This window comes from Pelodiscus sinensis, chromosome 15 (assembly GCF_052426305.1).
Source record: "Pelodiscus sinensis isolate ZL-2025 chromosome 15, ASM5242630v1, whole genome shotgun sequence".
Lineage (NCBI taxonomy): Eukaryota > Metazoa > Chordata > Testudines > Trionychidae > Pelodiscus > Pelodiscus sinensis.
In genome coordinates, this window is record NC_143066.1 from 19,161,137 (window position 1) to 20,123,016 (window position 961,880).

The 961,880-nt window shown below is 42.8% G+C and overlaps 10 protein-coding genes and 1 long non-coding RNA gene across 21 annotated transcripts; 8 read left to right on the forward strand and 3 right to left on the reverse strand.

Moving 5' to 3' along the window:
* Nucleotides 1-69,769: 69,769 nt before the first annotated feature.
* SNX29 (sorting nexin 29) lies at nt 69,770-542,296 on the reverse strand. 6 transcript variants are annotated; one of them, XM_075899351.2, is made up of 22 exons: nt 542,171-542,267; nt 528,733-528,764; nt 528,592-528,656; nt 526,138-526,190; nt 520,282-520,406; nt 512,970-513,150; nt 507,054-507,124; nt 505,332-505,580; nt 502,204-502,582; nt 501,343-501,461; nt 489,226-489,307; nt 488,615-488,697; nt 438,961-439,024; nt 436,846-436,974; nt 391,161-391,243; nt 351,745-351,851; nt 312,547-312,663; nt 286,751-286,806; nt 284,308-284,389; nt 216,418-216,558; nt 149,848-149,987; nt 69,770-78,750 (listed from the first exon to the last, which is right to left on the reverse strand). In XM_075899351.2, exons 2-22 carry the CDS (start codon nt 528,737-528,739, stop codon nt 78,621-78,623), a joined length of 2,463 nt encoding a protein of 820 aa, XP_075755466.2. In that variant the 5' UTR covers nt 528,740-528,764; nt 542,171-542,267; the 3' UTR covers nt 69,770-78,620. The 6 variants fall into 6 exon arrangements, with proteins under 6 accessions (XP_075755466.2, XP_014433204.3, XP_014433202.3 ...); XM_075899353.2 differs by lacking the exon at nt 528,733-528,764 and adding an exon at nt 93,497-93,540 and having other exon boundaries at nt 78,625-78,750; nt 542,171-542,296; XM_014577718.4 differs by lacking the exon at nt 528,733-528,764 and having other exon boundaries at nt 502,204-502,579; nt 542,171-542,296.
* Nucleotides 542,297-546,619: 4,323 nt separating this feature from the next.
* Nucleotides 546,620-550,013, reverse strand: TNFRSF17 (TNF receptor superfamily member 17). Its single transcript, XM_025188867.3, has 3 exons — nt 549,884-550,013; nt 549,409-549,546; nt 546,620-547,986 (listed from the first exon to the last, which is right to left on the reverse strand). The coding sequence occupies exons 1-3, from the start codon at nt 549,999-550,001 to the stop codon at nt 547,715-547,717; spliced, it is 528 nt and encodes a 175-aa protein (XP_025044652.1). The 5' UTR covers nt 550,002-550,013; the 3' UTR covers nt 546,620-547,714.
* A 35,207-nt stretch (nt 550,014-585,220) lies between these two features.
* On the forward strand, nt 585,221-590,156 carry LOC112547172 (uncharacterized). The gene is made up of 3 exons (XR_003090914.3): nt 585,221-588,074; nt 588,217-588,383; nt 588,831-590,156. It is a non-coding gene; the product is annotated as an uncharacterized LOC112547172 (long non-coding RNA).
* A 17,993-nt stretch (nt 590,157-608,149) lies between these two features.
* Nucleotides 608,150-652,699, forward strand: GSPT1 (G1 to S phase transition 1). 2 transcript variants are annotated; one of them, XM_075899358.2, is made up of 15 exons: nt 608,150-608,618; nt 618,350-618,397; nt 618,585-618,626; nt 619,302-619,526; nt 620,725-620,758; nt 623,646-623,723; nt 633,081-633,261; nt 633,611-633,765; nt 634,416-634,556; nt 636,706-636,799; nt 637,155-637,235; nt 642,016-642,189; nt 642,733-642,822; nt 643,478-643,646; nt 652,215-652,699. In XM_075899358.2, the coding sequence occupies exons 1-15, from the start codon at nt 608,309-608,311 to the stop codon at nt 652,265-652,267; spliced, it is 1,875 nt and encodes a 624-aa protein (XP_075755473.1). In that variant the 5' UTR covers nt 608,150-608,308; the 3' UTR covers nt 652,268-652,699. The 2 variants fall into 2 exon arrangements, with proteins under 2 accessions (XP_075755473.1, XP_075755472.1); XM_075899357.2 differs by having other exon boundaries at nt 608,151-608,618; nt 619,299-619,526.
* A 13,468-nt stretch (nt 652,700-666,167) lies between these two features.
* RSL1D1 (ribosomal L1 domain containing 1) lies at nt 666,168-675,017 on the forward strand. Its single transcript, XM_006136281.5, has 9 exons — nt 666,168-666,322; nt 666,587-666,726; nt 667,772-667,910; nt 669,662-669,810; nt 669,899-670,000; nt 670,656-670,749; nt 670,834-670,962; nt 672,893-673,117; nt 674,376-675,017. The coding sequence occupies exons 1-9, from the start codon at nt 666,287-666,289 to the stop codon at nt 674,724-674,726; spliced, it is 1,365 nt and encodes a 454-aa protein (XP_006136343.3). The 5' UTR covers nt 666,168-666,286; the 3' UTR covers nt 674,727-675,017.
* Nucleotides 675,018-694,985: 19,968 nt separating this feature from the next.
* LOC142818596 (transmembrane protein 238-like) lies at nt 694,986-698,583 on the forward strand. The gene is made up of 2 exons (XM_089782298.1): nt 694,986-695,432; nt 697,534-698,583. Exon 1 carries the CDS (start codon nt 695,016-695,018, stop codon nt 695,415-695,417), a length of 402 nt encoding a protein of 133 aa, XP_089638424.1. The 5' UTR covers nt 694,986-695,015; the 3' UTR covers nt 695,418-695,432; nt 697,534-698,583.
* Nucleotides 698,584-703,779: 5,196 nt separating this feature from the next.
* RRN3 (RNA polymerase I transcription factor RRN3) lies at nt 703,780-736,619 on the forward strand. The gene is made up of 18 exons (XM_075899359.2): nt 703,780-703,973; nt 704,248-704,349; nt 708,677-708,733; nt 710,096-710,185; nt 710,295-710,424; nt 711,509-711,568; nt 712,667-712,730; nt 714,878-714,947; nt 721,292-721,390; nt 722,350-722,445; nt 724,759-724,891; nt 726,693-726,823; nt 727,752-727,882; nt 729,519-729,703; nt 731,536-731,644; nt 732,151-732,303; nt 734,256-734,343; nt 736,228-736,619. Exons 2-18 carry the CDS (start codon nt 704,257-704,259, stop codon nt 736,384-736,386), a joined length of 1,848 nt encoding a protein of 615 aa, XP_075755474.1. The 5' UTR covers nt 703,780-703,973; nt 704,248-704,256; the 3' UTR covers nt 736,387-736,619.
* A 4,860-nt stretch (nt 736,620-741,479) lies between these two features.
* Nucleotides 741,480-754,839, forward strand: NTAN1 (N-terminal asparagine amidase). The gene is made up of 10 exons (XM_006136283.5): nt 741,480-742,067; nt 743,879-743,981; nt 744,066-744,131; nt 744,971-745,079; nt 746,360-746,433; nt 747,840-747,893; nt 749,602-749,655; nt 750,849-750,946; nt 752,629-752,742; nt 752,923-754,839. Exons 1-10 carry the CDS (start codon nt 741,618-741,620, stop codon nt 753,100-753,102), a joined length of 1,302 nt encoding a protein of 433 aa, XP_006136345.5. The 5' UTR covers nt 741,480-741,617; the 3' UTR covers nt 753,103-754,839.
* Nucleotides 754,840-759,864: 5,025 nt separating this feature from the next.
* PDXDC1 (pyridoxal dependent decarboxylase domain containing 1) lies at nt 759,865-817,024 on the reverse strand. The gene is made up of 23 exons (XM_006136284.5): nt 816,890-817,024; nt 804,524-804,597; nt 803,870-803,935; nt 798,483-798,566; nt 796,661-796,807; nt 792,092-792,281; nt 790,258-790,326; nt 788,978-789,056; nt 784,982-785,066; nt 784,084-784,132; nt 783,880-783,981; nt 783,537-783,662; nt 782,458-782,508; nt 779,533-779,596; nt 778,938-779,026; nt 774,992-775,097; nt 772,993-773,164; nt 771,665-771,783; nt 767,675-767,796; nt 764,701-764,793; nt 764,508-764,604; nt 763,019-763,117; nt 759,865-761,892 (listed from the first exon to the last, which is right to left on the reverse strand). Exons 1-23 carry the CDS (start codon nt 816,908-816,910, stop codon nt 761,621-761,623), a joined length of 2,376 nt encoding a protein of 791 aa, XP_006136346.2. The 5' UTR covers nt 816,911-817,024; the 3' UTR covers nt 759,865-761,620.
* A 202-nt stretch (nt 817,025-817,226) lies between these two features.
* Nucleotides 817,227-831,532, forward strand: MPV17L (MPV17 mitochondrial inner membrane protein like). 5 transcript variants are annotated; one of them, XR_016350716.1, is made up of 5 exons: nt 820,101-820,499; nt 824,772-824,845; nt 828,784-828,813; nt 828,997-829,514; nt 829,899-831,532. XR_016350716.1 is itself a non-coding variant. In XM_006136285.5 (4 exons), the coding sequence occupies exons 1-4, from the start codon at nt 817,356-817,358 to the stop codon at nt 829,174-829,176; spliced, it is 297 nt and encodes a 98-aa protein (XP_006136347.2). In that variant the 5' UTR covers nt 817,227-817,355; the 3' UTR covers nt 829,177-829,565. The 5 variants fall into 5 exon arrangements, 3 of the variants coding, with proteins under 3 accessions (XP_006136347.2, XP_075755475.2, XP_075755476.2); XR_012896138.2 differs by having other exon boundaries at nt 828,997-829,496; nt 829,917-831,532; XM_006136285.5 differs by lacking the exons at nt 820,101-820,499; nt 829,899-831,532 and adding an exon at nt 817,227-817,371 and having other exon boundaries at nt 824,775-824,845; nt 828,997-829,565.
* A 25,234-nt stretch (nt 831,533-856,766) lies between these two features.
* BMERB1 (bMERB domain containing 1) lies at nt 856,767-949,839 on the forward strand. Its single transcript, XM_006136286.5, has 6 exons — nt 856,767-857,134; nt 895,133-895,256; nt 925,388-925,461; nt 937,715-937,829; nt 940,465-940,547; nt 946,562-949,839. Exons 1-6 carry the CDS (start codon nt 857,017-857,019, stop codon nt 946,672-946,674), a joined length of 627 nt encoding a protein of 208 aa, XP_006136348.1. The 5' UTR covers nt 856,767-857,016; the 3' UTR covers nt 946,675-949,839.
* Nucleotides 949,840-961,880: the final 12,041 nt, after the last annotated feature.

The following is a 961,880-nucleotide window of genomic DNA, read 5'->3' on the forward strand; positions in this document are numbered from 1 at the left end:
GGGGGGAGACAGAATAATGGAGTCATATGTGGACAATGATGGCAAGTGGGTAGATGATGCCCCCTCACTGCTTGGGGGTTCTTTCTCCTCTTCCTCCATGTCCCCTGCTACCACTGAGGGTCTTGGTACAGAAACTGCATGTGATTGCTGAGTGCTGGGTCTGGACATAGCAGGCAGTCCCTGTTGTGTGGTATGTGGCCCATGGGTTCCAGTAATCCCACTAGGGTGAGGGCAGCATAGGGGATCCCCAGTGTTGTCCATACTTTTTAAGTACTTGGGGTCATTGTATTATGCCCCTTGAGTGGCTCTTAGGTTGGCTGGTTCCTGGGAGGCAGGGGACAGTGGAGGAAGATCTCTTTGTTCTTCCTCACACTCTTCCTCGCTTGAATAAGGAGCAGGGATTTTGTTGAGGATTCTAGGAGACTTGGTACTGAGAATGAAATGTTCATGTCAGTACCAATAAGAGGGGAGTCAGGGACACATCCAACTGTCAGATCCCTCTATTTTAGGAACTGCTGTGGTGGTTGTTTGATTTGTCCCTGAAACAGCCTACCTGCTGGTTCTCGGGGCTCTAGAGCATAACACGGCACTGAAGGCTGTGCTGCTATGTGTGTCAGGCACGCCTTGGAGGAAATTGCTGTTCGTGCTGATGCTGTGTCTCTAACACGGTTTTGGTACTGGTGGTGCAGAAAAATGGGGTTTTGATTTCCCCATCGGGCCTCTATCAGAGCTGGGTCTGTAATGGACAGAAGGAGTGCTGACCAGCACCCAGTGACTAAGGGGTTAATCTCAGGTAGCTAACAAAGGTGTTGGCCAATGGGCCAGGAGAACCAATCGAGCTAGTGTTGACATTTGAACTGGATATAGATTCCTTGCCTGCTTTCTTTGTGTGGGAGAGGAGTTGAGAGACAGAGAATGATTTAAACCCAGGCAGGACTAGCATGTCTCCAAGGAATTTTAGTCGTGTTTAGGGCAATTTTTCATTATTTTATGGTTTGGTTTGAACTGCTTTGTGAGAGTCTATGCCTCCCCTCCCCATTTACCATCAAGCACTGTGCCCACAGACTTTTCTCTGTGTTTTAATTTGTATTCCTTAGTTGCTCTGTAACATCTATCAACCAAGTATGCTTTATCAAGTATATCTTTTGTTTTGTAATAAAAAAAATCACTTTTTTTAAGGTGATGATTTGATTCTTGTGTCCTGGAAGGTCTGGCTGTGTATATCTGCATGCCTCAGACTAAGGGGTCAGCTACCAGAGACTGCAGCTTGTTTTTCTCTTTTCTTTTTTCAAGCTCTTTTGGGGCAAAAGAGCTTGGGGTACCCATAGGGGTGGGTCAAGTGTTCACTCCCTGTTTTAGGGATAAAAAAATCACTTGATGGTGGCAGTGATTCTCCAAAATCCATGTATGATGGTTCTGGGGGGAAGGTTTTTTTTTCTTTTGAGCTCTTTGTGGGTCCCCATTTTCTGTACTCAGAGTGCCAGAGAGGGGAACAGCCCTGACAGGGGGTCTCAGAGTCCCTCTCTCCAGCAGTGCAGGAATTCCCACTGCTTCAGCTCCTGGTGCTGCCAGCATAGCCATTGCCAGTGCTACACATCCGTTCATGGAATGGGTCTTCTCCTATTGGCTGATTCCTGCAGGGGGCAGAGAGGGAGGTGGTGTGGTGAGGTGTCTGCCTCTGTGGTTGAGTTCTTGCAGGTTGCTCCAGTGTAAGTGTTGAGGGTTCACTGTGGTCAGCAAAGTGAATCTGGAGGAGGGTCAAAGTTTTGGGCTCTGCTACTGGTCTGAGAGACTTCTCCATGACAAGGAATTCGAGCTGCAAGTCTCCAGCCCGTCTCGTTCTGGCTGTGAGCTTGAGGCAGTTGATTCGCCCAGGCATCAAACACACTGATCATGGCTGTCTGAGACAAGTATCACCAGCTCACAGCTGAGGCAGCATTTAAAGACCAGGGAACTGGGCATTCCTGTTGCAGATGGGGGAGGAGCGGTTGCCTGCAAAACTGCTGAGGTTTGTCTGAAGTTTTCCTCAGTCAGAAGCCCACAAGTCACAAGGAAAAAGCAAAAGGAAACAAGCTAAGTAGCTGAAGGAAACTAAGTAACTAACTGTAAATTAATTAACCACTAAGTAGCGAGGCACTGCTGACTGCTCGGACTTTGTCACACAGCATCTACAACTGTCACACAGCATCAGTAAACTGCCTGCGACAACACGAGCTCATTAAATGCAACTGAGCCTATGCACTCTGAGAGCAAAGAAACAAGGGTGCCGGGATGGTTGGATGGTCAGTAGGTGCTGCTTCTTGGAGTTGCCTCTCAACCCTGACTGGATATTTACCCCTGAAACTTTAGGATACTTCCATCAGCAGAACGCACTGGTGTATAGCCAGCAACTCATGGCCCAGAGGCTGTCTTCAGCCCATCACAGAATGCTTTCAAATCATGTCTATCGGCTGCATCTTGAAATCTGACTGCTTTACATTTCCACCAGTTCTCTTTCATTTGCATAATTTGACTTGTGCCTTCTGCTTAGCTCAAATGTAAGCTGATTTCCTGGAGGCATTCTCGTTATCCTTGACCCAGGCCAGGTGTGTCCCATGCATTTGATCAAAAAGAGCTCTGGCATCCTTTTCCTTGTCATCAAGCCAGTCTTTGTGTTTGCAATCCTGGAAGCTTAGTATTTTGATAACAGTTTTGTAGGTTGTTTCCTTGATGTGAATCCAGTCCTCAACAGTGGATGGCTGCTCTGGATCTTCATTGTTGATGTCTATGGAAGCATTAATACTAAGTCGGAGCAATGCTTGTGCGTTGGGCATTTCAAATGTATCTACCTCCAGCTTTCCCTGGCACACAGCGGAACGATGATGTTTTGGAGGACAAAGGCTCCAGGAGGTGACCCTGCCTACCATGTAATGGTCAGACCAGGAGCCAATGCCACACACTGCACTAGTCAACTTAACATGAGGAAGATCTCCACTACCACTGATGAAGAACTATCTTACGTATACAGCAGCTTTTGTTCAGAACGCATGTAATGTCACAGTACAAACAAATATAGGACTGGGTTTTTTTGCCACTTTAGGCAAGCACTGCCTGGATCCCTCTCTCTTGCCCCAGGTCCCTACCCTAGCCCTCCTGCCCCGGCTTTGAACACCTTTCAGCATGCTAAATACCTCAGCCCCAGCTCAGAGCCCCTTCTGCACCCCAAACTCCTCAGCCCTGGCCCCTAGCCAGAGCCCTCATGCACCACACTCCAGCCCCCTTCCCCATTCTTGAGTCTCCTCCCATGGCCACATCCCCTCCCATGCTTCAAATCCCTCTGCCCCAGCTCAGAGCTCCCTCCCCTTCCTCAAGCTTCTCCTCCCCTGTTCTGCCCATAGCTTCCACCCCCAGCCGGAGCTCCCATATCCCCTACATCCTAACCCTCTGCCCCAGCCCAGTGAAAGTGAGCAGGTGATGGTCTTCAGAGAAAGGCCGGGAAAGAGGCAGGTCCTCAGAGAAGAGGTAGGGCTGGACAAAGGTGCTCAGTTTTGTGCAATTGGAAAGTTGGCACCCTGCAAAAGACTCTCACAGCCGTTTACACACTATTATTGTGAATACATCTAAGTAAAAAAGGTAGCAAAAAGAGGCTTCGCTGTACATGGGAGGCCGAGGATCCCATAGTGACAGCCCTCAGTGGAAAGCCCTGATTCCAAAGTGTCAATTTTCACACTTTGAGGTGATTAATTGTTCTGATGCCACTGATGAAAATCTTACTTATCCAGCAGCTTTTGTTCAGAACACATATTATCACAGTAAAAACAATATAGGACTGTTTTAGCCCTCTGCAAGAGGAAGCAACACTTCCCTGACCACAACCCTTTGTTTCTCTGTCCAAGACTGTGGAGCAACCTCCAGGGGCGGCCCCTCCATATAGGCAAACTAGGCGGTTGCCTAGGGTGCCAAGTTAAATGAGACGCCAAATGGTGGCGCAATATCATTGAGGGGTTTAGAGGTGGGGGTGCCAATTGCATGGTTCGCCTAGGGCGCCAGTGGCTGACAGCTGGTCTAGGGCCACCCCTGCCTCCCACTATGCTGCCTTCCCCTTCTCCAGATCCCCCACCCTCGCCATTCCCCCTTCCCCACTCTGTCCTGCCTCCCCTCGCTACAGACATCCTCTCTTCACTCCCCAATGAGGTCCTGACCCATACCTCCCCTCCACCCGCCGTCCTACTTCCCCCACCCAAATCACCCTCCCTCCTCTCCACTCCCAAGCCCCGCCCTGTCTACCCCTACTCCAGACTCCCCACTCTCTTTTCTTGCCCACTCCATCAGTTCTCTTCACTCATTCCTCTCTCCTACATCTCCTGGAAGTTCCTTCCCCGGCGACTTCTAACTCTGCCTCTTGCTCCCCATTCACCATTTGCAGTGTCCCTGTTGCCTGTATCCTGGCTGGTGCCAGCTGGTCACACAGAGGGGGAGCCATCTTGCCCGTGAGCATTGCTTCAATCTCACTGAAAGCAGTAGGAGGTACAGACAGCTTTATTGGGGTAGAATCATTTCTGCAAGCAAGTAACTGTAGGGAAACGGCAGCAACGTTGCTGGGTTCAGCCCCACTGATGGCAGTAAGTAGTGGGACTCTGAATAAGGGAACATTAGTAAATTGACAGGTTTTCATCATGTTTTCATGAGACAAGAAAAACACATCTCAAAATTGCTACCAGTATGATAAAATTGTGGGAGTTGGCAATGCTGGATTTTGGGACTGGAGTCAGTCCTGAATCCAGTGGTATTGAATATTTTGATTAATGACTTGGAAGTTGGAATGGAAAGTAGGCTTCTCAAATTTGTAGATTATGAAATGGAAGGAGTTGCAAGAACAGGATTGGAATTCAAAATGACTTGGACATATTGGAGGACTGGTCTGAATTCCACAAGATGAAATTCAGTTATGACAAATGCAAAGAACTTTACTTTGGAAGGAAAAATCAAATGCAGTTACAAAATGGGAAAGCACTGGCTAGGCGTCAGTTCTGCTGAAAGGGATCTGAGGGTTGCAGTGAATCATAAACTGAATGTGTCAATACAGTGATGCCGCTATGAAAAGGGCGAATATTATTCCGAGGTGTACCAACATGAAGCAATTGCCCCATTCTACACTGCCCTGGTGAGGGCTCAATGGGAGCCTGTGTCCAGTTTTGGGTGCCAGACTTTAAGAAATGGAAGGAGTCAGGAGGAGCACAACCAAAATGATTAAAGGTTTAGAAAACCTGATCTATGAAGAAAAGTCAAACATCTGGGCACATTTAGTCTGGAAAAGGAGGAGTAAGGGTGGGGGTGTTAAAAGTCTTCAAATATGTAATGGGCCATTAGAAAGAGGGCGCTGATCAATTGTTCTCCATGTCTACTGAAGACTGGACAAAAAGAAATGGGCTTGATCTGAAGCAAGGAAATTTAGATTAGTTTATCTGCTAAAGGAGCACTCAAAGATAAAGTCATTGTGGAGAAGCTAAATGAATTCTTTGTTTCAGTCTTCACGGGTGAGGATATTAGGGGGATTCCCAAACACGAGCCTTTCTTTTTAGGTGACAAATCTGAGGAATTGTCCCAGAGTGAGGTGTCATTAGAGGAGGTTTTGGAACAAATTGATAAACTTAACAGTAACAAGTCACTGGGACCAGATGGCATTCACCCAAGAGTTCCGAAAGAACTCAAATGGGAAATTGCAGAACAATTACATGTGGTTTGTAACCTATCCTTTAAATTGGCTTCCATCTGTTATTTCAAAACAGCACCATAATGCAAATATGCAAATGAAGCATGGGATATTTAAATCCCGGCTTCATTTGCAATTTCAAATGTCTTCATTTGCATCCCTCTCTCGAAAGAAGGTGCAAGTGTAGACATACCCATAGTTGAACATAATTTGTTGGGGGAAAGTCAACATGGTTTCTGTAAAGGAAAATCATGCCTTACTAATCTACTAGAGTTCTCTGAGGGGGGGTCAACAAACTTATGGACAAGGGGGAACCAGTGGATATAGTATATTTAGATATCCAGAAAGCCTTTGACAAAGTCCCTCATCAAAGGCTCTTAAATAAAGTAAGTTGTCATGGGATAAGAGGGACGATCCATTCATGGATTGATAACCGGTTAAAACAAAGAGTAGGAATAAATGGGTAGGAAACAAAGGGTAGGAATGAATGGTAAGTTTTCAGAATGGCAAGAGCTACTTAATGGGGTCTGTTCTGGCACCAATCCTATTCAACTTATTTATAAATGATCTGGAGGAAGGGGTAAAAGAAAGGGGTAAACTGTGAGGTGGGAAAATTTGCAGATGATACCAAACTGCTGAAGATAGTTAAGACAAAAGCAGACTGTGAAGAGCTTCAAAAAAATCTCACCAAATTAAGTGATTGGGCAAAAAAACTGCAAATGAAATGTAAAGTTGGTAAGTGTAAAATAATGCACATTGGAAAAAATAATGCCAACTGTATATGGGCACTAATTTAGCTACAACTACTCAAGAGAGAGATCTTGGAGTCATTGTGGATAGTTCTCCGAAAACATTCACTGAGGGTAAGTCTAGACTACATGCCTCTGGCGACAGAGGCATGTAGATTAGACTACCCGGCATAGGAAAATGAAGCGGCGATTTAAATAATCGCCACTTCATTTAAATGTACATGGCTGCCGCGCTGAGCCGAGCAGCTGTTTGTCAGCTCAGCGCGGTAGTCTGGACGCGCGAGGGTTGACATCAAAGGCTTTTGTCGACCATCCAGGTATGCCTCATCCCAGGAGGCATACCTAGGTGGTCGACAAATGCCTTTGATGTCGACCCCCCCGTGTCCAGACTACTGCGCTGAGCCAACAAACAGCTGATCGGCTCAGCGCGGCAGCCATGTAAATTTAAATGAAGTGGCGATTATTTAAATCGCCGCTTCATTTTCCTATGCCGGGTAGTCTAATCTACATGCCTCTGTCACCAGAGGCATGTAGTCTAGACGTACCCTGAATGTGCAGCAGCAGTCAAAAAAGCAAACAGAATGTTGGGAACCATTAAAAAAGGGATAGAGAATAGGACAGAGAATACCCTATTGCCTTTATATAAAACCATGGTACGCCCACATATTGAATACTTCATACAGATGTGGTCATCTCATCTTAAAAAAGATATGTTAGCATTGGAAAAGGTTCAGAAAAAGGCAACAAAAATGATTAGGGGTTTGGAATGGGTCCCCTATGAAGAGAGATTAAAAAGACTTGGTCTTTTCAGCTTAGAAAAGAGGAGGCTAAGGGGAGATATGATAGAGGCGTATAAAATCATGACTGATGTGGAAAAAGTGAATAAAGAAAAGTTATTTACTTGTTCATATAATATAAGAACTAAGGGGGTCACCAAACGAAATTAATAGGCAGCAGGTTAAAAACAAACAAAAGGAAGTTTTTCTTCACTCAGCACATAGACAACCAGTGGAACTCCTTGCCAGAGGATATTGTGAAGACTGGGACTTTAACAGGGTTCAAAAAAGAACTAGATAAATTCACTGAGGTTCCATCAATGGGTATTAGCCAGGATGGGTAGGAATGGCATCCTTAGCCTCTGTTTGTCTGGAAATGGATGACAGGAGAGGGATCACATCATGATTACCTGCTGTGTTCCCTCCCTCTGGGGTATCTGCCATTAGCCACTGTTGGCACACAGTATACTGGGCTAGATGGACCTTTGGTCTGACCCAGTCTGGCTGTTCTTATGTTATTAGGAAAAGCTTTCTAATAATAAAGGCAATTCATGTCTAGATAGAATGGGCTTCCAAGGCATGTTGTAGAATGCCCATCATTCAAGGTTTTTAAAGCTAAGATAGACAAACACTGGTTTGGGATGGATGGTCTAGGTTTACATGGCCTGGCCCTGCCAGAGCACAGAGAGACAGACTTGATAACTAATCAAGGTTCCTTCCAGCTGAACATTTCTATGATTCTATGTAGGACACTTGTCCTGGTACTGCATGCCAATCTGATTACACAACTAGAGCAAAAGCAAATCAACATGGTACACACTAACTGGATTAAGAATTGGTTGATAGTTCTCAAAGTGTAATTGTCAACTGGGAATTGACAACTGAACAATTTCAAGTGGGTCCCTTAGGGATCAGTTCTTTACCCTACACTATTTAATCTTGCTATTAGTGACCTGGAGAAAAACATAAAACCATTAGTTATACATTTTGCAAATGACACAGATTGGGGGAGTGGTAATAATAAAGAGGATAAGTTACTATTACAGAGCTATCTGGATCTCTTGGTAACCCGGGCATGAGCAATCCATATGTTTTAATACTGCCAAATGTAAGTTCATACATCCAAGTAAAAATAATTTAGGCCATTCTTACAAGTTGGGGTGTTCTATCCTGGGAAGCAGTGACTCTCCATGGACACTGAGGGCAAATGGGCTAACGTGATCCTTAAGTGTATAAACAGAGGACAGTCAAGCAGGAATACCTTTGTATTCCGCACTGATGCAGTGGTTACTGGAATAGCTACTGGAATCTAATTCTGGTCTCCACACTTCAAGACTATTGGAAAAATTGTAGTGGGTTTAGAGAAGTGCCACAAGAATGATTAAAGGATTGGAAAACATGTTATAGTCTTAGAGTGAAAGACTCAAGAAGGTCAATCTATTTAGCTATCAAAGAGAAGATTAAAGTTTGACTTAATGACAGCCTATGCTATCTACCTGGGGAACAGAAATTGGATCAAGCTGGGCTCTGTACTAAAATCCCAGTGTCTGGCAGTTGAAGCTAGATATATTCAGACTAGAAATAAGGTGGATGTTTTTATCAGAGAAAGTAACTAACCACTGGATCAACTTACCAAGGTCTATGGTGGATTCTCTATCACTCAAAAATTTTAAATCAAGATGTGATGTTTTCCCAAAAGCTTTTCTCTGTTCAGCCATTGCTCTTGACCATGACAGTAATACGTTTAGTTCAGACTAGACACTCACCATCATTCCTTCTGGACTTTCAAAGCTATGAATTTATCTAGACATTGGTGTTAGCTCTCCCACGCTTTCAGATTCCTTAGTGCCCCTGAACTCAAAACTCACAACAGAATCAGGACACAGGCTTTAGATCCAAAGGTGAGATTAGCACACTGTCCCGGTAAGAAAGGAGTCGCTTGGGGAAGAGGCTTTGGATTCAAAGAGGCCTAATTCAAAAAGACCTCCAGACTACCAAAAAATGCAGTGTTTTTGCTGGGCCTGGGCTGCAGCCATCAACACCCTTGCGACATTAATCCAGCACTGTCTGGTGGGGGGCTGGGAGGAGGCAGCTCTTCACACTGCCATTCCCTACCAGCTCATAGAAAGCAGGGAGGGAAGCTCTACCCATCCATACGCTGCCTTGCCCTTGCCTGCAGGTGATGCCCTATTGGCCTTGCCTGCATGCAAGGTCAGTGCACAGAGCTATCTCCCCTCTATCTGAGCCACAGCCAGGGACATGTTGGCAGCAGCTTTTGGATGTGGCATAGGATGCGGCCAGACAGCCTTGCTGCATCACCCAATTTGAGATGCTCAAAGTGCCCTGAACTCCAACCCTTTTGAAGCAGCCCTGAGCCCCCCCTACACCCTAACTCTATCTTATACTCACTCCACACTATGACCCTCTGTCCAAGCCCTGAGCCCCCCTTGTACCTTAACTTCTGCTCAGACCCCACAGCACAACCACTTGCCCCAGTTCAGATGCCCCTCCTGCACTGTAACTCCCTCCAGACCCCATATTATCACCCCAGCCTCCTGCACTCCAAACCTCTTGCCCACCAGCCTAGAGTCCCCTCCTGTACCTCACACTTCTCATCCCCACCTCAGAGCCCACACCACCAGTCTGGAGATCCCCTCCCACATCCCCAAACTTCATATTGGCCCCACTCCAGAGCCTAGAGGAAGCCAAGAGCCTCCACCTCACATGATTATTTTGCTTTAAAATTAGAAAAGTACTTGTATACAGGGGTGCCACAAAATCTAATAGTTCTGGGCACACAGAAGACTTAATCCAGCAGGGTCATCGACCGGGACCGGGACAGGGACCGGGACTGCTCCAGCCTCGAGCCCCACCCCCCAGCCTCCTCTTACCCTTTCTGTTCTGAGCTCCCTACAAACAGACACCAAGCCCCCGCCTAAACTTATGCATCATAGGAAAAGAAGCTATTAATTACAGAAAATCAGATTTATCACTTTAATTACATTAACTAGAAACAAAAGTGGGGTTGTGATATGACAGTAACTGTACGAAATTTCAGTTACTTTCACCCGTTTAGACCATAATTGAAAAACAAAGATAAATAATGATAAACAACACACATGACATAGAGCCCCTGACATGACCAGTGACAAGTCTCAGGTAAGCAAGATGCTATATCATCAACTAGCAGGATAAGGCTTTAATCAAGGCTTTCAACATGCTAGACAGTGCTGCAGAGGACTGGGCATTCCAGTGGGCTGGGAATAACTGATATTAAAATTTAAAAATGTCAGTAATATTCTTTACTAACAAGAAAGACATGGAAAGAGCTGAACCAAACCACTGAATCAGAGCCACTATGATCAGATGCAATCCTTGGAAATGATTACCAGACATTTAGAGTGGCCTTAATGTGCGCTCGATTAGAGCTTTGTACACAGAGTTGTGTAATGCTAATAAAGAATATGTGGTGATATATAACATCACCCTAATTCCCGACTATTACATTGCTAAATGTTGGTTCTTTGCCCTTTTGTACAAGATTGTGTGCTAAGGAAAACAGATAGTATTATTTTCCATTTCATGCAAGTTTTAAAACTTGACAGGTCAAAAGAACACCCAAGATGAAATAGTTTTATAACCTCATTTACCCTTGACATTCAGCACAAAATATCTATAAAATATGCACAAAAATCTTGGTGTCACACATCCACAGTTCTGCACTGTCCCACTATTGTATTATGTAATAGAAATTGCACTGTTACTAAAGGGCTCAAAACAGCTCTGACCGTTGTTTTTGGGTTGTTGTTTTTGCTCACACTCTCTCTCTCTTCTGTCAGCAAACAGGAACTCAAAGGGCATGAAGCTACAGAAGTCCTCGTGTTTACAGTGACACGAAGAGTCAGTACGGTACTTATAGCACAATATAATCCTACTACATGATAAAGAGAATTCATAACTCCTTTGTAGCAGTGGGACAAGGTTATTTTTTCATGAACACACTGAACATAAGAACATAAGAACGGCCGTACTGGGTCAGACCAAAGGTCCATCTAGCCCAGTAGCCTGTCGGCCAACAGTGGCCAGCAGCAGGTGCCCCAGAGATGGTGGACCAAAGACAATGATCAAATGATTTGTCTCCTGCCATCCTTCTCCAGCCTCTGACGAACAAAGGCCAGGGACACCCCTGAATGGAAGTTGATTTTTTTTCAAATATCCATACTACGCACATTTGTAATGTTTATTTCTTGGAGGAGGATGCCAGTTGGATCACTCAATAACTGTAGCTAGCTTTTGTATATCCATTTTTCTCTCATTTCAAAACCAGGCATTAAAAAAGAGAAATGTGTTTTTTATTGCTTCATGGTACTTGAGCCTAATATTGCTGACACCTAGCATTCCTGCTGCTAAATCATTTACAGAGGTGAGTCTATTTTGTCTAGACAACTTTCTTGGCTCAGCAAGTTTTTCGCCAAGATGTTATGTAGAATTATAGCTGAGGGCCAGATCCTGAAGAATGGTCAGTATCTCTTAGGAAATGCTGAGTTGTCCTTTGCTCCCATTGTTTTTTAAAAATTGCTATTTGGATTTTGTTCTTAAATAAATATACTCAGATATGTAAGAAAATGGCAGCACAAAAGTCAGCCTTAATAAACCAATACTCTCCTTTACCAGGAAATTGCCAACTACATCTGCTAGGAAGTTACACAAATCTAATATACTACCAATTCACTACTGTAAATCCAAGTATCAGCACTCAGATTCCTAGTCCGCAGAGTAATACCGGGGTGGGCAATAATTTTTGCCACTCCAAAAATTTGGTAAGTGCTCCAGGACTGCACTCTTCCATGATATTAATGGAGGAGGTGTGGAGTCTGAGATGGAGGTTGGGTGCAAAAGGAAGCTTTGGGTAAAGGATTGGGATGCAGGAGGGAGTTTGGGTGGGACCTGGGATGGACCTGGGAGGGAGTTTGGGTGAAGGAGGGGGTTGTGACCTGGGTCATGGCACTGGGGTGCAAGAGGGAATGCAAGGGTTTGGGTTGTTACCTAGGGCAGGAGTGGATCTGACCTGGGACAAAGGATTGGGGTGCAAGTTCTTGAAGGGGCTATGAATGCAGGAGGGGGCAGAGGGTTTTAGTCAAGTGGAGTGGGGGGTAGAGGATTGGGATGCCAGAAGCAGGCTCTGTCTAGGAGACATCTACATGGGCCACACCCGGCAAGCAGCCCAGCAGGTTCCCTGCCTTCCAGCTGCAGGGTCACATGTGTTTGTGAACAGCTGGGAGCCCAATGTGGGCAGGAAGGTGCTTCCTGAGACTCAAACAAGCAGCTGCCATTGGCTGGAATCTAGCTAATGGGAGCTGCAAGATTGTGCTGTGGGTGGGGTCAGCACACAAAGCCTCTCCCCCGTCTCAGGCTTACAGCTGTTCAGACACAAACAGGGCTCCACAGCCAGCTTTTCTGAGTAGCGTGAGGGGGCAGGGCAGCGAGCCTGACTGAGGCACCTGCTGTGTCCCTGGGCTGGATCCAGTGGCTTGGTGGGCTGGATCCGACCCACAGCTCAATATTCCTCCATACAGCGTTTTTAAAATAAAGAAAGGACAGATGAGTGCACTCTATTGTTCCTATCAGCCTGGGGAATGAAAAAAATACAAAGGTGAAATGGGCAACAGAATCTTTGAAAATACCTGCATTAATAGTAATGGAAGTAGGGTCCGAATAAATTATCCTCTCATCATTTTTATTATAATTAGTACAGGTTGCACCTCCCAAATCCAGGATTCTCTCATGTGGCAACATCTATGGTCCAGCATGACCTTGGATGTTCCTGGATGAGAGAGCCCTGGGCAGGAGGGCCAGCAGCTGGGAGCCCAGTGCAACCCAGCCAGTCTACTACCCGCGGGGCCGCAGTAGCTGGGAGAAGCGTGATTGGGTCTGTCTGCCACACGGCAGTGTGACCCAGAACACAGCAGCCCAAGAGGGGGACGTCTGGCTGGGGTGCGTCAGCCTGGGAAGCAGTGGGGCTGCAGCAGCCTGGGCAGTGGCAGGGGAGGTGACAGCAGCGTGATTGGGGCTGATTGCCGCCTGATTGCGGCCACGGCAGCCTGGGAGGGGAAGCCAGCCACAGCAGCTCAGCAGAATCAGCGTGGCTGGGGCCACATGCCACAAAGCAATGGGCTGGGGCTGCGGCAGCCCGATCAGACAACCTGGGACTGGAGCTACTCAGCTGGCCGGCAGCAGAGCTGGGGTTGGGGCTGACCTGCAAACAGCCGTACTGAGCTGAAGGAGCCGGCAGTGTGAAGGGGCAGCAGGCTGAGGGGCTGGTGTCAGGCTCCTCCTGTCCACCAAATTCTCACATCGGGGACCCATTGGGTCCCCAGGGTGCCGGACGAGAGAGGTCCAACCTGTAATTATCCCCTGATTCTCTAGAGCCATGGAGGCTGGGTTGGGAGTAGGGGTGGAGCATTGCCTGGTGCCAGAAGTAACCAGCTGCCAGTGTCCACCCTAAGACTGAGCCATCTCCTCCTCTTCTAGTTGTGTGCCAGCAGTCCTCTATGGCTGGATCGCTCCCTCAGTCTTGGATGTCTCCTCTCAAGGAATTTCTCATGGACGTGATCATCATAGCCACCTCCTGCTGTAGCTCTCCCACCTATTTTCTGAGACATTCCACCAGCGAGCACCTTTCACATTGGATGGTCCCCCCAGCCTGGTTTTCTGTAAGTGGGAAATGCAAGCAACGGTCTCTACAACACCACACCAGGATCTGGGTAGAGGCATCCATGGTCAGTTGTCTGTCTGGATCCAGGCACAGGGGGAAAAGATAGGAGCAGTGTTGGCACAGGCAATGTGGCCTCTCATACCACATATTAGGACTCCCTCTTACAAACTCCCTCTCAAGCTCCCCTGTTTGGGGTCCACTGGTTGCTTAGCCTCTGGCTTTTAAGACCTGCTTTCCTAGGTCAGCCCTACCCCCTCATTAACCACACAGGGAGAGTATGGTCACCAGGCTGATGGAGGCTGAGCAAAGATGATCAAGGGAACAAAGACTCAAACAATCCCCAGACACAGGATCCCAAATGACATGCTGTGCTTGGGAGCCAAAGAACTTGAATTACTAACTAAGCTAACGGCTGCTCCACAAACATTCACACAGTCATGAAATTCAAAAATGAAGTTTTCAGCAGCAATACTACAGCAGCACTCACTACATGATTAAAGCACAACGAGCAATGGCTCCACACAAGCAAATCCTACCCCACTGAAGTCTGATGAGACACATTTTTAAAACCCATGATGGGTTTCTTGATCAGCTCTTTCAGGACATACATATGAAGCCATTTAAAATTGTGAAATTATCTCTGTTAGCATCAAAATTCCAATCTTTTCCCATTTTGTCCAACATACTTTCTTTTCTGTTCAACAAGAGATTACTCTAAAATTAATGTTGTCTATATTATTCAGCTGTATTTCTCCTTGCTGCAAAGGATGTAGAAAGTCAAAACTAAGAAGTTTAGGAATAATCTCTATAGATAGTCACTCTAATGCCCTTCCTACCAACCCCCATTAAATTTTGCCTTGTAATAATAAACTACTTATTGTTAGAAAGTAATATACTTCTTAGTGCTCTCTCAGCTAAATTTCTTGCTCTATCCTGTGATGAAAATAAAGAGATGAGTTGTGATTTTTTCAACATAGTCAATAGTAATATTCAACCTACTTCACAGTGCCTGCCTGCCTACCTGCCTGCTCTTAGAATATCAATCCAGATTCCCAGCTGGTGTAAATCTGTGTAGTTCCACTGACTTCATTTGACATCATCTGAGGACTGGATCCATCTACTTTACATTAAGATCTACATTTGTCTCCTTATACTTATTAGTGACAGCAACTGCTGAAGATTCAACATGCCTGACGTGCACTTTTTATTCTCTCTCTCTTACACACACACACACACACACACACACACACACACACACACACACACACACACACACACGCTCTACATTTCCCAAGTTTAATCTTACCAGAGAATAAAAAATAAAATGGCTCTGCATGGGTTTAATTACTAGAACATTACTAACTGCATGGTCTGCCTTTCTCCAGTTAAACGCTTTTTATTACTATTTTCTAGAGTATTGTACCATTTGTTTTTCACTTAGTGAATGAGATATTGCTACATTAAATTATTTTGTGACACTTTTCAATATATGCAAATGCTTTGTTGCCTGGGAACTGCACACTGATACCAAGCCATGAAATCGTTTGTGCATATGGAAGCATTTTCCACTGATTTTTGGTGGCGCTAAAAGGAGCTGGAAAGCAGGAGGGCTTTGCAGAAGATTTGTACATAGCAGAAACCTGGCTTATTTGTCTTTTTTTGCAGAGATTTGCAGAGCTCCAACATCTACCTTCAAAACTATAGACAATAACTACCGTGATTCCTGTTAATGAGATAACAATGGGATCACGGGCTAAATAAACTTCAAAATGGAGATACATTAGCAGGGGATATAGTTATTACTGGAATAACTAATGAACAATATTAATGACAAACAACTGATTTGAAGAGGTTGGATGGGTTTTCTAGTTTGTTTCACAAGATCTGGATGATATGACAAGTTGAAGTGAGCATGTTCATAGGGGGCACACATGGATGGACCAAAGTGCTCTCATTTGTATATAGTATTGTTGTACTGTTTACAGTGGTGACCACAGAGCTGTAAATACGGAGCATCCATACCTTTTGACAGATTGAGACCAATCTATTTCCAGAATAATTTATAATAAGAAAAATATTAGAAATTTAGAACCTGTCTTTGTGACACCTGCATTTGAATTAAACTGCACTTCGTGACACATGCTGGGTTTTTTTGCAAATCTGAGTTTCTGGTAAGATGTATTGATTATATTTTTTCATACCTCTCTTTGATTTCCTTTTCTCCTAAGCAATATGTCTCTGAATGCCATAGCATATCTCACTTACAGCAGACTAAGGTTATATCTAGACTATGCTCTGTTTTCGAAAGAGGATCTTCTGATCTCACTTTCAAAAGCACATATTTTGAAAGTGAAAGTAGTCTGGATGCTTTTTTTTGGAAAAAAAAACCTTTTTTGAAAAAAAAAAATGCTCTTCCTTAAAAAATGAGGTTTAGGTGGTTTTTTTCGAAAAAGGGTTTTTTTCCTGAAAAAACTACGTCCAGACTACTTTCACTTTCGAAATAGAATGTAGTTTAGATGTACCCTAAGTACCAGTAGGCAAAATCACAAGAGAGAAAGAGAAAGGATCTCATAGGCTCTGATTCTGCAAGCTTCTTCATACAACAAAAAGAAGTCCCTGTGTGGGGCTAACATTTTATAATACACAGCACTCAGATGAACAGACAGAATTAACCATGTGCCTGCATTTGTTTTTAATTCCAGTATTATGCTCTCTGTATAGACTATCATTCCCTTTACTTGATGTGAGAGAGAAAGCAGCTGTTTAAAAATGTGGGCAAATACGGAAATCATTGTCGATACAAATTCTTTTAATAAAAGGAGTAATTAGCTGAAGAATACAATGTGCTGCACTACTTGTAATTTTGTAGCATGGCTTTTCTGCCATTGTTCATTAAAATGCACGTTATGTGCACCCTAAACTACATGCTCTCATTTCACCAACTCACCCTGAATTTGACAAAACTACTGTAATTATTACTCCTCTTGTACTTGTGGGGAAAGGTGGCTACTGTCTGTTTACTTCTGTGCTCAGCATTCTGCACTGTTGAAAGAGCATGCCGTTCATGGGTGAAATTCTATCACAAAGCATATTTCCCAGAAAGGAGCCATTTGAATTTCCAGTGTCTGGGTGGATCTCAAAACAAAAATTGCTTATAGCAACAACATCCCTTGCCAGCTTTAAAGTCAGTTTGCTTGCAGTACTTGTCCTCATTAGAACCTTTTTTTAATCTGCAGATTTGTTTAAACAGACTCCAGCATTTACAATAGCTATTATCTGCTGTTATGGTAAGACATTGTGGGAAAGGGTATCTCTCTACCATTCTAAAGATAATGAGCGTTCCTATGGCACCTTCAGGCATGTCAACACTAGGAAATTATTTCAAAATAATATATTTCAAAATAATAACTCCTGAAATAACTATTTCAAAATAGCGTGTCCACACTATTTCAGGCTTGAAATTAGTCTGAGGCAGGCTCCCTTAATATGGATACACTACCTCAAATTAGAGCCGCAGGAAGCACTGGTGAGTAATTACTTTGAATGATTCTGGGGAGTAGTTATTTTGAAATAGCAGCAGTGGAGCAGCCGCACTACCTCTATTTTGAAATAACTCTTCTGTCCACACCCCGACTGGCCTGGCTCTTGTTCCCACCCTTGGCTGCTGGGGATGGCCTAGGGCCAAGGCTGCCCTTGCTTTTCTCCACCCCCCCGACACCAGGCAGGGCCAGGCTGTGGTGCACCAGCCTCAGCTCTCCCTCCACTGCTGGGGGGACTGGGCCAAAGCTGCGCCAGCCCTGGCTCTCCCCAGGGCCACTGGCCGGGCTCAGATAGCGACGGCACCCAGCTCCAGCAGCACAGCTGGAGCAGCCCACGTGAAGCAGCTGCCCCAGCAAGCAGCTGAGGGCAGAGGCAGAGGTGGAACTGCAGGCCCAGAGTGACATGATGACATCACTCTGTTATCCCGCAGGAATTTTTTTTTACGTATATAAAGAGAAACACCCAAGGAGCAGAAAAACATACTTCCAATGATGTATCTGATCATGATGTGAAAATTATTGGATTATTTCTTAATGCTTCCCTATCAAAATGTCCTGCCCTGTCCTCTGCTGTAAGCCAAAGATAGGAGTCAGGATATTTTCAACATAATCAATAGCAATATACTGCCTACTGCCTTCCTGAATTCCCTTGATAGGTTCAGAACATGAAGATCGATATATTTGTCTCCTAACATGTATTAGTGATGGTTGCAGACTGCAGTTGTTTAGCAAGATCAGAATACTCATCAGAGGACTCCAGATATTATACTTCCCCATAACTGCTTTGCCTGGTAATCATTCCACCCCATCCCCACCCCCACCCCACTATAAATGGTGTTGTACAAACATAAGAATTTTAAGAGAGAAATTTAAGAGCAGGAATAGTTGCAAAAATCAAAATCTCTGACTTCTCTTCTGGAATACACCTTGAGAAACTGTACCTGATGACTGACAGTGGGGGAGGTTATACTGGGGGAGTTCAAGGTTGGATACTAGGAAAAACTATTTTACTAGGAGGGTGGTGGAGCACTGGGATGGGTTACTTAGGGAGGTGGTGGAATCGCCATCGTGAGAGGTTTTTATGTCCCAGCTTGACAAAGCCCTGGCTTGGATTATTCAGTTGGGGTTGGTTGTGCTTTGGGCAGGGGGCTGGACTTGATGACTCCTGAGGTCTCTTCCAGCCCTAGCAGTCTATGATTCTATGACTTTACTACTTGTTTATGGTGTGTGCATACAGGATCTATGGGGAAAGATAAAGGCCTTACCTTGAGGGGAGGAGGGAAATGGAAAAATGACTGATTAAAGCAATTGTTTCTACCTGTTTGCTTACAAAGGGGATTGACAACAACATAGAGGCTCCAGATCACTTGTTACAATGCCTTCAGCAAAAGTGATAGAGATGTAGCCGTGTTAGTCTGGTGTAGCTGAATCAAAAAACAGGACTATGTAGCACTTTAAAGACTAACAAGATGATTTATTACGTGATGAGCTTTCGTGGGCCAGGCCCATCACCTAATAAGCCACCTTGTTAGTCTTTAAAGTGCTACATAGTCCTGTTTTTTGATTCAGCAAAAGTGACTGAATGCTAATCATATGGAGAACTAGATGGCTCAAAGGACTGGTAAAGGGATATGGAGCCTTTCACCTTGTCTGCAGTGGTCAAAAATTGTTGCCATCAGATCAAATCCATGGTAAACAGGTGTTAGTGTGACATCTGAGCAGATAGATAAGGCCTTGTATAGAATAACCCTCCTCGAACAATCCCTCCGCTTCAATACTGAGACAGGGCATTGAGGGAAGCATGTGCTGTCAATCTGATCTATAAAAAGAGGACTTCAATATCACAGGCCACATTACGCAAACACTACATTTACTTTTAAAAAGGGTCACGAGAAAATTATTGTGGTGTAGCTATTCAATCCTGCTACAACAAAAAATGTTTACATGTACTCACAAGTATGTCTTAATATGGAGGGGTGCCTAAAATAAACCTCTTTTAAAGCAAGCTTTTTCATCAAGTACATCTTACCTTTGAAATGTTATATGTTGCACAATTTACAAGGTCCACTAGATAATCCACACAGCTTGCAAGATCAAGAGTACACACAGCTTGGGTCCCTTTGGGATTTATAGATCTGCTGGGGCTGCTGCCACCTCTACAGGGATTCTGTCAAAACAATTTTTTTTAAACTTAAGGGAATCTCCAGGCAAAAGAAACTTTTTACTTCTGTTTTGAAAAAGCCCTTAAGAGAATGTGAAATATTTTAAGCTTGAAAAATCCAAGTTAACTTTAACCCGAAAAAAAAGATTGAGCGTTTGGATATGCACAGATGAGATCACTGAACCAGATGCCTTAACACTACCCTGTATCATCATACTGAGTACAGAAACTGTAAGACACACTCATCCATTTATCACACTTTTGTGGTCACTAATGATCCTGTGCAGTGGAAATGACATTATTTGAATGTTTAACTGCTACACAGGCAAATAAGCAGGCTACATGCAATATCACATGGTATTTATGGATTTAAATACAGAGTAAGACAGCACAAACTATCTTGAATACCAGTGAAATATTTTGATCTAAGGATGAGGAGTCATGTTCTCCATAATGACTCCTGTGATCTCTGCAATAGCATTTTTCCTTTCAATTTTATTTTTCCTTCTCTTTCTTTTCTTTCAATCTGAAACATGCAAACTACAAAATCCATGCATCTGAATACATCTTTGAACGTGTACTATATCAATATGAATGTTGCTGAATATTTAGTAGTAGTTTCACTACTATTTATTATATGTTAAAGTGAAAATCTGATTCTGTTTTCTCCTAAGCCAGTTGATACTGATAATTACACACAGGCATATGTGTAAATCTTTGATCTCAATACTCACCTCTTCTATAAAAATCTTTAAAATGACATTGAAAGAAAAGACTAGAGGCAGTACATAGCATAGCCATAATTTGAATCAATTCTGTATCATAAAAAAGCAACACAGTTGGAAAGGAGCAGGAACATAAGCAGAGAGAGATTTATAGTCTATGGTTGAGTAGAACAGACCAGAAGGTGATTAAATGTCAATGCAGGGAACCTAAATAATTCTTTTTACAGCTGACCCAAAGCCAGAACTTGCATAGTTTATTTACATACCTGCACTTCTACTTTTATTTGCATTCTCTAGAACTGAGCAGACATGGTGCTGTTGGTAGATTCTTCACCTCTTAAAATTCAAAGCTTAGAAAATAGAATTTAGAGAGTGTAACCCAGGGGAATGTGTGTTTGCTTATAAAAGAAAATCTCCTGCCACTGGAAGTTTGAAAAATAATGTATGGGAATATTTCTATTAGATTTGGGTTTTGTGAACTAGTGACCTGTTTAGCTAAGACTTCCACCATTGCTTAACCAGTGTTAGCAACAGTGGGAAATGTTTCAAAAAGGTCCCTGTTACAGAAAGAGCTAAGGAGAGTAGGCATTGAAGAGGCAGTAAGCTGAAGCTCTGCAAAACAGCAATTTATAGAAGCATGAAAAAGGAAGGAAAAAAGAAATAGGACTGAGCTCTCTAGCAGCCTGCAGCTTCCACCCTTTCACTCTTGCCAACTGTGCCAACGATGGAAAATAAAGTTTCAAGAATTTGGAGTCCAATGGCTAGATTCAAGCTGGGTGTAACTATGAACCCCATGGGACTTAGATCTGCGTCCACTGGCACTGAATGCAATTACAGATATTTGAAAGTCTACAGAGCAGCAGGACTTGTTTCCATCCACAGAGGAAGAGGAAATACTGCCCTATTGCAACAGAGGTCCATGCACACATAGCACAGACACACCTTTATGATGACATGACAAAGGGCTCCGCATAGCCAAAGGCTTTTTCTGAGGGTCTTCTGTGTTTTCAAACTTTTCTGGCATAGTCAATTGAAAAGCTCTGCTGAGCAACTTGGGGGTTCTGACAATTATCCTAAATAGGGTTGCTAACTTGGGAAAGAGTTTATGAAAAGCAATGCCGGGCCAGAGTGCCTGCCCTGAGTGGCTATGGAGCACTGAGCAGTTTGCTCTCCTTCCTTCTCTTCCCAGTCAGAAGACCTGATAGCACAAGTTTCCATGCCCTAATCTGCACCATACAACAAAGGGGAAGAGCCCTTCCTTCAGTCTCTGTGAGGAGAAGGAAAGTGAAGTCCCATTTCCCTTCTGTCAGTGTGGAAATGGGTGGTATGCGCGCACGCGCATGCGCACACACACACTATCCTAGTGCCACTGTGTCCTCTGACTCTGTGTGGAAATAGGTAGGGGAGAGAAGAGATATGAGGGAAGACTGGAGAAAAAGCTTATCCCTTCCATCATGGTTTCCATGAGCAGGAAGAAGAAAAAAGACCTCCCATTACTCAGGAGAAGAAAGAAGGAACAACATACACCCTGTGTCACTGTAGGGGAAGGGGAAGAGGTTGAAAAGGGCTCAACACGCATTATGCAATCAATGAGGTAGTCAGTAACTCCCAGTGCCAAATGGGCACCAAGTCCAAAGAGCAAAATCCAGGCACTTCTTAACTGATTCTTAATTAAGAAATTCCTGATGCTTTACGTAAGCATGGGTGAGGTATAAACAGGGGCTCTTAACCAGTGAAGGCCACAATAAGTTTTCTTCTCTTTTTCCTTCTCTAGTATCTTGGATTCCCCTCTTCTGCCTCTCCCTCTTTCCTCCAAGCCTCTTTATTTTAAATTTCACCCCCACTGGCTTTCACTATGCTAGCACTCTGCCTAGGAGCTTGGCAAGGTTTTCCTGTAAAATAAAAACATACCCTACGACACAAGCTTGCTGAGAGACAGCTTTCTGCAAACCCTCACAGCTCTGTATAATATTCAAAAATGCAAACACCTACACTTCACTAGAGTTGTTCCAAAACACGCACAAGCAATGTGTACAATCAATACTCACTAGAAAAACATGACCTGTGACTGCCTCTGCTCCCTGATTCATTTTTAATGAGTTATACACCCACACTCCAAGCGCAACAGTGAAAATATTGTGCTAGGTGTATTTTTAAATAAAATATTTAGTCTATGGGTTTTGCTCTCCGTGTGAATTTTCCCCATGCCTGCTATGTTTTCTTCTTAACTCTCTGGCACACAGAATTGTCAGAGTGCTTTCAAGTGTGCAACTCACTCACTAACTTTGAAATATGTAATTTACTTTTTGAATTATTGTATTATAGTCTACAGCAGGTATTCTCCAACCTCATTGCACTTGCAACCCCCTTCTGACAATAACATTTACTGCATGACCCCAATAACATTCACAGCCAAAGCCTGAGTCCACCTGATTCCCACTGCTCTGGGTGGGGACCCTAAGCTAAACCATAAGCCCCACTGCCCTGAGTGTGGAAGGGGACAAAGCTGAAGCCTATGGGTTTTGGCCTCAACCATGGGGCCAGTAATCTGAATCCTGCTGCCCAAGCCTGAATCCCTCAGGCTTTGGCCTGGTCAGTGCACTTTGGGCTTCAGTCACAAGCACCTGTAAGTCTAAGTCAGCCCTGACAACAGCATTAAAATGGAGTCTTGACCCACAATTTGAGTATGGCTACGCTACAGAGTTTTGTCAGAAAAAAACGTCCATTTTTCCGACAAAACTTGAGGAACATCCACACTGCAATTGTGTTCATTTTGCTATATTTTTTGAAAATCAAAGAGGTGTGTTTATTGGGAGGTCAGGGAAAGGGTGAAGGGAGGGGTTGTAGTGAAGAAGGGATATGTAGTTGTCGGGGGTGGCAAGCTTCCAGAGGGCTATTGTGACCCAATTCTCCAGGGGGATGGCAGACCGCAGGTGGGTATTGCATCTCCGGAAGGTGGGGGTGAGCCAGGCACATACCTCCGAAAAGGTGGCCTCCCACATGCAGACGTTTTGGAGCCACTACTGGTCATCCCACCGCTCCATGACCAGCCAGTCCCACCAGTCCGAACTGGTGTTGAGCCTCCAGAAATGCCTCTCCTCAGTGGGGTGCGATTGCCAGTGTGAAGCAGCCACAGCCACGGAGAGGATCCCCAGAATAAGCTCGGGGTCCAGGTCGTGCAGGACCAGGAAGGCAGCTGAAAGAACATGCTGCAAAAACTGCAGCATAGCCGAGTGGGGCCATCGCATGCCCAGGGACAGCTCCAGTTCCATTGCACAAAAGAAAAGGCTGTGGCATCTACAAAAGAAGAAGGCAACCACAGCAGGCACTGCAAGAGCTTTGCTGTCCCTCAAAGAGGTAGGCAAGCACGCAGCAGAAGCAGAGAAATGGCTGTCCAGAGGGGTCCCTTTAAGCGCACGTCTCTGCAAGGCTCCAGCACCAGCACTCGGAAGCAATGGGTGACCTAAAGTCCTGACTGAAGTGGTTCTGGTGGCCTTTTAAGCAAGACAGTGTCCAATCAGTGTGGACGCTCTCTTTTGCAAAAGCACATCACTTTTTCGATGCGCTTTTGTGTGTGGACGTGCTCTTTTGCAAGAAGTTTTTTCAGAAGAGCTCTTCCACAAAAAAGCTTCATGTGAAAAAGCCTGTAATCTAGACGTAGATGTAGCCTTTGAGAACTGCTGGTCTAGAGCAGCGGTCTCCAACCTTTTTACACCCAAGATCACTTTTTAAATGACAGACCAAGCCAAGATCTACTGCCCCGCCCCTTCCTTGAAGCTCCACCCCTTCCTGGAAGCCCCGCCCTCTCTAGTCTCCTCCTCTCCATCACTTGCTATCCCCAATCCTTATACTGCTGCTTTTTTTAAAAAGGTTTTTCAACATTTGGAAGTGGCGCTCAGCCAGGGTACACCGCGCTCCATGTGGGCTGGTGCAGAGAAGAAGCTGCCTGGCCAGCTGGCTGTGGCCTTCAGCCCGGAGGAGGCTGAACTGTGCTCCAGCTGATGGGGTGGCTTCCCTTCTGCACCTGCCTACGTGGAGCTTGGTGCACTCTGGCCGAGTGCCGTGGCCAGCTGGCCGGGAAGCTGCTTCTCTTCACTCCCACCCGACTGCCCTGTGCTCAGCCCGGGAAGCTTGCTCCAGCACAGCTGGAACTAGACGCAGCCTCCCTGGACTGAGCGCAGGGCAGCCGGGCTGGAGGGAAGAGAAGCAGCTGCCCGGCCAGCTGGCCACGGCACTCAGCCAGCGTGCACCAAGCTCCACGTGGGCAGGCGCAGAGGAGAAGCAGCCAATCACCTGGAGCGCAGGGCAGCCTCTTTCAGTTGAAAGCCACAGTCAGCTGGCTGGGGTGTTTCAGCCCTCCCAACCTCCCAGCTCCCACCATTCCTCGCAGCTACTCACCTGTGCTGTTGCTCGGTGAGTAGCAGCTCCTCAAATGAGGAAATCTAATGTAAATGTACTGCACAGGCGTGCAGTTCAGAGAGGGCTCAAGAGCTACTCTTAGAGCCCCTGAGAGCTACCGGTAGATCGCGATCTACTGGTTGGTGACCACGGGTCTAGAGGAATCTGCATCATACTATAGTATCCTTGCTCCTCTAATTTTTATGCTGCAGTTCACCACTACTGAGCAGATAATATTGTAGAAAATGTTCTAATCCATTTTACTCCGCAGACAATTGAGAGATTTTGATCTTTGACATGTGTAGGCTACTAATAAGCTATTATGCCACCTTTCTTGGACTAAGCAGTGATTCCTTGTCATTCACTTCTCATTCTGAGAAATTGTGAATCTGTTCCTGCTTCAGAGATGAAACTTGGTCAGAGTTCTGAGCTTCAATTCTTGTAAATCTAATGAGGGACAGAAAGGATCAACACCCTGCTCCAAGGGTTTTCTACTACAGAAATATGCAGATCAGGCTTAAAGCCACCCATAGTCAATGCATAGTTTATTTAACCCAGGAAAGACTCAGGTTTATAAAGGAAATGGTAAAAGGGTACCCCTGAGGCAAAAAAATTCCCTTGCTGTGTAAAGTATGATGCAGAACTATAAGTATATGTACCAAAGAAATGCACTGTCTGTAAATAGGAAGTTACATAACTGGGAAAGTAGGGACCTGGGTTTATTTGTAGCATTTTCCATTTATAACTGCAAGAAGTGACATGAGTCCACTGAGTCAGAGATGGTGTAAGGTAAAACACATCTCATGCCAGGCTGTCGTTAATTAAAGAAAGCTTGCATAATTCCCCTTCGTCAACCAATTTCTTAATTTACTACAAACTGTTCTGATAGTCTTGCATGAAAGTGCATTGCAGCAATTTAAGGATAATGATAAATTGTACTCCATACAGCTTTTACATGAGGTTTTATAGGTAGGACAAGGGATTAGGCATTCATATTCCTGCGTTCCATTCCTTGCTCTCTTACTGACTTGTTAGGTAGTGAGGTTATTTTAGGGTACCTCTGGTAATCCTGGCTCATGTCATGTTGTGATGGGGTGTTATCACAGAAGACCCACTGGGGCTACTTCCCGGTGTGTCCATAAAGCCACTGACTCTTGCTCTCTGGGGCTTCTCATTACCCTGTCCTGCTGGGCCAGATCTCCTGGTCTCCCCAAGCTAAGACCCAGAGCTGAGATCAGCCCTCATCACACGCCAGAGAGAAATGCAGATACTGAATCTCTTCAGCTCTGCAGAGAATGCAGTTTCAGGCACAGGGTCCAGGAAACCAACCCCCAAATGGGATCAGAAACCCAAATAAATCATTCAGGCAATCTCCTTTTAACAATGAAAGGAGGCTGATTGCTCCTCCAGGTAACAATTATTTACAGTGAGTTTGATAGTAAATAAAGATAATTTTATTAAGGACAAACAGTAGAATTTAAGTGGTTGTAAGTGAAAACAGACAGAGCAAAGTAAATTACAAATGTAAAATAAAAGAAACTGCATAGCTAATTCTAACACATTATTAAAGCTTTTTGAAAATGTACCCAAAAGCTATTCATATTTCAGCTAAATCTTCAAGCCAGGGAAGATCTTTTTTTCCTAGAGCCTTTGGTTATTCTCCCAGGCTGTGTCTAGACTGCACCTCTCTGCCGACAGAGGGATGCAAATCAAGCACTTTGGAAGTGCAAATGAGCCCGGATTTAAATATTTCATTTGCATACGCACGTTCTGACACTGTGCCGATCAAGCTCAGTGTCAAAAGTGAAAGTAAAGTGTAACCGTGGCTCTGCCGAAAGCATGCAGAGTGTGTCTAGGGTGTGTCTAGACTACAGGGTTTTGTCACAAAAGTGGACTTCTGTCGACAAAACTATACCTGTGTCTACACTACCGCTGAGTTCTGTTGACATAGCGTTGACAGAACTCAGCAGTTTTGTCGATGGCAGTAAACCTCATTCTACGAGGAATAACGCCTTTTGTCAACAGAGTTCTGTCGACAGAAGGCGTTATTGCATTTACACTGTCCTTTGTGTCTACACTCTCATGTCAGCAAAGCGGCTTGCTTTGTCGATAGAACTGGATATAGCTTAGATGCTCTTTGTTGACAAAGGCTTTGTCGACTGTATCTGTCGACAAAGCCTCTGTCGACAAAAGCCTGTAGTCTAGACGTACCCTTAGAATTAAAGGACAAAGGATGCTCTTTACAGGCAACCATCCAGACACTGAGGTGTCCAAACAGTAGAAACACACTTAATGGCTTTTATTTGCACATTTAAAACCATAAACCATATCTCTAACTTAACATACAAGAGTGATGCATACACCAAAATAAGATATATAGATCTGATAGGTTACATGAGGTATATTGTCCATAGTATCATTGAATTATGCATATTTGTATACACAAGACAATTTTATAAAGTGTGTGTAGGGGGAAAGGGGAGGGGATCATCACATATGCAACCCATGTTTTTTGTCAGCACTCCTGTGTGTGACACCTTTATTGCACTTCTACTTCCTTCTCTTTCAGCATTTATAAAATGAGGCGCTATATTAATTAACATTCGTGGCATGGTTTGGAGACAGTTGGATGTAGGATGCAGTTGCACTGCAAAATATTCTTTGGGAGGAATAACAACTAAAAGAATCTATCCCCAGAACACAAACCAAACTCTTTCTGAGGCTTAGAAAGGTTGGATTTATGTGGTTGACTGGTTACATTCTTGGTTCCAGTTGGTTTTGGCAGTGGAGGTGCCAAAATACCACAAGAGAGTCACTTCTCACTGGGATAGGATGCAATCACAGAAGCCCCCTTGCTGTTGTTCTCCCCTGTGCTGATCATGCCACTGACGCCTGCCTTCTTGCAGTTAGTGTGGATGCTCAGCTACTGCTATTTCAAAACAATTGGCCTCCAGAGGCCTCTCACAGCTGCACTTGTGGCTGCTCTGGCCACACCCCTAACAACTCCACAGCTCCCCTTCTCCTGCAGAGTTTAAAGCTGAAGGCAGAAGGGAAAGGGCTTGTGGCACCAGGACAGCCCTACTAGCCCCATGCTACACAGCACCCATCTTTGGAGACATGAGTGACCCCGGCACTACCTCTGCACCCCACTTCCCCATGACGGCCAGCACATCTGCAGCAACCTCTGATGCCCCTGGCCAGGGATGAAAGAGGGGACTTGCCTGGACTGGTGCAGACATCCTGGACATCATCAAGGTCTGGAAGAAGGAGACCAACATCCAGGATCTCTGTTCCAAGAGGAATGCCGATGTATACAGCTGGATGGTCATCAGTGTGGTGGTGAAAGGACACATGCGGACCCTCAACCAGGTGTGCACCAAAATCAAAGAATTCCAGCAGGCCTACTCTAAGGCCAGCGAGCAAAGTTCTCACTCTGGGACAGCACCGCACACCTGCTGCTTCAATAAGCTGCTGGATGCCATCCTGGGAAGGAGGCCAGTCACCTCCCCCACCATTATCATCGACTTTGGTCAGGACACGCCCAGCATCAGCGTCCACAAGGGTGGGTTTGTGGAGGAGAAGAACGACAACAAGGAGGAGGAGCAGACCAGCCAGGACACCATACCCACCAGCTAGGAGATGATCCTCAGTGTGGAGCTGGCCCCCCTCTCCCAGGATGACTCCCAGGGCCTGGACACTCCTGCGGAAGGCACTTCAGGTAAGTTCCATCACTTTCCCTATACACACACAAGGGCAGGCAGTTGGCTGTGAGGGGCTGTGCATACCTCACTCAACCTTCTTGGCCTGAGGGTTGCACAACAGCTTGTGTATGTGGATTCACATGGAGCACCAGTTTGGTGTACCCAGCCCCATGATGCTCTCACACAAAAACCCCTCACTCCTCTCACATAGTTCCTAGATAGGCCCGCCTTACTCCAGTCTCCATGGTGGGACATCTTCCCACAACAAGCCACCACTAAGGAGCACCACACATGGCACAGGCTCATAGCTGGGCAGCATCCGTTCCTGGTCAACTGCTGTGATGCAAAGGAGACCGATCCCCTGCATGGGAACCTGCTGAAGGGAGGAAGAGGAGAGACCCCAGAAGCACTCTCTACTGCTCACATACGCTACCCCCAACTCCTTCCTCCTCCAGGGGGCAGAGATAGAAATTCTCTCTCTGTAGGATGCTGCCAGTGCTGGACCTGATGTGTGCAGGAAGCCAAGCTACTCCAGCCTCTCCTCCTGCCCACAGACTCCTGCCCTGGCCAGCATGTTCCTATGCCTGCTTATTCTCAGGACATGAGGGTAACAAGGTTCTCTTGGGACGTTGGTGCCCCTGCAGGAAAGTGCCCGCTGTGCAGATGGCCTTGCTCAAAACACATCACGAGACCTTCAGTGTCGACTCAGATTAGGGCTTTACAGAGTCTCCTCTGATATCATCTTCTTGATTCCGTGGGCTCTGCTGCAGAAAGCACACCAGGGGTGACCAGATGGCCTGACTCCAGTTGCTCATTCAGAGGTTCGATGAGGAGTGCCAGAAGCAGGCTGCTGACTGAGGAGTACTGGCCTGACCAGGAGCAGCACAAGGCCATGTGGACCAATTAAAACTTAAAAAACAACAAATAGTCTAGTAGCACTTTACAGACTAACAAAACATATAGATGGTATCATGAGCTTTCGTGGGCACAGCCCACTTCTTCAGATGACCAGAGTGTTGGAAGTCCAGATCCAAGAATAAATAAAGGAACGAGGGGGAAGGGGAAGAAAGAAAAAAATTGAAGGGGAGGAAGAAAAAAAGACAGTGAGTAGATAAGCTTCAGAGGGATAGCCGAGTGAGTCTGTAACAGGAAAAACTTAAAAAACAACAATTAGTCTAGTAGCTTTTTCGGATATCTGTCCGAAATCCACACAAATCAGATATCCAAAAAGGCAAGACACAAAATGGAAGTGCCGTGGCATCTACAAGGGCAACCAGAGCATGCAGTGTGAATTTGGTGTCACACCGGGGGTAGGCAGTGGACAAGTGGCGTGTGAGGTGCAGCTGTAGAGATGAGCTCCTTTAAGCTCGTTTCTCAGCTAGCCTCAGTAAGCAGCTACCAGAAGTGTCCACCCCCTATAGGTGCTCTCCCCAAATTGCTTCCAGGGGCTTTAAATGTGATGCAGGCTCCAATCATTGTGGATGTGCTATTTCAAAATAATGCTGCGCTATTTCAATGCTGCCTTGCTTTGCGGATACACAATTTCAAAATAGGTATTTCTGGAGTTATTTCAAAATAAGCTGTTTTGAAATTATTTCCTTGTATAGACATGTCCTTTGGATGTGCCAGGCAGTTTCCAAAGCCAGCTGAAGACAAAAGACAATTGCTTCGCATTGCTTAAATAGATTTCCCCAAGGATGGGAATCCACTGTTGGTATTTTATTGTGGGATGGGAGAATGCCAAGTTCAAAATGGATTCCAGAACCAGGTGGCATGGTCATGTGTCATTCTAGACTGACCACTGTTTGGGCTTATAGGACAAACAAAGCTGTTTACAGGTCACTGAGCTGATCACCAAGCCATTAAGTTTCTAGGGCACTAGTAATGGCTCTCTTTAGCACACTTAAAACTATAAGCATATTCACACTTCATGTTTCCAATTTCACATACAAGAATGATACATGCACAGAAATAGGATATACACATCCAGCAGACCGTAACTATAACTTTGAGTTATGCATATTCATAGTCATAAGCCAATTCTCATAATGCATGGCCAAGCACCAGAGCCAGTTTCTCAGTTGGCCCAAAACTACAGAGTACCTGTTTGAATATTTCAGGCCTGCCTGGAAACAGGTAGGGACATATATCTCAAGGAAGCCTGTTCTTAGGAGAATCCAACTCCATTTTACAAACCCAAGAAATCTTGGCTGTTTACAAGCTTTGTGAGGGTTGGCCATTAGGAATGAAAGCTGATTAAGAATATAAAATATTTTAACTGGGTTAATTCAGGCAAATTGCTATGAAAATTTTTTTTAAATGAAAACAGCCTCTATCAGTTGATGACAGTTTAGGACACGAGAAGGGAGTTATGACCATGATCTCCATATAAAATTAGCTTTATATCTATCTGAAAAAGTCAGAATTCTGTTGAACCAGTGAGTAGGGCAGGCTTCCACCAGTAAATATAAAACTTGTGTGCACTATGAATTCTGAAAACTTTCCTCATTTGAATGGCTCTGACCCAGTGAGTTTAGCATATTGTGGGCTAGATTCTCCCCTGAATCTGAGCTCTCTGCAGGAAAGTTGGGGATGGAGTATAAGCATCCAAAGGAAGGTGCCCTGATCTTGTGCCAGCTCTAAAATAAATTACAGCAGCCTCAGGGCTGCTTTAACATAGGGCATATTTCTGAGGGTCCCCATGTCGATGGTGTTCTCCATACTTCCTGATCGCCCCCTTCATTGGGGGCTGGTATATAATTTGGCTCTGACAAGTGTACACCAGCACAATTCTCGGTGGGGCATTTGGGCACAGAACCTGGCTCCTTTGTGGCAGAGAGGCAGCACGAACAGGTCAGATCACAAAGTCTCTTGTCATATTTGAGTTCCTAACCATTTGTTGAAAAGGCACCTCTGGTGTTCCAGTCAGCATCCCATTACATTCCTCCAGAGCTTTGAAAGTCCTTTGACTAAATGAAAAGTATGGAATCTATTGATGTATTTTGATTCAATCTTTCCCTTTTCAGCTCAGCCTCAAACTTAGCTTCCATTTTTGAAAGTACAATTTTGCAGGTTCTGATAAATAATTAGACATCTATCTGACTTGGCACCCACAGTGAATTACAAGCAAAGCAATATAGTCCGATTATTTACAGGTACCGGCTATGTTTTTCTTTCTCTCTCTCTCTCTCTCTCTCTCTCTCACACACACACAAAATCACTTAGCACTGACAACCAGATGCAACAGTGGCAGGTAAAAGGACATTATCCAATTCACTGCTTCTTTTGCTGTGAGTTTTTAAAGTGACGACTAGTGAACCTTTTACATTGTTAGTGTCATTGCAGCTCATATATTCCATTTAACTTAGACCAGGGGTGAGGAACCTTTTGGGGGGTTGCTTTTATGGGGCTGCTGACTCACAGGAAAATCAGCTGCACACAAGCGAAAGGGAGAAAGACATTCTCCACATTTTCCTCACACACCAGAGCCTTGGGGTGCCCAGGCTAGTAGATTTTGTGTGCCAGAGCCCTGTGGAAGGATGGTAGGGGAGGGGGAGGTGGAGCACCAGTGCAGGTTCCACAGTGCTGGGTGGGGTGGGGAGCCTCAGGAGCCAGATCCGTACAAGCTGGATCTACATCTGGCCCCTGGGCTGAGGTTCCCCACCCGTGGACTTTTCCTAAACCAAAACTGGAGATCCACACACCACTGAAAGGCTGTGGAATGTCAAATATGCAGCCAGGATGGTCTTTAGATTTTTTCCTGTGGGTTTCACAGGGAGATGAACTGCTGAAGTTTGGATTCTGTGGAATGCAGAGCTGCTATAGCTTGTTGGCGAGAGATTTACAAATATTTTATAAGTTAAGTAAATGTTAGGAAAAGTTGTGTTACTTTAACACTTGCTTTGCTATTAATTGGTGAGCCCATTTGATCCCAGTATTCATATATAATCGCATTTAATTTGTGTAGAAAGAAAAGGATGAGCAAGGTAATCATAGGAGAATATATTGTAAAGGTTACAGCATTGAAAACCCACATCTCAGTATTTATTGCTGAAAATGTATTGGACATTAAATATCTAATGCCTAATGCTGAATCCAAACAAAAAAAAGCAATCTATTCTCTACGGATTCACAGTAACAAGAACAGGAAGTGATAAGCTGTAACCAATTCAGTCATTGGCTAAGTACAGTCCACAAATGCCTTTCCAGATACTACTGTATATCATGGGAGACTAATGCCCGCTCTAATGCAGCACAACAGTAAAAGCTAAAACCAATTTTTAAAATTACTTTATCTTTCCCTCAGGCTACAGCAGGGACTCGGGAGGAGGGAGAGGAGAATGGCAGTGCATGTAGACTGAGGATTATAGGAGTTAAGGGCAGGTTCCCAGGGGTTGCAAAGACCCTGTAGTAAAATGTGGCCTGGGGCTGGAAAAGGCCCCAAAGGGAGGCTGCAAATTCTCAGTATGTGTTGGTACCACAAGGGCCATCGCTATGGAAGTGCAAGGCCCAGGAAATTCCCCCCTCCCTTCTGCCACAGGCCCTGCCCTTGTCCCACCTCACATTGCCCCTGCTTCACCCATGCCCCAGCTCTTTCCACCCCTGCTCCGAGCCTGTGTTGGATGGGGGAGCAGAGCAGCCTGGGGCCAGGTCACTCTGCTTCCGGCCACCGTTTTGAAGCAGAATGACCTGGCTGTGAAATGGCAGGGCAGAGCAGCCTGCTGCAGTACTCCATTCCTGCAGCTCTCACCACCGTGGTGAAGCAGAATGACCCAGCTGGGATATGACGAGGCAGAGTAGGCTACTGCGTTACTCCATTTCCCAGAGCTCCTGCCACTGCAGTATGAGGGATTGACCCCTGTTGCCAGCCCCAGGCCTCCCCTGGTAATTCTCCACGCTACCCTGGGCCCCATGATTGAGGTCGGAGCAAACCTCAATATGAGATGGTTGGGCAGCTATTGTGGGGCCTCATTCTTCCCTTCCTCATCCCACTCAAAGAGTGTGAGCAGAGTATCCCACACTACCTCAGGAACAAAGGCTACCAACAGGTCCCTGGAGGAACAGTAGCAAAATCCTGAGGCTCCTACCCCTTCTCCATCCTGGCTGGCTGCAGGAACCTGAGCTCTGACTGATGGAGCAAGAGATGAGTGCCGGGCCTGCACTGCATGCAGCCTCCATGGCAGTTGCCCGTAGACCTGTCAGCCGATGGTCAGGGCTCCCTATAACTGTCCCTTAAGACCGGCTGAAGTTCTTTTAAATTGTGCTTGGTTCTGTTATAGCAACTGAAGGAGTCAGGTTAAAACTTAAACAGTTACAGGTTTATTAAAGAAGCTTATAAATCATATGGTTGCAATGGCTATTGTTCTATTTCTTAACTATTAGCAAAATATAGATACTGCTAGCAAAATATAGATCTTAAAAATGGTTACAAAGAAGATAAAGATAGAAAAATAGAAATAATGGTACCAAGTAACAGCTTACTCTTTCTATGTGTACACTTAAGACAGAGGACCACATCCAGGTACCATTTTTACCCCCTTCTGTGCCTCTCGACTCCAGCATGTCAGGCCAGGGCCGGTCCCTCAATTCCTAGGAAAGACGAAAATACGAGGTGGGCGTCCCCATAGAACCTCGGGAGGTCAAACACCTAACCCGACCAGCAGGTAGAGGGTAGAATGACACTCAAAGTGAGTGTGTGCTGGGCCCATCTTATATACTCATGGGGTCACGTATTTCTCTTTCTTGTCTGTCATGCCAAATGGGGCTGGTCTGTCTTTTGTGAGACCAGTTCTTACAAGGGAGTTGTGAACTTAATTTACACTTGTAAGAGAGAATTGAGATGATTAAATTGGAAGTACTGGGGATTGTTTTCTCAGTGGGAAATTCCTCTTCCAGGGACTGTGTGTGTTCGAATCAACATAGGTGCCAGCCGGTGGCAGTCTCGCATATCCTGATCTCTCCTCATACCTATGTTTCAGCTTCTCAGGATCAGATGAGCCAGCATAGACTATGCTGATATTATTGTTCCTTCTCTGTCCTGTATGCTTCAGAGAGGCAAATAAGATGGATGATATGGGGGTTAGTCTGTCTGGCTACAAGACCATTGTTCTCTCACTCAGGTAAGCAGCAGCCCTGGCCTCCATGAGTGGGAGAGCACCAGGGAAAAATCCCTCCCCCGCCAGACACACCCAACCTGGCCTAAAGAGATAGGGAAAGAAGATTCCTACCCTTCGATAGAGGAGATTCCACATGGCAAAGCAATGCTGAGGCTGGGAGAGAGGGCTGAGCAGGGACAGGGCACAGTCTGAGGACATACCTTCTCCATAGCACAGAAATGGAGACAAGATAGGACCTGGCCCATTGGAAGAGAAGATGTGACTTTTTCCAAATGGCCATTTAGGGACTGGAGCTGTCTGGCTGTGGCAAATGTTAAGGGCCAGCACTGTCTGTCTTTGCTACATCACATAGTGCCTGGGCAAGTGCAAGAAGATATATGTGTTGGTGGTACCAGTGGCGGATTTAGAGTTATTGGAGCCCTGTGCTCAGCTTCATTTGTGGGGCCCCCTGAGACCCAGCCGAGAAAAAAAAATTCACTCTTTCTGACCCTTCCATTTTTCATTCTTTTTTCTTCATCCTCTTACTATGTTATAAGTAATGAGAAGTAAATGAACATAAAGTGAGGTACCTTGATTGTTTTTGAAGTCTAACTTTTTTTCCACAGACTGATTGAAAATTGCTGAGGGTCTCGGTGGACCACTTAATGAGCTTTCCAAATATTGTTTGTACCATTAGCTAACTATTGAAAAGTGCTTTGGATAAGAACGCTTTCTAAAAAATCCCGTAATAACCTTTCCTCGGTCCACCTGAATGGAGTTCTCAGAGCACAGTTTGAGAACTTCTGGTCTAAATTAAAGCTTGAATTTGCATTAAGCAAACATGAAAATTGTGTACAAATAAAATGCATTGATGACGCATGAATGGAAAAATAAAAGTTAACTTTCTCTGAAAGAATGTACATTTGAAAAAAAAATATTCACTAGCTTTCTTTCTGCACTTTCTCTTTACAAAATCATCCATTCAGTCATTGTAATATTTTATAGAGGCACTTTCAATTGTCGGTATAGCTGAACTTGTCAAACGTTCCTCCCTGCTCACTTGCTCCCCCCACAACCCTCTCTGAAGTGGAACTACCCCTCCCCCCCACAGAGCAACCACCCCCTGCGCAGGGACGGAGGGTTGCTGGACCCAGTGGGGAACTGCCTGGACCTGGGGGTCTTGTGTCATGGGGGGGATGGGATATTTCATTGTAAATCCACCCCTGGGTGGTGCACAAAACGGTGCTGCATTAAGTATCTGAGGGTATGTCTACACTACCCCCCTAGTTCGAACTAGGGGGGTAATGTATGCATACCGAACTTGCTAATGAAGCCCGGGATTTGAATTTCCCGGGCTTCATTAGCATAAAGCCGGCGCCGCCATTTTTAAAAGCCGGCTAGTGCGAACCCCGTGCCGCGTGTAGCCGCGCGGCACGGGGTTCGCACTAGCCGGCTTTTAAAAATGGCGGCGCGGCTTTATGCTAATGAAGCCCGGGAAATTCAAATCCCGGGCTTCATTAGCAAGTTCGGTATGCATACATTACCCCCCTAGTTCGAACTAGGGGGGTAGTGTAGACATACCCTGACAGACTGGGGCTGGGAGTGTGAGGAATGGTTTTTAAGTTAAAGTCAGTCCCCCCCCATTTCCAAGCATGGTTCAGCTAGCAGGCCTGAAAGCCTCCCAAGTCTGAGCAGGGTCAATTTCCCTCCAAAACTGAACATAATCTCATTTGTAAGGCTTATTTCCACTACTCGTGCAGTAAGCAGTCATAGCTAGGTTCAAAGTGTCTCCTATTATCCACAGGCACACAAATGGGACAGGCACACAAATGACACCACAGGGGCATCAGGAGTAGGTCACAAAGGGTCCAATATGTGCTTGACCAAAGAACGTAACAGGAGGCATTCAGCACCTCACAGTAACTGTCTCTCCCTGACCCCCACTCTTACCTATAGACATGGGACAGTGTGAAGTCCGAGGAATAGCTTGTCAGGTAGCTGTGCAATCTTGAGAATTCTAGCTTGGGGTTAATTACTATCCCTTAAAAATAATTAAAATAAATATTAAAAGGAAAAATATCATTACATTTTTGATGCCTGGCAAGGAGTGGGAGAAGACAATCTCTTTGCAGGAGCCACATCTGAAATACTCATTAACAAACTGGAATGGCTAGTAATTGGAAATGTCTTTCATTTGTGAAAATTCCTCAGCGCTGTCAAGTCTCATTGTAGAGAATGAGAATGTGGCAGATGCTTTGTCCAGAGGGAAAGATTTGTAGGAAGAAACATATTTATACTAGTAGCTTTGAGATGGGCTAGAACATTTACAGCTATTCAAAAGACCCTACTAGAGAGGTTTATGTACTTCTGGAATTGCGGATGCACTAGCAACAAGCTGGAAGGAGACAAGATTCTTAAGGTGCTCACCATTTCAAAAACAAAATCCAGTTCTAGTTGGGATGTGACTTGAAAAATTCCTAAATCTAGGTGCCAGAGCTGGTCAGAACATCACCTTCAACATGGAATTCTGAAAACTCATGCCCCCAAGTTTTCCTATCAGTTGTGTTGCTTTCATGCTGACTTCAGCATTTCTTAGCAGATATCCTGTTATTATTAAGGAAGGTTATGGGTGTTTATAAATGGACAATGAGTCTTGGAAACTGCTAGTACTTGATTCACCTCTAATCGGGTTTTTTTCTTCAATGGGAAAAAACCTCTCTCACCTATTCTTCAGGGAGACATGAGTCTATTCACTGGGTCTATATAGTACTTGTGTACTTCCCCCCTTGGCTGGACTCAGAAGATTAAGATTCTTTTTAGAGAATTGATACCACTTTTTATTTTAATTTTTTCTGTCTGGCAAGATAAAAAAAATATTCCTCAACTTCATGTATCTCTTTATCCTTCTGCAAGATGAAGAAAGGAATATATACTACTTCTAAGGGCATGCAATTTGAGCAGATAAATTTGCATAGTCTAGTTTTAATGATGCTTTGAAGGACAGTTCAATGATTCTTGACCATTAGCAACTTTGATCTTTCAAGTTCTCTTTCAGAAGAACAAACAACGGTTGGTTGAAATATGAACCATGGTTGCCTGGACTTCCTGTTGCATTTACAAAATACAGGACTATGTAGCACTTTAAAGACTAACAAGATGGTTTATTCGATGATGAGCTTTCATGGGCCAGACCCACTTCCTCAGATCAAATAATGGAAGAAAATAGTCACAATTATATATATACCAAAGGATACAATTAAAAAAAATGAACACATATGAAAAGGACAAATCAAATTTCAGAACAGAACGGGGATGCGGGGGGGGGGGGGGGGAGGAAGGGGAAGGTAAATGTCTGTGAGCTAATGATATTAGACGTGATAATTGGGGAATTTATCTTTGTAATGGGTAAGATAACTAGAGTCTTTGTTAAGACCCCGGCGTAAAGTGTCGAATTTTAGCATGAACAACAGTTCAGAGGATTCCCTTTCAAGTGCAGTTTTAAAAGGCTTGCATTTAGTGAGATATGAACTGTTGCATTTAGTGAGATATGAACTCAGCCTTTTCTTGTGAGTGTGTGTGTGTGTGTGTGTTCATCCTTTTATGCTGGAGTCTTCTACTCTTTAGTTGGTTTGACTATGAAAATATATTACTATTTTCTTGCTCCCAATTATGCCATAGAAATTATGTGCACATATTTAACACCTACCCTAAATATGTCTTTGTTAGACCCTTCTAGATGTTTATTCAGTTTCAAATATTAAGCTGCAGAGAAGCTTCTTTGTAGAAATCAGGCACTAAATGAAATTCTACCTTTACTCTTCTCTGTAATGGCTTGTCTATTCTACAGGGGCAGATCAATCTAAGTTACACAACTTCAGCTACATGAATAATGTCACTGAAGTCAACATACTTTTATCTACTTACCATGGTGTCTTTCATGCAACATGTTGATGCTGTTGACTCCACTGAGGTGGAGTACTGGTGTCAACAGGAAAATTATTGGCAGTTGATTTAAAGCATCTATACCAGACACAATAAATCAATCCCCACTGGACTGATCGCTGCCCCATTGATCTGGCTTACAGTGTAAAACCTGCCCTCGGTCCTGATCTTAGCAGTACTTGCTTATATGATATCAGAAGACTTACCCAGTGTTGCTCTGGTCATTCAAAGCTGCGGGCTGGAGATAGACAGGTGCAGGAGTGAGGGCCAGGGTTTGGGGATGTGGGAACTTGGGGCATGAGGTTGGGGGTGGGAGGGGTGCTGGAGTCTACCCCTTTAATGTCTCGGGGGGTGGGGGAGAGGAGAAGAAGTTTTCCTGGATTTGCCCAGAGTGACCACCAGGGCTCACTGGGAAGGACTGGAGGCCCCCTATTTTGAATTAAGGGTATGTCTACACTAGCCCCCAGTTCGAACTAGGGAGACTAATGTAGGCATTCGAAGTTACAAATCAAGCGCGGGATATTTAAATCCCGGGCTTGATTTGCATCTTCCCAGCGGTGCCATTTTTGAAATTTACAAGTCCAGACTAAATGCCCGCATCTACACGTGGCAGGACCCGGTAATTTGAAATAAAGCCCTAGTTCGAACTACCTGTTATTCCTCCTGGAATTAGGTTTAACAGGTAGTTTGAAGGAGGGCTTTATTTCGAACTACCGGGTCCCTGCCATGTGTAGACGCGGGCAGTTAGTCCAGACTTGTAAATTTAAAAAATGGTGACCACTGGAAAGATGCAAATCAAGCACAGGATATTTAAATCCCGGGCTTGATTTGCAACTTCAAATGCCTACATTAGCCTCCCTAGTTTGAACTACGGGGCTAGTGTAGACATACCCTAGGTGTCTACACTGCACTTAATTCGAAATAGCTATTTCGAATTTGGCGTTACTCCTCATAGAATGAGGTTTACCAAATTCAAATTAAGCACGCCACTATTTCGAATTAATTTCGAAATAGCAGTTTGCATGTATAGACACTATTAAAGTTAATTCGAAATAATGGCTGTTAATAATTTCCCCTTACTGTTTAAAAGGATTCCTGGTCTTGACCACATGGACTCCCAGATGGACAGATGGACACAGAGAGACAGATACACAAACTTTCTCAAATATATAGTAGGTATTTAGCTATTAATACACTTTTCTCGTTACCTTTAAATGTGAAAGTCTTTGCTGCAGAGATACGTGGCAGAGCTATGAGGCAGTTCAGGGTGGCTGCTATTAGAGAATAAGCCATGCACTGTGCACTCTAAATTACATTGCTTTTTGTTTTGTTTTCCTTACCCTGCAATAAATTCTTCAAGATGGCAAGTACCTGTTGCAAATTACACATGGGAAATAACATTCTGTATCAACCATCAGAAAGCATATTATTCTACCTTTCTTATGTTTGTGGTCTTTCCAGAGACACTGAAGTGACTGCTGCTATGAGCACACATAAGCTACACCAGGAAACTATTTCAAAGTAACTAAATTCAACTTAATAATTCCCGATTTTACAAAATCAAAATAGTGCATTCCCACTACAGGGAAACCTCAAAATTAGGCCAAGGCCGGCTCCATTATTGTTGATGTGCTACCTCAATTTAGAGTCCCAGGAAACACTGGGGGTAATTAGTTTGAGTAACTCTGGGGAGTAGTTATTTCAAAACAGTGGCACTAGAGCATCCACACTAGCACTATTTTGAAATAACTATTTTGAATTTAGCATTATTCCCCTAGGAAAGCAGGAGTACAGATTTCAAAATAAGCAGCTTCTTGTTTCAAAATAATGGGCTTGGTAGTGTGGACACTCCACTTATAAATTCGACCTAAGGGGGGTTATTTCGAAATAAAGCCCAAGTGTAGACCAGGGCATATTGTCACACTGGACATGACAAAAAATAACTGGGTTTTCACTTCTCCAATACTCAAGTGCTGATATGCTATCATCACAGAGCACTTCATGCACCATGTACAAATCTAAATCATGCTTGAACTCCTTTTTCTTACAATGGAAAATTCACACAGTAGTTTCGTAATCACTAAAACTGTGAGACATCTGAGCCTTGACAAATAAATCAAACACTTTAGTTTGCAGAAAGCGATCCTGATGCATAGAGTCTGTCACATTCATTGAGGGCTATAGTTGCCTTCAGTTTGTTTTGAAATTCTGATACAAAAACACGCATTACAGAGTTAAGGAATTGCCTTTTGGAGTCCACTAAATTCTTGTAATGTACTACATATATCATCAGCAACTTGTAAAATGCACTCAAGCATTACATCAGGGTGCATTTCCATTTGCAAATGAACCTGATGGATTTTTCCCCAAAATATATAGAGATAACTTGCAAAATAAATCTCCCAGGTTTCCATCATCCTAGATTATCTAGCATCCTAGATTATTTCATTGCCTTCTTCAAGGTGACTACAGCCTCTTCTTTAAAATCTGTTACGCGTTTCCATCTGCATGAATGAATTTTATTGTGTCTAATCAGGAAAACATTGTTGGCGTGTATAACTATCACTAGAACATGTACCACAAAGTTGAAGACATTGTGGAAAGCATCAGTTTTCATTGCATGACCAAAGGGTACATGTAAAAGATGAACAATATATGGAATGTGCAGCAGATGTGAATATTTTTCTGCAACATCCTTTAGTAAGCATTGCAGGTATGACAGTCTCTTCTTGATTGACACCAAGTTCTCTCAAGTTTGGCCAAACTCTCACAACACACCTTGAATCCAAATTGAAGTGACCTCCACATTGTAGCGGAGAATGGAGAATTTCAATAGAATAGTATTTACGGATTTATTTTTGTCACTGTAGAACAGTATAAGGATGTCAGTTCTGGAAAGCTCTGTGATGAATAATGAGGGCTCTGAGACACCAGAATTGAAGGGGGTTCCCTGCACATGAGGGGGTCCAAAATACTGGCTCCCCATGGGTGCTAAGGGTGGGGAGAGCAGAGACTCCTGCCCAGTGCATGTCTTCCTGCCCCACCGCACTTCCAGGTAGTGAAAAAGGTCATTAGTGGCAGGACAGTTGGGGGCTCCTGGCAGGGCTATGGAGTCAAAGACAGCAAGGCTGTAGGGTGCAGCCAAGGGCCCAGGATACTGATTACTAGCCATGGATTTTTATATATGTTCATTTCTGTGTATCAAGTAAAATTGACACTTGCTGCTGGCTAATGATTTAACTCAAATCCTTCTCCAAGCCTAATTATGGACAGTCTCCAAAGAGACCAGTAGGGTTCTATTTGTCAGAACTGTCCTCTGGCATATATGTTTACTGTCTGCATACACCTTGACTGCTCGAGAACAGCCGGCTTTCACAGATTATTTTTTGTTTTGTAGGCAACATATCAGGGTTTCCCAGAGCTCAGTTGTGATGTAAATATTGCCATTGGCTGATCTCATTTCTTGGCATAATATTAACGTTCATAAGTCTAATGTTGATTAGCCTTGAGTTTTCTTAATGCTGATTCTCATATTTTATAAGGACTGAAAGTTTTTAGAAATTTAAACTTTGTTAATTGAAGATCCGCAAATGCAGAAGCTATTTCAGTGGTTTTGCTTAAGGCAATTTGCAGATTAGACAACACACTGATTGAATAGAGCTGGTCTACTGTTTTCTTCACTTCAGAAACTCTGCTTACATAGGTCTAGCACTGTGCTGTAATGCTTATCTTTATCTTGGTTTTGTCCAGAATGCTTTTTTCACTCATCTAGACATGACCATTTCTAGATTAGTTGATCCAAATAGGTGATTTGTAACCCAAGTCAGGATGGCAGGGGTGAGGATATTTACTCCTGTTTCCATCCAATCACAGTGACTGTTAGTCTTAGATAGAAATGTCCATGATTTTTTTTTATTCCTTTGCAAGAGTAGGTTCTGCCATCTCTTTCCTCCATCAGAATAGTAAAATCCTTTTGGTCTACCTTGGGTCATAAGAATAGTGGGGGAAATTTTCAGCCAAATAAACCAAGATCTGCTCAGTAAAAATGGGAAAGGCAAGAAAATAAATGGTTTTATATCACCAATTATCCAGCCATCAATCCTCTCCCCATTCTAACTGATTATGGAATGGGTCAAAGCAGGGATGGCCTTTGCGCATGTTAGAGGACCCTCAGTGCTTCTCAAACTCACATGGACAGGTAACAACTCTCAATGGCCACTCTACCAGCCAGAGGCTTCTTGTCAACTTTCTAGGAGTGTCCTGGTGGCCTTGGGAATTTAAAATGTATCATTAATCAAAGCTTATGTCCCGCACTGAAACATCCAGGATTATGTCCGACCAAAACTGGTTCCCTTATTCTTGAAAAAAAATCACATTGACATGTTTCTTGAAGGATTTCTATTGAGAAACATACTTATGTATATGCTTAAAGATCAGCTTAAAGATCAGCTTGTGTTTAAGCACTTTCCTCAATAAGGACAAACTTAGGGTACATCTATGCTGCACCCATAACTTGAAATAAGCTACACAATTTGAGCCACGCAAATTGCATATCCTATTTAGAGTGTACTTCAAAATAGCTTATTTTGAAATTTGGCACTGTCTATACAGCACCAAATTTCAGAATAAACCACTATTCCAAAATGTCCCTTAATCCTCATGGAACAAGTTTTACACGGACTTCAGAATAGTGAGCTTGTTATATTTCAAAATAATGGGCTTGCTGTGAAGATGCGGAAAACGCTATTTCGGGATACCAGAAGTATCCTGAAATGGCACTGTTGTCTAGACCTACCGTTAGGGATTTGCTAAGATTCTTTCCTGGATTGGGAGCCTTAATAGAAGATCAGGATCTAACCCACAACACTTATGGTCTTTTCATTTTTTCCAGTCAGCACTTCCTCCTCTTTGTCCTCACTCAGGCTTTTAGTTAATATTCTTTTGTGTTAATAAATTAACTTAGGGTAGGCTGTGTCTTAGCAGGTTTGTATTATTTTAAAGGTAGAGTTCTCAATTATACGGTCATAGAGCTAACACAGAGAACTCTGTGTAGCAACAGATGTGTTCTTCACAATATGTTCAGAACTAAAATAAATATTTATGCAAAACTTTGGCTAATATATTGTTTCTTTGCATGTTGCGTGACATTTTTACCATGTGGTCTTTAATTTTGGAAGATGTTTGAATTTTGTATTTTTTAATCAAACAATTATTCAGTGCAGCCATTTTGGTAATGGAAAACAAGTTTTCATGGGGATGTAAATGGAAGAACATGTAGGGTGAAAAGCAAGTTTATTATAGCAAAAACTGCCATTTCATAAAAATGAAAATGCACAAATTTCAAGAGGAAACCATTAAATAATGTTTTCATGTGCACCAGTGAAAAAATCAAATTGTGCTGGCATTTTAAACAATGTGAATACATTTTCACATTGCTCCATCAGTAAATACGGTTGTAATAGATTTATATAAAAAACACCCTGGGATTCTGTAAGTAGAACATTTAGGAATGCAAACATAAATGGTAGGTAAAAAGTATTTTTATTGGCTATAACAAATATAGATCTTCAAGGAGAAAAGCAGTTGGAATATAAAGATACTACCTAATTCTGCAGAAAGATCTGTTTTTAGTGCAGAAAATTATTCAAACACAATTCACCCTCTACATACAATTACATCAAAGTTTCTTAACTCACCTGAAATTAAAAAATTATTTGTTTAGCACACAACAAAATTACACAGTTTTAGTCACTTCAGTATGAGCATGATCCCTTTTGTGAACAATAGGCTAACTACACAATAAGCTTTTTTCTACTCTGCTACTCTAATATTTTTTATAATACCACTTAGTGTAGCCTCATTTTCTCAGGTGGCTCCTTTTGGGGTCCCATTATACACAATCAGTCAGCTTTATGTGCTTCAGAATTGCCTCTGATGCTTTTCTTTCATACTAAAAAGCCTCTGTAGCACATTGCCCCACTTTACAAATGAAGTATCATACCAGCCTTTTATGTACATATGTAAATTGGTTTCATTTATTTATGCCAGTGGCCTGTATGCTCTAATTGCGTAACTGGTGAGTAAACAACCTTTTTCTGCCTGGATTATTTCTTTTACAAGGTATATATTTATATATTTCATGCCACTCAGTCTAAAAAAGCCATTTATTCATTTGCTTTTAACATTGCATGCTTCCTTGCCAAAGCAGTAACATAGGTTTGGCAGGTTTGCAGCAGGTCAGTTTCTTGTTGGAGAAGAAGTTAATGACAGAGACACAGGGTTTCCTAGACTCATTCATTTATTTATGTTGTTTACACAAGTCCTGTTTATCTTGAATGGGGATGTCAGAAACAGCAGCCTGGCTTCGCAGCTCCCAGCTGCAGAAACCCAGCCAAGAAGCTAGTGCAGAGGTCCCCGAACTGAGGTGTGTGTCCTCGAGGGGGCACAGGGGAACATTCAGAGTACAGTGTGGCATGGGCTAGCCACTAAGCGGGGTTGAGAATGAGCACCACCCAGTCCTATTCCACTCCTAGTTCTGCTCTGGCCCCAGTCCCAGCTTTGCCTCAGCCCCTGACTGCAACCCAGCAGTGACTCTGCACCTGATCCTAGCCCTGTCCCTCGCCTGGGCTCCTGGCCATAATTCTGTTCCTGGCTGTGGCTCTGCCCCTGGCCACCTCACCCCTGTTCATGGAGCCACGGTCCCATTCCCGGCTCATAGTTGGGAGGGTGGTGGGCAGACATAAGAAAGGGAGGCATGACCCTGAAAAGTTTGGGGACCACTGAGCTAGTGGGGTACAGCCCTGTATTGGAAGAACAGCACTCTCTGACTTTTGGTCTTTGTCTCCTTTCAGCATTCTTTGTTCCTGTGTCCTAGCTGTCATCTGGATGCACAGCTGCCAAAGCCCTCAGCTGTACACCACGATATAACCATTGGTAGACTGGTAAACTCTACCCTGGTCATAGGATAGTTCAGTGATACTCAGACTGAGGCTCCCAGCTGCAAGTGGCTCTGTAAGGTGTCTCCTGTGGCTCTTAGGAGCACATGACAGTAAAACACTATGAGATTTAATTAGTTACCAATCTAAGTTACTAATCAATCAGGATGTTATTAAGCAATTGTAGTTGATAAAATAATAATTATTGGTCAGTAATTTTGCTTTGAGAATTATATATACATACACTCAGCATTTCCCATCATTACTATTTAAATATTTATATAGTACTATAAAACATGAATCAATGATGTCACACTACTGTGGCTTTTTTGAATAATGCCAATCACTAGTTTGGCTCCTGAACCACTGAGGTCTGAGTATCACTGGGCTAGTTCAGTAAAGGTCTAGGATTTGACCCTGTTTTTGTTCAGCTGTTTTGCACCAAGCAGGAACTCTCCACAAAGATTCAGCTGTAACCGATGTTCACAGGAGTGGAGTTCTCTGTGCCTCTTCATTCATAGAAGAGAGTACTTGACACAGCTCCAGTTAACAACTATTGGGGTGTGTCTGTTGCTGCCAGCCCATAGGGGGTCTTTAAAGCAAGCCTAAGCCTCTCTATATTAACCCTTTCTGTGGAAAGTTTGATATCAAGCACTCATGCGTAAGACATAAACACTTATCCTGATAGCTTTTTTTTTTTGACCGCACCAGAGAAATTGTTGGCTATTTCCTTCCATGAGAATGTGGCTCAGAAAAACAATGACAGAGAAAAATAGGAAACACAACCATGATATGAGATTAACCTCAGAAACTGTCTGGAGAAGGCTGACTTTACGAAGACAAGTTAATGGAAAAACAACTGCCCTGGACTGAACAAACTGATATTGCTTATTAGAGCTCTGACAAAAACTGTGGTTCTGACCCTGCTCTCAGCTAAGTCACTGGCAAAACTCTCAACTTCCTTAAGAGCAGGATTAAGACAACTAGTATCTACCACATTATATATATACACACACACCCATATACCAGAGCCATCTCCTTGCAAATGTCCTTCGTGAATAGTATTACAACTGGCATGTTTACCATTAATAAAGCATCTGTCACACAAGTTTTTTTCCCAAAAGTCTAGAAAATGCTTACGTCTTTGAAAATAACAGAAATATACCAACTTGTCCATTTGAGAAGCCAACTAACAACCATGACAACAAGCCAATTAGGCAGCAACAGATGCTAAGAAAAGAATGGTGAAAAATTCTTGTGTTAACACTTGTTTGCTCAGAGTGGCACATTGTCCTTTTCTAGTGGTGAATAGGCCACCAAGAGATTGATGAGCTTGCGACAGCCTTGGGACCTGTATCTTTGAACTTAAGCAGCAACAACTCATGCATTTAGCACCAAAGGTTCCAATTTTGATCCTCACTGTCAGTACCCCCCTGGGAGTCAGGATTATGTTTGAGAGGTTTTTACACACTTCAGTGAAAGCTCTTCTAAATATCTTTGTTAATTGTTTTTATTTCCTTCCTTTTCCTACTAAACCCAATTACTAGACTTCTCACCTACAATAAAAGAACATCACATTTCCTATTAATTATGTGCCATATGTCATTAAGAAATAATAAAGCATTGTTTGAGTCAGAAGAGCATCCAAAAATAACTTATCTGGAGATTCCTGATGTAGAATCTCAAGCTTTCCATTGTTCTTCAGGTTCCATTTAGATCAGAAACAGGCTACTCTCTCAGTGTACAAAAATGTCATCCACTCCAAAATGAAAAATGGAAAACTAGAGAAGCCAACTAACAACCATGAAGTTGAAGTGCTGAATATTAATTATTTATTATTAATGTGCTTTTTGGATTCTAGCTTGCTCACACTATTAGGTTATAGAACTAAGAGTCAATACAAATAAGTCACTTATGGAACACCCTATCTCCTCTTTGATCAGTAGAAAAACTGACCCAATTCAGAAGAACATGAAGTATAATATTTTTTCACAGTCTATTAAAACTCTGCATCAAGACACTGTGACATATTAGAGAACCTCAGAAATGCTCCAGTCTTGTGAGTTACCCCATCTCATTGATAGCAATGAAGTTGGGGATATTCAGCACTGCACAAAAGATGAATGTTGTAGCATCAGGTCTACGCATCCTTCCTTTGAACTAACCGCTTTGCCAGAGCAAACCCTGTTTACTGCTAGAAACAAAATGTGACATTATGATAAACTTTAAGCTGAAACTTAAAGAAGCTTATAATTAATGAACATCCAGGCAATACTGAATATTTTGAAGATACTGTGATCCAATTTTAAGCAATCATGATATGTAAAGATATGGGAATGATATACCAATGGATGTATATTTTTATAGATATATTGCCAAATGAATTGTTCATGTACTATCATGACACTTTACGACCTGTATATGAGACACGACAACACCCTCCATTGATAAATCAAAAATATAACCTGAAGCGCTACACATTCTAGATGAATATACTGAAAAAGCAACAACGAAGTTGTAAGATGATTTTGATTGTTTCTGACAATGTGGGAAAACCAGTCATCAGCACTAGCTCAAGATAAAGAGAGATCCTTTCACTTTGCTGAGATCATCAGATGTATTAAAGGAACTGTAATTTTCTCAGCAAATATTAAATACAATAAAAACACACACTGCAAGGACAAAATATTCATAGTCACCAGATGAATTCAAAGCATTTTTAAGTCCAATTTGTAGAGACTTGCTTTGGCCTTGGTGTCCATACCAGATAGGTTTCAGGTCAGGTCAAATTTTAAAATTTTGAGGTTAAATAGTTTCTAAATACTTCAAAACTTTACTTGGAAAGTTGCAATATTACAGCTAAATACTGGAATTCAATATAACACTATGTACTGTGTATATATCATAAATCATGCTCCCGGACTCCCCTGAATGTATTTGTTTGATCGCTTTAAGATTCCTCCTCTGGAATCACTGTAGCTCGATGGCAATCAACAGAATTATCCCAGTGTACATCATCTGACTCTCTGGTCCTTTGTTTATTTTTTAATGTAACTACTTTTAATGAGTAAAAAGTGAGGACTACATAGATGAGAGGAGAACACTGGTAACAAAACTTTACATGCCATAAATTATTAATAATATCGAGATTTTAACAGTCGACATTATTGACTGGTTTTAAAATAATAGCCTGGCACCTACTCACATAGGCTATGTCTAGAATGCAAGCCTCTTTCGAAAGAGAGCGTCTAGACTGCACACGGAACTTTCGAAAGAGCAAGCCGCTTTTTCGAAAGAAAGCACCCAGTGAGTCTGGATGCTCTCTTTCGAAGAAGCCCTATTTACATTCAAAACGCCTTCTTTCAAAAGAAGCACTTTCGAAAGAAGGCGTTCTTCCTCGTGAAATGAGGTTTACCGCCGTCGAAAGAAAAGCCGCGTTCTTTCGATTTAATTTCACGGCTGCAGTCTAGACGCAGGTGAAGTTTTTTCGGAAAAAGGCTACTTTTCCCGAAAAAACCCCTGAGTCTGGACACAGCCATAAGGACTAAGCCAACTAGGCCAGGCAAAATACAGCTACACTTGCCCTTCCATACACAATGCCATACATATGCATTTTACATTGCCAGATTGTCACTGCTGCAAAATACGCAATTATTTACCTAATCAGTCTTGCATTCTCACATTAATGCTGGTGCCACCTCCTTATTAACTCAATTAAAACTCATTCTCTCCTCCACACTTTTGGTAAACTATTGATGAAAACTTGGTTATACCTTCCCATTCTACTCCTGAGTGTGCAGAAATCCCATTCTATGGGCTTGTCTCCACAATGTTGGGGATCGATGCTGCAGAGATTGATCCACCAACCATCGATTTATTGTGCCTGGTTAGACATGATAAATTGATCTCCGAGTGTTCTCCTGTTGATGCCAGTATTCCACCAGGACAAGAAGAGTAGTTGGTGTCAAAAAGCAGCTCCTGCGACCTTATTGCACACAAAACTCCATGGTAAATACATTCACTTCAGCGATGCCATTTGCATAGCTATTTATATAGCTGAAGTCACCTAGATTAGATTGATGGCAGGGGTTAGTATAGACAAGGCCTCTCTGTTCCTTCTTTCTTCCTTCTTCACCTAAGTCCTCCCCCGCCCCACCTATTTTTCACTTCAGCGTTAGCTTGAGTTAACCTAGCCTGGCTATGAGCAGCCCCACTTGTTGTGCAAAGCACTACATGTAATTTTGTTCTCGCTAGTGTTGCACCCCCATGTGGGGGGAATGAATAGTGCTGCACACCTCTGCACTAGGTTGCAATGCCATTTTCTCAAAATCATTCTGGCTGTTGCTCCATGATGATGGTGGGACAGTTGCACCAACTCGGAGCAGTACAGGGCTGTATGAGAATGGAGTGTGCAGAGCCAGGCAGCTGGCATTGGGAGAAGCCATCTGAACCTGGGATGACTACAGAATGCAAAGCTGGGTCTGGGGGACACCAAGTGTCCACAGAGTCCAGGGGGCAGTGGATGAGGGGTGGGTAAGGTATGAGTTGTTGGAGGGCTAAGGAGTGAGTGAGGAGAGTTACAGAACTGCAGAGGAAGGTGTTGGGGTAATTGGAGGGACTGGGGGGAAAATGGGATCAGTATTAGGGGCTGTTGATAGCAGTAGGGTTGGGTTCAGATGCTGGTTTGTGGGGGATGATGCTGGAGGCTGTGGCTGGTGGACTGAGGGGTTAGGGATTGTGGTGAGCAGCATGTATGCCATGTTGCTGGGATACGTGGAAGGGCTTTCAGGATAAGTGGAGGCTGGTGCAGTGTTGTTGAAGTATACATGTGAGATGGTAGGGGCATTCAGGGGTCTGGGTGTGAGATGGCGTATGTATGGGGAAGGGGTGCTTTGCGGTCTTGTTTACAGAAGGTGACCAGGGGCCCGATTTTCTTAGTGCACATGGCCCAGAATTCTTTAATCTGGGCCCGGGCATGCCCTTAAAGATGCAGGGGCTCTGCTTTCCATTCCTATGAAAACACAGTGACTCAAACTGCCCTGACACCACCTTGCTTCCAACTGTGGGGCTAGTCCTTCCTCTCTCTGACTAACCTTCATGTCAGTATCCACCCATGTTAGCCAGTGTTATCAATGGTGTAAAACTATAGCTCCCATAATGATTCCATTCAAAGCATTCCCTTTCATTTTATAAGAATACTATAGAAATAGTGGCAGAGGCTAAAGTCAATGGAGCGGTTGTTGCTGATTGTCTCAGAATCAAGCCCAAAATTACTGAAAAGGGAGCCAAGATTCTTGTTCACAACCTCTTCATGTCAGATGCATTGCAACACTTGCACGTGGCCAGTCAGGCACGTACATGGTCATGTGCATCTGCAATCCCTGACTTGCACATGGCCACTGGAAAATTTGTAAGAGTACATTTGACTCACTTTAAAATTGGGCCCAAACTTATTGCCATTTCCTGATCATCTGCTATTTTTATTATTGTCTTCATGTCTCATGCCCCGATGGAACCGGGGAATGGTATGTGGGAATTTGTGGAAGTTTGTTTCTCTTTTATTATTCAGCAAGGGAACATCCAGCATCTGACCAATATACGTGAAATTACTGTAGCAGTTTTTAGTGATTTAACAGGAGACCTAAGGAGCCAAGTGGCAAGTTAGAACCAATAATTTTAAATTATAAAAGTCTGATCCAAACTCCAGACATGTTTGGCACCTTTAACTTATATGGATATAGATACTCCTTTGCTTCTCAGTGCTCTGACACGTATTTGTGTGTGGTAACAGGGTCTGAATGAATTTCTCCCAACAGCTATTTGGGAGCCTTCAGTAGGAAAGACTTCTTCTGAAATCTTAAGCTTAGGGATCATAGCATGTACCAGTGACTGATGGATGTAAAAAAGAAAGAGGGTCCCCCCCCCCATAACTGAAACTTACAACTACTGTACTAACTATAATTACTACTAGAAACTATATACAATGAGCTGCTGAGCTGCTTGCCAAAGCAACAGAAGAGGAAGGGGAAGTTCCAGCTACCATTAATGGCAGAAAAAGGAATTGGGGGGGTGGCAGGTCTGCAGGGCTCTATGTTGAGTGCCATGAAAGCATGATGCGAAGGGGTGCCCAGGCCAACTCTACAGATTGCTGCTAGAGGAAAAAATTTCTGGCTACTGTGCATGTACATGCACATGTACCTGGGTGGAATGAACACAAACAAACATTCAAAGAAGAACTGTATTTACATGAACACGTCTACTCTGATTCGATATCCAGCAGAGAGAACAGTGTTGCTCAAAATAATAAACTTTGAGTGGTGTTGGGTTACAAATCAGTTTAGTACTGAAAGTAGGAGTAATGAAATGCTCTTACCTAAGTTGTCATCATTGTAAGAATAAAGAAGAGCATAACTGTGCTTAACCTGTCCCAAATGAGGTAGTCACCCTCAACCAAAAGGACCTCAGTAAGCCAAAGGCTTGAATGTCAGAGCCCTGTGAAAGTAAAGCCCAGCCCAAAGGTTGTAGACTCTCCAAGGGTCCCTAATGTGGTTTAACCTGTACCTCCCCCATTGTTCAAAGAAAGAGCTAAATAGGCTTCATTGGGAGCCTTTTGTTTGTTAAAGTGCTCAAATGAGAGCTGAAATTGAAATTGAAATCCAGCCACACTTAGCAGCACTAAAACCTGAATAGACAAAACCTGTATTGATAAAATTTAAAATAATTTCTATTGCAATCAAACCTTGACGTTACAGATTTGTCTTTGCAAATAAAAGAACCAGGTATGAAAATGCTTTAAAAACACAAAACAAAAACTAGCTATCCTGTACTATGAAAAACTTTTAGACAAATCCACTTTCCCTAAGTGCTTCATCACTACATTAGTAATAGAGAGGTAGCTGTGTTAGATTGGTCTTGCTGAAACAAAAGACAGGACTAGCTGGTAAATATAGTCATGCCAATTTTCTTCCACAATTTGATCTGAGGAAGTGGGTCTGCCCACGAAAGCTCATCACCTAATAAACCTTCTTGTTAGTCTTTAAAGTGCTGCATAGTCCTGTCTTTTATCACTACATTAGTAAGGCTTGTAATATCTATTTGTTGTATAGAGAAAAAATAGCAGTTTTCCAAGAACACTTAATTAAATCCTTCCTTGGGGAACAAGAAAGGATTGGAGGAACATATGGAATGTGCTCTCTCTCTTTCCATTTAAGAGGGAATCAGTTGCAAGTTTGATAGAGAGAGGGAAAATGCCCCCCTCTGGAATTATTGTCTTCCACATTTGCTTCTGTGCTTCACCTATGCTGGCAGAGTTTCATAGAGCTCAGGGATCTTTCTGGCAGTTTCTCATACTGATTTGTGTTGTCTTACCTTTAATCATTAGATATGCCTCAGAGAGGAGGATGAGCTTGTGGTTACGGTATTTGACTGAGAGCCAGAAAATATTAGTTGAGTTACTGACTGTTCAACAGACCTCCTGTGTGACCTTGAACTTCTCTCCTTGTGGCTCAGTTCCCCAGCTCTGCGATCACCTTCTTTGTCTATGGAGACCATCAGCTCAATGGGGCACAGATCATCCTTTCATATGTGTATATACGATGATTTGCACAGAAATCGGTTAATTTCGGAGTATACGTATGAAAGCGTGAACCTGTGTACATTTCAGTAATATTTGTGTGCAGTTGGATGAGCATCATGGATTGTGTGGCTGTTCTGAATTATCTGAGAATGGACATTGTGAAAAGGTTAGAAATGTTCATTATGTATTCTCTATGTATTGCCTGTCTTCTGGTGTGCAAAGACTGTCGTTTAGCAGGACTGTTGTAATAAAGTATCAAGAGGTCAGAGGCAAGAGTTTAGTTCAAGGAGATTTTCAGTTCTTTGATATAACAAGAACTAAAAATGGTGTTAGGAAGCATGCGGATGTGGTGGAATGTATGATGGCAGTGTGCCTGTACCAGAATATGGGTTTTAGAAGTGGTGCGCTTGTTACCTTAATTTACCATTTTCTTGTTTTCCAGTGTATGCTTTATTGTAAGAAAAAACCCTCGACCACCCTTAACTCTCACTCAAGGATTGTTTTGTAAGACAGGGGTAAGGAACCTTTTCTGGGTCGAAGGCCACTGACCAACAGAAAAATCAGTCCAGGCCACACACAAATGAGAAGCCACCCCCCCTCCCCAACTCGCACAGAGGTGGCCCCCAAATGAGAAGGAGAAAGTCACTCCCCACATTCCCCTCGCACATCAGTGTCTAGTGGGGCCCAGCCTAGTAGATTTTGAGTGCTCCAGCCTCACAGTGGGATAATGGGGCGGAGAGAAAGGGGGAAGGACTGAAGTACCAGTTCATGCTCCCCAATGCTGGATCCTGAGCCTCAGGGGCCAGATCCAGACAAGCTGTGGGCCACATCTGGCCCCTGAGCCTGAGGTTCCCCACCCCCTGTTGTAAGATAACACCTGCATTAAGGATCCATTCCAATTTCTACTGAATTCAATGGAAAAAGAGTCACACGAACTTCACAGCATCCCTAATCTCTCCCTCACATGTTCCTCTCAAATAAAATACAACAAAATAAAATAATAATAATAATAATAATAGAGCTCCAGAATGGAGGAATGATCACAGTCATAGGGGCTGTTCATATTTGATCATCTCTCTGCTTTGACAATGTATCCTCAAGTTGAACTTCATTTTTATAGACCACAAGGAACAGTTATATAACAGAAAAAAGCAATTAAAATTAGACAACACACAAACAAGCAGGCAAAGGTTTTACAAGTCAAAACCTAGAACACTTATTAATGATTTATGTCCCAAATTCTTTTACACTAGCACAAGTTAAACTAAATACACAGTATCTGCTTCGGAATCAGAATTCCAAAGCCATGCTTACATGTAATTGAAGATCACTTCCATTTCATTTGTGTTAAAAAAAACTGCCTCACAAACCACTTCCATTGCAGCTTATACACTACCTGGCCCCTTACATAATTTGGTTTCTTTATGGGTGTTTCATTGGCAGTCTACAGGTTCTAAATCATATATAATGAACCAATCTTAAGTATGTCTCTGTAATAAGGCTTTATAGTATTTGTGAACTGGATCAGCATGTGGTAGGCTCCTGCACAGTAAAAGTCTTGTCATGGATGACACCTCTCTGTGGGACACTTGCAATTTTATTTCTGAGTGGCAGAATTAAGGATTCTTCATACCTTCTTAATGACAGTCATAGTCAAACATACCTCACTTTTTTACCTCTGATGAAAGACCATTCTGTGCTAACTGCAGGAGACTATTCGTTAAGGATGGAATCTAGGAAACAACAACATTAGAATGTCCCACTTTTGACTTGTTCTCCCCCCCCCTTTTCTTTCCTAGTTTAAGATCAATGAATACATCCCTAAAAAGGAATATTTAATTTGAGGACAGCAACTGTACATAGGAAAAGGTCCAAATGAGGCCCAAAATTGCCCTTAAATTTGAGTGTTGATAGAATTTTTTTCCCTCCCTTTATTGTAGATCTTCCTATATAGTCCATTGCAGTGTTGCTATTTTTAATTATACAGTGAAAACCAAATTCAGTAAATAACTGGATAATCATACAGCAACAAAGCAGTTGGGGAGCATGTTTATTGTATTACAGATTGACCTTTATAACTGATGTCTTTATAAAGCACTTTCCCATAGACAGGAGGAGCCTGATGCTAATTTAATAACTAGTTATCGGCATTGTGGTGGGCCCTTCCCGCCTGCCCCCTTAAGTCCAAGGCCCTCCGGCCTGAGTTCAGAACACAGTTAAAAGCCGGCCCTTTAAGTCAAAAGTCCAGAACACAGTTTAAGGTCGTAGCAGGGACGCACCCCCAGTAGGGGGACCCGGTCCCACCCTACTCCACCGGGTCCCAGCCCAGGGCTCTGAGCGCGACCAGGTAGCGGGTCACTCCCTCGATGGGGCAATCCGGCCAAAACGCGCCGAGGTTCTCGGGGTGGGAGAGGAGGCTCCCACTCCTGCCCTGGGCCACTTGCTACCTGGGTCCCTGGGGTTCCTTCCCCTGGACTTGCCCAGCTTGTTGAGACCTTCAGGCCGGTGTCTCCTCAGCAGGCAGTCTTTGGGTTGCCCCGGCTCGCCTCCATGTCCCCTCTGGCCTCTCCTGGAGTCTTGGGCAACAGCTGTGCGGGAGCCCTCTTCACAGGTCCTTCTCCTCCGGCTGACCTCCCAGACGAAGTCCTTCCCCAGGCTTTTATAGTGGAGCTACAGCCTGGGCATGCTCGGTAGGGCTGTGGGGGTGGGGCCTCTGCAGCCAGGTAATCCTGGCTGGGCCCTTCCGGTTCAGTGCAGGGCTTCCTCGCCCCATCACAGGCATGAAGAAGTTGGATATATTATTTTTGGAAAGAGTCTTTTACCCATTCAGCAGGGATGAGGGAATTTGAGATTTTTGTAGGGTTTAAAAAAATTAATTCCAAGATTTGACACACTTACTCATATTTTTCTATTTTAGTAAGTCAGGAGATGAATCACAGAGTGTCAGAATCCAGGCACAACACAGAGCATCACATAACAAGTCATTTGTTTTGTACTGGGAATGTTGGCAAACTTGTGTGTGTACATGCTGACTGCTTTGCCTCGTGCTCATTTTTTACTCCCGGGCAATCTCTTCATACACTAATCAACGGCACTGTGACTACAAAGTTGTTTGCTTCTAGCAATAAAAATGTATAGCTGACTCAGGAAAAATCACAACGGTTAAAAGTGTCAGTTAAGATTCACACCAGGTGTCCGTTTTGTTAGTGCTTACTAATTATTAACTCAGGGAAAACTTTCAAATTGCAGTTTGAGTAAAAAAACAATATTGTCCTTTATCTCGGTCAACCTAAGAGTGAGCGTCTGTGCCAGATTTGAGCTTGACCACGTAAGGTTTGCAGAATGCACTCAAAACCTCACAGAATTGAAGTCCCCTTAAGCTACTGAAAACTGGCCACAAACTTGAACTGTGCATATTTTTGAACCACCATTCATATAATAATGACTTTTTTGAGCAGTGTCCAAACTTGCATATTAATCAAGAACCTGCAGATAAAAGTACAAAATACCATAAGACAGCTAAAATTGCTCTTACTATTGGAAGAACATCACATTAGCATTTGTATCAGCTACCTAGCATACTTGAAAGTGATAATTATTCTGAATTACATTTTCCTTTAATTCAGCCCATGAGTCTACCATAAATATTATAACTAGCCTTTGTCTATCTATGCTGCGGAACACTAATCTTCATGGGACCCAGCAGACTGCAATATTTTTGGATAAACATTTATTGCTTTTACATTGTGGGAGTTTTTTTGTTGTTGTTGCTATCACTTAGGAAATCAGATAACCTTTGCACTGAAAAATACCTGTAGCATGCAATTGTAATCCAATACAAACTGGAGTAAAGACACAGGGTTGGGTTTCTGAGTAATTGCTAAACACAGGACCAAACATTGAAAAGCACCCTCACAGACCCTGTAACACATGGCTCTGCTCTTGTCTGTTTTATTCTACGTAAATTCTTATTCTGCCCTCTTCACCATAATGCCAGAGTACAGTCCAGCAATGTATTCAGCCACTTGACTAACACTGGTCGTGTATTGTTTATTCTCTCTCACCCTCATCCTTCCCAGTCATGAAGGCTACGTCTACACAGCAGGCTTCTTGTGCGAGACCCGTTTTGCGCAGGAACTCTTGAGCAAAAGGTCTTGCGCAAGAGCACGCCCACACAGTGGTGGGATGCTCTTGCACAAAGACTTCCCCCCAGGAACTACTTTGGAGAGAGCAAAAGGGCACCAGGACTTTCCGGGGGTGGGGGCTGGAGCTCCTTTGAGACGCGTGCTTAAAGGGACCTCCTTGGACAGCTGTTTTTCTCCTGCTGCGTGCTTTGGGACCTCTTGTAGGGACTGACAGCTGTAACAGTGCTAGTTGTGGTTGCCCTCAGCCTTATTGGACACCACAGCTTTGTGCCCTAGTGCCTTTTGTGACTTTTACCTTGTGTTTGCGCTCCCATGGAGCCAGGGGTGGCCCTGTGCCTGCTCTGGCCCCACATGGCCTTTTTGGAGCACCTGCAGCTGCTGCTCCATGTTGCCTTGCTACTCCTGCATGAACTCAATGCCGAGCTCACTCTGGACTCCCTCTCCTCGGATGTGGTTGAGTCCCTGTGGCATCCCTACTCGACTGTGGAGAGGCGTAGTACTGACTAGTGGGACCAGCTGGTCCTGGAGCAATGGGACGACCAGCAGGGGTTCCAGAACTTGCGGATGCGAAAGCGGACTTCCTGGAGCTGTGTGCCTGGCTCACTCCTGTGCTCTTCAGACGTGACACCCAGCTGCCTCCTGCCACGCCCTGTAGAAGCTGGCCACCCTGGACAGCTATCGCTCAGTGGCACACCAGCTCAGGGTGGGCAGGTCCACAGTCAGTGCTGTGTTGATGCAGGTAAGTCCTGGGGGGAAGGGGAGGGCACTCTCGGCCCGGGGGAAAGGAAGACTCCAGGCTGGGGGGCAGGCAGGGAGAAGTGAAGCCCCATCACCCAGGGGCTTAGGCCATCCCTCCCTCACATAGGCCTGCTGGTATGGGGGGAGGGCTTTGGGCTGAGGGGGCCCTGGTGTGTTTGGGGGCAGAGGGCATCACAGGGGGGCAGGCACCCCCCAAGGGCTCATGCACTTGCCCTGCCTCATGGGGTGCATTCCCTGTGTGCCCTTCTGCAGGTTATCTGTGCCATCAACGACACCCTGCTCAAGAGGGTCATCTGCCTGCGGGACGTGGATGCAACGGTGGTTGGCTTCGCTGCCCTGGGGTTCTCCAGCTGCAGGGGAGCCGTGGATGGGATCCACATCCCCATCCATGCCCCGGAACATCAAGCGACCCATTTCATAAACCGCAAGGGGTACTTTTTCATGATGCTCCAGGCCCTTGTGGGCCACCGGGGCTGCTTCACAGACATCTATGTGAGGTGGTCAGGTAGGGCACATGACACCCGCATCCTGAGAAACTCCAGCCTGTATCTCAGGATGGAGGTGGGCACTTTCTTCCCCCAGAGGGAATTTACAGTTGGGGATGTCCACATGCCTCTCTACATTGTGGGGGATGCGGCCTACTCCCTCATGCCCTGGCTGCTGCGGCCATACACATGGACCCCGGCCAGGAACGTTTCAACCAGCACCTGAACCGGGCCTGCAACCAGGTTGAGTGTGCCTCGGAGGGATGAAGGCGCGATTCCGTTGTCTGCTCATCCATCTTGAAATGGGTAAGCAGATCATTGCTGAGGTTGTTGCAGCATGTTGTGTGCTGCACAACATAGTGGCGGAGACGGAGAAGGCCTTCCTCCCCAGATGGATGGCAGGTGAGGCAGGGGACTGGCAACCAGGAAGTAGTGAGCTGTGAGTGTGGGTACGGAGCGTCCAAGCGGCTGCTTGCGTTTTTTTCCTGGGAGGGCAGTTCTTGCGCAAAAACTCTTGGCTGCCTGTCTACACTGCCCTCTTGCACAAGAGGGCTTCTCCCTCGTATGGAGTGTCAGAGCTCTTGTGCAAGAAGCCCTGTTTTCCGACACTATACTGTATATTTACTTGCACAAGAACCCACGTGCAGTGTAGATGCTCGGCAAGCTTTTGTACAAGAATGGCCATTCTTGCACAAGAAGCCTGCAATGTAGACACAGCCAGAGTGTTTTATATTGATAGGGGTTGGTTCGGTTTTAGTTAAAAGAAATGTGAGCGCACACACACACACACACACACACACACACACACACACACACACACACAGAGAAGGTAAACTGAGGTCCGAGTACTCTGGAGCAGACAGTGCTAAAGTCCCAGCTTGTTCCACAGTTTTGAACCAGCCTCTGAGAACGCTCTGTCTCAGCTACTATTGAACACACCCTTAGCTCCCCCAGAAACTAATGCAGGGAGCGCACTCCGTATCTCAAACAATTAGGCCGTAAAGTTGCACCTTTCATTTTGAGCACATGCAAATCAAGCAGCACATTTGTAGGCCTGGATGATGTGATGCCCAGCATTTTTATGAGCTGGGATCTTATTTTTAGAATTGCCTTCAGATATATTATTTGCATCTTCCCAGTATTTTTTTGAAGTTCTTTTTTCAGTGTCCCATCTTACATCAAAAAACATCCGAAACAAACAACCATCTGGGCAGAGTTGGCTGACTTCAGGATTTAGTGGGGATTTTAAAAATGGGCAAAGACTGAGATTCTCTTTCCTTTGAACACAGAATGGCTCCTGCCTTCATGCAAGCTGAACGTGTCACAAAGAAATATCCATGTGTGAGCGTTTCAAATTAGTTTCATAGCAGACTGCCGGAGAGCTGCCTCCAAAGACTGCTCATGTTGATTGCACATATCCTAACGCTTTCAAAACCTTACAGACTTCTGCCACTATACTCTTGGGTGATGGTACTATTACACACACTCTGAAAAGGGGTCAAGGCGCACACTTTGGACTGGCATGAACCCCCAGATCCAAAAGGCAGAATTACTGTGTCAAGTAATTTCACTTTGCAAAAGTAAATAAGTGCTAATAAATCCTCAGCTAATATCAAAATAAATTAATATAGTACCTAGGTGCATAAAAGAATTCCATGCTGCCATACTGGCTTGGGCCATGAATGGAAGGTGAGTTTCTAATTTAGACAGGATTTCTATGGCAGCAAAAGGTGATCATACATAATATGAAATTATATGAGTTGTCTGCATAGACTGTCTAGCACACAGTCTATTTGTTAAATTAAATTGTATTGTCAGCTTAGATCAGACATGTTCTCCTCGGTTTTTGTGCCTCATTTTTGGTTGGACAGAATGCAACTGTGTGGACCTAAATAGAGTTCTACACCTTTTACGATCAAGACATCAGAAGAGGGCTGGAAGTGTCTCTCCTCTTGCTCATCAATGATGACTTTAAGTCAGCCAATGAAATTCCTGGGCAGCCCAAGTAAGGATTACTATTATGTTATAATATACATGAAAATCTGTCTAGGGAGGGCATAAATTCTTTGGGTCATATTTGGCCCAGTCTATACACCTATGTGCAGAGGTCTGAGGCCCAGTAAGCCCCCCGCCCAACACCACAGGGACTCGCTGAACCTTAAAACCAGATACACAGAGCGATGCCGTGCGTGTGCCTGTAAGCTGGTCAGCTGTTTATAAGCCCAGCCCTTGATCAGGGCCGGGTGACAAGCTAATCAGTTTATAAAGGCCAAGCCCTAGCTCAGGGCGGGGCAGCAAGAAAGCAGTCTAAACAACATATACAATTGGGGCCTCCTTGCTCGGGAAGGTTGCAGGCAGCTCGCCCGCAAATGGAGGAGAGGGGGAGATTACCACCCAAGCGGTGGGGGGGGAGGGGGGGGGCACAGGCCCATCCACTCCACTGTGCCCCAGTCCAGGGCTCTAGACGCAGCAGTGCAAGCTGCTGTTGACTCAGCGGGGGCTCTAGCCCGCAACGCACCAGCCTGGGGCTTTTACCAGCCCCCGCTTTCCCATGGGCCGCTTCTCTTCTCCCCCTCAGCGCATACCTGGGTGTCCTGTGGGTCTCTCGAGGAGGCAAAGGGGTCCTGGGCCAGCTGCCACTCCTGAGCGGCTTGCAGGATTTCTGTGGAGCCTGGGCTGCTCATCCATACCTCCGGATTGGGGTTCAGCAAGGGGCCCAGTGGCCCATGCCAGCTCTCCAGTCCTTAGCTCAGCTCCTCTGTATGCAGGGGAGGCTTCTGGCTCCTTCAGTGGTTGGGCCCTCACTGGCCTGGCTGGCAGACTTTTTACCTCTCTGGCCCACCTCTTGGCTTCTGGCCAGGTGACTCATTAGGGCCAGGTGCAGCCCACCAAGGCTCTGGGAAGGGCGCCTCCCCTTCGGGGTCAGTGGGGGGCCACTCCAACCCACTACAGTGCCCATTATCTCCATGCCAAGCAAGTGGGTAGGAAATGGCCCACCCCACAACATGCTGAAAGGTTGCTGGGGTGATTGAGTATAAATCTGCAAGCAGTGTTCCCTCCACACTGCACACCATCCAGCCAGTCAGCTCCATGCATGGCGCCCTGAGCCTCTGACTGGGCGGGGCTGATTAGTCACCTGTGAAGCTGAGCTACCATGCATCTTAGAGGGAACAATGTCTACCATTTACCACCTCCCTAAAGCAAAAGGGGAGTAAGAGGGCAGCACATCTACATGTGATTCCTTGCATGAGAATTTGAACAGGAACAGTCTAGACCCTTGAAATTAAGATCCTTGCATGCACTGGTTAACTACAAACAGGATCATTTTAATGGTTCCCAATAAAATAATCAATTTGTTGAAATAAATAAATGATTTGTTGAAATCATAAATTTGTTGGACCTCTTTATGCCAGTTGTTCAACAGGTGTAAACCGGTGTAACTCTATGCCAATTTACACCAACTGACTGGCTCTTTATTTTTAAATAAATTAATCACTGCTTGTTGAGGGCAGTAGATTAGCAGTTCTGGAGACTGGAATACTCTCTGCACTCACAGAAGAATCCAGCATAGGTAGAGACAAAACGTGTTCAAGAACAATGTCTCAGGATCCTTCTTTTACAATGGGGGGGCATTCACTATCCCTGGGCAATTCAGTCTTTGACTTCCTATTGTGGCTTCTCAACAAGCATGTTTATTGGGACACATTTTTCACCAAAAATAATGTTCAAAGAAGTTAATAGAATTTACTTGAACCAGCATTATTTAATAATTTAATTCCTACTAGATATTTCAGAGTGTTAACCTTAACTAGCTAATTAGATAGATAGATCATACAGTGTCTATGTAACGAATCATATGCTATCAGTGTAATGAATCCTAATGAGTTTGGAAAACATTCTTTAGAAGGAAATCTGATTAATTTAAATGGCTGTTATTATTCTAGCATGAAACCTCTATATCAACACCCTGTACAATAAGTTCAATATGTTCTTGAGCACATAGATATAAACAATGGGCTCGATCTTTGAACTTTGATCTTAGGGAAGCAGCTGTATTACCTAAGCATGAGGGAATCTTCAGCTGGTACTTTCTGTTGCTCCACGTAGTAGGATGTATTCTGGAGTGAGCTGGGGAAGGCTCAAATCACAGTGTACTCCAATAGACCTGGCCTCTTGGGGGCCATTATCTACCATTAAAAGCGAGTGCAGCCCTGAGGTTCAGTTATACAAGAAATGACTCCAGATCTTCCACTGCATTTTTAATGCTATGAAGAACTTAATTTGTCTTCTGCATTGGAGGCGAAGGTTTAGATGTGTGAGTACTGTATTAGATGGCTACACTAGCCTGCAGCTAGCTTTAAGTTATCCTGTTTTGGCACACCCGTGTAAGCAGAGCACACAGCAGTTCCTGAATAGGGTGCAGATGAGGTAGATGGTTTACACTGTCCTACTCCTACAAACAAAATGGCTGCTTACCCAATTTTGAAGGCGTAGTCATTTGTCTGCATATGTGGTGAGTGGCAAACAGAAACAGAGGCCAGGGTCGAAAGCCTGACAAAGTTAGGTCACATTCTTCTCTCAGATCAGCACCACTCATCTGAAATCAGTCTGCTGTGTCTGCATGTCCAGATTTCCCATTAATCACATCTCAATGGGAGTTCTGCATAATACAGTACAGTCAAAGGGAGTTCCAATCATGCAAGGAAAGCAGAATATCAGAGTCTAGCTCTGTCATGCAGAGAGGAGAACTTTATCTGCACTGATTAAGTACAGCAGACAACAGAGAATTTGTTAATTATTGACTAGCCAAAAGAACCCCGTGGCTTGACAGAATCCTTAACACATTTGTTATCTACTCTCGTGCAACTCATCATGCAACATATAGCGGCACTCTGCTATAATGCGGGAATGTTTGTTTTCTTCTCTGTATACGTTTGTGTAATTTTTGCTCTTTGGGAAGACGCTCTCTTGTGCTTTCTCTTTCCAGAGCAAACAACAGACTTTGCCATGTCCTGGGAAATGGGGATGGGGTGGGAGAGGGACTCAGTGCTGGGACTCCCAGAAGGGTAAGAGCCTCAAGCAGAAGCAGTGGGTCTAGAGATGCCTGCATCATGCTCCACCTCACCCCAGTCAGCCCTCAGTGCTTCCCAGATCATGCCACATACGGCTCCAGTGGCAATTTAAAAGGGCCTTTTTAAATTGCTGGGCCCTGGGGATAACTTGCCTCCTTTTCCCTGCCTCTCCTGCCCCCCTCCCTCCATCAGCAGCCCTGTCACCTTCCTAATGTTTGTTTAATTATCTTCTGGTTTTGTGACTTGCAATGAATGTATGTAGTGATTTATCTATGTCCAGATCACCCATTTTTATGACAGTCCATTGATCCTATTTTGTTTTTAATAATTGTAATCGTTTAAAAAAATCAGACAGATGGTACTGCAATAGTACTGCAAAATGCCTCATTATGTTAATAGTTTGCAGCTGAAACTGCAACTCTGGACACACAATTCATTTTGTATTTTAGAACCATATCAAGCAATAGCTTATCGAGAGTTTGAGTTGCTTCATGATAAATCTGACAATTAACAGTTCAGTTGTACAAAGTATTAACTTGTTACCTCATGTTCAGATCTGAAAAGCAGAACCTTCTAACAGCCCAACTGATTAAAGACTTCAGTGCTGAGGTCATCACTGATTTTCTTTAGTCTTCCACTTAAGCAATGGACTCCCTTTGGTAGATTAAACTACACATTTCTGATTCCAAATTATTTAATGGCATTACCTTCTATAATTTGTATTAATGTCACCCAATTTGCAATAGATGAAAATAAAATAGTGTGATACCTCAATGATTAAAACACAGTTGTTGATGTTTGTAATATGGTATGTTATTATTTAAGATTTAGTTATTAAATTGGATTTCCCAAAGTGACCAGGAAAGCCTTAGTAAGACATTTAAGCAAGGTTTGAAGAGGGTAATTTTTTTAAATTTATATTTAATAAAAATTCAGAATGATCCAATACAAGCATTCAGACCTGAATAGAAACATAAAAGGAAACGCAACAATATTAAACAGTAGTGAACACAAATTTCTTGTTTTCAGATCTGAAGGTTATTTCACTAATCTAAAACATTATTAGTCTAGGATTTGAATGCAGCATGAGGCACTTTCCTATTCTATTTGGTCAGCTTCTCTGTGATGTCACACCAACATCCTATAGCACCCATAGGATGCACTTTTATCAGCAGACACAGCTGGGCATGGAAGTGGGACAAAAGGATAGAGACAAAACAATTGTTTCAAGTGGCTTCTCGTCTCCTTTCTCCATAAATCCAGATTCTTTTTGAAGGTCTTTGGGATTCTTTGGTCATTTAAAACTAATTTTTCTCATATAATACAGGACATTAGGAGCTTTAATATTTATATTTTAATTGTATAAATGAAAATTAAGTTTGAAAGCTAACACTGACATCTCAAACTGCTGTAAAAGACACTTGAACCCATGAGGAATTTTTCCACACAGCAAATACATGTAGCAAGAACCTTACCTTATTTTTATCACATTTTTATCAATGAACCATACATTAAGAAGCCATCCATGCCAAAGAGAGTATTAGCAAGCTGTTACTGCATTCCTTGGGTCCTTGGAGGGACAGTACTCTTGGGATTGTGCCACCTAGCACAGCTAACAGCTTCCACATGTCAGAGCTTTGAAGTTCAAAGTATTATACATTTTCACCAATGAATTTGAATCCTAATGTATTAAAGAATATATTAAATTCACATGAAAGATCTAACAAACCCACCAAAGCAGAGATAAATTGGCCCTCAGAATTCTAGCCTAGTTTTAAATTAAAATTTATCTAATTTACTTCTTGGTTCTCTAGTTCATTTGGGGGCAGGTCTTAATTCAGCATTATTTCCACCTAAATCAATGGGTCTGCATGACTGAGGTTAACAAAATTAGTTTTTTTTAAATACCATATCCTGTATTAGTCATTGCTTTTATGTTCTCTTTGACAGGGAATCTTATGGTCACAAACATGTACCTAATATTAAGCACATGAGTAATATAAACTCATATAAACAGCCCCATTGTTTTTGCATGTGTAAAGCTTATTAGTATGAGTAAGAGTTTCCAGAACTGGTTGCATATTAATTTAATAGAATGTATTGAGGCTGGCATTTTCAAAAGGAACTTAAGGGAGTTAAGTGCCCAAATTCCAGTGACTTCTCAGAGGGTATGTCCACACTACAAAGTTAATTCAAACTAACAGACGTTAGTTCGAATTAACTTTGATAGGCGCTACACACACGAACCGCTAGTTCGAACTTAATTCAAACTAGCGGAGCGCTTAATTCGAACTAGGTAAACCTTATACTACGAGGACTAACGCCTAGTTCGAATTAAGTAGTTCAAATTAAGGGCTGTGAAGCCACTTAATTCGAACTAGTGGGAGGCTAGCCCTCCCCAGCTTTCCCTGGTGGCCACTCTGGGCACCACCAGGGAAACTCTTCTACCCCCATCCCAGCCCCGGAGCTCTTAAAGGGGCACGGGCTGGCTACGGTGCCTGTGCCAGATGCAAGCCTGCCAGCACCCAGCTAGCAGATCCTGCACCTGGCATGGCATGAGCCAGCCACCCGCTGCCACCCAGCCCTCTCCCTCTTCCCGGGACCAGGCTGGCAGCTCCCTGGAGCCTGCCCAGGTCTGCAAGAGGCAGGCGCCCACCTGGTCTAGTGCGGACATCGTGGACCTCATCCACGACCTCCACACTAGACACAGGAAAGTGGCCATCTAGGGCAGGAGAGCTGCCAGCCTGGCCACCCAGGAGCAGGTTTGCATGAAAATCAGGGTGGTCCAGTGAGACCCCCAACCCTGAGCCCTGAGCTTAGAATGGCCGTACTGGGTCAGACCAAAGGTCCATCTAGCCTAGTAGCCTGTCTGCTGACAGTGGCCAACACTAGGGACCCTGGAGGGGGTGGACCGAAACAATGACCAAGCCATTTGTCTTGTGCCATCCATCTCCAGCCTTCCACAAACAGAGGCCAGGGACACCATTTCTACCCCCTGGCTAATACCACTCCATGGACCCAGCCTCCATGAATTTATCTAAATTCTCTTTAAACTCTGTTCTAGTTGTAGCCTTCACAGCCTCCTGCAGCAAGGAGTTCTACAGGTTGACTATATGCTTTGTGAAAAAGAACTTTCTTTTATTAGTTGAAGCCTGCTACCCATTCATTTCATTTGGTGTCCTCTAGTCCTTCTATTATGGGAACTAATGAAGAACTTTTCTTTATGCACCCTCTCTACCCCACTCATGCTTTTATAGACCTCTATCATATCCCCCCTCAGTCTCCTGTTTTCTAAGCTGAAAAGTTCCAGTCTAATTAGCCTCTCTTCATATGGGCCCTGTTCCAAACCCCTGATCATTTTAGTTGCCCTCCCCTCTCCCACCCTCTCTCTTCCCCCTCCCACCTCCTTTTCTCAGTCTCCCCGGGTTTTGTTCAATAAAGAGAGTTTCTATTTTTGAACACACGTGTCCTTTATTTTGTACATCAGGAAGGGGGGCTAGGGAGGGGTAAGTGGAAGGAGGTGAGGGAGGAATGGGGTACGAGCCCCCGATGGGGAGGACTGGGGTGGCTCTGCGGGCTCCTCGGGGTGTAAGCTCTCCTTCCGCCCCCCGATTGCCCCCCCCCCCCAGATGGCAGCCTGCGGCAAGTGCAGCCGGGCTGATGGCCGAGTGCTGTGATGTCCCAAGTGTGGGCACTCAGGGCACTCCAAGCCAGGACTGCTTTGCAGGTGGGGAATCCCTGAGAGCTGTCTGTCCGGGGTGGGGTCGGGTCCCTTTAAACACAGCCCTCGGCTAGCCTGAGGCAGCAGCTCCACGCTCTAAGTCCTAATCTGATGCCCTGCCGGCACTGCTTCTGGCCATCCTTAACCTCGGTTCAGGGTCCACTCAATGTGGACATGGTAGTTCGAATTAGCAAAACGCTAATTCGACCTAGTTTTTAGGTCTAGACGCACTAATTCGAATTAGCTTAGTTCGAATTAACGAATTTGAATTAAGTTAGTTCGAATTAGTGCTGTAGTGTAGACATACCCAGACTGTGTTGTATGTGTTGGACTACATTGCCTGATATTTTCAGACTTTCTGATCTTAAAAGATGAAGCAGCAAATGCATTATTCTTAATATCATTATGTAGAAGAGAAGGCTGAATATTTTTCTTACTGAGGCAACTCACTCTGAAAGCAGGGGTAGAAAAATTCAAGTTGTTTCTGTTGGAGTTTGCAAAGTAACAAATATATACAACGAACTCTGATAGGGTATGTCTACACTACCCCGCTAGTTTGAACTAGCGGGGTAATGTATGCATACCGAACTTGCTAATGAAGCCTGGGATTTGAATTTCCCGGGCTTCATTAGCATAAAGCCGGCTCCGCCATTTTTAAAAGCCGGCTAGTGCGAACCCCGTGCCGCGCGGCTACACGCGGCACGGGCTAGATAGTTCGAACTACATAGCCATTCCGATCTATCTGTACACCTCGTTCCACGAGGCGTACAGATAGTTCGGAATAACTACGTAGTTCGAACTATCTAGCCCGTGCCGCGTGTAGCCGCGCGGCACGGGGTTCGCACTAGCCGGCTTTTAAAAATGGCGGAGCCGGCTTTATGCTAATGAAGCCCGGGAAATTCAAATCCCGGGCTTCATTAGCAAGTTCGGTATGCATACATTACCCCGCTAGTTCGAACTAGCGGGGTAGTGTAGACATACCCATAGTGAATGGGAGACAAAACAATGTTCTTATTATATCACACATTCCAACATTGATGTTGCTCCTTCTATACAGGAACACTACAGAGTAAATATTATGTACAGTATCATGCTGAATTAACAACATCCTTGCTTAAATGGATGCAAGTATTGTATTTCAGCTGGTCATTACATGGCTTAAGTACTGTGCCACAATACTGCATAAAGAGATGTTGCATGGTAAGAATAAAATCATTTGATGCTGTTGTTTAAAAACAAATTTAAGACACAAAAAAGCTTTAGCCTGCATTAAAGATTAACTGCTCAGTTCTGTTCTTGAACAAGATAAAATAAAGCTTATGAAACCCTTCCAAAAACATTTTTCCTGCTGTGTAAATTATCTATTTATATATTTTAGAAATACGTGTCAGTCTGTTTGTGAGTTCATTTGTTCAAGAACTCCTCCTAAATGACAAGAGCTAGGACCCCCACATTTGGTAAGCAGCTTCCTCTTATCCTAACTTAAAGCGAGATCAGGGTTTGGTTGTGCCAGGACAATGAGATGTGCCTGGAATTTGATTAGTTCTCATAAAATGGAAAGGGAGGGGTCTGGCAGGAGGGAGTTAAGCTGCAGAATGACCACAGGGAGCAGCAAGGGGCCAGCGGTGGGGTCTGGAATTACAATTGCTTTGCCTTGGTAGTAAAAAGAAACTGAATGGGGGAGTTGAGGACGGAGGCTTTTTATAGTCTCATTTATAAACATGTAGCATGTGCATGCAAAGCCCATGAAAACGGCTGCTTTCCAAAAGGTTCTGAACTTTACACACCTCTCACATCCGTAGATCTGTGTGGGCAATCTCTGAAGGAGCTTTATTATTCCTCTTTTATGGAGGAAGAAAACAGTGAGTTTTTGGCAGAGTGAGATTAAAATGGGTCTAATTTTCAAAATGGCTTGATGCCACATGGCAGGTCATGGGGTAGACAGAGGAAAATAACTCAGATCTTTGTGACTCAGTCTCTGCTCTAAATACTGTGCGATGCTGTATCTAACCAAAGAGTGGCATTATATGAAAATTATGATTTCAGAATAGAATGCAGCTGGTGATCCTTGACTGCCTAACTGCATCTGAAATAATGATAAGAAAATATAGAGGTCCAAAGTGACTTGTCCTATGTCAAAAACAAAAGGTTTGGTTTTAATGTTTGAAATATTCACAATAATAATAATGTTTTCATTAAATTACTTTTGCCTTAAAACTTCTGGGATTCTAAAACCCTATTGAATATTATTACTTTTTGCTCGGAAGATATTTTCAATGGCAAATGTAATTTCCGAAAGCAACGTGGAAGAGAAGATGAAGATATTATTTAAAGATGTTTACTGTTTTGTTTTCTTATGTGTTTGGTTGACTGTACTTCTGACATACAGTATTTTTGTACCTCAAATACTTTTCATCAGACACAATGAATGAGAATATTAAACTAATTAAAACCGGATGCCTAGTACATTTTTTGGAAATGTAGCCCAAATTATGCTTGTATTAACTTTGCATATTTAAAATGTGAAAATAAACCAGAGTGCTATTTTAAAATAGCTGAGTACCACAAACAGACTGCAAACATACTATCTTATAACATAAAAAATGCCAAATTTTTATTTTCTTGTTAGTATAGCGATATTTAAATCAAATAAATTACCACAGATTTCAAAAGAAATATTTAATACAACAAAGTATTTAGAAAATTATATGTACATTTATGTAAAAATTCTAAAATGTAAACATTAACATAACGTCTTACAAATAATAGAGTTTATAGATGCTTATCTAAATACTATATATACATATATGCTACCTTAGAATTAAAATAATGTTTCCTATTTTCTACAGTTATGTAACAAAAGCAAAAAGAAACCTTTCGCTAGCAGGTTTGGTCCCAGACAAAAGAGTACGTTAGTATGTTTTGTTCTACATTCATAACTTCTTAGAAAGAGCAGACCTTCAGAATTATTATTTCTTTTCAAAAGATTTTATTTTCCTTTAAATTCATTATATGTAAACTTATATACTCTTAATATTTCAAATTATCCATAAAATTAAATCAGCTACCAGTTTAACTTTTCTCAGTGACATGGGTACTGCTATTCAAATATTGGTAAAACTCCAGTGCAAATGTATTTGATCAATTCCTCCTTAAATACTACAGTGAATTACTTGTGTGTAAATTCATGCCAATGTAAACAGAAAAATCAGGAGAGTTCTTATTAATAAAATATCTGTATTGATAGATTTCAATATTAGAATTGAATTATATGTAACAGGACCATAAAGTAAACGTTTTTGGGGCAGGGCACAGAATAGGGCACAAAATTTACTGGGTCACAACATTGTGCAGCAGCCGTGAAGAACAAAGGGTACAAAGCAAACATTTAATCTTTTCTTGAAATTGTAATAAACATAATGCACATCAATTTATAGTTTTAAGCATTACTCATAATAGTATTAGTTTAATATATTAAAATGATTTTTAAGACATTGCACATATCTAATGCTATAAAACCATGCATTCAAAATGGCTGAATTCTCAGCAAATTAATATTTCATATTGTGGCATGTGAGATAGGCCAAAAAAATAACGAGGAAACGGTAAGGAGACAAGTAAGTTCATTAGTCTCATGATGCAAATAGATGGAGCTTGAATACTCCTAGCATGAGCAGGAGGGTGCTGTTCTCATTGGACTCAAGGACTTAGTTCCACTGTCATCTGGGCTCTGATAATTTAATTTCCCTATATGCCTGAAGCTCCCATTGGTAGAACAGAACACTGACATTGAGTTAACTCTGTTGTGCTGACATCCCTTATGATGTCTTTGTGCCATCTGGTGACCGCCCCTCTGTGTCAGGAGATTGCCCTCTAATCTAAAAGCACAATTTTGGTTATGATCTCACCTGCTTTCAAAATAGTTGTTCCACAGGTTTCCCATGGAATTTGGGTAACTCTAAGAACATGAATATTTTGATTCATGAGATGTAGGACAAAAAAGTGTTTTTAGAGGGCAGTCAAGTAATTAAAAATTAATCACAATTAATACTGCTGTGAAACAATAATAAAACACTATTTATTTAAATATTTAGGATGTTTTTAAGATTTTCAAATATATTGATTTCCATCACAAAACAGAATATAAAGTGTACAGTGACAACTTGATATTTATTTTTTATTATAAATACTAGCACTGAAAAAAATAAATATTATTTCTCAATTCACCAAATTTGAGTACTGTAATGATTTATCATGAAAGTTGAATTTACAAATGTAGAATTATGTACAAAAAAAAATGGCACTCAAAAAAACAAGTAAAACTTTAGAGCCTACAAGTCCATCAGTCCTACTTCTTGTTCAACCAATTACTCAAACAAGTTTGGTTACAAATTTCAGCTCTTCAGATTCTTAAATCTTGGATCAAGTGCTGTAGCCATCCTTAGAAATCTCACATTGGTATCTTCTATGTGTTTTGTCAACTCTACATTGAAAGTGTTCTTAAAATGAACATATGCTGGGTATGATAGCACATGAAATATATGGCAGAATGTGGGTAAATAAGAACAGGAGACATACAATTCTCCCCCAAAGAGTTCAATCAAAAATGTAATTAACAGATTTTTGTTTTTAATGAGCATCATCAGAATGGAATTATGTCCTCTGAATGGCATCTGAAGCATGAAGGGCATATGAATGTTTAACATCTGTTGCATGTAAATACCTTGCAACGCTGGCTACAAATGTTCCATGCAAATGCCTGTTCTCATTTTCAGGTAACACTGTAAATAAGAAGCAAGCAGCCTTATATCCTATAAATGTAAACATACTTTCATGTTTGTGACTGGCTGAACAAGAAGTAGGACTGAGCACACTTGAAGGCTCTAGCATTTTGTTTTGTTTGAGTGTAGTTATGTAACTAAAAAAAAAAATCTACATTTGTAAATTACACTTTTAGAATAGAGATTCATCTCATGCAAGTATTGTAGCTATAATTGAAAAATACTATTTCTTTTAGCATTTTGACTACACAAATATTTGTAATAAAAATAATATAAAGTAAGCACTGTACACTTTATATTCTGTCGCAACAGAAATCAACATATTTAAAAATGTAGAAAAACATCAAAAACATTTATTAAATTTCAATTGGTATTCTATTAACAGTGCAATTCATTAATTTTTTTAAATTGTGATTAATGTTTTTAGTTAATCACAAGTTAACTATGGATTAATAGCTCTAGTTTTTTTTCAGAAACCTTTGAAAACAATACAAAATCTGTGTAGAATCAGAGAAGTCCCAGTAGAATTTTGAAGCAAGATAAATCCAAACAGAAAGTGAAAACCTTAAGTAAGCTCATTGATGAACAGGTGCTTTTATAAAGGAAATAGAATGTATTTTGCTGGTTTATACACTCTGCTATCAGGGAGGGTTAAAAGCTTCATGTCTGTTACTAAAACTTATGTTGCCATAGTTTGCAAATAGTTAATATTATAAGAATGCCACTCAGGAATGTAACATATTTGAGGCTTTTCATTTATTTATAGGTACACTTGGCTAATAAATATTAATTAGTCCAGAAATTCTGTCCTATAAGATAATTCACTTTCCTGCAGTCTTAGCAGCCCTTTTCACAATAGCTAGGTGCAGTGAAAAGGATCAAATCCGGAACTAAGAAAAGATGTGGGGAGAGTCCCACCAAACATACGCCTGTAAGTAGGACACTAATTAGAAATAGAATGTGACTTTTCTAGCAACTTCAGACTTAGTCCTGGTATGTACTCCTGTTCAGCTTCTCTAACTTACTTCCCTGCCTACCTCTTAGCTCATATAACTTCTTCTCTAACTCCTAACTTTCCTCAGATGCTGGAAGAGAGCCTCTTTCTCCAGAACGTTCAGGTGAGAGCCTCATCTTGCAACATGTCTTCAACTCCCTTCTTCGAGCTTCCATGCTAGTTCCTCCCCAAGACCTGCATGACCTTCAATGCTACTCACTTCCCCCTGTGGCCCCAAGCTTAGCAGGAGGCCCATTGGGAGAAAGTGAGCCAGAGGAGCAGACAGAGTTTGAATTTCTTAAAGCCTGAAGCCTTTATTTTACAGTGTACCCCCAACAACAACAGAGGAACCTCTCAAATCACCTTTTACAAATCTGGGAATTAGTTTGTGAAATATCAAGAGTTTAATATTTTCCCAGTTGAAAATGGATTGATTCAGTTGCCATCTTTGGATAGGTAAGATTTATACATCAACTAGAGTTCATAGGCAAAGTTTGGGTTTTCTTGAGGCCCATTTCTAAAACAACAAAAGAAAGCTTTTACTTCTGATGTACTGATAAGAAACTATCACCTCTCTAGATCATTAATATGAACCGACAGAGAGCATCACTAGTTCACGCAATACTCATTCTAGGTCCCATTTATTACTAGCTAACTGCCCTGAGCCAGTCAACCCTATATATTAGTAGGTTCCTACTATGTTCAGTGATTTGACAGCTTGAAATAAGCCATTGTTCTACAATTACACATTACTTTCATAACAAAATGCACCTTAACAGCTGAGTCTTAGTTGTGAGCCAAAGTCAAATTTACTGTCATTATGCCATATCTGCAAATATTTATCATATTAATCCCATCACAATGGTTTAAATTTGCAGTACATTTTGTACAATGACATAATTTGTTTACAACTGTCTGACCATCTATTTTTTTAAACTACACTGTCTTAGAAATTATTAATCCTTCCACCAATGTGTGATTTAATAGACAGGTCAAGTTAAGCTTTTGCTACTTTGTCATTATCCTGCCTCTGAATAAGCTTGGGAATTTTTTGTTTTGATTTAAATGGGAAATTTGATTAAAGACAGGATTTAAGTCAGTGTATTATATTCTGTGTATAGAATGCCAGAATCTCTAAATAGATGAGATTCTGAATATCTGTAGACAATCCTATCTGCAATAAAACTGAAAATGTTCTGCTACCTACTTTAAGTTTCTTAGGAAGTTATTTACTTTGACTATAATAGAAAAATAGCATTAAAATCTTTTCTACAATTTTTTGTAAGTATACACAAAAGATTCCAGATTAAGACCATTGGAGATTCAAACTGTCTGTATACATAGGCCCTATGAAATGTGTTTTATTATTGTGGATTTTCAGATTTATTATTTTCTGATTTTTCCCCCCATTTAAAAAGTAATAATTCCATCCCCTGCAGCCCCAGCACTGCAGTGGGGACAGAGAACTCCTCCAAACCTGGGGGCTGCAATGAAGAGAAATCTTTATTTTTGAGGATAGTGCTGCATTCCATGTTTCCATTCCAGGATTCCGTCCATGTTCATGTTAATGCAGATTTCATAGGCCCCTAATATACAGAACAGGTACTGAGTTGGAGGTAGCACTGAAAGTTTCTCTGTGCTGTCCTGATGTTTTGCCACAATCCTAAACCTGAAAGACACCTCTGGAAAAGACAGGACAATTTCATTGTTAACCTAACTGCTCAGATTACCACAAAACACTGGTGTTCAGTGATATATATACACACTTACCTACTAAGAACTGGATTGCTGCCAACTCATTTTGCACAGACTGATGAAAGTCACTGCTTTCATTCACTACCATTCTGGGTTAGATTTGCAAAAGCAGTGTTTAATAAGCAGTACTGCATACATTTAATTAAGTGCATGGGAGAAATTGAAAGTATTCTTATATATATAATAAACCATTGTTATGATTACATTATTTTCTATGCAAACATAATATAACATTTCTAGATTTTTAACTTACATGGTCAAGATTTCCAGTCCCCAAACATTTTAAAAGGCTTGATCATCAGAGGCTAGGTTCTTAGAATTAATTGGTAATTAGTCCTCTTTTGTCTCAGGTGCCAAAAATTAGGACAGACAAAATCAGTAGTCACTTCTGAAAATCTTGGCAAGAATCCTTAAACGATTAAATTCTGTTCACTTTATTCATATGAGTAGTCTCATGGTTCTCATGTGAGTAAAGCAAGCAGGATCTGGCTCATATTGTATAATCTGTTATCGAATGTTTCTACTGAGTCTACAGGCTCAGCTACTGTATAACTTTTTATACTGTGTAATTGCAAAGAGTCCACTGAACTATTTTCTTAAAGAGATCACAGATGAATATTTAAGAACACAAGTTAATATAACAAAATGAAGGTTCTCTGCAGCCCCTAAATTTACTATTATATATGCATTTTATGCTAAAATTAGCAGAGAACAACCTGTACACTGTAAACGAGTCCAATATTTTTTGATATATTTATTTATATACTAAAAATTAAGCAAAGCAAATTAATCAGGAGAGAGAGAGAATTTTAAGAGCCAATAGAGAGCAAATTCTTTGTAAATAGCTCAAAAGGACAGTTTTAAAAATATGGATAGTACACGTCATCCTGTTTAGTGTGCGTCTGTTAAATTAAGTTTCCTCACTATTTGCAGCTTTTCAAGGGAGCGGGGGGGAGGGAGGGCAAATCTGTACATTGTGAGCTATTTTCTGAAGATGAAAACAGATTCATGAGGTAAACACATCTAAATCCAATTCTACCTAAAGGAATTTATGTAAGGTGGGCTTTCTGTTCAATTTGTAATTCAACTCTAGTAGGCAAAATTTGGCATATGAATTAGTAATTCAGATTACACTCCTGTCAATCTTGTAAAGCCTTTAGACCTTTCAAAGATATGAATTCTTAGTCAATCTATGAATTTTTCAACAAAGAAACTTCAAAATATAAGTTATGCATCAAATTAATTGGTTCGGAGATGCTTTAGCTTGTGGTCTGCTTGCAGATTTTATTTATTTATTTTTAAACAAACACCCACATACTGGATTCAAACATCAATATTAAGTCATTTTCTGATGTAACTAAGACATCTAGCTTTTCTAATAAGATGCCCTTTGGTATTCATTTGTAAAGGAGCTCTTTTATAGATGTGCAGAAGATACTGAAGGAGCAGATAAGATTGCAAGTATAAGAGTAATATTTCATTTTTGGGACATAATTTTTCTTTTGGACTCTCACGTTTTAATAGCTGCTTGCTGCTAGTTGCCTTTTTCCATCACTTACTGAAATTTACACACAGTGTATGTCAGTGTTAGCATTATAGGACTTGCTCTTCACACTCAGAAGCTAGTTCTGCAACCATTCTTCATTCCGAGCAATCCTTATTCATGTGCTTTGTCCGGCTGAAGTCAATAGGGCTTCTCATGAATAAGTGCCACAAAATGGGACACTGGCTTGCAGAATGTAGGTCTCAGTTTGTTAGACTTTTAAAAATAGCAGCTCTACATTCACAAAAGTACATTAATAAGTGGATTATTCCTCTGAAAAAAATTTTGGGTTTCTATAACTACTGTCAGGTATTAATATAATAAGCTGGCAGTGTAATAACAAAATGACTGCACTGTACCTCTGAGCAGGAGTCATTGTCTAGTTTGCTGAGGAAAAGAGAACAACGCTTTAAGGGAGAAGGAGAGAGGTGAAAAGCTGCTGTAAAAGGGGGTGGGGTCAGTGTAGTGACACTGACACAGTCCCTGCGACCAGAAGGGTGGAGGAGTTGAAAAGGGGCAGCCCAGGCATGAAATGCCATTTTTCCTTGCAGAAGGTAAGGCAGCTCCTCCTCTGGAGGTAGCAAAATGCCAGGTTTGGTCAGGACCTGCTGTGGGCATTGATCGCAGTAGCCACTTCTTTCAGGGCTTCTAGGAAGGACTTTTTCCCTCATTCGCAGATTGGCCTGAGAGAGAGGTGAGGGTTTTACCTCCTGCACTGCAGGTTCACGGAGGGCTTTTTTATGGTGAGATGTGAAAGGAGTTAGGTTGTATGTCATAACTCATGATGTAAGTGGAACAGACGTCCAGTACAGGTACTCAATAGAGAAGGTGTTCAGTGACTAGATAAATGGCTTTGTAAAGGACTTGAAAAGGAGGTGCTGGTTAAAGGAATAGAAAGGGGTGGTGTTCAGGGCTCCTATAAATGGTACATTAGGGAGCCAAGTCCCCTTTCTTACTGCTTACCTTAACTTTCCTGCAAGCGGGTGTGTGGACTGCAAGGCCTCAGCAATGGGTGGTTGGGGGACTGAGATGGAAAAAGGTGAGGACAGGTGGAAGCCCAGGCAGTAACTGAATGAACATGGAGTTACTTGCAGGGTGTAATTTATCTGCCTGGTCGTCACAGACATCTTATAATAAAGTTGCAGACTCATTAAAGCCATATCAATATTCCAGCCTATGGGAAACAGATTATTCAAGCAATTTGTGAGAAGAGACTTGTTCTGTTACACACATAAAGCAGAATATATTCTGTAGTAAACATGAATGGATATTAGTTAAGACTCAGTACGGGGCTGGGATGCAGAAGGGGGAAAGGTGGTCAAAGCAATCTTTACTAACAGATGTTGTGAATTGGATTCCAGTTGATCCATTTCAGGATTTTCAGAACTTGTAACGATTATTCTCCCAGTTTTCTTTAGTTATTCTCACAACATCATTACAAGTCACTTCACAGTAAAAAGAGGACAGGCACTTTTCAATCCTTTAGCAACAGCATTTCACGTGTTTTACAAAGTAGCTGTAAGAAAGGCCAAATGTCCCCTTACTTTAATGTTGAGAGACTGTTTTTATAACATCAGCAAGAAATCAATAACAGAACAAAGCCAAATGCTAGAATATCCTATCTGCAACACGTTAACATTGTGTTTCCTTTTTTGATAAGCTTCTTGAGTTGTCTTATACTGCACTTTGCCTTGCAGCAAAAACAAAAATTTCAATAGAAAATTATTAGAATCTCCATTTTTGAAGAATTACTCTTCACAAGTGAGAGCTTCTGGGAATATCTGACTAGAAACATACAAAAGCTATTTTTGTCCTTTTTACTGTTTTTTCTCCTGCCATTTACTTTGGAATGTTTTTAAAAGCCCCTTGAGTGCATCAGAGTATCATAACGAAAAGCAACAGTCATTCCATTTCCAAAAGGCAATGGGTTAGGAAAGTTTTTAAGTGCAACTTTCTGACACATATTGATTAGTGATAATTACAGTGGTTCTTTTTAGAAAAAAATTCTCTGGACATGATGCACACAGATGTCAGGAACAGAAACAGATGGTACTAGTGGAAGAGAGACTACAGCACAAATACAGGATTCATAGTAGTAGAATAAGTTCAGAAGAAAAAAGAATGCTTTACAAAACAAAGGAAGTATGTATACAATTTGCTGTGTCCCCTGTGAAGAGCTCTTATATTTCAGTGGGAAAATGCTTGCTGCTTTCAAAAGTGACCTGTTAAATCAGAATGATGAACCATAGTATTTAGAGTCTCCTTTCAGGAATTAACTCAATGCAGCGGAATCCTCCCCAGGGCATTTCACAATCAACAGTATGGAATAGATCCGTTTAAAATACAGGGTGCTGATGATGGTCAGAGGTCACCACTTTGAGGCTCTAAGTTACGTGGCTCCCTCTGGTGGTGCCGAGATAACTTTGGAAAGCGGGTAGTCACTCTTGAGCGATTGCATTTGCTTACTGGTTCTCCCACAGGCTGGATATCACTACGAAAAAAGAAAAACAAAATCATCAGAACAAGTTGATGTTGTATGTAAATTCTCTTGTAGTTATTCTATATGCAGAAAAAGTAGATGTTATGAGAATCCAGCACATACCTTTAACTATATGGACTTAAATTATTCATACTGCTAACAGAACTCTGAATTACAATGCTCTTGTAAAAATGGGAATAAGTAGGATTTTATGGAAGACAATTTCTAGGATAAAAACATAGCTCACTTGGTTGAAGTTCAGAGAAGGCATTAAAAGGAATATATGTAAAGGCAAAAGTTTGGATGATGCCTTAGTTAATTTTTTCTAATTATGGATGGACGTATCCTTACATGACAAAGTACATTAGTAAAACACTACCGCTGGGAATTCTTCATTCTGTTCTGATCCACAACAGACTGTGATTTTACATGACTGAGTCTTCCGAAAAAAAACTTACTTGGAAAACCAAATATTCTAAGAAAAACAATGAAAAATTCTGCTTACTTGCGTGTCATTCAGAGACTATAGACTCCTCAAAAAATTGTAGTACAAAGGAATAGTGTACTTTTGCCATACTTTTAGAGGACTCGACAGGACTTAAAAATCTGCAGTTTACTCACGTCTCAATCAACATCACTGATTAGCATTTCACAAACCAGCCAAATGATAACAAGGTTATGCAGCATGCAAAGTCAAAGTTATTTTGACATATAAAAATCAGCTATTTATACCAATTTTCAATCTCTGTTGATGAATTAAGAAGAGAGATGCTCTTCTGCAGTCCTGACTATTTTGGGTGAAAGCGGATGTATTTTTGAAGCAAACAATGAAGTCACTCCATGTAGATGTCCTTTCCTTGCTGGATGACATTTATCACAGTGCAGAGAGCCTTCCTAATGTTTATTTCCTTTGTAAAAACACTTGGAGAGCTACTGATGAAAAGCATTATGTAAGAGATAGTATCGTTATTATATGCACCCTTAAATTCCATTTATACCAGTGGTGGGAAACTTGTGGCCCAGCATTGTTCTATGTGTGGCCCATGAGACATTCTGTTTATTGTTGCCCAAGAGCAGGGTTGCCAGATTCCACTGGAGTCTGTCTGTGTCATTTTTTCCTACCAGTATTACTAAGGTAACATGCACACAAAGCAAGGACATGTGAAGTGAGGTACAAGCTGATTGCACACATATTGAGTGTAAGAGCTGTATATTTCCTCTACCTCCAATCAAAGCACCGCTACAGTGCAACCAGCACACCCCACAAATTCTAGATGTGCAAGTGCAGTTGGCACAACTAGCCTATCCCAGGAGAACATGTTGGTTGCAACAGCCTTGTGGCCCACTGAGATTAAAGAGGGCCACTCATGTAGCCCACTCACTAGTGTATTTTGAAGGCTTAAATGGAATGAACTTAAGTAGCACATATGCTTCGTACAGGCTATGTTCACGAGTGCAAAATTTACCCTCAGAGAGCTGATTACTGTAGTAAGGTATGTCAGTACTTCATTTTGTCGGTGGCAACCATCAGTTTTGTACGGCTGTTGAACAGTTGCCAATATTCCCCAACATAATGGACAGAGGTTCCAGAAAATACCCTGACAAAGGCACTGCTATATTGAAAATATTAGCAGAAAATAAAAATGCTTTTCAAAGAACAGTGTGAAGTTTCATTATTGTGCATTTCCTTAGCAGAATAGTTTGAAGTGGCCCCAGTTTCTTTAAATATATTGATTTTAACTAAAGTTCATCAGAGAGCTCCTAATACCGAATTCCTCTGCTGCGAGCAGAAAGTCCACTACATGAAAATAGCTCCACAAAGTTCTTAGCAATCTCAAAATCTATAGCTAGTAACACACTTGTTCTGTTTGTTCTATAGCAAAGTTTACAAATTACAGCTTTATTTCCTTGCTTTCTTTTCAATAAAATCAAAACATTAACATTTAGCTAGGTACATAATCATACGTTGTACTAGCCACAGATAATTAGATTTCCATTTCTGCATTTTCAGGTTTTATGATTGTTTATTTTGTGACATCACAGCCCTGGAGAATCCAAATTAACAAAAGCTATATGCAGTACCCAGAAGATCCTGCTTTCTGAATCAATTTCACTTGTGTATATTAATGATTTCTCTATTCTATTATTATGAATATAGGTGCTGTGGGAGAGTATTTATTACTTATTATTATTATTATTACCACCATGTTAATAACCAATTATCCAAGATGGCATCATCATTAACTGAAATGTGTATGCCAGTTGCATGATGTCATCTGCATAAGCTAAGGAGTTTAGCTCTAGATCATCCACATTCCCCAACTCATGTAACATTCTTAATGCTTAAGAACATGCGGAAAAGTGACTGTGATTCCCTACCCCCTTTTCTTACACCATGGCAAGATGTGGGGAGAGGCTATGTACTGCTGGAAGGGGCGGGGCCCTTGGTGCTGTACCACCTCCCCCCAGCCAACAGAGCTACCTGCAGTGCCACGTGGCATGCTTTGGCCGCAATGTAAAGGGCCAAGGACTCCAGCCACCGCTGTTGTAAAGGGCCAAGGACTCCAGCCGCCGCCACAGTAGCAATGGTGGCCAGGAGCCCTGGGCCCTATTGAATCGCTGGGAAGCAGGGCAGTTGTCCCTTTTCCCCCACACTGTCAATGGGCCTGTCTTACACCAAACTGATTTGAAGTGGCTTAATTCTCTAGAAATTATTAAGGCCCTGTAAGAATCTTTATATGTAGCTTATATAATTGCAATTACCTTATCTGAAACTCTATGTGCTTTTCCCACTTTCCATCAGGTTTTCCTACAAACCAACTCTAATACCTTTGTGAAGCTGATGAAAACAGCAAACGTCTTTAACCTGCTTTCTCACTTTTTGTTCCATTAACAAAAAGCATGGGCATGAATAAATAATAAATGCAACTTGGTCCTGGTCTGAAGTTGCACTGTTCTTTGCCTAATAATTTTTCTAGAAATGTCCTTTATCTGGTGACAATTACTTTATCATAATTTTTCCCAGTACTATCTGTCTGTCTATCTATCTATATTTTAGAGTATGTCTGTGTGTCTATCTGTGAGTCCGTTTGTTCAAAAATTCCTAAACAGTAATCCTAAATTTGGTGTGCAGCTCCTCTTCTCCTAACTTAAAGCAAGGTCAGGTGTTGGTTGTCCCAGGAAAAGGAGAGTCTTCCATAACATGCAAAGGGAGGGGCTGCTGTTTGGAGGGATGTGATATGAGAGTGGCCACTGGGGACAGCGAACCTGTAGGGGAAAACTATCCTGTAGAGCAGGGGTGAGGTATCTAAGGTCCAGCGTGGCTAGATCTGGCCCCTTAGGCTCAGAGCTCCTCCCAGTATCGAGGAGCCCATGCTGGCACTCCAGACCTTCCGCCGCCCCACTGCGGGGCTGGAGCACACAAAATCTATTAGTCTGGACTTTCCCCTCCCCCAGGCTCTAGTGTGTGAGGGGAATGTGGGGAATGTCTTCCTCCTTCTCAGTTGGGGGGCATGTCAGTGAGTGTTTCTTTTTGCTTCTCACTTGTGTGTGGCCCCCCCCGACTGAGTTTTCTGTGGGTCAGTGGCCCCTGACCCAGAAAAGGTTCCTCACCCCTGCTGTAGAGTGTCCGCTGGGGGCAGCCGCATCACACAGGAGTTTCCAGCAGGGCTGAGGCTCTGCCATTTTGCCTGGCAGCACACTGAGTAAGTAGCATCCCTGCCCCTAACTCTTCCCCCTGCTCTGGATGAAAGGTGGGCTGGGGGTGGGGGGAGAAACAGAAAACTCCCCTGGGGTCTGGGTGGGATCGGGGGGGGGGGGGGGAGAGAAAATACCCCTGGGGGCTGGGGCTGGGAGAGGGAGAGAAAAGGTCTGTACTGGATGGGACCCCCCCTGCCCTGAGCCCCTCCTCACCTTCACCCCTTATTCTCACAACCCCTGTCCCCAGCCTCTTGCACCCCCACAGCCACAAGCCCTGAGCGCTGCACTCCCACACATGGCCAGCCCCCTGTCCTTTATGACGCAGGCACCACTGAGTAAGTCTGCTAGTACCTCCATCATTTGAATTTGCAGGATCTCTTTTCTTCAGGATTGGTTTAGCTATTGCTTTTAGTTGGTCATGTGGTGCCTCCTCTTGTTCATGTACCTTTTTGTATATTTTTTTTCTAATGCTTGACTAGCATCCATCCCTTTGTTTTTTTAGCAGCTCAGCTATTTGGTTGTCTACTCCTTTTCCAATTTTTTAACTGGTTTACTGCACTTTCTCCTTTTGATGTTAGTTCATAGAATCATAGAGAATCATAGAATCATAGAACTGGAAGAGACCTCAGAAGGTCATCAAGTCCAGCCCCCTGCTCTAGGCAGGACCAATTCCAACTAAATGAACCCGGCCAGGGCTTTGTCAAGCCGAGACTTAAACACCTCTAGGGATGGAGACTCCACTACTTCCCTAGGCAACCCATTCCAGTGCTTCACCACCCTCCAAGTGAAATAGTTTTTCCTAATATCCAACCTGGACCTCTCCCACCACAACTTGAGACCATTGCTCCTTGTTCTGCCATCTGTCACTACTGAGAACAGCCTCTCTCCATCCTCTTTGGAACCTCCCTTCAGGAAGTTGAAGGCTGCTATCAAATCCCCCCTCACTCTTCGCTTCTGCAGACTAAACAGACCCAAGTCCCTCAGCCTCTCCTCATAAGTCATATGCTCCAGCCCCCTAATCATTTTGGTTGCCTTCCGCTGGACCCTCTCCAATGCATCCACATCCTTTTTGTAGTGGGGGGCCCAGAACTGGACACAATACTCCAGATGCGGCCTCACCAAAGCCGAATAAAGGGGAATGATGACATCTCTGGATCTGCTCGCAATGCTCCTCTTAATGCAACCTAATATGCCATTAGCCTTCTTGGCTACAAGGGCACACTGTTGACTCATATCTAGCTTCTCATCCACTGTAACCCCCAGGTCCTTTTCTGCAGAACTACTACTTAACCAGTTGGTCCCCAGCTTGTAACTATGCTTGGGATTCTTCCGTCCCAAGTGCAGGACTCTACACTTGTCCTTGTTGAACCTCATCAAATTTCTTGTGGCCCAATCCTCCAATTTGTCTAAGTCATTCTGTACCCTATCTCTGCCCTTACGCGTATCTACCTCTCCCCCCAGCTTAGTGTCATCCACAAACTTGCTGAGGGTTCAATCCATCCCCTCATCCAGATCATTAATAAAGATATTGAACAAAACCGGTCCTAGAACCGAACCTTGGGGCACTCCGCTAGAAACCGACCGCCATCCTGACATTGAGCCATTGATCACTACCCACTGGGCCCGGCCTTCTAGCCATCTTTCTATCCATCTTACCATCCATTTATCCAATCCACAATCCCTTAACTTGCTGGCAAGTTCAGAGAACCAGTCTGTTTAAAAGCCGCCCTATTCACCTAGCATGACTAGAACGCTAGTACCTAGATAAGCTGCAGGGATGACTGTGTCGGAATGTTTCTTCCTTACTTCCAGTACCTCTTTGGCACTTGTTGTCAGTCCACTGGCCTTTAACCACGTGCATAATAGGCCTGATTGTGTTTCCATGCAATTTAATATTTTTGTATTAAACTATTGCTTGTTCAAGCTTTGCAATTTTTTCACTTTACTTGATGCTTTTACAGCTTCTCTTTTTCCACAGACTTGACTTGTTTTCATTTTTACTGTGATGTTTTGTTGCTTGTCCTGCTTTTCCTCATTTGCTTATACCTTCCAATAAGTTCCTGTACTGTGTTTTGTAATGTTTCCTTGAATATTTCCCATCCAGCCTAAAGGGAGATTTCCTCATCATCACAAATTAATATCCTGAAAGGCCTTTCAACCCTCACTTTTTATGTTTCCCTCATAGAACTATCCTTATATTATCAAGATAAAACTTAGAGTTTATGGTTTAATCATCTTGTGAGTTCCATGTAATTCTTTGCATGACTTTATGAGAAAACCAATTACCACCAACAATCAGACCATGCATTTCACAATAAGTTCTTATATTTTTCCAATTATTATTTGATGTCATGATGCTGTGTGATACGACACTATTCACTTGCTAACCATGTCCACTACTAATCTTTGCATTCATATATCCCTTTATCAGGATCATATCCTGATCAGGAATCTCATCCACAGTATTATCCATCTGCTAATAAAGTCCATCCCTCTCTTTCTTTTTCCATTAGTGCATAACAGCAAATCACTATTATGCATAGCTTATTGTAAGCAGTCGTAAAATCTGCCGTGACAATCTGCCCAGACACCAGTTTCCAGCTGTTCATTGAAGTAATAGTTTTCTTATCCACTGCTATAGCAACCCCATCTCTATGTTTTGCTTGTCTACTTGAATGCCCAGAGTAAAAGAAAGTGTAATTTCCACCTGTCAGTTCTCCTGTACTCAGTCACTGTATCTCTTGTAGGGTAGCAAAAGAAACTTGTAATTTCCTTATCTCCTCTGCTTCTAGCTCAGACTGACCTGGAACAAATAAAGTTCCAACATTCCAGCTTATCATAACTGTAATACCTTTAGCTGCTAACTGAAATCCATGTCCATTTTCATTTGTTAGGCATGGTTTAAAAACAGTATCAATCCATTTGGTTTACTATCCTGATTCTATAACAAGTGACTTTTGGATATAATGACTTTGTAGGCTGATCATCCCTATCCAGGATCATGGGAACGCTATGGAACAGGTATCATAGTTCCACTCCAGTCAGCTCATCTTCCAAGGCCAAATTGGAGGTAATAAAATAATTACATGTAATTTTCAGTATACATAAGCATCAGATTTACAAAGGGGAAAAAATAAACAATTTTTGGTTTGACTAGCATTTCTTGAAACAAACAAGACTACCTTTAATACTGACAACTGGTAGGATCATGCAGCTAAACATCTAGTAGTTTATGATGTATGTGAAAACAGTGTTATATATAAGCTATTGTAACTCAGTACTTGTTTTACTGGAAATATCTATTAATACACAAGCTCCTCCTACTGGCATGTCTATGAATTATCAGTGTTAACTCAACAGGAAGCCTCTTGCCCTTGTTTTTGACTGACAGAAGAGAATCTATTAAAAAAAAAGTTCAAAGGGTATAAAATGGGTTTTCCAGAAATAAGGAGTTATGGATCAATAGGACTCCATCTTGATTAAGAAACATGTACTTCTTGGATTTATCTGATTGGATGGAAAACACCAAAGTGTTATCAGTTCCACTGGTGTAAATCCAGAGTAACTCCACTGATGCAGATGCAGCTACTCCTGATCTACACCAGTGTGACAGAAAACAATATCCTAGAGCATTTGGCATAATTATGATTTTAAACCTATTTTTAATATCACATTCTACATTTTATTTAAATATAGAATTATTATGCTTAGTTTATTAAAATATGTATGTAGTATAATACAGAGACTGGATTTCCACTCATCCAGCACTCCTTTCTATGGAAACATCCACAAGCAGCTGAAATTCAATTTCAGCTACTAGTGGCCAGATCTGCTTCCATGGAAACTGATGTCACATGGGCAAAAATAAGTTAGGAGCTTTCAAGACATATATTTTTAAAAAACTTCGCCTCATCTTAAGTCCTCTCAACTTCGATTTCTGTAGGAACGGTATGAAAAAGGCTGCCGGCATCTCAGAGTGTCTTACACTTGTCAGTTTCAGCTGCAGACTGCCTGCTGAGCACTGAAAGTGCTGGTTTACAAAACACTGCCACAAAATGCAGGAGCTGCTAAATGTGTAGGGGAGAGAAGAGGAGAGAGCGAAATTAGAAATGGCGAGGAAAAGATGATTATTCTTCTGACTTGTCTCCTTTTGATGAATGCAATGACATATAGCCTGACTGATCTGCACTGGTATTTTCCATTCAAGCAGATGTCTTTTTAGCCAATCAACAGTTCAGTGTAAAGTTAAGTGCAGTGGTACAAGCTATTCTATGCACATTTCAGAGGTCCTGTATCTAGCAAATACATATAAAGGCTACAATCAGTATAATGGATTCTATTTCAAATTATTTTTGCCAACTGCTTTCTGGGCACATATGTGCAGTATTCTTGTCACTCTCCTTTCTAATTTGTTCTTTTTTATAACAGATTTATCAGCATTTGTATTTTAAGTCAAACCGTTTGGCTAATGTTAGTTTCCAAGCTTAGGATGGCCTTTATTAGGCTGTTTCATTTGAATATTCAGCTCTTTCTTTATTTCATCATCTTATAAACATAATAGTCTTTGCAGGATATATTTTGTAGACTAATTGGTGGAAATTAGGATACCTCTCAAATGTTGGCCTATTCAGCAGAAGAATGGTGAAATGTTATAGTTTTCAGGGTTATTTTTTTACAGTCTTTATTTGTCTGAGACAGAAGATAAATGCATCCTACTGGGACAATCAATTCTGTTTCCCCATTAAGTCATTTTTAGCTTGTACGCATTCCTAATTATTCTGCCCAGCATTTGTTTTGGATACCAATTCAGTTTAATTGATTTTGTCATGGTGTCAAGTTCTGCCTGAGGTGCAGAGAACCTGAGGTGTAGAGAACAGCTTAGACTTACTGCTCTTTTTGATGACCTTTGGTTCTTTATTACTTTCCCAACAGAAAAGGTGTCTGTTGATGAAGTCTCCCAGGCACCAGTTGAGAGCTGCTGGAGGAGATCATCTGAATACCATCTGGGAGCCTGAGGACTTCATCAACATGGCACATGTGGAAACATCTGGGACAGAGGATGCTAGCTCACTACAGTGGCACCTGTGGAAGAATAAGAACTGGCTGCTCTATGGGAAGGAGAATGTCTGTGGGCCACTGAGGATAGTAGATAGTGCTCCACCTAACCCATATTCCACATCCATTGCAGTGAAGAACTGACATGCTGTCCTGCCAAAAGAAGATGAGGAGCAGTCATCAATGGCTGAGGAAAAGCCACTGTCTGCTCCCAAAGTTGGAAGGCTTACAGGTACCGCCCCTGAAAAGTGGCAGCATTAAAGTTCTGAGGGGGATGAAAGCATCCATCTGCCCATCTGACATGAGGTCCGAGGAGGGGTGCTACCTGCCTGAATCCTGCATCTGAGCCATTAGAGAAACACTGCTAAGGCTCATCCATCCCTTTGACCACTACTCCATGCTGCTCATCCACATGGATACTAATGATACTGAGCACATCAGCAGTGTCTACAGGGCTTTGAGAGTGAAGATGAAGGAATTGGGGGCACAGATTGTGTTTTCATCTATGCCCCTAGTTGAGCTTAAGAAAATGAAGGAGAGTAAGGGCACAGGCAGGGACAAGTACATCCTGAAGATGAATGCATGGCTGTACATATGGGCTGTGTCTAGACTGGCAAGTTTTTCCGCAAAATCATTTGATTTTGTGGAAAAACTTGCCAGCTGTCTACACTGGCCGCTTGAATTTCCGGAAAAGCACTGACGCTCTCCTGTAAAATCATCAGTGCTTTTCCGGAAATACTATGCTGCTCCTGTTCGGGCAAAAGTCTTTTTCTGAAAGACTTTTGCGCGAAAGGGCCAGTGTAGACAGCATAGTACTGTTTTCCGAAAAAAAGCCCTGATCGCGAAAATGGCAATCGGGGCTTTTTTGCGGAAAACCGCGTCTAGATTGGCCACGTCTAGATTGGCCACAGACGCTTTTCCACAAAAAGTGCTTTTTTTGCGGAAAAGCATCCTGCCAATCTAGACGTGCTTTTCTGAAAATGCTTTTAACGGAAAACATTTCCGTTAAAAGCATTTTTGGAAAATCATGCCAGTCTAGACGTAGCCATGGTGTCAAAAACAGGGTTTAAGTTTTCTAAAAAAATGAGAGGTATTCCAGGAAGGAGAACTGCTGGGAAGAGCTCATGAGGACCACCTGATCAAGAAGGGAAAGCACAGCTTTGTCTCTAACTCGCTAACCTAGGGTGTGTCTAGACTACATGCCTCCTTCGACGGAGGCATGTAGATTAGCCAGATCGGAACAGGGAAATGAAGCCGCGATTAAAATAATCGAGGCTTCATTTAAATTTAAATGGCTGCCCCGATCTGCCGATCAGCTGTTTGTCGGCAGACCGGGGGAGTCTGGACGGGATGCGCCGACAAAGAAGCCTTTGTTCATCGGCACAGGTAAGCCTCGTGAAACCAGGTTTACCTGTGCTGATGAAGAAAGGCTTCTTTGTCGGCGCATCGCGTCCAGACTCCCCCGATCTGCCGACAAACAGCTGATCGGCAGATCGGGGCAGCCATTTAAATTTAAATGAAGCCGCGATTATTTTAATCGCGGCTTCATTTCCCTCTTCCGATCTGGCTAATCTACATGCCTCCGTCGAAGGAGGCATGTAGTCTAGACACACCCCTAGTGAGGAGGGCTTTAAATTAGATTCAGAGGGGACATCTGAAAAAAGTCCACAGGTAATCATTAAAAAGGTGACCTTAGGAAACCAGGTGTTATGGGGGACATGGAAAATTCAAGTAAATTCATCAGCGCAACAAGAGAGAAGTCAGTGAAAGAAATTTCTCAATGTATTAGATATCTATACAAAAAGGAAAACTGGAAGTATTATTACAAAGGCTACACTATTGCTTAATTGGTATCAGAGATGAGGTGGGATAAATCCCATGAATGGAGTATTAGTATAGAGGGGTATAGATAATTCAGGATCATGAGCATAGAAAAAAAAGGGAGGAGATAGCTTATTACACATAACAATATATATGCACTTGTACTAGGATTCAAAAGGAGGGAAGAGGCAAACTAGTTAAAAGAAGGTAAGAGGTCTACAAGAAACCTCCAAATCAGGAAGAGAGGGTGGATGAAGCAATTTTAGAACAAACAGCAGAAAAACAAGACCTGCTAAATAATGGGGCACTTGAACTACCCAGGTACTTGCTGGAAAAGTAAAACAGCAAAATACAATTTCCAATAAGTCCTTGAAATATATTTTTATTTCAGAAAGTGCTGAAGGTGATTAGGGGACAATCATTTTACACTTGAATGTGACCATCCAGGAGAAATTGGTATTGAATCTGAAAGCAATTTGGTGAAAAGTGATCATGAAATGACTGATTTAATGATTCTAAGGAATGGAAGGAGTGAGACTGGCATGAGGACAATGAACTTTAAAAAAAAGAATTAAAGCAGATTTAGACAAACTAAGAGAAATGGTAGGAAAAGGTTCCATAGGACAAAATCTGAAAGTATAAGAGATGCATCTGACGAAGTGGGTCTTTGCCCACAAAAGCTTATGCTCCAACACTTCAGTTAGTCTATAAGGTGCCACAGGACTCCTCGCCGCTTTTGCAGATTCAGACTAACACGGCTACCCCTCTGATACTATAAGAGATAAAGGAGTTCAGGCAAGATGGCAGTTTCTTAAGGTGACAGTATCAAAATCACAACTGTGAACTACTCTGATCTGAAAGAAATGCAGAAAGAATAGAAAGAGGCCAATATGGCTCCTTCAGAAGTTCTTTAATGAGCTGAAAATAAAAAAGGAATAGTATGAAGAGAGTAAACTTGGGCACACTGTTAAGGAAGAGCACAAAGGAAAAGCATGATCACGTAAGGACAAAATGAGAAGGGTTGACAAACAAAATGAGTTTCACCTAACAAGGGGTATAACAGGCAATAAGAAGAGGTTCTTAAATACATTAGGAGCAAGAGAAAGACTTAAGTAAGTGTAGGGTTTCTACTTAGTATGGGAAAGAAGCTAATAATGGACAGCATTAGGAAGGCTGAGGTGTTTCATGTCTATTTTGCTTAAGTGCTCAATATGGTTGTGATGGGTAGGAGGAGTGCTGGCCAGCACATAGTGACTAAGCTATCATCTTTGAAAAATCATGGAAGTCAGGTGAGGTTCCAGAAGAGTGGAAAAGGGCAGATATAGTGCCCATCTATAAAAAGGGAAATAAGAACAACCTAGGAAACTACAGACCAGTCAGTCTAACTTCTGTGCCAGGAAAGATAATGGAACAGATAATTAAGGAATTTATCTACAAACATCTGGAAGAAAATAAGGTGATAGGTAACAGCCAGCATGTAACTGTAAAGAACAAATCATGCCAAACCAATCTGATAGCTTTCTTTGACAGGATAACAAGTCCTGTGGATAAGGAAGAAGTGGTGAATGTGGTATACCTAGACTTGAGTACGGCATTTGATACAGTCTCGCATGACCTTCTCATCAATAAACTAGGCAAATACAACTTAGATGGAGCTACTATAAGGTGGGTGCATAACAGGCTGGATAACATTCTCAAAGAGTACTTATTAACGGATCACAGTCATGCTGGAAGGGCATAACAAGTGAGGTTCTACAGGAGTCTGTTTTATCATAGAATCATAGAACCATAGAGCTGGCAGAGACCTCAAAAGATCATCAAGTCCAGCTCCCTGCTCTAAGCAAGACGAATCCCAACTAAATCAACCCGGCCAGGGCTTTGTCAAGCCGAGATTTAAACACTTCTAGGGATGGAGACTCCACCTACTTCCCTGGGTAACCCATTCCAGCGCTTCACCATTCTCCTAGTAAAATAGCTTTTCCTAATATCCAACCTAGACCTCTCCCACCACAACTTGAGACCACTGCTCCTTGTTCTGCCATCTGTCACTACTGAGAACAGCCTCTCTCCATCCTCTTTGGAACCCTTCAGGAAGTTGAAGGCTGCTATCAAATCCCCCCTAATTCTTCTAAAAAGACCCAACTCCCTCAGCCTCTCCTCATAAGTCATATGCTCCTGCCCCCTAATCATTTTGGTTGCTCTCCGCTGGACTCTCTCCAATGCGTCCACAACCTTTTTGTAGTGGGGGGCCCAGAACTGGACACAATATTCCAAATGTGGCCTCACCAAGCCGAATAAAGGGGAATGATGACATCTCTGGATCTGCTGGAATGCTCCTCTTAATGCACCCTAATATGCCATTAGCCTTTTTGGCTACAAAGGCACACTGTTGACTCATATCCAGCTTCTCATCCACTGTAACCCCTAGGTCCTTTTCTGCAGAACTACTACTTAACTTGTTGGTCCCCAGCTTGTAACTATGTTTGGGATTCTTCGTCCCAAGTGCTGGATTCTGCCCTTGTCCTTGTTGAACCTCATCAGATTTCTTGTGGACCAATCCTCCAATTTGTCTAAGTCACTCTGGACCCTAACTTTGCCCTCAAGCGTATCTACCTCTCCCTCTAGCTTAGTGTCATCCACAAATTTGCTGAGGGTGCAATCCATCCCCTCATCCAGGTCACTGAACAAAACCGGTCCCAGAACCGAACCTTGGGGCACTCGGCTAGAAACCGACTGCCATCCTGACATCGAGCCACTGATCACTACCCACTGGGTCTGGCCTTCTAGCCATCTTTCTATCCATCTTACTGTCCATTTATCCAATCCACATTCCCTTAACTTGCTGGCAAGAATATTGTGGGAGACTGTATCAAAAGCCTTGCTAAAGTCAAGGTATATCACATCCACTGACTTTCCCATGTCTGCAGAGCCAGTTACCTCATCATAGAAGCTAATCAGATTGGTCAGGCACGACTTGCCCTTTGTGAATCCATGCTTACTATTCCTGATCACTTTCCTCTCTTCCAAGTGCCTCAAAATGGATTCCTTAAGGATCCCATCCACGATTTTTCCAGGAACTGAGGTAAGACTGACTGGCCTATAGTTCCCTGGATCATCTTTCTTTGCTTTTTTGAAGATGGGCACTACATTTGTAAAGTGTATCTATCCATGATCAGGCTATTTTTCTTTATTCTGACTGTTTGGTTTGAACTTCTCTGTGTGAATCCATGCCTTCCCTCTCCCATTCACTATCTAAGGGCTGTTCCCAGAGATTTTCTGTGTTTTAATTTTTTTTTACTTAGTTGATCTGTAACACTTAGCAACCAAGTATGCTTTATCAAGTATATCTTTTGTTAATAAAAATCACTTTTTTAAGGTGATGATTTGCTTGTTGTGTCCTGGAAAGTAATGGGGGGGAGGGTGTCGTCTCTGTGTGTGTCTGCCTGTCTAGACTAAGCAGTCAGCTACCAGAGCTGGCAGCTTGTTTTTCTCAAGCTCTTTTGGGGCAAAAGAGCTTGGGGTACCCCTGAGAGAGGAATTCAAGTGTTTCCCCACTGTTTTCTTTTTTAGGTTATATCATTTGATGGGGGCAGCATTTTTTTGTTTTTTTCTCAGAGCCAGTCACTCCCAGTGACTCTGGGAGTTTCTGTAAGCAGAACCTATAGACGCAAGATATTTAACCACCATCTTCTGCACTCTGAATGCTAGACAGGGGATCAGTGTTGACAATGACTAGATACTCAACACAAACTTTACAACGAAGAAGGAATGCAAGCCATAATATGGAAAGAGCATGTTAAAGAATATTTAGATAAATTTGAATTCAAGTAGGCAGGGCCTTATGAAATTCATCCCAGGATGAGGAACTAGCTGAAACAATCTCGGAACCATTAGTAATGATCTTTGAGAATTCAAGGACAAACATATGTATCTTTATAAACGGGGAACAAAGAAGAACGAGGGACATATAGACCACCTACCTAATTTCAATACCTGGAAAGAAATAATAGAACAAATGATCAAACAATCAATTTACAAGCAGCTTAGCTCTAGGATAATGTGATTACAAGGATTAGCCATCATGGATTTGTCAAGAACAAATCATGCTGGATCAACCTACTTTGCTTCGTCAGAGTTACTGAGTAGGAGTAGACAAGATATATCTTAGCAGTACTCACGGTACCTCTTGATTTCTGTAAGGCTTTTTACGCAGTCTCACCAGATATTCTGGAAGACAAACAAGGGAAATGAGCTCTGGATGAAATGATGTGGGTGCAAAACTAGTTAAAAACTGTACTCACAGAGCAGTTATCAATGGTTCCTTCTCCGATTGGGAAGGCATCTGTAGTAGTGTCCCAATAGAAGTCAGTTCTGTGTCTGGTATCAGTCAGTATTTTCATTAATAACTTGGATAACGGAGAGGTAAGTATGTTTACATAATAATCAGATAACAAAAAGGTAGGAGTACTTGCAAGGACTTTGGGGAGAGGATTAGAATTCAAAAGAACCTCAACAAATTAGTTCTGAGAAAAGAAGGTTGAGAACCTTATAATAATGTTCAAATACCTTATATGCTGTTATAAAGAGGAATGTGACTAATGGCTTTCCATGTCCACTGAAGGGAGGACAAGTTGTAATGGGCTTATGGTTAGAAATCAGGAAAAACTTTCTAATTTTAAAGGTGATTACATTCTGGGAAATAGGCTTCTAAGGGAAGTTGTAGAATTCCCAGCACTGGAAGTTTTCAAGAACAGGTTGGATAAACACCTGTCAAGGATGATCTAGGTTTACTTGGTACCATCGCACATATGATTACTCTTCAATTCCCTTTCAGCCCTATTTTTCTACAGTTCTGGTAACTGTGTGTCATATTGTGAACTCAAATTCTAAATTTACTTTCTATATATGACCAGCTAAATTGCATCATTCTGTCATCTGGTAGTGAAAATGTGCTGTTGTAATTATCTTTCCAGTACAGTAGAGAAAATCACTGCATACACTCTTAGGATGATATTACTACATATTGAAAATATTGAAGTAATTAGAATGGAGAAAGCTTTTGTGTATCAGGATTCACAATACATCTTACATGCAAAAATGAGAGGAGTAATGTTCATTTGTTTGACAAGTAGCAATTTCCACTCATGGATACAACACTGGATTATAGAGACTAGCCAGAACTTCCTCCTTCATGTTCTCAAGTTGTTTGCATTCAAAGATTGTCAGATTGAGTGTAGACAGCTTTAATTACCAAATTAACTTTTAAACAACTCATAATCGATATTCTTGGCATTAGAAGTAACAACAGACAGAACAGGATGAAATAGTAAAAATGTAGCATGTAAACTATTTACAGAAAGCAGGTTCTCAGACACTATTATACATACAGCTAACAACCTCGTCCCTATAAAAAGTGTAAGTCACACAACTCCACATTTTTATAAAATCAAGCAACCTAAAACCACTCAACCTTCAGTAGTGAGAAATGGAAATATCTGTCATCTCTGCTTATCTCCCCTAGTCTCTATCATATCAAGAATACTTGAAAAGTTAAGTCTCCCACTGCTGAAACCACCAACTTTCCTCCTGTGCTACTATGACTCATTAAGTCTGTCAGAGGACCTACTAATGGATAGGAAAGCATCACCATTTGATGGAATTAGCTCAGTACAATCTTTTAATCTTGTTACTGCTTTAGCTTGCCATGTCTTCCACAAGATCATCTTGTTCACTACCAAGCCCAGCTTCTTATAGACTATCTCTGCTACACCAGAGCTGTGGGGTTGAAAGAGACGAAGTTGTAGATGAAGGGGACATGTAGTAGAGCTGATAGATCTCTCACTCTGTAAATCCAGCCTCATTGGATCAGGGGCTCAGGCAATGTGAAGTTACTCCACCCTAAGAGTGGAGTGAAGTCCAAGGAGCAGCTGCTCAGCTGCTCTCTTATCTGACTGGGAGGATTCTTCTCCCCTATTCTCCCTGAAACACTCTTGCGCTAAGCCCAGCTCGCTGGATTTGGAACAAAATGATGATGGATCCCTAAGCAATGGAGCTCACATTTTTTCATCTTTGTTCACATATTCCCCTTAGCAAATAAGCTTCTAAGCTGCTTTGCTCCGGGTTTCACAAATAAATTGCTGATAAAACAATTAAAAACACACTATGGCACACAAATTTAATGAGCTTATTTTTAATAATGAAAGCCTTTTGATTACTACCATAAGAGTGAGTGGCATGATAAAAGTTGTGATAAGAAAACTTGTTTTGATCAACCAACATGTCCTTTTTTAATTATTCCATCAAATAAAGAAGTCTGAGCTGCTTTTCTGAAAGTAACCTTGGGAGGATTGATATTAACATAAGCAACAATATAGAACAAAGTCAAAGAAACCCTTTATTACAGAAAGAGTAGGACTTTAATGAGTGGTAAGCTAACAATACTAAATATGATAGTAAAAATAATAAAAGGGAAATTCACTTCTAAAATATAGTCCTATAAGACTATGACTTTCCTCTGGTAGATCTATCAAATACAGTAAATAAATAAATACATGGACTTTCACAGCAAAAGCTCTTCCTATTATCTTTTATTACTGATAACTTAAGTGCTGACAATATGCTCGATACTGTGGATATCAAGATGTTCTCTAGATTAAAGAACTTTTGAACACAGAAAGGCCTCAACTTGGATTAAGTATTATAGGCTTTTTGGAGTTTTTTAAGCTTTTTTATTGCTTTTTGTGTGTGAGCCTTATTAAAATAGTAGACGTTTAAGAAGGAATTTAATTGAGGAGAGAATTGAGGCATGACATACTGGATTTGGAAATACATTAAATAAATAAATAGAGGACATGAAGATGAGATGAATATGCAAACAAAGGGGTATCTGGGATGGTATTAAAGAAGTGAAGGGGACAAGGAATATCTCAAGTAAGGATGAAGTTGTGCAGTGTATTGAAAGCAAGTAAGGGAAAGATAGTAGAATAAATCAAAGAAGGGTATGACATTGCCTGACCATTAAGTAGTTTTGGTAATAGCATTTTAGCTGAATCAACTAAGTAGGTAGATATCATGGAGAACATCCAGGAGGTGGCCACAATAATCAGTAACAAAATTTTATGTCATCTTGCTGCAAGTTAAAAGTAAAACCCAAATAATCTCAGTAACTAAAACCAGATGGAATTTAAACATAAAAATATACTAAAAAGGGAGCAGTATCTCTGGAAAGAATCAAATACTAATGAATCTTTTTTACAATAAGAGCTCCTTAGAAAAACTTAAAAACCAATCTTCCCTGACAATACACCAGAACTCCTTCCATAGCCTGCCGAGTCTTAAAACAGTAAACCCCAAAGACTTAATATTTAAACTATTTCAGAAGATCACAGTTACAGTAATCTAGTCATCTTCTCAGCTGTGGGTAGTGACCTCTCTCCCCAAGGGTGTCCCACACATCAACATGTGTGACATAGGGTTGCTAAATAAAGGTTAATCTCTAGCACTACGTAATAGTGAATATGCATGTGTCAATTTAGGCTTATGTTTCCTGTCTTTGGATGACTCATCCTGTATGTCGTTCGGATGGCAGAACCACTCAGCTTTGTATTTTTTACACCATAATGCACCAGGACAGGGCATCTGAAAAATCAATAGATTCAAATGGGCATCCACTGATTTATGTTTCAGATGCACTGGAAGAGAAATAAAGCAACAGAAAATGGGATTTTTTTATATTATATTTTAAAATCTGGACCATGTTTCCCCATGTAATATACAATTCTTCAGTCTGCCCTTCATGGCTCCCTCTCAGTCATGAATTATCAGATGTAACCTAACTTTAAAATAATAATTAGTTCATTTTGTGGGATTAGCATTACAAGGAAATTCAGAATTAATTACGGATTATTGTGCTATCTCCTTGCTGGTCCCCCTGATGTTCACAGAGTTCCTCTTTGATCCAGTTAAAATATTACAACCAAATCATTAAGAGGGCATGTAGTAATATCTAGACCATCCCTGACAGCTGTTTGTCTAACCTGCTTTTAATAATCTCAAAATATAGAGATTCTGCGATCGCCCTAGACAATTTATTCCAGTGTTAAATGACTATGACAATTAGGAAGTTTTTCCCTAATGTCCAATCTAAACCACCCTTCTTGCAATTTAAACTCATTGCTTCTTGTCCTGTCAGAGGTTTATGAGAACAATTTTGCCCTCCTCTTTATAGCAACCTTTCATGTGCTTGAAAACTGTTATCAGTTTTCTCTTCACCAGACTAAATAAATGCACTTTTTAAAATCTTGTCTCATAGGTGACGTTTTCTAGACTCTTAATAATTTTTGTTGCTTTTCTCTAGCATCTCTCTAATTTGTCCATGTCTTTCTTGAAATGTGGTGCCCATCATCAAACACAATACTCCAGTTGAGACCTAATCAGCATGAATAGATCGAAAAAATAATTTTTGTGTCTGGCTTACAACACTCCTGCAAATACATCCCAGAATAATGAGGGTTTTTTTAACAGCAGTGTTATACTGTTGACTCATATTTAACTTATGATTTACTATGGCCCTTTCAGTTCCCTTTCCAGAATACTCCTTCCTAGGCAGTCATTTTCCATTTTGTATATGTACAACTGATTATTCTTCCCTTGCTTTGGAGGAGGAAGCACTGTTTTATTCTCTTGTCCTAAAAGGAGATATGACCTGAGGTTTTTTTCCTCCTTACCAGCAAGGAAGCATTCAGTGCAGACCCAGTATGCATATCTCAATCCATCTTCCTTGGAATTCTGGCTCCTATGAGGCATCCAGAGTCATACACAAGAGAACATGGGAAATTGGGGAAATTCAGACTCCCCCTTCAGTTGATGCAATGATCTGCAACTAGGCACGGATCTGGAACAGCAAATAGATTGCTACCCAGAGTGATGTCTTTTTTTTAATACAGAATTGCCACAGGTTAATTGCCTCTAGGCAGACTAACCTGGAATGTGTTCTTCCTTTTCATTCATGTAACTCACCATTCCACAAGGAGAGCCAGCAGCACTCTCCAAGCCCAAAAGCAATCTTCAGTCCGAGGAGAGCCTTGGTACCAGACTAGGCCAAATGACCTGTTCCAGCAGGTGATGCTTGCCGTGAACATTCCACACCACCTGAGCCTACTTCTTGAACAATTTACAGATTGAACACCATATTCTTCTAAGCTGTGCCTTGCTGAGATATGAAGCACCACACTGGGAGGGGATGTTATCTTTCCACATGAATGACAATGTTTAAACCTGAGTGAGGGCATCACTGGGGATGCTATCTAACAACTAACACTATCTAATGACCACTAACTAACTTTATACAAAGTCAGACTAAATGTAAGACTGTTTTCCTACAGCACACAGAGCTCCAACTTCATCCACAGCAGTGAGAAGGAACTGAGGGGAGAGTTGGAGCTGTGCTTCCTGCCAGGGGAGGAGGAATAGGCATAAGATGTGAGGGCTTGCCTCCCTTTTATGGGTACTGCTAAGCAAAAAAATAGTCTGAAACTCTGGCACACAGGTCATGCACACACTTAAGTGGACTATATGTTTGCAGCTACTCAAAGAACAGATTTGCAGATGGTTCCTTTCTACAGGCTCTCTGAAACACTCCCTGAAGCTAGCTGGTAGCATGCAGTCCTTAGCTATATATACTAGTACCCTATTGTGCTCATCAAAGAATGCCATCTTCTTAAAATGCTCTTTAGGAAGAGATAAATAGCAAGGAATTATAGACTGGCTAGGTCAACATCAGTTGTAGAAAAATATTACAAACAATTTGTGGTAATTTGGTGAGGTAACTCTTTGAAAAGCAGAATTTCATTACAGAGAGCTGACACAGATTCAGGAAAGGGAGGTCTTGTGGGATTCTATTAAGATACAGCAGAAGTGGTAAACAAGAAAAGCTCCATTCATAGTTTTTAAAATATCATCAAATTATTCCATTGTCATTAAAGAAAAATATATATCCAGAAAAAACCTGACATCTGATTTTTACAACTTAAATTTTTTATTTCAATTTGTCTGATATGTCAGCTGGATATTCTTTCTCAGACACAGCACACAGTATGAGCATGCAAGCTAATTTTTAAAGGTATGTGGATAATTTATCATATAGATCCCTCTCATGTGGAGATGTGAGAGACTGAAAAATGCAATCATGACACAAGTGCAACAGTGCTCCAGTTAATGCAAAAGGGAACAGACTTGCTAGACTAAGGGTACGTCTACACAGTAGTGTTATTTTGGAATAAATAACATAGTCTGCATTCATACCACAAGCAGTTATTTTGACATAATGTCAAAATAATGTCAAGCTAGAGGACTTCTTACTCCGACTTGTGTAACTCTCATTTTACAAGGAGTATGGGAAGTTGGAGGAAGAGTGCTCTTCCTTGGACTTCCTGCTGTGTGTATAGTGCCAAAAGCTGAAATAAGTTATTTCGACTTAAGTTACACAATCTACGTACCTCAAGTCACGTAGCTTATTCAGCTTTAGCCCTACTGTGTAGACGTGCCCTAACTTATTTTTTTCCTGACCAGCAATTCTTTGGCTTGATCAGGTAAAGAAATGTATTAAAAGGTGTCCATAATACCAGTTTCAAAGTGTGTGAATTGCTGCTACTTCTTTTTCCTTCTAAATTGATCAGGGTCAATGTTATTATTTTTGATCCACACAAAAGGTGACCTGTAATAATGGAATAAAATTGAGTTTGTCATTTTTGCTTCTCTATGATGGATGAAGAAGGCTTACAACTCTTCTATACCCCACTCAAAAAAATTTTTTTTTTTTTTAAAAGAAATACTGAAGAAATATCAGAAAAGTTAAATCTGGACTTCCGATTTTACTAGAAGACTCTTGAGTGTCTCAAATCTTCACTGGAAGATATTTTCAATCCTTAAGCAATGAGATACTGAGTAAAACAGAATGTGAATGAGAACACAAGGCTGAAAGTAAATAGGTATAATTCCAGCAACTGGACTACATAGTATGTAGAATGAAATGAATGCCAATGCAAGAGGTTAAAGTTTCTTCTTAGATCTTGCTCACCAAAAGCTAAGATCTGACAACTCAGTTCTTTAATGAGAGGCAAAATTACTCATCAGGGTAGAGAAAGATATTTGTGGACCTTAGGAGAATTATTTTGGATGTCAGAAGGTGTCTAGTAGTTCTTGAAGAGTTTGGGGTCAAAGAGGGAGAAAGCTGTACTTCTATGTCAAAGGAAAGGAAAAAACACCTCTTAAAATTTAACTACATTACAGGAGGTCTCCTTCATTAATGATAACTTGTTTTAACTCAATTTTTCAGTTTTTACTGGTCACATTTTTAAGATTTAGTAGAAGAATATGGTAATCAGCAGAAAAAAATAACAGTTGAACAATCATAGGCAATTGCAATCCATATTAAAGACCATTTGTGTAACGAACTAACAAAGAGATGTTAATTTTAACTATTAATCAAAAAGCATATATTTACAAAAATAAGGCAAACTGAAAAATATTCACTCGTGTAATATCTTAAGTAACATACTCCATATCAATATTTAACCTTATTTTTCAAACATAGCATCATGTTCTTGTTAGCAGTGTCACAAAAAACAACACTAAGTTTTAATTATGAAGTTGGATGAATCAGCTTTTAAAAAAATCACCAAGGAAATGCAAAAAGAGCAAATGAGTTTATATGGTGAAAGAGCTGAATCAACTAGTTTTAATCGTCAATGAGAAAATTAAAATTATTAAGTAAAAAGAATAACTAAAGTTTTCTGACAAATTTTTCATCCTGTGAATGTCATTTAAGTCCTATCTGTATTTTAAGGTTCTTACAGAGCTGACTTTATGGTTCTCATAGCACATTTTTTCTTGGTTATCTAATGGCAGTAACTGGAATTTTGTAAAAGCAAGTTGCTTGCCTGGGTAAAAGGTTTCCTAATGGAGGTTAACTAGCAAGAAGGGAGAAGAACTATTTACAATAAACAGCAAGAAACTGAGAAAAAATGTAGCTCATATTGAATATACCCATTCCTATATTCTGATATCAACAAATAGTTAAGGTTTATTTTCTACCAGTGCATAAAATACAGACAGAGCTGCCGTTGTAAACAGGCATAGGTTCATTGACTTTATGTGATGAAGAACTGTCCAACAGTTTTTAAATGAACCTTAAAATTGTGAAATCACTAAATACAAAGGTACAAGTAAGTAATTAACAGACATAATTGGCTCATTATTTGTTATAAGCAGGAACCTGGTTTTGGTCTCCATTTAGTAACATTCAACCTATTTCCACCCATGTTATCTGAATATAATGCCATTTGTATACTCTGGTAGTCCCTTTTCTCCCTTCTGGAATTTGATGAAAATCTCAGTACAGTGGAGTCTGGATTAACTGACATTCGGTAATCTGACACTCCGCTTTATCTGACCCTTCAGCTCCCGGGGACTTTGTCGGATACAGCACGGGCCGGGAGAACGGCCCCACTTGCTGCCCCGTCGCTCTCTAGGAGCAGCTGCTGCCGCTCTTGCCAGGGACAAAGCGGCCCCGGCAGGAGTGGCAGCAGCTTCTCCTAGACAGCAACGGAACAGCTGATGCCGCTCCTGCCGGGGACGTTCCCCTGCAGGAGCGGCATCAGCTGTTCCATTGCTCTCTTGGAGCAGCTGCTGCCTGGATGCTTCCAGGCAGGAGCAGCAACAGCTTCTTCTAGAGAGCAACGGAACAGCTGATGCTGCTCTGCCGGGGATGCTTCGCCCCTGGCAGAAGCGGCATCAATTGTTCCGTTGCTCTCTACAGTAGAATCTGTATCATCCGACATATTCGGTAAACTGACCATGTGTCGGTCCCATTTAGGTCGGATGATAAGGACTCTACCGTATGTGAAAAATGAAGAGAGAAACTGAGAGCACAAATTAAAACTGTCCCTGAGAGCCACTGATTTGTATGACAAGCAGTTATCCAGAAATGTACTCAATATCAGTTTTATAACTGATTGGCAGTTCATAGATTTATGATATTTCTTAAATGCATTAGACACACAGAGGTTTTTTTTTTCTAAATAAGCTATTTAGATGACCTTTCACTATGTCTTCTAAATCAAATACATTGTGCAGCAATAGTCAGTCTTTAATAACTTCATCATTTGTAATCAGTCACAAAATGATCACACTACAATATGCAGGTAATGCATAATAATTGTTGCATCATTATGTTATAGCACTGTGTTGTTTCAACAAGTCATCAAGTTGATGCAACGTCAAGATGTAACACTTTTTATTCCATGAAAGGAATACAGTTAAATACAGTGCTAGATAGTCAACCAACATTTACCCCTCTTTTAGTATTTTCTAAACTTATTTTTCAGCAACATTTTTGTATGTTATTTTAAAAGTATGCTTAGCTCTCAGGTCTTTCTTGACTTTCCCACCCCACCCCTAACTACTTATTTCTAAGGACATTGTGACTCATTTTTTAAAAGAAAAAATTGGGATTATTGCTAGAATATTTAAAAACTTATCCCTGCTGAATTATGTAAATTGGCCTTACTGCAAATTTCTACATGGAGGTGATCTTAGAGACTCTCAGAAGAAGGGCAGGAGTGACTGGCCATACACACATTAAATACGGGAGACACTGAAAAAGAGAGAAACACTTACACAATTACATCTTGGAAAGCTTTTTATTCCTGTATTTAACCTAAAACGTTCTTATAAATTTGTCAATCAAGCTTTACATATTAAGCAAAAGTCACAGACTGCCAATGCCACAAACATAACAAAAACTCACCCAGAGTATGCTTAGTGATTCAGAACTACCTCTAATTTTCCTAGGAATTCACCTTTTAAGTTTTGTGACAGATGTGAGACCTGAGAAGCATAAACATGTCAAAAGACTATTACACTGAGATGTACTAGAGATGTACTGGATGCTATGGGCATATTATTATATGTGCCTTTGTGAAGTACGAATTTTATTCTAGAATCATCGGGGTGGGTTACCAGGTTTCCACCGGGAACTAAAACAATGGGGTAATAACTGCAAATACCAGGCCAGGAAACAATTTCAGAGGAGTATCAGCCACTGGAGGGAATTGCTTTTGCCTATACTAGTTCAGATCATGCCCATGTGGCACAGCTGACAAAGAACGGGCTTTTGTTATAAATGGAACTAAGTCAGAAACTCTCATTTTGACCCTTGAATTGACATGACACTGTAATCAAGAGAGCAAACTGTGCTGGGAGGAATTTGAAACCAACAGATGGATTCAAAGATGGATTACATTTGGAAAGCTTAGTATGCGTGTAGACCAGTGACACTCAGATTAAAGCTCCTGAGCCATGTATGGTTCTTTAATGTTCTCTTGTGGCTCCTTGCAGCACATACTAATTAAATCACACAGTGTTTTACTATCAACTAATCTAAGTTATTAACCAAAATTATGTATTTTATATATATATATATTTATATATATATATATATATATATATATATAATACATAGAAAAATTGGGATATAACTACAATATATACATAAAATATAAGTATAATTAATTGTTATATTTGTTAGTTAACAACTAATCTAAGTTAACCAATGCTTTTACTATATTATTAGCCAATTGTAGTCAATAATTATATATATACAACTAAATATTTCCCTTCAAACTGTTTAAATATGAATATATAGTCCTAGAGAAAACTGTTTAAATATGAATATATAGTCCTAGAGAAAATAAAACAATGAATTCACCCTATCATGGCTCTTGTGGGCAATACTGATCACTAATTTGGCTCCTCAGCCACTGAGGTCTGAGTATCACTGACATAGACAGTTTATTGTTTTAGGATATGTTTTCTCTGTGATACTTTTGTCCATAGACACTGAATCCATGGTTGCTCAGCATCGACCATAAGCCTTCTCCTTCACCTCTCACCCAGCACCTGCCACCCACTGGCAGCCCCACGATTCACCACCTCCCACCAGCCAGAGATCAGTTGATCAGCAGCATGCAATTCTGGGAGGGAGGGCCAGTGTACTCACAGTAGGGGGTGGAACAGGGTGGAGAAAACTGGGTGAAGGTTTAAGGGAACAGGTGGAATGGGGTGGGGTTGAGCACCCCCCGCATATTACAAATCAGCACTTCTGCTTCTGTCATAAATAAATGTACTGTGCTCTGTGAAAACTGGTTGGTAACTGATAAACACCGTCATTGTCCTTTGACAGAGCTAACTGAGGGTACGTCTAGACAACAGGCTTTTGTCGACAGAAGTTTTGTCGACAGATATTGTTGACAAAGAGCGTCTAGACTACATCCAGTTCTGTCAACAAAGCAAGCCGCTTTGCTGACATGACAGTGTAGATGCAAAGGACAGTGTAGATGGAATAACGCCTTCTGTCAACAGAACTCTGTCGACAAAAGGCGTTATTCCTCATAGAATGAGGTTTACAGCCGTCAACAAAACTGCTGAGTTCTGTTGACATTACTCTGATCTTTCCAAACATTCTCACGCCCCATCTCTCTTCTCTGCCCCCAACTTATCTTCTTCAAGATTAAACTCTAACCTTCTTTTCTAATCAAATCTATCCTCCCATCAGAGTCAATTCCTCCCCTAATTCCTCATCTAAATCAATTCAAGGTCTTACTATTCAAGACCTTCTTTTTTTTCTACTTATTCATCAGCCTATCCCTCAATGAAATCGATTCTCACTTACTCATTTAGTTCATGAAGCTATTTGCACTCAGCTCACATTTGGCAGGTGTTCTTCACAGCCACATGGACTAAAAACTGGTTTTAAATGAAAGCTAAGACTCTGCAGCCTGATGGACCTCATCTGTCTCTAGAAAGGCCAGAATGCTACATTCTGCACAGTCTTGAACCAGCTTTAGGTCTAGAATAGAGTTCCCTGTGAGTCTGAGACAAATTTTGGTCCTATGCCTCCAAAACATTAATTAGCACCACAGAAATAGTTTCAGGTATTTTTAGTATTTAATTTAATTCAGATTATGGATTCCTGGTCACTGATAATGTGTTATTTTAATAGTCTCTTTGCAGCCAGTGGAACTACTCATGTGAATAACTGCCCACTAATGTAAGGAACTCACAGTTTCTCGCTTTTCAAACACACATTCTTTTATTTTTGGGCATTGTGTTTTATCAGTTTAAACGTAAATCCAAAACCCCTAAGAATCATTTCCCAAACTCCATACAGTAGTGATGTTTTCTTGGATTATATAGAATAACCATAATTCTTTCATGTTGTCAGTTTTTAAGATGTTTAAAAGGGCTACTAGAAACTAAAGACTAAAAAATAGGCTTTGTGTTGTTTCAAATCTCACTACTTTCCAGAAACAAAAAATCACTCATGTATGTTTAGGGCAGAAGAAGCTTTCCAGTTGCCAGCCTCTGTAAAAATCACTAGGGTTTGTATTCATTTTGGAAATGATGCCACTTTTTCAGAGAAATGCTGGCAGCTTTCACAAAGGGTGCCAATTTTTTGAAAAGCAAACAATGTTAAACAGATTACTTGACACCCTTTTCCAAAGTCAAGTTCTTTCATGCAATCAAGAACAGGGAAGGGTGCTTTGAAGTGTTGCATATTTAATTGTATTAGCATTTCCAATGTTTCACATTTTATAACTAGGATGTAAAAATCTGCTCCAGATTCAAATTTGGTATAAATGGCCTCAAGGAATATTGGTTTTGTTATAAATTATGTATGTTTAATGACAGAATAAGTGTAGGATGGATTTTTGTTAGGAGAAACTGTTGATTTAGCCAGCATTTAATACACAATGTACAATCACATTTAGTATTTTGAAAAACAAATGGAAACATACATAAACCATGACAAGTAAAATCTGCAGTATGTGTGTATATATCACATGCATACATAAACCACTGCAGAAACTCTTATGGGCATTTGGCAAATACAGATTAGAAAATATAAAAAAATAAACTCATCTCCCCCATTCCATTCAGATAAACAGAGGATTTATGGTTTTTAAACTGAATTCAGATTCTAAATTAACTAACAATTTTCTATCCCAATTTCATTTTCAAATTCAATATTGCAAGTTAATTTTCAAATGTTAAGTTTTTAAGATTTTACTTACAGAGGCTAACAAAGAAATTGACAATAAAAATAGAAACTCTGTACTCCATCCATCATCAAAATATGGGCAGTTTAGGACCGAGAGAAATTAAGATATTCATTATGTCAATGATTTCCTTTAAGTGATTGATAAAACAATAACAGTCATTATAATTATTTCGGATGCTGAATCACAATAGAACTAGAAAACTAGCAACGGTCGCTCAGAGTCTCCAATCAGATGATGTGTGCTCAGTGCACGGCTGTGGAGTAATGAAAAAGGTGCTTTAAATTACTTTTGCAGTCCCTGATCATGGGGCTGGCAGATGCTTTCCCTGACACAAATATGAGAAGACTTCTTATGGTTACTACTCAAGACCCTCAGGGATCATTCTGATTGAGAAGTGTCAGAATATAGAGATGCCCTAACCACGTCCCTAAAACCCATGTGCCAAGAGAGGACTAGCAAAGAAGCTGCTACAGAACCCCTAAGTTACCACAGGATTCTCCTTACGCGGAGGGAATACTCCTGGGCTATTTAGGATAGGATTATAGATTCTACTAGTATAGGAGAGTCATGTCCCTTTAGATCTTTTATGCATTCATGGTCTTAATTTACTATTGCAATTTTTTTCTTCTTTCAAAGATTAATCAGAGTATTGATTTGTTATAAGAAAATATGTTATTTTGTATCATTGTTTTTAATCAACAACTGCAGAAGAACATATTTGCTTTTTTACATTTTACAGAATAAAATACACAGACCTTGATTTCTACTCTCAAGTATTAAAGTTGGCATAACTCCATTCAGATCAATAGAGTTATCCCTTGATGCAAATCAGCGTGACTAAAATCAGAATCAAATACAGGCTATCCTTGGATATTAAAATATGTTCTACTGAGAGTTTTCTAAAGTACAACATAAAGATTTTAATCCAAAATGGAATTACAATAATTATCTGGATTTCTGTCTGCTTTATTTCAGAGAGGGGGAGTATACATTTTGTTTTTATATTGGGCAGACTTTGAGGAGACGTAAGGAAAAATCCCAGCTATATTATTAAAATCTTTAAAGTTACGGCTATACTACAAGTTTTTATCAGAAAAAGGTATGCAAAATGCAGAGTGCATTTTGCGTACCTTTTCTTATTCTTTTGTCGGAAGAGGCTTTTCCAACATTTAGCCTGTCTAGACTGGGCCAAATGTCAGAAAAAAACCCCTCTTTCAGAAGCCCCCTTCTTCCTTGTGGAACGAGGAATACAGGGGCTTTAGAAAGAGCACGTTTGCTCTTCCGCAAAAAAAACCCCCAAAAAAACCAGAAGAGCAAACGCGTTCCCTGGACGTGGCAGAGCTTTTCCGGGATACCTCCAGTATTCCGAAAACCCCCTGCAGTCTAGTCGTACCCTAAGTTAACAAAGAAGTGAAAACTTCTTCACATAAGAATCAAATGATCTTCGCTGTCCTGCAGAAAAAACATTTCATTGGAAGTATAAATCACCATTTCTTTTTAAGGACCCGACAGACTTCCAGCCAAATGCTATTACAGTGTTTGCTAAATGATTAAACTAGTCCATAGGGAGCCAGACATGACTAGAGGAGTCCTACCCCCATAAATATTATGGGTGCCTACAGCTGGACCTGCTAGCTCTTCCTTATAGATTATTCAGTAATTTTATTGTGAAAAGTCATTTAAAAGTTGCAAGTTTCTCTGCTATGATGTGGTTTCAATGCAACACTTTATTTTAAAAAGGTGCTAAGTTAAATAGAATAACATTTATTTTGCCACATTCTGGTTCAGCTGAGACAGTAGAAGTTCAGAGGAGCTCCACCGAGGTCAATATGTAGCCCATTCAATACTTTGGGGAAAAGAATCCCTAAATTACCTTCCTTCCTCCCTGTTCATGAGCAGCTCAGAACATGACAGCTTTTCAAAAACACTATATTCCAATTGTCCTGTTTTTGGCTGAGTAAATGCTACACACTAATCTAAGGGTGGGCAATCATTTTTGGTGGGGGGCCACTCCAAGATTTTGGAAAGTGATTAAGGGCCGTACTTTTCTGTGGAGGGGATGCGGGGTCTAGGACGAAGATTGGGTACAGAATGGCACATGAGGTAAGGGACTGGGGTGCAGGAGACGGTGTGGGGTCTGAGATGGAGTCTGGGTAAAGGAGGGGGTTGTGACCTGAGGCAACGGAATGGGATGCACGGTCAGGGAGGAGTTCTGGGTGCAGGAGAAGACTCTGGACTGGGAGAGAGGTGCAGGAGAGGTTCAGGGTCTGGGAGGGAGTTGTGACCTGGGGGCAAGGAAATCACATGAAGCCTCCCTGCTCCCTCCAGAGCAGAGAGGCACATGGAGCAGCCCTGTACTTAAGATAGCAGCTGCTGTGCGCCTGAGGATCCGGGCAGGGGGATCTGCGGGAAGGATCTGGTGGCTTAGCAGGCCAGATCTGGCCTGCAAGAGGTATCTTGCCCACCCCTGCACTAATCCCCCAAAAATCACTCACAAGCATCCAATTTTTTTACATCAAAACAACCATTTTCATGGGCAATTTGAGACAAGAGAAAGATACTGCAACCACAGTAGTCAAAGAATACCAAAACTCCTTTGTACAACCTAGGTTTCACTGATAAGGATCAACCCATATTTCCTCCATCCTACAGGAACCAACATACATGGTTTGAAACACTGATCAGATTGTTAAGTCCCTACATAGCCTGAGAGCTACTGCCTCTGGCTCACAGAAATTACAGATGGAAACAAATCAGAGGGACCATAAATCAATATTGTGAATGAAATGTATGTAGTATTGCTGGATTCTGCTTTTGTAGAAACAGAGAAACATGAATACATGTAGCATCAAGCGATCACTCCTGACACCATACCAATTACATCACCAAAGAGCTGTCAATTCCTCACCATCATAGCTCAGCTTAAGATATCATCTTTGCAATGCTAGATAGCTTTCCTCAGGAAAAGGTTTACAACTAAAGAATGCTGCACTTCAGGTCAGATCAAAACCAATGTCAAGTGCAGTAGCAACGTTAGTGTCAATGCAGCTGTGCTGATTTATACAGCTGAGGATCTGCTCCAACAGGTATACTTGTATAGCTTACCTCTCTACCTTAGGCAACTTGTTGACTATGTTTGTCCTATACTATCAAAATAGCACCTGTACTAATGATCAACCACTATGGATGGGATAGAACATTTTGTCTGTAGTTACCAGGGGTTTCTTTAAGACAGAAATTGGACAGCTGGGGAAGAAAATTCAATGCTCAAATAGAAAGCATCCTCTGGATGTTGTTTAAGTGCTCCCCCTTTTTTTTTGAAATGGGGAAGGGTTTGTTTGGCATTTTCAAAGGTTTTCCGAGTATGGTTCTTATAGCGTTGGGGTCAAAACTCCTCCTTTCCTTTCTCTTATGAATTCTGTGTATTTTAATACATTCATTTTACATTAATAAAAAACCTAAAGGGTGCAGTTAAGACAATCTCTCCGATGGCATGTCTACTTAAAATGTCACAGCAATGCAGGGGCACCTCTGTGGAACTTCAGTGAAGATTTTCAGCGACTGGAGGAGTTATTCCATCAGTCTAGATAATCCACTTCCCTGAAAGATTCTTCCAGGTTGATGGAAGAATTATCCCATTCACTTAGTAGTGTCAACACCAGAGGGTTAGGTTGATTTAACTACTTTACTCAGGGGTGTAATTTTTTTACACTCCAGAGTGATGTAATTATATCAACTTAATTTCCTAGGCTACATCAAGACTCAAAATAACATTTTTTGAGGAGTACAGAAACTGTCGAAAAAGCTCCCCGCTGTCGGCAGAGCCGCAACTACACTGTACTTTCACTTTCAAAAGGGCATGTGATTGGCACAGTGACCGAACGTGAGTATGCAAATGAATCATGGGATATTTAAATCCCGGGCTCATATGTACTTTTGAAGTGCTTGATTTGCATCCCATCTGTAGACCAAGCCTGTGAGAGGGGTATTAAAGGAATTATATAACGTACTTGTTAGTTTTCCATTTTTCCTTGCTAGATGGCAAAATCCTTTTCTTCCTTTCTCCCTGTTCAGGCTTTGGGCTTGTCTTCACTACATGAGGGATAGATACTCCAGCGATTGATTTATTGTATCTGCTTATATGTGAGATAAATTGACCTCCAAGCACTCTCCCATCAACTCTGCTACTCCAGAAGGAAGAGAAGAGTAGGTGAAGTTGACTGGAGAGCACCAGCCACCTATCATACTGCATGGAAGACACTGCAATAAGTAGGTCTAAGTATGTTGACTTCAGCTATGCTATTTGCATAGCTGAAGTTGCATATCTTAGATTGACTGGGGAGGGAGGAGGGAGATAATACTGTAGACTAAGCCTTCCTCACCTATTTGTTCACATTCTTCTTTTAAAAGGACGGATTCTGCCGCTACATTCTAGCCCCTGAAGGTATGGAGCTTTGAATTATAGAATCATAAAATCATAGGGTTGGAAGAGGCCTCAAGAGGTCATCGAGTCCAACCCCCTGCTAAAAGCAGGATCAGTCCCAACTAAATCATCCCAGCCAGGGCTTTTTCAAGGTGGGACTTAAAAACCTCTAGGGATGGAGATTCTACCACCTCCTAGGTATCCCATTCCAGTGCTTCACTAACCTCCCAGTGAACTAAACTTCCCCCACTGCAACTTGAGACCATTGCTCCTCATTCTGTCATCTTTACCACTGAGAACAGCTTCTCTCCATCTTTTTTGGAACTCCCCTTCAGGTAGTTAAAGGCTGCCATCAACGCCCTCCCCCCCTCCTCTTCTCTTCTGTAGATTAAATAAACCCAAATCGCGTAGTCTCTCCTCATAAATCATATTCCCCCTTGTCATTTTTGTTGTCCTTTGCTGGACTTTCCCCAATGTGTCCACATACTTTTTTTACTCCAAATGCGGCCTCACCAGTGCTGAATAAAGGGGAATAATCAATTCCCTAGACTGGTCATTTGGGCAACCCAAAATACTGAGATTTTAAACTTTAGGAAGGAATTATCCAAACATTTTACATATTTTAAATATTAAAACAGAAAATGAAATCCCAAATGGTGGAAAGTGATACTAATGTATGATTTAGAGTTTAGTGGGGTCCTGTGCTCAGTTTCATTTTTGGGGCCTCCCTGGGACTCAGCTAAGAAAAAGTACACTCACTCTTCCTGACTCTTCCATTTTTCATTCTTTTTTCTTCATCCTCATCCTATATTATAAGTAATAAGAGGTAAATGAAAATAAAGTGAGGTACCCTGATTGTATTTGAAGTCTAACTTTTTTTTCGCAGATCAATTGAAAATTGCTGAGGGTTTCAGTGGACCACTTAATGTGCTTTCCAAATATTGTTCGTATCATTAGCTAACTATTATAAAGTGCTTTGGATAAAAACGCTTTATAAAAAAAACCCATAATAACCTTTCCTCAGTCCACATGAATGGAGTTCTCAGAGCATAGTTTGAGAACTTTTGGTCTAGATGAAAGCTTGCATTTGTATCAAGTCAACAAGAAAAATGTGTACAAATAAAATACACAGATGACGCATGAATGGAAAAATAAAAGTTTACTTCCTCTGAAGAAACTTATTCAATTTGAAAAAAAAAATCAGCTAGCTTTCTTTCTACATTTTTTCTTCACAAAATTGTCAATTAAGTCATCATAATATTTTGTAAAGAGGCACTTTCAATTGTCAGGATAGATGAACTTGTCAAATGTTCCTCCACAGCCCTCTCTGCAGAGGGACTCCCCCCCCCCCCCCACCCCAAGGGCTGCCTCCTGCATGATGACAGGGGGTTTGCTGGACCCAGTGCTGGACTGTCATGGGGGAGGAGGGTGGCGGAGTGTGCCAGGCCACGGTGAGTTTCACTATACATTTGCCCCTGTCATCAGCACGGATTAAAAATTCATGAAATAAAAACATGGGGAAAATGCTTCTAATTATTTTATAGATTAACATTCAATGTTTTAAAAACTTAATTTTTTTCAGTTCATCTTACTACTATTTTAGCTTTCTAAAATATTTTTCTTAGCCATGTTTGAAAAAGTAGATCATAATTGCAACTTTTTTTACTCTAAATGGCAGATGCCCTACAAAGATAGTTTAGTCTTTCTTGTTTCCAAACTAAAATTGACATTTTATCTGAAATAAGGTACAGTTGGGAATTGATGCCAATTACATTTTAGGTTAAAGAAATAACTATTCTTAAACAATGTCAAAATTATTCTGTTATTTGGCCAATGTTTGTTCCACAAATCCTAAAATAGAAAATTCTCCAATTAACTAATGAATTAACTAGCTAATTAACTAAATAACTAAAGTGATGCTTTCAAAATCCCGAATTTTGAATTTTGCTATACCCTTGCCCATTCACTCAAACTAGTAATTATTTTCCCCACAAGCAGGAAATATCATTAGTTTATTCCATTATCATCACCATTGAAAAGGTGACAATGATATTTTATGTCTGGGCTAGTAAGGTTTACTGTTTTGCAAGCCTGCTGTCATGAAAAAATAAACCCATGTTATAACAAGAGTCCCCAAATAGCAATTCCTTTTCCTTTTAGTTAATATACTGTTCTAATTGTCATTAATTTCATAATACAGAGCCTGACCCAAATCTAACTGAGCTTCCAAACGATTTTAATGGATTTTGGATCAGGATCTTCTTTATTTATTTTTGTTCCCATCTTTATCTTACAATTTTGCTTTACAGTTAAAAAAAACTCTAACTCCAACCACTAATTCAACAGTTTTAAAAGCTGCAACTTGTCAACCTTTTCACTCAAGATACTAGGAAATCATATTTTCCTATTCTGTTTTTGGATTTTGCCTAGCACAATAGGATCCCAGGCCAGGATTAGGGCACGTAGGCATTATGATAATAATACAAATACTAAATGATAACTCTTGTTAAAATCTACATTAGAAGTAGGGATCCACTTACCTCCACTTCTGGTTGTTCTGGGAATAAACTAGTACCACATCTTATGCTTACTCCTGTCAGTTTCTTGGCGTGTAGTCTCCCTCTTTCTCTGGCACTTGGAATGCTCTTTCCTCCTGACTACGCCCACTGGCCAGATCATCACTATAGTCTTCCCCTTTCAGAGTAACAAGTCTCTTTAGACAACCACCCTAAGTAGTCTGTACTCCACTGTCTAGTCCATGCCACTTCCTTGGTGGGCAGGAACCTGGGATTGCTCACTACTCTGGATTCCAACCTAAGGACCCTGCAATATACAGCCAAGGTCTGTTCAGTCCCCAACATTGCTGCTCATTCCCTACTTGCCTCCCATTGGCTTTCTTCTCCACCCTTCTCTCTTCAGGGCATGACTTTCTCTCAGGATCAAGGCCCTACTATTTTCCTGGGTTCTATTCTTCACTCTCTAATGCACAGAAGATAGCAGCAGACTTCCTCACTACAGCCCTGTTGCCACATTCACAAATCCATGGGCCCAGATTTCATGCATCCGAGGGTACTGAGGGAGTTGGCAAATGTCATGAAAGAGCCTTTGGCCATTATCTTTGAAAACTCGTGGAGATCGGGAGAGGTCCCAGATAATTGGAAAAAGGCAAATGTAGTGTCCATCTTTAAAAAAGGGAAGAAGGACAATCCAGGGAACTACAGACAGTCAGCCTTACCTCAGTCCCCCCCAAAATAATGGAGGGGATCCTCAAGGAATCCATTTTGAAGCATTTGGAAGAGGGGAAAGTGATCAGGAATAGTCAACATGGATTCACCAAAGGCAAGTCATGCCTGACCAATCTGATTAGCTTCTATGATGAGGTAACTGGATCTGTGGACATGGGGAAGTCAGTGGATGTGATATACCTTGACTTTAGCAAAGCTTTTGATATGGTCTCCCATAATATTCTTGTCAGCAAGTTAAGGAACTTATGGATTGGGTAAATGGACTGTAAGGTGGATAGAAAGTTGGCTAGATTGTCGGGATAAATGGGTAGTTATCAAAAGCTCGATTTCTGGTTGGCGTTTAGTTTCAAGTGAGTGCTCCAAGGATCAATTCTAGGGCCAGTTTTGTTCAACAAACATGTGGATAAGGAGGATCCAATTGATACATTATACTTAGATTTCCAGAAAGCCTTTGACAATGTTTCTCACCAAAGGCTCTTAAGTAAAGTAAATTGTCATGGGATAAGAGCGAAGATCCTTTCGTGGATTGATAACTGGTTAACAGACAGGAAACAATGGGAATAAACGGTAAGTTTTCCGAGTGGAAAGAGGTAATTAGTGGGGTCCCCCAAGGGTCTGTCCTGGGACCCATTCTATTCAATCTATTTATTAATGATCTAGAGAAAGGGGTAAACAGTGAGGTGAGAAAATTTGCAGATGATACCAAACTTCTCAAGACAGTTAAGACCAGAGCAGACTGTGAAGAGCATCAAAAAGATCGCACCAAACTTAGTGATTGGGCAACAAAATGGAAAATGAAATTTAATGTTGATAAACGTAAAGTAATGCACATTGGAAAAAATAATCCCAACTATATATACAATATGATGGGGACTAATCTGGCTACAACTACTCAAGAGAGAGATCTTGGAGTCACTGTGGATAGTTCTCTGAAAACATCCACTCAGTGTGCAGCGGCAGTCAAAAAAGCAAATAGAATGTTAGGAGTCTTAAAAAAAGGATAGAGAATAAGACAGAAAATATCTTATTGCTTCTATATAAAACCATGGTACACCCACATGTTGAATACTAGGAACAGATGTGATCTTCTCATCTCAAAAGAAATATACAGTAGAGTCCCGATTATCTGACCTAAACGGGACTGACAGATGGTCGGATTACCGAAAACATCAGATGATAGGGACTCTACTGTAGCCAGCGCCGCTTGGTCCCCATCCCTGACTACCCCTGGACCCTTCCCTCCCTGCAGCTCCTGGACGCAGGCCGGGAGAATGGCCCCGCTCGCTGCCCCGTCGCTCTCCTGGAGCCGCTGATGCCACTCCTGCTGGCGCTGCTTTGTCCCTGGGTGCTGTAGGGAGGGAATAAAGTGACGCCGGCAGGAGCAGCATCAGCGGCTCCAGGAGAGCGATGGGGCAGCGAGTGGGACCATTCTCCCGGCCTGCGCCCTGGAGCCGCTGATGCCGCTCCTGCCTGCACCGCTTTCTCCCCGGGAGCTGCAGGGTCGGATAAAGCAGAATGTCAGATTACCGAAGGTTGGATAATCCGGACTCTACTGTATTGGCATTGGAAAAGGTTCAGAAAAGGGCAACAAAAATGATTAGGGGTTTGGAACAAGTCCCATATGAAGAGAGATTAAAAAGACTTGGACTTAGAAAAGAGGAGACTAAGGGGGGATATGATAGAGGTCTATAAAATCATAACTGGTATGGAAAAAGTGAATAAGGAAAAGTTATTTACTTATTCCCACAATAAAAGAACTAGGGGTCACCAAATGAAATTAATAGGCAGCAGGTTTAAAACAAATAAAAGGAAGTAAACAGGATGAAGTTTAATAAAGACAAATGTAAAGTGCTCCACTTAGGAAGTAACAATCAGTTTCACACATACAGACTGGGAAGTGACTGTCTAGTAAGGAGTACAGCAGAAAGGGATCTAGGGGTTAAAAGTGGACCACAAGCTGAATAAGAGTCAACAGTGTGATGCTGTTGCAAAAAAAGCAAACATGATTCTGGGATGCATTAACAGGTGTGTTGTGAGCAAGACACAAGAAGTCATTCTTCCGCTCTACTCTGAGCTGGTTAGGACTCAGTTGGAATATTGTGTCCAGTTCTGGGCACTGCATTTCAAGAAAGATGTGGAGAAATTGGAGAGGATCCAGAGAAGAGCAACAAGAATGGTTAAAGGTCTACAGAACATGACCTATGAAGGAAGGCTGAAAGAATTGGGTTTGTTTAGTTTAGAAAAGAGAAGACTGAGGGGGGACATGATAGCGTTTTCAGATATCTAAAAGGGTATCATAAGGAGGAGGGAGAAAACTTGTTCATCTTGGCCTCTGAGGATAGAACAAGAAGCAATGGGCTTAAACTGCAGCAAGGGAGGTTTAGGTTGGACATTAGGAAAAAGTTCCTAACTGTCAGGGTAGTCAAATACTGGAATAAATTGCCCAGGGAGGTTGTGGAATCCCCATCTCTGGAAATATTTAAGAGTAGGTGAGATAAATGTCTAACAGGGATGGTCTAGACAGTATTTGGTCCTGCCATGGGGGCAGGGGACTGGACTCGATGACCTCTCGAGGTCCCTTCCAGTCCTAGTATTCTATGATTCTATGAAGTTTTTCTTTACTCAGTGCACAGTCAACCAGTGGAACCGGTGCTAGATGGACATTTGGTCTGACTCAGTATGGCCGTTCTTATATCTGTGTTAATGACCTAGATTGCACTCCCAGCAAGTTTGCGGATGACCCTAAGCTAGGGGGAGAGGGCACGGACAGGGTCCAGAGTGATCTAGACAAATTAGATTGGGACAAAAGCAATCTGATGAGGTTCAACAAGGACAAGTGCAGAGTCCTGTATTAAGGTCGGAAGAGTCCCAATCATTGTTACAGGCTGGGGACCGACTGGCTAAGTAGCGGTTCAACAGATGAGTGGGTAAGAAGCTGGATATGAGTCAACAGTATGCCCTTTTAGCCAAAAAATCTAATGGCATATTAAGGTGCATTAGTAGCAGCATTTCCAGCAGATATAGAGCAGTTATCATTCCCCTTTATTTAGCACCGGTGAGGCCACATCTGGAATATTGCATTCAGTTCTGGGCCTCCTATTACAGAAGAGATGTTCCAGCGGAGGGCAACCAAAATGATTAGGGGGTTGGAGCACATGACCTATGAGGAGAGGCTGAGGGATTTGGGCTTGTTTAGTCTGTAGAAGAGTGAGGGGGGATTTGACAGCAGCCTTCAACTTCCTGAAATGAGGTTCCAAAGAAGATGGAGAAAGGCTGTTCTCAGTAGTGATGAATGGCAAAACAAGGAGCAATGGTTCCAAATTACTGTGGGAGAGGCCTAGGTTGGATATTAGGATAAAACTATTTCACTAGAAGTGTGGTGAACTACTGGAATGGGTTACCTGGAGAGGTGGTGGAATCTCCAACCCTAGAGATTTTTAAGTCCCAGCTTGACAAAGCCCTGGCTGGGTTGATTTAGTTGGGATTGGTCCTGCTTTGGGCAGGGAACTGGACTCGATAACCTCCTGAGGTCTCTTCCAGCCCTAGGATTCTATGATTCTATGGAAGGGTGAGATAAGGACAGAAAAGGTGAATCTGAGACAAAGAAATACAAAGTAAAGTGGGGCCAATGAGACTTGGAGGAGAGAAAATGAGGATCTGAAACAGGAGAAGGGAAATAAAAGAATGGAGTAAGAAAGGAATGGGAAACAGAAGTGAAATGAAAGAAAAAAGAGGCCTTGAGAAGAAAGTAGAAGGGAGAAGATGATGGCACAGTGAAGTCTTCAGTTCTTTCCACTGTATTTTTTGGATATGTAGTTAATGCTCTAGGTTTTCAGAAGTATATTGTGTTTTGGGGTGCAAATTACATGAGTTGAAAAATACATGATAATGCTCCACAGCTTCTTGGGGCTCATTGTCTCTTTGCTACTGCTAGTAGTGAAAGAAAGGACTGCTCCTCCAGGAACCGTCACTGTTGTGTATTGGGTTGTAGATACAGATCTTGTTATTATAGTAACTGAGTTAGGTCACTGGGGTCAGCCCAGCTGGTTTGGGCTTGTTCTAATTAGTTCTGTGCTATGCAATAAAATGGACACTTGCAACTACTCAAGCTCTCTGCATTTCCACTGATTTCTTTCTATACTGTGAAACTCCACACAATACAAGTGGCGACGAGGATGGGATTCCTGTGCTGCTTCCAGCAACAAAAGAAGTAGAAGACAATGTAAGAAAACAAACTTTTTTTTGGCTGTTCTGGAAGGTGGGGGTAAGAACTGACTGCTGCATGGTGCAAACTAAGATCAGGGAGACCAGAGACTGAAAAAGAAAACAAAAGGGGGATGGGAGGAGTGCAGCATTGTCTTACAGGGCCACTGGGACCTTCTGAGGAGACTATAGAGCAATGGCATGTTTATACTGAGTGTTTTGAACTTTTTGTTATTGCAAATGACATTAAAGAAGAGAAGAAAGTGCCAATATTTTTAAGTGTTATAGGGGCTAAGACCTACTCTCTGCTACGCAGTTTGCTGCTCCCTGTTAAGCCAGAGACCAAATCTTACAGTGACACTGTAGAAATCCTGGGGTCACATTGTACTCCAAAACCATTGGTAATTGCAGAAAGGTATAGGTTCCATAACAGAGACCGAAAAGAAAGTGAAACAATTGTACAATTTGTAGCAAATTTGAAAAAGCTTGCTGAACACTGTGAATTTAAGGAGATGTTAAATGATGCCATACGTGACAGGTTAGTGTGTGGCCTGCACAGTGAAGTTGTCCGGAGACGTCTGTTAACATAAGCTAAGTTCACCCTACAGAAGGCCATTGATATTGCGGTCTCCATGGAACTGGCCACACAAGGGATGCAATACCTTAGTGCACCCCTTAGGGTGCATAAAATGTCCCAAGAACCTACTCACAAAACAGTGGGGAGCCAGGAATGTTACTGCTGTGGAAAGCCAGGTCACCATACATCAGAATGCTGGTGTAAGAACCTAGTGTGTTGACAGTGTGGAAAAAAAGGACACACTGAGCATGCCTGCAAATGAAAGAAAAAGAGGCCTGTGGTCTGGCAGAACAAAAAGGCAAATCTGCATACCATTGAGCAGATTCCTGATGATCAAGGTGACACCCTGTCTGAAAAAGAAGTGCCATGCTATGTTTTGTCTTTGGAAGGAGGCTCCCATGAATACTGGGTAACCCCACTGTTGGATGGCAAACCTGTATGCATGGAAGTGGACACTGGTGCAGCAGTTTCATTGGTCTCAGACACGGTGTATAAGGAAAAGCTGAAGCATCTTCCACTTAAGGCAACAAAGATTGTTCTGAAGACATATACGGGACAAGCAGTACCCCTATTGGGCACTACTGATGTTAAGGTTGAACTAAATGGACAGACTGAGGAATTACCACTGTTTGTGGTGAAAGGCCATTACCCAGCCTTAATGGGGAGATCATGGCTTAGGAAGATCCCACTGGACTGGGCAGAAGTGAACCGGATGACTAAAAAAGAAACAGGTCTGACCGATATATTCAAGAAACATGCTGCTGTTTTTGGAGAGGATCTGGGAAGTATGTGGGGAATCACCATGAAACTGAACATTAAACCTGGTAGCCAACCAAAATATCTGAAGGCCAGAACTGTGCCATATGCTATCAGGCCAAAAGTTGAAGCGGACCTGGAGCACTTAGTCAAAAATGGAGTCCTAATAGCAGTTATCCATAGTCCATGGGCAACTCCAATAGTTCCAATATTGAAGAAAGATGGCTCTATTCGGATTTGTGGGGATTTTAAAGTCACTGTTAACCCTGTGTTATGTGCAGAGCAATACCCCCTTCCTCGCAAAGATGACATCTTTGTGGGCCTGGCTGGGGGACAAAAGTTCAGCAAGATTGATCTGAGTCAAGCATATTTACAGATGCAAGTTGATGAGGAATCCCAAGAGCTGTTGACTATTGTGACGCATAAGGGGCTTTATCATTACTGTCGCTTACCCTTTGGAATAACTTCTGCCCCAGCTTTGTTACAGAGAGCTTGAGTAGTTATAAGTGCCCATTTTATTGCATAGCACAGAACTAACTAGAACAAGTCCAAACCAGTTGGGCTGACCCCAGTGACCTAACTCAGTTACTATAACAAGATCCATATCTACAACCCAATACACAATAGTCACAAGAGGTGGTCTTTCCACCTAAGAAAACTTTGGGGGCTACCTTTCTAAGAGACTCTCAGAGAGGACCCCTTGCCTTTCAAATATGATATGGATGTGGGGCATCTTACAAGACTCAGATATTACGCTCTGTGCAAGTACTTCTGGGATCAGACTGACAATGGCCACATGCTATATCACTAGGCTGCAGCAGTGAGGAACCAAGTGTCGCTCAGAGTCATATCCCTCTTCTAATGGATGTCAAAAAGCAGTACTTAAATACCTCACTACTCTGAATAATTCAAACGTGTTTATAAAGAATATTTTATATTTCTGCTATTTTTATTTAGTTTTAAAACCCATATGAAGGATTTTAATTTTCTAGTATTTCTACGTTAAATCAACTGGGGAAGCAGTTGCCAATCATTCCATTTGTGGTATCCGGTTCTCAGAGCACCTGTTCATTTTTCCTGTGGATGCTCCAGCCCCGGAGCACACACTGTGTCGGTGCTTATGGGTGCAATTAATTTTTCATCTCTTGAAGCTGTCAATACTGACATTATTACATCATATGCAAAAGTCAGGAAAAATTCTAGAACTGGGTCTAAGAATAGGAAAACCCAAATTAGTGATCTAATTTGGGAACGGAAATGAAAATCATGCTGTACATAAATAAAACAATATTTCAACAAATATAACAATATTCCAGTTTATTCTTGAACCAAAGAAGAGTTGCTCATTATATTTTCCCCAATTAACCTGCTCTCAAAAATGTAACTTTCTTTCTTGGCTGTGGAGCCCATTCTTTGTTAATAGAATTTAAGATACACCTGCTGCAACACAGGAATGACTAAATGTCTAAAGCGTTCAGTTTTAAACACAAAAGTGCATGTCAGTTGATTGTTACCATGGAAACAGGATCACCGATATAATGACCCAAAACTTTAACTGGTTGCATGTTCTATTTTTGAGAAAAATGTTAACCTATTCCTAAACTGCTAGGAAGATAAGCATGTTACAGCAACATCTGCAGGGGTTAGAAAACAGCCCTCCTGTCATAGGCAGGGATACTGTTGTGTTCATTTGCTAGCCAGGGGAGCAGGATAAAGGGAGAGAAACAAGTTTTGCCCAAAATGATAACCATTCACTTCTCCTGACTGATCTGGCTTTCATAACTAATCCGCTTTATTACTAGGAGGAGAAGTTAGAAAAAGCCCAAGTTAAAAAGCCTGGGGTCACAACCAACATGCACATACACAAAAAGCAATTAACCATGGTAAACAACTGAACATGATGATTTATCACAACCCAGAATGGGCAGGCCTGATTTTTCTTAAGTAAGAGAAAAATGTGTCTGGGGGGCAGGATAGCTATATTGTAAAACCTGATGCATAAGCTTTGTTAAGCAGCAATTTACCCAAACGGTCATTAAAGCATTTCTGCACATTATTAAAGAGGGAAGAGAAGAAGCAAACTGAGGTGCTCTGCTTATTTTCATGATAGGCAAACTGGCATTCTCACTTTCCCATAAGGCACATTCCCTAATTTGAAAAAGAGGGAGAGGGAACAGAATCTAAAAGACACACTGGTGGCAAAAACATTATACTTAATACAAAGTTTTAAGCTGGCACTTGAGGAGCACTGTAGGAAACTTGCTGTAAAATTGAATATCACCTCTCATTTTCATTGTGTTTTCAATTTGTCTTGGGGTTTGAGACATACATCTCTTCATAGTGAAAAAAGAGAGCTACATATTAAGTGCATTTTCTGTACTTGGCATAAAACCTTATTGTTCACTTTCTTCCTTTACATTTTTGCCCTCAAGACCTATTAAGAGCACTGCTGGTAAATTTGTAAATACAAGTGCCATGTACTTTTCTTGCTGTGTGTCAATAAATGTATATGCATAATGTCAGCATTACCTGATTTTATTGTGTTTTTTTTCTATTATAACACTAAGCAAGCATTTCTACTTTACTCAGAAGGCAACTGTAAAAGCTGATAAGACCTCAAGTGTTCCCAACTCTGGCTGGATAGCATTCAAGTACTGCATGCGATAAATTATTCCCTTCATGAGCTCTGTAAAGGTAGCTTTGCATACAGAGAAGCTTGACGGAATCTACTTGATGGGAATATATTCATAAATACCCATGATATAGCTATTTCTGAGGATTGTTGAACAATTCATAGCAATTAACTCTACAGAGCTAAGTCTTATTGTAGTTATTTAGATGCTAATCTAGTTTAAGAGTCATACTGCTTGCAAATGAAATAGATTTTTGCTTTATAGTAAGATTTAATATAAAATGTGAGATTTTATAATAAAAAATCCTTCGGTATTACACATTTTTTTTCCACGGCAATCTGATAGAATACCAACAAGAGTAAGCAATATTCACCTAGGTGTGTTCTTTGAGGTATCTTACACCTGAAACTGCGACAAGGATAGGTGTTTCATTAGGGCTTGATCACAGGAATATATTTTGATTATGAAAAAAATCAAAAGCACAAAAATGGATTGAAAAAATATTTGAAACCAGAAAAAATGGTCTGAATTACATTTATCCTGTATGCTAAAATACTTCAGCATAAAAATGCCTTAAAATATTGCATACATTCAAACGGATGTATGGCTTAGCTTCAAAACACTTTGGCTATATTCTGTAATAGTGAGCTTTACGCTACAAAACAAAAGTTGTTCCAGTATAATGTTGTAGAGGGAGGAGGAGATAGCAAGGGTTTGCAAAAAGTTTTAGGTTTTCTCCTAGAGGTTCAAATTCCCTCATGACCAGGAAAACATACCTCTCACATGGCATGTTTTATATTATTACAGCACATAGTTTAAGTACTCTATTCAGTGCACAGTTTGAAACAGATAAGTTTTTGAAATCTTCTGAAAACAGACAAATCTAAAAGCTTAGAGGATTTGTTAAGAAAATATGAACTCTAAACTATGGAAACTGGGGCTTCCTATGATGACTGCCAGAAGGGGATGTGCCTACTTATCTGTTAAAATCCATATACCTCTGTGTTTAAATGAAAAGGTATTTTCTAAAGTACTGGAAATATTGTATAAGAATCTGCTCCACGACTAGCAGAATCAGGGGAAAAGGAGATTTGGACAAAAAAACAATGGAAAATACAGTTAGGGACAGAGACTTGCTTTGCTATAAGATGGCCCATAATAGACAAAGCAGAGAAAAATGTATAGCATTGACAGCAATCAAGAAATTTAAAAATAATACTATAAATAAAGGTTATGATGGAGCACTGAGTATCATCAGGCTCCACATGGGCACAAGTGTTGCCTGTGTATATCTCAGTGGAGGATTTGGGACTTTATCATTCCTGAAGGGTGTCAAAATACATTTGCTCTACGATTCCGGAAGAAAAATGAATCTAAAAACAAATGTAGATCATCTCACAGACCTGATTCATCAACACCAACCCTGCTTTTGTAAGACCCCCCTGCCTGAAGACAGAGAACATTTAATTTGATAAACACATTTCAAATTTCCCATGGAAGAAACCAAGAATAAAATAAATAATCACAGCTGTATAGCCAAGCCACATTCATGAAAATATCACTGTTCATTCCAATTAAATGTTATGATGTAATGGAGCAAAGATAAGATCAAATGGCAACATAACTAATATCACTAAGACTTATGTATTTTTTGTCATGCAAATCAGAAAAAGTACACAGGAAATACTTTATGAAACTCTAATAAGTTGAAAATATGGGAACATAAGAGATTAGCACTTGCAAGGGATATTTCAATCATGATCATCATGTCAAAAATTCAGAATGTTATACTTCATTTATCAAAATATATAAGAAAAATGAGTATAAGTATGATTATAGTATTTAAGAACTTGACAACACAGAACTAACGTGCTTCCCACAACTACAAAAATAATAACACAGTTACACAAGAACTGGAGCTAATTTAAGCAATATTTCTTCCTCAGTATAGGACTACGTAAGATTAATAATCAGATCTCTGTCGGATCCGCAGTTACGAACGGGGATTTTCTCGCCCCGGAGGACTGAAGCGGCCGGACGCCTGGTCCCACTGCCCGCCTCCTCTGGGGCGAGAAAAGCTGCTCCCGTCTCCCTGGTCTGGTGGGGGAGCCAGCAGACCAGAGAGATGCGGAGCAAAGCGGCGGAGGACCCGGGCCGGACCCACGGCGCTTCCAGTTGATCTGGAAGCGCCATGGGTCCGGCCCCGGGTCCTCCGGGGCTTTGCTCAGCGTCTCCCTGGTCTGCAGACCAGGGAGACGCTGAGCAAAGCTGCGGAGGACCCGGGCCAGACCACGGCGCTGATCTGGAAGCGCCGCGGTCCGGCCCAGGTCCTCCGCCACTTTGCTCCGCATCTCCCTGGTCTGCTGGGGGGGTACGCAGCTAGTGCCCCCCCCCCAGCAGACCAGGGAGACGTGGAGCAAAGCCCGGGGCCTGTGGTAGAGCAGGTGGGGCGCTGCCGGTTGGTCCCGCAGCACCGCTCCTTGGTGCTACTGGACCAACCCGGCAGCACCCCAGCTGCTCTGCCCCAGGAGTCCTGATTCAGCCGCTGCTGATCAGTTTCAGCAGTGGCTGAATCAGGACCCCTGGGGCAGAGCAGCTGGGGTGCTGCTGGGTTGGTCCAGTAGTGCCGAGGAGCGGCCGCGCTACTGGACCAACCCAGCAGCACCCGAGCTGCTCTGCCCCAGGCATCCCCAAGTCAGCCGCTGCTGAAACTGACTAGCGGCTGACTACAGGAAGCCCGAGGCAGAGTTGCTCTGCCCCGGGCTTCCTGGAATCAGCTGCTGATCAGTTTCAGCAGCAGCTGACTTGGGGACGCCTGGGGTTCTTAAGTTGAATCTGTATGTAAGTCGGAACTGGTGTCCAGATTCAGCCGCTGTTGAAACTGATCAGTTTCAGCAGCGGCTGAATCTGGATGCCAGTTCCGACTTACATACAGATTCAACTTAAGAACAAACCTACAGTCCCTATCTTGTATGTAACCCGGGGACTTCCTGTATATATAAAACATTTTTTTTCTGTAAAGAACTGCAGGGCGACTGACAGTCAATGGGTCCCCATGAACTTTCAAGCTGCACCTAAGTGGGCATGGTCTGGCTGCACTGTCAGTAGCTGCTTGCTGCTGCCCTTCCAGCATGGCCAGGGCTTTGTCTTCACATCACCAGTACCACCCTGCACTTAGCTACGAGCCCTGTAGTCTGCCCAGACAATCCAGGCTCTGCAGGACAATGTTGATAATACGTGATGGGGTGGGGAGGACAGAATGGAGAGAGGGTTACTCACTTTGTGCAGTAATGGAGGCGTTGGTTGTCCCTGTGGGTGCTCCACCTTAGGTGTTTGGGTGTTGCTGCGTGCCTAGTCGGAAATTTTTGGTAGTTGTGCCTTCCAGTGGGCTGCGCATGCAAAGCAAACAATGTGCAGTGCTGCTACTACGCATGAGCAGCCCCGTTCCTTCAGTTCCTTCTCTGCCCCAGAGAAAAACAACGTTGTCCAAAGCAAAGGGGAGGAAGGGTGGGTGGTGGAGCACCAGCAGGGACAACCATCTCGAAGAACCTCCATTACTGCATAAGGTGAGTAGCCCTCTCTTCTTCTTTGAGGAGTGTCTCTGTGGGTGCTCTACCGTAGGTGACTATAGAGCAGTATCTGGGTTCGGAGGCAGGTGCTTTGGAGAGGAGTGCCTTGGGATGTGGGTATTGACTAAGGGCTCGTCATTCGCATCACTCAAGAGCGGTGATGCCGACCCTGCAGGAGTGGAAAACGTGAACTTGCCTGACATACGTATAGTATCAGCACCAACCAAGGGTGTCATGGGCACTGAAGTTATCCTGAACTCCTCTGTGGTAGTAAAAGGGAGTAACTATGAATACTATTACTAACACTATGCTAACTATAAGAACAAGAACACATTTGAAATTTTGGCAAAAAGCTAGAGAGCAACTGTGGTTCCCACCAACACCACCAGCAGAAGAGAAGGAACTGAAAGGGTGGTTGGCTGTGCAGGTGTAGTAGTAGCATCACATGTTCCATCTGCTTCACATTAGCAGCCTACCAAAAATCTCTGACTAGGTGTGCAACAGTGCCCCAACACCTAAAGCAGAGCACACGCAGCGACACCCCTTGAAGAAGAACCAGCTAATTTCTCCAGAGAGCTGCAACAACTATGAGCAAAACAGGTTCTTCTTCATGAAGAGAATATGAATAGAACATTTTGATTAGCTATTTTCATATACAAGTTTTACCAAATGGCAGAGATCCAAAGTTATCAGCAAGAATCTGTACTGGATGGCTTATGGGATTGTCCCAAACTGGAAGGTTTCTGGTCTGATGTAAGAATTATTGAAGAAGAGATATATCACCCAAATTGCTCTTACTAAGGTCTAAGGGATGTACTCTGATGTGCTGATACTAAGCATAGAGAAATACCCACTTAAATCTCTTGCTGAAATAAATGTATACCGTCACACAAGTCTCCATCCTATGAAGCAAACTGAGTATGTAGGTAGATATCTAAACCTGAATAGGGACAATTTAACTTCAATGTGGCACATGGGGGCCACCTACATAGTTTTCCTTATACCAGGACCCATGAATGCAAAAACAAACATCAGCTACAGAACCAAAGTTGACAGGAATGAAAAAAATTAAGAGAAATGGAAAAACACACTGCCCCCTTTAAAAAAATATGAACTGAATTCTTTGAGGAAAAACAGAAGACCAAGTGGGATGAATTGAAAAAAATATTACTGGTATAATTGTAAATTTGTATGTAAGTTTCTCTTGTTCAATTCTGTTGTAATATTTTTACCACCTTCTCAACACATATGCAAAAACCTGTCAACAAACGTGTTCATCTTTGATAAAATATTAATTACTATGGATATTATTTTTCCTGATTTAAAAATGTGACTCCACCAACTTCAGCAACTCAGTATGTTTTGCACTGTATTCAGACTCAGCAGATATCTCCAATATAATGGCTCTTTGGACTGCAAATGCTATAGATATTAATAATACAGAATAGGGTTGACAAGTCCCCAGATGCCAATTTATGGAGAAGAAATCTCTATGACTGTAATGAGTATTTAGACACACTCAGGACTGTTATTGAAGAAATAAGCAATTGCTCATAGTCATACTATAACATAATAAAGAAAAAATACAGACACAGGAGACACTATGTGCTCTGCTAAGAATAACTTACTGGTTAGCTATCATGAGTAGCAGACACTCAGTGGCATACACCTTGCATCTGAAAAAATCAAGGCATTTAGTGACCCTTAGCTTTGGTGCCGAGCCCTGATGCCCCTGCCACTCTTTTTCATTTACCACCACTAGAGAGCACGGTGAAGAGTGGGTAAAAAGGTATTCAAATCATTTGATTGGGACAATACATATTTGTGGGAGTCTACCAAATGGTTTTAATGATGGGCAGTGCTACTTGGGATGGACCCTCCAGTGCTGGGATGTCCACAATTGGATCCTCCTGCTCAGCACCCTCCTTCACCTGGAAGTTGAGGTTCAGAGCCACTCTCTGGAGAAAGTCCTGCAATGCCCTGTAGTTCATGGGTGGAGGTCCCGTCATGGATATGCCAGCTACCAGCTCATCCAGAGAGGAAGAGGACAAGGCTAGAGGAAAGACAGGGTCCTGCATTTTACCCTGATGGTGCTGCATGGGATTGGTGGGGCTTCCTGATTAGCAGAAGGCAGTGAGGTGGTCAGTGTTGGCACTGCGCATGGTAGTCAGATAACCATTGCCTCAGGGGCATGGGACTCCAATTGTGGCTCCATTGGTAAGGTACCCTGGCCCTGGTGAAAGGCCCATGGAGTCCAGAACTTCCACTGTGGGGGGCCACTGAAGAATACCAACATCCCCGGAGGGTTTGGGAACTGCCGACATTGAACAGTCCAAAACACTTGATGCCCCGCTAGAGTGTGAGGAAGAAGAGGTATGGCGCGAGGGCTACAGTGGGCCTAAATTGGCTAGCAGCAACTTATCATCTGGTGGGCTGGCAGTGCCAGATACTGTGGCCTGGACCAGGAAGATAATTTCAATCAGTGCAGGGACCTCAAGTTATGCCAAGATGTTGATTGGTGCCGGGATGGTGAATGACATCAGAATGTCGATTGGGACTAGGACTGATGCTGGGATTGACATGCTCCTCAACGTAACTGGGGAAATGAGTGGCATTACAATGTGGAGTGATGCTGAGAAGATGGATGCTGAGACAAATGAGGGTGGCTCTGTGTGGTATGCTTCCCAGAACAATGGTCTAAGTCTGAGTGGTGTCAGGAGTTATGGTGCCATGATCTCTGATGGCGCTGAGAGATCAGAGAGCTCGGGTCAAATCCAGATCTTTAATTGGATTAACTGTCTGTGGATACTCTCAAGTAGGAATGGTTCCAAGAGGCCAGACTGTGGGATCTATGCTGCCAATCAGACCGGTGTCGTGTGTCAGACTCTAGTAGTGCTCACTTGACCAGTCCTGGTACCCCAAGGGGAGGGATGTGGCTGCTGATGAAGGTGAACCCATCATTAATGGCTTTCCTCTGGCCTTGGGTCCTCTCATTTGTGGGTGTACAGTGGATTCCATGAGCAGCTGCTTAAGATGAAAGTCCTGCTCCTTTCTGGTCTGAAGCTTAAAAGTGTTGCAGATCATGCACTGGTCTGCCTGGTGAGTCTCCCCGGTTCTGAAGACACAAGTCATAGGGGCCACCTCTAGACCTAGACTTTGTGCAGGAACTGCAGGGCTTAAATCTTTGGAACTTGGGCATGCCCAAAGTCCTGAAGAGGATACAAGCAGAAAGGAGAAACCCCCTTGCACCTGCTACAGACCAAGTAACGAAATACTAACAATTACAATGAGCAGATGAACAAACTAGGGAAATTCTAGGGACACAAGGAGCACTTGCAATGCAAGAGAACCACAGTTCCAAAACTGTCACTGGCAATAGGAAAGAACTGAATGGTGGCTGGGTCACAATTAGAGAGCCATACGGTAGCCACTCCAGGGGGCTCTACAGCCAACCTGACAGATAGTCGCTAGGTAAAACTATCCAACAGCCATGCACACGGTGTGCACATACCTAATTGGAATTGATACGAGGAAGCCCTTGAAGAAGAATCAGTCTTTAGAACTCTTTCTTGCTGCTTTCTTCCTCACATAATATGCCCTGGATCTCTTCTCCTGTTTGATCTCCTTCCACCGTGTCCTTTTTGTTCCTCCTCTTGTGTTTTCTCTCCTCTTTATTCATTCACCTCTGAAATCTTTCTCTCACATTCACAAGCACATTCACCTACTTATATTAGAGGCATACAGCTACAGTACATTTGTCATTTCTGTCTCCAATATGTAAGTTATTTCATAATATTAAACAAAGATGTATATACAATTATTGTATCATTTGTCAGGTACCCGTTGCCTTTCTCCCCACAAAGCTAAAAAATTGACTTTCACTGTACCTGGTGCTATCATCGAATCATAGAACTAGAATGATCTTGAGAGGTCATCAAGTCCAGTTTCCTGCACTTATGTCAGGACCAAGTACCATCCCTGTAGGTGTTGTGTCTAACCCACTCTTAAATATTCCATGGCCTCCCTAGGCAATTTATTCCAGTGCTTCACCATCCTGACATTTAGGAAGTTTTTCCTAATGTCCAACCTTAATCTTCCTTGCTGGAATTTAAGCCCATTACTTCCTGTCCTACCACCAGAGGTTAAGGAGAGTAATTTTTCTCTCTCATCCTTGTAACAATCTTTTTTCCCTCAAGGTCATCCTTATTGTAATTCTCAGGTCCATAAACAGAGTTGTGGTTTCTTATGTAGCTTGGTGCTAAATCACTCAGTTTCAAAAATTAAAAATAATACCTTCGATTTCAGACTAAAGTATATGGGTAACCAATGTGTTACAGAAAAGTACTGGCTAATTATGCTCATGTCGACCCACTTCATTAAGTAATGTATATGGGACACTATATTCTACACTGATTAAAACTTCAAAATGGTCTTTCTGAGAAGAACTGGCCTAGAACTGTCTTCATCCAGTCCCCCCAAATCCAATTCATCTGATGCTGTGGTCCCCAACACCACCCGCAGGGACATTTGCATGCGCCCGCCAGGTGCTCGGGGCTGGCCTGGCCCTGGGCACATGGCGCACGGTGAGCGCCGCCCCCGGGTGCGTGGCGCTTGGCGGGGGGGGGGGGGGAGTGCCAGCCCCGGGCACACGGTGCTTGGCGGGGGGGGGAGGGAGTGCCGGCCCCTTGGGCGCGCGGCGCTTGGCGGGAGGGGAGCGCCGGCCCCTCGGGCGCATGGTGCTTGGCTGGGGGGTGGGCGCGCCGGCCCCTCCGGCGCGCGGCGCTTGGCGGGGGGGGAGCGCCGGCCCCGGGCGCATGGCTATGGGGGGGCCCCGCCCCCGGGCATGCAGCTATGGGGCGGCCGCCCCCAGACGCACAAGTGTCCCCGCCCCCTGGCGCCCGGCGGGCGAACGGCCACGCCCCCTGGCGCCCGACAACCTCAAAAGGTTGGGGACCACTGATCTAATGCCATAGTGAAATAACAAATGCTGGGGCAGCACTTATGGTTAGCTCTACCTTCATAATTGACTATGCTTATGCCAGTGGAATAGGCTTCCCATGTCAAATGTCTGTCATCAGCAAATCATTAAAAATCTCTCAATTATATTTATTTCAAAAAATCAAAACTCTGACTAAAGAGCAGTACATTTTTGGTACATGATTTCCTTCATTGTCAACCAAAGTTTATATATCTAAGGGCATGTCTACACTACAAAGTTAATTCGAACTAACAGTCGTTAGTTCGAATTAACTTTGATAGGCGCTACACAGGCAAACCGCTAGTTGGAACTTAATTCGAACTAGTGGAGCGCTTAATTCGAACTAGGTAAACCTCATTCTACGAGGACTAATGCCTAGTTCGAATTAAGGGCTGTGTAGCCACTTAATTCGAACTAGTGGGAGGCTAGCCCTCCCCAGCTTTCCCTGGTGGCCACTCTGGGCACCACCAGGGAAACTCGTCTGCCCCCCTCCTAGCCCCAGAGCCCTTAAAGGGGCAAGGTCTGGCTACGGTGCCCGTGCCAGGTGCAAGCCTGCCAGCACCCAGCCAGCAGACCCTGCACCTGGCACGGCACGAGCCAGCCATCTGCTGCCATCCAGCCCTCCGCCTCATCCCGGGACCAAGCTGGCGGCTCCCAGGAGCCTGCCCAGGTCTGCAAGAGGCAGGCGCTCGCCTGGTCTAGTGCGGAGATCGTGGACCTCATCCACGACCTCCGCTCTAGGAACAGGAAAGTGGCCGTCTAGGGCAGGATAGCATCCAGCCTGGCCACCCAGAAGCAGGTTTGCATGAAAATCAGGGTGGTCCAGTGAGACCCCCGACCCTGAGCCCTGAGCTTAGAATGGCCGTACTGGGTCAGACCAAAGGTCCATCTAGCCCAGTAGCCTGTCTGCCGACAGCGGCCAACACTAGGTACCCTGGAGGGGATGAACCGAAGACAATGACCAAGCCATTTGTCTCGTGCCATCCATCTCCAGCCTTCCACAAACAAAGGCCAGGGACACCATTTCTACCCCCTGGCTAATACCACTCCATGGACCCAACCTCCATGAATTTATCTAACTTCTCTGTAAACTCTGTTCTAGTTGTAGCCTTCACAGCCTCCTGCAGCAAGGAGTTCCACAGGTTGACTATTTTCTTTGTGAGGAAGAACTTTCTGTTATTAGTTTGAAGCCTGCTACCCATTCATTTCATTTGGTGTCCTCTAGTCCTTCTATTATGGGAACTAATGAAGAACTTTTCTTTATGCACCCTCTCCACACCACTCCTGCTTTTATAGACCTCTATCATATCCCCCCTCAGTCTCCTGTTTTCTAAGCTGAAAAGTCCCAGTCTCTTTAGCCTCTCTTCATATGGGACCTGTTCCAAACCCCTGATAATTTTAGTTGCCCTCCCCTCTCCCAGCCTCACCCTTCCCCTCTCCCACCTCCTTTTCCCAAGTTCCCTGAGTTTTGTTCAATAATGAGAATTTCTGTTTTTGAACACACGTGTCCTTTATTTTGTACATCAGGAAGGGGAGCTAGGGAGGGGTAAGTGGAAGGAGATGAGAGAGGAATGGGGTACGAGCCGCCGATGGGGAGGACTGGGGTGGCCCTGCGGGTTCCTCGGGGTGGAAGCTCTCCTGCAGCCCCCCGATTCACACCCCACCCATCCCGGATGGCAGCCTGCGGCAAGTGCAGCCGGGCTGATGGCCGAGTGCTGTGATGTGCCAAGTGTGGGCACTCAGGGCACTCCAAGCCAGGACTGCTTTGCAAGCGGGGAACCCCTGAGAACTGTCTGTCCGGGGTAGGGGTTGGGTCCCTTTAAGCACAGCCCTCGGCTAGCCTGAGACAGCAGCTCCACGCTCTAAGTCCTAATCTGATGCTCTGCCGGCACTGCTTCAGGTTCAGGGTCCACTCAACCTCGGGTCCAGGGTCCACTCACTGTGGATATGCTAGTTTGAATTAGCAAAACGCTAATTCGAACTAGTTTTTAGGTCTAGATGCACTAGTTTGAATTAGCTTAGTTCGAATTAACTAATTCAAATTAAGTTAGCTCGAATTAGTGCTGTAGTGTAGACATATCCTAATGTACTTTTTACTTCAGTTATCAAAAAAAACTATAGCAACACAGTACTATTATAAAGTAAATATCTCTGTACAATAGTGATAGAAATGTAGCTGTGTTAGTCTGGTGTAGCTAAAACAAAATACAGGACTATGTAGCACCTTAAAGACTAACAAGATGGTTTATTAGATGATGAGCTTTCGTGGGCCAGACCCACTTCCTCAGATCAAATAGCGGAAGAAAATAGTTACAGCCATGTATAGCAAAGGATACAATTAAAAAAAGTGAACACATATGAAAAGGACAAATCACATTTCAGAACAGAATGGGGATGTGGGGAGAGGGGGGGAAAGGAAGGTGAATGCCTGTGAGTTGAATCTGCACTTGAAAGAGAATCCTCTGAACTGGCATTCATGCTAAAATTCGACACTCTCCGCGAGGGCATGAACAAAGACTCCAGCTATCTTACCCATTACAAAGATAGCTTCCCTAATTATCACTTCTAACACTATTAACTCACAGACATCTACCCTTCCCCACCTCTAATATCATTAACTCACAGGCATTCACCTTCTTCCTCCCCCCCCCCCCGGCATCCCCCTTCTGTTCTGAAATGTGATTTGTCTTTTTCATATGTGTTTACTTTTTTTAATTTTATCCTTTGCTATACATGGCTGTGACTATTTTCTTCCACTATTTGATCTGAGGAAGTGGGTCTGGCCCACGAAAGCTCATCATCTAATAAACCATCTTGTTAGTCTTTAAAGTGCTACATAGTCCTGTATTTTGTTTTATCTCCGTACAGTATTACAACCAAATCATTTAGGTAACATGACAATAAGTTAAGCTTCCTTAGCATAGTTCAGGAATTAGTAAGTGCCCATGCCAATTTTAGTAGACTAACAAGATGGTTTACCATCTTGTTAGTCTTTAAAGTGCTACATTGTCCTGCATTTTGCTTCAGCTACCCCAGACTAACATGGCTACATTTCTATCTCAATTTTAGTAGACTTATTTATATTTTTTAAAAGCCACATTTTTTAAAATTATTTTTTATATTTAAAATTATATTCTGTTTATCAAACACAAGGTACTAATTTACTGAGCTAGTTCTCACTGAATGCAATACCCAATCAGGAGCTGCGGCGAAGGAGGTTATAATCAGGTATAATCTGGCCACTTTGCTACAGGATGTCTTAGATAAATATTGCCACTCCTCCATTAAGAGTCATGGATTGTTTTATGCATTTTAAAAATAATTCTTGATGGTAAATCTCATAGCAATACAAATATTGTTCCTTCAGAAATGAATCTATTTAACAGTGTAATTTAACAATATTTGTTATCTAATGCTGTTTTGCAGCACTTGGGTTTTTTAATTTGATTGCTAATCAGATCTGGTTCCAGGGAAGAATTATTGGCACCATATATAATGGAAAATATAAACCTGGACAATGATGCTATCTTATTATCCGCTGCCTTGGGAACTTTTGGCTGCAATTCCAGGCCCTAGAAGTGCTGTGACAGGAGGGAAAGAAAAGTCCTAAACATGCGGCTCATTATGTGACAGTTAATACTACCAAGGACTGCACTGGTATTAAGAAAACATTGTGAATCATGAAATGGCATCAAGTTAAACACTCTCAGTTGCATCTTAACTAGCAGAATTTTAAACATTCATGGCTCTAGTGGTATGCTGTATGCTCAGATCCATGCTGCCCGCTTGCTTTTCAGTATTTTCCAAACAACATAATAAGTAATCTACTAGTTCTTTTTCCAAGATAAACTATACATTCTAACCAGCAAATGCCAAAGATGTATGCTTATTGGCACAAGTAAATGCATATTGTATAATATCTCTCTAAATATAATCCTCACTTGTTGTTTCCTACAGAGTAGTATTACTTCACAAAATGTGAATCTACATTGCTGTGTACAGCCTGTCTCCAACTTATGAACCGGTTATGGACTGAGCAATTGGTCGTAACTCGGTTTATTCGTAAGTCAGACCCCATTGAGTTACATGCGACCACGCTGTTCATAAGCGCGGATCACGTTCATAACTCAGGGTCTGCCATTTATGACATTTTTGGTCGTAACTGCGAACGGTCGTAAGTCGACCATTCACAACTCGGAGACCGGCTGTACATAATATGTGCATATATAGAGAATACAAAATAAAGAGAAAGGGAATCTACTTGTTTAGGGCAAAACCGTTATCTTAATAATCATTTTTACTAGTTTGTTTATGCCTCATACTTAAATCTAAAATCTTTTCCCTGCTATGTTTAGAACCACCAATTTTTTGGTATCCTTCCTATGTACAAAGAAATCTTTAGCAAACGGTCATAAAGATAGAGGAGAAAGAAAATAAGTTTAATATTTTAGAAACTTCTGAACAGCTCACACTGGTTTTCTGTAAAACATAATGTTATATTTTAATGACCTCTACCTGATGATCATCCTGCCCTAAAAAAAATGTTGCATCCAACTGGAGTTAGGGATTCACAGCTCTTCAGTGGGAAGGAACTCCTATACCTCAGCCTTGATGATTAGGGCCCTACCAAATTCAAGGTCTCTTTTTTGTCAATACCACGGCCATAAGATTTTTTTAAAAATAGCAGAAATCATGACATTTATTAAAATCTGAAATGTCTTAGTGCTGTAATTGTAAAGATCCCAAACTAAAAAGGAGTTTTTGGGGGGAGGGCACAAAAAGTTATTGGAAGGAGGGTTGCACAACTGCTACCTTTACTTCTGTACTGCTGCTGGTGACAGCACTGCCTTCAGAGCTGGACAGCTGGAGTGGTGGCTGCTGTCTGGAAGCCCTGCTCTGAAGGCAGAGCTACCAGCAGCAGCAGCAGCAGCAGCAGAAAAGTAAGGATTGCATGATATAGTATTGCCACTCTTACTTCTGCACTGCTGCCTTCAGAGCTGCACCATCAGTCAAAATAACCTTGCAACATCCTCCTCCCCCTGCCTGCAACTCCCTTCTGGCTCCCCAAACTGAGAAACACTGGTCTCCCTGTGAAATTTGTGTAGCATAGAGTAAAAGCACACAAAAGACCAGATTTCATGGGACAGGGAAGCCAGATTTCACAGTATGTGGCATGTTTATGTAGGGGCCCTATTGATGATTAATGAAAAACTGGACTTTAAACCTGCTCCTAGTCTAGGAGTGAATATCGCCTGTCCTCCAAATCAGACCAATGTCTTGGAGGTGGGGGGAGGGGGGGGACAGAGGAGGGTTCTATAAATAGGATGAAGAAATCCAATAGATCTGTGGCAGGTTCTTTAAAAAATGGTTTCTGGCTGAAAATTGCATAGTAGTCATAGTAGGGGATAGACTGAGAGGTTAAAGTTAAAAAGTTAGATTTTACAATCCTCCTCCTCTTCCCTACGTTTTGGTTGTCAGCTCATGTTCAGATTCAAAGTCTAGACCTACAATACACAAAATGTATGTAATATAAGACTGAGTGCCTCTGAAGAACCAGGGCAAAAAGTTGTAGAGAAAAAAAGGACTGGCCCTTTAAGAAGGCTTTTTTGCCTCAGTAGGCTCCCGTCCGTGACTGTGGCTGCCATATTGGATCCACCATTTTGATCCAGAAGGCTCCCCTGCCCTGGTGAGCACAGAGGATCCGGGAGGCATGGCATGGCCCACGTTCAGATGGCCTGGGGGCAGCTTCACAAGCCGCACTAATGGAGGGGAAGAGCTGCATGCGGCTCGTGAGCCATGGGTTGGCCACACTTGCACTAGACCTCTCTCTATAGACTATCACAAGCCTTCCATGGGCAGAGTTCTCATTAAACAGGCAGTTTCTATGCCCAAGATCATCAGGATATTGTCTTAGAATCATAAAATCACAGAGCTGGAAGAGACCTCAGGAGGTCATCAAGTCCAGCCCTCTGCCCAAGGCAGGACCAGTCCCAACTAAATCAATGCAGCCAGGGCTTGGTCAAACCAAGACTTAAAAACCTCTAGGGATGGAGATTTCACCACCTCCCTAGGTAAACCATTCCAGTGCTTCACCACCCTCCTAGTGAAATAGTTTTTCCTAATATCCAACCTAGACCTCCCCCCTGTAACTTGAGACCATTGCTCCTTGTTCTGCCATCCGTCACTCTTGTGAAAAGCCTTTCTCCATCCTCTTTGGAACCTCTCTTCAGGAAGTTGAAGGCTGCTATCAAATCCCCCCACTCTTCTCTTCTGCAGACTAAACAAACCCAAATCCCTCAGTTTCTCCTCATAGGTCATACTCCAGCCCCTTAACCATTTGGTCGCCCTCTGCTGGACCCTCTCCAATGCGTCCACATCTTTTCTATAGTGGGGGCCCCAGAACTGGACACAATATTCCAGATGTGGCCTCACTAGAGCCGAATAACGGGGAATAATGACTTCTCTGGATCTGCTGGCAATGGTCCTGCTAATGAATCCTAATATGCCATTAGCCTTCTTGGCTACAAGGGCACACTGTTGATTCATATTCAGCTTCTCATTCACTGTAATCCTCAGGTCCTTTTTGGAAGAACTGCTACTTAGCCATTCAGTTCCCAGCCTGTAACAATGCTTGGGATTCTTCCGTCACAAGTGCAGGATTCTAAACTTGTCCTTGTTGAACCTCATCAGATTTCTTTTGGTCCTATCATCTAATCTGTCCAGGTCCCTATCCCTGCCCTCTAGTGTATCTACCTCTCCCCCTAGCTTAGTGTCATCTGCGAACTTGCTGAGAGTGTAATCCATCCCCTCATCCAGGTCATTAATAAAGATGTTGAACAAAACTGGTCCATGAACTGGTCCTTGGAACTCCACTAGAAACCAACCGCCAACCTGACATTGAGCCGTTGATCACTACCCGTTGGGCCCGACAGTCTAACCAGCTTTCTATCCATCTTACAGTCCATTTATCCAATCCATATTCCCTTAACTTACTGGCAAGAATATTGTGGGAGACCATATCAAAAGCTTTGCTAAAGTCAAGGTATATCACATCCACTGACTTTCCCATATCCACAGAGCCAGTTACCTCATCATAGAAGCTAATCAGATTGGTCAGACACGACTTGCCCTTCGTGAATTCACGTTGATTATTCCTGATCACTTTCCCCTCTTCCAAGTGCTTCAAAATGGATCCCTTAAGGATCCCTTCCATGATTTTTCTGGGGACTGAAGTAAGGCTGACTGATCTGTAGTTCCCTGGATTGTCCTTTCCTTTTTTAAAGATGGGCACTACATTTGCCTTTTTCCAGTCATCCAGGATCTCTCCCAATCTCCACGAGTTTTCAAAGTTAATGGCCAAAGGCTCAGCAATGACATTTGCCAACTCCCTCAGTACCCTCGGATGCATGAAATCCGGGCCCATGGATTTGTGAATGTGAAGGGATCCCTTGGCCACTCTGTAATATCAGTGCTCCCACAGATTTTATTTAAAACTGTATTTCATGAACACTTCAGTGAGCAATTTTTTATTATTCTTTGTTATTTCATCAGCGTTCACATGTGCTGCATATTAAATTATCTTATGTTGAGAACTGGAGCTATTGACATATGAGAGACAGAGTCAGATTGTTTAACTAACTTTGAAGTCAGCCCAGACTTATAATCTCTTTACCCCTTTATTTTAAAATGTTTTGAAAGTAACCTTGAAATACTGTTCAAAATGTCTTTAATGAACCTAGTTGCATATATAGTACATGAAACTCTTCAGTGTAATTTTCTCATCATATTTGCTTAGTTTACCAGTCAAAACAACACTAGCAGCACTACAGGTATTAAAAAGAATAATCTTTTTATCTGTTCCACATATAATTTTATACCATTAATAATCAATCTCAGGCTTTAAACGTGTTTGGTGACCATACTAGCGCTGCCAGTTATCACTGAAGTAAGGATCATAAGAAACTTTCCCTCAGAAGTTTGGTTGTTGGATCCGCATGAATTATGAAAGCAGACATTTAATGTTTAGAAGTAAACTGTATTAATAGGTCAGGTTACTAAGCGAATAATCTACAACAAGATCCTTTGCTTGTGGTGTTTAGCAAAAAACACCTGTCAACAAAGACCAAAGGGCAGGTCCCAGAGACTCTCCACGACCCCTCCTCATAGCAACTCCCTCCATGGAACACTCTGGGAAAAGTGAGTGTTGTTTAAGCAATATGATAAGTCAGGAAGATAAATAATTAATTCCTGTACATTTTGATTTGAAAAACATGAGACTGAAAGATGAGTGACATTAATCACCCCAGAAATGCAACTGCCCTGAAATATACTTCCAGGATTGTCATATTATGAGATGGAAATTATATGAAAATACAAGAAAAACAGTTAGAACCATATATTTATTCAGCATTACTGTCATCACTGACAGATGATTATTCCTAGTGTCCAACTATTTCATGAAGTTATAGAAAATATCTTTTAACATCACTTTCTAAATATAATCAGTTAATCCATTCAAGAAAATCCACTCCAATTTATTTTATCCTAAACAATTTCCAACAAAAATTATTAAGGATTCTATCTTCTGCCTGTTTTCAAATATTCTGTCAAGAAACTGTAACCAACCTTATCAACCAACCTTACCAACCTCAAGAAAGTGCAACTTGACTGAACAAACTGTTTAAAATGGTAAACCTTCGAGGTTAGCTTTTAATACTTTTAAAAGCACGCCATATAACTGATTTTAGTTATTCATCTAAGCTCTTCTAAATGTGTCATTTATATTGCATCTAAAAATTGTTATAAAGTATAGCTAGGGATCTATAAAAGCAAATAAGTAAAAATGGGTAATCAACAGAACTCCTCTTTGCATTTATTAATTAACATCTGCTTAATTTGCTGATGAGTAAGTTTTTATTACATATTATTACATTTTACTTCTATTAACGCTATCAATACCATGGTGGAGATTGGAACTGTATTCTATTCTGGTTTGTAGGACAATGGTATGGCATAACGTAAGTAGTAAAGTGTAGAATATGTATGTTGGTAGTTAAAAACAGATAAAAATATAGTTTATGTATAACGTCTGGGTGAGCAGTGCCTGGCTTAGCTAGGAATTGGATGGAGTTTTAATAAAACACCCTCCTTTTTCCTTGACAACTTCAACTGAGGTGAATATAGAACTCACAGTGTTATTTTCACAAAGTCATTTTTCAGAATAGAACCACAAAGAAAATAAGATCAAATTATTTCTGATAAGGTGCTCAATAAAAACAATGAAGAACGTCCAGAAAACCTGAGTTATCTTTGGTTTTATGACTAGTTTTCATCGTCTCATTTTTCACTATGTTAACAGCAAATCACAGTTAGTCAATATGTGCAACTAATGACCTTTTAGAAAGAATTTATAACGTGAGAAATTCTAAATAAGGAGAATGAAACGTGAGAAATTCTAAATAAGGAGAATGAAACATTCATTAATATAATATAATTCCTATTAAAATTTGTAAATAGTCTATCACTGATTTAGTACCAACTATCCCTATTTACATATCTTAATTACTCCAAGGGCAAAATTTTATGCAAAGAATTTTTTATCAATTTACTTTATAGAGAATACAAAGTTTTTTCTTCATCTAATTTTAACTAGTGTCTGTTCAATGTTATTGTGTCCTTTTGTACTTATTTTGATGCTAATTTTGATCTGTTGCCACATACACATTCTTTATGAGCTTCCCCAAAGACATAGTTATGTTGATTGTTATAGCAGCTGTGTCCTTCCTGGCCAATAATGTTGCTTGAGCTCTGGTGAAGTGAGCTTTAACTGTCAGTGGGAGAGGAATATTGGCCAGCTGATAACAAAAATGAGATAAAATGAATGATACCCACGCTTTGACAATACAAGGGATGAAATAGGCTGGGGATCTTGGACTGACCAATTATGGCCACAGATAGGTGTGGGGATAGTGTTAAAAGATTTGGTTCTCTCAATGTAAAATAGCAGAGCTCTGAATATGGCTAGAATATGTACCTTCCGCTTTCCTTGCATCAGATGAAGTTTAGGGAAGCACAAAACTTAATTGGTTTAGGTGGAATTGAAACCCCCTTGGAGAAAATTTTGCATTAGGTATAAGTATCCATAGATGCCAACTCCATGGGTGTGATGGATGGGAGGAGCACTGCCTTTTTCTAAACATCCCATCATTCAGTAACTAAAAGGTTAAACTCAGGAAGTGTTGACAGGAAGCCAGGGGAACCAATGGAAATAAAGTGTTAAAGATTTGAATTGAAAGGGAATCTTCTTGAGGCAGTTTTTTGGTGAGTGTTAAACCAGGAGCTGGGGGGAAAAGATGAATTGAACCAGGCAGGAATTCACATGCCTAGAAATGAACCAGACCTTGAAGATATGATAAATGATAGGGAATGTTTACTTAGACATGATCAGGTTATTTTCTTTGTTTTGTTGTTTGGTTAAACTCCTCTGTGATGAGTCCACTCCTCCCTTACACTTAAAGCTAAATCCCAGGGAAGCATTCTCTGTGTTTTAATCTTTTTTTCCCTTAGTTACTCTATAACACCTAGCAACCAAGTATGCTTTATCAATATATCTTTTTGTTTTGTTAATAAAATCACCTTTTAAGGACTATGATCTGATTCTTGTGTCCTAGAAGGTAAGAGAAGGTCTGTGCATGCATGCCTAAGACTGAGAGGTCAGCTATCAGAAATTATAGGGTTTTTTTCAAGCTCACTTGTGGCAAAAGAGCTTGGGGGTACCTCTGTGGAAGAAATTCCCAAGTGGAACTTCCAGGGCTTGAAAGGGGTTTTGAACCTGTGTTGTGGCAGCATACCTTCCAAGATAAGGGAATCTGTGACCTTGGGGAGTTTTTAAAACAGAAGCCTCTAGAGGCAGGATATTTTTAAGGTTTCTTTCTCAAAGTGCCAGAGTGGGAAACAGCCTTGACATATCCATAGAAACAGTGGGTACTTAGCACCTACCAGCTGTTTGGCAGTGCTGCAGATCAGCTAATTAAGAATTCCATCAAATTGCTGATGAGGGGAAGAAGAGGAAGAGGAAGGATCTTGTGGGAAGTGAGTGCAGGAGCTCAGAGGAAGGGGGGAGGAGCATGGGGAAGGGGAGGTAGAGTGAAGCTGGGGCTTGGGAGAAGGGGCGGAGGCAGGGCCTTGAGGCAGAGACTATATTGGCTCATCTAGACTACGGGGAACTCAAAAAATATGCAAATTCGGTGGGAATTTGCATATCTTCTTCCGATGGCACTTTCTAAAGCAGAGCTCTCGAAAGTGAAAGTAGTTAAGAGGTGACTTTTTCAGAGAACCCCTCTCCATTTGTTGAACAGCCACTCTTCCTCAAAAAAGGAGGTTTACGTGGCTTTTCAACAAAGGGGGAGTTCGCCGAAAAAGCCACGTCTTAACTACTTTCACTTTCGATAGCTCTGCTCTTTCAAAAATGCAATCAGAAGGAAGATATGGAAATTCCCATGGAATTTGCATATCTTCTTTCGACCATTCCCTGTAGTCTAGATGAGCCCTATAAGAGCCACTTTTTTCTTTATGGAATGAGGTATACAGGGATTGTACTGTCAGTGTTTGAAGACTGTTCCCTCTTCTTGAAGGATATGTCTACTCTATAGCTACTACAGTGGCACAGCTATGGCACTGCAGCTGTACCGCTGTAGTCTTATATCAATTTTTTTTCTGGTAATTGAAGAATACTTCTGTTAATTGCATCTCTACCAAGCTTTAGGGCAATCTAACTACAGCCTCACTGCTGCAAAATTTTTCAGAGTTCTGAATGACAGCTAGGTCAATCTAACTTTTAAGTGTAAACGAGTCCTGAGATTAAGATGGTAGATGGATCATTCACAAGGACTGAAAGAAGAGCTCCATAAGCTTCAGAAGGACAATGTTGAAGTCTCATGCTAGAACAGTATATCTGACTAATGGGTAAGTATGCAGTAGGCCCTTGTGAAATTTGGACAATTGTCAGATGAAAGAAGACTAAGAACAACTTAAATTGCAGCAAGGGAGGTTTAGGTTGGACACTAGGAAAAACTTCTTAACTGTAAGCCTGATTAAATACTGGAATAAATTGCTGAGGGAGGTTGTGATATCTCCATCATTGGAGATATTTAAGAGCAGGTTAGATAGACATTTATCAGGGATGAATTGATGGTGCTTGTCCTGCCATGAGTTCAGGGGACTGGACCTCTGGAGTCATTCTAGTATTCTATAATTCTCTGAACTCTATTGGTAAATGATATGCCGATATGTCCAGGTGCCAGATGGATATGGCATGGGCAAGTTGCATGACCTTCCTCCAGATGGGAGAGGCACCAAGAGCTGGTTGCACACCTCTTCCATTTGTGGTTCCTTCTCTCCCTGAATTTCAAAATGGGGGAACTGTCCTACTTGATGGGGGGCCATGATCTGTCCATTCACTGTGGCCCTCTGGTCAGATGCTTGGCTCAGGGTGTCATCAGCTTGCTGCTCTCCTATGAAGACTGAGGCACAAGTTAGGATCGCTGATTCAGGCAAAGGGGCTAGCTCCTCCAGCTGGCTGGGGGCCTGGTCCTTCTGGGCTGGTGCTGGGCATTGAGAGGTCCTCTCCCCAGGATCCACAACTTCCCCCACACTTGCAATAGTTGCTGTTACCACTCAACCAGCCTCTACCACAGCCACCCACTCAAATGTTTTTAGAAACGACTCTGGCTCATCCTCCGGCCCCATATTGGAAAGCTTGGTAGACCCTGGTGCAGGTGCAGGCAGCTTGGCTGGGGTCATGGGTTGCAGCAGATAAGTCACCTATTGCAACAGCTGCTATTGTTGGGCTGCTAATTCCCCAGTTAGTTGTTGCTCAGCCATCTGTTGTAATAGCAGCTGCTGCTGCTGGTTGGGGTTTTGCTCTGCCATCCACTTTAGTGGTGGTTCCATATCCTTTCAAGGCTGGGCTCACGCTCACTTGTTCTATTGCCGTCTCTTTAATAAGGCACTTCAGCAGCGCTAGGGACATGCCCACATTCTCCACCACTTGTGATTGGGTCTCTCTGGCGACTGGGTTGCCTAGTGGTTAGATCACTAGAATTAGCTAGGAGGAAAGGGGTGAAGAACCCTGCCCCTAGTGCCTTGGGCCTAAGAACTCTGGCTCACTATTTGAATACAGTCCTTAAGTTTGTGGTGTGGCTCCAAGACACTAGATAGACTTTTTAGTAGGTTCCTCCCTTTGTCCCAAGGGATGGGGTTGGACGCTTACTTGCTCCCGTGGCTGGCCAAGTGGACAGGCTTCGACTTGTGTCCTGCAGACTCTGAAACCACACTCTTGTCTCCTTGCAGGTCAGTCCCTAACTGAGCCAGGCTCCTTCCTTTTATCCTTCCTCTACACCTGGTACTGGCTACAGGTAAAGTGGGGAAGGACTAGCTGCGCTAAAAGGTTTTGCTTAACCCTAGTGATGCCAGGTCCTCCTCTCTTCACTCCTTCACAGGCTCCTAAACAAAACAACAAAACCATTTCCTTTTGTAATAGATTTCATGAACAGAGACCTTTGGAGAAGAATAATTAAGGACGGGTGGAAAGAGGCATAGCATGGAAACAGATGGTATAGCTAGATGTGATGATGTCCAGCACCAAATGGTTGGTTGTAATCTCTTACCATGCTTGATGACAGAGTTGAAGTGATCTCCAAAGTTGGCTCTGGCATAATATTGATGAGGTTCTCAACATGCACCCCCTTCCAGCCACCTGTCTCTGTGACAGAGAAGGAGGGTAACAGGCGCCTCCTAATATAAACAGGTATGTTCTCTGGGTGATTACAGGAGTCAGATGGCCCTTGCCATTGAGAGGACTGCCACTAGAAGAGCTTTCAGGTATAGCAGTGGTGGGGTATAAGCTTAAAGATCTCAGTGTTGACCCTGAATCCTTTAGGGGATGGACTTCTTCATTCATGTAGTTGTTGTAGGGTTCCATTGCATTAAACAGTAAGTATTCTATCATCCTTAGAACTTCATTTGGAATCCCAGAAACCTGTAACGAAGTTACTGGTTGGTTGGTGCATTGTGATTGCTGTAGCTGTGGATCTAATGGCCATACCAGAGTCGTCCAAAGTGGCATTATCTGTTATCTTTTTCTGGACTTCAGTTACCACAAGCAACTCTCATGTCAGATGCATGTAAAAATGTTCCAATCCTTTAAGTGACACTTGATAACCCTTTTCTACTTGCTTCAAAGTAAGAGAAAGCTAGGCATAAGTATACCCCAGTACCTTTGTTGGGGCCAGTTTGTCCTTATTAATCGACAGGGCAATTCTTGTTGGCACTGATGAGCTGAGAATATCAAACAATATATTTGTGTCCTCTTCGATCACTATTATCTCAATGTCCAAGGTTTCAATTAGCTTTGAAAGTAGGTCCTGTAAAACTGTTAAGTTATTGACAGCTGGTATGTGTCTGATCCAAAGCCTTCCATGAAAAAGATGAGTATTTCTTCGGTAGGCAGGGCAGATTAAGTGTTTTCTGAGCTACCTTGACTACTGTTATAGGAGGCCTGGCCACTGACGTTGATGGTGACCGAGACTTCCTCTTCTCTCTCTTCATATGTTAGGATACCCCACTCCTCGGCCTAGGGAACGGTTGCTACAGTGGGAGTTAGTCTATAGGCATTTGCCGATTGCTGTTGTCCTATGCATTGCCACAGTCATGTATAGGTGCACTGGGCACTTTGGTGAATTCCTAAAGGGTACTACACTCTGATTTAACAGGAGAGCTATTTGCTTGATGTTGAGTAGGAGGAGATTTAATTTGTGTGGGAAACACTTAGATGCTAAAATAATGGTCTTTGTGGAAAACTCTGCTATATTCTTAATATATATTCTTCCTTCCTGTTCTCATTGACCTTTAGGTTCTCCTGCCCATATAGTTATCACTGCTCATAGATGATGAAGCAGTTAGGTTGATGGGAAAGATCTTTCCTGTTGGTTGAAAGCATCTGCACTAACATCAGTGCAGCTGCACCACTGTAAACTCTGTAGTGTAGATCTAGCTTAAGGATATTTTGAACTTGAACGATATGCAATTTTGATTTGCACCTAGGTAAATTCAGACCATATCAATTGAGTTCATTTGCAATCTAGTTATATCTAGATATTCTATTGTGCACCAAACACTCAGATTTTTATTTGCTTTTTGATGTGTTCACCCTTTTACCTGAATAACTATGAATTTACAATTATAAAGACTTTGGACCAAATATACCACTGGCATAAGCGCATGCAACTCCATCTAAATCAATGATGTGAATCAGCTTATATTAGTGGCAAACATGGATCTTTGCATCTATTCATTCTATCCCTTCCTTTGGGAAATTCACAGAGCAGCACTAATAAAGCTTTTGATAGGCAACATATCCTTACAACAAGAGGGAACATGATTCTGGTTGGCAAAATAGAGTGAGAAGCACAGCGATCTCAGAATGATGAGAGGATAAAAAAAACTTTGAGGAATCAAGTGGAAAAACAAAGCTAAACATGTGCTACATAACAATGCAGTATGTTCTATGCCAACTGATACTACACTTCTTGTTTCAGGTTAAAAGTGAATCATAATCCCAGACACGAAAGGCCAGTGATTATCAATCAAATCATACAACTCTATATGTAATTTAAAGTTGCAACTTCCATATTACTTGGTGATAAGCGATCAGCAATTCACATTTCACAAAGATATGTTCAACAACCTTAAAAATAAATATTATAGACAAAAGAGAGAAATAATCATTATTTTCATATGAAAATTCAATTGTAAATGTGGGTTACAATCTATACTACTTTCTAATTTGTTTAAGAAACAAAGTGAAATGAAGTACTTCCTAAGAATTGGTTTCTCTTAAAAGAATTAAAATAACAGAAAATGCTCTAATGATCCTTTAACTGACAAAATGTAAAACTATTTATAATGTCACAACCTGTAGCCAATTTACATAAATTGAGTTCTTTGAAAAAGGAGGTATGCCTCCACAAATGATATCCCGCCATTTATTCCAGCAACCTCAATATATCATGTCAAATTTACGTTTATTTGACTAAATACAGGAACAACTGGAACAACATGAACATCACAAAATATATTTTGGCATTATTCCCATTATCTATCAGTCTTTTGAGATTATTCCCATTATCTATCAGTCTTTTGAAGGCTACTGGAAAAGCACAGATGAAGGTACAGGCAGTCCCCGGGTTACGTACAAGATAGGGACTATAGGTTTGTTCTTAAGTTGAATTTGTATGTAAGTCGGAACTGGTACATATTGTAGGGGAAACTCTAGCCAAACATTTCTCCAGAGCTCAGTTTTATTCTCTCACACCTCACTTCCCTCAGTCCTTTATTCTCAAGCTGAGGTGTCTGCTGAGAAAAGCCGCTCCGCGTCTTTCTGGTCTGCTGGGTGGGGCGCTAGCTTCGCGTCTCCCTGGTCTGCTAGGGGGAAAAGCAGCTAGTGCGGGGTTGTCTCACCCCGTTTGTAAGTAGGGATCTGATGTAAGTCGGATCCATGTAACCCGGGGACTGCCTGTACAGACAAATCAGATGCCATCATTACATACAGACACAGAGAAATTAAAAGATTACGTGAATGTATCTTGGTGCAATTCTTATTTTCAAGTTAAATTATTTCTGGCTTTAAAACATGGAAAGAAATACCACTGAGATTTTAAGAGAGTCAGCAAATTTTGTTTTCACATAATCAATATGCCAGATGCAGTTTTAAGTGTAAGTCAGGGAATTCTAGCCCATTAAAATGTGAAGGTATGCATACAATTTTACTTTATAACAAAAAGAACCTGGGGATATCTTGGACAAACATATTGAAATTATAGAAATTTCTCTGTCAGAGAATGACAAGAAGAATCAGACTGTGGAAGCAAGTTTTCTAATAAATGCTGGTTTTCCTCAGCCAATTTTCTATCCATATAGGTTTCTGTACTGGAAAATACTACATTTCAACTTGCAGTTCTCAAATGTAGCACAATGTATTGCAATTAGTACAAGTCACAAAGGAGATTGTTTCTTCTGGAACATATCCTATTTAATTGGGCCCTTATTCTGCAAACTGATCCAACTGAGTGGATCCCAGAGACACCCCAGAAATGGAGTCCTAACATGTAAATTCTTTGAACTGTTCAACGAATATACAAATTATACATGTTTAGTAACTATGTATGATTAGAATACAACCTGAATCAAAGAGCACTAAGCTCCAGAGCAGAGGGGGCAGAATCTGGGTTCTTTCTAACTTTGCCAATGGACCTGCCATGTTACGCACTTTGAGAACTAATGATAAAAAGAGGTATAATTCTTAGCTCTTATAAAGTCTAAAATTTCACCTCAACTACTTTATTGTAGCTCATTAGCTCCTATTGTGAACAATGACAGAACTCCCAATGGCACCAGTGAAAGCAGAGTTGGGGGCCTGCAAGACGTGGCACTAATCCTACAGAGTCCCGAGGGGATCTTTGATTGAAAGATTCTGCTTGCTCTCATTTCCCATTATTCAGTATATGTTTCAAAGAAAGTTAGAGACAAGGATTGACCCCATACCCAAAAAAACACGTTTTCACTAATGTTATTTATCATTTTAATATTTTTAAATGACATATTTTAAGGGGCTGTGCTTACAGCAAAATGGAAAGGTAAAAGAAAACAATACTATTTTTATATGGTGATATATTAATGTTAAAATACTCTAACACATGACTAGGTTATATGGAAGTATGTCTGGCCACTTTCTCTACCTTTACATTTACACAATTATACTACTGTAACTGAAATAGTAATATTACTTCCTTCTCGAACGTGTGAAACAATACCCAGATTGCAAAAGTTCTTCATTTTACTTGAAAAATTATTCAGATTCCTTTAACTCCTTATTTTGACCAGTATATAAAATTTAAATAGGGGCTCAGGGCTCAGAGAGGTGGTATGGAACACCAAAAAACAAAAATTCTCCATACCCGAAGAGTACAATTTTCAAAAGTACTCAATGACTTTCAAAAAGACTGCATCTCCTAAATCCCTTAGATCAGCAGTGGGCAAGATACGGCCTGCAGGCCGGATGTGGCCTGCCAAGCCTTTTAATCCAGCCCATGGCTCACTCCTGTGGCTTGGAGCAGCTCCACACTGCTTACAATGGCTGGTTGCTCCCTATGGCTCTCTACACTGCAGGGGGTGGAGGAAGGCACAGGCTTCGCGCACTGCCCCTGCTCCCTGTACAATTTCTCTGCTCCCATTGGCCAGTTCTAGCCAATGGCAGCTGAGAAACTGTGCTGGGGGTGCTCCCTTCCCTCTTCCCCCGAGCACAGAGAATAGTCTGGAGCTGCTGGCAGGCAGAAAAGCCTGGCTGAGAGTCCTGCTGGGGTGCTGATTAAGAAAGTGCCTCCCATCCAGAGCGTGCCTCTGACACCCCACCCTCTCCCACATCCCAACCCTCTCCCAGACTCTGCACTCCCTCTTGTGTACCTCCCCCAGGTCAGAATCCTCTCCTGGATCCAAACCCACTCCTCGACCCTGAACCTCAATCCTCTGCCCCAAGCCCCCTGCCCTAGGTCACAACCCTCTCCTTCACTCAAACCCCCTCTTAGACACCACACACTCTCCTTTACCCTAGTCCTCTACCCAAGCTCCTTTCTGCACCCAACGTCTGACCCAGACTCTGAACCGCCTCCAAAGAAAAATGCAGCCCTTGACCACTTGCCAAAATCTTGGAATGGCTCTCCCCATCAAAAATTATTGCCCACCTCTGCTTAAGATGCTTTTGAAAGTTTTATCAAAGGAACACTTGAAATTCTGAAAAAAAACCAATAGATGTATAATTTATTTAAACATATCAAAAGCATTTATTGTTTTAGTGGGCTTCTTTGTATAATAAAATGGAAATTTAAGTGGTGCTGCATTACATTTTAAAACAAACTGCAAAGAAAAAGGCTTAACATTTTGTTGAGTACTGCATGTCCATTTGACACATACTTACACAAAAAAGGGCATCAGTTGAATAAGAGTCTCTTTTTTGGGGCTAACTGTGAATTCTGGTACAGTTTGAATAATTTTGTTCATAACATTCCTTAAGTAATTTTGTAGCTGTTTGCGTCGTTCCTCTACAAACTTGGCATCCTGCAGAAGAAAGAAAAGTTCAATTGTACAAAAGGATATTTCCTTTCTCAAATGCTAGACAGCAATAATGACATTAATTTTATCCCAGAGACCTGTAGCAATGTATTTTCTAAGATGGTTTCCATCAGTGTAGACCAGTGGTTCCCAAACATTTTGGCATCATGCCCCCCTTCTTGATTTTTGACCCCCCCCCCCCCCCGCCAAAGAAAAAGCAGCAAAAGTTCTCGTGAAAAGAAAAAAGGAACTGAGCGGAGCAGCAAAACTTGATGGGGGAAAGGAAGGGAGGCTGGGTCGCCTCGCACCCCCCCTGGAATTTCTTCATGCTCCCCAGTTTTGGATCCCATGGTGTAGACAGAGATAAGTCATGTTCAACATTATATAACGGATAATGCCTCGTCTGTGACTATTCGACGTGATGCTGAACTTGTCACTGTCTGAATGGAGGATATTCTTCCTTGAGAGAAAGTCCTTATCTGTGGGCTAATTTTTTTAAAGGGCTGTTACTGAAGCCCAGATATTAGGTCCTTTCAGGACTAAAAATGTATACAATCCTTTAGGGCTGGTGTGAGCAATAAGCGTCCTGCAGGCTGGACACGGTTTACCAGGGTTAGCCCCTGGCACGCTGTCGGCACTTTATTTGCCTCATGTCTGCAGCTATTTTTGATCGCCAATCATTCCTGGCCAATGAAAGCTGTGGGAAGTGATGTCCCAATCCACACCACTTCCCACAGCTCCCATTGGCTGGGAACAATGATCTGCGGATGTGCAAGTAAATAAAACACCGGTAGCTTACCAGGGGCTAACCATGGTGAACTGCGTCCAGCCCGAAGGCCACTTACTGCCCACTTCTGCTTTAGGAAAATTGAGGTATTTTTCCTTCCATCTCTTCCTTCCCTTATCCTCCCATCATGAACTTTTCCGCAGCTGGATACATACATGGAGGGACCCATATTTAACTCTAAGAGCAGACATATCTTTGTTTAGTAACACACTTTGTTACGGAAATCTTACCTAGCTGTCTATATTTTAGCTAGTATAATGTATCATTGGAGGATGCTTTGAAAAAGAGATTTTATTTAAGTGTTAATGTTTTATTTCTCTGGCACCAATGAATGGAGATAACTGTACTATTTCTCATTCCTTAGTGAGACTTAACACACTGAAAGCCTAACAATAGTATATCTACTTGGCGTCTATAACTTCACAACATGCATATTTTTTTCTATGGAGAACACAATTATAGTAGAGAATAATACAATCTGTCAGCAAGCATAATACACTAGAGTGAAACTGTAATGGATTTACACAGAAATCAGACTTTTTTTTGTATTAGAGCCAACAAGCTATATCTCAGAAATTCAGGCATTCTGCTCACCTGGTTTAAATGTCAGGATATGCTCTTCAGGCATGAAGCCTCAAAGCATTATAAGACAATTATAGCTCTCAAAGGAAGAGCAGAGTTCCTATTTTTTATAAAATGTTTCTAATCAACCCTGGTTATTAATCTATTCAAGAAAAGTGCGTAGAAATGTACAGATTCCTGTTTCTTGCTAGGAAGAGATAATAGATGAATATATGTTTAAAATGTTAGCAAACCATATCATTTAATTAAAAACAAAAACAAAATCATAGGCTTCTGTTGCCACATATTGGATTTGAGTTTAAGTTTAGTTCTTCTCACAGGTAGAGTTGGCTGCTCCCAAAATCAAGCTTAATTGACTACTTGTCTGACGTTTGAAACAGTATTATAAAATTCTAAGAAGCTTTGCCATGTATGCCATTAAGAACATAAGAATGGACCAAAGGTCCATCTAGCTCAGTATCCTGTCTGTCAACAGTGGCCAATACCAGATGCCCCAGAGGGAGGGACCACAACAGGTAATCCTCACGTGATCCCTCCCCTGTTACCCACTTCCAGAGAAACAGAGGCTAGCGATGCCATTCCTACCCATCCTGGCTAATACCATTCATGGATCTAACCTCCATGAATCTATCTAGCTGTTTTTTGAACCCTGTTAAAGTTCTAGCCTTCACCACATCCTCTGGCAAGGAGTTTCACAGGTTGATTGTGCACCGAGTGAAGAAAAACTTCCTTTTGTTTGTTTTAAATCTGCTGCCTATTAATTTCATTTGGTGACCCCTAGTTCTTATGTTGTGGGATAAAGTAAATAACTTTTCCTTATTCACTTTTCCCATACCTGTCATGATTTTATAGACCTCTATCATATTCCCCCAGAGTCTCCTTTTTTTTTTTTTTTTTAAAGATGAAAAGTCCAAGTCTTTTTAGTCTCTCTTCATATGGGACCTGTTCCAAACCCTTAAACATTTTTGTTGGCATGAGAGAAGTATCTTTGGGAGAAGGGGTTTAGAGAAGAGAATGAGGTGTGATTCTGGAAGACTGGCTTCTCAAAATAATAAATATTAATATATATTTTTTAAAAACCTCAACAAATATTAAACATTTATACTTGCATTTTCAAAAATTGGAAAGAAAGGCTCCGATTCTGCAAATACCTTTTCTTGTACTTAACTGCCAATGTATGTTCTGTTCCCAGATTGATAAGCTTGTAAGCCCTCTCTAAGGAATTTTACAAAGTTCAGTGCAATCATCAACTGAGCTACAGTGGTTAGAGCCTTGATGTAAACAAGGCTCCCACAAATGAATGTATCAATTAAACCTGCATCTAAACAACATGGACTGAAAGTCTAACCCAACTGAAACAAATAGTAAAACTCACATTAACTTCAACAGCTCCAAGATTCTATCCATGTTGTTTAAGTAACATGGTGTTAAAAGCAGTAAAAACTGGCACAGTAGGACTCCTTCTGGTCACACAGGTGGGATTTTTTGCAAAATTCTCTAGTAAGTACATGACCAAAGAATGCACATGTTGAATCGCTCTAGTCAGGCATGCTCTGGTCTGGCAACATTCATGGTCCAGCATGATTTTAGTTAGCTAGATGTCCACTTATCAAGGGTGTGGCCAAGCTTCCTGTGGTCTCATAAAAGTTTGTTTACAGCCACCAGTCCTGGCTCTCAGCATTCTGTGTTATTTAGCTTTAATTTACCCCTGGAGTGAGTGGGAACTGAGCTGGACTGCCTGTCCACCTCCTAATACACTTTAAATACAGAGTTGTAGCAGGCGTAGATCCCAGACCTGGTGCAAGCCGGGATTGAGCCAGGCTGCTGGCCAGCCTGCTAAAAAATGTACTGGTACGGTTTAGGGGAGGGGAATGCACATAGTCTATAGCATTACCCTAAGCTTTTTACATCCCTAGCGCCCACTTTCTCTTCTACTTCACAATACCTTGCCACCCTATGTTTAATGATTTAAAACTAGTAGAAATGTCCAGCTTCTCCATCGTATAGTTGTTTTATCCATATGCTACAGTGTATATCAGTAATATATTTAAAGCGGCATTGTAGTAGATTCCTATATTAAAAAGTCTTGTGTTTTTGTTCCAAGTCTTTTCTCCTATTGTGTAGAATGATTCTCTGTGTATTTATCTGATGATAAATATAATTCAATGGCATCCATACTCAAAGGCTTCTAAAAGTTACACAAAGCCTATTTTGTTCCTCCCTTAAACACATGCAGAATCAAATATATATGGATATTTAAGTAGGTAAACATCTATCTACAGGCAGTCCCCGGGTTACGTACAAGATAGGGACTGTAGGTTTGTTCTTAAGTTGAATCTGTATGTAAGTCGGAACTGGCATCCAGATTCAGCCGCTGCTGAAACTGACCAGCGGCTGACTACAGGAAGCCCAAGGCAGAGTTGCTCTGCCCCGGGCTTCCTGGAATCAGCCGCTGATCAGTTTCAACAGGCTGAATCTGGACACCAGTTCTTACATACAGATTCAACTTAAGAACCCCAGGCATCCCCAAGTCAGCTGCTGCTGAAACTGATCAGCGGCTGATTCCAGGAAGCCCAGGGCAGAGCAACTCTGCCTCTGGCTTCCTGTAGTCAGCGCTGGTCAGTTTCAGCAGCGGCTGACTTGGGGACACCTGGGGCAGAGCAGCTTGGGTGCTGCTGGGTTGCTCCAGTAGCGCTGCTCCTCGGCGCTACTGGACCAACCCAGCAGCACCCAAGCTGCTCTGCCCCAGGCGTCCTGATTCAGCTGCTGGGCTGTCTGTGCTGTCCGCTGCCCGCGTGCTCCGTGGCTTTGCTCCCCGTCTCCCTGGTCTGCTGGAGACCAGCAGACCAGGGAGACGGGGAGTAAAGCCTCTTAGGTCACTGGCAGCGGGACAGCCGCGGCGCGTCTGGGCTGTCCGCTGCCCGCGTGCTCCCCAGCTTTGCTCCCCGTCTCCCTGGTCTGGGGAGATGTGGAGCAAAGCCACGGAGCACGCGGGCAGTGGGCAGCCCAGACGCGCCACAGCTGTCCCGCTGCCGGCGTCCTCAGAGGCTTTGCTTCCCGTGTCCCTGGTCAGCTGGTCTCCAGCAGACCAGGGAGACGGGCAGCAAACCCCGTTCGTAACTGCGGATCCGACATAAGTCGGATCCGCGTAACTCGGGGACTGCCTGAATATCCAAAAGACCACAAGAGAAACTTAAAGGAGAGAGGCACAGATGTTCACTGCAAAAATATGAAAAGTCATAAAGGTTCTCTCATTCTCTGCCTGCTTAATTCCTGTTAATAGCAGCAGTTACAATACTGAGATCTTGATCAGATATTCAGATTACCCATGAATATGGCTCCATGTCAGATTCCATGACTTTCCATGGTCTATGTGACTTGTGCAGGGGCCAGTGTGGCAGTTCAGGTGGCCCCCAGGATAGCCACACTAGGCACTGCTGGAGAGGGCCCAGGGACAGCCACAAGTGCTCTGTTGGCCCTGAAAGCGGGGGTCTGGACAGCTGGCTAGAGTAGCCACAGTCCATGGTCCCTGGCAGCTGGTGCTGCTGGCCCTGAGCACATCTACTTGCAGTGCCCCTCCTCAGATTGTTCCCCAAACAGCATTGTCCCCCTCAAGATTTACTCATGAGTATTTTCAGTATAAGTCATGGATAGGTAACTGGCCATGGATTTTTATTTATTGTTCGTGATCTATCCATGAGTTTTACTAAAAATACCCATGACTAAATTGTAGCCTTATCCATGGATAGCAGGTATCTGAACTCCATCTTAAACTATAAACTTTCATATTCTGTCAAAATTGCCATTCTGATTCATAACAGAATCTACACCAGAGCAGTTGATAGTGTAACTGTGCAAAAATGTATTCAACTGTTACTAACAATTATTATTAAATCTATAACATTGAGATTCTACAAGGACAGGGACAATGTACCAATCCAATTCATCCTTTATTATACCGAAACATTATTTTCACTAAACGTTATTTATTCACAAACCCATCATTTTAAAAATGTTTGAACATGCAGAGCATGATCAGAGCATAGTGACTGTCCATACCAGTCAACAAAACTGCTTGCTCCATATTGTTCTGCATTGCAGATGCCTAGACAAATGTTCTAGCACTAGATAAGCTGCAAGAAGATATTAACAATAGGAAATCTAATGCATGTAGATATATAAGATTTAGAATGGAAGGTCATATTAATACTACAGGAAATTATTGTGGTACTGCAATGGTAACTGCATTTATTATTTTTGTGTATTTAAACTTTTTTATAATTCAAGTAAATTTTACATTTCCCAATTTCCTATTTAGTTCTGACACACTTTCACACAATGCTGATTCAATGAACTGTTAATCTAGAGGCTTAGTACAGTGCCTGCTGAGCTGCTAATCTGCATGACCCAATTTTACCTGCATGCTGAAGTCTAATGCTAACATACAATATTAAAGAATATTTTTAATTAGAATGAATTTTGCACCGTTAGGACCACCTGCTTCTACCATGTATGTAACAGATCAGGCATTCACAAAGTTTTCATAGTGTAAACCCCAACAGTGAGAATGTCTCCTAGACCACTTCCTCTTAAATTTAAAATCATGTGGAGAACTGCTTTCTTAATTGTAAAATATTGCAGTGAAAACTATAGCAATTTCTTATATGACAAAGTAATATTAGCAATATATTTCAGCTATTTTTCATGTGATAAGTACTCTGTCCTTTAAAAAAAAAAGGTTAATTAAATGGCCTCTACCTTTGTCCTTCATTTAATCTTCCCTCCCAACTATTTTGTTGATCTTTCCCTTCTGCTCCCCTGCACTTGCTTCTCTGTTGTTTGGCTCCCTTTTCCTTTTCTATATGTTCTCCCTTGTGGCTTTTTATTTCATCACCCTGGGATATGCTACCTTTTCAGTTGGCCCTTCTGCTCTGTTCTCCTTGATATGCTGTCCAGTCACCTGGTCCTCTGTATCCTGCCTGGATATAATGCCTATGCCATTCTTTTGCTTAACCATTCTTTTCTCCCCTAGATGTTCCTCTCCTGTAAATGGCTGACAGTTTCAGTTCCACTAGCTCCAGTTAAATTTCCCCATACCACCAAGTGAAAAAGGCACAAAGTGCAACCAGTTTCCAATAGTTTCAATAGTTCCATGAAATATGTAGCATATAAAATACACTTTATTAAAACTACTAAATATATAGCATAATACATGTAGACTCTCTTGTTTAAATACTTCACTTGTATAACCTACTTCAAGCATAGTTTTAAATGTTCAGGCAACTTAAAACAGATTTGTCTCTTATTTTTACAAAATGTCTCTAATCAGAGATAATTAAAAAAACCCTAACATGCATATGTCTGAATGTGTTCACACATGTCCAACACTTATTTCAAGCCAACAAAATTTCATATCAGGTCTGAAAATTTAAGGTGCATTGTCATTCACAGATCATGTTTTTTTTTATAAACAGCTTTTGAGCACCTCTGTATTTCTTTGTATGAAAAGCACCTGGCTAAGGACAATATTTAACTGTGGATGTACCAGTGCTCTAAACATATTTGGCATAACATATTTGAAACTCTTCTGGTGTAGTTCCTAAGATCCCCAGTCACAGAAAGCATTAGAAATAACAAATCTGGATGAATGCCCAATTTGCAGAAACTGCCTAACAGCTCCAGTAGTCACTTTATGAGGTCTTGCAGATTGTGATTTTACTGTTTTGCTGCTACTGCTTCCCTATCATAATTCAATTCCAACTGCCATTCTTTGCTGTGCACTCCGGCATCTGCAGTGAGAAAGAATGGATCCTGCACTTCTCTCCTATGCTCTGGTATGTGGTATCAGGACATCATGCATGGCAATATATAATCGAGAATACTGACAGAGGAAGACTTGCAGACACCTGACAGTCTTCATGATGTGGACAGCAGCAATTTAGCAGTACTTTTGGCATTGATGGAGCAACTGCCTTGGGTGGATCATTGCTTTTGCGCTAGGGAATTAGTACTAATTGGTAGGATGAAGAGCAGTAGCTACAGAACTTTAGGATGTGTAAAGCAACTTTCCTGGAACTGTGCTGAGCTGCCCCCTAACCTGCGGTGCAAGGACACCAGAGTGAAAGTTGCCCTCTCAGTAGAGAAGCATCTGGCAATTACTATCTGGAAGTGAGCAACTCCAGACTGCTACCAGTCAGTTACAAATCAATTTGGAGTGGAGAAGTCTAGTGTTGAGGCTGTACAGCTGCAAGTGTGCAGGGCAATAAATTACACCCTACTGTAGAGGACCATGACTCAGGGAAACATGCATGAAACAGTTGACAGCCTTGCAGTAATTGTGGGGCAACAGGTGGCACATACATTCCAACTCCAGTGCCAGACCACTTTCCCACAGAATACATCAATAGAAAAAGATACTTCTCCATGGTATTGCAGGCGCATGCTGGACATTTCACATACATCAACAGGGGATGGTCTAGAAAGATGCATGACCCATAAACCTCTCGAACATTGGCCTGTACAGAAAGCTGTAAGTGGGGGCTTTTCTTTCCAGGCCACGAGATTACTGTGGGGGATGTAGAAATGCCCATCATGATCCTGGGAGAACTGGCTTAGCTCTTGCATCCTTGGCTCATGAAACCTTAGGACACCTGGACAGCAGAAAAGAATGTCTAAACATCAGGCTAAGCACATGCCTCATGGTAGTGGAATGTGTCGTTGGCATGATGGAGGTGTCTCTGTGGTAGGCTAGATCTTACTGAAGATAATATTCTCATAGTCATAGCTACATACTGTGCTTTGCATAATCTCTGTGAATCTAAGGTGAATCTGTGTGAAATGTTTGCACAGGGGTGGAGCACTAAGGCAGAGTGCTTGGCTGCAGAGTTGGAGCAGCCAAGTAGTACGGCTCTCAGAGGATCCCAGAGAACTACTATTGACAACAGGAAGGCTTTGAGGGAGCACTTTGACAATGAGGGGCACTAACATACATCTGTTTTAGAGTTGCTTCCCTGGTGCATCCCATGTAACATTTTGGGGCCATGTAGCCATACAAGAAAATGCTTAAGAAGCCTACACCTGGGACCAAAGTGATTTCTATGTGAATGTATAGAACACAACATTAAAATCTTTCACCGTTGTAAAACTTTGCCTTCATTGACCAAAAGAAAGTGCAGTGAAAAACATCACTACACAAAATTTGCTGGTAAAGGAGGGGCTTGGAAAGGATAAATTTTCACAATGGTGTGTAGGTCCAGCTATAAATTGTAAAAGTTGTGAGAGGAAGTGGAATGTAGGGGAAACTGAGGAATCCCACAAAGTCAAAAGGAATGTGTGGGCATGGGAGGGTTTTTTTGACAGAGAATTGTGAATGTGCTGCAGTGGAGGTCGACCCTGGATTTACTCACTATGCAGCATTATTAATGTCTTGAGCATCTCTGTCTGCCCAGTGACATCTCTAGCAAATGCTTGATTCTCTTTTCTGTCCTATCTTTCAGCCTCCTAACACTCCTCTGTTCCCTTTTCTCTGTAGAGGAATGCTGTAGAACCTCCCTGACCATCTTTTTGGCTGAGTGTTGGCCTCTTGCTTATCTGTTGGAGAAGATCAGCAAGGATGTGGGGGTGAATCTCAAGGTCTCAACTGCTTTGGACAATGCACACAAGCACAGAACTGAAACAAGCATCTTTTGCAACATACTAATCACTTTCTCACTGGTCCTTGCACACTTCTCTGCAAGCACCCAAAACACGGTGAGTGTAGGAGTTGTGAGAGTGGATGTGTGCACAGACAAACTAAATTACAGTCTTTGCAGGGCTTTCAATGCAGCTTTTCAGGGAACTCATTCTAAAATTATTCCTCACTTTTCCATGGGCAGATTCCATTCTAGCAAACATCTCACTGCTTAGAGTAAGCAAGGAAACCAGGGCACAAGTACTGCATGTTTGCAACTTTTGCCCTGCTCCATATGTAGTTCAGGCATGTGCTGCTTTGGCCCCTGCACAAGTGATTGTAGAATAGCATGGGACATTGTCCTGTAATGGAAGAAGGAAGACAGCTGCAGTGGCATTGAACCTGTGGCAGAGGTTTAACAAGTACCTCCAGGACACTTTCTGAAGGATTTCACTGAGATCTCAGTGTCCCTCCACAGCCTAGCTGGCCATACCAATTAGCTACACAGGGCAATAGAAACACAGGCTGCCTCCCACTTTTCAATACCCTAAATCCACCTCTGCACTCCATAAGTCATACCCACTTGCCCAGCATCTTAGCTACTGCTTCCTGCTCCTTGGAGAGCAGTGCTGAGAGTGGCTATGCTCCCAAGAGTGGAGAATACTTTCTGGCTGTCTGCTCCACTGGGCAACCCTAGTGGGAGCTCCACATCTAAGTCTAGTTCTGCCTCTTCATCAGTAATTTCACCCACCAGGTTAGGTCCTCTTTCTTGCTGCCTCCGAAGTATCCATGGGTCTCTGGGATGGGGAGGCACAGTCACACCAAGGACGGTGTCTAGCTCTTTATCGAAATGGCAGGTCTTAGGTGCAGCACTGGAGCGATGGTTTGCGTCCCTCACCTTATGGCATGCCTTCGTCAGCTCCTTTATCTTCATCCTGCACTGCAGCATGTCCTAATCATAGTCCTTTTTGCAAGAGCCTCAAGAAATTTGCCCATATGGGATTGAACAGATTCCTCTCCCCATATATTGGCCAGATCCAATAGATCTGTGGTGGAGAATTAGCCAGCAAGGTCACCTGGGAAGCCATCAAGCACAAAATGTAATTTATAATTCCCAGGCTTGCAAGAGGGAGGAGAGGGGAAAGTAGCAGAGTTCAAACTGCTGACCACAGCAGCAGATGGAGATCGTGGGACATTTCCTGGAGGCCAACAGAAGCAAAAAAACAAAACACAAAACACAAAACCAAAAAAACCATGCCTCATGTCCATATTGTGTCTTTGACAATACAATGAAGGCAAAAGAAAAAAAGTCTCTCGTAGGGGTGCAAGTTTTTTGTTGCCGAAACTGGGAGCTTTTGGTAACAAAAGTTGCATTGCAGTGTGTACTATTTGTCGGCAAAAGGCAGTTTTTAGTGACAGAACTTGGCAATGTAGATAACGCCTTACTTATGCATATTGGTAAACTATAGACAGCCATCTTCCACCGTGCTTTAAAATGGCAGATGTGAAATTCCCATCCCCTGTGTAGAGTGACAGCACATGACAAATAAATCACTTAACTCCCATTTTGATGAATTAGGTGATAAACCTTGTGTTAACCGTGTACATAGGGTTAATTTTATCCCAAGTGTACTAGAAATATGGTGCACTTGGGAATGTAGTTATTCTCTAGTGAATCTAGTGTCATTATTTTGACATGTGCATATGGGTCACTGTGACGGGGTGAGGCAACCCCGCACTAACGGGGCCCCCCCCCAGCGAGGCTGGGGAAAGCGGCGCGGCTTGTCTCGCCGCTGCCGAGGACGCGTCCGGTGGGGTAACCGGAACGCGCCGCTCGGCAGGCGGTCGAGCTGGCGGGACCCCGAGCAGCATGGGGGAGGAGGGTGATGGGGTGAGGCAACCCCGCATCGAGGGTGCCCCCCCCAGCGGGGCAGGAAGGAGCGCCGCGGCTTGGCCCGTCGCCGCCAGGGACACAGGCAGCGGGGTAACCGGGACATGCCGCCTGGCTGGCGGCTCCATGGACGCAGTCCGGGACAGCGCAAGGGAAGGAACCCCCGCGGTAAGGTCAGCAGGGACGACGGGGAAGGAACGTCCCCCCACCAGCCTCGGGGCAGGCAGCCCCGTGGACGCCCCCAGCCAGCCCTATGCTCCACAGCTGCGGGACACAGGGAGGACGCCGGGGGTTAGGGGAAACAGCTGGGGAGGAGAAGCTGTAGCTGCAGGTGAACACAGGTGTGGGTGCTCTGGAGGGGCGGGGGCGGCACCTTCCCCAGGTATAAAGCCAGCAGAGGCAGAAACAGAGGAGAGGACGAGGAGGAGGATGCTGGAGGAAGGGACTGAGAGACTGGAGGAGGCAGCGGGACAAGCCGGCTGGTGAGCGGACGAGCGAGGGCGTGAGGAAGCAGCCCAGGGCGGGTGTACTGGAGCCCGAGGGTTGATGCGTTGCGGCTCTGTGCCCCATCAGCCAGGTCGGGGGAGAGAAGAGCTTCTCCCCCACCTTAGGGCCCTGGGCTGGGGTCTGGAGAGAGGGAGGGCCCGGACTCCCCTCACCTCCTCGCTTGTGGGATCGTCTGTGCAACCGACGGGAGGGTCGACCCGGCGCCGCGTCACGGTGACTGGGACCTTTTGGGGCGGCAACCGTGGTAGTGTGGCTGCCCAGAGCGGGGTGGGCCTGTGGACCCCGTAACAGTCACAAAATAACGTAAAAATATGTCCAAAAATTTATTTTTATTGCAAGTTTTATCTCTTGAGTTAGAAGCAGTAATAATGTAGTAATTGTATCTAGTGAGATCAATATATAATTGCTAATTGGTGAGAACTTCTTTTTATTGTCAATTTAAAAATTCTCATAAGGAATAACAGTGTGCAATAAATAGCTAGTCATTATAGACTATTTAATGGTCTTACAAATATTAACAAGTAGTTTTTTTAAAAGAAGTGGTTCTTAATAAGAGAACAGAAAAACTAAGCAAAACATCTCTACCCAACTTAAAGAAAGTTCACCGTACTTGGCCTCTCTTAGCAGAGATTTTTTATGTTTAGCATCTACTATCAACGCTTAGAACTCTGATCATGCACTAAACAGGTTAAGATGTCCTGAAATCAGGGTTGGGGGAAGAGAACTCTCTCATTTTATAAAGTATATGAAGTAACGTTTTATTAGTTTCATAAATTTCTGAATCCAGATCAACATCTTATATCTTATCTAGGTATATTACAATGAATCATTACTTTCAGACACATCTTTGATACAAACTAGGAATGATTCACAGTTTCATTTCACACACTGCAGGTATGGAACAATAAAACTAGGAAGTTGAAGTTTAGTTAAATAAACACAAAGATGTGACTTGAATATCAGCATCTGTTTTTAAAGCATATGCATGGTTAGAAATATAACGCAATCCACCATGCATCATACTACAAAACAAAATTCCATTATACCATTTTATTTATATAGTAACTTGAATTATTACTAGCAATTATAAAGCACTGGCCTTTATTTAACTATACTAGAAGTCCATTTTCTATGCCTGAAAAAGTGCCCTTACAAATCTGCATATGTCATATAATGGGTGAACTTCTGGCCCTACTGAAATCAAATAGAAATTCTGTCTCTGAGTTTGAGAAGGATTTCTTCCCATGTATTTTTTGACCTATCACTTCAATCAATAAGTTTTCAGGGATTCATGCATACAAGTAACCATTTATATAGTACCAAATCTGACAATATTTTTCACCTTTAGTCTTCCTTAGTAATAATATTTTCAAATAAGACTTTACAATTACATTGACATTTATTTTTCACATAAAATTAAATTAATTTTTCCTAGCTTCATTTGTAAGCATAGTATAGTTACGCAAAAAAAAATCATTTTCTTTCACTGCAAAATACACTTAACGAGGTAAGTTATTATAACCACAGAAACAGAATGTTGAATGTATACATTGTTCATTCCTTATGTCAAAAGAAGGAAACTCACTTAGGGTACATCAACACTACAACGTTAATTCGAACTAACTTAGTTCGAATTAGTTAATTCGAACTAAGCTAATTCGAACTAACGCATCCAGACTAAAAAACTAGTTCGAATTAGTGTTTTGCTAATTTGAACTAGCATGTCCACACAGAGTGGACCCTAAACCAGGCTTAAGGATGGCCGGAAGCAGTGCCGGCAGGGCATCAGAGGAGGACTTAGAGCGTGGAGATGCTGTCTCAGGCTAGCCGAAGGCTGCGCTTAAAGGGTCCCGACCCCCAACCCGGACAGTTCTCAGGGGTGCCCCGTTTGCAAAGCAGTCCTGGCTTGGAGTGCCCGGACTACCCACACTGGGCACATCACAGCACTCGGCCATCAGACCGGCTGCACTTGCCGCAGGCTGCCATCTGGGAAGAGGGGGCAATCGGGGGGCTGCAGGAGAGGTTCCACCCCAAAAGCCCACAGAGCCAGCCCAGTCCTCCCCATCGGGGGCGCGTACCCCATTCCTCCCTCACCTCCTTCCACTTACCCTTCCCTAGCCCCTTTTCTTGATGTACAAAATAAAGGACAATTGTGTTCAAAAATGGAATCTGTCTTTATTGAACAAAACTGGGGGAGACTGGGAAAAGGAGGTGGGAGAGGGGAAGAGAGAGGCTGGGAGAGGGGAGGGCAACTACAATGATCAGAGGTTGGGAACAGGTCCATATGAAGAGAGGCTAAAGAGACTGGGACTTCTCAGCTTAGAAAAGAGGAGACGGAGGGGGGACAGGATAGAGATCTCTAAAAGCAGGAGTTGGGTGGAGAGGGTGCATACAGAAAAGTTCTTCATTAGTTCCCATAAAGAAGGACTAGAGGACACCAAAGGAAAGGAATGGGTAGCAGGCTTCAAACTAGTAACAGAAAGTTGTTCTTCACAAAGCAAATAGTCAACCTGTGGAACTCCTTGCTGCAGGAGGCTGGGAAGGCTACAACTAGAACAGAGTTTAAAGGGAAGTGAGATCAAGTCATGGAGGTTGGGTCCATGGAGTGGTATTAGCCAGGGGGTAGGAGTGGTGTCCCTGCCCAAGGTTTGTGGAAGGCTGGAGAGGGATGGCACGAGACAAATGGCTTGGTCACTGTCTTCGGTCCATCCCCTCCAGGGTCCCTAGGGTTGGCCACTGTTGGCAGACAAGCTACTGAGCTAGATGGACCTTTGGTCTGACCCAGGACGGCCATTGTAAGCTCAGGGCTCAGGGTCAGGGGTCTCAGTGGACCCCCTTGATTTTCATGTACACCTGCTCCTGGGTGGCCAGGCTGGCAGCTATCCTGCCCTAGACGGCCACCTTCCTGTGCCTAGTGCGGAGGTTGTGGACGAGGTCCATGATGTCCGCACTAGCCCAGGCGGGTGCCCGCTTCTTGCAGTCCCGGGCAAGCTCCCGGGAGCCGCCAGCCTGGTCCCGGGAAGAGGGGGAGGGCTGGGGGGCATCGGGTGGGTGGCTCGAGCTGTGCCAGGTGCAGGGTCTGCTAGCTGGGTGCTGGCAGGCTTGCACCTGGCACGGGCACCGTAGCCAGCCCGTGCCCCTTTAAAGGGTCCTTGGGCGGGGGTGGGGCATAGAGTTTCCCTGGTGTTGGCCAGAGTGGCCACCAGGGAAACCTGGGGAGGGCTAGCCTCCCACTAGTTCGAATTAAGGGGCTACACAGCCCTTAATTCGAACTAGTAAATTCGAACTATGCTTAATCCTCGAGGAATGAGGATTACCTAGTTCGAACTAAGCGCTCCGCTAGTTCGATTTAAATTCGAACCAACGGAGCGCTAGCGTAGCACCTATGAAAGTTAGTTCGAACTAACGTCCGTTAGTTCGAACTAACTTTGTAGTGTAGACATACCCTTACTGTAGATAATTATTGTATACAGGAATTCTCACACTTAAATTCTACATATTGTTAGATCATGTTTAGGGAAGCTAGCTTTACTCTCTAAAAGTGTTTATTTGACTTTGTGATGTTTGTTCTAATAAAATGCAGGAAAACTCCCAACTTTTTGATTTCAACATGCAGCTTTCAGCAGATAACAGTTCGGAACACTTTGACTGTATAAATTTTATCTCCTATACACATATTGAGTGTCTATCATGAAATTTTGTCATAGTATTTATCATCTACTATGTACTTTAGAGAGTTTGTCTGTTTGATCAAGAACTTCTCCTAAATGGTAAGAGCTAGGACCACCAAATTTGTATGCAGCTTTCTCTTATAACTTAAAGCAACATAACAGTTTGGTTGTGCCAGGAAAATGGAACATGCCTGGAATGGGATTGCTTCTCATAAATTCAAACAGAAATGAGACAGAATCACCAAAGCAAGTACAGTTCTCTAAACTGACATAACTAAGCAAATGTTGAAAGAAACTGAACCAAGATGAGCCAGAAAAATAGGATGAACCTGGAATAGGATTGCTTCTCAATAAATTTTATAGTAAAGAGATAAAATGGAGAAATGTTGAGTAGTGTTCTATTTTGGCACAGCCAAAAAAATGGTTACGTTGTTCTTTGAGAGGTGTTGTTTATGTATATTTCAATTAGGTGTGTCTGCGTGTGTGCGAACAGTAGCTGGAAGACGTGTTCTTATAGCAATGCCCATAGGATTGATCTGGGTGCTCCCTGGAGTCACGCCTCCATGACACCCAATACAGCATTCTGCCAATCCACCCTCAATTCAGATTTATCTTGCTGGCTACTACAATAGAGGGGCAGGAAGGTGCATATTGGAATAGACATGAACAACACATCTCAAAGCACAACTGTTATGAGAAGGTATGTAACCGTTTTTTTCTTCTTCAAGTCCTTGTTCATGTGTATTCCATTTAGGTGATTCACAAGCAGAAGGTTAGGAGGTGAGTGGGGCCAACCACTGATTACAACATATTTGGACCAAATGAGGCATCATCCTTGAAATTGCATAACGAGAGGTGAAGGTATGAATTGAGGACCATGTATTAGTTCTACAGATTTAATGAGTGGGAACTTGAGCTAAAAAGAGAGAAGAATCCTGTGCTCTGGTGAAATGTGCTGTGATTGGAGGTACAACACCTGCTAGTTTGTAGCACTTTCGGATGCAAGAGGTAATCCATGATGAGATGTACTAGACAGGGTCCGGAAGGCCTTCTTACTATATGTGACTGTCATGAAAAGTTGGATAGATTTAGGGAATGGTTTGGTTCTCTCAATGTAGAAGGTGAACAACCTACTGACACCAATGGAATGCAGCTTCTGTTCCCTGGGAGTACAGTACAGTTTTGGGTAGAACACCATAGGAAAATATTGTGGTTCAGGTGAAACTGCGACACCACGTTCAGAAGGAAGGCCAGTGAAGCATGAGCTGAACTTTATCCTTATAGAATACAGTGTAAGACTACCTTATAGAATAAGTATAAGAGTGAGAAGTTAACTAATGGTTCAAAGGGTAGCCCCATGGGTCTGGAAAGTATCAGATTAAAGGTCCAAGTTGGAACAGGCTGACATGTGTGAATAAAATCTGTCCAGATGTTTTGGAAAGTGAGACACTAATTGATATGTGAACGCTAAACACCCATTCAATCCTGGGTGGAAAGCAGAGATGACTGCCAAGTGTACTCTTACTGAAAGAAGGGAAAGCCCTTTTTGTTTTACGTGAAGGAGATAGTCCAAAATGAAAGGCATCAAAACCAGCATCGGAAGGGTGTGATGTTGAGTTGCCCAGATTGAAAACTTCTGCCATTTAGCTAAGTATGTGGCTCTGGCTGATGATCTTCTGCTACTGAGCAAAATTTGTCTGACATCACCCGAACAGGTCAGCTCTGTGACTTTTAATCACAGAGCTTCCATGTCATGAGGCGGAGGGACTCAAGGTTCAGATGCTGAAGACAACCATAGTCCTGTGCCAAGAAGTCTGGAAGGAGTGGTTATGTGATTGGTGTCTCCACTGACATGTCTAGGAGCAATATGTTGATGAGGCCATGCTGGAGTTATTACAATGACTTACACATGCTATCTCCTGACCTTGAGGAGTACCTTGTGTAAGACAGGGATGGGTGGAAAATCTTACAGATGGGGACCCTGCCAGTGAATAAGGAATGCGTCCACCATGGAGTGGTTCTGGAAGGAGCAGAACTGCTGACATTTCCTGTTGAGGTTTGTGGCAAAGGGATCCATGAGAAGAAAGCCCCACTTCTGGAAAATTGACTTTGTCACATCTGGGTGGAGCAACCACTTGTGATTCTGGAAGGACCTGCTGAAGTGATCTGCCAAATCATTGTACACGCCAGGGCGAAATGAAGCTTGCAGGTGTACTGAATGTTCTACACAGAAGTCCCACAGTTTCAGGGCATCTTGAGGCAGGGGAGAGGAGCATACACCCCCATTTGTTAATACAGAACATTAATATTGTGTTGTTTGTCGTGACAGATACGCCACTATTCTTTGTCTTTTAGCGTTCTAGTTCGCAATTTGCAGCAGATGCAGCAGTGATCTCTCTGATGGCCCTCACTGAGGCACCTCAGCAGGAAGATTGAGGATTACTTTTTGGCATGAATTTAGCACAAATCTGGGCATTTTTTAACCTTGGAGAATGCGGCATGCCATGACTCTGGGGATTCTAAGGAATGAAGGGGGAAGGAAGAACTTCCTGCAAATGATAACTAGAACTATTTACAGGAACACAGAGTAAATACTAATAAACCCATATAAACTAGAGAAGCTAGGAAAATGACACTTGTACAAACAAGAACTATGGAATGTTCCAGCCTACTATCACTGGCGGCAAGAAGGAACTGAAAAGGGAGTGGGTCAGCAGGGCAATATATTGGATGCCATGGAAGTGCGACTTCTATAAGAAAATCTTCTGGCCAATGTGCATACAGGACACCTAATTGAATACACATGAACAAGCATACAAAGAAGAATTAAAGTCTGAGAACTAGAAGAAAATGTTATTTACAACCAAATTGATTATAGACATTTTTTATTAAAACATAGTGAATGATAAGAGTTTATGGGGCTGAAGCCCCAGAATACACTTGATGGAATTCCTGAATCACGGTTCTGAACAACACTGGCTAAATCTGCTAATTATTTATGTTACCATAGCACCTAGTTACCTAATCACAGACCTGGATGTCCTGGTGCTAGGTACTGTGCTAGCACAGAACAAAAAGGAGGTGCCTAAATCCTAAGAGCCAAGGATAAAACAAGACAAACTTAATAACAATGAATAGTCTAGTAGCACCTTAAAGATGAACAAAACATGCAGACGGTATCATGAGCAGTGGATTTTGCCCACAAAAGCTCCTGATACTCTCTACATGTTTTGTCAGTCTTTAAGGTGCTACTAGACTACTCATTGTTTTTTAAATTTTTCCAGTAACAGACTAACTTGGCTACCCCTCTGAAGTTACAAAACAAGAGACAGATGGTGGAGTACAAGGAAATTATTAATATTGGTCACAATAATAGGGAGTAGTCTCAGCATATCAGCAACCTAACGATTGACAATTTTTTGGCATCACAGAAAAAGAGTTTTGACAGCTTGAAGAAGGATAATGACTTAGTTTCAGATAGCAACTTGTCCTCACCAGAAATACTGAAAATTAAAGTCAAAACAACTCAACTGTATTTGTTAACTTTGCAGTAATTAAGCTAATACCCAAAATCATGCTGCCCAGAATGGTTCATGGCTGTGAGTGCACACCACAGGGCAGACTGTTAAAACAAGGCAGACACTCCAGAATGGTAGCATATTCTGTAACTATATTTCACAAATTCACTAACAAATATGAACTCCTGAATCCCCATACTAAATCTTAGCATTGAGTCACAGACAGTCCCTTTGGCTTCTCCAGTCTATCTGGTTACACAAGCAAGCTGGACTTATTGAAAGTTACTTATACCAAAAAGTAACAAAATAGTCAGGTTAGTTCCAGTTCCAAGAAACCAGTCACCTCAGATAAACTGGTACTCTAGATATTACATCAAAGACAATGCCTGTAGCCAGTTCTGTAACTTTGAATCTCTTTAAAGATTTATTAGCAAATAACAAAATAAGATTGGTTAAAGAAAGCAAACATATACACACAAGTGAGTTACCATCTATGATTCCTAAAGTTCACAGAGATGTGGCAATCTGTTAATTCAAAATGTCTTTCATGACAGACTCAGTTGAGTGTGAACACCTCTGCTTTAGTTTAGCGTCTTTGGCCCTGTGAGAGTTCAATCAGTAAAGAGATAACCATTTTTTCTCGTGAGCATAACCATTTCTTCTTGTGGACGGACAACAGGGATTTCTTGTGCAAGAAACCTCTATTGGAAAAAGCACAGGTGCTCTGATGGCCATTTTGTGAATGGCCACCTGAGCTTTCTCGTACAAGAGTGTCCATGGCAGCGTGGACGCTCTCTTGCCAAAAGCATGGCCGTGTGGAATATCTCTTCTGCAAAAAGTTCTTGCACAAGAAGCCTGCAGTGTAGACGTAGCCTAAGATAGGAAAGAATTGTAGATGGAAACACTGGACTGTAGAGAGAGGAATTCTGGTGTATTTTTAAACCACCAAGCACACAGTTGACACTAATTTACACTAATTAATAATACTGTATATAAATTCTTAGATCATAAAGAACTCATTTATCAAAGTTCATGTGAATTTTTTGTTAAAATAAAGTTATAATAATATGTATTAATTACATTCAAATAAAAAAATTCTATGTTTTAAAGTAGTTTTTCTAACTCAGTGGAGTAAACAATTTACATTTCTGATTAGCTGCCTGCAAAATTTCAGTTTATCAAGCAAAATTGTTTTTGATTGTACAAGAATCAAAATGCATCTGGGCTAATATTTTACTTCAATTGCTGGAAAATGAAGTTAATTTCACCCAAAATATTTTATGAAACATTCTCTTTGGCTGAGATCATGTGCCAAGTTTCTGCCCACAGCAAAGTGGGAATGCCAAATTACAACCCAATAAATAAGGCTGTATAACAGAAATCTTGACAGATTCCCAACTACACTGTTATTAGCATATAATATTACACTATTAACTCGAAATTCAGAGTCTGACATACCATGATATTTTATGTTAGCCTTTTTGCAATTCTCATTATAGGAATAGTAGTTTCAACTTACAGTCTGAGATATTTCAGAGCAATGATGGCCTTTAATACACATTGTTATTGCCTAGCAGATGGTTAACTCTTGTATTCAGTGATTATTAATGGAACAGCTCACTGAAAGTGTTCCAAATATTTTTCACAGATTATTTGAAGCAGTACAATTGTCATCATTATCTGACATGATTTATGGATACTTCTATACTGAGGGTTTGACACCAATGTAATCAATAAAAAAAGTAACAATTTTGTTGTCCAAGAGAATTGTTTATCATTTAACCTTTTTTATTTGTTAACGCTGATAGAACAGCTCACTAGAAGACCAATTCAATGCCAGTTAAAGTCAACAGAAAACTGCTATTGTCTTGAATAGGAGCTGGATCTGGTTCTAGAATATTAGGTAATGCAAACTTCTCACGCACATAGCTGACAGTGCTCTTATGCAAAAAATAATCTGTCAATTCACTAAGAAAAGAAAGTCAGATACTTTTATTCTTGCCTTCAAGTTCTGTAAAGAGTCAACTTCTTTGTCAGTCAGTCTTAATCAAAATGCCTATTATATTTATGTTCATGACACCAACATGGTAGCATAACAGTAGGGCTTGGCAGTCAGAGGATCTTATGGGAACTAATTAAATTTTAGATTGCTGAGCCAGTTTCAAACTGTTTTGCACTGAAAGTTTAATTGGACAATAACTGTCTATTTCTACAAATATAACAAGGAACATCGTAACACACACAATCATGGACATTATTTAGGCTCAAAGTACTTACCCTATTGGTCTGTATTAAAACAGAAGCCACTCACAATACAAAACAATAATTAAAATGTATATAAGGTCTATATCAAATATACACTATTTCTCTCACACTAAGAATGAACATGCAAATAGCACTCTAATACATAACAGTTACTTCAACTTTATGACACTTAGAATACTTTCATGTGATAATGTTTCTGAGGTATTATTTTCTCAGTACAAATTATAAATGATAAAAATAAAATATACAGTATGGTCTACTGGCTTGGTAAATTCTTTAACTTAATGCAAGTAAGCAGTATAGTTTAAACAGCACATTCCTAAGGGAATGAACCTGGTTTGGTTCATAGCTTTCATTAGGACTAAATCTGGCCATTCACAGAAACATATGGGTGCAGCTAAGATGAACAGGTTATTGGCAGCTACAGGCTGGTGTGTCCTGTGCAATGGTAATCCTCCCAGCACAAGGTCTCCTCATTATCAGCTTTTCAGATTTTGTTGCTCTTATCAGCAAGTGCACTCTTGATCCGTTACCAGGGAATACTTGTTGCTAACAGCAGCATACAGTCTAGCCAGATGTGAGCTGCTGTCTCTCCCCATCTTCTAGAAAAATACATTGTTTTGTGTACCCCCTGTGCTATAATGAACTATTCTACCTGGTTGCTTGCAGGAGAAAGAGAGAGGGAGAAAGGAGGCAGAGAAGATCTATATATACTACCAGTGGAACAATGCAGAATTGTAAGCCTTAGAAAGGATCACCAGAAATATCATATTTGTTTTTACCTTTGTTCTGGTTTTGTTTTTACCATATTTGTTTTTACCATTGCTTTTCTCGGCCCTTCTCTAATGTTTGGAAATAATGATCAAACTAGAGAAAATACATGGAAAGAAAGGGTGCATCTACACAGAATTCTAAACTTGAAATAAGATATGCAATTTGTGCAACACAAATTGTGTATCTTATTTCAAAACTATTTTGAAATAGCTTATTTTGAAATTTGGAACACCTAACCAGAGGCAAATTTTGAAAAAACATACTCTCTCGAGACATCCCCTATTCCTCGCGCAATGAGGTTTACCAGGATGGAGAAATAGCATGCCCGTTATTTTGAAAAATATTTAAAAATAAAGGGCAGCTGATGTAGATGCAGGGTAGCTATTTGGAGATATTCCTAGTATTCCAAAATAGCCATTCGATGTAGACGTACCCAAAGTGACCTCTCAGACTGAGCACTAGATATAATTTTGCACAAAGATATGTTCAGTTGCCAAAACAAGAAAGAGATTAATGAACTAGAGTTTGTTATTGTGTGAAATGTAGCATACATTTTTCATACAAATAGTGCTGAACTATGAGTGAAGAAGAATCAGACTAATAAAAGACCCTATTATCTAGGCTTTACAAATAATACAGTTAATCCAAATATCTACAATTTTAAGTACTGCGTGAATATACAATAGTTTAGAAATATCTGTAGACATTAGATAATGGAGCAAGTAATTAAGGAATTCATCTGCAAACATCTGGAAGTAAATAAGGTCACAGGTAACAGCAAGCATGGATTTGTTAAAAAAAAAAAATCATGTGAAACCAATCTGATAGCTTTCTTTGACAGGATATCAAGCCTGTGGATAAGGGAGAAGTGGTGGACATGGTATACCTAGACTTTAGTAAGGCATTTGATATAGTCTCACATGAGACTATATCTTCTTATCAATAAACTATGCAAATACAACCTCGATGGGGATACTATAAGGTGAGCATGTAACTGGATGTACAACCATTCTGAGAGATTAGTTATTAATGGTTCACAATCATGCTAGATGGAGTGGGGTTCTGCAAGGGTCTCTTTTGGGACCAGTTCTATTCAATACCTTCATCAATGATTTAGATGATTGCACTGAGAGTATGATTATTAAGTTTGCAGATAATACCAAACTGGGAGGGTTGTAGATAATACCAAACTGGGAGGGGCTGCAAGTGCTTTGGAGGATAGGGTGAGAATTTAAAATAATCTGGGCAAACTAGAGAAATGGTCTGAGGTAAACAGATTAGACAGACATTGGTCAGGAATTATGTAGACAGTGCTTGGTCCTGCCATGAGGGCAGGAGACTAGACTTGATGACCTCTTGAGGTTCCTTCCAGTTCTGATTATATGATTATTTGAGGAACTGCCCTACTACGCAAGGTGCTGAGTGCTCTCAACTCCCATAATCAATGGCCAGAATCTCAAGTAGAATAATTCTAATTTAATGATTGACTTTATTTCCTTGGGTATCCTGAGGCAGATAATACTACTGCCCCCTTTTCCAGTCATCAGTGTTGCATTTCTCACACTAGGATCAGTGCTCTGCCAAGTGGTAGTATGGATCATGACCTCGGTGGGTCATTTCTGGCAGAGTAAAAATCAATGACATGAACAGCAGTACACAGACAATCCAGGAAGTTTTTGGAGAATGTTGGGGATAACTTCCTGGTACAAGTGCTGAAGGAACAAGCCAGGGGCCATGCACAACTTGACCTGCTGCTCACAAACAGGTAGGAACTAGTAGAGGAAGTTGATGTGGGTGGCAACCTTGGAAGCAGTGATCATGAGATGGTAAAATTCAGGATCCTGACCAAAAGAAGAAAGGAGAGCAGCAAAATACACACCCCGGACTTCAGAAAAGCAGACTGAGTCCCTCAGAGAACTGATGGGCAGGATCCCCTGGGATGCTAACATGAAGGGGAAAGGAGTCCAGGAGAGCTGACAGTATTTTAAAGAAGCCTTATTAAAGGCACAGAAAGAAACCATCACGATGTGCAGTAAAAAACAAAAATATGGTAGGCGACCAAATTGCCTTACCGGGGAAATCCTTGGTGAGCTTAAACAGAAAAAGGAAGCTTACAAGAAGTGGAAACCTGGACAGATGACGAGAGATGAGTATAAATATATTGCTTGAGAATGCAGGGGAATAATCAGGAAGGCAAAAGCACAATTGGAATTGCAGCTAGCAAAGTGAAGGAGAACAACAAAAGGTTTCTAAAGGCATGTTAGCAATAAGAGGGTGATCAGACAGGGTATGGCGCTCTTACTGGATGAGAGGGGTAACCTGGTGACAGATGATATGGGAAAAGCTAAAGTACTCAATGCTTTTTTTGCCTCTGTCTTCATAGATAAGGTCAGCTCCCAGTCTACTGCACTAGGCAACACAGTATGGGAAGGAGGTGGGCAGCCCTCAGTGGAGAAAAGAACAAGTTAAGAACTATTTAGAAAAGCTAGACATACACAAATCCATGGATCCGAATTTAATGCATCCAAGTGTACTGAGGGAATTGGCAAATGCCATTGCAGAGCCTTTGTCCATTATCTCTCAAAACTCGTGGAGATCGGGAGAGATCCCAGATGACTAGAAAAAGGCAAATGTAGTGCCAATCTTTAAAAAAGGGAAGAAAGACAATCCAGGGAACTACAGACCAGACAGCCTTACCTCAGTCCTGGAAAAAAACATGGAGGGGATCCACAAGGAATTCATTTTGAAGCACTTGGAAGAGGGGAATGTAATCAGGAATAGTTAACATGGATTCGCCAAGGACAAGTCATTCCTGACCAATCTGATTAGCTTCTATGATGAGGTAACTGGCTCTGTGGACATGGGGAAGTCAGTGGATGTGATATACCTTGACTTTAGCAAAGCTTTTGATACGGTCTCCCACAATATTCTTGGCAGCAAGTTAAGGAAATACGGATTGGATAAATGGATTGTAAGGTGGATAGGAAGCTAGCTAGATTTTCGGGCCAAACGGGTAGTTATCAATGACTTAATGTCAGGTTAGCAGTCGGTTTCAAGCAGAGTGCCCAAAGGAACGGTTCTAGGCTGTTTTTGTTCAATATCTTTATTAATGACCTGGATGAGGGGATGGATTGCACCCTCAGTATATTTGCGGATGACACTAAGCTAGGGGGAGAGGTAGATATGTTAGAAGGCAGGGATAGGGTCTAGAGTAACCTACACAGATTAGAGGATTGGGCCAAAAGAAATCTATGAGGTTCAACAAGGAGAAGTGCAGAGTTCTGCACTTGGGATGGAAGAATTCCAAGCATTGCTACAGGCTGGGGACCAACTGGTTAGGTAGCAGTTCAGCAGAAAAGGACCTGGGGATTAAAGTGGATGAGACGCTTGATAAGAGTCAACAGTGTGCCCTTGTAGCCAAGACGGCTAATGGCACATTAGGGGACACTAGAAGGAGCAATGCCAGCAGATCTAGAGAAGTGATTATTCCCCTTTATTCTGCACTGGGCCCCCCCACTATAGAAAGGATGTGGACGCATTGGAGAGGGTCCAGCGGAGGGCAACCAAAATGATTAGGGGGCTGGAGCACATGACCTAGGAAGAAAGGCTGAGGGATTTGGCCCTATTTAGTCTGCAGAAGAGAAGTGTGAGGGGGGATTTGATAGCAGCCTTCAACTTCCTGAAGGGAGGTTGGAAAGAGGATGGAGAGAGGCTGTTCTCAGTAGTGACGGCTGGCAGAACAAGGAACAATGGTCTCAAGTTACAGTGCAGGAGTTCTAGGTTGGATATTAGGAAAAACTATTTCACTAGGAGGGTGGTGAAGTACTGGAATGGGTTACCTAGGGAGGTGGTGGAATCTCCATTCCTAGAGGTTTTTAACTCTCGGCTTGACCAAGCTCTGGCTGGAATGATGTAGTTGGAGTAGGTCCTGCTTTGGGCAGAGGGCTGGACTTGATGGCCTCCTGAGGTCTCTTCCAGCCCTAGGATTTTATGATTCTAAGTCTGTATATACTGTCTGATTTTCACTTGTACACAAGTCCTGAAATGATATGCAAGTGGCATAAAATACAAACCCTTCTTTCAAGAATTTCAGCCTGAGACCAGTGTATAAATCAGTGGTTCCTAAACTCTTTGGCATCACACCCCCTTTTTGATTTTTGAGAAACCCTCACTCCCCCCTCTCAAAAAAATAGCAGCAAAACTTGGGGTGGGATTGACGGTGTGTGTGTGTGGGGGGGGGCTGGGTCACCTCACACCCCACCCTGGAAATTCTTCACGCCCCCCAGTTTGGGAACCCATGGTATAAATCCTAGGAAGTAACTCTGCCATAAGAACTGACACTAATCAGAGAACAGGGCAGAAAGAAAATTCTCCTGCTGCTCCTGCAGCGCGTCTTCTCTAGAATCCTGCATAAATGCAAGCCATCAAAAATGCAGCTGGTCTTCCCAGGAGTCTAAACTTGATCAAATATTAAGAAAAATAACTTGGAAGACTATCTGAAACACCATCTGAGGATAGCTGCCATAACATTATAACACTAAAAAATTATGAGTAAGTGCATGAATAAATCATTATGAGGGCAGCTCAATAGCCTGATGTAGCCATTTTAATTGACAGAATGAAATACAATTAAATAACAGCCCATATGGTAAGAATGTAGAAATGGCAATTCTCAATCATTTTATGTAGTTATACAATTACAATTGAGATCTGCAGCCTTTAGAGATCTGTTTCTAGGAATCCTTTTTCTCCTCCTATTGTAATGACATGGGAGATTCGTCCAGTTCTCTTTTACAGCCCAATATAATTAAGGATCAGAAATTCTATAAATAACACTAATAAACTGCCAGAGTGGTTCCAAAATGTTTGAAAAAGGTTATAATCCAGTATCCTAAATTGGAGCAGTAATCATCAGTACAACAGTTGTACGCTGTCTCAATTCCCACTAATGCTGAAGTTTTCTTTATTCCTTTTTTTTCCTCTCTCAGCAAGACTGAAAACCTCCTAAAGAACAATAAAAAAGGAAAGAGACTTCACAAAAGTACCACATATAATTCTGAAAATTGCCTCCAAAGCATCATCCCCTTAAAAATCTTCAGTCTGCACACGAGCAAGGTACAAAAATCATTCTCGGAAATCTCCTGGAAATGGCAGTAGTGTCTTCTGTCAGAATTCAGTAAATTGATTCCTTTATCCACTGAAGGCAACTTTCAAACAGAACTTCTTTGCTGATAATGTGCCTTATATTTCTTGTGTGTGTCTAATAATCCAAGATGAGAATGCCTGCTAAAGATTAGCTACAGAGAGCCACAGAACTGCGAGTGGTTTGCTACACTGAGCCAGACAAGGTTGATGTAGCCTTCTTTAGGCTAACTTCTCCTTTGACATGTTTCCAGCACCTATGCTCTCTGGGGAAATCTCTTTTTTAAAGTAAAAATTAGATAACTGACATATATTCTTCTGCAGGGCATATTAACTATATAGAATGAACATTATGATATATTAATATATTTGACATATGATCCATTGATCAGTATGTTCAAAATAGTTTGTTTGAGTTCATTTTTAAAACTATGGAGAAGCGGATTTTGGAAAGTACTGACATAGCCAGAATGAGAGGTCTTGAATATGGCTAAGCTTCTTCAAACCTCTCCCCTTCTCTGAATTGAATTCAAATAATTATTGTTAAATCCTATCACTTTTTCTCACTATGTCACTACCAAAATCCATTCCTTCTGCTAAAACATTTGCCATTCTTTGATCATTTCTCACCTTGACTAACTTAACCTATTTTTCTCTGGCCTGTCCTCAGTAACTTGCTTCTTCCAATCTACTGAAATGCTGCTAATAAAGTTATCTTACTTTCCTGCTATTGATCATTTCATCACAATTTGAATCCCTCTCATTGTTTTCCTGTTTTTATATCATTATATTCAAATGCCTAACCTTTCCTTCCAGGTACTTCATAATCCTCTCCTACCTATTCTGTTCTCATTTCCATGTCACTCCTAGTCCCGGTTTTTAATACTAACACTATCTTTTTCTGTGCTCATCTTTCATTTTAACCCCAAATTTAGAGCAGCCTCAATCTTCTTTCTTGCTTACTGAACTCCCTTCTTGTCCTTCAATTCTTCTAAGAAGCCTTCTGGTCTGGTCCTCATTGCTATTTCCATAGCCTTCAGCATTAAAGTTGATGTTCCCTTGATCTTTACCATGGAAGAGCAGCTGAGGATAACATGCAGGTCACTCATGCTTTAAAATACTAAAGAAATTATCTTCATCATAAAAATATCTGTACAGTGCACAGCACATTCTAAATGTGACATTCTACAAAGGTAAAACTTGATCTTTATAGTTGAAGAGAATAACATTTAGGAATGCCTGCTAAACAGCACCAATAGATTCACTTTCTGCAGACTGATCACAGAATAATAGAACACTAGAACTGGAAGGGACTTCGAGAGGTCATTGAGTCCAGTCCCCTGCCCTCACGCCGAGACCAAGCACTGTCTAGATCATCTCTGACAGTCTAACCTGCTTTTAAATATCTCCAATAATGGATATTCCACAACCCCCTAGGCAATTTATTCTAGTGTTTAACCACCCTGACAGTTAGGAAGTTTTTCCTAATGTCCAACCTAAACCTCTCTTGCTGCAGGTTAAGCCCAGTGCTACTTGTTCTACCATCAGAGGCCAAAGAGAACAATTTTTCTCCCTCCTCCTTATAACACTCTTTAGTTGAAAAGTGCTATCATGTCCCCTCTCAGTCTTCTCTTTTCTAAAGTAAACAAGCCCAGTTCTTTCAGTCTTCCCTTATAAGTCAAGTTTTCTAGACCTTTAATCATCTTTGTTGCTCTTCTCTGGACCTTCTCCAATTTCTCCACATCCTTCGTGAAATGTGGTGCCCAGAACAGGACACAATACTCCAATTGAGGCCTAATCAACACACTGTAGAGCGGAAGAATGACTTCTCTTGTCTTGCTCACAACACTCCTATTAATGCATCCCAGAATTATGTTTGCTTTTTTTTGGTAACAGTGTCACACTGTTGAGTCATGTTTAACTTATCATTCACTATGACCCTTCAATCCTTTTCAAAAGTACTCCTTCCCAGACAATCACTTCCCATTCTGTATGTGTAAAACTGATTGTTCCTTCATAAGTGGAGTACTTTGTAATTGTCCTTATTAAACTTCATCCTGATGTGATGTGGAAATGCAGGATGTGACACCATGGTTGATTACTTGACAACTCTTTGTTATTACAGCTCATGTGATATAAGAGCTCTAGTTCTAGTTTACCACACACAGATGGTCAATATAGCTAGAGATTTGAAAACAACGTCCTTACAAAAAGGAAGCACTAGTGGGAAAGAGAATCTATTATATCAAATAAATTCAGGAGTCCAAAGCCACACCTGCCCCTGTGTTCACGTGATCACAGATCCTGACTAAGCTCCACAGGCTACTCATCCAGAGTTGCCAGAACTATGCACTAGTTTGGCATAGTTTCTTCCCTGTACTATGGCTGTGGAACAGCATTGCAGACAATAACTCATATGGTGGAAGACTCCCCAACTGAACATCTGGTGGTGATTTACAATGCTTAGCCTCCCTTGATTCAGAGGCTATCCTCTAGCTAAGGAACCTGGACATCAACTTCTGATGTCTTCATAAAACAGAAAAACAGATTTATCATAACTCTCTTCTTTTCTATTTTTTAAGAGTCACACAAGTTGGCAATATTCTCTTTAATAATTAAATGCCCCCCCCCCCCCCCGGCGGAAATCTTTCTGTAGTAGATTATTTTAACAGCAACAGGTTTTCTACCAAGCAACTGACTACAAATTAATGTCATACTGGTGCTCTAGTGAAAGATCCCTATACTTCTCGGTCCTTTGTTCTCCATGGGTGCAAAATAATGAACACTTCCAGCTTAATCAGAAAGTCACAGTAAAATGCACAGTTCTTTCTACCTGATATGCCCTTGTTCATTTCTGCTTTTTTTACAGCATACTGAATGGCAAAGAATAGCATGCACTCACAAGACTAGAGACAAAATTTGTTAAAATTTTTCCAAAATTCTAACAGAAAACACAAAGAAAAACATGGATTTTTCAAAGGCCTCATGGAACACAGAAAATCTATAAAATTATGGGGAAACACAATAACCTACTGAGGCTGAGTGATGGATATGGAAAAAAACATTTCAGAGAAAAATAAACCATATAAAATCAGAAGTGATAAAATCAAGTGTTACCTGTACAGAACAAAGCAATATGGGAATTGACCTAATTAGCATGACCTTCTTGAGTGTTTCTTGTAAATTTTAATAAAATAATATATGAAGAATTGCATCTGATTAAAAGGGGACATTACTCACCTTTAGCAGTAACTGACTTTCTTCGAGATGAGCATCCCTGTGATTGCCCCACAGCAGGTCTTGGTGTGTCCCACTCCGCAGACCAAATTCTTCACAGTAGTGCATGCGAGCCACGTATACACGGCAGGGGGGGCACGTGGGTGGTGCTTGGGACCACTGCACATGCATGGCCACCTTTCCCTCAGTTCCTTCTACACTGAGACACCTGGCCCTGGTAACAAAACGGAGTCCAAAGTAGAGGGGAGGAAGGGTGAGTAGTGGAGAACCCACAGGAATTCTCATCTCAGAGAACTTCAGTTACTGCTATAGGTGAGTAAACTCTTCTTCCAGAGAGAGACATCCCTGTGGGTGCTCCACAGCAGGTAACTGGAAAACAAAGTGTCCTATGAAGGTAGGAATTTCGGATCGGGTAAGTAGGCTGTTGACAGTACAGCCGTTATCATTCTAGTGAGGAATGAGGTCCCTGAGAAAGAGCACAGTGCCTGGCAAAGGTATGGTCTGAGGTCCATGTAGCAGCAACACATATGTCTTCAATAGGGACCTTGAGCAGGGAAGCAACCGACATGGCTACTGCCCTGGTGGAGTGCACATGAATCGAGGTTGGTGGTGGCAACTGCTTTTGTTTGTAACACATGTTGAAGCAGTCTGGGATCCAGTGTGACAGTTTGGGACGATATCAACTGTCCCTTGTTTCATTCTACAATAGAAACGAAGAGCTTAGGGGACACTCTCAAAGGTCTTGTTCTATGTGGGTAGAAGGAAAGTGCCCTACGTACATCAAGGGTATGCATTTGTGCTTCAAAAGTATTGGCATAAAGCTAGGGTAAGAACACAGGTAAATGGATGGTCTGGCTGATGTGGAAAGACGATCGGACCTTGGGGAGGATCTTGGGATGGGTGCACAGAGATACCCTCTCTTTGAATAAGATGGTGTATGGAGGAGTGTGTGTCTGCAATTAGGGCAGCCATTTCCCCTACCTGATGTTATTGCCACTAGGAATGCCATTTTCAAGGATAGATGAAGAAGCGAGCATGTTTCCATGGGTTCAAATGGAGGCTTTGTAAGGTGTTTAGCACCAAATGTAAGTCACTATGGTGTATGTGAAATGGTTATATCTGGATGCAATATCTGTAGGCTTTTCAGGAACCACTTCATCATGGGATGTGCGAAGACCGTAGTGTCATCAATCTTTCTATGGAATATTGTGAAAGTTGTCAAGTGTACCTTAATCAAACTGATAGAGAACAGTTTTTAAGATGCAATAGGTAGTTAAGTATTATAGGTAATGGGGGATGTCTCCAGATCTATGTTGTGGGGAATAGCCCAGTGGACAAATTGTGACCATTTATCCCTATATGTCTTGTGAGTTGAGAGGGCTCTACTGTGAAGAAGCATGTTCTGTACCTGGGTTGAGCACTATAGCTCTATGCCTGAGATCCATCTACGTTCCAGGCTTTCAGGTGCAGTGTTTGAAATGGTGGGTGTGGGACTTGAAGCCCTGGTTGGAAAAGGATCTTTGGACTGCATGGAAGTGTGATTGGAGGACACAGAGCCATTCTGTTCAGGAAAGGGAGCCATGGTTGCTGGAGCCAGCAAGGGGCCTGTCCCTCCTTATTTTGAGAATTGTCCTGTTGAGAAGGGGAATTGGAGGGAAGGAGTATAGTTGGTCCACTTGAGAATGAGGACATCTCTGAGGGAGCCCTTGCCGATGCTGAACCTGGAGCCGAAAGGGGACACTTTCTGTTTGCCTTTGTGGCAAAGAGGTCTATCCGAGGATATCCCCAAAGTTCAAAGATCGTAGCAAGGACTTTGTGATCAATCTGCCACTTGTGGTTCTGAGGTAGGGTTCTGCTTAGTGTGTCGACAGTAGTGTTTAAAGCACTACCAGGAATGTGGCATGCACTTATGGAGATCGCATGGGTAAGGCACTAGTTCCACAGGACAATAGCCTCTGTGCATAAGGCATGGGGTCGGGCTCTACCTTGCCTATTTATATAAAACATGCAGGCGATGTTGTTTGTGTATATTCTGATATGTTTTCTGAGAATGTGAGGTAGGAAATATTGACAGGCAAGCTGAATGGCTCTGAGCTCAAGGACGTTGATGTGTAGGACCTGTTCTGCTGATGTCCATAGGCCCTGATTCGTGAAATTTTTCATGTGCACCCCCAATCCCACAAGGGAGGCGTCCATACTGATGACCACTATGGGTTCTGGAGTTTGAAAAGGCATGCCTAGGTTAAGATTCTCTGGTTTTGTCTACCATAATATTGCACATTTTATTGTGGGAGGAATAGACAGAGTTTTGGTTAGAGGGTGGAGATTTGGCTTGTAGGCAGACCTGGGCCAGCCCTGAAGGCATGTCATGAAGAGAGGAGCATTTGGAACAACAGGGTTGCAGGAAGCCATGTGGCCTAGAAGCTGAAGAGTCATGTACGGTAACACGTGGCATTAGGTGCAGCTTTAGAACCAAATTGTGAATTTTTAAAAACCTGCCTTGCAGTAGAGAGGCTATCGCGGTAGTCGAATCGAGCTGTGCTCTGATTAATTGTATGGATTGAGTCGGTGTCAGCACTGATTTTGTCTTGTTTACTAATAGGCCCAAAGACTGAAAGCATTTTTGGATGAGGTAAGTGCTGCGAGAAGAGTTGTACTCAGTTCTTGCCTTGATGAGGCAATCATCGAGATAAGGGTAGATAATAATGCCCTGTTTCTTGAGGTGGGCCGTAATCACTGCCAACATTTTGGGAAAAACTCTTGGTGCAGTGGAGAGTCCCAAGGATAGGACAATATATTGGTAGTGTTTCGTACCTAAGATGAAACAGAGAAATCGTCTATGAGCAGGATGAATAGTAACATGGAACTAAGCATCCTGTAAGTCGACAAACAAAACTAATCGTCCAGCTCCAGAGAAGGGAAAATGGTAGTCAACATTACGATCTTGAATTTTTACCTCTTCACGAATTTCTTAAGGGCTCTAAGGTCCAAAAATGGATGTCATCCTCCAGTCTTTTTCTGTGTGAGGAAATATGAATAAAATCCACTCCCACGATATTCCTGTGGGACTGCTTCTGTAACACCCAATTGGAGTAGGTGCTCGACCTCCTGTTGCAAGATGGCCTCATGAGAGTGGTCCTTGAAGGGACGGGGTAAGGAGCGATGGAGAAGAAAGGGATGATGTATCTTGATAGAATTATTTGTAGCACCCAACAAGTCAGCCAGAAGAAAACAGAGATTATGATTCTCAATATAGATTCACCAGCACCAATCAAGATAGATGATGCAGACTTACCCAGCACAGACAGCTTTACGTACTTCGGCAGTATCATCCACCATGATGGAGGCACCAAGAACGACATTCAGAGCAGCCTAAGTAAGGCCAGAAATGTCCTTAGGAGTATGAACAATATATAGAGAGCTACACAGTACAGTGTCCACATCAAGCTTAAGCTGTACCAGAGCTATGTCATATCAACATTACTATATGGCTCAAATGCTGGTGGATGACAGAGTGTGACTGTGCCAAGCGTTCATCCTTTAACACCACTAGCCTTTCGCATTGTAAGATACTTCACATCTTTTGGCCAAAAACAATCTCTAACCACGACCTGCTCCTGCGATGCCACCAGGAGGACATGACCCTATCATTATGAGAAGATGCTGGAGATGGATAGGGCACATGATGAAAAGGGAGGCAGACGCCATTGTAAAGATAGCACTTCACTGGATGCCTAAAGGATGACGGAAACATGGGAGGCCCAAGACAACGTGGTGGTGTACTGTTGAGGCACAAATGAAGAGAATGAATTACTACTGGGACACACTGGAGAAAATGGCCAAAGACAAAGAAATATGGAGAACCTTCGTTGCTGCCCTACACGCCAGCAGGCGTAACAGGCATTAATTAACTATCTATCAGATGTTATGTTCTGCTAGTTGGTATAAAAGGGCAGAAGATGATGGGTGAATGGTTTGTTATTAATTGACAACTCTGGAATGGGTAGAATTATTTTCAGTCTCTCGACAGATGGTTCAAATTTGCTTATTTAGTTGATGCAGCTGCTTGGTAGCTCTGCTCTGATTGTGTTTACACTGTTACCTGCCATGACTGTGTTGTTGCAATTGCTGTGTTGGTCTTGCCTCTAGTGTTAGGCAGATACCTTGGTCTCAGAGGGTACGTCTAGACTACATGCCTCTGGCGACAGAGGCATGTAGATTAGGCTACCCAGCATAGGAAAATGAAGCGGTGATTTAAATAATCGCCGCTTCATTTAAATTTACATGGCTGCCGTGCTGAGCCGACAAACAGCTGATCAGCTGTTTGTCGGCTCAGCGCAGTAGTCTGGACATGCGGGTGTTGACATCAAAGGCATTTGTCGACCACCCAGGTATACCTCATCCCAGGAGGCATAGCTGGGTGGTCAACAAATGCCTTTGATGTCGACACCCGCGAGTCAAGGCTACCGCGCTGAGCCGACAAACAGCTGATCAGCTGTTTGTCGGCTCAGCACGGCAGCCATGTAAATTTAAATGAAGCGGCGATTATTTAAATCGCCGCTTCATTTTCCTATGCCGGGTAGCCTAATCTACATGCCTCTGGCAACAGAGGCATGTAGTCTAGACGTACCCAGAGATGATTGGTATCTATACTGCCTCCTTCTGGTTGCAGGTGTATGGATGCTGAGAGAGTGGAGTGTCACCCAGAAATCCTTCATGGAATGAAGGACCTCATTGGTCTTAGTTGAAAAGAGCTTCTTGCCCTCAAATGGTAAATCCTCCACAGTTGCCTGAATTTCACGAGGAAATGTCAAAGAATTAAACCAGGAGGCCTGTCTCCTAACGACTGCAGTTGCTGTTGATCTGGTGGCAATATCTGCAGCATCAAGACCAACTTGTAGAGCTGTTCGTGATATTGCGTGGCCTTCTGCAATGACCAGCCTGAATATTTGCTTCTTGGCTTCAGGTATGTCCTCAATAATAGTGTTGAATTTTGAGTCGTTAAAATAATATTTACTAAGGAGTGCAGCATAATTGGCAACTCTAACCTGAAACATGGATGAGGTGTAGACTTTCCTGCTAAACAAATAAAATCTTTTGCTGTCTTTATCAGCTGGGGTGGATTGAGGCTGATGATGTTTGTTCTTCTGATGGGCAGTGTCCACCACCAGAGAATTTGGGGGTCGGTGGCAAAGAGGAATTCTGAACCTTTTGGGGGAATATAGTATTTCCTGTCTGCCCTCTTACAGGTTGGGGGGGATAGTGGCAGGGGTCTGCCACATGGTTTTGGCAGGCTCCATGATAGCTTGATTAATGGGCAAAGCAATCTTGACTAATGGCATGGCCTGGAGGATATTGAACAAGGATACTGGATATTGGATAAGGCGAAGGCTAACTGAGGAAGAAATAACTGAAAATTTAACTACTTATCTACAGGATTAATGAAGGAGGGATAAGCACTGCTGAGCTCCGTCTTAAGCTGGGGATAGTAAGAAGGAACTGAGGTGACACTCTGCTCTCTCAGCATCCGCACACCTGTAACCAGAAGGAGCAGTGCATGTGAAGAACCTGATCTGTGGCTCTGGGATGCACTGACATCTGCTATGGAGCACCCACAGGGACATCTCTTGAAGAAGAAAGTATATATTTTTTAAAAATTGCCAATTTTTTTTACTAATACTGACTCCAACAGAAACAGAATGTATTAAATACATATTGTGACACTGCCTATGGTTTTTGCATGGGAGCGTGTCAGATTTAAAAGCATACTACTGCCTCATCCAACACCCAGTTTGAAAACATGACCCAAGCTACATTTTTCACTTTCCAAACATATTACTCCATGTAAACTAGAAACACATTTAAAAGTGGGTAGTGAGCAAAAATCACTCCCACACTCAACACTTGGGTTTCCATCCACAATTATGGCTATATTTCTCTCTGCTATTTTAGTATCAGGGCTATAGAATGCTAATAAGATATAGAAGTGGAATAGTTCATAATGTTAGCCCATTTCCCCGTTAAGTAGGTGGTTCACTAGAGCAGGGATTTGCAAACTTCATTGAACCATGACTCCCTTCTAAAAACAAAATGACTACATGATCTAGGGAGGAACTGAAGCCTGAACCCATCAGTCTGGGTGGAGGGGTCCAAGTGAAAGCAAGAGCCTCATTGCCCTGGGCACAGGGTGCAAAGCTGAATCCTGAGAGCATTGGCCCCAGAAGGGAGGCTGGTAACGTGAGCTCTGCAGCCTAGGGTTGAAGCCCTCAGGCTTGAGCCTTGGGGGTTCAGGCTTCGGCCCCAGCCTCAGGAAATCTAAGCCAGCCCTGGTGACCCATTTAAACAGGAGCATGACCCACTTTGAGGTTCCAACCCACAGTCTGAGAACTTTTGCCCTAGACTGGAGCATATTTTCTAGAACTTTGTGCAGTCTGTTTTTTAAATATTGAAATACTGACCAACCAATTTGCTCCCAGGTGCATCTTATATTTCTGAACAAAAATAAACAAAAACCACTCCACACCCCTTAATCAATGGAAAGACAATAAATCTTAGGTAGGAATTGTGCTAGATTTAATTCAGGTTCATATATCATTAAAAGAATCAACTATGTTTCTAATTGCAGTAGCTATCATCAGTGAATTTAGAAGTGGGTGTGAGTGAAAGTAAGAGAATCCTTCATGTAGAATCTAGAACTGTTTGCTCACTTTCTTGGAAATAGGATGACAAGAAGCAGGAGATGACCACATAGTCTGCAGTAGACTGCTTCAGCTAGGTGTGACATACTTTTGTGGAGGTAGCCCCAAGAAAGTCAAATACTGGATGGGAGATTTCCTCCACTGCTAAGTTTAATGTGACCACCATGTGATCAACAAAGTCATGGAACTGCAAAGCACTGAAAGGGTGGGCGTCAGATGCTGCACCCATGTGCTCCTCAGGCAACAAATGGAGATCGAAGTAAGTGTTCACTTGCTCCTACTAAAAAAGAAACAAATTCTCTCTTCATCCACTCCTTCAGATTGCATAGCAGGATACTACCATCTGAGCTAGTGAAAAATGCGGAGGAACTGGGTCCAAGCACTGTTAAACCCCATGCTTATCAGATTAAATTTTGCCTATCTATAAGGAGGCTGTTCCAAAAATTGTGGTGAAGAATATAAGGCTATGAAAACCAGGGCTCATATTTGGAAACATACCTGGAGAAAAGGCCAATCTGGGATGAATAAAGTTTCTTGATTCTTCTTCTAGACTCCTTTAAAGAAGCCTTGGATTTCTTATTAATAGGGCCCTATCACATTCATGGCCATGAAAAACAAATCACGGACCATTAAATTGGGTCTGCCACTGAAATCTGGTCTGTGTGCACCTCCACTATATTATACAGATTTCACGGTGGATCCAATATTTCTCAAATTTGGGGGCCCTGACCCAAAAGGGAATTGCAGGGTGGCCACAAGGTTATTTTAGGGGGCAGTAGCAGGAATGTCACTCAAACTTCTGCACTGCCTTCATAGACGGGAGGCCAGAGAGCAGCAGCTGTTGATCAGGCATTCAACTCTGAAGGCAGCGCCCTCGCAGCAGCAGCAGCAGCAGCAGCAGCAGCAGCAGCAGCAGCAGCAGCAGCAGCAGCATCCTTACTCCTGTGCTGCCGTGGTGGTTGTTCTGACTTTAGCCTGTCAGCAGCAGCACAGAAGTAAGAGCAGCAGTTCTGCAACACCCCTATAATAACCTTGTGCCCCCCACAACTCCTTTTTGGGTAAGGACCTCTACAAGTACAACATAGCTGAAATAATGAAATTTGAGATTTAAAAAAAAATGGACCATGAACTTGGTAGGGCCCTAGTTATGAATCACAATGGAGACAGTAACATAACTCTAAGATGAAGAGAAATAAAAGGGTAAGAAAGATCTGTCTGGAGATTCTGTAGAAGTATTAGGAGGAAAAAGCATCACAGAAGGATCTGGAGAAAGGCTAACAATTTCTTTCCTTAGAAACAAGCAGTCCTGTAGCCCCTTAGGCCATGTCTACACTAGGGCTGTGTCTACATTGGCCCCTATTCCGTAATAGGGATGCAAATGTAGCACTTTGGAATAGGCAAATCTGCCGGGGATTTAACTATCCCCCGCGGCATTTGCATTAACATGGCTGCCGCTTTTTTCCAGCTTGTAGATAAGCCGGAGAAAAGCGCCAGTCTGGACGCGATCCTCCGGAAAATAAGCTCTTTTCCGGAGGATCTCTTATTCCTACTTTCAAGTAGGAGATCCTCTGGAAAATAAGCTCTTTTCCGGAGGATCTCCTACTTGAAAGTAGGAATAAGAGATCCTCCGGAAAAGAGCTTATTTTCCGGAGGATCGCGTCCAGACTGGCGCTTTTCTCCAGCTTATCTACAAGCCAGAAAAAAGCGGCAGCCATGTTAATGCAAATGCCGCGGGGGATATTTAAATATCCCCCGCGGATTTGCCTATTCCAAAATGCTACATTTGCATCCCTATTACGGAATAGGGGCCAATGTAGACACAGCCTAGGAGATTATTTCAAATTTACTAAGTTTGACTTCTGGGCACCCGATTTTACAAATGTGAAGTTCCATGTCCTCACTATGGGGAAGAATCAAATATAGTCTGAGGCAGGCTCCATTAATGTGAATGTGCTACCTCGGACACAGAGCCCCAGGAAACTCTTTGGAGAGCTGTGGGAGGTCTCCTAGGGTACATCTACATTGCAACACTATTTCGAAATAACTAGTGCTATTCTGAAATAACTTAGTCCATGTCTACACAGCAGACAGTTATTTTGAAACAGTGTCAAAATACGGTCAAGCTGCAGGACTTCTTACTCTGACTCCTGTAACCCTCATTGTATGAGGAATAAGGGAAGTCAGAGGAAAAGTGCTCTATTTGAAATAAGTGCTGAGTAGACATACCCTATTTTAAAATAAGGTATTTGAAATAAGATACACAACTGACGTAGCTCAATTTGTATAGCTTATTTCGAGTTGAGCCCTGTAGTGCAGACGCACCCCCAGAGGCCAATTAGTTCGAATTAGTGGTACCAGAGTGTCCACACTAACTTTATTTTGGACTTACAAGTTCAGGAATAGCATTATTCCTCATGAAAAACAGGACTGCAGAGTTCAAATTCTGCGGCTCCTTATTCTAGAATAACAGGCTTGGTAATGTGAACACTTACAAAATAGACCTTGCGGGGCTAATTTTGGACTAAGGGTTTGTCTACACTTGCACCCTACTTTGAATTAGGGATGCAAATGTAGGCATTCGAAATAGTCAATGAAGTGGGGATTTAAATATCCCGTGCTTCATTAGCATGATCTTGCTGGCGCGTTACTCCGATCAACAGCTGTTTCGAAAGTGAAAGTGCGCCCTTTGGTTCGAACTAATGTGTTCCGGCGTGCACTTTCACTTTTGAAACAGCTGTTGATCGGAGTAACGCGCCAGCGAGATCATGCTAATGAAGCAAGAGATATTTAAATCCCCGCTTAATTGACTATTTCAAATGCCTACATTTGCATCCCTAGTTCAAACTAGGGTGCAAGTGTAGACATACCCTAAAGTCCTAATGAAGACCAAGCCTTAGAGATATTATGTCTTGAGCTTTTGTGGGTAAAACCCACTTAATCAGACCATTCTTCTGTTGTTCTCCTCTTTGCAGGAGATAAAGTAGAACAGAAAAAAAGAGGAAGAGTATCTCTTCTTTTTGCCAAGTTTATGTCTGTTGGATCCAAAGAACGTTCAGCCACTGAAAGGTGATGCAACAGGGTAGCATTCACCTCTTGCAAGTCTCCTGGTCAATTGTGTGTGCCTGCATTCTCTCAGATTGTGGTGACCCCCACCAGTGATTTCTCAGGCAGGTTTTGAGTGACTCAACCCTCCAATTGTATCACACTGTATATAAAACAGAATAAACTCCTTACAATGTATAGTCTTTAACTTGTCCCACCTCTCATATGGGGCCATCCCCCCAACCTTTAGAAATACTCATATAGTAAGCTAAATAACTGTTACTGATTTGTAATCCTTAATTTGCCTCATAACACTCCCGACTCCAAGCTATACTACTGGAACAAAAACAAAAAAACAGACAAAAAGAAAGATCAAATCCTAAATGAGTCGCAAGGTTGTACTAGGGATAGTCAGTCACATAAAAATCTCTTTCTATATACATTTTTTTTCTTGTCATCACATCATGCGTCCACAGGCTGGGGGGAATAGGCATGGGCATCAGGTGAAGCCCAGCTGGGGAAGGCAAGCCCCAGCCCTGCCCCTTCTGTGCCCCTTGAGCCAAGACCCACTCACTCCCAGAGAGAGGGGGTTGGCGAGCGTAGCAAGTAGGGACCGCAGCCCGCAAGTATTCTGTAATCTCAGTAATTCTGAAAGTTATAAGTGATAAATATCACCTTTTCCCCTTATCACAGTGACTACTGATTTATTTGATGAAGAAACCTGTTATACAACACCAAATTTTACACTTCATAGGAAGTGACTGGGATGATCAATCAAAAGTACTATATTGTCTTGAAAACTTGATCTGCAGTTCCTGATATGAAAGCATCGAAGAGTTTCCAACAGACCACTAGCACAAATCATGACAAAGCTTAGCAAATTCATGGTAGAACTAAACAGCTTCATACACATGAAGGTCATAGATGCTAAAACTTCGTACAATTACACAATTCTGAAACAAATGAGAGGACAGACAGAGTATTACTTCTAGTGGGCAATTTGCTGAACTCTAATATTCCATCTTATAATAAAAAAAATCTTGTCCAATAGAAGGAGGTTAATCCTTATACTTTGAAAGGCCCCTTTATAATACAAATTAGACAGCCAACTTCAAATGAGTTGCATATTGAGGACTTAACCTTGTCACCTACCTCTTCATACCTAGTGTGTCTGGAATACAAAGATGCTCCTGGTTAATAAGTCTGAGTATACTCAATCAGAAAGGTTTCAATGCAAAGAGACTTTTCAAAAGAATATTTTCATTCTAAATGTTTTTGGATTTCCTCTCCTTCCCCAGAATTCTGAAATTATACTGTTATTACAAGGTGACAATGATGTACAATCATTTAAAATACGTAACTGTTGTAAGTGGGTCATCTGTCTGGTTAAATATTAAGAACCCCCCCCCTTTAATTTATTGACTACGATATATCACTGTAAAATCTACATTTGGCTTTATATTTTGTCTCGGTGAAAGAAGAGAAAACAGCAGAGCAATATAACGGTTCCCAAAGACAAACATTTCTGCCAAATCAGCAAAGGAGACAAGTCTTGTTTCTGGCGGCCGGAGCCTTGGGCTCTTTAAATTGCCACCACCACAGTACTGCACTGCGTGCGGCTCTGAGGGCTGGCGAGAAGGCGCAACATGCTCCAGGTGCAGCAAAGTTCTGACTGCTCTAGCCCCATCCCTTCTGCCTGAGGCCCTGCCCTTCTAGAAGTGTGGAGCCCCACCCCTTCTGCTGAGACTATCACTCCCTTGATAATACCACAGATTTATTCTCTCCACAGCATGTGGAGCATATAGCTTCTATGGTATTCACAGAAGACATCTGATTATTTCCCTGCCTCTTGTTTTGAATTCCCTCTAATCAAATAGTAATATTTACATTGAGAAAAAAATTCTGGATCATCAACACTGAAGAATGCCAATTACTGCCAGTTGCCGTAGTCCACAAATGAATTCACTCCACACAGGTTTCTGGGTTAAATGCCTCAAGGTATAATGAACGTATGTAAAATGTTCAAAAGTCTCTCACAGTTTTCCCCAAAATAATACAAGTCCCAGTTTTCCTTCTTGTGTATCTATGTCACAATCTGCCACTGACAGCCACAAGATACCTCCAGTCCTTTCTGCTTGAAAGACACCAGACTTAATGGACAGCGTCTGAAATTTGAACTGAGGTTTCTTTAGATGAGGCTTCTTTATATGAGAAAAATCCACTACTTCCTTATATTGCAAAGGACCCTCATTTCTAAAACATGAAAAAACAAAAGTCATCTAGCCACTTGCTCCAGGCATTAAAAAAGAAAGGGAAAAAAGACAGCATCTAAAAAAGAGGACAAAACAAGCATCATCGGACAACAAAATTAACGGTAGACAGAACTACTGTCTCCCCCGCCCCTGGCAAATATGCTTTATAGAAGTGTTTGGTTATCTCAGCTGGTATAAGGAACACCATCAAACTTATTGTCCAGTAATTATGGATAAGAAGATATTCCCACGTATTGCAAATCATGTGTAAATATTGAATATTTGTTCTCTGAGAAATTGTATGGTACTCTCTTTCTGAGACTGATTGGCAGCTGTTAGTAACAGATTTCATTCTGTAACTACTTTCTGAAAAATCTCGAAAAGACAGAATCTCTGCTCTGTGATTCTGCAGAGAAAAGCTGAGGTTCATGAAATAGAGTTATACATAATATCATCTTAACATTCCTTAGCCTGTCACACACATGCCACCACTAGAGCTGGTTGGAAATTTTTCATCTGTATTTTTTTTTTTTCAAAATTGTCATTTTGATGAAAATTTCCTATGGTAAAATCAGTAGTAATAGTACATAATATGACATGTTATGGAATAATGTAAAAATAACAAAAATATAAAATAATTTCTAAATAAAAATTTCATTTAGAAACACGAATTCGATTTTTTTTACTCCACAGCAATTTTATTGAAATCAAGACAATTTTACAAAATAATGTAGTTAGATGAACATTTTCATGTGTCAAATCATGCTCTACTACTACTAGTACTACTGACATACCATGTCATATTTTGACACTAGACAATTTACCCAGCATTACTCGGGTTTTTAACTGAATTTTTTGTTTTTTTGGAAAATAAAATAAATATGTCTGTTCATCATTTAAATCATTGCTGTGGGGTGAGACTGTGTATGAAGGGTACAGTATTCAGGCTGTCCTGATGAGAGAGGCTACCCTCTCTGTGTTGGCAGCAGCATGGGGCCAGGAGAGAAGTATGTTACCATGGCTGCTGAAGCTCAGTCTGGAGGAGAGGGGTGGGTGCTTTCCCCCTCACCAGCTAGGGCAGGTCCAAATTCATCTCCCCTCTCTCTCTCTCTCTCCTGTGCTCTCCTGGCAGAGTGAGGAAAGCAGAAAACTGCACTTTCCCCTTACTCCCTTATGAAGGGGAATAGCCAGCAATGTCCCCGTATGAATCAGTGGGGGAGAGGGGAGCTTCAGGCCCTCTGCCTTCCCAAAAGGGTGCCTGGGAGGTGGGAGGCTCAGGGTTGGGGCAGTTCTTCTGTCTCTGTATGGTTTTATGAGAATCAATCCCATTCCAGGCACATCCTGTTTTCTTGGCACAACCAAACCTTTAACCTTGCTTTAAGTTATGATAAGAGGAAGATGTATACCAAATTTGATGGTCATAGCTCCTATCGTTTAGGAGTTCTTGAACAGGCAGACAGACGGACAAACACAATTAAATATATAATATAGAGTTGAAATATTCTATTGATTTAATTTTTAAGAAAGCTGTTACTTAGAATATATGAAGGCTTACTGTTACATGTCATGCCATATCACAAAATAATGTAAAAATATAATAATATAAACTATGTAAAAATCTTAGAGAGGTAGGTTACTTATCTTTTAGCAAACTGGAGTGCTTTGAGATGCCTTTACCCATGTAGATCCCAATCATGCATCCCAACCACTTCATCCATGTGTTTGTGTGTGCACACCTGGAATCTTTTAGCTAGCAGTGTCCATTGGTGCTGCCTTGTTTTTTATCATGCCTCCAGACAGTGGTTAGAATGCATCCCAACCACCATTCTGTGACTTCACTTATATGGAAACCCACATAGTGTGTCTAGTTATTTCAATTTTATAGGAACAGTCCTTCTTTTGGGGCATTTTCTTATATAGATGCCTATTATACCTCCACCCCATTCTGATTTTTCAGACCTGCTCTCCGGTCACATTAAATCAATGCCAAAACTGCAAATCAGAGGGAAAGAAGGGTAGGTTATAGTAGATATGCAGACAAAGGCATTTCAAAGAACTCCAGTAACTGTAAGGCTAGTAACCTCTTTTTCTTCTTTGAGCATTGTCTATGGATCCCACTGTAGGTAAATGGTCAGCCATTATTCTCCAAGGAGATGGCTATTTGGAGCCCCTATCTTAATAATGACTGTAGAAAACCTTTGCCAAACTGAGCATCTGATCTAGAATTGTAACAATGGAACAGTGACTGTTGAACATATGAACCCAGTTCCAGGTAGCTGCTATACAGATTTCAGAAAGAAAAATCCTTCTTAAACTATAGATATCAGTGGTGTCCTAGTTGAAATTATAGGGAATCCGAAGTTTATTCAGAGAATATTCAATCTTAATGCAATCTATATCTCATTTGTAAAGTTTTTGAGATGAAACAGTTTGATACTTTGACTTTTAAACAAAAGCTACAGAAAATCTAAGTGATTTACAAAGGTTTTGTCCTGGAAAAATAAAAGGGCATAGCCCTACGTACAGCTATTATATACAGTTTAATCTCCCCAGGAGAATCATGTGGCTTAGAAAAAAGCCATGGTAGATGTATAAACAAATTTATATTATAATCCAAAATTATTTTTAGTAAAAATTTTGGGTGCTGTTACTCTGTGTTAATAAAAGACAGACATCAGAATTCCGCCATGAAATCCTGAATTTCTCAAATTCTGCTAGCTGAGATAGAGCAACTACAAACATTGTCTTAACTGAGAGATGAAACAAGGAGTATTTTGCATTTGGCTCACATGAAAGATCCATCAAAGATGTGAGCATTGTATTACAGTCCTAAGTGGGACAAGACTCCTTAATACATGGAAACACGAGTCAGACTTTCTATAAATCTACATACTGCATGTAAGAGAAGAAAAGTGTAACTGCTATATGCTGAAATAGCAGACAAGTGGACTCTTACAAGCTAACTGAAAGTAGAACATGTTTTAAAGACAATAAATAGCCCTATACAACTCAAAGAGGAGTCTTGGGGTTGTGCAAGGCACACAATTCTGAATACATAACAAAAATAAAAGTTTCCACTTTGCTTGATACATCTTTCTCATTGAGGCCTTTATGCTTTGCCTTTAAGCAAGATCTCTCTACAGAATTCAGCCAGCTAGACTGCATGCTGTTAAGTGTAGACAACCTGGGTTTGGTTGAAGCACATGGCCTTCGTTCTGGGGAGTAATGTCCTGTAGATGTGGAAGTGCAGGAGGTGGATTTATGGATAGATATTTGAGGTCTGAATATCAGAAGTGGATCATCCAGTTAGGAGCTATAATTATCACTTGAGAATTATCAGGGTGATTTTCCCATGGGCAATGAGAAGGAACTGAAGAGTAGTTGGGGCCTGTTATCCCTCATTGGAAAGGGTGTGAAGATGTACAGGGCACAAGCACAGTCCTACTGGATACGGTTGATTAAAATATTCAGGGATCATTGACACAAGCTACACTTACTGCAGAGGGATCCATATGGACAAATGCAAACTGTAGTTTTGAAATGAGATCACTGAGTTTTTTCAAAATGAAATTTTCAGGGGTTTTTTAGTAATTTGTTGGTGGAATCTGAAGCCATCATTCAGCTGCCTTGCTGGGTGCACCAAATTACATGCCAGTGCTCTCTGAAGAGGCAGAAAATATCACAGCAAACTGTCACGATTTGCTGGAAAAGTACCTCTGTCATTGTAAGGTATGACTGGTAGGATAACAGTAGCACAAGTCATAAGAAATGCTGCATTGATCAGATCATATAATGTTAAAATTTTCTACTTTACATATGTAAACAGATCCAAAGGCAATAATTTTAAAAATAAACAAATGACTTTCACACATCAATATAGCTCTTCAGCCTAAAACTATACTGCATAACATTATCAGAGCCTCAATTCTGTCTCAAAATAACTACGTGTCATGTGAACACTTGCTGAAACCTATTTTTTGTATTTTTAATAAAAAAAAGTAAATTTAGTGCACAAAATTAACTATAATGGAAATTACAGAAAACTCTAGTTGAATAAATATAGCTAGATTCTGATCAGGGATATTTTAGTTTCACTTTTGTAACTCTCTTTCCTGGATCTTTGAATCTATACCTATGATCAAAGGCATCCTACAAATCAACATCACTGACACAAGCGCTATGCTTATGTAATTTTATTTAGCTTTATGACATGAAGGGAAATACAATGTTATAAGATCTTTGAGTATTTTATTTTTTCCCCGAATATATATATTACTAGAAGATTTACTTGGCTTTGCTTCGGTCCTTTAGGGCCAGGGTCTAGGGTATGGGGGTTTCAGGAGTCAGGGTTGGGGCAGGGTGAGAGAGGCTGAGATGTGCAGTAGACTCAGAGCAAGGGGTGGGGAGTGCCTGAGCATCAACTGCTCCCTGGGGCTTGGGTACTTGATGCCCCACTGTGGTACCTGAATATAACTGTCCTTGCTATCACAGCCCTTCCTTTCCATTTGATGAGAAGGAATCACATTCTATGCACACCTCATTGTCCTGGTGCAATCAAACCCTTACCTTGTTTTAAATTATGGTAAGAAGAAGCTACATACCAACTTTGGTGGTCATAGCTCTTATTGTTTAGGAAGAGTTCTTGAACAGACAGACACACAGAAGACACAGAAACTCTCTCAAATATATAGTAAATATTCAACATCTGTTACATTTTTCCTCAATGTTCTTACGCAAAAACTTCTTGCACAAAAGTGCATCCAGACCTCAAAGCGCATTGCAAAAGTGACGTGCTTTTGTGCAAGAGAGCATCCACATTGCATGCACACTCTTGCACAAGAAAGCTCTGACGGCCATTCACAGAGCATACAAACCTGCCTTTTTGCGCAAGATCTATAGTGGAAAAAGGAGTTATTCCTCATGGGGAGAGTGTCAGGGGGTACGCCTCTGATGGGGGCTGCTGCCCCCTTCTACTGGCCCACGTCTCAGTCCGGCCTATACAGCACCCAAAGTCCCCAAAAGTGCAGGCCCCTCTATCAAGGGATATACGGTATCCACAGTCCCAGCACCAAGTCCAGGCTCCTCTATCAGGGGATATACGGTATTAGAGGCCTAGTCCCTCTGAGAAGCCTCTCCTGGTCCATGGTTTGGTTATCCAGGGCTGGGGGGGGGGGGGGGGGAACCTGTGTGGTAGGGGGACCCGGGCCCTCCCACTCCACCGGGTCCCAGCCCAGGGCCCTTTAGGCAGGGTCTATGGCTCCTGCCGGCTCGGCGGGGGATCCGGCTGATACAGTCTGAGCCAAACTTTGTATCCTTTGCCCTGGGCTGCTTCCTACCGCGCCCTGGTTCCCCCCGGGCCCCTTCGCCTCCGAGGCCGGACCTGCCGGGGTTGTGGGCGCTCTCCGGCCTCCCGGGGTCAGTGGCTGCTTCCTCGGTGTCAGGGTCCGGCACAGGCAGCGACTCGGGTCCCAGCAGCTGCAGAAACACTGGCCCAGCCTGGTCTCCTCCCTCACCCTGCAGTCTCCCTGACTGCAGGCTCCCTCTGCTTTTATACCCGGCCTCTGCTGGGAGCATGCCCAGCATGGTCGGAGGGGCGGGGCTTTCTCTGCCAGCTGGGCCTGGGCGACCCCCTGTCTGTCAGTGCGGGGCCTGTCTGCCCTGTCACAGAGAGGAATAACTCTACCAGCAAAAGCCGTCTGTTCTGTTAATTTTCTTGCAGAAAAACACGCTTGAGGTGTGGACGCTCCACTGGTTTTTGCGCAAAAACTTTTTGCACAAAAACCTTGTAGTGTAGACGTAGCCTTTCTGAAATTTTTCTCCCAATCACGTATTCAACAATTTACTAAATAATGTTAGCTGATTGTCCATAGTGAGGTGATATAGCAACATATTTTCCTAAAAAGGAATTTTACTTTTGTTATTCTGTAACTCAATGAGGAAAAAGTGTTGCCACTAACTGCTGTTGAGGAATCCTTGTGTGTCTATTTTTTTAATTTAAAACAAAAAGGATAAATAACATAATTCACCAACTGTATGCTTAAACAAAATGTGTGTTTAGACACCAAGTAAAAACATATATCATGCATAGACATGAAAAAGTGGGTCTTTGAAAGCAGCAGAGGTATAAGAGGGATTGGATAGAAGTGGCTAACACCTTGTCCATACATTAATTAGTTGGTCTGGTGCTGATCTAGGTTGGGTTGGTTGGTTCAATTTCTGATCCTTTTTCTGAATTAACAGTCTAGTTATATGCATTCACTAAGAAACATAAGGAGAGATTCTCTTTTATGGCCTTATAAAGTTGCAAAAGAACAAGGAGATAGAACGAAAATGTATAAAAAGATTCATATGACTGGATTTCCAGTTCTTTAACATTACAGAAATTGAACACATTAGAATTCTTACTCTAGCCCCCAAAGAGATTACCACGTTTCCTAGGGCTCTCTGTGCTGGTACTTCAGGGAGAGACACAATATCCCTAATAGGAATGGGGAGGCAAGGGCAGAGTCAGAGTCTGCTTGGCAACCAAGAGGGAGAGAGGATGTTTGGGGAAGGATTTCAGGTGTGCCTGCTGAGAGGAGGGGCAAAGTCAAAAGACTGACAGGAGAAAGCCACGGAAGAAGAGCTAGCCTGACTAATAGGGAGTGAAAATCTCTTTTCGAGGGGTAGACCTACACAGCAGAGCTAAAGTCGAATTAAGCTACCCAGCTTCAGCTATATCAATCGCGAAGCTGAAGTCGAAATAGCTTAATTCAGCTTTTGGTGCTGTCTACACAACAGGAAGTCAAAGGAAGAACACTTTTCCTTCAACTTCCCTTACTCCTTGTAAAATGAGGGTTACCATGAGTCAGAGTAAGAAATCCTCCAGCTCGACATTATTTCGAAGTAAAGGCTTGTAGTGTAGACATGCACTATGTTATGTCGTAATAATATCAGTTATTCTGAAATAACACTACTGTGTAGACATACCCTAGGAGCTTAGGAAAGGGGAGAAGCTATTTTGGGAGCAGTCTGGAGCCAGCTACAAAAAGGGCAGGATTGGCTGTGTGGGGAGCTGGTGATTCCCAGGTGATTCAAAGTCTCTCAGTATGGCCCTTTCCCTCTCCATGTGAATCCCAGGCTGAGTTAGCCCTCTGGCTCTCCAGGTGTGATCAATCACCATATATCCACTTCCACTTTGGCTACTAGTCCAAGGCTGTCATCTTGAACTAGCAGCCATAGTTTTGTTATCTACACTCTGAGCACTGCACTCCTTCTTGGTGAGGAGAAATCCTAGGACCAGAAACAGCACAAAGCGGATGCCTGCCAGCAGTTATTGTCAGGCATTCGACAATGACTGAGAGGTCCAGAGCCATTTCTGAACCTGAGGATGGATGGTGGAGCTGTGACTGTACCATCTTTCAGTTAACTAGTCAGGGAAATTGTTTAGGGATTGAGGGCACACCCTGAACTGTGACCTCAAGACTGGGGAGAAGAATGGCCTTACTGAGTCAGATCAGAGATCTATCTAGCTCAACATCCTGTCTTCTGACAGTGGCCAATGCCATGTGCTTCAGAGGGAATGAACATAAAAGGTAATCAAGTGATTCATCCCTTGTCATTCATTCCCAGCTTCTTGCAAACAGAGGCTAGGGACACAGAGACAAGGGTTTGGGGATTTTATTACCTATTGCCTGTTGAATCTGTGGAGGGACTTGCCACCTTATCCCACTTGTGAGACACATTGATAACTTCTGCACAGAAGTATTATGGTCACAGTTCATCAAGGGCCCCTACACACGTACCAATGGACACTAATTTTACTGTCTGTGATACCAAGTCACTTGACTGGGGAAATTCAGTATGGGCACCAGACCCTGAGAATAGTGATTTGCCCTACTGTTATGCTTATCTGTTGTTTAATATCATTACTGTGTTAAATGTATTTCATGTGTTTGTGTTTTTTTCTTGGAAATCTATATGACAAGTAAGTGGGGAATACCCTTGGATTAGAATTTTCTTCCCAAGCTGCCCTTACTGACCTTGCCAGGAAGGAGTAATGAGGGTGCAGGCACTGCCAAATAGGGGTGTAAAAACCTGTTTAATTCATTAACTAGTTAAAGGGGGAGCACTTGGGGGGCTGTAGCCCCTGCTTGTGACACATGTGCCTGGGCTTGCCATGGAGAGGGGCTGCTTTGGCCGGCAGACTAGATTGCCCCTGTCCATAGTGGACCCTGTGGGTCTGTAGCAGCCCCTGCCCACAGTAGGTGGGAAGCTGCTCCAGCTCCCACCAGTTAATGGGAACTCACCGTTAAGGATGATGCTTACCAGTTAACCTTTCACACCCCTATTGCCAAATAAATGTATATGGAAAGAAAAAGAAGTTACACCCTATTGAGTGGGTGGCAGAATCCAGAAGAACCCAAGCCTGTCCATCAAAACATTTAAGGAAATGGGTGCTAAATAAGGTAACTGAGTAGATAGTGTCTTAAAATAGTGCCCTCTACCTATAACTTTTTTCAAATCTACATAATGTATAATATACTATTTTTGAAAAATACACAATAGAAACTATGATTAAAAATACAGGCAGTCCCCGGGTTACGTACAAGATAGGGACTGTAGGTTTGTACTTAAGTTGAATTTGTACTTAAGTTGGAACTGGCGTCCAGATTCAGCCGCTGCTGAAACTGACCAGCGGCTGACTACAGGAAGACCGAGGCAGAGTTTCTCTGCCCGGGCTTCCTGGAATCAGCCGCTGATCAGTTTCAACAGCAGCTGAATCTGGACGCCTGAGACAGAGCAGCTGGGGTGCTGCCGGGTTGGTCCAGTAGCGCCGAGGAGTGGCACTGCGGGACCAACCGGCAGCGCCCCAGCTGCTCTACCACAGGCGTCCGCAAGAAAAGCCTGGTCTGCTGCGGGGGGCGGTAGAGGGCCACGCACTAGCTGTGCGCCCCCACCCCCCAGCAGACCATGGAGATGTGGGCGGCGGGACAGAGATGCGCCGTGGTGCCGCCGCCCGGGTCCTCCACGGCTTTGCTCCGCGTCTCCCTGGTCTTCTGGGGGGGGCCATCCCCCAGCAGACCAGGGAGACGCAGAGCAGCTTTTCTCGCCCTGACGATGCGGGAGGTGGGACCGCGGCAAGTCTGGATTGTCCCGCCGCCCGCGTCCTCCGGGGCGAGAAAAGCCCTGTTTGTAAGTACGGATCCGACATAAGTCGGATCCACGTAACTCGGGGACTGCCTGTATAACGGTGTATAAATTCCCATGAGTCTAGAATCTGATCTAGCAGTAGATCTAAATGCTAGAATCCATTGGCCCTGAAACCTAAGAAAATTACAGATTTTAAGTTGATATTTTACACCATATGAAATCAAAGAGAGTATTAATGAGTACAATCTCCTGTTAAAAGATTATTTCATACTTAACTTAATTAAAGGAATTTCCAAAGCCTTCTTCATTTAGTAAATGCATGCTAATTTCTAAAAGATATTAGACAGATGGGGGCATCAGAAAGATGTAATATTTTAGTAGCTTCCTGTGACTTAGCAAGGTATCAAAGCCTGCTCCCACTGCTCAAATGGTACAGCAAAGTCAGGTGGAAAACAGTAAACAAAGGAGAGATTTTAGCATGAGGCAATGATCACTCTTTTTAAAATCACCCACTGCTGCATTAGAAAATATTAACAAACTAATGGAATGGAGAGCATAAGTTGCTACTATGAGCAACACAGGCCCGGATTCAACAAAGAATTTAAGCACATATTTTAGTATTTTAGACATCAATGGGCCATAAGCACGTACTTCAAGTTAAGGATGTGTTTTAAGTGTTTTGTTAAACCAGGGCCCAAGAGTTTTCACTTCTTACCCTAAGCTTTTACAATGTAATATTTTTGTAACAAAAGCTGTATGCTTTTTAGCTGTTTAAAGTATGCAGTGAGTAAGCATCATCTTTCAAGAATGCCCTTCCAACATTTATACCATTATACATTTATCAGTTATATAGAATTGGTCTGATTCATTTTGGTAAAAGTATTTCACAATATTGTGGGAGTATTTATTATTAAACAAAACTACATTTCCTTTAAGAACAATAAAAATAACAAAAGTGGAAGTCGTGCATATGTAACTCATGAATACAGCTATGACGTCGCATACAATGTCAAACTAACATGCCTAAACTGTGTTCATAATTTTTTATGTCAGTCTAGTATTACACAAGAAATGTAATCAACAGGTTCACAAATATCCAACAAGGTTCTTACAGTTTCTTTTGCACCAAATTAGCAAAATTCATTATACATTAAAAATGTAATTTTCACTAAGAATACGTATCAAATCCTGAACATTTAATATAGTATATACGTATTAACAAATTTGATAGATAGATGATATAAGTACAAGGATTTCCTGAGAAACAGAGGAACTGCTATGTTAAATTGAATGCGAATGCTCATGAATGGTCAATTTTAGAGTATCTTTTCCTTTGGAAAGTTTCTGATTGTCCACTTATTCTTGTATTACAGGAAACTTTCCTGTAGCTACCCTAATTTACCTTTCCTATGCTGGTCATCATTTTGTATACCTTTATCATAACTCATCTTCATTGGCTTCTCTCTAAATTGTCCTAATCTGTTCAATGTCTCCTCAAATAAATACTGCTAAGTATTTTTATAGTCTACCTCCAAATCTCTATTTTTCTTTCGTTTAAAAAAAATAGGGTAACCAGAAGTGAACACAGTATTCCAAGATTTATATAATGCCGTTATCATAATAATAATTTAGGACTATATTATAGTGAACATAATTTGCTTTTTTGATTGCTGCTACACATTTTCCAGATGATGTTTACGATTATGTGCATGGGGTACATAATGAATGAAACAAGTGTATGTAGTGAAAGAAGTTATTGCTAGTTGGCCCACTGTCTTATTCACTAGAGAAACTGTAAAATACGTAGTGTATGAAAAAGGGAAGGGATTGTATGGAAAGAAGGGATAGATTGTTAAGGCATGGGACTGAGCCCAGTGGAGACTGGTAACTGTCGATACAAGTTATACCTCTAAACAAGGACTCTTTGGTCTGGCAACATCTGTGCTTCTGCAGGACCACAGATGTTCCTGGACCAGAGAGCCCAGGGACAGGGAGACCAGCAGTGGGCTAGAAGCCCCAGGGCAGGGAGCTCTGGTGGCACAGCCAATAGCCCAACAGCAGGGAACTCCAGTGGCACAGCCAGGAGCCCGGCAGGGTGTTCAGGAGGTGCGGGGAGCCTCACAGCAAGGGGGTTTGGCAGCGTAACCTGGAGTCCTGGGGCAGAGAGGTCTGGCTGCATGACTGGGAGCCTTGGGGCTGAAGGGTCTGGCCAGGACCAGCAGCACAGCTGGCTGAAGGCAAGGGGCAGGAAGCAGAGCCAGCAGGGGGTTGGGAGATCAGTAGGAGGGTACCTCCCCTGGTCCAGCAAATTCCCTTTTTCGGGACTGGTGAGGTCCTGAGGCTGCCGGACCATGGAGGTCCAGTTTGTAGCAAGGGGGCACAATCTAAAGGTTATGGTGGTGTGCAGCAGGGTTCAAGGTGGGTACTTATGAGACCAAGGAGTTTTGATTTCTAGCACTACTTTTGATGTCATGTTTTATGATACTATGTCGGGGTGGGCAATAATTTTTGACAGGGGGCCACGCCAAGATTTTGGAAAGTGGTCAAGGACAGCACTCTTCCAGGATATTAATGGAGGAGATGCCGGGTCTGGAATGGAGGTTGGGTGCAGAACAGAGTTTGGGATAAGGGAGTGGGGTGCAGGAGGGAGACTGGAGTCCGGGAAGGAGTTGGGATGAAGGAGGCGGTTGTGACGTAAGGCAGAGGACTGGAGTGCAGGGGTTTGGGATGTGACCTAGGATAGGAGGGGATTGTGATCTGGGGCAAGAGATTGGGGTACCAGAGGGGGACAGAGGATTTAGGTATGTTGAGTGGGGGGAGGGCAGAGAGTTGGGGCAGGAAAGGGCTGGGGTGCCAGAAGGGCTGTGGCCTAGAGACTTACTTGCCAGCTGCCAAACTAGCCTGCCTGCCTGCAGAGCTTAAAATGTTTCCCAGTCTGCCTGCTTGCTTGCCTGGCCATGTGCTTCATGAATAACTGAGCTGAGGAGAAGAGTGTGTGATTCTTCTTGACTGCCTGTTACTCCAACAACCAGCTTCTATTGGATGGTTTCTTCCAGAAACTGGCCAATGGGAATATGCTAAGGGCCGGGTGGCTCCTAAAACTTCTCCCCTCCCGTCCAGTTTTAAAACAGAACTGGAGCCCTGCAGCTGTGTTTCTGCATGGTGTGCGGGGCTGTGGGGCAAGCTGGGGAGTTTGTCTGGGGGTCCCCGCTTCCTCCACGGGACAGATCTGGTGGCTTGTTGGGCTAAATCCAGCCCGTGGGCCATATTTTGCCCAGGCCTGTACTATGTAATAGCAGATGGAGACTGTTTAAAAAGAGAGCTACACATGAAGTATATTGTGATTGTATGTGTGGTACTTACATTAAAAATGTTAATGTTGACCTAATATATGCCTAGCGAAGCCACCCACAACCTGACTCACTGCCTCCTCCCACACCTTAAGTCCCCCCCAGACTCCATCCCATCTTCTGCCCTGAGCCCAGGCCTGTCGACAGCAAATCCAGGCCGCAGGGCAGAACAGTCAATGGGAATTTCTTTGCGAAGAATTTCTGCTTATCCTTGTGAGGATTATATCACTGAATGTTTTCTCACATCCATTTATTCTCAGCTCAGAAAGATCCTGCATAGCAAGTGTTCAGTGTTAAGTTTTGATGTGTAAAAAGAAATAGAACACAATTTATTCTAGAGATAAACAAATGTAAGGATCAAGTGCACAGCAAACATAATAATCATACCAAAAGTACACTGTATTCCAAATCTTACTGTTTTACAATTGTTAAGTATTTTCACCTTTCACGGCTAGCTGCCATTGTATACAATTTCAGGAGTTTCAAAATTACAGACATTTGATTTCCTAGAATTTTTCTCTATTTTCAGTCAAGTTGGAACTCTAGTCTCTCTCCCCATTTTGTTTGAGACAAAGTTTCAGGTCGCTTTGAACTTTTACCTCTACTTACTCATATCCTTATTATAGTAGGTTGCAGAGTTAAAAGCACTTTATGTACTGTTTCACATGATTGTCTTCTTGGCAGGTTCACTCATCAGTGCTCCAGTACTCTCTACAGAAACATGCCTGATAGCATTTTGTGACTTTCTGCACAGGCAGATCTAGGCCATTTCAGAGAACATTTGGTATCATCCTCTTCAGAATGAATCCAGTGAGTGTCCCTGGAGTTGTACTACATTTGAGAAGAGAGACTAACTACAGGACATACAAAAGAGTCAGCAGCTCCAGGAGAAACAGAAAAATACAGCTGAAAGAGATTGCCAAATATCTCAACTTTAGGAGGAAGGGTTCTGAATGCACTTCTAATAAATAAGGGTATGTCTACACTACAAAGTTAGTTCGAACTAACTTTCATAGGCGCTACACTAGCGCTCCGTTAGTTCGAATTTAATTCGAACTAACGGAGCGCTTAGTTCGAACTAGGTAATCCTCATTCCACGAGGATTAAGCCTAGTTCGAATTTACTAGTTCGAATTAAGGGCTGTGTAGACCCTTAATTCAAACTAGTGGGAGGCTAGCCCTCCCCAGCTTTCCCTGGTGGCCACTCTGGCCAACACCAGGGAAACTCGTCTGTCCCCCTCCCGGCCCCGGACCCCTTAAAGGGGCACGGGCTGGCTACGGTGCCCGTGCCAGGTGCAAGCCTGCCAGCACCCAGCCAGCAGACCCTGCACCTGGCACGGATTGAGCCACCCACCCGATGCCCCCCAGCCCTCCCCCTCTTCCTGGGACCAGGCTGGCGGCTCCTGGGAGCTTGCCCGGGACCGCAGGAGGCGGGCACCTCGTCCACGATCTCCGCACTAGGCACAGGAGAGTGGTCGGCTTGGGCAGGAGAGCTGCCAGCCTGGCCACCCAGGAGCAGGTGTGCATGAAAATCAAGGGGGTCCACTGAGACCCCCGACCCTGAGCCCTGAGCTTACAATGGCCGTACTGGGTCAGACCAAAGGTCCATCTAGCCCAGTAGCCTGTCTGCCAACAGCGGCCAACCCTAGGAACCCTGGAGGGGATGGACCGAAGACAGTGACCAAGCCATTTGTCTCGTGCCATCCCTCTCCAGTCTTCCACAAACCTTGGGCAGGGACACCACTCCTACCCCCTGGCTGATAGCACTCCATGGACCAAACCTCCATGACTTGATCTCACGTCCCTTTAAACTCTGTTCTAGTTGTAGCCTTCACAGCCTCCTGCAGCAAGGAGTTCCACAGGTTGACTCTTTACTTCGTGAAGAACAACTTTCTGTTACTAGTTTGAAGCCTGCTACCCATTCCTTTCCTTTGGTGTCCTCTAGTCCTTCTTTACGGGAACTAATGAAGAACTTTTCTGTATGCACCCTCTCCACCCCACTCCTGCTTTTAGAGACCTCTATCCTGTCCCCCCTCCGTCTCCTCTTTTCTAAGCTGAAAAGTTCCAGTCTCTTTAGCCTCTCTTCATATGGGACCTGTTCCCAACCCCTGATCATTGTAGTTGCCCTCCCCTCTCCCACCCTCTCTCTTCCCCTCTCCCACCTCCTTTTCCCAGTCTCCCCCAGTTTTGTTCAATAAAGACAGATTCCATTTTTGAACACAATTGTCCTTTATTTTGTCCATCAAGAAAAGGGGCTAGGGAAGGGTAAGTGGAAGGAGGTGAGGGAGGAATGGGGCACGAGCCCCCGATGGGGAGGACTGGGCTGGCTCTGCGGGCTTTTGGGGTGGAAACTCTCCTGCAGCCCCCCAATTGCCCCCTCTCCCCAGATGGCAGCCTGCGGCAAGTGCAGCCGGGCTGATGGCCGAGTGCTGTGATGTGCCCAGTGTGGGTAGTCCGGGCACTCCAAGCCAGGACTGCTTTGCAAGCGCGGCACCCCTTAGAACTGTCTGTCCGGGGTGGGGGTCGGGACCCTTTAAGCGCAGCCCTCGGCTAGCCTGAGACAGCATCTCCACGCTCTAAGTCCTCCTCTGATGCCCTGCTGGTACTGCTTCCGGCCATCCTTAAGCCTGGTTCAGGGTCCTCTTAATGTGGACATGCTAGTTCGAATTAGCAAAACGCTAATTCGAACTAGTTTTTTAGTCTAGATCCGTTAGTTCGAATTAGCTTAGTTCGAATTAACGTTGTAGTGTAGACGTACCCTAAGATGCTATAAGGCATCCAAAGGATTTTTGCTGATTCTTGTCTGCTGACAAGATTTCAAGGAGCAAAATGACCTGGTTTAATAGTTTATGTGAATTCAGGCCTCTTCTTTATGAAATTGAGATAAATTGCTAGAGTTGACATTGTGTGCACATGGTATTAAGAACAATTAGTCCTGTGTCCATTTTAACATGGTAATAAGGGCCTTGCAAAAGGCAAACAGGAAATGGGATACTAGATGTAACTTCAACTATGGGAAGCCCTGCTCATCGCACCATAATTCTGATGAAAGCATAATGATTTTTATTGAAACAATTCTGTATACCTACAAGACAACACGTTCTAGTAACAACTGAAAAAAAGAAAACCATATTTCTCAAAATCATCATCAGCTTTCATCCTCTTGCATTACTTGTTACTTAACATGCTAACTATCTAGGCTCATAAAAACATAAAAATGGCTTTACTGGTGAGACCAAAGGTCCATCTAGCTCAGTATCCTGTCTGCTGACAATGCTAATACAGATGCCCCAGAGGGAGGGATCACAACAGATAATACTCATGTGATCCCTCCCCTGTGACCCACCTCCAGAGAAACAGAGGCTAGGGATACCATTCCTACTCATCCTGGCTAATAGCCATTGATGGATCTAACCTCCATGAATCTATCTTGACCTTTTTTGAACCCTGTTAAAATTCTAGCCTAAACTACGTCATCTGGCAAGAAGTTCCACAGGTTGACTTTGCACTGAGTGAAGAAAAACTTCCTTTTGTTTGTTTTAAACCTGCTGCCTATTAATTTCATTTGGTGATCTCTAGTTCTTTTCTTGTGGGAATAAGTAAATGACTTTTACTTATCCACCTTTTCCATACCAGTCATGATTTTATAGACCTCTATCCTCTCCCTCCTTAGGCTCCGTCTAAAAGGCATCAATTTTGAGGAAGAGGAAATGCAAATGAAGCGCTCATTAGCATTTCTTCTACTCTCCTTTGCATATTCTCTTCCGATTCTTTTTGTGGAAGATGTTTTTGCGGAAAATAACGCAGCATAGACTGGGCCATTTTGCACAAAAAAAAACCTTTTGCGCAAGAACCCTTATTCAAATGAGGAATAGGGGTTCTCGCGCAAAAGGGGTTTTTGGTGCAAAATGGCCTTGTCTACGCTGCATTTTTTTCTGCAAAAACATCTTCTGCAAAAAGGATCAGAAGAGAATATGCAAACGAGAGCATGAGAAATGCTAATGAGTGCTTCATTTGCATTTCCTCTTCCACAAAAATGATGCAGTGTAGACAGAGCCTTGGTCTGCTCTTCTATAAGCTGAAAAGTCCAAGTCTTTTTATTCTCTCTTCATATGGGACCCATTCCAAACTCCTAATAATTTTTGGTGCTCTTTTCTGAACCTTTTCCAATGCCAATACATCTTTTTTGAGATGAGACGACCACATCTGTACGCAGTATTCAAGATGTGGGCATACCATGGTTTTATATAGAGGCAATAAGGTATTTTCTGTCTTATTCTCTATCCCTTTTTTAATGACTCCTAACATTCTATTTGCTTTTTTGACTGCCGCTGCACACTGAGTGGATGTTTTCAGAGAACTATTCACAATGATTCCAAGATCTTTCTCTTGAGTAGTTGTAGCCAAATTAGTTCCCATTATATTGTATATACAGTTGGGATTATTTTTTCCAATGTGCATTACTTTACATTTATCAACATTAAATTTCATTTTCCATTTTGTTGCCCAATCACTAAGTTTGGTGAGATCTTTTTCAAGCTCTTCACAGTCTGCTTTGGTCTTAACTATCTTGAGCAGTTTGGTATCATCTACAAATTTTCCTACCTCACTGTTTACCCCTTTCTCCAGATCATTTATAAATAAGTTGATGTGTCCCAGGACAGACCCTTGGGGAAGGCCACTAGTTACCTCTCTCCACTCGAAAAACTTACCATTTATTCCTACCCTTTGTTTCCTGTCTTTTAACCAGTTATCAATCCATAATCTTCGCTCTTATCCCATGACAACTTACTTTACTTAAGAGCCTTTGGTGAGGGACCTTGTCAAAGACTTTCTGGAAATCTAAGTATATTATATCCACTGGATCCCCCTTGTCCACATGTTTGTTGACCCCACTGAAAGAACTCTATCAGATTAGTAAGGCATGATTTCTTCTACAGAAACCATGCTGACTTTCCCCCAACAAACTATATTCATCTATGTGACTGAGGAGCAAGTGCAAGTAGGTACAAGAAGGAAAAGGCTGCAGTAAGGAAGGTGCTGGGGAAATCATGGAGAAGTGGCCCAGGGGATCGTAGCTGTCACACAGCTATTATTGGAAACATTTGCAGACAGCTCCTTTTACATGGTCCTCAGGCTAGAATGCAAAGTACAGGGTGGGCCCAGGTTTCCCCCACCATGCATTCACTCCCTATTTCAGGACCAGAAAAGGACTGGCTTTGGGAAAAAGGGTTTGTGCAGCCCTGTAGCAGTTGGAGGGGCCACGGAGAATATGGAATTTGATTTCCTCTCTTTTCCCCATGTTGGCTAATGATGAGAGTAGCTAAACAAACAAGCTGGTGCTCTAGATAAAGTGCCTAAACTAAGAGCTGCTATAAGCCTCTGAGGCAAGCAATCTGCTTTAAAGCACAGGACCCACCAAGCTTGGGGAGAACTTTTGTCATGATCTCATTAAGGTGGAACTCCAACCTCAGCAAAAGCATTGGACGGATTGTTACCCTATAGCTACGTCTATACTGTGTTCTCTTGCACAAGAAAATATGCAAATGAGGCGAACCAGTGACTATCACTGTGCCTCATTTGCATACTTAATGAGCCACAATTTTTGTACAAGAGGCTTTTGCACAAAAAGGAGTCATCTGCACGGCTCCTTTTGGCACAAAAAACCCCTCTTGAGTAAGAACTATTCTGCCACTTTTTTTCAAGCAGAACAGTTCTTGCACAAGAGGGGGTTTTTGTGCAAAAAGGAGCTGTGTAGATGGCTCCTTTTTCTGCAAGAGCCCATTGTGCAAAAATGGCGGTTCATTAAGTATGCAAACAAGGCGCGGAGATATTCAGCGAGTGGCTCACTTGCTAATTTTTGGAAACCATTGATTCTTAGCTGAAATTGTAACTTTTTAGCTGAAAAGTAATTTTTTATGTAAGGTAACTGAGAATGGAGGATTCAAAAAGCCGACAAGAAGCTTTCCATAATTTAATGAAAACCAGGATGATATTCCATCACACAACTCAAGGGTTTTTTTTAAATAAGAGGATTAATATGTATCAATTCTACTAAAAACTCACCATTAGAGGCTTAACACAAATGCATTTTACCTTCTTCTAATTCATGGAAAGGACAAAATACTGCCAAATGGACTTTTAGTTAAGTAGTCTGTACCCTGATAAGTAAATACATTAACTCAAGCTTTATCCAGGCCAACTAAATACTATACACACATTATAGACATTGTACAATGATCCAGACCATAAGATCCTTGGAAACAACTCAACATTCCTGTAATGAAGGACTTATCAAGGTGGCCTTGCTTAAACTTCCCAGCTGTGTCTCTTCACATTTCTATTGGCACCAAGATAGTTTTATATAGCCCTTGTTATTAATTCAGAATATTAGTAACTAATTTCATTTTTAGATAAACATGATTTAGAGTTGATATTTATGAAGTGACCAAACGTGTTTATAATTAGTCTTGGTTTCCATGATAAAAGAAGCAAATTGTGGGTGCTGAAAAAAATAAACAAACCATCTAGGTGTAAAACTATACGCACTTCCCCTCCTTGTTAATTTGAATGTATCCTCTTTGATGACAAACAAACCGATATATAAGTAGTACTGTATTTCTCACATGAGATTTCCATTTGACTCTCATCCAGAGCTAATATTGATTCTTTCTTCATGGCCCTGGAGTCCCCAGACCTAATGGAAATGTTATCACTGCAGGGGCAGTGAAAAAGGATCTGGGAAGCCAGCATATGTAATCAGAAGTCAGCGTGCAATGAGGAAGGAAGAAAGAAAATCCCTTTTGCCTCTCACGAGATAGGGTCTGGCAGCAAGTCAGGCAAGGAAAGGGCTACTGAATACAATGCTAGCTTGGTGGCGCATGGATTACTACACGGGGGCTTACTACAATCTCTAAGCTGCACAATCCGCTGTAGAGAAGCATCACCCTTCTTTGCATCTTCTGATATCTGCATGACTTCTCAGTCCCTGTCCCCTAGAAAGCTTTGGAGTGAGGTGGAGAGGAGTTTATTCGGATCCAAATCAGAGTTGTCATTTTTGAACTTTCAAGATCCACATCCACTGAAACCTCAGTGTCCACTAATGAATCCAGAAAAATATAAACCATCTTTTCTTATGTGGTTTCTTGCCATTTTAAATTACTTGATATCACGAATGCACAACACTTGTGGTCATCCTTTCAGGGTAGCCATCTAACATTGCTACAAGAGGTTACATTATTGGCAAATATGCTGGTAAAACAGATGACTTACGGAGGACTGCATATAAAGGAACTAATATCCACTGGTTAATATTTTGCTTAATATTTCTGCTTTCTTTTTCCATCATAACATCTGTGCACTAGGAGAAGTTTAATATTTCTTTTCAGATAACTGATGAAGGACTAATCTTCTTACTATGCATTTTAGAAATGTGTTTGTCCATTTTTCTGCTGGGGGACATGCATTCTTTCTCTGCTGGAACTGCAATAGTCATGGTCAGGCACTTTTCACCTGGCCCCAACCTGCTGCGGTAAGAAAGGACTGGGGTTGTCCTCTTTCCCCAGGGCAGCCCATGTACTGAACCCTTCTTCCCTAGCCCCACTCCAGAACACTACATAGTAGACTGATTATATAAATGAGACACATCATCTGAAAGGTACTTCCATCTTTTAAAAAAAAAAAAAAACCCTAAATGTAGAACGCATTAATGGTGACGAAGAGACTGATTATATGGCTTCTTAAAGAAAGAGTTCCCATAACAGTCAGGATTAATAGTGAGTGTTATTCAGAGAGAAGTAGAAAGAACTATTTTAAATAATACAGGATATAATATTCAGATAATTGTCTGACTATATCTATCCATCTATCTAAAGAACATATATTCACCAAATTATTCTAATATATGAATTATTCATAATCTTTAATGAATTTACCCTCACAAAATCCCAATGAAGTATGGAGGTACCATAATTCCCATTATACAGTTGAAAAAATGATGTACAAACTAAGTGACTTGTTCAAGTCACACAGAAAATCTGTGGGAAAGGGTAGGGAAATTATATATAGTTTACATTCATGCATCAGAAATTAATGAATACAAATCGGTACTGCTACTATATTTATTGGAAGGAGCATGAAGTAGTGAAGGTTTCTTCCTTAAATATACATTCAGCTTTCAATAAAATGTATTTTTGTTTTTTTTCCATTTTAATTTGAATGGTTTTATGTTTAGTGGCTTTAGAACTTAATTAATAATTGGACAATACATTTATTTGCAGGTGATGAAGACAAAGGTTATGTTACTTTCTTATTTGTATGGTCTGGTAGGAGAAAGTAATAGTTACATATATACAGTAAAACTCCATTGGTCCGGCATCCTATGCTCCGGCACTCCTGATGGTCCGGCACCATCAGCAACCCAGAAGTGCTCTGGCTGCCGGACAACTGGAGCTGCTCCGAGCCCGGCCTCCCCGATTCAGCTGCTGCTGGTCAGTTTCAGAAACGGCTGAATCCGGGACGCCTGGGGCACAGCAGCTGGGGTGCTGCCGGGTTGGTCCGGTAGTGCCGCCCTTCGGTGCTGTGAGATCAACTCGGCAGCACCCCAGCTGCTCTTGGGGATGCCTGGGACAGAGCAGCTAGGGTGCTGCCGAGTTGGTCCTGTAGCGCCGCCCCTCGGAGCTGCGGGACCAACCCGGCAGCACCTCAGCTGCTCTGTCCGAGGCATCCAGGATTCAGCCGTTGCTGAAACTGACCAGCAGCAGCTGAATCGGGGACACCTGGGGCAGAGCCGGATTATAGAAAGGGGGGGCTATGAGGGGTCTGGGGTGGCATCCCCCTACCCCACCCAAGACCCCTCAAAGTCCCCCCTTCTGATAGTCCGGCATATCTGATAATCCGGCACCCCCTGAGTCCTAAAGGTGCAGGATTATCGGAAGTTTACTGTAGGTAGCTGTTGTTCTTTTTTATAATAAAATCACCACAATACCATATTTGGGTTCATGTTGTCTAGGGGCATTTGTTATTAACTTCATTTAATAGACAGGAGTCTCTTGCTCTCATAATTGTTTGTCATGGTCATAGGTCAGGAAGGGTATGTCTACACCACAGCACTAATTCGAACTAACTTAATTCGAATTAGTTCATTTGAAATAAGCTAATTTGAATTAGTGCATCTAGACCTAAAAATTAATTCGAATTAGCGTTTTGCTAATTCGAACTAGCATGTCCACATTGAGTGGACACTGAACCGAAGGTAAGACTGGCCGGAACCAGTGCCGGCAGGGCATCAGGTTAGGGTTAGGGTGTGGCGCTGCTGCCTCAGGCTATGCTTAAAGGGACCTGACTCCCACCCCAGACAGACAGTTCTCAGGGTTCCCCTCTTGCTTGTCTTCCTCGATGAGGGACAGCAAAGCAGTCCTGTCTTGGAGTGCCCTGAGTGCCCACACTCGGCACATCACAGCACTCGGCCATCAGCCCAGCTGCACTTGCCCAGGCTGCCATCCGGGTGGGTCAATCAAGGGGCTGTCAGGATCCAGGAGGCCCTGCAGGAGAGCTTCCACCCTGAGGAGCCCGCAGAGCCACCCCAGTCCTCCCCATCGGGGGCTTGTGCCCCATTCCTCCTTCGCCTCCTTCCACTCTACTCCTCCCTAGCCCCCCTTCCTGATGTAAAAAATAAAGGACACGTGTTCAAAAATAGAAACTCTCTTTATTTAACAAAACTGGCGGGAGGGGAGGGATTAACCTCTGGGGAGACTGGGAAAAGGAGATGGGAGGGGGAAGAGAGAGGGTGGGAGAGGGGAGGTAGAAACCTGGGAGGAGGGAGCTGGAAGGGGGAAGCCAGGAAAAGAAGGAGGAGAGGAAGTATAAAACTATGGTACGCCATATCTTCAGTACTGTGTACAGATGTGGTCTCCTCACCTCAAAAAAGATATTTTGGCCTTGGAAAGGGTTCAGAAAAGGGCAACTAAAATGATTAGAGGTTTGGAACAGGTCCCATATGAAGAGAGGCTAAAGAGACTGGGACTTTTCAACTTAGAAAAGAGGAGACTGAGGGGGGATATGATAGAGGTCTATAAAAGCATGAGTGGTGTGGAGAGGGTGCATAAAGAAAAGTTCTTCATTAGTTCCCATAATAGAAGGACTAGAGGACACCAAATGAAATGAATGGACAGCAGGTTTAAAACTAATAAGCAAAAGTTCTTCTTCACACAGCACATAGTCAACCTGTGGAACTCCTTGCCACAGGAGGCTGTGAAGGCTAGAACTATAACAGAGTTTAAAGAGAAATGAGATAAATTCATAGAGGTTGGGTCCATGGAGTGCTATTAGCCAGGGGTGTCCCTAGCCTCTGTTTGTGGAAGGCTGGAGATGGATGGCACGAGACAAATGGCTTGGTCATTGTCTTTGGTCCATCCCCTCCGGGGGACCTGGTGTTGGCCGCTGTCGGCAGACATGCTACTGGGCTAGATGGACCTTTTGTCTGACCCAGTACGGCCGTTCTTATGTTCTAAGCTCAGGGCTCAGGGTCGGGGGGTCTCACTGGACCAACTTGATTTTCATGCAAACCTGCTCCTGGGTTCGCATGTGGCCTTTGGTGGCCAGGCTGGCAGCTATCCTGGCCTAGACGGCCGCATTCCTATGCCTAGTTCTGAGGTCGTGGACATTGGAGGCCTCCACCAAACCTCGATGAGGTCCACGATCTCCGCAGTAGACCAGGCGGGCGCCTGCCTCTTGCAGCCCCGGGCAGGCTCCTGGGAGCCGCCAGCCTGGTCCTGGGAAGAGGCGGAGGGCTGGGTGGCCACGGGTGGCTGGCTCATGCCGTGCCAGGTACAGGGTCTGCTGGCTGGGTGCTGGCAGGCTTGCAACTGGCACAAGCACTGTAGCCAGACCGTGCCCCTTTAAGGGCTCCGGGGCCGGGAGGGGAGCGGAAGAGTTTCCCTGGTTTGGACCAGAGTGGCCACCAGGGCAACCTGGGAAGGGCTAGCTTCCAATTAGTTCGAATTAAGTGGCTACACAGCTCTTAATTCGAACTACTTAATTCGAACTAGGCATTACTCCTCATAGAATGAGGTTTACCTAGTTCGAATTAAGCGCTCCGCTAGTTCGATTTAAATTCGAACTAGCAGTTTGTATGTATAGCCGCTATTAAAGTTAATTCAAACTAACGGCTGTTAGTTCGAATTAACTTTGTAGTGTAGACGTACCCGAAATTCTTCTGCTAAGGTCTTTAAAGTATGAGGGGCTTACGTGCTGGTTTCACATGTAGATCCTTTCACAAAAGTACATATTCCTCTTCAACACTGGTATGGTTTGGGAGAGGCAGTCTGGGTACTTCATACTGCCATTGTTGAAAACATCTGATAGGTATCCTTGTGTCTATTGATTATTAGGACCACACATACTGTTGATTGTTGGGCATAACTGTGACATTTATTTCTGCATTCCTCCACTGGCATCAGCAAACACTGAATATTTACAAAAAAAACAACTAGAGACCATATCAATTGAATAAGAAAATCTGAATTTTCTATCGGTAAATAATTTACTCTGAACACTGAGAATATTGAGAAATGGATTAATCTAAATTCTTGTATAGATGAATACATTAATAGGCACATATAACTGTAAAGTTGCCAGTTTCAGATTTCAGATTTTCTGCAGAGATTTGTTTGCATCAAATAACTAGAAGGAATGTACAGATCAAGCATTCAAATTCATAATGTGCCCAACTATTTGTTCCTCAATTGGGAAAATGATAGTTTGTGTTCTGCATTTCATGAGATACGTCATTCACAGCTACATTGAATATAACCGATATATTCATCTGCATTCATGTTCTATTTTGTTAGAATTTTTACTTTAATTCATTCAGCATTTAATTATTTATTTTAATATGAACAAATGTTAAGATTTCAAGTACCTTGTTTCCAATGGCTTTTTTTGGTGGGAAGTTAAAGGTTCTTACTTGGTGGTATTTATTCTGTAACTTGTGATGCAAGCTTCTGAATTCTGCATATCTTCGATAAACATTCCATTCATCATCTTTTATTCTGATATATATCTGCAAATGTACAAGAAAAGATACATTTTAAAGACAATTACATTCATTTTTCCTTTCTGTTAAAAGTACTGTTGTCAGCTACCTTTATACGACATAATCTTGGTAGTTTTAGGACTATTTATTATAAAAATATCTGATTGCAGTTATGTTTAGTCAACAGGTCATTAAACTAATTCTCTTCCATTGATTCAGTGATGACATACATTAACTTGCTAATTATCTCAAGATATGGTTGCAATTTTGTGGTAAGTTAGCTGTGAATGCTTTCCTATGCCATTGTTTCCAGCAAGTTCTCCTGCTCAATGGACAAAGACAAAAGTAGTCTATGTCACCAACACTGATTTCCGTACATTTAATAGTTTTCCAAGTTCACACATGAATTTCTAGTCATTATTGTTACATCACAAATTTTATTTATTCATCATAGTTATGCTCAATCGAGCCACATCCTTCGCGAACATATGGGCTGTGTCTTCATTGGCATCCCTTTCCAGAAAAGGGATGCCAATGAGATACTTCGGAATTGCAAATCCGCGGGGGCTTTAAATATCCCCCGCGGCATTTGCATTTACATGGCTGCAGCTTTTTTCTGGATCGGGATTTTGCCAGAGAAAAGCGCCAGTGTAGACGCGATTTTCGGAAAATAAGCCCTTTTCCAGAAGATCCCTTTTCCTACTTGAAAGTAGAATAAGGGATCTTCTGGAAAAGGGCTTATTTTCTGGAGAATCGTGTCTACACTGGCGCTTTTCTCCGGCAAAAACCCCGAGCCGGAAAAAAGCAGCAGCCATATAAATGCAAATGTCGCAGGGGGATATTTAAATCCCCCGCAGATTTGCAATTCCGAAGTGTCTCATTAGCATCCCCTTTTCGGAAAGGGATGCCAATGTAGACACAGCCATGTAGTATTTTAAGAAGGTAAAGTGTATTATAAAAATACTAGAGTATAAACTGCTTATTTGCAAAATAGAAGCAGTTTCAGCTTTTTTTCTTTTCTTTTTGCCATAGGACATGCAGTATAATTTCACATACTGGATATTTTTGCCACAGCTCAATCACTTTCATGACGTTACTACCAATAAGATACTAATTTTTCCTCTCCCTGAGGGAAAACCCATACAGAAGAAAAACATGCTCAGAAAATTCTGAGAATTATTTCACAGCATTTTGGAACGGTGTTCCCTGTCTAGAAAAGTGTTTTTAACCCTATGGAGGGAGAAGGAAAGGCATACTTCTGAAATGCAGAAACTCCACAATAAACATAAGACTCAACACCCTGAGCCCTGGTCTATATTAGGGCCCTTATTTCGAAGTAACAAGCAGAGCATTCACACTACCAAGACTTATTTCAACGGGCTGGGATTTTTTAAAAATAATTACCTGTTCTTTCCACAGGGAATAATGCTCATTTCAAAACTGTTATTTTGAAATAGTGTGAGTGTGGATGCTCAGCTGCTGCTGTCTCAAAATAATTGGCCTCCAGAGGCCTCTCACAGCTACACTTGTGGCTGCTCTGGCCTCACACCTGACTCTCCAATGCTCCCCTTCTCCTGAAGAGCATAAAGCAGCAAGCTAAAGGAAAAGGGCTTGTGGCATGTGTGGACCTTTCACAACCCCGTGCCACCCATTCCAGGAGCCATGTCGAACCCCAGTTCTTTGAGCCCCTCACAGCTCCCAGAACTCCTGCAGCACCCTCGACTGACCCTGGTTGGGGACAAAAGAAGGCACTCCTTGTGCAAAGATCCTGGGCCTCATCAAGATCTGGGGCAAGAAGACCAACCTCCAGGATCACTGCACCGGGAGGAGGAATGCCCATGTCTTTCAGTTTTATGGCCGTCAGCCTGGTCAAAAAAGGACATGCACAGACCTTTGACCAGGTCCACATGAAAAAAAAAAAAAAAGAGCTCTGGCAGGCCTACAACAAGGAGCAGAGTGGAAGCTCTGGGGTGGGTCCTCACATCTGCTGCTATTATGAGCAGCTCAATGCCATCCTGAGAGGGGGGCTGGTCACCGGCCCCTGCCACCCCGTTGTCGAGTCTGTCCAGGACATACCCGGTGTCAGACTCTATAACAGTGGGGTTGCGGAGGACAAGGAGAGGGAAGAGGCGGAAGAGCAGACCAGCCAGGCCACCATACCCACCAGCCAGGAGCTGCTCCTCACCCTCAGTTCCCCCTCACAAGTGGTCTCCCAGGCCTCGGACAATCCTGGTGAAGGCATTTCAGTTGAGTGCCATTTCAGTTGAGTTAACTCTCCATATATACACGCTGAGGCAGGTGGTGGGCTGTGAGGGGCTCAGCCTTCTCAGCCTGGGGGTCACACAACAGCCTGTATATGCGGGTGCACATGCAGAACCAATCTGGAGCACTCAGCTCCATGATGCTCTCACACAGGTACTCTTCACTCCTTCTTACAAAGTTCCTGGAGTCACCTGCTTTTCTCCAGCCTCTGTGGTGGGACACCTTGCCACAGCAACCCACCACTAAGGACGCTGGGGTATGGAAACACACAGCAGTGATGCACACAGCACAGGTTCATGCCTGAACTCAGGCAGCATCTGTTCCCAGTCAAGCACAGTTATGTGGAAGAGACCAATCCCCTGCATGGGTATCTGCCAGAGGAAGGAAGAGGAGGGGACCCCAGTAGCTAACACATACCCCCAAAACACCCTCCCCCCTTCTCCAGAGGGCAGGGATAGAAGTTCTCCCTCTGTGGGACACTGACTGTGCCAGACCCAGCATGTGTGGGACACAGAAGGAAGCTGATCTGTCCTGTCCCCATGTCCTGTCTGCAGGCCTGTGGCCTGGCCAGCACCTTCCCATGCCTGATTGTCCCCGGGCCGTGGGGGTAGTGAGACTCTCCTGAGATGTTCATGCCCCTGCAGGAAAGTGTCTACTGCTTAGGCACCAGATGGCTTTGCTCCAAGCACATCGCCATTGTCTGAACTGAGACCTTCGGTGTTGGCATAGAGATTAGGGCTAGGCTTCATACACAGTGTCTCCTGGGATGAATACTCTTGTAACTTTTCTTCACAGCTGGGACAGCTGAGTGTGCCGTGTCCACCATCTCCCAGACTTCTTGAGCGAACCTGGGAAGATTTGCTGAGGGACCAGATGGCTTGACAAGGAGTGGGCCACTGACTGGGAGGTGTGCCAGGCTGATCTGGAACTGCGGAAGGTCATTGGGATCAATCGGCATGAGTCTGTGTGCTCCTCCCTCACCACTGTGATGAAGCACATAGCCACCTCTCCACCCCCCAATTTCCCTGAACCTGACGCTCCAGCTTTCCCTCCTAGCTCCCTCAGAGGCCCCGATGGCCCAGGAACATGTGGTGGTGGAACCTCTAGGGCTGCTGAAGTCTACTGAGCTATCTGAGGAAGACGCCACTCCCAGCTCCATCCCTGAACCCCCTTCACCATTCCAGGTTCTTTCCCCAGTCCCTCCTCTATTGTATATCCCCCAGATAAACAGAGGTGTTTTTTTAAAAGCTTCTTTATTTGCTCTGCAGAGGAGGAGTGGAAGTGGAAAAGCACAGAGAGGGAATGCAGGGGCCCCTTCTGGAGAGGTCATGGGGAAAGTCTTACAGGTTGCCTTAGGTGAAATGCTCCCTCAAGGCCTCCCAGATGAGCACAGCCCCCTGACGTACTCTCTGTATAGAACTGGTGTCCAGCTACTTGTAATCCCTAGTCAGGCATTCAGCCTCTGCCCAACACAGGCAGGAAAGTCTCCCTCTTTCTCTCACATAGGTTGTGAAGCACACAGCAGGCAACCACTACGTTGGGGATATTGTGCTTGCTCATGTCTAATTGGGTCAGGAGACTCCTAAACCTCTCCTTTAGGTGGCTGAAGACACACTCCACAACCATGCAGCACCTGCTCAACCTGGCTTATAAGAGTAGGAGCGCCAAGACCCTGGTGGGGTTCAGGCTGCCTGTGTAGGCCTTCATAATCCAGGGGAGCAAGGGTTTAAGCTGCGTCTCCTGGAACGCAGATAGGCATGTTCACATCCCTAACTCTGATGGTGCAGTTGGATAAATAAGTGCTGGCGTGCATCTCCTGGAACAGGCAGGAGTTTCAGAAGATGCAGGCACTGTGCACCTTCCCCAACCAGCCGACATTAATGTATGTGAACTATCCCTTGTAATCCACCAGGGCCTGCAGCACCATAAAGGAGTACCCCTTTCTATTGAGGAAGTCTGAGGCATGATGGTCAGGGGCCAGGATGGGGATATAAGTGTTGTCTATGGTCCCTTACAGTTGGGGAAGCCCATGGTGGCAAAGCCATCCATCACAGTGTTGATGTAATTCAGACTGACTCTCCACAGCAAGATATTATTGATGGTCTTGACTACCTGAAGGAGCACAGCCCAAACCGTAAATTTCCCAGTGTGACACCTGTTCCCAATGGAGCGGTAGCTGTCCGGTGTGGCTTCTAGAGGGCAATGGCAACACAGGGGGATGGCGGGTTGCAGTCAAGAGTCCTGCCACCTGAGGGCAGGGACAAGCAATTCACAGAGCTCCATGAAGGTGGCCTTCCACTTGCAGAAGTTCTGGAGCAACTGTTGGTCATCCCATTGCTGCAGGACGATGCAGTTCCACCAGTCGGAACTGGTCTCCCTCTGCCAAAAGTGATGTCTCACAGTGTCCTGGGGACTGAGAATCATTTGCTGCAGTAGGAGCGCCAGGACCTGGGTGAAGGCTCCTCCAGTTCAGGCTGCTTGTCGTCGTGCTGAAGTAGCATGTGGACAGTTTGAATGAACTGTGCCATGAGGCACAGCATGAGGCCTATGAGCTTGGCACTGCTTTGCAGCAGCTCTGGCTCAATGATGTGAATACTATGGCATTCATAAGGGTAAACAGAGCACATAGCGTGTCCCTCAACACCAAAGAGGGTAGGCAGTGGAGTGACATGTGAAAAAAAGCTATAGAGAAGAGCCCCATAAGCATGTGTCTCAGCTGGTCTCAGCAAGCAGTCACAGGAAGTGTCTGACCTCCTGATGCCCTCCTGAGAGTGCTTCTGAGGGCTTTTAATCCCATGCAGGCTCCAATCAGTATGAACAGGCTGTGAGCACTGGCAGGGATGCGAGCACTGCAAGGCTGCCGGCAGGGCCACCGGAAATGGCAGTGCTGGAAGGGTTGCCAGAGCTTGCAGGGCAGCAGAGATCATAGCCTGAGGGCAGTGGTGCCAGGTAGCTGGACAGAGAAGCCCAGCAGAGAGGCTGGTGCCAACCCCCATTCTCCCCCAAGACCTTCCCTGGTCCAGCAAACTCTCTTTTCCAGGACCAGTCAAGTCTCAAGGGAGCCAGACCAGGGAAGTCCAACTTGTATTTCCCTATACATACTATAGGCAATAATCAAAGTATTATGTGATAATTGTTAAATACTGTCTTGTAATGGTTACCTCTTCACATCACTTCACATGCTTTTTTTGATTATGATGGTAGATTATACTAGAGAAAGCAAATACGATAGTATTGAAGTTAGCATATTGAGAATGCTGGAGCTGTTGAGTTTCGTCTATTTAGACTATATACACACACACAAAACTACAGGCAATGGTATCTGGCAATAGGAACTTGGATACTACAATGATGGGGCACTAAAAATAGGTAGACCACATGACAAAATATTTAAAGTAAAATATAATTTTTTAAATCATAGCTAGATAACTCTGATAATTAGATGATGAATTAAGATAAGGTGACTGATTAACAGAAGTACACCTATGCCCGAAGAGAGTTTGTGATAACAAACAGACATGTTAACTACATTCCTAGTGGCTGACAATAATGTAAGGGTTCTGGATTTCATATTAAGTGATAGAAAACCAAGGTATTTAGGCCCCAATTTAACAAGATACTTAAGTTTGTATATGCCTAGATATGTGAGGTAGTTCGATTGAAAATAGGCACTAGGCATATTCTTTAAGTATCTTACTGAATAAGTGAAAACAAGATTATTCTAACATATAATACTATAATTAAGGCACAATATATTAGAAATCTCAATGTAAAAGATATTAGATTTAAATGAAGCATATCAATACCAGTAGTAAGAAACATTTCCATGTATGCAAATAGCTGCGGTAGATATATTTGATGCATTGTGGTAAGAACTACATTTTAAAATATTTTTTATCCCCTCAACTCTTTCCCCAACTTTCTTTAATCACTACATTTAAAATATATTACTTCGGCACACATAATTATTATTCAGAATTTTCAGGCACTTTATAAAACAAAGTATACCTAAATTATTTTTAATGTTATTTAATGTGGAAATCCTATTTTTAGTACTCAAGTGCAGAGGAAACTGTAATTTGGTGAATCGTGTAATTTTGTGTTACCTAATAATGTGTAACCTATAGTTAAGTAATTAAGGAATCTAATACACCATAACTGAAGATTTTAAAGACTGCAAAACCAGATTCATTTCCTGTGTATATTGTTAAAGATTTTACTTGGTGTTCTTTGAAGAACATAGATATTGATTTCTTTGAGATTGTAAGGTATGAAGAACTGACACAAAGAAATCTGTGTCATTGAATTCATTGATGATCACATAATAGAGTTTGAAAGGCATATTAAAGCTCCTACTTTAGTACAAGCACTTACAGCTTTATTATCTCAATAGGGAATACTATTCATAAGACAAGATATTTCAAGACAGTTAATCTCAACTCTCTAGAGAAATCAAACAAAATAAGCCCTAAATGTTAAAAAGATTTGCTAAATTTGTTTTAGTTTAGTGCCCATAAGGCATGCAGATGGCTATTGTTAGGCAAATGAATTATAAAACATAAATATAGAAGGGTGGAGAACAAAATATCTCCATAATTGACATATTACTATACGTCATCAAATCAAGCAGCCTAGTACACCTGGGGTGAAATCCTGACCCTACTGAATTAATGGGTGTTTTGCCATTGACTTCAATGGTGTCAGCATTTCCCTGCTGGCTTTTACTTATGAATTCAGCTTAATTTCTGGCTACTAAATAAATAACAACCCTAAAACAGATCATACGATAACACTGGGAGCCACCCCCTGATACTCCTTCAGTAATAGTGCCATGGACAAGTATGAGGGGACTGCCTGAATTCCCTTCAGTAATAGTGCCATGGACAGGTATGAAGGAACTGCCTGAATTCCCTTGCTTGTATATTTTAGAAAGTATGTTGAAGGTCCATGGAATGGGTATGTGGGGGATGAGAGTATAGAGTTTCTCTTGGAGTAGTTTGGAGGAGGATTTGGTGATATCCATATTCCTGGAAGAATCATGATGTGAGTTCTTGGCAGAAGGTACTATTAGAGTTGACGGGAAGGAAGGAGGACACGGATATCAGGGTCTCCTCCTCCCTTCGTTCCTGTATCTTATATCTTCGCATGTGTATCTCTTTCATACTCACTTCCCAACATGTACTTGTATTAGCATTGTTGTTGCTCTTACTTCCTGATACTTTCTGCAATGCACATATATCCTCTGTAATTTTATTCTTTAAAAGGTGCTGTTATTTGAGTTTTTTGACTGGTCTATGCATTTCTTAATTTTTATTTCTCTCTTAGGCTTAAATTTAGTTCTTTGTGTAGTGAGTTTTAAAATGACTAACCTGTCCTGGCTAAAGTAACTATCCCCATAGTAACTTTTTATAAATATATTTATTAAATTTAGGTATTTTGTTTCCACTGGTGGTGCACATTCACACATTACCTTGATAATTTAGTGCACATAACAAAATTCATTCTGCATGTGGATGGAAAAAATTGGTAGTAGTGAGTTGTGTCATCTTTGTTGTGAAATAATTCCTTGAGGCAGAATCAGTGAATAAATTGTTCTAGTCCTCCACATGTTAATATGGTATCAAGTTCTGTGGTGGGAAAGAAGTTAAGTTGTTGGAGAGTACAGGTAATTCAGCTCCAGTTCAAGGTAGTCTTGATAAGTTGATTATATTAAAGTCTTGTGTAGCTTCCATGAGGTGGATCCTGGTGTCATGGTTTCTCATGGAGGTGATGTTCTCTGCTTTGTGGAATTGTGGAGCTACAGCTGGTTGTGTTTTTTTATTTTGTGTGGGGTGGCTATGTTGTATTCTTTTCATAGTTGTTTTGGGTTTCTTGAATGAGCTTCAAGTAGATTTCCTGTTTTTTTTCTTTCCAGTGTGTGAGACGATATGATGATTTACTGTTTTTATGCATACATAGTAATTAATTGTGAGCAGCCTGCCTATTATGCAACTCAAAAAACATTTAGTTTTCACTACCATAAGCTGGTCAATGACAGATCAAATGTTTCTGAACATCCTGTGCTTTGCTATACTCCACTGCAAATCCATACCTGAGAAACAGAATGGAAGAGGAGATTAATTCCCAAACCCATCCAACCTAACAGAACATGTACATTTCAAGAATGTGTAGCATTGCATGGTACTACTGTAGAAACGCCAGAACAAAAGAAAAAAGAAACACATTTAGGCTGAAATTCTGAAGTCTACTGCAAAATTCTTTTTCACACTTGATTCTCCAAGAAAATTATTAATTTAACAGTTGTCTTTATCTGGCAGAAGATTATATGGTGCACCCCATTTTGATGACAATGGAAAGCTGCCACAGCAAAAGTGAGTTTTGCTAAAGATCAGACTGTGTGTCAGCTCCCAGACAGAGAAGCCTGTATTCTTTACAAGCAAACTCCAAGTCTCTCCCAACCTAAACCATGACTAACAGGTAACAATCAGTAAACTCCAGGCCTCTGAGCAAAACGTTTCTCTGCAATATGCAGCCTCTCTTACTGTATGTTTACAGAAAATACTAAGGTCACTGCTCTTTTAAAGAGTCAGTACAACATAGTTTATTAACTAACCAGGGTAAACACACCCTTCTCTTTAAACACAGCCCTGAGTTGGCTCATAAGAAAATAAAACAAGTTCATTAACATCAGGATGTAGTTTAAGTGATATGTAGAAAGAATTAAAGCTAGAAATGGTTGCAAAAAAATTTACAAATTTCTGAGGGGTAGACGTGTTAGTCAGTTTCAGCAACAACAACGAGGAGTCCTGTGGCACCTTAAAGACTTCAGAAAGGATGTGGATGCACTGGAGCAAGTCTAGCAGAGTCCAACAAAAATTATTATGGGATTTATGAGCAGAGGCTGAGGGATTTGGGCTTAATTAGTCTACAGAAGAGAGGAATGAGAGGGGATTTGATATCAGTCTTAAAACTATCTGTAGGGGGGTTCCAAAGAGGATGGTTGAAGGCTGTTCTGAGAGGTGACAGATGACAAAACAAGGAGCGTGGTCTCAAATTGCAGTGGGAGGGGAGGTTGGATATTAGGAAAAACTATTTCACTAGGAAAATGGGGAAGCACTGGAATGGGTTACCAAGAGAGGACATGGAGTCTCCATCCTTAAAGGTTTTTAAGTCCTGCCTTGACAAAGACCTGACTGGGATGATTTGGTTGGGATTGGTCCTGCTTTTAAAGGAGGGCTGGACTCAATGACCTTCTGTGGTCTCTTCCAACCCTACAATTCTATGAAAAAAATAACCAACTGTCTAATGGCTAAGACTTATATTAACAATCTACAGTTTTTGTTCAAGTCGTTTTCTCACTAATCTTTCTTTCCTAGCAGTAGCAGGCTAACCCTTAGCCAGGATCCCCAGCGAGTTCAGGTGCAGGTTTTCTTTGTCTCCTGATGTGAAGTATAATACAAATCTTTCTTCAGAGGGGTAGCTGAGTTAGTCTGTAACAGGAAAAACTTTTAAAACAACAAATAGTCTAGTAGCACCTTAAAGACTAACAAAACATGTAGATGGTATCATGAGCTTTCGTGGGCAAAACTGTCCATATATATCAAAGTCTGCCTTTTTTCCCTGGTCAAATCGATCCCCTGGGGTTCAGTCTCCTGTCTTCCATGGAGAGTAAAGAATAAAGTGTCTCCTAGTGGATCTCAATGTGATGATGCTTCCTGCTGCATTTTACAATGTTAATGTTCTCTTCCTGCAACCTCTGATGCAAAGTGAATCTGGCCAGTGAATCTGGCCACACCTGGATCGAAGGTTGGGCTCTTTCCTTTGTTGAGAGAAAATCTGTTTTTTCTACTCCTTCCAACATACCAGCTGCAAACATCTTTTAGTCACAGACTTTAAAGCATAATGTAAGTGAATATCTATAATGCCACACACTGCACTGTCACACATACTTTGCAATGATGATATTGTGTTACTAGTTTTCAAATTTCATATTTTGTTCAGATATAACAACAGCAGAGTATAATGTATGAACACAGGGATAGGTGCCAAAATTCACATAGGGAGTCTGTTATTTTCATGGTTGTTTAAAAGTATTATTTTTGGCCTTTTAATATTAGATATCGTGGTAAAGACCAAAACTAATTTTGCTAAGAACGTTAAGAGTTGCAAGATTTACTTTCACCCGCAGCTAGACTAAGAGAAAGCAGAATCTCAATAACAATTCTGCGTGATAAAGATAACCAGTGAACTCTCAATGATTTTAAGTCCTCCAAAGGAGGCGGCTTTTCCTTCGCCAACATTTAGCCCTCATCTACACTAGGGAGCTAAGTCAAAATAACTCCCCTTATTATGAAATAACAAGTGGCCCATCCACACTACCAAGCCCATTATTTTGAAATAATAACTCCTGCTTGTCACGAGGAATAAAGCTTATTTTAAAATTGTTATTCTGTTAGTGTGGATGCTCAGCTGCTATTTCAAAATAATTGGCCTCCAGAGGCCTCTCACAGCTGTACTTGTGGTCGCTCTGGCCACATCCCTGACAACTCCATTGCTCCTCTTCTGCAGACTTTAAAGCTACAGGCAGAAGGGAAAGGGCTTGTGGCACCAGGATAGCCCTGCTAGCCCCATGCCACACAGCATGTTTTGTTGGAGTCATGTTTGACCCCAGTACTCGCACTGCACTCCCCCTGGCTGCCAGCCCTCCCTCAGTAACCTCTGATGCCCCTGACCAGGGGTGAAAGAGGAAATCAGCCTAGACTGGTGCAGAGACCCTGAATCTCATTGAGGGAAAAGACCAACATCCAGGATCCCCACACCAAGAGGCACAATGCTGACCTCTATAGATGGATGGCGGCCAGCTTCATGAACAAAGGGCACAACAGGACTCTGGACCAGGTCCAAATGAAAATGAAGGAGTTTCAGTAGTCCTACACAAAGGCCAGGGAGCAAAGGTCCTGCTCTTGGGTGGCACTGCATACTTGCCACTTTTATGAGAACCTGTATACCATCCTAGGAAGGGGGCCAGTCATCTCCCCTCCCATCATCGATGATGCTGGCCAGGACATGTCCAGCGTCAGCCTCCACGAGGGCAAGGTTGTGGACGAGGATGACGACAATGAGGAAGAGAAGGAGCAGGCTAGTGAGGACACCATGCCTGCCAGCCAGGAGGTCATCCTCAACCTGAAGCCTGTCTCTCCCTCCACTCCCAGGATGTGTCCCCGGGCTTGGACGAACCTGGAGAAGGCACTTCAGGTGAGTTCCATCACCTTTCCTATACATACATGGGGCCAGGCAGTGGGCTGAAAGCTCCTTGCTTGGCTTTCTTGGCCTGGGAGTCGCACAACAGCCTGTGAATGTGAGTGCATATGGACCGCCAAGCCGGAGCACTCAGCCCCATGATACTCTCACACAGGACCCCATCACTCCTTTCCACAATGTTCCTGCATAGGCCTGCACTACTTCAGTTTCCGTGGTGGCATATCTTCCTATCACAAGCCACCACTGAGGCTGGGGTCATGGAAACACACACAGCAGTGTTGCACATGGCACAGGCTCATGACTGCATTCAGGCAGCATGCTCTCTTGGTCAAGTGTGGTGATGCAGAGGAGACTGATCCCCTGCTCCTCCAGTGGGCAAGATAAGAGTTCTCTGTCTGCGAGATGCCACCAGTACCGGTCCACCAGGCATGAACCAGAGTACATAGTTGAGTTGCCCCATTCCCCCGCTCCTGCCAGGAGGCTCCTAGCCTGGCCAGCATCTTCTCATGCCTGCTGGCCCCGGGCCATGCGGGTAGCAAGGTGCCCCTGGGATATCTGTGCTCCTGTGCCTTTGTTGAGGCAACAGATGGCCTTGCTCAAAGCAGATCATGATAATCTGAATCGACACCTTTGGTGTCGGCTCAGAGATTAGGGCTAGGCTTCGTGCACAGTGTCTTCAGGGATGACTGCCCTTGTCACTTGTCTTCACAGCTGGGTCAGCTATGAGCGGGGTACATCCACCATATCCGATGCCATCAGCAACTGCTCATAAGCCCTGGCCAGCTGTTCACCCTCTGCTCCCTCCCTTGCCCCTGGCAAATAAGTCTTCCCCTTGCTCTCATATAGGTTGTGGAGCACACAGCAGGCTACCACCACATAGGGGATGTTTCAACTGCTGAGATCCAGGTGGGCGAGGAGACTCCTGAATCTCCCCTCTAGGGGTCTGAAGGCACACTCAACCACCATGTGGTACCTGCTGAGCCTGGCACAGAAGTGCTCCATGGTGGAGTCCAGGCTGCCCATGTAGGGCTTCATAAGCAAGAGGAGCAAGGGGTAGGCTGCATTGGCCAGGATGCTCATGGGCATGTCCCCATTATGACCCTGATGGTGTGGTCAGGGAAAAAGTGCTGGTATGCATCCTCTGAAACAGGTGGAATATGCAGATGATGTGAGACTTCCTTGCCCATGAAATGTCCATGAAATGGCCCTTGTAGTCCACGAGGGCCTGCAGCACCATCGAGAAGTACCCCTAGTCTGAGGCATGGTGTTCGGGGGCTGGGCTTGGAGATATGGGCTCCATCTATTCCCTCTGCCCCCAGAGTTGGGGAAGCCCACAGCAGCAAAGCCAGAGACAAAACGTTACCCAGAGTGATGACTCTCCGAAGTAGAATGGTGTTGATGGCCTTGACCATCTATAGAATCATAGAAACATAGATTCACAGGGTTGGAACAGACCTCAGGAGCTCATCAAATCCAACTGCCTGCCCATAGCAGGACCAACCCCAACTAAACCATACCAGCCATAGCTTTGTCAAGCCGAGACTTAAAAACCTCTTGGGATGGAGATTCTACCACATCCATAGGTAACCCATTCCAGTGCTTCACTACCCTCCTTGTGAAATAGTCAAACCTGCAAGAGCATGGCCCCCAATTGTGGATTTCCCCATGCAGAATTGGTTCCCGATGGAGCAGTAGCTGTCAGGCATGGTAAGCTTCAAGACGGCAATGGTGACACACTTCTGCAGGGGGGTGGTGGGTCTCATCTGAGTACCCTGTTGCCTGAGGGCAGGGGTGAGCCACTCACAGAGCTCCAGGAAGGTGGCTTTCCACATGTGGAGGTTCTGGAGCCACTGCTGGTCATCCCATCGTTGCTGGATGATGCAGTCCCACCCACTGGAACTGGTCTCTCTCCACGAGAAGCGGCGTTCCACAGTGTGCAAGGGATTATGGATCATTTGGTGCATGAGGAGTACCAGGGCATGAAAAAAGAGGCTCCTCCAGACTGGGCTGCTCATCATGGTCCTGAATCGCCATGCGGGCAGCGTGGATCAACTGTGCCATGAGGCGCAGCATGAGGCCTGTGAACCAGTCACTGCTTTGCAGCAGCTCTTGCTCCATGTACCCAATGTTGTGGCATCCACAAGGGCAACCAGAGCACGCAGCATAAGTTGGGTGTCCCATAAGGGGGTAGGCAGTGGAGAAGTGGCATGTGATATGTGCTTAAAGGAACTCCTCTTTACAGCCGCAAGTCTCAGGTAGCCTCAGCAAACAGCTACAGGAAGTAAAGGCCCCCCTGGTGCCCTCCTGTGCTTCCAGGGGCTTTAAATGCAATTCAGGCTCCAATCAGCATGGATACGCAATTTCAAAACAATTCTGCACTATTTTGATGGTGCCTTGTAGTTTGCACGTGCTATTTTGAAATAGTTTCCTAGTATAGACAAGCCCTTATTGATTTTTTTTTTTAAGTTTCAACTGGTAAATTCAGTACACACCTAACTCAGTTGTTACAACAAAAGCACTGTTCCTAGTTATTTACAATAAGTTAAGGAAATGTACGTTACAAAAAGTAAACATTTTTAGGTATAAAACTGTCTGGTACCATGCTTCCAAGACTTTTGTCCTTCTCATGATGATCACCCTGACATCATCCCAAAAACAAAATTCTTTGAAGTGATACATATATTTTACAAACTGAACAAGCCATAAAATTAACACCTACAGGGGACAATCCACCAGATTTTAAACTCCAATTATTTTTAATTCAATATTTTGCAATAATTAGCATAAAGACAAAACATATAATCATGCTGTTAATGTAGTACAGAGTTACAAAGGTCTTTTTGCCTTCTGATGAAGATGAAGTGAGCACAAATGAACTAATATAATAATTAGAGAGGAATGATACTAAAAGTCAACTTATTTAGAAAAGGGGAGAAGCATGCATTCATTCACTTCAATGTGATACATAAGTATTTACTTGACACTAGGATTTAACCATAATTATTCCTTGTGTTCTTGCCCCTCCATCTTGCTAAATAACTAAAACGTCCATTTTTCATAAACTTTGTTTCTAATAATTTAGTTTCTTTTCTTTTATTCAGACTTATTGAGAGTTTTGTCTAGGAATATATTTCATTTCTAACGCGTGCTCCAGTAAGTTGGTTTATGTTAACAAAGCAGCTGAAAGTACCAGCTGAAATTGTATAAGCTAGAGCAAGCAATCCTCACTAGCCTGGGGAGAACTGCTCTAAAGACAGACCAAGGCTAGTGAAATAATGCTAAAATTAATCCCTGCTAATCCGTTTTGTGAAAGATGAATAGTAAGTGAAGTTAGAATATTAAATGTTGCAACTGTGCCTGCAAGAAGGCATTTCTTTATGGTTTATTTTAAACATTACCAAAACTAAAATGGCTCAGGAATGTTACTGTTTTCTGATGCCAGTCCTAGCAACAGCATAGATTTCCATTTTTCTTTACATTGGTATTCTGCAGTCTGAACTCACTCTTTGACAGAATAGCAACTTCAGCCAACTCTTGGTGAGTTAGCAGGAGACCAAATCTGTATTAAAAGTCCAAACACAGAGAGAGAAAAATAAACCCAAACCCAAATTAACAATTTGGACATTATGAGTTGCACAGTAACTTGTACATAAAATATAAGGTTCATTGGGTGATACAGAATGATAATATAAAATAGAGCATCATTTTCAAGTAACAAAGTTACATTAATATGAAAATGAAAAAAAAATAGTTATCTTCATTCAGCAAGGTGAACTGACCATCATTAAGATTTTCCACGCCATCGAACATCTATTACTTCCTCAAAAATTGAAAGCAGATATCAATTGTATAGACTCCAAGCTGATGCTGTTCTTTAATTCTCTGATACTTTGGTTCAATAATCTAAAACAATTAAGTAAAAGAATACTTTGGGAAGCAATAATCCAGCAATGAAACACATCAGGACTTAATTTTAATGTAATAAAGAAGTAGTCTATAATGTATACAGAGGCTCTAGTTTGCTTTTTATTGTATCTTTTAAAGAAGTTTCCTCTAAAAAGGGATCTACTACCAAAGTGTTTAAGAATAGTTAAAAAAAAAAAAGATTTCTATTCTTTAACTGTTATTCTGGAATGCTCATTGAACACTTACTAAAAGAAGAGTTGGCGTATATATGCTAGGGTTTGTACATTTAAAAACACTGTTTACAGATAACATAGGTTCATCTGCTCCCAATAAGCCCCGTCTTGTTCCATATGTAGTTGTCAATAGTTTTAATGTTAACTATTTGTACATGACAGCATAATAAAACTTTGTTATAAAAGGAATAGTTTAAGATGCTGATGTAAAGAAAATTATTCTGTTTCTCAATCTATTGGCACCAGCCAGTTTTCAGAACCTGTAAAATTACTGAAAATAAACAGCCAGTGAAAGGGTACTTTAATTTACATGATTTTGGATGGAACTTGCAAACTAGATTAGCTACATTAAGTCAGAGTATGTTCTCCTTCCTTTACAATATGCTTTTCAGAAGATGAACTATATACATTTAGGAAGTGTTAATCAATGTCATTTACACATCAGGAATAAATACAAGAAACAAAGTTATATACCCATGGCTGAAGTACACACGAAGGAGAAAGCAGATACATTTTCTGACTTGTCTTGAAGACAATATGGCTATGTCTACACTGGCATGATTTTGCAGAAATACTTTTAACGGAAAAGTTTTTCCGTTAAAAGTATTTCCGCAAAAGAGGGTCTAGATTGGCAAGGATGCTTTTGTGCAAAAAGTGCTTTTGCGCAAAAGCATCCATGGCCAGTCTAGATGCGATTTTGCGCAAGAAAGCCCCAATTGCCATTTTAGCCATTGGGGCTTTTTTGCGGAAAACAATTCTTTCCAGTCTACACTGGTCCTCTTGAGCAAGTATTCTTGCGCAAGAGGGCTTTTTCCCGAGCTGGAGCGTGAAAGTATTTGCGCAAGAAGCACTGACTTTGTACATTACAAAGCCAGTGATTTTGCACAAATTCAAGCAGCCAGTGTCGACAGCTGGCAAGTTTTTGCGCAAAAGCATGTGCTTTTGCGCAAAATCTTGCCAGTCGAGACACACCCTAGGTGTCTGTTACAGACATAAATCCAAGGTAAATTCTCTACTGTTATCCTGAAAGTGTCACAAATAAGCACAGGTGCAAATTATATTTTGACACAGTTGCATGACTCCATTTACGGTTGCTAAGTTTCCTCTTTGAAAATCACTGAATTTAAGAATTACTGCAGTAATCATTTCTAAGAAATGAAAAACAAACAGAATAATGGAACATTTCAGCTAACATATGTGCAAACTTGAGAGTTTCTTTCCAATGTATATCTAGCAGACATAATAATAATTACATGGAACAAACTTTTATCTCAACAACACTAGGTGTTTACTTGCATGGGCACCATACACACACACACATTTTAATGTACATGCAATTTAAATTATATATTTTAATTTGTATTCATCTTTTTAATGAATAATAGAAATCATTTAGTGGCATCTACTATTAAATATAGCCAGGGAGTTTACACAGGCATAAGTCATAAGAGTGTCACCATCATCTCACCAATTAGAGGTAGAAATGCCAACATTTTCATTGGTATCTCCCAAAATAACAATGAACAACAGGTTAAGGCCACATAGCTCAATCATGAAGTCATTTAGGCAAAATGTCCACTGTAGTCAACTGCACTTCACAAAGACTTCAGGACGAGGCCAAAAATCTTGTATGCTATGATTACAACAAGAAGGGAGCATTCGGCTATCTCCCACACAAGTCTTTTCTCCCTTGACTGGACTCAGACATAAAAAAGACACACTCCTGTAATTACCATATAAAACATAAGCTGTCACTTACGGCATGTCAACAGAAGGAAATTATAACATAATTTATTTCAAAATAATAACTTCCAAAATAATAATTTCAAAATAGCGCATCCACACTACAAGGCAGCACTGAATCACAGAATCATAGAATACTAAACTGGAAGGGCCCTTGAGAGATCAAGTCCAATCCCCTGCCCTTACGTCAGGACCGAGCACAATCTAGATCAGTGGTCCCCAACCATTTGGGGTTGCTGGGCGCCAGGGGGGCGGGGCCCCCCCATGGCCGCATTCTGGGGGCCGGCGCTCTCCTCTCAAGCGCCGCGCGCCTGGGGCCGGCGCTGGTGCTCTCTCCCCCCCTCCTCCAAGTGCCGCGCGCCCGGCGCTCTCTCCCCTCCCCTCCCCCAAGCGCCGCGCGCCCGGAGCCGGCGCTAGCGCTTCCTCCCCCCCCCCGCAAGCGCCGCGGGCCCGGGGCCGGCGCTGGTGCTCTCTCCCCACCATGCGCCACGGGGGGTGAATCCGCGGCACCCCTGGGGCCGGCGCTCACCGTGTGCCACGCGCCCGGGACCGGCTCCGGCACCACGCATGCGCCACGTGCCCGGGGCCAGGCCAGCCCTGAGCACTTGGCGGGCGCAGACAAATGCTCCCGCGGGCGCCATGGCGCCCGCGGGCACCGTGTTGGGGACCCCGGATCTAGATCATCCCTGGTAGATGTCTATCCAATGTGCTCTTAAATATCTCCAATGATGCAGATTCCACAACCTGCCTAGGCAATTTATTCCAGTGTTTAACCATCCTGACAGTTAGGAAGTTTTTCCTAATGTCCAGACCTAAACCTCCCTTGCTGCAATTTAAACCCATTGCTTCTTGTCCCATCATCAGAGGCCAAGGAAAACAATTTTTCTCACTCGTCCTTGTAACACCTTTTTTGGTGGTGTTAGGTTTAGTTTCACAAAATGAAACTATTTGAATGAATAAACACACTGATAGTTTTTAGAAAAGCAATACCAAAATTACAATGGAAGAATGTTTTGTAGGAGTAAATATAGACAGCAACAGAGATGTGCCTTCTCTGTTCAGAATATTTTAGAGGCTCAGAACATTAAGGGAACGTCTATATAGCAGTGTTATCTCAGAATAACTGACGTTATTCCCAAATAACATAATCCACATCTATACTATGAGCAGCTATTTCAACATGTCCAAATCATGTTGAGCTGGAGGACTTTTTACTCTGACTCCTGTAACCCTCATCTTACTTGGAGTAAGAGAAGTTGGAGGAAGAGTGCTCTCTTGGGCTTCCTGCTGTGTAGACAGTGCCAAAAGCCAAAATAAGCTATTTCGACTTAAGCCATACAATTGACGTAGTTCAAGTTACGTAGCTTAATTCAGCCTTACCCCTACTATGTAGACATGCCCCCAAGTATCTTAACTTTCAGCCTATAAATGGAATCTGTTACCTGTTTTGCCCTCCTATCAGTACAAAACCTCTACTACTATATTTTCATTAATGTCACTGTAATGTTATTTTTCCAGTACTATATACAAGACTATATAAACAGTGCTGGGAGCTGCAGGGGAATAGCCCAAGGAAATGAACTGAGGAGTCAGAGGGGACACAGCAAATGGTGGCCATCTATAGGGACCCTAAGCTGGGCCCCAGAATAGTGGATGGGCATGTATCATCCTCTTCATCCCCACTCGCCACTGAGGAAGTGGCTGAGCTAAAAGACTGTAATATTCCCCTGGAAGAGTAGGAGCACACAGTGCAACACTGTCAGATGGCTGTGTCATGAAGAAGACCAAATAATCCTGGGAGTGACGAGTCTCTAAAGCAGAAATGATGGAGGTGAGACATCTCCAGAAGAGGTGGCTAACAGAAGTGATCCCTGGGACATCCAGCAGGGGTGCTGCAGTGGTGAGTCATACTCTGTCACCAGGTGTTTCCCTATTTACAACGCAGTAACAGTATCCTGGTCTGGTATCCTGGTAAGCACATAGACCTTCTACCTTATGTTATGTAGCTCAGAAATGGTTGTTATTATTTTGCAAATGAAGAAGCACCTTAAATAATCAGATAAACATTGAAATATTTTAAGTAAGATTCATGGAATATTAGTTTCATTAGCTCGTGTCATTTGTTGATAATTACAATAATGAAAAAGCATGACAATATTAAATTCCTCTGGAGTTTGTAAGGAAGTGAAATCTGGATTCAAAATGTAGGTCTGCAACAATTAATAACAGACTCTTGCTAAGAAATATGTCAAGGAAAATAATTTTACTGCAATCGTTTTATGACTATGAAAAGCGGCTATTGGTAATTGCCACCATCTAAAGATATAACATGAATGCAACAAGTTATTCCTAAAAAAATTACATAGCTTTTTACATTTCAGGTCCATAAATACATTAAACTAGGACAAAACCCATCAGGTATAGTTTCTAGTTGGACAACATAGAAAACAAAGTCCACTTAAAATACCCATGGAGTTGTGCCAGACCAACATTACCTAACACAAAGCTTCACTGGGAGATGAGGATTAAAGTTCATCTGTGTTTAAAATATGAGGGCTCCCTGGTCTCACTTAACTCCTTGGAGTAGTATGGTCATCTACAAATATAGCTAGCTCTTTTAATGGTGGCCAGTTCAAATGGGAGCTCCAGAACCTTCTGCTAACTACAGGCAGTCCCCGGGTTACGTACAAGATAGGGACTGTAGGTTTGTTCTTAAGTTGAATTTGTAAGTAAGTCAGAACTGGTACATATTGTAGGGGAAACTCTAGCCAAACATTTCTCTAGAGCTCAGTTTTATTGTCCCACACCTCACTTCCCTCAGTCCTTTATTCTCAAGCTGAGGTGTCTGCTGAGAAAAGCCACTCCGCGTCTCCCTGGTCTGCTGGGGGGGAGGGGGGGGGAAGGGCGCTAGCATCTCCCTGGTCTGCTGGGGGGAAGCAGCTAGTGCAGGGTTGCCTCACCCCGTTTGTAAGTAGGGATCCGATGTAAGTCGGATCCATGTAACCCGGAGACTGCCTGTATTTATAGTATCTCTACACTTTGATTTTATGCACATGCCTAACAAAGACTCTTGAGAACTATCATAACCCTTATTAATAATTACAAGCTCACACATTCTTATTCTTGCCCAAAATAAATCATGGGGAAATTACAGATCCCTAGATTTTTACAACTAGAAGTGACCATTATGACAATCTGAGCTAAGCTTCTGCATAAGAGAGGCCACAGACTATCACCCAGTAATTCTAGGATTAGCCCCACAATTTCTTGGTCTAACTAGAAAATGTTTTTTAACAAAGCTATTCAATGGCTGATTTTAAATCTGAAGCTTTCAAATGACTAAATATTGTCGAAGCCACATGGCAAATGGTTCCAGTGATTAATTAACTTTTCCGCTAAAAATGTGCACCTCATCTAAATATGTCTAGTTCAGTTTCCAACCACTGGATCTTGTTGAGCCTTTTTCTGTCTGATTAAACACTGATTAAACAGCTTTCTACTATCAGAAACCTTTTCACCATGCAGGAATTTACAGAGCATGATTAAATCACCACTTAGCATTCTGTTTGATAAGGTGTAGACTAAGTTTTTTGAGTGCCTTGTTGTAAGGCAGGTTTCCAGACTCAGAATCATTCTTGCTGCTCTTTTCTAAATGATTAAACATCCTTTTTGAAGTGTAGACACCAATACTCAACAGGATACAGCATTTCTATAATGGTTTCACCAATGTTGCAATACAGAAGTAATATTAACTGCCTGATTTTACTTGTTATTTTGATTAATACATTCAAGGATTGGCCCTTTTTAACCACAGCATTATATTAATAGCTCATGTTCAATTGGTTATCTACCATTACCCCTGTGCTTTTGAAAGTCACAGTTTTCTAAGATATAGCTTCCCATCCAATAAATTATTTGTTCCTAAATATATGTTCAAATGATCTGTTTAACAAGCAACTGGCCTGCCCTTATCATGCTTTACCACTCTCCCAAATTTGTGGCACCTGAAAACTTTACAAGCAGTGTGTGGCAAGTAGAGGTTGAGGTCTGCAGCCGGTCTCCGTGATAGGGAGCCCAGCCACTCCTGGGACTCCCTCCCCGGCTGTTTCTGCTCTAATGTTGGTATGACGCGCTCTCAAACTTCTTGCTCTCTGTCTCTCCTCCCGTCATCTCACTCTCTCTCTCAGCTTCCAACTGCTGAGGCTTTTAAAGGTCTTCTGCCAGCCAGCAGTGGAATTATCTGGCCCCAATCTGCCTGAGCCAGATCCCTCCCAGTTGCTGCTAATTGTCCAGCAGCCCTTTGCGTCTATAAACAGGTCTTTTACTCTTTTTGGTCTGCTTTTTCCTCTCTCTGCAGCAGCCCTCTGACCTGACCCTGCCACACGTCCCCCACCCAGGATCCATTTTTTATAAAAAAAACTTTACTGGCATTAACTATGTTACCTTTCCTTAATTCTTCACTGATTGCTTCCTGTTTCATCCTTTACACAGGCTTTTCACAGGGTTGATGTCAGGTGTATAATTACTGGAGTAATTTTTTTAAATATGAGCACAACTTTAACTTTTTTCCAGGCTTTTGAAATTTTCATATTCCAAAATGTATTGAAATCAACACCAATTTTTATTAATTCATGTGTTTTATATGCAATTAATTTACTAAACTTAAAGACAGAAGAAAATCCTGAAGATTTTGCTTAATGGAAGAACATACATTTTAAAAGAGAAATTAAAACAAATGAACTTTAAAAGCATTGCAACTTAGAGGCAACAATATTTTGATAAATTATCTCTGCTTATTATACTCATTTGGAAGTGCTCTTCAAGAACTCAAACACCTGTGGAATTTAGATGGCATTTCAGAAAACTAGCAGAATAAAAGAAAAAAAAATAAAAGTAAATTTAAAAGGGATTCTATCTTAACAGGGGAACAAATGTCTTTTGATGAGTTTTTGTCTAGGCCATTGTAGAGATGCACCAGTGATAAATGAAATAACAACATACATCTAATCTAACCAAATCCATAAACCTCAACCTTCAACGAACTATGCAAAAAAAGAGTGGATTAAAAAAACGGAAAATAACAGAGTTTAGATAAGAAGAGAACGTGTATGTGTGTGTGTGTGTGTGTGTGTGTGTGTGTGTGTGTGTGTGTGTGTGTGTGTGTGTGTGTGTGAGTGAGAGAGAGAGAGAGTGTGTGTGGACAGTCACTTTGGGGCTCATCATGGCCCTTTTATTTTTGTTGCCAGTGCTATTTCCTGAGTGTGCCTGGCTGAACCCTGCAAGGGAAAAGAGCTATAGGCAGCACTTGGCAGTTTGCTCAATAGTGCCACAGAAACACTTGGACTATGTCTACATAGCAGCATTACTTTGGAATAACTGACGTTATTCCAAAATAACAAAGAGTGCATCTACGCAGCAAGCCATTATTTTGAAATCATGGTGAGCTGGAGGACTTCTTACTCTGACTACTATAACCTCATTTCACAAAGAATAAGGGAAGTCAAAAGAAGTGTGTTCTTCCTTCAACTTTCTGCTGTGTAGATAGTGCCAAAAACCGAATTAAGCTATTTTGACTTCAGCTACGCAATTGATGTAGCTGAAGCTGTATTGGTTAATTCAATTTTTGCTCTGCTATGTAGATGTGTCCTTGGTGGCCAAAAGGCAGAACTGAATGCAAATACCTGCTGCAGCTCAACCAAAAGAGTGACATTCATGGTGAAAACGGATAGTTTCTTATTTCTTATCACTGTCCCAAAAAACATGGAAAAGTCATCCCTTCCATGTGTGCAAATCAACACAAAAGGCAATTATAAGAGAAATCATGAAGAATTTGGAAAAAATAATGTTTATTTCCTATGAAAAATACTAGGTCTTACAATGTCTAAAGAAGAACCTGCAAATCTGAAGTCAGAAACTTCAATTTTGGAGTTTAACCTTTAAAGCAGACATAATACACGTTGAGCATAAATTTCTTCTTTGAATGTGTTGCCACACTGTCAAATTCAGTTACACATTTGTTATAATTGTGCAAACCTGAAGGGCCAAAAGTCAAGTGAGAGCAATATTCTTCCCTAGATTTATTTGTACATATTTGATCCTCCAAGTGGTAACTTTATCCTTCTCACATTTTGTAAACAGGTTATTTTAACAAGTTCTAAATACATCAGTTCTGTTTTTATCACTATTTTCTTTATTGGTTTAAGTATAAGTTTTACACTACAACCAACAAAATAGCTGTGCAGAGGATATATTTTAAAATTATTCTCTACTGTTTTAGTGAGATATTGTAAAAGCAAATAGCCTTTGATTTTTAAAGAGTGTATTCAATGAATGGGGATCGATGTTATTTTTTCCAATACACATACATGTGCACGTATGTGCACTGACTAGAGAAAATATGTCATAATTACCACTTAATTGATTACCTGCTCCTAAGACAAAGGGCAAATGGTTTTCAAATATCTTAATGACTGGAAGATGGAAGGTGTGGGAGTTCAGCTATTAATAAGTATAAAACTCCTTTGCAGAAGAAATTAGGATTTTTGGAAGATGGGAACAAAAACTTTGCTTAAACTCTTGGTCCACCAATCTTCCTTGCTCACAGGAACAGATGGAATGTCTAAGCCAGGGCTACTCAACATGTGGTCCATGGGCCACATGTGGCCCATGGTCCCTTTCCACGCAGCTCACGGCGCCTTGAGCTGCTTCCCAGGATGCCTGCCTGCCTGCGTGATTGCTACCAGCTGGCAGGGGAGGAGGGAGCCGCAAGAAGCGGCGGAGCTTCCCCAGAAGCAGAGCTGCACAGTGTGGCTCTGATAAAAGCCATGCCTGCGTGTAAAGAGGAGCTGCCGGCCAGCAGGCAGTGGCCAGCAAGAGATGGCAGAGCCTCACCAAAAGCATAGCTGCACGGCACGGATCAGATAAAAGCCACGCATGTATTTTAGCAGGAGCTGCCGGCTGGTGGGAGGGTGGGGTGGCAAGAGGCAGTAAGCGGTGGTGGAGCCTTCCCACAAGTGCTATCATATGGGTGGAAATTGGGTAAATATTGAATTTTATTAATAACAGCAGGACTGACTTAAATGGGGCTTGCGTGTTGTGTAATCTTGCCTTAATCTTTATAGTGATGCCCGTCAGTATGGAAGATGCTATTTATGTATATTTGCATAAATACTTGCATATATTTGCATAGATATATTCAGCCACGCTTAAGCTGTGGTCCTCAGCATGTGCTGTGGGTATCATTGTGGCTCCCAGGGCTTCCAAAGTTGAGTAGTGCTGTTCTAAGCACAAGTTCTGAAAGGTTGAAGAGGCTCAAGAACTGCGGTGGAGCTTTAAATTCTAACCTCAAAGACTCTGGGATCACAAGAATGTAACTCATTACTCTCAGGACAAACTTCCAAAGTTCTAAAGCCATGGAATCTATGATTTTTCAGATTTCTTGGGAGTTGTTTGTATTTATGATTGAAAATGTATTTTTGATCATGGCCATGTTTCAAACCTCCTTTGTGTTGCCTGCATTTTGGATTTCTGAAAAGGAAGAGACAAAATTTTGCTACCTAAGTGACTGGCTTCTTCTCAAAGTGACAGGATTTAAAGTTCTCTCTGGCCAAGTAGGAGTCTCTCTGAATCAGAGTGAAATGAAACACATATTATGCACTCAGCTGAATTTTTGAGTCTAATATCAGAGCATTGGGTTTTGTCTCACTGCTCATTGGTCCTCAAGCAGAACTATAATGGCAAGTCGTGGAAACCACAAAAACACTTTATCTCAAAAAAATTTAGGGGTGATGGCATGTGCAAGAGAGACAAATCCCCTTGTTATACTCTCAAGCTTTTATACCTGTACATAAGAAACCATCCCAGGAGTACAGTGGGCAGATGAGGCAGGCCACAGTTAAAATGGAGTCCTATGTTTGGCGTGCAGTAGAGATTATATCACTTCTTTTCTGGCTGAAAACCAAAGGTGAAAAATCAGTGGGAATAGCAGCTGAGATGCTCCATGATACGGCCAAAGCCCTTGAGCTTCATACTTTAGAATAGCAATAGGCAACCTAGGCTAGTGAGTGGACAGCATGAGCAAGAGCACGGTTCTTACAGTCAATATTGTTGCAAGCAGCATGCACCTCACTTTATGTGCACCTTGCTTTACATGTGTGGTACTTTAATAATACTCATAGGGAAAATGTGATGCAGATGGAAACCAGCAGAATCTGGCAACTCTGTACACTGGCAATGGTAACAAAATGTCTTGCAGCTTCCATGTAGAATCTCATTGCCTACCACTACTTTAGAGACTACATCTTTGAAAAAGGGGGTTTCTTCCATGAGGTTAACTTGCAAAAAAGCCATTTGTAAAGTACAGAGAACATGAATTCCTTTGGCACGTGTGGCTAGGTCTATGGAACACCACCCTCATAGATTTTCAGTAGAGAAATACTATTTCACAAATGATAGACTACATACCAATAGCCAGTATTGAAGAACATCGTGATCCACAATTAATGATATCCAGTGAAATTACCAAATTGGGGCAAGTTTCACAATTCAATTGAGCGGTGCAACACATGTGATTCCTATTAATCTTAAAGAGAGTATTATGGATATAAATTGATAAATCTGAGACTGATTCCATAGCCATCCATGCTATCACCACTAAATTTCTAGCTTAATATATGCTTTTGGCTACTATGTTTACTACTCCTCTTCAGATATTCTTTAAAATTGATTTATGGAAATGCCACAAGTTAACTAAAGCTTCAGGAGTATAATAAAGCTTCAGTCTACCAGAAACCTCACACTAAAATCTTCCATTTTTCATAGGATCACTATTGCAGCACTTTCAAATTCTTATTTGCACTGAAAATTCTTCTGATATTGCTAATTATTATGCGTATACTCCTGAGTTGCCCAAAAATACAAGAAACTGTCTAACTAGTTTCAAGATATAAGCCATTTTTATTTTGGAGTTTAGCTGCTTACCTCCTAATGCAAAACACGAGAGAAGACTATCATGATTCTTTTGGCTAGGAGAGAGACACTGATTTTTGAACATACATGCTAAAAAGTGTAAAAGAAAAGCTCTGAAAATGTCCTCCTTGTTTTGTTACAATCAAATTTATTTTAAAAATAAATGTTTATAACAGAATTTCCACTGTGCTTGCACCCTACTCTTCTCCCTCTTGCCACTCCTCAGGGAGTAGAATCATAGGGTTGGGAGAGACCTCAGGATAGTACAAAGAAGCAACTAAAAATGTTGCTCCTCATAGCATTCATTTCTGCTGGCTTACCAAATGCAAACACTGCAACTGGTTTTGTACAGTTATACCTTCACCTTTTGTATCCCAATCTCAGTCCCTCCCCATCTCCAATGTTAAGGGAGAGGGGCATCTGCAGTCTTAAATAAAGGAAGAAGAGTGTTGTTTTAATTCTCTGTAGCCACAAGGTCTTATAACCAGCTTGCTCAATGGTCAGAATGTGACCTTATAGTTTCTGCCAGTACAACAGTCCCAGAGAGGGCCCCAGCTGAGGTCTCAATCACCCCCTGATGCTCAGATTGCTCACCCAGAACTCAGTCACTACAAATAAGCAAAAAATGTGGGTGGGGATCCAAGTCCCTTCTGGTAGAGCTGCCTTCAACAAAGTGGCTTCCTGGTGCCACATGGAGCTCATTCCCCTTTCTCCTGGATTACTATTATTTTTTTAGCCTGTTCCTCCACCGGGCACATGCCATATATCAACTGAGGGGTCTCCCTATTCAAGTAATGCTCTATTCCTTGCCCTGATTCAGCATGGGGCCTGTAGACCCCATCACATTTCCTCAAGCTCTTCTTCATGATTTGAGGTTCTTTACAACTCTCTATCCTCGTTTGCTCATTTCCATGCCACATGTGGCTGTGGAGGGCCACTGATGAATTTCAGTACCCTGGTTTGCTTATTTTGTGTCAAGAGATGAAACTTTTTTGATTTTTTGGGGGTAGCACAGTTCTGTCACACACCCTCTCCGCTGGGACAGAAGGCAGCAGGGCCAACTCCAGCAGCCACCTTGGAAACAATATGCAGCAGAAATCTCCAAAGAATGTTAATGTAGTACAAAGTGGTATTAGCAGTTCAGAGACTTCAACACTATATTTTTATAGTTATTTAAAAATTATATAGAAAACTTCTGACTGGTCCCAAACATAAATTAGCAATAGTCCAGAGTTGCCAAGAACTTACAGGAGAATCTAGAAAGTTACATTTTTGTTGACTTAGAATATTGTCTTCACTAGAAATTAGGACATGTTAGAATATGAACTTTAACATTATGCTCTTTACCATAACTCTGAATACATCATCGATGTCAGCACAGACTGGGACAAGTTTTGTTTAACCTTGTGGCAGCTACTAGTACCATGCTGTAACTCAACTAATTTGAGGGGGGGGGGGGGGGGAACATCATGGGAGTTAATATATGCCAAGGGAAGAACATCAAATACTGTCCTCTTCAAAACAGACCACCTCTCAACCTCAGTTCATCAGTACCCAAAACTAATTCACATGCTGATGACTAATCTGTTAATTCTGTATTGATTCACTGGTTTTTCATTCACTGCAGACAGCAATAGCCTAGATACACGATGATGTTTTACAGCGTGCCTATAAGGACTATATTCAAATTTGATAAAAATACAGGAAATCTAACTTCTTATAAATGGACCAGAGCATTATAACAAATAAAAAAAAATCAATGTATAATTAATATAACAGGATCCTGATGTTTTGAACTCCACATTCTGAACTCCCCAACTGCCATCTTGTGTATCAAATAATTTATGCCCATTTGTACAATTATTTGTACTAATTACTTTCTGCTTATAAAACACTTAAAGCAATTATAAATTTGCATTCATTTATTCTTGTTGAAAAAGTCTTGCAAGAGAAATTAGGCTATTTTCACTTTAATTCAAAAACAGTTGAGAATAGTGGACAGATTTAAAATGGGGAGAAGGAAGCAGGAATGGGTCGATCTACAATTACAGACAATAAGGAGTCTGAAGAAAAAAGTACTGGTGTTGCTATGTTGATGGACAATGTCCAGATATTACAGAAGTGCAGGAATTACGCAGTTTTTTACTTTTCTTCCAATGCAAAATCAATTATGCATGACTTTGATTAAGGAAGGTTTTATGTTTTGTTATAATTTCTTTTTACAATTTCATAGGTTTAAAGTGTTCTCACAGAAAACACTACTAAAACACCATTGAATAAACTAATCAAGAGCATCAATCTTAAAATTGTCATTTATGATTTTGTAAATTCTAACCAAAAACCATATGATTAGGGTTGAAACAAAGATGGAAGATGCTGACAAAAATCCAGTCTGAAACCGCCTATGAGAAAATGAAAAAAATCTCCCTTTTATAGTTACAGTAGAACTCAAAAGAGTTTGACAAAAACAACTAGTATGAACATGAACACCTCTTTGAGGTGTGGCTCAAACATGGGACAGACAAGGAGAGTTTATTAATAAAGATGAATATGCTCATTTGACATCTTTTCTTGCTCAGAATTTAACGCAGCCAATTTACCTTTGGTACCTTTCTGATATTATCCAAATTACCTAAAACCTTGTAGCTAATGATGTTCATTAATATTAGTATTAAATAGCTTTATATTTGAAAATTGTCATTTTTCCATCTTCTCAGTGTAGTGATGTACGCTACATTGATTTCCCTTGTTGCCAACATCAAGGGCTATAGAGGACAGTGCAATTGGATAAAATAATGTTTTTATGGTCATGATGACTCTCAGAATTGAACTCATTCATTTATTCTAATTGTTTACTCCCAATTCATTACAAATTTAGTAGAATCTAATAAACACTCACTCCCACAATTACAGTGGTGAATCAATTTGCTGTAATTAGGAGCATGTTTTGACAGAGAATTAACAGGACACAGCTAAAACTCTTCAGTGTTGTTATCCTAGAACAGTGATTCCCAACCTTTTTCCCATGGAGGAACCCCTAAAATAATTTTTCATATCCCGAAGAACCCCTTCCTATGAAAACGTTTGTCTGGCCAGAAAAAGTTGACAGTGGGGAGCACAATTCATTTACAGATAAATTATTGTCAAGAAAATGTATTTGTAAAGAGCTATTTTTTATTTTTATATATATATATATATATATATATGTCAGCTTACATTGTAAGAAAAAAAATTATTTATTTATTCCACGATTTCTCGTGGAACCCCTGACGATAGTCTGCGGAACCCCAGGATTCCGCGGAACCCTGGTTGGGAAACACTGACCTAGATATACTGCATATGATACACAATATTGAATTGAATATTTACAACATAGCACCTCTGAGGTAATTTTAAAATCAACCTGATGTGGATTGGATTATATATATGTAGCTATTTCTTTTTTTCAGAATAAATATATTTTCTGGTCTTCTTTATGTGCCAAGATAGTCATGAGAAGAATTTCCTAGGTAGTTTGCACTGTTTTTTAAATGTCATTCTCTTCAAACACATGCTGATTGACACAAGAAGATCATTTTTGTCTTTTTAAATCTTGACACATACTTCTTGCTCATTTCTTAGTGCATATGTTGAGCCCATTAAGCACAACCTCATTGCTACAGCATGTTAATGATCTGAGGCACAATCTAGGGAATACAAACTAGAATCACTTAGCTCCCAAGTGCTCTAGGACACAGGGAAAAGAAAAAAAAGTTAAGGAGACAAGCTTTAGCTAATCTGTGCCAAACAAATGTTGATATTTTTAGTTACTGAACTTCTACACCCATTCTTGAAGAATTTTCTAGCACCACATTATTACTGGAGCTCTTTTGAAGAAAGATGATTAAAAATGCTTATGATTTCACTATTAGATGTCAGAAGAAAGTTAAAAGTCCACTTCTCTCACATACATAATTCAATAAATTAAAAATTGATTAACATGACTACCAAAGTAAAATATACTAATCTATTTTACTTGTTGTATGGATTATTCATTATATAAGGCTTGTCCTCCATTAGAAGTACTCCATGACAACATGTGCAATAAATTTCAGATCTACACTCACACTATAGGCCGGTAAAAATGTTAAGCAGAGAAACCAGAACACAGTCAATTAAAAAAATCATATGCAGCTGTCATCTAGCAAATGTATATGAGTGAAGCATGTTTAAACACTGTATAATCACAGTTGGAATACATCATTGGAAGAAAACATGAGGAAGGCACATACTTTTCAAGAATCATAAGCTACCCAACTGGAGCATGGACTATAATTAGAGCAACACAAATCAGACTTTGATCAAGTACCTCTAAAGAATCTGAAATCCCTGTGAAATTCTTCAAGAGTCTCTTTCCCGTGGGTCCATATGATGAAGATGTCATGCACCAACTCTTGTATATGCTAGTTGGACATTGAGGCTAAATCTACATTGCATGATTATTTTGGAATAAGCTGTTCTGGAAGAAATACTTCAAAATAATTTATTTTGAAATAGCACATCTACACTACAGGGAAGTCTGGAAATTAGTCTGAGGCATGCTCCCCTAATGTGGACGTGCTATCTCAATTTAGAGCCCCAGGAAGCACTGGGCAGTAATTACTTTGAATGGCCTGGTGGAGGAACTATTTTGAAATAGCAGCAGTGGAGCATCCACAATAGTGCTATTCTAAAACAGCTATTTCAGAAGAGGTATTATTCCTCATGGAATGAGGTTTACAACTCCTGAAAGAAGCTGCCCGTTTTTTTGAAATTATTTTGAAATAACGGGCTAGCTATGTAGAGGCTTGCATAGTTATTTTGGAATAACGGACGTAGTGTCGATGTATACTGATATAACTCCATCTCAATGTATACGCAAAATAAATAAATGCTGGTTTTGGAGCAGATTCTGATCTCAGGCACATCACTCCTACTGAGATCAGAATCTGGATTTATGACTGCAATAAGTTAGCTTATCCAACCAAATGAAGACCGTATCAGTGGCTACTGAGATCAAAGATTAGCAACATTCTGAGTGAAATTTCAGTGTCACTTTACTCCTACAACACGGACTTCACAATATATTTATCACAGAGTTAAAAGGATTAAGTTGAATAAGTACAGGTGATTGTTTCTCTAATGCTATAGCAATTCAATCTTTAATGATTCCTGGGAAAGTTATTTAAATCCTATAACTGATGCATTTGTTCTGGTGTCAAAAGGCAAATTATCAATTCAGTGATCATATTAATGTTTGCTACTGACAGGAAAAGTAAAACAGCCTAAAGTTTCCACTAAATTTAGAATCAAAATATCTATCTCTGAATTAAAGTCTACTCCTATTAAAGTATCCAAAAAAATTCCCCATTGGACTTCAGTGACAAAGGATCCAATCACAGGGGCTAGATGCCACACCTCCTTTTCTGCAGTTAAGATATGAGTTTAACTTGACTGACCCAGGGTAGCAGAGTCAGCCTCAGAGTGCGGCAAAGACACTTTGATGAAAAAATATTTTGATCAGTGTAATTTCTGTAAAAATCAAGTGGAATACCCCTCCTCACTAATGTAATGCAATCTTTTTAAAATAGTCTTGGAGGAAAGAAAAATAGAGTGGTATAACCCACAAAGCATTATTCCCTTCATTTTATTTTTAAAGAAATAAGCAACACAATTTCAGGTCTTACAGGATGCAAAGTGATAAATTACACATATAAGAGGTTAAATGGAGTAATGGGATAAAATTTAGTAAAGCTAAATATTAGAAAAAGGAATTATTTCAATAGTAAGACATTACAGACTGAGGAATGTGTTCCCAGTGAATTGGAGGGACCCAGCCAGTTGGGAGAATTACAATAGCTTGAAGAATGCATTTTCTTGTGAAACGATCCTGTATTATCAAGACAATGGACTCAATGCTCCAATGTCCCTTTTCCATGTCTGATTTCTAGAGTGTGATTATATACAAACAAAACCATTTCTTAGAACTCCAATTTAATACTTTCTTCTCACAAGTTTTCCTTAGATATTCATTTATATTGATGTCACAGTACTGTACAGTTTCAGATTTTGCAGAGTTAATGACATTTCAAACCCACCTAAACTCTGTGGGCTTATTTCCCCTGCAAAACTGATACTTTTGAGATCTTTCTTCCATTATACATACTTTCCTTTTACAGTGGTTGGTGTGGGAACTGAGCAACACTTAAATCATCTACTCCCACAAGATGTTTAGAAGGCAGTGTGGCAGCATCAGGAGGTGGTTCAGCTGAGTGATGATAGTTTGTAAAAATGAGGGTGGAAGAAAGTGGTGAGCAATTGGTAGCAGTTTGGGGAGGCAACACAAGAATGAGAACAAATTAGGAAAAGCTACTAAAGCTAATATACATCTCTTCCCCCTCCCCATTACATTTTCCCTCTAGCAGGGCTATGGGAGCTGTGGAGGGCTGTTGTTGACACACTGGGGTAGGAAAAATAAAGCTAAAGCTATCGAGGGATGTCTAAAGAAAACAAGTGTAAGAAATACAAAAACATATAATGAACATTAAGCTAAAATCTTAAAGCTAAATTAGGTTATCCAGTTGTGCAGGTTACCTTAATTTTATTATTATTTACTTTTCTGAAACCTCCACTGTTTTGGTTACAAAATAAATCTCCCTTTAACCATGAAAAAGACATTTTGTTGTTTTCCATTTTGTTTTAAGGATGAACTGATTTTATACTCTGAATTTGAGGCTGCTCTTTGTTAGAGGTACAAAACTGTGCACACTATGTAGTTTGCAGGCATAAGTGTACAAATTAATCTGTAAACTTTTCCCAGAGAGAAGGCAATTTAATGGACTGCGGTAACACATACACAATCACTACAGAAATCAGAAGCAATTAAACTTGAGGCTATTAGCATAAAAATCCAGTGCTTGAACCAAAGAGCCATTTCCATTAGCTATAAGACTGTAATAGCCACTAGAAGAAGATACGGCCACAAAGCTCATAAATGTGTTAGATACCTCCATAGTTCCACAAGCTCACCCTGAGTGCCTAAAGTCGCGTCCTATGTTGAGTGCCATGTAGCCATGCCTCATAACTGGGCCTAACCCAATAAATGATTTTTTAGTTTCTAGGCAGTTATAAAAAAAATCAGAAAAATTCCAGAATCCAAAATGAAGTATTTTGGAATTGTTAGCAAATTGAAAAATGAATCATCTGCCTACTTTTAGTTGTTAACCATCACTACCTGAAATTTTGTCATTCTACACCTCCCCCCCCCCCAAAATGCTTCCTGGATTCAACCCTAAACTGCATTTTCAGCTACTATTTGCCTGACTTTTTCTACAAATTTTAATTCATAAAAGGCAGATACCTGTTCTTGTAACTGGTGTTTTTCGAGATGTGTTGTTCTGCACAAATGTCAGAAACTTTTCCCTTAGCAGCTCCCATAGGGTCAGCTGTGGAGATCCCTAGAGTGACGCCGTTATATCTGCTCATATATACCACTGCCAACCTACCTTCTCTTGGTTCCTTCTTGCCAGCTACTCCAACAGAAGGAAAGGAGGATGGGTATTGGAATGGATGTGAACACCATGTCTTGAAGAACACCAGTTACGAGAACAGGTAACTGTCTTTTCTTCTTTGAGTGATTGTTCATGTCGATTCCAATTCAGCTCCCAAGCTGCTACCCCATGGAGTTCAAAATCACAAACTACAGTACTGCTCTACCAACTGCTGAGTACTCCCTGGAGGATTTATCGGTTGCATAATGGGCTGTGAACATACGAATCAAAGACTAAGTAGCTGCCCTGCAGATTTCCTGCAAGGGGTCCTGTGCCATAAAGGCTGCAGATGAGGCCTGGGCCCTGGTCGAATGGCCTGTGACTGGCAGGGGAGGAACCCCAGCTAGGTCATAGCAGGTACCATATGCACCGCACTGTCCAGATAGAGATGCACAGTGTGGATACCAGGTCTCTCCTTGTATGCTCTGTGAGTGCCACCAACAGCTGTGTGGATTTTCTAAATGACCTAGAGCTGTCTACGTAGAAAGCTAAAGCCCTCCGTACATCTAGTGTGTGCAATACCTTCTGTCTATTGCTAGTATGAGGCTTAGGATAAAAAAACAGAAAGAAGACCTCCTGCGAGAGGTGGAATTGAAAGACCACTTCTGGTAGGAAAGGTGGGTGTAGCCTAAGCCCTTGGTCACCAACCTGTCGATCGCGATTGACTGGTCAATCTGGAAGCCCCAACCAGTTGATCATGAGGCGCTTGGGCCCCTCCTTTTTCCCCCCACCCCGAAGAAGCCCCACTACCTACCTCCAGGTATGAGGGAGGTAGTGCTGGCTTCCTGTGGGGTGGACGGAAGTCTAGCAGCTGTGCGCCACTTCTGGGGTTTGAGGAAGTGCGCAGGCTGCTCCCCCTGCCCCAAACAACCAGCGCCATACCACAAAGCAGGTCTGTGGCACGCCAAGGACTCTGCGTGGGGGAGGGAAGGTCGGAGTCCCTAGAGGAGGTGCGTGCTGGGGCTTCCCTTATCCATGCGAGGGCGGGGGGGGGGGGTTAGAAGTCCTGTAAAGAGGCACGCGCATGGGCTTTCCTCCTCGGGGGGGGGGGGGAGAAGGGAGGAATCCCCAGAGGAGGTGCATGCTGGGGCTTCTCTCTTCTGCATGGGCGGGGGGTTAGAAATACCGAGAAGAGGTGCACCACCAGACTTCCCTCCTCTGGGGGGGAGGAGTCCCCGTAGGAGGCGCATGCTGGGGAGTCCCTGTCCCCTGCAGCAGAACTCACTGGCACCCTGTCCCCTGACACTTGTCCCCATTGGCACCCTATCCCCTGCCACAGAACCCACTGGCACCCTGTTCCCACTGGCACCCTGTCCCCTGCCGCAGAACCCTATCCCCTGCTGCGGAACCCACTGGCACCCTATCCCCTGCCCCAGCACCCACTAGCACGCTTCCCCAGTACCATGTCCTCTGCTCCCATCACCACAGTTGAGGCCACATTAGTGGGGGAGGAAGTTTGGGACGCGTTGGGGGAGTTGGTGGAGTTACTTTTCTGCATCTCACTTGTGTGGCCCCAACTGACTTTTCTGTGGGTCAGTGACCCTTGACACAAAACCAGTTCCCCGCCATTCTCATAAATAAAGAGAATGCTGAAACTTTTTGTGTTTGACATAATATTTTATTGAAAAATGAAGCCTGGCCAACAAACTCCCAATTGGGGAAAAGCCCCCATCTGGCCACAGCATTATAACACTCCTGTACCCCTCCCCGGACCCTAGATCTGAGCCTATCATACACTGGAACCCCCTGCCCTGAGACTCTCACATCCCCAAACTCCTGCAGCCCCACAACCTCAGTCTTCAGCCACAACACTCCTGCGCCATCCACACACTGCCCATCTTATTACAAACCTCCCTGCCCTGAGCCCCTCACATATCCTAACCCACTCCTGAACCCTCACATCCACAAGCATGTGGCTTGCCCAGTAACCCAACCCCAACACTCCCCATCCTGGAGCCTTCTCCCGAAGCCAGCATCCTCTTCTCCACCTTCTCCTGCATCCAAATTCCCTCCCAGACCTTGGACCTCTCACCCCTTCCCACACCCAAATCCCTCATTCCCACCCCATAGCCCACACATCCTGTCTCAACCCAATGAAGGTATGGCTAGACTGCAGGAGTTTTTCCGGGTTTCCAGACGTATCCTGGAAAAACTCTTCTGTGTCCAGGGATGTGTTTGTTCTTCTGATTATTTTAGCAGAACAGCAACCATGCTCTTTTGGTAACCCCTGTATTCTTCGTTCCATGAGGAATAAGGGGGCTTCCGAAAGAAAGGGGTTTTCTGACATTTGGCCCAGTCTAGACAGAATAAAAAAAAATAAGCAGCAGTATAGCCATACCCAGTGTCTACACTGCACCCCTTTTCCGGAAAAGGGATGCAGATTAGACACATCGTTATTGCAAATGAAGCGGGGATTTAAATATCCCCTGCTTCATTTGTATAAACATAGCTTCTGCTTTTTTCCGGCTCGGGACTTTGCCGGAAAAAAGCACCAGTCTAGACGGGGATCTTTCGGAAAATAAAGCCTTTTCCGAAAGATCCCTTATTCCTCTTAAAATCAGGAATAAGGGATCTTTTGGAAAAGGCTTTATTTTCCGAAAGATCCCCGTCTAGACTGGCGCTTTTTTCCGGCAAAGCCCCGAGCCAGAAAAAAGCGGCAGCCATGTTTATACAAAGGAAGCGGGGGATATTTAAATCCCCGCTTCATTTGCAATAACGATGTGTCTAATCTGCATCCCTTTTCCGGAAAAGGGGTGCAGTGTAGACACAGCCTCAGAGTGTATAAAGGCTGGGGATAGCAAGTAATGGAGAGGAGAACGGAGGGTGGGGCTTCAAGGAGGGGGTGGGGTTTTGGGGGAAGGATGGGGCGGTAGATCTTGGCTTGTTCTGACATTTAAAAAATGATCTTGAACGTAAAAAGGTTGGAGACCACTGGCCTAATCTGTACTTTGTCCTTGTGGAAGACTGTGTACAGTGGTTCTGAGGTTTAACTCAGACACTTGTCTCACTGACATGACAGTTACTTAGGAAAGCTACCTTCATAGACAGATGTAGCAAAGAACCCTGAGCCATCGGTTCAAAGGGTCACCCAAAAGTTTATCGAGTACCAAGTTCATGTCCCAAGTAGGTTCAGGAGGATGACAATATGGGTACAACCTGTCAACTCCTTTCTGAACTGTGTCAAAAGGGGAATGCTGGGAACAACCTGGGTGAAAGGCAGATAATGCCGCTAAGTGAACCTTGACTGAGGAGAGCGCCAGCCCCTGCCATTGCAGGTGCAATAGGTTCTCCAACACTACGGGGATAGGCACCTGCCCCAAGGACACATCCCACTCATCGTACCAGCTGGAAAACCTCTCTCATTTGTCCAAAAATGACATTCTGGTAGAGGGCTTTCTACTGCCTAACAGGACCTCCTGTATCGGGCCAAAAACTGAAGCGCTAATTAATCAAACCATCATGTTTTCATGCTGTCAGATGGAGTAAGCACAGATCTGGGTGCCTGAGGTGTCCTCAATGCTGCATCAGAAGGTCTGGGCACAGAGGAAGGGCTATTGGGGTTTCTACCGACAAGATGAGCAGGATGGAGAACCAGTGTTGGTGCAGCCACACCGGTGCCAACATGATTAGAGAGGTCCTATCCCCATGAGCTTTCACAAGGACCCAATATACCATGGACATTGGGGGGAAAGCATATAGGAGAGGTGCCTCCCCTCAGTAGAGAGTAAATGCATCTCTTATGGAACCCTGACAGTGACTCTGGAATGAACAAACAACTAGGCATTTTTTGTTTTCTGCGGTGGCAAACAGGTCTAGACAGGGAGTCCCCCACCTAAGGACAATTGATTTTATCACGTCTTCCCTGACCGAACACTTCTGGACCATAAGGGTCCTGCTGAGGACGTTTACCAATGTGTTTTGCAGCCCTGGGAGGTACTGGGCTTTAACGTGAATTGTGTTTCACACAGTAGTGCCATAACTTCTGTGTCTTGTTGCATAGGTGAGATGATCTTGCACCCCCTTGTTTGTTTATATAAAACAGTATGGTCATATTGTCCGTACACACCAATAAGCAGGGCTTGACAAACGGTGGCGAAAACCACTCGCCAGCCCCAAACTGCGCATGCACAAGAGCCGCATTGCGCATACGCGCGCCGCCGATGAACGGGGCGCACAGCTGAAATCTACTCACCACAGGCGAGTAGACTGTATAGTTTGTCGAGCCCTGCCAATAAGCAACAGCCCTGCATCTGGGCCTGAAACAGTCAGCATGCTAATCTGACCAGTCTCAATTCCTTCACATTGATGTGAAGACTCATGTCCGTGGGTGTCCAGAGTCCTTGCATCCTGAGGTCACCCAGGTTGGCTCCCCACCCCATGTCCAATGCGTCGGTCATGAGAGTCAGAGTGAGAGTCAGAGGGGTGAACTGCACTCCCTCCAACAGATTGCAAAGGTCTGTCCACTACCTAAGGGAGAATGGATATTATCATGTTCATGTTGTGATGCGTGGGTACATACAGCGAAGTGAGCCATCCCTGAAGGGGTCTTGGGTTTAGACGAGCCTATCTGATCACATAACAACATGATGCCATGAGACCTATAAGTCATATGAGGCATATTCTTGCAGTAGTGAGAGGATACTATGTGAGGGAGTCTACAAGGTCCCGAATGCTTCAGGCCCCTGACTCTGGTAACAGGGCCTTCCCTAGTATTGCCCCTATGAATTCTATCCTCTGCACCGGGCTCAACACTGACTTCTTCTTGTTAAGGAGAAAAGCCAGCATTTTAAAGAGCTCTAGGGCGAGGTCTATGTGGGTCAGGAGCTGAGAGTGTGCTTTTATTAGTCAATCATCTAGGTAAAGGAATACCTGCAACTCTTTTGGAGGAAGTCCGCTGCCACTGTCATACATTTGGTAAATACTTGTGGGGCCGATGAAAGGCCAAAGGGTAGCACCGCAAATTGGTAGTGCTCTCCCACTATTGTAAAGCTGAGGTAACCCCTGTGACAAGGAAGGATTGAAATATAGAAATATGCGTCCTTCATGAAGAAGGCAGTAAACCAGTCTCCTGGATCCAAACAGGGAATGATGTGGCTAGTGTGACCATCCTGAACTTCATTTTCCACATATATCGGTTGAGGTTCCTTAGATGTAGGATACATCTCAGGCCACCCTTTGCTTTTGTGATAAGGAAGTAGCGGGAATAAAAACCCTTGCCCCGACATCCTGAAGGGCCTGTAGAATCGCATCTTCCTTGAAGAGCGATTCAACCTCCTGTTTTAGGAGATGCTCGTGAGAGGGGTCCCTGAAGAGGGACAGAGAAGGGGGATTGCGAGGTGGCAGAAATGCAAACTACAGTGAGTATCCCACTCTACCCATGTGAAGGACCCAACAGTCTGATGTAACATTGGCCCATGCATAGTGGTAGCGGGATAATCTTGCCGAAAAGGGGGGAACGGATACAGCAGGTTTGGTGCTCTGCCTTTGGGTGCACCTGGTGGAGGCTTGGAGGAGTTATTCTTCTGTGATGGGTTTTTATTGCACCTGCACTGCTGCTCTAGGCGCTGTCTGGGAGTAAATCTCTGCTGGGGAGGCTGAGGGTGGAAGGAGCACCTTTGGGAGGCTGAGATATGTATCCCCAGGAATTTCATGGTTGCCCAAGAGTCCTTGATTGAGTGTAGCTTACTATCAGTCTGATCTGAGAATAGGCTATTGCCCTTGAATGGGAGATTTCCGGGGGAGACCCAAGTCTTGAAGTCATGCAGATTGGCACATAGCTACCCCTTCAATAGAGTTTGTGCTGCTGAGTTTGCGGAATCTTGAGCCACCTGAAGGGAAGTTCTAGCAACTGTGCAGCCCTCCTCCACCATGGCACCGAACTCCCATCTGTCGTTGTGGAGCAACCTCTCCTTAAACTTTGATAGGGCATCCCTACGTCTTGAAGGCATACCCTCGAAGGATCGGCTGCTGATTTGCAATCCGTAGCTTTAGACCCTCTGTCAAGTGGTCTTTCCTGTCAGTCTTTTTGGCTTCCTTCGGTTTGGGGGCCAGGGCCTACTGGCCTTGTCTTTCTCTCTTGTTGACTGCCGAGACCACAGTCAACAAGGGGTGAGGGTGAGAGTATAAAAACCCATAATCCTTGGGTAGAACAAAATACCTCCTCTTGATACCTTTAGCTACTGGAGGGATAGAGGACGGGGTCTGCCATAGAGTCATGTAATTCGACATGTGTATGGGGGACAGTAATGATGAAATAATAGAGTTCATGATCTTAAGGAAAGGTAGAAGGGAGACCAGCACAATTGAGGTAATGGATTTCAGGAAGGCAGATTTTGATAAGCTCAGAGAACTTGTAGGTAAGGTCCCATGGGAAGCAAGACTGAAGGGAAAAACAACTGAGGAGAGTTGGAAGTATTTCAAAGGGACGTTGTTAAGGGCCCAAAAGCAAACAATTCCGCTGTGTAGGAAAGATAGAAAATATGGCAAAAGACCGGCTTGGCTTAACAAGGAGATCTTGCATGATCTCAAAATAAAAAAGGAGTCCTATAAAAATGGAAACTAGGACAAATAACAAAGGATGAATATAGGCAAGCAACACGGGAATGCAGGGGCAAGATAAGAAAGGCAAAGGCACAAAATGAGATCAAACTAGCTACAGGCATGAAGGGAAACAAGAAGACCTTTTATAAATACATTAAAAGCAAGAGGAAGACCAAGGACAGGGTAGGCCCACTGCTCAGTGAGGAGGGAGAAGCAGTAACAGGAAACTTGGAAATGGCGGAGATGCTCAATGACTTCTTTGTTTCGGTCTTCACCGAGAAGTCTGGAGGTGTGCCTAACATAGTGAATACAAGCAGAGAGAGGGTAAGTTTAGAAGATAGGATACACAAAGAACAAGTTAAAAATCACTTAGGAAAGTTAGATGTCAGCAAGTCACCAGGTCCTGATGAAATGCATTCCAGGATACTCAAGGAGCTGATAGAGGAGGTATCTGAGCCTTTAGCTATGATCTTTGAAAAATCATGGCAGACAGGGGAGATTCCAGAAGACTGGAAAAGGGCAAATATTGTGCCCATCTATAAAAAGAGGAATAAGAACAACCCAGGAAACTACAGACCGGTCAGTTTAACGTCTATCCCAGGGAAGATAATGGAGCAGGTAATTAAGGAAATCATATGCAAACACTTGGAAGGTAATAAAGTGATAGGGAATAGCCAGTATGGGTTTGTGAAGAACAAGTCATGCCAAACTAATCTGATAGCTCTCTTTGATAGGATAACGAGCCTTGTGGATAAGGGAGAAGCGGTGGATGTCATATACCTAGACTTTAGTAAGGCATTTGATACGGTCTCGCATGATATTCTTATTGATAAACTAGGCAAATATAACTTAGATAGGGCCATGATAAGGTAGGTGCATAATTGGCTGGATAACCGTGGTCAGAGAGTTGTTGTTAACGGTGCTAAATCCTGCTGGAAAGGGATAACAAGTGGAGTTCCGCAAGGGTCTGTTTTGGGACCCGTACTGTTCAATATCTTCATCAATGATGTAGATATTGGGATAGAGAGTACGCTTATTAAGTTTGCAGATGATACCAAACTGGGTGGGGTTGCAACTTCTTTGGAGGATAGGGACATAAATCAAAATGACCTTAGCAAGACCTGGTCAATACCACCTTTGACTCTGATTCGGACTGGGATGACCACGGCGGTGCCAATGATGTCAGTGCTGGGACCTTTTCTGGGACCTATAGCGGTGCCAATGAGTCCTGGAAGGGCAGTGGTACATGGACTTCTGGATTGTGACCTCGATCTGGAGACTGATCCATGCGCCGAGCGTCAATCCTTTGGTGCCGGTCCAGTGCTTGGTGCCGGATTCTCTTGCCATGTGGGTAGTGGAGGATGTTGCACCAGTGACGGGAGATCCTCCGAGGAAGAAGACCTGTCCTGATACAGTTTTCTGGACTATGCTTGACGGAGCATAGCTTTCCCTATGAGCGGTGTGGTCTCAGCGGTGCCGGTGGTTTGTCATGCACTGTGGATACCTCAGCCTCTGAGATTTCTATCAGATCTCTGGCTGTCCTCTCTCCTGCCCGTGGTGCTGGTGAGGTAGATCTATGTCTTGGCACCGCTGTCTTCGGTGCCAGGGAACCCTGGTGCCGAGAGTCCTCTGCTGCACTTGGCTTCTGCACCACATCTCTTACTGAAGCCAGGGCACTGTGCACCAAGATGGCTCCCGGGGCCGATTTTTTTGGCCTGATAGGGTTTTAGCACTGCTACCATCAGGTGCTGTTGGAGCCCCTGCTCCCTGTCCTTTCCAGTGCGGGGCTTAAAACTTCAAAAGATCTTGAACTTTTCTGTGTGATATTGTTCACCCAGGCAGTGAAGGCACATATTGCGTGGGTCAGTGCTGGGCATGTGGCATTTGCAAGTTGTGCACGCTTTAAAACCTGAGGCATTAGGCATGTCCTGGCGCCTCGAGGACTAAATGCTTGGGCACTTGCCCACAGTCCTTTTATTTGCTTGAAGATCTTTATCACGGAGAAAAATAAAGCAAAGACCAGAAAACATGAGAGCTACTGCTAGGGACTAGGCACTTGCTAAGCAAGAGCTAGCCACAGTTCAACGTCGCCACGGATGATAAGAAGGAACTGAGGGAGAGGAGGGTCGGCAGTGATATATATGCGCTGATATAGAGGCGCCACTCTAGGTGTCTCCACAGCCGACCCTACAGGAGTTGCTAAGGGAAAAGTTTCCAAGGTTCATACACACTGAATTGGAATCAACATGAACAATCCACTCAAAGAAAAACAAGGTAACACGTGAAGTATTGTGGACCTTTATCACTCAAGATAAGTTAGAGTAAACAAATGATTGACAAAAAGTTTTCAGCGCATAAGGCGCTTACCTTACATTTTGTAAGCCTGTAAGAAACAAAAATCAAAGAGAAAATGAAAGATTTCTTATCAGAGGGAGGTAGGGCCTCGTCCTTTGAAAAAGGGAAAAATTAGTAGGGAAAGGGAGGAAGAGAAAAAAGATGAGGTTGCCAAAGTAAGGATTATTTTATGAGACACAACAGTCAAGAATGCTGCTATAGGATCTAATCCTGGTGAGCCAAATCCCCAAGGAGAACTATAAATGTATGATTCTCTCTTTATACTCACATCTGGATCAATACCTTATTTCCTCAAAAAGAAAAAAAAAACAATTTTTCAAAAGAAAAAAAATACAGCCTTATTTCTTGTAATGTTTCTAAAGCAATAAATTTCCCACTAAGCTTTTTCTCCTCTTAGTACTGTTAAAATGCTATATCCATATCCACAGATCAATGAAATGATTAACATAGAGGATAGTATAATGTTACTTAATAAATAAAGAAATGAAGATTCAGAGCTGGGGAAGATAACTCCCAAACAAATGAGTCAAAAAATTATGGCGAAGACTAAAATTAGCAGTAAGAGGCTTTAAAATAACAATGCTGTTCCACTAACCCTTTCAATAGGAGAGGGCATTAAATGCCATTAAAGTATTACAGGCTTGATACTATATCTCAGAGTAAGGGGCTTGCTGGTGTGCTTTCCAGGGATATGCTACAGGAATCTTACCTGAGGAGGGAAGTGGGTAGAATGCTATGTCCACAACTCCATGAACACCCTTCCTGAGTAGCAGAACATCCCTGCTGTGCCATTCCATCCCTCATCATTACCTGCATGCATGGAAAATCAGCACTGCAGTACTATTGTTTCCCGTACTGGGTGCACAAGGCAGATAAAAAAGGGGATTACTTACATCCTCTTCACTCCCTTGGAAAGCCAAAACTCAGTGAATTCTGCCCAAATCTGAGCTGAAATTCCATTCAAATAAAGCTAGAATTTAGCCCTGCATTTTAAACTGTTCATCTCAGCCCTCATTGAAAATGTCAACATACCACTGCATTCCTGCTCAGTATAGAAGATGGGTATCTTATATGAGTGGAACCAGCCATTCCAATTAGTAATAATCCAAAACAGAGTACAACTTTTTTGATAATGACAGGTTGTGTGTGTCGTTATACTGTAAACATGTGCCATGTATCTGTTAGTTAATACCTGCTTCACTTTAATCATCTATAAAACTGCTAATATACTTCATTATATCATGAATATAAACTGACATTTGAAAAGTTCTTTGTGTGCCACATATGCAAAGTTTATTCACAATTATTCAAAAGCATTTCAAAGAATGCAAGACTTGATAATAATTATAAATTTCTCATTTGATAATGTCAAAGACACAGATATGATATTTCAGGTCCAAAGAAGGTCATGACTCTCTTGATGACACTTCTTTTTTTCTTCCTGTTATTCTCTGCAATTTATCAGCAATACTCTCTCCAGAAAACCTAATTCAGATGTGACAAGAGCCTGTAATTTTCATCAGGCCCTGAGCAAGATATTAAATCACTTGTAAGGGAAGGCATACTAAGAAAATGGTAATCTCTCTGTCACTGATTATGTATCTTTTATAGCAACTTTTGCATGACTTATTGTTCCATTAATAAAAGATAATGGACTACTGTATGCTTTAGTTGTCTGCAATCCATTTCTGTTAGGAAAACAGGCAGCCACAACTTAGGACCATTTTCAGTTTAATGTGGAATTCAGAATCATTACCATAATCCAGGTGAATTTTTTTAAACTAACTGACAAGGTATAAAAGTGACCCCTTTTTTGAGTGAGTAGGGATGAAAAAATAGCATAAAAGTTCTTTTTGAAACAAGATTCGGCATTTGATAAAGGTCACATTCTTTGTTCCACGAAGAACAGTCTAACTATCTTTCAAAAAATGTTATTTAGGAAAGTTCTATGAGTTGCAGACAGCATGTTTGAGGTGGGATACAGATGTAATTGGACAATTTGCATTAAGAGCTATATAGATTTATAAAAATCATTTTAAAACAACTGCATTGACAATATATGCTGTCTACTGTAGTTGTTTCCTCTTACTCTGATTCAAAGAACACGGTAGTATTCAGCAAAAGCACCAAAGCACACCAGTCAGAAACATTGGCTCTGGAGTTTACTGCATTGGTCTCAAAGTCTCTCTTTTATGCTGTGACTATCTTTCATATAACAGGGCTTTGGGAAAGGGCTATGCAAGCAATGAGTTCTTTGGGTTGAGCACAATATTTATGTAGTTTGAATTACCAGTTGGTTAATTTTCTTGCATGAGGATGTTGCTATGTTGTGGGGAGAAGGACAGGTATTTCGTATGTGCATTGGCTTACTAAACAATTGTTAGGGCCCCTAAAGCTAATTAAAACACAAAACATCAAAAATGTTCTTTTAAAAATCAAGTAATTTAAAAGTGCAATCTCAGAGATTAAACAAGTATGTTTATACTTCAACCAGTCCTATACCCATCTAATTCATTACTGAGTTTTTGAAAAACAAAATTGTACCTCTCAATGACAACTGAAAAGCAGCCACCTACTGAATTGAAGTGCTGTACTCTTTCTTGCACAGCAGTCTACTGCTAGACTGTATTTGGTCTGCTGTAGAAAGACACAATTTGTAATAGCTGATGACATAAATAATAACAACAACAAAAGTTCAAATTTTTTCAAGTGTTGCAACAGGAGCTTATTTTTTAGTTTCTTTCAGCCCAGGATTTTTCACACACATATTACACTGGATCATCTTTTGAAAGTGTTCTATATTTCATATGTGAACAATGTATAGTCAGCTTTCCTGAGATAAAATAAATATTTTTCCCTTCTAGGAATACAGTGACGGAATTATATAAACACCTACTCCTGTATTCTAATGAACTCTTTATTCCTTAGTTTGGCTACATCTGTTTAATATATACTGCATATATGGAACCAGATCTGCAGGGGGTAAACTAGCAACTTAATGAAATCAGAGTTAAACTGATTTATCAGCTGAAGATCTCTTGCATTGTGCATGGGAACGGTAAATGAGGTAGAAAATTCAGTGAGAAAACTAAAGCATGTCAAACTTAAAACTGCATTTATACCACACTAACTCCATTGGTTCCTGAAGGACAGATTATACTGTATTCTAGGACCATGCTGCATTCCTAAACTATTTTAAACTTGTTGAAAATACACTATAAGCACAAAAGCAATGGATAGGTTTACGGAAAGTATAACATTCTTGAAAAATCAATCTGATGGAAGAAAATATTTTTTAGGCAGACTGGCAAAGGGTGTCAGACACATGGTTTGTAAGTATGAAGCCCACTTTACATGAAACAAGATTACTATTCCAAGTCCTTTTACAGTTGGCTTAAGAAACAAAGCAGTATGTTTATATTTTGAACTCCTAGCTGCAGAGCCATAAGAAATATCCAGTATCATTACTAATAATTTTCCTCTCAGCTTCTTGGGTTTTTCTTTTTACATTTTTATTCTTCATTAAGTGACCATTGGATTAAAAAAAAAAGGAACTCTCGATAAAATAAAGGAATTATTGCAATATAATTATTACAATATAAATCAATATTGTAGTTTTGTCATTATCATGAATTCTGTAATCAATTCAGAAAAGTAATAAATGAGAAAAAACACACCAGGAGCTGTCTGAATATGAAATACATGCAGCCACCACATTTAAATTTAAACTCTCATATGGCAGGTATGGTAAGAAGGATATAACATCTGTGCTTCCTAAAGTCTTTGAAAGATTGTTTTCATTGAATAATCATTCACTCCAGGCATGCATTACTATTTCGAGAGAGGCCCTAATGGAAGGCTTAAATCACACATTTTGTAAGCCTTATTTTACTGTCCAAAAATCTTTTGTACAGTCTATTCAGGGGTGACCTACTAAAATGTACTACTGTTCAACAGTTCTACTTTTCTGTTTTAAGTCATTCTGAATGAGGAAAGTTCTGGGGAACCTCAGACTAACAACAGGGAATAAGGAGGGCTCATGCTCCTATTGGAGCCCTTTACAAACTCTGTATGAGTCTGTTTACAAAGATCTATTTCAGCCTCCTTAGTGTTGACAGATCAGTAATGGTGAAAGGACAACTACCCTTGACTGAGAAACAAAGAAATAACAAAGGGGAGGAAGCAAAAAAACAGAAGGAAAACTGGCTAGTTGTTACACATACACATCTCTACACATTTCTTGCACCAATTTATAAATTATAGCAAAACTTCTACAGAAACTAAGCCACTCCTCACTGGACAGGGAAAGATGGAAGGAAATAGTGAGGGAGGCATCGGACACCAAGGGCATTGAGCCTATGGTTGTTGTTGATGATGATGATGATGATGATGATGATACCTATGTAGTTAGGAATTCTCATACTTATACTACACTTCAACTTGGTAGTCTCCAAATAAGGAGACATTAGCTAATGTTCAGCATATATTCTGTCCTCACCTCTTTACAGTTCTGATGTAACATAGTAATCTGGACTAACGTGGATAAAAATTGATTACTTTTCAAAGTTAAAAATAAGATGTTTTACTTAAATTACATCCATGTTAATTTTTTGTTTGCATGTTTTTAAAATAAATGTGGATTAAAGTTCATTTCAGTTTATTTTTTAAAAAAAAACTATTCAAAATTAAATTATAACTATATTAAAGTCTATACTTACAATGATTAAGATAATTTTAAACTATATTTTGAAAATATTGAAGAAAGTAAAGCCACCGAACTGGTGGAAATCTCTATGTAAGTGCCTGGAATCAGTTTGTTGAAGTATTAAAATGACTCTAATCACACATAAAGCAGTGGGAACCTTTGTCTGGCTTCTTGAAGAAGGTGTATTGCTCCCCTAAGAGTTATCTGCTGCCCAGAGGCACCTCCATGCCAGCTGACCTGACTCAACCCTCTTTCTGCAGATGATTGAAAGAGAAGGGGACTACTTAGGCTCATGTTTGTGCAGTAAAGGTCATCTTTTCACCTGCGCTAGGCAGAACAGTACCCTTCCTCCCATACACTGAAGTAGTTGAAATATGAAGTTTCATCATGATCCACCCTGGGCATTACATCAAAATCCTTCAGGGGGCTGAAGAGGAAATCCTTCAGGGGGCTGAAGAGGCCAAGGCAGGGTTGTTCTTTTCATCTTCCTACCAGTGTGCTGGAAATCCAAAGTGGGACAAAGAATGAAACAGGGGCTGGGCTATGATATTGTAACTCATAAAAATTTGGGTTGAAGATCCAGGGTATCTACTCTGTAGGGAATGGATACGGTTCTAGCAAATTCATGGCCATGAAAAATGTGTCATGGACCGTGGTCTCCCCCCATGAAATCTTGTTTTTTGTGTGCTTCCCCTCTATACGATACTAGGGAAGAGGGGGGACCAGAGTTTCTTAAACTGGGTTTTCTGACTCAAAAGGTAGTTCCAGGGAAAGTCACAAGGCTATTTTAGGCAGATCGTAGGACTGCCATCTTTATCTCTGCACTACCTTCAGAGCTGGATGGCTGGAGAGTAATGCCTGTTGACTGAGGGCCTGATTCTGAAAGCAGTAGTGCAAAACGAAGGGTATCAATAATATACCTTGCCATTGGTTAGTTCTGTGCTGCTACTGGTGGTGGTTCTACCGTCAGAGCTGGGCTCCCAGCCAGCAGCTGTCATTTTCCAGCTACCCAGCTCTGAAGGCAGCACTGCTGCCAGTAGCAGCACAAAAGTAAAAGTAGCAGTACCGCAATCCCCCCTAAAATAACCTTGTAACTCCCCTCCCCGCCAACACACACATAACTGCTTTTTGGATTAGGACCCCTACAATTACAATGCTGCAATTTCAGATTTAAAAAAATTGAAATCATGACATTTATGATTTTTTAAATCCTATAACTGTGAAATTGACCAAAGTGGACCATGAATTTAACTTGTTAAGGTCCAGGAATAGTCATAGAGATAAGATAAAATTTACTGGGAAATGGGAATGGATTAAAAAAAAGGCATTCTTTAAGGGAATTAAATGGACTGGGGTGGGGGATGTGGAGAGATAGGAGTGCCTATGATTTGTACAGCATAGTCCCCTTCACTCTCATTTGAGGGAGGAGTGTGCAGAACACAGCAATGGGTTCGCTGGAGGTGATTAGAAGGAAGAGCTGCCAGCAGCCCTGTGGGTATATTGTAGTGATTATAAAACTGGAATTACCTGCTCTGTACAATCTTATCTGCTAACTACTCCCAGACATTGAGGAATAAAGTTGTGGCTTAATTAAACCACATCCAGTGTTTCCTGTCCATCTTCTGAAGTTCTGCCATAACTAAACAATAATTTTTGACAGCAGTAGTGACTTCTACATGAATAGAGAAAATATTTTCTTCATTCTCAGTTTATTTACCTAGTTCAGTTCTTTCAAAGTTAAGAAAGCAAATGGGAGTTAGAAAGCAGGAAAGATTATTTTCTTCTTCTAATATATGAATAGAACTGGAAATAGAGGATGAAATCCAGTAGCTATAAAATCTTGACGGACCTGGTAATCACAAACAAACAGTTCAGTTCACTAACTACAGATAATATTTCCTTTGTTAAATAAAAAAGTTAAATTTTAAATGTGAAACATGTTCTGACAATGTTTGGATTTTTAAATGTATCCAGCATATTTAAGGTACTTTTATTTAAATAATTAAAAAACAAATTTCAAATGCTGTCTTTGTGCTTTTAATTGAATCTCAATGTCCATCCAACTAAATCTTGACACAAGTCACAAGTAAAAAAATTAATCCAGTAACAAGAAATGCATCATTCACCATTTTCTAACATAAAAATGTAAACATTAAGAAACTGAATAAGTGTAAATTAAGCTATATAAATCTCTTAAATAAATGCATGTATTCTCCTGGTTAGCATAAAGAAATGCCAAATTGAATGGTATATTCAATTGCAAATCAACATTTTAATTGCTACCAACCAATAAGAATCACACTTTCCTTAGGAAAATAATGAAAAAGTACAAATGCAAACAAGATTAAAATTGATTATTTAAATCAATGTTTCTTGCTTGTCAATTTAAATCATGATTTTAATTAATCCACTCTGATGTGGAAAGCTGTCTAGTCACAATTAGAATCAGATCAAACATCTTTTTAATTTTAATCTAGTCAGACTATGAACCCAGATCTCCCAAAGTGAAAGGCCATTGAGAGTAGGAGGGGTAAGGAAAAAGAAAGATGTCTAGGCTTTCAGAAACAGAATGTATTTGAAAAATTTCAAGGAATAAAAAGAAAGAGTAATTGCTCTACACATCTAATGGAACAAAAAGTTAGTTTAGGGCAGAGTTTCCCAAACAGTGGGGCATAACCCTTCACGGGAGCACAGAGGAATGTTTGGGGGTGGGGGGGCAGGGACCACAGGGAGAAGCAAAGGAGTATCACACAGCCCTGCTGCTCCCCCAGCACTGCTCTAGCCCTGACTTTTCTTCCACCCCTGCCCCAGCTCAGCCTTGTCCCAGCTTCCACTCCTGGCCCTGATTCCTGAGACTGGGAGAGGAGATACGCTCCCTAAAAATGGTATTGGGATAGGACTGGCCACAGACTTCGCCAGGCCCTGGGCAGTGTGTGGGGAGTAGGAGGGGGGGCAGGAAGGCTTGGCTCACAGACCCTCAGAGGGGGCAGGGCAGCCAGACTTCAGCTTCACTCAGCACCGTCCTGGCTGTGCTCTACAGGCGTCTGGTGGCAATTTAAAGGGCCTGGGGTTTTGGCTATCTTTGCCACACAGCCTGCCAGGCCAATTTAAATAGCAGGGCCCTGGGGCTTTGCCCTCCCCACTGTCAGTGGTCTTGTTTAAGGGGGTGTGACCCTGAAAAGTTTGGGAACCTTTGGTTTAGAGTGTCACCAATTATTTACTAAATTGAGTCCTGTGCTTTTCTGTATGCAAAATCGGGTCAGAGGCATATAACTGGTTAGCCCACTCACTGTAAACTTTTTAAATGTATAGCACTCACAAGGACTAAGCTTGTCTGAATGAATGGGACTCTTTCCACTGACTACAACGGACTTCGGATAAACTCCTAAATTCTATCGCTACATATGCTCCGAACACACCCAAAAAGAACAGAATGGTTAGAATATACTCATTATACAGGCAGTCCCCGGGTTACGTACAAGATAGGGACTGTAGGTTTGTTCTTAAGTTGAATTTGTATGTAAGTCGGAACTGGTACATATTGTAGGGGAAACTCTAGCCAAACATTTCTCCAGAGCTCAGTTTTATTCTCCCACACCTCACTTCCCTCAGTCCATTATTCTCAAGATGAGGTGTCTGCTGAGAAAAGCCGCTCCGCATCTCTCTGGTCTGCTGGGGGGGGAGGGGGCGGGGAGCGCTAGCTTCGCATCTCCCTGGTCTGTTGGGGAGAAGCAGCTAGTGCAGGGTTGCCTCACCCCGTTTGTAAGTAGGGATCAGATGTAAGTCGGATCCATGTAACCCGGGGACTGCCTGTACATTGATTCCTATTTACAAGAGCTAATCAATGTTGAATAATCAAGTTACATCAGAGCAAAGGAATGTGGAACTGATATAATTTATCATGATTTAATATGCATAGAACACAAATATAAACCAAATAAGATTAAATTCTATTTCTACCTATTTTATGTGATAAAAAATTAAATATGTAGCAAAGGATCAGGTTGGTGTTCACTAAGATTTTCAAACGTGACTACTGATTTGAAGTACCTCAATTTTTGAATGTCTAGCCTCAGACACTTTGAAGGTACGTGACATAGAAAGCAGGTGTTATACGCATTCTGAAAATCAAGACCTTTAAGGCATCTCTAGGAGGATACCCAGAAATTGAGGCAACCCAAATCACTAGTCACTTCTGCAACCTTTGCCATGATCCTTAAATTACAGGCATTGTTTTCTGGAGGATGGAGCACTGGACTTAGGAGCAAGAGATTTGGCTCATCCACTGGCCTGTTGAATGACCTTTGGCAAATCACTTTACCTCTTTTTGTCTCTGTTTCCCCGTCTGTAAAATGGGGTTAATAATACATACACTGTCTGTGAAGCACCTTGAGATCAGCTAATGAAGAACACTATATAAGAGCTAGGTATTATCATCACATCACCTTTTAATTGTTTAAAAGCCCAGTTCCCACTTTACAAGACAGATCACATTTTATGTCGATAATATTAAAAGTGTAAAATTATTTTTCCAATAAGTGTTTTTTCTTTTTTCAAGATTATCACTCTTGTAGCTCTTGTAATTAGATGCAAGGAATTTTTTCCTACTTATACCAAATTTGGTGTGTTACTCAAGAGCTAGAGACTCAGATGAGGATTTTTACTCTTACAAATTTTACTGAGCAGTGGGCCTACCCTGTCCTTGGTCTTCCTCTTGCTTCTAATGTATTTATAAAAAGGTCTTCTTGTTTCCCTTTATTCCTGTAGCTCGTTTGAGCTCATTTTGTGCCTTTGCCTTTCTAATCTTGCCTCTGCATTCCTGTGTTCTTTGCCTATATTCATCCTTTTAATTTGTCCTAGTTTCCATTTTTTATATGACTCCTTTTTTATTTTTAGATCACGCAAGATCTCGTGGTTAAGCCAAGGCGATCTTTTGCCATATTTTCTATCTTTCCTACGCAGTGGAATAGCTTGCTTTTGCGCCCTTAATAATGTCCCTTTGAAAAACTGCCAACTCTCCTCAGTCGTTTTTCCCCTCAATCTTGATTCCCATCGGACCTTACCTATCAGCTCTCTGAGCTTACCAAAATCCACCTTCCTGAAATCCATTGTTTCTATTTTGCTGTTCTCACTTCTACCCTTCCTTACAATTGTGAACTCTATGATTTCATGATCTCTTTCACCCAAGCTGCCTTCTACTTTCAAATTCTCAACCAGTTCCTACCTATTTGTTAAAATCAAATCTAGAACAGCTTCCCCCCAGTAGCTTTTTTAACCTTCTAAAATAAAAAGTTGTCTCCAATGCAGTCCAAGAACTTATTGGATAGTCTGTGCCCGGCTGTGTTATTTTCCCAACATATATCTGGATAGTTGAAGTCCCTCATCACCACCAAATCTTGGGCTTTGGATGATTTTGTTAGTTGTTTAAAAAAAGCCTCATCCACCTCTCCCACCTGTGTAGGTGGTATGTAGTAGACTCCTAGCATGACATCACCCTTGTTTTTTTACCCCTTTTAGCCTAACCCAGAGACTCACAACACTTCCGTCTCCTATGTCCATCTCCACCTCAGTCCAAGTGTGTACATTTTTAATATATAAGGCAACACCTCCTTCATTTTTTCCCTGTCTATTCTTCCTGAGCAAGCTGTACCCTTCCACACCAACATTCCAATCATGGGTATTATCCCACCAAGTTTCTGTGATGCCAACAATGTCATAGTTATATTTATTTATTAGGACTTCCAGTTCTTCCTGCTTATTACCCATACTTGTCGCATTTGTATATAGGCATCTAAGATACTGATTTGACCTTGCCTCCCAGTTTTGCCCTGACCCTCCTCTCTCTCTGCCATTATAATCCACGCTCCCTCCCATCTCCCAGATCTCCATGTTCTCCACGTACCAGTGGGTTTTGCTCACCTGTCCCCATTGAACCTAGTTTAAAGCCCTCATCACTAGGTTAGCCAGTCTGTGTCCAAATAGGGTCTTCCCCCTCCTCGAAAGGGGAATGCCATCTCTGCCTAGCAGTCCTTCCTGGAATAACATCCCATGGTCGAGGAAGCCAAAGCCCTCCTGGCGACACCATCTTCGCAGTCAGGCATTCACCTCCAGGATGCACCTGTCTCTGCCCAGGCCCCTACCTTTGACAGGAAGGATCAAAGAGAACACTACCTGTGCTCTAAAGTCCTTCATCCGTACTCCCAGAGCCCTGTAGTCACTCTTGATCCGCTCAGTGTCACACATCGCAGTATTATTTGTGCCCACGTGGATGAGTAGCATGGGGTAGTAGTCAGAGGGCTGGATAATCCTCGACAATGCCTCCATAACATCTCGGACATGGGCTCCGGGCAGGCAGCATACCTCCCGAGATGAAACGTCAGGGCGACAGATGGGCGCCTCTGTTTCCCTCAGAAGAGAGTCTCCGACCACCACTACCCTACGTTTCCTATTCGTAGTGGTGGCAGCAGACCTCCCAGCCTTGGGGGTACGAGGCTTCTCCTCCTCTGTTGTAGGGGACACCCTTAGCCGTCTCCTCCTCCACTAGTGGTGTGTCAGCAATCTTGTGTACTGGGACAGCTACCTCAGCTGCCTCCACATGAACACTGTCCAGGAATTGCTTGTGGATTTGGATGCTCCTCAACCTAGCCACTTCCTCCTGTAGCTCTCCCACCTGCTGCCTGAGAGAGTCCACCAGCAGGCACCTTTCACATTGGATGGTCCTTCCAGCCTGGATATCAATCAGTGGGAATTGCAAGCCACAGTCCTGCAAAAGCACACAAGGATCTGGGTAGAGGCATCCATGCTCAGGAGTGCTATCTGGCTACAGGCGCAGGTGGAGGAAACAGAAGCAGTGCTGGCACAAGTGTTGCAGGTCTTCCTAACCATCGTAGACCTCCCTCTTTCAAACTCCCTCTTAAACTCCCCTGTAAAAGTACAATTAAACACCCCTGGCAACACTTACTAAAATCCTTAGAATTTAGGTCACTTTTGCTTTGGATTAAGGTTAATTAATCACTTCAGATAACTAGCTTGTTCTTCTTTAGTTCTTGAGTGAAATGACCGCCTTTTGTACAAAACTTTTCTGATGTTCTCTCTTCTACAACTTGATTTGATTGCTTATTTACTTAAAATAATATTAAAAATTAGCCCAATTTGCAAAAGAGAAGTCATAATTCAGTTTTAACCACTGCAAAATTAAAAAAAAGAAGAAACACACAAATCAGTATCAATCTCTGATATTTTAAAATTTCACACCTTTAAAACAATTAACCAGTTTTAGATGTGTTGGATTTTTTTTCTGTAAATATTCTGAGTATTAGTTTAAAATGTAGAATACACACTTTTAGTATTTTGTGTACATTAAAAAGTCAATATATGAAAGTGGATCACAATGTATGCACACATATTTTCAATGTGTATATCAAAATAGTGCTAACTCCAATAATACAGAAAAAATACAAAGCCCCTCAAGTACAGAATGCAAACACACACAATAGCCTGCAACTTCTTCATACCATGTTTTGAGTGCTGGGATTTAAATCATTCTGGACCACTGCAAACTACTGAGTAAATAATGTGCATTTTACAAAGATCCTTTAATAGTTACGTGAACAGCGTGTATATGTGTTTTTAAAACTACTAAAATGGCACTGGCACTCTGAATTTCAACCCACCATCAGTTAAAGGCTGTTACAAAGCAGAGAAAAAAACAAAAGGTACTCTGAAATACCAGGTCATCAAATTTTTCTCTTAAGTCAGACATCTTTCAAAGGAATCTGAGCTCCTTAGAGCCTAAATTACCTTCCATAACAGTTGCTTCATTTGTCAAAATACAGGACAGCAATCAACACAGAGAGAAATATAAATTAGAAGAAAATATTGGATAATGTTTATACAATAGTTGAAACAGGATGGGATATTGACAAAATTTCCATCTCACTTTGAATGTCTGACTTTTAATCAATTATTCAATGTACATATTCTGCAAGATATACTGGGATATTGGTAAAACTTACATTGGGAATTTGGCAATTAATTCTTCATGTACCGTACTGAATATTTTCCCCCAGATGTTATTTTAAACACAGACAAAAAATAGTGGGATTTGTAAGACTCATGCAAAGTTGAAAGTCAGATTACAATATAGGCATTTAGTTCCATGTTTTGTAACATCTTTCCTTCCTTTATATTCATTAAAGTCCTCAGCTTTTAAATGATTAAATTACTTACTGCCATGGAAAATATTTTAGCTATCAATGCAATAATCTACAGCTGCCAAGTAAACTACATGCTATGTATAAATTAGATTTATGCCAACCAATGAACCTATAAAAGGAAAACATTGTATTTTTAGTATTATCACTGACCTTAAACTAAGAAAGACTGTTCTTTTTATATTAAACATTTTCTCAGTTTTCATTTCAAAATTCTTAGAGATAGTATACCTGTGATATATTATGACATTAAATCTCTATGCTGACCGTATAAAATGTAGATAACCAATTTCTGCTGATAATGTATTTTATTTTTGAAAAGCAGATATTTAAACAAAAATAATAATGGAAACTATGAAGATGAAATGACATGTCTCATAATACTTTCACTATCAGCCTCTGATGCCATCTAAAACAAAAGAACCCAAAAGATATGAGAAGGAACATTATTACAAATTTCAAAGAACAGGATTAATACTCATTTTCAGGGTTAATACTCAATAACATATCCCAGAGTTATTCGGTTTGATGATTCATTTTCAAACCCCCAGGTTTTTAAAAGGTGTAAGTAAGACAGAGCTGTTTTCATCAAATCCACTCTCCATCTGGGATACTGTTTTCTCGGAAAAATGTGTTTCCAGCCCTGGTTTATTAGGCTCAGTTGTTGTATCTAGGTTAACAAATGTTCAATTTTTTCATACCACACATGACAGGCAGTTATGACACGGAAGTAACTTATAGTATACTATTTATTATTTTATTGTCATTCCCACTTTGAATAGCACCTGAAATACATATACTGTAATTTTTATATAAATGTTTCTGATTCCAGCTTTACCAACTTCATAATTAAATGCAAGATAACCCATCATATTAGTCACAGCTCCTATTTTCAGTTTCAAGAAGTCTTTGACATCTCCACATAGGCTCAAAGCCCAAATTCAACTACAGAACATCTGCAATGTCCTCCAGCAAATATGAACTGTTCTCCAAAGAGATGTGGTAAGGACAGGATCTGGCGGGGGAGGGTGGGGGGCATCTGCCCCCCCTTTTGCCAGAGCCTTTTTCTGTTGTTGGGAAGAGCTCCAGCTTCTAGGAGCTTCCATACTGTCCATCTCTCCCCACCCCCTGTTAAAGTTTTTCCTGCAGCAGAAAAAGGCTCCAGGAGTGGGGAGCTGCTAGAGACTTTCCTTGCTGCCTCCCTCCTGATAGAATTTCTTTCCCCACTGCTGGATATTTTCCTATGGCAAGGTAAGACTCCAGCAGGCAGTGGGACACTCCCTGGCTAAAAGCAGCAGCATAGATGGAAGGCCTGGCTAGGGCAAATAGAGATCCATACAGAGCTTGAATTCAGGTGCATACCTACCCCTTTCAGGACTATCTGTACTCTACTAACCAAAGCTGTGCCTCACCATTAGGGATGTAAAAACCCATTTAACTATTAAAATCCTAGTGGTTATTAATACTGTACAATATACTTGTAACAATATGGTTTTTCTGTAGCCATATTGGAAGGTCTGTAACCATGATGGAAGGTCTAAAGCCTTCTTCTGCAGCCAGATTGAAGAGTAGCAGCCATTAGCTGTAAAGCTTGAAGTCCATACTCACATTCTATCTAAACTGAATTAAAATAGTGTCACAACAGGCTGTTAGAAGGAGATCCTGTCCTAATGGCCCCCACTGTCACCAGATAAAGAAATAGATCTCAAGATGGGTAGAGAAAACTTAGATTAACAGCATTTCTTCTGGCAAGAAACTGTTTACCAATAGTTGAGGTGCTGGAATCCTCTTTCTATGAGTCTGGTTCTCACTTTCCTATTGTTGGTCTGGTGATCTCTGTCTGGTTTTTAATTGTTTCTGTCTGCTATATTTTGCTAGGTGTAAATCAACTAAGTTGGTGGGGTATGATTGGTTAGGTAATTCTTTTATAGTGTTTTTATGATTGGTTAGTAAAATTATACTAAAATAATTGGTTATGGTCTTGCTAAGCAGGACTCAAGTTTCACTATATAAATTGGGGTCCAGGAAAGAGAAGAAAGAAACAGCAAGAAGGAGGAGGAAAGAAGTATGATTCTAAGTCACATCCAAAACACAGCCTAAAACCAGAGCTGCCAGAACTCCTTGGCGTGACTGTGACATGCAGCAGCTAAATCCTGAGAGACTGACCTTCCTTGGCCAATAGGAAGTTTGCCAGCCTTGATCAGGATTGGTGAGCATGACCCTGTATGATTAGCATGTGTATTCTGCTTATTTGGTAACTATAATTAAAAAGAGAATAAAAATATTCTGTGTATGGCTCTTTCAGTGGCAAAAGATCCTGCAGACACACAGGAAGTTATACTCTGAGCCCTAGGAATTGGGTAAGGGTGGGTGTCCCTAAAGTGTGGAAGGGATAAGGAAATTTGTGCGGGTAACATACTATAAGCTTATATTGTAGAGTTTGCAGCACAGCTGGCTCCCCAGAAGTGGGGCCGACAGCTGGGAGCTGGTGTGCACTGGGAGCTGGCTTATTCTTGATGTTTATTGGCTAACTATTTAAATGGTTACTCTCTTACATCCCTACTCACCATTTGAATCCCTACTTAAACCTAAGCTGGGGGGCTACCGAAGTATAGACTCTACATGCCACTGAATGAACTGAGCAATACATATGGAGCTTGAGTGAGCAGATGGCTAATACAGTGCAGATTTAAATCACAGCTGCAGCAAATTAATTGTTCATATAGTCAATTCTGAACTGATGTTCTAATGCAGTGGTTCCCAAACTTTTCAGCATCACACCCCCTGTTTGATTTTTGAGAAACCCTCATGCCCCCCCTCCCAAAAAAATAGCAGCAAAACGTGGGGTGGGATTGACAGGGGAGGAGGGGTGGCTGGGTCGCCTTGTGGCCCCCCCTGGAATTTCTTCATGCCCCCCCCTAGTTTGGGAACCCATGTTCTAATGCTTGTCCACAATGCACCTTCCCTCTAAGGTGCCTTAGCCTCATGTTTCCATGCCAAACATTTTTAGGGAAAACAGTTTTCCAGTGTAACAGAAGATCAATTAATTACTATTAGGAAACAGCTGAACCCACCCTACAATAGCTAAATGTTAGTGATAATCTTTCATTCACTTCTCAAGAGAAATGGAATCCCTTACTATTCTAACAGCAGGGCCGGTATTCTTCAAGGAGATATTCTGTTCTTATTCAAAATAAGAGTTGGTCTGGACTCAAAAGCAAAGGACAAATCCAAAACCTGAAAATATATGATGACCTGATACCAGAAACCATAGATTGAGAACTACCTAAAAATTCTCTCTGCCCGGCCCCCAAGGATACTTGTGTAGCTATCGTAAATAAAAAAAGTTTTAATTTTTAGCAATGGCATGAGTGATTGAACTCTTTTTATTATTTATAACATGAAAATCATCAACCCGAAAGAGCCAGAAAATAATTAATAAAAGTAGGGCTGTCAAGTGATTAAAAAGATTAATCATGATTAATCACACGATTAAAAAATTAAGCAATAATAAGAATGCTATCTATTTAAATATTTTTGGATATGTTCTGCATCTTTTCAACACAGAATACAAAATGTATAGTGCTGATCCCAGGCTCCGCATTGTGCTGCCACTTTGAAACGCCACAGTGGCATTTCAAAGCGGCAGCACCACACACGCAAAACACCTGCGATTAACGCATGTTAATTTTTTTAACTAGTTAATTCTGCTCTGCGTTAATTGCAGGCGTTAACGTGTTTTAATTGACAGCTCTAATAAAAAGCAGGAAAACTCTATCTAGAATAACGAGAAGTCCTGTGGCACCTTATAGACTAACAGATATATTGGAGCATAAGTTTTCGTGGGCAAAGATCCACTTCATCAGATGCAATCTGGGAAGAGAGCACCTAAGATAAAGTTTTGTTACGTACATCTTTAAATGCAGGTGTTAGCTGCAGCGAGCCCTCTCTTTGAAATTACTGCAGTGGACACACTTTGCTGGGATGTTCATCTCACCAAAGCGAGAGAATGTCTGCCTCACTATGGTATAGAATCCTTGCAGAAAGCACATTTTTTTAAATCCAGGATCCTGGCTCCTTAAAGCTGGACCTGACAAGAAGGTCTAAGAACAAGCGAGCTTTGCTCCTGAAGGAGGAAGAGATTGAAATGGGGGTGTAGTAATGTGCTGTGATCTACCTCAGACCCAGAGGGCAGGAAACCCCTTCATATTCAACTGGGTGGAAGTGACCGGGGGCAGCTGACTCTGATTTGGCTGCAGCACCATCTGGACCATGGCGGGCCTCCTTGTTGGCCCAATGCATCAATGCTTTCCTCATCAGGTCAAGAGACCTGTGTGCCATAGGTGACAGGTCATAAGGGCCTAGAGGGACCACCTTCTTGCTGAAGAGAATCAGAGGACATTGACTATCAGGGAGGACTTACTCTGGCTGGAGAGCTGTGACCCCAACACTTCCGTGCTAGTTTTCCCAGATATGAAGTGGCAATCCCAATGGCAGACTAAGGTGGTGTGGCCTCTTTCAGACTCAAGAGGTGGAGGAAAGATCAACATCTCACTACAGGGAGATTAAGTTGAAAGCTGACTATATAGAACTGGACTCCTAACACTCATCATATATTTAATCCCATACAAAAAATCAAAAGGAATAAATCTGCAATCGCCCCCAAATTTTTTATTTAAAAAATTGCATATTTTAAAACCTTAAGCCTCATTATAAATAACTGTAAACAATTAAAAATAAATAACTGTAAACATTTAAAAATCGAATACATAAAAGCACATTGAAAAAGAAACACTAATATGGGATTTTGGAACTGAAAATTAGTAACAATTTTAATTTATTTTAGTTCTTTTCCCACCTATAAACCCCATTTTTGTTTATAAACTAATATCCCAAAGTGGACAGCACGAATTTTAAAACATTCTTTTTAGGTTAAAATGCTTCCTTTTAATACCTTTATATCCAAATATTGGTCAAAAAGCTTAGGGCATAAAATGAAAAACAACAAATAAAACCATCAAAAGGGGCATGGAAGACTCCTTTGACTAGCACTTAGGAGGCACCAGATCCTCAAAAAATTGTAACAACAATAAAGAATGTTTAGTAATAATAATAATGATTATGCATGGTGTTTTAGTAAAATGGTCAAAAAGTATAAAGATGTCAATTTAGAAATCATTTGTAATAAATTCAATTAAAACATATGTGTTTCAAACCAACATAAATAGCATGTAAAAATCAAGGTAGAATTAAGCTAAATTACGGTCAGTGAGTTAATGTGCAGTAAATGTCTAGTAAAAGTGTAGATGCCCTAAAACTGTTGCATATAAATATTAAGTTACTGAATTTATTTGCTATCCAAAAAAGGCTAAGTAGTCTAAAAGAAAGGATCCCAAAATGTTTTCAACTGCTTGAAGTAAAATTAAATTAAAAGTTGGAAGTACTAAATGCTATTAACACAAAGGTAAAAAAATCCTGTCTGCTTCTTATAAACATAACAATACAACAGATTTAAGTTGGTATAATAAATATTTTGATTTTTTTTCTACAATTTCAAATATATGGGTTTCAATTGCAACTCAGAATAAAAGGGTAGAGTACTCACTTTATATTATTTTATTATAAATATTAATACTGTAAATGAAGATAAAATCACCAATCTACTAGTTGAAGCATGAAGCAGCATGTTTAGCATATATAAACAAATGTTTAGCATATATGACATGTAAATACCTTGCAATGGTAGTTACAACAGTGCCATGTGAATGTCTGTTCTCACTTTCAGATGACTTTGTAAATAAGTAGTGGGCAGTATTATCTCCCATGTAAATAAACAAACTTGTTTGTCTTAGCGATTGGCTAAACAAGAAGTAGGACTGAGTGAACTTGTTTGCTCTTAAGTTTAACATTGTTTAGGTTTTGAGTACTGTTATGTAAAAAAAATTACATTTGTAAGATGCATTGTCATAAAGAGGCTGCATCACAGTATTTGTATGAGGTAAATTGAAGAATACTATTTTTTTATCTTTGTTCCAATCTGAAAATATAGAAAAACAACTGAGAGTAGTTATAAGAAATTTAAATATAATTCTATCATTGTTTAGCAGTGCACTTTATGATTAATTTTAATAGCAATTTTTTTGAGTGAATAGGTTGTATTAACTACAACTGACTACAGCCATAGTTATATTCAATTATACAGCATCACAGGATGTACAGGTGAAAAAGAGCAGCAGCTGACATGTAGAATCTGAATGGGGGGGGGAGGAGCTGGAGAGAAGACAGAGACATAGACAGAAAGAAACCAACACAAATCAGTATTTATTTACTGTAACTCAAAAGCCAAATAAATGATCCAAACAGCTAAGTAAATCCACAGCTGGCATTAGCTACTTTACCATTCACCATTAAGTCAAAATTCTCCAAGCCACAACAGAACTTTGCTAAATGTAGTTCTGTGCACCCAAATGAATAGATTCCAAGTGTTGAGAAAGAAACTATCAGTTACTTATTAAAAACATACGCTTTCTTTTCATCTAGCCAGGGAGACGACAATGATTCAGACTTCAAAAGTACTAATGAAGAATGTTATCCTTTCCAGAGCATAGCATAGGTAATTTAAAAAAGCACCTTAAATGTTTAAGGTTTAACTTTAAAAGTGTTTTGATAATACACTCAATCTCCTCTAAATTCCTCTAAAAATATTCTTGTGCCATTTTTCTTTTATTTCTTATCACAGCTGTTCTGTATATTATGTTCTGGCAATTCTGAACACTAGAATTGGCAGCATTATTTGTAAGTATAATTTTCCTACAATGTCATGACTTTGCTATTGGACTTGGGAGCTTTGGATAATATCCAAAAATATGTTTCCTCACATTCCTTTACCTATCACAGTATCTTATCCTTTCAAAGGCAAGGACTGCTTGCAGCTACATTTTCCTCCATCTCCCAAGCAGCGTCCAACAAATTTTACTTGATTTTTATAACAGAAAACAACAAAAAAGTTAAAACAGCAAAGAAGCCCATAATCTGCTTATTGTTCAATTGCCTCATTTTAAAGAAACACCTCAACAAATATCTACCTACCTCTGTAATGACTTGTACCATCCCAGGTCCATAGTTTTATGTTTATGTTCAGGATTGGTGTCCATGGGAAGCCATCTTTTAAGCTGGCTCCCGATGAGCACTGGATCCCGCAGAACTTCCTGCACCTCCCACCCCTACGCTGCTCTGACAGGGGTTGTTTTGTGGAATGATGGCACAGCCTCTGTCTGTACGGAGCTGGAGCCCCTCACAGACAGGGGCTGCTGACGCAGAGCGGCCTCTGTCTGCAATTGGCTTGGGATTGCTACGGACAGAGGCTGCTCCTTGGGATGACAATGCAGTCTCTGTCTATGGGGAGCTCAGGTCCACTGCGGACAGATGCTGCTGTTGCCCTGCGAAGCTGCCTCTGTATGAGAGGCAGCAGCGCAGGGCAGCAGGCAGGAACCGATATGCGTAGGGAGAATGTTTTTTAACTGGCTCGCCTCATGAATTGGCTCCTGCCAACCACCCCAGACAGCTGCCTCTGTATCAGAATGGAAAGGGGCTCCCCAGGAGTGAAGCTAGGAGCGCACTGGCTGCCACCCCCATGGACCATCAAATAATCATGTAACTTATAAGGATTTCGTGTGGTTACACAAATATTAAATTAACAAATATCTAACAACCCTATTAGAAAGTGGTTTATCTTGATTTTTCTTTGAATCATTTTTTATTCTGTTGCCCATGCTTGCTCTTACGTTCAATCTCTCTCATTGTACTTAAAATTGTCTGATTGTTTTATCCAATCCAGTGTGTTTAAATGGAAGTGTCTGGATAACTCCCTTTAAGTAAGTGGGTTTAACCCACAAAAGCTCATGACCCCATATATTTTGGTTAGACCTAATATATTGGAACTGTCTAGGAAAGCGCTGTGTAGCACTGGAATTGGAATTTTGTAACTAAGAAGTTAGCTGTAATAAATGTATGTTATAGCAAAAGTTTGCATTAAACTTAAATACAAGATGTAGGCCTCAGACAGGCAGCTTTGTTAACTTAGCTCCAGCTTTGTTTGATGTTAGTGTGTTAAAATGAAAGGATGGAATATTGTAATACATAGTGATGTTAGTAGTAGATAGAAAGAAGTTTAATGTTGAAATGTGAATGAGAGAGAGAATGTTTTAGGAGAGATAAGTGTGAAGGCCACTGAATGCTCAAATGGTCAGAGGAGGAGCCGGAGACTAAGAAGCACCAAATAATAATCAACTAAGTGAAAGGACACTGAAGATGCAGACTACCCAGGCAGACTGATGAACCCTGAAGCTAGTGGCAAGCATCCCTTGATAGGGAATCAATCATAACTTTTGTAAGAAGGACAACAACCCCGAGGGGTCGTCAATATATGACTATGAGAACAACTTCTTCCCCCAAAGGGGCATCAGCATATGGATATCAAATACAGGCAGTCCCCGGGTTACATGGATCCGACTTACATCGGATCCCTACTTACAAACGGGCTGAGGCAACCCCGCACTAGCTGCTTCCCCCCAGCAGACCAGGGAGACGCGAAGCTAGCGCCCCCCCCCCCCCCGCCCTGCAGAACAGGAAGACGCGGAGCGGCTTTTCTCAGCAGACACCTCAGCTTGAGAATAAAGGACTGAGGGAAGTGAGGTGTGGGAGAATAAAACTGAGCTCTGGAGAAATGTTTGGCTAGAGTTTCCCCTACAATATGTACCAGTTCCGACTTACATACAAATTCAACTTAAGAACAAACCTACAGTCCCTATCTTGTACGTAACCCAGGGACTGCCTGTATATCAAATGACTGTAAGAACAACTTCTTCCTGATAAGCACATGTTGTAGGAAGACTGATTTTGATGCTGAATGGCTGATTAATTCCTTATGAGGCAAAATGCACAGACTTGCATAGAAGAAAAAAATCCTATAAAAGATGGGCCGTCTTGTATGGTTCTTCAGCTTCCGTCCTGATAAGATCAAGACCAAGAGGCGTATCAGTCCGGACTGACACGAACCTGGCTCCCTCCTTCACACCTGACCTATCTGGCCAATAAGTTGGGTCGAGCAACAGACTGGTAACTATTCCATCAGAAGGATGTGTGTATGTGTATGTAAATGCATATGCTACTTTGTTATATTATCAGTAAATGAGGCATGTTGCCTTATCCCCCAAAAAAGATCCCGTGTACTTCTTTTAAGCATAACAGCTTGACAGTACAACATATACATTTCTGGAGAAATCTGGGATTATATATATTTTGGGGTCACCTTGCAGTATAACCAAGTTAGGCAAGAGCCAGGATGAGACTTGGAGGCTGCAGTTATACAAACACGCCTAGGAGTAGCCTGCATGCTGGAAAGCAGTTTGTGAGCAGTTTAGTTTGAGAGCTGTAATAAGGCATTGCTACGTATCATAGGTTACCCAATAGGGGAGACACAACCTCCCACTGGTCTGGACTACACCTCACTATGTCACAGTAATTTTCTTATTAAGCCAGATGAGGAGAAAAAGCCTAATAAAATGCAAAACACAGGCTACATGCACCTGCCATTCATAAAGAAAAGGAAAGATAATCTCAACAGTTACAGTAGTTATTAATTAGAATATTTCTACTGAATATTTCACTATAGAGAATGCGTATATATTCAAATACTGTAATCCTCTAAAAGTTATTTATGTGTGATTGCTATTTTATCTTCTCCAAGATTTACCTACTGAATAACAAGATTTCTGATTCACAAAAGGGAGAGGGGTGGATTTGTTCTGCTGTATGGAAATCTATTCCCTATAGGCAACAAACCCAATGCTGTCAGAAGCAGTCCTCAGACACAAAGAAAGAAGATGGAACAATTTCTGGGGTTCTCTTAAGAAACTATAAAATAAGAAAAACTATAGCTTGCTCAAATGCTGAAATTAATTATACGCAGTGGGACAGAGAAAAGAATAACATTCAAGGTAATGTCTTCAGGAAGAGATCATAAACATTTTTAGAGAGATTCAAAAATAATGCTTTACAGCAGCGCTGACTGTTATAAGTCATTTCTCAACATCAGTAATCCTACTGCCAAAGCTGAAAGAATGGGAAATGTACTTAAGTTTTTAAAAATATTTGGTACTCAGTAGGCACGTGCTTACCATCAATCTGGACTGCAAGGATAGCACTCAGGCTCAATGATGTCCAATGGGAAGGACATTCAAGGGACTTTATGTTGGCAGGAATACTACAAAACTCATCTCACATATTACCACTTACTTTCCTGAGTCTGTCTCATTTAGTCTATAGCGTACAGAGACAGAATTCCTCTTTGAGTGCTGTCTATCCAGCTTGAATCTCATCCTTTGAAGAGAATCTGTATGAATTCAAATGTTTAACTGCTTCTACTAGATGAACATGAAATATCATATCTTTCACTGGGTCTTCTCTACCAAAAATAGTCATTCCTGTTAATAGGTTTTAGGGGTTTTTTTGAGAAACATCTGCTGTTGCACAGTTCTTCCTACTGTTCCATATCTGCCTCTCCTGAAAAAACTTCCTGGTGGTTCAATTACTAAATACTCATTTAATAAAATATCTCTAATATTCTCTTTGAAACAAGCAGTAAAAAGTAAAAGTGTAACACTGTGGGTTTTACAGATACTGGATATAAGAAAAGTACAGGGTGCATATAAAACCTGCAGATATCATAGGATAACTAAGTTTAACTGTTCACAGGAAATTAATGTTTGAATGCAATATTGGAAAGCTCACAGACTAAAAGCCCAGGATAAAATTTTCTTAAGTGCTTAAATGACCTTGGAAACCTAAGTCCCATCTTTAGAAATGGTTCAGCCACTTAGATGTTTATGTCCTATTGACTTTCAATGAGACACAAGTACCTAAGTTACTTATGACAATGGGACTTGAGCATATTTGGAAATCTTTCCCTAAGAATATATATGTGCTCCTTTAAGAAGGAAAACCCAGAAAACATCTTAAGACACTGGAACCTTGGAAAGAATTGGGAAGTAATAATGAGACAAGAGTTCCATTTCTATGAAGAACAGGTTTACACAATGCAAAACATCACCATAATAGTAATACCTGTTCCACAAAACTCAGAAGAATCCACAAGACACAACAATTGTGAACATCACTTGAACTAAATTTACATAGAAATAGCAAAGATATATCATTTTAATTCAGTAATATGGTTTGGTGTCTTTTCGTTTTAGTTCAAACTGCTCTCTCTGTACTCTTCTGAGAAATCCTGATCCATTTTAACTAGAAATCTCAATAAAAGTAAACAAATTTAAAACTAAAGAGGGAAAGTGGTTAGACTCTGACTGCAGAATTAAAACAAATATTTGAACATATGCAAAAAAGGCTTAGTTGCTATACCTTTCTACCTGAGTCTAATACCTTAACTCTGCTGATAACACTCTCATACTGGAATTATCAAATAGTAGAAGTTTTGCATGAGAGTTTTATTTAATAACCAAAACGGACAGTTAAATACTTTTACTTTTACTGTGCCAAAAACATTTTTGTGGTAAGTGCTGAACAGAAGTCATTTCTGTCCCCTCCTGGTGCCTATAAAGATAAAAGTTAAGAATCTCTGACACAATTTACAAAGATGAGAGATGGCCCTGGTTTTCTGGTTACTGATCCTTCCAATAGTTAAGTCAACATGTTTGTGTATTTGTAAGAGAAAGAGTTGTTGTTGAACACTGAATTGTCTGTCTACAGTCACTACACCACTATTTTACTGAGTTATTAAGATCCTAACCTGTAAGTACATACAAGTGTAACTCTGCTTAAGTAGCTTCAGTGAGCTACTCACAAAAGTACAGGTATAACCAATGTAGACAAGTGTTCAAAGTCTGACCCCTTAGTTTATGATTCATATTAAAATACAGAGAATATTTTTGAAGTTCGTCATTCAATCGTTTCACTTAAGGAATCCCCTTGCAAATATAATTACTTAAGGACACATTACTTACCTGGTAAACATGGAATGCATTAGCAGCTTTTCCACGGAGAAAGACTGAAGGAATCCAAACATTTATAAGGGCACGATTTGATCTGTGTAAAGGAAGAGAGAAGTTTAAAATAGGGATTATCTTTAAATATTAAAATAAAGCCACAAAGTGTCTGCCTCCAATGCTTGCAAAATGTCCAAAGTGAGCAACTTAACCAAAACTTTGTGAATACTTGGAAACTCATAATTTTGCCTGAATATTTTGTGCTTATTATACCTAAAAGTAACAGTATGTAAGCTACCATTAGGAAAGGGATAGAAAATAAAATAGGAACTATCAAATGTCTCTACATAAATATTTAGTGGGCTCACATGTTGAATACTGTGAGCAGTTCTGATCCATCTAAAACAAGATATATTAGAATTAGAAAAAGTACAGAGAAGACCAACAAAAATGGTTTCAATATGGAACAACTTCTATATGATGAAAGATAAACACTGGGGCTACGTCTAGACTGGCATGATTTTCCGCAAATGCTTTTAAAAAATCTGAGCTGTCTACACTGGCCCTTTTGCGCAAAAGGACTTTTGCCTGATCGGGAGCAGCACAGTATTTCCACAAAAAGCACTGATTTCTTACAGTAGGAAGTCAATGCTTTTGCGGAAATTCAAACGGCCAGTGTAGACAGCTGGCAAGTTTTTCCGGAAAAGCGGCTGATTTTCCGGAAAAAACGGCCAGTCTACACACAACCTGGGGCTATATCTACACTGGCGCGATCTTGCGCCAGAAGTATGCAAATGAGGCTAAGCATGGAATATCGTTGAGCCTCATTTGCATATCTAATGAGCCACCATTTTGTGGAAGAGGCTCTTGCGCCAGAAGGAGCTGTCTACACTGCCCCTTCTTGCGCAAGAAAACCCCTCTTGCGCAATGCCATTACGCTGATTATTTTCAGGAATAATGACATTGTGCAAGAGGGTTTTTGTTGCGCAAGAAGGGGCAGTGTATACGCTCCTTCTCGCGCAAGAGCCTCTTTCGCAAAAATGGCGGCTCATTAGATATGCAAATGAGGCTCGATGATATTCCATGCTTAGCCTCATTTGCAAGATTGCGCCAGTGTAGACATAGCCTGAGACTATTCCATGCCCCTGCATCGAGTGCCAGCTCTGTAGTTAGTTCCCAATGGCTGAAAACAACAGCCAATTGGAGCTTCGGGAGCAGTGCTTGGAGCAATCTGACCATGTCTCCACCTGAGACTTAAAGGAGGCACATATCACCACTTTTAGGGAGTCCCCAAAGCAAACACTGTTTAGAACCCTCTCCCCTTCCATGCCCTAACCCCCAACCCTAAGCACCCTTCCACAAACAAACTCCTACCACTACTGAGAGGAAGGGTCACAGTGGCCTGACGCTGCCCAGCAGCGGCCAGTATGGCTCACCAAGGGACTTCTTGGCCCAGCTACACATGCACCTGCAGATATCATGGAGGTCCCAGAAAGTCATAGAATCTGAGACTTCTGTGACCTCTATGAAAAACTCCCAGCCTTAGTCATGGGCCACTGCTGGAAGAGAGGATACTGGACTAGATGGACCATTGGTCTCACCCAGCATGGAGATTTTTATTCTTAAGAGTATGATTACTTGCAAGTCTTTTCTCAGATCAGTATTACTTCAAAAACAATATGTGGAGCCAAAACGTATTTTAAACGGTTTTGTATTTTCAGAAAACAATAGAATTTCAATCATGAGAAAAATAGGGCCTTCTAAACACTATCATTTTAGTTCTAAATTCTTTAAGATACATAAGATCTCTTTTGCAGCTAGTAAGGAGCTTCACAGCACTTCAGTCTTCTCCTCTGAAAAAGGATCAGCTAGATATATGGATTTTAGGCTTACAAAGATTAAACCCCCAGAAAATCACACACAAAAATAATTCAGGACAAAATGTGGAATTTTTAGTATAATTATATATGTTCCAGATTTTTTTACAAACTTTGCATTAAAAAAAATGGTACACCAATGTTCATCTTCTCCAGCAGCGAATAAATAATTACAAGAGAGCACTGCAAAATAAAAGCAAAAGAAAGAAATAATTTTCTATTATGTGATTAACCCTTCCAGGAATTCCCACTACGATTTAGGTGGTCACAACTGCTGCTGAACTATTAGCAGACTATAAAATCCAACTGAAAACTGAGTCAAGCTACCAAAGGATGTTCAGATGCAGCATAAAACTGATTTTTTTCTGTCCCAAGATTTTAATAAATAAATAAATAAACAAACAAACAGGACAAAGATTCTGAAAGACAGCTGCATTATTTCCAAAACAGAATATCCCAACTGGTGATTCACTTATTGGAAAAAAATTTAAGGAAAGCAATATATTAGATTTGATTATTTTTCTCCACTCCCACATACCTAGTATAGAGACAAAATTTCACATCAGCATTTACTGCAAACTTACATTTCAAAATCCGACAAACTCTGGTCTTCAGATGTCTGACTCAAATCTCCAGGGACCTGATATTAACAACAGCAAAAAAAAAAAAATCATGATTATTATTGTTCCTATAATGAAGGTAGAATGAGATATGGAAATGACTGTTCAACATTTAGCCTTTAGAATGCAGATGAAAAAGAAAAAAAAACTGTGTTAAAATATTATAAACATGAGACTCTTGTGAGTTCTCAGTTAACTTTAACAACCCCATTACTAATTCCAAATCATATAAAAGCATGCATTTCTAAAATAAAGAATTAATTAGAATTTAATATATGTGATGCCCATCACCCCTATATTCTGCTGCAGAGGTCATTACCCAAGCTTCAGAGGTCATTACCCATCAAACAGGTGTAGTTCTGCTCCAAAAAGAAGCAGGATGATGGAAGCTCAACACTGTGTGTATATACCCACTATATGTCAGACCAGATCAGCTACACAGGGACTCACACAGCACTTCAATATGCAGCTGGGTAAGTTGTGTGGGAGAGTGGAAGTGGTTTGGAGAATCTGACATTACATGGCATCCATTGGCTATTCCTCCCCACTGCACCAGAGCCCTAGAAACTCTGCTCCTACTCCAGAACTTTGGAGGGGAATTCTCTTTTGCAGCTGGTAAGGAGCTTCACAGCATACTGTCCTGTTACGCAGGTTGTTTTCTGGGTTCTGGATTCATCCTTCAAAAAAAAGGCCAGGAGAAATTCCCTCTCCTGAGTTTTTCTTTCAGATCACCAAAAAAGGCTAGTACTACACATAACAAAGCAAAGTAAGTATCAAATATTATTATAATCTTTCCCCTTTACTCTATGCAAGACTTCCAATTAGCCCTTGGCTTTTACCACATCGACAATTACCAGTTGGGCTGACTTCAGTGATTATTTTCTTCTATTAAAAAATATAGAGGAGGAATGAGACAAAAAACACATTTGGTAATTTAAAAATTAAAAAGTGACCGTTAAGTGCAGCCTGGTACACACAAAACTTAACCCAAGTAATATTAGGGAAAGGGTACTGTTAACCAATGTATGTATTTGTTAGGGGTATGGTATAATATATTAATATGTATTTGCACATAATATTAACAGCGTACCTATACCAGATATGAATGCTGAGTAGTTATGCTAAGATGCACAACTGTGAAATCACATTATGTTTTCCCCAGAATACTGTTTACTCCTTCCTATTCATTCAAGCTAGGATATATGTACCCCTAACATTTTGCAATAGTTGAATTCAGTTCCTGGCACAGTCAGATGCATATCAGCAACGAGATATATGAATAATAGTGAGGGGAGGTGCCTCCACATTTCACTGCTACCTGGAATGTGGTATCCAAAACAAAGATAAGGAAGATATTGGACAATACAGAAAAACAAGATAAGAAACAGGTGCCGAATGGTGAACTGAATCTTGAATGATATACAGGCAGTCTCCGACTTACGCGGATCCGACTTATGTCGGATCCGCAGTTACGAACGGGGCTGCCCCAGAGTACACGGACTGCGGGACCTCGCGGTCCTGCCGCCCGTGTACTCTGGGGCTTTGCTCTGCGTCTCCCTGGTCTGCAGACCAGGAAGACGCAGAGCAAAGCCGCGGAGGGGCTCGGACAGCGAGGCACCCCAGGAGCGCCTGGACTGCCCCGCCGCCGGCTTCCCCGCGCTTTGCAAAGCTGCGGGGGGGCTCGGGCAGCGAGGCACCCCAGGCGCGCCTGGACTGCCCCGCCGGCTTCCCAGCGCTTTGCAAAGCCGCGGGGGGGGGGGGGGGCTCGGGCAGCGAGGCACCCCAGGCGCGCCTGGACTGCCCCGCCGCCGGCTTCCCCGCGCTTTGCAAAGCCGCGGGGGGGCTCGGGCAGCGAGGCACCCCAGGCGCGCCTGGACTGCCTCGCCGCCAGCTTCCCCACGCTTTGCAAAGCCGCGGGGGGGGGGAGGGCTCGGGCAGCGAGGCACCCCAGGCGCGCCTGGACTGCTCCGCTGCCGGCTTCCCCGAGGCTTTGCAAAGCCGAGGGGGGGGGCTCGGGCAGCGGGGCACCCCAGGCATGCCTGGGCTGCTCCGCTGCCGGCGTCCTCAGAGGCGCTCCCCATCTCCCTGGTCTGCTGGTCTCCAGCAGACCAGGGAGACGGGAAGCAAAGCCGCGGAGGACCCAGGCGGCGGGACCGCGGTGCATCTCGGTCCGCCGCCCGAGTCTTCCTGGTCTGCTGGGGTGGGGGGGGGCGCAGCTAGTACGCGCCCCCCCCCCCCCGCAGCGGACTAGGCTTTTCTCCGGACGCCTGTGGCAGAGCAGCTGGGGTGCTGCCGGTTGGTCCCGCAGCGCCGCTCTGGACGCTACTGGTGCAACCCAGCAGCACCCCAGCTGCTCTGGTCCTGATTCAGCCGCTGCTGGTCAGTTTCAGCAGCGGCTGAATCAGGACGCCTGGGGCAGAGCAGATGGGGTGCTGCTAGGTTGGTCCAGTAGCGCCGAGGAGCGGCGCTACTGGAGCAACCCAGCAGCACCCCAGCTGCTCTGCCCCAGGCGTCCCCAAGTCAGCTTCTGCTGAAACTGACCAGCGCTGACTACAGGAAGCCTGAGGCAGAGTTGCTCTGCCCCAGGCTTCCTGGAATCAGCTGCTGATCAGTTTCAGCAGCAGCTGACTTGGGGACGCTTGGGGTTCTTAAGTTGATTCTGTATGTAAGTCAGAACTGGCGGTCAGTTTCAGCAGCGGCTGAATCTGGACGCCAGTTCCGACTTACATACAGATTCAACTTAAGAACAAACCTACAGTCCCTATCTTGTACGTAACCCGGGGACTGACTGTATAGAGTTCTTTTAGCTTGGAAACAACTACAGTATAAATATTTCAGTGCATCCTGTGGAGCAGACCTTCTACCTAAGGTGAGCTCTGAGAGACTGCTTTGCCAAAAGAATGGAACGTACTTCTCTTTTTCATGTTGTACTGCTTTGTTTTTGACTAATAAATTGACTACAGTTGGCTATTTGGTATCTTAAATATTTTTAATATCAAACCACAAATAAAGTCAAGTAATTGGCTATACCTACTAGGTATTTCCAGGTCTGTGAATTTCCTGCAGCATTGGGTATTTTATATCGCAGGTTCAGGTAACCTTGGATACTGAGGTTGGTGCTGGGACCTGGTGTGAGCTGGGACTGACTGCTTTCACTGCTAACCCTTATCAATTACTTGTGCATGTCGATTATGCAATTAACAAATTACACACTTCTTAAGATCCTTAACACAAATTGTTCCAAATTGTTTTGACCAGCTATGCAAAAGGACAAAGGCAAGATAAAAATTACAAATTACTTTGTGGCATTACTTCATGTCTTTTCTCCATGTGCATGTTTTATAAACGGTTCTGAGGGCGTGTTTGATTAAAGAGGATTATTCATGAACATTTAGAGCCTTAAGAAATTCCCACAGTCTCTCATATGACAAATCAGATATTTCACACAAAAGTAAGCTTTACAACAAACAGCACAGCTATTACGTGTCTATGCTCAGAACTTTAATGTAATGTTAACATCTGGAGAAAACAGCAAAAACAGCCAAAAAAATAAAACCTGTTTCTATCAGAAGCTGTTATTGTTATCACACTCCCTTCGAATAACAGGGCATTCACAATTATGTTAAAAATACAAAGTCAGCAATTTAAAAATCTCCCAGTATAATTATTTGAAATAATAATGCAAAGTGGTATATACCATAGATGTCAGAGAACAAAACTAAACTCCAGGCTTATTAGGATCTCATAGATTCTCTACAGACAACATTGAGTGAGCACAAGGGAAAAATGAGAGGGGAGAAAATCTAAGGCAACAGGGAAAAGAAAAGAGAAAGAAAAACTGCAGGAAAGGAGACGGACAGTGTAAAAAAAAAAGACTGTAGAGATAGCTGCAGCAGAAGATGCAGAAAAGGATACAAATGGTAAGAAAGATGTTTGATTATAAAAATTTAAATACATCAAATCATAAAACAAAGACTGACATTTAATCTCCATGCTCTAGTTACACTGTCATAGGATTGACAACTATCTAATCACACATACCAAATCAAATCACTCTGCCCTCTGCTCCATCTCTTCTCCAAGGTCCCACCCCACTCACTCTGTCCCCACTCCCTCATTCACTCTCTCCCACCCTCACTCACTTTCACTGGGATAAGGTAGGACAGTGGTGGGCCCACCAGGGTTCTATGTGTGGCCTGGGAGACATCTCTTTTCCTGTTATTCACTGGGGGTATGTCTACACTACCCCCCTAGTTCCAACTAGGGGGGTAATGTAGTCATACAGAGTTGCAAATGAAGCCCGGGATTTGAATTTCCCGGGCTTCATTTGCATAAAGCCGGCCAGCGCCATTTTTAAATGCCGGCTAGGTTGGACCCCATGCTGCGCAGCTACACACGGCATGGACTAGCTAGTTCAGATTAGGCTTCCTATCCGAACTAGCTGTATGCCTCGTGGAACGAGGTGTACAGCTAGTTCGGATTAGTGCAGTGTAGACATAACCCTATATAATAGCAGGATTGCAAGGAATAATCAGCATGGATTAATTAAAAAAAAATGCCATACCAACCTAATATTCTTCATTGACAGTACTGTCCACCGGATAGGAGAAAGCAGAACATATGATATACCTTGATTTTAGTAAGGCTGTTGATAAGAGTCCCAGAGGACAATCTCTGGATAAAATTACTGTAAGGTGAGTACTCAACTGCTGAAAAGACAGTACACCCAGAGTAGTGATCAAAAGTTCGCTCTCAAACTGAAAGAATATATCTAGTAAGAAACTGCAGTACTATTCAGTATTTTCATTCATGACTTGGATAATGGAAAGAGGAGTATGTTTATAAAATCTGCAGATAGCACCAAGGTGGTCACAAACATTTTGGACGGCAGAATTAGAATGCAAAGCAATCTTGATAAATAAGACGGTTACTTACCTGTAACTGCTGTTCTTCAAGATGTGTTGCTCATGTCCATTCGAATTAGGTACGTGCACACCATGTGCACGACTTCCAGATCCTTCCCCCCCTTCCCCCGCAGTATCTATTGGGCCAGCAGGTAGCCCCGTAGAGTGGCACCAACATAATGGTGCATAAGTACACCTGCTGGCCCTCCCCTCCCTCAGTTCTTTCTTGCCGGATACTCTGACGAAGGGGAAGTAGAGTGGGTGTCGAATGGACATAAGCAACACATCTCGAAGAACAACAGTTACAGGCAAGTAACCATCTTTTCTTCTTCGAGTGATTGCTCATGTGCATTTGAATTAGGTGACTAGCCCAGCATCTGGAGAGGGGAGTGTCGAAGAACGTCACTTGCTATTATAAAATCAAGTGCAATACCACAGCTCCCAGAGCCGCATCCCCTCTAGCCTGCTGAGTGACTGCAGAGTGTTCTGCGAATGTATGAACTGATAACCACAGGGCAACTCTGCATATGTCCATTATAGGGACCTGCACGAGGAACGCAGCTGAAGATGCCCGTGCTCTCATGGAATGGGCCGTAATATGGCGTGGCTCCTTTCCTGCCAACTCATAGCATTCCCTAATGCATGAGGAAATCCAGGAAGATAACCTCTGTGCTGACACAGGCAGCCCTCTCATTCTCTCTGCTAGAGAAACGAAGAGTTGAGATTACCTCCGAAATGGCCTTGTCTTATCGACGTAAAAAGCAAGCGCTGTCTTCGCATGTAGTGTATGCAGGGCCTGCTCTCTAGGGGACACATGAGGCTTTGGAAAGAATACCGGTAGGAAGATATCCTGCCACATATGGAACGCAGACACCACCTTAGGGAGGAAGGCCGGGTGAGGACGCAGCCTTACTCTGTGGAGAATACCATGTATGGCGTGTCTACCGTCAGAGCCCTGAGTTCAGAAACTCTTCTTGCTGACGTAATGGCCACAATAAAAGCCACTTTGAAAGAGAGATGTCTGAGAGAGCACGTGCCTAACGGTGCAAATGGCGGGGACATGACTCTAGTAAGCACCAGGTTACGGTTCCACTGGGGTACTGGGGCTTGAATGTGTGGAAATAGCCTGTCCACTCCTTTAAGAAACCTCTTAACCATGTGATTCGCAAACACCGACCTTCCCCCCTCTCCAGGATGGAAGGCCGTTATAGCTGCCAGATGAACCCTCAGGGTGCAAATGGAAAGCCCTGACTGACGCAACTGCAAAAGACAGTCAAGCACCATCGGGATAGGAGCTCTAAGGGGCTCCATCCCCCTTTCCCGGGACCATTTAGTAAAACATTTCCATTTAGCCGAGTAGGCGGCTCTAATAGCAGAGCTGCTCTTACTGTGTCCAAGCATGCCTGCTCTGCCTCTGTTAACCATGGATATACCACGCGGTCAGGTGGAGGGACTGGATGTTTGGGTGGCAAAGGGAGCCTTCCCCCAGTCCTGGGTAATCACATCTGGGTTCAGTGGCAGGATTAGGGGGCAGTCCTGGAGCATGTCCAGGAGAATGGGTGCTATCACTATGACTGAGGCTTTCTGCCATCTCGTCTTGATGAGTACCTTGTGAATCAAGGGAAATGGGGAAAACGTGTAGAGGAGTCCCATGGGCCAATCGTTTACCAGGGCATCCCTCCTGGATCTGGACCCCTGTCCCAGGAATGGATACCTGTTCAAGTGAATGGCAAATAGGTCTACCTGGGGACGACCACACCTCTGGAATATTATTTCTAACACTTCCCCTTTGAAGGACCACTCGTGCAAAGGAGCAGCTGAGGGTATCCGCCAGGACATTCTTGGCTCCCAGCAGGTAAGCTGCTTCCAGATGAATACTGTGGAGTACACAAAACTCCCAGAGGAGTAGGGCTTCTTGGCAGAGGGGAGAGGAATGAGCTCCACCCTGTTTGTTGATATAAAACACCGCCACCATGTTGTCTGTTAACACAAGACCGTCTTATTGGTCAGGTGGGATACAAACACCTGGCAGGCTAGCCTGACAGCCCTCAGTTCCCTGACATTTATGTGGATTTCGCGTTCCAGAGGGGACCACATACCTTGAGTTCGATGTTCTGCCATGTGCTCTCCCCAACCCGTGTCCGGGGCATTGGTGACCAGTCTCACCATCGGCCCTTCTGTCATGAAGGGGACTCCTGTACACATCACTTCCTCCTGCATCCACCACTACAGGGATTGGATAATGTTCCTTGGGACTGTGAGGATGGAGTCCCAGGGTGCTCGGGCTTGGTTGAGGCCGTTTATAATGCTGCCCATTGCCATAAATCTGCCTTTGGGTAGAGGCGCCCTGCCTGTAGCTGAGTTTATGTCGGCTACCACAAATTCTATTGATAGAATGGGAATCAACATGAATTTCTCCTCGTTTACCACAAGGCCTAGTTCTCTGAATAATGTTCTTATAAAAGTTATATGTTCCCTCACTTGATCCTTTGACCGGCCCCTGATGAGCCAGTCGTCTAGGTAAGGGAAAACCTGTATTCTGTGCCTCCTGAGGAAGGCGGCCACCACTCCTATACACTTGGTGAACACTCTGGGTGCCGTCGATAGCCCAAAAAGGAGGACTTGAAACTGAAAGTGCTCTTGTCCCACCATAAACCTGAAGAATCTCCGGTGAGCAGGCCTAATCTCAACGTGAAAATAGGCATCCTTTAAATCGAGGGCAGCGTACCAGTCCCCCAGTTCCAGGGACGGGATAATGGATGTGAGAGTGACCATCTTGAACTTTGTCTTTTTTATAAAGGTGTTGAGGTCCCGCAAGTCCAAAATAGGTCTGAGGCCTCCCTTTACCTTGGGGATAAGGAAGTAACGGGAGTAGAACCCTTTGCCCCTGAACTCTTGTGGGACCCTTTCTATTGCTCCTTTCTTGAGAAGTGAAAACACCTTTTGTATTAACAGAAGCTTGTGAGAGGGGTCCCTGAAGAGGGACAGGGAAGGGGGGTGCAAAGGGTGCAAACAGTGGAAAGGGATAAAGTATCCCATTGATACTAGGCCTAGAACCCACCTGTCAGACATAATGCGGGCCCATGCAGGATAAAAATAGGATAGCCTGCCCCCAAAAGGGGGCTCGAGTTCTGGGACTGGTATGAAGCCCTCGTGCGCACCCTCAAAACAAGGACTTGGGCTGTTGTGGAGGGGGTGGCCCTGCATTTCTTTCCGTGTCGGAAAGCAGTCTTCATCTCCTATTTCTGCCATTTGCGGCACCCCCGTTAGTTATTATTGTTTCCTATGTTACGCGGTTTGTGTCTCACCTGATCTTATCTCGTGTTAAATGACCTCCTTGGTGTGGCCGGTGTGTGTATTCCTAAGGATCTAAGAGTGGCCCTAGAATCTTTCAGGCTATGCAAACTTGAATCTGTCTGTTGAGAGAACAGATCCTTGCCTTCAAAGGGCAAGTCCTGAATGGTACTCTGTACCTCTGGTGGTATACCAGACACCTGCAGCCAGGCACCCCTGCACTTCATCACTCTTCTACCCATTAGGTCCAACCTTTGGGCTCTCTGCTCTTGGGGGTAGGCCCCTGCCTCTCCTTTTGGACTGTCACATGCACAACCAGGCAGCCCGGTGTGGAGTGCGAGTACAGGTGCTTATGCCTGGACTGCAGGACAAAGTACAGGCAGTCCCCGACTTACGCGGATCCGACTTACGTCGGATCCGCACTTACGAACGGGGCTTTCTCGCCCCGGAAGTCGGGGCGAGAAAGCCCCCTTCGTAAGCTGCTCCGGTGCCTCTGGTCTGCTGGAGACCGTCTCCAGCAGACCTGGGGCACCAGGCGGGTTCCCGCGCTTCTGAGGCTTTGCCAGAGCAAAGCCTCAGAGGCGCGGGACCCCCCCCCCCGCGGCTGCGGCTTCAGTCCGGGAGCCTGTGGTCTGCTGGGGACGGTCCCCAGCAAACCACAGGCACCCAGATTGAAGCGGCAGCAGCGGCGGTTCCCCGCGCCTCTGAGGCTTTGCTCTGGCAAAGCCTCAGAGGCGCGGGACCCCCCCCCCGCGGCTGCGGCTTCAGTCCGGGAGCCTGTGGTCTGCTGGGGACGGTCCCCAGCAGACCACAGGCACCCAGATTGAAGCGGCAGCAGCGGCGGTTCCCCGCACCTCTGAGGCTTTGTTCTGGCAAAGCCTCAGAGACGCGGGACCCCCCCGCGGCTGCGGCTTCAGTCCGGGAGCCTGTGGTCTGCTGGGGACGGTCCCCAGCAGACCACAGGCACCCAGATTGAAGCGGCAGCAGCGGCGGTTCCCCGCGCCTCTGAGGCTTTGCTCTGGCAAAGCCTCAGAGGCGCGGGACCCCCCCCGCGGCTGCGGCTTCAGTCCGGGAGCCTGTGGTCTGCTGGGGATGGTCCCCAGCAGACCACAGGCTCCCGGACTGAAGCCGCAGCCGCGGCGGGGTCCCTCCCTCTGAGGCTTTGCCAGAGCAAAGCCTCAGAGGCTCTACTCCCCGTGTCCCTGGTCTGCTGGGGAGGGGGGGGGCGCAGCTAGTGTGCTCCCTCCCCTCCCCCCAGCAGACCAGACTTTTGTTTTGGACTCTGGGGCAGAGCAGCTGGGGCACTGCCGATTGGTCCTGTAGCGCCCGCTCTGGGCACTACTGGACCAACCCGGCAGCACCCCAGCTGCTCTGCCCCAGGTCCTGATTCAGCCGCTGCTGGTCAGTTTCAGCAGTGGCTGAATCAGGACGCCTGGGGCAGAGCAGATGGGGTGCTGCTAGGTTGGTCCAGTAGCACCCAGGAGCGGCGCTACTGGAGCAACCCAGCAGCACCCCAGCTGCTCTGCCCCAGGCGTCCCCAAGTCAGCTTCTGCTGAAACTGACCAGCGCTGACTACAGGAAGCCCCAGGCAGAATTGCTCTGCCCCGGGCTTCCTGGAATCAGCTGCTGATCAGTTTCAGCAGCAGCTGATTTGGGGACCCCTGGGGTTCTTAAGTTGATTCTGTATGTAAGTCAGAACTGGCGGTCAGTTTCAGCAGTGTCTGAATCTGGACGCCAGTTCCGACTTACATACAGATTCAACTTAAGAACAAACCTACAGTCCCTATCTTGTACGTAACCCGGGGACTGCCTGTAGCATCTCTCCATCCCTTTCTAGATTGGTGGAATAGATGCTGGAATCTGCCATAATTTGGTGATGATTTTAGCTACCGTTTTATTCAGAGGCAGTGCCAGCTTCGCCGGTGCATCTCATAGACTCATAGACTTTAAGGTCAGAAGGGACCATTATGATCATCTAGTCTGACCCCCTGCACAGTGCAGGCCACAAAATCTCACCCACCCCTCCTAGAATAATCCTCTCACCTATATCTCAGATATTGAAGCCTTCAAATACTTTGAAGACCCCAAGATGCAGAGAATCCTCCAGCTGTGATCTGTACCCCATGCTACAGAGGAAGGCGAAAAACCTCCAGGGCCTCTGCCAATCTACCCTGGAGGAAAATTCCTTCCCAACCCCAAATATGGCAGTCAGCTAAACCCTGAGCATGTGGGCAAGACTCATCAGCCAGACACCCAGAAAGTTCTCTATAGTCACTCCTATCATCCCTCCATTGACCTATTTCCCACTGATAATGGTCAATTAGCTACCAAGCTCATGTTATCTCATCAAACCATCCCCTTCATAAACCCATCTAGTTTAATCTTGAAACCAGATACATCTTTTGCCCCCACTACTTCCCTTGGAAGGCTGTTCCAGAACCTCGCTCCTCTAATGGTTAGAAACCTTCGTCTAATCTCAAGTCTAAACTTCCTACTAGCCAGCTTATATCCATTTGTTCTTGTGTCCACATTGGTATTAAACTTAAATAATTCCTCTCCCTCCCTGGTATTTATCCCTCTAATATATTAAAAAGTGCAACCATGTCCCCCCTCAGCCTTCTTTTGGTTTAAGTAAACAAGCCAAGCTCCTTGAGTCTCCTTTCATAAGACAGGTTTTCCATTCCTCAGATCATCCTAGTGGCCCTTCTTTGTACCTGTTCCAGTTTGAATTCATCCTTCTTATACATGGGAGACCAGAACTGCACACAGTATTCCAAATGGGGTCTCACCAATGCCTTGTATAATGGCATTAACACCTCCTTATCCCTACTGGAAATACCTCGCCTAATACATCCCAAGATCGTATTAGCCTTTTTCACGGCCATGTCACAATGGCGGCTCATAGTCATTCTATAATCAACCAGGACTCCGAGGTCCTTCTCCTCCTCCGTTACTTCCAACTGATGTGTCCCCAGCTTATAACTAAAATTCTTTTTATTAATCCCTAAATGCATAACCTTACACTTCTCACTATTAAATTTCATCCTATTGCTATCACTCCAATTTACAAGATCATCCAGATCTTCCTGTATGATATCCCAATCCTTTTCTGAATTGGCAATAGCTCCCAACTTTGTGTCATCCGCAAATTTTATTAGAACACTTCCACTTTTGGTGCCAAGATGAGCAATAAAAAGATTAAATAAAATTGGCCCCAAAACTGATCCCTGAGGAACTCTGCTAGTAACCTTCCTCCAACCTGACAGTTCACCTTTCAATATAACCCTCTGTAGTCTCCCCTTTAACCAGTTGCTTATCCACTTCTCAACTTTCATATTAATCCCTATCTTTTCCAATTTAACCAATAATTCCCCACGTGGTACTATATCAAATGCCTTACTAAAGTCGAGGTAGATTAGATCCACTGCATTTCCTTTATCTAAAAAATCTGTTACTTTCTCAAAAAAGGAGATCAGGTTGGTTTGGCACGATCTACCTTTTGTAAAATCATGTTGTAATTTGTCCCAATTGCCATTAGCCTCAATGTCTCTAACTACTTTCTCCTTCAAAATTTTTTCCAGGATCTTACATACTACAGATGTCAAACTAACAGGCCTATAGTTACCCGGGTCACTTTTTTTCCCTTTCTTAAAAATCGGAACTATATTAGCAATTCTCCAGTCAAATGGTACAACCCCTGAGTTTAGAGATTTATTAAAAAATGTTGCTAATGGACTTGCAAGTTCATGTGCCAGTTCCTTTAATATTCTTGGATGAAGATTATCCGGGCCCCCCGATTTACTCCCATTAAGCTGTTCAAGTTTGGCTTTTACCTCGGATATGGTAATATCTACCTCCTTATCTTTAGTCCCATTTGTTAACTTACCATTATCCCTAAGCTCTTCATTAGCCTCATTAAAGACTGAAGCAAAGTATTTGTTCAAATACTGGGCCATTCCTAGATTATCCTTAACCTCCACTCCATCCTTAGTAATTAGCAGTCTTACTTCTTTTTTTGTTTTTTTCCTATTTATATGGCTATAAAACCTTTTACTATTGGTTTTAATTCCATTTGCAAGGTCCAACTCTACCTGACTTTTAGCCTCTCTCACTTTATCCCTACATACTCTAACCTCAATAAGGTAGCTTTCTTTACTAACCCCTCCCATTTTCCACTCCTTATATGCTTTCTGCTTTTTCTTAATCACCTCTCTGGGATGCTTGCTCATCCAGCTTGGTCTAACACACCTGCCTATAAATTTTTTTCCCTTTTCTAGGGATACAGGCTTCTGACAGCTTCTGCAACTTTAACTTAAAATAATTCCAGGCCTCCTCCACTTTAAGATCCATAATTTCTTTAGTCCAATCAACTTCCCTAACTAGTTTCCTTAATTTACTGAAGTTAGCTCTTTTGAAATCAAAAACCCTAGTCTCAGATTTATTTTTGTTTATCCTTCCATTTAATTTAAATTGAATTAGCTCATGATCACTGGAGCCAAGGTTATCTCCTACAACCATTTCATCTATGAGGTCCTCGCTACTCACCAAAACCAAATCTAAAATAGCATCCCCCCTTGTTGGTTCAGCAACTACTTGATGAAGGAATTCATCAGCTATCACATCTAGGGAAATCTGAGCCCTATTATTATTACTAGCACTTGTTCTCCAGTCTATATGCTGAAAGAATGTCCAGTATGGGGTCTGTGTCCTCTTCCATCACCTCAGCCTGCACTCCTAAATATGCTGCCAGACAACGGAGCAGTTCCTGATCTGCCCTGGTGTCCAACGATGACATGGGAGGCGCAGGATCTGCTACGGACTTATCAGGGGAAAAGGATGATGATTCCCTCAGGAGTGGTTGATCAGTGACTGGCTCCGCCACTTGAGCGGCCAGTTTAGGTTTTGGCTGGTCCTGGACATTGAGGCCTGCACCCTCCGCCTCTGGGCGCAACTGTTGTCTTTGTGGGCTTTCTCTATCTTCCGATATGGAAGCACCTGGCATAGGAGTGGCCGGTGGGGTGCCCTTGGACAGTGGGATGCTCGAGCCTGGGGAGGGTGGTATAGAGCCCTACAACTGATGGTAGGCCCAAGGGGTCCAGAAAGGCCACTGCGGCTGCACTTGGCAAGGCCATGTCTGCTGGGCCTGATACTTCCAGTGCTGGGAGTGGTACCTTGACGATCTATGAGAGGAGGTACTGATCGGATCGATTCAGCGTTGGATTCTGAGGTGTAATTTGACGCCGACCATGCTGGAGATGATCGTGTCACGTGCCAAGGCCGGTGCCATTCCATGGATTCGGGCTTTCCCCGGTGAGCTTGCTGAGGAGGTGCCATAAGTTGTGGTGCAGGCAAAGCCGCACCAGTCCCGAGAGGTCCTTGCACTGTTCAAGCTGGTGCTGTGGAACCCTGTGTCGGCGGGGCTACCAGTGCCATCAATGGTGCCAGAGGGGCTTGCGGAGCCTGTAGGGTCTGTGGTGTCAAGGAGGGGGTCGGGTTCATCTTCGTACTCTGTACCAGTTGAAGCCCCGGTGCCGGCAACATGCCTGACGCCAATGGTGCCCCCGGCGCTGCTGTTAGTTGGGCCTGCGTAGATGGGCAAGGTGAGGCTGAGAGTTCTATAAGCTCTCTAGCTGCCTCAAAGATATGGGAGTGCCCCATCCTGGGCTCCTTTCTTGTGAGGAGCTCTTCATTAGTGCTTTGGGTGAGTTGTCTTGTCCTGGTGTCGCAGAGGGGAATCGTCTAATGGGGTTTGGGTGCAGTGCCATCTCCCGTGCCCTTGCTTCCCCAAAGAGTTTCCCCTAGGCTGCTTTGTCTTCTTCGGCACCAGGGATTGCGATCTGTGCCTCGGTGCCTCGGACGACTTCAGAGCCGTAGATTGAGGAGGCACCTGTGGCACCTCGCCCACTGACGCCGGTGCACTCCATGCTGCCGGAGCTCTCTCCGGCGCCACTTGGAGAGCAGACTCCATAAGTAAGAGTTTCAAATGGGAATCTCTTTCCCTCTTAGTCCTTGGCTTAAAACTCATCCAGATTTTGCAGGAGTCAGTGAGGTGGCCCTCCCCCAGACACTTTAGACAAGAGTCATGGGGGTCCCCACAGGGCATGGGCTTTGAACAGGACTCACAAAGTTTAAACCCCAGTGGTCCTGGCATCACCCTCCCACTGAGGGGAGAGGATTAAAAAACTAAGAAGTACCTAACAGCTAACTAACAACTATTTACACAGTAAAAGAACAAGTAACAATGCTAAGTATCCACACACTGGGTTGCATGGACGAACAGATAAGCGCTCCAGCTACCGTCAAGGCGGTAAGAAAGAACTGAGGGAGGGGAGGTCCAGCAGGCATACTTATGCACCATTACTTCGGCACCACTCTAGGAGGCTACCTGATGGCCCGACGGATACTGTTGGGGAAAAAAGGCTCCGAAAGCCATGCACGCAGCACGCATGCACCTAATTCGAATGCACATGAGCAATCACTCGAAGAAGAACAGAGTGTGTCTACACAGCATCCTAAACTCGAAATAAGCACAAATTGCATATCTCATTTTGAATCTATTGCAAAACAACTTATTTTGAAATCTGGCGCTGCGACACAGCGCCATATTTCAAAATAATGCAATATATTGGGCCATCCCTTATCCCTCATGCAACGGGATTGCAAAATAGCCTGCCAGTTATTTTGAAAAATATTTTGAAATAACACGTGGCTTGTATAGATGCTGGGTAGCTATTCGGGATACCTCTGGTACCCCTGAAATAGCCATGCAGGGTAGATGTACCCTCGGAGATCTGTACTGAAATCAAGAAGATGAATTTCAATAAAGTGCGAAGTACTACAATTAGGGAAGAAAAATCAAATTAATATCTTCAAACTTGGGAATAACTGTCTAGGCAGTAGTATTGTTGAAAATAAACTGAGGGCTATAGTGGATTACAAATTGAATACGAATCAACATGCTGGGGTTGTCAATGGGAATGTCCTATAAGCACATGAGATAACAGTCTCACTCTACTCAAAGTTGGTGAGGTTTCAAGTGAAGTACTGTGTCCAGTTCTAGGTGTCACACTAAGCAAGATGTGGACAAACTGGAGATAATCCAGGAAAGAACAACCTAAATGACAAAAGGTTTAGGAAACATGAGTTATTAAAAAAAAAGCTGAAAATATGCATGTTCAGTCTTCAGACTAAATACCAAATACCGAGGAAAATCCGAATAACAGTCTTCAAATACATTAAGAACTGTTACAAAGAAGATTGGCATCAACTGTTCTCCATTACCACTGAAGGTAGGTAAAGATTTAGGAAAAACTTTCTAAATATAAGGATAGTTAGGCTTTGGAATGCGATTCCATAGGAAGTTGTGGAATATCTATCATTGGAGGTTTTAAAGAATATGTTGGACAAACATCTGTCAGAGATAGTCTACGGTTACTTGATCCTGCTTCAGGGCAGGGTCCTAAACTTGGTAACCTCTTGAGGACCCTTCCAGCTTTCCATTTCTATAATTCTATGTTTCACTGTTAATCTGCGGACAAGGAGTATAATAAATTCTTGTCCTATCAGAGCAGCATTCTTTCACTGCATTTTTCACCATTACTTGGTTTTATTACTTACTCACAAAATGAATACATAAATAAATGAGGAAGTGGGTTTTGCCACGAAAGCTCATGATACTATATGTACGTATATTTGTTAGTTTTTAAGGTGCTACAGGAATACTCTTTTTTTTAAAGTTACACAGACTAACTTAGACTAACCCTATTGTGACTTTTTCATCAAATTTTGGGTAATGATTTGAGGGAGTAGTGTCGCGAGTTGTCAATGTGGTTCCCAACTTACGAACAACTTATGAACCAAGCACTTGGTTGTAACTCAATGTGTTCATAAGTTGGACCCCATTCATTTCAATGGGACCGTGCTGTTTGTAAGTCGGGGTCGCACTTAATGGGAGGTTGGTCATAAGTGCAGCTTGTAGTACGTCGATGCGTTTGTAAGTCAGGGTACATCTAAACTACATGGCTCCGTCGACGGAGCCATGTAGATTTGTTGTTTTGGCAAAGGCAAATGAAGCCGCGATTTAAATGATCGCGGCTTCATTTAAATTTACATGCCCTTTATCGGCAGCCCCGGTAAACCTCATCCCACGAGGAATAATGGGGCTGCCGTTAAAGGGCTTTGATGTTGGCAGGGGAGTGTCCAGACTAGCGCATTGAGCGGACAAACAACTGATCAGCTGTTTGTCGGCTCAGCGCGGCAGCCATGTAAATTTAAATAAAACCGCGATCATTTAAATCGCGGCTTCATTTGCCTTTGCCTATGTGTCTAATCTACATGCCTCTGACGACAGAGGCATGTAGTATAGACACAGCCTCAGGGACTACCTGTATAATATTTTTAATGCAGTCTCATAATTTCATATATTTACTGCTATTGCCATAAACTAAATGTCATCTTTACTAACTGAAAAAACTGCCATATCTACTCTCAAACAGGGGAAGTGCGGTGATTCTCGTCACCAGGCTGCCTATGTGCAGCTCCGGCATGAGGCGGCGTGGTGCGAGCCAGAGGGTGGGACACAGGCAGACGCCAGGATGCTGGCGTGTCGTGGCGTCATGATGTCACGGCTGGTGACCACCGGATTCAAAAAGGCCCCGCAAACTGGACGGCAGAAGCCAGGGAGGGGAAGGAAGGGGCTTGTGCTGAGAGGAGGGGGGTAGGTCAGGAGAAAGGGGAAGGCACCAAAGGACAGGGTGCAGGAGAGACAAATGCCAGGGGGTCAAGTGGAGACAATGAGGAAAAGGACAGGAGGGGAGGTGTCAGTGGGAGGGAGGACAGGGTGATGCTGGGAGAGGAGAGAGTAAGGGCATTGGGAGCCGTATGTTGTGCAGGCCCGATTTAATTGAAAAATTCTTAATAAAGTATCATCCCCCCCCCCCAAACCTACCCTTGCAGCTAGGATTGCCAGGTGTCCAGTTTTCTACCGGACAGTCCGGTATTTGCGCTCTCTGCCCAGCTGGGCACCGTCTGGAAGCCTGGCGGCACCTTGTATGCCCGACACACGTGGGGTTTTTTTCCCCCTCGACAAAAATTGTTAGCCTGCATGTTCGGTATTTTTTGGGAGAGCATCTGGCAACCCTACTTGCGGCCCACAGCTGTTTTCTTTGGAGTAATATGGCCCTCGCCGCTTTCGAAATTGTGCAGGCCTGGTCTACAGTCCAGAGATTTTTTGGAAAAACAGTCGTTTTTCCAAAAAAACTTCACTTACATCCACACTGCAATCACATTCTTTTGAAAAAAAATTGAAAGAACAGAAGGGTTTTTCTGACATTGGTAAACCTCTTTCTACGAGAAAGAAGACTTTTTCCGAAACAGCTCTTTTGGAACAAGGTGCGTGTGGACGGGGAAGAGGGAGTTCTTTTGAAAGAAGAGGAAAGAGGAAAAAGCACAGGTGCCCTGGTGGCCACTCTATTCATAGTAATCACAGCTTATATGTGAGATAGCATCCACACTGAATGGATGCTGCTATCTTTCAAAAAAGCAGATCGCTTTTTCGATGCACTTGTTTCAATGCATTTTCCGTGTTATGATCATTTCAATCATTCATTCTGTGAAAAGTGGCAAACTTTAAGTTATGTACTTTGAAATCTTCAGTGCTACCCATGTGCTACCCATGACCATATACTAAATATAAAGTCAATCACATAATTTGATATAAATTTATACAAAATCACCTACCAGAAAATTGAGTAACAGTAGCTGGAAGCTTGTATATGGTGTCCTAGCAAGAGAACAGCTTTCCATTCCTGAGTAGCTGAACATCAACTTTGTTGCCATGTAGTTTGCAACTGCTGTTTATAGCCATTTCATGCTATGCTTTCAAAGGTAACACTATATATATTTAGGATGCATTTTTAATTAAAACTAAGAATAGTATAAAGTGCCCAGTCTGAATATTAAATGTATAGGTTAGACCTCCCTGGTCCAGAACCCTCAGAACCGGAGTGTTCCTGAACCAGGGAGATTTCCAGATCATGGGAGGCCAGGACTCCCCTCCTGGCCATCAGTCCCACTCCCGGGCGCCAGCATGGACCACTGGGCTACAATCCCAGCCCTGGGCGGGGCTGCACTCCCACCAGCCCCATTGCCTACAGTCCTGGCTGGGATAACACTCCCAGCCACACTGGCCCCACTGTCGCCGGCCCTGCTGACACAAGCCCGGACTGTGCTTCTGATCGTGGCTGCCCCCAATCGCAGCTGGGCTCTTTGGTCCAGCAATATCCATGATCTTGCCGCACCACAGATGTTGCCGAACCACAGAGTACTGGATTTTAACCTGTACTATGCTGGTGAAAGAAAAATAATCAGAAAATAGTTAAAATAAAAGTTTTATACAAACAAGCGGTCTGTGTTTCCACAACTGGAAATCTTATGATTTGTTTTGGATCTATAGAAAGAAAAAGCAGTGTATACCAGTTCAAAAAACAGGTACTGTTTTCACTATTTTCATGTGTTGCTGGAGAAAAAGCTTTTTAATATCTAGTTATTCCAAACAGCATTTAAAATAAACAGGATATGTTCAATATGTAATATTTCAAATAATTTTTGCAAAACCATTAATCTTTTAGAGATGCCACACTGATGTGCAACTCTCTGCAATTTTTTATTATTATTGTTTTCATTATGATTACTATTCAGAGTCCATCCAGAGATAGATTTTTGTTTTAAATATCTGATGCCAGATGACTAGAAGACAACTAGATGACTGGAAAAAGCTTTTTTAAAATTCAATCTTTAAGGTAGAGATGGTACATATCAATGATGTTTTAAAGACATTTTGCAGTTTAAAATATCTGTATTTATTTTATAAAATGTCATAGTGGGAATTTCAAGAACACTTTCACACTATACCATTTTTAAACCTGCCAGAAAGACAAAGTAGGTGTTAAGTATTTAATTGTTTTATTAAGGTAGTATCTAGAGACCAACCAACATTAGACCTCATTGTGGCAAATGCTGTATAAACATATTGTAAATGAAACTTTCTGGACCTATTCAAAGTTTTGTAAAATGCAAAGCATTTTTCATGTTTTTCTTATTTGGATTTTAGTAATAGGAAGGTCCTGGTCTGCCAGCCCTGGAGGCAAAATCTTTGGGACAGATATAAGCTAGCAACACCTGTATTAACTTTTTCATCACAGTGCTTTCTGTATCTACAAGCCTTCCACCAATCCTGACCTGAAGTAACCATATTTAGTAGTAAAGGATTTCTTCATGCCTATTCATTCAATATCCCCTTTGCTTTCTATCAAGGTTAAGTTTTCTATCAAGGTTAGCAGTTAGAGACAACTGTGAAAGTGAATTTTACATAAATACCTGCCCACAAGCAACATTAGCAATAATACAGTAACAACTTTGAGTTGGTTCCAAATTGCACAGCAGTCAAGATGAAAAGCTAGAGATGAAAGGCTCTGCATATCATATATCTCTTCATACATCCCAGTCTTACAAGGGGACAGATAGGCCAAACAAAACCCACTCTTCTTTGCTGAGTCAGAGGTTTGTAGTTTAGAAGTCCAAAGAAGGGATGTAAAATCTCAGTTAATCAGTTAACTGGTTAAATGTTATGTTTAACTGGTTAACCAATTAAACAGGGTTGTGCTGGATTGTGCCCCCCATCACAGGCGGGGGCTGTTCTGGCTGGGATGGAGCACCCTGAGCAAGATGTGCTGGGCCAGGACTGCTGTGGACAGGGGATGCTCTGGACAGATTGGAACACCGCCCGCACACATCATCCATGGCAGGCTTGGGGCTGCTTCCTGCCTACCGGCTAACTGTTCACATTCCTGGTCCAGAGATGCAGGGTGCTAGACTGTGGGGGGAAGAGAGAGAGCTAATTAAAGGAATGAGTGCAGTGAGTTCATACTTTAGAGACTGTATGAATGTGACCAGGAATTTGTGTCAACTCTGTCACTGGGATGGAAACCAGTTGACTTCATAATGTCGAAAATGTACAATTTCCCAGGCTTATCCTGATCACAGCTGCATAACCAGGATTACAACCCTGACTGGAAAAAATTCCCTTCAAAGGCATGTGACAGATGAAATGAAGCAGATGGAAAGGCTCTGCTAAATAATGGCTGATGTAGATATAAAATGAGATTTACTTTCAAAGCCCTCAAAGTGATTGCAAGCTGCAGACTGTTGGCATATAAATGGTGTGGAAAGGGGAGCATGACCATTTTTCACAGGTGAGACCCTCTTGTGGGCTTGTCTAGTTCTTGGATGTGAATGAACAGTAGGACAGGGAAGAGAGAATTAAGGATGGAGACCTCCCTATAAACGTAGGCCAAAAGCCCAGAAAGAGATTGCATCAGAGGTGCAATAAGCAAGATAACAATCAGGCTTTCCAAAGATAGCCTGTTGCTTCTTCTTTTTTTTTGGCATAGTGTAATATCAGTGTGTACTTCTCAATGTGCCAGAAGCAATATTTCGCATAAGTGCATACAGTTCTTTTATCATTTGATAGCAGTCCCCCTGACAGTGTAATTCAGCATGGTAAACTAGCTGAGTCACTGAGATCAGGAAAGAGTTCTTTATCAGAAGAAACTTGGGAAATGAGGTTGCCTTTATTTAAACTACCAAAATTGCTGAAGAAGTTTTGGTCATTAAAAAGCCACATACGTACAAATGAATAACAGTCTCATTTAGTTAATACTGAGTATGCAAATGTGAGTTGCTTCCCTCATGAATAAAACTATTTTTAAATGTGCTAGCTAGTCTTCCATGCTACATTATTTCCAACTGAATTGAATGTCTCTCACTTTCTCAAAATTTGCCTGTCAATTTTTATTATTATTCAAAACAGATGCTACCAGAACAGTTTTAGTAAACTAGGCAGCTTACACTCTGTTAAGAGATGGAATTCATTTCAGCAATTTAAATTTAAAGCCCAGGTAGCTGTAAAATAGAACAGAAATAGCGATTTGGCTGTAACATTCTTTCCTGGAAAGTTACTTGAATTCAAATTTGTGACCACTCTAATTAGGAAATAATTCATCATTTAAAATAGAAAGAGCCTTCACATAAAAATATGGATGTAAACATTTTTAAGCAAAAGAATAAATAGGCTATATGCTTGGGGAACAAAAATAGTAAGGTTACTTAAAGGGTGAGAAATTGTTTTAGTGATTACAGCAAGAAATGGATAGTTTTATTTCCAATTAATTCATTATACGACCTTTAGCACATTACTTAACATCTGTCTGTACCTTTGAATACAACTGTCAAAATGAAAGTGTGATAATATCTATGCTTTACAAGAGAATTTCATATTTAATTAACATTTGTTAAGCACTAGTTACTCATATGGAAGGTACTGTCGAGGTACAACTGTGAATTCCTTTGTCTTCCTGACAGAACCTCTCTTGATACACATAGCTATTATAACACTAGATGAAGAGAAATTTGATTTGCTTTTTCCTCATTTTCACCTCCCAGCTTTTATATTCCATTTGTACTCTATTTAATAGGATTCAGAAGTGCAAAGTTTCCCCATAAGGGAGAAAAACAGAGGACAAAATATTTTTTTTTAAAACCACAAGAAATCTACTCATATAAGAGGAAGACTATGTCATTTCATGAGAAAGACAGTGTCAAGAAAGAAAAGATTCATTCTCCACAAAGAGTAACCCTGCTACATGGCTCACTTGCTTTCTCAAAATATAAATGTCAAATTGATACACATGAAATGGGTTCTATCTCTTAGAAGTAAAGCAATATTTTCTGGTAACAGAACAGTTTGTGATTTAAATTTGCAAGGAAACCAGTTCCCACTCTGATGTGGAAAGAGCAAGATAGACATTACATAGCTATGTAATAGACTTTCCTTGTGTAGCTTACATTCCAACTGGATGAGGTGGAACAAATTAGACTTAATTATTACAGATAACAATAGTCTAAGAAGGAATTTGGTCAAGTTTCTAAACAGTAGGGAAATGAGGACTCATCTATTGAAAAGGACAAAGTTATTATGTCTTCTAAAAGGTCAGTCTTGGGAAAAAAATATATTAGAACTGTTACAACATTCATCTAATAATGCAATTTGTCTTGTCTAGTTATGTAAAGTTTGAAAGTTAATATTCCAAGCTTAATCTTAAAATATATTTTGCACGCCAAGATGACCCCAGATAAAGGAAAGATTATTTGATCATTAGGGAGCTAGTTATATTCTAACGGCTGATTCAGTGTTTAATAAATAATTTACATTATTAAAATCTACCTTCTATCGAGCTAAAGAACTAAAAAGTGCCAAGATATTACATGAACTAAAATACTAAATTATTGGAATGAGTCAATCAAGTTGTAATTGATCTGAGATTAACTTCGCAATTGTCTTAATGTCATCAGGTAAATTCTATCAAATGTCCTTGGTTTTTGGAAGTTTGTAGAAATATTACAGGTCAAATCCTGCTCCCCTTATTCAGACAAAACTCACTTACTTCATTGAGACTATTATTATTTATTATGTGTACTAGCCAATTAGCCCGTCATAAGACGGTATTTTCAGGTCTCTCCTCCACGTCGGTCTTCTCTCCTGAGCCGCTGGTCTCTCGCTCCATCTCTCTCTCTCTTTCTCTCCTCCTCCTACTGCCTCCCCGTCTCCCTCTCTCAGCTCTCCTCCACCTCCTGCCTCTCTCTCTGTCTCTCTCTTTCTCTTATCCCCCGCTCCTGACTCTCACTCTGGGGATCACGGAGCCCAAATGGCAATTTGGGCTCCGCACTCCCCGTGCTGCATGGGGAGCATGAAGCCCAAACAGTCGTTTGTGCAACTTGCTCTCACGCAGCTGCCCGGCTGAGCGGCGCAGAAGTCAGCCGAGCGCCACGGCGGGAGGCGAAGGGGGGCAGGGCGGTGACGTTCACGGCCAGGGGGCGGGGCCTAGAGCTGCTGTCACACCGCATGTCACCACCCCGCCCCGCCCCCCTTCGCCTTCCGCCGTGATGCTCGACTGGCTTCTGCGCTGCTCAGCTGCGCTGCTCAGCTGGGCCTCCATGGGGGACCCCAAACAGCCATGTACTTCACCACTCCACCTCCCTTTCCCTCCCGCTGTAGCACTCGGCTGACTTCTGCGCCGCTCAACGGGGAAGCAAGCGGCGCAAGCAGCCATTTGGGCCCCACGCTCCCCATGCAGCACGGGCCGCCCAGAGGCAACAGCCAGCATTTCAGGCAACAGCGCCGCCCAGAGGGAACAGCCAGAATTTCAGCGTTACAGACTCTCAGACATTGGGCTACTATATATATGATTACCACAGTGCCCGGGGCTATAACACTAGGTGAAGTGAGCAGTACTTGGTCCTATGTAGCTGACTGCTGGTAGTGCAAACAGATGAGAAACTTGAAATACTGGGTTTCCCTGTGAATGAAAACTTTTAATGTTTGCTTTTTCTATGAGACAGGTATCAAGAGCTCCTTACATTTGAATTAATTAAGAAAAAATTAAGGACTCAACAGGAAAAATCAACTGTTAGCTGAATAGACCATATTACCTAACAATAAATCCCAATATTTCCAAAAACACCATTTCGCACTGCCCACTTCAACCAGCACAAACCTCAGATCAACCTTTTCTTCCAAACCTGAAAGTCCAAAGGAAAGCAATAGCTGAGGGAAAACGTAAAAGCAGCAGGAACTGTCACCCACCCATGTCTCTCAGAAGCAACATAGGCAAGTGTCTCAAAACAGCTTCAGCAGCAGCTCAAAAACAGAAAGCAATGTACAGCATTCTCAAAGATCTTGCAGGCATCCCACCTCAGCAATACTTATGCTGACAAAATGATCCTCCTTAGTAACTTTCTCTAAAATTGTTTTCAGGGAAACAAATCCCACTCAGTTGTTTATTCACCACAGATTTCACCAGTACAATCTGCAAATCTGAAAAGTAGGAGCTACAGAATTCATAATGCTTGAAGTCTGAGATGTTTGGAATGCTCAGATGCCTAGAGGTATGTCTATCTATCCTCCAATATTTAAGAGCCAGCATATACAGGTTTCACATAAAAGTAATTGTTCTCTCCGCAGAAGATTATCTTGTTATAATGGGTTGCCTAGGCTTCAGTTCATAAAAAAAGAGACACTTACTTACCTGATGTGGAATGTTCTTCAAGATGTGTCATCTCTATCAATATTCCACTGTAATTAAGCATTCATGCCACACCCCCAAAGTCAAAGAATTTGAAAGTAGAGTCCATTGGCCCACATATGCACTTGACTCGCCTTATGCTTCCATCCAAGCTAATGAAGGGTTGGGCAGACTGACCTTTTCTATAGTTCCTTCTTCATTACAAATAAGATGGATCCATAGAAGAGAGATAGGAAAGTGGGAAGTTGAATATAAATGTAGACCATAGTGCTCAAAGAACCTTCCAATACAGATAAGTAAACTCCTCTTCTTTGAGTGATGGTCCCTACTGTATTCCACTGAGGATAAGTTACAAGTAGTTTTCTTTTCCTAGTCTATGGAAAACTGTCTTCCATGCAGATGATGCAAGATCCTGAAAGCCCCATTTCAAAAGGTAGTATTCTCCTACAGGAAGAGACCTGGAAAAGTAGTGCAATGTGCTGAATGGAGCAGAAGTAGATAGAGTTGAGTCAATTTAGGAGTGTGGGAAAGAAAGGAGGATTATGAGACATAGGAGGCAGAACAGAGCATTCTGGAGTTTGGGAGTGGAAATATTGACTTTCAATGCAGAGAGGTGATAAACTGTATAGCAAGGGGATGCAGAAAATGGAAGCCAAATAACCACAGCTCTGGGGAGGGAAGTAACATTCTGTCACCATGTACGGGGACACAACAAATATAGTCCAGTAATTGCTGGTAATGTGAAGGTGAAGCTATGGAACTTAGCACAGACAGTACCTTTTTACTTCTATTTTCCTTTTAATCGTTTTTTGTTTTAGAAAATCAACACATTCTTTCCAATGCCTTAGCATCTTTTATTTCAATTGCCTAGTATATAACAATTATTTATATTTATCACTCCATGCCTAAAATACATTTGCCTTTATATTCCTTTCAAAATGCATTAGCTTATCTTTGAGAAACTCAATTACCATAGGAACATTACAAAGTATTTTCAGAATACAAGAATACACTGACTATAGATGACTGAACATTACAGATAATACATGGAACCTGCTACATGAAAACCTGCCAATTATAGTTACTCTAAATGTATTGTGCTAACTTTTCATTATAAAAAATTCAGATTAGTAATAAAGATAAAGTGCAATTTATGAGTTCTTTATTCAAATATAAGTTTAATTTTACTATTCTTTTTTTTCAATTTCTGGTAATGTACACTGCTAAAGATGAGTTAAACAACAAAGAAAGACTAGAGGTCATGAGTTCCTGAAAGATGCATTAACCAATTATTCTTCATAAAACAATATTCATTTTATTTTTAGTGATCTTTACAATGAGAAATACTTCTGAAACTATAATGTTGTGGTATACTTCGAGAATCAGAGAAAAAGCAAAATGTGAAATACACAAACACACTTACCGGTCCTCTCAAATCAATAAGTTCCTGCCTCATTTGGGATACAAGAGCTTCTTTTGCCATTAATGCACGGTGTAGTCGCTCATTGAATTCTATAAGCTCCCCATGCATTTCTGCCACCTGAAAGACATACAACCAAAATGTTAGGAGTGAACAAATCTCCTGAGCTCAGAACATTTCTCTCTGTATTGAAAAGCTCAACAATATAGTTTCATATCCATGTATACAGTTCCTGTAAAATCAAAACAATATATTTCCCAATTAGCACATAGCGTTGTTAACGCAGTAATTGGGACAGTAACATTAATGACACACAGACAGACAAAACACAAATCTTGGCCTAATTCATAATTGCAGATACTGACATCTACTTTGACCACACAACATTCCGGTTCTAACTTTCTATCTTATATCTGAGAAAAGTAAATGACAAGTGACAAACAGCTTCAGGGGGTAGCCAAGATAGTCTGTACAGGATAAACTTAAAAAACAAGAGTCTGGTAGCACTTTAAAGACTAACAAAACATGTAGATGGTATTATGAGCTTTAGTGGGCACAACCCACTTCTTCAGATGACCAGAGTGTTAGATGTCCAAAACTAAAATAAACAGGAGAGGGACTGGGAAGGGGGAGGAGAAGGAAAAAAATGGGAGTGCGGGGCGGGGGGGGGGGGGGTACAAGAAGAGGTTGTGGGTATAACAAATGTCAAGGGGAAACCAGAGCTGGAATGTAACAGGAAAAACAAATAGTCATAAGCACCTAAAGACTGGATAGTCAAAAGAGGCAGATAAGAACAATTAGTAGGCAATAGAGAGGAAGAATACTAACACCACATGCTATACAGATAAAGAAGAGTCATTGGAACCTTCATTGTTTGGTAGGTTGATAATGTCCCCGCCATCCGGTATCTTTATTTAATCCATTAACATGAGTGACACAAACAGTGTCACTTGTCATTCACAGTACTGTTGTCAGTTTAACTTTTTAGATGAAAGTAATGGACTACAGAACTAATTTATATCAGAAACAATGCACACAAGCAATTTATCTGCAATTCTGCAACAGAGCTGGGCCCTGCAATGTTCCCACTATCCCACTCAAGCAGAAACTGCCAAAATGTCCCAAACTGTATGATATTTTGTGATAAATTGGGCTAAATGGAAAGAGTATTTGCATAGTGTCAGAAACCAAATGACAAAATAATCCAATCTTTTATTCCTGCATTAAAAACAAAACAAAGAAAAGCAGTTACCTTTGTTGTAACTGGTGTTTTTGAAGTATCTAAAAGGGTGTTACCAGAAGGAGGGAGAAAAAAATTTCTTCTTGGCCTCTGATGATAGGACAAGAAGCTTAAATTTCAGCAAGGAAGATTTGGGTTGAACATCAGGAAAAACTTCCTGTGAGGGTGGTTAAAACTGGAATAAAATGCCTGAAGAGGTTGTGGAATATCCATCAATGGAGAAATTTAAGAGCAGGTTGGATAGACATCTATCAGGGATAATCTAGACAGTGCTTGGTCCTGCCATGAGGGCAGGGGACTGGGCTTGATCTCTCAAGGTCCCTTCCAGTTCTAGTATTTTATGATTCTGTGTGTTGCTCATGTCCATTCTATTGTGTGCAGGGTCACCACATGCACAAGTGCCATTCCAATGGGTGCCAGAGCCAGACTCCTGCCCTCATGGCAGGACCAAGCACTGTCTCGATTATCTTCTGAAGAAGAAGTTTATTTTAGTTCTGGACATCCAACACTCTTGTCATCTGAAGAAGAATGGGGATACTATTGAGGGGAAAAGCTTCTGGCACCAATGCATGTGGTGAGCACACACACCTACAATAGAATGAACATAAGAAAACACTAGAAAAACAATAATAAAACAGAAGCTTCAGGGGGTAGCCGAGTTAGTCTGTGCAGGATAAACTTAAAAAACAACAAATGGTCTGGTAGCACTTTATGGACTAACAAAACATGTCGATGGAATCACGAGCTTTCGTGGGCACAGCCCACTTCTTCAGATGACTGAAGTTTTGAGTTTAGGATGTGCAGACCCAAAATAAATAGGGGAGAAGGTAGAGGGAGGAAGGAAAAAAAGGGAGGGGGGGTGGGAAACAAGCTCTATGACTTTGTCCTCATCCACAACTACTTCCAATTCAGAGACAATTTGTATCTCCGAGTCAGCGGCACAGCCATGGGCACCTGCATGGCACCACAACATGCCAACATCTTTATAGCTGACCTTGAACAATGTTTCGTCAGCTCTCGTCTCCTAACACTCCTACTTTACTTACTCTACATCGATGACATCTTCATCATGTGGACCTATGGAAAAGAGACTCTTGAAGAATTTCATAAGGATTTCAACAACTTTCACCCTGGACCAGTCTACACGAGAAATCTACTTCCTGAACACTACAGTACAATTAAATAATGGACAAATTTCCACCACCCTATACCGGAAACCCACTGACCGCTACACTTACCTCCATGCCTCCTGCTTCAATCCCAGACACATTTTTCAATCTATTGTATACAGCTAAGCTCTAAGGTACAAGTGGATTTGATCTGATTCCTCAGATAGAGACACACCTACAGAATCTATATAGAGCATTCCTAAAACTGAAATACCCACCTGGAGAAGTGAAAAAACAGATTGACCGATCCAAAAAAGTACCCAGACATGAACTACTTCAAGACAGACGCAAAAGAGAAAATAACAGAATTCTACTTGTTATAACCTACAGTCCACAACTCAAACCTCTCCAACCATTATACACAGTCTGCAACTCATCTGGAAAATGATCCCTCGCTCTCAGAGGCCTAGTGAAAAAAAGCCTATTCTCGCTTACAGACAACCCCCCAACTTGAAATGAATTCTTTCCAGTAACCATGCTACACAACCACATCATAAGCATCCAGGAAGCCAGCCCTGCAATCAGCCACGGTACCAACTCTGCCCACATATCCATACACGCGAATTTATTGCTGGAGCCAACAACATAAGCTACGAAATCAGAGGATCATTCAACTGCACATCCAGTGATTTGATCTGTGCCATCAAATGCCAGCAATGCCCCACTGCTATATTTATTGGAAAAACTTGACAGACCCTACGGGAAAGAATCAATGGGCACAAATCAGGTATACGTAAAGGGAACCTACAGAAACCTGTTAGAAAGCAAGTCAATCTACCTAATCACTCTTTAAAAAAATCTCCAGGTGGCTGTCTTGTCACAAACCAATTTTACAGCCAAATATACAGAGAGGTGTTGGAATTACAATTCATCCACAAGTTCAATTCCCAAGCTGATGGCCTCAATCGAGATAAGGGATGGCTGGTACATTCCTAACATTTGATGAAGATGCCAACAGCTCTTTGTGCAGATTCTTGAGTTACTACCTTTCCTATCTATTATTATCCTTTGATCCTTATCTGCTTCCTTTTAACTATCCAATCTTCAGATGCTTATAGATGTCCAGTTCTGTCTACTTGTTTTTCCCTTTGATATTTTCATATCCTCTGCTCCTTGTTTCCCGCCCTAAAGGGCCAGTGCAGTGGGGCGGAGTAGCCACCCACTGACCCAGAGGAGGAGGAACCACTCTGGGAAGCCAAACCAGCTACACGGTCGTTATTCCAAAATAACTATGCAAGCATTTACACAGCAATTGCATTATTTCAAAATTACAGGCAGCTAATTTTTGCATTGGTAAACTTGATTGCACAAGAAATATTGCCTTTTCTGAAATAGCTATTTCGAAATAGGGGCTGTGTAGACAAGGCAGCTGCAGTTATTTTGAAATAAGAGGCCTCCAGTCCTTTACACAGTGCCCTGCTGGCTGCTCTGTCTACACTCAGCCAAACTCTATAGTCCCCACCCGCCCTTCTCCTGGAGCCCGTAAAGCTACAGCCTCAGGGGAAAGGGCTTGTGGCACACAGGAGGCCCTGACAGCCCTGAGCCACCCAGAAGCTGCCTCTGCTTCATATTTTGCTCAAAATAAGCCAGTCTACTGCTCTCACCAAGCCCTCCACTGCTCCCAGAGAGAAGTCAGACAGCTCCCAGGAGCCTGCCTGAGCCCGAAAGAGACGTGTGCCTTCCTGGTCTGTGCAGAGATCCTAGACCTCATTGAGGTCTGGGGAGAGGAGGCAAACCTTCAGGATCTCCCCACCAGATGCAAGAATACAGATGTCTATGGTCAGCTGGCCGAGAGCTTGGCCAACAAGGAACACATCTGCACCCGGGAGCAGGGCGGATGAAAGTGAAAGAGATCCACTAGGCATGTGTTAGGGCCTGAGAGTGCAGCTCCCACTCCGGGGCAAACCCCCACATCTGCCCTTACTTCAAGGTCCTGCACTGCATCCTAGGGGGCAGGGCAGTCCCTTTTCCCACCCCGGTAGTGGATTTGGGGCTCGAGATGCCTGTCGTCATCCTCCTGGGGGACAGAGACACTGAGGAGGAGGAAGTTGTGGCTTGTAGAGGGAGAGAGGCTGGAACCCCCCTCCCCCCCAGCGGTGCCATGCACTCTCAGGGCAGCATCCACTCTCAGAGGGAAGCCCAACCACCCCATGGCCCCCCTCCCACCTGCAGGATTCTGGTCTGGCCGGCACCTTCACGTGCCTGCTTGTCCCAAGGATGGGGGGGAGAGAAGGGAGAAGTGGGTCCTCCTCCCCTCCCGGCAGGGACATCTGGACTCCTGGAGGTGAGGGCCCACTGGCTAGAGCACACAAAGCCTTGCTCCAAGCACATCACCTTAATCTGAGCCAAGAATTCTCAATCTTGGTTCAGATAAGGGCTAGGCTTCAGGTACAGCATCTCCTAGGATGACTGACCACTTCTCTTTATTCTTCACAGCTGGACCAGCTACAAAACTGGGGTGATTGACACCACCCAGGGCAGCCTCCCGAACCTGAAGGTGCTGGAGACCATGGATGAGTTCCAGAGGAAGTACCTTGTGCCACTCCAACTCATGGAGCAGACCCTGGACCTCAGACTACAAGAAGATATCCAGCTGCGGCGAGACACCTGGCAGGAGATGCTGGATCAGGGCTGCACTGTGTGCATGGTCGTGCAATCCCTGGTCACCAGTATGCTGCCTTCACCTGTTCCTGCTCCTCCCACTTCTCCTCCACTGAGGCCACCAAGATTCCCCACACCCATGGCAGTGGGATCACAAGAGCCAGGCACCACTCCCAGCTCCACCGCTGAACCTCTCCATGCCTGTCCTTCCCCTTCCAGCTCCCTCTTCCCCACTCTAAGGCTACGTCTACACTGCAAGATTTTTGCGCAAATACAGTGCTTTTGCCGGTGTAGGTAAACCTCCTTTTACGAGGCATAACTCATTTTTGCTCTACAGTTATTGCGCAAAAAGGCATGTGTGGACAGTCTAGAGGGGTTTCTTGAGCAAGAAACCCCTATGGGAAAAAGCACAGGTGCTCTGATGGCCATTCTGTGAATGGCAATCAGAGCTTTCTTGCACAAGAGCGTCCAATATATTGCATTAATGTAACTGCATTAAAATAGTATGTGTACTTCATTGTACATTAGTGGTTTACTTGTCTGCAATTTTGATTTACTGCCTTTATTTCTTAACTTATCATGACATTCTGTTCTATGTAATCCCATTAAAGGGGCTCACTCCTCAGCCTAACCGCATTTAATAATTAGAGGGTTCCTCATTAATTACTCTATTCTGATTCTTTTGACAAGATCAAAACCTTAAAATATCCAACGCTAACATCTAAGACACTGTGTATTCATATCCCAACTGTTCACTGAATATCAAACTTGACATGGCTGTTTAACTTCAAATGCTTGCTAATCAATTGATAAATTTATTTTAGTCGAAATAACATGTTAATACACATGTAGCGCCCCTCTCCACCTCGTTACCTTCTTTAAAGCCAATCTGCTTACAGGTTTTGATGGATAGGTCTGGGTTCTTCTAGATCCTGCCACCCACTCAACTTTATTTTTTCCTATGGACTTATTTTGCAGTGCCTCCATCCCTCTCACTCCTTCCTGGCAGGGTCACCTGGGAAGCTTCGGAGGAAAATTCTAACCCAGGGTAATCCCCACGTACTTGCCAGATAGTTGGAGACTCCCAGAAAATAACACAAACACATACACTATATTAAACACAATTATATTAAACAGGAGACAAATAGAACAGGGTAAAACACTATTTCTAGGGTCACTGGTGCCCAGCAACTGTAAGATTAGGGACCCGTTGGTACACATACTTTTTGGGGGCCCTTGATGACTTATGACCACAAATTTCTTCTCTGCAGTGCTTTAACAGAGAGGCTGACTGGGTCAGCTGGGTTTTATTTCTCCACTGTTGATTCCCAGTTTGTGGAGTTTGCTGGGAGGCTTCACCAGCCAGGCTGAGTTGGCTCTCCGGCTCCCTGGGTGAGACCAGTCACCACATGGTCAGCTCTGCTCTGTCTCCTGGTTTGGGGCTGCTGCCTGCTGTCTGTGTGTCTGAATGCTGGGGTAGGAGGTTATAGTTTGAATTTTGGTGCAGTTGTGTCGCCTGCACCTTCAGCCTTGCACCCCTTTGTGATGAGGGGAAATTCTGGGATCGAAGAAGCCTGATTCCTGCCCAAAGAAGATCCCAGCCAGAAGAGACCAGCCCCTCTACAGTGACTGAGTTCTCTCTGAACCTGAGGCTCATTCATGGAGTGTGTGAGTGCACCATCTTTTAGTTAGCCAGGGAATTTGTTTGGGGATTTTATTACCTGCTGCATATTAAACATGTGGAGGGATTTACTGCCTTCTCCCACTTGTGAGTCCTTTGGGCTGTACTGGACCTAGTCAGCCCCACTGCTAAACCACTGCAGAGAAGAATTTTGTGATCAAAAGGTATCAAGGGCTCCAACAAAGAAAAAGAGAGCTTTTTCAGGAATCTAGAATATGGTCCAAAATTTTGAAAAGTTCATGAGGAGCCAATTTTAAAAGACACACAAATCATCACACAGTTTAGTGATACATTATCAAATCGACATCAAATACTTCATTGATCATCTTTCCTGCAGCAGCAGAGACTCTCTTAGTCATTTAAGCTACAAGCAGGCTGATGCAAGTGTTACTGAATCTGTTTTCATAAACCATGGGAAATGGGAAACAGTACCTTTCTCACAAAATTTTTCTTGTCTACATTGTAGCATTTTGTTGGAAGAGGAAATGCAAATGAAGCGCTCATTAGCATTTCTCACAGTCTCATTTGCATAGTTTCTTCCGATCCATTTTGCGGAAGAAGTTTTTGCGGAAAAAACGCAGTGTAGACAGGGCCATTTTGGGCAAAAAAAAAAATGATTACAGGATTTTTCAAAAAAGCCTGCCATTTTCGAAAGGACTGCGGTTTTACTTTCGAAATGGCACTTGTTCAAAAGAGCGCTATGATGCAATTATACAAATAAAGTGTGGGATATTTAAATCCCTGCTTCATTTGCACTTTCAAAGTGCCTCATTTACATCCCTCTGCCGACAGAAGGATGTAGTCTACACACAGAATAGGTGTTCAAACTAATCTGAAGAGGAAAAAATGGTTTCATAGATATAAAACTCATCACGATTACCTTTCTAATGGGAATTTACAAGTTAAACTAGGATAGAAACAAAAATGCTCCATTTGTTGTTTATATGGTTTATGTATAAAGAGACATTTCTTATGAAACAAACAATAAATAGCAGAGGTTGAATTGCAACAGGCCAATTTCACTCCTCATATGCTCCACCAATAATTTAAATCTAAATCCTTCCCATGCCATCAGATGTTGCACAAATAAAACTTCCTCCCTCTGTTTACCGTGAACCACTCTTTGAACTCTTCTACAATGGTAAGCCCCTTAAATTTTCCCTCTCTGGTGGTTGCTCATGGGATTTTCTTTGGTTAGCCTCCTTTTGCATATTTCTCTAGCTACTCAATGGTAGACCTGCCCTGGCAGTAATTTTGGCTTCATTCTTAACAAGTCCCAAATATTTTCTTTTTCTGTGCAACTTTAAAGGTGGGGTTGTTGAATTCAGATTTTGTCATCTCCTATAAATTCATTCACCTGTTACTTTTCTTTCCTATAGAATTTGCTTTAGAAGACTTATAGATGCAAATCAGCACTTTTGGTGGATTGCTAGCTTTGACATCCATACATTAAGATGGAAATAACACTTGAGTTGAAAATTTGTAATTTGATTTTACATTGTTGATTTTTGATGACCAAATGTAATTTATGCTAGTAAATATGGCTGCCACCTTGTCAATTCATGACAATTTCTTTCTGGCATCCCTACTGCTTTGTGTATTACTACCCAAGTATGTAAACTGACTCACTTCTATTATAAAGCTTTAAAAGAATGACTCTTTTTTCTAATCAAGGTATCTTAAAATATTTTGCAATATGCTATGGGTTGCTTTGTTCCTGCAAGATCATAAAATATGGAGTTAATTGTAATAAAAGTTTAGGAGCAAACACAATCAAAATATAAGCCTAATATCTCATTACCCCAAATATATAACCAAATCAGTCAGACATCCTGGCCTATTTCGATAGCATGACCATTCCATTAGTATCTTTGTTCAAAAAATATCAACCAACTGAAGTACTTAAAAATGTACCAAAGTCATCCTTGTGTAAATAAATAGAATATAAAGTATATTGATAAAAATTAGCCATTAGGAAAACTAAATTTTAACAAAGTATTTTAAAATTTCAGCCATACATAATCATGCACAAATCCCTTAGAAATCATGAAAACAACACCTATGGGGGAAAGAATCTTGAGTCTAAGGTTGTTTTGTTTTCTCATTCTAAATTTTATCATCTTCTGGATACAGCACGTCTTTCATTGATCAATATTTACTGTTCCCTGCTTTGAAATGCAAATGGTAAGTACTTTAATAAATGAGTTGAAAGGCTGTCACATGTCTTCAGATATCTCTGCAATGTTTGGTGAAATATTGTTGTGCAACTATGAATAGAAATACATTGTAAAATACAACAGATATCTCCATGTCAAGCATAGAATTCATTAGTCTTCCTATATTTCTCAGGTGCAGGAGATTAGTATTACAAAGATATGCTAACCCAGAGTAATGGTCATCTCTAAACATGTTGTCAGTATGTTGCACACATGCCTTTATGATCATGTTAAAATGCATACTATTGTGATTGAAGTTTAAAAGGGGACACTAACAAAAAGGCCCCAATTTAGGAGCATATTAACATAAATTTCTCTGTTAAAAAAGATGGTGTATGAGAGGGAAAGAGAGAGAAAGACAGACAGACTTTTGTACCATACATTGTGTGACTGTTATCCATATAGAGAGCAATGTTTCTCAATTAACAGGTAAATGAAAATAAAATGAGATCTGGAGGCAATGCAGTACCCAGTTCTGGCTAATCTGGAAGCAGAACAAAGGTGGCCAGAAACAAAAAGAGCAGCCAGACATGAGACATTCACATACCAAAGCTACTTCTAGAGAAACCCATTCCAGAAAGGGCATCTGGTGTCTGTATCACATCTCAAGATCACACCAGCAGTTGGCTTCAATTTAGAAATGAACAAAGACTAAGCACATTTTATGCCACCAGCAGAAAAATGCAGAGTGCAGTGTGAGAACTTCAATTCACATACTAAGTATACTTGAAAATTTGTGCTATTTTTGAAGTGGAAGTCTTGTCAAAATATGTTTTTCTGAGAAACATGAATACAATATTAATATGAATTAGCAGAAGGATAAGATGCAACAGTCTGTTAAAAAAGGCATTTCTTGGCTCTACAGAAACTCAGAGTAGCAATTTGCAAAAGAATTGTATTTAAACCTACATCCATTTTGGCTTTGTCAATCAATTAAGCACAAAAAGGTAAGAGTACGGAGGGGAACTGATAACTTAATAGAAAATACATACAGCAAATCTGATTCCAGTATTCGTTTCATGATCGACGGTTATAAATCTGTTAATTTCTTTATAAGATGATGTTATTTTACTAAATTATTTGAAATAAGAAATAACATTCTGATGGTATGTCCACACTACAGGATAAGGTTGAATTAAAATATGCAATTTCAGCTATTTTAATTGCATAGCTGAAGTCCAAGCACTTTAACTCGATTTCTGGCGCTGTGAATGCTGTAGATAGTTGAAGAGAGAACGTTCTCCCTTTGACGTCCCTTACTCCCCGTGGAAGCAGGACTACCGGCATCAACTAGAGTGCTCTTCTCAGATCGAATTAGAATGTCTTCACTAGACTGGTGGTAGAAATGTAGCCGTGTTAGTCTGGTGCAGCTGAAACAAAAAACAGGACTATGTAGCACTTTAAAGACTAACAAGATGGTTTAATAGGTGATGAGCTTTTGTGGGCCAGACCGATTTGATCCGAGGAACTGGGTCTGGCCCACGAAAGCTCATCACCTATTAAACCATCTTGTTAGTCTTTAAAGTGCTACATAGTCCTGTTTTTTGTTTCACTAGACTGCTAATTCAAACCCTGGAAGATCGACAGCGGCAGCTTCAATCTTCTCTGTACTGTAGACATACCCTTAGGCACATCATGAGAAGTAGCTCAGATTGTAGGTTTCTGTGACAGGCACATCCACATTAACTCAGGTGACTTAAATAAAATCCATTTGAAGGTCAAGATGGGCTACCATCCAGCTGTTATTCCCCCATTATGAGATGGTCAGGTTTTATTCTCACCGATTTCCCCATTGTGACTCTATTACTTGCAGATCAAATTTTCTAGTTTTTTTCTGGGATTCATGAGGGTTTCCTACTCTTGGCAAAGTATACCTACCAGATCAAGAGTTTGACCATCTATGTGGGCCAAAGGAAAAAAAACATATTGTCTGGACTGCAGCCATATATGTGCTATTTGACAGAATACAAACTTAGCTTGCAAACCTAGGGAGGAGAGCTTTAAACTAGGTTCATCAAGGAATGGTGACCTAAGCCCTAAGGTAAGCGATGAAGTAGGTTACCAGGAAGAAACACAAGGAGGAAGATGCAACAGAGGAGGACTCCTGTTATGTACTGAGAGTTAGGAACTTTTTTCTAATGTCCAACCTAAACCTCCCTTGCTGCAGTTTAAGCCCATTGCTTCTTGTTCTATCCTCAGAGGCCAGGAAGAACAATTTTCCCCCTTCCTCCTTGTGACACCCTTTTAGATACCTGAAAAAATATGGTAGGTGACCAGATTGGCTTAGCAGTGAAATCCTTGGTGAGCTTACAATAAGTGGAAACTTGGACAGATGACTATGGAGGAGTATAAATATGCTGCTCGAGCATGCAGGGGTATAATCAGGAAGACAAAAGCGCAATTAGAGTTGTGGCTAGCACTGGGTGTGAAAGATAACAGGAAAGGATTCTACAGGCATATTAGCAATAACAGAGTGCTCAGGGAAGGTGTAGGACCCTTACTGAATGGGGGAGGTAAACTAGTGACAGATGATATGGAAAAAGTTGAAGTATTGAATGCTTTTTTTGCCTTTGTCTTCACACTCAAGGTCAGCTCTCAGATTGCCGCACTGGGCAGCACAATACAGGAAGGAGGTGGGCAGCCCTCAGGGGAGAAAAGCTGGACATACACAAATCCACAGGGCTGGATCTAATACATCTGAGGGTGCTGAGGAGTTGACTGATGTGACTGCAAATTCATTGACCATTATCTTTGAAAACATGTGGCAATTGGGGGAAGTCCCAGATGACTGGAAAAAGGCAAATGTAGCGCACATCCCTAAAAAGAGAAAGGAGAATGTGGGAGACTTTAGACTGGTCACCCTCACTTCAGTCTCCAAAAAAATCATGGAGGAGATCCTGAAGGAATCCATTTTGAAGCACTTGGAAAAGAGGAAAGTGACCAAATATAGTCAACGTGGATTCATCAAGGACAAGTCACGCCTGACCAATCGGATTGCCTTCTATGATGAGCAACTGGATCTGTGCATATGGGCAGGTCTCGTCAAGCGGTGGCGAACCCCGCTCACCAGCCGTGTGGTTTCACGCAGTTCTGTGCATGCGCAGATTGCGCTGCGCTGGCTCTTCCGGGTTGTAATCTACTTGCCACAGGCAAGTAGATTACATTATTTGTTAAGCCCTGCATATGGGGAAGGCAGTGAATGTGACATACCTTGATGTTAGCAAAGGTTTTGATATTCCCAAAGTATTCTTAATAGCAAGTTAAAGAAGCATGTATTGGATAAATGGACTGTAAAGTGAATAGAAAACTGGCCATATCATCGAGCTCAACAGATAGTGATCAATAGCTCGATGTCTGTTTAGCAGTTGGTATCAAGCAAAGTGGCACAAAGATCGGTTCAGGGACTGGTATTGTTCAACATTTTTATTAATGACCTACATGAGGGGATGGATTGTACCCTCAGCAAGTTCATACATGACACTAAGCTAGTGGGAGAAGTAGATACACTGGAGGATAGAGACAGGGTCAAGAGTGATGTAGACAAATTGGAGGATTGGGCCAAAAGTAAACTGATGATGTTCAACAAGGACAAATGCAGAGTTCTGCACTTGGGACAGAAGAATCCCACTCACCTTTACAGGCTGGGGACCAACTGGCTAAGCAGCAGTTTGGTAGAAAAGGATCCAGGAATTACAGTGGATATGAGTCAACAGTATATCCTTGCAGCCAAGAAGGCTAAGAGCATATTGGGGTGCATTAGTAGGAGCACTGCCAACAGACCTAGGGAAGTGATTACTCCCCTTTCTTCAGCAGTAGTGAGGCCACATATGGAGCACTGCATCTAATTCTGGGCCCCCCATGAAGGATCCCCCTCCAGCATGGACATGAATAGACATAACTCAAAGGTGTTTTGAGAAAATTATTTCATGTAACCTATCGATCTTCATGTCATGATCCACTGGTTTTGCCTATCTTACTTTGATGTATATATTATTTTTGTATGTAAAATTAGACATCTGGAGTGGGGAATACTTTGTGGGTTTTAAATGTGTGAATGAGAGGCAAGCAACTGTTAGGCTACGTCTAGACTACAGGCTTCTTTCGGAAGAAGCTTTTTTTCAGAAGAGACCTTCCGAAAAAACTCCTTCTGAAATAGAGCATTCACACTGCAAAAGTGCATCAAAAATGCGATCTGCTTTTTCAAAAGAGGGAGTACAGACTGAATGGATGCTCTCTCGCATGTAAGCTGTGATTGCTATGGACGGAATGGTCACCAGGGGACCTGTGGTTTTTCCTCTTTCCTCTTCTTCTGAAAGAACTCCCTTTTCCCCGTCCACACATGCCTTTTTGAGAAAGAGCTCTTTTGCAAAAAGGCTTCTTCCTCATAGAAAGAGGATTACCAATGCCAGAAAAAACCTTTTGCCTTTCGATTTTCTTGCAGAAGAACATAATTATAGTGTGGACTTTCCTTAAGTTTTGTCAGAAAACAGCCATTTTTCCGAAAAAGCTCTGTAGTGTAGACATACCCTTAAAAAATCTCTTTGTCATTAAGTCTGAGCAGTGATTGGTAGGGAGTGGCCTCAATTCCTTAAAAAAGGATAGGAAAACAGGGGCTTTGGTCTTTTGGCTGGACTTCACCTGAACAAAAGGAGCCAAAGACCCTGGGATGGGGAGGCAGTCCTAGTTTAGAGGAGCAGCTAGAAAAGAGGTTTTAGGATGAGTTTGAAAAGTTTGTATAGTAGACTTCCGATAATCCGGCACCTTTTGGACCTAGGTGGTGCCAGATTATCAGATTTGCCAGAGAATTGGGAGGTCCGGTACAGCTGCACAACTTAACAGCTGGCCAGGACACAATCTCCCTCCCTCTCCCCTCCCCTTTCCTCTTCGCGTCTCCTCAGTGCTGTAACCTGATCCTCCTTCCCCACCCTTTCCCTTTCCCCTTCGCTGAAGCAAAACGCTCTTCTCCATACTGTAACACGATCCCATCCCCCCACCCCTCCAACCTTATGCTCTGTCTGGCTACAACCAGCATGTGTGCTGAGCGGCAGGCTTTGTAATCAGCTGGTGAGGAGCCCTTGGCATTTTGATGCCGGAGTATCGAGAATGCCGAACAGTTGGATGCCGGACTATCGGAGTTTTACTGTACTGATGTTTCAGTGTAGAATTAGCTACGTGTTTTTGTTTCTTTTGATATATAACCTACTTTGCTCTGTCTGTTCTCTCGTATTACCACTTAAATCCTACTGCTTGTATTTAATAAAATCTCTTTTGTTTTCTATCAAACCCAATGTAAATAATTGTTACGTGGAGGAGCAATCAGTGTGTACCTTCCCCCTTTCATTGTTAAAGGTGGCTTATCTAATTATTTGGGGTTTGAGCCCATTTGGAGAGTGTTATCCCAGGAAGCTGAGCCCTAAACTGCATTCTCCTCAGACCTGAGGAGGTTCAGTGTCTGTACTGCTTCTCAGGGGGGCACGGATCTCAGCTCAGGGTCTTGACTGGAGGAGACCAGCGGAGCTGGCCCAGCAGGACCTAGTGGCGAGAAGCCCTGGAGAGCAAGAAGATGAGTGGCAGTGGCCATGTCAGCAGTCTGGAAGGCACCCCCAAGGGTTCTTCTGTGACCGCACCCCATCACACACCCCATTACTGAAAGGATTGGGACACATTGGAGAGAGTCCATCAGAGCACACCAAAATGATTAGGGGGGCTGGAGCACATGACTTATGAGGAAAGGCTAAGGGATTGGGACTTATTCATTCTACAGAAGAGAAGGGGGATTTGATAGCATCTTTCAACTACCCTGAAGGGGGGTTCCAAAGAGGATGGAGAAAGACTGTTTTTAATGGTGACAGATGACTCAGTGAAGAGCAAGGGTCTTAAGTTGAAGTGGGGCAAGTCTAGGTTGGATATTATGAAAAATTACTTCATTAGGAGGATAGTGAAGCACTGGAATGGGTTACCTAGGGAGTTGATGGAATCTCCATATCTAGAGGTTTTTAACTCCCATCTTGACAAAGCCCTAGCTTTTAGCAAGAAGTTGGACTCTATGACCTCCTGAGGTTTCTTCCAACTTTATGATTCTGCAACAGATATAATATGCCTTTCTTATATTTAACTTTGATGGCTTACAGGTAAACTATTAAAACAAATATTTTAATATTTTAATATTTTAATATAAAGCCAAAATTTGACATAACTGGCATTAATATTTTGGAACAACGATTGAGGAAAAGTCTATAGGAAATGGGTAAGTGGCAAACACAGCATATTACACATCTGTCATAAAAAAGTAAATAATACATTTCATTATGATTGAAACTGGGTCACTACAGAAATTCCAATTTCTAATCACAAGAGAACTTTTTGTATTTACTGGAGTTCACTAAAACAAACATGCACATTTGGGGAGGAAACATATGAACACTGACCAAAGTTTTGATTAGTGGCTCAAAATTTTGAGGGCTCTGTTTTCTCTGCTAAACCTACAACACTTTAAAAGGGCCTGATTTTGACAGGACTGGATCTTAGCACTTTCCGAAAGTCAGGCTTCTCTTTGACATCTCAGTTCAGACATCCTGAAATGAAAGACTCCAAAATCAGTAGGCACTTTTGCAAAGCTTGGCCATACCCAGAACAATGTAATGAATTTGTAGAACAAAGGAGTGTATTTCAGAGATCTTTTTTTAAAATGCAGACATAAAAGGGTTGCAGCCACAGACGACCCCTTGGGGGTGCCTTCCGGAGTGCTGACAAAGCCACTGCCACTCGCCTTTCTGCTCTCTGGGGCTTCTCACCACCTGGTCCTGCTGGGTCAGACACTGAATCTCTTCAGGTCTAAAGAAAATGCAGTTTAGGTCACAGTTTCCTGGGATTATACTCCCCAAATGGGATCAGAATCCCAAATGAAATTTTCAGATAAGCCCCCATTAGCAATGAAAGGGGAAATGGACACAATGATTACCCCTTCCTCCTTCCCCCAGTCCACCGCTCCAGGTAACAATTTACACTAGGCTTGACAGAAAATAAAAGTGATTTTATTAAGTATAAGCAGTAGGATTTAAATGTTATATAAGTGAGAACAGGCAGAGCAGCAAAGTAGATTACAAACAGAAAAATAACAGAAAAAAATTCGCTAACTCTAACACTGAACCCAGGGCTGTTCCTCAAACAGGGGTCTTTCATTCTTTCTTTCAAATGTGACAGTCAAAGACAAAACACTCTTAATTTCCTGTTGTTTTTAAATTTTTCCTTTTTGCCTGGGAAGTCACCTGGTCAGTCCATACCAACCACTGCAAACACTTAAGGACAAAAAGCTATTTGCATATGATTGCCCAGACATTAGGCCTCCCAGCAGTGGAATCACCCTGACGGCTTTCCATTTACACCTTCAAATCATAGAGCATTTCATACTCCATATGTCTAACTTTCTTTGATAGGCTAACAAATCTTGTGGACAAGGGACAGGCGGTGGTCATGGTATACCTAGACTTTAGTAAGGCTTTTGATATGGTCTCGCATGACCTTCTTATCAATAAACTAGGCAAATACAACTTAGATGGGCTACAATAAGGGGAATGTATAACTGGCTGCATAACCATTCTCAGAGAGTAGCTATTAATGGTTCACAGTCATGCTGGAAGGGCATAACAAGTGGGATTCTGCAGGGGTCTGTTTTGGGACCTGTTCTGTTCAATATCTTCATCGACAATTTAGATGATGGCAGAGAGCGTACGCTTATTAACAGGGGTCGACAAATTATGGAAAACCCTACTCGCCAGACAAAAAAGGGACTCGACACCCTCCCCCACAAAAAGTGTTCTTTTAATGGCATAAATTCCTAATAAGAATAAGAACAGTAATTACTAATAAGTTATTAATAACTATCACCCAGGTTATTAACCTCTACCTTTTCTCTCTGCTGCCATGTCTCCTCCTCTTGCTCCATCAGCTCCCCTGGTGCCTGCTGCTCCCCTGGTGCCTGCTGCACCCCAACTCCTCACCCTCAGCTGTCCTGACTCCTGCCCTTCTCACTGCCCAGAGCATTCCTGAGACCTGCCACCCTCCGCCAGCCCTTCTCTCTGCCCTGTGCCCACTCCTCCAGTAGCCCCACTCTGATCGTGTGAGCTACCCCTCCTCATCCCCTCTCCTAAAACCGCCCTCTAAACACCTGCCCTGCCTCTCTCCTCTGGTGCTGGTCCCTCCCCTGCAGGTGTCTGCCCTTTTGCTTCACCCCCAGAATCCCTTGGCACCTGCACTTTTGCTCTCTTTTTCCCTGACACCCACCCCCTCACCACCCTCTGCCCCCATTCCCTCACAGATGACTTGCTCCATCCCCGCCTTCCTCATGCCCACCCCTTCTTTCAAGCCTTCTCCCAGAACCTCCCCCTCCCTCTCTAGCCCCCAGTGCCCTTACTCTCTCCTCTCCTAGCATCACCCTGTCCCCCCTCCCACTGACATCTCCCCTCCTGCCCTTTTCCTCATTGTCTGCACTTGGCCCCCTGGCATTTGTCTCTCCTGCACATATAGAATGAGACGTGATTGTCTAGGAAGGAGCACTGCAGAAAAGGATCTAGGGGTTGTAGTGGACCACAAGCTAAATATGAGTCAACAGTGTGACACTGTTGCAAAAGCAAACATGATTCTGGGATGTATTAACAGGAGTGTTGTGAGTAACACAAAATAAATCATTTTTCCGTTCTACTCTTCGCTGATTAAACCTCAATTGGAGTACTGTGTCCAGTTCTGGGCACCACGTTTCAACAAAGATGTAGAAAAACTGAAGGCGATCTAGAGAAGAGCAACAAAAATGATTAAAGGTCTAGAAAACATAAGCTATGAGGGAAGACTGAAGGAATTGGCCTTGCTTAGTTTGGAAAAGAGAAGCCTGAGAGGGGACATGATAACGGTTTTCAGGTATCTAAAAGATAGATACTGCACAGGGAGGAAAGGGAAACATTCTTCTCCTTGGCCTCTGATGATAGGATAAGAAGCAATGGGCTTAAATTGCAGAAAGGGAAGTTTAGGTTGGACATTAGGAAAAACTTCCTAACTGTCAGGGTGGTTAAACACTGGAATAAATTGTCTAGGGAGGTTGCAGAATCTCCATCACTGGAGATTTTTAAGAGTAGGTTAGAGAGACATCTTTCAGGGATGATATAGATGGTGCTTGGCTCTGCCGTGAGGGCAGGGACTGGACTTGATGATCTCTAGAGGTCCCTTCCAGTTCTAGTAGTCTATAATTCTATACACACAAGAACAATACATACACCAAAATAAGATAAACAGATCCAGTGGATTATGACATGAATATTGATAGGTTACATGAGATAATTTGCCCACAGAATATTTGAGTTATGTATATTTATGTCCATAAATCCATTTCATAAAGCATGGAGGGGCTGTCATAGTACAGTCAGAGGTTTATCTGCTAATTTAGTTCTATTAGATATTAATATAGATAAAAGTGAACCAAAGAGTGCATCAAAAAATGTTGACTTTTAAATATCTTGCTGCTGGATTTCAAAATTTAAGACAGAATTTAATGGAAGACAAGGACATCGAATCTTAATCTTAAATATGTTGCTTCATCAATGAGAAAAAAACATTGCAAAAGACGCCATATGTACTTACCATTCTTATGGGAGCATTTGTTATTTAAAATCAATATAGTGATAAAGTAAGAAGTTAACATGCAGAAAATAAAGATATATAAATTCTCACAAAAACAAGTGATCAATAACTGAGTCTTATATTTTATTAACTCCACAGCTATCATCGTAACTAATGCTAGCCCTTAGAATCTTCAATGAAGATTAATAAACTCACAGGCAAAAGACTTCCTCGATAATTCATTTTTGTACCATTGATAATGTGAAAAATACACTTACCCTAGTTCACAAACAGTGTTAGATTTTTAGTTTTATATTTTGAGGGAGCTTTTACAAATATACCATATTGCTGGCACTCTCTTCAGATAATTTATATCGTAAAGGACTATTCCTTTTAAAAAAAACACTTTAAGTTTAAAGTGATTGTTCTTCAAGTACTAACTCACAATGAAAATCTTCACAAACACCAAAATTACCTTTAAAATAGAATCTTGCTACAAAAAACAACCAGTAGAAAACATTTAATCTTTTGTAGGAATGTCTGCACTAACACTTTTGAGTTCCTAAAAGACTACTCGTTATCAGTAAAGGAGGTTCAGAGATGAATATAAAAAGAAACAGTCCTTTAATCACCCTGTGAATTTGAACTTTTGTGAGGTACCAACCTGTCTTTATTGGAAACTGGTGATTTCCTCAGTTAAAGATACTTTTACAATGCTCTTCGTTGTAGAATTCTATGTTGTTGATGGAGAATCATAATCAATGTCACTCAGATGGACCTGTTTAGCCCCTAATTATAACATGGCATCAAGCCACACTTACAACGTCTGAATATACAGGGCATGGAAAGGGACAATGGTCTGCATAAAATATTACAAAGATAAATGAAGTCTATAATAATCATTTTGTAATACACAGGAAAAGTAACAAAATTCATTCCAATAAACTTTTTTCTTAAAGCATCAACTGGAAAAGCAATTTAGTAGAAACAGATTAGATAAACCCTGTCATGTTTCCAGAAAGAAATGCAAAGGGATATAGTAATAACGCAGGATGGTAGCTTCAGAAGGACAAAGGTGGTGTTAAAATTCGCAGTTTGATGTCTCTAGTATGTTCATTTACATCTCAGTAAGACCATGAAGTCTTCAAACAGAAAATACTATAACTCAAATGTATGTCCCTTTCTTTAAATCTACATACAATTTCAAGCAGTTCTAAGAATAAGAAAAATTGATGTTATGTAAGGAATTTCAAGCAAAATAGCATTATAATGGTTTTGCAAAGTATGATACAAAAATACCACAGGTAGTTCAGTATCTGAATATTTTCAATATTTAATGTCATGTTTAATTTTTCAGTTTTTATTATACGGGAAAAAATTCAAATCATATCAGATATTACAAACAAAGTTAACACATCACTTTTTCTTTATTTTTATGACCTTGAAATATCTTTTACACTTTCCATTTTCACTGAATTAAAATGCAAGTTCTAAAGCTCTTCAAACACTACTACAAGAAATACAGACTTAGATAAAAAGCCATATAAAAAGAGGTCATAATTAAGAGATATACAGCAAATTAAAGAACTGAATTACTTAAAGAACAGGCCATCACAAGGGCAAATTTATACATGTGTTGTTTGCTGAAATTACTTTAATTAGTAATTAAGCTGCTTAAAGAGCTTTCTGGGAAAGGGAACTTTCAATGTTACCAACATTCTGGATTAGGAAGTCTTTGACTAGATATTTCAGAATTGTAACATTTTACTTTGAGTCCTTAAATATTTAACAATTTAGCTACTGAGAATTGAAAGTAATAATGTTTTTTATCACATTTGTCTTTCCTGATAATGGTAGTAATCTAATATAAAATTCTACAAGATTCTACATATGTAGGTTATTCAATTTTGTAGCTGTGTCAGCCCTAATTTTAAAAATATCAAACATCAAATGTTAGAAATAGCTACTTCGACTTAATTAAACATTATCGTTTGTGCTAGTACATAAGCAGTGGTTTTCCATGGGAAAGACTAGGAATGCGCTGGTGGTATTTACATTTTATTCAATGCACAAGAGGCTTTTAAACACCTTGTCCAGGCAAAAACTCAAAACAATTACTTCTGAAACTATGACTAAAATTTTCAGATCTAGGCTCCTAAATTAGGCACCTATTTAGAAGTAAACTTTCAAAGCACTGAGCAATCTCAACTCACACTAATTTCAGTTCATAAGACTCCTATCTGCAGAGCAGAAGAGATATTGAAAATGACTATATTGAGTTTTAGAAACATAATTTATATTTATTTTAAAGCACCACACAAATTTGCTAATATTTGCTCCCAGGTAAAATTGCTTTCTGCGATTCGTATGTTTTTTTTTTCTTGGAAAGAAAAATTCTTCAGTTCTAATTCATGAAGTTCAGGGAATGCCACTCCTTCTATTCAAATGAGTGGACTTAAAGAATGCAACATGATTTTACAGTATGATAATAAATCATTTTATGGCAGAACATAAATGGTTAGACTTTTCTTATATAACTGGCTGTTTAAACTAACACAATGATACTCAGACTGAGGCTCCTGAGCCACAAGTAGCTCTTTAAACACGTCTCCTGCAGCTATCAGTAGTACATGACAGTAAAACATTATGATGTTTAATTATTAACCAATCTAAAATTGTAACAAATCAGGTTGCTTTTACTACATTACTAACCCACTGTAGTCATTGGAAGGAATCACTGGATTCATGGCCTGTACACACAGAGAAACTCATGAAAATTAATCTGAATTAACGAAAGGTGTGAATTTGAAGTGGATTAGTTAAGCCACATGAAACCTCTGTATGGACACTCATATTCAGGTTGGAAGTGGCTTTACTTCTGAACTAAGTGAATTAACAAGCCAAATGCAAGTTCCATTTAAAACAGGCATGTACAAAGTCCGGCCCGCGGGCCAATTGTGGCCCGTGTTCTGGTTTAATACGGCCCCCAGGTAATTTGGCAATATCTATCTTTTATGGCCCCCAACGAATCCATATGTATTGAGATGAATACATTGTAAAATCTCAGTTAATGTCAGTTGGTCTAAATCAGTTATAAATATATTTGGACACAACATGTATACTTGGTGTTATGTTCCTGTTCATATTTTTTTAACTTAAAAGTTGACAGACTACCTTTATTACCAATAATATGTAATGTACTTTACAGTGTTCCTGACATATATTTCAGCTTCCTGGATTTTTTTTTAATTTGGCCTTCAGATATGAAAGGCAGAGTGATTTAACACCTGTTTAGATTTGTCATCCATGTGACGAAATGAAAAGTATGCCGTTTGCAATAAACTTTGCATAAAATAGTTAATTTGCATTTAATTTTAATGGTTCAAAGAATGTCAGGCAAAATGGTCGGCCCTCACGCATGTTCACTTCATCAAATCTGGCCCTCTTTGAAAAAAGTTTGGGCACCCCTGATTTAAAACAAACAATCTTCTTCAGAAGTTGTGTCATATAACCAACTAAGTCTGAGGCTGTCTATCCTAGAGAGATCAATATAACTATAACTGATTTTAAAAAAATCCAGAACTCTGAGCAGCATAGTTAGACTTACTTATCCCCTCATATAGAATGTATTATATCAATGAGTGACCTACCCATGACCTCTCAGGACATGGATTAACTATGTCAATGCGAGATGTTCTTCCATGGAGTAATAGCATCTTAACTAAAGTGCTGCAGTTGCACTGCCGTACATAAGGATGCAGGATGAATTCTTTAACTTACAACAGAGAATCAATCACTGATCTATGACAAATACGGTTTTCCCCCCTCAATATATCAGTGCTTGCTCTTTGAGTACAGAATGATTTTTTATAATTTTTACAAGTAAAAGTGATTTAGGGTAAGATAAACATTTTAAAATGAGTCTTTGGCACCATGCATCAGGCAATATTTTGTTCTGAATTATTTTAATGAAATAACACAGACTGTTCATACTTTCCTCATAGTAAAAACTCATTAAAATCCTACAGACTATATTTGAAGAAATTAGTCCAGGATTAATAGCATTTTTTGCTGTAATTCATAAGTAAAACATTATTCTTTACCTCGTGACATACCAGGATGCAATTCAGACTGGAGGAGGTATGGCACAATCTGGGGTGCCTTGCAATTCCTTACTTTTGTAGCTCTCAACCTGGATTACTCACAAACAGCTTTCCAGCATGCAAGACACTCCGAGATGCGTCTCTGTTTACCTGCTGCCTGTCAGTCACACTATGGCTACATCTACACAGCAGCGCTATTTCAGAACAGTGGAGATATCCCGAAATAGCTATCCCGCATCTTAATAGCAAGCCCATTATTTCAAAATATAGTGGGCTTGCTATTCTGACATCCCTTTAAATGTCATTCCATGAGTAAGGAACGTTTTAGGATAGCCGGTTATTTCAAAATTTGGCGCTGTGTAGACAGTGCCAAATTACAAAATAAACTATTTCAAAATTGACTCAAAATAAGCTATGCAATTTGCATAACTCAAATTGTGTAGCTTATTTCAACCTACAGGTGCATTGTAGGTGCACCCTATGGGCCTCAAGAATACTGGTTATATTGCAGGGTGATCTCAACACACACACACACACACTCACTTTTTCCAAAAATGTATATCTTGTACTTTACAGCCCTCTCTAGGACAGTACAAATATATCAAGACCATTATCCCTCAAGGGAATTATATACTAGCTTGTTATCATAAACAGAGATACCCAGATACTTTAAATTAAACACTGGATTTGATGAAACAGTAAAACAAATTTAGTAACAATAGACAGATATTGAGTATCAGTAATGAGTAGCCTCATTTTTAAAGGAAGAACAGCTCTTGCACATGAGGGGTTTTTTAGCACAAAAAGGAGCCGTCTACACAGCTCCTTTTTGAGCAAAAGCCTCTTGCACAAAAGGAGCTGCTAATTAATTATGCACATGAAACATGGCAATATTCCACGCCACGCATCTTTTGCACAGGCTTTTCCGGAAGAAGGCTATAGTGTAGTTATAGCCTACATCTCCTCTTTTACAAGCTGAAAAGTCCCAGTCTTTTTAATCTTTCCTCATATGGTTCCCATTCCAAACCCCTAATCATTTTTGTTGCTCTTTTCTGAACCTTTTCCAATGCCAATATATCTTTTTTTAGATGAGGCAACCACATCTGTACGCAGTACTCAAGATGTGGGCATACCATGGTTTTATATGGAGGCAATAAAATATTCTCTGTCTTATTCTCTATCCCTTTTTAAATTATTTCTAACATTCTATTTACTTTTTTCACTGCTACTACACACTTAGTGGATCTTTTCAGAAAACAATCCACAATGACTCCAAGATCTCTTTCTTGAGTAGTTGTAGCAAAATTAGTCCCCATCATATGGTAGGTATAGTTGGGATTATTTTTTCTAGTGTGCATTATTTTACATTATCAACATTAAATTTCATTGCCATTTTGTTAGTTTGGTGAGATCTCTTTGAAGCTCTTCACAGTCTGCTTTAGTCTTAACTATCTTGAGCAGTTTAGTATCGTCCACAAATTTTGCCACTTTGCTGTTTACCCCTTTCTCCAGATCATTTATAAATAGGTAGGATAGGATTGGTCCCAATACTGATCCTTGGGGGACACCACTCTCTCTATTCTGAAAATATACCCTTTGTTTCCTGTCCTTTTTAACCACTTATCAATCCATGAGAGGACTTGTCTTATCCCATGACAACTTACTTTACTTAAGAGTCTTTGATGAGAGATCTTGTTAAAGGCTTTCTGGAAATCTGAGGACACTATATCTACTGGATCCCTCTTGTCCACGTTTTTTGACCCCCCTCAAAGAACTCTAGTAAATTAGTAAGGCATGATTTTACTTTACAGAAACCATGTTGACTTTTCCCCAACAAAGCATGTTCATCTATGCATCTGAATATTTTATTCTTTACTATAGTTTCAACTAATTTACCCAGTACTGATGTTAGACTTACCTGTCTATAATTGCCAGGATCACCTCTAGAGCACTTTTTAAACACTGGCATCATATCACCAGTCACTGAGTACAGAAGATGATTTAAAGGACACCTTACAAACTACAGTTCCACAATTTCACATCTGAGTTCGTTCGGAACTCTTGGGTGAATGCCATCTGGTCCCAGGAACTTGTTATTGTTAAGTTTATCAATTTGTTCCAAAACCTCCTCTAATGACACCTCAATCTGGGATAATTTTTTACTCGTCACTTAAAAAGAATGGGTCAGATTTGGGAATCTCCCTAACATCCTCAGCCATGCAGACCAAAGCAAAAAATTCATTTAGTTTCTCCGCAATAACTTGATCATCTTTGAGTCCTTCTTTAACACCTCGATTGATCATTCAGGGGCCCCACAGATTATTTAAAAAGCAGGCTTCCTGCTTCTGATGTACTTAACAACATTTTGCTATTGCTTTTTGAGTTTTTAGCTAGCTGCTCTTCAAACTCCTTTTTGGCTTTCCTTATTATAGTTTTACACTTAATTTGACAGAGTTTATGCTCCTTTTGCTTCTCCTTGTCAGTATTTGGACTTTTGTCCCTCAGCTAAAAGGGTGTTGGGGCTGGTGCCCCTCATCGGCCTGGGCTGGGTACCAGTCCTCCCCAAGCTACTGGCTGGGCTCTCAGGCTATTCGAGTAGGGGCCTATATCTAGACTACACTGATCTATTGGAAGAAGGTACACAAATTGCGCTCTTTTTTTTTTTTTAAGAGGCTTTTCTGAAATTTGGCCCATCTACACTGGGCCAAATTTCAGAAAAGCCTCCTCTTTTGGAAGAGCCCTTCTTCCTCATAGAAGGAGGAAGACAGGGCTTCTGAAAGAGTGCATCTATTCTTCCGCAAAAAAAAAAAAGCGGAAGAACAGACGCATTCCCTGGATGCGGAGGAGTTTTTCCAGGATACCCCTGGTATCCTGGAAAAATCCCGTACTGTAGACATAGCCGGGGAGTCCCAACCCTCCTGGTGGAAGCCCTTCATGTACCCTGCTGTTTCTGGCAAGGCTGCTGTTCTCTCTCAGCTTTTCTGATTCTTTTCATGTCAGTTATAGCTTCTCTCCACCTCACACCAAACTCCTCTACGAGTCTCTTCCCTGCCCCCTCAGCAGGAAAGGCTTTTTAAAAAGACCTGTGACTGTCTGAAGTCAAATAACTTGGCCCTTAATTGAACTGTAGCATCCCCATCCCAGTTGCTTCCATTCTGCCCTTAATAGCCACAGATTAGTTGCTCCTGGCTGCCATGGAGTAACCCTCTCTCTCTAGCCCTCCAACATGCCCTGTCACACATCCCCATCCCCTGCTCTACACTACGGGTTTGGGCTACTTAGAATCATAGAATACTAGGACTGGAAGGGACCTCGAGAGGTCATCGAGTCCAGTTCCCTGCCCCCATGGCAGGACCAAATACTGTCCAGAAGTATCCCGGCCCCACCCCTTCCGCTTGAGGCCCTGCCCGTTCCGGTGCAGCCCGGGTCCACTTCAGACATTTTTTAAGTGTTCCCCAGCAAAAAATTATTGCCCACCCCTGAACAATGGCATAGTTTCTTTCCCAGGGCAGAAGTTTCCGACTCAGGTATAGGACGGGATTTTCTTCCTCCCCAACCATCTGGCCCCCAATCCAACTTCTGAGGCATCTGTCTGGAATATGAATTCCTCCACAAAGTAGGGGGCTATCAGCACTGGATCACTGTCCAGGGCTGTTTTCCGCTGAACAAATGCTTCCTCAGCTGCAGAGGTCCATTTTACCATGTTTGGGCTGTGGGCTTTTGTTAGGTCTGTCAGGGGAATGCCCTGGAAGCAAATTGGGGGATAAACCTTAATTAGTACCCCACTAGTCCCAGGAATACTGGCACCTGCTTCTTTCAGACCAGCTGGGGCCAGTTCTGTACTGCTGCCACTTTATTCAGCTAGAGTTCACTGCTTCCCATGATATATCCTAGATATTTGGCTTCAACCTGGTGAGGCCAGCCTTCCTCAAGGTGTCCAATATGGTCTCCACCTTCCCCAGGTATGTGTTCCAGTCCAGGCTATGTATGATGATGTCATCGAGATAAGCCGCTGCATACGCACAGTGCGGGAGCAGTAGCTTATCCATAAGCCATTGGAATGTTGCCAGGACCCCTTGTAACCAAAAAGGAAGGATCATGCATTGATATAAGCCCTCAGATATGCAAAAGGCTGTCTTCTCTCTGGATTCCCTGGCCAAGGGAATCTGCCAGAACCCCTTGGCCAGCTTGAGGTTGACAGAAACTGACTCTTTCATAGTTGATCAATCAGCTCATCTATTTGCGCCATGAGGTAGGTGTTAAATTTGGACACCTCATTCAACTTTTAGAAATCATTACAGAACTGGAGGCTGCCTTCAGGTTTGGGTACCAGGATGATCAGGCTAGATCATTGGCTATGGGACTCTTCTATGATGCACAGCTCCAGCATCTTCCTTCCTTCCTTTTGGACCTCCTCCCATTTTGCCTCTGGGATCCAGTAAGGCCTCACATTTACCCTTACTCCTAGATCCGTGATAATATGGTGTTTAACCTAGGTGTCCTTCCAGTCTCTGTCAAGAACACATCCGAGTATCGCTCCAGAATATTAAGAACCCCCCACTGGTCTAGGGTTAACTATGGGGAAATCCCCACCTGCCTTTGTTGTCTTTCCTCTGGCATCACCATCACCATCTGGCTAGCTGCACTTCCCAGTCCCACCAGGGTTTCAATAGGTTAATATGGTAGATTTCTTCTGGCATCTAGCAACCCGGTTGTCTCACTTTATAATCTACCTCTCCTAGGACCTTGACCACTTTATTGGGCCCCTGGCTCCTATCTTGGTCTTGGTAATGGTCCCGACAGCTTGCTCTCCACTGTCGGGACCAGTACCGTCACCCAACCTCCCACCTGCAACCTCCGGACCATTGCCCAACGGTTGTAGTAGGTCTGCGAGCTTCCTTAGCTTTTTCCAGGTATGATGGGGGTAACCTTGGCGATCCTGTCCTTCATCTGTCCTTCATCCTGTCCTTCATACTGCATTTGAGGTTTGGCTGCTCCTCCCAGCTTTCTTTGACAAGGTCTAGGATTCCCCGGGGATTATACCCGTACAACAGTTCAAATGGGGAAAAGCCAGTGGACGCCTGAGGAACTTTCTGGATGTCAAACATGAAGTACAGGAGTAAGGTATTCCAGTCTTTCCCATCCCAGCTCACCACTTTCCAGATCATGTCCTTGAGGGTGCAGTTGAACCACTTGATGAAGCCGTCCATCTGCAGGTGGTAGACTGATGTCAGGCCTTTGGCAGTTATCTGTCTCTGGATGAGAACCACAATATTGTCATATGAAGAGGGGTCATTCTGGCTGACTCATCCTCACAGGTCAGGTGGTAGTCATCTCATGTACCAGTCCAGGAGAATGACTTCCACAATTTTCTCCGGGCTGTGGGTCTCGAGCTGCAGCCACTTCCAGACCAGGTGGATTAAGTAGAATAGCTGGGATCTTGTGGCTTTGCCCTTCTGGTATTTCCATTCGTGGAACCTTTGGGCTTTGATGTCCATTGTCACTCCAAACCTGGCTTGGATCTCTGCCTTCAGTTGGGGATCCTCAGCAGTTGCCTTCTCAGACATGTTGAAATAGGCCTTCTGGCCCTTAACACACAGGAATGGAGCCAGCATGTCGACCCACTGGAATCAGGGCCAGTGTTCCCATAGCACTGTTTTCTCAAAGGCCAGGAGGTATGACTCCACGTCATCCTCCCACATCATCTTCTGGAGGTAATTGTTGGCCTTCAGGGACTGAGTCCCATCATGGCCATACACCTGAGCAGTCAGGGCCTTCGTTTGCATTATCACCTCCTGCAGTGTGGCTCAGTCCTGGGTTGCCTGGCTCATCAGCAGGCAATTTGTTTCCTGCTGTAGCCATACCAACTCCTGCTGGGCAGCCATCTGAACTCAGGTAGCTTCTTGCTGTGCTGTGGTGACTTGCATGAGTGTCTTTACTACATCTTCCATTGTGCTCTTCTTCCTTCTTAAGGGGCTGTTTTTAGCCTGCCCTGGGTGGGTCCACCACAGGATCTCACAGCAGCTAAGGACCCTACCCGATACCACGTGTGACAGGTTTAGTCCCACTCCTAGGCCCCAGACCCCTACTCAGTCCACTAACTCACAGACTAAGTGTGGCGGCGTGGGTCCCACTTGTCCTTGTCAGCATTTGGGCTTCTGTCCCTCAGCTAAAAGGGTGTTGGGGCTGGTGCCCCTCGTCAGCCTGGGCTGAGTACCAGTCCTCCCCAGGCTCCTGGCTGGTCTCTCAGGCTACTTGGGTAGGAGAGTTCAAACTCTCCTAGTAGAAGTCCCTCACCTACCCTGTTGTCTCTGGCAATGTTGTTGTTCTCTCTCTCAACTTTTATTACTTTTTTCTTAACTGTTATCGCCTCTCTCCACCTCACTCCAAATTCTTCTACCAGTCTCTTCCCTTCTCCCTCAGCAAAGAAGGCTTTTTAAAAAGACCTGTGGCTGCCTGAAGTCAAATCATCTGGCCCTTATTTGATTTATAGAAGTTCCCCCTCTCTCCCCCAGTTGCTTCCATTCTGCCCTTAATACCCTCAGTATAGTTGCTCCTGGCTGCCCTGAACTAACCCTCTCTCGCCCTCTAACCTACTCTGTCACAATAGGTACAAAGTTGTGTTTAAAATCATATTGGTCAAAATGTTTTCTAACACAATGCATTTTTCTAGGATAGATAAAAATCCTGTAAGTAATGGCAGGAAGTCTTTTGGATATTTTCCAGGAAAACATATAAAGAAATTCTACAAAAATGGAAGACACATAATATAAATCAAGTGTTTGCAACACAGCCTCATTAATTCATCCATTGTAGAGATTAGAATTAATTTCACAAAGATCTTACAACAATCAAAGAAAGGTCTCTAAAGTTTGTATTTTAATTACCAACAAAAGCAAACAATTTAAAAAACTCCCTACTCATTGGAGAAGGATAATTTATGTATTAATTTATGAAAGAAAATGGCACAAGATGTGCAAAATTTCACAGCAAACTTAAAAAATTAGCAAGAATTGAAAAACTATAAGGCAATTGGATGTAGGAAAAATAAAGCAGGGTTTACGGTGGGATGGGAAAGACTTAAAGAGAGACAAACAAGTATAAATGTTCTTAGTCAAGCACAGTCATCTTCACTGTTCTAAGAGACCATCACCACCATCGAAGTAATACTGTTGTCAAGAATGTTTCTAGCCTTGAAAACATTTCTTGACAATAGCTAGCAGTTCTCTGTGGAGCATGTGTGAGTGGTTATACAGATGCCTGTTAGTGTTCATTATTTGTATTGTGGATTCTTGGTACCTCGGACAGCTGGTGTTTGCCTTGAATTTGACTTTTTAAAGAACACATTTTACTATTGATTGCATTCTGTTTTCCATGGGTTGCTGTATCTATTCTTTCATTTTCCTGATATATATCTATATATCTATAATTACACAGAATTTGCTGTCACATACTTTAGATGCTACATGCAACATTCCAGATTGTAGAATGGGGATTCAGCATAATACATCATGTATTGGGGATTCAGCTCTCATTATGAATAAAATAATATTATGATTAAACGTAAGATTCCCAAGATACATCCATTTATCCTTTGCTCTGTGTGCCTTTGGTAATCTGTTTCAATCACTGCAGCTGTAGATAAAGATTTTGAAGGGCGGAGGTTATTTAATTTATATTGAATAGTGCTCTTGAACATTACATAAACTAATGACTGAAATGCTAACAGCTTGTACCATCAAAGAAAAATTAGCTCAATTATGGAATTAGGCCCTCAAGTATTAATTCAATTCACTTTATTTTATCACTGTTCAATAAAAACCAATTTCTGCCTCAAAATGTATTATTAAAATAACTGTGGCACTAAAAAAACCCAATGCCAACTGGTGAAGGACTCATTGCTCTATATCAGTAAGTCCTGACAGGCCTGTCAAACTCACTATACCCAGCTGTTTTATTGTATGTATCTAAAGAGGGACAAGTGAAGTATCTAATAAAAGTTTGTGTGATACTGATTTTAATAATCACTGTGAGAGGTATGTACAGATTATATTTTTAAGAACTGTGTAACTGTACTCATCTTTTAAAATACAAGTCTCAAGAAGACTAGACAAATAGGTTTTGCCATACAAAAGGAGGTAGATTCTGTTTGTCTTGGTCCTCATGTAGATTAAGCAGTGTAAGACTACAGCATGGACACTCCCCATTTTTGCATATGGAGTAAACCAAAAATGTGAAGGCAATTTGATCAAGCACAACAGAAGAGGAACTATGCTGTCTCTTGTGTCTTTTTCATATTTTCCAATTTCATAAATAGGCCAATGCGTCTCTGGCAGGGCCAGCTTCAGGGATCAAGGGAATCAAATCCCAGATGTGGTGTACTGCCCCAGCCTGAGCAAATCTTGAGCAGATCTTACCTACCATATACTTGGGCTTTCCTTTATTTAGATTGGCAGACCATGGGGCCCCTGATCTGTCAAAGAATCTTGACTGCAGGTCACAGTCCTTCTAGCAAGGTCAGCCCCACACCCTCTGTCTTTCTCTAGCTGCTGCAGTTCCTGACCCTACAGAGAGGCCGGGATCCACCAGACTACTTGGCTCTGCCCTGCTGCCTGTGTCTGGTGCCCATTGCCAAACTCCCTGAATTATTAAATGTCACCCTTGCTAGGAGGAAGGCGCCAGCTGGTCCCTCTTCCTTGACGTGGAGTTCACGGGGTCCATGGACCTACTTCAGGTACAGTGTTGAAACATCTTTCAGCCTTTGGGCAGTGATGTCTCTTGTAGTGCAGTCCAAGTTTCTTTCAAAGAAAGGGTGCCAAAATACAAGTTCACTCACAGGGCCATTTTCCCTAAGTCTAGCCTGGTCTTGGGGAAAAGGAATTTGCCCATATGCCATATGTTGCATTGGACCATAATTTTGTAGGTGAAAAAGAACTACATTTTGAATGAGCGCCAGCATTCCCTCTAAGATGCGGACAGCACAGCTTCACAGGTGATTTATCAGCCCCGTTCAGTCCGTCAGCTCTGTGCACAGAACTCTGAGGTTCTGACTGGGCAGGGCTGAGTAATCACCTATGAAGATGAACTGCCGCGCATCTTAGAAGGATACTGCTGAGCACTAAATTCGGAGTTTGCCATGATTTTAATCATGTGCTGTGCTAAGACCACAAAAGTAAAGGCAGACCGACTGCCCTGGTACCAGGAAGTACCATCTAGATGAAATTACTTCTAATAATATTTCAACTGAAAAAAATCCACATATGAATTTGCAGTTTCACAGCAAAGTTATTAATCTGTTCCATATTAATTTAAAACAACAGCCCTGACATTTCATGGCAAACCTGTATGCCATTTAAAGAGACCATAGAGTGACAATTCGCAAACATAGTAGTTAATTTCAGCTAATGTGCTGCTCTCAGTTGCCTACTGAAAGAAAATACATGCTGCAGTCGAGAAACTATGAACTAATTAATAATGCCAATAATTTGTGGCTAGTACACAGGGCACATTAAAATGGTATGGTTTTATATATATACTAAATGGACACAGAACTTGCATTTTAACTATATTTTAAATCCCTGATTCACAAAGATACCATTTTTCACTTCTTTCCCATAACACAGAGGCAAATTAAACCAAACAAATGTACAGTAAACTTCCAATAATATGGCACCTTTAGGACCCAGGGAGTGCTGGATTATCAGATATGATGGACTATAGGAAGGGGTAGCTATGAGGGGTCTGGGGTGGAGTGGGGGGGGATGCGCCCCTTGGCGCCGCGGGACCAACCTGGCAGCACCCCAGCTGCTCTGCCTCAGACTTCCCCAAGTCAGCCGCTGCTGAAACAGACCAGCGGCTGACTCGGGGAAGCCCAGGGCAAAGCGGGTTCCAGATGGTGCCGGACCCTCAGGAGTGCCGGACCACTGGATGCCAGACCACTGGAGTTTTACTGTATTTGTCAATATATTAAAAAATATCAGACTAACTCAAGAAAGGTATTTTATTATTTTGTTAGGGAAATAAGGTAATAAACCAATTGATTTCTTTATACAACAGTCAATAAACATGCTGCTTCTTTTCTAATCATCCAATAAAACAGACCATTGAACTCTTACCATGTGCTCCATTTCAAACCCCACTGCTTGAAGGTTTGATTAAAGGTTTTAAAAACCTTAACTCTTTTAAACAAAAGAACAACAAAAAGAATCTTTCCTCCCCCTCTATCTCTTTGTGCCCAGTTAGGCTAAGACACTTCTTGCCTTACATGCTGTAAAGGAGTTCGGAGAGCTCGTTTAAAGAAAATGGGCACACAATATGCAAGTTCAATAAAAGGAGGTTCCTACCATGAAGAACACCTCCTTCCACATTTATAAAATTTTCTCAAACACAGGCCAAAGATCCACAACCTCAGAATTACAGTTTATTTGTTTATTACAAAAAATCTGAAAACAAAAATTTTAATGCATCATAAGTAGAGTCTTACATTAATATGTCTTGAAAAATATTACCTTGCTATATTTCTGTGATTACTTTTTGAGTGAAGATAATTTTGTGAAATGGTTTCTAATTGAAAATATCATTTTGTGCTTACACTGACAAAAATAGCTTTGCCATCAGAATTTCCTCTGCAGCCCAATATGTTTCCTGACTACAGCTTCTGAAAAATTCTTTATTAAATTGCTACTTAGCATACTGAACTGAAGAACAATTCTACTAACAAACCGAAATTTTTTGGTGAAGAATTCAAAAATTCAATAAACTTTCAAGCTGGAAATCCTTGTATCACTCAGGAAAGGAAAGACACATCTAATAAATCAATAAAAATACGTACATTTATTCTTATTCACACATATCAATAGATGAAGTCTTCAAAGCAGTTTAAGTCTTTTTTAAAAATTAAACTGAATTGAAAAAAATACTAATTAAAATTTTTTACTCATATAAAACTGTTCCTTGTAGTATTTAGAAAATTCCATTACTAATGGAAAGCCAGTGTACAAAACTATAATTTATTAGAAAAAAAATACTGGCAGCACAAAGACTGATACTTGTTTGACAAGAATGCTGAAGGCTGACAGACAACTCCATTTTCAAGAGGTTACACTATTTCATTTTTATCTGAAAAAACATAGAGGTCAAGCATACAGAAACTGTTCTAAGACATAAATATATTATTTTCATGTAACTATTGAATAAGATAATAAAAACAGCCATATTGGGCCAGATCAATGGCCCATCTATATCAGTATCCTGCATTTTGACAGTGGCCAACACCAGACACTTCACAGGAAAGGAACAGAACATGCAATAGGTGTTATGCAAAAAAGTAAGTGAATAAGAAAATATTTTCTCAACATCAGTCAAGATTTTATAGATCTCTCGCATATGACTCTTAGTGATGTCCTTTCCAAGCTGAAAAATCCCAGTCTTTTTAACGTCTCCTCATACTAAAGCTATACCATATACCTGATAATTTTTTTGCCCTTCTCTGTATCTTTTCCCATTCTAATATATCTGCGACGGAGCAATCAGATCTGCATGCACTATTAAAGAGGCAGATATACCATGAATTTATACCATGAATTTATACAGAGCCATTAAGATATTTTGTTTCTTATTATCTATCCCTTTCTTAATGGTTCCTAAGATTCTGTTTGGTTTTTTGCTGCTGCATACTGAATGGATGTTTCAGAGAACTATCCATAAACTCCACAATCTCCTTATTAATGACCATCCACAAGAACCCAAAGATCTCTTTCTGCACTTTATACAATTTAAACTCTTTTGACTGATTTGAAATTAAATTAATGAAAAACTGAAAAGTTAAAATTCTGACTGAATCAAGAAAGCAGCTCACATACAAGAACAGCATGATTCTGAAGCCTCAGATTTCAACTGGCCAAGTACTTAATTACTCTTTAAAAAGGCATAAAAGATATCAAAACTGACAAAAGTTAAACCAAAACACTCAACATTTGGTATAATATCACACAATTGTAAAATAACTTTCACCAGTATCAAATATTTCAAAAAGCTCTGTTTGAAAACACAGCCAGACAATCTGACAGGCATTTGAAAATCTAAATGTAACCTTTTTTTTTTTTTTTTACTATACGTCAAATTTCATAAATATCTAAATATTCATAAATGAACACTTACAGTGATCTGCTCAGCATTTATATTAGAAATTGAGCAAGTCAAACATTGTCTTCGCATGATGAGCATGTGGAAGGTCTGAGTGAAAGAAAGTTATCCAATCTCCCATTCTGGGTGTCTGGAAACTAATTCTTTAGGCATGAAAAACAGGTATAATTCAATTTTAATACTTATAATATTTAAGTTTAAATATTTGACAGGAAACATGGTGAAGTATTACAAAGTCCACTGAGAAATTCAAAAAAGTAATTCAAAGCTTTTGGGGAAACTGAGCTCTAAAACCTGAGCACTGTATTTCAACAGATAATATTTGTATAAAAGCAAAGCCTCCGGATATGCTGCTTTTGCACATGCTACAAAAGCCCAAAAGATGTGGACAGATATTCTCTACCTGTTCTGGCTCCCCTCTATAAAGAAGTCATTCCACAAACCTTCTATGATTACAGTAACAAAGGGCATTCCAGGGATCAGGGAACTGCGGCACACAGTTTCAGTGCCCTGAACCTCTATCACAGCAATGGGTCCAGTCTCTTTATTTCCCATTTCCTGACAGGAATAATCTGCATCAGGAAATAGAAGGCCCATTTTAATTATCGAGTCTTTAGTAGCATCTTTGTAAGACACATTAGGGGCATTTTGAACAATTTTTTCTGCATAAGCTATAATTTAAATTTGATGAAATGCAAGTTTAAACCATGAATAAAATCAATCATGAATAAGGCCGTAAATTGTACAAGCCTGAAACTGCAAGAAAAGCTGGTTTCTGTTCTCTGCAATTAGACATACTTAAGAAAAGTCACAAAAAATTAGAGTGTCAGATATATTTTTTTCCAATCTTCCATTACAAGTGCTCATCTCTTCATTTCAGGAAATGTTCATTACTTGTCTATAGCCACAAAAAGAAAGACACTGTAAACAATAGTGTCCCTTATGGATCTCAATCCAGCCACAGATCTTGTTTTTGTTTGCACATCCTGAACATCAGTCACAGCTGTTTTTTGTTTTGTTAACTAATCATTAGCAATGCCAGCTCTGCCAGGACAGCAAATGTTCAATGACTACTTATTGTGAAGCTATATAGAGTTTGCATTTCCCTGAAGAAAATGTAAGGTGGAAAAACTTCTAGGGCAGGTGAAATTATGTAGACAAATCCTTCAAAACCACTGCAAATCAAAACAGGTTTATTCCTTATATACAACAAAATCGCATTAGTTGCACAAAGTAAAACATGTCTTACTGTGCATTTAAACTTATTTCTGTGTTTGTGGATTTGCATTATAAATATCTATAGAGACTGTTTTCCTTTGTATACAGAATCAGGTACAATTTTAATCTGGTCCCATATTATACTAGGTTGACTGAGAGACACATATAAGGGCACACACATTGCTCAATGTTACTCCAAGGGCATGTCTATACTGGGGGTTATTTTGAAATAACAAGGTGAACATCCACACTACCAAGCCTGTTATTATAAATAATAACTCCTACTTGTGAAGAGGAGTATTGGGCTTGTTTTGAAATTGTTATTTTGGGAGTTATTATTTTGAAATAACTTATTTCAAAATAACTTGGTAGTGCAGACATAGCCCCATACTGTCAATGACAAAACATTAGGTGCTTGGAGACTGATCTTAAACTTTGTATTAGAAGAAATCATGGTAACAAGAATAATGTTCTTTATGTGGCTCTTTCTAGAAAGTGTCATACAATGCTTTTAGAGTGGAACTTATGCATAAGACAGACATTTCTCAATAAATATTCATACTGTTTAAAGCACTAAAAGTGTTTCTAATAAGTTTTATATGGACGTTTATTAAGTCAACTTTCTACTGTTTTTTTTGTAATAAAGTGTGACTGAATACAAGTCCATAACGAATTATAAGAAGAAATTCAAATCATTGTAATATTATAAATGATTATAATATGCACTCAGGAGATACCACTAACCAAATTCTCCACAATGGAAAACAATAAAGAAACAACTTTATATACTACAATGTATTGCATGAACATTTCAGCTCAGCTTCTGTTTTACCCATTTTTAATTTTTCATCAGCCTATCAAAGCCTATCTTATATTTCTTTGGTGACTGCAAGATCCTGATTGTCAGGTAACAAGTTCAAGGGGGACTCTTACTGATATTCTGCAAGTGGTGTGTCTAGAGCTCTGGATTACCTTAACCTGGTCATACCAACTGACTCTTCCCTTCCCCAAAGCTCCTGCTGCATAGCTCTGCCACAACAGCATTCAGAAGTGTTTCCCTTTCTAGTTCTCATCTGGACAGCTACAATGGGCCCATGTAAAAAGTGACAGCACTCTTCTTGAGAGAAAAAGCAAGAAGCAGTGTCAGACAGAACCTGGATTATTATAGTCATCACATTCTATCTTTAGGCATGTGACTCTCTGAACACAACATTGTAACACTGAGCAGACAGGCAGGCTGCCTGCATTAGATATGATTTGCAGCTACACTTTATAATGGAGCAGGAGAGTCTGCAAAACTACAGAATCAGAGGAATACAGAGAGATCAGATACTGGCAGCACTCTCTTTCATGGAAACTTTCCAGTGTCATCGGAAAATCTTGAGCCTCTGAGAAAGCAATATAACAGCTGAGATCAAGTTGTTTTTTCAATATTTATGACATTTTAACTGGATTTTTTACTAAGAAATGTACCTCAGACAGGTTCAGCAACAGGAAAAAGCCAGATAAACTCAGAAAAGGGGTGTACCATTTGAAAAAGTGGTGGTGAAGCATAAAAGGATTTTAACCATGTTTTTCAAGGACAGTATCCACCTGTTCAAAGAGCAGACAATTTTTGTCAAATATTCTCCCCATAGCTAGAAGAGAGTTTGGCTATTCAAGAGATTAGATCAGATGGGGATATATGTGGCCTTCCTTGCATAAACAAAACATGGTCAAAGACACAGGGAAAAATCTCAAGTGATTATGGAATGTTTGGCTAGAGACAATGATTAAATAGCTTTTATTTTTGTTTGGGAATTTCATATTTATTAACTTATAGTGAAGGTTATGTCTTTAACCCTTTTTTCATAATAAACTTACTAGTCTTCAAAAGGTAGAGCTCATGTTTATCACAAGCTCCATCAATATAGTTACATCAACAGAGTTTGTAACTTCCTTCAATCGTTTCAGTATTAACATCATATCCATGGAACTCAACATTTTACACCAATGCAGCACTAACAAAACATGCCACAGTTCTGGCACATCAATTAGAAAGTCCTCAGGGAAGTTACAAGATTCATAAGATACACTATTAAAACTTTTAAGTTCAAAAACATCTCAAGAAAGGTAAAAACGCAACCAGGGGCGGATGAGAGTGCCGCGGGGCCCAGGGCAGCGAAATTTCGCGGTGCCCCTCCTTTGACACGGCGCATGCGCGGGGCCTGGGGCAGCCGCCCCGCTCGCCCTGCCCTAAATCCGCCACTGAAGGCAACTGGAAAAGGCAACACATTTTGTAATCTTATGAGGTCTTGACGTGGTGATTGTAACTTATATGAGGCCTGAAGCATGTGGCACAGAGCAGTTACAAACTCAGTAAGTAATGCTGGCAGCAACTGTGGCTTTTATAGACACTGTTTTACTCAGGATGACCCTCAAATAAGTTACCAGTGTCTGAAGAGATTCCAAGTATTGCAAACTGGTTCCAAAATCAATGGTGTAATTAAATATATATTTTAACATAGAAAATAAAAATTAACAAAATCAGCATTGTATACATTTTTTAAACTGAGAACAAGTATATATGGTATGTTTGAAACTGTTCAAGTGTAAGTCAATTTTGGTACTCAAGTGTGGATATTAAGAATATTTTCCACAGGAGAAAAAAGTTATTTTTCAAGATTTCCATGACTAAAAATTACAGTATCTTCAATCAACTTATATTTTTTAAATAAACAGTTCAAAGCATTATTAATATCAAACTATTTATTTAAAGAATTAAAGGGAGACACCAAAATTCAGTTTAAGAATGGAAATTGTTTTTCACCTTAAACTGTTAAATCACTGCCACTATATACGTAATTAAATTGTCAACCTGTGTGTCACTCTGTACCCTAAAATGTTTGTTGAGTTATTATCAAGAAATGGAAACAACTTTGTAGTTGAAAACTCTTTTTGTTCAGAATATCACCAGGTCAAATCATTACTGAGACTTGCAGTCTGTTACCATCCACATTTTTCAATTCTCAGCCACTTTGACTTTATGAGTTACAGCTGTGCAACAGCAAGACATGTATCTATGCCATGCCAATAGTCCCAGACCATTGAGATACAAACATTTAGTTTGTATCAGGAAGACTGCAGAGACAGTAATTACTTGGCCCAACAGCCAAAGCTATCTGACAGCATGGGTTTTCAGCTACTAACTCTGTAATGCGTCTTCTAAACAAATTCTTACCTCAATCAGTTTTCTTTCATAGGAGTTTGCTAGCTCCTCGTTGTTTTCTGCTTGCTTTTGCTCAGGAATAGTAAACTCCCCATCAATATTCCAAAGGTTTGGCAGAACTAAAACAAAAACAAAAAACAAAAAGTTTATAAAAAAAATTAAGGTAGTAAACTCTTGAATCCTTTAACCAGTCTTTCAAGAATGAACAGCTTTTAAAAAAAAACCTTGATAATAAGTATCGTAATATTGTGCAAACTGTAGGTGAGCAATATCAAACAATAAAATAAATACTGAAAAAAGTAATTCAATGCCAAAGGTCTTTCTTTCAACACTTATGTACAGTACAAACCTTGTTATCCAGCACTTGAATATCCAGAAAAACTATTAACTAGCATCTCCCCATAGACGGCAATACAGTTCCCCATTGGGTTAACTGGAAAAATTCTGGTAGCCATCCGGCATCATTTTCCAGCTCTTGCAGAAGTCATGTTTGCAAACTTGCAGCAGTAAGACTGTACTTGTCCTGCCTATGAGTACAGTACGATGGCTAGCAGTACACCAGCAACAGGCAAAGAACAGAAAAGAAAATAGGTTGTGCTGATTATAACCCAGGGACCTAACTAGGCACCTTGATAGAGGAGAGAACAGGAGCCAATTGATGCACCAAAAGAGCTTGGTGTGTGTTGGCTCATTGACGATCTATGATATTAAGGCACAGAAAGAGGAACTGACGAAATTCGTGTCAAGTGCCAAGATGATCAAAGCAATCGAGAAACGCCATGCTTTGCACAAACCAAAACTGGAACAATCAAACAATATACTCTACAAATGGTTTTCCTTGAAGCATTCTGAGGGAACTCCAATTTCTGGCCCGATATTGCTCGAGAAGGCCAAGGACTTTTAAAAGCAGATGGAAATGACTGAGATCTGTGTTTTTTCTGATGGTTGGCTGGCATGCTTTAAGATGCAACACGGTATCAGAAGGCTTGATGTCTGGGGATTTAGGAGTGGTTAAACTCACTCTTGGACTGGAAGACGCAGACAGGATAACTCTGGAGGCTCTGCAAGAGGAAGGTTCACTGGTGCCTTAACCTGTGATAAATCAGTGATACCTGTCACTGATATGCCAGGGATCTCACCTTAGAGTGAAAAGAGGAGGGCAATCTCTGCACCTGGGGAGCACCCCATAGAGTCGATAGAGGCAACTGGAAACAAGGATAGAGCATTAGTGACCAGTAGAGCCAGGCCATGGGTTCAACAAGTGATCCCCAACCCAACTGAGAGACAAATGCCAACTCGCTGGTCAATAAATGGCCCCAATATAGGCCAGGCTATGAAGACTGGGAATAGCAAGATCCTGACTTTGACACTGAGAAGTCTCAGATTTCCAGGGATAATGGTGGAAGTAGCCCATTATCTGGTCTAACTCCTCCATTCCCCAAACATAGGAGGACAAGTGGTGATGGTAGAAATGATATCACTGCACCAAATATGTCTCCATTGTCAATCTCAAAGTCAGTAGTGGTAGCAAAGTAGTTGACAGTGCTACAATAGTTGTGGCACTCACCTTCCTCCAACATCTGCTGCACAGAACACCACAGTAGATCCCTTTTGTTGAATTTGTTATTGGTCCCAAATAACAGACCCAAAGGTTCAGCAGTCAACCTAGCCAACAGGGCTATAAACAACATAGCGCCACCAAAGACCTGGACCAAGAAAGAGTCTTGGACAGAAAGAGAGAAGAGATCTGTTGATGCCCGATACATCAACAGGCATGGAAACAGCTATTGCCGGCATCACCTTTTATCAGTACCAGGCTCAAAAGAAACCTTGGGACCAAAATCAGAGTTGATGGTTGTAGCTGGTTGGGGCTCCTAGAGGGACTCCTCCTCCTCCAGGTCAATGGGTGGCCACTCTGCCCACCACTGAGGGCACTAAACAAACCCTCAGTTCAGTAGTCCAGGCCCGGGTCTCGGGCAGGGCAATAACAAAGGGTGTGCCTAGACTACATGGCTCCATAGACAGAGCCATGTAGATGAGTTTACTCGGCAAAGGGAAATGAAGCAGCGATTTAAATAATTGCCACTTCATTGACATCAAAATGGCCGCCGCACTGTGCCGATCAGCTGTTTGTTGGCACAGCGCAGTAGTCTAGATCCTTTATGCCTTGTGAAAGGATCTGCCAATGAAGGGTTCTGGGGTCAACAGATCCCCGTCTAGACTGCCACGCTGTGCCAACAAGCAGCTGATCGACACAGCGCAGCGGCCATTTTGATGTACTCCCTTTGCAGAGTAAACTCATCTACATGGCTCCGTCAACGGAGCCATGTAGTCTAGACACACCCAAAGTGAAGCAAATCAGTAGTCCAGTAGCCCAGGCCTTAGTCCAAGGCAGGCAAGAACAAATAGAAGTAAGCACTAGTTCAGCAGCCCCGGACTTTGTTCAAGGAGGGGCAGTAACAAGCAAAGGCAAACAGTAGTTGAGTACCCCAGGCCTTTTTTCAAGGTGGGGCAGTAACAAACAGTAGCAAGCAGTTTGTCTCCTCATTCAAGAGGAGCTCAGGCAATTTGCCTATGGTGGCAGAGAAGGGGAGACTGCCACCTGGCAAGTGGGTGGTAAAGAGGGATGCAGGCCCATCCACTCCACTGTGTCCCAGCCTGAGGACCTAACAGCAGCAGAGCCATCTGCTGCTGGGTCAGAGGGGATCCAGCCCACAACACGCTGACTCAGGTGCACTTAACTGTGGTCAATGTTCCCTGGACTACTTCCCTTCTCCCCCTCTGCACATATCTGGGCTTTAGGCTGGTCTCTCAGGGGGCTAAGGCTTGTCAGGTCCGGGTGGTCCAGGCCAGTCCTCAACCCCTTGCAGGTCCAGCAGTTCCAGCCAATCCTCAGACACAGGCCAGCGCAGGCGGTCAGGCCGGTCCTCCAGGTCAGGCACGGCTAAAGGTCCAAGGCAATCTTTGGGCATGGACCAGCACGGGGGTTCAAGCCCGTCCTCAGGGTCAGGCACACCTGGTAGTCCAGGCCAGACCTCAGCCTCCCAGGCACGGAGTGCCAAGCAGACCTCTTGCCTCTCTGGAGGCTGGGCCCAGACTGAGCTCTAAGGCTGGGCTTTTATAGTCCTGGCCATGCCTTCTGGCTTCCGGTCAGGTGACTGGGCAGGGTGAGACACTGCCCAAAATGGGCTCCTGGAGGAGCTCCTCCCCATCCAGGTCAGTGAGTGGCCACTCCACCCCAGTACAATGGTACAGGCTCTTTAACCTTCCCACATGATACTAGAGAATGATTTCAGAGACCTGCTTCATCCTGCATGCTGACATTAATACTATGCCAATCCATGCTCTTTCTGGAGTAGAGTTCCCACTAGACCTAGAGTGGTCTTGGTTGATCTTATGTGACTTTTTCCTTTGTGCTGTCAATGGGTGGGGGCAGCTTTTCTCCATCTATTCAGGAGGCACTGGCTCCAGAGTGTAAAATAGAAGCATTCTCAGAACCTGAAGCAGGCTACATAGTCTGTTTGAATAGGTGCTGCTTTAGGTGAAGGCCTCTAGGCACCTGATTCATTTTCATGAATACTTTACAAGTCAAATACTATTCTTCGACGCAGGGCTTGTCCAAGTGAGTAATGGATGTGTGGAACATTATTGGGATCACTCCATCACATGGCACACAATGTTTAAACCCTGATGACAGTATCACTGGGGAAATGCTCAATTAAATCTAACCAACACTAAAATTACACACTAAGTATATACAGCTAGGAAAAAGACACTACAAGATAGAGACACTATGAGGTTAAGAACTACACAGAGCTTCAACCCCTGACATAGTTAATAAGAGGGAACTGAGGGTGGTCGGAAAGGCAGTGCTGCCTCACATAGGCAAGGGAGGAACTACAAGAAAGAGGCCCATGCTCTACCTCATAAGAACATAAGAATGGCCATACTGGGTCAGATCAAAGGACCATCTAGCCCAGCTTCCTGTCTGCCAACAGTGGCCAATATCAGATGCCCCAGAGGGAAGGAACACAACAAGTAATCATCATGTGATCCCTCTCCTGTCACCCATATCCAGAAAAACAGGCTAGGGACACCTTTCCTGCCCATCCTGGCTAATAGCCAATGATGGATCTAACCTCCATAAATTTATCTAGCTGCTTTTTGAACAGTGTTAAAGTCATAGTCTTCACAACATTCTCTGGCAAGGAGTTCCACAGGTTGACTATGCACAGAGTGAAGAAAAACTTCCTTTTGTTTGTTTTAAACCTGTTGCCTATTAATTTCGTTTGGTGACACCCTAGTTTTTATATTGTGGGAATAAGTAAATAACTTTTCCCTACTTACTTTTTCCACATCAGTCATGATTTTATAGACTTCTGTCATATCCCCCCCTTAGTCTCCTCTCCTATCACTTCATGCTGGTACTATGAGGCAAAATCTTTGGGCACATACACATACCACCTAAATGGAATACATAGCTGCACATACTTGAAGGGTTGCAGACATGATTGGATGAACAAGCAAGTTATTAAAAGAAAACAGAAAACCTACAAAGAATGGGAAGAAAGAATGGATCAGGAAGGAAAGGTACCTCTTGGAGGTCAAAAAGCAAGGAAGAAAAGTAAGAACTGCCAAAGCAGAGTTGGATCTTGCAAATGAAATTAAAACAAATGGTATAAGGTTATTTACCAACATAAATAAAAGGAAACCAAAGAAAGAAGAAGTGGGACCAAAAAACACTGAGGATAAAGTGGAGATTAAAGATAATCTAAGTATGGACCAACATTTTAATGCTTTTAATAAGGGTAATGAAAAAGCATTATGGGGGCAATAGCATTAGTGAGAATAAGGATATGAAATAAATTATCACATCTGAGGTAGAAACCAAACAAACAGCTTGGGGGGAAGCACTAAAAATCAACTATATGCAGATTCTTAGCACAAATTTTGTAGGGGAAAGTAGTTAAGAATATAGAGGTAAATGGTAAGTGGGATAATATACAACATGGCTTTACAAAAGTAGATCATAGACCAACCAAAAGAAAATAACCAGAATTTTCTAGACAAAGAAAATTCAGTAGATCTAATTTACAAGGATTTCAGTAAAGCTTTTTGTTACAGTTCCACATGGGAAATTATTAGTTACATTGGAGGAGGCGGGATTCACTTGAGAGTTGAAAGGTGGACAAAAAACAGGTTAAATAGGAGAATACAATGGGTCATGCTCAAAAATGATTGGTAGTGTTCCTCAAAGATTGCCCTTAGGACCAATCTTATGTAATATTTTCACTGTGCTTTTGTCATCAAACAGTGGGAGTATGCTAATAAAATCTGTCAATGTCACAAAGTCGAAAGGGTGGGTATTGTCAAGACTATCAAGGGAAGAATTAGAATATCAAAAAAGAACTAAAACAATGGGAATGGAATGAAGTTTAATTGTACAAAGTCAGACACCTAGGAACTGTCAAAAATAAATTTTGTTATAAGCTGAAGATGTCTCAGTTGGAAGCAACAAAGGATGGGAAAGACTTGTGTGTTTTGGTTTATCACAGGAAGATTGAGCGGCACCAGTGTGATTCTACTATGAAAAGGACTTTATGTGATTCAAGGATGCATGAGGTGTGATATGGTGGGGTTATTACCATTACATAAGAGACAGTGAGACCCCATCTGAAACACTGTGGCTATGTCTACACTGCAGGCTTATTGCGCAAGAAATGTTTTGCGCAAGAGTTTAGATGTAGCCTGTGTGTAATTCTGATCTCTCATGCTTTAAGAATAATTAATTCAAACTGGAATGGATGCAGGGAAGGGCTACTAGGATGAAGAGAAGAATGAGAGGAAACTTGGCTTGTTTAGTGTAACCAATGAAAGCTGATGGGAGACACAATTGCTCTCTCTATAAACACAACATTGGAATAAATACCAGGGAGGAAGAGGAATTAATTATGCAAGTTAAGGGGTCACTGTGGTCACAAGAACAAACAAACTGTTCATCAACAAGTTTATGCTTGAAATTTGACAAAAGTTTCTAGCCATCAGATGGGAGAAGTTCTGGAACAGTCTTCCAATGGAAGTGGTCAGTGAAAAAAACTTGTTTTAAGATTGATGTAGGGGGTGGTAAGATTGCCTATAATAGCACGTGGTTCACACACAACATCTATTAGAAAATCTCTCTAACAGCCATTAGACATTAGAAGGAGAAGGGTGCCCAATTACAAGAGAATTCTTCTCCATGTTTCTGGCTGTGGTGTTTTGCCCACATCAGGCCCAAGGACTGGGAGGAGGGGGTAACTGCCTCAAGCCGAGTGATACAAAAGAAGGGAGCCTCCATGGCTGCTATTGCCTGAGCCCTTTAAATTGCTACAGGAGTGCAGTGCAGTGTGCCCTGGGTGGTTCTAAGTGTTAACTATGAGGTGCCCTTTCACCTATGGCCCTGCCCCTTTCTAGAATGAGGAACCTTATCCAGGAGCCCAGCAATTCTGTCAGCCACTCTGGCCCACATAGCATCTAACTGCCATATTTGGGGTTGAGGTTGGTAGAGACATCCTGTCATGGGGTGGACTAATCCTGATGTCCCTACAGGAGGCCAGAGGCGTTGCCACACCCCATCCCAGTGAGAATGCAGAAAAGAAGTCCTCCAGGCAGGATAGAGTGGCTGCTGTATAAAAGAAGCTGCTGGGCTAGGGCCTGGCAGATCCCTCCTGGAGCTCGACCCAAACAGAACTAAGGGCTGACTGGGAGAACAACAGCACTACAGACAGCTCTGAGTGGGAGCTGGACTTCAGACCTGGTCAGAACTAGGTCCAGCAGCTGAAGACTAGCTGGTAAGCCAACGGCAACCCTTGCAGAACCCTGGACAGTGGGAACTCAACCACAAGGCCCAACAGAAAAGGGCTAGACAGAGCAGCTTCCCAGCGAAGTGGCCCAGGGAACACGACCACAAACAATCTCTTTGAGACTCAGCAGGTAACTGCTACTCATAGGGTCTGTGGGCCGGGGCCCAGGGGAGTGGGCAGGCTTAGGTCCCCCCCAACACCTAGCAGCCACAACAAAGGTTAAGAAGAAGCCTAGTCCCGGGCTACTCTTCCTCTCCTGCAGATAATCGGATAGCGAGACTACAAGACTCCCCTCAGACACCAAGGGACATTCACAAAAGAAGGGTGGAGCCTTTTCACTGCCTCAGGGTTTCACCTTCCTATGGAACATGGACCATCGGTTGCTTGCTGTTGGAACTATTGTAAATGGTGGATTCTCTGTAACAAGTCTTTAAAACAAGATTTTAAGATTTCAGTAACTCAGCCAGAGGTTACGGGTCTATTATAGGAATAGATAGATTAATTTCTGAGCTCTGCAATAAACATGAGATCAGGGTAAATGATTTTCTTTCTAGCCTTAAAGTCCGAGTAACTTTATGAGAGCAAACAGAAACTGTAAGAAATTCAAGATTGTCGGAGGGGAGATTGAGAAAATCTGAACAAAATAAAATGTAACAAAGTGCTGCATTATCAAACGTCTGTGTGCATCTACAGACTTCCTAAGGAACAATAAAAGAACCAGTGACAAAAGTGAGAGATATTTCTGTGAAACTGAATGACTGTGATTTTAAAAAAAAATGTGGACCAAGAAGATCACGTGAGGCAGAAACCAAAGCATTTTCTAATGGACAAAGAAATAATAAAATTTCTGGAGGGAGATCAAACAAAAACTAGATTAATAGTAAAAGGAGATTGCCTGCATAAGGAATGTGAAAGTGTAACCATGTACACAGTTAACTGATAAACCTGGGCTCATCAGTTAACCTTCATAGTTATATGCAGGCTCCCAGTACCTGGCTTAAAAGCTGGTTTGCTATGCCCACTGGCTCCTGGAGAGCCACCTATACCCTCCTCCAGTGTTGCAGTAGCGGGGGAGGGGCAGGCGGGTGCCAGTGCACATGGGGAGCAAGCTTAAAATCCAGCTCCCCACGCACACCTGCCCTTTCTCCTGTATCAAAGGAGGGAAGGCAGGACCTGGTGCGCACAGAGAGACAGTTTAAAAGCCAGCTCCCACCACTCACTGGCTCCCACCACTGCCCCACTTGAAAACATGTAATAGGATTGTTTCTCATAAAACCATACAGAAAAGAAGCAGGTGAAAGGGGCTGGCTGATGGCACCCCTTCCCCCATCCGAGTCTATCCCAAGACTTGTACCTCTCTCAGGAAGGGTGGGGGCAGAAGCCTCCCCTCCCCCAGATTTATAAGGGAACAACTAACTGTTCCCTTTCATCTGGGAGCAAGGGGAAAGTGCACAATTTGCTGCATTCTTCACTCTAGCTAGAGGATGCAGGGGGGAGATGAACCTGGACCTGTCCCAGCCGGGGGACATGCTCCCCTCCCCGGGATGTGCCTGCTGGAGTTGCAGCAACTATGGAGAAGAACTTCTTCCCTGGCCCCAACCTGCTGCAGTGAGAGAGGACTGGATATTCCTCTTTCCTTTGGTTAGCCTGCATACTGAACCCCTCATCCTCATGCCCATCCCCACCCTACAGCAATGATTTAAATGAAGCACGTACGTTTTCATTTTATTTAAAAAAAATTGACTTAAGGACCAGAGCAAAATCTTTTTATATATATATATATATATATATATATATATATATATATATATATATATATATATATATATATGCCATAGAGTCCATCAGATCGCTATTTGCCAGCAAATCCAAAAGCAGGCAGGATACTAACAAGCATCAAAACATGAAAATTGACAGAATAAAGAAAGTGAGCTGCTTTTCACATCTGAATGTATTTTCTGATCAAAACACATCAATCAGACATAGCAAATAAGAACATGAAAGGCTTGATGTGAAACCGGTATTGAACGCAGACTCCTCTGAGCTTCCCTTCCTCACTATGATGGTATAAACAGGTAGGGTTTTTAGTTTACTTTGAATAGAATTTAAATGCATTGTACAAAGTGCAAACAGGTTCATTTCTGGGTATTTCTCTTTAGTGGTAACACAGAGAAAAAACATCCCACACAAAATGTAAACCTCAGCCTTAGCGTTCATAGGTTTCCCTACAACGATCTCCCTATATTAGATCTCAGTTGCCAGTGTCGAAAAGAACAAGTCCTGCCTCCCTTAATTCCTGGGTAGAGTTAATGAGCTGTGCAAGTTACAACTAGCCAGCAGAAATCACTAAGATAAAAACAAACAGAAGCAGCAAATGGAAACCTGCTCCCTGTTCCTAAAAGAGTAACTTTTAATGTACTGGCTTGAGTGTATTTGCACCTAAATCCTTCACATGATGTAAAGTGACATGACTGCTATGATAAACACCTTGGTTAACAACTAGCTGAAATCCTTTTAAACAGGGGGGAGGGTTATATAAACCTCACTGGCAGTTAATGTTACTTAAGAGGATAACATTTCTTACACCGTACACTGAATATTTGGTTAGCTGAAATCTGTAGTTGGTTTTGTGAGATGTACTATTTTTGACCATAAATTGTTGCACACTACAGGCTGAAAACAATGTTTATTGTTTTCGAAAAAAACTCAGAGTAGGAATAAAAACTCCAGTAACTAAATTGATCAGAGTTTAAAAATATGATTAAGTAGTGTAAGTCTGTCTGTCTGAACGTTTATGCTCAACCAATGGAGAAAATAGCTTGAGGGAAGGAATTTACTTTTTAAAAATGGTGTTAAAGTGGAGCTGATGAGCAATTAGACAGCTGGGTGTGACACCTGGTCTATCAGTAATGTAGGTAAGGCATTTGTACTGTAGATAAGGCATCAGCCAGTTAGTCCTGTACTGAAGGAGCTTCATGGCTAGATTCACACTGCACTTACCTGAGTGTTGCATTTTACATTATTTTTTCAGCTTTTCACCAAGAAAAATAAGCAATCACGTTCACTTTGGAATTAGCTACATATAAACACTTCAATTTCTGTTAGAAATGTATTAATTCAAACTGTCATAGAGATGATCTTCCTCTTGTCACTTTACCATAATGTGTACATTGTTAAAACATAACTAATAACAAATATCCGTGTTAACAGATGGTCAGCAAACAGTTAAGGTTGCTAAATAAAGCTACAAAGAATGTGTACCATTATATAAAATATTTATACAACCCAAATATTATAAACTATGAAATTCACACTGTAACATTTTGTAAGCCAGCTAGACATCAACTTTGATACCAATCCATATACGTGCAACAAAACAAACCTCAACAACTTAACTTTTCCCTGTAACGAAATAGCTACCCAAGATATAGTGATCCTACCTATCCGTACATTAACTTACTCTCAAAATTGAGCCTCCAAGTCTTCTTCATAAAAGCTTGTTTAAAGGAATATGCAGAAGACTGAACTAACTTATAGTCCCAAAATTTTCAAAGTGTTCCATCCAATTAGGAGAGATTTAAAACCTTCATGATGAAAGATGTCTTCATAATAATAAATATACCTCTTTATCGTGTAAATACCTTAACTGTTACAGTATCTAATTGTAAAAATCCAGTAACCTTTATATCAGGGGATCTCAAACTCAATTTACCTTAGGGCCAGTGCCAGTCCTCAAATCCTCCTAGTGGTAGGGTTGCCAGATGGTTGAAACAAAAATACTGAACACCCTCCCCCCTCCCCAAAAAGACACCAGGAAAAAATTCTGTTGGGGGGGGGGAGGGAAAAGTAGGGGGGAAGGGGGAGACCAAAGTTGTTGAGCAAAAACACACAAAAAAACAAAAAACAAAAAAAAATAATGTCCCCTTTAAAAAAGCATGTCCCCTTTAATTGCAGGGATAGGAACAGGGGAGCGGTTGAGCACTAAGCACTGCTTCTCCTAGGACTTTTTGCCAGCAGCCATGTGAACCAGATAAGCATGGGGGTGTTGGGGGCCAGGGAGGGATCGGGGGGGGAGGGAAAACTGGGCACTGAGCGTTTGTAGGGTTGCAGGTTCCCCCTACTCAGGTTAGAGCACGGGTACATATGATGAATGCCCTAGGGCACAGATAGGTCCAAAGCAAAATTTACAAAAGTGTTAACTTAAAGATTAAAAAACCAGGCTATACTTCTAGAATAAGCAAAACAGATCAGGGATGAAGCTTACAAAGAAAATTTCCCACATAGGAAAACAAAAGACAGTTGTGGATATCTGTCAAACAGCACCAGAAGCAGCTGATCAGCACTGTGACATAGCAGTTGGAAGTAGCCCTGAGAGGAAAGGATCAAAACAAGCGAGGAAATCTGGTATTCAGCTGATAATATAATTGGCAACAAATATTACAAGGAAAATTAACACACAGTACGATTTGATAATTACTTTGTCTTAATGCTATGGCATCACTTGCCAAACAAAACTACATTATGGACAAAAGCCTAGCAATTCAAAACACAACAATATTATTCTAAAAACTACCGTATTTTCCGGCGTATAAGGCTACTGGGCGTATAAAACGACCCCCTAATTTTTTAGTTAAAAGATGGGGTATAAGATGAAAACCTAGCACCCCTCCGCCTCCCCCACTTTGCTCCCGGTGTCCCTGGTCTGCTGGAGACGGTCCCCAGCAGACCAGAGGCACCGGGAGCAAAGCCGCAGCGGCGGCGGGGTCCCGCGCCTCTGAGATTTTGCCAGAGCAAAGCCTCAGAAGCACGGCACCCCGCCGCCGCTTCGGCTTTGCTCCCGGTGCCTCTGGTCTGCTGGGGACCGTCTCCAGCAGACCAGGGACACCGGGAGCAAAGCCTCTGAGGACGCCCCGGCAGCGGGACAGCCCCGGCGCACCGGGGCTGTCCCGCCGCCAGAGCCCCTCCGCGGCTTTGCAAAGCCTCGGGGGAAGCCGCCTGGGATGCCCCGCCACCAGCTTCCCCCGAGGCTTTGCAAAGCCGCGGAGGGGCCCCGCCGCCTGTATACCCGGCGTATAAGACGACCCCCGATTTTTGGGGGATGTTTTTTAGCATCAAAAGTCGTCTTATACGCCGGAAAATATGGTAATTCCCCTTTTACCTCAAATGTATAGTTAAGGGTACTAATGTAAATTCTGTTGGTGAGCTATTTCTCCACTCCAAAATGAAAGCAAAATAGAACATTATAATTAACAAATGCAAAGTGCTACCCAAACTCTCTATTTCACATCACATTTGTAAAATACGTAAATGCTTCATAATACCTTTATTACATAATTACCTAATTACATTTTCCCATCAATTATTTTCCAAATTCTCCAAAATCAAATTTAAACAAGGTTTTGCTTTGATTTAGGTTTTATACAGAAGATTACTTATGTTAAATATTTTAGTGTCCTTCAACAAATTATTTTCAAAAAATACAATACAAAAATAATCCTTAAAATACATTGAGAGATTGGCAAAGAAGATAAGGAACAGAAAAGATGTCTTCCTTCATCTGAGATATTGGTCAAATTTTAATTGGTCTAAGATGCTTTTCAAAAAGTTTTAGGACAAATTACTTTCATGATCAATATTTAGTCTCAATAAAATTGACTGTAATGTCCAAGGTGGTAAACAGAATAGTCTTTTAATAAATACATAATGGCAATTGCCATTTTTAAAAATACCACTACATTACCAGTATCAATATCATTGCTTTATAATGGACCTTGGAATATCTTAGGTACAAAAGACGGTATTTAACCAACTGCAGTCAAGTGAATAAGTACTCTCAACAAACTGCACCGTTTTGCAAATCAAGATGCAACAGATATTATAGTATATGAAAAATGGTACTCTCATACTTCCAATATATCTATAATCTATAAACTATCATAAGTCTAAAAGTAATCTTGAATTTCCTACTTTATAATATATTTTAAATGTTCTCTACACAAATGTAATAAAACTGAACAAGTATTCAAAATAAAACATTAATAAGGCCAAAATACTAAGCCCATTCAGTTGGCAGAAAACTTATTCTTAACATATGATATACCTATGATATGCACTTTTGACTTCAGGTGTAGATGCCTTGCCCTAAATGTATCTGGATAGAGTGTATCTTATTGATAGCCTTTGTTTTGTTCCAATATGTGTGGGTTTAGATACAACTATTTCTTTGATAACTTTCACTGCTTATCTCCTCTGTGTGGATGGGGAACAGGGGCTTTTTGCGCAAAAAGAGGCAATTGAAAAAAGCTTAGGTGCCCTGGTGGCCATTCTGTAAATAGCAATCAGAGTTTCCTTTCGAGAGAGCGTCCATGCAGTCTGGATGCTCTCATTTGCGAAAGTGCATTGCTTTTTCAATGCATTTTTGCAGTGTGGACACTCTCTTGCACAAAAAAATCTCTTCCGCAAAAAACTTCTTTTGCAAGAAGCCTGTAGTGTAAACATAGCCCAAGTGACAAGAAGAATGGCTGATATGGGCGATAGACTGCCAAAATTTCCCTATTTCCAGCTAAGCCAGCGATATCAGAAGAAGCTTCCACAATTTGCTTAAAAAAACCTACACATTAAATTCAGTGCAGAATTTATAGCTATTGTCTCTTATTTAGGGCATTCTGTATACTGCCTAGGAAAGGGGTGGATCTCAGAGCCTGGGCTCCAGACTGAGAAGGAAACTCTACACTACTATTTTGATCCGATCCCACAAACCCAAGTTAGTTAACCTAGGTTCTGAGACTTATTGCCACAGGTGGGTTTTTTGGTTTGGGTTTTTTTTGGGGGGGGGAGGTTGGGTTGTTTGTTTGGAGGGGGTTGGCAGGGGGTTGTTTATTTGCAGGGTTTTTTTTGTTGTTTTTTCAGTGTAGAATTTCTCTAATTGAACACAGTGACTTTTTTTTTCTTTTTTTACAAATACACACTACATACATGACTGCTACAAAGTAGAAGAAATGCACTTTAACTCATCTGACTAAACCTTCTGGAGGCAGGAAACTAATTGTTGCTCAAAGAAAGAAAAAAATGTCTGCATATGTGTGTGTATGTATTTGGGGATTAATTACTTGAAGCAAATTTTAAAAGCTATTTTAAGAATTGCTGAGTCAATCTGGCTTCGAGTAAAACTCTTTAAGCAAGACACTTCTGAAATCAGTCTTCATAAATACGATATGGTTATATCCAGCTCTTCTCGTGAAGAGGGAACATCTGTTACATAAAACAGCCTATACAAGACTTTTTAACATAAAATGAAGACACTACTGTCTGTGTCTGAGAGGAGTGAGTGAAAAAGCAAAAGATGAAGACTGACTATATTTCAGTGTATATTAAGACTATATTAAGTATATATATATATATATATATATATATATATATATATATATATATATATATATATATATATATATATCTATACTTGCCTGGGTACTCATTAATGGATTTAAAGGTGGATATTCTCTTACAAATTAATTTAAAAAATCAACTAAAGAGAAAATCTACAGAACTAGCCTTCATATACAAATCTGAAACTGTCTCATGTATTGAACAAGGACATGAACTGGATGGGTCTTTATATACCACCCAAATTCAGTAAAACTCCAATTGTCCAGCAGCCAGTGGTCCGGCACTCCCAATAGTCCAGCACCAACTGGAACCCGGAAGTGCTGCCGCTGCTGAAACTGACGAGCGGCGGACTTGGGGAAGCGGCAGAGCAGAGCAGATGTGGAGCTGCCGGGTTGGTCCCAGAGCGCTGCCCCTCACCCCCTGTTCGGCGATAACTACTGCAGTCTAGGGGGGGGGTGGAGAGCCCGCTCCCCTCCCGGAAACTGTCGGCGGCAGTACGGGGCTGAGCACAGCCGTAACGGGGCAAGTTCGGGGATTTAGCTCTCGCCCCCTCTCCTCTGCTGCCACTTGCAGGCCGGTGGCTGGGTTTCCCAAGCTAGCCTGTCACCGGTGGCTGCGCAGGGCTTCCCCTGCCTTCCTGAAAAACGGCGGAGGGTTCACACCTCACCGAGCCATTCCCCGCCCACCTCTCAGACAAAGTACGGGTCCCAGCAGACCCGTCACAGCCCCGCGCCGGAGAACCTCCTGATATTCCGGCATATCCAATAATCCGGCACCACCTAGGTCCCAAAGGTGCCGGATTATCAGAAGTCTACTGTATTGTTCATTTATAGCCCACTCTATGGGTATGTCTACACCACAGCATTATTTTGAAATAGCTTATTTCGAAAAAACACGTCTACACACAAAATGCATTTGGAAATAGCATTTTGCTATTTTGAAATAGTGCGTCCACACTGAGTGGACGCTGAATCACATTTAAGGCGGCCAGACAAATTGGATAAATGGTCTGAGGTAAACAGGATGAAATTTAATAAAGACAAATGTAAAGTGCTCCACTTAGGAAGGAACAATCAGTCTCACATAACAGAATGGGAAAGGACTGTCTAGGAAGGAGTACTGCAGAAAGGGACCTAGGGGTCATAGTGGACCACAAGCTAAATATGAGTCAACAGTGTGATGCTGGTGCAAAAAAAGCAAACATGATTCTGGGATGCATTAACAGAGTGCTGTGAGCAAGACACGAGAAGTCATTCTTCCACTCTATTCTGCGCTGATTAGGCCTCAGTTGGAGTAGTGTGTCCAGTTCTGAGCATCACAATTCAAGTAGGGGAGGTGTGTGTGTGTGTGTGACACCACCTGCTGGGGAGGGTGCTGTTGGGGTTCCCTCCACTTCCTTCCCCCCTGGCAGGTTCCCATGCAGGGGCTCAGTGTCCTCCGCCTCACCATGGTTGACAGGGAGCAGATGCTGCCCTGAGAATGCAGGCATGACCGGGTGCGGCACTGCTATGTGCATGTGTGTGTGTATCTATGACCCCATCCTCCTTAGTGGTGGCTTGTGGTGGGAAGGTGTCCCACCACAGGGTTGGGAGTAAGATAGGCCTCTCCAGAAACCCTGTTGGCAAGAGCAGAAGGTTTCTTTCTGTCAGCTTAGTATGGCTCTCTGTTCGGGACTGGCACTCCATGTGCACCCTGCCTGGGTTCCTTGATTTTCATGTGCACCTGCTCCTGGGTGCGCATGTGGCCGTTCCAGCCCAGGCTGGTGGTTATCTGACTGTAGATGTCCGCATTCCTGTATCTGGTACAGAGATTCTGGAGGTTAGCCTCCTACCTGGGCCTCAATGAAATCCAGGATCTCCACACCAGACCAGGAAGGGGCTCTCTTCCACCTCTGGGCAGGGGCTTCAGAACTGGCTGCCAGATCGCTTGCAGCTATGGGGGGCTCTGTGGGAGCACAGGGGTCTACCATGGCAGCAAGAAGGCAGAGCAGGGCACTGCTGTGTGGCTCAGGGCAGCGTTGTGCCAAAAACTGTTCCCCCTGTGGTTGCACCTTTAAGGGCTGCAGGGGAAGGGAAACTATAGCATTTTGATGGGTGTGGACAGAGTAGCCACCAAGGTAACTTTAAGAAGTCCTGGAGGCCAATTATTTCAAAATAACCACAGCTGCCCCATCCACACACACCCTATTTCAAAATAACCTCATGAAATGAGTTTATTATTCCAGAATGAGAAGCCTATTTTGAAATTATTTCAAAATAACAGGCTTGCTGTGTGGATGCTCACCTTGTTATTTCAAAATAACACTGAAATGTAGACATGCCCTTATTATTGTTTTCAACATACTTATGTGGCTTAGGAGAGCTTAAATCCTCAGGGCTTTTGCATGAAAGCTTACCCAATTTAGATGGGGCTCAGGAGAAATCTCTCCCTTTAAAGGGTCTAGAAGGTTTTATAGTTATGATTTTAAAGCCATGAACTGGGCATAATTTAAGGCCAGCATGTGGAGAATTCCTCGTGCTGACGATTCCAAACACTATGAATAATATGTGAATGTTTACAGGAAGAAAAGGAGGATCATGTCTGGACACTTGACAATTCTGACTCAGGACATGGACAAATGGACACTACTTACAAGAATTCTCTAGTCTCAGACTCATAAAGCGCATGTGCACCCACAGTGCAATATACACAGAGAACAGCACTTGATGAAGTACACAGTTTTATCTGTTAATACACATATCAGGGCAACTATAACTGCACAAAATATCAACATAGAGAAAAACATATCTTTATAAATAATTCATGAGAATTGCTCATAAATAAAAATTACACATTTTTAGAAATCACTACAGGCAGTCCCCGGGTTACGTACAAGATAGGGACTGTAGGTTTGTTCTTAAGTTGAATCTGTATGTAAGTCGGAACTGGCATCCAGATTCAGCCGCTGCTGAAACTGACCAGTTTCAACAGCGGCTGAATCTGGACGCCAGTTCCGACTTACATACAGATTCAACTTAAGAACCCCAGGCGTCCCCAAGTCAGCTGCTGCTGAAACTGATCAGCAGCTGATTCCAGGAAGCCTGGGGCAGAGCAACTCTGCCTCGGGCTTCCTGTAGTCAGCCGCTGGTCAGTTTCAGCAACGGCTGACTTGGGGACGCCTGGGGCAGAGCAGCTCGGGTGCTGCTGGGTTGGTCCAGTAGCGAGTCCGCTCCTCGGCGCTACTGGACCAACCCAGCAGCACCCCAGCTGCTCTGCCCCAGGCGTCCTGATTCAGCCGCTGCTGAAACTGATCAGCAGCGGCTGAATCAGGACGCCTGGGGCAGAGCAGCTGGGGTGCTGCCGGGTTGGTCCAGTAGCGCCAAGGAGCGGTGCTGTGGGACCAACCAGCAGCGCCCCACCTGCTCTACCACAGGCCCCGGGCTTTGCTCCACGTCTCCCTGGTCTGCTGGGGGGGAGGCACTAGCTGCGTCCCCCGCCCGCCCCCCCCCCCAGCAGACCAGGGAGACGTTGAGCAAAGCGGCGGAGGACCCGGACCGGACCTGCGGCACTTCCAGATCAGCGCCGCGGGTCCGGCCCGGGTCCTCCGCCGCTTTGCTCCGCGTCTCCCTGGTCTGCTGGCTCCCCCAGCAGACCAGGGAGATGGGGAGCAGCTTTTCTCGCCCCGGAGGAGGCGGGCGGCGGAACCAGGCGTCCCGCCACTCCAGTCCTCCGGGGCAAGAAAATCCCCATTCGTAACTGCGGATCCGACATAAGTCGGATCCGTGTAACTCGGGGACTGCCTGTAGTATACTAAAAAGAATATGGCACCCAAGCAAACCAGGAAACCTCACCATTTCAATCATGCTAGGGATTCTAAAGCTATTCCAAAACTGCCAATACAATTGCTAAAGCTGCCAAGTAGCCAGATGCTCTTGTTGTAGCAAAAATTATGTTTCACAGTTCATCATCCAAGTCCTGTGACAGCTATGTAACCAAAAGGAGGAGGAAAACTGTCACAGTGCTACAAAAAATTCATATTGTTCCAAGGTCAAACATTTAACAAACAGTTTGTTAGATAATTTCTCCCACGTTTTGAAAAAGAAACAGTTAAAAAAACCAATTAATAAATTTTATTTAACAATGAAGCAAAATAATATAACACAGGTAATATGAATCCTTGCATCCTGAACATCTGCCTTCGAACATATATTATTAGAATGAACTGATATGGAGATACTCACCAATCTCTGAACAACTGTTACTGTCTCAAAAATATTTGTCTTTCAAATGACAGGAATTGGCTTAAGAGAAATCAGGTTTGTAAATAAAGTTTTATCACTGCAAACTTAATGTCTATTACAAATAGATGAGTTCTCCTTTACAATGTCAAACATACAAATTTGAACCCCAAATAATGGGGACATTTAAATATGTCCCTAATTTAAGCACATGCTTAAACACCCTGGTTGAATATAGATGCTTTTGTGACTGTAGCAGTGATTCCTGCGCTATGCAAATTGCGTATCTTATTTCAAATCTATTTCGAAAGAGCTTATTTTGAAATTTAGCGCATCTACACAGCGCCAAATTTTGAAATAACGTACTATTTAGAGCCATCCCTTATCCCTCTTGCACCGAGGTTTACCAGGATGGCCAAAGAGCGTGCCCATTATTTCAAAAAATATTTTGAAATAACGGGTGGCTTGTGTAGACGTGGGGTAGCTATTTAATAGCCATGCAGTGTAGATGTATCCTAACAGTTTTCATTAACAAGTGACTGGTGCTGCACGTGTGTGAGGACAAAAGAATTTGCTAGATGGGCCCCATAATTTTACTGTATAATCCAGAGATACTCTGGCCCCCAGGCATTTAGGAACTATATTAACAATCAACATTACCCAAAAGACCCACAGTAGTATGAATTCATTATTTCATTTTTTTCTCTCTCTCTTTCTCTCTCAATTATTCTCACAGAACAATGACTTTCCGTGTATTCAACAGCTGGTTACTAACACAGTAAAGGCAACCGGACTGGTTAATAATTAAATCACGTAGTGTTGTAGTGTCATATGCTGTAAAGAGTCACAGGAGACACATTAAAGAAGAACCACTTGCTGCTTTTGAACCTCAGTCTGAATATCACTGGTATAATCTGTTTAAAATTTCAAAATCTTTACCAAAAACATGCATTAGAACAATTTCTATAGCAGATACACGAGCGATTTAACAACTATTTATTTTCATGATTGTCTTTGACTTACACATTTCTACCATTTTTACTATACAACTGCTTTTAACTGAAGTCCCATGGGAAAATAAAAACTCTACCAGTTGAAACAGTTTTGCCAGATGGAAGGAACACACCAGATGGCACTTGGTAGCTCAAGATTAATTTTGTTCATTTGTTAGATTGTACTTTCCAAAGCCAAGTCTCTTTTTTACTTTGTTTTCTTGCAATGATAGCATGTACACTGCTGCATGCCTTTAATGCCAATTTCAGTCAATGGAAGTTGAGGACACTTAGGCCTGTCTACATTGCTGAGTTTTCTGGCCAAAAGTTATGCAATTTTAATTAATGCGTTAATTAAATTGCTGTTCCATGCCCATACCATGCTCCTTGTGGCAGGAGAATGCATCTTCATTAGTAGTTCTTACAACAACACAGAGAACAATGCACTGTGGGTAGCAATCCCATTGTGCAGCTGGCCAAGGTGTGCTTTGAGAAAAATTTGCAGTATCTTGTGCAATAAGTATGGCAAGTTTCTCAATCCCATCATTTCATAGGCACCCCGCTGAATTGCTGGCACATTTCAACGAAACCGGGGAGGAGGAAAAGTGTGTGACAGGAACCATGTATTTGTCTGAGGGAGAGATGAAGATTGTGTATGTATTCAGGGAGTGTGTGTCAGCATGCTGTCTCTAAGCTCAGATAGGCAATGGAAGCAACCAGTCTTGAGGGAGGGAGAGGGGAACAATCTTCTATCTCTATAATAATTCTATTCTCTAATAATACGAATATAGCAGTAGGCATATATTACTAACCACCTGACCAGGATGATGACAGTGATTGTGAAATGCTAAGGGAGATTAGAAAAGCCATAAATAACTAAATAATAAACAATAATATTGGGGGATTTCAGCTATTCCTGTATTGATTGGGTACATATCACCTCAGGATGGGATGCAGAGATAAAGTTTCTTGACACTTTAAATGACTGCTTCTTGGAGCAGCTCATTCTGGAATCCACAAGTGGAAAACCAATTCTAGATTTAGTCTTAAGTGGAACACAGGTTCTGGTCCAAGAGGTGCATATGGTTGGACTGCTTGGAAATAGTGACCATAAAATAATTAAATGTAAAATCCTTATGGTAGGAAAAACAACACATTAGCCAAATGCTGTGACATTTAATTTCAGAAAAGGGAGCTACACAAAAAAAGAGGTTAGTTAAATAGAAATTAGAAGGTACAATGCCAAAAATAAAATCCCTGAAAGTTGCATGGAAACTTTTCAAAGGTACCATAATAGAGGCTCAACTTAAATGTGTACCTCAAATTAAAAAACAGAGCAAGAGAACCAAAAAAGTGCTGCCATAGCTTACCAACCATGTAAAAAAAAGCAGAGAGAGATAAAAAGGCATCATTTAAAAAAGAGAAAGTTAAATTATAGTGAGGAAAATAGAAGAATAAACTGTCAACTGAAGTATAATAATACATTTAGGAAGGCCAAAAAGGAATTTGAAGAACAGCTAGCCAAAAACCCAAAAAGTAATAGCAACATGGCAGATTAAATTTAATGCTGATAAATGCTAAGTAATGCATACTGGAAAACATAATCCCAACTATACAGATAAAATGATGGGGATTAAATTAGCTGTTACCACTCGAGAGATCTTTAAGTCACTCTGGATAGTTCTCTGAAAACAGTCACTCACTGTGCAGCAGCAGTAAAAATGAACAACAGAATATTAAGAATCATTAAGAAAGGGATAAATAATAACACAGAATGTGTTATTGCTTCTATATAAATCCATGATACACCCACATCTTGAATCTTGCATACAGGTGTGATCACCTCATCACAAAAAAGATATCTTGGCATTGCAAGAACTTCAGAAAAGGGCAACAAAAATGATTAGGGGTATGGAACGGCTGCTATATGAGGAGCAAGTGACAAGATTGGGACTTTTCAGTGCAGAAAAGAGATGATTAAGGAGTTTATGACAGAGGTCTATAAAATTATGACTGGTGTACAAAAAAAAACCCCCAAATTATTTACTCCTACCCATAACACAAGAATTAACCATCACCAAATGAATTTAATAAATAGCAGGTTTAAAACCAAAAGGAAATACTTTTCAACACAATGCAAAGTCAACCTGTGGAACTCCTTGCCAGAGGATGTTGTGAAGTCCAAGACTATGTGCTGAGCTTGTGTTTGTCTGTTCGGTTTGTTTGTTTGAAGAAGCATGTGCTGTGGCCAGCAGCTGGAAGCTGTGAGCTTCTAAAGGTTTGAAATCTAGAAGCCTCTGTTAATTGGCTGAGCCTAAAGTCAGGGGAGGGGAAACCAGGGCTTTATAAAGCTGTGGAAACCTAGGTCACCATACATCAGAATTCTGGTGTAAGAAACTAGTGTGTCGACAGTGTGGGGGGAAAAGGACACACTGAGCGTGCCTGCAAATGAAAGAAAAAGAGGCTGTGGCCTGGCAGAACAAAAAGGGAAAACTGCATACCATCGAGCAGATGCCTGATGATCAAGGTGACACCCTGTCTGAAGAAGAAGTGCCATGCTATGTTTTGTCCTTAGAAGGGGGCTCCCATGAATTCTGTTGGATGGCAAACCTGTATGCATGGAAGTGGACACGGGTGCAGCAATTTCATTGGTCTCAGATACGGTGTATAAAGAAAAGCTGAAGCATCTTCCACTTAAGGCAACAAAGATTGTTCTGAAGACATATACGGGACAAGCAGTACCCCTATTGGGCACTACTGATGTTAAGGTGGAACTAAATGGACAGACTGAGGAATTACCACTGTTTGTGGTGAAAGGCTATTACCCAGCCTTAATGGGGAGATTATGGCTTAGGAAGATCCCACTGGACTGGGCAGAAGTGCACCGGATGACTAAAAAAGAAACAGGTCTGACCGATATATTAAAGAAATATGCTTCTGTTTTTGGAGAGGATCTGGGAAGTATGAGGGGAATCACGATGAAAATGAACATTAAACCAGGTAGCCAACCAAAATATCTGAAGGCCAGAACTGTGCCATATGCTATCAGGCCAAAAGCTGAAGCAGACCTGGAGCGCCTAGTCAAAAATGGAGTCCTAATACCAGTTAACCATAGTCCATGGGCAACTCCAATAGTTCCAATATTGAAGAAAGACAGTTCTATTCAGATTTTAAGGTCACTATTAACCCTGTCTTATGTGCAGAGCAATATCTCCTTCCTTGCATTGATGACATCTTTGCGGGCCTGGCTGGGGGACAAAAGTTCAGCAAGATTGATCTGAGCCAAGCATATTTACAGATGCAAGTTGATGAGGAATCCCAAGAGCTGTTGACTGTTGTGACGCATGAAGAGCTTTATCGTTACTGTCACTTACCCTTTGGAATAACTTCTTCCCCAGCTTTGTTTCAGAGAGCTATGGACCAGATCTTGTGTGGCTTGCCAGGAGTCCAGTGCTATGTTGATGACATCCTGGTCACAGGCAGGAACAAGGAGGATCACCTTAAGAACTTACTTAGAGGCTACCCTACAAAGACTGGAAGAGTATGGCCTACGAGTCCGTAAAGATAAGTGTGCATTCTTTCAGCCCTCTGTTGAATATCTGGCACACATCATTGATGCTACTGGCCTTCATAAGTTCCCTTCAAAAGTTAAGGCTATTGTGGAGGCTCCACTCAACTTCGCTCATTTCTAGGACTATTGAACAATTATGGGAGGTTTATTTCACAGCTAGCCACACTATTAAAACCACTTCATGACCTCCTTGGCCAGAACAAGGTCTGGAAGTGGACTGATGCCTGTGATGTTGCATTTAACAAGGCTAAATGTGCACTGCTAAACACAGAGGTCCTGATGTATTTTGATCCATCCTTACCTTTACAGTTGGCCTGTGATGTCTCCCCATATGGAGTGGGAGTGGTCTTATCACATGTTATGCCTTCACGAGAAGAGAAACCAATTGCTTTTGCTTCGCGAACCTTAAGCAAGGCTGAAACTAACTATGCGCAAATTGATCGTGAAGCATTGGGAATCGTTTTCGGGATTCTGAAATTTCACCAGTACCTGTTTGGACGGAAGTTTACACTACTCACTGACCATCGACCTCTAACAGCAATTTTTGGTCCACACACAGGTATTCCACCAATGGCTGCTAGTCGTATGCAACGATGAGCATTGTGGCTTTCAGGACACACATGAGATCAGATATCAGAAAGCCATTCTGCATGGTATTGCAGATGGTCTCTCTAGGGTGCCTTTGCCAGTCAAACATCAAAAAATGAGGAGTAACATTAGTTCGGACTAAGGGCTTTAGTCCAAACTAACGCGCCCCGGCGCGCACTTCTTGGTTCGAATCAGCTGTGATTCGAACTAGCGCGACGGCGAGATCATGTTAATGGAGCGCGGGATATTTAAATCCCCGCTTCATTAACTACTTCGATTGTCTCCACTTGCATCCCTAATTCGAACTAGGGATGCAGTATAGACGTACCCCAAGATAGTGATCAGAAGGAAATCTTTTACTTTGAACAGGTAGAGAATACGCCCATCACTGATGCACAAATTAAAAGAGCAACTCGTGTTAACCCAGCACTGTCCCAAGTAATGGAACTAGTAATGCATGGAACATCTCTATGGAACTCTCAGGTCTCACCTGACCTTGTCCCCTACATGTCCAGGAGAACGGAGTTATCAGCCCATTCGGGGTGCTTGTTGTGGGGAATACGTGTCATTATCCCAAAAATACTGAGACAACAGATGTTAGAGCAGCTGCATTCAGGTCACTGTGGAATGGTGTACATGACAGAAATTGCACAAAGCTATTTTTGGTGGCCTGGTTTGGACAGTGACATTTAAGAGAAGGCAAGAGCTTGTATTTCTTGTCAAGGTGTGAGGAATGCACCTCAATTGGCACCTCTACACCCATGGGACTGGCCTGAAAAACCATGGCAACATATGCATGTTGATTTTGCTGGCCCATTTGAAGGTAACATGTTATTGGTGGTGGTAGATGCTCATTCCAAATGGCCAGAAGTCTGTATAATGCCTTCCACTACTGCTGAGATTACTATCCAAAAATTATGGGGAATCTTTTGTTGTTTTGGTCTTCCTGAACAACTTATAAGTAACAACGGTCCACAGTTTGTCTCTCAGGAGTTTGGAAATGTTATGATAGCAAATGGGATCCATCACATCACTTCAGCACCCTATCACCCAGCCACAAATGGATTGGCTGAAAGGTTTGTCCAGACAATGAAACAAGCTTTGAAGTCGGTTAGAGGACATTCACTCATACAAAAGAGTCTGGACACTTTCTTACTATCCTACAGAAACACTCCTCGTGCTACAACCAAAGTGTCCCCAGCTTTTCTAATGATGGAACGTCAGCTGCGCACGCGCTTTGATTTGCTGAAACCTTCAGAACCACGACAAATTGTGCAACATCAATTGCAAGGTCAAGTCATAAGGCGTGCATCCAAAGCAAAAGATCAAACCTTTAGTCCTGGACAGCCAGTTCTGGCTCGGAACTATGCTCCTGGAGCAAAATGGGTCCCTGCCACTATTATTGCTCAAACAGGACCTGTTTCCTATACTGTCCGAACTGCAAAGGATCTCATCTGGTGGTGGCATGTAGATCAGTTATTGACAGGTTATTCCTGCCTCCAAGGCACATCTCCAGTTGAGTTGCCGGTCCTTCCCACTGCTGGTGAGCTATCGTGTCAAGAATCACCTGCTCCTGACTCTCCTTCTCTGTCACCACCAGTGGCGAACAATAACCCCCTCCCTGAAGAGTCTGATCCAACAGCCTCACCTGTTCACACTTCAAGTTCCCAGCCCCGTGTCAGGCCTGCACCCATAACATCTTCGGGAGCAAGAACGTCAGAGGTCCGACATAATCCACCTAGAGAAAGGAGGCCTCCTCAACAGCTGGACCTTTAGTTGAGATTAACTCACAGATGGGGCAAAATAATCCCCAGGGTTAGCTGGGAACTTGAGGCAGTCTACCATCATTTCTTAGATTTGTTTTCTTAAAGGGACGTATATATTAAGGGGGGAGGAATATGTTGTGTATTGGGTTGTAGATATAGATCTTGTTATAGTAAATGAGTAGGTCACTGGGGTCAGCCCAGCTAGTTTGGACTCATTCTAGTTAGTTCTGTACTATGCAATAAAATGGACACTTGCAGCTACTCAAGCTCTCTGCATTTCCACTGATTTCTTCCTATACTGTAAAACTCCCCACAACATAACAAAGCCGTGTTCTGAAACAAGAGCAATATCCAAAGAGAAGAAGCTCTTGACATGGCAATTCCTCCATATTGCTGGCTCCAGATGCTGGGACTGCTCAGTTGAATGCACTGGTGGGCTGTTTAAATTCCCTGTAATAAGCAGAGAGGACAGTGAAGTTTTCCTACCCTGCACTAGGGTTAAAGAGCTAAAGCAGAGACATTCCAGGAGCATGCTAGGGAATCAAAGATATGGTTGGTTTGACTCAGGTCAATGTTCTGCCATCTGAATGCCAAAGCCCGGGATTCAAGCTCAGGCTAGAAAATTCTTAACTTAGGGTTCACTGATTCGAGTCCCACCAATTTTCAGTTTACACTAGAGACATATTCTGATAGTAGACATATTCTGGCAGTTTTGGACAGTGTCTTTTATATCATTTCTATAGAATTTACCACTGTGATTTTTTAATGCATCTCTGCATAATACAGTCCAATAGTTTCAATTTCAGTTATAATTTTAAGAAACCATTTTAAAGACATAGACTTCATTCTTTGACAAAATTTGATTTGAGTCATTTTCCAGGAATAGTGTTCTGTGTGGATTTTTCTCTAGTTACAACATAAAATCCAGACAGAATTGCTGTTCAATTTATTTGGAACCTTTCACTACAGTTTCACAGTGAGTCTAAATACACAGTGTTCCAAGATCTAAAGTATGTTTACCAATACTTTTCTTTGGATACTCTTAGAACATAAAGATTAATCACCACTAAGAGATTAATCATTACAATGGAGTGAGGCAGCAAATGAAATCGTTTGTATGCAACAGTTTTACTATCCCTAGTGAATACAGCTTTCACCAGAATGTCAGGAAAACGATGGCTGGAAGCTTTCCCAATGTAAAACACAGAACTCTATTGCTTCATCTATCTGTACTGAGGCTAGTTAAAAGACAAGATAGTAGCCTCATTAACCTCAATTTATGCATGAATAATTTAAAGATTAAAAGGATTATTACAGAAAATATTAGCTCTCAGATTTTAAGGTAACAAAACCAGGGAAGTTAACAACTCATTCTTTTTTCATCCCATTGTCCCTACACATTTGTGAGGGTCTCAGGACGTTATGAAATCTTACAAAAATGTGCTGCCATCTCCTTTGGTGCACATCAGTGAGGTGAGAGAAAATAACCTTGAAAATCTTTGCTTCAGTAATGTTAAGTTATAAAAATTACATTTTGGGGGATCAAAGAAGAGAAAAGAAAACATCTTCTTAAGTTCTCTGTAGCTCAGTGGGGCTCCTCCCGCCCTGGGTCAGTGGGCGGCTAATCTGCCCCATGACCCACCGCACAATTCTTATGGGGAATCAGCTGTGGCTTCCAATCCTATGACAGTCCACAGCTCAGACAGCAGTCCATAATAAACAGCCTCTAAACCCTGGCCCTGGTTTAGGGTAGGGCAGGGCAACAGTAACCAACAAACAGTTCTAAGGCCTGGTCCTGACACAAGGCTGGATGGCAGGCTAACAAATAAGCATTTCTAAGACCCATCCCTGGTTCACGGGGGGCAGCAAGGAAATAAACAGACAGTTCAAAGCCCAGGCCCTGGTTCAGGGTGACACAGCAGGCTTCTGAGCGCAGGCCTGGTTCAAGGCGGGGGTGGGGGAGCAGGCAAACAAACAAACAGTTCTAAGTCTGTGTTGGGAACAGATCTGGTCAGATGCCCTTGCTCTGGTGGGGGTCCAGCAGATGCAAGCTCCTGTTCTGGAACAGCCGAGGTGGGAGACTGACACATCCAGGAGTAGGGTTGCCAGATGGTTTAACCAAAAATAATGAACATCCCCCCTTCCCCCCCCCCCCCCAAAAACCCCATCAACACTGGGAAAAAAATTCTGTTGAAACCAAAGTTGTTGAGAAATAAAAAGAAGACCCCAACAGCAGTTATTAAGCAATAAATAAATAAATAAATAAAAATCAGAAGATGCTTTTTTGCCAGTGGCCATTTTGTTTTTCTGTTTTAACCACAAACAAGCCCCTGTGGAACCAAGTAAGCAAGGTGATGGTGGGGGGCGTCCAGGGGGGTCCAGCGGGGGAGTCTAGGGGCTGGGCCCGGTTGCTGAGTGTGTCATAGGGTTGCCAGGTGTCTGGTATTTTCGCCTCCTGGCAGGGGGAAAAACCCCAGAAAATACCGGACATTTTAGGTGTCTGGTATTTTCTGAATTTTTTTTACTGGACAAAAGGTGAAAATACCGAACTGTCCGGGTCAATACCGACACCTGGCAACCCTACCCAGGAGCAGGGTGGCAGGAGGGACACAGGCCCACCGACTCCACCTAGGGCCCTAGCAGCAGCAGAGCGGTCTGCTGCTGAGTCAGCGGAGATCTATACTTCAACACACTGACGTGGTTCTGGCTCAGCCAAATGGTGGTCAGCTACCCCTGGGGTCTTTCTGTTCTCCTCCTCGGGCTGTACCTGGATCCAGTGCAGGTCCTCTGGGCTTTGTTGCTCTGGAACCTCTGGCCAGGAAAGCAATCCCTCCAAGCAATCGTACAGGTCCCAGAGGCCCAGGCCAGTCCTCAACTTCCCCTGGGTCCAGTTCCTCACTTGGGTACTGGCGGGAGGGGGGGGCGGAGGGGAGGGCTTCTAGCTACTCTGGTCACTGGGGCCTGACTTGCCTCTCTAGAGCTGCCTCCTGGCTCCCAGTTAGGTGGATTGCTGGGGACAGCTGCTGCCCACTAAGGCTCAGGGAGTGACTCCTCCCCCCCCCGAGTCAGTGGGCTGCCACTCTGCCCCACTATAGTCTCTCAAAGTTTTCCTATAGTTAAAGTGGCCTAGCCAGCATGCATTTGTTAGCTCTAAGAAACATTTACAAAATCATATGAATGATCATCTTTATGCATTCTTAATGCTGGAAAGCAAGGATCACATTCAAATATCATTCTTCCTAAAAGTGTAATGAAAGATCAGTAGCAATCTTCTAAAGAACAAAGGTTTGTAGGTAATGGGAATTGAATGTGTAAAGGAGTACAGATTAAGTGGTTTTCTTATAACGCTGTTTCTAATCAGAATTTTACAATAATTGGGTGAAAAAAAACCACGTGTGCTCAAACACCGGAGTTTGATGCACAAATAAATTGGCAAGATGACTATACTGGTCGCAGTCTAGAGGGGGAGCCAAGCTGCCTCACTACACTGTCAGATAACCAGTTACGAGGCCTATACATCCCTGCCACAGTCCAGTTGCTGTGGCCCATAGCTCAGCTAAACAGTAGTGCTATAGTCCAGGTCTCTTATCCAGGATGAGGCTATCGAACATTCAGGGGTTCAGGACAATGTGCTGGCTGAGTTGCAGACCACGGGCCTAGGCCTGGCTCAGGGTGGGGCAGCAAGCAGTTAAGAGCTCAGGCCTGACTGCGGGCTGAGCAACAGTTTGAAAGCCCAGGCCCCTGCTAGAGGGGAGGGAGGGAGGACTGTAAACAGTTAAGGGGCTCAGGCTGAGCAGGCTGCAGGCTGAGTAGCAGTTTATAAAGCCAAGCTCTTGGTCAGGGCAGGGCAACAAGCAAACAGTTAAACAGCTTATAGTTCAGGCCTATCTGTAGGATGAGCAGGGGTCGGGTCTCCTTGTCTGGCAGAGAGCCAACAAGCACAGAGGGTTTTCCTCCGACAGGGGCCTGCCATCCAAGGTGAGGGTGGTAGGGGGGATGCAGGCCCATCCACTCCACTGCGAGTCAGCCCAGAGACCGAACAGTGGCAGTGCGGATTGCCACTACATCAGTGGGGATCTTGACCACAACATGCTACCCAGTTGACCTCTGTCTCTTCAGCCGGCCCTAGATCAGCTATCTCTGGGCTGTTTCCCAGTTCCCCCTGTGAGCCTACCTGGCGCAGCCTCTGCTCCTCGGGGTCCACCAAGGACGATGGCGCTGGCAGAGTGCCCATGGGCTCAGGATCAAGCAGCAGTCCAGGTGGGGCAGGCCAATTTCCTGAGACCAGCAGGGGCACTGGTCACCCAGGTCAGTCTTCTGGGCCTGGTAACAATCATGCTGGCCCTGGCCAGTCTTCTGGGTCCAGCAGCAGCCCTGGCAGCTCAGGCCTCTTAGGGAGGGGCAGCTGAGCCTTGATCCTGGGGAGCTTGGGCAGTGTGTCTGGCTAGCTGTGCCGCTGGTGTCCAACTGAGTTCTGAGCCCTTGGTTTTATACTTACAGCTCTGCCTTTCTGCTTCCTGTAGGTGGGACTGGGTCACTCAGGCACTGCCCACCGGGAGGTCTTACGGAGTTCTTCCACTTCTGGGTCAGCAGGAGGCCAAGCCAATTCACTACAGTGACCACTGACTGAACTGACAGACCGTTTAGATCAAACAGTTACTTCAAAATATCACCTTGAGCCTTGGCCTACCCTAGGACTTCATTTCAAAATAACCCCCCAAAGTCGAATTTATAAGCATCGAGTCAATACTACCAAGCTTGTTATTTTGAAATAATGGACCGTAGAATTTGAACTCTGTTCTCGTGCTTTTCACAAGGAGTAAAGTTAATTATGAAATAGTAATTTTGAAATAACATTAGTGTGCCGCTGCAGCATTTCAAAGGGGCAGCACACACGATTAATCGCGATTAAATTATTTAATTGCGCCATTAATCACAATTAATTTTTTTAATCACTTGACAGCCCTAGTAGTGACAGATGACAGAATGAGAAGCAATGGTCTCAAGCTGCAGTGGGGGAGGTCTAGGTTGGATATTAGGAAAAACTATTTCACTGGGAGAGTGGTGAAGAACTGGAAGAGGTTACTTTAGAATCTCCATCTCTAGAGGGTTTGTAAGTCCCAGATTGCCAAATCCTTGGCTGGGATGGTTTAGTTAACGGTGGGTCCTTCTTTGGGCAGGAGGTTGGACTCAATGACCTCCTAAGGTCTCTTCCAACCCTGTAATTCCATGATTCTGTGACATCTACAGCAGGATCACCACCAGCCTGGCCAAGAAGAGGCATAGCAGGACTCTTGAGCAATCTCAGCTCAAAATAAGAGAGATGTAAGCTTATCACAAGGGCAGGAAGTACTGAAACATGAGGCGCAGCACGAGGCCCATGAGCCTGGCACTGATTTGCAGCAGCTCTAGCTCCATCGTGTCAGTGCTGTGGTGTCCACATGGGCAACCAGAGCACAAAAAAGCTTGTTCCCACTGTGTCCATTTTCTGCCCTGCAAGGGGGGATGCAGTGGAAGAATGACTTGTGAGACATGGTTGTGGAGAGGAGCTCCTGTGAGCACGTGTTACAGTTTTCCGAACAAAGCAGCCACAGGAAGTATCCTGGTGCCCTCCATAGAGTGTTTTTGAGGGCTCTAAGTCTGAAGCAGGCTCTGTTCAATGTGGACACAGTATTTCAGACTAATTCAAACTAATTTCGAGGCTTCCCTGTGGTGAGGACATGCTAGTTCGAATTTGTTAAATAGGGAGTTCTTAAGTCCAGTTTAGTAATTTTGAAATAGTTTCATTCTGTAGATGTGGCCTGACACATTAGTAACCTCTGTTGACACCAGGAGAACAATCTGATCCATTTTGCCAAGTAGGTTTCCTTCACAGAACCTTTTTCTACTATTTACTAAAACAATTGAAAAGATTGGAAAAAGACTTCTATAGGTGTGACATCCATTCAACAGTCAGCCTGAGAGACACAGGGACTTTGTATCCAGTTGAAGGATTTTTCCTTTATTTTGAGATAGCAGGACTGCAATGAGATGTAATGACAGAGATTCAATATGTGAGAGAACAAATATTGTCTTGGTTATGCTCATGCTCTTAATATCACTTTGGTAGAGTACTGCCCGAACTTGAGCAATACTCTCAAAAATTAAAAAAAAATTGTGCGAGGACATAAGTTAGAAAAAAAGTCAGAAAAGTATCTGAAAGCAAAGCTATACTTAAACCTCTTTCTTGAACAAAGACGTCAGTTTTTGCTGTGAGATACAAACGGGTCCACCCAATGACGACCCCAATCTAAGATGTCTTGAAGGCCCGAGTTCTTGACCACCCAGCTACTGGTTTGAAGGGAAAAGTCTGTTCAGTTTGCCTGCTAGGCTGCTCTGCAGACTACATAAGCATACAGCAGAGGGGAAATTGGTGTCCGATGCACTAATTACCTAATCTAATTGCTTTTTGGCAAAATGGGAAAGATGTATCAATGAGAAGGGAGAGTTGACAAGACAATGTGGATAATAAGATGAGTAAAGTCCACAAGGACTTGTCAAGAATAAATCATGTCAACCTAATATCTTTCTCCTATGGTTGGAATAGATGTGATATTTCTAAATTTAGTATGGCATTTGATTTTGTCTAATATGACCTTCTCATGAATAAGCTAGGAAAATACTGCCTAGACCAGTGGTCCCCAACCTTTTCAGGTTGTCGGGCGCCAGGGGGCGTGGCCGTTCACCCACCGGGCACCAGGGGGCGTGGCCATTCGCCCGCCGGCGGGGCCCCCCCATAACCCCCGCTTGCCGCATGCCCGAGGCCTGCGCTCCTCCCCCCCCCCGCAAGCGCCGCGCACCCGGGGCCGGCGCTCCCCCCGCCAAGCGCCACGCGCCATGTGCCCAGGGCCAAGCCAGCCCCGAGCACCTGGTGGGCGCATGCAAATGCCCCCGCGGGTGCCATGGCGCCTGCGGGCACCGTGTTGGGGACCACGGGCCTAGACAAATCTACCACATTGTGGATGAACCACTGATTGGAAAACCATTCACAGAGACTGGTAAGCAATACCACAGAAACAAGCTGAAAAGGCATACTGAGTGGAGTCAAACAGGGATTTGTCCTGGGTCTTATTTTATTCAATAACAACTTAGTGAGTACACTTATAAAGATAGCAGGAGATACCATGCTGGAAGGGACTGCAAATGCTTTGGAGAACAGGATTAGCATTCAAAATTATTTTGATAATTTGGAGAAAGATGATGAATATGATGAAATTCAATGAGGACCAATGTACTACAAATGGAAATAAATAATAAAATGTATAAATACAAAATGGGAAATGACTATCTAGGAAACAATACTGAAGAAAAGCATCCAAGAGTTATAGTGAATAACAAACGAAAGGCAAGTCAATATCATACTGCTGCAATACAAGTGTGAATGGAAGGGACATGGAGGACTGAGGTTCAGGGCTTCCCATAGGCCAGATTTACTTTTCTGGGGTTCCAGAGTTAGTGGATTTTGTGGACCCCTTAGGCTCTGCGGTAGGAACAAAAATGAGAGATTCAATGTCAGGGCTAGTCGACCCTCCCCACTTGCTGTCTCTATCAGATAGAGGCAGCAAAGGTGGGGAGAACAAGGGGTACTTCAAAGTGGCAGTGCTGCACAGCTGAGCTGGGGATCCGCTGTGCAGCGTTGCCACTTTGAAACCCCAAGGTGACATTTCAAAGGGGCAGCGCCACACAGCTGAGCTGGGGATCAGTTATGCATTGCTGCCCCTTTGAAATGCCGAGGTGGCACTCAAAGAGGCAGCACCGTGGAGCCTAGGATCCCCTGCCCGCACATCACTGTAACCCAGTGCACTCACCGGCAGGGCAACAGCGCTGGAACTCGCAGCCCCCCAGAAGCAGCACTGGGGCAAGGAAAGGAGGGGGAAGCAAAGTTTCTTCCCTGCCCAGCTTTTTGTCTGTAGGCTGAGGCTCTGGGGCCCTGGCAGGCAGAGTCTGGGACTGCCATGGGCTGGCTCCAGCCCAGCCGGGCACAACAGAGAGCTGGGCGAAGGGCCTCCCCATCCCCACACACAGCCCGCAGGGAGCGGTGCAGCCCAGGCCCCGACATGACATGTGTGCCAGCTGCTCAGCCCCAGCTCTGCAGAGCAGACTCAGCCTTGCCCCCTCCCAAAGAAGGAGACAGCTCCAGGAATACAGACACACCCCTCTCTCACCCCTGTTCCCCCAGCAGGAAGCCGGAGCTGTTGCTCCAGACTGCAGCTGAGGCTTGAGCCGCAGCTGAGCTCCCACCCCACGTGCCAGTAAAAATCAGCTCACATGCTCTGGCTGTTGCAGCCTGGTGAGACTCCCTCTGGAAAGGATCTAGTTAAATTAAAAGTGAAAAAGCCCGCCAGAGCTATTGACAGAATACTGAACCTGGGAAAGAGCCATTTAAGCGGCAATGAAGCCATTTAATGAGTATATGCTGTCAGTTACTGAATTTACTGTGTTAGTCTACAGGACCTTAGTTAAATATTTCATTAGTGTTGCTGAAGATTATAAAATCACATCTCTAAAAAAATCATCATTTCCCAGGGCTGCTGTTGGGTACAGGAGTTTAATAGTACTATGCAGTGCCCCATAAATCCTAAGGACAGCCCTGCTAAAGGGCAGATAATATTTTACATTCACATAGATGCAAAAACATTTAAAATGTATTTAAAAGGTTAGCTTGCTGGTCCCAGACTGCAAATTCTATTTTTATTTCAATTAAAGAATAATCAAGTATGTACTCATGCTGTGAGAATAACTATTACTTTAACTGGAGAAACACAAGAATTAACCAAGTCTGTTTGCTACTCAACTCTTTTTTGTATGGTTCTGGAATAATAAATACTAACTTGACAGCTTCCCTGCTCAAATCTCATGCAGAAACATTATAACCCCATAATCTGGACACAGAAATTGAACTATAAACTTTTTAACTATATGTAGTTACTAGAATGCTTACTATGCAATACAGTTTTAATACTACATACTATAATCACATTTTTCTGAAAAATATGTTTATTCTTCATTCATATATATATGATAATTTAATTGAATTTTAGTCATTTAGAACACTGGAGAATGCTCTCTAATTTATACACTAAACAGATATTCAAGAATTAGCAATGAACATTTTGCCACAATGTTGTGACTCCAAGGAAAAAAATCTGTCCATAACAAGTGACATGCTCACTAAATTCTACTTTAAACTATGAAGTGCATCTACAATCCCAGAATACCTAGATGTTTCTGCTAGAATTAGCAGCCATAAATACTTACTGTTGATATTTAAAACATTAGGCCTTAAAGTTACTTCTTCACTGAGCTCCTGCTCCTTGGAGATATTGCTTCTGTCTTTCTGCATACTCAATGGTTTATCTATACAGTACTGGACAACTTTATCTTTGCAGGCTTAATCATATTGCCAATCTTTGCACCAGCACAGTACATACACACTACGGCTACGTAGTTTTTCTGTTAAAAGCACTTGCGGAAAAGAGCGTCTAGATTGGCACGGATGCTTTTCCACAAAAGCACTTTTTTGCGGAAAAGCATCTGTGCCAATCTAGACGCGGTTTTGCGCAAGAAAGCCCCGATTGCCATTTTCGCGATCGGGGCTTTTTTGCACCAAACAATACCGCGTTGTCTACACTGGCCCTTTTGCACAAAAGCATTTGCGCAAGAGGGCTTTTGCCCGAACGGGAGCAGCATAGTATTTCCGCAAGAACACTGACAATCTTACATGAGATCGTCAGTGTTCTTGCGGAAATTCAAGCAGCCAGTGTAGACAGCTGGCAAGTTTTTCCACAAAAGCAGCTGCTTTTGAAGAAAAACTTGCAAGTCTAGACGCAGCCCAAAACCCCTCTTTTGAAAAAACATTTGTGTACATCCACACCAAGCACGTGCCCCAGTCATCCTTATATTTGTGAGTTCAGGGACTCCTGAACATCTGTCACATAATTAGCAACATAGCTTTTGGAAGCTTTCTAAAAATGGCTGCTACAACACAATGCTAAAGTGATGGAGTTGAAGATTACATTGTAAATTGTTGGTTTTTTTATTCTAGAGTTCACCTGTTTCCATACCTATTTCCCACCTGGCTATCTTCCTCAACTTCATGAAAAAGCTCATTCGACATAAAACACATTTCTAGAAAGAACAATTGTGTGAAGTCTTGTGGCCATGAAGAAAATTAGACCTTAGACTGAAGATTTTGGTGTGTATCATATATATCTCTCTGAACACTCAAGTAGTCCCACTGACTTCCAGGACTGTTTACATTTGTAAAATCACGTCCCTACTTAGAGCACCTTCCTGAATCAGATTTGTATTTACTACAAAGATCCTTACATAAATAATCAATGACCGCTAAGAAAAACACTTTTTTTGTAAGAACAGTAAATGTATAGTCTAGTATGAAGGAAGTATTATTATAAACAATGTATGTAGGCTAAAATGTATTTTGAGCATTATTTTACGGATAACAATTACGGGAAACTTCGCACAGATTGACGAAGCACACTTACCACGTATAGCAAAAAGTGATTTATTTTTAGAAAGGTTGCTACTATTCCCCACCCCCATTTTCTCCTATAAAATCTGACTACCCTACTCACTTTCCATTCTTCTCACTCACTAATTTGAGTAATTTTAACATAGGCTAGCTATATTCTGCAGAGGTTTATATATATAAAAATTATGCTCATCACAGAAACTGTCAGTATCTAATGAAGGATAATTTCTGCTATTATAAGATGCTCAAAAGATCGTTTTCATGAATAATTTTTAATATGAATCATTACATTCAAACAATGTCAGAAATAAAAACTGTATGTAATGGCAAACAACATTCCCTTTGTATGGAAGAATATGGTTTTTGAACTACATACAGGTATATTAATTAACCTTTCAGAGCAGCACTAAGAAGACTGAATCACTTCTCCAAGGAAAACGTAATGCTTGGTTTTCATACAAAGTCTATTAGGTTAAATATTTATCTTAGATACAGTAGTAGAACAGTGTGCACCAGAGATGCTGAATTACTCCCCTCCCAAACAAAGGTATGGGTCAATCTCACGTTAACTGGCAGATTTGAGAAATGAAATTTTCATCCTACAGTTCAACACAGGACAGTAACAATCAGAAGATGATAACAGCTAATGACCGTTTGGTGATATATTGGGATATAAAATCGTCTCATTAGTAAGTCTCAACCCAGATCCTTGTGGTCAATGCCGTGAGTGGTCGCGATTAAGCAAACAACTCCCTTCCCTTGGGTTCGCTAGGACTGTGCAGAACTCTGGTCTGCCCCCTTGCTTACCTGGGAAGTCATCAATAAATTTAGACCAAGTACCAATTTGTGTTTTAATTAATGAGCATAACTTTATTGATGTTGCCACTTAATGAATAACAAAGTTAAAAGATAACAGCTCAGAATGAAAAGAAAATGAACACAAAAAGCAAAATACAAAAAGCAAATTGTTTCTGCTAGCATGATTACAAGGATACTCAGTGATGTCAGCTAACTCGTTATCTAGTTTAATTTCTTCTAGATTAATTTTTTAAAAGAACTGCAACTATGAGGATCCTTGATCTTATAGCTTATCAATATGATTTTGTTTTTGTTGATTTTTTTGACTCTTTTTGTTAGATTTTTTTAGTCTTTTTGTTAGATTTTTTTTAGAGTCTTTTGTTACGTTTTTTGACTTACCCGATCAGGTGTAGCAGCATCTCTCTACTGGCCAGGTAGGGGACAACGAATGCCGTTACGATGCCTGCCTCGGTATGGACCTCCTGCCTCTTGTCGTCAGAGGGCAGCACATGAGTTCAGTTTCCAGAATGAGTTGTAGATTATAAGATACCCGCAGTTGTTACTGAAGGGTATTTATGGCCTGATCTCTCATTGTCTATTCAGTTCTGTAGTTAATTTGAGGTGCAAACATTTTTTTTCTCTTAAGGGCTAGCGAATTAGCTGAGGATCTTGTAAGTAGGTGGCGGCAAAGAATTTTTTTTACTTACACCAAATTTGCTGTGTTACTCAAGAGCTAGCGAATGAGATGAAGCTCTTGTAATTAGATGCAAGGAATTTGTTCTACTTACACCAAATTTGGTAAGTTACTCAAGAGCTAGTGACTCAGATGAGGATTTTTACTCTTACAAATTTTACTGCTTATCCTAAATTTTCATGTTTCCTAACACATTTCCTAATACACTCCTTCTTAACAGCAAAAAGACAATTCATGTAGATTAGGCTACTTCCTCTTAAACATAGCTGTCTGTGCTTTTGCTATAGAATTAATTTTAAAGAGCTGCTAAGCAGACAAGAGAGTCAACACTCACATTGCAAAACTAACTGCTATCCATTGGCAGTGTCAGAAAAGCCACCAGGAATAATGGGCACAGAGCTCAAACTATCTTCTTGTCCTTAGAGCTAGTCCTTTCAGAAAGGGGGAAGCAAGAATTGATGCTACTTGTGTTGTTTTTGTTCTGTGAACTTCATTCTCAAAATTACAAGAAGAGCTTGGATCGTATAATCTTTGGAAACAGAAGAAGGTAAGTTCATTTAAAAAAAACCCAGAAAGGATCTTTAGAAATCTGGAATTTTTCAAGATGTGCTGTTTACAGTTGTTCTACAACTGAAGTATGAGCTCCAAAGAGTAGACTACTTTAGCTAGCAGTGTCAATTGGTCACATATGTTCTCTTGATGGCCATGCCTGAAGATGCAAGCAAGGCTAAAGCTTTATCTACATTGGCAAGTTTTGTTGAGGAAAAGGCCTTTTGACAACAAAACTCCATGAGTGTTTACACCGCAATGCAAATTTTGTTGTGAAAAATGGACATTTTCATTGACAAAATACTTCCATCCTCCATGAGGAATTTTTGTCTTTTCCCCTCCCAGTCTTGTTGACAAACATGGAGGGTAAACACCTTGAGGTGTTTTGACACTGATTCTAGCCTCCAGGAAGTAGTCCAGCTACATGCCCCCTCCCCTTACACGCTCCGTGACATTTAAATACCATTTCCTGCTGCTTGAGATCCTGGAAACCCACCTCCGACCCATGGGCTGATTCAGCATGTGGTGGTCTCAAGGCATTTCCCAAGCCTTGTCATCACATCAAATGCTCCCCAGTTCAGACTGCTGCAGAGCTACTGGGTCTGATCAGTGTATGATGAGAGGAGTCTGTTCAGTCTCAGCTGCAAATGACCGGTATGAACTGGGACATGTATCCTCTGAAGGATATCTGCTATGAAATGAAGCTTGAAAGGACTGATGACCCATCCTAACAAGAGGATGTATTCCAGAGATTTGAAGTTGATTCCATCTCTGCTACAAGCCTGCACAAAGTATTTTGCAACTGGTATATGTATCCGATTTCTTTAACAATTTTAACTTCCTTCCTTCGACTAAACCTTTAAATCTTAGATTTCAAATGACTAGCTAACAGTGTTCTCTTTTGTGTAAGATCTAAGTTATAAATTGATCTGGAAATGTGGCTGGTCCTTTGGGATCAAAAGAACCATTTTGATTTGGTGGGATTGGCTTTAATAACCTCTCATTTGTAAAAGGAGATATAAACAGTATATCATTGTTTAAAAGTTGATTTTCCCCCAACAAAATATGTCCATCTATGTGTTTGACAATTTTCTTTACTATTGTTTCAACTAATTTGCCCTGTTCTGACATTAGACTTACCCAGTCTGTAATTGCCAGGATCATCTCTAGAGCCCTTTTTAAATATTGGCATCATATTAGCTATCTCTCAGTCATTAAATCTGATTTAAAGGTTAGGTTACAAACCACAATTAATAGTTCCGCAATTTCACATTTGAGTTCTTTCAGAACTTTTGGGTGAATGCCATCTGGTCCCGGTGACTTGTTACTGTTAAGTTTATCAATTTAGTACAAAATATTTCATAAAAAAATATTTTCTGCTGTGTCTCATTATCAATGTAGACCTTACTAATGTACAGCAATATTTTTGTCAATAATGATGGAATATGTATACTATGCATCTTCCAAAGATATCTCTCCTCATTTTCTCCTTACCTTCTGCTGTTTGACCTTCTCTTTTTAGCATCTGGACAGCTCCTACATACTTCTTGAGTTGTACTTTTAGCACTTCATTCTCTCTGCAGGTACAATAGTACAAGAAAAATGTAAGAGAAGCTACATTACTAAATATAAGAGAAGTAAACCCATTTCACATAAAAAACAAATGATAAAAATCAACTTTCATGAACATGAGTATGTTCTATCTTAAAAACTAAAAGCAGCAATCTGTAAAGAGAATTACCACAGTGACAATACGGAAACTAGTTTTCCAGAATGAAGGGGAATATGTGGCCAAATGAAGTATAGGCTAATCAATATAATAGATCATTTATAACCCACAGCTTCTGAATTATTTTCGGTCTATATTAGATATCTCTAACCAGATATTAATGATAATCACAGATCTAAGTGACTGTGGTTTTCATGACAAAAGTATAGCTGGTTAGCTAGTCTTCCTTGACTATAAACACAGTGGTTTAACATTTCATACAATTTGTTTTATTCAATGTTTTCTTATGCTGAAAATATTTACTGCTGAACAAATAACTTATTAATTCAGAACATAAGATTATTGTTTTAATCCAGTGTTTCTCTACCAGTGGTACGAGTACCTTTAGGGATAATCGAGAGAAGTCTGAGGGTATGTCATCATAACTGAATTTTAGAGAAACCTGAATTTTTGTTTTAAGTTTTACAGCATTTTATTATTTTTGTACTTTTTACACCCAAACATTTCATTGCCTACCCAGCTATGATTAAGTTGTTTAAACAAGTGTGTTGCAGTGGTAAAAAACAACAACAAAATAAAAAACTGTGTGTCTGAAAACTGTAGGTACTTAATTTTTTTTTTTTTTTTGAGAAAGGGGTACTTTATATATTTTTTTAAAAAAAAAGGTTGAGAAACACTGTTCTAATCGAAAGGACTGACAGCCCTCCTTGTAAATATATAATTTCCAATGTATAGTTTCTAACTCAAAACAATGAAACAAAGTGTAAATTGCAAAATTTTCAACATTTATCTTTATGCCATTTAGTGACACTAAAAGCCTTACATAAAGTCTGAAACAAAAAAGGATTGTATCAGCTTAAATTTCAAACAAAGATATAAATCAGTTACCCCATCCAGTTCTTCAATCCCATGAATTCAACAGAAGCAGTGACAGAGAAGAACAGAACTTGACTTTGCCAAGGAAGTGAATAAAGAAACCCTTATGTAATAAAAATTCTAAATAATCTCACTCGTGGCATAAAAAGCATTTCATAGTGCAAATGTTTTGCAAGTGGTTTGGTGGTAGACTCTGCCTGTAAAAAGAAGAGACCTGACTTCCCAATAGTTCCCTCTAAACAAGAGGCTTTTTCAGTATAATAGACAACTTGCCACTTTGTCAAACCACAGACTTCCATTGTGAGGCTGTGCAGTACAATCTGCCACAGAAAATTAGAAATAAAAACGACGATTCAACTGTTTAGAGAAAGATTGCTTTTCTGAAACAAATATACCAGGAGGAAAGGCCATGGAGGTGCATCCTCCCTGACAGGAAGGATCTAAATCAGGGGTGGGCAATAATTTTACACAGGGGGCCACTTTAGAAATTTCTGAAGCGGCCGCGGGCCACCCCAGAAGGGGAAGAGCCAGGACACTTCCCTGCTTCCCCACCCACAGATCCTGACTGGTGTGGGGAGAGTGCATGAAGTCTTTGCCCCCGCTCCCCCCAGAGAGAACCGCCAGCTGTTCTGAACAGCTGGCAGTTCCCTCTAGGCGCCAGCACCCTTGGAAGCGGGAAGAGACTTTGCATGGTCCCTCCGCCTCCAGTAAATCAGGGCATGGGTGCAGGGGAAGCATGGGAAGTCTCTCGCTCCGTCTCCTACCTGCAAGGGGGTGACACGCTTACAGTCAATCACCAGCTGAACAACTGGTTGTGATTGAATCTAAGCACTTTGCATGCTCGCCTACTGCCAGGTCAATCAGGGCCTAGGAAGGGGGGGGGGGGGGGGGAGCATGCAAAGTCTCCTCCCGCCCTGCCCTCATCCTGCAAGGGGCATGTGTCACTTACAGTAAATCGCCATGGTTGACTAAGTGCCACATGGCTCTTGCAGGGTAGGAGACTTCGCACACTTCCCCCAACCCCCAAGCCCCGATTGGCCTTGGGGCGGGGAGAGGACACAAAGTCTCTTGCTCCATGCCCTGCCCTGCAAGGTTGACTCTAAGCACCACACACTGCTGACAAGGGAGGAGACTTCATGCACTCTCCTGTCACCGGGTCTGATTGGCCCGGAGACAGGAGAGTGGCTGGGTATCCGCAGGCTGGATAAAGCCACTTGGCAGACCAAATCTGGCCTACGGCAGCCCTCTTGCCCACCCCTAATCTAAATTGTACATTTAGCAGCAAGGCAAGAGGCAGTCCAAATAGTAATGCTAAAAAGGGAAAGGATCTCCCCTCCCATACTGATTGCAGGTTTGTGGGTACTATAGATTAACAAGATGGAAATGTAGGACTCAATTTAAGGGAACCTATTTACAAAGCAATTTCACATTGCCTGTTAGGGTTCAACTATGTACATATTAGAAAAATGTTAAGTCCGCTGTGAGCATGACATGCGTGGTATTGAAGAACTGTAAGGAGTTACAACTATCCCAGCAAAGGATCATGTCAGGTCCCTACTGAAGCCTCAAGGTAGGAATATTTCCTATAGAATGCTGAGCCCCCAAGCCCTACTTCCACTTGAAACATAAAGGACCTCTAATTGCATTCCAGATATTAGAACTATGGCACCAAAAGCTACTGTCAACAGAGTCAATACTAAATTATGTTGAATTCTTTCAATTATTTGTTATGTAGGATGAGGAAAGGGGACATTAAATGGAGAACACAAAAGTAAATTAACATTTTTTAAGTGACTAGTTTAGTTTAAATGGCTAATTTAATTGTTTTAAATTGCTAATTATGCAATGCCAGTGGAAATGTGACAGATATGAAACTTTAAATTTTACATTTATCATCATTAAATGTCATTTGCCATTTTGTTGCTCAATCACTTAATTTGGTGAGATCTTTTTGAAGCTCTTCACAGTTTACTTTGGTCTTTACTATCTTGAGCAGTTTGATATCATCTGCAAATTTTCCCACCTCATTGTTTACCCCTTTTTCCAGATCATTTATGAATATGTTGAATAAGATTGGTCCCAGGACAGACCCTTGGGGGACCCCACTAGTTACCACTCTTCACTCTGAAAACCGACCATTTATTCCTACCCTTTGTTTCCTGTCTTTTAATCAGTTATCAATCCATGAAAGGACCTTCCCTCATATCCCATAACAACTTACTTTACTTAAGAGCCTTTGGTGAGGGACCCTGTCAAAGGCTTTCTGGAAATCTAAGTATACCATAGCCACTGGATCCCACTTGTACATGTTTGTTGACCCCCTCAAAGAATTCTTGAAACATAGTAAGGCATGATTTTTCTGTACAGAAACCACATTGATTTTCCCCCAACAAAATATGTCCATTTATGTGTCTGACAATTTTCTTTACTATTGATTGAATAATTGAATTCTTTCAATTATTTGTTATGTAGGATGAGGAAAGGGGACATTAAATGGAAAACACAAAACTAAATTAACATTTTTTAAGTGGCTAGTTTAATTTAAATGGCTAATTTAATTGTTTTAAATTGCTAATTATGCAATGCCAGTGGAAATGTGACAAATATGAAACTTTAACACTCTTTTAGAGTCAAAATAGAGCTATGAAAACTGGGCAAAAACATACTATTTGGATAATGTTAAACATTGTTGAAAGCACTGTTGCTAGCAATAGCACTTAATCCTGCATCAGGCAAGAAGAAACTTAAATTCTCCCTAGCAAAAGTAAGAATGCTCTTACTTTCTCACCCTACAGAAGTTAATTTCTGGTTCCAATTTCTTTGAAGAAAAGGTTTTCAATTTCCAATCATTCTGCAATGTAACAACTGCGGTATCAAATTGCATTTGAGTCTGAAAATAAATCAAACTATTCTGCTAGATTCCCAATCAAGTTCAGCATAAAATAGTAACAACGGAATTTTTAACTGTAATCTTGAGCTTCTGTGACACGACCTAATAAAAATATTGAAAAGGTCACACTTATTTTGTCACAATTGTGCTGACATCAGGCAATCCATACTCTAGCTGCAGTAATTTAAACACTCTATTAAAATAAAGGGAGGGTTTTCCCTTGGGACTATCTTAGGAAATGATTACTATATAAAAGAGACAAAATACAACATTAAAGAAATCAGAACTCTTAGGAATTCACTGGAAAATTATACTGCTGGTATATTCTTTATATAAAGACCACACGTCCGTCAAGTCAGATTACTGGTCAATACAACCTCAGTTTAATTCAGTCATTTAATACGTGTTTGCTAAATCATGTGCGGAAGGAACTATTCATTGCTTAAATTCAAATTTTTAATTAAGTCCTAGGAGGTTTTATTCATTTTAGGATATTTTTTAACTTCCTAAATATGTAAAATACAAAAGTAAGTCATTTCTTCCTCTCGGATGGAAAGAAGAGAGGTGAGATGTAGAGTAACAAAGAAATATTGTTTAATTTCATGTACTAAATGGTAATAGTATTAATTAACTCATTCTTGGGCAATATTATATTTTATACCACATCAGAGAGGAAACATTTGTCATTAGTAGTAGAGACATATCTATAACTATATTTAGTTTTGAATTAGTGGGGATTAAACATCAAAGGAATCACAAGATATGATAAAAATGCTCCATTAAAATCCTAGTTTGTAAGTTTTGAAGGTCAGATAGATAATCTCTCTATACTGAGATAACTAATACCATTCAAAAATATTAAAACTGTATTACTATATCAAAGGACTCCAAAAAAAGTACACATTCACTTCACAAAGATGATAAATCTCTTAAGATTTCCTATGTAAGGCAATTCCAAAGTAAGCTACCATAATCCAATTCACATTTCATTTTCTAATGTGTCTCTTTATAAATCAATTGGCCTAATATTATATATTAGTCCCAGACATTTATTTTATTAGATCAGCAACGACAACCTAAATTCTAACATAGTACCCATCTCCTTTGTGTATGAATTTCTACAGCTCTTTTTATCCAAAGGATTTCAAGGCACATAACCTAGTAACCTCAGTCATGCAGAACACAATGCCATCCACAGCCTCCGGAACAACTCTGACATTATAATCAAAGAGGCTGACAAAGGAGGTGCTGTTGTCATCATGAACAGACCTGACTACCTAAAGGAGGCTGCCAGACAACTCTACAATACCAAATTCTACAGGCCTCTTTCCTCAGATCCCACTAAGGAATACACTAAGAAACTGCACCATCTTCTCAGGACACTCCCTACACAAGCACAGGAACAAATGGACACACCCTTAGAGCCCCGACCAGGGTTGTTCTATCTATTACCCAAGATCCACAAACCTGGAAATCCCGGATGCCCCATCATCTCAGGCATTGGCACTCTCACTGAAGGACTGTCTGGCTATGTGGACTCTCTACTCAGATCCTACGCCACCAGCACTCCCAGTTACCTCCGTGACACTACGGATTTCCTGAGAAAACTACAATGCATAGGTGATCTTCCAGAAAACACCATCCTAGCCACCATGGATGTAGAGGCTCTCTACACAAACATCCCACATGCAGATGGAGTACAAGCTGTCAGGAACACACCACACAATCCATTGTTTACAGCCAAGCACTGAGGTACAACCACATATGCTCCAACCCCTCAGACAGAGACCTACACCGACAAGATCTTCAACAAGCATTCTGTAAACTACACGAGGAAGTGAGGAGACAGATTAACAGAGCCAGACGTGTACCCAGAAGCCTCCTGCTATGGGACAAACCCAAGAAAGAAACCAACAGAACACCACTGGCCATCGCCTACAGTCCTCAGCTAAAACCTCTCCAATGCATCATTAGTGATCTACAACCCATCCTGGACAATGATCCCTCACTTTCACAGGCCTTGGGAGGTAGGCCAGTCCTTGCCCACAGACAACCTGCCAACCTGAAGCATATTCTCACCAGCAACTACATACCACACCATAATAACTCTAACTCAGGAACCAATCCTTGCAACAAACCTCGGTGCCAACTCTGCCCACATATATACACCAGCAACACCATCACAGGACCTAACCAGATCAGCCATACTGTCACTGGTTCATTCTCCTGCACATCTACTAACGTAATATATGCCATCATGTGCCCCACTGCTATATACATCGGCCAACCTGGACAGTCCCTACGTAAAAGAATCAATGGACACAAATCAGATATTAGGAATGGCAACATACAAAAACCTGTAGGGGAACACTTCAATCTTCCTGCACACACAATTGCAGATCTAAAGGTAGCCATCCTGCAGCAAAAAAACTTCAGGACCAGACTTCAAAGAGAAACTGCTGAGCTGCAGTTCATCTTCAAGTTTGACACAATCAACTTAGGATTAAACAAAGACTGTGAATGGCTCGCTAACTACAAAAGCAGCTTCTCCTCTCTTGGAATTCACACCTCCAGATCAGCTACTAGAAGTGGGCCTCATCCTCCTTGATTGGATCCACCTCGTCATCTTCAGCCTGATTCTGGCCTGCACATTTATACCTGCTTCTGGAAATTTCCACTACATGCATCTGACGAAGTGGGTCTTTGCCCATGAAAGCTTATGCTCCAACACTTCAGTTAGTCTCTAAGGTGCCACAGGACTCCTTGCCACCAAGGCACATAAACACTCTGGAGCTTGATTTAACACCCACTCAAGTTGTCTTTTCCATTGAGTTCAGTAGTGTTAGAGCAGGTTTGAAATAACTTTGATTGGAACTGGGAGGAAAGAGACAGGGTGCAGAAAAGGACTTAGAGGGTGTAGGGAAAGGACTGATGGGTGGACAAAGTTGACTGGGACAAGGAATGAGGCTTGGGGTGTCAAAGGCCAAGAGATCAGACTAGAATAAGGACAGGACAGAGAAAACAGGAACATGTGTTAGGTGGGTGGACCAAATGGGCGGACCAAATGGGCAGAAAGATCTATTACCACTGAAGCACACTCCCCTCGAGAACTTGAATAGAAGCCAAGATCAGGGGAGCTACAGCCACACCAGGCCTCAGGCAAGGTGTGGGGATGGGTTCCCGGAAGGGGCAGGGCCAGATGCAGCCAGCCCTCAGTGTCATCACAGTACATCACCCAGGGCTTCTGGAGCAACTTAAAGAAGCTGGGCCTCCGGGTGCCACCGCTGCCGCAGTAGTAACTGGGAGCTCCGAGCCCTTTTGAATCATTGGGCCCTGGAGCAGTTGCCCCCTTTGCCCACTCCTCCCATGAGCGGGCCTGGTCAAGATTCTCAAGTATTACTGTTCCCTTGCAGTCCTCTGCAGTCAGTAAATTGCTGTGAAAAACACTAGCACAGGGTGCCTCATCTCCACCTCGTGGTTGGCCCACACAGGATAACACCCTATTATTGCTATCAGCTTGTTACTTAAACTGCCAGGGGTCTATCTTCTTGTTCTTTACCCTTAGCTCCTATGGGAGCATAGGCCATCAACAATTTATTTCCAAGCCTCTCTGTCTTGTGCCACCTTTTCTAATTCTCTCCAGCTTTTTCCCGTCTTCCTCACATTCACATCCAGATCTCTTCTCCAACTATTTTTTGGCCTTCCTCTTCCCCTTTTTCCCTGGGTGTGTCCATTCCATGAGGAGTAACGATAGTTCGAACTAGGAAGCCTAGTTCGAACTACCTAGTTCGTGCCGCGTGGCTACACGCGGCACGGAGTTCAAACGAGCGGGGATTTAAAAATGGCGGCGCCCCGCTTATGCAAATGAAGCCCGGGAAATTCAAATCCCGGGCTTCATTTGCAATTGCGGCGTGCCTACATTACCCCGCTAGTTCGAACTAGCGGGGTAGCGTAGACATACCCTGGGAGAGGAATCTCCCACTGCGAAAAGAATCCCCAGTACTTCCAATTTAGTTATCTCTCTTATAAGTGTAAATTAAGTTCACAACTCCCTTGTAAGAACTCGTCTCACAAAAGACAGACCAGCACTATTTGGCATCACAGATAAGAAAGAGAAATACGTGACCCCATGGGTATAAAGATGGGTCCAGCAGCACACTCACTTTGTGTGTCAATCTACCCTCTACCTGCTGGTCGGGTTAGGTGTTTTGACCTCCCGAGGTTCCATGAGGACGCCCACCTCGTATTTTCGTCTTTCCTAGGAATTGAGGGACCAGCCCTGGCCTGACACGCTGGAGTCAAGAGGCACAAAAGGGGGTAAAAATTGTACCTGGATGTGGTCCTTTGTCTTAAGTGTCTTAAGACTTAGAGCTCTTTAAAGATTAAGCTGTCACTTGGTACCATTATTTCTATTCTTCCATCTTTATCTTCTTTGTAACCATTTTTAAGATCTATATTTGCTAGCAGTTAAGAAATAGAGCAATAGCCATTGTAACCATATGATTTATAAGCTTCCTTAATAAACCTGTAACTGTTTAAGCTGTAACCTGACTCCTTCAATTGCTGTAACAGAACCAAGCACAATTTGAAAGAACTTCAGACGGTCATAAGGGACAGGTATAGGAAGAGCTTGGGCGTTTGAATTGTGTCACTCCCAGGTGACAGATCCGTTGGGGCATCTCTCAGTCTTCCCTAGACTGCCCGCTGTGAAGGGATCTTGTATTCTAGCAGCTAAAATCTGAGATGTAATAGGCTCTTCCTATAAACCCAGGGCATCTGTCAGCCTGTTGGCTGCCTTCTGCGACGGGACCCCAGTCCTAGCAGTAAAGTCACGAACATTAAACCTTTTTCTCAGTAACACACACACACCCTGCCCGGCTGACAGTGGGCTGATCATAGGAGGACCATGACCGCAAATGTGATGGTTCTGCAAAAAAGGCAAAGACAATACCATGGTACAAGGCACTGGTAAAACCTCATTTGGAATACTATGTACAATTCTTAGAATCATAGAATAATAGGACTGGAAGGGACCTCGAGAGGTCATCGAGTCCAGCCCCCCGCCCTCAAGGCAGGACCAAGCTCCGTCTACACCATCCCTGACAGATGTCTATCTAACCTGTTCTTAAATATCTCCAGAGAGGGAGATTCCACCACCTCCCTTGGCAATTTATTCCAATATTTGACCACCCTGACAGTTAGGAATTTTTTCCTAATGTCCAATCTAAACCTCCCCTGCTGCACTTTAAGCCCATTACTCCTTGTCCTGTCCTCAGTAACCAAGAGGAACAAATTTTCTCCTTCCTCCTTGTGACACCCTTTTAGATATTTGAAAACCGCTATCATGTCCCCCCTTAATCTTCTTTTTTCCAAACTAAACAAGCCCAGTTCATGAAGCCTGGCTTCATAGGTCATGCTCTCTAGACCTTTAATCATTCTTGTCGCTCTTCTCTGTACCCTTTCCAATTTCTCCACATCTTTCTTGAAATGTGGCGCCCAGAACTGGACACAGTACTCCAGCTGAGGCCTAACTAGTGCAGAGTAGAGCGGCAGAATGACTTCACGAGTTTTGCTTACAACACACCTGTTGATACAACCTAGAATCATATTTGCTTTTTTTGCAACAGCATCACACTGTTGACTCATATTCAACTTGTGGTCCACTATGACCCCTAGATCCCTTTCCGCCATGCTCCTTCCTAGACAGTCGCTTCCCATCTTGTATGTATGGAACTGATTGTTCCTTCCTAAGTGGAGCACTTTGCATTTCTCAAGTATCAGAGGGGTAGCCGTGTTAGTTATTTATTCCTGCCTCTGGAAATTTCCACTACATGCATCTGACGAAGTGGGTCTTTGCCCACGGAAGCTTATGCTCCTACACTTCAGTTAGTCTATAAGGTGCCACAGGACTCCTCGTCGCTTTTGCATTTCTCTTTATTAAACCTCATCCGGTTTACCTCTGACCATTTCTCTAACTTGCTAAGGTCATTTTGAATTATGTCCCTATCCTCCAAAGAAGTTGCAACCCCACCCAGTTTGGTATCATCTGCAAACTTAATAAGCGTACTCTCTATCCCAATATCTACATCATTGATGAAGATATTGAACAGTACGGGTCCCAAAACAGATCCTTCTGGAACTCCACTTGTTATCCCTTTCCAGCAGGATTTAGCACCGTTAACAACAACTCTCTGACCACGGTTATCCAGCCAATTATGCACCCACCCTATCGTGGCCCTATCTAAGTTATATTTGCCTAGTTTATCAATAAGAATATCATGCGAGACCGTATCAAATGCCTTACTAAAGTCTAGGTATATGACATCCACCGCTTCTCCCTTATCCACAAGGCTCGTTATCCTATCAAAGAAAGCTATCAGATTAGTTTGGCATGACTTGTTCTTCACAAACCCATGCTGGCTATTCCCTATCACTTTATTGCCTTCCAAGTGTTTGCATATGATTTCCTTAATTACCTGCTCCATTATCTTCCCTGGGACAGACGTTAAACTGACCGGTCTGTAGTTTCCTGGGTTGTTCTTATTCCCCTTTTTATAGATAGGCACAATATTTGCCCTTTTCCAGTCTTCTGGAATCTCCCGTCTGCCATGATTTTTCAAAAATCATAGCTAAAGGCTCAGATACCTCCTCTATCAGCTCCTTGAGTATCCTGGGATGCATTTCATCAGGACCTGGTGACTTGCTGACATCTAACTTTCCTAAGTGATTTTTAACTTGTTCTTTGTGTATCCTATCTTCTAAACTTACCCTCTCTCTGCTTGTATTCACTACGTTAGGCACACCTCCAGACTTCTCGGTGAAGACCGAAACAAAGAAGTCATTGAGCATCTCTGCCATTTCCAAGTTTCCTGTTACTGCTTCTCCCTCCTCACTAAGCAGTGGGCCTACCCTGTCCTTGGTCTTCCTCTTGCTTTTAATGTATTTATAAAAGGTCTTCTTGTTTCCCTTTATGCCTGTAGCTAGTTTGATCTCATTTTGTGCCTTTGCCTTTCTAATCTTGCCCCTGCATTCCCGTGTTGCTTGCCTATATTCATCCTTTGGTATTTGTCCTAGTTTCCATTTTTTATAGGACTCCTTTTTTATTTTGAGATCATGCAAGATCTCCTTGTTAAGCCAAGCTGGTCTTTTCCCATATTTTCTATCTTTCCTACACAGCGGAATTGTTTGCTTTTGGGCCCTTAACAACGTCCCTTTGAAATACTTCCAACTGTCCTCAGTTGTTTTTCCCTTCAGTCTTGCTTCCCATGGGACCTTACCTACAAGTTCTCTGAGCTTATCAAAATCTGCCTTCCTGAAATCCATTACCTCAATTGTGCTGGTCTCCCTTCTACCTTTCCTTAAGATCATGAACTCTATTATTTCATGATCACTATCCCCTATACTGTCTTCCACTTTCAAGTTCTCAACTAGTTCCTCCCTATTTGTTAAAACCAAATCCAGAACAGCTTCTCCTCTGGTAGCTTTTTCAACCTTCTGAAACAGAAAGTTGTCTCCAATGCAGTCCAGAAACTTATTGGATAGCCTGTGCCCCGCTGTGTTAGTTTCCCAACATATGTCTGGATAGTTGAAGTCTCCCATCACCACCAAATCTTGGGCTTTGGATAGTTTTTTTAATTGTTTAAAAAAGGCCTCATCCACCTCTTCCACCTGGCTAGGTGGCCTGTAGTAGACTCCTAGCATGATATCACCCTCGTTTTTTACCCCTTTTAGCTTAGCTGTGTAGAGAGTCTCTGGGTTATCTCCTACGTTCATCTCCACTTCAGTTCTTGTCACCCATGTTCAAGAAAGGGTCATTTAAACTGGAACGAGTGTACAAAAGAACTATAAAAATTGGAATAGAGGGCCTATTTTATGAGATGTGACTAAAGAGTGTGGATTCTTTAGATTAGGAAAAAAACGCTGAGATCCCTCCGGGTGATAAATACGAGAGAGAGACAGAGACAGAGACAGAGACAGAGACAGAGACAGAGACAGAGACAGAGACAGAGAGAGAGAGAGAGAGAGAGAGAGCGCTAATTAAGTTAAAGGACAAAATTACCACAAGAACAAATGCATATAAGCTGGCCATGAACTAATTCAAGCAGGAAACAAGAAGGTTCTGAAACAGCCTCCCAGAAAGACAGGAGTTTCATACTAGGGGTCATGACTCTTCAGAGGATTGTGAGCTGTCAGCCCCTACTCCCAAACCATGCTTCAGTTCCAACATTTATAATAGTGTTAAACATTTTAAAAAGTGTTTTTAATTTATAAGAAGGGATCACACTTAGAGGCTTGCTGTGTGAAAGGGTCACTAATACAAAATTTGAGAAGTACTGCAATAAAAATGGGGGAAGAAAGGGACTTAATTCATTTGAAGAACACACTGAAACAATTCCTATGTGGGACTGAATGCTGGGGATGCTCCTGACAACAAGGGGACAGGTCTCAGGAGCTTTGAGGTGTCTCTTCCAGTTCATGGTGAATGTTTCTAAAACTCATGCTTCAAGCATTTCAGTCCATGACTGGTAGCAGTCAGAAAGTAATTTGCTCCACCCCCTTGAATATATTGGTATCAAGCATTTTCTCTCTCATTTTTTGGTTCTCATTCTCTCTCTCATCCTGCTCACAGTCTAAGGCTATGTCTACACAGCAGCATTATTTCAGAATGTCAGTTATTCCAAAAAAATGTAGTACGCGTCTACACAGCAAGTCCATTATTTCAAAATAAATTTGAAATAACAGGCTTCTTACTCTGACTCCTGTAACCTTCATTGTACGAGGAGTAAAGAAGCTGGGGGAAGAGTACTTTATTTTGAAATAATTGCTGTGCAGACAGTGCCAAAAGTCAAAATAGGCTATTTCGACTGAAGCTACGCAATTAGCATAGCTCAAGTACCAATCTATCTGCTTTCTTCTACAATCTGATCATATATAAAGCAGAATCTCAAAGTAACAAACACCTCAGGAATGGAAGTTGTTTGTTATTCTGGAACATTCATAACTCTAAACAAAATGCTATGGTTGTTCCTTCAAAAGTTTACAATTGTATGCTAACTTAATACAGCTTTATCAATCTTTTAACCATCTTAATTTACATGGAACAAGCACAGAAACAGTTTCCTTCCCTTCTAAAATCTTTTTTCTAAACTTTCCTTATTGTTATTGGCAAATAATGTTTAACACAGTACTACTCTGTGTTTGCTTTTGCTGTTGTTGCTGCCTATGCTAATGTCTGATGGCATACTTCTGGTTCCAAATAAAGTCCGAGTTTGTAACTCTGGTGTTGTAACGCTAAGGTTCTACTGTATCTCACTTAGTTTACTGCTATTACTGGGGTTCCAGGAATTGGTGCACCTTGGTCCTTTCTGTTCTCTGCCTCATAAGAGTTCAGTCTCCTCAGGGCTGTAATACCCTGGTCTAATTTCAGCTATTTAGTGGTTCAACTGCATGGGTACTGGTGGCCTGAGACAGATAGGCACTCAGACTAGATTATATCTGATGGCACAATCTGGCCTTAAGTGCTTATGATACTTTATTTATTTCTTGAAGATTAACATCTTCTAATCATACAAACAGCATGCTAAATTGAATGAATGGGCATATTGTGTTCACATATGACAGATGCAAACCCTGACCTAATATACATGTGAACACAATTCACATGGAAAGAGTTAATGCCATTGCTTAATTAGAACCTTTGCTAGATTGTCAAGGGGTGACAAAGGGAACCCTACTTATTAACACTTTGACAAGAGTATGTAAAGGTCCACACCTTGTTACTTGTGCAATGATAGTAGCATCCCATTACTGATGTGAGAATCGTGGCTTCCAAGACTGTAAAATGAAACATAGCTAATAATGCTTAACTAGGGCATTAATTTTCAACAGCAGTTTCAAACCTTTCATTGATATGATATTTGATATCTGTTATAATCCCCAAGCAGTCTTGCTAACCCCACAATCTATCCACCTCGTTTTGACCTGCCCCATTGCCAATGGTCCCTGTTGAACAGGTTCCGGACTGGACAGCCAACAAAGATCACACATGTATAAAATACTGCTTTGCCGAAGACAGGTATTCTATTTTCACAATAACTATTAATGACACACAGATCCATACTACCTTAGCAACAGTTACTGTTCACACTGCCTTTTTTTAAACTATATGGAAAGACTCATCACCTAGTAAGCATTGAATGCAAGTTCTCCCATAGTTTAAACTCTCAATTTCCACAGTACTTCTCAAGTTGAAGTAAGTATCTCTATCCCCATTTTATCTTAGACAACTCAAGGAAACACTGCTTAAAATTTTTTTTAATTCAGAACTATTCCATCTTTATGTATTTTGGCAATATAAAAGTATCAACATTTTGCAAATGCTACTACTGAAATGATTCTTAATATGACTGCACTTAGTTTAATGTACATGCCTTTCAGTTCATTATATATATTATATAGAATACTCTCTACAAAACAGAAGATTCTATAAATCAAACGCAGTTCCTAAGATACATTACTCTGAATAGCTAATATTTCAAAATTGAAATACGAAGCAACCAAATTTAGATAAGCTACGCCAATAATAATGACAATGCAAGTGATGCAAAATTAATCAGGGTGGCAGCTGAAGGAGCAGGAGGCAATTGCTTTTCCGGAACTGGTTCAGTAGCCTTGGCAGCTGGCAGATCCCAAACTCACTCAGCCACTATTCAAATGAGCGTCTCCAGTAACAAATGCTCCCATTCCCTTTGGCCTCCTGCTCCATGAACCAGTTTATTAGCAGTGCTCCTGATGTGCACTGACAAATTCAAACTGCTCCTGGCTTCTCCTATCCATCTCTATGAACAGCTTCTCCAGTATCCTTCTCCATCTGCCTCTGATATCTCAGGAGTACTGTTCCAGCCCTCCTCGCTGAAGGGCTTCCCTCTCAGTTACCAAAGACCCTGCCAATTCAAAGACAAAAGTAGCATAATATTTTTTCACTTTAGAAGAATCTGAGAAAACCTCCCACATAACACAACTTTGCTGTGGCCACAATTCTGATACTTTTCACCATTCTAGGAATGCGACCGTTGGACTATCCTTGGATCTCAGATAAATTTTGTAGCCCATGAGGTAGAAACAGAAGCTTCTAGTGATAAAAATACACGCACTAATTTTTTCAAAAATTTAAAATTTTCATAGTGACTCAAGGAGGTAGGGGCAAGAGGGAGAAGCATAAGAATCTTGCGCAAAATGGGGTTTTGTGCCAAAAAAAACCTGTCCACACTGCTTCTTTTTGCGCAAAAACCCCTTGCACAAAAAGAAACAGCAGAAAATATGCTAATGAGATCATGACTTATGCTAGTGAGTCCCTCATTAGCATATTTTCTGCCAGAAGAACTCGCAGTGAAGACGTAGTCTATGATTTGATGCACTATATCCTTTTACATGCTATCCCTTATGGATACTCATATGCACAATGAATTATACTTCTGACATTTTACTCTAATGCCAATCACTTCATATCTTAGGAGTAAATTTTTTCATTGCTTTAATTTTCATTTGGCAACTGTCTGATGCAAATACAAATTTGCTGAAGTTTTGGCTTTTTCCTTTAAAAAAAAGAAGTGATTTATTTCAATGTTCATTTTTACCTATCCAAAACTCATTTCTTGGAATTATGTTAAAAGACAAGATTTTTTACTTCTTCCATCATTTTAGTGATGGGCTTATCAATTGCTTTTGTTGACTACATACACTGCCCCCCCCTTGCTGCCTATCAGAGGCAGCAAAGTGGGGAGGAGACAGGAGCTGATGCCCATGAGGAGCCAGCTTTTAAGACAGCTCCTCATAAGCTCCGGATCCCGTGAAGCCTGTCCACCCCTCTCCACCTCTACACTGCTGCCTGTGATAGAGAAGTAGCAGCACAGAGGGTGAGGGGGGAGGCAGGCAGGAGCCAGTACACATGGAAAGCCAGCTTTCAAGCCAGCTCCCCACATGTATCAGCTTCCGTGGAGTCGCCTGCCACCCCCCACCCCCATCCGTGCTGCTGCCTCTCTATCAGAGGCAGCAGCGCTGGGGGAGGGGAGCAGGCAGAAGCTGGCTTTTAAGTTGGCTCTCTGCAGGGGCCACCTGCCCCCCCCCCCTTACTGCATCCCACAGAGGCAGTGGGGGCAGGGGTGGGAATATGTTGCCCCACTGAATCCAGTGCTCTATCAGAGACAGCAGTAGAGGTGGGGGGCAGGAGAGGCTGCTCTGTGGGATGCCGGCACAGCTTCTGTCTGCAGGGAGCCTGGGCCCCCCGCAGACAGGAGATGCTGCCACACCATTCGAAGACAGTAGCAAGAGGTAGCAGGGGACACTGGCTGTTGGCCTCACCCCCAGGGACTACTGAATAGTCATGTGACCATTAACATTTGATGAGGTTACATATCTAACATCCCTATTGCTTATACAGTTAAAAATAAAACCAGCCAATGTATAGCTCTAGTCTCTCAGATTTTTGTTTATGAAGAATAATCAAAGATCCTGGCTTCATTACAATGCAGTTTATCAGATTCCTTGCCAGTAGATGTCTGAATCTGTATTTCAAAATACTGAGGTGGGAAATGCTATAGTTTCTGAAAAGCAATAGAAATTCTTTCTAATCTCTGTTACATTTTAAGATTGTATTCCTCTTACCATTATTGGATATATGCCTAAAGTCTAGAAGAATATCTTAGGTATGTCTGCACTATGCAGCTTTTAGCAACAAAGCTGTGTCAACACACTCTATCGCCAAAAGTCAGTTTGTGTGAATGCTGTCTGTGGACACTTTTAGTGACAAAATACTTCCATCCCCAAGGAGCAGGTTTTGCTTTGTCAGCTGGAAAGTGTTCCTGTCAACAAAGCAGAGGTCACACATACATTTGCCACTTAAGAACAACAAAAGATTTGTCCAGCAAGTGTAAATAAACCCTTTGTAACACTAAATGACTTCTGAGCTACTAATAATCTGGATAAATTGAGTCCACTTTTTGGTCTGTGTTTTAAAACCAATTCTCCCACAACTCTCTCAGTACCATATATTTGTTGCTTTATGGAAGATCTGGCCCCTTCGTTGTGATATATGTCATTTCAGTAATACAACTATCTGGTATTAATTTAATTTTTTCCAACAACTAAATCAAGTGAATTAAAAAATGTTTCAGCCTCTATTACACTACTATAGTTTAGATCTAATATACATTGGCATTGTCTATTTTTTATCTTCCCTAGAATTCTCTCTCTCTCTTCTACAGTTTAAATACATTTCGAAAGGACTCACTTAAAATAAATGAGGTAAGGAAATTGATAGCAAGAATACTTTGGCAAATGTGGCCGACAGGTTAGAGAAGTGTATTTCTTTGTGCTTTGTAAATTTCTTCAACCATTACACACCGGAAAAATATAAATCTGATACTATGATTCATGGTACAGAAGTAAAATCCTGTTTAATTAGTTAAGCAGTTAAACATTATGTTTAACCAGTTAATTGATTAAATGAAGGAGGGCAGGGGGGCCTGCCACAGCTGGGCTGGAGTATCTCTGCCTGCAGCATGCTGGGCCAAGTCCACCGCAGATGGGAGCTTCTCCATCCAGGCTGGAGAGTCTCTCCACCTGTGGTGGACCTGCAGGGCTGAAGCAATCCCCTGACCGCACCAAGAGGGGTGCTACTCCAGCCTCCCCTGGTTAACCATAACCAGTAAGCAGTAAAGGTGATGCTTACTAGCTAACCGGTTAACCATTCACATCCCTAATTCATGCTGTACTTTTTACAGAGTTTTTGCTTTAGTCAGTGCAAAAATCAGTGCAAATGCAAGTTAGTCTGAAACAACTTAAATCCTCAAAACTGAATTCTAAAGTCATGCAGACTGATGATCTACTATATATAATTGTGGGGTAGTCAGCTGCAAGTTGTACAACTGCAAGATAGATAGATTCAATTTTCTCCACTTTATACACTGTTTTAAAAATCTCAGAGGGGCAGCCATGATAGTCTGTAACTTTAAAAACTAGTAGTCCTATGGCACCTAAGAGACTAACATACATACATATATATACACACAGGGCTCGCCGAACCGCAGCGAGACCCGCTCGCCAGCCGCACTGTCCGGCGATCTGCGCATGCGCAGATCGTTCTGCACATGCGCAGATCGCCCGGGTCTTCCAGGTTACAATCTACTCGCCACGGGCAAGTAGATTGTATAATCTGTCGAGCCCTGTATATATATATATATATATATATATATATATATATATATATATATATATATATATATATATATATATATATATATATATATATATATCATGAGTTTTCGTGGACAAAACCCACTTCTTCTAGATGAGATGAGATTGAGTAGAGAGAAAAAAATATCTTCAGGTCAAAAGACTACTTTTGTAAAGTAAGTGCCTCAAGAATGAAGCATAATAATACAGAGTAATCTTTTATATATGTCTAACCTATTATAGCCTGAAGAATGTTTTATTTAAATGAATACATTTCCAGTAGTAATACTGGGTGTTAATGGGTGCTTTGTCGGGAATTGAAAATATTTATCTTGCTTCTATTTCAAGATATACACATATATCCAAACATACATTTTATTCTGCTGACAACCTATAATTGTTAAGAAGCTTCAAAATATTATATAGTTTTACATAAATCGAGGAAATTAACTGGAATGAAAAATTGTACAGATGTCTCAATTGTGTGTATATTCATACCATCTATGTCAGGATATGATTTGATCACAGAGATCACTTATTCCATTTCTTTAACAAATTTCCATGACGTCTTCAGCTTCCCAGGCTCCCACTGTGGCGCTCGAGCTTTGGCTTCAGCCTCACCTTAATCATTCCCTGATTTTGTCAATTTTTACCCTGACTGCACCATGAATTTTGCCTAATTTTACCATGGCAAAATTGTATCCATACATATGAAACACCGCTAATTCAAATCAGAAAACTCCTGCAAATGCATTTAGAACTTAACACAGAACTAAACTAATCATCAGTGTCTGGTAATGCAAGTAGAATAGACCTTGGAACTAGTTAAAATAGCCTCTGAGGCAGAAGGAAAAAAGACAATGAAGTCTTGCAAGGAGGCATAATGTGACAATTGTAACAGAAGAGTTCCTAACAAGGAAAATACTGCCTGCACGGAAAGCTGTAACACTGTTTTTCTTTGGCTAATCTCATGTCATAGATCATGACACAGTGTAATGCAGTGGTCACCAGTAGGTTGATCGCAGCACCTCTAGGGGTCCTTCGTCATGGCCAGCTGGCTGGGTGGCTGCCTGTTTGTTCCAGCACAACTGGAGCATGGTGCAGCCTCGACAGGATGAAAGCTACAGCCCACAAGGTTGCACTTCACTCCACCAGAGCTGCATTAAAGAGGGTCAGCCACCCAGGCGGGCTGTCCCTCTTTGTTAACTTGCTGCCTGGAAGGAAGGAAGGAAGGAAGGAGGTGCACATGCAAACACACGTGTGCGTCCCTGCCCTTGCCTCCTGCTCCGGGAGGGGGCTGGGCGGTAGGGTTGCCAGATGGTTTAACCAAAAATACTGAACACCACGCTCCCCTCCCCCCCCCAAAAAAAAGAACCATCAGGAAAAAATTATCTTCAGGAAAAAAAAGGGGGAAGACCAAAGTTGTTGAGCCCCCCCCTCTTCAGACACCCTCCCCCCCAAAAAAACCCAGTATGGCCCCTTTAAGAAATGCCTTTGAGGCTTTTTGGCCCTAACAGGCTGCAGGCAGCCGTCCGCCATCTTGTTTCCTGCTCTGGGCCATACAACTCCCCTGTGGAACCAGGTAAGCACCCGGGATTTTCGCCTCGTGGCTGGGAGAAGAAAAAAAATCAGAGAATACCAGACATTTTAGGTGTTCAGTATTTTCTGAATTTTTTACTGGACAAGAGGCGAAAATACCAAACTGTCCAGGTCAATACCAGACACCTGGCAACCCTACTAGGCAGCTGGGGCTACCCCACACTGTTTTCCATGGGTTGTGTGCGGAGTTGGAGCACCACTTTCCCCAGCATCCCGCTGCACCTGGCTGGGCTGTGTGTGGGTTCAGGGAGCCCCTCTCTCAGCACGCCACTGTGCCTGGGCCAGCTGATGCCAGACCTGGGCAGCCCTGACCTCTACCTTTACAGAAGCTGCACTCCCCTTTACTCCCCACTTCTTTGCCTCCCTCCCCAACTAGTTAATTGGCAGCATTCTCGCCCTATCACCTTAAAAGCTGGCTCCCAGCGAGCACTGGCTCCCACTCGCTCTTTGCCCCCCTTCCTCCCATCTTCCCCTTCATCACCATGTAAATGTGCAACCACCAAGAAATCCAGCAGTTACATGTTTATACAAATACACATTAGTTAACATCCCTGTTAAGAATACAAAACTGTTTTTTCTTTGTGGATTTGCTTTTTAACTCATCCTATGGTGATTTCCACAATACCAGTATCTTAACAAACTGAAAGAAACCTCTGAATAAAGGATAGATCATTTTTAAATCTCAAGTCATTAAGTTGATACTTGCTTGCTCTCCTCTCTCTTGCCACACATTTGTTTTAAGGTAAATCATGTATACCAGTTCAGTTTAACAGCATATACATTATGACTGCCTACGTGATTCTGACTAATTTCACTGTAATGTCAAATTACAAATTATGGGGCAATGCAATGGTGTAAAAATTGAGATTAAAGTGAGCTGGACCTTGTGAATTCCACCTTTTAAAAATAACGTCTTGCACATTTACGGGCATGTTCACATGCTGAAGAATTCCAATATACTGGAATCATTTCATCCAACACTTGAAATGTAGCTATTTTGAATGAACAGAGTGCTAGATAAAAGCTGAATACAAGATGTCAAATTCAGAAGTGATGTACATGGAAGAACCATTTCTGTGAGTAATTTACATGCTGGATAGAGGAGGTGAACAGACTGGTTTGTAGCAGAAGCAGTAACAGGAGGATGTAACAAGGTGTAACAATAAGGTGCGATAAAGCATAGCCTGTTCCCCATTTCCCCTGCACATACATCTTACATCCTACTCCTTTTCAATGCTTTTCTTGCTACAGCCCTGCACTTCTGCGCTCGCAGTTTGTACACTGATGCCAATTTACTAAAGTGTAAACACTGCCATCTTTGAATTTGAGCCAACAAGAATATACTTCAATATTCTTAACTTGACACCTCATATAAAACTGTACAGAAAATATGCATAAACTTCAATTATTATATTGTTAACACCCTACAGTGTTCATGTCATTTCAGAAAGGTTCTTTGAACAGACAAAACTCAGTTTACAATAGGATACCAAAAAGTTCACTACTACACGAGAAGACTTGCAATTCACCACTGCCCACTTTAAATTCTTTAACTGGTCATTTAAAACAAATATGATGGCTAATAGCTAGAACCAATTAAAATATTTCATAAGATGGACTGAGTTCACTGCCATTTCTAACTTGAATAACCCAGGAGTTCCGTATTGTGCAAAGAAACCTATAGCAGAGACTTCCCTGGGCAAATGAGTCTCTGCTCTAGACTTAACAAACTATGGAGAAGGCAAGTTTAGTGGCTTTCTAGATTACAAATGACATCAAAGTCAAAGAAATAATTATCCCAACAAATGACTGATGACATCCCAAGAATTACAGAACACTCAACACACAATTTTTGGTCCTGAAAGATTAAGTCTATCCTTTCAGAAGAAGGTCTCTCTGGCAGCAGGATGGCCTAGTGGTTAGGTCCCGGAATTAGCCAGCAAACGGGGAACAGAACCCTGCCATTGGTGTCCGTGGCCTAGGAACTCTAGCCCACTATATTAGTATGGTCTTTACATTTGAGGTGTGACCCCAAGAATCCAGATTCTCCACTTAGTTTGGGTTTCTAGCAGGTTTCCCCCCCCCCCCCCCCACACACACACACTTGTCCCAGGGGGTGGAGTTGGAGACTTACTTGCTCCTATGGATGGCCAAGTAGACAGGCTTTGGTTCATGTCCTGCAGGCCATATTTGCCTACTTTAAAATCATTTTCTAGCCCCAGTAATTTGTTACAATATCAGATCAAAAACATTTCATACCAATGTCTAATATTTTACTTGAGGAAGGCCCTTTAGATAAATGTTGAATAACCTCCTTTTCTTCTAAATGGCTCAGATAAGAAACAACATAGTGCACAGTATTATGACAATCATGCACAGAAACTATATTTACTCATCATATCAAATATACGGTTTCAATACTAACTACTTTCATTTGGAAAATCCTCCTCAAGTGCACTCCAACTTTCTAAAAAAGACAACTTCATAGACAGTAGAATCTCCGAGTTATAAACACCTGGGACTGGAAGTTGTTCATAACTCTGAAATGTCACAACTTTGAACAAAACATTATGGTCATTCTTTCAAAATTTTACAACTGAAAATTGTGTTAATACAGCTTTGAAACTTTACTGTACAGAAAAAAGCTACTTTTCACAATCTTAATTCAAGTTCAAGGAAACAAGGACAGAAACAGTGTGTGTGTGTGTGTGTGTGTGTGTGTGTGTGTGTGTGTGTGTGTGTGTGTGTGTGTGTGTGTGTGTGTGTGTGCGCGCGCGCGCGCGCGCGCAACTGCATACTTGACTGCATACTTCTGGTTCGAGTAAGGTGTACTGTTGACCAGTATCTTCTTTTTCTCTTCACACTGGAACCATTCTCCTTCTGTCCAGACTAACATCTCAGCCTACTTTTCTACTTTATAACATATTTTTGTTTATATCCAGCCATCAGTTCAGGCTGAAAATCACAAAACTAAGCTCCTGTCCTTTCCTCATGCCCAATAATTTCCCTTTATTTTCACTCATACACAGCAGCACAAGTGTCTACTTTAAGCTCCTCCTTTCTCTCATTTGACCCTCCTTATGCCAATTTAAAACATTACTGGAAAGATTATATTCCAACCTCATTTTCCTGATTACCTCTGTAATGGACAAGTGGAGTGCTGACCAGCACTGGCTAATTAACGGGTTACACACTCAGGTAGCTAGCAAAGGTATTGGCCAGGGAACAGGGAGAACCAACTGAGACCAAGGGTTGAAATTTGAAATGGATATAGGCTCCTTGCCTGCTCTCTTTGTATGGGAGGGTACGTCTAGACTACAAAACCTCTTTAGAAAGAGGCTTTTTCTAAAGATATTTTTGAAAAAGCCTCTTTCAAAAAAGAGCATCTAGACTACAACCAGTACTTTTGAAAAAGCAAGCCACTTTTTCAAGAGAGCACCCAGGCAGACTGGATGCTCTTTTTCGAAGAAGAACAGTTTGCATTACATAGCGCCTTTTTTTGAAAGAACACTTTCGAAAAAAGGCATTATTCCTGATAAAACGAGGTTTTCTGCAGTAAAAAAAACTGCCGCGTTCTTTCGATTTACTTTCGAAAGAATGCGGTAATAGTATAGACGCAGGGGAAGTTTTTTTCGAAAAAAGGCCTTTTTTTTCAGAAAAAACCCTGTAGTGTAGATACACCCGGACAGATAAACCAGGAGTTGAGAGATACAGAATGATTTAAACCCAGGCTGGACTACCATGTTTCCAAGGAATTCAGGGCATGAGAGAGGACTGAACAAAGAGAAAATAGAAATAAGTAAAAGGGAAAGTGAATTCAGTCGCACTGAGGGTAATTTTCTTTATTTTGTAGTTTTGTTTGAACTGCTCTGTGTGAATCTATGTCTCCCCTCCCCACTGACTACCTTGCATTATGTGTAGAGACTTTCCTCTGTGGTTTTTTTTTTATTATTATTTTCCTTAGCACTCTGTAACATCTAGCAACCAAGTATGCTTTATCAAGTTTAGCTTTTGTTTTGTAATAAAAATCACTTCTTAAGGTGGTGATTTGATTCATGTGTCCTGGAAGGTCTGTCTGTATGTATCTGCATGACTCTGATTGAGGCTCAGCTATCAGAGACTGCAGCTTGTTTTTTTTTCCCCCCTTTTTCAAGCTCTATTGGGGCAAAAGAGTTTGGGGTGCCCCGGGGGTGATTTCAAGTGTTCACCCCTACTGTTTAGAGATAAAAAGCACTTGATGGTGGCAGCTATTCCCCAAAATACATGGATTATGATTCTGGAGGGACGTTTTTATAACCAGTGCCTGTAGAGGCAAGGTTTTGAAGCCATCAATAAAAGTCACTTGCATTAAAATATATCCAAATAAAAATCAAAATACATTTTCCTAAAATTACAAATGAAGTCAAACTAATATAAACCAATAGTAAAGGCAAAAATTTTCTCTTGCCCTCTGATGGGACAATTTGAACTAATCTCCACAAGAAATTCCTCAAGAAGATATCCATATGAAATATCTACTACATAGTTTTCACATGTGTAAGGGGACAATCTGGTCCATGAATATTAACTACTATATGCTGGAATACTTTGTCCCAACCAATTCCACCAGTAACATCATCATTAAGAATGTGGTTATTCAAAGAAGTCTCAGAATATTGCTACTTCTGAAGTATTGATCAACCATTTACTTCTGAAGTAATAATATATCAGCTATACCGGAAATTTATATTACATAATATCTGGAATTTAGCTTCATCCTACCAACATGTACACGTCTTTATCCGATTCTGCAGTATGTATTGTAACTAGACCTTTAAAAACCCCATATCACCATATCTCCAATATATAATATTACATCTCTTCCTCAATGACAAAAAGGCAATTTGCTCAAAATATAGAAGTACAATCTGTATATACTCTTTCAATTTCAGCAGCATAAATTTCAAATTACAAAGTAAACAGACACTTGTAGTTGGAAAAAATAAAATAAAATTACTGTATAGTCCAATGTTTCTGTTATGTCAGAAAAAAAAATTGTGATATACCCAGTGAAGAAATACATTTAGGGTGTGTCTAGATGACATGGCTCCATTGACGGAGCCATGTAGATGAGTTTACTAGACATAGCAAGGCATACTTTCATGAGGCATAAAGGATCTGACGACAAAGGATTCTGGGGTCGGCTGATCCCCGTTTAGACTACCACGCTGTGCCGACAATCAGCTGATCGGCACAGCGCAGTGGCCATTTTGATGTAAATGAAGCAGCGATTATTTAAATCACCACTTCATTTTGCTATGTCTAGTTACCTCATCTACATGGCTCCGTCAACAGAGCCATGTAGTCTAGACACACCCTTAAAGTCCAAAATTATTTGCACCATAGTAACTGCTTGTTGAAGAAACGCTGGCACTACATTTTTACCACATGTCTAAGTATGGCACTCCAAGAGCACCATCAACATAACATATGTCACTAATATATCAGCACTCAACAATTTCTATTATTAAACTTATTCCAAAAATCCCTTTTGCATTTTAATCAAAGTGAGCATCTCTTTAGGCCTTGTTTCCCTACCTGTTCTTCAAACCAGTATGTGCATGACAAGTAGGTGATTCACTCCTATGATGTCAATGCAAATTTTAAAGCTGTGGGAGAAATGAGTCAAAAAGGTATGAATATACAAATCCCCTAGCCTAAAATATATTATGTGCAAGAATTTGCATTACCCCAACTGTTCTACGCCTTTTCAATATAAAACCCATTTACAAACAGTTCAGCCTTACCCTAACTCGCCAAAATCATCATTACAAAATTCAACGTGTAATCAGAAACAGAATTAATGGCACACAAAATGCCAAGCAAATATATCTCTCAAATTTGTCAATTTCAGCTACTGCCTCTATGCTGCAACACCGAGTTCATAAGAATCTTATAGAGTAACTGCCAAGCATTATTAACATATGCACTGACACCTGCACACATTCCTTGTATCTGTAGATAAACTCACTGATCATACCAGACAGCTATAACTTGGGGTGTTACTATTTTGTTTCAGACATTGAACCAAGTTTGGTATTCAACACATATAGGAAATGCTCGAAGATTTTAGACACCATCAAGTTTCCTTAAAGAATGTCTATAGTTTTATTAAGAGAGAAAGATGGAGAAAATTCAGCAATTATTTATTTAACTTCAGGATTTTTTCTACATAAATGAAGGGTTTTAAGATACTTTTCTGATAGAATACTTACAGTAGCACCAGATTAAACACAACAATGGGCAACATCACTACCAGGAACTGGAACTCAAAAAGAAAAAGCAACCTTGAGAATTATATAATCTAATCCAAACTGTGCAATCAAGATAAGAACTGTGGGGAAAAAAGTCAAAAAGTCCTAGATAAAATATTAATAAAAGCACAATATCAATGACATGTAGGGCTCAACATACCTTTTCTATGAACCCAGGGCATGCTACAGTTTGTTGTTATATTGTCTCAGAAACAGCCCAGGAACTAGATTATAACCCTTAGATGAGCAATCTCCCTTTCAGTTTCCTTGCTGCTCTAGCAAAGGAGTCAACTGCATCAGAGAAAAATTCATGCAATGTGTGTTTCCTAGCATATCAGAGCTGCTATGCTGGATAGCACATGGATCTGGAGCGGGTAGGAAATTGGCACAGCCAATGCTTTGCCTATTCCCCGACCCGTCCCTCTCATATGCATGGGGAAATGTTTAGCGGCTCTTTGGAGCCTACTTCTCCTAAACCACTAGTCACGGGATAAGTAACCCATGTCAAAAAGAGATGGGGCTCCTTATGCTCATTTTCCCATACAAGTTCACTGTCTGGTAGTACAGGTTGAATCTCTCTAGTCCAGCACCCTCAGGACCTGACCAATGCCAAACCAGAAAATTTGCCAAATCACAGGAGGTCAATATTGTCTAGCAGCATTACTAACTCTTCCACTGCTTCCTGGATTCTTAGAAGACATTTAGGGGTGAATTAGAGCTAAATAACAGCTCAGAACACTGGGAGCCAGGACTGGAGGCAGTAAACTACCTTTGTGGAACTGCGGAGAACTTGGCCATACTCATGAGAAATAGACATCCGACTGACTAAAATCATGCCAGACCATAGATGCTGCCAGACCAGAGAGCGATGGACTAGAGAGGTTCAACCTATAGACCACAGTTTTAAATTAAAATTGTGTTCCTTTTCTCTTTCTTGCTTCCCAATGGTTGTCTACCCCACACTACCAATTAGCTACCCTGCATTCTTTTACAAAGGGAAGTATTTATTCTACTTTTGACAACTCATTCAAGGAATTACAGCAACTCTTATTGAACTCTCCAAAGACATAGGCCAGGTCATCCTTTCATCCCCACCCCGTGCAGCTCGAAGCCACTCCTGTCATTTCCCTCCCACACAGTGCAGAAAGGCTGCTGCTGGCCAAATTCTAGCATAAACCCTGGCAGAAATCTGGGGAGAGGAGCATGTGACCTTCCCTCTCCTCCTCCCCCCCATGTAGCCCTGGGAAGGTACTGTACCAGCCAGGCCTGGAAGGCAGAGAGCACTGAACAAGGGGGAGTTGAGTCAGTCGGGTCAGGGTGTGCAAGAGATCTCTCTCTCTCCATGTAAATAAAAAGGTAAATAAAGGTAAATAAAAAGATTCCAGCTATGCAGTATTTCTTTTTATCAGGGGGCCCAGTCAACTTGATGTTAATAGGAACATTTTTACTGCATAGTTCTGATTGATTGCTGTTAGACTCACTTAAATATGAGGAATTTTACCATGTCCCTATACAGGCAGTCCCCGGGTTACATGGATCCGACTTACATCGGATCCCTACATACAAACGGTGTGAGGCCACCCCGCACTAGCTGCTTCCCCCCAGCAGACCAGGGAGACGCGGAGCGGCTTTTCTCAGCAGACACCTCAGCTTGAGAATAAAGGACTGAGGGAAGTGAGGTGTGGGAGAATAAAACTGAACTCTGGAGAAATGTTTCCCCTACAATATGTACCAGTTCCGACTTACATACTATTCAACTTAAGAACAAACCTATAGTCCCTATCTTGTACGTAACCCGGGGACTGCCTGTACTCACTACAGGACAGTGGTCCTCAATCTTTTTGGCCCGTGCAATGAAAACCTCTCCGTGGGCTACCAGTTGCTAATAGAAACTCACCATTAATTACATAATTATGCCTGAGCCATTTTGCTAGTGCTGCAGCTAGGGAGAACTGTTAAATTTAACTAGTAAGAAAGGAAATATTAATTTAAATTATTAAACAGATTAAGCCCTTTAACTTTCTCATGTTAGTTTATCAAATGTCATTTTAAATTAAGAAAAATGTTAATTTATGTTCAACACAAAAGGTTCCAAGGTTTTCTTTATTTAGGGCAGTGAAGGGGGGACTTTTTTGGGTCAGGGGCTACTGACCCACAGAAAAATCAGTTGGGAACCACACAATTGAGAAGGAAAAAACCTCCAAAAATCCCCATCCTTCAGTGATGTCACCCCCAACTGAGACATTTCACTCCTCTGTCACTCGAGCCTCACTGGGGCAAGGGAAGGAAGGGCTGAGTGTCAGGGTTTCCCATAGGACAGATGTATTCTTCTGGGGTTACAGAGTTAGTGTATTTTGTGGAGCTCTAGGGTTTGTACAAAAATGAGGGGTTCAGTGTGTAGTACAGAGCTGCCAGTGAGGGGGATGGAGGTGCAGGATCTGGGCAGATTGGGGGGTATAAGAGGGGGTGAGGGTACAAGGTCTGGATGGTAGATAGGATTCAGGAGCAGACCGTGAATAGGGTGCCTGGCCAGAGGGAGGGGGCAACAGCAAGGGAAGGTGCAGTGTTTGGCCAGAAGGGCGGGTGCAGGAGCGGGTTGGGGTAGAGTGTCTGGCAGTGGGGAGGGTGCAAGAGCAGGTTGGGAGTAGGTGTTTGGCGTGGAGGGAGCGTGCAGGAGCAATCTGGGGGGATGCAGGGTCTCAGCAAAGGAGGGGTAGATGAGGGGGTTGGAGGTGCAGGGGTCTGCACATAAGGGGTGGGGGCACCTACTTGCCTTCACGTCCTATGCTGCTCCCAGGCACCGCCTCCGGCTGCTCTCATTAGGAGCAAAGGGGAAGGCTTCCAGGCAGCGTGCCCATGTACTACTGTTCCCCCGTTGGGGATGGGGAAGGCCTTCTTCCCCATGAGCTGGATCGTGCAGCAAGCCTCGGGTCTTTCACTCCCTCCCCCCAGCAGGAAGCCGGCACTGGTGCTCCAACCATGCAGGGGAGTGAGGGCAAGGCTGGAGCGCCAATGCCGTCTCCCTGCTGTGGGAGAAGGAGAACTGAGTTTGAGCCACGAACCACCTGTAAGGTGGTCCCTGAACCGCAGTTTGAGAACCACTGGCAAAGGGAAATATGGTCACCCTAAAGATAGGAAAGGTGTACTAAACAGCATACAGAAATCAAAGATGTTTAAATATAATCTCACTACGATGACTGCGAGAGCTAGAAATCTACCAAAATGTTAGAAAATTAAATGCCTTACTCTGGCATCATTAGTACAAGCAGACATTCACAGTGATGGGACTGCAATGCCAGTTGTGATACATGGAGACCCAGCCAAAATTTTGTTTCAGTGGATCGTAGAACCGTGCACCAGGACAACAGCAAGGAACAAATTATATATTGTCTCAGCAGGTGCAGGATGAGAGTTGAATGTGTGTCTGGCAAACTGAAAAGACATGGGAGAATTATCATGACTAGACTGCACCTCAGTAAGCCAAATATTCCTAATGTTATTGCTTTATGTTTGTTTATGTAACATTTGTGAAGCAAACAAAGAAACTTTGCCAGCAGGGTAGGGAGAATGGAAGGAGTGCTGATTCCAAAAAGCCATACATAAAGCCAATTACAAGAACAAACTGAGGCATTTCATGACTGAGGGAGACTTTAAAAGCACACTTTGGCTCTGTGCCATAGCCATACCTGGCTCTGCAGGTACAGCTGTTTTTTGTGAATTTGTGTACTTAACTTGCATATTAATTTTAAATGAACTGTTAACATACTAACAAAAATACTTCTAATTCGTTTTTAACTGTTTAAAGAGGAAGTGCAAGGTGCTAAAAGTTGTGCAAAATAACACAGTTGTAATCATAAATACATTCATAGCAATTCACCACATCAAACTCCAGAGCCGACTGGAAGGGATGTTGTGACATGCTATGTTGTCACTATGGTCCAGACTCTGGATAGATAAATTTGTCTGTGACGTGCAATGGCTGTTGGAATGTAAGTATTCTGGGCATTTTGCTGCATAAATTCACTGTAGCATCCGTACTTTTTGTTTCATGAGGCACATAATGTCTTGGTGCACTTTCTTGTCCTTCTGTCTTTCCTCTCATGAATTTCCTCCACTCATTTGTTTTGTGGCCCCTGTACTCAGAGCTGTTGAGGATATCTGAGAATATGTTTTCCCTTGTCCAATTCTTCTCTGTCTTGATTAAGGTCAATCTTTCAGCTGGCATGGAAAGCATTAGGGAGAGGAAGTCAGCTATATTGCCTTGCCTTCTTAATTGATAGTACTCCCTATGGATTTCCACCTGCTATCTGTCTGGCCTGTAATAATTGACTCTGGAGTATTAATAAGAACTCTTTATCAAGGAATCAAAGTTACAGAACACCAGAGCTCTGCTGTTCAGAATCATGGTGGGGTAAGCTATGCAGAGATAACTCCAATAAGCTACTAAAAGCATACAACTTATATTTGATTAACTATTTGGCAATCAATAAGAAGACCATGTCTATCATATAAACCATTATTATGATCCTGGGTGAACAGATGTCTTACATATGCTTTATGACTGTAAGTGGCATTACAACTCTTATGCAACTATCGTTTTTCTATTCCCTTCTCCATTACTACTAAATTCACAAACTGCAGATAGTGCAACAAACTAAGTTTATGTTCAAAAGCTTCAGAGAAGTAGCCATGTTAGTCTGTAACTGGAAAAACTTAAACAACAAATAGTCTAGCAGCACCTTAAAGACTAACAAACCATGTAGATCAGTGGTCTCCAATCTTTTTAACCAAAAGATCACTTTTTCAATTTAAGTGCAATGTAAAATCTACCTCTTACAACAGTGATCTCCAACCTTTTTAAACCCAAGATCACTTTTTAAATGTCAGAACAAGCAAAGATTTACCGCCCCATCCTTCCCTCAAGACCCCACCCCTTCCTTGACACCCCACCCTCCCTATTCTCCTCCTCTGCATCACTTGCTATTCCCAGCCCTTATACACTATACACTGCCACTTTTTTTTTCCTGATTCTTCTGTAGGAAGAGGTTTTTCCAACATTTGGCCTGTCTAGACTGGACCAATTGTCAGAAACACCTCTTCTTTTGGAAGCCCCCTTATTCCTCATGGAACGAGGAATATAGGGGTTACTGACAGAGCATGTTTGCTCTTCCACTTAAAAAAAACAGAACAACAAATGCATTCCTGGATGTGGAAGAGTTTTTCCAGGATCTCTCTGGAATCCTGGAAAAACTCCTGCAGTCTAGCCATACCTCCACTGGGTTGAGACAGGATGTGTGGGCTCTGGGGTAGGAATGAAGGATTTGAGTGTGAGAAGGGGTGAGAGGTGCAAGCTCTGGGAGGAAATTTGGGTGCAGGAGGAGATGGGGAAGGGGACACTGGCTCGGGGAGGGGGCTCAAGGCTGGGGAGTGTTGGGGTCAGATGGAGGGCTGGGGTACTAAGCAAGCCACAGGCTTGTGGACGTGAGGGTGCAGGAATTTGGGTTGGGGTACGTGAGGGGCTCAAGGCAGGGGAGAGGGGTCCAGTGTATGATAGGCTCAGGTCTGGGGGGGTGCATGAATATTATAATGCTGCAGCCAGATGGGGGCTTGGCCCCAACTGGAGGTTTGTTGACCAGGCTTCATTTTTAAATAAAATACTATGTCAAACACAAAAAGTTTCTGCATTGTCTTTATTTATGAGAAGGGCAGGGAACCTGTTTTGAATCAGGGGTCACTGATCCACAGAAAAGTCAGTGGGGCCACACAAGGGAGATGAAAAAAACACACCTCCTCCAAAACCCCCAAGCCTCACTAATGTGGCCCTACCTGTCCTGTTGGGGGCAGGGGACATGGTACTGGGGGGAGGGTGCTAGTGGGTGCTGGGGCAGGGGACAGGGTTCTGGGGTGGAGGCAGGGGGAAAGGTTCTGCAGCAGGGGACATGGTGCCAGTGGGAGCAGGGAGTCCTCTGCACCCGCCTCCTCCCAGGACTCCTCTCCCCCACACTTCTACAGAGCAGGGAAGCCCCAGAGCACACCTCCTCTGGGACCAACTCCCCACTCCCGCGCAGCAGGGGAACACTGGTGCATGCCTCCTCTGGGGCCAACTCCCCCCTCCCGCAGAGAAGGGTGCACCTGGGCTGAACACCACGGCCAGCTGGCCACGCAGGTTGGGAGGGCTGAAACACCCAGGCCAGCTAGCTGTGGCATTCAGCTGGAGCACTCCAGCTGATTGGGCAGTTTTCCCTCTGCTCCAGCCCATGTGGACCGTAGTGCACCCTGGCTGAGCGCCATGGCTAGCTGGCTGGGCAGCCGCTCCTCTTTGCTCCAGCCCAGCAGCCCTGAGCTCAGCCTGGGGAGGCTGCACCGCGCTCCTGCTGATCAGAAAGCCCTTCCTCTTTGCTCCAGCCCAGCTGGATTGAGGCACAGCCTCCCCGGGCTGAGCTCAGAGCAGCTGGGCTGGAGCAAAGAGGAGCGGCTGCCCAGCCAGCTAGCCATGGCGCTCAGCCAGGGTGCACTATGGTCCACATGGGCTGGAGCAGAGGGAAAGCTGCCCAATCAGCTGGAGCGCGGCACAGCCTGCTCCAGCTGAATGCCACAGCTAGCTGGCCTGGGTGTTTCAGCCCTCCCAACCCAGCAGATCCCACCATGCCACCACAGCTACTCACCTGTATTGCTGCTCTGTGAGTAGCTGCTCCGCAAAGAGTGCCAATTTAAAATTAGTTGCACGCAGGCACGCAGTTTGGAGGGAGCTGAAGATCTACTCATAAAGCCCCTGCAATCAACCAGTAAATCATGATCTACTGGTTGGTGACCATGGTCTTAGAAGATCTAACATCTAATCCTTCAGCATACTTTCAGGAGTGCAACAAGGATGCCTATTGTCACCTTTCCTGTTCTTGATCACAATGGACTGGATTATGATCAGGACAACAGATGGCCATCAACGGGGCATTAGTGGGCACCTTTCAAACAGCTAGAGGACATGGATTTTGCTAACGATGTCGCCCTCCTTTCACACCAACTGAAAGCATGGAAGAAAATGTCACAACACTAGACAAAACTGTCTCAATGATTGGACTGAGCATCAACAAGGGAAAGACCAAGACAATGAGGATCAACCAGTTCAACAACACCATCATCACGTTGGGAGGGGATGACCTGGAAGATGTGGAGCAGTTCATCTACTTGGGGAGTATTATGGGCAGAGATGGAAGAAGAGACAAGGATATCAATGCTACGACACGGAAAGCAACAGCTGCATTCAAGACTTTGTCCCATATGGAGCTCACAATAATATCTGTGAAGATGAAACTGTGGATCTTCAATGCAAATGTGAAGAGTGTGCTCTTGTATGGATGTGAGACTTGGCATACTAAAAAGTCTTCAAATCACAAGCTACAGATATTCATAAACAGATGCCTGAGGTACATCCTTCACATCTAACGGCAAGACTTTGTCACAAATGAGGAGCTTTGGAACACAGCAGGACAAGAACCACTTGACGTTCAAATCAAGCGAAGAAAGTGGGGATGACTAGGCCACACTCTCAGAAAACCATCATCCAGCATAGTCAATCAAGCTCTCACATGGAACCCACAAGGAAAATGCAAAAGAGGAAGACCGCAGACAACGTGGAGAAGATCTACTGAGACTGTGAAGAACAACAACTGGGGTACTTCTGGAGTCAGCTAGAAGTTTTGTCTCAAGACAGAGTGAAGTGGAGGAGCCTTGTAGATGAGCTATGCTTCACTCGGAGTACAAGGGTTTAAGAAGAAGATCTACCTCAAATCCAAATACCCTTGCCCAGCTTCCTTCTCCCCCTTCTGTGAGGCCCTGCTCCACCCTTCTCCGAGGCCTCACCCTGATCACTCGATCCCCCTTTCTCCCCTAATCTCATTCACTTTCACCAGGCTGGGGTAGGGGGTTGGGGTGCAGGTTCTGTTCTTCGGCCAAGGGATTCGGAGTGTGGAAGGGGACGCCCTGAAAGTAGGGAGGTGAGGTGGGCTCTGGAGTGGCCTAGGGGATAGGGCATTTAGCTGGGGAGTGCAGGGTTGGACAGCCAACACAGGATGCCCCAAAGATGGGACTAGCTCCCACATTAGGAAAGCAAGTAAGGGGTGCCCTTAAGGTAGGGAGGAGGGCCAGGTTCTGGAGTGCCTTAGGGGAGCACAGGGTGGTGGGCTCAAGTACAGTCCCCAGTAGGCAGCTCAAGTCCCACCCTCCACCCACCCTGGGAGTGGTCAGACAGCTGCCCCAGGCATGGAACAGTGAAGTTAAGGCAGGCTTACTCTTGCCCTGGCTCTGCACCACTTCTGAAAGCAGTTGGCATGTATAGCACTGGCTCCATGTACTGCCCCTCATCTACAGGCATTGACCCCACAGCTTCTACTGGCCACGGGTCTCCATTATTGATCAATGGGAGCTGAAGGAGTGGTGTCCGCAGGCAAGGACAGCATGTGGAGACCCCTTGCTCTGACTTTCTCAGGGGTTCTATGAACATGCCAGCCACTTCCAGGAGCACAATTGCCATAGGAATAATTACTCCTGCCACGGCAGGTTAGGCCTTTTACAACTCACTAATCAAAGAATTAAATTTAAGCGTAAGAGAGAAATGAAAGCTATGAAATGCACAGACCAGTCAAAAACCAAAAAGAACCCACTTTGCAAGCGGTAAAAGTAGTAACAACCCCCCATGTACAAGTTGGGTCAGGAGATGAGAGAGAAGGACAGTGTGTGTTTGTAAGAATGCCAGAGACAGGGACAGTGTGTGAGAGTAACAGAGATTTGCATAGCCAAGCTCCCTCCACCCCCTTCTCTCTGTGTGGAGATGGGGTACAGAAGTGGGGGAGTGACACCCTGACATCAGCGCCCCCCCTTTCTCTCTCCCACACGCTACACAGCAAGCAGGAGGTTCCCGGGGGGCAGCTCCAAGGCAGAGGGCAGGAGCAGCATGACAGTAGGTGGAGGGACAACTGAAGTGCCAGCGCTTCATATCTTCCCAGCCAAACCAGTCAGGATCATCTGTCATAGGCTTCAAGATCTACTGGTAGATCCCGATCTACTGGTTGGTGACCACTGACATAGATGGGATCATGAGCATTCATGGATACAGCTCACTTCTTTAGATAAATAGAGTTAATAAAGGTCCAGTTCCAAAATAAATAGGGATGGGGAGAAAAGAAGGAAAAAGGGGGAAAGAAATAGTCAATTAGGCTGTGTCTACATTGGCACCCTTTTCCGGAAAAGGGATGCTAATGAGACAAGTCGGAATTGCAAATGCCGTGGGGGATTTAAATATCCCCCACGGCATTTGCATGAACATGGCTGCCACTTTTTTCCGGCTCGGGGCTTTGCCAGAGAAAAGTGCCAGTCTAGACGGGATCTTTCGGAAAATAAACCCTTTTCCGGAAGATCCCTTATTCCTGATTTTGAGAGGAATAAGGGATCTTCCGGAAAAGGCTTTATTTTCCGAAAGATCCCGTCTAGACTGGAGCTTTTCTCCGGCAAAGCCCCGAGCCAGAAAAAAGCAGCAGCCATGTTCATGCAAATACCACGGGGGATATTTAAAGGGTGCCAATGTAGACACAGCCTTAGTGTTCGTGACACATGAAGCTGATAGAGAAGGTACAAGTTATTCTTAAGTGCCCATGGTTTAGTTAAGTCATTACGATGTGGAATGTAGTGTGCTAGGCAGGTAACGTCTTTGTTCAGACCATGTACAGCAGTGGTCCCCACCGTGGTGCCTGCGGGCGTCATGGCGCCTGCCGGGCCATTTCTGTGTGCCCGCCGAGTCACTGGGGCCATCCCCACCCCCGGGCACATGGCGCATGGGTGGCCCCGCCTCTGCGCATGCAGCGTATGGGCAGTGCCGGCCCTGGGCGCGCTGCGTATGGGCGGCCCCGCTCCCGGGCGTGCGGTATATGGGCTGTGCCGGCCCTGGGCACACAGTGCATGGGCGCTGCTGGCTCCTGGGCGTGCGGCACAGGAGCAGCGCCAGCCCTGGGAGTGCAGCACATGGGTGGCACCGGCACTGGGCATGCAGCGTATGGGTGGCCCCGCCCCCGGGCGCCGGACAGCTCTAAAAGGTTGGGGACCACTGATTTACAGGTTTGAGACCCATCACTAAGGTATGAACAAAGACATTATCTAGATAGCACACTACATTGCACATCCTAATGACTTTAAAAACCAAAGAATGGGCACTTAAGAACAATTTGCACCTTCTCTATCAGCTTCTTGTGGCACTCTACTTGACTATTCCTTTCCCCCTTTTTCCTCCTTCCTTACCCCCATCCTGTAAGTTTATCTTGGTAGCATTCCAAGAGGCTTTAGTATACTCCTTATATAAGGAGTTCCTTTTGAGCACTGAATCATAGAACTGTAGGGGACTTCAAGAGGTCATTGAGTCCAGTCCCCTACTCACACAGCAGGACCAAGCACTGTTTAGAATCTAACTTTAGATCATCCCTCACAGGTGTCTTCTAACCTGCTCTTAAATATCTCCAGTGGTGAAGATTCTAAAACCTCCCTAGGCAATTTATGCATCCTAGAATACTCAAGGAGCTGATAGAGGATGTATCTGAGCCTTTAGCTATCATCTTTGAAAAATCATGGAAGCTGGGCTAGAGTCCAGAAGACTGAAAAAAGGACAAATATAATGCCCATCTATAAAAAAGGAAATAAGAACAACCCAGGAAACTACAGATCAGTCAGTTTAACTTCTGTGCCAGGGAAGATAATGGAGCAAGTATTTAAGGAATCCAGCTGCACACATCTGGAAGATAATAAGGTGACAGGTAACAGGCAGCATGGATTTGTAAAGAACAAATCATGTCAAACCAATCTGACAGATTTCTTTTATAAGATATCAAGCCTTGTGGATAAGGGAGAAGCGGTGGACGTGATATACCTAGACTTTAGTAAGGCATTTGACACAGTCTCGCATGACCTTCCTGATCAATAAACAAGGGAAATGCAACCTAGATGGGGCTACTATAAGGTGGGTGCATAACTGGTTGGACAATCATTCTCAGAGTGTAGTTATTAATGGTTCACAAGCATGCTGGAAGGGGAGAACAATTTTTCTCTCTCTTCCCTGTAACACCCTTTTAGGTACTTGAAAACTGTGTTAGGCTATGTCTGTGCTATGAGGGTACATACTCAGCATGACTAAGCTGTGCCTCTCCTGTTGCCACACAAGTTCCTAGGGCCACACTACTATTTATACTCAGCGTGGCTGTAAAAGAGCAAGAGGATCATATCCTTACCACACAGAGCTAGTGCTGGTATGTGTAATCACACCCCAACCTCATACTGTAGATATAGTAATAATAGGGAAGGCTACACTCCTGATAGACAGGCAGGAAGTATTTGTGCAGACAGTCCCAGAAAGGGATGTTCATCAAGAGAAAGCATCTTTACATTGTGATGCAGATTCCATAATCTCCTTCCCATGTCCGTCCTTATCCAACTCTGTCTGACCTCAACCATATCCTCCACAATAGCCTCACCAAAAAGGGGTGCCTACGTGTACTGTCTCCTGCCTCCCCCCTCCCCTACCCCACACACACCCACTGCTGCCTCTATATCAGAGGCAGCAACACTGGGGAGTGCAGACAACTCTCCAGGAGCCAGAGCTTATGAGAGCCTAATTAAAAGCCGGCACTCCGCAAGCACTGGCTTCCGCCTACCCTCTCTCCCCCGCTGCTGCCTCTTATACAGAGGCTGCAGCAGGAAGAAGGGCCTGTGTGTAATCATAAACTTTAACCAATGAGCCCAGGCTTATTGGTGAACCATTTAAATATGTACAGTAACATATCCCTAATACCTACCCTATGAATTATTTCACAGAGATAAGAATGCAGTCACTCAAGAGCAGCTCTGCTACTCTTCTCAAGACAGCTAACAAACCCTTACAGTCAACTGTACTAGAGGCTGTTGACATATCTAAAATAATCAGCATAGCCCTTTATTTTCATCCATTACTAGGTGATCATAAACTGAAGCATCCACTGCCATTGACACCCATACCTATAACAAAATTAAACATGATTTAAAAATATGAAGAATCAAAAGACTATCAGAATTGCCTTGCTACAATGGCCATTCCTAAAATCAGTGCTATGATACAGAGCAACAGATAATCGACATTAAGAGTTTAGTTTCCTGAATTCCTTCTTTAAGGTCTGCTGGTATTCTGCTCAACATACATAAATATTGACAATCTTCACCAACACTCGCCTCTGTATTCCTCCACTTTCCTTCAGCAGCAAGCAAGGACTAAGCTCTAATTTGTAGGTTGTGGCATAAAGCTGCCCCCCAACATCCTTAAAATCAACAATTATGTCTGAAAGTAAAGTTGATACAGTGTTTGTCCCCTCAAAACACTGTTCTGCGTCATCACAGAAGATAGCTTAGGCTGAATCCAAGCACTGTTAGTAGCAAAGTAACATGAAAATTTTGTATTATGAGAAAAACAAAATACAATTTAAAAGGAACAGCAAGGATTCACAAGCCCCCAGACACCCAGAACAGTTCAGCTGTGCAAGACTTTCCAAATGCTATGATAAACATGAAGTATTTTTTTTTTGCTTCCCACACAGCAAAAGCATGCAATCTTAACAACTCAGTATGAAACAGTCAGACCAACTGAGCTGAAGACTTCCAGTATCAACACTAGTCAACTCCCATCTTGCTTTATCTGTCACAAATAATCTGTAAACTACAGTGGCATTTGAGGACAAAGCCAGAACAGCATGTACATAAGGGTTACTGTAACAGTGGAAAATGAAAGATTTTCAATGGTTTGATAAGATTTTATAAGAGTGGTCTGCCTAAGACCATTTGTAAAACTTACTGTGGGGTCCATAAACTTCTACAGGAAAGCCATCAAAAAGATCAGATAAATGCATCCTAATCTCAAACTGAAGGAGATAAGTATCCATCTCAGGGGTAATGACCTATCTCTCTAACCTCCAGTTCAGAACTAAATTGATAGACTGAGAGGATGCCCACCCTTGAGAGTCTGCAACCACCTGCATACTGTAGAAACAAGACATCCTATAGCCTAGAATAACATAACAAAGCTTAGTACTTGAGAAAAGACTGCTCAATGTTTCCCAGGAAGATCATTAATCATACTGACTTTGATTTAAAATAGAATCAATAGAGAAGACAAACTCATTTATATATTGTGCCAACACACATTTGGTAGACTAAATTTTGCTCAAAAGAAGATTCAGTTTGGAGAAAATTTAATCCTTTGTTTGAACCTCCCATTATTATTTGGGGATTTTTCTAGCAAATATTTAGATAGATTTCCAGCTACTCAGTACCTGACAATTGACCTATTGGCTTAAACATACAGTGACGTAGTTTCTTCTGAAAATACTGAAACATGCATATCCATCATATTATGCTGTTAGAAAAATAAAACAAGTTTTTTTATACAGATTAAGCTATTAACATAGATATAAATCATCAAAGTGACAGTTATCCATCCATATTTCAAAATTGAGCATTAGGCATAAAACAGTAAATGGTGGCAAATAAACAAGATGAATGACTTAGAAAGAAAATTTCGTTCACTTAAGCAGCTTGTTTGCTGTCAACTACCCCTGCCATGCCCTTCTTTTCTAAATACTTACTATTTTAAATACCTGAGAACTAATGACTAAGAAGAAAATCAGACATGCCTACATGAAAAATATACTAGGGATGTCAACGTGTAAATGACTACACGGTTAACCGATATGCCTAGGCTTCTCCATTAATCCTGTCAACTACACATATTCCCCTCCCTCCTTGCTACCTCTTTATCTGATAGAGAGGCAGCAGCGCAGATGACGAGGGTGGGCATGTGGGAGCCAATACACATGGGATTTTTAAGCCAGCTCTCCATGCGTGACACCTTCACGACCATATCTGTGCACCCCTTGCTGCCACCTACAGAGGCAGTGCAGGGAGGGCAGGCAGGAGCCGGTGCTGGTGGAAGCCAGATTAAAAGCCATCTCTCCCCAGCACTGGCTCCACAGAGCTGCCTTCCTCCTGCCCCTCACACTGTTGCCTCTTTCGGGAGTGCAGGGGTGCTGCCGCAAAGCAGCCTCTGTCCTCGGGCCAGCCACAGACCCTGTCCATAGGGGGTCCGCAGGGAGGCTAGGCCTCTGACAGGCCCCAGTTTAAAAACTGGCTCCCCTCGCGAACTGGCTCCTGCCAGCCACACCACACTACTGCCTCTGATAGAGGCAGCAGCACAGGGTGGAAGGGATCTCTGCAGGAGTGGGGCCAATCTGGCATCCAGGGACTATCAAATAGTAATGTAACCATTAAAATGTGATGCTGTTACACGACTATTCAATTACACACCATCTAACATAACAATATATGATCTGTTATAAGTAGAAAAAGAAAATCTTCCATATTCTGTTTGGTATCTTACATGAAACTGAAATTCACATTCTTTAAAAGGTGCGATATTATTGCTTTTCTTGTACAGACTGAACCTCTCTAATCTGACACTCTCAGGATCTGACCAGTGCCGAACCAGAGAATTTGCCAAACCCCGGGAGGTTAATATTGTCTAGCAGCATTACCAACATTTCCACTACTTACTGGCCTTAGACGACATTTAGGGGTAAATAACAGCTAAATAACAGCAGAGAACAGTGAGAGCCAGGACTGGTGGTTGTAAACAAACTTTATGGGACTGTGGGAAACTTGGCCACACTCATGATAAGTTAACATCTGGCTACTAAAATCATGCCAGACCATGGATGTTTCTAGACCACAGAGTGATGGACTAGAGAGGTTCAACCTGTACTATATTCTTTAAAGGCAATATAATGATAATGTCTCATGCTTTATGTTTACTGATAACATCAGTATTCATATATTTTTGAAATATTTTTCCTAAGGGGCTCAAATCATATTCCTCCTGGACTTCACAGTCTCATAGAAAAGAGAGTCAAAACCACTAGTCACAAGTCATAACACCTATTTTTCTTCGCCTTTAACTGTTTCTTCTATCTGAACTCCTATAAAAGGAATCTTCACTTGTTAAAAAGCATTCTGCCCCAAATGCTTCTAGGTGGTGAGACTTTTATTGATCTTTCCTACAGAGGCTGGCATTTAGACTTGTTTGTTAAATTATGCCATTCAGATTTACAAGATTTGAATAGAAATATCTCTGAAGTCTCCTTTTTTCCTTCTCTGTTCAGAGGACTTGTTTAATGAATATGGTTTTCAAACTATTCAAGCTCCTTTTTCTAAGTTCCAAATGTGCAAAGTTTCCACAAATCCTAACATTCATAATTTTCTTTCTGACATTTATTTTTCTCTTTTCTCTGTACTCTTTACCATCCCCTCACATTCTCTTCTGCATAGCACATCTCTTTTCCTCACTTCTTGTGATTTTCTTATTCCAAAAATCTTTATATTATTCAAAATTCTTCATGAGAATTAGGCACATGACATATTGGGAAATGGTATCAAACAAACCAATCTCTACTTTCTCACACATGAGCTGACCTGTACTGTATGAAGTGAGCCCTAGACACAAGTCTCATAACATAATGTCTTCTGTGTGTGATTTGAATGGACTCAAACAAGTATATGATGAAATCCTTTATGTTTCCATTTAAGGATGATTGATGCAAGCAATGTTGTTCCCCATGGATTAGTGTTAGTGTTTTTGGCACCACTTTTCAGTGTTTTACTTCATATTCATACATCAGTATGGATCAATTTCTATTTGGTCATGACAGGCATACATGTTTTTTGAGGCTTTATAACTGCCTAGTCAAAGGCCAGTATAATTGCTCTCAATGTTTGAGGATATAGCAAGAAGCGCAGTGTTGGAGTTGTATGGAGTGGATAGCAGACTGATACGATTGTTGAAGGATATCAACGATAATGCGGAGGCAGCTGTGAGAACATGCGGAGAGTTGGGAAGTTGGTTTAGAACGAGTAGAGGTACAAGACAAGGAGATCCGATATCACCGTGTATCTGTGTAGATAACTCCTCCTTTTGCTCAAAATCCCCCTCAAAAAGCCTTTTGCACAAAAACGGCCCCTAATTAATTATGCAAATTAAGCATGCTGATATGCTAATCCATGCTTCATTTGCATAGGCTTTTCAGCAGAAGAGGTGCAGTGTAGATGTAGCCTCAATGTAAGAGAAAGGGTGAACCTGAGCTTACCCCATATAAAACTTTATACAGAGTAAGAATAAGACTGATGTACCTGGGATTTAGGTCCCATTGGGTCCGTGCTTCTAGGTGTTGAGGAAAGTGCCTTTAATTGAGCCTTCCTAGAGCTGAGCTGATATCAGTGTATTACCCTGCATAGGGTAATGTAGGAAGAGGCTGGAGGCCCTGGCCCAGGAAGACAGAGTAAAGGAGGTGCCCAGGAAAGTTGTCTGAGTGGTATGTCAGAAGATCACGTGACAGGTCACAAAGGGATCTCAGTAACCAAACCTGTCATATATATATTTGCCTGTTTTTACACCCTTGATTCCATTACATCTGTGGGTGCAACTGAACTCATGGACCCACACTAAAGCCACCCCTCAGGTGCATATTTTTTTAACAAAGAAAAAGTTATAGCAGGTATGTGTCAAAGAAAAGGGGAAATAAGATCATAGGACAAAGGAATAAAGAAACATGAAAATAAACTGCAGCTCAACCTGCTTTTAAAATTTCCTAGTTCTTAGATACACATACAGAACTGTACAGAACTGAAATCATTGCTAGGTATCTTATCATTGTGAAAATTCAGGTATGTGACCTGAAGACCAAATCATCTGATCAATGCAAACCAGCAGTTACTCTTACGACGTGTCCCACTGAAGACAGCTTGATTCCACTCACAAGCATAAGAGTCAAGTCTAAAGACAAATTTCAGGTAAAAGGAAACTTCAACAACATTTCGACCCATTCTTTTTTATTGTCTGTAGACCCAATGCCTAACTGTTGCTATTTTTATTGTCTCTAGATTTTAATCCTGGAATATTGCTTTGGGGTTTTTTTTCAATATAATTTGATTCCACACAACTGCCAATTACTAATATTCTTTCATCCCCTGTCTACCATTTGTGGGTTTTAGATCCTTTTTCATTAAGGTGGTTAATCCTTACCTATTATGTCTTAATTAATTACTTTTCAACCCTTAGCAACTGATGAAAATTATTTTAAGCCGTACCTATTGTCGATTTTTTCCCCTTTTGGGAAAAAACACCCAGAATCTTATTATAGTCCAATGTAAGACTTTAAAATATGCTAAATCTATATAATCTTAGTGCTAATGTCTAGATACATTACAGAAAGCATGTGAGGAAAAACAATTAGGTAAAAACAGTCTTTGCACCAACTAGAAGGTAATAACAAATGCACTTTTCATTACATTCCAGATGTTTGGGTTAAGAACGCAGTACAGGCAGTCCCCGGAAGTCGGGGCGAGAAAGCCCCGTTCGTAAGCTGCTCCGGTGCCCCTGGTCTGCTGGAGACCGTCTCCAGCAGACCAGGGGCACCGGGCGGGTTCCCGCGCTTCTGAGGCTTTGCCAGAGCAAAGCCTCAGAAGCGCGGGAACCGCTGCTGCTGCCCCTTGAGACCCGGTGCCTGTGGTCTGCTGGGGACGGCCCCCAGCAGACCACAGGCACCCGGACTGAAGCCGCAGCCGCGAGGGGGCCCCCGCCTCTGAGGCTTTGCCAGAGCAAAGTCAGTCAAAGCGGCAGCAGCGGCGGTTCCCCGCGCCTCTGAGGCTTTGCTCTGGCAAAGCCTCAGAGGCGCGGGACCCCCCCGCGGCTGCGGCTTCAGTCAGGGTGCCTGTGGTCTGCTGGGGACCGTCCCCAGCAGACCACAGGCACCCAGACTGGAGCGGCAGCAGCGGCGGTTCCCCGCGCCTCTGAGGCTTTGCTCTGGCAAAGCCTCAGAGGCGCGGGACCCCCCGCGGCTGCGGCTTCAGTCCGGGTGCCTGTGGTCTCCTGGGGGCCGTCCCCAGCAGACCACAGGCACCCAGACTGAAGCCGCAGCCGTGGCGGGGTCCCTCGCCTCTGAGGCTTTGCCAGAGCAAAGCCTCAGAGGCGCGGCACCCCGCTGCCGCTGCGGCTCTGCTCCCCGTGTCCCTGGTCTGCTGGGGGGGGGGGGGCGCAGCTAGTGTGCTCCCCCCCCCCCCAGCAGACCAAGCTTTTGTTTTGGACTCTGGGGCAGAGCAGCTGGGGCGCTGCCGATTGGTCCTGCAGCGCCCGTGGGCACTACTGGACCAACCCGGCAGCACCCCAGCTGCTCTGCCCCAGGTCCTGATTCAGCCACTGCTGGTCAGTTTCAGCAGCGGCTGAATCAGGACGTCTGGGGCAGAGCAGATGGGGTGCTGCTGGGTTGGTCCAGTAGCACCCCAGCTGCTCTGCCCCAGGCGTCCCCAAGTCAGCTTCTGCTGAAACTGACCAGCGCTGACTACAGGAAGCCGGAGGCAGAGTTGCTCTGCCCCGGGCTTCCTGGAATCAGCTGCTGATCAGTTTCAGCAGCAGCTGACTTGGGGACGCCTGGGGTTCTTAAGTTGATTCTGTATGTAAGTCAGAACTGGCGGTCAGTTTCAGCAGTGTCTGAATCTGGACGCCAGTTCCGACTTACATACAGATTCAACTTAAGAACAAACCTACAGTCCCTATCTTGTACGTAACCCGGGGACTGCCTGTATGTCTGCTTTGTGATAAAACTTTGAAGGCAGTTCACATATAGAGCACAAAAGCAAGTGAGCACAGAATAATAGACTAAAAGTGTATATTAAGTGGTATATATAGAATTATATTAACACCTTAAATTGTGCTGTTTTCAAAAAAATATATAGTCTTTTCTGAACGTTAAATATAAAAGTAGGCAAAGCTATTTAGTTACCAGTTAGTAAACTGAAAGTTCATAGGACAAGAAGAGTGAGAGAAAGGAACAATCTTACTCTGAAGATAGGAAACTCTTCTTATAGTCTCTCAAAAAACAAATGCATTCCTATTGACTCTTACCCAGAAGAGTCCTCCTTACATTCTCTCAAATCCTTGACTGCAGAACATTATTACTAGGGAAAGTTACTGGTTTTGACCAAGTATACAGCTTTGGGAGGAACAAACATGGAGCAAGACATCTGTTTAGCTAGCCATATCAGCTAAATCAACCTTGGGAATCAGTGGGGTAACAACTGTCAGCAATTTACTTTCCTTACATCTAAGGGTTGTTTTTTTTCCTCCAATAAATACAGAAATATATCTTCCCAATATATGCACAAAATATAAAGAATGAAGTTTTTAGTGAAAAATAGATTTCTGATCTTTGCCATGCAATTTACTCATAGAATGGTTTATGCTTATATGTTTACATGATTCAAAGAAAAGATTATCAAGTATTATATATCACCTACTTCTGCATATTTGTTCATCCCTTCTTCTCCTTACCATCATATGCAATCTTTCCATATGCAATTCAGCAATTTATGTTTTTTCTGAAGAAAGCTAACTGTATTAATCCCAAACTTTATGTAATTAGCAACCTGCTTTCAGTGACTGTTTCACCTCCCTACCTTGCTAAGGCCTGGATCTTTGCTGCATGTCGCTCCTCCTGCTCCGCTACTTTCCTTCTCAAGTTGTCCATTTCTTGCCTGAGTACTGCAGAATGTTCCATCTCTCCATCAAGCAGGTTTCGCAAAGATCTGGAATAAAGGGACCCCATCATTATGATCAGGCAAATGCTCTGCCTTCTATAGTGCTGTACATATAAAGCTGGGTGGGATTCAAATTAAAATCACTGTGGATTTGCTTTGGAAAGAATTAAATGTATCAGATAACTACATTCTAAATCCACAATAAAAATAATTAAGTCACACTTCAAACAAAAAATTGCTGGAAATTAGGAAAAAATCACTTGAAAGTATAATCAGCAATCTGCCTGGAGAAAAGATCATACTTTTTTATATTATTTTTATTCTTTTTTTTATAATGTTCCAACTAGACTAAGTACATAGCCAGGATAAAGAAGGTGTTTGCTTTTCCATTTAATTTAATTACAAATATTTTTTTTACTTTTCAATTATATAGCACTTTTCATCCAAAAGAAAGAAAAAGATTTACAAACTATACGTACACACAACTCTAGCATAATATATTTATATCTGCGATGGTTTTTACTTCTAGCGTGACACCTAAGTGACACACAAGTTGCTGCCAAATAGATGCTGCCCAAGGTACCAGAACAAACCTATTCTTTTTTTAAAACTATCCTGGGATCTTAAAAGGTTATTTTGACCACAAATTTAGTCTTTGTAAAAATACAGTTTTAAAAAAAATTATTAGCTCAGTCAGTTCCGTTCAATTTTAATTCTAATGAAAAAAGTTTGCTTGCTTGTAAATCATAGAAATCATAGATTGCAAAGGACTTGATCATTTAGACCAGTCCCCTTCACTGCGACAGGAATAAGGATTACCTAGATTAGACTGTACCTCACAGGTGTTTATCTAACCTGTTCCTAAAATCCTTCAAGGATGGAGATTCCTCAACTTTCATATATAAGTTCGTCTAGTTAACTCCCCTTAAAGTTAGGCAAGGTTTTCCCAATGTATAGCCAAAATCTCCCTTGCTATAATATAAGCCCATTCCTTTTTGTCTTTTCCTCAGTGGGTAAGAAGAACAATTTCTTCACCCTCCTCTTAATAACAGACTTTTGTGTACTTAAATATTTATGTTCCCCCTTGGTCTTCTCCAGACTAAACAAACTCAGTCGTTTCAATCGTTGCTTGTAGATCATGTTTTCTAGACTTTTAATCATTTTTGTTGTTCTCTTCTGGACTTTCTCCAATTTTTCACATCTTTTCCCAAGTGTGGTGTCCAGATCTGGACACAGTACTCCAGCTGACGTCTTAAAGTGCTGAATAGAGTAGAAAATTAATTCTAGTGTCTAGCTTAGAACACTCCTGCTAATACAACCCAGAATGACGTTCATTTTTTGGCAAAACTATTAAACTGACATTTATTTTGAGATCCATGATCTTCCCTTACTAATCTTTTTCTACAATACTTTTTCTGAGTCCATCATTTCACATTGATGTCTATTTAGGCATTAGATTATTTCTTCCAAAGTACAGTACTCTGCATTTTTCCTCATTGAATTTTCTCTTTATATACATATAAAAAAGGTTTTTCTGCCAGGCAACAGAATGACATCATCACAGTCTCCCGCTCCCTGGCCAAGAAAGTGAGACGGGGGTAGGCAAGCATAGCAAGCACAGGGCGCAGCCCATTAGTATGCTATTAATTTCACACCATTTTCCAGTTTATCAAGATCATTTGAATTCGAAATCAGTACTCATAAGCATTTACTTCCCTGCCCACCATGGTATTCACCACAACTTTATGAATTGTACACCTCATGCCATTTTTCAAATCTTATTTGAGTCACTCAATAGAACCGGACCTAGGAAAGATCCCCGCGGGACCCATTCAATACACACTTGTTGCCTGACAGTGAACCATTGATAGAAACACTTCTGGATTTTTCTTGTTGAGTTGCACAAAAGGAATGCGAGCACCAAGCAGAAGATTACTGCTTTAATAGCAATTTTTTTAAATGTAAAGGAGCTAAGTGACAAAAACAAATTTTATGAAATTACACAAGACACCCAGTGTAGAAAAAGAAAGTTACCTGTTCTGTTCTTCAAGCTCATCCTTTCTGTTCATCATAGCTACAATAGCTTGCCTAAGTTCATCTGAGAAAGGAAGAAAATATAAATGAACGTTTATCCTTTTATCATTTCAGATCCAAAGGTCATAAGTACTATGGCCAGAATTCAGTAAAGCACTTCAGCTTGTGCTTAAGTTCCATCTTTTAGAACTTAAGTGCTCTTTTAAGAAGTGGTATAATTTCACACCAGCGGTATGCAATAGTATACATCTTGGTTAGGGTGGTAAATCAGTCTGCATGAGGCTGTAACTCTAATTTTAACAATGCAGTCTACCTCAGCTGCTGTGTCCTGACAACTCGGCTATGTAGGACACCTTAAAATAAATTATTATTTTCAAATAATATATACAAACAAGTCAAACTGTCATAGCTTACTATGTTTCACTCAACCCCTCATTTAAACATTCTGGTAAAGGAGATCTGCTTTTACAAGACAGCTCCTCTTTCCGTAGTTTCTGAGGGAGACGAAAGGGCACATCAAGTTTCCAGAAATAAACAATCAATAGTCTTAACTTTCTTGTTGACTAAAACAAGCAGACTGTTGGTACATCATCATGCAGACCTAAATTACTAGCATGGGGTCCAGCACCTTCACATTTCTGGAGCTTTGAGAGCAGCTAACCTTGACCATCCAATGTAAAGACATGCAAGAAGGTAACCATGTTGGTCCAGAAGTGGGCTGCTATAAACATCTGTAAGAGTACTGCAGATCTTTTGCCAACCAGTTTAGTGATGGGAAGTCAACTTTGGTAAAGTGGTGGTGAAGGTTTCTGATGCATGTGATTTATCCTGAAGTGGTGCACATAAGAGACATATCTGAAGTAACAGCTGGCTTTGAGAGAAAGGGGTTTCCAAACTGCATCAAGCCTATTGATGAGACACAGTTTGCTTTCCTCAAAGAGCAGGAGTAGATAAACCACAAAGGAAACTACTCCACAGTTACACAGGCACTCATGAAGCACAGAAGCCTATTTACGAATGTTTGTTGGCTGCAGTGGTAAAGTTCACTGTGCCAGGATTTTCCAACAACCTGGAGTCTTCATTCATTGACAAGCTGGGACTCTACTTACACCACAGGGCATTGTCAGAGTTACCTTTGCACCGTTCCTATTGGTAAACCCACATATTCCCTTTTGCCTTGGCTTACGAATCTTTACCTCGATTTCAGAGTCCCTGGCAAAAGAAGATTTAATTATAGTCTCAGCAAATGTACAATGGTAGTTCAATGTGCATTTAGCAGATTGAAATCCTGCTGGTGATGTTCACAGAAGCACTTAGATTACAGCGTCATCAATGGTGTCATCATTAGAGTGGTTTACTGTGCTATTCACAATCTTTGTGAAAGCAGAGTGGAGCCATTTCCCCCTGATTTGATTGTAACAGTGAGGGGCTGCTGAATCAATACACTCAGCCAGAAAATATATTTACCACAGCTGGAGCTGAATGCACCTGGGCAACAGAATCCAGGGATGCTTTCTGATCCCTTCTTATGCACTTGCATGGACCAATGGAAGAGGGAGAACAATATATTAATAAATGTACTTGAAGGGGAGGGAGGCATTTATTGATTAGGGTCTGTCACATTCAGGTTCCCAACCACATGCATCAACCAGCCATAGAGCTGTTGAGGTTATTCCTGGAATGCCAGTCAGGGTACCACAGAGGGGATGACGCACAGCAGAAGCCTGCACTCTTGGAGCCATTAGAAATGACAGCCACCCAAACAGTTCTCTTTGTTGTGCTCCATCTTCCTCCCTAAACCACTCTTCCTCTTCCAGGAACTCTAAAGAAAGTACCGGCCCTCATGTCACTACGGTATCAAGCTGCAAAGCCAGACTGAGTCCATGTCTCTCGGTATGTCTTTCCTCTTTCAACAAGACCCCTTGTCTTTGATACTCAACCTGCTTGTTAGCCCCATCCAAAAGTACAACCAGAAGTTCACCATGAAAGTTTTTCCTGTTGGAATGATCGGCAAAGATACGGGTGACCCAGACTTGGGCAAGCTGCTGAGGTACTGCAGCCAGTAGAGGTCAAGGGCCCAGAACAGGACAGAATACTGAAGGTTATTCTTTCAAATAGATTGGTGCAGGAAAACAAGAGAAACACTTCTTGGAATTTCAAGGACAGAAATATTACTGTTTTAACACCACTTTAATATATTGCAAGAAGGCTGTTTCACACTCTAGAACTTCCCTGGACACAGAGGATATGTCTACACTACAAAGTTAATTCGAACTAACAGCCGTTAGTTCGAATTAACTTTGATAGGCGCTACACATACAAACCGCTAGTTCGAACTTAATTCGAACTAGCGGAGCGCTTAATTCGAACTAGGTAAACCTCATTCCACGAGGACTAACGCCTAGTTCGAATTAACTAGTTGGAATTAAAGGCTGTATAGCCACTTAATTCGAACTAGTGGGAGGCTAGCCCTCCCTAGCTTGCCCTGGTGGCCACTCTGGGCACCACCAGGGAAACTCTTCTGCCCCCCTCCCGGCCCCGGAGCCCTTAAAGGGGCACGGGCTGGCTATGGTGCCCATGCCAGGTGCAAGCCTGCCAGCACCCAGCCAGCAGACCCTGCACCTGGCACGGGATGAGCCAGACACAAGCTGCCCCCCAGCCCTCCGCCTCTTCCCAGGACCAGGCTGGCGGCTTCCAGGAGCCTGCCCGGGGCCGCAGGAGGCAGGCACCTGCCTGGTCTTGTGCGGAGATCGGGGACCTCATCCAGGTTTGGGGGGAAGCCTCCAACGTCCATGACCTCCGCACGAGGCACAGGAAAGTGGCCGTCTAGGGCAGGATAGCTGCCAGCCTGGCCACCCAGGAACAGGTTTGCATGAAAATCAAGGTGGTCCAGTGAGACCGCCGACCCTGAGCCCTGAGCTTAGAACAGCCATACTGGGTCAGACCAAAGGTCCATCTAGCCCAATAGCCTGTCTGCTGACAGCGGCCCACACTAGGTACCCTGGAGGGAATGGATCGAAGACAATGACCAAGCCATTTGTCTCGTGCCATCCATCTCCAGAGGCCAAGGACACCATTTCTACCCCCTGGCTAATAGCATTCCATGGACCCAACCTACATGAACTGATCTAACTTCTCTTTAAACTCTGTTATAGTTCTAGTCTTTACAGCCTCCTGCAGCAAGGAGTTCCACAGGTTGACTATTTGCTTTGTGAAGAAGAACTTTCTGTTATTAGTTTGAACCCTGCTACCCATTCATTTCATTTGGTGTCCTCTAGTCCTTCTATTATGGGAACTAATGAAGAACTTTTCTTTATGCACCCTCTCCACACCACTCATGCTTTTATAGATCTCTATCATATCCCCCCTCAGTCTCCTCTTTTCTAAGCTGAAACGTCCCAGTCTCTTTAGCCTCTCTTCGTATGGGACCTGTTCCAAACCCCTGATCATTTTAATTGCCTTCCCCTCTCCCACCCTCTCTCTTCCCCTCTCCCACCTCCTTTTCCCAGTCTCCCAGAGTTTTGTTCAATAAAGAGAGTTTCTATTTTTGAACACACGTGTCCTTTATTTTGTACATCAGGAAGGGGGGCTAGGGAGGGGTAAGTGGAAGGAGGTGAGGAAGGAATGGGGTACGAGCCCCCAATGGGGAGGACTGGGGTGGCTCTGCAGGCTCCTCAGGGTGGAAGTTCTCCTGCAGGCCCCCAATTGACCCCCCCCCCCCCGGATGGCAACCTGCGGCAAGTGCAGCCGGGCTGATGGCCGAGTGCTGTGATGTGCCGAGTGTGGGCACTCCAGGCACTCCAAGCCAGGACTGCTTTGCTGTCCCTCATCGAGTTAGACAAGCGAGCAAGGAACCCCTGAGAACTGTCTGTCCGGGGTGGGGGTCGGGTCCCTTTAAGCACAGCCCTCGGCTAGCCTGAGGCAGCAGCTCCATGCTCTAAGTCCTAACCTGATGCCCTGCTGGCACTGCTTCTGACCATCCTTATCCTCAGTTCAGGGTCCACTCAATGTGGACATACTAGTTCGATTTAGCAAAATGCTAATTCGAACTAGTTTTTAGGTCTAGATGCACTACTTCGAATTAAGTAATTCGAATTAAGTTAGTTCGAATTAGTGCTGTAGTGTAGACATACCCAGAAGGATTAACTGCCATGAAAAGTGCGGAGAGACTGCAAGTTAAAAACAGCAACTTTTTTCTCCTGCCCCCCACATCAAAAAAATGAAGTTTGTGATGAGGTCAGTGGACATGCCATGCCATACTATTTAAGCCTTCTCTATCATTTTAGGCATTGCACATTTTGGAGAACATAAGAGTTTGTAAGGTGCCCAACCGTCAAAGAACAGTATTATTCCAAGCAGCTGTTGGGATACAGGCACATATGCAACTGAAAGATTCAACTGTATGTTAACTGAACAGCATATCTACAAGCAGAGCGGGCAGGTGAGCCCCCAACGTGGCCCTGAAAAAACACCCTTCCCTGAAATGTGACTACCTAATTAGAGTTCCTACTGTGGGAGAAGTTTGCAGACTGGCTTAGAATTAATGACAGTATCAACAGGATTCTACGTTAGCACTCACATGGCTTAGTACCTTCCCATGCCTTTCAAGACAGCTTTTTAAGGACTGTGTGGAAATACACAGAAGAGCAATAACGCCTCTCTTTTCTTCCTTGGCAAATTTCTAAGCTGAATGCAAATCCCCAGTAGTAGTTGGGGTTAATGATTTCATCACCCGTGGAATGCACAAATCTGCAAACATCTGGAAGATAATAAAGTGATAGGTAACAGCAAGCATGGATTTGTAAAGAACAAGTCATTTCAAACCAATCTGATAGCTTTCTTTGATAGGGTATCAAGCCTTGTGGATAAGGGAGAAGGGGTAGACATGGTATACCTATACTTTAGTAAGACATTTGACATGGTCTCACATGACCTTCTTAGCAATAAACTAGGGAAATACAACTTAGATGGGGCTACTATAAGGTGGGTGCATAACTGACTGGATAATCATTCTCAAAGGGTAGTTATTAACAGTTCACAATCATGCTGGAAGGGCATAACAAGTGGGATTCTGCATGGGGTCAGTTTTCGGACTGGTTCTGTTCAGTATCTTCATCAACAATTTAGATAATGGCAGAGAAAGTACGCTTATTAAGTTTGCAGCTGATACCAATCTGGGAGGGGTTGCACGTGCTTTAGAGGATAGAGTCATAATTCAAAATGATCTGGACAAACTAGAGAAATGGTCTGAGGTAAACAGGATGAAGTTCAGTAATGACAAATGCAAAGTACTCCACTCAGGAAGGAACAAACAGTCTCACGCATACAGAATGTGAAGCAACTATCTAGCAAGGAGTACTGCTGGAAAGGATTTAGGAGTCATAGTGGATGACAAGTTAAACATGAGTCAACAGTATGACACTGCTACAAAAAAAAGCAAACATGATTCTGGGATGCATTAACAGGAGTGCTGTAAGAAAGATACGAGAAGTCATTCTTCCACTCTACTCTGCGCTGATTAGGCCTCAATTGGAGTATTGTGTCCAGTTCTGGGTACCACATTTCAAGAAAGATGTGGAGAAATTGTAGAAAGTATAGAGAAGAGCAACAAGAATGATTAAAATTCTAGAAAACATGACCTATGAGGGAAGACTGAAAGAACTGGGCTTGTTTAGTTTGGAAAAGAGAAGACTGAGAGGGGACATGATAGCAGTTTTCAGGTATCTAAAAGGGTGTCACAAGGAGAAGGGAGAAAAATTGTTCTCCTTGGCCTCTGAGGATAGGACAAGAAGCAATGGGCTTAAACTGCAGCAAGGAAGGTTTATGAACATTAGGAAAAACTTCCTAACTGTCAGGGTGGTTAAACACTAGAATAAGTTGCTCAGGGAGCTTGTGCAATCTCCATCACTAGAGATACTTAAGAGCAGGTTGGACAGACATCTATCAGGGATGATCTCAACAGTGCTTAGTCCTGCAGTGAGGGTAGGGGACTGGAGTCGATGACCTCTTGAGGTCCCTTCTAGTTCTAGTATTCTATGATTCTGTGTTTTTAAAATGGACTGCATTTGAACTCCTTGCCCCGCTCCGCCTCATACTGTTCATTCTTTTCAGGTAGGTCATAACACTGTTGATTAGTGCCAAGCAACATGCATAAAGGGAAGGTCAGATAGTTCCTATTTTAACACATAAGAATGTGTTAGCAAAAACATGTACCTTTGTGATGAATGGGGAAGAAGTAATACCATTTTCTGGACATTCCAACCATTTAATTAACTAGTCTTTTCAAAGTGGTTAATTCTTAAGAGCTAACCCTACATATCTTGCATGTTACGGTTAAAACCATAGTCAGTGGGTCCTAAAGTATCCCCAGAAATGCTAGCAAAGCAAGAAGGAGTTGACAGGAAGTCAAGAGAGCCAATGGAAACGGAGTGAGGGCTTTTGAACTGGAGGTAGTGACCTTCCCATTCCTGCTTAGCAACATTCATTCCTAGGGAACTAATACATCTTGAAAACACAGATACGTGAGTAGAACAAGGAATGTTCAGTCAGAAAGGATCAGTTTTTTTAATTATTATTATAATTATTATTATGTTTGTTGGACTTCTCTGTTCTGAGCATATATAACTACCCCTTACACTGAATCCCAGAGAGACAAATCTTTATGTTTAAATCCTTGGGCTTTTTTATTTGCTCTGTTATTGCTTTGTTGTTAGATATGTTACTGCAAACATGTTTTCTCTGTTTCATTAATAAAAAATCACCCTTGTAAAACCATGATCTGATTCCTGTGTCTTAGAAGGCAGGAGGTTCTGTGTGCTCATAGTAGTTGGCTTTGAAGTCTTAGATAAGAGAAATTACAGTTTTCCAAGTTCTCTCCAGAGGGAGGGTTAAAGAGCTTGAGGGCACCCCACAGGAAGGAATTCCCAAATACACATTCCCGAGTTCTCAAAGGAGTTTTTGCATTTGGGTGGTGGCAGCGATACCAATCCAAGGCCTGGGAATCTGTGACCTTAGGGAGTTTAACACAAGCATTTAGTGGCAAGCTATTTTTAAAAGTCACTTGTGGGCCCCCATCTTCTGCACTTGAAGTGTCGGAGTGAGGAACAGCCTTGACAATCTTCCTTTTCTTTAACAAAATACAGGACTATGTAGCACTTTAAAGACTAACAAGATGGTTTATTAGATGATGAGCTTTCATGGGCCAGACCCACTTCCTCAGATCAAATAGTGGAAGAAAATAGTCACAACCATATATACCAAAGGATACAATTAAAAAAAAGTGAACACATATGAAAAGGACAAATCACATTTCAGAACAGACTACATAGTCCTGTATTTTGTTTCAGCTATACCAGACTAACACGGCTACATATCTATCACTATTTCTTTTCTTTATCATGCTTATTTCGTTGTTTATCTTCCCCAGCTTCCATTTTGAATTCTACTTGATGGGGTTGGGAGCAAAGGGACACCAAACTGTTGGCATGCAATCTCATAGACTCATAGACTCATAGACTTTAAGGTCAGAAGGGACCATTATGATCATCTAGTCTGACCCCCTGCACAGCGCAGGCCACAGAATCTCGCCCACCCCTCTTAGAATAATCCTCTCACCTATGTCTCAGATATTGAAGCCTTCAAATACTTTGAAGGCCCCAACATGTAGAGAGTCCTTCAGCTGTGATCTGTGCCCAATGCTACAGAGGAAGGCGAAAAACCTCCAGGGCCTCTGCCAATCTACCCTGGAGGAAAATTCCTTCCTGACCCCAAATATGGCGATCAGCTAAGCCCTGAGCATGTGGGTAAGACTCACCAGCCAGACACCCGGAAAGTTCCCTATAATGAATGGTCAATTAGTTACCAAGATCATGTTATTTCATCCAACCATCCCCTTATCATAGAATCATAGAACTGGAAGAGACCTCAGAAGGTCGTCAAGTCCAGCCCTCCGCTCTAGGCAGGACCAATCCCATCTAAATCAACCTGGCCAGGGTTTTGTCAAGCCGAGACTTAAACACCTCTAGGGATGGAGACTCCACTACTTCCCTAGGTAACCCATTCCAATGCTTCACTACCCTCCTAGTAAAATAGTTTTTCCTAATATCCAATCTGGACCTCTCCAACCACAACTTGAGACCATTGCTCCTTGTTCTGCCATCTGTCACTACTGAGAACAGCCTCTCTCCATCCTCTTTGGAACCTCCCTTCAGGAAGTTGAAGGCTGCTATCAAGTCCCCCCTTACTCTTCGCTTCTGCAGACTAAACAGACCCAAGTCCCTCAGCCTCTCCTCGTAGGTCATATGCTCCAGACCCCTAATCATTTTGGTTGCACTCCGCTGGACCCTCTCCAATGCGTCCGCATCCTTTTTGTAGTGGGGGGCCCAGAACTGGAATAATGACATCTCTGGATCTGCTGGCAATGCTCCTCTTAATGCATCCTAATATGCCATTAGCCTTCTTGGCTACAAGGGCACACTGTTGACTCATATCTAGCTTCTCATCCACTGTAACCCCCAGGTCCTTTTCTGCAGAACTACTACTTAACTGGTTGGTCCCCAGCCTGTAACTATGCTTGGGATTCTTCCGTCCCAAGTGCAGGACTCTACACTTGTCTTTGTTGAATCTCATGAGATTTCTAGTGGCCCAATCCTCCAATTTGTCTAAGTCACTCTGGACCCTATCTCTGCCCTTAAGCGTATCTACCTCTCCCCCTAGCTTAGTGTCATCTGCAAACTTGCTGAGGGTGCAATCTATCCCCTCATCCAGGTCATTAATAAAGATATTGAACAAAACTGGTCCTAGAACCGAACCTTGGGGTACTCCACTAGAAACCGACCGCCATCCTGACATCGAGCCATTGATCACTACCCGCTGGGCCCGGCCTTCTAGCCATCTTTCTATCCATCTTACCGTCCATGTATCCAATCCGCATTCCCTTAACTTGCTGGCAAGAATATTGTGGGAGACCGTATCAAAAGCCTTGCTAAAGTCAAGGTATATAATATCCACTGACTTTCCCATGTCCACTGAGCCAGTTACCTCATCATAGAAGCTAATCAGATTGGTCAAGCACGACTTGCCCTTTGTGAATCCATGCTGACTATTCCTGATCACTTTCCTCTCATTCAAGTGTCTCAAAATGGATTCCTTTAGGATCCCTTCCATGATTTTTCCAGGAACCGAGGTAAGACTGACCGGCCTATAGTTCCCTGGATCGTCCTTCTTCCCTTTTTTGAAGATGGGCACTACATTTGCCTTTTTCCAATCATCCGGGATTTCGCCCGATCTCCACGACTTTTCAAAGATAATGGCCAAAGGCTCCTCAATGACATTTGCCAACTCCTTCAGTACCCTCCATCATCATCATGGTTCAGCGCCCATTGGTGTCCAATGCCACCCTCACTATTTCTTTCGATCTTTCCCTGTCTAATGTGGAGTGGTTTAGTTTCTGTAGACTAGCTCCGCACCAATCTACTATATCATCTACCTGTTCTCTGTGGGGTCTGCCTCTCCTATTCGGACCATCCATTATGCCGAATACCAGGGTCTTAACTTTTTGCTCATAGTTCATTCTGTAGATATACCCGAATAGCTCTAACTTCCGTTGTATAACCTTCTGCAGTAGGTTCTCTTTCATCTGTACCTTCCTATATAATTCCTCGTTGGTGATCCTATTCTCAGGATCTCTCTGTAACAACCTCCTCTTGAACACAAATATCCTTCTCTTCAAATCTTTCATTATCACCCATGTCTCACATCTGTATGACATGCTGCTAAATACACACGTTTTCAAGATGCTTAGCTTCATTCCTAAGCTAATGGCATTACTTTTCCAGCTCTTCTCCATCGCCTTCAAACTCATTCTTGCTTTCGCTAGTCTAGGCACTATTTCTTTCTTACAGTCTAGATCATAGGTCATGTTGCTCCCCAAATATGTGAACTTTTCTACATTCTCTAGTTCGAATGATCTAGTTCCTGATCTCCAAATACCACTGTCTTCTTTTTATCGATATTCATAATCAGTCCATACCGCACCTGCACCGTTCTCACTAACTTCTCTTCATCTTCCTCGATGTTAACTATATCATCCGTTAACCTCAAGTTGTTAATTCTCATCCCATGCACCGATATCCCTTTTACCTCTTCCTTGATCTTGTCCTCTCGTGATATGTGATGAAGATACTCGGCGATATCGGATCTCCTTGTCTCGTACCTGTACTCATTCTAAACCAACTTCCCAACTCTCCGCACGTTCTCACCGCTGCCTCCGCATTATCGTTGATATCCTTCAACAACCATATCAGTCTGCTATCCACGCCACATGACTCCAACGCCGCCCAAGTCACTTTCTGATTTATACTTTCAAATGCCTTCTGAAAATCAACTAAGCAGTTGTAGATGTTCTTGTTCTTTCGCCGAGCTTTCTCACTATCAATCTTAGTGCCAGTATCTGCTGTATGGTACTTCTATCTTTCCTGAATCCCACTTACTCATCCGCTAGATGTTCTTCTATCTGTGATCTCAATCTCTCTGTTAGTATCATCATTGGCACCTTGCCTAGATGACTTAAGGCAATTGTTCTCTAGTTCTTGCACTCCAACATGCTTCCTTTCTTGTGTATTGTCACTAGCACAGATCTTGTCCATTCCTTCGGTGCCTTCCCTTCTTTCCATGCTATATTACATAGTCGATGTACTTCCTGAATCATACTTTCTCTGCCGTATTTGATCATCTCTCCCATGATCTTATCATTTCCAGGGTTCTTGTTCTTTAATCATGTCACTGCTCTTTCTACTTCCTCCTTCAGAATATTGGTCTCGCTCTCGAAGTTCGACAGTGATATCTCTTTCAATTCTTCAATCAGTCTCTCAGAGACACTCAAGTACAACTGTGCTTTGTACGGATCAGTACAATATCTCATCCATTGCTGCACAGCCTTCTCCTTGTTCATGAGCACCTTATCATTTTTGTCTTTGATTGCCATCTGCTTTGACTGCCACTTCCTATTAATATTCCTAATCATCTTATACACCTCCCTGATCTTACTCTCACCGTAATACCTGTCTCACACTGCTCCTCTAACCATTTTGCCTTAACCATTCTGGCCACTTTCCTTATCTCGCTGCATTTCACTCTATATTGCTGTTCCGCCCTCTCTGAGACATCCCTTCTGATTTTCAATACTTTCTTCTCTTGGAGCAACTTCAGTGCTTCCTGCGTAACCCACTTCTTATTGATCTTCTCTTCTTCCAGAACTGTCTGCTCAATTGCCTCTTCTATCGTTGTAGTTATCCCTTCGACTCTCTTATCTAGGTCTTTCTCTCTGCCCACTTTCCTGATCTGCTCTTCAAGCACTGCTCTGTACACGATCCCTATTTCTTCCTTGCCTAGCCTAGCCACATCTCTTTGTTTCTTAAATTATGTCTCATACTTTCTGTTCAGTTTCATCTTGATGTTCCACTCCTTGGAAAGTTCAGCACCGCTGTACTGATGTTACTTATCTTCTTATCAAGATCATATCTACCATATTCGTCGACTTCCCGTCATTTGATTGCCATGTCCACTCCCTACAGTCCTTTTGTTGGAATCTCATGTTGCAGATCACCATCTCGTGCTCCACAGCAAACTCTAGTAGTTTCTCACCTCGTTCATTTATTTCTCCATATCCAAACCTTCCCATGATTTTCTCCCAACCTTCATTATCTGTTCCGACCTTCGCATTCCAGTCTCCTCTGATGAACAACACATCTTTCTTCGGTATAGGGCTTATATAATTTGCACTGGTTTCTGAATGGAAATCACTCCCGTTCTTATATTAATAATCAAAAAAAATAATGTCACCACTACATATATCTGTTAGACTAACCTGCTACCTCCAAATGTAACACTGCTTTACAGTTTCATTGTAAAAAATGAATTACAGTTTCATTGTAAAAGGGAATTGTTTTGTTTTTGCATGGCAAATATAATTGCAAATTATTATGTCATCATCTCCTCTGAATGATTCAATCTTTACACCCAACAGAAAAGCTGATCTAAATGAACAATTTACAATTACAGGACTATATGTACATAGGCGACTTTTTTAATATTATGGTTGTTTGCATTAGTGGTGACTGGAGGCCCCCAATCAGGGATTAAGGACCCACTGTAACAAGCACAGTAAAGTTGTGAAGTAAAGAGACAAGTGAGATATCAAGGAGTTTACAATTTTGGTTTATGACAAAATGCAAAAGTCACACAAAACAAACAGAAGGGGAGACACAGATAGAGGAGCAGGTAAGGGGAATGAGAAGGTTTTGCACAGAAAGCAGATGTCATAGCTCACCAATTAGCTAGCTATCTTATCTGTGTAGAACATGTACATGAATATATTTTTCAAGCAACATTTCTCAGGATTAGCATTCAGGGCAGTAATTGGGAAGCCAACTCATTCTGCCATCCACTGAATACAAAGTACAAAAGACTTAAATTAGTGCTTTTTAAAACTTCATTCTCTAAATGTAAGAATTGAACACTACAAATCAATATTGATAACTAAAACTGCAAACTTCAGAATTGTTTCACCCCTTGGAGAGCAGATACAGCAAAAGAAGTTCAACTACCATGATAATGCTCTTTTTAATGGAGCACACACACACACACACCCCCAACAGACAATCCCATTATTCCCACTACTTTACTTAGGAAAGCTCATAAGTCTATATATTATGGTTAGTCTTTAAGGGAATATCTACACTAGGAAATTATTTTGAAATAACTAAATTCAACTTAACGCCTGATTTTACAAAATTGAAATAGCATGTCCCCGCTATGTGGAAACCTTGAAATTAGTCTGTGACAACTGCGTTACCTTGACTTAGAGTCCCAAGAAATAGTGGGGAGTCATTAGTTCGAATTATCCTGGGGAGTAGTTATTTTGGAATAGTGGCACTGGAGCATCCACACTAATGCTATTTTGAAATAACTATTTCAAAATTAGCGTTATTCCCCGAGGAAAGCAGGAGTACAAATTTCAAAATAAGAGGCCTGTTATTTTGAAATAATGGTCTTGGTAGTATGGACACTCCACTTATAAATTCAACCTAAGAGGGGTTAATTTGAAATAACGCCTTCGAGTAGACCAAGGCTAAACTGCCACAGGACTACTGTTTTAAAGTTATAGATTAACCCAGCTTCCTCTCTGAGATTTTTCAGTAATTGGTTTTATGTAATTTTATTAGGAAAAAAACCTGAAAAATCATCATATTGGAGTCATGCTATGAAAGATTTCTACCAAACTTTCAAGTAATCCAGTCTGGAGCTATTCTTACTAGACCTCGGAATGGACAATGAAATCCAATATCAGACAAATAACTGCAAAAACTAGATATGCTATTTGCAAAATGTGACTACTTTTGATCTCATATAAATGAATGATATAATCACTGCAAAACATTTATTTCCCTTCAACCCATAGTACAAATGTATTAAGATATATTATTTCAGTACAGTAGAGTCCTGATTATCCGACCTTCACTTATCCGACCTCCCAGTTTATCCGACGTAGCCATTAGACGTGCTATTTACGCGTCCATATGCCACATACCACTATGGCCGTAGCTTTGTTTGTTCCTCTGCACCAGTGATTTACGTTTGTGCTGTGATTGTATTTTATTTTTCCAATTGTGTGTTCCCCTTACCGTAGTACTGTATAATTTTCTTGTTTAAGTAACATGGCATATGAAAAGAGAAAAAAGTGGTTCTTTCCATTGAACAAAAACTTGAAGCATTAAAGAGATTACACAAAGGCGAGTCCACGCGAAAAGTTGCATCTGAACTCAGTGTGGGGTGAGTTACAGTTGGTGACTGGAAGAGGAAAAGAAGTGAGTTAGAAAAGTGGTGCTCTGATCAACCCTCAAGTGCAGGACTGAAGGACAGAAAAGTGATGAAAAAATGTGAATATGAAAAAGTGAGTGAGGCATTGTTCTTATGGTTCACACGGCAAAGGGATAAGGCCATGCCTATCACTGGCCCGATTCTGCAAGAAAAAGCTCTGAGTTTCCAAAAGGAATTTAATGAAAGAGAACCTGATTTCACGGCTAGTGTAGGTTAGCTTGATCGCTGGAAAAAAAGATACGGGCTAAGGCAGCTCAATATATGTGGCGAAAAAATATCGGCAAATCTGGAAGGGTTTCTGAAATTTAAAGCGAATTTTCATTGTCTCATCAACAATGAAGGATTATCAGGTGAGAAGATATATAACTGTCAGGAGACAGGCTTAATCTATAAAATGCTTCCTTCAAAAACTCTAGCTTCCCAGGCTGAAGCTTCAGCTCCTGAGTATAAATAAAGTAAAGGAAGAATGATGATTCTAGCCTGTAGTAACGCTACTGGTAACCACAAACTAAGACTCACATTTATTGGAAAGGCAAAAAAACCACGAGCTTTCAAAAACATAGCATGTACTGCTCTACCAGTTTCATACAAGAATCAGAGGAATGCATGGATGGATTCAGCAATTTTCCGAGGCTGGTTTTTCAATGAATTTCTTCTTTCAGTAGAACAATTTTTGAATTCACTAGCCCTACCAAGGAAAGCAATCCTTGTCATTGATAATGAGTCATCTCATCCTCATGAGGATGAACTGATCAGTGGGAACAATAGAGTGATTTTTCTTCCTTCTAATATCACCTCATTATGTCAGCCTATGGACCAGGGTGTGCTTGAAGCATTAAAGAAAAAATATCGTTGTAAGCTTTTAACTACGCTCATTGAGGGGATATGCGATAGAAATGGTATGCTAGATAAGCTAAGGACAGTGAACATAAAAGATGTTATTTATTGCATGGCACAATCATGGGAAGAGATTGAACCGCAAACTCTGGCAAGATCATGGAGAAAGTTACTTTCAGAAGACGAAAACATACAAGAAATGGTGCAAGAAAACTGTGATAAACTGATACCTTTGTTACAACAAATTCCAGGCTGTGAGAAGGTGAATGATGATGACATGGATGGAGAAAGACGAGCAACAAGAACTGACTGACCATGACATAATAGCTCTGGTGAATCGGGATGATAATGACAACAAAGATGATGAAGATGAAGATACAAATGACAAGGACAAAACGGAGAGAATTAGTCATAGCGAAGGGGTCAAGCTCTCCAGGCGGCACTGGCTTATGTTGAACAACAAGGGAAGGCAACTGCTAGTGATGTTATGTTATTGAGACGCTGGCGCAACCTCGTCACAAGTAAGAGAAACAAAGCTGGGAAACAAAACTTCAATCACTAATTTTTTTTAAACAATAACTTTAGCGTTTTGTCATACTACATAATAAATGTTCTGTACTCTATTATGTTAGTTGTTCTATAGAATAATAAGTAATAAACCTGATTTCATACCACTTTCTGTATTATCCGACATTTTCATTATCCAACCACCCCTCTGTCCCGTTTAGGTCGGATAATCAGGACTCTACTGTATCTTGAAAGTTGTCTCAGAAGCCTTACCAATACGTATGCTGTTGGTGTTACTTGCAATAGCAAGAAAAATAATATCCCAATATTAAGAGTTATAAAGATAGCCATCAAACTAAGGATCATTCCAGCATGGTCTAAATTAGTCTAAATCAGTGTTTGTCAGTCAGTGGTATGAGTACCCTTAGGGGTACTCAAGAGAAATCTGGGGGGTACATCAACACAACTGAAATTTAGAGAAAACTGAATTTTTTCTTTAAATTTTACAGTGCTTTATTATTTTTGCATTTTTTACACCCAAAACTTTCATTGCCTGCCTGGCTACAATTAAGTTGTTTAAACAAACGTGTTGCAATAGTAGAAAAAAATTGTGTCTCTAAAAACTGTAGGTACTAGGGGTACTTATAATTTTTTTTAAAGAATGACATTATAAAAAAAGATTGAGAAACGCTGGTCTAAATGACTAACAATTCTGATAGGGGGAGGTAATCACTTGCACTGGAGAGAAAAAAATTAACAAATCTGAAATCTAAAACCCTTTTCTCTAAGGATTCAAACACCTTTACTTTTTACATACAAACGCCCATCTTACTTGGTTTTAATTTCTCTCACACAGTGAAGTTGGTCTTTTGGGTTTATTTTCTTATATAAAGTACTAATATTTGTCAAATGCAGCTAAATAAGTTCTCTTACTATTACAATTATTTTAGTCTGTCCCTGCATTTTAAATTAAAAAACGACACATCAAATAAAATATTTTTTTTCAAAAGTTGGCCTTTTGAAAAATGAAATTGTTTTCTTCAAAATACCAAGATGTTTTGTTTTCTTCAAAACTACAAAACATCAGTAATTTTCCCGAAAACACCATCCTGGCCACCATGGACGTAGAAGCTCTTTATACCAACATTCCTCATGAAGACAGATTTCAGGCTATCAGGAACACCATCCCCACACACCTGGTTCAAGAGCTCTGCTACTTTGTCCTTACCCACAACTACTTCCAATTTGGAGACAATTTGTATCTTCAAATCAGCAGCACAGCCATGGGCACCCACATGGTACCACAATATGCCAACATCTTCATGGCTGACCTTGAACGTTTCCTCAGCTTTCATCCCCCTAGCACTCTTACTCTACTTATGCTGCATCGATGACATCTTCATCATATCGGCCCACAGGAAAGAGACCGTTGAAGAATTTCATAGGGATTTCAACAGTTTCCACCCCACCATCAATCTCAGCCTGGATCAATCCACACAAAAGATCCACTTTCTTGACATTACAGTACAATTAAATGATGGACACATTTCTACAACCCTAGACCAGAAACCTACCGACCGCTACACTTACCCTCATGCCTCTGACTTTCATCCCAGACACATTTCTTAATCTATTGTATACAGTCAAGCCCTAAAATGCAACTGGATTTGCTCCAATCCCACAGACACAGACAAACACCTATAGGATCTATATAGAGCATTCATAAAACTGAAATACACACCCAGAGAAGTGAAAAAACAGATTGATAGAGCCAAAAAAGTACCTAGACATGAACTACTTCAAGACAGGCCAAAAAGAGAAAACAACAGAATTCCACTTATCTACAGTCTACAACTTAAATCCCTCCAACACATTATCAACAATTTACAATCTAGCCTGGAAAATACCCCTCACTCTCAGAGGCCTTGGAGGAAAGGCCAATCCTCGTTTATATACAAACCCCATAACCTCAAACAAATTCTTTCAAGTAACCATGCAACATACCTCCATCATAATCATCCAGGAACCCACCCCTACTATCAGCCTGGTGCCAATTCTGCCCACACATCTACACAAGCGATTTCATCACTGGACCTAGCCGCATCAGCCACCAAATCAGAGGCTCATTTAACTGCACATCCACTAATGTGATCTATGCCGTCAAATACCAACAATGCCTCACTGCCATGTATATTAACCAAACTGGACAGTGTCTATGGGAAAGAATTAATGGACAAAAATCAGATATCCAAAAAGGCAATACACAAAAATCTGTTGGAGAACACTTTAATCTACCTGGACACTCATTAATGGATGTCTAAGTCGCCGTTTTGTTTCAGGCCAATTCCACAAGCCAAATACACAAAGATTGGAACTTAACTTTATTTACAAGTTTAATTCTTATGCAAATGTTATGAACATGGAAATCAGCTGGTTTGAACACTATCTTCCACATCCTATGACTTAATGTACCAATCAACAGTGGAGGTGCTAATTGTTCTTATCAGCCTGTTGTAACTATTTGAACCATCTACTCGCTGTGTCTCTATTTTTTTTCTCTTTTCTCACTCCTTTTTTCTCCCCCTCCTGCCCCCCCCCCCACACCTTCCGTTTCCTTATTTATTCTGGACTTCTAATACTTCTGTGATCTGAAGAAGCGGTTGCGCCAACAAAAGCTCATGATACCATCTACATGTTTTGTTAGTCTTTAAAGTGCTACTCATCTATTTATTGTTTTTTAAGTTTCTCCTGTTACAAACTAACTCGGCTACCCCTCTGAAGCCTTTGTTTTCTTATGTAAATAGAAGACTGGGTTAGAAATGCAATTTGCTTCATTTCCCACAAATTATAAATTTGATTCATTATGTCACACTGTGACAGGGCGCCACCGCCCCTCATTTTAGAAGCTCGCGCAATGGCCTGACAGGGAGGAAGGCAAGTGGAGGCACGTGCGTATACAGCGTGTTCATACGCCGTGCAACAGCTGAGAAGGGGGGAGGTGAAGAAAGCTGCCGGCTCGGGCGGCGGCGGGAGGATAAGTGCAGGCCTAGTGCGCTCTAAGGTGGCTATACAGCTGGGAAGGGCCACGCCCAGGGCGCCGAGATTCAAAAGGGGCCAGCATCTGTGGCAAAAGGGAGGACGTCCTGAAGGAGGGGTGGACACATAGCTGGGTTGCAACCCCAAAGAGACCACGGGAGGCACCACGGGCGAGACCCGGAAGGGTCAGGGGGAGGCAGCCACCCCGGGACCATAGGTTCGGGGGGACCAGGTAAAGGGGAGAGGAAGCAGCCCAGGGCAGGGCATTAAAGCCCACAGGCTGATGCGTTTCGGCGGGAAGCGCCGCCAGCCGGACCAGACCTAGACAGGTCTACGTCCTTAGGGCCTTGGGTTAGGGTCCGTGAATGAGGGTGGGTCCAGACCCCCCCTTCTCACTGCCATATAAAGGCTGTGTGTCGATTGAATCCCAGTGGAGGGACCCTCCGATTTATTAAACAAAACAAAGACTGACAAAATGTAAAGTTAAGGGCACGGGGTGAAAATAAAACGTAGGGTGGAGGACCAAAACCTTTACACACACCTTTTCTTTTTCTGTTCATTCCTATTTACATATTGAACAGCCATGCAGTTTCAAACTCAGATGTCAATCAAAACAGTGAAGTGCAGTTTTAATCTTCAGCCATTCTATGTGAAGAGACCACTTTAGCTTTATTGGTAGCTAGAGAGAATTATAATAGGAGTATAAAAATTATAAAAAAAATCCTGATTTATGATATTGCATTCTAGTTTTTGAGAATAAGGGAAGAGGATAAAATAACTAGATGCAACCAATAAAGTTGCAGCAGCTGTTTATTCTGTGTGTGGTTTGAAGAAAATAAATTGCATACTGATCTTTGTTTAGGGTTAAAATAGCATTCCAGAAGTGTTGCCTGCCACAATTATGCATCTAGGGAACCTCTTTTTAAATGTACATTTATACAAGTTATAAGAGGCTGAAAGTTTTCCTAAATGGATTTTAAACACAGTTTGGCTTGCAAACGAGCAGTCAAGGCCAATTAAAAGAAAAAGAAAAAACAGCAATTATGGAAGTATGAATAAATTTTGTGCGAGACATTCAGAAAGATACAATAAAAAGCAATGATTGTATGTTGCACTTAGCAATCAATAGGCCTCTTAATAGTCAACTTGCAGATTCACTATTTTGTTGCCAATACAAAACAGAGTAACAATTTTGGGATCTTTTTAAAAGCGTTTTCCTCAAAAAAATTATTACAATTTTGTGGAAAATAACAGAAATAACTGGGAAAATAACCAGATTGATTTCAGAAAACTAAATAAGTATTAGCTGGCTAAGGACAAAACAATTTAAGGGAAAATTAGTTTAATCAGCTGTAACTTTAATGTGTTAAATAATGTCAGAAAGCAGGTCCAAAGTTTAATTTTAGTAAAGTACTTGTCTTAACTCATCCTCCTCAATTATCAACAAATAAACTTACAGTATCAACATAGTACACCACACTCTGTTATCCAGTAGGCCACATCCAATCACTTAAATATGCCATTATACAAATACATCATCTCTTGTCCTGAAAGCTTGGACCTTCCTAAACTTAAGCACCCTTCATCTTCTAATGGTTGGGTTTGTTCTAGTTTGTTGCAGAAGGGTAGACAATTTGCTGAACTAACTGTAATAGGAGTGGAGGCCGCAGACCCCCCTCACAAGTGTTACATATTTTTTAAAAAGTAACTCTAAAAGTTATGAGGTATGAGTATACAGAAAAGGAAACCCAAAGACAGTGTATGTTACAAGAAATGAGTGACTCGGTGTGCCCTGTGTCTTCCAGCCCAGTTAACTGGTTCATCTATGGCTCAGTGTTCTGTACAGAAAGAATAAAGGCAATGAATATAGTATTCAACCAAGGACCCTAGAAGAAGAGTGGGTGTAAGAAAACTGCCCTTATGGCCAGCAAGATGACCAATAAACAGGTAGATACATTCAGTCAGCAGTCACCCAGTCAGGGAGGTCATAAAGTCACTACTACATATATGGCCCCTTTTACCCGATTTCCCAACATCCATAAAAAAAGTTAGCATTTTAGTCCAAGACAGAAGCAAGAAGCTCTGCAAGCAATTAAGCCATGTACCATCAAGGAAACTCCTCCTCCTTCTCCAACCTCCTCTTCTCAACACTAAACAAACCACTCAGCTGGAAAATGTAACCAAATTACAAACAATTTGCAGTCCCATAATAACTAGACACAAAATTAAGATTCTCATGTTCATTGATTCCGTTTTAGCCAAACTTGAGATTTTATCCACCAACAAGCTCACTTGAATTAGAGCTAGAACTGTGGTTCTAGAGATTTTTAGTACTGCAACTCCCCATATGGTATTTTAAAATCTGGTGGTTCTCCACAAGCAAGCATCTTTCTTCTTAACCAAGTCAGGACATTCAAAAAGTCAGTCGTGTTTAGACATTTTTGCAACTTTATACAATTATATTCACAGTTTAATTGCATAATATGTAATCTGCAAGGCCTGTTTTCCCAATGAGAAAAATACTGGTTTCATCATCCAATTCAAAGTAACACTTTCCCATGTGACTTCACTGTGAACCTGAAGCTGAATGTGGTCAAATCCCATCTGACAAAACCAAGACATGAAGGTTGGGCTTAGTGGTCATTTCAGTGACAGTCAGACCTAGTGGCTCTCCAAGGAGGGAGTTGCCATTGCACCCCGAAGTATGCAGGAGAACTATGAATACATCATTCCTGCAGCACAGACTCCCCGTTACCTCATTTCTCATTCTGCAGTTCCCTGCCAGGCTGGACAAGAACAATCTGGCTTTTCCCCACCCTTCCTCCTGGCTTGAGGCTTCCTGACAATCCTTGTAACCACGATGAGCTGTTGCGGGTACTGGTAGAAAGGCACAGGCACTGGTAGAAAGAATGAGACTCAGCTCAAGTGGTGACAGGATTCCCTCCCAGCAAGAGGCCTACTCCCCCCTCCCCTCATCTTTTCTTTACTCCTCCAAGAGGAACTGCACAGATTCCAGCAGAAGGAACAGTTCTCAGGTTTTGAACAGGCTCCCTCCCAGCAGCCTCCCAACCCCACAATCTTATCCATCCCAGAAGTCTTGAAGTATCCCTTTGGGGAGCTCCTGTGGCTTCCTGGAACGGGACCTAGACGCTGGCTTCACTCCCAAAAACATGAGATGCATGAACAGTAGTGCACATCCAGGCCTGCCTGCTAGGGTGCAACTGAAGCCCAGCTACAGCTGTCCCTGTTTCTCTTATTTAGAAGAAATGTAAATGGACACAACAACTAATTTTTCCCAAAACACTTGGGGCTTCCTCACAAATCTTTCATGGCTCTCCAAGGAAGGTTTGCCTCACAATTTAGGAAGCATTGAGCTAAAGGGCAGATGCTTTAATGGACAGGTGATGGGCAAACAGCTAAATAAGTATATTAAAATACTACCCTTTGCTTAGTGAAATATTTTGTTTACTATAGCAATGGTTTGTGATACCATCTATAAAACTATACTTAATACACAGTTGGAGTGGCCTCACCAAATGTAAAAATGTGGTGCTTATTAGAGGTAAAAACATTAAAATATTAAGAATAAGTTAGAATATAAAACTGGACAACATACATATGCCCCAAGGATGTAGAATTATCAACAGGGAACAGGTATCCTTGTACCTATGAAAATTTCCGCCCACATCTACGTTTATAGGAAACACTGCCAACAAACCAGCATGCTAATGTAAAAACTACATGCCTGGATCACGCACAGAATGTTTATTTACTAAATAAAGGAAGAAGAAAAGAAATTAAATCTACTGCACCTAATCATGACCCAGGTTTTCATTATAGTACAATTAGTCCTATTTTAAATTTCAAGTCAATTTTTAAGTTTTTTTTCTTGTATCAGGATTGCAAATGCCACTAATATATGTCAATATAAATCATTAGGGACTAAACCATGCAGTCCTTAGTCACACAGCTAAGAAAATACTCCTACAAGAAGTCACAATGAAATTATTCATGGAAGTAAATGCTCACCAATATGAATAAGGACTGCACAATCTAGTACTATAATTCTAACATTACCATTTACCAGGGGTTTAAGAAATGATGAAGCATCACTTAGTGGTGCAATTACACCTGGGTTTCTTTCCACATTGACTTCCACTTCGTGCTGCAGCATTTATATTTCTGAGGTTATGTCTACACTTGCAAGTTTTGACGATGAAACTGCTGTCAACAGGCAAAAGTTGCCAAAACTGGAAACTTGCCAAACCGTTTTTTCTAGTATTTGCAGTCAACAACTCATGGTCATGTCTGCAACTCCATCATCAACAGAAAGAGTAAAGCATTGTTGGTATGCATCCCTCAGCACCTTGCATCACCTTTACTCGCTAAGTCCTGTGGGAAAGCACAACATAGCGCTAGGCATGTTGAGAACATGAAAAACATCCTGTCATCTATCTCGTTTCTTTCCAGATATCCTTGGGTTTCCAGCTTACTTTCACACCAACTCAAACATCCACAGCAAGAAAACATGCATCCCAGCCTTCTGGCCCTTATCATGAGCACCATGCAAAAGACATCACGCACTGAAGCATACCTAATGATGGACCTACTGGCAAGACGACGATGACTCAGAGTTTTATTCAGATTCAAATTCGGATTCAGATTCAAGAGATGATGTAGGGCTATGGCAGACCTGATATACTCAGTGGATCATAACTTTTGGGCGAGGGAAAACAACTCCAAGTGGTGGGACCACATTGTCATGCAAGCGTGGGGGGATGAAGAGCAGTGGTTACAGAACTTTCAATTGCACAAAGCAAACCTCCTGGACCTGCGTGCTGAACTGGCCCCTGAACTGTGGTGCAATGACAACCAAATGAGAGCTGCTCTCTCAGTAGAAAAGCATGTGGCTATTGCTTTGTGGAAGCTGGCCACTCCAGATTGCTATGGTTCAACTGCAAATCATTTTGGAGCGTGCCAGTCTACCATCGGGGTAGCACTTCAGTATTGGGCTGTGCAAGAGTTAAATAAAAGGTCTAGGTAATCGCCACCAGGGTGATGGAGGTACAGCATGGGCAGGCACTGTCTCTATTGATTTACAGACACGTTTTCCTCCTTTCCTGCTTGCTTGGGATAGATAAGCATGCAGCTGTACCAAGGATATAACTTTTAATAAATGCTCTATGTGTTAACACTGCTATCTTCCTACACCCTCATCTGTTCCCATGAACTCTGAAATATCCATTCAGGATCACATCTCCTTTCCCCCTTTAATGTTGCTGATTCAAGCCGTTCTTAATATAAAACTGCTTGCTTCTGCTAAAAAGCTATAAACAGTCAACAGGGGCGGTTATAATTATATTCATCACATGGTTGCGATTATGCATTATATGGGTGTTCACATTACTAAATTAGAATTTTAGGGGTGATGTAACTGAGAAGTATATTTGCAATCTAACTAGGATAAAAAGATGTACCTGTGATTAGCTTGTTGCTCACTAGGACCAGAGCTCTGGGGTCTGAGGCGGAACAAGGGTCCACAATAAAGAAACTTTCTATCCTATCAGCCTCTGGGTCACCTGTTCTTTTCTAACATTCTGCAAGGCTACATCTACACTGGCATGATTTTGCGCAAGAACTCTTTTGCGGAAGAGTTCTTGTGCAAAAACTCTTTCAGAAAAGAGCGCCTACACTGGCATGCCTTTGCGCAAGAGAGGTGCTTTTGTGCAAGAGCATCCATGCCCGTGTAGACGCTCTCTTGCGCAAGAAAGCTCTGATGGCCATTTTAACCATAGGGCTTTCTTGCGCAAGAAATTTATGATGCCTATCTACACTGGCCTCTTGCACAAGAACAGTTGCGCAAGAGGGCTTATTCCTGAGTGGGAGCATCAGAGTTCTTGCGCAAGAAGCACTGATTTCAAACATTAGAACGTCAGTGTTCTTGCGCAAGAACTTGCGGCCAGTGTAGACAGGCAGCAAGTTTTTGCGCAAAAACAGCCGCTTTTGCGCAAGATCGCACCAATGTATACACAGCCCAAGTGTGAGAGGCAATAAATCTCATTTTAATGGACAGGACTGTGACTCTGGAAAAGGTGGATGACATAGTGGCTGGCTTTACTGAAAAGGGCTTTACTAACTGTGGGAGGGCAATTTATGATACACAAATCCCCATTACAGCACCACCACACCTTGCCTATGAGTACATCAATAATAAGTTGTTCGTCCATCGTGGTCGATGAAGACCTCAACACCATGAAGTGCTTTGAGATTGGATACAGTGTGTCCGAAGATGACTTATCAGGCCAATTCGGGCACCAAACGTCCTGGAACATGTCGGGCAGACATGTGTAGGCATTGCAATTGTTGCGCTGGTAGCTTTGGACTTGCACAGCACGCGCTTGTGTTGTGCGTCAGAGATGCGCCTTGTTTCGAGAGCTTGGCATCCCTTGTGGATGAGACTGCGCCAGGCAGGGCGGTTGTGTGCCAGCGATTCCCAGGTGGTTGTATCAATTCTGAACGACTTCAGGGAGGCCTTGAGTGTGTCTTTGTAATGTTTCCTCTGTCCACCACACGAGCGTTTACCAGCAGAGAGTTCCCCAAAAAGGAGCTGCTTAGGTATACATTCGTCTGGCATACGAATGACATGACCTGCCCATCTAGTCTGTGCACTCATCAGCAGAGTGTAGACTGACGGTAAACTTGCTCGAGAAAGAACCTCAGTGTCTGGTATTTTGTCTTGCCATCTGATGCGTAATATTCTGCGAAGACAAGTCATGTGGAAGTGATTAAGCTGTCTTGTGTGCCTCCGACACACAGTCCATTTTTCACAGGAATACAGGAGTGTGGTGAGTACCACGGCTCTGTAGACCTTCAGTTTTGTTGCTTGGCTGATTCCTTGACGTTCCCATATAGTGGGGCGCAGTCTACCAAAAGCACAACTTGCCTTCGCTATTCTGCATGTGACTTCTATGTCAATGTTAGCTGCATGGGAAAGAGTGCTGCCACGGTACGTAAACTGGTCCACTGCCTGTAGCATCCGCCCTGTGACTGCGATTGTGGGTTCTGTGTACGGTGCATAAGGGACAGGTTGATACATGACTTTGGTCTTTCTGCTGTTAATGGTGAGTCCAAAGTTGTCACAAGCTGTGCAGAACTTGTCCACACTAATTTGCATCTCTGCTTCAGAGTCAGCATACAAGGCGCAATCGTCAGCAAACAAGAAGTCTCTCAGAACAGTCTCTTTCACTTTGGTGATAGCCTGAAGTCTCCTCAGGTTGAAAAGATTCCCGTCCACTCTGTACTTAAGGCTGATTCCGGCAACACTGTCCTGGAAGGCATCATTCAGCATAGCAGTAAACATGATGCTGAACAATATAGGTGTGAGTACACAGCCCTGTTTGACGCCATTGGTGACTGGGAATGCCTTAGAAGTTTCTCCACCATCTAGCACTCTGGCCATCATGCCATCATGAAACTGGCGTACCATCTGAATGAATTTGGGGGGGCAACCAAACTTTGACATGATCCTCCACAGACCTTGTCGGCTGACAGTGTCGAAGGCTTTCGTGAGGTCAACAAAGGTTATGTAAAGATCACGATTCTGCCCCTTGACACTTCTCCTGAAGTTGGCGTGTGGCAAAGATCATGTCAATAGTCCCGCGGCCCTTATGAAAGCCACATTGTGACTCCGGCAGGAGGCCACACTCCAGATGAGTGACCAGACGATTTAACATCACTCTTGCAAGAATTTTACCTGCGATGGAAAGCAGCGAAATTCCCCGATGATTGTCACATACCTGTCGATTGCCCTTCCTCTTATAGAGATGTACAATGGATGCTTCCTTGAGTTCCTGAGGAATAGATCCTTGCTCCCAAAAAGACTGGAACAACTCGGTGAGCTTCTCTATGAGTACGTGACCGCCGGCTTTATAGAACTCTGCAAGTATAGTGTCTGCCCCTGGAGCTTTGCCTCTAGATAGCTGGCTAACAGCTTGTGAAACTTCAGCTTCTACCGGTGGATCATCCATGGCGCCATTGATGTCAACCTGGGGAATCCTCTCAATCGCCTCGTCGTTGATAAATGATGGTCAGTTGAGGACATCTTCAAAATGTTCAGCCCATCTCTGCAGGATCTGAGCCTTCTCTGTAATCAGAGTGGTACCATCTGTACTAATAAGGGGGGAGCTCCCGAGAGACTGAGGTCCATAGAGAGTGTTGAGGGCGGCAGAGAACCGTTTCAGGTCATTCCTGTCAGCATGCCCCTGAATTTCAGCTGCCTGGTCACTTAACCAAGCATCCTGCATTTTGCGCAGTTTGTTCTGGACTGTCCTGTGAGCATTTGCAAAGGCGTTCTTCTTGGCAGCTGATGATGGATCGTTCTGATGTGCATGATGAAGGCGGTGCTTTTCAGCAAGTAAAGACAATATCTCCCCATCATTCTCATCGAACCAATTGGGTTGCTTGCGCAAAGAGGGTCCCAAAATCTTCAGTGCAGATGAGTGGATAGCATTCCGGAAAAGTTCCCAGTCATCCGCAGCACTGCCTGCAAGGTGCAGGTCGGAAAGCCTGCTTTCTAGATCCTCAGTCAATGCTGAGGCTATGCTTGGGTTCTTTAGCTTGGCCACATTAACTCTTTTTATGGGCTTGCTACCTTGAGGCCACCTCTTCATTCTAATTCGGAGATTCATTTTGAAGACAATGAGCCTACGATCTGTCCAACAATCAGCACCACACATGGCCTTGGTCACTCTGACATCTTGCCTGTCTTTTCTCCTAACAATGACATAGTCGATAAGATGCCAGTGCTTAGAGCTGGGGTGCATCCAAGAGGTCTTGTTCCGGGTAGGCAGACGAAACATTGTGTTGGTGATAAGAAGGTCGTGCGCTGCACAAGTCTTCAGTAGGAGTAGGCCATTGCTGTTACATTTGCCCACTCCATGTCTGCCAACGACTCCATGCCAGGCTATTGAGTCGCATCCTACTCTTGCATTGAAGTCACCGAGCAGGATCAGCTTGTCGGTGCTACTCACAGCTGATAGTAAGGAATCCAGTTCCTCATAGAATCTGTCTTTCATCTCGTTTGGGTTAGTCATTGTGGGAGCATAGGCACTGATCAGAGTGGCTTCGTTTCTATTCTGTAGGACACAACATGTACAGCCACCAGAGGTGCTATCCCTCCCTGACACTCCCCATCAATCATAAGGAGCATGTGGATCACCATGGGCATTTCACAGATATAAATGTGGGGTGGTCTGGAAAGGTGTATGAGGCATCCATCTTCAGGAGCAGTGGCCTGCACAGACGGTCGCATGCTGGTACCTTCTTTCCAGACAAAAAATTTATAGTGGGGGATGTGGAAATGCCCATAGTGATCCTAGGTGATACAGTCTTCCCCTTGCAGGCATGGCTCATGAAGCCTTACACGGGGCACATGGACAGCAATAAGGAGTAGCTCAACAACAGGCTAAGCCACTGCTGAATGGTTGTTGGATGTGCCTTTGGCAAACTGAAAGGGAGATGGAGGTGTGTCTGTGGCAGGCTGGGCCTTTTGGAGGATCATATCCCCAAGGTAGTAGCCGCATGCTATTGCTTACTATGGCAGAGCTCCGGTCATACCCCCTGGGTCCTGTGCTTCCTAGCAGATTTTTAGTATCCCTCAGAGGCTCACGGTGACCCTCTCATTGCCTCCCCCAGAAGCGAGAGTCCCCACTTAATGAGCCATTTTCATCAAAGGCAAGTTCTGGCTTGGGGGAAACCTTTCTGTGGTCCTATGCTCCCCTTCTCCCCTGGTGTCAGCCCACCAGGTGTGGGAATGGTTGGGAGGAAACCAGTCACGCCCACTTACTCTGGATTCTGGCCCAGGGCCTTAGGTAGCAGCCACTAATGGGGCTCTTGTCCCTATCCCCACGGAATAGCTGCCTCTCCCTAGGCCACTTCCCCAACCCCTCCCATAGTACCTTCTCCCTGCACCTTGGTGAAAACCTCTCCCGCTTGCAACCTTCAGTGCCCTTTCACTCTGCACTTCCTCCTCTCCAGTCCATCACCCTTCTCCTTTCCCCTCCTTACCTAAGGGGATGCCTTTTATAAAGGACCCGCAGCCTTAACTCGCTGCAGGTGTCCAATTAGTCTGCTGCTACAAGCCAGCTCTTAATGAGACTCAGGTGCCCACCTGCCTTGGGTGCTGGGCAGGCAGCCTATGCAAGAAACAGGAACCCATTCACCCAACTCCCTGGCTGTGTCTAGACTGGCAAGTTTTTCCGCAAAATCATCTGCTTTTGCGGAAAAGCTTGCCAGCTGTCTACACTGGCCGCTTGAATGTCTGCAAAAGCACTGACGATCTCATGTAAGATGGTCAGTGCTTTTGCAGAAATACTATGCTGCTCCCGTTCGGGCAAAAGTCTTTTTCCGAAAAACTTTTGCGCAAAAGGGCCAGTGTAGACAGCTGAAATTTGTTTTCCGCAAAAAAGCCCCGATCGCGAAAATGGTGATTGGGGCTTTTTTGCGGAAAAGCACGTCTAGATTGGCCAATCTAGACGCGCTTTTCCGAAAATGCTTTTAACGGAAAACTTTTCCGTTAAAAGCATTTCCAGAAAATCATGCCAGTGCAGACGTAGCCCCTATGTACTTGTCCTCTACCAAACTCCTGCAGCTCACTGCCTTTGGTCTGCCAGTGTTTTTCCCAGGAGAGGAGCACTGAGGCAAGATGCTAGGACACATACTTTGAACAGCCAGACACTCGAGCTGTCAGAAGAGCTGACAGATTGGCCATCGATATCAGGGAATGTTTTTGACAACGAAAGGGCTGGAGATTTCTGTGTGTTGGGGTTGAAGGCGAGGTATTCCCATGGTACCAAATAGTTCAGGCCAGAGCATTTGGTGTGGGTTGTTTAATACAAAATAAAAACTCATGGAAACATGCATGACATTTTTCTTGATTTGTCTTTGAAAACCTCACAGCTATGCTAACATCCACTGTCATCGCTGGTTTCACAGGGAGTGGAGTGCAAAGGGAAGAAACCATTATTGGATTGTGATGAGCATGCAGAGGAAGGGTTACTAGATGAACGTTTGCAGCTTGGTAATGTGGCACAAGGGTAGAGGCACGGCTACTAGGAAAAGAGTTCTGCAAGGGGAAGCCTTTGGTTATGGTCGCTATTATTATTTATCAGTATTATATTTCTCAGGATGTCATTTTGATCCTGCATGAGCTGTAGCATGCATTCAGTGGTCTCCTTTCTCTGTTGATTGCCCAAGAATGCCTCTGCTCCCACTCCCTATCTTGTGTCTGCTCTCTTTTGCTCCCTCTGTGTAAGTCATCTCTGCTCTCTTTGTTGCTCTTTTTTTCTCTGACTGGTGAGTGACCCAATAAATCCTTCACCACACATCATTGGCTTATTTTTCCTCAATTGATAAAGTTTGGCTGAGTCCTCAAGGTCTGGTCTGCAAAAGTAACCATTGATAATAGTGACTGTACTTTTCATGCTAAAGATTGTTACATTTCACTAACATGCATGCTCCTGAAGAAAACTTCCCACTTAGTTGGATTAACCTGGAGGCAAGCACAGATCTCTGCAGACACTGTAATGATTGTCATCTTCTAAAAGTGGGAGGTATATGGTGGGGAGTGGCTTGCTTATGACTCCTCAAGAAAGTACAGACTGTGCTTGTGCAGCAGTTGTACAAGGAAACAATTTTTGATAATCACACTTATCCACAAGCTGAAATCACTCTTGCTGACATAACCCTGCTAACAGCTAACAAATAAACCCAGGCTGAGCTTTTGGAAGCAAGTGGGGAGCTCTCTGGTCCTTATGTAGCCAAACTATGTGCTGTCTTGGTTCCGGTAGCACACAGAGGCCTTGTTTGGGACAGTGTCGTACCAGGGGGTGGGGCAGTGGCAGCCTTTCCATGGAATCTCGGTGACAAAATTAATAAGCACACCAGGCGAATCTTCAACTCCATTTCCCAGGAAGATTCTACTGCAGTCCATGCATGCATCAATGGCGTATTTCACCATAACACGAACCCAGGGAGTGAAATTCAGCCTCTAGTCGTCCCTTACTCCGCCCCCCCCATCTGAGTGCATAGAGCATCTTACCGCCTGTCACGTTATTGCACTCATGGGAGGGGAGGGGGGAGGTTGTTTGCCCCAAAAGTCTGTACAAAGCAGGTCATGTGAGATGTCTAATGAAAGCTTATGTTCTACTGATTCTGTATATGCTATTCGTGTACTTGTATAATGTCTGTATGTGGAGTTATAAATATTTACTCTGTGTTGATGCTCGAAAATTCTCTGTCTGAGGCAGAGCAATGTGCCAGGAATGTTCATTCAGTGTCTATGCTAATTAGCAAGGCTCCAGGGACAATGAATCTTTACATGCCAATACACACCTGAGGAACGCGTCTGGAAATCTGGATACCTGCAAACCAGACAGGGCATAATGGCTGCCAGCATGTGAAGCAGATAGGTCACTTGACCATGCGACCTGCTCTGGCCAGGAAGATGACAGGTGAGGTATATAAGTGCCATGTGGCAATCTCCATCTTGTCTTCAGTTCAGCTACTGGTTCCAGATGCAGCCTTGCAAGGAACAGTGAACCGAAAAGAACTGTGGACCCATCCTGACATAAGATGTACACCAGAGACTTTTAAGATAGCAGTTTATAACAACTCTGCTAAAAGTCTGTATCAAGAACTGGGTGAGTAGACGCGTGTCATGTATTTTCTTTAACAACCTTACTCTCCACCTTTTCTTTCTTTCTTTTATTAATAAACCTTTAGATTTTAGATTCTAAAGGATTGGTCCAATAGTCTTGTGGGCAAGATCCAGAATGTAAATTGATTGGGAACTGTGGCTGGTGTTTTGGGACCGGGAGAACCTGTTCGGGGTAGGTAAAATTGGGTTCTAACACCTCTCACCTGTGTGCAGGCCCGGGGCTGATTAGGGCACAGGAAGAGCTGAGGAGTCAGAGGGGTTTTACTTGTGAGGCTTCTGGATGGCCAGATTGGCAGCTGAAGTGGTTTCTGACCTGTTTGGGAAGGTCTCCAGTCAGGGGCTGTAAGTAGCCCTTGTTTTGAGCAATTCGCCCTGAGAGGACGCCCTCAGCTGTGCCCAGACCTGACCCGGTCCGTCACACCACCCCACATAACCACCAAAGGTTGCTGCCTGCTCAGCCCCAAATCCTAACCTGCACAGCAACTACTTATTGGGGCAACACCTCCATATTGCCCACATGGCTGTCACTCAGCCCCTAACCCCACATGTCTGCACACCAACATACCCTGCTTCCCTTTTGTTGCTTCCATTGCATGTGGCATTTCTTCCATGATGAGCATCCTCACAAATACTGTTTGAGAACAATTCCTCACTACTGGGTGCACAGGTCATCACCAGGTTGACCTCCTGGCCCACTTCCATCTCTTCATCAACTTGTGTCTATGTATCCAGGACATGTATTTCAGGCTCTTTTCTCTTTTGAGAACAATTCACGATGTCCTGGGGTTTGGTTGTGGGATCTCCCACCCAGGATTCCATCCAGTTCTTTATAAAACCAGCATGTTTTGGGTGCAGCATCAGATTGGCTGTTTGCCTCCTTTGCCTTGTGGTACACCTGCCAGAGTTCCTTGATCTTGACTCTGCATTGTTGGGTGTCTCGATCATTCGCCTTGGCACACAGGGTTCAAGAAACGCGACTGTATGTGTCCTAGTTCACATGGGTCACTTGCAGCTCCAATTGCACCGAATCTTCACCCCACACACCAATTATATCCAATAGCTCTACATTGCTCCAAGCAGGAGAGCATTTGGATCGACAGCTACCACCCCTATTTCCTTGAGAAGATGCCCGGAGGACCATCAATGTGCCACAGAAACAGGAAATGGATTTAAATTTCCAGGGGCTAGCAGATGGGAAGGGAGCATCTCTTTACCTGTAAACATTAAGTGGCTGAACGGGAGCAGAGTTCAGGTGATGTCTAGAATGGCTAAACAGAGAATTGTGGCTGTGACGGGGCACCGTTGCCCCGCACTGACAGCTGCGCGGCGACTCTCTGGGGAGTGCACTGGCCTTCACGCCAACTCTGCTGCACATGCTCAGAGGGGGCTAGAGAGAACCTGAGGGTAGCTATTGCCCTGGGGAGAAGGCAGGAACGGGTGGAAAGTACACCGGAGGCCCGGAATGGGGGAAGGCCGGGGGAGGGAAGCCCGGACCGAAAGGGAGGGTGTGTGACAGGGTGCATGCCCTGCACTGGCCCTTTAAGGGCAAAACCAAGGCCCAGAGCAGGGGCTAAAAGCAAAGACCCAGCTGAGGCCTCTAGGGATAATGAGGGCTATATAAAGAAGAACAGTTTGCTGCTGAGGGGGGAGAGCAGTAAGGAGCTGGCAGCTGAGGAAGCAGGAGGCTCCCAGGAGCTAGAGCAGTACTGCGGCAGCAAGGCAGGGCTAGAGGAGCTCTGGCCAAGTGTGCTCCCAGGCTGCAAGGCCTGGGGCAAAGCCCAGGGCTTGGAGGGCAATAGTGAGGCAGCCCTGGTAAGCAGGGTAGCAGATGCACACGTTGTGCCGGAGCCCATACAGACTGCAGTTTGCCCAGAGATGGGCTGGATGAAGACTGGCAGTGGGTCACTGAGGCAAGGTGGTGAGCATGCACTCCCACAGCAGCATACATGCTGGAGTCCAATAAACTTGACAAAACCCCTACCAAGTACACAGTATGTGACTGTCAACAGTGCTAAGCCAAAAGTAGGGCTGGGAGTTTCTGTCACCTAAAATGGCCATATGTCACAACATTTCTCACTGTATAAAGTAAACACTCAAAGTTTTTTGTTGTCAAAAGGCAGGTTTAGGTGACAAAACGTGCTAGTGTAGACAAGGCCTGAAGTGATCAACTACAGGCAGTCCCCGAGTTACGCGGATCCGACTTACGTCGGATCCGCAGTTACGAACGGGGCCCTTCCTCTCCCTGGTCTCCAGCAGACCAGGGAGAGGAAGCAAAGCGGCGGAACACGCGGCCAGCTGACAGCCCAGACGCGTCTGGGCTGTCAGCTGGCCGCGTGCTCCACTCTGCTCCCACTCCCCCTGGTCTGCAGACCAGGGGGATGGGGAGGGGGAGCAGAGCAGAGCAGAGCAGAGCGGCGGAACACGCGGCCAGCTGACAGCCCAGACGCGTCTGGGCTGTCAGCTGGCCGCGTGTTCCGCCGCTCTGCTCTGCTCCCCCTCCCCCTCCCCCTGGTCTGCAGACCAGGGGGAGGGGGAGCAGAGCGGAGCACGCGGCCAGCTGACAGCCCAGATGCGTTTGCTCTGCTCTGCAGACCAGGGGGAGGGGGAGCAGAGCAGAGCAGAGCAAAGCCGCAGAGCCCGAGGGCAGCAGGATAGCCATGGCGCGTCTGGGCTGTCCCGCTGCCCCCGTGCTCCGCAGCTTTGCTCCGGACGCCTGTGGTACAGCAGCTGGGGCGCTGCCGGTTGGTCCCGTTCGCCGCTCTGGGCGCCACTGGACCAACCCAGCAGCACCCCAGCTGCTCTGCCCCAGGTGTCCCCAAGTCAGCAGCTGCTGAAAATGACCAGTGGCTGACTACAGGAAGCCTCTGCCCCGGGCTTCCTGGAATCAGCCGCTGATCAGTTTCAGCAGCAGCTGACTTGGGGATGCATGGGGTTTTAAGTTGAATCTGTATGTAAGTCAGAACTGGCGTCCAGATTCAGCCACTGTTGAAACTGATCAGTTTCAGCAGCGGCTGAATCTGGACGCCAGTTCCGACTTACATACAGATTCAACTTAAGAACAAACCTACAGTCCCTATCTTGTACGTAACCCGGGGACTGCCTGCATATGGCAATTAATTCTTGCAAAACTGAGGAACCTAAGTGATATATTCAGAACATCACGGAACATATTCCATATTTCATCCTATTCCTGTGATCTTTTTATTACTAATTTGATATAAATTATTTAATAAAGCAGGGTAGATATTTTTAAACAAGAGAATTTTTGCCAGGATGTTGAATTTCATATCCCTACAGAAAACCAACACAAGAAATACTCAAGGGTTTATCAATACAAAAAAATGGCCAGCTATTATCAAAAGTAACAAACGCAGATGATTTCAGCAGGTCTTTTGTGCTTTAATTTAAGCTAAACTAATTGATCAGTTCTGCTGTGCCTTTTATTCTGGGATGAGAAAGCTATCAGCAATTTTTCTCTATTTTCAACTTGTTCAGTTTTTACCTTACCTTCATTATTTTTTCTTAGCACTTTTTATACTTACGCTGTTTTTTGTGACCTATGTCTTGAATTTTCCATCATGGTAACCTATGCAAAATAGCATGTGAAGAGCTACATCCTTACAGTGATGCACAAAGATGAAATGATTATAGTGATACAATCAGATACATCACTCTGATAACTCACAAACTAGCACACACCTATGGACACCAGCAGTCAAATGAAATAACGCTTGGATTTGTCTCTCTGAAGAACAAACAAGTACTGCATGTTGACTGCTAAGCAGCTCAGAGAGTTCTCTCATGTAGAGTATACTACAGGCTTCTACTGTCACTCCTCCTGTCCAATGTTATGTCGGAGATTATCAAACTTCTTTGCACCCTTCTTACAACAAAAATTACTACATGGCCTCAGGAGCAGGGGATCAAAGCCTTAATCCATCTGAACCACATTGCCCTGGGCAGGAAGGCCAAAGCTTAAGCCCAGTCCCAATGCCTGGATGCTGGTGGTCCAAGAGGATGGGAGTGGGGGATGGGGCTCAAAATTGGAGGAATGAGGGCTCTGGCTGGGGGTACGAGCACTGGGGCAGGGCTGAGATGTTTGGGGGCAGAAGAGGGCTCCAGGATGCTGCCAAGAGGTTTGGAGTGTGGGCTTGGGCCAGAAGACTGGTGTGGGGTCTGGGCAGGAGTTAAGGTGCAGGATGTGGTTCGAGATTGGAGTGTGGGGTCTTGGAGGGAGCTAGGATAGTGGAGGGGGCTTGGAGCTAGGGCAGCTCTTGTTTGGTGGGAAAGGGAACAAGTGCCCCACACTCATCTTCAGCTCCCATTGGCCATGATTCCCAGTCAATGGGAGCTGTAGGGACAGAGCTTCCCATTGCTTATGGTGACACAGCTTCAGCTAGAGAGGCAAAGAACGGCAGCACCTGGAGCTGCCTCCCCGCCCCCAGGGGCTTTAGTGGCTGCAGCAGCCCCTTTAAGCAAGGGCTGAAGCCCCTAAAGCCCTTTTTTTTAAAATACAGCTCTGCTACTGGGGTTGGGGAGAAGCATGCCCCTTCTTCACCAGCAGGGAATTGCCGCAGCTGGGGAAAAGAGGCCTCTCCCCTGGTCATGGCAGCTCCTTGCACAGCACCTCTAACCACATGTGTGGGGCTTATTAGGCAGCAACATGGCCACGCACTTAGAGAAACCTTGGTCCTGACCCACACATTGAGAACCACTGTGTTAAGTAGCTGGGAGACTGGTTCTTTGGGTTAGAGTTCCATCAAGATGCTGACCCAGCATCTTTTTTTTTCCATTAGTCCTGGATTGTTTATTCAGTTTTCCCATTGTCTACCCAACACTCCCACTGGATGAGACTTAGCTGATTGCAGTTCAACCAAAGACCTGGTAGACTATAAGAACTGGTCAGATGAAATGGAGTAATACTTGCTTTACTGACTGTGGTGTTTGCCCACATCATTAATCAAATTCACAACCAATGTGGAAGCATTTTGCAGTCCATTAATTCCAGAGAGGAATAAATGGTTACTTTTTCTACAGCAACTGAGGATCTTTGATATGTGTTGATTGCATAGATTCCAACAGGTAATGCAGACCAAAAAGAATATGATCTTATATAGCACCATAAGTAGAATTTGTGTGGACGACAAAGTAACTATCTTCCATATTTCTAAAATTACTATTAGAAGAGCAGTGTAATGAAAGCGTGAACACCAAATCTGCAATAGACTAACAAAATATTTTCTGATATTTCTGTCTCTTCGTAACTGATATTAACATCTCAGACTCATTAGGGAGTAAATAAAAACAAAATAAAAGCACAAGGACAAAATGTTTCTAAAAGGTACTTTGTTCATTTATTCCAATTACTGCAGTTTGGTTTTAATTGGCTATTTTATAATGTACTAGTAAAAATAAGATCCAGTACTTTGTGAAAATAATCAGAAAAGGAACAATATAAATGCAATGCAACTAAAGTTTACCCAAAAAAAAGCATTGGAAAGCAGAATAAACTTTAGGGAACTGTTTTCTTAAGCTTAAAAGCCTAAAAAAAGCATATAGCTGAAATCTGAAAGTATGCAAAGCCAATTAACATTATGTAAGACACATTTGGGACCAAAATTCTACTTCCACTTGCCTCCCTTCAACCTAACTCATCCACTGAGCAAAGTTGATTTTTACATTTAAAGCAAAATATTGAAAATATGACAGAGTTTGATTAAAGAATTCACATATTATGGAAGAACCCAATCTGCAGGAACAGGGCTGACTGAAATGGTATTTGAAGATCAAAAATTATGCAGGTTAAAGATATTGCTACAAGAAAATCAATTAATAAAAAAGCAGGAGTTTACATTACTTGTTAAGAGGTTAATATGTTATTATACCAAATGAAATCTTCCCTGATTTACCAAAAAGTGTAGTCTCTCATCTGTGAAGGCTCCCCCCCCCATGCCCTATGAAAATTGGCTTATTAATATAAATATAAATATGCATATCTCAGAGATGCTTTAAACAAAATACCTCATGTAACCTATCAATTTTAATGTTACAATCTTTTGGATCTGTATATCCTATTTTAGTGCATGTATTATTATTGTATGAGACTATTTATAGCTTTAAATGTGCAAATGAGTGTCATTATTGGTGCTCAAGAAGCCTTAACGACTGGGTGATCATCATTAATGACTTGTTTGTCCTGTAAGTCCAAATGTGATAGGACTAGTGAGACATGTGACCATACCACGGGGTATTGGGATTCCATTTTTTGACCCAGGTAGAATACCATGGAAGGGGGAATGTATGACAAGAGATTCCCACTGAGGGGAGAAAACTATTTAAGCAAGGGAAAGTTAACAGCTCTTCATCTTTGTCTGGTGTGATACACTCTAAAGAAGGCTGAGGATACAGGTCAGGGAAAAAGAGCATCTGTGACCTGAAGACTCAGAGGGGTTGCCCTGTTAGTCTGTAACTGAAAAAACTCCTCTGGGCCCCTTGCTCCATTCATCTGAAGAAGTGGTTTGTGCCTACGAAAGCTCATAATACTATTTACATTTTTTTTAGTCGCTAAGGTAATACAGGACCATTTGTTGTTTCTGTTTTTTTCTGTGACCTGAAGAGTAAGTCCAGAACAAGAAGAGCTTATTAGGGTAAGAATCTGCTTGCAATAAGTTTTGAGCGAATTAGAACTAGCCATGCTTTTTTTTTTTCTTTTTAATTTAGTAACTTTGATCTGTCTTCACTTGCAATCACTTAAATCCCACTGTTTGTACTTAATAAAAACTTTTTTGTTTACTATCAGGCCTGGTGTAAATAATTACCTGGGGAGGAATGACAAGTGTGCATATCTTTCACTGATAGAGGGTAAACATCCTCATGGGCTTTCTTTCAATAAAGCTTTTACTCTGAGAAAGATGGATTTATTTGGACTTTTGATCCCTTTTGAGTGTTGGTTTCTTGAGCGTTATACCCTAGAACAGCATTCTCCCAGAGCTGAAGCAGTTCAGTGTCTTCAATGCTCTTCGGAATGGGGGTTACCCCAACTCTGTACCTTGTCTAGAGGAGACCAGAGAATCTGGCCCAGCAGGACAGGGTGTTGGGGAGCCCTAGCGAGCAAAAAGGAAGGTGTCCATTTCTTTGCTGAAATATTTTTCATTGAAAACTATGTTTTAAAAAGTAATGCATCTAAGAATTTACAGTAATGATGTACGGTGCCTTAGTATTCTGCTATTATTGTTCAGGTAAGCTAGCATCAATTTGGTTTGAAAGAAGTAAAAAATACAGGACAAGTATGGGGTGGGGGTTGTTTTGATTTTCTCCTTCACTATGTACGAGGAAGGACTGAAATCTGGTTTGCCTCATTCATACAAAAGGTGGGTTATTGTAACTGCCCTTTCACATTTAAAGTTCAGGTCTCATCTACTGTGGAATTCTACTGACAGTCAAATGACATCATCACAAGCAACAGGGAAGAAGTCTTAACTGAAAAGTCAATAGATTAGAAACAGTTTAACCCTATTAAATAGAAAGACTAGGCGATTTGTTCTGGTATAATGTTTCTTTAAACAAAAGCTTGCTATTGTAACAACTATTGCTTTGTGTCTGGTTTTCACATGGCAAGTATCTGTAAAGTCATTATTACTTGAGAGGGAAAGAAAGCAAAAAAGCAAGCAAGAAAGAAAGTTATTCACCTAACAGTAAGTCATTCCTTGAGATGGTCTATACAGGTTATGGCGCAGTAGCACTCCTTTTATAGGCACTAAGAGTTCAAATGCAACTGCTCATTAGAGGACACGATTGTGCCCTCATTTTTCTGAATCCCCTACCACTGGACATAAAAGGTCAGCACAACTAGGCATGTGAAGAACTAGTCAACTAACTGACTATCCGATAAGCAAATGCTTATCAGATAGTCAACAGGGTATTTAACTAGTCACGTCCCTCCTTGCTGCCTCTTTCCGATAGAGGCAGTGGGGGGGAAGGGAGATAAGGAGGAGGTACTTCAAAGCGGAAGTGCCATGTGGATCCTGGGCCAGACCCCAGGCTCCACACAGTGCTGCTGCTTTGAAAAGCCAAATGTAGCCCATGGCGAGCTGGGATGTCCCCAGGCTGCATGCAGTGCTTCAAAGCAGCGCTTCAAAGCAGCAGCGCTGCATGGTGTCCAGGATCAGCTGTGGACTCCCACCCTGACCTCAGGCTCCATGTGGAGCTGCTGCTTTGAAACCACATGTGGAGCCTGACTCTGGGTTCCCCACAGTGTTTCAAAGCAGCAGCACCACATGGAGCCTAGGGTCAGCAGGGGAATCCCCAGCTGATCCCTGGCTCCATGGGGCACTGCTGCTTTGAAATGCTATGAGAAGCCTGATGCCGGGCTCCCTGTGGCATTTCAAAGCGGCAGCACCGCGTGGAGCCTGGGGTCAATGAGGGAGTCCCCATCTGACTCTGGGCTCCACGTGGCACTTTCGCCTTTGAAGTGTAGCCAAATGCATCGACTACTTGATTAGTAAATTACTTGCAATTTAAGATGTCTAAGCACAACCTGTTCACACTTACTCCCTAGGTCACTCTGAGATTCCAGAGGCATCTACAAAGTGCAGGGATGGATGATGGATTGTGGGATCCACATGTACAGAACTTCTCAAAGAACAACAGTTATAAAATAAAACAAAAAACTTAAAAAACAACAAATAATCTGGTCGTCAAGTTATAAAATAAGTAATTATTTATTCTTCTTTGAGTTCCTGTGCATATGGCTCCCACTTACATTCATTAACAAGCAATTTGATAAAATAGTGAGAATTAGAAACTCATTTGAATGTGAGAAGCAGGGTCACAATCCATGCAATCAAGTACTTCCACTAACCATATTAATTGAAAAGAGATATTAAAAACCCTGAAAATAGGCCCTATTTTCCTTGATCTCACTGCAGTGTATGGCACAGTGTGGCACACAGGTTATTAAAATATTGAGTCCTGCTACAATGGGTTATCAAAACAAATAGTTCAGGGTGCATGTTGGTCAAAAAACTAGTGCTTGGAAAAAATATGAAAGGGTTTGCTCAGAGGTCTGTTTTAGCCCTCAACCTTATTCAGTCTATACATGACATGCCACTAACTCAGTCACAGAAGTTCATCTATGCAGACAACATCTGCTGCAGGCTATAGGCTCCAAGTTTCTCTGAGCTGGAAAAGACCTTGAGTGACAACTCTGCAAAGGTGACTGCCTATTACTAGACATTGCACCTTCAGCCTACCACCATCAAGGCAGTTTCTAGCACAGGAAGTATCCCAAAATAGTGCTGCAGTGTAGACGTACCCTATCATACAAAAGTCTCCTCAGCAAAACAGCAGCAGCAGGTCAAGACATGAAACAACACTCTTAGCAAATAGACAGGTTCTTCATGGGACGCAGATGCTCCAATGCTAAGGGACATAGCCTTTGCTATCTTGTACTCAACTCAATAACAAAGTACAGTGCACCAGTATGGAGTCGATTGTCACACACTAAATGTGACGCATATTGTTGAGTTGAATTGCACAGTGAACATCACAGCAACTCTCTGATTCATCTCCAAAAGCTTCCAGTTCTGAGCCACCCTGCTGCCCCTTACATCAGGAGGCAGATTATAGTTGGAAAGCTACTTGACAAGGTATGTGCCACCCCGAGCTTGCCCTTGTTCAATGACATTTTTTAGCCTACCAACTTCATTTCTTTCATCAGGACATCAATAAAGTCAAGGCTGTCATGCCAGAATATGACAATGGAGTCCCTGTGGCAGAAAGACTGGTGCTTAACGTCATCTACCAATCAGTTCCTCGTAACAGACCCTAATGCTCATATGCCTGGCTTTAACCTACCATGTTATCAGTGAGCCTTTCATAACCAAGCCCAGACTTTGCAAGCCCTCTGTGCAGCCACCCCAGCACCTTTGAGACAATCCAAGGTGCAGCTACAGTACAGATCAAACAATTATATACATTGTTGAGGAGTGACCACTAACCAAATTCAGCTGTGGGCTCTGAGAGCTCTATTTGGTCACTAATAATGCCATTGTTTGGCTCAGCAAATATGCAAGTATAAAATAAATAAATCTGAACATGCACTGTGTAATAGTTCATGTCACGGACCACACTGACTACTACAAGCCCCCAAAGTTTGGGGCCTCAGGCCTGATCGTTGGCCGAATATTAGTTCTAGCGGCCCGCTCTTGTTCAGAGCAGAGCAGCAAATAAAGAGTTAAGCAATTTCTGTTAAACTATCTGGCATGAGCCCAGGCCCTGGGTCAGGGCGAAGCAGCAAATAAACAAACAATAAGAGATTCCAAAGCGCAGGCCCGGGTCTGTGGGTCAGTGGGGGTCCAAGCCACAATGCGCTGCCCAGCTGACCTTCATTTCCTCAGCCTCCCCAGGTCGGCTGTCCCTGGGCCACTTCCCTGTTCCTCCTAGGAGCCTACCTGGCTCGGGTGCTGCTCCTTGGTGCCGGCTGGGGATGGAGGAGCCAGCAGCATGTCCATGGGCTCTGGGTCCTGCACTGGTAAAGGTTCAGGCAGTCCAGCCCACTCATTTGGGCCCAGCAAAGGTCTTGGGGGGTCCAGGTAAATCTGTGGGCCCAAGTAGCAGCTTCCATAGCCTTGTCCAGCGAACCAGGTCCAGCAGAGGCCATGGCATTCTAGACCAGTGCTCAGGGTCCAGCAGTGGCACAGGCGGTCCAACCCAATCCTCCCTCTGGGGGCAGCGTGATAGGGCCCTCCTCCACTGGGGTTAGGGGAAGAGCCTCTGCCCTGCTCAGCAGCCGAGCTCTAAATGAGCTTGGAGCTCCTTTTCTTATACCCCCAGCCCTGACTTCCTGTTTCCTATGGCAAAAAGGGTGTTTGCCCCTTTAAGGGCGGCCACTTTGAACTCTGCTGTTCTCCGCAGCACACTGCGATTCTCCTCGTGAATTCACATATGGTGCTGTTCTCCTCATAGCACACTGGAACACAGTTTAACAAACACTGCATTAACACTGCAAAACTGCTCCTTACATTGCACATTTGCAGTGGATGCCAATACTAGAAAATAATTGTTTGTAAATGGATGTAGTGAGGGGACCACATCACTGCTCTATAATTTTCAGTGACTGCATCATGTTTCAACTGAATTCCAGAGGGAACATGGGCCCTGAGGAAGAAGGCACATGTCCTGATCTATCTACCTTTTGATCCACTGCCACATGCTATAATGATTCTAAAGAGATTTTCTGAACAATCTCATTCTACTAAAAGTTCAAAAGGACCCTTCTGACATGTAGAGTTGTCTCACATTATCTCTGAAGAAAGAAAAGTAAGAACCAAAAAGTGAGGTGAAGGGTACAAATTCACATAGACTGGATAATTATCCTTGACTGCAGCATCAAATTAGTTATTTCTGTGAGAGGGTGGTTGAGAAACAAATGAAGACACTTTCTGCTTCAAGAACCTTTATCCTTTCTAAGCTGATTTGGTTATTTCTCATGGTTTAGGACAGGGCTACTCAACTTTGGAAGCCCCGGAGGCCACAATGATAGTCACAACACATGCTGAGGACCACAACTTAAGTGTGGTTTCACATACATGCAAATATATATGTAAATAGCTTCTCTGACACTGACTGGCATGAATACAAAGATTAGGACATAGATAACTACAATATCTGTGAACAGTTAGTGTTTTCTTTTAAAGTTCTAAGTTTAAAGCCCAAATATCTGTGAGTGGCTAAAAAATCTTTCAAAGAAAGCAGTGAATCATCCATCTTCGGATTAAACATGTCTTTTCCATCAAATAGTAAATCCTGTACCACATTCTGTATCTTCACAGGTATTACTGAGGCAGATAACAAAAAGTCTCTCCTCTTGATGATACCAAGAGCCATTAATCTAGCCCCCAAGTTTATGGACTATAAGGCTACTTGAAGAGAGTTTCTGGCAATCAGCTGACTCTCAAAGCAAATCAATTTAAATTCCTCTATTAGAACTTTTAAAAAACGGCTGCTTTGTCTCACTGCATATAATTCTGTTTGGTCAGCATATCTAACTAGTTTATGACTCTAACTGGAACGGAAGCTGAAAAATACATTTTATAACCAAAGAGATCTAATTTTTGGATGTTTCTCCTCAGGTGCAGATTTGTAAATGCTTGGAATAATCATTTGCTGCAGTTACAAGAGATGACAGTGATAGATGTGAACAGAAATAATCAAATCCCTTTGGAAGGATTTGATACTTTTGCTCAACTGTTTTTGAAGTTGTTGAAACAGATGCTAGAATAGTCCACAATCCCTTAATGCAGAGTTCTCAACTTGTCGGAGGGGGTGGCATGAGCCAGTTTCAGAGGGTCTATGAAGCAAGGACAACTCACAAACAGAAAGCCTGAGTTCCCATTGCCCGAGAAGTTGAAACCTGAGTGGTCAGCTAATGCTGAGCCAAGAGCTTCAGGCTCCCTTTCCATCAGCTAGCTTTGTCCAAGTTTCCTCTGGATCCTAGATACCGTAGTTTCTCCAGGTATGATCAGCTAGAGAAAAATTATCTGGGATAGACAGGCAAAGAAGTTTGCACAGATTTGGGTTGGTGGATGACTTTGAAATGCTCCTATAACCTAGCTTTACAGTGCCCCATGGCATCAGACTCCAGGCAATTGCCCTGCTTGCTACCCTGCATGTAGGCCTTGGCTTTTATACGCAGAAAACCAGTTGTGGTACAGGTGGGCAATGGAGTTTTTATAGCATGTTGGTGGGGCCTCAAAGAAAAAGGTTGAGAATCCCTGGTTTAGTGGGTGCCAGAATTCCTTCTTTAATTGGAAGGTCTATTCTATTCTGCATTGACAAGCATAAGATAACAAATAACTTCTATGTTTTCCAGTGCCAAATCCCCTGACTGCACAAGGAGATGTTAGTGGTTACACTGTAGTACGGAGGAAGCCCACACAAAACATTCCATCTGCGATCTCTTCAAAGGCAGACCTGTTACAGGGAGACAATCTCACAGTGCTCTTTCCAGTTCTTGTGCCCACCTCCCCAATGCTTCAGTTCTCTTGACACCCACAGGTCTGCTTTCCTCTTCCATCCTATTGGGAAAGGGAGACCTCTTCCTGGCTGAACAGCTGCCATATTACCTGGTACTCTGTGGTCAGCAGGAATGCCTGACTGTTCTTACTGTCCCAATCTTCATAATCTTGTTCTCCTTAGCATATGATAAGCTGGTGTTACCTTTCTTATCCACTCATTTAGATCCCAACATTAAGTTGAAACTGGGGTAAATCAGAGTCTGAGGTCTCAGACTTTCCTATTAAAAAGAGTCTCAGACTAATGTGCTCTGGATCTTTGAGTGCACCTCTTAAAAGCTCCATAGATAGGATGCATTATCTTTTTCATTTAAGGGAATCTCTCATTCCTTCAAAGCTTATATCCATCTGCAAAGGGAATGAGTCTCCTGTACAAGGAGCACAATTTAAAGCCTATTTTGACAAAGTCTAAAACTGACAAGGCAACTGACTAGTCTCAATGACAACACCAAAACAGCAAACTATGTTGTCTTTTTTTAAAAAAGACCTAAAAAACTAATTAGCTAATTACTAATTAATAGCCAAGTAAAAAGACAAATAACTTGTCACAATAATAAACTATTAAATAAAGACTCGGTGCTCTGATTCACTGCCAGAGGGCATTAGAAGGAACTGAAGATAACTGGACTGCATTTCCCCTTTACTCTCAAAAGGGGATACAAGGTAATGAAAGATGCATGTGGAATCCCTACTGGACATTGTTGTTTGAAATTCCAAACCTTTATTCTGTATTATAAGTAAAAAACACATATAAAGGAACTCGACAAATGATTGTTCACATCCATTTAATTAAAGAAACAGAAGCCATTGTTGATTATTCAAAACCTATATGCTTTCAGTTATAATTACATTACAATTCAGTTGTGCAGGATGCACATCTTTTGCATTTGTACAGCTTCTATATCCCTATTTTGATCAGGACTTTTTGCCACTACCATAAGAATAAAGCTCACAAGACATCTAATAAACCTTCCAGCAAAACAAAACAAAAAACTTTTCAGACTTCTTTTTATAAATTGTAAGAAACAAAAATTATTTTAAACTGCTTATACTGTGTAATAGCAAGAATGTGAAGAGCTGTGTTCTAATATTGGTCAACTTAAAACAACTTGCTGAGCACATCACATAATGTCCTCATGTTAAATTTCTGCCAGATTGAATAAATCCTTTGGTAAAAATACTTTCGTAGTCAAAGGATCAGATGAATATAACTTGCAATTGCCTCGTGAGGAAAATGAGCTATATCCTGTATATGAAATCATCTGCCAAAGTACGCCTAAAGATCCTGAGATCAAGGAGCTATTCTCAGCAATCCTTCTGATGTCGTGTCCATCTTGGCAATGACTTTTCATTCTCTTTTCTGAGTGTAAATTTACACAGGAGTTCCCTCTATCTTAAAATAAACCTAACAAAGTAGTAACACCTGATATCAGAAGACTGACCTCAAAGGATATGTTCACAAAGAAGTCTACATTGACATACGCCACTAAGGATTTATGCACCAATATTCTGTACATATCATCCAGACTCCTTGTTACAGTTTGCACCTCTATAAACCGGAATTCTGCGGAGGGGTGTGGGAAGCCTGGCATGCATGACCCCAACAGGTCTCCCTAGAAAAGCCAGGGAAGATGGGCTGAGGGGCAGTGGAGGAGTTGGGAATAACAGCATACAACCCAGCTGGGCTGCTGGGGGAGCCGGGAAGCCTGGCAGGGCAGGAAATGAGGCCATCACCAAGGGAGCCAGAAATCACCTTCCCCGTGTCCGGCAAAAACCCCTCCTCTGGGACCAATTAGGTCCCAAAGGTGCCGGACCAGAGAGGTCCAACCTGTACCAGCTATGACAGAATTCAGAGCAAAGCACTTGGTACAATACTGTCAGCCTTTACTACTGGACAGTCAAAAGCCTTGGTAAAAGGGGAAAAAAGGACTGAAATCTTAAAAAAAATTAATATGCCTTTTGAAAGATATTAGAAGGCAGTTTTCATGAATGAAAACAGGTAAGAGCTTTTTTGAGGATGCATGGGAAAATTTTAGAAACATTAAACAATGAATGCACTCTGCTTCAAGTTTCCATGTCCTTTGTATCTTAGACCAACTTTAGAAACTGGAGAAAAGTATTCTGGAACACTCAAGTGTCAGAATGATTCCCAAAAAAACAGTCTAGCAGCACAAACAGAAAGATTGTATATTAGTATTTTCTACAAGAGAATAAGGCTCCTTTTAAGATTCCTTTTAAAAAGGAAAGCTTTAGAATGAGTTTTAGTTTCAGAGAGCCCAAAAATGAATGTGGTGAGTCTTGTATTGGCATGATATTTCTCCGTTGCACAAAGAGGGCAAGAGGGAGGAATATGCATCTTAATTCTGGTACTATAAAATCAAAGGAAAAGGAAAAGGAAATGGAGTAGAAACTGTATGTCGTATGCAGCAAAATTTAGTTCAACTAATTTTTAATTTTATAATTGTTATCTGTAAAAATATAACTGTAGAAAGATACTTGTCAGTGCAAGCCTTATGGGTTTTATTATTGCACTACTCTATTTCATTTTGCATGTCTGCTATGTGTTTAGCAATGTGTTGCTATGCAACAAGCTAGAATCCTCACTGTTTAATTCTTCAAATTATAACAAGAGCAAAAGCCAGCCAGCCACTACAGATCTTTTCTATAATACCAAAATCCATCCTCAGCACACATGCCAATAAAACAAAGACAAATCCTAAATAAGAAACTATTTGAGTTGAATATTAACAAAAAAAATCGATGGAGATTGCCATCAATATTTATACAATTATTCATGACTAATCAGTTGCTTCTAAAGAAAACTGACAACAAAATATTTATTGGACAGATACACAGATTTATAAATTGTTTACCATGATCTATTCTATATCGTCTCTCAATCAAAAAATTAGTAATGGGAAATTCACTTTATTGTTAAATGTTAGGTTTCATCTTAGCCAGAAAAGGTTAAATAACCACTGAAATGCTGATCATAGTCACTTTTAACTTTTTTAGTTTTATAGTGGATTAATTGCACATAATTCCACAAAGGAGACATCAATTTCAAAGACCAATTGCTCCCCCTAGTGGTGACCAATTGTTCTATGTTGCTATAAATACTAAAGCTCTTAATCCTAAATTGACAAAATTATGCAGGAAAGAACAGTTTCCAGCTTGACTTACTATATTTCAGCCAAAGCAATAAAATAATTAAATCTAAGTTTACTTTAGTAGCAACATGAACAAATATTCTTTGGCAAGAAATCAATGTACCAACCCATAATACACAACTAACACTTAGAGACACAAGTTGGGTGAGATAGTATCTTTGGCTGGACTAATTTTTGTGGCAGAGAGAAACAAGCTTTCAGACTACATAAAACTCTTCAGTTCTGGGAACGGTAATCCTAGCATCACAGCAAAATACAAGAAGGAACAAATTGGTTAGCACAAGTCATTAGCACATAATGTAAGAGACCATGTAATGAAAAGAGGCCCATTAACATCTCTGCCATCATAGGACAAAAAAAAAAAAAAAAGAAATTAGTGGGTTACAGATTGCTGTAGTAAGCCATAAATCCAGTGTTTCTGTTCAGTTCATGATTTTTAGTGTCTACAATGTAATGAATTTAAGTTCACATTTCAAAACCGAAACCGCGGTTTTGCCAACAGTGGGGTGATTTTTCAACAGATCCTGTACTTCGAAACAGCGCCAGAACACAATTATGCAAATGAAGCACGGGATATTTAAATCCCCGCTTCATTTGCACTTTCGATGTGCTTTATTTACATGCCTCTGCTGACAGGGGTGTAGTGTAGACCTAGCCATAGAATGATTGCTTTGGGGAAATTGTTCACCCATAGAAGACAGTTTCAGTCTCGTATAATTTTCCTATGTGATGGGTTTGGAATCACTTTGAATTGGTGTGTCCTGGTTTCTAGGAAGCTTTCTTTTGATGATGACCTTCAAAAGATTATGGGGCTGCTTGGGCAAGCAGCCATGACTGCAGTGAGTTTGGGAAGTGACATCCCTTCCCTCACACCCCATAGCAGAGCCCTTCTTCTCCTTCAGCAGAACTTAGGCTGTCAGCCACTATAACTCATCATGGATAGGTTGTGGTTTCCATTAACTGCTGTTTTATTTCCTGCAACTTGCCCAGGACTTTTACTCAAAATAGTTGTAACAAAATCTTACCCTTACTGATGTATTATATGCCATTGCTGATAACCAAATTCCATTAACATTAATATTAATAGCATAGGAGCGGTGCACCACAGTATGTTGCCAAATGGAAGCTGCTAATATCAGGATTACCATTAAGCAGAATCTACTGTACATTTTTGAAAATGAAATTTGATTGTGTTACTACTATCCTCTTGAACGTGATCATGAAATACTGTTATTGAGTCTGCAGAAGCAGGCCCGGTCCACTAGCTCAACTGGAAAGCTGTATGCAACTATCTATCTGGCTCTGCAGACCAGTTGTCCTACTCAGATAACTAGGGCATAATAAAGCCTGGAGAACAAGGATATTTTAAGGATTTTTAAAAGAGGTTGCAGAAATGCAAAGTTGGAGAGTATGTAAATAAATTCTCTGCCTTGCTTAATCTTCTACTAGCCTCATTTGTAGCCTCATTCCTCAGAATTGCTAACTTCATCCTACTCCACTGTAATGGGTGAGAATATGGGAGAAGTATGAAAAGGAATCAGAGTCATATTTGTGCTTGTGGAAGGACTGGGGCAGTAAATGGTTAACTGGTTAACTAGTACGCCTCACGCTTAATGTGAGGTTTACTGGTTCCAGTTCGCCAGTAGGGGCTGGAGCAGCTCCTTACCCGCCCTGGGTACAGGGCTGCTCCAGCCCCACAGGTCCCACCACAGGCAGGGGGGTCTCTGGCTGGCCAAAGCAGCCCCTACTTGTGGCAAACCCCTTCCCGCCACAAGTAACATGTTGGCTCCCCAGGAGCAGGGCCAGTGCTGGCTTTGCTGCAGGCTCAGAAATATAAAGTTTTTATATATATATAAGCTTTATACTCCTGAGCCCACAGTACATATAACCTCTAGAATTTTTAGTGGTTACACGGTTTTTTAAAGACTTTTTACATCCCTAGGAAGGACTACAGTATTTTTCATATCAAATGAACAAAATGAGTGGTAATGGGAGAAATGGAGGGGTTTTCTTTTCTGGGCTAGATGTCAGGCCAACAGAATCTCAACAAAAAAAACTGCTTTAGATCAGCTCTCACCCTCCAGCCCTTCTGTGGTATTTTATCAAATTAAACAATTATTCTGATAATTATTAAAGGTATCCCTACAATAACAGTATTTTTAGTAACTTCTGGAGAAAAAAGACTGATACCACATTGGCAACACAGTAATAATCACTAGCTGGGAACTGCAGATTCAGAACCATCTCAGAACTCTCATGCCCATTGACAGCCAACAGGTCAAGAGCGAAATACGATGTATTCATCAGATCAAAGGCTTTGCCTCACAGGAAATGTCTTAGAGAGAAAGAAAGCAAGTGCAAACACTATAAGTAGAACCTGAAAAGCTAATTCTGAAAAGCACATACTGTCAATCTAAAAGGTTCAAGCAAGTACTCACTAATTGTCATTGATTCTGGCACAGTGGCTGAAGGCAACATATTGCTTAAAGCATTCACTTGAACAGGAGGACTGACATCCACTCTAATTAAAAAGACAGAAGATCATTAATATTAACCAGAGAAACTCAATTCAAAGATTTGCCGAAATAAAAACAATTGAATGACAACATTCTATTCACCATGTGTAAATGTAACTCAAATTAATGTACTAAATTGACAAAGAGAAAAATAATTATAATCCAAACTCATTTCAAAGCTAAAAAATTTACATTAGAGCTTCCGCATGAAACTTAATTTATAAATATTGAAAATATAAATATTCAAATAGACAAACTATATGACGAGCATATCATGCCAAACTGACTTCCAGATGAAGTCCAGATACAATTTGTCATAGTTATTATAACGTGATTCGAGATTATATAAAATACTAAGATTATGAAAATAAGGAATCATCGTCTTTGACATTTGTCTTTCCAAATGTTTATAAAATTATTTTAGTAGTTTGAGTATTGAGTAATTATGGTGTGGGTGCCAACTTTACTTTGCATGTGCCCATTTACAATTAAGTATTTTTGTTTTATAATGATAAAATCTAAATTTGATTTACTTATAAGGGAGTTCAGATCCTCTCTGAGCCAGTTCTACTGCGAGAATAGCACTTTCATGTTCTTCTCCATTCTCCATGTCACCTAAAGCAACATGCACAGGACACAAATTAGTTAATGGAAAAAACCCAAACAATATTAAAAAATGAGCAACAGTTTCCTGTTACACTTGCAACTAATAAGAGTAAAATTTTCAAAAGCACCTAAAATCAAAATTTCACAAAGGAAATACCTGTGCAAGTGCATAAGCCCCTTTGACTATCAATGAGACTTAGGTGCTTTTGAGAATTTTACACTTAATCATATTACATTTAGTGTTCTTACATTTTACAGTAACAATTTCATGTTTGAGCAAATGTCTTCCCTGAAGTATCACAAATCTTGATGCTCAATTAAATATGAAATTTGATACTCATTATAAACTGAGAGCTGTGGGAAGTGAACTGGTGGTTTAAATCCAATCATAAACCGACATTTTATAAGTTTAAAAAAAAGACAGCTGTTGGTAACAGGTGTGTTTCAAGATGTGTTGCTTATGTCCATTCCACAATAGGTATGTGTGCTCGTCACATGCACTGCTGCCTGAAGTTTTTCCCTCAGCAGTACCCATAGGGGAACAGCCCTAGCAACTCCTGGAGAATGTGTCTAAACTACACCCCTCTGCCGACAGAGAGATGTAGCTTAGGCACTTCGAAAGTGCAAATGAGCCAGAGACTTAAATATCCCGGGCTTCATTTGCAAACTCACATTTGGGTGCTGTGCCGATCACGCTCCCTTTCAAAAGTGAAAGTAAAGTCTAGCCGACAGCGGGGAGCTTTTTCACCAGATCCTGTACTCCTCATTTTTAAATTATTGTATAGTCACAGCAAATCTTAGTGGGTACATGATTATTCAATAGTCCCAGGGGTGGGGGTAGGGCTGGCAGCCAGTGCACTCCCGGCCCCACTCGCAGGAAACCAGTCCACAAGGGGAGATGGTTTTAAAAGCAGTGTGGGGTGGCAGGAGCCCTAGTATATAGGGGGCCCAAGCTCCCCACAGACATGGGTTGTGCTGGCATCCACAGAGCTGCTTCCCTTGCTTCCTCCACCCTTTATGCTGCTTCGGACTTTGCACCTGGAACTGCCCTTGCTCAACTAGTCATCAAGGTAAACGTAAATCCGTACTTCCTAACATCTGAGGTAGGCTGCCACTACCACCAGACACTTAATAAATACCATTGGTGCAGTGGCCAGGCCAAAGGCAATGACCATAAACTGGTAGAGGGAGGTCCTATCATGAAGTGGAGGAAGCGTCCGTGGCCAGGAAAAATTGCCATGTGGAAGTAAACATCCTGTAAGTTGAGGGCAGCATACCAGTCTTCCAGATCCAGTGTGGGGATAATTGTGGCCAGAGTGATCATTCAAAATTGAGTTTCTGAAGATACACATTGAGGCCCCTCAGATACGCCATAGGCCTCCTTTGGCCTTTGAGATTAGGAAAAATCTGTAATAGAACCCCCTGTTCTAATAGTGAGGCAGAGCTTCTTCTACTGCGCCCAACCTCAACTCCAGAACCTTCTATGCAGGAAGGCTCCCATGAAAAGGATCCCTGAAAAAGGACAGGGATAGAAGGTGGGTAGAGAGAGTAGAAAGGAATTGTAAAGCATATCCCTAAGAGACAGTACTTAGGACCCATCAGTCTGACATGATGGAAGCTCACGCTAGGAGGAAATGGGAAAGGTGGTTGCCAAATGGGGGGGAAACAGGGGCAGGGAAATATTGGATCTCCTCGGATATCTGTTATATCCTATCTGTACCATGATAGGACTGGTACAGAAAATAGAATTCATTGTTTCCTTGCCCCTTGCTTGGAGCAGGTGGAGACCAACTGGGCAGGAGCTAAGGACTGGCTCAGTCTATGCTTATAGCCCTTACTCTTTCTAGCTGGGAGCTCTTGTCAGGGTTGCCTGCCCTGACTAGTAGAGTATGAGGGTTTGAAGTATTTCTGAGTTGGGGTGGGAACATACAAACAATCCCAGGGTTTTTGGATAGGCCAAGAGTCCTTCAGCTCAGGTAACTTTGAATCTTTCTAATCAGCAAACACAGCACAGCTGTCAAAAGAAAGGTCACAGAGAGAATGTTGGGCCTGTGAGGACAAACCAGAAAGGAGTAACCAAGATGCCCAACACACAGCAAGAGCAGATCTCATCATGCAAGCAGCCAACCCCCCCACATCAGAAGCAGCCTGCAAGGCTGCTCTAGCCATTGTTGTTCCCTCTTCCAGGAGAACTTTCAACTCCTTCCTGGAATCCCTCTAGGAACGGCTTCTCAAACTTAGTCATGGCCTGCCACATATGGAAATCGTAGAGGCCAAGGAGAGCTTAGTGGTTAACCACCTGCAATTGTAAACTGGCTGAGGAATAAATTTTTTAACCCAATAAGTTGAGTCTTTTGGAGTTTTTGTCCATGGGTACTTCCCTTGGTTGCCTCATCTCTCCTTTTTGTTGACCACCTCTACCACCAGGAAATTATGAGCAGGGTGGAAGTATTCGTGGTCCTTGGCTGGGACAAAGTACCTCCTCTTTAGAGGATAGCTCAGTGGTTTGAGCATTGGCCTGCTAATCCTAGAGTTGTGAGCTCAATCCTTGAGGGGGCCATTTAGGGATCTGGGGCAAATCTGTCAAGGATGGTACTCGGTCCTGCCATGAGGGCAGGGGAGTGGACTCAATGACCTCTCAAGGTCCCTTCCAGTTCTATGAGATAGGTATATATCTCCATATATAAATCTCTTTTGGAGATGGTCAGGAGGGACAAGGGGTTCTGCCACAGGGCTGTGGTGATGCTTCATGAAAGGACAGGGCCACTCAAGCCAAGAAGCCACAGGTTAAGTGCTATCCATTTCAGGAGCTCTTAACGCTCCTTGGCATCCTGCTTTAATACTGGGTGCAGGGGCTCAGTATTGGGATCTGGAACGGTACCTGGACTGGGAAGAGGACCTATGGCTGAAGACCTTCTCAACCATGATAAGCGTCGAGAAGGGGACCAGTGTCTGCATAATAGTGACCAACAGCATTGCTGCATTAAGCAGTCCTGAGAGCAGTATCAAAGTCGGGTTCACCTGGAACTGACCTCGGTGTGATCTTCAGGAAGCCTGGGAACTCGCCCATGGTCTCTGGGGCTCTGTGAGTTCCACACCCAGAACCAGGGGAGTGGAAGGGCCCTTCTTCCATTGTTCAGTGATTGCAGGCTATGTATAGGGGCGCTGACAGGATGGTACCTTGAGAAGGGATCAGGGTCATTGGGGAGGCAATGCTCACATTGGGCCCAACATAGGCTTGCCCCTGAACCATGATATTGCATGGCCTGGTGCAGCCAGTACCAGCAAAGTCAGTATGTCCTGAGCCCCTCAAAAGACCTCCAGTGTAGATGGCTTTCAACATCATCACTACTTGATGTCACTGGAGCAGGAAGGGAAGGGCTTAACCGCTCCACCTGAGCCGGCCCCTGTTTCCCTGAAGGGGTCTTGTCTTCCCCCGCCCCTGCGAGATGTTGGGGAGCACTCCCTTGCCAGCATCACTACTTTCTGCACCAGGGACTGAGAGGGAAAACAGTGTTGGCCTCATGAAGGCACCGATAGAGTGCCCTGCACTAAGACTATGGCACTTGAGGCTGAAGCTGACCTGGACTTTGGTGTCAGGGCTAGCACCAACTCCATTAGAAGTGCCCTGAGGCAAATGTGTCTTTCTTTTTTCATCCAAAGCTTGAATAGCTTGCAAATGCTGCACTTGTTGGCAATAAGCCCCTCACTCCAACATGGCTTAAAACCTAAAGACTAGGGCATGCCCTGTCCCTACGCTAAGTCCTGTCTAGAACACTAACTAGATTGACTAATACTAACAATTAACTCTACTGAGAGAACTATCTATACAGAGGTAACTGCCTTTGCAGCAAGAAATGTAGCTAGCACAGAAGTTCCAATGCACCATCACTGAAGGCAAGAAGGAATTGAGATGGGGGAAGCACACAATACCCCTTATCCACGCTATGGAGACACCACTTTGGAGATCCTGAGGACAACTCTCTTAGGGGAACTGCAGAGGGAAAAACTTCCAGCAGCAGCGCATGTGGCAAGCACACACACCTACTGAGGAATGGACATAAACAAGCACTTGAAGAAGAATCCACTATTTCAACTGACATCTTTGTTGAAAGTCTTCATACAATGAAGATAAAATAAGTACAGGCAGTCCCCGACTTACGCGGATCCGACTTACGTCGGATCCGCACTTACGAACGGGGCTTTCTCGCCCCGGAGGTCGAGGTAGCGGATTGCTACCTGCGAGCTCCGGGGCGAGAAAGCCCCGTTCGTAAGCTGCTCCGGTGCCCCTGGTCTGCTGGAGACCGTCTCCAGCAGACCAGGGGCACCGGGCGGGTTCCCGTGCTTCTGAGGCTTTGCCAGAGCAAAGCCTCAGAAGCGCGGGAACCGCCGCTGCTGCCGCTTGAGACCGGTGCCTGTGGTCTGCTGGGGATGGTCCCCAGCAAACCACAGGCACCGGGTCTCAAGCGGCAGCAGCGGCGGTTCTCCGCGCCTCTGAGACTTTGCCAAAGCAAAGCCTCAGAGGCGCGGCACCCCGCTGCCGCTGCTGCTCTGCTCCCCGTGTCCCTGGTCTGCTGGGGGGGAGGCGCGGATAGTGTGCCCCCCCCAGCAGATCAGGCTTTTGTTTTGGACCCTGGAGCAGAGCAGCTGGGGCGCTGCGGATTGGTCCTGCAGCACCCGCTCTGGGCACTACTGGACCAACCCGGCAGCACCCCAGCTACTCTGCCCCAGGTCCTGATTCAGCCGCTGCTGGTCAGTTTCAGCAGTGGCTGAATCAGGACGCCTGGGGCAGAGCAGCTGGGGTGCTGCTGGGTTGGTCCAGTAGCGCCGAGGAGCGGTGCTACTGGAGCAACCCAGCAGCACCCCAGCTGCTCTGCCCCAGGCGTCCCCAAGTCAGCCGCTGCTGAAACTGACCAGCGCTGACTACAGGAAGCCCGAGGCAGAGTTGCTCTGCCCCAGGCTTCCTGGAATCAGCGCTCATCGGTTTCAGCAGCAGCTGACTTGGGGAAGCTTGGGGTTCTTAAGTTGAATCTGTATGTAAGTCAGAACTGGCGGTCATTTTCAGCAGCGGCTGAATCTGGACGCCAGTTCCGACTTACATACAGATTCAACTTAAGAACAAACCTACAGTCCCTATCTTGTACGTAACCCGGGGACTGCCTGTATGTAAAACCTTTCACTTCCAGATGTCATTCCAGGGTTTCGACATTAGTGAGTAAGTGTGGAAAAGCTCATACCTCCATACAGATATAAGCTATATCTGCTCCATATACAGGAGCCTCCGAGATGCGACCGCGGGAGTTCTGAACTCCCCTCCCCCACACACACTTACAAAAATGGTTGTAAGTGCAGAAGGTGCCGGAAACCCTCGACTTTTGTTCTCGGCCCGCATTTACTACGGCACATGGTGCCTACCATAAATGCGGGTTCGAGTTACGATGCCCCCGACTTGCGACGCTTCCTTCAGAACCAATCGCGTCAAAAGTTGGGCGCCTTCTGTATTAAAAGGTTAATTTTTCTAAGCCATGTAACGCTGATTATTTTATGTCTCTGATAAAAATTAATCCATATTTATACCATTATACTAGCCCTATGGGCCATTCAGTGCCTTAAAAAACATCCAAGAGAAACAAAATTTCGGTCATATTCCACTGACATTTTCTGTTTCACTAAATATGTTATCATAAAATAAATCCAAAAGCATATGTTAAAGTAGTACTGGATTGAAAGATGGAAGAGCAGGTTGAAAGAGAAGGTTGCTAATATTGCGACAATGATGTTTGGTTGAATAAAGAAGGAAATGTCTATTTGTTTTTGGTAGGAGTTTTAAAAAAAACCTCTGTCATTAATGAACTCTCTACTTTGCTTCCCAGCAAATGAATTTCAACCCAGGTTGTGGTACTTCACAGTACATGGAGACTTGATGTGTTACACATCCTTGAAGCATTCTAATAAGGACTGGAGACATAACACCCTTCCAAATTAATGAAAAAATACACTGCAACTATTTCAAACTCTTATCAGTCTTGATACTGATTACTATAATAAGCCTACAAATCAGGATGAAATATTAGGATGTGGAATATACCATATCAATTAATCAACAATCCAAACAGTATGCGTTAAATAACATTTCATGCTTTTCATAATACTACCCATTTTCCAATGAATTAAAACATTACATATTTCCTCTCTCTATTGCTCAGTAGTTAACTATTTGTCACAGACCAAACTCTAGCATCATCAGCTAAACAAAGGCAAAACCAAACAAAGGAATCCAATTACTTAAATGATACTAGAAAACACAAAAGTTTCTTCGTATGTTTGAAACCTGTTACAAAATTTAAAAACTCAAAGCGATTGCTGTTAGGGGTCTCAAGCTTACAATTCTTATTAAATGTAAAAAAGTTTTAAAAGGGACTGCTCAGTTCTTCTCTGGGACAAAGTAATATCTTTATGGACCAACTTCGGGTGAGAGAGAAGCTTTTGCACTTATACAGAGCTCCTCTTCAGGCCTGAGTCAGACCTGAAGAACAGCTCTGTGTAAAAGCTACAGCATGTCTCTCTTGTCAACAGAATTGGTCCAATAAAAGATATGACCTCACTCACCTTGTCCTTCTAGTATCCTGGGACCGACATACCTACAACACTGCATATTCAACTGCTGATATATTTGTTGTCTGTAGAAGTGGGATGTTCCCACGAAAGCTCATGACTCTATTTATATATTTTTATTAGTCTCTAAGGTGCTACGGGACCATTGTAGTTCTTTTCAGTTACAGACTAACATGTCTACCCTCTGATACTTGTCTATTGTTAAAGTTGCAAGTATATGAAACAACAACAGAGGGCAGTACAACATTACTTAATTCTTTTTGAAGTTATATATTTTTTAATTTTTACCACCATAATTACATAATAAAATAGCTTAAATACAATGCCCATATATCTGCCTTCATCAATTCATGGTTTACAAAAACTAAGGAAATAGACACAGCAAATTTAAAATGGAAAAAAAGTTTTATTTCTGAATTGCATATATTTGGAATACTGCTGCACTATTAAGCAGTCATTAAAAAGAGAACACATTCAAATAAAAGTGTTATTTTATTAAATAATTAGCCAAGTTACTAAATAAACTATATATTCTAGTGATACACTGATGGCAAAATAAAAACTGTAATGTACACAATTTTACAAATTCGCTCCCTGCCCTGGAGTTTGTTCCATATCATCTCATGATCATAATAATTCATAAAAATGATTATATAGTATAAGGAATTACTGCTGAGTTGGTAAAAGGATTCTGGAAAGAAATGGGTTTTGGGGGAAGTGTGCTTAGGTACAAAAAGAGACTGTTCAATTTGTAGCAGGCATCAGGATAGACACAAAAATAAGAGAGCAAGAGAGATGAAAGAGGCAGTAAGCAAAGGTGTTGGATTGAAACAAACATTAATAGACAATGGTAATCTTAAAGTAAAGACACTGTTAGTTATGTGTATCTGATCTGTTTTTTTTTATTGGACCATTATAAAAGCTAGCCAATACCAAAATTCTTCAATTTAAGTCTCCCAGCATATCCAAAGTAATGTATTCTTACTGTGTCTAAACTACATCCCTTTTCTCGAAAAAGGGATGTAAATTAGACACTTTGAAATTGCAAATGAAGCCGGGATTTACATTTCCCGTGCTTCATTTGCATAATGCCGGCCACGGTTTTTTTCGAAACGGGGCTTTAAGGAAAGAAAAATGTCTGTTTAGGTGGGGATCGATCGAAAATAAAACCCTTTTTCGAAAGATCCTATACTCCTCATTTTTTCAGGAGTACAGGATGTTCCGAAAAAGAGTTTTATTTTTGATCGATCCCCACGCAAACAGCCATTTTTCTTTCTAAAGGCCCCTTTTTGAAAAAAACCATGGCTGACATGCAAATGAAGCTTGGGAAATTTAAATCCCGGCTTCATTTGCAATTTCAAAGTGTCTAATTTACATCCCTTTTTCAAGAAAAGGGATGTAGTTTAGATACAGCCTTAGTCTGTATGCAAGTCCTGTATTTTCTCTATGGCTCCTCAAATATCTAAATTAACACTACTGGAGATATTGGAGGACAACAAATAAGTAAACTGCTGTGAGAAATCAGTTCTCCATAGATATTTATGGTGAAGAGGTGGGGAAATGAGAAACTAGGATATCATATTCAGCCAGCAGATGAGATTGAGACATAGCAGTTAATCCAACAGCCATAGTTTGTGTATTTCTATATTAAACCTACTTGGGATATAAATTATGTAACGTGTGACTTGGATTATACATTATTTTTTTCTAGTTTGTCTCTGCCTAAAATTTCTCTCCTATAAAGGAAACTTTACATTCCTTGGCCTCAACCCTACAGTGAATTCTATTTCTGAGAAGACTCATTATAGTTTTATAGACACATGAAATATACTCACAAACTTAATCATCACTGATTGCACACATTTTATAATTTTACTATTACAATATAATACTAATGTGTGCATATCATCATTTTGAACAAGCTATATTCCAGATCTTCGACAACTGGGCTTTTCAGGATTTAGCAGTATCTATGGTTGGCATCTATCAGAAACCAAAGCTTTGTTCCACTTCAGTGCAATAGGCCATTCAAAATCACTGGCATGCTGTTAACCATTGACCTTTCAATCTCCACTTTCAGACAAGTGGTATTGTTTTTTTAAATTAACATAATTCAGGTCAGCCTTGTGTCACAAAATCATTGCAGAGGTCTAAGTTCCATGTCAGGCACAAACAATACGAGCTGACATGTAGAAAACCAACACTTATACAATTAATGTGTTTAGAATAAAAAACAGGACTATGTAGCACTTTAAAGACTAACAAGATGGTTTATTAGCTGATGAGCTTTCGTGGGCCAGACCCACTTCCTCAGATCAAATAGTGGAAGAAAGTTGGCACAACCATATATACACCATAGGATACAATCAAAAAAATGAACACATGTGAAAAGGACAAATCAAATTTCAGAGCAGAAGAGGGATGGGGGGAGAGGTAAATATCTGTGAGCTAATGATATTAGAGGTGTAATTGGAGAAGCTATCTTTGTAATGGGTAAGATAATTAATGTCTTTGTTTAGACGGAGGTGTAAAGTGTCGAATTTAAGCATGAATGGCAGTTCAGAGGACTCCCTTTCAAGTCTGGTGTGAAAAGGTCTTTGAAACAGGATGCAGGTAATCAAGTCGTTGAGACAATGCCCTTTCTGGTTGAAATGGCAAGAAACTGTTTTTTCTTTGTGATCCTGTCTAACATCTGTTTTGTGGGCATTGATTCTTTGGCGAAGTGTCTGAGATGTTTGTCCAATGTACATAGTAGATGAACACTTTCGGCACATGATAGCATAAATTATATTTCTGGATGAGCAGGAATGTGTGTTCTTGATCTTATAACTCAATTGGTTAGGTCCAATAATGGCATCAGCAGAGTGAATATGTGGACAAAGCTGGCAACAGGATTTGTTGCAAGGATTCCAGGGTTGTGTTTAAAATGTTTCACACTTCAAAACTTCACAGAACTCGTGCCAAATTATTTATTAAAATAACTAATTTTTTAAAAATCTATCCTATCACACAACTGAAACACTGACTTGAGAATGTTCAAAATTCATGTCCACCCAATCTGTCACACAGCATAAACTCTGCTAAGGATTTCAGAAACACAAGTGTTTTCTCCACTCTCCAACATGTTATTTTTCTGCAGTCCATGTAAAAATAACCAGTGTGCATGTAATTCTTAGTTCTCATCCATTTGCTCTTGCACTAGTCATTTTCTCAGTGATTTGTTGCAAAATTACAGGCAGCTTTGTTTACAATATATTCACATCGTCGGTATTTTGAGAAGCAGCTATATCAATTTCAATGGAAAAGGGGATATTCACAACCTGACACAATTAGGAATCAAGTCCTTTTATTTTATATGCTGTGCACAATTTCACAATTTAGCTATTCATACTGTGCCAGATTCTGCAAGATACAGAGAGGGTCCTCAACTCCTGTTAACGTAAACTGAAGATTCTTAATACAGCTCAAGAAAGCGCTCAGCATCTTTCAGAGTTCAAAGAAGTCAGAAGTAAGCTGCCAACAACTGATGAAGTGCCTCCTCCTGATATCATTAACTGTGAATTTCAGATGCAACCCCCTCTTTTTCCTCAACCAGACTTACAGCTCAGGGGAAATACCTGAACTCATTGCTCCCAAAATGACGGATCTCTGCCTGTGTTCTGTAGCTCTTTTGCATCCAAACATGAACAAGTATGCTGTTGTTTACTGTTATCTACACATTTATCTCTGCTAGGGATGTTAAATATTGTTTACTTTAGTAATCGCACAGCAGCAAAAATTTTTAGCTGTTAAACACTTACTAAAATTCTCACCCCCAGGGACAGTGCCAGCACCCAGTACGTTCCTGGCTCCACTGACAGGGAGCCCCCTTCAACCTCACATTGCTGTCTCTGTATTAGAGGCAGCAGCATGGGGTGGCAGGCAGAGCCAATCTGCAAAGGGAGCCAATTTATGAGTATTCCATATTATAGTATGACACATCAGACATACAGGGATGCCACGGAACAGCAAGTTTGTCTGTCATGGTTTCCAGTCTGGAAAGTGTTAAAGCTGACAGGTGTTCAATAATCAGTGGGACTACGCACACTTGCCATCTTGAAAGCTACTGGACACTTAAAATGAAATATATTAATGATTTCAATGAAAATGTTTACAGTAAAAGAACTCATAGCAGGAAATGTTGGAATGCTAAAAGTAAAATAATTATTTAGAACTAGAATTTTGGAATGTTTATCAAATTGTAGAAGTGTGCCTGAGAACACTAATAAAAATATTTTAAAAGTGGCAACAAAAAAAAAAGTTGTACAGTGATTACAGGGCTATTCGATAACATCTCTAAACAATTAACCAATAAGCCTGCTTTTATTGTTCAATCCAAATGACTACACGCATGCACACACCCGAACGTGGAGGGTGAGGGGTCAGATGGGAGCCAGTACATGCTCCCGTCTTGAAAACAATTTTCAAGTTGGCTTCCACCTGCTGCCTCACACTGCTGCCTCTGACAGAAGCAGCAGCGCAGAGCAGCAGAAGCTTGTGTCCACAGGGAGCCCCATGGACAGAAGTTGCTCCGGCATCCCAACTGCTCTCCTCCGAGCTTCACTGCTGCCTCTGATATAGAGGCAGCAGCATGGGGAGTGGGGAGGCAGATGGCTCCATGGAGCCAGCGCTCATGGGGAGCCAGCTTTTAAGCCAGCTTCCCTGAGCACTGGCTCCCACGTCTCCCACTCCCCCACCTCCACCCTCAGTTGCTTCTGCTGCCTCCGTGGGAGCCAGTACTCACAGGGAGCTGGCTTGAAAGCTTGTTTCCCCCATATACTGCCCCTCGCCTGCCCCCGTCATCCTCCATGCTGCTGCAGAGGCAATAAAGATGGGGGGGTTGCATGTAGCCATTTGGATTAACCAATAAACCCAAGATTATCGGTTAATCGTTTAATAGTTTTTAAGATTAATTATCAAAATAAATTCTGTGATACATAAAGTTAGCATTCAAAGGTTCTACACAGAATAGTCATTGAGTCAGAATGCAAAATGCATGCTGAAAATGCGGTTAGAAAACACAACATGAACTGTCTTGTGAAGTTTACACAATATATTCCAAAACATATACAATTATATTTTATGGCTAAAAAGGTTATTTTTTCCATTTATTTAAAATTCAGATTCTAGTAGATGGCTGGCTAAAGCTCATTTGGGAAATCTGGGACTTCATTTAAATAATACATAGCTATTACAATCACTAATAATGAAACACATGTGGAACTGATAGTATGCCAAATCAGATAACACACAGTTAGAATATGAAGTTCTATGTTTGTCAAGAATGATAACAGTGAAGTTGTATAAAAATGATGGTATACCAAAACATGGTTTCAACACAGGACAGAACTACAGCAATTTATTGAAATTAGATAGTAGAAAATACCTACCAATCTGGGAGTAACAACCAACAGCATGGACAGGAAACAGAATATCTGAATTATCATTCAGGATCTGCAGAGGAGTCCAAGTGCGTATCTGTGAATTGCATGTGATATCTTCATGTGGCCTAAATAGAAATATACGATAAGCACTGATCTGTATTTTATATATTTCTTTGAAATATAATATATAATTATTAATTATGTATCGTACTATTAGATCTTCAGAATAGAAGCTGCAAAGGATTTATGCTAGCAATGAATTGTATCATTACCCATACTCCCACTCCCATCTGTCCGCTGGTCCTTTTGATCAGATGTATGAAGGAATGTTTCAAACATAAAATAGATTCACAGCAGAGTTGGCTGGTCCACTGCTGGACTACTACTAACCGGACTTCACTTAAAAATATCAAGCAATTAGAAGCTTGAGTCTGAAAAGCTCAGCTGAAAATCTTGGAAGAAAACTCATGGCACATGTCACAATTGTTTTCTTCTAGTCCTTGCCAAAAATCACAAATGAAAAACACCCGATTTTACATGTTGACTATGTGAATTATTTAGGTAACTTCTAGTTTGCTTCTAAAAATAGCCAAAAGTTTAGGGATCTTATATGTTAGGCAAATTAGTTTCTTTGTTCCTATTAAGCACTTAAATCATAGCAGAACTGCACACAGAGCTTAGATTTGGCTTTAAGTCAGAGGTAAACGTAAGTGCATGCACCCTGGTGTGCAGCTCTGGCAAAAGCTGGTTGAGCTGTGGCAAATATCAGCAGAAAGCTATTTAAAGAGTTGGCAGGGACCCAGATTGCAATAGAACAGTACATATAAGAAATTTTAAGTTACTTTCACTAGTGCTCTAAGTACTCACATTTCAGAAACTTCTGTTTCATCTTCCATTCCTTTGTTTCCCAGTATCTTTCTATATTTTTCATCCTCATGTTCATCTATATCTTCATCATCAATACTCTTCACATCAAGCTTCTGGTAACTATACTCTCCATTCAAAAACATAGAATCACTTTTCCACAAATGATTATACTGATTCCCATTTAAATGTTGTTCAAGAGAACTTTCAAAGGAAGGGAACATAAAAGCTGAAGATTTGTCTGAGTTCTCTTCTGAGCTTTCTCCTGCAACTGCTGTCCTTAATGTGTCTCCAAAGTTTTGCTCATCTTCCTCCTCATCAAATGAGATGATGTTTGTCACCCTTTTCTTCTTCTTCCGATCTTTTCTACATTTTAAATCTACTGGCAACAAAAGAAAAACAGCTAAAACAAATGGAGAGAACTAATTCATATTTTCCTTAAAGAGTTAAAAATATATGATGATGGGAGAGGGAAAACAAAACATACACAAAAAGATTTTTTCAGGATTAAGGCTGCCAGAGCAAGTTTACTCACTGTTAAAATGACATACCGTATTTTCCGGCGTATAGGGCGACTGGGTGTATAAGACGACCCCCTATCTTTTTAATTAAAAGATAGGGTTTCATCTTATACCCCAGCGCCCCTCCGCCTCCTTTGCTCCCGGTGTCCCTGGTCTGCTGGAGATGGTCCCCAGCAGACCAGAGGCACCGGGAGCAAAGCCGCCAGGAGCGCCTGGGCTGCCCCCCCCCCCCCCCGCCGGAGCCCCTCCGCGGCTTTGAAAGCCTCGGGGGAAGCCGGCGGCGGGGCATCCCAGGCGCGCCTGGGCTGCGCCCCCGCCGGAGCCCCTCCGCGGCTTTGAAAGCCTCGGGGGAAGCCGGCGGGGGGGCATCCCAGGCGCGCATGGGATGCCCCCCCGCCGGAGCCCCTCCGCGCCGCCGCCGGAGCCCCTTTCAAAGCCGCGGAGGGGCTCCGGCGGGGGCGCAGCCCAGGCGCGCCTGGGATGCCCCGCCGCCGGCTTCCCCCGAGGCTTTCAAAGCCGCGGAGGGGCTCCGGCGGGGGCGCAGCCCAGGCGCGCCTGGGATGCCCCGCCGCCGGCTTCCCCCGAGGCTTTCAAAGCCGCGGAGGGGCTCCGGCGGGGGGGCAGCCCATGCGCGCCTGGGATGCCCCCCCGCCGGCTTCCCCCGAGGCTTTCAAAGCCGCGGAGGGGCTCCGGCGGGGGCGCAGCCCAGGCGCGCCTGGGATGCCCCCCCGCCGGCTTCCCCCGAGGCTTTCAAAGCCGCGGAGGGGCTCCGGCGGGGGCGCAGCCCAGGCGCGCCTGGGATGCCCCGCCGCCGGCTTCCCCCGAGGCTTTCAAAGCCGCAGAGGGGCTCCGGCGGGGGGGCAGCCCATGCACGCCTGGGATGCCCCCCCGCCGGCTTCCCCCGAGGCTTTCAAAGCCGCGGAGGGGCTCCGGCGGGGGCGCAGCCCAGGCGCGCCTGGGATGCCCCGCCGCCGGCTTCCCCCGAGGCTTTCAAAGCCGCGGAGGGGCTCCGGCGGGGGCGCAGCCCAGGCGCGCCTGGGATGCCCCGCCGCCGGCTTCCCCCGAGGCTTTCAAAGCCGCGGAGGGGCTCCGGCGGGGGGGCAGCCCATGCGCGCCTGGGATGCCCCCCCGCCGGCTTCCCCCGAGGCTTTCAAAGCCGCGGAGGGGCTCCGGCGGGGGCGCAGCCCAGGCGCGCCTGGGATGCCCCGCCGCCGGCTTCCCCCGAGGCTTTCAAAGCCGTGGAGGGGCTCCGGCGGCGGGGCATCCGGTGTACAAGACGACCCCCGATTTTTGGGGGATGTTTTTTAACATCAGAGGTCGTCTTGTACGCCGGAATATACGGTATTTGAAATAAAAAGATAGCAATGTTATTCAATATTCCCCTCCCCAATCAATCAATCCACTAATAGTTTTGATAGCTGCTTAGGGAACCTTGAAGGAAAATTCCAGAAACTTAAATAATTGCTATGGAATACTCTTTTTAAGAGTATTATTACAAATAGAAAAGGGTTAAAATGACAAAGAATGACAGATAAAATTAGTATGAATTTTGAAATAATAAAAGTTATCCTTAGTATGGAAGCAACACTATCCTCTTATTTCAATTTAGATGAAAATCTACAAAAAATATTAATAACTGATTTTAAAAATACATTTTGAAATAAACAAAAGCGTATTTTAAACACCAAAAAAAGTAAATAATTTCGGCTCTGCTCTCCTGCTGCCACTGCAAACATTTACACATTTTCATAGTTCTAGCGGAAATTCACAGGGCAAATACCTGCAATGAATCCTCTTCTACAATCACCTAAAGCAAGTTTACTTTTATGCATGAAAGCTTTAGCCCAAATAAATTTTTTAGTCTTTAAGTAGCCACAGGACTCCTTGTTATTTCTGAAGTCTACTCAAGCATCTCAAACCTCAACTTTTTAATTGAAGAGTTCAAGACTGACAAAATGGTGCTTTATGTCTACAACTTTCAGTTCTAGAAATGTAGATGAGAACTTACTCCTTTGATACTTGCATAGCAGACTACATATAAGTGAATGTTGCATTTTACTGCATTATTTTAAACCTATGGTAGACTCAAGTCTTCAGAGATGCTGTGCATAGCTGTCCAAAACAATCACCTACCATGTTTGTGCCAGCAGAAACATGGCAATACCCATTTGAATGCTCTAACCCAGTAGTAGGCAACCTGTGGCCCATATACTCCCCTCTCCCCCTGCCCGTGCCATGCGAAATTAGCATCTGCTGAATATGATATAATGATTTAGAATTGTGATATATTTCAAGTGAAAATCATAAACTGTCTTCAAGAAATGATACATTTTCAGCTCCCAATGATACAAATAGCACAATGTATCTCATTAAACAGAAGAGATTTTCATTTCCCTTCTCACCAATATTTCCAAAGCACATTTTTTTAAAAAAGAACCTACTGGTTTTAAGTTTAAATTGTAACAAACCGCATAGTTCAGTTATATGTAATGAACATTTTTAATGATTTAAAGACATTTATTCTTGATATTATTTTAGAATCATGCTTAATTAAAACAAATATGACAATGTATATACTTTTTATTATGTTAGTATCCCCAAAATGCTTACCAGCACTAACATTCTTTGACAGAACTGGAAGTGGGTCAGTATCTTGATCTGGTTTGATTAAAATGGAAACAGCAGAGGATGCTGTTATTTCTCTTAGAAGGCTGCTAACGCCTTGGGTGGATTCCTTCAACAGCGAGGTTACGTTTTGTGTGGATTCTTTTAAAAGATCAGAGACGGTAGGAGTGCACTTGCTCTGTCCATTTAAATCCTTGTTGTCAATATTAATTGCAAAAAGAATGGAGTTCAGACCTTTAGATACAGCAAAGAGAAAAACCATAGAGCAACATAACTGAGCACACATATGCAATGATGTTTCATACACAAATTAACAGAACATTGAAGCGGCAATCAGGAAGTGTAAAGATAAATCCAAAATGAAGTATAGATTTTAACACCGCTTCCTTCTAAAAACAACTAGTAGACCTTTGGCACTATAGAAACTAACACATTTATTAGGTCATGAGCTTCCTTGGGTAAAACCCATTTCATCAGATTAACTGGAGTTGAAATTACAGAAACTAGGCTATATATAACAGCAAAAGAAGTTACCTGTCAATTGCAGGACCAGTGTTAATGAAGCTAATTGAGCAGGTTGGATGTCTCTCATTCATAACATGTGATGTGGAAATGCGAATATCAAAGAGAGGGAAATTGTCTCTAGTGTGTTAACCAGTTAAGATCTTTATTCAAGCCTAAGTTGATTGTTGAGAGTGCTGCTAGCACAAAGGAGTCCTAGGCCATGACTATGGCTTTTGTGCACTAATGTTATAAAAATAAATAAAAAGGAACATTACATAGAGAAAGGATGATCCAGTGGCATTAACTTAGACTTGCTGGACCCAGATTCAGTTCCCTATAATATATGGTGCAATTCAAGAAACAGCATGCAGTCAAGTAAAGCTATTGCATTGTACACAAACTGCTGCTCTAAAGTTAAGTCCTGCTGTAAAATAAGGTCAGCGTTATTATGAATATCATCTAATTTTTTTTGTTAACATACTGATACAGCAATATAAACCACAGTTTTGAAAGATAAAGCTCCCACACAGAGTATTCCTGCCAGACTTGCAAAAGCTCAGTACTTTCTCTATAATTTAAACTGGTGCCAATAGCCAATGTTATGGATGTCCCTTTACTGAGTACATAAAATACACCAGGATTTGCTTCACCAAGAGCACCCAACTCATTGTTTTATATAGTGCATTGCAATTACTACAGAAATAAATACATCCTCAAAATGAAATCTCTCTCAAAACAGTATAATTCAGAGTTTGCCTTAATATAGGGCTACTCAACATGCAGCCCACGGTGGATTTGTTTGCAGCCCGCAGTACGGTTTAAGTTTCCGCGAGGCTCAACACACAACCCACAGGTGGGAACCAAAACAAAAAAGTAGTCAATTTAATGGTCTTCTGTTGATATGCGTTTTAGTAGTTAAATTCCTAGACTGTCATTTCTCATTAAAAGTGCTGTCATATGGGTGGAAATCAGGTAAATATTGCATTTTATTAATATTAGCGGAACTAACTTAAATGGGGTCTGTGTGTTGTGTAGTCTTGCCTTAATCTTTGTTTTCATGCCCATCAGTCTGAAAAAAGCATATATATTTACATGTATATGCAAACACACTTAAGTTGTGGCCTTCGGCATGTGCTGTGAGTATTATTGTGGCCCCCAGGGCTCCCAAGTTGATTATCCCTGTCTTAATATGTCCAGACTTACCAGCTGCCATTGTAGGAATCATGCTAGAACGTTCTTCATCCATCATAAAAGACCAATCTTCATAGAAGACACTACAGATTGAAAGGTAAACATAAAGCTACACTGTTGCATACACTGTTTTTGAAACTATGAAACATTACACCTATCAGCAGCAGAGAGGCTCATATATGTGGCTGATCAATTTACAAAGTGCAGTGGCCCTTTAAAGAACCTGACATGCATTAGATGGGAGGAATAGAAATATAAACGCTAGACAATCCTAAATTAAAAGTAATGAAGCCAATCCAAATGAGAGTTGTATGACAGAGAATCATAAAATACTAAAACTGGAAAGCACCTTGAGGGGTCATCAAGACCAGTTCGCTGCCCTCATAGCAGGACCAAGCACCATTCCCTGACAGATGCTCTTAAATATCTCCAGTGATAGAGATTCCACAACCTCTCTAGGCAATTTATTCCAGTGTTTAACCACCCTGGGTATGTCTACACTACCACCCTAGTTCGAACTAGGGTGGTAATGTAGGCAACTGGAGTTGCAAATGAAGCCCGGGATTTGAATTGGAACGAGGAGTAACGGTAGTTCGGAATAGGAAGCCTAATCCGAACTACCTAGTCCGTGCCACGTGTAGCCGCGGGGCACAGAGTCCGAACTAGCGGACATTTAAAAATGGTGGCGCCCAGCAAGATGCAAATGAAGCCCGGGAAATTCAAATCCTGGGCTTCATTTGCAACTCCAGTTGCCTACATTACCACCCTAGTTCGAACTAGGGTGGTAGTGTAGACATACCCCCTGACAGGAAGTTTTTTCTAATGTCCAACCTAAACCTCCCTTCCTGCGGTTTAAGCCCATTGCTTCTTGTCCTATCCTCAGAGGCCAAGGAGAACAATTTTTCCTCACTCCTTCTTTTAACACTCCTTCTTTTAGATACTTGAAAATTGCTATGATGTCCCCTCTCAGTCTTCTCTTTTCTAAACTAAGCAACCAAGTACTTTCAGTCTTCCCGCATAAGTCATATTTTCTAGAGCTTTAATCATTTTTGTTGATCTTCTCTGGACCTTCTCCAATTTCTCCACTTCTTTCTTGAAATGTGGTGCCCAGAACTGGACACAATACTCCAACTGAAGTCTAATCAGCATGGAGCAGAAGAATGATTTCTCATATCTTGCTCACAACACTCTTGTTAATGCACCCCAGAATTATGTTTGCTTTTTTTGCAGCAGTCACACTGTTGACTCATGTTTAACTTGTCATCCACTAGGACTCCTAAATGCTTTCCAGCAGTACTCCTTGCTAGATAGTCACTTTCCATTCTGTATGTGTGAAACTGATTGTCCCTTCCTATGTGGAGTACTTTGCATTTATCCTTATCAAATTTCATCCTATTTACCTCAGACCATGTCTCCAGTTTGTCTAGATCATTTTGAATTATGACCCGATCCTTCAAAGCACATGCAACCACTCCAGCTTGGTATCATCTGCAAACTTAATAAGTGTACTCTCTATGCCAATATCTAAATTGTTGATGAAGATACTGAACAGAACCGGTCTCAAAAATGACCCCATGCGGAATCCCACTTGCTTTGCCCTTCCAGCAGGACTGTGAACAGTTAATAACTACTCTCTGAGGGTATGTCTATACTACAGTATTTTTTCGGAAAAACGGCTCTTTTTCTGAAAATAATTCACTTACGTCTGCATTGCAATCACGTTCTTTAAAAAAAAAAAGAAAGAAAGAACAGAGGGGTTTTTCCGACATTGTAAACCTCTTTCTACGAGGAAGAAACCTCAGTGTGGTGGTTATCTTTCGAAAAAGCAGACTGCTTTTTCAATGCACTTTTGCTGTGTAGATGCTCTCTTTTGGAAGAAGTTTTTCAGAAGATCTCTTCCGGAAAAGCTTCTTCCGAAAGAAGCCTGCAGTCTAGACATAACCATTCTCAGGCTATCCAGCCAATTCTGCACCCACCTTATAGTAGCCCCATCTAGGCTGTATTTCCATAGGTTACTTATAAGAAGGACATGCAAAACCGTATCAAATGCTTCACTAAAGTCTAGGTCAGTGGTCACCAACCAGTAAATCAGGATCTACCAGTAGATCTTGGAGCCTCTGACAGGTGATCCTGACTGGTTTGGCCAGGAAGCTATCAAGTGCTGGCTCTTCAGTTGCTCCTCCACCTACTATCATGCTGGCTCTTCAGTTGCTCCTCCACCTACTATCATGCTGCTCCTGCCCTCTGTCTTGGGGCTGCCCCTTGGGAGCCTCCTGCTTGCTGTGCAGGTTGTGCAGGTTGTGGGAGGCTGCTGATGTCAGGGTGTCCCTTCTCCCCCCACTCCTGTACCCCATCTCCACACAGAAAGAAGGGGATGGAGGGAGCTTGGCAATGCAAATTTCTGTCATTCTCACAAACACACACTGCCTTTCACTCAGCTCCCAATCCAACACATGTGTGTGGTTGTTACTTCTTGTACTTCTTGCCAGCTTTCAGGACTGGTGCAGGGCCACAGCAGGAGTAAGCCTGCCCTAACTCCATCTCTGGGGCAGCTGTCCAGCCACTCCCAGGGTGGGATCAAGTTCACCAACCTATGCTTGAGAGGCTGAGTCCACTAGAGACCCCACTCCACCTCCCTACTTATGCTGCTTCAGCCTGTGTTGATTAGCCAGCTGCTCCCAGTGTGAGAGGAACTTGACCCCTTCACCCTGTGCTCCCCAGGCAAATGCTCTATCCTCTAGTCCACTCCAAAACTCCCTCTGCTGTCTGTAGGCCCCTTATACTGCCTTCCAGCTCCATCCCTGGGGCACTCTGTGTTGGCTGTCCAGCTGCTCCCAGGGAAGGGGAGACACAAGCCCTCAACCCTGCAATCCCCAGGCAAATTCTGTATCCCTTAGTCTACTCAAAGACCAACACACCACCTCCCTGCCTTCAGGGGGACCCTTATCCTATGTTGGCCCTCTGGTCACTCCCAGGGTGGGACTTCAGCTGCCTAGTGGGGATGGGACTTGAACCCACCATCCTATGCTTCCCAGACAAATGCCCTGTCCCCTAAGCCACCTCCCTACCTTTAGAGGGTCCCTTATCCTGCTTTCTCCAATGTGGGAGCTAGGTCTGCCCCCAGGGCAGAGGGTGTTAGCTGCCAGGCTACCTGAGCGGATGGAGAGAAGTAGGATTGAACCCACCACCATGTGCTCCAGAGGCTGATGCCCTATCCTCAAGTTCACTGGAGATCCCACTTCACTGCCCTGCCTTGCCTTCAGCAGGTCCTTTATCTTGCTTCAGCCTGTGTTGGCTATCTAGCTGCTCCCAGGGTGGGTGGGACTTGAACCCACCACTTTGTGCTCCCCAGGCAAATGCCCTATCCCTTACGGCACTCTAGAACCCATGCCACCCCCATCTCCCTACCTTCAGCAGGGTCCCTTATCCTGCTCTCAGAAAGCAGGAGCCAGCTCCATCCCTGGAGCAGCCTATGTTGGCTATCTGGCTGCTCCCTAGGTGGGCAAAGGGAGGGAGGAGGACTCAAGCCCCCATACTGTGCTCCCCAAGCAAATGCCGTATCCCCTAGTCCAGGGGTTCTCAAACTTTGTGATACCGTGACCCCCCCCTTTAAGTTGCTTGTGACCCACCTGGGGGGTCAGGACCCACAGTTTGAGAAACACGGATCTCGTCCACTTAAGAACGTTGGTGAAAGTGAATGAGCTTCGGGGAGGAAGGAGGATGGAGTGCGCAGGGTGAGGCCTCAGAGGAGTGGAGCAAGGGTGGGGCCTCAAAAAGTGGGGGAAGGAAGCCGGGCAAGGTTATTTGGGTTTGAGGTAGATCTTACATTGCACTTAAATAGAAAAAGTGATCTTGTGGTTAGAAAGATTGAAGACCACTGGTCTAGGTATACTCCGGCCACTGCTTCCCCCTAATCACAAGACTTGTAATCCTATCAAATATATCTATCAGATTGGCTTGACATGATTTGTTCTTTACAAACCCATGCTGGCTGTTACCTATCTTATCTTCCAGGGGTTTGTAGATGAATTCCTTAATTATTCCATTATCTTCCCTGACACAGACGTTAAGATGACTGGTCTGTAGTTTCCTGGATTGCCCTGATTTCCCTTTTTATAAATAGGCACTACATTTCCCCTATATTTGCTAGATTGAATACTGGAAGTTAAATGAAACAGTCTACCTTCAATCTCTGCATTTTCTAATAAGATGCAAGTCATTGAGATCAGGAATCTCTCAAGTGTAAGACGCCATTTACAGTAATACTAGCAATTATATCTGGATAAACTGCTATATTAACAATCATAGCACTTACCTGTGCATACACATGTATTTGAGAAATCCAACATTTCACCCACAGCTATCAAGCCATTTGAGTAAGTTAAAAAGGACAGATATAAACAAATAAAACAGAGCAAGATGTTTAACTGAAAGGTTGAGCAATGAATCATCAGGCACAACCAAATTATTTAGGCTCTTGCTCAACCAAGATGTAAAGGCACTAAAGAATCAAGGGGAGATTGATGTGACTTCTGTAAGTAATAGGCATGAGACTGGTAAGTAAACACGTTGGGTTGAACCCTTTCCTTAGCAAGTACCATACTCTAGCATTAGGCATTACTTGCATGGTTAAATAAAGTAGCAAAAAATTGATTGTGTCAAAAAATGGAGACTGGGTTGTCTATTAATTGTGTTGTTTATTTTGATTTTGACTCTTCAAGTCAAGGATCCCTTATAACATATTTCAGTGGTGCACAACCCGTGGGTCGCGACCCTGTTGGGAGTCGCAGCTGTCTTCCTGGGGGGGGAGGTCGCAGCACTTTGATCTGAGCCAGTCAGTATTTTCTTTTCCTGGCTTAGCACCCGATGCACATGTGGTGGGGGTGGGAGGAGTGGCAAGGGAGCAGATCAGCACTTTAAATTAAAGAGGCTGCAACAAAATGTTCCCAGCGGGTTTTTTTGGTTTTGGTTTTTGCTCAACAAAAATTTTCCAGGCTCCAGGGATCACAAATGAAAAAAGGTTGAGCACCACTGATGTATTTATACAGTACACAGGAGAACTGTGCCTAATCCTGACTGGCACAGTTAGGCTCATTAGGGCTCTTGCTCACTCTCTCCCTCCCCACTCTCTCTCTCAATCCTACCTCATGTAGAACATAAAGCCTTAACTGTTGCCTTCCAACTTCAGCCATTTCCTGCTGTAATCTTAACTTCTCCCCATGACATTCTGATAGCTTTCAGTTCTGCTTCCACATTTGTTATCCTGAGTAACTCATCATCTCTTTCCTTAGTCTTCTCTTCACCAAGCTACAAAGTCCCAACCTAATTAATCTCTCCTCATATGGAAGCTGTTGCATAATGTAAATCATGTTTGTTGCCCTTTTCTGTACCTTTACCCAATTCCAATGCATCTTTTTCAAGATGAGGCAACCATGTCTGCACCCAGTATTCAAGATTTGGGGCCAATGCAAATCTATATAGAGGCAATGTGATATCATCTATCCTTTGCCTAGTGATTCACAACATTCTGTTAGCTTTTTGACTGGCACTGTACATTGAGTAGATGTTTTCAGAGAACTATCCACGACGATTCCAAGACCCCTTTTTTGAGTGGCACCAGCTCATATAGATCCCATCATATTATACATATAGTTTGGATTAGGTTTTCCATTGTGCATTATTTCATATCCTCTGTGTTAACCACTGCAATTTTTAGAACGCTTTGGAACAGAGACTATAAAATAAATTATATAGTAAATATTTGGCTATGAAAAATTTAAAACAGCAGTTAAAAATGTGATGCTAAGTGGCTTAATTAAAATAAAATGGACTACTTCATCTACTACTAGTTTCAGACATTTTTAATTATCAGCGCTTAGTCTACAATTGCATGCATTCCTCCATTATTAGAACATGAAATACAGTTACCTAAGTCGATTTTTATCTGCAAGCAACATATGGACATATCTTTCCAGAGAATGTTCATTTAATGCACAGCGTAGCCAGGCACGGCCTCTGCCAATATCTGTAGTAATAGTCCTCAGAGAGTAGAAGCGTTGTAGTTCATGTTTATTCAGAACTTCTCTCACATAGTACCAAAAGACGGGCTCTGCAAGATATATTAAGATACAAATATACATTTAATTCATCTGTCTGAACTATTTTCCTCGGTCCCTACCATAAAATTACTAAATACAATACCATTTCTATCATTGTTATTCTTTCTTATACAGTTTTATGACTGTTTTTTGAAATATTGGTGTTAGAACTATATAATTACAATTTCCTCCTTAAACACACGCAATCAACTGTCTCCTGTCTACAAGACATGCTATTTTACTAAAAAAACACAATTACCTGCTTATGACCTTAAACACAGATTAATCGTTGCTCGGCTTGCTGTAAAACTTCAGTTGAGTAGATTGTTTACTTCTACAGAATTTCTCTGAAGTCATTCACTATAGCTGTGATAAGAATTATTCCCGCAGGATTCCACCTTCACTACTAAATCTTGTATTTAAAAGGTCATTCAATATACCATTTAATTTTTACAGCAGTGCCAAAATTTGATTTGGGATGAATACTACTATCATTTTTAAAAACAAAATTACACTCCAGAATTGATAAATTTGTTACTAGTTTAAGATAACTTATGTTTATTCACAACAAATTCTACTTACTATTAAAAACCTTTCATCAAATTACTGTATTATCATTACCTACCATTCTACTTTACATAGGCCCTTATGCTATACTCAACACTAAGACATCTGTCTATTTTTCTGTATGGCATTAACTAATATGGATTTACACTTGTTTGGCATTTCTTCTCATTCTATCTCTAGGGATCAAATGGGGTTGGTTTTTGGGAGGGAAGGGGCAATAGGGAAGAGTTTGGTCTGTTTTTTAAAATATGCATGTTGCCATGTGTTTATGATAAAGAAGGCAAGATGAAGCAAATGTGCATTGTACTTGATGTGGAAGGTGGTGAATGTAACATGGCATTCCCATATGCTTTTTGAAAATATGCTTACGATCAGGGCTCGCCGAGCCATGGTAAGCCCCACTCGCCAGCCATGCTGAGCCCCGCTCGCCAGCCGCACTGTCTGGCGTTCTGCGCATGCACAGATCGTTCTGCACATGCGCAGATCGCCAGAACCCAGCTCTTCCGGGTTGTAATCTACTTGCCACAGGCAAGCTGGCTCATTTAAGATATCACTGGAAAGGTTATGATATACTGAATATGATTATCCCATTCATATGCATATACTGAAGTTAAGAATACTGATCTGTGTGTTTGTATTTCATATTTGCTGCTTTAGGACACTCCCACTGCTGACATTTCAAGTGCTACAATGGGAAAGCCAGACAGATCTAATGTTCCATCAGCTAGTATAATGGACTGGCATAATCTTGGCCATCCTATCCAGTGGACATTCCATAATGCTCAAGGAGCTGAAGGTATCTGAGCCTCTAGCTATCCTAGAATACTCAAGGAGCTGATAGAGGAGGTATCTGAGCCTCTAGCTATCATCTTTGGAAAATCATGGGAGACAGGAGAGATTCCAAAAGACTGGAAAAGGGCAAATATAGTGCCCATTTATAAAAAGGGAAATAAGAACAACCCAGGAAACTACAGACCAGTTAGTTTAACTTCTGTGCCAGGGAAGATAATGGAGCAAGTAATTAAGGAAATCATCTGTAAACACTTGGAAGGTGACAAGGTGATAGGGAACAGCCAGCATGGATTTGTAAAGAATAAAATCATGTCAAACCAATCTGATAGCTTTTTTTCGACTTTAGTAAGGCATTTGATACGGTCTCGCATGATATTCTTATCAATAAGCTAGGCAAATACAACTTGCATGGGAATACTATAAGGTGGGTGCATAACTGGCTGGATAACCATACTCAGAGTAGTTATTAATGGTTCACAATCCTGCTGGAAAGGTACAACAAGTGGGGTTCCGCAGGGGTCTGTTTTGGGACCAGCTCTGTTCAATATCTTCATCAACGATTTAGATATTGGCATAGAAAGTATGCTTATTAAGTTAGCAGATGATACCAAGCTGGGAGGGGTTGCAAATGCTCTGGAGGATAGGATCATAATTCAAAATGATCTGGACAAATTGGAGAAATGGTCTGAGGTAAACAGGATGAAGTTTAATAAAGACAAATGTAAAGTGCTCCACTTAGGAAGGAACAATCAGTTTCACACATACAGAATGGGAAGCGACTGTCTAGGAAGGAGTACGGCAGAAAGGGATTTAGGGGTTATAGTGGACCACAAGCTGAATACGAGTCAGCAGTGTGATGCTGTTGCAAAAAAAGCAAACATGATTCTGGGATTCGTTAACAGGTGGGTTGTGAGCAAGACACGAGAAGTCATTCTTCCGCTCTACTCTGAGCTGGTTAGGCCTCAGTTGGAATATTGTGTCCAGTTCTGGGCACCACATTTCAAGAAAGACGTGGAGAAATTGGAGAGGATCCAGAGAAGAGTTACAAGAATGATTAAGACATGATAGCCATTTTCAGGTATCTAAAAGGGTGTCATAAGGAGGAGGGAGAAAACTTGTTCATCTTGGCCTCTGAGGATAAAACAAGAAGCAATGAGCTTAAACTGCAGCAAGGGAGGTTTAGGTTGGACATTTGGAAAAAGTTCCTAACTGTCAGGGTAGTTAAACACTGAAATAAATTGCCCAGGGAGGTTGTGGAATCCCCATCTCTGAAGATATTTAAGAGTAGGTTAAATAAATGTCTATCAGGGATGGTCTAGTCAGTATTTGGTCCTGCTATGGGGGCAGGGGACTCGACTTGATGACCTCTCAAGGTCCCTTCCAGTCCTAATATTCTATTGATATGATTCTATGCTGAGACAGAGTATTGAAAAAATATAGGGAAAAAATTAAAGTGTGAACAGGGAAATTGACAGTTCCACCAAATGAGATGAAAACATGTACAAGATAGAAAACCTCATGTTTCAGAGCCATGACAACTGCTTACACCTAGAATTATTAATTATTAGGCATATTTATCAAAAATTTCCACGGTGGGAGGGAGGTTATATTGGACAAGATAGACCACAGATCCAGTATGATCCATTTTCCCATGTTCTCTTATGCACTGATCCTACATATGGACTAAATTTAACAAGTAAAATGGAGTAACTCACATGTTCAAAATTAAATATATGTTTACCATTGATTAGGGATTTATGCAATAGATTAACATGTCTAACAGGTCCTTAGTATATGTGTGGAAGCTATATTGCTATTTCAGTAGCTCTGGTCTGTCTTACATTTATTTGGATCTCTCCATTTCAAACAGTTAATCTGGCATATCTAACAAAAGAAAAGATTCCTTAAAATAAAATACATAAGTAGAAAAACTACCATGATTTATTTCTTTTATGAAGAGAGTCTCTTATAATTATTTATGAAAACATGCATTCATTTGTTTTTCAGTAAGATGGACAAACTAAAGGAGGAAGTAAAAATGCTATTAGAATAAAAAAAACCAAGTAGATTTCCTCGTCTCCTCAAAGCTAACACCCCAACTGCTGTCAATGAACAGATTGCCAAGAGACAATCAAGTGGTTCAGAAAAGGAATTTGGGGTATCAATAGTTAATATTCAAAATTTATCTAACAAATACTATATTACATAGTATGAACATAACGATTTAAGAAGGGATTTTCAAAAACATTAAGTCTGATGATTAATGGAGCAGGCACAAAGAGCTTTTGAAAAATCCCACCGAGGTTTATAATACTATTTCCCAGTCTGACAATAGCATACAAAATAATAATCAGGAACATGATTTACTCTGTATTCAATGTAGTCTATGTAATCTGAGGGAAAACACCCAAATAGTAACCCACTTTACACAAAATGTACACAAACTTCATATTTGGTTTTGATCCATTTGTTTATAGGTTCAACAACTAAGCTCCCATGTAGTTTACTTTACTCAGATGGTTATAATGCTGTCCTGAATTGGTTTACTGGTCAAGGATAAACTAATTGTAAAGACTAGTTTCAGAAAGGAAAAATCTATGGTTTTTACAATGGAAAGATGAGGGGAAAAGCCAAAAGTACAGAACTGAGAAACTGTAACTATACTATGTTTAAATAAATGTCTGCCTTGTATTTGGTTGCGACGCGTTTTTTAAAAATTGTATAGCATTTTTCATGTTAAATGGAATTATAAATTATTTTGACATTGCCTTTTCTGTGATATCAGGATGGATTTTTTAGTTTCTTATTTATTCACAACTAAGCAGGTGCAAAACTTTGTTGTTTCTAATTGGCAGTTTGATTGGGTATGAATTCTTTAATCCCCCTTTGATATCAATTAGTTATTCTTCTCTATAAACATATACAGAAAATAATAGTTAAAACAGAAGATGTCTGCATTATGAATCATAAGACTCTATAGGGTCGGTAAACACTATACAGACAGTCCCCGAGTTACACGGATCCGACTTATGTCGGATCCGCAGTTACGAACGGGGTTTGCTGCCCATCTCCCTGGTCTGCTGGAGACCAGCAAACCAGGGAGACGGGAAGCAAAGCCTCAGAGGACGCCGGCAGCAGGACAGCCGTGGAGCGTCTGGGCTGTCCGCTGCCCGCATGCTCCGCGGCTTTGCTCCATGTCTCCCCAGACCAGGAAGACGGGGAGCAAAGCCGGGGAGCACGCGGGCAGCAGACAGCCCAGACGCGCCGCGGCTGTCCCGCTGCCGGCGTCCTCTGAGGCTTTGCTCCCCGTCTCCCTGGTCTGCTGGCAGACCAGCAGACCAGGGAGACGCGGAGCAAAGCCGCGGAGGACCCGGGCGGCGGGACCACGGTGCGTCTCGGTCCCCCGTCCGCGTCTCCCTGGTCTGCTGGGGGCGGGGGGGCACAGCTAGTACGCCCCTCCCCCCCCCCCCAGCAGTCCAAGCTTTTCTCCGGACGCCTGTGGTAGAGCAGCTGGGGCGCTGCCGATTGGTCCCGCAGCGCCGCTCTGGGCGCTACTGGACCAACCCGGCAGCACCCCAGCTGCTCTGCCCCAGGCGTCCTGATTCAGCCGCTGCTGGTCAGTTTCAGCAGCGGCTGAATCAGGATGCCTGGGGCAGAGCAGCTGGAGTGCTGGTGGATTGGTCCAGTAGCGCTGAGGAGCGGCGCTACTGGAGCAACCCAGCAGCACCCCAGCTGCTCTGCCCCAGGCGTCCCCAAGTCAGCCGCTGCTGAAACTGACCAGCGCTGACTACAGGAAGCCGAGGGCTTCCTGGAATCAGCCGCTGATCAGTTTCAGCAGCAGCTGACTTGGGGATGCCTGGGGTTCTTAAGTTGAATCTGTATGTAAGTCGGAACTGGCGTCCAGATTCAGCCTGTTGAAACTGATCAGAGGCTGATTCCAGGAAGCCCAGGGCTGAGCAACTCTGCCTCGGGCTTCCTGTAGTCAGCGCTGGTCAGTTTCAGCAGCGGCTGAATCTGGACGCCAGTTCCGACTTACATACAGATTCAACTTAAGAACAAACCTACAGTCCCTATCTTGTACGTAACCCAGGGACTGCCTATAATACAATGAGATGACATGCTGTAAAGAAGCAAAAATGTTTAATTTAAGAACATACAAATGGTACTCTTGGGGGGGACTCCTACAATGAAAATTAAAAATTCTGCACATGATATTTTGAAGTTCTGCAAAATTCCACATATTTTGCCTAAACAACTATTGGCAATTTATTTCAAAGTATCTGTCAGCAACTATGTCTGTAACAATAAAAAAAAAAAAGAATCATCCCCCCAGGAGTAGAGAGTTAAATAAACCCTATGACAACCCAGTTTCTGTTTCTCTGTCCCTGCCTACAAGATTAGAGCTAGGGGGTCACGCAGGGAACAGACAAACCTGGACCTGGCCCCAGCTGGGGGACATGCACCCCTTCCCAGGTTCTGTCATTGTAGCTGCAGCAAATGACAGGCATTTCTCACCTGGCCTCAAGCTGCTGCAGTGAGAGGGCTAAGGAAGTCCTCTCTCCCCAGGGCAGCCTGCATACTGAACCCCTCATCCTCAGCCCCACCTCAGAGCAATGATTTAAATGAAGAAAAACAACAATTATTCGAGTTAAGGACCCAAGCAACAACAAGTACTGTAAATCTTCTAGTCCCTTTTAATATATTAAAATTGTTATATCTTGGATGAGAAAGGGAAGACAAACAGCTCACTAGAGACCACGCAAAGGAGACATCATGAACCTAAACTGTTTGAACACTCAGTGTGGAGAAATTGGAGGGAGAGGAGAGGAGAGGAAATGCAGCCCACAGAAAAGCAAATATTCACTATGAAAAGTAATACTGTGACCACAAAAATTTTAAAAAAGTAAAAGTAAAAAAAAAAAAAAAACACCCCAATGCAAAGAGCAAGTGTAAGTTTTTTCAAAAATTCCTATAGAAGCTTAATATCTCATACCTACAGCAATAAAATTTGAAAATAAAAAGAATAAAATTGGGTTTATAAGGGAATAATAGCATTACAAAAGTAACATGACAATTATATGTTTAGCAATAAGTTGCCCAGGTATACATCGGTTCCACACTAACATCATTGATGCTTGTAGGAATTGATGTGTTATAGAAGTCCTACTATTCCCTGCTCTTATGGCACGCAAAAAAAATAAAAATAAAAAAAAAAAGACAATTTGCACAAATGGAAGTCAGACATGCGAAAAAATTCCCCACTTTATGTCATTTCGCTATACATCCACATTTTTTGATGTATAGCGGGGACACCTTGTATCAATTTTTATCAAATAGAAATGTGTAAGAAAGTTCTTTTCATAGAATTGTATGGACTGAGGACTCCTGAAAGTAGTATAGGAGATTTTGGACTAAAAGCACTATAAAAATGAAAAAACTGTGAAATTTTTTTCAGAGAATTGATACTGCTATTTTCAATCACTTTAAGAAAATAAATTCTAGCATGTACCAAACTAGTATTAACAGCATCTTGGATTTTTTTAAATAATTTTTAGATATTAAAATATGTACACCTTTCAAGTTGAATATGTACAACATGCAACATAAGAGTGAATTAACAAGCATTAGAAAATTGTAATGAAACTTCAGTGAAGTACACTAAAGCAGCTTAGAGTTTGATTTGTTTTCTTACACCCAAAAAGGAGAGGTTATATCAACTGCTTACATCTGACAAAGGTAATGTTTTGACATTTTTCAACAGATCCGTTGGAACAGTGCACTACCTGTTTCTGTTTTGTTGGAGAAACCTGCTGCCTGTTTGATTGCTGCTGCTGTTAATGCTAATCCTCGGGTCCTCTTCAAACCGTGCTGTAGTACAGCTTCAAATTGAGCACATAGGCAAGTAACTCTGCAACAGAATAAAAGATTAATTAAAGACAACAGGAAACTAATACAACACAATCAATTATTGTTTAGATTCAGTAGATTCAGACATCTAGGAATAAAGACAGAATGTACAGGTACGCAGAGTTTCCTTATATGTCATGGTAAGTCCTTTACTCATGCTAATCTCTTAATATTTGAAAGCTCTATACATGTATTGATATCCACTAGGATACAATAACTATAATGAGTCATAGGAAACTGCTTGTTAAAAAAAAGTTATCAGTCAATTTAAAATTGATCCTTACATGTTAGAGTGCTTTTTATATCCCATTTATTTCACCTCCTGTGTACAAAATTCAGTTTACATTTTACACCGATACAGTTCAAAATGTATAATTATTTCATTATTTTTTGGAATATGCTGAGAATGTACAAGAACAATGTACAAATTCTAAATAGAGATATAAGAGAGTATTTGATTAGTTGACTAACTAATAAGCCGAGACTTATCGGTTAATAAATTAGTCAGTTAGCCAACTGTATGAGAGGCAGCAAGTTGGACGGGGAGGAGGAGACAGGAACCGGTACTGGGGGAGTTGGCTTAAAAGCAGCAGCACAGGGGAGTGGGGAGGAGAGGCTGCCACAGCCCCACAAACAGGGGATCCTCTAGCCGGGCAGGCAGCCCGGTTCAGTTGACTCATGCTGGGTCCAGGACCTTCTAACTGCTTCAGCTTTGCAGTTTAAATGTAGTAAGAGACAGGCTGCAGCTCCTACTGCATTTAAACTGCAGAGCCATAATGGGGGTAGCTCCTAGACCCCGGTGGAAGCTGGTACTGAACGCTTCTTCCCTTATTGACTAATCATGTAGTCAATAAAAATTCTATCGACTATAACATTAGCAAATTACCCACCTCATAACATCCTTAATTCTAAGCCGTTTTACCTGATAGTGCTATTTTTTATGTTTTTAAAATGTACTGTAATATACATTACTTGCAAAGTTTATTTCCATTTTTTCCATCTGTGCAATTGGAACAGTGTCAAGCACACAATACATGAAAAAGTTCAATTTTGCTGAGAAAAAAACCAAGCTACACAAAACTAGTCAGAACAACATGCATATACCTTCATTTACATCTTGATAGTGAAATTTTAAGATTTCAATTTTTCAATAATTATCTTAAAAACTTAAATTAATCAATATAGTCTACACTGAAAATCTGACTAAGAAACTACAGTAGACTTCCGATAATTTAGCACCTTTTGGACCTATGTGGTCCTGGATTATCAGATTTGCCAGAGAATCGGGAGGTCCGGTACAGCTGCACAGCTTAACAGCTGGCCAGGACACAATCTCCCTCCCTCTCCCCTCCCCTTTCCTCTGCCGTCTCCTCTGTGCTGTAACCTGATCCCCCTTCCCCTCCACTCCCCTTCACGGAAGCAAAACGCTCTTTTTCATACTGTAAAACAATGCCACTCCTCCCCACCCCCAACCTTATGCTCCCTCTGGTTACAACCAGCATGTGCTGAGCGGCAGGCTTTTTAATCAGCTGGTCAGGAGCACTTGGCATTTTGATGCCAGAGTACACGGAGTGCCGAACAGTTGGATGCCGGACTACCATAGTTTTACTGTAATAACACTGAAACGTATATTGATGTTTATCAGCCATTTTAGGTGTAAAGAAGCAAAATCTGCATAGAAAGTAATTAAGACTTTTTTTTAAAAGGATTTCAACCCTACTACTTGATAGTTCACTAAATTTACCTTAGTATTTAAAATTAAACCAAAGTCCATTATACTCCAGTATTGAGTATGTGATAAATACAGTGCTCTCACACTCGTTGGCAAAACAATGTATCTTGAAGAATGCACTGCAGGCAGCTAGGCAACAAACAACAATCTCTTCGCAAACATTTTATGGTTATTAAGGAACAATATCAGAACTATTAGCTTTTAGGATTTGCTTCCTCTGTATTTAACCTATAAACTAAGTTGGACCAAGACAGAAAAAGGCCCACTAACAGAGGAAATCAAAAGAACTCTGGCAAGTTTATAAATAAAACATCCTCTGAAAAATGAACCCAGACAAACACAGAAGATAACAGTATGGATTTCTGAGAAAGTTAAACCTGTCCAGTTACCATGAGGAGACCATAAGTTTTTGCATGAAATAGACATGCAACTAAACAAACCCCAAATGTGACTTTTTGTATCCTCCAACAAATATTCTCAACCATTGACCACAGCTCCAATTCACACTGGAAAAATATGTGACCAGAAATCTCTACGTGTAAAATTTTCACTTCCTGTTTAATTAGGACTTAAGCTGCCTAACTGTAGCCCAAATAGCACAACTGAAGGTGAGCATTCTGCCTGACAAAAGAGACTATTTGTGAGTAAGTGATGTCATTTTTCAGACTAACACTAGGCTTTTTAAATCACATACGTCCATGCTTGCAAACAGAAATTCTAAAGGAGATAACCAAACCTCTAATTCTTAATGAAGTGCTGCAGAAATTGAGCAATGTTGTAAAAAGCAGTAGTTTGGGTTGGAAGCCTTTGCTCGGTGCCTGGCTGAAGAAGATACTTCTATTTTAACATTAAGAGTTCACACTCAGGAAGATATTCCCTGCCTCCAGGATTTTACACAGTAAGACAGACAAACAACATACCAAAGGGTGAAGGAGAGCTATTATATACACAAAAATATGAATTAACAATTCACAATCGCCATTTTATTTACCTTCTATAGGGAAAAATCTAGATATTCAGCAGCTGAATCAAGTTCAAGGTTACTTAAACTAACTCCCATTTCAGTTCTGTAAAGAATTCAGGACAAGTGGCAATGCAGTTTAATGTATGCTCTAGTAGACTATTAGAAAATTTCAACATGTCTCAGTTGACTTTCACTAAAGAAACTAGTTATGCTATCAACCTGTTACTTAACACCATAACCTAGAAGACCAACTGGAACTAAGAGAAAATAAATAATTTTCAACTGGAATTTCTACTACTAAGAGAGCGGTTTTGTAGCAGGAATGGGGAGAAAATGCTTTTGCAGCTAAACAACACTGGGAATAAGAAAAACAGATAAAACCCAAATATTTTAATCTACTATATATATATGATATAGTTTGTGTGTCTGTCTCTGTGTGTGTCCATCCAATCCATCTGTGAGTCCATTTGTTCAAGAATTCGTGAACAGTAAGAGCTAGAACCACCAAAGCTAGTATGAAACTTCTTCTGATCATTTTAAGGAGGGTCTTTATCCGCAGTCGGAGCCTTGACAATGGAGAGGTTGTTTTTTGCTTCTCACTTGTGTGCGGCCCCTGACTGATTTTTCTGTGGGTCAGCAGCCCCCAACCCTAAAGGTCAGGCCTTGATTGTGCTAGGACAATGGGATGTGTGTGGAATGTGACAGCTTCTTATCAAACGGAAAAGGAGGAATTTGGTAGCAGGGACAGCTATATTTCAGACTGACCACAGGGGCGGAAACAAACAAGTGCACACCCGACAACCCTTGAGAGCTACAGAACAGCCGCCAGCTGGGCAGTGTGGCCCCCACCATCCTGTACCAGCCCCGGGTTCAGCCACTCCCTAACCTGATTCCTGACCTGCAGCCCTCAACTCCCATATCTCCAAGACCTTGCCCTGACTCCTACACCCCACTACACTCCAACCCTGAAGGACCTAAGCAACACTGAGTATATCTTCTAGTTGATTAAAATACAAAACCAATAACAGAACAGGCCTAGATTCAAGATATCTATATAAGTAAGTTACATAGTCATTTTAAAAACGGAAGTATTGGAGTAAAAAATTAAATTCTTCTTTACTCATAGCCAGACTTCAGAATTCAGCATTTTGCCTTAATCCTGCAAACATCTGAATAACCCCTTTGTCTGAAATATGATTCATGTGCCCCAATATAAAAAATGCAATGAAGAGTTTCCCATATCACCAGTTTTGCAGGGTGGATAAAAATTGATGATTTTTCTAAATAAAAAAAAAAAAATCAGATTTTTCTTATTTAAACCTTATTTTTATTTTTTAAATCATCAGTAAAATACTTAAATTCTCATCTAAAAATAACAGTAAAATTATATCATCACAAACATGCTACACACACTTACAGTCTCATAAAATGAATTAATGACTCTACTCTGTCCAGCCTAACTACTAGCTCTTGCTTCTTGAAAGTTTCTGGGCTTTCAACTTATATTTCTCTGAACGCGAAAAAGTAACATGTGCAAAGAAAGACACAAGCTGAATAGTGTTGGTTTTGTTCTGTGCTTATGTGGTGGTGGGCTTTAGTCAAGCATGGCAGAGAAGTTAGTTAAGGCACTGTCTTAAAAACAGGGTGATGAAGCACTGGAATGGGTTACCTAGGGAAGTAGTGGAGTCTCCATCCCTAGAGATGTTTAAGTCTCGGCTTGACAAAGCCCTGGATGGGTTGTTTTAATTGGAATTGGTCCTGCCTAGAGCAGGACTTGATGACCTTCTGAGGTCTCTTCCAGTTCTATGGTTCTATGATTCTATGGACAGACACACAATTTATACAAAGGATGGGGCAGCATAGAAAGGAAGAGTGGAGTGGAGTGGAGTGAAAAAGAGAAGACATTATTTAGTGCACACACAGCTTGCTATATTCCCCATACTTTTGCCACAGAAAAACTGACATGGCTTCTGGGTGTAAAAGAGGCCTTATTTGTGAATATTTTGAAGACATTTGTTCCCTGGGTAAAAAAAGCAGTGCAAGAAGAAAATGCAGGGTCTAAATGAAAGAATGAAACATCATAAGGACAACTGCTTATTGAGAAAAAATGATGTGGATATGCCTGAGCGGATCAACTACTTAGTAACTTAAAAATAATTCACTTTGCAAGTCATCATTCTTCAAAACTCTCTTTACGCCTTTTAGTATAAGAGTGATTTGACAAATTCCCATGCGGTTTGCTGTGTTGGACATTGCTGGGGAAAAAACGGTTTAACTTAGCTAATCCTTATGGCTTGTTTAATTACTTAACTAGGGACACATCTACATTACCAGGAAGATCGACACTGTGGTGATACATCTCCCAGCGTTCAATTTAGCGGGTCTACTGTCACGAAGAGTAAGAGAAGTTGATGGGAGCATTTCTCCCAGCAACCTCCCTTAGTGAGGATGGTGCCATAGCTTGGCTTAAGGTACATCGACTACATTATTTATGAAGCTGGAATTGCATACCTTAAGCCAACCTTCCCCCAAACCTTAGACCTGCCCTAGGTTTAGAATCTATCACTCAAATATACAATACAGAAAGCTGCCATAAGAAAGTTACCAGTTGCTACGGAGTGTCATTTTCTTATTTTGTATTACATAATACATGTCCCTTAGTTTGGAACATCATGACCAGACACCATAATCGTGATGTCATAAATCTGTTCTCCATTTCACTTTGGCATACTTCAGCTTTTCCAAGGGAACCCCATTCTACATGTTTTTCAAAAAAAACAGAAGTGTCAGTGAGTTCAATGGGGCTTACTCCAAAATTAAGGGTCTTAGCTGTTTTGGTTACTTGATTTAAATCAATTTTGGGTGGTGATTTAAATCAATGCTTTAAATCACCTTGATTTAAATCAATCCATCCTGAAGTTATGTAAACAAGCATTATTAAATGGGCCAAATACCCTTCTGAAGCAAATATATATTTTTGTATATACCTATATTATCGTCATCTATAAATTAAGACATGTTCCTGAAAAATTTTACCTGCTATCAGAATCTGAAGCAATTTCTTTTCTTCCTCCAAACCGGATTTGACACTGTAATAAATAAGTTTGAACAACACCAGTGTTAAGAAACTGAACATTCTTAAAAACAAAAAAAAGATGTTCAGCATGTAAGTTGTATGTCAAGCAGCATAAAAACCTAGAAGCGGACTGGGCAGTAAAAAATCTGGCCTGCTGTCAAAAAGAATGCTTAAGCACATTTTAACATTATGCTCCCTGAGAAAACCATCTCCACAGAGCAAATAGATTCCAACACACAGCAACCAATTCAGCAGTATACTGTTGCTTCTGCAGTGTTATAAAAGACCAGCCACTACCTATCATACATATCAGTGATTTAGATTGCCACATTTGGTTGTTCTTATAAGCTTTATTTTAGTTATAAAAAGACCAGTTAAAAGTTTGGGAAAATACAGTTGTTTTTCCGAAAAGAAATATTCTGATAATACAGACTTTAAAAGTTATTTCTAAAATACTTTTAATAAGTCAAGTAACTCCTCTGTTAACTTGTCTGTAGGGTCCAGAATCCAAAACTTGTTTCATCAACATGATTATGTTATTCATTTCCCGATCCAATTACTAACTCAGGCTTACATCTGCACACACTTATTGCTTCCAGGAATAGTGTATACACAGAAGCAAACACTATGCCTTATAGCAGGGTGTGCAACCTACGGCTCTAGAGCCAAATACGGCTCAGTACAGAACCAAATATGGCTCTTTTCTCATTCCCAAAATACATACAACTTTTTAAATTATAATGAAAAAATAATTCAAAATTTTAAAAATTTGTAATTACATCAAGATGACTTTTTTTGTCCATTTCACCTTTAACTGTTCATTTTAACAACCATCTATTCTCTCCACTCATTGGAGCTCATGTATAGTCTCTTTTTATTTGATTGGTCAAGAAATCTTTCCATCATCATAAGTGATGATTAACTCTGTAACCCCCGACAATAAATATGGCAAAGAGAAAGAGAGGTGACAAGTACCAAAATTCTCCAAAGGACAGGACAGACTTGTATGCATTTGTGCATAGGTCTGGGTCATCACATTATCTCATCTGTAGTGAGAGACTGTTCTCAAAACAAACAAAAACATTTAATTTCTTGACAAAATTTGCAGCATTTGCTACAAAATATCCCGATACTGATGCATGAAAAAAACCTGCGAGTAACTTCAGTGAAAGATGAACACTGGACAAAATAGCCTGTTGGCATGGTCAAAAAAAGATGGGATCTTAAACTCTGCAAGTTCGGCGGGCTCAGACAGCTTTACTCGAGAGGATAGGCCATTCACTGATGGGGATTACATGAAGAGATGCGTGCAAAAAATTGGTCGTTAACTATTTGATGAGTTTCACAACAAGGACAAAGTCTTACACAAAATTCGAAATATGCCATTATCAACAAAAACACTCCATGACAGAGCTGTGAAAATGGTCTATCAAATAGATAAGAAATAAATGCAAAATTTGTGTACTTATTGTAAGTATACCACTACTTATTTTTCGTTTGTTTTCGACAAGACAACCAACAGATGTGACGTTAATTAGTTGTGTATTCTGGGACAATATATTTGTGGAAATACTGAGCACAAAGAAATGATTGAGATATAACCAATGCAAAATCAAAAAAGGAGAAAACACATCCTTAAAACCGTGAAGAACTTTGTAAATGAGAAAAAAATACAGTTAAACAATCGTGTGTCAATGTGTACAGTCACAAGCATGGTCAGCAAATACAGGGGATTCCTTACTCTTTTCAGAACAGCTGAATTGACCGCTTTTGAACTTTCACTGCATTGTGCATCAGGAGGCACTTTGTGCACAATCTTGTGGAACTGAACTCGGAAATGTAATGCAACTGGTCATTCCATTGACTGGTTGTCAGCTGGAATCTTGCCCAAGCCTTAATCACCATTAATTTCAATCACTGCTTGAGGAAGTAGATTCTGATTACCTCGATCTACTAATGCACAATGTTCACTGGTTGTGTTATGGCAAAGTTTTGTCTTGTTTTGCCATCTGCGTTAACGAGACTAAGCCATTTTCTGATATGAGAGGTGTCAAAGACACAGAGCTTTCAGACCGACTGATTGCTCGAGTTTTACTGTCTTGTCAACATTGCCAGTCATTTGAATGAGTTGAACCTTAAGCTACAAGGGCAAGGAAATACAGTCCTGACACTCCAGCAGGCAGTGTTTGGATCGGAGTCAAAATTGACTGTTTTCATCAAAGATATTGAGATGGGCAGACTGGCACGTTTTGAAAGATTATGATTGTTTCGTGATTCATATCAGAGAGAGAATCCAAACAACAGCCTTGATTTCCAGAAGCTTAATGGCATTCAAATCTCAGCTCTTAACAGGAATGTCAACTCACTATGGCAAGATTTTTACAATTGGGGCAGATTTGTATTTGATTTCTTACCTGTTTAACTGCATCCAGTAACCGCTCTAGAAGAAACTGTCTTTTGGTGTCATGGTTCTGGGATCCTAAAATTAAACACAGCTCTATTATTTTAATAAAAAGATATTAATCCTAATTCTGGAAAACTTTTCTCACACTTACTAGTCATCCCACTGAAGTCAACAGAAGTACTTCTATGAGTAAAAGAATACAGGATCAGACCTCTGTTTTGTTTCTCAGATACCCTTTATTTAATATACAGAAGCAATGCTAGAACATTATCAATCCATCTGATTTTAATAAGTTATTCTTTTTTGTGGAATCAGCAAAAATTACTCTAGAATTCTTAAAATATTAATATTAACATAGTTTTCTCTGTGATTAATGCCAATCAGGTAAACTTAATTAGTAAGCAAGCCACTACTCACAAGCTTGCACAGGCCACAACATTTAATTTTTTAATCTAAAACACATCAATATGTTGTGTCAGGTTTCACACCTTGGTTGGTTGAACACCTTTTATAAGCATCTCTAGCCGCACATAAAGCTTGCTGTTTAATTAGGCTAAATCACTGTGCACTGCTTATCTATTCTACTCTCGGGTTTATAAAGGTCTTCCTACACTTATTGCCACAATACCTAACGTACCAAGTCTTGTGTTAAATGCCAGGTTGTTAGAATGTTAGACAAAATGGATAAGCTAACATACTTTTACTAGACCAACTTCTGCTGAGGAGAGAAAAAAGCCTTTAAACTCACATAGACCTAAAAAAAGAGTTCTGTGTAAATTCAAAAGCTTGTTTCTCTCACCAAAAGATACCCTCTCACCCTCCTTATTATTCTAGCACTTAAGTTAGACCATTCTGTGCCCACACTTTTCTTCTTGCTCTTCCTCCTCTTCCTATAAAACATTCAGCTTAATGTAAAATTCTGACCTTTATATCAGAATTCTACTTGAGCAAATTTCCCCCGGCATCTAACAAAACCTACTGCCAAAACAACATTCAAGAACTGGTAGAAATATAAGGGATGGAAAATTTTCTTCTTCTTGTAGCTGAACAACCTGGGGCATCGACTGCACAATCTCATATATGTACTATTCCTGCTCAAATGCATCTCCAATTTACCCCAGCTGGACAAGAGATTCGAATAGACCACAATTCATTCTACAGAAGCTGCTCCTCTCCTGCAGAAGAATTTCTAAAGTACTAGATAAGCAAACACAGAATATCTGTACCAGATGGGAATCCAAATTTAATGAAACAAGTGTATCTTATTATCAAAATAGCTATTATTTAATTACATAAGAGTTCTGTGGCAATTCATTTGGAAACCACTGCAATTTTCCATTCATAATTTGCTAATTTACAGAGAGTTAACTTTAGATTTTGAACTGTGAATCAAGTCGTTTAATCATCAATGAGATCTTTTTAAGAACTCTGTGCACAAGTGTGATATCAAATTTAGTACAGCTAAGCACTGTTCAAGCTTCCTCGGACAGCTATATCAGTGTACATTAGCTGTGACTTGTACAATCATTATTATTGCAGTCCTAAGAATTTTAAGAGCGATTCCTAGTTTGCTGAATTAAGTTACATTGTCCAAGTATCTGTAGATCTAAGTGCACCACAACTAATCAAAATCACTTACAAAACTGTTCAAAGAAAAAATGCCAGTCAGACTACACTCTTAATAAAATCCAGCTATAATCATAACCACTAATTAAACTCGCGAAAGCCCCATGTTGCCTCAGATTCATTCCTTCAATACAGGCAGTCCCCGACTTACGCAGATCCGACTTATGTCGGATCCACAGTTACGAACGGGGCCCCGGAGGACACGGACTGCGGGACCTCGCGGTCCTGCTGCCCATGTACTCTGGGGCTTTCTCTGCGTCTCCCTGGTCTGCAGACCAGGAAGACGCAGAGCAAAGCTGCGGAGGGGCTCGGGCAGCGGGGCAGCCCAGGCGCGCCTGGGCTGCCTTGCTGCCCGAGCCCCCTCACAGTTTTGCAAAGCCTCGGGGAAGCCGGCAGGGGGGCAGCCCAGACGCCCCACGGCTGTCCCGCTGCTGGTGTCCTCAGAGGCTTTGCTCCCCATCTTCCTGGTCTGCTCGGGTGGGGCTCGGTCCGCCGCCCGCGTCTTCCTGGTCTGCTCGGGTGGGGAGGGGGCGCAGCTAGTACGCCCTCCCCGCCCCCCCCAGCAGACTAGGCTTTTCTCCGGACACCTGTGGCAGAGCAGCTGGGGCGCTGCCGGTTGGTCCCGCAGCACCGCTCTAGGCGCTACTGGACCAACCCGGCAGCACCCCAGCTGCTCTGCCCCAGGCGTCCTGATTCAGCCGCTGCTGGTCAGTTTCAGCAGTGGCTGAATCAGGACGCCTGGGGCAGAGCAGCTGGGGTGCTGCTGGGTTGGTCCAGTAGCGCCGAGGAGCGGCGCTACTGGAGCAACCCAGCAGCACCCCAGCTGCTCTGCCCCAGGGGTCCCCAAGTCAGCTGCTGCTGAAACCGACCAGCGCTGACTACAGGAAGCCCAAGGCAGAGTTGCTCTGCCCCGGGCTTCCTGGAATCAGCTGCTGATCAGTTTCAGAAGCAGCTGACTTGGGGACGCTTGGGGTTCTTAAGTTCATTCTGTATGTAAGTCGGAACTGGCGGTCAGTTTCAGCAGCGGCTGAATCTGGACGCCAGTTCCGACTTACATACAGATTCAACTTAAGAACAAACCTACAGTCCCTATCTTGTACGTAACCCGGGGACTGCCTGTACTCGCATTTCTTTCCAAATAACTCAGAAAATACAATGTGATGTTTATCTTATAGTCCGCAGTCTAAGGCTATTTCAGAAAGAGAGTTTGTAGGAATTTCACAAGCTGAGTAGCGTTCATGCAAATGGAAACATGTCTTACAAAGGGATCTCAAGTTCATGGCCTGCAATCTATCTACAGCCCGAGCAGTTCCACAATCTGGCCTGCACGCAACTATCGGCATGTGAGTCCCTGCGGCCTTGGGGAGTGAGGTGTCCATACCGTTTCCCCAGCTATCTTCTCCTCCTCTTCCTGTCCCTACTCTGAACTCTCCCTGCCATTGCACGCCTTCCCTCAATCCCCCTCCTCCAAGGAGCACGGCCTCAGAGATTACCAGGGATCCTAGTACAAGGTGTAGGGGTCAGGACCCCCGCACTCACCACAGCAGCAAGAGATGTGGTGAAGTGGAGTGAGTGGGCCAGCCTGGGAGACTGTGGTGCAGCAGAACAGAGGCTATTATGGGGCTCCATTTTCCAGCAGCTTCTGTGGACACCGTAAGTGCTTGGGGGCCCAACCTCTGCTGCTGTCCCTAGCCCACTCAAGGCACCAAGGGCTAACCTGAGTATGGAGGACTATGCCATCCATGAGGCATAAGGGATCGGTCGGCAAAGGCTTCCCCAGCTGACAGATCTGTGTCTAGACTGCCACACTGTGCTGGATCAGCTAATCGTCAGCACAGCAGGGTGGCTGTGTTTATTTTAATGAAGCAGGGATTATTTAAATCCCCGCTTCTTTGCCTATGCCGGGTAAATTAGTTTATATGGCTCTGTCGACAGAGCCATGTAATCTAGACATACCCCTAGTGAAATAGTTTTTCCTAATATCCTATTGGCAATCTAATAATGTGATCTAATTAGCTTGTAGAGGCTAAATCCTATTCCTGTCTTATGTTTCATTACTTCGTTCTATTGACTGAAAGATAAAAAAAACTTTAGATACTACAGAAACAATATTATTTACATTGTCTTCAGCTCAATTATCTATGTTATGATAAACTGCCTTGATAGTTTGAATGACTAATTGCCTTATATGAATGATTATGGCCAGATTTATTTTGTAAGCATAGGAAATAGAAGATCAGCTTCAAAGTAGCAATATAGACTATCTATTCTTCATCCCGAAAAGGTCCTGCTGTGGGAATTGCTATCAAGAGATTTATCATCTTGCTAGAAGACTATAAAGGAAAAGCCCTGGGTCTAATCCTTTTTATCTCAGGTCTGCTTATATTTTGACAAGGAAGATCTAAGTCACAATACTGAGGTCTCCATGTTTATTTTGGATATAATGTGGAATTCTAATGGAAGAATATGAACATACTCTACACTTGGACTACTTCTTGGATTATATATAGCCTTTTAAATTTATTCCAGAAAGACTTTTTACAAATCAGCAGCCTCACAATGTCTGCTATGAAACTGACCTAATGATTTTTCACATGTCTGTAGTATATAGATCTCTTAAACACCTTTTCCTTTTGTTAGTTAGTAAAGGTCTGGCATATGCATAATTATTGGGTAAGATCTAAAACTCATGTTGACCTGCAGAACAGTGTCTGGTTCTTTGGGACAGGTGAATCTAACATATGGCTATTCTGGTTTTCAGTAACCATTCTTTTATTAGACTTGGCTACCTAGATGGAGGTCAAGAGTTGGAATACCTAAAGAGGACTATATATGGCTTCTTGATAACCAGTGTGTCATTACAGAAGTTGTTGTATTACGGGTTTGGAGAATCTAAAAGAATAAACCACCACTCTGAGGGATTATCTGCCCTGAATATAGCACCCTCAGTGTGGTCTATCCAGGCACCCGGTCACAAGGAGATACCAATTTAGAGGGATCTCATGCATTCTATTCCATAGTTTACACACAGCTAAAGTTATTTTAATGATCAGTCCTAAAGCTGGTTGGCTAAACAGTTCCTTTGTGATACAAATAGAAATACACTTGTGGCACCATATATATAGATATATAGATTACTGTTTTGACATTAAATATAGCACACTCGAGGGAGGAAATTAGTTATATTTAGACAATTATGTTGAAAAAGGAAGTCCATGCAGAAGTCTAAAAATGGCCATGAAAACATGCGTTTAAAGAAGCAAAAACAGAAATGCATGAAGAGACTCCTTCCATTTAAAAGTAATCAGTTGCAAAAAATTAGCTAAAATTAGTTTCAGGTACTGCACCTGCCTCTGAGTCGCTTCCAGTTTTGATGGTTTTACAGTCACACTTTTCTATTTTTAAAATGTTTTTCCTCTCTGTATTATGTGATGATGATCCAAACACACAAGAGTAGAAACTGATTATAAAAGTGGAAAAAATAAATTTATATCTAATCCTTGTAAGTCACAATTATCTTAAAAACTATTTGTAGCAAGTGTAGGTAAAATAATCCAGACAGAAGCATGATTTTTAAAATTAACTCGTCCTAATAAAATCACCTATATATGCAGCAAAGGAGACTAAATTCAGAAACAAGCAAAGACTGTCTTTTAAAAATTGTATTTAAATTTAGTGCTACCCTGAATTAGCCATAGTATAGAAAGCTTTGGTACCTGGCTCTGTCAATACACCTAATTCTTGCCAGGCCATACTGTTATTATTTGAGTCTCCATTCTCTCTTGTGCAAAGACAATTACAGGGAAGACTGTGGTACACAAATAGAACTTAAAATGAGACTCTTCAAGTTCCTGTTTCCTTGTAACCCAAGTCCAGATTTGAGTCCGTTTTAGGAAGTGAAAGGCAGATATGCTTCTCTGCTGCACTACCCAAGCACATCACTTATTCAAGAAAATTTGATAAGTTGATCACTTTGTCAGCATTAAGACTAACTTTACCTTAGAAGCATAGTAAATCCGTTGTACCACTTTACCTACAGTGGCTTGTAATGGTAAAAAAAATACATTAGGTTTGCCAAGTCCATCACTTGACCTGTCAAATAATGTCAATTTACCAGACAACTGACCATCTATTATTTGACCATTGCCAATTACTGTCAGATATTCCAACAAGAATGTCCTCATCTACATGGCAATCAAAAAGGTAAGGCAACATCATGCCATCTGTTAGCAGGCCTTCTTAAATGCATTAATCATTCACTTTACCATTTGCTAATGCCAACTATGTGGAAAAAGTTTCAATAGGATAGCTGTGTTAGTCTGTTTCAGCAACAACAACAAAAACGAAGAGTTCTCTGGTGCCTTAATGATGTGGGCTGGAATCCATTTCATCAGATTCAGCTGACAAAGTGGATTCCAGACCCCGAAAGCTTACGCCCAAATAAATGTGTTAGTCTTTAAGGTGCCACAGGACTCCTCACTTTTATTTGGAAAAAGGTGAACTAATTGAAGTCTGAGTATCTTGACTAGTTGAAATCTATAAAACTGACAAATAAAAATGTACATCTGTATATTTATATATCGGGCCATCAGTGTACATGGCAGTTTACAAAACGCATTAAATAAGTTAAAAGACATGATCCTTCCCTCGGAGAGCTTAAATCTAAACTGAATAAACAAACTTCCAGAAATTAATTCAGAAGAGAGAGGGGGAGAAAGATGAGTGTTCAGTCATTAAGCCTTCTCCCCCATCACAAAAAAAACAAACACAAGCCATGAGATCAGGGGTGGACAAAAGGGCCTCCGAGGGCCAGATCCGGCTCACCAAGCATGGGGGGGCACAGGAGCGCCTGAAGCCTCTTCCCGCTCTGCCAGGAGCTCGTGGCGCTTTGAAGCCCTGATTGGCCTGGGGGTAGGGGAGCATTCCATGCCTCTTCCAGAGCATGGGTATCTTAGTGGGAAGGGGGAGCAAAGGGACTCCCCCACCCCCAGACCAATCATGGTGTGGGGGTGGGATCACCATGCCCCTTCCTGTTTAGGCCCTGCCCCTTCTGGGGTTGCCCAAAATTTTTTTGAAGTGGCCCCGGAGAAAAAATTATTGCCCACCCCTGCATTACATCCTTGAAAAGTTGACTTTCTGCCTGTACAGCATAAATGCCTTTAAAAAGAACTTTCAGAGCTGCTATGTGTTTTATTTCTGTTTAATATCATCTTACCTTTTTGTTGTAACTGTTCAGTCATGAATAATTTTTACATTTAAATGCTAACTCGTTGCTATAAAGGGTAATTTCTTTCATTTTTTTTTAGAAAAGATTAATTTCATTTTGTTTCATAGTGTTCTGACTAGGGATGAAATAACCAGTACCCAGGAGCAACCCCGGCGAGTGGCCCACCATGGGCAGAGGGCTGCTCTAGCTCTGCGGAGGTCAGAAGCTGGCAGCCCTATGTACAGGGGCATCCGGGAGTAGATGTCAGCTTCCCCATGTGCAGATTTCCCAGCTCCTGCTTTCGGCAGCCCCACACATGGGAGTGGGGGGAAGCAAGAGCTAATAGCCCCACAGACTGGGAGCTGCTCCAGCCAGGCTAGAGCAGTCCCTCCTGGAATCTCACTTAATCAGTTAACAGGTTAAACCTAAAATTTAACCTGTTAATTAACCAGGATTTTACATCCCTAGATCTGAGTTAAAAAAAATAGTGAATTGTTTTAAATTAGGAATGAATATCTAAGACTAACCTAGAGAAATCACACAGTCTTATGATTTTCATTACCATTCTAATAAGACTAATTATTTTGGACCATTCAAATGTGAAAACACACACACACACACACACACACACACACACACACACGTTTAGCCAAAACCACCTCACACTGAAGAGCCTCCAATTTACCTGAATTAATCTCTCTCATTCCGTTAAGAAAGCTGGGTTCTGTCAGACAATAAGCTAAGAAATTCCACATTGCGCAGATTCCAATATGCAAAGTTTGGTAATTACAGTCAGCAAATTTAGAGAGTCAGTTATTTGTGTGAAGGTCCCTGATAGTTTTAGCCATTCAATACTGTATATGGCAAATCCAAAATGTTGTAATGGCCCCACAACTTAACTCTATAAGTGTCTATATTAACTGGGATTGTCATCTCACCCACAGAAAAATATTCTAGCATATACGAATAGTCATGACTATTAATGAAGTAGATATAGATCCATAGGATATATGGGGCAGTTTTTCATACAGTATCAGTAAAGTTTCATATTCTGTTACAGGACATTATCAAAAGAGTCATTCCTTAAAATATTGAGTTTGTGTTATTAAGGTAACAGATTATTAAACCTAAAAAAATCTAGTCAAATTATATTGTTTCAGTTTTATACAATATTTTCTTTTCAATTTAAAAAACAGTAGTCAGAGACAATTCTAGGTTCTCATGCATGAACATTTATACTGTTAGAGCTCATAATATCAGAGAAAAATAACTAAAGGCAATAGTTTTAACAGACTTGTTTAACACATGCAAATCGTCCTATTCATCTTCTAGTTTTAAGACTAAGATTTTACACTAAATATAAATTCTAGTGCAAAATCATAGTATTAAAACAGAAAGACGAATAGACAAATTCACATGCATTAAATAAATCAGTTAAAACTTTTGTCCTTAGTTACTTTTCTATGCTATTATAAACTCTAAGGCTACGTCTAGACTGGCATGATTTTCTGGAAATGCTTTTAACGGAAAAGTTTTCCGTTAAAGCATTTTCAGAAAAGAGCGTCTAGATTGGCACAGACGCTTTCCCGCAAAAGCTCTTTTTGCAGAAAAGCATCCGTGACCAATCTAGATGTGCTTTTGTGCAAAAAAAGCCCCGATTGCCATTTTCACGATCAGGGCTATCAGGGCTTTTTTGCGCAAAACAAATCTCAGCTGTCTACAGTGGCCCTTTTGTGCAAAAGTTTTGCGCAAGAGGGACTTTTGCCTGAACAGGAGCAGCATAGTATTTCCGCAAAAAGCACTGATTTCTTACAGTAGGAAGTCAGTGCTTTTGCGGAAATTCAAGCGGCCAGTGTAGACAGCTGGCAAGTTTTTCCGGAAAAGCAGCTGATTTTCCAGAAAAACTGGCCAGTCTAGATACAGCCTAAAAGTATAATGCTAGTGTATAATTATAAATAGTGTCTGTCTCATCCTTAGAAAAGTATATAGTTGAAAAAAATTGTATTTCAGATAATTTAATTCGCTGCCTAAAGACAAGTGTGACTATGATGCATACTTTCTTCTATTTCCTGCTCCTCTGTTCTGAGATGCCCCTATTTTTGTTCCCATAAACACTTCTTTTTTCCACAGGAAACAGTAATATTAATATATGTTTAACTTTATAGTCTAGTTCAACTCACTGGAAAATTAATGTAGGTCTTGGCAAGTTTGTGAAAGTTGGTCAAACATTTGGCCCACTGTCTTTAAAAACATGTTTTATACATAACTCAGTCCTGGATAAGTGAACATTTAAGTTTAGACAGAATTTTACCTGCATCAAACATGTCTCGCCATTGGTAATAAATGGATGAAGGCTTTAAAAAAAATTGGTATTTCATAAAAATAGTGACAAGAACTATTATTTAAAAACTATGGACAAAACTGCTACCAATAAAACAGCGTGCAAAGATTTTTGTGACAATGTTAACTGTTCTTTTTAATTGTAAAAGGAAATTCCATTGTTCAAGAGTGCAAAAACTTACCACCCAACAATGACTTAATCCCCGACCTTGCACATGAATAGCCAAATCCAGTTGTGCTCACTACAGGACTGGAGCCACACCTAACCAGTAGGTGCAGGCCACTATATATTAAAGGGGCAATTTTGAAGCATAAATAGCAAAACCTGAAATAAAACTGAACATCTGAGAAAAGGTTATGTTTGTGTTTTTAAATGTCTGTATGTTACCTGCTTTTCACAAAATACTAATATTTGTAGTGGGTGTATGATAATCCTTTCAAGTCAAAATTATTTGTACACATTTTTTCAAAATACAAGTGCCATATAAACTCAGAGAAAATATTAGGATGCTTTCACTTTCATTTGTTGTATAGTTTCTCTTGTCTAGCCTATGTCACTCACAATCCACATGGGGTTTAGCTGCCTTAGTTAATACTTCCAATGTTAAAACTGGATATTTCATCAACAGGGGTTAAATGTTTTGACAGTAGAATTTAGAGATGTCAGAGTGTAGACAACTACACGATTAAGCAATAAGCCTGGACTTACCAGTTAATCCTGTCAACTATGTGCTTTCACCCCCACCCCTGCTGCCTCTGTATCACAGCAGCAAGAGGGGAGGGGGAGAGACCGGCTCCTCATGAGCACTGGATCCTCCTTCCCTTCCCACCCCCGATCTGCTACTTCTAATACAAAGGCAACAGCACAAAGAGTGAGGGGAACAGGCGGGAACCAAAAGCCAGCTCTCTGCACGTGCCGGCTTCATGGACCCACGTGCCTCTCCCCCCCACGCTGCCTCCTACAAAGGCAATGGGGGCAGAGGCAGGAGCTGGCATTGGAGGGAGGGGATGGAGCCTGCTTAAAAGCTAGCTTCCCCCAGCCCTGGTTTCACAATGCTACCTGCCCTTCCCACCCCCATGCTGCTGCCTCTATGAGAGGCAGCAGTGCAGAGGGGCAGAGGAGGCTGCCCAGAGTAGTGACTGTTTACAAGGAGCTCGGATCCCCCCCAGACGGAGGCTGCTGCCACCGTATCAGAGGCAGCAGCACAGGATGGCTGGCGGGAATCAGTCTGTACTTGGATCTAGTTTTCAAACTGGCTCCCCTCACAGACCAGCTCCCACCTACAACTTGGCACTGCTGCCTCTGATAGAAAGGCAGCAGCATGGAGCTCCCTGAGAGTGGGGCCAGGAGCACACTAACTGCCAGCCCTGCCTCTAAGGGCTACTGAATACTCATGTAACATCAAAAAGGTTGATGCATTTTCACAACTGTTCAATTACATGCTAGCTAACATCCCTAGTAAAATAATGATAGAAATGTAGCCGTGTTAGTCTGGTGTAGCTGAAACAAAAAACAGGACTATGTAGCACTTTAAAGACTAACAAGATGGTGGATTAGGTGATGAGATTTCATGGGCCAAACCCATTTCCTCAGATCAAATAGTGGAAGAAAATTGGTACAACCATATATACCAAAGGATACAATCAAAAAAAGGAACACATATGAAAAGGTCAAATGAAATTTCAGAACAGAAGGAAGATGGGGGGAGGGGGAGGTAAAGGTCTGTGAGCTAATGATATTAGAGGTGATAATTGGGGAAGCTATCTTTGTAATGGGTAAGAATTAACATCTTTGTTTAGACTGAGGTGTAAAGTGTCGAATTTAAGCATGAATGACAGTTCAGAGGATTCTCTTTCAAGTCCGGTGTGAAAAGGTCTTTGAAGTGGGATGCAGGTAATCAAGTCGTTGAGACAATGCCCTTTCTGGTTGAAATGGCAAGAAAGTTTGTTCTCACCCACAATTATTTCCAGTTTGAGAACAACTTATACCTCCGGATCAGTGGCACAGCCATGGGTACACGCATGGCCTTGCACGGCCCTACAGTACGCTAACATCTTCAGGGCTGACTTAGAACAACGTTTCCTCAGCTCCCGTCCCCTTTTACCCCTTCTCTACTTACGCTACATCGATGACATCTTTATGATCTGGACGCATGGCTAAGAAACACTGGAGACATTCCACAGAGATTTTAACAACCTACACCCCACCATCAATCTCTGCTTGGACCATTCTACACGAGAGATCCATTTCCTGGACACCACAGTACAAATCACCAATGGCAAATTAGACACCACTCTCTACAGAAAACCCACTGACTCATACAGTTACCTACATGCCTCCAGCTCCCATCCAGGACACACCATACGATCCATCATCTATAGCCAAGCCCTTCGATACAACAGCATCTGCTCTAATCCCACTGACAGAGACAGAGACCAAAAACTTTAGGTAAACCTCAATTACCCACCCGGAGAAATTAAAAAAAAAAAAAAATCAAAAGAGCCAGACGAATACCTAGAAACCATCTACTTCAAGACAGACCCAAGAAAACTAATAACAGAACACCACTTGTCATCACCTACAGCCCCCAACTTAAACCTGTCCAACACATTATCAATAAACTACAACTCCAAGAGGCTCTGGGAGACAGACCCATAGTCTCCTATAGACAACCACCTAACCTCAAGATGATTCTTACCAACAACCACAGGACATACCACACTAATACCAACCCTGGAACCTTCCCTTGCAACAAACCCCGTTGCCAGCTTTGTCCACATATTCACTCTGCTGATACCATTATTGGACCTAACCAAGTGAGTTATAAGATCAAGAACACATATTCCTGCTCATCCAGAAATATAATTTATGCTATCATGTGCCGAAAGTGTCCGTCTGCTATGTACATTGGACAAACGTCTCAGACACTTCGCCAAAGAATCAATGCCCACAAAACAGATGTTAGACAGGATCACAAAGAAAAAACAGTTTCTTGCCATTTCACAACCAGAAAAGGCATTGTCTCAATGACTTGATTACCTGCATCCTTCTTCAAAGACCTTTTCACACCAGATTTGAAAGTGAATCCTCTGAACTGTCATTCATGCTTAAATTCGACACTTTACACCTCGGTCTAAACAAAGACATTAATCATCTTACCTATTACAAAGATAGCTTCCCCAATTATCACCTCTAATATCATTAGCTCACAGACATTTATCTCCTCCCTCCCATCTCCCTTCTGTTCTGAAACTTGATTTGTCCTTTTCATATATGTTCCTTTTTTTGATTGTATCCTTTGGTATATATGGTTGTGCCAATTTTCTTCCACTATTTGATCTAAGGAAATGGGTCTGGTCCACAAAAGCTCATCACCTAATAAACCATCTTGTTAGTCTTTAAAGTGCTACATAGTCCTGTTTTTATCCCTAGTAAAGTTACAACAGAACCCAGGACCTAATTAGCTGGTCAGAAAAAAATGTCAGCATCAGGGTTGGATTTTCCTCGGCATGCTGTTTGTCTTTTATAAGCAACTCTGACAAGCCTTATTTCAAGTCAATTTTTGTATCTCCATACTCAAATGAAGAATGTGTCAATCTGCATTTTGAAATTATATTTAAAATATCACTCACTTAAGCATCTCATTCAAAGATAACTATTTTAACAATAACTGTACTACCATTCCTGGTATTTCTAGTTGCCTTACCAATACTCATCCTGCCCTCTCCCCTGGGAGGTTAGCCACCATGCTGAGTCTCCCTCTCCCTGCAAAAAGTTAGTATTGCCCCAATATTTATGAGATTAAACAGGCAGTGCAAAGCGGTACAATTTATCCTCTCTCATTGCAATCTTAAGATTCAGTGAATGTATCCAGAACCGTTATGTGTATTTCAAGAGTAGCAGATGGAGGTTTAAAATATAGTCATTTAAAAACAGAATCACACTCATTATCAGGAAACAAGTTTCTTTACTCTCGTTACTAACCACTTCTCAGTGTATCAAATCAAACAAGAATATTACGTTACTTATTCTGTTTACTTTCTGCACTTTGGTCAGCTTATGCAACTGCGATGCCACACGAGTCTGCTTGACAGGTGTGTGCGGTCTGTGTGGCTCACAGGGGCTCAGCGCTGCTGGATCTGGGATTTCACACGAAGCTACAGAGCTTCACGCAATAAAAGGGAAGGGGGACGCTGCTCCCCATTCAGGGCTCCGGTGTAGGGGGCACCTGCTCGGGGCCTCGGTTATCCCTCGAGCACGTCAGCCTGCTCCCAGAGGCGACCAACAGCACCGATGGCCCTGGGACGCGCCAGGACCCCCGGCAGGCAGCCAGCGCCAGGCTGCACCACAAGAGACTGGGTGGCGGGGGCCACGCCCAGGGCTGAGGGCACCCGGCGGACTCGGCCGGGCACTCACCGCTCATGATGCCCGAGTCCGGTGCCTCCCCAGCGCCGCAGCCAGCCCCCTGCTCCCGCTGAGACCTCTCTACAGAGGGAAGCCGGCCAGGGACACCCACAGCGGACACCCCGCCCCGGAACTGAGGCCCCCACCGACCCGGAAGGTAAACACTGGAAGCGGACGGCGCGAGAAAATGCCTCCCGCGTGCGCGCCCCCGACCGCCCCACTGGGCCGCTGCCCGCAGTTTGACCTGGGCAGGGGCGCTCTCGTGGTGAGATACTCTAATGGCCCCGCCCCTTGTGGGCGGCGCTCTGGCTCGCACCAGGGCAGGCCCTCGGCCGCCGGTGGGGGGCAGGGGCAGTGTGAGGAGAGGGCTGCGCGCTGAGGCCCGGTGCGCGCACTTGTGGCCCCTTCGCTTTGCTGTTGGTTGAGGCGTTTGGGTGCAGAGGGACCCCCAGGCTGTAGTCAAGGGGTTTGGAGTGTGGGCTAGGGATGCTAAGGACTGCAGGGCAGTGACTAGCCTGGTCCCCGCCCCCCTTGCTGCCTATCAAGTAGACGCAGCAAGCGGGGAGAACAGGCGGGTACTTCCAAGTGACCGCACTACACAGAGCCAGGGTCACCTGCTCCTGGAGGCATTTCAAAGCGCAGCGCTGCTTGGCGCATGGGGTCAGCTGGGGGCTCTTGCTACACTTCAAAGGTGGAGGTGCCCTATTGACTAATCGAATCGTCAATGCAAAAATGCATCGACTATTCAATTAGTCAATGACTTGATAATGAACACCGTTATCGTGGGGGGGGCGGAGCATAGGGCAAGAGGCTGAGCAGGAGTTTGGGTGTGGGATGGGGCTGGAAGGCATTAGGACTTAGTGTGTGGGAAGTACAGTGTTCGTATTTTCTGAACTAAAAATGGGGACACATTAATCTTGCCCCTGGACCGTTAGGCCCTACCCACCTGACACAGGAAGCCCCACGCTTGGGGGTAGTATTTCCGGGGTTAAGATAGGTGACATGTGAACCCCTCTAAAAACTCCTCCCACCACCCTCTACCAATAGGGATGGTTTTGGGCCCCATAGGACAGCTCCCCTCCCCCATGCAACTATACTGCAATTGCATTAACCCAGGCCCCAGACCTAGTGTCCCATCACTCTGCAGTGCTAAGGGTCCAACCTCGATTTAAGATGAGATCCAGGATATGAGACCTATTACTGTTAGATGCAGCCCCATTTGACTCACGGCCTAGGAATCATCCAGAACTATCCCACAATTACATGGGACAACTTCCTTTGTCTTCTTAATGGATGATGCTTCCTGGTTCCAATTAACTGGTAATCAGAGGGGTCTGGAGCCGCTCCCCACTTGCTACTCCAGCCCCACAGAGGGCTCTAAGGAGTTGCTCTAGTCAAGAACAGGCCCTGTCTGGGGATTCTGAGGGCCTGCAGGCAGGGACTGCCTGTGGTGTCCAGAGCAGCCTCTCTCCAAGTAGAGTCCAGCCTTCTGTGGACAGAGGCTATGCTGGAGGGGGCTGGGAGCTAACATTAACCAGTTAACTGATTAATGGGAATTCACATCCCTCATGAAATGTACTGCAACTGCATTTTTTGAAGGTACTGCAAAACTATCACGTGTTCTCTGTTTCCACAAGCCAGAATGACAATACTGAACTAACCATGACAATTACAGGGGAGAGAAGACCTTGTCATTAACCCTTACCACCACAGCTTGAAAGGTACGTTACCCATGGAGGTCAATGGGCCTGGGATGTTTTACATGTAAAGCTACTAAGAAATATATATGTCAATACCATAACAGCAGTGCCTATATTATGTAAATAATACCTAATAATAATTGCCAATAAGATCACTTCCCAAACTGCTTACAAAGGGCCTGATCCAATTGAAACTTTAAGCAAGGATTGGGCCCAAAGCAATCTGTTGATATTACCCAAGAAAATCCAGTTAACAGATGGTGACCCTTCAAAAATATAAGATACCAATCAGTAAAAGCCCCACTGCCTGGTAGAGGCAATCTTTGAAGAAAATTGGAGAGACTTTGAATTGACTTCTTCTGACAGCAGCGCTTTCTCTCACGAGATGTGAGGTCTTTAGCCCAGGTTTCACTTTGTGTGTCAGAATAACTCAGAAATCCGTTGTCACAGCTAACTTCATTCAGGTCCAGGCAACATGCAGCCCAAAGACAGAAGAACAAATTCCTTGAAACTGGAAGTAAAAACTTCTCACCTCTTCACAGAGCTCACAAAGGGCTTGTTTACACAGACACACAAATTATGACAACTCTCTCTGTAGAGCAGGGATGGGCAAAAAGGCCTCCACAGGCCGGATGCAGCCCACCAAACAGGTTGATCCAGCCTGCAGAGGCTCTGCCACTCCCCAACCTCCAGGCCAATAAGGCCCTGGAGGCAGGGAAAAGCACAGGAAGTTTCTTCCTCCCTGCCAGGAGCATGTGGCACTTTGAAGTGCCGTGAACTCCTGGCAGGGCGGGACGAGGCTTCGCGTGCCTACCTCTGCTGTAGAGAGAGCACCCTGCCTCTGTGTGGACACACCAAGTATTTTCATGTGGCATCTTAACATGCTGTTTAAATCATCAACTGCTTGGATGAGTAAGACTAACCGAGTCTATCCATCATCCACACCACAGTGACATGGTGATTTCAGTGCTATGAAGACAGACCCAATCTTTCTGTGGAGCAGCAGAGAGCCCAGGGTAGTCTCTCAAGGGGAGAGGCCAGGGATGCCTCTATTTCAATAGTTCTCAAACTTTTTGGCCCACGAACCACCTAGCTCAATGTAAACTTTTCCACAGATCACCAGTTGCTAATGGAATCTGACTGTTAAGTACATAATTACACCCGAACCATTTTGCTAGTGATGCAGCTACGGAGAATGGTTTAATTTAAATTATTAAACACACTAAGCATTTGAACTTTCTCATATTGGTTTATCAAACTTCGTTTTAAATCATGGAATCATAGAATACTAGAACTGGAAGGGACCTCAAGATATCATCAAGTCCAGTCCCTTGCCCTCATGGCAGGACCAAGCATGGTCTATATCATCACTGATAGATTTCTAACCTGCTCTTAAATATCTCCAGTGATGCAGATTCCATAACCTTCATAGGCAGTGTTTAACCACCCTGACAGGAGGTTTTTCCTAATGTCCAGCCTAAACCTCTCTTGCTACAGTTTAAGCTCATTGCTTCTTGTCCTATCATCATAGGACAAGGAGAACAGCTTTCCCCCATCTCCCTGTGACACCCTTTTAGACACCTGAAAATCACTGGCAGGTCCCCTCTCAGGCTACAGCTACACTGCCGTTTTTTTACAGAAGAGGATATGCAAATGGCACTCATATTTACATATCTTCTTCCGATTCTTTTTGCGGAAGAGGTTTTTCTGATAAAAAACCCTGTGTAGACAGGGCCATTTGTCGGAAAAAAACATCCTTTCGCAAGATCCTGTAAACCTTGATTTTTGAGGTATAACGGAGGGAGGAAGGGCTGCCAGCTCCCAGCCCGCATGGGTTCACAGGCTGGGAGTCGACAGCCCTTTGCGGGCTAGGAGTTGCTCTAAGGTAACAGTTAACTTTTACCAGTAAGCATCACCCTTGGGTTACCTATTCACATCCTTAATTTGTATGGGACCATTGCTGGCTGTTTCCCTTCATCGGGGAGTGAGGGGAAAGTGCACATTTTGCTACATTCCTTGCAATGTGTGTTTGTCCCTTTTTCACAGGTTGCTGTGGGGAAAGGACGCACTTAATAGTTAAAGGTATAGAGCAGGGGTGAGCAAGACAGCCTTCACAAGCCAGATCTGGCCCACCAAGCCAATTGATCTGGCCTATGGCCAGCCTGCCACTTCCCCACCCCTAGTCCAAATGAGTTCTGAGAATGGAGGGAGTGTGCAAAGTGTCCTCCATCCCACCAAGGGCATGCAGCTCCTAGAGAGAACTGCCAGCTGTTCAGTATAGCTGGCGTTTCTGTCTAGGCACCACACACATCTGGCAGGGTGGGAATGGGGGGGAGGGTCAAATACTTCATCTGCTCCCCCACTCCCAGGCCATGATTGTCTTGGGAATGGGAAAACATGCAAAGTCTCCTTCCCTGCCAGGGATACCAACCAACCGTTCAAAACAGCTGGTGGTTCCCTCCAGGCACTTGGCGCTCCAGCAGGCAGGAGTAGGAGAGACTTTCACGCATTCCCCCACCATCAGGCCAATCAGGGTTTCTGGGCGGGGGAGCATGCAAAGTCTCCTGGCCCCACCCGCTCTAGGGCACTTCTAAAATTCACTAAGTGGCCCTCCTTCAGAAATTCCCTTGGAATAGGGGAATGTCTCTAGTCAGGCTTTAAATATATAAACAAGTATTTATAAGTTTCTTAACAGAGCAATAGAAGTGTGTCAGATAAAAACTAGTTAAAAAGAGACACTAGATCAAATTCTCAATTCATTTACATTATTGTGCATCTAGAGGAACTATTAGGGCTGTCAATCATAGTTAACTTCCATGATTAACTCAAAAAACAAATCACAATAAAAAAAACGTGATTAATCACAGTTTTAATTTCAATGTTAAACATAGAATTGCAATTGAAATCTTATTATGTATTTGAGAGATGCACATCTGTCTGTCCATCTGTTCAGGAACTCCTAAATGATAAGGGCTAGGACCACCAAATTTGATATGCAGCTTCCTCTTATTATAACTTAAGGTAAGGTAAGGGTTTGGTTGTGCCAGGACAATGGGATTTGCCTGGAATTTGATTTTTTCTCATAAAATGGAAAGGGAGGGGTTTTGCAGGAGGGACATTTCTACTTCAGAATGACCACAAGAGGGCAGCAAGGGGGCAGAGATTAGGACCAGGACATGTGTAACCCCCCTGGGCCATCAGGGGGCAGAGGTGAGAAAGGGACAGCTATCTACGATATATTTCAGAGAGTTTGTTTGTCTGTGTGTCTATTGGTCCCTCAGCCAGGGGACATGCACCCGTCTCCTGGCTGTGCTTGCTGACGCTGCAGCAGTTATAGAGAAGTGCTTCTCAGCCTCAAGCTACTGCAGTGAGAGAGGGCTGGGGTAGTCCTCTCTCCCTGGGGACAGCCTGCATACTGAACTCTCATTCCCAATCCCTCCCCAGAGCAATGATTTGGATGAAGTGTGTACATTTTCATTTCATTCCCCCCCACAACAAAATTTATTGAGGTAAGTACCCAGGCAACGTCAAATAAATCTTCTATTTAAAAATATATTTAAGATGCTTATTGATGGTATTTATGCACATTAAACCATTTGACTGGTAAATACAGTTTTTAATGATAGTGAAGAAAAGTTTTCCCCACATAGAAATACTTATAGCTTGTAAGTTCCAGTAAATAGCTCCCACAAGAGACTAAAATTAGAAACAGTATAATACCAATGAAAGTTAAATGCAAGAGCTATAAAGAAACCACATGTACTATCCTTCTCTACTGAGAGCAAATAATGAGATTTATGAGTATACATATATTAGTGGAGCTGATTATTATGTAGCAAAAACATCTTCTATCTCCCTATGAGTGAGTCGTCATAGCCTCTGGAATATAGCTGCAATATTCAGAAGTCTTTGTAGTGACCAGAACAGTAGCTCCTTCCTCTGTGGCTGGTAATGGAAATGAAGTATCAAGGCCAGTTTGGAGTTTCACAAAGCCACAGTCCACACAAGTGCATTCCTCCACTGAATACATCAGTGATGTTTCACTTTCAAGGGAATCTCCAATTATATCTGTATTCACACTGTTCTCAGTATCTGCCTTGAGTATAACATTCAACTCCACTACAGACTCTGTGAAGATATGAAAATATATTTTAGTTCATATGTCATGCTATCTCAGTCAGTGAAGCCAAGTCATAAAATCTACTAAACATGTCTCCTGCTCCCAAATTTAGGGTGGGCATATGTGGAGCTTATATATTTACTATATTACATTATTTTTTCTATGTTAAGTATATAATTAACAAGCATCTTTGCTGTAAATATGGATATGAAAAAGGTAAAAAATTGTTAGCGTCCACAGAGAAAATCTACTATAAATTTGAGTGCGCCTCTCTCTCTGTCTTTTCAAGAACTTCTAAATGGTAAGAGCTAGGACCACCAAATTAGGTATACAGCTTTCTCTTATTATATCTTAAAACTTAACTCAATAAATTTTGTTGTGGGGGGTTTGGTTGTGCCAGGAAAATGGGATGTTCTTGGAATGGGATTGCTTCTCATAAATCCATGCAGAAAAGAGACAGAATCACTGGGCAGGTGAAAGGGGCTATATGGAGGCATCCCCCACCTCCAGAACTGCCTCAGCCCCAACCCTCCCACCCATCAGGTGTACTTTACGGAGGGCAGTGAGGGGGGCTGAAGCTCACCCCAGATTCTTACTGTGCTGGCTGTTCTCCTTCGTCAGGGACCAAGGAGAAAGTGCACAGTTTACTGCATTCCTCAATCTGGCTGGGTAGCACAGCGGGCAGACAAGCTTGGACCTATCCCAGTCACGGAATATGCACCTCTCCCCCACCTGTGACCACTGGAGCTGCAATAGCCATGGATAGGCACTTCTTACCTGGCCCCAATGGCTATGGTGAGAGAGGGCAGGGATAGTTCACTCTCACCAGGGCACCCTGCATACTCAACTTTACTTCCCCACCCCCATCCCAGAGCATGTACATTTTCATTTTATTTTCCAAAAAACAAAAATTGAGTTAAGGACCTGAGCAATGCCAGGTAAATCTTCTAGTATACTTTAGATATGGCTACGAGGATGAGTTGAATCAAAACAAATACTGTACACGCTATGAGGCTAATCTTCCATTTTTATTCTCTAGCCAGAAAAAATTCCTTTTGGCTTCAATGGCAGAAGGACTAGGCCTTTGACACAGAAATTCTGTTAAGAGTTCATAGACAATTTCCCAAAGCAAAATAGGATAAGCAAGTTAATCCATATATTAAAATTAAAAAACAAGTGTTATGTAACCAAGACCAGAGGGCCCCACTTATTACCTGCTACAATGATATCCTTACCCATGTTGTGAAGTACATTTTCCGACAGCCCCATTGACTTCAGTGGGTCTATTTGTGGAATAACGTACTCTCCACCAAGAGTAAAACTATTGGAATCGGATGATGTAAGCTATATTCAAAATTATAGCAGAAATTCATAACAATCTTAAAATATTTTACAAAGAGTTGTATTTATTTATATTCATATTTTTCTACCTGCATTTTTCAGTTCTTCCTTTGATAGTTTTGGGCGCTTCCTTTTAAACAATACCATTAATATGAACACTGTGAATGTTAAAATCACTCCTATTCCCAAACCAATCCAAATAATTCTGTCTGACACCTGCACTGGACCTGTAGCACATTATAAAATAAAGGAAAATATTATGTGCATTAAAAACAACAATCAATTATTGATAAATACATGACCTAATCTATAAACCTGTCACATCTTTAAGAACAAATTTCTTTTTCTGGTGAATGACAACTCAGTAGCTTGAAAATTTTTCTTTCCTAACATAGTTCACTTGATATATATAATATTACGTTTAGGTCTTCAGTCTTGTACAGATTTTTTATTTGGTCTTGTAAACTTTAGTGTCATTTTTCATGTTTTATCTTTAGAATCAATGCAAAGTACAAATGTAAAAATGCAAGCACAAACAAATAATGTTACAGAATTGGTACTTACTCTCATTACAATAGCTCTGACATGAAAAAGGTGGCTTACTGGAACATCGAAGGTGACAGGGTATACAAGATTGCAGCAAGCTGTCAAAATACTCATTTTTGAAGCAATGTTGAGCCATCAGGTCAGTAATTCGTGAACTAGGAAGAGACAGAAATTGTTAAAGAATAAGGGCAAGCTAAGGAAGAAGAATGTTTCCACTTCTCGCTTTGTAAAAACAGGTTTAAGTGTGACTAGTAACAGCGGCTAAACATCAAGGATCGTCTTGAAAAGAGTATATTAAATAATAGGGATTTCACCCTGAGTCCTCTCAAGGGACTACGACTGCTCATTTGACTAGCAATTGCAGATTCAAGTTTCTGGAAGGACCATCCACCTGGATGGAAGTAATTTTCAATGTAAATTCTGCCTGAAACAGAAACTGATTATTTATAGAGGACATTTCTCAAGCAGGTGTGAAACAGAACAAAGCAGTGATATAAAATCCTGGTTAATCAGTTAACCGAGAAAACGTCAGGCCAACGCAACATTTAACCGGTTAACTTCATTTAACCATTAAAACGTTAAGGTGGCCTAACAATTAACTGGTTAACCAACTAAGCAGGGTCTCACTGCTCTAGCCCATGGGGCTCCCACTCCTAGCCCCCACACTGGACTGACTAACAAGGCTGGCACAGCCACACGCTGCTCCCACAGAACAAATTAACTGTTATCCAGTAAGCATCACCTGGTAAGGGTAATGCTTACTGGGTAACTGCTTAACGCATTCATATCTCTAGTACAGAGGGTAGAAAAAGTCTGAGGATTCCCAAACAAGTATTCTCATTAAGAGTTAGTGCCTGTGTTCATGAGTTTGTTGTATTCTTTTTCCCAAGCTGATGGATCTCTTTGTAGCCCACGAAACTTCTCCATGAAGCGTTGGTTTAATTTATATTTTTTTCTGTTCCATTGCTATCACTAAACAACATACTGTATTGCTGATGAATAAACGAGAAAAAGAAGACAAAAGGGGCTGTGTTGTCTAATGGATACAGGAGGTGACAAAGTCAGTACAACTGCAGAATGCATGTTTGTTGAGACAAGAACTATCCCCTCCTCCTTTTGGATCCTCCACTTCCCATTGGTTGGGCTGGGGGAGTAGGCAAACTGATTGTTTCTCAAGTTTCCTTCCCTGACACATTTTTAAATTCCTCCTCAGCTTTTCAAGCTGTCCCACTCTTCTTCCCCATACTTGCAGTACAGAAGCTGTTTTCAGTTGCTGCAGATCTGACCTATTGCTATTTTGGGATTGGAATGGAATTTTTCCCATTTGGCCAAACTAGCCAAGATCTGCTGGTTTGGAGGAGGAGGGGGTTCACTTTCTTTGCAATATCGTGGAGGCAAAGTAGGGTTGGAAGAAATAAGACTTGAAAGTGTAGTAGTAGGAAACTCATGACTGTTTAGCTCATTGTAACTTGTAGTTTGTGGCCAGCATGGATAAATACTAGAAGGACCAACTTCCAGAGGTAAATGAAGCCTGGGACTTCACTGGTTAACTTTCTATTTATTGAAGGAATGGAAAATTCATAGTCATGAAGTCTGTGATATTTTCTATGAGCAATCTGTGACTCTTTACCTAGCACCTTGGCATTGCTATACATTGGGGCAAAATAATTCATTTTCTTTCTAAGACATGGAAGATCCAGCTAGGTATTTGAGACACAGCATTCCTAGGCTGAAATCAATACATTGGTATGGATGACCCTACATACGCAAATGGAATCTCAGTGACTGAAAATGAACATCTAACTGCAGAGGAAGCTGAATACATGAATTGAGTAAGGTTGTGTCCATATAACTAAGCTAAGAGGTGTCAGATGACTTTACTATGAGCTGAGCTCTCAGAGACACGGCTCTGACCTAGGAGTAAGACAATGGAAGAGACAGAAAAATGAAGCAAAGATGGTTTCTATAGATGTTACCTACAGGTTGTACCTCCATTAACCGGGACTCTGTGGTCCGGCAACATCCGTGGGGTGGCAGAACCACAGATGTTCCTGGACCGCAGAGTTGAGGTGTAAGGAGATCGGGCTGCAGGGCAGGAGTGAGGGAGGAGGGATGTGACTCAGCCCCGTGTTGAGAGAGAGAGTTCTGGCCCCTGCTGCCGGACGATAGTGGGGGGCCAGCAGCCACAGAGTCTTGGTCCCAGAAGCCACAGCAGATGCGGAGCCCTGGCAGCCCCAGAAGCCACGGAGCATCAGCAGCCCCAGAAGCCGCTGCAGTCATGGAGTTCCAGCCTGCAGTCCCATGGCTGGGCAGGAGCAGCAGGCCTTGGCTGGAGTCTCAGCGGGGGGCAACACTAGCCATGTTGAGAGGGACTTCCCCCTGTTTGGCAAATCCCCTTGTTCGGGACCAGTTAGGTCCCAAAGGTGCTGGACGAGGGAGGTACAACCTGTACCAGTTGTGTTCTTAGGGAACCAAAGCATAGTATTCAGTCTGTGTGATTCATGAAAGATCTTCCCCCACAGCGTCTGCTTGAACCGAAGCCAATCAGAGGAAAGACTTACAAAAAGCAACGAAAAGGGGGGAAATTGTCAGCCGACGGTCAGGGCAGTGTGTATGTGCTATACACCCGAGACTTCAACTGCAGGGACCGGGGTCCCTTGCAGCAGGCAACCTGGAGGAGGTTGAAGGGTGCCCAATGAGTATACAGGGAGAGCTTATAACACTTTAGATTTCAGCTGCTAGAATTCGTAATTCCTTCACAGCGGGCAGCGAAAGGTGCCCCAGTGGATCTGCCACCTGGGAGTGACACAAATCCAAACGGCCAAGCTCTTCCTATATTGTGTGTGTGTGTGTGTGTGTGCGTGTGCTATACGCCCGAGACTTCAACTGCTGGGACTGGGGTCCCTTGCAGCGGGCAACCTGGAGGAGGTTGACGGGCGCCCAATGAGTATACAGGGAGAGCTTATAACACCTTAGATTTCAGCTGCTAGAATTCATAATTCCTTCGCAGCGGGCAGCCTTAGGGAAAGACTGAATGGTGCCCCAGTGGATCTGCCACCTGGGAGTGACACAAATCCAAACGCCCAAGCTCTCCCTATATCTGTCCCTTAAGACCGGCTGAAATTCTTTTAAATTGTGCCTGGTTCTGTTACAGCAACTGAAGGAGTCAGGTTAAAGCTTAAACAGTTACAGGTTTATTGAGGAAGCTTATAAATCATATGGTTGCAATGGCTATTGTTCTATTTCTTAACTGCTGGCAAATATAATATAGATATAGATGTATAGAGATCTTTAAAAAAATGGTTACAAAGAAAATAAAGATAGAAAATAGAGAATAATGGTACCGAATGACAGCTTAATCTTTAAAGAGCTCTATTCTATGCATGCACTAAAACAAAAGGACACATACGGGTACAATTTTTACCCGCTTCTGCGTCGCTCGGTCCCAGCGTGTCAGGCCAGGATCGGTCCCTCAATTCCTCGGAAAGATGAAAATACGAGGTAGGTGTCCCCGTGGAACCTCGGGAGGTCAAAACACCTAACCCGACCAGCAGGTAGAGGGTAGTTTGACACTCAAAAGTGAGTGCGCTGCTGTACCCATCTTTATACCCATTGGGTCACGTATTTCTCTTTCTTATCTGTGATGCCAAATGGTGCTGGTCTGTCTTTTGTGACACCAGTTCTTACAAGGGAGTTGTGAACTTAATTTACACTTGTAAGAGAGAGTTGAGAGGATTAAATTGGAAGTACTGGGCATTCTTTTCTCAGTGGGGGATTCCTCTCCCAGGGACAGCTGTGTGTGTTCGTATCAACATGGGTGCCAGCCGGGCACTTCTTGCAGCCTCGAGCTCAGCTTATTGCCTTAATCGTTACTCAGAGTCAGAGAAAAACTCGCATATCCTGATCTCGCATCAAAGCAGATCAAAGCTTAATGGCTATGCTGATTTTCCTTATTGTTCCTTCTCTGCCCTGTATACAGACATCTCAGAGGGCAAGCAAGATTGATGTGTCTGTCTGGCTACAGAAATACACACCCAAACCCTCCAGTCAAGGATGACAGGATTAAGGAAACTCCCATAGCCTCATTTGCATCAATGATGAGAAAGAAAGGTATCTCCATTAGTATACAGAATGCAGAACAGACGTTCTAAGGCAAAAACCACACTGAACTCTGAGACCAAAAAACAGGGAAGCATTGACTGATGGGAACTCTCTACTTCAGATGTTAATGAACCCACATGTGCACATATACAGCTCAGTAATTATCATGCCAATTCTAGTAATAAACCCTCAGTTGGTATCCAAAATATGATGCTGCCTAATTGCATTATGAGCTTCTTGAAGAATCACCACCTATAGCCAGAAATAATTAGTTCCTATTGTCTAGCCTCAATAAAACAACTTTGTTATATGCCCTTGAACCATCAGTTTACCCATAAATAAATCTAGTGTCCTCCATTAAATCCCTGTTTCCCTACAAAATCCCATACCCATGCTCAGTTAAGGGTTCTGATGCTTGGATCCAAATTCTGCATTAGTTCTGTTGGACCTTCATCTTTTCCTTACTGATCGGCTGCATCTAGACAGGCAAGTTTTTCCACAAAAGCAACTGCTTTTGCGCAAAAACTTGCCAGCTGTCTACACTGGCCGCTTGATTTTGCACAAAAGCACTGACGTTCTACTGTCTGAAATCAGTGCTTCTTGCGCAAATGCTTTGACGTTCCCGTTTGGGCAAAAGCCCTTTTCTGGAAATGTTTTTGTGCAAGAGGGCCAGTGTAGACAGCTAAAAACTTTTGCGCAAAAAAGCCCCAATGGCAAAAATGGCGATCGGGGCTTTCTTGTGCAAAACCACGTCTAGATTGGCACGACGCTTTTCTGCAAAAAGTGCTTTTGCAGAAAAGCGTCCGTGCCAATCTAGATGCTCTTTTCTGCAAATGCTTTCAACGGAAAATTTTTTCCGTTAAAAGCATTGCGGAAAATCATGCCAGTCTAGACATAGCCATTGTGCTAGGGGCTCTGCTTGTCTCCAGCCCTGTGAGCCCTCAGATGTCAACACAGCCTGGGTCCCTGATCAATTCAAACTTCACAAGCTCCTCTCTCACCTATAGCCTTCTCAGCCTGTCTTATGTGTTCAGTTATGGTTTGCTAGCCCTAACTTTTGTAATCAAATTTAAGTTAAGATTTAGTATTGTAACTTGTTTTTTTTCTTTGGCTCCTCTTGTAATAGTTACTCCCTGGAAATAAATAACTTTCGTGGTTAAGCTGGTTGCTTCTTTCTTGCTTTTTTCCGCTCTCCCCTTGTGGTTTGCTCATGATGTGAAAGTGGGAATAGGGACGTGCTGAATCTGGGGGCATATGAGGGTGGAAGCTTAAAAGTGCTGGTTAGTCCAGCCTGCTGAGTCAAAGGGCATATTAGGGTAGTAGCTTAAAATTGCTGTTTAACCCACCCTATTGAGTCCTGGAACATTTAAAGGGTCAGCTTGAGTGCTGATTAACCAATCCTCTCAGGTGTGCTTTGTTAATGTGTGTGCGTGTGCACGTGCTTCCTCTCATCTGATTCTAGAGTGTGAAGAACTCAGCCCTGGGGAACCTAGGTCCTGCAGAATAGCTCCATTGGGAGAGAACTGCATAAGTGTAAGGCTACATCTAGACTACATACCTCTGTCAGCGGAGGGATGTAAATGAAGCACTTCAAAAGTGCAAATGAAGCCGGGATTTAAATATCCCATGCTTCATTTGCATAATCACGTAATGGCACTCTTTCAAAAAAGCGCTATTTCGAAATTGAAACTGCAGTGTAGACGCTGTTCTTTCAAAAATGGGGCACTTCTTCAAAAGATTCTGAGGTTTACAGGATCTTTCGAAAAAGCACCCCGTTTTCAAAAGAACTGTGTCTAGACTGTGGTTCCAATTTCAAAATAGCACTTTTTTGAAAGAGTGCCATTGTGTGATTATGCAAATGAAGCACGGGATATTTAAATCCCACTTCATTTTCACTTTCGAAGTGCTTCATTTACATCCCTCTGCCGACAGATGGAGGTAATCTAGACGTAGCCTAAGTGGAGGAAGGGTCCCGCTATTGAAGGGAACTTTCTTGGCTTCTACACCGCCGTGGTGAAATGGGCTAGCAAAAGGATCTGAGTTCCCGCTCCCACTTCCTTTACCCAGAGGCCTCCCTGGCCTCAAGAGCTCCCCTTTCACTCTCCTGTGTGTGGCAGAGTCCTCGTAACTCCAACAAGACTAGACCCAGGATTCCTAGGGACTTGGCCCCTAACCTTGTTGCACTCAGTTAGGGCAGGGGCTGGGTTTCCACACTCTGGGGTGTTCTCTTCACATTGGATGCTTCCCTGACCCACTGATTATTACAATTTATTAAACAACAATCAATTTTTTAAAAAAGAAAACAAGGAAAAATGGATAATTTTGTCACCCTGATCCCAGGCTAGTCTTTTTTTTTTTCCCACCACATACCCATTTAGGCTATGTCTACACTGCGTTTCTTTTTCTGAAAAAGATAAGCAAATTGCGGTTCACAATTTGCATATCTTTTTCCACTTGTTTTTTTGGAAGAGGCGGCTTTTCCAACATTTGGACCATCTACATGGGGCCAAATGTTAGAAAAAACCTCATCTTTCAGAAGATCCCTTATCCCTCATAAAATGAGGAATATGGGGATGCCGAAAGAACATGCCCAATTTTTTCAGAAACTGTTCGAGAAAACAGACATGTTCCCTGGAAGCGGCAGTTTTTTCGGGATTATCCTGGAAAAATTCTGCACTCTAGACATAGCCCTAGAACTGTGGTTCTCAACACAGAATGCCTGTACCCAGGGGATATGCAGAGGTCTTCCAAGAGATTACATCAACTCATTTGACATTTGCCTTGTTTTACAACAGGCTACATAAAAAGCACTAGGTAGGTCAGTACAAACTAAAATTTCGTACAGAAAATGACATGTTTATACTGCTCTGTGTAATATAGTATATGGTAACATCATGTGCCTATATGTACTGTATTAAACATGTGTTTTATGTCATTTACTGATGTGTGCAAACACATTAATGAGGTTGAAGTTGTCACAGATTCAGAATGTCAGTGGCACACCCTTACATGGACAAATTTAGATCATTCAGCTTGCTAAATATAGCTGAAGTAGGCAAGTTGAGCTAACCACACAGTATTGTCAAACACAGAGGCAAGAAGGAATGATCAGAAAGAAACGTGTGAACATAAGCAATCAGCTGAAACCATGAACTCTATCAGAAAGGACTAATGTTTTTGCCATTTTAAGTTTGTCTACCAGTGGAGAGGGAATATCTTCAGCTAATTCTTCAATTCTACAACACACAGAGCCATTTCATAAGGGTACTTTCTTAAGTATCAGATGCTTTTTAATCAAACATGTTTTCTGCAAGCATTATAGCATCAGGCAGAATAAAATCTTCTGCAATCATGTATGGCTTTTTTGATTTTGCTACAAGAAGGGAGACAACATATGAAGCTTTGAGTGCTATTGTAGAAATAGTTGAAGCTGTTTTCATATTAAGCTGTTAAGTCTGGAACTCAGAAAGTTTTCTCTGAAATTTTTTTTCTCTCTTACCAGCATGCACAGGCTGTTTTGTCATTGCAAGTGTGTTGCTTTCATACTGTTATTTCATAGAGTAGAGGTCAGCAACACTTGAACAAGAGGTCAACAAAGAGCCAGTATAATAATGCCCATTTTCATGACTAAAAATATACAACTTATCATATATATAGTAGCCCAGTGTCTGAGAGTCTGTAACACCGAAATGCTGGCTGTTCCCTCTGGGCGGCCCATGTTGCATGGGGAGTGCGGGGCCCAAACAGCCGCTTGCACCGCTTGCTCCCCCACGGCGGCCCGGCTGAGCAGTGCAGAAATCAGCCGAGTGCCACAGTGGGAGGCGAAGGGGGGCGGGACGGTGACGTGTGGCGTGACAGCGGCTCCAGGCCCCGCCCCCTGGCCGTGAACATCATCGCCCCGCACCCCTTCACCTCCCGCCATGGCGCTCAGCTGACTTCTGCGCTGCTCAGCCAGGCCACTGCAGGGGAGCAAGCGGCACAAGTGACCGTTTGGGCTCCGCGCCCCCCATGCAGCACGGGGAGTGCGGAGCCCAAACAGCGATTTGGGCTCCGCGGTCCCCCGAGTGAGAGGCAGGAGGGGGAGGAGAAGTGAAAGAGAAAGACAGAGAGAAAGGAAGGAAGCGGAGGAGAGCTGAGAGAGAGAGAGAGAGAGACGGAACGAGAGACGGAACGAGAGGCTGGAGGCTCAGAAGAGAAAACCAACGTGGAGGAGAGACCTGAAAATCCCATCTTATGAATGGCCAATTGGCTAGTTATTTATAATTGGCATAATGATTAATAATAGCATCAATGAAACAAACTCACAGACTTTATTTAATGGGACTTCTGCTGCTGCTAGGGGTGCAGTTTGTGGATGTGTGGGTGCAGGAGTCAGGAGTGGGGTGTATAAGGGGCTCAGGGCAGGGAGAAGGGGTGTGTGGGAGGTGCAGGAGGCAGGGCAGAGTGCTGGGGGTGGGAAGTAGAGTATGTGGGCGGGGGTCTGGAGCCAGATTACCTTACCTGGCTGGGGTGGGCTGCTGCACCCGGGCAGCAGTGGCTGAAGAAGGGGCCGAGCCAGGATCGCCGCAGCCAGATCATGGTCTTCCCTCCAACCCATCCTGCAGCAGGATCAGGGACATTGCCAGCCCTTCCTGCAGCCAGATGGGAGTTGGGCCACCACAGGGTCTGCTCTAGGAGCACAGCAGCTGAGAACAGACCATGGCAGTCAGATGAGGGCTGGAGCCAGGCCCCCACAGCCAGATGGAGGCATCTACTGCCACTAGTCCCTCTTGCTATTCCAGCTGGGAGCACACACATGTTCCCTAAGGTGCGCCCTCAGCCGGCCCTTTAAATGAGCAGAGTCCCACAGCTGGCTCTTGCCACAGTGCAGCCAGTTCTTACCAGGGCACACTGCCTCACTTTCACTTCTGGTTAATGGTGAAATAGACAAAAATAAGACCATCTTGACATGAGGAATTGTGCATTTTTAAAATTCTGAATTAATTTTTCATTTTAATTTCAAAATTTGCTTGTATTTTGGGAATTACAAAAGAGCCATATTTGGTTCCACAGTGAGCCACATTTGACTCTAGAGCCATCGGTTGCTGACTCCTGCGATGGAGTTTCTCCTCAAAGGAACACAAAGCTTGAGGTGAATCTCCATTTGTAGAGCAGTGAAAGCAAAAGCAATATATTGCTTGCAGAATGGATTTTTTTTCAGTCATTTTCTATTTCTTACTGTTTTTACTATCCCCACCATTGCCATTTCTAGCTCCCCATTTTAAAAATCTGTTTTCAGATTGTAACTGCATAAATACCATGATAATTTCAACCTCATTAACATGCTTGCACACACCTTCTTACATATATACAGTGTGCCACAGATGGCACATGACCGGGACTCATCACCAAATTTGGTCCCCTGGTGTGATCAGTAGCTTGGGCCAAGTACTGACAGCGAGTGTGATCTGAACACTGATCCATGCATTAGTAAATAACATCAAATGCATGTCTAAGGGTATGTCTACACTGCCACCCTAGTTCGAACTAGGGAGGCTAATGTAGGCATTCGAACTTGCAAATAAAGACCGGGATTTAAATATCCTGGGCTTCATTTGCATGTTTCCGGGCACCGCCATTTTTAAATGCCCCGTAGTTCGAACTACCTGCCCACGGCTACACGCAGCACAGACTAGGTAGTTCGAATTAAAGCTCCTAATTTGAACTACTGTTATTCCTCCATCTAAGACAGTGCATAGATGCACATTCCATTACCATACAGCATGGTATATAGAGCAGTACAAACAAGTCATTGTATGAAATTTTAGGTTGTACAGAATTCACTAGTGCTTTTTGTGGCTTTTTAGGTAGCCTGTTGTAAAACAAGGCAAATATCTGGATGAGATGATGTACTCTCTGGAACACCTGTAGGCACGTGTGCCATGGTTGAGAACCACTGCTATAAAACATAACTATATTCATGACCCAATTTCCTTAAATCACATATTCCAACATTACTGCATGCATTCTGTGGAGAAGATAAAGTCTCTGAAGGCTTGTCTACCTTACAGAGAAGATCAAAGCTGCCTCAGTCAACCTTCTGGGGTTCAAATTAGCAGGTCTAGTGAAGACACACTCATTAGAACTGAGAGGGCGCTTCTGTCGGTGCCAGTAGTCCTGCTCCTACGAGAAGTAAGGGAAGTGGAAGGGATCGCACACTCCCATCGACCTTCTACAGCACCAAAATATGTTTTAAGATACTTTGACTCCAGCTACATAGCATACATTCAAACTTATCCCCTAGTGTAGATCTAGCCTGAGAGATTTCATTATGAAGTTAGACACAGGTACTTAACCCATATTCAGATCTTGCATTTTCTCTTAGCTTGGCTAAGGTTTTCGCAACCCTAAAATTTCAATCATTTTTAAAATCAAGACTATCTCAGAACCTCATTCTTCAGGTTTTTCCCATATTCTATACAGTATTCTATCTTTAAGATCCAAATTTTCCTGCTCTGACCATAAAGCTTTTACTGTGTTATTGTGAGTGGAATACTGCATCCTAAGGGACAAGACATCAACCATTCTATGCTTGTTCCCAGACTGTGAAATCACAACCTACAATTCTTTCAACCACCTGGCAAGTTGCCTCAAATCTAAAGAGCCATCAATGAGATACATGGTATGCCCTGACCACAATCTTCTTCCAATGCAAATAACGGGGAAATTTTTCTATAGAGTTAACCACTGACCAAAGTTCCTTTTGAGTAATGCAATAATTTCTCTTTAGAGAATTAAGACTCTTGCTGTAATAAATCCCCACCTTCTCAAGACTTTTGTTTTCTAATATTTATTTTAATATTGCCCCCCAAAAATAAGCACGAGCCTCTGTCTAGTACGGAAGGAGTTGAAGATAAGACAGGAGCTATCACAAGAATTTTTTTCAATTCTGAAAATGCTATATCACACACTGTTGACCACTGAAGTAGTTTCCCTTTCTCACCCAACCTACGCAATGGTTTTGCACTACTGGCAATTCCACAAATAAACCTTCTATAGCAGAAGCAGAGCCTTACAAAACTCTGCATATGTGTGAGTCTCTGAGGAGTTGGCCAATTCTGAACAGCCTCAATTTTATTTTTGTCAATGGAAACTCCCTCCTCACTGTGTGCTCAAGGTAAATTACCTTGTTTTGAAACTACTCACATTTCTTTAGGTCCAGTTTCAGATTGGTAGCCTTAAATTTATAAATGGTCTGTGATAAGCTTATCAGTTATTGTTAAAAAATTTTAGCGTGTGCTACCATATCACTAAGTAAACCAACGGGAATAGAGTGACATGCCCTGCAACACTCTCTCCAAAAAACTTTCAGATATAGTGGGGATTACACAGACCGAAAGCCATCACTTTCAATTGCCACAGGCTTTGTCCTGCTGTGAAAAACAGTCTTTTTCCTGACCTTTGGATCAATTCCCATGCACCAATACACTTCTGTGACGGATAGGAGGAGCTCTGGCCAGCACCCATTAACTAAAGGGTTAAACTCAGGCTACGTCTAGACTACAGGCTTCTTTCGGAAAAAGCTTTTTTCAGAAGAGATCTTCCAGAAAAACTTCTTCCGAAAGAAAGCGTCCACACTGCAAAAGTGCATCGAAAAAGCAATCTACTTTTTTGAATGAGAGCATCCAGACTGAATGGATGCTCTCTCGCATGTAAGCTGTGATTGCTATGAACGTGTAGCCCTTCTGCCGGGTAGGCCTGGCAGGAACCAGGGCTGGGTTCAATATCTTGGGGTCAATCTCACAAAGAACCGGCTCGAGCCCCCACCCAGTGATCTGGGAAATTCACGCACCCCTGGGCGCCTCTGAGAGGCAATGCTTCCCCACTCGCAAGCACTGAGTCTGAGTGTAGGGAAAGAACATTTAATGAAACAGAGGAAGAATTCATACGGCATTAGCTTGGAGAAAACACCACAAACAGAGTTCATAACCCAAACATGAGCCCCCACCCCGGCCAAGATTCGCCCGAAGTCCACCGACTCCCCAAAAGTCTCTGTGCCACCCAGAGTCCCAAAGTTCACCCGCAGGGTTTCACCTCCCAACCTGGGTAGAAATGAGGGTTGGGGAGATAGATAGGGGGCACCTTATACGAAACTCCGCTACGCTTCACCAGCTGTCTCGTCCCACACCTCTGGACGCTCCGCTGGGCACCTGTCGCCGCTTCTCGCCTGCTGCCGCTCCACGCCACGCCACTGGTCGCCGCTCCTCGCCTGCCGCCGCTCCATGCCACGCCGCTAATGGCCGCTCCTCGCCTGCCGCCGCTCCACGCCACGCCGCTAATGGCCGCTCCTCGCCTGCCGCCGCTCCACGCCACGCCGCTAACGGCCGCTCCTCGCCTGCCACTGCTCCACGCCACGCTGCTAATGGCCGCTCCTCGCCTGCCGCCACTCCACGCCACGCCGCTGATGGCTGCTCTTCGCCTGCCGCCGCACCACGCCACACCGCTAGTCGCCGCTCCTCGCCTGCTGCCACTCTACTGGCTGCAGTAGGTCTGGCTCTCAGCCAAACCAGTGATTTCAGTTCTCAAATGAATCCAGCTTTCACTGGACTAGCAAACAAAAAGACTCCTCAGGGAGTCTGCTTTAGGTCTGTCCTTAAAACAAAGGGGGAAAGGTGCAGGCTGGGCCAGTCTTATAGCTCACACCTGGTAGGTGTGAAGCAGGCTGACTCAAGTCCTTTAACCCTTTCCCCCAGCTCTGTCTACTCAACTCTGGAAGGGGGAGGCTTGTTCTTCCGAGACCTCTTTCCATGATGGTGGTGTCTCTCCTGCAAGCACTGGTGGCATGTTTGACAGTTCCCACATTTAGGGGTAGCATGATTAGTGACCCCCACAACAGTCCCAAATTATATACAATTCTCCACATTCCATTCCAACACTGACCCTCCATCAGCCCTGGCTGAATGGGATTTACATAGCCACACCTTGGATTCTCTCCTGAGCAGTGTTTACATGTCAACAGTTAACAGTTAATTACCTTGTAGAGCTAAACAACTGTAGTGGGCACACCCACCCCTCCTTTCAGCTGGCTGACAGCAAGCAGCAGTTCAGCCCCTGCTTACAAACGGAATAGCTACCAGGGCACCTGTGCTTTTTACTTTTTCTTCTTCTTCCAAAAGAACTTCCTCTTCCCTGTCCGCACATGCCTTTTTGCGAAAGAGCTCTTTCTCAAAAAGGCTTCTTCCTCATAGAATGAGGATTACTGGAAAAAACCCTCAGTTCTTTCGATTTTCTTGCAGAAGAACGCAACTGCAGTGTGGATGTTCCTCAAGTTTTGTCGGAAAAATGGCTGTTTTTCTGACAAAACTGTGTAGTGTAGACATACCCTCAAGTAGCTAGCAAGGGTTTTGGCAGGGAACAGAAGAACCAATGGGATACAGTGCTAAAATGTGGATTGAATTTAGATACCTTGCTTGCTCTCTTTGTGAAAAAAATTCTAAGTTAAGGGCTGAAGGAAGTAGATGCAGTAATCAGAATTGCCATGCCTATAAGAAATACTGGACATGGAAGTGATCTGGGCCTTGAAGTACAGATCAGCATGGACTGTGAGTAGAGGGAAAACATGTATTTAGTTGCGATCAGGGTTTTTTCTTTATTTGGGTTGTTTGGTTAAACTTCTCTGTGTGAATCTATGCCTTCCATCCCCCACTCACCATTTAAGTTGCAGCCTGAAGAACTATGGGTATGACTACACTAGCCCCCTAGTTCAAACTAGGGAGGCTAATGTAGGCATTCAAAGTTGCAAATGAAGCCCGGGATTTAAATATCCCAGGTTTCATTTGCATCTTCCCGGGCGCCACCATTTTTAAATGTCCCTTAGTCCGAACTCCGTGCCCACGGCTACACGCGGCATGGAGTAGGTAGTTCGAATTAGGCTAATTCGAACTACCAGTACACCTCGTTCCACTTCATTAAATTTCGAATGAGGGTGCAAGTGTAGACATACCCTTAGTTACTCTGTATATCAAGTGTGCTTTATCAAGTGTGCTTTATCAAGTGTATCTTTTTGTTTTGTCTCTTGGCTCATAATTGTACTGCAGATGGTGTCTTATCTGATGTCCAAATACCTGAGGTTCTAAGTCAGTTTTCACTCATACATTTATTTTCTATGTTCAGTGACTGCCAACTTCATTCAATTCCTGATGGTCTGTGTAATCTGTAAATCAACCAAAAATTCATTTTACCTATATGGTTCTTTTACATCTCTGTAAGTAAATGCTCTTTTTCATTCCTAAAAGGATTCCTACCATAATATCTTCAATTCCCCCTGTCCTATTACAAAATTATGAATATATTAATCTACATAATGTGTTTTTCACTAGACTGTAGTAATGCAGTTTTAACATTTATTTGATTTTCAGATTACAAAGCTTCTAGAAATTGACAACAGCAAATACATGCCGTGAATAAAATAAATCCCATCTTACAAAATTTGTAAGAACATATTCATAATGCAAATAGTACCATTTCAATATAAAGTTAAATTTACTAATTTGTGGTTTCTTGATCTGTTTTTAAATAAAATGTATAACTCAAGAACAGTGTTTTATTGTCAGAGTAATTGTCCATTTTCAAACTTTAAGTAATCAAAAAAGGACATTCAGGCAGTATACATTCTACTATTTGAAATTACTATGACCATTTTTCACCTCCAATTACCTAACAATAATTAAGAGAAATTATACTGTATAGTGCAGGGGCAACTTTTACGTTTTATATGTACAAGAAAAGAATTACCTGCATTGATTAAGATTCTTTGGTTCCTTTAATGGCTAAACCATGACTTCAGGTGACAAGGGATGTGGAAAGGCAAAATTTAGAAGGAACACTCAGTAATATTGAGGGAGTTTCTGCAGCATGGCCCTGCCAGGGTCCATGATAGAGCAAGAGAGTAGTCACTGATGGTTCACAGTCAAGCTGGAAAGGTATATCAAGTGTGCTTCATGGCTAGAGCAGGCACCAGTTGAAGGTAGGGATAATAACGCAGTCGCTGAAGGTAGGAAGGTGGGGTGGATCCTCTAGTGGCCTAATGGATTCCCAGTGGTTCAAGTTTCTCCATCACCCCCGCCCCAGGAGCAGCCAGGCAGCCACCACCCACTTGCCCTGGGTTGGTCCCACAAGCTATGTCTACACTATGCAATTATTTCAAAATAATAATCCCCCAAATAACCATTTTGAAATAGTGCATCCACACTACAAGTCCCCAACAAAATAGTGCAGATTTATATAGAAATTTTGTATTCACAGTGATTGGAGGTTGGATCACATTTAAAGCCCCCTAAAAGCGCTCTGGGGAGGGCATCAGGACAGCTGTCACTTCCTGTAGCTGCTTCCTTAGGCTATCTGAGACTCATGCTTAAAGGGGCTTGTAACCAGGTCTCCTGGGCAGCAGGATTCCCGAGTGGTTAGGGTCCGGTGTTAGCTGGGTGCCCGAGGTGTAGGACTTCCGGACACTTATCAAAGTCTGCTCCTTCAGTTTGGGGTGTGGCCCCAAGAATCCAATTGCCCCCTCATCAGAGGGGGTTTCCCTCTGGTTCTCCCTCTTTGCACCGGAGGGGGGCAGGGTTGGAGGCTTGCATCCTCCTGTGGCTGACTCAGTAGACAGCTCTGGCTCAGGTCCTGTGGACAGCAGAACCAACTCCTGCCTCTTCGCTGGTCAGCCCTGAACTGAGCCAGATTCCCTCCTTTTATTCTCCCTTCAGGCTTGGCATTGACTGCAGGTAAAACAGGGTGGGACTAATTGGGCAAAAGGGCCTTGTTTAGCCCCTGCATTGCCAGGCCCTCCTCTCACTCCCTCACTCTCAGGGCTCCTCTCTACAGCCAGGTCTCATGCTCTTCTCCATTGCCTACCTTCACGAAGGACAGCAATCTCACATCACATGCTCTGGTTGCCCTCGGGGATGCCACAGCACTTCCAGCATGGAGCCGGAGCTGCTGCAAAGTAGTGCCAGGCTCTTTAGCCTCCTGCTGCACCTCTAGGCACAGTTTATGCAGACTGCTCCACAATATATGCAAGAAAAAGGGGAAGACTTTCCTGCCAGGGTGGGGAGCAGAGGCAGAGCAGCTGGCCAGGGCTGTTGAGCAGCTGAGCATCACTGCCATTCAACGAGCCCATCAGAGAGCTATGCTCATCAGGGAGGCTCTGAAGAAGTTTCAGCCAATGCCACCTGTGAGACGCTCCCCTGCATTGCCTCATGTGCCTTTCCTCCCCCACTCCTCCCTTCCCCTGATCTTCCTTCCCACCTTTCCCCTCTCCCCTGGGGACCAAATGAAAAAGACTTTTGGTTTTGAAAAACAACTCTGTTATTTTTATCTGGGGAATATATAATGGGAGGGACTGGAGAAAGATCCAGGGAGGAGGGGGGAGGAGGCGCTAAGGGATGGGGCTGGGACTGGCACCTGCCTCGGGTACCTCAGGATGCCTTGGCTGCCCGAGAAGTCCTACCACCGTGTGTTCGTGGGTCTCAGTGGCCTGAAGCAGAAACCGGAGGGTGGGGGCAGGTGCAGGTGCTGGGAGTTGGGGGGGTAGGTGCAGGGACTTGGGCAGGGAGTTGGGAGGTGTGGATTCTGAGAGCTGTGAGGGGAGTAGGTGCGGGGGGCATGTTGGGCCACTCAGTAGACACACCCAGGCACTCCACAGTGGTGATAATGATGGAGCACATGGTCTTGTGCTGGCGGGACAACTGCTCCCCAATCATCCTCCTCAGCTAAGGGCCCGCCTGTTGCTCCTCACAGTTGGTGACCTGCTCCTGGCGCTTCCCTGTAAGTTGTGATTCAGGGACTGGAGGCACTCAAGGTGTTCTTGCACCAGGTCATTGCAGGCCCGCTGCGCTTGCGGCTCTCACGGGGTCAGGAGGATGGTGCAGGAGGTGTTGGATGCACCACACTCACAGCTGGCCCAGCTGTGAAGAAAAGTGACAAGGGAAGTCATTCCAGGAGACACCGTGTATGAAGCCCAGCCCTAATCTCTGAGTTGGACCAAAGATCTCGATTCACATGATGGCAATGTGCCTCGAGCAAGGCCTTCTGTTGCCTAGACAGTGAGAACTTTCCTGCAAGGGCATGGATGTTCCAGGGGAGCCTTGCTACCCGCACGTTCTGGGGACAAGTAGGCATGGGAAGGTGCTGGCCAGGCCAGGGGCCTGCATGCAGGAGGGGGGAACAGGGCAGCTCAGCTTCCTACTGTGTCCCACACACAGGGACCAGCAGAGGCAGCTGTCATCAGTCAGGCAGGGTATGCCCTCATGGGTTCCTGACAGGTCCTCTACTCTGTCAATGATGATAAACTTTGAGCTGCATGCATGCATGTGTGTGCTCCCCTGTCTAACGCATTAACCATGTGCAATTAGTCAACATGACAGACTCCAAGAGAGTCCCCAGAGACCACAAATCAGGATCAAACGCACCCAAGTAGGTTTATTGCCAAGTGACATTCAATAATAGTTATCAGCGAACGGACCTGCCGCTGTGCCACTAATGTAAGCCATGACAATGGACTAACACCCAACTAAACACTCTGGATTCTAGCATCCCCCCCACGATCAGTCGACAACCACCCTTTGGGAAGCACTTTTATACACAGGTACAAACAAGTTAAACATCACTCCTCAGATATCAGGTTGCCACCCTCAGTTTGCTAGTTACTGCCCCTCACTATCTATCATGCTGTCAGTTTAGACTTGGTCCTGAACCTAGGTTGGTATGTATGTTATTTGTGGGTTGTGTGTTGGTACCAAGATGTTTCTTAACAAGGTTTTCTGTTACGACCCCTCTGGAATGTGCTTACAGTCTGTGCCTAGCACCTCTTAGGTATGAGTGTTTCTGTACTACTAGCTCTGTTCTTGCCAATTTCTGTGAGCAGGGCCTGCCTCTTGCTCACAGCTTAATTCTGCTTTATATTAGCAAACCCTTGACCATTGCTGTCTAGGCCTCAAGCCTCATGCCCAGCTTGTGATTTGTGGGCTTATGTTTCAGACACTCATCTTACTACCGCGGCATCCCACAGAGAGAGAATGTCTATCCTAACTCCCCAGTGTAGACATGCCTACGGGGATTAATTCTGGGTCTAGATCTGTTCATTATCTTCATCAATAATTTAGATCATGGAATGAAGAATACTTTATAAAGTCCTGGACGATACCATGCAAATGGGGATGGGTTTCTAGTGCTTATGTACAAAATGGAAAACGACAGCCTAGGAAAGAGTACTGCAGAAAGTCATAGTGGATCACAAGCTAAATATGAGTCAACAATGTAATAGTGTCACAAAAAACCCAGACATCATTCTGGAATGTGTTAGCAGGAGTTTTGTAAGCAACACACAAGAAGTAGTTCTTCTAGTTTACTACATGTCACTATGGCCTCAGCTGGAGTATTGTGTCCAGTTATGGGTGCCACATGTCAGGAAAAATATGGATAAATTCAAGAGTCCAGAGGAGACCAACTAGAATGATTCATAGAAACACAGAATACTAGGAGGCTGTGCCCCCTTCTTGTTGTGCTCACCAACCCCAGTTCACCCTGCTGGCCACCACGGAGGGCCAGACTGCGGCTGTGGCAGCCTGGGTCTCTTCTCCCTCCCCTTCACCAGCCCAGGTCCCTTTTCCCTTCCCCCACCCACCAGCTCAGTCCCTTCTCCCTCCCCTAGCACGCCAGCCCAGACTCCAATTCTCCCTCTGCTGCCACACCAGCCTGGGTCCCTTTTCTCTCTCCCCCTCCTCCCCTGCCCCCCGCTCCCACCACCCCAGCCTCTTCTCCCTCCCCCACCACACCATCCTGGGCCCTTTCTCCCCCCCACAACCATAACTCCCCCTCTCCTGGCTGTGTCACACGCCAGGCCCAGCTCTAACCCCAGTGGCTGTGGAGGCGCAGGGGTTCCTGCCCACCCTGCATGGGGCACAGCGAGGTGCAGGTAGTGCCGTGTGCACGCGGTGCTCTGGGGCACTGCAGCGTGCTGAGGAGGGGAAAGCAGCAGTGCGGAGGGGGGGGGGCACTGTCCTGGCCTCTCCCTCCTGTTATCCTGCCTGCGCTGCTCACTACCCCAGATCTGCCCGCAGTGCCCAGGGCCGCCCGTCCACCCACCAGGAGCAGAAGGGAAGGAGCAGACAGGTCGGTGCGGCAGCTCGCCCAGGTGGCTCAGGGCTGCTCTGGCAGTCACGGTAAGTGCAGCCTCTGGGGAGGGTTGAGTCTCCACAGGGGCAGCCAGACTCCAGGCAGTCAGGCAACGTGCTCTGGCTCCCTAAGAGCCTGGCAGCTGGGGAGCCTTAAGAGCCCATTGCTGGGACATTAGCCCAGCTGGGAGCCCTGCTCCCAGCGCCTGTCCCCAGGCTGCTGTCCTGAGCGCGGTACCCTCCCCACTGCCCTGGGCTGTCATGGCTGTGATGTGGGGTCATGTTTTTTGGTTCTGAAAGCCCAGTGGGGTGGGTGAGGTGGAAGGAGAGTAGGAGCTTGGTTTAAAATAGCAATTCTAAGTGGCAAGGGGAAGCAGCGAGGTTTGGCTTGAGAAGGGGGAGGGAGGAAAAAGGGAGGAGACAGCCGGATGCACATAGCACTCTCTTGTCCCGCAGGAAAAGGTTTTTTTTAATATAGAGAGACACTAGAACTGGAAGGGACCTCAATAAGTCATCAAGTCCAGTCCCCTGCCTTCACAGAAGGACCAAGCACCATCTAGATCCGTGGTCGCCAACCCGTTGATCGCGATTGACCAGTCGATCAAAAGGCGTTCGGGCACCCCCACCACCCATTTTCCTCCCACCCCCAAGAAGCCCTACTACCTACCTCCAGTGTAGTGTGTGCTGGCTTCCCGCGGAGTGGACGGAAGTCCTGTCTGAAACCCGCATCACTTCCGGGGGTTCCAGAAGTGCGCGAGCTGCTCCCCTCCCACAGCTCTGTTGCGTACTGGGAGAGGGGGCGTCGGCCCTGGAGGAGGAGTGGAGTGGCTTCCCTGCACTGCCAGCGCCGGAGGGGTGAGTCGAGCGGGAGCGGGGGTTGGCCCCGGGGTTTGGCACAGGGCAGGCATCCGCGGGGGTTTGGCTGCGCTGCGCTGTGCGAGGGGAGGGGAAGGGGGGGATTGGCTTGGCCAGGCCGCGCCGTGGAAGGGGGGTTTGGCCCCAGGGCAGGCTCCTGCGGGGGTTTGGCTGCGCTGTGGGAGGCACGCGCTGGGTTCCCTTGGGGGCGTGGGGGGGAGAATCCCGGGAAGAAGCGATAGCAGGGGACTTTCTTCCCCCACTGCCCGCTGTTACCTCTCCCCAGCCCCCTGTTCCCTCTCCCCACTCCCCAGCCTCAGAAACCTGTCCTCACTGGCACCCTGTCCCCCCTCCCGTCCCCAGCCACAGAAACCTGTCCCCACTGGCACCCTGTCCAAAGGGGTTCCCTGCCCTTCTCATAAATAAAGACAATGCAGAAACTTTTTGTGTTTGACACAGTATTTTATTTGAAAATGAAGCCTGGCCAACAAACCCCCAATTGAGGCCAAGCTCCCATCTGGCCGCAGCATCATGACACTAATGCACTCCCCTTTCCCCCAAATCCTACATCTCAGCCTATCATACACCAGAACCCTCTGATCTGAGCCCCTCACATACCCCAACCCAAATTCCTGAACCCTCACATCCGGAAGTCTGTGGCTTACTTAGTACCCAAACCCTACATCTGACCCCAACACTGCCCGGCCTGGAACTCCCTCCCCAAGTCAGCGTTCCCTTATCCACTTCCTCCTGCATCCAGATTTCCTCCCAGAGCTTGCACCTCTCCCCCCTTCCTGCACCCAAATTCCTCATTCCCACCCCGGAGCCTACACATCCTGTCTCAACCCAGTGAGGATACATCAAGAATGCAGGAGTTTTTCAGGATTCCAGAGATACCCCAGAAAAACTCTTCTGCATCCAAGGATGCATTTGTTCTTCCATTTCTTTTAGTGGAAGAGCAAACATGATTTTTCGGTCACCCCTATATTCCTCTTTCCACGAGGAATAAGGGGGCTTCCAAAAGAAGGGTTTTTCTGACATTTGGTCAAGTCTAGACAGGTCAAATGTTGGAAAAACTTCTTCCTACAGAAGAATTGGCGGGGGGGGGGGGAAGCAGCAGTATAAGGGTTGGGGATAGCAAGAGATGGAAAGGAGGTGAACAGAGAGGGCGGGGCTTCAAGGAAGGGGCGGGGCAGTAGATCTTGGCTTGTCTGTCATTTAAAAAGTGATCTTGTGTGTAAAAAGGTTGGAGACCGCTGATCTAGATCATCCTTGATAGATGTTTATCTATCCTTCTCTTAAATATCTCCAGTGATGGAGATTCCACAACCTCCCTAGGTAATTTATTCCAGTGCTTAATTATCCTGACAGTTAGGAAATTTTTCCTAATGTCCAACCTAAACCTCCCTTGCTGAAATGTAAGCTTCTTGTCCTATCATCAGAGGTTAAGAAGAATAATTTTTCTCCCTCCTCCTTGTAATACCCACATGAAAGCTGGGATCGTGTCCCCTCTCAGTTTTCTCTTTTCCAAACAACAAATCCAATGCTTTCAATCTTCCCTCCAAGTTTTCTAGACCTTTAATAATTTTTGTTGCTCTTCTCTGGATCTTCTCCAGTTTTTTCACATCTTTCCTGAAATGTGGTGCCCAGAACTGGATACAATACTCCAACTGAGGCCTAATCAGCACAGAGTAGAATGGAATAATGACTTCTCGTGCCTTGCTCACTCACTCTTGTTAACACTCACAACATCCCAGAATTATGTTTGCTTTTTTTGCAAATGTATCTCATTGTTGACTCATATTTAGCTTGTGGTCCACTGTGACCCTGAGATTCCTTTCTGCAATACAGGCAGTCCCCGACTTACGCGGATCCGACTTATATCGGATCCGCACTTACGAACGGGGCTTTCTCGCCCCGGAGGTCGAGGTAGCGGGTTGCTACCTGCGAGCTCCGGGGCGAGAAAGCCCCGTTCGTAAGCTGCTCCGGTTCCCCTGGTCTGCTGGAGACCGTCTCCAGCAGACCAGGGGCACCAGGCGGGTTCCCGCGCTTCTGAGGCTTTGCCAGAGCAAAGCCTCAGAAGCGCGGGAACCGCCGCTGCTGCCACTTGAGACCCGTGTTAGTCTGGTGTAGCTGAAACAAAAAACAGGACTATGTAGCACTTTAAAGACTAACAAGATGGTTTATTAGGTGACGAGCTTTCGTGGGCCAGACCCACTTCCTCAGATCAAATAGTGGAAGAAAATTGTCACAACCATATATACCAAAGGATACAATTTAAAAAAATGAACACATATGAAAAGGACAAGTCAAATTTGTCCTTTTCATATGTGTTCATTTTTTTTTAATTGTATCCTTTGGTATGTATGGTTGTGACAATTTTCTTCCACTATTTGATCTGAGGAAGTGGGTCTGGCCCACGAAAACTCATCACCTAATAAACCATCTTGTTAGTCTTTAAAGTGCTACATAGTCCTGTTTTTTGTTCCCATTTTGTATGTGTGAAACTGTTTTTCCTAAATGGAGTATTTTGTATTAGTCCTTATTGAATTTCATCCTATTTACCTAACACCATTTCTCCAATAACCTGTGTGAAATAAGTTGGTGAATCTCAGTCCATTTCCAAGGGAGTGAATGTATTTATCACAAACATCCCTACCATAGTATATTAGTTGGCTCTCTGACTAGTAACACTATTGGGGATACATCTACTCTGCAGTGCTATTTCGGGATACTTCCAATACCTTGAAATAGCTATTCCGGCGTCTTTTAAACGAGCCCATTATTTCAAAATATCTTTTGAAATAATGGGCTTGCTATTCTGACATCCCTGTAAACCTCATTCCACAAGGATTAAGGGATGTTTCAGAATAGCACTCTATTTCAAAATACACTTGAAATAAGCTACGCAAATTACATAGATCAAATTGCGTAGCTTATTTCGAGCTACGGGTGCAGTGTAGACGCACCCTGGCTGAATAGACATGGAGACTGAACTACTATCTAATCAGTAAAGATGATCCCTCTAGTCTAGAACAAAAAGGTGGAGCATTGAAAAGGTAGTATGGGAAACTTACAGCTGCAACTGCCTATGATCTACTTGATTCAAGAAAATCCTGATTCAAGAAAAGACAATGGGGCTAAATTGTCTGCTTAAATTTAAACATGTTCTTATGTTCTTAAATGCTGTCTAGAATATGTGTCGACTTATGCTTTCCTGAATTTAATTGTAATTTGTGTGGGACGGTGACTTTAAATGTGGGCACTATATGAATTAACTTTAATAGAAAGACAATATTTGTCTTTTATCTTGTTCTGTGAAGTATCTTTCTTTTGTAGTTTCCTTTTTACAATTGTTTTTGGCTTGACTTACACCAGCACGTCTAGTTCTGCTAAATATTAGTAATTAGTTACTTTTCAGCATGTTCTAACATAGAATTACACACATAAGCAAAGAGGGCTTTAACACGACCACATCCTGCAGTGCTTACTCTAGAAAAATTCCTATGAAATCCTTAGCCTTTAAATGGCAAAATCTTACATTGTATTCACTTGCCATATGCTTTTTCCATTTTTTAGTAAATGTGGTTCAAGGAAACCACATAAAATTCAGCATAATAGATAAATGAGTACAGTTTCACACTTTCATTCATACTTTGAAGAAGGTGGTAAAATAGCAATTGTGAATGTATTTTTCTTTGGGTTAGCTTCTTATAGATTTCACACACACACCGAGTGGTTAAGTATAATACAACAATGTCAATGGCTTTGCTCTTCAAACTGAAGAGTATGTATACTCCTCGCTGAGTATGTATACAGTTATTCTTGTGCATTAAGCTCTTTAGCTGTCTTCAGCAAAAAGAAGACAGAGGGAACATCATAGCAGTATTCAAGTATAAAAAAGGTTGTCACAAGGAAGAGGGAGACAAATTATTGTTCTTAACCTCTGAGGATAGGACAAGAAGTAATGGTCTTGAATTACAGCAAGGGTCTGGAAAAACTTCTGTCAGGGTGGATAAGCATTGGAATACATTGCCTAGGGATGTTGTGGAATCGTCATCACTGGAGATTTTTAAAAGTATGTTAGATAATCAGCTGTCAGGAATTGTCTAGAAGATAATACTTAGACCTGACAGGAATGCAGGGGACTGGACTAGATGATCTAATGAGGTTCCTTCTAGTCCTATGATTCTATGATTTCACTAAATATACACTTAACAGCTGTCTGATAATTAATCATTATACATCTCTAACATTATGTATTAAAAACTAAGAATTAGTTTCCAATTGTCAGTGCTAGCATCAGTTTTTGATGGAAGACTGTAGTATAATGGTATCACGTGATAATTGGAAATCAAAAATAGGCACTGTAAAAAATAATGTTATTTTTTAATTATAAACTATATTTAAAACATTTTGCAAAATATTAAGTGCTCATCATGAAGAAAGAAATAGGCTCAAAGCACCTGCTGCTGCTGAATAATATTAAACAAAACACTTTACATGTCATTTCAAACAAAAATCTTCCGAAGACTTAGATGGATGCAGAGGTGCATGTATAATTTATGCATATACACTCATTCAAATTCTAACCTTATGTTTGAGCACCAGCAATCAAGTGTAAATGTTCCAGAAGTAGTTAGTTATAATTAACTTTATAAGTGCCTCTTGGAAACAGAAATAAAACAAAACGCACATGAGGTGGTGTACTGCATCAGGCTCTGATATAGCAGAGATCTTCAGAGAAAGGTAGCTTTATTTTGAAAATACTGCCCTTATTCTGGCTGTGCCTCTGAGCCCTGGTTTACACTAGGGAATTATTTCAAAATAAGTCCCCTTTCTTTGAAATAACTCCCCTTATTTCAAAATAACAAACAACACACTACCAAGCCTATTATTTTGAAATAAGAGGTTGGTTATTTTGAAATAATACCTCCTGCTTTCCACGAGGAATAACGCTTATTTCATTTCAAAATAGCTGTAGTGTGGATGCTCTACTGCTGCTATTTCAAAATAACTATTCCCCAGAGTCATTCAAATTAATTACTCCCTAGTGCTTCCTGGGGCTCTAAGTTGAGGTAGTGTGTCCACATTAAGACTGTGTCTAAACTACATCCCTTTTTTGATAAAGGGATGTAGATTAGGCACGTCGATATTGCAAATGAAGCTGGGATTTAAGTATCCCATGCTTCATTTGCATAATGGCGGCTGCCGCTTTTTTTGAAACGGGGCATTTCTGTTGAAAATGCCCCGTTTCAACAAAAAGCGGCAGCTGCCATTATGCAAATGAAGCGCGGGATATTTAAATCCCAGCTTCATTTGCAATATCGACGTGCCTAATCTACATCCCTTTATAGAAAAAGGGATGTAGTTTAGACACAGCCTAAGGGAGCCTGCCTCAAACTAATGTGGAGACTTCTCTGTAGTGTGGACACGCTATTTCAAACTAGTTATTTTGGGAGTTATTATTTCAAAATAAGTTATTTTGAAATAATTTCCTAGTGTAGACATGCCCTGAGTGATTAATAATATTTGTCACTCATGCTGGGAAAATCACTAGACACACTAAACAACCTTTTCCCTCCTAATCAGGGTACAGTTTAGGGCTATATGTTGGGGAAGGTGTATTGCTATTCACACTATTTGTGTTTTGTGAATAAACAAAGGCCTTAGCTGCATCTAGATTGGCATGATTTTGCGCAAAAGCCGTTGGTTCTTGCGCAAATATTCTGACGCTCCCGCTCAGGGATAAGCCCTCTTGCACAAGTATTCTTGTGCAAGAGGGCCAGTGTAGACAGCAACGTTAATTTCTTGCGCAAGAAAGCCCAATGGCTAAAATGGCCATCAGCGCTTTCCTGAGCAAGAGAGCGTCTACACTGGCACGGATGCTTTTGCGCAAAAGCAAATCTTTTGCACAAAGGCACATGCCAGTATAGACGCTCTCTTGCGCAAATACTTTTAACAGAAAAACTTTTCCGTTAAAAGTATTTGCGCAAAATCAAGCCAGTCTAGACGCAGCCCTTCTGTCTTAAGGACTGTCAGGCCAAGACCTTTAGACAGTTCAAAATTCAAGGCCTTAGTTAACTGGTGAGGAATTACTTAACGTCATACAAGCAGCCCAGCAATGCAAGTAAGTCCCTGCACTATTAATTCTGAGCCCCCACAAGAAGGTATAAATTAAGGTTGGGGAGTGATGGGGGTAGAATGCCTCTCTAACACTGCTCTCATGAACACTCAGCATGTAAGCTCCGCTTAGAATCCCTTACACTTAGACCCATTTGTAGTCATAGTCTGACATGTAACTGCATTGCACCACCTTATGCATCCCTTCTGAATGTGCAAAAGCTATTATATAAAGCCAGGTAGGTGCAGGCAAGAAATGGGTGTCAAACTGTTTTTAAAAAAGGACTAAATTCTCTGCAAGGAATAGGGGAGCCAAAATTGGTAGGTTGGAATCTCATGGTCAAGTGCAAAGCAATCTGTCAGCATCAGAGAAGTTTGGGAGGAGTTGTTGGAGAAAAAACCATGAAAGATAGTTGTTTCTTTTCAGAAAAAAACAATGTGTCAAGGCAGTGGCGCACACAAGCCTCACAGATACCAGGCTTGTTCTGTTCATGGTCACAGAAATCAGATACATGATGATAAAGGAGAAGGAAAAAGAGAAGCAGATTCCTGGTTGGAGGGAGTGAATGTTACAACTAGGGGCTGTGACAATTATTCAGGATTATGAACTCATTTTTCCAAGTATTAGGTCATTAGTAACTTAACCATACAGTGTGTAATTAACCTGGTTAATCAAGTATCCATGTCTTGAAGGATGTAGCAATGAGATCAACTGTACAAAGGGAATTAGGAGATGATACTACTGAGGCATAGAGCCTGCACCTACATCCCTGAACACTGCTAGTACTGCTTGTTTGGCCACACTGTCTCATGAAAGCTGATCCAGACCTGCTCCATTTGAAGTCTTCCAAAGGCCCTCTTCAGGCATAAGGGAGTCCAAATACAAGCATACTCAGCCTTGCTCAAGATCCTGCAGACTTGCCCTCCAAAGAATTAAACAGCCCTATTCAGTGGGCCTTAACTGCTTTAGGCAGCTATGCAATATCACCCCAGGACTATTCACTTGTCCAAGATGAGCTTTGTACAGACTACGCAGCATCCATAAGAAAATGGAGGAAACCTATCATCATATGTAAAAATGTATCTCTTATACATTTAAAAAAAATCTTGTCCTGGGAATTTTATGAGACATTCAATCACAAAAACAAATCCATAATTCCTGCCCATAGAGAAGCTTTGAAATGATGATATTTTGGGCACATTCCTTATTTGCAAAGTGCACTCTCCAAATACTTGTCCCCAAAGCACCACTTCTTTGACACAATATTATCTTTGCCTACATGGCACCTTTTCTTATTAAATATTTTTAAAACCTCTCACTACAAATATTGCAGAATTCATTATCAAAAGCAAGTGTTAAACTATGCTGGGACAAGTCAACTCTTATAAGTAGAGTTTAGGGGAAGAAAAAGTTTATTTCCTTGGTTGGACATTATGTAGGGGTTTCCACATCATTTCCAACAAGAGTTACATTGTGAAAATGGTGCCTCTGCAAAGCAGTAGGTAAAGTGATATTAGAATTAAAGACTGTTTCCATCCTAGCAGAAATGTTGTGCAGCCTACATTTTTGAAAACTGATGAAGCAAGGAGGTTCAGTTAAACATTCACCCCTGGCAACATAATTATTTTCATGGCATAAATGTTGTGTTCAGACTAGTACTATTTTGAGACTAGAGATAAATTATATATAAACTGTGTTTATTGACATTAATTCTTTGTGAACCTTCAGGAGTGTATCAAAAAGAAAGTGAGTGTGTCATACTGTGACAAGTAGAAAAGACACATCAAATGAATTGGCTCACAATTTTGCCTTTTTGAACACCAGGGGATATGATGTATGTGTAGTGAGGAGTGATTGACAGTATGGCTATGTCTACACAGCAGCGTTATTTTGGAATAACTGACATTATTCCATAATATAATGCACAGCTACACAGCCAGCCTGTATTTCAAAATATGTCAAGCTGGAGGACTTCTTACTCCAACTGCTGTAATCCTTATTTCATAAGAAGTAAGGGAAGTCAAAGGAAGAGTGTTCTTCCTTCAACTTTCTGCTGTGTAGACAGCACCTAAAGCAGCAATAAGCTATTTAGACTTAAGCTATGCAATCGATATAGCTCAAGTTGCGTAGCTTATTGCAACTTTAGCTTTGCTGCGTAGACATGCCCTATTTGTTCATGCCCTAGCAACTGTGTGAGAAAAGTGGAAGTTGCCTTCCAAATACAAGATGTGGTTACCATATGCTTCTCTCCAGAAGTAGAGTAAAAAAATATTATAGTGGTGAAATCAGGCCGACACAGCAAACATATGCTTGGTTTTACCTTCAGTGTTAGCAGTACTGCTGTGGGATAACTATCCCTTTGGGGATCGTGTATATTTGCCATATAAACCAGTTTAGTACTAACATTTATTTTACATTATTAGTAATATGAGTTAGTAAGTGATGGGACACTGATTTTCTCCTATGGGTAAATTCAGGACAAGAGTTATGTATCACTTAATATCTACTTACACTTGTTCTGTGGACATAAGTGGTGCATAGGCCACATAGGGTGCATCTACACTGCAGGGCTTAACTCGAAATAAGCTACTCAAATTGAACTACGTCAATTGTGTAGCTTATTTCGAAATAGGAAGCATCTACACAGCACATTTCGAAATAGAATACTCTTCCTCTGACTTCCCTTATTCCTCGAACAATGAGGGCTACAGGAGTCAGAGTAAGAAGTCCTCCAGCTTGACAGTATTTTGACTCTATTTCAAAATAACTGCCTGCTGTGTAGATGCAGACTAAGTTATTTTGGAATAACGTGAGTTATTTCAAAATAAAGTTGTACTGTCCTTCTGTAAAGGGATGAATTTCACTTCTAACAAACAATATCTCTATCGCATCCAATTTCATTCCTTAGTTATGGTATGAGATGGCAGTGAAGTCAAGAGAGTTACCCAAAAGATTGAAGAATGAATTGAAACCAATATATTTAAAAAACTTTGCCTGCAATTCAAAGTGTGAGTGTTTGAAATTGAAGTTAGTGAGGTTTCTCTGCAGCAACATTGCTGTAATCATTTTTGCAATCTCCCTACGTCAGCTTCTCTGAACAATACAATTCTGTGAAGTCCAGCTGATATGGTGTGGTCTTTCAGTTAAGCTGAGTTCAGCTTTCTTAGGGAGGAAATATTTATTATTATGAATCAGAAAAGTATCATACACTAAAACAGGAAACAAGCACAATTATGATCTTCTTGTAAATAATAAAACTTATTCTAAACCCTTGCTGAAACAGTTGTAGGCTGACTCAAGAGTGACACCCAGTGACAATTTATTATATATTATACTTTACGAAATTGTTTCTTTCATCTTATTAGGAAGTTGTTACATTTGACTTCAGAACCACTTACCCTTCCTGGAATTGTCAAACAGTATGTCACTCATGCAAAAAACTTAGGCATGGTGAAATTTTTCTTTGGTGTTAAGTATAATGGCAATTTAATGAACAGCATTTCAAGAAACCAAATAATTCTTCCTTCCTAGAGATTGAAGAAGAAAAGTGTATTTTTAGGAATGAGACTAGAATGATATCTATTCCTCTATTGTTAGAAGAACATATAGTTTTACACCTTAATAATCTCTATCTTTTACATCATCTACACAATTTATTTGCTCAAGAAGGTATGCATAAAGTGACTCAATTACATATATGACTATAAATGGGTCTTTGAGTAAGGCATTTTAAGGGGCACAGTTACTAATCTATTCAACATTAATCAAACTAAAAGAATGGAGTGGTACATAAGCATTTTGGTGGCAATCTGAATCCAAATGATTTCATGTGAGAATAGTGTAAGTGGATGGCGTTGTCATCCCACTTGAAATGCAGCACACACCGTATGGCTGTCGTCCTCACTCAGCATGTGAGAATGTACAAATGTATTTCCAAGCTGAATTTGGTTTCCCATTAAGTTAGGCTGTGTCTACACTGGCGTGATCTTGCGCCAAAGTGGCTGCTCTTGCGCAAAAACTTGCTGCCTGTCTACACTGGCCGGGTGTTCTTGCACAAGTAAACTGACATTCTAATGTATTTTGAAATCAGGGCTTCTAGCGCAAGAACTATGATGCTCCTGCTCAGGAATAAGCCCTTTTGCGCAACTGTTCTTGCGCAAGAGGCCAGTATAGACAGGTAACATGAATATCTTGAGCAAGAAAGCCCTATGGTTAAAATGGCCATCAGAGCTTTCTTGCGCAAGAGAGCATCTATGCTGGCAAGGATGCTCTTGTGCAAAAGCACATCTCTTGCGCAAAAGCACATGCCAGTGTAGACGCTCTCTTCTGGAAGAGTTTTTGCAGAAGAACTCTTCCGCAAAAGAGTTTTTGTGTGAGAATGTGCCAGTGTAGACGTAGCCTTATTGTTTAGAGTCTCTTCAGATCAGCAGGCAAGTCAAACAAAGAAAGAGAGAAAGAGTGTAATTATGGTGTGTTCTGGGACAGTTTACAAGAAAGGAGGTACTTATAAATCAGAAATATTACAGTTGTTGAAAAAGAGACAAAGGTGAATGGGACGTTGTTAAAAGAAGGCACCCATAGTGCTACGGAAAACAGTAAACCTCTTCCAACTAGGATTTGTGATGAGGGAAAATATTAAAGGAAGGCAAGATTACAACATTAGAGAGTTCTCCATTAATACTTTGTACCTCCATACCAAGACTAATTAAGCTTCACAACATGCCTGTGCATTACTAGTCCCATTGTACAGATGAGGCACAGAGACATTTGGTGACTTGCTTTAGGTCATAAATATGAGTTAGTCGCAGAGCTAGGAATATACTCCAGAGCACTGAGTTCTAGTCCTGAGCTAAACCATTAGCTCATAACATTTATCACACCCATATCCTCTTCAGCAAGTTCTCAGCTTTTGCTAACTGATTCTTTCTATTAACTCTTGTACATACAAGAGGTGGAGTTGGTGTGAGGGTTGATATGGACATGTATTATAAATACACTAACATATGTCAATACTAACAGACATACCCAGTATTGCCCAGGTCCTTTAGGGCAGGGCCTTGAACAGAACGAAGTTTGCATTAATCTTCCATTAAAAAAAGCTGGGCAGGGGGAGGAGGCTCATAACCTGAAGGGGGAGGGAGGCTCACAACTGGGAGTGGTGTGGAGGTGGCTGAATGTCCCACCTTGGGCGTGGGGAACTCATCAAACTTGGGGGTGGGTGGGTTCAGGGACCACAGGGGAGTGGACAGGAGCAGGGGCTGGAGTGGAGTCAGGGATGGCAAGGGAAGCAGTGAGAGGGGTCATGGGCATCGCTTGGAGAGGGAGCAGAGGAATCGCTTGGGGGCAGGGAGAGGGGGAATGGGCATAGCTGGGAGGGCAGGAGAGTGGTAGGCAGGAGCAGTGACAGTAGCCAGGTGTGCTATCGTTTCCCACATGATGGCCCACACATTATCACCCTGCCACACAGGCTGGTCCCACATGCGAGTTCTCCACTCGGTGTCCTCCTGGATCTTCTTCGTCAGAGTCTGCTGCATGTCATGCAGAATGCCTACATGTTGCCTCGTCAGCTCCTCCTGGACCATGGAGGGCTTTCGGGTCGTCGGGCAGCTGATTCGCCCCTCAGTCCCAGCTGTGGAGGATACAAAGCGGGAGAGGCAATCAGTCATCCATGCAGACACTGTCCCTGAGGCTGTGCCCTCCTCTGTGAGCAGTAACCAACAGTCCTCGGGCCAGAGAATTGGGTGTGTCCTGGGGGCAAGGCCTGAACAGCAGGCCCTGCCTCACAGGGCCCCGAATGCCCAGGGAACCATGTTGGCCGCTGTCCCCACCCATGGACAAGCAGGCAAGGGAAGTGTCTGGCCACAATGGGATTCCATGGGTGGCAGAGGAGCCGGAAGCAGCTTGGCCCTCCCTGGGGCATGCACACAAACCTGCGTATCGCAGCACTGTCTGCAGGAGTGGGTGGTGCCTCGCACGTGCAGGTATGCCCCTGTGCTGTGTGCGGCACTCCTCGGTATGTCTGGGGTTGTGCCTGCACCCTTGTGGCTAGCCTGCATCTAGCCATGGCAGGTGGTGGGAGGGAATCTCCCCCCCCCAGGGCCAGCTCCCCCCAGGGCCAGACATGTGTGTGGCCTCCCCTGAGCCTGAGAACAGGAGCCCGGACATGCTCGGGGGCTGCTGCTGAGTCTGCATGGCACACAATAAAGCTGCATGTGGTTCCACGTGCACGGACTGCAGCATAATGTCCAGCCTGAGCAGGCCGAGCGATGCTCGCACCCTTCCCCCTCTGCACCCACTTCCCCCGCCCTGTGTGTGAGACAAACTGAGAGCACTCACCTGAAGATCACTCCTCGGCATCGGACTATGCCTGGGACACATCCTGGCTCCCAGCAACCGGCTCCAGAGACAGCATCCCAGTAGCTGTGTTGTCCTCCTCCTCCTGCTGTCGCTCTTCCTCCTCCTCCTCCTCCTCCGTGTCCTCCAGCCGGGTGACAACAGGTGTCTCCAGCCCGCAGTCCACCACAACAGGTGGGGAAATGGCTTTCCTACTCCCCAGGTATCTAGTGGAACTCCTGGTAGTAGGGGCAGGTGTGGAGTGCACAAACTGCACTCTCTGTCCCTCACGTATCCCTGGCAGAGCTCCTTAACCTTACTCCGGACCTGTTCTGAGGTCCAGGGTGGGCGTCCCTGCTCCAGCAGAAACTCAGCCATCTGGTCATAAATCTCAGCATTGCACCATTTGAAGCGGAGATCCTGTAGTGTCTCCTCCTCACCCCACAGCTCATGGAGGGACTGGATCTCCACTCCAGAGCACAAGGGTGCCTGCCACTTGGTACCTCTGTGGGTCCTGGGAGCACTGGTGCTGCTCCCTGCAAGGGCCAGTTTTTTTTGGGGGGGTGGAGGAGAGCAGGCCAGTGGCAAGGAGAGCTGTGCAGTCAGGGTGCTGCTCCAGGGCCGGCTTCCTGTCACAAGGCTTGTCCAGGGTGCCTGCATCCTTGAGAGGGGTCAGGAGACAGGAACTATAGAGTTGTGATTATTTTGGACAGAGTGGCCACCAGGGCACCTGTGTTATTTCCTAGAAGCCTCTTCTTTAGAAAAATAAAAAAAACCTTTTCCCTGTCCCCAAAGAACTCTTTTGGAAAAGGCATTTTTTCTTGTAGTGAAAGGTTTACCGCTGTTGGAAAAACCCATCTGTTCTTTCAAGTTTTTTCAAAAGAACACTATTGCAGTGTGGATGTAATTGAAATTTTTCAAAAAAAACTCTGTAGCATAGACGTAGCCCTAGTGAGATAATGCAATCTCCATCCCTAGAGGTTTTTAACTCACAGCTTGACATGCCCTGGCTGGGTTGATTTAGTTGGGATTGGTCCTGCCTTGGGCAGGGGACTGGACTCGATGACCTCCTGAGGTCTCTTCAAACCGTTTGATTAGGAAAACTCAGTGGGTCCTGCACTTCCTGGCGGATATGTTTGCCTCAGAGACTTGCAGCAGCCCACAGTTTTAGGCACTATGCCCAGGGCTTTAATTTGCTCTTTGTGGAGCTCTTTTCATCATTGGCTAGCATATAGTAAAATGGAGAATAAATTCCACAGTTCTTTCCTCAAGTGGAAATGGGGAGGCAGATGATGAGGGGAACCAAGGCCTACCCTCTACTCTAGGTTCCAGACCAGGGCCATATGATAGTAAGTGCTCATGTGAATCCCTGACACTTGCTAGAATACAGCTCCAAGACCCCTGAACTACTTCCCCCAGGACGACATCCTCCTCATTGTAATCTCCTTTCCTCCTTCCTCCCAGCTGTGCACACCCTACAACTGCAGGCAAGCTTCTTTTATAGCCAGTCTGAGCTGGTTTTCTTAATTACCCCCAGGTGTCCTAATTGGCCGACACTGGCCTGATTCTGCAGGCCTGGTCAATTAGCCCCAGGTGTTTCACTGCCTTGGATTTTCTCTGCTGGTTCTAAACCAGCACCTCCCTTTTACTCTGGGGACAGGGATCTCCTCAGTCTGAGGCCTATACATCTCCTCTCCACTAATTTTTTTTATATCGGGGGCAGTGGGCACTGTCCAGGGTTCTTTGCTCGGTGTCCCCATCCATTTCCCTCATTTTATCCCTTTGACCCTCACACCCATCCCTGTTTTCTCTTTATTTGTCCCAAGTAATTAGTTGGTTATCTGGGCTCTGTGGACCCTCCTCGTAGGCTGGAGGGAGGTCCTTTAGATGTGGGCAGGATAGCGCCTGGACACCAAATAGGACTACTTTTTTTTTGCCCTCTGTTCTGACCCTGTCACTATTTATTTATTTACAACAAACGTGGTCCCCTTAAGGGTTATTTCAAAGGAAGAGTTTTCTCTCAAAATAACCCCACGGGGATCGCGTTTGTTGTCTCGAAAGATGCTATTCTGGAAAAGCGGCAGTCCGCAATTATAAGAATCTAAGAACAAAAGAACGGCCATATTGGGTCAGACCAAAGGTCCATCTAGCCCAGTAGCTTGTCTGCCAACAGTGGCCAGCACCAGGTGCCCCAGAGAGGGTGGACTGAAGACAGTGATCAAGCGATTTGTCTCCTGCCATCCTTCTCCATCCTCTGACAAACAGAGGCCAGGGACACCACTTCTATCCCCTGGCTAATAGCCTTTTATGGACCTAACCTCCATGAAATCATCTAGCTTCTCTTTAAGCTCTGTTATAGTCCTAGCCTTCACAGCCTCCTCTGGCAAGGAGTTCCACAGGTTGACTACACGCTGTGTGAAGAAGAACTTTCTTTTATTAGTTCTAAACCTGCTACCCATTAATTTCATTTGGGGAAATTCAAATCCGCGCTTCATTTGCAATTTTGGGTGTCTGCACTTGCATTCCTCTCGGAAGAGGAATGCACTGTAGACATACCCTAAGGGAGAGAGGAGAAAGTGCTTGTATTCTGAGCATGCCTCTCACACCTGGAGCTGTATTCTAGCAGATGTCAGGAATTTGCCAGCTGGGTGTGAGAGGCATGCACAGAACGCAAGCACTTTCCCCTCAGTCCCTTAGCATCTGGGGACTGCAATGAAAAGCGAGCCATGTCCCAGAGTGCAAGGCTGCTTCCTTCCCCCCTGCCTCCCACACACACTCTCCCGAAATTCCACCCTTACTCTGAACCAAAAGCTCCTAACATCAATGGGAGTCATTCCACTGACTTTTGTGGATGTTGGACTAGGCCTATAGAAAATAATTTAAGAAGAATGCCCTCTGTTTGTAAAAAGAGTTTATAAAAATTAAGAGAAGAACACTGAGGTAAAAGGCTCTTACTGTTGTCAGTGGCTGTGCAATGTACTGAATTACAACAGGGCTAATGAAATATTGTGTACTAGCATGCTATGATTTTGAGAACATATTTTCTACAGTTAGACATGAAAAAACCTTTACAGGAGATCTATATTTCTCTGGTGTATAAAATGCATTCCAATGTTATGTCTTTTTATTTTCAGTAATGAACTACTATGAGGCCCATCTTCATACTTCATTCTAAAGTATGGCCATAGCTCCTGGAAAGATACATTTCTTTGGCAGAACATAAGCAGCACCATAAATGTACTGCATACGACATTTCTTCTTAGTGCCCACACAGGGCACATTTGCAAGCCTAGATCTCATTTTATTATCATTGGTCTGTTTTGACATCTGGAGAAACTGAGCACTGCCAGAGATCCCAGTGTTAATGCCCATTTTAATTCACTGGGTAGGATAAAACTAGAATATTTTTTTCTGACTTACCCACTGATTTCACCCTCCAGAGTTTGGTTCCAAATCCAGGTCGTCATGTGACTGCAATGACTGAAGAGGACTGAAGAGAACTTAGTCTTTAAAGTGGGGAGGGGAAGCTACTATGAGTTTCAACACTGAGATAATAGGCATGTGTTTCTGCCATACAAACTACGACTGGACAACCCAAAAGAGTAGCAGAGTATTATATCAGCAGTTAAATATAAGGGGTAAATTCACCCCTGCACAGAGAAACGACTCAAGATCTGTAAGACCTATAGACCACTTAGGCCCGCAAAAATAGAGCCCTGTGGTGACCCTTTATATGAATCTACGATACCAGCTTTAGATTCTGCAAATCTACCTATAGTAGTTACCAAGGAATCCAGCCCATGTAAATGCTATCATTACAGGAGTCCTTTAAACAAGGTAATTTTGACACATAAATCAGTAAAATCTTCAAATGTTTTTCCTTCTTAATGACTGCCTCATTTTATGTGCCCTTTTTAGCAAAGCTTTGTGGAAGGCAGGAGATGCTATATGCAGTAATATCAAAAAAGCCATAAAACCTGCCTTGATTAAATTATTGTTTTCAGAAATCTCATTTCCTTCATAAACAGCTACGTGTTTCTTAATTCTCTGGCTGGAAGAAGAGCACTATATTTGTATCTCATGGAGAGTGGACACACTTTGGTTATAACAAGAAAAGAAGATGGTAGATCAAATTTAACCACACAAAATTAACGGTGAATTTCTAAACAATGAGTCCACACCACCAAGCCCATTCCATCAACTTTAAGATCTGTTAACATAGATTTTGGTACTCCAGCTTTTCACAAAGAGTAATGCTAAATTCAACTTTACATGGTAAACTTTATGGTAGAGCAGATACAGTGCTATGAAAGTTGAAGTTCTTGGCCTCCAAGAGGTGTCCCACAGTGCCTCACCGTAACCACTCTGGCCAGGACTTTCAACTCTACTTCTCTTTAGGTGAACAGGAAAAACACCAGGAACATTTGAATTTCATTTTCTTTGTGGACAGTGTGGCAAGCAAACCTCAGAACACGCAGCAATTCTTAGCTGTACACCTGACCGTGAGTTTCCAGGGTTGCAGATGAACACCGGCATTGTTAGCTGAGGGGAGGAATCTGTTTTTGTAGAACTACGAACCAGCAAAAGGATATGCCAAGCTCACAAAGGGCATGGAGAAAGAATATGCCAGGACACCTAGCATTGCCACATAAAAGTAAAGGAGCTAAAGCAGTCATACCAGAAGACAACACGGGCAAATGGATGGTCTGGAGCATCACCACAAACATACTGCTTCTATGAGCAGCTGCATGTGAACCTAGGTAGGAACCAGACCATCTTCCTTATCTATTCCATGGACACTCCTCTGGCAGCCTCAGGCAGCAGTGTGGAGGACAGCAAGGGTGAGAAAGAGGAGAAGAAAGAGAATGGTCAGTAGACAAGAGGGGCAACTGATGTCACCAATAGCCAGGACCTTTTTATGACTTTGGAGACAATACCCACCTCCCAGGAAGTCTCACAGCTGGGCATTGATTCCTGGAGGACATTTCTGGTGAGTTCATATTTTTATCATGCTACAAATGGGGTAAGGCAAATGAGTGTGATCTGTTGCAGCCACCATGCCTGCACAGTGGAGGGGTTCCCAGAACAACTTGTCAAAGTGTCTGGAGACAGAGCAGGAATCATCCCTGCACCTCTCCAATAAGCTCTCATAGAGCAAATTTTTCATCCTTCTCACAAAGTTTCTGGGAAGGCCAGCTGTGACAGGCCGCTTGCCCTGCACTGGCCCTTTAAGGGCAAAACCCCAGCCAGGAGCAGAGGCTAGGAGCCAAGCCCCAGCTGAGGCAGTTCTAGTGATGAGGGCCTAGCTGGGAGCTATATAAAGGAGAGGGGCCTTCAGCTCAGGGTAGAGAGCAGTGAGAGCTTACTTGCTAGGGAAGCAGGAGGCTCTCTGGAGCTAGAGCTGGCAAGGCCAGGCCCCAGGCTTTTGCTCCTAAGGAGGAGACTAGGAGCTATGTGAAGGAGAGGACCTTGGGGTGTGAGCAGAGTGGACAACAACGTCCCCCGGAAGGGGGGCTCAGACACTAGTGTGGGCAGTGTCTGGAAGAGGACGCTGTGATCCAGGAGAAATGTGGGGACACCACATAGAGAAAGGCACCCAGCAAGGCAAGAAGAGCTGATTCCAGCACAGCCAGCTGGTGGCGCTGTTGTGGTGAGTCGACCCCGTGACACCTGCCTTATTCCATCTTCCAAGGCAGCAGTAAATGGCCTGGTGTCATTGCAGCACAAAGTGTGACAGCATAAGATCCAGGTCACAATCAGTCACATCTCCCCCCACTTTGTGTGATTCACAGAAGACTGAGATCTCACATGGCAATCTGGATGAAACAGGGGAAGTTATTAGCTGATACCTCAGCAGTAAACTTCCATTTGCTCATCCCCAATGAAAAATGGCTTGAGCCTCTGCCCGGCCATGCCTGGACCTCCTCTCCCTTCCCGCCTGCCTGCTCCTGCAGGAAAGGTAAGTTTCACTATCCCAGCAAACAGGGGGTGCCAAACACATGGGTGCCATGTGAGCCCCTGGCCTGACACCAATTCCTGACCTCCTTCCTCCGCCCACCTGCATACTCTGGCAGGAAGGGAAACTTGCCACTCTCCCAGCTAATGGAGGGTGCAGAACACACAGGCACCACCTGAGCCCTGCTCTGGCCCTCCCCTGCCCTGCTGCCATGCCTGGGCCCCCATGCCCTGCCCTCTCCCTTACCATGCCTGCCACCAACAGGGTCCAGCTGCTCCCCTAAGAGCTCTGTACTTGCTGCATAATGGCTGCTTAAAAGAGTAACTGTGGCCTTGTACATAACACATGCCTAGTGTCTCTAGATAGACGTTCCTTTTATGCCAACAGATGATGTTTTACACTTTATAATTAATGTATCTCCTGTAACGTCTGCCCTTCAATTTTTGTTAGCACGGGCACAGAAGCGAGCATGCTGCACACTCCCCCAGCTCTGCCTGCAGTCCAAGTGCAACAAATCCACAGGCAAAAATGGAGTAGGGATGACATGTTCAAGGAGCAAATGTAATCCGCCTTCTTGCACAGGAAGTGCTTAAGCGAATGAAGGAATACACTGCTGTTGGAGACGAGAGTGTAGTGTGAGGACAGGAGAGTGTGTAGAGAGGTGGAAGTGAAGAATCAGGAGACAGTCTTGAATATCATGAAAGATGTGATGAACTGCATGGCAGCCTTCGTGGTCAGCTACTTGCACAGGCACCCCTCCAGACCTTGCAGAACAACATTCCTTCCTCACCAAGTTCCTGTGCTTCCTCCCCAGGGGTCTTAGGACACACAGAAGGAAGTAAAGCACAGCCTCACACTCAACTCCCAAAGGTGTGTCCAGAAGCAAAAAATGATTCTTCTTACAATTTTGATCACACAAACACCTCACCAAACTCCTGCCATGAATCCTTTTCTGTCCCTGCTGTGTTCCCTAAATAAAAAGGCATGATTTCTGAACAACAGTCTCTATTGCTCATGTTGAAAGGGAGCTGGGTTTACAGGCAATCACACTGAAAGGCACCTTGTTAAGAGCAGCCTACATGACTCTCAAATCTGGCCATTCATAAAACTGTCTTTCAAAGCCTCTCTGATTTGCAGTGCTCCTCACTGTGGTTTCCTTATTGCCCTCATGTCTGGCTGCTCATAATTTCTGGCTAGTCCCTGTGCCTCAACTCCCCACCCTGGCATATAACTTTCCCCTTTACCCTCACAAATGTTGTGGTGCACAGAGCAGGCTGCCACCACAATGGGGATGTTGCATTAGTGGAAATCTAACCTACTTAGTAGAATACAGAACCTTCCCTTTAAATGCTCAAAAGCACATTCTACCACCAGTCTGCCTCTGCTCAGCCTGTAGGTGAACTGCTCATTACTGTAATCCAGGCTGCCCATATACAGCTTCATGATTCCTGGATGACTATTGGCATTTCAGTGCCTCCAATGATTATTTTCTAGTCTGGAACTAAAGTTCCAGCTTCTGAAGAAGCAGGAGTTCCTAAAGATGTGCACATCATGCACCTTTCTGGACTATCCCATGTTGATGTCAGTGAAATCGCTCTTGTGATCCACCATCACCTGCAGTACCGTAGAGAAGTACTGCTTGTGGTTTATGAATCCTTTAGCAAGTTGACTGGGTGCCAAGATAGACAGAATACACATCCCTATTACCCCACCACAGTTAAGGAACCCCATCACAGTGAAGTCCTCCACATTTCCCAGAGTCACTATCCTCCATAGCAAAAGGGTTTCTACTTGGATCACAACAGCCTCCACTGAAGGTCCCCGCCCCCCCCAATTTATTTCCCCGCCCCCACCCCCAATTTGATTTCCAACTGATTGGTAGGTGTCTGGTGTTGCAAGCTTCCACAGGGCAATTGCCACTCACTTCTTCACTGTCAGAGTAGGTCTCATTCTGGTATTCTTGCATTTCAGGGCAGGGAAAGCAATTTGCAAACTTCCGTGAAAGTGGCCTTATGCATGTGAAAGTTTTGCAGCAACTTCTGATCGTCCCATAGCTGAATCACTATGCAGTCCCATCAGTCAGTGCTTGTTTCACGGCATCAGAACCAGCGTTCCACTGTGTGTAGAGCAGTGGTCCCCAACATTTGGGGGCTGCCGGGAGCCTGGGGGCGGGGCCGCTCACGCGCTGCGCGTACGGGGGCGGGGCCGCTCACAGGCCACGGGACTGGGGGGCGGGGCCAAGCATGCGCCACACGCCCGAGGTCGGCACCGGCATGTGCCACGATCCCGGGCAGGGGCTGCCCAGGTTCCGCACAGTGCCCCCGGGGCCGGGGCCAAGGCCAGGGCCAGGGCCAGGGCCGGCAAGGGCAGGGTTAGGGCCAAGGCCAGCGCCAGGGCCGGCAAGGGTATGCGCGGCGCACCCGGGGACGGGGGTCAAGGTCGGCACCGGCACACGCAGCACACCCGGGGCCGGGGCCGGCCATGCACCCGAGGCTGGCACCTGCCGCACGCCTGGGGGCAGGGCCAGCCCAGATTGCTCTGCGGGTGCACGTAAAGGGCCCGGCGGGCGCCATGGCGCCCGCGGGCACCGGATTGGGGACCACAGGTCGAGAGGATCAAATGCCAACGGCAATTGGCAGTTGTTCAGCTCAAGTGCTTCACAAAAGAGCATGTTCATGGCCTCCCGAGATTCTTTCTTATTCCAGTGGACCCTGGATGCACTCTGGATATATTCCAGCATTGGGCTCACCATGGTTAATATGATTGCCATAATACTTTGGTGCTCAATGGGATTCATGATGGATTCTATGCTTAGGCTACTATTGCATCTGTGTGGATAACCGGGGGAGGGAGGAAGGGTGCAAATAGACTGTTTGCTGTTGCTTACAAACAGGGGAAGAGGCAGGAGATGCATGCATTATGGGATGCTGATGTCATGTACCCAGAACCACCAACTGCAGAGTTTTGGTCCCAGATTGCACTGGGAGCATAACCCAGAATCAAAAGGACACAGGAACTGTGGGATAGCTACCATAATGTATCACTCTCAAACTTCCATAACCTCCACGACAGACACAGCCCTATTCATGGATTGCAAGTGCTACAGGTCAGAAATATCATCTTTCCATTTGTCTGTGAACAGTACACCGGTAGTATTATACCACAACAATAAATAATAAAGTAACTGTACCAAATATGTGTGGATTGAGTTGTACTTGTTTGAATTATATAAAAACACTTTTTTTCTCTGATGGCTACAACAATTTGTATAGAATGTACACTGTCATTTAAAAATTATTGGACCTTGTGGTTGCAAAGATAATCTATGCACTGCTTTCTTACAGACAAAATTAATCCTTAGTGCAATTCCTACAAAGTTAATGGAGTTGCACAAGAGATGTGAGGTATTAAAGACCTCTTCATCTCAATATTTAATGATAGATTTATTTAAAAGTCAAATTTATCTTACTCTTAATCATGTTAGCGGGGAGAGTAAGTAGAGTACCATCACCATATTATTAAGATTGTTTTATTTTAAATTTGATCCCAATAACTAATTTAGATCATTAACTTTAATGCACCAGCATTTAACTAGTTAACTATTCAGCTTCAGATCTGTTTTAATAGCCTGATAGAGAGGCAGTCTGACTTAGATTAACCACTTGATTGTTTTAAGTTTTTAATCTCTTTTTCAAACTCTCATACACTATATTCTCTGTGAATTATAGCAATTTCTCTCTCTACAGGCTTCTCAACATAGGGAAATTGAGTGGAATAGTTCCCTGTGCGAAAATTCTATTCCAGAATAAAAGTTACTTTTATTCCAGAAAAATGAGTTTATTTTGGAAGCACTTTAATTATTCCAGGATAAAATATCTTTATTCTAGATAATGGATCCAGATGGTGAGCTATTCTGAAATAGCCGTAGAATAGATTCTGCAATAGGTATTCTGGTCAATATCTCTGTATAGACAAGCCCTAAGAAGTTCTCAAGCATCAAATACTTGCCAATTATGCAAAGGACAGAGAAGCATGTCCAAAAAGAAACTGTATGTCAAACAAATCAGATGAACTGTATTCTTCTTCCCATCGTTTTAGAGCTCTAGGAGAAATTATTCAAAAAATTGTATGCAGTCTTTAAATAATAGTTGGAAAAATTTGAAGCACCAGATTATTCTATCCTATGTGATTTGGGTAATGATATTGGTGCTATAATAGAACTGTGGTTGAAAAAATGTACACTTCCAAGTGGTGTCAGTTGCCTACGGTATGCATGCGTTCTATTTCAACCTTTATCTTCTTGAACACATCCTGGCCCAAGGAGAAGTCAAGGGGCAGAGGCTGTTGGAGAAAGAGCCGCCAATGCACTGCCTGTCTCATGGTGCTTGTCCAGCTCCTCACTCCAAACAGTGCAACCTGGTGCATGGGGCACAGTGCCTCTAAATTTTAACCATTGTGGGTGAGCACATGGCTCACTATCAAACCCCCATCATCATCCTATGACCTCATCTCCGTACCAGGCCTGCAACCCATCTAGAACTTTCCATGACCCAATGGTGTATCAGGGCTCACCATTTGGGGAACGCTACCTAAGCAAACAATGGGATATTAAATCTTGATGCCCACTTCTTTTTAGATAAAAGCACATTTAAAACTCCAGTGTCATATTTAGAGCTAGTGGGACCCTGTGCTCATCTTCATTTCTGGGGGTGCCTCTGGGGATCCAGCCAGAAAAAAGAGTATTCACTCTATCTGCCCTCCCATTTTTCATTATTTTTTCTTTATCTTCCTCCTATACTATAAGTAATGAGAAGTAAATAAAAATAAAGTGAGGTACCTTGATTGTTTTTGTAGTCTAACTTTTTTTTCCCCATAGACCACTGGAAAATTGCTAAGGGTCTAGGTGGACCACTTAATGATCTTTCCAAATATTATTTGTACCATTAACTAACTATTGTAAAATGCTTTGGATAAGAGCACTTTATTTAAAAAAATAATAACCTTTCCTGAGTCCATCTCGGAACTCAGTGTGGGAACTTCTGTTCTAGATGAAAGCTTGTATTTGCATTATGCTAACGTGAAAAATATGTAAAAATTAAATGTATAGCTGATGCATGAACAGAAAAATAAAAGCTAACTTCCTCTGAAGAAACTTATTCAATTTGAAAAAAAAATTATTCAGGTAGTTTTCTTTCTACACTGAACATTTGCTTGTCAAATGTTCCTGACTCATCGTATTTCAGAAATAATTTTTAACTTGTTTCAAGATAGAAAAAAATGTTCTCTAGAAGCATTTGTGACAGGTGTTGTTAAAAATATTTTTGGAATGGTTTCTATCTTTGGAAAGATTGCCTGCAAACTGTCATGTATACGTCCATACAAATCAACTGGTGATCTGAAGCACTGACCTCATCATTTTTGATAAAAATGAATGAAATGTTTCATTTCATCTTCCAAAAGATTTGTGTCTATGTCCTCAGGGTAGAATTCACTTAACTTCTTATTGTAGTGGCTTTTAGCATCTTCATCCATACTTCTATCAAAAAAAAAAAAAAACCAAACAAACATGCAAAATAAATCAAAAGTTTTCTGTAGAAATTCACCTCTACTTTGCAATTGCACTATTATTGTGTGACTGTGATGGATAGGAGGAGTACTGGCCAGCACTCAGTGACTAAAGGGTTAAACTCAGGTAGCTAAGGATGTTAGCAGGGATCTCAAAGAACCAGTGGGATACAGTGCTGAAGTTTAAATTGTAAATATATACCTTGCTATTTCTTTTTGTGTGAGTTCTAAGTTAGCAGCTGCAGGAACAAGATTAAATAATCAAACAGAATTACCATGCCTACAAGAAATATTGGGAATAGGAATGGACTGGGCCTTGCAGTACAGATTATGAGTAGAGGAAGAATGTAGATTTAGTCATGATCAGGTTATTTTTCTTTATTTTCTGTTTGGTTAAACTCCTCTGTGTGAAATCCATGTGCCTCCCTCCCCTCCTTCATGATATCCAAGATGTGCCCAGATATATCATTTTTTTTCTGTGTTGTAATCTGCTCTCTCTCAATTGCTCTGTGACACTTAGCACCAGGGATGTTTTATTAAGTGTACCTTTTTGTCTTGTTAATAAAATCACCTTTTTTTAAAGGAGATGATTTGATTCTTGTGTCCTGGAAGGTAACAGGAGGTCTGTGTGTGTGCCGGCTTAGCCTGAGAGGTCAGCTTTCAGAGACAGTTTGTTTTCTGTGTTTTTTGTTTCTCTTTTTTAAAGCTCTCTTGTAGTAAAAGAGCATGGGCTTCCCCTTGGGAAGAAATTCAGGTGTTTCTTCCTCCTTTTCAGGGTTTTATTTATAGTGACAGCCAGGAATCTGTAATCTAGGGAGCTTTTGTAAGCGGAGCCTGTAGAGGCAAAGTATTTTAAGGTCTCTTTTTGCAATGATTTGCTGACAACATTAATTATTTGAAGTCAACAGTTCCACAAAATAGTAAAAACAACAATATCATACTTTTCAAACTTTTCTGCTAAGGATTTTGCTTCAGTTTTTACATGTAGTTTTTAGAATTTCAAGTGGCTATGTATAATAAAGTTCTCTTTAAAACATCATTGCTTATTATCAAAGATAAACCAGCATCTGCAAAAGCAGACCACCTGGTGCGTCAAATACTTTTGACTGTCAAATGTCTTCCATTTGCCTGCTCGAAGCTTGATAGTAGCATACTCCACTGATGTGTGGAAACCATAAAAAAAAGCATATGTGTTTTGAATGATATAAAAAAAGTGTAGCTCCCTCACAGGATGCGACTGTAACATTGCAGATTAAGTTTAAGAAATGGTGGAACAAGCTTTGAATAAAGCAGAGTGATTTGTATTATTAAGTCATGCCTGTAGACCATTGTCTCTAGACATTCAGAAGAGTGGAATTTTAGTAGCAGAAAACAAAGAAATCGCTCTACAACTTCACCATTGCCAGTTACATATGTTAAAATTAATGTTAATTGGTCTACATGACTCCACGTCTGGTGTTGAATTGACTGTTATGGAATAGTACTTGGCAACCTATACTTCATCAGTGAATTAGTTTCTGAACTGCTCTGCCATTATAGTAATGAATTCATTGTAGGTCTGGTACATTAAAAAGTTGGCCCTCCCTAAGCCACAATACTGGTTGTTTGAGAAAATTGTCAATTCTCTAAGATATTCAAGGCAGGTTAAAAAATTATTCAATACTTCAAGATTTTTAAACTAAGATAAAACTGTCTTTTTACTTAGGTTTGCCTCGCGTTCATTTTGTGTGTGTTTTTGACTGCCAGACTCAAAGTATTGCTTCATTATTGCCAAAAAACTGACCTTGATTTTTAGGCAGCTTAAAAATGTCTTAAAGATCAGGGGGGTAGCTATGGGTGGGCCTGAATGGCCCATGATCTGGACCACCCAGTCCCCAATTAGGTTTAACATCAGAGGCACTGGAACATTTTTAATAGTGGGGTGCTGAAAGCCAATCCCTGTCTCTCCTAGGCGCAGCTCCAGACCTGGGTGCAGGCCACAGGCACAGGAACTAGTGGTTCAGGCAGGGCTGCTGAAAGAATAGCCAGGCCCCTGGGCAAGGTGTAGTGGAGCAGGTCTGTGCCCCCAGAAGGGTGGGGCCTTGGGTGGTAGGGGCAGAGCTATGGGCCCAGCTCAGGAGCAGAGCCGCCATGATGGGGCTGGAGAAAAAGACTGAGAGGAGATACTAAGATCTCCATGGCTGCAGAGGATGGCTTCAGGCACCCAAGTGGCCCTACACTGGCTGGCCCACAGGAGTGGGCAGAGGCCCACATGTGCTCCACCTGAAGGTGAGGAGGAATACCGTCTAATCGACCACCTGAGCACCCCGCTCCATCCTACCCTGGGCTCTTCATCCTCTGGCTTTTCTCCCCTTCACCCATAGGCAGCAGCCACTCACAAGATGGTGGCAAGCAGCATAAACACGGGCTGCAAGTCTTCAGAGGAGCACTTGGTGACCACACAGGCAGTGGCTGGAGAGAAACGGTGCTCTCCTGCTTCAAAATGCTGCTTTTCTCTGGCCGGCTTCCAGCCCAAGTTCATGCTGCTCACCAACTCCTGCCTGCTCTCCTGAGGCTGCAGCCTGCAGGTGAGCCTCCCTGCTTCCCTGCCCCGTCCCACAGCCCTCTCTGAAGAGAGACTGCCCCCTACAGAGTGGCTAACTCCTGCACAGGATAGAGGGAGGCTAGACCTGGTGCTGGACTGCCTGGTGCTGGGCCCTCCCCGTATTGCTGGAGGGCCCTGTTCCAGGGCACAGTATGTTTCATTTTAAATCCACCCCTGCCATAGAGTCATTTCTCCTTCAGCTGTGATTACTATGGATGGAGTGGCTGGGATTTAAATATCCCGGGCTTTATTTGCATGTTCCCGGGCGCCACCATTTTTAAATGACCTGTAGTTTGAACTCCCTGCCCGTGGCTATACACAGCATGGACTAGGTAATTCGAATTAAAGCTCCTAATTCGAACTACCGTTACTCCTCATTGCAGGAGTTACCCCGACTCTGTGCCTTTGCTGGAGAAGCTTCTGGCTCCGCAGGGCAGGGCAATGGGGTGCCGGTAGGTAGAATTAGTGGCATGATCAGCATATTGGGTGATACCCTTTGAGACTATGTCTACACTACCACCTTACTTCGAACTAGGGTGGTTAATGTAGGCACCTGGAGTTGCAAATGAAGCCCGGGATTTGAATTTCCTGGGCTTCATTTGCCTATTGCTGGGCGCCGCCATTTTTAAATGTCCGCTAGTTTGGACTCCGTGCCCACGGCTACACATGGCTCGAACTAGGTAGTTCAGATTAGGCTTCCTATTCCGAACTACCGTTACTCCTCGTGGAACCTCTTGTGCCATTCTTGCACAAGAAGCCTGCAGTGTAAATGTAGCCTCAGTTTACTTAACACAGTGTGGCAAGTGTCCCTCTTTCCCTGGCCAGTGGGCCAGCAGCCTTCTCTCTTTGCTAAGGGTTGGGGTTTGCAGCTGGTTTCTGGGGTAGAGAGCCCAGCCACTCCTTCTGGGACTCCTTCCCCTGCTGTTTCTAACGCTAGACCTGCTATAGGTCTCTGTTTCCCCTTCCATCCTCTCACTCTCTCCCTGACCTTCTAACTGGGGAGGCTTTTACATGCCTCCAGCATGCGTGAAGTGGAGCCAGCTGGCCCCAATCTGCCAGAGCCAGCTCCCTGCCAGCTGCTTCTAACTGCCCTGGAGCCCTCCACCCCTAATTAGTAGCCTTTTACCCTTTTGGGGCTGCCTTTTCCCTAATCTGTAGCAGACCTGTGACCTGACCCTGTCGCAACAGCTACTTCACAGGTGTGTCTATGTGAAGTTTAATAGTTTAAAGTGCTTATAGAACCTCTGATGAAAAACACTATAGAAGTGCCAAATATTATTATTGATATCACAAAGATAATGTCCTCTTGTTGTAGAATGAATATCTGATGTCCAAGAGCTGGGAAACCACAAAACTAGGGGTAAATTTTCTGCCCCACTATAATTTCTACAGCTAGGTTACGTAACAATACCAGTGAAACGCAGTAGTATGAGTGTTGCAGCTCAAGTACATACCAAGGGTTCTATGCTATTATTATAGGAACTAGCTTTGATCTACACATTATGATCATACTTCCTGAATGCAGTGTAAATTAATCCCTGTGTACCTCAGTTATAAAACAGAGATGCACTTCTCTACATCCTAGTTAGTGCTAAAGGGACCTCTCAAACCCAGCACACTGAGTTTAGTGAACTTATCTTGGCAATATCACCTGGGGGACTGATCATGCCACTAAGCCTGCCTACCTGTCCTCTGGGTAGGCCACTACCCTGTCCTTCCAGGCCAGAAACTCTGGTCACCCCCAGCCAAGGCGTAGAGTTGGGATAATGGTCCCCCAGCAGAACAACATGGACACTGAACCAACTCAGTCATGGGAGGGCTCAGCTACAAAGCCATTGACAGCACCCCAGAACACATCCTCAACAAGGACCAAAACCCCAAATAAATTAATCTTACTCTATAAAAGAGTTACATGGAGAAAGCTCCTAAGGTCCGCCTCCTTTATCAATGAAAGAGAGACATTCACAGGTAACAATTATTTACACTGGGTTTGATAATAAACAAAAATGTTTGTATTAAGTATAAAAAGTAAGATTTAAATGATTGCAAGTGAACAGACAGATCAAAGTAAATTACTAAGTCAAAATAAACAAAAATGCCAGTTAACCCTAATACACTAAGAAACATATTACTTGCAAATTCTTACCCTAATGGTTGTTCTAATCATCTCCTTCACAAGTTAGGAAAACCAACCAAGAGCCCATCTAGCCCTGTGGTTCTCAACTGGTGGTCCATGGTGACTTTCAGTGGTCCACAGGAACATTGTCCGAAGTCACATGGCATTAGCAGGCCCCGCCGTTAGGCTGTTTTATGCCATGTTCACAAGCACACGGCGTGTCACCCATAGCATCACCTAGGATGCAACCGCATTGTGTTGCTAGTAACTTCTGTCTGAGGCTCTGAGTGTCAGTGTAGCTGCTGCCTTCGTGCTGAGCAGTTGCTGTGTCATTTGTCCTGTGCTACATGTGCTGGAGGTGGTCCACGAAAATTTTTTGATTGGCCTGGTGGTCTGTGGACTGAAACAAGTTGAGAACCACTGATCTAGCCCAATATCTTGTCCTTTGATAATGGCCAATGCCAGATGTTCCACAAGGAATCAAGTGTTATATTCCCAGCTTCTGACAAACAAAGGCTAGGGACACCACTCCCGCCTATCCCGGAGTACGTCTACACATGCCTCCTAGTTCGAATTAGGGATGCAAATATAGGCAACTGAAATTGCTAATGAAGCAGGGACTTAAATATCCTGCGCGTCATTAGTATAACCTCGCCTGCGCGCTATTCCGATCACCAGCTGATTCGAACCAGGAAGTGCGCGCCAGGCCGTGTTAGTTCAAATCAAACCTCTTGGTTCGAACTAACATTACTCCTCAAAAAATTCAATTACAAGAATTTTGGCAGCAAACCCAGATAGTTCTACATACAATGGGGCTATTTGAAAAAGTAAAATGCTTTATATTGCTGAGACACACAAAGAGAATATCACTATTTATATTCCAACAGATATTTACCAGTTAAGAGATCATGATGTTACTGGTCTGCTTTGCTCATGTTTTTAAGTACTGCCTAATACTCCAGGTTGAAAACATTGTTAGTTAAAGCCTTAGGATTCTGCATTACTCACCTATGATGCACGAAGAAGCTTGATGAACAGGTTTGCACACCCTTAGAAACTCTGGGGAGGGCCACAAGAGCTTCTGAAATTATGTCTCAGGATCACAGTATCATTCTAGGGCACAGATATCAGGCTTCACAGACGCAGCAAGAAACTTATTTTCCATACAGAAATTATGTAAGATTTGTCGACATTTATCTTTGGAAATTTGATCAAACCTATTTGCATTTATGTGCCAACTCTCCCTCCCCTCGCCCCCAATAAAACATGAACAATGGAGAAGATGCAAGAACAGAGTGCAGGGATAGTAAAGGGTGTTAAAACCACACTGGATTTCAGATGCTTTGAAGTACAGCCTTCTAAGGGATGCCTAAGCATATATGTAATAAGATAGTGCTGCCCACAAGTTCAGTGTGTAGATAATCTCAAGGCAGACACTGACAGTGCTAAATTCCTTTCTACACAAAGGAGGTAGACAGCAGAAGGGACACATCTCAAAGGTGTTAGCAAAAGAAAGCTTGTGAAAGCCTTTCTAAATGGGGAAAAAGAACTGAACACACCCTTTCTGTGTGTGGCATTTGATTGAAAGTAAGATCTCACTTGACCTCTTGATAGAGTCAGGAATCACATAAAAATAGGCTTTCCTATAGGCTTTGTAATGTGGTGGTTATAAAACTGAGTCAATAAGTAAATGGAAATCATAAAATATAATTGTACAAAACATCAAAAAGCCAGAAAATGTCATCTATTAATTTCTTAGAAAGTTAAAGCACTGAAGCCACTCCTCCTTTACCACCAGGTGGAGAGTATGATGGGTTGGATTGCAGAAGTCTCCTTGGGGTTTTCCCCTGATGTGCTGATTAAGCCACTGATGTCCACCTTCCTGCTCTCTGGGGAGCACCACCTTTTCCTGCTGGGCCAGAAGCTCTAGTCTTCCTCAGCCAAGGCACAGACCTCAAATTTATAAGGCTGTAAGGCCAAATACCACCTCATGATCCGAGGATTGGTCTCCTTCATTGTCTGAATCCATCGTAATGGCGCATGGTCTGTTATCAATGTGAAGGCTCCCCCTAGCAGGTAATAGTGTAGCACTTCTATTGCCCACTTAACTGCCAGGGCCTCTTTCTCAATTGTGGCATACTGTTGTTCCCGCGGTAGTAATTTCCTGCTTAAATACAGGATAGGGTGTTCCTCCCCTTCCTGCTCCTGCGAGAGGACAGCTCCTAGACCTGTCTGACGCGTCCGTCTGCACTATAAATGGTTTTGTAAAGTCAGGTTGATGAAGAACCAGTGTCTGCGTCAATCGATGCTTTAACGCTTGGAACGCTTCCTCACACTGCACGTTCCACTGGACCTTTTGGAGTTGCGTATTTTGGAGCAAGTCTGTCAAGGGTGCCGCAATCGTGGCAAAATTGGGTACGAATCGCCGATAGTAACCGGCTAGGCCCAGAAACTGGTGGACTTGCCTTTTTGTGGTGGGAGCCTTATACTCTCTCAGGGCTTCTACCTTGTCTACCTGAGGTTTTATCCTTCCCCGTCCCACCACATAACCTAAATAGAACACTTCCCTTTGTCCAAAGTGGCACTTACTAGGGTTAGCCGTGAGCTTGGCATCGGTCAGGGCTCTGAGGACCGCCTTCAGATGTTGCAGATGTTCCGGCCAGGTTTCACTATAAATGACAATGTCATCAATATATGCAGCAGCATACTCATGATGTTTGTGTAATACCTTGTCCATCAGCCTCTGGAACGTCGCTGCTGCCCCGTTCAATCCAAAAGGCATTGTGATGAACTGGAACAGGCCAAATGGTGTGGCGAAGGCAGTCTTGTCCTCAGAGGCTGGCGTCAGGGGAATCTGCCAATACCCTTTAGTGAGGTCGAGCGTAGAGATGTAGTGGGTTTTACCCAACCGTTCCAGCAGTTCATTTACTCTGGGCATAGGATACGCATCAAATCACGAAATTGCATTGACTTTCTGGAAGTCTATGCAAAACTGTATTGTGCCGTCGGGCTTAGGCACCAAAACGATGGGACTCCGCCATTCGTTTCTTGATTCCCTGATCACCCCCATTTGCAACATCCGTTGTAGCTCTTCTTGAACTGGTCCCCACATTTTTCGTGGGAGGGGGTCGTATGTGGTCCCGGATCCTTTTACCTGGGGTTGTCGCTATATGGTGACTCATAAGAAAGGTCTTACCCAGTTGTGTAGTTAGGACCTGTTCGAAATCCCGGAGGAGGGCGCTCATCTCTCTTTGTTGTTCCTCCGTCAACTCTGCCCCGATATGTGTTGCCCCTTCGGCCTTCAAGTCACCTCCCCAGGGTCTCAGCTCCGGCTCTGGTGGCTGCAAGGTGATAAGCATACCCTCTCGGGCGTTCCGCTTCTTTAGTAAATTGACATGATAGATATGCTTGTCTTTTCATTTTCCTGACAGTTTGATTTCATAATCAACTGATCCTACCTGCTGTATGACCTCAAAGGGCCCTTGCCATTTAGCCAATAATTTCGAGTCTGGTGCTGGCAACAGCAGGAGTACCCTGTCACCTGGTTGAAATGTTCTGGATTTGGCCCCACAATTGTAATATTGGGCCTGGAGGAGGTTCTCTTTAACCAGCTCCCCTACTGTCCGGAGTCGCTGTTGTAAGTCTAAAATATACGGTACCGTACCCTTCACCCTTGAGTCCTGTTTCTCCCATGTCTCCCGCAATAAGTCCAATACCCCCCTGGGTTGTCGGCCATAAAGTAATTCAAATGGGGCAAATCCCGTTGAGGCCTGGGGCACCTCCCGCACTGCGAATAACAGTGCCGGTAGTAATTGGTCCCAGTCCTTTGGGTCTAGCTCAACAAACCGCCGCAACATGCCTTTTAATGTCTTATTGAAGCATTCAACAAGTCCATCTGTTTGCAGGTGGTAAACTGAGGTACACAATGTCTTAATGTTTAAGAAGCAGCAAAGTTCTGCCATCAGTTTGGAAGTCACATTGATCCCTTGGTCAGTGAGTATCTCCCTCGGGATTCCCACCCGGGAGAATACTTGCACCAACTCCTGTGCCAGCGTTGACACCGTCGTATTCTTGAGTGGGACGGCCTTGGGGTATCGGGTGACAGTCAATTATGACTGGTATATACTGGTGTCCTCTTCGGGACCTCTCCAGGTCCCACTAGATCTAAAGCCACCCGGTCGAATGGCACTTCTACCACGGGGAGAGAAACTAAGGGGGCTTTTGGAACCCCTCCCTGACCCGTCCTCTGGCACTCAGGGCAGGACTCACAGAAGTCTGACCTCCTTATAAATCCCTGGCCAAAAGAATCTTTGCGTTACGCGTTGTAGGGTCTTCTCCTGCCCCAGATGTCCTGCCCAGGGATTAGCATGTGCAAGGTCTAATACCTGCCTCTGGTACCTTGCGGGGACCAACAACTGGCTAACCTCCGTCTGCCTGTCAGCCGACCGGGCGATCCAATATAATCGATCGGCTCTTACCTCGAATCGCGGGATTGGTTGAGCCTCTGCTCCCACATCAGGGTCCCCAGTCTCTCCTGCCACCTGTTCCCAGGCATGGGGTAAAGCGGGGTCTCCTCGTTGGTCTCTTGGGAAGTCCTCATCACCTCCTACTTCCTCCGAAGCGAGGGTTTTCTCAGGGTTGGGCTCCTCTTCTGGGCCTTGGGATGTTCCCCTTTTCAAGTTCTCCATCCCTGCTGGTGGCGGTTGCCCCTGCTCATCCCAGTTCCGCAGGATGCGTCTGAAACCCGGCCAGTCCCAGCCCAGTAGTACTGGGTATACTAATTTTGGGGCTAACGCTACCCTGCAGATCACCTTGTCTACCCCATCTGACAGACAAACCCACCCAGTGGGGTAGGCTCTGACATCTTCATGTATGCATTGCATCGAGATGGTTCCCCCGGCTGCCTCCCACTCTGGGACCAGCTCTGTTCGTACCATTGTCTGGCTGCACCCAGAATCCACCAGGGCGGTCACTGGCTTTCCCTCTAGCCTTACCTGCAGAGTAATCTTTGTCCTATCCTGCGGTCTCGCCCGTAGGTCAGCAGCCATGGGCGTCACCTGCTCGCCGGTGTCGGTCTGTAAGACCTCTGTGAGGGACTCCAATCTGAGCTCCCTTGCTCGTTGGTTTCACCCAGGTCCAAACCACCTTCTGTCCACCCTCTGGTTTCCCTTCCCATCCAGGGTCAGTGGTCCCGAGTCTTCCTCCTGGCGCTTTGTGGCCTCCACCTTCCCCCCGTGCTAGCCAGGGCTCCCCGGGTCCTCCTAGGGCACACCCACCGTAGGTGACCAAGCTCCCCACAGGCCCAACATGTCCATGCCTCCCCTGTTGCCTTCACAGGGGCTCTCCCTTTGTCCCTATTACCTGGGTGGGGCCTCCTGGCTCCCACCCCATAGAGGCACTCCCTCCTCAGGTGTCCCCTGTGCCCACAGGCAAAAAGTTTTCAGGCTCAGCCCTTGCCCCCAACTCTTGGAGCCTGGTTTACTATGGAGTCTAGGGTCACCCCTTTGTAGTGGCCAGCTCCCCTTTTCCCACAGCCGAGCCTGTAGGGCCTCCCAGGCCCTCCAATACTTATTCGTTTCCCCCCCCAACTCCCCTGCTCTAGTTCTGTGGCCTACCAACCACCATTTGCTCACAATAGCCTCTTTTCACCTCAGGGTGCAGTTACAGTGCCCACATTCTCCACCATCTGTCACAGTGCAAGCCCCACCATGCCTCAGTGCCCCCTGACTGTCCTCATCTAGCCCCTCTCAGGGCAAGTTACAGTCCATATGGGTTGCTCATCATTGGCTATGGGGTTGTCTCAACTGCCCTGCTTACCTAGTCAGCATCATGAACCGCCTCCAAACCAGGATTTTGTCTTCAACCCCTAGCCAGGAGGACGCTTGGCTGGCCCTCTCCCAGCACTTGCTGGCTATCCCCAGCTTGTCTCCCTCCTAGGAGCTCCTGCTTTCTCCCTAGTCAGTCCTCCACTGACTCCCTCCCCCAAGCAAACTGTGCTTCTCTATTTATAGTTGTCAGCTGGGCTCTCACTCGCCCTAACGGCTTCAGCTGGGCTTTCCAAGCCACCAGGGCTTCTCTGTATAGCTGACAGCTGGGCTCTCACTAGCCTAACAGCTTCAGCTGGCCTCTCTGTTCCCATCCCTGGCTCAGGGACTGAGTCATGGTCTTAAAGGGCCAGTGCAGGGCAGGCGCCCTGTCACAGAGGGTTTGGGGATTTTGTTGTTATTTTGGTCTTTTGTTTCTTTGTTTGTTCGTTTCTCAATTGTGTGTGGGCCCCGACCGATTCTTCTGTCAGTTAGTGGCTGCCAACCCAAAAAAGGTCCCCCACCCCTGAACACTTGATTTAAACATCGCTTTCACAAGCTAAGCAGTGTCCCAGCGTGAGTCTGATCCTTCCCCCTATGCAGTCTTAGGGTATGTCTACGCTGCCACCCTAGTTCGAACTAGGGTGGCTAATGTAGGCATTCAAACTTGCAAATGAAGCCCGGGATTTAAATATCCCAGGCTTCATTAGCATGTTCCCGGGCGCTGCCATTTTTAAATGCCCGGTAGTTCAAACTACCTTGCCGCGGCTACACGTGGAACAGACTTGGTAATTCGAATTAAAGCTCCTAATTCAAACTACCATTACTCCTCATTGCAGGAGGAGTAACGGTAGTTCGAATTAGGAGCTTTAATTCGAACTACCTAACCCGTGCCGCGTGTAGCCACGGGCAGGTAGTTTGAACTACGGCATTTAAAAATGGTGGCGCCCGGGAACATGCAAATGAAGCCCGGGATATTTAAATCCCAGGCTTCATTTTCAAGTTTGAATGCCTACATTAGCCACCCTAGTTCGAACTAGGGTGGCTAGTGTAGACATATCCTTAGATGTTTCCAACAATCATCTTAGATGGAAAGGTGGGGGGGCTTCCTGGCATCTGTCAAGAGCCCCTATTATTTGCTGGCCCCCTTATATCCCTTTAGCTCAATGGGGTACCTAAGCAAACAATGGGTACAAAATCTTGGTAATCACTTATTTTTAGATAAAAGCAATTTGTTGACAGATGGAAGACCTTTTTTCAGGTCCATCTCTCATATGGTCTTGGATTAAGGCAGCGTTTCTCAAACAGCTTTTCTCTTAAGCAACTTAGAGGGGGTCGCAGCTGGATTCAGTTTTTCACTTGTGCCCCTCTTGCAGGGCGGCGGAAGGCAGCCGTCGGCAAGCCACGCAGTGTGGCCAGAGCCGCGGGACTCCAGGAGCGCAGCTCAGCTGCAGCAGGAGGCAAGGTGGTGGGAGAGTGAGGCCGGCGCAGGAGAGGATGCGTGAGGGGCCGGCCGGAGCACGGTTGCCGGGCAACCAAATGCTTCCCCAGTGTCCCTCAGGCAGCAGGCTGGGGTATTGGGTTGGGGCAGAGGACCTGGAGTTAAATAAGGGCATGTGAGGGTCAGAGGAGGAGGCAGAGAAGACACGGGAGAGGAGTGGAGGACGGAGGAGAGGAGAGGAGAGGAGAGGAGAGGAGAAAGAAAGAAAGAGAAGGAACCAAAGGGATGTGGAGTGGAAAAGAGGCACAGAGGAGAAAGAGACAGGGGGAAGGAGCCTGCAGGGGGAAGGGCGTTAAGGACTGCAAACACCTTGAAGGAACACCAGGAGGGCAAGGAGTCTGGTGAGAAGGGGGGAGGAAGCAACCCAGGGCAGTGAGGGGAGGAGGGGGTGGCACACAAATTCATTTAGCATTTTAGGAGGTCATGGTATCACAAAGTTTGAGAACCCCTGGATTAAGGGATCTGGAGTGTGAGAGGGGCTCTGAGCTGCTCTTGGGGCAGGTAGTTGGGATGCAGGTGGGGGCTCTAGGTGTAGACTCTGGAAGTGCATTTGGATGCAGGGGTGCTCGGGGCTTGGGGTACAGGAGGGGGTTCATGACTGGGGTAGGAGTTCAGGATGTGGGCTTCAGCTAGGCACTGCTTTCCTCAGGTGGCTCCCTAGATGGTGGTACAGTGGGGCTAATGCAAGTTCACCCCTGCCCTGGCTGTGGCCCGCTCCCTAAAGTAGCCAACAAATTCCATCCCAAATCCTGTTGTGCCCCTTCTCTGCTTTGTGGAGAAAGGATATTAAGTGGGAGAGAGGCACCTTAACATCAGCGCCCTCACCTCCCCTGCACAGAAAGCAGAAGGCTGCTCAGGGGCAGAGATGGCTCCAAGCCAAAGGGCAGGAAATGAGCAGCAGTGGAGAGGGGCAGCTGAAGTGCTCGCACTTGATAGCCTCTTGGCCAAACCAGTAAGGATCACCTTTCAGAGGCTCCAAGATCTACCCGTAGATCCTGATATACTGGTTGGTGATCACTGCTCTGAAGTGAAACTACTCACTGTCTCTTTTTTCTTCCTTGCCTCCATTTTTTCCCTTCTCCTCACTTCGCCCTTTCCCTTATGTATTCTTGGATCTGGACTTCCAACACTCCTGTCATATGAAGAAGTAGGTTGTGCCCACGAAAATTCATTATACCATCTACATATTTTGTTAACCTTTATGGTGCTTCTAGACTATTTGTTGGTTTTAAAAAAAATGTTCCTATAAAATCAGGATGTCTGGTCACCCAGTTTGTGGGGTTCCATTCTTGGAGCTGGGCATGGTGTCCAGGAAATTGATCCTAGTGTGGGAGTGTTCTAGAGAGAGTGTACTGGTGATTGCTGAAGTTGTGCTGGAAATGTATGAGGGTGTTTAGCTCCTCTGTCCAGAAGATGAAAATATTATTGATGTATCTCAGGTTACTTTGTGTGCCACACACTCACCTGCAGGGTTGCCAGATACTTTCAAAAAAAAAATACCAAACATGGCAGGGAAAAAAATTGGTTGAGAAAAACAAACGGGGGACCAAATTTGTTGAGCAAAAAAAGAAAAGTCACCGTGCCTTTCCTTTAAATATCCCCGCCAGACACGGCAGGAATGCCTTCCATCCTAGAAAATAGAAAATACTAGGTGAAAACTGACTATCTGGGTGAAAACTGGACACCTGGCAACCCTACTCCCCGAAAGGGGGAAAACTGAAGCTCCAACACAGCATCACACTAGAGCTGGGTCAGAGCTAGGATCACACTGAGGGCGGCTACCTGCTTTTCCCACCCCTAGGTTAGTTGTGGGGAGGTAGTTCCGGGGAGAACTACATTTCCCATACCTCTGTGCAGTGGCAAAAAAATGGAACAAAGCAAAGCAGCCCAATGGCTGCTGGGATTTGGTGTTCTCCTGCAGCATGGCTCCCCGAACTATTTCCGGTCTCCCTGTGGTGGGAGGGAGGGGAAACAGGCGCAAACTTCACGAACGGCGCGTAAAGGCTTCTGGGAAATGTGGGTCTTTCACACCCCGTAGGCCAAAAGAACTACGTTTCCCGACTCTCCGAGGGGGAAGAACGATTATGTGCGCGCAAAGCCTAATGGGAATCGTAGTCCCTACACCTCAGCACATCCATTCTATGAAACGAGAAGCGGGGAAGAAATAACTACCAAGATGGCGGCGAATGAGCGCGCGGGGGGAGGGAAGGCACGGGAACTCCGGCAGGTCACACTGCGCAGGGCGGTGGGGCACACGCGGAGTCGCTGGAGTGAGGGATTGCTGAGTCGGTGCTGCCGCCGCCGCCGCCTTCCCCCGTACGGCTTGGGAGCCGCAGAGGCTTGTGGGGCAGTCACAAAATGGAGGCGAACGGGAGCGGCAGCGGGAGTAGCAGCGATTCGGCTCCCGACTGCTGGGACCAGGCGGACATCGAGCCGGGCAGCGGCGCCGAGCCGGGGTCCGCCCCGCCGGCCGCAGAGGCCCAGGCCGACCAGCAGGAGCTCCTCCTCGGGGCTGCTTTTAGCCGCCAGCTCAACGTGAACGCCAAGCCCTTCGTGCCCAATGTCCACGCCGCCGAGTTCGTGCCGTCCTTCCTGAGGGGGGGTCCGGCGCCCGGCCTGCCGCCGCCCTCCCCCCCGCCCGGCCTGCCGCCGCCTCCTCCGCCTCACGGTAACCGCCGCGGGGGCCACGTTGCGGGAAGGGGGGGGGTCCGGGGAGGGCCACGTGCGCTGGAAGGGGGGACGCAAACGCAGTCCTGGGGGGAAGAGGAAACGAACGGCCGCGGGGGGAGGCGAGTGGGGCCCTGGAGCGATCGGTTTCTAGGTGCTGTGGCCGGGAATAAGGCTGCGCTCGGGAACGGGCTGGAGGGGGTGTTGGAGCAGCGTTGGAGGAGGGATGTGGAAGCCGAGGGGAGCAACGTTTTCAGCAGAGCTTGGAGGAAAAGGTTGATGGCGCACGGTGGGGCTTGGGAATAGCATTGACGGGGGGGAAGCCCCTGGGAGGCATCTCTGGAAGTGGGATCTGTGGATGGTGTCAAGGGCTTAAGGGGCACACTGGGTACGAGGACAACATATGGGGCAGATGGAGGTAGCCTGTGTTGGTAAGACCTGGTAGGGGAGTAATACCTGTGAGGCCTGTGGGAAGGATGTGGACTGTGAGGCTACTGAGGGGAATTGTGGCAGCAAGGCATTGAGGTCTGGGAGGAGAATTTGAGTTTGGCATGAGGAGGGAGCTTTGAAGTTGAACTTTGTAGAGAAAGAAGAAGTCTGATTATACTCAAATTCCCTATTGGTGGTGCATAGGGAATTTGAGCATAATTTTGGGGGGCAGGGGTGGAGAGGAAGGGGGACTGAGGATAACATTTCAAAATCTAGCTAAAGGAGCCTTAGGAGAGAATGTAATACCTGTTTATTGTGACTCAATACAGCCACAGAGGTTGGGAGTGGAGCTGGGCAGAAGGGGACTTTGTGGTACAGTTTAGTTACTGGATCTATAAGCTGGGCAGTTTTAGGAAGGAGATGGGGTAAAACTGAAGAAGTCTAGATATGGGTTTGCAATAAAGATGTCTTTATCCTCAGAAGCAGGGTTGGAAGACTGACATTCATTTTTAATTTATTTCATGTTTCATATATAAGTCCCAAAGCTTCTCTACATTTCTTTTTTGTATTTCTTTTCATCCTAAAGGGTCAGAAAGTACATTAGATGTAAAAATACTTTTGAGAGATCACAGTGGATGGGGGCTGGTGAAATAGATTGTGGTAACAGGTGGTAAGTCTCAGATCTAGGTGGTATTAGACATGACATGGCTGGGAGACTGGTCTTGTGTCTGTCACCAACAGTTTCAGAGATCATTTTTGTTTTTAGGAAGAGGATCTCTTGAAGCACTTAATAACCTTTCCACTGTGACACTTCTTTGAGGTTGTTGAGGAGAAGCCCTGTCTAGCTGGCAGTGTTCTCTCTATCTTAATATCTTGAATTTCTGTATTGCTTTTCATTTCAAAGGATTTAGGAGTACTGTATTTTGCAAACAACATATACATGGGTTTCACTTTTTACATAGGTGAAATTAAACAACAGGTACTTACTAATACCTGTTCCAAATTTACCGAGTTTCCTTCCAAATGTCAAAAACATGGATTAATTTTCTGGCAGTTTGTCACTCATAAATTTTTATTCATAGATTACAAGGTTACTCTTGTGACTTAGGATTTTGAAACTTGTTTGAATATGACATTTAAAACCTCACTATTGATTTTTGAAATCTTTCTTCCATCATTTTGATGGCAGTGTGAGACAGCCCTCTATTTCAGATATCAGGGTTGCAGTAATTCATAATCATCCATTTGTTAGACAGTGCTTAATAACTCATCATCTCTTGCTGGCTATGGCTTATTAATTATTGCATGCTGACTTAATATCTAAATGAATATTATAGTCTCCTTAATATTTAACTTCCATAAATATGGAATACTGATTGGAATCAGTAACCAAACTTTCATTTAGTGGTTCGTAGAAAAGTGTATAAAATATTCAATAGCAATATTAAAAACGAATATCCTTGGTAGTTCTTTTTATGTGTGTAGATTTGATAATACCTTCCTTCCTTAACCTAGCCTCCTCCCTCATTTCCTATTCTGTATGCTGCCCCTTTTCTGGTTGAGGCCTGGAGACTCAGCTTCCAAGTTTCAAACAGAGATTTCAGAAGCCATATTAATTGGCTTGCAGTTAGGTGTGGTTGACATTTAAAATTTAGACTGACCTAGGTCGGTTTCCAGAGGGTGAGAAAAAGTACATCACTCAGCGCTGCTGTTAATTCGACCCCTTTTCCCCCCCACTCCTCACCTCAGCATGGATATGTTAGGTTTCCATCAATGTTACCTACATTGATGAAAAAACTTATTCTATAGTGCTGTAGCAACATAGCTACAGCTTTGCAGGAATAGAGCCATGGTATAGATGTGGTTTCAGACTTTTAGTAAGCACTGTTCCTCCCTCCTTTCTTCACAGCTGCTGAGCACACTGCCTGTATAGCAGTATCATTTTTACCTGATTTGAAGTTCCTGGTTGACATAACTTTCATCCCTTCTAGCTGATTCAAAGGCTTAGTTTGGTACATTACCAAATATTTACTTAAGTTCTCATAATATTAAGCCCTTGTCTATTAAAAGCACTTTTGTCTATCTTGGAACAGCTTTCTTTCACTAGGGGTACATCTAGACTATGTTCTTCTTCCGAAAGGAGATATGCAAATTTGGTGCTAATTTGCATATCTTCTTCCTATCACTTTTTGAAAGCGTTTTTTTTAAAGAAAGCAATTTAGACTCAATTCTTTCAGAAAAAAACCTTTTTGAAAACCCTGCACACCTCATCTTTTGAGGAAGAAGGGTTCTTTCGAAAAAGGGTTTTTTTCAAAACAGCATCTAAACTGATTTCTTTTTTAAAAAAAAGAGCTTTTGAAAAAATGATCGAAAGAAGATATGCAAATTAGTGACGGAATATAGTCTAGATGTACCCTTAGAGTTTTTGCCATTCCAAACAATATCTTCTCATTCCTTGAACTGGCCATCACTGCTATGACCATTTAAGCTGGGAGTATCTTGTCACATTAAGTAATGGATGAGCAAGACTCTGGTGGAACCAACATGGTTCTTTTGTGTGGTTCTATTTTACCCCATTAAGTTGCCGCCTCCTACTTAAGTGACCATATCTGGACAGGAGGTGGAGTTTGCCCTGGAAATCAGACAGTAAACTCACGATTAGCAAATTGTGCTGAATAGTGGTTTGAGCAACACCGTCAGGTGTCCCCCCTCTCCTCAGGCTGCTAAGTGTTCTTCAGCAGTCTGCCCCTGCCAGCTTTTGGAACAATTTTATTCACCTTTGTTATCTGTATTATTTACAGGCAGTCCCCGGGTTACATGGATCCGACTTATATCGGATCCCTACTTACAAACGGGGTGAGGCAACCCCGCATTAGCTGCTTCCCCCCAGCAGACCAGGGAGACGCGAAGCTAGCGCCTCCCCCAGCAGACCAGGGAGACGCGGAGCGGCTTTTCTCAGCAGACACCTCAGCTTGAGAATAAAGGACTGAGGGAAGTGAGGTGTGGGAGAATAAAACTGAGCTCTGGAAAAATGTTTGGCTAGAGTTTCCCCTACAATATGTACCAGTTCCGACTTACATACAAATTCAACTTAAGAACAAACCTACAGTCCCTATCTTGTACGTAACCCGGGGACTGCCTGTATTTGCATTTCAGTAAAATGTTAAAGTCCTAATGGTGGGCCAGTATCGCATTGTGGTGTGGTTCTGCTGAACAGAGCTTATAATCTAAGTGAGATACTATGGAGGAGTATTAATGGTTATTGTGCTTGGCTTTTAGAGAAAAAAATTAAAGGGATAGAGTCAATTAAAATGAATCAAAATCAAATGTCCTAAAATTTTAGGCTCTTGTAACACTCCTTCAAGGAACCACACCATATTCAATCTCTTCAGAAGTGTCTGACTCAAAAGGAGGGTGCAAGTCAAGATTAAGATATATTTGCAAAACCGGAATGAGAAAATTACACACAACTGACTGTGTTGTACCAGTATTGGTTCCTTTCATAAATACTACATTTACTTATATTTTTAAAATATATTTACAGTAAAACCTTTATCTGGCATTCTGTTAACCAGAAAACTTTAACTGGTATTGCCCCCAGCCACAATACTGTCACGTCTTCAGGTGCACAGGCCTACTTTGGTATATCGTGATAGGCTTAACAATTTTTTATTTAAGAAGTACTAATCATCTTTAATTCAAAATAGAGATGTGAGACCAGCTGCCTCACACTACAAAATTACCAATATTAAAAACTTGAGTTTTACTATTAGGGTATGTCTAAACTATATCCCTTTTTCGACAAAGGGATGTAAATTAGACATATTGAAATTGCAGATGAAGCCGGGATTTGAATTTCCTGTGCTTCATTTGCATAATGGCGTCCGTGGCTTTTTTCTGAAAAGCTGCTTTTTGAAAAAAAAACTGCGGACAAGACGGAAATCTTTCGACAGGAGATCCCAGGGTTACTGGATGTTCAAAACGGGGCATTTCTGTCGAAAGATCCCCATCTTAACCGCATGCTTTTTTCTTTCCCAACAGTAGCTTTTTGGAAAAAAGCTGTGGCTGCCATTATGCAAACGAAGTGCAGGAAATTCAAATCCCAGCTTCATTTGCAATTTCAATGTCTAATTTACATCCCTTTATCGATAAAGGGATGTAGTTTAGACATGCTCTTATTGTCCATTGGTTTTTCCTAGGTTGATGGGATCCTCAAATAACCGGAATTTTTAGACAACCAGAACGCCATAATCCCCGAGCATACCAGATAACACAGGTTTTACTGTAATAGACTAGAATAGTGCTTTCTGGGCAAAAACAAGTCCTTCAGATGATCTTGAATAAGTGGGGTTGGTCCACTAAAGCTCATCTATCTATCTGTTAGTTTCTAAGGTGATACAGGACTACAGGCAGTCCCCGAGTTACGCAGATCCGACTTATGTCGGATCCGCAGTTACGAACGGGGCTTTTCTCACCCCGGAGGACGCGAGCGGCGGGTCGCCCAGATGCACCGTGGTCCCACCGCCCGCGTCCTCTGGGGCGAGAAAACCTGCTCCGCGTCTCCCTGGTCTGCTGGGGGGCCAGCAGACCAGGGAGATGTGGAGCAAAGCCACGGAGGACGCGGGCAGCGGGACAGCCCAGACGCGCTGCAGCTGTTGCTCTGCCCCAGGCTTCCTGGAATCAGCCGCTGATCAGTTTCAGCAGCGGCTGACTTGGGGACAGCTGGGACAGAGCTGCTGGGGTGCTGCTGGGTTGGTCCCCGCAGCGCTGAGGTGCAGCGCTGCGGGCACCTACCCGACAGCACCCCAGCTGCTCTGTCCCAGGCGTCCAGATTCAGCCGCTGTTGTTCTCTTTTCTCTAAAGAGAGCCTCCCAATCTTTTTTTAATTTCTTCACTTTCCCTTGTTACTTTTAATGTGATGAGAATTTTTGTACAGCTTAATATGGCTGTCAAAAATTCAGCAACATGCCTGACATTGAAAGCAAGATCATTTTCAGATTATACGTAAGATGGCATTTTTACTTAGTTTCTTTGGTCCAGCTTTGATTTTCTCCTTTAAGAATTATTCCAAAATAAATGGAATACTTAGTTATTCTGAGGTGCAAGAAGATTGGCTTACCCAAAATCATATTTCATGAGGCTCCACCTGGAATTTTAACTGAGGACCTTTCTGTGTTTTCATCTATAAGGCTGTGTCTACACTGGGCCACTTATTCCGGAAAATCAGCCACTTTTCCAGAATAAGCTGCGAGCTGTCTACACTGGCCCTTGAATTTCTGGAAAAGCAACGACGCTCTACTGTACAAAATCAGCTGCTATTCCGGAAAAGCTACGCTGCTCCCGCTCGGGCATAAGTCCTTATTCCGGAACACTGTTCCAGAAAAGGGCCAGTGTAGACAGCCCAGGAGTCTTTTCCGGAAAAAAGCCCCGATCGCAAAAATGACGATCAGGGCTCTTTTCCGGAAAAGCGCGTCTACATTGGCCACAGATGCTTTTCCGGAAAAGCAGCCTGCCAATGTAGACGCTCTTTTTCCGGAAATACTTATAACGAAAACTATTCTGTTTTAAGCATTTCCGGAAATTCATGCCAGTGTAGACACAGCCTAAGTGAATGCCACCCTATGCTACCTTCCACTATATGTTTAAGTATATTACAGACAAGTTATGCTTGTGGGAAAACTTATTTTATGTAGCTATCTCTAAATTGTTAAGGTGAATGAAATTAACTTGAGCTGAAGATGAATTATAAAACTAGTTTATGATGTATGAGCCTCAGAACAATTCTGTCCACAGTAATCATTACTTTTAGTCTCAGCATTTTGTAGCACATACTTAATTCTCATCACACTTCATGGCTTGGGCACTCCAGCCCTGTGCCCGCCCCCATGGAGCTGGAGCACCAATGCTGACTCCCCACTGCGGGGTGGGGGGAGTTCTGAGCCTCATGGGCCACAGTCAGGCAAGCTGTGACTGGATCTGATCCATAGGCTGTGCCTGGTGGGAGGACGAAGCAGCTCTGTTTGCTGCTGCTGCTCCTTCCCCCCTCCGCCCCTCTCCCACTGGGGAAACAGCAGAGCTGCACTGCCTAGAGGCTTTTTCCCCACAGCTCCAATTGGCTGTAATCACAGCCAGTAGGAGCCGTTGGAGAGTCGTGGGGGACATAGAGCCATGTGTGTCCACCAGAAAGCTGTGCCAGTTAAGTGTCTTTCCCCCCCCCATCACCCAGACCTTGCACTCTCACCCCACTCCTGCAGCCTCCACCCCTAGCCTGCTCCTACACCTCCTGCAACCTAGACTTTCCCACCCCCACTTTTCTCTTGTGTCTTTTCTTCTGCCCCCTATCTCGAGCCTGCTCCTGCACCTGACCATGCACACCCCCCATTCCACTCCTGAGCCCTACCTCCTGTCCAGGCCCTCCACCCCTAGCTCGCTCCTGCACCCTACTTCCCTCCTAGATCCACCAGCCTATGCCTGCACTTTCCCTTCCGCCCAGACCCCACACCCGCTTTTTTGCAGACCCCTCTCACACTCTGAATCCCTCATTTTTGGCCCTGTCTCACTGCCTGGCCTGGGGGAGGGAGGAAGCACTAAATCTACTAGACCGTGTTCCTCTAGGCTCTGGCATGTGTGGGAAGTGTCTTTCTGCTTCTCAGGGAGGAGCCAAGTCACGGAGGTGTGGGTTTTCTTGGTTTTGGGGGCGTGGGGTTGCTTCTCGATTTTGTGCAGCCCCTGACTGATTTTTCTATGGGTCTGTGGCCCCTGACCCAAAAAAGGTTCCCTACTCCTGGGTTAAACAGAACTGTTTTTCAGACAGTAGTTGAAAAACTGTCAAAGGCCCAGCACCCTTTAAGTTGTTTAGTTCTCTGCATCCCTTAGCTGTTTCTTCAGTACTCTTTGGAGATGGTTATCTAGAAGGAGCTGGAGACCTTTAGCGTCTCTCGAGGAAACTGATATAACTTCCATCTTTCTGGTTTCCCTAACCAGTCAGCATAAATGTGAGTTGCCCCCCCTCAGCCAGCTAGCCCTTAGGTCATCCATGCCCCACTCTCAATCATCACTAAGACAGACACATACAAAGAGAACATCTTTTGTTTTCTGTTAAAGGTCTCCATTTTGGAAATAAAGTTGTAAATTATCTGTGGTATCACTTTCTCAAAAATAGTTCAGTTTGCCACGTGTCTTGTTTCTCCAGCTTTGTATATCTCGTGAACATTAGGCCATCTGCTCTTAAGTGTCTTGCCAAAATTACATGCATCGTCCCCACCATTCTTTGTTCAACTTAACTCCTGGCACTTGTGCAGATTAACATCTCTGCATGGTAGACAAATTATGAGTTTGCCCTAGACCAATAGTTCAGTGCTCAGATAAAAATGATATAATGGCTCAGAAGATTATTAATGTGTACCTTTAAAATGTCTACATATTCGCTTCAAAGGGGTAATAGATAGCATATTAGAACTAACTTTGTGAGTGCTGGTGTTAAGATTCGGAGTTTGATTCTAGCTTGTGTTGTCTGTTTCCTAATCCATCGGGGTTATGAGATTTTATTTGAAAGTTGAAATGATTAGGATTGCCAGGGGTCTGGTTTTGTAGTGGACAGCCCAGTATTTGAAGGTTTTGTCTGGGAAAGAAATTGAGAAATTACCAGATATATAAAATGCCTGGTATTTTCTGATTAGGTAAGTTTTATTATAATTAGGTGTATCAGTCCTTAGCTGCGAACTGCCTGGCTGGTAGATGTGCTCACGCTGCCTGAGTGTGTTTACCTGCCAGGCAGTTCGCAACTACTCAAGGGAGGGTATGTGTGGGGGCGGAATCCCCGGACAGACTCACTCGTCTGCCAGGGTCTGCATGTGCCCAGGTCAGTCTTGCTCCCCCCCCCCCCCCCCGATCTCTCCAGTCCAGCCCTGCTGCCCCTGTCCAGCCCTGCTTCTGGTGGCCTGTTACCCCTGCCCCCCACCAATCTCCCCGGGTCAGCCATGCTTCCCCGACGACCAGCTCTATTTCCAGCAGCTGGGTCTCATGTCCTCCTCCTCCTGATCTCCCCCCGCCAACCCCCCCCCCCCCCCCCGGCTCCTGTCCAGCCCTGGTTCTGCCGCCTGCCTTCCCCGATCTCCGCCGGAAAGCCCAGCTACCCCCAGGCCTGCTTTTACCGCCTGGATCTCTGCGGGACAGCCCAGCTGCCCCCAGGCCTGCTTTCACCGCCTGGATCTGCTTTCGCTGCCTGGATCTCCACGGGACAGCACCACTGCCCCCAACCCTGCTTCCCGGCAGCCAGTTCCCTCTTCCCCCCCCCCCCCCCCTCCTCCCAGCCTGCCCCACTCTGCTCCCCTCCCGGCAGCCATGCTGAGGCCCGGTATTTTTTTTCCCAGGCCCGGTATCGGGCCGCGGCCCATAGTTTGGGAAACGCTGAGCTACACTATTGCATCCCTACTTAATACTGAACTTGGCTCCTTGGTCCTCTGTCTCAGAGGCCAGAGTGCTACCAAGGGAGCTTTGACTTTTGATCTTAAGGAAAATGATCTCTTGGGGTGTATGGTGGTATTTGAGAATTCACAGGCTTTCATAAGATCTAGTCGTATAGCGATATGTTGGTTTTAGTTAAGCAAGTAAGATACTTCACTACAGAAAATGGGGGAGTTGCCAGTGACTAATTAGTGCAAGTAATTTTACCTAACATGAAGTAAAATCCTAGTGAAGACACAACAGTTTGTAGTTTTCCACATATTGGCAGGTAAAAGTTAATGGAGACAGAGGGGAAACCTGTGGTTTGTCTGCCAACTCGCATAAAATTGCAACTGCTTTATCTTCTTTGGGATTTTACTACTTGTTAGTTACCATGTGTGGGAAAAAAAATCTTCTTCTTTGTTTTCCTAGAGAAGATATGGACCATTTGAGGCGGCGAGCACCAGGATTTTATATAAATCATTTATGGCCCAAGTCTAAGTAATATTTTTAAAGACAGCTTTCTTCACCTGAAATGAATTTCAAAACTCTCTCAAAATGTTTTTCTTGCTCTATAACTTTAAATATTCATCATCAGAAATATTAAGAAACAGTTCTAGTGCTTAATGTCCTCAAACTGTCATATGTAACATAGTTTTTAAAACGCAATATGCCTCCTTTAATCTTCATACTGGCAGGTTGTACTTAGTGTCCTTATAGCAGAGAGGAGGGTTTATTTTGTTAGATATGACTTTATTTGTTTCTGTGATAAATTTGATAGAACTCAGGTCTTTATGGGATTATCCTGACATTTGTTGCATCTAATTCTTGTTTTAAAAGTGATTTTTTTTCTTTAAGGAGCACCTGCAGAATCTTCTCAAGACGAGCAATCATCATCTTATGAAGGTACCGGGTTTTCATATTTGAAAAATCTTTTGCAGCTCCAGTAAATATGGTTAAGAAAAAAATAAATATTTTTAGTAATTGCAGAAAACATCTTTATTAAAGCATTCATTATGGTATTCCAAAGTTATTTGTTTGTTATTGGCTTCACATTAAGCAAATATACATAATGCCTCAATTTTTTGTCTAGGTTCAAATGTTGCTGTTAGTATGGAAGTCTCAGAACCTGTTGGTAAGACATTGCCATAAACAATTCCTAATATCACTTTGCTTTATTTATTGTTAGATAAATTGAAGGCTGCCTTAATTGGACCTTTGCTTTTTGGTTGATACAAAATTCTCAGCATTTCTCTTTTCTGTTCCAGGCACAAAGCAGACTAAAGGGGTACTAAAAATACCAACGCAGTAAATTTTGTGATAGCAAATGTAATGGGATTATTTGAACAATGAATAAGAACAATTCATTACATAATATTTTCCCAGAATTTGTATGCAGCTTTCCCTTTTACTGCAAAAATTGTGATAGTCTTCAGTGTGGTCTTGAGTGCAAGTATTAGTCTGCAGTTAACTATTGTGCTATTTTAAAGTCTATGTTCAGGTTTTCTTTCCCCAGTAAAAATGCTGCTTTGTTAAAATAGAAGTTTCTTAAATCCCTGACAGTCATAATTTTCTGATCTCAGCAGCCAAGCTAGCAATAATATATATTTCAAATTAAGCAAAAAGTACCTGCTTTGCAGAGCAGGGCATCCACAAACTGAATATCTGCAAAACAGAATAGTTGTATCTTGATTTTGAAAATAAAAAGGATATTTTAATTAGTTAGTAATGAAATAAAAATATTGACTAGCTTTTTTTGAGTTACATTCTTAATTTATTTGAATGTACTTGTTTCATTAACTTCTAGTAGAAAATGGAGAGACAGAAATGTCCCCAGAAGAATCATGGGACCACAAAGAAGAAACATGTGAAGCAGATCTAGGAGGTGGCCCATCAGGAGATGCAAGTCATGCTGAGGAGAGTGCCCAGGAAATGATGGAGGAAGAGGAGGAAATACCAAAACCTAAATCTGTAGTAGCACCACCAGGTGCCCCTAAAAAAGAACATGTAAATGTAGTATTCATTGGGCATGTAGGTAAGTTGCAGATGAACAACTGTCGGGTAAAGGATAGAAATTTCTAATAAATGTGTGGTTTGTTCTTGAATAATTCTGCCTTTTAATTAATCCAAAATGTGACTTTTTCTCTTCCTTTTTAGGTTAGAATGCTACTAGAATTGGTAGAATAATTTTGAAATAAGATTGACAAATATTAGCAATGTATCTTTGGAATCTAATAAACTAGTCTATTATGTACAGTTTGGGCTGAAGATTTGATTTCTTGATACAGAGACTTTACTTATCTTCTAGAATAATTAGGTTGCATGAATAATCCCATGCTAGATGAACGGTCGTGGATAGCTCTTTCAGTATTATATTAGTTTATTTTACAAACATGCTGCTGTTGTTCAGTTTTATAACTTCAGAATGATGAGGATTGGCCTCTTGGCACATTGCACAGCAAGTGTTGTATAAGTAGCACAGTTTCTTGGCTCTGCTGGAAGTTAATCCTGCTCCATTCTAAGAAAATGAAAGTGTGCATCCTGCTTTGAGGTGATGGAATCATCTTACTCTAGTTATGCTGCTGCTTTTGAAATAGTCAGGTAACATGTAAGAAAAGGGTACAGAAAACCTGTGTTCTCTTGGACAAAATAAAATCCATACTTAGGGCCTCAAATCAGGATCTGCTTGGCATTTTTCTTGGCTTGGGAAGTTAAGTGAAGACTATCAAAAAATCTCTGCTGCACAGAATCAAAACATCCTGTGCCAGAAAATGTTTTCTTTTAATCCATTTTTGGTAAAACCATACCTACAATATTGGTGCTTCTCAACCAAAATGATATTAACAAATTGGAGAATTCAGAGAGAAGCAACAAAAATGGATGAGCTTACCAGAAATTGAGACACACTTTGTGGTTTTTAAACACAATAAAATAAGTGAAGGATGAACATATGAAAGATAAAGAATTATTAATGGCAATAGGGGAAAATACAGACTGACTATAATTTACTGACAATGAAATCTTAAATTGCAGAATAGTCTTTCAAGGGAAGTGGTAGAAACTCCATTGCTTGGGATATATTAAAATTAAACAGGACAAAAATGTATCCTACAAAGCAATGCTATATTAGCATGAAATGGGCTTGATGGACTTAACTTCCCTTGGATCTCTCTTTCTTTAATACTTAAAACTAAAGGATTTTGTAAAGTATCTTTCTTTTGTATGTTTGTTAGATGCTGGCAAATCAACCATTGGAGGACAAATAATGTACGTAATTTTTTAAACATGATTGTTTTAAACTGTTACAATCTTTAATATTGTGGATTATGATATTTATGTAGAAGTAAATAGTATGATTGATAGGTTCAGTGAGCATAGATTTTTTTTTTTTTTATGAAATACCACTCTGGGTCTATTAATTTAATAAGTCATTGTCTTTGATTTGTTAGTTTCAGTGCTCCAGTCTTATTGCAATAGTGTCATTTACTTAACAAAAGTATACCTGTACAAATGCATATTTCATTACATAACAAATTTCTTTAGAATATTTAATTCCATTTTTTCTGAGAGCTGTTCTTTAATACTGCACCTTCTGCTCGCTACACTCATCGACTCCCCCTTGGCTAGTGAGGACCGAGGGCTGAGGCTTCCCAACCCAGCTCTTTTCCCCCCCTCCCTTCCCACTGCCAGAGGGGGTCCAAGGCCACCCTGGCTCTTCCCCCTGCCATTGGCTGCCAGGGAGGGCTCAACCCTGTGGCTGCCCTGGCTCTTAGACCACCCACCCTGCCCTGGCTCCTTGCCTTCAGCTGCCGGGAAGGGCTGCACTGGTCCCAGCTTCCCCTCCCCCCTGTCTGCTAGCTCTCTCCCTTTCCCCCAGCTGCTGGGCTCTTCCCGAGCCACCAGGAGGGGCTGGCCTGGAGGCCAACCTAGCTCTTGCATCCTTTGGCCACTGGAGTAGTTTCTTCATAAGCCCAGCCTTTTAGAGGTTGGCTTTTATTGTGCAGGATGATGTTACATTTTTAAAGGCCCTCCCCCCCAAAAGAAAACCTTAAACATCTATTGTCACTTGAAGCACTCATCCACTTACGTTAAATTGTTAAAAATGCTATGAAGATGCTTTCTGTCAATTAATTGCATAAGTTAATTTTTCTGTTTTTAGTTCTATTTGTTATGCCTTTTTAATATGGTTCAGTATCACTTTTTTATTGTGAGAAAGTAAGTAGTGCCTCTTGTACCTTATCTCAGCCATTAATTATTCTGAGTAATCTCCCTTCTTACTATTTTTCTTTCTAAACTAAATAGACCTACTCTTACCATTATAAGACCAGATTGAAGCTTTAAGGAAAAGTATATATTAGTACTATACAATCAGAATCTAATATCGATCTGTAGGCTTTTAATAGGTAAAAGGTCTGTGGAAAAAATGCTAGTTTTCCTTCCCTTGTCAGTTTAAGGCACTATTCAAAAGTACCTGTATTCAGCCTTCACCCAATTGTTGGCATTTTTCTTTTATGTAAACGTATCTTATGCCAAGGTTTCTGATTTGTATTACCATTTTGTAGTTCTGTGGGAAGTAATTCAGTCACCTATGATCGGTTTTGGTTGAGAATATAATGCCAGTTTCTGATACCTCTCTTCCTTTTCCCCTTTTATATTTTGAGTGTCTTGTACTAGGGATGTTGGTTAATTTAATAATCATGTAACCACACCATATCTTACCGGTTACACAATTATTCAATGGTCCATGAGTTAAAACACCAACTTCCTGTACAGACTGGCTCCCGCCTGCTGCCCCACACTGTTGCCTCTGAAACAGAGGCAGCAGCCTCTGTCCACAGCAGACCAGAATTCCCCACAGACAGACTGCTCCATCATCCCAAGGAGCAGCCTCTGTCTGTAGCAAGCCCAGGCCCATCACAGACAGAGGCTGCTTTGCAGCAGCAGCCCCTGTCCGTAAGGGGACTGAGCTCCCCACAGACAGAGCCTGTGCCAGCATCCCCCAGAGCAGCCTCTTTCTGCAGTGAGTACGGACAGAGGCTGTTCTATCCCAGCAGCCCCTGTTCATGGGGGGCCTCTGATACAGAAGCAACAGCATCGAGGGGTGGGGCTGCAGCACTGCAAAGTTAGTGGTCAGGAGGTGCCAGCTTTTAAGATCCCACTGCGCCCACTCTTTGTCTCTGTGGGAAGCAGCAAGCGGTGAGAGGGGAGGCAGATCTGTGGAGCAGGCATACACAGATTGCTGGCTGCATGCATCCTTGCATGTATCCGCTCCTGCCAGCCTCCCCCCCCCCCCAATCTCCCATGCTGCTGCTGGCTTCTCATTTGTAATGGCTCCTGCCTGTGCCCCCACCCCCTGCCCTTCTTAGCAGCGGGGGGGGGGGAGGGGGGATGCAGGTGATTCTGCAGGATCTTGGAACCTGCTTAAAAGCTGGCTCCCATGGGCACTGGCTTCCGCCTCTCCTTCCCCCCCCCCCCCCCCCCGCTGACTCTGATACAGCATCAGCAAGGGTGGTGGGAGTGCATATAGTTGTTTAGAAAAGCCCAGGCTTATTGGTTAATCAGTTGAACGACTATACATAAACATCCCTGTCTTGTACATGGTTATATTATTGTCTCTAATATTTGTTTTAAGATAAATTAGAAGTTTGATTAATCTTCTGTACTGTTCTAGTCTAACTATGGATGCTTTTGTATAGGCATATATTTTATTTTAGACAGTTGTTTTAAAAGAACAAAAAAAAGTAGTTGCTTGGTTAAAAGACATTCTAAATTAAGACAGTTCCTTGGGAGGTCATGTCTATGAAATAATTGTATTAGTTTTTGTTCCCTTTTAAAACTTAATGCAGCATTTTTAAATGTGATATACAATGTTCTGCTTTTTATTTAAGTGTGTCATTTGTGTACCATTAAACCATAGAGCTCATATGGTAGGCAGGCATATGCCTTGCTTGCTCTTTACTTGAACAGGTAGCCATGCTTACTTTTTGAATTATGAAATTGCTCTTCTGAGAACAGAAACTCCATTGTTACTCTTTTCAGACTGTATCTTGCATCTACAGAATAATCAATCATGTACTCCACTAGAATAGAAATTTTTAGCTATAATGTAATTATTGTAATCTCTTTTTTCCCCTCCCTCCCCCCCACACCTTAGGTATTTGACAGGAATGGTTGACAAAAGAACACTTGAGAAATATGAGAGAGAAGCTAAAGAGAAAAACAGAGAAACCTGGTATGAATCTTACTTTAGAGTATATGGTATCCTGTTTAGCTCTTCTGTTGGGATTGGGTTTTGAAGTGTTTGGTTGGTTCTGTTTTTTGCAGAATTTTTCCAGCCAGGGATTTGATGTGCGCTATATTGTGTAGTGCAGTACATTCCACACAGGAGCAGATTTTGCTTCAATATTGTATAGCAATAATTCTCAATCAGAGTCAGGGGGCTATGAGCGGGTTTCATGGGGTCTGCCAAGCAGGATCAACATTAGACTTTCTGGGGTTCACACATATAGCCAAAGACACTATATGGGGCTGAAGCCTAAGCAATTTAGCTTTGTGAGACCCCCATTTGGCATGGGACCCTGGGCAACTTTCCTGCTTGCTACTCCCCAATCCTTGCCTTTGCTTTTGTATGCAGAAAAACAGTTGTGACACAGGGTGGGCCATAGAGGTTTTATAGCATGTGGAAGGGGGCCTTAGAAAGAAAAAGGAAGGGAACCCCTGTTGTACAGAATACTATTTTCATTTGTGGTGTTGCACAGTAGTCACTGACTGGTAATGATAACACTGCTCTACAGCCAAAATGCTTCTGAAATAAATGTAGTGAAACTTTATTAATTCTGGGTCACTGAGAACAAAAATGGTGCTTAAAATTGTTGATTGGCTCTAGTTTTCAAGATATGCTATTGGGTCAGTATATACGACCCTTGACTTGGGAATAGCGGAGGATAAGTGAGTTATAAAGGGAAGGGATCTCAATTTAAACCAGAAATGACTAAAATACATCTTTGACTGGATCTATGAATAAATCTATGACTGGGTTTGGACAGTACTTGCTTTTTAGGCAAAACAATGAATGATGCAATCTGAAGCTGGTATTGCGTCATACATGATATGAATTGCATCATGTTATTCCTAGAAGTCATGGATGATGCAATCTTAACGAAGCTTACATCACTCTGCTGAACAAATTGCCCTATATCAGCTCTAGAAATCATACGGTGTTGTGCTCTCTTATTTGTCAGTGTTTGTTTTTGCAAAGGGACACATTTCTGTTTAGCCAAAGTGAACAGAGATGCCTCGTACTTGTGTGAACAGTGCAGATAACTTCTGCTATGTTTGTGGTGAAGTGACTTTTGCATCACAAAAGCACAGTATAACTACTATGGTTAAGAAAGCCTATCACCTTTATTTTGGCTGCAAAATTGGAGATCAGGACAAGATGTGGGCCCCACACATATGCTGCAATACTTGTGCAACAAATCTTCGCCAGTGGTTGAACAGGAAAAGGAAATCTATGCCTTTTGCAGTGCCAATGATTTGGAGAGAGCCAACAGATCATGTTACTTCTGCATGGTGCCTCCAGTTGGGAAAGGTGTGTCAAAGAAGAAAAAGTGGACTGTGCATTATCCAAACATTCCATCAGCTATACGCCCATACCCCACGGAGAAGGACTGCCGGTTCCTGATGCACCAGAATCATTCTCACTTGAGTCAGACAAGGAAGAGGATGAAACTTCTGGTCCTGAACCATCAATGTCACAGGACCCACATTTTCTCCCATCCTCCTCTTCTGAACCACACCTCATAACACAAGGTGAACTGAATGACCTTATCAGGGATTTGGAACTACCCAAGAGTAAGGCAGAGCTCTTGGGCTCCAGACTACAGCAGTGGAATCTCCTGGCAGGTGATATTAGGGTTTCCATGTTCCATGACGGTCAAAAGGATCTTGTCCCATTCTTCTTCATAGAAGGTGATCTTGTAGCCTGCAACAACATCGATGGTGTGATGGCAGCCCTCAACATCGTTCACGATCCAGATGAGTGGAGACTGTTCATTGATTCATCGAAGACGAGTCTTAAAGCTGTTTTGCTGCATAATGGCAATGTTTTGCCATCAATTCCAGTTGGTCATGCAGTCCATATGAAGGAAACCTATGACAACATGAAACAACTTTTGAGGTGCATAAACTATGACCAACATCAGTGGCAGCTTTGTGGCGATTTGAAGGTTGTTGCTCTCTTGCTTGGTCTGCAGACTGGATACACAAAGTACTGCTGTTTTCTCTGCGAATGGGATAGTCGTACAAGAGATTCCCACTACATCAAGATAGATTGGCCACTCCGACAGTCATTGGAGCCTGGGAGGAAAAGTGTTCAGCATCCACCACTTGTTGAATCAAGGAAGATTTTGTTACCACCCTTACACATCAAGCTGGGTCTGATGAAGAGCTTTGTCAAGGCCATGGACAAAACACAAACAGCTTTCAAGTGGAAAATTTCCAAGGTTAAGTAAAGCTAAGATAAAGGAAGGTGTCTTTTTGGTCCTCAGATTCGTGAACTTCTTCGAGATGATGCATTTGACCATGCACTGCGTGGCAAGGAAAAGATGGCATGGAAAGCCTTCCAGTTAGTGACAATAAATTTTCTCGGAAACAACAAGGCAGACAACTACAGGTTGTTGGTGGAAAACCTCTTCAAGGCATACAAAAGCCTTGGTTGCAGCACGTCATAAAGATACATTTTTTGCACTCTCATCTAGATTTTTTTTCCACCGAACTGCGGAGCAGTGAGCGACGAGCACGGCGAGCGATTTCACCAGGACATTGCAACAATGGAGAAATGCTATCAGGGCAAATGGAGCCCATCAATGCTTGCAGACTATTGCTGGACAGTGACAAGAGATGCTCCATTTAATGAATACAAGAGACAAGCCAAGAAGCGCCGAGTAGACACTGAATAGGACTAAACTATGTACATAATAGTTTTTTGCCTCTTGTTTCATAATAAATTTTATTTATATAACCCTTTTGCTGATTTTTAAAGTGTTACATAAACAGGGCAGGTGAAATATTATCATGTAAAGCAACCATAAACACATGAAAAGACCTAGGTTTACAATTTATGATTAAAACTCTACTATCTACACAATATACATAGACGTAAAATGTAAAAACTTAAATATCTTGGAAACAGTAGCCAATCAGTTGTTTTAATTGTCATATTTGAATTCAAAACATCAAAATACATAATAAATAGCACATTTTATCTCTGAAGCAGACGACTTCTAAAAAATTGTAGACCAGTGTAATAGAAGAAGGAAACTATCCTTAGACAGCAAGGGCACACTTGTGTTTTCCTACCCTTCACTCTAAGTATCAAAAGAGGTGTCCGAGGGAGGGAGCCTTGAAGCTTACATTTCTGGGAGTTAGGGTGGGAGAGAGGTGTCTGGAACACAAAACTTTCCACTTTTAGGATGAGTGAATTAAATAGGGCCCTGAACCGTTAGCCTTCCAGCCTATGAACAGCCACCCTGTGGCCTCCTACCTCCACCAACAGTTGCTGAGCAGCTGTGCACTCTTTCAGAAGCATCTCAAGAGGATGAAGCGGTTGCACAGCAGAAGAGAACCTTGTTGTAAGCATTAGCTATGAAGCAATGCAAAGAGGCAGATTTTTATGTGAATTAAGTGTATTTGGACATGAGTGATGAATGGAAGGTGCCATGAATTAATTGTATTCAGCTAAGCCTATGCAGGGGCAACCTTTAATATTAGTATTCCATGATAAAACCACATAGAGTTTCTCCCCAATTACAGAATATTCTGGGCAGAGACAACCTCCCCCATACATATCCTGTTTCAGAAATGCTTTGAGCAATACAATGAAGGAGTATTCTTTCTAAACAAGTTTTAAACTTAAATATGGCTTGATGTACAACTGAAATGTGAAACAGATTTTTGTCAGTGGTCAGTTATTTCAGTGACTTGCCACACATTAACATGCTTGAAATTTGAGAGGTATGTCTTCAGCTTTACTGTGTTAACAGGCCTTGGTCCCATTCCTTTTGTGGGGGATCTCTTTCATGGTAAAAAGGGATTCTACTTTTAGTACTTACTGATCCCCAAGTCCAAGCAAAAAGTGAAACCTATCTTCATTCCCTGTGGTCTCAACAATTGAAGTTTGCGTTTCTGCAGGGTTATCAAGGCTACTCTTTTTCCTCAGTTCTCGCTAGACCTCTTTGATTTGGGATTGACTTGGACTCCAACTCAGAAGTCAAGTTCTGTGGGGCCTATTACAATCTCTGAGGTTGAGGGCTTTTCTCTAACATGAATGATTCCAATCAGTTCTGTTTGTTGTCTGGGTCTCCAGTCTCATCCAACCGTGGTCCATGTATAGCTGAAGTTACTTACGTGGTTCAGCATCCGAGATGGTGTCTTCATCCTCTTTAGTCATGGTTAAAGTTGGTCTGTTGTGAGCTGACTGTTACAGAACAGGTTTATGCCTCCAGATACTGGACATGCCACAGTGTTGGGCAAAACAGAACAATGAGTAATAGGTCTGATGAAGTTCCAACCTTGCTTTGGTGTGTCCTACATAGGGATGTAAGTGACTAGTCAAGTCATTACTCAACTAGTTGCTTCCCTCCCCCTCACTCTGTATCAGAGGCAGCAAGAGGGGGAGTGTGGGAGCATGCTTAAAAGCTGGTTCCCCCCAGCACCGTCTCTGCGGTGGAGTAAGGGGCGCAGAGGAGGACCCAGCGTGACCCGGGACCGAGCAGTCCCAACTTGTGCCCAGTTGGAAATGCTGCAGCTCTTCCTTTTAAATGTAGTAAGAGCCGGCAGCTCTTACTACTTTTAAAAAGCTGTTGTTGTTCATCCATTGTATTCGAAGAGGACCTTGACATCTAAAGGGTTGTGGACTGTCCACGGTATGTCCGCAAATGGCTGATAAGGCCGATACGGCCTTAAAAAGCAGAGCTGCAACGAACCCCCTTATTGACTAATCAAGTAGTCGATGGAACTTCCATCGACTACTTGATTAGCTTACTAACCTCTATTTAACATCCCTAGTCCTACACTTCCTGGAGAATTATGCTTGCCTCAGAGACTTACTGTTACCCTCAAAATATTGTGTGTCTCACTAGAGGCAAGGGTCACAGCCTACTGAGCCACTTCCATCATAGGCTAGCAAAGGGGTTGGTGGGAGAACTTCCACAGTCTCTGTTGCCCCTCAAGTTTAATAAGATCAGTTTAACCTGTTTCTCCTCTCAGACGTATGTCATTATAGTGGATCAGGGGAAGGTTGGGCGGGGGGGGATGATCCAGGCCTACCTTCTACTCTGGGTTCCAGTCCTATGACCGTGGTGGCAGCAGCTTTCCTTAACTGCCAGAGGTGCTGCACTTCGCTGGCCCACTCCCATTGTCTCCCTCCTCTCCCCTCCCACCCCCAACACCACCTTCACGCTTACCTCAGGACTCCCTTCCCTGAGCGTAATTGGTGTTTTATTATCTAGTCCTTCCGCCGTGCTTCCTCTCTGGCTATGTCTACACTGCTGGCTTTGCTGGCAGTGCCTATGCAAAGGAATTGTGGATTAGCATTTTACCGTGCTTCATTTGCATATTTTATTCAAGCCGGTTTTATGCAAAAACAAGCAGTGGGGACGTTTTCTTTTTGCGCAAAAACACCTTTTTCCACAAAATCCTTATGCTTCAAAAAGGAAGTATATCAATCTTGTGGAAAAAGGGGGTTTTGCACAAAACCCCTAGCTCAAAAATGGATGGCAGAAAATATGAGAACGAGATTGACTCATGCAAATGAGTCCCTCATTAGCATATTTTTTGCTGAGAACGCATCGTGTAGACATAGCCCTTGAGACTGACTAGAGGGAGAGCTTTTAGTGAGTAAGGGTGGGGCCTTATTTGGAGTCCATATTAGCCAAATAGCCCCAACCGCAGTTTAATTGGAATCAGGTGATCACATTGGTCTGGAGTAACTTTTGTTCCAGATTATTTCAGGAACAGAAAACTGCTTATCCAGGGCCATAATATCTGCCTTCTACTACTTTACTGTGCCTCACCATCCTGATCTGTCACATAGGGTATTATTCCCTTTACCCATCCTATGCCAATCAGAACTGTAGTCACTTGTAGACACACAGCTAGGAATGCTAAACATTTAGAGTTTGCAGTCAGGGCAGGAAGCTTTGTGTCATATCAAAGCAGTGGAGTTTTGAGTCATTCACAGTGCCTTCTGGGATGAGGGAAGCAATGGTTCCCACACTCACCAACAATACCACCGATGTGTTGTGTGAACAAGCAGGGAAGTGGTACTCCAACTATATCAGGAAGCAATACGTTTTTGGCACTTCTGAATCAAGGAAGCCATTGCATGCTTATTGGGTTTTCAAAACCAGTTGGCTGAGCAGCAAGGCTTTCTCCAACAATCATGAGTGGTCTCTAAAGAGCAGTGTAGTGAGGCTCATTTTCAAGGAATGGGGCATCCCATTAATCAACCTAGATGCAACAAAGGACAATAAAAAGAGCCATCAGTTTAGTTCCTGCTGCACGACATCTAACCAATGCCTTCCATCTAAACTGGGAAATGCACCTGATGTATGCCTTTCCCTGTACCCCTTTCAGATATCCTCAAACTGAAGTTGGACCATGCCAACTGATATTTGTCATGACCAAGCCAGGATACTGTGTTGGTTCTCCGACTTCCTCAATATGTTTGTTCCGTCACCCAGATTGCTTCTGCTTCTTTTGACCTGCTTCAGAACCTATTTCACTACCATGATCAGGTTTATTCAGCACTGAGTGATCTGCATCATATGACATGGATGGTATAAGGTCAGAGAAGAAAGAAGGGTAATCCTCAGATGTAATTCAGAGGATTCTGCTTAATAGTTAAAAAAAAAAAAAAAAAAGTTAGACATACTTCTCTGGTTAAGAGGATGTATTTTTCAGTTTGATTCATATTAAGGAAATTTCAGCCCATGGTAGCTCATGTTCAGAACATTTTGGACTACTCTTTACATTTGAAGTCCTTGGGTCTGGCTCTTATCTTGTTGACAGTTCTCTTGTTGACAGTTCACTACTTGTTGTTCCATCCTCTGATCCAAGTAAAGTTGGTTTTCCTAAAACTCCATGGCAATGAGATTTCTGAAAGGTGTGTAGTCTCTGTTTCCTCCTGTGAAGCAGAATTACCCATTGTGGAACCCAAGTGTTGGCCATCCTCGGGGTCCTCCATTTGAGCTGATGACAATCTACTCCTGGGCTATCATTTGGAAGAAGGGAAACAGTCTTGTGCCTACAACATCCAGCAAATGACAGCCTCTCTATATTTTGTCTTGAAAAACTGAGTATTCTAAAAACCATGTCCAAAGTTTTTGTCTATACTGATTTCACAGTTTTACCTTAATCAGGTTATTTACTTGACTGTATTCTTTCTTCAACTACACTTAAGTGCAGATGAGCAGTATCATTGTTACAATGCCATGCACCAGTTTGTCTATCTGGAAAGTGCTACACCATTTTATTCACACACATCAAATATGTTTTGTTTCCTATGTCAATTGGATGAAAAGTCGGCTAGTCTCCATGCAGATGACTTCCAGACCATGGATTTTGGATTAGCTCAGGCTACACCCCAGAGACATAGAATAATTTGAGAGCCCAGGTGACCTCAATTTCAGTCCTGAGTGATACTTCAATATTGGACATATGTATGGATGCTAAATGGTCTTCCATGCATACTTTTACCAAGCATTATGCTGTTACTGCATTATCTAGGTGGGAGGCAAACTATGGGACAAAAGTTGTGCAGTTGTGTAAGTAGACTAGAAGCCTCACTGCTTAGTTTGTGAGTCAGTTGAGTGGAATATTACAACTGCCACCACTTGCAGAAGAAAAACATTTACTTGTATTGTGACTGCTGATCTTCAAAATACTACTACACAAGTTGTGCAGGTCTGACACACAAAAGCTGTAGTGGGATAAGTGTCTGCACCCAAATGTCAAACAGTTACAATACAGATAAGTAACTGTCTTTTCCCCATTACTTCCCCTCTCCTTCCCCATAAAAAGCTAGAATCCAGATCTACACACACACACCTTTGAGATCTAGTAAATGGATTCAGAGGCATGATCTGGCTTCTGTTAGTATGCCTCTTTGGGAGATCATTAAATGTTGTTTTTAGATGGAAAAGGATATTTTCTCTTTCTGCCAAGAAAATAACTTGTTAACATATGTTTATTTAAAGGGGCATAGTAGGAGATCCTAGACATTCCTGCTACATTCTATGGCACACCAATTTCTTTAGGGTGAACTGATAGTCTCAGGTCTGTGTGTGTCTCAACCTCAGTCTTTTTAGTGGTGAGGGATGCCTTGTATCCATGACAAGGTCTAGTCTACATATAATACAGGCAGTAAATAGGGACTATTGAAGAAACAGCTGTCTCTAATGCTCAGTCTGACACAGTATAAAAAATGGATTGCTATAGTGTTTTCTTCATTTACCTTTGTTAAATAAACCTTTTTTTTGAAAATATCAAATTGTCTGTTGAAATAAGGACTTAATAATTGTGTCACAAAGTTCGGGACAACAAACTCTTCCATGCTTTACCAATAAATGTTATACAAAATTATGGTGGTTTCTATGCATAAGTTAGAAAATAGAAGATTACAGTACTTATATCAATTGTAACTGTGTCCCTGTTTTTTACATGGAATATTGGATATCAACCTGGTATTAGAATTAAAAGATTAAGATATGAATTGAGGAACAGGAAAGAATAACGCAACTTCCAGTCATGTGACATCTGTTTTGATATTGTGAGAACAGTTTTGGGGACTTGAAAATGGAGAGGGTGATGAATGTGAAAGAATGTTGAAGATGAGTTACTTATTTGACTCTTCATTGAAAATCACACTTGAATGCCTAGAAAAGGACGTATAAGAAAGTGCATAAAATTGCATATCTATTTGAAATTGTGCCTAAGAGCAGTGAGCAAAAATTGAAATTATAGGCACTAGCAACATCAAACTTTCCATAATGGTTTTGATGCCGTTTTAACGGTCATATTTGAAAATGAACTTTTTTTTTTTTAACTTAACAAAGCACACATTCTCTTGAGGATTTTAAATGCCAGGTCAAAACTAGTTTTGTTATTCAATGTTTTCTGCTTTTTATACACAGATCTTTCCTTCTGTTATCAAGTTGACCATTAATTTGTTGGTATTTTTTCAAATAGTAATTTATCTCTAAGTTGAGAAAAAGCATCAGGTGTATGTATGTGTTCAAAATGTAATTTGGGGGGAATTCAGTCAGGAAAGTAGAGTTTGGAATAACAGGATTCTTAGCCATAACGTGAATGTAGTTAGTATGATGTTGTAGTAGTAATGATTTAGCACTACAGGGATGTTGTGTCTGAACAAAATCTTACATCTGTCACAATCTTAGAAATGTTTATGATGATGTTGGTGTTGCGGAGGCAGTTTAAAACTGTGCATGTGAAAAAAAAATAGTCTTGAAGAAAACTCACACATTAGTAGTGAATATTAATGCAGAATTAGAATAACATATTTTTGCAGGTACCTGTCTTGGGCCTTAGACACAAACCAAGAAGAACGAGACAAAGGTAAAACAGTAGAAGTGGGCCGTGCCTATTTTGAAACAGAGAAGAAACACTTCACAATCCTAGATGCCCCTGGGCATAAGAGTTTTGTTCCAAATATGATTGGAGGAGCTTCTCAAGCTGATTTGGCTGTATTGGTAAGAAAAACAAATTGGACATCTGTGTGTAATAGAACTGTTATTTATAGCTAAATCAGAATTATATGTATTAAATATTATCTTGTCAGTTGTGTTGTCTGAAACTTTCAAATCTTAATGTAACAGTCTAGTAATACTTGTACGCATTTTAGTTCTGATATGTATACTATAAGTCATCTTCTAATGTCACCACTGTCAAAAGGCTTTGAGTATTAGCTTGTGGTGTTTAAGCATTCAGTGTTGATTGCACTATTGAATTTAAATCCTTTGTAATTGCAGAACTAACTGAGAATAATTCTAATTCTTAAGGGGTTTTTTTTAATTCTTAACACACTATTTTAAAATTTAGGTTATTTCTGCAAGAAAAGGAGAGTTTGAAACTGGATTTGAAAAGGGGGGACAAACAAGAGAACATGCAATGTTAGCAAAAACAGCAGGTGTAAAACATTTAATAGTTCTTATTAATAAAATGGATGATCCAACTGTAAACTGGAGTAATGAAAGGTGAGTTTCTATGAAGTAAAAAATTATTTAAAAAATATTTTAATGTAATTCGCTATAGCTGAACTACAAGCTACAGTAGTTTCCAGCTACTGCTGTTCTTTGCCAAAGTCTCATTTGATCCTGGAGTGGAAGGGCGTGAAAGTATAGGCATAACCTGTAGAGCATCCCCTGGCAAAGCAGGCAATTATGAATTTTAGTGGTTTGTTGTGCATGTAGGTCCAACAAAGCCACAAGCTCTAATATTATTTTAGAGTTGGGAAAACTTTAAATGCTTGAAAATGGGGAGGAAGTCTATCAATGTATATAATTAGTTCAATTTGCCAGACTTTGATTTACTTTAGTAATAATTTGAATAACTCCAGTAACTTAAGCGAAAAGGGCATTCAGCAATTTTATTTTAAACTTTCTTTCTTACCGTTCAGTTTGTTTGGGGGGGCATAAAGCATACATTGCTAAAGTTACTTCATGTGGCAAATTGATTGACAAGTCACAGATCAAATACTCAATAGTGATCTAATCCGTGAGATTTCTTTTTTATTTTTATTACAATATTAGATTTCAAGTAGAATTACAATATGAGATTTCAAATAAAGAACTTTACTGGAGTGTTTTAATTTATCATGATTTAGTTGCATTACAATTTTTAATAGATACGAAGAATGTAAAGAAAAGCTGGTGCCATTTTTGAAGAAAGTTGGCTTCAATCCCAAAAAAGATATTCATTTTATGCCCTGCTCGGGACTGACTGGAGCAAACCTTAAAGAGCAATCAGATTTCTGTCCTTGGTATATGTAAGTATCTTAGTTTTTGTCATTGTGTTGAAGAAGAAATAATAGTTCAGTAATAGGCAGCACTGCAGTGAAGATAGGCAGAAGTGTAGGTTTATATCTTCTAGTCAGGTCCAATGTGATGATTAGCTAACATACATGTGAGGGAAAATCTATTATTGCAAAAGCAAGTAGAAAATAGTATGTTCAAGAAGTAAAGTAGAAGCATTTGGGAACTGTTGAAGAACTTAAGTACAAAAGCATTGTTGTATATTGAGTTAAAGGTTACCCTGGACCATAAGAGTATTTTCCTTTTTTTGAGAGATTTTGAAAGTGCTGTACTGCCACTTGAATTTTCAAGTGATTTCATGTTGCGTGTTTGGCTGGGGTGCAGAATAGTCTGTGTAGAGATCTAATAAGATTGTGGACATGGCTTATAGACATTTAATGCTAAGATTGCTCATATAGCTCAAGGCAATTAAACCATGTTAATGAAAATGGCTTTGAAAACTATCCTGTTATGTTCACACTCGTGGAACAGATTTAGCATTTCTAGCAAGACGCGCAATGAATGAATGAACTGTTCTAAAAAAGGCCTGTAATGTGGTTTTAAAATTAAATTGTGTGAATGTAAGCAATATAACCATTTTCCACTACCATGTTCTGTTAACCCATACGTATTAATGATGTTAAGGATTTAATTGCTTAGAGCAGTGTTTCACTCTCACCTGCGGTACACTTCGGGGAGTCACTTGTTTTATCTAAAGGCCCTCACGGCTCCCATTGACTCTGGTTCGCAGTTTCCAATCTAAGGGAGCCGTGGGATGTGGTAGTCACTTCCTGCTGTTCCCCTTGGTTGGAAATGGTGAACTGGAGCCAATGGGAGCTGCAAGGATCCATAACTATGGTACCTTCAAATAAACAAAACAGAGTAGCCTACTGTTAAGAGAAGAAACAGGCAACCCAGGAGCGGATGGGGTCAATGGAACTGCTTTATTGCCCATGCACATTTACCTTGGACATCCAACACAACGTCCAAGTGGCAATGCCACTCTCCAGCCCTTGCCAGGAGGTCTGCACCCATACCCTCCTTTGCCTCAAGTCCCTGTGCTGAGCTGGCTGGCTCCTGCCCTTTTCTCTCTTGCTGAATGGTCCCTTTCCATGGACACAGGCTTACTCTACCAATTTAGCAAAGAGACTGGTCTTTTCAACTGCCCCCTTACCTTCTGGTCCCTTTCTTAAAAATTTTAAATGTCTTATGTTTGTGTACCTCTCCTTGAAGAGAGGGGGTGAGGGAAACAGGAATTTTGCTTCAAAGAGGGGCAGGAAAGGGTAACAGAAGTAGGGAGGTTAGATGAGGTAAAAGAAGTAGGAGTAGTGGGGGGGTAAGAATTTTGCTTTAAAGCATCTGCTGGACCCTTCAGGCCAGGTTCTCTGACTTATGGCGATTAAAAATCATCCCTGCAGTTTCCAGCCATCCCGGCTGCCAACGCACACTAATGATTTAACAGTGTGCTGCTTCCCAGCAATCTGCTGCAGAGTTTCTACTTTGCTTCCAAGATTAGCAACTTCCTCCCACAAATGTGAGAGACCCTCACACAGAACCTGCACCAGCATAGCCCGGGGAACTCCTGGACACAAGGGAGGCTTCCACCCACCCCGGATGGCAGACCAATCCTGATGATCCTCCGTTTTCCCCACCAACTTGTTAATACAATCCCTAACCATTCTTGTAGTAAAGAGCCTGTCAGACTTACCAGTGGGCTCCATTGAGACCTGATGATCAGGCAGAACACTTTTCTGGGATCCTGTTCACAATGCCAGTTGTGAGAAGAAACAGGCAACCCAGGAGCAGATGCTGTAAACAGAACGACTTTATTGTCACTCGGACATTGTGTTGAATGTCTGGGGTAAACGTGCATAGGCAATAAAGCATTTCCGCTGACGCCACTGCTCCTGGGTCACCTGTTTCTTCTCTAACACCCACTAGCACCTTTCCCAAAGCAGGCCTATGTTGCACTTTGAGAAACACCAGTTCAGCGGTTAAAGTCTTTCTCTCTGTTGTGTTGGGCTAATATTCTTTTCTTTACTTCTAATCAATAAGCCATACTGTTCAGCTAAATTTTAAACCATGCAAAATGTTTGTTTAAATAAATATTTTTACTCTTTTTAGTGGATTACCATTTATTCCATATCTGGATAATTTGCCAAACTTCAACCGTTCAGTTGATGGACCAATCAGGCTGCCAATTGTGGATAAATATAAGGTACAAAATGAAAGTAGGATTTGAAATTGATTATGTAAATCTAATAGATGGTCCATTTATTCCTCTCTGACTTGAAAAATAAAGTATTCATGTATTCTGTCTTGTGGTGGGCCTGGTGTCATTTGTTTTTTGATACAGTGGATTGACTAAAAGGGTGACTTTTGCTTTTAAATATGTTCTAGTGCTGACCCTTTCGTGCTTTAGATATTTTCCTAGGAGAAAAACATTAACTTAGATGCAGTAATGCAACATCATTTGATGTATGAATTGATGTTTCTAAGTTGACATTTGACTAAACAGTAAAATAGAGCAATATTTTATGAAAATGTTTTACAATAGTGTTTCTTTTACAAAGGATATGGGCACTGTGGTCTTGGGAAAGCTGGAATCAGGCTCCATTTGCAAAGGACAGCAGCTTGTGATGATGCCAAACAAGGTATGGCAAGTTTTCACCCTCCGTATTTAAAAAGTTTCTAAGGCTACATCAGTTTGGTTTAGAGTAAATAAATTGATAAGAACGTCCATGTTTGGCAGAGTGTCAAGCAGGATTCAGCTTTGTTTTGAAATGATGGAAACCTATAGAATTTATGGAGGAAAACATCAGTGTTTAATATCTAAGTTTAGCAGTTAACTTTTCTCTGCATGTTGAGTATGTATTTGATTTCCTCCGCATTCAAAAGTAAAGTTACATTTCATCACTGAACTCAAGTTATTTTTAGGTCATCAAAATCAGTCTGGCTTATTGGAGCTGTATAGTTTACTTTGCAGTAGGTATATTTGCCCAGTTGAATCCTTTTTTCTGCTGGGAGTTAGTATCCACCATCCTCTTGCACATTATCCATTTTATAAGTGGGAATGGAACAAGCTGAGCTTATGTGTTTTGTGAAAGAGTTGATTTTTTTTTAATACAAAATGCATTGATGCTTAGACTGATTTCCACGTCACCTCTTCTGGAAAACTAGAAGGAGCAAGTTAATAGCATGGGGCATGTTTTTGCATTAAAGATTTAAAAATTGACAGTACAGAGGAGCTAGCTTTGTGTTGCTACCATCTGAGTAAATAGTATTCAGTAGCATGGTTAAAAGTACATTTTGTAATGCCAAAGGTCTTGAAAGTTGCCTCATACTTGTTTTTGACATTCTGTCTATACCTGAATTAAGATTCTAAGTTGGAAACAAAGTGTCTGAAAATTTCTTTTCAAAAGTGATCTTGCAAAGTAACTTATATTTGATGTCCAGCCCACCTTCATTTAGGGCAGGGGTCGGCAATCTGTGGTTTGCGAGCCAGATATGGCTAATTAGGGAGCTAGATATGGCTCTTCTGGAGCCCCAGCTCAACCTTCTAGCTCTCCAGCAAGCAGGGAGCTGGGACTACAGCCTTATAGGCCCCCTACAAGACTGGAACATCAGCATCAGCTTCCGGGGGAGGGGGAGTGAGAGAGAAGAAAGCCCAGAGCCTCCCCACCAGATCCAGCATGCAGGGAACAAGCAGAGCAAAAAATGTCTGGGTGTGCTGCTTTTTTCTTTCCCTTGGCATGCGGGAAACAAGCAGACAAAAAATGGCTCCATGCGTACTTCCCTTTTTCATCCCCCGGGCAACACTTCTCTGGAGGCTTCCCTTGCAAATCCTTCCTGGAGGCTTCTGGGGAATGGAAGGACCAGGAGGCATGTTGCATGGTGCCTGCCACGCAGTGCGAAAATAAGTGCCTCCCACTTCATCATGCCCAGGCCCCCATCCTCTCATTCACCTCTGCCCCCTGGCCAGAATTTCCCCCTCCCCCCTCTTCCCTAGGCACCCCCTGGTCAGGCAGCCAGCCCCCAGCTCGCTCCTGCCCTCTGTCCCATGGCCAGGGAGCATCCTCACCTCCTCCCACCCAGATCCTGCACTCTCATCCCTCTCCCATTCACTGTCAGCCTGGTCCTGTCCTGCGCACTTAACCCTTCATTTTTTTTGCCCCACCCTAGAGCTTAGAGGGGCCATCAAAATTCACTAAGCCTGGACTTCAGAAGAGTAAATCTGGCCTGAGGCCTTGAACGTCAGTCCTCCTTGCCCTTTCCTCCAAGGGAGTGAAGTTGGGGGGTCACATCAGTGAGGGCTAGGGTGGATGTTTTGTTGTTTTTTGTTTTTGTGTTTTTTGCGTTTCACTTGTGTGGTCCCTTGACTGATTTTTTTTTTCTGTGGGTCAGTAGCCCCTGACCCAAAAAGGTTCCCCACTCCTGCCATAAATAAAGATAATGTTGAAACCTTTTGAGTTGGATATAATATTGTACTTTGTTGGCCAGGCTTCATTTTTAAATAAACCCCCAATTGGGGCCCAGCCCCAATCTGACCACAGGGTCATAACACTCCTACACCCCACACACAACAAACCTGAGCAAATCCCAAGTCCCCTGCCATAATACTCCCAATACCTCCACACACCCCAACCTTGTGCCCTGATTCCATTATACACCCCAACCCAGATTCCTGCACCCCCACGTCACCAGCCCCTGCCATAAGATTGACAGAAGACAGCCTGAATGCATGCATTAAGTTGGATTTGACCAGTTACGATGTAAACTTCAAAGAAATGTGTGAAAAGATTCAGCAGCAGAAGTCCCATTAAATAAAGTCTGTGAGTACAATGTTTCATTTATGCTATTATTAATCATCAATTATCCATAATACTACCTTGTATATTTTCAGTCATACAAATGGGCATTCTTATACGCCTCTTTGTTGACCACTTGTTCTGAATTTTGATGTAGTTTGGCTCTTTGATTTGAAAGGTTGCCGACCCCTGCTTGAAGGGCATGAAGAGTCGATTTACATCCTTATCTCTATTGGGGCTCAAATTACAAGCATTTGTTCTACTTGTGTAGGTGACTAAAGAAATCAGTCATCACAGCACTGAATAAAATAATTACTCCTGAAATTTGAGTAAAACAAGTTTATCAAAATGTAATTGTTCCATAAGGGTCAAATCACTTTGTAACCATATTTTTCTTGTTAAAACTTACTTTGCCTATTTTAGTGAAAATTTAATGTTTCTCTGGACACTTTTACCTGGCACTTCTTATTTGCAAGTGATCAAGAAAAGATTTGTTTTAAAATACACTTTCTGTGGAACTTGAGCAATTATTTCCTTGGCCAGGCGTGGCGGGGGAGGTGAAGATTCAACAATTTAAAGAACTGATTTGAGATGTAATTCTTAGATGAGCTTGAAACTTGGCTTAAAGTACTTTAAATAGTTATTCCCTTTTCATGATAAAACTGATATATCAGTGTTTATCATTAGTAATTGTAACTCAGTAGGCAAATTAGTGGAGAGACTGAGAAGTTGCAGATGCTTTTAGCAAATTACCATAAACATAAAATTTGTGTACATCAATATGTCCTTCTATACTTAATATGACATGGGCTCCTGTTAGTGGCAGTAGTGAGCTAAAACTTTACAAAAGTGAACAGTAGTGAACTTTTTTGCAGGGCAGGATGAATTTCTTTATTCTTTTGCTTACATGCTGCTTCATATTAATCTAATTGTTCATCACTGGTCCTTACTGGTGAATGACGGCATGAGACCGAACAACAGGCTATGGTATAAAGCAGGGTTTCTCAAAGTGTGCTCCATGGAGCTTAGGATGTGAAGGACTAGTTTGCTTATTGGATAGTTGACAGGGTAGTCGGCTAGTCGCTCCCCCTTCAGATAGAGGCTGCAAGTGGGGGAGAAGAGGAGGGTACTTGAAAGTGGCAGTGCCGCACGGAGCCCGGGGTCAGCTGCTCTGTGCAGCACTGCTGCTTTGAATGCTGTGGGGAACCCAGTGTCAGGCTCCTTGCAGCATTTCAAAGCAGCAGCACTGCGTGGAACCTGGGATCAGCTGGGGAGCTCTGGGTGATGGGTCCAGGAGCTCTGCAAGAAAAATATTAACAGTTGTATGGAGTGATTTTTTTTTTTAATTAAAAAAATAATTGAGAACTGATTTTATAAATGACCTACTATACTGAGAATTATTGTGGCAACATTCAATAAATAAGCTTAATATTGCAACATGAAATGAAGGTGGAGGGGTATATAAACCTATGCATAGCTCCGCAGAACATCGAGCCTACAGCTAACGTAGATAACAGCACACTGCAGTAATGCATAGGACGTTGCACAGGAGCTTCAAGCCCAATGTGATTAGATCAGTGGTTCTCTCCATCTTGCAGGTGGACCCTGCCACCTCCCCCCCGCAGCAGGAAGCTAGCACTGATGCTTCAACCCCATGGTGCTCTCCTATCCCCCTGTGAGGTTGGCTGGGAGAGACTCGCTGTTCTGACCTCAACAAGGAGCTGCTACTGTAGTGGGGGGAGATGGGCCCCTCCCCAGCCAGAAAATTTTCTGCTGGAGCCCTGAGCCCCTGGCTGGGCGTGGCTCATGAAGCAGCTGTTAGGCCATGCTACTGCCCAGCGTAGAGGGACTTGTGGGCTCCACAGACAAAGTTTGGGAAACCCTTGTATAAAGGAATGTCAGCCAATTAGATTATATGATGTTTTGTTTGAGAACATTCATAAACCTGCATCCTAATTTAGGAAGCTCTACAGAGTCTTCTCTCATGATCTGCAGTTAGTCACTTCGTTCATTATGACACATGGGTCATTTTATCAGTGCTGAAAAAGTACATTCTAGAAAACATTACTTTGGCAGATGGTTTTTCATCTTTGGTTGAACATCAAGTTCATGAGAAATTTTAAAACTTTACTGTTTTGAACACACTGTTTTGAATACTGTTCTAGTTCTTAGAACACCACAACATATACTCGCCAAAGTAGACAAGACTTATCCCTTGTGTGTCTTTCCTCCGTAAATGCTTATTGGATACATAGGAGTGGTGATGCCTTTGCTGCGATGGAAGCCTTCTGATACTTGCCGTAGAAGACTAAGATCTAAAATACACCATATCACAATATTGCATGAATTAGAATATTGAACAGAACAAATGTGCTGTATTATATTTTAATAACTGAGCGATACCAGGAAATTTCCTTCCATGTTCATATTTTTCATATAATTGTGAAATGTATATAATATGTTTAGTGTAACATACATTTAAACTGAAGACGCAAATGCAGAGATGTAGCTGACAAACTGTGTAGGTCTTATACACATTTTGTATTAGTGATTTTTTTTTTTTAGCGACAATGACATGTTTTATTTAATGCATATATCAGAAAACCTGAATCTTGCTTTCTTTAAGCACAACGTGGAAGTTCTTGGAATTCTTTCTGATGATGTAGAAACTGACTCAGTAGCCCCCGGTGAAAACCTGAAGATTAGGCTTAAAGGAATAGAAGAGGAGGAGATCCTTCCAGGGTTTATACTCTGTGATCCTAATAACTTGTGTCATTCTGGACGTACATTTGATGCCCAGGTACACTAAAAGAAATATAGTTCTGTAATTCCTTGTATCTTGTATCTACTAAGAGTGAATGACACTAACTAAACTACAGCATATGAAATTCAGAATTTTCACAGATACTATGGTGTAAGACCACTGTATGATTTCATAAATCTTAATCCAAGATCTAAAATCATTTCTCGTAAGAGTCATAAGTGAATTACATGTTTTATTCTTGGAACAAATGTACTCTGAATGTGAATACTCTACTTAAAGTTTCAGAAATCGCTAATCTTAAAGCAAAACTATATTTTCCTACTTACACACTAGCTGTTGTTCAGTAAGCATACATTTGTATTATAAGACATTCGGTCATTTTATTTGTCTCGTGACAAGAGTTTAGCATAAACTCATTGTTTCTGAAAAGTTGTATTCAGTGATGTTACACGCTACATGTATAAAATTCTAGATAAAGTTGTGTGATAGAGAGCTAGCCCTAACTGATTAGTCTCTGCCTATTTAGGATATAGTATGTGTGGAATGCAGTTATATTAAACTTCTTGTATTACTTTACAGATAGTGATAATTGAGCACAAATCCATCATCTGCCCTGGTTATAATGCAGTGCTGCACATTCATACCTGTATTGAAGAAGTTGAAATAACAGTGAGTTTATATTAATTTTTTAATGTAAAGACTGCATGCTCTTCAGACCAGAAACTTTGTTTTTCAGTTGTTTGTAAAGAAAATAGTATGACAGGTCTCCAATATGGATTGGACCCTTACGTACTAACATAACGCAACAAATAAATGTCTTGTGTAAATATTGGTATAAACCCCTTGAACACTTAGATTTCTGAATACTACTATTTGTTCAAACTTGAAATCATAAAAGAATATTGTTTATTGTCTGAGTATCTTCGTACCCAAAACTACCAAGAGTGCAGGGCTATCTTTCTACCTTTTAAAATTTGTTTACTTGTGCATTGACAGCATTTTGTCTGTCAGTTTCACTGTATTCCAGGTACAGACCATTTCCTCTTATTTTTGTGGATTTTTCCCCCGCAGTAACAAGGGAGAGGGGCATTTGCAGGAAAAAAAACTCTTATAAAATCACCATAATTGGTGATAGGGTGGTGGTGAGTGTCTCACGAGCAAGCGTTATGTAAGTCAACTGTTAACTTTTTCTAAATATACTACATTTCAAGTAGATAGTACTTTTAAATAGGCTTGAAGAATACTGGTGCTTTGTTTCTGAGGGGAAAATAAAATTGTCATTGAACTGTTTTACTAACAATTAAAACGTCTCATTCTTGTGCAGGCCTTAATCTGCTTGGTAGACAAAAAATCAGGAGAAAAAAGTAAGACACGACCGCGTTTTGTGAAACAAGATCAAGTATGCATTGCCCGTTTAAGGACAGCAGGAACCATCTGTCTTGAGACATTCAAAGAGTTCCCTCAGATGGGTCGTTTTACTTTAAGAGATGAGGGTAAGAGTATTTGTGCAACTATTAAAATTTTGTTTCTGTACATATACACCATCTTATTACATATAGAATAAGAATCTCAAACACTGCAACTGAAATGAAAAAATGGAACTACTGGCTGTCCATTTTTTAATTGTGGTACTTAGTAGAAAATTTTCTGTAGAAAAATGTTCCTTATGCCTACTGCAAAACAGTAATACCATTGTACAATAGAAAAGAGACTAGATGGCCACTGCTAATAATAGAAATGCATTCACATTTATTGCAAATTAAAGTGAAAGAGTGCATTATAAAACAGGAAGCTGAATTTAAAAAAAAAATCAGTACTCATCTCTTCAACCATGCATCCTGACTAATATGCTAAAGACATACACTCTTTGAGTTGTAAAACAATGTATTTGCAATAGTTTTATGCATGATATTGCTATACAAGTCCTTTTAAAATTAACAGTGTACTAGGGTTTTGTTTTTGATCCTCCAGGGTATGGTTGTCATATTAGCAAGTTTGTGGGTTATGTATCTTATAGGACTTCCTATATATCTTCAGTGGTCAGGGGCTCAAACGTTATCCCACTTAACTTTTCATAACCAAAAGTTGTATGATACATGTATTAGGTCTGTAAAAGCTTCTACAGTGTGCTTTAGAAATGTGTCCATCATTAAGATATGCAAGGCTGATGCCTGTACTTCATTTCTTTCACAATATTAGTCTCCAAAATTGGGCCTCAGATCTTGAGAAGTCCTATATTCTTTACTAGTAACAACACTTTTAAGGAGTCAAGTCTATGAACTAGTCAGTCTCCCAGGAATTGACCAGTAGCCCCAGAAATGTAACTTACCTAGTAACTGTAGATTATTATATGTCCACTTTAAGTTTCTGAGGTAGAGGTTATGTGGAAACAAGTGAGGGACGGCTGTGGGTGTTGCCCCTTTTGAGTCTGTAAGTCTGAATTTTTCAAGTTGAGAAAAGGAAGTGTGCAGCACAAAGGGTCTATCCATTTTCTGTATGTTTCTAAGGTTCTTATGGACATATAAAGATCCCCATTCTTTCTATTTACTTGTTTCCTCATCAGACTGGCTGAATATGCTGTTGTTCAGCTTGTGATAAAAGTAGCCACTTCAGAAATGTAAAAATACGCAGTAAAATATGACCTCTTAAAATGCCAGCATTTCTGGATATATTAGCTTTTCCTGGAGTTATGCCCTTGTCGGGAGATTACTGCAGCTAAGTTGAAAAGTAAATGTTTTCCTGAGAGTTTCTCCCATCTTTGACACATTTTTCCCAGTTGAGAAAGTAAATGGACTGTTTTAAAATCAGAATGATTTTAGATGTTAATGGTTGGAGTTGCTTCAAAACACGGACTTACAATTGAAATCATGCTTGCATTTCATCACCACTGAGTCAAAAGTACAGGTTCTTCAAGTGCTTGCTTATATGTATTCTAACTGAGGTGTGCGCACACTGCATACACAGCTGCCAGAAAATTTTTACCCTAGGTGCTACCTGTTGGGTCGGCTGTGGAGCCCCCTGAAATGGCACTGTTGCAATGTCCTATATAAGACCCTGCCAACCAGTGTTTCCTCTAACTTTTTCTATCCTTGGGCCAGTTGAAATTTATGTGCAGTACCAATATTGAAGTACTGTGTGGATGTGTACCAGACAGATTTTTAAACCGTCCACTAGTATGGAAGAAAATATATTAAAACAGGAGATAGTTAACAAGGAGCAATGCTTATGATATTTAATATGAAATCAAATAAAGAAAATTAACGCTACCCTTGGAGTACATGTATTATCATCGCTTTTTACTCAAGTAAAACACATCAAAATGCATATTATCCATACACAGCTCAACTTTCAGATGCTAAACAAATCTGAGTCAACTAGAATCAGTTATGCTCTCCTCGCAAATATTAATACAGTACTTACTGACACTGGAAAGTAAAGTAAAAGGCATTCGCTAAGGCTTATGCAGTTTCTTGGGAATCTTTAGAATCCTTGCTATACAAGAACAAGTGAAACAGAGACCTGTACAAACAGATACAAGTTCTCCTGTCTGAAACTCTCACCTTGTATGTGTCACCAATTCAGAGTAGAAGCCCCAGAACAAATTAACAGATGGCTTCAGGGTTTGTAGACAGATGCGTGTTTCAAAGAGCTTGCAAATAAAGGTTCATCCTACCAAACAACTAGCATCATACCTAGTACTTGCCAGAACTCTACCACATAGCAAAGATCTGGCTTTAATGCAATAGAATACAACATGTATTAATTAGTAACACAGGATTTAAAAAACCATTAAGATCAGAGTTTTAGGTATCTGCAACACTCAAAAAAAATTCTGTTAAAACCGCCTTTCTTTCTTACCTTAAGCCATTAACACCCATGTAAAATGTTTGAAATGTAATCATGCAAATCACACACACACACACACACGCACGCAACCTCCACCCCAATCAGCCAGAGGGGACTGCAGCAAATGTCAGGACACCCCAAACAAATTCTTCCTGGCTCAATCTCACTACACAGATGCCAGCACCTACTCATCCCCTATCCCCCACCTACCTTATGCAGTCTGCTCCGCCCCCCCCCCCCCCCCAACCCAGCGGGGGGCTGGGATAAAACCCTGCTTCTCAAACTTGCAGGCACCAGCAGTCTAGCTGAGAGTCAGGACACAGCACAAATTCTCCACCCCTCCTCCACCGCACCCCGGGACAAACAGCACAAACTCACTCTCCACTTCCACCTCACCCCCAGTGCCACTCTCTCCCCCTTAATTCCCCCCCCCCCCTTCCCCAGCCCAGGAGGCTTGAGGAAAGTGCTGGGTTTCTGCCTCTCTCTCCTCACATAGATGGGATTCTCCCTCCTTCTTTCCTCCTCCCCCCAAACTCTTCTACTCTACAGCTCTCCCCCTAGCCATTTATTCCCTCATCTTCCCTCTTTACCTGCTCTCGTAGCTCCTCTGATTGATACGGGCAGGTCTGTTTGAAGATGCTGGTCAGCGAGATGCCCCTGACAGTCACCTGAGCTCCCTGCCTATGTCGGAGCTCTGAGCCTGTGCACAGGGCTCATTAAAGGACTGTGTGGTCATGCAGTTTAAGAGAACTTAGTTACTGACCTAACTGCCTCTCAGTTCCTTCTTACTGCCAATGACGGCTATTGGAACTTTGGCTCTTTTGCATTGGAAGTGCCATCCATCCCTAGTTTAGTTTAACAATAGTTAATAACAGTTAGTGTTGTAGTGACTGGAGTGAAGGGGAGGTTCCCTTTTCCACCCGTGTTCCTTCTGAAGGGGAGGTTCCCTTTTCCACTCGTGTTCCTTCTGGTACCTGGGACATGACAGAGCTCCAGGGATTCAAGCCCTGTAACTCTTGCCAGATGTCTATACCATTGAGCGACCCCCATGATTCCTATCTTCAGTGCCTAGGGTAAGCTCACTAAGCAGATAAGTGTAAGATCTGCAAGGCCTTCAAACCTTGGACTAGAAAGGAGTGGGACTTTTGTCTCAAGCAGCTTCTAATGAAGTCCACCTTGTGCAGTCTGAATGCTTCATTGTGTAGCACACTACCTTTGATTCTGTGCCCAGCACCGAAAAAGGACTCCTGGCACAGTCTGTCTCATAAGACCCCCCCGGCACCAGTTCTACTTTCCAGCCTCGCCTTCAAAGGTGGCCACACCCTCTTCCTTTGTATCAGTGGCCAAAGACAGGTTCCTGCTCCCCATCAAACTTCATGGGGAAAGCTGGCCATGTTTGGCACTCTCGCTCAAGCCTCCATCTCCTGTCGCTTGGAATCCTGGCACCACTCAGCTGAGCACCATTGGTCTGACTCACAGCTCGCCCTTTCAAAGCCATTCCCACTTGAGCCTCCATGGCGAGCAGATCTTGGTGAGGCTTGAAGTTGTCTCGCTCCAGCCATTCCCATACCGTCCAGCATCAAAGATGCTCTTGGAACTGCAGTTGGGCATCTCAGTCGTCTCAGCACCGATGTCAGAAGCATGGATCTTCCTTGGAATGTGCAGCAGCCCCTCTTTGTCACTACTCCATGTTGCAGGGGAGCCTGCCTTGGCACCAGCCTCCATCTTGGCACCAATCTGGGCACAACTCTCCTTGCTGGTCCAGCTCTTCATGTTGGTCTTGTTCCCACCATCGGTCATGCTCCCAACAAAGGTCACCACCGTGCAGCCTGTAGGTGCCATATACAGTGTCTTCCCACACGTGGTATTCCTATAGTCATTCGCCTTGATGGCAATGAAGCTCAGCACCAACTGCCCCCTCAGTGGTGATTGGTTCAATGCTGTCTTGGCCATCTCACTTGGGTTTGCCAGCCTCTATTCTGAGGGAACCCATGGTGGCTTTGGATAGATCAATATGGGTGGGTCCTTGTCCCTACAGGGTCCAAGCTGGAACCCAGGAGCCATCGCAGTGGCAATTTTGAACATGGTGGGTGTTCCATCAGGCTAGGGCACATAGTTGATGGGGGCTCAGTGGGCAATATTGAGATTCCAGGTCCTGGAGGCCACCGTCATTCGGCCAGCACCTCCAGCCACACCACCACCTGAGACCCAGCCCAATCCAACCCTGGAACCCCAGGACCAACCTGAGGATGGCCAAGACATCGGCCCCTCCAGTGGCGTCTTTGTTCTCTTCGCTCCATCACAGGCACACCTGCCCTAGATTACAGGACCTGCTCTGCAGGGTAATCCTCAGCCTTAACCTCTAGGTAGAGGAGGTCCTGGAATAGAATGATCCAATAGTCAACATTCTAGCCCCTGAAGGACTGTCCAGGCTGATACTTCTCCTCAGTAAGACCATCCTGTCCATGGCCGAACCTTTATGGCAAACCCCTGCCTCTGTTCCACCAACAGTGAAGGGGGCTGAGAGAAAATACTTTGTCCCAGTCAGGAGTTTGAATATTTGTTTACACTACCTTCTCCCTCCCCCTTGTTCCCTGGTAGTAGAGGCGGTAAACAGGAGAGTGCCAAGGTCACCAGGCCCTCGCGCTTAAGTCGAAGGACACCAAACACCTCGACTTTCTCAGCCAGAAGATCCATCTACTTGCTGGTGGATGGGGAGGAGGATTCTGCTACTCCAGATAGTGAATCAATAGGCTATCCTGAGCTGCTGTTATAACTCCTGGGACTCTTTGATTAAATCCAAGGACTTTGTGCCTTAGGAGACTTGGGACAAGTTCACTGCCTTGGTCCAGGATGCAAGGCCGTTTCTCATGTCTGTCTGGACACCAGGGACTTGGAGGCACTAGTCATCTCAAGCATAATCATGTGCTGGGCCACTTAGCTCCAGCCATCAGGCCTTCTCTCTGACATTCAGCAAACTCTGCAGAACCTCTCCTTTGACGAAGAACCCTTTGAGTAGACTAACACCTAAGACTATTGGGTCCTCTGGATGGTGAAAACTGGTAACTCCATTCCATTCCATTCGCTCACTTCCCCCCCCCCCCCAGTCCCCCACTTGTCCCTCTTCAGGGACCCCTCTCATGAGCATGGAGATGCGCAAGATCCTGGACCTTGGGGCAGTGAAGTAGGTGCCAGCAGACTTCAGGAGCAGGGATTTTTATTCCCATTACTTTCTTGTTCCGAAGGCAAAGGGGGAGGGAGGTCTCCAGCTCATCCTGGGCTTTGGAGAGTTCAATAGGTTTGTAGATGCTTACAAGTTTCATCTGGTCTCCCTGTGTCCGGAAGATTGGTACACCGCCCTCGACTTAAAGGATGCTTACTTCCGTGTAACAATCAAACCAACTCATAGATGCTACCTCTGTTTTTCCTAGTGGGCAAACAGCGCTTTCAGTTTACTGCCCTCCCCTTTGGCTTGCTGCAACACCGTGGGTATTCACCAATTGTATTACTGTGGTAGCAGCCTTCTTCAGGTGCTGTAGTATTCAAATATACCCTTACCTGGATGACTGGCTCTTGCCGGGCCACTCTCATCAGGAGGTAAAAGCTCATGTCGCCTTACTCGGGACACTCTGCTCAGATTAGGCTTGCTCTTAAAACCCAACAAGACCAAGGCTCAGGTGTTTCTGCCAGACCAACGGGTTGGGGCGCTGACTCAGTTTGCCAACTTCCCAGTGACCATGGCCCAGACATGCCTCAGACTCATGTGCCACATAGCAGTATCTACATACATAGTCCAGTTTGCAAGGCTCTGTGTCTGTCCCTGCCCGTTTTGGCTGGCATTCATGTATTGGCTGGGGCATGACATGCTGGTCACAGTTCCCCATCACGTAATCTTCATCCTTTGCTGGTGGTTGGATCCTCGTTCGGTGATGGCTGGTGTACAGTTTCTCACCCTGCAATCCACGCTTTTACTTACCATAGACTTGTCCGCTTTGGGTTTAGGAGTTCACCTTGGAGACCTCATTCGCCATCCACATCACCTACATGGTGAACAATAGCTCCACGTCATCCTTGCCGAACTCAGGGCACTTATTTGGGGCAGTGGCGGATCGTACGACAGGATTACCTATCTCTTCGCAAAGCGTCTCGTCTTTGATTGCTGCATGTATCGTGTGTATTATGATCTGGCTAAAGTCTGTACACCATTTCTCACAGTGCACTCTACACAAGCGCAGGCTTCTTCAGCAGCTTTCTTGGCTCAAGTGCCCCTCCAGGAAATCTGCAGAGCCGTCACTTGGTCCTCAGTGCATGCCTTCACGTCACACTATGCATTGTGCAAGAATCACAACAGGATGCGGCCTATAGCTCCATGGGCTTTGAGTCAGCCCCACTCTGATTCCAACCCCTCTTCCTGGGTAAGGCTTGTGACTCACCTCAATTGGAATACAAGTGAGCAAGCACTTGAAGAAAAATGGTTACCCACCTTTGTAATTGTTCTTTGATTTATGTTGCTCATATCTGTTCCATACCCACCCTCCTTCCCGTTTATTGGAGTAGCCAGCAAGAAGGAACTGAGGGGCTCTTGGGTCAGCAGGGTGTTGCATTAGTGCCACTCCAGGGGGCCCCACAGCAAACCCTACAGATAGCAGCAAAAGTAAACCTTACTGGTTTACTGCGTACATCTTAATTGGAATAGGTCTGAGCAACACATCTTGAAGAATAAGTTACACGAGTAACCATTTTTTTCATACTGGAATTCTGAGCATCTACCAGCTTCCCAAACTGTTGAAAAAGTAGTCATGTACTGTCTGCAGCTTCATCTTTAGGTTATGCCAAATCCCTACTGTTCACTAACCTGTTCAGCATGATTCTGTTTGGCTGTTAGTCTCCAATTTTTTTACTCCTACAATAATCAGACTAGGGATGTGTTAACTGGTACCCAGGAACAGCCCTCTCACATACCAGCAGCCCACTGTGGGCAAAGGGCTGCTGCAGCCCCACAGGGGTCAAGAGCTAGCTCCCACATGAGGTGGGCTGAGTGCTGAAGCCCACCCCTCTGCACCTGAGGCTGGCTCCTGCTTCCAGCAGTCCCAAGTGTGAGGGAGCCCAGCTTCTGCTACCTGCGCTTGGGGCTGCCGGCAGCCCCAAGCACCGAGGGGTGGGAGGGAAGGGGCAGCGGCAACCCAAAGCATGGGGGGATAGCAACAGCTCCCCCCTGTGCTTGGGGCTGCTAGCGGGTCCCACTTAATCGGTTAACCAGTTAAACCTAGGATTTAACTGATTAACTGATTATAACCAGGATTTTATATCTCTGTATCCGCTCTGTCCTTTGCAGTCTATAATTTCATGATGAGATACCCAAGTTAACAACTTTATTCTCTTGACTAGTAGAATCAAACCGACACACATGAATACTGGGTCTTTTAAGTGAGGCATAATATTCTGCAAGCTTTTCTGGAATCAGACGCTGAAAAATAGTTCCACTTTTCTCCCACCCCAGTCTTTCTGTGTCAATAAATGGGTATTGCACAACTGCACAAAAATTTCCCAAGGCCTCTCCTTCAAGTAAAAATGACTTAAAATAACATTAGTCCATTTAGCCTTGAAGTAGATGTTTTCAGTAAAGAAGTTTAGTGCAGGAGCTCGCTGATGTTCCTTCTTCACAAATAACTTTTCACTTACCTGACAAAACCTGCCTTGTCGTCACAAAATGTTGCCTCTTGAGGCAGTATGTGTTTTGCCGTTCGTTCTAGACTTTTGGCTATATGCATCCATAACAAAACGTATGGTATTACTTTCTGAAATAACATGCTTTTGCTCCTTAAGTGTTGTCCCTTACTGATTATTTAAATTCTTCCATGTATGCCCGTGTCCTGGATTGTACCTTGCAGGAATGGTGTCTTCAACCTGTATAAGTTTAACTAGCATAAATAAAGCACTTACAATTAAGCCTCTCTTAGAAAGCAAAAATTCAGACAAATATAGAACAGTTTCACTCGTGGAACTTTGTTGATTTATCTTCTGACAGAGTAGCACTTTTGCTCCCATTAACATACACTTGTATTCTTGTTATGAAAAATAATTTCCACTATTCTATATAATTATCTCTGACACCCTGAGGAATCTGTATGATTTAGATAGCTTTCATGCTTCTAGAGGTATGTACATTATTTACCAATAAAGACCTAATACAGGCATCTTTCTTCTTGGTTTAGGTAAGACCATTGCAATTGGAAAAGTTCTGAAGCTGGTTCCGGAGAAAGACTAAGTACTTTTCTCGATGACCCTGCACAATACTGTGAGGAAAATTGACTCTGCAAAAGCCTACTTCACACCGCCTTCTTATTTTCTGCCCATTGATAACTTCTCCCCATATTTTGCAAAGACAAATTTCACAGCAAAGGTCCACATTGTCAGCTTTCTCATATTGAGAGCTCTGCTATGCCACTGTTGAATTTCCCAAAAAGAGGGTTTTTTTCTCCCAAATTTGCTTGCAAAGATTTGGCAATAGCTTTGTAAGTGATGTGGACATAATTGCCTATAATTATGAAAATCTAAAGGATTTTTAATGTTTAATTTCCCCTGGCATATTAAGACATCTTTTTTCCAGGCAAATCACTCAGCGTGTGAGTGTGCGTGCACATGTTACAAAGACAACTACCATGTTAATAAACAATTTGAAATCCTTTTGGTATTGGAATTGCTTTTGAATAATGTTTTTTATCCAGATGTTTCACTGTTGCATTAGCATTTTAACTTTCCAAGTTTCTAAATATTCAATTACTTGGAGTTTTCAAAACTCCTCACCACTGTTTCCCCTCCCCGCATTTTAAATGAGGCAATTAGACAATTGACAAAGTTTGTATAAAATGAATTTTTGCCCCATTCTATTGGGTATTTTCATGCATTGTTTAAATTAAATACCTTTATGAAAGTATTGACACTATTTTATTAGCTTTCCATTGGTTTATATCTATAGCACATCTTGGTTGAATTAATTTCTTAGACACAGTAAGTTGGGTCGAACGATAGAACTCTATACTGTGTTGTTATAAAAAGTATGACATAATCAAATTCTTAACCTTCAGAAAATGCTAACAACCAGTAAATCAATGGAAGTTGCACAAACATGGTAATTGAGGCAATAATGTCTGTAATGGTATTTATAAGTGATTTTTTTTTCCTGAAAACTGGGCCAGTCGAATAGGTGCCAGTTCTGCAGGTTACTTAGTTCATTCTGTCATTAATTTAGAAGGCTGGATAATCCTTGCTTTTTTAAACATCTGTCTGAATTGAGGGAGTGAGACTATTTAAGATCCTACGTGCACATACTGAAATTTAGGAGGTGCAGAACCAAGTACAGTCTACAAATTTTTGCGTATCAAACCAATTTAAGTTTGTGTAGACTGGTGAAGAGCTTTCTTAAGAGATTATACCCATAACCAGTTTAAAATTAAACTTCCTTAGTACAGCTTGAAAGAGCTACATATTAAAACCATACCTAGTTGCACGTAAAAGTGAATTATCTCCTGTTGCCATCCTGGTTCGAACAGTGAGAAAGAGGATGAATGGGAAATGTGAGACCTACAAAGTATTAATGAAAATCTCCATTACTAGATTAAAGGGTTAACTTCAGAGTTTCTTCAGAATACTTTTTCTTAAACTAAATATTTTGCAATTGTAAAATTAAATAGTGGTGAGCCCTTGCCTTCCCCGGAAGCTGACAGTCACATGACTGTTTCAGTTTACAGAACTCAGTTTTATTTATCCTTTTTTGTTTCTTTGTAATTGTGGAATTCCCATTCATTTCACTTAAGGCTACATTGTATGGACAGCGCAAGTTATTGTCCTTCAGTTTCATATGATTACACTTGTCGCTACCGTAATGCATGAAATTTAAATAAATTTTATTAAGTCTGCAAATCTCTGGGCTTTTTATTTTTCTGGGAAAATCTGAGAGCTTTAGATAAAACATAAACAAACATCTTTTTTTCCCCAACTAAATGAACACAAGCAAAGCACAGGCACTGGATCTTAAACCATTATACAAATTAGTCAAGGAAATTCTTGCAAAGCTCTTTGTTTTTTGGGATTGACTAAATATTCTCTAGTTCATAAAATTGGCTCCCAAAATGTTTGCTTTAGATATTTTCTCTGTTAAAACTGCCTTTGGGGAGTGACACTTCAGAAAAGACTTACTGTAAAGATATGCTTTAAAAAAGCATTGAAATGCAGCTAAAGCACTAACTACTTAAATTATCACTTTTGAGGAAATTTACAGAGAGGATTTAAATTGATTGATTTGATCATGGATTGAAAACAAATTCATCACTGAAACATGAAAATCAACTGATGGATGGAAATTTAACAGATTCATGGAACTGTGAAGGATTTCTGTGATATATTCCATCATAAATCTTGTACATTTGAATCCTATTTACATAAATGCAATTAAAACTGCCTTGTATGTTAAGGGAAACTGAATTAAGATTGAAGTGCATTAACAATATGTTGAATCATAGGTTGTAGCTCTTGTTAAAGCAATACAAATTTCTGATAAGGTTGTAAGGTGTTCAGTTTGAATCTTATACAGCCTTTAAGCATATTAACTGCAAAATGCAAAGCGAAAGTACAGGGCAATTGGCTTCATTTTTAGGTATAAGAGCTAAATATATCTATACCTTTATCCTTTGACCATTGATTTTTTTTAATTTTACTCAAATTGCATACATTTAATGAACATTTAAATCTTCATACCACATTACTGTTGTTAGTGCAGTTTTACTAGAATTGATGGGCTAAATTTAGATCATTAAGGAAAAAGGAATGGTGCAGCTGCTTTGTGTTGAAATAAGTACTACTTGCTAATAAGTTCCTCAGTGTAATAAACTTTTTTAAACAGTTATTTTGAATTCTTATTTCTTTTTCTCAAAACATGTAGCTTACTACTTTGAAGATGAAAGAAATAAAGGATTTATCCAGCCATAAGAGGAAAAGATAATGTGAACTAAGACATAAAGTTGAACTGTGTGTGTAAAAATGAGTTAATTTATCAGCAGATAAAAATACTATAGAGACCTTACATTAAGATCTTTTGTTCTTGAACTTGGAAGCCTTGATATATGTAATGATTAAATGCAAAAAAAATCTTTTCATATAGTAGCAGAGTCCTGATTATTCTGTAATATGAAAAATGACAGTTCATTATTTCTTTCTAGTTAGGAAACAAACATCTCATAAAATAGTGCCATAGGCATGCTAATCATCCACCTAATATAGAGTATACAATATTCTTTTGATGATATTTGCAGATAGGCAGAAACTGTTAAACATTTGCTGACACAGTTTCCTGATGTACACTTATACTAATTGATTTAGTGGTCCTAGCCATCTTCTGGGGATAGTTATTTGGAAAACAAGGTGCTTTATGGAGTTTATTCCACAAGGATTTTTGCTGGTGAATGGCTTGAGGCTACTCTACAGATTTTTTCCCCCAATGGTATAAGATGCCCTGTGGAGGTTGCTTAATGAATAATCTCTGCTACCAACTCACTAAATATTATGGCCATTTTGAGAAATGTAGTCTTTGTAAGAGGCCTAGATATGCTATCCGCCATAAGTTTGAGTAAATGTTGTGTCTTGCCTGTTTTGTGTGAGTAATGCAGACTGTTCGGATGACCACTGCCTGCCTACAGAGTGCTTGTAGTTCTGTTCCCTGGGTAACATAATTCCACAGAATAGGGGGTGGAACAGAAAACCTTCCACATCCACCACTACGCCTCTTCTAGATATTCGTTCTTCCAAATGTTCTGGTTGGTTCATTGAGTTGCACTGAATTACTTACACGTGTTGACTGCTGTAGTAGAATCTGAATCTGTTCTCCAAAGTGTCATCTAGAGAAAAAACTCTGACTTTAACATGGTGTATAAAGACCTGAAATAATTTTCCCAGCATACTTTAATATTACAAATTCAGATCTTGCTTGTACTGCTTGTTTAGAGAAAACTATGGACTACTCCAGAAATAATAGATTCATTATTAGCAGTTCCAGTAATGATGGCGTACTATTACAGAAGTAAGAATGGTCTCTTCTGGGGAAAGAGTGCCTTGGAAGTGAAACCTAATTGGGAAATAGCTATTGTTCATACTGTGGTAGTGTTGAGGTGGCATAATCAAGCTTGGGCCTCAACTGAGATAGGTACTTACAATGTATTTTTAAATAGTCAGTTGTCTAAAAAGCTTATACACTGATTTCAAGAGGGAAAGCAACGAGTAACTATTGGGGAGAGGAAAAGGTGAAAGGAAATGGAAGCTTAAACAAGAGTGGGACTTTGAAAAAGTTATAGTGGAAGAAGTAACCATATGGATTTGGCCACATTGTGAGAGTGTAGGGCAAGATAGAATGGAGTGTAATGTGGCCCCAATGTTGAGTGAAAGAGAAGATAATGGTATTAATAACAGAAGAGGGCGAGGGTTTAGAAAGAAAGGTGGGAAGTTTTATAGCAGATGATTGCCAGGAAGTGTCAGGTCAAGATGCCTAACTGGGGAGGAGAAAAATCAGCAGCATATAATGTGAATGGAGATTACTGTTTGTTTAAAAAAAAAAAAAAATCCCAAACCTAAATTGGAAAAATGGGTGTCTTGGTTAAAAATTAACCCCATGTCCATTAAATTAAGGAGTGAATGTTCTGTGCACTTCTCCTATCCTCCACTATGACTTCTAGCAAAAATGGAAAACTGCCTGTAACCCTACAGTTTCCAAAATAAAGCATTAGTTCCCAACCTTTTATACTACGGACCGGCAAACCCATTCACAAACTGTTTGGCAGATGGGTACAATTTTATTTGCATATTCATTATGGAATGACAGCAGCCCCCTGTGCTGCTGCTTTCCCCACCTCAGTAGGCTGTGCCTCCCCAGCCACCAGGGTTCAAGCCAGGCCTGGTGCGTGCCATGGCTGGGAGAGGGCGGCTTAAAGTTGGGGGGGAGGGGGAGAGAAGGCTCAGACTGGCATGGACGGGGGAGAAGGGAGAATGGGGGTCTGGGCTGGTGGGAGAGGGAGAAGGGGCCAGTCTAGGGGGGGGGGGAGAAAAGGGGCCTGGGCTGGTGCAGCACGGAGAGGAGGAAGTAGGGGGGGCCTGGACTGGCATGGCAAGGGGGGGGGGAAGGGACACAGCATGGGGGAGAGATATTGAGCAAATATCTGCTATAATGTATCCTCTCTCTTCACATTCCATATTTTTACTCAGCTACAATCCACACCCATAATGTGCTGATGCCTGGAATGACAAAACTTGCAGAATGTTACATCTTATTTGTCATCTAAGGCCAGTGCTTTTAGACCTCTCATTTTTTACTTAGTATATCTTTGAAACCAAGTATAAAAGAAATATTAGCAGAAAGCTTTATATCTAGCACGTCTTTGATTTTGCAAACTGAGCTAAAACTAAAAATATACGCTTAAATTTTTCTTCTCTATTCTCCAGGGTATGTGTTGTGGGTTGTTGTGGTGTGTGTGGGTTGTGTGGTGTGTTTTTTTATTCATTTTTTTTAGAAGTTATTTCTCCAGACTGGTTCATTTTTTTCCTTGGGTGGCATTTCTGAAATCCCTGTGTACGTCTAACTTAAAATTGTAGAAGGAACTAGTATGTGGAGGTTCATAAGAAACATTTTGAGGAGGAATACCCAACAAAACTATAGTTGGAGACATTTTTATATTTTCTATGTAATCTTAGACTACATTCCTCCTCCCCCAGAACAGGGATCTGATAAATGCAAGTAAGAGTAATCACGTTAACAGGTCAAGAACATGGATGGTTAGAACCTGTAAAAATTAGAAAAATGCTTTACACACAAGGAAGGTAAAAAACTTCAGTATCAGGTCCCTACTGAATTCACATCCATGAAAAACACATCACAGATAACTTTCTCTCTAATCTTTTTCATCTATGTGTGAAGGTTTTCCACCCATCTGTGGAATAATTTTTATGTGCACTGAGGCATGTGCAAATGTGCACCTGCAATAGCAACAAACCACCTAGGTGTGGGTGCTCTGCTAAGAGCTAGGTTTGATTCTCTCCTGAGCTGCACCAGCATACAGCTTACAGGGAACTTTTGTCACAGAACATGAAATCTGGTCTCCCCTACACAGCCACATTCCAGAGCCAAGTGACTGCAGAGAAGTGGCTACTGGTTAGGAGCCCAGCTCTGAAGGCTGCCCCGGCCCCAGCGGCAGCAGCGCAGAAGTGAGGATGGCATGGTATGCTGCAGGGGTGGGCAAGAATTTTTGCCCAGGGGCCACTTCAACATTTTTTGAAGTAGCTCAGGGCCACCCCGGAAGGGGCAGGGTCTAAACAGGAAGGGGCAGGACCATGATTGTCTGGGGGAGCCCCTTTGCCCCTCCCTTCCCACTAGGCACCCATGCCCTAGAAGAGGCTTGGCATGCTCCCCCACCCCCAGGCCAGTCCGGGCCGGGGCACAAAGGAAGCCTCTTCCCGTCCTGCGAGGAGCCTGTGGCACTTTGAAGTGCCACGAGCTCCTTGCAGGGCTGGGGCAGGGCGAAGGAAACTTCATGCAGCTCCTCCTTGCTCCCTCCTCCCCCAGGCCCTGGTTGGCCTCTGGCTGGGGGAGCACACAAAGACTCCTCCGCTCTTCCCCACGCCCTGTGAGCAGCACTTCAAAGTGCCATATGCTCCTGGCAGGGCAGGGGAGCAGCAGGGCCTCTACAGGCTGAATCCGGCCCGTGGAGGCCCTTTTGCCCACCTCTGGTATGATGAGACCACTTCCTTACTTCTGTGCTACTGCTGGAAGCAGTACCTTCATCACTGTGTGCCCCGCCAAAAGCTGCCCTCTGGCACCCTACCTTGAAGAAAGCAGTGCTGCAGGGTGGCAATAGCACAACCCCCTTAAAGTAGCTCTGTGACCCCCTCCCCACCTCCTGAATCTGTATTCCCACAGTTATATCACCATGAAATGTACTGCTTTTAAGTCTTACAATCCTGAAATTGATCAACATGGACCATGAACTAGTTAGGATTTACTTGGCAGAATTTACCATGATCCAAATTACAACGTTTCTGTAGTCATTTATTAGTGTGCACACGTTCATTGATGCAATCTGGCGTTATATTTCCAACGGACTAATTGATGGCAGGAATCCAAAAGAATTTTTAAGTTACTAGGGGGCTGTGCTCCTTGCTGGTTCTTCTCACCAACCCCCCTCTCGTGGTAGGCAGGCAACCCTGGCTCTACCCCACGGCAACCGGGGAGGGCCAGGCTGTGGCCAGGCCAGGCTCCGTCTCTTCTCCCTCTTCCTCTAGCCCAGGCTATCAATAGCTAAATTATTTTAGTGAAGTATGACAGCCCAGTCAAATCCTACATTTGTACAAAAATTGACTGTAATAATGAAAAATAACTTGAGTTGGGGAATCTAATGATGTTTCTCTAGTTTTACTTTAGTGATGAGATTACATTGTAACTAGTCTAATGTATAGTCCAAACATCTTTCAGACATTTAAATGTAGCTTTTGGCCGGCAGAAAATTAAGCCTGCTCATTTTCATAAAGGTTTCCTGCATTGACATGTGACTATTTTTGTTTTATTAAACAGTGTACACAGAATAAGAAAAAAAGTGCGTGTGTCACTAATGCACAGAGGACTATATTTAATAAAGTGACTAGAGTTATTAATTGTACACACACCATACTACAATAATATATATATATATATATATATATATATATATCCCTCTAAATATGTGCCATTTAGCTTCCAATATAATTACTGAGTTTATACTAGCCTTGCAAAAATTATCTAATAAATAATTTACTTTACAGCTGATGGCTTCTGAAGTGCCTTGTTCTATTTCTAGCCTTGGAACAAATATGGCACCAAATCACCTAGATTAAAACTGACAATTCCAGCTCTGTAAGCCAAACTCATTACAAATTGTTCCACGGATGGGCCCATTCTTTTTGTGTGACCTACTTTATACTTACTTCTCCCCCCCCCCCCACCCCCCCGGAGCTCGTTTGCTGTCTTAGAACAACAGAAAAACTAAGCTTTTATTTTTATGTACTCCCTGCACATTGACTTAGAAGAGCAATTTTCATTTGACCATGACAATCTCAGACCATCCTTCCATTGAGACCAATTCAGGCCACATCTATACAGCTACTTCAGGTCTGCTATGATAGCATAGACACCATCTATATCAATGGGAAGGGTTTTTCTGTTGTAGTTAATCCAACTCCCTGAGATGCAATAGGTAGGTGGAGGAAATTTTTTTAAACCCAGAGGCTGTGTCTACATTAGTGCAATCTTGCACAACTTGCTGCCTGTCTACACTGGCCACAAGTTCTTGCGCAAGAACACTGATGTTCTACTGTATGAAATTAGTGCTTCTTGCACAAGAGCTGTGATGCTCCCACTCAGGAATAAGCCCTCATGCACAACTATTCTTGTGCAAGAGGCCAGTGTAGACAGGCAGCCAAGAGATTTTGTGCAAGAGCCGTCCAAATGGAAAAAAACCCTACTGGCCGCGTAGATGCTCCGTACGCGCAGGCAGCTCTGGACTTCTTGTTAACCCGGCCTGCAGAGGCCACGAGGCAGAAGCAGCTTTGCCACCTAGCTCTGCTGTGCAGCTCCAACAGCCACCAGACCACCTAGGATGGCCGCTATCGGTGGGGGGGGGGGAACAACCTGCACCCCCAGCGCAGGAGGCCCCAAGGGGCACAAAGTGGCGTGTCCCTTCCTGGTCCCCAGGGATAATCGAGGCCCTCCTGGACCTCTGGGGAGAGGAAGAGGCCCTCCACAACATCCGTGCCCATCGGCGGAATGCGGACATCTTCTGCCGAATGGTCCAGGTGCCCTCTGACCAGGCTCATCCAGCCTGGGCCCTTGAACAGGTCTGGGCTAAGGTCAAGGAGCTGCACCTGGGCTATGTCCAGGCCAATGAGGCCCAGCGTCTCCATGCTATCCTAGGAGAGGCAGCACCCAGGGACCATCGGTGCCCCTCCCTCCCCCCTGTCACCAGGCCCATCAAGGCGGGGGACGACCCAGAGCTATCCAGTGGGGAAGAGGAGGAGGAGGAGGACCAGGGCAGCACCGTGACCCTGCAGCTCGAGGTCCTCTCAGGCAGCCCGGCCATCTCCCATGTGTCCTCAGAGGTGGGGAAGGATCCACTGGTGAGTGTTGCACTTTGCACTCACAAGGGCGGGGGGGAGCCAGGTGCCCAAAGGGGAGGGGGAGGGAGCGGCACTCAGGCTGCGTGAGCTGCACCACGTGCAGCCTGGTGACCGAGCAGCATGTGGCTGTGGCAGGCAGCTACAGGGCACGCCTGGGACCATGCTGCTCGCACACATCCGGAGGACCAGGGGGGAAGGGTGGATGCCGGCTGGAACCAGCCAGGGCCCCAGGGGCTCAGGCCAGAGCCCACACCTCTGGGAAAGAGTGCAGCAGACAGAACAGCACACTGTCCCATGCCTGGCTGTGCAGCACAGCCAGCTGGTCCTGGGAAAACTGCAACGACACAGCCCTGTGCGCGTGGCCCCCACTGAGCCCCTCGCCAGCTCCCAGTGCCTTGGCTGCCCCCCCGAGGGAAGTCCCCACTGTGGCCACACATGTCCTTGGGCTACGTGTGTGAGGGCTAACGGGAGGGGGAGGGGCAAAGCGCTCGAGCCGGCCCTATGGTCACCTGAGTGTCGCTGCAAGGATGGGACACTCCCCAGTCACTCCTGGTTCCGTCCAGGAGACATCCATGTGATGGGGATCAGAGAGCCCAGACCACGTCTGCCATATGTGCTCCCAGGCACTGTGTGGGGATTCATTTTACTCCCTGTCAAACACCATTGATTAGCCCAAAGCCTCAGCCTCCACTGGCAGGGAGTTCCACAGGTTAACACAAGTCCTCCTCCCCTCCCCCCCCCCCTCTCTCTCTCTCTCTCTTTCCCCACCCCTCTCTCCCACTCCCCTCCCTCTCCAAGGGGCCAGGACACAGACCGGTGGTTACAATACATGGAGGAGGACCCTACTCTGGGGGCGGTACTGTATGCAAACATACAACACGGTGGGGGGGGACCGAGTGGGCCCAAGCCACAGTACTGTGGTGTCACCTGGGCTCAGGGGCAGAGGGCATGGGCTGCAGGGACAGTGGCTGGGCTACCTGACTGACCCATCCTTTCCTCTGTTCCCTGCAGCGGGACCAAGCAGAAGCGGGGGACCCCCCAGTCCTGCGGGAGCGGCAGGTCTGGCAGTGGGACCAACTCCTTCGGCAGCACGTCCAGGCCGTCGAACGGACTGAGGCAACCATCACCCGCGGGGTGGAGGCGGACCTGGAGTGGTGCCAGCAGGCCTGGGGCCGCTTCCCGGCCCAGTGTGAACGCGTCAGTGATGCTATCACTGCCCTCACCGCACACATTGGACACGCGGTGCATTATGGCATGGCATTGCCCCATGCACCCGCCATCGCTCCCATGGCAATGCCCATGCTCCCTCCTCCTGCAGCCCCTCCTGCTCCTGCAATGCCCCCTCCTGATGCACCCCACCCTACCCACCTCCCTGTGCTGCCTGCCCCAATGCGGCCTGACCCCCATGTCCTGGTCTGCCCCTGCAGAGGCAGTCACAGGGGCCATCCCGCCCCCAGCAGTAGCTCTCCCCTCCCAGTTCAGAGCCTCCTCTCCCCGTATATCCCCCCATTGTAAATAAAAAGTTCCAAACCTTGTTTGTTTTCCAAAAAAAACCTGTGTTGGTTGTTCATTGGGAGGTAAGGGTTGGGAATGGGAGGAAGATGTCAAAGGAGACAGAGGCTACCCTACTGTGGGGCCTGGGAGAACATCTCCATCAGGGCCTCCCGGATGCACACCCCATCATAGTGCGCCTGGCAGATGGCAGCTGTGTGGGGCTGTTCAAAGGGCTGGCCCTCGCCTGCCATCCATGCTGTGAGGAAGGCCTCCTCCTTCTGCTCCACGATGTTGTGGAGCACACAGCACGCGGCCACTACCTCGGGGACATTCCTCTCACCCATCTCCAGATGGGTGAGCAAATAGCGAAACCGGGCTTTCAGGTTTCCAGGATGCTTTCTGGTTGCAGACCCGGTTGAGGTGGTCGTTGAACCATGCTCGGTTGTGGTCTGTCCGCCCCATGTAGGGCCGCATTAACCAGGGCAGCAGGGGGTAGGCTGTGTCCCCACAACAAACGTGGCCATGGGCACGTCCCCGACAGTAAATTCCCACTGGGGGAAGAAAGTGCCCGTCTCCAGCCTGCCAAACAGGCCGGAGTTTCGTAGAATGCTGGCGTCACATGCCCAGCCGGACCAGCCCACATAAATGTCCAGGAAGCGGCCACGGTGGTCCATGAGGGCCTGGAGTACAATGGAGAAGTACCCCTTTCAGTTTATAAAATGGGCCGCTCGATGCTCCGAGGCACGGACAGGGATGTGGGTTGCATCCAGGGTTCCCCCGCAGTTGGGGAACCCAAGGGCAGTAAAGCCGGCCACTGTAGCCTCCACATCCCGCAGGCGGATGACTCGCTGGAGCAGGACATCATTGATGGCACAGACGACCTGCAGAAGGGTGCAAGGAAAAACACAGGGGAATGCATCACATAAGGCAGGGTGAGTGCGTGCTCCCATGGGGGGGGGGGGTTCCCCCCGTGATGCCCTCTGTCCTCACACTCATACACCAGGGCCCCCACAGGCCACCCCCAACTCCCCCAGCATGTCTGTGCAAGGGAAGGACAGACCAAACTCTTGGGTGACGGGGCATTCCCCATCCCCCCAGCCTGGAGTCTTGCCTGCCCCGGGCATGGAGTGCAGCACCCTTCCCCCCCCGAGGACTTACCTGCATGACGATGGCACCAACGGTTGATCTGCCCACCCTGAACCGGTGTGCCACTGATTGGTAGCTGTCTGGGGTGGCACATAACTCCAGGAACGTCCGCTTTCGCATCCGAAAGTTCCGGAGCCATTACTGGTCGTCCCATTGCTCCAGGACCAGCTGGTCCCACCAGTTGGTACTGATGTCCAGTCTCCACAAGGGCCTCTCCATGGTGGGGTTGGGATGCCACAGGGATGCCATTGCCTCCCTGGTGAGGGAGTCCAGAGCGACCTGCACCTCGAGGTCCTGGACGATGAGTGCAGCAGCATAGAGCAGCAGCTGTAGGCACTCCAAAATGGCCGGAAGGGGCCAGAGCAGGCACAAGGCCACCTCTGGCTCAATAGCACAAGAAGAGCGCTGAGGTCAAAAAATCAGCTAATGGTACTAAGGCACAAGGCTGTTATGTCCAACAAGGCAGAGGGCAATCATAAATAGAACTGCTACGGCTGTCAGTCCCTGCAAGAGGTCCTAAAGCTCGCAGCAGGAGAGAAACGGCTGTCTGGGGAGATCCCTTTAAGCACGTGTCTCAAAGGAGCTCCAGCCCCCGCCCCCAGAAAGGGCTGGTGCCCTTTTGCCCTCTCCAAAATGGTTCCGGGCTCCCATGTACATGCTCTCTTGTGCAACTACTTTAACGCAAGAACTCTTTCATTCAAGAGCATTTGCGCAAGATCGCGCCAATGTAGACGTAGACTGAGTGACTTGCCTAGGTTGATCTAATATGTAAGTTACATCATTGAAGCCTGATCTATCTTCCATGATTATCCCCCTTCTATTCTCCTCCTTCTCCTGTCTCTGTGTATGTCCAGTATCTGAAGCAGGAGTCTTAAGAATGGTCATAGTTATGGGGGATGGGACATGATGGGTGTTGCTCACCCCACCCCCAACTACAAGACTTGAGCAGCCATGGAATTTGTCATGTGCAGCCTGGCTGGAGCTGCCCCCCCAAAATATAAAACTATACCTATGATTTTGAGGTCTTTGGATCTGCCTTCTTTCCAAAGCCCGTTAAAACACAAGTTCTTTACTGTCACTGGTTTTGTTACCATTTTCATTTTGCAGCACTCTCAGCCTCTATAAAGTTAAGGATAGGACTTTAGATTTTGTGGCCATTAATTCACTAACACGAAATCCACTTCAACATATGTTGACATCTGCGTCTTTATACATCATAGCCATGAGCTTTTGGAATGACCGCTATTCTGTGACATTGCCCATTATCTGCAGGCTCTGACAAGCTTTCTGATTTCACCATAAGCTGCTTTGCCCTCCCACAGATGCTCCAAATGGCCAAAGAAACACTTTTTGCATATAAGAATGTTGACCTGGGCCAGCCACACACCGGGGCCGTTCTGGACACTGGTAGCAGACTGACCACGGGGGCCCATGGCGGAGCTGCTCCAGCCCCCGCACTAGCTAACCAGAACAGATAAGCGAGCGATGCTTAACACTTAACCTTTCACATTCTGACCAGCCACACAGCCCACAGCGGTGCTAAGCCGTTAACACAGACACGCCTCAGCTGTGTCTAGACTGGCCAGTTTTTCCGGAAAATCAGCCGCTTTTCCGGAAAAACTTGCCAGCTGTCTACACTGGCCGCTTGAATTTCCGCAAAAGCACTCACTTCCTACTGTCTGAAATCAGTGCTTCTTGCGGCAATACTGTGCTGCTCCCGTTCGGGCAAAAGTCCTTTTGCGCAAAACTTTTGTGCAAAGGGCCAGTGTAGACAGCTGAGATTTGTTTTGTGCGTTTGCGGAAAAGCATCCTGCCAATCTAGTGGTAGAGATGTAGCCGTGTTAGTCTGGGGTAGCTGAAGCAAAATACAGGACAATGTAGCACTTTAAAGACTAACAAGATGGTTTATTAGGTGATGAGCTTTCGTAGGCCAGACCCACTTCCTCAGATCAAATAGTGGAAGAAAATAGTCACAACCATATATACCAATCTGCCAATCTAGACGCTCTTTTCCGGAAATGCTTTTAACGGAAAACTTTTCCGTTAAAAGCATTTCCAGAAAATCATGCCAGTCTAGACACAGCCCTTTGGTATTTCTCCCACTGTGCCATGCAGGCCCATGCACAGCTGCAGGTAGCACCGCGGCGCCCTCCAGCCCGGCGCCCGTTAGAAACGTTCCACCGCTGACCAGCCAGGCAGAGCCCCCAGACAGCACTACGGTAGGAGGGCGGGGTTAGGACAAAGTGCCCGCGAGAACCTCCACTCCCCCTCCGCGCGCACAGCGCCCTGCCCCGCCCCTCGGACCATCCCGCTCCTACAGGCCTCCCCCCGCCCATAGCGCTGCCGCCTCACGCCGAGAGACGCGCCGCGAACGGGTTCTGAGCCAGACGCTTTCACGTCATCACGCCGCGCCGCACGCGGGTGTGCAGGACCGAGCTCCCGCACGTGTGCGGCGGGGAACATGGCGGCGGCGGAGCAGAAGCTGGATCGCGCTCAGGTACCGCGCCCGGGGTCCTGCGCCTCAGGCCCGAGCCCTGCTGCCTCGCTTGGCGACTGGGGCGGGGCTCAGGCCTCTGCTCCATCTGCAGGCCGAGCCTGTTGCACCTGTAAAGCCGCATCTCCCGTCCGGTGCTGGGGGAGAGGGCGCTGGTTTGCCGGGCAGAACTACCCGCAAGCAGCCTGCCCATATCTCACTGGGATGGGCTCATAAGCGAACCCTAACGCTTCATGCTCACTTCGTGCTGTTTTTCTACCCCTCTAGGTTAAAAAGGCAGTGCAGGCCTTGCTCGCTTACACAAAGACCAAAAATAAAGCGGATGAACTGCTTTTGAATGAGAACGAGAATGTATACTTAATGGTGACCGTGTGGAAGATCCCACCACACGAACAAGTAATCAAAATGTAAGAACTGTGCTACTGTCTTTCCTCAAAGGTTCAGATTTTCTGTATTCTATAAGTATCTTTCATCTGCTGTGGCATGCAGTGGACTGACATTACATTCGATGCTAGTATTCCCATGAGACCACTATGGGTTTTTTTAAAGAAATAATTATATTTGTTTCATGAATTGTCAGTATCATCACAACTTTGGAGCAATGACCAAGTATGCTTGGGAGTTTCTTTGTTTTGTGAATCAGATATATAAAGGATCAGATCCATGCCTTGCTTGAAGTCATTTAGGTTACTTGCATAAATAACACTAAACTTATGCCTATAATCTGTAGCTAGTGTACCCATCTTCTTAGTTTCTAAATAGCTGGTGTCTGTTTTTCAGCATTGTTCTCAGTTCAGAAGATAACACTAAATGTTTTTTTCAATTCTATTATAAAATTGCTAAAAGTTTTCTACTTCTTTCTTTTGTGCCATTAATTAGTAAATGAATATTTTATTTTGAGCAGCAGTGATGCTGTATAAGAAATTATAGATCTATCTACTAATGGTCCCAATCCAGCAAAGGTTTCAACATATCCTTCTTTTCACATGCTCTACTTTGTGAGGTCTGTGGGAAGGGCGTGGACAGATGCTGATCTAGCAGCAGCCCCAGTCCGTAGGGGGGCTGAGCTCCCCATGGACAGAGGCTCCGCTGCCCCCTCCCAACTCTCGCTGCCAGCACGAGGTGGAGGTGCACGTGGCACTGTGGATCCAGTCCTGGGGGGAACTGGCTTTTAAGCCAGCTGCCCCAGCACCGGCTCCTGCTTCCTCCCCTGTAACCTCTTGTTGCCTCTGATATAGAGTCAGCAATGGTGGGGGAAATGCATGTAGTCGATAAGATTAATTGATAAGCCTAGGCTTATCAGTTAATCATATAGTTCGCTACATATTGACATCCCTAGTCTGTAGCATTTATCACTGTAATGATTTTGAACTTCTACCTAGGTCTAACTTTGGAAAAGGGATTTGCATTTATTCTCTGAATGCTTTCACCCATCTTAACCTCTTGTTATAGACCACTTCCTTATGGTATTCGACCAGAAACAGCTGAAGTTTGCCTCTTCACAAAAGATGAACCTGAATTATCTGCAGAACAGACCGAAAACTTGTACAAGAAACTCTTGATCCAGAATGGGATCACAAGTATCAGCCAGGTAAAGGAAGAATTGGAATATGATATGGGATGTTAGTATCCTGTCTTTCTCCTTAAAACTTACAAAGAAAAACATGTGATTTCTAATGGAAAATATTAAATTAATCCAGCTGGTTCAAAATTTCGGACTTCTAATTTTTTGTAGCTTATCAAATTTTCAAAACTTCAGAATTTGCCCAAAGAAGTAAAATTGTCACGGCTTTCAGTATTATCTTACCACAATTGATCAGAGCAGGCTTATTGATTAATAGCTTCTTGTATTTTATTTTTAACATGCCATTAGTTTACAATAATTTGAAAATAGTTTTTAAAGTATTTTTAGAAACTTTTTATCAGTGTCTCCTAGTCTAAGTTCTACAATAACTCGACAGTAACTCTCCTAAGTTCCCCACCCGTGCTTTAAGAGGTTTATTTACTGATCAAAAATAGGTAGTGTGTACATATGAATTTAGGGATGTTAAATATCGGTTAACTGAATAGTTGAGTAACCTCGTGAATTCTTATCGATTAGTTGACTATTCTATTGTCCCTAGGGGCGTGGCAGCAGCGTGGGGTGCCGGGCAGGAGCTGGACCACTAGAGGAGCCAATTAAAAAACCAGGTCCCCTCATGGACCTGTTGCCCTGCACTGCTGCTTCTGATAAGGAGGCAGCAGGGCGGAGTGGCAGTAGCCCCTGTCTGGGAGGAGAGGGGGTCCTGAATTCCCAGACCCGTCACAAGCCGGAACTGAGCTGGGCTGCCTATCTGCCTGGCTCCTAATACACTTTAAATGCAGAGCTGCAGCAGGGGTATGTCCCAGCTCTGTTGCAAACCAGGATTGAGCCAAGCTGCTGGCCAGCCCGCTAAAAAATTTAGTGGCAAGAGGAGGGGAGAGGGAAATGCATGTAGTCTATAGCAGTGGTGCTCAACCTTTTTTAATTTGTGACCCCCAGAGCCAGGGAAAATTTAGTTGAGGATCCCTGGTCTTTAGCTTTAGCTTATCGGTTAATCGACTACATTATTACACCTCTATATGAATTGTTACACGGAATTTTCTTATGCAAGCTGAAACAATTCACAGTTCACCCATTCTCAGTTGTTGGCTTCTGGGTTCTAATATGAATAAAAGGTAGTAAAAACTTTATTTTAAAATAAGTGGTTTTAGTTGGATTATCTGTGACCTTTTTTTGTGTGGCGGTACTGCCTGGAACAGCGTACCGTCACCTATTTTCCCAGCCCACAGAAAAGGAATGGTACTGGCACTTGTTTTCCTGGGATGGCTCGGCTCCTGATGGAAGCATGCTCAGGACGCACAGCATTTTTTTTTCCAGCTGCCAGTGCAGCACAATGGCTCTTAAAGAGGCCACGATTGCATTTCTGCCCCTAGCTAGCTTGGTGTGGTTTTTTTTTTGTTTGTTTTTGGTTTGCTCAACGAGTTTGCCCCAGAGTACCGGCACCTTTTTTCTTACACAAAAAAAAAAGCATGGTGTGTGACCTACATTTGGCAGTAACATGCTTTTATTGCTATCTGACATCTGTGTTGTTTTGACTTTTTTATTCTGAAAAAACCTGTTTTTAAACTAAAAAAAGCATTGTCCGTTCTTCAGTTGGTCTTTTTGTTTCAAATAAAGTAGAGAAGAAGACACCAGAATACATTTTTAATGCAGAAATCTTAATGGATTGGCAGTCATACCACTCAGTTATATACAACTGCAGAAATACTTCATTTTCTTTTGCAAGGGAGTTTAATGCAAACATTACTTTCTCATTACAGATCATCTCATATAAAACTCTCAAAAGTGAATATAAACCATTTGAAGCAAAGCGTCGTCTGTTGAATAGATTTGATCTCTTCTTGGCCGATGATCGAATTAGAAGGCTTTTGCCCTCACATATAGGGAAACACTTTTATCAAAGCAAAAAGTAAGCCTAGTTAATGCATGTTTATACTATAGTTTTCTTGGAGATTGCACTGTTCTTAATTGTTTTTCTTTTTTTGTTTTTGTTTTAGGGCACCTTTATCTGTAAACCTGAAAGCCAAGAATCTAGCTAAGGAACTAAACAAACATATCCAGGGAACTATACTTCCAGTAACCAACAGGGGTTGCTGTTAGTAAGTATCAATTTTTGGCTTGCACTTCACTTGAAGGACACTCTTGTGCTCCTAATAGTAGGATCAGGACACAATGCTTAATTAATTAATTAATTAAACTTCCCCTCCAGTAGGGCTTTGAATAAAGTGAAGTAAGGACTCAACCAAATGTAGAGTATTTGCAGTGAGCTTTTGTTTATACAGAGACCGTGGTTTGTGGGGGGAGGGGTTAAGTAGAAACTTTAACAAGGAGTTTTCACCTCTTCGCTGTAACTTGGAAAAAAAAATTGAGATGACATGACCATAGTCGTATTCATCACAGTGTAGTAAACATTAATCTCATATGCTCCTCAATTATGTTGCCTATTGATTGCGTAGGGTTAGTTATTAACAATAATAACCAATTTACTAGAACAATATATTGTATGAGAAGGTGTAATAGAATCTTGCAAAGAAAAAATAAATCACAAAAACAAGTGTCCAAATAGTGAGACAGCTGGTATAAATACCCTGTATATTAACTGTATAGTCCAGCATCTTTTTTTTTTTTTTTTTAAATTAAGATCATTCTGAATAGGCAGTACTCAGTTAATTTCTTGATATGCCTAAAAGCAAGTGCTTCAGTCAGAAGATTGATTTTCTGTAGGGTTAACAGCATACCTCTCTCTTCTTTCAGTACAGCACGCATAGGTCACACTGGAATGAAAGCTAATGAATTATTAGAAAACATCGCCGTTGCTGTTGAGGTGATTTCCAACAAATTGCCAAAGGTATTGTCACACGATTAAATTGAAATGTGAAGTGAACTTGATTTAAACATTTCTTTTTTATAATTACTTTTTAAATTATTGCAGAATTGGAAAAATATTAAAGTTCTTCATCTGAAAACACTCAAATCTGTTGCTCTTCCAATCTTCAATTCTTACATCCACAATTTAGATGAGCTTGACAAGCAGCCATCTGTGTCTCAAAAGGGAGGACAGGTAAAAACTTCTTATTAACTTCTTAATACAGGTTGAACCTCTCTAATCCAGAACACTCTTGTCCAGAAACATCCATCTTCCCAAATGATTTGAGTTAGCCAGATGTCCACTTTTTATGGGTGTGCCCAAGTTTCCCGTGGTCCCATAAAGTTTGTTTACAGCACTAGTTAAAGCTCTCAGTGTTCTGTGTTCTTATTTACCTCTAAAAGCATAGTAAGCAGTGAAAGTGTTGGTAATGTTGCTAGACAATGTTGACCTCCTGTTGTCCAGAAAACTCTCTCGGTCAGAACCAGTCAGGTCCTAAGGGTTCTGGACTTGAGAGATTCAACTTGTCGCTTACAAAATAACTTTCCACAGGGTGGTGCTATAGCCATTAACTATTTGATTGCCTCTATGGAAAACATGTTTAGGTTTAATATATTGGCATTGAGGATGCCAGCCATGTGGATGCAATGCACAGATAGCAATGCACATAAGTGATGGGTGAGCTGTTATCACCTAACACTTGTTGGCATGAGTGTGTGCTTTTACAACAGTACATGGTAATGGAAAACCACTGTTTCTACTTGAAGGAGTGTCAAATTGAAAACATAATCTTTATAGTGTTGCCAGTTTCCCCCCTTAACCTGGTAAAGGATGGGAACAGATTCCTTTATTTCTTTATATCCTTATTTCTGCTTTGAGGTCTGGTCTTCATGGACTAGCCAAGCAGGCCTAATGATGGGCTGGTGTGGGGCGGGGCAGACAAAGGTGACAATTACTCTGGGGTTCCTGGCTACTGCTACTTTAAATCACTGCCAGAGCCCAACATGGAGCAGTGTACTCTGGGGGTGGGGGTTGTGTGCGCGCACGGTTCAGGCAGCCCTGAGGGCTGGCTGTCCCAGCGCTGCCCCTTTCAGGGGCATATAGTGCCCTCCCCTCCCCAGCCCCAGACACATACACCTTGCCCATGGGACCAGAGAACCTGTCAGCTTGCCAGTAGCCAGCATACACTGCTTCTCTTATTTTCATAAGTAAAATGCAACAGATCACAATAAATTCTTAATCATATTAATTGAAAACAGTAGCCTTTTACTTAATTGCTCATAGCTGTAAATTCATCCCTCTGCACTTTGTGAACTTGTCAATATTGATGTCAGAGCATAACTTCTGTACAGGAAGGAGGGGGGATTTTTAAAATGAAGAACTAGTGCACTAATCTGCTAACCATATAATTTGACATATATTTTGTTAATGCAGGCAGTCCCCGGGTTACATGGATCCGACTTACATCAGATCCCTACTTACAAACGGGGTGAGGCAACCCCGCACTAGCTGCTTCCCCCCCCAGCAGACCAGGGAGACGCGAAGCTAGTGCCCCCCCCCCCCCCCCCAGCAGACTAGGGAGACGCAGAGCGGCTTTTCTCAGCAGACACCTCAGCTTGAGAATAAAGGACTGAGGGAAGTGAGGTGTGGGAGAATAAAACTGAGCTCTGGAGAAATGTTTGGCTAGAGTTTCCCCTACAAAATGTACCAGTTCTGACTTACATACAAATTCAACTTAAGAACCAACCTACAGTCCCTATCTTGTACGTAATCCGGGGACTGCCTGTATATATATTCATACATTAGTTCTATATCTTTAGCAAGCGCTTGAAAAGTAACTCAGCTTTGTTTCCTCCTTGCTTGTTGCCAAATCTGAACTGCTGAATAGTTAGCTTCATGATAACATTGCATATAAAATCGCTGTCACTGAAGAATGGCAATTAGTGTAGGTTAAGAAATTAACACTCTCAAGATCTTCAATTTCAGAAGTTTTGCAATAGTGGGTTGATCATTCTTGCCTTTGTAATACAATGGATCACTGTATTTGTAATAATAAGGATCATACTGGGAGGGTAGATGGGGGAAGTGATGTATAACTGACAATGTTTTTATTTTTTTCTGTAAGAAAAAGAAAGGGAAAAAAAGGAAGCAGAAGGCAGCCACAGAACAGACTTCAACTAAAGCTAAAGTGACAACTGAAAAGAATAATACAAATGCTGCTACCAGAGACCTTGAGACAGTACAGAAAGGAAAAGATGAAACTTTGGCAATGACAGACCCAGATGAGGATGATGGAGAAATTCCACAACTAGTTCCTATTCAGACAGACACCAGCATTGCTGGGCAAGAGGTAATTCTGTTTTAACAATAAGTTTGTGAAATTTAAAGTTTAGCTTTAACTGTGTGAAGCTTTTAAATGTTGATGAAATATACTTTTAGAAGGGAAAAATCTTGAGGCTAATGGAAATAGTGAAATTAAATCATTAGTATGCCTAACCTAATGCTTGCATGCTTGTGTGTTTTAATACACTTGAAGCATAATAGGTATTACTGGGAATATCAGAAGAGCAAGGGATTCTTTTCTCTTGTGATTTTTTTTATAGGCTTCTTACGGACTGAGGAAGCTATTTTTTTAAAAGAAAAGCTGGACAATAGCAATTCATTTTTTGGAAACCATATCACTAGCACAAGGAACATCCTCTCTTACATAAAATTTTGCTCCAGAAGCCACTGCTTTATCTGCTACTTGCACTCCAGATGTCCAAAATCTTAGATTGGTCAACTCACTTTCCACTTATCTGCCATTTGGAAAGATAAACTGCATTCTGTAAATTGATATTCTGCCAATTTATCTTATTATATGGTTTCATCAAATTGCTTGACATCAGTAACAGACTGATTATCATAGATAATCTTAGCTGCCAGGTAACAATTCATTCCCTTATTCTGACTTGGAAATTAAACAGGTTTGAGGCATGTTTTGAATCCAATAAATCTCTTTGTGTGCCATCTTCTGCCTAAATGGAGATTACTTCTCCCCAGAATGGTAATGTCAAATCTTTTGTGGACTAGTCCACACAATTTACACTTTTAATACCAATAAAATAGAGTTTCAGAACCTTGGTGGGCTCTTTATACCAGTCCAGTTATAACTGGGAAATGGAGACAGTCACAATCATATAATTAAAATTTATTCAAAACTATCAGGTTAACTTTGGAAGATATTGTATTCACATCTCTAACTATGCTCAGCGTGCAGATTTGCTGGGTATACCTATCTTGAATATCAAATGAAGAAAAAATAAATGAATAATACAAGTTACAAAATTGGTCTAAAATTCAAAATAGCCATCTTGGATATTTTATTTTAAGCACACAGCCTTTAGAAATACTCAGTATGTTCTACTTACCTGTGTTTCCTTTCTGTACAGTATCAGTCAAAATATAACCCATCTGAAATAGGAAAGAATAAGTTAGGTCAGAGAATATTCTCTTTAGCAGATAGCACTGATCTTTAGTGCTAGCGTTTTTATTAATCTTGTATTGTAAAACCATTACAATGTTTCCTGTGTTGTAAGTTGATGTTTTTTCCTATCTTTTAAATACAGGAGATGAAACCAAATCAAACTTCAGGACAAGGTGTAAACATGAGCAAGAAATCTAAGACACCTCTTGGTAAGAGAAAGATGACGACATTGACTCAGGAGACTCCACAAACAAAACTTAAATTGGCTGCAGCTCAGGCAGATTTGCCAACACCAGCTCAACAGAAACAACCCAAGAAGCCGAAGACCCCAAAGGAAGCAGTAAAGGAAAAGAAGCTGAAAAAGACTCCCACAAAAACAGAAGCAAAATCCTCTGTGACTCCTAAGGGGAGCAAGCTTGTAAAATCAGCCAAGAAAGCTCCCAAAACACCAAAACCTATGCCCAAGAAAATGAAAGTCCCACAATCAGCTTGAACACTGTCAGTTATGTTACTGCTGTATCCTATCAAGAGTCCTGGTTAAATGTATTTGCTTTGCTAAAAAAGTCACTATAAATTAGAGAACAGCTTGATTACAAGAAGACCTGAGTATAGGGAGCTGTGTTCACCAAGATTTGTAATTGCTTATCAGTGTTTCCTACTAGTAGCAGTGGGGCTGCAAGACATGTAAATCAACCTTTTCTAATTAGATCGTTTCTACTTTTGTGTCAACCAACAGGCTGTATTATTTCCTGTGCTTACATTACAAATACACTTCAATACTTTATTTAGGTAAGTGGATGCTCTAAACAAGACTTGTCTTGTTTTTAACAACACAAAAGAGAGAAAAGAGAGAGGATAGTAAAGATGAGGGAGAAATACAGCTTTTGTTGACTTTAAGAATATAAGAATGGGCATACTGAGTCAGGCCAATACTCCATTTAGCCCAGTATCCTGTCTTCAGACAAAGGCCAATGCCAGATGCCCCCAGAGGAAGTGAGCAGAACAAATCAAGTGATCCCTCTCCTGTCATCCATTTCCAGCCTCTGACAAACAGGCTAGGAACACTATTCCTACCCCTCCTGGCTAATAAGCGTTGATGGACCTATCCTTCATGAATTTATCTAGTTCATTTTTGAACCCTGTCAAAGTCCTGGTCTTCACAACATCCTCTGGCAAGGAGTTCTGCAGATTGACTCGCTGCTGCATGAAGAAATACTTTTATTTGTTTTAAACCAGCTACCTATTAAATTTCATTTGGTAACTCCTAGTTCTTGTGGGAAAAAAGTAAATAAGTTTTCCTTATTCACTTTCTCCATGTTCTTAGGATACAGGGAGGCTGTTCATTCATAAACATACTTTAGATTGGCCACTGATCGTAGCTCACCTCTCTGGTCTGGCAAAACATCTGCTTCATCTGGTCAGATCTCTCTCCTCTCCTCATTCTCAAGCTTGAGCAGAGTTGGATGGACAGTCTCTTCTTTCTGTGTTGGTGCTGCAGAAGAAGAGACAGCAAGATCTCAAGTGTAAATCTGGGGCTTTCTGATGCAGTAATAATGGTCAAACATCCGTTGGGTTATCTGGGATTGGTGCTACAGCAATAACTCTTACTGCAGTGACGATAAAAATTGGTATTTTTCCCCTACGGTGTTTTCTAAGGGCTACAAAAAAGCAACCTAATTGCACTCTAAAAGGTTTAATTTCTAAACCCCGTATTTTGGTCCATTTTTTTTGTCTTTATTTACCAGTCATCATCTTACACTTCTTTGATTAGTGCCAGTAAGCCCTTTCTGTGTAATTCAGTCTGTCTCCTCTCAACTGTTTTATATAATAGGTAATTCTGACAATTCATGAGCAGTTGAGTTCACTGTTAAGGTAAATTTGTAGGCCCTATTATTACAACTATCCTCATCCTTGACCTCTCAGCTGCCTTCAAAGTCATCATCTGTGTTCTTGAAATCACGTTCTCCCTTGGCTTCTTCTTCAGTGTGGTTCCTTGGTTTCCTTGTCTCTGATGTTTCAGCATGTCCTCTGGAGACTCCTTCAACGTTCCGTGGAAGTTCAAGGGGGCTCTTTTTGATTTCCTTCTCTTCCCCTTTTGCACGTTATCTCTAGGTAATTTCATCCGCAAACGTATTCATTCAACCACTATCTCTTTGTGGATCACTTACAGGTCTTCCCCTCTACTGTCTCCTTTGCAAACTAAAATGTCATCTGGTTTCTCTGACATTTCTTTGTGGATGGCTAGCCATCAACTCATGCTCAAAATGGTTAAAACAGTTTTTAATCTTTCCCAACACCCCCCCCCCCCCCCTCCCCCGGACCACTTTCTTGATGCTTGTGGATTACCTCATCACTGTGTGTCAGACCAGCAAAATGGGTATCATCTTTGATTCTGAATTGTTTTAAAGCTCTAACATCTAAACTATATCTAAATCTTGCTGATATTTTTCTGCATAACATATCTTAAGATACAGCCTTTCCTGTCTATGCATGCATCTAAAACTATCATCCAAGCTTTCATGTCTTGATTACTACAACTTTTTTCCTCTGGCCCTGAAATGTAATCTTGACCTAATATTCGTTCAGAATGCTACTGCAAAAATCATTCTCCTGGCACTTTGAATATCTCTTCTGTCTCTCCATTGTTAAACAAGCTATTTCTATCTTTTCAAGGTCCTTCATACTAATAAGGCCAGGGTGGGGTGGGGCTGGGCTGGGAGTTCGATTAGTTATCATAAAATGGGAAGTGAAGGATGTCAGCAGGGATGGTTATATTATATAATGACCACAGGGGGGCAGCAAGGGGCCAGAGATAGGGGCCATGCTGTTATAATCCCATTGTTCCAGCAGAGGGCAGGGGCGAAGAAAGGAACAGCTATCACTATATATTTGAAAGCCTCAGGGGGTAGCCGAGTCATCTGCCGGTCATCTGAAGAAGTGGGCTGTGGCCATGAAAGCTCCTGATACCATCTTCATGTTTTGTTAGTCTATGAAGTGCTACCAGACCATTTGTTGTTTTTTACTATATATTTGAGTTTGTGTCCTGTCTGTCTGTTCCCCAGCTGTGCCCGCTGCAGCAGTCATAGATAGGTGCTTCTCTCCTGGCCCGAGCTACTGCAAGAGGGCCAGTGTAGACAGCTAAAAACTGTTTTGTGCAAAAAAGCCCCGATGGCGAAAATGGCGATCGGGGCTTTCTTGCGCAAAACCGCGTCTAGATTGGCACGGACGCTTTTCTGCAAAAAGTGCTTATTAGAAAAGCGCCAGTCTAGACGGGATCTTGCGGAAAATAAGCCCTTTTCCGCAAGATCCCTTATTCCTACTTTTAAGTAGGAATAAGGGATCTTGCGGAAAAGGGCTTATTTTCCGCAAGATCCCGTCTAGACTGGCGCTTTTCTCCGGCAAAACCCCGAGCCGGACCAAAGCGGCAGCCATGTTCATGCAAATGCCGCGGGGGATATTTAAATCCCCCGCGGAATTTGCAATTCCGAAGTGTCTCATTAGCATCCCTTTTACGGAAAAGGGTGCCAGTGTAGACACAGCCCATTTGTATATGTGAGGATTAGTTACTAAGAACAACATAATGGGAGCCAGTGCCTGGGAAATACAGCCAGGCTGAATGGAAAGCACAATGAAAAAGCCATATCCCAAAATAAGTCAATACATTGCCCTGCTTCCCGCCGGCTACTCCCTCGATCTCCTCTGGCCAGCCCCGCTGCCCTCCACCCTCCCCCACACCAGCCCTGCTTTCCACCAGTTGCCCCGCTGCTCTTGACCCCACCCCACCAGTCCTGCTTCCCGTCCCCGTCCCCCCCACCTCTTTCTGGCCAGTCCTGTCCCAGATGGTCCCTTCCCGCCCCACACCGCCTGCATCAAATGTGTCTAGTATTTTTTCTGAAGCTACCTGATAACCCTATGCTGATTTGAATTTTCCTTTATTATTGTGGATATGGAGCTCCTTAAATTATGATTGTTTAGAATAAAAAACCAGAGGAGGAGGGTTAATTAAATTTAATTACCATAAATTCATTCATAATTAATAATCACCCTTGTTTAGTATGTGACGGTCCGCGCGCGTCGTCCGTACCAGCGTGACTATGCCCCCGTAGCTTTCTCCCCGAAATGCTCCCTTTTATCTATTCCAGCCCTTCTTGGGGGAAGGGCGGAGAAGGGGGGCCTGGGCCCACCCCCTCTCACGGGCCCCAGCCTAGGGCCCTAAGGACTCGGATCCCACTAGATCCGGTCCGGCTGGCGGGGTTTAAAACCATAACTCGCCAGCACACCAGCCAACTCCGGGCTCCGTCCTGGGCCACTTCCTTCCTCGCCCCTCTTGGCGTGGTCCCCCCGTCTACCGTGGGGGGGGTCGTGTCTCTTACTATATGCTGTGGTCCTGGTGAGCAGGCGCCTGCCGCTCCTTGCTCCTGCTGCTCCCCCCCCCGCTCCGGTGCCGGCGCCTTTTTATATTCGCCCCAGGTCGGCGACCCTGGCCGCGCCCCGGAAGCCCCGCCTCTGGCGTTGGCCCGGCCCCGCGTTGCCGCGGCAACCACCCTGGCGTCCCAGCCGCTTCTTGCGGGCGCCGAGCATGGCGTCATCGGCCGGCGCCCACTGTGCAGCAGCTGAACAGCCGGGACACCACCGGCTTTCCTGCAGCCGCTGGCTAAGCAGGGCTTGCCGGGGTTGCTCCCCCGTGTCGGGCAGGCGCGTCCTGTCACACCCCCCTCCCCTTTTAACTTACTTCCTTCTTCCCCTTGTTCGTTCTCATACTGCCGGGAGAAGAAGTCCGCGTTTTGATGTTGCGAGCTGGGTCGGTGTGCCACCTCGAAAGCGTAGGGCTGCAGGGCCAGATACCATCGCATCACTCGGGCATTAGAGTCCTTCATGGTCTGTAGCCAACGCAGGGGGGCGTGGTCGGTGATTACGCGGAACTGGTCTCCTAGGAGATAATACCTTAACATATCTAGCGCCTCCTTCTCGATGGTCGAATATTGGCGTTCGCGGGGAAACAATTTCCGGCTGATGTAAACGACTGGGTGCTCTTCTTCTCCGTCCCCCTGGGACAGGACTGCTCCGATCCCTGTCTCCGAGGCATCTGTTTCGACAGTAAAAGTATGGTTAAAATCGGGTTGGGCTAACACGGGAGCCTGGCTAAGACTCTTCTTCAACCCCTGGAACGATCTTTCGCATTCTGGCATCCAACACACTTTTTGGGGCATCGTGGCTTGGGTTAGGTCCATTAGAGGTGCAGCTATAGTTGCAAAGTTTGGTATAAATCGGCGGTAATACCCCGCCAGTCCCAGAAACTGGCGCACCTGTTTTTTGGTTGTCAGTGTACGATGGTTCCGAAGGGCCTCTACTTTTTCCACCAGTGGGCGTAATCGCCCCCAGCCCACGATGTAACCCAAGTATGCTACCTCCTTCTCCCCAAACCGACACTTTCGGGGGTTCGCGGTAAGCCCGGCCTCTCTAAGGGCTCGGAGGACGGCTTCTATGTGCTGTAAGTGTTCTTCCCAGGTTTGGTTGTACACGACTATATCATCAATATAGGCGGCCGCCCACCGGCCTTGTTCCCTTAGTACCCGATCCATGAGGCGTTGAAATGTGGCAGCGGCCCCGTGGAGGCCAAATGGCATCCGGGTAAAGTGGTACAAACCAAAAGGGGTCGAAAAGGCCGTTTTCTCCTGGGAGGTCGGTGAGAGGGGGATCTGCCAATACCCGTGGGTCAGATCGAGGGTAGATTGATACCGGGCTCCCCCCAGCCGGTCTAACAGCTCGTCCACCTGTGGCATGGGGTAGGCATCGAACCGCGAAAGAGCGTTAACCTTGCGGAAGTCAATGCAAAAACGCGTAGACCCGTCTGGCTTCGGGACGAGCACTATAGGGCTGCGCCATTCACTGAAGGACTCCTCCACCACCCCCCATTGGAGCATTTTCTGTAATTCTTCCCGTACTGTCTCCCACATCCGCTGGGGCACGGGACGTACCTGGTCGCGTATTTTCTTCTGGGGCTCCGTTTCAACGTGGTGGTGGATAAGGGCCGTCCGCCCCGGTTTTTCTGTTAAGACGTCCGTGAAGGTATGGAGTAGCGTCTTGAGGCCCTCTCTTTGGCTTTCAGTGAGCTCGTCTCCTATTTGGAAGCCATGGGGGGGGGGGTTCGGGCCCCTCCCCTGGGCCCAATTCCGGGTCGGGGGGTATGGGGCTAACTAGGAGGGCCTCCCATTGTTTCCAGGAGGAAGTCTCCGTCAAAGAGTTCTAACGCCTGGCCCCCCCCCGGTCCCCGTGTCCGGGTCACCGTCTCGTTGAAGCCCCAGCATGCTTTCTGCCCCTCCGGAGGTCTCCTCTTCCCCCCACGTATTCAGCGCCTTCTGGAAGCCCGCCCAGTCTCACCCCAGTAGGACCGGGTACATGAGTTTGGGGGCGACTACAACATAGCACCAATCTTGTCCGGTTGCGTCCGTAATCTGTACCCAGGTCGTGGTGTACTGGTGCATGACCCCATGGACACACTGTACCCAAACTGGCGGACCACGGGGACCCTCCCCCGGCACCAGCTCTGCCCGTATAATTGTCTGACTACACCCCAAGTCAACCAGGGCCACCACGGTTCTGTCCCCTATTTTTACCGTCCTCAGGATCTTACCTTCTTCGTCACTCTGGGTCGTCCCTACTCCCGTTAGCTCTTGTGCGTTAGAGCAATCCATATAGGGGCAGTCTTTGATGAAGTGGCCCTCTTGACCACAGCAAAAACAGGCCCCTCGGGTAGATACCCCCCTGTTATCTTCCGGCAGGGAGCTCCCTTGCCGCCCATGTGGGCCCTGGGGTGTTTCCCATGGGGCGCCTGACCAGGTCGGTGGCGGTGGCTTGCGCCTCGGTTCCTTTTCGGGCCTCTCCTTCGCCAGGAACCCCTTTCCTGGGTCCATATGTGGATGTGGGGGGGGGTTTCTTCCCCGCTCTCGCCCGTCTCCCCGCTCAGCGGTCTCGTAGTCGCTCATTAATTCCACGGCTTCACTAAGGGTGGAGGAGTGGTGACGTCGGACCCAGCGTTGGCCACCTGCCGGCAGGATATTAATGAACTGTTCGAGGACAATCCGCTCTGCCACTTGAGGCCCCGTGCGCTGCTCAGGCTCTAGCCAGCGCCAGGCGGCTTCCTTCAGCCTTTGTGCAATGACTCTCGGGCGAGTCTCGGGACTGTAGGGCTCTCCCCGGAACTTCTGTCTATAGGTCTCTGGGGTAATTCCCATGTGGTCGAGTATGGCCTCTTTTAGTTTGTAATAGTCAAGGACCTCTCAGTCGCTTAAGCTCCGGTAAGCTCTCTGGGCCTCGCCTGTCAAATATGGGGCCAATAGTGTGGCCCAATGGGTTTCCGGCCACCGTCGCCACCCGTTCAAACGTGGCTAGATACGCCTCTGGATCATCTGCGGGTCCCATCTTGGTTAAATGGATGGGGAGTCAAGGCATTTCTCCGTCCTCCAACGACTCCTCCTCCCCTGGTCCGCTCAGGCTTACGGGCGGTAGTACCACGGGCGGGTAATGACGTATCCATTGCTCTTGCTGCGCTTTCATCTGTTCAGTAACTTCCTTGATTAGTTGTTTCTGTTGTTCTTGCTGCTGTATTAATGCCGTCTGTTGCTGTTGGTTCTGCCGCTGACTCTCCTTCACCCACTCCATAAACTGAGCGGGATCCTTCTTGGGGTGTCGTGTTGGGGTTCAAGCCTCCTGGGCGAAAATCCCTCCTTCCAACAACACCAGCAAAAAAAACAAACCTCCACGGTTAATTCACCTTGGTCCTTCCCCCCTCCTCTTTTCTGGTTTTTTTTTTCCCCATCCTACCCTACACGTGTCCAGCCCCTTACATCAGGGACGGGATCAGTTCATTGCCCACATTCTCCACCATCTTGTGACGCTCCACGCGCGTCATCCATACCGGCGTGACTACGCCCCAGTAGTTTTCTCCCCGAAATGCTCCCTTTTATCGATTCCAGCCCTTCTGGGGAGAAGGGGGGCCTGGGCTCACCCCCTCTCACGGGCCCCAGCCCAGGGCCCTAAGGACTCGGATCCCACTAGATCCGGTCCGGCTGGCGGGGTTTAAAACCGTAACTTGCCAGCGCACCAGCCAACTCCGGGCTCCGCCCTGGGCCACTTCCTTCCTCACCCCTCTCGGCGTGGTCCCCCCATCCACCGCGGGGGGGGGGGGTCGCGTCTCTTACTATGTGCTGGGGTCCTGGCGAGCGGGCGCCTGCCGCTCCTTGCTCCTGCTGCTCCCCCCCTCTAGTCCGGTGCCGGCGCCTTTTTATATTCGCGCCAGGTCGGCGACCCTGGCCGCGCCCCGGAAGCCCCGCCTCCGGCATCGGCCCGGCCCCGCGTTGCCGCGGCAACCACCCTGGCATCCCAGCCGCTTCTTGCGGGCGCCGAGCATGACGTCATCGGCCAGCGCCCACTGTGCAGCGGCTGAACAGCCAGGACACCGCTGGCTTTCCTGCAGCCGCCGGCTAAGCAGGGCTTGCCGGGGTTGCTCCCCCGTGTCGGGTGGGCGCGTCCTGTCACAAGTAGCAACAACCAAACAGTAAGGCTACGTCTAGACTGGCATGATTTTCCGCAAATACTTTTAACGGAAAAGTTTTCTGTTAAATGCATTTGCAGACAAGAGTGTCTAGATTGGCAGGATGCTTTTCCGCAAAAGCACTTTTTGCAGAAAAGCGCCCGTGCCAATCTAGACGCGCTTTTGCGCAAAAAAGCCCTGATCGCCATTTTCGCCATCGGGGCTTTTTTGCGCAAAACAAATCTGAGCTGTCTAAACTGGCCCTTTTGCGCAAAAGCTTTTGCACAAAAGGACTTTTGCCCGAATGAGAGCAGCATAGTATTTCCACAGGAAGCACTGATTTCTTACATGAGATCGTCAGTGTTCTTGCGGAAATTCAAACGGCCAGTGTAGACAGCTGGCAAGTTTTTCCGCAAAAGCAGTTGCTTTTGCGGAAAAACTTGCCAGTCTAGACACCGCCTAAAAGTTGTTGAGAGTGGTGGTTTTACTGACACACAGCTTCTTGACAAAGTGTATTTGCCCCCAAGGACAGTGTTGGATGATTTAGGGAGTTTAATTCCTTTTTGTTTATTTGGCAGTTTATCAATAAAAACAGTTTTTAACAGCAATGTTTTCTTGCCTGCTCTGAAGACCTAGGCAAACCTGTCACTCTGCTAATCTCCAAAGGGAGGAATAGAAAAAACCTTAAAGTTTCTTAGCTGTGCCTATTGGTGACACATCCAGCAAAAAGAAACCTGTAGATTCTCTCAAATGGGAACACTTGGTATCAAGTTACCAACTCCAGGAGAGCAACTCTAATGATCAAGCCATATCTTCTCTGCTGTATGTAACTGCTGATGAAACAGATAGGAGGGTTTTCTGTACACTCTATTCATGGTGAGTTAAATAGGAAACAGCTCCCCAAGAGCAGACTCCTCACTCTGAAAGGCACATCACTGGGCATTAATGTGTCTTAAATCTCAACAGCTACTGCACAATGGTCATATCTGTGCTGATCTAAGAAAATTTCTTGAATAAATATCTCGAGAGAGACTGTAAAATAAATCAGGTATGTTCAATTTGAAAGTACATTTTCTTCCCCTTAATGGTTGTTTACTTTAAAGGGTGTTTTGCAAAAAGCCTGTTAAACTTTATTTTTTATATCCCATTTGGTAGTTGGAGTCTCTTTTAGTCTTACATCTTCCTTAACCAGCTTGTGTCTCTTTGTCTTAATTCTTAGCAACAAGTAAACTGGTATTAATATCAGAAGACTATATTACTAGTGAAGATTGGACTAAATTTCAAGTTATTTTTGCCATTAGTTTGAAAGTTACATTTTTGCACAATGCAACACTTATTTTAGCAAGGTGTGTTTTTTTCTTGTTAGTGCTTATTTTTCTTTTTGGCAGTAAAAGTGTTACATCTATTTCCTAAATATCTATGTGTAGACCGGAAGTATCTCTTAAACATAATGTCAAAATGCCCTAAAGCCTTCAGATAGTATGCTTCTGCTAAATTTAAATATCGCAAGGTCTCTTTTTATAAATGTATCTATTTATTTAGGTAAAATGCTGCAAAAAGACTTGATAGAGACATTAACACTAACTATGACTATTCTAAATATGAATTTAAAATACTTGGAGCATATATGATTCTTGTGTGAGAAAGAATAGATGTTTTTTAAATGCCTCCCCACTGTTCCTATGTTGCCAATTAATAAAATAAAACTTGTTTGATGTTAAGTAAATAGCAGACACTGTAAGATTGTTAATTTTATTAAGACTTAAACTAGTTCCAAATCCATCCATTGTACTGAGATTTATCACTTATTTGACAGCTTTATTGTAAACTGATGCTATCAAAATGTAATTTCTCTCTCAGCTAGCATACACTTCAGTCTTTTTAAATGGAATTGATTTTACATTGACAATAATGTCTACTATCCTTGTACAAGTCTTTTAATCTCTCTCCCTCAGAATTTCCATATCTGTTTATTAGGGCTGTCAATTGACTTGTGTTAATGCCTGCAATTAATGCAGGACAGGATTAACATGTTAATTTTTTTAATGCATTAATTGTAGGCGTTAATGCTGCACTGCCCCTTTGAACTGCCGCTCTGGCGCTTCAAGGGGGCTTTGCAATAGCAAAGCCAGGGATCAGCTGGAGTGCCCAGTTGACCCCAGGCTCCTAATACGCTGTCCCTTGGAAATGCTGCATGGAGCCTGGGATCAGCTGCTGTGGCATTTCAAAGGGGAGGTGCACGTGATTAATTGCACGATTAATCATGATTAATTTTTTTAATTGCTTGACAGCCCTACTGTTTATATACAAGTAATAGCTATCAACCCCTCAGCATTAAAACATTAAAACATTGCAAAATTTAGCAATGAGTCAAAAGACCATTACAAAATTATGAGATTTTCATCAACAGTGAAACAATTTTACAATGTATGTACTAATTTACTCTCCTTGTTGCACCATTGAAGTAAAATGTCCTCTATCATTAAAAAAAACTCTTTAAAAACCCACTCCATTTATGTTGTCAATTTTAACAAGAGCGTAAAATCCCTATAACTCAGATTCATAAGGCTGTGTTACTTGTTAAAGCTATCTAATGGAAATCACCTGGCACATTTATATATTGATTTAAAGTACAGTATACTATTTTTTAAATATTGTGACCACATGCAACTTATTTAATCTTGCTGCAGCTTCATTTCCCTGTGAATAAAATAAGGAGTACACTTAAATTTCATACAGCACTTTGTGATTACCAAGAATTATTAAAACAAACCACACACTGGCTTTTGGATTTGTTATTCTGCAAGCAATGCTGAAAGAATTCAAAATGCAACAGATATGGGGTGACATCCTCCTCCCACTAATGCCATTGGGAACGCTGACATGGAATTAAATGGAGTTAGAATTCACCTCTGATCTGTAGTGAGATCATAGAAGATACTTGGCAGAATCTGAGTTAATAGTTCTTTCTACCGTTACAAGGAGTCACAAAGATCTAGAGCCAGGGTTAGGGATACATCTCTTTGAAGAACTTCAAGTACTTGTGAAGTAATCAACTTTGGCAAAAGAAACAGAATCATGATACTGAATCCTCACAGATATTATAAGTAATCTTTCATTTGTTTGTATTATAGTAGCATTTAGGACCTAACAGTATCAGTGCCCATTGGACTACTAGGGGATTAAAATGATACTTATCTTCAAAATGTTATACTCTGTATAATATCTCAAACCAGTTTAATCTTTTACAATGCATTGTAGTTCAATAAACATTTTCTGAATCATAGAAACATTAGTACAACTTCAGTAGTGCAGCATTATGAAGAATACTTATCTCTTACTGTAAAAGGGCATCTCGCTTTCCTATAGTTTTTCATAATGGTTAATGAACTGTTAAGCGTGCAAAACTGATGAGATGATAGCATTTTATATTGTTTCCAAAAGTGTATTATTTACCCTTCTGTCAATTAAGTGTACAGACCCATATTTTTCCATAGCAACCTACAGACACCATTGTATACCTGTGTGCACCTGGAAGGCCAGAACACAAATATACTGATTAGCTCTTAGAGGGCTTTTGTATTACCTAGGGAAGATAAAGCAAAAATTTAATTTAGTCCTATCAAATAAAAAAAATCTGAAAGTAAATATAACTTGTCAACTGTTTTCATAGTAAATACTTGGCTCTTAAGGCTCTGAGGGGTGTGTTTTGGTGCCCATGGTCAGAAATGTCATGGAGACAAATCAGCCTCATTGGAAAAATTGAATAAAATGACAGAATTGATGTATTTCACATCAGTTCCTGTAGCATCTGTTGTGGCACTGAATAAAATCTAGTCTCACCCAATTTGGCTTTTCAGCCTGTAAATTGGCTAGAGCAAAATGGGTGCAGTTTTTCTTGCATACTGTCCTAAGTACTCCTCTTGATATCAATAGAGATGTAGCCGTGTTAGTCTGGTCTAGCTGAAACAAAAAACAGGACTACGTAGCACTTTAAAGACTAACAAGATGGTTTATTAGGTGATGAGCTTTTGTGGGCCACACTCACTTCCTCAGATCAAATTGTGGAAGAAAATTGGCACAACCATATATACCAAAGGATACAATCAAAAAAATAAACACATATGAAAAGGACAAATCAAATTTCAGAACAGAAGGGGGATGAGCGGGGGAAGGGGAGAGAGGTAAATGTCTGTGAGCTAATGATATTAGAGGTGATAATTGGGGAAGCTTTGTAATGGGTAAGGTAATTAGCATCCTTGTTAAGACCTAGGTGTAAAGTGTCAAATTTAAGCATGAATGACAGTTCAGATGATTCTCTTTCAAGTCTGCTGTTAAATGGTCTTTGAAGCAGGATGCAGGTAATCAGGTTGTTGAGACAATGCCTTTATGGTTGAAATGGCAAGAAACTGCCCCTGTATCCTTGTATCCTTTGGTATATATGGTCGTGCCAATTTTCTTCCACAATTTGATCTGAGGAAGTGGGTCTGGCCCACGAAAGCTCATCACCTAATAAACCATCTTGTTAGTCTTGTTAGTCTTTAAAGTGCTACATAGTCCTGTTTTTTGTTTCACCTACTGATATCAGTTTGTCTTCCTAAATTTAGGTTGTTCTCAACAGTCTTTTTTATCCCAATGGAATGGAGACCATGGAATGTATTGAGATAATCTGGTGATGATCATTAAAGGGCATATACGCCATTCAAAAATGTGGATAATACGTGGCACAATTTGACTGTTTCCTCTCTCTATTCAGATCCTTTTTATGAAGGGGATTGGAGGAGATTAGTGTATGTCATTCTCACCATAATAGGGGTTAAAATATTTTTTAAAGAGGAAAATGTGACTCTACAACCAAATCAATAGTTGTTGCACATGAAGCAACTTTAAAGTTCAAAAATGCAACAAAATCTCTGGGGCTGGGTGGACCCACTTAAAACTGAAAGCCAAGTTGTGACTTAAGCACAGACAGTTTTATTGTAGATCCTTAACTGGAATTCTGCTATTGTTGCTTTTGAAACAGAATCGTCCTATTTGCAACTTTTTTTAGGTGATTCAGCTCTTTTTCAGAAAAACATCCTGTGATATAATGTCTATAATAAAATCACTCCCCAATGAAGAAGTGGTTTTAGCTGCTGCTGATTCTCCAGCTTCAGTGAGAATAACAACAAGTGAACCCACTATTCTGGTCAGAGATGAAAATCCATGGACTTATTATAACAAGCCTATTACACTCATTGCCACTGGAGGACTGGTCTTTTTTGGTGGTATCATCATCACTGCTTTGTATTTTAAATTTGTAAGTGTCCCATATGCACTTGGGCCTGTTTGTCTTTCCATTGGACTGATGTTTCTCATCACAGGAATTGTGTGGGTGCCAATCATTAAACAGACAATCAGATATAATGAGCCTCTGAGAAGAAAACATCCAAGAAAATCCAAAGCTGCATGCAGTTCCAGTGTATGAATTGGTGTCAACTTCATGTATTTGTACCTTTTATGCTAACTAACACGCCTAAAGTGACCTAAAAGACATGTAAAAATCATCTCAATTTTATTTGCATTTAATGTATTAAGCTTCTGCCACTATATTAAAAAAAGTTTCTGTTCTTGAGTCAGCTAATGTGATAAATATGTGTAACCCTTCTGCCAGGTCGTAAGGACAGCAGCCAGGGCTGGGTTCAATATCTAGGGGTCCTTTTTCATCCATCTCACACAGAAATGGCTCGAGCCCCCACCCAGTAGCCTGGGAAATTCACACACTCTTGGGCGCCTCTGAGAAGCAATGCTTCACCACTCATAAGCACAGAGTCTGAGTGTAGAAAAGAAACTTCTAATGAAATAGGGAGAGAAGTTACATGGCATTAGCTCAGAAAAATACCACAAACATAGTTCCTAACCCCTCATGAGTAACCGTCCCAGCTCAAATGGATTGAGCAATGTCCTTTGCCCCTCAGGCTCACTAGTCCAACAATGTAAGGGTACCATTCATTTACCCAAACTTTCTCCGTACCCCACGTCAAACACCCCACTTACAGCTCTGTCCAGTCAGTGCGGACCCTGACACATCACCCTAATGACTCCACTCATTAAGCCTGAGGCCACGCCACCTTTGTGCTGCTCCTGTGGTGTGCTGGTACCGTCTGCCACTGTTCCTACCGGCCACCCATTCCTGCCAGCCGCTCTGCTGGCCGCCTGCTGGCCGTTCTTGCCAGCTGCTCCGCTGGCCGCCTGCCACTCTGCTGGCCGCCTGCCGCTGCTCCTGCCATCCGCTCACCGGTCATTTCTGGCCAGCCATTCCACTGGCTGCCTGCTGTCGCTCCTGCCAGCTGCTCCACTGGCCAGCTGCCTACCAGTCGCTCCCACCAGCAATCTTGCTGGCTACAATGGGTCTGGCTCTAAGCCAAACCAGTGATTTCAACTCTTTAGCCACCACCTAGGCTGGCAAAAGAGTCCAGCTTCCACTGAACTAGCAAAAAGACTCTTGATGGAGTCTGCTTTAGGTCTATCCTTAAAATAAGGGAGAAAACAGCAGGTTGAACCAGTCTTACAGCTCACGCCTGGCAGGTATGAAGCAGGCTGGCTCAAACCCTCCCCCCACCCCCACCCCAAACTCAGTTCACTCAATTCTGGAACGGGGAGGTTTGTTCATCTGAGACCTCTTACAATGATAGTGTCTCTCCTGCAAGCACTGGTGTCATATTTTACAGTTCCCACATTTAGGGGTAGCATGATTTGTGACCCCACAACAGCCCAAATTGGTTACAATACATCACATTCCATTCTAACAACCGATCCTCCAACAGCCCTGGCTGAACTGGATTTACATAACCACACCCCGGATTCCTTCTCCATCCCAACATGAGCTGTATTTACATATCAACAGTTAACAGTTAATTATCTTGCAGACCTAACCAATTTGAGTGAGCATCCCCACCCCCAGGGCAGCTCTCTCCTTTTAGCTGGCTGATAGCAAGCAATAGTTCAGCCCCTGCTTACATATGCAAATATAGTATTGAAGTTACAAAGAACTACTATCTTAAATCTTCTTGAAAATGCCAAAATATAGTGTGCTTAAATAGAAACCACTAATTGGAAGATGTCGATATTCACCACAGGTGAAAGGATTTTCATATTCCATCACTAAATGCTGTAGACACTGTAACAGTTCAGGGTAAATGAAGCTTATTCCCCCTCTGCAGTCCCAGCTGTTTCCTCTCAGGGCTGGAGACCCCCATCTCTCTTTCTCCTCCCTGGGATCTCCACAGCTCCCTGTCTATACTGGGTCCTCTTCAGCAAAGTCAGGTTGCTAATGCTAGCCTCCATTACTTTTCTCCTCAGAGACTGTACACCAGGGATGGCCAACCTGTTAGAGACGAAGAGCCAAAATAGCAGCGGACAGAGTGCGAAGAGCCATGTACCAGGGAGGGGAAAGTTGTTGAGCAAAAAAACCAAAACAAAACAAAAAACAAAGCAGAACTGCATGCCAGCTCCAACTTCTCAGGGGAAAATAGGTCCCGGTACACCATCCCAGGACGGGGGCTCCAGGCTGGACAGTGTTGGGGTCAGGTGGAAAATTGGGGTGCTGAATAAACCAGAGGCTTGTGGCTGGGAGGGTGCAGGAGTTTGGGATAGGGTGCATGAGGGGCTCAGGGCGAGGAGGCTGGAGTATGATGGGCTCAGGACACAGATTTGCAGTGTGTGGATGGTACAGGAGTGTTGTGGCAAAAGACTGGGGATGTGGGGGTGCAGGAGTTTGGGGGGGGACCAAAGTTGTTGAGAAAAAAAAAGGACTCCAAGGACTTCTTAAGCCAAAAACAAAATAAAATTAAATTAAAACAGCATATCCCCTTTAAGAGTGAGTGCAGGAATAGGAACAGGGGAGCGGTTGAGCACTAAGCCTTTTGGCCACCAGCCATTTTGTGCCGGCAGCCTTGGGGAACCAGGTAAACATGGGGTCGGAGGGCTGGAGGAGTTGGGGGGCAGGAGAGGCCGGGTGCTGAGTGTTTGTAGGGGTGCCAGGTGCCCGGCATTTTCACCTCCTGGCCAGGGAAAAATTCAGAGAATACCGGACATCTCAGGTGTCCGGTATTCTCTGAATTTTTTACTGGACAGGAGGTAAAAATACCATACTGTCCGGGTGAATACCAGACACCTGGCAACCCTACCCCCACATCCAGGCCCTCCTCCCTGCTCTAACCCAATACCCTTCCCCCCAAACTTATGCCTGGGTCCCGGAGCCAGAGCTGCTGCTGTCACTGCCACTGCCATGCACGTCTCCCTCCAGGCGCTGGGGCGCGTGTGCTGAGTGTCTGGCTTTGAGTATATGCTGGCCAGGACGCTGTGTGCACCCCCCCACACCCAATCCCTCTCCCCTCCCCTTCCCCAGAGCCAGACACCTCCCCTCCACTCTAACCCAATCCCCCTCCCTCCCAACCTTATGCCCGGGTCCTGGAGCCAGAGCCGCTACCACCACACGCGTCTCCCAGGTGCTGGGTGTGTGCACTGAGTGACCAGCTTTGAGCATGTGCTGGCTGGGATGCCATGCGCATCCCCCCAACCCGATCTCCCTCTCCTCCCCTCCCTTTCTCCCGAGCCAGGCATCTCCTCCCTGCTCTAACCCAATTCCCCTCCATCCCTCTAACCTTATGCCCAAGTCCTGGAGCTGGAGCCGCCACCGCCTGCGCTCAGCGGCTGGCTGCTAGCAAATGCAGGCCACAGTGTAATTTCTTTTAGTTAAACTACCACACACTTCTTTCTAAGCAAGTACCCTTTTTCTTAAGGTAAAAGCATTACACATTAAAGCTCTTGAGTAGATCTTTCACAGCAAAGTGTGTTTGTGTACAAGCCAGACAGGGACAGTGGGTATGTGGCCAGTTTGCTAGCCCACACTGAAGAACAGGCTTCCACATTTATGCTATTGCTAGAAGACTCCTCAGAGCAGGAGGCTGAGGGTGTGTGTGGGTGGGTGTAGGTGTCAGAGCGGGGCGTGAGGGGCTCAGGGCTGAGGGTGTGGGTGCAGGATTAGGGCAGGGGGCTGGAAGGTGGGGGAGCTTAGGGCAAGGCATGGGGGCACCCACCAGCTTCTCCTTGGGGCCAGCCCAGGACACAGACTGCCCACCAGCTGCTCCCCAGGGCTGGCCGTAACTGTGCTGGCCAACTGGCAATTGCTTCCTAGGGCTAGATGCTTGTTACTCTCCTGTGGTCATTCTGGTTATACCTGTCTCCAGGGCTTGCTGCCTCCCTGTGGTCGTTTGAGAGAATAACTGTCTCTGCTATCATAGCCCGCTCTTTCAGTGGATGAGAAACAATCACATTCCACACACATCCCATTGTCCTGCTTCCCAGAGCCAAGCTGGCACAACCAAATGCTTACCTTGCTTTAAGTTATGATGAGAGGAAGCTGCATACCAAAATTGGTGTTCCTAGCTCTTATTGTTTAAGAGTTCTTGAACAAAAAGCCTCACAGACACAAAGATGCACAAACTCTCTAATATATATGTGTGTTATTAGACTATTATGTGTACTAGCTAGATTAAAGTATGCTCCCCCTGCTACAAGCACACCTTCATTCTGTAGTAGATACCCACCTGGTGAGGCAGAACAAATTAGCTTCAAGTAGGGTTGTGAATGGATAATCGGTTATCCTATTCCCTGTAAGTATCACCCTTACTGGTAATGTCATCTTGAGTTAGGGTTAGGGAGCAGCCACTCACTCATGGCCTGCTGCAGGCAGAAGGCTACTTCAGCCTCACTGGGTGCCCGCATGAGGCCACTAGACAGCAGCCCGCCCCATGCAGCTGGCTCCGGGAGTTGGCAGTCAGCCCTATGCAACTGGGGGTCAGGGCCAGGAGCTGGCAGCCTGCCCCACATGGTACTGGAAGCTGCTCCAGCTGGGTTAGAGCGGTCCCCCACCCAGGATCCTGCTTAGTTGCTTAACTAGTTAAAGTTGCTCTCTGTGGAAGTTTCAAGATGCTTCCTATAGACGTGAGAAACCCACTGAACTAAATTAGAACTGCCAAAACCTGTGCCAATTCACAGCAAGTTGGTCAGGTTTATTGGGTGAGCAGTCTGGATTCTCCATAACTCATGTGCCATAAGGGTGCCCCTTATTCTGGAGTTTTTTAAGGGCCCAGTGTTGGGCCATTAAAACTTACCCTAAATTGTCCCCCTGCACCTTGGACTCATTCCTTCCTCTAGCTTTAGAGGCAAAATTGCACTCCCTGTAGATTACTTGGTAGCCAGGGTGCACCTAAGGTTGCCAGCATTCTGATTGCCTCACCTCCTCTTACTCCATCCCCTTCCGTCTGTCAAACAAATGGTCCTGAAGCACCATAGGGTATGTCTACACTACCCTCCTAGTTCGAACTAGGAGGGTAATGTAGGCATACCGTACTTGCAAATGAAGCCCAGGATTTGAATTTCCCGGGCTTCATTTGCATAAACTGGGCGCCGCCATTTTTAAATCCCGGCTGGTTCGAACCCCGTGCCGCGCGGCTACACGCGGCACGAACTAGGTAGTTCGAACTAGGCTTCCTAGTTCGAACTACTGTTACTCCTCGTGGAATGAGGAGTAACGGTAGTTCGAACTAGGAAGCCTAGTTCGAACTACCTAGTTCGTGCCGCGTGTAGCCGCGCGGCACGGGGTTCGAACCAGCCGGGATTTAAAAATGGTGGCGCCCAGCTTATGCAAATGAAGCCCGGGAAATTCAAATCCCGGGCTTCATTTGCAAGTTCAGTATGCCTACATTACCCCGCTAGTTCGAACTAGCGGGGTAGTGTAGACATACCCTTAGAGACTAACAAAACATGTAGATGGCATCATGAGCTTTTATGGGCACGACCCACTTCTTCAGATGAATGGAGTGGGTTGTGCCCAGGAAAGCTCATGATATCATTTTTGTTAGTCTCTAAGGTGCTGTGAGACCATTCACTGTTTTTTACGGTTTTTCACTTACAGACTAACATGGCTACCCCCTGAGGCTTCCTTCCATCACTCGTTCATTTTCACCAGCCTGGGGCAGGAGTTGCAGTGTGTGAAGGGATGAAGGCTCCAGCTGGAGGTGAGGGGCTTGGGTGCAGGGGGACACCAGGCTGGGGATGGGGCCAACAGATTTGAAGTGTGGGAGGGGATGGTGCTTTGGGTGGAAAGGCCAGGGCTTGGGTCTAGCCTCACCCATCCAGGGGCTCTCTCAGGTGGCTCCCAGAAGCGGCCAACATGTCCCCCTGGCTCCTCGGTGCAGCTAATCCCCAATCACAGGCACCACCCCACAGCTCTCACAGGCTGTGGTACCCAGCCAATGGGAGCTATGGAGCCTGTGTTTGGAGCAGTGCATGCTTCACAGGCAGGGGCATGGAACACCCCCAGCTGCCCTGTGCCTAGGAGCCAGAGGGATATGCCAGCTGCTTCCTGGAGACAAGTGTACAGCCAGACTTTTGGTGACAGCCACCAGGGTCGCTTTTCCACAGGGCATTCCAGTAGAAAACCAGATGCCAGGCAACCCTAAGTGCACTATCCCCACTATCTGTGCAAGCTCTTGTTCAAAAGCTGTGTTTAGTTGGGGCTGTCTTTCCTTGCGCCTGGCCTAAGTATCTGTTTCTATATTTAAAATAGCTCAGCTCCACCAGAGTCAAAACCCTGAAGGTGAGGGAAGGAGCTGGAGGAAGGGGTGTCCGCTTCAAAGAGCTACAGTGTATCTGTATCCTGCCTCTGTGTCAGGTGGCGTGGTGGCTCTCCAGTGAGGACAGCATGAAGGAGCTTGTCTGGCCCCAGTCCCTTGCTGGAAAGACTGAAATTTCAGGGGGTAGCTGAGTTAGTCTGTACAGGATAAACTTAAAAAACAAAAACTGGTCTGGTAGCACTTTACAGACTAACAAAACATGTAGATGGCATCATGAGCTTCCCTGGGCACAGCCCACTTCTTCAGATGACCTAGCGGGATGCTAGTGCTGCCTGAGAGAGTGGGGTGTGAGCTGCCCCCCCCCATTACCAGGTGAAGCCTGTAGGGGACGGGTGGAGTAAGGGCAGGCAGACAGGTGCACGGTCCCCTCCCACCGGGAGCAGCTACAGCCCCAGGGGGAGGGTAAGACCTGAAGTGACCGACTAGCAAAGGGGGCCCGTCCTCTTCTCACGTGAGGGGAGAACAAGAAAGGGGCGGGGTCATGTCTCCCTCAGGTGTGGCGGGGGCGTGGCCTCCCCCAGGTGTGTGTGGCCGTACCTGCCCTGGGGCGGTCCCCAGTCCCCTCGCCATGGCAGCTCCGGGCAGGCTGGGCCGCTGCGTGGCCGCCTTCTGGCTGGCGCTGGCCTTCGACGCGCTGGGCCTGGCCGTGCTGCTCACGGGGGTGTTCGCCGACCTCTTCTTCTCGGACCTGCTCATCTACGCGGGCGGCATCGGCATCTTCCTCAGCCTCATCTGGTGGGTGTTCTGGTACGCGGGCAACCTGGAGGTGCCGCCCGCCGAGCTGCGCGACGACGTGGGGCTGAGCCCGCCCAAGGGCCGCGGGGACAGCGTGCTGCGGGGGCTGGTCAGGGGGCTGAGCACTCGCATCTCCGCCGCCTTCTCCTCCGCTCCTCGCTCCAGGGCACCCGCCGCCGCCAGCACCTTGGAGCTCCAGCCAGCTGGCAGCTTGGCCCACACCCAGCGCGTCTGAGCTCCGCGCCGGCAGGTGAGACCAAACAACAGCTCCGAAGCCAAAGACATGGGGCGAAGCGGCGATTTGCAATGACAGGGGAGAAGGGGACCCACTTTCAAAAGTCACTGGATCCGATCACACGTGACTGACAGATTTTTTTTATAGTGAAATCATCCTATTTTTTAAAAAGGCTGCTGTAGTATGATGTTAGCAAACTTGCTGACATGCAGGCTGCTAAACGCTTTACTGTGTTAGTTCAGTTTGTACAAGATCGACTTCTTAATAAGCAGCAGGTTAAAAAGCTGCACTAACTGAAAGGGATACCCACCTATCCTACTCTACTCCCCCCCCCCCCCCATAGCCTTTTTACTAAAAATGCTGAATGGGTGGGGAAAGCCTTTTTATTCCCTTTTTTTGTACTGGCCCTTGGGGATGCTGAAATTATTATTTTTTTAGGACTGTGGAGCTAGTGTGCTGCTTTATGTGAAACCTATAGTAAGAGAACTGCACAGTATTGCTCCAGCAGGTTACTTGGCCTCATTTAGTTTATCATTAACTATAACTGCAACCAGGAAAGTCTTTTATTACCAAATGGCTTGCTTTTGTTTGCTTCAGGGTGTGGCTGTCACTGAACTACAGAAGTTCATTATCTTGACTTATGGCGATGGACATAGTTTGAAAAGAAGGAGAAATAACTAAGAGTCACCGAATGTTAAATTTATATTTGCATCATAGAAACTGAATGCTTTGAAAGAAAAGTTGTAAAAAACTTTATGGCTACTGTTATTCTCACAACATTCAGAAATCTCAAATAGCACAATCCCTGACTGAAATGGTTTAGCTTAGAATTTTCAAAAGGGCTAATGAGAGTTGTGTGCAAAATGAATTGGTAATACTAACAATAGGTTAAAACAAGTAGGTATTTTTTTTCAAACTTAGCCCTCTTTAATAAACATGAGTTCAATCATATATTACTTCAAATGATAAGATAGAAAAGTTCCTATTCACCAGGTCCTGTTCTCTGAAATGGGATTCATTTGTGGCTTCTATTTTTTAGTTATCTGTGTGGAGCCACATTTTGTAGAACCAGGTATACATGGCACTATGTAATGAATAAACTCTGCCAAGCAAATAGCAGGTCCCTGTTCCAAATACTTTTTTGTCTAGTTGCATTGGTAAGTATAATGCAGAACACAAACTGAAATGCATAAAATTCAGGTTACTGTAAGTTTTATCTTATTCATAGTGTGGTATTCTTCCCCCTCCCGCCCCTTTGTTTAGGAGTAGTTGTTTGCATCTGAATTAAACCGAGTCTCTCTTTCATAAGACTTATGAAGATTGTTTTCTAGAAGTACTTGGTATTTTGTCCTATAAATGAAGAATGCTTGCTGGGAGAAATTCCCGAAATTGACTTACTGGATTGAATGTGCTGGACAGATTAGTTTGCCAGCAGACAATATTTTGCATTGGTTGAAGACATTTAATAATTCATTAACTTTAATAATACAAAGTCTAGAAAGGTGTAAGCTTTAAGACTCTATTTGTAAGCCAAGGAAATCTGTTGTAAAATAAACTTCAATTTATTAAAAATATTAAAGGTTAAGAACACTTTGCATAAATTATTTGCCATAAATGGAGATAAAAAAACCAAATTAACCAATGCAACTTTTCAGTTCTTTAACCATGAAAATTTTATGGAGAATGTAGACCAGTGTTTCTTAAACTTTTTAAGACCGAGGAACACCAAACAATACTTTTTTGTTTTGAGGAACACCAAGGATTTTTTTGTTGACACCCACCCAAAAAAAAGAGGTGGGGAGAGAAGTGTCAGGGCCACAGTTTTGGAGGGGGAAAAAAAGGTTGCTTTTCCCTTTAAGGGTGGCCATTTTGAATTGTTGTTCTCCATGGCACACCTCCGACTGCCTTGTGGCACACCGGTGTGCCGCGGAACACAGTTTAAGAAACACCGATGTAGACTCACACAAATGTGGTATTTTACTGATGAGTGAGATTACAAATAGTCTTCTGCCTACTTGAGTAAAAGTAGTTTTAAAAATTGTTCAGTTTCCCACAACTATTCTAATAGTGACTTGAAGAAAATTATCTTAATAAAAAAAATCTCTCTTCTCTTCAGGATCCATTGAAGACATGACTATAGATATTACTGACATTTAGGAAAAAAACTGTTGATAAACTGGAAAAAGGATTTCCCAGTTGAAGAGGATTCCTTATGTATGAAATAATGTCTACTCTACTGCCTTACTGGAACCTGTACCAAATAGATTTGGAGCCATCTCTGTGCCAGATGTACATATTTCAGTGTTGGACTGGAGAATTTAAATTTTATTTATTGGTATAATTGCAAGCCATATGAAAATTTCTCTGTTTTTAAATGTATTGGATTTCTCTTGTGAAGACAAATTGGTTTATGCTTCAAAAAAACTCAAGGTTTTATAAGTAATTTCAGCATCTCATGTATAAATGTGTGTTCAAATGCCTGAAATAGTAGGCTGAAAAGCTCTCATTTTAACCAAGGTGTAGGAGTTGTGAACTTAATTTTACTATGGGAATGCAAAGCCTTATTTGTAAGGGTGCTTGTGATATCCCTTTGTGAAGCAGTTTTGGAAACAACTGATGTAAGATTATAAATGCAATAGGTTTTTGTGGGATTTTTTTATAGTGTGTGTGTGTGTGTGGGGGGGAGGGGGGTCCTCACCCAATGTGACCTGATAAATGTGCTCCTTCTTCCAGATTTTTATACTTTGTTTTACATTTCATAGTTGACTGATAAAACTAGAGTTTTGATATGATAAACATCTCTCTTTTGGGAGACTAGGAAGAACAGGTCTAATGTGAAGAAATGGGATGGAACTATGAGAAGAAGCATCATTCCCAAAATACTATCCTAACATGGCAGCATTCTAGAAACTACAGACTATTGCTAAAAAAGCTTGAGTAGAAGAAAATTGTCAGGTAATGCTTTACCTAGTCAGTATTAATAGTTTAATATTTTTCCCTTGGAAATACTTTAAAAGTAGCAGATGAAAGAGTGTTTATAGTAGAACTAAGGACAGCTGAAGACCTGTGTTGGACAGGTACCTGCATGTTATTTCTCTTGCTGAATAAAGTGAGCATGGGCTTCAGCCCTACCATGTGTAAATAAAGGTGGGTCTTACACCACTTGCATTGGATTTGTGTGAATCATTCCTGTGAGCCACGTGCAAATTGTCGATAATGAGTAGATTAAAACAAAATAATCTGGATCCATCAAACTTTGGCAGACAGAGAAGAAATCCTCCCCTGTAAATGGTTTTAAGGTCTTTTTTACTGGCTGCTTCCTCTTCGTTCTTCATGTTCTGTTTCCCTAGATAGAATCTGAGAAAGGTGGGTTTTTTTTCTTAGTAATGGATGCCTGAGATCATCTGCCTTGTTTAAGGTACAAAACATATCACTTCTACTTGCAAGACTGCAACTGTAACATTAATAGCAGATTTTTAAAAGAAATTAGGGTAGGTCCAGATGTATTTTTTTAAAGTAAATCTCCTAATGCAATTGTTAAGAATGTTGAAAATTGTTGGTTCATTAGTGTGCTCTGAACCAAGTTAATTACTTTAGGATTTGACTAGGAACTACTATAACTTTTGTCTGTAAACTGTGGTACTTTAATTTAGACATACAAGGCATAGAACAGTGGTTCTTAACCTGGGGTGCATGCACCCCCTGGGGGTGCGAGATGCCCTTTCTGGGGGTGCAAGACATACCAGATTTTTATGATATTTCTTAGGTTTAAAACTGACCTACTTCAACGATTTTTAATATGGGGTGCGAGAACATATTTTGAGAACCAAAGGGGTGCAGACTGCAGTAAGGTTAAGAACCACTGGCATAGAAATATAGTAATGTAGCACTATTTTAAGGATTTCCCCATAAGTGCACTTAAGCTTTCCTGTAAACAGTCATGTTTATTTGTAAGTTACTGTTGTAGTGATAATCAATTTATGGGAAGAATGTGATGGTCCTGCATTGTTGACAGAACTGAGGGTATGTCTACACTACCCTCCTAGTTCGAACTAGGAGGGTAATGTAGGCATACCGCACTTGCAAATGAAGCCCGGGATTTGAATTTCCTGGGCTTCATTTGCATAAGCGGGGCGCCGCCATTTTAAAAATCCCGCTCGTTCGAACCCCGTGCAGCGTGGCTATATGGGGCATGAACTAGGTAGTTCGAACTAGGCTTCCTAGTTCGAACTACCGTTACTCCTCGTGGAATGAGGAGTAACGGTAGTTCGAACTAGGAAGCCTAGTTCGAACTACCTAGTTTGTGCCCCGTGTAGCCGCGCTGCACGGGGTTCGAACGAGCGGGGTTTTAAAAATGGCGGCGCCCCGCTTATGCAAATGAAGCCCGGGAAATTCAAATCCCGGGCTTCATTTGCAAGTGCGGTATGCCTACATTACCCTCCTAGTTCGAACTAGGAGGGTAGTGTAGACTTACCCTAACAGACTTACAAATCCTAATTTCATATTTTTTATAGGAATGGTCATTTGAGAGCTAAACAGAACATAGCGTGATTTTGAAGTTCCTCCCTGATTTGCAGTGACTGCTGCACTTGTGAATGGTTTATTACGTGTGCTTTTAAAGTTAAATTTAGTCAGTGCTTTTCTCACTTTAAAGAAAATCGTAATGTATTTATTTTAGAGAGGAGTGAAGGAAACCTGACAACCCAGTTCCTATTTCTCTGCCCCTTCCTCCCAGAATCCAGCCATAAGGTAGGCCACCAACCCAGACACTTGACACATACCCCAGAGCCTAGGGATCCAGAGAGAGAAACAACCTAATGCTACTGCATTCCAGGCTTGTAGTTTCCTGGATGCTACCTCCTTTTTTCAGGGTGTTCTGAGAACTCCAGCTGCCAGGGACCTATCCCTCCTCCCTTCCACATCTGTTTCTGCTTGAAAGCTGGGCTTTGCTAGATCCAGTGCGACCCAGTGACAGTTAACAATTATGCAACTCATTTCTGTGGGGGTGAAAGGAGATTCTGAGTGCATGAACACAATTCTGCATGTGCTTTGGTGCAGAATTCTCCCAGAAGTCCTTAATGTTCCCTTATAGTATTTCATGTAACAATATTTTTGTGAAGTTGTGAATAGCAAAAGTTTCTCTTTGAACCTATGTTACTGACATAATCATGAGATTATTTCTATTTAACAAATTAAAAATAGAAATATTCTATTAATCTCTGATTTAGTATAGGTTTTAAAACTAGATTTGTTTTGTTTTGGAAATAGTTACTCAGAAACTATCCATGCAGGGCAGTTGATCTAGATACTTAAATCTGTACTGTATTTCTATTGCTTCTCTTTTCCTCTTGTTACAGGTTTATAATATTTTGTCAGTGTACTATGAAACAGCAAATATACTGAAGAACAGACCTGATAATCCTCATTTAGAGAGCTAAACAGGTAAGACAGAAGGGTAATGCCAATGTTTAAAACAGTTTTTGTCGGATAATCTAAAAGCAAAATGATTGTTTTCTAAAACAAAGATCCTAAATGCCAATCTGTTCAGAACTATTTTTAACATTAAAAAGGTTATTGAAAAAGCAGAGCAACACAAGACAGATAATCAATCTTCAGACTGTTAGTATCCATAAAAATGATGCACCGTGTTCAACAAAATAATTTAAAAGCTTTATTCCATTATTCTGAAATGTTGATTTAATTAAGCTCTTGTACACTCTATCTTGAGATAGCTGAATGGGTAAGAACTCTTAAAATTTAAGACAAAAGTTCAGAATGAACATAAACATTGTATGCACCCTGTAGTGGGAATAATAAAGTGATTTGAATACTATAATTACAACCATATTTTTCAGTTCCTGCACCCTGCCTTCCATACACTAACGAAAGTTAAGAGTAATCCCTTCCTGTTGAGTGCTACATGGCAACTCTTATAAAAGTTAAAATAACACAACACAAAAGCAAACCGTGCCTACCACCCCACTTTCAGCAGTGAATATTGCTGGTGAACAGTTCCGGGGGACAGGCTAGAGATTGAAGTCTGATTTTTTCCCCCCAACAGGGGCTATGTCTATACTACAGGGTTTTGCTGGAATACTGGAGGTATCCTGGAAAAACTCTGCAGCGTCCAGGGAACGTGTCTCCTCTTCCGCTTTTTTTTGCAACAGAGCAGACACACTCTTTTGGAAGGCCTGTCTTCCGAAAGAGGAGTTTTTCCCAAAATTTGGCCCAGTGTAGAGTGCAATTTGTGTACCTTTCTACACTACAATAGATCATTGTAGTGTAGACATAGCCATGGACAATGTAGACCAGGGGTCGGCACCAGTTCTGGGGGGCGGGGGCATGTGCGAAGGTGAAGAAAGCAAACTCAACCTCCTCCCCCCCCACATGGGCCACAGCGCTACACAGGGAGGAGCACTGCCCCACCTCCCTCCCTGGAAAAGTCCTTCCTACAGCTTCACAGACTTTCATGATAGCCTAGTTGAATAAATAACTTTATATTCTCCTAGTAATGCACCTGAGATAGCTCTAGCAATATAAGATTATTCTTGGCCTTTGTCCTTTCAATCAGTTGTGCGTTTGGTTACTGCACTTAATATGAGGTGCGTGACAGACTTTTTTTTTTAAAGTACAAAATTCTCAGAACTGATATGACAAGTGCCTTATGTACCTACTGCGTAAATATTCAAACAACAAAAATTGACCCTGTATGGCCATTCTTACGTTCACTTCTTTACCTTGCACGTTTTAGTCTCAAGCCTAAAGACTGAAGGAACAGGTGTATCCCAGCTAAATATTTGCTTTCAGTAATGCAAGGGCTTATACTTTTAAATAAAAGAAACAATCATTGAGAGAGGTTGGTGGTGGACTGCAGGATCAGAAGGCATGTTTTTGTTCAGACTAAGTTAACTTGATCTACACCCCACATTCCAAGATGGATGACCTTTGGTCTCTAATGCCACACATTACATTCTTACATAACTATCTTCTCATAGTCTTGAGGAACTTCCTTAGGAGCTGTCAGGGTGGAACTCTCTGTCTGGGAACACAGGAGCAGGTCTGTTATTCGTTAAGAGACAATCAGAGGAGGGGAGAGACTGGGGGATTAACACCATTGTTCTCTGATGATGTTCTGGAGCTCTCTCAAAACATAAGCAGAAAAGGTCACTGTCACATTAAATTGCATGAAAATAGGAAAGGGTTGTCATTGGTTGATATTCAGCCTTGGTTCTGATTTTAGTATGTATGAGCTACATTTCCCAAGAGAGTTAAGCCCTAAAGGGTTCTAAACTCCCTACTTAATTTTTTGCATTCAGATTTTCCATATGGGACTTAGGCACTTACCTGCCACTTTAGGCACCTAAATTCTAGAATCAGGCAGCACTGGTGTTTACAAACCCCTATCTTAGCTGCCACTTTGTGAATCTAGCCTAGTTTGACTTAAGTGAGGCAGAAGGCAGGGAGTGGAGGCAGGTACTGGTCTCATCTTCCTCAAGAGACTACAGGCAGTCCCCAGGTTACGTACAAGATAGGGACTGTAGGTTTGTTCTTCAGTTGAATCTGTATGTAAGTCGGAATTGGCTTCCAGATTCAGCTGCTGCTGAAACTGATCAGTTTCAACAGCGACTGAATCTGGACCCAGTTCTGACTTACATACAGATTCAACTTAAGAACCCCAGGCATCCCCAAGTCAGCTGCTGCTGAAACTGATCAGCGGCTGATTCCAGGAAGCCCGGGGCAGGGGCTTCCTGTAGTCAGCCACTGGTCAGTTTCAGAAGCCGCTGACTTGGGGACGCCTAGGGCAGAGCAGCTGGGGTGCTGCTGGGTTGGTCCAGTAGCACCGCTCCTCGCTCCTCGGCGCTACTGGACCAACCCGGCAGCACCCAAGCTGCTCTGCCCCAGGCGTCCTGATTCAGCCGCTGCTCCGGCAGCCCCATCGCCCCTACACCCCGAGCGCTCGCCAAGATGAAGCCTTGCCCAGCGCCGCTGGTGCTCCCGGGGCCGCGGGCTACTTCGGGAGAACTTAGGCTGGTTGTGTCCGAGCCGCCGGCAGCCCAGGGAACGCGGAGCCGGACTCAAGGCGGAAAGGACGAGGGCGGGAGGGAGCCCAGAGAGCCGGAGCTCCGGAACCGCCCCTCCCCCGGCTGAGATCCCCTGGGCTGGGTGACGTTGCCGCTACTACCCCCGCAGCGGAGGAAGCCCTCGAGCCGGGCCGCAGGTGTTCGGCGCTGCCGGGCGCCCCCCACTGCACACGCCCGGCTCCTCGCGCCAGTCCTCCAGGAGCAGCGAGAGCAGAGCTAGAGCAGAGCTCCGTTCCTGCCGGCGCGCGAGCCTCTCTATGGGTGCGGAGGCCTCGTTTTCACTTCCGGGAGGCCGCCCAGTCCTTTCCCGTCCCAAGGCAGCATGGAGGTGGCCGGCCCCGCGGCGCGAGCAGAGGGCGGCGCGTGGTGTCTGCTTAACGGCTAATTGAGACACCTCCCCCACCCCCGGCGGGGAGCGCTGCGGAGTTTCTCCCGCAAGCCTCTGCCCGGAGTCTGCGTGGGGCGGCCGGCGGAGGTGAGGCGCAGGGGAGCGGGCCGGAAGAAGCGTTTCTGCCCCTGTTCCTCTCCCTGCCCCGCTTGGGCTCTGTCTGTGCAGAACAGCGGGGGGCGCGAGGGGGGGAGGGTTCGTGGTTTCCCGCTGTGGAAACGCGCGTGAGGCGTTCTCGTCTCCCCGACGCGTCCTTCGGCTGCTTTGCCGCCGTGTGACCTGCCTGACAGGCGGGAGCGATGCAAGAAATGTCGCAGCCCAGCTGCCTTCGTGCTGTGCTAATCTGTGTCTTGCCCTGTAGGCGCTTAACATGTTGGGAGGAGATGAGTTCATCAGTTCGCCCCCGAGAAAAACCGTCAGGTTCGGTGGGACGTTGACAGATGTCTTACAGAAATACCAAGAGGTGACGCTTGTTTACTTTGAACTTACTTACTCTTTACAGACTGTTTCTCAGCGTATTTAGGTGTTTATGCCAGTGTATTCATTTTAAGCAGGTGGAGTCAAGCTCTCTCTGATGCCAGTGTAATCCACACGCTTACTCAAGGTGGTGTGTCCTAGTGGCAGGTAGACTACTTACAGAGAGAAAGAATGAGGGTACTATACAACCTCAGCTGAGAGCCAGCTGGTTTTTAGCTCAAGCTGTGTAGAGGCTCATGCACTGAGCTCAAAAGTCCCAGGTTTGGTTCCACCTGTAGGTGTTACACTAGTACATGTCTCTTGATTTCAGAGGGGTTCTTCCAACTCTTCTTTCTCATTTGGGTATTTGGGCAAACCTGTGAATGCCTTGCATTCAACTCAGCCTTATCTGTCTGTGATGTGATAGCTTGTGAATGTCACATCCAGTGAATTCCAAAATTTCAGTGAATGTTCTAGGGCTCAGTAGTGGCTGGAACCCTGTTGATTTTGGGGCAATCAGAAAATGGAAAGGGGGAAACGGAGGGCTGTATGGAGCTCCTGCCCCTTGATTAACATAGCTTTGAGCTTCAATCCCCACTGTACTTATCTGTAGTGTATAGTTCTGTGGTCATCAACCAGTTGATCATGAGGCGTTACGGGCCCCCCATATCTCCCCACCCCAAAAAGCCTCATTACCTACCTCGAGAGACAATGGAGGTAGTGGCAGTTTCCTGCAGGCTGGACAGAAGTCCTGCAGTTGTGCGTCACTTCTGGGGGTTCCGGAAAAGCACTGGCTGCTTCCTTGCCCCAAGTCTGTGGTGTGCCAGGAACTTACCCGGTGAATCTCCAGAGGCACACGCTGGGACTTCCCTTCTCTGTGGGAGGGGGGAGTCAGGCCTGGAGGGGGTGCTTGATGGGGGCTTCCCTGCTCTGCGGGAGGCTCATGGCGGAGGTGCACAGTGGGGCTTCCTTCATCTGCGGGAGGGGGGGTTACCCTGAGGAGGCACGTGCATGGGCTTCCCTGCTCGGCCCCGGTGGAGACATGCGACAGGGCTTCCTTTCTCAGTGGGTGGGGAGGATTGGCCCCGAGGGGGCGCATGCGTGGGCTTCCCTGCTCTGCGGGAGGGGGGAATCGGGCCCAGAGGAGGCATGCGACAGGACTTCCCTCCTTTTGGAGGGGGAGGGGAATCCTGGGAGAAGGGGGGTTCAGGGGACTCTCTGTCTCCACTAGCACCCTGTCCCCTGCTGCAGAAACCTGTCCCCCGATTTCCTGGCACCCTGTTCTCTCTCCCCTGCCCCCCGCTGCAGAACCCACTATCACCCTTCCTCAGTACCATGTCCCCTGCTCCCACCAGAACAGTTGGGGCCACATTAGTGAGGCTTGTGGTGGTTTTGGAGGAGGTGTGTGTGTGTGTGTGTTTTCATTTCACTTGTGTGGCCCCAACTGACTTTTCTTTGGATCAGTGACCCCTGACTCGAAACAGGTTCCCTGCTCTTCTCATAAATAAAGACAGTGCAGAAACTTTTTGTGTTTGACATAGTATTTTATTTAAAAATGAAGCCTGGTCAACAAACCCCCTGTTGGGGCCAAGCCTCCATCTGGCCACAGCATCATAATGCTTCTGCATGCCCCCTTCCCCCAGACCCTAGATCTGAGCCTGTCATACACTGGAACCCCCTGCCCTGAGCCCCTCACATACCCCAACCCAAATTCCTGAACCCTCACATCCACAAGCCTGTGGCTTGCTTAGTACCCTAACCTTACATCTGACTCCAACACTGCCTGGCCTGGAGCCTCTCCCCGAGACAGCGTCCCCTTTTCCACATCCTCCTCCATCCAGATTTCCTCCCAGAGCTTGCATCTCTCACTCCTTCCCGCAGCCAAATCCCTTATTCCCACCCCAGAGCCTACACATCCTGTCCCAACCCAGTGAGGGTATGGCTAGACTGCAGGAGTTTTTCAGGATTCTGGAGAGATCCCAGAAAAACTCTTCTGCATCCAGGGATGCATTTGTTCTTCCGCTTTTTTTAGTGGAAGAGCAAACATGCTCGTTAGGTCACCCCAATTTTTCCATGAGGAATAAGGGGGCTTCCAAAAGAAGGGGGTTTTCTGACATTTGGTCCAGTCTAGACAGGCCAAATGTTGGAAAAACCTCTTCCTAAAGAAGAATTGGGGGAAGGGAGGAAGCAGCAGTATAAGGGTTGGGGGATAGCAAGTGATGGAGAGGAGGAGAATACAGAAGGTGGGGCTTCAAGGAAGGGGCGGGGCGGTAGATCTTGGCTTGTTCTGTCATTTAAAAAGTGATCTTGAGTGTAAAAAGGTTGGAGACCACTGCTATAGTTTTAAGCAGCTGATAGATGATACCCATTAATGCTTTCCAGCATAGTATAATTTATCTTCCAGACGAAAAAAGAATGGTGGTGGAGTATTGAATGGGAACTTGTGCACAGTCCCTGATATGGGGAGAGAATACGGGTTCCTGGTATATTGAAGCTGGCTTCCCTCGTGCACCGGCTCCCACTCCCCTTTGCACCCCGCATCTCATACAGAGGCAGCAGGTGAAGGAGTATATGTAACTGTGCAGTAGGGATTGAATAGTTGAGTAACCTCATGAATTGGTTAGTTGACTATTCTATAGTCCCTAAGGGCAGGGTAGGCAGCCAGAGCGCTCCTGCCCCATTCCTGAGGAGCCCCACTACCACCTCGCGCTGCTGTCTCTGTATCAGAAGCAGCAGTGTGGGGGGTGCCAGGCAGGAGCTGTTCCGCCTAAGGCAGGCAGTTTAAAATCCAGCTCCCCTCGTGGACTGGCTGCTTGTCGCCCTGTGATGCTGCCTGTGACAAAGAGGCAGCAGCACGGGGTGGAAGCAGCCCCATCTGGGGACGCAGTCTGAGTTCCCAGACCTGGTGTGAGCCAGAACTGAGCGGGGCTGCTTGCCTGCTCAGTTCCTAATGCACTAAGTGCAGTCGCAGCAGGGGTAGGTCCTGGACCCATGGTAAGCCAGGACTGATCTGGGCTGCTGGCCAGCCTGCTAAAAATTTACTGGCAAGGTGGAGAGGAGAGAGAGGGAAATGCATGTAGTCTATAGCATTAACCTATATGCTTTTGCTTATAGGATAATCAACTATACTGTTGCATCCCTACTGTGCAGGTTAACCTATGAGCCCAGGTTAATTGGTTAACCATGTACATGAGTACATGTTAATATCCCTAGTAAGTTGGGATGTTGATAGATGTCTTACTAAAATACCAAAAGGTGACTATACTCTTGTTTACTATAAGAAACTATAGAAACCCTAGAAAGGAGAGTACACTGAATCCCTAGCATGGGGGTAGGGAAGGTGGGAATGGAAGGCAGAACCCTTAGCATGGGGGCAAACTAGGGATCTTGGTAGCAGGAGATAGTGGGAATTGGGCACAGAAATCCTGGGATGGGGGAAATGGTACACACAAAAAAGGGTCCCTGGCATAGAGATTAAGGTGTGGATATAGAGCACACAGAGTTGTGGGTATGTGGGAGGAAGAATGGGGGATCCTGATGTGAGAGAAAGGAGGTATGGCGGATGTACAGAACCCTGGATAAAGGAGATTGAGGCATATTATGTAATGGAGTATGGGGAGGGACACAGGCCCTCAGGCATGAAGTAGGAGCATGGGGAGTTTCAGGAAGTCCCTAATATAAAGGGGAATGATAGGTTGCCACACACGGTCCTTGTGTGGTGGAAAGAAGGAATACAAGGAGTCCCTGGTGTGTGCAGTAAACTTTACCTATACAAGCTACAATGCATGTGATTCCCTAATATCAGTAAGAGGAGAATTAGATGCCCATCCCAGCAGCTTACAGGGTGTTCCCGCTATAAGTTGCCCTGATATACATCCATTACATACTAAAGTCGTTGATACTGATATAAGTCCTCCCATTTCCTGCTCTTAAGTTGCGCCAAAAAACCTCCAATTTGTGCAAATGGAAGTCAGCTGCAGGGAAAAAAATGCCATGCTTTTAAGTTGTTTCACTGTAAGTCCATGTTTTTTGGAACGTATCTTGGACTTTATAGTATGGATGGCCTGTACTCTAAGGTTGCAAAGAGATAATCATATTTTATAAAATAGTAACTGTACAAGTGTCTGTTTTCAAAAATAAGTTATTTCCTAAAAAACAGTGTTAGCTAAAATTGAGAACCAATTTGTGAATACTACTGCTGTGTTTCTCAGGGAATTTCTAGGGTTTATCCATTGTCTTCATTCCTATCATTATTAAGTGTAGAGGATAAGCTTGTATTTCAAATTGTTGTTTTCTGCCGTATCGTACAACTCAGTTTGTATTTATTTTACCAGGGTGAAACTACTGACTTTGAGTTGTTAAAGCATCAGCTGTTAGATCCAGAAATAAAGGTAAAATAAATGGTCAGAGATAATTGGCTTTTCCTCTGAGACTGAATGTAATTGTGGGACAAATTGTATTTGCTTAATATTAAGTATATTAATTGTTAAGATTTATTTCTAGTGGGTTAAGTTTAGGGCAGTGCTTTTTATCTAACCTGACTATATTTGCTTTTTCGTTAACTTGTGAAGATAAAAGTATTTTTTAAAGATATACTGCAAATTTACATTACTTTGCAGTATGCCTAATGCTGTTGTTGTGATTTTTTGCCTCTCAAAACCAGCAAATTATATATAAAATCCATTGATGGGGGTTAAATTTGATGAGGGGGCACTGACATGCAAATTTCCTCTCAGTTCTGCTACTTTATTCAAATGCTAATTTACAGCATCTCTACTATTCCAAGGTCCAATTGCCTCTTATTGCAAAAAAACCCAAAACACCTACCTGAGGCCTGAAGAAGAAAGACTTAAGGTCCTCTGTGTGAAATTTCCTCTGTTGATCCTGTAGTGTGGAGAGAGGAGAGGTGAGGGGAGAGGGTGATATTTTGCATCTGTGAAAGAATAGTGTGTGTTTTTTTTTCTCTCAGAATCTGTGGGTCCTCTGAGATCTGTCAGAGGTTACAGGACTTTCCATGCAAAAACCTTCTGCTCCTATACTGGCCCCAGAGTCCAAAGCTGCTCTCCTCAGGTCCTTTGAAGCTATGCTGCCAGGGAGTTTCCTGTCAACTGCTTAAAGGGGTGATTTCTCTCCACAGAGGGGGTTCTGTTTAGGAGGTAACATAGCATGAGGTTATATTGGCAGACTCCCTCAGGATTAATGGGGAGACAATATGCTTTGTCTGGAGTGTCCATAGTGTCTACTAACCCCTTATACACTTGCACTTTTCAGCACTTCAGAAAGCATTGTACAGGGACAAGAGAAGAGTGGGTGTAGGGAAGCAGATAGTCCCTGGCTTGCAGGAGTGGTAATGCCTGCATGAGAAATATCATCCCCTCAAATGGATTCTGAGGGGAAAAGCAGGCACCCAGACTTTTGAATTCTGTTTTTACTTTCTATGGTAGTTTAACGATATGGATTTGTTTAGTAAGATTGAAATTTCAAGTCATGTATTTAGATGTAAGATTGTGTTCATCTATAGTGCCACTGTTTTTATTCTTAAAACTGAAGTAAATTCAAGCTCAATTTTCTGTTTGCCCAGTGATCTAACTCACAGTAATAGAAGTTATAAAAATTCATGACATGTAGATGAGGAAATAGCCACACAGTTGTCATATTTGATTTGGTTTCGAAGATTCTGAAATTAGAGTTGTATTAACTTGTAAGGGCATATTATTGAATTTGTTATATCTATCTTGTCTCATTATTTTAAGGATGCCCAAATCATTAATTGGCTGCAGGAATTTCGGGCTTCTGTTGCATACTTGACCAAAGACTTTGAGGACCTAGTCAGCATATTGTTAGTAAGTATAGTATCCAAATAATACATCTTGAGATTAGTGGTTGAATTCTCAAAATGTCTTTGTATTTCACATTATTGTTTCTAACAGCGTGTTATTTGCAATACTACAGAAGCTGCCATGGTTGAGCAGAAGTCAAGAAGTGGTGGAAGAATATTTGGGTTTTCTTAGTAATCTAGTGTCAGCACAAACTGTGTACCTTAGATCATGTCTCCGCATGATTGTTTCACATTTTACACCCCGTAAGTTTTTTAGTAATCTTTTATTCACTATCCAAACATTAGCTTAGCATGCATGCATAATAGAAATGTAAAATCCTGTTTGTTTGGTTAACTGGTTAAATTTTAACTGGTTAACTGATTAAACGTGGGCGGGCTGGATCAGTCTTCTCCCCGCCACCTTGCCTGCACTGCAGGCATGGGCTACTTCAGCTCAGCTGCTCTGGGTCCTGTGTGGGCTGGGAGCACGGGGGCTGTTCCCTGGGTACTGGTTAAAGATGATGCTTGCTGAGTAACCAGTTAACTGGTTATCTATTAACATCCATAATGCAAAATTAGAATGTTTTACTGTAATTACCACTTTACATTTTTTATTGTATATTGTGCATTTATTTGAACAATTGATATGCAATAGAGCAGCCGTGGCCAATGTGCGGCTCACGAGCCGCATTCGGCTCTACCCCCTCTGGTTTGAAAAGCTGCTCCTGAAAATAGCCCTTGCCTCCCACTTCCCTATGCTCGCTGGGGAAAGGGTGCCGTCCGGCACGGTAATTAAAAATGGCGTCCGCAAGATGGCATCGGACAGTGGGAGCCTGATGTGGCCAAAAAGCCTCTAAATGCATTTCTTAAAGGGGCAGTCCTTTTTTCCTCCCTGTTCTCCTCCTCCCTCTCTTCTCCCCTCCCCCAACAACTTTGCCCCTGCTCTTCGCGCTGGATCCACTGATATCTTGGCTCTTCGTCCGGAATGGGTTGTCCACCCCTGCAATAGAGTATTTATATTAACTGTAAAGTCCTGGATTTTTAGAAAATTGATATAAAATTGATGATAAATCTTTTTCCTAAAATAGCTTAGACAAAATTATGCTAATTTTAATAAACACAATTCTAAAGTGAAGCTGTTATTACGATGTCATGTGGAAAATCTTCCCAGCTCCCAAAATGGGAAAAAACCCTGTGATTCTCTTATGTTTTTGTTGTAATGTAGATAATTTTGGGGCTGTAGTTCAAAAGACATCAATCTCCTAATGATACTTTGATCTGTGTGCAGTGGAGATCATCATCTTTACATTTTATATGGCTACATAATAATCATCCTCTTTCCTATCAGCCCGAGTAACCATAAGGGAGGATGATGTGGATATTTCTGATTCTGACGATGATGAGGAGAGTGAGTACTAATGCAGCATGGTTTAAGTATGCTCTATTAATTCTTTTAGCAAAAATGTTTCTAAGTGTCTAAATGTTTGTTTGCAGACTTGTTTTACTGTAGCTTTAATGGAGATATATATTATTGAAAACATTGTGTAGAAAAAGTACAAAATGTTCATACCTCCTGCCCTTGAATGCACATATCTCCTATGGAAATTAATTGCATCATAATGTGGCCCTTTTAGAGCATTATGACTGGTACAGTTGTTGTGGTATTGAGATGAGTGCTTAGGAAATAGATATATATTTCAAAGGCTTAGAACAGTGATTGCTATAAAAATCAAGTTAACTTGGGTATTTATGTTCTTTTTCATTTGATTTCGGTAAAGAAAATAAAACCAAGTCACAATTGAGGGGCACTTAAAAACCGTTGCTCTTTCTTTTAACTGATTGAATTTCTACAGAAAATATAAATATTTGTAAAATATGAATTTTCTTTCCTTCTCTGTCACTCAAGAACAGGCATTAACTCTGTCTAAAATGACTCTCCTGCATATATTCTGCTGGTGGATGTGTTACTAGAGCTGTAGTTTTCTTATAGGAGTGACATGAGCCTTTTATGGTTTTTTTTTTGTCCAAATATTGCACATCTTTAGAAAAGTATAATCTGACCCTTTAAGATACTGACCCTTTAAGACCTGTATAATTCCTGTAGCAGTTAATGTTTTTCTTTCTATATACTTTAATTAGTTCCAGCCCTTAGCAAGTTTTTTAAAAAGGTGAAAATGTGAAATTTTGTGCATGAAATATGCACCTTCTCAGCTTATACTCAAACACTGACCTCTAGGGAGATCAGTGACGTAGGGGTTGTAATAATACTTGCTTTGCTGATAGTTATTTAGTGTTGAACATGGTTTAGTATTCACTGTATTTACATGTGGACAGTAACATTGGAAGTAAATAGACTCCAAAATTTAACTTGTAAATGTAATTTCTGCATTGAACTATAAAGCTTGGGTAGCTAACCGAATGTATTTATGCTGACTTGTAGAGTTGCCCCTTGCATGTAACTTGATAAAAGAAATAATTCATTACAATTCTTTTTTTATTTTTATAGCTCTTTCTGGAAATTTTAACACATGTCATAGAGCACTGCAAACTGTAGCCAAATATGTTCCTTCGTAAGTATATCAATCCAGTTTTGTATGTTCTTTTTGTCAATGCAAAGCTTTGTTTCACCAATCGGTGAATGTAAACTAGTTGACTGAGCAAAGCAAGGTTTAACTTGCAACTTTATGGTGTTTGCTTGTCTGTAACACAGTAACTTGAGAATGCTATATCCAATCAATTCCTGTGTTTCATGGACTGCTCTAGGCATCAGTAGCCACAAACCTTATTGTGGTTGATGCAAATCACAACACTAGAAAAGCCTGACTCAGAGGAATATCATGGCTCCAAAACTTCCTGGTGCTGCAGGCATAGGAATCTCTCTGATGCCTAAACATATGAGAGGCAGCATCTTGACTGTCCGCATACGGTGATTGTCTGTCTGTAGTCTAGATTCTTAATAGAAATAAGAGCCTTTCAGGGAGGGGTTGTAGGAAGAGAGTGGTGGAGCGATGCGAGAAATGAGAACCCAGAGATGGAAAGGGCAAACGTGCAAGTGTGGGGAAGAAAAGCAGCATGCACTAGATGAGGGTGTAGAAGTTCTTGGGGAATCAAGAAGTGTGAGGAGTTAGAGGATGGTAATGGGGGAAACAGAGACTCTAAGGGGAGCATTGGTTGGGAATTGGACTTGACGATTGGGGAAAAACAGGCTTAGGGAGGTGGGTGGAGAGTAGAACAAGAAATTGGGGGTTGGCAAGTGATGGTGATGAGGGAAGTAAGGGCCTAACATGGGAACTGTATGGGTGGGCAGGTGTGGAAGCAGGGACTGCTGGGGGGGGGAGTGGAAAAGGGAAGGGGGAAAGCAGGGTCCTGGAAAGACTAGTGGGGAGAACAGAAATCCTGCCATGAGAATAGATTGGGGAGTGCACACAGTTCTCCTAGAATGTGATAGAGGAGAGAATATGGGGCATAGAGCACCCTGGACATGGTGGGGGAAGACCAGGGAGACGCTGAGCAAAGCCGCGGAGGACCCGGGGCCGGACCCGCGGCGCTTCCAGCTGATCTGGAAGCGCCACGGGTCCGGCCCGGGTCCTCCGCCGCTTTGCTCAGCGTCTCCCTGGTCTGCAGACCAGGGAGATGCTGAGCAAAGCCGCGGAGGACCCGGGCCGGACCGTGGCGCTGATCTGGAAGCGCTGCGGTCCGGCCCGGGTCCTCCGCCGCTTTGCTCCGCGGCTCCCTGGTCTGCTGGGGGGGAGGAGGGGGTGGGACGCAGCTAGTGTTCCCCCCCCCCCCCCCCAGCAGACCAGGGAGACGTGGAGCAAAGCCCGGGGCCTGTGGTAGAGCAGGTGGGGCGCTGCCGGTTGGTCCCACAGCACCGCTCCTTGGCGCTACTGGACCAATCTGGAAGCACCCCAGCTGCTCTGCCCCAGGAGTCCTGATTCAGCCACTGCTGATCAGTTTCAGCAGCGGCTGACTTGGGGACGCCTGGGGTTCTTAAGTTGAATCTGTATGTAAGTCGGAACTGGTGTCCAGATTCAGCCGCTGTTGAAACTGATCAGTTTCAGCAGCGGCTGAATCTGGACGCCAGTTCCGACTTACATACAGATTCAACTTAAGAACAAACCTACAGTCCCTATCTTGTACGTAACCCGGGGACTGCCTGTAGAAGGTTGCAGTTGTGTGTAATGGTAGTTTGTGAAACTTTGGTCCTTGAGCCATCACCACTTGGAAGCGGGGCTCATTCAAAAGGGAGATGTTGGAGAGCAACTGCTCTGTGCAGCCTGGCCTCCCTGCTTATCTCAGTTGGGTTTCCACATAGAAGTCTACTGGATAAACAGGGAGGCCAGGCTGCACAGAGCAGTTGCTCTCCAACATCTCCCTTCAAATAACAGATTCTGACAGCTTAACGTTAATACTGGAGGAGCTTCTGTGGAATTAAGCAATGGAAGAGTGTGCTCTCTAACTTTTTTTTCCACTCTTGCCCTCAAGATAATGCGGGGAACTTTTGATTTTATACAAAAATAACACTTTTTTTGTGGAAGGTTATAGAATACATTAATGTCCTATGCAAACAGCTTGTACAATTTGTTATTCTACAGTTGTGAAAATAACATTCTCTTAAAAAGGCTTGTTCCAAACTTCACTCGTAAAAAGAGTCAATTCGTGCACTTACTGTTTCTTCTGTTTTGTTTAAAAGATTTCTGTATTTTCCTTATTACAGAACACCACAGTTTCTCATGCCGATACTTGTGGGAAACTTTCCTTTCATTAATAAATCAGAAAGAACGCTGGTAAGAACAGTCAAACTATGTATATCTTTAAAATGTGTAAGTAGTAGAAAATACTATAGTTCGGCATGTTGATACATTGCATAGTCTAATATATGTGCTTTACTACTCACTGTAGCAAATAATGTTATTTTAATACCATTAAGTAATTTCAACAAAAGCAATACTTTTTCTGTAGATGCTTTATTGACACTGAGAGGAGAATCCAGTAGTATCCCAATACTTTACAAGATCTTGTTTTCAGTTGCTTAAAACTTTAACCATTTGGCCTGAAATTTTCTTTCTGGGTGCCTGCCTCGGAGTAATCTTTGTGTCTCTGTCTCTCTTTTTGTAATTCTTGAAAATTTCAGCCAAAACAGTTGAGTTATTTCTGAGAATGAGGTGTGGGGAAAATAAGTTTTTGTCCATGTTAAAACCTCCTGGTTCTTTGAAAACCTCTATCATCCCTATTCTTTGGAGCAAGGTCTTGACCTGAGGAGTTGGGGGTTGGGAGCTAACTTTTTATCAGTGTTCTGCCGCTTGCCATCCTAAAATCCCTTTAAGTTGTGTAGCTGCACACCTGCGGCAAGTAGTGATGCCTCTCCTCCCTGGACCTGCAACTTCTGTCCTGGCCCAAGCCACAGCAGGATCTGCCATGGTCAAGAGAGAGGACAGGTGTGTCCCAGCCCCAGTTGGACCTGCTGGACATGCATGAAGAGTGCCTCCCGCTGCTCCCGCTTTGGTGCCTCTCGCGCGCGGCCTGACCCTCTCCCCTCCTCATTCAGTTCCTCACTTACCGCACTCGGTTATGGACAGAGCTCTTTTTTCTCCTCAGACTTTCATTCTCCTCACAGAGATATATTTATATTTAAGTTTTATAAGTTATATTTACCTTTTCCTTCAGGCGTTTTCTTGTAACTGTTTGTCTTTTAGGTTTTTTTTTTTTTTTTTTAAATACAAGAACTATCAGTTCTGAATGTAGTTGCTAGCAGTGCTGGCATCCCTCCCCTTGTTTAAAAAAATAAAATAAAATAAAGGGGAGGGGGCAAAAGAAGATAAAAGGAAGTGGAGAGTGACAATCTCAGCAATTGAGACTTTAACAACGCTCGAGCCCTACACAGACTCCATAATGCCGAGCTTGCCAGGCTTTAAGAAATGTGAGACATACCACAAGCCAATGCCTGTATCAGACTTAAACTTCGGACTTAAACTTCTTTCTAGACTGTCACATGAGACCTCCTGTTGAGAATATGGCGACTTGTCCACTCACGTTCCTTCTAATGAAGGTGCTATTCTTGACAGCTATTACCTCAGCAAGGAGAGTTTAGTGAGATAGGACCCCTGATGGTTAGACCACCATATACAATTTTCATCAAGGACAAAGTGACCTTGTGACTGCCCCCAACATTTCTACCCAAGGTCAGCACGGAATTCCATGTCAATGAGCCCATAGAATTACCAGCATTTTTTCCTAAACCTCATGCATCCCCCAGGGACACTATGCTCCATACCCTGGACATTCGCAGAATGCGGGCTTTTTCTATAGACAGGATGCAGTCATTCCAGAAGTCCCCATGCCTCTTCATATCCATCGCAACACATTCAAAGGGCACACCAATTTCCATTCAACGTATCTCCAAATGGATATCATCATGTATACTGAAGTGCCATTCCCTCCACAACAAACCATTTATAGTGCCACCAAGGACACATTCCATCCGTGCTACTGCAATCTCCATGACTTTCCTAAGCAACGTGGCTCTTAAGGATATTTACTGAGCAGCCACGTGGTCATCGGACCACACCTTTCCAGGCATTCCTCTATAATGACTCAACTGGCAACTGATACAGCAGTGGCTACAGTGGTGCTGTCTTCAGCCACCAACCAGTGACTCTGATTCCCACCATCCACGTTGAGTACTGCTTTGTAGTTACCAACAGGGACATCACCTGAAGAAGAGAAGGAAGATACCCTGTTCAGTAATGACTGTTCTTTGAGATGTGTGCCCCCATGGGTGCTCCACGACCTTGCCTTCTTCCCCTGTACTCAGAAAAACTCTGGTCATTTGAAGAAGTGGGCTATGCCCACGAAAGCTCATGATACCATCTACATGTTTTATTAGCCTTTAAAGTGCTACCAGACTATTTGTTGTTTTTTCAAGTTTATTCTTCTGCTGTTAGCAAATATCTGCGAAACCCACTGGAAGAGTGTCACGGCCCCCTCTAGCATTGGTCCACATAGACTATGATAGTCTGCCAACTGTTACCATTTATTGTTCGCTCAAGTGGCAGAGGTGTGCTGTTGACCTCCCGCATGGTGTCTGTGTGATGCCACATGATGGAATTTGGGTGGTTGTTTTTTTCAGTTTGCTTTTTTTAAAAGCTTGGGAAGTTACACACAAGAACTATGTTAAAGGTTACAAAGTCAAGCACTCAATAGTTAGTATAAACCAGTATTAAAATTGTTTGTGCAAACTTAATTTCAGTCCTTTATGCATCTGCTTTATGGTACATTCTTTAATCTTTTTTTCCCCGGATTATTGCCTTAGTCGTTGCACAGTATGAATCAGGGTTCTGTAGTGAAAGAGACTGTTGTCTGTAGAACTCCAGCTTTTTTTTCCCAGAAGTTGGAAACTATGTAGTCAATGAAGCAGGGGATTCCAAGAAGGTAGAGAACAGTCTCATGATGAAGGCAGTTGAATGCTAGCCTAGATAATTGGATTCTCTCCTTCTGTCACAGAGTTCCAGTGTGATACTAGGCAAGTCAGTTAAACCAAACTTTTCAGATAGTCACTAATTGTGCATTCTTCATTTTTTGGGTACCCAACATGATACCTTTGTGTTTGAATTTCAGAAGTGCTGAGCATTCACAGTAACAACTGTAGTTATTAGGAGCTATGCCACGGGCAGGCGAGACCTGGCCCGTGAGCTGAAGCAGCCCCATGCCACTGTTCCTGAGGCTCTCTGCTTCAGGCAGTGGGGGGGAGGGGGGGGGAAGAGGAGGCTTGGTGTGTTGCCCTTGCCCCTGAGCAAAAATCTCGGCTCCCGTTGGCCAGTTTCCAATCAGTAAGAGCTGAGGGTATGTCTACACTACCCCCCCTAGTTCGAACTAGGGGGGTAATGTATGCATACCGAACTTGCTAATGAAGCCCGGGATTTGAATTTCCCGGGCTTCATTAGCATAAAGCCGGTGCCGCCATTTTTAAAAGCTGGCTGGTGCGAACCCCATGCCGCGCGGCTACACGCGGCACAGGGTTCGCACCAGCCGGCTTCTAAAAATGGCGGCGCCGGCTTTATGCTATAATGAAGCCCAGGAAATTCAAATCCCGGGCTTCATTAGCAAGCTCGGTATGCATACATTACCCCCCTAGTTCGAACTAGGGGGGTAGTGTAGACATACCCTGAGAGATTTTGCTGGGGACAGTGCTCCAAGCTTTATCCTCTCCCTCCCTCCCCCAACCCAGCATAGAATGCCAAAGGGAGCAGCCAGCCATTTTGAGCAGCATGAGACTCTGGCAGGCAGAGATTTTAGTTGGCCAGATGTCCACTTATCATGGGTGTGGCCAATTTTTCTGCAGTCCCATAAAGTTTGTTTACAGCCACCAACCCTGCCTCTCAATATAATGCTGCTAGAAAATATTGACCTCCTGTGGTTTGGCAAATTCTCTGGTTTGGCACAAGTCAGGTCCTGAGAGTGCTTGAGAGGTTCAACCTGTATTGAATAGCTGTTTATTAAATGAACATTATGTGCACTGAATGAGGCTGGAATTGTTGGGAAAAATGGATGTGGTCATGTAAGTAAAGGTTGAATCATAAAGCATATGGATAATAGTGTTCTAGTGTTTCATAACTTTTTGGTGCTTGACTTTGCAATCTTAAAAATTTTCTTTTAATGTAGTTTTGTGTGCAAAATACATTTATTTGACTCTTACCAAGTGGGGGTTAAAAACAGCAGGACACTCTGAACTCATCTATTTCAAAAGAACGACCATACCGTATTGGACCAAAGGTCCATCTAGCCCAGTATCTGGTCCTCCAACAGTGGCCAATACATGGTGCCCCAGAGGAAATAAACAGAACAGGTAATCATCAAGTGATCCATTCCTTGCCACCCAATCCTGCTTCTGACAAACAGAGGCTAGGTTCACCGTTCCTGCCTATTCTGGCTAATAGCCATTGATGGACCTATCACCCATGAATTTATCTAGATCTTTTTTGAACCCTGCTATAGTCTTGGACTTTACAACATCCTCTGGCAAGGAGTTCTACAGGTTGTGGGCATTGTGTGAAGAAGTATTTCCTTTTGTTCGTTTTAAACCTATTACCTGTTATTTCATGTGGTGACCCTTAGTTCTTGTGTCAAGGGAAGGAGTAAATAACTTTTTTTTTAAATTCACTTTTTCTACACCAGTCATAATTTTATAGACTTCTGTCATATTCCCCCCTTAGTTGTCTCTTTTCAAAGCTGAAAAGTTCCAGACTTATTGATGTCTCCTTATATGGCAGCCATTCTATACCCCTAATATTTTTGTTGCCCTTTTCTGAACTTTTTTCAGTGCCAAGATTTTTTTTTATTTTTTTATTTTTATTTTTTTAGATGAGGTGACCACATCTCAATGCAATATTTTTAGTTGTGGGTATACCATGAATTTTTACAGAAGAAATAAGATATTGTCTGTCTTACTCTCTGTCCCTTTAACTATTCCTAACATTGCTTGCCTTTTTTAACTGCTGCTGCACATTAAGTGGATGTTTCCAGAGAACTATCCACAATTATTCCAATCTCTCCCTCTTGAGTGGTAACAGCTAATTTAATTCCCATCATTTTATGTGTATAGTTGGAAAACATAATACCACCCTGCATTACTTTTTATTTATCAACATTAAAATTCATTTGCCATTTTGTTGCCCACTCACTGGTTTTGTGATATCCTTTTGAAGGTCTTCATAGTCTGCTTTGGACTTAATTATTTTGAGCAGTTTTGTATCATCTTTAAATTTTGCCATCTGTTTACCCCTTTCTCCAGTTAATTTATGAATATGTTGAATAGGATTGATCCCAGTACAGACTGCTCTGGGACATCACCTCTCTCCATTCTGAAAACTGACCATTTATTCCTACTGTTTGTTTTCTGTCTTTTAACCACTTATCAGTCAATGAGAGGAGCTCTCCTCTTATCCCATGACAGTTTATTTTTCTTAAAACCCTTTGGTGAGGGACGTTGTCAAAGGCTTTATGGAAATCTAAGTACAAATATATCCACTGGATCCCTCTTGTCCACATTCTTATTTACCCCCTTAAAGAATTCTAGTAGATTGATGAGGCATGACTTCTCCCCCATAAATTACGTTCATCTGTGTGTCTGACAATTCTGTTCTTTCTATAGTTTCAACCTATTTGTCTGGTACTGAAGTTAGATTTACTAGTCTGTAATTTCCAGGATCACCTCTAGAGCCCTTTTTTTGAAAACTGGCATCATGTTAACTCTCCTCTAGTCATTTGGTACAGAAGGTGATATAAAGGATAGGTTACAAACCACAGTTGTTAGTTCTGCAATTTCATATTTGTGTTCTTTCAGAACTTTTGGGTGAATGCCATCTGGTCTTGGTGACTTATTGCTATTTAGTTTATCAGTTTGTTCCAAATGCTCCTCTAATGACATCTCAATCTGGGACAATTCCTCAGATTTGTCACCTAAAAAGAACAGCTTAGCTTTGAGAATCTCCCCCCTATCCTCACCCTTGAAAACTGCTGCAAATAATTCATTTAATTTCTCTGTAATGACATTATGGTCCTTGAGTGCTTCTTTAGCATCTCGATTATCTAGTGGCCCCACTTGTTTTTTAGCAGCATTCCTGCTTTTGATGTACTTAAAAATATTGCTATTACTTTTTGAGTTTTTGGTAGCTGTTCTTCAGATTCCTTTTGGGCTTTCCTAATTATATTTTTACACTTCACAACACTTCACTCTCATAGATTTACTATTTTTTCAGTTTGTTCATAATGTAGGAATTGCAGTGACACAATTTCATTATTTCAGTTCACTTTAAGCAGATTTCACTTTTGAACATGTGCTGTTGAGATACACTTGGAAAAATAGTTATGAAAAAATTGGCAATTTACTGATGCCTTAATCTTCTTGTTTAAGAACATTGTTTGAATTATGTATTAGCTTGTTTTAGCAACTCTTTAGAAGTTAGGACAGAACTGTAAGTTGTTCAACATACACATCTGTTTCAAATCTTTTGATAAGTGGTATTTTGTGGTTCTGCATTTTTGTAGCTATACTTCTAGAATCTTTGAAAGAAATGACTGTCATTTAAAATTCAAGAGAAAAATTCATATTCATGATAATGTTGTGTTACAGGAATGTTATGTTCATAACCTGTTGCGAATTACCGTGTATCTTCCAACATTGAAGCTTGAAATTTTGGAACTTATTGTTGAAAAGCTATTAAAGTTAGATGTAAGTATAGAACTAAATAACTTCTAAAAACTTGCTGTCTCAAGTGCTAGCAGTGACATGATTCTTTTAATATTAGAACTCAACAGAAATTACACTCAGATAGGGTTCACGATCTTAAACTACACAAGCTGATAAATTGAAACCGAAGACCTGAAGCTCTGCCCTAAAAGTGTACAGTTGTTCTCAGATGTGGCAGCATATATGGTATACAACATTATCCCTTGCATGGAAATTCTATAGCATAGTCTTGAACATGCCAAAATAAGATATGGATTACAGGATTGAGTGAGTGGCACACATCACTAGAGACTAATTGAATTATATAGTGTTGCATCCACATCCTGGAGATTAGAATCTGGGATCAAGGACCCATCTTTATATACTTCTACTTTTCAAGTATTGAACACAGATGGATGATCTGTAATGTAGAAGGTTTTTGTGCATTAAAGTATTTTGATGTAAGAATTCACAGGTCTCCATTTTACAGCACCTCAATATAAATCAGTCTGTCAGGTTGTTAGTGATCTGTGGATTATCCTACTTTCCCCTGTAAATATTCCCAACTCCTGTTTGGTCAGGGATTCAGAGACCATTCAAAAATAGAACCTTTAGAATTTGTACAGTAATAATTGTTGACCACATGTCCTGATACTAGATCTCCTTTTCTGCAACCAGGAAATTGAGTTAGTGAGTCAGTTTTATGTATGTAGCCACCAGATCATGCCTGAAGTCTTTTTGCTACCCCAACCCTTTGAAAATTAGGAAAATATAGTTCCTGGAAGTTTTAAAAAGTTTATACTGTGTGTTAATATAGTCGGGTTTTTTAAAGCATACATTCCTAAACTCTATTAATGATGACATAGATATCTGACTTAAAGAAAACAGTGTGGTTACATTTTCTTGCACCAAAGGTTTCATTTTAAAAAAACTGATTTTTTTTCTCTTAATTCTAACTACAGGTAAGTGCCCCCCGACAAGATATTGAGGATGCTGAAGAAACTGCTAATAATTCTGACAGCAAAGAAAAAACCACAGAGGAAGGACTCTTTGACATGGTTGGCCATCTAATAATTATAAAAATGAATGTTTTTATATTTAAAAAAATTAAAAGACACATAAGAGTCATTAATTTTGTTTGTAAAGTGGCAATGAGGTACAAACTTGCTTCGTTATAACTAGGTTGTAAATGAACTGCTAAGAAATGTCCAAAACTTCAGTCAATTTGGGGATTTTAGCCTTGCAATATTTTAGTAAATGGAAAGTAATGACTCAAATGGAATTTGGCCAGGATCCTAGCACATGGGTTAACAATACAGCTGATTGGAAACAATTACATGAAACATTTTGTCAGAATTTGCAACTTTATCATCTACAAGGACCATGTTGATTTTTTTGACAAAATCCCACTGAAAACCAGACAGCTTGTTTGTCTTTGTTAAACAGCCCAGGCTCCTGACACATTGGCAGCCCCCTAGATGACTGACAGAACTCTGATCTTGGCATCCTGAGATCTTAAAGTGTTCAGTTCCCTAGCTCCACAACAGTCTACCAAACCAGCTGTCATGGTACTGGGATTTCCAGGGTCCTTGACTACAGAGCAATCTCCCAAGCAGGCTGTCCTGGAGTAAGAGCTTCCAAACTGTCCACCTGGTTGCTTGTCAAGACTTCTAGCAGTTCTTTCATGGAAAAATTTGAAAATGTTTCTTTTCATTCTAAATTGGAACAAAAACACATTTCAGAATCCTTTGCAAAATGGAATTATAGTAAAAACTCTTTTATCTGGCATGTTGGGGGCAAGTAGGGGTGCCCGTTAACTAAATAGTCTGGTTAACTGAGATTCACACTTTATCAATGGAATATGAATTTTCAAAGAATTAGAATATGATCAAATGAATCAAGTATAAAATAGTATACAGATACCATTCCATTGGATGATATAGAGCAACCCCCTCTGGCTCCATGCTTTGGGGCAGAACAGGGGCTTGGGGGAAAGGATGGGGATGGAACCAGGGGAGTGAAGGGGTGGAGTGGGGCAAGGCTTAGGGGAAGAGGTGAAGGGGGTGGAACAGGGGTAGAGGCTTGAGGTAAGAGGAAGGGATGGAGCAGGGGCAGGGCTTAGGGGAAGGAGTGAAGTGGGGGCTGGGCCTGGTGCAGATTTGAGGTCCTGCACTTCCCTTGGGATGGCGCTGATAGATACTCACCAATCCAGTAATAGTACTGTACTGCAGGGTGGATGGTTTCTTGAAACACTTAGGTGTTTACAGATAAGAGTTTTCTGTATAGTACATTATCTTATGACACGTCAGATCACTATGGGCAGTGCGTATTGTACGCACAGATCACTAAAAGTAGACTTAAATTAAATTATGTTAATTATAGTTTGTGTTTTCTTTTATTCAGAAATCTCTTAGGATCTTGTAGTGCCGTAAAGTAATCATTATCAACATCAACTATCATTGTAGATGTAGAAGGTGTAGGAGATTGGGCTGAATCTATAATGACCCTATGACATACCCTGGAAGATGCTTTTTGAATAAATTGCTGATTTCATCTCACTTGCCTTCTGCATCTTTTGTATAAAACTAAAATGCAAAATGTGCCATTTCATAACCTGCTGGGCAGTAGACAAGTCCTGGTTACTAAACTGAATGTGTATTGGGAGATATTAGAAATGCTGATTGAGTTTTCTGGTTAATTGAGTGCTGGATTACAGAGCTTTTATTATACTATTTTCCATCCAGTTCTAGTTAAGGTTGGACCCCTACATGAGAGAACAGTAAGGAACATAGGGCCTCAGCTTTGTCTTAGACTTGCTGAAAGTTGGTACCTCCAGCAGATACAGTTCCCCTACTGCTATGCTGTAGAATTGGAAGGAAAAGTTCTAGCTTCTGTTAAAACATCACTGAACATCTGGAAGCAAACCAGATAATTCATGTGAGTTTTACTCCTATTAAAAAGTTATGACTAGTTTATGTGATGTACCATCAACACCTTAACATAAAGAATAAATATTTTAGGACAGTTGATAATTATTAACTTATTCTCACTGTGTCAGAGATTTATTTACACCCAAAGCGGAATGGGGCTTACTCCAAAAATATGCACAACTACATTTAGAACCGATTACAGAGTAGTAGGTAATTGACTTAAGGCCATCATTAGTATAATATACAAATATTTCTATATATTTGCTTCTAACTCTTATAACTAAGTCACACAAGAATTAATTACATAGTTGATGTGATTATTTTAAATTATGTTGGTAGTGCTAACCATATGACTTCCAACAGAAAAGGTATGTTTTAATTTATTTATTGTTACCATCTTTGTATAGTACATTAGAGCTCTTTAACTGTTTTATCTGACAGGAGGAGGATGAAGAAACAAAGGAGGACAAAGATGTTTTTAGGATTGACACGATGGCCCACCCACTAGCAGAGCGCTTGGATATTTTGATGAACATTCTGTTTTCTTATATTAAAGATATCTGCCATGTAGATGGTAATGTGCCTGAGCCTTTTGTTTTGTTAGTAATTAAATATAACTGTAAATGTTCTGCTAATGCAGGTCATTTCGAATTTGATTTTCCAGCTGTAAAATTCTTCTCCTAGCAAACTGACATAGGCTAGATTTTTTTTTCAAGCTTTAACAAATATCTGGTTGGCATAGCTATATTTGGACAATAAGGAAACTGCTCCTCCCCCAGTTCTGGTTTACTGCTGCTGAGAATGCTTTTATACCAGCTTCAGTTTACTTTCAAGCAGTCTCATTAGTTATACTCTAAAGTGTGGCAACTTGCTATACACCACCTGAGAATAGTTGAAGTGCTGTAGCAACAGTGTTCCGAGTACTCCACCATCCTGTTTCCAATCTGACATGTCCCCCATTTTGGAGACCAAATGAGATGAAGTATAGGAGCCAACTGTGTTGTCTGAGGAATCTGGTGATTCCTTAGATGTGGAGAACCATTTCAACAACTTTGTGCTGCCAGACTGGCACAACAGGAAAGAACAGTGAAGAGAATCTGGTCCTTAATCTGTTGATTTGAGCCCCTTTCTCTTTTTCCTGTCTGAGCTTTTTTTTTGTTTTTATTCAGTTGGCCCTATGTGTTATTTTTTCCTGCCCTACCTTGGATTTCTGTGGCATCTTGGTGCTATAAAATTTCTGTAATATCCTCAGTGCCTCCTTGCTTTTACTTAATGATTATTTTGATCATTAGAATGATAGATTATTTTATAGATATCCTGCAACCAACCACTCAGTTCAAATAATGAGAAATGCAGAAGAAATATAGTTGCATTTTTTCCTCTTGAAATTTATAACAAATATCTGAAAGGAACATTGGAAAGAAGAAAGCTATGGTGCTAAATCTCTAAATTATTGAGCAAGAAAGAATATTTAAAAATAAGATTTATTTTTTGTATTTCTCTAGTCTTAAACAGAGATACTGTGTGATAGGGATGTAAGAGAGTAGTCAATTAACCAGTAAGCAAAAGCTTATAAGTTAATGCTATAGACTACACGCATTCTCCCCATCCACTGCCACCAATACATTTTTAGCAGGCTGGCTAGCAGCCTGACTCAGTCCTGGCTCGGGCCGGGTCCAGGACCTACTCCCACTTTGCACTTAAAAGTGTATTGGGAGCCAGTCAGGCAGGCAGCCCAGCTCAGTTCCAGCTCATAAAAGGTCTGGGAGCTCAGCCCCCACCCTGGTCAGGGGCTGCTGCCACCTTGTGCTGCTGCCTCTGTATCAGAGGCAGCAGCATGGGGCAACAGGCAGCTAGTCTGCGAGGGGAGCTGTTTTTTAAACCAGCTCCCCTCAGAGACCAGCTCCTGCTTGGCACCCCACGCTGCTGCCTCTGTATCAGAGGCAGCAGCGTGGAGTGACAGGGTGCTTCTCGGGAGTGGGGCCGGAATGCACTGGCTACCAGCCTCACTCCCAAGGACTATAGACTAGTCGACTAACCGATAAGAATTCATGAGGTTAATCGACTATTCAATTAACCGATATCTAACATCCTTACATTGTGACTTAGTTTCATAATCTGGCTGTTGTGCATAGCACTGTACTGCAGTATTTGCATATATGAGAGTTCTGGGGAATGTTTAAATCTAAACCTAAAAAAATTTCACTGAAATTCATATTGGGATGCATTTATCGTAATGCCGGGTTATAGACCCTAGTATTTGGAATGTAGTTTGTCTAGTAGTGTTCTTTTAAAATATTCACTTCAACTTTGTGAACAATTCAAGTGCCCTTATGACTGGAGAAACTCCCCTTCCCTCCTTCTTTTTTGTGTAGGGAAGCTTGAAGTTAACAATACAAAGGACTTATATCGGGATCTGGTTACTGTCTTTGACAAGCTCATTTTGCCAACCCATGCTTCATGTCATGTACAGTATTTCATGTTTTACATCTGTAGCTTTAAATTGGTAAGTACAAGCATAGACTTCTTAAAGTGCACCTCTTCTATTATATCTGTTGCATGTTTTTATTTTGTTCCCCTAGCCAAAAAAGTTGTTTAACTGATATCCCAGTCACTCCAGATCATGCTGAAAAGGCATATTTTTTTATCCCTGTTCTCTTTACTTTTTTTCCTCCTTCCCAACCTTCACTACAAATTCTCCCATATAAATTGCTTATTCAATACTCTCTTAAACCACAAATTACTGGAATCTATTCAAAGTGACACAAGAAATACATTCACTGTTTACAAGAACCAGCTAGATCATTGAATCTGAGATACAGTGCAATACAGCTTCTTTTGCATGTATCAAAAAATGTCATCAAGATTGTGAATATATTCAGCTTCTCATTTTGAGTAGGGATGTAAAATCCAGTTTAACTGGCTAACCAGATAAAAACATTTAACTGATCAAAGGTAGGGCGGGGGGCACTCAATACGGGCCAGAGCAGCCCCTGTGCATGGCAGGCCCCAATCCATTAAGGTTGAAGCTTACTGATTAACCAGATAAACCTTCACATCCCTAATTTTGAGCAGGATTTTAATTACATTTAATCTGTTCCACTCCATCTCCTCAGATATTTCGTGTGCAATACACTGCTGAATCTGCTGGCAGATTTCCTGGACATAACAAAGTTCACACTTTGCTAGCACAATGTTAAAAAACAAAGTATGCAAATTCTCAAAGGAGATCCCTTTTAACATTTGTAGGAATATATTTTTTATTCTCTTCATATTCTTTTTTGTAGTTATACATTTTATAATAACATTTTGGTATTGAAAAGTGTTGTGTTTTTTTATACCAGTAATAAATGCACTGGTTTAAGAGTCTATGTTTACAGATGGCATCAGCACTAGGGTTAATAATTTGAATATGTATTTGTCTTGTTTTGCAGGGGTTTGCAGAAGCATTCTTAGAACACCTTTGGAAAAAATTGCAGAATCCAAATACTCCTGCATTGATCAGACAGACTTCTGGAAGTTACATTGGCAGCTTCTTGGCAAGGGCTAAATTTATTCCAATTGCGTAAGTAATGCTGCGAGATCATTTTAAATAATTTATACTTTGTGTATGGCAAAAATGAAGGATTTATGGCATGTATTAGATTTAAGTATGGAAAGATTATGTGCCAGTTTCCTTCCCCCAACTCTGCCAGAAAACCATAACTCTGAGCTAAAACGTCCTTATTGTTTGCCTTTTGGGAGTTTTCCAACAAGTTTCTTTTTATTTTTTTTATGGGATGTAGATTAATATCTGCTGGGTGAGAGTGAGGTAACCAAACACCAGATCTATCAGAGGTACTGCGTACCTGTAGTTCTCATTGACTTTGTTGGAACTGCAGGTGCTGATGTTCAGCCCCTAAACTCGTTTTTGAATATACATCTTCAGGTGTGGTAGGCATTGCACTAAGCTTCTGGGCAAATATTCCTATTCATTTCATAGATTAGTCTCTGTATTATGAGTGCTCAATAGGTAGATGAGTAGCTTTTTTGTGTGTGTGTGTGTGTGTGTGTGTGTGTGTGTGTGTGTTAATGTTACCCTGTCTTCAGGATTTCTGATGCTATTGTTAAAAGCAGTGGACTAAAGCCACACCTATATTTACACAGAAATTAGAATTAAGATATGCAACTCCAGCTTCGTCAGGGCTACTCAACTTTGGAAGCTCTGGGGGCCACAGTGATACTCACAGCACATGCCGAGGGCTGCAACTTAAATGTGGTTGCATATACATGCAAATATATGCAAATAACTTTTCACACCGACGGGCATGAATATAAAGATTAAGGCAAGACTACACAACTCACAGGCACCATTTAAGTCACTTCTGCTGATATTAATAAAATGCATCATTTACCCAATTTCCACCCATATGACAGTACTTTTAATGAGCAATGACAGTGCAGGAATTTAACTACTAAAGTGCATATCAATAGAAGACTACTTTTTTGTTTTGGCTCCCACCTGCAGGCTGCATAAACCCAAACTGCACCGTGGGCCACAAACAGACGAGCCGCGGGCCACATGTGGCCCACGGGCACGTGTTGAGTGCCCTGAGCTACATTAATTGCGTAACTGGATTAGATGTACCTTAATTTGAATTTTGGCACTGTCTCCACAGCAAGAGATCAACAGGAGCAAACACTCCCATCAACTTCCTTTATTCCTTGCAATTCAAGGAGTACCAACATTGATGGGGGAACCCTCAGCATTCAATGTAGTGGGTCTTTACTAGACCCACTAAATCGAACTCCGGAAGATCGACTGCTGCAGCGTTAATCTTCCAGGCAAAGAAGATGTGGCCTTAATGATGAACCTAACTTGACATTGGAATCAGAAGATTTCTCTTGTTGTTTGTGCCTCACAGCTCAGACAAGATTTCCCAACATGTTATTTGGTGGGCCAGTTTGTAAGTGTCCTCTCATGGGCTCATCATTCCTCCCAATACTTTAATCTTCCTGATGCTTGGGGTTCTCAGTGTTGTTCTAAACAATTCAGTAACTGCTGGTACAGAGGACAAGGCTAACAGTAATCTACTAATTTATGAAATTATTTCTGTGCTTATTTGCATAAACAGTAAACACTACATTTCTTAAATATTTTAAAATATCTTTCATACGTGAGTTCAAATGGTGTTCTCATAGACCCTGTTCCTCCATTATAGTACAGTGAAAGCATGCATGGATCTGTTGGTTAACTGGCTGCACGTATACATTGACAATCAGGATGCGGGGACAAAAGCTTACTGTGATGTTGCTCTTCATGGACCTTTTTACTCCACGTGCCAGGCTGTGTTTTATGCTTTAATTTTTCGCCACAAGCAACTTTTGGATGGAAACTTAAGAAAAGGTGAGTGGGTTCAAAGTGTAAAGCAGAATTCATGTGCAAGCTCTAAAAATAATTAATTTTCTAATGATCATCTTGATTGCTAAATTACGGGAAGGTTAACTTGCTGTATTTTAAACAAAATGCATAAGACTTTGTATTTGTAATAGGGATGTAATAGACATTGATTAATAATAATAATAATAATCGATTAACTGATTATTTGATAAGCAAAAGCTTATCGGTTAATGCTAGAGACTACACGCATTTCCCTCCCCCATCCCTTGCCAATAAATTTTTTAGCAGGCTGGCCAGCAGCTCGATTCAGTCCTGGCTTGCGATGGGTCCAGTACTTACTGCTGCTGCAGCTCTGCATTTAAAGTGTATTAGGCTCTAGGTGGAAAGGAAATCCTGCTCAGTTCTAGCTCACGCCGGGTCTGGGAACTCAGACCCTCCCTAGACAGGGGCTAATGCCACCTGCTGCTGCCTCTGGATCAAAGACAGAAGCACGGGGCAACAGGCAGTTGGTCTGCAAGGGGAGCTAGTTTTTAAACTGGCTCTCCTCACAGATTAGCTTCCCCCTGGCAAGGGGCTCCTCAGCAGTGGGGCCAGGAGCGCACTGGCTGCCAGCCCCATCCCTGGGGACTATAGAATAGTCGACTAATCGATAAAAATTCATGAGGTTACTTGATTATTCATATTAAATAGTCCGATATTTAACCGATATTTAACATTCTTAATTTGTATTGGAATACAGAGCTAAATAACTTGCTTGTTAGCTAGTAAGAATCAGTGCAGATAAAGTCACTCAGCCAGACTCATGGCCCCACTAGTGGGTGCTCTGAGTTGTTTTACCAGTGCAAGTGACTTTAATTTGGTGGAGGGTTCCCCGGGTGGCACAGAGCTGATTTGGAGGGTCTGTTCCACCCCCTCAGTCACTGATGCCTGGAGTGTGGCTGGAGTGTCCTAACCTGATGATCCTGGCTGATGGAAGGATCATGTAAGACTGAGCAATGAGTATAAATTAGAACAACCTGCTGCTATTCTAACTTACATGGGGGGCTGGTCCAGAACTTGAAGATTTACTGATGAATAGTTCTATGTTAGAGTTAGGTGGCTTTTTCAATTGATTTCTTGATAGATTGGTCATAATTAAGCATCTGATGCATCTGAAACAGCATATTAAATATGGAATCCTGTTATATCACACATGCTATTTGTGTTTTCTACTTGCAGAATTCAGTTACTTGCTCTGTACAGACTTTTGTGCTCCACAGTTTTCTTGCATTTATCTTAAAATATTAGTAAAGTCTCATATAATGGAATGGCCTGACCAGGGAACATCCTTATTATATTTTTTTCTCTCTACCTTCTTTAAATGTTCTGCAAGAGCTTCCCTTCTATACATGCAGCTGCTTGACCAGTTAACATCCCCAACTGTATCCCCAAATCATATGTTGCTCGATGCAGCCAAAACTGTGATCTTTTAATATTAATTCTGAAAAATCTTAATGCAGAATAATTTTAAAAAGTCACTCGAGAATTCCCACACTTTGTACCATGATCTGCACTTTATTTCCAGGTATTATCTGAACCAGGAGAAACATGACATTGCCCTAAGGTAGTAATAAGAAAGTGACATAAGGTTGGGAGTGTTCTAATGAACTCTGCTACTGACTTGCTGTAAGGCGCTAAGGAAAAGTCACTACTTTACAGAAAGGGAAACAAAAAGTTGGGGTGATTTGTCAACTACTTTCCTGGGATTGTGAGACTAAGCTAAATCTACTATGTTTTTAATATGGAAAAACACTGAATAAATCCTAAGTATTTATTTGTATACCATCCTTATTTTGAAGGTTTAGCATACCTGCAGAACTTAAATTTTGAACGCATAGTTATGTGTCAGCTAAATCCTCTGAAGATTTGCTTACCCTCCATTGTTAACTTGTTTGCTGCCATCACCAGGTATCTGTTTGTTTATTTTTTCAGTTTAAATTTTATGTGGACTATATCAATCTGGATGTATAATCATAATGTAGTATTTCAGAGACTTAACTTTTTGTGTGTGTATGTTTGTGTAATTACTGTAGACGACAGTATAATATACAGTATCCCCTACACTGTTGGCATATTACCTATATACTGAGCAGGACTGGTTTATAGCTAACCGATACAATTAAATCTTGTAGTTAAGTAGAGATGTTTCATTGCTTTGAGATAGTAAAGATTGCTATACTGTTTACAGTATATATACTCTGATGAGAGTAAATAGATGGGCTAGAAAGACTTCATTTATAAGCTCCATTTATTCTGATTGTATTGTTAACTCCTGCTGTCAGTCATAAAATGGACATTTGTGCTAGAATTTAGATATTTATGTAATACATTTCAATCCACTTTAATATCTTCTGAAATTATTTGTTTTCCCTTGAAGTTAGAGAAGCTTACACTTATCTGTGTTTTTGTTTAAGGAAATACCAGTTGGTGTTCTGCTACACCATTATTGAAAGAAACAACAGGCAATTTTTACCAGTCATCAGAAGCAGCAGTGGAGGCGATTCTGTACAGACTTGCACTAATCCTCTTGACAGTTTTTTCCCCTTTGATCCTTACATTCTCAAAAGGTACAGCTTTCAAATGCAAATAAACTAATTTCTGCCTTGCATAAAAGAAATTTGAAAACACATACTTACAGTGACTGTTCCTTTCTTCTAAAATATATCGTTGTATTGTAAGTCAAAACACTCTAGTTCTGCTTAAGTTGTTTTAATAGGACTGAGAATGTCAGAAGCTGGAGAACTGGAGTTAAGTGTACACCCTATAGATTTTGGGTCTGAGGTAGGGAAAATGGTCCATCCTTTCATACTGTATTTGTTAAACAAAAATTTGTCTGAAGTAATCTTTTATCTACCCTTCTTTAATGAGTCCCATTCATAATATTAGCAAACAAAAGGTCCTAGTGGTAGTTTCTTTATCTCTGGGATTGGTGCCATGTGCGAGGGGGCAACTGGTTTGTTTTCAGAGACTTTTTTTTATTCAGTAAATGAGCTGTTCTTGAAGTTCAATAGCCTGCAATGTTTGTATTCTTTTATCTATAAATATTTGTGTCCATGCGTTCTTTAACATACAAAGATAACCATCCTAACTTGTACAGAAAAATCTCTCTCTCTGCCCCCGGGCAGGATTAAAAAGAGAAGGAAACAAGAAAGAGAGAAAGAGGGAGAGAGAGGATCTGTGGGCCCGATCCTTATTTTTAAAGTTTACATGGACCCCCTGCAATTCTGTCACGGACGAACAGGGGTCTGCGGAACACAAGTTGGGAACCACTAGGCTACATCTTGCCTGCGGCTTGCCTTGATCTGGCTCATGAGGCCCTCCCACCTACTCTTCCTGCAGCAGAGAGCTGGCACTGGCGGGGGATGCTGTGGGCCAGATCAAGGCGAGTCACAGGCCGGATTTGGCCCACAAGCACTACTTGGCAGGAGAGAGGAAGTGGCTCCCTGCAGGCACTGCCTCCCCAACCTCCCATTCATCAGGAATCCTAGCCGATGGGAGCAGCAGAGGGAGCGGTGCCTGCAGGAAGCGTTGCAGCTCTGTTCGTTGCAGTGAATGAAGACACCTGTGCCCTCCTCATGGGATGCTGCATCAGGTGGGCACCCCAATCTCCTGCCCTGTCCTATGCAGACCCCACATCCCCAACCCACTCCTGCATGCCCCTCCCTTCCAGACCCTGCACCCCCACCATCAGGCCATTCCTGCATGCTATCTCCTGCCCAGACTCTACACCCCTACCCCCAGCTTTGTCTCTGGCAGCCCCCTCCCACCCACTGAACCCTCATTTTTAGCCCCAGCCCAGAGCCTGGGGGGGGGGGCACAAAATTTACTAGTTTTGGGCCCCCAGAATTTATCCAGACTTGGGGATAAGTCCTGAGCCTTGGCATGACCCCCAGGGGGCTAGAGCTTGAGGGGAGTGGTTTTTTCCCCTCTCTCTCTGTTGAGGACCACGTGTGAGGGTTTTTTTGGGATTTTTCTCTCCTTTTCACGAGTGCCAGGTCAATGAAGGTTTGGTGGGTTCTTTTTGTTTGTTTTGTTTTAATTTTGCTTCTCACTTGTGTGTGGCCCCTGACTGATATTTCTGTGAGTCAGTGGCTCCCAAAGCTCAAAAAAGGCTCCCTACCCCTTCTCCAAAGGAACAAAAGTGTTGGACAGAAGTTCAGTAAATCCTGCAGGTAGGATTACATGCTAGAAGAAAATTATAGTTGGCTGTGTGAGCACTGTTTATACATTAAAATAAATAATTGAAAGATCTATGTTCTGTTCATGGTCCTACCACTGGCAGTCTCCTCAGGCAAACCTTTATGGTTTCTTTATGCATCATCTTACCATCTATGAAATGGAGATAATTTACCTACCATGGGAAGTGTTATTGGAATTAATCTGTAAAATGTATAAGATCCTTTGCAAGGCACTAGAGAAATGTAAGAATTTCAATATAAAAATTATATTCCTGGTTTATAACTTCTTGTGTGCAACTTTATTCAGCTTATTTATACTATACTGCAATTTATGTTTTCAGATCAAAGAAGATCATTGATCCTGTTTATCAGATTTGGGAAGAACTGAGTATGGAAGATCTTCAAGAGCTTAAGAAACCCTTTAAAAAGGTAACTCCTTCCTGTCAGAAGTCATCTGTGTGTGGGTTTTAAAAAAAAAATTATTTGTGGTTAAAAAAACAAATCTTAAATCCTGCATCAATTGATATTACGGAAACACTCCAATTTTTGGAGTAATTTTTTTTAAGGAAACCAGCACTGAATTATTATGAATTAACGAAGTTCTGTGTACATAGAAAATGCCTTATTTATCTAACTTAGGGTATGTCTACACTACCACCCTAGTTCGAACTAGGGTGGTTAATGTAGGCAACCAAAGTTTCAAATAAAGCCCAGGATTTGAATTTCCCGGGCTTCATTTGCATCTTGCCGGGCGCCGCCATTTTTAAATGTCCGCTAGTTCGGACTCCGTGCCCGCGGCTACACGCGGCACGGACTAGGTAGTTCGGACTAGGTAGTTCGGTTCCACGAGGTGTACCGGTAGTTCGGAATAGGAAGCCTAATCCGAACTACCTAGTCCGTGCCGCGTGTAGCCGCGGGCACGGAGTCCGAACTAGCGGACATTTAAAAATGGCGGCGCCCGGCAAGATGCAAATGAAGCCCGGGAAATTCAAATCCCGGGCTTCATTTGCAACTTCGGTTGCCTACATTAACCACCCTAGTTCGAACTAGAGTGGTAGTGTAGACATACCCTTAGGAAGTATCATCATGGCTCCTAGGTAACTGTTTGATCTCTCCTTTTGTGGGTGTGTTAACAATTGTACTCTGATGCTAATACTATAGGCCAGTGGTGCACAACTGTTTTTCAACTGCGGCGGCTGCGTGGCACTTAGATGTGGGCAGCTGTGGGCTGGGCTTGGGGGTCGCGACCCATGGGCTGTGCACCACTGCTATAGGCCAATGACTGTGAATTGTCAAAAAGGTACAAGGATGTGATTGAAGGAGGAACTGACATGTGGGCTGTGAGTTAGAATGCTAGCACACATAGAGATCAGCATAGTATAAGAGATTTAGGGTTTTTTTTACTCATTAAACCCTTGTGGATGCCACTTACAGAGATGTTTTTGGATCTATTCTCACATTATATTTAAATTATTAAAGCTCCCCTCTGCCATGTCGATAATTCAGCATCTGCCTATATAAAGTATTCCTAGAACAGCTATCTCCACATTATCTAATTGATTCATAACCTTCTGCAACTCCTGTCTATGTACACTTTGCAATCTATATGTAGAATTGTCTTCCCATCTATTTGCCGAACAGGCACCTCTCTTCATTCAACTCCTTAAAACTCTGAGTACTGTGAGGCCCACAGACCCTGAACTTTTTAAAAAGAAAGTCCTCAGGACTTTCCCGATCAGCCAGAAACTTATGACTAAGCCTGAAAACTCTTTGTGGCAAGGACTGTATCTTTGTATGCTATACAGTACGTAGGACACTGTTAGTGCTATATGAATAATGCAGCAGTATTGCTGGTGTATATATGTATTGTGGTAATTGTCTGACTTGGTCTTGCTTTATCTGTTTAATTGGCAGAGTGTATTATTGTGACACTTGAATTATTTTAGAGTTTAATTAAAAACACATTTCTGGGTTTCAGTATTTTTTGCCAGAAGATAAAGCACATTTAGCAAATGAATACCAGAAAGGCCCAAATTACTTGGCCTTTTCTCCACTTGTCTAGACACATGTATCTCATGGTCAGACATGTGCTTCTCTGTAGAGTGAAATCTATAAACTATGTTTTGAAGCAGAGACTGAGAACCTCACAAGAACGACTTTATTTTCCTGGGCAAAATAATATACTCCCGTAAATCTCCTAAGATGTTCTGATAACTTTTTGTGGTGATGAAATTAAAACCTAAGGCTTTAAACTCTATTTAAGGTACTTTTATATCTTTGACTTCACTTGACATTTTTTTTCTCTTTGTGTAGCGTACAAATGAAGATGAAGATGACGACTTTCTGAAAGGAGAAACACCTCAAAATGATGGCATGGTTGGAATTACTCCAAATTCTTACGAATCAAATATTCTGAGCCCAGCGAGCAGTGTAGAATCCCCTCCAGTAACATATCTACAACGACACCTCTGACTTCAAAAATCAGAAATTAAGCAGAGCAAAACTATGTGCAATTTTCACTCTGTAAAGAGACTTTCTGAGTAACTTTCCAAACTGTGAAGGTTTACTTGTTTTGGTAATCATATTAAAGAAAAAAGACTCTATTTTTTTCTTAATTGTGGTTAGGTTTCTACAGAGATGTGTTCTAATTAATTTGATACATTCTAAAAAAGGCTAGAGAATAAACAACCATATTTTGCAATTTTCATATTGAAATAGTTTTTACATAATTTATAATTTTTCTTGACTAGTTTGGTTTAATTATGTTTTCTCTATAAGGATTTACACACTAAGTGAAATTCTGGTCCCTTTTATTGATTATAATGGGACTAACATTTCATTCTAAATGTTTAATTATGTTTTGTTTGGGTATGTGTTAAGTTATCTTTCTAATAAGTAAATAGGATGGGGAATTAGTGCTTGCATTCTTATTTCAGCTTGACATTGCCTCCGTCTGACCTTTGACAAAGTCATTTAGCTTCTTTTCCTCAGCTGATTCTATCTATGGATAGAGTGGAGGTACTTGGTAAAATAGATAAAAGATGAAAGGTGCTATTATCACTGTGTAAGAGTTTGTTGGAACAAACATGGCTTAAGTGTGAAAGATTAGACTTTCAGCACCTCAGAAAATTGTCAGTTTTGAAAGTGACATGAAAGCAGCTTAATGTGCAATCATATCATATGTAGTCAGTTGTTCAAGAAATGTGCAATGCTTTTGAGTTCTGTGGATGAAAAGGACTCTGAGGTAGGTATTTATTTTTGAAACTTGATATTTAAATGTGAACTGTGAAACTACAAAAAACCCCACTTTGTTTATAGAAAGGAAAAGATACAATTCTCCTCATGTGTCACTCCAGGTTATTTCTTTCCCCAAATAGTAGTTTTTGTTTTGCATAATTGGACTTTTAGGCAGGAGAGGTGTGAGTACATATGTAAATAATTACTGTAAAATTGACTCGAAATATCTGCACAGTATTTGATTACAAACACTTTTTAAAAAAAGTATGAGTTTATCCTGTTTGGAAATAGTATAATAAGTATTTTGGGGGCAAATTCTCATCTTACATCAGTGTACCTCCACTGGTCTGACCTTTTGTTTGGACTCTTAATTGTTAAATTTTCAAGATTTGAGCATAAGGTGGGAATTATAATAAACTTGACATATGGAGATACTTGCAAAACATAGATTTAGACATAAATAAATGGAATTCTGTATGTGGTCTAGCCACTGGAGGATGACACAGGATATAGTAGAATGGTTTTCAGAAGCACGTAATTTGGCATGTTACTTCTGAAAGACTGAAGTAGAGACTTTGTTTGACAGAAGGGCTTGGGGATGATAGGACAAAATTCATGTTTCTGTTTCTATATATGAACTGGGTTTTTTTGCGTTTTAAATCTCACCACTTCTGCTGTCATTACAGAACAATAAAAAGAAAATTGCAATTGAAATAATCTACCTTATCTCCCAACATGAACGTACTTGTCTTAAGCAAACATTTAGGATGATTCCAAAGTGATTAAAAAGTTTGTATTCCTCCTGATGACACCAATGGCTTTGTTAACATTCTCAACCACTGCTCAGTGAACTCAGATATAAGACTTTTTCCAAAACATATAATGCCTGCTTTTTCTTTTGGCTAACATTGCTGTATCTTAAACTTAAAAAACAACGGATGGTCTGGTAGCACTTTATAGACTAATAAAACATATAGATGGTATCATGAGCTTTCGTGGGCACAGCCCACTTCTTCAGATGACAGGAGTTTTGGGTTTAAGATTTGCAGACCCAAAATAAATAGGGGAGAAGGAAGAAAAAGGAAGGGAGCAGGAAACAAGGAGCAGAGGGTATGAAAATATTAAAGGGAAAAACAAGTAGGCAGAACTGGTAACCTATAAGTGCCTAAAGATTGGATAGTTAAAACAAACAGATAAGGATCATAGAATAGCAATTAGATAGGAAGGATACTAAAGCAAGAATCTACACAAAGAGCTGTTGGCACCTTCATGGAATGTTAGGTTGATAATGTCCTAGCCATCCGTCATCAGTGTGAGAATTGAATTTGTGGATGAATTGTAATTCCAACCCAACGCGCCTCTGTGTATTTGGCTTGTAGAATTGGTTTGTGACAAGGCAGCCACCTGGAGATCTTTTAAAGAGTGATTAGGTAGATTGACATGTTCTACAACAGGTTTCCTGTATGTTCCCTTTATGGATATCTGATTTGTGTCCATTAATTCTTTCCTGTAGGGGCTGTCCAGTTTGTCCAATATATATAACAATGGGGCATTGCTGGCATTTGATGGCAGAGTGGATGTGCAGTTAAATGAGCCTTTGATTTGGTAGCTTAATTTGTTGGCTCCAGTGATGAATTTGCTTGTATAGATATGTGGGCAGAGTGGGCACCGCGGCTGATTGAGGGGTGAGTTCCTGGATGCTTATGATGTGGTTGTGTAGCATGATGACCAGAAAGAATTAGTTTCAGGTTGGGGGTTGTCTGTAAGCGAGAATAGGCTTTTCCTACAAGGCCTCTAAGGGTGAGAGATCATTTTCCAAGATGTGTTGCAGATTGTGTATAATGCGTTGGATGGGTTTGAGTTGTAGACTGTAGGTAATGACAAGAATTCTGTTGTTTTTCTCTTTTGGGTCTGTCTTGAAGTAGTTCATATCTGGGTACTTTTTTTGGCTCTGTCAATCTGTTTTTTCACTTCTCCAGCATTCCTAAAACTGAAATACCCACCCTGCTTCTTTTAACTATCCAATCTTAGGTGCTTATAGGTTACCAGTTCTGCCTACTTATTTTTCCCTTTGGGTGTCTAGACTACAGGGTTTTTTTTTTTTTTTTTTTTTTTAAGTGGCCTTTTTTCAAAAAAACTTCCCCTGCATCTAGTCTGCCACCATGTTCTTTTGAAATTAAATCAAAAGAACATGGCAGTTTTTTCAACTGTGGTAAAGCTCATTTTATGAGGAAGAATGCCTTTTTTCTAAAAAAGGCGTTCTTGAATGCAAATAGGACTTTTTCGAAAGAGAGCATCCAGACTGCCTGGGTGCTCTCTTTCAAAAAAACAGCTCACTTTTTCGAAAGAAGTGATTGCAGTCTAGATGCTGTCTGTTGAAAGAGGCTTGTAGTCTAAACGTACCCTTTGATATTTTCATACTCTCTGCTCCTTGTTTCCCGCCCTCTTCCTTTTTTTTCATCCCCCCACCCCCTTCTCCCCTATTTATTTTGGGTCTGCATATCCTAAACTCAAAACTCCGGTCATCAGAAGAAGTGGGCTGAGCCCATGAAAAGCTCATGATACCATCTACATGTTTTGTTAGTCTATAAAGTGCTACCAGACCATATGTTGTTTTTTAAGTTTATCCTGTACAGACTAACTCAGACTACCTGAAGTTTGATTGTTATATCTTGTACGTGATCTGAGGGTGTGCGTGTTATGTACATGCTTTATTAGCTCTAGAAAAATATTTGCTTTATATCTTAAACCCATATTTTGGGACATTTTGGAAATTGTAATGCTAAAAAATGAGCACAGATTCAGTTGTCATAGCTAGTCAGGCAATCAACACCAGATCTTAATTTAAAATTCATAATCAGGGATCTTCTGTATAAGCAATATTTTAACAAAGGGCTCCCACAATGTTTGTGTCTCAGTCTATGATAAATCCCCTGGTTAAGGCTATATATGATCACAAAGATAAGGGACACTGCATTCTCTTTACTTGGTTTTTTTTTTTCCATTTTAAACAAAAGTGCTTTTATAACCATTACAAAAAGAGGCAACAACTCTTGACTAACAAGTTTATTAAGCTGCACTTTGCTATATGTGTTTTATACTCTGCTGGGCAAAACTGTAGAGAGAATACAGTTGTCTGGAGGAATGAGAGGAGGAAGTCTAGATTCTCTCCCCCCCTCCCCCCAACATCTTAGGTTTTTAACTAGATATATAGCCCAGTGATTATCATATAGTATATGATGTTTGTGTCTTTTGAAAAGGATGTCAGTTTTGGGGATATGTACCTCTGCTAAATTAATTTGAAAATATATGACGTGGTGTAGTCTGCCAGAGATGATAGGATGGAATCAGCTCCCTCTGGATACACTAAGACCTCATTCATGTCAATTTGCTGATCAGTTTGAAGGCCCCTTCCAAGGCAACTCATATTTTAGTAATTATGTCTGATTCCACTAGCTGTTTTTGGGGGGGGGGGGAGCAAATTAGAGGCTTAAGACCAGTGAAAGCCACATGATCACTTCTTGTACAAGGTCTGACTTAAGCCCTAAAAAATGAGGTTGTGATGTGTAGACTTGGTGCAGATACCAAGCCAGTATATAGGAAGTGGGGAATGACTACGAATACCTGGCTTTAAATAAATATTTCTGAATGACTCAAGCATTTATTTACTGCTTTTAAGGTTTGAAACTTGTAGTTTCACATACTGTGCTAAGGTTTCAGCCTGGATGTTACAACCCGAAAATGTGTGGATTGGGAAGAGGGGAGAAAATCTGTACATGCACTGTGTGTCTTTCTAGAAAGACAGGATACAAATGGTTGCCCCTAGGGTTGCCAGGTGTCCGGTATTGACCCAGTCTGGTATTTTTGCCTCCTGTCCGGTAAAAAAAATTCAAAAAATACTGGACACCTGGCAACACTGACACACTCAACAACTGGGCCCAGCCCCCAACCCTCCCTGGTTCTGCAGGGAAGCTCCTTTCTGGCTTGACCAAGAAAACAAGATGGCCACCTGCAAAAAGCCTCAAGACCTGAGCAAGGGGAAAGCAACGCCTTCCCTGGGTCTTACTGCTCAACCGCTCCTCTTCCGAGCCCTATTTAGACTCTGCATGCACTTAAAGGGGCCATGCTGTTTTGTTTGTTTATTTATTTATAACTTTTGGGGTTTTTTTTTGGGGGGGTGCTCAACAACTTTGGTTCCCCCCCTCCTTCAACAGAATGTTTTCCCTGGTGGGGTTTTTTTTTGGGGGGGGGGCACGGGGGTGTCGGTATTTTTTGTTAAACCAGCTGGCAACTTACGTTTTTACTGGCCTGTAGAAAGTTGGGTCTGCTGAGTATCTGTGCCCTGCTTGGGTGAATAACGGGATTCTGCGTGAGCAAACCAAAGCCCCCGTCATGGGTGGAGTCCAAGATCGATTCTTATACTCCGCTGGCCTAACCCCCCGCAGTTTCTATTAGTTCCATGTTCCATGCAGCCCTGCTGGAGCGCGGTGGGGCCTGTGCCGGAGGTGGCAGCTGCGAGCTCTGCGGCGGCCCTAGCGCTGCCCCACAACGTTCCTCGCTCTGCTGGGGTTGCACGTTTCGCTTTACGAGAAGCGAGGATGCTGCTCGCGGGGTCACGTGGTCTTACGTGCGCCAGTGTCTTCCCCGCCCTTAGCTGCAGCCGGGTTCGCAGGCTTGTGCATCAGGCACGCGCGCGGCTGCCGCTGAGTTCCTCTCAGCCGGGTTTCTCCATCGGACTACATCTCCCAGAAACCCTTGCGATACCAGCACAGCGCAGCCTTCCCTCCCAGCGGGCTGCTCTCGTCCTGCAGCCCAGGGGCGGGCGCTTCCCAAGGATGCCGTTGCTGGTTAATGGGGAGCGGATCGACCTGGCCCGGCCTGCGGGGGACGTGATCCACAGCTACCCGCACCTGGAGGTAGGGGCGGGCCCCGCCAGCAAGTCTGCCGAGGAGGGGTCGGTTCGTGCCGGCTCGGGGAGGGGCGGAGCAGTGTGCGGACTGGGCGCCCCCTTCACCAATGACCTGCAGGCTAGGAGGGGCGGGGCGCTTCCCAGTGGTCTTGGCAGCCCAGAAGCCCTGGGTCAGGGTGCTCTGACGTGGGGGTCCTCCTGCATTATCAAGAAACAAACAAAAAGGCCCAGGTTTACCTTCTCCTCTTCCAGCACTAGGGAATGCTATCGTTATTGTAGCCACTAGAAATGGAAAAGTCCTGTCGAATCATTAAGCCCAGTTAACAAAATTAGTAAGTGTCTGGCTAGATTATTTCAGGTACTGAGCCCCTGCAGCTCCCAAAGCTGGTTATGTATAGCTAGTCTTAGACATTGCTAGAATAAAACAGACTCAAGTTTGTGATTTGAATATTAAAGTAAATCAGTGTTGAATGATGTGTGTGTGTGTATGTTCTGCTTCAGGAAACAGAGTACCCACTAACAGTAACACTTTGGTTTACAGAAAGGAAGGTTACATAATACTTTGTGGAAGACAGATGAACAAATACCATTTAGTCCTCTACAGCGTTTAAACCAGCACGAGCAATTTCTTACCAGTTAAGCGGGGAGGGGAAGGTACTTTTTGTGCTCCTACTTCAGACAGCTACTAATATGGAGACCCAGAGCCATTTGATTAATCCAGGGCTTCTGGTACAATAGACTCTTGCTTATTCTCCAAATAGGAGGCTTATGTATAGTAATTCTCTAGTATTAATATAATAGAGATTTATAGTGAATGAACTAATCAAAAACAACGTACAGATAATCATGTAGATTATTTTGTTCATATATTCTGATATTTTTGCTCTGGACTGTGATTACCTTACCCATCCTGAACAGGACCTTCCCCCACAAAGAGTACTTTTGACTTTAGCAGGACTATTCATGTATCATGCTATTTGGTGTATGTGTGTAAGGTTCAGTCAAGCCTTCAAAAATTATCCTTTGTGAATTTATCTTAAAAGCATCCAAGATGATATCTATAGGGAAGCTAGTAAATATTAAATTTAACTGGTGTAATCATAGTACTAGACCGAACACAGAGAGATAGGAGCCAGAAACTGCTAACTTCAGCCCTTGATAATTATGTGGCCTTGCTCAAGTCCTTTTGTCTCCATTTTTAAAGTGGAGGTGTCAGTGTCTTTGTGTTTGGGGTGATCTGACAATTAACTGATTAATGTTTGGAAAAGAGCTTCAAAGATGTAAAACATTCTTCTTCTTTCTTGTCACATCCCTCTTTGGCGTCAATTACTTTTATAGCCTTCTTCCAAAACTCACGATTGTATACTTGACTGTTGTGGAAACTAGTCACACTTGTTCTGCTGATATCCATCCCATGTTCCAAATCTTTGGCCTCTCTTTTGCTTACTGAAGGTGTAGAATACCATGAAATATAAGTATTTATGGTCTACCTCAGCACTCAGTCTTCCCTGAACTGCCACCTGGCTCACTTTGTTTTTCATAGTCCTGGCTGGGACAGTGCCAGTGTTCCCTCTAATTTTTTCCATCTCTGTATTGAATACATTTTGTTTTGTGCACCAAGGTGTATGCAGAGGTGCACCACCAGTAGAAAAACATAATGATGGCTGTGGGTGCTCTGCTAATCAGCTAGGCAGCATTTGAAATGCTCCTGTGTGGCTGCCCAAGCTCTCACCTTATAGGGAACACTGGTCAGTGCCCATTGTACTTGTGGTACCTGCTCTTTTTAGCCATTTTAGTCTGTGTGCCATTTATTTACAGGAGAAAGCAAGAGTTCTAAGAGGCCAACCTGCTCAAATAGTGGGACCCAAAGGACTTTTATACATCCAGCAAAGAGAGTTTGCAGTGACCACCCCTAAAGATGGTACGTGGGGATGCAATACTGTTAGCTATTGAAGCAACAGGCATGATGGCAAAGCTCTTACTGTATTTTTCTTCTTTAAAACAGCTTCTGTTTCCATTCTTGGGTCTGATGATGCAACGACCTGCCACTTGGTGGTGCTCAGACACACAGGTAACATAAAGGAAACCTAGGCTATTAGATGTATGGTTCTCGAATAATGGCTCTGTAATAATGTTATACTGTGACAAGCTGGAGGGGCCCCTACGTAGCAGGCAGGGGCTGCTCTAGCTCAGCTGCTTCCGACCCCATGCTGGGCCCCACTGCTGCTTCTGACCCCATGCATCTGGCCATGTGCTCTAGCCCAGCAAGTCCCCTGTCCCCACTGCTGCTTTCGACTCCTCCACACACACGTCCCCAGAAGCGTGGGGCTGCTCCTGGATAATGGTTAATTGTTACCTGGTAATCATCACGTTTTTAGAATAGACAAGGCCTTAGAGCAGACAACCCAGTCCCTTGTTCTTATGGAGACAGCACAGGAGAACTAGTGGCTTCAGCAGGATATTGGGAATCAGGAGAGTGATATCAGACAAGTCACTCAGTTCCTTTTGGTGTCAGTTTCTCTTCCTGTGAAATCTGGGTGTGGTGTATCTGTTTGTATAACATGCTTTACAGAATGACACAGTTTTTGTTGTTGCCTGGTGCTATGATCAGCAGGGCCGGCTCTAGCCATTCTTGTGCCCCGGGCAGCGGGCGTGTGTGATGCATGCGCGGCTGCACCCCCAGACACACGGCACATGCGCAGCCCCACCCCCCGGCACGCTGCGCATCTTACAGCTGCAATCGGGCGTGCAGCACCTGATTGCAGCTCTAAGGGGCACTGCATGGTCCCCGGGTGCACGGCGCCTGATGGCAGCTCTAAGCGTCTTACAGGTGCCCTCCATAGGTTGGCGCCCCCCTTAATGCAGCCCTGGTGATCAGCTAAATGATTTTTTTTCTTCCTCGCCTTTCAGGGAGTGGGGCTACCTGCTTGACACACTGTGATGGATCAGACACCCAAGCTGAGGTGTCGCTGATTATGAATGCAGTAAAATCTCTCTCTGATGACACAGAATGTGGAAGGTCAGCTCATCTCATCTATATCATGTCTTGTGTATGGTATTTCACAAGGGTCACTGTTGTATGTAAGGTGGGAAATTCTGAATTCTAGTTTGGTGTCTGCTGAGCCAGGCTAGTAAAATAGATCTCAATAAGGTGCTGTTTTTGCAATGATTTTTCATTTTGCCTATTGGCATTGTTACAGGACGAGTAGCTTTCATTGTTTGTTTTACTAGGCACCGTCAAAGTTTGCATTTGTTATTTTTTGTAGTTCTCTAGGCAGTGATTTAATTTAAAGTGTGGTTTTTCATATAGTTGCTCTGTGAAAGTGCCACTGTGAGTTTCTATGTTTGTGTGTCAGTGACTTCTGTCAATGTGCTTCGTAAATGGATTTTTGCTTTAAAAAAACCTGTTGATCCTGTAAACTCATCCTGGAATCTGAATTAGTCTGGGAGTTTCTGGCTTGCACATAAAACAATTAAAGATTCTGAATCAAATTTATTATCAATTCTAGCTATTCTGGGAGTCAGAAAAGAATTCAGCTCAATTCCTTTTGCTTGTGTTTCCCCTTTTTGACTTGGCGAGGCAAAACTGGCAGATACAATACTGAATACACCGTGTTTGAAGACTTCCAAGCAAGTTGTAGCTTTTGAAAATCTTACTTGAAATACCTAAAGAGGCCTGATTTTCAGCTGGGGGATACTCAGAACTTTGAGAATTGGATCCCTTAATGGTATCTGAAATTGGATACTTGAAAATCACATGTCAGTTTTAAAAAGCTTGGCCACAGAGAACAGACATACAGAGTGAAAGAGGAGTTATAATTTTAACATACATATCTCACACTCCTATATTAAGGTGTGAGTGAGTTCCAAGAGAATCATTGCAGCACATTTAATTCATCTTTGTTGAGAAGTTTTGTAATTTTAAGATCCGGTCCTGCAAGGATCATAGAGCTGAAAGAGACTTCAGGGGGTCATCAAGTCCAGCCGCTTGCCCAAGGCAGGACCAATAGGAGTTGAGTACCTAAAAATCCTATCAAGTTCAATGGTAGCTGCACATGTTCAGTGCCTCTCTGATTCAAGTCCTTAGTCTGTGCTGCTCATTTGATAGTCACTTGGCTATAGTGTCCAGAACAAAGGAGTTACTCACATTAGGTCATGAGATAATACACAATCAGTTGGCACATGTGACTGTAATAAATGATCACTGTACAGTGGGGACTGGGGATTGTATTGAAAAGCTATTCACTTTAGGATGCCTTTTTAATTGCTGTTTCCTGTTATTCCATCTCTATTTGTTAGGCTGGAAGTTCATCTAGTTGGAGGTTTCAAAGATGATAGGCAGTTATCACAAAAACTTACTAATCAGCTTCTTAGTAAGTTCACATTTTTTCCGTTCTCATGTCCAAAAACTAGAATTCTGGCTGGATTTGGTCTGAGTATGTGTAATCTCAATCCTCAGTTATACAGTAGAAAAACTTTTGCATTTGAATTTTTTTCCATTTGGAAATTTGAAGTGCATACATGGGGGTGATGCTGTGAGATTTTTGCCACATGTAAAGAGAGACTTTTTAATAGTAATTTGTTCCTGATCTATCTGTTAAAGAGGGGGTACTGAGGAATACTGCCACTAACATTCTGTATGATCTTGGGCAAATCTCTTCTCTCTTCTTATTTACCCACATATAAAATAGGTCTTACTAATGAAATGTACCATGCTAAATTTGTAACAACTAGCCCAGAGATCCCAATACCACACCTACCTTAATAACCGAATGCTTGTAAAAGGAGTAAAATATTGATAGCACAAGGCTCTTGTTAACATCTTTCTGCCCTTGTCAACGACCAGTTGTGTAAATTACTGTTATATAGTCTGAGTGGTAGCCCTGTTAGTCTGTATTTGCAAAAACAATGAAGAGTCCTGTGGCACCTTAGAGACTAAGGATACATCTATTTCAGAATACCGGAGGTATCCCAAAATAGTCACCCTGCGTTTACACAAGCCACCTATTATTTTGAAATATTTTTCAAAATAACGGGTGTGGTATTTCAGCACCCCTAAGCTGAAATAATGTCAAATTTCAAAATAACGTGCTGTGTAGATGCGCCAAATTTCAAAATAACCTATTCTGAAATAGAATTGAAATAAGATATGCAATTTGTGTAGCGCAAATTGAGTATCTTATTTCGAGTTTGGGTGCAGTGTAGACGCATCCTGACATTTATTAGGGAATACGCTTTCCTGGGTAAAACCCATTTCATCATATGAAGTGGGTTTTACCCAGGAATGCATAAGTCTGCTAATCTCTAAGGTGCCACAAGACTCCTCATATCATGGTGAGTAAGTTTCTCTTTCATTACCTTGTTCTTTATTTTATGAGACATCTGGAAATTGCACACTGGTCCATTATCTGTATCAAGAATAGCAGAGTGGGACTTCCTGCATTGGGAAAGCAGGATAAGGGATCCTCTGAAGGTAGGGAGGTAGAGCGGGCTCTCCAGGGTGGTGGGTTCAAATCCCGCCCCTCCCCCACCCACCCTGGGAGTGGCCGGACAGCCAACACAGGCTGTCCCAGGAATGGAGCTGGCTCCCGTATTAGGAAGACAGGATAAAAGGACCTCTGTAGGGAGGGGGTGGGATGGGTTCTGGAGTGGAGCCTGATGGTAATGAGTCTCACATCTAATCTGCAGTGCTTAGCATTGATATACCCCATAATTTAAGTGCAGCGCGTGCTTTGACATGAATCAGTTTTATACCTTTCTGCTTCTGTGGTTGCTGTAGGAGCATTTGATCTCCTGCAAGATGATGTCCATTTAGTGACTTTCTGTGTGACAGGTAAGAGTTTTCATGTTTTCCCCTCTTGTAAAAATGTGTTTAGTCTTTGAAAAATGTGAGGCTCTTCATTTTACGAGAAACATCTGGTGTGTAATGTACGTCAGTCTGTGAGCCCAAGGCACAAGAGGGCTTAGTTCCTACAGTGTTTTTGCTGTCCCATCCTGATCTCTCATGTTAGTTGGATTGGAGTGGACAATAAAACAGCAGTGGCTTGCCAGGGTTAGCCACTGGTGGGCTCTCACTGCTATATATACCTATGCTTCTACAGATATGGGCAATTGTAGCTCCTGTTGGCTGTGGATCGCCATTCCCAGCCAATGGGAGATGCAGGAAGTAGTGCTGACTGGGACACCACTTTCTGCAGGTCCCATTGGCTGGAAATGGAATCTGTGACCAACGGGAGCTGCAGTCACCTGTACCTGTGGAAGTGCAGGTAAATATAGTGGTGCTGTACCACCAGGGGCTAACCTTGGGGAACAGGACGAGGCCTGCAGGCTGGTATTTGCCCACCCCTGCTGTAGTCGGAATTCTGGAAGTAGTGATTTACCACAGCGGGTAGGGCAATGGCTAGGTTAGAACTTCTCTTCCCGGGTGCTATCACAACTTGCAGTTGCTAATAGGGCCTGTGGAAATGGCTGACATGCTTCACCCATGTGGTCCATAGAGCACTCAGACTGAAGAAGTTTGTGTTTCTGTGGGGTCCCTGATAAGTGATTGCGAAGGAAATCTATTAAACCTCTCTAGGATCAGTTGACAACACTAGACCTGCCTCCTGCATTTAATATGTTTGTTTAGTCAGTATTGCAGCAGCCAGATGAGTGAAGTGAATGACTCTAGAGAACACATTCCCCTAAATTACTGTTCTTTTATTTTCCTTTTCCCTCCATCATAGCCAATTCAAGTCTGAAAATGAGGATACATAAAAAATATCCGTGAGAACAAGAGTTGTATTGTCACCCTGGCTGTAGCTTAAACCTTTGAAACATGGCATCATTACAGCAGTGTGGGTTTTTTGTTTATAAATCTATTCTATGTGAAACTGAGGTGCGAATAGCCTTGATCTGAGCCAGTTCTGGTGTGGACAGATGACTTAGACTTTTCCCATCTGCCCTTGCCAATGCATTTTAGTCCTGAGCAGCTGTTTCAGTCCCAGATCTGGCAGGATGGGAATGAGTTCTGTGTTGTGGTGATTTTTCACAATCTGGTTCTGTGCTGTGGAAAATGTCCACCAAGGAAGAGAGTTAATCCAGATCTGGCATAAGCAGTTGCCATTCTTCTGAGATGGAACTGCCCGGGCGGGGTCTGAATTTGTCCTGTATACCAGGATAATTGGCAGAAAAGCATAAATGAATACTCATTTCTTGTGGGTTAAACAAGGTTATAAGCAGTGTTCCCTCTAAGCTGCAGGGCAGTTCAGCTTCACAGGTGATTAATCAGCCCGCTCCTTGAGTCTGAGCCGCTGACTGGGCAGGGCTGATGAATCCCGTGTGCATTTGCGCTGCCATGTAGCATAGAAGGGACACTGGTTATAAGCTAAGTCTTCAGTTCCCTGGCGGCGGCTTTGTTGCACGTCCCACTGTTTGGTTTTGTTTGTTTGGGGGCTGTTTGGTAAGACCTATGTACGTCCATGACTTAAACTAATGCTGCTTGGAAATAGCCCAGCCATTGTTAGCATGTTTATTTGACCCATTTGTTCTTTTTGAAACAGAATTAAATGACAGAGAGGAAAAGGATAATCATTTCCCAATCATTTATGGAATAGGTGAGTACAGCGCATCTTTGCGTACTGTCTTACGCTGGTTGCTGTTCAGACTTGTAAAGGTAACACATTTGCCAGCCAAGATTAATGTAGGACAGGGGTGGGGAACCTAAGGCCTGGGGGTTTGTATGCATCGCTGGGTTGCCTGGGTCTTGTCCCCGAGGCTTAGGGCCTCCCCCAGCATTGGGGAGCTTATGCTGGTGCTCCTGTCCCCTCCACCCCCCCCCCATTCCTGCTGCAACCCCTGCTCCCAACTGATTTTTCTGTGGATCAGCAGCGCCTGTCCCAAAAAAGGTTCCCCACCCCGATGTAGGAGATACACAATATCATGGTGCACAGACGAGTGTAGCTCTGACGCTAACTTTGGTAGGACAGCGTCATGTCACTAAGAGACTGGCTTTACTAGATGCTGAAGATGTACTCTTGCTAGGGAAATACATTTGGAAAAGGTCATCTTAGGAGCGTGTGTGTGTGTGTGTGTGTGTGTGTGTGTGTGTGTTTGGTTTTTTTTTTCTCTTTTACTGAGATCATAGAGCCTGAAGGGTTATTTTATGCCTTTCAGCTGAACTGTTGACCTACAGTGAATTAGACTGCTCATTCCTCTGTCTTGTCTGTTTGGAGTCCAACCTTCTTTTTTGATGTGTTTTGTGGACTTTGTACTCTTCTCTTGATTTTTCCTCTGCTTTCAGTTTCAGTAATCTTTATACCACTGTAGGAGCAACGTTTTGGGACTAATTCTGTCCTCAAATTGACCATATTTCTTTAAACTTTCCTCTAGACTGTTAGAAACCCAACCAAATAGCACTGTGAAAATAGACGTGAACCAGAAAGTGAAACTTACCAGATGTTTCTCTGTCATAGTCTGAGAGCAGTGTCTGACAGACTCTGAAATTCATTTTTATTGAGCCAAAGAGTGCTGCTGTTTCAGAATGCTCTGTTCGGGTGGGGAAGCAGGGGAAGGGGGGAGGAAATAATTACTTCCCAATGTTTCCTGGTGCTCTAAGTCGAGGTAGCACAGCCACGTTAAAAGAGCCTGCCTCAGACTAATTTTGAGGCTTCTCTGTAGTATGCACACGCTATTTCAATGTTGTTATTTCAGGAGTTATTTTGAAATAAGTTATTTTGAAATAATTTCCTAATGTAGACATGCCCTAACTGGTTAACTGTCCTTTTATTTAAACATTTTTTTCCCCCAGCTGTGAATGTTAAAACAGCAGAGATTTTCCATGCAACTTTTCCAGATAGGGGACCAGATGAGGATTTGCGTTCAGCCTGTATATTAACAGGAGCAACAGTGAGTGAAAACAAATATATATATTTTGGTGGTGAGGAAACAATTCTTGAGAGAAATACTCCTAATATTTTGACAGTGTAAGAAACAAATAATTACCCTTTAAGGAGAAATTACTGTAATTATGATCTAATACTGCCAGTTTATGGTTGTGTGATGAGTAATGAAGTATTATGGGCAGAGACAGAGGAAAAGACAAGGATATCAATGCTAGGATAGGGAAAGCAACAGCTGCATTTAAGACTGTCCCGTATGGAGTTCACAAATAATATCTGCAAAGATGAAACTGCGAATCTTCAACACACATGTGAAGAGTGTACTCTTGTATGGATGCGAGACCTGGCATACTAAAAAGTCTTCAAGTCACAACCTACAGACGTTCATAAACAGATGCCTGAGGTACATCCTTCACATCAAATGGCAAGTCTGTCACAAATGAGGAGCTTTGGAAAAGAGCAGGACAAGAACCACTTGATGCTCAAATCAAGAGAAGAAAGTGGGGATGGCTAGGCCCCAGACTCAGAAAACCATCATCCAGCATAGTCAGTCAAGCTCTCACATGGAATCTTCAAGGAAAACACAAAAGAGGAAGACCTCAGACAATGTGGAGAAGATCTACTGAGATTGAAGGACAACAACTGGGGTACTCGTAGAATCAGCTAGAAGTTTTGTCTCAAGACAGAGTGAAGTGGAGGAGACTTGTAGATGACCTATGCTCCACTTGGAGAACAGGGGTATAAGAAGAGGAGTAATGTATGAACATTGGATTTACCAGCTGTACTACATCAGCTGCTGCTATCTGAAGGAAAATGGTGACAAGTATTCTATTTGGAAACAAAGCCACAGCTCATTATTTGTATTACAGTAGCTCTGGGAGGCCTCAGCTGAGATCAGAGTACCGTTGTGCTGGATGCTCAACAGTCAGTCCCTGGCAGATGAAGAGTGAGAGAAGGGTACTGGTGTTAATCCAGTTTTACAGACCTGGAATTGAGACTAAATGACCTGCTCAAGTCACATAGGAAGCCTGTGGCAGAGTTGGGAATTGACCCCAGCGCTCTTTGGTCCAGATGATCTCTTCAGAAGCAGGTGTACTACATTAAAGACATTGCTTTCACCCGAAGGATGAGGACTCCAGTAAGAAAAACACACAGGAGGAAGTATTTGCAGGATCTTGACCCATGTCTATTAGCCCATAAGAGGGGAACATGCTGTACTGTTCCCAGTATTATGGCCTGGAAGCAATAGAAATACACAAAAGGGTCAAATAGCCTTTTGTGCCAGAATTTGGGGTTCAAGACCTCAAGTGGCAAACCTTGGATGGGTAAGTGCAAAGCAGCTATTTTGTCTGATCATTGGGTTGATCCAGGCCAGAGTTGGGCGGAAGAGTTGAGTGTGTAGCAGCAAGGGTGGAGATCCTGCATAGCAGGGTGGATGAGGGAGCTGAAACCAGGCAAGCAATGGAGGGGAGGTAGATGGCAAAACAGGACAGGAGCAGGGAGACACTGAAGAATAGTCTGTAGGCCTAGGACAGATGCTGCATCTCAGAGGGTGGGGGAAGTAGCTGTGGAGCCAGCTCTAAGCTCATTCCCCTTCCCCATGTGGCTGGCTCAATGTGATGGAGGGTTCAGGTCACTTGTGCTCAGTTTCAGTAGGGAAACCCTATGAAAGTCTGTTCTCCATTGCAGATGACTAATATTTATGATGCAAAGACAGAGCAACTCCACATTGGACCTTTCTTCTGGATGCCTTTTCCACATGTGGATTTCTGGTTGGAGCAGGATGATAAACAGATATTACAGGTAACTGACATTACAGAACTGTGTTGGGGAACTGCATGCAGCCTTGTTAGCTTTGTTAGTCCCAAAGGCTGTTCTATGCAGTACTGAAAAGGGGGTGAATTAAAACTAGACACCCAGTAGCCCTGCAGTGTTCTTATCCATCGTGTTAGAAATAGCTCGTGACGCTGTTGTCTTTTTCAGAATCTTTCCACGTCACCTCTGGCTGAACCACCGCACTTTGTTTCCCACATTCGATCCACACTGATGTTTTTAAAAGAACATCCATTTCCAGATCTCTCCCTGTTTCCAAACAGGAAACCTCGACTTTACAAAAAGAGTGAAGATGGTTTGTGGGAGAGAATCTGTTTGGAAACAATTTAATGTTCAGGCAGGCTCTTACCACACACTCTTTGGGAAAGCGTAGCCTCTCCAAAAGTATGGCCATTTGGCTGCAAAGAACATTGTTCCAAGTCCATGTTGGTCAAATCTCCTGCTGTCCCTGAGATCAGATTAGCCTTGTTAAATGCTTTTCAAAGGAATATTTTGGCAGAGGTGCATTTGTTTGCACTTATACAAGAGAGTGAATGTTTACTAAAGTCAGTATTTTCTTGTTTTCAGTTCATCCTTACAAATTGTTTCTGCACTCTCTTTTACTTTTGATGCTAATTAGATGTCTATTAAGGCCTTTGGCAAAAATCTACCTGGAGAGCGATTTATTATTCACTTGACCTTTCAAGAGTGCTTTTTAGAGTTGGGACTAAATGTCCTCTTAAGTGCAAGCTCTAATTTAAAGTATAACATGTCTACAATCTTATTGCTAATTGAGTTTTTCAAGAATGATTTCTTTTTAAACACCCAAACATTGTTTTTAAATAAATAATAAACTCCTAAGTGTGGTGATTATAAATGAGATTTTTCTCTAGTTGATTGGGAACATTTCTGTGCTGAAAGGTATAATCATTAACCCTGCAGGAATAATTGCCAAGCTGAACCTAAAAAGCATAATTGTTAAATAGGCCAACGCTTTTTACCACTGCTGTTTGGAAATATTGTATGATTCACTACAGCTTTCCAGTTCTAAAGATGTCTACAATAAAAAGAATCTTCATTTACTAATAAACTGGAGAAGTCGCTAAACTTTAATGTTTGTTTCACTTGTAAGATGCCCAGCAACAAGCTCAGCTATTCACCATTTGGGTTTGTCGAGGGGGACGGCAGGTCAACTTTTTTCTCTGGGTTGAGTGACCTCACAAACCACCAAGTCTGTTTATAGTATGTCCCAATGGCCTCAGACAATATATGTGTCCCTGTATTCAGGGTATTACAGACCAGTGACCAGTCATCATATGTGCCCCCATATCAGAGAGAATATGGCCCAGTGGCCTTAGTCCAGGTAGAAGCCCTCTAGTCAGGGTACTGCAGCCCTGCTACCTAGCTCCATACAGAAGTCCCTCTACTCAGAACATTGCAACTCTGTGGCCTTAGTCATTGCAGCAGTGGTGAAGCTGCCCCCACACGGGGGTATGTAAGGAGTGGATAGGGGGATCCAGGCCCGCCTTGTTGGCAGTGGCATGGTCCATTGCTTGTTCAGCAGGGAATCCTGCCACAACATGCTGAGTGCTCAGGGAGCAATTCCCTGCCCTACTTCCTACCAGTACCTGGTAGATGGCTTCTCTGTGTGCTCTTATTTTATGGCTTCTCTGTTAGCCTGGCTTCTGCTCCTTGTTCCAGATGCACTTCCTCCCCTGGAGCACCCTCAGCACCTCCTTCCTCTTCAGCAGTCGGCCTTAACTGAGCTGCTGCAGAGGCTTTTATAATCAGTCTCCAGTGGGAGTATGCCCAGCAGGACTGTGGGAGTTGGGCTCTCTCTGCCAGTATAACTCTGTCACCTTCAGTGTGTGGTTGATGCACCCTATCACTGGGTTGTTACTTACTGAAGCTTGGACAATGAAGATAAAATAGGCAAAGATGCTCACTGTTACATTGTTTAGGTTGTAGAAAATACAGGAAATGATGTAACTTCACATACTTTGGGTGGAGTTTGAAACCACTTATGGAAATATTTCTGCTACTCAGATTGTTATTTAAAATAAAAATAGCCCATCTCTTTAAAACTTACCTGTGTCTGATATGGATACTTCTTATATTAAGAAACCACCAAAATACTTGGCAGAGTGGGGCAAGGAGGAGGTTGTTGTCTCCTTTGTTTTGTGGTTACATACGTACTTTCACCTTGAAATCTTGACAATTTACTTATCAAACAATGCTACATTTTCAGAGTAAGTAAATGTATTTTGATTAGCTATAATGAATTCCTTTTACAACTTGAACGGTTAGATACTTACTATATTGCAAATCTTTTGCTTTAAAAGCCCTATAAGTTTTCAGTGTTGTAGATAATCTTGTTTAACAGAACTAAACCCCATAGGTAAAGGGTCACAAAATACAGCAAGTTATAGATTTTGGGTTAATTATATAGTTTCCTTCATCAGTTGAACGCTGTTAAATTTTCTTTGTATATCCAAGTGTTTCATGGCATAGTCATCTCAGTCAGGGCAAGCTCAACTTCACTAAATCATTGAGAGACTGGATGAGGCCTATAGTTCCATGTCCAGAAAGAATGGTGGATTCACTGCTTGTGGTATGGCATAGCACTTGTCATTTAGTGCCCTGTGGTTGAGCCCTTGAGTGATTTCTTCTTTTGTCACTTGGTCCTCTGGCTTGGTCTGTTTCAAAGTCTCTTCCCTTTGGCTTGGTTCACACTACACTGTAAGTTTAGGTTGAACTTAGGTGCATTAGGTCGATTTTTCTAAATGAGTCCCTACCTATAAGCCTGTTTCATCAACTTTACGGACGGTTAAGTCTATTTCAGTCCTCCTGCTTTTCACAACGAATAACAGTAAATTTGACCTTACATTTTCAAAAGTTTTAGAGGGGTAGCTGTGTTGATCTGTAATTGGGGAAAAAAAACGTAGTGCCTGCAGCACCTTAAAGGGTAACAAAAAATATAGATGGTATCACATGCTTTTGTAGGCACAACCCACTTCTTCAGATGAATGGAGTTTAAGGGGTCCAGGTTCCAAATAGCTAGCAGAGGAAGAGGAGATGGGGAGGGAAAGGAGGAAAAAAAGTGGGAAAAGAATAGTCCATTTTAGTGACTATGCTAAATGAAGCTGATTGAGTGGTTTAAAGTACTCTTAAGTATCTGGTGTTTGGCTTATGTCATTCTACATCCCAATGACAAAGTCAACAACAGTGTCTTTACTTGAGTTGGAGCAGGGGAGGGAGGCATTACAGTCCAGCACACAATATAGAGGTCACCTTGTTAAGAGAAACATGCATGCTGCCTGGTCATTCACAGTGTCTGACTGTCCCCCTTGATGTGATCTCTTTCTTGCCCAGATGTCTAGTTTCTCATTATTAGTAGTTAGATCTGCTTCAACCCTGGCATAAAATCCTCCTCCCACAGATATTATGGAGGACACAGCAGGCTGCACAATGGGAATGTTGTTTTTGCTGAGGTCTAACCTACTTAAAATGTGAAATATTCCCTTGAAATGGCCAAAAGCACATTCTACCACCATTCTACACCTGCTCAGCTTGCAGGTGACCTGTTCCTTACTGCAGTCCATGCTGCCTGTGTATGGCCATGAGCCATGCAAGTGAGGTAGGCTGTGTCTACAAACTTCACTATTGGCATTTCAATGCCTGTAATGGTAATTTTCTGGTCTGGGAAGAAAGTTCCAGCTTGCATCTTTCTGAAGTGATCAGAGTTCCTAAGAATGTATGACTCATGCACCTTTCTGGACCATCCAGCTTGATGTTGGTGAAATGGTCCTTGAGATCCAGCTGCTCCTGCAATACCACTGAGAAGTACCCTGTATTATTTAAGCAAAATGCAGGACAATGTAGCACTTTAAAGACTAACAAGATGGTTTATTAGATGATGAGCTTTCGTGGGCCAGACCCACTTCCTCAGATCAAATAGTGGAAGAAAGTAGTCACAACCATATATACCAAAGGATACAATTAAAAAATGAACAAATATGAAAAGGACAAATCACATTGCAGAACAGAAGGGGGATGCGGGGGAGGAAGGAAGGTAAGTGTCTGTGAATTGATGATATTAAAGGTAGGGAGAGTGGGATGTTTGTGAGTTAATGGTATTACAGGTGATAATTGGGGAAACTGTCTTGGTAATGGGTGAGATAGTTCAAATTTGGCCCCACAGTATGCTAACATCTTTATGGCTGACCTAGAACAACGTTTCCTCAACTCCTGTCCCTTTTCACCCCTCCTCTACCTACGGTACATCGATGACATCTTTATGATCTGGACGCATGGCCAAGAAACACTGGAGATATTCCACAGAGATTTCAACAACCTACACCCCACCATCAACCTCAGCCTGGACCATTCTACACGAGAGATCCACTTCCTGGACACCACCGTACAAATCAACAATGGAAAATTAGACACCACTCTCTACAGAAAACCCACCGACTCATACAGTTACCTACATGCATCCAGCTCCCATCCAGAACACACCACACGATCCATCGTCTATAGCCAAGCCCTTCGATACAACCGCATCTGCTCTAATCCCACTGACAGAGACCAGAAGCTTCAGGATCTCTACCAAGCATTTATAAATCTCAACTACCCACCCAGAGAAATAAAAAAGCAAATTGAAAGAGCCAGACAAATACCTAGAAACCATCTACTTCAAGACAGACCCAAGAAAACCAACAATAGAACACCACTTGTCATCACCTACAACCCCCAACTTAAACCTGTCCAACACATTATCAATAAACTACAGCCTATATTGGAACAGGATACCATACTCAAAGAGGCTCTGGGAGACAGACCCATAGTCTCCTATAGACAACCACCTAACCTCAAGATGATTCTTACCAACCACCACAGGACATACCACACTAATACCAACCCTGGTACCTTCCCTTGCAACAAACCCCGTTGCCAGCTTTGTCCACATATTCATTCTGCTGATACCATCATTGGACCTAACCAAGTGAGTTATAAGATCAAGAACACATATTCCTGTGCATCCAGAAATATAATCTATGCTATCATGTGCCGAAAGTGTCCGTCTGCTATGTACATTGGACAAACATCTCAGACACTTCGCCAAAGGATTAATGCCCACAAAACAGATATCAGACAAGATCACAAAGAGAAAACAGTTTCTTGCCACTTTAACCAGAAAGGACACTCTCTAAATGACTTAGCCACCTGCATTCTGCTACAAAGACCTTTTACATCTGCACTTGAAAGGGAATCCTCTGAACTGTCATTCATGTTAAAATTCGACACTTGCCAACAAGGACTTAACAAGACTTTGAACTTTCTCACCCATTACCAAGACAGTTTCCCCAATTATCACCTGTAATACCATTAACTCACAAACATCCCACTCTCCCTACCTTTAATATCATCAATTCACAGACACTTACCTTCCTTCCTCCCCCTCCCCCCTCCCCGCATCCCCCTTCTGTTCTGCAATGTGATTTGTCCTTTTCATATTTGTTCATTTTTTAATTGTATCCTTTGGTATATATGGTTGTGACTACTTTCTTCCACTATTTGATCTGAGGAAGTGGGTCTGGCCCACGAAAGCTCATCATCTAATAAACCATCTTGTTAGTCTTTAAAGTGCTACATTGTCCTGCATTTTGCTTCAACTACCCCAGACTAACACGGCTACATTTCTATCACTGTATTATTTATGTATTCTTTGGAAAGGTGGCTGGGTGCCCAGATGGGGATGTGTGTTCTGTCTATTGCCCCATCAGAGTTAGGGAACATTACTAGGGCAAAGCTCTCCACCAAGGTATCCACGTTTCCCAAAGTACTATCCTTTGGATCAGAAGGGTACGGATTACCTCTGCTACTTGGATCACAGCAGACCCTACCGTACTCTTACCCATTCTGAATTGATTCTCATCTCACTGTTAACTGGTGGTGTAAGCTTCCACAAGGCTGTTGCCACTCACTTCAACTGTCAGAGTGAGTCTCATTGTCTTTTTGCTGCACTTCGAGGGGGGGGGGGGGGAGAAGAAACCAATTGACAAAATGCCATGGAAGTGGCTTTACGCATGTGTAAAGTTTTGCAGCCACTACTGCTCATCCCAGAGCTGCATAACGATGTGATCCCAGCAGGCTGTGCTTGTCTCATGGCACCTGAACTATCAAAAGGAGCAGCTGCCACAAGTGTCTGCTGTTTGCTCCACTTAAGGTTTTCACGTCTGTGTACATAGCCTCCTCACATTCTTCCTCTCTCTGGCAGGCCCTGGCTAAGCTCTGGACATGTTACAGCATAAGGTGCGAGGTATTGGCAATGATTACTGTAGCAGTTTGCAGCTGAACAGGGTCCATGTTAGCTCTGCTATGGCACCCGCATGACAACCAGGAGGAAAAAAAGGCACAAAAATGGTCTGTCATTGCTTTCAAGCGAGAGGGAGAAAGAAATCGAGTGCTTTATGGAATGCTGACACCATGAACCACCTGCTGCACCATTTTTGTCCCATCAGGCACTGGGAGCCTAATCCAGAATGCAAAGGGACAGCAGTAACTGTGGCATAGCTACCTACAGAGCACTATTGTCAAAGTCAACAGTAGCCACCCTACGGGGTGCAACAAACTCCTGCATACAGTGGGGACAGGCACCTTCCATTTTACAAGATTAGACACTAAAAAAATTGACCTTAATAAATTCAACCTACTCTTGTAGTGTAGACACGGCCTTAATATCCCACACAACACTAGCCATCAGCCTGCCCTTTGCTCCTCTTTTGTTCCACTCAACTCAAAAGCAACTCCTGTCCTTGCATGGGCTGGAACTTTTAAACAGGCAGGGCCCTCCCCAGCTCTGTTCTTCCATAGTGCTGCTGATTCTCAGGCTACTTTCCTAGAGTCTTGTACTTGTCTGAGCCTTGAGAGACGAGGAAGTAAGAATAACAGTTGAAACGCAGTGTGTGTAATATATGAATAAAGATTGTAATAGAGGCTTACATTCTCAAGTGGTACCTAGGACAACCACCCTCATAGTTCAAACATCTGTTTTCATAAACTACAGCACAGATTTTAGTCCAATTCAAATGTAATAGAATTTCACATGTAATAATTTGAAGAATCTTTTATTGAAACATTCAGGTAATAGCTAAAGTGTGTAGCTCTAGTCCAACAAAACTACTAGTTTAGCAATTTAATATAAAAATATTAAATTAATTTGATAATTTTGCCCCCCACAAATATCCCTGTTAACACACTTCATTACCAAATAAACTAATAAGGAAGACTAGTATGCTTAATTATTTTTGTACTTAAAAATTGCACTCTTATCTGAGAAGTACCTAAACAAAAGCTTAGACTTTAACTACAGCTCCCCAGCCCCGAAGAATAAAAAGCGAAAAGTTGACTGTACATAAAAATAAATGAAAAATCCATTAACAAAATATCACAATGCTATCCAATCTTGTTACCACTAGAGCCATCATGATGATCTACACAAGGTAGTAATTTATGTACATCCTAATTATCAGGGCTCGAGAAACTGCGGCGAGAGCTACTCGCCAGCCCTGCAGAGCGCATGGGCCAGACCGGCACCGCGCACATGCGTAGCGTCAGTGAATGGGGCGCACGAAGCGACCGGCTGAAATCTCCTCGCTACAGGCGAGTAGAAACAGCAGTTTGTCGAGCCCTCAATATAAAGAGAATATTGGTGACAGTGTTAGCTAGCCAGTATTGTGGGGCTGGATCCAGTTTTTTAGTGCATTTGTTTTGCTTATACACAGTAAAGTCAGTTTTTGCAGGTAATGTAGTGGAGAAAATGCTTCTGAACATTAAACTTTAATATCACAAGCTAATAGATTATAATGGAACTATGTGCTGTAGTGTATGTAACATATAATTTCGTCAAGCATGTACAATATTACTAAAAGAAACCATCAACAAAATTTTCAAGATTTACTAACAAGTATCTAAAAATACATAACCAAAAAGATTCCAGTCATATTCATAGGAGCTGGTTATAGCGGGAGTGTAGCCGTAAACAAGGATGGATCGTTATCAAAGCTTCTTGCCAGTTATAGAGGCAAGAAATGACAGTCATGCAGAGGCACTATTGCTTTCTAAAAGGGTGAATGCTTGCAAGCCCTGTAAGATTAAGAAGCTTAACTGAGTGGACTAATTCATATAACAGCAAGAAAAAATGATTGGCAAAGTAGTATTTACATTTTCATATTATACACACAGATACCTCTCTGTCACTCATTGCATCACAACTGCTTGATGACCCTTTTAGTTAAAAGCAATGGATTTCTAATGAACATAAGAGATTAAAAAAAGCAATGAGATGAAGTGCAGCACAGACAGCATGACTACCTGGATTGTTGTGCTTTTTTTGTAAAAATTAAGCTGATTTAAAATATAAAGATGAGTAATGGCAGGTTTATTGAATATTTTTAAATTAGGATCACTTTACAAATATCACCAGCTGCATGCTTAACCTTGACTCAAATGTCTGATGAACTCAGTAAGCACTATAATGCCACCTGGATTCACACAATAACTCACCACTTTGCCAAAAAAATTCCTTTGGGCAACTGTTTATAAGCCATTAAAATAAATCAGGCATCTTTGGAGATATTAATGTATATAGGATTAAAACAGTTCTAATAAGTGTACAATAAAACAAGTTCACATCCCCTAGGGGAAAAAGCTTTGTTTTTGTGCAAAATCCCTGTTAATTGTGAATTACAGTAGTAGTTACTGTACAAACTTGTGGCACTGTTCACATTTTGAATACATCATAAACTTCCCTGCCATACAGGGAATGTGATTATTATACAAAGTCTTAATTAGCAAAATCTGGATTTTATCTTAGATTTTCTTGTTCCTCTACTTTAGTGCAGTCATTTTCCAATTTCTGGGATTTGTCACTTTGCAGATCTTCAGTTGCTTCATTTGTTTCTTGTGCTAGGTCATTCTGCTGCTCTGCTTTCTCTGTCTCCACAGTCCCTTGCTCTTGTACAGTAGACACAGAATGGGACCGTTGCTCCATCTTTTCCAAGTCATCAATATGACTAACTGAACTGGTCTCACTAAATCCATCAGAGCTTCTTAAAGACCTTTTGAAAAGCTTTTGACCTGTGGAAATATTTGATGAATAAGCATTAAGAGGCAGTAAATGCACAGATTAATCTACACAAACAATAAGCCACATTTTTTAAATCTGACCTCTGATTTTAAAAGCTCCAGATGCAGTTTTGCATCACCATTTAAAGTTAATTTAGACTCACAAACACAGATGTGTAACTGCTATAATCTGCATTAGTAGTTGTTTTTCCTTATGTAAACAATAGCTACATTAAGGTTTGGTTAGCTAAAATTGTCAGTTCTTGCAGTAAAAATAACAAACCGAGGGTCACATACTAGATAAGACTCTTTTGGGTAGGTAAATTATTTCAAAAGGGTCACTGTGTCCCAAATGGATTAATGATCAACTGGAGAAGCTGACAGTCCAAACTAAATTCAAACCTAAAGGTGACCACAATGAAAGGACAAGATTGTCAATATAGCTTTGTCAGTCTACACCTGGTTAACCAACTCGTTTACACGGAGAAAAGAAAAAAAAATTGCCTCTCCTGAACCGATTTAACATCATCATCTTGTTGTGTGATTGATTTCATACTAAGATTTCACAGCTTCCAGGCGATATGATGTTTGTGTAGTAAAACAAACCCCCCCCCCCACCACAAACCGCAATGGCCAAAATAAATGAACCACATTGTCCTTGGTATTTTGCAGCTGTTGGTTTGTTTTTCTGGCTAATCTGTCAAGGTGAGTAGCCCTCAATGCATCTCCTAGTCAAGGGGAACTATAGAACGTACAATTCTACACTATTTTCCAGAGGAAAAAGCCCTGTGATCAGAGGTGAGAAGGATAACGATCTCCTCCACAATCCCCTTCAGAACACAATGGGGATGGGAAAAGTTGAATCTGAATGGTGCTCCAGGGAATGTTTAGCTTCATTCTGGATCTTTTGGATTGCTGCACTGATCATTTAAAATCAGCAGGAGAATCGGAACAATTACAAACAAGATTAGTGCTCTAGTTTGACATGGCCAGGAAAGTAATGTATATGGAAATGATAAAGCAAAACTCAGACTCTGATTAGGCAATAAAACTCATTGTTATACTGCTTTTTAACAAAGCAGTATGTTCTTGAGTGTCAAACTGCACATTTATTACCATTAATCGTGGGCAAACTTACCAGGAAGTCTTTGTTTAATAGGAGTAGGAGTGGGGGGTGGAGTGGTCTCAGTCCCCTGCGCTTTTGATACATATGTGTGTTCTGTGGACTCCAGAGAGCCTGCCAATGGGGGGGGAGGGGAGGAAGGGAGGGAAGGGAAGGGAGAGAAACACACAAGAGACAAAGCCGAATTATATTGATGCTGCTAAATAATAATAAAACCAGTTACATGTTAAGTTCATAGTTTATATTTGTCTGTTGCTCTCTCTATATCTCACTTTCCTGCATGTCCTGAAGCAAGTATTAAAGCCCAGATCAAAAGATATTTGGATGCCTGACTCCCTTTGAGAATCTGGGACTAAGCCCCATTCCTGAAGCTGTACTTACCAATATAATGAAGGGGGAAACAGTCAAATACAGCAAATGCTTTAATTTCAGTTACGGATATTCATGAGCAGTTATTTGGCTAACTGTGTAGTCAACAATTTGTATCAACTATAGAGCTGCAGCGGGGGTAGCTTCTGGAGCCAGCATGAGCTGAGACTGAGGAGACCTGGCTCTGGATCAGTGCAGTGCTGCAGTGCCTCATGCCCGGTGGCTCTTACTACATTTAAAATGCAGAGGCACAGTAGCCCTGAACTGGCACGATCCAGGACTGCTCGGTCCCGGTTTGCGCCGGGTCCAGCAGCCCCTCCCCCTCCCCCTGGGGGAATGGCAGCGCAGTGACGCACTGTCTGGAGGCTTTCCCTGCTGAAAGAGGGTGTGAAGCCTGGTAAGCATCCCTCCTCATGACCAGATCCCCACACCCTGTAGTGTAGACATAGCTTCAGTCAATGGGGAAGGAAGAAGCCTCCTCTTTTGGAAGAGCCTTTCTTCCTCATGAAAGGAGAAAGACAGACCTTCTGAAGGAGCACATCTGCTCTTCTGCTTTTTTTTTTTGGTGGAAGAGCAGACACGTTCCCTGGACATGGAGGAGTTTTTCCACCAGAGGTATCTCGGAAAAACGGTGTAGTGTAGACATAGCCTCAGTCAATGGGGAAGGAAGAAGCCTGCTGCCTAGACTATCATCAGCTGGTTCTCTGCACAGCATGAGGAATGGGATGTGCCCCTCTGGGAGGGTATGGAGCAGCAGTGGAGGTAAGTGGGGATGAAGAGGCAAAGCACGGAGAGGACAGCAAGAAGGGGAGCATATAAAGGACTGAGAGGTGGGTAGCAGAGGTGACATGAAACCAGACGCTGTCTGGTGCCTGTCTACATTCACAAGCCACCTCGGCTTGCAGCAGCTGCGCTGTCCAGAAATGGGATTGGAAGAGGGCCCTGCTGGCTGAGATCTGACATGCTGTGGCGGCTGTGCTGATGGATCAGCAGGGGGAGCAGCCTGGCCCTACGTGCTGCAGCTTTGTCCCTCCACCAGCTTTGAACACCAGCCCCGTCATTGGCCACTGGCAGGAGAGCTTAAACACAGGACTGTCCCTTTCCGAGTGATTGCTGCAGAAGTATTTATTCCTACCTGCTGTTAAGTTAAATGTTCTTCCTTTTGGTGAGGCATGAAATGGAGAAAACCAGTTCAGCACAGAGCCAACTACAGGAATCTGCCTTAGCAGCCCCTGTAAAACATGCCATCAACAGATCATTCTAGTGATTGAGCCACGTAAGTGTTACTAAGTTATGCAATGGAGATAGCAGTGTTTTGGTAGTCTCACCTCTTCAAGAAGTCTTTCTTCATTCGCTTTCTGCAGCTGAACCTGCGCTTCCTGAATCCCCTTTCTAACGACTTCAGTCATATTTTCCAGCAGCTAATTAAAAATGGAACAGCATGCATGACTCCCTTACTCTGGATTTTTAGTCTTTCACATTAAACATTAAAATTTAAATGGGGACATTTGTGCATTTTTCTACATTAGGTCAACAGCTGACTAATGCATTTATTTCATATTATAAATAGGTAACTGCAGACTGAGAATAGGGTTTTGACATGGATCTTAAAAACAGAATGTCACATTTAATTGCAACAATATAAATTTCTCGTGCTTACATGTAAGCTACTCCCCTCCAGCCAGAGTTTTCTGAATGTCCTCTGGATACTCACACTCATGAACGTGTCAATAATGCAGCTGCGCTGGTAGAAATTTTTGACTGCAGTGCCCGTTGGAGCGCTTTCGCACCCTCCCCTAACTCCACATTTTGATTTACCAGACATCCAAGTACAGGTACATGTGGCTCTCTTGTCTCCACACAATGTGCTGCCACTGCCCCAAGGCACTTAGTAAAAACTCCCAGGGCAGTAGAACAGCTAAAGGGAAGGACTCTGATTTGATAATAATTCTCTTCTACTAGGAAGCAAAGATACTTGTGGTACAATGATCTGATTGAAATATGCTTCAAACTGAGAACAGCAAACTAACCATGCACAGAGAGGGAAGGTACTACAGATGTCAGTTCAAAGGTATAGAATCAGAACTGATAAAGGAGCTGAATTTTCTCAGGTTTAATACAGGTCAAAGGCACAGTAATATGGGGATCTGAAGAAGCTTTCCTTTTCAGAGTCCTTATTGCTCCCATTCAGATTTGACCTAAGGCAGGAGTGGGCAATAATTTTTGATGGGGGACCACTCCAAGAATTTGTGAAGTGGTCTAGGACTGCACTCTTCCATGGCATTAATGGAGGAGGGGTTGGGTCTGGGATGGAGGCTGGGTGCAGAAGGGAGTTTAGGGTAAGGGAGGGAGTTTGGGTGAAGGAGGCAGTTGTGACCTAGCATGACAGGGAATTAGGTACAAGAGGGGGTGCAGGGATTTTGGTTGTGAGCTAGGGCAGGAAGGTACTGTGATCTGGGACTGGAGATCAGGGTGCCGGATCTGGGAGGGGATATGGGTACGGGGGGGGGGGGGGGGCGGAAGAAGTGCAGAGGATTTGTGTATGTGGAGTAAGGAGCTGGAGTAGGGGGCAGACGGTTGGGGAAGTGAGGAACTGGGGTGCCAGAAGCAGGCTCAGGCCATGAGACTTACTAGCAAGCAGCTGTTCCTGAATCAGCCTCCCTGCCTGCCAGTGTTCCCTCTAAGCTGTCCTGCAACACAGTTTAGAGGGAACACTGCTGCCTGCCCCATCCCCACACAGTCAGCAGCCAGATGCTCTGGAGCTGCTTGTGCTTCGTGGCTGCCTGTTATTGAAACAAGCAGTTCCAAGTGGTCAGTTTCTGGCCAGAAACCAATCAATGGGATTGTGCTGGGGTAGGAGCATCTCCTAAAACTTCCCCCCTTCCCTTTGGGCTTTCAGTTTTTAAAAGAAAAACCACCCTGCAGATTTGTTTCTGAACAACATGTAGGTGGGACAAGGCAAGTAGGGAGCCTGCCTGGGGCTCCCCACAGTGTCCATGGGCCAGATCCGGTGGCTTAGCAGGCCAGATGCAGCCTGTAGTCTGTATTTTGCCTAGGCCTGACCTAAGGTGAGCTTGTCGATCCACAGGCAATCCACTGTCATGGTCAATTACTGAGGAAGTTGAAAACTGAATCCAGTGCACCAGCAATGAGAGCTGTCTACTTCATTAGACAAACTGGGACAGTGCCTAATCTCTGCTTAGCACTAGCAAGCTAACAGGACATTTGCAGTCTGTTCTGCCCTTCTTCCCCTACTCAGAGTGAAAGCACTTCAGAATGAACAGCTTGGTGGACAGTGTGCTTCCCTGAGAGGCATCTCATTTGAGCAGCAAATGCAGGGCAAAAGATGCACTTCTGAATAGCTGGTCTCTTCATATTCACTATCAGATGCTAATAGTATTTCCTTTTAAAAAAATTTCGAACTCTTAAAATGCCCAACTGTTTACACCTGAACACTGAGCTAAATGGGCACCATTCAAGCAAGGGATTCAGGCGAAGAGTCCAAATGCAGATCCTGATCCATCTTCTGCAGCAGTTGGAAAGAACTGAGGAGCTAGAGTGCTAATGCCTCTATTATAGTCTCACCCTCAGTGTTCAGAAACAGGCAAACAGGAGGGGTGCACTAGCTCTCATTAGTTCCACAGGCAGGGCTAAGTAATCAGCACATCCCAGGAGGGGGAGCAAACAGAGTAGAGTTGAACAAGGATTTATCTGGTGGATGCAGTGTTGTTCAAATAACCACCGCTTTCCTTTTTACTGAAGGCTTTGTTAAAACAACTTCAATAGGCCAGATATTAGACAGAGTAACCAAAGCTTCTCAGGTAATCTTGTGTAAGCACCAATGTTTTTTCTACCAACAAAGACATTGTAAATGCAGTTTTGTAGTTGAAATGAATGGGAAAAAGTTAAGTGACAGATTCTCAAGCTGGTGTGTTGCCATGATTCCACTGAATTCAGTGGGACAATTTGTGATTGTAAACAGCTGATGGACTGCTCCAGAAAGGATTTTTTATACCATTATGGAAACGGTATAGTTAGTCAGTTAGGCTATTTCAGCACCAGAAAGGAGTCCAATACTAGCAGATAGAATGGCGGGAGTTAGAAACACAAAAATGTAACCCTAAACCAAGATATAATATGAGAGTTGTCATACTGGGAATTATCTCACCATGTAAGTGCAAATCACTATATAGTTAAACATGTGCAATTTTCCTTTCACAGGAAAAAATAAGAAGTTGCTCTGAAACCAGTTTGGATGCTAAACATTGTCATTCTGAAAACACACAGAATTTCAGTACATACTCGAGAATTTTCTTCAATTTCTCTGCCTGTTGCTGCAATAGTTTCCACCAGTTCAGACACATCCAGATCTTCAGTTACCATGCCAATATACACACAGTTCTTCTCCCCTCCAAATTCTGGCCCTGTTAATAAAAAGGGGAGATTCCATGTTTTTTACATTTTTGCAGCAAAATTTAAGAGCCTTTTTAACAAGGTTTAAAATTACAAAAGGTAATAGATTGTGTATTTAGTAAAAAGAGACAAATATTTAGCTTCACAGAAGAAGACAGTCTTACAACTGGCACTCTACTCTCACTTATGCACCAGGGAACCCAACCATATTTTTGTTCTAGTGCTTAAGAATAATAATTGCATGTGCCCAAATCACTGAAACTGCAGTATTTGGCACTGCACTGCTTCAAAGAGGAAAAACAACCAATTTTAAACAGGAAGATATTTTATATAACTATGTGCTTATGAACAGCATTTAAAGCAGCTGAATTTCTACTGTGAAAGCTGTGGTGTCCGGAAGAATATGTTCCTCCTACTCTTGAACATAAAATCGTCGGTGAGGCATTTTTACAACTAGCACTGTATATACACATTTAAAAAGCACATTATACCTTTTGCAAAAGAGACATTATTCTGGGACATCTATCTGTCAATAGCATTGATCCATAACTGACACATTTAAATGTATTCTTAAAGGTGAATATGGAAGATTAGAACTCTCTAATAAAGGGGGTCTCAAACATCATTGCATAGCAACCCCCTTCTGACAACAAACAATTATTCAACAACCCCGGGTGGGGGAGAATGAAGCCTAAGGCCGGGGAGAAGGGAACAGATGAAACCCGTGTCCTGCTGCCCGAGGTCTAAGGGCTCCAACCCTAGGCAGGGAGCTTGTAACTTGAGCCCCGCCCCTCAGGGCTGAAGCCCTGGGACTCTGGGCCCCAGCAAGTCTAATACCAGCCTTGACAACACCATTAAAATGCTCCTCTCTGGGTTCTCAACCCACAATCAGAGAACCATTGTTGCACAGAAAATTAATGCTGTATTTACATGGTCATCAGCAGAGGTTTAAAAAACTGCAACATTTACTGGTTTTCATCTTCAAAGCAGCCTATAACCACTGAGCCTTACAACACTTGTGCAGTAGGTTGGATAGGATAGGTAAAAAATCAATTCTATGTAGGTTAAGTGGCTGCCACAAGGCCAAAAGCAACATTAACATCAGGGATGTTAGATAATCGTGTAATTGAACAGTTGTGTAAGCACATGAAATATTAGCAGTTACACAACTATTCAATAATCCCCGGGGGCAGGGCCAGCAGCCAGTGCGCTCCCGGCCCCATTCCCGGGGAGCCCCCTGCCAACCCACACTGCTGCCTCTGTATTGGAGGCAGCAGTTCAGGGTGACAGGCGGAAGCAGTCCACAAGGGTAGCCAGTTAAAAAACTACCTCCTCTCATGGATCAGTTGCCTGTTGCCCTGAGCTGCTGCCTCTGTCTGTGGGGCACCCAAGTTCTCCATGGACAGAGGTTGCGGAGCAGCCTCTGTCCACAGGACGCTCGGCCCCTCCTCCCCCCATGGACAAAGGCTGCTGCCATAAAGCAACCTCAGTCCACAGCAGGCCCAGGCTCCATGGGATGCTGATACAGGCAGCAGCTGGAGAGAGGAAGGTGTACCATTGCTGCTCCCTGCTGCCTCCCTTGCTCTTGCTCTGATACAGAGGCAGCAAGGGGGGGCGGAAGGGAATGCATTCAGTTGACATGATTAACTGATAAGCCTAGGATTATCGGGTAAGTGTATAGTAAATTACTCATGGAGATTTAGGGAGGGATAGCTCAGTGGTTTGAGCATGGGCCTGCTAAACCCCAGGTTATGAGTTCAATCCTTGCGGGGGTCATTTAGGGATCTGGGGCAAATCAATCAGTCAGGGATAGTACTTGGTCATGCCGTGAGGGCAGGGGACTGCACTCAATGACCTCTCAAGGTCCTGTCCAGCTCTATGAGATAGGTATATCTCCATATATATCCCTAATTAACATTATAAAAAAAAATTGCCAAAGGCCTTCAGGATTGAGGAGGTTTAAAACTGTCAAAGATCTGAAAGACACAAATTCTTGTCTTGAATCAGTCCTTTCATCAATATGACGGAGATTAAAATATCCACCTCCTAGGGACAACCCTAATTCTAAGGGAGGATACTGAATAATATTTACATAGTTTTTGGAAAAATAAAACTCATCTAAGGGCATGTTCTTATGAAGTGGTGAGCATCTCCTGCAATGTATGGATCATCCTCAACATCTACTAAAATCAACAGGAGTGGACACCTGTTGATCAACACCACTTGAGATTTGGCCTCAGTACTATTATCATCATTACTAACTCATGGCAAAACCATTTGAAATATTCACTTGCTATGTTTTTAATGTTCCCATCTCACTTTTGAGGGAAAGCTCAAATGCAGCAGTTGTAGGTTTGTTCTTGAGTGCTGTGGCTAGTCATTTTAAAGCAGAAGTGACACTGGGAGAACTAGACAAGTGACACTGGGAGAACTAGACAAGTGACACTGGGAGAACTAGACAAGTGACACTGGGAGAACTAGACAAGGTTCACCTGGAAATTCCATATGTGTACACAACAGAGGCCATTCAAATAAGCTTATGCAGAATGTCATGGTTCACTGACTTTATATCACTCTAGTGGGATGCTAGACATCTGTTTTGTTAAGCACACTCACATATGACATCTAGGCCATTTGCTTTTTAAAGATTACAAGTGAGTCTGACTTTAGTGTCTGGTTACAGTAAGACTGGAAAGCACTAATGCAGCCGTGGCCAACCTGAGTCTCGGAAGCCACATGCTGCTCTTCTCCCGCGCCCACTTGTGGCTCGGAAGCTGCCCCCGAACCCCCAGAAATGGCCCTATCCTCCCAGCTCCCTGTGCTGACCTGGACAGGGGAGCCAGCCGATGCGGCCACGAAAGATGTAGAATTAAAGACGGTGTCAGCTGGCAGGAGCCTAATGTGGTCAAAAAGCCTCTAAACACGTTTAAATGTGTTTTCTTAAAGGGGAAGTGCTTTTTTTCTTCTTCTTCCCCTCTCAACAACTTTGCCCCAGCTCTTCGCGCTTGATCCACTGCTATTTTGGCTCTGTTCCCAGAATGGGTTGGCCACCCCTGCACTAATGTATCAAAATGCAACACGTTAGCATTCCTACAGTTTCCAGGACAATCAAAACATACTACAGAACATCCATTTACTCACCAGTAAATGGTTAAAGCGTAACTGAGTATTTCAGTTATGTATTATAGCCAGAGGCAGCTAAGACATCTAACCTAGTCATAGACTTCAGTGAGCAGCCAGTTTGACAATAGCAGCTTGCTTCACTAGTTTGAGGCAGACAACCCTCCAATTTGGCACATATTATAACATGCACAGTGTTAGGTAATTCACTTGCACAACAAACCTATAGACGAGAATGCAGTAACGGTATTAATGAGCATTGAGTCCAACATGTTTATGACTGGATGCTTGTCTAGTATATCTAACAATCAGAATCAGGAATATATTTGGGGGGCCTCCAGTCAGCACTACAGTAAAAAATGTTCTTTGCAAATTTTTGAATTTTCCCACAATGAAAACATTTCTCCTCCAATCAACTTAACAACAAAACATAAATCAAAACTTTATCAACACAAGCAATAGAATGTGTTTTTTAGGATGAAAACTTCTCAGTGTAGTACAATCATGCTTGAGGTTTGGTGAGTATTCTGGGAACAAAGGATGTATTTCACCTTGCTAAAGCTGTTGCTGACAAGCAGCACTACTTGCTTTGTAATAGGTCCCTGAACAAACAAGCAGTGGGGAAGGAAGCAAGATCATAAAAATAATATTTGTAGAAAGAAACAGATCTACTTTTTAAATGTAGAAGCAGACAGAGCATTTTAATGATACATGGATATGGCCTGTAATGAAATTTGTTCTGCAAATAGTGATAATTACCCAAAGAAAAAGAGAGATCTGATTCCAGTTCATTTAGTTTTTTCAAAAGTCCAGTGTTAATTTTCTCTACTTCTTTCTCTTGTTTGTCATCATTCTTCCCATCGCTTTTATACTCATACCTTTAAAAACAAGCCATGGGACAGCAAGCCATTTTATTTAACAGTACAAACAAAACAGAATAAATCTGCACTTCTAACATCTTTCAGCAATTTACCTACACGTACCTATGCACTAGGGAAGTAAAATTCCGGTTAATTAGTTAACTGGTTAAATGTTAGTTTAGCTTAATGTTTAATAGGGATGTAAGCAATTAGTGTGTCGACTATCTAATAAGCTTTTGCCCCAGGTTCCGTGCTGTGTTTCAATCTTTGACATGCATAAGAGCCCCTGCTGGGGCTCTTGTACATTTCAAAGGTGGAAAACCAGGCAGCTCTTGCTACATTTCAAAGCAGAAGTGCCCTTATCGACTAATCAAATAGTTGCTGGAAATCCCATTGATTAGTTGATTATTCGATTAGTTGATTAATCTAATTTTAACATTCCTAATGTTTAACTGGTTAACCAACTAAGCAGGATCTCATAGCTTCATCCCCCTAACCTGCGAGGCTCTCACTCCCAGCCCATGCGCTGGGGCTGGCTCGGCTGACTCTCTACCCCAGGTGCTAGCCGTGTGGGGCTGGCTGCCAGGGTTAGAGCAGGCCTACAACTCTACTATAAACTGGTGTACTGGGGGAAGTTTAAATAGTAATAGCAATCAGCCTTGTTGGAGAAAATTGGATAACTTTTGTGATTGAAGGAAAAGCCTCTTTGGATACAGCCAAATTTCTTAAAATAGTTTTTGAAAGTATTGTACTGATAATGACTCAGCTCCTTCTGATTACATAGGAACTTTAATAATAATTATATCTAATACTTGAGCAGCACAGTATTTGCCAAAAAAGACAAATAAATTTACTAATGTCTAAAAGTAAACTGACTGCAATGGTAGGCTAAATATACAAGATATACAGGTATATTAATTTTTACTACAGATGATCCAAAAGGCTGCTTAAATTCTAGTTAACACAATTCTTTTGGCAAACCGCGTCTTTAGCTTCTAAGAAGTTTCAAACTCCTAAATAATTTAATAAAGTTCAGACATCCTCTTAAGAAAGTGTAGTTTATTCACAAGTCAGTTAAGAAAACTATCTGTGCCATAAGCCAAATTTTGCTGGTCCAAAGGATCACTAGTGAACAGAGCACTTATTCTCTCTGCTGAATGTACTATCTAGCCAAATATCTCTTAAACTAAGGTCCAGTGCCATTCTTGGAGATGCCTAAACACTTACCTTACAACACCTAGTCCTGGCCAGCTGAAATCTTCAATATATGACAAGCCTACTGTTCTTTTCACTTCTTGCTCAAATTCTTCTCTTAGCTGCAGTGTGCATATCAGTATTGGTATCTTCATTTTTAAGCAGTCCACCAACTGATCTACATCTTGTACTTCAGTTCCTAAAACTGAAGAGCTAATAAATTAGCAAGTGAATTACTGAATTGAGAGCGTATTTTAGATATAGTAAGCTAGGTGGCATGGTTATCTATATTTATAGATAACCCACTTTACAAGCCAAACCCAATTATGATTTTTCAACATTACTGAATTATCTTAATCTATATGCTGAAAGCTGTTTTCTTTAGCTTGCCATTCTCTGGAGACACTCAACATATTAATATGGCTGTAGCCATACATTAAGGAGCAAAGAATAAGCTAACTGTAATACCAAAAATGGATGTTCTGATACTATAAAGTAATAATAGTAGTTAGCAACAGGATACCTACTTGGGAGTCAAAAGGTTACAAAAAAGATCAGCTTCCGTTTTGATTACAAAGTTCAGTAAAACCAACTAAGGTTACTTGTTAAACTGGAATCTGTTGTTCTGTCCTTTAGTTTCTAATTTAAAAGTTCTTCCCAGTAACTACAGGTTGCATCTCCCTTAACCGGGAATCTCTGATTTGGCAACATCCATGGTCTGGCAGGACCACAGATGTTCCTGGACCACAGTGTCCAGATAAAGGGAATCTGGCCATGGGGCAGGATCATGACTCAGCCGGGAGCCCCATTTCAGGGGGGAGGAGGACAGTGGATGGTGCAGTGGGGAGATCTGGCCCCAGCAGCTGGGCAGTAGCAGGGAGCTGGTAGTGACAGCCAAAAAGCTCCAACCCTGGCAGCAGCCAGAAAGCTGTGGCCTGGGCAGTAGTGGGGCCAGCGGGAGCTGGAGAGCTCTGGCTCAGGGAACGACAGCTGGCCAGGCAGCAGCGGGGCAAGCTGGAGCTCTAGCCTGGGGGCAGCGGTTTAGCACGGGCAAGGAGAGGAGGGACCTCCCCCGTACGGCAAATCCCTTTGGGTACGTCTAGACTACAGGCTTTTGTCAACAGAAGTTTTGTCAACAGATACTGTCGACAAAGCTTCTGTCGACAAAGAGTGTCTAGACTACATCCAGTTCTGTCGACAAAGCAAGCCGCAAAGGACACAAAGGACAGTGTAGATGCAATAACGCCTTCTATAAACAGAACTCTGTTGACAAAAGGCGTTATTCCTCATAGAATGAGGTTTACCGCTGTCGACAAAACTGCTGAGTTCTGTAGATGTTATGGCAACAGAACTCAGTGGCAGTGTAGACACAGGTATAGTTTTGTCGACAAAAGTCCACTTTTATTGACAAAACCCTGTAGTTTAGACACACCCTTTGTTTGGGACCGGTTAGGTCTCGAGGGTGCCAGACAAAGGAGATCCAACCTGTACCTACAAATGCACGCTCAGATATTTTGTCTAACCACCTGAATAAGTAGACTAAATTATTTCTTCATTCTCTAAGCAGATGAAGAGGGCAAGAAAGGATATTTCATCTCCAACGTTTCTGTAATCTGGCAATTTTAGATAGGAACATTATTCAGCTTTGTACATTGTTCATACTAGTAAGTGTAGACAGTATAAAGTAAAAGATTTTACAGATGTGACACAACAGAATGCTATAGAACCGTAGTGTCCAACCAATTCTGCTGGACTCAACCGGCCAAATAGCCACATATGGCTAGCATGTTGGACATCACAGCTATACAAGATGACAAAGCTACTGAGAATTCAGGACACTGAAGCTATTTTTGTAGTATTAAAACATCCTCTCAACATAAACATAAGAAAAATGCAATTCCAAGAACAGATTTACACACACACATTTTTTACACCTGCAGTATATTTACAATTCTAAATAGCTAATTTCCATTTTTTTTCACCTCAGAATGAAAAATCTATGCAAGCAGCTAAAATTAAGTGACTTGTTTACCTGCAGAAGTCATTAATGGGCTAAAACGTACACATGTGCCTTCATCTTCTAATTCAACCACATCAACTCCACTGGCAGGCACTAACTGTCCCAACTGTTCACCTAGCTGAAGAAACAAGACAAAATTTGTGGAATTTATTGAGCATTAATTTCTTATTATTGCCAACGTGTATTAGACTGTTCCAAGAGTTTCCACGAACCATTTGTCTGTTAAGTTGTCTCTAGTAAGATTTCTCTCTTTACTTCTTAAAAGTTATCTATTCATTATGCCCTGAAGTGGAGTAATAATTTAGCTATGAACAAGCTCACAGTGCCATCTATAAAATAAATTAAGAAGTTGCACACTCATTAACAAACTGAAAACCTATTCCGTAATTTCTAAGTAAACCACACGATATGTCATTTAATCAGTAGCTATTGTAAGATGGTTATCTCTGCTCCTATAAAGTAGGAATATGTTTACTTCCAAATGAATGAGTTTTAAAACAAAAGCATGCACTTGATTGTTTAAAAGTACATTTTAGAAGGAGTTCTACTATTAGCAGCTGGAGAAAAGTACTGAAATTGCAATCTATCAGAAATCTATACTCAATTAAAAAAATTAAAACTAATTTCAGATATTTAAGCTGCCATTCAGTCCCCTTGCCAATTTTTATGGTTTTACAATAAGGATGTTAAAAAGCAGGTAATTGGGTAACTGTGTATTACACACAGCAATTTCCCCAGGAGCCAGTGACCACTGGGAGCCGGCTTTTAAGCTAGCTTCTGGTGCATACCAGTTCCCGCCTACTGGCCCTGTTCACTGGGGAACCAGCTGCTGCCCTGAGCTGTTGCCTCTGATACAGGGGTAGCAATCAGCTCCCTGGGAGCTGGTGTGCACTGCCAACTGGTTTTTAAGATGCTCCCAGGGTGCACTGGCTGCTGCCCCTCGCAGATGCCTCTGTATCACAGGCAGCAGTGTGGGGTGGCAGCTGGCTCCCAGCACTCACTAGCTCCTGGTGAGCTGGCTGCTGCCCCGATACAGGGTGGCAGCCAGCTCCTTAGGAGCGGGGCGGCAGCCTGTGTATAACTGTAAACTGTAACCAGTCAGCCCAGGCTTTTTGGTTAACCATTTAAATGGTTATACTTTCACATCCCTATTTTAAAAAAATGTTTCTCTTACCTAGTTGTCTGTGAAAATTTTACAAAAACAAGTTATAACAATTAGGCTGCTTAAATAAATGCATCAAGTAGCGCTATCAGTCCTCATCTTTTGGTCTTATTTGTGACAATAGTAGGTAAAACAGCATACTTTTTAAGTAGTCAGTGTCCTGTTAATACAACTAAGAGCCACTTTATTTATAATCGCAACAAGTTCTCTTTTCCATTCCTGAAGAAACCCAAATCCTTCTCTCATAAAAATCAGTTACAAAGCCACAAAATCTCTGCCATTTCATGTGAGAGGTTACTTTCTATTATTTTTATGCTGAAGAAATTGTGTTTGCCAAAGATCTCTAACTTGAATTTCATGGTATTCTTGACCCTCAATATAAATGAGTTATGAAAAATTCAAAAAGCCAGACCCTGTTCAATCCACACAAATGCTAATCTACATGCTGCTATCAATCAGTGGGATTACATGACACATGAAATCATGACAGAAACATGCTGTACAATTTCTCCTTCTTGTTATCTTGTTTCTCAGTTATCATGTTTCCCATTTTGGAACGCTGTTTTTTTCCTCTGCCTCTCGACCTTCCAGTTCAACTAGATTTCCAGGTGATTTAAAGCCTCAAAATGGCTAGGGAAACAACTGAAGATAGGCAGTGATCAAGAGAGGTCATGAGTACAGAGAGATGGAAGGACAAAGTAACAGATTGACAGGTTCCTGAATGAAGTCGCCTGACGTGTTCCCTTGCATAGGATCACAAACAAAATTTAGGGCTGCTCTTGTTGTTGGTGTCACAAATAGGTTGGGAATTCACAACAGCTCAAATTATTACACAAATTGTATGTAATTGGTAAGGTGCATTTTCTTAACACATAATGCAACACTTGTTCCAATTGTGAGTGCGAGGGAAAAAAGAAGACACACACATGATTTCACACATGGCAAGGCATGAATAAAGAAGCTGTTTTGGATATGGGAGAGAGAGTTCTGATACATTGATAGTCTTGCTTTCCCTCTCTCCAGTGCCTGTATAGTAAAAAAGACTCATAAGCCTAGATTAGAGTAGGGAGATAAATACAAAGTTCCAAAGATTGAGTGGAAACTGACATTTCAATTGGGTTGCAAAGTAATTCAGCCAATACAAGCCTTGTAAACAAGTTTCCTTCATCTTGCCACAAAAACACTCCCCTCCTCAGATACATTCCTCTTCTCACAAAAGTACCAACTTAAAATGGAGACACATCTGTTGCAAAGTGAAAGCAACGTAACAGTCAGGTCTGGTTGTTTTTTAAGTACCCGAGGAAAAACCAAATGTATTTAATCTCAGTGGCCTAAAAACCACACACCTCTTGAGGCGGGAAAGTTCAAAGAATCAGTGTCTTCATCATAGCATAACTGGCTGGATAACCGTTCTCAGAGAATAGTTATTAACGGTTCACAATTCTGCTGGAAAGGTATAACAAATGGAGTTCCGCAGGGTTCTGTTTTGGGACTGGTTCTGTTCAATGTCTTCATCAACGATTTAGATATTGGAATAGAGAGCACACTTATTAAATCTGCAGATGATATGAAGCTGGGAGGGGTTGCAACTGCTTTGGAGGATAGGGTTATAATCAGGGCTTGACAAATAATGCAATCTACTTGCCCGTGACGAGTAGATTGCAACCCGGAAGAACCGGGTTCGGGTGATCTGCGCATGTGCAGAACGATCTGCGCGTGCGCAGATCGCTGGACAGAGAGCTGGCGAGCAGGGCTCGCCGTGGTTCAACGAGCCCTGGTTATAATTCAAAATGATCTGGACAAACTGGAAAAATGGTCTGAGGTAAATAGGATGAAGTTTAATAAGGACAAATGCAAAGTGCTCCACTTAGGACGGAACAATCAGTCTTACACATACAGAATAGGAAGTGACCGTTGAGGGGGAGTACTGCAGAAAGGGATCGAGGGGTCATAGTAGACCACAAGCTAAATATGAGTCAACAGTGTGACGCTGTTGCAAAAAAAGCAAACATGATTCTGGGATGCATTAACAGGAGTGCTGTGAGCAAAACACGAGAAGTCATTCTTCCGCTCTACTCTGCGCTGATTAGGCCTCAGTTGCAGTAGTGTGTCCAGTTCTGGATACCACATTTTAAGAAAGATGTGGAGAAATTGGAGAAGGTCCAGAGAAGAGAAACAAGAATGATTAAAGGTCTAGAGAACATGACCTATGAAGGAAGACTGAAAGAATTGGGTTTGTTTAGTTTGGAAAGGGGAAGACTGAGAGGGGACATGATAGCAGTTTTCAGGTATCTAAAAGGGTGTAACAGGGAGGAGGGAGAAAAATTGTTCTCCTTAGCCTCTGAGGATAGGACAAGCAGCAATGGGCTTAAACTGCAGCAAGGGAGTTTTACGTTGGACATTAGGAAAAACTTCCTGTCAGGGTGGTTAAACACTGGAATAAATTGCCTAGGGAGGTTGTGGAATCTCCATCTCTGGAGATATTTAAGAGCATATGCAATAGAAATCTATCAGGGATGGTCTAGACGGTACTGGGTTTTGTACCTTAAAATACATGAAAGACATCAGCTTGCCAGTGCTTCAGTTCAAAACTATTTTTTTTAATCCCCAAAACTCTCCATGCTAATTTTGCATAGGATATTAAATAGCCATTTGGTGGCAACTATTATCAGCCACTACTGACCTAGTTGTTTCTACCTTATATAATACATGATCAATTCCCTGTGCCAGACAATCCTCCTCTGTTTTACAGAACATCCATTTTAGCTCTTAAGAGAAATCAACATCCAATCTTACCCATTGATTGAAGGTGTCACAAATCTGTCTCTCATTGCTGGTTATAGGGTGTTGAATTATAGATGCTGATCCAGCATGTTGTATCTGATCTGAACCCAAAGAGAAGAATCAGAGACAGTTTTATTTATTTAAACTAAAGCAAAAGGCGATTCACTAATTTTCTAAACATTTTTATGAAATCTAGGAAAATTAAACTGTATTTGATCTCAAAGGGCAAACATGGGAATTAAAAAGATGTCCTCCAAAAAGCAATTACAGCATTGAAATGTATTAATTCCAACAATTTATAATCACTTTCAATTGTCTTAATGCAATGGAACTTTGCAACAAGAGTACCATTTATTCATAGATTCATAGATTCATAGACTTTAAGGTCAGAAGGGACCATTATGATCATCTAGTCTGACCCCCTGCACAGTGCAGGCCACAGAATCTCAACCACCCCTTGAGATGGTTCAAACCACTACTGTATAAACAAAACTTTTTTTATGTTCAGACTAATTAGATAAAGGTGCACAATCAATGCACCTAATAAAACAAGTTAACTGAATTAAGAGTTCTGAAGCCATTACATTTTTTTCTATAAATAACACACCTATATTTGGAAGTTCCGGGGAAAACTTGAATACCACTACAGGAGAGCTAAATTCATCTTCAACCTTAAAAATGGAATTAAGAAATCCATGTTGTTATGAAAACACTTGAACAGTCTTAATTTTGCACGTACAAATATGACACAGAGACCATTACATCATTTGCTTGTGTCAGTATTAACAATATTCTAGTTACTGTATTGTTTTGACTCAGTACTAACGAAAAATTAGTTCATGATGAAACTTTGGGTAAATGATCTGGAAAGGGGGATAAATATGAGATGACAAAGTCTGCAGACCATACAGAATTACTCAAGATAGTTAAGTTTGAAGTAAACTGCAAAGAGTTACAAAGGGATTTCACAAAACTGGGTCAGTGGGCAAATGAAATTCAATGTTGATAAGTGCAATTTAACTATACATACAAAATGATGAAATCTGAATTAGTTCAAGAAAGATCATGAAGAAGTTCTTAGAAAACCTTTGCTGAATGTACAGCAGCATTCAAAAAAGCTAACAATGTTAGGAACCATTAGAAAAAGGATAGATAATAAAAAGACAGAAAATATAATGCCACTATATAAATGCATGATTCACCGATGCCTGAGTACTCTGTGCAGTTCTGATTGCCTCAAAAAAAAAAAAAAATCTATGGATTAGAAATGAAATGGTACAGAGAATGGTAACAAAATGTTTAGGCGTATGGAACATCTTCCATATAAGGAAAGATTAAAAAGGACAAACTATTCATTTTGTAAGAGTTGACTAAGGGGGTGGGGAGATATGATAGAGATCTGTAAAATCATAAATGGTGTGGAGAAAATTAAAGAGTTGTCTACTCCTTTACATAAACACAAGGAACAATTAAATTAATAGGCAGCAGGTTTAAAAACAAACAAAAGGGGTTCCTCCACACAATACAGCCAACCTGTGAAACTAATTGCCAGGGGACATTGTGAAGCCCAAAAAGGTTCAACTAATCAACTGGATAAGTTCATGAAGGACAAGTCTATTAATGGCTATTATCCAAGATGGTCAAGGATGCAACCCTCAAGCTCTGGATGTCCCTAAACCTGGCAAGTCCTAAAATTGGATGACAGGGGGTGGATCACTTGATAACTGCCCTGTTCTGTTCTTTCCCTCTGAATGCATCTAGCACTGTTAGAAGACAGGTTACTGGACTAGTTGGACTATTATCTGACCTGGAATGGCCACTCTCATATTCTCAACATATAGACAAACATAGCAAAGTAAACTGCCTCTGCACATAAAAAGGGATTGTATTCAAGTTCAGTTACCCACAATTGAACTTTGGGCACTATAAAGTGAAAAATGTAAATACAGTCACTCAAGCATTAAAAAAAAAAAAAAAAAAGCTTTAACTTTTTCTTGGTGCTTTGTGAGTGATGTTTCTTGCAGAAACTCTTTGAATATATAGTTGAGCTGTTCAAATACATGAATAGAAGCTATTCAGAACATATACGGGGGAAGGCGTAATGGCTATAGTAGAAATCCATAAATGGTAAATTCTAAAAGATTATTTTTAGAACTGAAATGACTATCATTCACAGCAACATGTGGTCATTCATTTTCCAAGAAAACTAGTCTAAATACAGTATTCTAATACATAAACGAACAGATCAATAAAAATATTGGTTTAATAGGGCATCCTGTCAACTGAACCTGGATTAGAAGCAGCTGCATTAGACAATTTTTTTAAAAACAGTTTTTTTACCTTTGTTCTAAGAGATGTGTTGCTCATATTTATTCTGCACCCACCCTCCTTCCCCACTGTCAGCGTAGACATCCAGAAGAAAGTGAGAAGTGGTTGGGTCAGCAGTGTCACATATAAAGTGTTGCACCAGCACCACTCTAGAGGGCTTGGCAGCTGACCCCCTGGGTAGCAGCTGGGGTAAAACTTTTCGGCAGCTGTGCGTGTGGCACACACACATCTAATTGGAATAGATATGAGCAAGCATTCAAAGAAGAACTAGAATGCTTTGAAAAACTAGCACTGACTTTTTTTTAAAACAAACACCACTCTCCTATATCATAACACCCTCAGAGCAAGATGATTACTTTGTCTACAGAGGTAAGAATATACACATCATATCAACATCTGTCCAGGGTGCTGGGAAATCTATAGTCAAGAATGACTTTCAATTACTATAAAGGGCACCACAGAAGAATAGTAAATAAGTCTGAATATGTTAAGTGCTACTCAGCAACAGAGGCAGCCTCTGGACATTATAACTGTAACTTGAGTGTGTGTAGAAAGAAATAGCAGTTGGACAAGGAATACAATTTAGGGACTAAGTCCTGCTATATGTAACTAAATGTACACAATTCCACTGACACTTCAAGGGATAACTTCAAGTAATCAGAATGGGTATGTCTAGACTACATGTAAACTAATTTAGCCGACATAGTCAATGAAGCAGGGATTTAAATAATCCCCGCTTCATTAAAATAAAAATGGCCACCATGCTATGCCGACAATCAACTGATCCGGCACAGCGTGGCAGTCTAGACGCGGATCGGTCGACAAGGGAAGCCTTTGTCGACCGCTCCTGTAAACCTCGTTTCAGGAGGCATAAGGGAGCTGTCGACAAAGGCTTCCCTTGTCGACCGATCCGCGTCTAGACTGCCGCGCTGTGTCGGATTAGCTGATCGTCAGCACAGCCCGGTGGCCATTTTTATTTTAATGAAGTGGGGATTATTTAAATCCCCGCTTCACTGATTATGTCGGGTAAACTAGTTTACATGGGTCCGTCGACGGAGCCATGTAGTCTAGACATACCCAATGATACCACTACCAGTAAGGCTATAGGCAGGTCACATTCTTTTTAGATAATTTGTTTATAAAATTTTTATATTTATTAGCCACCAGTTGCTAAGCTACTCCAAGCATTAAAGGTAGGTTGTACCGAAGTTTTAATGAAATCCATGTTCTTCAAGTTTTCCAGCAACCTCTGACTCTAAAGAAGAAAACAAAGATATTTTTTGTTTAAAGGTACTCTTCACAGGCATTGACAACACTAACGCAGCATCCATAAGTGTCAGCTTACATTTACAAAGTTTAAATTTACAATGCTACAAACAAGAATCTTTGTCTAATTAATATGACCAATATTGTACAATTTCAACAGCATCTTATTTAGGAAAATGGTTTATTGTAGGGCTCAAAGAATGTGCACATATGTATACATATAAGGTTTATAGATAAAATGTACATTTTATTTAGTCTGTTCAAAAAACTGTGGATGTATAAGCTTCCGCATACTACTGGGAAAGACTAGCTCCTATGTACTACAGCCAGCCTTTGGGTGCATGTATTAACTTCAACAGAGCACCAAACACCTGAGAAGAATTAGCATCTCTGTGAAGAATACAGAAAGAATAATTATAATCATCTATTGGTTATGGTCAAATGCTCTCTTGCATGTACAGTATTTACCACACATTGCTGTGAATCTGTTTCCACTGAAAAGCTATAAATTCCAAACAGCTCCTGCCATGCATGCCACTCAAAATTGGCTCATGTGCCACTTATGGCACATGTGCTGTTGGTTGCCAACCCCTGCACTAGGATTTTGCAATTCCTAACTCCCTCCCTCCCTGCAAAAGAAGACATAGCTTAAAAAGAAGTGCTGTTCTTTAGCTGTCAACTTAGCTGGCCTTAGCATAGTATGCACTAATATGTCACCTTCAGAATATCCGGTAACAATTCACCGTATTTCGGATTCTGCTGCATTTGTTTTTCAGATGCTTCACCATATTCAAAGATTTATTAAAAACAGTTATCAAAGTGGTCTTAAATAAAGAAGTGAACCATTACATAGTGCTACTGATGCCCAGATAACCTTTACTAAACCACACACTGACATTTAAACTAACTTTCTGTTTGAAAAATGAACTTATTCAATTAAAATGGCAGAAAGATCCTCCTGCTCACATTCAGAGAAGCAAAAGTTAGTGTGTCATTTGAAGACAAATTACTCCTTACCAGCTGAGATGCATGCTTTATTCTCTCAACAATCCCATCATGTCCCAGGTACTGCAAGGATAGCCACAAGGGCAGGGCACGGAGTTTCTCTACTGGCTGACTGGATGTCAGGCCTGCAGCTAAGGACTAAAGACAAGAAAGAATTCTATCACTGAATAACTATTTTCAGTACCACCTGATTCATTCTAACACTTTGAAAGCACAAAACACATCACAACATTAATGGAAGGATCTTTTGCAAATTATTGATTATTTAGGCATCTATTAGGAATGAAGGATCATGTCACAATTGCAGGTTAGAAGTCTTCAGTATCTAAATGTCCATAAAAAAAGTTAAAGCTACCAAAGAAGGATCCTCATGTCTGTAGAGTGTCACTGCAGGTACTGCTGGGAGTCCCAACCAGGAACCCAGAGTAAGAGTCATGCTGTCACATTTTGTTGCAGCCTAAAGAGGAAAGATTTAAGTTTACTATGGACCACATATATTTTGATTATGTAAAAAAATTTAAAGTTTAGAATATTATACTTACAACACACCAGTACATACCAGTACTGAAGAGGAGACATAACCTAAAGCCAAAGTTGCCAAATTCACTCTGTAAACGAAAAATAAATTTTAGCAAAAATTAATTATTTATATCTTTTCTTCAACTAAAAAGATGTTGTTTTAATCTTCATTTTAAATATTTCATGCAGTTGTATAAAAGGTCATTTTTGTTTATGTATTTTTTTTTATTTCACATACAGTAGATATCGCAATTTAATAATCCAGAATTCAGACCAACTAAAATTTTATTTTGGAGATATTAATCCATTGACTTACCATACTTCATTAGTAGCATTCTATCAATAATTCAAAGCATGCCATAAATGATGGTACATAGCTGTGTACAGTGGTAACTCAGGGACAAATAGGTAACAGAGTCTGGTCTGCTCTGAGGGACTCATCATGTAAAAGCAGGGGCTCCTTACTATGCTATACTATGCACACTACTTATGCTGTTACTCCTGTTCTTAATCATGTTGCCCACTGCACTATTTTCTTAGCCTCCACACATGCTCTAATCCTCTAAATTTCATCTCTTCAAGTACTCCACCCTCTCTTCACTTCTTCAATAATCCCTATGAGCCATTACCTTGTGTCTTGTCTCTAAGTTCCAAGCACTTCAAAGCAGGGGGCAGTTTACTCACATCCATATACTGACTCCATGCTAGGTAATTACATATACAGGAATCATCTTTTGCAACAAAAAGTGACATCTACAGGGCTCTACATTTTGTAGTGAGGCATACTTATGATAGCACATAAAGCATTTAGTAATGGCAAACATGCAGAGTCAGCTGTGGACATTAGAATATGTTAGCTATGGAATTTCAGGTGCATCATTTATCAGAAGTTTCACTGATGAACATGATTACACAGAAAGAAGTTGCAAGTTTTGTACCCTTCTACATGTAGCCACATGTTATACTGCTCACAAAGTTCTTTCAATCGCCCAAGCTTGTCTGTATGACCTGCTCCTGGTGTGCCTGAATTGAAAAGAAAGAAAAGTCATTCTAAATATTAGATGTGTCAGTTTGCAAACAAACTTTGACTGCAAACCTTCAATGCTAGTGTTACATGAGAAGATAACCCAAAATATTGTTTGAAAGGTCATCGGCAAGGGGAAAAGGAAGTTACTTGCACTGCAATAATGACTGTTCTTGGAGGTGTCTCCTCCCATGTGTGCTCCACTATTGGAGACGGGTCACTCTGGAGCTGCAGATCAGAGCTTTTTTGAGCAATTGTCAGTGGACTGCACATGCACAGAGTACCTTGCACGTGTTCTGACCCCCCCCTTCAGTTCCTCGCCTACCCCTGAGTAACTAAGGGTACATCTAGACTACATGCCTCTGGCGACAGAGGCATGTAGATTAGGCTACCCGACACAGTAAAATGAAGCGGCGATTTAAATAATCGCCGCTTCATTTAAATTTACATGGCTGCCGCGCTGAGCCGACAAACAGCTCATCAGCTGTTTGTCGGCTCAGCGCGATAGTCTGGACGCTCCCTAAGATGCCAAGATAAACTTAAAAAACAACAAATGGTCTGGCAGCACTTTATAGACTAACAAAATACGTAGATGGTATCATGAGCTTTCGTGGGCACAGCCCACTTCTTCAGATGACGGGAGTTTTTCTGAGGGGAAGAAGGCAGGGTTGTAGGGCACACACCTCCCCTCCTGCCCTTTTCCTCATTGTCTGCACTTGGCCCCCTGGCATTTGTCTCTCCTGCACCCCTATCCCTTGGTGCCTTCCCCTTTCTTCTTCTTATTCTTCTCCTGACCTCCTCCCCTCAGCACAAGCCCCTTCCCCATATTTTTCCCCTCCCCTCCCTACAGCCCAGCCCAACCCAGCCCCTTTCTCTTCCCCTCCCCAGGTGCCAGCTCTAGGTTTTTTGCTGCCCCAAGCAAAACATTCCCCCCCCCCCTTGTTGCTGTCTTTTACACATTTGCATTTTGCAAAGGGTTTTTTCTGTTTTCTTTTTTGTCCCGGCATTTTAGTCCTATAAATAACAAATAGCATTTTCATTTTTTTTCCCATAAAGGCAAAGGCACTTCAAATGAACTCCCCCTTTCACTCGCTGCTGCGTCACAGCAGCCTTTTCCCTGCCCTGTCCAGCCCCTGCCTATGGGCAAGCACCCTTCACTCCCGACCCTCAGGGAGAGCAGGGTGCAGGGACAGCACAGAGCCAGAGGGATGCAGGGAACAGTGGAGGAGTATAGGGGTGGCGCGAGGAACGGACAGCAAGAGCTGGGGGGGGGCAGGGATCGGAGGGAAGCAGGGTCCGGGGGTCCGGTGGAGGCACGGAGAATGGGACATAGGGAACAGGAGGGGCAGAGGGATCGGGGTCTGGGGCAGTGCAGGGAATGGGCAGCACAAAGCTGGGGGGGGGCAGGGATCGGGGGGAGCAGCGTGCGGGGTGTAAGGGCGGCGCAGAGCCAAAGGGTCACAGGGCAGAGGGAGAGCAGGGCGTCCGGGGTGCAGCGGAGGCATGGGGAACGGGCGGTGCGGAGACAATGGGGGGCTGGGGCCGTGGCAGGACTGGAGCCGGCGGGGAGGGCCCTGGCTGTGCTGCGCGCCGCAACCAGCTCTCAAGGACACACCGAGCTGCCGCAGCCCTTTGAAATCAGCTGGGCCAGGCCATGCCAGCATTCTGGCATCCCGCCCCGCCTCCTTGTGCTGGAGCTGCACGCAGGCAGCCTTGTGGGAAGAATCGCCGCACTTCCCCTTCCCCAGCAGCGCTCTGCTCCTCCACTGGCCGGCAGATTGGATGGGGCTGTGCCGCCCATAGTGCAGGCTTCAGCCAGCCCGTCACAACGGCCCACCGGGCCAGTCCGCCCCTGCACTCGCCAGCTGGAAAAATCTACTCGCCACGGGCAAGCGGGCGAGTGCATTTGTCGAGCCCTGATGATATCCATTTGGAGATATGTTGAATGAAAATTGGTGTGCCCTTCGAACGTGCTGCGATGGATATGAAGAGGCGTGGGGACTTCCAGAATGATTGCTTCCTATCTATGTAAAAAGCCCGAGTTCTGCGAATGTCCAGGGTATGGAGCATAGTGTCCCTGGGGGATGCATGAGGTTTAGGAAAAAATGCTGGTAATTCTATGGGCTCATTGACATGGAATTCCATGCTGACCTTGGGTAAAAATGTTGGGTGCAGTCACAAGTTCACTTTGTCCTTGATGAAAATTGCATATGGTGGTCCAACCATCGGGGTCCTATCTCACTAACTCTCCTTGCTGAGGTAATAGCTGTCAAGAATAGCACCTTCATTAGAAGGAACGGGAGTGGACAAGTCGCCATGTGCTCGAAAGGAGGTCTCATGTGACAGTCTAGAAAGAAGTTCACATTTGAATGTTTGTCCAATACATTGGCTTGTGGTATGTCTCACATTTCTTAAAGCCTGGTGAGCCCGGCATTATGGAGTCTGTGCAAAGCTCGAGCGTTGTTAACATCTAAAATGCTGCAATTGTCACTCTCCACTTCCTTTTATCTTCTTTTGCCCTCTCCCCTTTATTTTTCTTTTTAAACAAGGGGAGGGATGCCAGCACTGCTGGCAACTACATTCGGAGCTGATAGAATTTTTTTTTTTTTTTTTTACAAGAACTAAAAGACAAACAGTTAACAAGAAAAAAACTGAGTAAAAGGTAAATATTACTTGAACTATCTCTGTGAGGAGGATGAAAGTCTGAGGAGAACAAAGATCTCCGTCCGTAACCGAGGAGTGGTAAGTGAGGAACTGAAGGGGGGACAGGGAGCAGGCTGCACACGAGAGGCACTGAAATGGGAGCAGGGAAAAGCAATTTCATGCATGTTCGGCCTGCTGACAATTGCTCCAAAAAACTTGGCTCTGCAGCTCTGATGACCTGTCACCAACAGTGGACCACCCCCGGGAACATCACCCAAAGGAAAAAAAATAAAAAGGTTGGTGTATTTCTTTTGTATTAGAAATTTAAGTCTTGTCTTCTTGATGGACTCATTAAGAACTGGAGAGTAAGCCAACGCAATCAGGACATTCGATATCCTGGAAGTTCAACTTGATTGACTGGGAATGTGGTTTTATATTCACAGTACTCAGGCTCTGTGGTTTTTTATCTATTTACTTAAAAGTACTTAGAAGACTAGAAGCCATAATCATTCAAAAATGCAAACATTTCTAAAATACACCTAATTCAAAAACTGACCTCTGCTGAAATGAAGAAATCCAAATCTGATACCCTTATTATTTCTAAAGGAAAAAAGCAAGCACATATGTTCCTTCTATCTCCACTTACAAAAATAACTGAATAAATAGATCTTTCCTTTCTAAAGAGGAATTTATATTTTTGTTCAATTATTCATTCAGAGAAAGTGAATTTTTGAAGTTAATGGCACGTCCCCCAGAGAAAACTTCTTCAGAATTGTTGAGCTAGGTTGTGCTCACTAAGGAACAAACAGTGGAGCTCTGAGTCATGCAGAGCATTAGAGATGTTAAATTTCAATTAATCAGCTAATCAAATAGTCGATGGAATTTCCATTTACTACTTGATTAGTCGATAAGAGGAGGTGGGGCGCTCACTATCCCCGCTGCGCCTCTGCTTTTTAAATGTAGTAAGAGCCACCACAGCTCTAGCTCTTACTGAATTTAAAAGGCAGAGGTGCAGCAGGGAGCCCAGAGTGAGCAGGGACTAAAGCAGTCCCCCTTGTGCCGTTCCCACCCCCCCGCACCTCTGCCTTCCCTGCCCAGCCCCCTCTCCCCCGCTGGAGATGGTGCTGGGGAGGGAGGGGGGACAACAGAAAAGAAAATCATAATCTACTCTAACACAACTCATCAATATTATCTACAATTCCAAATTCTAAAAAATAAATATCTTTCCTAGGAAACAATTTTATTACTATCTGCTCAGGATACTTACCAGCATTTGCCACTAATAACAGTGGCAGCTTTCCAGATTCAATATCATCTTTAATCAATCTGTCTAATAAAGCAACATCCTGTCAGAAATAAGAAAAAATAAACACTACATTAGACACATAGGATGTTTCTTTGAACTGGAAAATTGGGGTTTCTAAAAGTAGCATAGGATAGTATCCTGGCATTTAAAAGCTGATCCACTGATTAAATGATTGATACTTCATTGTCTGAGTTTGCAATGTCCCCATTCTCTCATGACCCCAATTACTAAAAAAGTCAAAGGCACCATACACAGATACAATGTAGGTACTAATTATGTCCAGTGTAAATTCGAAACTCTGAAGAAACCTATGTGATTTATACTCCTCTTAAGAAGCAAGGACTCAACAGGACAGGTTGAAATCTGTGGTCCAGGACTCTCTGCTCTGGCAACATCTGTGGTCTAGAAGGATCACTAATGTTGCTGGACCAGCAGCAGAGGCTGCTGGTGGCTAGCAGCCGAGCTGGCTGGTAGGGCCAATGGAGCACCAGAACCCACAGCTTGCGGGGCAGGGAAGCTGGTGGGAGCTGCGGAAGCTTGCCAGGCCAGTGGGGCTGCTGCAACCAGGAGAAGTGGTACCAGGTGGCTGGGGAGGGGAGTCCATAGGGGAAGCTAATGTTCCTACCTCCTCCCCCCCCCCCCCACCTCCTCTGGTCAGAAAAACTCCTTTATCCAGGACCAGTCAGGTCCCAAAGGTGCTAGACCACGGAGGTCCAACCTGTACTTCCCAATGCCACAAGCTAAGACTGTCTTTCTATTGACTTCTGTGGGAATTTATTGAGTCCTAATATATTTAAGTGTTCATCTTTCAACTCTAAAATCAGGCTTTTGTAACAAACTTTAAAGGACTTTAATTGGGGGAATCTATTAAAACAAAAGGAAACATTTAATCACCAGTGTCATACAGAGCAACAAAAAGCTTAATGTTCAAGCCTAAACTTCTTTAAAAATTTGCCCCTCTCAAAACTAAAAAGCCCTTAGTGATTGCAACTAAAATGCTGCAGATAATAAATACAGAGTTCAGGACACTAGTGCTACACTGTATTTCTCATTTGATTACTTTTAAAATGCTAAGGTTAATTCATAGCCACTATTCTATTACATCTACATCACAAAAACTCAGAAGATGAAAAGGTCAAACATTCACCACTTTTTCTTAACTACATTTTCAATCTTTACTAAGTGTTCTGCAAAGCATAAAGAAAAGTCCAATATAAAAGGACAGCACCTAAAAAACTTACCATTTGATGCTGGGATCCAAACATGGTGTTACAAGGCACGCGGCACAGGCATGAAAGCGGCAACCCAAGCTGCAATGAGAAGGATGGAATTTCAGCAGCTCACCTGTGATTTATGTTACTTATTTAAACTGCTCACAGAAATTCAAGAAGGAATAAAAAAGCCACTGAATGAAGCAAACAAAGAAACAGATGCTCTGCTACCAGTGATTTTTCTTGCATTTAAAAATGAGTTTTCTGATACACTAAGAGTGGAGAAAAAAGAAGAAAAGGAGATCATTGTAAAGTTACAAAACAGTTATAAAATTACAGCCTGTAACCTAAGTAAGGGGAGGAAAACAAATCTACATATTTTTCAGAATTTGTATCTTGTCTGCAGAGGTTTTCTACAAGTGTCATTCAGTGAAAAGATAAAACACTAATCTTTTTTGAACAATGGGCTCAATACTCAGCAGAGCAGAGCACTTTGGCCTTAATCCAGCAAACACTGAAGCACATGAGTTGTGTTGATAGTATAAATATATTCACTTATGCAAAATTATCATTGTGTAATAGCTAAAACAAGAAATTTTCATAAAAATTATGCTACATCTTCCATGTATTTTTATCACAGAATATTGTATATAATGTGGACCATTTTTCAAAGATTAAATTTAAAAACCTCCACACATTTCTCTTATTCAGGCCCCATCTACAAGTTCACTATTCCAAGTAGAAATTCTGTAAAATTCATTTTTTCAAAGATCTTGGAGGCAGAAAAATTTTCCTAAGACAAAGTAAAATTCAGCAGTAAATTGAACCATCTTTTAGAAATGCTTTAGTGACAACACAATTTCAAACAAGAAGATTGTAATGCAAAAGGAAATGAATATTATACTGAAATGTCTACATAAACCAGAAATAATCATTCTTAAAAAAAAGTATCAGATGCAATTGTTTTCATATGAAAAGTTCAGAAAATTTCTCTCTACAGCTCTCGCATCACTACTGCTGGAATATATAAGAACATCATCTTGCTGTCCAGATGAACACTGTAAACTAGATTATAGCTCCATTCTGGGCTATTTTATTTTATTCCCAATATGTTTATGTTCTTCTTTATGTTTTGGAATTGCTTTGAAATCCTAGAATTAATAAAATAGTTTTACAAGCTTTACATTATGTTATTATTTTTGCCGATTTTTTTGGCTGGCTCTGAGGCATGGTTTCTCATCGTTCCTTTGGCTGGCTTAAAGACAATTTTATCTGTAATTTTCATTGTTTATTCATACATCAGTTGATACTATCTTTGGTTAAAAGATAAAATTTAGAAATGTCAAGTCAAAAACAACTAAAAAAAATTGGTTCATTATGACAGTACAAGAAAACTTAAGTTTGGAGTGCGCATACACACACTCACCTAAAAATACTATAAATGCTATTTCTTCCACAGGCTGGGAAGGAAGAGAGCAGGGGAAGACTCTTTCTGTTATTTAATTACCTGAAAGAAGCCCAGACACTAGGATGTTGAGGGCCATGAGAATGCACAAATAGGACTGCTGAGAAACAGCATGCCCAGCTGTCTGGGAGTCAGAGAACCTCACTTCGTTCAAAAAGATCCTCTCTGGTTGACAGAGTATCTCACTGGTAAACTCTGAGTAAAGCCCCTCTGACAACGTAGCAGTAGATGCTCCTCCATGCACCCCCAACAACCCACACAAAAACTTTTTGCTACTGCAACATACCTGTGAGACTCTAGATCCATGCTCAAAATCTGAGCTGCCAATAGGCCTGATGATGCCTGCAACATTCTATATGCAACAAAGACTCAAAACTTTATACTTAAACCACTACTTACCTGATTGCAGAGAGTTTGACCCAAGCCTGTTCTGGCTGCAAAACTAATGTATATAACAGGCTGCTTATTATATAACACATTGAATCCTTCTACTGTATAGTCTTCATAGCAAGAGTGAATAACAAGTCTACAGACTTTTAAGAGACCTTCACGATCATCTTCATGGTAATAAGCGGACCCATTTTCATACCTGTAAGACAAACCAACAGACACAGTCCCAGTTCAGTTACTGTGTGTAAATACGGAGCAGTTATAAAAGTGCTTTCTATCTCAGATAAATTATGAAGAGTTAGATCATTAATCATCAGACAGAGTACTGAGGCACAGAAAGGCTAAGTGATTTGCCCAAGACCAGAGCCAAGATTTAGATTTCAGGAATTCCTTGCTTCAAATCTTCTCCTTTGTCCCTGCTATATTACATTTATTGATTTATATAGCATCTGTAACAAAAGTACTTAAGTGCTGCTATACTGTATGTTATGGCTCCTCATTAAATTGGCAGCTCTATCCAATCCCAGATCATTACAAATAAAACGAAGCTAAGAATAGAAATCAGATGAATGACAAATCTTTCATTCTAGTTTTATAAGGTTTTAATTTAATATCCCCCATCCAGTCTAGGGACATGTTATATCACAAAAGTTTGTGACTCCAAAAGATGAATATTATGAAGAAGAAGAAGATTCAGTGGTTCAGGGTTCTAACACAAATAGCAGAAGTGGACTTTGGAGACATAAAGAAAAAGAAAAAGAAAAAAAAGTATTTACTAAGAATAAACTATGTAAACACAGTAAACTAAGTTGGCACAGACCAAAAGCTATAGAAGCCTAGTTTACATTTCATTTCTATTTACAGCAACAACAAAATAGATGAAGGGACTTGAGAAGAAAACCTCTCTTTAAAATCCTCAAAATTTGCAAAGATATTTTCTCAGACTTATGTTCATTGAGTACAGCAACCAGATAATAAAATGAAGATGGAAACATTTTTCACTTTAAAAAAATCCATTATTAAAAACCCAGAAATGGGTGTGGCTCACATCTATAAGAATCAGTAAGAAAGGTGCAATATAATGCAGACTTATAACAATCTTGTAAAATGAACATTAAAATGACTTACTTTTAAATTAGAGTGAAATATGGTTAGGATCTTACAAACTTTAGTATGAAGACACTACCAAGTAAATCAATTATACCCAAGGTTACTCATGTCCTATTTTCAGGGCTTCACAAACTGCAGTGAGAGCTACTCGCCAACCCCGTACCCCGCATGCACCAGACCGGCAGTGCGCATGCGCGCAGCGCTGGTGAACGGGGTGCACAGAGTGACCAGCTGAAATCTACTCGCCACGGGCAAGTAGAATCAGCAGTTTGTTGAGCCCTGCCTATTTTAACACTCCTTGAAACAAAAACAGACTACCATTTAGTGCAGTTTATTTAGTATGCTATCATGCCTACTGCCTAGAAAGCTGGACTACAAATCTGCACTAGGGATGTTAAATTTAGATTAATTAACTAATTGAATAGATTAGTCTATAAGGGGGCCTCCACCTTTGAACTGTAGCAAGAGCCCATTAGGGCTCTTGTACATCTACAAGGCTGAGGCATGGCAGGGAGTGTGAGGCCGAGGCCAGCGGGGGAGACCCCTTTGGTCCCATGATCCTGCAGTGTCTCAGCCTTTGAAATGTACAAGAGCCCTAGTAGGGCTCTTGTACATTTCAAAAGCAGAAGTGAGTACAGGGCCAGCAGAGGATTCCCCCACTGGTCCCAAACTGCTTGGAGCACCTGAGCCTGTGCAATGTAGAAGAGTCCTGATGGGTACATTTCAAAAGCAGAATCGCATCAGAAGCGGCACAAGCTTGCGCCATTTCCACTGTGCCTTTACCTCCCCTGCCGCCCATGGCACCGGATCCTGGTCCCCCACCTTGCTGCCTCTCTTTAATAGAGGCAGCAAGGGGGGGGGAAGCAACTAGTCGTATCACTAGTCAACTATACGATATGCTTCTGCTTATTGGATAGTCAACTAGTCTCCTACAGCCCTAACCTGTACTAGCAGTTAATTGGTTTTTCTCTCTCTCAACTAAGGATTTCAGCTTCAGCAGTGCTATGCACACTACTGCTTAAAGCCCAAAAAGAGACATTGGAATCTGACATCTGATAAAGGTATGATCACCTACCTAAAAATATAGTCACCTAACTAAAATGAAGGGACAACAGGAGGAAAAATAGTATAGGTCTGGATTTATTAAATGGCATGAAAGTTGGATTTTTGCTACATCATTTATGTCCATGTATGTCACACATGTAGAGTCCTGTGACATCTAGCCTCACCATAAATTACCCAAATGACTCCTAATGAGTGACATTCCTTCATTCTTTATGGTAGCCATGACACCTTGTTGGTGAACTATAAAGATAAGTTAAACATATTTTTAGAGACATTTTAAAAATTATTCACAGACTCTTTGGGATACACCATGTAAAAGCAGGTATAAACCCAAATATACCACTCACCTTACCCTGCACACCTGTTCCAGCAGATGTTCACTCCTGATGTGAAATCACTGCTGCAGTGTATACTAAGTGTCAGAATGGAACCAACTGCTCCTCTAAGACTGAGTATTAGGATCATCAATACATAAACTGTCAAATAGATGGATTTCTCCTTAACTCAACTATATCTCATCTTTTGAGTCACAACTTAGCCTCATATCCATGAAAGGTAAAAAAAAAAATGACATGCAAGAGTTTACTAAGTACCTAAATACAGATATTCATTCATCTTTTGTTTTATCAGCTAGAGAATGCTGATTATATTGGCTCTACAGAAGTTTTATTTGTCACTGTATGCAGCTAAAACAAGCCTTCATTTGTTATCTATAGCAGGGGATAATTTGTAATCCATCCACAGTTGGGTCAGTTTTAGTTATTTCCTTTATCGCTTCAGCAGTTCATTTACAGAAAATCACCCCATTCTTTCTTCCTACATGAAGGTTCAAATGATTTGATATTCAGACACCTAATGGACAATATATCCTTTTCACTGAAGACTAAGGCTTTGTCTACACTTAACAGTTTAAAGTGCAGCTGTAGCAGCACTATCAACTGAAAGCGTGGCCACAATATGTGGACTGTAGCCTGGTTCACACTGGCACTTTACAGCACTGTAACATGCCGTGGAACGGAAGGAAGGGTGATTTTTCACACCTTTGAGCCAGATAGTTACAATGCTGTAAAGTGCCACTGTAGACTTGGCCTAAGCACCCCATTAGGAGCCTCCAAAACCTAAAGAAATGTTGTAATACTAAAGTGAAATAATTCCTGACTAAATTTTCTTTAAGTTTCCTTCAGATTCTTGGGGTTTGGTTCATATCAAAGCACCGAATATCGTTGTAAGCCAACATAGCAAGGGAAGGGTAAGTTACAGTCCCAAATACTTTAAAACTCAGTTTGCAGACATTCGTGGCTAATCGCACTTCTGAGAATGTCTGCTTTGTTGCACAATTTCTCTTTGTCAGTGCTCTACACTATAATCCCTTCATGACAGAGACAAGTTATCTGTCACTGACCATCTACTGCATATAATAGCCATATACAGTACTTCAATACAGAGGAATGGCACAACTATTTTCTTTGGAGACAGTCAATATAATTTTCTGTCAAAGGTCCTACTGAACACCATGAGGTATCCCTATTATCTTTCTTGATGTCTGCAAATTAACATACTGTTTTTACATCATGTCCAAACTAGGTTAGTCCAGGAATCAAGAAAGACTGATCATTTAACCCAGGTTTCAAGAACTGTGGAGATAGGGAATACCTCTAGATTACCACTAAAGGAGATATCAGAAGATTTCTCTTACACAAAAGTTATTCCTTTACCAAATGGAAAATATTTCCTACACTAGCAGCAGCAGATTTCCATTTTAAATCTACAAGTCAGTTGCTCTGGCACCAGAAATATGTTGTTTTCACATACACGTTGTTTTCGCATCTCAAGACAAAGACACTTTGAGTAATAATCTTATATGAAATTAAGCCAGTCAAGGAAATCACCTAGCTGTTTGACCAAGTTTCTTTTCACCTGAAAGTATTTCTTGTACTTTTCTTTTCTCTCCACTCATGGATCTAAATTACAAGTTCAAGTAGACCTTCAGGAAATATACGCACTACACTGAAAATTCCTCAGCTGTTCTTTACATAAAGACTAACTGAAATCTAAGGCAGAACCAATGAGAGGTTAGCTGTGAGTCCTTCTTTAAAAAGTGTTACAAGGTTCAACAGCATAGATATGCTTATATAAATGGATATTCAATTATCTCTCTACTCCCCATTGTACTTTGGCCCCTAGCTGCATTGTAAATTCCTTATAAAAACGTTTTTATGGTTAGTATATTATTGACAAGTTCTTGGCTTTCAGGAACATAATCCTGTAAACAAGTATGTGATATTTAAGACCTTTCACTGTATCATTTAAGACATAAGGCTATCAAGATAAAAATCATATTTCAGATTTTAAAACAATTTTCTACTGTAACTGTACATTATAAATAAGCAATTCATGACTTACCTGAAGAGTCTGCAAAGCCACAGAGTGGTGTCTGAAAGGATTCTAGTTGTAAGTTTTCTTAGCCTTTCCCTGTTCAGTACTGAAATATAAGCTGCCAGACTATGTCCCAATAAAGCCATGTGACCCTGTTCTCCAACATTCTGAACTCTATAAAGCAGAATCATCATATCAGAATAACTGTCAAATTGATACATATTGTGCATATTATAATGGGTTTATGTTTTTTCCTTTTACTGGATATATCCAGATTGTCACTGAAGTGGTTTACATGCAATATTTTCTTCAAATATATATCAGAATGATGTACAAATGAGCCATGTCTACATTGGGAGAAAAGGTGACTTTTTAAACACATTAGTTAACATGTTAAAAATCAGTGTAGACATGGAAGCTGCACTTTTAACACCTTTTAGCAGCTTGAGATAAACTCTAAAGTCCTTTTAAGATTTATCTCAACCCACTAATATTAAAACCATAACTACCACTTCTACAACAGGATTTTAGTGGGCCCTTCTAGGCTTTGTATCCATAAAAGGAGAAAGTTGACACTATGAAATTTTAAAATTGCGACTATACCTTTCCTCATAATTATTATTTACATAATATTTTATATCTTCACACTGTTTTGCAAATATTGATCTTCCACACTCCTGTGCAGGTAGGATGTCTAGTATTAGGGATGTTAAATATCAGTTAATTGAATAGTCGATTAACCTCATGAATTTTTATTGGTTATTCAACTAGTCTATAGTCCCTGAGGGTGGAGCTGGCAGCCAGTGTGCTCCTGCCCCCATTCTTGAGAAGCGCTCTGGCACTCTGTGCTGCTGCCTCTGTATCAGAGGGAGCAGCACTGGGTGCTAGGTGAGAGCTGGTCCGCAAGGGGAGCCAGTTTAAAATCCAACTGCCCTCACGGACCAGCTGCCTGTTGCCCTGTGCTGCTGCCTCTGACAAAGAGGCAGCAGAGTGGAGTGGCATCAGCCCTTGTCCAGGATGGAGGCTCAGCTCCCGGACCTGGCGCAAGCCAGGACTGAGCTGGGCTGCTGGCCAGCCTGCTAAAAAATTAACTGGGGGTTGGGGGGAAAGGGGGAGAGAATGCATGTAGTCTATACCATTAACCTATAAGCTTTTGCTTATCAGTTAATCAGTTAACTGACTATACTATTACATCCCTATCTAGTATTATCACCATTTTATGGAGAAATGGGAGGAGAGAGGTTAAATGTATTGTCAATGCGACAAATAAGCCCAGAGCAAGGATTAGAATTCAGTGGCTCATATTCCTGGCCTCATCTTACCCCAGTTTTTTAAAAAAATCTATATACAGAGAAACTATGCAACTTGTAATTTACAAATATACTATATTTGATGCAACTAAAAGTTCTGAAATAAAAAAAAATAGCTTTGACGGAATGCAGCCAACATAAGCAATGCTCATGACATTGAGGCCCATTTAAAGAAATTGAGTTATCAGGCCAGGAATAATTTCCTTATATATGCAACTGCTTTTAATAATTCACTGCAGTAAAGAGTATGGCTATTTTGAAGAAAACATTAACATCAAATCATTGGTAGCAACAGAATTTTAACTCAGTATTTGATATCAGGACTATTACAAGAATTCCTATTAGACAAGTTCCACATTTTACTTTTTCTCCTGGTTCAATGTATAATGTTTCAAGGTTATAGTTAAAAAAGCTTACGCTGTTACAAATTTAAAATTTATAAAAACATTTTAAGTGTAAAATTTGTAGCTTCAAAAATGATCACTGCAAATAGTTATCAAGTATAATTTCCCAAATAGAACAAAGCAAATTAGTATTACCGGTAAGACTGTGATGATTCTTCTTCCTCCTCTTCATGCATGAGATTCTGTACTAATTGGAGAATGCTCACCATATCTTGCCCACTAGGGAAGGAAAAAGGGTAAACAGATGAGCAACTCTAGTGCCTCAGCATAAAGATCCTAATGAAAAGGCCACTTACAACAGGTTAGCTACAAGCCACAAAGGGTTTGCTCCATAGAATGTTGGTTACATGTAGGCTTCCGGTACACGTGGGCGAGCACTGGCTCCTGGGGAGCTGTCAATCCTCCCTTGTCCTGACCTGCTGCCTCAGTATCAGGGGCAGGTGGGAGCCAGTAAGCGGAGGAAGATGGCTTAAAAGCCAGCTTCCCTCACGCACTGGCTCCCAGGGAGCCAACTGCCACCTTATGTATAACTGCTAAAATTTTCAGAGATTACACAGTTGCTTAAACACATTTTAACATCCCTGTTTGGGGTGGTGGGGAAAAAGATGTCAATAGAGGAGTCTCCTATCCATCTTCCTGATACAGTGGGATCATAGTGGGAAGACTGCTGCATCAATGAGTGTCTCCTGATTTATACATGGGACATTTTAATTGGTCTAAGGAACTGGCCCACACAGGGAAATCTGAAAATCTGGGCTGACAAACTTGACTAAACAATCATTCAGCCCTGGGAGTGCTAGACTGTACATGAAGACCAAGAGATATCCAAACTAAGGATGTTAGCTAGTCAACTATCCAATAAGTAATTGCTATAAGTCCCCAGCTGAGCACAGGCTCCTTGTGGTGCTGCTGCTTTGAAATGCTGTGGGGAGCACTGCTCAAGTCCCCTGCTGGCCCCATGCTCCTTGCAACACTTTCGCCTTTGAAGTGTAGCAACAGCCCTGGGCTCTCTGAGCCAGGACAACAGAGGAGGATGAGGAGTGGGGGGCAGCAGCAGGCACCAGGGGAGCAAATGGGGCAAGGGGAAGGTCAGACACACGGCAGCTGAGGGGAAAAGGAAGAGGTTTATAACTTGGGTGCCACAGTGGCACACATCCAAACAAGCACATGTGACCTTAATATTGGTGCACAAGACAAAACTCACTGTACTCATGGATGGAAAAATCTTAGAGGGAACACTGGTCATAAGATATACTCAACTCAAAACAGCAGGTAGTCCTAAGCCAATATGCCTTCAGCTCATGGAACACACTCTCCAAGTTCCAGGAGTTCCTTTTCTCTGATGCCAGGCAGGAGTTACAGCCCTGCAAGTGGCATTAACTCACCAACTCAGATCATGGCCACAGCTATCACCATGCACCACAGCTCCTGGGGGACACGTGTCAGGGCTCCTGACAAAAGTTCAACACATGACCCAGGGCCTGCCCCTTAATGGAGCAGGCTATTCACCAACAAAAATTACTTGTGCCTGCACAGTCTAAATGACTCCAGAGCCACCTTGAAATTCTTGGGGATTCATATAATGGCCCCTCAGTAATGTCAGTTCAGACTACGGACGTAAAAGGGTAACCGTTTAAACACTGAATCAATAAGCATCAGCTTATCAGTTTCCATTACAGTTACATGCTGGCTCCTAGAGAGGTGGCTTTGCTGCAGGCCCTGTAGTATTACTTTTATACTGCGGATGATAAAGCAAAGCTGGTTCCCTGGGAGCACGCTCCTGGGGAGCCAGCTGTCAGTCCGCACTGCAGGTTCTGCAGTATAAAAATTAGACTGCAAAGCCCCCAGTGTGCATAACTGCTTGGATTTTTAGCAGTTACATGGTTACCTTTTTAAATGATTTTTTTTACAGTCCTAGTTCAGACTCCACACTGCCCAGGCAGGACCATACCTGCCAAAGGGGTAAATGAAACAACAGAAGGGGCCCTCTTTGGCCCTTGTATGCTCAGGGTCTTTCAAGCAAATACTGGGCTCAAAGCTTTACTTTTGAGAGTGCACTCAAAGGCAAAGCACCAATTCCCATCCCAGATCCTTCCCCACCTTTTATGAACTGTCAACTACTTCTACCATGCCTGGGCCAAGTTCACCTCGAACCGCGGGGTTTTCAGTACAGTGTGAATGGGATATGCTATCCAATTCTGTACCTTCCTCTCTCTCCTCTTCCCTGTCCCTCTTCAGGGACCCTTCTCACAAGCAACTCCTTATCCAGCAGGTGCAATTGCTTCTCACTCTGGGCCCTGGTCTACACTAGGGAGTTATTTCGAAATAGTGAGCTGGTTATTTTGAACTCTATACTGCTGCTTTCCTTGGGGAATAAGCCTATTTCAAAATAGTTATTTTGGGAGTTATTTCAAATTTAGTTACTTTGAAATAATTTCCCAGCATGGACATGCCCTGGGTGAGATAGAGGCTCCACATGAGTTCAGAGGCAAGAAGTTTTACTCCCAATACTTCCTTAACCCCAAAGCCAGGGTGTGTGTGTCTGTGCCCCATTCCAGACCTCCAGAACTTAAATGTGGTCATAAAGAAGCTCAGGCTTTCATAATTTCTTCCGTAGATCCAGAGGACTGGTACAGTGCCCTCGACCTTAAGGGTGTATACTTTTACACTTCCATCATTCTGGCCCACAGACAATTCCTCGGCTTTGTGGTGATGGGTCAACATTACCAATTTCCTTCAGCCTGGCCATTGCGCTTTGCATTTTTATAAATGGTTGTCACATTCCTGCACAGGAACGGAGTATAAGTCTTCCCCTATTTAGGCAACTGGCTCATCAAGGGTGAGTCCAGAGAGCAGGTGCTGAGCCATGAATAACTGGTAAGACCCAAATTTTCCCACCTTGGTCATATCCTAAAAATGTAACCAAGTCCAGATTTACTGCTACTCAATGAATCGAGTTCATTGACACTTCTCAATTCTACACAGGCACACTTCCAGATCATGGCGAACATCACCTACAGTCTTCATGAAAGCCCTACCACCATGGATCGCAACTGTATGAAACTCCTAGGGCACATGTCTTCTTGCACCCATGTTTCTACATCACGCCCAGCTACACCTTTGCCTGTTTCAAGTGTGGCTGGCATTGGTGTTCTAGATAATCCCAAGAGAGCTTGATCAGCTAGTCATTCTGCCCCCAGAGATCCTAGAATCTCTCGTCTCATGGATCCAGCCTCGAGTGGAATGAGCAGGGGTCCGCTTTGCCAAGCACCAACCAGTGATCACTCTGATCACAGACACATCAGATACAGATTGGGGAGCATGCCTGAATGACCTTTAGACCCAGTGGCTACAGTCCCAAATAGAACTATTGCTGCCTATCAATGTCAGGGAGCTCAGGACAGTTCACCTGGCTTGCCAGGTGTTTCTGCCCCATCTGCAGGAAATTGCACCCTGGCCCTGATGGACAACACTGAAGAGATATTCTATATCAATCAACAGGGTAGTGCTCGCTCCTCTACCCTTTGCCAGGAAGCCCTCAGCTTACGGGACTTCTGCATTCACCACCACATACAGCCGCAAGACTCACATCTCCCAAGAGCACAGTGCAGCCTTGCAGATCACCTCAGCCATTTGTTCAGTTCCCATGAGTGATCTCCAAAGCAGAGGTTGCCCTCATCATTTTCCAGAAGTGGGGTCATGTTCAGGTAAATTTGTTTGTGAATTGCCAGAAGAGAGGTGCAGTAGGTGCTAAACATTGCAGAGCCATAGCCCTGGCTCCATAGTGGACACTTTTCATCCCATATATGTTCTCTACATTCCCATGAGCCAAAGGGTCCTACTCAAGATTTGGTGGGAAAAGGCAGCAGTCATACTCTTAGCATCAGCATGAGCCAGGCAGCACTGGTTCACTACACTGCTGTCCTTATCAGTAGACAGGCCAATGATTCTCCTCTACTTCTGGACCTCATAATGCAGGACCTTAGCCAGCTACAGCACCCAAACCTGGAGGTGCTTCACCTCACAGCATGAAAGTCCATGACTGACCTGCCCCAAGATGCAGTATTCGGACTCAGTCAGGAAGGTGTTAATGGGCAGCTGTAAGCCTTCCACTTGGGTTACCTACCTCACAAAAGGGAAGAGGTTCTCCCTTTGGTCCCTCCAAAAGGGCATATCCCCCTCATTAAGCTACCATTCCCCTGCTCCTGAACTAATCTCCTTTACCTGAAACCCTAGGGCCTGGTTGTGTCTTCGATTCAAGTTCATCTGGCAGCAATTTCAGCATTCCACCCAGGCTTGGGAAGAGGGGGCAGGGGGAACACAGGTTTCCTCTTTGGGTCGATTTCTCAGGGGTTTGGACGGACTCTACTTGCAGGCATGGTACTCGATACTGCAATGGGACTGTAATCCTGTCCTTTCCTGGCCCATGGTGCCTCCATTTGAGCTTCTGGCTACCTGCTCCTTGCTGTTGTACCTCTCATATAAAATGGCCTTCCTGGTGGCTATCACCTCTGCCAGACAGATATCAGAGTTGAGGGAACTTACCTGAGTCCTTGCATATTATCTTTTATAAAGATAAAGTGCAGCTGCGCTTACACCCCATGTTCCTGCCAAAGGTTGTGTCCTCCTTTCATGCAATCTGGACATTTTTCTTACCATTTTCTTCCCAAAGTCCCATGCTACTGACAGGGAGAGGAGGGTGCTACACTCTTTGGATGCAAGGCATGCCTTAGCCTTTTATACTGAGTGTACCTAGCCATCCGCATATTGTTGCAGCTCATTGTTGCTATAGCTGAGCGACTGAAAGGACTTCCAATTACATCCTAGTATCTCTCATCCTGGATAATCTCATGTATTAAAATTTGTTACAATGTAGCCAAATTGCTGGCTCCATCTTTGATAGCAGACTCAACCAGGGCACAGGCATTCTCTGCGGCATTTTTGGCACAACTCTGTATTCAGGACACCTGCAGGGCAGCAACATGGTCCTCTGTGCACACCTTTATGGCACATTATGCCATTATCCAGCAAGCATGTGATGATGCTGCATTTTGCAGGGCAGTATAACAATCAACTTTTTGATGTCTGATCCCTCCTCCATTCCAACTGCTGGTAATTCACACACTGGAAGGCATATTAGCAGTCACTCGAAGAAGAAAAACCAGTTACCTATCCTTTATAATTCTTCTTCGAGATGTATTGCTCATGTCCATTCCAGAACAGGTGCCGAGCTGGCAGGGATCTATGTACACCACCACTGAAACATCACTCTAGAAGGCTCTACAGCCAAACAATGGTTACTGCTAGGAAAAAAGATCTTCTGATGGCTACGCACACAGCGTGTGCATGTACGTACTGGAATGGAATTGAGTAACACGTTTTGAAAAATAACAGTTATGAAGGGTGGGTAACCTTTTGTTATCACAGCAGGTAAATATTCATAATATTATAAATGCCTTTCAAAATTAATGCAACCGTATTTTATTTATCAGTCTGTATGCTGAATGCACATTGTCACCTACCTGCCTTGGAGTGGTCCAGGAATATCCTTCCTTGCATATTTGTTTTCATTTTCTTCCTCCATTTTTCTAATTTAAAAATACAAGAAAAAGAGTTACTTTTTGTTGTTGTTGTTGTTGCATAGCACCAAATTCCTAGTGCAGTTTGATGCTCAGAAGTACATTGGCATGTTCACAAGTGACAAAGATCACAGAATGTAGCTTGAATGGACCGACAAGACTAACATAAGATTTAATTAACTATGGCCTTAAAAAGAATTGATTTAACTTTCCTTTAAGAAGAAAAATCTTGAAGATTATGCATTAGAATGCTGTTGAAAACCTGTCAGTATATCATGTAAAATGAAAGTAAAAGTTAATTGTTGAGCCATGGTTCACATGAGAAGAGCAAGTCAAAATCTTTAGAAAATGTATCTCAGTTGGATTTAGGCTGAATTCTACAAAATATACATTGGACTGGTCTCACAAATATTTATTAACACCACCCTCAATCAAGAAACATTCTTGCTTTTAACATGGCAGAAATTAAATACAAACAGCAGGTAACAATGTCCTAGAATTATAGGGAAAAAATCCCATTTGCTTAAAAGACACTGGAATCAATATTTAAATGTGTAACACATCTGCAGTTTTTGCAGCCATTATTTTTGTAGATACCTTTCAGGGTCTTCTAACATCTTCATGGCCTCATTAAGATTCTTTCCCATTTCTGCTAAAGTAGGGTCAACCATCTGTTAGTGGAGGGAGAAAAAAAGGTAGTCCCAAATGACACACTCTACCAGTATAATTATCGATTTTATCATTCAGAAGAAATTCAGATTTTCAAAGTTACATAATAAATATCACGTATTGCATCTTCAATTTAAATATACTGTAATATTTGTGTGTTGAAGAAAAAATTGTCCTAGATAGCAACATAGATTTTATTACAGACAGATCCAGAGATCCTCTATATTCAAATCTTTCTCGAACAAGAAAAACAAAATTCATTCCAAACACACTTAAATTTGCAGTGTGTGTGTTTTCTGGGGTGAAGACGAAGGAGTGGAGCAGGAGGAGGCTGCAGAAGGAGAGGGATAGTTTGAAAGCCAGACTGAAAACTTCAGGGAAGTTAATGGTGTTCAGTTTAGAGCCCCTATGTACGGTTTGTATCTGCAATTCAGATCTGTAGCTATTATTCACAGTAGCCATAGGAACCTCTCACTTACAACTTCAATGAATCTGGGTATGTACGGTAAGACTACCAGCCTTCACAAGATCATATAATTTATACCAAAAAAATCTATATGTAGAATTTATACACGATCCTGTTGAAAAATCCATCATAAAAATATCCATAAAATCTGGGACAGAAATTAGAGTAACAAATTCAGCTCAATTTCAAATACACAGGCTTTCACCCTCACCAAAAACAAATATTACCACAATGAGGGAAGAGTTCAGAGCAATAGGAAGAAGGAATAGAGGAATCAGTCAGACAACACTGGAGATGGGAACATCATCCCTAGCAGAAGGAAACTTTCCTTCTCCAAAGGCCCCAAATACTAAAAGAGACTGAAAACCTGACTGCAGTGTTTCATTTCAACTTCAATAAAATTGTGTGTGTACACACACACACACACACACACACAGTTTGTAATGTAATTTTACACACATATATTTAGATTGAAAGTTCTAATGAGAGGCGCTTAAATATGCTTATGCTATTAATTATAAGGGAAGCCAAAAACAAGAGGCTAAGTTTTAATATTAAATTTTAACAACAATAAAGAGAAAGGAAGTTTCAATTTAAGGTTGACATGCTGTCCTTAAATTCACACTATGGCTCAAAACCCTTAAAACACAAGTGTGAAAGATTATAATAACATTCAAAGTGGACAAACAACCGTCATTTCCTTTCAGAGTATGTCTACACTAGTCCCCTAGTTCGAACTGGAGAGGCTAATGGGGGCAACCGAAATTGCAAATGAAGCGTGGGATTTAAATATCCCATGCTTCATGAGCATGTTCCCGGGCGGTCACAATTTTGGAAATTGACTAGCCCGAAATAACTGCCCACGTCTACACATGGCAGTGGAACTGGAGTTCAAAGTAAAGCCCTTAATTCGAATTAGCTGTTATTCCTCCTGGAATGAGGTTAAACAGCTAATTCGAATTAAGGGCTTTACTTTGAACTCCCGTTTCACTGCCGCGAGTAGACGCAGGCAGTTATTCCGGGCTAGTCAACTTCCAAAACGGCAACCGCCCAGGAACATGCTAATGAAGCGTGGGATATTTAAATCCTGCGCTTCATTTGCAATTTCAGTCACCCTCATTAGTCTCCCTAGTTTGAACTGAATTTTTTAATATGATGTACAGTTAACCTGATTTATGCAGATTTTCTCCTTCCAATTGACAAAGGTTAAGAACTTATTACACCTTAATCTGGGCCAACCAAAACTAGAAGTATTGTCAGAGTGATCCCATCCTTCAATAGCTGTAATTACTCTTTTCCTTTCATCAGAACAAGAAAATAATTTCTAAAATGTTTGAAATTGCTACATGAAATAGTCTACAACAGATGTTTGTGGAAGGGCCTGTCACGGGATGGAAAGGTCCTTTAAAGGTACATATACCCTGCAACTGTGAGTTCCCAGCCTAACCAGACTTGCATTAGCATGACAAAAATAACTTTGTGGACATGAGCGCACCAGTGGAGACTTGGGGTAGCCAGGTAAGCTCCACTGGTGTGGCAAAGTCTACACAGCTATTTTTTAGTGTACCAGCACGAGCCCAAACTAGCACAAATCTGTTTATCTGGGCTGTGAGGCTTTCTGCCAGCTGCAGTATAAACATAGCCCAAGTTCTTTGGAATATAGTCAGTTGCCTCCTGTCTGATGAGATAGAAGGCCAGCAACCAACTCAATTAAGGATGGGATGGGGAAGCGCTTGCAGGAGATTCTGAGTCCGAAAAAGATCCTGAAAGAGGACTTCCCATACCAGTTAGCACAGGGATGGGCAAGAGGCGGCTAGCGGGCTGGATCCAGCCCACCAAGCCACTGGATCTGGCACACCTCACCAGCAGTCACCTCACCAGCACCCTTACAACAGAGCAGATAACCTGTTTTAAACAGCTGGCTGCTAATTGCTCTGCAAGCTGGGGAGGAATGGGAGAATTTGTGTGCTGACCCTGCTCCCAGCAAAATTCCTCAACTCCCATTGGCCAGTTTCCAGCCAATAGGAATTGAGAATTTTTGCTGAAGGCAGAGGCAGAGCAAAGCCTCCTCCCTCCCTTCCTTCTCCCCTCCCAGTATTGGAGCAGAGCCATGTAGAACAGCTGTCCATCAGACAGTAATGGAGCCTGTCTTAGGTTTCTGCAGAGCGGCTGGCTGGGAGCTGCCTAGGTAAGTGTCTCCCAGTCACAGCCTGACTCTGCCCCCACCCTGCACTCCTCGCAACTACCTGCCCCAGGTCACCACCCAAACCCTCTGTATCCCTTTTCCCCATATCCTTCAAGTTACAACTCCCTCCCAGACCTTGCATGCTCTCCTACACTCCTTCCCTAGGCTAGAATCCAATCCTGCACTTATACCCACTCCTGGATTCTGCACCAGATCATAACCCCCTCCTTCACTCAAACTCCCTCTCAGACCCCATACCCTCTCCTGCATCCTACTCCTCTATCCCAAACTCCCTTTTGCACCACACCCACTATCCCAGGCCCTGCACCTTTGCCATAGAAGTGCGGCCCTTGACCTACTTACCAAAATCTTTGAGTGTCCCCCCCCCATTAAAAATAATTGCCCACTCCCTGAGTTAGCAGCAGCAGAAGCCTTCCGAGGCAGAGGCCCAAGGACTGGCAGGTGGCAGAAACTGTTTTTATTGAATCAAACTTTGTTTCTTTTTGAACCATAAATGCAACTCTGGGAAAAGGGAATAAAACATCAATACTGGTGGAAGCTTCACTGAAGCAGCCAGCCAAATTATATGAGCTGGGAAAATGAGGCAAAGACAGATTTTGATGCCAAACTTGGGAGATCCTATTACAGGTGCTCTCTTCTTTCCTCTGCAGACCAAAGGCATTAATCCCCCCATCTCCACTCTCCTAAAAACAAGTAAAGTTGCATCATCTAAAAACTAGGGGTGTTAACGAAGATGTATTTGTGTAAACATGTAACTGCTGGATTTTTCAGCAGTTACATGTTTACATGCGGGAGAGGGGCAGGGAGGAGCTGGTGCTTTTAAGGCAACTACCTCTGAGCACCAGCTCCCGCTTGCCCCCCCACGCTGCTGACTCTGTGGGAGGCAATGGGTGGGGGGAGCTCCATGGGAGCTGGCCTGTGCAGGGAACTGGCTTAAAAGCTGGATCCCCGTGGGCACCGGCTCTCAGCTCCCCCTCCCCCTGCTGCCTCTGATACAGAGGCAGCAAGGATGTGTGCGTGTATAGTGGTTAGGATTAACCAATAAGCCTGGGTTTATTGGTTAATTGTGAAAATGACTACATACTAACATTCCTACTAAAAATTGAGATATAGTCCACTTTCACACAACTGGTCCTGAACCTAAGGCATCTACCACAGCAGTTTAACCTTCAACATTTTTGTTCACCGTTTTTAAATTAGAGATATTTTAAAAAATTTAACATTCACACACACCTTATACTAATAGTGTTGTGGGGATATACAGACTCTTATTGTTTTGCTACAGTAACTGAGAAACAAACCCCCAGTGGCCTGTACATGCCTGCTGTCATCACTGATACTAGCATACTGGGATTGAGGTCGGGGAAGGAGAACAAAACACAGGCACATTTATTTCTGCAAACGACAGATGGAATATTAATTTGTTAACATTGTATGCCATTTCCACCTCAAGGACTGGTTCTCATTTTAAAGACTATTTTTATGACAATATTTAGAGATGTATTTAACCCATGTAGTTGGGGATGGGAGGTGAGGGTAGTACTGGTGAAGTGGGGAGAAAACTGTACAGTTATAAAATGAAATGAAATTTCCAAAAGTTTTATCATGGAAATAGTAACTGACACATTATTACAGACTGACACTTCAAAACCTTTGAGTGTTGATTTGTAGTCAAATTTTTAAGGTAACATTAATGAATGGGAATGTCAGAGTCACCACAGAGAAACAAAAAATGAATCTGGTTATGCTATTTTTTATTTACTACTAAAATGTCCATGCAGCTCCACTGACGTTTTCATAGCATACCTTGCACCAAATCCAAAAAACTTTTGCAGAGATCTTGCTCACTTAAATAAAAATCTCCAAATCTATAAGTCAATATTTATCCAGACTAAAGAATTTTTTTGAATATAGTAGCCTATATATTGGAGTCATGATAGTCTGAGTGGCATTCACAAAACATGAAAAAATACTTTGCTAGAAGGAATTTTGTGTTAACATTAGAAATCTTTTTCTGGCATTGCATGAAAATACTTGAACAGATCTGCTTGAATGGTGACATATGTGGAATGATCTGCAACAGCCATTGTGATATTGAGCCATGAACAAACAAAACAGCTCTCAATTTCTCTGGTGCAATTAGGTGATAAGTAAAAACTTACTTATGTTTACCTTTCCACATACACACATTATTATTGTCTTTTCTCCTCTCTTGCTATAATTTGTGCCAGCCTTTTGCCAACACACCTGGTGGCTTATGTAACCAGTGAAGTCTTATGTTTGCTGCAGCTATTCTTTTGCCATCATGAAACCAAAAGGATATGAGATGTCAAAATTGAAAACATCTTTCATTTTTTAAGTGGACTTCATTGTCAACTAAACCCGATTGCTTATTTTGATTCCTAATTGGATAAAAATATTTTATTTTCTTAGCTTTTCAAAGGACATTTATGGTAAGCGATTTTAACAATGCAACACTTAGGACAGGGAGAGCAGAGGCTGCTCCAGCATCAGCCCCTGTTCCTGGCGGACAGGGCTGTTGGATTAAGAGGGAGCCGGGACCGAGCAGTCTGGGCTCACGCCAATCACTGTGCCTCTGCATTTTAAATGCAGTAAGAGGCCAGTGGCTCTTCACTGCAGAGGATGTGGAACGGACCCCTACAAGGAGCCATTTTTAGGTGATAGATATTGAGAACTATCCCAGATTGATTTGAACAGAGGTGGTTTTGGAACAAATAAAACAGAAATAAGTCACTCCATGATTTTTTAAACCCAGTTATACTTCTGGCCTTCACATAACACAAGATGCATTGGCCACCCAATGAAAATAATACGCAGCAGGTTTGAAATGAACAAAAGGAAGCACTATACACAATATAGGAAACCTGTGGCACTCATTGCCAGGTGATATTGTGAAGGCCAGAAGTATAACCAAGTTCCAAAAAAAAAGTTCACGGAGGAAAGAATAGGTCAATCAATAGCTATTAGCCAAGTTGGTAAGGGACACAACTCCATGCTCTGGATGTCCGTAATTCTCCGACTGCCAGAAACTGGGACTGAACAACAGAGTTTCGATCATTTGATGATTGCCTGTTTTGTTCATTCCCTCTACAGCATCTAGAATTAGCCACTATTGGAAGAGTAGCACTTAGCATTGGCCACTATTGGTCTAGATCAGGGGTGTCCAAACTTTTTTCAAAGAGGGCCAGATTTGATGAAGTGAACATGCGTGAGGGCCGACCATTTTGCCTGACATTCTTTGAACCATTAAAACTAAATGCAAATTAACTATTTTATGCAAAGTTTATTGCAAACGGCATACTTTTCATTTCGTCACATGGATGACAAATCTAAACAGGTGTTAAATCACTCTGCCTTTCATATCTGAAGGCCAGATGAAAAAAAAAAATCCAGGAAGCTGAAATATATGTCAGGAACATTGTAAAGTACATTACATATTATTGGTAATAAAGGTTGTCTGTCAACTTTTAAGTTAAAAAAATATGGAACATAACACCAAGTATACATGTTGTGTCCAAATATATTTATAACTGATTTAGACCAACTGACATTAACTGAGATTTTACAATGTATTCATCTCAATACATATGGATTCGTTGGGGGCCATAAAAGATAGATATTGCCAAATTACCTGGGGGGCCGTATTAAACCGGAACACGGGCCGCAATTGGCCCGCGGGCCGGACTTTGGACATGCCTGGTCTAGATGGACCAGTATGGCTATTCTTAGGTCACAAAAACATGATGGAATGTACACAGAATGAGATCAGCATCTATGCCTCATCGTGGCTATTAGGGGTAAAAGTCAGAATGGGATTCCCCTTTCAGATCACACACCTGAAGATCCTGTAATTTTCAGCCAAAATTCCTTGCCCTTGAATCAGAGGCATTTACTCTGATCATACTACGTCTGTGTCCCTCTAACAGTCTGGGTTATAAAAAACAGAACTGAAGCTCAAAAGCATACAACTTATTACCATTTCTCTCATCAAAAATTGTAATGGCTTGGAGCCTCTCACCTCTTTCAGTCCAACAAAATACAAATAATTCATAGCCTATTTGTTTCCTTCAGCTAATAATCATGCCATTATCTGCTTCAGTAATCCAGTTTTTGTTTATTTCTGCATTTCCTGCATCCTGCTTTGGAACTTTCCACTGTGTCCAGCTTTGTAGCTATTGCCTCAGACTTTTGGCAACAGTGTAAAATCTTATCAGACTAAAGTCTCATGAAAAAACAATCATTGTGTGTCAAGCCAATCTTGCATTTTTTGTTCACTTTTTTCATGTTACATTTCTAGTGCCCTGATAGTCTTTCACTCTGTTTTAGACAGGCCAGACATTCATCCTAGAAACTGCTCAACGCAACTCATAAAAACTTCTATATTCATAAAAAAATAGTTTGCGTGAACACGTTGCAGTGTTGAAAATGCTTCAAATAAAGGAAAAAAAACTTCACTCAGCATCATTTTTGACACACGTAGTGTATTTGTATATACTTTAATTAAAGAATGTTATGTTCTCTTCAGAAATGCCTTGTTTGAAAATTTAGAAAAAAATATTACCTTCTGTTTTAGCATCAATGATATATGATGCTTTATTCTTAACACTGATCTGTTTCACATTATCCTGAAGGTTTGTTCCCTAGACCAAGTCAAGTTGGTCACCAAAGCAAGTACATGAAAAATTGCTTACAAGGAAATGGGAGTGGAAGAGGGGAAAACAAGAACATTGTATCTACTTCATAATTAGAGCTCGTTCATACCTTTTTTGCTTTTACTTATGTGTATTTTGGAGTTTTTGGTCCCTATTTTCTTATTATGTTCTGTGATAAGAAGTTTTCAGCAAAAGTTAGCAAGATGTTTTAGTAAATAACAGTAACTAAATAAGCACCAAAAGTCACAGGATGGACATGAAACAAACAGATTTTCTATGTTTAGGGAAACAGTGAGCCAATCTATACAGAAGTTGTTACATATTTACAGATCACTGACCAATCTACTCTGAAGCTACAGAGGAAGGTGCAAATCCCATAAGAGCTACCTGTCACAACTGAAGCTATAGCAAGGTTAATTTTGAGGACAGCATTGGAAAAAAGTTACAAATTTGTGTTAGACAATTTTTGAAACCCACTGCAGGTTTCCAAGTTTAACCTCAACTTCTTGGGAGGTTCCAAACAGCAAATGTTTCAGGAAATGTGGCTCTTAGTTAAAATTAATACAAATTACACCACATGCCTTATGATAGATGTAAGAGAATTCCTTCCAGTCTTTTGAGGAATTAAAGCTCATCCTCAAAGTGTATTTATCTGATACTGTACGTTGTGTCTGATATTCTATATTGATCTTCTATATAAGGTATAATTTCTGTATACTTGTTTCTTAAAGTTTGTTCATCTGGCCTTTGAGATTCATCTGTATTTGTACATTGCCTTTCACAAATAAGACTAGAGCATGTAAGCACTACCATATTATCTATGTGAGTGATGATCATAAAATGGAATATTTTTTGGTGAAAGTTTACTGCAGAAAGTGTATCTTTCATTAAAAAAAATAAAGGTTTTTTTTATCAGGATGGGTAGGAATGGTATCCCCAGCCCCTGTTTCTCTGGAGGTGGGTGACAGAGGAGGGATCATGTGAGGATTACCTGTTGTGATCCCTCCCTCTGGGACATCTGGTATTGGCCACTGTCGGCAAACAGGATACTTGGGCTGGACAGATCTTTGGTCTGACCCGGTATAGCCGTTATGTTCTTATCAACTCTAATGTTTTTAACAACTATTTACCATTACACCCAAAGAGGTGCACATACAAATTGTTCATTCACCATTTTTTTACTTCTCTAGCTATGTGGACATTGGGAAGTTTTCCTAAAATGGGCAGCAAGTTTTACGTCAGGGAATACAAGAGTTTTTCATGTAAGAGTGAAGGGCTTTCACCTTAAAAAATACCAACTCATGCAAAAGAGGAAGAAGCCTGGAGTATGACACTCCATATCTATCTATTTTTTCCATGTATAATAGAAAAATTTCAGAAGGATTTGGAAATATGTTTGTACATAATTAAGTATAAGCATAATTCTTTATAGGATCTGAGCATTAGTTTCCTAAGCCAGGTTTATTCTGAAAAAAAGCCCCAAAACATTGTGGTAACACAATATTAAACATGATTCTGACCATAATGTAGGTATGGATGGATATGTTTAAAAATGAACTAGCTGATCCTAGCTAATTTTAGGGTCCTCTATGAGGAGTTAATTACTATACCTTTTGTAACATGGTGCTTTCTCTCAGTGTATGTAAAACAAACACAGAAGAAACACTAACCTTCTCCTTAGGGCAGCTTTCAACATTTAACCTTCAAACTATGCTTTCTATGGTTCTACTACGGTAGCATAATAAAATAAAGATTTAAAAAGTTTTCCATTTGTTTGGAAGTAGTGTAGTAATGAATTTACAAAAAGTGAAGAAAACTCCTGTCATAATGTGTCACATTTAAATAACTGCATAGTTTACTATGCAGTCAACTAGTCTCAGGCAGAAAGTAAATGGCATTATAAACTAGCAGCTGTAATTAAATGTCATTCAAGCAATTTAAATTCCTAGAACCAAGATCAACTACTGTAATTTTTATTAGCACTATTGAGTAAATATATTGAACTCTCTGGTCTCATTACATACCCTTCATCATGATAATACTCTCCTCACAGATTTTAAAATCTAGTCAAACTGTGGGAAATGAACACTTAGCAAACAGCACTAAGGTATGTTTTGGCTTTCACTACCTTACTCACCTAGCTGATACCCAAACAAGCTATAAAACTGAAATATCACACTTACAGTGTTGTGTAAATATATAATGTATAAAACTGCCTATGCTTTTCATAACTGCATGTAAAATATATAATATTCTTAATAAAGATATGTAAAAACTGATGATAAATATCAATGAATGGTATGAAGACACCTGGTTAAACTTGTAATACAATTACTCCCTTGTGACTTGTAGAACAGGTCTCCTCCTCCATTCCAGAACCTGCTGTATTTCAATGGTGTTTCATGTACCATGAGCATCAACTCTACACTAGTTGTCTAGAACAGGAATTCTCAACCTTTTTTATATCTGAGCCCCCCACACATTCTACAAAAACATCCATGGCACACCTCTACCACAATAACTGTTTTTTTTCTTCATATCTAGTAGATTAAAACCAAAGCTGGCATTTTGAGGTAACAAAGAGAGCAATTGCCTGTAGTCTCACACAACAGGGAGTTCACAGTTCCACAAAGCCAAGCTTGGCCTCAGCCCTAGCTTTCTGCCCTGAGCCCCAGCTAGTCTAATGTTGACGCCACTTTATGGTTTATTTTGGCTGAACCCCTAAAACCTGCTCATGTCTTCTTCCTCAGGAAGCCCTGGACTCCTGGTTGAGAAACACTGCTTTAGGGACTCACTTAAAGACTGTGGTCAAGGCCACAGGACAGGATTGTATACTAGTGACTTGTGGGCTTTATAGGGTTTACACTTGTTTGTTCAAAAGAACAGGAAGTATGAAAAGGAAAAAAAATCAAGTGCATAAGGGTAAAGAGATTAACATTCTCACCACTATCCTGTTCTTCAAGATCAACATTCTCTGGAAAAAAGCACCACTTCTTTTTATCTGCACAGGTTCTTTTCCCAAAGGGGGAACACTGAAAAGTATCTCAAAACATAAGCAGAATCACAAGTGTTTTGAACTCTCAGAATCATGGCTGGAAACTGTTTTGTTTTGTCTGTGACTAAGTTCTTTGTGACATGAACAGACCCTTCATTCTAACGTTGTTTGCAAAGGCATTAGACTCAGGAGAGAGACAAGTCTTGTTTAGTGTTTCTTACATCATCTTCAGGTATGTTTCCTAATATTTTCCATCAGTTTGTGGGAGTATGTGATGATTTCTTGTTTGAGGTGGTCCCTTCTAAAGCAGTGGTCCTCAACCCGGGGTACCCGTATCCATAGAGACATGCAGAGGTCTTTTAAGGGATACATTAACTCATCTAGATATCTGTCTTGTATTACAACAGGCTACATAAAAAGACTAGCAAATGAAGTACAAACTAAAATTTCATACAGAGTATGACTTGTTTATACTGATTTTATGTAGATGCATATGTGTGTGTGCACATTATATACATAAATGATACATTTTGAAGAGTATTTTTGTGGATTTGTTTTGCAAAATAGTCATACTTCGGAATTACTTACAGATACCAAATTTTGCATAAACAATCTTGTAACTTAAATTAGTTGAATGCACTACTTTTTATACCAGAATATGGAAAAAAAGTCATGACTATTATGATTAGTTCATAAAAATATTTGCTAACAAAATTAAAATTGAATCACCTATTTAACCTGCATTTTAGTGCAAAGAAACTTTTCTCTGTTACAAATCACAAAATAATTCAAATTAGTTATGGAAAGAGCAATGGGAGCTTTACGAGTTTCTGATTCAAATGTACTAATGTATGGTAATTATTCAATAAAATTAATAATGTTTGAAGTTGAAATCCTACAAATTTAACACTGTTCTTTCACTTCCCTTTTGCAAGCACATTAATAAAAAATTATATTGCACATATTTAATTCCTTGAACTTTCCCCATAAGTGTGATCTATGCAAAATGACTTTGCCCCATCAACGACCGGCCTCACCTGCTGCTTGTGTGTGTAGGCACACACACACAGACATGTTGAAATGCAAGTACTATATTTAAATTGATTTATAATCATATAATCGAAATGAGAAAGTAAGTAATTTTTCAGTAGCTGTGACTTTTTAAAATATTTTTTATTTAATAAGCAAGTATTCAGAAGTGAGGTTAAACCTGGAGTACATGAGACAAATCAGATTCCTGAAAGGGATACAGTAGTTTGAAAAGATTACAACCACTGTTCTTAAGTATGCTCAGACACATATCCTGCACCCTTTCTCCACTGAGAAGGGCTAGGTAGCTCTGAGACACCATAAAGGATCCTGTGACATCAGACCACCTGACACCCAGAACAAGGAAACACTGAACCACAGTCACCAAGTTAATCCCCTCTTCTTCAAACATAGTTGTTGAAGGGAGAATGAAAGATGAGCCCTGGCTTGCTTCTTACTTGTAAATACATTATTTGTTTTATATTTAATTGCAGGAGCTGAGAGTTGGGGATCCTCACTCCACCTTCCCTTCATTCACCATAAACCTGGAAACCCAGGATGTTTTTTCTGTGGCTTGCACGATAAAACTCTACAAACGGTAGCACTTTCCCCTTACCTACCAGGCTCTTCTACTACTCACTGAGTGTCCCCCAGCAGGGCCCCATCTCCCCCCCCCCCCCCCCGAACAACAAACCACTACCACCCAGCCTCCCTTCTCCAGCCCCCCTTGTATCACCCCCCCCCCCGCCTCGCTCCCCGTGCACAGTCCCTCCCCTTTCCGTTCCCCCACCCTGTACCAGGCCACCCCCAGTCTCCCGCCCCGATTCAGGCCCCCCTTCAGACTAGACACACCCTCAACGCTTCTCCCCCTCGGCGCTCCCCTGTGCCGGGCACCCCAGCCCTGCCCCCTCCCGCACCCACAGACCTTCTCCAGGGAGCTCTCCATGGCCGGGCGCGGGCTTGGTAGCACGACTCCTCCCCTCCGGGCACTTCCGCCTTCTCGGCCGGCCGGCCAGCTCCACGCTGGCAGCGCTGACGAAGCCAGCTGAGCTGAGGGAAAAGGGAGGGGACGCGCCGCCGACGGGACGGAGGATACAGGGCCTTCCAAGCATCCGTAGTCGGCTGTGTGACAGAGGTGGGATGTACCAACTTAGGAAAGGATGGAATGAGACAACAGCCAGATCGGGCAGTTGAGTTTCAACGGACCCGGAAACAAGATGCGCTGACTGCATACTAGATACGGGAACTGACCTCGGACTTCAAATCCTTTCACTTCTGTTTCTCTTCCCCTCCCCCCCCCCCCGCATTTAATCCAATGGAACATTCCATCGGCAAGCGGCACCTGAGAGGCTATCTCAGCCTACGCAATGCTTCTGCGAGTAGCCTAGGTGATGCTGGGCCGGGCAGGTAAAGCGCCACGTGCATTTACCGGTTCGAATCTCATTCAGGGAAGGTGGCAGTGCCACGAAGAGCTGCAGCGGCTCTCGTGAGTTCCTCCAAGACCAGGGCTGGCTGTTCGGGAGACAGGTCCTTCTATGGCCCCGGCGCCTTGCCTAGGGTGCGCCTGCACAGAAAAACGAAGCATCAAGAAATTAATGGGTTAATTTTCAAAGGTGCAGAGCATAGGGCAGAAGAGACTGGGATTAGAAGTAGTTTCTTCTGTGATTCACACAATATGCGAATTTATGAGTTTTATTATGCAGAAAACATAGAAGTCTCTTATTTTCCCAATTAAAGCTCATGCTGTTGTTCCGTGCATGTCCAGTCTCTCTAGATTATGTCAATGTAATATAATCTATAAATACTATTAATTCGTATCCTATTAATTCCTTCTTTTATATAATGAAGATCTTAAGTAAGACCAAACCTAGTTGTGGTTCCTGTAGCCTATACAATATCTTGACCCTAAATGCATTGCATTGCTGTCTTTCTTTCTTTATATAGAGTTGTTAGCAGATTTTGGTCTACAAAGTTTCCCAAGTCAACTCGAATTGTTTTTTTTCTAGTGATTTTCATAGTCTAAAATGTATTAATAATATTCAAGGCTATGCCATGTGGATGTACTACCTCCCTTCACCCACTAATTCTGTAATTCTTTCAGAAGACAATCACATTTGTCTCCTTCCAGTAGGATACAAAACAATCTGCAGTTGAGATCTACAGATATCTTCTCAGCACCTAGAACTTGTCAGTCCATTGACTGCAGAGATTGCAGATTTAAATAGTGAGCCATGCTTTAAAGGACAAACATTTTTTTCCAGCTTTTATAATTCTAAAATATATTTAATTTGCCGGGTAACAGGTGTCCTTTTCAATAGATTTGTCAGGCTCTTAACTTACATCAGGTAATGTGCATGTTTCATAGGTATTATCTTTATTGGAATTTCCTTTGAAATTATTTGACCACATTCTGAGTTATTTAACATTAAATCATAATGGAATCATAATCACAATTTCAATGGAATTGTGGCCTTTGTGAAAGGAGTTTCGAGTTCTTAGTCCTTCTCTTTGGCCAAGTCAGTGTTCACATTGCAAAACCTACCACCACGACTGTTAGTAGAGCTGCCAAGGGATTGAACTGCCACTCCCTGCTGGAAATAGTTCCCTGGTCTGTTAATTCAGCACTTTTCCCCAGCACTAGATTAATATGGATCTAAAATTATTTTTAGAGTCACATCTCTGTGCACAGTTTCAATACAGAAGTGCATAGGAGTCTGTTGTACAAATAGGCTACGTCTAGACTGGCATGATTTTCCACAAATGCTTTTAACAGAAAAGTTTTCCGTTAAAAGCATTTTTGGAACAGAGCGTCTAGATTGGCACAGTCGCTTTTCCACAAAACCACTTTTTGCAGAAAAGCGTCCGTGGCCAATCTAGACATGCTTTTGCGCAAAAAAGCCCCGATCGCCATTTTCGCGATTGGGGCTTTTTTGCGGAAAACAAATCTCAGCTGTCTACACTGGCCCTTTTGCCCAAAAGTTTTGTGCAAAAGGGACTTTTGCCCGAACGGGAGCAGCATAGTATTTCCGCAAAAAGTACTGATTTCTTACAGTAGGAAGTCAGTGCTTTTGCGGAAATTCAAGCGGCCAGTGTAGACAGCTGGCAAGTTTTTCCGGAAAAGCGGCTGATTATCTGGAAAAACTGGCCAGTCTAGACACAGCCATAGAATTTACCTTTGCTCAAGAGAAACGTGGGATGAAGGAAGTTTAATAAAAGAAAGCTTAATAGCAATAAAACATTTGGATGGGATATTAAACTTTGTGTCCCAAGTCATCAAGTATGAGAAATGAGGATGAGATGTCTGTGGAAAGACCTGCCCTCATGTAGACCTACAGCAGGGTCAGGCTCACCAAGGTGTGTGTGTGTTTTTTGGGGAGGGGGGTGTAGAGGGAATGGCAATCCAGTGGCAGCAGAGGCCAGCACTCTGATCCCTTTAAATTGCTGCCAGATCACAAGGCCCTGCACTCTAAGCTGTGCTAAGAGCTGCATTGGAAGCATGTGGTGCTCTGGGCAGAACTGAGGGCCAGCTGCCTTTGGCCCCACTCCTTCAGGTAGCATGGAGCACCCTCCTCCCTCGATACAGATTGCCCAGGGGCTCGGGGAGTCTGTCTCCTCCACTGACAAGGGCTCTTACTCCTGCTGAGACAGGATACTGGACTACATGGTCTGATCCAGTATGGCTGTCCTGTATTAACCGGGTCCAGGAAATTTGAAAGAAATGGGAAGTAGGTTTTAAGAACTGGGGAAGGGCCTATTGAGGAGCAGATGTGAGGGATCGGGAGAAATGGGAGGGGGAGGCTCTTTGAAACGTAAGTGCTGAAACTAGGAGTGGGGGATGCTGCGGCACCTTGAAGTGTTTCCCATTGTAGAGGATTTCGTTTGATTCAATGGCTCTCAGCATCCCCACTATACACATTGTTCCAGCACGGCCGCTTTGGGGCGATTTCACAGGCGGCGGAGCAGGGCCGAGAAAGCCGAGGGAGAGAGCAGTTCTTGCAGCGGGGGGTAATGACAGGATCGGATCTAGCGGAGGGAGGAGGGATGGGCAGTGGGAGGGGCAAAGCAGCAGAGGCGTTTTTGACTGGGGACTGCAAGGATGGGGAAAGGCGGGGCAGTTCTGGGAGGCGAGGGGCCGGGCCAGAGGCTTGGGGCGGGGCGGAAGAGGCAGCGCTAAGCAGCGTCTTAACGCTGTGCTGGTGGCGGCCCGGCGGTGGGGGAGTCTATGGCCGGGCCGCTGCTCCAGCGCGGGGTGCGCCGGTTCCCCTGGCTCTGCAACGTGCTGCTCTACGGCAGCCTCTTCTCGGCCGGGGACGCGGCTCAGCAGCTGCTGCGGCGACGCCCAGGGCAGGAGCCCGACTGGGCGCAGACCCGGCACGTGGGGCTGGTGGCCCTCAGCTTCCATGGCAACTTCAACTACGTGTGGCTGCGGGGGCTGGAGCGGGCGCTGCCCGGCCGCGCGCCCCGCGTGGTGCTGGCCAAGGTGCTGTGCGACCAGCTGGTGGGGGCGCCCATCGCCATCCTGGCCTTCTACACGGGTGAGTGCGGCCGGGGGCAGGGCCGAGCTCCCCGTGTCCATTCCCTGGGGTCCAGCCCCCGCCCCCATGGCTCAGTCCCCCAGCACCGCCCCCGTGCTCCAGCCCCCCATACTCCCTCCCAATGGCTGAGCCTGCTCCTCATGGATGAGTCCCCTGAAACCCCGTTCTCACAGCCAAGCCCCCAACTCCGTCTTCCCTGGTCCAGGCCCCCAGTACCTCCTGCTCATGATCCAGCCCCCATTTACCCCACCCCATGGCTCAGTCCCTCTGGGCCTCCTGCCAGTAGTTAAGCCTGCTCCCCATGGCTGAATGCCCTGCACCCCTTCAACATGGCCAAGCTCCCAACAGCGCCTTCCCATCACTCAGTCCTCCTACCCCATCACCCACCAGGGTTCCTTCCCATAATCCAGCTCCCCATGTTCCCTCCCTGTGGCTGAACTTTCAACACTGCCTCTCCATGGTTAAGTCCCCTGGTGCCCTGTCCCCATGGTACAGCCCCTCCTATGCTTTCTCATCATAGTTGAACATTTTTCAGTCTCTCCCTGTGGTTGAACTTCCTGCACCCTCCTCACACCTTTTCACTGATGGGCCCTCAACCCCCTATCCATGCCTGAAATCTTGTACCTCAACACCATGTTAGAGCCCCCCGCATCCTTATCCCGTGGTTCAAATCACTGTGTCCTCAGCTCCAGAAGGGTTTGGTTGTGCCCCTATCCAACCCCAGCAGCAAGCAGTGGTTGTGCCCTCTGCACCATATACTAATGTGACCTTTGTCCTCAGATTTATCCAAGTTTCTTCAGTTTCCCCAGGTGGAATAGTTATTCTATGGGTTTTACTGCATCTTGAGTCTTTCAAACAAACCTTCAAAAAACAAGGCCTAGTCTCACTGTGTGCTAGCAGTAAGGGCCAAATTTTTGGCCAGCCTTAGTTTTCAGGCTGTGCAAAACACAACAATGTCTGGTTACAACTGCTTTACAGTACGAAAAGTCTTGGGAGTACTTCAGCAGGCATCAGTATGTGTAATGGGAGGAATAACACTTTATTTTGCAATAGTTATTTCGAAATAGCAGTAGCGTAGATTTCCAAATAACTACTTCCCAGCATCATTCAAATTAATTACTCCCCAGTGCTTCCTGGTGATCTAAGTTGAGGTAGCATGCCCACATTAAGGGAGCCTGCCTTGAGGCTTCCCTATAGCGTGGATGCCCTATTTCAAAATAGTTATTTTGGGAGTTATTATTTTGAATAATTTCCTAGTGTAGACATGCCCTCTTAGTGCAGAGCAACAGTATACACAGTACACACTTGTGTGCAATTGCAATTTTGAGCCTTTTCTCCCTGTAGACAAGCTCTTAGGTGTTTAGACTCTTTTTAGCATTGTAAGTATCATGAGATTCTCATTTTATGGTCAGACAAAGTGATAATTCAGGGTATCATTGGTGGGAAATGAAGGGAGGGAAGAAGCCCATAGCTAGTACAAATTTTTACTTATCAAGTTCTGTCTGCCTGGTCACCATTGTGAACAGATAAACACAAAAATGACTTTTTTTAAGGATCAGGTAAACTATACAGATAACATTGAAATCCTTGGATATTGTACTGTAAGGATAGCTAGACACTGTAATAGGAAAGTTGAAATATTGTGTAATGCAGATTGATCCTCTTTAGTCTGGCACCCTTGGGGCCTGACCTATGTTGAATTAGAGAAGTTTCCAAACCAGGGGAGGTCAGTGTAGAGTGCCAGTGGGTCTCCATAGGCATGGGAAGTATGAGTGTGTGAGGTTCTGCAGCACCACCAAGTCTTGTGCTCAGAATGGCCCCACCCCTCAGGTCTTTAGTTAAGAGGGTAGCCATAGGCTTCTACCCCAGAGTTTCCCCATAGCTAACGCCCCTCCCATTGGCACCTTCCCCCCCCCGCTGAAGCAAGAAGCAGAACTGTGAGAAGCCCTGAGCCCCAATGTCCCCCACAAGGCTGAAACTGGGAATGGCACTGCAGGGCTGAAACCCTGACCCCAATGCTCCCCCAAGACTAAAGCGCTGAGTCCGGTGCTCCTGCAGGGAGCCCTGACCCCCAACAAGTCCTGCTGCTGCAGCCCTAACTCTCTAAGGCTGTGTCCAGACTCCATGCCTCCTTCGACGGAGGCATGTAGATTAGCCACATCGGAAGAGGGAAATGAAGCCGCGATTAAAATAATCGCGGCTTCATTTAAATTTAAATGGCTGCCCCGATCTGCCGATCAGCTGTTTGTCGGCAGATCGGGAGAGTCTGGACGCGATGCCCCGACAAAGAAGCCTTTCTTCATCGACACAGGTAAGCCTCGTGAAACCAGGTTTACCTGTGTCGATGAAGAAAGGCTTCTTTGTCGGGGCATCGCGTCCAGACTCTCCCGATCTGCCGACAAACAGCTGATCGGCAGATCGGGGCAGCCATTTAAATTTAAATGAAGCCGCGATTATTTTAATCGCGGCTTCATTTCCCTCTTCCGATGTGGCTAATCTACATGCCTCCGTCGAAGGAGGCATGGAGTCTGGACACAGCCTAAGTGGTTGAAGTTTGTAGCCTTTTCTTCAGAGTTATGGAAAATTTCAGAGTTATGGACAACCTCCTTTCCCAAGGACTACGTCTACACTGGCATGATTTTCCGAAAATGCTTTTAATGGAAAAGTTTTCCGTTAAAAGCATTTTCAGAAAAGCGCATCTAGATTGGCAGGACGCTTTTCCGCAAAAGCACTTTTTGTGGAAAAGCATCTGTGGTCAATCTAGACGCAGTTTTCCGCAAAAAAAGCCCCAATTGCCATTTTCGTGATCGGGGCTTTTTTTACCAAAAACAAATCTGACCTGTCTACACTGGCCCTTTTGCGCAAAAGTCTTTCGGAAAAAGACTTTTGCCAGAATGGGAGCAGCATAATATTTCTGGAAAAGCACTGACAATCTTACATGAGATCGTCAGTGCTTTTCCAGAAATTCAAGTGGCCAGTGTAGACAGCTGGCAAGTTTTTCCGCAAAAGCAGATGATTTTGCGGAAAAACATGCCAGTCTAGACACAGCGAAGGTATTTATCTCTGAGCTTCTACCATGCAATCATATAATTTAACCTCCTGCAAAATGCAGACCTTAACTTTCAGAAAGACATCCAACACTCCCGAACTCCATTCATGGCAATTTGTTCCAAGGATAGATTCTCTTTACCATTTAATATTTGCATCTTATTTCCAGTTTGAATTTGTCTAACTTCCAATCATCATTGCAGGTGCCCAGCTCTCTTCTGGATCAGGCTCCTTTTGGGTAATGATATAACTTCCACGGGTATATTCCTAGGAGCCTAATGGGCAGTAGATCAGCTAGTGTGTGTATGCATTTCAAACTGCTGTCTACAGTACAAGTTGTATCTCCCTAAACTGGCAGGACAACAGATGTTCCTGGACCAGTGAGCCCTGTGGCCAGGAGACCATTGGCATCTGGCAGTCCTGGCCAGGGCTGGGAGCCCACAACTCTCTTGGCCAGTGTCCAGCAGCCCACAGCAGTGGGGTTGGGAGCCCGTGGCAGACCACGGCTACTGGAGCCAACAGCCCACGACCACTGACCAGCCTGGGGCAGTCCAGGTGATGTCCAGCAGCCTGCGGCAGCAGGCCCAGGAACTCATGTCAGCCCTGGCCAGGGCAGGTGGTAGGGGATAGTCAGGTCAGAGGCAGGGGCGTCAGCTGGGCCAGAAGTGGAGCCAGTGGTGGGGAGAGTTGGTGCGCTGGGAGCTGGTGGCAGGGGCAAATTTCCTCATTTGGGACCAATCAGGTCTTGGGGGTGCCAAATCAGGGAGGTCCAACCTGTATATTAAACAAGTACATTTTAGACCTGCTCTACTCTTCAGATGTAGACTTTGAAGTTAATCAAAGATGTTGTCTATAGTGACCAAAAATAGTATTTTGGCCACTTAGTCATCTAATCCTGAGCAAAATACTAAACTCTACTCCATAGTTTCTACTGCTGCTATCATTGATGAATTATCAATCCCATTTTTGTCACAGTAGATGCAGTATAGTAGATCTAGTTTGGCTCACCTGTTTGGTGTCACCAGTGAAGATTAAGAGAATCAATATATCAAGAGGTACGAGGTTGCAGGATAGGGCAGTCATGCAGAGCATTTACTCTTCTTTAGTATCACTCTAGCTTTTCTTTCAAAGTGGCTTGTAACTTTGTGACAAAATGTGAAAATTCTGATGTAATAAATGTTGGCCCTTTTTGCATTCTTTCTGATTGTCCTAAATTTTTGTTAGCAGGCATGAGTATACTTCAGGAAAAAGAGAACATTTTCTCTGACTGTAAAAAGAAATTCTGGAATACATATAAGGTGAGGCAAATGGTTGGTTAATCTCATTTTTAAGCAAAACAATGTTACTGAATGCTACAGTTAGATGAAACTAGGATGCTAGCCTGCAACATTATATTTCTTTTACTTTTTCTTCCTCTAATTTCTTTATTTGGGATTCTGTGCAGAAGGCTCCATGCAGTGCTGCAGTTATACTGAAATTATGGGTAACAACGTAACTCTATCATCTCTAGTTGTGCAAACTGAGTCCATCCTTACATTGTACAGCATATGTGTTTACAAAAGCACGTGAATCCATGTCAATGGCAATAGTCACAATGTAACAAAGATAATGATGCTCAAGGGCTGCAATATCATTTTTGTTGAAATGTTGCACTTAGAGAAATGGAACTAGCAGAATCTTGTTCAGGCATTACACTGTATTTATTGTGAATGCGGAATTCATTTACTGTCCCTAGCTACTACACACACAGTTCTATGGATGGGATATAATTACTGTACTCCAGTGGTCACCAACCAGTAGATTGGGGTCTACTGGTAGATCTTGGAGCCTCTGACAGGTGATCTTGACTGGTTTGGCCAAGAGGCTATCAAATGCTGTCATTTCAGCTGCCCCTCCCCCCACCGCTGTGCCTGCCCTTCGCCTTGGAAAGGTCCCCCCCTCCCCTCCATCCCCAGCTTGCTGGCAGGGCAGGGAAGGAAGAGAAGAGGGCACTAATGTCAGGGTTCTCCCTCTCTCATCCTGTGGTCTATCTCCACAGAACGGAGCAGGGCACAACAGGACTTGGGAGGGAGTTTGTTGGCTGCTTTTGAGAGTGGTGCAGGGCCAGGGCGGGGGTGAGTCTGCCTTAGCCCCACTGCACCACCTGTGGTAAGCAGTGTCCAGTTGGAGCCTGAACCCCTGGCCCAGTCATAAACCCCCCCTGCACCCTAAGCCCTAGCCCTGAGCCCCCTAAATCCAAATTCCCTTACAGAGCCTGTATCCTGAACACCCTGCTGCCCCCTAAACTCCCTGCCCCAGGTTCAGCTCAGAGCCCCTCACACTCCAAATCCCTTAACCCAAGACCAGAGCTTGCACCCCAACCCTCTGCCACAGACTAGTGAAAGGGAGGAAGGATGTGGGAGGGAGGGAGAATGGAGTGAATAGGGGCGGGGCCTCTAGAAATGGGCATGAAGGATGTGGGGCAAGGGTATTTGGGTTTGAGGTAGATTGTGGATTGCACTTAAATTAAAAAAAGTGATATTATGCTTTAAAAGGTTTGAGATTACTGCCATACTCAGTTGCTCATGCTAGTCTACTGGCCAAATAGACAATGGGAGGGCAGCTGGGCCCTGTGGTTGCTCACCAATGCTCCTGGAGGAACTGAAAGGCCCAATCCTATAGTTTTGCACTCATCTTTTCATATGTTTTAGTTCATAGATTCTATCCTGTCTCACTGCCCCAGAGCACTGTATGATCATGAACATCAATTAACAGAAGATGCGACTTTGATCTTTTTCTTGATGGGGCTTTTGTCCCTTTCTTGGGTGGTTTTTTTTGCAGGGTTCACCTACATTGTTCTTTAGCCATCACGGTGGTGCAGGCCTCAGGTCACTGAGATTGGCTGGCATCGGGGACTGATCCCATTACAGACAGAGACACACACAAACACACACACTTTAAATAAGATTACATAGACACACACCTAACTTTAAACAGAGTTAAGGCAGTACAAAGTTTAAAATGGGATATTAGTTATAATATGGAGTTGTTATACCAAATAGAAGCAAGCAGGATCTTATGAGGGGGATAAGGCAAAAAGCCACATTTATTGTAAAAATAATAAAGAATAAAGAAAAGATAGAAGCAAACAACGTTGTTTAACTACTTAACCCTTATACATATAAACATTCATTCATCCATTCATTCAGGTTCTGTGTATTTGTTATAGTTACCAGCCTGGAAGTTGCTTGTGACAGAATACTGGCCAGGTATTCTGTACACAAGTGATGGTAGTGGGGAGCGAAGTCCTGATCAGATGCGCATCTGAAGCTCCTGGTAGGCTGGCAGCAGAACCTTGGACTCTGATTCCATAGTATTTTAGTCCAGTTCTTATAGGAATTTCTTCCTATGCCAGTCTATGGAAATTGCTGCATCATGCTGATGTCTCCAGGGTGGCTGTCAGGTGCTCGTCAGTGATCTCATCAGTGGACCTCCAGTACTTGGTTTTCTCCACTTGACACCTTTTGGTTGCACTGGCACCTGACGCCTTCTTCAGCCCTTTGTTGCTGTATTCTCAGGCTGACACCTCTCAGAACCATTCACACATCATCCAAACACTTTCTCTCTTACATACATTCCTTAATTAATGTTTCCCATACAATAGTTTTGTATAATAATAACTTTACATATATCAGAGTTGTAGTTACAAAAAGTTTCTGGATGGTATTGCTTAAAACATTCTCTGAGTGCTGAGTAAAGTTACAATGTTTTAAAGAGAACAGGCGTCAATTATGTAACAATGCCCTTAGTCAATTACAGGGCTTGGCTCCCATAGCAGAGTTAGTGGCTTGACACATGCATTGTTACAATGTATCTCTGCAATGTCAATTTCAAGCAGCCCCTTGCACAAGCTTGAGCATGCCCTGGGGCACAGAGGGGGGGCTGTTTCTGGCTACATAGGATTATATTCTTAACAGTTCTAAGTTACATGACCTAATACATTATATTCTAAAGGGGCAATAATAATAATAAATCTAAACATTTAACAATCTTAACAAATAATAATAATAATAAGAATTAATAATAAATCTAAACACTTTAAGTTGTGGGGAACAAATTATGGGGAGTCACTTCCATTTGGGGGAATCACATTTTTAATACATTGATATGTTATCCCTACATACTCACTTTTTAATTACAATGCATTAACAGTTTAAAATGTGGTTTCAGTTACAATATGGGTTACAATACGCCACATTGGTAGATATAATTCATTACAAGGGCAATTTCATTCTTCAGTTCTACAGAGAAAGAGCCACACACTGGCTGTATATTTAGTAATACAGTTGGCACCACTTTCATGAACACCTGTTAATAACATTTGTTATGAGAACATCATTTTTAGTTATCAGTTTCACTCTGTATTTTTCACTGACAGTTTTTCCTTCTTTTAAGAACATATTGATGTCCAATTTCCATTAATTTCTCTGTTAGTGAAATTAATAGATAGGTGACACTAACAACCATGGGTTAAAACCTATCACAAATCCTAAAACCAAGCAAATCAGAGACTTTCAAGATTTTCCAGGCCTTGGAAAAAATACATCGTGGAAAAAATTAATATAAACATTGCAACATAGTATTCATTTCACCTCTCATCATGAAACTATTTCACTGTGAGGATAAAAGGGCATTTTTGTCACCATGACGGGTGTTCTTTTAACCAGGGCCAATTATATCTTTTTAAGAACATCTGGTTTATCAGTATCCTTTTACTGATCTCACTTACACTGAATAAATTAAATAACCAGGTCAGCTCTAATAAGAAAGGAGGTTACAGTATATTAGCAAGTAGAAGGAGCATTATAAGTATGAAATCAATAGAAAGTTCAGTGGCATTTTTCATTCACAGCTGAAATAAACATTCACTCATTAAATATTTGTTTACTCATCTGTTACATAGGCTTAGATATCAGGTATTATGTGATTTTGAAATTTGTGCTATGGTCAGATTTTTGTATATAAGCCAAGGCAAAAAAATCTCTTAGACATTCTTAGCAGCTGATGGGGGTTGTTTGCAGTTTTAATATTACTATCACTTATTTGAATGGCCTAATTTGAAATTGATCACCTTTCTTTAACTTTGTTGGGATATTTCCTTGTTCATTGTTATATACTGTCAATAAAAATGACTTATTGAAATAAATCCCTGTAACTGAAATACTTCATCGTAATTTATCCATCACTTTTGTTTCAGACTGGTCTGATGTACTGGCCTTTTGTGCAGGTGAGTTTCAAGTTAACATCAGTGCTAAAAGAATAACCTTTTCTTTGCCATAGAGTCCTATCCTACTTGTTGCCCACCCAATGCTCCCATCAAAGTCAGTGGAATTTTTGGGTGTAAGGAATGTAGGATCAGGTTCTAACAACATCTGGAGCACTACATTAACTCTCTCTCTTTCCAATGCAGCTTTCAAACTTCGTTCTGGTCCCTGTTTACCTGAGAACAGCTTACACTGGCCTCTGTGGCTTTCTCTGGGCTATCTTCATTTGCTTTTCACAACAGAGTGGTGACGGCACAGCAAAGTCAGCTTTTATGTGGTTCCAACAAGAGAAGGTCAATGCAGATGGAGAACCATCAGATAAATGAGAATGTTATTTAACGTAAAATGTATTTTAAATGTTTAAGCTGTGTTTTAAAAAGGCAGTGAATTGCATCACCAGCTCCTTGCTGTGTTTTAAAAATTAATCTTCCTCCTATTGCTCAGTGGTCATTATATATACAGTGCAATGGTTTTGCACTTGTTTATTTTCACAGAAAAGAGGCCATTGTATATGGGTGTTTAATTATTTTCAAGCTGCCAACTGGTCTCCTCTGGAGACTCTAGCCACTTGTTTATTATGGGGAAACAAGAGCATTTGCACAACATGGTAGCCAGACTACCACTGGGGAGAAATCTCTCTGGGTATGTCTACACTACCCCCCTAGTTCGAACTAGGGGGGGTAATGTAGTCATACGGAGTTGCAAATGAAGCCCGGGATTTGAATTTCCCGGGCTTCATTTGCATGAAGCCGGCCAGCGCCATTTTTAAATGCCGGCTAGTACGGACTGCGTGCCGCGCGGCTACACGCGGCACGAACTAGCTAGTTTGGATTAGGCTTCCTAATCCGAACTAGCTGTACACCTTGTTCCACGAATTAGGAAGCCTAATCCGAACTAGCTAGTTCATGCCGCGTGTAGCCGCGCGGCACGCAGTCCGAACTAGCCGGCATTTAAAAATGGCGCCGGCCGGCTTCATGCAAATGAAGCCCTGGAAATTCAAATCCCGGGCTTCATTTGCAACTCTGTATGACTACATTACCCCCCCTAGTTCGAACTAGGGGGGTAGTGTAGACATACCCTCTCTCTCTCTAGATATAAATAATATTTTCCTGCGGGATGACAAGAGTGATGTCATGCGTCACTCTGCATCCTGCAGCCCCTGTCACCACGCAGCCTCCCAATTCCTGGTGCTCCAGGGAACCATGAGTCATGCGGCGTCCCCCTTGTCCCTCCCCTGTGCTCAGGGGGGCAGGAGCTGCGCGGCCTAGGAATGTTTAATCAGCTAATTGAGTAGTTGATGGAATTTCCATCAACTGCTTGATTAGTTGATAAGGAAGGGGGTGCTCGCTATCCCGCTGTGCCTCTCCCTTTGAAACGTACAAGAGCTGTACATTTTAAAGGGAAAGAGGCAGCAGGAACCCGGGCCAACAGATTCCCCTCTGTACCTCTTACATTTCAAAGGGAAAAGAGCAGCAATTGGACCAGAGCAGTAGGACTGTTTCAATTCCTGCTCCTGCCATTTCCCCATTGCCCTCTGCTCCCCTCCTCCCTGCGGAAATGGTGCTGGGGGGAGCTGGCTTTTAAGCCACTTCCCCCCAGCTCTGGCTCCTGCTCCCCCCCTTGCTGCCTCTCTGATAGAGGCAGCAAGTGGTGGTGGGGAGATGGGAGGGGAAGGGGAAGCAACTAGTTGAGTTCCTACGTGGCTACCAAATAAGCATTTATTTATTGGGTAGTCGACTAGTTCCTTACATCCCTAGGGCAGCCTCTAGCCAGGGTGAGAGAGATGGGCATGCTGCAGCCTTTGCTCGGCCCAACCTCTGGTAGCCGGGGGGAGAGAGACACGGCTGCCAAGGCTGGGGAGGAAGGGGTTAGGGCCGGGGCTAGCGTGGGGGAGAGAGCTGGGCTTGGCGAGGCCAGCGGGAGAGAGCTGGGCTGCCGTGGGTGTGCAGGGGAAAAGGGTAGAGCTGGCCTGGTCTGGCCTCATCTTGTGACTCATGGGTGTGGCCCAACCTCTCCACCCCAGCAGCTGGGAGTGGGGAGAAGGTGAGCTGGGGCTGCCAAGGTTGGAGGGGCAGAGAGGAAATCTGGGGCTTGTCTGGCCTTCCCCCCCACTGGCAGCTGGGCCTGGCCTGGCCTGGTGAAGCCTCAGCTCCTCCCACTGTCCCCCTGGTAGCTGGGGACAGAGTTGGGCCCGGTGTGGCTTCAGCCGGGCTATCCCAGATCCTTCGCAGTGGCTGGGGGGAAAACTGGGCATGACCTTGCCCTGGCCCACATCCCCAACAGGTAGTGGGACCCAAGAGCTGGGGCCAGCCAAAGAGGGTAAAGAATCGGGGCTGGCAGGGGGAGCTCGGTTTCTTGGAGGGGATAGAGCCGGGGATAGGGTGACCTTGGACCCTCCCCAGCGGCTGGGAGGGGAAGAGCCAAGGCCAGGGCCCCATGTCCTCCCTGGCAGCTGGGAGAAGGGGGAAGAGCCGGGGCCGAGGCAGCCTGAGCCTCAGGCCCTCCCTGGCTGAGAGGGGGGTTGGTGAGCATAACGAGCAGGGGACACAGTCCTCTAGTTAACTGTAATTAAATTTTTAAGCAACTTTTAATTGCTATAAAAGGGGAATAGAACATTAAGTATTCAGTGTTTATACTTGCCATTTGTGATGAGAGCAAGATCCTTTTGCATTTACTGGAATTTTTTTCTGAATTGAAGTCTGTGGTTTGGGGTCTATATTTATTCTGAGGAAATAAAGTACTCTTTTTAATAGGAACTGATTATAACATTTTTAAATTCTTGCCTTTGCCTGCAATGAGACTGTGCAAAGCTAGTAACTTAGCCTTTCAAAATTTACCAGCCTAAGCACAAAATGTGCTTGTCCACCTTCTACAATGATCAGTGACAAGGAAAAATTAACGGTATTTTATGTATTTGTCTATTTAGCATAGTTGTCCAAGTGGAGTGAATGAATGGAATTTTGCTAGGCTGATGTAGCTGTTGAATTGATATTGCTGTGAGTGTATTGCCACAATAATGAGGCAGTTAAAAGGTGTCTTTATTTATTCTGGCTAATACTTTTAAAAACAACTATATTTTGATATTTGTACTCCTTTTCAGTGAGAGTCACAGTGTATGGAGTATGTATGACAGAGACACCTCTAATTTCTTTTTGAATATTATGTAACAATGTGCTCAAATTAATGCTTTTTGTGACAATTCTTGTACTTTATTTCTGCATGTGCCTTAAATGTATGGTAATGAACTGCATTGATTTGGAAGAAAAGGAACTTGGGAGAAGTGCCATTGCAGGGCAAATAAGAGGTGACATTAGGTAGGAGGGAAATTGACAAAAGATTTCAAGAAAGAATATTTACTATCTCTATGGGCACGTCTACACAGCAGGGCAAACATCAAATTAAGCTACGCAACTTGAGCTACGTCAATTGCATAGCTTAAGTCAAAATAGCATAATTGAGCTTTTGGTGCTGTCTACACAGCAGGAAGTCAAAGGAAGAACACTCTTTCTTCAACTTCCCTTACTCATAAATTGAGGGTTACAGGAATCGGAGTAAGAAGTCCTCCAGATCACCATTATTTCAAAATAATGGCTTGCAGTATTGACACGCTTTTTGTTATTTCGGAATAACTTCAGTTATTCCGAAATAACGCTGCTGGGTAGACTTAGCCTATGTGATCTTCAGTATACTGCCATACACTGCAGTTTGGAAAGCATTCCATTAATGATTGTTTTTGAACTTTTACCAATAAATGTGACAGCTATCAAGATTGCAGATAATCAGGGGCGGATGAGGATTTTGCGGGGCCCAGGGCAGCACAATTTCGCGGGGCCCCCCCTTTTGACGCAGCGCATGTGCCGTGGCGCCACAGCGCATGTGCAGGGCTTCTTGAAGCGCGGGGTCCGGGGCGGCTGCCCCGCTCTTCCTGCCCTATATCTGCCACTGCAGATAATAAGAAAGTAGGTTCAGTTTGATATCAGATTACTAATCCCTCATATGGAGTTGACGTTCAACACCATTAATTATTTCCTGTTCCCTGTTTCTTTACATTATTAGCATGCACAAAATGAAAATGTTGTTAAGAATGTAGTTCTGGGAGAAAAATTGCAGTGTGCTGTTAACAATATGCCATATTCCATCCTTAAAGTAGCTGCAATTCACTGGTGCATGCAATGATTCATATATAGTTATAATTGTTAGTAAAATTTTCATGAGTGAAATCCCCTTCTTTTATTTTTAAAGCTTTGGATGTTTACACAAGTTGTGCATTAGTACTGTATATATTTCTGATGCCAGTTATTGAGAAAATTGGCTTAAATGGGATTTTTGTCTGGGTAAAGACTTCAGGATTTTTCTCCTAGTTTCTTCTGTTTCCAGTATATAGAAAGGTAGTTCTTTGTTCCTTTGCTCTTTTATGTAATTGCACTGGAGCATGTAGTTCTTATGTTTCAGTGAATTTAAGAACTTTAGTAATCCTTTTAGTCCCTCCATTTCTCTTGAAAAGTTGCTAATGGTTTCGTAAGTATCATTGATCTCTTCCTGTTCCAAAACCTCTTTGCAGTCATAATATTTGGTAGTTAGTAGGAATATTTCAGGGGTGGAAGATTCAAAACAATGTGGCTATCTTGGGCCAGATCCTTTGCTGGTGTAAATTGGCATAGCTCCTCTGAAGTTTCTGGAACTCCATCAACGTATGTCAGCTGGCCCCTTACTTTTTGGAAATACTATGATTTTTTCTACTTTATAGATTAGGAAACTCTAATATGACTTATGTGACATTTGTATGTGCCTCCTCTGCAAACCAGGGCCAATGCATTGGTGACACTATATTAATAAAAAAATCCAAAATATCAAGCTGTGGACCAGCAGCTGGGCAAGTTTGTCCTCATCCTGGCTGGGTGCATGTTTCATAAATGGTCCCAGGAGTCCACATAGAGAAGTTACAATAGACTTAATGCCAACAGAAGTCACAAAGGGTACGTCTAGACTACATGGCTCCGTCGACGGAGCCATGTAGATTTGTTGTTTTGGAAAAGGGAAATGAAGCCGCGATTTAAATGATCGCGGCTTCATTTACATTTGCATGGCTGCCGCGCTGAGCCAACAAACAGCTGATCAGCTGTTTGTCAGCTCGCGCGCTAGTCTGGACGTTCCCCCTGTTGACATCAAAGCCCTTTGTCGGCAGCCCCGGTAAACCTCATTCCACGAGGAATAACGGGGCTGCCGACAAAGGGCTTTGATGACGACAGGGGGAACATCCAGACTAACGCAGACTGATCAGCTGTTTGTCGGCTCAACGCGGCAGCCATGTAAATGTAAATGAAGCCGCGATCATTTAAATCGCGGCTTCATTTCCCTTTGCCTACAACCCTAATCTACATGCCTCTGCCAACAGAGGCATGTAGTCTAGACACAGCCAAAAAAAAGTATAGCTATGTGTAAGAAATCAAGTTGGTGCTCAGCAAAAGGACGGAGCTTTCTGCCATCTGCTATCAAGCATGTATTCACATGATACCTCTATTTCATGGGGTTGTTTCTAAGAACAAAGAGATAAAGAAGCTAAATTCTGACTAGGTGTGACAGCAATTCAGTTTTAGTCAGTGTAGTGGTGTAGCTTTTATAGGGTCTGAATTTGACCAAATTAGAATTTGAAAGTTTGTTTTCCAATTACACTAATTTTTAAAAATTGTATTGCCCTAGATTATTTTGATATCTGAATCATATTCTGCCAGGAAGTCAAGTTGTTGTCTTCAAATAGCCCAGCCACAAGATCTGAGTTTTTCCTGCTCTGGAAAGAAGTAGCCACTGACATTGACCTGAACCTTAGGTTTCACACTTTTGGTCCATGATATGGTGCTTGGCTCAAATGGTGATGGGTATGACAGGTCAGGACTAGGATGAGGCCACAGCAACATCTTGGTGCTCCTGCTATGGTGCATGCTCCTCAATCCTCTGGACAGAGGGAGATGAGCTTGAACTGGTGGGACTGCATCATCATATAGTGATAGGATGATCAGCAGTGACTGCACAACTTCCACATGCACAAGGCCATCTTCATCGAACTCTGTGAGTGTCTCACCCCTGCGCTCAGGTAACAGGACACCCGACTGAGACCAGCCATCCCTGTGCAGAAGTGCATGGCCATCACCCTCTGGAAGCTTGCCACACTTGATGGCTACCCTCCTTTGGGATCCAGTACAAGGTGGGGAAATCCACAGTTGGGGCTGTGCTTGTGCAAGTAGCCAAGGCCATCAACCATGTCCTGCTTCAGAGGGTCGTCACTCTGGGCAACGTGGACAGCATTGTCGACAGCTTTACCAACATAGGCTTCCCCAGCTGTGGAAAGGGCAGGGGCGTAGACAGGACACACATCCCCATCCTGGTCCCTGACTACCGGCCACAGAGTTCGTCAACTGCAAAGCATCCCTGGATCACAAGGGATGCTTCACCAATATTAATGTCAGGTGGTCGGGAAGGGCGCATGATGCCCCCATTTTTCAGAACTCCTGCCTCTTCCGAAAGATGCATGCCGGCACTTTTTCCCCCAACAGACAATCAGAGTCAGAGAGGTGGACATGCCCATTATGATTCTGGGTGATGCAGCCTACTTCTTGCTCCCCGGCTCATGAAGCCTTACACAGGCAGCCTGGACCCCAGCAAGGAGCAGTTCAACATCAGTCGTGGCAGATGTGGGATGGTGGTGGAATGTGCATTCGGGCATTTAAAGGGGAGGTTCAGGAGTCTTCTCACACACCTGGACCTCAGTGAGTGCAACATCCCTTTTGTGGTGGCATCCTGTTGTGTGCTTCCCAACCTATGTGAGAACAAGGAGGAGACTTTTCTGCCAGGATGGAGGGCTGAGGCAGAACGACTAGCCAGACCTTTAATCATTTTTGTTGCTCTTTTCTGGACCTTCTCCAATTTCTCCACATCTTTCTTGAAATGTGGTGCCCAGAACTGGACACACTACTCCAACTGGGACCTAATCAGCGCAGAGTAGAGTGGAAGAATGACTTCTCATATCTTTCCTACAGCGTTCCTGTTAATGCATCCCAGAATCATGTTCGCTTTTTTTTGCAACAGTGTCACACTGTTGACTCATGTTAAACTTGTGGTCTACTATGACCCCGATCCCTTTCTGCAGTACTCCTTACTAGACAGTCGCTTCCCATTCTGTATGTGTGAAACTGATTGTTCCTTCCTAAGTGGAGTATTTTGCATTTGTCCTTATTAAACTTCATCCTGTTTACCTCAGACTATTTCTCCAGTTTGTCCAGATCATTTTGAATTTTGACACTATCCAGCAAAGTACTTCCAAGCCTACCAGCTTGGTATCATTTGCAAACTTAATAAGTGTACTCTCTTTGACATCATCTAAATTGTTAATGAAGATATTGAACTGAACCAGTCCTGAAACAAACCTCTGCAGAACTGCACTTGTTATGCACTTCCAGTATGATTGTGAACCATTAATAACTAAGAATGGTTTTAAACTCATACTGGTTATAAATAACTGAGAATGATTATCCAACCAGTTATGCACCCACCTTATAGTATCCCCATCTAAGGTGTATTTCCCTAGTTTATTGATAAGAAGGTCATGCGAGACCATGTCAAATGCCTTACAAAAGTCTAGGTATACCACGTCTGCCACTTCTCCCTTAGCCACAAAACTTGATATCCTATCAAAGAAAGTAGTCAGATTGGTTTGGCATGATTTATTTGTAAATCCATGCTGCCTGTTAGCTATCACCCTATTATTTTCCAGATGTTTGCAGATGGATTCTTTAATTACTTGTTCCACTGTCTTCCCTGTCACCCTGGGTATGTCTACACTACAGCACTAATTCGAACTAACTTAGTTCGAATTAGTTAATTTGAACTAAGCTAATTCGAATTAGCACATTTAGACTTAAAAAGTAGTTCGAATTAGCGTTTTGCTAATTTGAACTAGCATGTCCACACTGAGTGGACCCTGAACCGAGGTTAAGGATGGCCGGAAGCAGTGCCGGCAGGGCATCAGGTTAGGACTTAGAGCGTGGAGCTGCTGTCTCAGGCTAGCCGAGGGCTGTGCTTAAAGGGACCCCACCCCCACCCCGGACAGACAGTTCTCAGGGGTTCCCTGCTTGCAAAGCAGTCCTGGCTTGGAGTGCCCTGAGTGCCCACACTCGGCACATCACAGCACTCGGCCATCAGCCCGGCTGCACTTGCCGCAGTCTGCCATACGGAGGGGGGAGGTCAATCAAGGGGCTTCAGGAGAGCTTCCACCCTGAGGAGCCCGCAGAGCCATCCCAGTCCTCCCCATCGGGGGCTCGTACCCCATTCCTCCCTCACCTCCTCCCACTTACCCCTCCCTAGCCCCCCTTCCTGATGTACAAAATAAAGGACACGTGTGTTCAAAAATAGAAACTCTCTTTATTGAACAAAACTCGGGGAGACTGGGAAAAGGAGGTGGGAGAGAGGAGGGCAACTAAAATGATCAGGGGTTTGGAACAGGTCCCATATGAAGAGAGGCTAAAGAGACTGGGATGTTTCAGCTTAGAAAAGAGGAGACTGAGGGGGGATATGATAGAGGTCTATAAAATCATGAGTGGTGTGGAGAGGGTGCATAAAGAAAAGTTCTTCATTAGTTCCCATAATATAAGGACTAAAGGACACCAAATGAAATGAATGGGTAGCAGGCTTCAAACTAACAACAGAAAGTTCTTCTTCACAAAGCAAATAGTCAATCTGTGGAACTCCTTGCTGCAGGAGGCTGTGAAGGCTAGAACTATAACAGAGTTTAAAGAGAAGTGAGATAAAGTCATGGAGGTTGGGTCCATGGAGTGCTATTAGCCAGGGGGTAGAAATAGTGTCCCTGGCCTCTGTTTGTGGAAGGCTGGAGATGGATGGCACGAGACAAATGGCTGGGTCATTTTCTTTGGTCCATCCCCTCCAGGGTACCTAGTGTTGGCCGCTGTTGACAGACCAGCTACTGGGCTAGATGGACCTTTGGTCTGACCCAGTACGGCCATTCTAAGCTCAGGGCTCAGGGTTGGGGGTCTCAGTGTACCATCTTGATTTTCATGCAAACCTGCTCCTGGGTGACCAGGCTGGCAGCTCTCCTGCCCTATATGGCCACTTTCCTGTGCCTAGTGCAGAGGTCGTGGATGAGGTCCACGATGTCTGCACTAGACCAGGCAGGCGCCCGCCTCTTGCGGACCTGGGCAGACTCCCAGGAGCCGCCAGCCTGGTCCCGGGAAGAGGCGGAGGGCTGGGTGGCAGCGGGTGGCTGGCTCATCCCGTGCCAGGTGCAGGGTCTGCTGGCTGGGTGCTGGCAGGCTTGCACCTGGCACGGGCACCGTAGCCAGCCCGTGCCCCTTTAAGGGCTCCAGGGCTGGGAGGGGGGCAGACGAGTTTCCCTGGTGGTGCCCAGAGTGGCCACCAGGGAAAGCTGGGGAGGGCTAGCCTCCCACTAGTTCGAATTAAGTGGCTACACAGCCCTTAATTCAAACTAGTTAATTCGAACTAGGCGTTAGTCCTCGTAGAATGAGGTTTACCTAGTTCGAATTAAGCGCACCGCTAGTTTGAATTAAGTTCGAACTAGTGGTTTGCATGTGTAGCGCCTATCAAAGTTAATTCGAACTAACGTCTGTTAGTTCGAATTAACTTTGTAGTGTAGACATACCCCCTGAGTGGTCTGTAGTTTCCTGGGTTGTTCTTGTTTCCCTTTTTATACATGGGCACTATATTTGCCCCTTTTTCCAGTCTTCTGGAATCTTTCCCGATGTCCATGATTTTTCAAAGATGATAGCTAAATGCTCAGATACCTCCTCTATCAGTGCCTTGAGTATTCTAGGCCCTGGTGACTTGCAGATATCTAACTTTTCTAAGTAATTTGTAACATTTTTTTTTGTATTTTAACTTCTAAACCTACCCTCTTCCCACGAACATTTACTCTGTTAGACATTCCGTCACCATCCATCTTCTTGACGAAAACCAAAATGAAGCCATTAAGCACCGCTGCCATTTCCAAGTTTCCTGTTATTGTCCAGGCTACAGCTCTTCTGCATCCCTGGGCAGTGGAGACTTTGGGAGCAGGAGTGTTGGCAACTGTCGGAGTATCCAAGTGAATGTTGGGGGGCACTCGTGGTGTGCTGGTCGATCACACAGGGCTTACAAAGCTGGCTACCTGGGACAGGCCCGTCTCCTGTTTTCAGGACTTGTAGAGCTTTGCACCTAGAGCAGTAGAGACACCAGGTGTGGCCAGAGCGGTCAGAACTGACAGCAGCAGGAGGCCTCCAGAGGCCAATTAATTTGAATTAGCGACACCAGAGTGTCCAAAATTATTTCAGACGTACAAGTTCGGACTTACAATTAGCATTATCCTCATGAAAAGCAGGCCTACAGAGTTCAAATTCCACAGCCCCTTATTCTGGAATAAGGGGCTTGGTAGTGTGGATGCACCATTTGCAAATGTAAGCTTGGGGTGGTGGTATTTTGGACTAAGGTTCTAGTGTGGACCAGGCCACAGAGAATAGTTCTGGGAAGACTGTTTAAGGGATTTACTCCAGCACCCATGTTCAGTCCCCCTTGATGTACAAACTCACATTTAAATGAAGTTCTCCTTCTTCCTTGGTATGTACATCATTTCCCACTTTACCACCCAGTTAACAATTACATAAACTGGGTTACATTCTAAATGAGAAATAACTGAAGGTGTATTTTAAGTGTTCAAAGAGGTAGCAAACTGAACAAAAGCAAGTGACTAAGAAAATAATACAAAGCACGTGATCTAAACTAGGTAAACTAAAGAAACTAGTTACATGTAAGATCTACCCTAAATGTGGTTCTAATAATCTTCACAGGCCCAATGCCCTTCCAGCTTGGGCCCAGTTTCTTCCCCCAGTTCAGTCTTAGTTGTTTCCAGTAGTCATCTTGGGTGGGGTCACTGGGGAGAACTAACAACTGGGATTACCTCACTCCCTCCTCCCCATAAACTGCGGATGCCACGCTGTGTGTGTATTCTATGTTTGTTGGTTTTAATAAATGAAGTTATCAGGATTGAAAGCATTCTTTATTCCAATACATGAAAACAGGCAAGGACACCCCAGCAAAGCAACAGACTAAGTGCATCGTAGGGACCAAAGTCCCCCGCTAGCACTGCAACCACTGCCCTTCTGTGCTTGGCAACAAATGTTACTGGATTTCAGTATCAAATTGCAGCCTCAAGGCTTCTCTGATCCTCATGGCCCCACACTGTGCTTCTCTAATCACCCTGTCTCAGGCTGTTCAAACTCAGCCTCCAGGTGCTATGCCTCAGTGGACCAGCCCTGAGTGAAGTTTTTATCTTCCATTCACAAATTTGTAGGGTACAGCATGCAGTAAGCATAAGGATGTTGTCATCAACCAGGTCCAGCTTTCCATACAGACACCACTAGCAGGCAATTTTAAATGGCCAAAAGCACACTCCAAAGTCATTCTTCACCTGTTCAGCCTGTTGTTGAACCACTCCTTGCTGCTTCTAAGGCTCCCAGTGTATGGCTTCATGAGCCATGGCATTGAGTGGTAGCCACTCCAGGATCACAGTGAGCATTTTCTCTACGGTGATCTGGGAAGAAAGTCCCTGCTTGCAGCTTCCTGAACAGGCCAGTTCTTCCCTCTACTTCCATGTTTTCCACTAGTGTATGGCTTATGTCACATCTTCAGTTTTTCTCTCACCTTCATTGAGTAGCTGAGATTGAAAAAAAATCTACTTTTCTGGCCTTCCTCTACTGTTTGTGGTGTTCTCCTCTAACCATTACTATAACAGTCCAACCCTACAGTCATAGCTCAGGCAAAACTGCTATATAATTCAATATGTGTGGTTTGTCTGTATTAGGAGTGCACTTTCAGATGTGATATACTCTAGATAATGATGGGATTGATATTTCACTGTTTGAAATAAACACCACATTTATTTACCTAATACAAATATTCAGCTGCTTCCATTTCATGCATCACATTTTTATTTTCACATCCAAAGCACAACAAGATTGTTAGCTGCACCTGAGCTGCCTTAGTAAGTCAGTGACATTGACTGAAGGACTGTACATTAATTACATGCTCAATTGATAACAACCACAATACACAGTGATGAGAGACTAGTAGAGTGTAGTAATTACATCTGATGTTATGTGGCAGTACTTGGACTGTTCCGGTGCAATATTTCTCTTGCTCTGTAAGCAGGATTCTGAAAAATCAATGGGACATATGCTCCAAAGTCACTTGGAGATGATTTTAAAATATATTCATGCACTTAAAATGCAGATAGACACCCACTGGTTTTTTTCGAAAGCCCCTAACTGCCATGGGATTGGGAACTCAGCCCTGCATAACTCCCAGTGGAAGCCAGGGGTCTAGGACAATGGTCTCAAACCTTTTTTGGCCTGCAGCCCACCCTACTCAATGCAGACCTTTCCGCAGACCAGCAGCCAACCACCCATGATGACATAATGGCTGCAGGAGGAGGTGAGGATGTAGGGTCTCTCCAGGAGATAGGGTGCAGGAATGGGGTATCGGCAGGAGGGAGAATGCTGGAGTGAGGTTAGAGTGCAAGGTCTGGGCAGGACGGTCACTTACCTGGCTCTGTGCCTGCCACTGCTCCCATTGACCATGATTCTGGCCAATGGGAATAGAGGGGAACACTTCCAGGTTAGTGGTTTCCTGCATTGCCATTCCCTAACTCGGGGGCAGGAGGAGTGGCAATGTACGGAACTGCTTTCTGCTCCCACAAGCTGGATCTGGCCCATGAGGCTCACCCCCATCCCTGCAGTGGAAAGCCAGCACTGGCGCACCAACCTCATGAGTAGTCAGGGGGCTGGAGTGGCAGCGCAGGCTCCCCATTGCAGGGGTGAGTGAGCTCTGAAACTGCGGCCCACCTGCTAGACGGTTGCAGACCACACTTTGAGAACCGCTGGTTTAGAGGTTTGAAATTCCCATTAGGTGCCTATCTGCATCTGTAGGTGCCTAAATAAATACTTTTTAAAATCAAGCCTTTAGACACTTCTAAAAACCTTGAGAGACATGGAGCACCTGCAGCTCTCACTGGCTCAGGGGAGTACAGGGGCTACCTTGCATGTCTCTCATGGTGTATAGCAGGGGTGGCCAACCTCTCCTTCCCCCAGAGCCAGGCATCCCCAGGCCCCTTCCATTCTAATCCAATGCCTGGGTCTCACCGGAGCTGCCACCGCCACAGCCATGCACCTCTCCCTCCAGGAACTGGGGTGCATGCACAAAGGAGGCATATTCCAAAAGAGCCGTATTCTTGAGAGCCACATTTCTGTGAGTAGAGCCATAGGTTGGCCACCCCTGGTGTATAGCATCTCAAATGGAAAAGGGATCTGCACTGGCCCAGAGAGTGGCTGCATTTAGTGGATCGTGCTACACGGTTCTCACAGATGATGCAGTTTACAGAATCCCATATTCACCGGGCTGTTGAGGGAGGTAATTATATCTCCCTTATACCCATGGGGCTGTATAGCTCCAGCTTGTCCACTGCTCCGCCCAGTCAATAAATGACATAATGTGGCCATTTGACAGAATTAGGATATTTGAAGATTATAGCTGCTATTTCAGGCTGCGTCTAGACTACATCCCTTTTTCGAGAGAGGGATGTAAATTAGACACTTTGAAATTGCAAATGAAGCGGGGATTTAAATATCCCGTGCTTCATTTGCATAATCATATAATGGTGCTCTTTCAAAAAAGCGCCATTTTGAAAGTAAAACCACGGTCTAGACGCGGTTATTTAAAAAATGGCAGGCTTTTTTGAAAGATCCTGTACTCCTCAAAAAATGAGGTTTACAGGATCTTTCGAAAAAGCCTGCTGTTTTTGAAAGAACCATGTCTAGACAGCGGTTTTACTTTTGAAATGGCCATGACACGATTATGCAAATGGAGCGTGGGATATTTAAATCCCCGCTTCATTTGCAATTTCGAAGTGTCTAATTTACATCCCTCTGTCTAGACATAGCATCAGTGATGGGCAACCTGGGTTAGTGAGTGGGCCTCATGAATGGCCCTTCTTCATTTCAGTGGGCAGCAAGATTGTTGTAATCAAGATTCTCCCGGGATAGGGCAGTTTTGCTAAGTGCACTTGCACATCTAGAATTTGCAGGGTGTGTCGACTGAACGATAGCAGTGTTTGGAATGGAGCTGAGGGAGTGTATAGCTCTCACAGTCAATGGTGAGTGCTATCGCCATGCATCTCACTTCATGTGCTCCTGCTTTACATGCATGTCACTTTAGTAATACTGATAGGAAAATATATGTGGACAGAAACCAGCAGAATGTAGGCAACAGTAAACAAAATGTCTTGTGGGCCACACACAGAACCCCAACAGGCTGCAGGTCACCCACCATTGTGCTATTTCAAGGTGGAAGAGATAAGAGAGTGCTAAGTGGAGAGAATAGGGCATACCTACTGTATTGCATGCGTAAGATCACTCTTACACTGAATGGATTTTTTTGTTGTCTTTTTGAGGATAAGATACCCTCTTTTTATGCCTCTGGGCCTGTGAACATTTTTGAGCTCTTTGCATAAAATCTGCTCTTATAAAAGGAAAATAGATGTCCACTGGCAATTACTTTTAATTTTTGGACTTTCTAATGCCAATACAGGTTAACTCAGGTCCTAAGTGAGATGGCAGAATGACACTATGTTGACATGTTTTATATAACTTTTTAATTTTAACAGATGTATCTGTGTATTAAAATTCGATACTCTATTAATAATTGTACACTTTTGTTAGTGTGGAAACCTGTCATATCCTGCCCCCTATATTTTGTGTAATTCATAAATCTGTTTTGTTCTGTGAATTTACTACAACCCAGCACCCATGTAAAACTTGTCTGCAAGATAATGGCTCACCTACATGACAAGGTGATGAAATGGGTCTAAAGATGTGGAAGAATGTCAATATTATAGTGACTTTATTACCAGTATTATTTGCAAGCCAAGGCCGAGTACAAATAATATGATGACTTTTAGTGTACTGATGTAAAAGTTACAGTCAGAGCAAAGTTTGACTGTAGCATGAGTTTACTAAGAAAAATAAGAAGTCAGATATCTTTTGTTGTGGTCCCAAGTACTGCCAGATGATACACAGTTATTAAGCCCTTACTGCTCTAGTCAATCTGTTTCTGTTGTGTATGACTGGACCTACATATGCCCATGTATATGAAATACCAGTTTGTATTTCTAGGACTCCTGTATTTTGTACTGTGTAGTCTGACCTTTCACACATCAGAATGGAATCTGAGTAAACAGATGTTTTTTAAAATGCTGGTGTGGTCTCTATTATTGGTCTCTTTGCAACCTTTGCAATCAGACAACAGACACCAAACCCCTGACTTCAAACAACCCCCCCCCACTTAAACAAAAACTCAGCATAACTCACCATAGAATCATAGAATCATAGAATCATAGAATAATAGGACTGGAAGGGACCTCGAGAGGTCATCGAGTTCAGCCCCCCGCCCTCAAGGCAGGATCAAGCTCCGTCTACACCATCCCTGACAGATGTCTATCTAACCTGTTCTTAAATATCTCCAGAGAGGGAGATTCCACCACCTCCCTTGGCAATTTATTCCAATATTTGACCACCCTGACAGTTAGGAATTTTTTCCTAATGTCCAATCTAAACCTCCCCTGCTGCACTTTAAGCCCATTACTCCTTGTCCTGTCCTCAGAAACCAAGAGGAACAAATTTTCGCCTTCCTCCTTGTGACACCCTTTTAGATATTTGAAAACCGCTATCATGTCCCCCCTTAATCTTCTTTTTTCCAAACTAAACAAGCCCAGTTCATGAAGCCTGGCTTCATAGGTCATGTTCTCTAAACCTTTAATCATTCTTGTCGCTCTTCTCTGTACCCTTTCCAATTTCTCCACATCTTTCTTGAAATGTGGCGCCCAGAACTGGACACAGTACTCCAGCTGAGGCCTAACTAGTGCAGAATAGAGCGGCAGAATGACTTCACGAGTTTTGCTTACAACACACCTGTTGATACAACCTAGAATCATATTTGCTTTTTTTGCAACAGCATCACACTGTTGACTCATATTCAACTTGTGGTCCACTATGACCCCTAGATCCCTTTCCGCCATGCTCCTTCCTAGACAGTCGCTTCCCATCTTGTATGTATGGAACTGATTGTTCCTTCCTAAGTGGAGCACTTTGCATTTCTCTTTATTAAACCTCATCCTGTTTACCTCTGACCATTTCTCTAACTTGCTAAGGTCATTTTGAATTATGTCCCTATCCTCCAAAGAAGTCGCAACCCCACCCAGTTTGGTATCATCTGCAAACTTAATAAGAGTACTCTCTATCCCAATATCTACATCATTGATGAAGATATTGAATAGTACGGGTCCCAAAACAGACCCTTGAGGAACTCCACTTGTTATCCCTTTCCAGCAGGATTTAGAACCGTTAACAACAACTCTCTGACTACGGTTATCCAGCCAATTATGCACCCACCTTATCGTGGCCCTATCTAAGTTATATTTGCCTAGTTTATCAATAAGAATATCATGCGAGACCGTATCAAATGCCTTACTAAAGTCTAGGTATATGACATCCACCGCTTCTCCCTTATCCACAAGGCTCGTTATCTTTTCAAAGAAAGCTATCAGATTAGTTTGGCATGACTTGTTCTTCACAAACCCATGCTGGCTATTCCCTATCACTTTATTACTTTCCAAGTGTTTGCATACGATTTCCTTAATTACCTGCTCCATTATCTTCCCTGGGACAGACGTTAAACTGACCGGTCTATAATTTCCTGGGTTGTTCTTATTCCCCTTTTTATAGATGGGCACAATATTTGCCCTTTTCCAGTCTTCTGGAATCTCCCCTGTCTGCCATGATTTTTCAAAGATCATAGCTAAAGGCTCAGATACCTCCTCTATCAGCTCCTTGAGTATCCTGGGATGCATTTCATCAGGACCTGGTGACTTGCTGACATCTAACTTTCCTAAGTGATTTTTAACTTGTTCTTTGTGTATCCTGTCTTCTAAACTTACCCTCTCTCTGCTTGTATTCACTACGTTAGGCACACCTCCAGACTTCTCGGTGAAGACCGAAACAAAGTCATTGAGCATCTCCGCCATTTCCAAGTTCCCTGTTACTGCTTCTCCCTCCTCGCTAAGCAGTGGGCCTACCCTGTCCTTGGTCTTCCTCTTGCTTTTAATGTATTTATAAAAGGTCTTCTTGTTTCCCTTTATGCCTGTAGCTAGTTTGATCTCATTTTGTGCCTTTGCCTTTCTAATCTTGCCCCTGCATTCCCGTGTTGCTTGCCTATATTCATCCTTTGTTAGTTGTCCTAGTTTCCATTTTTTATATGACTCCTTTTTTATTTTGAGATCATGCAAGATCTCCTTGTTAAGCCAAGCTGGTCTTTTGCCATATTTTCTATCTTTCCTACACAACGGAATTGTTTGCTTTTGGGCCCTTAACAACGTCCCTTTGAAATACTTCCAACTCTCCTCAGTTGTTTTTCCCTTCAGTCTTGCTTCCCATGGGACCTTACCTACAAGTTCTCTGAGCTTATCAAAATCTGCCTTCCTGAAATCCATAACCTCAATTGTGGTGGTCTCCCTTCTACCTTTCCTTAAGATCATGAACTCTATTATTTCGTGATCACTGTCCCCTATACTGTCTTCCACTTTCAAGTTCTCAACTAGTTCCTCCCTATTTGTTAAAACCAAATCCAGAACAGCTTCTCCTCTGGTAGCTTTTTCAACCTTCTGAAACAGAAAGTTGTCTCCAATGCAGTCCAGAAACTTATTGGATAGCCTGTGCCTCGCTGTGTTAGTTTCCCAACATATGTCTGGATAGTTGAAGTCCCCCATCACCACCAAATCTTGGGCTTTGGATAGTTTTGTTAATTGTTTAAAAAAGGCCTCATCCACCTCTTCCACCTGGCTAGGTGGCCTGTAGTAGACTCCTAGCATGATATCACCCTCGTTTTTTACCCCTTTTAGCTTAACCCAGAGACTCTCTACACAGCTATCTCCTACGTTCATCTCCACTTCAGTCCAAGTGTGTACATTTTTAATATACAAGGCAACCCCTCCTCCCTTTTTTCCCTGTCTGTCCTTCCTGAGCAAGCCGTACCCTTCCATACCAATATTCCAATCATGCATCCCATCCCACCAGGTTTCTGTAATACCAATGATATCATAGTTGTATTTATTGGTTAGCAATTCCAGTTCTTCCTGCTAATTACCCATACTTCTCGCATTTGTATATAGGCATCTAAGATACTGATTTGATCTTGCCTCCCTGTTGTGCCCTGACCCTCCTTTCTCCTTGCCATTATAGGCCATAGTCCCCCCCATTTCCAACCCATCTCCCAGTCCCGCACATTCAGCACTTACCTGTGGGCTTTGCTCACCTGCCCCCGACAAACCTAGTTTAAAGCCCTCCTCACAAGGTTAGCCAGTCTGTGTCCAAACAAGGCCTTCCCGCTCCTGGAAAGGTGAACTCCATCTCCGCCAAGCAGTCCTTCCTGGAAGAGCACCCCGTGATCAAGGAAGCCGAATCCCTCCTGGCGACACCATCGTCGCAGCCAGGCATTCACCTCCAGGATGCACCTCTCTCTGCCCGGGCCCCTACCTTTGACAGGAAGGATAGAAGAGAATACCACCTGCGCTCCAAACTCCTTCACCCGTACTCCCAAAGCCCTGTAGTCACACTTGATCCGCTCAGTGTCACACCTGGCAGTATCATTTGTGCCCACGTGGATGAGTAGCATGGGGTAGTAGTCAGAGGGCCGGATAATCCTCGACAATGCCTCCGTAACATCTCGGATACGGGCCCCTGGCAGACAGCATACCTCTCGAGATGAGCTGTCAGGGCGACAGATGGGTGCCTCCGTTCCCCTCAGAAGAGAGTCTCCAACCACCACTACTCTACGTTTCCTCCTCGCAGTGGTGGCAGGAGACTGCTCAACCTTGGTGGTGCAAGGCCTGGTCTCCTCCACTGTGGGGGGTGACTCCTTGTCTCCTGCTGAAAGTAAAGAGTAACGGTTATGTAACAACACAGTGGGAGGGTTAGGAGCAGGGGTGGAACACTGCCTGCTGCCGAAAGTAACCAGCTGCCAGTGCTCACCCTGCACTACTGCCTCCTCCATAAGTGGCTGGTCAACAGTCCCACATCCTAGGACAGTGACCTCCGTGGACTCCACAGGAATACTGTCCAGGAATTCCTCATGGCTTCGAATGCTCCTCAGCCTGGCCACCTCCTCCTGTAGCTCTCCCACCTGCTGCCTGAGAGATTCCACCAGCAGGCACCTTTCACAACGGTTGTTTCCCCCAGCCTGGAGATCACTCAGTGGGAATTGCAAGCCACAAATACAGCAAGACCACACCAGGACCTGGGTAGAGGCATCCATGCTCAGGTTCTCTGTCTGGATACAGGCACAGGTGGAGGAGACAGGAGAAGTACTGGCACAAGCGCTACGGGTCTTCATCACCATCAGTCACTCCCTCTGCTCAACTCCCTCTTCAACTCCCCTGTCTGCAGTCCCCTGTCCGCTTCGCTCTCCTGGTCGCACTGCTCTGGCTTTTTAAAGCCTGCTTGCCTAGGTCAGGCCTGCCCCCTTCTGAGTCACACAGGGGAAGGCTGAGCCTGAGGCTAATCAGAGGCAATCAAGGGAACAATGGCAGGCTCTCAGTCCCAACTGCCACAGAAGCTGAAACTGAAACTGCTAGCACTCCCTGGAATCAGACTCAATTCACACTTCAAACTGTAAAATTCAAACAGTCAGGCACACACACACACTCACACCACAGCTTGTACTCTCACCGGGTAGCCTCTTCGGCGGTGGGGTCGCTTTGCTCTCCCTCTTCAACTCCCCTGTCTGCAGTCCCCTGTCCGCTTCGCTCCCCTGGTCGCACTGCTCTGGCTTTTTAAAGCCTGCTTGCCTAGGTCAGGCCTGCCCCCTTCTGAGTCACACAGGGGAAGGCTGAGCCTGAGGCTAATCAGAGGCAATCAAGGGAACAATGGCAGGCTCTCAGTCCCAACTGCCACAGAAGCTGAAACTGAAACTGCTAGCACTCCCTGGAATCAGACTCAATTCACACTTCAAACTGTAAAATTCAAACAGTCAGGCACACACACACACTCACACCACAGCTTGTACTCTCACCGGGTAGCCTCTTCGGCGGTGGGGTCGCTTTGCTCACCCTCTTCAACTCCCCTGTCTGCAGTCCCCTGTCCGCTTCGCTCCCCTGGTCGCACTGCTCATATTTTGCTGGTTTCCATCCAAAACCATAAATCAGGTCAGCTTCTCTTGAAACCCAGTTTTTGAGGCTGGGTCAACCTGGTCTGTACTTTAGGGACCGAAACCTCAAGAATCTGAGTGTTGTTCCCCTGATCTAGCAAAGCCTTTAAATAAGTGGTTCTCAAACTTTTTGGCCCACCCTGCTCAATGCAGACCTTCCCATGGACCACCAGCCAACCACCCATGATGACAAAATGGGTGAAGGAGGGGGTGAAAGTGTGGGGTCTTGCCAGGAGGTAGGGAACAGGAGTGTGATATTGGCAGGAGGAAGGGTGCTGGAGCAGGGTGAGGGTGCAGGTCTGCGTATGAGGGGGATGGCAATTTTGGCCAATGGGAGAAGAAGGGAAAGCCTCCAGGCAAGTGGTTTCCTGCCCTGTCATTCCCCCAGTCAGAGGGTGTGTGTCTAAAACTATACCCTCTGTCGGTACTCAAAAAATGAGTACAGGAGCTTTCAAACCGGGGCATTTTTGTTGAAAATGCCTCATCTAAACTGCCATTTTTTTTCGAAAAGCCCCATTTTGAAAAAAAAGCGGCGGCCGCCATAATGCAAATGAAGCACGGGATATTTAAATCCCGGATTTATTTGCACTTTCTATGTGTCTAATTTACATCCCTCTGCTGACAGAGGGGTGTAGTTTAGACATTCCCAGGGAGAGTGGCAGCATGTGGAGCTGCTTCCTGCCCTCACAAGCCAGATCCGGCCCACCAGGCTCACTCTCGCCCCTGCAGCAGGAAACCAGCACTGGTGCTACAGCCTCATGAGGGAGAGTGGGGGGGCTGGAATGCCAGCACAGACTCCCCACTGCAGGACGGGGGGGGGGGGGAGGGGGATGAGCTCTAAACCTGCATCCCATCTGCAAGATGGTCACAGACCACTAGTAGTCTGCGGACCACACTTTGAGAACCACTGCTTTAAATGCTTGTTTTATTTTTAACATGTGATAATGGACAACTCATGTGCTTAAAGTTGAATGCATGCCGGGGAACTTTTTTGAGGGGTTGGAGGCCCAACAGAAAAAACAGTTGTGGGCCATACACAAGGGAGAGAAACAAAAATAAAAAAAATCCACCCCTTTTTTTTTAAACCCAAACCCTCACTAATGTGGCCCCCAACTGAGAGCATAAAATAAAATGAGAGAGACACCTACACAACTCAAGGCACCAGGGTTCTCCTCACACTCCAGTCCCCTGGGGGTATGGGTACGGAGGTGCAGGGCTTTCTTTCTGGAACTGAATTAACTCTTGTGAAGCCCAAGGCTAGTACATTTTGTGGACTCCCCTAGGCTCCAAGATGGTGCAAAAAATGAGGGGTTAAGTGTGCTGGAGGGAGCTGCTGGGAAGCGGGTTGGGGTACAGGGTCTGGGCGGGAAGTATTGTGCAGGAGCAAGCTGAGGGCAGAGGTGGTGGGGGAGTCTGGGCAGGAGGTCGAGTGCAGGAGCAGGCTGGGAGTGAGAGTGTGGGGTCTGGGAGAGAGGTAAGGTGTGGGAGGTGCAGGGGATTGGGGTGCTTACCTGGCACAGCTCCCATTGGGTGGGGAGGCACAGATGGTTCTGCTCTGTACTGCACTTGCAGGAACTTCACCCCTGCCACTCTTTGGTTAATGGGAGCGATGGGGGTGAAGCCTGCAGTTGAACTCAGGGTCAGAGCTTCTCTGCACTAGCTTCCCTGCATTGCTGTGCCCCCAGTCAGGGGGGAAAGGAAGGGGATGGCACCATACAGAGCTGCTTCCTCTCCCCTCCTGACAGAGCTGGCGATGAAGGGGCTTTAACGCTGGTTCCCCACATTGGGCAGTTGGTGAAGTTTGGGCCGGGGGAGACAAGTCCCCAGCACCGCACTCACCATCCCTTTTGCCCGGGCCATGCCCCCTTGGAAACCAAGGGCCGCCCATCTGGAGTACCATGGGGAAGTGGGGCGGTGAATAGTCCCAGCCTTCCCGGACCACAGGGAGGGCAAGTGGGGCACAACCCTCCCCAGTCCTGGTCATGAAAAGGGTGGGTGGCATGAGGCCCCAGCCTTTCCTGCTCTGGAGCATGGGGAGGGCAGGTACTCTGGGGCAACAACGCTTTGCCCCCAGTATACCTACAGTAGGTGTTCTGGGGGTAGAGTCTGGGTGTGTCCAGGCTCACAGCCACCTATTATACCCACCAGCCCTGCTCCCTGCTGTTTTCCCTTGCTGTTTCCCCCTACTTATTTGGTGTGCTGGCAAGCAAGATGGAGTCCCAGCCCTGCTAGCCACTCCCTTGGTGGTATGGCTGTCCCCAGTAGACACGCTGCAGGATAGCTCTCCCCTGGGGGCGTGCTGCCCCAATGCCACTCTCATATCGTGTCCCTCTGAACAACAGTCCCTCCCTTTGCATGTTATGGAAAACAGTCCTTTTCCTAGGGCTTCCAGTTGTCCTGGCACAACCAAACCCTGACCTTTCTTTAAGTTAGGAGAAGAGGAAGCCACTTATAAAATTTGGTGGCCCTACTTCTCACCGTTTAGGAGGAGTTCTTGAACAAATGGATTCGCAGACAGACACATTCTAATCTAAAATATACCTCTAAATTATTAGAAATGCTGGCAGTGAAGCAGGGCTTGGGAGTGGAGATTTACAGCTTGCAATACCCCAAGTAATAACCTCATGGTCCTTCTCTACTTGGAGAACCCCTGTTCTAATACAGACTCCTGCATCCCGGTGGATTCCCACTGATGTGCAAAGGGTCAGGATCAGCACCTCTAAGAATTCTTCTTTCATGACAGCACATACTTGAACATAGTTAAACTATGAAAAGATACTAAGCTATCTCTTGTCCTTCTATTTTTAGTTGGGATTTATATTCTTTGAAGAAATAAATTAATTTTACTTTTGCCTGATAGACATTTTAAAAGAAAATGTGATTTGCAGAATATCAGAAACAAAGGGAAATCCCTGATTTGTATAGGGCAATAATATGAATCAATGACATGACTCGACTCATATACACTGGCAAGATCAAACTGTGTTATGTGTTATACCCCAATCTCCTTACATAGTAAATTTGTCTGCATAGAGAGCTCATAACATCATAATGACAGGAGGTTATACATAGTGTTTAATGCTGTCTTGTTCACAGATCCAATTTCCTACCCTCTTGATTTCATCTATGTTATATGCTCATCTGTGCTGGGGGATCTGGTTACAACACACTTGGACATGTCCCAAACTTCATGGACATGCTGAAAACACAAAGTCCACTTTACACTACAAAATTAAATCATTGAAGGAGAACTGACGTGGTTGAAAATCAAGTGCCAGTAGGAGCAGGAATTATTTCATGTAAACTGTATTGTTCTATGTTTTAGAACAATTTTGTAAAGTTTTTATATTATAGACTCTGTCACATGGTTTGGCCAGAAAATTGCTCAAGAAAAAAAATCCCTGGCCAACCAAACTAAGAAACTTATTGTAGAATTGTGCTAGGCTATGTCTACAGTATGGGGTTTTTCCGGGATGCCTCTGGAACACATCGACTCTTCCGCTTTTTTTTGCAGAAGAGCAGACGTGCTTTTTTGGAAGCCCTGTCTTCCTCCTCCCATGAGGAAGAAGGGCTCTTCCAAAAGAGGAGGCTTTTCCGAAATTTGGCCCAGTGTAGATGGGTCAAATTTTGGAAAAGCCTCTTCTGAAAAAACTATTGGAAAAAGGTATGCAAATTGTGGGGCGCAATTTGCATACCTTTTTTCGATAGATCATTGTATTGTAGACATAGCCCTAGTGTCAACAATTATTAATATCATGGTTTCAAGTGTAGTATAGACAGGCTGTAAAAAGGCTTCATAAGATTAAAAACAAACAAACAAACAAAAAAGAAAATCTGCTGGCCTCCTCCCACAAAAATTAAAACCAGGCACTGATGTGTATAAGATACACGAATACTGTAGAAGCAAGAGATGAAATAATTTTCCATATAATTCACTTAATGTCATTTTACTTCACCAGATCAAATTTGCAGATGTTAATTTTAATGATGAATAAATATAAACCTTTGCAAAAGTTTTATCCTTATTTTTATTGTGTTAGAATTATTGCACTGTCTGAAGGAGAATATTGACCCTACTTCTTGCTTCCATTGTGGCCAGTGAGTAGCCAGATCCGGCCCTTGGAAAAACAATTGATGTAATCAGATTGCCAGGATAATATATACCTGCCTCCCTCTCCCCATTATGCAGTCATAAGGACTATGCCAAAGGCTTTTCCCAGGGAAGGGGAAAGATAAAAGTGCTGTTGTGATTTGTCTCTGCAAAGTTTTTTGGGGGCTATTACAGTTGCATGCAAATTAGAACAGCAATCTGGCTGCTCTAGCTTTCACCAAAGTCCCTAGCCAGCCCAGAATCTGTCGTCTCATGAAGCACTTTCTCCCCTTGTCTTGTGAGATGCTTAGAGCTCAGAACTGAGGCCAATGCATTTGTGATAAACATCTTGGTTAATATTGCCAGCTAATTTTAGATTTGGTTTCGAGGATATACCTACAGCAGCTTAAATATGTTCCAAAATGAAAGTGCTTGATGAAAACAGAATTTTAAAAAGATGTTAAATAGGCCAACCATGAAACAACCATGAAACTTTTCTGCCAAATCTCACTAAATTAACCTGAGCAGCAAGTTGCCTATAGCCATTCCCTCCTGTGAAAAAAAAATCCCAAAGAAATAAACACATCTACACTGTTGTGAGGTCTGACAGTGGTTTCTTTGCTGTATCATGTCTTTATTGAGCTGGGATTGAGACCAGTGGAAAGAACAAGGATTTCAGTACCCACGTAAGCAGAGGATAATATATATTCTGTGGTTCTGTGGGAGGCTGAAGCAAAAAACAAAAACAAAAATCCTATAGATCCCTGTCATACTATGTGAAGCCAAAGATTTATCACACAAACGTTCTTCTACTCTGATTTACATGCCATATTGCCATTGTCTGAGTAAAGAGCAAACATTATATATAGTGCTTGTCTGCTGCAGGTATGTAGTGGAGGGCAAAGGGGGCAATAGATTGTCACACACACAAATTGTCCAATTTCACAAGACTAGTCACAACACCTGATGTCATTACTTGATGAATAAATCATTGTAGGAATAGGCAGGAAACTAACACAGTCAGGTGGTGTGATTTCATGAGAAAAATATAAATTGGATCTGAGTTTTCTTCATCTCAAACTTCTGAATAAATTGAATGAACTGCGATTATCACAATTTCTTTTCCCGTGATCCATTCAGTAAAATAAAACAAACTGCTGTGGGTGTAAGGGTAAATGTCTTTCTAAGGCACATTCAAGGACATCATTACCTGCAGGGAAATTACTTCCACGGCAAATGATACCACATTACAACAGAAAAAATACTAGAGCATAAACAACTTAATTTATTGTGAACTAAGACCTCAATCCTGCAAATGCTTTCATGTGAACTCATTGGATCTGCTCAAATATTCACACGTGAAATCATTTGCAGGTTCAGGCTCTACTATTATGTAGCTATATCAAAGGAAAGTGGCTGAACACACACTATCTGAATATGTTTGACTGAAATTCTCTGTGACCCAGAGTTCATTTGTCAAAGTATATGATTTCTAACTACTGCCACTTCTTTTTTCTTTGAGGTTAGCAAATTCGGATCTTAACATATTTATTTATTTTCCTAGATTCTTCTTCCACCTCCAAAACGAATTGCATTTGTGTTGCAATTATGAAAAGCACCTAAGGGAGGGATTAAACCCAAATGAGGCCCAGATGCACCCAAATGGAAGCCCTCTTCCACCCTAATCTAAATTTGGCCCCTCTCCAAGATAGTCTTATGCCTTCCTCCCACTTATATGTTCTTCATTCCTTCCAGTGACTCAATACAGCCACCCCAGCAGGCAATCACATAGTCAATCAATCAGCTGTGCACTGTGCTGCCACCTGGTACACTGCTTCTGACTCACAGCTCTGTCTGGGCTTCTTCTCATGAAGGGCTGAAATTTGCCAGTACTGAGTTTCTTAGTTACTGAGTGCACTTCCAGAATGTCTGGGACCCAAAATAAGTCCTAGCAAATTTCCACAGAAAGCAGGTTAAAGGGAAGAAGTTGGGTGTCCTGCAAGCCTTCTAAAATATGGTCCAAGTAATTCTAGTTTGCTAGCTGGCTTCATTCTGTGAAAAGCAGAAATGCAACTAGCAGAGATTCTCTCAATGCTACAATTTTGAATTTTGCTCTTTCCAGGCAGCCTCCCACTCCAAAATTAAAAATAGCTCCCACATTACTGACTTCAAAAAACCCAACATCATTTTTTGAAATCCCTTCCACTAGGTTTCTAAATTCTTTGTATGTCTGTAATTGAAAAGAAACAATCAGAATTGCCGGAAATCCTGAAGAAGTTGGTGGTACCCATGAAAACTCATGATACCACCATCTACATGTTATATTAGTCATTAAGGTGCTGCTAGCCTGTTCATTGTTTGTTTGTTTTTTTAATCCATGGATTATCATAAACGGGTCACTTGATCTCGCTTAGCTTTTGTATGTATGTTCAAAAGGAGACAGTGTGGTTCAATGATTAAAGCTCTGGCTTAGCGGCAGCAGATGTAAGTAGTGGTCCCCACTCTGTTATTGACTTGCTAAGTGGAAATGGGAAGTTATAATGTACAGTGAGGGTAATACATCAAGAAAGTGCCATGGGAGCTTTGGATGAAAGGTGCTACATACTGTATTTGTAAAGACAAGTGTTACTAGAAGATTTTACCCACTCACCACCACTATAAAATAAAACTAATAATCGCCATAGTTGGAACTTGGATTCCTGCCTAGTCATTTCCTTCTCTTTTAAATCCCTGGAGGTGTACAGTGTAGCCCCATGTTAATGAGAAATGCAAAACCACATCGTTTGTTCGGGTGCCATCCACTGGCTTTTGCTGAAAGTGAAGCTAGAAAGCGCGGTGTTCTCCCAGCGGTGGTTGAAATGTACATGGGAAGTGGGTTTCGCTGTGAAAGCAAAGCTTACCTCTCCATTGTATTATTGTTGAGCTGTAACATGCACACGTTGTGCTCACCGCTGCGCTAGACATAACAAGACAGCCCCTGCCTTGACTGGTAAACCTCTAGGCAAGGTTTCATAAACGTGGATTCCAGAGTTCTGGAAAGCTGCGTGAGGTCAGAGTCTCCGTGTCTCCTAGCAGCATTTACCTGGCTACTTACTACTCTAGAAGGAATGAAGAAGGGGAATGCCCCCAGCTTCCCTCAGAAGATCAGGAGTAGAAGTGGGCATGAACAGAAGGTGACGCTTTCTCTCCCCACTCCACCATTGCACTGATGGAGGCGAGGAGTAGAGCTGGAGGGGAAGAGGGAAGCTAGCCGGTGACTGGTGCGGAGAGCTGCTTGGGGGAGGGGTCAGGCGATAGGACCATAGAGATGGGCTTTGGAGGAAGATTCTTTGTGAGGTGGGAAACATCTTCCTCCATAACCCTCTTGGGGAGGGGAATATTCGGGCAAAGGTCTTCTTCCTGGGCGTCCCTGCCTGTGAAAAGCTATTCCCAGCACACGCCCTCCCCCCCCCCCCCCCGTGGCAGAATCCCCAGGCAATAACTCCCCTATCCCCCCATGGCAGGTTTTCCCCCGTTGTTTTCCTGCCTCCCCCTCCCCTTCTCCCTTGCTCTCATCCCGCGTTTCTGTAGACAGCATCCTCGCACTGAGCATGTGCGCTGCATCCCTTCCCCTCCTCCTCCTCGGGTACCAGCTCGGCGACAAGGTGCAGTGAGCTCAGCAGCGCCTTCCAGTCCAGCCCAGGAAAGGGCTGAGCCGGAGCCCTGACTCCCCGGCTAGGATGGAATAAGCAGGAGAGCCCCACGCACACAGCCTGCCCGGGCAGGAGCCATGCACTCCGGCGTGGAGTTAAAGAGAGCCATCTCTGCCAGCATGGAGGCAGAGAAACCAATGAGACGTTACGGGGCAGTGGAGGAGACCGAGTGGAAAGCTGAGGGGCTGAGGAGAAGTAAGTGCTTTGGATTCTTAACGCAAAAGATGAAAACGCTGAGCTGCTGCTTATTTCCAGCTCCCTGCACCCGCACTTTAAACCAGGGGCGGGAGGAGGGAATAGCCATTTAAAGGGACATTCTGTTGGCTAGCTGTTGTGTTCAGTCAGCCCTGGGTAATGACCTGATTTGATCCCCTCATGCTTAGCTCTAGCAGTGCATGCACACATGCGATTGAACAGTGTGGTCCTGGTAACAGCCTCTGCTTTGTCTGGGGCCGGGCAAGGTTGGTGTGATCATTTTGCCCTTTGAGGCTGATGAGCGCCTCTGCCTTCTGAACTGGGCTGAGCTCAAGACAAAGGTCTTTCCTTCACTGACCCTAAAAATGGACAGGGAACCTGGGGCTGGATTCATTCCAGGGGAGCTCAAGTCACTTTGTTGTTTCATTGAAAAACGGATCTCTTACTTAGCTCAATGATGTGCAGAGATGCTACTGTTTTGGAGGCTGTGGGATGGGGAAGGCTAATTCGGATGTTAGTTGTCCTCTGTCTATAAATGTGATTTAATATGTTGGATTTTACAAATATTGGCAGCATGTTATAGGCTTCATGTTTGACAGGCACAAAAGACATCCACATTATTCATTGCTATGTTCAGCTGGCGGGTATTGAAATACTGTGCTTCGTTCAATTGTATAATAATGGATGTACTGTATCTATTGGCTTAATAAAAGCTCTTTAGTGCAAGAGTGCTCTTCAGTGAAATCAACATTTTTCAGAATGCAACAGCTGACACATCCGCTCCAAAGTGCTGATGACAAGAATAGATATAGAGATAAATGCTGTCAATTCAAGTTATCAAGACTCCTGACTGTTCCAATACTAGTAACCGTTACTCTTTTAGTGGCAGGGCCAGTGCCCACCACAACTTGATAATTCTGTAACCCTAACCATAAATAAGTGATTATGGCTAACATCCTTGAACAGAAAGTCATTACAAGCTGTGCATTCATTGTGGGACAAAATATATGATACAATTTAGCAAAGGTTCTGATTAGGCTCTATGAAAATGCTTTGGGCAATGTCTGCACTAACTTATTTGTTTGGACATGTTGTGGATCATATTTGCTGGTCTCATAAATTTATCATCCACTTTTTGATATTGTGCATTATGACATTTTGATTTGCAGCAACATATACTTTATCCACCGTTTTCTGCTTTGCACAAGTTTCTATGATATTGGAGTGTTCCTCAGAGCTGTGTGCTGGGTTCATACTTTACCTTTGGTTTCAGTTTTCCATGAATGTTATCATAGATCATATGCTGATGACAGTGAAATCTAACTCTCCCACACTCCTGATGTTTCAATTGCAGCATTGCTTTTGTTGCAGTGCCTGGCATAGGTTCAGGACTGAATGGCTTAACAATTTCCAAAACTGAACTGAACAAAACTGAAATCATGTTGGTTGGCTCCTGTACATGTAATAGATTCTACTGCTTCTGTTGCATGGAATAAACTTGTACTCTTCTCCTTGTTTCTAAAAATTAGACTCTTGGTATTGTTATAGAGCCAGATCTCGAATGCTGGTGACCATGTAGTACACATAGTAATGATGATTTGTATTTATAGATCTCAGAGAGGTAGCCATGTTAGTCTGTAACTTAAAAAAAACGAGTGGTTCTATAGCACCTTACATACTAACTAAAATATATACAGTATATAGCATCATGAGCTTTCGTGGGCACAACCCACTTCTTCAGATGGGTGGTACCCACAAAAACTCATGATACTGTATATTTATGGAGTAACTTTCATCCAAAGTCCACAAAGACCTATATTAGCACCATTCCAGCATCTCCACACACAGTACATTCAGGCTTAGAGAGGTGACTGGCATGATTTTTAGAACTGTTCATCACTTATGACTCCCACCAAATAGCAATGTAAAATCACAGAGAATGTCATTGGCAGAGTAACTGGCAGGGAAGAAAAGAACCCTGATGTCTTGACTTACATGTGCAGACGATAGCCAGGGGAGCTCCACTGCTTCACACTAGCCTCACTTTACAAAGGACTTTTTAAAAAAATCACTGAGGAACATTATAGAATATATCTCATAGTAAGGTGTTGGTCTCTTCTCCAGTCACCTTGAGTACTATTATGAGGCTTTACTATTTGAATAATTGATCTGTTGGTTCATAGGCTTCAACTTGCTTAAAACACTTTAGAGAGGCTATTTACAGTAGTTGTTCTAAATGATCATTACACATCTTTCCTGCTCTAGTTCCTGTACTGACTTCTAATCAGGCATTTACATTGATTTTAAATCTTATTGTTGACTTTGTGAGATGATTCCAAGTGCTTTGGCACAGAAAATGGTGGCAGAAGTGCTCTCTAGAAGATGTGGGAAGCAAAATGTGGTAGAAGGTCAGAACAGAGTCACTCTTCCCAGTGCCACAATTTAGCCTTTAATGTTGATATAGCACTTTGAACATGTGAAGTATTGATTATTATTATTAACCAAATCAGATGCCCAGTCTAACCATATGTAGTTGCCCTCCTTAGTTTCTTGTTTGTCTCATCTGTTTGCTGCTTTTTGTCGTAATAGAGATCATGAATTCATCAGGGCTGAGACAATTACGGCAATTTTATTGTCTGTCTTTCCAATGCCTATCACAGTAGGGCCCTGTTCCCTAATTAGTGCCTCTAGAGTAAGACATACCTGCACTACAAATAAATAATAATAATAATAAGATGACATACCTTTATTTTAATATCATTTGATTGGGTAAGGAATGGGGTGGAAAATAATGGAAGCCAATGTGTAATGGAAGTAATATAATGGAACCCAGATAGTTTCTACTTAACTGTTAAAGGAGAAGGAACTCTTTGCTAATATACATCTAGATTTGCAAAATTAGAAAGATTTACTTATTTATTGGTTGTGTCAGAGATTAGTTATTGTTAGGGCAATGAAGTGTAACACTATATGAAATCCTATTCTACAACTGTCACTTTTAGCCAGATCCTTACTGGTGCTGTGCTGGTTTACACTGTTTGAGGATCTGTCCCCTAAAGTGTGGCAATCTGAAATAATTTTACATATAAGTCTCAAGCAGTTTTGTTGTAGGACATGTTTTTTTAAAAAGTTCACGAGGCACTGAGCTTGCTTTCTCATATGTGGGTGAAAATTTCTGGAGAGAACAACAGGAATGCAGTCATTCCTATCCATGCATGGAGCAGCTAGGGCATTTCTTGTGCTCAACAAGAATATAAATGCAATGTAAAATGCATTCAAACTTGTTAATGGAGAGAAGTAATAATTATAATGTGGCAACAACTTTCTCTGTAAGTCTTCTTTGTAATATACTTTTGGAAAGGCTTCACTGAACTAGAGACACATAAATGTATCTCTGGGTCATCATTAGCATACACACAACTTCATTTGGAATCAACTGTATTGGCTTCAGTAGGGCTATAGAATTTCCTGGGCAAATACTAAGATGCTAATCTAATGAAATAATCACACAGAAATGAATGAGTCACACAGCATTCTATTAAGTCTCATACTTTCCAGGTACATTTTTGTTTATTATTGTTATGAAGTTTAGAACCAAATGCCGGGCTAAAGGTAATACCCCAATTTTGTCCAGCACAAACAGGAGCACATGCCAAGAGACCACAAAGGGAGAACTTTGCTGGAATTTAACATGAGAACAAACAACAAATATTCTGCTTTTTGCACGCTTAGGAATTTGTGCCTTAGCCTTATTTTTATGGTGACAATGTCAGATGTAAGCTGCAGTAGATAGTTCAGTAAATCCATCTTTTTGCTTAACTTTGAATAAGATTGGTAGGGTAGAAAACGTGGTCAGATCCTCACTCAAGAAAACTGGAAATTCCCATATCATCTGGGGATCATCCAATAGCATAAAGCCAGCTCTCTGCCACACTCCATTCTTCCTCTGTCTTCCCAGGATAGGGGGGATATCAGAGGTGTGCCACTGGCAGGAAGCAGTCAGCCTGGAATGAACACCAATAATCTTGAGCCATCAGAACAATGCTTGCGGGTCCATGCTAGCTGGCATAAGTTAAAACAGTTCTGTGGTTGCTCTAGTTTGCACTATGGATATGAATCATTAACCAATTCACTGGTAAGCATCACCCTTGCCCAGTGATGTTTACCAGTAACAGCTAACCACAGCCTGGCTGGAGAAGCTCAAGATGCAGTGAGCCCGACTGGGTTGGAGGGTGGCAGGCACTCCAGTCCTGGACTGGCCCACTGCATTATGGGTGAGGGGGGCGTTCCAGCCTGCCCGGAGCAGCCCCCGCACACGGCGGGCCCAACCTGGCTGGAGCAGTCCACTTTTCATTGATTTCTTTGGATATTGAATTGGGTCCACAGAGAATTAAGCCTTGTCAACAGGATAAAGTTGTACTGGTTTTCCCCATGTAAGTTTTAAAACCTATTTAGGTAAACTAATGCAAATCTGTGTGCACATACTCTTATTTCAGAGTGGCTTCTTTCAATTTTAAATGATTTCTAGTTGATTTAAACTGAGATTAAATAAACTTGGTTTAAACTGAAATAAGATTTACCACACAGAGGTTTATACTAGTTTGAGTAGGTAGATTTAAAATTATACTTTTAATGAAACTGATACAACTTTCTCATGTATGCAAGGCCTTAGATGTATATTTGCCACTGATAATTTACCTCAAGCAAATGCATCATATAGTTCAAGTTCTGGAGAACCATAGAAGAGTTTTGCTACTAAATGCAGCAACAAAGAGACAACCTTGCACCGTGTATCTCAGAAGTATAGGGCTGGAAAGAACCTTGAGGGGTCATCCAATTAATCTGCCTGCACTGAGAAAGGAATATTATAATTTATATACATATGCAAAGTAAATCTAAAATACCCCCCTAACAAATCAGAATGGTAGCATTTTATGTTCACTTTGCACAGGAGTAAATGATGACATAAAGGTTCAAAGCAGTGAAGAATCAGGACCCTAAAAAGTGGAGAAGAAGGTAAAATGTAAGAAGAATAGAAAATCAGAGCTTTATACAAGAAAAGAGATTGGTGGTAAAATAACATTTAATGCCACAGCATGAAAGAAGTTAAAAACTAGTTTTAAGTTCTAGATGTTGAACAGACCCCTTATCCTCTCAACCAAATGGATTTAATGTTGCAAAAGATTCTTGCTTCACTAATTAGGCAATATAAAGAAGGCAGAACACTGGCCAGCAAACATGGGTTCTGCTCCTCACTTACCTGCAAATCATTTAATTTTCTTGTGACTTTCTATAAAATGGGAATAATGATGCTTTGTAAAGCACTTGGAAATATATGGGTGAAAAACTCGGTATTGAGCACTCAGTATTACTAACTGTATCTATTGCAAGCAATATCATAGATAAAATAGTTTTTACTTACTCAATGCCAGTCCACTGGGAAAAGTGGGAAAGGATGTAACCCAACGACATGGCAATTAAATATCTCTTTACAGAAGTAGCAAATCTGCTGGTTTTATGAAGGTCTGAAGACAAGCTTTAAATAGTCTGAGAAAGTAATTAAGATTCTTAGCATGTTTCTATTTTTAAAGACCTTTACATTAATTTTTAAAGAAACACAGAGAGACCAAGAAAGCAAATTTGCGGTGATAAAACAGCAATAAATAATCCCACTGCAGTAGACCATATCAGATCAAGTAAAGACTTGTAAACTCTTTTGGCAGCTATTTTCTAACAGGCAGTAAGACAGACATCAAAGGATTAATCCAATTCGAGATTATTAATGTCTCTTATTATTATAATTATTACTATTCATATATTCATATTGTATTACTTCTCTGATGAAAGTCAGCTTTTCTCTCAATGCAGCAAAGACAATGCTTCCACTGAGGAATTTTCTCTTTTCTAAAGTATGGAACCTATTCCAGCTGAAGTCAACAGCAAAACTCTCATTGACATCAATCGGGGTCCTAAAATTCTGTGTGGGTATCCCTGGCAGGAGAAGGAAATGCCTTCCCAACTGCCTCACCTGGCCCTGCCCATGCTCCACCTGTGTCCCCCAAACTTCCTTTCTCAGCCTGCTCTTGCAGTGCCACTGAGACTGGGAGCTGTGCTGCCCATCCTCCCAGCACTGGGGCTGGTGGCTGGTCTCTGGGAGTGGAGGGAGCTTGCTTGTTAGGGGTCCAGCTGGCAGGCAAGGCCCAGGATAGCTGGGGAAATGCTGCTTGCTAGGCTAGGACCATGCTATTCCAGGCTGGGGGTGCTACCCAGGGCTGGGAGTAAGGGCTAGCATCCATATGGGGGAAGAGGGACTAGGCAGGGGCCAGTAGTAGCCACTTGTGGCACAGAAGGAGCAGAGCTGAGGGGTTTGCCCTCTACCACCAATGGTTGTGTGAATGTTTCTATAAATGATTCATGGCTTTGACCAGTATCAGAATCAAGTAACTGTGCTTGCATTTCTGGCACAATTGCAGATACTTTTATTTATCTGAATTCTCTTCTAGTATTTATTAGGCCCTGATCCTTCCTCTCTTGCAAAATATTCCATATGTACAGTAAATAACACTTAACATTCCCACAAGGTAAAAAGCCTGTGATGCAAGTAGCTCTCCGTTTTCCTACTTCAAAGAGGGGACAGCAGCATGACAGTTACATATGCCAGAGTGCTTGAAAATTCATATAACAGCTGGTTTCCAAGCCAGCAGATTGTGTGTTTTCCACACAGGAACCACCATCTCCCCAACAGCATGACTCTTTCCCCTACAGCTGTGGACTCTGAGCCCTGGTCTATATTTGGGAGTTATTTTGAAATACCCCCCCTTATTTTGAAATATTAAGTGCATTGTCCACACTAGGAAGCCCGTTATTTCAAAATAACAGGCTGGTTATTTCAAAATCTGTACTCCTGTTTTCCTTGGGGAATAACACTTATTTCAACATAGTTATTTCAAAATAGCATTAGTGTGGATGCTCCACTACTGCTATTTCAAAATAACTACTCCCTAGAGTAATTCAGATCAATTACTCCCCAGTGCTTACCAGGTCTCTAAGTCGAGATAGAGCATCCACAATAATGGAACCTGCCTCGGACTTATTTCGAGGCTCCCCCATAGTGAGGACACACTATTTTGATTTTGTTATTTTGGGAGTGATTATTTCAAATTTAGTTATTTTGAAATAATTTCCTAATGTAGATATGCCCTAAGGAGCTACAGGGATGGTGGTAGAAGGCAGAGAAATAATGCTTTTTCTAATGCCAGTAAACACATTTTTGCTCAGAAATCTGCAATTAGTAGAAGCAGGCCTGCTACTTTGCACAACTGCTCTCTTGCTTTGGTTCCTCTTGGTCCTTAGAACTTTATGTATAAATCTACAGAATCCTGATAGTACAGATTGGCATAGAGAGGCTGTTTTGGATTCTTGTGATGGGAGTGGAAATAGACTATAAAGCAACTGGTTTCCTCTCACATTCTCTCGATCCCGATGCAATATGGCTGGACTGCCTCCGACATAGCAGTCCCTTTTCTAGCTGAGTCCCATGGTTGCAATTTACTGTGTAACCTGCCTCCACATTCTATGCACAACCGGAAACCTTAACTTATTATTCTATCAACTCAATTTTATACCACAAAAAGGGGCTAGTGAGAAAAACTGCAACCCTCCTCCAACCCCCACCCCCCAAAAGGAATGATCTGAAAAAAAAGCGGGAGAATCTGAGAGCAAAGCTAAGATGTTATGCAGAGTATTGTCCAGAAAAAACAATGTAAGCTAATGCAGCAAATAAATGGCAAATTATTACCGCGCTGAGTACATTTTTTAGCAAAGAAATGTATGTGTTAAATTGCTCAGGGGTCAAAGAGTTATTGAATTCCAAAGACTTTATGCATAACAGTGAATAGTTAGGTAAATTAAACTTAAATAACGAGGAGTCCTGTGGCACCTTAGAGACCAACGGATTTATTAGGATATAAGCTTTAATTGTTTTTGCAGATGCAAACTAACGATAACTCCGTGTTAATATTTAGGTGAATGTACCACCAATATTTATTTGAAATGTTATTTATGGGCCTCAAGTATCATATTTGGAACAGTTCCTCATTAACTTTCATATACCCATTAAATATAATTTATATAAATTATGTGGTAGTCCTGTCAAGTAGGGCACTTTGAAATAAATTCCTGCCAATAGCTTGTAGCATTATGCACCTCTATTATGTAATTTTGGTGTTGTATTTGGCTGTTGACTCCTGTGTTTTACAGTGTGCATCTCATGGGAGCTATTGTTTATCTGAGTGTGTGCGCCAATAGAGAGGCAATTATTAAAAATAGCCCACCTTGCAATGCACAGAGCCTCTCTGATCAGTCCTGAGGTACTGTGCAAACTGAAACTAAGCACCTAGCAATATTCAGCCCAAAGGTGCTAGAATCTGCATCAGGAGAAGCCCCTTTTGGTAGAAAATGTGCAGTGCAACATAGTTGATTATTTCCCTTTGGGGCTATTAAATAAAGTCATTTCATTTCCCTGAGAAGCATTCTGCTGTGTAACTAGATTACGGCTATAGTATAAATTCACTCCTAATTCAAAGATGAAAAATGCATGCTTGGAGGGGAAAGTGTATGAAAAAACAGAGTGAACGTCACTAAATAAATTATGCAAAAGCGACGAGGAGTCCTGTGGCACCTTATAGACTAACTGAAGTGTAGGAGCATAGGCTTTCGTGGGCAAAAACCCACTTCGTCACATGCATCTGACGAAGTGGGTCTTTGCCCATGAAAGCTTATGCTCCTACACGGTCAGTTAGTCTATAAGGTGCCACAGGACTCCTCGTCGCTTTTGCAGATTCAGACTAACACGGCTACCCCTCTGATACTTAAATAAATTATGTTAGTTGCCTTACAGAATCAGCAATGAAACTTTAATTAACCACATTTTGTCAGTTCATAAAGGACAAAATGTTTGAGAAAATCATCTCAAGAAAATTCTTCATTAAATGAAAGAATAATCTTCTATGAAACAGGTGGCTCTTTGAGCAGTTCTATGATTATATGTGCTCCCAAAAATACAAAATGTAGTGTGTTATATGACTAGCAGGAGCAGTGTTTTAACTATATTTTTACTAGCTTGAAGAAACCCTTTTATTGATTGGTGATATATGGGATTTTGTACAAACATGTTTGTTTTTTATACTGACAACATGGTAAATTATCTCATCTCCAAGTGATTTCATGGAAATGTGACAGCAGCCTTTGTTCACCTCTTAGCAAAAACAATTCAAAAAAGGAAGAATCAACAGTGAATTCCACCTTTTCTTTATTTTCATGGTGTAAGGCCAAGCTCATTCCTGGAGTAATGCCACCCAAGCCAGCTGGCTTTCTTTAGGGTGAACTGGCCCTGTGGTGAACTGGTACATAACATCCATTCCCTTATTTTTACAAACACACAACCCAGTCCTGGTTCCACCTGAAGTCAGTGGGAGTTTCACCATCAACATCAGTGAGAGCAAAATTGGGTTTTGTGCTTGTAGCTGTGTAAGTCCAGATCACCCTGATTTCCTGCAGGAATACTTGGGGTGGGCGTTTGAGAGAGGTGTGCAGTGTGTGAGGATCTCCTTGCAGAGATTTTCTGGGATTATTCCATTAGCATGATGGAGATTATCTCCAGTCCTTCTCTTCCAGCTAGAGAGAGTGGTCCTGTCCCTGACCCCCAGGAGTCCAGATGATCAATGGGGATTTATCTCCTTGGAGTCCTTGTGCATCTACATTTCCTCTAGGGATCAGTGTCTCAATCATTTAGCTTCTGGGCAGCATGGCACCATTGGGCAATGGAACTGGAGCATCCTGGGCCAGTGACTTCCCCTAAAGCCAATGTGTTTCCCAGTTTCAGAGAGAGCAGAACAAAGTTAATGCTACCCAAAATTAATTCATTCCCATGGCCACACCCTTGGTTTCCTGTGTTACCCCCACTATGTCACCTCTCCCGCTAAAGGTACTTAACTTTACAGAAGACTTTCTACCAGAGTCCGGGCTGAGGAGACATGAACAATGCTGTTACAGTGAATCAATGCAGAGGTTAACTTCCACACTGCTAAATATGGAGCACATAAGCATGAAACTACCTTGGAGCATGGCATATATAAGCATAGGGTTGTGTCAGCCACTGTAATTCAGGTAGATCTGTTCCTGTTGTGATGAATCATAGAATCATAGAACCATAGAGCTGGAAGAGACCTCAGAAGGTCATCAAGTCCAGCCCCCTGCTCTAGGCAGGACCAATCCCAACTAAATCAACCTGGCCAGGGCTTTGTCAAGCCGAGACTTAAACACCTCTAGGGATAGAGACTCCACTACTTCCTAGGTAACCCATTCCAGTGCTTCACCACCCTCCTAGTGAAATAGTTTTTCTAATATCCAACCTTTCCCACCACAACTTGAGACCATTGCTCCTTGTTCTGCCATCTGTCACTACTGAGAACAGCCTTTCTCCATCCTCTTTGGAACCTCCCTTCAGGACGTTGAAGGCTGCTATCAAATCCCCCCTCACTCTTCGATTCTGCAGACTAAACAGACCCAACTCCCTCAGCCTCTCCTCATAAGTCATATGCTCCAGCCCCCAATCATTTTGGTTGCCCTTCGCTGGACCCTCTCCAATGCGTCCAAATCCTTTTTGTAGTAGGGGGCCCAAACTGGACACAATACTCCAGAAGTGGCCTCACCAGAGCCGAATAAAGGGGAATAATGACATCTCTGGATCTGCTGGCAATGCTCCTCTTAATGCAACCTAATATGCCATTAGCCTTCTTGGCTACAAGAGCACACTGTTGACTCATATCCAGCTTCTCATCCACTGTAACCCCTGTCAGTCCCCGTAATACACGAGGTTCGAAGGGATGCCGGAAAGGATGAGACCACAACTGGGGGTTTCAAAAAGTACAAACTGATTTTATTTTGATGGCGCCAGACAATCATCAGAACAAAAATTAAACAGATTGCCAGACAACACAAAACAATTCCCTGAGGCTTTTCTAAATCACAATAATTCCCAATAACTGCCCAGGGGTTAGGAACAGTTGAATTAACACTGGTATTATCCATAGGGCTGACTATTTACACAACTTTATACAAGGAAACAGTAAAAAACCTAAACCACAACTATTTATAAACTAACTTAGTAACTTTTTAGCCACTGTCACTTGGCAAGCAATAAGGACAACTAAAAAATCAATTAGGATAGGGATGATGGTGGGGGGGGGGGGGGGGTGTTATACCAGTTCTGGAGACAGCAGGAACACAAGTACCGGTCACACGCTCATAAACTGTCTCCACTCGGGTCGACCAACTCGGAGTACGCTCAGTAAGACTCAAGAGCGGGGGGTGCAAGGCGTCTGGGTGATCAGGCCAGGCGTTCACTCAATGCGAATCCCCAGTGAGAGAGGGGCTGCCTGCCTGTTTTATTGCCTGTGAACTTATCACCCCATAGGTTGGATTTGCTGCAGTGGGTGGAGTAGCAGGCCTGAGCACCAGTCAGCCCACTGGCTGATCTGTTACTGCAATGGGTGGAGCGAGCAGGGAAGATTATTAATTTACATGCCCTTATATGGAAAACACTCCACCTCACAGACAGAGCCCCCTATACCAGCCTCAGAGGTATTACAGGCTATGGCTCCCTGCGACGGGCAGCCATTTCTGATGTTCTGTCTCGGACAACCCCCAGGTCCTTTTCTGCAGAACTACTACTTAGCTGGTTGGTCCCCATCCTGTAACAATGCTTGGGATTCTTCCGTCCCAAGTGCAGGACTCTGCACTTGTCCTTGTTGAACCTCATCAGATTTCTTGTGGCCCAATCCTCCAATTTGTCTAAGTCACTCTGGACCCTATCTCTGCCCTCAAGCATATCTACCTCTCCTCCTAGCTTAGTGTCATCTGCAAACTTGGTGCAATCCATCCCTTCATCCAGGTCATTAATAAAGATATTGACCAAAACCAGTCCTAGAACCGAATCTTGGGGCACTCTGCTAGAAACCGACCGCCATCCTGACATCGAGCCGTTGATCACTACCTGCTGGGCTTGGCCTTCTAGCCATCTTTCTATCCATCTTACTGTCCATTTATCCAATCTACATTCCCTTAACTTGCTGGCAAGAGTATTGTGGGAGACCGTATCAAAAGCCTTGCTTAAGTCAAGGTGTATAACATCCACTGACTTTCCCACGTCCACAGAGCCAGTTACCTCATCATAGAAGCTAATCAGATTGGTCAGGCACGACTTTCCCTTTGTGAATCTACGCTGACTATTCCTAATCACTTTCCTCTCTTCCAAGCACCTCAAAATGGATTCTTTAAGGATCCCTTCCATGATTTTTCCAGGAACCGAGGTAAAACTGACCGGCTTATAGTTCCCTGGATCGTCCTTCTTCTCTTTTTTGAAGATGGGCACTACATTTGCCTTTTTCCAATCATCCAGGATTTCTCCCGACCTCCACGACTTTTCAAAGATAATGGCCAAAGGCTCCTCAATGACATTTGCCAACTCCCTCAGTACCCTCGGATGCATTAAATCCGGACCCATGGATTTCTGTACGTTTAGCTTTTCTAAATAGTTTATAACCTATTCTTTTCCCACCAATGGCTGTCCATCTTCATCCCATCTTGCGTCACTTAGTGCATTAGTCCAGGAGCCCACCTTGTCCGTGAATACAGAAGCAAAGAAAGCATTGAGTACTTCAGCTTTCCTCACATCATCTATCACTAAGTTACCTCCTTCATCCAGTAGGGGCCGCACACCCACTCTGATCACCTTCTTCTTGTTAACATGCCTGTAGAAACCTTTCTTGTTATCCTTTACATCCTTTGCCAGTCGCAATTCCATTTGCGCTTTTGCCTTCCTGATAACCCCCCGGCATTCTCGAGCTATACATTTAAACCCCTCCCTGGTCATTTGTCCAAGTTTCCACTTTTTGTAAGCTTCCTTTTTGTGCTTAAGTTCACCAAGGATTGCCCCTGTAAGCCAATCTGGTCTCCTACCATGTTTGCCTCTCTTGCTACGCATCGGGATGGTTTCTTTAAAATACTGCCAGCTGTCCTGGACTCCTTTCCCCTTCATGTTAGCATCCCAGGGGATTCTGCCCATCAGATCTCTGAGGGAGTCAAAATCTGCTTTTTTGAAGTCCAAGGTGTGTATTTTACTACTCTCTTTTCGTCCTTTGGTCAGGATCCTGAAATCTACCATCTCATGATCACTGCTTCCCAGGTTGTCACCCACCTCTACTTCCCCTATTAGTTCCTCCCTGTTTGTGAGCAGAAGGTCGGATCCTTCAGCACTTGTACCAAGAAGTTATCCCCAGCATTCTCCAAAAACTTCCTGAATTGCCTGTTTACTGCCGTATTGGTTTCCCAACAGATGTCAGGTTCCCTATGAGAACCAGGGCCTGTGATCTGGAAGCTTCTCTCAGTTGCCTCATTTACCTCATCCACCTGATTCGGTGGCCTTTAGCAGACACCAACCACAACATCACTGCTGTTGTTTGCTCCTTTAAACTTAACCCATAGACTTTCAACAGCTTTTTCTCCCTCTTTATACTGGAGTTCAGAGCAATCATAGTGCTCTCTTACATATAGTGCAACTCCTCCTTTTCTCCCCTGCTGTTTCTACCTGAACAGTTTATACCCTTCCATGACAGCGCTCCAGTCATGCAAGTCATCCCACCAAGTCTCTGTTATCCCAATTACATCATATTTCTTTGACTGGTCCAGGGCCTCCATTTCTTCCTGTTTGTTGCCCAGGCTTCTTGCATTAGTATACAAACACCTCAGATAACCAGTTGATGCCCTATCTTGTACATTCGAATCAGGGGTCCTCCTTTGTTGCTTGTTCCTCTTTGCATTTCTTCCTGGTATCCGACTCTCCCACTCCCCTCAGGGTATGAAACTTAGGTATAGTGAGGTTAGAAAAATCCCTCTACAGATAAGGTCCCTAATGGTAATTACATGAACTAATTAGGGTAGCTCAGGAGTAATTCAGGGGAATTTGGTCTGATGTATCAATATAGGCAGACTACCTGAGCTTGTGATGTGAATCCTAGGTGAAAGCAAAGAGCTTGTATGAGAATTGCCTTATCTTGGCTGCTCACCTTTAAGAATGTCCTTCCAGTTTATTTCTGTTTGTTACACTGATTTAATAACTTCTTTCTGTGTGATACACAAGAAACTCATTTGTGTTTACTTCTCATGCATAATATTTGCTTGGATTTAAACCTTGCCGTGGTAGCGTTTCTCATGGTAAAGGCAGTCCAAGTAAAAGGGAAAAGTGTAATAGCATATCTTATTTCATCTTCCTTGAATTCCACGGTCAGATTCTGCTGGCAGTCAGAGTAGGGTAAAAGGCTTCACAGAGTCTTGCTTAACCCAGTGTAACTGGAAGAAGCTGCCACCATACATATGAGTCATAGAAAGATACAGGTGTTTGAATCAAACAAATAATTGACTCCTTTCTGCATCATTTAGAAATGAAGTAGAAATCAAACATTGTTTCTTCAAATCAGATATTGCTTTAGCACCATGTTGTTCTGCTTTACAACACAATTATAAAGAGATGGCTATGCACTGCCCTGCACAGGAACAGAATTCACAAGGTGAAGGATACTCCAAGTTTCTCTTTGCAGAGTGTCCTTCTCATTATACCACCATTGGTTCTTGTCCTTTATGGTAGATAGTGTAAATTTCACCAATAAATATAATTGTATGTCTACTGTAATAAGGACAGTCAGAACTCTCATTAGTTCCTAGATACTATGATAATTAGTGTCCTATAAGTATTATATGAAAGGCAGACAAAGTGGATAATGTCAAAGGAAATTCAGTGTGCAGAACAAGGACAGTGTTAACACCTAATTAATGAGCTAAATGTATGCTGCTGATTCACATACAGAGATTGACAAACCTGAGACACAATCAGTTTTCATCATAACTCCTCCTACAAAGAGAATGATTAGTACAACCAAATAAAATCTTCTAATCTAGATGTGAATAAAATACAATAGAACATTAACAATAGCAGAGGAAGAAAGTAAAAATATACATATAGTATTAGCTTCTGCTTTATTCTTTAGAAACATGAATTGGATAAGATATATTTAATTCAGAAGAAAGGTCAATAAAAATGGATGTTCCTCATGTACCTAGAAGTAAAGACATCTATCATGGTGAGAAAATTAAAAGATGAATAAGCTACAATGACTCCTCTACAAATAAATGCTGCTTTGGAAATGTATCTTTTCTGTGCTTACAAGTAGAAATACTATTAAAAAGATAAATCACACTTTTGTAAGATTACCTGTAAATCTACAATTATAACTAGTAACATGTAAGATTACTGGCCTGAAAGAGATTATAGTGAACATTTTTGTTTGTTCATTTTGTTTACTTTGTGATTTGATAACACTTGGTGACACACAGTGAATAATTTTCTTCTGTTGCCCGTGAGTGGTTTTCACACAGCAACAGAGAAGAGATAAACACTTTAGGAAATAGGAAAATGCAATTGTAAAACTTCAGAATGCTGCAGTGGAACTAAGGGGCAGGTTTAGTATAATTTTTTTTTATAATTGACAGAATTCAGGTTTCAGACATCCTAGTCATTCATTCACTGACAGATCCTCTCCCGCCTCTCTCTCAGCACTGCAAAATATTTCATTTGTATAGGGACTTGCAAGGATTTCCACCCATACAATCCCAGAAGGCAAGAGTTCTGAATATTGACAGAAGAATGTATTAGATATTACCTTCCTTTCCGATTTATTATGGAGTAACTCTCCAGATGGTTTAAGTTTTAATTTGGTGTCTATATGCGGCCATGGCTACAGAGAATATATATTAAGGAAAATTCAGTTCCAGATAAATTACTTGAAAAATGATTCTCAAGGAAATAAACAGTTTGACTAAAAACATGTCATAGGGTACATCTACACAGTACCGCATGCCTTGAAATAAGCTATGTGATTTGAGCTACACAAATTGTGTAGCTTATTTCAAAATAACTTATTTCAAAATGTGGTGCTTTTTACACAGCACTAATTTAAAATAAATCACTATTCCAGCATCTTTCTTAATCCTTGTGCAATGAGGTTTATAGGAAGCCGGAATAACAAACCTGTTATTTTGAATGTATTTCGAAATAATAGGCGTGTTGTTAAGACGCACAGAACACTATTTTGGGATAATGGACATTATCCCGAAATAGCGCTGCTATGTAGAAGTACGCTTATAGGGCTAACTACACCTCTGGCCCTTTTCTGATTTCTCTAATAACATCCCTTAGGTCTTAGACTTTATACCTTTACCTATCGTAGGCTAGAATTTCATAAGGGTACGTCTACACTGTAAGTTTATTTTGGAAAAAGCTATTCCAGATGATATCTTCCAGAATTGCTTATTTAGAAATAGTGTGTCCACACTACAGGGAAGTCTCAAAATTAATACAAGACAGGCTCCCCTAATGTGGACACACTATCTTGATTTAGAGTCCCAGGAGGCACTGGGAAGGAGATGTTTCAACATAGCAGCAGTGGATTATCCACACACACCCTCTTCCAAAAGAGCTTTTTTGGAAGAGGTGTTATTCCTCATGGAATGAGGTTTACCAACGTTGGAAAAAGCCCTCCGTTATTTTGATTTTCTTTCAAAATAATGCAATTGCAGTGTGGATGTTAGAATTGTTTTTCTGGAATAATGGCGCAGTGTAGACACATTCTAATTCTCCCATTCTTCAATATAGCTCTGGACTACAATACCCTGCATATCATTGGTCTTACCCAGAAGGTCCAACCAGACATCTTTGGTTCTTCATTCAGAGTCTTGGACCAGAGGTATATTTAGTGATGCAATATCCCTTCTTAAATCAAAGTATTGTGTATTTTTAACAGTAGGAATAAAATACTTAGATAAATGGATTTTAAAATAAAAATAAAAATTTAAAATAAAAAATAAAATAAAAACAGTCTACACATATCTCACCTAAACTCTTACCACCCCCTGATCTTCAGACACCATAGTGGGTAGCTTCCCAGTTCTTTGAAAAAATTCCATCCCTCTTCAGCAACCTGTTTTGGGCCACGATCCCTTTCCTCTTTTTGTTCCTGAATCTCATTGTGAACCTTAAAAAAAACCTGTCACAATTCTTCTAATATCTATTTCCAGGGCTTCTGCTATCCTGGCACTGTGTCAGGAGTAATAATCCATAGATAGCTTGCTTACCTGCTAGCTTAGCCCTCAAGCAATCTAGCAAGTGCAACTGGCCCCGCTTGTGCTACTTGACTGGTCAAATTGCTCAACTGTCTGAGGGCATCAGCAGTCCTGCTTTGAATACCAGCAGTTGGGGCAGAGGCAGGGGATTTGTCGTTGGGGGATTTGCAGTTGGGGCAGAGGCATTTGCTCAGGGTTGTGATAGTGCCAATATCTGCTTGTTTTCTGTCTTGTTCTAGCCCTCTTCCTGCCTTGGCCCACTCCATGTATCCTGGTTTTGACCCTTGATTTTGGCATGTGGCTTCTGGCTTCAGCTCTGACCATTGGTGCCAGTTCCTGAAGTCTGCCTTGGACTTTGGCCTCTGACTCTGGCTCTGAGTCAACCAGTGGGCAGGACCATCCACAGCCTAGTCTCCGACATAATGTCTCTCAATAAATCCTTAGGGGTTTGTAGAAATGTGGCTTATCCTGCCTTATTCCTTTTCTTTCCCACTTGATTTTTCTTATAGCCTTCTATTAATCTAAAGCAATACATTCATACAGTAAATATCCCAATAACTTGGTCAATCCACTGTATTCATAAATTATTACAGAGTTGCTTCAAATCCATCATAGACAGTAACCCAGATATATTGGCATAGAACAATAAGCTGATTAGATCCAAAGTGACGAGCACTAAAAACCTTTCATATTCTGAATACGATGTTGTAAACAGTTGGACTCTTCAATTTTTATGTAATAAAAATCTATATTGTAGAGTAAATGTTTATGTAAGTACAAGAAAGAAGACCCCTCTAGATCATGGGTGCAAATTCATCTTGATCAGTAAAACATCTGTCAGATGAAAATATATTGAGCTGGGAAAAGGACAAGATAAATGAAAAACTGCAAAAGAATGTACAGGCCCATCCATGCCATCCAGGCAATACTAGAGCCATTATAATAATTGTAAAACCAGTGACACTAGTAAATGGACTGCTGGAAATATACTTACAGCCACAACTATACCAGTGATCTGGCACTATTTTACAGGCATAAGGCCATTTTCTGCATTTGATATGTAATTCCCACTGACAGATGTAAGTTTGACCTACAAAGAAGGTTTTGGGTCCCAGGCTTTTAAAATAGAGATTTACCAAGACCAAGACTGGGATGTCAGCTGAGAAAGCTGCTTGCCTTACAATAGTTCCCTCAGGACAAAACTGACTTAACAAATTATATTTCTTTAGAGAAGTGGGTGTCCAATGTCTCATTAACCTCATTCTAAGAACGGTGTTATCATATAACTATATTAGAAAATATTTACCTGAGCAACATTTTGAAATGGGACACATTCCTATGGTAGCTGCAATGGTGAGGAAATCCTTCCCGAGAGCTATATTATGATATAGATGACATAATAGAGTAAGAAACCCTGTCATATCCCATTACAGGTTATTTGAACCATGGGTCTAGATCTAGGTACATAAGAGAAAGCAGGGCTACTTACCTGCAGACTCCTTCCCTAGAGTGAGTAGATGGGGAGTAGCAGTGAATGAGAAAAAACATGGCTCCACTCCTTACGTGCCGGTCAGGGTAGCTGAGCAATGTGAGGTAAAAGAGTGGAAACAATAATCAACACGGTATAGGCCAGTAATAAATTACTAATCTCCCATCCCTAGAAGCAAGCAGGGAGCATCTGTGTCTTTGAGTAACAGGGCCTCCTAGGGATGCCTCTAATGCTGGTGCCTGATGTCAGAGGAGTCACAAACAATTACAAGGAAATAAAGTTCCCAAATGCAACCCGCACCCTTTTTAGAAATACTGATGAAATTTACTGCAGACTGATTTAGACTAGACAATATCAGAAGCTTCTTAGCCAGAGGCAAATTAATTCAACTCAATCAAAAGAAGGTTCATTGTATTCAAACTGTCCATTCCCAATCAATTACAAAAATTGAGGCCAAATATACACTGTGGAGAAGCATAATACAGGAAAAGTTCTCACGTTGCTTTTAAATGATAACACCAAAGGCAGCTTTTCCTGGAAATAATGATGACTGGGAGACTCAGAGACGTAATACATAAGGTGGCACATCTTTTCCAATAGGAAGGAAGAAAAATACTGATCCATTTTGGTGGAACAAATTAGGTTGCATTTGTATGTAAAGTAGCCTGAGTGAAGTTTCTTTCACACCTCATCCAATGGTCACCATCTATACCTGTGAAAAGTTCTGCTGTCACAGCATCTGACAATTAACTAATTGCACCAATTAATAGTTTCCATTAAGAGAGTTGGTTTGGAAATATCAGGATGAAATTTGGAAAAAAGTGCTTTAATAATTCATAGCTATTAATCAATAGTTCTTAATTAAATCCATCATAGTTCTCTTCAGATTTCATTACAGGAGCAAACCAAATCTCATTCAGAACTTTTTTTTGTTTTGTTTACATGAGAATGTCTGGATAATCTACCTGAGGTTATTTTTACAATGGGATGTGGTGGTTTTGCTTAGGGATGTAGTCTTAATTAAAACAGAGAACTCTGCTTCATCTGTAGGGAGAATCTAGAGTGACGCCCATGAGTAATGTGTACAGGTTTGTTGATCCTTTGGGATACCAGGGTCTGCCATGTTTATAAAACAGTGCCTCTCTGTTAAAGTTTTTTTTCTGGTGTGCTGTTGTGCCCCTCATTTTGCAATGATACTTGACTACTGACAGGTTGAAGAATATGTGCATGATCTTTGTCTCATTGACTGTAATGGAAACAGGATCAGCCATGTAATGTCTCGGATGGAGTCTTGCAGTTGACTTCAAAGGCCCTGTAATGGAATGTCAAAAAGTGTCCTTCCTCTAAGATTTTTTGAACAAACTAACAAACCTTTGAACTGCTATAAGGTAATTCACATTAATGGACATGTTCCTGTACAGTATGAATCCCTGTGCTGTCTGCATATTTTCAACCACACACAAAGTTGGTGAGTTTTTGTCTTGAGAATAAGACACTTTACAAACAGGCACAAGGTTGTTAATTGGCTGACTGAAAAAAGAACTTACTCATGGAATTTTTCCTATATTTTGAGCAGGTGATAAATGATAAATTCTAGATGGGTGATTGCAGCTCATTAAGTATTTATTGCAATGGGGGCACAAAATTGTTGTCTGACATGTAAATACATGTGTGTTTGCTTCTGTATTGCTGTGTGATTGACTTGTGGAGGAAATATTTTCTCTAAATAGAGACTGCATTGTCAGATATACCCATCAGCAGGGATGTCAAGGGTACTGAGAGACACAGATCAAAAGCACTATATAAATACATCACATTATCAAAAAAATAAAGATCTTAATGGCAGCAAAATAACAAATAAATTATAACTAGAGTACTATGGAACAACACCAAGTCACAAAGTCTTGCAACTGATTCTCATTACAGATAATTAGATACCATATTGCTATATAGTACTGAATAAGTTACTTGTATATGCAAATACTCAGATCCAGATGGAATAAAATGCAAGAAAAGACAACACATTATTTTGAAGTGGGTGGATGGTCTTTCCATCCTTTAAATGGTTTCATCTGACAGGATGAACTCTTTGATTCTCTACAGAGAGAGAACATACCACATTGTGATATGATGTCTAGCTATGTGAAGTGCTACCTCTAAGCTGATATACACTTCTGGAGCTGAGCCTATTTTATCCAAGATGAAGATCTGGCCCCAAAACCCCATGTAAATTCTGCTCCCCTTCTGAGAAGCCATTAGTTAAAGACACTTTGGGGCTCTTCAAGACCTGGACTTCTTCCATTTCCTGTCCAGAAGAGGGGTGAAATTCATTTGGGATGAAATTCATTATTGTTGTTGACTTTTAATCATAGAAAGGCCTCATCATTTTCCAGCTCTAGATTTTGTCTCACGTTCCACCTTGAGTTGTAGAAGATTGCTCCAGATGTTAAACTCTCATTAAAAATATAACTCTACCCCTTATCATTATGAATAAAACATCCTAAATGTGAAGCAACTGAGGATGCTTCAGTGAAATCTACCTGAGTCTGCAGATAGCACGAAACAATATCTCTGAGAGGTGTGACTGTTTCATTCACTTCAGTCAGGCATTGGCTCTGAAGACTAATTGTAACATTTTAATTACCCTTTTTATTAATTATGAAAAATATTACTAGCAATTTAATTATTTTCTTATTTTATCAGTAAGTAAATTTACTATACTTATATTGCCTCATTCTACTTTTTCATCAACATTGCTAGCTGTTTTACAAATTATCATTTTACACAGTCCAAAACCACCTCTCAAAACTTCTTACGTGCCCAAGCACCAACTGTTCCCTGCACATATACCAAAACCTCCAGCTTCACCTAATAGACAACTTCTACAGTATTTTAGTTAGGTATTAGTTAGACATGAGAAGTAATTCTTCTGGTCTACTCTACACTGATTAGGCCTCAGCTTGAATATTGTGTCCATGTGATGAGGTCGATTCACCGCCACGGCGTCTCTTGCTGATCAACCCGAGAATTAACTCAGTCCTCAGTAAGGCATCTCCTTATAGCTTATCCCTTGTTACTCTGCACTCTAGCTCTAGCTCTGGACCCGCATTGCTCCCAAGATCACAACAAAAAAACAGAGGAACACTGAACATTTAGATACAGTGTAAAATTAACTGAATTTAATAATAAAATAAAAAATGGCTATTGGCCTGATTGTATTGTTCAAATATCCATTTAATGTAATTAAAATGTCCAGTGTGTCACTTTAGAGCTCCACAAGAACAAGGGGCCTACTACCAAATTTAGATGTCTAACTTGCCACCAAGTACACAAGGACTTGATTAGTAGACAAGAGCGCGGGAACAGTTAGAGAGAGAGATTAGCTCATTGTAAAAGATGTCAATACAAACTGGAATGCAGTCTTTTTTTCTTTGCTTAATGAGAAATGCTGAAGATTCTGAGACTTGGAATATCATTCATGTGGCAAGAGTATAATGCTGAGGGGATGCATAATTATATACTTAGAAATGAGAACTGTTAAAAATTGATAAACTATTGAGCCAACAAAATCTTCTCAGGGGAGTAAACAAGACAAAGGAAAGAATTTGAAAGATATTTTGGGAGACAGTTATATGGCAAATGATCTTTAGATGTATGGACATATCTTGACAATGATCTTTACATAGGGAACAATAGCAGGACAATAGCATAAGGTATAAACCTGAAGAACTTATTCAACCATTAAGGCCCCAATTCAGCATAGCACTTAAGCATATGCTAAAAATTCATCCCGAATTGGAAATCAATTTTGCTGAATTGAGGCCTATATCTCTCCAAAGTCATGTCTACACTGAGAGACAAGGTTGAATTTATTAAGGTGAATTTTTTAGCATCGAATTTTGTAAATTTGAAGGTTTGTGTCCCCGCTGTATGCAATGTATTTGAAGTAGCTTAACCCCAGTAGGGTGGCTACCGTAGTGCCCTTTGAGCTGCGCGCTTGCGCATGCACGCAGACAACATTTTTACCCTGTCCACCTCCTAACAGAGCCATGCAGCAGAGTTGCAGGAGGCAGGCGGCTGTTCAGATGGCAAATAAGTGGCTGCTCCGGCCAGCCGGTCAGGGCTGGAGGAACCATGTGGCAGCAGTGGTGGCCCGTCCATAGGTGCAAACTAGGCAGTTGCTTAGGGCGCCAAATTAAATGGCCGTTGAGGGGTTTGGAGGTGGGGGTGCCGATCGCGTGTTTCGCCTAGGGCGCCAGTTGCTGGCAGCTCGTCTAGGGCCGCTCCTGTGTGCCAGGCAGGTTCTGCTGCCAGGGTTTGGAGCTACAGGTGGGCGGGAGGGTTGCTGCCACCGGGGGTTGGGATTGAAGGGATTCTTTATTCCTATTGTTAAAACAGAGACGGGAAAGGTACCCAAAAAAGAAAAGATCAGAGTTGAGAACAGATCCTGGATTTTAAGTCCTCATACTGTATAGGCTGGATGAATGGATCACTGTCCATACGCAAGTCTGGAGCTAAGAGCTCTACTGTGTCTTTTACTGCAGCCTTGAAGTGTAGGAGGTATTGTGCATTGAGAGAACTTTAGTCCACAAGGGCTGGAGGGTGGGGAGCCTGTTCAGGTAAGCATCCTGGAAAGCTGCTATGGATGACAAAACTCTCATCCTGCTATGGATGACAACACTGCCCTCCTTTCCTCACGTTCCACGTGCATCTCCTCCGGCAGCATATTCCTCCACTTGCTTACACACTCCCTGTCCAAGCGGGCAGATTGCATTTGCTCCTTGAACATCTCTTCCTAGTCCATTTTCACCTGTGGATTTGTGCCAGACAGAGAGCTGGGGGATATAATGGATTGCTCAGTGGGCTCCCTGCTGTTCCTGCTGTAATGAAAAGCAAAGGTTAGACTTTACAGGAGATTCTTTGCAGAGCGTGAAGCCTAATTTGTGAGAATAAAAGGAAGGTCTGTCTAAGGATATTAGGGATGTGTTACGTACGTTATGCTTTGAAAAGGCCACTTGGAAACAGGTACATCTCAGAGTTCTGGGTGGAGCAGCTGGACTCAGTTGGAGGCAGGCATGGTAAGGGACAGGCCAGGGCACGAACCTGCAAGTGGCATGGTGGCAGAGCAGAGTAGGGGCTCATATGGTGCCGTGTGTTCAGCACCCCCCATTTGTTGGGGAGTGCAACTTTCCCTACCCACAGAAGTGGGAGGGTGGGCAGGAGCATGGCAGCAAGGCAGGGCAAGGGCTCATGTGATGCCCATGTGTTTGGCACTCCTTGTTTGCTGGGACAGTGCAACTTTCCCTTCCTGCAGGAGCAGGCGGGTAGACAAGAGGGGGTCTTACTCTAGCAGCAGAGTCAAGCAGGGGCTCATTCAGCACCCATATGTTCGGCACTCCATTTGCTGGGACAGTGCAATTTTCCCTTTCACGGGAGTGGGTTGGTGGGTGGGGATCCAGGCATGGTGGCAGGGTAGGGGCTCACACAGCGCCCATGTGTTTGGCACAATGGTCTGCACATACCAGCTATAAACCAGATAAAAGGCAGTAAAGAATCTCATTTTGAAGATTAGGCAGGGAGATACACCGGCTTATGTCAGCCTGGAATACCATCTATTGTGCACAGTTCTGGTCACAATTATATGGGAAAGATATTCCAAGTATGAGACAAAAGAAGCCAAAATGACTTTTAGTGGAATGAGTTAATATTTTACACTTGGGATCTGGCCTTTATATTTTAGGAGAGATTGCGTACACTGAGTATATAGAATCCAGGAATAGAGAAAGAGAGTGCTGCCAACAAGCCTTTTGCAGTGGTAAATAATGCAAAAATAAAAGGGCAAGGATTGAAGATAAGGAAGAGAAACTATAGTATAAACAACTCCAATAGAATCTCTTTATAAGAGAAACTATTACATTTGGAACAAAGGAGGCACTGAGTTTTGGACAAGTATGCAGGCAGTTGCACACATGGATTATCTTTATCTTTATCTGGTTTAATTTTAAAATTGGGTCATGTGGCCTTGTAAGTAAGACACCACTTTAAAGTATAAGGGTTTGTATAGACTGCAAGTCTGTGCCAGTTTTAGGTTTCATGTATGAACTACACCACATACTGCTATACCCAGGCTGTCCTATCCTATACCACAACCGGACAATTGTATTTGAACATGGTTGTTTTTAACTGTGTCTGACAAGTCGGCACTTATCATGGCTTTGAAGGAAGTAATGTGGCAAGTGTCTTTCTAGGGCAATGTTTCCCAATTTTATTTGGCCACGGAACCCTTTTAAACTCGAAAGAATTTTGTGGAATCCCTAATAACAGTCTAATATATGGACATCAGCGCTGAGTAGTGACATCCTCATCCCTAATCTCTGGCTAACCTGGCATTACACAGGGACACTTATCTTGGCAAACACAAATGAAAATTGTTTTCAATAAAATTCATAAATGCTTAAATATTAATTATTTTTTAAATCATAAAATGTTATTGTAATTGAATTTTCTCGCGGAACCCTTACTTTCACTTCACAGAACCCTAGGTTTCCATGAAACAGCATTAGGGAAACACTGGTCTAGTGGATTTTGTCAGTGAAGCCTCTTGATCACACTAATAATGAATCTGCATTTTTGGTTTAAGTCTTTCTTTAAAGTTATTTACATGCGCTTATTAAATGTCAGCTCATTAGAGCACTTAAATTGAAATAAATAGATAAAAATAAATGATAATAGTCCCAAGCTATGCAGCGCATGAGTGGGCTCTGCTGTGCTATTATTAAAAAACAAATAGAAATTTTTTTTTGTATTAGACAATCAAAGTGACATCTTATTCACTAATATTGAATGTTGAATGTTGAATGTTGATGCCAAGTAAGATAGATAGGTAGATCAAATATTGAATGAGAGGAAGAAGCTGAATCAAGCAGAAGAACTAGTCATATTATTTGCACATTTTTTCCAACTGAAGAATTTGCATTTGTAGTTCAACAACATACCAGAACACTGTGTTCCTAGGCTGCTGTGTTTACTATCCAGTAAATATTTATTCAGTTTGTCTCAGTTATTAATTACATTGTTAATATCCCAGATTCTCTAATTTCCACTTTGATTACCTAGAAAGTGGTTAACACTCTGTAACTGCAGCTATTATCTTGACACACACTAGGGAAAAGTATTTTTTATTCTCTACAACTGCAATATAGTGATATTTACTCTGCATCTGAGAGCTATAACAGCACTATTTCAAATGATTCTAAACACCACTAGGAGATAATTTATCAAACTTAATTTCTTAATTACTGATAGTCGAGAGGAAGCTTAAATATGTGATAATTCCTTGTGAGCCTCTCAGGAATGTCTGTATTTCTCTGTGCAGGACTAAAGATAGTAGGATTTCTGATTACTTGAACTATATACATAGATGAAAGGTCTCAGAGTGGTGGCCATGATAGTCTGTATCTGCAAAAACAATGAGAAATCCTGTGGCACCTTTCAGAATAACAAATGTATTAGGACATAAGCTTCCATGGGTAAAACCCACTTCATCAGATGAATTGGAGCGGAAATTACAGAGGCAGGAGTGTATATAAGATCAACAAAAGAAAGAAGTTACTTGTGTTAGTGAGATTAGTCAAGTCAGGGTGGAATTGGCTCATTCACAGCATTTGATACGGAGATGTGAATAACAAGAGAGGGGAAATTGCCTTTGTAATGTGTTAACCAGTTAAGATCCTTATTCAATTCTACATTGATAGTGCTGAATTTGCACATGAATTCTTTTGTAGAAGGATGGCTACTTTCAAATCCTTTACTGAATGTCCAGGCAGGTCAAAGTGTTCCCCTACTACAGGTTTATATGTGTTACTTTTCCTGATGGCTGATTTGTGTCCATTTCAGTTTGGCCAATATACATGGCAGTGGGTTCACTCTTGACCATCAGTGCTTTTTTAAACTGTAAGTGGCTTAAGACAGCGTTTTTATAGTACAGCCAGTCCCCAACTTATGAACAAGTTACGTACCAAACCCTAGGTCATAACTCAATTTGTTCGTAAATTGGATTACATTCACTTACATACGGCCACGCTGTTCGTAAGTGCGGATTTCGTTCATAACTCGGATTCCGGCTGTATAGGAGGTTGGTCGTAAATATGAATGGTCGTAAGTCAATGCTTTCATAACTTGGGGACTGGCTGTACATGATACTTTGTTCTGTTGGTGTGGGCTCTGGGTGTGTTCTCTTGACTCTCCTTAACTTCACCCTTTGTTGGTACAACTTCAATTGCAGCCCAGGCCACTGATTGCAGAATGAGTAATTGTGCCATTCAACCCAAGTAGGAGAAAGAAGAGAGTCATTAGCAGTTGTGCAGCCAGAAAAATCCTTCCTTTCCTGCTGGAGACTGAATAACCTTATATTCTTCCCGGTATTCAGCACTTCAAAGGCTTAGAAGGCAAGTGGCTTTGGGAACTTCAATGCATAGAATAGCACTGTAAGTAAGCACTTTGGTCCGCCAACAACTTCTTGTGTATTGTACTAACAGCCATACAGGCTGTTTCCATTGCTGCACTCTAGTGAGTAAAATGGCAGAATTAGTCATGTATGTGAAATCAAATGGATGACTCAGAGAGCTCTGCTATATTTCTAAATAGCCCTGATGAGTCCTCATACCATCCTGAATACCTTACATAATGCTACAGTCGATGGAGATTCTCCGACAGTTTATGTGAATAGGCTGTATTTCTGCTACAGAAGATTTTGAACTTTCTGTCTATTGATGACCATAAAAACATGTGGCCACACTGTATGGTTGCAGTGGTGTTTGTAAAAATGCAGTGTATGAGGCTGAATGCAGCCGCAGGCCCTGTTCCAGAGGAAAAGCTAGAGACACGTGTCTAATTATGCTAATTTAAACTTTAACAGCAGACACAGATACTGTTCTGTCTTTAGTAGAAAGGGAAAGGTTTTGGTGAACAACAGGGAAGGGAGAGGATGTCTGGGGTCAGGAAAGAAGTCTGAAAAAGTTGCAAATCGCATCTAAACTAATGACTTTAAATGAACTATGTACTGTGAAAGCAGGAATGGTCTGATGAGTTTGTGCCAAGCACTATGAGTCCTTGGGCTTGATTTGGACTCTAGGTGCTATTGTAGTGTGAAAAACAATAATCACTGGTAGCAGGTAACATAACTGTTAATCATTGTCCAATACAGATGTTTACTTTACAGGTAAATATTATTATAAACATTATTTTTGTAAATACACATTTATTTGCAACATTTTCCGGTGACAATCATGAATATGGAAGGTTGGATAGACCACTAAGCTGATGCTGAGGAACTTGGGTCTGATCCAAACTCCATTGACTTTAAAGCCATTGATTTTAATGGACTTTGGATTGGATCCTTTGTGTACTATTCCTTGGAAAAATCCTGACACACTGTTTAAGATCACATTAACACTGCGCACCTCAGAGACATCAGCAACAAAATATACTGCATCTATTTGTAGTATGCTTAGCTATTATTATTATATTTCTATGGTAATTCTAGCATAATGCATTGAATAAATAAAGCTCTACTGATGCACAAAATTACACTATCTTTAGTGCTCTCAATGACAATTTTCTGCAGCAGGCTGGATTAGGAGTGAGAATTTGGGTCTTTCTTGCAAACACAGGCTAATTATTAGTCATTCCATTCCACCACCCTATTTGTTAATTCTTAAAAATACCATAGCAGGAGAAAACTGAATGCATTTTCTCAGAATTGAACAAGGTACAGAATTTTGTTCATGTTTCCAGGTGTGAAGTTAATGAGCAATTAAATGAGCCACCTGATCCTCTTTAGATGTGTCTGTTATCCAGAATATTATTTTGTATTATACCAATAAATTAGTCAGCATAATGTAGCTATTTCAGTTTCCACCAACCATGTTGATTTTTAAGCTTCACCATCTGGTTCTCTTCTCATCTGCATTTAACCTGTACCTTCTGCTTACTTCTGCTCTGGCTCATCAATTATAACTGATCTTGAAAGTCCTAGTTTTAGTACATGAATCAGTCTTCAGAATATACTTGAAACCATATGTTACTTAAGCCTTTAGGAAACTCTAGTAGTAAGGGTTGTCTTAAATGTTTTACTGAATAATTATGGGAAATTGCAAAAGTGTTGATTTGTGTCTGAAATGGAAACTCCAGGCAGGTTTGAAACTGTAACTAGGGGTATGTCTACACTACCACCCTAGTTCGAACTAGCGTGGTTAATGTAGGCAACCGAAGTTGCAAATGAAGCCCGGGATTTAAATATTCCGGGCTTCATTTGCATCTTGCCGGGTGCCACCATTTTTAAAGCCCCGGGAGTTCGGACTCCGTGCCCACGGCTACACGCGGCACGGAGTAGATAGTTTGAATTAGGCTTTCTAATTCGAACTACCGTTACTCCTCGTTCCGTATTTAAATCCCGGGCTTCATTTGCAACTTCGGTTGCCTACATTAACCACCCTAGTTCGAACTAGGGTGGTAGTGTAGACATACCCTCAGATTATCTTTTTATTACACCTCAAATTCACCAGTTTAAATCCACTCCATGTCAGTAGCAACTGAAAGTCATTGCCACCTGAAGGACCAAAATTAGGTAGTCAGAGTGAAACAAAGTGGTCTTCTTGGTCCTTTTTGTAGTGGAGAAGTGTCCACATTAGAGGAGCTGCCACTACACTTGATATGAAATGGCATCTTCTTTGACAGTCTAAGAGGGTGTGGTTGTTGAGTGAGCATGGAGAATAGGGGAGCTGACAGCCTCCGAGTACCCCCAGTCAAAGTGTGAGACGGGGCTGGTTCCATGTCCCAGAAGGGCTGGGGCCTCAGGCAGAAGGGATGGCGATAAGGGCAGCCAGCACTCAGTGCCATTCGGACTGCAGCACACACCAGCCCCTAAACCTCAACACTGCCTGGAGCATGTGACTCAGCATCCCTACCTGTCAGCCGACGGTCAGGGCAGTGAGTGGTGTGTGTGTGTGCACTATACACCCGAGACTTCAACTGCTGAGACCGGGGTCCCTTGCAGTGGGCAACCTGGAAGAGGTTGAAGGGCGCCCCAATAAGTGTACAGGAAGAGCTTATTACACTTCAGATTTCAGCTGCTAGAATTCATAATTCCTTCGCAGCAGGCAGCCTCGGGGAGGCTGAGAAGCGCCCCAATGGGTTTTGCCACCTGGGTGTGGCACAAATCCAAATGCCCAAGCTCTTCCTATACTGTGTGTGTACTATACACCCAAGACTTTAACTACTGAGACCGGGGTCCCTTGCAGTGGGCAACCTGGAAGAGGTTGAAGGGCGCCCCAATAAGTGTACAAAGAGAGAGAGCTTATTACGCTTCAGATTTCAGCTGCTAGAATTCATAATTCCTTCGCAGCGGGCAGCCTCGGGGAGGCTGAGAAGCGCCCCAATGGGTTTTGCCACCTGGGTGTGACACAAATCCAAACGCCCAACCTCTCCCTATATCTGTCCCTTTATGACCGGCTGAAGTTCTTTTAAATTGTGCTTGGTTCTGTTACAGCAACTGAAGGAGTCAGGTTAAAGCTTAAACAGTTACAGGTTTATTTGAGGAAGCTTATAAATCATGTGGTTGCAATGGCTATTGTTCTATTTCTTAACTGCTGGCAAATATATATATATATATATCTTTAAAAAAAATGGTTACAAGGAAAATAAAGATAGAAAATAGAGAATAATGGTACCAAATGACAGCTTAATCTTTAAAGAGCTCTATTCTATGCATGCACTAAAACAAAAGGACACATACAGGTACAATTTTTACCCCTTTTTGCATCACTCGGTCCCAGCGTGTCAGGCCAGGATCGGTCCCTCAATTCCTCGGAAAGACGAAAATACGAGGTGGGCGTCCCCGTGGACCTCGGGAGGTCAAACACCTAACCTAACCAGCAGGTAAATGGTAGATTGACACTCCAAGTGAGTGTGTGCTGGCCCATCTTATATACCCATTGGGTCACGTATTTTCTCTTTCTTATCTGTAATGCCAAATGATGCTGGTCTGTCTTTTGTGAGACCAGTTCTTACAAGGGAGTTGTGAACTTAATTTACACTTGTAAGAGAGAATTGAGATGATTAAATTGGAAGTACTGGACATTCTTTTCTCAGTGGGAAATTCCTCTTCCAGGGACTGTGTGTGTTCGAATCAACATAGGTGCCAGCCGGCCACTTCTTGCAGCCTCGAGCTTAGCTTATTTCCTTAATCGTTACTCAGAGTCAGAGAAACTCGCATATCCTGGTTTCACATCAAAGCAGATCAAAGCTTAATGGCTATGCTGATCTTCTTATTGTTCCTTCTCTGCTCTGTATACAGACATCTCAGAGGGCAAGCAAGATTGTTTGAGATGGGGGGGGGGGCTGTCTGGCTACACCACCTCCTCAAGTAATCCTAAGAGCTGCCCAGAGCACTCTGGCTACAATTTAAAGTGCCCAGAGTTCTGGCTACTACCACTTCTGTAGTAGCAGCTGCAGCAGTCGGGAAACCCAGGCCCCTTTGAATCACCAAGCCCTGGGACAATTACCCCCTTTGTCACCTCCCTCCACATTGTCAGTGGGCCTGGTGGGAAACTAACCTGAAAGTGGTGGATCCTCCAAGTCAGGTGAAACAAAGTGGCTAAGCAGTCTCTGAGTCTCTGTTCTGCAGATAAAGGTAGGAGGATATTGTCTCCAGAGCTATCTGACCTGCACTTTTATCAGCAGCAAATTCACAAGCAAGAGAAATTTTCAGGATGAAGAGAAAGAATGAGGCTCTTAGAGACAGTGGAGATACTGCACTGAGCCTATTCCTGCTATACCACTGACCTGCTGAGGGGTCTCACTTCACTTCTGTGTTCCTCTTTTCTTCCTTCTGACTTCATCTTTCTTGTCTCTGCTGGAAGTTCTTTGGGACAGGAACAGCCTTTTACTAAATGTTTGTACATCTCCTAGCACAGTGGAGCTCTGATTGCAGTTCAGGCCTCTAGATATTATCATCTAGTAATAATAGCAACAATTTTATCCTTGTAGCATCAGAGGGTGTCTACACAGCAAAGTTATTTCGAAATCACAGCTATTTCAAAATAACTTTCCCAGCGTCTACACAGCCAAACCGCTATTTCAAAATTAAATAGAAATAGCAGAGGGCTTATTTAAAAATTGGTAAACCTCATTCCATGAGGAATAGCACCAATTTCAAAATTGCTATTTCGAAATAAGCGTTGTGTAGATGCTTATTTTGAAATAGGGGGCCTCCAGCCCTTCCCAGGGTGCCCTGGTGGCCACTCTGGGCACAACCAAAAAAACTCCTCTCCCTCCCCCCTTCCCAGAGCCCTTAAAGGGGTAGACTCTGACCACAGTGCCTGTGTCAGCTCCAAGCCTGCCAGCCCAGAACCAGCAGTCGCTGCACCTGACCCAGTGGCCCCAGCATGAGCCAGGCACCCAGTGCCAGCCAGCCTTCCACCGCTCCCCAGGACCAGTCTGCCAGCTCCCAGGAGCCTGCCAGGGGCTGGAAAAGGCGGACGCCTGCCTGGTCCAGTGCAGAGATCAGGGACCTAATTCAGGTTTGGGGGATGCCTCCAACGTCCATGATCTCCACACTAAATGGAGGAACGCAACTGTCTACAGGTGGATGGCTGCCAGCCTGGCCACCAAAGGCCACATGCGAACCCAGGAGCAGGTTCGCATGAAAATAAAGGCGCTGTGGCAGGCGTCTGCCAGGACCACAGGGGGCAGCTCCCAACCAGGGGCAGACCCAGGCCCCTGCCCCTATTTTGATGTCATGAACCGCATCCCGGGGGGCAGGACAGTCCGTGCCCCCCAGGTGGTCATCGACCCTGCAGAGCTTGCTGCCTCCTGCTGCTCCAGCCCCTGCTGCCTCCCCAGCTCCTGCTCCTCCTCCCACTCCTTCTCTCCCTCCTGTTTCTTCCTCTCCAACCTCCCCACACCCCCAGGGATGCCAAAGCCCCCACACCCACGATGCTGGGAGACATTTGGGCTGGTGAGACCCCCAACCCTGAGCCCTGAGCTCCTCCTCCCCCTTCCTCTCCTTGCCTCCCCTGCCAGATCCCTCCTCCCAGGTTTCCCCCTCCCCATCCCACCTTCTTTCCTCAGTCTCACCTCAGTTTCATTTTCCCCCACCCAACCCCAGTTTTGTTCAATAAAGAGGCTTTGTTGTAATGAACACGTGTCTTTTATTGTACAGCAGGAAGGGGGGTTAGGGAGGGGTAAGTGGCAGGATGTGAGGGAGGAATGAGGCACACGCTCCCAGTGGGGCACACCAGGGAGACTGTTACTGCCTGCAGAACATGCTGCCAGGCTTGCAGCAACACGTCCAGTAGAAGCACCAGAGTGCCCAGCGGCGGCTCCAGCTCCATGCCGCAGAGTGCTGTGGTGTCCTGAGTGAGGGCAACCAGAGCACACAGAGAAAAAAATGCTTTGCTGTCCCTCAGCGAGGTAGGCAAGCAAGCAAGGAAACGTTAGAACCAGCTGTCTGGGGGGTCCCTTTAAACACAGGTCTCAGAGAGCCTCAGGTAGCAGCCACACAAGGTAACTCCTGACCTGATGCCCTGCCAGAACCAGTTCCTGCTGGCCTTAAATGCGATTCAGCGTCCTATCAGTGTGGATGCACTATTTAGAAATAGCAAAACGCTTTTTTGAACTGCATTTTGTGTCTAGACGCGTTATTTTGAAATAACTATTTCAAAATAAGATATTTCAAAATAAGATATTTTGAAATAATGCTGTAGTGTAGACGTACCCAGAATGGCTGCCACAATATTGGATTCTTGCACAGACTTCCTATGCAACCTTGGACTTATCGGATTCTCTGTGCCTCAGTTTCCTGTGACAGTATGAATGCCAATTCCTTCATTATGGGGCTGTGGGAGGCTAAATCAATTAATATTTATAGAGCACAGTGGACTTCTGTGACAGACAATACTCTAACGGTGTAAGGTACTGAAATTATTCCCCATTTCATCACTGTGGTTTTTTTAAAATAAATGTACCTGAAAATATCTACAATTTGACTTATACATTCTTCTATTTCTCATTCTGTTACTTCAAGCATTTTCCAAAGTTTTCTTTGCACATTGAAAGACTTTGTACTGACTAAAGATGCACTTTCTTTTCTGTTGCTTTTCATTTCAGGCTGCTAATGTTCCTTTTAAAGCTGTACACTGGGAATGAAATGTGATCATTAAATGAATAGACAGCTTTACAATACTGGTCTACATTTAGATTGAAGCAAAATATGTTTAAATTGATTTGGTTTAATCCTGCATTCCCTCTCACTACATGCAATAGCTTGATGGTTTTATTTTTATGTAGTAATTATTCTAATGTTAATGCCTCTTTGTTCATTCAGTATTAATATTTCACATTTTTCTTCTCCAATGAAAAATATTCTGATGATTGCAGATAAGACAAAATATTCTAGTTCTGTCATTTGCTATGACTAATCTTGATGGTGTCTTCGCTATTGCTTTATGGATCTTGGCTCATTATCTGAGGCTGAGCTTTGATTTCTTTAATAATATATACTAAAAATCAGCTGACTAACACACACAAAATTGCAATATCAACTCACATTAGTTTTAAATAAAAGAAATGTTTCTCCTTTGTGTTATGAAGTTGCAGCATTTTTATGTGTTGCAGTCTGCCTAGCCAGAAACTTGTGGATGAGGTTTGTTTATCATGCTAACGGAGCTTGAATCACAATAGTGTATGCCTAGCTTGCCAGTGGGTCATATTAATAGCTTAGCTCAGAGACCCATTAACATGTTGATTTTCTATATCATATAACGAACACAGGGTGTTTTATAATCCTCAGAATTCTGCTGTCAAGTAGGGTCATTAATATAGTCCTCTATGTTAGAAGTGAGGAAACTCAGACAGGGTACGTCTACACTACAACGTTAATTCGAACTAAGCTAATTCGAACTAACGGATCCAGACTAAAAAACTAGTTCGAATTAGCGTTTTGCTAATTCGAACTAGCATGTCCACATTAAGTGGATCCTGAACCAGGCTTAAGGATGGCCGGAAGCAGTGCCGGCAGGGCATCAGAGGAGGAGTTAGAGCGTGCAGATGATGTCTCAGGCTAGCTGAGGCCTGTGCTTAAAGGGTCCCGAACCCCACCCCGGACAGACAATTCTCAGGGGTGCCCCGCTTGCAAAGCAGTCCTGGCTTGGATTGCCCGGAGTACCCACACCGGGCACATCACAGCACTCGGCCATCAGCCCGGCTGCACTTGCCGCAGGCTGCCATCTGGGGAGAGGGGACAATTGGGGGGCTGCAGGAGAGCTTCCACCCCCAGAAGCCCGCAGAGCCAGCCCAGTCCTCCCCATCGGGGTCTCGTACCCCATTCCTCCCTCACCTCCTTCCACTTACCCTTCCCTAGCCCCTCTTCTTGATGTACAAAATAAAGGACAATTGTGTTCAAAAATGGAATCTGTCTTTATTGAATAAAACTGGGGGAGACTGGGAAAAGGAGGTGGGAGAGGGGAAGAGAGAGGGTGGGAGAGGGGAGGGCAACTACAATGATGAGGGCTTTGGAACAGGTCCCATATGAAGAGAGGCTAAAGAGACTGGGACTTTTCAGCTTAGAAAAGAGGAGATGGAGGGGGGATATGATAGAGGTCTATAAAAGCATGAGTGGGGTGGAGAGGGTGCATACAGAAAAGTTCTTCATTAGTTCCCATAATAGAAGGACTAGAGGACACCAAAGGAAAGGAATGGGTAGCAGGCTTCAAACTAAGAACAGAAAGTTCTTCTTCACAAAGCAAATAGTCAACCTGTGGAACTCCTTACTGCAGGAGGCTGTGAAGGCTAGAACTAGAACAGAGTTTAAAGGGACGTGAGATCAGGTCATGGAGGTTGGGTCCACGGAGTGCTATTAGCCAGGGGGTAGGAGTGGTGTCCCTGCCCGAAGTTTGTGGAAGGCTGGAGAGGGATGGCACGAGACAAATGGCTTGGTTACTGTCTTTGGTCCATCTCCTCCAGGGTCCCTAGGGTTGGCCGCTGTCGGCAGACAGGCTACTGGGCTAGATGGACCTTTGGTCTGACCGAGTACGGCCATTGTAAGCTCAGGGCTCAGGGTCGGGGGTCTCAGTGGACCACCTTGATTTTCATGCAAACCTGCTCCTGGGTGGCCAGGCTGGCAGCTCTCCTGCCCTAGACGGCCGCTTTCCTGTGCCTAGTGCGGAGGTCGTGGACAAGGTCCACGATGTCTGCACTAGACCAGGCGGGTGCCCGCCTCTTGCGGTCCTGGGCAGGCTCCCGGGAGCCGCCAGCCTGGTCCCGGGAAGAGGGGGAGGGCTGGGGGGCATCGGGTGGCTGGCTCGTGCCATGCCAGGTGCAGGGTCTGCTGGCTGGGTGCTGGCAGGCTTGCACCTGGCACGGGCACCGTAGCCAGCCTGTGCCCCTTTAAGGGGTCCGGGACTGGAAGGGGGGCAATAGAGTTTCCCTGGTGTTGGCCAGAGTGGCCACCAGGGAAAGCTGGGGAGGGCTAGCCTCCCACTAGTTCGTATTAAGGGGCTACATACCCCTTAATTCGAACTAGTAAGTTCGAACTAGGCTTAGTCCTCGTAGAATGAGGTTTACCTAGTTCGAACTAAGCGCTCCGCTAGTTCGAATTAAGTTTGAACTAGCGGAGCGCTAGTGTAGCGCCTATCAAAGTTAATTCGAACTAACGTCCTAACTAACTAAATACTGTCTATTTCTTATACAGCACATTCCATCATTATATCTCAAAGCACTTCACAATCTTCTTCATGTATTTATCCTCACCACACCCCTGTGAGACAGGAAAATATTATTATTCCTATTTAACAAATGGAGAATGAGGCACAGAAAGGCTAAGTGACTTGCCCAAAGTCATACATGAAGTCCATGGCAGAGTAAGGAATCAAACCTATGTCCCAGACCAGTGCCCTAACCTCTAGATGTCACTGTAATATGAAACCTTATGAGCAGTTTAGTAAACAGGAAAGCCTAAGGAGATTGATGGTGCTTGGAAAGAGACTAAAGCCACATAGGAAATTGCAACTTTATTCATATTCCAAGTCTTCTGAGGAAGCAGTTATGTTTAGCTACCGGGGTCTGATCTTTATGGTGATACTTGCATAATTTGTTTACTTGTAACTGGCAGTGCTGCATTCTCCTAATTCAGATACGCAGCCAATGCTACCATTTCTTTTTTGTTTGTCTTTTGTGACCTGTACACCTGGGTATTCAAGTGTAGCTAGTGAGTTTGGGTGTCTCTGTTTGTGTTATTTAATTTGAGATTAAACGGGTCTGATTTTCAGAGGGCAAGTTCTCAGCACTTCCTGAAAATCCAGCTTCTTTAAGGTGCTTCCAGCTGAACATGCAAAACCTGAGATACTCCAAATCTTTTGAAAATATTAGTTAAGATAAATAAATGTGATAAAATATCAGTATAACGTTTCCTGGAGGTCAGAGTCCTTCCCAAACCAACTCTCTGTAGACTGATGATACTTATTTCTATCTATCGGAAAGGGATAATATGACAGTTACACCAAAATAACTATAAAATTGGCCTGTCTGATCCTGCCACTTGCTAAGCACCTCCTACAAAGTACTGTGTATCCTCTACTCTATCTGACATCAGTGGAAATCGGGATTCCTAGCATTTCACAAGAAGCATTCTGTGGTTCATAGCAGCAGACCCTTAGCCTCAAATGCACATCCTTTAGATTCTCTGATGGGCCCTGTTTTCTGTGCTGTCCTTTTAACCATCCCCTTCAAATCAAAGAAGTGCCAGGGAGAATCATAGGAATTAGAGCTGGAAAATCTTTATTAATTCATTTTCCATGTCTTTTCCAAGGCAGGATTGTTCACAATAGTGAATTCTTGTAGTTGGTAAGTTTTGCGGCATTTATATTACTATATTTTAAAAGTCTGTAGTGATGTAAAATAAGACACAGCAGCTCTGACTGTACATTGGGTTACTGTAGGGTAGGCTTTCTTATGAGTTGTAATATATTCTGACTTGCTGAAACACATGTCAAATCATATTAGAGATTTATAGGAATCCTTTTATATTTAAATAATTGAAACTAGCCAGCCAAACACAAAAGGACTCCGTCTATCTAGCATCCAGCTAGTATGTTCCCTGCTACCCACCTTAATTATGCCATGGCCTGGCACCTCTGTGATTAAGTTGCATTCTTTGAATGTCCAACTCTGTTAGTTTGACTTGCCTCATTCATTTCTCTCTTCCTTCACACACGTAGATCAACTTGACATCATCTCAATGGCTGAAACAACAATGATGCCTGAGGAAATCGAACTGGAGATGGCGAAGATCCAGAGGCTTCGGGAAGTCTTAGTCAGAAGAGAATCAGAGCTCAGGTTTATGTAAGTACCAGCTCTTCTGGGAACATACTAAGCAAAATTGATCAAAATGGGAGTTTAGGGGTTATTTATCCATTTGACATTTTGAGAAAAAGATTGTCCATTGCTGAATGCTTGCACACTACCACTGGGAAATGGTTTCTGTAGCTGCAAAGGAAGTGAAATTTGTATCCAATATGTACTGCAGAATTTACAAAGAGGATCTACTCTATTGCTTACAAAGGGAAACATTGGAGCAATGCTTCTGGCAGAGCATGTTTTCACACCAGAGCTCACATTTTATTTGGGAGTGAGTATGATGTGAAGGAACAAATACATTCTATTGAAGTTTCACTGAAGATGGTGCGATCTGCACATGAATCCCTGAGGGCAGAATTATCACTTCTCATATAGGGCCAGCTCCTATGCTCATGTAAATTAGTGACTGCATTGATTTATATCACCCGAGAATCTGGCCCTTTTCTTGCCCTACTTATGCACCCATTTTAAAGGACAAATATAGAGCACGATCCTTTAATCCTTACTCATGCAAATAATCCCATTGGCTTCAATTCTCCTTCACTCTTTTCTTTGACTCACTTGTGTGAGTAAAACTGGGTTGGCCTCCTAATCTTTACAACAAATCATGTCAAAAATTTTTTATCCAGGTTTGGAAATTGTACTGTGTTAGTGAATTTCAGTCCTGAGCAAATGCAGAACCATTGTTTACATGTTTTTGGAAATAATAGTTTGCTGGCAGACTCTTTATAGTACTGACTGGAGTGATATTGCAGTAGTAAACAAGCACAGGATTGGTTTTGTCACACCTGCTTCTAGGTAATCAAGTAGCAAATACTTAACTATTGGTTTCCATATATAGAGTTGGGTCAGGCAAAAGTCTTGCCAGGAACACCTGCGTTTCCTTTAACATTTCCTATATCAAACAGTGCGAAGGGATTGAAATGAATTATTCTAGTGAAAGAGTATAACAGTAACTGTCTGTCTGTCTGTCATACTTACCTACATTCTTTCCCTAACTTGGTCTGTTTTCCCTCATCTCCAGCTTGCCTTTTTCATTTCCCCAGTGCTCATATTCATAACTGTTCTCAATATGTTGTACTTAAAGTACTGCATTGGATCTTTTCAGGGGGATAAGTCAAAATGCCACATTTATTGGTAATAAATATATAAATCACTACTTTATCATATGCATATAATATATTACACTCATGCTCTCTCTCTCTCTCACACGCACATGTGCGTGCGCGCACACACACACACACGCACACTCCATCTTGTTACCAGCTAGTAGTTGTTCCCCCTAACTGGCCAGGTGGGTTAGATTGGGGAGGGATGGAGCCAAGCTTCTACCAACCTGGATCAGTGTTCTGATGTTGTTGACAAGACTGAGATTTATAGTAGCTCCCCTCTCGTGCAAATCTATACAAAAAACAACAACAAATGGTCTGGTAGCACTTTATAGACTAACAAAACATGTAGATGGTATCACTAGTTAGTCATCATATGCACAAGCAAAATTTGTGTCATCTTATACATATGCAATTAGTCATCTGTGGCACTTTCTTCTGGGTGCTGTCTTAATGCTACCACATTCATCTTCAAAGAGGGTACTTCCAAAAGAAGACACTTCTCCCAAGGTCGTCAATATGTCTGATCTTCTTTCAATGAGCACTTGAAAGGTCTTATTGTCCTTGGATCTGGCTTCCATCTGCTCTCCAACTGTTGTAGCTGCTCCAAGGTGCTTGCCTTCTTCATGCCTTATCCAGTCACACCTCATTCATTCAATAGGACAATCAATTAAATAAAAGGGGAGAGATCTATTCCGGTGCAAAGACATGACTAATTGCTTCTCGGCCTTTTGGCTAAAATCAAATGTTATATCAAAACTTAATACAAAGTTGCGATATAAAAAGACTTACTATAAAGTTTCTATGTATAATGACAATACAACGTTATATATGGAAAGAATTAATACAAGATTATATGAAAGGCTTAATACAAAGTCATATGAAGATGATACAAAGTTATATGAAGATGTTTAATACAGAGAGTTAGCTACAAACACTCCTTTTCTGGTGTGAGATGGTGGGATCAGCAGATTAACATGGACGATTTGACATTCAGACTGGTGGAAAGGTAACTGCCAAAACTGGCACCATCTATAGCACTTTCCCAGTGTTATCCATTATCAGAATAAACTGCTTAATACCCAGGAGCACTCAGCAGCTGTTTACCTGCTCAAGTAGGACAACTTTTCGGAGCACATACCACCTGTGCTGCCCCATATTTGTCTTTGAGATGCAATTCAAAATACGGATGATGGATGGTGTCCTGGTGCAAGTCATGTCCTGGTGCAAGTCGTGTCCTGGTGCAAGCTGTATCCCTGTGTGCACAGCTGCTGCCCCCTTTGCCCTCCCAAAATCTGCCCTTATCTCCTCTTCCCCCACTGAGATTCCCGGTCTCGGTTGTGCAACTGCTCCAGCCAGGGATGGCCTGTGGTCCAGCAGTTTGAAACCCCTGGAATAGAGTGAGGCAGCAGAAGTGTAGGTGCTAGTGAACTTAAATAGCAAAAACTTCAGCACTGAGTGTTTTTAGGCAGCAGCTGAGAGAGTTTTGTGGGTCACAGTGGAGCCTAAAATTGTGATTTATATGCCTAAACACCCTTGATGTTCAGTGCCAAGTTGTGCCAGTACCCTGGAGGGCACGGGAGTTCAAGGTGATGTCCAGAGTGGCTAAACGGGGCATTGTGGGATACATGCTGGAGTCCAACAAACTCGACAGAGAACCTACTTAGTACACACTGCTTGATTGTCAACAATGCCGAGACAAAAGTCCCTCATGGGGTTACAAGTTTTTTGTCTCTGAAAATGGTTGTATGTCACAATATTTGTTGCATTGTAATGTGAACGTTCAGAGGCTTTTGTCGCCAAAAGGCAAGTTTTGGCAACAAAATGTGCCAGTGTAGAAAAGGTCTTAATCCAGTTTAGCTGAGTCGTTTTGCAAATCCCAACCCTACTTTTACAACAGTGGTCTAAAACACTCATTCATCAGTTGTTTGTTTTATTTTCATTTAACTGCAGATCAGTATCCCCAGTTCTCTGAGGAGAACCCAGAGGGTTAGAACAACTTTATAAATTCTATTTTAGTGCCATTTAAAAGACCATAAACCACAAATAGTAATAGAAAAAAAAGTCATGAAATGTACTGCTAGGTATCTGTTAAGCAACAAACAAACTGAGAACATCATTGCAGGTAACATTTTTATTTTTATTACAGAGACTCTATACGTTTAAACACTTTAAGTGAATTTTTCTTCCTTTAATTCCAACTCTATTGCAGGCCTCTATTTTCTGAAAAAAATTACTTTTTCCAAATAAATCCATTTTACCACTATTGCATCACTGGGTTAGAAAGGAATATCCATTTTATAACAGTTTAATTAGATAATTAAATATCAGTGGGATTTCATTTTACACAGGTAGCTAAGCGTAATTAAACACATTTTGTTTTTAAAAAGCTGTTGAGGGTACTCTTACAATTTAAATCTGAACTTTCAGAGCCATTGACTCCTGAGAGAATCAGCAGCAAACACATTTAATCATAGAACGTTAACTTAGCTCTTGGCAAGCTTATGGTCACTGGACAGGAAGCAAATTAAAAGAGGCTTTTCCATTTCAATATATGAAGCCTCAAAAATAAAACCCATCACCAGAAACCTGCTGCTCAGTCCCATCTCACTGCACCAAAGGTTGCAAAAAATGGAGAGTTCCCAGGGGAATGATGGGGCTGGAGTATTTGTCTGCATTGTTTTTCTGTTGAAGATGATCAGATGTTGTTCCAGGAATTTCCCCATTGTCTGATGGTCTCTGCACACAAGCAGGGCAACAAATCTCAAGTGAAATTTATCTCTGCCTGTTGGGGAGGTCTGGCTGAGAGAGGCTTTTCAGAGGCTACTGGGCCACATCTCCCATCAGATGTCAGGGTTTAATTAATAGTTGTTCTACACATAGGATTATAATTCCATATTTGAGGTTATTCAGCATAGGGAAAGCCTTGTGACTTCTTACACAACTGTAGGAGGCGAAGCCTGAGGCTCCTTGGTGTGTTCTGCATTGTGTATGATGTGTGTGCACCTCAGACCAGACCCACTCAAACCACCAGGAACAGCCTTTATTCTGTAAAAACCATAGAACAGGATCACAGTTCAGCAGCCCCCCCCCCCCCCCCCCCTTAGCATGCAGCCTCTGTGCTGCTTCTAGCACAGTCCCTGCTGAGACCCTGCTGGGGGCAGAGAGCACATCCTGGCAGGAACCAGGAAGTTATTCCAACATGCCATGGTTTGTAGTCCACAACTTGTAGTTCCCAGGGCTGCTGCTGAAGCACACTGGACCTTGCGCTACACATAGAACACTGAGGACATCACATATGCTCCATGTCTGAGCTATAGTACATGCCAGTCAGCTTTACCACCAGCCTGATCCAACTCCCACCAGGAGCTCTGCTTCCATCTCCATTCCCATTCCCTCCCTGAAGCACATAAACCACCACATTCTTCCTCGGCCAATCCTTCAAGCATCAAACCATGACGGTGGTTTTAGGGAGCTGAGAGTTACAGGCTTCTTGCTTGCCATTCAGTACCCCCAGTGCTGCCTCCCAGCTGTTCCTAGCTGCCATCTCTTCTCCGTCCTGCCCTGCTCTTCCAGTATGATCACTGCCCCTGGTGTGCCCTCGCCTGTGGATCTAATGGAAGGATTTTAGCCTACATCAGTTATTATACCCAAACTTATCTTTGGATGATGTACTTTAGGAGCTTCTACCTCACTGTTTTTTCTATTCAGATTGGAGTGTGAATAAAAATAGAGGACCAGATTTGAAGTCAGTGTAAATGAGAGTAGCTCCAGCTCCCCTGAAGTCAATGGAAGGGTACAGATTTACAGCAGATGAGACATTGATCTAGAGATTTCTAATAGAAATGATGTTACTTTCCTTGGGAGGTTGCACTCTAACAAGCTTAGCAAAGGGCTAGTGGAGCAATAAGAATATGGAGGCTTGACGTGGCTTAGCAATAATATACATGCACTGCCTTATATTTTCACAACATTTACCGCAGCACATATATTTAGCCAATGAAATATGTGCTGCCATGAACACAGAACATGGGGTGCAGAGGAATTCTCCGGGCTAGCATGGTTTCTAGTGCAAAAGTAACTAGTGAGGTCTGGCTGCTCAGTAGTTGGTTAGCATTTCCCAACACTCTGTGTATAAACCAAGAAATTATCCACTGGTTTGTGATTTCAAGGACAACATAATGTTCCTTCAGGCAGTTCCTTGTTTATGATCTTTGTATCATGCATCTCCTACTTTGCATTTTCTTTCCTCTCCACATAGCATGAGATACAACTGAAGAAAACTGTCTTGCCTTGAGTGTGGTTTAGAGAGAAATCTGCTTGCTTTGAAAGTTAAGGTGTATGAATCCAACTCTAGTTATTAGTTATTACAGTTGGTGCTGCACTGCATCATGCTGAAGATAATTAACTGCTTCTAGATCCTTCCCCTCTCCCCCCTCTGAACAAAATGACATGACTGACTAGCAAAGCTTGTAGGGAAACCATCACCAATTAAATGTGTTGCTTCTGTGTCCGTAGGCAAATGCCAGCATGTTACATTACAGCACTCAGATAGGTAACACTCCAGTATTTAAATAGAACCTTTACTGAACAGGTCACCACCACTACAAGCTTTATAAAAGTCATCCCCATGGGCGGCGGCGGGGGCCGAGGGGGTCACGAGGAGGACAGTACAGGCGGCAGATGAGATAAAAGCCATGCACTTCATCATAATTTTTAAGGCTAATTTTAAAGCACTTGAAGATGGGCTGGGACTAAAGAGACAGATTATAAGACTGGGCTCAGGAATAAAGGAATGTACTCAAAGTGCAGTGCGGAATATAGTTTAACTTCCCTGAAGGAGTACGTACAAGTGCTCTATATTAGGCATATATTCAAGTTGCAAAGTTCAGCTGAAGTCAGGCCTTGGTTTTTATTCAGATCCCTTTCTAATACATATTATGCAGACAGCTTCTGTGTATCATGTTAGGATTATTTCTGAAGAATAAGTAGTTTCATATAAAGACCAACTTTTTTCAGTTCTTTTACATTTTTGACATTTTGAAAGTTTTTGAAAGGAAAAAAATAGGAACAATTTCAATGAAACTAGTAATTTCCTGGCCAATTGCTGATTTTTATTTGAATTTTTTAAAAAGGGGGATTGAAGAGGATGTCTCTGAGAACATTTGCTCTGTTCATCTACCACCTGAGGCTTCGTCTATACTGCAGCACTATTTTGGGATACCAGAGGTATCTCGAAATAGCTATTCCGCATCTTTTGAGCACGCCTGTTATTTCAAAATACAGGCAGTCCCCGGGTTACATACAAGATAGGGACTGTAGGTTTGTTCTTAAGTTGAATTTGTATGTAAGTCGGAACTGGTACATATTGTAGGGGAAACTCTAGCCAAACATTTCTCCAGAGCTCAGTTTTATTCTCCCACACCTCACTTCCCTCAGTCCTTTATTCTCAAGCTGAGGTGTCTGCTGAGAAAAGCCTCTCTGAGTCTCCCTGGTTTGCTGGGGGAGGGGGGCGCTAGCTTCGCATCTCCCTGGTCTGCTGGGGGGAAGCAGCTAGTGCGGGGTTGCCTCACCCCGTTTGTAAGTAGGGATCGATGTAAGTCGGATCCATGTAACCCGGGGACTGCCTGTATAACAGGCTCGCTATCCCGATGCCCCTGTAAACCTCATTCCATGAGGAGTAAGGGACATTTCGGAATATCGGTTTATTTCAACAGTGATTTATTTCACTGTGTAGAGAGTGCCAAATTTCAAAATAAGCTATTTCGAAATTGACTCAAAATAAGCTATGCAATTTGCATAGCTCAAATTGCATAACTTATTTCCAGCTATGGGTGCAGTGTAGATGCACCCTGAGTGACTCAGTTTAGCACATACTGTGGCATGGTGACTAACATTTGAAGACTGCCATAATTTGGTGTATAGACTCAAGATATCCAGTGCTGCTGGATCTCATTCGGAAACTAGCAAAGGGAGTTACATAACTGGTAGCTGCCATCAAAGCTGTGAGACCCAGCAAGATGATTACTTTCAGAATGGCTAGTCTCAAATTTGAAAAAACACTTACTCTATCTTTAGTAACCTGTTCTCTGAAAGAAAAGCTTTCCCTGCTTCTGAGTCCGATTACAGAACCTATTAAATGAATTCTCCAAGGTGACCAGAGACTCAATTTTTTGACATAGAGATGCAGACCCACATCTGCAAAGATGGAGATTGTAAATATACTGTGAAGTGACACATCCTCGTGTGAAGTAGCTTTTAGCAGCCAATCATCCAAATAAGGATAAACAAAACTATTCTATTTTCTCAGATGTGTTGCTACTACAGAAAGTCAGTTTGAAAAGACTATGGCTACGTCTACACTGGCCCCTTCTTCGGAAGGGGCATACTAATTTTGAATTTGGGAATAGGGAAATCTGCGGGGGATTTAAATATCCCCCGCGGGATTTAAATAAACATGGCCGCCGTTTTTTTTCCAGCTTGGGGAAAAGCCAGAAAAAAGCGTCTAGACTGGCGCGATCCTCCGGAATAAAGCCCTTTTCCGGAGGATCTCTTATTCCTACTTTGAAGTTCAAAGTTCAAAATTAGCATGCCCCTTCCGAAGAAGGGGCCAGTGTAGACGTAGCCTTTGTGTGTAGTTGAGAGGCCAAATAAGCGCAGCTAGTACTAGAAATGGTTCCTACTACCACGGAATGCAGGTATTTTTAATACTGTGTCAGATAGAGATATGAAAATAATATCCTTTCAATCAAGAGTGGTGAACCAATCCACAGCTGAAAGCAAGGAAATTAGGAAGACCAAGGTTAACATAGCAAACCAGAACATCCCAAATCTAAAATTGGACAGAGATTCCCTATTGTTTTTCTGTATCTGTGAAGAAAGAGGAATATATGTATTATTTTTATAAATATCATATGCATCTCAGTTTACCTGCTTGATATTATCCTGCTTGACCACATATCTAATTTGCATTTGGAGTTACACAAGTGAAGGCATAAGTGCAGGGATTTGTAGATGCAACATATATGTAGGTGCATGAGCTGGTATGTAGCACCCATTTTTTTCAGTGATACTCACTGAGTTCACTTTGGAAAATTTGGCTTCCAAAAGATGCAGTAAGGGGAAAACGACAGTTAAAATGATAAAGCAAGAAAAACACCATTCCTTCTCTTTTGATCTGTAGAAGCCTTCTTTTAAAAGAGATGAAAGTCTCCCAAAGGGAAGTCAGCATCACAGTTTGAGAAACACAGATGTTAACCAGTGGATTTCTGTTGCTTTATGTTCCATTACATACACTAAACACAAGATAAATCTCTCTCCCTAAGCTAGTGCTGGCCTGGTATTTCCCTAGAATGGACTAGCTTAGTCAGTCAGATTTCCTGACAGCTCAGGATTCAGGTTCTAGCCCAGCTTTTGAATTAGTTCTTGTTCCTACTGTCAAATATTCATCCCCTGCTGGCCTCTTGAAATTATAGAGAAAAGGCTTGAGTTCAAAGGATTTTTTTAAAACTCTACATAGCCCTTGCTCAAAACTGCACATTATTAATGATTATTTATAGTGTGCCATCAATATACATAGAGCTTTACACAATATACAGTCTAATGAAGACAAGCCAAACATACAAGCCACATGCTGCAGTACCAGAAGGATTCATCTTTCCATTTATTGTTAGTCCCAGGAGAAGCATGTCAACACCCATAGCTACAGTATTATAAAGCATGTTGGAATTGCAGCAAAGCATCTAAAATGGCCCATCACAAGATTTAGATTGGGTTTAATTTTGATAAATAGCCAAAAATATGGATGCTCTTCCAAGCTTATATAAATTCCCTGAGCCCCCACTTCCCACAGCTTTCCCACCTCCCACCTTGGTTCCCATTAATTCCCAAAAGATTTCATGTCTTTTTTTTTCATTCCATCCAATATCCACAAAAGAGACTTAGCTTTTCCCTTTCTGCTGGAAAGCTGCTATCTACTTCTAGTGACGAGTCTCCTCTTCCATTCAGGCAGCCCATTACTCCCACCATATCAGTATAATCCAGAGATCAGCTGGTTGGCCCACTCCGAAGTCCTGACATAGTAGGATCAGATATTTAAATACTGAGTCCCAGCAAGCGTTAGGAGAACTGTTACTATTGCAGGAATGTGGGGAAGGAGTGTTCTATTAATGTGTACAGATTCCTGGAGAAAGGGACAATTCCTTGAACAGTCAAAATGAACAAGACCCATTTCTCATGTAAGCTAAAGAAGTGGTTCTCAAACTTTGGTCTGCAAACTATGTAAGATTTTCAAAGGAGTCTGTACTTCCATTCACACTTTTTAGGAGCCTACAAACAAAAATGGTTGAAAACCACTGCATTAATGCCTCCATGCTCCATTCTGGCAGTGTAAAGAAGCTTTAGATTGGACTCTTTAAGGCATGGTGCTGACAAGAGCTGTGAAAAAGGCCTTAGTGTAAATGAGAATCAAGCTGCCTTACTAAGCAGTGTCAAGGAGATCTCAGGGACTAGCACTGGCCCATGGATTGGCTATTGAGCACTATTGTTCTAAAACATGCAAGAAGCCTTCCAGACAGTAACAATCTTGTCATGTCTTCCTTCATCTCTTTTACACTGTCCCATGATATTTACTTCTCTAGAATTTTAAATCTTTTTTTCGATTTTTTTTGTTGCAATTCCAGTGTGGATGTAATTGAAGTTTTTTCAGAAAAACAGCTATTTTTCCAAAAAAAACCCTGTAGTGTAGACATACCCTGTGTGTCCCAATCTCTCGTCTCCATTTCTACACATCCAGCTCCCTTCACCCTTTTCTTTCTCCCCTCCTCCCCAACTTTGGACAAAAGTGCTGGACGTAGGCTCATATTCGCCCTTGTCAGTGTTTGTCTTTGTTCAAATATGGATGAATAGAGGTTCCTGAAAAGCATACATTTAAATTACAGTGTTTCTTATACTGAGAAAGATGGTGCATTCTGGAATGTTATTATTTGTTTCTCAGCAAATAAGTAACTTTAAAAAAATGTGCACTAACACTTGCAGACACTATGTTTATTTTGCAGGGTGTTTGTATCCTAAAAAAAAGAACAACATAGAAGGCAGAAATCTCATTACAGTATTTGTAGTGAGCAGATGGGAAAAATAATTAAGAAGTCTGTGCCCAGAATTTGTGATATGATTATTAGGAACTTATGAAATAGGAAATGGAGCATTGTCTAGTGGCTAGATCACAAGACTGGGAGTCAGACACTGGATTCTATTCCTGATCTTCCCCTGACTTCTTTCCTTTCCATGGGACAATACTTACGCCAAAATTAAATTTACCTTTAACATTGAGAGCTTCTGTTTTTGGGAACCCAACTGCAAACACCTTTGGTTTCATCTTCAAAAGTATGGCAGACTTGTGGGTCCAGCTAAAGTCTACAGGAATACTCACTGATACAAATATGTACAGGACTAAGAGCTTATAACATATGGTGTAGATACAATATTTATGACAAAAGAGTCATCCTCTTGCATAACTGATCTCCATATATGGAAAGATTCTCTCCAATAGCTTTAATATCCTTGTGTAATGATATGTCAAGTATAGTCACTGCTTCTGCTCATGAACACATAACAGATTATTTTTAAAAAAATTAAGGAAAGAATTAAAGGAAATAAAGAAATAACTCTAGTCAACTTCAAGAGGGTAATTGAGCCTTAATAAATAGAAAAATCATAAAATGGAGTCATTATCCTGTTTTTAATTACTAAATGGAATCTATATTAAGAACCATGACTTTGAAAAAAGATCATCTACAGCTGCTGGTACAAAATGATTGTTTAAATATATGGAGGGATCAAAATAATTGGAGTCAAGTGCAATCACTGCTGGCCACAAAATGAAGAGGGAGGAGGAACGATTATAATCAGTGCACATCAGTGTTTGTATTGACAGGTCAATGCAAAATAGCACAGCTTCTTTTATCAGATGTGTTTAATTGGATTTTGCCATTGGGTATAGCACTGACATAAGTTAGTGGTTGTCACTTGATGGATGATGCACTAATAGCTGGTTCCCTACAGAGGAAAAAAAGTGTTTTCATCAATTTATAGATGTTCAGTGTGTGATTTTTTCCTCATTAAAAGGGAAACTATTATTTCATAACTAGAGAAATGTTCAGTTGATAATGGGGACTCTGCATGCCTTCAATGGATGGATGATGCAGCATGAATACTTTAAAACCAAATGCATTATAGGTGAGCAATCACTGAAAGAGCAGTCAACAACTCCAGTCCCTTCACAAAAAGATATTTTGTTATTCCATTCATCATTTTGTAAATGGGTCTGTCAGTTTCTGATGTTATCCCAAATAACAGAGAATGTATCTGTTAATGGATGATAAATCCCATAACTGGTTTCTGAAGAAACCATCAACAGATAATTAAATGATCAAAGAGCTATACTTATAGTTGTGAAGGCTGATTAACTTTTCATTGAAATGATATACGTTCTACCAGGAAAGAAAAGCCTGGCTCCTGAGATATTACTTTCTGTGAAGAGACAAAACTATTCATTATCTGACAAAACTGGTGATCTGCCAAATTACTAATAAGAATTAAGAGTTCAGCCAAAGTCCATTGAAATCATAGAATCATAGGACTGGAAGGAATCTCAAAAGGCTAAGTGTATTCCCCTACATTCATGTCAGGACCAAATGCTTTGCCACTGACCATCAGTGTGCTTAGTATCAGACTCATACTCAATACAACACGCTGGTGAATTTCCTAAAGCAGAAAAGACCCTACCTTGGCATGTAATCCCTGTGTGAGATCTGTAGCTGCTGCATGTGGATTATAGGAACTGCCATAAAGGTTCAGCCCAGTTGCCCCTCTAATCAAGTATCCTAATTGTGGCCAGCGTAGGTTGCTTTAGTGCATGGGTTCCCAAACTGGGGGGCAAGCCACCATGGGGAGGGCGTGAAGAAATTCCAGGGGGGTTGCGAGGTGACCCAGACCCATCACGTTTTGCTGCCCTGCTCAGTTCCTTTTTTTCTCAACAAGTTTTGCTGCTTTTTTTTTTGGCAGGGGGGGCGTGAGGGTTTTTTTCAAAAATCAAGAAGGGGGGCATGATGCCAAAAAGTTTGGGAACCACTACTTTAGAGGAAGGAGGAATAAATGCTGTGGTTGGCAGTTACAGAATAACTTGCCAATAAGGAATGTTTCTTCATGGTTCCCAGTAATTAGAGCTAAGTTTAAACATGAGAGTTTATATCCGTTCCCAACTCTTTGTTATATAGGCAGTCCCCGGGTTACATGGATCCAACTTACATCGTATCCCTACTTACAAACGGGGTGAGGCAGCCCCGCACTAGCTGCTTCCCCCCAGCTGACCAGGGAGATGCAAAGCTAGCACCCCCCCCACAACAGACCAGGGAGACACGGAGCGGCTTTTCTCAGCAGACACCTCAGCTTGGGTATGTCTACACTACCCTCCTAATTCGAACTAGGAGGGTAATGTAGGCATACCGCACTTGCAAATGAAGCTCAGGATTTGAATTTCCCGGGCTTCATTTGCATGAAGCCGGCCGGCGCCATTTTTAAATGCCGGCAGTTCGAACCCCGTGCCGCGCGGCTACATGTGGCACGGAGTAGCTAGTTCGGATTAGGCTTCCTAATCTGAACTAGCTGTACTCCTCGTGCTGCGTGTAGCCGCGCGGCACGGGGTTCTAACTGCCGGCATTTAAAAATGGCGCCGGCCGGCTTCATGCAAATGAAGCCCGGGAAATTCAAATCCCAGGCTTCATTTGCAAGTGCGGTATGCCTACATTACCCCCCTAGTTCGAATTAGGAGGGTAGTTAGTGTAGACATACCCCTAGAGAAAAAGGACTGACGGAAGTGAGGTGTGGGAGAATAAAACTGAGCTCTGGAGAAATGTTTGGCTAGAGTTTCCCCTACAATATGTACCAGTTCCGACTTACATACAAATTCAACTTAAGAACAAACCTACAGTCCCTATCTTGTATGTAACCCGGGGACTGCCTGTATTCTTATTATCCAGGTAACTGTCCAGCGCCCCATCATTCTTTCTATGCTTCTGGCCAATGATACCATGTGGCAATGAGTTCCATAGGCTCATCATGAGCTGTGTAAAAATGCATCTTTATACCCGTTTTAAATTTGTCACCTTACAGTTCAATTGAAAGTTATCTTCTTGTTGTATTATGTAAAAAAAGAACAAGCAGAAGTTCATGGCCTATCTTCTCTGTGCCATTGAACTCAATGAACCTATTCCATCTTACACCAGCTGAGGACCTGGCTCTCAGCATAATATCCACACCAGCCTCAAATATCGAGAGTTATGGCATCAATGTTTTATTATTCTAGGTTGTGGAAATTAAAAATAAAAATGCTGGTTCTGATTTAACAAACAAAACTGCAAAGCAAAACAAACAAGCAAACAAACAAACAAAAACCCAAACCCTTAGCTTTTAAAAGAAAAACTCCTATGTAATGTTACCAGAAAAAATTGTGTTTACTATGTCCAGTGGATTAAGGAACAACCAGGAGACAAACTGTACACAAAAGTTAATGATTAACCAATCTAAGATCAATGTCTTCTTACTCTTCTCTTTGGTGCAAACATCTGAGCGTATGGTCCTTTCTCTTATTTAATTATCTATCATAGTTCTTTCTTTTTATGTAATCATTTATCATACTTCTTTCTTTTTATTTAAGACTTTCATACAATCTTCCTGAACCAAGGTTTACAGCAGAAATCAACCAACCATCAAGTATGGTGTAGTACATGGTACATCTGGTCACCAATCAGTTCCTTATCTTCAAAAAGTAATGGTGATTCAACATAAAACAAACAGAGAGTCTCCCAGATTATTTATCTGGGCTACCCATAGCTTTTTAATGCAACTCCTTCACAAATCAATGCTTCTGTTTTTTCTTTCCTGTTGTTAATACTGTGATGCTATATAGAATTTGGGAGACACTTAAGATATTGAAACCAACTGCATAAAACAGCAAGGAATCTGACCAGATATGCCATTTAAGTTAATTTGTGAAAAAGTTATGATTTGCCAAGTTTGAGGATCTTCTTTATGGCTACATCTAGACTGCCAAGTTTTTCCGCAAAACTGGTTGCTTGAATTTCCTCAAGAACACTGACTTCCTACTATCTGAAATCAGTGCTTCTTGCGGAAATACTATGCTGCTCCCGTTCGGGCAAAAGTCCTTTTGCGCAAAAGCTTTTGCACAAAAGGGCCAGTGTAGACAGCTCAGATTTGTTTTGCGCAAAAAAGCCCCGATCGTGAAAATGGAGATCGGGGCTTTTTTGCGCAAAAGCGCGTCTAGATTGGCATGAATGCTTTTCTGCAAAAAGTGCTTTTGTGGAAAAGCGTCCGTGCCAATCTAGACGCTCTTTTCCGCAAATGTTTTTAACGGAAAACTTTTCCGTTAAAAGCATTTGCAGAAAATCATGCCAGTCTAGACGTAGCCTATATGTTTGTATCACCTTAGTATTGTGAGTTATAGATACGTGTGGTATATCTGTATCTCAAAACTTGTGCTGTGTTTCTGGATGATGCCCTGAAAAGATTGGCATCAACACTGGCTACCCTGTTTGATGGTGTATCAAAGATTATCAAATGTACAATGAACGCATTGGAAGAAGCCAGGGGATACAGGGCACACTGGTGGACAGAAAACTTAAGGCTTGTCCATGTCATATGCTGTGAAGCTTGTGACTGGGGCACAGGAAGTACAAGCCTCATGACAAAAGGGATATAAAAATCAGCTGAATCATCTCCTTTTTGTCTTAGTTTATTCCCGCTTCTTACCTCTGGAGTACTTTTCTACAAACTGAAGCTCTGATCAAAGAACTGAATGATGCAGCCACACTGTGGATGTGTTCCAGAGGGACTTCGAAGCCAGCAAACTCATCAATGCTGCTAAGAATCTGATATGTAGACTTTGAAGTCTCTGTGGCTAGGTCTACACTACAGAGTTTTTGTGCAAAAACACACTGAGCGTCCACACCTCAAGTGCGTTTTTGAGTAAGTAAAACGAAAGAACAGAGGGGTTTTTCTGGTGTAAGTATTCCTCCTTTTGTGAGGAATAACTCCTTTTTGCTCAAGAGCTCTTGCACAAAAAGGTGTGTGTGGACGGGGAACAGATTTTTTGTGTGCAAAAACAGGCAATCGAAAAAAGCCCAGGTGCCCTGGTGTCCATTCTGTACATCGCAATCAGAGTTTCCTTTCGAGAGAGCATCCATGCAGTCTGTACACTCGCTTGTGCAAAAGCACATCACTTTTTCGATGTACTTATGCAATGTGGACCCACTTGCACAAGAAGTTTTTGCGGAATATCTCTTCCGCAAAAAGCTTCTTGCGCAAGAAGCCTGTAGTGTAGACATAGCCCGTGTGTATCTGAATGCCCTATCATTTAACACCTCTCTTCTTGTTCTTTCTTCCTTTCATAGTAAACCTTTAGTTTTAATTACTAAAGGATTGGCTGGCAGCATGGTATTTTGGCTAAGATCCAAACTAATATTGACTTGTAATGTGGCTGGTTTTGAGGGGTCAGAAGAATACTTTGTTCCAGGATCTTTCAAGGTATCAAAGTTAGGTGATTAGCTTGTAATTCCCTGATTCTTCCTTGTTCCCATTTTCAAAGATAGATGCTATGCTTGCCCTTCTCCAGTCCTCTGGGACTCACCTGGCCTCTATGAGTTCTCAGATAATTGCTAATGGTTTTGAGGTTGCTCTAACTACTTCTGTAGGTACCCTAGTGGGAATTTCACCATTCCTTGCTGACTTGAATACACCTAACTTATCTAAGTATTCTGTCTCAGAGGGGTAGCTGTGTTAGCCGGTAACTTTAAAAACAATGAGCAGGAGACCTCATGCTCTAATACATGTATTGGTTTTTAAGGTGCCACAGGACTGTGCATTATTATTTAAATATTGTTTATTCTTTCCCTGTATTGACTAGTGTTCCTTTCCCTGTTTGTTAATATTAATTGTGTTATGTTTCTGCCACAATTAACCTTTTTAGTGAAGGATGAAGCCAAATAAGCATTAAACACCTTAGCCTTTTTGGTATCGTCTACTTTGTTATTAGCAACCCTTCCTTACCTACATGTGCCTTCATTTTGCTCTTGCTCATAATGTAATTATAGAACTGTTTTTCTTTTAGTGTCTCTTGTTAGATATGACAGAACTCATTTTGTGCCTTAGCCTTTCTTTGATTTTGTCCCTATGTGCATGTGCTATTCTGGCAGTAAAATTCCATGACTGTCACGAGAAAAGGTTTCAGCCCACGATAACAGAAATGCCACAGAGGATACATTTCAGGCAACTTCAATTATGCTGAAATTATATGAGTTTGAATTTTGTATAAAATATTTTAAATGTGAACTGCAATGGCTAGAACTGCCAAACATCACTGCCTTCACCTCTGTCAAACATCTGTGATAATTGAATTACAATACTATTTAAAAGTACTAGTACAGTGCTTTTCCCCCATGCTCCTTCAGGATCAGGCAGTGCTTTTAATTAGAAGAGATAACTCCATTTGCTTGAATACTTGAAGTTAATCATAGGACTTTGGATTTGGAATCTAACCAGCTAGGCAGGGCTAGTCAGCAATCTGTTTCACTAATTGCAGGCTTGCTGTGTTCGCGTCTGAGAATCACTGGGTGTTGAACTGAATAACAACATGATAAACATATACTATAATGATTCAGATAGCATGTATTATATTCTCCTCTATTAAATGTTACTTGGGAATTCAGGGTTTTATAATTAGAAGTTTCAGGAATCCAGGAGAGAATCTGCAATGTACTGACCAATCTGTTTTAGAAAAGGAGCACATATAATCTTTCCATGTCAATGCAAGGATCTCAATTAGCCCCAAGATTTAGACAAAGATTTCATTCCCCAAAAATCTTTATTCAAAAAATCCCATTCCATGTTCCCAGTGTGTACCCGTTGGCCTTAAATACACACAAAGCCAAGCTCGGCCCTTTCTGGGAGGGCCCACAGCTGACTCCTCCCACCTTTCCCAGGGGACTGACATTTCTGTTCTCAGCCCTGGTTCTTCCATCTCTTAAGACTCTTATTACAATGAACAACTTTACTTCCCAGTCAGGAATAAGCCCAGACAGGACTACAGAATGAAATAGCTGCTGGCAAAATCAGTTAAAGAATTGCTGGAGAGAGGGGAACCCAGAAAGCCATCAAGTTGAAAAGGTAGATCCACTTTTGATCTTCAAAAATGAATTCAAAAGGACTTCAGTAAAATGAGAAGATACTCTCTAGATTAACAGCAGGAAAATAAACAGGGAAGTCAAGATTTCTGGCCACACAGAGCTATTATGTGATGATGGTTTGATAAATGAGGGTATGTCTACACTACAGCGCTAGTTCGAACTAACTTAGTTCGAATTAGTTAATTCGAACTAAGCTAATTCGAACTAACGCGTCTAGAACTAAAAACTAGTTCGAATTAGCATTTTGCTAATTCGAACTAGCAAGTCCACATTGAGTGGACTCTGAACAGGGCTTAAGGATGGCCGGAAGCAGTGCCGGCAGGGCATAAGAGGAGGACTTAGAGCATGGAGATGCTGTCTCAGGCTAGCCGAGGGTTGTGCTTAAAGGGTCCCGACCCCCACCCCGGACACACAGTTCTAAGGGGTGCCTCGCTTGCAAAGCAGTCCTGGCTTGGAGTGCCCGGAGTACCCACACTGGGCACATCACACCACTTGGCCATCAGCCCGGCTGCACTTGCCACAGGCTGCCATCTGGGGAGAGGGGACAATTGGGGGGCTGCAGGAGAGCTTCCACCCCCAGAAGCCCGCAGAGCCAGCCCAGTCGTCCCCATCGGGGGCTCGTGCCCCATTCCTCCCTCACCTCCTTCCACTTACCCTTCCCTAGCCCCCCTTCTTATTGATGTACAAAATAAAGATAACGTTTCTTCCAACATTGACTCTGTCTTTATTGAACAAAACTGGGGGAGACTGGGAAAAGGAGGTGGGAGAGGGGAAGAGAAAGGCTGGGAGAGGGGAGGGCAACTAACATGATCAGGGGTTGGGAACAGGTCCCAGATGAAGAGAGGCTACAGAGACTGGGACTGTTCAGCTTAGAAAAGAGGAGATGGAGCGGGGACAGAATAGAGGTCTCTAAAAGCAGGGGCTGGGTGGAGAGGGTGCATTCAGAAAAGTTCTTCATGAGTTCCCATAAAGAAGGACTAGAGGACACCAAAGGAAAGGAATGGGTAGCAGGCTTCAAACTAGTAAGAGAAAGTTGTTCTTCAGAAAGCAAATAGTTAACCTGCGGAACTCCTTGCTGCAGGAGGCTGTGAAGGCTACAACTAGAACAGAGTTTAAAGGGAAGTGAGATCAAGTCATGGAGGTTGGGTCCATGGAGTAGTCTTAGCCAGGGGGTAGGAGTGCTGTCCCTGCCCAAAGTTTGTGGAAGGCTGGAGAGGGATGGCACGAGACAAATGGCTTGGTCACTGTCTTCGGTCCATCCCCTCCAGGGTCACTAGGGTTGGCCGCTGTCGGCAGACAGGCTACTGGGCTAGATGGACCTTTGGTCTGACCCAGGACGGCCATTGTAAGCTCAGGGCTCAGGGTCGGGGGTCTCAGTGGACCCCCTTGATTTTCATGCACACCTGCTCCTGGGTGGCCAGGCTGGCAGCTCTCCTGCCCTAGCTGGCCACTTTCCTGTGCCTAGTGCGGAGATCGTGGACGAGGTCCACGATGTCCGCACTAGCCCAGGAAGGTGCCCACCTCTTGCGGTCCAGGGCAAGCTCCGGGAGCCGCCAGCCTGGTCCCGGGAAGAGGGGGTGGGCTGGGGGACATGGGGTGGGTGGCTCTGTGCCGTGCCAGGTGCAGGGTCTGCCGGCTGGGTGCTGGCAGGCTTGCACCTGGCATGGGCACCGTAGCCAGCCCGTGCCCCTTTAAGGGGTCCGGGGCCGGGGGGGGGCATAGAGTTTCCCTGGTGTTGGCCAGAGTGGCCACCAGGGAAACCTGGGGAGGGCTAGCCTCCCACTAGTTCGAATTAAGGGGCTACACACCCCTTAATTCGAACTATCTAGTTCGAACTAGGCTTAATCCTCGTAAAATGAGGTTTACCTAGTTCGAACTAAGCGCTCCGCTAGTTCGATTCAAATTCGAACTAGCGGAGCGCTAGTGTAGCGCCTATTAAAGTTAGTTCGAACTAACGTCCGTTAGTTCGAACTAACTTTGTAGTGTAGACATACCCTGAGAGACAAAGTGGGTGAGGTAATATTTTTTACTGAACCAAATTGTGTTGGTGAGAGACAGAGACAAGTTTCTGAGCTACGCAGAGCTCTTCCCTGGGTCTTGGGAAAGTATATAGATTGTTACAGCTAAATGCAAGAGCTAAGGAATACCAGACCTGAGAAATAGCTTCATGTCATTCAAAACTCTTTCTCTATCAGCAACAGATGTTGATCCAGTAAAATATATTACCTCACCCACCGTGTCTCTCTAGCTCCCTGGGACTGACAAGGCTGCAACCATACTGCATATCGCTTTGATAAGAGCCAGGGGCCAGAGTCTCTGCTGGTTGAAATCAGCATAGCATTCTTGAAGGTTTTACTTTGATTCATACACGCTGGCAATGTGGCTCTTCCAAGTGTGGCTCAAGTGCCTGCCTTCCCTGTGTGAACGGCATAGCCACTTTCAAATGGCTTTTGTCTGTGAAATGGCAGTTCAGGGTTTCTAGCTTCTGTGATAATGGAAACACAAGGAAGCTACGTGTGATGACTGTAATTAGGGTTGGGGAAGCCAGGTTAGGTACGAGAACGAACCCTTTTCCCCTGCCTCTCAACTCCACTCAATCTTGAACCAAAACTTTGCTGCAAACTGAAAAGAGCACAGTTAACTCTGTATCCCTGTTTCCCTGAACATTTGGTACATCCCTGAATTTTCAGAGCCTAGCAAGCCATTGGGTTGGAAATGGTCAAAGAAGCTGTTTTCATGGTAGAAGGAAACAATGAAATGACACAAGAAATCCTGTTCCTGCCATTTCTCGACCTGATAACAGACGATTCAGATTTTCACAGAAGGAAAAAAAGATAATATTTTGATGATAGCACATTCTGAATGAGGATCAAAAGGCAATTTGAAAACATTAATCAATGCAATGCTGTGAGATAAGGGTGTATTATTATCCCCGTTTTTTAAATGAAGAAACTGAGGAACAGAAGTTGTACGTGATTTTTCCCAGGATCACACAGAAGCCTGTGGCAAGCTGCAAATAAAACTCGGGTCTGTGCCTTAACGACAAGCTCTTCCTTTTTCTTAAACAATGGTTTGGTGAGGTGAAGTTTATCCATAAACCACTGAAATAGAGCCTAATCTTAAACACTCTGAACTCTGAATCTTAAACGCTACTTGGCAATATAACCATATCGCTCAACAGTGCTACCTGAAACTCTGAGATCCAAAACATTTCAGTGCTTATTTCTAGTCTCTAAATAGTTTGATCTTCACACACCACTAATTGTAATTACCAACTCTTTAAGACATGTTTTCCTCTAGATGATCATTACAGTTAAGGGAACTGTGGGAAACACAGACTCTCGTACAGCTTTTATATCTTTTTTTTTAATCCTAATGGAAGCACAGTTTTGTATAACAGCGGAATCTTAAACTATGAGCAATGACCTTTCTTAATCCTCTGGGAGAAACCCCACAAAAGGATTGTCAAATAATATTCAACTTGTAATGAACTGATGCTAAAGCAGAAAACAAAAAACCGCCAGTACAGAATAAGCATGAATCATTGTTCAAACTCTGGTTTTTTACAATTTCTGGTTTTGGTTATCAGGAAAGTCTTGAGAAAAATGTCAAAGGTGCAACCATGTTAGTTTGTATGGCCCTGTCTACACTAGTGAGATTATTGACCCTTCAGAGGTCAATCTTCTAGAGTTCGATTTAGCAGGTCTGATGTAGACCCATAAATTGAACCCTGAGGGCAGCCTCCACCAGCGTCTGGTACGTCTTGTTCTGCGAGAAGTAAGGGAAGCTGACAAAAGCCTCCTGCAGTGGGGATGCTGCCATGACTCAGGTTAAGGTAAACTGACTCCAGCTATGCAGCAGACCTGGAGTTGTGTACCTCAATCCCCCACCTGCCTGGTCAGGTTTAGATCAGGCCTATGTACAAAAACAAGGAGGAGTCCTGTGGCATCTTAGGCTATGTCTACCCTGCACAATTATTTTGGAATAAGCTATTCTGGAAGAAATACTCCAAAAAAACTTATTTCAAAATAGCATGTCTACACTACAGGGAAGCATGGAAATTAGTTTGAGGCACGCTCCCCTAATGTGGACACACTACCTAGATTTAGAGTCCCAGGAAGCACTGAGGAGTAATTACTTTTAATGGCCTGGGCAAGGAGCTGTTTTGAAATAGCAGCAGTGGAGCATCCACACTACCGCTATTCTGAAATGGCTATTTCAGAAGAGGAGTTATTCCTCGTGGAACGAGGTTTGCCAATGCTGAAATGAGCCATGCATTATTTCAAAATTATTTCAAAATAATGGGCTAGCTATGTAGACGCTCACATAGTTATTTTGGAATAATGGACATTATTCCGAAATAACACTGCGGTGTAGATGAACCCATAGAAACTAAGGGTACGTCTACACTACAGCGCTAATTCGAACTAACTTAGTTCGAATTAGTTAATTCGAACTAAGCTAATTCGAACTAACGCGTCTAGAACTAAAAACTAGTTCGAATTAGCGTTTTGCTAATTCGAACTAGCATGTCCACATTAAGTGGACCCTGAACCGGGCTTAAGGATGGCCGGAAGCAGTGCTGGCAGGGCATCAGAGGAGGACTTAGAGCGTGGAGATGCTGTCTCAGGCTAGCCGAGGGCTGCGCTTAAAGGGTCCCGACCCCCACCCCGGACAGACAGTTCTCAGGGGTGCCCGGCTTGCAAAGCAGTCCTGGCTTGGAGTGCCCGGAGTACCCACACTGGGCACATCACACCACTCAGCCATCAGACCGGCTGCACTTGCCGCAGGCTGCCATCTGGAGAGAGGGGACAATTGGGGGGCTGCAGGAGAGCTTCCACCCCCAGAAGCCCGCAGAGCCAGCCCAGTCGTCCCCATCGGGGGCTCGTACCCCATTCCTCCCTCACCTCCTTCCACTTACCCTTCCCTAGCCCCTTTTCTTGATGTACAAAATAAAGGACAATTGTGTTCAAAAATGGAATCTGTCTTTATTGAACAAAACTGGGGGAGACTGGGAAAAGGAGGTGGGAGAGGGGAAGAGAGAGGCTGGGAGAGGGGAGGGTAACTAACATGATCAGGGGTTGGGAACAGGTCCCATATGAAGAGAGGCTAAAGAAACTGGGACTTTTCAGCTTAGAAAAGAGGAGACGGAGGGGAGACAGGATAGAGGTCTCTAAAAGCAGGAGTTGGGTGGAGAGGGTGCATACAGAAAAGTTCTTCATTAGTTCCCATAAAGAAGGACTAGAGGACACCAAAGGAAAGGAATGGGTAGCAGGCTTCAAACTAGTAACAGAAAGTTGTTCTTCACAAAGCAAAGAGTCAACCTGTGGAACTCCTTGCTGCAGGAGGCTGTGAAGGCTAGAACTAGAACAGAGTTTAAAGGGAAGTGAGATCAAGTCATGGAGGCTGGGTCCATGGAGTGGTATTAGCCAGGGGGTAGGAGTGGTGTCCCTGCCCAAAGTTTGTGGAAGGCTGGAGAGGGATGGCACGAGACAAATGGCTTGGTCACTGTCTTCGGTCCATCCCCTCCAGGGTCCCTAGGGTTGGCCGCTGTCGGCAGACAGGCTACTGGGCTAGATGGCCCTTTGGTCTGACCCAGGATGGCCATTGTAAGCTCAGGGCTCAGGGTCGGGGGTCTCAGTGGACCCCCTTGATTTTCATGCACACCTGCTCCTGGGTGGCCAGGCTGGCAGCTCTCCTGCCCTAGCTGGCCACTTTCCTGTGCCTAGTGCGGAGATCGTGGACGAGGTCCACGATGTCTGCACTAGCCCAGGCGGGTGCCCGCCTCTTGCAGTCCCGGGCAAGCTCCCGGGAGCCGCCAGCCTGGTCCCGGGAAGAGGGGGAGGGCTGGGGGGCATCGGGTGGGTGGCTCTGTGCCGTGCCAGGTGCAGGGTCTGCTGGCTGGGTGCTGACAGGCTTGCACCTGGCACAGGCACCGTAGCCAGCCCGTGCCCCTTTAAGGGATCCGGGGCTGGGAGGGGGCATATGAGTTTCCCTGGTGTTGGCCAGAGTGGCCACCAGGGAAACCTGGGGAGGGCTAGCCTCCCACTAGTTCGAATTAAGGGGCTACACACCCCTTAATTCGAACTAGTAAGTTCGAACTAGGCTTAATCCTCGTGGAATGAGGATTACCTAGTTCGAACTAAGCGCTCCGTTAGTTCGAATTAAATTCGAACTAACGGAGTGCTAGTGTAGCGCCTATGAAAGTTAGTTCGAACTAACGTCCATTAGTTCGAACTAACTTTGTAGTGTAGACATACCCTAAGTGATTTATTAGGGTCACAGGACTCCTCATTGTTTTGGGGAAAAAGTGTGCTCTCACATCTGCACAGTGGGTCTCTCCTCCAGGATGCTGAATTTACAGTAGCAGTGCTACACACATATAGAGGCAGAACGCAGGACTCAAGATCAGGGCTAGAACTGTGCCCTTTCTTGGCAACATATATACAAAAAGTCTCTCCTCTATTTCTCTTGTATTTCTTTACTCTCTCACATCTAGCTTCATCTTACCCTAAAATCTGGTTGGACATGATTTAATGCGATTTCCCGTGTTCACTGCTTTTTCTTGCTCTAGCACTGCAGAGGGCAGGGATGACTCAGGCTGTTTATCGGAAACCAGTAGATAATATGGGAACTACTGCGTTAGGGCTCAGAGCATTCTTCTCCTAGTAAATGGAGCATGGCAGGCTGTCACCACTATATCAGCTGACTGCAGGGCTCTGTACAGCTATTTGTTTTTGTCACTTGTAGCATGTTTATAAAGTCATTTGTTCACATGTTTATTCATTATGCATCATTTTATATTTCATGAGCATATAGCTTTTGAAGATATAGGTTAAAATAATTGCTAGGCAGAAATGCTATCTCTGGCCATATACAGGATTTATTGAAAGAAGTCATTAAGCAATGAAAGGGGAGATATAAAAAGACTGCCAGGAATGCTTTAAAGTACGTGGCCAGATTCATTCCTCTGGGTAGCAACACTAAAGTTGCTCTAGGAATGAATTTCACCTGTTATTAAGGGATTCACTTGATCATGCTTGTAACTCACACAGCCAGCTCAGCTCTTCTGGAAACCAAACAAACTGTAACAGCTCTTCTGTTTACTGATGTCTATATTGCAATGTATGGTGCTTTGGGGACCCAGGATAAAATGCACCATATATCACACAGACTGTACTGGAGAGGATGGTGGTGGGGAGACAGATCTGACCTTTTAGATTAGCGAAACAAAAGCTTGTATGTCTTTTCTTGAGCATCTGCCTTGCAACCTTGTGGATTTATAGATGGATTTATACTTCTATATAAAAGCTGTTGCAACAATTAGGAGAATTAGCTGCCATGAGTGGAGGGAACTCTTCTCTGCAAAGCTGGGGGCGAGAGTGGGCAAAAAGGGACATTGTTTCCTCTGCTGCATAGATTTCCACTCTCTGGGGGTATGTTACTTACAGCCACACTGCAATTGTGTTCATTCGACAGAACATTGAAAGAACTGAGGTTTTTTTTTCTGAAATTGGTAAAGCTCTTTCTATGAGGAAGAAGCCTTTTTCGGAAGAGAGCTCTTTCGGAAAAAGGCGTGTGTGGATGGGAAAGAGGGTTTTTTTTGTTTTTGTTTTTTAAGAAGAGGCCTCCAGGAAAAAGCACAGGTGCTCTAGTGGCCACTCCATCCATAGTAAATACCATTTAAATGCGAGATAGTGTCCATTCAGTGTGGACACTATTTTTCTAAAAAGCAAATCGCTTTTTCAATGCACTTTTGCTGTGGAAAAGCTTCTTCCGAAAGAAGCCTGTATTGTAGAGGTAGCCTGGACCATTACAAATACTCTTCTTTCTCTCTGTTTCTAACATTGCTTTCTCCTAGCACTAACACACTGGAGGTGCATGAAGTTTAGGGTACACTTGGTTTTAGGGTTGCCAGTTTTGGTTGGACATAATCCTGGAGGTCTATCTCAAAATATAATCTTTCATTAAAGATTAATCTTATATTCCTGAAGACTACACACCAATCCTGGAGGGCTGGCAACCCTACTTTGTTTGGAGGTCAGGCCCTCTGTCTCTCTCTCATTATGCTTTGCTGACTATGAGGCTTTTGAATGACAAATCTATTAGGAGCTGGTGCTTTCTGAAGCTGCCTTAATGTTCATTAGGCCTTTCTTTGGCTGCTACTGCAAAGCTTGCAGGGGGACTCTCTCCATGCAATTAGGCAAGTGGGTAGGGAGCAGCGGCACTGCTGGATTGAAAGGCTCTCTGTGTGGCTGGCGTTCTCTTCTCTTCCCAGGGGTCTGTGGGGCCGGGAGGCTGTAGTCCCAGCCTTTTCTGTCGGGCTTGTAACAGTTCCCCACTTTTGGGAGACGATGACGTGATCCTGGCTCAGGATGAGCTGATTTAGCCCTGGGGCTTCATGTCATCCTGCTCACTACACACATTCAGTCAGTTCTGTACTTACATCTGAACTTGTGAGTTTCTGCACCTCTTGAGTATACCTCGTATCTGAGGACTTGGCTCAGAGTTTACAAATAGGAACCCTGGATCTTTTTTAACCAACTGAATACTACAGGCAGATTTTTGCTAGGCAGTATCATGGAGTGGATGAGACACAAAACCTGTTTCTCACAGAAGGGAGGAGAGATATTAGATGGAGCTTAGAGACTCAGTGCAGATGGTGGGCTTAGCTTTTATCAGTCACCAAAATCCACCAGCTTGAGGGGCTGCAGATCTGGAAAGGTCAAATTGCTTCTGACATTTACAAGTCAGATGGTGACAGGGCTATTTTTGCCATGGATGCTTATCTCCAAAGAGCTAAGCGGCAGGAATGACAAAGTTAATGAATCAATAGAGATATATTGGGAATATGGTGTGCGAAGAAAGCAGGATCTGCACTTGGTGGGGGACTCTGGCAGCCAAAACTCCATGGCTGCATCTAGATTGGCATGATTTTCCAGAAATGCTTTTAACGGAAAAGTTTTCCGTTAAAAGCATTTTCGGAAAAGAGCGTCTAGATTGGCATGGACGCTTTTCTGCAAAAGCACGTTTTGCGGAAAAGCATCCGTGCCAATCTAGACGCGCTTTTCTGCAAAAAAGCCCCGATCACCATTTTCGCGATTGGGGCTTTTTGCAGAAAACAAATCTGAGCTGTCTACACTGACCCTTTTGCGCAAAAGCTTTGTGCAAAAGGGACTTTTGCCTGAACAGGAAGGCTGTGTCTACACTGGGCTACTTATTCCGGAAAATCAGCCGCTTTTCCGGAATAAGCTGCGAGCTGTCTACACTGGCCCTTGAATTTCCAGAAAAGCAACGACGCTCTACTGTACAAAATCAGCCGCTATTCCGGAAAAACTATTCTGCTCCCGCTCGGGCATAAGTCCTTATTCCGGAACACTGTTCCGGAAAAGGGCCAGTGTAGACAGCCCAGTAGTCTTTTCCGGAAAAAAGCCCTGATTGAGAAAATGGCGATCGGGGCTCTTTTCCGGAAAAGCGTGTCTACATTGGCCACAGACGCTTTTCCGGAAAAAGGGCTTTTCCGGAAAAGCAGCCTGCCAATGTAGACGCTCCTTTTCCGGAAAAACTGAAAACGGAATAGTATTCCGTTTTAAGCAGTTCCGGAAATTCATGCCAGTGTAGACACAGCCGAGAAGAATAGTATTTCTGCAAGAAGCACTGATTTCTTACAGTAGGAAGTCAGTGCTTTTGCGGAAATTCAAGTGGCCAGTGTAGACAGCTGGCAAGTTTTTCCGGAAAAACGGCTGATTTTCCGGAAAAACTGGCCAGTCTAGACACAGCCCATGGGTGACCCTAGAGGGAAGAGGTTGCAGAAGTGCCCATAACTTCCCTCTAGAGCTGGGGAAAGCAAAGGAGGCCAAAGTGGGAGTGGTACTCCAGAGAGGAGGTTTGGCCAGGAAGACCTGGGGATGAATCGATGGAGCACATTTTCTTAGTAGCCTCTAACAACAGATAGAATCTCTCCAGAGAAACAGCGTGAGTGGTTAGCAATGATATCACCCTCTGGGACTCTTATCTTGAAGTGCAGGGGGCCAGACTGGCAGCACCTTCCTGGCCCAGGTTTTTCACATGAGACCAATTTATAAGATGAAAAGAGAATTTTTAAAAGAAAATATTACGGGTCAGATCCTCAGCTGTTATGAACTGACTGCACTGGAATGACACCACTTTACGTCAGCTAAGGATCTGGCCTGGGGATATGAGCCAAAAACAGCAGATCAACACTGAACATCATTCTTTGGAGAAAATGTCTCCTTCCTATGAACACAATCATTTTATTCAGCTATATGATATGGGTACAGAATACCCAAACTGTACAAACACAAAATGAATGTGGAGCTAGGTGTTTTGCTTATTTCTCAGCACATTTTAATACTGATTCTCCTAGAAGGACAGTGTTTAAGATTGTAAATTGATAGAAAGCAATTTCAATACCATTCAGCATAAAGAAAGACTTTGCTTTTAATCCGAGTAGACAACGTGGAGAACCTGAGGAGACAATATCCTTCAGCATGAAGGTCTCTGCCTGTCTGTGTATTGGGCACAAATGTAATCGTGAATTGGTAATTAGACTCCAGGTGGATGCAGAGTGAAGATTAATTGTGATCTAGGACGAGCAAGACTGTACAGGGAGAGATCCTGGAGGATGGGCTGCTTCCTAGCTGAGGTACACAGGTGCATTTGGAACTGATGGGGAAGAAAGGAAGGAAGTCACAGTGAAGATTATCCCAGAAACCCAAACTGGAAGGAATAGCCATTCCTCCCTTCTTACATAAGCAAAAGAACAGGCAAGATGGAGATCAACAAAGCAGGAAGCAATAAAGGGATTGTTCTGTTTTAATAATCTGAGCAAAGTTCAGTGTAGGATCCTTCAAGAGGATATAGGCTCAGTTTGTGTTTAAGATCTCACTTGTGCCAGAGGTACTTATTTTCCCATTCACCAGTTCTATAGTTTGATTTTATTATCCTTTCCTCTCTCCCTGTCTGTCTCTCATATGAGCCTGCTACAGTTCTGGGCCTTGGAGCAACTTGTGTTATAACATCCTTTGCCACATTGCAGAGGCTTGACTAATAGAAATTCTGCAATAATGTAATAATAAGGATGGAGTGTGTAGCAAGCATTCAGCAGAAATACAGCTGACTGGAGAGTTAACTCCTGGAAATGGAGCAAGTGAAATAGGGAGTCTGTAAGTGGGTGCAGAAAGAACTAGCAATGCTGATCTGGGAAAGGCACCTGAGCAGAACTGTGTATCATAACGTCTTTTTTATATCCTTTTCTTCTTTAAATATGTGATTTGGAAACAGCGGCCCAAAAAACAGCCCTCAGTGACAATACATGAGCACAAGCCCAGTGCTGCTAATGAAGCTGAATCCAAATGTAAATCTAAAATAAAGTATTTGCTGGGAAGATGGCTAGTTCATAATCATTGCTAGATCAACATTTGCATTGCTGCTTCTACAAATGGTTATAAACTCTACCCTGTGAGCTGAGAGTGCTCATTACCTCTTAATTATGTTACATTATTCTCTTAGTTATGTTACATTATTCTCTACTGATTTACTTAAATGGTCTCCGTTACTATACTAATAGGCCTGGTCTATATTAGACCAAGCAGGTTAGCTCAGGGTATGCTATCCAGCTACACAAAATGCACATCTGGTTTTATCTTGCCTTAAGCCAAGCCGCGGCAGCGTCTACACTGCGGGAGACTGATGGGAGTACATGTTCCCTTCGGCTTCCCTTGCTCCTCACAGATTGAGGAGTACCTGATGCCAGTGGGGGCTGCCCTCAGCGTTTGATTTGAGGTTCTGCACTAGACTCGCTAAATTGAAATCTAGGAGAGCAGCCTCTGGCGGGTCGATCTCTGTAGTTTAGACATGCCTTCAGAGCATAACCCTGACAAGCTGAATCGAACCTGGGACCTTTGGAACTTTGAGCATTTGCCTCTACCTACTGCTTGAGCTAAAAGTCAGCTGGATCTTAGCTAAGGCTGTAGATCAGACTCATTATTATCTCTCTGTATGTGGTCTTGGTGTCCCTAGGTGGGACAGAACAGCACACCCAGTAGGTGGATAGATTACAAGAGCACCTCACAATCTTTATATTCACACCACAAATACTGTTGTCCCCATTTTAACAGCTGGGGGACTGACACACAGAGATATACCCAACATCACGGAAGAAGTCAATGGTAAAAGGAAGAACTGAATCACAGTTTCCCAAGTCTGAGACTAGTAGCCTACTCACTGAACTATCCTCTCTTTCATAGTTGCTCTCTGCCTTTTACCTAGTGAATGCTACTGGAACTGTAATGACAGGGGTTTGTACTGCTTATTATTGTAGCCCTTGACTCAGTACCACTGATTTATTAAATATGCAGGTGCCCATTTTTAGAGGTGAGCTGCAGAAAAGGAAAAAGCAGCTGATGTGACAATACAAATATATAGATTAGATTCACATGGTACAAAAAACAAACAAACAAACCCCTCCCCCCCACACCACTGATAGGAGAGATCACCTGGCAGGGTATTATAATGGAGGTAATTTGTTCTGCAACATTGTGCATTGAAAGGTGCCTGTTATTGATGGCAGTTAGGTGCCTAGGTTGAAAATCCAGGCCCCAAGCAGATGCAGGAAGCCCCAAGCAAAGGGCAGTACTACACATTTCACAAATGGTTTATCTGAGCCCACAAAGAAACGTGAGTAGCAAGTATGTATGTCCCTGATCTGCTTTTCCTGTTTCCTCAGGATGGATGACATCCAGCTGTGCAAGGACATCATGAACCTTAAACAAGAGCTGCAGAATTTAGTAGCAATTCCAGGTAATTTGTATGGCAGCCTTACAAAATACTTTGAAACACAGAAACCCTTCTATGGGCCACATTCCTGTAATCCCAAGCCAGTCACAATCCCTCTCTCTGTCTTTGCCTCTCATTTCCATCCCTCTCCATGTGTTTCCTATACTTAGTTATATTTTCTAATGTCCTTAGTTTCTCTCAAGTTTTGTTTTGTCTACCTTCTGTTCTGTTCTTCTGAAATTGTTTGCTGTATTTCATATGCATCTTCATGACTGGAACCACAAATATCACTCCAAGAAACTGCATTATTCCAAGATTCGATCTCTTGAAAATCTTATGGAAATCACTGTTGCTACACTACGTTGACACATTATGTGAGGGAGAGTTGCTGAAGAAGGGAACATGCTGATAGATATGGAACACCAGGTGGTGATCTGATGGGAAATATTGATGTTTTTTTCTTTTGTGTTTCCTAGTTAATTGTTGTTCCCTGTAAGCCAAACTCTCACCTAAGGAAATAGTTGGAAGCATGGGGCTTTCCAGAGAGGGCTGGGGAAAAGGTTTAGTCCATGTTTACCTGTATCTTTAAGGGATTGATCCTAACGTCTCAACAACTTAATTGCTCCAAGCATGGGCAGAATCTTCTTTGAGCAGTGTCCTGGAGTCCTTAATCTTACTCAGTAAAAAGTCCCACTGAAATCAAGCACTTCAGGAGTGGCCTGTTCGTTATTTTAGCTTTGCAGCAGCTACCCCTCCTGTTACTTTGCAAAAAATGGAGCCACCATCTTATTCCAAAAAAGGAACCTACTGCTTGACCCTACAAACATTTACTTCTGTGTCTAGACTTGGCTATGTGCTGTTGACTCCAGTGGGTCTGTGACCAAAAGCAGCATTTGGCCCATTCGCATTGATTTGACTGTATACTCCACCTTATTAATACATGCCAAACCTGCCATTCCTCACTGTATTGTGGATATATATTCTGTGAATCTGTTAGTCAACATAGTGTTACTCAGCAGCTGGGATTTTTTTCTTGGTGTGTGTGGGGAGGTATTTTTTACCAGCTTTTGAACAATCTTTATTCACTCTCTAATAACCTTTTGTAAAGGAGTGTGTAATTGCCAACATAAACCTGAGTACAAAATCAATACCATACTCACACACAAAGAGTCTAAGAATCTGAAACACTCTTTGCCTGCTCCTAGTCACTGATCTTGCACTCCACAAGGAAATCCTTGCAGGTTCACCTCTCTGTCACCCATGAATCTACTGTAGGCAGAGGTGATCTGGGCGCTGAGGGTGACAGCAAAGAGTTTTGGTTCAGCAAATGTGATTAGTTTCATTACTGTAGGATGGGAACTATTAGGTTTATCAGAACATAGCTCCTCTTCTTTTACTAGAGTAATGAAAGGGCCTTGTATCATTCAGATGAACATTATTTCCTCTGGGGCAGAACTTTGGCTACAAAGTTATAATTAGATCTGAAATGTTCCATGAGCCTTTCAAAAGGAACGATACAGCCCACTTACAATGGCTTTAATATAAATTAACAGCCTCAGGTGTAGCTGACCCTCCTGTTTTTTTACTTAAGATTAAATGAAAATGCAAAATAATTATGCTAATTAGGACTGCATCCAGAGGATATTAGCACTCAGTGAAGCAAACCGTTCCTGTAATGACATGAGATATTTTAATAGGAATAATTTGTTCATCAACTGAGATGTTTTCTTTACCATCACAATTTGTCCTGTTAGCCCCCTGCTGTATTAAATGCAGCAGATTTGCTGTCCCTTCTCAAGCACTGCATCAGGGTATTCATGACGCATACACTGGACCTAGATTCCACAGTATGGTTCCCTAAGGAAGAGAGTTTGGCAGCACAGTGTAATGCCATGTCCCTGGCATCCGGAGAGGGGCCTGAACCTAAGCCTTCTATATGAGTGTCTGCTGCCCATGCTAAAGTCACATCTTCATTAGCCAAGATTGTAGCAGGCTTCCATATGTGCACTAGACACCACTAGAGGGAGAGAGAATGCCACACTCAGTAAGGACAGGTTACAACAGTCTTGCTGAACTCTGCAGGGATCTGGGAACTCTGAAAGGGTGAAATGGGAAGAAACACATTGAGAAAATTAGCCTTTTATTTTTTAAATTAAATGATATGCAACAGAATAAATTGAAGTCAGAATGGTTTTAAATCAGCTTTGCATGCGCTTTGGACAGGCAGAAATTATTTGGCAAGGTGCAAGGTCACAAAGAATCAGGGATGAGAGGAAAAATCTTGTCCCACCTTGTGCCCCAGCTGCAAATGGATCTGTTTGGAACTTAATATTTCATCGTAATTTATAGAAAAAAAAACTAATCTTGAATGGGGGGTTTAGAAGCACAAAATCTCCCTAATTGGGGAAAGCGTTCCCCCTGTTTGAACTCAGTCCTCTTGGTCCCTTGGTGTCCTCTTGGTCCCTTGGTATATGGGACATATTGGAACAAGAAAGGCGTGGCTGGCACACACTGCAACTATCCTTAATTGTGAAGTTGTGGAGGTGTTGTACAAGAGCTCTGCTTAGAAGAGGACTGAGGCTGCTCTAAGTTACACCAGGCTGAAGGAATTCCCTGAATCCCCAGCATCATAAGGGTGAGAGGAAGGACAGGTAGCAGAATGCCACTGTTTCCATGTGCATCCCCAGTCTGCCAAGCACTGCTGTGGTGCACCTGGTCTTTTGGCCTCTCAGGCAGTGTGTGATGATGGAAAGGTGTGCGAAGAGAAAGGTTTGCAGTGCAAGCAAAAACAAAACAAAACCCAGACCCTTTTTAATAATTGAACTGCTTTGCTGAGGGACACTAAAGCTGCTGCTGCTCCATACCTGGAGCCTGAGCATAAGTTGTTAAACTCTTAAATAGATTTCCAGAACAACACTGATTCACAATTGCTGCTTATATGTACAATAAGCCTGTGAGTACAATTACACTAGAAGTATGTACAAATGCTTTAGTACCTTTCAGAAATAATTTAATTTTACCCAACCAGTAGAGTGGATTTTTAAGTCTTATATCCTTATATTTGTCCATTTATCACTGTGAGAAAAACTTCATAGATAAGCAAGCAAGGTAAAAGAGATAAGCCCCCTCCCTGCCCTTGCTAGAAAGGAAACAGCAGGTTAGTCATAAAATAGGAAGCCGTCATATCTTCCTTCCTCCTCTCCCAATCCAGTGGGCAAATAGCAGCATTTCTCAGTGGGATAAGAACCTTTCCACATTTCATGCACATCTAACAAGAAAGTATTCATGTTTCCCTTTTTTTCCTTCCTGACATTTTCAGCTACTTTTTCTCCAAACAATTCCTCCACATTTTTGCTAACAGATGTATGGGGAATTATTCAAGCAGAGCCTATTTTAAAGGTAACCTTTGCAAAGGACAGTGAATGCTGCATACAAATAACAGAAGAAGCAACTCATGCCAGTGTTTCTGGAGCCAAACCCCTCATTTAAACTGGTTTACTTATACTTCGGACTACTTTCTCCTAGCAGACCCTCCCACAGTTTTAATTACAAAATCTTAGTTAAATTTAATACATAGTAGTTTGTTTTTAGAGCTTAGCACACGGTGCACACTGTACCACCCATCACTTCTTTATCAGAGTCATATTTGCATATTTGACCATTCAGCATTTAGTGCCAGCTGCTGGCAAATTCACTACAGAGTATTTAAGTATTAAAAGAGGGCAAAAGGGTTAGTCAGTATAGGGCTGTTGGCCTTTGCAGAGAACTAAATGTTAGCACTGGGATTTTTTCAGTCTAGACTGAAGCAATCGTCACGTCTTTAGTGTATATTTTGACTGTGCTGTGCATGGGCATCCTCCTGCTTCCCATTGATTTCAATGGACATAGTTGCACCGAGTTAGAACAGGAGCAGGCTGTTAGTAAAAGGAGCTAGTCCTGCAGTCCCTACTCAGCTAACTAACACTCAGTCTGCATTTCCTTGTGAGCAGATCCCCAGAAGGGATGTGCATGTGAGCTTGTCTCCATAGCCCTTTCCCCTATCACACCTGGCCTTCTCTAAGCAGAAAAGGGAACACTAATTTATTTTGTGTGATTTTCAGAACAAGACATGACTATGAAATGTCACTATATGTTTATGTTAAATTATGTTTCCAAAGATTTTAGGCACAATAAAAGATTTTAATATCTTAGTATGATGCTGATTTTGGGTCTCTCAAAACTAGTTCATCAAATGGTCAGAAGTAAAAGGGAAACTCGTTTGACCACCTATCTAGAAGAAAAGGAGGGTTGTCCCCACTATAAGGGCTCTCTTCAACAGGGATTAGGAGCAGGGTAAAAGGAGGGTAGGGATGGACAGAAAGAACAGGAAGACTTTGGAAACACATTTTTCTGCTATAGCAATTAAATTAAAATGTGTGTTTTAATTAAGAATAGTCTTTTGAAGAATTTATTAAAAACCTACATATGTCTGACTGAAGATCCAAGCATTTAAGGCTAAACACTCAGGCTGTGTCTACACTGGCACCCTTTTCCATAAAAGGGTTGCTAATGAGACACTTCGGAATTGCAAATGCCGCGGGGGATTTAAATATCCCCCGCGGCATTTGCATGAACATGGCTGCCGCTTTTTTCCGGCTCGGGGTTTTGCCGGAGAAAAGCGCCAGTCTAGACGGGATCTTGTGGAAAATAAGCCCTTTTCCGGAAGATCCCTTATTCTTACTTTCAAGACGGAATAAGGGATCTTCCGGAAAAGGATTTATTTTCCACAAGATCCCGTCTAGACTGGCGCTTTTCTCCGGCAAAACCCCGAGCCAGAAAAAAGTGGCAGCCATGTTCATGCAAATGCTGCGGGGGATATTTAAATCCCCCGCGGCATTTGCAATTCCGAAGTGTCTCATTAGCATCCCTTTTACGGAAAAGGTTGCCAGTGTAGACAGAGCCTCAGATTGCGCACCTAAATATCCATAGAAGGATTTTTTTAGAGATGTGGATTTATAATTTTCAGCAACAAACTAATGTAATGTTTAAAGCACAATTTAAACTAAGGTCCTGTAGACATAGTAATGCACAACTGGTTTTGACAATACATTCAGGGTTGGCACATACCTGTAAAATGGTTTTATTACCACTTAGTAGCTCTTTCACAGGTTTAATGGCAATACAACTGGCAAGCTGGAAGGCTTTTCACTTTTAAGTTAACATCCTCGTCAGGGGAAGAGTCACCAGCCTGCAACAGCTTGCTGTGGGAGCCTGTAGGAATGGTCAGAATAGGGATAGGATGAGGGGAGAGCTTAAGCACTAAGACCCGGGGAGGCATTGCTTCCCCTTGCCTCTTATATTCCCCACCCACCCACTTTTGTGGAAGCTTATGAATGGTTCAATCATCTGCATTAACAAATGGTGATGGGAAAGGGTAAAGAAGCCCCAGCTAAGATTCTTTTCAAATATGTGGATTTTTAAAAGTTGTTGTTATTTGGTGAATAAATGTAAGATTGTTTATAAAAATTAGTAAAAGTGAAAAACAGGAAGACTAAGTTAGTTTAAACAAAAGGACAGTGCTGAGACCATAACTGATAAACAAGAAGAATGTTAAACTTAGAAAACAACAAATGGTCTGGTAACACTTTATAGACTAACAAAACATGTAGATGGTATCATGAGCTTTCGTGGGCACAGCCCATTTCTTCAGATGACCAGAGTTTTGAGTTTAGGATGTGCAGACCCAAAATAAATAGGGGAGGAGGGAGAGGGGGGAAGAAAAAAAGGAAGAGGGTGGGAAGGAGCAGAGGGTATGAAAATATCAAAGGGAAAAGCAAGTAGGCAGAACTGGTAACCTCTAAGCACCTAAAGATTGGATAGTGGATGTTGTACTGGAAGTTAATGGACTATATTGCTATGTCAGAGATTAGGTTTGATGGTGAACAAAGGAGAGGATGGACTATTCTGCCCATTATCCCCTTTTTCAGAGCTCTTAAAAAGAGATGTTTGGGGCCGAGGAGCTGTGAACTGTCAGGAAATTCCTGGGCGAGAGGAAAGGCTTGAAGGCCTCCATCCCGCTCCCCTCTAGGGATCTCAACCTTCAGCTGTGTCTCCAGAAGTTTACCGCATCATCTTCAAGACCAGTCCTTGGCACTTCCTAAGGGACAACAGGTCGTCACCCACACATATACCAGGGACATATGAGATCCTACTCATTTCCCCTTCCCTTGCGTGTTCCCCTTTCTTCCCCAGTCTTTTCCTCCTAGCTTCTCACTCTCTTGGCTTTTCATTTGATTTGATCTTGAGGTCAATTCTACCCCATGGCACCAGCGCACTCAAATGAGACAGTCCATCTAGCTCTAGCCAACTCTTTCCAACTCGAGATAGGCACCAAATCAATCAGATCAGTGGTTCCCAACCGCTGGTCTGTGGACCGGTGCTGAGCTGCGAACTGCTGGGCCACGGCACACTGTCAGGCCACGCCCCCATGGCTTGATGATTGGCTCGGCGGCTGTTCCGGCAGCCAGTGTCAGCACCACATGGAGGGTGGCTGCAGCTAGAGGAGAAGTTCCCGGGCACCCCCAGGCCACTCTCTTGCCCCGACTCTCATGTGGGAGGAGAGACCAAGGAACCAGCCTCCCCGCCAGCCCACTCTCCTCCTGCCCACGCTGGCACTGCCAGGTGGCTCCCTCCGCTTGGTGGGAGCCTTCCCCTGGCCTCCAGCTGCTCTCAGCCCAGCCAGCACACTCACAAGGACCTGCCATTGCCCCACCACGCTGAGCCCTGGGGGATGGCTCAGGGACCGCTGGCAGGGTGGCTGGGACTGAGCAGGGGCTGCCACTACCCAGGCGACTGGGGTGGGGTGAGGGGACAAGGTGGGAGAAGCTCTCTGAGCTGGAGTCAGCACCTGCTGCTTTCAGCCCAGTCTCTCCCTGGCTTAGTCCCCTCTTTAGCCCCTGCTCCTCGCCCCTTTCTTCCCCCAGTTCCTTTATTGGGTGCGTACAGATGCAATGTAAAATAACATGCAACTGCTTAAAATTAACTACCGTAATGAATATGCAAATATTCAAACAAATAATTATCATAATGAATATGCAAATGTTTCAATACCATTCCGCCAGACATTTTTGAATGAGTTTGCCAGTATAAAAAAGTGGTTGGGAACCACTGAACCAGCTGACCCCTCAGAAAAGGAAATAAGCCAGAACTCAGAGATACGCTGTTGTGGCAGACTTGCCAACCCAGACCATCCATCTGTGGCTGACCCACTGCCTACAATTTTCCATCAACAATAGCTGTAGTTTTCCCACCTTTACTATGGTCAAAAGCAGGGGAAATGACCATGCTTCACAATGCTGTTTAATGTTGGACAGTGACAGAGTCATGCTAAGACTTCTGACTTTTTGGGATCATTTAGTCCATCTAAATTGATGTTATAGTGGTAGCTGCTCCCTGCCTTACCTGATGGGAAAGGAAGGCCCATTGCACTATGGTCCAGCAGTTGTCAGTTTTAAGTATCATCTCTTGTTTCTCCTGCATATTTTAAGAGTGTTTACTAATATTATGCCTAAGTATTTCCCTCCTGCCCATTTTAGGTAACAATAAGGAATCTTTGAAGCTCCCACTGAAGCTAATAATAACATGCATGCTTAATTTTTGAATAAAAGATTTTATTATCATAAAATGTAAAAATATTTTTGTGGAAAACAAAGCAGCCTTTTTGTGCCATTACAAATAGTTTATTACCTCTTTCAATGGCAAACAGTAACTTACAGTTCTCCAAGGAATAATGATTTTACAGGCTCAGATGTACAGAATTTCATTATCGTTTAAAACCAACTTTCAAAATGCTTTAATCACATTGTTTTAAAGATGTAAAATTTATTGCAGGAATTTCTAGTAGGAAATGCAGTCGGAGTCCTTGGGCAAATCATTAAGCTGTAATAAACAACTCTTTTCAAATGTCTGGACTTTTTAGAAGGATTAGGAGCTCTTATAAATTTGGTCAATAAATATAAAATATATTGACTGCATCACACTGTAGGTGTGTCCCAATGACTTTCAGTGTACTTGACTCAATTTGATGTTTCTTTGAGATCAGTTCCATAGCTCCATGACTGAAAACAAAAATTTTTGATTTAATGAGAAGTTTTTCTTTCTGCTCATAAAAAAATTGAATTCTTTAAGGAAATGTGTTGTTTAGGATTAGCATCTAGCTTTCTCTTCCTGCTCCACTTGCTTAGTTTTAGCCCTAAGGAGTTTTGTCTTGGCTGCATTTGTTTTTTTACCTTTGAACTAAACCTGTTGATTAATCACAATTAACTCATGTAATTAACCCAAAATTAATTGTGACTAAATTGCACTGTTAAACAATAAAACACCAATTGAAATTTATTAGTTTTGGATGTTTTTCTACATTTTCACATACATTGATTTCTATTACAATAGAATAAGTGTACAGTGCATATTTTATAATATTTTTATTATCATTTTATAGTGGAAATATAGAAATAAATGAGAAATAGTATGTAGATTTTTGTTCCATAACTGCACTTAAAAACAAAACAATGAAAAGCTTTCAAGCCTACAGGGCCACTCAGTCCTACTTCTTATTCAGCCAATCACTAAGACAAGCAAGTTTGTTTAAATCTATAGGAGATAATTTTGTCCACTTCCTATTTACAATGTTACTGAAAAGTGAAAACAGGTGTTCAGATGGAACTTTGGTAACATTGCTAGGTATTTACATGCCAGAGATGCTAAATGTTCATATGCCTCTTCAGGCTTCAGCCATCATCCCAGAGGACATGTATCCATGCTGTTGCTGCTCATTAAATAATAATGCGTTAATTCCATATGTTACTGAACTCCTGCCATATATTTAATGTTACAGCAGTCTCAGATTATGAAGCAGCATATGTTCGTTTTAAGAATACTTTTCACACCAGAGTTGACAAAATGCAAAGAAGGTACCAATCAGAGATTTCTAAAAATAGGCACAGCACTCTCCTAAGGTTTAAGAATCTGAAGTGCCATCCAAAATCTGAGTGGGATAACGCATGGAACATGCTTTCAGAAGTCTTAAAAAACAACTCTTCAGTGCAGACACTACAGAACCCAAACCACCAAAAATGAAAATCAACCTTCTGCTGGTGGCATCTGACTCAGATGATGGAAGTGAACATGCTTTGGTCTGCTCTGCTTTGGACGTTTGTTGAGCAGTACCTGTCATCAGCAGAGACCAACGGTTTTCAAGTTTTTTTTTTCCTGGTGACCCAACTGAAGAAAATTGTTGATTTCTGAGACCCAATAGAGCTGGAGATAAGAGCTTTGGGGCAATGTTCTCTCTATTTTTTTCCATCCATGTGCAGAATAAATTTTGTTCTGTGCACTGAGGCATGTGCAGATGTGCACCATCATTAGGAACACATGCTGCTGGCTGTGGGTGCTCTGCTAATCAGCTGGGCAGCATCTCAATCTCTCGTACATAAGCTGGTAGCTGCACACGGCTTATAGGGAACACTGCTTTGGGGGTGCAGGAGAGGGTTTAGGGCTGGGGCAGGAGATTGGGGCACAGGATTGGGACACAAGCTTACCTCCTATGGCTTCTCATCATCAGGGGTGGGAAGGCAGGCATCCTGCCTGTTTTGGCACCATGGACCACACTGTGCCCCTGAAACGGCCAGCAACAAGTCCGGTTCCTAGGTGGAGGAGAGCAAGCAGCTTCACACAGCTCTCACCTGCAGGCACTAACCCTCCCCAGCTCCAATGGCTGGTTTCTGGTCAATGGGAGTGTGGAGCCAGTGCTTGGGGCAGGGAAAGTGTGGAGAGCCTTGTGGGCTTGATGCCTAGGAGATGGGCCTGCTGCTGGTCACTTCTGGTGAGCAGCATTGTTGGAACAGGCAGGGATTGGACAGAGGTTTTCAAAGTGTGGGCTGAGACCCAACCTTAGCTGGCCATGAGGGTCCCTGAGCGCTGAGCAAAGCGATCCAGTGCCTTACATTCTGTGACCCAGCACTGGACCACGACCCGCACTTTGACACTGGCATAGATGCATGTCCTCTGGAATGGTGGCTGAATTTGGGAGGATATGACTCTAGCGCTTCTGGCATGTAACGATCTTGTAACCTCAGCTACAACAGGGTCACACTGACGCTTTTGTTCTCACTTTCAGGTGACTCTGTCAATAAGAAGCAGGCAGCATTAGCTCCTGAAAATTGTAACCAAACTTGTTTGAGCAATAGGATGAAAAAGACCTAGGACAGCTGAGAGGACTTTAGGCTCTAAAGTTGTACATTGTTTTTGATTGAAGGTCTTTTTGTACATAATTCTACACATATACAAACTTATTTCAGATAGGGTATGTCTGCACAGCAACATTACTTTGAAATAACTTAGCCTGCATCTACGCAGCAGGCAGTTATTTCGAAATAATGTTGAAATACTGCCCGGCGGGAGGACTTCTTACTCCAACTGCTGTAACCCTCATTGTATGAGGAGTAAGGGAAGAAAGAGGAAGAGTGCTCTGTTTCGAAATAAGTGCTGTGTAGACGCTCCCAATTTCAAAATAAACTATGCAATTGATGTAACTCAATTTGCATAACTTATTTTGAGTTGAGCCCTGCTGTGTAGACGCACCCATAGTGATTGGCTGAACGAGAAGTAGCCACAGAGGAAGAGGAGCAAATTGGGTGGGCACACTTGCCCAGCTTCTTCTTTACCGCCTGCCGCCTTGGGGAGTGCGGTGGGGCACGACCACTGCCACTACAAAGCTCCCTAGTGATCTCCAAAGCTGCAGGCTTGGGTGCTATGAGGGGGAAAGGGCAGGATGACAGTGGGAAGGGGAAGGGTGGCCAGTGACTAGAGGCCGACTTAGCGGTTGCCTAAGGCGCCACCTTCAAAGGGGCGCCCAATGATGATGTCACAGGGTGCCTGGGGTGCCCAATGATGATGTCACCCCATTGATGGCCATGCAGGTGGGGGCACCGATTTCACATTCTGCCTGGGGCGCCAGCTGCCACAGCCTGCTCCAGGGGAAGGGGCGGCGCTTGTTGGCTGGTAATGGACAGTTCCCTCTCTTCTGGCCTGCTTGGGGTCCCAGGCCAGTTTGCACAATTGTTTCAGCCAGGATAGGCCTGAGGGCTGGGAGTTTGAGACCCCTGCCCTAAAGTTGTATATGATTTTGGTTTTGAATGACTTTTTGTAAGACGACAATATTTCATTTTGTCAAAAGATTTCAATTTTGCAGAAAGATTGATTTCCATTGGGAAAAGTGAAATGATGGTTCATTGCCACCTACCTGGAAGATTCTTGTTAATTTCTAGCTGGGGGAAAGGCTGGGTGGCTGGGCATCCTGGCACTCCAGCAGCCAGGTGGAAGTGGCTTTTGGAACATGGCTGGCAGCTTGTCTTGAAGGGTCTTGTCAATTTCTCTTTCTGCCTGCAGAGGGAAAGTGAAATTGTCAAGAACCTTTTGGGTAGGTAGTCAAGAAATTCCCTTGCAATTCTCCCAGAATGGTCTGGAAATCTCTTGCCATGAAATTTTGAACGGTTAACTTTTCGTTCTGGTTTGGGAACCATATTTTTTCAAAACATGAAGATTTTCACAAGTGGGGATTTCTGTTTTCTGGCTAGTCATAACAATGACTTGTCCAACACCCCCCTGCAGCTCCATGGGGAGTGCAGGTAGCAAGACACACCTCTCCTGATACCCACTTCAGTGTCCTAGTGGCAGAACATCTGGGCGAGCAGCTGTGGTTGGAGCTGGTGCTAGAGTAGGAGCAGGCACAGACTGAAGTCAGGATTAGGGACAGGAGGAAACTAGAGGAGAAGTAATCTGTCAGAATAACTAGGTAGCAGGGAGCATTCCCCACAAAGTAGCAATATGGAGCAGATTGCAGTGCCTGACTTTCAGTAGTAGCCAATCTACTTGTCTTGGGGGTCACCTTTCCAGGCCATTGCTTATGGATTGGCTAGGCCTTTAGGAATGCCAATAATTATCTCAAATGAACACAAGAACACCACAATTTACTGAGTAACCTTATATATTTGCATTGAAAAAAAGTTCCCTTTTGTTACTGTTGTCCTGACCTTCTCTGTAGTCTCAGGAGAAGCAGGGAAGAATTTTTACCAAATAAAAAAATGTCTATTATATTATGGCCTGAAAAAATTGTGACCGTGGATCATGCCCTACTCTCACCCACTGTAAATCTGAGCAAAGGCCATTGACTTCAACTGGTCAAATGTTGTTAGAAATCTGAGTACCTAACCCTTGTCTAACTCTTTCTGTTTTTGGTCAGAAAAAGAAAAAACAAAAATGCAGAAACAAAGGGAGGATGAATTGATTCAGAAAATCCATAAACTGGTGCAAAAGAGAGATTTTCTTGTAGATGATGCAGAAGTTGAGAGATTAAGGTAAGGACTGAAAATGCCTGAATTTGTTTCAGAGATGTGTCAGGCCTGATAGAGTACCCAATACTACTCTCTTTGAAGTGACAACATTTCTATTGACTCTAGGTCTTAAAACATTGCATGATGCTAAAAGTTCCTCTCTGTTCCCACAGGCAATGCATTCAGACTGGATCACTAAATCTTTCTCTCCCTGTTCCATGATTTTATTTAATCTTCTGCTCATGTCTACAGCAGTTTAGTGTCTCTTTGAATTTATAACAAGAAAATATCAGAGTCTTTACCGTTATAAAAAGAGCAGGGCTGAACCCTCTTAGGCCTGAACTACACTTAAAATAGATTGGCCTAGCTATATTCCTCAAAAATAGATTGGCCTAGCTATGTTGTGTGTTATGCAAATTGCATATCTTATTTCAATTTTATTTTGAAATAGCTTATTTTGAAATTTGGTGCATCTATACACCGCCAAATTTTAAAATAAAGTGCTATTTCCAGCCATTCCTTATTCCTTGTGCAACGAAGTTTACCGGGACAGTGAAATAGCATGCCTGTTATTTTGAAAAATGTTTTGAAATAATGGGTGGCTTGTGTAGACGCAGGGGAGCTATTTCGGGATACCTCTGGTATCCCGAAATAGTCTTGCAGTGTAGAAGTACCCTCAGGTTATGACTACAGCAAAACTACTACCACAGCATAGCTGTGGTGCTACAGCTGGGCCCTTGTCATTCTATAGAATACACATCACTTACTACAGCAATGGAAGAGGTTCTTCTGTTGCTGAAGAGCCCACTTCTCCAAGAGGCAGAAGCTAGGTCGATGAAAGTTAATTCACCTTTCCGAGAGGGAGAAGCAGATTCTTCCATTGACCTAGCCCTGTCTACACTGGGGCTATGTCTACACTATGGAGTTTCTGCCGCACCCAGGGAACGCTTCTGCTCTTCCGACATTTTTTGCGGAAAGGCAGACATGCTCTTTCAGAAGCCCTGTCTTCCTCATGCCACAAGGAAGAAGGGCTGTTCCAAAAGAGGAGGTTTTTCTGAAATTTGGCCCAGTGTAGATGGGCCAAATTTCAGAAAAGCCTCTTCCAACAATACTATCAGGAAAAGGTATGCAAATTGTGGAGTGCAATTTGCGTACCTTTTGCCGAAAAAAAGTGGCAGTCTAGACATAGCTTGGGGGTTATATTGGCTTAACTATGTTAATTAAAGGTGTAGGTTTTTCATACCCCGGGGTGACATAACTGGGTTGTCTTCACTTTTAATTGTGGACCTGACCTTAGATGGGGGAAATGAACTTAGAAGAGAATTCTAACAAGGAATGATTTTTTTATACATATAAAAACTGGTCTTTGCACTTACATAATGTTCATGTTATTATCAATTATTAGTATGCCTGAGAGTCTGTTGTGGATGTCACATAAGTCATGGATTCCATGACTTTCTGCGGTGCCTGTGAATTCTGCACTTTACTGGTGCACTTGACCCCCGGGTCCCAGGCCATCCCCCCAGCTGTCCCTCTCCCCAGCCCCAATGCCCCCTGGAGTAGCAGTGGGCGCCTGATGCCACCTCAATCAGCAACAGTTGGTACCTGAAGCCCTCCCCTGCCCACTACCAGTGGGTGTCTTGGAGGCTCCACCCAGTAGCAAAAGGGGCCCTGGAATCCTCCTTCCCCAGCATGAGTGGCACCTCCAGATTCACCCAGAACACGTCTACACATCAGGGCTAAAGTCAAATCAAGCTACGCAACTGTAGCTACTTCAATTGCGTAGCTTAAGTCGAAATAGCTTAATTCAGCTTCTGGCACTGTCTGCACAGCAGGAAGTCAAAGAAAGAACACTCTTCCTTCAACTTCCCTTGCTCCTCGTGAAATGAGGGTTACAGGAGTTGGAGTAAGAAGTCCTTCAGCTAGACATTATTTCCAAATAAAGGCTTGTAGTGTAGACATGCACTATGTTAGACGTCCCCCAAGTTTTAGTAGTCAGGGGTATACAGTACAAGACATGGGCAGGTCACGGGGCCATGAAGTTTTGTTTATAGCCCGTGACCTGTCCATTACTTTTACTAAAAATACCCAACACTAAATCTTAGCCTCGTTATAGCACATCATAATATTAAGTTGCTACTTTTTTCTAGAAGGTGCATGTTTCAATGATTTGAAGATGGGAATTGGGATTAAGGACAATTGGGTTTGGTTGTTAGTTTTGACATTGATTCGCTGTGTGACCCTTTCAAACCATTTAACTTCTCTTTGCCTTGGTTTGTCTACTGGTATGGGCCCTGATTCACCAAAGCAGGTGCTTAACTGCTATGCTGTGCTGAATGAGTGGCATAGTGAGGCTAATACTTACTTGTCTCTCAGGTTAAGTAGTGAGCATTAGAATGAAATCCCAGCCTCATTGAAGTTAATAGAGCTTTGCCACTGACTTCAATAGGGCCAGGATTTCTCTGTCAATTCATTAAGTTTCTAATGAACTTTGAGATCTTTAGATGAAAAATGCTAAATAAAGTGCAAAGCAGCATTATTGATATTAAGATTCTTATGACTCTTGCCTTCACACAAGGACTGTTTCTCTTTAGCTATGCAGAAATCGCTGCTTTTTTTTCTACAACCATTTTGTTTTCTTGTCTTTTTGCACCAACAGAGAACAAGAAGAAGATAAGGAGATGGCTGAATTCCTTCGGATCAAGTTAAAACCTTTAGACAAAGTAACACACTCTCCTGCCAGTAAGTTTAACATTTAAAAAGAAACAGGAAAGAAAAAAGTAACTGAAAAACTCTGGCAAAGAAGGGGATAGATTATTCAAGACACAGAAGGCAGCTAGACACCCAATTCCCACTGCAAGTCAGTGAGAGGCAAGCTTTTGCTCCCATTTGTGGCTTTGAAAAATCTGCCCATGACTGCTTAGACCACAATGAATTAATATAAAATCCTTCTTCTGTATGAAAGGCCATTTTCCATTTCTAGTCATTTAGGCTAAGATTATGAAAACCACTTATGGGACATGGATTTCCAATTTTCCTCAAATTTAAAGCCAAATGTGCTAGGTGGCTTTGCAAATCTTTCTTAAATTGTTGTGCATTTTAAAAATGTGTAAGTGCGTAAATTGTCACAGCTGGTAGTTGCGGCCATATTCTTCAATCATGTTAGTTCACTCAGCTTAAGACGATAAAAAATCCTGTTTAAATGCAGATTAATGTGCTTGAAACCATTTTATCTGACTGTGTTTCTGCCTCTGAGGAATCAAATACATTGCCAGCTAGTACAATTTCCTATGTGGTGGTGACAGTCTGCATCTTAATGATGGTTAACTGGGCTTGAGTTATCACAGTTGAAAGACCCACTCTTTTGTCTATGAAACCAGGTACTAGTCGGAAGGTATCTTGAAAGTCTTTATTCACTATAATACTGTGTATATTAGAGATGCGGGTGTAATATGCTGCAGATTTCTAAACAGGACTTTGGAACAACCAAAGAAGGGACTGCTATCCGAGAATTCTTTCTGGGCTTTATACTAAGCTCAGTGCCCACTGGAACACGACTTTCTGAATTTAGAGCCCAGGATGGATGAGTGAAGCTCTTTCCAAGATTTACCTCCCACATTGTTAAGACACTCCCTAACCTGCACTAGTCTCATAGATGTATTTCCCAGTCTTAAACTTGTTCATTCGAATTCTTTATTCTCACTACAGAAAGGCAAGGTGGCTGAGGTAATACCTTTTATTGGACCAACTTCTGTTGGTGAAGGAGACCAGCTTTCAAGCTACAGTGAGCGCTTTCTTTGAACCTGATGACAAGCTCTATGTATCTTGTCTCCTACACCATCACAAGTTGGTGCAATAAAAGATATTATCTCACCCACCTTGTCTCTGCATGAATACAACACTGCAAATAACTCGTCTTACTACCCAGCATACACTGCCTTTATTACTATACAGCTGCTTATCTAGGGCATGTTTGCCTTTGTTATATTTTCAGAGATGCATGTTAGCTTATTTTCTGCCTTAAAACAAAGGCTGTTTCCTATTCTGCAGCAGTTGTCTTTACAGTCTTCAAATTTTTCTGGACAAGATTCTGACGTCCTTAGAGAGTGGCCATGGCTTTAAACTTGGCCTCGTGTTTCTTTTAAGAAGGTGTAGATTACAGACCACACATTAATGTTACTTGTTTCTTCCTCCATAGCTGGTTTCTATATCTGTAGCTGTCCAAGATGTATGCATTTTCCCTATACTTGGAAAGATTTTGGTTCCATACCTGCTGGCCATTTTACTCCTATAAGAAAAGCACTCCTTATGTGTTCTTAGCTTTAAAACCTACTAGAGTTCCATTGACCTCAGTGCACATGCTTAAGTGTTTTGTTGAATTAGGGCTTTAGTCAATAGAATTATGTCAAAAGTTTTTCCAAACAGTGGCACTCTTACTCATTCCCGGTTGAGTTTATTTATCAGTTCTATAGTTCATGTTTGTTTCAATCTTCACTTTCAACTAAGGAAAGGTCAACAAATTTTGGACAATACTGTCCAGTGACCTGATCCAAGCCCAGTGAAGTAAAGGCAAAGGCTTCTATTGATTTTGATGGGCATTAGATCAGGTCCCAGTCAAGGCATGGAGAGTGTTAGAGCAAGGATTCTAATGAAACTCTTAACAGAGAGAGAGGGCTGCAAAGGCTAACTGGCCATTATATCTGCATTTTTAGCCCATTATATACAGCATTTCAGCTTATTTTCATCAATAGGAAAATATTCTTCTTCTTTATTCACTGGATATTATATAAAGAGGAACTGGAGTAAATGATAAAGGGTATCTGACAAAACAATATCAATTGGGCACTATAATTAACCTGCCAAAACCATATAGGAAAGATATGAAGGTGCAGTATTAGTGAGAGGTCTGATTATTTTTAAATGTACCATAACTTCAATGGAAATTTTTTTTAAATGCAATTGTTTTAGCAGTTAATTTTAAGCTTCATTCTACTGTTCTCTTAGGGTATGTCTACACTACAGCACTAATTCGAACTAACTTAATTTGAATTAGTTAATTCGAAATAAGCTAATTCGAATTAGTGTATCTAGACCTAAAAATTAATTCGAATTAGCATTTTGCTAATTCAAAATAGCATGTCCACATTGAGTGGATCCTGAACCGAGGTTAAGGATGGCCGGAAGCAGTGCTGGCAGGGCATCAGGTTAGGACTTAGAGTGTGGAGCTACTGCCTCAGGCTAGCCGAGGGCTGAGCTTAAAGAGAACCGACCCCCACCCCGGACAGACAGTTCTCAGGGTTCCCCTCTTGCTTGTCTAACTCGATGAGAGACAGCAAAGCAGTCCTGTCTTGGAGTGCCCTGAATGCCCATACTCGGCACATCACAGCACTCGGCCATCAGCCCGGCTGCACTTGCCACAGGCTGCCATCTGTGAGGGGCTGTCAGGATCCAGGAGGCCCTGCAGGAGAGCTTCCACCCCAAGGAGCCCGCAGAGCCACCGCAGTCCTCCCCATCAGGGGCTTGTGCCCCATTCCTCCCTCACCTTCTTCCACTTACCCCTCCCTAGCCCCCCTTCCTGATGTAAAAAATAAAGGACACGTGTGTTCAAAAATAGAAACTCTCTTTATTTAACAAAACTGGGGGGAGGGGAATTAACCTCTGGGGAGACTGGGAAAAGGAGGTGGGAGAGGGGAAGAAAGAGGGTGGGAGAGGAAACGGGGAAACCTGGGAGGAGGGAGCTGGAAGGGGGAAGCCAGGGGAAGAAGCAGGAGGGGACGTATAAAACTATGGTACGCCATATCTTCAGTACTGTGTACAGATGTGGTCTCCTCACCTCAAAAAATATATTTTGGCCATGGAAAGGGTTCAGAAAAGGGCAACTAAAATGATTAGGGGTTTGGAACAGGTCCCATATGAAGAGAGGCTAAGGAGACTGGGACTTTTCAGCTTAGAAAAGAGGAGACTGAGGGGGGATATGATAGAGGTCTATAAAATCATGAGTGGTGTGGAGAGGGTAAATAAAGAAAAGTTCTTCATTAGTTCCCATAATATAAGGACTAGAGGACACCAAATGAAAGGAATGGGTAGCAGGCTTCAAACTAAGAACAGAAAGTTCTTCTTCACAAAGCAAATAGTCAACCTGTGGAACTCCTTTCCACAGGAGACTGTGAAGGGTAGAACTGTAACAGAGTTTAAAGAGAAGTTAGATAAATTCATGGAGGTTGGATCCATGGAGTGCTATTATCCAGGGAGTAGGAATGGTGTCCCTGGTCTCTGTTTGCGGAAGGCTGGAGATGGATGGCACGAGACAAATGGCTTGGTCATTGTCTTCGGTCCATTCCCTCTGGGATAGCTGGTGTTGGCCGCCGTTGGCAGACAGGCTACTGGGCTAGATGGACCTTTGTCTGGGCCAGTATGGCCATTCTTATGTTCTTATGTTCTAAGCTCAGGGCTCAGGGTCGGGAGTCTCACTGGACCAACTTGATTTTCTTGCAAACCTGCTCCTGGGTTCACATGTGGCCTTTGGTGGCCAGGCTGGCAGCTTTCCTGCCCTAAACGGCCGCTTTCCTGTGGCTAGTGTGGAGATTGTGCACATTGGAGGCCTCCCCCCAAACCTTGATGAGGTCCACGATCTCCGCACTAGACCAGGCGAACGCCCGCATCTTGTGGCCCCGGGCAGGCACCTGGGAGCCGCCAGCCTGGTCCTGGGAAGAGGCGGAGGGCTGGGTGGCAGCGGGTGGCTGGCTCATGCTGTGCCAGGTGCAGGATCTGCTGGCTGGGTGCTGACAGGCTTGCAACTGGCACAAGCACTGTAGCCATACCGTGCCCTTTTAAGGGCTCCGGGGCTGGGAGGGGGGCGAAAGAGCTTCCCTGGTTTGGCCCAGAGTGGCCACCAGGGCAACCTGGGAAGGGCTAGCCTCCAACTAGTTCGAATTAAGTGGCTACACAGCCCTTAATTCGAACTACTTAATTTGAACTAGGTGTTACTCCTCATAGAATGAGGTTTACCTAGTTCGAATTAAGTGCTCCACTAGTTTGATTTAAATTCGAACTAGCGGTTTGTATGTGTAGCCCCTATTACAGTTAATTTGAACTAACGGCTGTTAATTCAAATTAACTTTGTAGTGTAGACATACCCTTATTGCTGGAAAATACAGTACAGTAAATTTAGTTCCAGACACTTATATTCTTCCTGAGTCCAACAAAAGGAAAGTTTTCTAGAACGAATTTCCAAATCCACACACTTTCCCACTGGCCCAAAGATTTCACTTCTTACCACCCTGGCTTATTAGACATTGGGAGATACTGAGGATAGCATTGATCAATATTCGTGCCAGCAATATTTTTATTCAGCGGAGTACAAGCCAGGCTATCAAGCAAGCTACTATGAACCTCTGATATACGGCAGTCCTGGAATCTCACAAAGTAGAGCCATTGAGGAAAGTAGAAAAACTCCAGTCTCAGGAGCAGAAGGAGAAAGCATTAAATACAGAAGCAGCTGGGTTCCATGTTAGGTTAGAGATTCATTCTAATGGCTACAGATGAGGATTTAATGGTGTCAAGCCTGATTCTAAAGGGAGTAAGCGTGGAAAAGTGGCAGGACAGTCCTTACTTGGAGGTGCATTTGTAGCTGAGAACACCAGTGTGAAGGAGCTCTGCCAAAGGACAGTTCCCTCCTCACCACTTTGCACTGGTTAATCCTAAAAGACAAAAAGTCTTGCTGAAGTGGATTTACTTCAGGGCTGTGCGTAGATTCTGATGTTAAGCACAAGTTCAAGATAGCCTTTTAAACTGTGTTGCTAAGTATTAAGCCTATTTTAGTCCTGGTAACTGTGACTCACCTCCCTTCAATAGCTGTCTCTTTTTTATTCATTTTATTGTTTTACGTTAAAGGTTATTGGCAATGATATTTCTTTCTCCCTGCAAAGGAACATCTTTTGTCCTAATGATTGTGCCATATAGGTCCACAAAGAGAATACAAAATACCCTGATGCTTATGGTAGTCAATCATATATCTCCACAGTGCATGGGTCTGATACAAGAAGCTGACTTTGTGTGGAATATAAAGTCTTTTGGCTCTAGAGTTCCAGTTTTAATCTGGCAGAGGCTCCTCAGTGGCTGAAAACTAGTCTGATCTGATGAATGTTTGTTGGAAAAAGTAAAATGAGATTCTGCTCACACTGGGCATCACAAAACCACCAGCACTACTGATACCAAACTGATAAAGGTAGCCATCTCAGAGGGCTGAATGGATCCGGGAACCTAGCCAGTGATGATATATTGATTTACACCACTGAGGAGCTAACCCTCACTCTCTGTATCTGGCTGTGGACCGAGGCACTTACAGCAATGAGGGAAACTTACAGTAGTAAGGCAATTAGAGGGTGACAGCAATGTAACAGAACACTTTACTCTTCAAGGCTGCCAAATGGTACCACCTAATTCCTTGGACCTCTTCTTAGAGTAGCGGGTGTTGTCTGTGGTTCCGTGCTTGGTTGCCTCATTTTAATCCCATGATTCAGTTTCATGTCTGGATTCTGTGGCCTCCCTCACCTGAGTGGGAAGACTTTGGGTCTTTTGGTGGGTTTGGTCATTACATAGGCTGGTACCTTTCAACATCACTAACAACATTGTTCAAAGAATGTAAAACAAACTGTCTAAAAGGCAGGCCCATAATATACATACGAGCTGAAAGCAAAGAGAAATAACCAGGTCTAACTCTAGGTTTTAATGGTGTCCTGTTCTGAATATCACAGGTACTCCAGCAGAAAAGAAGGCAGAACCTCCTCCAAGCAAGCCCACAGTTGCCAAAGCAGGAATAGCAATTATTAAAGATTGTTGTGGAGCCACACAATGCACCATCATGTAGCTCCAGGTTCTCTACCAAGTCTATCTTTACAAATGTTTTCATTGGATAAAACTGTAGGGTGAAAGGATTTTAAAGCAGCCTGATAATCGAATCAAGAAATACTGTAAACATTACAGTAACGTACTGTATGTACCAATGGTGAATACTTCACTGTTGCATGGATCACTCAATGCGCATGCTTAAAACAAAAGAATATATATAGCAGTTGTCCAATGACCAGAAAAGATATGTAAAAATAGCTAAAAGAACAATACAATTCTGTGGCAAGTGATTTAGAAAAGTGTATATTTTACCAAACAATGTTTAAAATAGTGGTTTTAAAAATTCAGCACTTTGTATAATTTGTTACACACTTTTTTCCCTTGACAAATTTCATTCAAACACATGCCAAGGTCTGAATATAAAAGTATCCTATCTTGGCTGTTTTTCAAAATGAAATCTCAGAGTACTGATACTGTACATAGTACAACTAGTAGGCAAAGCAATTTAGTATAACTGGTGTTGCATAGAAAATATTTACTGAACTAGTATGACATTTGGCTACTTTGCTGTGTAGTTTCATTTCCAGTTCTTCATAGGGAACAGATAAGAACAACCGAGATCCTGCTCATTGGCTTGTATTTTATTGTGACATTTTAATGATAAGTGATCAAATGTCCTATGTTACTTTTAAACAACCCAATTCAAATGGAAATTATCTATCCGTTTGGAAATTGGTTTCAGCTAAATTCTTAGCAGGCACAGCTACAATATTGGTGTAAATTCAAACACTGCATCATTTATTGGCTTTTAAGCCCTCCACCTTGCAGAGATGTAATAATACTGAGAATACAGTCAACTATGTTAAAACCACAACTAAATGCACTAAGAAATTATGTATCACACACTAAATAGATTGCTGTCCAAAAGGGAAGAAAAACACGAAGGCAGCAGGATCATTTCACTTATGAAGCAGGGTGCTAAAATGGGCTATTAATCAGATTCTTAATGGCTATGGGAAACAATCGCTGTCAAGCATTATAAAAAGACAATACATCTCTGAACTCTGCCTTCAAGATTAAAAATAAGCTTAAAAGATGATGTTTTTGCTTGTAACAAGTTAGCAATACATAAAAAGTGGTTTTGAAATTAAGGGGAATACAGTTAGATCTGCTACATTTGTGTTTCATGTTTAATTGCATTTTTTATTGATACCAAGATGGACACGTAAAATATGGTTGTCCCTTTACTACCTGTCAGTAAAATGGTGCATCTGTGTGACTAGTTAGTATACCACGTGTATAAATGTATGTTGTGATGGGTGTAAATAATTAAATGAAGGTGTTCTGTTGTGAAAGTATTGGGCTTAAAAAGAGATGGCAGGATATTCCTAAAAGAAAAATGTTTTTCAAATTGAACAGCCATTTCTTAATGCTGGATAAGCAAAACCTTACATATAAACCCACAGTAAATAATAATTACAGCAGGGGAAGCCAATAAAAATACCTGAAACGTGCTTAACTAAAGGCAGATGTTAAACATTTCTGAAAGAGTTGAAGCAGTTCAGATTCAATATCAACATCCAAAGTAGCTGGTCCTATTGTTATATAAAAACCAAACGGCCTAAGTGGGATTGCTCCAATGTGCAGCATTTGCATTTCTAAAACAACCGTTGCACTGTCAGAGACCCATTTCAAGAATCATACTACAAGAATAAAGAGCAGCAGTGGAGCAGGCCTAAGAAACAAAGGAAGTATGTTACTGCAAAATGTTCCTTAGAGACTGAAATAAGAAGAGAAAATTTTCCTTGAGATACCAGCAGCACTTTAAGTATTTTAACCAAAAAGTGTTTTCTGCCAGGCAGGAAAGAAGATAAGCTTATTTAAAGACTGGGTTGTACCATCTGGATGTACGTGTGATTTCACATTCATCTCTGGAGCTGTGGGAATTTGGTGTACCCAGATTTGGGCTAGGTTGGTTGCAGGGTCAATACAACATGTGCATAAAAGCAGGGAATTGTTTATAGTCCAAATAAACTTTAAGGAAAATGCACATAACAGACTGTGGACAATTAAATCACTTTCTGAAGTTTCTGGTACCTTCTCATTATTTTGGACCAGTTCCTCATTCTCTATCATGCAGTGTCTTGTCAGAAATATCGGATGGTTGAATATTATCAACAGGGGTGAGGAAGGCTGTAGGTAGTGCTAGGAGTGGGCTTGCTCAGAAAGTATCAAATTTAAGGTCTCAGAGGAATCAACTATTTCACATACTGCTTTATTTTGATGGATCAGGGAAGCTGGGGTTCTTGAATAATAGGCTAATCACAAGGCTGCAACTGACAGAGGGAGAGAGATGACTGGGATATGGGAGGGCTATTAGGAGTATTTAGACTTTCAGATAGATGACTGTCCTTGATTAAGATAGGAGATACTGCTGGGGATTCACATCTAGGAAGGGCTCCAATCAGCAGGATGGGAAGTGTGCCTGGGACAGCAAATTCAATTAAGAGAGAGCACCAATACAAACCTTTGTGTGATTGGGCATTCATTTATTGCAGCACATCTCTATAGTTTCGTGCCTGTAAAACAGCCTGTCACAATTAAATTAAAAACAAACAGCAAAGCAAAGCAGAGCTAAGCATCTGTGAACATGGTTGTAATCAGGCAGTTGCAATTGGTGTCTTGAGGGAACGGAACTAAAGTATCAGTAATGAAAGTGATCCTCTAGTTTTCAGAATTTACAGTTCAGATCAGCTGGTTTATCAGTGGAGTCTTAGTTGTATCTATTTTGAGTAGAGTAAGGTGTAGAAATCAAGAGACTTGGCCAGTGTTATATCAGTGGTTCACTTAAAAATAGAATCAAGGATCTGGAGGGCCACAAGTCTTGTAATGAAGTATTAGACAGTACATAGTCAGATTTTCTGGAGCCTAACTCTGCTTCTACTGAAGTTAGTGGGGTTTTCACTCCAACCCAAGCAGAATTAGGTGTGGATGCTTATTTAAATCCCAGTCATTTTCTTGAAAACTAGACTCATACAGTATTCCAAATGAGAGATTAAGGCCATTTAACTCCTCTTAAAGTCAGGAAGAGCCATATAGCTAAATCCATCAGGGTATGTCTACACTACCACCGTAGTTCGAACTAGGGTGGTTAATGTAGTCATTTGAAGTTGCAAATGAAGCCCGGGATTTAAATATCCCGGGCTTCATTTGCATCTTGCCGGGCGCCGCCATTTTTAAATCCCCGTTAGTGTGGACTCGGTGCCCGCAGCTACACGCGGCACGGAGTAGGTAGTTTGAATTAGGCTTTCTAATTCGAACTACCGTTACTCCTCGTGGAATGAGGTGTACCAGTAGTTCGAATTAGAAAGCCTAATTCAAACTACCTACTCCGTGCCGCGTGTAGCCGCGGGCATGGAGTCCGCACTAACGGGGATTTTAAAATGGCGGCGCCTGGCAAGATGCAAATGAAGCCCGGGATATTTAAATCCCGGGCTTCATTTGCAACTTCGAATGACTACATTAACCACCCTAGTTCGAACTAGGGTGGTAGTGTAGACATACCCTCACAGACTTCTTTCCATGACTGCAGCTTGTTAAAATATACTTAGCTGAGATTTTCAGATATGATTAGTGATTTTTAGATGCCTCAGTTTTGAAAGGCCCCAATGTGAGACATTTAACAGAGCCTGCTGGGTTGGTAATTTCTGAAAATTATGCCACTTAACTGGGCACTCAAAATCACTATTCATTTCTGGCCATTTACTACCATTTGTATCACGTTAAATGCCAACATATCAGAAAATTATAGATGTTCAAGAGAGAGAAGACATGTTAGAACATCAAGTCCATCTGCCAACAGAGGATTGCTCCCCACTGATACACTAAGTTACATTTTGTGAAGGATTTCACCATCCCAACATACCTCCCCTGCCAGGAGAATCATGAAACTGTCATTGGTACTGAACTCTCTCATTCTGCCATCATGTGATTCCAACATATCTTCTTACAGAGTAACTGAAACTCTACAAATTAGAGATAAACATGTTTCTGAATGAATTAAAATATAGTGTTGCATAAAACATTTGCTATTTATCTTCCAACTACCAAGAACAATGAGTAGTTGTGAACTAGAGTAGGATGTACATGTGTCTTGCGCAAGACCTCTTTCCAGAAAAGTTAGATTAACTTTGTGCAAAAAAAGACTAATTTTGTAAATTCATATTGTCTGTGAAAGATACCTGAAGGGCTCTATTGGAAGGAAAAAATGTGCAGTCTCCCACCGATTACACTCCATAGAACTAGAACTCAGTAAACAGGAGCCACTTCCATCAACTAAGCACCGCAGAAGTATAATTTGCCATATCTTAGAAAGATGCAGAAATCAAGAGACAGTCCTGTGTTCAACCTCAGTCATTTGTAAGGTGAGATGGAAGAAGGGGGTAAGAGAGGTAAAGCTCTTTGTGGCCAGTGGTACTAGGCCAAGAGTTATTTTTATTTAGTATCTAACATTGGCCCCACAGCAAATCGTTGGCTCTTTCTGATTCAGAGATAAAAGCTCTCCCTGGTGAAGGTGGTTTTAACTTTTGTGGGCACAACCCACTTCTTCAGATGAGTGGAGTAAGGGGTCCAGGGAAGAAATAAATAGAGAAAAAAAAGGGGATGGGGCAGGAAAGAGAGGAAGAAAAATAGGAAAAAACATTGCCAATTGGTGTCTCTGTGCTAAATGAGGCTAAAAGAGTGGGCTGTAAGTGCCTGGTGCTTAACTTTTTATATCATCACAGTGAGGAATGTAGCATCCCATCCAGGGCAGGTGCTGCAGAACTATTTGTTGTTTTTAAATGTTTTCAGTTAGGCTGTGTCTACATTGGTGTGATCTTGCGCAAAAGCAGCTGCTTTTGCACCAAAACTTGCTACCTGTCTACACTGGCTGCGAGTTCTTGTGCAAGAACACTGACATTCTAATGTATGAAATCAGGGCTTCTTGCACAAGCACTATGATGCTTCCGCTCAGGAATAAGCCTTCTTGCGCAACTGTTCTTGCACAAGACGCCAGTGTAGACAGGCAATATGAATTTCTTGCGCAAGAAAGCCCTATGGTTAAAATGGCCATCAGAGCTTTCTTGCACAAGAAAGCATCTACACTGGCAAGGATGCTCTTGTGAAAAAGTACATCTCTTGTGCAAAGGCACATGCCAGTGTAGATGGTCTCTTCTGGAAGAGTTTTTGCACAAGAACTCTTCCGCAAAAGAGTTCTTGCGCAAAATCATGCCAGTGCAGACGTAGCCTTAGGGTATGGCTACACTTCCAAGGAATGCGTTTGCTCTTCTGCTTTTTTTTGCAGAAGAGCAAATGCGCTTTCGGGGAGCCCTATATACCTCCTTCTACGAGGAATAAGGCAGAAAAGCCTCTTCCAGAAAAGCAATTGGAAAAAGCTATAGCGTGGACCACCCTTACAGACTAACACATCTACTCCTTCTGAGACTTTTCACAGGGGTCACCATTCACAGAGGGGAATACATTTTTATAAGTAGATACTTTAGGCCATCATCCAAACTTACCCAACTACATCCTGAAGAGCAGCATAAGCAAAAGAGGAAAGTTATGGAATGGCTGTATCTTTTGTGGTAAATGGAGTCCTTTGTGTTTTATTTGGTTGATAACCATACATTTATATTTGATTGTCAAGTTTTGTTCACACTTCATATTTTCCCAAATGGGCTTAAAAACCTTTCTGCAATCAGTTAAATACATGTCAGTAACATATTTCTTTCTTCTAATTTATTTTCCCATTATATTATCCAGTTGGACCCTGACCCATGCTGAGCCAAAAAAATTAACATAGTTTTGAACTAATAAAGTACTGAACAACCAGGTTACTTGATAAGTTGAATTTTGAACTGAAAGATGGTTTTTTCCCCTTTCACGCTTAGGCTTATGGGAAGTGAGGGCTGTTTTTTAGCTATTCATCCTTTAGTGTTTAAAAGGTAAGGAGAAATCATAATTTTAGATCCAAACACCCTGAGATTTATTGGAATTAGTTCACAGATGGCTCTTTCCTATCTAGTTGGCTAAAAAACAAATCCCCGAATCAACAATTTCTGAAATTTGAAGGTTAGCTTCAGATCAAAAATTCACTTCTGGGCCTCTTCTTTACAACAGACAGGGCTGAATGAAATGTCTGAATCTGAACATACCAAGATGTCAGGGAAGTTTTGATCTGGATTCCAATTTTGTGGTTTAGACCCAATGCATAGGTTGATTAGAGAATGATTATTTATTGCAGGTAGGAAATGTGTAACTTCTAAAAGTGTTAGACTTTCTTTAGGAAAATATAGGGCTCAGTGTGGAAATGTCAGTGTACTTCTAAGCAGAGCTCTACTGAGTCTTGCATCAAATTTGAATCCACACTATTGCTAATTATTAAGTAGCAAAAATGAACAAACTGGACAATCTATGAGCATCAGAAAGAAATACTCAGTGAAGTGTGAACAAACCAATTGTTCTATGTAATGTTGTCCACCTATTATAATGTATATGTCTCTCTCTATATCTACATTACAGCTGAATTATTTCTTGGTGCTCCTGAATATAAAATAAATATTTGTTTGTGCTTGCAAGTCAACTCTAATCTTGATATGACAACAAGAATGTTGCTATAAAAACCAAGTATGAATACAACAAGCTCTAAAATCATCTGTGAACAGTTCCTCATCTTTACGAACAATGAGTCCATGATTCAGCATGATTAGTGCTCATTTTCCATCTGTGCATCGTGCACATGATATCTTGTGGCTTACTGCCTGGATCAGAAATCCTGCCTCTAACCAGCATTTGCACACAAGCCATTTTGTGAGATTTAAGAAACTCTGCTCCCACGAAATCTAATCCTGATTCAGGAGCTTTTAACTGAAGGAAGATTGAAAACTACACAAAACCAGGTACTTAAACCAGAAAGTATGTGTTACTGAGTTGGAGAGTGTACCTGTGTAGCCAGCAAGACACACTGTGACAATCAAGTCATCCACAAGTTGAATGTGTTTTTTTGAAAAATGGGGCCAGATTATCAGCTATTGTAAAATGATTTAGTTTCATTGACTTCAAAGAACTTACACCCACTTACAGAGGTGAAGTTATGGTTCATTTTTTTTAAAGGAGGCACCTGGATGTCAATGGACCTATGTTAATGTATAATATCTGAGGTATAGCCCATGTTTCCCTGTGAATCATGCGGTAAAGAAATAAATAGGGGTGCTTTTGTCAGGCTGGACCCCAGAAAGCTGTGGGGATATGGGCTATTTTGAGTCTATTTTGAGAGAGAGATATTTGGGAAAAAATTATCACAAATGATTTGATTAATTTTACTTCCTCTTCTCTTTGAAAATTACTCAAAAACAGATGGACGTGTTCTCCAATGTATTCCTTACGCCAAATAATTACTGGTTAGGAGAGTGTTCATGAGTTTGTCGTGAGACTCGTGTGTGTTTATTTTACAGTTGTACCAAGACCACAGTCCCACTGTTCAAACACAGAGTCCCTGCTCTAGGGTCCCAGAATATACTTTTTAGCTGCATTCACCCAGTTCTAGATTTACCCATCTGCCCCCACAGCGAAGTTGCTGAGTTTTTCCAATAATCAGAGCTCCAGGCTCTCCCTCAGGAACTAAAGATACCATCCCTCCTTTTACTGTCATAGAGCACTGCCACAATAAAGCACTTAATTTCTCAACCTGGCCTCATGATCAGTTTGGAGAACTATCAAATTGATCTAAAATATATTATGACGAGCACAATGAGATGGGTTTTAGTTGAATGTTTCCTGGGAAACTAATTTCCAGGTCGATTTGGTCTGAAGTGAGCATGAGAGACATTGCTTTACCAGTCTGAAACAGACACTGCTGACACAGATGTGCCATCCAGCTTGTCATGACCATTAATTCTTATTCAAGGGTAGCTCAGAAATGTAAGAAAATGATAGAAACATTGGGGACACTTACACAGCAGCTACCTATGCTGGCACCCACTTTCCAGTGCCTTTCCTTAACCTTGCTGTGACATGTCCAGGTACCAGAGGGCCAATATGAAATCAGTCAAATAATAGGTTCATGGGCTCATGAAACAGGGGCCCTTACCAGAGGCCCTAAAATACACACACCTCAAAGACACACGGTTGGAAAGACTAGGACTGAAACTGGTGACACACAAAATCCCACTACTATGATGAGCATGTTGTAAGGGATAGCTGTATATTGCCTTTCATAAGAAGTGACCTCCAGTGTCACTTTCATGGTTAATTATTTCGTCATCAAATTGACTATTAATCTGTAATCTAGTCAGTTTGCTGGTTGCTTTCACTTCAGATTGCATCGTCTCATTAAAGGCCTGTCCACACCGAGGACAGCACTGGCTGTTTGTGGGCAGAGATTGTTTTATGAGAGCAGGGGACTGGACTCGATGATCTCTCGAGGTCCCTTCCAGTCCTAGTATTCTATGATTCTAACTTGCCAAAGTGCTTGAGAAAATGGAAAAGCAACAAACTTCAGCCAGTCTCTCACACACTAACAGGTAGTCCCCTGTACTAGCCAGGCAAATCCTATTTAAAATAGATTCCCCTGGGGGGAGGGTTTCATTACTGTAATGTAATTGCCATGAAAGTAGCTAGTGTGAGCACCTTGACTTGTTTTGTGCCATTCCCAGTGACAGTTGTGTTCATGACCAGTTCAGAGCCCCGCACTTCCAACAGCTTGCCACCATTGGGCAAATCCTGGCCTCGCTGCCGGGTGGCCAGCAGAAGTAGTTCAGCTCGTCCACACCAGGGCCAGGATGGAGAAAATCTGGACAAAAAGGTCCCAAACCCACGTGTGCTACAGAACTATGTTCACTCAGCAGGAGCTTTGCCCACCTACACTGAAGATTTGGCATTTGCTTTTTTTAAGTGAGTACATGGCTGTAACTGTGTGGCTACATATGCCCACCCCTTCCTGATGCAGAGGCTACTGCACTACCCTGTGTCTAGTCTTCTGCTCTGCCATCTAGGGAAAGACAATGTTGGCAGCCCTCAGAGGAACCGCCCCACCCCACACACAAGGCTCTGACCCAAACAGAAAGACCCAAATTCTGCTCTCAGCAGTGTAAAACTGGAGCGAATCCATTGAAGTCAATGAAATTCACCCTGTAAAACTGGTGTGAGACTAGACAACCCCATGGAGACTCTGGGTCTGTTGTTTCTCTTACTTTCAGAGTTATTTCCTTCTCAGCTTTCCTATTTGTGCTTCAGTTTTCTTGCTAGTGAGAGTTTTCTATAGGCAAAATAGATTGGCTTACTTTACTTTGGTAAACTAGCTAAGTGAAGCCACAGAGATGTCTTTCATGCCAGATGCCTATAATTTATAGTTGATTATCAGTAGAAATAGAGGAAGCACATGGAGTTGGAGGTTTTACAAAACTAGTTGAGGCTGTGAACCTTATTTCTGAATAATTTTAACCCATTTCCTTCAAAGAGTGATTCACTTAAAAGAAAACAAGAAATGTTTTTTCTAGCTAAAAAGGAAACCTATGTTATGTATTTTAGAGAGAAGATTCCAGCGACCAAGTAGGTGGCAAATATGGGCATCCTGCATATTGCACATGCACAGGGCTTGACAAACGGCGGCGAAAGCTGCTCACCAGCCCGCACTGCACATGTGCAAGAGCAGCATTGCACATGCACGTGCCGCCGATAAACAGGGAGCGCGGCTGAAATCTACTCACCACAGGCAAGTAGATTCTACAGTTTGTCAAGCCCTGCACATGTGTATGTCCCTCTGCCCATCTTTCCTGCTGTCATTTCTATCCTTTCCCTTTCCCACTAGTTTTTCTATTTACTCCTGCCTCTTTCCTTCTGCTTACTTCTCTCCCTTATCTGGGGGTAGGTCATTGTGCCCTGGTCTACAGTAGGGAGTTACTGTGAAATAGCATGGCAAGCCCCACACTACTATGCCCGTTATCTTGAAACAACAGGCTTGTTATTTTGAAACAACTCCTGCTTGTGAAGAGGAGTAACACTTATCTCAAAATTGTTTTTTCGGTAGTGTGAATGCTCAGCTGCTGCTATTTCAAAATAATTGGCCTCCAACAGCCTCACAGCTGCTCTTGTGGCTACTCTGGCCACACCCCTGACAACTCCACTGCTCCCCTGCTCCTGCAGAGTTTAAAGCTGCAAGCAGAAGGGAATGGGCTTGTGGCACCACACGAGCCCTGCGCCATACAGCAGCACCCTTCAGGGCAGTCATGGCAGACCCCAGCATGCTGAGCCCACCACGGCTGCCAGCATGCCTGCAGCCACCTCAGAAGCCTCTGGCTGGGGCAAGAGAGGGCACCAGCCTGGACTGGTGTGGAGATCCTGGTGTTTATCTCATCATGGTCAGGGGGGAGAGGAAGGCCAACACCCAGGATCTCCACACCAAGAGGTACAACACGGAGGCCTGTGGCCGGATGGCCGCTAGCCCGGTGCAGAAGAGGCAGAGCCGGTCCCAGGACAAAGTGAGGATGAAGATAAAAGAGCTCCGGCAGTCGTATACCAAGTCCAGGGAGCAAAGTTCCCACTCTAGAGCGGCACTGCATACCTGCCATTACTACAAGCAGCTGGACGCCATCCCGGGAGAGGGGCCAGTCACCTCACCCCCACCCACCAACCTTTGAGTCCAGCCAGGACACACCCGTTGTCAGCCTCTATGAGTGGGGGGCTGTGGAGTAGGATAAGGAGGATGAGGGTCATCCTCAGGGTGGAGCTGGATCCCCTCCCCTCCCGGGGATGTCTCCCAGGGCTCGGATGAACCCAGGGAAAGTTCTGAAGGTGAGTTCTATAACTTTCCCTATACACGCATGGGGCAAGCGACGGGCTGCAAGGGGCTGCACACTCCTCACTTGGCTTGCTTGACCTGGGGCGCTCACAACTGCTTGTGCATATGGAGCACCAGTTTGGAGCACTCAGCTGCATGACGGTCTCACACAGGAACCCCTCACGCGCTCTCACACAAGGTTCCTGGACAGGCCTGCCTTACTCCAGCCTCCACGGTGGGACACCTTCCCACGACAAGCCACCTCTAAGTAGGCTGGATCATGGAAACACACAGCAGAGCTGTACACAGCACAGGCACATGCCCACACTTACGGGCAGCATCCACTTCTGGTCAAGCTCAGCAATGCAGAGGAAATTGATTCTCTGCATGGGAACCTGCTGATGGTATGAACAGGAGGGGACCCCAGTAACACACACTCTGGCAATTAGCCTCTGCTGCTCACACACGCCTCCAGACCTCCATCAGGCAGGGATAGAAGATCCCTCTCTGTGGGATGTTGCCATTGCCAGACCTGGCATCTGCCAGACATGGAAGGAAGCTGAGCCATCCTGTCCCTCACTCCCACCCACAGGCTCCTGGCCTGGCTGGCACATTCCCATGACGGATTGTCCTCAGGCCATGGGGGTAGTGATGCTGCCCTGGGACATCCGTGCCCCTGCAGGAAAGTGCCTTGCTCAAAGCACATCGCCAGCATCTGAACCGAGACCTTCAGTGTCGGCTGAGATGAGGGCTAGGCTTCATGCACAGCGTTGCCTGGGGTGACTGCCTTTGTCACTTTTCTTCACCGCTGGGACAGCTGTGAGCGTAGCATGTCCACTGCCTTCCACGCCATCAGTACAACCCTGTGAGATCCGCAGGCGGAGGTGAACCCGCAAGGACCTGGCGCAGGAACACCTGGACTGCCTCTGTTTCCTCATGCGAGGTACCCGAGGCAGGCACCAGTGCCAGCCCCATCCTTGAGCCTTCCATCCGCTCCTCCCCGCCCCACCAGGTTTTCTCCCCCGTCTTTCCCTGTTGCAGATCCCGCAAATAAATAATCAGAGTTTTGTGTTCAAACAAAAATGCTTTTTTATTTAGTCTGAGGGGAGGGAGCAAGGTGGGACTGGAGGAAAGGAGAAGGGAGGGCTGGGGGAGGACAGGCACACAGGGGCAATGCAGAGGCCCCTTGTAGGGAGGCCTGGAGGAGAGTCTTACAGGTGGCCTTGGCTGAAACTCTCCCTCAAAGCCTCCCAGATGAGCACAGCCCCCTGATGTGCTTGCCAAATGGCAGCGGTGCCCAGCTACTCATAAGCCCTGCCAGGTGCTCAGCCTGTCCTCTACCCTGGCAGTAAAGTCTCCCCGCCACTCTGACAGATGGGGAGCACACAGCAGGCCGCCACCACCGGGGGATATCCAGGCAGGCGAGGAGACTCCCCTTGAAGCATTCGAAGCACATTCAACCAACATTCGGCACCTGCTGAGCCTTGCACTGAAGTTCTCTTTGGTGGGGTCCAGGCTGCCTGTTTTTGGCTTCATCAGCCAGGGGAACAAGGGGTAGTCTGCATCGCCCAGGATGCAGAAGGGCATGTTGACTCTCTTCCCCTGATGGTGTAGTTGGGGAAAAGTGCCAATGTGCATCCTGTAGAACAGACTCAAGTTCTGGGATACACGGGTGCCGTGCAGCTTTCCCAACCACCTAATGTAAATGTCTGAACGGTCCCTTGTGATCCACGAGGGCCGGCAGCACCATCAAAAAGTACCCCTTTCTTGTTGATATATTTGGAGGCACAGTGGTCAGGGGGCAGGATGGGGATGTGGGTGCTGTCAATAGCTCCCAGCAATTGGGGAAGACCATGGTAACAAAGCCAGCGACAACGGGATCCACGTTCCCCAGAGTGATGACCCTCCACAGCATGATGTGTAAGTGCTGTGGTGCCCACAAGGGCAACCAGAGCATGCAGGGTGATTTTGGTGATCCACGAGGGAGGTAGTCAGTGGAGAAGTAGTGAGAGATGTGGCTGTAGAGGGAAGCCCCTTTAATCACAAGTCTCAGCTAGCCCGAGGAAGCAGCTACAAAAAGTAAAGTCTCTCCTGGTGCCCTCCCTGGAGTGCTTCCTGGGGATTTAAATGTGATTCAGGCTCCGATCAATGTGGACGTGCCGTTTCAATAAAATTCCACACTGTTTTGAAGTAATTTCCCAGTGTAGACATGCCCTAAAAAATCTGCCATCTTCATTTGTGCAAGGATCTCTTGCTTACTACCTTCTTTGATGCAACCACTGTTGCTTCCTCAGGGTTTCTTTCCTAACCCCCTCTGCTGCTACATTTCCCCCCCCACAGGGTTCCTTTTATTCATCCTCAGTCGGTGTCCAAACCAGTGAAATCCATGCTTCTAGATTTTGTCAGTTTGAGGTCAATTTCATGTATCTGTGGGGTTTTGTGTGCGCATTTAACCCTTTATTTATTGTGAAGATATGTATGTGCAAAGACCCTGATGCGCACAGTGATGGATTATGTCCGGGCGCAAGCTCCCACCCCCACTCTAGGGGTGGGGCCCAGTGAGCCCACTGTCTTAAAGACCCAGGGTCTGGCAGCTAGACAGGCACGAGCCCTCAACTACCCCCTCCCCTTACGAGTTGAGCGGGGCCTCCGTCCAAGGAACCCCGGGGAGGGCTGTGCACTCTCACATCCCCCTAGGGGCAACAATCTCTCTCAAAGGTTCCCAAGTTTGCTTAGGCAGTCATTGTGCGAGATAATGGGGTGGGGACTAGGGGGACCTGGGCCTACACTCTCCACCAGGTCTCAGGGGCCCAAAGGGGTTCAGGTGCTACCCTTAACTGGCTGACAGGGTCCCACCCTTAAAACATCAGCCCACAGGTGCCAAAAGCGCTCTGCCCCGGGCTGCTTCCTAGCTTTCCTCTGCTGGGGGGTCTCCCGCCTCGGCCTTCAGGGACCTACCACTCCAACAGCGTGCTCCACCTCCTTGCTGACGCTCCCCAGGGTCTTGTGCACCTGCCTCAGTCACAGGGGGAGGAACCGCTGCCCCATGGTCCTCCTTTTTCTCCTGCTCGTCGGGCGCCTTTTGAAGCCCCCGCCAAGGCTCATTCCACCCTCCTCGGCCCCTCCTCTGGCAACCCCAAGCACAAAGCATTGGATTCCTGGGGCCGGAGCTGTGTCATGGCGCTCCGAGGGGGAGGGGCGGTCATCCGCCCCTTGTCAGCGGGCAGTGTCCTCTCCCAGCACCGGTACGGGGATCGGCAGGGCCAGAGTTCTGGCCACGCGCCTGCTGCAGAGCGCTTCCTCACCCTCCCGCCGGATCCGTGACCAGCGTCCCACTGTGCCAAGTGCAGGCTGCACCTGGTCCATCACAGGCACATTTTACCAAATCAACAAAAATGTACATTAGCTGCGGAAGTCTGGTGCTAAAGGATCGTGTACCATTTTGAATTTTGGGTCACAATGTTGTAGCCCTAACAATGTTGTTAAACTATTAGTTGTGTTTTGATTGCATATTTCCATGAAAAGATTGCAAATAGCTACAGGCCTGATTCTACAAAAGGGTATGCATTCTACGACGAGGGTCAGAAGTAATGAAAAAGATATGTGTGGGGAAGAGATTCTGGTATAAGTGCTGCATTGCAAATAAGCTGTTATTCCTATTTTGCAGCTAGATAAACTGAGGCACAGAGGTTAAGTGGCTGTTCAAGGTCACACAGCAAGTAACTGACAAAGAGGGAGCCAGGATCCAGGGATTCTAGATCCTAGTTTCCTTCTCTACCTACCAAAATACACGCTTACTGTACAGAAGGCAGAGGGAAATTTGTGTGGATGGCAACTGATTCATCAAACATGTTACACATGCAGGTGGGAAACTTTGTATATTAGCCCCATCAGTTCTCTTTTGTAGTCCTCTCAGTCCGCAAACAACTTTGTGCTGAAGTGTTACTATGCTTAATCGCATGCTGTCCAATGCAAGGGAATATGAGAAAGTCCGTAGTATCAATAATTAGTAGCAAAACCTAATTAAATAATTCATGTTGTGTGCAAGGCTTCATTTTAGGGCTTTGGCTTCCTAGGTGAGCTCAAACCAGCAGAGATATTGCACCTTATATTCTTGTAAGATGCAAAGTAGGCAAACGTCAAACACTTCCAATTTATAAATTCTTAAATTTATAGCCTGATTTATACAAAAAGAGATTTGATTAAAAGACATAATTAGCAAGAAATGAGAAGTGACAAGAGGAAAACGAAACAAGGGAAGTGGTTAAAAAAAGATCACCCCTCCCTCAAAACCCCAATGTTTGCCTGCTGAAGTTAAGTTCCATATAAAGCCGAGTCCATGATTTTGTGTGTACACACAGTGGAAACATGCACAACTAAAAGAGGGAATGTGACTAATTATGGGA

What these genes read in the sequence shown, in the direction of transcription:
- NTAN1 (XM_006136283.5), top strand. Translation starts at nt 741,618, where the DNA reads ATGCAGCCCTGCTGGAGCGCGGTGGGGCCTGTGCCGGAGGTGGCAGCT. An exon ending in ACAGCTACCCGCACCTGGAG is followed by an intron (nt 742,068 to 743,878) that starts GTAGGGGCGGGC and finishes ATTTATTTACAG; the next exon opens with GAGAAAGCAAGAGTTCTAAG. An exon ending in GGTGGTGCTCAGACACACAG is followed by an intron (nt 744,132 to 744,970) that starts GTAACATAAAGG and finishes CTCGCCTTTCAG; the next exon opens with GGAGTGGGGCTACCTGCTTG.
- BMERB1 (XM_006136286.5), top strand. Translation starts at nt 857,017, where the DNA reads ATGCACTCCGGCGTGGAGTTAAAGAGAGCCATCTCTGCCAGCATGGAG. An exon ending in GCAGAAGTTGAGAGATTAAG is followed by an intron (nt 937,830 to 940,464) that starts GTAAGGACTGAA and finishes TTGCACCAACAG; the next exon opens with AGAACAAGAAGAAGATAAGG. An exon ending in AGTAACACACTCTCCTGCCA is followed by an intron (nt 940,548 to 946,561) that starts GTAAGTTTAACA and finishes TGAATATCACAG; the next exon opens with GTACTCCAGCAGAAAAGAAG.
- LOC142818596 (XM_089782298.1), top strand. Translation starts at nt 695,016, where the DNA reads ATGGCAGCTCCGGGCAGGCTGGGCCGCTGCGTGGCCGCCTTCTGGCTG.
- RSL1D1 (XM_006136281.5), top strand. Translation starts at nt 666,287, where the DNA reads ATGGCGGCGGCGGAGCAGAAGCTGGATCGCGCTCAG. An exon ending in CACGAACAAGTAATCAAAAT is followed by an intron (nt 666,727 to 667,771) that starts GTAAGAACTGTG and finishes CTCTTGTTATAG; the next exon opens with ACCACTTCCTTATGGTATTC. An exon ending in ACCAACAGGGGTTGCTGTTA is followed by an intron (nt 670,001 to 670,655) that starts GTAAGTATCAAT and finishes CTCTTCTTTCAG; the next exon opens with TACAGCACGCATAGGTCACA.
- GSPT1 (XM_075899357.2), top strand. Translation starts at nt 608,309, where the DNA reads ATGGAGGCGAACGGGAGCGGCAGCGGGAGTAGCAGCGATTCGGCTCCC. An exon ending in GTAAACTGGAGTAATGAAAG is followed by an intron (nt 633,766 to 634,415) that starts GTGAGTTTCTAT and finishes AATTTTTAATAG; the next exon opens with ATACGAAGAATGTAAAGAAA. An exon ending in GATTTCTGTCCTTGGTATAT is followed by an intron (nt 634,557 to 636,705) that starts GTAAGTATCTTA and finishes TACTCTTTTTAG; the next exon opens with TGGATTACCATTTATTCCAT.
- RRN3 (XM_075899359.2), top strand. Translation starts at nt 704,257, where the DNA reads ATGTTGGGAGGAGATGAGTTCATCAGTTCGCCCCCGAGAAAAACCGTC. An exon ending in TGTTAGATCCAGAAATAAAG is followed by an intron (nt 708,734 to 710,095) that starts GTAAAATAAATG and finishes CATTATTTTAAG; the next exon opens with GATGCCCAAATCATTAATTG. An exon ending in AGGAAGGACTCTTTGACATG is followed by an intron (nt 722,446 to 724,758) that starts GTTGGCCATCTA and finishes TTTATCTGACAG; the next exon opens with GAGGAGGATGAAGAAACAAA.
- TNFRSF17 (XM_025188867.3), bottom strand. Translation starts at nt 550,001, where the DNA reads ATGGCTCAACATTGCTTCAAAAATGAGTATTTTGACAGCTTGCTGCAA. An exon ending in TCAGAGCTATTGTAATGAGA is followed by an intron (nt 549,547 to 549,883) that starts GTAAGTACCAAT and finishes AATGTGCTACAG; the next exon opens with GTCCAGTGCAGGTGTCAGAC. An exon ending in GGAAGAACTGAAAAATGCAG is followed by an intron (nt 547,987 to 549,408) that starts GTAGAAAAATAT and finishes ATATCTTCACAG; the next exon opens with AGTCTGTAGTGGAGTTGAAT.
- PDXDC1 (XM_006136284.5), bottom strand. Translation starts at nt 816,910, where the DNA reads ATGGAGAGCTCCCTGGAGAAG. An exon ending in TTGGATCCCAGCATCAAATG is followed by an intron (nt 789,057 to 790,257) that starts GTAAGTTTTTTA and finishes TATTTCTGACAG; the next exon opens with GATGTTGCTTTATTAGACAG. An exon ending in ATGTCTCCTCTTCAGTACTG is followed by an intron (nt 783,982 to 784,083) that starts GTATGTACTGGT and finishes TTTCCTCTTTAG; the next exon opens with GCTGCAACAAAATGTGACAG.
- MPV17L (XM_075899360.2), top strand. Translation starts at nt 820,187, where the DNA reads ATGGCCGGGCCGCTGCTCCAGCGCGGGGTGCGCCGGTTCCCCTGGCTC. An exon ending in CATCCTGGCCTTCTACACGG is followed by an intron (nt 820,500 to 824,771) that starts GTGAGTGCGGCC and finishes AATTTTTGTTAG; the next exon opens with CAGGCATGAGTATACTTCAG. An exon ending in TGTACTGGCCTTTTGTGCAG is followed by an intron (nt 828,814 to 828,996) that starts GTGAGTTTCAAG and finishes TTTCCAATGCAG; the next exon opens with CTTTCAAACTTCGTTCTGGT.
- SNX29 (XM_014577716.4), bottom strand. An exon ending in ATGAAAGAAAACTGATTGAG is followed by an intron (nt 312,664 to 351,744) that starts GTAAGAATTTGT and finishes TATGTCTTTCAG; the next exon opens with GTGGCAGAAATGCATGGGGA. An exon ending in AAAAAGCCATTGGAAACAAG is followed by an intron (nt 149,988 to 216,417) that starts GTACTTGAAATC and finishes TTTCTTCTGCAG; the next exon opens with GATGCCAAGTTTGTAGAGGA.